The 1153433-nt window shown below is 44.9% G+C and overlaps 2 protein-coding genes across 2 annotated transcripts; one reads left to right on the plus strand and one right to left on the minus strand.

Annotated features, from left to right (window-relative positions):
- Window positions 1-200146: 200146 nt before the first annotated feature.
- Window positions 200147-821408, minus strand: UMODL1 (uromodulin like 1). The gene is made up of 19 exons (XM_078658858.1): window positions 821291-821408; window positions 772026-772265; window positions 723274-723435; window positions 645145-645266; window positions 626249-626435; window positions 619632-619772; window positions 614727-614843; window positions 560791-561048; window positions 550646-550758; window positions 545090-545297; window positions 499258-499398; window positions 451338-451832; window positions 365693-365920; window positions 310669-311108; window positions 284803-284948; window positions 254088-254321; window positions 212865-213024; window positions 208447-208534; window positions 200147-201606 (listed from the first exon to the last, which is right to left on the minus strand). Exons 1-19 carry the CDS (start codon window positions 821406-821408, stop codon window positions 201419-201421), a joined length of 3786 nt encoding a protein of 1261 aa, XP_078514984.1. The 3' UTR covers window positions 200147-201418.
- A 190616-nt stretch (window positions 821409-1012024) lies between these two features.
- On the plus strand, window positions 1012025-1103153 carry ZBTB21 (zinc finger and BTB domain containing 21). Its single transcript, XM_078656803.1, has 2 exons — window positions 1012025-1012142; window positions 1097077-1103153. Exon 2 carries the CDS (start codon window positions 1097090-1097092, stop codon window positions 1100327-1100329), a length of 3240 nt encoding a protein of 1079 aa, XP_078512929.1. The 5' UTR covers window positions 1012025-1012142; window positions 1097077-1097089; the 3' UTR covers window positions 1100330-1103153.
- Window positions 1103154-1153433: the final 50280 nt, after the last annotated feature.

Raw genomic sequence — 1153433 nt, forward strand, 5'->3', positions numbered from 1 at the left:
AGGGAGCAGCACTACCAAGGAAGGGGAAGAGTGTAGGTGAGAGGGAGACATTGGGGAAGGGAACGGTACAAGTGCAGTTTATGGGGATGTGGAATCAGCGAATGTAGTTGAGAGAGACAGGGTACAGACTACCTTAACTATCTGATTCCACCATCATCGCCAAAACCACATTCCTACCCTTGCCACCATAAAAACCTGCACTGACCAAGTGCCCAGGGTAGGAAATGATAAAAGCCCGAAGAAATGTACAGTCCTTTCGAAATGGTGTGTTACTGTGTTCACACTATGGACGTCTGCACAGAAATTGAAAATGAACAGGCACTGAGTCAATTGCCCACCACCACGTAAGCAGCCTTACAATAAACAAGCCTTTTCTGACTGGCAGAAGACTAAAATATACTAGAAACTTGAAAAGTGAATATTATTCATCTATCGCCACTGTACATCATTTCCTCGTGTTTTAAATAATGTTATTGAGATGTTTTACAAGTGCAGCACATGCTGACAGTGTGACCCTATGGCAGTTAATGGCTTAAGACAAAGTAGAGACATCTGCTTCTGTAACCTCTTCAGGAGTTAAGAGAATTGAATGTTCATATAATAATATCCTGAGCCTCCTGAATTTAAACCCCCAAAACAATTATTTCCTGCCCAATACCTATATCTATTGATAGACAAACCAAGATACCCTTGCATGTGTGCCCTCCCGAAGATACATAAGAATTTGGCCGGTCCTCCTGGAAGGCCCATTATATCCGGTATTGGAGGGCCCACTGAAAGAATAGCAGAGTTTATCGATACCTTCCTACAGGCTTATGTAATTAATCTTCCATCATACATAAGAGATACCAAGCATGTACTCAATATCCTTACGGATCTAGTCTGGGACCCAAGTGTGAGATTTGTTACCATGGACGTGTTCTCCCTACATACAAACATTTTACATGCCCATGGGTTCCTAGCCCTCAAACATTTTCTATATAGATGCCCTGTCTAGCTGTTGGAACACTCTGAGATTCTCATTGAAATGTCACTCCTGATCCTTACACATAATGCCTTCCTTTTTAATGATGAGTGGTATTTACAGACCTGTGGGACTGCGATGGTTTCCAGTTTTGCACCGTATTTTGCCTGTCTCTTTTTGGGATGGTTTGAGGCAGCGCATGTCTGGGGCCCCTCAGGAGCCAAATGGCAGGAGTACATTATGTACTTTGGACGCTACATAAATGACTGTCTATTAATATGCTCAGGTAGTGATGAGGATCTAAAAGACTTTTTTGAACACATGAATGATAACACATATATTATGATGTTCACTATGACTGAGAACAGAAACAAAATCGTATTCCTGGATGTGGAACTGTTTGAATAAGAAGGGAAAATACACAGCAGAATGTATAGGACAACTACTGTGTGTAATTCACTGTTACATGCTAGGGGCTCACACCCAAGGAGTCAGATTAATGCTATCCCCTATGGGGAAATGTTGAGGGCCCACAGAAACTGAGGTAAAAATGTAGATTTCAAAAATAACTTGGAGGATATTGAAAATAGGTTTCTTGCTAGGGGCTACCCCAGGGAAATTGTACAGAGGGCCAGGAAGAGAACAGCACAGTTAGAAAGGTCGGATACCCTGAATGAGGTTAGGAAAGCTGTGAGCAAGACCACACCTGTGAGACTGGTGACCAACTACCATCCATGGTCACATAAACTGTATGGAATACTTAAATGCCATTGGCCTATACTTACCGCTGACAAGGCCTTGTAATATCATGTGCTTAGATCACCAAGCATTACATATAGGAGAGGTAAAACGATCAGTAGTCTGATCAGTCCCGGCTGCCCTAAATCGTGATATACTAACACCTCGTGGTTGACACAACCGAATATGGGTTCCTTTACATGTGGCGGCTGCAGCATGTGCAAGATGGCCAAGAAAGGGGTCAAATAATTTAATTGTAATGGGTCACGCACATTTCAGATACATGATCACATAGACTGTAGGACAAAATATGTTGTGCATCTAATACAATGTAAATGTAACAAAATCTATGTGGGCAGCATGGTATGCCCACTTAGGGAACTCATAGCGGAACACTTTCGTGCTCTTAAGAACTTGGATATGAGACGTCCCATAGGAAGTCATGCAAGTGAATGTATAGACCAGAAAAAAACGTTTGGCTTCAATTTCCACGGCATCGAAATTGTAAAACCGGAACCCTGGGGATGTGACCGGGAACTTAGATGAAGACAGTGTGAGTGCTGCCGGATCATGAGACTACGGGCAGTAGAGCTGGGGATATATGTTGATAATGAGCTACATTATTTCCTAAATTGATGATTATCACATGTACTGTTTTCTGCCTGCTCCTGGACCATACTATGATGATCTTTTATGTGTTTCTACATACTGATGAAATTTACTAAATGACATAGGTGTAGATTTACAAGCCCCTTGCGCCACTTTTGCGTCACTTTTCCCATGTTGAAAGTGACGCAAAAGTGGCGCAAGGGGCTTGTAAATTTGCCATATAGTGCTTTTCTCTACCCTAACTTCTTATCTCTGATACGCTTTGTGTATTGGATTACGCTCTATCACAAATTAATTAATAAGCTGATGACTGGATAATATACTTGTCAAGGAATCAATTCCCCCTCTGTTCCTACTGACTTCTCCCTCTGTTCCGATGTGGTGATTGGGGGTATCGGATATATCAGTATAGAAAGACATTAGGAAGATGGGGCATTTTCCCTGAATGTATTCTTTCTCCATTACATTCCATATTTTCGTAGTCTTAGTTATTTTTGATCCTTTCAGAGACGACCCTCCACATATCATATTATAGGATATCAATATCCCAGTAGAGGCCCTTGGATATCTTGTAATATAAGGTACAAATTATTCTACAGTGGCCCCAAAAATGAATAGGCCACGTTGTGTAACCGCTATTTTTTTCGTTTTCAACTTGTGAATATCTCCATATCTGCAAACCCCGGTTTAAATATGAACCGTTACAGATGGCAGATATAACTTGACTATTATGGCCGAGGCTATATATCATATTATGGAATGGCATCTGTACTTGACGCCACCGCCTATTTTTTCTTGACCTCTTACCATATTGCGTCAAGATATGTTAGACATACTGGTTTAGCCACGGGAGCCTACCCTGGTTAGTTGTATACTCCAAACTGGTTAATACCCCTGTGATAATTTTTACCACTAAAAGATAGCGTCATGGTTTAATGATACATGCCTGCCATTGCACTACACTGTGAGATGGAGGCCGAACCTGACGCCATCTTCTCTTCTGCTTTGGGCTTCCTCCTTAAGATCGTGGCAAGATGTGCTATATATCTGGGATGCTGCTAGGGATACCGCTGCTGGAAGCCGTTACTTTGTAGTGGAGTACTCTCCATGAACCGGTAAGATTCTCCGGTTGGTGTGTTACGTCATGTGACTGGGAGTCTCCAAATTATATGAGACATTTGTTTAATATTAATCTATTATGTCTCATTGATACAATCATTACTGCTACGAAATATGTTGAGCAACTAGGGGGACTAAAAGGACACATCGCTAATAGACCGTAGTTATCCTCACTATGATTTTCTTTAGTCCGTGAATTTGGTATGACCGAAGCACGGGGGTTCTTGTTTCCTATGGGACGACTCTGGAGATATGAATTGGTCTTTTAACTTCGGCTTTTTAACGTTTCTGTAAATTTGAATTGGACCTAGATTATGGCAGTACTGATATTTGCCATTCTTTCTTTTACAGACAAATGTTATTGCCTCTTACCAAGGATTTATTTGGATACAAGTAATTTATTATATACGCGTGGAGTAATTTCCCTTTTAGGAAGGTTGTGATTCACCTTATATTGGATGGATCACTGACATATTACAGAATACCAAAATATAGACTTACCAAAGTATCGTTGACAAAATATGGAATGCAAAAATATCGAATTCCTATCTACAAATAGGTAAGTACAAAAATATGGAATCAAAAATATCGTTGTAAAAAATATAGTTAGTCAAAATATCGAATTTTGTTAAGTGTGTTAAAAGTAATTTAAAATTAATGAAATAATAAATATAATTAACTAAAACATACTTAAAAATACTTAAATAACCTTAAAATTATTAAATAATTAATTTAAGTAAAAAAAACATACAATTTTATATGTATATATATATATATGTATATATATATATATACATATATATATATATATATATGTATATATATATATATATATATTTATTAACGTAATATTAATAAAAATATACAATATTTTTACCATAGGATAGCGGGAGGGTAAAGTTTACTATTACCACTCCGGTGAGTGCAACAGTAGGGAATGCGTTGGATAGCGTAGGGGTAAAAATTACTATTGCCACTACAGAGAGTGCAACAGTAGGGAAAGTGTTGGACAGCGTAGGGGTAAAAATTACTATTGCCACTCCAGAGAGTGCAACAGTAGGGAAAGTGTTGGACAGCGTAGGGGTAAAAATTACTATTCCCACTCCAGAGAATGCAACAGTAGGGAAAGCGTTGGATAGCGTAGGGGTAAAAATGACTATTCCCACTCCAGAGAGTGCAACAGTAGGGAAAGCGTTGGATAGCGTAGGGGTAGAAAATACTATTCCCACTCCAGAGAGTGCAACAGTAGGAAAAGCATTGGATTGTGGGAGGGTAGAAATTACTATTCCCACTCCAGAGAGTGCAACAATAGCGAAAGCGTTGGATAGCGGGAGGGTAAAAATTACTATTCCCACTCCAGACAGTGCAACAGTAGGGAAAGCGTTGGATAGCATAGGGGTAAAAATTACTATTCTCATTCCAGAGAGTCAACAGTAGGGAAAGCGTTGGATAGCGTAAGGGTAAAAATTACTATTCCCACTCCAGTGAGTTTAACAGTAGGGAAAGTAATGATTTAATATATTAATTAAAATACATTAAATATCAATACCAATAACACATTAATTAAAATTAATTACCAATTTAATATTATGTAATAATTAATTAATTAAAAATACAAATAAATATAAGTTATTGAAAAGTAATTACCTATTCATAATTAATTAACAACTAATTAATTGTCAATAAAAAAACTAATTAATAATAAAATTAATACCAATTAATAATTAACAGTAAATTAATTATCAATACACAAACATTATTTTTAATATGTAATTAATTACAATTACATTACTTCCCACCCTATCCCCTATAAAGTGGGAGAGGTGTGGCGCCGCGGCCAGGGCGACTGACGCTGGAATCTGGGGACCACGGTTCGATCCCCGGCGCCGGCGGCAGGTTAGCCCAGCACCATGTGACTCTGGGCAATAGCTCGCTTAATCTTCCTGACGGCCCCCAGCGCCTAGAGACCCTTACGGGTGATTGTGCCCTTTACAAATGTGGACTTTATAAACCCACAACCCGCTACGGAAAATAAATTAATAAAATTACCATCATTATCAATTAATCCATTAATAAAAAGTAATTACCAATTAATAGAAATTAATTAACAATTAAAAATTAACAATAGATTCTAAATAAACACCAATAAATAAATAAAAATATTTAATTAATTACAATTAAATTACTTCCCACCCTATTCCCCTATAAACCCACAACCCGCTACAGAACTAAGAAGCAAAATTAAATTCAAAATAATTATTAATTGCTAAAAATTAATATTTAATTTAATATAATTAAATTACTTTCCACCCTATTCCCCTATAAACCCACAACCCGCTACAGAATTAAATTACGCAAAAATTAAATAACATAAAATTCATTACTTAAAATAAAATAAACATACATTACAAAAATAATATACAGTTTTCTCACATATACTAACATACAAAACACTTAAAAAATTAGATATTATTAAAAATTAGATATATTTTAATTCCTATATTATATACTTCGTTATTTTGACTTCTATATTTTGACAATCGATATTATATTAATTACCTTCAATTCGATATTTTTTAACCACTATATTGTGTCCATTCGATATTTTGTCAATTCTATATTATGTTCATTCTATATTTTTTTTTCTCGATACTATGTCTAGTTACCATGCTGGATATCTTATGTTGCTAACTTCTTCCGCATTCCCCCAGAGAATGAATACATATTCCTTCAGTGCTCTCTTTATAATCCAACCAAGTTTCACTGGAAACTTATGGGTATGCCTCCTTAACTAGCCCGATGGGAGAAATCCTCTCTCATGTACACTATCCCCTTGGCCTTCTATTTCCCAAGTATCTGATGGTTAGATAAGATATTGATTTAACCCTATGGGCCATATCCTCAGAACCTTTTAGTAACAACTTAATTATACTGGACATTACTGTGCAGGAATCATCACTATGTATATTAAGTGATGAAGGCAGCTATTGACATATTGTTTTTTATGGTTGCAGATACTTATTGGATATCAATTTTTAATCTCCTGTCCGGAAAAGAAATGGACACAGTGTATGACGTTATGGTGAGCCTTAGGTTTTGATGTAAATGTTTTAAATTACACGAATCTCGAGCATTGATGTGCATTACTTATGCACATTTTGCACTGACTGGTTTTTAGGGCGTCTAGGTTTTTGTTACTTTTACTCTTTTCACACTTTCAGGTTTCTCTATATATACTTATCTATACATAATTCCTCTTTAGTTTGGCCTTAAGAGATGTATTGTCTTATCACACATGGTATCTCTTTGGTGCACTTGTGGTGGCATCTTGTCTGTATTCTCTTCCTGTGGTCTTTCACAGTCAAGCTTCTTGATCTTTGTGAGATGAAGGCCTTTTGAGTGTGCAATTCCTCTATTTGTTTTAGCCCTGAGGAAGTCGATGGGTGATTGTCCCAAGACGAAACACGTGTTGGCCGCACCAATGTGATGATATGAACCATCCATGAATCAATTGTGTTCTTCGTAGCTGATGATAACATATGCATAAAGAAGAAGATTGACTCTGGACTACTATGGCATTATGAACTCCCTTTACTGATATTTGACATTATACACAAATGCCTAGGATTGAGACTCAAGTTGGGCACTTTGAAAGTGCCAAAGTACATTTAACTGGGCTGCACCTTTCTTTTTTGAGGAATAAAATGTGTCTGCCCACTATAGGTTTAGTGTGTGTGGTGTAACTAATGTGTGATTTGTTATATGCTTGGCTTACTTTGAAATAGATTTGCAAAATGACTCAGTCTTTGGCATACATAGTCAAAATGTGTGTACATCTTCTTCTTTGCAAGAGGTCCTGCAAAACTGCCTAATTTCACTCTCTTCTAACATCAAATGTACTACTAATGGCCTGACTACGAGTCTAGTGGTCCGAGTACTGCCAGACTCCTGGGGGCGCGACAGTGGCAGTCTAGCCACCGCTACAATGGCAGTCCAACAGCCATATTAAGGCGTTGGTGGTCGGACCACCATTGCACCGCCACAACTGCCAGGGAACCGCATTACCTGGCTGTTCCGTGGTGGTCTGAGGGCCGCAATATTCTTGGTGGTGCCCTGAGGCACTGCCAAGCACATTGAGAGCTTCCTCACCGCCAGCAGTTACATGAAGGTTCTTCTTGCCCCTTTGCACGGGAGTGCATACAGGGGGGGTATATGTTGTGCTCCCCTGTAGTTTTGCACTCCTAGTTCCTGCACTGGAAGGAATCACATCAAGGTCCTGCTGCGATGTTGTTTTAGGCTCAAAATGACTCTTGGCAGTGTGGGAGCGTAGTGGTGACGTGCCACCTGCTGCTGCACTGCCAAAGTCATAATCAGGCTCAGAGACTTTAATTTTTGATTTTTTCCCCAGAACAGCGTTCAGCTAAATGGTGGTCCAATTATACTACCAGATCTTAAGCTCAGCACATTTAGTAGGAGAGCTGACTACCAGTGCCAGTGTATATTTAAATTCCCCTAATAGGCCTTGCTACTATAATCTGGATCTTTGCTCTTTAGGCCAACTGGTTTCAACCACTAAATCATTAAAAGATGTATTATACCTTAACTGTTCTTCATACCCTGCTTCATTTTTCACAGAAGGCAGAAAAATGACACAACAATGGATTTTTATTTCCATTAATGTAATGCTGTAATTGGCAGCATTCATGTTTAAGTAGGATAAAATAAAGCCAGTTTAGCTTGGGCATTTGGAAAATGTCTTTGGCTTACACAAATACACAGACGAAAAGGCAATTAACACTGATTGAGGATTAATTCACATTTCTCGGGTGAAGGTAAATGCATAATTGCCACTGCTAATGAGTAGATATGCAAATGAAAGAAACCCTCTTTGAATGGCACCAATTTCTTGTTTGAATTAAATTAAGTTTCACACATTCAGAACTGAACTAAATCCATTCCTTTGGTTGAAATGATAATGTGGAATAGCCAATTTGTCTGAACACCAACCTTGCAGTTTGGATGCAAAGGGAGAGATGTACACCTCTACACTTCTCTGCACCCACTGCCAGCTACACATGGAAGGATATGTTAGTTAGAAGGACATCCAGGAAAAATAAGAATAACATTAGAGCGAGAAAAGGAAGATGCTAGGTTTCATATTTGCTAAGATGTTTCTCACTACACAGTGAGTGGTTGTGCTGTATTGCTTGAAAAGGAGATAACTGTGCCATATATACACATCTATGGCACAGTTCATCTCTCTCCTAGTGCTGGTGCATTTGTGACCACCTAGCGCCATCGCAGACACCCTTGCACTATGGTACAAAGGTGCCTGCATTACAGACTGGATTGCTTTTCTGCAAGAATGGATTCCTTCTTTCCATGAATGCTGCACATTGCAGCACACATGAAAAGAGGAACTGATGAGGAGAAATGCAGATATTTCTCCTCGCTGCGCCTCTCTCAGGTTGGTTTGGCACGTACCTAGATTTACTGGGCCTCATTTATGAAAAGTGACGCATCGCTGCGTGAAAACAGCGATGCGTCACTTTTCCCTGCGCCCTCCTTGCGACACCAATGATGCGTCATATTTATAGTATGAGGCATCATGGTGCAAGGAGTTACCGATAAGTCAGTATTTCTGACGTATCTGTAAGCACAAAAGTGACGCATTGCTGGAGTGTGTCACAAAAGTGACGCAACTCCAGCAGTGCACCCTTTCACATGGGGCAAGGCCTATGTGAAAGGGCCTGCGGCAGTCTTACGCCTGCTGTGAGGCAGGCGCAAGATTTTGACGCAACGGCGTCCTAAAAGTGACGCAGTGAAATCTCATAGATTTTACTGCGTCACTTCCACGACCCTTCCTTGCGTCAATACGCCCCCCTTGCATACATTATACCTGGCGCGGGTATAATGTGGCGCAGGGGTTTACAAAGTGACGCATCTACCTAGATGCGTCACTTTGTAAATATGGTGCAACAAGGCACATTATGTACGCTGCTGGTGCGTCACAAAAAGTGACGCACCAGCAGCGTAAAAGTGACGCACGGCCTCATAAATGAGGCCCACTGACTTTAGTATATCTGACGTTGCATCAAAATCCATGGGTGGATGCATGAGAATGCCCATGCTCCACCTTTAGAGCACGTCCCCAACACAAAGTTTTGCAAAACGCCACGCAAATTGAGCTTTGTGTGGCTTAGTAAATCCCAAAATACATTTTGCATCAGGGCTGAGTCTAAAAAGTGACACAACCCCAACGCAAAACTTTAGTAAATCTGGGCCTGGGTGTCCACACTCTGCCTGTTTACTTAGCTGGATGCTGTCCTCACTGGGGAGCGTGGACACCTAAAGACAAGAGGAAGTCTTTCGTAATCTTGTCGGCTTGGCTACGGCACCTGATTTCTAAGATGTCATACCTGTATGCAGTCTCTGTGTCGCCAGTACTCTAAAGCTACATGAGACACATTGTCTTCCTAGAGCTGAAACACAATGACAAAATTGCTGAAAAAATATACCGGGCAATTAAATGATCTTTCAACATAGAAAGATAACAATTTTTAACTAAATGTGCCTTCCAAAATGTTTTAATTGCACTTATTTGGAACAAACAGGAAATTAACATACATTCAGAAGAACTTCTATTATTCCTAAAGTTTGTGCTCTGATACATGGTCCTCCTATATTCTGTAAAGTACATAACTAGAACACTTCTCATAAAGAAATATTTTTTGAGAAATGTACTTAGCATATTGTTTGCCTTCTTCAAGAATGCATTCTTTCATTTTTAGTGATGACTGTACACTGAGATAACATACTTGCAAACAGAGTGATGGACACATACTCTTAGGACAAATATTTGTGACGTTCAGTACTGTTTTGACGATGACAAAAAGCAGACAAGCTGTCACAAACATCTTATGATATTGTAGCCTTTGACGCATGTGCTTTTCTATTCGACTCTGCAAGAATTTTGTTGATTTCGAAGTTAAGATTCCAGGTCAAATGACTTGCTTAGTCACATTTTGTTAAGATAGAGCTGTGCCTTGAAGCATTTCTTTCAACTGTCAAACAAAATATTTAAGGGGTCCTACTTGGAAATCAAGTCTCAGTCACCTGAGATATCATTTGTGGTCTCTTAATAGGAGTACGTTTTTGAGCAGTAGAACATAGCATTATTAAAGTTACAAAGCCTTCGATCAAGAGTAACAGAGCTCTTTGATCACTTTTATTCCTTGTCCCTAAGTTACAAATCAATTTGCGCACATAAGTATCATCTTCACCCACAAATGACAGATCATAACTCACTCTATTAATGAGCTACAGACCCTAAGGGAATCATTACGATGCCCATCGGACTCTGGTCTGACCGGCACCGTAGTGGACGAGGGACCGCCTGACAAGTAGTCGGCGCTCCCCCTGCCCTTATTACAATGCAACCGTCTTCACTGTGGTCGTGAAATGTATATTTTCTATTGTGGCTTGTGCTGCACTTTTTGAAACATCCCTGCACTCTGTGGCAAGCACAATGCAGCCCCTGCCAAATTGTGCAGGGATTTTTAGGGGGCACCATGGGTGCTTGCCAGGCCCAATAGCGGAGGGCCAGGAAGAAAGGGGCCCGCTAGGGGTCCCCAAAGTCACTTTCCACCTGCCTTTTCATGGCGGGAACCGCCAAATAAGGACAGGCGGAAAGGGACATTGTGATCCCTAGGCTGGTGTCTGCGAAGGCACAGCCCCTCTTTCAGGGATTCCTGACCCTCTGACAGTCTGACGGGCATTGTAATGCATCGGTCAGATCGCAGCAGCAGATGGCGGTCAGACCTCATCCAATGAACCATCGGATGCGGTCCGACCAGCATTAGAATGACCCCCTAAGGTTTGAAGATCCTTGTCATGCAATACTCTTGAAGTGTAAACCCCTCAAAGGACAGCCAAGTACTGCCTCATAATCACATTTCCCTCTTCTACATTTTAAAAAGTCATCTGTTTTCAGGTCTGTATTTATTTTTAAAAATCGAAAACTTCAGGATATTGACAGCAGGTGTTTACAAGAGCAATTTAATTTCCAACTGAAATTTGAAGACTTCAATTATGCATGCATGCTGGTATTATAATCATATTAATTCACAGAGCTTATTGTGTTTCTGTATACCACTTAACCCTAAAGACATTGAAACTTGAATGTACATTTCGCAGAAAAACAAATGTGCAAATATGCCAGTTAAATATTTGTTTTTTGACTGACAAAAAAATAAATATTGATAAATTCTGATCAAATTATAAAAATAGATAGATACACATGAAATGTCTAAAAATAAAATACCAAAAGATTTCGGAGCCCTGTTCACAATAACAGGGTGGAAGAAATCACTACTGCGCCAGGTACCTAAAACTTCCAGAGGCACTACTTCAGACTGGAGATAAATAAAGGCTGAATAATTTGTGCCTTGGGAACTTCCATTTCACATTTATCGAACTCCCACAAGGTCACAACATGGTTAATATCCAAAATCCTTTGCACTCTATAAAATGTTTTCCATGAAAGGAAAAGGAGGTGAAATGTGCATATGTGACCTTTCCCAATTCCTATGTTTCCCGATTATATGACGGCTTTGGGTTATCAGGAATAGGTTTATGCAAAGCAAATTAAAAAGTTGAAGTTTGCTCTTGGGCACGCTAGCATTGGCTTTGCGAATCCAGAAAAAGTCTTGAGTGTAAGCAAGGGAGCTTAGATTCAGCATTTTTCCTTCATCACCTCTTTTTCACTTTCGAAGTTCAAGCGCTTACGTGAGTCACGTGACGTACTTTGGACAGACTGTTTATTCTACAAAGTGACTTCAAATCTACTGTTCAAGCCCTGGTACACTTGTGCATCGATTGCGATAATGCCCTGTTCCATGGCCTCCGAGACTCCTCAAGGGCATCTATTAGGGGCATCCTACATGCCGCAGTACTATATGTCCTTACAGGCTGAAGAGGAAGCCATCATCTGTTTGTGTCGTCTGCCTGGTAGATGGAGAGCTTGTGTCTGGGTCCGTGAGGCGTGGTGTGCTGATAGCCATCCTGCAAGGACCGATCCCAAGTGGGGACAGTGGCTGCAGTGCCCCATGGCAGCAGCCCCGTGAACCGCGCCAGCGCTGCACATGAACCTGCAATGCCCCATGTTTTGTTCCAAGCAAAACCAAAGGGGATGATGGACAGAGTGTTGCACATTGCAAGCACTCACCCCCAGTCAACTGATCTGGGTTTAATCCATCATCATTCTTTAGCTCACTCCGCCACCACAGTTCAGACATGGCCATATGCAAATCATTCTGACCCTGTGCCTCATGGGAACAGTCCAGCCCAAACTGCCAAGCCATGTCTTCCCTGGACCGGAAACAAGGATCCTGGGAACGGTTTCTGGCTAATCAGCCGTCATCAGCCAGGCTAGCTTGAATCCAGTGGCAAAGTGAGCAAGGGGCCCACGTCTGGGCATACCCTGCCAACTTAGGGCAAACATAGCAAAACCAAAGGGGAGGATGGACGGAGTGTTGAACATTGCAAACACTCAACCCCAGACAACTGATCTGGGTTTAATCCATCATCATTCTTTAGCTCCCTCCGCCACCCCAGTTCAGACATGGTCACATGCAAATCACTCTGACCCTGTGCCTCATGGGAACAGTCCAGCCCAAACTGCCAAACCATGTCTTCCCAGGACCGGAAACAAGCATTCTGGGGCTGGTTTTTGGCTAATCAGCCACCATCAGCCAGGCTAGCTTGAATCCAGTGGCAAAGTGAGCAAGGGACCCACGTCTGGGCATACCCTGCCAACTTAGGGCAAACAAAACAAAACCAAAGGGATGATGGACGGAGTGTTGAATATTGCAAACACTCACCCCCAGTCAACTGATCTGGGTTTAATCCATCATCATTCTTTAGCTCCCTCCGCCACCCCAGTTCAGACATGGTCATATGCAAATCACTCTGACCCTGTGCCTCATGGGAACAGTCCAGCCCAAACTGCCAAACCATGTCTTCCCAGGACCGGAAACAAGCATTCTGGGGCTGGTTTCTCGCTAATCAGCCGTCATCAGCCAGGCTAGCTTGAATCCAGCGGCAAAGTGAGCAAGGGACCCACGTCTGGGCATATCCTGCCAACTTAGGACGAACAAAGCAAAACCAAAGGGGATGATGGACGGAGTGTTAAACATTGCAAGCACTCACCCCCAGACAACTGATCTGGGTTTAATCCATCATCATTCTTCAGCTCACTCTGCCACTCCAGTTCAGACATGGTCAGATGCAAATCAGTCTGACCCTGTGCCTCATGGGAACAGTCCAGCCTGAACTGCCAAGCCATGTCTTCCCAGGACCGGAAACAAGCATCCTGGGACCGGTATCGGGCTATTCAGCCATCATCAGCCAGGCTAGCTTGAATCCAGTGGTAAAGTGAGCAAGGGACCCACGTCTGGGCATACCCTGCCAACTTAGGGCGAACCAAGCAAAACCAAAGGGGATGATGGACGGAGTGTTGCACATTGCAAGCACTCACCCCCAGTCAACTGATCTGGGTTTAATCCATCATCATTCTTTAGCTCACTCCGCCACCACAGTTCAGACATGGCCATATGCAAATCATTCTGACCCTGTGCCTCATGGGAGCAGTCCAGCCCAAACTGCCAAGCCATGTCTTCCCTGGACCGGAAACAAGGATCCTGGGAACGGTTTCTGGCTAATCAGCCGTCATCAGCCAGGCTAGCTTGAATCCAGTGGCAAATTGAGCAAGGGGCCCACGTCTGGGCATACCCTGCCAACTTAGGGCAAACATAGCAAAACCAAAGGGGAGGATGGACGGAGTGTTGAACATTGCAAACACTCACCCCCAGTCAACTGATCTGGGTTTAATCCATCATCATTCTTTAGCTCCCTCCGCCACCCCAGTTCAGACATGGTCACATGCAAAACACTCTGACCCTGTGCCTCATGGGAACAGTCCAGCCCAAACTGCCAAACCATGTCTTCCCAGGACCGGAAACAAGCATTCTGGGGCTGGTTTTTGGCTAATCAGCCACCATCAGCCAGGCTAGCTTGAATCCAGTGGCAAAGTGAGCAAGGGACCAACGTCTGGGCATACCCTGCCAACTTAGGGCAAACAAAACAAAACCAAAGGGATGATGGACGGAGTGTTGAATATTGCAAGCACTCACCCCCAGTCAACTGATCTGGGTTTAATCCATCATGATTCTTTAGCTCCCTCCGTCACCCCAGTTCAGACATGGCCATATGCAAATCAGTCTGACCCTGTGCCTCATGGGAACAGTCCAGCCCAAACTGCCAAACCATGTTTCCCTGGACCGTAAACAAGCATCCTGAGACCGGTTTCTGGCTAATTAGCGTCATCAGCCAGGCGAGTTTGAATCCCATGGCAAAGTGAGCAAGGGACCCACGTCTGGGCATGCCCTGCCAACTTAGGGCAAACAAAACAAAACCAAAGGGGATGATGGGCGCAGTGTTGAACATTGCAAACACTCACCCCCAGTCAACTGATCTGGGTTTAATCCATCATCATTCTTTAGCTCCCTCCGCCACCCCAGTTCAGACATGGTCATATGCAAATCACTCTGACCCCGTGCCTCATGGGAACAGTCCAGCCCAAACTGCCAAACCATGTCTTCCCAGGACCGGAAACAAACATTCTGGGGCTGGTTTCTCGCTAATCAGCCGTCATCAGCCAGGCTAGCTTGAATCCAGCGGCAAAGTGAGCAAGGGACCCACGTCTGGGCATATCCTGCCAACTTAGGACGAACAAAGCAAAACCAAAGGGGATGATGGACGGAGTGTTAAACATTGCAAGCACTCACCCCCAGACAACTGATCTGGGTTTAATCCATCATCATTCTTCAGCTCACTCTGCCACTCCAGTTCAGACATGGTCAGATGCAAATCAGTCTGACCCTGTGCCTCATGGGAACAGTCCAGCCTGAACTGCCAAGCCATGTCTTCCCAGGACCAGAAACAAGCATCCTGGGACCGGTATCGGGCTATTCAGCCATCATCAGCCAGGCTAGCTTGAATCCAGTGGTAAAGTGAGCAAGGGACCCACGTCTGGGCATACCCTGCCAACTTAGGGCGAACCAAGCAAAACCAAAGGGGATGATGGACGGAGTGTTGAACATTGCAAGCACTCACCCCCAGTCAACTGATCTGGGTTTAATCCTTCATCATTCTGGACTGTTCCCATTGGGGGCAGGGTCAAGACTGATTTGCATATGGCTGGGTCTATACTGGAATGGCATGGTGAGCAAAAAACGATGGATTTAGGCCCAGACTTATGTACTGGGGTGAATGTATGACATTGTTCTGGATTCTGTCCATCAATTGTTCTTTTTGCATTTGTCACCCTGAGTGAGACGGTAATGTCCCGTGCTCTCCATACCACTGGAGTCAAGCAATCCTATCTGATGAGGGCTGAAAGCCCGAAACCGGTCCTAGGATGCTTGTTTCCAGTCCAGGGAGGACCTGGCCTGGAAGTTCAGGCTGGACTGTTCCCATTGGGCACAGGGTCAAGACTGATTTGCATATGGCTGGGTCTAAACTGGAATGGCATGGTGAGCAAAAAAACGATGGATTTAGGCCCAGATCTCTGTACTGGGGTCAATGTAGGACATTGTTCTGCATTCTGTACATCAATTGTTCTTTTTCCATGTTTTGTTCCAACAGTGCCTGCAATTAAAGAAACGGCCCTCAGCACAAGGCAAATGGCCGTGGCCTGAAAACGCCCTTCAGCGTGTGACAGTGAGTGCTACCTAGTGCCCAATTCTGCCACTGCACCCTGACTGAGAGTGCAGCCTTGGCTGTCACTGTCACAACCCCCACTCACCTGAAAACCAGGTACCGCAGGAACGAAGAGAGCCTTCTCTCTCACCTCCAAACCAATCCTACACACAGAGTAGCGCAGTATGGGCGATTGATTCCAAGGGGAAAGGGGAGAGAGTTTACATCACTAACAATGCTTTCGGGAAGTGAAGGGATGGAATCAGACGAGACGTCAACAGGGGATGCTGACCAAAGGTAAAGCGAATCAGACCGCGTCTGCGGGATGACCTGCAGTATGTCCTGGAAAACAGAACGGTAAGAGAGTTTTAAAAGGTGAGAATCCCATAAAGGAACAATAAGTAATCCTATTTCTGTGCAGAAGGAAAGTAAACCAGAATTCTACGCTTACCCTGGAAAATATGCCTTATGGTACTGGAAGTTGTTGTCCGCTGCCAAGAAATATTCCCTTTGGTCCCATTTGGGCACAAACAATAAAACCAAGTCTTGTGGAATCTCGCGTTGGAGGCGGTGCCGCCGGCTCCTGCCGTGCGCCTCAGTGAGCAAATAAAAAGAATCAAGTGATGGCGGTTCTTACTGCTTGGAAGTCAGTGCCTCACAGTTCATAACACATAAGGATGCCTGTAAGCGCTTAAAATTGGTGCTTCTGTTGGTGTCGTGGTTTCTACCGTGTTCATAATTCTCCTCGCGGCTTCAGCCGCGCACCCAATGTCTAGTGATGGTTGTCGCATTCTTTTTTTTTTCTTCATGCCTCTGGCCACGTTTTCAAAGTAAAGCGGCAGTTGCCGCGTTGAATTTTCCTCGTGGCTCTGGCTGCGTTTTCCAAGTAAAGCAGCGGTGGCCGCGATAGAATTGCCTCACGGCTCTGGCCGCGTCTTTCAATATAAAGCGGCGGTTGCCGCTTTAGATTTGTCTTGCGGCTCCGGCCGCGGTCTTGTACTGTGTTGCAGCTTTTGCTGCCTAGAAAAGTTATTTCGTGGTTCCGGCCGCGGGTGCAATGTTTAATTAGCGGCTCCGGCCGCGGGTGCAAAGCTTAGCAGCTGGTGCTGCTTTGAAATCTGTTTGCTGCTCCGGCAGATATTCAAGAGGGGAGCGGCTTTTACCGCATAAGGAATGTTCCTTCACGGTACCAGACGGCTTTTTAGGGTTTCTCTAGGGAAATAAACGAGGAATAAGGAACCAGGAAAAAGAGAGAAATGCTCTGTCGTTCTCTCAGTGCCTGAAGCAATAGTCCTATAAAGCAGTGCTTAATTTGTGCCGGTGCTTTCCGGTGCTTAGCACCGGCACTTAAATGTCAGGGCCGGGTCTACTGCGCGCACACCCACATAGATGAAAGTTTTGTAAAAATAAATATATGTTATCGGTATAAACCTTTTTATTCTCTTGTACTTACTATCTGCAGCCCCAGGCCTGGCCGGCGGCCGCAGCGTGTTTTTTCAGGTCATCATAGCAGTGTTTGTGTGTGAGTCTGTCATCACCGGAGTCACGTCACTCTCTCAGGGTGTTTATTTTTGATTTTTGGTTTTGCGAGTCGAGTGAGTGCCCCGGCCCCCCCCACCCCCGAACTCACATTTCTTCTTCATGTGAGCCGTGAGGTGGTGGTAGTACTAACTGGCCCCTCCCTGCTGCCCAGTCCTGTCCAGGCTAAGAGAGTCGAATAATAGTATTTATTATTCAGTTAGGCGAAATATAAAATATGAGGCAGGTAGCAAGTTTCGTTTCATCATGGCGACTTGTTGACAGTTTCTGTTTGAGTTCAGTTTGCCAGTGGGTGGGCGGGCCGCGGAACTTCAGAACACGCACAAATGTATTTGGGCGGGCTGGAGGTTCTGATCGGGCCGGGCCGGGGGTAGGCAGGGCTCAGCCAGGCTCCGCGCGCAGATTGTTTTTCACTTTGGCTCAGGCAGGCAGGCAGGCACCAGTAGTTGCCACGCCCCAGCATAAACTGCGCACTGGCAGTTACATTCGGCAAACCGCCGGCAGCTTCCCACGTCACGGACAGATGGCCCACGCCACGACTCACGAGTCATCCACTGCAGTGCTGTGCACATTAAGTTAGCCCAGTGAGGCCCCGGCCCGACGCGACCAACAACGACGACGAGAGCCGCCTGGGCTGTCCTGTGTGTGTCTAGTCACTGGTGCAGTACTGGTCTGGTGGCGCACTAGAGACTGCAGTGCGGCGGTGGCCTGTTAGTGGTAGCAACCGTAGCAGGCAGGACAAGTCCGACACGCAGAACGTGAGCAGCAGTCAGTGTGCAGTGCACTGCAGTGAGCCATTGAGACAGTGCAGCAGCGCTAGCTAGGCTAGCAACAGTGTGTGTCCAGCCGATCGTCCCACCACAAATAATGGTAAGAAAGAAGAACAAAGTGAAGATAGAAATTAAGTTAAGCAAAGCACGGTCGTAAGCTCCTAAAGTTTAGTTAAGCTCTGCAGCAGCAGTAATTGAAATAATTGTTGTAATTTGTAGCATGTAAACTAACTAACTAGGTAAGCGAAGCCAGCTGAGCTAACTAGGGATGCCACTGCACAGCCCACAGCCAATTTATGCATACCGTCTCACAACCCGCTACTGACAGAACAACACTTTAGACTTATTTCATTTACACAATCACCACTGGTCACACTGACTTATTTCCTATGTTGTGGGCAGTCGTATCCAGTCATTCTCCATCTGGCTGACATGATGATATAGGTCTGAGCCTGAATTTTCCAAACTTTCACTGCCAGGCAGTCACTCTTTCTAGCCCAGGTCGGCCCTGCACTTCTTTCTGTGTAGCATAAGCCATGCATCCTCACCAGGCAGTCACCGGCGGCACTACCTCCTGCGTGGCGCCCTCGCGCGCTCCTCACTTTGCTTTGCTGCTGTGTAATTTCAAACGCATTCCCACCGTTTTACAGTATCGTTGAATGAATGAAACAATTAGGGATAAAAACCAGGGGCTTCATGGCTGCAGTGGGAGTTTGCAATCTTGTACACAGCAGCGAATCAGCTCCATACTGTGAGTCTGATGAGATGTTACCTTGAGATGGAAAGCACTGTAAATGTACCCTGTTTTACTTTTTTCTCTGAGTGACTCTCCATTAACGTAAAGGCAGATGGATTTGCGACTAAGACTAGAGGCTTCCAAATGATGATAATTTCTCCCCATTCAAAATGCATCCGTATAAATGGATGCAAACGCCGGGATGCGAAGATCCGCTCAATGCTAATGAGCAGCCACGCAATGGGAAAATCAGACAGCAAGGCGCTTTGTCTATGGCGGCCTTAAATTGTAAGTACTTTAATGTTAACCAAAAAAATAACGTCTACAAAGTCATTATCATGTTTCAGTTGATTTCACTGCTGTACCTGTGGTCTCTGTAAAGGTCACGGTGTGGCCGGGGAGTGAGAGTCAAGAGTGATTATCCTAATGAGGAAGAAATAATACACACACACGTGGCGTTTATGGATCAATACAATACACTATCAAAAAATACCCGGGCCAGCAGTAGCACAGACCGTGGCACTGAGGTTCCAGCGCCGCCCACACCGGAGAAGGGCGCTGTGTCATGTCATGTGTGATATCATCAGAGTCACACATGAAACTTTTGGCAGGGAGGGCACCGCACTGGCGGATGTCACTTAGAGGTTTAGCCCGGGCCCCTCGCCTCGGGCCTTATTAATCCCACAATAGTGGCTCGGGCTCGTTTCAGTTTCATGTCAGGGGGGCTCGCTGTGTAATTCTAGGGCTTCGTGTCTGCTTCACACAGGCTTCGTGGCACCCTAGTTTCTCATTTAACAGCCATCTGGATTTATCAAAGCGCACCAGTCTGGCGCAGCAGCCTGTCTTTCTTTGGCAAATCATGGCATCGCCTCGTACCTCCTGTGTTTTAGGGAATACAACCATGATTATGTCAGCAATGTGCCTCTCACAAACCACCATCACCAGAAGCACCATGGCACCCCTCATTTCAGCATGGCACGCATTGTATCATATGTATCAATATCATTGCAATATTCTGAACAACAGAATTACGTTGATGTCAGTCAGTCTATTTTCCAATCTTACTCCTGGAGTTTAGCTTGTCTCTCTCTGGCTCTGCACTTCAGCACCAGCAGCTTTTGGTTTCAACTTAAAAGCAGAGAGAGGTGAAGTGACTTGCCAAGGATGATAAGTATCACTGGCTGTCACCTCCGTTTAGCGCTAAGATTGATAGCATGCAACTTATGCAAGCAAGGTTTAAAGGGGCACAGCCCCCATGTTGTCTTCAGCACATCTCGAGCGCTCATGTATATGTTTACTCTGTCTTTGCCCTGATGTTGTCACCCGGTGCGGACCACGTCACTGCGCGTATCTGCCATTTTGTGAACAGTCCATCTCCCGCACCCTCCTCCCCCGAGTCCCTCTCCGTGTCTGTTTTGGATGCTCTCCCTGGTCTGATCATGGACGAGTAAAATCCGAACCGTCCCCTGCCCCCCCCCCCCCCCCCCAGTCCCTCTCTGTGTCCGGTTTTAATGCTCTCCCTGGCCTGATCATGGACGAGTGAAATCCGAAGTATGCATAGTTCAAAGCAAAAGGTGACAACCCTGAAGGAAAATCCCACAGACTATTTTCAAATGTTGTATATTGCATCCAAATCCAATATTAGATTTTTGAACATCTTGTGTACAGAACAGGGACGTTGACAAGGCCAATTCTATCATGGAACTTGTCTTTTTTTTGCAGGTTTATATAACGTGAACTTGACCCTGAGGAGGTATTACAGGAGCACCAGTTACGTGACATGAGGATACATTCATTTTTGGGTAGGCACAGGCCAGGACATAAATTAATTAGCGGCTTGCCTCTGTCTACTCAAAAGCTGTAAAGTAAAGTAAAAAAATAACATGAATTTATAGGGTTCAACGAGACACTTGGCTAAAAGTTTCTGAAGGAAACACACTGCAGGATCAAACGTTATGATTTTGAAGTTTATTAATATATGCTATAGCTATATGCTTGTAATCACTTTCACAATTTGTCTCTATGTCTAAAATATGTGTTAACATCTTTGTGTACGATCTGGACTAGAAACAGTTATCGCTGTAGCATCACCAGCCTCCTGTATTAAAAAAGTATACTTAACAAATACATATACACCGAGACCTCTTCTCTTATCATCTGTTCCATTCTCATTCCAAGGTTGCTTCAGTCCCCTTCAGTTATTGGCTCTTTCAGTGTGAGTGACGCCTTGGTCCTGATCGTATGTGCACATCCACCTCAAAAGTGGTGCACTTCAGTGCCAAGACTGGTGGGACAGTCACAATCCCTTACTTTGCCATTGATGTGTTTCATTTAATTCTTTCTGCTGTTAGTTATTCTTGTTCACGTGAACAAAGAACCCTCCTTCTTTCCAGTAATAAGAATTATATTTTCCTGTGACTACTTTAAAGCTAAAAATGAATTCTATCATAGCGGATAGAGCAGGAAGTTGAGGCACTTGGGGTTGGTGGTGAGTTAAGGATTGTGCAAAGATTTGGGGGCATATTATCAAGGAACAGCGTTATAATTATCGCCGCTTTAGCAGCTGAAAACTGCCGCTAAAGCGGCGATAATGGGCTTGATAATATGCCCTTGTAAATTCCCATAGAAGCCCATGTTCTGGTGTGAACATGGGATTCTCTGGGAATTCTCCAGGGCATATTATCAAGCCCATTATCGCTGCTTTAGTGGCAGTTTTCTGCCGCTAAAGCGGTGATAATTATAACACCGTTCTTGATAATATGCCCCTGGGTTTATAGTTCACCTCACCAACACCACAACAAGGAGTGGTCTTCAAAATGTTCCACTGCAACACATACCACACTCACCACTTCTGCCGGAATGAGCAAGGCTCATTTGCTATGTTTGTTGGTGTGATGTTTGGCTTTTTCACAATCTTATGACTTCTTCAGTGATGTAACATTGAGGGCAGCACCAACACTCGGAAAATTGTTCCAGCGCTACAGGCTTGGGTGCCTCTCTTTTGACATTTACATTATTTCTGGCCTTTGTGTGTCGTTTCCATGATTTCTGATCTGGGTGCCTTCGTGTGATGTTTCCATGATTTCTGGCCTGGGGACCTTTGTGTGACGTTTTCCATGCTTCATTGTCTGAGTATTTATGTGTGAGATTTCAATGCTTTCTGGCATGGGTGCTTATGTGTGACATTTCCACGGTTTATGGCTTGGAATGGATGCTTATGTGTGTGACACACACATTTCCATGGTTTATCGCATGGGTGCTTATGTGTGATATTTCCATGCTTTCTGGCGTGGGTACCTTTGTGTGACGTTTACATGCTGCCTTGTCTGAGTACTTATGTGTGAGATGAGATTTCCATGCTTTCTGGCCTGAGTGCTTATGTCAGGTCATCATTTACGATTTACTTTGCTTTGAAAGTTAGTTAATACAGCTAATATTTAATGGAAAGTACGGTGTGCACCATTGGATTTTCTTTTTACAAAATGTTCTTGAGGGGAGAATTCCACCCCATGCAAAGACCTCCAGCAGTCGTTAAGCTTGCTACACTCACTTGATACACACCGTAAGGGGGCTGGTCTAACAACTTGCCAGGGTTGCTGTGAGTTCCCAGTCTTGCCTAGAGACGGAGTGTTGAATAAGTTATCATTTTTGTGAATCGCAGTGTGTAACAAAGTCTGCACACTGCCACCTCACCCTGCTTTCGTTGTAATACCAGAAGCAAAAACTTAAAAGTGAGGAAAACTTTAAAGACTTTGTGTGTCTATCGAGTGAACGCTGCAGGGCTGTCAGGGGTATGATTTGGAAAAGGCCTGAATTTGGGTGGGCACAGTAGGATTCATTTGGATTGTCCATGTAGTGAGTGAGAGTCATCATGGATAATATATGTGCAGATGCAGAAATGTCTTTGGAGCAACCTGCAAATAAATATTTGTGCATGTTACTTAGATGAATTGACATCACACTTCGCACATGTCTAGCATGTTTTCTTTCACTTTGCTTCCCTAGAATGTCACACAGTGGACAGAAGAAGATTTCAAGCTACTTCACAACGTTTAAGCCCAAGATTGATGAGGAGCCTGCTAGCAAACTTGCTAAAAAAGACCATGCACTTCCAGTGGATGAAGGGAACAAGGAAGATGAAGTGCAAGAGAAGACACTAGATGATGAGAGTGACACCACTACTAGCAGCAGCGTTATCATCACCCCTACAGAAGAAAAGACACAAGATAGTCCTCTTAGAGAAGAACATCATCATGCTGTGGAGATTGCTGTGGAGATGGAGGAAACTCCAAGCACTAGGAAACAGTCTGACATATTATCACTGAAACCACATTCAGACAGAGTTTTTAGGAAAGGCATTCTTCCTAAAGGTTGGAAACATGACCAAAAATATATTTCCAACGCAAGCATTCATGGTTAATTGTTAAAGGCCCTAACCTTGGCTGTTCTGTGTGTCGCCAAGTCCGTGATCTTGGCCCTGAGAAGTCCAGAGGAATGAAATTGTCCAAAGAATGGACTGAGTCTACTGTGAAGGCATATGGCACTAATATAGAACAGCCGCAGAAGTCATTGAGGACAAAGATTGGAGAACATGCACTAAGCAAGGCTCATGTTGCAACTTTAAAAATCTTAGAAAACGCTCAGAGAGATCCTTTATTGCAAGTAACTGCAAAAGCGCAATCTGTACAAATGTCAGCAACAGCCAGAATATTCCGTGTAGCTTATAAGGAAGCAAAGCGAAACAGGCCAGCTTATGGTTTTGAAATGGAGATAGACTGCCACCAGTTGAATGGACTAGATATGGGTCGAATATTGCACTCCAATGTTGCTTGCTCAAACATACAACGCCACATATCCTCAGAAATGAAGAGGAAGATATTTGCCCAAATTAATGAGCTTTCCCCAAAAGTAAGTCTTTTACTAGATGAAGCCACAGCGTTAAATAGGAAAAGTTCTTTCATTGTGTACATGCGAATGCAGCTACCTGGCATGGACTCCCCGGCTAATATGTTTGTTGACCCCATTGAGCTGAGTGATTTGTCAGCTGATGGCATAGTAAACAGTTTACTGTCTGCACTAAAAAAATCCAGTTAATATAACTGAGGACTTTCTCTCCAAATGCCTGGTTTCAGTTGCCTGTGATGGAGCTTCAGTGATGTTTGGCCGCCACAGTGGTGTTGTAAAGAGATTGCAAGAAAAAATCTCTTCCAATATTGTAGCCTGGCACTGCTCAACACATCGCCTGGAACTTGCCGTTCATGATGTCATGAAAGATATTGGTGCTACAAATCATTTCAAAAACTTACTCGATAAGCTCTATTCTCTATTTTCTACCTCTGTTAAAAACCGTTTGGAGCTTAAGGAATGTGCTGAAGCTCTTGACGTTCAGCTTTGCAGAATAGGTAGAGTATTAGATACTCGTTGGGTTGCATCAAGCTCCAGAACAGTTGCGGCTATTTGGAATTCTTATCCTGCTCTCTACAAGCACTTTAATAGTGCAGCTGATGATCGTTCCCGTGACAGTTCAACACGAAATATGTACACAGGCCTAGGGAGGCGGTTATCATCTATACAGTTTGTTGCTAATCTTGGCCTCATGTATGATGCTCTTCGGGAGTTATCCGAGTTATCACTCGAGTTACAGAAACGTGATTCTACAATCATTGATTCTCATCGGGCTATTTGTCGGCAAATAGCAGTGTTTGAGGCAACGGTAGACAGGCAAGGGAACCATTTCTCACTATGTAAAAAGGCCATGGAAGAAAATATATTCCAAGGTGTGGTGCTGCACAAAGGAAAGACCACTGACAAAATCATTGAACAGGTTCAGTTTTTTCGTAGCCTTGCAGGAAATCTAAGACATCGTTTGTTGTCTACAGGAGGACCTAATTCTGGTGACAAAAAGGCTGAGTATGATACATTGATTAGCGAAGTGAAAGTTTTATACAAACAGTACTGGCCTGATGAGCTACCTGTTCTTTATGGTGAAAGTGATATTGAGTCTCTGTGTAAAAGATTCAACATTGCCAGCCGAGAAACCATACGTGCTTACAGAGAGTATAAGGAATCTGGAGGCAAAGAACGTAAAAGGCAGTTCAATGAACTTTTGATGACCATACACACTATTGCTATCACTACTGCAGAATGTGAGCGGGGCTTTTCTCAAATGAATCTTATATGCACATCCACAAGAGCATCATTGGTGACTGAAACAATATCTTCTTTAATGTTTTTAAATCTTGTTGGTCCACCATTTAGGAGATTCAACCCATTCCCCTATGTTCAGTCCTGGCTTGCAAAAGGAAGAAGATCAGCTGATGACACTAGGAGTAAAGCAAAGAAAGAGGAGGACTTGGAATGCACAAGCAATTTAGACTGTTTCTGGGGTTTTCTAGAAAAATAGATGTAGCCCATTCCAAATGACAAAATGTGTGTCATTGCAATGTTTTGGAAAAGTTAGGCTTTACTGTGTCAGGACATTTAGTTGTTCTAGTTTATATAGGTTATTTATTTGTATTTATACCACTTTGTTGACAGTGAATTTATTTAATATTTTGTTATATTTATGTGTCTTCCTTGTTTGGAAATTATATTTATTGTTCTATTTCATATATTTTATTTATATTGTTTTATAATACTTAACTTGCTTTTTATGATTTTCATTTTAGGATGTATTTATTTGTATATATATAATTTATTTTTTGTTACTTTGTCTTTATATAATTACATTTTGTATGGCACTATGCCTGCTTATTTTGCACTAATAGGTATGACTTATTTAAGATATGGTCAAAGTCAAACTGCCCAGCCACTACCTATTCCTTTGGCCTAGGTATACCTTAAGGACATTTTGGTGGAGATGGATCACATTTTTCTTTGCTTTATCTTAAGATACAAATCTTTAATTAAAAAGTCATATTTTGAACATATGCCTCTTTTCTAGTCTGTATTGCCGGTGTCATACAGAACTACATAGTTCCATGTTTTTCTTTTTTACTATTCTGAATGTCTAATAAATGCACATATAGCTCCAGGGGAGTAAGTTATAGTAACAAGCTCAATTGGTAATCATCCTTTTTTTGTTTTTTTGTTTCTCTAAAGCAGTTGCTTTAACGGAATATTCCATTATACTGATTAACCCCATACCCCTTCGGCCACTGGAAGTGACAGTGGCTGACTCATTCAAGTTTATCTGTTTTGACTAGTGTTTTCACAACATTTTGTTTTTATTTTGTCACATAACTTAAGCTATGTCAACGTTGTACCTTTGAAATCATAGACTCTGTTAAAAATGGCATGCCCTACCCTCCCAGTATTGTCCTTTCCCCAAATCAGCACACAGAGCATTGACATTGTCCCTTTTCGATGTATTAGTGGTTTTAGCTAATTTATTCCAAACTTGTGCTTTAAATGCACATTTGCTTTAATCTTTTTCAAAATGGTTCACGGGGAACCTTCTATCAAAACCTTACGAAGGCTCCCTTTCTGAAATTCAGATCAGGTATTATATTTGACTTTTAGCAGTGCCACTTGAAGATGTGGGTGGAGCTAATAGAGGAAGTGGGTGGAGCCAGAAAAAAGTGGGTGTGGCCTCCGACAAACATTTCAGCACCTGCACTTCATTTTTTACAAATTAATCACTGCGAAAGGGCCTCCATTGGCTTCCCTTGCAGGCCCGCACCATCTTCGAAACCACCTGCATCATTTGCAAAACTATCCCAAGCAGCATTCCTGCTTATCCTTCAGACAAGCTCTTCATCTCTGGCCAGGACACCATCAGACTGCAGACTTAAGGCCATATGTATCAACAAACCCTTTTGCGATTCCTAAATAGCGATTTTTAAGGAATCGCTATTTAGGAATCGCAAAATGGTATGTATGAAAAAATTCGCTATTTTTTAGCGATTCCTTAATCTTCCTTATTTGCGAATTCGCAATTTGCGAATTCGCAATTAAGGAATAATTTCCAATGCATTCCTATGGGCCAGGAGGCCCATAGGAATGATTGCAAAATAATTCTCAAATTGGGAATTCGCAAATTGCTAATCGCAATTTTAGAATTATTTCAAGGCTGCAAGGGTGTCTCAAAGACACCCTGCTGCACCCCTGAAATGTACATGTGTGTGCATATGGTGCACATACATGCCCTATGGGCATGTTTGTGCATCACATTCCACCTTCAAAAATATCAAATTGTGCATTTTTTGAAGAATTCGCAAGTTACCATCAACTACAAGTTGGTGGTAATTTGCGAATTCTTAACCATAATTCGCAACCCAAAAATGCTACATACATAGCATTTAAGAAATCGCAAAATTGCGATTCCTTAAATGCCATGGCAAAATAAGGAATCGCAAATCTTTGCTATTCCTTATTTTGCGAATGTTTCATACATCCCAAAACATGCAACAAGGCCGTTTGCGATTCGCAAAAGGCTTGATACATATGGCCCTAAGAAATGTAAAAATGTTGAACTGGCAGTCTCTCGTCGTTTTACTAATGTACATATTTATCCTTTTATTTTGATTTGATAGTGCTGCACGTAAATGTTTTTCTTTTTATAATGGTTGTTTCAACTTTCTTTTTAAATTGTATGTAAGTTGTATTGCAAATATTTTTAAGTAATTGTGCAATATAAATAAAAAAATTCATTCATTCATTCATAAAAAGAATAATGAAGACACGATCTCATGTAGGATCCCAGGATCGGGAACATAATCCCAGTATCCTTCAGGATTGTTCCAACACTGCTCCAATTTAGAAAAGAATTAAAGACTCACCTCTTTAATGAACCCTACATTGCTATTCATTTACTATCGACGTCCCAGCTATCTCTCCTCTAACTCCTTGACTTTATTCTTGTTCGTGACCATGTTGCACTTTTCTCACTTTTGGCTGGATTCCTGCTATAGAAATCCCATATACCCGCATAAGGAAAGGATCAATTTGATTTCAAGGGGATATACCCATGATTCGTATTGAGAAAAGGATCCTGATAAAACATCTTTGCTTTTGCTATTGAACCTTCCCTCAGTCTGGTCCTGTTTGCATTCAAAACTTTTTTCACCAATATCTTCCTATCAGGACCCTTCGTTTCTCTTCTGCTCATCTCTTCGATGTTTGAGTCAAACGCTTCGGACTGGCTGCCAGATCATTTCCGATTGCTAAATCCTGGAGTTCCTAACCAGTCTCTCTCTCTCTTCCTTCCTCACCCTCTCTCAGTATGCTCCTCATCCAGTTTACAACTCCCCTCTTCCAACAGTAGATTATTTATTCTTCCCTGTCCTCGGTTCCTTCACCACCAGGACTCGGGGGTAGCATGGTGCTTCACAGATGCCAAATCAACCAGTCAATTCAGATGAGAAACCTTGAGCAAGTGTGATTCGCTACGAATTCAGCCTTCTGATATTGTTGTTTTTTACACATCACACAATTCGTAGGTCTTGCTCCAAGAAACAATGGAGTGCTTTAAGGGGACTATTTATCACTGTAGGAACACCTTTTTAAACAAGATGCGAAATACATGCAATATCGGAAATATGTGGCTGGGTCCACTTGAAATCAAATCCACTTGTATCAGAATATTTTGGTACCTTCCATTTTGCAGAGAGAGTTTCGTACCAAAATCAGAAATGAAGTTAACGCATTGCTAACCCATATGCATCGTATGGCTTATTGTTCATTTCATTCACTCTGATTTTAACAAAGAGTTCAAAACCATGAATAGACCTGTATGCAAAGGGACATTGCATAATGTTTGATAATTGTGCAACAAAAGCAGAGCAAACTGATGTTGCCTCAAACACTGGCCCTCATTTCACCTTTATAAAGTAACATAAATGTTTTCATCCGCTTCTCACAAAACAAAAATAGTGCGAAATTGGTTTGCCCCATGCTTTCCTCTGGTTCAAATATGATTTACTCAATTCCGTATTTGACAAGCTGCAATATTTTTGCCACAATGGAAGAAGCAGAAATAAGCATGCTGCTTTTAATTTACGAACTTTTAGAACTTCAAAGTCATATACGATTTCTTTATCCAATATATTGTACACTGGTACAGAAATCTAAATGTTAGGTCATTTGGATGGGCAAGCAGTACGGATTTGTACATACCAGTTACTCGGGATGGGCAGGCAATGTAGAAATTTAAATGGGGGTACTGGGATGGGAAAGCAATACAGAGATTTGCATGCCGGGTACCTGGGTTATGCAGACATAACCTATAAACGTTCCTCGTCCTAAAATAAAATGTGGTCTTATGTGAAAATATAAGAAATATGAATTTAAAGATGTTTCTTTTTGCGGCACTGAATGACATCTACATGTGAATTTTTTTGATAAAGAACTGTTGCTGACAGAAACCTTTACAGCCACTCTGAAGTGAAGGAAGTGATCCGATTAGGGCCACCCGGGTCACTCAAGACCACCTCTCAGCCTTCCGTACAAATGAAAAGTCGGTCAGACAATAGAAATACAAACCAAAGTTATTTTATTAGTATCCACTTGAGCGGAGTCCAGTCTGACCAACCTCCTTAGATAGCTGTTGAGGGACCGCCCCCTGTCCACAAGGTAAAGTTAGATATATATTTTCAACACCTCTAAGACACGCCAAGACTTGAATTTTCCAGCCTGGGCACGGATGAACAAAGGAGGTACAGAAGGATGAGCTACCAACCTGAGCCCGGGTATACACAATCTTAGCTTCAAGGTTACTAAGCCCGTGCCCGTCTCTCTGAGAGTGGGATCAAGGTTGCACACACAGAACGAGCTTTTCATTAGTGCAACAAAGCTCAACCTTGAATAATAAAAAGAAACAATTGAGGCTGTTTTCTGCTGAGGCAGACAGTATGAGACAGAAGCTTCATTTAGGTTATGGCACAAAATTGCGGGTGAATACAAAATGGTGCCGCAAATGCTAACTTAAGTCGCACAATGCTAGAAGGAGTCAGCTAGACATATTTTCAGTCCAGCAGAAGATGGAAATAATAATTTGTTTCTATACATCGCGCTTCACAACACACTTCTGCTGCTTGTATGTACTGTAAACAATAGGTCCTAATATTATTCAATTTAGTGTCACTTAAATTACCAACCATGGAACGATGAAAAGCTGAGTCTGTCTTTCCGGTAATCAAATTATTGATCTGCTCATTACTGCATGCTCTCCCAGCCGCGGCCGGTGGTGGGAGTACCTGCCGGGCGGTGACGTGGGGAGGGGGAGGGGAAGGGTGGGGGGTAGTAATGTATGGATTACAGAGTTTTACAGGTAAGTAAACATTTAAATAAATAAAACAAATTTTGTTACGTGCACTGCATCGCCAAATGTCACCGCCCTGCAGGAACTCCCACCACCGGCTGCGGCTGTGCTCTCCTTTTTGAGATTTGCACTGAAAAATGCAACCCTGACCAAGATAAAAATGAGTTAAAAGTTAACATTAACATTTCCATTGATCGTAAGGTTATAATTTTAACTATGTTATGGAATGATTAATTCTGGAGACAGAGTGATATATCCACTATAAATAAAGACAAGTAATAGCAATGCCAATCATTTTTTTATCATTTGAAAATATTTTCTCAGCCTTAAGGAACGAAGAGGTAACAACTGAATAGAAGCAGCATATGTGTTTTCCTGAGCAGCGGCAATAGACTTTGCTGCTATCCTACCTGGATGCACTTTGTTTGAAACTGCTTAGGGGTATTGAAGGGGAAGGCCAGTGGTGGAGTGGCTGCCTGTGCAGTGAAAGTGGTCAGATGTTCCTGATTCCCCCGCCTGCTGGATTAGAAAACCACTCCCTGGCCTCCTCACTTTTACACTATAAAGCTGCACTGCCAAGGGCGTATCATGATGGGCTTTTCTCACAGCGAACTGACCACCTATTTTTGGTGCACTCAATAGTGAAGCAAATTAATTTGACTGGATATTTTTCAGAGTTAGTGCTTTATTTTCAGACAGCACAGCTCTGAAACAGAAAGAGGCTAACCTTACTCACTTTTTCCAAATTGAAAAGTTAAATACCTGTTCATTTGCCTTTTAGGAAATAATATTAATTCAAATAAAAATAAATGATTTAAAATAGATATCAATATACATAATAATAATATACATAATTTATTATTTACAAATATATTCAAATGGAACATATTTTTAATTTTAATATCCTGCATTCAATAAACACTTTTGTTTTTCAAAAACAATACATTTTATTAAAAGATCATTTTGATTAATTCTATTCTCACTGTTAATAAATATTAATGCATATCAAAATATGTTATTTTTACCTTAGGTAGGAATTTATTTTATAATTTAAACTTGAGAAAAATAATCTTAATGTAATTTATTATATTTTAAATTATTACATTTTGATTCCATATTTACAGTGCTGTTGCATTTTTTGTCTGTAGTTGTACATTCAAAATAAATACATAAAATTCATATATAAAATACATTTACATTAATATTTCACTTAACGATAATTTTACAAACTTTTTCCTAGTTTAATAAACGTTACTTTTCAATGCTGCGATCTCCGCCTGACTGTTGAGATGTCTCAATGGTAAAGCATAAAGAACATTCCGCTATATTTTGTCCTTCCAGAGATCTCCACTACAGCTATAAAGTTACCTCTGGAATATTATAAGGACATTTAGTGCAAGGCAGTTAAAATCCACAGCAACCATCCCCCAAACCTTTGATTGCAGTTCCTTTCAATGTACAGAGATAACAGCTGGGGTGGCAGTCATCTCTAAACTTAACGGACAGTAGTCAGTCAGGATGCTGCAGGCAATGTCCCTTTGCCACCGTGACAGACGACGTATCATTCAGCAAACCATAAATCTGACCCTATGTCTTATAAATATCAAAAGAAATTATCAACAAGCTAATCATATTTAGGAAATGGTAGCAACTATAAAGGAAACAGCTTTGAACACAGATGTTGTGACAGCAGGCCCTGCAGGTAATAGGCAATGTTTGTAATTGATTCATGCACACAACATGCTTGAGGATGGTGGAGAAATGTGTATATGGAAATTCTGCAGGTTACACATGAATGAATGAATGAATGAATGAAGTACGATATATATCGCGCTACTTAGCCCAATGGGCGTCAAGGCGCCCATGCACAAGATAATGAGTTTATGCCAAACATCAGCAAAATATATTTGTTCTTAAATGTGGTATGATCGACATGTTTCTCTAGAATTATGTCTGATTGTCCAAAAGTATAATGTTGTTTACATTTTTTTTTTTGTTTTTGGGTTTCAGCAAACTGTTGTGATATTGACATGCGTTCTCCCTATTTGTGGGCAGTTATTTTTCTAGAATTTCTTTGAAGGTCAAAAATAAATATTTTATCTTGCACAGAGTGTGTGTGTATGTGTGTGCGCGTGTATGCATGTGTGCCTGCTTGCATGTGTGTATGTGCGCCCACAGGCAGCTGCTCCCCATAATCTACAGTTGATAATATGACAATAAGCTAAAAGTCAAAAGTGGGAATGTAGCATGCAAGGGGGCAGTGAGTGGGAAGAATAAACTCAGAGTACAAGGAGGTGTTAGACCTGACATCCTTGGCATGGATTTCCCCCAACCATTTGCCTTCACCCCTACTGTATGCTAAATTAGTTTTTGTTTGGCTTTATGACGCTGTGCTCTTCACCGCTGTTAACAAGTGATAGTACACTCTTCGTTGAACATGGTAAAATTGGCATACACTGAATTGGCACATTCAATTTACTTGTAAGTCCATAGTAGCTGGTACTACATGTACCCAGAGCCTGTAAATTAAATTCTTCTAATGGGCCTACAGCACACACTGTGCTACCCACTAATGTAGCACTTTAATGCATGTTTCCACCCTGCCATTGCGGCCTGCAGTGCAGTTTTAAACTGCAATTTTGTCATGACAAAATAAACCCTAAATCTCCCCTAAGGTAGGCCCTAAAGGTTCATAAGGGCAGGGTGGATTGTATTTAGAAAGTGAGACATCTGTACTTACGTTTTACATGACCTGGAAGGAAAAAAATCCTAAAGTAATTTTTCACTGCTGTAGTGCCTATCCCTCCCATTGACTAACTCTGGGTAAACTTATTACATTTAGTATATGCTAATTTTAGATAGAGAGCAGAAAGAGGTATGCTGCTTACACTCAAATGAATTCTATTGTAAAATCATGTTTAGTGTTGCAGTCATTTTGCAAATAACAATTCTTAAAAATTCCTCTTATAGAAAGTTACCATTTTCTTGTCCCAGTCGTGTATTTCTGCCAGTGTCCTGAGTCATGTGTCTGTGAATGCCTCTGCTGTTGGGGTTTGTGTGCTGCTTCCTGCCATTGAAACAAAAGGTGGTTAGGTGTGGGAGGAAGGGCCATTGTGGCAGGATGGCTGAGGAGGAGTTATACCAAGCCCTGATTTCAGTTAATAAGTTTTGCCTACACACACAAAGTAACCTGACAACCAGGCCAGCCTGGCCTTCTGTCACCCCAGACATTGTGTAGCCTTGACCAGGGTGTAGTGTAGTTCCTATTATCCCAATAGGCTCTGCGCATTGGAATAATACCTTCAATAGTATAGGCCTAGACCAGACGTTAACTAGGCCTACTACTGTCGATATTAGACTTAAAGTTTTTGGGTTTGCCAGCTAGCTCAGAGTTCACTAGAAACTTTCTCGAATAGGCAAGGAGGAGTTGAACCTCCCTGGATAGACAAGAAGGGATTTAGTTTCTGACAACCATAGAACATGACAACTTTGCTCTCCCCTAATCAAGAGTGTATCTCTAGAGTCGTGTGAAAACAAAAGACAACTTATTTTACTCAGTCAGTACGTGCATTCTTAGTCTCACCAGATTGTAGAGAAAAGGAAGAGACGGGCGTGTTCAATAAAGGATGGTATTTATTGATCAGTCTCTTTTCTCATACAAGAGAAATGGATCGATATTATCGCAATACTTATGGTTAAGTAAAGTGCATACATTAAAAGCAGAAGTATAAAATAATACTGTAAAAACATTTATATGGTTTCTAAGCCATATGAAGGTTTAAAATGGATAAAATAGATATATACATACACATATACATTTGACTAATCGTACTCAACTGGTGTTTCTAACTACGCCTACCCCAGTGTACCTGACCTAAGCCTAATACGTGGGCGGGAATAGAAAGTAGCAGTTAAAGTTAAGTTTGTTTTGCCAAGTGACTGACTCAAGAATTCTCTGCGAGGGGTTATTCAGTTCTGTACCTGGAATTTAGGATGAATGAGGGATGGTATCTCTCGTCTCTGGTCTCGATATTCCAGGCTGCCTGCAAGGGCTGCTTGGAAGCGCCGGAGCTGGATTTCTCGGCAGGAGAAAGGCAGCGTCTCGTTCTCAGCGCGTCAGGAAGGCGGGGCTGCGCCAGCGGGGTCTGCTCTGCTCTGGGCTTCGGCAAGTCTGGCTGCTCCGATCTCGTCACCACCGCGTGTGTTTGCATAGGGCAATATCGGTAATATTTATACCTGTAAGGTGCCGAGATTGACGTAAGGATGGACATAGATACGTCAATAAGGATGTCATACGACTTGGTCGTTAGCACATTCTTTTGCTGAAGTTCTCGGTGAAATCAAAACAATGGCCGCAGGGTTTTTCCCAGGTTGTCATAGGTTTGATTTGTTTTGAGAACTCCGTATGCCTTATCAGCGGCTGGAGGAATATCGCTTGTCTAATTAGATGGCAAGCGTTATGACCTAATCAGATAACACGTTCCTGTGCCGTAGTGTGGCTTAATCAGATAACGGTTTCTGCATCATGGGGGTTTTCTGCATCATGAGATGGCTGCTAGTTAACTTGTTAACCAGAATAGGGTCAGGAATAGGGGGATCAATACAGAACCTATAGGAATACATCACACCCACTCCACGCTAACTATGGACATATTTACGAATCTAGGCATAGTAAAACATACTGTGGAGTATCGTGTATACCTTACCACCCCAAAATACATAAATGCATTTTGAAATTATCTAATATACGAAAAAAGTCACATGTAATATATGCACTCAAGCTGTAGAATAATGCTAAAGTAATCACGCATTTGTATACATTATTGCTAATTGGTATATGAGAATTTACACATGAAATGGCTCTTAATACAGAAAAAAGGTTCGAGACCATTCCATCACAGAATAAAATATTTATGAACATACCAGCGGGCAGCTAATGTCTATAAAGTATCTAAAAATTGAAATTTTAGTTCTCTAAGAATAGTTCTTACTTCAAGCAGAAGATAAGTGTCCCAAAAAAATCGTAAAAATATTTTGGGGCTGCTGAAAAAATTGCTGTCCGTGAACTGGAGGGAAAATTGTTCATGGTATTTTGCTATTCTAGTTGAAGGCCAAATTCAGGGAACGCCGTGTGCGAGCTTGCTCAAAAGTCTCTATTTCTGCTCTGGTGAGAACATCATATCATTTAGACTGTCGAAAAAGCTGTCAACAGCTTCCTGGGAGAGTTCCACTAACTCGGAAAAAGGTGTAACCATGCATTCGTTCGCATGATTGTCTCCATTGACGTTTTGATTAATATTGCTGACAGAAGGTCGTACCTGATCGATGCTGCTTTCATCTTGAACTTCACTACCCCTCAATCGTAGTGGTGAATGCCGTCATCAGGATTGGTAGCCGTTGAGGGCAGCACAAAGCATGAGCCGATATCGGACCCAACAATGTTTCTGCATCCACAGGCGCATCCGATTGTAGCGTCAGACAGGTGTCCAACACGCATTCTTCTCCGCATAGCAAGCACCTTAATACAGGTAAAACACATCGATGCCACATTGGTCGAAATGAAAGAAACCAAGTCATGTTCAGGTCTCTAAGCCGGGATAGTCCCAGGATTTTTGATATCCGGTCCCGGTATCCAATGGCTCGGATTGTTTCTTCCCTTGTCGCAGGTGTTTTGTCTGTGACACGGTTTGCCATAACGAAATATTAGGACCAGGAATAGGATTCCTGCAATTAGTCCCAAAATGAGGGGAAGTCCGCCAAGAATCGAATGGACGAAATCTGGAAAAACACCCAGTATGGCTTTGAATGGTGTTAATGCCATCGAAAATACTGTCTTAAATACCTTTGAGACTCCACTGGTATCAGAAATATTTAAGATTTCATTCAGGATTTCTGCGAAATGTATGGGGGAATTAGTTGATAATAAGGAGTGAATCTCTGCAGTCGTCCTTGCGACTAGGAGATCATACGTTTCTTTTGATGACGTGAGCCTGGTCGGCGTCTGAAGAAGCACTGTTTTCATTCTGCTTAAAGTATCTATTCGAATAGAAGTAATTTTCAAGTTGGGCCATGCCCTTGCCTCCCTGTCTGGAAAGGAGCTGGGGAACAATAAGCGTCCACAGCACTTGACCTTCGCAGTCGTGGTTATGAGATAAGGAGTCCCGGGCATAAGACTACAACATCTGCGGTCCACAATTAGAATGTAACTCCCATTATAGAGTCTTTGGAAGAATGGTTCTATCTCTGTTGCAGGTGTGCCTAGCTGGTGACATGAAAGGTTATTTGAGTTCCCTTCACAGGCTCCATGCAAACTAATTCCATTACACAGAAGTGTACCGCTTAGTGACATCGCACAATTATTGCCACTAAGAAACACTTTCTGTCCTTTATTACTGACACATGCATGTGAATAGGGCAAGTTCCATGTTGTCTTAATGTACCCTTTTCCCAATTTTTCGTACATGCCAGCCTGTATATATTTTTGGCAGTATTGAAACCTGAAGGTTGATATTGGAATATTAATTATCCCATGTATTATCCATTCACTGACAGGTCGTTCTGACATTGTCACTGGTAATCTCTCGAGTTTCTCAATGCTCAGGATTGTATAATCAGCACCCTTCTGTGCCATACTGATTTGTTTATCAGTAAGGTTAAAGATATTGAATAGTGACGTTGTGTTGATTAAACGCCAAGGCACATAGCCTGAACGCAGATTTTGTAACGTCCAGCCAAACTGTACAATAGAACGCAATTGAGACTGACCGTGTTGTAACAACAGTAAGTCTTGCGATATTATGTCGATTGCTGAAGACACAATGCTGTCCAGAGAAAATATTCTGGAGGACAGAGTCATTAACCCATTGTCCACTACAGAAAGTGATTTTTCCAAATGAATACGGTCAATTTCCCGTATACTTTCTGCTGTCTCAATTTGAGTCACTTTCCAGGCCTCGTTGTAAGCTGCATATACAGAGGCTGCTATGAAACGCTTTTGACGCTGTTTGCGCGGTCCCATAATGAAATCACGCAAGTCAGCACCATCAGTAAGTAAAGTTAGGTGTTGCTTAATTTCTGTCAGTGTGGAAGTTTGTAGCCATTGAAGGCATAATTTGCCCACACTGTAGGTGGTTATTATCCCTGGGTGTTGTCTTTGGGAATATCTAGGGTCTGGCCTGGTCAATTTGAACCCCTGTGTTTTGTTCAGGAATCTGTCTTGACAGTTATTAGTATCTGTGGGCCAGATCAACCACTGTTTCCAATCAGGATGTGTTCTGTTTTGGTTTAATACATAGTTTACGTCTATCTCCTCATCTGTAGAGCTATTGCTGTTCATTGTTGGCTTTGGAATAGACGGTTTATTTAAGTCTTTGATTTTAGCTAAGCCAAGACAGGTAGTTTGTTGAACAGTGTCATTTAAAAATATAATTTGTTCTGGGATCATGCAGGCTCTAAACAATGATTCTATACCCTGTACTTGCTATTCTTTTGTACCCCAAACACTTTTTACTTCAACATTTTTGTCCCAATAATCAAAACCAAAAGTATTCATTTGTTCAAAAAATGAGTCTGAATATATCAATTTCGTGTTTGTTATCATGATCTTTGTCCCTGTCTTATTTGACAATTTGAAATAAAATGTTTCAGCATTACTTGTGTTGAAACCTGAAAAGTATGAGTATTTGTCATAAAAGGTTCTTGAGCTTCCTTTTGGAAGGGTTGCACAATGTTCCCATTGATTATAATTTAAAACATTTCTAGGTTGTGCAGATTTATGTAGAAAATGGTTACCATAGTGGTTGTAACAGTACATACTATCATAATTTGTCGAACCCTGCAAATAATCATGTTTGGTAAATTTAGCAGATATCACTAAGTCAGACATCATGTTATTAATACTTTCAAAGTCCCAATCATCAGCAAATGAGCTTATTTTTACAAAGTCACTCAATGAGATCTTGATTTGGTGTGGATACTTCAGGATTTCGACCGGACCATACATTTCGTAGTCAGTGTTGTCCCATGCTACCCCACCCGGTATAGGATTGGCTGTGAAGTTGACTGAAGAAAGTTCTCTTTTCTCGACGTGTGAAGATGCGTGTGGCTTGAGGATCAAGTTGATTTTCTGACTTGCTGTGTCCATTTTAGCATATTTTCCCTCAATGAAGCGTCCTAAAGTTAGTACCATGATGAGCCAAAGTATGAGGATAAATGCACCAAAGCCCACCCAAAATTCAATCCATGGAGAAATCAGATATGTTTCTTTTGGGGGGCGGAGCCGGACCGGCGGCCAAGATGGTCGCTCGGGCTCCTGGCTCCGCCGGCTCTCCTCTCCCGCCGCCTGATCCCGTCGCCCGCCCCGCACAGCTCCGGTGCCCCCGTGTGTCGGATGGTGCGCTCAGTGGACACGCCCGACTCCGAGTGCTCTCCGTGCTCGGGAGGCGAAGCTACGGACCTCCGTGATTTTGGCCTGCTCGAGACTGGCAGCCGGGACCCCGAGTGATTTTACTGCCGCCTGGAAGTGCGACAACAACGGCTGCGCGGACCCAGAAGGTACCGGTGACCCACTATGCCGGTCGGCCCGCCCCCAAGAACTTGGCGTTAATGTGGCCTGTGGAGCATAAGGACATGACGTATACTGTTCTTTGGTCCCCCCCCCCGATGGAGTTGGTTATTTGCGGCTGGCTTCTTGCTACTCTTTTGGGACTCTGCTTGGCATGCGCCGAGCTGCCTCTACCCCGCATCGCAGTTCCTCGGAGCTGGTTGCGGAGCGGTGCCGCTGTTGCCTCATCCTGACTGTGGGGGGGGGGCCGTCTGTGCTCCTGCACCACGAAGTGGGGGCGATGCCTCTATTGGACGCTACTGCTTTGGAGCTGTTTTTGCCATCCCCCTTTTCTCTGCTCCTGGGGCGGGCGGCCCTGACACCGGTCGCTGAGGCTTCTATTGGGGGTCCCTTTTGTGAGTATTGTTGCACGGAGGTGTTTCTACATATGGCGTTGGCAGCGCGCCCAATTGACGGACGGGAGTGGGATCTTATGCCTCCCGTGCGCTAGAAGGGCAGACCTGGTTCTGGATTGCTACAGGGGTGAGCCCGTTATCACCGGACTGGGGACAACAACCTGCCGCTGGTCTCCTGGTTGTGTGACATTGTTTGTGTGGCTCAGGCTCCGCCGTATTCTGCAGACACTATGCTGGGACTTTGTTTTGACTTTATTGGCAGCGAAGGAGAGGTTCGCGTATCCTGGCGAAGAGTATCACGGTGGGTGCCGGTCGCTACAAAATGGCCGTCCTTGTTATTCTACGCATTGTTCACCGGATCGCATGCGGATAAAATGGCGGCGGCTTCACTTTGATGACGCAATTACCTGGAACTTTGTACGGCTTCCTGTTCTTTTCCGCTCTGGTCTGTCCATTCGATGCGATTTAATTGCCTTCTTCCGCCTCCTGATATTTGTGACATACTTCTGCTTGGGACGGCGTGATTCCTGTGCATCAATGGCGTTCCGTTCCTTGTGTCATCGTGGGGGATTTTCCATCTTGCTCGGGTAGTTTGAGGGGCTGGGCCGTAATCCTGATTCTGATCATGTTGCTTTTTGATGCATATTGTCTACCCTGGTAATACTATGATGACGGGGGCGGCGGGGGGGGGGGGGGGGGGCGGAGGCCTGTATTGGGGTCTCTCCCTGTTTCTACCTTCCCCTTTCGTGGGGTTTTGATTTTTTTCTCTTTTTCCCCTTTATTCTTTGTTTTTCTTTATCTTGTGTGGAATATTGTCTCTTTTCTTTCTCTTTATCTCTCTTCTCTATATTTCGGGTTAACATGTGGGGCGACAGGCACGCTGCTAGGGGGGTAGGCCGTGGCCGTATGCAGAGGTGCAGGGTGGGGGGTTGTTTTTTTGTTCACTTTTTCTGTTCTATGGCCTTGAATGTTTTTTTTTGTTTTTTGTTCTTCTCTTCCCTTTTTTCCTTTTTCTCTCCTTTTCGCGGGTCTGCCTGGAGGTAACTCGCCGTGCGTTTCCCTGGTTCGAGTATGTGGTGTATGTTTTATGTTGTCTCGTTGCACGGCGGGCGGGTATTCTTTTAGGTGGGGACGTGTAATGTTGATTGAATATCCTGTGTCTGCATCCTGACATAATGTCCTGCTTATGGTGCTCCTGCTGCGAATATCCTCTTTTTTCATGTTTAACCCCGGCCTTGGTGGGGTCTCATTGTGTGGCATCATATCCTGACTTTCTTCTCTTTCAAAAAAAAAAAAAAAGCAAACCTTCCCTAATTCTGTGACCGTGTTGGTACTTGTATCTCCTGAGTTACAGCATTGATTTACGAGGTGTACCTCCGCATTGCTCCTGTTTTACATTGTTTGTTGATTATGCCTCTGTTCCTACGCTCGACCGTGACGGTTGGTGCGCTATGACTGTAACTATCTTATATGAATAAAGGTTTTAAAAAAAAAAAAAAAGATATGTTTCTTTCAGTTGTTTCAAGAGTTATTTAGCTTTATCTTTAAAGGTTTTTGTTGATGGCTGTGTTTTTGATTCACTTAGGTCTTCAGAGGAATCATCGAAGTTTATGAAGTAGCCGGATGTAGTTCTGTCAATTGTTCCAATTGCTTCAGGATTATTGTTTCTTGCACATTCGTTTGTTACTTCATTGTAGATTGGTGTGTCTCTGCTAAATGATTTTATTTGGGTTTTCAGAGGTTTAAGTTCCATTGCATTGTTGCATAGTCCTTGTTGTTGTTCTGTAGGCGTTTCGAATGTGATTAGCCTCTTAGTTAGGACCTCTGTATTGGTAGCAAACCTTGGTGTTCTGCTACTTATCGGGAGTCCACTTGGCCTACTATTTGTTATCGGCCACATGATTGTGGTTTTACCAGGTCGATGGATACAACTCGGTTCTCCTTTTTACCAGCAAGCGGCGGTAGTACGACTGATCTTGTCCCGTTGATAGACAAGACAGGAACTGCTTTTCTGTAAGAAGGCCCAAATTCCTTCTTTACCGCGATCTTTTCCCTGACTAGATCCCCGACTTTTGGAATCCAGACAGGTCTTGCTGGGACAGGTGGTGGTTCTTCAGTGGTTGTTGGCTGCTGTTTCAACTTTATGTTGCTCAGGTCTTTTCTTGTTTCGTTTAAGTCCTGCAAAATAGCCAAACGATCTTTGATATCAAAGCTTTTTTCCTTCACCACTGAAGTCTGACTGTCGAGGTCTAAGACTAACATCCTAGTTCCAAATAATAATTCGTACGGACTGAATCCCTTCAGAGAATTTCTTGGCAGGTTATTTAGACTACGTTGGACACTTATTAGATGTTTGACCCACCCAGCTCCCGAACCTAATACCTTTGCTGTTATAGATTGCTTTATGTCACGGTTTTTTCTTTCTACAATTCCGTTCCCCTCAGGGTGAAATGGACAAGAGTACCGCAATGCAATGCCCATGCTGGTCATGGCCTCCTTATAAGCTCGAGAGCTAAAAGCAGGACCCTGGTCAGAATGCAGCATGCCAATTGCGTATGTGCCGATAAAGACTCGCAAATCTTTTATAACAGTTCTGGCGTCAGCCGATCGCTGGGGCCACATCCATATGAATCTCGTGCATGAATCCACTGCGACCAGGATATATTTATAGTTACCATCCCTTTGTAAGGGACCACAGTGGTCCAGGTAAACACAGGCTAATGGTTTATCTGAGATTAGAAGGGGCGTCTGTGCTGGTCGTCTCACCGTTGATACTTTCATTCTTTGACATATTTCACATTCTAAAACATAGTTCCTTGTTTGTCTTCTCATTTGTGGCCACCAGTATCTCTGTTTTAATAATGATACTGTGGCTGAGACGCCGGCATGTACAGAAGCAAGCCCTTCGTGTGCCGCTATTATTAGTCCTAACCTATGTTCCATGTTTGGAATTGCCCTATCCCCCACTCCAGGGATTCGAGCAAAAGGAACATTGTTTGCATCAGTTATGTATGAGTATTTTACTGGAAAGCCTTTCGGGAGTGTTTCTATCGAATCCTTTTCTGTAGCGCTGACAGCCTGTAATATTTCGCTGTCTATTTTTGTTTTTGACCGTGTGATGGCAGCTACGGAAGCCGTTTGCACAGCTGCCTTCGCTGCCTCATCAGCCAATGAATTCCCTGCAACGTGAACGCCATCACGTTGATGACTCAGTGTATGTATCACGTGAGTCTTTGGTAGTTCTTTTTGTAACAGAACTACTTGTTCCCAGAGCATTTTATGCTTGATTGTGCCTCCTTTTGCATCCTTAAAACCATTCTGAAGCCAGATCTGCAAGTATTCATTGTAAGACTGAACGCAATAATACGAATCGCACACTATGAGTGTGGGGAATTCTCGATCGGTATTTTCAAGCGCCATCTTGAATGCCAGTAGTTCAGCTCGCGGAGCTGTACAATCTCCTAGAGATTGTGTTTTAGTGACGGCTGGTTTAAATTTCCCTTCGTGCCAGCGACCTTTAACAATCGCGCACGCAGCACTGTAAGCTTGTTTACCCCCCACTGCGGGTTGTGCTGATCCGTCTGTATATATTATACAGCCGTAATGTTCTAGAGGCAGAATTTCGGTCGGCGGAGGACATTCAAATTCATATTGGAGAAATTCTTGTGTTTTTAAGTTAGGATCAAATTCGTATGCCACGTCTGTTGCAGCAAGAGAATTAGCCCATTGTATCCATCTCGGATGGAGCGCTTTAGCATTTGGAATGCTTGCTTTTGTTACAGCCTCTAGGGCTGGTATCGGTGTCACGATTAATATTCGTTTACCTTGTGCCAGGGCTCGTTCTTTTGCTATAGCTGTCTGTGTTGCAGTTAGAATTTTTTCCGTTGGGCTGAATTTCATTTCAGCTTTAGTGTACAAGTGTGATTTGAATGCAATTGGTACCTTTTCTCCCTCATTAGAGGTCAGGTATGTGAATCCGCATCTTCCTGGGATGACTCGAATCACAAGGTTGCGTGTGTTATCACGTGTTTCTAATTTTGTTTTAATTAACATGTCTGTTTGTAAGGATCTCAGAATTTCTGTGTGTATCTGAGTCCAATTGGTTCTTTTAAAATCTGGTTTTATTAGATCATAAAGGGGTTTGACCCTTTCTGCGTAATTTGCAATGTATGTTCTTCCGAAATTTAGGAAGCCTAGAATTGACTGTAGGTTTTTTAGTGTTCTAGGTGCTTGGAGTACGGCACATTTCTCTAGGAAATTGTCAGCCAGGCTTTTGCCTTCACTTGATAATTCATATCCTAAGAACAGGACTGTTAGATGGGCAATTCTAGATTTTTTAAAGTTGAATTTGTAACCCTCTGCTGCGAACCCAAGTATTATGGTGTTCACTCTCTTCAAGTGAGTATCCAAGTCATCATCTGTTAAGTATATGTCGTCGACATAAGATAATGCTTCGTCATCATATGTTTGTAGTAATTCTGTTACTCTTGCTGAGAATACTCCTGGGCTGTTCTTGTACCCCTGGGCTAACCGACAGAATTGTTTTTGAGTGCCATTTATTGAGAACGCAGACAAATATCTGCTCTCTGGTGCTATGTTTTGACAAAAGAATCCATTAGAGATGTCTAGTGTTGTTTTGTATTTTTTGCGCAATATGTTATTCATTAGTGCAGCACTATGCGAGTTTTGCACTGCAAAAGTTTTGCAACATGAGTTAAGGTGTCTGTAATCCAAAACTAGACGATATGAATTGTCTGGTTTGGAGACCGGAAACAAAGGGTTGTTCATTTGTGAGGTGCAAGTTTCAATCACCCCTTGGTATTCTAGCTGATCTAGGATTTCTTTTACCTGTTTTTTAGCTTCTTGCTTAATTGGGTACTGTCTCTGTGCAGTAGGTTGTGATTTTAACTGGATTTTGGGAGGAGGAGAGTCCTCATCCCATCCTACATGATTTTTATATAAAGCAGGAGCTTGAGCTACTGCCCACTTTCTAGCAAGTGTGTATTTTTTATGAATTGGGATATGATTTGAGAAGGCAGGCATAATTATTTCTTCGCCATGAGGGCAGTCCCTGACAAACTCTGGTGGCCAGTCTTTTTCAGCTAGAAGGATGTCATAGCCCTTGGAGAGATTATCCCAAAATAGTCCCCTTATTTTTCTAGTCTTATCCCCTTCTATACGTAAAGTTATTTCATATATTTTGTGAGGTTTGCTAACTCTGGTGTCTGCAGTTTCCACTTGAAGGTATTCATTCGTGTCCACTGTCTCCAGATAATTCATAAGGACTTTGCGAGCTATACTCACTTCTGCTGCGCTGTCTAGCATTGTCTGAGCCCATTCTCCGTTTTTCAGTTGTGTCCTCAGTATTTTCGGCATTGTTAACTACTTTAATACTGGCTATCTTCTTTTTTGGAAATTGTAATTTCTTTTTTAGATGAGCAGGTTCCTTGTCTTTGGACTTGACGTGCTCTTCTCTTTGTTCTGATCGTCCTCTTCTTTCCGATTTCTGCGAGGAAGTCTGAAAAGATTGAGAGGGGCGTGTATCAATTTCTTGATATCTATCAGGTTTCTTTATATTATCCCTATTTCTAAGGTTATATCTTTTCCCAGAGGGCTCACTTTGGGGAGACCTGTGTCCTTGGTTTGGAGATCTTTCTCTCCGCCGAGGAGACCTTCCTCTGGACTGGAATTTCTTTTCTTTAGGATTGGATTGTTTGTTTCCATCCCAGCTCTTTTTTTGTGATGTTAGATTATTATTAAAAAATATTTTTTCAGGACTTTCAATCAGTTGTGGTTTTACTGGTATTCCACCTAAACTATCTCTACCTAGTTCCTCATAGGATTTTTCTATGATTCTGGCAATTTCAGCTGGCTGGTCTGCTATATCTGTTTCTTTTAACCTCTGGCGGATCGCCACGTTTGCTGCTTCTCCCTTTATGTTGGCTAATAGTATTGCCGAGACCTGCTTGAAGTCTTTCAGTAATTTCATACCAAGAGTTAAAGCGGGTTCTGGACCGTATTCGTCTTGAATTTGTTTTAGCACATCTGGTATTACCAAGATGGATGGAACGCCATGCATTTTTGTGTAAATGGAAGCAAAGACTGTACCCCAAGTGTCACAGTCCTCCACGTGTGGTGCGATTCTCATTGGAAGACAGATAGTCAGAATCCTGTGTTTTTCTAACGGGGTGGTGTCTGGAAACACCGCCTCTATTTGGGTGATTTTTTGTGCTAACCAGAATGGTATTTGTTCCCGTTTAGCTGGTACTTTACCTAGGCAGGATTGTATGTTCTGTGGTGTCATTTTATTTGTGTTCCCCTGGTGAGGGGTCAGTTGTGGAATTTTGATTGCTGGTTGGATTGTTGAAGTCCGCATCACATATTGGACTAATTGTCTATGTAACTTTATTAATTGTTTCAGCTGTGTTAACAGCTCTGGTGCAGGCATTCTTTCAATGTCTGGATGTGGTGTGTATCTGGCTAGGACCGGCCACGTTGCTCCTGGTCTACCTAAGGGACCGAGCCTGGTGATGTGATTATTATGTTTTAGGGCGCCATTAAATAAGAGCAGGTGCTCTTGAAATTTAAGTGGTACTTCCACCTCCTCGAAAGGAGTGTACTCTTCAGGAGGTTCCTCTGTTTTGTAATAGTGGAAGACCTTTGTTACAGCATTAGCTGCTGGAAAGTTTATCCATGTATAGAATACCTCTGTCTGCCGATATTCGTGTGCCTCAATTACGAATATGACTGTGCCACCTCTAGGTGTCAGTCCATTTTCTATAAGTTTTAAAGTTATAGATTTCCTTGTGTTGACCGGGATTATTATTATACCCGGGTCTGCTTCTTGCATAGCAGTATCAGCTGCTGCGAGTTCAGCTGTTATTCTAGCTGCCTCTCTTTCTCCTTCACTGTCTGACATTGTACTGTCCAGAAGGTTATTCCGTTTGTTTGCAGATCAGGTTTCTTATGGAAACAAAGATTAGATGCACAATATTTTGGAACAGTGTATCCTTCAACGTTGACTAAACCAAGAACCATACATAGGAGTTTCCTCCTGCGAGGTCTGGCGGATATGACCTTTCACCCACTCCAGACGTCTTTGGAGTATTATGGGAAAAAAGGGGTTCTGAGTGAAAAAGCACGACTGAGTTACTCTAATGTCTTGCGTTAGTTTTATCGCCTATCCAAACACGTTGGGCGCCATGTAGTGTAGTTCCTATTATCCCAATAGGCTCTGCGCATTGGAATAATACCTTCAATAGTATAGGCCTAGACCAGACGTTAACTAGGCCTACTACTGTCGATATTAGACTTAAAGTTTTTGGGTTTGCGAGCTAGCTCAGAGTTCACTAGAAACTTTCTCGAATAGGCAAGTTGGAGTTGAACCTCCCTGGATAGACAAGAAGGGATTTAGTTTCTGACAACCATAGAACATGACAACTTTGCTCTCCCCTAATCAAGAGTGTATCTCTAGAGTCGTGTGAAAACAAAAGACAACTTATTTTACTCAGTCAGTACGTGCATTCTTAGTCTCACCAGATTGTAGAGAAAAGGAAGAGACGGGCGTGTTCAATAAAGGATGGTATTTATTGATCAGTCTCTTTTCTCATACAAGAGAAATGGATCGATATTATCGCAATACTTATGGTTAAGTAAAGTGCATACATTAAAAGCAGAAGTATAAAATAATACTGTAAAAACATTTATATGGTTTCTAAGCCATATGAAGGTTTAAAATGGATAAAATAGATATATACATACACATATACATTTGACTAATCGTACTCAACTGGTGTTTCTAACTACGCCTACCCCAGTGTACCTGACCTAAGCCTAATACGTAGGCGGGAATAGAAAGTAGCAGTTTAAGTTAAGTTTGTTTTGCCAAGTGACTGACTCAAGAATTCTCTGCGAGGGGTTATTCAGTTCTGTACCTGGAATTTAGGATGAATGAGGGATGGTATCTCTCGTCTCTGGTCTCGATATTCCAGGCTGCCTGCAAGGGCTGCTTGGAAGCACCGGAGCTGGATTTCTCGGCAGGAGAAAGGCAGCGTCTCGTTCTCAGCGCGTCAGGAAGGCGGGGCTGCGCCAGCGGGGTCTGCTCTGCTCTGGGCTTCGGCAAGTCTGGCTGCTCCGATCTCGTCACCACCGCGTGTGTTTGCATAGGGCAATATCGGTAATATTTATACCTGTAAGGTGCCGAGATTGACGTAAGGATGGACATAGATACGTCAATAAGGATGTCATACGACTTGGTCGTTAGCACATTCTTTTGCTGAAGTTCTCGGTGAAATCGAAACAATGGCCGCAGGGTTTTTCCCAGGTTGTCATAGGTTTGATTTGTTTTGAGAACTCCGTATGCCTTATCAGGGGCTGGAGGAATATCGCTTGTCTAATTAGATGGCAAGCGTTATGACCTAATCAGATAACACGTTCCTGTGCCGTAGTGTGGCTTAATCAGATAACGGTTTCTGCATCATGGGGGTTTTCTGCATCATGAGATGGCTGCTAGTTAACTTGTTAACCAGAATAGGGTCAGGAATAGGGGGATCGATACAGAACCTATAGGAATACATCACAAGGGAAAGGGGAAGAACTTTGCAAACCCAGTCTTGGAGGTAAGACATGGACCCCCCACACACATAAAGTCTGGCACCAGGTATAAATATTGTACCTCTAGAGCCATTCATCAGAACACTCCTGGATCTGTGAAGGTTTCAGAAGAAGGACTGTCCTGCTGCCAGAGGACTGCCCTGCTGCTCGAATGACTGTCTTGCTCTCTAAGAAGGAAGAATAGACCTGCTTGCCTTCATCCTAGGCTACCCGTGTGACTTCAAGGGTCAGTTGGCTGACTCCCTGTGTGAATTACGGGGTGCAGCAATCTTCAGAGGCCTCCCTGCAACAGACCAGCTGAGCTGCTACAACTGGACTTTGCTGGCCTCTGCTTGAGTGAGTCCTACTCTCAGGTCCTGGACTCGGCTTGCATCAAAGTGTACTTCTCCTGAGGAAAAAGTCAAAATACTATAGTTTAGGCTCCTCATGACTGCGAATGCATCAGTTCATATAAAAACCTGCCTCCCATGCCGACTGGTGAAACATTCTTTTCACGCTGACAATGACTGTCTGCAGCTACCAGCAACAGGAGACATGCACTTTGTGCCCAAGACGACCACCAATGTGAAGCCACAGCAACAACCATGCACGATGCTCGGCCGCCTCTTCATGCTACAGCGAAGATCAACAATGACACCTGACCTACTCCTCATCTACAGCGATGGCCATCCGTAACAATCAGCCTCTGCCTCATAACCTCCCCGAGAGCAAACAAAACTATTTGCTCCAGGCTTGAGAATGTAACTCTTCAGCTGGACTAACCTGGTCCTTGTAGACGATCCGGGATCTATCGCGGTCAGCCTGCACTTGTGACTTTCCCTTAGACTAGCGCGACCAGATAGTCATGAGAGATGCCTTGTGCTTTTAGGTGCTATTTTCACAAAAAATTCTAAACTTGAATATCTCTGGTTTTACTGATTAGGTTTTGAGATTCTAGAATCATTTAATTTATTAAAATGTACAGTAGTTTTCTAAATTGCTTTGGAATGTTTCTTGTTCTGTTTCTTTCACTTTATTACTGTTTGTATACTGTAGAAATAATTTACACATTGCCTCTTAGTAAAGTCTGGCTGCTTTTGTGCTAGGCTACTAGAGGGTTAAGCTTATGTATATTTAGTGAATTTGTGTGGTTCACCCTAACAATGGTTGTGGTTGTTGCCTAAGTGGGGCCTCCACACCCCTCAACCAATTACCCAACAACTTACTTATATGCGTTCTTTGCTCAGACAGCAGCAGTGCAGGCTCCACTCACATATATGGGCATGAGCTCCCACACGTCATCATAAAGCAAGCATCTTTTGGTGCACACACAGAAGAGGGACCACATGGGCATCAGTATTCAAACGTCACTTACACGCATACAGAGAGAACAAAAAGCACATGGCATCAGCAGTTCAAGTATCCTTTGTACTGCAGTTACATACTATTAAGGAATACACTGACAATTAACCTTGAGAACAACAGTTTCAGTGTCAAAAGGATGGTGCAGAGTGGGCTCTCTATGTCTAAGAATCAATCTTGATTGTGCAGCCCCCTCTACCACAGAGTAAACAAAGCAAATGCAAATTCAGATGAGCTATCACCAGTAGTCTGCCACCCACTGCCACTGGAAGACTCGAATAACGTGCCTGTTTTGGTGGCCCAGTGGGATGAATTCTAATTTACTGCCACCCAACGGCTGGTCCTTTGCTAGTAGAGGAGAGCATGTGGCCTAACGACAAGAGCGGTCGACTTCAAAATTGGGGAACCTGGTTCGAGTCTCGGCAGGGACGCTCAACATTGTGTGATTCTCGGCAAATCATTCTATGTCCCTGTGTGTCCTATGGTCACCCAACCAGTGCACCGCATATCTTCAGGTCAAGTTCACTCTATATATCATTCAGGGTTTTGCAGAGCACAACTACTCACCCTTGAGGGTCATTCGAAGAGCCAGGTCTTGAGGTCCTTTCTGAATTGGTGCAGTGTCAGGCTTCGTCGGAGGTGAAGGGGGAGTTCAATCCAGGTCTTGGCTGAGAAGTAGGAGAAGAATCTTACACCTGCTCTGGTCCTGTAGAAACGAGGAACCGTGGCTAGGGCGAGGTCAGCTGAGCAAAGGTTTCTCTTGGGGGCATGGAAGGAGATTCGTTCATTGAGGTATTGGGGTCCGTTGTTGTGGAGGGCTTTGTAGGTGTGTGTGAGCAGCTTGAAGGCCATTCTTCTTGCTAAGGGGAGCCAGCGGAGGTCGCAGAGGTGTTGGGTGATGTGGTCATGTCGTGGGATGTCGAGGGTAAGTCTGGGCGCATCATTCTGGATGGTCTAGAGTTTGCGGAGGAGTTTTTTGTTGATTCCGGCTTAGAGAGTGTTGCCGTAGTCCAGTCTGCTGGTGATGAGTGCATGGGTGACGGTTTTCCTGGAGTCATTGGTGATCCACTTGAACATCTTGTGAAGTATGCAGAGGGTGTTGAAGCATTCGGAGGATACGGCGTTGATCTGGCGATTCATGGAGAGTGAAGAGTCGAGCATGATGGCAAGGTTTGGTGCATGGTCTGTTGGGGTTGGTGGGTTTCAGAGGGCAGGGGACACCAGGTATTGTCCCATGCAGAGGGGTAGGAGCCGAGGATGAGGACTTCTGTTTTCTCTGAGTTGAGCTTTGGGCAGCTGTTGCTCATCCAGGTAGCGATGACTTTCACCCCGTCTACGAAGTTGCACCTGGTGATGTTGGTTTCCTTTGTGAGGGAGAGGATGAGCTGGGTGTCTTCGGCGTAGGAAATGATGTTGTGCCCATGGTTTCTGACAATGGTTGCAAGGGGGTCCATGTAAATATTGAAGAGTGTTTGGCTGAGGGAGGATCCTTGAGGTAGCCAGCATCTGATCTCCACTGCTACAACGGCAGCACCCTGCTTGCTATCAACCCTGGATGCCATATCGCCTGCCAGGACCGACCTCTGCTCCGGACCGGACATTGCCATCCCTGACTGCTACTAAATCACCCGCAAGGACCACCCCGACCGTCCAGGAGGCGGCATTGCCATCACCTAAAGAAGCACACTCTGACTGGCCATGCATTCTAATGACCCAAGGGTGACCATGGAACACCTCAACTTCCAGATTCGGACTAACCCCAACCCCAGTCTATGTGGCACCCTCATCTGCAGGTCCCCGGGCAATGGACCCCCATTCTCCGATATCATTGTAGACCTCATTGCACCCCAGGCTCCCCCATCCAGCGACGACATCCTACTCGGTGAACTCAAGTTCCACCTGGACAACCCCAAAGACTAGTATAACACCCCCTCCTGGGGAAGCTCCCCAACATCAGACTCAAGCAGCTAGTCACTGCAGCAAGCCACATAGCAGGACACTCGGTTGAGCATGTCTCCTCTGCTAGGGGGAACTTCAACTACAGCCATACCACCAGACTCTCCTGGACCGACCATCATTGTATACATCATGTCTTCACCATGCCCACCATACACCACTGCCATCATCGCCCCCTCTCAGCTGGATCAAGGCAACCGAAGAACGTCTTGTCAACAACCCTCAGCACCACCACGCTGCCAACGCTTACAGATGATGACACCGCAGTGCGCAATCACCACCGATGGATCCCCAACTGCGTCGACACCCTGGCACCCCTCAAGAATGGACCAGGCAAAACTAGCACCATGTTGCATCGTATTTGGAAAGTGACACATGTAGGCATATGCGTGACCTTGTGAAGCCCTGGGCCACATCTTACCTGCATCACGTATGATGTACCCAGGGTGTGCGTTCCCAAGTGACAAGGACTCATAGGAGTGGCACAGTGAAATCCCTGATATTTCACTGTGACAATTGTAGGACTGCACTGCGTCAGTACTTTACGCATGCCTGATGGCAGGCGTGAGGGTAACGTAGTGCTACAGAGATAGGCTGGCTCCATGCATTGCTGGAGTTGCGTCATGCTTGTGATATGACTGCAGCAATGTGTGACTTTGGCGCAGATACCCAGCACACTGCCACAAAGATGCACACACACCCATATATATACATTTGCATTAATATATAGATTTCAGACCGAATCCCCTATTAAAACATACCCCACTTATGTATTGTCAAGCAAACATGAATACAGTCTAGCATACACACCCAACAGCACATCATCACTCACACACACCATTTCTCAAGCCCAGCATTCACACCACCATATCACACCAGAACTCTGACACTCCCAAACATGTACACATGCCCACATGTTCACAGGTACACTGAGAGAGGCTGCTGCAAATGCTGCTCTCCGTCAGTGTGAGACAAAGAGTTTGCTGGTGTTGCACATGTTGTTCATAGTCTGTGTGAGGAGGTGTGCATTGTTGTTGGTTGGCTGTGTCGGTACTGATCTGTATAATTGAGGAAAGCTTGTACTGCTGCTGCACATGCTGCTTGTTTTGACAAGCATATTTTAAAGCACTTTTCCTGTACAAATATCAAAGTTTTTCAACCATGGGATGCTGTAACCAACCGTGCTTCCAGTTCCTTGCACAGGAGTAAAATGGCTTTTTCCCAGTTACTACAATAATGTTGTTTGTTTCTGCATCACAGCCTGGTCTGTGTCCTTTGACCACTGCATTTTTCTATATGGTTTCCCTGAGCTATGTGAAGAGAGTGAGTACATGTAAGTTGGAATCTGAGACCCGTCTCTGGGGCAGGAGAATTTATGCAAAGATGGCAAACTTTGCTTCTTGGTGAACTTGCAGATTTAGCTGCATTCACGTAGCTTCCCTACTGAAATTACAGTTCTTGTAAAACAATATGATTTGGCCTTAAATATCTCGGTCAGTGATAAAGACTGACCAATGAATGCTGAATGTTATCTACGATCAAATAAAAAGTGTCTAAAAAGATGCTGAAAAACCAAAGCATCCTCGGGCTTCCATCGTGCACTACTACATATGCTCCTGTCACATATTCTGCACTCAGTCACAATTTAGGCTGTTTATGTAGTGTCAGTAGCTCGATCCTCTGCTCTTGAATTATTTTTATGGTAGCCCTGGGCGAGGGACACACGTCTTATTCAGAAAGAGAAAAAACATCTCTAGCAACAATTATGAGCAATTACAGGAAATCTTTTGCACTCGAAAGGGCAACGTCACTAAATTCTGTCTGCTTGGCCGGGGTGACACATATGGCCCATGGCTAGAACTCTTGCAGGCAGCAGCATGCTGAGACATCTCAGTGAGCTGGTGCTTGCAGCTGTTGTCATTTGTGACATCTGCCAGAGTAACTATGTATTATTCAGAGTCAATAACTGGAATACCTTTAGCAGGTTAATATTGACATCAGTTATAGTACGAATCGCTAAATTTAAACATGTTATTATGGAAACGGCACTCCTTAGACTTTTTTATGCAGGGCTAATTACACAATCCTCTCTCAATGCACTGGCTGACAAAGTATCGGGCGCTCACTCCTACGATAGCTTTGTCCCCCAACCATGTACTTAGAGCCACAGACCATTCAGGTGGAGTATGACGTAGCACAGTTTACTTCATAAGAACATATACTGCGTAGGGTAACACAATAAGACATCACATTGATCCTTGCATATTCTGAACATCTTAAGACAGATATAAGCATTCACAAATTGTACACGTTTCCTATTTACATCTCCCTTGGGCAGGCAGAGACCCAGGGACCCGGCCAACATGGATTACTTGAAACAAAAAGAAAGGTTATTAAATATTAACACAACATTGACAGAAGTGATACATTCAGTCTAATAGGGCAACCGCTTAATGCATTTTCCCTGCTGGGCATCGGGGACAAAGAGGCTACCCTTGAGTCTGCTCAGCCTTTTCAATTCCCTTCCTTGACCTTCAAATGACCAATTCCAGTCATGTTAACACCTCAGCTGCAAGACTCTCTGGGAGGCAAAAGTTGCTGGGAAGCCCCATATGGGAGGAGGCAGTAGCCCAGCCCATGCTTAGGGGCCCATTAGGATGTCGGGCGGATTGCCTCCGCCAGGGTAGCGGTGGCCACCGCCACCCTGGCGGAGGCAATCCGTCCGACATCCTTCCCTGCATTCCTCCCCGCCATATTACGATGGCGGAGGGACCGCAGCGGTGGGAAACACCGCCCGCCTGTTTTCCGCCCCGGTCGCCTTGCGGCCGGGGCGGAAAAGGGATGACATGGTGGCGGTGTCTATCAGACACCGCCAGCCATATTAGCATGGGCATTTTTCAATGCCTTTCGCCACGGAAAGGCAGGCGGACTTCACTCTGGGGGTCCCCTGTGGGCCCCCAGAGTGACGCACAGTAGGGGGGTGCACACAGGGGGGTACCTATGGTATCCCTCTGCATTCTGCATTTGCATAATGAAAGCGGCAGGCACCGCGCGGTGCCTGCCGCTTTCATCATGCAAATGCTGCAATGCAATTTCAGCATTGTGGCGGGCGGTGCAGAGAGCACCGCCTGCCACAATGCTGAAAATACAGGATGTGCCCGCCACTGTGGCGGGCACATCCTAATGGCACTCCCGGGACCCCCGCCCTTAAGGCGGGCGGTCTCTTCTTCTGATCCGCCATCCTAATGTGACACTTAGTGTATGGTCCTACACGGTGGATCGACTGATACCACCCCATTGCTATTGGCGGGGTTGATTCGTCCAGCAGTAGCTTCTTGCAAATTAAACTTCTGAAAAGAATCTTACCATTTACTCAATGCTGGCATTATATGCCAGTTTTTTTTATGTCTTTATACAATATAGATTATATAAGGGGTAAAGAACCCCCTATCATACATTATAAGGATATTGCAAGCCACCAAGGAGTTCTATAACCATATAGAGGAACGAGGCTGAAGACTGAGTTCCTTTATAAGGTTATGGAACTCCAAGGTTACTTGCTATATCCTTATCATGACCCACAGAGGGTACTTCAATCCACATAATACATGGTCACACACCATCACCTTTGCCACAAGCCACTTAAAACCTTGGAGCGTAGCTCTTTCATATGATAGAGAGCATGATTGCAAACATGAAGAATAAAAAAAGAACCTCCAGGACAAAATTAAGCACATCAAAAACCTGCTAGATATTTGTTGCAAAAGGATATTAGAAACACCTCAATACAGGTCAGTTTAAAGAAAAAAACGGCAGTAGCTCGGAATGTATTGAAACATGCATAAAGATTCTATCTTTTCTATGATTATCTAAGGATTTCAAAAATGAAGCATTTTTTTTCTATCTGTAAGCTAGTAAAATAAAGCAGAAGAAGGAAAATCAGCTTTTCGTTTTCATTGCTTCATACACCTTCTCCATGACATGACCTGCCTTTCACATGTCTGGCAACAGTCATTGTGATGTCAGAAGTCGACTGTAATAGCTTATTACAGTTGAGTTCTGAAGTCTTTTCTTTATAATTGGCGGCTGGGTACATCACAAGTCGTTGTATATAAAGAAATAAGAGACAGGCGTTTATACAGGAACTACAGATTCCCATGTTGTTAGACCTGTCATGCTTAGGGAGGTCCTCCCCAAAACGTTTTGGCTTCATCCATCCTATTTTTTGCGGGTCTCGTTTAGCTGGACTTAGGACTCTGCACACTTTACCACTGCTAACTAGTGCTAAAGTGCTTGTGCTCTATCCCTAAAACATGGTGGAATTAGCCTATATCCAATTGGCACATTTAATTTACTTGTAAGTCCCTAGTAAAGTGGTGTTGAAGGCACCCAGGGCCTGTAAAGTAAATGCTGCTACTGGGCCTGCAGCACTCATTGTGCCACCTACGTAAGTAGCCCTTTAAACATGTCTCAGGTCTGCCTTTGCAGCATGTGTGTGCAGTTTTGAACTGACATTTTGACCTTACAAAATAATCATTTTGCCAGGTCCAAACCTTCCTTTTCGATTCATATAAGTAACCACTAAGTTAGGCCCTGAATAGCCCGGAGGGTAGGGTGCCATGCATATATAAAGGTGGACATGTGTTTTTAAGTTTTACATTCCATGGTTGTGAAAAGTTACCTTATTACATTTAATAAACTTTTACTTCCAAATGGGAATCCGGTAAACAGTTCATGTTGGGTTAGAATTGTATAGAAACATCCTCTCTTGTGATGAAGTTGGATTTTTGGTAACAATTTTGATATTGCCACTTGCCATTTTCCTGGCTTACCCATTTAGTGCCTGCAGCCTGTTTCTGTGTCACATGACTGGGTGTAGCTGACATTTGGGCTTTGTGGATTCCTCCTAAACAGCCACACACAATAGAGGGCTTAGGTGTGCATGGATGGGCCATCATTGGCATGATGGGACTGCAGCGCTGGGCACAGTCCTACTTACACTGGAATAGGCTGTGTCCAGTCTCCACTCAAAGGGCTGCATAACCCAGGGCAAGGGAGGCAGGAAATCTGTGCACTTCAGAGAGAAACTTCTTGAACCTTCACCCTCTCCAATGGAGGCACCTGGTATTAATATTGGGCCTCAGACATTAACTCTTCATTACACTTCTGTACCTGTGGAGAATCTGCCAGGAAGAAGAACTACTGTGCCGCTGAAAGGACTGCCACTCTGCTGGACTGTTGCTCTGCTGTACTATTGCCTTGCTAGACTGTTACCTTGCTGAATTGCTGCCCTTCTGCTCTGCTGACCTTCTTCCCGAGTCAGAGGGATGGACCTGTACTTGAACCCAGAACTCCCAGAGTGACTACAAGGGCTAGTCTGCTGGTCTCCTGTTCAGACAAACAGGAACATGACAGACTCTGAACGACCTGAACCAGCCCTCAGATCCAGCTGGATATAGCCCCCTGACCCCCAAGTGGTGCTCCTCAGGTACTGGACACTTGGTATTGATTTAGTCGAGCTGAAGTGAAGTTTGGGGGCCAAAGCCTACTTGCTCTCACTGTCCACCATTGTGAAGTTCTGTCAGCCCGACTATTCACGCTACATCATCGATCACTCACGAGGAGTGCCATCGTGAAGCTTTTGCCCGACCACCTGCAACGACAACAGGATCTTCACGCTACAGCATGAACCATTTGTGACGTGTGTCCCTTCCTGTACATAAACAAACCTTTAAAAACAATGCCATTTTCTCACTTTCATGTGTGCTGCATGAAGCAGCACGCATGACAGTGGTAGAATGGTATTTTAGGATTGTTTATGTGCAGGAAGGGACACCTTCCTACACATAAACAATCTTCCCATGCACGCAGACACCCTTGCAAGGGTGCCTGTGTTGGCGCTAAGTTGCTAAACCTAGCGCCATCACAGGGGGAAATGCAAGGTTGCACTACATTCTTGTAAATATGGTGCAGCCTTGCGTTTCAGAAGTGGGGGAGCCTCCTTGGCATTGAGCCAAGGAGGCTAACGCTGTGCTCCACCTCTTCCTTGTACATATCTCCCAGAAATTCCTATATCTAACTGTTCTAGCTCTGAGGATCTATTTGTCAGATGTGTGGCAAGCAGATTCACCCTGTATAGCAAACTTCCTTTGCTATATGTTGGCTAGAATGCTGTATTCCTATCTCAATTACAGTTACTCTGTAAAAAGCGACAGATGCTACCAAGGATTATCATTACCATAGAGGACTTTACTGTCCACATTAAGGAAGCATATTGTAGAAAAATTGCCTACTCTGCATGATCACTCCTGATTTTTCACCTTTTTGTGGGCCCTATTGTTGCTGGACTTGGAACTGTGTGAACATTAGCAGGACTTTTATTGCACTGAGCATTTCTCCAATGGGCCGGAGCCCTTGGAGGCTGGTTTTGAAAGCTCAGGCATTCACCTAACATTTTCTTGTGAATGGGCAGTACCTATGGGTCTAGCTTGTGTTTACCTGGCCAGAAAATTCTGTTGCCTTTAGTTCATATGCTCAGAGCACCTAATGGCACATCTGGAAACACAACCAATATTGAATGGTCTGCAGACTGGAGATATTCTAGACCAGGAAGTGGATCTTGGTTAAGGGGACTAGATGACTCAATGCCTCAAAGGTCTCTCGTAATGCATTTTGGGAGTTGTTCTGAGTGCCTTCAGTTGATATAATTCACTTCATAGAATCAACTGGCAAACTTGTATACAACAATGCGTAAATAAGAAAGAGCCCAGCAGTCACGTTTCAGAGCACATTGGGTGTCACTTTTGGTGTTGAAGGGAGAGTGGAGGGTTGGAGGGTCCTAATCTTAAAACAGGGCTATGCATTCTGAGCCCAGATGGCCAAGAAATTCACAATTTGAACTTACAGGCCAATCATGACCTCTCAATCCAGGGGCACAGGGGCAAGCTGGCTGTTGAACAGCCATATAGGCTAATGGGTAAAGCAAGGGCGTCTAAAGGACACTCTAGCTGTTCTCAGCCCCAAAGCTGGCGGAGTGCCATGTTAACGCTACTTGGTGGAAGCTAAAGGGCAGTGTAGGGGAATATGGGGTTCACACATTTACAAAAATGTAATTCTTAGGTGGTTGGTGCTAAGCTTACCGGGTGATCTCTGCCATTTAGAGTAGGTTAGCCTATACCTTGTCACCATTGAAATTACTCTCCAATTTCTCTGGTGAGTGTCCTCTGAGGGCTTCAAGGCACTCTATGCAGATTTTATGATCTCTTTGGGCTGACTAGCTGGTGACAATATCAGGAAGCAGGTGGCAGACAAGCAGTATGCATATCTTGCATAGAAGCACCACAGTCCATGGAAATACAGTTTAGCATAACTCATCAACATGCTGAGGGGAAGGAAGCTCTAGTTTACTTCCTACGTCAATGCCAGTTGAGTCAGAACTCAATGGTCAATCCTGCTGAATACAGTTGTTTAAGTTTTAGCATTGTCAGTCCCCCCAGGATATAGTGGCATAAAAGTGCAAATTTAGCGGCACAAAAATGTAAATTTAGCGGCACAAAAATGTAAATTTAGCGGCATTATAGCGGCACTTTATTTTACTCGTAATCATTCCTTTTCAGCCCTAAATCAATGGAACCTGTTTTAGCATAGTATTCCTCTTTGAAATAGGCATGTGTAAAGTTTCTGTAGCTCTACGGAAGCACAGCTCAAATCTACTAACCTTGTGGGAGGGGTCGTATTTCTCCCTGGGATTTTTTTGGCACCCATGAGTGCACCCTTGCCGGGGTACCACTTTCACCGATCCCTGGTTGCAGTTGCACAGCCCCCATTTGCTCCCTTGGTGCAGTCACACAGACCCCCCATCTCTCCCAAGGTGCAGAGGTACAGCCTCCTCTTGTGTTGCGTTCACTGACTCCCTTTGGGTAGTGCTGACAGGGCAAACATCTCGCAATAATCATCCTTCAGAAGCAGGTTCCCCAGTTCCAAATTCAGTAGCTCTGACCATGTTGTCACTAAACACCATACCGCCCACTGAGAGAAACTCGCCCTGCCTCAACTATAACCCAATTGTGCCCGCTATAGACACCTGGATGCGGCTCAATTTAAATTGTGCACTAGACAAGAGCAATATGCTGCCTACAAAAAAAGTAACATCATCCTGGAAAAAGCAAATACTCATAGGGAATACAAAATTAAGTAAAGCATGTGAAATGTAAGCAGGAAAAACATGGTTACTTAAACACTTTTACACTCACTATTCAGAGTGCTTTTGCCTGAAAAGTTAAGGACATGACTACAGGGCACGGAATGGACCCATTTCAGTGTCCATTGCCTATATCTTTACAGAATGTAAGCAGTATAGTAAAAAGACCAATTGTCTGAACACCAAGACGCAGTACACATTTTGTTTTCCAATCCACGTTTTGTAGTGCCTCCAGCACTTGTGCACTAGTTCCCCGCCCGGGGGAAAACAACGCTATTCAAAGAAAGACAAGCTTCACTGGCAAACTCTGTAGAGTGGCGCAAATGTGTTTGGGTATGAATAAAATCAATCTGCCCACTTTTCTATCACTCGGTTTGGCTTTATTTAGTTATTTTCATGTTTTGAATCTTTTATTCCCACAGCTACACTTTGGAACATTGCTTTCATTGGGCCGGTACTGTGCAGTACGAAGTACCTGGCACTTATTTAGAGAGAGAGAGAGAGAGAGAGACGGCACTTCTGAGAAACAAGCAGGTACTTTGTTACAGAGTACCTGCACTTCTATTAATCCATTTCAAGCACTGTTTTGGAATTGTAAACTATCGCAAAAATACATCAATTACAATGTTTTTCTTTTTTGGATCCATTTCACAAGGAAACAAATCAACGAGCGAAGAAAAGAGAGGGGGAGAACCGTTTCAGAAATCATTTTTTTCAGTCAGAGAGAAGGTGCTAGACAAAGCGAAGGAAGAAAAGGGAGTAAGAAAGAAAGGGGGAAGGGCAGTTGAAGCGGCAGAGCAGACACACCCAGTGTATTGTGTGTGCAAGAAAGGAAAACACAGTCCTTTTCCTTATCTGCGCTCCCGTCCCGGGGCTGGAATCCTAATTGTTTACATTATTTCCAGTCGAGCCGGCAGCTGGAGAGGAGAGAAGCGATACTTTGCTTTTCTCGCTCCTCTTTCATAACTATTGTAAGCAATCGAGGAAGCAAATACGGCTGTAAAGCGCCGTTTCACGGGATGACGTATGGGCGCACAACCAATAAAATGGCTTCATTTTTTCATGCCTACCGGGAGAGTTTTTTTTCGCGGGCAGTTTGGTAAATATCGCGCCCGCCGTGCTTGCCAGCTGATTTCGCGATTTTTTCGTGAATCGCGAAATCACGAAATGCTGGAGGGTCTGATTAACCAGTCATGCTGGTACCTTGCAAGCATTCACTTTTAGAGGTTGACTTCTACTGGATATACTCTGTGTATGATATTCAGAGCCAGACATGAGAACAGCAAATCCATCTACAGAGTTTCCATCAGCTCTTGCTAGGTGGAAATCAGTTTTCCTTTTCACCACCTCAAAGTCAATCGCATGGAAACCCTGCTGGGACCCTCCCATCTCCATGACACGTAGTGCTTGGTAGATAATCATCTGCGTTGTCGATCAGATGGTTCCTTACTTTAGGGACCACGTGGACATGCCAAAAGCAATCACATCTAGAATGTCAGGAAAAAAAGGACTCAACCAAAAAGGGACATCTGAGTTGAACAGTTGCACCTTCTCATCTCTGTGGTTTAAATGTCATAGAATTGAAGAAGATTCTGACAAATATCCAACACTTAATATAAGACAACTATGGAGTGATTTATGCATATGTGTTTAAGGACCTCTTGTTCATACATCCTCTTCCCTATGATTAGCAGTTTGATAAATATGCTCTTTGGGGTATGGAGATATGCCACAGTCTTTAAAAGAACTTTGAGTATATTTAAATTGTAAAATTACCCTCTTCTTTTCCATTATCAATGTTCTGCTAGTTTAATGAATCACTTTGTGACCCTGCAACTCTAAAGCCTCAATGAATACTATGAGTTGCTGGATAATAAACAATCTCGCCCTTTACATAGTATAGTGACACCATTACAGGAGTAGACAATCTGTGCCCCTTCCTGCTTTATACTTCCTGAGAGGTATTACTGCAGGACATTTTGTGCTGAATCTGAGTGCAAAGACCTATTTCTCTCTTTTCCGACTTTTTCTCAGATTCTTCTTTTAAGCCAATTCACATCCATACTAGGGGCATATTCTCAAGGAGTTATCGCTGAGTTAACGCCACTTTATCACAGCCAAAGTTGCGATAAAGTCCCCCCTTTACACAAGCTTGCGCTAACAGCCCATAGAGTTTACCCACGATAGCAGCCGCAAAAAACATCACCACAGACGTCCCCGGCAAATATCGCTAATGAGATGCAGAGTAGGCATTCCCGTGCAAAAAGCAGTGACAATACCACTCAACATTCTCAATGACCAGCCAGGTCGGCGTCACGACCACAAAACATGCGATAAGGCACGCTAGCAGCAGTAAAGTAACACCTGCTCTGACCTGGTGCAAAGTTAGACCACAGCCTGCACCACAAAAGGGAGCCCAGCTCACAGCCACACCTGAATGGCAACAGATGCCAAGGAGCCACTGATCATGCAGGTCGGAGCCCCAACAGGACCACAACGCCCACCGATACCACCCCCGGACCAACACTGAGGCAGTGCAAACAAACACAGCGACCCCAGAAAATGGACCAACCTCATAGCCCCAACACCAGAGAATGTCACACTACAGACCCAAAGGGATAACCCACCTCCACATCCTGACTACCATTGACCACAGGCTGACGGTACCAACACAGCGGACAACCAACATCCCACCTCAGACAAAGCCGTGATGCCCCTGTTGGCCTCTGGTTCCCTCCAACCAACAACCGCCTGAGTCGGCGGAGTCACACAGCCAGGCCAATCCAAGTCCCTCACAACCGTCATGGATGACACCATCAGCTTGGTACCACAGTACCAATACCTCCCCCACACTACGCAGGAACAACTGGAGACCAAGCAAGGCGTCTACGCCACATCTGGCTTCCCGCACTTGTCAGGAGGCAATTGACTGCACACATGTCCTACTTGTGCCCCCTGGCGAAACTGCACACAATAAGTGCAACAGAAAGCGCACGTATCCCACCAATGTGCAGGCACTAGTGGACCACCGAGGAATCTCCGCCAACCACCCAGGCAGTGTGCATGACACATACACCTCCAACAGTCCATCATCAATCTGCACTACCAGGAAGGCACCAACGGAAATGCACTGCTTGTTGGCCAATACCAAATGCACACACCACACACCTCACCCCCACAATCACGCAACTCACAACACAGGAAATGCACATGTCACAAGCTCAAATACAACATGCAAACCCACCAGACCGACAGCACAATTCACTGTGGGAACGTGGCCAAGCCATGTACATAAGCCATCAACGGCACTGCACCTCAGCCTTACAATTGCAGAATGTTGGAAGAGGTGGGGACCAGGCATGTGCGAAGGAGGAAAGTGACTGAAGAATGAGAATGTACACAAGCCAAGTGTGGCGTGGATGTGAGGGCCAGACTGCGGTATGCACACCACACACACATATCCATGTCGACACACAACTATGGCGTTTGGAGTGTTGTGGACAGTGGACGCAACCATGTCACCCCAGCCAGTGGGGAAGATGGCGGGAATGTAGTTTGTTACGTTCCCCCCTGTAAGCATGAGCGGAGTGGTCTGGCCTGGCGTACACCAGGCCAGCGTAGGGCTGTAAATAAAAGGCACGCAACTCTGGGCGTGGTCCTCTTTCGGAATGCCCCACATCTCTGTCAGGGCGGCGCCTCTCACCCTGTCATGAGGCTGACGCAGTGAGCAGGGTTGCCTGTGATCCTGTGCGCCTGCTGCACCCCGCGCTGCTGGTCCCCAAACCTGTCTTACCCGCCCCTGCACACCCAGGCCATAATGCCCACCTGCTGACACTGGCGTGAGTCAGAGAGGGCCTACCACATGCCAGTGCAAGTTCCAAGCCCGAGGGCAGATACCCTGGCAGCCTCCTCCGACCATCACGGTCTCCGCAACACAGGCCCACAGTACTCCTCTCTCGTTGACATACTTCACCGGCAGAAACAGTGGACAAGTAGGTCACATATTTGGAACTGAGTCTTCATTACAGCATGGCAGAGAACATTAATTGTGGTAGGGTCCATGTCACTATACTCCCTTCGATTAGTGGTGGCACCAAGTCAGTGCATAGCATCACAACCACATATGTCTATGGGCCCACGCAGACTACTGCCCGCGGCCTACGCTGCACTCGAGTAGGCCACAGAATTGGAACTGGACATCGATTATTCAAAGGCAGACTACATATCATTTCATGCAAGGAGAGGCATAAGAGGGTGATGCGTTGCATTTGGGTGGAAAAAAGGATCATTTTTATGGAGGTGATCGAACACTACCGACAACGGCCCAGGTGTCGCTATCTCTGTGCATTGCAAGCCCACGACGCATGGCTGTGGGCCACTGCTGGCCGCTGCCTCCGGCCTGCACTGCGGTCCAGTAGGTCACAGAGTCATGATTTAGCAATGGTGGAGTTCATAGCAGTGTACCAGCATCATCGCAGGCTGCATCCCCCTCAGCCCCTGTGCCACTAAGTCTGTTCCCCGACATTCATGGACACTCTCTGATCGTACATTGGTGGCGTCTGAGTCTACGGAAATCTTGTCGTTTGGCCCACAAAATCATTTTGTCCCTTAACAATGGTGGCCTGAAGACGCAGAGATACAATTAATGCAGCCCGAAATCTCGGCATTAAGTTCGACACCGCCCTGTCTTTTAAACAACAGGCCCTGGCTGTAGCAGGTTCCTGCTTTAACATTTTAAAGAGCTTGAGGAAATTCTTTGATCTACTTCCACTGTCAGCCCAAAAAATGGTAGCAGTCGCTCTTATAACATCGATGTTGGACTACTGCAACAGCCTGTATGCGGGAACAAACAAAGTAGTCATACATAAGTTGCAGATGGTCCAACATGCTGCGGCTAGGCTCGTGCTGAAGTGGCATAGGAAATCCTCAGCCTCAGAGGCATTGGATTCCCTTCATTGGCTACCAATTCACAAGCGAGTGTTGTTTAAAGTCCTAGTCATCACCTTTAGGGCCTTTCACTTACGTGGACCAAAGTATCTTCAAAAGTGATTCAGGCGGTACTGCCCATCACGTAACCTTAGATCTTCAAATGCAAATTTGCTGGCCATACCCACTTTTAGACTTATCTCAAAGGGTGGGAAATCCTTGGCCGTATTAGGATCTAAAGCTTGGAACAAACTTCCCCCTCATCTTCGTCTTATTGAATCTGAAACAGTGTTCAGGAAGTCACTGAAGACTTGGATCTACAGCCTCCGGGACACCTGCTGTAAAGCTTTAATATGAGTGTTCTGGCCTTATGAATGGATAGCAGGCCGACCGGCCTTTACATCCGCCGCTGGTCGTTAGCGCCAAGATGCTCCTTGTAGTGATAGTTGCGCTCTATAAAAACCCACTTACATTACATATGGACCAAGGGGTTGTTTTCATCCTCATGTAGCTGATACTGAATTGATGGTGGCAATCAGGCTGTCGCTTTCACTCCCTCATTTGCTATTTCCGGATAAGATCAGAACTCTGCATCATGCCCTGGAGGACATCTTCCACTGTCCCCCCGCAACCCTCTGCCACAATCACCATGGACCTCGACGAGGACCTGCTCAGTCTGCGTGGCCCTACCTCAGTGGACCGCAAGTCACAGTCCCGTGGTGGGGTGCCTGTGCCAGCCGCTGTGCATCCGAGGCCACTAACTCTGTGCTGGGCAGGTCCGGGACCCCTTCTTCTGAGATATTGGATGGCTTCCGAGGCGATGGTCTTGGGGTCATCAATGCCATGTGTCTGTGACCCTGCGCTATCCGCTACCTCCAGCTACAAATGCGGCCCACCAGGGCTCACACATCAAATCGAGTCCAGACAGGCCCGGACGTGGCATCACCACAGGAGGCACACAACACCATTACCAGGACCACCTCCAACCGCCATCTGCTAGAGACGAAACGGTGGAACTGGCAGACTGACGGAGTTGCACACACCTGTCGTGGATGCCATCATCTGCCTGATCCCCTGCTTAGCACATTAGGTGGCACTAACTCAGTGTACCACAAATCATCTTCCATTACTGTTTTGGTCAAGTGCTGTGGAGAGCTCACGCAGCAATGTCACCTTAGGCAGTGTGGGAGACCTGGAACGATGATGGTGAAGATGATGTAGATGTGACATCCCCCACCGCAACTGCATCAGGAATGTCCAGGAGGGACACTATCCTAGACATTTTCTTCACATGAGCGTGCTCAGCTCTAGTGCCCCTACCTCAGCACACTGAAACTCACGAACACTTCTGTTTGTATGTTGGGTGTACTTGCTCCGGCTCCCTCCATATTGCTCAGCAGTTGACTCTGTTATGCAGGTGTTTTCTGTTTCCATTGCAGTGGTGTCCACAGTTCAAGTTGTTGCCGGCACCAAGCACTCTGTGCGGGTTGGCTCACACTCATCCCACACACATCCAGCACAGGTGTCACTGTACATGTGACCCTGCCAATAAAGAGGCCGGATCCACATGCCCGTGGCCAGTTCAAATAATGTCTGCGTGTGTCCCTGTGGTCTTGTTGTATGCATGAGGGCCCGGGCCCTACGGCATTACATTGTGCTGTATACAGCGGATGCAGACATGTCAACGCAGGCAGCAGGTTAGTGCTTGGATATGTAGCTTTGTCGTCACACACTTACTTCATAAGGGGAGTGGACTGGGCCATCATATGCAGAGCTAACGTGGGTGTGAGACTGATATGTGTGTGGTTCTGGGCGTGGTTCTGTACTGGAAATGTGCATCTGCATGTGTCTCTATGGCAGTGTGGGTCTCCTTTGTGGGGTGTAGGTGGTCCCTGAAGGGTACTGGACACTCACATACGTGATCTAGTTTGCCTGCATGTTGACATTGTGTTGACATGTATGTTGATGCGTTGTTCTTGTTTACATGCAGACTGTATGACAATGTACATTGTGACTGTTTTAGAGGTGCAGGATTTAGATGCAGGACAGTGTACAAGTTGGACTCCATAATGGATATGAGGTTGTACGCGTACATTTTCATTTCACAGATTCCATCTCTGTCAGATTTAGTAGGCCTGTTTGTGCGCATGTGCGGAGCAAGTTATGTCCTCTGTTCTGCAGTGTCGGGGTTGCACATTGTACCACATTATCATCAATGTGGATGTGCTGTTCTTGCTATGTGCGTGTGCTGCAGTGTGCCACAGGGATGAGAGACATGATTCAGGGTCATTGTGGGTGTACAGTGTGCTACACAACGCTGTGCCTGTGTGCCATTGTGCCCATGTCCCCCCAGTCCCTGGTTATCACTCACCCTGTTGTGGTTGTTTCTGGTACTATTGAGCTGTGTCCGGACTCCCAACTCCTTGCACGGTCTCCACACTGTTGACTGTGGCCTCCGTTTCCTCCAGCTCCTCTTGTGGCGCAGCACTCTCAACTTCTGTTGCCGTGGCTGCCTGCCTGTTGGCAGTGCCTTTGTGCCTGGTTTGGAATTTCACATCATGCCAGAGCCTCTTGGCATCCTCGACACTCCGATTGCGTTCCCGGTGGTCTAATTGTGGGTCAGTTGATGGTTGTGTTCTGTCACCTTTGTGACGCTGATCTTGTTTTTCTGCGGACTGCACCCCGTCTTCCTCTCCCTCTTCTCCTTGGCCTTCCCCGACCCTGTTGTTCCTTGCTGGTGGTCTGTGGGGCTTGTGGGGTTCGCGTCGGCCTCTGTGCTCCGTCAGGGTGCATCCATGTTGCTAAGCACTTTGGATTGGTTCAAGTGTGTTGTTTTTGTAGCTGTGATAGTGCATTTTCCCACCAGACGCGTGGGATTTGCGGGCCTGTCGCTGGTTTTCGCTGATTTTTATACTGTGATTGGCCTCATCGCAGGATTTTGTGAGTTCACGTTTTGTATTTTTGCGGCGCGGCGTTGGTTTTAACTCAGACATTTGACGTGTTATCTAGTTACTATCGCATGGTACCGCCATGTTGAGAATGCTTCATTAACACAACGTCATTTTACCGCGATAGACTGTGATGTTGGGAGTTGCGTTATGTTACTTTTGCAATGGTTATCACACGTTCTTGAGAATATGCACCCTAGTGTGTGGCTACTGTTGCACAGGCAACAGTACAAGTGATTAAGTTGTGGCAAAGACCCACGCATTTTGTCAAATCCACTGATACGCATCGATCTTTCCTTTTCAGGTGCACAGAAAAAATGAAAATAAATATGAAGAAAAAAATACAATGAGAAATCCTAGGGTGATCCAATGAGGCAATCCTAACTTTGTATTGCTAATGCAAAACTACAGATTAAGCACAGCAAAAACACGTGCACTATTGTTTGACGGAGCTGCACTAATTAAAAACTATAGTGATCCAAGTAAAGGAATTTATTTAAATTAGTAAGCACCAATTAGTAAGCACTGCCCTAGCCTTAAAGGCTTAAAGATGTCGAGCAACATGCCAGAGATACTTAAGTTACCACCATACATAACAGCCTCCTTCCTGAATGCAGTCATGTGTGTTAGGTTAATAACAATAGTCCCTCTGATCCAAGTGAGAGCCTGCTTCCAAATATCACTACTATGGGCCCGATGTAGGTGGCGAAATACCGGTCGGTAACGGTGAAATACGGTACATTTCACCGTTACCGACCGGTATTTAGCCAATTGCAATTTTCGTAATACCGAATGGATTCGTTAGTAAGGAATCGGTAAAATAAGGAAACTCAGTTACCGATTCCTTATTACCGAATCAGAGATACCGAAAACCCCAAATACCGATTCGGTAAATAAGAATCCGTAAAAGAGATGTACCAAATTAGGTAATACAGAATTTCATGAAATTCGGTATTTAAGAGTCGGTAATTACCACTGACTCAAAGCAGGTGGTAATCATGTGCACAACATTTAAACAACCCCAAAATGCAACAGTCTCAACACAATGGCGGCCCTCTACGTTATTGCAAGGCGGCAGCAATGAGGATCTGGAGAAGGGAGGAGCGCATATACAGACAGCGCATCACACTATTCCTTCTCACTGAGGCAGAAATTCATGAAAGGTACAGGCTACACCCTCATACTATCCTGGACCTGATACGGGACCTGCACCCACTCCTGAAGAATTCTACCCCAAGGGCCCACGCTATACCACCACATGTCCAGTTGCTCTGTAGCCTCCACCTATTAGCATCAGGAAGTTACCAGGGGGTGATAGCTGCGGTAGGTGGTGTGTCGCAGAGCTGCCTGTCTCGGTTCTTCAACAATTTCCTGGATGCCATGACGCAAAGGATGCATCACTACATAAGTTTCCCCACCACACAGGCCGAACTGCTGAAAATAAAAACAGTTCCCGCATGTTATAGGGTGCATTGATGGGACACACATACCTATTTTCCCACCTGCAGCCAACGAGTACATCTACCGTAACAGAAAATCCACCCACTCCATCAACGTGCAGGTCATCTGCCATGCGGCCAACATCATCACCGACATCATGGCAAAATTTCCTGGGAGCACCCATGACTCCTACATATTCTGCAACAGTGGGATATACACACATCTGGCTGGGGGAGAATTTGCAGAAGGATACCTGCTAGGTAAATCACTGTGACACACCCTGATGTATACTGCTGATGAATGTGTTGGTGTTTGTTATTAATGGCACTTTCTTTCTCACCTAGGCACATATGCCGTGCGGGCATTCATCCTCACTCCTTACCTGAACCCATCAACCCCAAGTGAGAGACGGTATAATGCTGTGCACAAATCAACACGCAACGTGGTGGAGCGGATGTTTGGACTGTTGAAGAGAAGGTTCCGCTGCCTCCACAAAAGCAGAGGCGTCCTTCAGTACCGACCCATCATTTGCTGCACGATCAGCGCTACTGTCCACAGCCAGAGCCCAGCGCAGCAGGAGCGGCACCAGCACCAGATGGGAGACAAAGATGGGCTGAGATTACACTAAACTATTTCTAGGTAAGTAAGGAGACACAGCCAGTAATTGTGTGTGAGTGACGTAGTTTAATAGCATGTCACTTGCCACATCATGAAGGGCTTAACATAGCAGTCCCAATTCCAAACAGCCTACAAAGCCGTCATGGGTTAATTCACCCATGTAATAAAAAAAAGTGTGTCTGGCATTACCTCCTGCGCCCTCGAACAACATGGCTGCTTCCTCTGTGTACACTGTCCTCACTGGCAATCTGTCCTGTGCCACCACTTTGCCGTTTGCTTGCGCCTCCTGGACTCTGTAACAGGGGGCGTTTCACTACTGCAGCTATTTGTCTCCTCACTGTTCACCACATCACCTGCACCAGTATTGGCAGTCTGATTATTCTGTAGCACTTCAAGTGGAGTGGTCACTGTCACCAGCCCCCTTGCCACATTCCGGCTGCAGTGTGCCACCTCCTCCTGCATGGCCACTGAGCGCCTGCAGAGCAGAGAAGTGGCAGTGGGGAGGTGGTCCTCTACCTTGGTGTAGTTCTCCATTTTGTGCCTCGCCCTGCGCCTTGCCATTCTGTCATCATCCATCTTGCTGCACAGCAGCCTCACTGAGTCGGACATGTCCCTCATGCCCTCAGCCATGTCCCTCATTCCCTCAGCCAGTGTTGTGTTCATTGTGCAGATGCCCTTATCTATGCACTGCAAGTGTGCTGTCATGTGCCTCATCTGCCGCTGAACTGATAGGATTGCCTTTCCTTGCAGGCGCTGCACGTTCAACATGTTCACCTCCAGACCTGCATAGACACTCTGATCCTCGCCCTGCGAAGGTGGATTGTGTGCCCTAGCCCTGCAGCGTCTGGCACCTGTGTGTGGTTGCTCTGTGGGGGACTTTGTACCGGCATTATTGCCATCGTCTAGCACCGTTGACTGTTTTCCCCCCTGCAGTCCTTGTTGGACAATTCCATCTGTTGGAGGCTGGCAACTGCATGCCTCCTGGGTCTTGGAGATGATGTCATTGGTGACGCTGCTGAGTATCCGGGCGCGGAGCATAACCACAGAGAAGTCGAGAGACACACAGCAGAACACAACAATTTTAGTAGAGATGTGAGAGAAGGTATTGTGGCAGTCCTAAGTAGAGGACGTTGGAGTAGTCCAACCGCGATCCAATCAAAGCCTGGATGGTGGTCTTTCTGTGCTCCAGGGATAGGAGCGGTAGGAACTTTCTCAACATCCTCAGGATGGCAAAACATTTGCCGGCTAGGCCCGACACCTGAGCCCTGAAAGAGAGGCAATTATCGACCTGAATACCCAGGTTTTTAGCAGCCCCTGAGTCGCTGACAGGAGGAAACATGGCTGACGGCCACCACTCCTTCCATTTGGGGTCAGCGGGGCATCCGAAGAAGAGCACCTCGGATTTATCGGAGTTGCACTTGAGGCTGTGGCGACTAAACCAGTCGAACACAGCCCCAAGGAAGCCCCGAATGGATGCCCCATCAAAGTCGTGACCCCTGTCGCAAGTGAACAGGAGTTGAGTGTCGTCAGCGTATGACACGATCTGGGCTCCAAAATCCTCCGCAAGTGCCGCCAAAGGGGTCATATAAATGTTGAAGAGCGACGGGCTCAGAATCGAGCCCTGCGGAACTCCGACCTCCAGAGGCGGCATCGCGGCAGAAAAAGGTGGGGCCCAGATCGTTTGCTGGCGGTTGGAGAGGAACGACCTAAACCAACTAAACACCGTGCCCCTTAGTCCCACCTCCCACTTAGCCACCCTGCATAGTTTAATACGGCCTTGTGAATATCATTCACTTTAACACAGTTTTCTGCATTAAAGGGTTGTGCAATGGGTGTTGCTGTGGGCATTCTTGGCAATACCCATGTCGTTTTGACACTGCCTCAGATGTAGGAGGAATCGTGACTCTGAGGCAGCGCCAAAAACATATGCCTCACCAGGAGAGGCGTTAGGGAGATGCAACAAGGAGAAATGCTTTTTTTTCTTCTTGTTTTTCCTTTTTCTATGTGTGCTGCATTATGCAGCACATATAAAAAGAGTAAAAACCTCTTGGTATTGGTTTTGTGCAGGAAGATTTCCTTCCTGCACAAAAACAATCATCCCTGCAACGCAAGCACCCTTGCACCATGGCGCAAAGGTGCATGGCAGCCCATTGTGCAGCAGCATAGGGGTAAAGGACAGGAATGCCCCGTATCTGATAGATACTGCACATTCCTTCTCTTTTCTTTTGCCATTGGCAGCGCAGCAGGAAGGCTTGTGGCGCTGCCCTATGGCACAATCTTGTAAATAAGGCCGCTTGTTCTTATCATCATTCAGCAATAACTAACTGTGCATCCATCGCTCTTTTCACCATCTAGCACAACCAACATAGTCCCTGTGAATATTAACTGGCAAACAATGCTTATGATTAAAAATAACAGAGAGAGGGCTAACCCTAGAAGAACCCCACTGGTCAGAACAATGAAAGCAGATGTAAAGTGGCACAGCTGGACAAATTGATCTCTGCCTGTGGGGAGGGGTTTGTATGTCAGAATACAGAGCACAAATGTTTTGTGCTACAAACATAGCATGCTGAGAGAAGCTACAAAAAACTGATGGAAGAACTGTTTGAAATAATGTCATCCACTAGTATGCACTCTTGGGCTGAGATCCAGTACATGGCTTTTTTTCCCCACTTTGCCACCTCAGACAGGAAACTTCTTCAGGCAGAAATCAGTCATATGCAAATCTGCCTTGATCCTGCCTTACTATGAATAGTCCAGCAAGAGCTGTCAGTACAGGCACCTCTGAATGAGAAAGCAAGCAACCCAGGACCAGTTTCAATTCATGTGTGCCTCATCATTAGGGTGCAGCTTAAAACCTATGGCAAAGTGACCACAAGTCCAAGTTGTGGGCACATATGTAATCCCTTTGAGTTTTACTCTGAGGAAAACAAAATAGTGAGAGGTGGATTGCTTGAACTAATCTCAGCGACTGGTGATTACTCTGGGCCGCAATGCATTCTATCGATTTTTATGCCCACTATGCTACCTCATACAAAACCAGCCAAATGCAAATCAGCCTTGGTTTGCCTCCAGTAGGATCAGACAAGCACAAATTGCTATGCCAGGTCCGGACTGAACGGGAACACAATCAACTCCAGAGTGGCATGTGGGCCTCATTAGCAGGGTGCAGCTTGAGCCCTGCGGCACAGTGAGCACAAGATCCGCATCTGGGGATACTCATTGTACTGAGGGTGTTATACTGAGGGAAAAAAAGATGATGGCTGAATTTCTTGAATTAGTCTCTGCCACTGGTACTTACTCTGAGCTGCAATCCAGGCCCTTCGTTTAATGCCCACCATGCTACATAAGACAGGAACTAGCCATATGCAAAGCAACCTTGGTATATATAGGTAAGCAGACATTTATTATTTTTAACTCCACATTTGTGGATTTTAATAACAGTTGCATAGACACAGCTTGCCTTAATGAGGTGTGAAAGCTGCTTGCAGAGCTGGAACACTGGCATGGGCATGGGGAGGTGTTTTTCTGCCCCTCTGTAGGAGCACAAGTTAGAGTAGGCCCAGGAACCTCATTAACTTCTACCTGAACCTGGGTGCCTGCACAAAGCAATCCTTTGCGGTTTTTCCTCTTTCTATGTGTGCTGCCATCTGCAGTGCATGCAGAAAGAGGAAAGAACGAGGAGAAATAAAGATATTGCTCCTCATTCACCTCCCCTGGGAAGGCTTAGCATTGTGATGCATTCCCAGGTCTACCACTCATGTTAAATCTGGTAATGCGCCAAAATCCATGGGTGGGTGCTTGGGAACACCAACTTTCCACCCATGCAACGTCTCCCTGAGGCAGAGTAATCCAAGGCAGAGGCAGATTTACCTAGCCTCATTGGCCACACAAGGTAGCCTTGTGTGGCATTGTAAATTTAATTCCAGGCTTTGCGTCACTCAGCGTCCCCTTGCATGGCACAAGGGTGATGCAAAACCTTTGTTAAATCTGTCCCTGAGTGTCCAACACTTTCTCCAAAATTATTTTTATTGGAGTGGGAATAGTACATCTTACCCCTTTATTGTCTGACACCTTCCCCAAATTGGTTTAGGTTTGAGTGACAACAGTAAATCTTAGGCTTTTAGTGCTCAAAACATTCCCCAAAATGGATTTTTTTGAAGTGGTACTAGCTAATTGTACCCCTTTAGTGTCCATCACCTTCCAGAAAATGGTTTAGATTGGAGTAGGAATAGTAAATCATACCCTTTTAATTTCCAGCTCTTTCACCAAAATGGATTAGACTGGAGGGAGCGATATTAAAACTTAGGACTTTAGTGTGCAACACCTTCCTCAAAATGGTTTAAATTGGAGTGGAAATAGTAAATCTAACTCATTTAGGTAAATATTTACAAGCCCTCAGTGCCACCGGGGCAGCACTTTTTTGACGCTCCGGAGCTGCTGCGCCATTTTCCATATTTACACGGTGGCACTAAGGCACTTTGCGTGGCTTAACACCACCTTGTAAATATGTTCCTTTCTGTTGCAGTCCTCTGCGTGAAAGGGGTGTGCAATGGGTTTTGCTTTGGGAGTTCCACTGCTACACCCATTGCTTTTTGATGCTGCCCCAGATTTATAAGGCTGCCTTAGCATCAAAAAACGAATTCCATGGAATACCAGGCTTTAGAGTGGTGCAACAAGACGAAATCATTTTTTTGCTCTTTCCATGTCTGTTACATTCAGCAGTACCCACAGAAGGTGCAAATTGCCATTATTAATTGTTTATGTGCAGGAAGGTGTTCCTTCCTGCACATAGCAAAAAACACAGTTGATGGACAGAATGTAGAACAATGTCATACATTCATCCCAGTACAAGGATCTGGGCCTAAATCCATCGTTTTTTTGCACTCCACACACACCACCCTGGGTTAGACACTGGCTATATGCAAATCAGCTCTGACCCTGTGCCTCATGGGAACAGTCCAGTCCGAACTACCAAGCCATGTCTTTCCCAGACCGGAATCAAGCATCCAAGGACCGGTTTCTGGCTATCAGCCTTCATCAGCCTGGATAGCTTGACTCCAGTGGTGTGGAGAGCCTTGGACTGACGTCTGAGCATACCCAGCCCACTCGGGGTGAAAATTGCAAAAAACACAGTTGATGGACAGAATGTAGAACAATGTCATACATTCATGCCAGTACAAGGATCTGGGCCTAAATCCATCATTTTTTTTGCACTCCACACCACCCTGGGTTAGACACTGGCTATATGCAAATCAGCTCTGAAGCTTGTTTCTGGTCCAGGCAGGGAAGGCATGGCTTGGCAGTTCGGGCTGGACTGTTCCCATGAGGCACAGGGTCAGACTGATTTGCATAAAGCCATGTCCGAACTGGGGTGGCAGAGTGGGCTAAAGAACGGTGATGGATCAAACCCAGATCTTTTGACTGGGTGTGAGTGTTTGATTGGTTCAGATGCTCCGTCCATCACCACCCCCTTTTGTACCGCTTTGGCCGCCATAAGTTTGGCAGGGTATGCTCAGACGTGAGTCCCTTGCTCACTTTGCCACTGGATTCAATCAAGCCGGGCTGAAGATGACTGGAATGCCAGAAACCGGCCCTCGGAAGCTTGTTTCCGGTCCAGGGAAGGCATGGCTTGGCAGTTCGGGCTGGACTGTTCCCATGAGGCACAGGGTCAGACTGATTTGCATAAAGCCATGTCCGAACTGGGGTGGCAGAGTGGGCTAAAGAACGGTGATGGATAAAACCCAGATCTTTTGACTGGGTGTGAGTGTTTGATTGGTTCAGATGCTCCGTCCATCACCACCCCCTTTTGTATCGCTTTGGCCACCATAAGTGTGGCAGGGTATGCTCAGACGTGAGTCCCTTGCTCACTTTGCCACTGGATTCAAGCAAGCCGGGCTGAAGACAGTTGGAATGCCAGAAACCGGTCCTCGGAAGCTTGTTTCCGGTCCAGGGAAGGCATGGCTTGGCAGTTCGGGCTGGACTGTTCCCATGAGGCACAGGGTCAGACTGATTTGCATAAAGCCATGTCCGAACTGGGGTGGCAGAGTGGGCTAAAGAACGGTGATGGATCAAACCCAGATCTTTTGACTGGGTGTGAGTGTTTGATTGGTTCAGATGCTCCGTCCATCACCACCCCCTTTTGTTCCGCTTTGGCCGCCATAAGTGTGGCAGGGTATGCTCAGACGTGAGTCCCTTGCTCACTTTGCCACTGGATTCAAGCAAGCCGGGCTGAAGACGGCTGGAATGCCAGAAACTGGTCCTCGGAAGCTTGTTTCCGGTCCAGGGAAGGCATGGCTTGGCAGTTCGGGCTGGACTGTTCCCATGAGGCACAGGGTCAGACTGATTTGCATAAAGCCATGTCCGAACTGGGGTGGCAGAGTGGGCTAAAGAACGGTGATGGATCAAACCCAGATCTTTTGACTGGGTGTGAGAGTTTGATTGGTTCAGATGCTCCGTCCATCACCACCCCCTTTTGTACCGCCTTCCTGCACATAAACAATCATCCCTACAGCGTAGGCATCCTTGCAATGAGGCAGCAGGGTCCCTTTAATGGCGCTAGGCAGCCTTTTTAGCACCAGCGGTAGGGGAAACACAGGAGTGCACCGTATTCTTGTGTATATAGTGCAACTCTGCATTTTAAAAAAAATGTCAGAGCGCATCACTGCCAAATTTGACGGAGCTCCGCACTCCGACTTTCTCTTGTGAATATGCCCCTTAGTGTCTCACACCATTCCCAGTATGGTTTAGACTGGAGTGGAGTGTGAATTGTAATTCCTACCCCTTTAGAGTCCTTCACCTTCCCCAAAATTGTTTTGCATTAGAGTTAGAATAGTAAAAGTTACCTTTTTAGTGTTGAATGCTTTCTTCAAAATGGTTTGTAGATTGTAATTGTCCCTGGGTATGTGGTTTTCTTGCAATAATGGTTTCTACTTATTTTTTGTTTATGCATTTCTAACATCCATTTCTAGTTTTTTTTTAAAGGGTACAACATTTTTAAATACATTATTGATAAAGTATCACATGTATTTTGAGCATATTTTTCAGGGATTTTTTTTAATGCACTCACAAGTGGCACATAATTATATTTTCATATATTTTTTTATACAGAATACATTGTATTTTTACATTTTATAAATTTTATTTTTGGATTTACGATAATTAATATTTATAGGAAAGTGGAGAATTATGTGGTGATGCTGGTTAGACCTCACCATGTAATACTAATGTGATAACGCAAAGATGGTCCTTGGATTCACAATAATGATTCCTTAGGTCAGTCCTGGTAGTGTGGCAAAGAGCAGTCAGGCTTTACTAGAGGATCATGTGTTAAGAATTTCACAGTACCACCATGGACGTTCAAAAATTGACATGATTCGAAGGAAATCCAATACCAATTTATAAAAATAGAGCACATTTTTATAAACATTTAGACACAAAAACGAACAATATTGGATGCATAACCCCGGAGTTAAGGATTTTTGAAGAAATCCTAAATCAGTAAATTTCAGTAGTGTAAACTTTACCATTGCGGTCAGTGCGAAAAAGCTACTAGTGACAATTGGTCACTTGCAGGTCGAGTTGCGTGGAACCCACGGATGGTTAAGGTCCTGCGGGTCCCAGGAACAAGCCACAACAGTCGGTTCCATTTTACCTGTTCCAAGAGGCCTGGGTGCAGAGTTGTCCTGGCTGTCCTTGCTTCTGAAGTTGGAGCTGCTGGAGATCCGGTTTTTTACGCTTAGACGGTGCTTGGGAGAAAACTGATGAAAAAGGTCGACAGCTGGGCCACTGCTGTGGTCAGTTAAAGGTGTTACGTTGTTCCCTCTTGTTGCAGATTTGAGTCAAAGGGATGGTAACCGCACTCGTCACCAACAAGCCTTGGTAGTGGTATGGTCAGCAAGATGATACTTCAATGTTTGGAGATCGGCGGGAAAAGGGTAGCCACCTGAACATTTCTGGAGCTCAGGACTACATTTCTTTTTTTTTAAGTTCAAGTTTATTGAAACCAAAACATGAAATAAAAACATAATACAGTATACTCGGTCAATAAAAGACATAGGAAAAGTATAAAAGAACAATCTGAGAAGATGCAGTAAAACGGGATCAATAAACACCTATATCTAATGCATGAAAAGAAAGCTAAAAAAAAAAGGGGGGGTGGGGGGAGAAACAGAAAATAAGTTGAAACCAGCAAATTTGTATAGCGTAACACTGTATGCAAAAAGTAACATGAAATAAGTAGTATGAAACATGAACAACGAGCATCAATAATTATAAAACTGTATAAATTGAAGGAAAAAAGACAAATAGGAGAAAATCATGGCGGTTTAGGGACATCATCAGCTGAATTTTGGTGGGAGGCAACGGTAGCGGGAGGAGGGGCAGAGAGCTTGGAGAGATAAGTAGTTAGAGGAATCCATAAGAAATCCCTTTTAACAGCTAAGGAAACGGTGGTAACATAATTGGTATCGAGTCTTTGGTGGAAGCAAATAGCATTCCACCAAGCCGAATAAATGATCTTTGTGGAGTCTTTCCAATTGGTGGTAATCAGGTCAAAGGCTACAGCTAGAAATAAATCAAGCAACTTAGGCTGAGGAGGGAAGTGTGATAAATCAGAAGATAAGGAGCCCAAAAGGATATTGGAGAGGGAGAAAGGTATTTGAAAACCAAATATATCACTCATACGAGACCAAACTGATTGCCAAAAGCAGGCAATATTGGGACAGTGGAACAACATATGGAGTAAGTCTGCAGTCAGGCAAGGACAGGGCCAACATTTAGGTGAGAGGTCTTGGGAAAATGATGCCAGCTTCTGCGGGGTTAATAATAGACGTTGGTACGAGAAGTAAAGAGTCTGGGCAGTATTAGCGGCTCTGGACGTTTTATGCAGTTTTAACCATAGTTTGTCCCATAAAGAGGCAGGCCAAGATATTGACAAGTCCCTTTCCCAGGCCAATTCAACCTTTGTTTTGAGTCGTTCAGAAGGAGTCACAAGGCACTTGTAAATGCAAGAGGCGGACGGAGAAGTGCTCAAAAGCGGGAAAATAGTAGAGCAAGAGGAAGGGAATTCAGAGAGGTAAGAAAGAGATTGAAGATATTGGTGGAGAGCAGGCATTAAAAGGTCATATTGTTTCCTAAAGGAAGTGGGGAGAAGAAATTGAGTTTGAAGGTCAGTAAAAGATAGAGGAACATTATTTAGCAAGAGTTGGGAAATCCAAGATATAACCCTGGACTTCCAGGACTTCCAGTAAAAAGAACGATTCCTGATGTGAAGTAATTTATTATGCCAGATGGGTTGCTGAGATAAAGAAGCAAGAGAGGGATAAGAGGAAGGTAAAAAGATGGCGGGAATGAGCAATAATGGGGGATTTCAAGAAAGAAACATTAGCAGAGAAGGCAAGAGTCTCCGGAAATTCAAACGGTGAGATAAGAGATTTCTCCAAAGATAACCAAACAGGAGGATACATGGGAGTTTCTGTGGACAGCCAACGGGAGGCTTGTTTGAGAATAAAAGAAGAATGATATGATTTAAAGTCTGGAAATTTAAGACCCCCATACATTTTAGCTTTTTTAAGGGAAGATAAGGTGATCCGCGGGGGTTTGTTTTTCCAGAGAAATTTCGTTAAAAGTGAGTCTAACCGTTTAAAATAATAACAAGGTATACGGACAGGATTCATAGAAATAGATTATAGAACGATCGGGGCCAACATCATTTTAATGGAGTCTAAACGATCCCACCATGAAAGAAATAGGGGATGCCATCTGGTGATAGAGTCAGTCAATTTCTTTGTAATATAGTCAAAATTAGCTTTCAAAGTGTCCGCAATAGAGGGGGAAAACCACAAACCTAAATACTTAACCTTAGTCGACTGCCAGGAAAAACCAGTATGACTGAAATAGTGACGTTGACATAGGACATTGAGAGGTAGGACTTCACATTCATCACGGTTAAGACGATAGCCGGAGACAAGCGAGAAGGCATCAACTTGCGATAGAAAGGCAGGTAGAGTAGACTCGGGATTGGAACAATAGAAAAGGATATCGTCAGCATAAACAGACAATTTGACTTGATTGGGGCCAGGGTTAAAATCAGTGATTTGGGCATCTTGTTGAAGTTTGGTAAGGAATGGTTCTAGAACCACAAGAAACAACAAGGGGGATAAAGGACACCCTTGCCGAACACCTCTAGACAGGGAAAAATAATCAGAAATATTCCCATTGGCAAAGATAGAAGCTCTGGGGCCAGAATACAAGAGGGAAATGAAAGAAATTAATTTAGGGGGAAAGCCAATCCAAGTGAGTGCACGAAACATAAAGTCCCAACTGATCCTGTCAAACGCCTTTTCGGCGTCTAATGTAAGGGCCGCAAGTGGGTAAGTCAGGGAAGAAGCCTTTCAGAGTACATTAAGGATAACTCTAGAGTTGTCAGAGGATAAATGCCCTTTCACAAAACCTGACTGTTCAGAGCCTATGAGTTCGGGTAAAATGGGGTCAATACGGAGGGAAAGCAGCTTGGCAAATATTTTATAATCTGTATTAACAAGGGAAATGGGGAGATAATTCTTGCAAAAAGAAGGGTCCTTATTTTCTTTGGGGATAAGGCATATCATAGCTTCTTGAAAGGTACCTTGAGAAGAGCCATTAACAATGAATGAATTAAATAACACAAGTAGATGTGGGAGAAGAAGTTTTGAGAAGTGTTCATAAAATTTGATAGAAAAACCGTCGGGACTGGGAGCTTTAGCACGCCCTAAGACTGAGACTGCATGGGAGATTTCCTTAAGAGTTATGTCTGTGTCAAGCGAAGCAAAATCAATATGAGAGGGGGAAGGGGGAGTAATCGATTGAAAATAGGAGGATAAGTCAGAAGGAAGAGGAGAGGATTCGGGTGTATAGAGGTCCTTGTAGAATGAGACAAATTACCGTGAAATCTCATCATCCTTAAAGTGAGAAGTACCAAAAGAATCAATAATGGAAGTAATCCGAGTTCTATCACGGCGAGTTTTAAAATAATTAGCCAGGAGTTTGCCCATTTTATTTTGCCCCCCATAATAACGAGCGCTACTTTTTAAAAGATAAGAGGCAGCAGCGTCGGTAGATAACTTGTTGAAGGCGATCTTAGCGGTAATGAGATCTTTCAAAGAAGCATCCGAAAAGGAATGAAAATAGGCTTGCTTTAAATCTTTAGTGGAGAAGTGTGGCTCACTGGTTAGAGGAGGCAGACCTGGAAGCAGAGGTCAGCCCGGGACCAGGGTTCAATTCCCAGCTCGGCGGGGTCTTGAGTCCTAAAATGTCCGTGGTCTTGACAATTCTCGCTCCGGTGCCTACTCAATTCACGGGTTCACACTCTGCGACTCTGGGCAATAGCTTGCTTAGTCTCCACAACGGCCCCTCGCGGCGGGATGCCTGGCTTTCACCTTGCGGATACCCTGCCGGGGTTATCTCACAGGGGAATACCAGGACGGGTTCCCTAAGCAAGCGCTTAGAAACCGCTTGGTGATTTGCGCTATATAAATTCCTGTACATTTACATTTACATTTACATTTACTTTAATTCAAGCCAAAAGTAGGGAAGATTGTTTCTCGAAATTCTTCTTTTTCTGGGAAACATAATTAATTATGAATCCTATAGCGGTTGCTTTAAAAGAGTCCCATATCATGGTCGGAGAAGAATCAGGAGTGGAATTCGTAAGAAAAAAGTCCTCAATAAAGGAATTGAATTGGCCAGAGAATTTAGGGTCTGCAAGGAGGGAATTGTTAAAACGCCATCTGCCAGGGGAGGGGGAAAAAGGGATTAGGTTGAAATCACAAAAGACTGGAGCATGGTCAGAAATGAGGATAGAGCCCATCTCAGAGGCAAGAGCGCATTGGGCCAAGGACTTACTAAGGAAAAGGTAATCAATACGGGACTGTGATTTGTGAGGAGGGGAGAAATAGCTAAAGTCCTGGAGGTCAGGGTGACAAAGTCTCCATATATCAACCAGGGGCTTACGGTGGATAGTGGAGGTGAATTGAGAATGCATTTTGGAAGGGACAAATTTAACAAGGGATCGTCTGTCAAGAATGGGATCATGAACCTGATTACAGTCTCCTCCAAAAATGACATACTCATCAGTAAGGGAAATCAATTTTTCTGAAATAATTGGCCAAAAGGTATTGTCGACTGATACCGGTGAATAGACATTAAAAATAGCTAAGGGTACCTTATCAATTAGTATTCTAATAAGCACCCAACGACCCTCAGAATCAGATTCTTGATGGTGTGAACTAAAATGACCACACCGTTCTTTTTCCCCGAGGCTGGGGAGAAGAAAACATTACCAACCCAAAGCCTTTGTAATTTAGAAGCTTCAGTATCAGAGAGATGGGTCTCATGCAACATAGCAATGTCTGTATTTAACCTAGCCATGTGGGATAGCACTCGTTGTGTCGCAGGAATTCCGTTCTCCTACAGAACTGTGCATAGAGATTTGGAACCTCAGTGAATTAGGATGGCCCAAAACTCACCTCAGTACCCAAAATCCCCTTACCAGGCTAGCTACAGTGTCTCATTGGTCATAACAAGCTCCCAATGTTTAGACAAACCAGAACATGAACTTACAATACCTCAGGCATCGTGGAACACATGAACACTCTTTCGTTATATAATCATTTCAAACCAGTACGTGGAGTAAATGAGGACACGTGCACATTTGAAATATTTATTTACTAATGCCGTTTTCTCAAGCGCAGTATCTTAGATAATACAAGGAAACATATTATCAGAAGCAAAGTTATTAGCATAGTTACTAGTCCATAAAAAGCAAATGGTGACAGCATACTAAGATGCTGTAATGAATAAGGGTTAACACCACCTATTTCTCACCCTCTCTAAATAGCATATTATATTATTATCTAAGAAGGTCTCTTTGGGTTTTAGCAGGGCGGGCCCATACCTCAAGATTCTAGTATGAAGAGATCACATCAGCTTCCACCAGCTCTCTCTGCATGCGAACCGCATCAAGTGTGTATGTGTGCTCTAAGCAAAGCTATATAAAACCCGCCTAAAGCCAGAATTTGGCAGGAGCTGCACTTATGTTATGTCTATGAAGGTGCAGAGATCAGACTTCACAACAATTCTGTGTTGAGTTATCCTTGAGGCTTCAGCACTCTCTGTACAGACATAGTTTACTAAGCAAAACTGATATCAGAGCAATAACATATTATTCTCATGTAAATCACAACGCTCTTGTAGGTTGAAAGCTAAATCAACAATTAAGTGTCGTGTGCAGAAGCAGCAAAAGGAAAAAAGGTGTTTAAACATTTAATAAGCCCATGCTAACTTAACACAATATATCGATAAGCAGTAACTGTATGACACCCCCCCATGATCCGAGCACAGATAAGATAAAATAAGATAAGGGCGTTCCCACGAAATCAGAGTTCAAGAACGATGAGCAATATTCATAATTCAGAATTCGATGGAAAGAAGAAAAAAAAATGTTTTATGAAGCAATTCAAAAAAATTTTAAAAACGTCTGTAAAGTGTTCACTCAAGCCAATAGGTCTGGGAGGTGAAAAATACACAAACATTTTCAAAAAAATCATGTTAGTAGGAAATAAGGGGCCATGATCCGAAACGTGGATAGTGTCTAGGGCAGGAGCGAATATGCAAAGTATGCAGCAACAGCCTCCAACATGAAATCACCGTCTTCATCCGAAAACAGTTCAGCCATCCAATTTAACAAGGGGAAAGAACATATGTGCTCATCGAGGACCGGAGCCTCTATCACCATCAGAGGACAACTCGGTGGGTTCTCAAGAAAGCTATGCGCCAAGAAGTCGTGCGCTGCTTCGAGAATGTTCCAATGACCCATTAGTCCATGCATCGCTGCCAAAGCCATAATCCTTTCGCCAGTACAAAACAACTTGTGAGTAACGATGGGACCCATCAGCTGATTAAAATCGACGTCAGGAGATACCGTCTTGCAGAGACACAAATCAAGGGCCCAGTCAAAGTCACAGCTCAGGCAATGAAACACAGGCTGGACACATGTAAAATAGGAAAATCGAAACGATAATCCATATGCCGTGCTCAAAGTCGCAAGCGGCAAAGTGCCATAGTATTCAAGCATCCTGTTGCGAAACAGTGCCAGGAGGTGCTGCTCGGCTTCTTGCACAGGAAGGGCATCCATGTTTAATAAAACAAAAGATCACCAGAACGCCAGCCGCCAGTGCCAGTAAAACGGGGAATCCACCAAAAAGACTTGAAAAAATAGAATGGAAGAAAGCAGGAATGACGCCAAATATTTTCTCAAATAAAGTCACAAGACCACTGCTAACTATTTTTAAAAAGTGCGCCAGCCCACTCGTGGAGGACGCGTTAAAGATTGAATGAACCAGTTCGCTGAAATGCAAAGGCAAATCAGTATTTAAAAGGGCCTGAACCTCTGTGCGCGTGTTAGCTATGTGCAGCACAAATGTTTCTCGAGCCGAACTCAAGGCCACTTCTTTTTGGGACAATATAGCTCTTATTCTACTCATGCCATTGAACTCCGCTTTCAAGGTTGGGATGCGCGGCCAGATGGAAACATCCCCGTTCCCATGCGTGGGTGGGTAAAGTATATTTTTGCAGCAAACCACACGTTCAGATACGGTCACCACATAAGCAACACCTTTAATTAACCCGCAACAATCCTCATTATTTAAAAGCAAATAACTTACATTCACCAGTAAGGTAAAAGTGGGAATGATAGCTGGAACTGGCGTTCCCTTTAAAACACAGGCTAAATTTGGCTGGTCCTGGTTGCAAGAACCGTGCAATTGTATGTGCCTACACATCAATGAGTGATCTGGTGTTTCTGTACACTCCTCCCCATTCAGATAAACCTCCTGTCCGTCTTTTAAACATCTATAAGTAAAAGGAAGGGACCACACTTCATGGAGAAACGCACTACCTAATGGTTCATATCGACCAATGGCAACATATCGCATACAATTTGTAAATGCATACAAAGCAAAAGGTAATGTTATCAAACCGTGGATAAGCCACGTTGCAGCGGTGGCCTCCGCCACAGAAAAAGGCAAGGACTCCAACTTCTCAATATGTAACATTGAAAAAGATGCATCTCTCATGGATAGCAAGCGCTGCTTGTCAGTTAAATTAAAGGGGGCAAAGAGAGAGAGGAAACATTCATGTAGGTCCATGGCACCTTGCCAGATTTCAACGTTTGCAGGGTCCACGCAAACTGCATGATAGAACGCAATTGATTTTGACCATGGTACAATACAGATACTTCATCCTGCACAATATCCACTACAGAGGACACAATATTATCTAACGTGTAAATGCTGGAAGAAAGCATGTTAATACTATTATCTACCACAGCAAGCACTTTTTCCAGATTCGCTTGATCAATAGCTCGAAGGCGCGTTGCCGCCTCAATCTGTGATGTCTTCCAGATTTCATTGTAAATTGCATATATCCATCTTTTTGATCTACCACTAGCTGGGCCTTTTATGAAATCATTTAAATCTACATCGTCATTCAGCTTCGCAAGATGTAATTTAACTGCTAATAAAAGAATGTTTCAGCCAATTGTGACATAATTTGCCCACTGAGTAAGTCGTGACAGAATGTTCAGTGTCAAAACGTGGATCAGGTCTGACCTGTTTAAAGCCATCAGATAAACCCAGAAAACGGCGCTGGCATAAATCAGCACTTCTGTGCCACACTAGCCAACCTTTTGGATCCAAACTGGATATGTTAAAGGATGAATTAAGCAAAAGGGTCTGCAAGTCCCTAATTTAAAACTGAGAATAATTACTCCAGCCAGAATATTCTTCTAACTCAGGGATGGTAGGAGTATTTAATTTTTTAGAAGTAGCCAATCCAAAGCATGTTGTCTGCGAAATAGAAGAATTCAAAAACAACATTTGATTTGGGATGAGGCATGATCGGTGCAAAGCCTCTGTGCCTTGTACCTGCCAGTTTTTAGAACCCCAAACTGATTTAAGGTCTATTATTTCCTTCGATAATTCATAGCCGCCAACAGCCAGTTGATCAAGAAAGGACTTCGAGTACAATAATTTGGTATCGGTAAGTCTAACCTTGGACATAGGCTTCTGTGTCATTTTAAAATAAAAGAACTCGGGATTAGACTGATTGAAGTCAGTAAAATAAGTGTACTTTTTCAAAAAAGTACTTGAACTGCCTTGTTTAGGAGCTGGGCAATACTCCCATTGTGTATAATTTACAGTACTCCTTCTGGAAGTCGTTTTATGTAAGAAGTGATTGCCAAAATGTTGAAAGCAAAACAAATCACCATAATTAGCAGATTCTAAATACAAATCTTCAGCATCAAAGGCAGCATAGTATTTTAAATCAGAAAACAAAGCTTCTACGGCCTGAACATCCCAATCATCAGAACGTATGTTTTGTTTCACTACATCCCCCATGTTCACTCTAAGCACATTAGGGACATTAACAACCTCTGTAGGGCCATGAATTTGAAATCTAACTGCATCCCACACAATCCCATCTAGGACAGGCCAAGCAGTGATATTAACAAATGCCAAGTCTCTTTTCAGTCTGTGTGCAGAATGTGACGAGGAAAGTGGTGCCAAAGTTCCATTGAGATGACGAATGCATGTTCTCTCCTCAACATAGTGTCCATTGACAATTCGAAAAAAATAAAACACAAAACCAATTGACATAAAAAGGTAAATTGAAAAAAGCACCAGACAAATATATGTCCAAGGGGGAATCAAAAAATGTTTTTTAAATAAGCTGGCATAAACTGCAAAACGTGAGGGTTTCTTCGAGGCATTGGAAACAGTGTCAAATGAAAATCTGGATTCTGTGGCCAAACATGTTTGCAGGTCAGGCATGGATAAGTCAGTGGGGTATGTGTAGTCTATTTCATCATGGTCTGTACCAGGCAAAGTACTTAATAAAGGACTGGAAATAGCAGGAAATTCGATGGTCACTTCAGGTTCAGGATTAGAAGCAGTGGCCAAAACAGAATGTCTCACAATGGAAGGACAGGAGACTGCCGGTGTCATGCTAAGAAGAATCGGCCATTCTGTGTATCTTGACATTGTCAATCGAGATAAACCTGTTTTCCTTACGACCAGGAAGTGGTGGTAAAATGACTGTTCTTGTGCCCTTCACTCCAAGGACTGGAACCGGAGCTCGATAGGAAGGACCAAATTCTTTCGTATTATCGATCTTCCCCCGAACCAGTTCTCCAACTTGGGGTAGCCAGCCGACTACCGGGATCTGCAACGCAACATCCGATGTGGAGGGCAAATGTTCCTTTGCAAGACTGTCTCTGGTCTTTTGTAGATCCTGTAAAACATTGCAATGTTCATCTACGTTAAAGGTTGTGGCGCGAGCCACGCAGTCTAGACCGTCAAGGTCAGGGACGTACATCCTGATGCCAAAGAGCATTTCGTATGGGGTCCGCCCACCCAGAGACCTTCTAGGGAGATTATTAAGTGCACGCTGCACGCCATAGAGGTGGGCCAGCCAGTTTCTGCCAGTGCCTATAACTCGAGCTGTCAAAGATTGCTTTAAATCACAGTTCATTCGCTCCACTACACTATTACCCTCAGGTCTGTAGGGAGACGAAAACTTGACTTGGACCCCCATCGAAGTCATGGCATCCTTATACGCCTTAGAGGCGAAAGCCGGACCCTGATCCGAATGGAAGGTACCACAGGCAAAAATCCCTACAAAGATACGCAAATCTCTTATGACAGTCCGTGAATCAGCGCTGCGATGGGGCCATACCCACACAAAGCGTGTGCATGAATCAACTGCTACTAAGATGTACTTATACGCAGTATCAGAGGGAAAAGGACCGCAGTGATCTAAATAAACGCATCCTAGTGGTTTATTAGAAATGTACAACTGTGTCTGTGGCAGACGCGCAGCAGTCGAAGGTTTAATCTGCTGGCAAATGTCACATTGAATGACATAGTCTCGCGTCTGTTTGTACAGTCCCCGCCACCAGAACAGTTGTTGTAATTGAGCTTCAGTGGCCAAGACACCCGCATGCGCAGACGCCACACCTTCATGCGCCGCTGTAGTCAAAGTAGCCCTGCGATCCGAGTTGGGAATTAAACGTTCTCCAACTTCGGGAATTTTCACAAAAGGAACCTTTTCGGGACTTAAGTGGTATGTGTTCTTTGAAGGGAACCCCGTAGGATGTTTACTTCCCTTCTCAGTGGCAGCAACAGCCGCCAAGATGTCATCATCTATCTTACTTTTGGACCGTGTAACTGCTGCAACTAAATACGTAGACACCGCTGACTACGCTGCTTCATCAGCAAGCGAGTTACCGACAGCGTGAACTCCCACACGCTGATGCCCGAGAGTATGAATCACAAAAATGAGCGGCAATGTAGCCTTAAGCTCAGCCACTCGAACCCAGATCATCTTGTGTTTTATTGTGCTACCCTTGGAATCCCGAAAATCATTCTGAATCCAAAAGAACAAGTTCTCATTGTAAGACTGGACACAGTAGTAAGAATCACTCACAATAAGAGTACTCACACCAGGATCAGCGTACTCCAACGCTAGTAACAGAGCGCGAAGCTCTGCCAATTGTGCGGTGCAGTCCCCAAGAGTCTGCGTGTGCACTACTCTGGACTTGAACTCATCGTTCACCATGACACCGACCACAATGGCGCATGCGGAAACGTAGGCGTGTTTAGAGCCATGCGCAACCTGCGCTGAACCATCAGTGTAAATGATGCAATGGAAGTCCTCCAAAGGTCGCATAGCCAGAGGAGCAGGATGAACGAATTCATACTGCAAGTACTCTTGCGACCGTAATGAGGCGTCAAAAATAAATGTGACATCCGTGGACGTCAAGGAGCAGCCCATTGAATCCACCGAGGGTGCAAAGCTTTAGAATTTGGTACACTGGCTTTCATAACTGCCTCCAAATGAGGGCAAGGTGTAACAACTAGCATGCGTTTTCCCTGTGACAGAGCACGTTCCTTAAGAATCGCCATCTGCACAACCGTCAAAACTTTCTCCACAGTGGAAAACCGCATTTCAGCCGAAGTGTACAAGTGTGACTTGTAAGCAATAGGTACTGTGTCTCCTTCATTAAAAGTGAGGTACATGAAACCCACTGTCCCAGGAATAATTCTTATCACCAGGTTGGTGTGGTTATCATGAGTCAGTAAGAATTTAGAAGCGAGCAGATCAGCCTGCAAGGATTGCAAAATGGCTGAGTGCTCAGGCAGCCAGCATGACTTGGAAATAGTTGGTTGTATCCAAGCAGACAAAGGCTTGATACGCTGGGCATGTTCCGGAATGTATGTCCTCCCGAAATTTAAAAAGCCCAGTAAAGACTGTAATTTTTTCAGCGTTGTAGGAGCGCGCAACTGTGCGCATTTCTCCAAGAAGTGAGGAGCCAAACCTCTACCTTCATTGTTGAGCTCATAGCCCAGGAACAACACTGTGTACTCCGCAATGTGCGATTTTGCAAAGTTAAATTTGTAACCCATGTCTGCAAAGGTACAAATTATGGAATTCACTCGACACAGATGCTCCCAAATTTCGTCGTCTTTGAGATATATGTCATCCACATACGAGCATGCATCTGGGTCGATTCTCTCCAAAAGAGAGACTATGCGGGCGGTAAATATACCAGGACAATTCTTATAGCCCATTGGGAGACGCCGGAATTATTTTTGGACCCCAGCGCATGTAAAACTAGTCCATTGGGAGTTAAAGCTATCCAAACTGTGGGCATAAAAACCGTTGGAAATGTCAAGCGTGGTTTTAAAACGCTTACGCACTAGACTATCCACAAGGGCAGAGCCGTGAGTATTCTGTACTGCACAGTTACGGCAATGCGAGTTTAAATGCCTGTAATCCAAAACCAAACGATATGACCCGTCAGGCTTGGTTACAGTAAAAAGAGGGTAATTCATCGGTGACACACATGTTTCAATAACTCCCTGATATTCCAATTGTTCAAGGATTGCCGCGACGGAAGCCTTTGCTTCACGCCGAATGGGATATTGAGGTTGAGGCTGAGGCTGAGACCGTAAAGGAATCTCGTGGCATGGGGACAATTTATGCCAACCACATTGGTTGCGGTACAGAGCCGGCGCTAGAGCCCTAGCCCACTCTTCTGCATAATGCTGCGCATGCTCTTTCGAGACAGTGTTCGCGAAACTCGGGAGGATTACCTCCTCCCCTCGCGGAGCTGCGAGCACAAAAGGTGGGGGCCAGTCAGCTTCCGAAAGCAAAATGTCATACGTAGACGAAAGATTTTCCCAAAATACCCCTTTGATGGTACGTTGTATGTCACCTTCTATTAACAGGACAATTTCATAAAGTCTATTAGGGGGAGCAACTCTTGTATCGGCCGTTTCTATCACAACATAAATATCAGTCGCTGTCACCTTCAGTAGTGGACGCAGGGCCTCTCTCACAATGGTAATCTCCGCCGCGCTGTCCAGCAAGGTCAGAGCCCACGTCAGATTCCGAAGCCGCGTTCTCACTATCTGTGGCATATCGATGCGCTGTTAAACCTGCGACTTTCTTTTTGGCAAACTGTGGTCTCTTCGGCGTTGAGCCGCCCAGCTGACCTGTGCTGTCTGTCTGGCGGGGCAGGTCACGTCCTTGCTGACCACCCGACCCCTTCCGCCTCCTCCACCACCGGTCTTCGGGGCCGATGAGTCCTGAAAGGAACGAGGAGAGCGTTGATCAGAAACCTGAAATCGATCAGGTGATTTAATCGTCGCGCGATCGCGCAAGTCATAAACACGTTCTGTTTGCGCAGGCAACTGAGACGCAGGTTGAGACTCCTGTTTATGTTGTTGTTGTTGCTTACCCTGTTTCTGTTTTTAAGGCCAATTTAGTTTTTTGGACTGGGGCTGAACTTCAGTTTCAGAAGCCTGCCCTTGGGGTTGTTTTTTCTATTTTACAGAAAAAGGCTTTAGACCCTTACTAGTGCGACCCACTGTTTTATAAGCAGCCACAACAATCCTCGCTAACTGACGGGGTTTTTCGGCATCGGGGATTGCCGCCAAAGCATTAGCCACCTGAAAGTTCACCGCATCTCCCTTGACATTAGCAAGAATGAGATCGCAAACAATTTCAAAGGAGCCACACAGGCGCATACCCAACTCAACCGCCGCCTCCGGTCCGTGATCATCTTGAACACGTTTAATTATCGTAGGCAGTACAGTCATAGATGGAGTGCCATAACATCTTGCATACACAGCCGCAAAAGTTCTGCCCCAGGTCTCACAGTCAGCGAGTTCGGGTGCTAAATCCTTCAGTAAACTAATCGTCAAGATTCTATGTTTATCTGCAGGAGTTGTATTAGGAAATACTGCTTCCAGCTGGTCAAATTTCTCGGCAAGCCAGAAAGGAAAATCATCCTTGTCCTGGGGACGCTTACCAAACACTGCATTGATCATAACCGGACTGAGCTTTAAAGTGCCCTGACCTGCTGGAAGAGCCGGAACCCCGGGGGCCCACCCGGGAGATGATGACCTATGTATTGTACTAATGTTCGAATCACGGCAATAGAAATTACATGTAGTCTACGAACCTCCGCCAAGGCACAAGTGCTGTGTTGAGGATGAGGAATAAATCCTGCCAGAACAGGCCAATTTGCGCCTGGAATGGATAAAGGACCTAACCTCGGAGCGGTTAATGAATGGGGTAGGGCGCCACCAAACCAAACTCGATGCTGCCAATGATCAATAGGTATTTCCAGTGCCCTGTACGGAGTATATTCATTCGGCACAGGTGAGGGAGTGTAGGTGTGGAACACATTAGAATTTGCGTCCACAGCCGGAAATGTCACCCACGAATAAAAGAGTTCGTATGGGTAAGCTACATCCGCACTCACCACCAAAATCACAGCCAAGCCGTCAACGGGTACATTGTAAGTTTGCAAATGATTGCGCACAGCAATTCGACTATGCTGCGGAATGTCCACAGGCTGGGCCATGACTGCACAGGAATTTGTAAAAACAAAGGAAACTTTGTAGCACAACTAGGTAGTAATTCAAGGAAACCGTTTTAGAAAGATTCAAGCTTGAAAAGACCTATTTCAAAAATAGGTAAGTTTGTCCGACACCACCGTTTTCCAGAAACGACAGTGAAGGGGTTAAGGTTTGAATGATATACTACTCGAGTGTCATGATATAAGACCACCAACGATTGGGCGCCATGTCGCAGGGATTCCGTTCTCCTACAGAACTGTGCATAGAGATTTGGAACCTCAGTGAATTAGGATGGGCCAAAACTCACCTCAGTACCCAAAATCCCCTTACCAGGCTAGCTACAATGTCTCATTGGTCATAACAAGCTCCCAATGTTTAGACAAACCAGAACATGAACTTACAATACCTCAGGCATTGTGGAACACATGAACACTCTTTCGTTATATAATCATTTCAAACCAGAACGTGGAGTAAATGAGGACACGTGCACATTTGAAATATTTATTTACTAATGCCGTTTTCTCAAACGCAGTATCTTAGATAATACAAGGAAACATATTATCAGAAGCAAAGTTATTAGCATAGTTACTAGTCCATAAAAAGCAAATGGTGACAGCATACTAAGATGCTGTAATGAATAAGGGTTAACACCGCCTATTTCTCACCCTCCCTAAATAGCATATTACATTATTATCTAAGAAGGTCTCTTTGGGTTTTAGCAGGGCAGGCCCATACCTCAAGATTCTAGTATGAAGAGATCACATCAGCTTCCACAAGCTCTCTCTGCATGCGAACCGCATCAAGTGTGTATGTGTGCTCTAAGCAAAGCTATATAAAACGCGCCTAAAGCCAGAATTTGGCAGGAGCTGCACTTATGTTATGTCTATGAAGGTGCGGAGATCAGACTTCACAACAATTCTGTGTTGAGTTATCCTTGAGGCTTCAGCACTCTCTGTACAGACATAGTTTACTAAGCAAAGCTGATATCAAGGCAATAACATATTATTCTCATGTAAATCACAACGCTCTTGTAGGTTGAAAGCTAAATCAACAATTAAGTGTCGTGTGCAGAAGCAGCAAAAGGAAAAATGGCGTTTAAACATTTAATAAGCCCATGCTAACTTAACACAATATATCGATAAGCAGTAACTGTATGACAGTTGTCTTTTAATAGGATTATTCAATCCTTTGACATTCCATGAGAAAACTCTGAATGTAACGAGATACAAATATTATACAGAAAGCATACAATGTAACATAACACCTGTAAAACCAATCTATGAACAATGTAGAAAAATATGAAACATATGAAACCATAAAATGAGCCAGGGAGGAAAAAAGAAAAAAGAACAATAGGGAGAGAAGGAGAAAAGAAAGAAAAGAAAAGAAAAGAAAGGAGTAAGGAAAGGAAGAAAGTAGAGATCAAAGAAGGGAGCATAGGAAAGTACAAAGAGGAAGAACAAAAAAGGGAATAAAAACTTACAGATCAAACGAAAGAGGGGAGGGTGGGAGGCCAAACGAGGGAATGACACCGTCCAAACTCACGAAGGAGGGGCGAGAAGGGAAACAGCACCAACGGGCCATTGATAAACAATAGGAAGGGGAGGAGGTTCGGAGAACAATCTGTTGAGAAGAAGAAACAAAATTAATCGCACAGCACAAAACAAGCAACTAGGAAATAACACCTGATAGTAGAAAGACAAGAGAGATTGCAGAGTGAAAGTGAAATTGAAGGAGGCAAGAAACAAGAGAAAGAAGCATAACTACAATGATATCAAACTATGTAGAAGACAATGAAGACAGAACAAGATGAAAGGCATAGCCGAAACAAGGCAGAACACATGCAAGTAATAAACTGTAACAATTAAGAAAAGAAATTATCAATAGTGGGGGAAACATGATGAGAAAGGAGAAGAGTTAGGAAACTGAAGGACAAAAGGTAGAAAGCATAACAGCATTAATCATCATATCGGGAGAAACATAGTGAAGAAAAATGCAAAATACTTAATAAACCAGTCAAAAGACATGCACAGAGCAAAACCAAAAACATGTTAATTGGAAGTAGATGCAGATGAGGTGTCCATGCAGTCAGACCGGAAAGTATAGAGAAAGCTCTTGAGTTTCAACGGATCCTCATACGTGGTAGTCTTATTGTTAATAGTAACTTTGAATAAACATGGACGAAAGAGACCATACTTTGCTCCAATAGAACGTAGTTGAGGTTGCAACACCAGAAACTCCCTTCGTCGGTCAGCTGTAGATTTAGCGTAATCTTGAACTAAGAATATTGGGTTTCCTGACAAAGTAATTTTATTTAAAGTTCTGGCAGCAGCAGGACTTTTAAGAGGTCAGTATATTCAAGAAAATACAGAATCATTCCTCTGGGTTTACTCGAGGGGGAGGATGATGCAAGGTGTGACAAAGATCCCAACGATGTGCTCTTTGGATGTTTAAAGAGGTGAACTCTGGCAGTTTGAGGAGTTTAGGTAAGAAGGACTTAAAGAAGGAAATGGTATCCGACCCCTCTGACCCCTCCGCCAAGATGTAGATCCGAAGGTTGTTACGACGATTCCTATTTTCCAAATTCTCAACCTGCTTGTGTAGACTGGATACTTGGGAGCATAGGGAGTCAACCTTATAAGCAGATAAATTCAAGGAATCAACACTCTGTTCCAATGTGGTAACACGACTTTCCACACTCAGTCATTTGTTAGATAGTTCTTGAAGAGTAGAAGTAGTTTCTTGGAGAGTGGTAGTAGTGTCCTGAACAAAAGGGCGCAAAGCCCTGATTTCTTCAAGCAAAAGGTCCATAGTAACAGTAGAGCCTGGCGGAGAGGGGGAAGGTGGGTCCTTCTTTAATCTTTTGGATGAAGTTTTGGTGTCAAGAGTCGTTGAGGTACTCGCAGAAGAAGAAGCAGATTTAGGTGAGGAGGCGTTGGAGTCATCCATGGCTAAACACTGATATCGCAAACTAGTGTGAAGCAGGAATTTGCGCGGGGTGACTTTGGGACGAAGCGCTTCTTTAAGTTGTTTGCCCATATGAAAAGAATAGAGAAGAAGGGTAAACTAACACTGCGCATGTACACCCAACCTGGAAGAAAAAGGCACCGTAAATAGGAACAAGTCAAGCGGACCCCTAAAATGGAATGGTGGAAAGCAAGCAGAAAGCAAAATAACAATAACATAAACAGTGTTAAATTAAAAAGCAGGAGAAACGTGAAAACATGATAAGCCACTCCAGAAACATTGCGTTTGCAGGAATCAACATATGAAATGGTAATCAGTTAATAGAGTGGTAGGTAGCCGAAGACATAAAGGCATTGGTTCAGTCAGCATGAAGGCAGGTTCATGAAATAATCCTCACACAATATATAACTCTGTGGAAAATACAACAGATGATATTTCCCATCAAATGCAGTATTGCAGGAGACACCAAATCTGTCTCTAAGCAGTGAAGGATAGGAAACACAAGACAACGGAGAAGAAAGCCTGTGTGGCAGAATAATCTCAGAGCGTTGCGCTTATTTAATCCACATCTGAACCTCTTTAGTCATCAAAAGGCTGCAAACCACGGGTGACGAACTCCTTAATGCTGTCAGCGCGGTGAGATGCTGGGAGAGGAAGCCCATAATTCAGACAGACTTATGAATAGACCTTTGCATTCATCAATAGCCGTCACTACTTAGAAAATGTATCCATATGCAAGGTGAAAATAAGTCCAGGAATGCAACCATGGAAGTAATGAGTGTAATGACGACCAAATAAATAAAGAAGTTTCCTGCTTGAAGAGTCTGAATGATCTTGGTCTGAAAGCCGCAGCTCAAGTATCAAAATGGTGGTCGGGGGTCGAGCGCGCCACAAAATGTCCCAAAAATCAATCAAAAAGCCTTCAATTATGCAGGAAAAGAAGAGTCTTCCCCCCAAACAAGCATAGTATTTGAAACCGGCATTAATATTGCACAGAAGGCTTCGATGGAAGAAGTCACGCAGCAGGAGCCAGTCCGTGACTGGAATGCACAAAATGGCGGCCGGGCAGTTCTCGGAGCCGCGGCCGCCAGAAACAGAGAAAAAAAGGAGGCTACCTCTGTCGTATGAAGTCTGCAAGCTGCTTCCGCAGGATCTCTGGTGGTTCACACGCGTGACCCTCCGTTTCCGGCTCACGGCATGAGCGAAAGTGACACCGTTGGTCCGTCTCCGCTCCCGCTATCCTCGGAGCGTTACGGACATGCCGCCATCCTCGCTGGGCACAAGCCACGCCCCCCCTCAGGACTACATTTCTAACAATGCACTGGACAGTCTACTTTTAGGTGATCTCTTGGAGGGCGAAAGGTCAGCAATTCTTTTGTTCCAGGATGTTTCTTTTACCTGCGGTTCAAGGAGACTAGTGGCACTAGTCCAGGGGAGTCTGGAGTTGCCTTTGGCTCTCAAAGAGGTCCCTCTATTTGGAGGAGTCGATCTTTGGTGGAGGACGAGTCCCAGTCATGCAGTTTCAGGAGGGTTGCCACCAGTGCAGAGTATCGCTCATTTGGTTTGTGCAGCTCCTGTAGTCACAGACTCAGGTCTCTTCTTTTTTGTCTTCACAGATCTGAGGTTCTGGTGTCAAGGGTGTCCATTAAATCCTAGATTTAGGGCTGTTAGTGGTGTGGGTGCAATGGCCAATGGGCTACTTGCCCTAGCAGCTAATCCACCATTAGGTGACTACAAAGGTGCCACCTCAAATCTTCTATTCTGCCACTTGTTTAAATGACAGAAGCCTTCCATGGCTGTACAGACCAGGTAGCCCACCCTAAAGGTGTGACTAGCTTTTTTCTGGTGTTCACCATCCGACTAACTAACTTTTCCCCTGCCTGGCTTGTTTCCGGTTCAGGGAAGGCATGGCTTGGCAGTTCGGGCTGGACTGTTCCCATGAGGCACAGGGTCAGACTGATTTGCATATAGCCATGTCTGAACTGGGGTGGCAGAGTGGGCTAAAGAACGGTGATGGATTAAACCCAGATCTTTTGACTGGGTGTGAGTGTTTGATTGGTTCAGATGCTTCGTCCAAAAAAATTTAAAAAATTACCACCCCCTTTTGTACCGCTTTTGGCCGCCTTAAGTGTGGCAGGGTATGCTCAGACGTGAGTCCCTTGCTCACTTTGCCACTGGATTCAAGCAAGCCGGGCTGAAGACGGCTGTAATGCCAGAAACCGGTCCTCTGTAGCTTGTTTCCGGTCCAGGGAAGGCATGGCTTGGCAGTTCGGGCTGGACTGTTCCCATGAGGCACAGGGTCAGACTGATTTGCATATAGCCATGTCTGCACTGGGGTGACAGAGTGGGCTAAAGAACGGTGATGGATTAAACCCAGATCTTTTGACTGGGTGTGAGTGTTTGATTGGTTCAGATGCTACGTCCATTACCACCCCCTTTTGTACCGAATGTACCTGGGGGTGGCAAACCTCCTTTGAGAGTCAGCCTGCGTGCATATCAGAGGCGGTGCATGCTTTGAAGCTCACTGTCTTGATGTGCCACTTCACTAGCCATCCTGTCAGGAAGGTAGGTGTCACCTTCTTCCTGTACAAGCCCAGAGCACAGGAGAGGCTGTGGCAACCAGGCAGGCAACCTCTAAGGTAGTCTCCTGAGTGCACACCACATCAACCTGACATTGGAATCATGTCTGGGGTGAGTGTTTGATTTCAAACATGACCCTATTTGGCAGAACCATAATGGAGCTGGTGACCTCGAATTGTGAGCAGAAACAAGCAGATGGTATCACATAGCACCAGGTCTCAAACGTAATCACCCATGGTTAATATCCATAGATTAGTCTCAAAGTAATTAGTGATCCTGATATTTTCATGTGCAACCACTTCTAGAACTCTAGGATGATTATAAAAAGTTTTAGTCTGCCACATCGCAGGGTATGAATGCCTGCATCAACACCAAGTACAACCTGTATGCCCACTCACTTCTCACTACTGCAACATTTCCCCCAGGCAGAATACACACTCAGATATTTAGGTGATGATAAGACATTTGTAGCCGTGCAGGGCTAAATGACTGGCTTGTAGAAATAATATAGCAAAAGTCTACCATGCATCTATTGCAACAAGCCTAAAAAGCAAGGAGATCAACCACATGGTGTCAGGCCAATAACCTTAACATTGATCAGCATAGTATCTTATCTCAGGAAGTATAAACAGGAACATTCAACTCACATAATATACATAACTATAAGCAACAAACTTTAACGGGCTCCAGTTTTGTTCTAGCTGTATGAAAACCCCATTGAAAGGATTTAGAAGCCGTGCCATCATTGGTTTGCCCAACCTACTGAATGAAAAATCAACCTGGTTTTGTCAATATTTACACATGATCCCATTTAAGGATATGGACATCTTCGGTGTAAAATAAGTCATGTCTGGAGTCTGTTTGTTGCTAAATAAACTAATAGGATCAACATGCCCTGTAAATGACTCATAATATGTGGCTACGATAAAACTGCTCTCGGAACTTCAGCCTTCATTATTTCTTTACTGGGCACATGCTATTGAGAGTTTCAATGAAGTCAAGGAAATGTTTGCAGGTATTTACTTTCCCAGGCTTCAAACTCTTCCTGAAAGAAAACCCTACAAACCGCAAGGTGAGGTAAGATCTGGCAGGCAACTGCTTGTTTCAAAGTCTTCCGGATTATTACGTATTGTAAGAAAGTATTTTTTAAAGAAACTGCCTGTAAAGCTGCATTCAATAAACATGATGATTGGTCACGCTGTATTCTTAAAACGCTAAGATGTGCCGTATTTACAATAATACGGCGCACTCCTGCATTTCCCTTAGCGCTGGTGCTAAATTTAGCTGCCTAGCACCAATGCAGACACCCTTACATCATAGTGCAAGGGTGCCCATGTTGCAGGGAATGATTATTCATGTGCAGGAAGGTGTTCCTTCCTGCACATGAACAATGGCGACTTTTTTTCTTTCTATGTGTGCTGCAGCATATAGAAAAAGCAAAAACGAGGAGACATTAATCATTTCTCCTTATTTCCCCAGTTTGAGACCAGGCTTTCCCTGGTCTTATTTTTGGTGCTAACTCATATTTATGCCAGCCTTGTAAATAAGGGGCAGCATCAAAAGGCAATGGGTGTTGCGGCGGAATGCCCGCTGCAACACCCATGCCCATGCCCATGCCCCTTTCATGCTAAGTGCTGCATGCTAAGTGTTGCATTCATAGGGGCATTATTTACAAGGCGGCGTTAAGTCACATTAAGTGGCTTAAAGCATCCTTGTAAATAAGCCTAAGGGGTTATTGCCACCACAACATCATAAAAGTGACCTTCTGGTGGCAATAACCCCTTGTAAATGTGCCCTCATCTTTGGCCCATCGCCTGTACAGAATGTGCTAGTAGATCACCGCAATCCTCCTCAATTACTGGTTCAGGGTTGATCAATCCACAAGGTAAGGTAAATACTGTTGAAATCATGAGGCGTACGTCTATCATCGCGTAGGGAAGCCTCAAAGCCTCGCTATTTTGTCGTCATACATTACCTAGCTGTAGCTGAAAGCCCTCATTCTTGCCTGTCCTTTTTAGATGACAAGCCAAAAGAAATAATAATTTATGTAAAAGAAAACTGATAACTGAGTGCATTTAGTCCATGATTTTATTACACAAACCCTCCTCATTCACTGTGTTGTCTAAATCAGGGTGAAGTGTGCTTCACCAGCCTTCCCAAAAATATTTTAAGGAGAAAATAAATGGTTTTGTCCTGATCAATGCTGGAAATAACTGTTCCAACAGAAACATGGAGATACCTATATGACTTGTTTACATGCTGCTGGTTGGGGTGTTGAAATCTGGCTACTAGTTGTGTATGAGCTCTCAGCCGGTGCCTACTGGTTCAGTCTGCCATTTTGGTTTCCTGAAAAAAACCCTCCCTCTCATTTATAGGCATCCACATGGTCCAGTTATTAGCACTTTGATCAAGCTCTATGCTATAATATGTCAATTTGGCCTATCCGGACTCGCCTGTGAATCTTTTGTATAAACATGAACTGGTGCAAAATGCTTCTTCCGGCCTTATCACTGGACTCCAGTCATCCCAGTCTTTAGATGTCTTCATCGGATCCAAATCGGTAACGTGATGCATTGTAGAGGCTGCTATTTTGGTATCACCATGTTCCTGGCTGCTAAATGCAATGGTGCATTGCAAAGTGTGCACAGCACTGCACAAACCAATTTCTGTCAGTGTCTCAAAGTCAGGTCTGTAACTTATAGATTTAAATCTTTGTCGAATGCTGGTGCAAAAAATGTGGATATGTGTGCCCCTAACTCTGCAGGCTAAGACCAACAAGCTAAATTTCTGGATGCTATTGAGGACATGTCTTCAATCAATGACACAAACACCTTTTTCTTCTTTTAGATGTTCAGACTGGAACCTTTTATTGCCTCTGAGGAGTGTCTGTCTTCCTTTGTAGTATTGTAATTAAACAGCACTAAATATGTCTGTGAATGGGTGCATTAGAAAATCAATTAACATGTAACATAGCATAACATAGCGTATGTGTTATATCCTCTGGGAATCTTATGTGTGTATGCCTTTAACATAGTTGGAACACTGTTACAGCATGGGGATTCTCTATCACTTACAAACCAATCATGAACCCTGCGTAGAGGTCGATGGATCTTTGTTTTCAACAGAGATGTAAGGAGCTGAAGTCAATATAGAGCTTTATCAATTAGCATTTCTTTTAGTTCAGTCAATAAAGAGAGTTAGTGTGAGTTAAAGGGTTCTCATTTTCAAATCATTGAGGGGCATATTATCAAGGACGGGCGATACATTATCGCCGCTTTTATCGGCAGGAAACTGCTGATGAAGCGGCGATAATGGGCTTGATAATATGCACTATGATTTCCTATCGAAGCCCATGTTAGATGTCTTCACATTCTAACATGGGCTTCGATAGGAATTCATAGAGCATATTATCAAGCCCATTATCGCCGCTTTTTTCGGCAACGCCACTTTATCAGCAGTTTCCTGCCGATAAAAGCGGCGATAATGTATCGCCGTCCTTGATAATATGCCCCTTAGTTTGACATTTTTATTAAGGTATTATTTTCCAAGTCTCATCACTAAAAGTTAATATAATCAAGCAATCCATCGATATTTGATAATAAAGTAAATCAATATATTAAGCAATAATGCATTGATATATTAATATTAATGCATCATGCGTGTTCCATAAAGAAACTCCTCTAGTCTAAACTAATCAGAGTTAAATGCGAAAAGGAATAAAAATATCAGATCAGATACCCATGAAGAGTCCTGATGAGAGAATCAAGCATACAAATGAAGCTTTGGTAAATAGTCTCCTCACTGAGAGTCTGGGATAAGGGGCAAAATCTCAATCTGTCAGCTCGCTCTGCTCCTAGTCGAAGAACACACATTTAAATAAAGGCACATTTTCTGGTTTGCAACATCAATATTCTTTCTTCTTCATGTTGACCAATAAGCTGTCAGCACACTAATGGAAACAGGTTTACTCCCCATCTTCTCACCAGAGTACCATCATCTTTTAACCATATGTCCTTGATTTTTACTGCACATCTTTTCTTGTTTTACAAAACATTTTCCCATAAATCATCCTCCCTGTCATCTGAATCTTTTGTGGTAAGAAAATCATCCAATACAACACATTTCTGTTAATTCGCTAATAAGCAGCAGCTTCGAAAATTGCAATGTCTGAAGGAAAGAGAAAGAGAATAAAAACATTTTGCACAAACAAATATTCAATGTAGACAACAGGCCTTTCAGTATTAATATATTCTCCTATTCATTCATGGCATCTTTGGTTATTTTAAGTTAAGAACTCATGCTACATTTCTATATTACAGGTCTATATTTTTAAATATGGTTGCTTACTACAAATTTAGCATTTGACACATTTCATATTTGAACGTTTGCTCTGCGCAATATTTTTTTATAAGCATTTTGCAAATGACTAAATTGACGGCAGCAGAACTCTGTGCTTTCGAATTCTAAAAGGGAGTGCTGACCAGAGAAGTTGGACTTATTTCTGCCAGTGTTCGATGGATCGCGCTGTCTTCCTCTGAATAAACTTAAATACTTCGAAGCTGTCTGCTTCCATTCGTTTCCACAATATGTTTTTAATTTTCAAAAAGAGACTGAAAATCAACTGATCAAACTAAAAAAAAATGTTTTCATCATCATTACATTTTTTTTATTTAGACATTTGTCTCATACAATAAATATAAAAAGATCATAAAATGCTACACAAGTACATAAACATTAAGGGGCCTATTTACAAGCCCCTTGCGCCGCCGGTGTGTCACTTTTTCCTATCTCAAAAGTGATGCACGGGGCTTGCAAATAAGCCCCCTACAATTCAAAATAATTGACAGTGATTAAAGTCTAGCTGATGTACAAGTGAGAACCATCAATTGCATTAAAAATAACAATCTCACTGCTACCAGTCTAGACATTATATTATACTTTAAAAAGGTTGATTCTAAATCCAATGCAAAACTAAAAAGCTTTGCCAATCGACTACATTTAGAACTTTAGAACATCCCCTTTGCAAACTGCTGCCACACAACCTATACTTGTTCTTAAACTAAAATATTCCCAGATAGGTGTAGGCATACAGAGGGTGAAAACCTATTCTAAATTTTTAAATCATGATATGCATTTGCAGATTTGGAGGAGAATGTAAATATAACATTGAAGCTTTTTTCCTGCTAATTACGCAAATCAACAGTAGAAATCTTTATGCATAAATAATTTACATAATTTTTTCCCGAGACTGAACTTAACTCTCTTATTTCTTTTTTCAAGAGGGTTCTGGGGGTGGTGAAGTAAAAAAACGTTGTGCCAGATTTATCATTTTTTCATGCAGCGCAGCAAGACACATTCGGCATATTTTTCATGGTTTAGCGTTGCTGGTGCAAGGATAACGCGAAACCTAATTTGACATTTACGAAGCCACGCAAGGCCATATTGCATGGCCCTGGTTGTTTTGGTAAATGTGGAGTAACGCCTGCGCGAGGGAGACGGTTCATGGGTGGACCGTTGGTGTTCCTCGGCATCCACCCATGGTTTCTAGAGCATTGCCACATTTACTATTAGTGGTAGACTTGAGAATGTGTAAAAATGCTACACATCCCCAGAGGAGGCATAATGAGGAGAAATATACTTATTTCTCTAGTTTTTCCCTCTTTCTATATGCCGGCAGGATTATTTTTGTTTGAGGCTTTGTTCCTGTTTCTGTGTGTGCTGCAGAATGCAGCAAACATAGAAAGAGAGGAAAACTAAGAGAAATAAAGATATTTCTTCTTGTTACACCTCCCCTAGGAAGGAGTAGCCTTTTTGCACTCCCAGGTTTACCACTCATGCTAACTCTCGGAATGTGCCAAAATCCATAGGTGGATGCATGTGAACCAGGAAGGCATTCACCCATGGAAGCCTACCTAGGGCAGAGTAACGCAAGGCATTTTGCCATTCACCACGGCTACAAGATCCTGTGGAAAGACTACACAGGAGGAGGCATCGCCATCGTCCACAAAAGCACCCTCCAGATGACAACCACCGGCACAGATGACACCATGACCCTCATGGAGCGTCTCCACTTCCAGATCCAGGCCAACCCTAAAACAACTCTATGCCGAACCCTCATCTACAGGCCGCCCGCCTCCCACCCTCCTTCTACCAACACCATGGCCGACCTCATCGCACCCCACACCCTCGCCTCCACAGACTACATCATACTCCGAGACCTAATCTGCCAACTGGACAACCACGACGACCCCAACGCCACCTCTGTCCTAGAAAACCTCGCAAACATAGGACTGAAGGGAATTTTCACAGTCCCCACACATACAGCGGGACACACCTTCAACCCTGTCTTTGCAGAAGGAAACAGCGTCTCCTGCAGCCACACATCTGGACAGACCACCACTGCATCCACTTCTCCTTCAGAAAAGCCACCGTACACAAGTACACCCACTGCCTACCCCGTAGAAGCTGTAACAAAGTCAGTGAAGACCAACTGACCTCCTTCCTCATCAGCATTCCACCACCGACAACGCCAGATGTTAACACAGCGGCATGCAACCTCCACTCCTGGATCACAAACTGCACCAACACACTAGCCCCCCTCAAGAAAGCCACAGGACGACACATCAAGAAATCAAGCTGGTTCACCCCTGCACTCCAAGAATCCAGGCGCTCCTGCTGACGACTCAAAAAAACATGTAGGAGAAACAAAACCCAAGTAACACATGCCGCCTACAGAGAGGCCACCACAGCACTCCACCAATTTATCAAATCCACAAAGAAGAAATTCCTCCAACACAGAATCTTCACCAATGCCAGCAACACCAAACAACTCTTTTCCATCATCAAGGAATTTGCCAAATCCTGCAGCGAATCAACAGACGTCCCACCCTTCAAGGACCTCTGCAACAGACTCACACCATTTTTCACCTCAAGATTAAGATGATCTACGACAACTTCGACAAGCAAGACGGCACCACACCAGCCCCTTAAAGACTATGAAGAGCATCCACTCCAGAGCACCCTCAGACCCCTGCCCACCCCACATGCTCTACAGAGCTGCCATTGCACCGGAATTACACCGAACAATCAATTGCACCTTTGAAACTGCCACATTCCCCAACGATTGGAAACATGCAGAAGTCAACCCCCTCCTGAAAAAACCCTCCGCAGACCAGACTGACTTCACATCGAAGCCAACAACGTCCTTGACATCTCCCAATCCGGATTCTGTAGCAACCACAGCACCGCGACCACCCTACTCGCCGCTACCCACGACTTCCGCTCCCTCCTCAACCTGAACCTCTCATCTGCCTTTGACACTGTCTCCCACCGCACACTAGCCACCAGACTCCACGATGCCGGTGTATGCGTTAAGGCACTTGACTGGATATGCTAATTTCTCACAGGCAGAAAGCAGCGAGTCAGACTCCCACCCTATCTCACGGAACCAACAGAGACCAGATGTGGAGTGCCCCAAGCATCCTCCATCAGCCACACCCTCTTCAACATCTACATGGCTCCCCTCACAACCATTGTCAGAATCCATGGGCTCAACACCGTCTCCTATGCCAACAACACCTAGCTCATCCTCTCCCTCACCAAAGAATCCAACATCACCTGACACAACTTCCAAGGAGGGATGAAAGTTGCCGCCACCTGGATGAAAAAGAGCTGCCTGAAACTCAACTCGGGGAAAACAGAAGTCCTCATCCTTGGCTCCACCCCCTCTGCATGGGACGACACCTGGCCGCCCCCTGCCCTTGGAACCCCCCCCCACCCTTCCTACCACACACAACATCTACATGGCGCCCCTCACAACCATTGTCAGAATCCACGGGCTCAACCCCGTCTCCTACGCCAACAACACCTAGCTCATCCTCTCCCTCTCCAAAGAATCCAACATCACCTGACACAACTTCCAAGGAGGGATGAAAGTTGGCGCCACCTGGATGAAGAAGAGCTGCCTGAAACTCAACTCGGAGAAAACAGAAGTCCTCATCCTTGGCTCTACCACCTCTGCATGGGACGACACCTGGCCGCCCCCTGCTCTTGGAACCCCCCCCACCCGTCCGACCACGCACAAAACCATGGCATCTTCCTAGACTCATCTCTCACAATGAACCGCCTGATCAACATCTTATCCTCAGCCTGTTTCGACACCCTCCGCATACTCAAAAAAATTATCAAATGGATCTCATCCGAGTCCAGAAAAATGGTGATACACGCCCTCATCAGTAGCAAACTGGACTACAGCAATGCTCCAGAACACCGCAGCAAGAATGTTCCTAGACATCCCCATCACACCCACATCACCCAACACCTCCGCGACCTCCACTGACTCTCCATCAAAAGAAGAATAGCCTTCAAACTCCTCTCTCACGCACACAAGGCCCTCCACAATATTGGACCAGCATACCTGAACAACCACCTCTCCTTCCACGCACCCAAGAGATACCTCCGATCATCTGACCTCTCTCTGGCCACCATTTCATGCATCTACAAGACCAGAATGGGAGGAAACTCCTTCTCCTACCCCACAGCCAAGGCCTGGAATGAACTCTCCATCCACCTCCTGCAAGTCCCTATGTTGCTCCAGTTCAGGAGGGACCACAAGACCTGGCTCTTCGGATGACCCCAGAACTCAAAGGAGCCTCCCCCCCGCCCCCTAGCAGCATGAGACCCTCACGTGTGAGTGGCTGTGCTTTATCAACCCTGATTAATTGATTGACCTTGCGCTGCCTGGAGTTACTCTAGATTTACCAAGCAGCACAGGGCCATACAAAGTGGCCAAGTGGCCAAGTGGCTTGGTAAATCTAATCTGGGTTTTGAGTCACCCTTGGTTACTTTGCATGATGCAAGGGCGATGCAAACTTTTGATGAATATGCCCCAATATGCTTTTCAAACAGCATTATCCCTCCTACTTCCCATCAAAATGACCTCTAAAGCAAAGAATCTCTATCCAAAATAAAATTGGGGAGGTAACATTGCTTAATAAGCCACTACTGCAGGTTAGAGAGAGGGCCATCCATAATCTTGCTTACATTTTTTCAAACCTCCAATAAAGGAGGAAGCTTTTGCATTTAAAGTGTCAATGTGCGAGAACCAGGAAAAGGATTTAATAAAGATCTTACCCAAATATTTATACTTGGACACTTGTCTGGTCAATGGACCATATGTGTCCATGTTTCTTTTTACTAAATGCAAAAAGTACAATTGATGGACAGAATGCATAACTTTTTTTAATACATGAGTACAAAACAATATTTCCCGTCAGGAAATTGCAAGGCAGGGAACAATGATTCAATACAGAGATTGAACAAAAGTAACAAACGTAACAAAATTCCGCTATACCAGAGATTATACAATTTTTCAAATCCAAAATGTCATACATCATAGCGGAAAATTAAATAAAAAAAAAATGCATGAAGATACACGGAAAGTCAGGGACAATCAGCCATCTACTTCCATATATGCACTGACCAAACCCCAAATTTGCTGCCCAAATATCCTTTTTCACCTCCCTTTCAAGGCGTATAAACTGTGTTCATTGTTAAACATAAAAAGGAACCTCGCCCGCCATGCTTCAAATGAAGGAGTGTCTTTTATCAACCAGAATGAGGCTATGCATAGCCTGAGTACAGCTGTGGCTACGAATACCAAATACACAATAATACAAGAGGCCGAAGCCGAACCCGTTTCTACCCCCAGTAAAATCTGCATAAGTGGAAGCTGGACAGGAGTTCCCACGATCTCAGATAAGAACTTGTCCACATGCTCAAACAGATTCCTCAATTCCGCACAAGTACCAAAAATATGCATCACATCCTCCGACAAAGCACCACATCAAAAACATTTTTCATCCGGATCACCCCCCCATTTTGAGATTTTGTCTGGCGTGTGATACAAATAAAATATAGTCTTGTAATGTTGGGCGGCCAAGTTGGCAGACATAAATACTCATCCAGCTAAATCGATTGAAGTCTCAAGCGAGATCCCTTGACGTCCTAATCTATTCTCCCACTTGCTAACATGTATTTCTAAATCGTTGGGCATGGCATCTTACATTAAATTGTAAAGTACCCCTATCCGAGCTGCTTTCTTATTGGCTTCAATAAGAGGATTAGTTTGTATGCACGGGCAGGCTATCAGCAAATAATCACGAATTTGTAAGTATTTAATATTTTATTTAATAAAGTGCGAGGTAGGGAGCTGATATTGTTCCTTAAGCTGCCCAAACGATTTTAACCCGCCCGCTATATATAAATCACCCAAGCAATTTAAGCCTTTCAATCGACAGCTAACCAGTACTCGGTGCCAGAAAACACTAGGGAAGAAGATCGGGGCGCTCAATGGAGTGTACCTAGAAACCTTTTCGATTTTATATAGTTTTTTAAAAGCACTCCACACTTTGTAGGCAGCCGCTATTACCTTACATTTCTTACTTCATTGCCTAGCAGTATGCTATATATTGAAGGTTGTTCGGCTGGATCTGATGGTCCTACCCCAGTGAGAAGTATATTCATGTGATGAAGCATGCAAGCATAGTAATATAGAACGAAATCAGGTACAGCCCAACCTCCGACAGCCTTTGGTAGAACCATGTATTTTTTTGCACGCCGAGCTTTCCCCCGTGACCATTAAAATCTCATACAAATAGATTGAAGCTGCATGAGAATGGCCTGAGGTATCTCCAGTGGTACACACCGGAAAAAATACAAAATTTTAGGTAGTACCATCATTTTTAAAATATTGCATCTGCCGACCAATGTTAACTGCAGACATTCAGTCTGGTCCAGTTGTTTACGAATCCAAGTCAGTAACCTCTGCCAGTTAGATTGTACCAGGGCAGAAGCAGAGGCTCTTACCTGTACCCCCCAAATACATGACCTCTGGGAGAACCCTCGAGTCTGTATAAGATCCTATATTTACACATAGAATCTGAGTTTTAGCAGTATTTAATTTATACCCAGAGACTGAGCCATATCCAACTGCTAGATGTTCAATCTCAGCCATCGCCACCGCTGGTTTGGGGGAGACAACAGCCACATCGTCAGCATACGCGAATACCCGATAGTCTTGCTGGTGTATTATGACTGACGGAATCCGGGAGTTGCTCTCAAATATCTTTAAAAACGGATCAATGTATAAGGCAAATAACAACGGGGAGCAAGGACAACATTACCTTGTTCCCCTTTGTATAGGGACAGCTGCCGATTGTAGCCCCAGTGTGCAGATCCGAGCGAACAGGAGCACTGTGCCTCATGACGAGCTGAGCTCGTCATGAGCATGGGGTGCTGTGCGCGCACCCCCCACCCCCCAGCAATTGTTTTTTGTTTTTCCAAATACTTCTAAATCAAAACAGGTTTTGTCCCCAATGGGACATCATCAGGGCTGTAAAGAAAAAAACACATGATATCAAAATCAAATACATACTTGGAACAATCAAAGGTGTTACACTTTTTCATCCACATTTTATACATGAACTAAATCATATCAGGAAACCTGCCTATTTAACAAACTATAGTCCTGGAACGATCTGGCCATATAACATATTTGACACATAATTTACATATAATTCTTCAAACTTTCAAGATGAACCACACATGAGATAAATAATTTTATCGAACATCAAATCTCCCTACTTTAATATGCAATAAACATTGCCAAGACAATTATTTTATCCTGCTCCTACGTAGATCTCCGCTGTATTACATTATCTTATTCTGCCCCTAACACACAATTCAAACTCCCTGGTATTAACATACATAGATTCAGGGGCTCGAAACACGCTGATGTGATTGGCTGGTTCACTGTCACTTTAGAAATGCAGGGCTATACCATATTTACAAGAATATGGTGCCGTCCTGCATTCCCTTTGCACTGGTGCTAAATTTAGCTGCCTAGCGCCACCACAGGCAACCTTGCACCATAGTGCAAGGGTGTTTGCGGTTCAGGGGAAGATTGCTTATGTGTAGGAAGGTGTCCCTTCCGGCACATAAACAATCTTCAAATGGCATTTTGTAGCGTCTATTGTCAACACTTCATTTTTTTAAATGATTTTTCATGTGCAGGAATGGACACCTTCCTGCACATAAACAATAATTGTCACTTTGCTGTTTCCGTGTGTGCTGCACAATGCAGCACACATGGAAACAGCAAAAATGAGGAAAAATACAAATTTCTCCTCATTTCGCCATGGTAAGACCAGGTTTTCACTGGTCTTAATTTTGGCGCTGCCCCACATTTACGCCACCAAATAGCCTACGCTTCATAGGCTCCTGGAGGGAATAGAGGAAACAGATCCGGTCTCCTTTCTAATAACATGGCTTAGAGACTCCCTTCCGGCCAGGCAATTCTCTCCCTGCTTCATCATTGAGCAGGCCCATAGGATGCCTATCTTACGACCTCCACCAGAGCCCCCTCGCAGCATCTGATTGCTCGATTCCGTATTTTTCAAGACCGTGACTTAATTCTTTGGAAAATGAAATGAATCGAGGAAGTTAAACATACTAACACCAAAATAATGTTTTTCCCTGATTACTCCCGGGAGGTACAAAAGATGCGTCAAACATTTGACTCAGTCAAGGCGAAACTAAAAGCTCCATAAATTCAATATATGTTTCTTTTCCCGGTGAAGCACAAGGTCATCTTCCGAAGTAGCACACACTTTTTTCAGTCACCGGAGGAGGCATTGTCCTGGATTGAAGAGCATCCCCCACCCCCCCCTAAAGATGAGCACTGAGTTCACCGGAGACACCACACAGAGAAACCCCCAAGGGATCGTTCCACAAACAATATACAGAGAAGAGGAGGCGTATTCCTGTCATGACACAAGGAACACGTAGTGGGACACCCTTCCACCCAGGGCCCGTCACAGGTAGGGGAATCTAACTCTCAGAATCTGAGGAAGATCCAACCCAGGTTAGAACTAGAACAAAACAAACCAGACCACCTCCGATTTAACAAATAAGGAAAATTCTGCAGATGAGGATAGCAATCACCCACTTCTCAGAAATATAAACCAGATGGAAACATCGAGTCCAGAGGTCACCAACCAGGAGATCCTGCAACAACAACTGCATAAGAGCAGTGAAGAAGGACGCAGTTACAGTACGACGGAAATAAAGGCCCAGAGACATTATTACAATAAGCCCTAGGGGGTGACAAATCTGGTATTGTGTTAATATCTTTTTCTTTGTTTTGTTCATAAACGATTAATCCAGGGGGAGGGTGGGGATACAGACCTCTCAGACTTTGCCCACGCCATTTTTTGCTCTATTGACCAGTTGAGGGATGGTAGTGGGAAGTGGGAGAGAGGGGGGGAGTTTGTTGGGAGTTTTGAGAAAGATTTTTTCACACGTAGCAATGTTCTTTTTATTTGTGCCCAGTCATTGGGTTGCCAGGAGCGGGGGCGTAGAGTAAGGGCGGGCAGAGTCGACTTGAGGCTAGTTCTAGCCATCACAGAAGAACACTTAAATATGATCAATGGGTGAGTGAGGGTATCCTGTGTTGACGTGGAACATCAATGGACTAGTGAAAAAAGTTAAGACGGGTTTAGTAACAAGGTATTTCAAAAGACTCAAAAGGATATAATCCTCCTGCAGGAAACACACCTGAAGGGAACCCAATGCGCCTTCCTGGAAAGTGGGACATACATCACACTTGCGCATGCTGGATTTTCTTCAGGATCAAGGGGTGTCACCATACTGATTAAAAAAAACACTTCCCTTTCAAACGAATAAAATGTGGATGGATCCTCAGGGCACATTTGTTGCAGTGCTCAGGACTTGGGGTCAGAGAACACACACTAATGAGTGTATATGCTCCCCCGTGAGGTTCTTTAATTTTGACTCCATCTTACATTTGTCGTCATTTTGTGTTGCCTTTACACAGGCTGCTCTATTCATGAAGTGTCTCTGCCCTTTGGACTGCAACGTGTTGAAAACCCCCTCTGTCCTTGTTTTGAAACCAATCTCAGACACCAGCTGGCCTAACTGCATGCAGACATGTCCTGCCATTACTGATTGACCTATAGGTGCTGTAATTGATTGACTTATGGGTTGGGCAGAAACACGACTTAAGGGGGACGTTCTGGTTTCATGATGCCTTGTTTTGAATGTTTTCCTATTGGCTAATATTTTGCAGATCTTGTATGTCCATATTAGGTATTTTGCATGCTTGCAAAATCTAGGACTGCCCCTTTCTTTTGTGCTGAGTTTGTAACCCTAAGCATATAAAAGGCCTCTGTGTTCTGTACTCTTTAGACTGCCGCATTCAGTTGCTAAGGCTCCTGTGTGACGTAGTCTCACTTATTTAAGTTTAATAAAGATGTCTTTTCATATTTCAGCTTCTGTGCCAATTTCTTTATTATCAAGTACCCCTGAGAATGAAGATTTGAGTTCTTCACCCGCACCTACATATTCAGGCTCTAGACAGAGTGGCTGAGATACTTCTTGAGTTGAACCCTTCCCATGCATATTCAGAGGTGACTTTAATGATGTGGTGGACCCACAGGTAGACCTCACAAGCGTAACCACAGGATCACATAAGCCTACTCCACTAGCTGACTTTCTGACTACCCTGGGCCTGACCGATCTCTGGCATCACATACACCCAGTGGACTGCACCTATTCCTTCTTTTCAGGAGCCCATGGAGTTTTCTCATGACTAAATGATCTCCTTTCACCGGCAGGAGAGGTAGAAACAGTGGAACGGGCAGACTACCTAGTGATAGGCATATCTGGTTATTCACCTCTGTGGTTGATGGTGGGAGGGGGAATGAGTAGATGCCAGCAGGAGTGGAGACTGAGTCCATGGGGCCTAAATGACAGAGAGGTAGCCGGTAAGATCCAAGCAAACTCGGAGCTGTTCTTCAAGAAGAACGAGGGATCCATGTCATCGGGTTCACCTTATGGGAGGCTTATAAGACAGTACAGCGGGACACAGCACAAAATATAATAGCCCTCGAGAAGAGAGATGAGCCCTGTGAGATCGAGGTCTTAGAGCATAGACTGTTAGATTTTGAGAGACATATGGATCCCAATGCTGACTGTCACATGATTCGACAGATTGCGGCATCACACAGGGAAGACAGAGCAGTGGCAGATTGAGAGACAAAGACCCTGCTTCAAGCCACACAACATTGACTTAATGAAATGGGAGACAAAACAGCGAATCTGCTCGCTTGGCTGGGCTAGAAGGAAAGGGAGACGAGGTGGGTCGCCATGATACGCAACGGAGAGGAGATGCACCCTACGGCACCAGCCATGGCAGGTGCTTTTGCCAGATATTACACAGAACTCTATAAAGCCAGGGGACTTGCAGACAATGAGGAAATCAATTGTTAACTTAGTGCAATCAAAACTCCCACCCTCACACAGGTGGAGCCGCAAGAGCTTGATACATATATTTCGCTGACAGAAATAATGGACGCAATTAGCAAGCTGAAAACTGGGAAAACCTCAGGTCCGAACGGGCTACTGGCAGAATTTTTTAAAAGCAATGCCAGCTTGTTAGACCCACAACTGCTAAATATGTACCTGGATGCACAAGATGAAAAAACACTCCCACCAGATCTCTGTAATGCTACAGTAGAAGTGATCCATAAGCCGGGCAAACCCCCACTGACTACGGGTAGTATCGACCTATCTCACTACGAAACATAGAAACAAAATCCTGGTGTCGATCATTGCTGCCCACCTACTTCCGGTAATAACTTTGCTTATTCACTGTGATCAATCCGTTTTTATGCCCAAACAAGCTACACAATTTAATCTTTGTCACCTAGCCAATTGGCTAGATGCGGTGAAAGAAAGGTCCCCCTGCATGTATTTCTCTCACTAGATGCCGAAAAGGCTTTTGACATTGTCCATTGGCCATACATGCAATTAGACTAGTTAAAATTTGGATTCGGGTCTACCCTCATGGATTGGGTAAAGCTACTTTATACCAACCCGAGAGCCATGGTGCCAGTAAATGGCGAGCTACCGCCTTCATTTCCAATACAGAGAGGCACCAGACAAGGTTGCCCTCTATCCCCCTTACTGTTCGCTATGGTACTAGAACCACTGGTGTGCTTGATCAGGGATGATACAGAAAGTATGCTTTTCCTAATTACGAGACAAGGGAAAACTAGGGGAGCCGGTTTTGCATGGTAATGGGATGTAGGAGGACGGGGATCCCTCCTCTTGGAATTTCGGGGCCTCACACACCCGGCTGGGTGTCATGCTTCATCATAGGGCTGCTCCTTGTCAGGTCGGTGCTGCAATACCTGACGGGTTCGCTATGAGGGGCTCTTTGGCAGAGATCTTTTATTCCAAAGTGCCATTTGGTGCTGTGTGGGTAAGGGGCCTAACCAGCATAGAAGAGTGAGAGGAGGTGTGTAACCTGAAGGAAGTTTAAAACAGGTTTCGAAGTACGAACGAAAACAGTTTTAATCAATAGTTCGGCCAACCAGTCGGGTTTCTCATTTTACTTCATCAATACCCGGCAGGTATCACACAAAGAATATCCCTATGCACTGTGTGGTTTGTAGGTTAAAAGAAAAGGAGATTAGAGCACTATACGTAAGATGTTGTAGGTACGTGATTAGGTATATGGAGCAGTGAGAGAGTTGTTTAACACTATCAACAGTAAATGAGAGGCAGCTGTTAATATATGTTAAGTAAACAGACTCGCCCAGACCTTATGGTGGTCGAATAGACATGAGCTGGGTGTAACATTTGTTTACTAAAAATTTGTATGTGTCCTGTCCAGACAGATATTTGTGAAAATGCCACATGTCAGATTACAATAGTCTAGAAACATTTGGTCTGTGGTGGGGGTACCAAAGGTTGTTTGGTGTGGTACAACAATTGCATAGATAATGGGTCCCCGCTAAGTGTACAAAAGCTCTTGGTATTTCGGTAAACTGTGCATAATGAAAACCAAACTAACTTTAGATGAGCTTGCGTGTTGCAGAGTAACTAAGAAATCCCCAACATTAAGGAGAATTGTAAAGGCTCTGGGCAAAGTGTACCCCGAGAAGCACAGCGTTATCGGACACAAGGTACTCGCGTTTGCTGAATCATCAAAAGGCTCTCTGACCTACCAACAAGTGACTCAGCCTGAATTGACGGGAAACTCCCGATTGAGTCGCAGTCCACACTAGACCGCTAAAGTCATAGGAGGGAAACCAGTATTCAATGGGGGCCATCTTGGATGACGTGAAATCCTGATCAAGGGAACCGACATATTGGAGTGGTGTGGAGTTGTTATTATGCTCCAACTAAGTCTAGTGGCGATGACTCATGTGTTGAACTATATTAAATTAAAACAAAGTTGGAATCCATTAGCCAAGCCATATTTAAAGAGGTTACGTAAAATTATGATAACAGAGTGCATTCGTTATGTGATTAACCTCCAAGGTGTCATAGGTAGTCATGGTGAGGTTAGGTAAAATGTACCAGGACTCCAAGATGATTCCTGTGTGTTATTGTATGATCATAACAGAGCGCACTCAGTAAGTGATAAATCTCTAAGGTGTCAAAAGGAGTCATGGTGATCTCCATGGTTGAGGGGTTATCTAACCCTCGCTGATACATGCTAAGATGTTAATGTGCATGTTGTAAAGTGAATGGTGATTCTGCATTATTGGCCTATAGGAGTGCCAAGTGTTAAGTGTACTCAAAGGAATTTCCTCATTCAACCCTTGCTTATTGGTTGACAGACAGTAGACCCATCTCTGTTCATAAACAGGGCCCCCTTACTAATCTTGGGATGTGCCTCTAGTATTACCCATCGTAGGGAGTCAGGTGAATGCTGCAGTAGGTTAAAATCTGTACACATTTTCGTGTTAAGTTTATGACACCGGAAATTACTGCGGTGTTCCAATAATGTGCGTTTTCGCAGGTCTGGTGGTCATACCTATATACCTGAGGTCACATGGGCAGGTTATCATATAGATACAATTGGATGTATTGCAGTTCATGAGAGCTCGTACTTCCCATGTGAAGGAGTCTGAGAAACAACATTAATCCCTCATAGGAACTGTGCGGCAACCTTGCAAACGTCTTCCATGACAAGATCACCAACGTATACATAAACTTCAAACCCTAGCCCAAGGCCACTGACTTCTTCAACCAACACAATGACCTTACTACCGTGAGGTGCTGTCGCCCAACAGGACAGCACCTCACTCATGAACTCGGTTCAACCAACGGGAAGCCAGAATCAGTCACGTAGTCACCACCTTGTTCAACACCTCAACACCTCAATTACCACATCTGCCTTCCCTGAGGACTGGAAACATGCAAAAGTATACGCCCTTCTAAAGAAGCCATCAGTAGACCTTGTTTCTGTTCCCAGCCAAAGTATTATAAAAAGCCATCAACTAACAGGTGGGCTCAGGCAAGTAGTATGCAAAAACATTTTACCAGAGCTTACAGTGAGTGAGACTCAGTTAATGAAACTCAATCACTACAGAGGTCGTAATACCAGATGGTCCAAAGCAAAACATCTTGGGTTTCTAAATCGGTTCAGATCACATAACCCTATGTTTACCTGGTCTATGTTAATCAGACATCCTCCAACAATGTTAAGTGAGGTGAAAAAAACTTGGCGTGATGTATGACTTTAAACTCTCACATCAAACCCAAATCAACAAAGTGCCAAGGGGACACATCATGTATCTTCCCCAACCTTGGACTCCCACAGGACACAGTAGTCACTGGCCATGTGATATACCTATAGGTTATATCTTGGGGCTATATAGAGGTCTCTCTAGAAAATGACAAGTTAGTAGGAATTCAGAACTTATCAGCCAACCTAGCTATATGTTACCAGGTAACTCCCGACTGTCAAACCTCTCCACTTGGTGCCAGTAATATGGATATTATGCTTCACAGATATTTACGTTGTACACCTTGTGATCCATTGGATGGGGCCACCTTTCTCACAATCAAAAAGCAGCTTATACAACTAAATAAGAAACCTCAGATCAAGGTTGCCTCCACCACTGATAAGCCCCACTTATCAAAATAACCTGCCTAGAAGGGAGTTTAGTACAGAAATATATGTCCTGGAATATACTCCCAATTAGAATAAGAGTCATCGACAACCATAGAGAATTCAGAAAAGAAATAAAGTCCTGGCTGAATCGCAGACCACAATGTGTGACCGGTTTGTATAAGCTGATTGAAACACTATACTTCTTAGCTTTTTCACATAACAAGAGGAAGACATATGTAAATGCTGGAGTACCAAGTTATGAGCACATTCCTCAGGCCTCACACACAACTCTAAAAAGCAGTACTAAATAAATCTCTCCAACGAACACCTTCTTCCATACATGCACTGGTGAAGTACTATACTACTATCTGACCACCTGTTAAACATTATGAAGTCTTGACAAGAGAAACTAAAGCACAGTATGTGATGGGCGATGCAAAGTACAGTGCATCACCCATCACAATGCTGACTACTGGGTATGGAGTAATGAGGTTCAAGCCTAGGTTTAAAACAATCCATGACACATTAAAGCTGACAGCCAGAAACAGACAGAAAATGGGACAGTACATCAGATTCCTAGCATCATAAATGTCCCGGAATGAAGTGGCTTTGTGAAAATGTAATATGTGTTATCCCATCCCTAGCTATTGTTGTAGTTGTGTGTTGCATTACAATGGATCAATATAGTTATGTTGCTTGCACAAGAGTGATTGCTTTCCAGGCTTAGATATTTGCTTGTGTTGCTTCTATTCAACTTTGCACAGAAGAGCCACATAACAACTCCAACCAAGACACACCACAGCAAACAAAGGCTTATAACAAATATAAATGAAGTAAAACCAACAGAAATGTTGAAATGTGGTTTGCTTATTTGTGTACTGTATGTTTTTAATGTTGATTCTGTCTGCTAAATAAAATGTCATTTACACTCTCCTTTGTGCGACTAGTCAGCTGCGGATTTGAAGCAATATAGAGTGAAACTTGGAAACAGTCCACGAAAATCTGTTTTACAAAGACTTATAAAAATATTAAAAAGACATACCTGACAAGTGAGATTTATATGAAGAAGTTCTCAGACGCCAAAAAGTTGAAGATGTATTTTTGGAATTGGTAACCAGCAATGGGCTCTCTTCTGTTAATTCTTTACTGTAAAGAAGCGCTCGAAGCGACTGGTGTACTGTACTCGCCACAAAAATGTATAAAATTAACTAAGGACAAAAAGGCAGGTCAATATGAGTGGGTGCAATAGAGCCTCTATTTAAGAGGCACTGTTTCGTTTTTATCCAACCTACATCTTTTTATTTCAATAGGATTTTTTCTAATGTCAGTTCTGCTTGTTTTATGATCAAAAATATCCTTTGCTCATAGGACAAGCTGGAATGGCAATATAAAAAGTCCTGCACTTCTGAGGAGCTGCAGGAGATGCTGATGGGGCAGGTCCCAGTTAAGACACAATGAGGCTCCGATGTCTGCCCCATTCTCCTGTCATTGGTTCCTGCTTCCTTTACCCCGCTTCCATTATTGCATACATTCCGAATCAATGCTTCTTTCCATCTCCTACCCATCAATCACTGCTTCTTTCACCTCAGATATTGCTTCTCCCAAGTGTAGTGTTGGGGCCCAAGGCCCACATGGTGTAAGGAAAAGAGACACAGGACACCAGTTAGGGGATAGCAGATCACAGGGACAAAAGCAGCAAAGTGCTGCTGGGCCGTACTTTCTTTTTTGCTCTTCACACACTCTTGTTTCCCCTTTTAAAACATTTTTAATTTACTTTTCTTACATGTTCGTCCTCAATGTCATATCAGTAAATTAAAAATAGTTAGGTGAGTCAGAAGGCATGGATACACACATGTTATGATGCACATATGCACATGCATCACATCCAAGCCAGGGCAGAGTTCGCAGAGTGCGAAAAAAAGTCTGACGCGCTATGCGGAGCTCCGCAGGTGGCAGAGTGCATTACATAAATGCTGTTCTCGATGAATTTCAGGGCCAGGTGTTTGTCTGCACTGTGCAATCATCGCAAACGGCACCATGCACAGCGCAAGCAGGGGCTGCTTCCTTTCTGCTGCTGGAGTAGATTGTTAACTCGAGCGGCAGCTTTCCTAATGCTTACGGACGGTTTCTCAATGTGAGCCGTTGCGAACATATGCGACCACTCGTAATGAGAAATCCGACCGCCTGCGTTGAGAAATCTCGGGGAAGGTTGATTTTCCACACTTGCTCTCGCCAACTTGACGTTGACGATTTTGAATGAGGAAAAATCTCGCTGGGAGATGGATTTTCCTCACTCGCACTTGCCAAATTGACCTTGACAAACATGAGCGAGGAAAAAAACTCCTGTCCGCTACGCGGAGCAGAGTTTTTGGGAACTCCCCGAGCTCCGCGTAACACGGAGTGCGGAAAACTCCGCAAACATCACGAGCAGAGCGGAGTTCACCGCCTAGGCTTAATCACAACACGCGTGTAAAGAATTTTCTTAATAGACGAAACATCGCAAGATTGACGGCCGTGCAAATACATGTTGATGCAGGTGTTCCCCTTCAATTGGCAAAAAGCACTGGCAAAACCAATAGCTCTGAGTATTGTCTTTTAAAGCAGTCTGTGTTCCTTAAGAAATACAGGTGGTTCTTTAAAAATAGAAATGTTTCAAATTTGTGATGGCATCAAGGGAGCATGTAGGAGTCCCCTGGACTGCTGCCTACTCACCATTTAACCCCAGGCTGCCCAACACATTTCCCAAAGGGTAAGCTATTAAATTGTTGCAGCGAATAAGTTAACACCTCCTTTGATGAGCCAACACCTTTTTTAATGTTTGGCGACTGCAAGTGTAGTAACAATCTACTGATTCTTTTCGCTGGGATTTGCAAATAAGAAGGCATCCATCTCCCATCCCCTCTTTCAACCTCCCAATTTTTATTCACAATGGATCTCTTTTGCTATTCGGATAGGCTTTTCTAAATTGCAAAATGAGATTCAGTAGATTCAGGCGTTCGCATGGAACTCATTTTTAGGCACAATAAAATAACATAGAATTTTCTGCGCAGAATTAATCTATATCAATATTTCAGTTTCTATTTTTCGACAGGCAAGGTTCTGTTGGGATGTAATCTATGTAGACCCTTAATTCAAAAGAAGCAACCCGTATCTTATAGTTGGATTCGATTTAGCCAAATCATAAGCAAGACAATAAACAATCTTATCATTTGCAAATAGGTGAGTGATAAAAGACTTTTTTGAAAAAAGTAGAAAAAAAGAACCCCAGGTGAAAGAAACCACAACCAAACAGGAAACACGGTGGTCAATTTACATATATTAGTTATTTTATCAGAAAGGACAGTCAATTATTTTTCATGCAATGAAAAACACAGAGGGGAATTCTCAGTGTGTCATTTACACATTGGTCAGGTCTTTCTTTTTTGTTGATTTTGTTTTGTCTTGACCTATGTGTGAATGACACACAGAGAATTCCCCTCTGTGTTTTTGGCGCTCAGTCATGCAAGGCCAACTTACAGACATCTATGGCCTTTCAAGCTTGTACACCTGTGGCTGAGCTAACAAAGGCAAATAAGAGAGCCCGGCAGGTACACGCACACCGAGTGGTGTGCAGGAAACAATGGGAAACATTTTTTCTCCAGATATTATGCAGGTAGGGCAATGAACTGAGGTTGCATGCTTGAGTTCTTTACCTAGCACACTAAACCATTTAGCTGCACGCACACAAGGGGTTAACTGGACTGAGTCATTGAAGGCCAATGTATAGGGTTTAGGGGACTCATCACCCAAAATTGTACCTGAGAAATAATTGCAGATATAAGCACCAACAAAATACTTTCTTACACTGAATTATCTAACAGGTCAGCCCTCAAAGAAGTTTCCCCAGTAGCGGTCAAATCACTTTTTGGCCCAACCCCTTTTTGTACAATAACCCGGCTCAGGGAGCTACTCAGCATTGCCTAAAGGATAAGTTACAGGCTCAATCAACCATGGATAGTAACCAGCAAGATCAATTGCCTAATGGCTAGAGGCAGAATGGTCTCATAAGTAAGTCTTCACCTGACCATAGAAGCCACCTTTCCGGGGAAGTTAGGCCTTGATTCTCTCAACCCCTATGTGTTCCACAGCCCGTATCCCACAGGCCAGGGGACACAACTCCTGTAAGTGCCACGGAACAGTGTGAATTGCCATATATTCCAACCTACATACTAAAGGGCCTGCATGATACACTTGAAAGAGGTCTCCTTCTACGCATATTTCAACATATTGTTGGAGGAGATATATTGGTGGAGAAGTGTGGCTCAATGGTTAGAGCAGGCAGACCTTGATGCAGAGCTCTGGCCAGGGACCAGGGTTCGATTCCCACCTCGGCGGGTCTCCGGCTCATTAATTCCCCTGACTGGATATTCTCGCCTCAGTGCCTGTTCTGATCGTGGGTCCCATGCTGCAACTCTGGGCAATAGCTTGCTTAGTCTCCACAACGGCCCCAAAAGCGCTGGGATGCCTGGCTGCATCTGGGGGGTGCCCAGGAGTGGACATTTCCCAGGAAAGCCAGGAAGGGTTCCTAAGCGGTATACGGACAGCGCCGGGACACCTCCGGTGGAGGTAGCTGTGCGCTTTACAAATTCCGACACTTACTTACTTACTTATATTCTAACACTGAAGTAGCTGACCTCCAAAGATTTAATATCTGTAAAGTTCGCTCGAATTCCCGAAAAAGGAGCCTCGGAGGCCCCTATAACGATATTGTCAAGAAAGGACCATAGAGACATCATTCTGGATGAAGCAAGGATTTTAGAGGAATATGGCATCGAGCTTTTAAAGCCACATCGCCGAAATATACTTATGTGCTACTGAAACTGGAGGACCTAAAGCTACTCAGGAGCGTACTTAGGGGTGAGTGGGCGCAACCCATGACTGGCTCCTGAAAGTATCAAAGGCAACAAACATCCTAGAAGTTTTTTGCACTCACAATCAAAGATCTGCAAGATGCATGACAAGAAGCAACAACCATGAAGGCTAGATCAAGCTGGGCAACCCCCACAGCGGCATCATAGAAAACTCTTCCCAGCTCTCCTTTCCAAGGCTGCCCTCAAGCCCAGCCAGTCTTCTTTGTCAGGTCCCAATCTTACAATTACAACCTGGAATGTGGCGAGCCTCAGGTTAGCCCTAACAAGCAAACCTGCGTTGGCCTATTTGGATAGAAATTATATACTTTGACTGCAGAAGGAATGGGTGCTTACTCCGTCACTTTTAGTTGGTTATTATAAGCTCTTTTAGCCCTCAAAATGCACCAAGGGGCATATTATCAAGAAACAGAGTTAAAATGATCGCCGCTTTAGCGGCAGGAAACTCTTGGAGTGGCAGGCCCTTGGAGAGCACACTTCAGGGAACCACACTTCAGCAGGTCCTCTGCCCATGCCAGTCTCTATTTGGACATTTATCCTTCATGTGCACAACAGGGTCCCCTGACAGTGTGCACCATGCAGCCCAAGTTCTTAGGTTCCACGTCTCCACAAGCGTATTTTAACCTTTGCTGGAGGATGGCATGTTATGTATACTGTTGTGTGTCTTTGAAGTCGGGGTGGCTTAGGTGTTTTCACTTTGAACCACTGATGTCTTCCCTAAATTGTCTGCCGTGGGGCTTTGGAATGCTGATTTTAATCTTTAGTGGGGCCACGTTCTGGCCCCTAGAGTCTAAGTGTCACAACCTTTATCTTCAATTTATCCTATTCGGCCCTAAAATGGCTGAGGTCTGTCATTCCCAAGGAATGCCCATGTTTCTGGCTGTGGATTGGGGAGTGCACAGATGTGCCCCCCCAGGCCCCTGGTGTCCACTGGAGCCAGACACCACGATCCCCGAGACTCTTCAAGCTTAGAAATGTCCATATTCTATAAGTGGCCTTTCTAAGCAAGTTATGCAAAAAAAAAACGTTGCCAATGGAAAGGATTTGACACCACGAATCAATTGATATGAAACATCATGGGGGTGCTCCACTGCAATCCACCACTGTAGTGTGAAATATTGTCAATCATTTTCCTATATTAACTTATGGGCAGAGCAGATCTCATAGGTAGTGAAAACACATATAAGTATTCTTCACGACTTGGGCGCATGTGCACTACTGCGCACCCCGACCTGCGATTGTAGGAGGGACGCATGGTTCCCAGAACCAGTGGTGCCAGTGTGCCTGCCCAAGTCTGCATGGCAGACTGAACATGGGTTTAACCAATACGTGTGCCTGTGCACACGCACTAACCTCGCAGGCATAGGTGTGGGCGCACTCTCTTAGCAGTCTACACTGCCAAGCTTCTAATGTGTTCGCCCACGATAGCTACCAGTGCACACCACCTGTTTCAATGGTAGATCGGGCTGTGTTTCAGAACATGAAATCAGCAACATTTCCTAACACGGATAGGAAGGGAACATGCAATTTCACACGGCAAGGATAGGCCGGGCACATGGCTCACCCAAGCCTTAGCACCTTTGGTACCAGTGGGCACAAACCACAATGGGTGGCCCCCCTCAAAAATATAATTGCACACTCCCAGCCCGTGACAGCACCATGAATGCAACTACACCGACACAGGCCTGCACTGACAGGCCTGACCCAGAGGTTAGAACGCCGGGGTTGTAGATATGCAGTCATTTGCCCCCTATGGCAGGCCAGGCACCAATCCATCGAACCATAGGTGCCAGGGCACATCTTCCAGCCTGCCAAAGCCCTGGGAAACGTGTCCGGAACGGCATTAGGGTGGGTGGGCATACTTCGGTCTGCATTAGCAGACCAGCCCATGTTCTGGAACAATGCAGAAGCACCTCTTCCTAACCTGTGTAGGAAGGTGTTGTATCCTAAGATTTACATTCATATGTGAATCTGCCTAGGTCTTCCTAGCTGAAAAATACATGAAGCAGTATGGAGTAAAAGGCAAGCCAGCCCCACCACTGTCCTGTCATCGGACGGCCCCAACCTGTTTCCTGCCTGATCTTACTCCATGGTCTTGACCACAGGTATGGTCTGTATGTTAGGGTATGAATGTACTGACTTTCAGCCTACCACTTCCCTTTGAACCTGCTGTAGGGATGTATCCACTGCGCAAGGGAACTGTGGCTGATCAACATATGAGTTATGGTCTAACTCATTGAATGTTTTCACATGTACCACACAGGAGCGGTGTGGATATGCCAAGTGTGGTGTCTTCAGTACACATGGAAAGTTGAAAATACATTTGTCATCTCAGTCAGTTTGGAAATACTGTTTGGCATAAAGAACTGTGAGTTGGAGGAGTGGTCATTACAGCCAGATTTGGTGTTTCAGCCACAGCGTTTATAAGAAAAGGTTTGGTGAGCTGGAGAAGTACCCAGTACAGCTCTATTTGCTGTTCCAGCTATAGCGTTTTCTACAAGATGTCTCAGAGAGAGGAGGTGTTTTTACAGTCCAACTTGTTAACACTCCATTGAACTATCTAAAAGGATTGGTCTGTATGTTACATACTTCTGCCACATGTGGGAGACCAAGCCACATTGTCTTTTGTCATCTTTTAGTGTTTGCCCTGGATCAAGAAGGTGTGAAGAACTGTTTGCGGTACATGTTCTTGTTCTTTTCGTCGTGGGAGACAGAGCGCTGTCTAGAGTTGTCAGTTTGTGCTTGTGGAGATAATTCTTATTTTAATTTGACATTATTTTCAACTTGGTAGCCCCGTAGCGCATATGGCAGTTAAACCACACATCAGCGGTTTGAAAATCACTGCGCGTGCTGTTCTCCACCCGCGCGCAACCTTACCGTCATCGTCAGACATGTGGAGTCTCCGTGGTTCTTCAGTGACGTGGGTTGCAGTACAGTGCTCTTTGGCTGCTGATGTACGCATTCTAGCTTCGGCGTGCGGTGAGCCATCCCGCTCTCCGTCATCTACGTGGCGCCATCTTTGTTTTGGAGGAATTAGTCCACGTCTTGTGCCTCTTAGTGTTTTGGTTTCCCAAGTTTTTTTGTTCATTTGCTGCCTATCACGCAGCGTTTGCTAGGTGCAATAAAGTTGGACAAATTCAGTTGATGTCTGGGGACCGTCGGCACCAAACTGATGACGAGGGAGACCTGGTAGGAGGTGAGTGAGGGCTCCGGAGTGCATGAAATACCTGGCCCCTTTTTTGGATGTAAGAGGCCTGAGTTGCAGTGTATGGAGGCAATGCTGTGTTGGACAACAGTTCTCATCTATTATTTTTTCGGCGGAAACAATTTATGAGGTCCCAGAATCCAGCGTGTGGTGTGTCTGAACTCTACACAGTGTTCTTCAGTTCTTCAGTTTCAAAACTAAGAAATGACATCAGCAAGGCATGCTCTTCTTTTAGAAAATAGTATTGTGTTTTCAGGGCATGTTTTTATTTTCAATGTAAGCGGTGACATTTTCAAGGGATGACTTTTATTTTCTAAATAAGAAGTGTCTATTCCAGGGATTGTTCAACATTGCTGTGTAATTGGTTAAAAGCTTGATGAGGGTGGTTTTTGTCTTGGAGGGTGGTTCCCATCTTCTTGTGTTATGTGTTGGTTAGTCACCTTGCGCTGCACATCTTATGTTTGTATGTGTGTAAGTCGTCCTGCACTACACCTGTTGTCCTGTGTAAGTCGCCCTGCGCTTCAGATGTTGTTGTGTGTAAGTCGCCCTTCGCCTCACGTGTTGTCCTGTGTAAGTCGTCCTGCGCTTCAGGTGTTGTCGTGTGTAAGTCGCCCTGCGCGTCACATGTTGTCCTGTGTAAGTCGCCCCGCCCTTCAGATGTTGTCCTGTGTAAGTCGCCCCGCGCTTCAGATGTTGTTGTGTGTAAGTCGCCTTGCGCCTCACCGTGTGTACCCTCTATGTGGTCCATATTGTAGTACACGTGTATTTGTAGTGTTGGTTCACCCTTGTTGTCTGTTTCTGGCCTTGGGTGTTTGTTGTGGGGTGTCTGTATCCTTCACTACTAAATTGTTCTTTTGTATTATTGGGAAAGAATGGGTTATTCCTGATTTGAAATGTAATGTTCCTGTTTTTACTTCCCAATGTGATATTGTTTGATCGTTCATTTCTAATGTATTTTAACAATTTTTGTGAGGGAGGATGGGGTATTTTGATGCATGTTTTTAATATGTTGAATTATGCCCATCTTTTCTTGTTTACTTTGTTCTCTCTTTGGTGACGTTTTTATTTGTTTTCATCCCTTAGTTATGAACATTATCTCTTTTTGTGTATAGTTCTTTTCCTTAAAGCTTGTAAGTTTTGTTTTCGTTTTTAAAGGAAGGGGATAATGTTGTATCCTAAGATTTACATTCATATGTGAATCTGCCTAGGTCTTCCTAGCTGCTCAGCCAGAGCGAGAGATGGTGACGGAATGTTGGTGTGCCTGTGATGAATGGAATGCCTGGGTGACTGTGTGGATGAGTGTGTGACAGTTGGAGATGGGCTGAGCAGCTAGGCAGGCTGCTCCTGGTGGGGCTGGCGTAGGAGTTACTAGAGCTGGATTAAGAGCTGTACTTGGATGATCCGTGTTTGATGTTATAGACATAGATTAATAAAGAAGACTACAAGAAACCCACAACCTGGCTACCAGTGTCTTCATATGTAAAGTACAACAGAAGGCACACACACTTTCCCACGTCTTTGACAGTGGGATGTGCAAAGGGCCTGAGACCAATCCATAGGCTCGGTAACACCCCAGGAGTGTCTATGGGGAGAGTCGAACTCTAAGGCAGCGGAGGCCCCTTTGGAGGTTCCTCACTACCCAGGCAGAGAGCATCCAAAAGTGCCCACCCAGCTTTCAGACTACCACCCCTCCTTGGTGCCCATCAGGGCTTCCCTGGGGTGGTGCCCTCATGAGATGGGATGACCCACTCCGGGGTGTTTAAAGCATAAGTGATGCCAATTTAGGCTGGGGAGCAATGGCGCCCGCAGGCCAGCCATGGCAGACCCGATCTAGGGTTGCCGGCTATCTGGTGAGTGGCACACTCCGTGCTATGTCCCACTACTACTGTGCTGTAACCGCCCTGGGTATGTGGTTTACCTGTTTACAGGGAGCATGGATGTATGGCACCAAAACCCCTTCATATCCAGCCGCCAGGCACAATGTGGGCGAGGAAGTCGCACACACCTTCCATCTGCCATTCAGAGGGAAGGAGCCCAGGATATGCAGTGAGAGTAGTAAAGCCTAGGAGGAAAAAGCAAAACATGTTGTTGTAATTTCCCCTAAGAAGGGCGTGTCCAACAGTGATGCAGTTCTTACTCTCAGACCAACCTCATTTAATCACTTTAGTCCAAAGGGACATCAATACTTAGCACTTTGCACTTTAGTATGTCAGCTATTGGTTGTTATACCCTTCCTTAATCCTTTTTATTATCATGGATAGGGTTTTAGGCTTTAGTAATTTTTAACAAGAAAGCAAAACAAGGATGTTTTTTTTCTTTTCTTTTCTTTTAATAATTTCTGAAACTGGAAGGAAGTTGTTATTTAATGTTGTTTGATCGTAAATCGTTATGGTTTTTATTAACCAAAACAATAAAATTGACATTGACAACCTGGGAAATGTGTTTTTCATGGGCAAAAGGGGAAATCATTGATTTTCACATTTCCTCGTGTTCATGACTATTATTATTTTAAGGTCTGTATTTTGAGACTGCTAGAGCGGTTTCACCAGACTATATAGTTTTTCCCACAAGCATCATACATAATATACGTATATTGAGAAGCTTTTTGCCATCAGGCTTCATGTACAAGTCTATTAAATTGCTACTCAACCTTTGCTTCTGCCCACCACAGCATACAGCAAAGATCAATGGTTCAGCCCACTTCAACTATTGGACACCTACCCTTTGAGTGACTGCAGAAACCCTGTGCACATTGTTCACATCTTCAAAAATGGTTACTTTTCATTCAGTTACAAAGTCTGCTTTTTTATTTTATTGGGTTTATTTTATATGAACTTTAAATACCAGTATTTATTTTCCTCCACTCCTTTTTTAAAGCTTATCTTCTAAAGTATTTAAGTTAGATTGTAACATTGTAGATGCCTGTGATTTTAGTGCTTATTTGGGTGACGATTTATTTGTGTCTCCTTCAGAAGTAATATTAAAAGTGGCGGCTTAGGGATAGATGGATGTCTCCAAAGGTTCAGTCAGTGCAAAAGTTGTGTCAATCTGCTAATCAGTGAGCACAAATGGTTTTAAAATGGTTTAGTTGTGGGTTGGCCGCATTTCTCTGACCCATTGTGGGACACTAGTGTAGACAGGAAAGCCACCTAGGTAAGAATGGCAGGGTTACTAAGTTCAAATAAATACTCAAATAGATAAAAACAAAGAGGGCAACTTAGGGGTTCAGTGCCACAATATCAAATACAACCTACGTTGCAAAGCAGCTATGAATATCTAGAGTTCAAAGCCACTTCAGGACACACTAGTTCCCTTTCTCTTTTGAATTATAAGTATCAAAGATGCTTTGCTTTTGCATGCTTCCAACAGAGCTCCTGTGCTGCCTTAAAAAAATGTGATGGGAAAAACACTTTTGAAGTTACTCTCATGTGCATTGCATCCACCCTGCCACAAACACGGGTTACACAGTAAGGAAGTGTATATAGAAGTGTGGTCACTTCTACCGGAAGAAATCCTCATTCTGTGGAAAATAAATTGGGGCTTATTATCAAGAACGGCGTTAAAAATTATCGCCGGTTTAGCGGCAGAAACCGGCCGCTAAATCGGCGATAATGGGCTTGATAATATGCCCTTGAGAATTCCAAAAGAAGCCTATGTTCTGGTGTGAACATGGGCTTCTATTGGAATTCTCCAGGGCATATTATCAAAGCTCTTTCTCGCCGCTTTGGCGGCAGTTTTCTACCGCTAAACCGGCATTAATTTTGGATTTCTATCAATATTGCTCCCTAACATTATTTGCTCTTCAGAAATCGCAAACATTGCATGAGCGAATAATGTGCATTTCACAAGTTTTAAAAAAGAGAAATTGGGCAGTGTGCATGGCTCACAAAGTTTTTGTGACACAGAGAACCAATGCTTATTCCATACATCGTGTGGTTGGAAAAATAGAACTTAAAACTCCTACAGCATTAGAAAAAGGACTAGTTTTAAATAGGCTACGAGGTGCACGTCACTGTCATAGTGTCAACTACAGCTCACAAAGCCTTATGGAAAAACAACTACCATAATGTATGCTCTTTCTGTCATATGCAAAGGTACTTTTATAATATATAGAGTGTTTCTCAAATATTCCCATAATCTATTTATTACATTGTATTTAATACTATGAAGGAGTTTTTTTCTCGAATAGTCAGATAAGCTACTTATAACATTGTATGGTTCTGCTCAAATATTCCAGGTTGAGGCTAACACTGTGCTGTTCAGTGTTTCCCCTGCCATGTGTGCTATTCAGATTTTTCTCCATATTTTTGCTTCAATTCGTCAATCTACCAGATATGGCCAGTGGTACTCAAGCAGACACAGGCTGCTTGTAAGGCAGAAGGTATTGTCAGTGTCAAGGGGGGTCCAAATGGCAGTGCTGTTGCTATGGCTTTGCAGGTTATTTAATAACAGACATTAGATGGGAGGCTGGGAAACGATCCACAACCGGGGGGGAACATCCTTTACAACGCAACTTTTACTCCGCACTACCATTACGACGCAGCTATTACAACGCAAGTCGTTACAACGACTTTCGCTGGAGGGCGCTGTAGGATAGGGAATAGTTTAATTTTCTATCCAACACCTTCCCTACTATCCACGGGTACTGGAGTTGGAATAGAAAATTAAACTATTCCACTATCCAGCGCCCCCCAACGCAAGTCGTTGTAACGACTTGCGTTGTAAAAACTGCGTTGTAATGGCATGCGTAGTAAAAGCCATACATCCCAACAGGGCCTCATGTGCATCAAGTGGGGATTACACAAATGCATTTTACATTTTTAGGCACAGAGAGCCTAAGTGGTGTGTCCAAAATCACACGATCCCGAGCCAATCTCAGTCTCTAGGTTCCAAAGTCAGCAACATAGCCACTAATCCATAACAAAGATATGTATTACTATAAACCAGTTGTTTGTTTAATGATTTTACACGTGACACAGAGAGGCTTTTTTACAAGCCCCTTGCGCCCCCGGTACGTAATTTTTTCCAAAATTAAAAGTGACGTACTGGTGGAGCAAGGGGCTTGTAAATAAGCCCCAGAGATTTTAGCTAAGAAACACAACTTAACACTTTGCCATTTACACTAGTCACATTGTTTTTATTACTAACATAACCAAAAAAAGAGTAAAATGTGATTGGATCCAGCATAGTCCAATCTTTGACTTTTATCATTGGAACAATGTGTGTTTTCTCTACTTCCTATTAATGAAATGTACCAGAAGAAGTGTGAAATCAGATTGTGACACGTTCACCGGGTTCAAATATTATTTGTTCAATTTCCTATTACAGAACCAATGGTAATGGTGAATATGGTTTTGCCCTGATATTGCTTTTTTGCTCTAATGTAAATTTGTCTTTATGTACTCATGGCAAAGTAAACAAAATATATATATATCTTCAATGCCAGTAGGTATGACTTGTTATTTATGTTGCATACAATAAATGCTGATTTTTTGAATTTTTTTTGAAATAATACAATTGTAGAATATATTTGAAATCTACAAGATCCGTATATGTACTTAAAATATTCTAACATAAAAAGTAAATTAAATTGTGTACCTACTAAAGGGATATCAACATATTAAGTTGTATTTTTTAAGTAAAGTGCTACTGAGTTATTTAGTTTAATACTGCACATTGTGTAATTCTACTGTAGTAAAAGTTAAATAGGTATAAAGAGAAGAGGGGATGATTGTTGGTAGAATTCTGTTAGCTTTTTTTTTTTTTTTTTTTTGAAGCAGAGTGGAAGTGATACTTTGGTTCAATTTATTTAGAGTTAATACCTCCAGATAGAAAATGGGTGCTGTGAAGTGTTGATTTGTTGTTAGTTTTATGCTATTGTAAAGTCCATTATGAATGCTTGTATAAAGTGTTATGTGAGATTCTTGTTAGTTTGTGTGGAGTTTGTTAAAGGCTCTAAATAAAGTCACCCACTTGCTGCACATTTTTTTGGAGATTTGCAATCATCAAATATGCAGACACCTTGTTATTGTGCTCGGGTAGGTGTTAGCAACAGGGCTAAGCGTCACAGATAACGTCAACCTAAAAAGGTGGACTTTAGCTTCACAATCACACATCATTCTATTTTTGCAAAAGACGGACGCATGGCGATGTTTTTTGCGCACTACTGTACTTTTCCCAGGCCCTGTCTGCCGCCCACAGAGAACAGAAGGTGCGGCCTTTACAAAGGGTTTATCCTCTCGATGCATTGAGAGCCAAGAATAACAAGAGGTCTTGTCAAACACACAAGTTCAAGGCGGTGACAGATGTGCAAATTCATTCTCTGGCTGCCAGCCCGTGCAATTTATGCCCTATAATCCTTTAACGAATTACACTATATGGCCTCGAGATAAGATGATGCAGGCCTACATCAGCAGCATCATCCCAGGAGTGCCCATCATTTTATCTGGATGTAAACTTTACAAGTTGTTTGTGAGACAATATAGACTCGTTGCAGTCGTGGGCCCTAGTGCAAGGAAGGAAATAAAGCCATCATTTTTTGTTTGTTGTTTTTAATTAGGGCTCCCGGTTTTATGGTATTTATTTTTTTGACATGTCAGTCTGTATGTATCCATATTTATTTTTTTGTCAACTTTATCTGTATTTATCCATATTTATTAAGGGGTTTGTGAAGAAAATAAAGCTGAAACAGGTATATTTTCACAATTATTTAACCAATAAATATGCAGTCATGCTTGAATGCCTGCCAGGTTTCAGTGATATGAACGCCCGCAGAAGATAAGTCTATGGGCTTATATGAAAATGTGCACATTTCAGTGTCAACCCTGTGCATATCTACTGCTGTTTAAGCTTCTTTATTAAAATTCCTTTCTTTTTTAACCCCTTTGCCAATCAATCTACACAGTTATTGGCCTGGCAGTCATGGCAAAGTGTATGTAGAATCACTCAAATCACCCAATTCCCATTTTTATCCACATTTAAAGATAAATACAGACAAGAAAATAAATGGTTTACTGTGTGTATTTATCCGTAAAAATCAGTCAAAACGGAAAACAGGGAGCCTTATTTTAATGCAGCCCATTTTCAAAATGAAAAGTTAAACATACCTTTTTTAGGAACGGTCAAGGAATCCCCAGGACCTTTGCCTGCTCCTAAAAAGGATCTGTACACATACACAAAGAGGAAGGGGTCCTTTGCAAATCGGTTACCACCTCCTTTTAGGTGGTGATAAAATAATAATGTTTTGCGACCATGTACATACCATAGGAAACCAGCCCTTGGAAGGGAAGTCCTTACCACACTCGTTCCAAATATCGATTTGTAATGGTTTCCTAAATTTATCCAAGGATTCAGGAAACCTTTTTTCAAATCTTTAAATGGGCTAAGTATATTTCAAAAAGGTGCTTAGCTATTGTAAGCCCTTTGATGCACTAAATCTGAGGGTTTACCAACGACCGATAAAACTCTTTATAAATGTGACCCACTGTGACAAATTTGAAAAAACCAAAACATTTCCAGCATTATCTGAGCAATGATTTGATTGGCAGAAGTAATTGTGATATGGGTAATATGAACTCACTCAACTGGAACATTAATTGATTCAACTGTAAAGGCAGTCCTGATTAAAATTTGTAACTTTAGACATGATATCAAAATGTTATTATTTGAAGAAGAAACGTGGTATAGGAATTGATGTGTCCGGTGACATAAGTCAATAGTAATAGTCAGAGTAGGGTGTTTTACTAAATTGTAAAACTGATGGCTTGGCCCTGTTCTCCACTGCAAAGGGCTGATCTCCTGTTTGGGTTTGCTATGCCAGGAAAGTCCAGAACCTCAGTCCTTGAGGTAAGACAGCCTCACAATGCACCTCCCAAACCCTGCACTAGTCCCCATACCCATTTTATGCAAATGAAGTCAATATTCCAACAAAATCCCCACCCACATACCACTCTCTAGCCCATTTAGCTTTCCTGCAACATTAACACTCCAACTCATGCTCACCATTTGCACATTCCACAGTTATCCATTTTCTAGGCATAGCCGACAGGATGTATGTCGTTAGCACGCATGCTTTTACAACGCATGCCTTTACCACCCAACTTTTACAACGCAAGTCGTTGTAACGACTTGCGTTGGGGGCGCTGGATAGTGAATAGTTTAATTTACTATTCCAACTCCAGTCCCCGTGGATAGTCGGGAAGGTGTTAGATAGTAAATTAAACTATTCCTTATCCTAGAGCGCCCCCCAGCGCAAGTCGTTGTAACGAATTGCGTTGTAAAAGTTGCGTGGTAAAGGTAGTTTGTTGTAAAAGTTGCATTGTAAACGCTGTTCACCTAGCCGACATAATCATTCAACACAACCTGGATGCAGCAGTCTTCCTCCCAGAAACATGTCTCACATCCACCGCCCTCTACTTCCTTGAACTCATCGCCACATGCTGCAGTATCCTGCAAACAGATTGCACATTCTAGACAGGAGGATGACTTCAGAATCATACCTGGCCTTCCACTCTTAGGGCTAGATGTAAACCTAATTTTTCCATTTGCAAATGGCCTGATTTGTAGACTCGGGCTGTTTCTGAACAAAAAACAGCTTTTTCAAATGTATAAAATGCAAAATATAGTACCTTGTTGCTGAATCGCATTTTGCATTTGCAATTCGGTATTTAGAAGGGGCCTATTTAGGGAATTCTTTCTAATTACCGATTCGGTACTGTATATATTACTGTTTTGCTTCCGAATTCTGATCGCAAAACAGTAATACTTTACCACCTGTTTAAAACCAGTGGTAACTTATCCAAAAATGGGAAGGGATCCTCCAGCGACAACTTCCACTTTGAGAATGTAAATAATAATATTTGTAAGAGCAGGTATTGTGCTCAGGGACCACTGCCTACTCTTAAAAATAAACTTCAAGGTTTTCTTTTGAAATGCATCCCGTTTTCCTTTACGGAAATCTGTCTGCTTTTAAAAAAAAGATTGTTTTATTTTAAAAAATCACAGATATGATGGTCTGCTGACCTGAGCAGGCCACCATTCCTGTGATCACTGTGATTCTTAATGGTTCTTAAAGTTCTACCTACCTCATTAATTTTCATGAGGCAGGTCGATTTGCTACCCACAAGGAATCCCTAACTAAAACTCAAGGAGTTTCATACATTAGAAAAGCTGATTACCTAATTGTGATTCAGAGAGTCATTCTCACCAACTAGCATGTGCCAGGCATAAATGCAGCGCGTCCAGGCACCCTCTTCAGATCACTCCTGTGCCTGAGGAAAAACAGAAGAGGACTGGATCTGCTGTCTGTGACCTGAGTGGAGCCCTGAAGGGCTGAACCTGCCCTGTCTTATATCCAGGACAGAGAAGTGGCCTAAGTGTCATAAGGTCGACCTCCTGTTCAAGCTGCAGGGACACAACAAGCTACAAGAGGTCTTGCTTGCAACTGCCAAGGTGCCCAGGGACAACTAGACGCTGCTAATGGCCTCTGCATGACACCTTGTGAGCCTCTAAGTGGGTCCTATGAAGTCCTGTGGGGCTTTAGAAGTGTAACCATGTGGTGAATTGAGACCTAGCAGGCTTTGACCAGGATGAACCTGGTTGGTGTCTCAGTCCTGCACTCCATCGCAGTCAGCATCAAAGTTCACCCAGGCCCTGGTCTACCCTGATCAGTGAAAGTTAATATCCAGTACCGCTTATTGGATTTTTGGCATTGTGGTGCAATTTAGTTTATTTTATTTCACTCTATTCTTCAAATTCAGTTCAGGGTTTTTATTGTTCTGTATTTCAACTTTATTACTCATTTGGTACTGCATAAATACTTCACACATTCCCTCTAGGTTAAGCCTGTGCCATAGGTATCAGGGAATTGACCTCAGGTTTATTTAGTGATTTAGGGTTTACCTTGATATGGATTGTGATTATTCCTTGAAGTGGATAGTCCACCCACCCCAAATAGTAATCCACTTTCTTACAAGGAGTCCCAGCATACGCACTGCAAATTTGCAACCAGAGCAGAGGAGACGGGTGAGCAAATAATATAACTTTGATTGCTGTAGAGGATTAGGGCTTGGTACATGTCTGCAGGTGAGTGTATGTCTGAGTGTTTACCCGTGATGGCCATCTGTAGCTTCTGCTCCGTTACTCCCAAAATTATAAAGGGATATATCTGCCATGATAGCGGCTACCTCGGCCATAATAGTCGCCATCCTTGGCATATCAAGGGAATCGTTGGTATGATGGTGTCCACCTCTGGTTCTGTTTCCCAGGCCAGCTCTGAAATCCTGTTGGCTCTGGTTCCCCAAGTCTACTGCAGAGGATTGGCAGCATGGTTTGGAATGACCCACAGGTCATGAGCAGGAATCCCGCCAGGGTCACCGCAACCTTTCAACCTTCAGAGGTCAATAAAGTAAGCACTAGTAAATGGGATACTAGCCATGCCTGCTATTTACCAGAAACACTGCAGGAGTTATTGTTATTATTATCATGGTTATTGTTATTATTATTATCATCATTATAACATTATTGCTCTCACTTTCATTTGTTTTATTATTTGACCTTGCTGGTGGAAATAATCGAGAGCATCAGAAGATGATAAAACCCAATAAGCATTGGCAGCTGCATACTTTTTTTTCTCTCCACTTCACACCTCGTGAACTCATTTGAATTGAGAGCATTTTAGCATCTTCTCAAACTTCTTGTTATAGATGTAATCCGTGCTTTAGTGCTTAGAAGAGTACCCCCAAGTACACATTGTGCAGATATGCTTTTAGTATCAGTACTCTACGGTACATTGTGAAATATGTGTCCCTAATAAGCAGAGTTTAGCAGTAAGGGTGTCTTTCAACGAATGCCAAGTACGGGTGTGGGTTCTTGGTATTTCACTGACAGTGCCAGAGGCTGGAAACCATGAGCTTTGACGATAGGGGTTTTGATGTTCATTTGTTACAAATATTTAGTTTCATTTCCCATGTCCTTTTTGTTGATGTTACAAATGAAAGGCATTTGCATTTTCTTAACCCATCCTGGTAAATGCTTTTCATGTCAATCACTTGTTTACCTTTTATAAATGCACCAAACCCCCCACCCACCAACCCCACATAAACCACTTCTTTTGCCTATCGTCTGACTCTCCTCTCTTACTTGAAGGAGTCCTGCTCTCTCCCCTGCTTTGTATCCCCATTTATTCAACCCTCTTCCTCTCTCCCGTCAGTTCCCTTCCTTGTCTCTGAACTATAACTGTTTTCTTTACCCAAGGCTTTCACCCATTTTTCTCTACAGGGGCCACATTTAGCTCCACCAAAGTCACACAAACCAGTGAAAAATGTTAATTTGTTATTGCAAATCTCATTTTGCGCTGGAAAGTTGTGTAGAACTAATGCAAAGTAGTACTTTGGTCTGCCTTGCTTTACTTTGAGCCAAGGGGTTGTCTGATGGGTGGAACATTAATGTTCCAACACTACCATTCATGGCTTTTGATGCAAAGCCCTATCTACTTTGCACCATAAAAATTATACCTTCTCAAGGTAAGCAAAAAATAAGAGAAATGTTTTTGTTTTATAACTTTGCATGTGTGCTGCACTGTAAGGCACAGATACAAGGTGGGAAAACTTTTAAAGTTAGTCTAAGCTAGTGGTTCCTAAACTGTGGTCCACGCACCCCAGGGGTCCGTCACACATTTCCAGGGGGTCCACAAGCAACAGTTTTAAAAGCACTGATTTACTAATCAGCAGTTTTCGGGCAACAATAAAAGTGTTAAGATAACTCCGGTGAATAATTTACCTGCTGGAGAGAGTTGGGAGTTTTGTCCAGTGGCAGCTTTGACTCATGTAAGGGAGCGCAGATGGTTAATAGGCTTGCTGCAAAGAGCGTGTGTTGTATGTGCATAGCTCAGTGGGTTACTGCTTTTGTCACAGAGATTCTTTTGTGACTGTGTAATCGTAATCTAGTACAGTGAGCTATGAATTGCCATCAAGTAGCTGCATGCAAAACTGCATGGGTCAAGTTAGAAAGTTGTGTTATTTCCCAGTCTTCCATTATCCTGATGCAGCTAAAAAGGTTTGTTTGGGTAGAAATAAATTCTTAATATTAAAGTCAACGCTAACCACTGTGTTATGTTCTGAATCCTGAGTTTGTACTTCCCTAGACCAAGCACTCTTAACAATGCCTACCACTATGGATTACGTGAATCCTACACCTTGTAGTACCATTTGTCTTATGTAACATTTTCTATGCACTGATTGGATGAAATGAAATACTTGTGACAGAGGGGCTATGGAAAGATGAGAGACACTGTTGGAGGGTACTAGTGAGGGAATCCTTGAAGAGCCCAACAAAGATTGTTGTTTCCTGGTGAACAGTATGGTCATCATTTACTATGCTTTAAAAGCTAATACAATTCAATATATAATGATAAATCTGTGGTAGAATGCACCATATTTTCCCTCTTTGAAATGCTCAGGCTCACTTGCACTTGGTGTGCACTGTACAAGGAATGGTCTAACATTTGCCAGTGGTGCTGCTCTGGGTTTCCAGTCCAGTCCTGGCCGTTGCCTCTTACTTCATCATAAAAACAAACATTGAAAAGCTAGTCACTGAGATGCAGCACCAACCTTCCCATTAAAATATTTAGCTTTTTGGACTCTTTGTTTTTCAATATAAGATACTAAAATCTTTAGTAATACGAGTATTTGTTTGGTGTGCACAATTGTGTGTTAATGTGTTTCAAATTACTGTTTTAATTTTTGAAATTTATATCATACAAATTGTTTGGGGGTCCCCGGCATCCAGTAGTGAGTAAATGAGGGTCCTCAGGAGGTGACAGTTTGGGAACCACTGGCAAAGCTAAAATTAAATAGACTAACTTCAGAGACTTAGCTGCACACCATAGCACTACAGTTGCCACACTACAGTTGCTACACTAACTAGCCTGAATGTGCACCAGGGCTTAGGAAGACAGTAGCAACGTATGTCACTATCCTGCTCTCTCCCTTTCAAACAATGCAGAGCAGCAACTTTGGTTACTGTATTATATGAAATATTAGTAAATTTGCCCCTAGCTCTTCACCATATATTCTGGTGCCTCTGCTGGTGCCTATACCCTGGTACTTCTACCCATTCTTATACTAGTACCCCTACTTATCCCCTTGGTTTCTATACCCTCTAATTACTTCTCCTATCTAGGGCCAATAATTCTACCCCTGGCTATAACTTTAATTTCCCTACCTAAAACCCTAGAACCTCACCTGCATCCGGACCTTCCCTGCACCCGCCAAGCCGAACTCCAGCAGCACCCACCTCAAGTGTATCCTGCTCAACACCCGCTCCGTCCACAGACACGCCGTAGAACTCTGGAACCTGCTCGACACCACCGCCCCCGACGTTGCCTTCATCACCGAGACCTGGATGAACGCCTCCTCAGCCCCAGACATCGCCATCGCCATCCCAGAAGGCTACAAGATCGTCCGGAGGGACCGAGACAACCAGACCGGAGGAGGCATCGCCATCATCCACAGAGACACCATCCGCATCACTACCAACACCGATGACACCCTCACCACCGCCGAACACCTGCACTTCCAGATCCACACCAACCCGAAGACCACCCTCAGAGGCACCCTGATCTACCGACCCCCGGGACCACGCACACGATTCAGCGAGGACATCGCCGACTTCGTCAGCCCGCACGCTCTCCCCTCCGCCGACTACATCCTCCTGGGGGACCTCAACTTCCACCTGGAGAACAGCAACGACCGCAACACCATCACCCTGCTCGACAACCTCGACAACCTCGGACTCAAGCAACTGGTGACCACCCCCACCCACCTCGCCGGACACACTCTCGACGCCGTCTTCTCATCCAGCAAAGACGTCACCTTCAGCCACGCAACAGGACTCCACTGGACGGACCACAGCTGCGTCCACTTCACCTTCAGAAGAACGACGATCCACCACCTCCAGCAACAGGTTGCTCGAAGAAGCTGGAACAAGATCACAGCCGACCAGCTCACCGCCTCCCTGAGCCAGCACCCTCCCGCCAACTCAGCGAACCCCAGCCAGGCCGCCGACAACCTCACGAAATGGATCAACGACTGCGCAGACGAACTCGCCCCTCTGAGAACCCCACCCAGCAGATCCTGCAGCAGAAAAACACCATGGTTCACCGACGAACTCAAGAGCTCCAAGAAGAACTGTCGAGCCCTCGAGAAAGCCTGGCGCAGAGACCCAACACCGAACAACATGACTGCCCTCAAGCTCGCCACCCGGAAACACCACCAACTGATCCGCGCCACCAAGAAAAATGCATACAAGGACCGGCTGGACAACAACGCACACAACTGCAAGGAACTCTTCAACATCGTGAAAGAGCTCTCCAACCCCAGCGCCGGAAACAACGACATCACCCCATCGCAAGACCTCTGCAACTCCCTCGCGTCCTACTTCCACAACAAGATCACGGACATACACAACAGCTTCAACAACCAACCAACGCAAGCCACAACCGCAACGACGCCACCCACCACCACCCTCCGCACCTGGACCCCGATCAGCACCGAAGACACCATCCGCACCATGAACTCCATCCAGTCCGGATCTCCGACTGACCCCTGCCCTCACCACATCTTCAACAAGGCCGACGCTGTCCTCGCACCCCACCTGCGGGACATCATCAACACCTCCTTCGACTCCGCCACCTTCCCTGAGAGCTGGAAGCACGCCGAACTCAGCGCTCTCCTCAAGAAACCAACAGCAAACCCCACCGACCTCAAGAACTACCGTCCCATCTCGCTCCTCCCGTTCCCGGCCAAAGTCATCGAGAAGACCGTCAACAAACAGCTGGCCGCCTTCCTCGAGACGAATGGATCCCTCGACCCCTCACAGTCCGGCTTCCGAGCGAACCACAGCACCGAGACCGCCCTCATCGCCGCCACCGACGACCTTCGAACCCTGATGGACAACGGAGAAACAGCGGCCCTCATCCTCCTGGACCTCTCCGCGGCTTTCGACACGGTCTGCCACCGCACCCTAGTACAGCGCCTCAGCAACATCGGAATCCAGGAGAAGGCACTGGAATGGATCACCTCCTTCCTCGACGGAAGAACACAAAGAGTCCGCCTACCACCGTACAAGTCAGAGGCCACCAAAGTCATCTGCGGCGTCCCTCAAGGATCCTCACTGAGCCCCACCCTCTTCAACGTCTACATGAGCCCCCTCGCGACCATCGCACGCCAACACAACCTCAACATCATCTCCTACGCTGACGACACCCAGCTGATCCTCTCCCTGACCAACGACCCCGACACCGCCAGAGCCAACCTGCACGAAGGGATGAGAGACGTAGCCGAATGGATGACGACCAGCCGCCTGAAACTGAACTCAGACAAGACGGAGGTCCTCATCCTGGGCTCCACGCCCTCCGCCTGGGACGACTCCTGGTGGCCCCCCGCCCTGGGCACCGCACCCAAACCGACGGACCACGCACGCAACCTGGGCTTCATCCTGGACTCCTCCCTCTCCATGACCAGACAAGTCAACGCCGTCTCCTCGTCATGCTTCAACATCCTGCGCATGCTACGTAAGATCTTCCGGTGGATCCCCACCGAGACGAGGAAGACGGTCACCCAAGCCCTCGTCACCAGCCGACTGGACTACGGCAACGCCCTCTACGCCGGAACCACCGCCAAACTCCAGAAGAGACTCCAGCGGATCCAGAACGCCTCGGCGAGACTCATCCTCGACATCCCCCGACGCAGCCACATCTCCGGACACCTGAGAGATCTGCACTGGCTCCCGGTCAACAAGAGAATCACCTTCCGGCTCCTCACCCACGCGCACAAAGCCCTACACGACCAAGGCCCGAGCTACCTCAACAACCGGATCAACTTCTACACTCCCAAGCGCCTCCTCAGATCAACCAACCACGCCCTCGCCGCCGTCCCCCGCATCCGAAGAGCGACAACAGGAGGAAGATCCTTCTCCTACCTGGCCGCCAAGACCTGGAACTCACTTCCGACCAATCTGCGCCTGACCCAAGACCACCTCTCCTTCAGGAAGAAGCTCAAGACCTGGCTGTTCGAGCAGTAGCGGCACCCCCCCCCCCTCCCAGCGCCTTGAGACCCTACGGGTGAGTAGTGCGCTCTACAAATGACCTGATTGATTGATTGATTGATATACGTATATCATAGCGCTTTTGTCCCCTACCTACTCGCTGATATCTCATCCTCACCTGTATCTTACTATCCCTCCCCTCCCTATATCCTCTATGAAAACCCTGGCAGCATTTACCATATCTATGTCCTAGCATCTCTGCCTAAACCCCTGTACCTAAATCCTAGAACATACACCGCTACTTATACCATGGCGCTTGTAGGACTTGCCCCTTTTTGGCTAAAGTTCCTAAACGTTTTGCATTCCCCCTAGACCTTTTTTCTGATGTAGTGTTGCCAACTTAGATTCTTTGGGCACTTTGCCACTGCTAAACAGTGTCAAAGTGCAAGTGCTCCGTGTATAAAGTATAATGGTAATTGGTTGTCCATGATTGGTATGTTTGCCTTACTAGTAAAATCCCTAGTAAAGTGCACTATGTATGCCACAGCTGGTAATGCAAATGCTACTAGTGAGCCTGCAGCACTATTTGTGCCACCCACACAAGTAGCATTAAAAAGGAAACTTAGGCCTGCCATTGCAGGGCCTGAACGCAGTTTGTTAAACTGCCATGTTGTTCTGACTAGTGCACTTAATTGCCAGACCTTACCCTTCCCTTTCTATGTACCTCAGACACCCCAATGGTAGGTCTAGGGTAAACCCTAGACCTACCAGTGCATGGAAAAGTAGGACATGCACTAAGGTGTGTGCCATGTCCTGACAGTGAAATAATCTCCATTTTGTTTTTCACTGTTGAAAGGCCATCTTGCCCATAGGACAGACTGGGGAAGCTTTGTAATATGTGTTCCAGCCTATCTTCCTAAAGGCTTAAGATGGAAAGGTGAAGTTTAGTATGCCTGAACTCACAATGTAATAACACATCTTTTTTATGAAGGTGGTTTTTGCACTGTGTGTTTGGAAGCCACTCTTTTAGAAGTGGCTGAGTTTTTGGACTCTAACATTTCTGTGTGTGTCTGCATGGCTGTGGATTGACTGCCTGGATTTGAACTGGATAGGATCTGGGGAATGTCTTGACCCAGGGGAGGAGGTGAGACAGCAACAGGCTGACCTGCATCTGGAGTGTAGGGGTAGGAGAAGCCCCTAAAGGTGAAGAGGCCTGGGTTTCTGCTATAAAACAATTGTCCCATCTCCTGCTGAGTGATTGAGAATCCAGACCCCCACTAATCAAAGGAAGAAAGGTGTCACAGGGAGGCACCCAGAACTGGTTTGAACAGGTGTCAGTGCCCCTGAACACAAAGACTTCAAAGCCATTGAGGGGTATAGCTATGAGAGCTGAAGCCCCTGAACTTTGGAGAATGGATTGATCAAGTGTGAACAAGGCTAGAGCTACTTCATGGTCAAGAGAACCTTTGCCAAGGAAGAAACACCTGTAGAGACTGAAGAATAGGACTGACCCTTTCTGTGTGTTCTGGAGCTGGCCTCCAGTTTGCTGTTTTAACCAAGGAAAGGCTAAAGGGACTTTGCTGTGTGCTGTGTCCACCTGCTTGAAAGGACTATGCTGTGTGCTGTGTCCTGAAGTAACTTATCTCCAAGGGCACGAGGTGAGCTGGCTACTTGTTTCAGAAACACAGGAACACAAGCGTTTCCATGAGAGTCTCAGCGGCGCTGTGTGTGCGTGCTTGTTGCAACCTGAGACCCTCGTAAGGCGTGTCCTGTGATCGTGGGCACCTGAAGTCCAAGCAAGGATCAGCAATGCGGTGTGCGTGTGCTTTGTGCAGCCTGAACCCCTTTGTGAGGATTGTCCAGTGTTCGTGTGCACCGGAATCCAAGTGAGTCTCATCGACACTGTGTGCGTGTGCGTAGTGCACCAAGAGACCTTTGTGAGGATTTGCCATGTTATCGAGTGCACCGGAATCCAAGTGAGTCTCATCGACGCTGTGTGCGGGTGTGTTGTGCACCGTGAGACCTTTGTGAGGATTTGCCTTGTTATCGTGTGCACCGGAATTAAAGTGAGTCTCAGCGACGCTGTGCGCGTGATCTTCGTGCAGCCTGAGACAAGTGTGTGGAGTGCCCAGTGATCGTGCACCCGAAGCTTAAGAAAGACTCAGCAACGCTGTGTGCATGTGCTCTGTAGCAGCCTGAGATCTTCATAACTGTAGCAGCCCGGACCGGCAGTCCTGGAGAACCTGAGTTGCAGGCCTGAGCCTGCCGTTGCCAATTCACAAAGTTGCACTGGAGGCCCAACCGCTGGACGAGGAGAGGATAGTGAGTTCGCACCCCCCGGTAAAGTTGTGTGTCGACTCCTGGGGCGGGGCGCGGGATCAGAGGGAGACACTCTCGGCCTCTCTCTCCTGTCTGCAGCGCGAGCCTCTGCTGCGGCTCATATTGCGGCCCGTATGGCCAAGGGAGTGGCAGTACAGGGGCCGGAGTGGGGAGCTGCACTTTTTGATTACATCGTACCCATGTTGGGGGCAACTGTTGAGAGGCTGACTGCAAGTCAGAATGAGAAGCAGATAGACCGCCTAAGGCACAGTGATCGGTGCCTGAGTGTATTACGCATTATACCATTTCGTCATAATGGAGTACCTGACTGTCGTATTACATATTGCATCATTTCTGCATAACGGAGTAATTGATTAGAGTATTATGAATTGCATTATTCCTGCATAACGAAATACCTGATTAGTGTATGACGCATGGCATTTTATCTCCATGACATACCTGGTGGTTGTATTACGCATTGCATTATTGTACCTTGCAAAGTGCCCGATTGTTGCGTTACGCATTGCATTCTTTTTAGATTGCAGAGTGTCTGATTGCTGCGTTACGCCTTACAGTATTTTTACATTGCAAAAGTGCCTGATTCTAGCATTATGAACTGTATAACATGATATTAGGATTACAGGAGAATGTTTAGAAGTGCTCATTAATACCGCCAGAACTTACAAACGCTGGCTGGCCTAACAACCGTCCAGGAGAAATAGTAAACAACCTCATATGGTGGATTTATATTGTGTGGTCTTAGCGTATATCTTTTGATATAAAGTTTATACTCGTTTTTATAAAACTCGTGTGGAGTCTATTTGTGGTGTCATCATTGGGTTGTTGTGAGGTGTGGTTGCAAATACTTTATACACATTTGCCTTGAAGATAAGCCTGGCTGCTCGTGCCAAGCTACAGAGGGGGTGAGCGGGGCTATCTAAGAAGGTGACCTTCCTTTCCCTGACGTTGGAACGCGGGTCCCTATATGGCATGAGGTTCCTATCTCAGCCAACCAGGGATTCCAGGTCTTACAGAGCAGCTCATAGTACTATGCCATATCACCTCTATCCCTGTGTAGACTTTGCACCTCTGCCTCTTCTTTTAAGGTAGTACCTCTGTACAAAACATAACCTAGTTCCCCTAAACCTAGGTATATACTGGAACAGTTTCCTCTCACCTATCCCTTAGCCCTCCCTTTTTCACACTAAATTGTTTAATGTCATTTTCTTGCATCCATTTTCTAGAATTTATTTTAATCATGTTGCCTCTGATTTTATAAAGGAAACCCTTTATCTGTTCTTGTAAATTAATCCAGATGTAGTCTCCCCACCCAGGTGGGATCCGACTGACGTTCTTTGAGTAATATTCATCATAAATGAGGAAGAGACAAGCATTAGCAAAGCCAATTAGTAAGTTGTTTGCCTTCTAGTGTGCTACTATGTGACATGCAAAAGTTGCTCTACAGAAGACAAGGGGGCATATTCTCAAGAACTCACCACCAATTTTAGTGCCACAAAAGTGGTGGTAGATTTTTAGCCCTATTCTGAAGCTGGTGCAAACTGCCAATATCGCCAGTTTCCTAGCGAAAAAAACATCACCTCAGATGAGAGCGACAACTAAAGCTAATGATATGCAGAGTAGGCGTTCCCGTGCAAAAACACACAAAACCACCACTTCGATATATTCTCAACGACCAGCCAGATCGGCAAAGCGATCCAAAAACAGGAGATTAGGCGGTTTGCAGCAGGGAATTAACACCTGCCTTTTACTGGTGTTAAGCAGGAGGACATCTTGCAGTATGAAAGGGAGACCAGTCCAGAGCCACATCTGAAGACCAAAACATGCCATGGATCTACTGATCATGCAGCTCGGAGACCCAATAGGGCCACAACACCCACAGCAACCACCTCCAGGCCCCCTCAGTCCACCCCCCACTGGACTACCACAGAGACAGCAGACCTTCCAAAACGCACCAGCCTCTCAGACTTAATGCCATAGGATTATATAGCCCACTACAAGCTCAAAAGGACAACCATCTTCTGCATCATGACCCACATTGCCCACAGGCTGATGGTACCAACACAGCGGACAACCAACATCCCTCCGCAGACAAAGCTTCTGACTGTGGTGCACCTGTTGGCCTCTGGTACCTTCCAACCAACATCTGCCAGAGTCGGAGGAGTCTCACAGCCAGCCCTTTCAAAGTTTCTCACACCTGTCTTGGATGCTATCATCAGCTTGGTACCACAGCACCTTCACTTCCCCCACACTGTGCAGGAACAGCTGGAGACCAAGCAAGGCTTCTATGACATAGCTGGCTTCCCGCACGTGTTGGGGGCAATTGACTGCACACATGCCCTACTCATGCCCCCTGCCGACACTGCACACAATTATCGCAACAGAAAGCGCACACATTCCACCAATGTGCAGGTAATAGTGGACCACCGGGGACTCATTACCAATGTTGTTGCCAACTACCCAGACAGTGTACATGATTCCTACATCTTTCGACAGTCCATCATCAACCAGCACTTTGAGGATGGCACTTATGGAAATGCACTGCTCGTTGGTAAGTACCAAATGAACATACCACACACCTCAACTCCACAATCATGCAGCTTACAATGGTAGGAATGCCCATGTTACAAAATCACATACAACATGCCAATCAACATGCCCACCTACCAGACACGACAACACAAGTAACTGTGGTAACCGTGGCCAGCCATGCAGACAAACCATCCACGTCATGGCACCTCTGCCACACAATTGCAGAATGTGGGGAGAGGTGGGAACCAAGTCTGTGTGAAGGAGGCAAGTGACCCATGAATCAGAATGTACACATTGCCAAGTGTGGCGGTGATGTGCCAGACAGACTTCAGTATGCAGAGCACAGATATGTCCATGTGGACATATAGTGCTGGCATTTGTAGTGTTGTGGACAGTGGACGCAACCATTGTACCTCAGGCAGTGGGTAAGACTATGGACATGTAGCTATGTTCCCCCCTGTAAGCGTAAGTGGAGTGGGCTGGGCCGGTGTACGCCAGTCCAGTGTAGGAGTAGGAATAAGTAGCCCAAGGCTCTGGGTGTGGTTCACTTCCGGATGGTCACAAAAGTAACTACTGCGTGTGTCTCTTTGTCCGCCATATCCTGGCCATAGGCCCACACACACATGGCCGACCACCTTCAACAGGCAATATCACAGTGACGTTGTCAGGCTTGTGGACATGCGAAGACAGTCATGACAATGGTGTGTCTTAGGAGTGCAAGTGATGCTTCTGCACAGCGCACACAAGTAAATATGCTCGGGGGAGTGAGGAGAAGCTGTGAGGCAATGTAATACACATTGATGCCGCTCATTTGCCACAAGCAATACATGTCAAACATGTATCCCAAAGTCGCACACATCACACACCACTAAACTAATAAGCCTACCAACACACAATACAGAAGCACCGATTGACACATATTTCTCTCCCCTGTCACCGGTGATCAAGTATATGCACTTTGCCCGTGGATGATGACACCCCTCCGAGACATGAACACCCAGGCCCAGAGGCAGTAAAATGCAGCCCACAAACGCACCAGGGGCATTGTGGAGCGCTCAGGTGCCTGGACATCACAGGTGGAAGACTCCTGTACAGCCCGGAAATAGTGTGCAAGATGATCATTGCATGTTGTGTGTTGCACAATATATGTGTACGCACCAATGCCCCATGGATCCAAGTGCCAGATGCACTGGACGATGATGATGAATATGAGGCAGGTGGACTACACCCCAGTGCAGCTTCAGCAGGAATAGCCCGAAGGAACACGATCATTAACTATTTCTTCACATGAGCACGTCACATTGTGACTCTCCTTAGCAATCATGGGACAGGACAAAATGGCATGTGCAAATAAAATCATTCCAACACACAAATGTAAGTGCAACATTTAGTGCTAACAATCTCGCAAATGGCAATTAGATGGTGGGTGTGTCACCTCCGGACAGAGAGGCTGTTTAGGGTGTCATGTATTCAACATGCCATTTCAGGGTATCAAAGATAGTAAGTAATCCCACTCAGAAGCGTATCACATGTGTCCAAATTCATGACATAAAGGCTGTCATTTGTGACCAAGAAAAGACAACAGGGCGTCTTTTGGGGTCAAATATGCACCACCATGATGTAGAGAGTTGCACCATGTGACTCAAGTCCCACAACATTAGCAACATGGACGTGAGGGGGAATCACTGCGCCTACATTCATCCATGATTTCATACTTGATTGATCATAGACATGACACATCTGTGTGAGTTAGAATGTTTTATTCACATTCGGTGGAGTGTTGAAGCTGGAGCAAGACAGGGCCATGCAACCCCTCTTTACATTGTTGCCCCGTGGAGGGCCTGCCAGAGCCCTTTAGGGATTGGCAAGTTCATCGGTAGAGGAAGAGTTCAGTCCGCAGTCTGATTGCTGTCATTGGTAACCAGACAGAGTATGGCAGTCCAAGTCGAAGTCCAAGGTGAGTGCCACAGAGTGTATCGGGAGACAGTGGAGGGTGATGATGCAGAGGGCAGAACCAAGCAGAAACAGGCCATATGGAGGAGATTAATTCTACCACTTCCTTCTTACCACTAAGGCAGAATCATCCGCATCTTCATCCTCTGATGTCTCATGTGCCTCACATGTGGGTGGCGGTGTTGTGTCCTCAGCACTGTGTGGCACTGACACATCAGGGGCCGGAGGTGGAATGTCTGCCGCACTGTATGGTAGTGACATATCAAGGGCCGGAGGTGGATTGTCTGCCGCACTGTGAGGCACTGATACTTCAGGGGCGGAGATGTTGATGTCGTAGTAGCGGCAGCATTCATCCACGCCAAGCCTTGTGGCAGCAATGCCATGATGAGGGTCTGCAGGGCTTGGAAGAGCACAGCTACATCTCGCCGGAGTGTAGCTGTGGCAGCCATTCTTTCCACCTGCATTCACTCCATGTTCTCCATGATCCTAAGCATGTGTCCCACCTCCCAGCTGACATCGCTGGAGCCTCTCTGACTAGACATTTGTTCTTGTCTCAGAGTCAGGACTACAGCGATGTCAGCCATGGATCAGTGGAGAGCATGGAGCAGACTGTGGGTGTCCGTTAGGGACTGTAAGTGGTCCCTGATGGGACTTAGACACCCATGTATGGCATCTAGTTTGGCTGCCATGAGGTCGAACCCCACTGCACCTGATCAGCCATCTTCTCCTTGCACCCTAACACACAGCATTGGAATGCCATGTGTTGTTCGTGGGGGTCCTGGGAGACAGCCGTGGTCGTGGGTGCTTCCTGTGGTGTGGTCTGTGCAGGGGGTGGGGTCTCCTCGATGCAGCTGGGCTGATCTGCTCCTGGGTTTGGGATGCTGAGGGTGTCCATGAGCTGTTGCAGGGCGTTGGGGTCGATCGTGGGGAGGTCCTCTTCATCATCAGTGAAGAGATGTTCGGTCTGCTCTGCAGCAGGTGTTGATTCGCCCTCTGTAATGTGAAGGGGAGATGCAGTTTAACATTGTGTTCACATGTATGTTGACGCATTGTACAAGTTTACATACAGACTGCATGACAATGTACATTGTGACTGTTTGGGAGGAGCTTCCTATTTGATGCGGGACAGTGGACATTTCAACAACATCACGGATGTGTGTTTGTACTTGTACATTATCATCTCCCATTTCCCTGCTATGCCAAATGTGATTGGCCAGTTTCTGCACACAAGTGGCACCAGTTGTGTCCTCTGTTCAGTTGTGAACGTGTTGCAGTTTGTTCCACATTGTTGTCAATGTTGATGTGCTCTGAATGTTATGTGTGTGTGCTGCATTTTGGAAAAGTCACCCCTGCAGCTCTTATTATCCTTTTCAAATGGTGTGACATTGACTTCTGTGCTTATACGGTGCTGAGATTTTGCATATTTGGGTAAACTGGGCACTTGGTTGGAGTTGGGACTCTGGGGCATGATTTGTCAGCAGATGTAGTGTTGACATCAGGGGGTGTTTGTGCACGTGGATGTGTCAGAGTGTGACCTTCTCCTTTACAGATGTGGTCCACACTCAGCCACCTCAGTGTCGTGGTGTGCAATATGTCATGATATATTGACATATATTGGCAGCCATGCTAATCATCATGCAGTGTCACTTGAGGGCCGGCAGCAGCAATTTTGGCTCCCTCTGAGTACCTCTTCGCCTCTACCGGTGTCAACGGGTGTGCTTCAGGGTTCATCACTTAGCGCCCTCCTTTTCAACATCTATGTGACTCCACTTGTGTATCTGGCGGAGTCACTGAGGGCTAAGGTGATGGCCTACGCCGATGACACCCAGCTGCTGTTTACCTGGCCCAAGGAAGTGGACTCGGTCGGGTTGGCCCACAATTGCCTTTCCTCTGTCTTTCACTGGCTATCTAATGCTCAGTTGAAATGCAATGAAGGGAAGTCTGAGGTGTTGTTGTTTGGCTCCTTTCCTTCCAATTTCAGAGAAAGGCTTTGGCCTCCGGGTTTTTCTCGGCCCTCTGATAGAATGGGCGCGGTAAAAAATCTGGAGGTTTGGTTCGACCAAAATCTGCTTTTTGTGACGCAGGTGAAGAAGTTGGCCGGTACATGCTTCAGCATACTGAAGAGCTTGAGGAAGTTTCTTCCCCTCCTGCCGAGAGCCTCCAGAGAAACCGTGGTCCGTGCGTTGATTCTTTCCTGCCTGGACTACGCCAATGCGCTCCTGGTGAGCTGCTCGGGGTCCCTGGTCAAAAAACTGCAGGTTGTGCAGAACTCGGCGGTCAGACTCCTCATGGGGCTTTCTCCTAGAGATAGTGTGCCTTGCATTGGCTGCCAGTCGAGTCCCGCCTGAAATTCAAAATGCTAACCATCGCTCACCGGGCTTTGTATGACACCGGCCCTTTATACCTAAAAGGAGATTTGCCTTTTATGTGCCAGGCAGAGTGCTTCGGTCCTCTGCCCAATGGCTGATGCAGATTCAGAAGTTTAAGCGTCAGCGACTTGGTGGAAACTCCTTTGTGCGTCGCGCCGGTTTGGCCTGGAATCTGTTACCTTTAGCCCTGAGAACTACTCAAGACCCAGTGTTTTTTAAAAAAAACCTCAAAACCTTGCTGTTTTAATCTGATACACGTTCACTCTTTCTTCAGGAGCTAGCGCCGGGACACTCTGAGTAGCTGCGCGCTTTATAAGCTCAATATAACATAACATAACATAACATAACATAACTTGCATTGTCAGTGTGGCTCACAGACACGCCGCTTTGCTGGGTTTGGCACATGTGCATGGGTTGGTTGTGAGATTGGTGATGTGTGGAAAGGTCGATGAGGGCCTACTTGCTGTTTCTAGGTGTGCTGCAGTGTCCCAAGGGGATCAGCGGCATGATCCAGAGTCATTGTGGGTGTGCACTGAGCTATACTTAATTGTGCATGTGTGCCATTGTGCCCATTTCCCCCCGTCCCCCCAGTCCCTGGTCGTTATTCATCCTGTTGTGTCAGGTCATGTTGAGCAGTGTCCAGTACCCGAACTCCTGCCACTGTCTCCACACTGATGACTGTGGACACCAATTCCTCCATCTCATCCAGCTCCTCCTGTGGTGCTGGACTCCCACCTCCAGTCTGCATTGCTGCCTTCTAGTTGTTGCCGAGTTTCTGCTTGGTTTTGCGCTTCACATCATTCCAGCGCCACTTGACCTCTTCCATTGTCCTCCTCAGCACTCCGACTGCATTCACCTTGTCCACGATGGACTGACATATTAATTTTTTTTTGCCAATGACACTGTGGAAGTGACGAACAGTAGTTGATGGTGTTCTATCACCTCCGTTAACAGGATCCTGTTTTCCAGCGACTGAACCCCGTCTTCCTCTTCTTCTTCTCCTTGCCCTTCCCTGACCCCGAGGGCCCAGGCTGGTCCTCCGTGGGGCTTTTGGGGTTCTGGTTGTCCTCTGTACTTGCTCCAGCTACCTCCATTGTGCTTCGCAGTTGTTTTGGTTTTGTTTGTGGTTTATTTTTCTGCTTTTATAGTGACTTTTCCAGCCTGACGTGTGTGAATAGCAGGCCTGGCGCAGCTTATCGCAGATTTTCTTATCGCAGTTGGGCCCATCGCCACTTTTTTCACGTTCGACTTGGGATTTTGTATTGCCGTCCCGGTACTTTTATTGCGGACATTTGACGCGTTATCGGGAAACTATCGCATGTTACCGCCGTGTTGAGAATACAACGGTAAAACAAAGGTATTTTCCCGCGATATAGGGCGATATGAAAAATTTTGACTATGATTATCGCACGTTCTTAAGAATATTCCCCAATGGGGGTTATTTAGTAAGTTTTTGAGTGGGTGCTCGTGTTAAGCAAAGCGCTGCAAAGCATTGATTCAATTTGCTTACCATTATAAACAGCCTGAGGGCTCAGCACAAAAATGTACAGAGCCATGTGGGCGCCTGCACAACCCACAGAGTAAATCTAGGCCAAAATGTTAAACACCAGAAAAAGATTTCTGGCATATATAGCAGAAATTCATAAATTCCTGTAAAACAACAACTTAACACAGCATTGTCAATAGTTTGATGAGTGAAATAAATAATATTGGTAATTTCTAAAGTTCAAACTAAAAACTAAATTGCTTCTTTGAGCTTAAAGATAATAAAGGCTCATATTACACCACGTGCCGCTCCTTATTTTACCAACCTCGGACGGATGAAAGGGTGAGTTCCATTGTGAATGTGAGCTGCAGGTTACAAGTAGATGATTGCACAGCCACGGCCTGTGCAGGTAAGAGCAGGTGGGGCAAGGTGCAGGGTGGGAATAATAAATAAATAATTAATATTCCGTAATCTGTCAAAATCCCCCCCACTGCTCTTACCTGCACGGGCCATTGCTGGATACGTGCCTGTTGCAATCTGATTGCAACTGGCACGTATCATACTGTGTTGCATACTATATTAAGGCACAGATTTAAATCGTTATTGTTGTCAAAAGTTAGCATATGCAGGAAATGCTTGTTATTATCACCTGTATATAGTAGTGGGCATGCTGCAGAAATCCAGGGCATCCAGTAGGACGTTCATACAATATATGCAAGTGTGTGTTTGTATGTGTACATGCATAACCAAATGTACAAAAACAATATCTAGTATCACTGCAAGATATAAAGTAATACAAATTATAATCTTGATTGCTTTTCTTTTAGCATGACACATGACTTGAGAAGGAAATATGTTACTTTGAAATAATCCTTTTTATAGCAATTAATGTCTGTGTAAAACTATGATTTTGCAACAATATTGAATAAAGACAGACATCTAGAAGGACATTCTTAGGTTTGAACCCAAGAGTTTTCCCTTTGCAGCCAAACACAGCCCCTATGAGCTACAGCAATTTATACTTTTACTGAATATTGTCATTTAATAATAATAGTCTCAGTGCTAATGGTTAACAATACTGTAACATGCTTCCATTTGTATTTTCAAGTTAACCTAGTGTTGCAAAGTCATCCTGTGTGCCCTGTGCACCCCCATTTGTTTGCTGACAGGTACTGGTGGTAACTGACTCTGATTGTCCCTAGGCTCTGTCTAACCAGTGAAAACACACAAGCATTAGAGTGCACTAAATATCATTTACATTTGACATGACCTACCCTACAAGTTCCTTGTAGGTAATAGAGCAGGGGGATCAAAACGACCTTTAATTCCCTAGTATATCTTAGGGCATGGCAGTTTAGAGTCCAGCAGCCTTTTCTGAACTCTAAGGGCATTTTAAAAGCAGCCCTGTGTTGTAGCACTGTTTTTAAAATTAAATTCACTGTAAACTCGACTTTGGTGATAGGGTCACTTAAAAACTGATAATCTACAATATAATTGCATGTTCAGTTCCCCCAGGATCTCCTCTAGATGACCCGGGGTTGGGACGTCATTTGATCATGAAAAAGGTCCTTATAAAAGAGGTTTGATAGCCCAGGGGATAGAGAAATTACACATTTCACTTCCCCAATGTAGTAAAGTGCCACCCAAAATCGACTTTGGTGCTATGAGGCCCGTGGAGTGAGCATCTAAACTATGGGGCATATTATCAAGCCCCTATCGCCACCACATCGTCACTTTTTGTGACGTTGTGGTGGCGATAGGGCCAGCTCCCTATTATCAAGGCGGCGTTAAGCCACTTAACATGGCTTAACGCTGCCTTGATCATAGGGCCCCTTTCATGCTAAATTTAGCGTGAAAGAGGCGTGCAGTGGGTGTTGCGGTGGGCATTCCACCACAACACTTATTGAATTGGAGGCTGCCACCTATTATCCAGGGTGGCATTAATAGGTAGCAGCACTGAACTTAAGACCTGAAAAATCCTGGTCTTAGGATGGCGAAAAGAGGAGAAATACTTTATTTCTCCTCTTTTTTGCTTTTTCCATGTGTGCTGCCTTGTGCAGCACATATGGAAAAAGCTAACTGCCATGGTTTGTTTATGTACAGGAAGGTGTCCCTTCCTGTACATAAAGAAACCTTTTTAAAGAATTCCCTATTTGAAACTTACATGTGTGCTGCATGAAGCAGCACACATGTAAGTTACAAACTGGCATTCTAGGTTTGTTTATGTGCAGGAAGGGACACCTTCCTGTACATAAAGAAACCTCCCTGCTCGCAGACACCCTTGCACTCTGATGCAAGGGTGCCTGCGTTGGCGCTATGTTGTAGAACTTAGCGCCATCGCAGGGGGAACCGCGAGGCTGCACCATATCCTTGATAATATGGTGCAGCCTTGCGTTTCCGAAGTGGTGGAGAGAGGCGTTAAACCAATAAGGCTAAAGCCTCTCTCCACCACTTCCTTGCTAATATGCCCCTATGTTTGCATATTCTGGATCCACAAGGTCTCCCCAGGAGTTCCAGGGGTTGAAGTTATGTAACTATAGGTAGGGCTCTTATAAAAGATATTTTATATGACCTGATTATGGAGAAATTGCACATTGCAATTTCCCCATTGTAGATGACTAGGCCCACAGAATAACATTGCAATAATTTATGAATTTTTAATATAAATCTCCTCTAGCCCCTTGCGTATTGCTTTTAATTAATGTTTCATAGTTAGTTAGGGCAAATTTTAACTGACTTTGAGAGAGAGCAGATCTCTCTGCTGGTTTTCTCCAAGTGGATATCTTTCGTGCAAGATACTCTTTCATTTTCTCTGAACTTCTACTGAGGTTCACAATTATGCTGACACCGCCCTCTTTAGAATTTCCCCACTCTCTTTCACTGTTTAATATTGACAGCACTGGTTGTTTAGGGAACATCTGACTTGAATATTTTGCATTCTTTACATTTTGGTTTTTACTGTGCCTAGTTGTTACTATTCTGTATTTTATGACATTGGAACTTAGAATAGTCAAACATTTTAATGTTCTGACTGTATTGATATACTTTCCTAACCATCGTCAAATTTGCTGATTTGTGATTTGACTAATGCTTTCAAATAAACCCCTATGGTTGAATATTGTCTCCTCTCTCCTTATTGTGGAGCCGTATTGGTTTCACCTGAATTGAAATGTATGCCCCATGTTAGCTCCTCTCAACGCTTCAAGTCGACAATCAAAGATACATAAGACCAGTGTGGGGTATTATTTATTCATTTTACAAAGAGATTGAGAGATAAATATCAGTACTCCATTAACTGAAGTGTCTATTCTGTATTATGTTTAATAAATCAGCTACTTTGCCTTAAACTGGGCATTTTTTAACCCCTTGCATGCTGATGACGGCCCCCATCCGTCATGCACTACGGCGCTCGTGTGCTGATGACTGCTGGAGGCTGTCATAAACCCGCCGACTCGCGATTTTGCCGCACAGGCGCAGAATCGCGGCAGCATGCAAGGGTTTAATGTGTAAACACTAGAAATTCAATACTAAAGCGATATACAAGAGCTGATGATTTCAATTATGCACAGAAATGCTTCATTTGCAGTTCCCTTGTGCCGAATTAGTCTGCCAACATGGTGCGATTTGATGATAGGTTATGTTTATGACAGATCTCCGAGAAGAGCTTTCCTACATGCTCTCTCCTCCCTATGTGAAGGCACCGCAAAACAGCCAAACACTGTCGCTCACACTGCCTGACCAGTCAGTGTCCTGTGGGCCCACTCTACATGTCAATGACAGTACCAGATGAGCCAGTAGCTGAAGGAGGCTGACCCATTGTTCACACTATAGCCCTCATTACAAGAGAGGCGGAGTGGAATTAACTCCTGGAACTCTGCTCCTGCTGAGTTCACAAGGATCAGGTTTCCCAAACTCGCTTTCTCCACACCAAATTTTACTGTGCGGTAACTTCACATAGTAAAATGACATGAGGTTTCAGCAGTTGCAGCAGCCAAACCTCAGCTCTTGTTATATTTTCTGACAGGGAAGGGGAGGGCGGGGGAGGAGCTAAGGCTGCAGTCGGCCATTTAATGCCGGTCGCAGCTCAAAAGTGCAGTGAACGCGTGCAGCGGGCGTGATGACAGTGCATCAAAGGCGCACCGAAGGCAAACCTGTCTGCACCCGCCTGCGGCCGTCCGGGGCGAGGGGCCAGCCACTATGCCCAAATTTTAAACTACACTCCGTCAGATCTTAAGTTATTACACTCAAAAATCTACCCTCTCAACCCCTCTATTGGCCCCGACCGACTAGGTTAGGGACCATGGAAACTAGGGTTCCTTCCCAGAACACAATCAACCTCTTTATGTGATTGAAAGCACCTAGAGAAGGGATAACCTCGGGACACCGGAACTAACAATCATACATCTAAACACTCGCTCCCTGGCAAAAAACAAACTAGATATATTTCACCTACTGGACTCAACTAAACCAGACATTCTTTTATTAACTGAAACCTAGTTCTCACAGGAGTCCGCCCCCAATATTTTGGCCGCCCTCCCCAACAATTATTATATCCTTCAGGTGAACCGACCAGCAGGGAAGATTGGTGGAGGGATAGACGCCATAGTACGTCAGGAATTGAAATTCACTAGACTCAAGACGCTAGACATTATCTCGGTGGACAATCTAGTTATTAAATAAGATTCGGCTCTGGTACCCCTAATTTGTGTACTGCCAAATAGGCCCCCTCAGAACATGCCACTTTTTAGGTGAGCAGATAGCCCATCTTATATTCAACCATGGAAAAATGTTGCTGATCGGTGACTTTAAATATCAGGCCAATTATGTGATGGGTGGACAACACTCTGCAGAACTGACCGATCTACTTAGTGGGTTGAACCGTACTCAACAAGTAAAATCCCCCACATACAACAAAGGACACATACTGGATCACATTTGGACATCTAATCTTACAGTGTCCGCATTTACAGTGTCCCCTTGCACATGGTCTGATCACTTCCTAATAAAGTGTGTGATCAATAATATAATTTCAGACAAACCCCCAGTCAAATGAGGGCTCATGGCAAGGAATTGGAACAGCATTGATATTAATGCCTTTCGTAGCTCACTGGTGAACACAGTTCCCATTAATTAGCCATCCATTAACCTAAGCGAGGAAAATATTACAGATCGGTTACCAGCAGCTAGCGACAAACATGCCCCCTCAGGACAATAAAAACAGCCATGTGTCATGAGGCCCAGAGATGGTTCTCAGAAGACTTAAAGACTCAAAACCTAGCCCTGCGCCAAACTGAAAGGAAATGGAGACAGAACTACTCCCTTGATAAAAAAGAGATGTATTTAGCTCAATCTAAGGAATATTTAAAAAAACATTCAATCTACTAAGGCCACTTATTTCTCTTCAAAGATCCTGAGCTCCACCAATACACCGGAAGAAATATTCATAATTGTCAAGGAGCTCTCCAATCGTGATAGAGTTACAATAAAACCCATCCCTTCCCAGGCACCTTGTAGTGCCTTGAAAACCTTTTCCACCGACAAAATTACTACAATTAAAGCCAGTATTTCAGCTAGCTGTGCTTATGAGGCATTACCTAAGGCGCTGAGTAACCCCCGTTCCCTCCATCAATTCCCAGCAATCAATAGAGAGGCTCTTTTGGAACTTTTGACCAAAGTCAAATCTGGATATCCTACTGATAGTTGTCCTCCGTATATTTTAAAATACATTTTAACTGCAAACCCTGAGCCTCCCCTTTCTCTTCTGAACGAGTCATTAACACACGGCTGTGTCCCTAGAGCCATTAAAAGAGCTATCATAACTTCCATTTAAAAAAACCTGGGGCAGACCCCCTGATTCCGACTAACTACCAACCTATCTCCTTGCTTCCCTTCCTGGCCAAGGTGTTGGAATTCCATGTGGCAAATATCATTACCTTGATCCCCACCAAGCAGGGTTCCGACCCTCTCATTCGACCGAGGCAGTAATACTGACTGCGTTGGACAAACTACGGGAGGATGCCGACAACGTCACCCTTCAGGCTCTGATGCTATTGGACCTGTCAGCGGTATTTGACACAGTTGACTATAGGATCTTGGTGGATCATGTTAGGGATGCAGGACTCCAGGGTTCGGCTCTCAGTTGGATTACGTCCTTCCTGAAGGATCGTTCCCAGTCTGTTCACCTCTCCCACTTTACTGCGCCTAATATGAAGTCCGCGGCCGTACGGGGACCGGGGACAGAATCCCTGGTCGGACAGCGGTAAGAATACAATATAACTCGGCAGAGTTGCAGGCAGTGTGCCCCGGTATAGCTAGCGGTTGCAAGCACAGCATGATGGTCAATCAGGATGGAGCCTGCAGTCACTGCTCGTTTAAGTGGAACATTGATTGCATAAGGAGATAGGGAGTTCTGAACTGAACTGTGGTCTATTGAACTGTAGATCCTTAAGTAAACATAAAATTGAAATCTTTGACTTGCTCTCTGAGAGAAAGCTTGATCTTCTGTTCCTCACGGAGACCTGTCTGGACCCTGATTCTGAGCCGGATATCCTAGAGGCACTCCCCCCTGGCTACACAATAGCTAGAATTGATAGGGTGACAGGTAGAGGAGAAGGGATAGCGGTCATTTTTAAACTCCCCCTTCAATGTTTTCTTGAACCGTTCACGATTGGTGACAGTGAGGTGGGCTCCTTTAAGATCAAAATTAGCCCTAACCTTACGATGAAGGGGCTACTGGTCTATAGACCACCTGGCCCTCTAACACGTTTTTTGCCCAGTCTGGTCGAGGGCATCACCCATCTGGCCATAAGACACGATAAGCTTCTAATATTGGGCGATCTGAATCTCCATCTGGATGATCCTTTGAATAAGGGGGCCTCTGACTTACGCAGGACCTATTGTCGCTCCATTTGAGCCTGAAATCCTGTGCTCCTACACATCAGCACGGCCACTTACTTGACCCTGTGTTTGCCAACTGGGAGGATGTAGGAGTAACCACCCCCCTCCCTGTTCCCTGGTCGTATAATTTCCTGGTCCCCTATGTGGTGAGGGTGCCAGAGACCGGAGTCCAGGAAAAACCCACATGTAATCACCCTCGCAGGAAATGGAAAGATTTCTTGCGGGATGATTTTAATAGAGCGCTGACCTTGGGTAGGTCCCCAGGTGGCACAGATATTGAAACTGCTTGCCAAAATCTGGAGAGGCGCATAGATGATGCACTTAAAACTGTGGTCCCGCTGCTTCCTAATAAGACTGTGGGCAGGGCACATAAATCAGCACCTTGGTTCACCACAGCTTTGCATCTTGTAAAAGCTGAATGTAAACGCCTGGAGAGGCAATGGAGAAAGGGATCTTTGAGCCAGGATAGATTGAAATATATTGAAAAACGAAAAAAATATTATGGACTCATTAGACGGGCAAAGGCCACTCATTACCAGGCTAGAATTGGGGCTGCGGAAAATTCTACTAAAGAACTTTTTAAAATCTACAAGGGGATCTCTTCCCTTGCAGCTACCACCGTGCCAATAGCGGGCTCGGCTGAGTCATGCAACCGGATTGCGAACTATTTCTCGGAGAAAGTGGAGAAAATGTATTCCTCCTACCCTGGGACCGTAAGGATGGGTATGGAATTTGTGGAACAGATCGGAGGAGCTGAGGCAGGTCAGAGACTGAGCAACTTCACTATACCCTCCCCTGAGCTTCTCAGTAAAATCTGTCTTAGCATTAAGTCTGGCTCACCCAGAGACCCCGCCTCACCCAAGTTGTTGGGCGAGAGTATGGATATGCTTGAGCCCTATATTACAAAAACAACAAGTGATGGACTGAATGTGGATCAATGTCACACACTCCCCCAGTCAAAAGATCTGGGCCCAAATCCATCGTTTTTTTGCACTCCACACCACCCTGGGTTAGACAATGGCGATATGCAAATCAGCTCTGACCCTGTTGCCCCATGGGAACAGTCCAGTCCGAACTACAAAAGCCATGTCCTTCCCAGAACGGAATCAAGCATCCGAGGACCGGACCGGTTTCGAGGTAACACCTCTCTTCAGCCCGGCTAGCTTGACTCCAAGTGGTGTGGAGTGCCTGGGACCCACGTCTGGGCATCCCCAGCGCACTTAGGGCGGCAATTGCAAAAACAACAAGTGATGGACTGAATGTGGATCAATGTCACACACTCCCCCAGTCAAAAGATCTGGGCCCAAATCCATCGTTTTTTTGCACTCCACACCACCCTGGGTTAGACAATGGCGATATGCAAATCAGCCCTATATTAGGCATGTTCTGGAGGTCTCGTTCAGATCACACACGGTGCCAGGGAGATGGAAAAAAGCCATTGTTCTCCCACTCCAGAAGAAGCCGAACATCAGCACAGACATACTTGAAAATCTGCGACCTATCTCGCTTCTGCCTTACCTGGCTAAGGTGGCAGAGAAGGTAGTAAACCAACAGCTTATGACTCATGTTTAGGAATCTAGCCTCCGGGACCCGTCTCAATCGGGCTTCCGGGCGTTACATTCTACAGAATCTGCGCTACTCCTTGCCACGAAAGTCATCAGACAGGGGGCAGATGCGGGGCACACTATGGCCCTGATTCTGCTGGACCCAAGTGCTGCCTTTGACACTGTGGCTCATTACATCTTGCTGCAGTGTCTGAATAAGGGCGGTGTCTCAGGCCCGGCCCTAAAATGGTTGAAATCCTTCCTGGCAGAACGAAGCTTTCAGGTTAGACAGGGTGTGCACTACTCCAAGGACATCAACCTGGAACAGGGTGTGCCTCAGGGCTCTGCCCTGAGTCCTACCCTGTTTAACCTATACGTAACACCTCTGGCGGAGATATCGGAAGGTTTTGGAATTAGGGTCGTCTCATATGCCGACGATACCCAGCTGGTGATCTCTCTATCACAGGCGCCGGACTTGGCAGCCTCTAATTTCAGGGCATGCATGCAGGAGCTTGCCTCCTGGATGGCCAAGAACTGCCTGAAACTTAATGGTAACAAGACAGAGGTGCTTGTGGTAGGGGGTACTCCATCAGGCTGGACGTCAGCTTGGTGGCCTCCCAGTCTGGGCCCCACTCCTACACCATGCACCCAGGTGAAAAATCTTGGCGTATGGTTGGACTTCAATCTTTCTTATGAAGTTCACACTAGATGTGTAGTGGGGAAGTGTTTTGGAGTCCTTAAAAGCTTGCGGAAAATGATGGGTCTCCTTCCTATAGAGGCTAGGAAGACGCTGGTGCATGCCCTCATTACATCTTGCCTAGACTATGACAACATACTTTATCTTGGCGCCACTGCTAAATGCCTTGGAAGATTGCAAGTTGTGCAGAATGCCGCCGCACAGCTGGTACTTATGCAGCCTAGGAGGGCTGCCTCCAAAAGAGCCTTGGATACCCTGCACTGGCTACCAGTAAGGAAAAGAGTGATGTTTAAGGCACTGTGCATGTGCCATCGCATCACCCAGGACACGAGTCCTTCTTATTTGAGGGATCTTGTCACTGGCTATGTGCCCGTAAGGTCCCTTAGATCTAGTGGGACTGGTGTTGATAGTGCCGAAGGTGAAGAAGGCCAGAATGGGAGGCAGGTCCAAACGGCTCCTGGCAGCTTAGAGCTGGAACAAACTCCTTCTAAGCCTCCGGACGGAGACTTCTGAATAAAAGTTTAGGAAGGCTCTTAAAACTCATCTGTTCTCATGTTGAGAAGGTGGGCGTTTTTGGACGTGGTTTGAGGCACTGCCACTTCTCTCACCCCAGCGCGGGGACACGCCGGTATGGCATAACCATGCGCTTTATAAATCCCTTTATTATTATTATTATTATGAAGTCAATGTGCGGAGTGCCACAGGGATCTTCATTGTCCCCGCACCTATTCAACCTGTATTTACTCCCTCTGATCCTGTCCCTAAGAGAAGGAAATGTGAGCACATTCAACTATGCAGATGACCTGCAAAAAATATTCACCATCGACAACACGTCTGTCTCTTGGTCTGAATTCCAAGCCACCATGATGCACATCCATAACTGGATGAATAGCAACCACTTAAAGTTAAACACAGACAAAACCGAGCAGGTCCTGATTGGAGGTGCTCGAAATCCTTGGAGTTCACATTTCTGGCCAGCTGAGCTGGGCTCTCTCCAAACCCCATCCTCCTCAGCTAAGAGCCTCGGGCTCACAGTCAACTGCGAACTATCCATGAAGTCCCAGATCGCAACAGTAGTCTCTACCTGTTTCTTTCAGTTGCGGAAGATATAAAAAATTAGCAGACTTCTTACTAGGGAAGCATTGGTGCAGGCAGCTCTAGCCCTCGTCATCTCTCCCATAGACTATGCCAACTCACTGTACTTCAGTCTACCGCTATATTTAGTCAAAAGACTACAACTTGTGCAGAACCAGGCTGCAAGACTGATTCTTCATCAGCCCAGATGGCAACGTGCTTCCCCTCTTATGAGGAAGCTACATTGGCTCCCCATATCCCAATACTGTGCCTTCAAAATCAGGTGCCTCATTTTCAAATCCTTGTATGGCACCTGCCCTAAATTTGTCTCCAATCTTATTCAGCCACACATACCTACCGGCAATTTGCGCTCTGTCCACATGAACCTTCTGGTCACACCGTCCTACAAATCGAAGCGGTTAGGCAGCAGCAGATTTGCGGTGCTGGCCCCCCGCTTCAGGAATGCCTTACCCTTGATATCAGATCCTGTACAGACCTCCTGAGATTCAGGAGACTCCTTAAGACATGGATGTTTATTCAGGCATATGAATAATTCACCAGGACTTAGGCTACTCCAATATATAGCGCAAAGAATCCAACCGGTGTATGTGCGCTTTACAAATAGTTTTAACATAACAGGGGAGTATAAAAGAATCCCCCTATGCTCCCTCTGCCATAAAATACCTTTCTGTTACCTTCCCTACTCTCCCACACCCTTTCTTCTCCCCCGCCACACCCTGAGGTACCCACATACATTTACCATGAGCTAAAAGTAAGTGGTAACTATATGCGTTAAGCGCCATAGAATTGTTAATTCTCTGTAGTTTTACAGCCGGAAAAACCTGTTCCACAAGGCAATTCCCTATTCCATGGAATTTCTTTTGCAATTGCACAGTACGAAGTGGATTGACCACTATAACGGTAAAATCAAATCTGATTTTACCATGCCCCCAGAACCATGCAACTCAGAATGAGGAGTTACATTTGGTAATTGTGGGCTGATTAAAAATGTGACTGACATTCCAACAAAACAGTGGCTGTGAGGGCACTGTTAAGAAGCTGACCTAAATCTATTTTATGTGTATATTAGTTTATGTATTATTTTACAAACTTATACTTTAGGGTATGTTTGGAATATATGGCCGAGGAGCCATTCCACATCTAAACTAAAAAAATGAAATTTCCATAAAAAACTAAATTAAAAGAAATGTGATGGTTATGAATAAAAACCTAATAATTCGTAAAATTACGAATGCAACCATAGCTACCCCAACGCACGGTCCATGACTTCATGCAATAGCACAAATGATAATGTCATTGCAGAGCTGGTGACAATCTTTTAGTGTTCGTGCTAAACATATTCTGAGACCACAGAGACATACTTTCTCCCCTGTGGGTGAGGTGAGGGCACCTCAGGTGCAGCTTCAAGAACGTCAGTCAACACGCCAGTCTACTAATTATTTTAATGGAGATCTTAGGGAGTGAAAATGTAGTTATGCTGAGCAAAAAAATAAAAGCGCAGCAACGACAACACATAGTATAAACATGCCACCGGGAAGGTCATTTGTGACAGAATAGCGCCCTCTGCTGGTTCATAACAGTACATTTACGGATCTGAAAAAATATATGACTTCGTTTTCCCGCCTATCTCACTTTCACTATCAAACCATTGCCATCATCATTGACTCGGTAGCTTCACTCAGCGCTTTGGCAGCATAGACGGCATGTGCTACGTAAAAACCTAAATTATATACTTAACAGGTAGGATAAAGTTTGCTAACCAGCTGTGTCCTTGCAAGGTGGCGGGTGCGAGTATGGAGATTTCTACAGGCTTGGACAGGTCTCTCCTTGAGAGAATCGCAGCAAGAGTACCTGCTTTTATTGAGGTTTGCACAGCATGGTGCCATTCTCTCAGAAATCAAACAACCATTGGCAAAACCAATAGGTTTGACGTTGACTGCTACCCTTTTGGCAATTCTTGTTTTGTCCGCCTTTCATAAATGCTACTGGTCAAGAAGCTACCTGACTCATTAAATCTAAAAAAAAATGAGTGGCTAAAGGGAAAGGTGTTTGTCTGGTCTTAAAAAAAATACGTTCCCATGGTATACCCTGTCCTGTAGGGAACTACCTTGTGTGGATGTGCTCCTTGTAAAAGGACAGCATGCCATAACTTATTGTGAAGTCAGTCAGTGGCTGAAGTGGGCTAACATTACCCCTTGATGCATGGCTGGTGGTTGGAAGAACAATCTGAATGACACAATCACAGACAAATGGATGGCTGAAAACCCCTATAAGTGACAATATTACCTATGTTTCAGTACCATCAAAAGGTCTTGGGTAACACCGACCTAAAAAAGCCATCAGTCTTTTATTGGCTGCTAGTCTCACCATTGAAAAAGAAGGCAAGAAACAAGGTAAGAAAGGAAGGAAGGAAGGAGTAAAGGCACACAGAAAAGGAAGCTAGGCAAAAAGGAAGGAAGGAAAGAAGGAAAGCAGATATGAAGGCAGGAAGGACGGGAGGGAGGCAAAAAGGGAAGGAAGGAAGGCAAAAAGAAGGCCAAAGAAAGAAGAGGAGAGAAGGCAAAAAGAAGGAAGAAGGAAAGACAAGAAAGAAAAAAGAAATGAAGAAGAAAGGAAAAAGGAAAAAAGAAGGAAAAAAACAGAGAAGGACAGAAGGAAAGAAAGAAGACCAAACAGAAAGAAAAGAGGAAAGAAGGCAAACAAAAAGTAGGCAGAAAGAAAGAAGGAAAAAAGGCACACATGAAAGAAAGAAGAAAACACAAAAGGAGAGATGGCAAAGAAAGATGGAAAGAAAAAGAAGGCAAAAAGAAAGAACACAAGAAAAAATGTAAGACGGAAATAGAAATATAGAAAGAAGGCAGAAGAGAAAGAAAGAAGGAAGAAAGAAATAAAGACGCAAAAAAGAAAGAATGAAAGAAAAGAAGAACAAAGGAATGGAGGAAAGAACAAAGGAAAGACAAAAAAGAAATTTGAAGAAAGATTTTTAAAAAGGCACAAAAGAAATGAATGAATGAAAGAAGATAAGAAAGGAAGACGGCAAAACAGAAAGAAAAAAGAAAAGGCAAAAAGGAAAGAAGGAAAAAAGTCAAAAGAGAAAGAAAGAAGGCAAAAAAGAAAGAAGGGCGCAAAGGAAAGAAAAGCAAAGGAGGAAAGAAAAAAGGAAAAGTAAGGAAAGCAAAATGATGGAAAGAGGGTTCTAGGCATAACATATTGGATACTAAAATCCAAATTACAGCCAACCTATGTTTAAATAAAACTGTTATAAGTGTGCTGCAAATTAAACAAAATAAAGTTGTTTTTTCTAGGCAAAATTTATTAAAGAACCATTGGTGAATCTGAGTCGAGGAACACCATATGGTATTCTGTGAAATAGCATTTATCCACTTCCAAAGAAATTTACAGCAGTTGTGGAAGGAGACAGGAGCTGATAAAACTGGAATGCGCCTTGTGCTCACTTCAAATAAGTCCTAGTGTCAAATCAGGCAACACTGGCACTAAAGGGAACAAACTTGTGTGCAGCTGTCGGCCTGGCAATGCAGCAAAATGCAGTCGCTTAAAGTGAAGTTAACCAGTGGCTTAAGTAGGCTGACACTTCGCCCCTTGCTGTATGATGTAGTGAGCGGAGCAAAATGAGAATGACCCAACAGCAGACCAATGAGGGAAGAGAGGTGACTGAAAGTCCCTTTAAGTGAGTATACTATATATAATATTTTAGTAAAATCAAAAGCTCTGGGGTAACAAAAGACCTGAAGATACCCTACACAAAATTACATTGCCAAACTTGCATGATTGCTTATTAAGAGTTCTCAAAACGTTCAACCATCCCCGCCCCCATCCTCCCCGTTTGCCTATGGCCATCGCAGTGTTGTCATTTGATGTGACTAGAAGCTGAAATAGAGTAAAAATCCGTTCTTTTATTGTTTCTCCCAGAATAAAATACATGTCCTAGTTTTGGGGGAAGATTTAGGTAACCATAGCACTAAACGCAAAATACTGCTCTTATTTACATCTCCAGTGGGCCTTCTCACAAGCAGAGTGGTAGGACAGCAGGCATCCTTCTGCCAGCCGAGCTGGTTCCTTTCTTCATGGCTCTCAGAGAGAAGCTGTGTCAGCTGAGCTTGACATCTGGTACAGCATGTCCTGGCTTAACAAACCATTGTGTGCTGTGCATGCTTAGGAAATCTTAAATAGGTGATTACCCTGTTGAATACAAATCATGTTTTGCATTTCTTTCGCATTTGTGGAAAAAAATGACCTGGGCAGGTTAGACAGGATCACAGGTTCAAGAACGAGCTGTGGCCCAATGGAACACTAACTTTCACCACTATTGTTTGATTACCACAAAACTGCAATATGTTGCCCTTTTGAGATGAATATATTGATGTAAATGTAAATGTAATGTGTACATAGTAGCAATGTCTCTTGAACTGCCATAGTTCTGCATAGTGTGTGCAATTAATTTTGTTCTATGCTAATACTTCTAATTAGTATTACTACATGCCTCTGTGTTTGCAGTCTGTCCCGGTTTTGGGGTCTGAAAGTCTGGTCACCCTATGTTTGTGTGAATCGTATTTGGAATGGGCTGCTTGAACCACCTCATCTGACACAGAAGCTTCTAAACATTCAACCTTTCGGTTATTTCCAGTAACCCTCAATAACCACAAACCAAATGGTGGTCGTCTGAACCATTTGCAACTTTGGCACTAAATTAAGACCAAGGGCCAGGAGGAGGCCCCTGCATGATGGCACCTCACATGGTAGACTCTTCTGGCTGGGAATGCAGCCAGCCACCAGATTCTCCCCTTGTTGGTCAATATCATGTAACCACACTTTTTATCATATCTGTATATATGTTGTTACAATCACCTTATGTCCATCATGCAATATTCGCAGAATTCTTGGTACTACAGAAGCATGACTCAATCCGGCCACCTCTCAGTAATATGGCCAGGGACTGCTGGAGGCCCCCACCCTTCCGTTAACCAACATTATTAACCAGGACATGAGAGGGATTTCTTTGGAGGCGGGGGGGTCGTACAACCCCCGGCCGTTTTTATTAAAACATACAAATAAATCAAAAATTGGAAATAAACAATATTTACACAATTACGCAGATAACGTTCCATGACATTCTATTCCAATTGAATATATACAGATATCAGATGGCTAACCTTAACATACTTCTAGTACAAGGTATTTCCTATTCGAATCTAACGTAACAGTCATATTATACAATATTGTTTTCTGTCTATCCTATTTGGGCCTACGGCAAGGTCACTAACTGGTGTCAGATTCTTAGCACTTAAACCACGCCCTCCTGTCGGAGTGCGCATGCGCAGAGGGCCCGTTTACCATGGGGGTACACCCCATCCCTGGTTACCCCCGTACGCCCTATTAACCACGCCCTTCCATCGAAGTGCGCACGTGCAGATGGCCAGCTTTCTGTGAGGGTACTTCCGCCCCCGGTTACCCCGTACGCTCTATTAACTCCATTAAAGGGGGCCCTTGCATCTCTGTGCCATTTACTGGCGTCATTGTGCATGTGCAGGGTGGCCAACCGACCTAGAGAAAGCATGACTCTCCCCTCCCCCGCACCCAGGTAGCCAACAGGCTGTAACTGCCCCTGGAGTTCTAGGAGAGACCACTTGTCCCTCCCTTTGGGCGACCCCATTCGAGAATGGCGCCGCCCCCTAAGGACCTTAAATTAACTGCTCACCAATCATGACCTTACCGCCTGACGAAGGAATAGCAATAAATACGACGATTGATGACCTGTAAACGGGATAAAGTACTAAGCAACAAAACGTATTAGTCAGACACTCTTATCATCCATAAACATTTGTAACAAAAATTTGAAAACCTTCATAACACACAATAACAATCATCTGCTTCAGGCGATGGTGGGTGGGGAAAAAGAATGACAGCCTCCTAGAGGCTGGAAGGGCAGGCCGTGGCACGCAGGAGTCAAAGAGGCAGAATCAAGTGCTCCACAGCCTTTTAACCCCTCATCTGCCATGCCGAATCTAACCGGCCTGGCCTTTGTTCCCTAGTGACCCGGAAGTGACTCAATCACTTCCGGGTCACCAAGGGACCCGGGGTCCAACGAATAGCGGGTGGGGGCCGGTGCACCCCACCATAACTGCGGCTGGGCCAATGTCGGCCCGCCTTTCCTTTATCCTTCTTCTGTCATTAACTGTCTTGAACATCAATTGTACAGCACCTCTAATGCTTGCTTTGGTTCAGCGGTGCAACAGTGCTTTAGACATCTGCCAATTCTTTATTCTTTTGTTGTTTTCTGTTGTTGCTGTTTTGAGACATTCACCAGCATGCACTGTCTCCACCATATCTTCAAAGACTGGAAGGAACGGTCATGAGAGAATCACGATTATCCAAACATAGAGCCTGATTTCGAGTTTGGGAGACTGAAAAGGTGGAAGATACACAGGTGAGGTGTAAATCCTTTTATTGCCAGTGACACCGAGCTCCAGGCAGCAACTTTCTACCAGGAACCCCACACACCATTCCAACTCACTGTATTCCACTCCAACATTCCATACCCATATCCCCAGGGAAACCAGACCCAACACATCCCCCTCCTTACACAATAATAAGCAGATATGAAATAATAGAAAAATAAAACCTGCAAATAAAAGAAAACTAAAATACGACTAGGCTGCAATGAGTATGACAATACACAGAAAATATATAATATACAGTACACATGATATGAAAGGTAAAACATCAACAGGTCGACCTTCAGATTAACTATGACATGCCATCCATTAACATTAAACAACTTTAAGTGATACTAACTACTGGTCAAAATGACTTCAATGTCCTACATCAAATAATCTTAAAATTGGGAAGGTAAAGATTTAATCCCCACTACCTTAGAACACCCCACATAGTCTGTTAGCACACCGCCTCTGTGTTCCAAACAATTGTTTAACTCTTCCCTCACACAATCAGCCATAGTATCAGGAATAATCGCTATCACACTTTTGTTCCATATCTTACTTTTCTTCAACACCACAAACATGATCCCTGACCACTTTAACTTTAATAGACGCAGATCATTTAGGCTGCACCTTGGTTGCAAGAAGAGGCTTCTTAATTCTCACCCAATCCTCCACCCTCAATGGTAGTACTCTCTCCTCAATGGTAGAACTCTCTTCACCTTCTCCTCAGTGCTGTATTTTATCTGAACTGCACTACTAATGTCCGTCACCCTTTCCAGTCTGCTTGAGTCCATGACAATCCTACCCATCCACTCCTTGTTCAATCTGGGACCAGCATTCCTCCCGTCAACTACGAAAAAGGTGACATTCCTGTACTTATGTGGGGCATCGTTCTAACTCCTCAAAGCATATTTTGAATACCTTCCCTCCTCTCCATCCCCTTTACCAACGCTAACTGTAATTAATCTTTAGTGGTGCAATTAAATTGTTCCAACAATCCATTGCTGTGGGGATGATATAAAGACGATGTAATATGCTTAATTCCTACCGACTGCCTACATTCCTGACTCTCCCTTGGTATAAGTTGAATTCCATTGTCAGTTACTAACTGTTCAGGATAACTTTCTCTGACAAATACTTCACATAAGAATTCAATCACTGTCGTAATGTTCACTGTTTCCACAAATTTCAATTCAGGCCAATTAGACATATAGGGCCCGATTCACAGAATTAACTTAAGACTCAATCCTAAACTTACTACTATTTTGGTATTCACAGAATGCACTTACTACTTTTGGCATTCACAGAATGAACTTACTACTTTTGGTATTCACAGAAGTTAGGATTTTGTCTTAAGTCTGTCTAAAGTCTGTCTTAAGTCTGTCTTAAGACAAACTTAAGACAAAATCCTAACTTCTGTGAATACCAAAAATATTAAGTTCATTCTGTGAATGCCAAAAGTAGTAAGTGCATTCTATGAATACCAAAATAGTAGTAAGTTTAGGATTGAGTCTTAAGTTCATTCTGTGAATCGGGCCCATAGTCTATTAGGACCAAAACACATTTAGCAGTAGCATTCTGTATTGTCAAAGGCCCAGCAATGTCCAATGCTAATTTGCTCCAAGGTATATTGTCACTCTGCAAGGCAGTGACAGTAGAAGGCACAGTTACTTGTATTGTATCACTCAAAACACATGCATAACACTCCCTTACATAATGCTCAACAAACCTGTCTACGCCCGGCCACCAAAAATCTTCCCTTACTCTTCATTTCATGGCACGTATACGTAAATTGCCCTTATGAGCAAGACTCAATATTTTACTGTGAAGACCACACAGCACAACTAACAGCTCTCATCTATGCATCACTCAATTCACTATAAATAATTCTTCTGCCACTAACCAAAAGGGAGCTAAAGTTTTGCACATTCTTTTCACTTTGGGCCATTAACCTGACAAACATTTTCCTACTTCTTGCATCACCTCATCTTCCGAGCATGCTTTCACACATAAATTCTACATCCTCAAAGTCCAGATCACATTCATCAACCTGATCCTTCACGGATTACCTGAACATTCAATCAGCAGCTACATTTCTCACACCAGGAACATACTGTAACTTGTATTGGAACTCCTGCAATCGATATTGCCATTTGGCTATATGTGGAGTTGCAACTGTGTTAATAATAGACACGTCACTGGTGTTAAATGGCTTCAAAGGCCCCGCTGCAATTATTACCTTTTTGATAAAAGCAAAGGTCCTGTCACATTCATCCTTCCACAATATCTTAGCATTGTTTTCATTTAAAATTGTACGTAAACACATTGTTTTTGCAGCAAAATTCTCCACAAATTTAGAATAATATTCAATGAGCCCTAAGAATAATTTCACATTATCTTTATCAGTAGGGGCATGTGCAGCCATATTAGCGCTCAAAATATCCACTTTAGGCTCAATTCTATTACTATATATGTGGTGCCCCAAATAGTCCACACCTAGCTGACTGACTTTGCACTTGTTCCTCCTTAATGTAAGACCACTCTTCCTGAGTATTTGTAAAACGTTATCCAACCTTAAATCATGTACTTTCTAATTTTTCCCAAACAATAATGTGTCGTCCTGGGAGTATTGCACACCAAACATACTCTCGAACAGGTTACACATCAACCTCTGAAATACAGCTAAGGCAGAAGCTAAATCGAATGACATGCACATGACACGATAAACCCCCTCAGGTGTCATGAAAAATGTTACGTTTCTAGATTCCTCATTCAATTCTATTTGGTGTTAGGCCACCGACATGACCAAGGAGGTAAAAACTTCAGCTCCATCAAGAGTGGCTAACATTTCATTGATATTTGGGAGGGGTTGCTTGTCCACCCAAATATTTTATTTAAATCTTGTAAATCTATGTGCTAACACTATGGGAGAAAGCCATTCAGACCCCTCAATATGATTGATTATACCTACCCACATAACTTCTCCAGCTCCTCTTTCAACTCCTTCTGTAAAGCCAAGGCTACCTTACGTACTCTGTGCACTACAGGACATGCTTTCAGAACAATATGGTGTTGGAACCCCTTTAGTTTGCCTTACTCATTCGTAAACACACTGAGGTACCGCCTAATCCACTCACAGTCATCAACAAACAACACACTCTGCCCTTTGTTCATCTCACTCTCTTTGAATAATCTTGCCTTTGAAATCACTTGTTCTGGATTATTGGAGTCAAGCACTGTATCGAGTACACCCTGCTTCTCCAACCCTAAAAGATGGGCATAATTGTCTGTCACATAAATAGTTCCTTGAGTGGAGCTGTGCTTGAATTCTATATTAGCACAGAGGTTGCCTAGGATTTCCACTTTTTTTCAACTATAAGCATAAATGTTTATTTGGGAAGGTTCTAACAGAGCATTTGGGAATCTCTTGAAGTCATCCATACACACCAGGGTATAAGGGGACCTGAATCGGCCATCACTTTAACTCTTTTACCATTCAGCAAAACCTCACAATGAGGAGGTGTCCTTTTCCTCATTGACTCTACTGAAGCAATTTCTACCAATGTCCCTTCGATATTAGAGGTGAGAATAATGTCAACACAAAATTCTCATCAGATTCAGACTCCATATCATCCATCGCATTCACACTTCGACCTTTTTGACCCATCCCTGACCTACATAGCCCCCTTCTTGCCACACTTAAAACACAACCCTACAACAGCAGGAGAAGTGTTACTATTACTCAAATGATCTTGTCTTCCACACTGAAAACAAACCAGCTCACTACTCCCCTGAACCAACTTCCCCCATACACCCACCACTCCGGGTGATCGATTAACAACATTATCTTTCTCTCGTGGCTTTTCTCTTTCTCATGGTTTGTCAGGTTGTTTTACTAATAACTTCACTTCATGCACTTCACTCATTTCCTTGACACAATATGCAGAATGTTCAATACTTCTTGCAATAATAAGCACCCTTTCTAAATCTGAGTCTTCAGTAGACAATAACTTCTCTTGTATCCTCTTTTTATTAGTCTTTTCTATTAGTTGATCCCGAATAATTTCATCTCTAAGCTCCCTATAATTACACAGTGTTGCAAGTGTGGTAACGCTGCCGCAAAGTCGTCGATTGCTACACCCGGAAGTTGCAGTCATTACAAACACTTGTGCCATTCCAGTACTGTATTTTGAGTTGAACCTCTTATCAAAGTTTTCAACAGAGAAAAGTTCTCATCGATAACCTACTGGGGACCTTCATCCTTGAATGCACACTCACAGTTTCTAGAGGAAGTGTTTTCAACACACTTCTACCCTCAGAACCTGAACTGAAAATAGGGCTTTCTTTACTTTAAAGTGAAGATGTCACCATCAATGGCCTCCAAATACGCTTCAAATGCCTCCTTCCACTGCTCCCAACACATAGGAGAGGTACTTGGAGCTGCTAAGAAGGATAGAGGTGCTGCAATTCTATCCATGATTCACCTAAATCATAGTTATCAACGTGGGTGAGTTGCTGCCCTCCAAAAATAAATGGTGTGTTAGTCACTGTCAGTGCGGGCACCACAGAATTTGGTGTGCCTATCACCGTTAATGTAAGCACAATACAAGGATTGACACAAGGATTGATGCAATATTATTATCAGTCTTGCACCATTTTCCAACCAAGCCAACCAAACACAATTCCTACTTCCAAGATGGCCGCCGGTTTCTGTAGCCCTTTCTTGAAGAATTAGAGTTTGTAATTAGCTTTGCAATGAGCTGGTAATGAGGCCTCGCTGTAACGTGCACTGAATCGTTGTGCACTGAATCTACAGCCGTCGAATATGCAACAATTATGCCGTCAACATGGTATGACCGCTGTGTAAAATAACGTTCAATTTAGAAGTTGCACTCTGAATACACATGAGATGGCTACAGAGTATGTTGTGATGACGTGTGGTTGTACGCGCTATGCATTCAATATGGCCATCAACTGCTGCACATGCTCCAAAGCAAAGTCAATCGTCTGACATCGAAGTCTTTCAGGCACCACCACCTCCGGAGCATAGCTTTCCTCCCAGTGCCTTCACTGATGACAGAAGTGCAACACAGGAACTGCTCAGTCCACACAGCTGGAATAGGTGGGATTACAGGAACTGCTCCGGCCACACAGTTGAACCCAGTGTCGCTGGCGCTCGTCGCCACATGAAAAGGAGAAAGATACACAGGAGGAAAGTCTGTTAGCTGAACTTCAGCACTCTAGCATCGGTCCCCCGATCCACTGTAGACAGACACCGGTCCGTCAACATTGGAATGCCTACCAAATACAGACATTCTTGCCAGGGCAGTGGTTGAGGGACCCTCATAACTAAGGACAGCAATAGAAGGCAGGGTTTCTGACAGCAGACATGTCAATAAGCATTGAAATATATGCCTGTCAAAATATTTCTGATCAAAATGTACTCAACAACAAATTCAGTTCCCACTGCAAAACATACTCCTCTAACCACACAACTCATTTACCACTCAAAACGCAAAGCACAAGCAGGAAACCTGTTTCTTGATTATTTGATTATATGTCTGGAAAAAGACAACTCAGATTATGAGTTATCTGTGATAGTGGATAAGATAAGCAAGGATGAGCCCCAGTTATTTGGAGCCCTGGTCCAGACAACAACAGTGACAGAAAAGGCATATGTGGACCAGCTTTGTGAATGCTGACTCCAATACCAGACACTCACAGGACATCACAAGTGGTGCAATGATCTGTGGGGAAGAGTCAGTTCCCTCATTTCCAATGAACATCATGATGCTTTGGCACCTGGTGGTGGGCTATTCTACCAAAATCTTAAATAAAAGAATATTGCGATGCAAGAATATTGAGTCAAAAGTATCCTCAACTCAAACAAAATATCGTGGGACAGACGATAGAATGCCATGCTATGCAGATTTTTATAACACGCTAATCACTCAGGAGCATATCCAGGCACTTCCAGTGAGTAGGTGGGGCCTTGCCAGGAGTTAGTCCAAGAGCTTCTTGCAGAATTTGTGTAGCAGCAAAGAGGATCTGATGTGACGGGGAAGGTTGTTTCAAGCCTTGGCGGCGATGTGCAAGAAGGTGCGACTTCCTGCTCTGTTCTTGTGTATGCAGGGGATTTATGCAAGTGAGAGACAGACTGAGTGGTGGTGCCTGCAGAGTAAGTGGAACTGGATGGGTGTGTTGAGGTAAGCGGGACCTATGTTGTGTAGATTCTTGTAGTGTGTTTGAGAAGTTTAAAGTGAGTGCATTTGTGTAACGTGAGCCAGTGGATTTCCTTGAGGTATGGAGTTGTGTGGGTACATTGAGGGAGGATGTGGGTGAATCTTGCCACGATGTTCTGGACGGCTTGGAGTCTGCTCAAGAGCTGTTTGTTAATTCCAGTTTAAAGTACACTGTCGTAGTCTATTCTGCTTGTTTTAAGGGCTCCTGCAGTGTTTTCTGGTAGCCACTAGAAGGTTTTTTGCAGCATCTTTAGCAGGTCGAAGCAGGTGGAGGTAACTGCATTTACATGTGCTAAATGCCTAGATTTCTGGTGTGGGTAGTAGGAGTTGGGTCGGCCCTGCGGTCTACCCAGCCACCAGGTGGAGTCCCACAGGGAGATTTTGCTTTTGAAGATCACTACTTCGGATTTGTCCATGTTGAGCTAAAGGCAGTTGAACAGGGTTGGACTTGGGTACTCCACAGATGAGATTTCTGGCTTCCGGCATGTAGGTTGTCATGGTGACTTTCTGTGTTCTTCTTGTGAGGAAGGATCAGATCTAGCTGAGAATAAAGAAATGGATGCCTGACTTGTGGAGTCTTTTGATGGAGTGTGAAACCGTGTAGAAAGTGGATAAAAGGTAGAGCAGAATGAGGGCCGCGGTTTCTCCATAGTCGAGGAGCATCCTGATGTCTTCTGTAACTGCAATGATTGCGGTTTTTGTGCTGTTGTTTGGTCAGAATCCGGATTGCAAGGTGTCCAGAAGTTGGTGTAGGTTGAGGTGGCCAGTTAGTTGACTTTTTATGTCCTTTTACATGATCTTTGCCAGAAAAGGTATCAGGGAGATTGGCCAGTAATTTGCGAGTTGAGTGGGGTCTGATGAAGTTTTCCTAAGCAGAGTGTTTACTGCTGCCTGTTTCCAGCATCTGGGAAGATGGCGGTGGCGATGGAGATATTCAGGACATGGGTGAGTGCTCCGCTGAAAGTGTGGACAACCATGTTGTAGATGTGGTATGAACATGGGTCTGTAAGTTATCTGTAGTGTATGGTTCTCATGATGCTTGGTGTTTCTTCTGTGGTGATGGACTTCCAGGCATAAAGGGTGCTCTAGTGTGGTGGGGTGGTAGACTAACATTGAGACTGTGAGAGTCCAGTTGAGGGTTGAAGTTATTATAGATTATTGTATTTTGTCACTGAAGTAGTCTGATCGTTTTTCGCACCGATCCTGCAAGGGGGTGATGTTATATGAGGAGGCTTAGGGAGAGGTGCAGTCTTTCACGATCATGAAGATCTCTTTGCTACTGTTGGTGCTGCTCTCTGTGCGTCCTGCTAGGGCCTTCTTTTTGGTTTCCCTAATCTGATCTGATGGTGGTGTTGTCTTAGGGTGGCTCTGAAGGTGTTCTTGTCGATCTCTTTTCATCTGGTTCGCCATTTCCTCTCTAATTGTTTGCAGTGTTGTTTGGTTGACCGGAGATCCTCTGAGTACCAGTTGGCCTGCTTTTTGTCTCTTTTCTCGTGGCTTTGTTTGAGGGATGCCAGGGGGCTGGTGCAGTCAGATTACCAATTATTGAGTTGGCCAGTGTCAGAGTTTATGTCTCCAGTGGGGTTGGGTCTAGTATTGCATAGGGTGTTGGCCCAGTCTGCTTCTGTGCTGTTGTTCCAGGTACAGGTAGTCTTGCTGGTGTAGATGTTTTCAGGCAGGGGGTGATTACCTGGAAGTGGACAATGGAGTGATTAGACCAAGTGAGGGGTGTACTGTCGGTGAACTTGATTCCATTGAAGTTGCAAAGATTCGTTTGAAGGTGTGTCCGGCAGCATGAGTGGGCTAAGGGACGTACTGGCTGAGTCCGAGAATGCTGAAACTCTCAATGAGTGCGCTGGAGCTGGTGTCAGTCTGATCTTCTTGGTGGATGTTGAGTTCTTCTAGGAAGATATAGGCCTTGGAGTCCAAGGTGAGAGGGCCGATGATGTCTTGAGTGAAGTTTGTTCATGGTCTGTGTGGGCAGTAGGTGGGGGTTCATTCAAGGGTGTAATTGGCTGTAATTTGGAGCTTTAACTGAAGGTAGTCCATGGAGAGGGTTGTGTTTTTGAATGACTGTTTTGATGGCTGTGACTATAACAAAAATATAATGTTTCTAGGTGTATAAATATCTGTTTTGTTATACTGTGGTATATAACATTGTTTTATTTAATATAGTTGTATTAAACTGTGTTTTTTAAATCAATGTAATAATCTATTAGTTATTGAATTGTAAGGTATTAGTATTATGATAATATTTGTTTTTAAAAATGTAATCCTTATATATAGTATAGTTTGTGATGCTTCATCTGGAATTTCTTTTTACACTTATTTATGTATTTATTTATTTGGTGACACTTAATTAGTAATTTTTAATTTAGTATCAGGTTGGGTTTCTAGGGGATTAAGGTGGGAAGTTTTTAAAAATACAAGTTATGGTTTTTAGTTTCAATGGTTTTTTGTAAACTAAATTAAATAATTTGTGTTTGTTATTTGTTTAGTTCATTTTTAGCAGGTTCATCAGCTTATTTAATTATAAAAGTTGAAGCTGAATTTTATAGGTATCACTTTTTTAATTTCTATTTGTTATTTAATCATATGTTTAATATTAATGATGTTTCTTATTTTTTAAACAAACTTTCAATTGTTGGTGTTTTGTGGGTTTTAGTGAAGGAGGTATTTTTGATTCCTAAGTGCTTTTATTTATCATTAATGATTATATATTTATATGTTTAAATAGTTTTAATTTGTTTTAGATGTTTATATGTTTTGTTTTATATACAAAGGTTTTTTTTTTAACTTTAAAATAGTAAATCTAACTCTCCAAAGGGCAACACATTCTCTACTGTTGCTCAGATTGGAGTGGGAATTTGTCTGCCTCTTTCCCTACTGTTCCTCAGATTGGAGCGGGAATAGTAATACTAACCCATTCAAGGACTACTCATTTTTAGTCTAAAAACAAACGCACAACTATCAGCACATCTATATTTTGTATAAAAGCCACACAATAGCGTTGTTAAGTACTGTGCTTGCTAACCATGGTACTTAAGCTGCCTGTTACATTTGGGGGTCTCTAGTTGGCATAGGTAGGTACCTGTGACAAATAGGGACCCTTGCGTCTAGTCAAGGTAAGGGGCTACACTCCTAATATACCCCGTGCTCACCCCCTCGGTAGCTTGGCACGAGCAGGCAGATTTATCTCAGAGGCAGTGTGTAAAGCATTTGTGAACACATACAGTAATACAGTGACAACACTACAAATGGACACCACACGGGTTGTATTATAAAAATAGGTATTTTTATATAGACTTAGCACAAGACTAAATGACAAAAATCCACAATACTATACTAAAAAATAGTCTCTAAAAGGGTATAATATAGCTCAGTTCTCTCAAGTTGTAAATGCAACACTTTACTCTCAATGTACCTTAAATGCGTAACGCAAGGAAAACAAAAGGGTCGCAGGGAAGTTGATGCGTTGGTTCCTTACACGCAGGGGAGTGGATGTGTCGGTTCCTTACTGCTGCGCAGTCGAGTTGTTGCTCGCTTCCTTACTTTGTGGGGAGTTGATGCGTCGGTTTCTTACTGCTCTCTGATGCGATGCGACAAGATGGCACCTCGATGCGATACTCTTCTCCGGTGCTATGCAACAAAACAGCACCTCAATGCGATACTCTTCTCCGGTGCAATGCGACAAATTGGTGTCTCGGTTGCGATGCGACAACGTTGGTGTGATGTGTGCACGCCCGCGCGGCGACTCGATGATCTTTGGAGCCGCGGCAGGCCCTGCGCTGTGCTTCTCTGGTAATGCAACGATGATGACAGCTGCAGCGGCAGCTCGCTTCCTCAGCGATGCGGTGACAGCGGCTGCGGCAGCGACACGCTTATTGTTGTTGACCCGCACTTCCAGCTCCCAGCAACACGCAGTCTCTCAGAAGGCCCAGCACAACAGCAGGCACTTCAATTCCAGCAAGGGAATTCAGGGGGGAGCTGGTTAGTGAAGTCCTGTATCTCTGAGACTTCAGGCAGGAGGCAAGATCCAGTTCAAGCCCTTGGAGATTCTTCTTAAAGTTGATAGAAAGCACACTCAGACCTTTTCTCCTGTCTTTGACAATGAAGCAACCACTGAAGGCAAACCCCCAAACACACAGCACAGGGGTAGTCTCCTCCTTCAGCTTCCTGGTTTTTCTCCTCAGCAAAGCTTTGTCTTGATTCCCAGAAGTGATCTAAAGTTCTTGGGTCTGGTCCCAATATTTATACTACGTTTCTCTTTGTTCTCTGAAGGCAGAGAGGCATTTGCCTAGTGCAAACCAGTTCTTGTCAGTCCTGGAGCACTTTGTTGACAAGACTCCTGCTTTCCTTTCATTGTGTAGTCCAGGGACATCAGACACACCAGAGGAGGTGGAGCCAGCATTGTGGAGGGAAGGCCCAGCCCTATTCAGGTCCCAAGTGCAACTCCTCCCGCCCATCTGCATGTAGATCTCTCTATTCAGCCCTGTGCTGACTCACCCTCTCTCCTGGAATCCCCCAGCCCCTGTCACTCAAACTCCAGACAAGGAATACACAACCTAGCAGAGGCAGGCTTGGATAGTTAGGCAAGAAAATACCTACTTTCTAAAAGTGGTATTTTCAAACACAGAATGTTAAAACCAACTTCACTAAAAGATGTATTTTATCATTCTGTGTTCAGGTATACTAAACTCGAATTTCTACCTAGTTACCTAAATCAGTTACGATTATAAAATGTAATAATCTAACTGCTCATTCTGGCCTGTGGGGAACAGGTAGCTTTGCAAAAGTGAAAAACGACAATGGCTGTAATTCACTATTAGGACATGCCACACACATCAGGGCATGTCTTACCTTTTACCCACAATGCACCCTGCCATTGGGCCTACCTTAGGGGTGACTAATATGTATAAAAGGGAAGGTTTAGGGACTGGCAATTGGGTGCACTTGTCCAGTCAACATGGCAGTACCAGACTTCACACAGGCTGTGCAATGGCAGACCTGAGACACACTTTACAAGCTACTCCGGTGGGTGGCACAATCAGTGCTGCAAGACCACCAGCAGCATTGGATTTACAAGCCCCGGGCACACGCAGTGCACTGTACTAGGGTCTGACAAGTAAACCAATCAAGCCATTCATGGAGTCACTAATCCATACATTTATTTACCATAGGGAGCACTTGCACTGTGGCACTGAACAGCATTGGCACAGTGCACAAAAGCATCTAAACCCAGGAAAAACATAAGAGGCAGCAGCAAAAGGTGGAAGGGTGACCCACACCAATAGTGCCAGCTCTAACACTGTCTCACTCAAATGTCGCACAACATAACCATGAACATAATTCACAAAAATGCTAGGGGTAGGGAAAGGTGACATTACATACCAGTTAACCTTTGCTTTCACTCACACATGTATGCTTGCACATACACAAACATTCACACATACAAACACTCACTCTGACATAAATACACTCACCTACAAGCACTTATACAACATACAGTTAAAAGCATTTTTAACTTACCTCAGCAGCCAGGAAGGGTCATATTCCAGATAATTGTAAACCATTCTTTAATATGTTAATAGTGCATAAAATATTGTTCAGCTGTGTAATAAAAATATTAGGAGAAAACAAGGAAAGTGATGCCCCAACCGATATCCATAAGGTTGAGGTACCCTTGTGTTCCTGGCACTCATTTTGCCACCTATGAGTGCAAGAATCGCAAAGACAGTGCCAGAGATTGCAAGGGGGCATGCCGAAGGTCACATCTACGACCCCTAAATTACGTCCATCAACATACCTACGCCAGATTATCAGTGGATGGACACCTTTGCCACCTGATGCCCAGAGAGAGTTTGTCAGTCTGTGGGAAACATTCTGCCATAGATAGTATGTAAGAAATGAGGGTTAGTGCTGCACCTGTGTTTCAAACTAATAGACCGAACTCTACAAAGATAAAGGTAATCAGAATCAACTCACCTAGATGTATTTTAATTACACCTGTATATTGCCTATCATAAATGTTTTCAATATTACAGTAAATAACTCCATGTTGTACAACAAAATCAAAAGTTATCATTGTAAATCTACATTATTCAAATGAACTATAAGTTCAATGTTGCAACCAGAGTGTGAATTGTGTCCTTAAAATTGTTCATAAGAAGGTTAAGATTGATTGAAATAAACTATACTGACATCCAAGTGTTTGGGGGACTCTTCTTCACACAGTGTTGATAAGGCATTGTGCCATGAACATTTGGACAGAAGAGCCACATACTAGGCCAGCCCTGACCTGTGAAACCTGAAGTAACTTAATTTCCTTATATATCAATCTTTATAAAAAAATTTATTTTGCAACTAGTAATTACGATGTTCTTGGACCCTCAGATCCATCAGTAGTGTTAAAACACATTGAATGACCAGTTTGATGTTATAAACATCAATTAAGAGCAAATGTTCTGTAGAAATAAAATGTTAACAACTATCATTGTAGTGTTTTGTTTTTTTTAATTAAAGATGTAGCAGTAAAATCTGAGTCATCTGCTTCAACTGCATTGACCACTCTGCCTGAAGTTGAAGATCACAAGCCTTCAGTGGGAACATCACTCCTACTGACGGGAATGATCTTCAAGACCAATCTAGCCCATGAGGTTTGTGTGGCCAATGCACTCTGCCTCCTTCTTTCCCTAAGAACACAAGATCCACTACACCAAACAGAGCCCTGTCCCCATTACGACATCAGTGCACCCGCAAGCCCCCTGTTGCTCTACAGCTCTAGCAACTGTGGATAACCCGTCTTTGCACATGCGACAACACAGACATGTCTGCTGTGCAGCCATGCAGCTCTGTGGCAGGAGGACCATATGGGCCAGGTTAATGTTCTTCTAAGGGTCCAGAATTATATCCAGAGGGACCAATATGATGTTGTCTGTAGCAGTGTCTGATGTAGTTGCTACTTTCCGGGTCACCTACTACCTTCTACCAGCTTTGTCCCAGAAACATCTAAATCTGACAGCTCCGATCTCCATGGGAAGATAGACACTTTTGCACACCGAGCCACATGTCACCACCACCCTGTTGACACTCAGGCCACTTTAGTGGCCCTATGAGGGGTCATTCCTCTGGCCCGGTTGAGGACGACACCAAAGAACCTACCACACATGACACAAAAGGTGATACCCTAATGTGAGCGTCAGGACTATTGTCCTTCTCCACCTTACATCCACACATTTCTCATTCGCTAATTGAATGATGTCTGAGAAAGAACTCAAAGCAAATATTAGTTCATTGTTAATTCCTCATCCATCATACAAGTTAATTTATTTTCAAAGAATCTGAAAATTAATGTGTTTTGACATTATAACTCATTTAAATAATAAATTACATTATTGAAATGAGTTAGTTCTCATAAACACGATATACATTTCATGAAAATGCTAAATGTGAATGAATGTAAGCTTATTGAGTACAACAACATCTAAATTTGTTTGTCACGTTTTCATTTTAATATAAAAGTATTATAGATCCAAAACCTATGCAAGGAAGACGGACATGTCAACAATGAGCACAAATACATATCTATATTAAAATATGTAGGCAAGGTACACCATTAAGAAGTACTAACTGAAGAACAAAAAAGTTGAATAAGGCATGATGACACAAAAAATAATACTTTTACAGAGCAAGGTCAATCAACAGGGTCCTCCAGTCTGATTGAGGTATCTTTTAAATCCTTCAGAAGTCCAATCCACAGGACCCCTTCATCACACATGGACCTCATACGAGTGACTTCCCCAGGACTTGTTGAGTTACTCAAAGGTGGTAAAAGCCATGTACAACTTCAATGAGCACAGCCCCATAAATAATATATTCACAAAAGCAAATGTAAGTGAAGTTATGTTTGGAAAGTCACAACTCTCCAAACAAAATTTATATCAGCATAATGTTTGAAACTTGCCTAACAAACCAGCCCCTCCTTGGTGCAAGGTCTGTCATCTTTTGTGGTATGTTGCTGTCGAGTCACACTAACAAGTCATGGGTGGAACGTGGAAATCTTGCACACTCAGTAATGATGGATACATCTGCTAAGCAAACCCCCTGCACACTGATTGTCATGAAGTGGCACCAATGCAATATGGACGTCGTCTATAGTGGCAACCAAATGTGGTATGCCTCCCAAGCCACATAACTCAGCCTAAATATTGTTCAGTGTAGCATTATCAATTGGAAATTAGATGAAGCATTTTAACGCCTGACAATAAGATCCAGGACCTTAAAAAGTTGGCTGCAACATCCCATTGGATTTGCTAACTGTGCACTGGAAACAGCCACTAGCACAGAATTATAACACTGTGTAAATATTTGGGTTACTGGTTGATTGGGATGTGAGCCCTGGTCAAGCAGAAACCACAATCCTTGTCAGGGTAAGGCAGAAGCAAACCCCAAATTAACCTGTGCTCAACCCCTGGTAGCTTGCCACAGAACACTCAGGCTGAAGTTAAAGGCAATGTGTAAAGTATTTGTGCAACATTTCAAACAGTAATACTGCGAAAACAGCAAACAAAAAGGATCCCACACCCAGTTAGAAACAATGAATTTTCTTTAATACATAAAATCAGACCAAAATGAAAAAAATATCCAATTAGTAGAACCTGAGGTACTCAATTTTAAAGATTTGAGTAAAGATAGCACCAAAAAGCATAAACCCAACTGTAGATATCTGCTTGCGAGGCACCCGGACAAAGTCATAAGTTTAGGCCAACCTCGATGGAGTGCGGCTACAGGGACCCAGTTAGGCCAGCTGAACAAAGTACATTAAATCCTGGTTTGCATCAAAGATGCGGCACACAGTCGAAGCAAAGCATCGGTTTCGGGATGCGCCAGGTCTGCGATGCTAAAGCCTGCATCGTTGCCATGAATCCTGTTGATGCAGCTTGCGATGTGAAGTCTGGTGTTGAGGATGTGGTGTGCACTCGGGATAATACATCAGTTCTGAAGAGCTGCAAGGCTGTGATGAGGAGTCCAGCGTTGTCATTGAGACTGCTGTCGACGAGAGATGCAATGGCCTATGCCAAGGATGTATTGTGCAGCCTGGATGTTCCAGTGGATCCAAAGAGCTGCAATGCGATTCAGGTCCTTGCGACCGGGCCTATCCACTCAGCAGTGGAGATTAATCGATTCGGCCTGTGGTTGCACCAAGCAGCAGAAGCGATGCATCAGCTCTGCTGGAACCACAGAGGCTGGCAGAGCAACTTAAACCCACTTCCAAGGGTCAAAGACTGGTATGGCAACACTTGGCAGTGTAGACATACAGATTTCAGTGTTCAGGTACAAGGGTATTGGAACCATGTTATGTCCCAGAGGCTTCAGATTAGGAGGCCAGACAACTAGTCCTTGGAGTCACTCTGGGTTCTGGGTTCAAGAGATGCGGGTCTAGTCGTTCTCACCCAGGTTAGAGGGCAGAAGGCACCAGGTCAGTACAATAGGGCAGCAGTTCCTTCAGAGCAGCATTCCAGCAGAGTGGCAGTCATTTTAGCAGCACAGCAGTCCTTCTTCTTGGCAGAGTATCCACAGATCCAAAAGTGTACTCAAGTGGTGGTGTCCAATGTCCAGTATGTATACCCAATTGTGCATTTGAAGTGGGGGAGAAGATTCTCGAGGTTTCATCTTACTTCCCTGCCCTGGCTCTAGACGAATTATAGGGGATGTGCAGCCCTTTGTGTGGAGGTAGGGCACGGCATATTCAGGTGTAAGTGGGGCTGTGCCCAGCTCGTCCCTCCCATCCTGCCAGTGATGACCCACCCAGGCACACCTAAGCTCCCTATTGTGTGTGGCTGTCTAGGAGGAACACACAAAGCTCAAATGTTGTAGTGTAGCTCCTATTTTCCCAATAGGCTCTGCGCATTGGAATAGTACCTACAGCAGTAAAGGCCTAGACCAGACGTTAACTAGGTCTACTACTGTCGATACTAGACTTAATTTTTGGGTTTGCCAGCTAAGCTCAGAGTTCGCTAGAAACTTTCTCGAATGTTCAAGGAAGGATTAACTCCCCTGATTAGACAAGAAGGGATTTAGTTTCTGACAACCATAGAACATGACAACTTTGCTCTCCCCTAATCAAGAGTCAATCTCAAGAGTCGTGTGAGCACAAGGCAATTATTTTACTCAGTCAGTACGTGCATTCTTAGTCTCATCAGAGTGTAGAGAAAAGGAGGAGACGGGCGTGTTCAATAAAAGATGTTATTTATTGATCAGTCTCTTTTCTCGTACAAGAGAAATGGATCGATATTATTGCAATACTTATAGTTAAGTAAAGTGCATACATTAGAAGCAATAGTATAAAATAATACTGTAAAAACATTGATATGGTTTCTGAGCCATATGATGTTTAAAATGATTAAAATATATTTACATACACATATACATTTGACTAAACGTACTCAACTGGTGTTTCTAAATACGCCTACCCCGTGTACCTGACCTAAGTCTAATACGTGGGCGGGAATAGAAAGTTACAGTTTAAGTTAAGTTTGTTTTTGCCAAGTGGATAACTAAAGAATTCTCTAGGAGGGGTTATTCAGTTCTGTACCTGGAAGTTAGGATGAATGAGGAATGGTATCTCTTTCTCTGCTCTCGATATTCCAGGCTGCCTGCGAGGGCTGCCCAGAAGCGCCGGTGCTGGGTCTCTCGGCTTGAGATAGCAGCGCGTCTCTCAGCGCGTCAGGAAGGCGGGGCTGCTGCCTGCGGGGTCTGCTTCTGCTCTCGGCTTTGGCAAGTATGGCTGCTCCGTCTTGTCACCACGCGTGTGTTTGCATAAGGCAAGGTCGGCAATATTTATACCTTAAAGGTGCCGGGATTGACGTAAGGATGGACATAGGTACGTCAATAAAGATGTCATACGACTTGCTCGTTAGCACATTCTTTACTAAAGTTCTCTGTGAAATCAAAACAATGGCCGCACGGATTATCCAGGTTGTCATAGGTTTGATTTGTTATGAGAACGTCGTATGCCTTATCAGGGGCTGGAGGAATGTCGCTTGTCTAATTAGATCTCAAGCGTTATGACCTAATCAGATAACACGTTCCTGTGCCGTAGTGTGACTGCGTCAGATAACGGTATCTGCATCATGGGGGTTTTCTTGCCTCATGGGCTGACTGTTAGTTAACTAGCTAGTAAGTTTAACCAGAATAGGGTCAGGAATAGGGGGATCGATTCAGAACCTATAGAAATACACGACACCCACTCCACGCTAACTATGGTCATATCTACTAATCTATGCATAGTATAACATAGTACAACATACTATAGAGTATAGTGTATACCTTACCACCCCACAATACATAAATGCATTTTGAAATTTTCAAATATACTGAAAAATTGCAGTCATATATATTGTATGCACTTAAGCTATGAATTAAATGCAAAAGTAAACACGCATTGTTATGCATTATTGCTTGTTGGTATATGAGAAATACACATGAAATGGCTCTTAATATGGCTATACAGAAAAAAAGTCAAAACCATTTCATCACATAAAATATATCGTGAACATACCAGCGGGCAGCTAAAGTCTATATAAAGTCTATAAAGTATCTTAAAAAATAGAAGTCTTAGTTCTCTAGGAATAGTTTCTTACTTTAAGCAGATCAGTGTCCCGGGGAAAAAATATATAGAAAAATATTTTAAGGGCTTGCTGAAAAAAGTTGCTGTCCGTGAACTGGATTGTAATTGTTCATGTGACTTTATTTTTAAAGTTGAAGGCCGAATTCAGGGAACGCCGTGTGCGAGTTTACTCAAAAGTCTCTATTTCTGTTCCGGAGAGAACATCATATCATTCAGGCTTTCGAAAAAACTGTCAACAGCTTCATGGGAAAGTTCCACTAAGTCGGAAATAGGGGTAACCATGCATTCATGCGCATGATTGTCTGCATTGACATTCTGATTTGCATTGCTGACAGAAGGTCGTACCTGTTCGATGCTGCTTTCATCTCGTACTTCACTACTCTTCAATCGCAGTGGTGAAGATTCCAGGAATGCCGTCATCAGAATTGGCAGCCTTTGAGGGCAGCACAAAGCGTGAACCTTGGTAGGAACCAACAGTGTATCTGCATCCAACGGCGCATCCGATTGTAGCGTCAGACAGGTGTCTAACACGCATTCTTCTCCGCATAGCAGACACCTTAGTACAGGTAAAACACACCTTTGCCACATTGGTCGAAATGATAGAAACCAAGTCATGTTCAGGTCTCTAAGCCGGGAGAGTCCCAGGATTTTTGATATCCGGTCCCGGTATCCAATGGCTAGGATCGTATCTTCCATTGTCGCGAGAGTTTGATCTGTGACATGGGTTGCCATATCGAAAAATAAGGACTAGGAATAGGATTCCTGCAATTAGTCCTAGTATTAGGGGAAGTCCGCCAAAAATCGAATGGACGAAATCTGGAAAAATACCCAGTATGGCTTTGAATGGTGTTAATGCCATCGAAAATACTGTCTTAAATACCTTTGAGACTCCTGTGGTATCAGAAATATTTAAGATTTCGCTCAGGATTTCCGCGAAATGTACGGGGGAATTGGTTGATAATAATGTATGTATCTCTGCAGTCGTCCTTGCGACTTGTAGATCATACGTTTCTTTTGATGACGTGAGCCTTGTAGGCGTCTGAAGAAGCACTGTTTTCATTCTGCTTAAAGTGTCTATTCGAATAGAAGTAATTTTCAAACTGGGCCATGCCCTCGCCTCCCTGTCTGGAAAGGAGCTGGGGAACAAAGAACGTCCACAGCACTTGACCTTCGCCGTCGTAGTGACGAGATAAGGAGTCCCGGGCATAAGACTACAGCATCTGCGGTCTACAATAAGAATGTAACTCCCATTATAGAGTCTTTGAAAGAATAGTTCTATTTCAGTTGCAGGTGCGCCTTGCTGGTGACATGAAAGGTTGTATGAATTCCCTTCACAGGCTCCGTGCAAACTAATACCGTTACACAGAAGCGTGCCGCTTAGTGACATAGCACAATTGTTGCCACTAAGAAACACTTTCTGTCCTTTGTTACTGACACATGCATGTGAATAGGGCAGGTTCCAAGTTGTTTTAAGGTACCCCTTTCCCAATTTCTCGTACATGCCAGCCTGTATATATTTTTGGCAGTATTGAAACCTGAAGGTTGAGATTGGAATATTTATGATTCCGTGGATTATCCATTCACTGACAGGTCGTTCTGACATTGTCAACGGTAATCTTTCTAGTTTTTCAATGCTCAAGATTGTATAATCAGCACCCTTCTGCGCCATACCGATTTGTCTATCAGTAAGGTTAAAGATTTGGAATAGTGACGTAGTGTTGATTAAACGCCAAGGCACATAGCCAGAACGCAGATTTTGTAACGTCCAGCCAAGCTGTACAATAGAACGCAATTGTGACTGACCATGTTGTAATACCAGTAAGTCTTGCGATAATATATCGATTGCTGAAGACACAATGCTGTCCAATGAAAAAATTCTGGAGGACAGAGTCATTAACCCATTGTCCACTACAGAAAGTGATTTTTCCAAATTAATACGGTCAATTTCCCGTATTCTTTCTGCTGTCTCAATTTGAGTAACCTTCCAGGCCTCATTATATGCTGCATATACAGAGGCTGCTATGAAACGCTTTTGACGCTGTTTGCGTGGTCCCATTATGAAATCACGCAAGTCAGCACCATCAGTAAGTAAAGTTAGGTGTTGCTTAATTTCAGGCAGTGTGGAAGACTGTAGCCATTGAAGGCATAATTTGCCCACACTGTAGGTTGTTATTATCCCTGGGTGATGTCTTTGGGGATATCTAGGGTCTGGCCTGGTCATTTTGAAACCCTGTGTTTTATTCAGGAATCTATCTTGACAGTTATTTGTATCTGTGGGCCAGATCAACCATTGTTTCCAATCAGGATGTGTTCTGTTTTGGTTAAGTATATGGTTTATGTCTATTTCTTCATCTGTATCAGAGTTATTGCTAAACATTGTTGGCTTTGGAATAGACGGGTTATTTAAATCTTTGATTTTGGCTAAGCCAAGACAGGTGGTTTGTTGAACAGTGTCATTTAAAAATATCATTTGTTCTGGGATCATGCAGGCTCTAAACAAAGCTTCTAAACCCTGTACTTGCCATTCTTTTGTGCCCCAAACACTTTTCAAATCAACATTTTTGTCCCAATAATCGAATCCAAAAGTATTCATTTTTTCAAAGAATGAATCAGAATAAATCAATTTTGTGTTGGTTATCATGGTTTTGGTCCCTGTCTTGTTTGACAATTTATAATAAAATGTTTCAGCATTACTAGTGTTAAAACCTTGAAAGTATGAATATTTGTCATAAACGGTTCTAGAGCTCCCTTTTGGAGGTGTAGCACAATGTTCCCATTGATTATAATTTAAAACATTTCTAGGTTGTGCAGATTTATGCAAGAAATGGTTACCATAGTGGTTATAGCAATACATACTATCATAATTTGTAGAACCTTGCAAATAATCATGTTTTGTAAATTTAGCAGACATTACTAAGTCAGACATCATATTGTTTATACTTTCAAAGTCCCAATCATCAGCAAATGAGTTTGGTTTTGCAAAGTCACTCAAAGAGATCTTAATTTGGTGTGGATATTTCAGGATCTCGACCGGACCATAAATTTCATAGTCAGTGTTGTCCCAGGCTACCCCACCAGGTATTGGAATTGCTGTGAAGTTGGCTGAAGAAAGTTCTGAAGAAAGTTCTCGTTTCTCGACGTGTGACGATGTGTGTGGTTTGAGGACCAAGTTGATGTTCTGACTTGCTGTGTCCATTTTAGCATATTTTCCCTCAATGAAGCGTCCCAAAGTAAATACCATGATGAGCCAAAGTATGAGGATAAATGCACCAAAACCCACCCAAAATTCAATCCATGGAGAAATCAGATATGTTTCTTTTAGTTGTTTCAAAAGTTCCTTCGCTTTGTCTTTAAAGGATTTTGATGATGGCTGTGTCTTTTGTTCGCTGAAGCCTTCAGAGGAATCATCGAAGTTGATGAAGTAACCGGATGCAGTTCTGTCAATTGTTCCAATTGGTTCAGGATTTTTGTTTTTTGCATTTTCACTTGGTACTTCAGTATAGATTGGTGTGTCTCTGCTAAATGTCTTTATTTGGGTTTTCAGAGGTCTAAGTTCTATTGCATTGTTGCATAGTCCTTGTTGTTCTTCTGTAGGCGTTTCGAATGTGATGAGCCTCTTTGTTAGGACCTCTGTACTGGTAGCAAACCTTGGTGTTCTGCTACTTATTGGGAGTCCACTTGGCCTACTGTTTGTTATCGGCCACATGTTGTGGTTTTACCAGGTCGATGGATACAACTCTGTTCTCCTTTTTTCCAGCAAGTGGCGGTAGTACAACTGATCTTGTCCCGTTGACAGACAAGACAGGAACTGCTTTTCTGTAAGAAGGCCCAAATTCCTTCTTTACCGCGATCTTCTCCCTGACTAGATCCCCGACTTTTGGAATCCAGACAGGTCTTGCTGGGACAGGTGGTGATTCTTCAGTGGTTGTTGGCTGTTGTTTCAACTGTATGTTGCTCAGGTCTTTTCTTGTTTTGTTTAAGTCCTGCAAAATAGCCAAACGGTCTTTGACATCAAAGCTTTTTTCTGTTACCACTGAAGTCTGACTATCAAGGTCAGAGATCAACATCCTAGTTCCGAATAATAATTCGTACGGACTGAATCCCTTCAGAGAATTTCTTGGCAAGTTATTTAGACTACGTTGGACACTTATTAGATGTTTGACCCACCCAGCTCCCGAACCTAATACCTTTGCCGTTATAGATTGCTTTATGTCACGGTTTTTTCTTTCAACAATTCCGTTCCCCTCAGGGTGAAATGGACAAGAGTACCGCAATTGCACGCCCATGCTGACCATGGCCTCCTTATAAGCCCGAGAGCTAAAAGCAGGACCATTGTCCGAATGCAGAATGCCAATTGCGTATGTGCCGATAAAGACCCGCAAATCTTTTATAACAGTTCTGGCGTCAGCCGTTCGCTGGGGCCACATCCATATGAATCTCGTGCATGAGTCCACTGCGACCAAGATATATTTATAGTTACCATCCCTTTGTAAGGGACCGCAGTGGTCTAGATAAACACAGGCTAATGGTTTATCCGAGATTAGAAGGGGCGTCTGTGCCGGACGTCTCACAGTTGATACTTTCATTTTTTGACATATTTCACATGCTAGAACATAGTTCCTTGTTTGTCTCCTCATTTGTGGCCACCAGTATCGCTGTTTTAATAATGATACTGTGGCTGAGACGCCAGCATGGGTAGAAGCAAGCCCTTCGTGTGCCGCTATTATTAGTCCTAACCTATGTTCCATGTTTGGAATTGCCCTATCCCCCACTCCAGGGATTTGAGCAAAAGGAACATTGTTTGCATCAGTTATGTATGAGTATTTTACTGGAAAGCCTTTAGGGAGTGGTTCTATCGAATCCTTTTCTGAAGCGCTGACAGCTTGTAATATTTCACTGTCTATTTTTGTTTTTGACCGGGTGACGGCAGCTACGGAAGCCGTTTGCACAGCTGCCTTCGCGGCCTCATCAGCCAATGAATTCCCTGCAACGTGAACGCCATCACGTTGATGACTCAGTGTATGTATCACGTGAGTCTTTGGTAGTTCTTTTTGTAAAAGAGCTACTTGTTCCCAGAGCATTTTGTGCATGATTGTGCCACCTTTCGCATCCTTGAAACCATTTTGAAGCCAGATCTGCAAGTATTCATTGTAAGATTGAACGCAGTAATATGAATCGCACACTATGAGTGTGGGGAATTCTCGATCCGTATTTTCAAGCGCCATCTTGAATGCTAGTAGTTCAGCTCGCTGAGCTGTACAATCTCCTAGGGATTGTGTTTTAGTCAGGGTTGGTTTAAATTTCCCTTCGTGCCAACGACCTTTAACAGTCGCGCACGCAGCACTGTAAGCTTGTTTACCCCCTACTGCGGGTTGTGCTGATCCGTCTGTATATATTATACAGCTGTATTGGTCTAGAGGCAGAATTTCGGTTGGCAGAGGACATTCGAATTCATATTGTAGAAATTCTTGTGTTTTTAAGTAAGGATCAAATTCGTACACCACGTCTGTTGCAGCAAGAGAGTTAGCCCATTGTATCCATCTCGGATGGAGTGCTTTCGCATTTGGAATGCTTGCCTTTGTTACCGCCTCTAAGGCTGGTATTGGTGTCACGATTATTATTCGTTTACCTTGTGCCAGGGCTCGTTCTTTTGCTATAGCTGTCTGTGTTGCTGTTAGAATTTTTTCCGTTGGGCTAAATTTCATTTCAGCCTTAGTGTACAAGTGTGATTTGAATGCAATTGGTACCTTTTCTCCCTCATTAGAGGTCAGGTATGTGAATCCGCATCTCCCTGGGATGACTCGGATCACAAGGTTGCGTGTATTATCACGGGTTTCTAATTTTGTTTTAATTAGCATGTCTGTTTGTAAGGATCTCAAAATTTCTGTGTGTGCTTGAGTCCAACTGGATCTTTTAAAGTCTGGTTTAATTAGATCATAAAGGGGTTTGACCCTTTCTGCGTAATTTGCAATGTAAGTTCTTCCGAAATTTAGGAAGCCTAGAATTGACTGTAGGTTTTTTAGTGTTTTAGGAGCTTGGATTACGGCACATTTCTCTAGGAAATTGTCTGCCAGGCTTTTGCCTTCACTTGATAACTCATATCCTAAGAATAGGACTGTCAGATGGGCAATTCTGGATTTTTTGAAGTTGAATTTGTAACCACTCCAGACGTCTTTGGAGTATTTGGGAAAAGGGGTCTGAGTGAGAAAGCACGACTGAGTTACTCTAAATGTCTTACGTTAGTTTTATCGCCCTTTCCAAACACGTTGGGCGCCATGTAGTGTAGCTCCTATTTTCCCAATAGGCTCTGCGCATTGGAATAGTACCTACAGCAGTAAAGGCCTAGACCAGACGTTAACTAGGTCTACTACTGTCGATACTAGACTTAATTTTTGGGTTTGCCAGCTAAGCTCAGAGTTCGCTAGAAACTTTCTCGAATGTTCAAGGAAGGATTAACTCCCCTGATTACACAAGAAGGGATTTAGTTTCTGACAACCATAGAACATGACAACTTTGCTCTCCCCTAATCAAGAGTCAATCTCAAGAGTCGTGTGAGCACAAGGCAATTATTTTACTCAGTCAGTACGTGCATTCTTAGTCTCATCAGAGTGTAGAGAAAAGGAGGAGACGGGCGTGTTCAATAAAAGATGTTATTTATTGATCAGTCTCTTTTCTCGTACAAGAGAAATGGATCGATATTATTGCAATACTTATAGTTAAGTAAAGTGCATACATTAGAAGCAATAGTATAAAATAATACTGTAAAAACATTGATATGGTTTCTGAGCCATATGATGTTTAAAATGATTAAAATATATTTACATACACATATACATTTGACTAAACGTACTCAACTGGTGTTTCTAAATACGCCTACCCCGTGTACCTGACCTAAGTCTAATACGTGGGCGGGAATAGAAAGTTACAGTTTAAGTTAAGTTTGTTTTTGCCAAGTGGATAACTAAAGAATTCTCTAGGAGGGGTTATTCAGTTCTGTACCTGGAAGTTAGGATGAATGAGGAATGGTATCTCTTTCTCTGCTCTCGATATTCCAGGCTGCCTGCGAGGGCTGCCCAGAAGCGCCGGTGCTGGGTCTCTCGGCTTGAGATAGCAGCGCGTCTCTCAGCGCGTCAGGAAGGCGGGGCTGCTGCCTGCGGGGTCTGCTTCTGCTCTCGGCTTCGGCAAGTATGGCTGCTCCGTCTTGTCACCACGCGTGTGTTTGCATAAGGCAAGGTCGGCAATATTTATACCTTAAAGGTGCCGGGATTGACGTAAGGATGGACATAGGTACGTCAATAAAGATGTCATACGACTTGCTCGTTAGCACATTCTTTACTAAAGTTCTCTGTGAAATCAAAACAATGGCCGCACGGATTATCCAGGTTGTCATAGGTTTGATTTGTTATGAGAACGTCGTATGCCTTATCAGGGGCTGGAGGAATGTCGCTTGTCTAATTAGATCTCAAGCGTTATGACCTAATCAGATAACACGTTCCTGTGCCGTAGTGTGACTGCGTCAGATAACGGTATCTGCATCATGGGGGTTTTCTTGCCTCATGGGCTGACTGTTAGTTAACTAGCTAGTAAGTTTAACCAGAATACGGTCAGGAATAGGGGGATCGATTCAGAACCTATAGAAATACACGACAATGTGAGCTACATCCAGTCATGTGACCCAAGTACAGACTACAGGTACTAAACGGCAAAGCAGGAACATTTCACTTTTCTAAAAGTGCCATTTCCATAATTACCATTTAAAGTCCGACTTCACCATGAATTAGGATGCTAAATTGTGATTCCAGAGACACCAAACATGAACTGACAACCAATCCCATTTGGAATGTACACTTATGCAATGTAATAAGGTAACTCTAATGCTATCCTATGGCAGAGGTAGGCCTTGCAATAGTGAAATTTTTTAATTTTAAGAGCTTTTCACTACCAGGACATGCAAAACTGAAAGATACATGTACTTTTTAAATAATTTAAACCCTGCCCTCTGGGCTGCCCAGGGCCTACCCTAACCTAAGAAATTGGTGTTGCAATTCAGCAAAAGTTAAAAAAGTATCATCATGTTATATATCTTCTAAGTAAAAAATACCAGCTTTCATTCAAGATTGCCAAACTTTGCAGTTCGAGCACATTTTATTAATGGGTTATACCATAAAGACAGTGCTGCAAGATTAGTTGTGTAGATTTAATGGTGGATGGTTTTAGTAAAGTGGTAGATTTGGACATAGTAAAAAATGAAGGTAATGGGAAGGGTGATACCAATCCTTGTTCAATGAGAAGCCACAACTTAGTTAGATCTATATGACTGAACCAAAAATAACCTTGTTGTAGAAAAAAAGCTTTATGATATCTAAAAAACTCTGGCAAGCCAATATCTCCATTAACCTTAGGAACTTTTAATTTTTGATAACTTAAATGCGTTTTGTTATTTCTAATAAACTTAGATATGAGTTTATCTACATTTATACAGAACTGAAGAGGCAGTTGAGTAGGAAGTATAGAAAGGAAGTAAAAGATATTTGGAGCAATTACTATTTTTATAGACACAATTTTCCCCCACCAAGATAGATGTGAACTGGACCACGTATGAAATGTGGCTTTAATAAGAGTCATAATATAATCCCAATTCAAAGTAATTTATTGTTTAATGGAGTGAAAAAATAGGATACCATGATATTTTTGTTGTTTATGTATTTTACTGTTGAATTGTAATTTTGATTACTAATAGGGTCTCGTTGGACTCTGAGCACAGTGCACAGTGTATACTGCCACAGTGGTCAGTATTTTTTCCTACTATCTACTAATAGGTCAGTTAAAAAAATAGAGCATCCCAGGGGATCGTAGAATGATTAACTGAATTAATATTCATTAAGCAGATCACAATTTCTGACTTCCTATAACTGGCTAAATCCCAGGATGGTAGTTTGCAATTGACAGCATATCAGCATCCCTATGATTGCATTTCAAAACTGAAAACATTATTTTTTTAAAGCAACCTGATTTCCTTGAAGAAAAAGGGGCTGCCTTTAAAACTAGTTTAAAATTTTGAAAAACTTCAGTGAGAGTTGGCAGTGGTCCAGGGGGACCATATTTTAGTCCCTCAGAGTTGCCATCTGATTTCCACTGGGGAAGGGGACCAAAGGAGGGCCCCTCTCCTTTTGTGAATCAGTTACAAGCCCAACTTGAGAATTAGTCGCCGATACTGGTTTGTGAATGGAATTGCATTAAGAAACCATTGATACCTAACTTAGAGACTCACAATTTGAAAGGAATGCTCCAAGCACTCCCCTTTCTAATTCACATTGTGATGGCATCGGATTGTGAGAATAAGAAAATATGTTGTGAATAGCAAATTAAGGTTCATACAGTAAAGAAAAAAGATTTTTGGGATCAGAACCCCTATATTTTTACGAATCACAAGGTTTGTAACCACAAAAACTATTACATCTGGGTGCTAAGTAGATATCTTAGGTTGGGTAAATTACACTACTTTTCATTGAATTAGGCTAAAAATTAGGAAGTTTACTTTTGGGCACTGTAACTTCCCCCAGTACACATTTCCGTGTATGCTACACTAATCAGCAGCAGGGATCTACATAACAATTTTGTGTTGAAATATTGACAATCAGAATGTAGCCAAGTGTACCAAGTGTAGACTCACTATTATTTACTCTGCTCTGACAATATTTTGGGAGTCAATTTACAGTTACAAGAAGTCAATCTTTACAGTCACAAAATATCGACTTTTTAACCACAATATTTTTCTACATCAGCAGCTCCTTTAGGGTTTTTTATGCCTATTGATTCTTTATATCAAAGTAAAGTCCTATTTTCTACACTACTATTATTCAAGCTGATTGGCATTCGTTATGGCCAGTATGAACAGTCACATTGAGAATGCAGTAAATTTGTTAGGAATGATTTTTGTATAGCACACACTATCCAGCTCAGTTTCTTTGCACAATTCTACAAAAAAGGTCAATATTCTAATAGATTTTATAAAAATTTCACAGAGCAGCTCACAGTATCATGCATACTATTACTAACAGTTCGTATTTATTTGCATAAACCATTAAGAACCCCAAAGAATTGAATGACTACCGACCACGTTATTTTTAACACCTTTGTCTAAAGATTCACCCGCTGGAAAGAATAAAAATTGCAAACTGGGTAGTTTATTGTCTTTATTGAGATTGAATGACAATGTTCCCACCGTAGTACAAGTAATAAAATATCATAATATGCTGGATCAAAAATAGAAACCATAGACTATCTTGTATTTTCTTTCTGTGTTACAATGATACATGAAATCACAGTCATATTAAAAATAATTATCATTATGCTGGATGCCTCTCATCACACACTATTGGTCTATTTTGAAACTGATTTGTGACATATTCTAAGGGGTAAGCAGGTGCTAAAATGGCTTTATTTCAGCACAGTGCATAAGAAACTAGCAAATGTCACAAAACTTGGTGTTCACAAATCTAATTTTAAGTTTCTAAACATTTTATTTGCTGCAGATAACAACATACAGAGTGTGCCAAAACACAGAGATTACTGTTACATTAGTCTACTACCAAAGATGATTTTTTTCCTTCTATTTTTACATTTTTAAACGAAGATTTAATATAGATGATTTGAACATTAAGGGACGGGACGAATGCATGGGATAAAGGGACATGGACTTCGGAGTTATAAAGTCTCCATAAAGTGCTCCGAAAAAAATGAGTGCAAGCTTTTCCTGTAATTCTAACGTTGTCGGATGTATATAATTTAAGTGACACTGATTTCACGATTATGGAAAGAGAGTGTGTGCAATGGCTTGTATTGGCTTGTATATGTTGCGGTTGTGCATTAGAATTGGTAAAATCTTGCACCTTAAAGGAAAAGAGATTTTTTTAGGGCTTCCTTTAATACAGTGAAATCTTTCTGGAGCCAAAGAAACAGGGAAATAGATTCTATTTGGCCAGACAACACACTTCTACGGCATGTATATCCATGGTAACAAAAAGCAAGGCGTAAAGAACCTGGGGAGAGTAAACGTGCGTACATCAGACAAGGTGTGATAAAATTGGCATGCTATGTACACAGGATTCAGCGTATATTATACATGAGGGCAGCGGAAACACCTATGCAGATAGCATAATCCGATTTGAGATCATAAGAGATTTTGATACGGAAAGTCAATAATTTGAGATAATAGCAATGCCAGGAAAGATTTGTCAAAACTGCCAAATTAGAACGAGTAAGATGTTATTATGTTCATGATTAAGTGGTTAAGGTGTCTCTGACGTGAAAGATAATTTATAACTTAATGAATAGGAGTGTAGAAAAATTACATTGATATAATGTAGGATTACATGCGTGACAAACGTATGGAGGAGACAAGGTGGCCAATAATAAAAATGGTAGGGTTTATTTTTGTTGGTTTATTTGCAGGTCACATTTAGCCAGCTCAAGGATCATCATCATGTTTAACATTGCTGGTGATATTGGGACATCTCACCAAGGCATGAATAGATGTTTTGCCTACTGGGGAACAAGGGAATGCCTTTCAGCTGCTCCTCGTCTCCTGGCTCGAATAACTGAAATATCCTACTAATTGATCCTTGTTGAATGTCTGTAATTTGTTTGAGTTTCAGGAAGATGGGGGTATTGAAAACTCTTCTGAATTTGTTTGCTATATTTATTTTTGCTTTGGATACTGTTCTGTATCAATTTCCACAGTACCCATCCTATTCCCACACGTAGCTGCAGCCCACATTTGGCTATCCCATAATTTTGCAATCAAGCGACTTTTACCAGCAACGTTAGGACATCGTTGGTGCTAGTGAAGTCCAGTTTAGCCTCGTAATGTACAAAAGCAGGACTTTTTGAGAACCGCCCAGACCCCACCCTGAAGCACAGCTTTAACCCTCTAACTGATCCCATTGTGGGTGAAATTTGTTTCCATTCAGAAAGATGTGGGAGCACCTTACGTTCTTTTGAATCTGTCTTCCCTTCGTGTTACTCCTGATGGTGTTGCATCCAAATCATAACTGTAAACTATCGTATCAATTTCCTATTAAAATGTAGGTTTTCTTACTGATACTTCTATTAAATACTTCTCTTCTGCTGCACTGCTTTACAGTCTTGCTGAAATCCTTCCAAAATTCTCCAGAATTGAAAGAACCTCAGTGGAGCCGTCCTGATCCAAATTAATTCACAGGATATACATTATTATCTGCCCCTGAACATGACGCTTGCCCATCTTTTTATGTGAAATGGAGACTGTTGTTGGTTTGGGTACAATGCTCATGCAGGCCTCAGTAAAGTTCCTGGTAGGTATTCCTTGGGGGGGCTGACAGCTGCAGGCTCCTTTTCTTTGCTGATAGAAGGGACCATCATGTTCGCAGTCCTATTTGTTTTTGCAGAAATTCTCAGGGAACAAAGCCGTCGAAAGAAGGAAACCCACAATCTGTAGAAGTGATGGTGACAACTACTCTAGTGTCAGATCTGATGATGATGCACTGACTATCAGGGCCTTTGTTTGGGTGGCACTTAAACATGGCTCTGGAAAACGCACCAAGAGAGGGGGCGACTTAGTAGGTGAAGGACCTCGGGTGAGCACAGGAAAGGGAAGGCTGACACCAGAACTAGGTGTCAGAGAGATGAACAGCTTTGGCAAGACATGCCAAAAGCAAACTGTCATCGAAAGGGCATGTCAATCAGGGAAATCTATCCCTTGCAGGAGGCCTCAAAAGTGTCCTTGACCGCAACAGATTTCCACAGAGTGATTTAATTTGCTCCACGGAGTTTAAACTGCATTGGAACAATATCACACAAAGGAATACTAACTTTGGGACAGATGCTGGCAGCATCAGTCGGGTCTGTGCAGGTTTTTCCTACAATGGGCCTCGTGCTCATGAACCGCCATGTTTTACGGCTTCAGAAAACATGGAGGAGACGCGTGTATTGGCTTACTCTGCAGCTGTGTAGCTTATCGCGGCTTATGCTTTTGATGCAGGTCCTATGAATGGGCAGAAACTTCCTGCATTTAGATGATTGACTTAGGTGCTAGAACAGTGAATGGAAACGGAAGCCCCCAAAATATTGCTGGCTTGCACGGCTTGAGAATACTGAACACTTTTCTCTCGGACCATCCAGTCTCTTGCTCATAACATTTACTTTGGAATCACAATCCAACTTACATATTTAAAAGTGACACAGAAACCATGCATCTAAGGACATGACTACCTCTTTAAAAGGAATACATTGCTACTTTCAAATGTCGCATAATATACATCGACAATCCAATAAAAGGAAGTTCGAAAACTCCAACACTCCACGCACCCTCTCAGAGTACCGCGCTGCCGCATTCCACGAAGTGAGGTAAGTTGCACTACGCGCGCTGATTTTTAGCACTAGGGGTTTGTCTTGTACCATAAAATCAACGCGAATGGCACCACGTACAGCGCAAGGGGCCGCAGCTTCTTTCTGCCTCTCGAGTAGACGGTTCTACGCGAGCAGCAGCTTCCTTAATGGGAGCAGCAAGTTTCTCAATTTAATCAGTAGGGACCTGCCACGACCGCCCACGATGAGAAATCTCGTTTTGAGGTGGTCTAGCATAAGATTTTTCTGGCTCACGTTTGGCAACTTACCATTGGTGAGCCGCGAGACAGGAAGAACTCAGAGAGGAATTTTTCGGAGCTTCGGGCTCTACCTGGAGCGCGGAGTGAGAAAAACTCTGCAAACTCCGCGAGCGGAGCAGAATTTTACGCCCAGGCCTATTTTTTCTTTATTTTGAACACAGCCTTTAGCTGTCTGTTACCAGATGCTAATGAGGTCCATGCAGGACAAGGCATGGCATATCGCAGAAAGATAGAGCATAGTCACTTTAAAATGTTTACATTAAATCAGCAGTGATAAGACTCTGTTGGTTCCAGCTTCATGCCTTCACTTGCATGGATCTGCCTACCGTTGGTATTACAGGCACACAAGCCAAACACATTGCCTGACGTCATTCCATTCATCCTTGTTTGTTTTATTAATGCAACTCTTAATACGATGATCCAATCATATGCCCTACGTCAAAACTGTCTTGAAAAAAAGGGAACACATTTCCACAGTAAAATCATGATAAGTGACCATCTATAAACTCTTGCCTGGCTCAAAACAAGGTTTCTGTCCTTCGCGCAAGAACTTACTGTCCACAACTTCTTGGTAAGCAAGAAAGGCCACTTTATTAAGACAGGTGTAGGCAAAACATCTCAACATATTTCGATTATTTATTTAATAATACTCAAATCCTTCAGCTCACTGAGCAACCCTGATAAGCAGTCAAACCCCCCACCAAATAAAACCTAACAAACCCAGGCAACTGAATCCTGTACTATCCCCTCCTGTCCTTTACCTGCCCTTTGAGGATGGACCAACCCGCTCCAGGCTGCCACCCCCACTAAAAACCGCCTACAAAGAAAAAATTATAACCTGTCTTATCGTGGCAAACCTAACAACAAAATTATCTAAAGCACAATCGCAAGAAAAAAGGCCTAAAAGACAAAAAAGAGGGGAGGGTGGGTGGGGCAAAACAAACTCCGCTGTCCGCCTCCCGACGAAAAGCCCTTCTCTAAACCCTGCCCTGGCCCTATAAATAGTCTCGGTCTCTCTCCCTAAATCAACCTCACCTGTGGCCACTCCGTCTGCGCGAACCTACCCAGGGAGAGACCGGCTCGCGCACGGCTCTCCCTGGGTCCCCCCTCCGACTTAATTCGGGCTAGAAGATGAGCTTCAGATCTGAACTCATCCTTGTCTACCTTGTTCACCAAAATCGTTTAGAGTTTTGAAAACATAATAAACAACATGTGGCTAACTAGTGGACATTTCTCTGCTTTCTATTTACTTAAGAATGTCCAGCTTTACTGTCAGAATGGAGGATTTTGTTTCTTCCTTCTCTTTTTTTCTGAGTGTTTCACAGCGTTCGTGACAGTTCTATATATTTTGTTGATCGAGCTACGAAAAGGTAATTTTATGATGAGAAACATTTGTGGTAGGAAACAGGGTTAGATTCTCTTGATATTAATAGCGGAGTGCAAACCTAGTTAATGGCTGAATTGAGTTTTTTCCCTTCCGAAATGCAACACAGAACTGTGCAATATTTTTTTATTAACTTTGGGCTTTCCTCTAAGCACTGATTTCCTTATTGAAGGTTCTTTCTGGACTCACCTGTTGGATTAGGTATTTAAACCTATGCAGACCAGTTCAGAAGTTCAGACGAACTCCAACCAGCTCACCTTTTCAGGAGATTAGGAGCTCACGTAAAATTGACATCATAAAATGATTGGGGATGAAGGGAGATTGGCCTCAGTTGGAATGTGCCTGACCTTTTTAGTAAACAACATGTCAAAAGGATGTACCAGATACAGTATTACTGTTCTGAATTACTAATCAAGTGAACAAGAGAGCCATTTTGGGACTCGTCAATGAATGTTTGCAAGATGCAAGAAATGTAACTCTTCTTTCAGCACAGAATTAAATCATAATAATATTCATTTTATTGGTTTTGGAATCTATGACCTGCATGTTATATGAAGACAGAAGACTACAAATATCTGAATGCAAAGAAGAAACCATTACTGGATAAACTACTGGAACCAGATACAGGGTAATTTACCAGCTCTGCTAAAAGCATCGAGCTCACCTACCAAAATTCCCATGTTAGTGACGTGGTCTTAAGAAAATATCAGCGAAGGACATACTTTCAAATGTATTGAATATAAACATGTGAATGCATCCGAAGGTAAATCACAGTCAAGTAGTAAATTATTTCAACATAACCTTCGCCCAATGGGAACTGATATATCTTTAGGGCTACGCTGTTCCTCGTTGGCCACAAAGCGGTAAAGAAACTATAGTGAGGTTAAATTAATCTCTAAATGTCCCTCATATTTCAGCAAAAATACGAGGGTTCTTCACAAAAACACAAGTGCCTGCATTTGAAGAGTATGGCAATGCCAAGCGCGCGGACTGCAGAGTTTAGTTGGAGAAGACCAGGTAGCCCCTCGTATCGCACTTGGGCTTGAAGTCGTATCTTCCAGTGCGGCGGTAATATCTGTAGATGAGGACCGAAGAAACGGCTCCAATCACAGAGACAACTGCGAGGAAGATGAGGACCACGTATCCAGGAGCCAGCCTGCTGTCCTGAGCTGGGCTTTGCGGAGGTGCTGTAAAGAGAACGAGAAGAGCAAATATTAGTTCTCAGTACAAGTAAGGATTACACAGATCATAACACTTTGTGCCAGGCTTGAAATATGTTCCCTGGCAAGCAGATAAGCAGTGAGCGTGTATTATTTTACTACAATCCCCAGTATTATATTTTCCTATACCACTTTGTTCCTCCTTCTAGTCCTAATCTCAGAGGGTTACTCACTTCTGCAGTCACCTGCAAGTCCTACTTTTTAACCTCCTTCCCTTACGTTAAGGGGAGGTTCAGGAATGTTACCTCCCCCACCCCCAAAGACACACACATCAAGCCCTCATTTTTAAACACCTCTCTTGCCTCCAAGGGGAGATTGAGGTCCTCCCTAAACATGTTGTGTTGTTTCCCATCTCTTTCCAAAGCAGAGCCCGGTGCCAGAGCACTTGCGTTTGAAGGTGGTAGGTTGACTCATTTATAGTTCTTCTTTCCGTCTTCAGTTCTTCTACCAGACCCTGCTGTTTCAGGTGCATTTCTACTAGTCCTCAATGGATGAGGCATACTCCGGTGCAGTGCCTGGCCTGGGATTAAGCCCCATGCCCTGTTCAGTGCACGGTAGTCCAGGGGCTGCCTTACTTTTTGCCTCAATATTCCTCCAAGTTGTGTGCATGGCTAGCAACACTCTTTCCTGTCTCCCTCATTCTATGTTTTCCACAATTTAGGAACAAGGAAGTCAGTCAAACAGGTATATCCTGCCTTCAGATCTGCTGGCAGTGAGTGCAGGAGTTAGGTTCTAACCTGATGTGCTTCTGCATCCCAATCCACTGGCTGGACATCAGAACTGGAAGTCAGACCCTAGGGGCCAGATGTACTTACAATTGATGCAACAAAGCAGAGCAATCAAAGTTGTTGCACTTCTTGAGAGAAAGGAAGAGAGCAGGACAGCACCATATCCATTAGGATGTGTTGCTGTTTCTCTCTCCCCCCGTGCCGGCGCTCTGTAGATATCTTCCAGTACAAAATATGCTGCTGAGGCATAATTCAACACTTTTACAAGTCTGAATGTGTGCTATACATGACAGCATACAAGCAAAGTTTGAAGAGTTTGGAAAAAAGAACTTTTCTTAAACATTAGCCTGCCCCGAGGCAACATACATGTGTGGCACAAAGCCCTGTCTACAAATGTTAGTAAACAGAGCAGTACATCAAACTCCATGGCTAGTTACATGGAAACGCTTGTGATGGGTCTGGCTCCCAAAGGAGTCTTTCAGACTGCTTCTAGGTCTGACTGTCCAGGGCTTCACAGTATTTGTCTGCTAGACGTAAGGACAACCCCTTCCAGCAGCAAACTTGCCACCAACACTAGGTAGCTCCTAGCAGAAAATGCGTTCTGGAAGGAGCCCAAAGGGGGGAAAAGCACAGAGGCAAAAAACCTCTGAAATGGTGGCAAGGCTTCGGAGTGGGCCAGAGGAATGTGGATCGAAGAACCTTTAGAAAGCTTAAAAAGGAAGCGATGAAACCAGTTGGCATCTAAATTCACAGAGAGGATTCCTCAAATAGAAGCTACTGAGGAAGGAACCTGAAGGACGGGAGAAAGGAAAATTACGAGGTAAGACTGACAATATCCGGGGAAATGCCCAAGAAAAAGGTCAGGGGCGAAAAATCATACTGCTTGAAGCATTGCAACGCAAAGAATAGAGCATTTCCTCCTTTTATAGTTGAGAAACAGGAAGAACTGTGTACTTCATGTTGGACTGGGCTGTTTTTTTTAGGGATCTGTAATGTGGTGGCAATCTTGGATGGGCTAGATACTACCTTTCCAAAAACACTCACTGAGGGGCCCTAGGAAGAAGAAAAGCTTGCTTGCAGAGGCGCAGGAAGCCCCTACCAAAGACGATCCCCAATGAAAAAGAGCGGCGGATGAACAGGCTGCTCCGGTGGGCTGGTCGCCATTGCGGTAAGTTGAACTAGGTTGAGCAGCAGAGCTCCCCTTGCATGGGGAGAGCCGAGCATCCCACCCAGCTGTGATGTAGTCAGGAGGAGAAGGCGAGTGGGATGAAGGCCATTGTAGTGGCAAGACAATGCTCAGGTACCACCCATGGTACTCCTCTATGCAAAATAGCACAGAGCCCAAAGTGTCACAGTGGTAAGGCTTCATAAATCTGAACTCAGGTTTTCTATTTATTTTTCTATTTTGGGCATTTGTAAAGCGCCTGGTGACGCCACTGGCGTGTCCCCGCGCTGTAGTAAGTGAGAAATGACCGCCCTCCCGCCCATAAGAAGTTACCTGCTGAAAAGGTGAGTTTTGAGCTTTTTTCTGAAAAGGGTTTCAGAAGGTTCAAGACGTAGTTCTGGAGGCAGGATATTCCAGCATTTGGGAGCGAGAAATCTAAAAGATCTCCCTCCCATACGAGCCTTCCTAACCCTGGGAACCGTCAGCAGTCCGGTCTGAGACGACCGTAACTTACGGGTAGGCTCGTAGTGGGACACCAGATTCTGAAGCGGTACAGGGGCTTTACCATTCAAGATCCGATGACATGTGGAAAGGGTTTTAAACTCAATCCTCTCCTCCATAGGAAGCCAGTGGAGGGCTTGAAGAGCAGGAATTGATGGTGATCTCCTGGGGAGCCTGAGTACAAGCCGTGCTGCGGCGTTTTGAAGGACTTGAAGGCGGCCCATGACCTTTTTCGTGGCCCCCAGATAGAGCAGGTTACCATAGTCAAGTCGTGAGGTGACCAGGGCGTGCACCAGCGTCCTTCGAGCGGAAATGGGAAGCAGATCTAAGACTTTCCTTAAGGCTCTTAGGACCCCGAAGCCAGTTTCCAGTCATCAACTCAATCGACAAGGTGCGCTTAGTTGCAGCTTGATAGGTTCATTAGGTCCCAAAACTTTGTGTAGCAGGTTGCTGATTACCTCTTCTGTGCTGCCCTAATCCTTAATGGCTAGTAGTCTTTTGCACTCATGCAGCACGGGAAATCTATAGCTGCAATCCTCTGGTTGGCATCATCTGGATTCTGTGATGAGGGGCTCTCCTGACAGATAGAATCAGCCACATGCATTACTGTCAGCACCACAAAAACTCTCTTTTCAGTACAGGTCAGTCCTTTCTTCAATTGTTTTCTTGCAGGCTCCTGCTGTTCTTCCCACTCAGTGGAACGAACCGTGGTACTAATGATCTCTGGCATGATTTGATCAGGTTTGAATCTGGCATTGGGGTTCATGGTCTCTGCCCTCGTTAAGGGGTCTTTAATGAAGGTGTGATTCCTTCTCCATTCCACCTCATTCCATTGTTGATTAAAAATCAGGCTGCTTGGCTGATTTATCAACTTTCCAAATGTTACCAGTTCTCTCAAGTGACACACAATCTTTACTGGCTCATAGGTGCACAGAGATCCACATTCAAAACATGTTGCACTATTTTCAAAACTTCGTATGTGAAAAGTGCTGCTTTTATTAAATCTTGGATTCATGCGTATTCCCTCACTACAGATCTTAGATCCACCCATTTAAACTTGTGTGATTCCCCAATTTAAGAGAAATAGAACAGGTGAAGTCAGGTTCTCACTCACTGTTGTCTGGAAATCCTTGCCTTTGGAATTCAAGGACCTTCTCAAATTATGGGAAGTTTAGACAGATGCTGAAGACTTGGCTCTTTAGGCAAGCATATTAACTGGTATCCTGAGTCATGTTGGAAAGTTACTTAGTCCCAAGAGACTGGCTGGTGTATGTGCACTTTACAAGCTATAGTAACATGACATAACATCCACCCTTCTTCATTCTCTCACCACCAATGATCCAGAGGACCTCTGTTTCAACCACCGCCTTTCCACAGTGTCATGGGTCTTTCTGTCCCAAATGGTGTCTATCTGGCTTTATGGGAGTCTTGGTTGTTTTACCATTCACCCAGATGGTGCTTGGAATTTCTGGCTGCGGCTTTGTTGGTGGTTCTTGGTCATAGGCCTGGGGTATTCAGTTTATTCAGACCTTTGCCAGTGGCTGTTCCTCCTGTGCCAGTGGCTGCTTGTATTTTCTTTGTTCAAGTCTGGCTATGATTCTCATGGTTTAGAGACTGTGTCCTTTTTATTCATGTGTTCGGTTGCTTCTGTCTCGGCATTTGGCAAGAAGGACCAGTGTAATTTTGCCTTTCACTTTTTCTGCTGTACCCTGTTAGCTAGTCATGTGTTCAGTTCCTCTAAAGACCAAGTTAGCCTGTTATCCTTCTAAACCTATTTCATCCTATGTCGTTGCTTTGGTGTTATTATCTGCTGGGATGCCTCCTCCTCCACTCTTGTTGAATTCCACAAGGAGCTAAAGATCTGGCTAACCAACCTACGATAAGCACATCCACCTTCTCAGCACCAGGATACCTTGCAGGTGATAGTGTGCTTTACAAATACACATAACATAACATGTGGTGGAGGTGTGGTCTTATATCCTACTAAACATCAAGACCTTCCTTTCTCTCCATTCTGTTTACAATGCCTCAGGTAACTTTCTTCTGTGCGTTACAACTCCAGGACTGAAGTAACATGTGCAAATGACTTTCCTTGTGGGTATCATGCTTTGACACAGTCCTTTCTGAGTGTAGTTGTAATCTTCTGCATTGCTGATGGGAGCTATTTCCTTGTCTTTCTTGTTGCACATCTTCTCCTTCTACATGATCTCTCTTCCTGGGATGGGGACCATATTGACCTGGTTCTTCAGGCCCCTTCTCTTTGCTATTTCCCTGAGGTTATGTCTCTCTACTGCTGCTGGGTTCCGTAGAGGCTGTTAGACCAGCTGCTGCGTATGTCTGTATGGGGTCTGCTGGTTTTTACCTTTGCTACCCTCAAATTAGATCCTCTCTACCTTTCATGCTCGTTTGGCCAGTTGACCTGTTGACTGAGGCTCACATTCCTGGTGCTTCCATGCCATTGATGGGATAGTGGTGTCTACACCATCTTCCCTCTCTTTCTGTTGGGAAAGTTGAATATGTTGCTCTGTCTTACATATTGATGAGTATTGGTGGTAGTGACCCCTTTGCTGAATATCAGTGCCCAGTGGTTCATATCTCTTGGATATCATTTTGCCTAGGATCTGTGCCTTTTACCCATGAGTGTCTCTTTTGGCGTCTTCACTGTGGACATGTGCATTTGTGGCCTCCTACTTCTTCCTTTAGGTTGCTTGCCATGGGCCTGTTTTAATGATCTGGCTTGTTTTCCACTTCTTTCCTAGTCATTCTTTTTGGTCAGTGTGCTGGTGGCTACTGGAAAATCATGTACTTGAATGTTACTGTTGCTTCACTTCTGGGTTCCATCTGGTTGGGTGGTCGCCTGAACTATTCCCTTACTATTGGCCACTTGCTATTGGTCTCATGGCCACTGTTATAGGTGAGTTCTGTGTTTGATATGCTCTTGTGTTTCTTTTAGCTCTTCTGTAGCTTTATGCTAATTTTGTGAGTTGTACTCGGAAAGGCTTGTGGTTGCTCTTGAACTATTTTGTGTGTGCGCTTCATTGCTACTTTTGTCTCTACCGACTCCATGCCCTACTCTCTAGGTAGCTCTGGAGTGTTCTTTACCACTGCACACTGCTTCACCATTGCCTGCTTGTCTGGCTTAGCTTAGGGCATCTTTTACTGTTCAACCAAATTGTACTAGATGTTCAACCCTAATGCGGGAGCGATGCATGATCTTTTCCTGGCCGGTTTGATGTAATCAGGCCATTCTGTATTTTGTCTGTAGGATATTTGCTGAGTAACTTTCCTTGTAGGTGTTTGGCACCTGTGCTTGGACATTGTCCTCGGTGCTGGTCCACATTTAGAGTTGCAGCTTGAGTGGCGTAGCTGGGGGTTGGGAGGGCGGTCCACCACAGGCAGCACTGTTTTTGGGGTCGGCAGAGGTGAGCAAGTTGTACCTGTCAACAACCATCATCCTCCCTCCCCTGATAACAAGTTGTCTGTCGGACGCCAGAACCTCAGCCCGAACAAGTCGGCCACCATCCATAGGATCCATGGGATCCGCCCCGGGTGGCAGTCGGTCTAGGTACGCCACTGTGCAGCTTGGATTGTTTCTCGTGTTGATTTTTGTAAGGCTGTTTCCAGGGTTTCTCCTTGGCCTTTGTTGATCATTTCCAGTTCCCAAATCGTGGCTCTGCTTCTGCTTTGGGTCCACTGTACATGAATCTTTTCCTGTATGCTTCATGGACTCATTCACTGTTTGGACTATGATTCAAGGGTGCGGCTTCACTTTGGTGCTCCGTGTTTTGAATGAATACCATCCTTTCTACTTGCTGTATCCTCACTGATTAGGGAGACAGTATTTACAAAGATGTCAGTACCACACGTGTTGGTAACAACGTGGACGTTACATCGTCCGCATTGTTACCACACATGACATTACAATACAAGTCTTTTCAACGACTTGTGCTAGATGGCGTGCAACACCAAGGAATGTGTTGGATTTAAAGTCCAACACATTCCCTGCTATTGCGCTAACTGGAGTAGGAATAGAAATGTATACTATTCCTAAGTCTAGCGGGCCATCTAGTGCAAGTCATGCGATTTACGTTGTAATGCCATGAGTGGTAACAACGCGGTCGATGTAACGTCCGCGTTGTTACCTACCACATTGTAATATGTGGCATTGTAACGTCACATATTCCACAGATTAGGACTAGGGCAAGGAAAAGGAAGGGACAAAGTGGTAATGCCCTGAATTCAAATAGTACTCTCCATTGCACTGACACATACTTTTTCTCATCTTAGTCCTACATCATGCTGTGCTTTTTTGGGAGACACATGCACTGATATTATTTTGTTCTTCTTGCTTTTCACTACAGAAACTGTTTGGGGAGAATGCACACATGTTAACCTATATTATAAACCACTTACAGCCGGGAGCTCTCCTAAATGGTCCGATTCTGGCATACTTGGGTTGATAGGGCTCACTGTTTTTCGCACTGCGGGCTACAGTGCAATCCTGCAGCAAAAGTATAATAAAAGATATGGCTTTTAATCAGCTGTCACATTTACACCTTCATGGTTATAAAGATCAATAAAAGAACTGCAAGTTGCACATTTGCTTACCTTTAGATGACATGTTTTCAAACAAGAACATATGACAGAACGCAGGATAGGCGAGATAAAATACATAGCAAATTTTGCAATTGACATTTGAATCAGCAAGTCTTTAGCACCTTCTCCTTTTCATCTAGTTATGCGCCTACCTCCCTGCTACCTGTTACAATTCAAACAGAGATTGTTGGGATTTTAATTGACAAAGACAACACTAAGCCCGGGAAAACAAAGCTCAGAGCTGTAGTTTCCTGACCGTAGCTGACTTCTGCTCAAAGGCAACCAATATTGTGTGATCCCTAGAAAATGACCTCATGACAGCTGTCATTGTTAATGTTACCCACAACATGTGGCTAATATTGGCACAGTGCACATCAAGAAATGTCTGAAGTAGAAATGTCATTGCTCGCGAATACAAATAATCTTAATGGGCTTGATAACGACACTTAATGAATCAATTAAGGCACATAGGTGAACACAAAAAGGAAGACTACATTACATCTCACTGTTTGATTCACAGAATCAGAATTCGTGAAATTGACACACATATCACCGAGGCAGAGAGTGGACCTCTCTGACTTTTCTCTGGCAGTTCGGGCTGGACTGTTCCCAGGAGGCACAGGCTCAGACTGATTTGCATATGGCCATGTCTGAACTGGGGTGGCAGAGTGAGCTAAAGAATGGTGATGGATTTAACCCAGATCAGTTGACTGGGGGTGAGTGCTTGCTTTGTTCAACACTCCGTCTATCATCCCCTTTGGTTTTGCTTCTCTCTGAGCTTCATCAGAGCCTCACTTTCCTGAAACAGGATCTATTTTACTCAAGAATACCAGCTGCCTCCCTCCTAAGTAGTTGGTCAATTATCCTTCTCAGTAGAGTGCCAGCAGCGCCTCCTGACAGCTCAAAGCACAGTTCCCCAGTTGTCAAGGAGAGCTGGCAGTGGATGCCCCACCTCTGGAGCTCAAACCGTTTCTTGATCTCAGTAGTGTGATGACCATCGTTGCTGAATGAAATCTTGGCACCCCAACTGGGCGTTTCTGCTCCATCTGTATACTCAAGTTGAAACTAATTTTGTGTATTCCAACTGTTTCGTTCTGGGACCGCCCTGAGCAGTTCTGCACTTCCATGCAGACTGGTCAATACTTGCTCTTTGTCCAGACTGTGAACAAGAAGGTGGGATGCAGCCACGATTCACCTCTCAGGAGGAACACAAAACAAAGAGACAAAGATATGCAATTTGTCCCTCTCAGCTACCTGTAACCCAACGGATGGTAGACGTTTTAGAGAATAAAGGGACAGGAAACGTCAGGGGAGAAATCCTTTGTTTCAAAGAGGCCCACTTTCTCATTTCCAAAACACTTGCTATACTAGTCACTAGAAACTTTCCAGGAATGTCTGAAAGAGTCCTCCAATTTACATTGGCTGCATGGTCTCAACCATTGACCCTTCATCGTAGGTGCCAAGTGGATTCTGTCCATACAAAATGGAACAACAAACAAGAGGAGCTGTATGCCTGTGGAAACCGTGTCTATGAAGGTTTAAGAGAACAATGGTTAACCTGGCGTTCATTTAAAGATAATAAACATTTTCCAAAGAAAATTGATGAGTACAATAACTGTACATAAATGTAATCCAGCAAATCTCCAATGAGACAGTGACGGTAACACTGCTTTCGATCCGCAGCTCGCATATTAGTTCTATAATACAAAGAACTTTTTATGTTCTAAAGAAGCTCTCTTTACAGGCCACTCAGCTCCTGGGGCTTTGCCCAATTCCAGGCCTTCCACCCGTAGCATTGCTGGCTGACTTTAGCACAACTGGAATATTCCTGATGATATGTACGGCCTTCGCGTCCGGATGTGACACGATTCCTTATTACAATTTACGACTACTGGGTCCCCCGCATTGATTTGGGAGTAAGCAAATGTAATATTGATTCACTGCGGTGTCACATTGGGTTTGTGAAATAGATCACCTATGTGGATCACGGATGTAATCGAGAGACCGCTAATATATCGTGTGGTGTCCCTGGTACCTTCCTGTCCTGATGAGTCCTCAACACTTAAAAAGAGGTTCAAACGCCGGGGACAACCAACATCAGGCAAACTTGAAAGATTGAAAAGATTCAATCAAGCCATAGGCCCATCTACTCATGCAACCTTAAATAGACTGTCATTTTGTGCTATATTTATACACATGGGCCTGATTCACAAACCTTAGTTTACATTAGTGTAAGTTTAAGGTTTTGCAATATTTCAAAAACTGCGGTTTAATAGTAAGTATACGAAACTCTGCAGTCGGGGTAGAGAACTCCACACATAGAAAGATAAGAGAGGTATGTATCTTTTTAAGAGTGAAGTTCGCTGCCCTGAATGAGACGTCTCCACACTGGTTGTATATATACCATTAAAATACAGTTTTGTAACTACTGCAAAATCGTAAACTTACACACATATGTAAGTTTACTTTTGTGACTCAGGCTCACGGTTCCTTCACCATGTGCACGCGTTTCTGTTTCTGTAGCTTCTTATCTCACTTGCGGCCACTACACACTTCTTTTTCTCAAAATTGCACTGACACGTTTTGTGTCTACATTGATATTCTCATAATTTCTATTTTTAAAAGTATGCAATACATTTTTTTTATTTACATATCTGTACTGTTGAATGCAGTCAATGTACACACCCAGTTTCACAGAAAAAGTATTTCATTATCTTAAATGAACTCCAGGAGAACCCTTGTTTTTTAAAATATTCATACAAAATGGAAGCCAGTGTGGCCATGGTCGCATTCACCGCAAACCACGCACCTTTTCTCCTCACATAGATAAGTTCAGGCATGTGGCGTTCATGGTTCACATGGATGAGCAAAGGGCCCATTTGTAGAAGACTGACAGGCACTTTAAAGCATGGGGGTAGCCAATAGGCCACTCTCCTTAACAGGGATAGGTAAATAGGCATTCCTGCTACTATACTGACTTTGCTGCCCAATAAGTTGACAGTAGTTACTCTCTTCAAAAGGAAGGTTCCCCTGGTGTGCCTTGGGGACCACTGAGCCCTGCACTGGGTCTCATTCCATATCAAGGGAAGGCCAAAGTGCACATACATGATCATCGCCTGTACTGCAGTGGGTTTCAAAAACTCCCCCGCTTGCTATGGCAGACTTGAGGCAGCTTGCTATGGCAGACTCTGTTGTCCAGAAGACCTTACTCTATCTCAACATCCCTATTTCATGCAGTATCAATAGGAATTCAGCAATTAAGCAATCACCAAATCCCTATTCATTGCTAGACCCCACCACCCTAATTGTCTTGCATCTAACTGGTGCTAATTCTCATGTCATGATGCTCTGTGCACTTCGATTACTGTGTGAATCACTTTGGGAGCTTTAATGCAGAGTTTAGTTCGTGATCAGTCAGGATTGTCGGGTCTAGGTCTGCAGAGTGTGGCACATCTCCCTCTGGCTCGAGCTTGTATTTATTGTCCTCGCTGTGGTCGATCGGACTCCACACACCATACATTTGCTCTGCGCTTTGCAAGCCAGGCCGGCTCATGCACACATTTGAGTGTGTCTGGACAAGCACGACAGTTGCTGACTTTACTGGGAAAGAGGTACCCACTTCAACTGTCTTGTACATAAAGAACTAGTCACGCCTAGGATTTTATTTCATCTTTATTACGCCCCACACCCAATTACATAGGTCACACCTCTGGAATGGTTTTTTTAGGTTTCTTAGGCCAATCTCATTTAGAGCCCCCTCCAGACTTCTGTTTTTTATCCCGCTTAAAGCTTTGACCAAGGGGCAACTGCACAAGCAGCAGTGGTCCTAAGGTATCTCCAAATTACCTAGAACACCACAAGAGCACCCCAAAGACAGGCTACCCTGAGGAAAGAAGGCGGAAGGCAGTATTTAATGACGTGTTTTATTCCCCGCCTGAACATGGCTAGAGAGCAGATCACCTACTAGTTTGCTGCAGTCAGATTCATAATTTGGAGTTCTGCTGCTAACGGATAGAGACCCACTTATTGTATGGCCTAAACAAGCCCCAATATACATTCAGCATTGTGTGATTTAGGCACCCAGCATGAAGTCTCCAGCCTCTACCTGACCACAGAACTCCTGATTTGCAATCTCCTTATTATGTACATTTAGTCGTGAGTTATCTCTTATTTAGTAAAACATTGAAAGTGTAGCGTCCATGTATTCCTTATACAAAGATAATCATAAATCCTACCGGTATGCAGCTCCCGTTATATACTTCCTTGCAAATGTGTAGTTTGCAGTGTAAGTAAACTACAGGGGCATCAATGTTGGCAAAGATTTTGGTGGCAAATACAGCTTTCTTATCTGCTCCATTCTTCTCAACATAGGTGCTGGTGCCTGCAACTGCACATCTGAAAAGGTACGAAAAGACACGAAAATATGTATTTTTTTCCTTAGCTTATTTCAATGCATTTATGTATGTGCAAAACGGTGGGAGTATGTGAAACAGAAGCATTCAACTCGGGAGCAAGTCATGGTGCCTAGAACAAACTTTCAGTTTAGAAGTAAACAGAGTCGTCAGAGACATTACAACATATTACATAGAGTAATAGAGTAATATGTATGATAGTTCATTTATGTACTGTAAGAAATTGGGCTGTTGGTTGAGGGGAGTGGAAGCCCCACTTAGGCAACAACCACAATTCTTGTAAGGGTAAACCACAAAAGTCACTTAATTATCTGTGCTTAATCGAGGAGCTTTGCATAAAAGCAATCATGCTTAACTTAGAGTTAATGTGTAACGTATTTATGCAGTACGCTAACAGTATTAACTTTAGAAGAATAGAGTAAAGTTTAGCAAACAAAATGATACCAGAACAACAACAATCCTAGCAGTAGAACCTGAGATATGAAATTTCAAAGTTTTGGGTAACAATATCCCCCCCCACCAACCGCACAAAGCGACACAGGCAGTAATCTGGTTACACTAGAAGTCACAAGTTCAGGTCAACAATGATGGACAGCGGGTCAGATACAGGGATCAGGTTAGTCTCACTGAGAAATTTAACTACTAAGTCTGGCGCGAAGGGTTCCATTCGCAGTGGAGGGGTTTGAGAGGAGCAGAGAGTGTTGCGGATAGCCTTTGCTGCGGACAGTTCCTGGTGCTTCCCATTGGTGGTCATCACGGGCTGTTGGTTCTGTTGTGCAAAGTGTAGCTCTTGCATTGCCTACCTGGGGTGGTGGTCACTGTCGACAAGAAGAGTGGGTCTCATGAAAGCTTTTCGTTGGCAGTAGTTGCATGCGGCAGAATCTCGGCATGGATGGGTCCGTTCGTTGTCGCTATGAGAACAGACTTTAGAATTTCACTTTTACAAAAACAGGAGGACTGCACTTTGATGCCAGCCAAGGGTCCAGGACCTGGGGGAGGCACCGTCTGGGGATTGGGTACTCCCTCCATCAGGGGCAAGCAGTACTTAGGCAGGTCCAGTGCAGTGGGTGAGCTGAGCAGTTACAGGGAGGCCACTGGAGCTTGTTATGTCCCGTAGCTCACACAGGAGGTCAGCCAACTGAATCTTGGTATCACTCAGGTCAGTCTAGGATGAAGGGAAGTGGCTAAGTCTTCCTTCTTGGACAGCAGGGCAGCCCTCAAGCAGTAGGACAGTTCTCTGGCAGCAGGTCAGTTCTTTTTCAGTAGTAGTCCACGACTATTCTGATGAGTGGCTCTGGAGGTCCAATATTTATACATGGCGCCAGCCTTGGTGTGGAGGGATTTCATATACTACCCCCAGATCTGACTCTAGAAAGTTATTTCCCTTGTCAAAGCTTCATTATGTCAGAGGTAACAAAAGACAGGGCACGCCTAGTGTCAGATTGCTTTGTGTGGGTGGGAGGCCAATACCTTTGAAATGTGAGACAGGGCACTGCTCCACCTGTGTCATCCTCTCCACACCTAAGTCCCCTTTGTGTCACTGTCTGGAAGGAATACTCAAACCCAAGCAGCAGATCCATTCTCAACCATGTGACCAAGGACACTGGCAGTAGGCAGCAGGCAGGATGAGCCTTCTCTGTCATGACAGGTGGAACTGTCACCTACTACACTTGCACTTCAAATGCACTGGCTCAGCTCACGCACAAAGGACTTTTCACTGGCCTATTGTGCTACCATGATTCAGAAAAGGGGGTGGTGATGAACAGAGTGCCCTGTTCCCATGATGCACTGGGCCAGGGACAGACTAATTTGCATATAGCCAGGTTCTGAGCTGGGATGGGGCAGTGAGCTAAATAACGGTGATGGATCAAGCCCTGATCTTTGGACTGGGTAAGAGTGGTCTGCTTAATTCAGACACTCTGTTCATCACCACCCACTTTTCTGAATCATTTTGTCCACCATAAGCGTGGAAGGGTATACTCAGACATGAGTCCCTTGCTCACTGCTCCATCAGGATTCAAGCAAGCCGGGCCGACGACGCCTGAAATGGCAGAAACCGGTCCCCGGAAGCTTGTCTCCTTTCTGGTGAAGAATTGGCTTGGTAGTTTGGTCTGCCCTGTTCCCATGATGCACTGGGCCAGGGACAGACTAATTTGCATATAGCCAGGTTCTGAGCTGGGATGGGGCAGTGAGCTAAATAACGGTGATGGATCAAGCCCTGATCTTTGGACTGGGTAAGAGTGGTCTGCTTAATTCAGACACTCTGTTCATCACCACCCCCTTTTCGGAATCATTTTGTCCACCATAAGCGTGGAAGGGTATACTCAGACATGAGTCCCTTGCTCACTGCTCCATCAGGATTCAAGCAAGCCGGGCCGACGACGCCTGAAATGGCAGAAACCGGTCCCCGGAAGCTTGTCTCCTTTCTGGTGAAGAATTGGCTTGGTAGTTTGGTCTGCCCTGTTCCCATGATGCACTGGGCCAGGGACAGACTAATTTGCATATAGCCAGGTTCTGAGCTGGGATGGGGCAGTGAGCTAAATAACGGTGATGGATCAAGCCCTGATCTTTGGACTGGGTAAGAGTGGTCTGCTTAATTCAGACACTCTGTTCATCACCACCCCCTTTTCTGAATCCTATTGTGCTACCAGACAGATTGGCACCAGGGCAGGGAGGGAGAAAATTCTAGACATCTCTGTAGGGTAATCTTCAGAAGCTTCTCACACTTCAAAATAGGCACTGGGTATAAATAGGGGGACCCTCAGACCCACTCTTCAGATCGATTGTGGACTTGTGGAAGACTCAGAAAAGAACTGCTCTGCTGCCCTGCTGCAAGAAGAACTGCCCAGCTGTTCTACTGCCTTGGCCACAAAAGGGACTGCTCTGCTACCCTGTGCCCGAGTAAGAAGGACTGGACCTGCACCTTGAACCCAGGACCACCAGAGTGACTCCAAGGTCTAGTTGGCTGGCACCATGATCGGAGCCTCAGGGACAGAAAAACGTCCATCTTGAACTCTGCACCTGGACTCTGCCAACTGCGAGTCAGTGCTCCATGAGCTTTCTTTCACAGGTGGGGAGGATTGGGCCACTGTGATTTAGTGATTAAATTAATCCATGGAGCCGCGGGATGGCGCGAGTCGAGGTGAGCAATTCCTAACCACTAAATCACAGCTCCCAAATCCATTCAACCCATAAAAGAAGGCTCATGGAGCACTGACTCCTAACATTTCTAGCTTATTTTCGGAAATACTGACTGAGCTTACATGTTAACAATACCGACGGGGTACTGTATTTAATATCACTTATTGTACATAGCACTTTTTTATTCTGCACCAATAAATAGCAACATAGTGAGCACTGAAGGGATCATCTTTAGTCCTGATGAAGAAGCCTTGATGCTTCGAAACATGTTGACTTGCCTAGGAGTTTCCGCATATTAAAACGCGAGAGGACTCTGAATTACTATTTTAACAGTACCAGCCAATGACCTATTAAATTCTTTAAGTCTATAAGGCTAGGTACCTTTTAGCCCACTTACCTCATCCACCACTGACCCTTTCTCTCACTATCCATACACCACACATAGCACTACAATAACAGTGCACCAGCGGGGCGGGAAGCCCCTAGGATGAAGCATGACACCAAGGGTCCTTTTGGTGTGTGAGGGGTATTTAAGCAAACACTGTGTATGCCCTACTAGGTCTGGGAACATTTTCCTTTGAACCTCTTTGAGGGGGATCCTTTTGTTTTGATTTAATCCCACATTATCTGCCTGGGTTTCCTTTTTTGTACCAAACAAATGGAGGTTCAGACTTTGCGTTGATTACAGGGAATTAAATGCAGTCACTATGCGGCATATTTATCAAGGATACATTTGCGATACTCAAATAGCAATTTTAAGAGAATCGCTATTTGAGAATCGCAAAACGATATTGTTGTAATTTAGCAATGATTAGGTTAAGCATTAGCAGAAGACATCTTGTATTTAGAGACTATCTTGTCCATTTTACGGAATCCATTTTGTATTTCTGTCTGCCATTTTGTTTGCCAAGTGCTCTGTCCTACCTTCCTGTCAACTGCTCTTGAAATCTGCCTAGAGACAAGATATATTTAGTCTCCTCTGTTTTGCACATGCTCAGTTGAGCATTCAGCTATCTCCAACTTGTAACTGTCAAGATGTGCCCACCAGAATTAGCTGTCAGCCCCTCACACTTGTTGCTAGCACACTCTCTGTATGACCTTATATGTATTTGAAACCAGCATTCTATACCTTGTACTGCCTTCATTTGAGCACCTGTGTGGGTATAAAAGGACCAAGCTCCTTCCAGTCAGTGTGCTACCTCATACTCTACCGAAGGGTGTTGTGTGAATGTAGTTCCACCTCATGAGGTTTAATAAACTCTGTTTTTTCTATTCCAGTTTCTGTGCCAACTTCTTGCTATTGGTCTAAGGACTCTGTGTAGAGAAGGGTGAATCCCTTGCACTGGTAGGCCTGGCTGAGGTTTGCCACCACAAATTGGCGCTTCCAACGTGGGGCTCATCGGCGACTCGGATGCCCGAAGGAGTGGTTGTGACAAAGGATTGGAATCTCGCTTTGAACGTGATCACTGCCGGAGGAGACCCGAGTCTTGGCATCCACGGCGTTTTCCCTTTCTTTCTGATCTGACCATCCAGGTGGCGCCGGTCCTCGACTGAGATCTCTTCTGTTGATTCGCTGTGCAGTGACCGTTTGGTCGATTTGAGAACTTGGCAGTGGAAAGCTGGACACCATTTGATTGGTAAGAGCCGTTTTGCGGCACTTGCTGTAGGTTTTGATGCCTTTGACTGGTAAGGTAGTTTAGAAACACTTACTGTGGCATTTGTTTATGGAATTGGCCAAATATTGAACCTTGTTCTATGTATACATATATATATGTGTTGCAATACATATAGGCAGGTAATGAGGAGATTTTTCTCTATTCAAGATTATTTGAACGGTGTAACGTACGAAAAGCAACTTAAGCGCTACTTTTGATTATAATACTGCATATTTTGCACTATTTTTGGCATGCCTGTCTCCAGCACACTTCGTAGGATGTGTTGCTTTTGTAGTGGTACCACATTGAAACTCGATAAAGCACAACCAGCCCCCCCGGAAGGGACGTCTAATAGGGACATGTATATTAAGTATGGTATTTCGTTCATAATGTACAGCACGTTATGGAATAAATACACCCGCAAGGATCCTGAGTTGCGTTGGCCTATGCATGGGTCATTTGATTTGCGAAAGATTCAGTATGTGGAGCAACGGATGTTTATGCGAAAGGCTAGGCAAGATATGTTTGACTGTGTGCGAATGTGGGAGAAAGAAGTGCGTGAACTAATGAAGCTTGAGCAGGCCTTGATTGAAAAAGAACAACATAAGAGTGTGCATGCGAAAGCATTAGAAATGAAAAATAAAGAAATTAAAGAAAGGGAAGATAGGGAGCGTCAGTTACAGGTAAATGGCCAATACACTATTTGTAGGCCTCTTTACCCTATTCTTAATAAACCCCAAGATGATTCTCTCCTATTAGATCATTGTCCACGTCCGTATACTCTTCCCTCTGCTCCTGATGAGTCAGATGAGGACTCTCCTACAGAGCAGGATAAAATCCGAGATACTCGCTCGATTTTAACTACCGAACGTTCCTCTGAGATTAGATCTGCGGCGCGTAAAGCCGATCGTAGTACTGCTTCTGAACTTCTAGATACTATTAAGAATTGGTCGGAAAGGGAACAAAAATATTTCACCGAGATATTTGCTGCAGAGGTTCTGGAGCGATTTAGGAAATATTCGTTGGAAGTAGAGCCAGATGATATAGCAGCTGATTGTAAGCAATTACGTGAAGGTTCTTCTCCCAGGTGACTGACACGATCAGACGCTTGGTTAAACTACGTGATGAAGCAATCCGTTTGCGGGAGGAGAAAAAGGCAGCAGACGCAGCTGCACAAACATCTCGAATCAACTTGGCACATGCTCCGACGATCGGAACAGATAATAATGTTGTAAATGTGAAACCCATGCGGGAAGCCGCGCCTTTATATGTTCCTCCTAAAGGAACAGGTACAAGTGATGATAAGACTTCTGTCGACGCGAAAGGGTACTTTATTTATAATTGGGTGTACACACCTTGGAATAGAGCAGATGTTATGGCTCTTAAAAATGCATTGCCTGATCCACGAAAGAATCCAACAGCCTTATATGAAGAAATTGAGGGTGCCATTAGCTCTTGTACTATGACTTTGTCTGATATTGATTTGTTTTTTGGATTAATATTACCGCCTGATATGTGGAGAAATGTGCGTAAAGTTGATGATACTGTGGTATTTGGGGCATTGTGGACAGATATAGAACAATTAGATAAAGATAGAGAACCTGCACAGAAACCGTGTCAGCTAGTTTTAGATCTTCCAGCAGCTATATTGGTTAAATTAAAGACAATTATTCCCCCTAAAAAGATAGATCGGACTATTTTAGCGTCTGGTAAGCAAAAGATAGATGAATCAGTTTCAGACTTCTTCACACGCTTTGAAGAAGCATTCCACGATTTATTGGCCAGTCATTGGCAGATGACACGGGTAGGCATCTGTTTGTCGATAAATATGTCACAAACCTTTTGCCAGAAATAGCTAGTTGCCTAAAGGCGAGTGAAAGTTCATGGACTACGTCCTCTCCGGTTTCTCTCTTAACTATGGCTCAGTATTATGAACGACAAGAATTAGAAGCTAAAAGTAAGGAGGATAAAAAATCTAAAGAGTTAAAAACAAAGGTTATGATGGCTCAGGCTTATGGCCCACCTTGCAGAGGTAATAATAGAGGTGGACGTGGATCTTATGGTTCGTCCTTTCCTTCCTATACTCGTTCGAATTTGTCTGTTGATCAGTGTGCGTATTGCAAGAAATTTGGACATTGGCTTTCTGACTGTCCAGTACTGCGTGCTCAGCAGGGTTCACGTGGTCGGGGACAAATGAGAAAACGTTCAGGATATTCCGGGCCTAGAGGAAACACAAATGATCATGCTAGGTTTGATGCTAATACACGTGGACAAGAGGGGTCTAATACTTTTGACAGACAGAACCAATATTGAATGTCCGACTATGAGCCGTCTGATTTGCAAGATTCTGCTTATGCATAGGATTGCCTGGGATGGGGTAAGGAATCAGTTGAAGTTCCAGTAGATCAGAGGGGTCCCTATGTTACAGCAGATGTTTTGGGTTCTACTGATCAGTTTCTGGTTGATACAGGAACTACTCAAAGCGCCTTGTCTAAACACTTGATTCCAAGGGCTCCCCTGTCTGGCTTAACTATTACATCAATAGGTTTCGATGGAAAATCTTCCCTTAGCCCATTGTCACAACCACTTGCACTCCATGTTGATAAGTTTACTGCTCCATGTCCGTTTTTGCTTTCCCAAAACACACCAGACAATATTGTGGGTATTGATATGCTCAAATATTTCAGGGCTATGATACGATGTTCTCCAGAAGGAGTACGGGTTATTTTAAATGACAACCACCCCATGATTGAGAAATCCTGTATTGTTAAAGAGGATATTGCACTAGCTTCACTCCCTAGTACTTTGTGGGCTACTTCAGACACCGATGTAGGACAAATGGTTATTCCACCAGTACATATTAGTATCAAGGAGGGTGCTTTACTGCAGAGATTGCCTCAGTATGAAATTTGTCGAGAAGGAGAGGAAGCACTTACACGTATTGTACAAGATCTGATTAAGGTGGGGGTGGTGGAAGAAGTTCCTTATAATGTTTGCAATAGTCCGATTCTTCCCATTTTGAAAAAAGATGCTGACACTAAGATTTATAGATTTATCATCGATTTGAGAGAAGTCAACAAGATTGTAGTACCACAGTACCCTGTAGTGTCTGACATAACGACATTGCTTACCCTGGTCCCTCCAACAGCAACCACATTTTCAGCAGTGGATTTGAAGAACGCTTTCTTCTCGATTCCTATTCATCCTGATAGCCGACATTTGTTCGGTTTCACTTTGAATAACAGATCATACAGATTTTGTAGAGTTCCTCAAGGGTACACTGAGAGTCTGAGTATTTATAGTCAAGCCTTAAAAAGACAACTCGATTCCTTTATTTTGCCTGAAGGAGTGGCTCTCATACAATATGTCGATGACATCTTGTTGGCAGCTGATACACCTGAGCAGTGTGAAAAATGTACTTTGTCCTTACTTTCTTTTCTTGCTACACACAACCATAAAGTATCACGGAAGAAATTGCAATATTGTAGACTGAAGGTAACCTATTTAGGTCATCTTCTGTCTAAGGAGGGACGTGCACTGACACCAGATCGCATTCAAGCAATTTTAGACACTCCAGTACCTTCCACCCAGAAAGATGTTCGTGCATTCATTGGTTTGACTTCTTTTTGTAGGCAATGGATATTGGGTTTTTCACACATTGTTAAACCTTTGCTAGCACTCTTGACTAAGAACACTCCGATTCCTCTTGCTTAGCTAGATGAATGTCAAAATGCTTTTCGTCAGTTAAGACAAGCTCTTTGCTCGGCACCAGTGTTAGGCACACCAGATTACACGAAGGCCTTTACACTCTGTGTACACGAGAAAGATGGATCTGCATTGTCAGTTTTAGTACAGACAAACGGTGACAAGCAGCGTCCCTGTGCATATTTTTCTGCAGTTCTTGATCCTGTTGCTCGTGCGTTGCCTGCATGTTTTTGTTCAGTTGCAGCGACAGCTGTGTCTATACGTCAGAGCGAAGGGATAGTTTTGTCACACAAACTGTTGGTGCTAGTACCCCATGCAGTAGATGCCCTTTTGAATCAGACTAAGACACAGCATTTAACTGCTGCTCATCTGACAGGATACAAATTGACATTGTTAGCACCTTATATTACATTAAAGAGGTGTGCAACACTAAACCTAGCCACTTTGTTGCCATATCCTGCGACTCAGTCTCAATCAAAGGAGCCTCACGATTGTACATTCCTTACTGAGGAACAGACAAAGGGTCGCATTGGTTTACAAGATACGCCCCTTCCAGATGTCGATGGGGAGCTGTGGGTTGGTGGGTCCTGTTTGAAGTTACCAGATGGCACAACCTCAGCTGCATATGCAATCACCACACTCGAGACAGTAGTGGAAACAGCTCGCATACCATAGAAGTTGGCTCAAGCAGCTGAACTAATAGCTTTGACACGAGCGTGTGAGCTTAGTACTGACTTATGTGTGAACATTTACACGGATAGCCGCTATGCTTTTGGAGAGGTTCATGATTTTGGCCTACTCTGGAAGGAAAGAGGCTTTCTTACATCCCACGGGATGCAGATAATGCACGCAGAATTAGTACATAATCTCTTGACTGCACTTACATATTCGAAGAAAGTTGCCATTATGAAGTGTAGCGCACACAAGAAAATCATTGGCAAAATTAGACAAGGCAATGCCTTCGCAGATCGTGTAGCCCGCAAAACTGCATTACAGCAAAGCACTACATCTATGTACGTAGTAAAATCACAAGCTGAGTGCTGGCATAATGCTAGAGTGGAAGTATCAGATATACAGAGATCTGCCTCTGTGGAGGAACTTGAGCAGTGGTCCAAAGAAGGAATGTTAGATGATGAGGGTTGTTGGCGTAACAAAGAAATGGATAACTGGAAATTGACTGCAGCCTATTTACAACCTATGGTTCAAATGACACATGGGCTGGCACATGTTGGAGCTCGAGCAATAACTAAATTGCTTACACAAGTCTGGGAGCATCCTGAAATTGCCAGCACAGCTAAAAGAATAGTACAGTCCTGTTTGATCTCTTGGAAGTACAATCCTGGAAAAGGGACATGAACTCCTACAGGGGGGTTTGCTACACCAACCGCACCTTTTAAAGTTTTGCAAATGGATTACATCCAACTTGAACGCTGCAAAAATCTAAAATATGTCCTAGGGGTTGTATGTGCCTTCAGTAAATGGATAGAGGCATATCCTACAAAGGATAATACTGCTCTCACTACAGCAAAGGTGCTTCTGAAGGAATATTTTCCTAGGTATGGTGTTTGTAAAATTTTGTGGAGTCACAACGGACCTCATTTTATTGGGCAAGTTGTTGAGTATGTCCTGAAAGGGTTAGGGATCAAACAGAAATTCCATACAGTCTTCCACCCGCAATCAGCAGGATTGGTGGAAAGGTATAACGCTACTTTAAAATTGAAGCTAGCAAAAATACTGGCTTCCACGTCCCTAAACTGGCCAGATACATTGCCTTTGGCACTGTTATCCATAAGATCTGTGCCACACTTACGATCAGGTCTTACACCGTACGAGGTGGTATTTAGAAGACCAATGAACATTTGGGGAGTTCCTAAGCCATGCCCCTTACATGATGTCCCTTGTGTTCTGTTGAATGATTATTTGGCACAGTTAACTGACAGTTTGACCTCTATTCATCAACAGGTTTGAGAAGCTCTTCCTGATAGATCTACAGGTGAGGCCCATGATCTCTGTCCCGGTGATTATGTAATGATAAAGGTCTTCGACAGATCGAACAGCTTGGAGCCGAGGTGGGGAGGTCCGGAGCAGGTGCTGTTGGCTACAAGGACGAGTGACGAACAAAAAGAATTGGCTCCACACCACACATTGTAAGCATGTGTCGCCCTTCCATCGAGAAATTCTGGAGACGCAGAAAGATTAAGCTATCTCACCTGACGAGTCTACGAAAGTCTTCCCGGACCACACGATTCCTGGAGCATCGCCATACAATTTGAGACCGAGAAAAGAATCTGCAGTTTTGAACGATACTGGTTGAGCTACCACCCTGGGTTTGTGAAACGGAGAGCCAATGAGGCAAGGGGGGGGGATCAGCCTTGCATTAGTGTAGGGACACCCGTGTTGGCCCGTGGTGAGAAATCAACGGCTACCCAAGGGAGAAGAGCTTCAACAATTGTTTTCAACAGGTTCTTAGAAAGATCGATCATCACTGTCATTGAAATGAATAACAAGAGAATTATTTGTGCTGTAGGGTTTGTTGTTGCCTTGATGATTTTGGCAATAACCACTTGGTTCATTGAGAATGCAGTTCCTGTTCGACAGCTTTTTGTTGCAACTACTCCAGCTCCACTGGAGCATCGTTATAATACCTTTCCTTAACATGAGCAGTAACATCGACAGTCCTAGCTGAATAACACATTCATTCAGATGTTGCATCATACCCATAATGCTACAAATACTACCAATTGTTGGGTGTGTGGGATGATACCTGCACACCAGAAGAAAGGAGGATCGCCTTTTATTCCTCTACTGTTTTCCCATAATGGCTCATGTCAAGCTTGGTATGCCCTTTTGTTTGCTTTCGGAAAGCCCTCAGTAGGTGGAATCATTTTTCGGTTGAATAAAGAATGCTTCCAAGATAAAGATGGCTATCCTCAAGCCAAAGGGACTAAATGGGAATGAGAAGAATACCAAACAGACAATATTTCGACACCATATGTCTTCACAAATGTGAGGAATATGAATGGGAAATGCGTTTGCAATTTGCGAGTACCCAATAGGCACTCGCAAATTGTGAATGCAAGTTCAAGGGTGCAAGGGTTCCAAAATGACACTCTGTTGCACCCATGAAATGTGCATGTGTGCACATGTGATGTACATACCACATGGCGCTTTGAAAAAAGCAAAAAAAAATATTTTTTTAAAGAAGTCGCAAATTACCACCAACTGTAAGTTGGTGGTAATTTACGATTTCTTATGCCAAATTCGCACAACTTAGGTGCTTTCTACATCGCATTTAAGGAATCGCAATCTGCGTAAATGCAATTGCAAAATAGGGAATCGCAAATTATGCGTATGCGTATCATCGTGACGGGTCGCAGAAGTGTCTCTGTGGTAATGGGCCAAAAACCCAAAGGGAGGGACAGGGAATGTTCCCTGCTGCACTGCAGAGTATCTCAGTTTTTTCACAGTTGAATTGTAAAGAGTTGTTTTTCAGCCAGTGCATAGTTTCTAACATACAGGTGTGGAAGTTTTCCAGCGAGACTGCAAGGTTTCCCTCCAACGAGACAATCTTGCAGTGGTGGCTGTTCTCCACCAGGGGCGTGTGGTGCTATTTCCTTGCTTGTGGTAGCGTCAGACAGCCACTGGGGGTGCGCATGCACAGTGCCCGTTCTCATGCCCTCCACGGGGCTTTCTGCTTGTCGGCTTAGCTGCTTGATGCTTTATGTCCTTGGGTTAAACCAGACTCGTGGCAGCTTTCTTGAATGAAGCAGCTTTGCGCTACTTAAATGCACTCTGCTGGGGTTTAGGGTCTCTTCTGTCCTCACTGCCTTGACAGACGGCCAACAGGGTGTGTGTGCTTGAGCATACAGTAAGCTTACAGTTCAGTACTCTGCATGGGACCCTCTGGTTGCTAGCCCTTGTAGGCGGATTCATGAGCCTGGCTCAAGACCTGGCTCTTCGGCTAAACAGATCTGCGGACCTCACCCCCCCAGTGACTTTAGACCCTCACGGGTGAGTAGCGCATTTACAATTCCCTGATTGATTGATTGATTGAATCTATCCTGGATCTGCAAGCAGTGACTTAGTGCCCTGTGGCTTCTCCTGCCATCTATATGTTGCACGTGGGCTTGCTTGAGTCGTCTCCTTTGTATCTTCCTCAGACTCAGACTCAGTGTCGCTGCGAGGCTCATTTAGCTGACATCTTTGTCAGGCAGGGCAGCGTGCAGCTGGCAGTGCTACCTGTGCTCCTTTTTCATGTGTCCTGGCAGCACCTGTCTTCTAGGGGGCCCTGCAGCCACCTCTGTCCTCCCACTTTGGCAGGTTTCCTACTATGCAACTTTCACTTACTAGGAGGGAATGCTACCCTCTGCACCCCAGGATACAAGACCAAGGTGAAAGGGGCTCTGCGGGGTCTTCCACCTATGGACGGCATGTCGCTTGTACTATTTATGTATGTTGTCAGGGCTGTTTCCTTTTTTCTGTTACTTGGCAGCTGCAGTGGCACTGTGGCCACCACTCTTCCGGGCTACAGTGGCCTCTATGGTGTCCCTTGAGGGCAGGGAATAGCTCCTTACCTCTGTCTGACGGTTTTCAACCGGCTGTGTTGCTTGCTGCTGCCATTTTCTCTCCTGCTGCAAGTCACGTTGCACGCTGTGTGGGGGCAGTCTTTTCCCTGTGCTGCCTGGTCGTCCCCTAGCCTGCACTAGAGCTAGCAACAAACGGTCCCTTGGGGAGCCGCTTCCCATACTGTGACAGGGATGTGGCCTCCACCGCGGTGTTTCCATTTCTGTGTGCAGTTTAGCGTAATTACGCCTCATTGGGAAGACGCTCTTCTCCCCTCCTCCTAGAGACAGACTGCAGCAGGTGGTGCAGCTAACTGGCGCTTCTGCAGGTGGGTGAGGTGCCGTGGCATAATTGTGGGACTCCTGCCCAATTATTCACCTCTTCCTCGCTGATGCCGACGGAGGCGGGCAGGAAGCTTGCGGGCTATGCTGGCCTGTAGATGCCGGTGCGGGGCTCTCGATGCAGCGCTGGTGCGGCAGAGCAGCTTGCTTGCGGGCTTGGCGGGGGTTGCCTCTGCTGCAATGCTGCAGCTTTGCTTTTACTCCACAGGCAGCAGCAGCTTTCTCGTAGCTTCCGGCATTGCCTTGATGGTGCCGGGGGGCCCTCTGCGCTCTTTATGCCATACGCTGCTTCAGGCAGGGTCACAGGGGCACTGCTGGCTTTTTGTGACATAAGGCAGCCATTTTTGCAGCTGCAGGCTGGGTGTAGGCAATTACAGCGCAGCATGAATGCTTTCCAAATTCCTCCCAACATTCACCCAAGTCAGGCCGCTACATGGAGGTTAGATCATGCTGATGCTTTACTGTGAATGTGGACGTACTCATCTTACTTGCGGGCTGGGCACCATCCTTATCTGCAGGCAGCCAGCATGACCGTCGCTGCCCTTGTTCTGGTAGTGTCGGTAGAGGCTATCCTTAGATTTCACCAACAGCTGCACCAGTAATCGTTGCTCACGCAGGCTCTGGAGGTGCGGGTACCTCAAGCCTGGTACTGGTGGCAACCTTTTTCCCTGGATTTCTGTACCCCGGGCCGATCACCACAGTGGGGGCTGCAGGACATGTAGGCAGGCTCTACAGGGCATTACAAGTGCACATTGCCGTACGTCCTCTTCGGGTGACTTAATATCGCGCTGGGCCGGCGGTAGATGCAAGAGTGCCGTAGACTGAGCTACCCCTTCCATGATCAGAATAGTTGCTGGCAAAAACCCGAGAGATCATAGCCTGCTCATTGCCAATGTGGTGTCTTGGGCGCTAGGCCCACATGCTGGATGAATGACCACAAGGACACATGATATGCAGTACTGGAATGGGCCCAGGACACATGCGCCTGGCTCCTTTTATTAGCAGGGTCACCGAACCGGGGACATCTGTGATGGGTGGGTGTAAAGTGGGGTTACAGCACAAAGATGAACACTGGAACGTATCCAGCAGGACACTACAATGTGTAAATCATGAAGCACTCAGGTGTAAAACACAGTTGAAACACAGTAAATCCCACTGAAATACAGTCTTAACTCCATGCATGCGGTGCATTTTCCCGCAGTGCGCTGAAGTTTTAAAAAACCCGCGGTTCATGACGAGCTCAGCTTGTCATGAGTGTACGAGAGGTGTACCTCATGACGAGCTGAGCTCGTCATGAGCATCGAAGGGGTTAAGGATATGATATTAAGATATACAAATGACAATGCAGGAGATGCAACCCACTCACACTGCCTAAAGACATGAGTCTGTTTTTTGTGTTTATTCCTCTATTTATTGTTAATTCGTTCTTTATTTTGTAGCACTGTCATGGCCTGAAGCATGTCCACCACACACTATGAGCATTTGTTGTAACCATTACAGCGCTGACATCATGATCACCTTAGCAATGCTGTTGCTTTTGGTCACTGCTAGCATTGTTCAAGGTGTCACCTGAATATTTAGGTGTTGAACACTTATGGCAGAAAGTACAAATGGTCAAATAACTCTAGAGGAAAAACATTTGATTTGGCCAGTATATTCTGAGATCTGTGTAGAACTTGTTGTACTTTGTTTGAATTCCATTTTCAAAAGGCATTGAAAGTAAGGAAATTTGAGGGTGCATGCTCCATTTCTCAAAGACAGTTAAGCTATGGAAATGTGAGAAGCATCACAGTGCTCATGTTGAGCAGTATCATAGTGTTCAAGTTGAAATGTAAATTGAATGACATAGTACTGCGACTGAAGTTTTCATTTACCAAAAGGCAATTGTCGAAACCTGCCTTTTGAGACCCAATAATAACCATATGAAAGGTTTAGAGTTTATTGCAGGTAAGAACAGAAGCATAATATTGAAATGTTAAGACTGTGTTGCTATAATTAGGTTCCGTAACTGTGTCCAGGTCAAGAGGTCATCGTTAGTTAGGGATTTCATCTGTTCCTGGTCTCCCTCCCAGCGGTATCCTCCCTAAAACCCTTCCCCTCATCTAGCCACTCCGATCCTCTGGTAGTTATTGAAACACTGAGTCAGTGCTGCTGGAAGTTGGGCTTTGAGGATACTGCGCCTGAGGATCTGTGAGCTTGTCACAAACCTGCTGAAATTTACCAGGGGAAAACCTATAATATATACAGTATCCCGTGGATTTTGGTGCATTAAACACCAACATCTACATGTTATTCCCCATAAACTGGTAATAGGTGCTATTTATCACATCTGATAAATAAGGTTTCCTGTGATATAATTATTTATTAGGGTTATATATTACACCTAACTCATAATCAGACCCTGAACAGGGCTTTGGCCTATGAGGGTGAAGTCATAGTTTCAGGGATATTGCTTGTGGCATGGTCTACTGTCCAGAGGATGAACATATTCTGTTTAGAAATTGGAGGGTCTAGGGGAACAACAATGTCAATCGCTACCCTTTCATAGGGAGTCCCAACTACAGGCATTGCAGTCAAGGGAGCCCCTGCATTCTCTCCTGCCTTGAACTGGCTTAACAGGTGGTACAGGAATATCGGAATCCCTTCACCTTCACTGACATCTGGGTTGAGTAAAAGTGGCTGACCAACCTGTGCCAGGGCTTGGTCTGCCCCACATGCAAATCTGAGGGGATATCATGGGTCACATTCAAGAGCATTGTTCTGTATTGTTGGGGGACCACCAATCTTATTACTAATCCTGGTTTGGGTTCCCTGGCCTCATTATACAGGACACCCTAATGCCAGTAGCCTATGTGGTGGCCACTGGTATCCATCTGTTCTTGAACTCCAGCCTGACACTGAAGGCCCTCAAGAGTAAGACAGGTCCTCTGCCCTTGCCAAAAGCTCTCCGTGGAGGGCCCTATTTGATTCCAGCTGCCCACACAATCAGCAAAAAACTGTTCATTTAAACGTGAGTATTTTTCTAAGATCTTAGTCCAGAGATAGAGCGTGTCTGAAGCCATCTAAAACCCTTGGAATATCTGACATTTTTGACAATGTTGTCCTAGTCCTCAGATTAAAGAACGTTAGTATGATAGACATCTTTGTAAAATGTAAACAAAGGAAGAACAAAATATGTTGCTTTCCTTCCTAAGTGCTTAGAGAGCAAGGTAAGCGGGATTCTTCCTGTGCAATTTAAAACAGAATCTTGAGGTGAATTCCCTGTGTAGGAAACAGGAGCATATACAAGCACTTTGTTTAAAATGCCTGTGTATCATCTCTCTGTGACTGTTTCATAATTTGCTCATGTTCCTCCACCAGTCATTCTATCGCTTGTTCTTTTAGCATTTACAATAGAAATTCTTGATCCTCCAAGTGGCTCTTGCCATGATGCAGGGTTAAATGAGTATGATGAAAATGACAAAATGTTCAGGAATAAGGAAGGTGCACACAATGCGAAGTCAATCAATCAGGCCAAGGTTATCCAAAATAGCTTCTTTTAGTAAGTTAATCATAAAAACAGGCACACAGCCAACGCGTTACGTTCCCAGTTGCCAGAGGGAACTTCGTCAGGGCTGTAACAATTACAATTACAATGTAGGTTTCTTGAGATGACCTACAAGAAACCACAATTATGTCACACCTAGCATGGACACCTGGGCTCAGCCACAGTAGAGTTGGAAACACTTCCCTGGCCTGAAGAATAGTCAGAGGCTATCGGACAAATGAAGTGTATTTATGCTCCAGCTACCAGGATCTCCAAATCCAACATTAGCTGTTCATCTGAACAAACACCCACCCGTTTTCATTTTCTAGCTGTCATTGTGGTCTGTGACCATCACCTAATCCTATCACCTAATCCGTGATGCAGGGTCACTTCTAGTATTTTCTTGAAGAACCAGAAAACGTTTATAGGAGTCAAGGTATGGCCTTGAAAGAACTCCACTAGCTCCCAGTTAGCTAACTTGATGTGTGTGCCAAGGTTCAGAAAAATGAGCCTGGGCGGGAGAGCCTTTCAGACTAAGGTAGCTCAGCTGTGGAATGTACTTCTTGCCTCCCCGAGAGCCAATCAAAACCTGTGCAGCTTTTGGAAGAGTATAATAACACAACTTTTCCCAATTTAGAGTGGGGTACTGAATATTAGGTTAACTGTTGCAGAATTAGGTAGGTTGGTTGCGTTTTCAGGTTGTATGATAGCAATGTGATACCTGAAAGGCTTTTTAAATGTCTGTTAATAATAATAATAATAATAATAATAATAATAAGCAAGGACGCAGGGGGTACGCCTAAACCACAAGCAGAGCACGGACCAGCACACTGCACAAATGCCAACATGTGACATGCCCATCTCTCCCTGCTTCCTAGCCCTAGCCATAAGAGGTGTAAAGGTCTACAAATACACAAGACACCACCATGTAAAGTGCATTTATTACTCTAGCAATTACGGTAGATCTACAACTCCTCTCAACATGAACTTCCCAACCACTTTAAACAAATACAATCAAAACAGACACCATGCACTGACAGCAAATAACGTAAACACCCCTTGTTGGAAATGGGATCCCTGGCTGGCCAGGGCTTTCGCCAAAGTCAGTCAGAGACCACCACTTCCAAGTCAGGGCAAGGGAGTTACACGCCAAGATAACCCCTGCTCACCCTCTAGGTAACGTGGCGCGAGCAGCAAGGCTAAACTTGGAGGCGATGTGAATTAAGTATTTGCGCACACACCCCAGCAACAACACCCAAAGGCCCACCACAAAGGAAACTCCACACAAGGTTATATAAAAATAGCCTTTGTATTACACCAAAACACATTAGATAAAACACACACTTTACAATGTGCCAGAGGCACGGGCAGAATTTACAGGGGATTTGTACAAGACAGGGCCACCTGGACCGCTGTCAGGAATCAGCACTTTTAGAAGTAACAATACAATACTTGTAGGCCTAGAACTTTAGAACATAGAGCCTATCGGACAGTACCTTCCGTCCTGGTTGCGCAGGATAATGCGAGTGACCTCCTTAGTAGGCTTTAGCGGGCGACCGGCTAGCTACAAGCGTTTCTCTGGGGGCGACCAATGTGTGCGGCTCAGAAGAGGGGGGGGGGGGCAGGATGCGGGCGGCCCAGCGAAGCGGTGCGGCGCAGCTCAGGGGAGAGCGGCGCGGCTCGAGGCTTGGACGGGCGGCCGGCACGAGCTGCCGAGGGGAGTGAGCGAGGCACACTTCAGCGAGGCCCCAGTGGCCCAGGGAGATCAGACAAGTCCCAGCAATTTGTCAGGGAAGGCACAATAGAGTCCACTGGTCCTGGGACTCTGGTCAGGGGGCGAGCTCAGTATCAAGCCCTTGAAATATCACTTAGAAAATAACAGAAAATCACTGTAACACAAAATAGGACATAAAGCACACAACCAGTACCCACTGGTAACTGGTAAGTACCACCTACGCAATCCTAACCACCTTAGGAACAGGTCACGCAGGGAACCAGGACGTCACTAGCACCACCTGTACTAGCAAGAACAACCACCTCAGTATCACAATACAAGTAGGGGCATAGACCTGGGGACAAAACACATGATGCAGAATCTACATTCAGCGGTGTAAGGAACAAGGCACATGATGCATTACCAACACATTCAGAGGTGCAGAACACAGGATGCGCAAAACATACTACACATTGTACATTTCCTAACACCCAAAAGCAATAGGACATAGATCATAACAGCATCTAAACCTCAGTTAGCGCATAAATCACCTTTAGCGCAGAACTCACAAAGTCCAGGTTGCGCCACTTGCGCCAGAACCTAAACGTAGCAGCTGCCCACTACTTGCAGGGCAGCTGAGGGACAGAACAGGGGGCCTAAACGCTGCAGCTGGCACTAAGTGCTGCGCAGCTGGGGGAAGGCCAGGGATGAAGGAGTGCATCTCACTCCTAAGTTCACAGTACATGTCCCTAGAAAAGAAAGGCCTACACGGTGCAGCTGCCCACTACTTGCTGGGCAGCTGGGGAACAAATCTCGCCAGGGGCCATCACTAGCCCCTCAGGAACACTGCGCCCCATTGAGCCATCTGACTCTCAAAATAACTGGCACTTGAGCCTCTCTGGGCTCGTAAAACAAGAATACCCCCTTAGCCTCTCGGGCTCTCAAGGAACGTTGGAGCCTCTCAGGGCTCGTGAATAGGGTGGGGGCCTTCGCTGGAGTCCCCCCTCTGGGGACTCGGTATGGCCAAAATGGGTAACGACCCTCTCTGGGCTCGGAAGCAAGGGGGGGCCCAGGGGGGCCTCTCGGGGCTTGAGAACAATGGGTGGAGTCCCTCACGGGGGACTCGGCATTCGGTGAGACCCCACGGGCCTCTGGGCATAACAAGACTCTCTCTGGAGGGGAGGGGCGGGCACCGGCAATGTGCCCCGACGCCCCTCCTCTCCCGCTCGTCACTCACCGGTCTGTCAGGGATCGGCGGCGGCTCTCTCTCGGGCGGCGGTCGCGCACGGCGGGGCTCTCCCTCCTCATGGGAGCCCCGCCTTCACCAAACGCCCAGCACGCTTCTCCAGGGACTCCTTCCCCGGGGCGGGCATCATCTCCGGTCTCCCTCCGCACACGGGAGACCGGCAACGGCAGACGGGCAGGGGGAAGCGGAAGTGGCCAAATGCAGGCCCCTCCCATCGTCAGGCGGCTCGGGCCTGGCTTCCGGTTTCACCGCGGCGGCGGCACCGGCTCTCTCTCGCTTCTCGGGGGCAAGAGGGGTAGGCACCCTCGAAAGTAAATAATAAGCGGTCAAGCGAGGTAGGCACTCGCTGGGGCCCAGGGACCCCTCACAGAACGGGCAAATGCCGGGTGGGCACCGGCTCAAATAAACAGCGCTCCCAAGCGCTGTGGGCATGAAAAGCGCTCTCCAGCGCTAGGGGGTCAAGGGACAGCGCTCCCAGCGCTATAAGTGGAAAATAGAGCGCTCTCAAGCGCCAGGGCAGAAATGAAGCGCTCCCAAGCGCTAAGAACAAGAAGAGCAACAAAGTCCTTCAGCGATCCAGTATCTCAGCAGTCCAGGGGCTGGGCAGGGCTCAGGGAGGCAAGCCTTCCCCTGAGCCCAAGCAGCAGCACGCCCCTGGCAAGATTCAAGTTGGGAACAAGAACCTTTTTCAAGAGGTCACAGCCTCTTTTTATACAGACAAATCCTTTGTCTTTGGGCAGGGTGGGGGCAGAACCAGTCGCAGCTGGTCTGTGAGCACTGCTGATGGGCTCAACCATCCTCTCTATTCACTGGCAGGGCTAGGGTCGTTAGACGCACCACAGGGGGGCGGAGCCAGCATTGTCAGGGGAAAACCCAGCCTCATTCAGGACACAGGTACACTCCTCCCCAGCCATCAGCATGCTAATCTCACACTCACCAACGGGCAGACCCATCCAGACTTCCTGGAGCCTGGCATGCCAGCCAGCTCCAGCCAATCACACGCCAGCACATTCACAGCACACATACATCAATGTCTAGAAGTGGCCCTTCCCCACTAGACACATACAAGCCGCACATACCGTTGCGAAGCATTCACTCCCACGAGTTCACACATACCAAACTCGAGCCTGCACTCCCCACGCATCAGGAACTACCAGGGACACATACATTCCCCATGCATTCCTATGGGAGGGCAGGCCTATCTCACCACAGGCACTCAAAGTGCGCATGCACTTTACACTGCGCCACAGTGTCAAAGTGCGCAAAGACCAGAAATCACTATAATTCAAGGCAAAAAGTTCAGGGGTGAACCTGCCAGAAGGCCCAAGTCCAACACAACCCCCTTCCAGCCAAAACGCAGGGTAGGCCAATCACCACCGTGATGGACTTCCCTGCTTGGGGCGAAAGAACACGGACGCGGGCCCACACTGCAGGGACACCCTCCGGTTCTACGCCACGTTGATCCATAAGACAAGCACATACTTAAAAAAAAACAGGCCCAACTAGGCTACCCCACTGGTACTCCTTAGTTGTCCACGGCTAGGACCAGGCCCTAGGCCACCCAGATACCACTGGTCCTTGCCAATCCAGAGTGGGGGGTAGTAACCCCTGGCCTACAATAGCCATTCTCCACTCCCTTTCTCAGTGTAGTTCCAAACTACCACTGATCCTCCAACCTAGGGTCCGCACCCTCAGGCTGACCAGAGGTCACGGGCAAGATTGCCCCACCCTACCTCTACTTCTGAAGCACCCTCCAGAACACAACTCTTCCACCTGGGATCCAAATTCACCGGATGCACCGGGGTCAGACTCCCTCTGACCGTCTCCAGAGTTCTGCACCCTCCCACAGTAGAACAGGGTCCCTCCACTTAAGGTAGGCCCCACCTGCTCTCAGGGTAGTACCACAACACTCAGCCAAGAACCCTAAAGATCCCGGCTAGGCCTGTACCACCCCTTCTGGGAAACACAGGGTCTCTTCACTTAAGATGAGCCCCACCTGTGTTCACAGGGGTACCCCTAGAAGACAAACCGGCCAGGACACTGGCTACAGTCGCCCTGCCGTCCAGGACAGGCAACCACCTGAACCTGGCTCCCTAACCTAGGGACGCTACCCTTTGGTTAGATGCCTGGCGCACCAGGACTTGTACAAGTTGAAACCAAAAATCTAAGACTTTCTCTCCTCCTTCAGCAGCAAGGCAACCACTGCAGATCAATCCCCCTTACAGCTTACCCGGTTCCTTCTCTTCAGGCAGGAGTTCCTTCTTGTAACTCCAGGACACTACGTACAGTTGCCCTTACGTCCAGATCCGGAAACACCGGCTACTGGCTCCCCAACCGAGGGACGTACCCCTTTGGTCAGATGCCTGGCAAACCAGGACTTCCTTGAGGGTGACACAACTAATGTGTCGTGTACAAGTCTGCCTGACACTCAGGACAGAAGTGGCATCACCATGGTCACTCCCTGGCGACACAACCCTTCTGGCTGGCCCCTGACCCACTGGTTCTTCCACTGGGGAACCTATCCCCCTTGCACCCCTCCATCTGGACTTCTCTACCCTCCCAACTGGAGCGGTACTGCCAGACACCAGAACTACTGGAACCCTGGTTACAGAGGTTCCACGTTCTCCAGACACTCTGGAAGATCCTCCTCAAATGACCTATTGGTACAGCCTAGGCCCCCGACCGGACGTTCCCTTCAGAAACATTCCAGGCCCTGACACTGGGTTTCGGGCACCTGGAGACATGCAGTCCCACCCACTCCTTCTCCTCTTGAGACAGGACGTGAGCCCCTACACCGAGACCTAGCTGGGCTACACTGAACCTCTTCCACCACGCTGGGCTGGAAGACACCTCAGACACTCCTTTTGGAATCACTCCATCCCCTATGTCTCCCTCCTCCCAGAACATTACCAACTCCAAAATTCTGTCTCTAAACAGACCACAGAAATCAAAAGCAGGCTCCACTGTCTGCAGACGTTATTGGGAAAAGTTTAACACACGGAACTTAGGAATCTGAGCAAAACAAGAGTACACAAGCATTCAGCAAGCTCCCCATCCAGAGAACTCACAAACACTTCCAGTGCCACACACCATTCATCCACACACACCCCTCCCCAGACTGGTAAGGCAGTTTCTACCACCCCTGACTTCTCAACCTGACCACACTTGACACAGGTACCATTACTCCAGGGCAGGGACGGGGGACACATGCACTGGACACACTTATGCTGGCACCACTGGATCCCACCCTTCTGGTGAATCCAGAAAACACACTGCACTTAGGGGGATGATCTACCCTCCCGAGCTAGGGACACCTAACTCAAGTGCACAAGAAACACATTTTCACAGAAATGACATTTTCAGCAAACTTAAAACAATAATCCCCACAATGTGATTTATCTAAAATGCAGAGTTTTGTAGTGCGGCCAGTTGATACTGTGGTACAACGCAAACACAAATCCTTATCCTCACCGCTGCGTCCAATGTTGGAAATGGGATCCATGGCTGGCCAGGACTTTCGCCAAAGTCAGTCAGAGACCACCACTTCCAAGTCAGGGCAAGGGAGTTACACGCCAAGATAACCCCTGCTCACCCTCTAGGTAACGTGGTGCGAGCAGCAAGGCTAAACTTGGAGGCGATGTGAGTTAAGTATTTGCGCACGCACCCCAGCAACAACACCCAAAGGCCCACCACAAAGGAAACTCCACACAAGGATATATAAAAATAGCCTTTGTATTACACCAAAACACATTAGATAAAACACACACTTTACAATGTGCCAGAGGCACGGGCAGAATTTACAGGGGATTTGTACAAGACAGGGCCACCTGGACCACTGTCAGGAATCAGCACTTTTAGAAGTAACAATACAATACTTGTAGGCCTAGAACTTTAGAACATAGAGCCTATCGGACAGTACCTTCCGTCCTGGTTGCGCAGGATAATGCGAGTGACCTCCTTAGTAGGCTTTAGCGGGCGACCGGCTAGCTACAAGCGTTTCTCTGGGGCGACCAATGTGTGCGGCTCAGAAGAGGGGGGGGGAGGCAGGATGCGGGCGGCCCAGCGAAGCGGCGCGGCTCAGGGTAGAGCGGCGCGGCTCGAGGCTTGGACGGGCGGCCGGCACGAGCTGCCGAGGGGAGTGAGCGAGGCACACTTCAGCGAGGCCCCAGTGGCCCAGGGAGATCAGACAAGTCCCAGCAATTTGTCAGGGAAGGCACAATAGAGTCCACTGGTCCTGGGACTCTGGTCAGGGGGCGAGCTCAGTATCAAGCCCTTGAAATATCACTTAGAACATAACAGAAAATCACTGTAACACAAAATAGGACATAAAGCACACAACCAGTACCCACTGGTAACTGGTAAGTACCACCTACGCAATCCTAACCACCTTAGGAACAGGTCACGCAGGGAACCAGGACCTCACTAGCACCACCTGTACTAGCAAGAACAACCACCTCAGTATCACAATACAAGTAGGGGCATAGACCTGGGGACAAAACACATGGTGCAGAACCTACATTCAGCGGTGTAAGGAACAAGGCACATGATGCATTACCAACACATTCAGAGGTGCAGAACACAGAGTGCGCAAAGGTTGGACAGTCGTTTTAACACCTTAAAAGAGGTGTATGGAATGTGTGGTGACTGTGCTCTCTTATGGTGCACTCTGTGGCTGCCAGCCAGCTTGCCCCCATGGCACCCTGGATTATAGGATGGCCAGCTCCTGCCATACAAGCTTATTGTTTGGGATTAGCGCCCCAAAAGTGTTTGAAAGAAGATCTACACATAAATAATTGCCTTCCTATTCATTATTCACTATTCACAACTCACCACAACCAACTGTGTAAACTGCATAATTTGTGGAAATAAGTAGACCTATGGCAGGGCACGTGCTGAGATCCAGAGGGAAAGAAGGTGGACAGGTGTCAGACAAAAATCCCCGCTAGGCACAAGGGAGGTGGGCCCTGGCAGCATAGGATTTGCTTTCCCTCCCGACCAAGGAGACCGCCATAGGTTGCACTGTACTAATGAAGGTGCTGCCGATATCAAAATATTTCTAGTCTAAGTTCACAATCCTTCCTCATTACTAGTGGAGGGGGGGATCATTTAAAAGCAGCATTACAAGTGGTGTTATAGTTGCTGGTCAGCAGGAGGGAGAATTGGCCTATGCCACTGGGGTACAGTCAAGCCCCCAAAAGGGGCCCAGCGATGTTGCCTTGCCTCTGTCAGTTCACCATAATATGTAATCAATTCCTAAATTGGATCTGGGGTTGCAATGACCTTAGGATCCATCAGTAAGTACCCTCTCGCCTGAGCCTGCTATTTCCATTACAATCTCCGGCACTGCCCCTCCAGAAGCAAGGAAGACTCCGGCTTTAGGTCGTAAGTAGAAGGCAGTTAGGCCGGTTGCTGGTCTACCCTATTCCCTGCGAGATTTTGTTGCAAAACATTTTAAAGTTAGAAGCCCAAGCTTAAGACCTGGCCCTAATGAAAATGAGAGGGGGGTCAACTTGGTCAAAAGTAAACCACATGTTGATACTGAAAATGAGACTGGAAATATTACCACAAATAGTATTATGAGAATGGAGGAGCTCTGCACCTTAGGAGGGAAAGAAGGTGATATAAGGGGGTACGACTTCCCCTTTTCTAGGGGTTACGATTTCCCCTTTGCTAAGTCTCCACTCCTAGCTGGCTTAGTGAAAACCCAATTTGCGGGAGATATCTGCCCATTCGATGAACTTGATGTTGCCAATCCGCCAAGAAGTAAGACACATACTATTTAAGTTCCCCATTTGAACGTTCTGGCCATGATCTAGGGGACATTGACTTGTCAGGTCTCTCAAATCAGAAGGAGGGGGTTCAGGCCCGGGAGGGAGCTTCTGGGGCAAGACCTGCAAGATCCTTATCATCCCCAATACCTGCTAAGGGAGGCGGGGTGGGTGTAGTGCTGATCGCAGCAATAAGCAAATGTTTCTGACTTTTCCCAAGACTTATCAATGTTGATCTTCTTTCCCAAGTGCAAGTAACCTTCCAGGGAATGTTAAAAGCTCTAGTCCTGAATAACACTCAGAATGTTAGGCTCATAAGTCTGCTTAAAACCATTAGTAAATCATTAGAGGATGAAGTTAAAGCGGTTCTTACGGAAGAAAGGGTAAAGGTGCCTTTTTAAAGCAAGTCTTTTGTCCTATGTGGTGGGATTTTTGTTTCAAGATATCCCTATCTAATTTTGAGAAGAGGAAGTGTTTTGGGGAACGCTAAAAACATTGATGGCCCTATGGGGAGATTTTCTCCTCACTCATTAGGTCTGAGTACCGGGTCTGCTAAACGAAAATCTTTAGCAAGTCCTAGGGGTTTTGCCGCAGTTGAGGTTAGAAAAGATTGTAAGCAGATGAGAGCCCCGGTGGTATTCCTAGAGGTGCAACCTAGAATGAATAAGAGGCAGGCAGCTAAACTGCCCCTCAATAGGGTGGAACTGATAAATGTATTTGCTAACATCAAAAGACTAAGGAATATCTCCACAAAGGATTTGGTACTGGTTGGCTTCAGGGAGGTTGCTGGAAAAGAGATAACAAAAGTTTTGTTTACATCAAATGAAATGAAGAGTATAGTGGAAGCGGAGGGTTCAGCGCGGGTGTCAAACTGTATCTGTCTCTGTGAAAAAAATGAGGAAGTGCGATTAGTCCCTTTTCTATGCAAACATGGTGGGCTAAAACTGAACCAGGTTTATCGTGCCGGGCCTTCTGACCAGGTGTTGAGGGTAGCTGGTGGGAACATTATGGTTCACAAGAAAGGATAGTTACCATAACCTTCACTAATGATAAAGCGCATGATTTGAGGAATCGGAATAGGTTCCACTATTGGCAGCTTGATGAGTGACAGAGGGAAAGTGACCATAGTATTTGGGGGCAGGTCCCATTGAGGAGAGGGAGCACTTCTTTCAAACATTTTCAGTACAGTTACTTTCCTCCATGGACCAGTGCACGACTAGACTAGCTGGATTGATTGGAGACAGGGCACCCGCAGCCGGGTCAGGTCCTGGTATAGAACATTCATGGATTTAAAACATTTATAGATATATAAAATCAATTGTTGGATTACTCACAATGGTTTCAATCTGCTGTGGGAGAAAGGTAACAAAGATCCAAACCACTTGCTTATGAGTTCTTGCTTGTTTAAGCAACTTGTACGTCAATAAGTAGAGGTCAAAGCAAATGATATGTTTAAATGTGTATTTACCACCAACTCGCCCTCTCCCTGAGTGTGAGCTGCTGAATTTGGTTACTGATATAAAAACAGTTTGGGGATTTTTCCGATGGCTTGTTGATAGTAGGGAGATTTTAACGAAAAATCTGTTTTTAAATATCTTGATGATGTTATGAAAGAATTGCGTTTAGCGTTAAGTATCCTGGAATTTATTTTCTCTGAAAGTTCCAGGGAAGGAGATGCGAAAAAAAATTGCATTGTTTAGTGGAATTGAATTTGATCAATGTAAATGGTAGGTGCCAAGATGATATTCCAGCTGGGAAAACATTCAAGTAAACTACCTATTAACTATGCGATGGTCCCAGTTCACCAGTTCCATCAGTTGGAAAACGTTAGAGCTATAGACATGGGTACCAGCGAGATTCTTACCCTTAGCCTTTAGTTTAAAGGGCCACTTTTTTCATGTTCATATCCCATACTAGACTGCTGCAAAGGTCGGGCTGATGTGGTTTGCTCTATAGACTATCTCTCATTAGATTACCTTGGCAACTCCAGGTATGCAAAGAAGAACAATGCCATACACTCCAGTCTGGTGATTGGATGATAGTGAAGAAGCAAGTTTGTTAGTCTTGCCTCGAGAAAAGGTGAAAGAGCCCAAACCAGGTCATACATGTGATAAACACTATTGGCAAATGTGGATGCTTGCCACATTGGATCCACACATCTCACACAAGACTGCAGATGAAGAAGTGGTGACAGCACCCACTGACTCGTATGACAAAACTCAAGTTAGCTGCAAAAGTCCAGAGGGGTTGTTCAAGAAGAACATGAACACAAAGATCCAGTACAAAAGGATCTTGAGCTGCAGCTCATGATGACAGTGACAAAGTGGATAGGCTGAAAATTTCAATATAAAGCACCTTTGAAGATGGTCAGTTCACAGTGATTTCAAGCAAAGGTGGCAAAAACTGTGGACCAAGTGGCAAGTAAAGATGAAAATGCAGACGTCGCCATAGGTAAACCAGATAAGTGTGATCATCATGGAGACACATGGCCTGAGACTTTGAGAGACAGAACTGGCCCTTAAGTATACGTTTTGGGGTAACACATTTTTTAATGAGGGCATCTACTCCACTATGCCTATGGAATATTCAAATATTATGAAAGTAAGTGACTGTTACATGTGTACGTTTCTCTCATGATTGTCATCTTTCTTTAATGTGCCTATTGTCTTGTAATGTTTTTTGAATATTTTCTATGATTACAAATTTCTAGCTCCTTATCTCACCGACTTCAGGGTTCTGTGAAGGAACTTTCTGTTACTAAAGATCTGAAACCTGTTTCTAATCTATTGCGATTGATAATGCAATCTAAAACAAATGTAGATAAGATTAACAATAAGTTTGTGTGTAAACTGGATGGAACAGAGCATGAGCTTATTAAGGAATATAACAAAAGGGGGAAATTAGTAGAGAAAGTGAAGAATCTGGCGAGATTGGTTTGCAGCATATAGCCGAAGAGGAGTTCAGATATTCAAAATGTCATCCTAGGCTGAGAATGGAAAAAGAAAGAAAACTAGTAATGTGCATGGTGCATGAGCAGTCTCAGAATAAGTCGATAGAGTTGGTTGGGACGAATGAATGTAGTCGTTAATGATACGTTTTTGGATGGATGAAAAGCCTATAAATAGATTACTTTGTTATGTTTGTGGTGAAACTGCTTATTTTAACCACCAACAGAATTATGTAGGCTGCTTCTATCTTGCCACAGTCTTTTCCTATTTTTATCACATGAATGAGTTGAGTGGGAGAGATAACACTAGTCATATAAGTGTGAAACCTGGGTTTGGACAAGTGTTGTTAGATATGGTTGGTGTTTTGAGTCCGCCTGTATGTGTGGATTTAAATATGTGTCAATTAGGGAACTGTCTACCCTAGTGGGCAAGTTTGCTGCTAATACCTCTGGAGCATTAACTCATATTAAGGAAGAGTTAATGGCTGTGCATGCTGTGGTTGCACAACATATCATTCTTCAAAAGAGGGCAGAGTGTGTTGAATCGTGAAAGGGTCAATATTGCTGTACCTATATCCATGACGATAGAGTTTATAAATAATTGCATTGGTAATATTACTAATATTTTGGATGAGGCAACAGTCATTAGAAAAAATGGGTTATGGGAAACTGTTGGTGATTGGGAAGGTGTTCAAATGTTGATGAATGGTTGTATAATATAGGTGGAAGCATGCTTCAGAAGATTTTAACCTCACTGATTATTTTCCTTATCTGTGTCATCAGTTTCATTCTTTAGATTACATTTCTTGAAATCATTTGGTTAAGTAGGTTTTAAAATGTGGTTCCAAAAAGAAGGTGTCTGAAATGTACGTCTGCGATGAAGAAGAAAAGAGATGTGATTTAGCTGGAGAACATTAAAGTGGGAGCCTATGACTATTCCAACATTCTGGAAGCTGTGAGATGCAAGAGACTGAAAATGACGAGACTGTATTCTGCAAGTGATTTGTAAAAATATATTTTTGAATAATTCTTATTTTTCTGATGATTTTGAATGATTCTGCACATTTTGTAGACAAGTTTATTCATTTGGTAATGCTAGGTCTGAACTAGATCTGTGTTTTCATTTAGTCTCTTACTGCACACATTCAACATTTGCACAAGTGAAATGTTTTTTTGTTTTCATTGAACTTATTACATATTTACAAGAACTGACGCATCCGCATTGATACATCAGATTTCTTGAGACTGCGGCAAATGCTTTAACAACTCCATGGATACCATTTATTTACAATAGAGTGCTCCATGGTGCAAGGATTCACGGATGCAGTCAGTGAAAAGTTGTGCATTTCACTGTGTCAGTTCTATGTGGCTTTTAACGTGGGAAAGCCTATCCTGCATACAATATACCTGGCACAGGTATCATGTGAAGCAGGCCTCTACAAACTGACGCATTGGCCGAATGCAACATTTTGTAAATATGGAGCAGTGTGGAGAACTGATTGCACCACTGCTACGTCCAAAAAAATGACACTGCAGCGGTTCTAGCTCTTTGCAAATATGCCCCTCAGTCTTCAGCTTGTGCAACAATTCAAGATTCTTCCATTGATACTGCCAGAGAATCTGTTGGTTTGTTCATGGAATAAGTTTATCATTGGTTTGTTCTTAACTAGATTTGTATTGTAAAATCGATTACATAAGATCAAAAGTGTAATCATTAATGTTCTTTTAGGGGATTGTGTTGAGGTGGTGCTATGTACTATGTACAATTAAGTCACTTTTTGCTGAATGTGTGACTTTGTCAGTCTTTCTCACATTTTGATTTCTATGAGGTCTAATTCTAACTCTATGTAACTCCTCCTGCTGCATTTAATTTGGCTAAATGCTATCACCCTTGATATTGTGCAATTGTCTGAACTGAACTAAGTATATTCTTGCCTTCTGTAATTTCCCAAATATTTTAATAACAATTCATGGTCGCCAAGACGACTTATTTTTTAATCCTAATCATTATCATTTGGTTTATTGATTATCATTGTTAGACCTGTCAGCCTTCGGTGCGGTCTTGCTCTAAACATTTTGTCTTCTCCCTCCCTCTTTGCTTAAATTTGTTTTTGCTGGCCTTAGGACTCGGTGGACTTAGCCACTCCTAACCAGTGCTATAGTGCTTGTGATCTCTCTCCTAAACAAGGCAAATTGGCTTACATCTAATTTCCATATTTAATGTACGTATAAGTTCCTAGGACCTGAAAAAACTACTAGTGGGTCTCCAGCTCTTATTGTGCCACCCACTTATATAGCCCTTCAAAACATGTCTCAGGCCTACCATTGCAGCCTGTGTGTAATTCAACTTGACAAAATAACTCCTTTGTCAAACCTAAACCTTCCTTTTTAAGACATATAATTCACCCCTAAAGTAGACCCTAGAACAGCCCTTAGGGCATGGTGCAGTGTATTTAAAAGAGTGGACAGGTTTGTCCTGGTAGTGAAAAACTCTTAAATTAATCTTTCATTACTGCAAGGCCTACCTCTCCTATAGCATTGAGTTACATTATTACATTTAATATGTGATAACTTTTGTTTGGGAAAGGTCTCCAATAAATTGTCATTTCAAAACGTCTTTAAAGGTAAAGTTGAATTTTAACTCACAATTCTGAAAATGCCCCTTTTAAAGTTGCCATTTTCTTGTCCCAACCATTTGCTGCCTGCAGCTGTATTCTGGGTCACAGGGCTAAGTATAGTTGGCCGCTGGTCTTTGTGTATTCCATCCAGACAGTAAAAAAGGGATACTAAGTGTTTAGCAGGATTGGTCATCCTTCCGGGATGGGAAGGGGCAGAAATATTCTCCACTCCACTTACATTTCAAACGAGGTGCCTCAGCACACTCACAAAGATCTCACCACCAGGCCTTTGTGACCCTAGACCTTTTGTATTCTGGAAAGGGGAAGAGGGAAATTCCAGAACCAGATAGCAGAAAGAGCTAGAAGTTTTTCCAACTTCAGAGACTGGCACCAGGTAGAAGTATTGGACCCTCAGATCAACTCCTCAATACACTCCTGGACCTGCGGAGGACACTCAGAAGGTATGCCTTGTACTTCAGAAGACTTCCCTGCTGCAGCTTGAGGCCTACATTGTACCTCAAGGGACTGCCCTGCTGCTACCTGAGGACTCACACCAATCCTCCCAAGGTGCATCACTGGTCGGCCTGAATTAGCGGTAGCTCCATCTACGTTCTTCTCCACAGTAGCAAATCCTGTACAGCTGCTCCTCTCTAAAAGGACATCCATTCTTATGGAGCCCTTGTTGGTCAGAGCCTGCAGCTTTGTCCTACTGGAAATTGTTGACTTCCAAAATAGTGACAAAGTCCAAACGTAGAAATCTTCACCGTGATGTCGTCCAGTGGCTCCCCATGATGACGTCTACTCCAGGGACACCACCGGCTGCCTTGCCCCACTGAACTTTACCTTATTAGACATTTTTGCTCAAACAATCTTCTTGAGGACCGAAGGTAAGCCTAAAACAGGCTCAATCCCTTTTGTGCATTCGAATTGCCCCCTATTGTGGTTGACCTGAACTTTCAACTTTGCCCTGGACTCACATTACTAGATGCCCGCGGTTGGCATTTAGATATTTTAGGCGCTAATTTTTTTCTAAAAAGTTTGAAAATTCTTATCTCTGGTTCTACTGTTTGTATTTTTATCATTTTAGTGTGATTCTATTTATTAAAATACTGTCTATTTTGCAAAATTGGAATGGGATTTGTTTAGTGTTACCACTCTATTAGTATTTGTGTGCTGCATAAATACTTAACACAGTGCCTCTAAGTTAAGACTGGCTGTTTTTGTGCCAGACTGCCAGAGGGTTAAACACAGGTTAACTTAATAACTATTTGTGGTCCTCTCTAACAAGGATAGTGGCTATTGTTCAAGGAGCATTTCAACCCCATTAATCAATAACGAAATTTCTCACAATCATGTTCTGCTAGGAGCACATTCCCTCATGTATGCATAGAGGCAAGTCAGTCTTTTCAATATCCCTCTAGCATGCAATAAATTAATTATTCTGACTTAGACATCCATTATGGTCTCAAAATCATTGTATTTATAAGCTTCAACTCTTAGTTCATTCACGTAGGTCTTGCTCCCTTGTTGCCCAATCATTCGACCTCTACTAGTGCCTAAAAACCCACACAAATCCATGCAAAGCAGAACAAGATGCTCACTCTTAAAGGAAATGCCTTCAGGACCTAGCACATGGGGCCTACCACCCACCAACATTATAGGCCCCCACATTCCCCTAACCTCATCTGTCTTCACCCCACTCTGTCCCCTACAAATCTCATCATTTCATTACAAGGTTTCAGGGAGATAGGGCATTCATTAGGATAGGGGAGATATAAAGTTCAGCCATAGTAGGAACAAGCAGGAGAATAAAAATTCCCCCCTACAAATGCCAATATTATGTTGTGGGGAGTGGTGCTAGACATGGCAGCAGTTAAGTGTTTCTCTGATCCTACAGAAAGTTATTGGAATCAAGATTCCACAGAGGCACAGTAGGCAATTTCTAATGTCCCCATGGGGAGCCAGATATGCCAGCATATGCCAGCATTGTCCCATGTTTAATAATTTGTGATTAGTAGATACATAGAGAACATGTTTCTGGGCTTGTTATTGTCTTTCTAGGTGTATAAAATGCCTTACTAAGCAATCCACAGGTCATTAATCCCAGTAGTAGGAATGCCTGCAGTTGTTGATAAATAGAATTCCTGAATGGGGGATTCAATATTTTCTCCATACTCAGTGACATGATTAACTTTCCCCTGAGCATCGTTATTTAGATGGACCTAAATTAGTGGTACCAGACTATAGGAAATCCATAATTTCTGCATGTCATTCCAAATTTGTAACCATTTTCTGGAAAGTATTTTGGTTTTCTATATTCTGTATACTTTATAATACTGCCCCCTGATATACCTCCATTAAAAAAAATTGTTTTCCAGAGATTTTCATTTTAGCTTTGTGTTTTTGGATCATTAGAGAAGTAATTTAGCTTGGGTAGACATTGCTGATCTGGGCCGAATTTTTAAAAATGGCAGATGTGATGATGTAATATTACAGAAACCATGAGACCTATATACTTCATTTTGGTGTCAAAACATAGGTTTTGGGGGTCAAGTAGTCTTATAGAGACAGAAAATAACTCCCCCGAGCAACCCTTCCTCCATTTTCCAAAATGGCGGCTATAATAGAGGAAGAAGAGACATATATAGAAATTAAACAAATAATAATGGCTTTTAATCCTTTTATGTATGCACCAAACAATGTTTATGATCTACATTGTTGTAGCACAGATTTTGCAGGTTCATGTGTGTGTAAGTTTTGTGGGTAGAGGCTTTAGATATTTCATAGGTTTTAGTACCCCATCAATATCTTCTCAACCAAATTCACATGTATTTTTCACTACATATGCATGATCCAAAATATTTACACATCTTCTGATCAAGTAGAACTCTCTTTTAATGTGTCCACGCACAGAATATGACATCGGTAGAGGGTCACTTAGCACAACTGATCTCTTGAACTCACTGTACTGAAGTTCGTCAAATGTGTGACAGTCAGAACTCATTTTCCACACATGCACAAGGTATTTTTCTACGTCTCTAAAGTCACATTTTGTCTCAGAAAATCTTTTCAGAAGCTTCACAGGTTCAGCAGATATAGCTCCAAGCTTGGTTCCAATTTTGCTCATAATGTCATCACCCGTAAGAATATGTACCTTGAGAAGAACACTGGTAATCTCTGGGTCAAGTTTCTTGTACAGAATATGAAGCGGGATTAAGTGTATTTTCTCACTTGTTCCATAACATATTCATAACCCTGACAATTCTTGACTTATGGACATTACAAAAAATCTAAGTAGCACAATAATATCATCTGTGTCATTTGACAGTACAATGACTTGATTGAAGCCATTTAGAACAGCCCACTCAACATGTAGCACAACACAAAGGTCAGCTTCCTCCAATTTGCTGTTACGTTCCCAAACTTTTGAATGTATCTCAGCAGGCATCAACTCCTCCTTGACAATCATTGCGATTGCAATATTTGGAAATTCGGTCTTCACTGAAGCATCAGAAATAATGGCTAGTTAATATCTCCAAGTTTATCTAGTTTCATGTTGATGACCAGAATTTATCAAGTTGCATAGGTATAGGTGTTGAATGTTTGCTACAGGCAAGGCAAGGTCAATTGTTCCAGTTGTAGTCATTTGTCTGATTCTCTCACAATCTTTGTCAGATAGTTCAAGATAACTGTCAAAGACAATTTGCAGTTCTTGCAAGGTGCACACTGACTTTGGTATCTGCAAAACAATGTGAACAAAATCTCTGAAGTTTTGCATGGATGAAATCTTGAACATTCACAATTGTGACATATAGTCCACAACAACAGCAGTTTTCAATAAGGACACCTTTTCAAATTGAAATTCGTCAGGTGAAAGGTTTTCTTTTAGCTCTTGTACGAGTTTTTACTTCACTGGTTTGGGTGCAGCATCTCCATCAAATAATTAGTTTGTTGGAAGAAGATCATATGACAGAAAGGCCTTGATAAATATACCCCTTTCTTTTGCTACATCCATCTCTCTATGTGCTTGCAAAAGTTGTTTCTTTGTTACCTATTTTGTAGTGGCTGGTTGGATGAACCTCTTCCTATGGCAATTATAGTGTGAAAGTTTATCTTAAGTGAAATATTTGAAACAGATTTTTCTCTCTCAATATAAATATATTCTGCTTCAGTTCTGCATATAGTTTTGATCTATGTTCCAGGACATCTAGAAGAAGTGTCTTTATATAGTTATCCACATATTGTTTGGTCACAAAGTTGTGTAGTCGCACAGCCTCAGTCATTTCAAAGGGGTTTCCTAGCTGCTGCATGAAATGAAGAAGGCTGTCAGCATGTTTATTAAAACATTCTACTCTCTCTCCCACAAGTTGATAGAGAGGAACAGTTTCACGGTGGTCCATTAATTTTGCATATTTCATCTCTACGAAAACATTGCAAATACAAAAGACTTTATGGTAAACTAGCTGCGGTTGAGCAACATTTTCACTTTTAAGTGTCTGACCAAAAATTCCCTTGGAGCTTTTCTGTGATCTCTGGATTGTCTGTTTCAGTTTCATATCTGGAGCCATAGCATTGAACCTTCCCTCTTTGTCTTTCACCACAAAATGTCTTTAGATGAATTTTCTGTGGAGGCATGGTTTTCCACCTCGAGTTCCTTCACTCTTCCCAATTACCAGGACCCATATCTCAGGTAGGTATGCAATCAAATTAGCAAAACACAGTATTCAGTGACTCCATAGTCTTCATGTACAGCTCACAATCACCTTCCCAATCAGCATGTACAAGGTTTTTTGCTAAACTATCATGTGTAAAATATTTCCCCAGTACTTGCAAAGTTCAGATTTTTCTTCACATTCTTTGACAAACTCTACAAACTTGTTTTTTAAGTTTTCCAATTTTGAACCGAGTGTATTGAACATTGACTCTCTTTGCATTGTGTCTTTTGAATGACCATTACGGAATGAAGTGCACCCTGTGCCTTGCCACTTCTGAGATAAGATATGCAAAACCTAATGTGTCATTCTTGTTCCAGAAAGCATTCCTACGCAATGTTTCTAGAGCCTCAGATATGAAGAGCATACCTTGTAACAACAAACAAAAGGAGTTCCGCTCAATACTGACTGGACAGTTTTGCTTCCAAAGATTTCAGCCTCATCCTCATCCACTGAGATAACTTCCTGCACACTGCAACGCAACTTTTGTCATGTGGAAAACACACATCATTGGATAAAGTTCATGAAATTCTACTAGATTGATCATAAAAATGTCAGCTATAATATGGAAAACACCTTCATCGCAGGAAATTGGCAGGATAGGCTGGTCTTCAAACTGGGCAAGCACATTTTGAAATGTTTTAGAGCTGTGTATACTGTTGCGTAGTGTGTGACTGGAGATGGTATTACTGCTTAAACCCCAATCTTCTTTAGTGTGATGATATTCTGGGAGATCAGAGCATGAATTCCAGCCGATGGAGGAACTAGCTTTTCTTCATCCTTCAGTCTGCACCAAAAAGCGATATGATAAATTCAGCCAAATCAGCTTTGCGGGCAGCAGCATTGGGTAGAAGAAGATCCATGTCCTCAGCCACTTTGAAACTTTCTGGTAGACTAGGATGAGTTGATGGCTTGTAGTGATTTTACATAAGTTAGTAAGGCAGTTGGGTTATAAGTTGGTAAGGCAGTTGGGTTATACGTCTGCAGCTTCATTTGTTTATGCCTACAGTTGACACAGCTGGTTTTCCAGCAGCTACTTCATTGGTACAGTCTTGAAAAAGCACCTTGGCAATGTCATGTGTGCTGGATGTTCTAGACAAAGAAGAGCTATATTCAAAATAAAATTTATCAAGAGCGGCAATTGTAAATCCTTTCCTGGTAAAGTGACTTGGAAGTGGTGTGCTGTCGGAGTCACAAGGTTTACACCATGAGCTGCTAACACGTTCCTGCTCAATAATATATCATTATAACTTGTTGATAGACCAATCCTATTCATTGAAGTGATTAGCTCTCTACTTTTGCACTTGTCATAGATTGTGTGAACAGTCATCATGTGTAACAGAGTTTTCTTTTTGCCATGATGTACTTCATAAAACATGATTTGGAAAAGACAGTACATTTCTACCACATAAGCCTGTCGGTTCATGGGATTGTCTTCCACTTCTTCACTTATATCTTCAAAGTCATCATCAATGTTGTCGGCTTCTGTTTCGAACTGAAGAACTTTAGTTTGCAACAGTTTTGCTTTACTGATATTAAACAATGATTTAAAAAAATGTTAAGACAACATCAGGCATTCTTGTTGACTCCCATGATTTTCGGAGCTGTAGGGCATCACAATACGTGTAATTAACTCTAAAATCTAAATCTTTCAGGACATTTCTTGAAATAGTTCCTGCTAATTTTACTGCATCCTTTGATCTTATTTTGGCATCAGGAACTTCATGAGTCAAATCAGTTGAGAACACCATAAGTGGCCCATTCTTTTTGTTAGACTGATAAAAAACAATTTTGTCATTGTACATTTCCACCCGAAAAATCTTAATTTCATTATTATGGATCAATACAGTTTCATCAATGTTGACCATTATACTGTGATTTCAGTTTGTGTAAACTCGTAGCCATCACTCAAGAGTGACTTTAAAACTTCATTTGTTTTTTCAAAGAGTACAAACTTAACTGAAGGCTGGTGATTACGTTGCTGCTAGTATCTCATTGTTCATTCATATTTTCGAATGTATGCACACATGCAATTTGGGTGGGTATACAAATCCACTGCAAATACATTCACCTCGCTGTTTAGATCAGCTACTTGGCTGAAAACTTAATCTTGGAAGAAAGCAGCTGCAGATAAACACATGGCTGCCTTTTGAGACTCACATACTCTGTACTTTCTTCTTTCGTCAATCACTTTGGTCCTTGTTCTGGCGAAACGCAGATAACACATTGAAAGATCCCCTGCTTCCTGATCAGTTGTTGAAGAAGGACGAGAGGTATCCATTGATCTAAGTGGATGGGCACTGGGTTTGGTTGTCATCGCTTTTCTCAGAAGACTCTGATTATTGTTGAGATTCAGTGGTTTCTGCTGTTTATGACAATTTCTTTCCAGGTTTTTGTGATTGTATACGATTTGTAGGACTGGTTGTTACAATAAAAACAATTTAATCCTCTTCACCCATCAGTTTCAATCATTTGTGAATCATGTCTAGCGGTGTTTCTACAGCATTACAAACTCTCTTCTATCCAGCCTTAATTGATGTTAGCTTTTCTTTTGGATTAGTTTGGCCTATGACACATTTTTCTTTCTTCAAGGAGTCCTCAGATTTTTTTTAGGTAGCAACACTCTGTCAGGAGGTAAAGATCCCCTGCTATCACCTGCTTTGCTCATGTTTAGAAATTTGAATCAACAGAAAGCATGAAACAAAACAATATTAAAATAAATTACTGATATGATAGCTGCCATTTTTCTGTCTCTATAAGACTACTTAACCACCAAAACCTATGTTTTTATACCAAAATGAAGCATATTGTTCTCAGGGTTCCTGAAATATTACATCATCACTACAACACGTCTGCTGTTTTATGAAAAATGTCGTTCAGAAAAATTCAGCCCAGATTAGCAATGTCTACCCGAGATAAATAAGTTCTCTAATGATTCAAATACACAAATCAAAAATGAAAATGTCTGGACAACAATTTTTTTACAGAGGTATATCAAGGGGCCAGGACCATTACTCGTGCTACACAGGCGAAACGTCTCTGCACTCCACCTTTAAACAGGATTAAATTGGTTTATTCCTAATTTTTATTAACATCTAACTTACCTATAAGTATCTAATGTATTGTGTACAAAATACACCCAAAGCCTCAAAGTTAGATGCGGACTGCAGCACCTATTGTGCCATACGGAAAGTGGGCCTTCAGGCCTAGGATTGTAGTCTGACTGCTGCAGGGTAACTCCTGCAGTGCGACCTGTCAAAATAAATCTTTTTTTACATGCAAAGACCACTCCCTTTTAAATATTGTTAAGTCCTTCGCTATGTAGGCGTTTTAGGCCCTAAGGTAGGATGCATTGTTTTTATAAGTGGGACGTTTAGAAACCACAGAGGCCTAAAAAGCTATTTTAACTGTGGTAGTCCTGGCTGCCCTATGAAGAAGCCCAGATTAAAATATTAATTCTGTATCTTGTGTTTGGGACCAGCTAAAGAAATAATTCTGCCACTCTTTTTTAATATTAATTAAATATATTTAACAAAACTAACTTTTAGAAAGTTACCTTTCCCATTCCTGAAGCTCTTGGAGGTCGATTGACATTAGCTTTCTAGCAGCTATCTACCAAGCGCTTGACTGACTTGACTTTAATGTGGTGTTAAATTCCTTCCAGGAGCTACAAAATAGACCACATTGATTAATAGATCAACCAGAATGTGCAAGGATGATTCTTCTGAACTCAGCTGGACTTTCAGGATGGGTTCTTGCTATTGCTTGTCTTGTTAACACCACAGTGTCCAATCCTGTCTGATAGACCTAACTGAGGCACATGAAAACAGTTTGCGCTCTTGAAAGAGATCAAACAGGACCAGAACACAATTCTTGTATATCATGTGATGGGTTGCTGAAGGGCTCTTCTCAGCCTTAACCGACTCCATTCTCATTGTTTGTTAATGGTTCAGGAGCTGCTTCAAACTGGATTTTAGTGTTAGGAGTGGCAGGACAGTGGAAAGTTCCATAGTATGCTCCCCTGCACACCCCAGGTATCAGAGCCCACATTTAGTGTGGATGAATATTTTGGCAATCTTGGAAGTTCCCTGACATATAACATTTAGGTCTCTTTGCAGTATGGAACACAGGATATAATTAAAATGTAAGTTGGCCAGGAGTCACCCCCACCCAATATCAAGTGTCAACCATACATTTTGCACCACAAAGCAGACAAGTACTTGACCTGCTATTCATGGCCTGAAAGGAGCTCTGAAGGACTGGATCTTCCCTCTCTGATAAAGAAGTGGGTCCCAAGGGTCAGTTGGATAACCTTTTGTGTGGCTACAATAACACAACAAGTTGCAAGACACCTTTCTTAATGTTCCTTGAGGTTGGCAATTACCCACCCCACATAGAATCCACTTTCTTACACAGACGCTATGAGGACCTTGTATTTGCTACCCCTAGTCTCAAGTGAGATAAACGTGGAGATGAACAAAAAGTAATTAGGATTCATGGATCTAAGCATCAAGTTTACTTTCTAATTTCCATTACTTTATTTATAGTTGCTTCTGTAGCACTTTCCAATTCAGGATAGGTTTTCAGAGAACATTACAGTTTGAAAGTTATATAAATATGCACTAAAAGGCAGTGTGTAAAGTACAGTTGTCAGGAGCATACAGTAGCTCACATCTTTGGATTTCCCATTGCCCATTAGCAACATGCAGAAGGCCTTTTAGCTGGCTAATGATGGGACAAGAGCCTAGCCTCCCAATGTCATCAGGGGGGTAAAGGTGTGTGTGTGTGTGTGCGTGCGTGCGTGCGTGCGTGTGTGTGTGTGTGTGTGTGTGTGTGTGTGTGTGTGTTAGTATGTGTGGCATCACTTCCATTACTCCTGGCATTTTATTGCTTTTTCACTTCTCAAATGGTTAGGGCATATGGGCTTCCTAATTTCCTTTCGGGTGTGTCAACTTTCAGCAGCATTAACCCCAATAAGAAATATTTTACAGCACTTAAACATCATCCATGCCAAGACTCATGCCAGTTGATTAACAAAGAGGCCATTATATTAGGTTGGTTAATTACAATCTACTAGAAGTGGCACTCAGGAGATGCATGTTCCCAGTACCTGTCCTTAATTAAAAAGTGAGGAGCAGGATATGATGAATCACTGGAATTTGAAGCCCAACAATCGTTGAGGACCATCTTGAAGGTTGCTTCTAGTGTGTTAATTCCTATTTCTATCCGTGCCGTCTCATCTGTGCGGAGGGTCCCGTTTTTGCCAACTTCGCCACTTTCGCTAAACAATAGAAACTCTGGTTGCAAAGATCCCACTGCTTCAATGCTATCATAGGACAATTCCCTGGAAAATAGATGGAATTTACAGTTAGTATGGGAGTTTGCACATCATTGGTTTAGAACATAAATTGCCATTATTTTTACAACATTCAAATATATTCTTAATAGTAACAACTTTACTCAGTATTTTGTTAATTACTTATTTTCAGATGATATGAACAAACCTGGTCTGCTTACACTACTGAGTAGGGTTACCGCTCACTCCAGGTCATTAAGGACACCAGGCCTGATTTAGAGTTTGACAGAGAGGGTAATCCCAAAACTGAAGTTTTGCCCACCTCATTGAGATTTGTGTGAAAAGTAAGTGTGTCAGAAGCAAAGACTACTCCATCTCTGACACTGACATATTCCTCCGATGGCCCGATGATGAAAGGGCCATTTGAAATGTGTCCGTTTGTCCACTCACCCTATGTAGAGTGGGTGGACAAATGGCCAGTTTTTATCTCAAACACTGCCATCCGAAATGTGGTGGTTCGTAAAAGTAAAACCATTTTAGTGACCTGTATGCCATGGGCATAAAATCCCAGGGAAAAGGGGCTCTTGCTTTTTTTTATTTTCAAAGAGTTATTGAATGCATCCTGTACGACACCATCATGTTAACAGTGCCACAAATTACTCTTTCAAAGCATTGACAGAAACCACCATTGGTGCTGTGGGCATCTCTAAATTTGGAGTGTGGTTACTGCATCAGGACGACGACTAGGTTATTCCGTTACCCTAACAATAAAATCCATACTCCAAAGTCTAAATCAGCCCCACTGTCTCCACTCCTGAACTTTTCAACTGCAAATCATTAATTTCAGGTTGGTTAGTCTGAATGGTTCGATGGAAGCAAAACACCCAGAATGCATTCGGCTATCATGCAAAAGTCCATTATTGGAAACAACGTATGTAATGACCTGGAGTGGAGTGGTTACCTAACACTGATGGAAAGATGATTCTTTTGAAAAAGAATGGGCCGGAATCACAGAAGTAAACCTCTCTCAAGACATGTCATTAACAGAGGCACCTGTATGCAATTTGAGCATTTTACACAAGTTTATGAATTGTTCCAAATAAAATTGTGTGTAATTTGAGGAAACAAGGGCATGTGACACTTAATTTGACATAAATGGATTGTCTAAGCTTTTGTGAACTTGTAAATAATAATTTTTTGACAGGTAGGTTTAATTCCTAATTTGCAGTTTGGGATCAAGGTAATTTTAAATAAAAACATTTTCAATATATGTCTATCAGCTAAACTGTCCATTGGAGTATAGTCTCATTTGCTTCAGCCCTGACAAGTGTCATGCATCTAGGGTTAATTCTAACATATTTTAGGGCATTTCTCCCTATCCCTGCACTAGAGTGTTATGTCTCGCATATTTAGCTCCTCTGCATTGCTTCAGGTGCTTAACCCAACTTGTGTTGCACTTGGCAGGGCAGCACTTCAGAGACACAGATACACCTTTTACCACCCGTGGTGGTCCCTGTGTTTGCCACCCTGCGGCGGCTGCAGGTAAGGGTGGGGTGCTGGCAATCCCTGCGTTTCCGTCTGTGAAGGCCACAGGTACGTGCGGGGGGGGAGATCCCCCAAAACTTGTGCCACCCGGGGCAGACCGCCCCCCCACCTCCTCTTGCAATGCACCTGCTGCACTTTCATCTCAGTACTGCTTTTGTAAAGCCACAGCTAGTGTAACTGATCTTTTAACCCCTTACATGCTTATGACGAGCTCAGCTTGTCATGAGGCACAGTGGAGCTGTGCTCATGGCGAGCTGAGCTTGGCATAACTGCCGCGGCCCTCCCACGCGCGACTAATTCCCCGCCTGTGCGGGCGTTCTATTTGAGTGGGTGGAGTCGTGACATGAGCACAGTTCCACTGTGCAGCATGACGAGCTGGACTTGTCATAAGTACCGCGGCGCCGTGCGCGCCCCTCCCACCACCCGCACCGCGGGGGAATTAGCCCCTTTGGAAGGGCTTAAAGGGCCTCTGGTAGTGTGATGCAGGCCCTGAGAAAAGGTAATCTGGTTGCCATGGTAACTCACTTTAGAGCCCCAAAAAACTCTCTTACTAAGAAAAGCACTGAAGCAGCTGAAGCAGTGCCAACTGTCCCAGACTGCAGCAGAAACTTAGCCTGGGACACGCTGATGGCGTTTTCAACAGTGACTGTAATAATCTATGTCAGTTATGTAGCCTATGTATGTGTTTCCTTTCATAACATTGATGCTATGTTTCTGTGTGTTTTTTCATGGCTGTGATTCTGTGAAGAGCGTATAATATAAACTGAGTTACCCCTAGGTGTCTGGGTGAGTACGAGTTGTGAATGGTTGTGTATGACCTGGCACAATTGAAAGCTCTGGAGTTGAGGTTGAAATCAGTGCGAGTTTCTCACAGTGCCTGTCAATGAGTCTTTTCGTATTCTGCATGCAATAAAGGAGACAGCAGGCAGCAGCAAACACGTCTTTATTCTCTCCTTTCTTTCTCCTTAACTAACTCCTCCTCTTCCGCCCCTAACTTTCCTCTTCCTATCATGCCTGGCCCTGACGTCACATGCCAGGTCAGGCATGGTGACACTCCATCTCCCCTGTTTTTATTTTAAGTGTTCCGTGATTACTAGCTCAGAGTTCTTCGATGAGTCGGACAGGTCTCCTGATGGTCCTCTGCGGTCGATGAGAGGGGCATCCCTCTCTTTGCTCGCGGCGATTCACTGCAGGTTGGGGTCCTTCTTGATCTTCAGCTTCTCGACTTGATCTGTCCATGCCCCATTCTGGTTCTTCTGTTTGGGGTGTATGCTGCAGGGTTGCATTTCTTGAAGTGTGACATGTTTTGTGTAGTTCTTGGTCTCAGAGACAGCCGTGATCATAGTTCCTTCCCGCCTCATCACTTGTAGTGGTTGAGTACAGTAATGACTGTCCACCTTGGTCTTTTGTTCTTGTCTGACCAACACCTAATCTCTTTCTTTAATGTCGGATGCCTTGGCGTGTCGACGATTGTCTGCGTATTCTTTAATTTTTGCCTTCTTAGTCCCGTCGAGATTCACTAGCATCTCGTGATCCACGGTCGGGGAGTTGGACTGTATGATGATATCAGCAGTTGGAATTCTAGTGCATGGAGTTCTTCCAAGCATCAGAGTGGCTGGGCGTGGTCCTGTATGCTCGTAATACTTAATTGAGCGCTAGTTGAATGTCACTTTGGGTCAGCTCGGCTTGTTGTATCATTTTCTTCATCGTGGCCATGAATCTTTCGACCATCCCATTGGCTTGAGGCCCAATGGAAGTGATCTTCCTGTGTCTAAAGTTTAGATGGCTCGAGAACTCTGCAAACTCATGCCCCTTAAATGGTGGCCCAATGTCCGTTTTCACTACTGTCGGGATTCCCCACGCAGCAAACGCTTCGTCGATGACCAGTATGACAGTGGCTGCCCTTGTGGATGAGACCTGTTGTGCAATAGGGAATCTGGAGTACTCATCCATGAGGAGGATGATGTATTTTCCAGACTTCAGTGGGCCGAAGAAGTCAATAGCGACTTGTTGCCACACACTGTTTGGGGGTCAGGCATTTGAAGCAGGGAGTGTGGTTCTTCACGCCCTACCAGTAGGCATTGAGGGCAGTCATGAAGTGTGGCTTCTACTAGGAGGTCAAGGGACGGGAACCAGACTCGCTCCCGTAATGCTTTCTTCGTTGCCACCATGCCTCTGAGTCCTTCATGCGCTAGGTTAACAACTCCTTGCCTCAGGTGTTGGGGAATGACGATTCTCCTGTCTCTCATTAGCTGTCCATTAGCACTAATCATGAGATCGTCTTTGACATGTTGGAATGACACACGCTCCTGCATGTTGACAGTTTTATCATTTGGTACATTCTCCAGGTGTCTCCACAAACCCATGCGGATGCAATGCATGATGTTCTAGAGCGTGGCTTTCGATGATGGCTTCTAGTGATTGTGCTTGATCGATGACAAAATGGAGGTATTCTTCTGCTAGCAAGCATCTTGACTGCGTCAGGACTTGGGGATGTCGCTATATGTAGTCTGCCGGGTTCTCTGCCTTCCCCGGTTTGTGAATATTGGTGTATGTATAGTCTTGGAGGCGAATCCCCACCATTCGATCCGTGGTGGCATCTTTGCGCTGGGATTTCCAAAGATTGTGAGTAGGGCCTTATTATCGGTGATTAGTGTAAAGTGCTTCCCATAGACGAACAGATGAAAATGCGCGCACGCCCACACAACTGCCAGGTTCTCTTTTTTCGGGCTGCAAGTAAGCCTTCTCAGTATCAGTAAGACTGCAACTGGCATATGCCACGATGTGGAGTGAGGGTGAGGATGGCTCCAAGTCCTACAGGGCTTGCATCGAATGTTATTTCTGTCTTTTTCCGAGGGTTAAAGTATGCCAGGTTGATAGCCGAATTCACAGCTGTTAATTTGACTGAATGCACGCTCGCACTTGGCTGACCAGTGGAAACTTTGACCTTGTTTTGTGATTTCCCGCAGTGGGTAACTAATGGTAGCATAGTCTTTGATATATTGACCAAAGTAGCTAGCCAAACCTAGGGAGGATCTTATATCACTGACATCCCGGGGACGTGGTGTGTCAGATAGTGCACAGACTTTTTCAGGATCCGGTCGCATTCCGTCTTTGGAAAAGATGTGGCCATAGAATTTTTGAATCGACTTGTGAAATTCACACTTGTCACTGTTGAGCGTGAGGCTGGTATTGAGAAGAGCATGACACACCTGGTCAAGTGATTTGTCTTGTTCTTTGCATGTTTCACCGAAGACCAAGATGCCGTCACTGTAATTGAATGAGTTCGGAATGTGCTGAATGACACGCCGCACTGCTTCTTGAAATATTTCCGCCGCCGAGGAAATTCCAAAATTGAGACGCTTGTATCTGAAGAGTCCTTGGTGAGTAGTGAAAGTGGTGATGTATCTAGATTTTTCATGAAGATCCAGCTGATGGTACCCCTTGTTCAGGTCTAGTTTGGAAAAGACTGTTGCTCCATTCAGGCGAGTAATCATGTTATTGATATGGGGTCCTGGATGCCTCTCCCGTTCGATGGCTGTATTTGGGGCTCGCATGTCCACACATAGACGCACTTTATTGTCCTGTCCTCGTTTGGGCACAACCACCACTGGTGATACCCACAGAGTAGATCCTGTTGACCTCTCTATGATGTCTACTTTCAGCAAATCCTGCAACTCTTCATCCACCGTTTGCTGGAGGTGGAAAGGTACTTTCCTGTGGTGCTGGGCTACAGATGTCACTTGTTCGTTGATATGCAATTGGACTTTGAAGTGAGCTAACTTCCCTAGGCCGGAGAATAGTTTCGGAAATTTGCTGATGCTGTCAGGCGAATGGTCAACTTTGTACAGAATTTCTACTAGCTTCAGCCGTTCTACTGTGGGGAGACTGAGAAGACAGTCAGCCGCTTCGGCACCTTCTATGACATGGATCTGCGCGTGAACTGTCCTGTCTTTGTATGTCGGGGACGTGCAAAATAGTCCTAGACACGGCAGCGGTTTTTTGGACACCCACGTGTAAACGCGCACAGCGGCTGGCTCTAACTTTGGCTTTGGGTTCATCCTCCTGTATTCAGTTGTGCATATGTAATTAAGTGACGCTCCAGGGTCTAGAACGAACTTCGCAGGATGATTTCCCATTTGAATGTGCAACCTGGTGTATTTCTTCAGTCGGTCCGGGTTGCTACAATGCATGCGTACTCGTCACTGTCTGGTGATATTGGTCTTAGGGCTGATGATTCTCTTGATAACGATCATCGAGATCGGTATGAACAGTGCGACCAAGCACTGGATCTTGATGAGCTCGTGGACCAATCCCTTCTCTCTTGCACTGCTCTCGCATGGTGACGGGGACCCGTGGTTCGTTTAATTGTCATGGACTTCTTACGGTAGGTTTGGCATAGTGCTTCGAAATGATTGTCTTTCACACATCGGTGACACTGTTGCCCCATGGTGGGACATTGACCTGTACGGGGATAGCTTCTTAGTGCTACTGTTCTTGCTGCTGCTGTGAGTTTGATTTGTGGATTTAGAAGGATTTTGATGGTCCGATTGGCGTCTTGAGTCTGTTAGGGAATGTAATCGGAAAGCTTGTTCCCGTTTCTACGTCTTGCTAGCTTCCATCCTTTTTAGCATGTTCTTCAGCCTGGTCATTTATTCGTGTGAGTTCGTCAATGTCGTCAATAGTTCTTCTTCAGCAAACGACGACGCAAATACTCTGACTGGCACCCTTCTATGAATCCTAGACAATGTGCATCATCAGTGTTGAAATTGTTGAATTCACAATATCAGGCAAAACGCTTTAAGCGTGAAATGAAGTCGCCCACCAAATTATCTTTTTCTTGAGACACTAAATTGAAGGTGTAACGTTCATAGTCAAGATTCCGCTTGTGGAGGAATTTTCCGTTTAGCACTTCTCTTACATCGGCATACGAAGCCGAGGTGATCAGTGGCAATTCTTTGATAATTTGTCCGACATCCTTGCCCACTAGATTGGGCAAAGCGATACGTTGTTGTCCGGGGTCACTGACTTGTGATCCTTTCATAAAGTCCTCAAAGTCCTCAAGCAAGCTTTGCCACGTAGGACCCATGCTGTTTCCAGACATCAGCGTCAGGGGTGCAGGAGGGCGCGGGAACGATGGCCCTATCATCACTGGCCCTGGCTGTGCACTCCGTATTGGACCTGCTTGTGCATTCTGCAAGGAATATGGGTAAGTGGACATGATGACACACAACTGACCTCACTCACTCTTTCTGGCTCAGCAGGCAGTTGGCGTCTGGTAGTGCTGAAATGCAATAAGCAGTAGTAGTGTGTAGAGGGATGTTACAGTCCACTCTTTGTCGGGATCAGCAGAGCTTTTCTCTTCTGCCTGACTTCAAAATGGCTACCGAAATGTTGACCGGGGCTCTGCAATGATGGGTGCCTGACTTTAAAATGGCTGCCGGGTAAAGCAGACATGTGCTGGCCTCAGGCACGTAGCAGCAGGGCTTACCCCAACTCAGCGTGGCAGTTAAGTCTTTCCCCACTATGAGGGATGACAGTAGCAGTCCTGTTAGCAGCAGCCGGGATTATGCAGGCGGTGTGGCCCAGGCCAATGGCTCCGGCACTCCGGGCTCATCAGGACATTTATGCACGTGCGCGCACCTCGCGGCCTTACACAGGCTCTACCAGGACCGTGCTGGGAGCACCAGTGCTGCAGAGGCACGCAGAGGATGCGCAGTGCGGGTAGGCATGTGAGCACTGTTGCAATGCTCGTACCTCTTGATAATAGTGCGGTAGCTGCGGCGTGCAAACAGCCTGGCTGACGTATGCGGGCACACCTTCAAAGCTGCTACTAGGTGCATCTGGCCCAAGAGCAATAGAGAGGGTGCCTGTGGGGTTCTGTGGCAGGCACTGCGGTACGCCGTCGGCAAGTGCAGGGTGAGGGGGTGTCCACGGATCCCACCCTCGTCGCCAGATTTCGTATTCTGCATGCAACAAAGGAGACGGCAGCAGGCAGCAGTAAACACGTCTTTATTCTCTCCTTTCTTTCTCCCTAACTAACTCCTCCTCTTCCACCCCTAACTTTCCTCTTCCTACCGTGCCTGGCCCTTACGTCACATGCTAGGTTAGGCATGGCGACACTACAAGTCTTATAAGCAATTCAGATTATATGATCATCCAATCCTTAGCCTCTCTGCTGGGCAGGCAAATTGATGGACACAGATTGTATTTACCATTTTATTAGAAAGTGTACAAAGGAGGTACATGGTTATCAAAATCTTGTCAGTGTAAAACACAGCAGCAAGTCTTGCAGTTAAGAGGGTTGGGGCCAGGTTGGGGAGACGGGGTTCGACAGAGAACCACATGAGAAAATTAAATAAATAATTAATTTCCTTTGTCATCGTCTGTCGGAACCTCCCCTGCCCCCCATTCGGCCCCACCGCTCGTACCTACACGGGACACTTCTGGTAAATGATAAAACATGAATGGTGTGTTCACAGATGAGGAGTGAAACCGTGGGTTGGTGTGATTAAAGGACTACAATAAGAAAGTGCATGCAGAAAAGCAGATTAAAATAAGGATAAAGAGGAGCAAGATGAAGAGCGAAATTGTCAGGTGGAGGATTCCAGAAAGAAGCGGGGAGAAATAAGACAGAAGTGGCTAACAGAGAGCAAGAGACTGCAGAACATAGTGGTAGGATGCGGAGAAAGAGAATTATTGAGGTATTCAGCAGGATAATAGCTCTTCCAAAGACTTTAGCAATGTTTAATTGAAAGCCCAATATTTTCAGAATCGTACCATTTTCACTTCTAATCGTTCACAACAAAATCATTGGTAACAGGCATTGGCAACACCAATATATCTGACTTGTATTTGGTGTATATATATTGTTGTGTAATACTTCTGGATGCAAACAGAGAAGAAGCACTGAAAAGCACCGAAATACTAGTCATCAATTTGATTTACTCATGAGAACTAGTCACTCAAAGTGTCACAGACGTGGCAGCTGTATGTCACTAGATACCCTCGGCTGGCGTTTTGCACACGTTTGACGTGCCTTCTATTTAAATCTTTAAAACTACATATCTCAGTTCTACTGATAGATTTCTATCATTTGGTATCAAGTAATGTATTCAATTTTACTATTTTTCTAAATTAATGTGGGATTTTTCTAGTGCTGTGTTTTCACGTTAGTACTGTTTGAGTGCTGCAAAAACACATTACAAGCTAAGTTAAGCCTGACGAATTTTACAAAGACGTAATGGAATAGAATGGCAACTCCACACCTTTTAAAAGAGGACTGAGAATGGGCAGAAGACAGAATTATTATTATTATTGTTCCTTCTTGTATATTTTAGTATTTTTGTTGAAGTGAGGTACTTTAGGGGTAATTTGTATGTTACAGTTGTTTTTCGTGTATTATGAAAATCACAATAAAGAAATATTTTTAAAAAAAAGACTAATTTGCATATGGCAGGTCTCTGTCTAGAATGGCACTACAGGCGAAAAAAGATGGTCTGGAATGTGGCTGAGATTAATTAAATAATTTCTTTCATCACCTTGTTTAAGTGTGACAGGTGTGCCTAGACATGGGTCCCGTGCTGACAGTGCCATAGGACTCAAGCTATAACTCACTGATGAGACCCAAGGAGGTCAAAAAGGGTCTAGCGTTGCTAGTACTCCAGTCTGGAGGGGACCTGGCCTGATAGTTTGGGATGGACTTTTTCTATTGGAGCAGGTCCAATACTATTTTGCATAAGATGGGTTTCTGTAAAGAATGGCACAGTGGGAGACTAATGATGGTCTGGACAGGGAGCCCAAAGTGATCTCCAGTGGCTGAGATTAAATCAAGCATTCCTTCCATCACCTTGTTGTCTTTTTTTGTCCACAGTCTAGTCATATTGGAGGAGATATGCAGGAGGTGGGGTGCTTCCCTAACAGATCTGTTTGTCAAATGCCAGAACTCCCAGCATCCTCTGTTCTTGTCCAGATTTTACGATTGAGAGGCAGAAGGGCTAGATGCCTTCACCAATCCAGCAGGTCCCTTATATGATTCCCTCATCCCCCCCTTGCCTCTGTATCTCAGGTTGTTGGAAAGATTATAGAGGGAGTCAACAGAAGTAGTTTCCTTCCATTCTAGACAAGAAAGGCTTGTTTCTCCTGTTTCAGATGTGGTGAGAACTGTTAAGATCTATTTAAGTTGCTTAATGAGATCTGCCAAGTTCAGAACATCAGAGGGCCTGTCAAAAGAGGTGACAAAACAGCAAGATAAATTAGGGTGGGTATTTCTTATGGTTTCCAAGGCTATGGAAAGATCTCTGGCACAATCAAAGCACACTGTACAATTTATTTATTTATTTATTTAGCGATTTGTATAGCGCCTGGTGACCCAAGGGCATCCCCGCGCTGTAAAAAGGCTGATATCCATTGAGGGAAGGGAAGGGAGGAGGGACATTTATTTCGGGAATAGGTGCGTTTTCAGTTTTTTGCGAAAAACCAGGTAACTGGATTCCAGTCTGAGGGTGCGTGGGAGGGAGTTCCATCCCATGGCCGCTTGAACCGAGAATCGTCGTCCTCCTGTGCGTGTCCTTTTGAATTTGGGGATGTTGGCTAAGTGCTCATTCTCCGAACGGAGGGATCTGGATGCTTTGTAGGGGGTGACCAAGCTGCTGAGGATCGCAGGGCCAGATCCGTTGATTAGTTTGTGTGTCGTGCACATGGCTTTGAATTCCACCCTTTGGCGCACAGGGAGCCAGTGTAGGGCCTTGAGGGCTGGTTTTGCTGACACTCTCGAGGGAAGGTTCATGAGCAGACGTGCCGCAGCGTTCTGTGTCCGCTGCAGTCTCGTCAATGTGGCCTCTGGGGCTCCCAGGTAGACCATATTGCTATAATCCAGACGGGACAATACTAGTCCCTGGATAAGGAGTTTCCTGGAAGCAGGTGGTAATAAGGGGAGAATCTTACGGGTAGTACGCATGAGCCCAAAACAGGTACCCGCAGTTTTGGCCGCTTGCGTCTTCATGGTGAGCTCAGGTTCTAGCCACACTCCAAGGGGCATGTCTGCCTCCTGTGCAGAATGGGGAGGATCTCAATTGGTAATATCTGTTGAGCTGCCACATGGGCTTCCACTGCTACATTTATTAGTCATTATAGGATGCATGTTGCTCAAGGTTCCGAGCTAGCCTTTAGCTCTCAGTACATTATGGTGTGGATGTGATGTTACATCATTTTTTCTTCAGTTTCTGTGATTCACCACCTAAACATTACAGTTGAACACAGGGTTCTGAGAAGACATGAGGACTGTGGGAATAATGAACCCTTTATTCTGGTTATCTTGTGTTTATTCTGTTCAAATGACAATGGAATAGGCTTGCTTGGTAGACCTCAAAAGTAAGGAATGTGACAAGGAAGGAAAAGATACGGTAATGCTCCACAGGGCTTGGTCGCCCCACTCACTGCTGCCGCTCCTGCCTGCCTTTGCCGCCTCCTGCCTGCAGATTCCTTCGCTCGCTGCCCGCTGCTCCTGGGAATTTCCCGCTGCTCCTGGGAATTTCCCGCTGCCCGCTGCTTCTTGGAATTTCCCGCCGCAGCCTCCCTGCGGCCCCGCCCCCCTGTGATTCCATTCGCCGCCCCGCTCCCGCCACCCAGCTGCTCCTCCCTCCCGGCTCCTTACTTAAGGGGACCGTAGGGGACCACAGAGTGTGACCGCTCAGCCCTCCACAGGGCTTGGTCGCCCCACTCACTGCTGCCGCTCCTGCCTGCCTTTGCCGCCTCCTGCCTGCAGATTCCTTCGCTCGCTGCCCGCTGCTCCTGGGAATTTCTCGCTGCTCCTGGGAATTTCCTGCTGCCCGCTGCTTCTTGGAATTTCCCGCCACTGCCTCCCTGCGGCCCCACCCCCTTGTGATTCCATTCGCCGCCCCGCTCCCGCCACCCAGCTGCTCCTCCCCTCCCGGCTCCTCACTTATGACGCCCCCAGAGCGACCGCGCAGCGGAAGCGCGCAGCGGTAGCACCGATTGAGCGCCGAAGGTGCGCCAAAGGTAAGCCAGTCTGCGCCCGTCCACGCCTGGCCCGCGCCCAGTGCCAGGACCCCTGGCCCTCCCCGCCGAGGCAAGACGACCCGACTGACCTACGACGCCGCCACTCTCAACGCACTCAATGCCGGCCGGACCCACGCCTGCTGCCGAGCCACCCCGAGACGCACCCACGGACCCTTCACCTGCTGCACCTGCAAGTTCACCTGCCTCCGTACCTGCCCCGCACCGGCCAAGACAAACACCAGCAGCAACCACCTCAAGTGCATCCTGATCAACACCCGCTCCGTCCACAGACACGCCGTGGAACTCTGGAACCTCCTCAACGCTACATCACCGGACGTCGCCTTCCTCACGGAAACCTGGATGAACGCCTCCTCTGCACCCGACATCGCCATCGCCATCCCGGACGGGTACAAGATCATCAGGAGGGACCGCATCAACCAGACCGGAGGTGGCATCGCCATCGTCCACAGGAACACCACCCGCATCACGACCGACGCCAACGACTCCTTCGCCGCAGCCGAACATCTCCACTTCCAGATTCACACCGACCCTAAGACGACCCTCAGAGGCACCCTCGTCTACAGACCCCCGGGACCACGCACACAATTCAGCGAAGACATCACAGACTTCATCAGCCCGCACGCCCTCCCCTCCACTGACTACATCCTCCTCGGGGACCTCAACTTCCACCTGGAGAACAACAAGGACCGCAACACCACCGCCCTGCTGGAAAACCTCGCCAACCTCGGACTCAAGCAACTGGTCAACACCCCCACCCACTACGCGGCCACACGCTTGATCCCGTCTTCTCTTCCAGCAAGTACATCACCTTCAGCCACTGGACCGACCACAGCTGCGTCCACTTCAGCTTCAAAAGATCCACGATCCACCACCACCCGCAACAGGTACCTCACAGGAATTGGAGCAAGATCACCGCAGACCAGCTCACCACCTCCCTCAGCCAGAGCCCACCCGCCAACACAACGGACCCCAAGGAAGCAGCCCGCAACTTCACACAGTGGACCTCGCGCCACTAAAGAACCCTCCCAGCAGACCCAGAAGCAAGAAGGCATCCTGGTTCACCGACGACCTCAAGGACTCCAAGAAGACCTGCCGCACCCTCGAGAAAGCCTGGCTCCTCGACCGGACCACCGACAACATGACCGCCCTCAAACACGCTACCCGCACCACCAAGAAGAAATCCCTGAAGGAACGACTGGACAACAACGCCCACGACAGCAAAGAGCTCTTCACTATCGTCAAGGAGTTCTCCAACCCCAGCACCGGCACCAACGACATCACTCCGTCACAAGACCTCTGCGACTCCCTCGCCTTGTTCTTCCACCGCAAGATCGCCGACATCCACAACAGCTTCGGAGCCCCACCCACGCACCCAACCGTCGAACCAACGCCCCCCACCGCCACCCTTTGCACCTGGACCACGGTGACCACCGAAGACACAGCCCGCACGATGAACACCATCCACTCCGGATCACCGACCGACCCCTGCCCACACCACGTCTTCAACAAGGCCGACTCCACCATCGCACCCCAACTCCGGAACATCATCAACGCCTCCTTCAACACCGCCACCTTCCCGGAGAGCTGGAAGCACGCCGAGATCAGCGCCCTCCTGAAGAAACGGACCCCACCGATCTCAAAAACTCCCGCCGCATCTCGCTCCTCCCTTTTCCTGCTAAAGTCATCGAGAAGATCGTCAACAGACAGCTGACCGCCTTCCTCGAGACGAACGGATCCCTCGACCCCTCGCAGTCCGGCTTCAGAGCCAACCACAGCACCGAGACCGCCCTCATCGCAGCCACCGACGACATCCGGACCCTGCTCGACAAGGGGGAAACAGTGGCCCTCATCCTCCTGGACCTCTCCGCTGCGTTCGACACGGTCTGCCACCGCACCCTAGTCCAGCGCCTCAGCAACATCGGTATCCAAGAGAAGGCACTGGAGTGGATCATCTCGTTCCTCGCCGGAAGAACACAAAGAGTCCGCCTCCCCCGTTTCGCTCCGAGGCCACCGAAGTCATCTGCGGCGTCCCGCAAGGATCTTCACTCAGCCCCACCCTCTTCAACATCTACATGATACTCTCGCAGCCATCGCACGCCAGCATAACCTCAACATCATCTCTTACGCCGACGACACCCAGCTGATCCTCTCCCTCACCAGAGACCCCGACACCGCCAGAACCTGCCTACACGAAGGGAGGAAAGACGTCGCCGAGTGGATGAAGGACAGCCGCCTGAAACTGAACTCGGACAAGACGGAAGTCCTCATCCTGGGATCTTCGCCCTCCGCCTGGGACGACTCCTGGTGGCCCCCAGCCCTGGGCACCGCACCCAAGCCAACCGACCACGCACGCAACCTGGGCTTCATCCTGGACCCCTCCCTCTCGATGACCAGACAAGTCAACGCCGTCTCCTCATCGTGCTTCAACACCCTGCGTATGCTTCGCAAGATCTTCCGCTGGATCCCGACCGAGACCAGGAAGACTGTCACCCAGGCACTCGTCACCAGCCGACTGGACTACGGAAACGCCCTCTACGCCGGAACCACAGCCAAGCTACGGAAAAGACTCCAGCGCATCCAGAATGCCTCCGCCCGACTCATCCTGGATGTCCCCCGACGCAGCCACATCTCCAGCCACCTGAGGAACCTGCACTGGCTCCCCGTCGACAAGAGGATCACGTTCCGGCTCCTCACCCACGCACACAAGTCTCTCCATGACCTGGGCCCCAAGTACCTCAACGACCGCCTGACCTTCTACACGCCCACCCGCCAGCTACGGTCCACCAGCCTCGCCCTCACAGCCGTACCACGCATCCGAAGAGCCACCGCCGGAGGAAGATCCTTCTCTTACCTGGCTGCCAAGACTTGGAACTCCCTCCCCATCCACCTTCGGCTGACCCAGGACCATCTCGCCTTCAGGATACAACTCAAGACCTACCTGTTCGAGCAGTAGCATACCCCTCCCCCCAAGCGCCTTGAGACCCTCCCGGGTGAGTAGTGCGCTATACAAATGGCATGATTGATTGATTGATTGATATTACCTACCGGTAATATTCAATACTTTGATTCTTCCTTACACATCCCAGGACTTACGAGCTTCCCTCCCTCCCTGTTTCCTTCACCATCCCTCACTGGCTTGGGGGAGAAAAGGAAGAGGGGAGGATAGCAGGATGTCTTATGGGTAGTTCACAGTCTATGTGATAAAAAGAGAAGAAAGGCTTTGGAAGCTGTGAATTCATGGTAGGGAATGGGTCAATTCACTCAAAAGTAAGTACTGGGATGAGTATTGAAGAATCTGAGTAATGAAGATTATTGGTAAGGAATACACGCATTTTACATGTGTAAACAGGGTGATTCGACTCTTTCTGCCCACTTTTTGCAATTAAGTAGAAACAGTCACGCTTACCGGCTTCACATTGTCAGAAGTCTATCTATTATTGTAACCCTTCATACATTGCCCATATTTTGATAATGTGCAGTTTAATTCAGTTCCATTTGGAACCATAAACATTTTTGCATTCTGCATGTAAATAAATTAGAACCTTTCAATGTATGCATGCCAAGTAGAGATGAGCTATGGGAGGGAAAGCAATAATGAATCATCCAACTGATATCAAACAAGCAACGGCTAAGGCAACAAGTCTGACAGTAATGTGCTAACATAGTCCTTGGGTGAAATGTCAGCCTCAGCAGCAATGAAACTCCCCAGGTGTCCAAAATGGTCAAGGGGATCGAGCGTTCCTATGAAACTGCAAAGTTAGCTCCAAGCAACCCATGCAACCTGGCCATGGAGAACAGACCAAGATGAAGGTTTCATGTCTGGTTCATTACATTGGAAAAAACCCAGATTTATCTTGTTAAAACACAGGTTCCCCAGTTATCATTGGTGTGAGTGAGAGAATACATAGAAAGTCTGTAACCTTCTAACTCTTCAAGCAGTACCTAAACTCCATACTGTAGTCTTAACTACAATAGCAAACCTTAATCAATGAACCCAAAACTGGGCTATTCCATTAGGGAAGTTCTGTTAGCCCATTTCCCTCTTCCTGTAGCAGCAGTTCACACTGCATATAAAGCCAGAAAAGGGAATGAAGGAGAACCAAATCTCAAAAGAGTCTGCAATAAAGATCCCGGAACCGTTCTTGGTTCTAAAGAATTAATGGCTGTTATTCGCTCCTTTAATTCCTGATTGCCTTTCTGACATTTGCAGAAGAAGAGAGAAACTGATTCAGGAGATATCGACTGACCCAGGATGGAAATTGAAACCACAGAGGAATTAAGAAGATAGTTATCACTGAGTCCCAGCATCAATTCCCCCTCTCATCCCGCACCACCACCTTCATCACCAGGAAGCAAATATGCACTCAGGCAAAGTGTAATACTATCTCTTTCACCCACAAGTTTTGATAATCAGAGAATAAAATCAAAGTGAAAATGACACATTTGCAGAATGACGTTTGCAGAATGACAAAACTCAGCTTTTTATCCAATACCACTGCAATATTGTTCTGAGGTTATGGACTTTAGGAGGTGTAGGGAATTGGTTTGTTGGTTGCAGGGGTGAAACCCTACTTTAGCAACTGTCATCATCTTTGTCAAGCACAAAAAGTCACCAAATTAACCTGTGCTTAATCCCTTGGTAGCTTGGTACAAAGGCAGTCAGGCTTAATTTAGCTTGTAATGTGTTTATGCAGCACTCAAACAGTAATAAAGTGAAAATACACTTGAAAAATGCCACACTAATTTAGAAAATTAGTAAAATGTAATTAATTATTTGATACCAAATGATAGAAATCCATCAGTAGAACTGAGATATGTAGTTTTAAAGATTTCAATAGAAGTAGCGTCAAATGGTGCAAAGCGAGAGCTGAGGGTATCTGGGTGTGCTGGACCTGGACAAAGTCATGAGTTCAAGCCAAATGCGATGAAGGCAAGGCCAAGCACAGGACCATGTTTGCCCGCTAAGGATTGTACTTATGTCCTGATCTGCGCTGAGTTGCTTTGCGAGGCTTTGTGCAGTCCGATGTTGCTTCCTATAAAGCAATGCGTTAAGGCTTTGGGGGGCTTTGCATCACTCTGAGCCTGGTTCAATGACCTGTGTGGAGAGGCTTTGCGGGGCTCTGCATCCCTAGTCCTCAATGCCGATGAAGCTGACTGCTGTGCGGTGAGGCTTTGTGGGACTTCATGTTGCTTCATGCTTGTTTCGGTAGAACCTTCAGTTAGGCCAGGAGGAGCTCTAACTTAAGCAGGCCAAGGGCCCAGGACCGAAGGAAGCACCACTTGGGGATCGCAAACTCTATCAGAAGCCAGCAGGGCTTAGGCGGGTCCAGTGCAGCAGGTCAGCAGGGCAGTTGCAGGGGGGCTCTGGAGGTAGTTGTGTCACTGAAGCTCAGAACAGAAGGCCAAGCAGCTGACCCTTGGAGTCACGCAGCATGGGATGAAGGGAGCAGGTCCAGTTTCCTCATCAGCAACAGGCAAGCCTTAAACAGCAGGGCGTCCTTCTTCTGTAATATCCACAGTTCCATGAGTAGATACAAGAGTGTGTCTGAGGGTCCTCTTTTTATATCTGGTGCCTACTTTATAGGGGAAGAAGCTTCTAGAGTTTGCCACTACAGAGGGGAAACATCACTTACAACGCAACTTTTACCACGCGATGCTTTTACATTGCAGCTTTTACAACGCAAACCATTACAACGCATTGCGCTGGGGGGCGCTCTAGGATAGGGAATACATTTAATTTACTATCCAACACCTTCCCTACTATCCACGGGCACTGGAGTTGGAATAGTAAATTAAATAATTCACTATCCAGCGCCCCAAAGCACTATGCGTTGTAATGATATGCGTTGTAAAACTCGTGTTGTAAAAGCATGCGATGTAAAAGCATGCGTTGTAATGTCGTACATCCACTACAGAGGTGTCTGGAATTTCCTGCCTCCCAGCCCTGATCACAGACTGGGGGCAGAAGGCTAGTGTGAAATCCTTTGTGTGTGAGCTGAGCCAGGGCTTTTGAGTTGCAAGTGTGCCCTCATCGCTGCCACCGATGACATCCGAGCCCTGATGGACAACGGAAAAACAGCGGCCCTCATCCTCCTAGACCTCTCCGCTGCATTCGACACTGTCTGCCACCGCACCCTAGTGCAGCGCCTCAGCAACGTCGGAATCCAGGAGAAGGCTCTGGAATGGATCATCTCCTTCCTCGACGGAAGAACTCAGAGAGTCCGCCTACCACCGTACAAGTCAGAGGCCACGAAGTCATCTGCGGCGTCCCTCAAGGATCCTCGCTGAGCCCCACCCTCTTCAACGTCTACATGAGCCCCCTCGCGGCCATCGCACGCCAACACAACCTCAACATCATCTCCTACGCTGACGACACCCAGCTGATCCTCTCCCTGACCAACGACCCCGCCGCCGCCAGAGCCAACCTTCACGAAGGGATGAAAGACGTAGCCGAGTGGATGACGACCAGCCGCCTGAAACTGAACTCAGACAAGACGGAAGTCCTCATCCTGGGGTCCTCGCCCTCCGCCTGGGACGACTCCTGGTGGCCCCCCGCCCTGGGAACCGCACCCAAACCGACAGACCACGCACGCAACCTGGGCTTCATCTTGGACTCCTCCCTCACCATGACCAGACAAGTCAACGCCGTCTCCTCGTCATGCTTCAACATCCTGCGCATGCTACGGAAGATCTTCCGGTGGATCCCCACCGAGACCAGGAAGACGGTCACCCAGGCCCTCGTCACCAGCCGACTGGACTACGGCAACGCCCTCTATGCCGGAACCACCGCGAAGCTCCAGAAGAGACTCCAGCGGATCCAGAACGACTCTGCCAGACTCATCCTCGACATCCCACGACACAGCCACATCTCCGGACACCTGAGAGACCTGCATTGGCTCCCCGTCAACAAAAGAATCACCTTCCGTCTCCTCACCCACGCACACAAAGCCCTACACGATCAAGGCCCGAGCTACCTCAACAACCGCATCAACTTCTACGCTCCCAAACGCCACCTTCGATCAGCCAGTCACGCCCTCGCCGCCGTCCCCCGCATCCGAAGAACGACAACAGGAGGAAGGTCCTTCTCCTACCTGGCCGCCAAGACCTGGAACTCCCTCCCGACCGACCTGCGCATGACCCAAGACCACCTCTCCTTCAGGAAGAAGCTCAAGACCTGGCTTTTCGAGCAGTAGCAGCACGCCCCCCCCCCAAGCGCCTTGAGACCCTCCGGGTAAGTAGTGCGCTCTATAAATGTCTGTGATTGATTGATTGATTGATAGGTGACAGCCCCACCTCGCCCTTGCCCCCCATTAAGCCAGGATGGTCCATCCTGCCAACACCCACACCCTCTATTGTGATGCTTTCTGGGATGAATGCAAAAGGGGAAACTGCCAACTACACCCAGCCATGTGACTCAGGCTGCAGACACCAAATTGTTAAGACAAGTAAATACCAACTTTCTAAAAGTATCAATTTCAGTAATGTGACTTAAAACCCAGCTTTAACATTAAAGTGGGTTTTCATGCACAATTCCTCAGAAATCAATCTTGACATTCCTACTTGCTCCCAACCAAATGTTAGCACTTTGTAAATGTAATAAGGAACCCAATGTTATCCTATGGGAAAGGCAAGCATTGCAATAGTGAAAAGCAAATTTGAGAGTTTTTCACCACCAGTACATGTCCACCTTTTTAAATACAGCTCACTGTGCTCTATGGAAACCAGATTCTACAATAGGAGTGACTTATATGTATTAAAAAAGGGAAGTTTAGGCCTGGCAAGAGTTTTGTTGCCAGCTGGAATGGCAGTTTAAAACAGTTTAAGACATGTTTATAGGACTACATATGTGAGTGGCACAAGGAGTGCTGCTGACCCATTTGTAGCATTTAATTTACAGGGCCTGAGTACTTGGAGTAACACTTGACAGGATACTTATAAGTCAGTTAAATATGCCATGTTTAAAGGAGAGAGTACTAGAGGTTTAGTACTGGTTAGCAGTGGTAAAGTGCACAACAAAAACTGGTTCAGAAAACTACAGGGGTGAAGGTACAATGTTTGGGGATGACCCTGCAGAGAGGGCCAATGAGGCTTTTAGAAATAAACTCTGGGTTGGCTTTGGGAAAGAGCGAACCCATGAATTGAAAGGTATCTGGTCCAGCACCTGCCTAGAAGGGTCATCTTTAGGAAGGGACACACAAAAAGAATACATAGTTCTAGTTTGCAGAAAACCTAACATTTCTACATCACAGTATTTGGATTTGTAAGGCCCTTAACCTGAATCCTCCACTTGCAGTATGAAGTTGAACTTGTCTTTAGGTCATGAATGTGTTCACTTACAACGGAAATGTTGAAAAGTGCCAATCATCCCACTGCTTTTCTCCAATTATCTTTTATTCCTTCAAATATCTATTTTTTCCTTCCTTTCTTACTTTTATTCTGTTTGGATAAAACACTGTTATGTGTTCATGATCATGACTTTGATCAAATCCTGATATGCTGTTTACAAGTTGCTAGACACAATGTCTAAAAACTTTGAAAGTGTGCTACATTCTAACTCCCTTATATTGTCATCCTTTCACACTCTTCTTTGTGGGCATTTCATAGGGTACCTTTCCTCTCATATTCTGCTTAAAAGAAATGTGTTGAAATAAATGAAACTGAAACTGAAATCAATTTAGTTTAGTGAGATGATCACCATACTCTTCCAAGTAAATGATAACGGGATCAGATTACAATTTTGCATTATGGACTTGCTCTAACAGTGTTCCAGCGACATAGGTATGGATACCCTGGCTTGACTCGGACAAATGATTCTTGAAGAATCTTTCAGATCTGCATAAAATGTACTCAACTCTCAGATTAAGATAGTAGGATTTTCAGTACAGTCACACTGGGGTTTTTCTTATCTGAATCTGAAGAAGACACTGGGGAAATTGCCTGTGCTAGATGTAGGCATGAGACCCTTAATTAAAAGAGGGCTCTGTTGTATATTGTGACCCATCTAGTCTGTGACCTGTAAGGGAGGTTAACTGAATTTAGTGTGGTTGTTAAATGTGAGGCCTTTAACAAGGGCATTAATGGATTTTGAAGCTGTATAATTTTCTGAGGACATGTAATTTGATCAGACTCTTTGCATTACTGAAATGTGAGAAATGGTTGGAACTTTCAGATGTTTAGGAGGTTGGGGTTGTCAGCAGTCAAATTAAATTTTGCTGCTGAGGTGTACCAGGTTAGACATTGGGGGGGATAAACAACTTTTGTGGATGAGAATATGATAAAATGCCTGTAGGTGCAGTGGAGGATGCAGTAGTGGCTACCAGGTTAGTGGCAGTTCCCTGGTGCCGCTGGGACGCAGCGCGCCTAAGGATACACATTGTGCAACAGTGCGGCATTGTAATTTATTTTAACTTGCTGAGGCAATTTACCTTTTGTCTCTTCTATGTTTGCTTTTTAATTGGCGATATTTGCACCTCTGCGGCGTCCTGCAGGGCAAAGGCAGGTGCTTAGCTTTTTAAACGTATTGCTGATACCAGTTTGTCATTTGTTGCTCCTACCTGCTGTGCAGAGCCCCCTCGGCCCCGGTCCATCGCGCCTCCTCTGCCGTTCGTGTGGAGGGCGGCTCTCTCACCGCGGCTACTCGTGCCGGTGCGGTGGAGAGCGGGCGCCATATTGGGAGGAGCCTGAAGGGCACTGGGACCAGAGTCAGCGGTCCAGTTGCCCGAGGCTCCCTCCCATAAAGCGACTGTGGTGTGCTGTTTCCGTGTGGCTACCAGGTTAGTGGCAGTTCCCTGGTGCCGCTGGGACGCAGCGCGCCTAAGGATACACATTGTGCAACAGTGCGGCATTGTAATTTATTTTAACTTGCTGAGGCAATTTACCTTTCGTCTCTTCTATGTTTGCTTTTTAATTGGCGATATTTGCACCTCTGCGGTGTCCTGCAGGGCAATGGCAGGCGCTTAGCTTTTTAAACGTATTGCTGATACCAGTTTGTCATTTGTTGCTCCTACCTGCTGTGCAGAGCTCCCCTCCGCCCCGGTCCATCGCGGCTCCTCTGCCGTTCGTGTGGAGGGCGGCTCTCTCACCGCTACTCGTGCCGGTCCGGTGGAGAGCGGGCGCCATATTGGGAGGAGCCTGAAGGGCACTGGGACCAGAGTCAGCGGTCCAGTTGCCCGAGGCTCCCTCCCATAAAGCGCAATGTGTCTGAGGGAGCGCAGCGGACGAGCGCAGCGGGCGCGACGATGGCGCGCCGAAGGTGCGCCTAAGGTAAGCCCGTCTGCGCCCGTCCGCGCACGTCCGGGACCCGGGGCCACGGACTATGGACAAAATGTTATCTATTCTGCCTCTGATTTAGTTGCACTTAGACCCATTGGTAATTCGGAGCCGCCATTATCTTCGCATACTTTAAAACGTATCTCTCAGTTTAACATCGCCAAAGACACCCTAAAAGCTGCCCCCCCACCCACGATTTCTTCCCATACGGATTATGTTATTCCTAATAAACCTCTGTCTAAGTTTCGATGTATCTACCTTAATACACGGTCAGTGATTAAACACCAGGTAGATATTTTTCTTCTATTGATATGTGAATAACCAGATATTCTTTTTTTAACAGAAACTTGGCTTACTCTTGTTTCACTACCGGACATACTTGCATCTCTCCCTTCTGACTACTATATTCTTTCAACCAATCGCCCATCTGGGAAAACAGGGGGGGAGTAGCTGCTATTATTCTGAAAACTCATCAGTCCCGAGAACTCTCACCTTTGCTGCTCCCGAACACAGAAAATATTGTCATTAAATTATACACTGATAGTGGGGCGCTATTATTAATGTTATTATATCGCCCTCCTCAGTGTATGGCCACGTTCCCCTCTCTGCTAGCAGAACAATTGGCTTCCTGCGTCATCAATTATTCTAAACTTATTTTAATTGGTGACTTGAATTACTGGTTTGATAATGTGGCATTAGATTCTCAAGCAGCAGAACTGAAAGATCTACTACTGGACATTAATTTGAAACAACATATACATTTTCCCACTCATCAGAAGGGCCATAGCCTTGATCAAATTTGGTCATATAATTTGTCTCTACCTTTGCCCTCTATATATCCTTGCAGTTGGTCAGACCATTTTTTTATACATTTTTCATTTATAATTAATGGAACTGTTAAACCTAGATTACAGGCAGGCAGAGACATCCGGAAATGGAAATCCTTAGATCTACCGGCATTCTTGAATACTCTGGCCACTACCCTTCCCTCTCAATGTGGGGATATAGAATCCAGTGAAAAGATATTTTCACAATGGCTGTGCCAAGCTGCAGATTTTCATGCTCCTCTGGTAAGCTTCCCTAGATCACGAGGGAGGGAGGCCCATAAATGGTTCACTCCAGAATTGAAGAAATTAAAACTTGAGATCAGACAAAAAGAAAGGAAATGGAGAGCTAACTATCTACCACAGGATAAAGAGATTTATTGTTCCGCTAGGAAAATATATCAAAAAACCCTCCTACAACATAAAACCAACTACTTTTCATCGAAAATTATGAACTCTTTGAATAAATCAAAAGAGATATATGATACAGTGAACAATCGCAATGATGACAGGACAGTTCCCCAATAATTCCTACTCAAAAATTATGTGACTCATTGAACGATTTTTTCAGGGAAAAAATTATCACTATAAAACAGAATATAACTAGTTTTCCCATCCCAACTCCAATAGATGATATATTTTACAACCCCTCTACACTAGACACTTTTTTCCCATTGAGTCCAAAACCTTTTCTGATCTTCTTATCCGTGTCAAATCTGGATCCCCTGATGATATTTGCCCGCCCTTTATTTTTAAAGAAATAGGACTTGCTATCCCTCAAAGTATCCTCCCTTTATTGAATACCTCACTTGCACAAGGCAAGGTACCTAGTGGGTTTAAGCATGCTTTGTTGATCCCTTTAACCAAAAAATCTGGTATTGATCCATATGATCTTACGAATTATAGGCCGATTTCCCTTTTATCCTATTTATCAAAAATTTTGGAAGCCCATGTTTCTAATTGTCTTTCAAATTTTATTGAATCTACTGAATATCTGGAACCGAATCAGGCAGGTTTTGACCCTGGCCACTCGACCGAGACAGTGATACTGGCGGTCCAGAACACCCTGAGATCTAACGCAGACAGAGACGTTCACCAAGCATTGGTGCTCCTGGATCTGTCGGCCGCGTTCGACACGGTTGACTTTTCCATTCTTGTCAACCGTGTCGAGCAGGCCGGCCTCAGGAGCCCTGCCTTGAGTTGGTTAAAATCTTTTATTTCTGAACGTTCTCAATCCGTTAGATTGGGGACGTTCACAGCCCCAAAAATTGTCTCAACCTGTGGAGTACCGCAAGGATCGTCTTTGTCCCCGTTACTTTTTAATTTATATTTACGTCCTCTATTATATTCTTTGAGAAGCCACAAAGTTACAATTTTTAATTATGCGGACGACTTGCAACTCGTTTTTTCTCTGGACTCCCCTGATGCAGTGGCTGAATTTCAAAAAACTATGGGGCATATTACCAACCAATAGAGATAATTTTTGTCTCTAACTTGTTTAGAGACAAAAATTATCGCCGCACATCGGCGATTTTTATCGCAGATAAACCTTGCTATTAGCAAGATTTATCGCAAATGCGATAAAAAACGGCCGCAATGCATGAATATCGCTGAAAAGTCAGCGATATTCATGCATTATTGAGCAAATGCTCTTAGCCATGTTATCCACCTCCCATTGGTTAACATGGCTAAGAACTGCTCAGGGCAGGTGTTAGCTTTTGGAGATATTCGCGCTTAGCGCGAATATCTCCAAAAGTTGGTAATAGGAGATAGCGATGTTAGCGACTGTTTCCAGTCGCTAACATCTTGGCACGCCCACTTTGCATGTCATTAGTGATAAATATCACTGACATGCAAAGCGGGGCCCAAGATGGTCGCTATCTCCTATTAGCTGTCGCTAACTGGTGTTAGCGACAGCTTGGTAATAGGGAGATAATTTTATCTCCGCTTTCTTGGCTTTTAAAGCCAAAAAAGCGGAGATAAACCCCCTTGATAATATGCCCCTATGTCCCATATCCAGAGATGGATGAATCTGAACCACCTCAAGCTCAACCCGGGCAAGACAGAACTTATCTTGCCTGGGAAAAGTGAAATCAGCTGGGGACCCCACTTCTGGCCATCTGATATGGGAACTTCTCCCACTAAATCCCACACTGTGAAGAGCTTGGGGGTGACTGTTAGTGAGGATTTATCGTTAAAAAACCACATAGGGATGGTAGTCTCATCTAGTTTTTTCCAACTGAGGAAAATAAAGAAAATTGCCCACTTTTTAACTCATTCAGCTTTGATCCAGGTAATTATCGCTTTGGTGCTATCTCGGCTTGATTTTTCTAATAGTTTGTATTTAGGACTCCCAGTAGGTCAGCTTAAGAGATTACAGTATGTCCAGAACCAGGCAGCCAGGCTCATAAGTAAACAACCTAAATGGCAATCCATTAGGCCAGAATTGGAAAATCTGCACTGGCTACCGGTAGCCCAGAGAGTCGCATTTAAAACCGGCTGCATTATTTTTAAAGCTCTGCAGGGCAAGGGTCCTAAATTTATAAAGAATCTGGTATGTAAATATACCCCCTTACGTAATCTCCGTTCAGTCCATCAAGAACTATTAAGGGTCCCTCCATTTAGGAAAAAACGTCAGGGTGGCAGCGGCTTTCATTATCTTGCCGCCTCCCTATGGAATGCCCTCCCATTATCTTTAAGACAGTGTGACACTGTTCTTACTTTCAGACAAACTTTTAAAACATGGCTCTTTAGACAGGCCTATTCCTAAATAGGTGTGAAATGCACCCTTGCACAATTGTACTTTTAGGTGTTATGCTACGTTCTCACAAACTTCGATAGCGCCATGAAGCCCATGGGCGTACGTGCGCTGAATAAATAATATTTAACATAACATAACATAACATAGTGGGTGAGGTAACATAGATGATCTTATTTTTGATGTGTGGAAAATAGATCATGGAAGTCCCTACCATTGTGTGATAGTGGAAAGACAGTCAGTGACCTGGGCTTGGAGTACAGAGAAGAAAATGAAAAAAGAATTGAGCCAGGATGTGGAATTCCTATAGCTTGACACCTGGGAAATATTGTTTGGGGTCAAGGGCAACACGTTTTCATGTTTTTATTTGTCCTTGGCACATGTAGGCTGAACCCCCTGCAGCACCAACCCTTTGGCTGTCAGTTTATAGTACCACATTATGGATCAGGAATGGGCACTGTCTGCGGTTAAGGTAATAATTTTGCCCATATGTTAATGCTGTTCAAACTTGTATTCATGGTTCATTAATTGAAAGCCTTTATTATTAATTAGGGTGAGCGCTCTAAGTAAATGTGGTAAGCTCCAACTACACTACTCCAGTGGTTCCAGTATAAAAATGTGTACACACGTTTTCAAAGTTTAGCAACATGAGGCTATGTATAATGCTCCCAGAATTCTCTCTGATTCGATGCAAATATTTGCAGAAGCCTGAAAGCAAGATTGATGATCCTTTGCTTTCAAAATAAAATGTTCATTAAAAAATGAATGCAGGAAAAACGATTTGGCTAAACTACTACAAAATTTCATGAACCATTTTTTTGCAGCATCATTTAGTAACATGTATTGATGCATGCTAGTATTTCCCAAACCATATTCATAATGGAAAATCAGTGTAACCAGTTTCAATAAGATTATAAGAAACACAAATAAACAAGCTTTGGCAAAGCCAGTAGGTCAGAAATTAGTTTTGTCAATATGTGACTTGTTTTGGCATGGTTTTTGTAAAACCTTATTGGTTGCATGAGCTTCCGGGCCCTCCCCATTATAGCAAACATTGGCAAAAGCGGAAATTGTTTTTTGGTCTCAAAAAGCACACACTGCCACAGTTGTTACTAGCACTGAACAACACTACTTAGTTTACAGATATGCTTCCTGAGAAAGAGCAGAATGCATTCACTCACAGAGAAGCCAGCTGATACAGAGAGAGTCAGAATTGTAAAAAACACAAAAGGTCACGTCAACGCCAGACCAAATTAGGGGCCCAATTATTTAAAAAAGTCTCCAAAATTCACCCATGGTATATGTTCTTGCATTAAGTGCAGCTACAGGGCTTCATGAATTCCCAAGAATTTACACAAGTAGGACAAGAAATAGTACTCCTAGAAAATATTTGTGAACTGCATTTTACCATGAGCAAGTATGCATGTGTAGATTTGCTCATGCCTTTCCTTCCAACCACTTTTTCCCCCAATTCGGGCAGAAGGTTTACGTCTGCCATTATCAGAAGTAAATTTCCAACATTTCTCAGTATGGGAAAAGATTAGAGAAAAGTTGTTGAAAACCCTTAAAACATGAACGTCTGTAGATTTCCACAGACTCAAAAGGGCATTCTAACCCTGGAACTATTGCTTACCACTACCTTCAGCCCCAGTATGTAGATCCACAGAAATGTGGCAACATAAGTATTCAAACACTACTATGGTATGAGCGCTGGCATAATCAGAGAGGCGATATCAGAGCTCTTACATAATGAGATTGCTGCCATAATTTTTCGCTGCACTACATAGAACCAAAGGGGCAAGTGGATTTTGGTACAGGACAAGTAGATTTATGAAGCAGCCTGCCCCATGGACAAATAGATATTTTATTAAATTCCACCCCCCTGATTGGCATTAGCAAGGAGTTGATACTTCAGTTTCATGCAGTCAACAGATAAAAAAGTGAAAAGGGCAGATGTGTCTAATGTAAGTCTAAAAGTGGAAGGTCCAGTCCATTTTCAAGAGTTACACTGGCCAATGTAAAAAAGGTTCAGTTTAAGTTCATTGATGTATTGTTGAGGAAATCCAGAGAATCTGGCATAGGTCAGGGCCTCCTCCTCTTCCATAGGACACCCTGGTTGGCATATGCAAATTGCCTTATTTTTTGTAACTATGTCCTGTTTGAGTTGCAAACAGGTGTTTTTGTTTAAATCTGCAGAATATGCAGGAGAAGATGGATTGTGGGCGAATGTGAAAAATCTGTAATTTTTAGGAAAACACTACAACTGAAGAATCACAACATTTCAGTGGTATGCAACTAGAAGCTTGAACACTAGGGGGCCTATTTTCTAGTACATTATGTAGTACTACAAACCTACGAGTGTCAATCTCCACCTCACCTCTCCTATCGGGAGATCCTCACACATGTAAGTTTGCTACTTAGGGGCTGATAACGATCTCGTCCAGAAAGCATTCCAACTGAATCGGTTCCGAATGCCTTCCGGATGACTCGGATCGGGGGATTCCGACCGAGCGATCTGGATGCATCTGAATGTCTCTGGATACGATTCAGTCAGACTCCCACTGACTTCAATGGGAGCCTGTGTTCCGCATGAGAACACAAGTTCCCATGGAAGAAAGAGTGGCTGGGGAAAATTGTGTATCCTGTGGCTGGCACCCCATGGTGCCTGCCACACTGTGCATGGTTGGGAAGAGTTGACCCATGGGTACCCCCACGGACCCAATTCGGAGGGCCACAGGTGAAGGGGGCCTGCTACAGGCCCCCAAAGACTGATTCTAACAGCCATTTTGTTCCCGGCAAACCGAATCGGAACGGCTGTCCGAATCGTTCATCGTAATCGCTCGCACGGAAACCGAGTCCAATGAGCTGCACGATTCGGCTTCGAAACGCTCGACCTGTCCGAATGCCTCTCGGAACCGATTCATACAGCCTTATGGTTTCCGGGCATCGCAATCAGTTGTTCGGAACTGGGTACGATTCGGTCAGAAACAAGGGTTGCGAATCGGATTCAGCAAGCCTGAATCCGATTTGGAGCCCTTCCTAACGAGATCGTAATCGGCCCCTTCATAGTAAATGTGGGAAGGACCAGGAGGGGTGGCTGGGAAAAGGGGCATACTTGCTACTAAATGGGCGGGGTTTCGAGAAGACTAGGGAGGGACTTGCACCACCCACCAAATAGTAAGCCCATTGCTGTTTACAAACTGCACTTCTAAAGGTACTGCAGTCAAAAATAGAATAGATTCAAAGCATTATTAATTTAGTCCAGCACCATATATGGCCAACCACTGGTACTGCAACACTCTCCCATAGAAAATATTGGCAGTAGGTACATAAAATAAAAATTGTATAGTAAATAGTTGTAAATTCAATTATTAAAAATTGTTAAAAATATAAATAAATATAATGTAATGTTAAATACATGTACAATTAAATTGTATTTATCTAATCATAACATATTTTAACTACCTTTTTTACATTTATATATCATTGTAACCTTAACTTTTATTAACATATAATAAAATTACTTTTAAATAAATCTATACATCACTTATAATAATTATTATTGCATAATACCACAACATTAATGTTTTTTAAATTTAAACTTCAGACAAAAACTTTTTGTTGAATTCAATGTATTCAAATGAATTGAAGCTTAATTTGAAAAAAAGTTAATAGCGCTGTGGCATTCTTTAAGTTTGTTACATATTTATACAGCATCTTTACATTATTACATAACATCAAATATTTTTTCGAATCCCTCTAGAGTTAAACTTTTTCATTTTTCTTTGACCATAGAGAGACTCCACAATTGGGGTGGTGATCTCCCTATGCTAAAGTAAAAGGAAAATGTTAAATGTTTATTAAACTTTACGATAAAATAGTTAAACATTATCATATTAAATATTAATGTACATTTGCCAAGATATTTTATTATAAATAATAAATTGGTTTATTTTGAGATATTTTAACATCAAACTATGTTTGTATATATTTGTAACGCATAGATACGCTAGTGGCAAGAGGCCCTCATGCATAGTCTCACTTTAGCGTCTGATGTGCTTCATGCTAAACTTGCAGAGCTAAGTGGATCAGGGCAGAGCGACACTCAGCAACTCGGCACTCTGGAGAGGCTCTATGTCCCAGAATTCAATGAACATGCATTTTGTTGCAGGGTCCATGCTGAGAGACACATCTGCTAGCATCCTGCAGCAGCATGAGGGAGGGGTGCTGCATCAGTGACATAGGATAGCAACTCTTCCTTCTATGCAGAGTGAATACAGAGGCCAGGCAGACAGTAGTGTACTGGGGTGGTGACAAGTGGATTGTGGGACCCTTCACCTTTGCACTCATGTGCCAGTACGGTGTCAGGTGGATAGTTCTCCTAATACTTGGTCTGGGGTGGTTTGCAGCATGGTTATTTCAGCACTAAGAATTTGGTGTAGGACAGTGCAGCAGAAAGCAGCACACATAGAAAGTTTTTTTTCCCCGTTATGCCTCACCTCGGGAGGGGTAAGGTTTTGTACTTCCCCAGGTTTACATGCTCTCATAAATCTGGGAACATGTAAAAAAATCCATGGGTCTTGCATGGGAAAACCCACCGCAATGCCCATGGAATGTCTACCATGCACAAAGTTAGGTAACTCATTGATTTCCGTTGCCTTACCTTACTCCATATCTATGAGGCCATTCAAAGCCACGCGTAATGGCTTTATGTGGCCTCATCGATATGATTTTGTGATTTGTGTTGCCAGAGGATCACAAAAAGTGATGCTCCGGCAGGGTAAGGGGCTTGTAAATGTACCCCTTGGAGTGGTAAGCACTCAAATCCACATATTATTCTCCTTTACCCCAAAAAACTCTGAGGTGTTTTTTATGCACCTGAAAAAATCCCAAACCTCCCCTCATTCAAAAATTGCACTAATGCTAAAGTCAGGTTCATGGAAGCTATCTCCTCTACATAATCTCAAAGATTTTTTCAAAAAACATAGTCGAACATAGGAGTGCTAGCATGCAGCAACCTTACTGAAAATGGCAAATCTGTTTACACTCAAAATTGGGACCTGTTCGATTAAATGTTGATGGCTGTATTTACCCTTCATTAACAACGCCATCCCCGGATGACAGATTGATGTCCTTCTTATATGTACAGGTGACATTGCTGTTCACCTTGAATTGTCCTGCAATATTTGTCTTGATGGTGTTGAAAAGCAATCCACTCACTGAAATGTGGGTTGTATTCTAAAAAGTAAAAGGCACAAGTTAGTAAGGATCTCAGTCAAGGACCTGTCCTTGACTGAGTTGCACAGTGAGAGACTTCCTGTGCACACAGGCAAGGGCTTTTTCCATATATTTTCTAACAGGCATGCATTTTGGAGGTAGCGCCAATCTATAGTCAGTTGCTAGTAGTGAAGACCAATCATTCCCCATCTTATCTACCAGTGCATAAATCCAGCTGTAACTCAAGCTGCTGAGCATTATTGCCGATTAACCACCAAGTACTAAAACAGGGCTGTACAGCTCAATACTAAACCTTAAATACAATAGGCCATATTCATTGGGAATTGGCGCAGGGCAGCACAGAAAGTCACCTTGCTGCACTGCCCTGTGGCAAAGGGAAAGGGCAGGAATGTGCTGTATCTGTGGCATATGGTGCATTCCTGTCCTTTACCCAAGCGCTGGCTCCATTTCGGCAGCCTACCCCCAACTTATACACCCTTGCACCATGGTCAAGGGTGCCTGAGTTGAATGCATGATTGTTTTTGTGCAGGAAGGGGTAAAAACTAGGAGAAATAAACATATTTCTCCTCGTGCCTGACTTTGGGAGGCATAAGGTTGTGGCGCATCACCAAGTTTACATGGTCTTGTGAATCTGGGGATGCCTCAAAATTCATGTGTGTTGTATGGGAACACCCACTGCAATGCCCATGGAACGCCTCGCTAGCTCAGATTAAAGAAACAAAGCGGTTTGCACTGCCTTGCCTTACTCCATATCTGTCAGGCCATTCAAAGTCACGCAAAGTGGCTTTGCATTTCTACATAAATATGATTTGGTGGTTTGCGCTGCTGTTGCGTCACAAAAAGTGACACAAGATTGATGCAAGGGGCTCTTAAATATGCCCCCTACTTTGTGGAGTAGGGACTGCCTATTCAACTGCATGCCCCCAGACATCTGTGGGAATCTAAGAAGGTGTCGCTTGTGTAATTTGTGCATGCTTTCTTTACTCACTAATAGTGCAGCACACATGTCAACAAATTGCTAAAATACCACAGATTTATTTACAGGCTGGAAAACCACAGAGTCGATTCACAAAGCGATTTGCACATGTACATTTTAATCACATGAGCAAGTTGCTAGATTTGTGAGTGCAGTGTATTGACCTTGTCTAGCAAATCATTTTACATATTCATAATGATATAGCATTAAGGGTAATATTCTTAAGTAAACCCACTCACAGGGTTAGGAGTGGGCGTTTCAAGTTTGAGGTTTCCTGAAAGCTGTGCAAAAATCCACAAACATGTCTACACAATGCCCTTGCACCTTAGAAAAGAAAAAAGTTATTACTCCTGCCATGGGTAGCAGCAAATCTTTCTTCAGGGTTAGAAGAAAGGGATAATTCACTCATGAATGGATGACGTGTGAAGGAAAGGGTATTTGCCACATGAAAGAAAAGGAAAAAGACAAAAGTAGTTCATTTGCACTTGCTTATTTTTTCGCAGGAGTAAAAGGAGGTGTATTTTCTCAGGATGTAGTGAAAGTTGCAGGTTTCCAAGTTTAACATGGGAAACCTTTGCAAATTCCAAAACGTGATATTCTGTGCAAGGCTGTACATTTCTTAGTGAAAATGTACTCTTCTTTTGAGAATCGAGGACAACATTTCAAACCTGTAGTTGCACTAAGATTTATGGAAAAAAAAAATTGTCTTTCCTTCTTGCTCTTCCATCCTATTTTATTCTATTCAATTCTATTATGTTCAATTCTATTCCATGTGGCACTTGGAGAGCGCATAGCTACCCGTAGGCATCCAAGCTGTAAATTCTTCTGGTTGTGTTCTGTCGGTTTTATGTCAGAATATATTCTAGATCAATGTTGTGCCTAAATATCGTTTACAAAAAAATCATCCCATAAGGTGTAGATTTTCTACTGAGTCCAAATTGAGAGATATTTTTAAAACTATATTTCGGACATATTCTGAGAATGATTATTTGGTTTCATATATATCATCCTGTCTCCCATCTCCATTTTAATTTTGAAATCAGAGCATCTTGCATTAAACAGACTCATTATCTACTACCATCAAACAATCTAATTGATCCTCTCCACTCTAGATGTCTTGCTCTCCACTCAATTGAGCCTGCTCTTTCAGGTCTCCAGTTTTATTATCATAACCCACCACAACTACATCTCAAACATTCTTGGTAACCAACATCTGTCTTTGATACAGTTGACCATCATATACTACTCCACACCTCTCCACACTGATGGCTGTGTTCATGAATAGTTCTTCTTTTACAGTTTTTGCTCTGGTTTATGGTGCTTGACACAGTGTTGCCCACCTCTCTTTTTATAAGCTTCCATCAGGGCATAGTCTTGGGTCTTCTGCACTTCTAGCTTTATTTCCAATATTATTTCCTTTACCAGTTCTGATATCTGCTCTATGCAGACAAAAGCCAAACCTTCTTTACCTTTCACAAAATTACACTTAACCTCCAAACGCACAACCTAAGCTTAATCAAACATTGAATGGCTGTGGGTTTCCTTGTTCTGAGCTGATGTTGATTCACTATTTTCTGGCCACATACATTTCTTTTGCGTTAGATTTTCCCTTCTGTTGAAATGCTATTTCATACAATTAAAGATATACTCCATAATTTCATATCAGTTGCTGAACATTTGAAAAACCTTTGCCATAAACGTAGTCGATACCATTAAGTCCTCATAGACATGAATGTTTTGAGGAAGTTAAACTACTGCAGGAGCCTTATTGTAGACTTCGTGAAATTTCCAATTATAACCAATTTCTATTTTTGGTATTTTGTTTTTTATAAAACACAGTTTATTACTTTTTCTATGTGCATTGGACAGATATTCAAACAGGAATACACATAAAATCAGTTGTCTCAGTACATATCAAATTGAAGTGTACATAATTCACATTATGGTATAGCTGCATGAACTATCATTGCATCAATGATACATAAACATAAAATATAAATCAAGGTGGCAATACACAAGTTGGGTACATCAATGTATGTGACATATCAAACCTGTATACCAAATCATTGGTTAGTTTCCTGTCTGTTTCTACTCGCACTATGTTTACCTCTTGGTATAATTTTATTACATTTTTTAAAACGTAGTTGTGATTTTAAGTGATTTCTTTTTTTTATTGATTATTCTTTGTGCATTTCGTAAGTTTTATATTATATTTTGAATGTAAAATGTTATTTTTTGAGGGTTCCAGGGGTTCTGTAATATATCTTAAAAGTTCGATCCAAAATCAATAGAGGGCTATTAGATAAAATCGCTACCAACTATCACAAGCAGTGGCGGTGCATCCATTGGGGCGCTGGGGCGTTGCCCCACTAATGCCACATGGCCCCAAAATGCCACATGGCCCCAAATTCGTTCTACTACTGTCTAAGTTGTTGTCTCTAAAACTCGCTAGTCGCTCACCACTGACACTGACGTTAACGTGGCACCCGAGGCAATCAGGACGCTGAAGGGGTGGGGCTGCGGCAGCACTCTGGGTTGACTGACAGACAGTCAGTGACAGTGCACTAAGCGCAGCAGCAATAGTGCGCACGTTCAGTTTGGGGCTGGTCATTTTTACGACCAGCCCGAACATACACACTAGCCTTCCCCTTAGGAGAGCTAGGGTTTCTTCATGCCGCAGCCCCCGGTCTCGTAATGGGCGGGGAGTATCCCTGCTAAAAGCCAATCCTGGTGCTGCTGGAGTAGCGTCTGGATTGGCTGAGAGGCATAGCCCACCGCGCAGCCCGACACGCGACACATGCACCTTGTGTTCAGTGCCTACTACTCTGGTCACCTCAGGCTCTCCTTGGTTGGTTGGATTTTCATCACCAAAAGAAAAGATTCTAATCATCGATGTTGCGATTTAGACGTTAGTGTGCATTTTCAGTTGGTCACCCTAAAAAAATGATTGGCAGGGTGTTTGAATTCAGGTGCGGTGTTATAATGACTGGTTATTATTTTTTAATATCTTGGCATAGATGTGTTCACAGAGGTGTCACGTCCCTCGCAGTACAAGGTAGCAGGAGACAGCAGCCACGTGTTTATGGTTGGTATAAGTGAAACTTTGAGCACCTGGGCTGCGACGCTTCATAGAGGCTCCAGATATACAGTACAGACACCTATGAAAAATAAAATTACACATTGCGTCAATAACCTCCCCTGCCCCTTCCTGCCATACTCTCGCGACCATTCTCCCACGCAGCCTCGTGCACACCAGTGACCCTTCTCCGATCGCTTTCCCTCGCGTCCCCAGCCTGTGTCAATGGTGCACCAGGTGCAGTCACACCAGGAGCCGGCAGTGTGGGCCTGTTGGTTCCACAGCTATGGTTGTGGTTTTTGTCACTCTCAGCACGTGAATACTGGACTTGCCTTACGGCCCACACAATGCAGGGATGAACAGGGGGGCACCATAGGTGCCCTCTTGGCCCCCAACATGAGGCTGCAGAGGTAAGGGCTGTAATACTCGCTCTCCAACAGGCTTTCCATGTCGGAAAGCCTGCCGGAAACCGAGTATCATAATCCCAAGGGCATAAAGGCTGCCCTTTGGGTTTAGGGGCTGGCCTCCGACTGGCCGATGGGTTCCTTCAGCCCATCGGAAGCCAGCCGGAATGACCGACCAGGCTAATTTTCAACCACCAGCATTGTAATGCAGCGGTCGGAAATTAAACCGAGATGCGGCCCAGAAAGGCTCCAACCGTTAGTAGGAGTCTTTCAGGGCCGCAACATAATCGGCCCCAGACTGTGCTATACTGTATGTGACAGAACCTCTGAATTGCAGTGGTCATACATGATGCCGGCAATCTGCCCTTAGTGCTCTATTCAAAAGTGAGATTGAATGTCTCTCATGTACTATTGATAGTAGTCCCACCAAAATTTCAGAATATGATGGCTGAATTGAGAAAATTTCTATGTACACTTGGCCACCCTGGTTAGCATAGAAAATACCATGTACCATCCAACTGAACTCCAAAACGTTTCCTTGCTGTCACAAACTTCATAAAGTCATCATTCTCCCATTCTCCCAATATGCAGCATGCCTCGTTTCAAACACCCATCAACATACTAGCTATCCATCTGGTATTTACTGCTTTATTTATCAAAGTAGAGAAGTATGGAAGTCCTTCCAGTGTTGCTGAAGGGAGAAAATAATACCCTCATTTGATCTTCTGTACATATCGCCCCTAGATGTTGGGCATCAGCGAGACCAGATATGGGGCGTTGGGACCAATCTTTATTGGAGAAGCCAATATCAGTTTAAATGCAATATGTCATATGTTCCTCTGAAAAGCTGTGTTCAGCCAATATGCTGGAGACAGTGGCGTAACACAGGCCCCCACATCCTTCGCTGTGCGGGGGGCCCTGCTCTGCCGGTGGCCCCCTCCACAGAATACTCAGGCTCTAGAGATCCTGATTCAATTTGGAGTGGACCCCTCCAAGATCTGCAGGAGGGCGCTCAAGTTTCATTTTGCCACTGGCTGAAGATTGCAGCCAAGACCCCACTACTCACACAAAATCACCACCCTACACACACCACACACAGTCTGTGTATAAGTGCTCCCGCGTAGCCGTAGGTAGTAGCACGCCGCATCCCGTAGAGGGGTGCGAAGACCCCGATGATGAAGCATGACACCAAGGGTCCTTTTGGTGTGTGAGGGGTATTTTAAAAACACTGAGTGCTCCCCACCATTGTAGGGGCCACTGTAACTCATAAGTGGATTCTGTTTTGTTTATGAAATACTGCCTGGGGTATTTGTTTACCTGTCCCACAAAGCTCTAAAAAGCACAGTGAGACAGTTGACAAGAAAGTGAGGAAGCCACTTTCTGAAATGAAGTCGGAAGAGAGTTAAAAGTTACTCTACTGATACTGGGGTTGGCATGGCTGGTGCGCTAGTGGTAAAGAGTGGCCAAGACAGAGGCCGGACAGGAAGGCATTTCGCCAACACATCTTGTTGGGTTTCCCGGCAGGAAGATAGGAGTAGCTTGTTTTTAAAAGTGGGCAGGGTCCGTTGAGGAAAGCCAATCCTTGGCCAATCTGTGAAAGGATGGTATTGGATGTGGAGTATAAAGCTTGTCACGTGTCTTTTCCTAGGCACTCAGAAAGGGGGAGAAAAACCATTCACCATGAGGCATATAAAGGACGCAAGAGCAGTAAGTCAGTGGGAAGAGGTGGCAGTGAGAGCACCTTCACTGATATCTGCCTTTTCCTCCACATTCCAGGAAGAGAGGGACACAATAGGGGAGGTTGGAGAGTACTAGGACTGTAACCACTTTGTAGTGAGCCTACTGCATGCAATAGCGGGACCCACACTAGTAGGCCTGGATTACAATGGCTTGGTAAATGATACACACACACACACACTTTTCATACGGTGTGTGCCAGAAGCCCAAGATCAATCCCGCCCATTTATTATATAGCCTATGGCCACACCTGGCCAGAGGATGTGCAAAGAAAAGTTACGGGGCAGCCAGGCGACCAGTGGGGAGGGACTAGGTGGCCATTACATCCCTTCCCAACTTGGCGATGAACTCTGCTGTCGCATTCGGAATGCAAAGTTCATGAGCCTCTGGCTCAGTGGTGGGTTAGGTCTGAGGTGATATTGTTGGTGATGGGAATGTCTTCTAGTCTCCTCAGGGTTCTGGCTGCTGCAGGAATCGGTATCCAGACCTGTCCCAGCACTGCTCAGGCTGGAGGCTCGGCTACTCGTGATCGCCTCATTTTGGTTTTCAAGGCCTTGTGAGTTTTCCCACATTGCATCGTCCTAATCTGCTTCTAGTTCATACGAACTATGAAAGTATGCTCTGCGGAACCATGATATGTTCCTGTAACTAGCTCACTCCCTTTTAGAGCGGTGATCATAGTTCCATTCACACAAGTGACAGTCTACACTCCTGGTTCGAAAGGTGTTCCGAATTTCCATGCCAGCCAGCAGTCTCTGAGCAACACTTAGTCACCCGGTGAGATCAACCGGGTTGTGGCATGCCATTTGATGCTTGCGCACTCATTGGTTTGGATGCATCAAGCCTGGGTACTCCCAGGATCATACTGTGGCAAAGTCCACTATGGATGGACTGGGATCATGTCCCATCAATGGCCGTGGAGCATTAGAGACCAGGGAGAACTCTGAGTGGTACAGTGCAGCGTTCCTCTGTACTCCATCAAAAACCTTTGAAGACTGATTTAAGGGTTGGTCCCCTCTACTACAGCAATTCTGAGGGCCTTATTCAGTATCCACATACACCGCTCCGCTTTCTCATTCGCTTGCGGCCATTGGGGCGTAATGCGTCGGTGCCATATCCTTACGTTTTAAAGCAGCTCTCTGAATTCAGATCCTTGGGGCGGCAGTTTCTAGTTCCTCTGGCAGGACGAATAGTGCAAAGGCTCTTTTGCATGCGGGGGCTACATTGGCAAATGCCTTTCAGTTGACTACCTCAACTAATGGATACTTTGAGTAGCCATCGACTAGGACGGCAGTCGATCTCCCGTAGGGAAAACCTCTTAGATCGAGATTTACTTTGACCCAGGGCACTGTGCAAGGTTCTTCAGTCATGATATGTGCAGGTGATTCTTTGGAGCTGGTAAGCTGGCACGAGGGCACTGACTTACCATTTCATCAACAACCGTTTCTAGGCCAGACCACTTCTCCTTTGCCATTCCCTGATGCCAACCATGAGCCAGCTTGGTCATTTGGTTTTGCAGCCTCTCTGGGATCACCAGGCACTGCCCTCTCAGAATGAGGCAGTCTTTTGTGGCAATCAGCTCATCACAAATTCTCCATATCTTTGTGAGCTTTTCCTTCTCCAGGCCTTGCGACCCATTGGCATCTCGCAGGATATTGTGCAATGCTCCGTTCTGTAAGGCACCCATTACCGTTGACAGTACTGAAACCGGTGTTGTGGCTTCTGGGATTTCTTGTAGATTGAGCACCTGCAGGCAGGCCCCCTGGGTTCCTCTCTCTCTATCTGAGAGTATCTTATCTCCATTGACGTCAATGCTTTGCTAGCAAAAGCCTGTGGGGCCTACTGGGCTGGCATCAAACAATAGTTCGGTCTGCTTCTCGGGGTCAAAGTAGGCTATGGTGGGCTTGCTGGCCTGGGCCGTTTTACGCTCTGTATTGCATCTTCTTCTTTGAGGCTCCATCTCCAGGGGACATCCGTCTTGGTCAGGGCCCTCAGGGGCTCAGCGATGGTTGTCAAGTCAAGAATAAAACTCCCACAATAAATGGCCATGCCCAGGAAATTGAGACCGTCATAGGGGAAGGGGCTTGTTGTGTGGCCTGTGACTTCCAGGGATCGATTTGCACACCGTATTTATTGAACATGTAGTCAACAAACTCAATAGAGTTCTGGAAAAAAGAGCATTTTTCCCTGTGGAGGGTGACACTGTGTTCCCACAGGCATTTCAATGTGGCTTGTAGATGTTTGTGGTGTTCCTCCACAGTTTAGAGTAAATCAGGATTAAATCACTCACATTCATGACACCCTGGAGGCCTGAAAAAGTCTTCCTGATGGCTTCCTAAAAGAGCTTGGTGGCGGAGGAGATGTCAAAGTTCAGTCTTCTGTGTCTGCGCGGCACTAGGTGTGTCGAAAATGTGGTGATGTATCTGCTTTCTACGGAGAGGAGCAGTTGATGATATCCTCCATTAAGGTCCAACTTGGAAAACCATTGCGACCAGTTGAAGTCCACAATGATGTTTTCTTTTGTGGACATTATGTTCCTCTCCCGCTTGATGGCCTTACTGGGGAGGCGCATTTTGATGCAAAGGCGTATTTTGCCCAGTAGCTACACATCTCTGCTATGATCATTGAGGATACCCATGGTGTCGGCCCAGATACTTTTTCGATAATGCCTTGGATTTCCAGTTTGTCTAGCTCCTTCTCAAGCAGTGGCCACAGATGAAAAGGCACACACCGGAGGCGACGAACTGCTGGCTTGATGCATGTGTAGCTCATCACGACCACAGTACTTGCAGCTGTGCTGTTGTTGGTGGGTGGCTTGAGCCTTGGGCTTGTTCACCTTCCCTTTCATGTGGATTGCCTCTGCGTGTTCCACTTTCACTGTGGGAGTCTCTACAGGATTTTGTGTGATGGCTACATCCATTTTGGCGCTTGGGCAGCAGAGAGATCATGAAATCTGGCCATGATGAGGATGTTGTCGAGATTGATGTTGGGTTACCTCAGGGTGAGTCCTCTGAGAGTCTTGTTCCTGCATCCTAGAATAATTTGTGCTCATGTCTCTTTGGGCTGGTCGTCCGCTGTGCACGTTAAACAAGCATAGGTACACGTAAAAGGCGTCAATGGACTCTCCTTCTCTCTGCTGAGGCTGGCAGAGTTTTTAACGTTTGAAGTCTGGCTTGAGTTGTGGAGCGAAGTACGTGTTGAGCACACACACAGCAAAGTCATAGTTGTTGGCTTCTCCGGTGTTCAGGAGGTGCTCAAAGAGGTTGCAAATATCTTTGCCCACATAGTGGAGTAAGAGAGAGCATTTAATGGCCCCATCGGTCTCGCGGGATGCAACAAAGTAATTCTCTAGCTTCCCAACCCATGTTTTCCAGCGAGGTGAGGCAGTTGTTGGATCAGCACGTTTATGAAAGGGTTGCAGTATTCCCAAGAGAGTGTGCTATGGGGCAAATTTTCCATGCGGCAGCTCCTGCTGGGCTGCAGGGTTGGCTTCATCTGCCATGGCAAGTTGGCCTGGTGCGTGTGGCTCTGGGCATGGATGCTAGTGTTCAGCGTAGTACGTGCTTTGCTAGGTTTTGAACTGGTCACTTATGTTAATGCCCCTGTCTCGCTGTGTCTTTATGTCCTTTTGTCTCTCCCTTGCTGTACTTCTCGTTCCTTTTTTTTCTTTATGCTTTTTCTTTAATGTCCCATTTTACATTTTTAGGTTTTTTATTTCTTTACACCAGTGCCTTGAAACCCCAAGGAAGTACCTCTGATCCTTCAGCACTGTACGTATTCACTCCTGCAGAACAATAATCACAGGCCACCCAGAGAGCTGCTGTAGGGCTGTAGCATGAGAAGAGGGACAGGAAGGCTTGTGCAGCAAGGCGGGGCACATGGGGCCAGCAGGCACATGGGGCCTGCAGGCACTGCGGCCCCATGTGCAGGTGGGGCGGTTCAGCAGAGCAGGTCAGCGGACAGGCAAGGATCGGCACACCAGCAGCAACATCAGTAGCGTCCTCCAGGGGCAGATGAGGAGGCATTGAGAGATGATGCCAGGTGTCGCTGCAAGACGGCACTTCACGCGGGCAGGTGAATGCAGCAGCCGTGCATAGGAAAGGGCGGACCGCGCTGCACACTGCGGTGCTGACCGCCAGGAAAAGAGCGGGCGTTCGCCTCCAGCAGGTCAGAGGGTGATTCCATGGAGGTAGGGCATGCGTGGGGGACTCTCATCGCCAGTGTTGTGCGGCCACTGCATGCAATAGCGGGACCTGCACTGGTAGGCCAGGATTACAATGGCACGGTAAATGATACACACACACTTGTCATTAGGTGTGGGCCGGAATCCCACGAGTGGTCCCGCCTATTTACTCTTTAGCCTGGGCAAAGAGCAGTTCCAGGTATCACTGCTTTTTCTTCTGCCTTCTATGAAAACTATACTTGCCAACAGGGTACTGAAAAAAAGAGACATTGTGATATTGTTGATTTAACCATCAGTGAAGTGAAAAAGACTGAATATCTGTGTATGCGTGGAACCTCTTGCTGCATCCAAAGAGAGAATTGATCATGATTGCACCTGTGGGTGTTCTTATCTAAAAGTAAGACATATTCAGTGTGGAAAGAGTGAATAAACACTTATCTGAGGTCCTTGATCACCTATGTACATTAATTGTGTCTCGAAATTAGCACTTTCAGTACTTACTTTATGTGATTGATCTCGTGGAATTCATTGTCCTTTACATCAGTGCTTCATACTCCGTTATTAAAAGGATGATATGGGATCAGAACATACATTAATTCTGCCGCCCTCTCATCATTCTACCTGTACTCAAATATAAAGAACGTCTTGATGTGAGAACCATTAACTCCCAGACATTTACAGTCAAATAGAACTCTAGAACTAATATGGTGTTGGTATGAATATCTATGGGGATTTTTTTGGTGAACTTTATATTTAATACTCTTTCTGCATGTTAACGTATGTTTTTTAATCTGTGTTTCATTGGCATTCTGCTTTTGTAGAGGAGTAATGCATTCTAATGATGCTAGGCTTCTATTATTAGCATATTGTTAGTTACTTTGAAAGCTGAAAAGTGACAGATTTTTTCTTGTAAATTCCGATAAAATCTATTAAAAAAGAAAAAGTAACAGATACAAACACTGTCAGCAATTTATTTCTTCTTCTGTGTTTTTTCACTATTTTGTAAATTGACAATGTCTAAATAGGGTATGCTTTAAATGCACATTCAATATACATGACACTTTGTATACTAAAGGACAAACACTTGTATTCCGCATGTGGTGATAAAAGAATATATAATTATAGTATTCGATATGCCGGATATGTGAGGTCACCTTTAAGGCAAAAATACCCCCTCCCCTGGGACATAGTCCAGAAACAAACGATCTGAACAAATAAAGGCCCTAATTACGATGTCGGTCGGACTGCAACGGGCAGCCTGTCGGTTTCGTCAAACCGACATCTAGCTATGCAGTCTGACGGCAGCAGTATGATGCTGCAGTCAGAGGGAGAGGGCAGAGGAACCGGCCATTGCTTTTCCAATGGGCTCAGGAAGTCCGTCTGGGTAGCGGGCGGAAAGTAATCCCCTACAATGGGGCGGTGCCTGCTCAGGCACCGCCGTAGGAATTACGATGTCCTATTCAGGCCATCCAAATGGATGTTTCTGACCGCCTCATGAGCAATCGCATCCGAATTGGTCAGATGGAACCGCGACTACTAGTCGGATGCTCGTCAGACTATCATCCTAATTAGGGCCAAAGAGTAAGGACCACAATGATGAGGACAGGCTGCTCGATCTGTAGAATGTCTTGTTATGCATGGGTACACTGATGCGTGTTTGTGGGTCTCAAAGGACGCAGGAGTCATCATACCCGTAAGATGCAGGCTACGGGGGAAACAATAGGTGAGAATGCCAGTCAGGACCTTTGATGAGGTAAGTGGCACCATTTTGTAGCTGTGGGTGCTGGAAAATGTATACCGCTAGCCGAATTCTAACTTGAACTAGTGTGTTCCAGTGACTAAAAGGCTGACATCCCCCATGCTGCCTACGTGGCAGAGTGTTACATCAAACAAATGATAGACTGAATGCTGACAATGCAAACATTCTCCCCCAGTCAAAAGATCTGGATTAAATTCATTGTTCTTTTGCCCACTATACCACCCCAGTTTGGACCGGTTTCAGGGTATGTCACACTTCTTCAGCAAGGCTAGCTTGAATCCAGTTGCACAGTGAGCAAGTGACCCACGTCTGGGCATACCCATCCACTTAGGGCGAAAAGTGTTACAGCATACAAATGATGGACGGAACGCTGACAATGCAAACATTCTCCCCCAGTCAAAAGATCTGGGTTAAATCCATTGTTCTTTTGCCCACCATGCCACGCCAGTTTGGACCCAGCCATATGCAAATCAGTCTTGACCCTGTGCCACATGGGAACAGTCCAGACCGAACTGCCAGGCCAGAACCTCACTCGACTGGAAACAAGCATCCTGGGACCAGTTTCAGGCTATGTCACCCTTCTTCAGCCAGGCTAGCTTGAATCCAGTGGCACAGTGAACAAGGAACAGGGTCAAGACTGATTTGCATATGGCCATGTCTAAACTGGGGTGGCATGGTGAGCAAAAGAATGATGGATTTAACCCAGATCTCTTGACTGGGGGTGAATGTTTTGATTTGTTCTGCATTCCGTCCATCAATTGTGTGTCTTTTGCTTTCTCGCCTATGTGGCAGAGAGCATATATTTAAAAACTATGTTTGCATGAGATGAATGACAAAGACTACGCACAATTCAGCATGTGTTGCCACCTGAACCAGAGCTACTGGTATATGACAATGAGAATTGACACATGAAACACGTTATTAGAAGGGATCAAAGGCTAACCTTGTAGCATTTTACCACTGTGTGTTAAGATATATGAAAGAGTGTCCACAAATATATTTTCTTTACAGTGAATGAGTCACGTTGGTGGAATGCACTTACAAAAAATGTTATAGTAGATTAAAAAAAAGTTGCTATAATGTTGGTAATTGACAAATTGTCTTTCTCTCACCCACAGCAACAGAAATTGGGTAAATGCCTCAGAAGACTGAGTAAGTGTGTGGCATGCAAGAATGACTGTACAAATGCAAGACAAATGATGTACCGAAATAGGTACACCTACTAACGGTAAACAGACATAATATCGACTACAAAATATCAAATGGACATAATATCGAGTACAAAATATAGGCTGGATAAAATATCGAATGGACAGAATATAGACATCAAAAATATCGTTTTGAAGGTAAGCAATGTAATATCGAATGTTAAAAATATAGAAAGTTAAAATATCGAAGTATATAATATAGGTTATTAAAATGATCGAATTTTTAATAATATCGAATTTTTTATAGTGTTTGTTATGTTATTATATGTGTGAAAAGTGTGTATTTATGTTGTAATTAATTTTAATTAATGAATTGTGTATTTTTAATTTTTGCATAATTTAATTCTGTAGCGGGTTGTGGGTTTATAGGGGAATAGGGTGGGAAGTAATTTAATTATAATTCATTAAATATGTAAATTTATATATTGGTATTCATTTTTAATTAATTGTTAATTAATTTATATTTGGTAATTAATTACATTTTAACTGGCAATTAATTTTAATTAATTGATAAATTGCTAATGATGTTAATTTTACTAATTTATTTTCTGTAGCGGGTTGTGGGTTTATAGGGGAATTGGGTGGGAAGTAATTTATTTATAATTAATTAAATATGTAAAAATATTTATTGGTATTTTTTTAGAATTAATTGTTAATTAACTTTTTTATGGGTAATTAATTAAATTTAAATTGCCAATTAATTTATTTTAATTGATTAATTGCTAATTATGTTAATTTTACTAATTTATTTTCTGTAGCGGGTTGTGAGTTTATAGGGGAATAGGGTGGGAAGTAATTTATTCATAATTAATTAAATAATTCAATTTATTTAATTGTTTTCAATTTGAATTAATTGTTAATTAATTTTAAATTTTTAATTAAATAATTGTTCATTTGTAATTCTTTTGAATAGGTAACTAATAGTAAAAATTAATTGTAATTTGTAATTTTAATTGATTAATTATTATATTATATTAAATTGGTAATTACTTTTAATTAATGTTTTATAGATATCAATTTATAAGGTTTTTAAATAATATAAGAAGTATTTACTTTCCCTACTGTTGCACTCTCTGGAGTGGGAATAGTAATTTTTACCCCTACGCTATCCAACGCTTTCTCTACTGTTGCACTCTTTGGAGTGGGAATCGTAATTTTTACCGCTACGCTATCCAACGCTTTCCCTACTGTTGCACCCACTGGAGTGGGAATAGTAATTTTTACCTCTACGCTATCCAACGCTTTCCCTACTGTTGCACTGTTTGGAGTGGGAATAGTAATTTTTACCCCTACGCTATCCAACGCTTTCCCTACTGTTGCACCCACTGGAGTGGGAATAGTAATTTTTACCCCTACGCTATCCAACGCTTTCCCTACTGTTGCACTCACTGGAGTGGGAGTAGTAATTTTTACCCCTACGCTAGCCTGCTGTTGGGGGCGCTAGAGGGCGCGCAAGCGGAATGGCTGCCTGATAGCGTAGCTCCCGTTCCCTGCAGATTTGATCCTATATAAATCCTTTCCACCTGAGGAGATAACTCTTCCCAAAATAGCGGAATCGCTGCCGAGAAGTCTTACCTGCACTCGATCCAAGTTTCAGGACATTGGTGGATGTCTGCGGCGAGATAGCGGCCCGAGAGGTTAATCCGCGCTGCCCCTGGAACCGCTGCGACGCGGAGCCTGGACGCGGTCAGACACGCAAGTCCGGTGCGCGCCACGAGGTGAAAGGCCCAGAACGGAGAGCCGGCGGTGGAACCCTGCTGTCTCCCACACGGAGACCCACACCGAGACGTCACCGGCGGCTGCCTACCGGCGGGTGAGAGCAACGGACGAGCATTGCCGGTACTGCTGCGGAGGGCGCTGGGCTCCCACCTTCAGGTACCGGGCACAGTGAGCGATAAATGCGCTCCCCCCCGATGTCGGCAAAGGAATAGCCGCCTGGACGAACTGGCACAGGGGACAGCGAGGGGGGACGCGAGCTGGGGTGAGTGCGAGCACGCTGCTGACACGCTGTGGAAACTAGATGTTCTGCCCCCCCCCGAGCAGAGCGCCAATACTACTTCACCCCCATTTCGCCTGAAGAGGGGACTGACTGTGGATCTATCAGCCTGACGCCACTGCGCTATTACCAAGGCGCGAAACGGCTAGTAGCGCCGGAGAGGCTCAAGGGGGGTGACATACTGGCAACGCTACCACGACTGCCTTGAAGGTGCTGGCACAGTGTGGCGCTTCCTACCTCTGGGCCCTTGGGAGCGACGTCCTCCTGTTTGTTCATAGTGCACATCTACACCTGAGACCCACTCGGCGCAACCTTGCTTGGACCCCTCTTTCGGTAGGCCGGGTCGGCCGCATTGTCGACTCCACCTCTCATCCCACGGCGCGCTGGGGACTGCTGTGGCTGCTCCTTCTTTTAGGACTAGCTAGCGGACGTGTTGCTAGTTCCACTGAGCGTCCGGCGATACCTCACTATTTTTGACGCACCTCGTGACGGATACCAAAGGGTAGCGCAAAAACACGATGGTGCGCCCAGAGAACCGCCAAACAAAAATCAACTTCGAGGGCGCCAACAAGGGGTTGAAACCGGGCCCTGCCGAACCAGGAGCTAGTGGCGCTGATCATGCTTCTGCACCCTCCCCATCGGCCGAACTGGACATGCACCGCTTGTTCCAAGAAATGCGCCAGGGGTTTGCCACAGTGGTGGAAAAAGTGGACAGGATGTCCTCTAGAATGGACGCCCTGGTGCACAAAGTGGATCAGCATGAAGAACGGATCACTGCGACGGAGCAACGAATATCGGACAATGACGACCTCACTGCCACTCATTCCACCCAACTCGCTCGCATGGACAATATCCTTCGGGTTATCGCAGCCAAGAACGAGGATTTGGAAGCCCGAAGCAGACCAAACAACATCCGCGTCACGGGCGTTCCGGAATCCACAGACACTGGCAAGATGGAGTTGTATGTGGAGAAAATCCTCCGAGCATCGGTAGGGGAGGATGCCTTCTCACCCCAGTTTATTGTTAAGAGGGCGCACCAATCTCTGGCCCCAGTTCCGAAACCCGGATTGCCGCCTAGACCAATTATCGCCCTCTTACTGAATTATCGCGACCGAGACGTCGCCTTGAGAGCTGCCCGGACCAAACAGACCCTGCAATACAACGGTGTTACGTTCTCCCTATATCCTGATTTCACTCCCCTCGTGCAGGAAGAACGTCGCAAATTCCTGGCTGTCAAAAAGAAATTACGAGAGGCCCAGGTGGACTACGCCTTGTTATACCCGGCGAAGCTGCGGGTGACGCACCAGGACAAACAACGCTTTTTCACCGACCCACAAAAGGTTGAAGACTATCTTAAAACGCTCTGCAGGGCACAAAGGGGCAGATGTGACAACGATGTGGACCCTGAGGCTGACCCGCCATTGCATGAAGATGACAATTGATACGCAGCGCCCTCCTGGGGCAGTCCATGCCTGATGCTGTCCTGTTGCATTTGCCACACTGCCGCTTCTTCGGCGGTTGGAGCCGCCTCTTATGCGTTCTGAGACTGACTGACTCCTATGGTGGTAAGATACTGCAGGGACCACTCTCCCCACCCTGGCCTCTATCGAGGGAGGTATAGTGTGAGAGGCTACCGGGGGGAGAAGTGGCTGTGCGCCCTTGATGATGTTTTCCCTACGGGTGTACTCCATTCATGGACACAAGTTGGAGGAGTTCTGGGAAGGAGGGAGGTGGGGGGACATTGGGAAGTATGGCTGATGGCATGATTGGGATGCAGTAGTGGGAGGGGGGTTGGGTTATGTTGGGGAGGGAGGTTGGTTCACTGAGGACACCGACTGGCTAACTGATGTTTGGATTGCTTTGAATCACTTCAACACTGCTGTTTATTTTGTATCCATACTGGTATGTCACGTGGTTATGACTTCTTCATTGACATGGCAGGAGTAGGCTCTGATGCACAATTGAAATGTTTATCTTGGAACATACGCGGACTCAATGATGCTAAAAAATGTCGTAATGTTGTTACATACTTGGATCGCCACAAGGTCCAAATCGCCATGTTGCAGGAAACGCATATCTCGGCGGAGTCGCGCTCTACCTTTGGCTGCAAATGGGCTACCATCCATGCATTCTCCTCTTATTCCACATATGCGAGCGGAGATGTTATCCTAATCAAACGGTCAGTTCCTTTTCAGGTGTGTGGGCAGTTTGCGGACACGGAAGGCCGCTTCGTATTATTATGGGGACGGCTAGGTCGCGACACCATCACATTAGTGAACTGTTATGCGCCCAATTTAGATATGCCCCTCTTCTTTACCACGCTTTGGGGTAAAATTTTGGACGTTGGTTCCCGACATATCATCTGGGGGGGAGACTTCAATATAGCGCTGAGGCCCCGATGGGTCAGAGCAGACAGAGAAACACACTACAAACCTAGATCCAGGGAAGCGTTGGAGGGGGTGATTTTAGAGGGGAATCTGATAGACGCCTGGCAACACCTACACCCCTCCCTTATGGAGGGTACACACTTCACCTCACTGACTGGAACTTGGGCACGCCTCGACTATTTTTTCCTGTCCAGGGAAATAGTTGCGGAAGTGGCGGATGTAGTCCACCTCCCGAGGACGTACTCCGACCATAGCCCGGTCCTTCTTACTCTTAAGGTGCCTGGGTGGGACAATCCTAGACCACACTGGCGGTTACAGCCGACGGCCTTGCTGGATGTGGTGTTTCGCTCAGAACTTGGCGATGAGATTGACGCTTTTTTCCCCAGAAACAAAGGTTCTGTCGATTCTGTTGAACACATTTGGGTGGCGTTCAAGGTCACGGTCAGAGGTTTTTGCATGTCTAAGAGCTTTGGGGTCTTACGAGATATACAGCGTACACTCCATACACTTGATGGTGAGTTAAAGGCTTTGGAGGCACGGATGGTAGAGGGAGATGGCGCTGATGCACATGCTGACTTTCGGGACAAACTCCCACAGTCTGAAGAGGAAGCGAATAGAGAGGCTAGGTTTAGGGGCAAGCATTGGCAAGCGAGGAAATACTGCGAGGGGGATAGACCTGGCAAGGCACTAGCCGTGCTGACTCGGACACCACACACCAACAACACAATTATTGAAGTGGTCACTGATCAGGGACAAATTATTAGAGACTCCGATGACTTATTTGCCACTTTTGTTACCCATTACCGCGCACTGTACACTACAGCCACAACAGCAGATGTCCAGTATGACGATTTCCTAGGTGATATAGCACTGTGCTGGCTTAGCGATGTCGATAGGACTTTCCTAGCCGCCCCCTTTGAGGTGGAAGAAATCAGGGACGCAATCATGTCACTCCAAAATGGGAAGGCGCCCAGTCTGGACGGCCTCCCTGCCGAATTCTATAAGACCTATGTGGACACTATGGCCCCGGTCCTCCGCGAGGTTTTTGAGGAATCCTTAGCTGATGGCATACTACCCTGTTCCATGCGCGAAGTCGTCATCACTTCACTATTGAAACCTAACAAAGACCCCAAATCCTGCGACTCCTACCGGCCACTCTTGCTCCTGAATTGCGATGTCAAAATCTTGGCCAAAGTGCTCTCCACCAGACTATCTCTTCTTATGACCCGGATAGTTTTACCTGATCAATCTGGCTTCGTCCCGGGCAGATCCACTTCTCACAACCTACGGACTCTGTTCTCCTTACTTCACACAATCCACCCTGACATCCCTGTCGCGGCGGCATTTCTAGACGCCACCAAAGCCTTCGACTCCGTCGAATGGCCATATTTGTTCACTGTCCTGACCCGTATGGGATTCCCTGCCCTATTTATTTCCTGGGTCAAATTGCTATACACACAGCCGACCGCAAGAGTGCTGGTCAATGGTCACCTCTCCACGTCACTCTCCATCTCTAGAGGCACCCGGCAGGGATGCCCGTTGTCCCCTCTCCTCTTCGCTATTGCCGTCGAACCCCTTGCCTGTCGGCTCCGACAGCTCCATCGGGAAGGCGCAATTCGATGTCTCCAGTGCCAGATTGATGTATCATTATACGCGGACGACATGACCCTGTTTGTCAAGGACCTGGTGCGTAACCTGAATCCCCTGCTTAGAGAGTTTGTTATCTTTGGCAGAATGTCCGGAGTGCAAATTAACTGGACGAAGTCCCTTTTTTCCCGCTCACGGACGCAGTCCCGGACTTCCCCTTGGACTACCCTTTAGAGTGGTGTCGAACTGATCTTCGATACCTGGGTATCCGGGTTTCACGAGACAGAGACGAAACGATTCGCTCCAACTATGGCATCGCCATCACTAAGCTCACCACACTGGTAGACCGATGGATATCCCTCCCTATTTCCATGGCAGGTAGGGCGTTAGTCATCAAAATGGTAGTGCTCCCGCGCTTCCTTTACCTCTTCCTTAATATCCCCTACTATCCGGGCGCCCATTTTTTTTAAAACATTGAAGTCTGAACTCTGTCGTCTGTTATGGGGGGGTAAAAGCCCGAGGCTGAAGTGGACTATGCTGATACAGCCATACGATAAAGGAGGATTTGACCTCCCCGATTTTGAGGTCTACTACCTCTGTGCGCAGGCGCACTATGCCTATCACTGGCTGGTCCCCACTCCCTTCATGCCTCAGTTGGCGGTGGAAGATTGGATTGCCAACCCCCTACCCCTCAATGGCCTCCTTCATTGCCCAACTTCGGCCATCACAACGCCATATACCTCTGTCACGTGCACCCTGGATGCATGGAACCGCCTGGCTACGAAACCGGAATGTAGCCTGCTATAATCCCCTCGATTGCCACTAGTGTATCACCCAAGGCTTGACCTCCTGCAGGAGCGCGGTTTTCGAATGCTCTGCGGGACTCTACACATCAATTGTTGGGGCGATCTCTTCTCTGAGGGCCGCTTTAAAACAGCGGACGCTTTTTTTCTGACCCACGTCCGCACCCAGCTAGAAGTATTTTATTATTTGAGACTACGCCAAGGGATGCGGGATATTCTTCCTAACTTCCCTGAGGAGCCTGAATCCACGCACCCGCTACACTTCTTGTTGTGCTCCCAGGATGGCTCCCATCTGGTGTCGGGCATGTATCGCCACGTCAGGACATGCGGCCCGGTGCCTGAGGCCTCGGCGCGAACACATTGGTCCACTGATCTTGCCGTGGACATCACGGATGACCAATGCTATATTGCTGCACCCTCACGGCCCGTATATCTTGCCAGCTGCAGGCTCAAAATCATTCACTACAAATTCTTACAACGGCTATACTATACCCCTATGAAAAAACACAGATTTCACCTGTCTGACAATGATCGTTGCGAACGATGCCGTGCAGAACACGCAGGCTTCTTACATCTCGCTTGGGGGTGCCCCTCTGTACAGTCCTACTGGCGGCAAATACACAGTGCACTAGAACTCATGCTAGGAGCTTCCATTACTCCAGACCCGTTACTCATGCTGTTGGGACACACACCTCACATCCCTAAGACATGCAGGAAATTCGTGGATATTGCACTCTTCCTAGCGAAGCGGCGCGTGGCGTGTAGGTGGGGCCCCGAAGTTCAAGGAATGGCTCGACGACATGACATATAGCCAGGAACAACACTCCGTATTGTCTGAATTACTTCCACTAGCTAGCAGGCCGAGAGATATTTGGGAACCCCTGATGGGATATCTACGAGCCCAGGCAGCTCGTGATGATGGCACAGAAGGGAGCGATGTCCGAAATGATGATAGGATCCAAGTATAAGCTATCCACATGCTTAGGAGGACTGTCCATGGATAGGGCTTTTGATACTGCTTTCAGATGTTATGTGATGGGATACCCTTCCTATCCCCCTCCGATCATTTACCCCCCAAGGCTCCCATACTTCCATGGCACGGATACACTCCCCCTCCTTTACCCTACGATGTGCAGCTACATGCGTACTAATTGCTCCCTATAAACATTGATGACTTGCCCTCATTTGGATGCACTTTCTCCCTCCTGATCCGCTCCACCATTACTGTTTATATGCCATTATATTCTGATGTATTGTACCACATGCCTATGTTGGATACTGTATTATTGTTTGTATGGTCTAGCCGATGTATCGTCCTCTTGTTCTGTTCTGTATGTTTTTTGATGTAAACAACACTAATAAACAGAGTTTAAAAAAAAAAAACGCTTTGCCTGCTGTTGCACCCACTGGAGTGGGAATAGTAATTTTTACCCCTACGCTATCCAACGCTTTCCCTACTGTTGCACTCACTGGAGTGGGAATAGTAATTTTAACCCCTACGCTATCCAACTCTTTCCCTACTGTTGCACTCTTTGGAGTGGGAGTAGTAATTTTTACCCCTACGCTATCCAACGCTTTCCCTACTGTTGCACCCACTGGAGTAGGAATAGTAATTTTTACACTTCCGCTATCCTACGGTAATAATATTGGATATTATTTAATTATATTATGTTACTATATATATATTTGTTTTAACAAATATGATTGTAATTTTTTTTATAACTTTCATTAATTATTTAATTATTATAAAGTAATTTAAGTATTTTGTAAGTATATTTTAGTAATTAATTTTTTATATTAATTTAATTTAACATTGTTTTTAATAAAGTCGATATTTTTATAAACTATATTTTTGTAAACGATATTTTTTTACTCGATATTTTTGTACTTACCTGTTTGTAGATACAAAGTCGATATTCTGTCTGGCGATATTTTGTCGCCGATATTTTTGATAGTCGATATTATGTCCCTCGATATTATGTCAGTGATCCCTATTAACAGTACAATTTTGAACTTCGATCTGAATATTAGTAGGCATCTTGAAAGTTTTGTCCTGAAGAATGCCAAGTGACCTGATCAGGGTACGTTAAGGCTGAAACATGTGGACCAGAGTTGATGCAGAGTACATAATGGAAACTTTAGAAGCATCACAACTTTTTTTCAACCTTGTCCAGGGGCCAATAAAATAAAGGGATGCTAAATTTAGTTGTGGGCAGCCTGAGGCAATTCAAGCATTTAGATCCCGCCTCCCTAAAAACATTTTCCTCCTTGACCTTTCCTGTGCTTTCGACACTATCAATCACAACAACCTCCTATCCATTTTGAAGATCAGAATGGGCCTCTCTCGTCGGGTGCTACAATGGTTCTTGTCCTTCCTCCACCAAAGAACACAAAGAGTCAAGGCAAAGCTCTCTCTCTCTCAGCCCTCTCCAGTATCCATGGGGTCCCCCAAGGGTCTGCCCTATCTCCTATACTCTTCAACCTGTTATTGGAACCATTAGCTAATGCACTAAATTTGACGAACATTCTCTTCCATATGTATGCGGATGATACGCAACTTTATCTGAAAATCTCCTCCCTGGATAACATCATCTCACTCAACACTACCCTATCGTCTACTCAAAATTGATTAACCGAGAACCCCCTCCTGCTCAACACCTCCAAAACTGAATTTGTTCTCATCTCCCCTTCGAATCACATCCGCAAGCTAGACCAGTGGTTGAATCACCTCACTGCCTTCAACTGCTCCCCCTCCATTATAGACTCAGACAAATCTCTCAGAATCACCCTGGACAAGCACCTGAATATGCAGAATCATATCAGCAAAGTCTGTAAGGGAACTAATCACTTGATGAGGATACTCAGAAATATCAAACCATTCCTTCCACAAGCTGACTTCAAGCTAGTGGTCCAAGCGCTTGTGTTGCGGAGACTAGACCATGTCAGTGCTATGCTCTGTGGCCTCCCCAAATACACCTTGTCTCCATTAAGGGCATCACTGAACGCTGCTGCAAGATTGGTGACGGGTACCAAGAGAAATGCGCACATATCCCCAGTCCTAAAACCCCTCAAATGGTTGCCCTACGAAGCCCGAATTCAGCTAAAGGTTGCTTGTCTGTCGCACAAAGCCCTCCATTTAAAAAAAACCAGTTACCTAGCACAAAAGCTCGAACTATCAGGAGGTGGTAGACCCTCAGAAGTGCTAACTCTTTTCTCCTGAAACCACAGATCTTTAGCAAAAAGAGAACTTGCCACTGAGCCTTCTCCGGCGCTGCCCCTAAGTTCTGGAACTCTCTTCCACCGGAAATACGCAGAATCTCCCCCCGGTTGCTTTCAAATTGGAAGCTAAAAGATTCCTGATGAACAAGTTCCTACCTTAAATGGGATAGGATCTTCTATTCTAAGCATTGACTTTACAACCATGAGACCGTCTTTGGAGGCTACTTTCTTGACCGTAATGTGTGCTCCACACTGTACACGCTATCTAACAGTTATGGTATTTCTGTCCTCTGACCCCTCTGTCATGTAATTTTTTGTTTTGTTATTCTTATCTAATGCTGATATTACTTTTATTACCTGCTTCCATCCTTTGTAAAGCACTCTGATATCCTTTGGGATCTTGTTCGCACTATATAAAACTTTATGAATAAATAAATACATTTTCATCAAAAGAGCTCCCTTGGACTTTAAAGGGGAAGCCGGCCAAGATATGATTTTAAATAAAAAATCTTTGGCTGGGTCTCGATGATGAAGTAAACCCCTGGAGTGATAACAGAGTGGGTGAGAGTCCTAAAAATAAGCCAATAGGGTTTGCAGGATGAGTTGCAATTGGTTAAAATGTCCCATTAGGACGTGGGTACTCCTGTTCTGATTTAAGAAGCTTGATTGTGGCAGAAGCATGAACCCACATGCAAAGCTTCTACCTCCCTGAATTGATTAAGTATGAATATTTTAGCTCTATTTTTATTTTTTACTAAATGTCACCCACTCTGGCCCTGATTTCAAGTTTGCTTGCATGTGGTGTGGGGATGCCAAACTAAACAAGCAATAACAAGTGTTGGCCCTGGAAACAAGAATAATCACACAGACCCAGGAATGTGATTTTCCCAAATTTTTGACAAATCTACAGATTTTTTCTGCCTGCTCAGAGAGGGTAGAAAATATCAGCAGGGGAGATGGCCCAAGTCATATCGATAGGATGCGCAGTTCAGGGGAACGCTGTCCACTTCCCCATCGTTGTGCTCTTGGTGGGGGTCTCTTTCAATGGCCCAAGGCTGTCCTTCCTTGGGGGGGGAGGAGTTTGCATTCAGCCAGTGCCTTTGGCTGTCCTTCTGTGGGAAGGAGAATGGGAAGGGAAGGGCTTGCACTGTAAGAGCATACTCTTCTCCCCTCATGCAGGTGTTAGATGGTGGTGGTGGGGGTTTTGTTTATGGCTGGGTGCGCCATAGCATCCTACTTTTCTGCTTGGGAGTAGTAAATGGTTATAAAGGTGCGGGCTGGACTGGCGAAGCACTGTATAATCCCACTTAGTGCTATAGGCCCCATGAGCAAGCTGTGCTAAATTCTTGCTCTCAAACACTTCGTTTGAAGTGGTTTCATTGTGTACCCATTCCCACTCAGGGAAAGCAGGCTCCGAAATATCAGATCCAGATTTTGCAGACCCAGTAATTCCTGACACAGATACTGGAACACCCATAATGGTAAGCAGCGAAAACCACCCAGAGTTACTACTCAGGGTGGATGTCTGCCATTCATAATCAGGGCCTAAGAGTAAGCAGGTCAAAAAAATACAAATCGAAAATACTGAGCAGCAGTTACAAATAAGATGTATTAATGGTTATAAATATGTATGTTTGTCAACTCACTCGGTGCTGTAATTCATATACCTAATCAAACATTTTGTTGATGCTCTTTTTAGTGATAAAATACAAACTTTCACAACCACCCATTTGACATTCAGTCATGCTGAACAAGTCACAAATGCTGTTAAAATCCTGAATACGTGGGCATTAATAGCGTAAATTTTACCTGGATGTTTTTGGACTTTTTTTTTAAAGTGTGATGGTTTCAATAGAAAACTGCCCAAATGTTATTAAAAGTACGTCACAGGAGAGACTATTATCACTTAAAGAAATAAGTGCAGCTAATGATAGTCTGGCATGGACACACATCTGCAACGCAATAGTGAGGGAGTCACATACATGTTTGAAGACTTTAGAAGTTTACTTTTGTTTTGGTTGCACACAAAAATACCTTAATGTACTCAACAATAATATGCCTATAAAACAAGGACACCTCTTCATTACCCATCCTACAGAGTATCCTTCCAAATCAAACACAAACTCATCTCCTACCAACAGCCAGTCAAAGTGGACATCCAAACCCCAGCCTTCCTTGGAACCCTTAGACTGATGCTAGAACATACCTTAGGGACAACCCAATCTTCTAGGAGATCCCAATGACAGAAGCATGCAAAATAATGGAACTTCCGTGAACATAAGAAATCTCCTTCTGGGCAAGGGGGTCACATGAATTATGCACTCAGTTTGAATGAAATCACTAGCAGTAGAAGATATATATATATACATATATATGATGACTTACCGTGTTAATGTATACACATTCACTTGGCCATGCCACTGTGACTTTAACATGAAGGTCCTCTACAGTGGTGCTCATGTTGCAGCTGGCCTCTCCGAAGGTCAAGGATGATGCGCTGATGTGTACATTGCTCAGGAATGCCTTGTCAATCTTCACTACAATGCTTGCGCTGAAGCACTCCACTTCAGCATTCCCTTTGAGAGATACGTGTCCAACTCTACTTGCTATGGTGGTAGTGGTGGTGGTGGTGGTGGTTGCTTTCGACGAATGGGTAGTTGACAATGGCAGTGGTGTTGGTGAAGGCTGCGGCACAGCAGGGATCAGCGTATTTATCGAGGAATGCATAGCAGCACTAGAACTTGAAGCAGCAGGTGTGAAAGATACTGTTTTTGGAGATTGCACCACTGGTAGAGATGAATTGTTGGTATGACTTCCTGAGTCAGCTGAAGTATCTGTTGGTAGAAGAGACACATCCAGAAAAAGAGAGAAAATTACCCACAGATTACGCTGCTTTTAGCTATTCAAGATTATCAAAAAAATGTAATACCAATAACTAATTTTGATATAGCACTCCATTTCTAAGAGCTGTATCTAACAGGCTGGATTACACAAAGGCCCTAATAACGCAGCTCTTGCAGCCACTTTTTACCCGGTAACACCTTCTGTAATATGCACTGTGTGGTTGCATATTTCATGCTCATGCTATGTGACGTGGGCATTTCATAAATTGCATGAGGTCCTGAGACGATTCCTTTGTCTTTGTGCTTGTGTTGCATTACTGGCATGGCTACACTTTGAATGTAATAATACATTCACTATCATGTTAGGTCCAGTCAAAGGTTTCAATGATTCGAAACTGAGCTCATCCCCTGGCAGCTATTGCACAGAGCAGGTAGACTTGCTTATGAAAATATGCAAAGCATTTGAAAGTAACAACGCAGATAAAAAGTCAAAAACTCAACACAATTAAAATCCTATCCAATATGGTGAAAGTCTACGGCCACACTACACTTCAGTCACAATAAACTTGGGTTGTGATGACTGGTGGTGTGTGCGAGAGTGTCTTAGGGAAATCATCAGCCGTCCCCCATTTTATACTGAAATCCAGTTTGGAGCAGGCACTGTACCCACTGCAAACCCAGAAACAGACCCCTGGTAGGACAAAAGTAGAGACCTTCAGCAACCATACAAGGGATATACAATGATTGCCTCCCTCCCACAAGTGTTACTTGTGGCTCAACAGACTTCTTAAGCAGGATCCAGCAGTCTAGTGCCTACAGCCCCCTACCCTGATTAGCCTGTAGAATTTAGAGTAGTCATCTCCTCCCATTCAGGGCAGCCTATTGTTTGCTCCTGTCAGGCATTTTACAACTTTTTCATACCAATCCCTGCGCTTGAGCACCGTCTGGGAGCTGCCAGATACTTATGACAGTTCAAGCGGGTAAAAGGGGAACTTTCTAGAAGTTATTTTTCCTTAATATTTATTATAAATCCAACTTTCAGTTTGATTTGAATTTTATTAACTATAAAAAAATAGTGGTTTAATTATTTTTCTAGCAGGCCCAATTCATAAGATAGCATTTCTGTATTTAAATCTGTACTCTGATTGTCAGTGTAGTACAGCTAGGCTTGCCACAGTAAACATAGTTTTTAGGGCCTTCTCATTGTAGGGTCATGATAACAATTTTCCACAAGTTCTACTTTAAAATACCATGTAAATGTACATGTATTTATATAGTAAATGTACATGTATTTATATAGCGCAAATCACCGACACGGTATCGAAGCGCTTGCTTAGGGAACCCGTCCTGGTATTCCCTTGTGAGAAACCCCGGCAGGGTGTCCACAAGGTGAAAGCCAGGCATCCCACCGCGAGGGGCCGTAGTGGAGATTAAGCAAGCTATTGCCCAGAGTCGCAGAGTGTGACCCCGTGAGTCGAGTAGGCGCCGGAGCGAGAATTATCGAGTCCGTGGAATTTTTGAGCCCAAGACCCAACGAGGCGGGGAATCGAACCCTGGTTCACGGTCGATCTCAGCTTCTGGGTCTGTCGCCTCTAACCACTGAGCCACGCTTCTCCACAATGCACCTTATGTTGTGGCTTTCAAGGGCTACATACTTACTGGTATTGGAAAGGAAGGTTTTTACTTGTTAAAAAGGGTTAGTTAACAGGTCGTACTGCAGGTTGAACACTGAAGTAGTCAGGGTAAAATGGTAGGCCTGAAGCTATGCTTTCCTTTGTCACATTAGTTGAGAACATAATAAATGCTGTTGTGCACTGATGACATTGAACTTTCTACGCCTGCACCATATACAATGGCCTCCTTGGAAAGTTAAATGTGCCAATTAGGAGTTTGCTAACTTTAGCAAATTGTACAGGTCAGAGCAAATGCACCGGAGCTCCAGTGCTCCAGTGCAGAGAGTGGAAAAAATCAGCAGCATCAGTCCAAAAGCATAGGGCTGACCACTCAAAAAGGGATACTTCCTCGCAGTAACATGTTACTATGTATTGTCTAGTAAATGGCTAAATCCTCTTTCTGGCTCAAAAACATAGTAGTCTGCACCACAGACTCCGCTTATGGTGATCACTGCAGAGAAAGGCAGATCGCACAGAGCAATAAACAGAGAGATATGAGCTATCAGGTAGACACAGTGTGGGGATATAAAGATTACTGCAAAGAGTAGTGAAGGGTGCCAAGCAATGCCCATACAACAAATAGTGCTCACTGCCCATCCCCACCGGACACATCAAAGGAGCACAATATTAGCGGTGCATCCCTGTAGGGAGGCCATCCCCACATAGACTCCAGCAGGGTACACAGGGACTACCCCAAGCGCTGGGAAGGACTTCACCCTCCTGCCAATCGCCGGCCATATCTGCAAACAGTCAAATGGGGGAGATGAGGATATTTAATTTCCTGACACCCTCAGGAATCTTCTATTTGGTTTTGAAAAGGTAGCACAAAATCCACCCTTTAGCTCCAAAACCAGGGACTGAAAAGGCCCATTAAGCAGAGCAGTTAACAAATAAAATAGCATGAACTAACATGTTTTGTTTAGCCGCAGTAACTGCTACGCACAAATGATATGCCAATCCAGTGCAGCTGCAAAGTCAGTCGCAAGCCCAAGTTGAAGAGCCATCTAAGAAAACATGGTTGTGCAACAGGTCACAGTGACACAGCAATGGGAACAACCAATAAATGACAGAGGTAGGGATCAATTTTGCCAGTAAACATTCAGCTGGAAGGGCATTTATGGATAGGGAGCGTGCAGCATGTTCCTTTTATGATAATCATTATGTGTTCACAGGCGTGATCAAGCGAGTGATGATCTAGGCATATCACAAGCGTGATCACGCGCAATGTTTATCTTTGTATTGTAATGACACACTGAGCTCATGGCCACATTCCTTCTCCATGGCATCTAGCACCGTATTTCTACATGCAGTCTGGATTTCATGGAGAGCGTACCTGCAGCGAGAGGGCTCCTGCTTAATTTAGAAATACATCTTGAAATATCTTCCACTTTGGATGTCTCCAGTGCCCTTCTTCTAGACACAACAGCGAGGTATGGTCATATGGTAGGGCTGATCAAAATGAAGGGGAATGAAGCATTGCAGCTGGAAATGGAGATACCCAGAGCACGTGCTTGACTGAGGTGCGGCTCACACAAGTGGTGCATCCCGACATGCCTAATTGACTGAAGGTGTTGTTGTGTAAGTTACAACTTTGGCATAACTCTACAAGGTGTGCTTTCCCACCCACGGGGGACATGGGTGAACTTGGTTCAATGCACCAGCGGTGAATGTCAAAGACCGGTTATTGTAACCCCGAAAAACACTATTCAGTGTGTAATTGAGAAAGAAGCATTGCTTTTGAGTTACTAACAATCCTATGAAGGGATGGGGCATCGTGGAAACAAACCTTATTTTGTTATTCACAGCATCACACACACTGTCCTAAGAAAAATGAAAATATTTCAGTAAAAAGTACTTATTACTTCAGGAACTATCTGTTTCTCAGTCCAACTAACACAACTACACAGAAAATTATAACAACAGCAAGAAGGCACATGATAAATAACGAGAATAAAATTAAACTTTTTAGCATATGTTAAAATGTCATCTAATACCTAACACCCCCAACGTTTGTGCGCTACACTATGAGAGCATGGAAGGCATATCAACTTCCAGTCTAGACTTTCTTAGGAAAAAGAGACACCCTGCATACCTTATCAACAGCAAATGCTGTCTTTATGAGTGGAACAAAAGGGGGTGGTGATGGACGGAGCATCTGAACCAATCAAACACTCACACCCAGTCAACAGATCTGGGTTTAATCCATCACCGTTCTTTAGCCCACTCTGCCACCCCAGTTCAGACATGGCCATATGCAAATCAGTCTGACCCTGTGCCTCATGGGAACAGTCCAGCCCGAACTGCCAAGCCATGCCTTCCCTGGACCGGAAACAAGCTTCCGAGGACCAGTTTCTGGCATTTCAGACGTCTTCAGCCCGGCTCGCTTGAATCCAGTGGCAAAATGAGCAAGGGACTCACGTCTGAGCATACCCTGCCAACTTATGGCGAACAAAGTGGTACAAAAGGGGGTGGTGATGGACGGAGCATCTGAACCAATCAAACACTCACACCCAGTCAACAGATCTGGGTTTAATCCATCACCGTTCTTTAGCCCACTCTGCCACCCCAGTTCAGACATGGCCATATGCAAATCAGTCTGACCCTGTGCCTCATGGGAACACTCCAGCCCGAACTGCCAAGCCATGCCTTCCCTGGACTGGAAACAAGCTTCCGAGGACCGGTTTCTGGCATTTCAGCCGTCTTCAGCCCGGCTTGCTTGAATCCAGTGGCAAAGTGAGCAAGGGACTCACGTCTGAGCATACCCTGCCAACTTATGGCGAACAAAGTGGTACAAAAAGGGGTGGTGATGGACGGAGCATCTGAACCAATAAAACACTCACACCCAGTCAACAGATCTGGGTTTAATCCATCATCGTTCTTGAGCCCACTCTGCCGCCCCAGTTCAGACATGGCCATATGCAAATCAGTCTGAACCTGTGCCTCATGGGAACAGTCCAGCCCGAACTGCCAAGTCTTTATGAGTGGAGGCATGAAGATAGTCTTCCCTGTGAAGGTCAAAAACACAGTGTGCTCTTCCTTTCTTTAAGATTTGGTTTTGTCGACTTCAGGCGAGAACTAGCATCTGCGAAGAGCGCGTGTGGTGGCAGTAGGTGAGACCATCTCTGCCAGAATCTCAGTCAATAATCTGGGCGAAGGTTCTCTCCTGACAAGTGGTCATCCTTATATGCTAAATCTTATCAGAAATGTAAAACATAAATCACAGAATGTTTGAAATAGATGATGTGCATCCAGGTTTGCGACCCAGACATTTCCTTATGAACATATAGGGTAAAAGGACGTCCATTCAGATTACACTGCTTAGGTTATAGCTCTGTATGTGTTCTTAATTGACCATGACATGATGGAAAGTGGACATTTGAACCAGACAAATGTCACATTGATGGTTGTAGCTGTGTCATCAATCGAATGGCTTGATGGCTTCACAGTTTTTAGAAAGATAAGGTCAGGCAACATTTGTGTCCAATAGCTGACATGGCAATGATTCTGCATTCAAATATAAAAGTGCCAACTTCCATTGTTTGAGAGATGGAAGATTGTGACCTCCATTAGTCAAGATGGTGTCGGCCCAACATAAAATGGAGTTGGACCTTAGGGGCTTTACGTCAGTGCATGGTTTGTAAGATTGTGACGGTAAGCACATCAGAAGAGAAGGGTCCCCGGTGTGCCTGACTGTTGAGGCACTGCTACCGGAAGTGGACAGCTACCCAGCATCCCTGATTGATTGGAGGTAATTAAAACATCGTTTGTAACAGTGGAAACATGGTGACCAGTCTGAGTGACTGAGGCATAGCTACCAGAGGCAGACAGCCTTCTGACATGGCTGATTGACTGAAGGTAATGAAACATGACTTCTGTAAGGTTGGTACTTTTGAAGCATGTCCATCGAAAGTGAAGGATCTGCCGGTGCGCTCGACTGTCTGAGGTATGTCCACAGTGGACAGCTACCCAGTATGCCCAATTAATTGAAGGTGATACCGGTAAATGTTAGGTGGACAGGAAAACAATATAAAATTGTCACTTTGACTGTAGAGCACAAAGTCAAACTATTACGGATCACTTACAAGTGAAAGCAATCCATAAACTGCAGCCTTTCCTCTTCTGAACAAATAAATAAGTGTGATCTTCATAACTGGTATTCGAAAAGGGGTCTCTAGTTGGCAGAGGTATGCACCCTGTTTAAATAGGGATAACCACTCTAGTCAGGGTAAGTTAGATACAAACTAAAAGATAACCTGTACTCACCTTCTGGTAGCTTGGCACAGATCAGTCAAGCTTATCTAAAGAGGCAATGTGTAAAGTATTTGAACAACTCACACACACACGTTACACTCTGAAAACACCACCAAAAGACTCCACACTGATTTAGAAAAATAGACAATAATTTTATAAACAAATCAAGACCAATGACAAAAATCCCAAATGTAGAAATTGATTTATGAACTTTTAAGGAATAAGAAAAGTTCTTGCAGTTAGCAGCAATAAGCAGCAATAGGGGTTATCTGATCACGCTGGACCGGGGCAACGTCAACAGTTCAGGCCGTCGCGATGCAGAGCAGGAGCCATACAGGCCCTGTGACCAGAGTACCTGAATCCCGGACGCAACATTAATCCCGGTCGCAACAGCAATATGCGGGGCGCAGACAAGCGATGTGTCGATGTCAAGATTGCAGTCGAGGTGATGCGTCAATGTTCTCTATGCAGTGATGAGGATGCGTTGGTCCTGAAGATGTAGCATCGAGCCGAGATGCATTGGTCCCGAAGTGCAATGCTCTGGGTTTCTCAAAGCAGTCAAGGGGATGCATTGATCTCTCCACACTGCAGTGGTGGCAATGCACAATTCGGGGGCGTAATGCTCTCAAGGCGATGCGTTTGTTCCAAGACCAATGTGCCGAATCTACTCTCACAAGAGTGTAGATGCGCTGGTTCTGCTACACACAGACTGGAGATGCGTTGCTTTCTCTGGTGCAGGTATCTGGGTCCACTTCCAGTGAACCAGGCCCAGGAGCAGGTGGGGCATTTTGAAGGGTCTGAGTCTCAAGAAACAGGAGGCATGTCACTGAGCCCTTGGAGGTCACTTTGGCTGCAAGGCAGAGTCCAGCTCTCCATCAGCAGGGTCAGAGAGCATTAGGCAGTAGGGCAGCACAGCAGAAAAGCAGGTCTTCCAGATCAGCAGTCCAGCAGAGCGTCAGAACTTGATGAAGCACAGAAGGTCTTCTGACAGAGTTTAGTTACAGGTCTAGGAGTGTCTGATTTGGTGGGTTCAGAGCCCCAGTACTTATACCCAGTTATGCCTTTAGAGTGGGGTCTTTGAAGTGCCCAGAGCCCTTTCTACCCAGCCCTGGCTCCAGACTATCAGTAGGGGGTAATCAGCCCTTTGTGCGGGGACAGGGCACTGCCTTTTCCAGGTGTAACTATCAGCCATCAGAATGCAGATGGGTTCTCAGACACACCTAACCTTCCTATTTTTATGGCTTTCTGTAGGAAATGCACAAAGTGTAGCTGTCACCCACCCCAGACATGTATTAGAGACAGGCAGCACACACACAGAGCTGTAAGAGAAGAGAAATGTCCACTTTCTAAAAGTGGCATTTCTAAAACAGTAATGTTAAATCCAACTTTACCAGTAAATAGGATTTATCATTACTATTTCAAAGATATAAAACATGACACATATTCTCCTTTCTAATCCAGAATTACATCTTAAAAGTGTATTAAGAAATTTCCAATGTTAACCTATCAGAAGAATGCGCCTCACAGTGATGAAAAACTAATTTAGGGGCTTTTCACTACTAAGACATGCAAAACGTAATAGTACATGTCATACCTTTTACCTACACAGTACCCTGCCCTATGGGCTACCCAGGGCCTTCTTTTGGGGTGCCTTATGTGTAATAAAAGGGGAGTTTTAGGCTTGATAAAGGGTTTTAAATGGCAAGTCGAAGATGCAGTACAACCACACACACACGCTCTGTAGTGGTAGCCCCGAGACATGCTTACAGGGCTATTGATGTGGGTGTCACAGTCAGTGCTACAGGCCAACTAGTAGCATTTACTATACAGGCTCTGCATATATGGTGTTGTAATGTATTTACTATGGGAACTGTATCGATATTCCTGTTTCTGACCCTTGTCCGGTTAATAAATCACTAGTGGCCATACAACGGCACAGAAACCCGTTTTCTGATTAGGTCATAGCGCATGTTATCACATTAGGCAAGCACTATCCCTCCAGCCCCCCTAGAAAGCATACCGAGTTCTCAAAACAAATCAAACCTCCAGCAACCTGGGAAATCCCCCGCAGCTATTGTTTTGATTTAGCCAAGAACTCCAGTAAAGAATGTAAGAAAGACCAGTTCTTATGACATCCTTATTGACGTATTTATGTCCATCCTTAGGTCAATCTCGGCACCTTTCAGGTATAAATAATACCGACATTGCCCTAAGCAAACACACGGTGGTGACGAGATTGGAGCAGCGCGACTTGCCGAGGAGCCCAGCTGATGCAGAAAAAGCGCACGGACGCTGCCCCTCCCTTTTGACGCGCTGAGAGAGAGACGCTGCCTTTTCTCTTGCCGAGAAATCCAGCTCCGGCGTTTCCAGCCGCCCTCGCAGGCAGCTGGGATATCAAGTCCTAGATAGAGATACCAGCCCTCCAGCCTTCTAAATCCCAGGTACTGAACTGAATAACCCCTTACAGAGAATTCTTGAGTCAGACCCTTGGCAAAGCAAACTTAACTTAAACTGCTACTTATCTACTCCCGCCCACATATTAGGCTTAGGTCAGGTACACTGGGGTAGGCGTAGTTAGAAGCACCAGTTGAGAACGATTAGTCAATGTATATATGTATGTATCTACTTTATCCATTTTAAAGTATCATATGGCTAAGAAACCATATCAATGCTTTTACAGTATTATTTTATAATTCTGCTTTTACTGTATGCACTGTACTTAACTATAAGTATTGCAATAATAGCGATTCATTTCTTTTGTATGAGAAAAGAGACTGATCAATAAATAACACCTTTTTATTGAACACGCCCGTCTCTTCCTTTTCTCTACAATCTGGTGAAACTAAGTATGCACGTACTGACTGAGTAAAATAAGTTGTCTTTTGTTTTCACACGACTCTAGAGATATACTCTTGATAGGGGGAGCAAAGTTGTCATGTTCTATGGTTGTCAGAAACTAAATCCCTTCTTGTCTATCCAGGGAGGTTAAACTCCTCCTTGCTTATTCGAGAAAGTTTCTAGTGAACTCTGAGCTAGCTGGCACACATAACTTTAAGTCTAATATCGTCAGTAGAAGACCTAGTTAACCACAGTCCTACGTCTATACTATTGAAGATATTATTCCAATGCACAGAGCCTATTGGGAAAATAGGAACTACACTACATGGCGCCCAACGGTTTGGATAGGCGATAAATCTAACGTAAGACATTAAAGTAACTCAGTCGTGCTTTTTCACACAGACCCTTTTTTTCCCATAATACTCCAAAGACGTCTGGAGTGGGTGAAAGGTTAAATCCGCCAAACTTCGTAGGAGGAGACTCCTATGTATGGTTCTTGGTTTATTCAACGTTGAAGGATACACTATTCCGAAATATTGTGCATCTAATATTTGTTTCCGTAGAAACCTGACCTGCAAATAAACAAAATAACCTTCCTGTCAGTAAAATGTCAGACAGTGAAGAAGGAAGGGAGACAGCTAGAGTAGCAGCTCAACTCCTAGCGGATGACAATAGCCTCCTACAGCAAGACCCGGAGGCAATACAAATCCCGGTCAACATAAGAAAAACTATAACTTTAAAACTTATAGAAAATGGACTGACACCGAGAGGTGGTACAGTAATATTTGTAACTGAGGCACACGAATATCGGCAGACAGAGGTATTCTACTCATGGATAAACTTTCCAGCAGCAAACGCTGTAACAAAGGAGTTCCACTACTACAAAATAGAGGAACCTCCGAATGAGTACACTCCTTTCGAGGAAGTGGAGATATCACTCAAATACCAAGAGCACCTGCTCTGGTTTAATGGTGCCCTAAAACATAATAATCACATCACCAGGCTCGGTCCACTAGGTAGACCAGGAACAACGTGGCTGGTCCTAGCCGGATACACACCACATCCAGACATTGAAGAAATGTCTGCACCAGATCTTTTAGCACAGCTAAAACAACTAATTAAAATACATAGACAAATAGTCCAATATGTTATTAAAATTCCACAGCTGACCTCTCATCAGGGAAACACAAATAAAATTACACCACAGAACATACAGTCCTGTCTAGGTAAAGTACCCGCAAAACGGGAACAAATTCCATTCTGGTTAGCACAAAAAATCACTCAAATAGAGGCGGTATTTCCAGATACCACCCCTGTTGAGAAACACAGAATTCTGACTATCTGTCTTCCAATGGGAATCGCACCACATGTGGAGGACTGTGACACTTGGGGTACAGTCTTTGCTTCCGTTTACACAAAAACACATGGTGTTCCATCCATGTCAGTAATACCAGATGTGCTAAAACAAATTCAAGATGAATACGGTCAAGAACCGGCCCTAACTCTGGGTATGAAATTACTGAAAGACTTCAAGCAGGTCTCGGCAATATTACTAGCCAATATAAAGGGAGAAGCAGCAAATGTGGCGATCCGCCAGAGGTTGAAAGAGACAGATATAGCAGACCAACCATTTGAAATTGCCAGAATCATAGAAAAATCCTATGAAGAACTAGGAAGAGATAGTTTGGGTGGAATACCGGTGAAACCCCAACTAATAGAAAATCCTGAAAAGGTATTTATTAAAAATAATCTAAACACTCAAAAAAAGAGCTGGGATGGAAATAAACAATCCACTCCAAAGGAAAAAAGATTCCAAACCAGAGGAAGGTCTCCTCGGCGGAGAGAAAGATCTCCGGACCAAGGACACAAGTCTCCCCAAAGGGAGCCCTCTGGGAAAAAATACAACCTTAGAAATAGGGATATTATAAAGAAACCTGATAGATATCAAGATATTGATACACGTCCCTCTCGATCTTTTCAGACTTCCTCGCAGAAATCGGAAAGAAGAGGACGATCAGAACACAGGGACAGAGCACGTCAAGTCCAAAGACAAGGAACCTGCTCATCAAAATAAAAAATTACAATTTCCAAAGAAGAAGGTAGCCAGTATTAAAGTAATCAACCATGCCAAGAATACTGAGGACACAGCTGAAAAACGGAGAATGGGCTCAGACAATGCTAGACAGCGCAGCAGAAGTAAGCATAGCTCGCAAGATCCTGATGAATCATCTGGAGACAGTGGACACGAATGAATACATTCAGGTGGAAACTGCAGATACCAGAGTTAGCAAACCTCATAAAATATATGAAATAACATTGCGTATAGAGGGGGATAAGACTAGGAAAATAAGGGGTCTATTTTGGGATAATCTCTCCAAGGGCTATGACATCCTTCTAGCTGAAAAGGACTGGCCACCAGAGTTTGTCAGGGAGTGCCCTCATGGCGAAGAAATAATTATGCCTGCCTTCTCAAATCATATTCCAATACATAAAAAATATACACTTGCAAGAAAGTGGGCAGTATAAAAACCATGTGGGATGGGATGAGGACTCTCCTCCTCACAAAATCCAGTTAAAATCACAACCTACTGCACAGAGGCAGTACCCAATTAAGCAAGAAGCTAAAAAACAGGTAAAAGAGATCCTAGATCAACTTGAATACCAGGGGGTGATTGAAACTTGCACCTCACAAATGAACAATCCTTTGTTTCCTGTCTCCAAACCAGATGATTCATATCGTCTTGTTTTGGACTACAGACACTTGAACTCATGTTGCAAAACTTTTGCAGTGCAAAACTCACACAGTGCAGCACTAATGAATAACATAGTGCGCAAAAAATACAAAACAACATTAGACATCTCTAATGGATTCTTTTGTCAAAATATAGCACCAGAAAGCAGATATTTGACCGCGTTCTCAATAAACGGCTCGCAAAAAAATTTCTGTCGTTTACCACAGGGGTTCAAGAACAGCCCATGATTATTCTCAGCGAGAGTAACAGAGTTACTACAAATATATGATGATGAGGCATTATCTTATGTCGATGACATCTATCTAACAGATGATGACTTGGATACTCACTTGAAAAGAGTGAACACCATAATACTTGGGTTCGCAGCAGAGGGTTACAAATTCAACTTTAAAAAGTCAAGAATTGCCCATCTAACTGTCCTGTTTTTAGGATATGAACTATCAAGTGAAGGCAAAAGCCTGGCTGACAATTTCCTAGAGAAATGTGCTGTAATCCAAGCACCCAGAACACTAAAAAACTTACAATCAATTCTAGGTTTCCTAAATTTCGGAAGAACTTACATTATAAATTATGCAGAGAGGGTCAAACCCCTCTATGATCTAATAAAACCAGATTTTAAAAGGATCAACTGGACTCAAAAACACACAGAAATTTTGAGATCTTTACAAACAGACATGTTAGTTAAAACAAAACTACAAACACGAGACAACACACGCAACCTTGTGATTCGAGTCATCCCAGGAAGATGCGGATTCACATACCTGACCTCTAATGAGGGAGAAACGGTACCAATAACATACAAATCACACTTGTACACAAAAGCTGAAATGAAATTTAGTCCAACGGAAAAAATTCTAACCGCGGTACAAACTGCTGTAGCAAAAGAAAGAGCTCTAGCACAAGGTAAACGAATAATCATCGTGACACCAATACCAGCCCTGGAGGCGGTAACAAAGGCAAGCATTCCGAATGCTAAAGCGCTACATCCGAGATGGATACAGTGGGCCAATTCCCTTGCTGCAACAGACGTGGTATACGAATTTGATCCTAATTTAAAAACACAAGAATTTCTCCAATATGAATTTGAATGTCCTCTGCCGACCGAAATTCTGCCTCTAGAACATTACGGCTTTATAATATACACGGACGGATCAGCACAACCCGCAGTGGGGGGTAAACAAGCTTACAGTGCTGCGTGCGTGATTGTTAAAGGTCGCTGGCACGAAGGAAAATTTAGACCACTGGTCACTAAAACGCAATCTCTAGGAGATTGTACAGCTCAGCGAGCAGAACTACTAGCATTTAAGATGGCGCTTGAAAATACCGATCGAGAATTCCCCACACTCATAGTGTGCGATTCGTATTATTGCGTTCAATCTTACAATGAATACTTGCAGATCTGGGTTCAGAACGGTTTTAAAGATGCAAAAGGTGGCACAATCAAGCATAAAATGCTTTGGGAACAAGTAGTTCTTTTACAAAAAGAACTACAAAAGACTCACGTGATACATACACTGAGTCATCAACGTGATGGCGTTCACGTTGCAGGGAATTCATTGGCTGATGAGGCCGCGAAGCCAGCTGTGCAAACGGCTTCCGTAGCTGCCATCACTCGGTCAAAAACAAAAATAGACAGCAAAATATTACAGGCTGTCTGCGCTACGGTAAAAGGTGCGATAAAAACACTCCCGAAAGGCTTTCCAGTAAAGTACTCATACATAACTGATGCGAATAACGTTCCATTTGCTCGAATCCCTGGAGTGGGGGATAGGGCTATTCCAAACATGGAACATAGGTTAGGACTCATTATAGCGGCACACGAAGGGCTTGCTTCTGTACATGCTGGCGTTTCAGCCACAGTATCATTATTAAAACAGAGATACTGGTGGCCGAGAATGAGAAGACAAACTAGGAACTATGTTCTAGAATGTGAAATATGTCAAAGAATGAAGGTATCAACAGTGAAACGACCAGCCCAGACGCCCCTTCTAATCTCAGATAAACCATTAGCCTGTGTTTACCTGGACCACTGCGGTCCCTTACAAAGGGATGGTAACTATAAATATATCATGGTCGCAGTGGATTCATGCACGAGATTCATATGGATGTGGCCCCAGCGATCGGTGACGCCAGAACTGTTATAAAAGATTTGCGAGTCTTTATCGGCACATACGCAATTGGCATGCTGCATTCTGACCAGGGTCCTGCTTTTAGCTCTCGAGCTTATAAGGAGGCCATGATCAGCATGGGCATTGCTTTGCGGTACTCTTGTCCCTTTCATCCTGAGGGAAACGGAATCGTGGAAAGAAAAAACCGTGACATAAAGCAATCTATAACAGCAAAGGTATTAGGTTCGGGAGCTGGGTGGGTCAAACATTTAATAAGTGTCCAACGTAGTCTTAATAATCTGCCAAGAAATTCTCTGCGAGGTCTCAGTCCGTACGAACTATTGTTTGGGACTAGAATGTTAGTCCAGGACCTTGATAGTCAGACTTCAGTGGTTAAAGAAAAATGCTTTGATATCAAAGATCGTTTGGCTATTTTGCAGGACTTAAATGAAACAAGAAAAGACCTGAGCAACATAAAGTTGAAACAACAGCCAACAACCACTGAAGAGAAACCACCTGTCCCAGCAAGGCCTGTCTGGATTCCAAAGATCGGGGATCTGGTCAGAGAGAAGATCGCGGTAAAGAAGGAATTTGGGCCTTCTTACAGAAAAGCAGTTCCTGTCTTGTCTGTCAACGGGACAAGATCAGTAGTACTACCGCCCCTTGCTGGTAAAAAGGAGAACCGAGTTGTATCCATCGACCTGGTTAAACCACAATCATGTGGCCGATAACAAGTAGTAGGCCAAGTGGACTCCCAAGAAGTAGCAGAACACCAAAGTTTGCTACAACCACAGAGGTTCAAACTGAAAGACTAATCACACCTGATAAACCTACAGTGATTCAACAAGGGCTATGCAAAAAAGCAATGGAACTTAAACCTCTTAAAACCCAAATAAAAGCTTTACATCAAGAAATTCCAATCTACAGTGATGTAACCACAGACTATTCAGTTGAAACAAAACAAATTCCTAAAGCAAAAAGGAACACAGAAACAATTGGAACAATTGACAGAACAGCATCCGGCTACTTCATCAACTTCGATGATTTTTCTGAGGATCCAAGTGAACCAGAAGTACAGCCGACAACAAAAACTTTTAAAGACAAAGCAAAGGAACTTTTTCATCAACTCAAAGAAACCTATCTGATTTCTCCATGGATTGAAATTTGGGTGGCACTAGGTGCATTTGTCCTCATACTTTGGCTCATCATGGTACTATGCTTGGGACATTTCATTGAGGGAAAATATGCTAAAATGGACACAGCAAGCCAGAATATCAACTTGGTCCTTAAACCTCACACGTCTTCACACGTCGAGAAAAGAGAACTTTCTTCAGTGAACTTCACAGCCAATCCTATACCCGGCGGGGTAGCATGGGACAATACTGAATACGAAATATATGGCCCGGTTGAGATCCTGAAGTATCCACACTAATTTAAGATTTCATTGAGTGACTTTGTAAAACCAAGCACATTTGCTGATGATTGGGACTTTGAAAGTATTAATGATATGAAGTCTGATCTAGTGATGTCAGCTAAATTTACAGAACATGATTATTTGCAAGGTTCATCTAATTATGATGAGATGTTTTGTTACAACCACTACGGTAACCATTATCTGCATAAATCTTCTCAACCTAGAAATGTTTTAAATTATAACCAATGGGAACATTGTGCAACTCCACCAAAAGGCAGTTCAAAAACATTTTATGATAAATATTCATACTTTTCAGGGTTTAACACAAGTAATGCAGAAACATTCTATTTCAAATTGTTAAATAAGACAGGAGTGAAAACCATGCTTACAAACACAAAATTGATATATTCGGACTCATTTTTTGAAAAAATGAATACATTTGGTTTTGATTTCTGGAACAATAACATTGATACGAAAACGATCTGGGGGACAAAAGATTGGCAAGTGCAAGGTGTAGAATCATTATTTAGAGCCTGCATGATCCCAGAACAAATTATATTTTTGAATGACACGATTCAACAGACTACCTGTCTTGGCCTAGCCAAAATTAAAGACTTAAATAAACCGTCTATTCCAAAGCCAACAACGGACAGTAATAACACTACGGATGTTGAGATAGACGTAACCCATATTTTAAACCAAAACAGAACACATCCTGATTGGAAACAATGGTTGATCTGGCCCACAGACACAAATAACTGTCACGACAGATTCCTGAACAAAATACAGGGGTTCACATTGACCAGGCCAGACCCTAGATACTCCCAGAGACAACATCCAGGGATTGTAACTACTTACAGTGTGGGAAAACTCTGCCTTCAATGGATACATACATCCACACTGGCAGAAATTAAGCAACACCTAACTTTACTTAAAGAAGGTGCTTTTATGGGACCACGCAAACAGCGTCAAAAACGTTTCATAGCGGCCTCTATATATGCAGCTTATAACGAAGCTTGGAAAGAAACTCAAATTGAGACAGCAGAAAAAATACGGGAAATTGACCGTATTAATTTGGAAAAATCACTTTCTGTTGTGGACAATGGGTTAATGACTCTGTCTTCCAGAATATATTCACTGGACAGTATTGTGTCTTCAGCAATCGATATATTAGAGCAAGACTTACTGATGTTACAACACGGTCAGTCTCAATTACGTTCTATTGTACAGCTTGGCTGGACGTTACAAAATCTGCGTTCAGGCTATGTGCCTTGGCGTTTAATCAACACAACGTCACTATTTAATATCTTTAACCTTACTGATAAACAAATCAGTTTGGCACAAAAGGGTGCTGACTATACAATTCTGAGCATTGAAAAACTTGAGAGATTACCATTGACAATGTCAGAACGACCTGTCATTGAATGGATAATACATGGGATAATAAATATTCCGATAACGACTTTCCAGTTTCAATACTGCCAAAAATATATACAGGCAGGCCAGTATGAAAGGTTGGGTAAAGGATACATTAAGTCAACATGGAACTTGCCCTACACACACACATGTGTCAGTAATAAAGGACAGAATGTATTTCTTAGTGGCAATAATTGTGCAAAATCACTCAGTGGTATACTTCTGTGTCAGGGTATAAGTTTGCATGGGGCCTGTGAAGGGACTTCAAATAACCTTTCATGTCACCAGTTAGGCACACCTGCAACACAAATAGAACCATTATTTAGAAGACTTTCGAACGGGAGTTACATTCTAATTGTAGATCACAGATGTTGCAGCCTGCTGCCAGGAAAACCTTATCTCGTAAGCGTGACTACCAGGGTCATGTGCTGTGAAAGGGTATTGTTCCCGAATGATGCTCCAGACAGGGAGGCAAGGTTATGGCCCAGTTTGAAAATCTCTTCTATTCGAATTGATACTTTAAGCAGAATGAAGACTGTGCTCCTACAGACGCCAACCCAGTTGACGTCATCAAAAGAAACGTATGATCTCCAAGTTGCAAGGACAACGGCAGAGATTCATTCACTGTTATCAACAAATAGCCCCCTACACTTCGCAGAAATACTAAACGAAATCTTAAATATTTCTGATACAAGTGGTATCGCAAGTGTATTTAAGACAGTTTTTTCAGGAGCTTTGACCCCATTCAAAGCCATCCTGGGTATTTTTCCTAACTTCGTCCATTCCATCTTTGGCGGACTTCCTCTCCTGTTGGGACTAGTAGCAGGCGTCCTATTTTTGCTACTTTTGCTTCGCTATGGCAAACCGTGTCACAGACATGACTCCAGCAACAATGGAAGAAACGATCCTAGCTATCCGCTACCGGGACCGCATAACTAAAGTCCTTGGATTAGCACGGCTACGAGATTTAAATATGACCTGGTTTCTTTCATTCAGACCCTTGTGGCAGAATTGTGTTATGCCTGTATTAAGGTGCATGCTATGCGGCGAAGAATGCGTGTTGGACACCTGTCTCACACTACAATCAGAAGTACCATTGGATGCAGAGACTTTGTTGAGTCCAGTTAAGGCTCATGCATTGTGCTGTCCCCAGCGGCTACCTATCCTGATGACGGCATTCGTGAAAACTTCACCACTACGATTGAAGGGTAGTGAAGTACAAGATGAAAGCAGCATCGATCAGGTACGAATTTCTGTCAGCTATGCTGATCAAACCATCACTGAAAGCAATCATGCTCATGACTGCATGGTAGCGTCATTTTCCAACCTAGTCGAACTCTCACCAGAAGCTGTTGACTGTTTTTTCGAACATCTTAATGATATGATGTTTACACCAGAACAAAAGGAATGACTTTAAGCAACGTGCACACAGCGTTCCCTGAACTCTGAATTTGGCCTTCGAACTTTAATAACAAATCCACTAAGGATTTTTTCCAGTTTTTTGCAAGAAAAGTAGAACTTTTTTTTCCAAAACCAAAATATTTACATTTTTTTGGGCACTTATCTTCTGCTTAAAGTAAAACTATTCTTAGAGAACAGAAAACTTCTATTTTTAGGTAAATCTAGAAAACGTTACCTCGACCTCTAGGTTGTTTACAAGTAGAATTATGTTTTATGTGATGAAGTGGTCTCGCAATTTTTCTTCTGTATTAAGAGCCATTTCATGTGTTATTTTCGCAAATCATTCATGCTGATATAATAATGTGCATCCTCTTTGAATGATTACACTGCTTAAATGCATACAGCAGCTATACTGATTTTCATGTATTGCGCAAAACCATTTTTAGGTACAAATTAATGTATTTTGGGGTGGTTTCGTGTACACTTACACTATTAGGTTATGTTTACTATGCTTAGGTTAGTAAATATGGACATAGATTCCGTGGAGTGGGTGTAATGTATTTACTATGGGAACTGTATCGATATTCCTGTTTCTGACCCTTGTCCGGTTAATAAATCACTAGTGGCCATACAACGGCACAGAAACCCGTTTTCTGATTAGGTCATAGCGCATGCTATCACATTAGGCAAGCACTATCCCTCCAGCCCCCCTAGAAAGCATACCGAGTTCTCAAAACAAATCAAACCTCCAGCAACCTGGGAAATCCCCCGCAGCTATTGTTTTGATTTAGCCAAGAACTCCAGTAAAGAATGTAAGAACGACCATTTCTTATGACATCCTTATTGACGTATTTATGTCCATCCTTACGTCAATCTCGGCACCGTTCAGGTATAAATAATACCGACATTGCCCTAAGCAAACACACGGTGGTGACGAGATTGGAGCAGCGCGACTTGCCGAGGAGCCCAGCTGATGCAGAAAAAGCCCACGGACGCTGCTCCTTCTTTTGACGCGCTGAGAGAGAGACGCTGCCTTTTCTCTTGCCGAGAAATCCAGCTCCGGCGTTTCCAGCCACCCTCGCAGGCAGCTGGGATATCAAGTCCTGAGATAGAGATACCAGCCCTCCAGCCTTCTAAATCCCAGGTACTGAACTGAATAACCCCTTACAGAGAATTCTTGAGTCAGACCCTTGGCAAAGCAAACTTAACTTAAACTGCTACTTATCTACTCCCGCCCACGTATTAGGCTTAGGTCAGGTACACTGGGGTAGGCGTAGTTAGAAGCACCAGTTGAGAACGATTAGTCAATGTATATATGTATGTATCTACTTTATCCATTTTAAAGTATCATATGGCTAAGAAACCATATCAATGCTTTTACAGTATTATTTTATAATTCTGCTTTTACTGTATGCACTGTACTTAACCATAAGTATTGCAATAATAGCGATTCATTTCTCTTGTATGAGAAAAGAGACTGATCAATAAATAACACCTTTTTATTGAACACGCCCGTCTCTTCCTTTTCTCTACAATCTGGTGAAACTAAGTATGCACGTACTGACTGAGTAAAATAATTTGTCTTTTGTTTTCACACGACTCTAGAGATATACTCTTGATTAGGGGGAGCAAAGTTGTCATGTTCTATGGTTGTCAGAAACTAAATCCCTTCTTGTCTATCCAGGGAGGTTAAACTCCTCCTTGCCTATTCGAGAAAGTTTCTAGTGAACTCTGAGCTAGCTGGCACACATAACTTTAAGTCTAATATCGTCAGTAGAAGACCTAGTTAACCACAGTCCTACGTCTATACTATTGAAGATATTATTCCAATGCGCAGAGCCTATTGGGAAAATAGGAACTACACTACAGTGTATCACTTTACAAGGGACTTACAAATAAATTAAATATGCCAATTGTGTATACACCAAAGTTACCATGTTTAGGGGAGAAGCACATGCACTTTAGCACTAGTCAGCAGGCGAAAAGTGCACAGAGTCCTAAGGCCAACAAAAAGTTTCAACAAAAAAAACCAGGTAAGCAGGCAAAAAGTTTGGGGGAAGACCAATCTAAGGCTGGCAAGTCTAACAACTGGGATTTAGGGTACTCTGATGCTTGATGGACTGTCTTGCTGTCTGAGACTGAAGATTGGACCTGCTCGCCTTCATCCCCAGCTACCCTGCGTGACTCCAAGAGTCTGCTGGCTGAATGACTGCATGAGTGACAGGACAACGACAAGCTTCAGTGGCCTCCCTGCACTGTCCAAATGACCTGCTGTGACTGGACCTGCAACTTGACCTGCCTTGATCCCTGCTGCTGGCCTCTACTGGACCAAGTCCTGATCCCCAAGAGTTGCCCATCAGGTCTTGGACCCTTGGCTGGCATCAGTGGAAGCTCCTCCATCAAAATAAGAGGAAAATCCTGAAGGTTGGCCGCCTTGCGACCGTGACTGCTTGTGCCAAAACTCTGCTGTCAGCAGTGATGGCAATAGCAAAGCTCCATTGAGACTTGCTCTTCGGGCTGAAAACGGCCATCCATGACATCTAGCAATGCGTGACCTAAACTTCTCACTACAGCAACAACCATCCACAATGCTAGACCTGCTCTCCGAGCTGAAGGCCTGCAGCTCATGTTCTCCTCCAACACAAGCGGGACTCTTTGTGCAGGACATGGATGGGTAACTTATCAATGGAACTTACCTGATCTCAATATCCAACCCACGCTCCATCATGGATGGCCTAAACTTATGACTTTCCCCCGGTCTAGGGCAACCAGATGACCGTAAGTGGACCTTTGGATTTTTAACTGCCATTTTCACTTAAAAGTTACAAATTGGCAATCTCTGATTCTACAGGCTTTTGTTTTTGCTATTCTGATATCATTTTGGCTATCAAAATCTACTCTATTTTTTAATTTGTTTAGGAATTTTCCTGTGTTCTGACTTCACTTTATTACTCTTTGAGTGCTGCTGCATAAATACTTTACGCATTACACTGTGGATGTGTAAGCTGTACATACGCACCATCAATGAAAGTTCTTTGGGTTTGTATTGACCAATTATAATTTAACATGAGTAGTTCTAAGCCCTTGATGCTGCTCAGTCTCACATGAAATACAGTCCAGTTTCATAGTATTTACAACATTGGTGAGTGTCCAGGTCATATTTTTCAGCACTTATACATGTTAAATTGTTTTGCATATTTATACATGCTATATTCAAATTTTTAAACGTTTTTTTATAACAAACTGACCGCTGTCCTTAACAAAGCAACAACAACTTCGGATCTTTTCAGTATCACCAGACAATTAGCCCATTTTCTTTTACTGATGTAAACAACAGAAAATGAAGTCTGCTGTCAAGTATCATAGGCTCCTATATAGGCATAATCTTAACAAGGGGCAAGCTCCGCAGACCGACCCTTGTGGTCAATGGCCAGATCTCGGCCAGAGCATAAGGCATAGGACCAGCGGAATTGGAAACGTCCCACCTCTGCTCTTTGTTGCTTGGTTGTTCCCGCGCTGGGACAAGTCGAAGCGGCAAAGACACTCCTGCTCTCTCTCTCCTAGCACAACCCCAGCAAAATGTTGCTTGCCCCGACTATGAGTTGATAGTCTAAGCCCCCTAATGCCACTGAGCAGCCCAGACAGGCCGCTGCATGATTAAAATTGGGCGGGGCCTTGATCTGGACTTTGGCTCTGACCCAACTATGACAAGGGGGCACAGCAACGGAAGATAGGTTCCGGCATGCCAGCTCCTGGGCCTGCCTGAAAGAGTTGAGGTGCCTGGTGGCAGGAGACTACTGAACTACTCCCGCGATGTGATCTGATGGACAGGCCCCCCTCCACCCACATGTCTGAGAGGTGAGTGATGTGGGAGGTGACACGCAGTAGTATGACCCACATGCACAAGGAAACAGCTGCCACACACGAAGACACTCCTGCAGTGGCCTGGCGTTGCCCAGCCCAGGGACGATACTGACGCCAAGTATTGAAAAGGGGGCCTGCCTAGGGAGTCAACAAAGAGTGGCCTGGCAGCTGGGCCTGGCCCTTGCAAAGGAGGATCCAGTGCTAGGATGAAGCAGTGACAGAAGCAGTGTCAACTGTGAGCCAGGCTGGGCAGGCAGAACTGGAAGAGAGGATTGCATCCTGAGCCAAATGTTACTGAGAAGACAAACACTATCCTTTGCATAGACACCTCCCACCCCCCCATCACTGGACTGAACTGGACCCCTACAGATTGCATAGCCGCGCTCAATCCTAGTCTACGGGGGAGTGGAGTGGCCATAGAGACGATTGTGTGATCCTAAGGCAGGCCAGATCCCATCAATCCTACCCCGCCATCCAGTCGTTGCTGAGACACAGATATCTCTAAGTGGTCTCCCGTCGCTAAAACCACTGGACGTTTCTGGGGCAGTTGGGCAGGCGCTGTGCTGGGTCACAAAAGAACTTTGCACATGAGACAGCAGACCAAAATGGACAGGTACACGGAGCCTGGAGGGGTCATCACAGGAGGCCCCACATGTCTGTCAAGGGATGAGGATGTGATGCAGTCCCAGTTGCAAAACAAGGCCTTGGGTGCCTGATACTGACAGCCATTGTGCAGCTAGAACACACCTTAGACCTGTGCATAACATTATACAAGAATGGAATAGTGCTTACAAGCAGCCAATGTCAAATTAGAGAAATTTGACCACATATTCTCTACCTTAAAAGAATGTGTAGAGAACCCAAGGGATCAACAACATCTTCAGGCCGCACAAGTAGACATTCTAGACTCCATCTACTCTACCACCACAGGTAGCATATTGCCAAGAGAACCACAGGACTCACAGCACGTAACGCCACCAGGTGACACAGACACCGCTCTACCCAATGAACCTCAGCATCCTCAACACCCAATGCCATTAGGAGACACAACTGAGACAGAAGACAGTTTGAACGGAGAGAATACAGAGAGCACAGAAACACCGATACCATCGGCTAACACCGCTCCGGCGCAAGCACAGAGGGAAGAATCATCGTTGCCCCCTCAGGAGGTGGGTCCACAACGCTCAACAACACCAGGAGACTCAACGGAGAGTGTAGACAGGCTGGATGAAGAGGCTACAAACCGAAAAGAAATACCTATAATTACCAGCAATAATGCCCCGCAGCAAACACGGAGGAAAGAATCAACGCTGCTCTCACAGGAAGTGACTTTGCCTATAAATAGGCCACTCAGTAGGAAACTAGACACAAATGATACGGAAAATGGCACCCCTCTGTCAAACTCCCCATGTACAACACAAAGGTCAGATAGGAACACACAAAATGTCCGTCAACCAAAAGTGACAGAAAGTTCACACAACACAGTTGGTGCATCGCACTTCTCACAAAGTGGAGGCACGGACAACAGAACTAAGGGCACAAAGGAAAGGAATCTGAGAAAAGGAACAGATCTTACACATGGGAACACCAACTGTGAACACCGAACCGAGAGGATGAACACTCCTAATACAGAGGCTCAGACCAGGAGAGACATTAAAGGAATACAGACACAAATTGACATGTCACAGGACATCCTAAACACACTGAAAACAATGGAAACGATCCTGGAAATCACTGTAGGCACACACTCCAAAGTTGAGCACATCCAAGAATTATTGCAGAAGTCTCTCGAGAAAAGGAATGAGATTGCCATGTCATTAACAGATAGGCACAATCGACCAGATAGGACTCTTAGGTACATAACAGAAGAAGAAACCCTGTCCTTACTACAAGCATACGAGCCCACAGAACACAGTAGAGGGGAGGTAATTAAAACAGTTCCGATTGATGCTAATAGAACATCCAGACATAAGGTAAGGAAACCAGACCTCAACAACTTACATCAAGTCCAGCTATCCACTAACCTGCTTGAACAGGACCCTAGCAACGCAAGAAAGCCTCTGAAATGCCTACTGCTCAACTGTAGGTCCGCAGTAAAACATGCATCAGACATCGCTGCACTTATCATTAACCAGGAAATTGGCCTAGCGATCCTAACAGAAACATGGCTTTCGGAATCATCATCTCCATGCATAGATCTGTTAGTGCCCCCTCATTATAACATAGTGAGACTGGATAGACCAAAAAAGATCGGAGGTGGGATAGCCTGCATCCACCGATCAGACATAGAAATCAACCAAACACAATCCGATCCTCTGGAGTCCTGTGAATACCTAGGTCTTAATATACGATCAACAGACAATCAAAGATGCCACCTGCATGCCATGTACCATCCTCCAGGAGATAATGCTATTTTTATAGACCAGTTAATGGAAGTTATCACGGATAACTCTAACACTCAAACAACATATTCCTGGGTGATTTCAACTTACACTGGGACGACGGGAAGGACAAACTGATCAACGCTCTTAAAGACTTCTTGACTGAGCTAAACCTTACCCAAGCCTGCACACAGCCAACACACTCAAAAGGAGGAACGCTAGACTGGATATTATCAAGAAACAACCCTGCAACACCAAAGCTGAAATCACTCAGAAAAATCAGAAACGAGTACAACAAAAAGATCCTCAAGTCCAAAAAAGAATATATTAGATCAGAATTGGATAACACCAAAAACAGGCCACGGAAACTATTTGAGATATTAAAGCAACAATCAAACAAATTGGCAAAATCGGCCCAAGAAACCACTAAAACTCAGCTGAGCTGTGAAGAATTCTCAAATTTCTTCACCGACAAGGCCAACACTTTGGAAACAGAGGTCAAGATGGCAGCGGACAACCTGCTCAACCAACCACACAGACTGAACAATACCACTCTGACGTCCGACCCCGAGGAAGCAAAAAACAAAGCTCACTGGGATACTTTCAAGTTATATGATCAGAATACCATCGCTAAAACACTAGCGGATATCAAACCGAATAACCACTATAATGATCCACTCCCCACCAAATGTCTACAAAACATCAACCACATCATCATCCCAATATGGACAAAAATTATAAATGCCTCGCTAGCACAAGGGATCCTTCCAGAATGCTTAAAAACAGGCCAAGTTGTCCCGATCATCAAGAAACCAACAGCGGACCCAGCAGATCCTAATAACTTTCGCCCAGTTACCAACATTCCGTTACTGGCCAAACTAATCGAGAAATGTGTACAAAACCAACTGAGCCAACACATCTCTAATTTCATGCTATTGGATGACTACCAATCGGGATTCAGAACAGGCCACAGCACGGAAACAGCGATCCTACATATCGTCGATGACGCAATACAGACCCTAGATCTCAATAGAACATGTTTACTAGTCCTTCTTGACCTGTCATCTGCATTCGACACTGTAAATCATGAAAAATTACTAGACAGACTAAATAAAAGGATGAGAATGTCGGGAAATGTGCTGAAATGGTTTGAATCCTTCCTTCAGAACAGATCTCAAAGATTCTTGGTCAACCAGACACTATCCCAATCTTGTCCGAACTCGATCGGAGTCCCTCAAGGATCTACACTATCTCCTTCACTTTTTAACTTATACGTCGAACCTCTGACAGAAATCCTACGAGACGCAAACATATCCTATCACATGTACGCAGACGACACGCAGATTTACATCAAGGTTGCATCTATGGAGGACATCAAGTTAATCAATGAGGCTTTAAAAGAGACAATACACTGGTTAACCAGTAATCACCTGAAGCTAAATGCACAAAAAAAGAATTCCTATTAATCTCACCACCAAAAAAAACACACAGAGGCGATGGAATGGACCAAATTGATCACAGTACTAAACTGCACCCCTACGGTAGTGGACTCAGCCAAATCATTAGGAATCACATTGGATACGAATCTAGACATGAAAGCCCACATCAAATCAATGGCAAAAAATGCCCGCGTTCACTTGAACTACTTAAGGAAAGTGAAACCATTCATCTCGTCGGCAGATCTCAAACTGGCAATACAATCATTAGTTATCTCAAGGATTGAATACGGATGTACAACCTTAGCAGGTCTACCAAAAATCTCCACGGCACCACTAAAAGCATGCCTCAATGCAGCAGCAAGGCTCATTACCGGATTGAGGAAATTCGACCATATTTCACCACACCTAAAAGCGTTAAACTGGTTACCATATGAAGCCAGGATCCAATTTAAAATGGCATGTATCACCCACAAAGCACTCCACTACAAAACACCAAGATACCTGGCCCAGAAGATTGAGCTTTCTGGAGGAGGCAGACCAAGCCAAGAGTGCCAAGGAGCTGCTGCTGAGGCCACCCATCTTCCGGACGAAGAAAACATACGACAGAGCTTTCTCTGGGGCAGCCCCCAGAATATGCAACTCACTCCATCCGAATATGAGGAAAATTACAAACACGGCAACATTCAAAAAGGAAGCTAAGATCTTTCTAATGAGTAAGTTCCTTACATAGACAAGAACGGACTTCACCGCCACCGCGTCTTAGATGTGCCAAAACGGAACATCGAATGAAAGAAATAGAATGTCTCTAGATAAACGGGGAACAACCTAGCGGCGCTATACCTTCCCAGAACCCGGAGGAAGATTGCACAGATAAAGACAATTCAGAACTATTTGTACAGGAATACAACATACAGTATAGTAGGCTAGTAGAATAACAGAACCTGGGAGATAGACGCAGACTGAAATTATATAGAAAGGTGTAATCACGATGTTATCACTAGCCTAATTTTAGCAAACCATTGTACATATTCTAGGTTATATCCCCTTTTTGACGTATACCTAACCTACCTCATATCAGTGTGATACGTTTACTATATAGCACTATACATACCTACCTCATTCACTATATGGTAATGCTATGCGAGTTGTATCTCAAACCTACCTCATGTATATGTAACTGTGAAGCGCTCTGATACCCAAGGGTCACGTTCGAGCTATAAAAAACTCTCTAAATAAAATAAAATAAAATTGATGTGAATCTTTTGAGGACGGACCTATGCAAGGAGAATGAGTGCTCATTAGAGACTGAGCTTACTGTAGGAGGGTTCACCATGGAACTGGAGGAGTTAAGGACAATGGTCTGCACTCTCACAGACAAAGCGGCATACTTGGATGCACGCATGAAAGAGGTGGAAGGAAGGGCATGGAGATGCAATCCTCCGATTTATGGGCTTCCCTAAGGGCTCAAAGGGGACGATGCCAGAGCAGTTCCTGGAAGGTTGGCTAAAGGCCTTGATCCGCCCAGATGACCTCTCCCCGCTATTTATCACAGAGAGAGCTCACCAAACCAAGGCCCCCAGGCCTCTCAAGTGCACAGCCTAGGGCAATGATCTCTCAGATCCAAAATTATCGTCACAGAGACACCATCATGAAACGGGCTCTGGATTGAAGGTTGAATAATCTGTATTTTCCCTAACTACACTAAGAGAGTGCAAATGAAGCGGAAATCCTTACTGGAAGCCGAGCGGAAACTGAGACAACTAAATATCCGCTACATGTTACTCTTTCCAGCAAAACTGCGTGTGATACATAAAGGCCGTACACACTTTTTTGGTGGGGCCGGAGGAGGTGTAGCATTGAACTGATGGTGCTGGTCTAAGTGATGGCAGTGATCCACGTTCTCGCCAGGAGCAGAGCTCCAGTAGTAGAAACAGACAAACTGTCTGGAAGAGATGCGCAAATGGGGCATGCTGATGGAGAAACCGGCTCCCCACGTAGAGGTGCTACCTGGTGGCGCGCTGGTGGTACCGACCCCACTGGAATGAGGGTGGGTGCAACGGCTGGCAGTGAGAGCGCTGGGGGAGAAGATTTAGTTACCATGTGGAACTGACCTGCAGGAGCATGGAAAACTTGATACCTCATCCATACTGCAACATGAGCAGGCAGAGACCTGATTTGAAACACTTACGCACATCATATTATTGTTTGTATTGGAGTGGGGAGGGTGGAGTGTGCAACACCACCGTAGGCCGCCTGCAGTACCTGAGGGACAGGCAGAAGAACTAATGTAATGCCTGGACTCCTGTGGGTGAGCACATATATGAAATTCATGCGAACGGGGGGCTGGCGAATGCTGTACATTGTGGTCTGTGTGATGGTCTGGGGTGTGAGAGCTCTTACTAGTCTCCGACATAGTTGATAGGGACGTGAGTGGATCCTGGCCACTGCGGTTGGTGGTCTGCTGTTGTAATATCCCTGTGTTTGGGGGTAGCATGGGAAAGGACTGGTTCATGAGTTTAAGGGGTGTTGACCCTGGGGGAGGAACAGTATGGGTAACGGAATCATGCACACTGGGGGGAACACACTAGAGATGGCAAATGGAGGCCTTAGCATCATGCCCTGATTGATTGGACCCCTATTGGCTACTTACGGTGACTATGAGGAACGGGGAACAACCATGTCACATCAAGACAATGGCTAATGGCAGTGCAAATGAGCTATGTATAGCGATTTGGAACCTCAGAGGCCTTAATGCCTACACAAAGCATTACAAAGTACAAACATATTTTTGCAGACATAGCATTAAGGTTGCCATGTAGCAAGAGACACACCTGATTGACAACGAAGCGTGAAAACTAAAAAAGACAAGGAAGGGCCAGATGTACTCCTTGATGTATTCCTGCTACGCAAGGGGGGCCTCAATTTGGTTGGACCCGGAGCACCCTTTTTGCACTGATATGTCCATGCAGGTGTGGAGGGGCGCTTTGTGTTCCTATTTGGTACCCTGGATGGTAGGGAGGTATGCTTTCTGAACTCCTACACAACCAACACAAATGACAATACCTTTAACTGGACCTTACTGGACCTCTTCGTCCCGTATATATAACATTCCGCTCAATCGGGGGGGATATGGGATTTCAATTGTATAATAGACATGAATCTGGATTGGTGTCACCCCAGACACAACATGGAACCGAGAATTATTGCTGCGTTAGCTGAGGTGATGGCCTGGTTGGGATGTATAGACATATGCTGCACATAGTACCCCACAAGCAAATACACCTGCTAGACAGCAACACACTACACACATAGTAGACTGGACCAAAATCTGGTGACCCAAGAGCTCAGTCCCAGTATACATAGCGGCCAACTCTTAATCAGATTCCTCTCGAATCACGAGACGATGCTGGTGACATAAGTGGATGGTGGCTTGGCCCCCTTTGTGGCTAATGCACCCAGAGGGACTGAAGGATCTATCCTTTCAAAGGGATGTTAAGGTTACCCTTGAGGATTATTTGGCACATAACTGGGGATCCACAGAGACCCAGGCAACTGAATGGGAAGCGCTGAAAGTAGTGGTGAGAGGCGAATGCATGGCTAAATAAAATCTTATGGCATTCGAAGACAACTGACGCGCGAGCTGACACAAAAGCGACAGGCAGAACTTCTTACATTGGACATATATGACACCTGACAGATTCAATAAAAGTTACCCCAATAGATAACCATCATGTCCCAAATGTGACGAGTGGGGGACCACGTTCCTCCACATGACATGGACATGTGCGATGTTGACTGAGTATTTGGAGGAAGTGGTCAGGAGATAGAGACAAGTGAGGGGTGTGGACATATAACTGTCAATCCATCACTGTTTATTGGGCGTGATACCCAAACCTAAACAGAGAGCAATACACTACAGGTTTGCGAAACTGGGCCTCCTGCTAGCGAAACGTTGCATTGCGATATAGTGGGTGGCCAATACTGGACCCACAGCAGATATATGGCTTCGGGACATGCCGGAGTGAGCACTAGCAGAGGAGCTCCACCTCAAACGAATACGGATTGACGAGAAGGTAATGAAAGGCCTCAGGGACTAACACACTCCCTGCGCTTAGGTGGGAAGAGAGGACTGAGATGGTAAGATGGTGTGCCTCGTTATCACCCCGGTATTAGTCCACCTCGCCCTGGGAGTGGTTGGTCCTAATGTGTGCATGGGAAAGTTAGTTGATTGGTTTTCATTTGCATTCTATGTTGTTTGAGCAGGATGGGCACTGCATGTGATGGGAGATAAGGGGCCATTGATTGGTTCATAACTGGTTTGCCACAAATAAGGTGCAATTGACCAGAGGAGTAAGTTCCAAGGAGTGGAGTAATTTGATGCGACCTGCTCACTAGAATCATAAGCTACCCTCCTGTTGGGACGATGATGCACTGAAGTGCTGCACTGACAACCCATAGGTCGCCCGGGGGGGTCATAAATGTTTACTGATGATTTCTGCAGAGAATTTTTTTTACACACTACCGTACTGCAATGCATGTGTACTGGTTCCTTGACTGTACATGTTTAACTGCTGCTCTTGCTCACATGTTTGAAAATGTACTAAAAACAATACATAAAAAACAATAATAAACAGTCTTAAGGAATCGATAATATTTGTGATTTTCTGTTTCTTGATGTGTTTATGTTGTGCCTTTAAGGCAGGTTCGCACCTCTTTATTGTAATGGAGCTTTGCCTAAGTGTGGACTTTCCATATTTTGTCAGCTGAGAAACTGTCTGGCCAGGGATGACAACAGATCGCTGTCACCTTTAATAAAGAGCTCTACTTTTACCTGCTTGAATCCTGCTTTTAGAGCTATAAAGTATCTGTGCGTGGGGTGCCAAGTAGTAGTGAATTGGGGAGTGTCCTTCATGCAATGTATGGCAAACTCCTTGTTCTAAACTCCTTGTTTGAAATGTATTACCGGGGGTGCCGGGAATACTGATATGTCCTTGATATCATTACAGGTTGGTCTAATGTCCAAACTCGTTACTTGCTTCATCTTTCTGTGAGTTGGTAAGAATTTGATGTCAATGCTGAAAGAGGAAGAGAGAGAGAAAGTGTAGTTTCGAGGGGTTCAGATGCCGGGGAGTGGAGTAGGGGATACAATTTGCAAGGAGTGGTAAAAAGCCATGATGAATGGTGAGGTCTTGGGTCTTGAAAGAGGGTATTCACATGGTTCAGAATGGGGAAAAGGTGGGAGAGGACTGTGCAACCCACTGTGATGTCACATGTGAAAATTATAGAAGAGTTGTCAGTAGCTGGAGAGTGTTGCAACATGAGGGAATAGATTTGTACCTCCTCTAGATAGGCGCAGAAGAATTATTGCATGGGTCAAGGAGAAAAACTGATATCGGACTCTGAGAAAATAAAGACTGAAAGCTAATTTTTCAGTGGACCAGTGCTGATGACCACGTTCTCAAGTAGGTTGAGTATTATGTGGATGGCAAGAAGGGAGAAAAAAAGCCTTACAGTAGGTGGAAGTAGCTAAGAGGATCCTAGAATGCCTTGAACGAGTATTTACATAGACTTTATTATCTCTCTAATTGAGTTGAAACGAGAGGTTACATTTGCTCTGGTAATGATTGATGTACATTACAGATGATTGGTGGTGACATTTTTTAGGGCAATTCCTACCAAATTTACTATTGAATGTTTTGGAGGATGTGTTTAAGGGGAAAGGCTATTCCTTTACTCTCATCACTGATAATGTTACTTAATTGAGCTCTGTCGAGATGAAGACATTTTTGAAAGACTGTGCATTAAACACTGTTGCACATTTTTATATAATGTACAATCCAGTAGGTTAGTGGAGAGAACAAATAGATTGATTAAAGGAGTTGTCCCGTTGACTGTGTCAGGTGGTAGAGATGTGGTTTTAGAGTTGGTCTGCGCATACTGTACCACAGTATTAGCAGTGCCCATTTGTATCATGAGAGGAAGGGAGCTAGGCACCAAATTGGTTCCTTTGTGGATTAAAGAGTTAGCACCATTGGAAATGGTGTAGGTCTTGCCTGCAATTGTTACTGAAAAAATTAAAAATACCAGGAGACATGAGGGTTCCCGTGTTTGGGAGTCTGTTGGTGATTGGGTTAAAGTCAAACTGAGATAGAGGAGAAAGGACTTGTCTAAGTTTCAAGGTCCATGCTAATGGTGTAATTTTAATTAATAAGATGAATGAAAACATTGGAGCGTGGCTATCTATTAACCAGTGGTTGGTGTAAAGAAGGAGAAGATGAGAGATACAGTGGGTTCATGTTGATAGTGATTAAGGAAATAGATGTTTGCCAATAGATGGCCGCTTTCCTGAAGTAAGAGGAGAAAAGTGGATGTGAATATGAAAGAGGTCATAGAAAAAGTGTTAGTTTTGAGAGAGAAAAGTGGACCATGGTTAATGGTACCAGATCCAGAACACCAGTGTATTCACAAATCTATGTAAGTGATTGATGTATTTTCATTTCCCCACTTTCATAAGTGGACTTACACCTGTGCTTTTTCTCTGGCTTGCTTATCTTCCTGTTTCTTTTCCAGAGTTGTTTTCTGTTGTATACTAATTCTGTAATGCATTGCTTTGGTATATGAAGGAGATATGTTATGGCTTTGTTTACGGCACATTGGAACTACCACATTTTAATGAAGTTCTACCTAAGTGTGAACATTCCATAGTATGTCAGATGAGAGGCTGGCTGGCCAGGAATGACCATGCATAGGTTGTCACCTTTAATAAAGACTTCAACTTTATCAGCTTGTCTCCTGCTTTTAGATCTACAACAGTTTTCCTAACTCATCTGATGATCATAGGGGCACTGCTAGTCCAATGGACCATCTAATCACCTATGGAATTATTCCTCTTCTTTGGTAATGCCTGGATTAGTTCTCGCATGGGGCCAATGTCTTCTACGTAGCTGTTGACAGCAGTACCAACTACTGGGCTTTGCTAAGCTTCTATTAATCCAAGTACCCAGTGCAGAACCCATTATCTTGACTGTGGTGACATCACATCTCATCTTGAACTCACACTTGACAATAAACTAAGGTGGAAGCTGCACTGATATGGGAGTAAATCCACAGCAGTTAGAGAAACTTGACACAGGATACAATTAAAAAGAGCCCTACTCACCCTTAGTGCATAACAGATACTTTCACAGTTATTGATTATGGTTATTTGTGCAGAACAACTGAGGGAGAGTGACTAGATGGCTGCAATATACCAGTGCCCCAGTATATTGACAGATTCCCTGCTGCAGTGCAGGGGACAGAAGGATCTAATAATTCAGCCTGAATTGCCCTCCACAGAAGAGTTATTTTACTTTCATCCTAAGTAACGTGGTATGCTAGGGATTTTGTGTCATGCAGGACTACGGAAAAGGGGTACGACCACAGGTTCCCAGCAGTTCAGAACGGCTGGGGCTTAGTTTGTTAAAGATACACAACATACACAGTCATCTATAGACACACCAGGTCTTTATTTATGAGTAGAAGGAGCAGTGGTCCATAAACTAACTTGATCATTGCTATATGTTTAAGAGCTGCCAAGGCATATTCCAAGAGAACGGCTAGAGAGCATCAGCAGACAGTCTGAATGTTTAGGTTATTTGAGCACACAGGGTGCCATGTGTAACAGGTACAAGCTATGTCTGGAGTAAATGTTGTTACAACAGGCCTAATTTAGAGTTTAGCAAATGAGTTACTTCATCACAAACATGAAGGATGTATTGTCCATGATATTACAAGTGCATGGTATAGTATATCACTTATAATGCGGCAGACAGGAAATCCATCAGGTTTGTGATGGAATACCCCCTCTGCCAATCTCTAAATTAGGTCCAAAGTCTCTGGCAGTGACTGTTATGGGAATATGTATTGAAGTAGGGGGGGTGTGATGGCTATTAGTTCAAAGGTCTTGATGGCTGTTCACTACTAAATGGAATGTTAACTACTCAGGCATATATAAACATGCATAGCCAAAGCCAATATGTCTAGATTTGACTGCAGCGCTACAAGCTTCGGCCACACTACTTTTTTTGCTACATTTTAACATTTCTTTACTGTTCCAAAAAGCAACACTTTGGGATCTAAGAATAGTAAAGTAATGATGACATATAACAAAAAGAATCATATGGTGGTCATCTGTATTTGCGTATGCATACGGATGCGCGGGCAGCCATCTTGTCATAGTTTTCGTTACACTTTGTGAAAAACCTTTCAAAGATGGCTGCCTGCGCATAAGTATACATGCACATGCATGGGCAGCCACCCGTTAATTATTTTTGGTACAAAATACAACAAAAAGCAAAGATGGTCGCTGTTGCGTCCACTCACATGAGCACACAAATGGGTCAACATCTTAAAATGGTTTTTAATAAATTATTTTTAAAAAACCTTCAAAGAAGATAGATGCATGTGTGTGCACATATAAATGCATGAACCTCTAGCTATATTGGAAGGTTTTTGTAATGCTCTTCAAAGTGGATGGAAAGTAATTTTGGCACTATAAATTATTAATAGATTATGCATGCAATTCATCATACTTTAACATATTAATAAGTCTTAAGTAAATAGGGCTTAAATGCCCATAAGTCATCGAGTATGCTAGTTAAAAGTAGGTAGTTTATTGGTAACTATGTCATTATAGTGACAATGCCCTAAAAGCTATTTTCACTGTAGTAAGTGTAGCTGTTCCATAGGAAATCATTTGAAACTTTATTAAAGTTAATGACGTTATCTCAGCCTAGGAACCAGATAAAAAGTTAATTTAAAAAAAATATTTATTACAAGTTCAATTCATCGGAAAAGTTGGATTTGTAACAAATAGTTTACAAAAGGTACTTTTTGAAACAATAAAAAAAAACAGTTACAATTAGCCTACCTAAAGTCTCAAGAAGCCCATTTGCCTGTGCTTCCATATGTCACTAAAGTGTCTTGCAACAGTCCAACGTAACAAAAAGAGACAGTACCACCTCAAGATGACAGCACACTAAGCAGGATCTGAGAGGATGAACAGTTAATCTCTGCTATCCAATCATTAATCCGTTCCTGCTGCCACAAAATGTATACTGTAGCATGCAGCGGTGATCCACGACTCCATGCAGATCTCTGGTGGCCCCCCTGAGGCCAGCTGGGCCATCTGATTATCAGGCGGGACTGGCTGCGAGGGCTGTGAGGAGCTGGCAGCTGGAGGAGACCAGTGCTGCCGGATTGCTGCCTATGCTGCTTGAACCGCCAGTCCCTGGCGCAGAAGAGGTGAGCGATCAGGCAGGGGTTCATCACTGTCCCCCTCACCTCCCTCCTGGCTGCATCCAGATGCCGTTCCCAGTGGTGCTCTGGGGCAACCCCCTGCTGCAGGGTGGAGCATCGTGGGGCCTTTGGAGTGACCTGCTGGAGGAACCGTGAGCTGCGGCCTGTGTGCAGGGTCCCTGGGCCTGAGGACGTTACACGTTGGTGATCATAGTGGCCAGCACCTGCAAGCCCCAGGCATCAAGAGGCATGTGCGGGGCAGGACTTGCAGCCATTCTTCATCAACTCCCCCCCGCCGCCTTCCCGATTGAATCGCCACCCGACTCCATTAAAGATGCTTGGGTGCCGTGTGAGTTAATAGCTGGGCAGAACGTCAGATGCGGCTTGTGGGGGGCCATGGAAGGAGAGCTGAGATGAGAGAATCTGCAGGTGGAGGATCGGTGCTGAGGGCCCCAGGCCCTGAATAATTGAGTGAAACCAGACTCCCTGCTCCCCTGAATGTTGTGCCTCGGGAGCAGAGGGTCCTCTACGTCCTCTCTCAGTCACATTGTCAGCCTGAAGCACGGGGGCGACATGACTCAGGGGTTGTTATCCAGGACGGCCTGGTGGTTGGCTCATCCTCCCCGCACTGCCTTCCCTGGAACGGGGGACACAGAGACTTGGAGCTGGCCTGGCGCCTCATGTGCAGCTTGGGCTGCAACCAACGTAAAGGCGAGCCTGTGGATCATAACTGGGTAGACTGCACTGAATATCCCTTGGGAGCCTGACTCCGGAGCGATCAGAGTAGCAGTGAGGGGAGTACTCGCCCGGATGCGGACAGGATATCATTGAACTGCCTGTGGGCCTGCACATACAGGGACTGACGGGCTCAGTGCAGGGGTCCCCGCGGCCACGCTCCTTGGTGCTATGGTGAGGCCAAGGGGACCAGCGCCTACACAAATTAACACAGTGGACAAATATACAATATCCAATCCAGCCCCTGCGGCAGCTGAGCAGGGGTCTGTTGTATGGCGTTTTAGGATCCAAGCAAAATTTACAGATTCCTGCCCTTATATAGGTATAATTCACATTGCCCTTATATAGACATAGAAATCATACCCATATTTAGACATAACAAAACCAGTCCAAATACAGGCATGGGTACTTCCACTAGTTCCAAAAAGCCACAACGATTTCTTGAAAAACTCGGCTTCAGCAGTCAGGAACAACCCCTTACTTGAATATTGATTTGTCCTAGAAATCATGGCGTTTTCAAAGAACTATCATTCCCTTGGGGTTCTTTGATGACGTTATTATGTCTGACTTTACGTCAAACCAGGCACCTTCAAGGTATAAATATGCCTACACTTGCCCTAGCAAAGACACGGTGGTTCGGAGCAGTTCGACTATCTACTTGCCCGACGCAGCTCGCTACAGCAAGTGCCGAAGGAAGCCGATCCTCCAGCTGATGCACTGCTCGAGAAGCTGTCCTTTCTCTGGCTGAGAATCCAGCTCCAGTGTTTCCAAGCTCCCCTCACGGGGTGTTGGGAAATCGAGTCCCGAGACAGAGATACCAGAACGCCTTTATTCTAAACTAAGGTATGGAGCTGATTAGACCCTAAAGAGAAATCTTGGATAGATTCTTGGCAAAGAAACTAAACCTATGCTACACCACACTTACTTCTTCCCTCGTACTAGACATAGGTTAGGTACATTGGGGTAGGCGTATTTTAGAAGCACCAGTTGAGTACATTTTAGCCTTTGATATTTATCTATGGTTTAGAAACCATACAATGCTTTTACAGTATTATTTCATAATACTCTTCATGCTGTACGCATTAAACTTTGCAGCCTGTATTACGATTGTAGCAGTTCACTTTACTTACATGAGAAAGAAGACTGTTCAATAAATCCCTTTATTGAAAACGCCCGTCTCTCTCTATTTCTCTGCACCTCTCATGAAACAAAGCATGCACGATTGACTGAGTAAAATATCTATCTATTGTTTCCACGACTCTGAAGATACGTTTTATTCTTGGGGAAACAAAGTTGTCATGTTTATGCGGTTGTCAGAAACTAATCAATCCCTTCTTGTATATTCGAGAAAGTTTCTAGTGACCTCTGAGCTAGCTGGCACTCACAATTAAGTCTAATATATTCGATAGAGACCTAGTCGACCTCAGTCCTATGTCTAAGCTATAGGATATATCATTCCAATGCACAGAGCCTATTGGGAATATAGGAACTACACTACAGGTCGGATGCGGCAGATACAGCAGAGCACTCCCCCAGTACAATAATGGCAGCCATCAGCAATCTTAAGATGACTATTGACCCAAAGCTGGATCCAGTAACTGTTGATGTCAACCTCCTCAGGGCAGGCTTTCAAAAGATCTCAGAAAAATGATCAATGGCTGAATCACACATAAACGTGTTGCAGTCCAAGTCCAAGAAACTGGAGGAGCAGGTGCAACACCTCACTAGGCAGCAGGCAGCCAAGCTGGAAGATCAAGGCAGGGCTCGCAGAGACAACATTAGGGTGGTGGGGGTCTCCGAAGGGGCCTAGTGTTGACCTATTCCTCGAAGTTCTTATACTTAACACCCTCTGCCACAAACGCCTCTCTAAATTCCTTTCACTTGAGAGAGCCAATAGGGTACCAATTCCACCACTGAAGCCCGGAGTCCCCCACAGACAATCATAGCCAGGATATTCAACTACCGCAATAGGGACGCTATTCTGCAGGCGGCCCACTCACATGGCGACTTGGCATACGAAAGCACCATGATCCGCTTCTTCCCAGATGTCATCTTGCAGGTACAGCACCAGCACTGCAGCTTTGATGAGGTCAAGAGTGTGTTGGGCACCATAGAACAGAAATACACAATGCTGTACCTAGTGGAGTGCAACTCTGGGAAAACACACGGGGGCCCCTGTAAAAAGGACAATACCCTAACAGGGAAATAACTTATTTGGGAAACTAGGTTGCACCAGCCATAGTGCACAATAATCAACTGTGTAGCAGTTAGACCATAGAACTTTTCATCAAATTATACAACCAATACTGCTATAATACAAACATATATATTTTTTATTTCTTTTTCTTTTTTCACTTCTTATAAATTATTTCAGATATTGTAAAAAAAACATACATACATATAATTAATAATCATTTCCATAAAATACACATCTTAAATCCTTTTCTGTCCATTTATAAACCACAAATTACAGTTAAACACGATATACCTATGAGGTACAAATGTCTTTAGTTTGTACTTAAAAACAGTCACAATTATTACAATGTATCTAAATGATGTTCTGTCGGATACACAGTTTATATCCATTGCAGATAGACTGATCACAGTTGGTAATTATCAGACATTGTATCTATCCTGATTTTGAAAAGACACTGGTTACTGATCTTTGCTGCCACCAACGCTTTTCGGCTGAAAGCCTTCCTCAGGGTGCTCACACCAGTGGTTTACCAAACAACATCAATTATACCATCAATTTTATGTATTCCATCATCGTATTCCATAAATAGTCCAATCTAATGATTCCTTTGATGTAGGGAGTATATTGTGTAGGATGTATGACATAACAACGCATACTTTTACAACGCATGCTTTTACAACGCAAGTATTACAACGCAAACCTTTACAACGCATAGCGCTTAGGGGTGCTGGATAGTGAATAGTTTAATTTACTATTCCAACTCCAGTCCCCGTGGACCCTAGGGAAGGTGTTGGATAGTAAATTAAATCTATTCCCTATCCTAGAGCGCCCCCCAGCGCAATGCGTTGTAATGGTTTTCGTTGTAAAACCTGCGTTGTAATAGCACGCGTGGTAAAAGTTGCGTTGTAAAGGATGTTTCCCCTCTCAATAGCTATAATCACTTTGTATCCATTGAATGTTGTTTTAAGGTCCACTGGGGTCTTTTGTGGCATAGTTAGGACTGATGGACCTATGGACATATGGCAGGAGTATAACCCACACCAACGACAGTACACATACTTCTCACCCTCTCACTGTAGTTTCTCTCATCTGTACCACATTTTTACTTAGCATGCCAATGCTAACAACTTCAGGCCAGCGACACACCACGCCAGAGGCATTTTTGACCACTCCCTGGTCGAGGTCCTGCTGAGTGGACCAGTAAGAGACTTTTCACTACCCCAAAAATTCGACCCTTGGTATCTCAAGGACAGGGGAATCAAAGGGAAGCTAAGGAAGGGTGCAGAGGCATACTTTCAAGAGAACCAGGGGGTGGTGACATCTGCCTCCATATTATTGGAGGTGTTTAAAACCGTCGTACATGAGCAAGCCCTGATAGGGGGAAAGAAAAAATGATACAAGCTTGAGTGCGAAGCCATAGAGAAAGGCATTGCAATTTTGGAAGCCAATGTACTGTCGGAGAGAATGTCAGTCATCTGTCACCAGCTACACCTGCAACAGGATGCTGGCAGAGAATAGGGTTGTACAAAATAGGGGACACAGCCAGCATACTGATGGCCCAGTTATATAAAAGAGACTAAGATCGTTCCTGGGTGCCTGCAATCCATGTGATGTAGATGACAAATGCCTCAATTGCTGACACCTTTGTAGCCTAATATGAGGACCTGTACACTCCGGCAATGGATAGGACAGAGGCTGGCTATGTGGACTTTCTGAAAGACATAGCATTCCAGACACTATCGGGCGAGGCGAGGGAGACTCTAGAGGCTAACCTGGTAGAGGAGGAGGTTGCTGTGGCTCTAAGAGGCCTCCAATCTGGGAAAGTGGCCGGGCCCAATGGCCTGCCAATAGAACTCTTCAAGGGGATGACAGACAAGGTTTCCAAACCCATGATGGCCACGTTACAAGCAGCACGGGTGGAGTAATGCCTGCCGATAGACCAGCCTATTGCCAACATAGCCGTAATACTAAAAAAGGGTAAACTCCAGACAGACCAGCCCATATCCTTGCTGAATGTAGAGGCTAACATGTTGGCAACCAGGCTGCGCAAAGTAATCACGTCCATAGTCCACCCTGACCAGTCAGGTATCATGCTGCATAGGAGTAACTGCCTCAACCTGAGACACCTATATGGTGCACTCCATGTGGCCAGATTGCCTTAAACACGACAGGCAGTGCTACAGGCTTGAGGCCAAAATGGCATTTGAAAGTATTGAATGGAACTACATCTTTGCCACACCTGCCAGACTGGCCATCAGGCCGAGATTTTGTGAATGGATCAGACTCCTGTATCAGAGTGAGAGTCAACGGTGAGACGTCCTGCATCTGTGCCCTACAAAATGGGACCCGACAGGGATACCCCCTCTCACCTATCACCTTCACACTGGCACTTGAACCGCTGGTGGCCTGGGTTTGTCAAGACCCGTTGAAATGAGGAGTGAGGGCAGAAGGAGGCTGGGAGGAGCATATCTCCTTATATACAGACGATATCTTACTGCACGTTACTTAGCCTTCCCTTTCAATCACCCGAATACTGCAGGTCTTCAACACCTTCTGAAGTTACTCGGGCTACTGGATCCACTGGGCCAAGTCAGTGGTTTTCCCCATGTCGGGTGTAGGAAGGTGGATACCTGACTATGGTTATCCCAGATTTTTTTGCCTTGTGTTTAGCTGGTTTTCGACTTAGTTGGCCTGGGATCCTGCTAATCAGGGCCCCAGGCTATCTGCTCTCGCTATAAAATGGACTCCATGTACCTTAGGTATATACCTAATTGGATATTGGGTCACCTTATGAGCTCCTGTACAGTGTACTATAGGTACCCAGGGCATAGGTGCATCCAAGGCCTACCAGGGGCTGCAGCATATCTTTTGCCACCCCTGGCTGGCCATCCAAACTGACACAACTGGCTGATCACTCAGCTGGGGCAAGGTCGTGTAATCACCCCTTGCTTAGATATAGTATTCCTATGTCTAACCTTATATCTAGACACATATACACCTATAAGTCACTCCTATGGCAGGCCTTAACAATCCTGAACCGCGATGGGATGTCCTTATGCACCGGAGATGGCAGTGCTATATATGGCACAATACGAAAAATGATTTGTCGATACGAGTAACCCCTTTTCTGATCATATTGTCCAATGGTTGCGCTATATAGATGACGTCTGGCTCCTGTGGCAGGGGAGCCAGACCGATCTATTGGCGTTCCACGGTTGGATGAATGAGAGACATCCAGACATTAAATTTTCAATGGAGGCAAGCACGACCCGAATGACATTTTTGGATGTCGAAGTGACTTGTGTTGAAGGGTATTTAAAAACATCCCTGTATAAAAAAGCTACGGACAAAAATACCATTTTGCACCATAGAAGCTACCACCCAAGAAACCTCAAAGCAAATCTCCCTTATGGACAACTGCTACGGATACGTAGGAACTGCAGCGAAATAGGAGATTATGACAACCACGCACAGAAGTTCTGTGACGAAATGAAACATCGAGGCTATCCCAAAAAGCTCCTAAAACATTCCTACAAAAGGGCACGGTTCACACCACGTGAATGCCTCTTACAGTCCAGACCGAAGGAAGTACTAGATCGACCCGTCTGTGTGACCACTTTTGGCCCAGATACGCATAGAATGCGTCAGACAGTTTTGAAAAACTGGCATCTGCTTGAGGGATTAGAATGTCCTTTTCCAAGGCCAATATTCGCCTATAAAAAAAACAAAAGTGTTGGGAAACAAATTGTCCGGGCGGACATTTCCAGGCCTAAGTATAAACACTACTTATTGTCCATCTGGAATATGAAACCATTTGAGGGCCACCATAAATGTGGTAACTGTGTGGCATGTACCAACACTATTGAGGGCAACGAATTCCAACACATGAATGTTAAATGGAAGCATTCTACCTTTTCCAACTGCAAAACAAAAAATGTAATCTATGTGGTAAGATGTCCGTGCAGTAAGATTTATATTGGGAAAACCAACCAACAGGTCAATGCACGCATAGGCCAACATAAATCGCGATTGAAAAGAAAGGTGCTCACGGCCCCCATGGTCGAGCACTTCATTGAAAAATCACACAATGAAAATGACTTCGAATGGTCTGTACTATTCACAATAAATAGTCAACAGTGCCCTGGTGATGTCGTCAGCATGCTGCTTCAAAAAGAAGCATATTTAATTTTGAAATTTAACACTACTCTAACCGGACTAAACAGTATGTCCGAATTATCCAGGGTGTGACTGCGTCTGCAAGAGTATGGGTCCGAGCTTCACTGCACATAATCACATTCACAACCTGCTCAATTAAAACGAGCAACTGAATGGATTACACAATTGTTTGTGATATAGCTTAAGAAAAACTACATCTCCCACAATTCTTGAACATTGAGAGCCAACCCACATCGTTAACAAAAGTGACGTCTTCCGCATCAAACACGAGTCGGATGATTCCTGACTACATGCGAGAGCGGATGCTGGTGTGCTGGCTAGGAGTAAAACAAACAAGTAAGCTCCGTGCCGTTCTTGTCTGTCCTGTTGAATCAAGGTCATAATCAGGCTAAACATGCGAGTTATTAATCGGCCCCATTCACTTATTTTACAGAAACATTTTATTTGAACACGCTCGCAAGCCGAGCTTTGAAATTTTGTCCCTGAGCGACGAACGCCAGAGGAAGCCAAGTGGCAGAACAAGCACATGTTTGTGCAGGTACGATTTCTAGTTGCTCCCTTCAGTATATTGTTCTGAAAATACTGGTGAAGGGCGATTAAGCTCTAAACTAACACGCATTTTCATTTAATAGGTAATGACTACATGCAAGACGCCATCAGCCCAAACAATTGTCCATTAGCAGTATATAACACTCAAGACGAGGTAGGACTTGGTTTAGGTTTCCATCTGTTATTACGATCATTTTTTTTTTTTGAAACCATCAGCTTGACACCGAGGGGCTCACATAGTCTTCCCCCCCCCTGTTTTAGAGAAATTAGCACACCGGCACGGCAATACGGGCAGAAGCAAGAGATACAGCCCTTCTCAACGAAAAGCCCCCCAAATAGACTGCTCCCACAGTGAATCAAACTACAGGTACATGGTTGGCAATTATCGTGGTATGGCATAAGAGCAACACGAGATACATGATATGATCGAATAGTGATTTTTTATTTTCTTCTCACTTCCTACACAGATTGATCAAAAGGCCCTGAGGAGAGTTTGGGAACCCTGGTGGCCCCAACTCGAAACGCGTCGGCTTACCAATGGGAACACACTTGTATATTAATTATACATTAGGATTTCGCGAATAATTCTTGAATGTTCCCTGGCATTTGACAGTGTCTCTTGATAAATTACGAAGTAGAGAATTAATTGTTTTTGTATAAATGGTGTTATGATGTTGTTAGGTTTGTGTTGACTTTATTAATAATTTTAGTTTTGTATAAATTGTGTATATATGTAGATAGTAAGGTATAAATGTCAGTGTATCTGTTTATTTGTGCATAAACACACGTATGAAATCATCTTTAAAATAAAATAAAAAAAAGTAATTGGTACAAATTGAGGTACCGGATCTACCTACATTCATTAACGGTGTGGTCCACATTTAAATAATTATGTGTCACTAAATAATAAGGGTGCAGGCATTATTTTTGTTATATTGCTTTATGAATGGTCCAGCCTGCCTCTGTCCCGCTAGGACCTAACTCCTTTTTGTTCCAAAGTTCAGAGCGGACAACAGTCCGCGAGAGTATCAAGGGATCAAGACATTCCATTTGTGTGGTGAAGGACATATTGTCCTTCGCAAAGTATGGCAGATAAAGATACACTTTCATTTAGTGAAAGTCACATTCAGTCACTTATTGCCTCGTCGCCTTTTTCCTCGATTGCCTTAAGCACTAGCGCTAAACAACAGAATGACTCAGAGAAATTAGTCAGACTGTGCAAAAAACGTGTGAGGACAGAACTACACGGACATTTCCTGTTGAGACATCTGAAGGGTGGAACTATCCCCTGGGGCCTGCAGATTAAGAACACACCCGTCATCTTTACAGATGACGTAGAGTATAAGAAGGGGTTCAGTTTTATAAACACCAAATGTAGTCGGGATCTGATGGTCCATACTATAGAAACTGCCCAGAGAGTGTGCCGCCAAGAGGAGGAAGAAATAGAGACATTAACTAAAGCCATTCAAAACGACCCCACAATTGCAGACGCTAAAGCACTTCTGGAAAAGATTGACAAAGAAATACAGGTATTTAAAGATAACTCTATAAATGACAAAACTACCAAATACGAAAGAGACACCAAGTCTTTCAAGATTGAACAAGTGTATCCTTTCTTGAAAGAGGACTATTACACCTCGTCTGACTCACGCAGGGCACTGTCTAACTACCAAGGAAGATCAAGAAACCGTTTCACCACTTTTTCAGAGACTTCCTCGTCTGAGTCTTCGGACTCTGACTCGAGAGGCAACTCCAGGAAACAGGTTGCTTTTTTAGAAAGGGGCCCACAAACAAAAACACGATTCAAAGCGCCATGGGAAATGAAGACGCGCAACCGGTTCTACAAATCATAAAACCCAACACAGTGGTCAATTTATCTCAGAAAAATCTAACAAAAGACGAGGAGTCTTTATTGAATCTAGGCCTGAAGTTTGTCCCGTGTAGGAAAACAGATTTTACCAAATTGAAGGTCGAGACTTTGGAATTCTGTCGAAAACTAAGGCTCAAGGCATTTTTCTTCAACCAACCAACAACTCCTAACAATGAAACCACTGGGCTAAGAAATAAGTCAAAATTTAAACCCCATCAAAATATCCCGCAACAAATTAAAGCATTCGAACAAATCCTGCTGTCATCCATTAATAAAGTGGAGAAAGAGAAGAGATTTATACAGCCGAACCTTACCAAAGGAGAGCGTAATGCAATCCAGAGGTTGAAAGACGTTACTTCGGTGGTTATCAAGCAGGCGGATAAAGGGGGAGCGGTGGTGGTGTGGCCCCGAGATATGTATTTATCGGAAGGGCTTAAACAAGTTGAGAATGCCTCGTGGTATCGGAAGCTACCAGAAGATCCAACTAAGGAGATCCAAGGGCTGATTAACGACGTCCTTGAGATAGGTAAAGAACAGGGCTTCTTGGGAAATAAGGAATTTGAGTTCCTCAACAAGAAATTCCCCAGGACACCAGTCCTGTACCTATTACCCAAAATTCACAAAAATCTACATGAACCACCGGGTCGACCCATAGTATCGGGTTGTGATTCTTGTTTAGAATCCATATCCAAATATGTGGATTTTTTCCTTAAGCCTTTCATCATAGAGGTAAAATCGTACCTAAAGGACACAACCGATTTTTTGTTAAAAGTCGAGGGGACAACATTTGATCCATCAATTCAAATAATGGTTACAATGGACGTAACGTCCTTGTACACCCAGATCCCACAGGACGAGGCCCTAGAAGTAATGGAGTATTATCTAGAAAGTAGACCACGGCCACATAGAGTGCCTACATCGTTCATTCTGAGATTAGCCGAAATAGCGCTTAAAAAGAACTATTTTGTCTTCAATGACCAGTTCTACATGCAGATAAAAGGAACCGCGATGGGATGTCCTTATGCACCGGAGATGGCAGTGCTATATATGGCACAATACGAAAAAAGATTTGTCGATACGAGTAACCCCTTTTCTGATCATATTGTCCAATGGTTGCGCTATATAGATGACGTCTGGCTCCTGTGGCAGGGGAGCCAGACCGATCTATTGGCGTTCCACGGTTGGATGAATGAGAGACATCCAGACATTAATTTTCAATGGAGGCAAGCACGACCCGAATGACATTTTTGGATGTCGAAGTGACTTGTGTTGAAGGGTATTTAAAAACATCCCTGTATAAAAAAGCTACGGACAAAAATACCATTTTGCACCATAGAAGCTACCACCCAAGAAACCTCAAAGCAAATCTCCCTTATGGACAACTGCTACGGATACGTAGGAACTGCAGTGAAATAGGAGATTATGACAACCACGCACAGAAGTTCTGTGACGAAATGAAACATCGAGGCTATCCCAAAAAGCTCCTAAAACATTCCTACAAAAGGGCACGGTTCACACCACGTGAATGCCTCTTACAGTCCAGACCGAAGGAAGTACTAGATCGACCTGTCTGTGTGACCACTTTTGGCCCAGATACGCATAGAATGCGTCAGACAGTTTTGAAAAACTGGCATCTGCTTGAGGGATTAGAATGTCCTTTTCCAAGGCCAATATTCGCCTATAAAAAAAACAAAAGTGTTGGGCAACAAATTGTCCGGGCGGACATTTCCAGGCCTAAGTATAAACACGACTTATTGTCCATCTGGAATATGAAACCATTGGAGAGCCACCATAAATGTGGTAACTGTGTGGCATGTACCAACACTATTGAGGGCAACGAATTCCAAACACATGAATGTTAAATGGAAGCATTCTACCTTTTCCAACTGCAAAACAAAAAATGTAATCTATGTGGTAAGATGTCCGTGCAGTAAGATTTATATTGGGAAAACCAACCAACAGGTCAATGCACGCATCGGCCAACATAAATCGCGATTGAAAAGAAAGGTGCTCACGGCCCCCATGGTCGAGCACTTCATTGAAAAATCACACAATGAAAATGACTTCGAATGGTCTGTACTATTCACAATAAATAGTCAACAGTGCCCTGGTGATGTCGACAGCATGCTGCTTCAAAAAGAAGCATATTTAATTTTGAAATTTAACACTACTCTAACCGGACTAAACAGTATGTCCGAATTATCCAGGGTGTGACTGCGTCTGCAAGAGTATGGGTCCCAGCTTCACTGCACATAATCACATTCACAACCTGCTCAATTAAAACGAGCAACTGAATGGATTACACAATTGTTTGTGATATAGCTTAAGAAAAACTACATCTCCCACAATTCTTGAACATTGAGAGCCAACCCACATCGTTAACAAAAGTGACGTCTTCCGCATCAAACACGAGTCGGATGATTCCTGACTACATGCGAGAGCGGATGCTGGTGTGCTGGCTAGGAGTAAAACAAACAAGTAAGCTCCGTGCCGTTCTTGTCTGTCCTGTTGAATCAAGGTCATAATCAGGCTAAACATGCGAGTTATTTATCGGCCCCATTCACTTATTTTACAGAAACATTTTATTTGAACACGCTCGCAAGCCGAGCTTTGAGATTTTGTCCCTGAGCGACGAACGCCAGAGGAAGCCAAGTGGCAGAACAAGCACATGTTTGTGCAGGTACGATTTCTAGTTGCTCCCTTCAGTATATTGTTCTGAAAATACTGGTGAAGGGCGATTAAGCTCTAAACTAACACGCATTTTCATTTAATAGGTAATGACTACATGCAAGACGCCATCAGCCCAAACAATTGTCTATTAGCAGTATATAACACTCAAGACGAGGTAGGACTTGGTTTAGGTTTCCATCTGTTATTACGATAATTTTAGTTTTTTTTAAACCATCAGCTTGACACCGAGGGGCTCACATAGTCTTTCTCCCCCCTGTTTTAGAGAAATTAGCACACCGGCACGGCAATACGGGCAGAAGCAAGAGCTACAGCCCTTCTCAACGAAAAGCCCCCCAAATAGACTGCTCCCACAGTGAATCAAACTACAGGTACATGATTGGCAATTATCGTGGTATGGCATAAGAGCAACACGAGATACATGATATGATCGAATAGTGATTTTTTATTTTCTTCTCACTTCCTACACAGATTGATCAAAAGGCCCTGAGGAGAGTTTGGGAACCCTGGTGGCCCCAACTCGAAACGCGTCGGCTTACCAATGGGAACACACTTGTATATTAATTATACATTAGGATTTCGCGAATAATTCTTGAATGTTCCCTGGCATTTGACAGTGTCTCTTGATAAATTACGAAGTAGAGAATTAATTGTTTTTGTATAAATGGTGTTATGATGTTGTTAGGTTTGTGTTGACTTTATTAATAATTTTAGTTTTGTATAAATTGTGTATATATGTAGATAGTAAGGTATAAATGTCAGTGTATCTGTTTATTTGTGCATAAACACACGTATGAAATCATCTTTAAAATAAAATAAAAAAAGTAATTGGTACAAATTGAGGTACCGGATCTACCTACATTCATTAACGGTGTGGTCCACATTTAAATAATTATGTGTCACTAAATAATAAGGGTGCAGGCATTATTTTTGTTATATTGCTTTAACAATCCTGAAGGCAGAGTGCTTGGTTTTATGTGAGATGGTGCTCTCGCATGAGCTGAGCCTGTCTGCAGCTTTGGGAAACATGTCCTTATAGCTGTTCCAGGATATTGCCATACCATATACTCTTAAGTGCATTATGAACCTCGCAGTCAGATGGTAACTTTGTTTTGGCTTTATCAAAACATGTCGTGTAAGGTGTCATACGCTTTGGAATACTACCCCCTCGCCAATTCTGGTGACGGGGGTAGCATTCCACCCTTCTAGAGGGAGAAGAAATGTTACTTCCATTAATCCTGGTTAAAGTTAACCAGAGCCTCAGCATCACAAAATGGATGCTGCTGCCACAGACACAAGTCTGACCTCCTGCTGCTGGGAGTCCTTCCAGCGATGGAGGCTTGGACAATAGGTTTCCTGTCACAGGGAGGTGCTAGCACCACCCCAGTCAGGAGATAGTGGATTGGGGCAGGGAGGGCTGAATGAAACGAGACACTGCCTGGGGCAGTGTCACGAGACACTGCATAGGCCAGTTCAAACCAGTGCTGGGGCACTCCAGGCCCAGCTCTGGCGCGAAACTGGACAAAGGGAAAGGGGTGTAACCACCCCCTTCCTGGGTCCCACCCATAGGAGGGACCTAGCAGGTAATCCAGCCCCTAGATTTGGTATATAGGTAGGAGCTGAGTCCCAAGACTTTAGATAATCCTGACTGAAACTCTGATACAAAACTCTGGACCCTTCGACATCCTACTCGACGTAGAAGACTGAAGAATCTCCCTTGTGGTCAAAGAGTGACCACCCAGTGCAAGCAGGCACCATCAAGCGCTCAACGGTTTGCTTTGTCATTGCTCCCGCCGGAGCTTGAACACAGAGCCTGACAAGAACCGGACTTCCATACATCCAACAGCCCGATCCACTGCCACAGCAAAGCTGAGACCTGTGGAGGCAACGCGAGACGTGGGACCGGCCATCTTGGAAAGCCAGCGAATCGCTTTCTGTGCAGCTTCTGAGGTACCCTCAAATTTGTGCATTGGGGATTGAGAAGCCCCAGCCCCGAGCATCCATTGCACCGAAGATCACCTCTCCACACTCACTCACGCATCGAGCGGGAAAATGCAAAAGGGCTCTCCATTTCATAATAGAGGGGCATTCTCCTTCTCACCTCTCGGTTTGCGCCACTCCTCTCTATGGGACTATTTCCTGATGCTGGAAGATTTGTTTGGAATCATGGTTGGCAATGATTTTTGAGGAACCTTGCCGCTTAACATTTGCTGCCGGCAATAAATTATGAAATGGAGAGCATAGACATAGTACGTCTCGAACTCTGTTAAGTGGACTTAATTTGAATATTCACTGTCCCATGGGCTTTTCTTGCGGTGATTATGGAATCTTATTATTCTCGTTAAACATCAGCGTTATGTAAAATTATGGCTAATAAATAGTGGCGGCTGTGAAAGTGGTTCGTCACCTATTTGAGACTGATTTGATCGCAATGCATAGTAAAGACGCTATGCATATAATTGGGTTGACCACATTCTAAGATGGCCACCACTATTACGCCCAAATCTCTCCTCCCGTTCGCGGGCTGTGTAGCATGGGACGCGATTGGAGGGTGCGACGAGGCGTGTAAATCACTGCAGTATTCAGCGTTCGTAGTCGGAGCTCTTAAACGCCGGTGGGACGCGGCAGCGGTAAGGTCCACGTTACAGGCTGATTGGTCTTGACTTGAGATGGGAGGTCCATATGGGAACAAGCGAGTGGATAGGGGTTGTATGAGGCCATCCTCGTTCACAATCGGTCCCTGGTTGCGGGAGAGTTGTGTTCCCGAGATGACGCCATGATTTTGTTAAGCTTGCCAATAATGAATGCATTATCCGGAATAATCTATCTGGAGTCCGGTACAGAAGAACCAGGCAGATTGTTCGAAATGAACGCATATATACAAGAGTGTAGCATACTGCAAAGCTACAGGTCATTCTCTCTATATATATATGAGCAATTTCTCTTTTATATACCCCAATAGAATCCCAGAAGTACTGTGGGTTTCGCAGGGATACGTGATCAGCTGACACGGATACCCTGACAGGAGGTGTGCGGGTATGTTGTAACTTCGCCACCTCGAGGTAATTGTGTTTTAAATGATCCAAGAGCCACCACGTTTTTTACCATTACTGTGTCTGGTCTGTACAGCGATTTTTAATGATATTCACATGTCATTGTCTACCATTACAGGTGTTGAAATGAAAAACACCGTGGAATGAGTGAAAGGATGAACCCCTGTAAGCCCTGATGAAGTTGCGACACAAGCTAGCAACGAAACATGTTGGCAATACAACATTAGGTTTGGTACAATAGAAACCAATTTTTGTTTGAAAGGTTTGCAGCCCAGAATAAAAGTTGGAGTGGCTAGCAAGCTTCTCAATTTTAGTGGTGAAAATTACACTTTTGATTTATCACGAGGGGTGTGTGTGTGTTGACTTGTGCACGAGTGGGATTTATCATTTGCGTCTCCCTGATAGTGAAATTATCTGTTGATTTCACTTCTTTTCCTTTTCTCTTCTTTTCACGATTGAGAGAGAGCTACCAATGATGATTAGTGGGTAAACTGGTAATTGCCAACCAGCAACCCCTTGTGGCGGTTCTACCGTGAGGTGCTCTCTCTCTTTCCTCACATTTTTTCATTGTATGGAAAGTGGGGTTCGTAAGTGGTAGTTGACATGTGCTTTTTGTTTATTAATGTGACACTGTGACATATATGAATAAATGAAATTCTTATAAAAGGGGAAGAAAGTTGGATACCCCAATATGTCACGTCTACAAAGAAACGTGTGTCTTTAAGGAGGAGTCCTTTGTTGTTTATACAGGATTTGAGTGGGGGGCGGCCTCCTCCTTCTCTCCCCCTTGGCTCCAAGTAGAGTGAGAGTCATGAATGTTGGCCAGGGGTCACGGCGTTAATGTCACAGGTCCTGTCCCTGGAGGTGTCCATGAGTGGTAAATGGCTCCTCTTAAGAATCACAGGTGACCAAAACCTGGCCCCAGTACCAAGCGATATGGCCAGCGCAAGCATCAATGGTGGCCATGCGTAACATAACACGGGAATGGAGTAAGGGGGCACCTCCATCTATTGAGGATTGTGGGTCAGACCTCGATTGGTGTGAGAGGGTGGAGCACATAGTTTACCAGAACATGGGAGGCCCCAAGAAATGGGAGAAAATTTGGGGGGCCTGGTGCACCTTTAGGGGATACTGATGGGAGGCAGGCTTCGTGGGTGGAAGAGGGATGAGCAGATCGCTCCTGTTGAGCTACTAGGGGTCAAGGTTCCTTACTCTGAAACAGGCTGTAAAAGGGCCATTCTTGATGTGTTTATAGCCATTGTCCTTTTCAATATAGATATTTACTGCTGTAAACGACATGAGATACTCTGCTTTAATTTCTGGTACATACTGTATGATGAGCGCTGTTCAATAAAAATATATATTTTTTTAAATAGACAACGAAAAGCAGTCCCTTCATAATTCTTCTACTAGGGCAGCGATATAGAGGCATGGGTTTTAAAGTGACTTTACACTCACTTGCTATTTGACCTGAAAGTAAGCAATGAGTTGCATGTCAAACTTTTAAGAAACAGAACTGGAGGCGCTGGTCATCAATCAGACTGGCTTGAGCACTGGGAAGCATATTCATAATCTACTAACTGTAGCCGGCCACGCGTTGCTGTTGCTCAGTCTGGTTAAATGGAAGAGGAAGAAAAGAGTAAGCGCATGTTTCTAATATGTTTAATTTCACAATCCTTGTAGGTATACAAGATGTTTTTGTGACTATTGTCTGTATGCGTCCCTTGTAGTTGTTGCGCAGCAGGCAAATCGATAGGGTCTGTTCGGCCTTTCTATTAAAAACACGCGCGTATTGTGTATATATAAACACGCGCTAATGTTGCAAAGTGAACCAACTCCTCCCCCTCCCTCCACCCACTTCCCGGTCTGCCATCCTGACACCAACTGTCCATCCTAATCTATGTAGACTATTGTCTCTATGCGTCCTTTCTTAATGTTGCAAAATGAACCAACTCCTCCCAACCTCCCCCCACCCACTTCCCGGTCTGCCATCCTGACACCAACTGTCCATCCTAATATATGCAGATTATTGTCTCTACGCGTTTATTGTAGTTGTTGCGCAGCAACCAAATCGATAGGGTCTGTTCGGCCTTTCGGTTAAAAACATGCGCATATTGGACACGCACGTATTCGAATCCAACGTTGTGTATATATAAACACGCGCTAATGTTGCAAAGTGAACCAACTCCTCCCCCCTCCCTCCACCCACTTCCCGGTCTGCCAACCTGACACCAACTGTCCATCCTAATATATGTAGACTATTGTCTCTGTGCATCCTTTCTTAATGTTGCAAAGTGAACCAACTCCTCCCCCCTCCCTCCACCCACTTCCCGGTCTCCCATCCAGACACTAACTGTCCATCCTAATATATGTAGACTATTGTCTCTATGCGTCCATTGTAGTTGTTGCACTGCAACCAAATCAATAGGGTCTGTTCGGCCTTTTGATTAAAAACACGCGTGTATTGAACACGCGCGTATTCGAATCCAACGTTGTGTATATATAAACACGTGCTTAATCTAATCCAACGTTGTGTCAAAATTTCAAAGCAATCGGTGAAGAACTTTCTGAGATTTAAGATTTTGAACAAACGAACATAGACATTTTTATGTGTCTGTTCGGGCTTTCGATTAAAAACACGCGCATATTCGACACGCGCGTATTCAAATCCAACATTGTGTATATAAAAACACGCGCGTATTCGAATCCAACGTTGTGTCAAAATTTCAAAGCAATCGGTGAAGAACTTTCGGAGATTTACGATTTTGAACAAACAAACATTTTAAATTTTTATTTATATAGATTTGCATCGCAGTGCTAAATTTGAGCTGATGGTTTTCAGTGCTGGCACCGGCACTTAATGGTCAGCACCGGCTCTAGTGACAGTCCACAACATGGTGGCGCTGTCTATCTAATTTGCCGATGTAAACAACAACAGTGTTTAAAAGTGAATATACATCAAAAAAGAATGATACCTGATGTTCAAGACACTATTATAGACTTGGGTAGCCTGGGACAGTATGAATTGTCACACTTGTAGGACTGCAATGGTAAGTCATTGTGTTGGTACTGTTATTGGCAGTGCTAGCAGAGGCAATGGGTGATGCAAGCTGCAGTGGCCTCCTGAGAATTGCCCTGACAATTACTTTGTTTGACAAAGTAAGCACTGCTCGTTAAGGATATCCAATCAACCTTATTATACGTGCCCAAGGATAGAGTGCACTTATAATAAGGCAGACCAAATATCATTCACGTTTGTGATGGAGTAACCTGTCAGTCAAACTCTAAATCAGGCCCTAAATTTTTTTCAGCACAGGAACAGCTGGCAGTCGTCAAAGATTGTCAGCATTGTCATGACTCATATCACAGCAGCATGCTGGCAGTGAACTACAGTCAAGAGGATGCTTCAAATGTATACTCAGGTCCTGTAAGCTTTCATAAGCACATGATTTCTTTGGTCCATGTTTGAAATCCTGAAAATATGTGATTGATTGATTCTCTTTATTCATATGTTAAAATAGGATGTATGACATTACACCGCATGCTTTTTCCACGCATGCCTTTACAACGCGGTTTTTACAACGCATGCCTTTACAACGCATAGTGCTTTGGGGCGCTGGATAGTGAATAATTTAATTTACTATTCCAACTCCAGTCCCCGTGGATACTAGGGAAGGTGTTGGATAGTAAATTAAACCTATTCCCTATCCTAGAGCGCCCCCCAGCGCAATGCGTTGTAATGGTTTGCGTTGTAAAAGTTGCGTCGAAAAGGCACTGCGTGGTAAAAGTTGCGTTGCAAAGGATGTTTCCCGTTAAAATATAATCCAGATACATAGATGTGTAGTAAATTATTAAATCTAGACTGACATATATACTTATCTTCAAAATATAGTGGTAGTCGATATCCTGCCCTCAATAATTGTGTGTGTCTGTATCAATAACTCAGTATTGTATTACAATACCAAATAACTTGTCACATAACAGTAAAATGTCATAATAAAGCCATAGTAAAAATATTCATTGTAAGTTTTTCTAGTGTTTCTACTACCAGTACTGTAGAAACATTACTTCATTAAAAAGGTTAATCAAGGTATAAATATAGCAGGGAAATATGATTAAACATTCACTGGGCAAAGTGTATTAGCTAAAAAACAGTAATGCATATTCATGGATAGAAAATTAAAGGACTCAGAAATCATTAAACGACTGCCTCGAATACAGAATTCCTAAGGACATATTTAAAGGAAATTGAAAACTCAACAAGTGAATGCATAGATAATAGAAGGTAAGCAATCAGCCCATGAAATTTGCAACAAAAAGACATGTAGTTGTCCAACAGACAAGGCAGACTGGGACTCCCCATCAGAGAGGAACGATTCATAGATGAATGTGCTGGTCACATTCGTCTTGCTGACTGTGAACACAATGCAGCTGCAGGCATGCAGTAACCCCTTTGCCTGGTAACTTTCCTGAGGAAGAAGCACATTCGCTCTTACTTGTTATGGTTGCATTTCTTCCAGATGTTGCGTTGCTTGGCACTAATAGTGTTGTTGCAGAATGCTGTGGTATCGATGCCGCCAGTGTGCTTACTGTGGTATGCAGCGTATCGTTGGAACTAGTAGGCCCAGCTATGGATGGTACCAATGTTGAGGAAGACGTCGAAGCAAGAGAAGAATTGTTGGTATAATTTTCTGTTGTCGTTGAAGAAGTATCTATTTGCAGGACACATCACAAAATAAACCATTAGTCACAAATATTTTATTGAGAGTGCTACAAATGAGTCATATATAGTAGCAAATTCCATTTTAATTGAATTTGTTTCTTTTTTCTTTGTAATATCACTCTTTACCATTCTTTGTTTTCATAGTCCTCTTTCATAAGATGAATCGCTTTTGCTTTTTTGCCTGGTACAGCTATGATACTATAACACTGCAGTGCAACAAAATCCCACTGTGCCCTGTGTGGAGAAAGCCATCAACCAGCAGTTTACTGAATTCCTGGAACAAAACTACCTACTGTGCACTTCTCAATCAGGACTTCGTGCCAACCAGAATACTGAGACCTCTTTGATTACTGCCACAGATGACATCAGAACACTCCGGGACTGTGCAGAAACGGTGACCCTACTCCTCCACGCCCTCTTTGAGGCGTTTGACACAGTCTCCTACAACACCCTCATCAACAGACTCAACAACATAGGCATATGGCAAGATGCCCTCGAGTGAATGGCATCCTTCCTCACAGGATGCATACAGAGCATCCAACTGCTTCCCTTCACCTCCACACCCAAAAACATCATATATGGTGCACCAAGAGGAGCAGCCCCACCCTCCTCAACATCTACATGACCCCCCTCACAGACGTCGTTATATCCCAAGGACTCAACATAATCTCCTATGCAGACAACATTCAAATGATCTTCTTGCTCACCGAGGACCATGCTAACGCCAAAACTAACTTCTGCAACGCAATGACCAATGTAGCCGAATGTATGTAAGAAAACTGCCTCCAACTCAACTCTGACAAAACTGAAGTACTGATCAACACCTCCACATGGCACCACAGCTGGTAGCCTGAAGAACTCTGACCCACACCGACCGACCACGCACGCAACCTTGGCATCACCCTCGACAGCCAACTGACCATGAAAAGACAAGTTAATGCAGTTGCCGCCTCCTGCTTCCATACACTGTGTGTGCTCCTCAGAATCTTCAGATGGATCCCAAACAACACCAGAAAGACCGTCACTCAGGCACTCGTTACCAGACTCCTCAACTACGGCAGCACCCTCTCTGACCCTCTACACCGGCATCTCCATCCAGCTTCTCAGAAGACCCCAGACCATACAGAACACTACAAGCAGACTCATTCTGTACAATCCCAAATTAACCCACATTGGCCTCCACCTGAGAAACCTCCAATGGCTTCCCATCCAGAAAAGATGCCAGTTCAAGATCCTCATGCACACCGGCAATACCCTCCATGGCCTAGGTCCTGCCTACCTCAACCATCGACTGAACTTCCACCAACCCGCTAGATACCCCCACTCCTCTTCACTCACCCTCACACACACACAACCCACGCATCAGCCGCACCAGCAACGACAGCTGCTTATTGTACTACATTGCAGCCAAGACCTGGTAAGACCTCCATTTCCAACTCCGTACAACCCCCTCTCTGCCTGACTACAGAAAAAGACTCAAGTCCTGGCTCTTCGACGGAGACACAGTGCCCAGATACCCCTCCGGGTGTCAGAGTTGTCTTTCACTTGTGCAGAGTAACTTGCTTCCTACAAAGATTTTACCCATTTCTGCTGATTCCTGCCACCCTAGAAATCTGCAAGATCTAAAGAAATATTCACGTTAATCAACTCTAGAGAGAAATCCATCTTATTCTGGACTATTTTCACTCTTTCAAAAACTCTGGGAAACTCTTGCTGCACAGTTCAAAGTGGACACAAAAAATGTTTGCAAATCTGAGGTCCACAAATTTCACATTGATAGTTAAAACTAGCTGCCTAATTTGCCTAGGCTTCCAAAGCCTTCTGGGGTGTGAAGAATACCTGGTGGTGAGGAAGTGTCTAATTGCTAGGAGATCGTTCACAATTATGTAAGGTGAGCAATTTCCCGGAGTTAGCTGTTTTAGACAGGGATGCCCCAGGTGGAGAATTTGTTCATATCTGAGGGAGATGAGATACAAAGAGCAATGTCCATCATTACATTCTGCCTCCCATACATTAGGGTAAACAAATGTTGTAGATGAAACTCATATTTAGAGAAAAAGGGGTATAAACAGTAAGGGAGGCAAGTATCCCCTTAGACGACCCTGCTAACCTGGGGCATAGCTTCAGAGGGGGGGGTTTGGGGTGTTCCCCTAATAAATATATTTTCTTATAAATAGTTGGGTACAAGTGGTTTCAGATGGGTATAGTGAGATGTCTGTTGGGTTATCCAGAGATTTTCACATATACACAGACAAAAACGCACACACAATTTCCCTCTCTCTGTTTTGAAAGTCTTCGAAAATGTTGGTTATTTTCACAAAATCTTGTGCTTTCTCTAACTTAGTACCCTTCCATTCTACATTCCTCTCCCTTTCCTCAGCCTCTTATGCCCCCTATGCATCCATTGCGTCAGCCATGTTGGGTGAAGCAGCTTGTAACCTATGGCACAACTTGCATGGGGCCCACATCTTGCCACACCCATCATGCTTAGGGCATCAGACGAAACCGCCAAATTATTTAATGCATGCAAAAGTCTCAGCCACTTGCAGTCACTCTGGCCTCATTTTGTCTGTCTTAGAGGGAACCAGGTCTGGCAGTTAGGGCTGGACTATTCCTGTTGGAACAGTATCAAGTCTCATTTGAACACAGGTGGTTTTTTTCTGGAGTGAATTAGTGGACAAAAAGTGATGTACTGCAATGTAATCATGGGGAGCCTTCTATCGTACTCCGTGGACGCCCTGACGAAGTATGGGATGCCGTACTCTTTAACTCTAAAGAACACTACGTGATTGGCAAAGGATACTTGGATCTAGAAGTTTTATCTGGAGTAACGCGATATTACTTGGAACCCCAATGTGGGTTGGAAATATCACCACATTTAAAATCTCAACACTTTGGAAGATATAGCCTTGATGAAGTCGCGGGATCACGCCCCAATTGCGACGAAACACGTGTTGGCTGTGGCTGAAATCAAATGAATAAAAGCCTGAGAAGAAAGGACCAAAAGAAATTGTCTATACTTTGTTTTGAAATTATTGTGTCTTTACGTTAACAGGGAAACCTTCTCTACACGTAACGTGTGCTTGGGAGTAAAATAGATTTATATAGAGCTTTTGCTTTGTTTTGTGGAGTTTAGTGGTTCTCCACACCTTTGAGCACCATTGATACATTTTCTATATTTATAATTTGTGCTAATCCACCAAGTGGTGCCAAAATCCCTATATTAAATACCACGCATCCCAGGGCTTTTTGGCAATGTAATCATTGGCTGCTTAAATTACTTGAAATATTCCACCCATCATTTATTTCTAACTAAAAATAATACATGGAAGCCTGCGATTTCTTTAAAACAAAGCGTGTTTCCAATTTCCATGCTGCATGCAATTTGTGACGTATCTAGTCAACTGTAATTAAAAAATGCTGTAGCTGTTTAACTGTAATAACTTATTATAATTGAGTTCTGACATCACAATGCTTACTACCAGAGTCAGCAGTCTGGGTGAAAGGCAGGTGACAGAGCATATATACAGCTGCTCTTTAAACAAGGAAAACGGAAACTGGCTTTTCCTTCTTCTGATATCTTTTTCGAAAAATAAAATGTGATCAGCTGAAAGGAGATATTTATAGTGACATATTTATTATGTTTTCCATGCTATAGGTCATCTCTTTGCAGGAAAGAGAAATTCTCTGCATTTTTTTGCACAATCTAGCTCACAGCATTTGTTAACCTGACGTACATTATATGGTAAATCATGAACTGAGAAAAACACAAATTGCAGCTTAATTGTCCATTTAAATGTTTTTTTATTGCACGTCCTTCTCCCGGACAATTTAAACAGTTCATCTTCAGTTGGTATAACATTACAACGCAACAGATACAAGGGTATACATCTTCATATACATGTAATAGCCAACATGTGTTAAATTCTCGCTTTCTCTGGGCGTAACAGAATTGATCCCAGAAAATATTTTTTATCTCATGATATAGGGTTCCCACAATTCCTTGTGATCCAATGCTTCACTAATGGTTTCCTTCAATAGCATGCCTCGGATAAAAAATCTTTTCTGAAATCACATTTTTGAATAATTTCCAGCATCCTTCGGGATCAAGTTCGCGCTATATAAAACTTTAATAAATCTAAAATGCATGCATATGAATCAAATTTACAGTGATTGTCTCCCCATGTTTCTGACCTGTGCTGGCTGCACCACCTACATTAACTCAGACAAGTTATGAGTGAGTGAGTGAGTGAGAAATAAGAACTGACCACAACTTTTCATTACTCCTTGTTTATTTACATTCAATCAGTGGCGTAGCAAAGGGGGTTGGGAGGAGTGTTCCGCCCGGGCTGCACGAGTTTTGGGGCTGTCGCGGGGCAAAGGCAGGAACTGCCAGTGCAAGGGGCAGCTAAAGGTCTAACTAAGCCACTACATTCAATCAAGAGTGTCACAAAGGAACACTTTTAAATTAGTCAAGGATAGCACTGCAAGGGAAATCATTTGTAGAACCATATAGAATTGTTACACGGGTGAAAGTAATGTGTTAAGTGCCTTTGCAGAGCATTCAACTCTTTCTTAGACAATATAAACAAGCAATTTACTTGTATTTCTCAACCTTGTTTTTAGACCCGTCAGCCTTAAGGTAATCTTCCCCCAAACTGTTTGCCTGCTCCCCTTCTATTTACTGAAATTCGTTTTTGTTTCATTAGGACTCTGTGCCATTTACCACTGCTGACCAGTGCTAAAGTGCTTGTACTCACTCCTTAAAAGATGGTAAAATTAGCCTACACTTAATTGGTACACAGCTTCCCCTGAGGCAGAAGCCGGGGGCTTAGCCTGCCATCACTTGTTTAAAAAATTTAATTTATCGTTATTTTGCGCCTTGAATACTGTTTGTCTTTTTAAAATACCTGCACATTCTTGAGCCTCTCATTCGAACCCCCATCCCCGGCGCACACGATTAGGTGGTGACGCTCTGGGAGAAAGGGTTGCAGCCGCCATCTTGAGCGGAGGAAAGGGTTACGGTCCAGCTGTTGGCCGCCTCCCGCCCTCCCAGGATATTTAAACAGCCTGAGAGCGCAGCGCGCTGACTCAATTCGTGCCTCTCCCCTGAGGCGGAAGCCGGGGGCTTAGCCTGCCATCACTTGTTTTAAAATTTTAATTTATCGTTATTTTGCGCCTTGAATACTGTTTGTCTTTTTAAAATACCTACACATTCTTGAGCCTCTCATTCGAACCCCGATCCCCGGCGCACACGATTAGATGGTGACACTCTGGGAGAAAGGGTTGCAGCCGCCATCTTGAGCGGAGGAAAGGGTTGCGGTCCAGCTGTTGGCCGCCTCCCGCCCTCCCAGGATATTTAAACAGCCTGAGAGCACAGCGCGCTGACTCAATTCGTGTCTCTCCCCTGAGGCGGAAGCCGGGGGCTTAGCCTGCCATCACTTGTTTTAAAAATTTAATTTATCGTTATTTTGCGCCTTGAATACTGTTTGTCTTTTTAAAATACCTGCACATTCTTGAGCCTCTCATTCGAACCCCGATCCCCGGCGCACACGATTAGGTGGTGACGCTCTTGGAGAAAGGGTTGCAGCCACCATCTTGAGCGGAGGAAAGGGTTGCGGTCCAGCTGTTGGCCGCCTCCCGCCCTCCCCGGATATTTAAATAGCCTGAGAGCGCAGCGCACTGACTGAATTAGAGTTTCTCCCCTGAGGCAGAAGCCGGGGGCTTAGCCTGCATCACTTGTTTTAAAATTTTAATTTATCGTTCTTTTGCGCCTTGAATACTGTTTGTCTTTTTAAAATACCTGCACATTCTTGAGCCTCTCATTCGAACCTCGATCCCCGGCGCACACGATTAGGTGGTGACGCTCTGGGAGAAAGGGTTGCAGCCGCCATCTTGAGAGGAGAAAAGGGTTGCGGTCCAGCTGTTGGCCGCCTCCCGCCCTCCCAGGATATTTAAACAGCCTGAGAGCCAGAGCGCTGACTCAATTAGTGTCTCTCCCCTGAGGCGGAAGCCGGGGGCTTAGCCTGCCATCACTTGTTTTAAAAATTAAATTTATCGTTAATTTGCGCCTTGAATACTGTTTGTCTTTTTAAAATACCTGCACATTCTTGAGCCTCTTATTCAACCCCGATTCCCGGCGCACACGATTAGGTGGTGACGCTCTGGGAGAAAGGGTTGCAGCCGCCATCTTGAGCGGAGGAAAGGGTTGCGGTCCAGCTGTTGGCCGCCTCCCACCCTGCTCACGACCGAATATAAGGACCATGACATCCCGTCCGCGCAGCGGGCGGGCGCGCCAAAGGAAAGCCCGTCTGCGCCCGTCCGCGCCGGGACCGGGCCATGCCCCCTGGTCGAACGCTGACATGGATCCCCTACTCCAAAGCCATGTTATCGCAATATCGACCACGTCCAGCTACTAATTGCCCAAAGCATGATCCAGAGTCTACCCTTTAATGACTATCAGCAGCTGCCCTCACTGTAAATCCTCACTACCTTTTCTCACGAATATTGTAACTACCAGTAAAAAGAGTGCCACAACAAACCTAAATATATCCATAGCACTTATCAATGCTCGATTGTTAGGCAGACATAGACAGGACATATCAGACTTCATTAGGGATAGGAAATTGGACATACTATTTGTCACAGAGACCTGGATGGATAACGCCTCAGATCCGGATCTAGTGGTTGCAGTTCCACCTGGATACAAAGTCTATTGACATGATAAACAAAGAAAGAAGGGAGGTGGTTTGGCAATAATTGCCCGCAACACTTTAACGGTGATGTTGTCTCCTATACTCTCACCAACTTGTGAAGCAATTCTTTTTGCCATTATGTTGACACCCTCGCACAACTTTAAAGGAGTTCTCCTGTCTAGACCGCCAGGAGCGCGTACAGAATTTCTCTCTAATTTGAACTTAATGCTTGAATCACTAGCAACAGAGGACTGCTTTACGGTCTTAGGTGACATTAATTTCCACCTAGATAAACAAGACAATAATGAAACACAAACATTACTGTCTGATATGGAAACCCTAGGACTTCCCCAATTGGTTACTTAATCTACACACGAGGCCGGTCATACTCTGGATGGCATCTTTTCCAACTTTAAGGGGATCCACTTATAAGACATTCTCCCGCTCCCCTGGTCTGACCACCATGCCATTCTTTGTGATATCTCAATCAATGATGCCCCATTAGGCAGACCGACCAATCCCTGTCGCACCCCCTTCAAAGCTTGGAATGACCTAGATAATGCAGATTTTAGAGAACTACTGGATAGCACCTGCCCTATTATCTCAGAGGACCCAAATTTAGCCATGAACCAATACTCAGAGTGGTTAGGCAACGCCATAAAAGCATTGGTAGCATACAAAACCATATCTAGAAATAGGACAGCTCCCTCTGCACCATGGTTCTCGGAAGAGCTCAGAACACAAAAACAAATCTGTAGGAATCGTGAGAGGATTTGGCGTAGATCCTACGACGTAGAAAGTAAATCTCGCTATAAGGAAACACTTGCCAACTACAAAAAAATGATTACTGAGGCAAAAAGGAAGTACTTCAGCGACCAAATAGATCATGCAAAGAACTCAAATAAACAACTCTATGACGTAGTGAAGCAACTAGTGGGGAATACCCCCGACCTGGCCCCTCCTCCCTCTCAATCTTTTTGCGATGCATTGGCCAATTTCTTTTATACAAAGGTTAATGACATTTATTTAGCCTTTTCTTCCAAGGATAATTCCATCACACACTCCACCTGCACTATACCCTCTGCCTGTTCCCTATCCCAATTTAAAGAAATAACAGAGCAACAAATAATGGACATCATTAAAATTATAAAAACAGGATCAGCTCTGGACCCATGCCCACGAAAAAAATTTCCACCTGTCATGGACCTACTAACACGTGTGATCACGCAAATATGTAATGCCATGTTTAAGTCAGGGATTTACCCCAATGTTTTGAAAAACACCCTTTTAAAGCCACTTCTAAAAAAAACGCATCTGGCCAAAGATGAATTAAAAAAACTACAGACCAATAGCTAGCCTTCCTTTTTTGTCCAAGGTGGTAGAGAAAGCTATGAATCATCAGCTGTCTGAATATATTGAGGAACATCACCTGCTGGACAACACCCAGTTTGGGTTCCGTAAATTTCACGGCACTGAAACCGCCCTCATTAAAGCCGCCAATGACATTAGAGTCATCAGAGACCAGAGGGGAGCAGCAGTACTTGTACTTCTGCACCTCTCTGCGGCCTTCGACACGGTCGATCACTCCATCTTGATCGACCGTGTCGGAAAGATGGGCATCCAACTGGGAGCTAAGAACTTACTTGCCTCTTTTTGTCTGGCAGGACTCAGGCAGTTACACTAGGGCCATTTCAATCGGCCGAGCTGTCTCTACCGTGTGGGGTTCCCCAAGGCTCATCCCTTAGTCCGACACTTTTTAACATCTATGTGTCGGACCTTGCAAGAGTTATCAAACAATATGGGATGGGCCTTACCTCCTATGCGGATGACACCCAGTTAGTCCTCGCCATTAACAATGACGGAGAAGAGGTGGCTGAGCGCTTCCAGGAAGGTATGCTGGCAATTGGAGATTGGATGTCCTCTAGCTGCCTTAAACTTAACTCCGAGAAGACCGAGGTTGTCATCTTTGGGAAACTTTCCCCACGCTGGTCATCCGCCTGGTGGCCTTCATCTTTTGGAATTCTACCCAACCCTGTTCCAAAGGTCAGGAACTTAGGAGTTGTTTTTGATGAACATCTTAACTTTTCCGCTTATGCTAATCTGATAGCGGCAACAGCTTTTCATAAACTAAAACTCATTAAAAAAATTCATCCCGTTCCTACCCGACAGTGCAGGCAAAACTCTGGTAAGCACACTTGTACCATCATCACTCGACTACTGCAATGGCTTGTTTGTCAATGCACAAACTCGGGTTGTTAACAAAATGCAATTGGTACAAAATGCTGCGGCAAGACTGCTTTCCAGAACCCCCAAATTTAAACCTATCGCCCAAACTATTCGGAACTTTCACTGGTTAACGATTAAAAATCGAATAAAATTCAAAACACTCTGCCTTGTATTCAAAGCACTGCATAATCTAGGTCTGCAGTTTTTTAGGGATCAGCTTACACCATACCATCCTTTAAGGCAACTAAGATCGGTGACTCTGCACCAATTAACTGTTCCCCACACAAAAACAGTCTCCTGGGGTGACAGACGTTTCCCAGTCACGGCAGCCCGACTTTGGAACTCCCTCCCTTTGGCGATCAGATTAAGTCACTCCCTTTTCTCCTTTTGTAAAAGTTTAAAGACGTGGCTGTTTGACCAGTAACCCTCAGGATTCACATCAGAAGAGCCACGATCTGAGTTTTCAGCGCCGAGACGCCCACGGGCGTTCGTTCGCGCTCTACAAATCTCAAAAATAAATAAATTAAATACACTTAATTTATTTATGACACTGGTAAAATGGTCATACATCTTGCAATTTAATATCTACATGTCTTGGGTACAGGTGGCCACTAGACCCAATAGTTGACTGACGCCTTGAATGCGCATGCTGCAGTTCCCCTCACCACACTGCATGGACATTGGGACGCAAACCTTGGGTGTGCTTGTACTGATAGCGAATGGCAAACTATTCTAGATCACCCTGCCTTAGTGTCCCGAAATGCCTGTTTCAGATTGATGCAATTTTACATCCTTCACAGAGCCTTTTTGACTCCCAGCTAAATTAATCGTTACTTTAATCGTAATGACGCAGCCTGTCCCAGTTGTTTAACTCCTAACGTAGAATTCTCACACATGATCTGCTCCTGCCTATCACTGACGGATTATTTGAGAGATGTCACTGCACAATTGACATGATGTACAGTTACTACTGTGACTCGTACATTGGAGGTGTGCATTTTGGGCCTCAGTCGTCGTGCTAAGAAATATAGAGCAGGGACCCTCAGAACCAGGCTGCTGCACTTGCACCTTTCCCTGATCCCTGACCCTTGACCCTTGGTGGAGAGAGACAGTGTCACGCTGGACCACGGGTGCAGGAGCGCTATAAAAACATTGAAGGTGTATAATGAATGTGCCATTTATATGGATAAATGGCTTGATAATGACCGTCGCCCATCACCATTTCAGTCCTATTTTAACATAATATAGTGATGTGTAGGCCTGCCTAGTAAGAATAAGCTACGAAGTAGGGCTTGACTATGCCCCTTTCTGTTTCCGACTTTATCTTGCTTAACGGCATTGCTTACCTACGCGCTTTGACATGATTTCATGTCATCTTGCATACTAATTTTGCTCTTTTGCGCGAATAGTGGCTTATGCTCGAGTGACTCCATTTTCTGAGCTATCACCATTTTCTGAGCCTTACTAGGTGAGAAGCCATGTCTTCCTTCTCACTTGTTTTTCGCACTTTATAGACTAGAAGAAACTGGTTCTTGTTGGAGGAATGTGCTCGCTCTGCTCTGAAGCCATAACAGATGCCTGCCCAGCTGAAGCTGTGGCTTTGGTGCTGAGTGGTACGGAATCTGATGGTGAAAAGTAGGCGAGGCTCACTAGGGGCTTCATCTTATGTCTCCACTTGTACTAAAGGAGGTGTCTGGGCTCTGTTCGGTGGAAGTCCAGCACAGGGCAGACGTGCAGCTGTGTCGGTGGGGCGTATAGGGTCACCCTGTCCCCTGGTTCGGCCGGAGAAATGGGCTCCCCTCTGGCGAAGTGGAAACGGGATGGACAGAGAGTTGGTGAGGTGTTCCACTAATGCTTGATTTCATACTATTCTTGCTCACTATCTTCTTCTGTTTTCAGGTTCCATACATTTATATACATATATTTCTACATGTTTTACTGATTGCGTTTATTGATCGCTAAATTGTTAGTTGGTTGTTGGCTAGATATGTACAGATTGGCCTACTGTGTATCATGTACTAATAAATATATATATATATTTTCGAAAGGATTGTGAACACAGGATTGGGTTCATATATATATATATATATATATATATATATATATATATATATATATATATATATATATATATATATATATTTGAGCACAAGAAGGGCGGCACAACCGGATACTTTTTAAGAAGCTTTTATTCGCACTTCACAACACCCCACCGACGCGTTTCAGCCTCACGGCTTTTCTCACGGTCAGCAAGTCCTTTTTTAGTTTTCATTTATATACTGCCCCATGTTAGCCTTAAGGTGGCATTATGGGATACGTAGTTTATGAAATAATTTTTTTAAAAACACAGTTATAACAAACAAAGGACTGGTGTGTTCCTTGAGTTGATGTATAGTACATTGCGTCCAAAGTTCGTTTCACTTAGGGCATGTATAATCTCAATGTTCTTTACACACGTGATTTTTTCCCTTCTTCAGTTTAGGGTGTAGTACCCCTATTCACATTGTTTATCAGCCGGTTAAGTTCATGTTTACTCCAGATGTATGTGGAGATCCTCTCCAAAGTTCATGCCTCTAGGATGCTTTGTTCGGAACCGAACAATGAAACGTGATTCCATTTGTCGAAGAAGACGGACTGCATACCCTCCTCTTTCCAGCTTAGTGAGCATTTTCAGTCCATAGAAGCTCATTGTTCGCCAATCCCCATTTTGACAGGTACTTAAATGTTTCGCTGTGGCATACAGCATGTTAGAATGACAAGGCGCCCACTGGGGTAAAAGTAACAGGAACTCAAAGTACCAGCATGCCTCGCATGCATACGCCCACAGAGGCGGGACTATTTGATTGCACACCAGCTGTTCCCGATTGATTGCCAGTCATTCATCTCTACCATTCGCCCGTGATCAAGAGCACCACAGTGCTTGAAACACGTTGGGCTCCTTATGAACTGGGAAGCGAGATTGTTACCCTGCCAAGCTACAGCCACTCATTAAGGGCTTTCAACTCTCTGCTGTGTGGCGTCTTCACTGTTTGGGCAGTTTTTGAATGGATTATTGCGGCCGGCCTGGTGGCGAGGACGCCCTGCTGTTTTCATGCAGATCCTGGGTTCGTACTTGCGAAATTGGTGGAGCAGGGAGTGCCGTGTGATTGTGATGAAGCAAAGCTTCGCATATTTTGCGGCTTGCCGAAGTCAAGAACCTCATTTATGTGTAATAAGGTAACAAAACGTATGTTTTACTAACATTTATTTTGTTTAGGCAAAATTCCCGAAGCTTGCCTATGTGTATTTCTAATGAATTTAATCCGTGTCCTCTAATATGGCCGCCGCTTGTATTTTAGTTACTGCGCATGCGTCAGCCACACTCACGTGTCCTGACGCGTCTGCAGAAGTGGAGGGAAAGTTATGCGCATGCGTAATTCATAGCTGTGCTTATCATGTGGTACTGCTCGTGCCACTGCTCTTGTGCCCGTATCAATGTAGCTAACATTTAGATGCAATAAGTTTATTTCTTGATGATGAGTTAAAAGTACAAACCCTGTGATGTGTTTTCATAATGACATTATTATGTATTAATTTGTTTTCGCTTACTTTTCATGTACCGCGGGAAATGGGGGTCTGAGTGAGAGGAGAGCCATATTGGAGGTCCCTTCTGCGCCTGTGCGACATTCGGTAGCACGAGGGACCTTGACAGATGGAACACCGCCAGTTGGCAGTGATGGGCAAGATGCTCCTGAGAAAGTCACCTCTGCCCTGCGAGAACAGCGAATGTGGCTTATTATATGATACAATGTAAATGTATTGCTGCTTGTCGTGTAGTCTCTCATGGGAACCCCTAGCTCAATAGGCGGTACCAGAAAATGTTAATGTGGCATACAAATAGACTGTTTTGATTGGTGTGTTACCCAAATCCTACCTTAGGACCAATCCAAATTGAGGGATTTTGACACTTTGCAACATTGGGGGGTGGTACACTGTCCCCAAACTGTATATCTACCCTGGGTTCACCTAGTGAACCGTCCGACTTGTCTGGTTTAGCTGACCTGTCACTGACCCAACGCACTCAATAGGTGACTGAAGATACAGAGCGCTGCGAAGCACTCTGTCCGAATTTGACCATAGACTGAGGTTCTACTGAACCTTAAAGTGCTGGCGAAGCACTTTGCTGGGAGTTCGCTGACCCAATCGGGGTCTTGATCGATAGCTGCAGAGCGGGTGGAGCGCAGGCGTTGCTTCCGAACTGTGGGTTCCGGTCCTGTCCTGAAGAGGGTCCTGTCCTGAGGGTTTGCTGTCCTATCCTGAGGGTCCTGTCCTGATTCCTATTCCGAGGGTATCCTGTCCTATCCTGGGTGTCCATTCTGCACCTGCTTTCCTTTGAGGGGTATCCTTCCTTGAGGGTTTCCTGTCCTTAACTGACCCGTGGCCAGGGTTTGGTTTCCACACCTTTCTAGGTAAATATTGCTCTGAAAACTCTTAAAATCTTGCACCTTCTGAATTTCTAACTTTTGCTTTAATAAAGTTCAACATTGCACATGTGATATTTTCCATGCCTTTCTGCAACTATTGAAAGTCATTTATATTTTTCCATAAGTTTATTCCTATGTCTTCTCATTTGTTAGAAATTATATTTTGCATAGCAGTGTGTCATTTCCTGATATGGTCTAGAACTTCGTTGCCTAGATTGTTCAAAGGCCCCTTCACCTTAAGTGAAGCGTGTTATTCATTATAAGCTCTCCTATAGTCACCCACACTTAGGGTATCCCTGTTTAGATAATACTGACTTGCATAGTGTCTTTTCTCGTTACATTTTATTAGTACCTTGATGATTACTCTGTCATTATTTCTTTATGCATATATAATTTACGTTATCTTGGTTATTGATTGCCTTGTTTTATTGTACCTCATGCAAGAAAATAATGAACTTTAGATAAACATTTTAAAACTTCCAGTTGTCCGTGGTCATTTAAACAGTATTTGAATGTTATTGGTTGGATTTGTATTTTGCTGCTTTTCCTTTACAGCTAGCTCCCTGATTCATTGTGGTCATTAGGCACCCGCATCGGTGGATGGTAAGTCGGGTGCACCGAAAATTGGTAGCAGGGAACACACACACACCAACTTGGTAGAGCTCGTGAAGTCACCTGATCGATGTATATGGTGATTTGAAAAGTATATGGGCCCTGAAGCCGGAAACGGCGAAACTATTGGTCGGGTGGCCTCGCGCGCTCTATCAGTTTTCTGGTAGCTAGAGGATGGTTAGGGACTAGTTGAGAGTAATGCAGGGATTAGTTGGACTAGGTAAGTCGGAAGCTGCTATTATATTAATGCTGCTATAAGAGCGGCTGTTCTGAGGGAACTGATCACTCTCTTGTGAATACGCTGCTGAAATTCATGAATTACTGTATTGCCATTATTCTTGTTCTTATATTGTTATATGTACTAATCCATGCAATTGTCAATCGTCTAGTTGTATGTTGTCCGAACTCCCCGGGGAATTGAAAGGGCAAGTGGTGAATAGAATCCATTGTCCTGAGGTCATAGGTTCGAGGAAAGTTAGGTGCAGGTTAGGATAACCGGGAAGCACTAACTAGGGTTTTCTGAATACATGTGTGAATAAATGACAGTAACGGGGTTCATTGGCAAAATTCCCATAGTGGCGTAACCTAGTAAGGGTCACATCGGAAGAGTAGCAGGTTCCTCGGAGCTAGCGTGAAAGCAGAGGGGTCCGCTGAGAAACCTTAAACTCGGAATATATCCCGGAAAGAAGTGGATGAGTTTAGGGGAATAACAGGTTCACCGATGCTAGAGTGAAGGGTAGGCGGAAGAGATCTGCCCGCAGCGAGTGAAAAGTAAATGGAAGTAGTTTACTTGCAGTAAAACAATTCTTTCTCTGTCTAGACACTTGAGCACTGTGGCGAATGTGTATTTGTTGTAAAATAACCAAGCACTGAGCACTTTAAAAGAAAGAAAGTTTCCGTTACCTTGTGAAGGGAGGGAGTCAGTCGCGAAGCGCCTCTGACGTCACTCTGTGCAGCGCTGGGATTGGTAGAAGCAGCGGGCGGGTAGCGGAGCTGGAATTGTAAAGGAGGGGTGAGCGCCGGAGCGTGGGAACTGTCTCACGAAGGGGCCGCGCACCCATTGGCGGAGCTTATTTAGCGTCGCGCACCCATTGGTTGCACGAATTTCTGAAGCGCGTTCTGATTGGAGGTAGTTTGTAAACAAAGTTTAGCGCAGAAGTCGTATGTGGCACTCGCAGACTACAGGAACTCGACCTGATCCAAGGCACCTAGGGTTTGAAAGGGATCAGTGGAAGACTAATAGATACGATATTATGTACGGAACCAAGAGAAAAATGTCCCTTGTAAGTAAGGTGAAAAATTATTTCAAAACGGACAAACCGATAAAATCTAGAGAAGGTGTTCTTGTCCCAGCACCCAATACTCCTGCCTCATTCATGATGTTTGACCGAGGGTACAATACCTGTGTGTGGTTGGAGAATTGGGTGAAGTACACAAAAGATGACGGAGTATTGGCTTTTCCGTTAGATGGTACTTTCAATGGTAGGATCTTATTTAATTTAAGAACCCGAATGAATGAACTGCATCCCAGACCGAGACTAACGCAGTATGAGGCATTAGAGGAATGGGAGATTGAGGCTTGTGAAAGAGAAAGACCCCGAATGGACAAGGGTTTGACCAAGTGGTACCCCAGGCAGAAACAGGAATCCAGGGATAAAAGGATGAAACAGTGGAGGCAGAGCATGATTGTTGAGGGTCTGTTTCCCATGATGCCGGCATGTCATAACATTGGAGCGGGTGAGAAAAGTACTGAAAAATGTAAGCATTGGGGGGCCCTGGGGGATTCAGATGATGAATTAATAGATGACATCTGTACCAGAAGTCCGCCACCTTACAATGAGGGAACCCGACCTTCCAGTGTAGGAGATGTTCCCCGACGCCACTTCCTAAAGGAAGAAGACAGGTCCCTGGGACTGGGAGGGGGTGGTCAAGTATTGCCCTATCCTGAAAAACCCGAACCGACGGAAACAAGGGATATATATCCCAAAGTGCCCGCAAGCCAGGAAGAAAAATATTCACGTACGAAAATCTTTTTTCCCAGACCCTTGTATGAAAACGAAGAGAAACCATCGAATTCAGGACTGCCTTTTGTTCAACCTCCATATGGTGAAGAGCGCAGGTCCTTTAATACTGGAACTTTATTCCCGAAACCTAATTATGGGGGAGGACCAAGTGAAACGCATCCTACTGCCCCGAGTTTTACTCCTCCGTTGACCCCACAGATATTACATGACACAACTTTAAGAAGGGTACTAGTGGAAAAGGAGCAAGAGGCTCTAGCTAGACAAAGGACAGAAATAATTCAGAAAATTTCCCAGTTAAATACCAGTCCTGAGGCATTGACTATTCCAGTAACTATTGGACCGGTGGTCCCGTTATACGGAAATGGTCAGGGAAATCCGATTACTCCAGTTAAGACCCCAGTCATGGCAACCCCGAGACAGGAACCGATCATCATAGATGATCAGTCCAGTGAGTGCGAGTCTGAAGTTGCGTTCTTGGAATTACCAAACAAACAGACTGGAAAGGGAATACAGCAGAGGCATAACCCTTTTAATACAAAAGAAATTAAATTAGAGACAGCAACAGGTACTAGGAATGTCTCTCTGGTAACTCCGGATGAAATTGAGAGTTGGAGTCGTGAATTAGAGAAACAGACTCCGCAAACAAAACCTTTAGACCTCTACAAGCTGAGGGTCGAAATAGAAGAATTAATGGCAGGAAATGTGGGGTTGGATCGATTGAATACCTACTCTGAAGAAGAATTGTCGTTCATATGTAAAAGCTTTACAAGGAACACCAGAGTGCTCCACGAAAAACTGACCGAAACAGCAGTTAGTATGGGGGTAGATATCTCAAAATCCAAGCCCTTACAGAAACCGTACAGAGCAGACTTCTCAGACAAAGATATAGAACACCTGAATGTGGCGGGGAAGAAGTTGCAGATTAAAGAATTAATGGGGGTACTACAGAAATGGGGAGATGTGGAAAGATGGAGAAGCAGGTGGGCGAAAAAGAGAGAAGAGGTTCGCTCCCGACAAGTGACTCCTGAGTTTGCTTTAAGAGAGGTAGAAAAACCTGAGCAGTTATGCCCCATGCGCGAAGTTCCAGGAGGGAAATATGTGCATGTGCCCTGGTCTAGGCAGGATATTGTGTCCTTCACGAACGATTTTCCAAAATTACGAGAGAAACCAGTTGACTGGTACAGGCAGGTGGAAAGGTTCGTGAAGGTACAGAAATGTCTGTGGAAAGACCTGGATGGGTTTTTCGACATTGTGGTTCCAGTAGATTTATGGACCCAGTGTAAAATAAACATAGACTGGCCGAGTGAGGAGTACCCAAGAAATAAAGAAACAGGGGAGCCATCAAAGGATGTCATGCGAAAATATGAGCAGGTAATTCAGCACTTGAAAGAAAAGGTGCCCGCAAAAGAAACTGATTGGACAAAAATAGATAGAACAACACAGGAAAGGGACGAGACAGTGCACTCCTTCTATGAGAGGTTATTGCAGGTATTTAAAACATACAGTGGTATTGATAACATCGACCTAAAGGATATGACGCACTTTATTTACAGGTTTGTAAATGGTTTAAGACCTGAAATTTGTCAGTGGATAAAAGATAATAAAATCTGTTGGCATACTAAGAAAATGGATGAGGTCCTGCGGTACGCTAAGTACTGCGAGGATGAGATGGCAGAAAAGAAAAAGGCCCTCAAGGAAAAGGTGATGTGGGCTCAGGTGAAGCTCGCACAACAGCAGGAAAAACAATTGAGTAACATGGTTAAAAATGCTGAGAACAAAGGTCCTGGGGGAGGGGGTGGAGGAAAGCCCCGGCCCAAATTTAGCAGGGAAGAGGCTATGAAAAAATTTCCCTGCCATCAGTGCGGCGAAATTGGACACTGGCGAAACGAGTGTCCCCAATTAGTAGATATTAATGAAAAAACTCCTGATTTAACTCCACAGACGCAGAAAGAAAGACCAAGAAAGACTCAACCCCAGGTAAAAACAGTTCAGGTGCCTCGAGCACCCAAGCAGGTATACAGGGGAAGACAGGCAGAAGATGAAGAAATAGAAGTTTGGGAAAGCGGGGAGAACAGAAATACAGCAACTTCGCAGTATCTGCTGAATGATACCTTCCTTTGTAATGATCAGGACTGACGGGGCCTGAGAGGGGAGGACGAGGAGTGCGTACTTGGCGCTTCCTTGCCGGTAGACCAGTCTGGACCATATATTGAAGGAAAGGTTGACGGAAATGATGTCACCTTTCTGTTGGACACTGGCGCTACCCGTTCTACTGTAAGAACAGTGGACGTTCCAAACCTACCCCTCTCGGGAGAAAATATCCAAGTAGTGGGTGTATCTAATCAATTGATTAGTACTCCTGTTACCGAACCAATGGAGATTTCAATTGGAAATTTTAAACAGATGCATAGATTTGTCGTCTGTGACACCAGTCCAGTGAATCTACTGGGTCGTGATTTGCTGTGCAAAATGAACTGTACCATCTTTTGCACACCAAAAGGTGTTGAAATACAGACCCCAGATGAAGATGGCATTTATAAATTATTGTTACTTAGACCTGACTCAGAAATTAAAAGATTGACCCTGCAGGACTTGCCTCAAGAACTACAGGAAGCCGTAAAGCCAGAGGTGTGGGATTTCACTGGAAAAGATGTGGGGTTGATGAAAGATGTGGACCCCATACAGATAGCCATCAAGGACAATGCAGTATATCCTAACACTAGGCCCTACCGAATGAATGCTGAAGTGAAAGCAGGTGTCACTCTGGAAATACAAAAATTATTAGAAGGAGACATCATACAGGAAGTGATGAGCAGCCCATGCAACTCCCCGATTATGGGCATCAAAAAGCCTAGTGGCAAGTATAGGGTAGTGCAGGACCTGAGAAAGGTTAACAAAATTGTAGTTCCTTGCTGCCCTATTGTCCCGAACCCTGCAGTGATATTGTACCAGATTCCTTGGGATGCTGAATGGTTCACTGTGATTGATTTATGTCATGCATTTTTTTCGATACCCCTGCACCCCGACAGCAAATTTCTTTTCTCATTTGCCTTCGAGGGTCACGTGTATTGTTGGAACCGGGTCCCTCAAGGGTATACAGAGAGCCCCTCTATCTTTAATCAGATCTTGAAAAAATGTCTAGAGACTTTGATCTTACCTGGGAACTCTGTGTTAGTGCAGTACATAGACGACCTTCTATTGGCGTCTAAGAGTCACAGGGACTGTGTAGTTGACACCATTGCCCTCCTAAATCATCTGTGTGAGAAAGGGCATAAAGTGGCCCCTGACAAACTACAGTTCTGTGCGAAATCAGTAAAATATCTAGGACACCAGATAGAAAAGGGTGTCAGAAAAGTCACATCAGAAAGAGTGAGAATAATTCAAAAGATGCAGTTGCCCCGTACTCAAAAAGATGTCAGAATGTTCCTGGGGGTATTAGGATACTGCAGACAGTGGATTCTGGGATTTGCAGCCTTAGCCAGGCCCTTGATAAAAATGACCACGAGAGGAATGCCAGATGTTGTAGAGTGGGACGATGAAAGTCTAATGGCTTTCACAAGACTGAAAAACTGTCTGTGTACGGCCCCTGCGTTGGGAATGCCAGATTATTCCAAAGAGTTTGCCCTATTCTGTGACACTCGCGATAATTGCGCATTGTCAGTCCTGACTCAAGAACATGGCACGACCAGAAGGCCTGTGGCCTATTTCTCTGCCACTTTGGACCCAGTAGCTGCTGGGTTACCAGGCTGTCTGAAAGCAGTAGCTGCTACCTGTGCAAGTTTGGAACAGAGTGAGTCCATTGTCATGGGACATCCTGTGACCGTGTATGTTTCACATGGAGTGGTAATTCTATTGACCAGAACTAAAACACAGTATCTCACCCCTAGTCGGCTGACTAAATACGAGAGGATTCTTGTGGGTGCAGCAAATGTAAGCATTGTTAGGTGCGGTATTCTGAACCCTGCCACCTTACTCCCCGACCCCTTGGAAATAGAAGGTGGAGATGATGATGAACATGATTGTATTGACCTGACAGAGTTCAGTACTAAGCCACGCCCAGACATAAAAGAAGTACCATTGCCTGAGCATGATAAAGAACTATTTGTGGATGGTTCCTGTCTAAGACATGAACTAGGAGGCTTGAGTGCTGCTTATGCAGTAGTGTCTTTCACAAAAATTGAAGAAGCAGGTTACCTATATAACATCAAGTCTGCACAAGTAGCCGAATTGATAGCCATGATAAAGGCTTGCAAAATTGGGAAGGACTTACGCATAACAGTGTATACTGACAGTCAGTACTGTTATGGAGTTGTGCATGACTTTGGCCAATTATGGCTACAGAGGGAATTCATGACTTCCTCAGGTACTCCAATTCGGAATGCAAAGGTTGTTCATGACCTTTTAGAGGCCATCCAGTTGCCCAAAGAACTGGCAGTGGTGAAATGTGCTGCTCATCAAAGGAGCATGGACAAAGTATCACTGGGAAACGATTATGCTGACCGAGTGGCCCAATGGTGTGCCAAAGATCGGTATATTGTAAATCCAAAACGAGGGGGGCCAGGAACCAGCTGCCAGCTTCAGGTGTTTGAAGAAGTGCCTACGTGGGATGAAGTGAGAGAGTGGCAGGAATCGGCTCCTTGGCAAGAAAGAGAGAAATGGAAGGAGGATGGGTGTAGACCGAGACGTGTGGATGGTGTGATTTTGGGCCCAACTGGTATGCCTGTGTTACCCCGACACTTGCTTGGCACAATGGCAAGATTAATACATGAAGGATCACACATTGGTAGGGATGCCATGATTCTGGTATTTCAACAGACTTGGTACAGTAAAAAGTTCAGGAAGGTAGCAGAGTCCCTCTGCCAGAGGTGCCTGTCATGTCAACAGATGAACCCAGGCAAGAGGACAATGGTTGAACTGAGCAGGATTGGGAGATCAGGGGGTCCCTTTATAAGGATACAGATTGATTTCATCACCATGCCCCGTTGTGAAGGGAAACGATATGTCCTTGTCATTGTTTGCGTATTTTCAAAATGGGTAGAAGCTTACCCTACTCCTCAAAGTGACGCACTGACAGTAGCGAAGTGTTTACTAAAAGAACTGATACCTAGATTCGGAATACCATACATTATTGAATCAGATAAGGGTGGACATTTCCAGAATGAAATACTGGCTGAACTGTGTAAGGCCTTTGGAATAAGGCAGAAACTCCATTGTGCATACCACCCAGAGGCTTCTGGAATAGTGGAACAAGTAAATGGAACTATCAAAAACAGACTAGCAAAGCTGACAGATGCTACTGGCATGACCTGGGTGAAGGCCCTGCCCCTGGTCCTGATGGGACTGAGAAGTGTTCCTGACCGCAAGACAGGCCTAAGTCCCCATGAAATCATTATGGGAAGAGTGATGAGGCAAGCATGGGTGCCAGGAAGCAAACTGTTGAGTATTACTGATGATTTGGTGCTTGAATACTGCAGAAGATTGGGTGACCAAGTGCGTTCTATCTCTCGCCAGATTGGAGACGACGGCATCCTCAATCCAACGACTCCTCTCCACAGCTTGGTTCCAGGAGACTGGGTCAAAATAAAGAAGCACACTCGATCAAGCTGTCTGGCACCAAGGTGGGGAAAGAAACGCCAAGTAATCCTGGTGACAACCACTGCAGTGAAGGTCGCAGGTGTTCCTCAGTGGATCCACGCTGGACACACCCAGAAGGTATTGCCAGACAAAGGATTTGAAGAAGAAGGGCAACCAGCAGAGGACCCTGAAGGAGCCAGACCAGAAGCAACTGACAACGAGCAGCCCAGCACCAGTCAGGTTAAAGGAACAGCAGACGTTGGCACAGGAGTAGTTGACTACGAACTGCCAAGAAACCAGCCTGTGGAAGAGGTCCCGGAAACTGAGCCAGGAGTAGCTGAAGACGAGCTGCCAAGCATATGGCCAGAAGAATGGATACCGATGATTGATCTGACCGAAGATCCTATCAGAACAAGAGAACGACTTAGTGAAGGTAGAGAGTGGACTAGTCAGGAAAAGCAAGGCACAGGCGAAGAACCTCAGCCGCTTGAGATTCACATCAAAACTGAGGAAGGAGAAGGTCAGACAGGGACAGAGCAGGTATTCGATACACCACCGCTAACACCTGATGCAGATAAGGGAGAGACTAGAAATAGAGTGATAGTTCGAGCAGAAGAAAATCAAGAGATCGAAGTGCTTGAACAGGATCAGAGAGGGTTAAAAGAACGGGTTCAGGAAACAGAAACAGAAACAGAGACAATCGAAAGCCAAAAACAAAATATTCCTGAACAAGGCCAGATTAGCAACCAGGCAGAAGAATTTGATGCTAGCCCTGGAACTAGTCAGATAAGGGAAGTAGGAGAAGAAAGTGGAGAAGAATTACCACAAGATAAAGAGAACAAGAGAATAAGAAAAGAAAGTGAAGTCCAAGTACCGACTAAGAGACTAAAGAAAAGAAACAACCTTGAGCCTAGGTTTGTAAAAAGATTGAGACTTAGGATAAAGACAGTGGAAGAAAAACGTGCAGAAGCAAGAAGAAGTGCTCGGATAGCAGAGCAAGAAGAAGACTCTTCCAAAAGAAGGAGTGAGCGAATAAAAAGACAAAACAAAAAGTACAAGTCTCCTGAATGGACACTGGTTTTGGAGGAGCTTGAAGATCTTGATATAACTGACGTGAGCGACGGAGAACCCGTCCCAGAGTACTCAGCTGAAGAGGAAGACGAACCACCGTGAATTTGCACAAAGTAAGCTAGTTGTGTAAAAAGCAAAAAAGAGGGGTGAGAACACTCCTTCTGAGCCAAAATGTCTGATTCAACGGTGAATGGTAGACCTAGTTGCAGCCGTTTTAAGACGTGTTGCAAGGTGTGTATATGTAGTGTAGTAGTACTGATGGTTATCTGGATAGGATTAACAATTTTCATTCCCTTTGCTGTAAGTAAAGATACTAACATTGTCCCTACTGAAGTTGTAAATACTGACAATGAGGAGCTAACAACACAGAGTGTAGCACGACATGAAAGAGCTTTGAGACAAACAAAACAGAACTTAGAAGCATCAGATGAGGGAGGACTACATTATCATGGAGTTAAGAACAAGAAACACTTAAATGTTTTCGCAAACTTGTTGATACACTATGTAGAGACTATGGAAATTGAAGATTGCTATGTCTGCATGAAGCTACCTACTTCTGTGGCTGAAGGCGTGACATACCATCATCTGCCATTGACATATGGAATCTCCTGTAGCATTTTAGCTAGTTTATTCTATAAAAGAGGACCGTTACAGTACTATTACTCTAACAATGACGTGATTTTTTCTGAACTTCCTATACGTGGGAACTTGAATCCTGTACATACCAAAACTGACACCATAAGATATATGGGAGACTACTTTCTGACTATAGGTAACATTGACATAGCAGACGCACACAGAGATAACTTGACTTGTTCTTTGCGTGAGCAGGAAAAGATGTTCCTGAACATGGCAGAGAAAAGGAGAATTAAAATTCAGAAGAAGGCTAATGACGAAAGTCAGAAAAAGCCAAAGTGGGCAGAGAACATGGAAGGCACCTCATCTGGTGGAGCGGGTCCTGCTCTGTTGCTGGATTTTGAAAAGAAAGGCAAGCTATGTCTTCACCGCGAGAAGACTAGCTATTATAATAATGTTTTCATTGGTTCCAGTGAATGCGAACATAATTACAAGGTAATTGGAGGTTGGGGTTTCAAAAATGGGTCAGAGCCTGTGTTTCCTGGAATTTATTATATTTGTGGGGACAAGGCTTATTTCAAATTGCCGGATCACTGGTATGGAAGCTGCTACTTTGGCATTGTCTTCCCGAAAATATACCATGTGAATGGAAAAGCTGGAAGCAATGAAGATACTAATGGCTTAGTGAGTAGTAAAAGAGAAAGTATAGGTGAAATTATGGGTAGTATTTTCAGTGCACTGATACCTGGAGTGGGAGTGGTTCTGAACACTCACAGAATTTGCAAATTGTCTACTATAGTAGATGTGCTGTCTACTGAAACAGCTCATGGATTTCTGCTGGTCAATACCGAAATGGTTGCGATCAGATCAATGGTTTTACAAAATCGACTTGCTCTTGACACCTTATTAGCGAAAGAGGGCGGAGTCTGCCGGATGTTGAAGGCGCAACATTGTTGCACTTATATTCCGGATAAAAGTGTACAGATCAAAAGATATGTGAAAAACATTACTAATTTGGCAAAGGAACTCAAACAACTCGAGGTTGATAGTGCCTGGAAGAGACTGGTAGATGGTCTCTCAAATGTAGGTCATTGGCTTGCTAGCATAGGTAAAAGCTTATTATTCAAAATTCTGATGCCAATTGGTATTATAGGTCTTATTATACTTTCCATTTTCTTATGCTGTAAATACCGCAAGCGCACCAAAAAGCACGAGGTAAATGCAAGAGGAGTGAAACGAAGTGTGGATGAGATTGAATTAGAGGAAGTGAATGATCAGATATACAAAAAGGTGAAGACTTCTCACCCTGCTAAAACTGAGAGAGAAAAGTTAGAACGGCTGCTGGAAGAAATAGAACTTTATAAAGTATGAAAGAAAGTTGGCATCTGGTTCCATTATAATTTGTGATGATAGTAAATATCATCAAAGAGGGGATTGATGAAGCAAAGCTTCGCATATTTTGCGGCTTGCCGAAGTCAAGAACCTCATTTATGTGTAATAAGGTAACAAAACGTATGTTTTACTAACATTTATTTTGTTTAGGCAAAATTCCCGAAGCTTGCCTATGTGTATTTCTAATGAATTTAATCCGTGTCCTCTAATATGGCCGCCGCTTGTATTTTAGTTACTGCGCATGCGTCAGCCACACTCACGTGTCCTGACGCGTCTGCAGAAGTGGAGGGAAAGTTATGCGCATGCGTAATTCATAGCTGTGCTTATCATGTGGTACTGCTCGTGCCACTGCTCTTGTGCCCGTATCAATGTAGCTAACATTTAGATGCAATAAGTTTATTTCTTGATGATGAGTTAAAAGTACAAACCCTGTGATGTGTTTTCATAATGACATTATTATGTATTAATTTGTTTTCGCTTACTTTTCATGTACCGCGGGAAATGGGGGTCTGAGTGAGAGGAGAGCCATATTGGAGGTCCCTTCTGCGCCTGTGCGACATTCGGTAGCACGAGGGACCTTGACAGATGGAACACCGCCAGTTGGCAGTGATGGGCAAGATGCTCCTGAGAAAGTCACCTCTGCCCTGCGAGAACAGCGAATGTGGCTTATTATATGATACAATGTAAATGTATTGCTGCTTGTCGTGTAGTCTCTCATGGGAACCCCTAGCTCAATAGGCGGTACCAGAAAATGTTAATGTGGCATACAAATAGACTGTTTTGATTGGTGTGTTACCCAAATCCTACCTTAGGACCAATCCAAATTGAGGGATTTTGACACTTTGCAACATTGGGGGGTGGTACACTGTCCCCAAACTGTATATCTACCCTGGGTTCACCTAGTGAACCGTCCGACTTGTCTGGTTTAGCTGACCTGTCACTGACCCAACGCACTCAATAGGTGACTGGAGATACAGAGCGCTGCGAAGCACTCTGTCCGAATTTGACCATAGACTGAGGCTCTACTGAACCTTAAAGTGCTGGCGAAGCACTTTGCTGGGAGTTCGCTGACCCAATCGGGGTCTTGATCGATAGCTGCAGAGCGGGTGGAGCGCAGGCGTTGCTTCCGAACTGTGGGTTCCGGTCCTGTCCTGAAGAGGGTCCTGTCCTGAGGGTTTGCTGTCCTATCCTGAGGGTCCTGTCCTGATTCCTATTCCGAGGGTATCCTGTCCTATCCTGGGTGTCCATTCTGCACCTGCTTTCCTTTGAGGGGTATCCTTCCTTGAGGGTTTCCTGTCCTTAACTGACCCGTGGCCAGGGTTTGGTTTCCACACCTTTCTAGGTAAATATTGCTCTGAAAACTCTTAAAATCTTGCACCTTCTGAATTTCTAACTTTTGCTTTAATAAAGTTCAACATTGCACATGTGATATTTTCCATGCCTTTCTGCAACTATTGAAAGTCATTTATATTTTTCCATAAGTTTATTCCTATGTCTTCTCATTTGTTAGAAATTATATTTTGCATAGCAGTGTGTCATTTCCTGATATGGTCTAGAACTTCGTTGCCTAGATTGTTCAAAGGCCCCTTCACCTTAAGTGAAGCGTGTTATTCATTATAAGCTCTCCTATAGTCACCCACACTTAGGGTATCCCTGTTTAGATAATACTGACTTGCATAGTGTCTTTTCTCGTTACATTTTATTAGTACCTTGATGATTACTCTGTCATTATTTCTTTATGCATATATAATTTACGTTATCTTGGTTATTGATTGCCTTGTTTTATTGTACCTCATGCAAGAAAATAATGAACTTTAGATAAACATTTTAAAACTTCCAGTTGTCCGTGGTCATTTAAACAGTATTTGAATGTTATTGGTTGGATTTGTATTTTGCTGCTTTTCCTTTACAGCTAGCTCCCTGATTCATTGTGGTCATTAGGCACCCGCATCGGTGGATGGTAAGTCGGGTGCACCGAAAATTGGTAGCAGGGAACACACACACACCAACTTGGTAGAGCTCGTGAAGTCACCTGATCGATGTATATGGTGATTTGAAAAGTATATGGGCCCTGAAGCCGGAAACGGCGAAACTATTGGTCGGGTGGCCTCGCGCGCTCTATCAATTGGACTTTGGAAACACAGCTCGCAATGGTTTTCAGCTCTCTTTCAACCCACTGGGGTATTACTATGGATTAAATGCGAGTGATGACAAGGCGCCCACTGGGGTAAAAGTAACAGGAACTCAAAGTACCAGCATGCCTCGCATGCATACGCCCACAGAGGCGGGACTATTTGATTGCACACCAGCTGTTCCTGATTGATTGCCAGTCATTCATCTCTACCATTCGCCCGTGATCAAGAGCACCACAGTGCTTGAAACGCGTTGGGCTCCTTATGAACTGGGAAGCGAGATTGTTACCCTGCCAAGCTACAGCCACTCATTAAAAGCTTTCAACTCTCTGCTGTGTGGCGTCTTCACTGTTTGGGCAGTTTTTGAATGGATTATTGCGGCCGGCCTGGTCGCGAGGACGCCCTGCTGTTTTCATGCAGATCCGGGTGCGTACTTGCGAACTTGGTGGAGCAGGGAGTGCCGTGTGATTGGACTTTGGAAACACAGCTCACAGTGGTTTTCAGCTCTCTTTCAACCCACTGGGGTATTACTATGGATTAAATGCGAGTGATGACAAGGCGCCCACTGGGGTAAAAATAACAGGAACTCAAAGTACCAGCATGCCTCGCATGCATACGCCCACAGAGGCGGGACTATTTGATTGCACACCAGCTGTTCCTGATTGATTGCCAGTCATTCATCTCTACCATTCGCCCGTGATCAAGAGCACCACAGTGCTTGAAACACGTTGGACTCCTTATGAACTGGGAAGCGACATTGTTACCCTGCCAAGCTACAGCCACTCATTAAAGGCTTTCAACTCTCTGCTGTGTGGCGTCTTCACTGTTTGGGCAGTTTTTGAATGGATTATTGCGGCCGGCCTGGTGGCGAGGAAGCCCTGCTGTTTTCATGCAGATCCTGGGTTCGTACTTGCGAACTTGGTGGAGCAGGGAGTGCCGTGTGATTGGACTTTGGAAACACAGCTCGCAGTGGTTTTCAGCTCTCTTTCAACCCACTGGGTATTACTATGGATTAAATGCGAGTGATGACAAGGCGCCCACTGGGGTAAAAGTAACAGGAACTCAAAGTACCAGCATGCCTCGCATGCATACGCCCACAGAGGCGGGACTATTTGATTGCACACCAGCTGTTCCTGATTGATTGCCAGTCATTCATCTCTACCATTCGCCCGTGATCAAGAGCACCGCAGTGCTTGAAACGCGTTGGGCTCCTTATGAACTGGGAATCGAGATTGTTACCCTGCCAAGCTACAGTCACTCATTAAAGGCTTTCAACTCTCTGCTCTGTGGCGTCTTCACTGTTTGGGCAGTTTTTGAATGGATATATATATATATATATATTACCTACTGGCGGTCGCCAGTAGGTATATATAGTTAGGATTTTTTCTCTATGGGATTTTTGAAAATTCTATGTCTAATAACTTTGGAGATTGTGGACGGAATTGGCTGAAATTTTCAGGAAAATGGCACATTTTGTTTCTGAGCAGCCCTTGAAAATTTGGGGGGGGTTCGTCAAGGGGGGGCCGAGAAAAAAGGGGGGTCCCAAAACGTGTTTTTAACATTGAGTTTTCCATAGGGCGGTTGGCCTCACTTTTAGCCCGAACGGCTGAATGGATTTGCACGAAACTTGGCAAAATTGTAGGGACTGGTAGCCCGATGTGCCTTTTGTAGGTCTCAATATATGTGCTCCAGTGGATTTTGAGAAATTAACGTTTAAAAAAAGATATATATCTGTAACAGCGGACCGGGCAGCGCTCCAGGACGCGTACTTTTCGCGCAACGGAGCTTTGTGAAGCGAAGCTGATTGGTTCTCCGGCGTCTGTCAACATTCCAAACAGTCCGTAGCGGCCGCCATCTTGTCTCTCGGTAGGATCGAGAGACAAGAGGAGGCCAAAGCGAAGGGGCAAATGACCATAAGGGGGAATAGTAGATCCTAACTGACCCCCTAGGTTTGATGTGGAGGTTTTAAAAGGGCCCCGCGGGGCAAAAAAAAAAAATATTAATAATAATCGAACGGCTGAATGGATTTGCACGAAACTTGGTAAAATATTAGGGACTGGTAGCCCGATGTGCCTTTGCTAGGTCTCAATATATGTGCTCTAGTGGATTTTGAGAAATTAACGTTCAAAAAAAGATATATATCTGTAACAGCGCTCCGCTTCACGTAACGGAGGTTTGCGAAGCTGATTGGTCATTCTGTCACTGGGCTATAGATGGGCTACATCTGGCTGATATTTGGGCTACATTTGTTTTTTTTGTCTCTGGCGGCCATCTTTGGGCTACATTGGGCTACATTGGGCTTCATTGGGCTTCATTGGGCTACATTGGGCTACATTTGGGCTCCAACATATATATAGGCCAATGTAGCCCAATATATATTTTTCAAAGTTAATTTTCGTAAAAACCACTGGAGCATATATCTTGAGACATAGCAAAGGCACATCGGGCTACCAGTCCCTACAATTTTGCCAAGTTTCGTGGAAATCCATTCAGCCGTTCGAGCTAAAAGTGAGTCCAACCGCCCTATGGAAATGAAGGAAATGAATGGGTAATTTGTAATTAGCAAATAGCTAATCGCAAACTAGGAATGGTAAAGGATCGCTATTTATTCCTTAAAGTTCGCTATTTAGGAAATGCAAAAAACTTTGATGATACATATGGCGGTTCATCTCGAACAAGATAAGAAGCATAGGGATAGATTTATGATGACTGGCGCATCACCAGGGATGTGTTAGTCATTCTGTGCCGCTGTTCCGTCACCTATGGTGTGCTGCATTTACAATGCGGCGCATCATGGGGCAAAAACAGCACAGATGCGTGATGTAACTGTGCCGTAAAGGTGGCGCATTGCTGGAGTTGTATCGCAAGTGTGATGAAGCTCCAGGAAGGGTCGGGGGTGCCCCTGTCGCAGGGTTTCTGTTCTCACACGGAACTGTGGACAGAGGATTGGAACCTCGGCGAATTAGGGTGCCCCAAAACTCACCTTAGTACTCAAAAACCCCTTAGCATGCTAGGTACAGTGTCACATTGGATATAACAAACTCTCAATGTTTAGACAATCCAGAATATGAACTTATAGTACCTCAGGATACGTGGAACTCATGAACAGTCGGTCGTTATATATTTCTTAGAAACCAGAACATGGAGTTAAGAAGAACACATGTGTATTTGAAATGTTTATTTACTAATGCCGTCTTCTCAGGCGTAGTATCTTAGATAATACAAGTACACATATTATCAGTAGCAAAATTACCAGCATAGTTACTAGTACATAAAAAGCGAATGGTGACAGTATGTTAACATGCTGTAAATGAATAAGAGTTATCAACACTTATAAGCAGCCACGGGCCGTGGAGGGAGTTACGGTGGGGCAGGGAGGCGGGGAGGGGGAGGGGCAGGGTGGAGAGGGCTCCACCCTGCCCCTCCCCGCCTCCCTGCCCCATCGTAACTCCCTCCACGGCCCGCGGCTGCTTATATCTCACCCTCCCTAATACACATATTATATTATTTGCTAAGAAGGTCTCTTTGTGTTGGTTTAGGGCGTGCCCATACTTTAGTGTCTTAGATTTGAAGGAATCACATCAGCATACACCAGCTCTCTCTTCATGTGAACCGCATCAAGTGTTGTGTATGTGTGTTCGGCAAAGCAATATAAAACCCGCCTCATGCCCAGAATTGGCAGAAGCTGCACTTATGTTATGAGTATGAAGTCGTGGAGATCAGACCTCATAACAATTCTGTATCGTGTTGTTCTTGAAACTTCAGCACTCGCTGTACAGATATAGTTTAAAAAGTAAAGCAGATAGTAGAGCAATAACATATTATTCTCATGTAAATCACGATGAACTATTAGGTTGAAAGCTAAAGCAACAACTAAGTGTCGTGTGCAGAAGTTGCAAAAAAGGAAAAATGGCGTTTAAACCGGTAATGAGCCCATGCTAACTTAACACGGTGTAAAGATATCCAGGACCTAGATGACACCTCCCCATGATCCGGAAACGAACTGAATAAGATAATAGAAGTGCCATCTCATGAGAGCAGATTGCAACTTTATATGTGGACGGTCCGCAAGGTAAAATATTAAAAACTAGGAAAATTTAATGCTAAAGAAAAATAAAACAGCCAAGTACTTTATCGAGTCTTAAGCCAATAGGCAAGCTAAATAATAAAAACTTGACAAATAAGTCAATGAATTGTCAATGAAATGCTAGTACTCAGCATATCAAAAATGAAAAAGGTCTATGACATAACTGTGTATGCAAAATAAGCTGCAACAGCCTCCAATAGGAAGTCACCGTCTTCATCCGAAAAGAGTTCAGCCATCCAATTTAAAAGCGGAAAAGAACATACGTGCTCTCCCAGCACCGGATCCTCTATCACCATCAGAGGACAGCTCGGTGGGTTTTCAAGAAAGCTCTGTTCCAAGAAAGACTGTGTTGCCGCCAGTAAATTCCAGGGACCAATTAGTCCATGCATCAATGCCACAGCCATAATCCTTTCGCCAGGACAAACCAACTCGTGAGTAATGATAGGAGTCATCAGCTGATTAAAGTCGACGTCAGGAGAAACCGGTCCGCAGAGACACAAATCAATGGCCCAATCGAAATCACAGGTCAGGCAGTGAAATACAGGCTGGACACAGGTGAAGTAGGAGAATTGAAAAGATAATCCATATGCCGTGCTTAATATCGCCAACGGCATTGTGCCATAATATTCTAGCATGCGATTGCGGAACAGTGTCAGCAGCTGCAGGGCGGGAGGTTGCATAGGAGGGACATCCATATTTAAAAATGTAAAAAAGCACAAGAGCGTCCGCTGGTAATGCAAGTAAAAATGGCAATCCACGAAGCAGAGTGGAAAAAATAGAATGAAAGAAAGCAGGGATGACTCCAAAGATTTTCTCAAATGAAGTCACGAGACCACTGGTAACAACTTTAAAAAAGTGCGCCAGGGCCTTTGTGGAGGATGCGTTAAAGATAGTCCGAACCATCTTGCTGAAATGGAAAGGCAAATCTGAATTGAAAAGGGTCTACACCTCTGTACGGGTGTTCGCTATGTGAAGCACGAAAGTTTCACGGGCCGAACTCAAGGCCACCTCTCTCTGAGACAAAAGAGCTCTTATTCTTGCCATGCCGTTGAAATCTGCTCCCAAGGTTGGTATTTGTGGCGAGATTGAAAACTCCCTATGTTCATGTGTGGGAGGAAATAGAACATTTCTGCAGCAAATAACCCGTTCACTTACTGTTACGATAAAAGGAATACTTTTAATTAACCCAGAACAATCTTCATTATTGAGCATCAAATAACTACCATTTTCGAACAACTTGAACGTGGGGATGATAGCAGGAACTGGCGTGCCTTGCAACACGCAAGCCATATTTGGTCGGAGTTTGTTGCATGAACCGTGTAACTGTATGTGCCTACACATTAGTGAATGATCTGGTGTCTCAGTGCATTCCTCTCCATTCAGATAAACTTCTTGATCATCTTTGAAACATCTGTATGTGTATGGAAGCGACCAGACCTCATGAAGAAAAGCACTACCTAAAGGTTCATAACGACCTATTGGTATATATTTCATACAATTTGAAAACTTATATAAAGCAAAAGGCAGCGTTATTAAACCGTGGATAAGGCACGTTGCCAAAAAACCCGCAATCCTCTGCTGATGATGTCACTGAGCATGTCATGAATGATGTAATATGTGACATCATCAGCAGTGGATTACGGGTAATAGTATCTCTAGTTTACTCCCCTATAGCTGTCTTTCTTTTAACATAAGTGTCTGTTTCCTTCCCTTATACTTACTGTTTTTGGTTCGCTTCCGGTTCGCGTACCGGCGAGCGAACTGGGAAGCGAACTAAGAGAAATAGAGGTTGGCACAGTTCCAAATATTGTACCAATTTTTTAATAACGGGGAGGTAGTTCTGAAAAGAACTTTTTTTTTATTGTTTTTGTTGTTTTATATTTTTTTTATTATTTTTCAGAACATTTTTTTACTTTTTTTGAATTTTTCTGAACAGTTTTATATTTTTTGGGGTTTTTCTTGGAGGGGGCAATGAAAACGATTCATTGTAAAGGGCTCAACAGGAGCAACAAAACAAAAAAAAAGTATTTATTATTTTGGGCGTTTCGTACAAACTTGCATATGATAGTCAATAGCTCTGTTGATCAGAGTGATGCTTCTTTCTCCGTAGCAAATGAATCCATCGCAATGTACGCAGACGTGTTTTACTTCACCAAATCTCATTTGTATATTTGGCACTATCTCCCTGCCCTCTGGTCCCGTTACTTCCGGTACAACAGATCTTCTGGCCATAATAGGGAGATTATCTAGGTCGTTCCGAAACTGTGCAGCACTGTAGTTGTTAGGATGCCACCTAGTCATATGGCGATGCATTGTGTAGTTTCCGAAACTGTATTTTTTCTCGGTCCCTCTGGACAGTCTATCTTGACATATAAGGCAAGTTACGTATCTTGCATTTACTTTTTTCTGACCTTTGGGAATTTTAAAAAATTGCCAAATGAAGTTTTCTTTCCGGTGAGACGTCCTGGGCTCCTCAGGCAAAAACTGCCTCTCTTCGTGCTCGTCGTCCTGTTCCTCTTCTTCCTCTTCTTGTTGAATTATAACTTGAGCAGGTGGTCCACTCTTCCTTGGATGTGGTGGAGGTGGTGGGGAAGCACCAGCTGAAGCTACTAAAGAAGCCATTGCTCACTGGTAACAAAGGGTCTTTCTCTTACAAAGATGAAAGTCAGAGTGAGGAAAGAAGGAGGGATTTTCATCATTTGGGAAAAACAAGAGTTCTCAACCAATGAAAAGTGTTCATTTTATATTATATGACCTAGTCTTACATCATTAGGAAACCAAAAGTGAAATGAACCAATGAAAAGTGTTATTACCAAGTCACATGACCTGCTGTGTTTACGTTAAGCGCTTTGCAGGGCCTCCCGGTTTGCTTCCAGAAACCTGCGCTTTGCGACTCGCTTAGCGTACCAGTTCGCTAACGTAGCACGTCATATGACGTATCACGCGACAACGTGAAACGTCATGCGGACGGGAGGCGTCACGATGTTGTTTTCTAACGCGGCAGTTGCGGTAAAGAAACGTTTTACCGGCTCGCGGTCTATTTCGCGGCATCAAGGTCAGCTAACGGGAAGCTTCCCGATTCGCGAAGCGGGAACGAAGAAAAAAAAATATTTAAAAAAAAAATTATTCATAAACATATAAAATATATTTTTGGATTTAAAGAAGAATACATTTTACAGCTACAGATATTACCTGTTAAAAAACCAATGAAATTCACTGAAAAAACCATAGGTTATAGACCATATATAGTTAGGAATTAGCATTTACAAAACCTTGAAAATTCACTGAAAAAACCATAGGTTATAGACCATATATAGTTAGGAATTAGCATTTACAAAACCTTATTTTACTCACACAAAACCATTGAAATTCCATATATAGTTAGTTGCACTAACTATATATCGCGCACCCGCAATCCACTGCTGATGATGTCACATATTACATCATTCATGACATGGTCAGTGACATCACTGATGACATCACTGATGACATCTCAAATGACATCACTGATGACATCTCATTTGACATCAATGACCACATCACTGATGATATCATTCATGTGACAATACAATGCATCTCCTCACATTTTAATATAACCTCTGTTTCACCCAGTGTTAAATACAGAGTATAATTTTTGAAACCATTGACACACCAATACTAGTTACTACATACGCACTCACTGATTCCTATGTCTACACACACATTCACTCATTCACCCATACAATCATTCATACATACAATCACTCATCTTTACAACACTATCATATGCACTCATACACCTATACAGACACTCACAGTCTGCCACTCATCCATGGAGTTACTCACACACCTAGTCAGTCCTGTAAAGAATCAATGACACTTCCATTTTCTTGTCTATACAGTTAAACATAGAGCACCTTACATTTTCAAACATATACTAACACATACTTACCTTCTTATACAATCATTGATACAAGTACACATTGATCTGCACAGAGTCACACACCTCCCAGCCAGCCACACACACACTCAGTCTCCCATACAAATACTTGGACAATCAATCAGTAACCCATATAGTTAATCATATAGCTACTGATCAACACATGCAGCAGTTTACAGAACAACAGACATAATGATGCACAAATTAAGACAGTTTAGTCACTAACCCATGCACTCAGTGAGACACATTTAATCACTCACTCATACATTCAGTCATGCACCTACTAAATCCTTTGTCCAGACACTTATACTTCCACTCATTCTTCAATATGTAAGACACATTTTAACTTTACAGAAACATACAGTCACTGGATGTTGTCATCCGTGATGTCATCAGTGATGTCATCAGTGATGTCATTTGAGATGTCATCAGTGATGTCATCAGTGATGTCACTGACCATGTCATGAATGATGTAATATGTGACATCATCAGCAGTGGATTGCGGGTGCGCGATATATAGTTAGTGCAACTAACTATATATGGAATTTCAATGGTTTTGTGTGAGTAAAATAAGGTTTTGTAAATGCTAATTCCTAACTATATATGGTCTATAACCTATGGTTTTTTCAGTGAATATATATATATATATATATATATATATATATATATATACCTCGTCAAACTCCTGGGATGCGGTCAACTAAGCAAGCCCAAAGTACGCTGGTGTCACGTGCAAAGTTGCGCCGCTGCCACTAGTAGAAATCATATCAAATTCCAACTTCACACACGAAAAAGGGGCACGCACACGAAGATTCTCAAATTGGCTTTTTTATTGAAGCGTGGTGTCTCCAGACCAGGCACAAGATCACTTTGCCTGGTCTGGAGACACCACGCTTCATTAAAACAGCCAAGTTGGGATTTGATATGACATATATCTATATATATATATATATATTACCTACTGGCGGTCGCCAGTAGGTATATATAGTTAGGATTTTTTCTCTATGGGATTTTTGAAAATTCTATGTCTAATAACTTTGGCGTTTGTGGACGGAATTGGCTGAAATTTTCAGGAAAATGGCACATTTTGTTTCTGAGCAGCCCTTGAAAATTTGGGGGGGGTTCGTCAAGGGGGGGGCCGAGAAAAAAGGGGGGTCCCAAAACGTGTTTTTAACATTGAGTTTTCCATAGGGCGGTTGGCCTCACTTTTAGCCCGAACGGCTGAATGGATTTGCACGAAACTTGGCAAAATTGTAGGGACTGGTAGCCCGATGTGCCTTTTGTAGGTCTCAATATATGTGCTACAGTGGATTTTGAGAAATTAACGTTTAAAAAAAGATATATATCTGTAACAGCGGACCGGGCAGCGCTCCAGGACGCGTACTTTTCGCGCAACGGAGCTTTGTGAAGCGAAGCTGATTGGTTCTCCGGCGTCTGTCAACATTCCAAACAGTCCGTAGCGGCCGCCATCTTGTCTCTCGGTAGGATCGAGAGACAAGAGGAGGCGAAAGCGAAGGGGCAAATGACCATAAGGGGGAATAGTAGATCCTCGCTGACCCCCTAGGTTTGATGTGGAGGTTTTAAAAGGGCCCCGCGGGGCAAAAAAAAAAAAATAATAATAATAATCGAACGGCTGAATGGATTTGCACGAAACTTGGTAAAATATTAGGGACTGGTAGCCCGATGTGCCTTTGCTAGGTCTCAATATATGTGCTCCAGTGGATTTTGAGAAATTAACGTTCAAAAAAAGATATATATCTGTAACAGCGCTCCGCTTCACGTAACGGAGGTTTGCGAAGCTGATTGGTCATTCTGTCACTGGGCTATAGTTGGGCTACATCTGGCTGATATTTGGGCTACATTTGTTTTTTTTCGTCTCTGGCGGCCATCTTTGGGCTACATTGGGCTACATTGGGCTTCATTGGGCTACATTGGGCTACATTTGGGCTCCAACATATATATAGGCCAATGTAGCCCAATATATATTTTTCAAAGTTAATTTTCGTAAAAACCACTGGAGCATATATCTTGAGACATAGCAAAGGCACATCGGGCTACCAGTCCCTACAATTTTGCCAAGTTTCGTGGAAATCCATTCAGCCGTTCGAGCTAAAAGTGAGTCCAACCGCCCTTTGGAAATGAAGGAAATGAATGGGTAATTTGTAATTAGCAAATAGCTCATCGCAAACTAGGAATGGTAAAGAATCGCTATTTATTCCTTAAAGTTCGCTATTTAGGAAATGCAAAAAACTTTGATGATACATATGGCGGTTCATCTCTAACAAGATAAGAAGCATAGGGATAGATTTATGATGACTGGCGCATCACCAGGGATGTGTTAGTCATTCTGTGCCGCTGTTCCGTCACCTATGGTGTGCTGCATTTACAATGCGGCGCATCATGGGGCAAAAACAGCACAGATGCGTGATGTATCTGTGCCGTAAAGGTGGCGCATTGCTGGAGTTGTATCGCAAGTGTGATGAAGCTCCAGCAAGGGTCGGGGGTGCCCCTGTCGCAGGGTTTCTGTTCTCACACAGAACTGTGGACAGAGGATTGGAACCTCGGCGAATTAGGGTGTCCCAAAACTCACCTTAGTAATCAAAAACCCCTTAGCAAGCTAGGTACAGTGTCACATTGGATATAACAAACTCTCAATGTTTAGACAATCCAGAATATGAACTTATAGTACCTCAGGATACGTGGAACTCATGAACAGTCGGTCGTTATATATTTCTTAGAAACCAGAACATGGAGTTAAGAAGAACACATGTGTATTTGAAATGTTTATTTACTAATGCCGTCTTCTCAGGCGTAGTATCTTAGATAATACAAGTACACATATTATCAGTAGCAAAATTACCAGCATAGTTACTAGTACATAAAAAGCGAATGGTGACAGTATGTTAACATGCTGTAAATGAATAAGAGTTAGCAACACTTATAAGCAGCCGCGGGCCGTGGAGGGAGTTACGGTGGGGCAGGGAGGCGGGGAGGGGGAGGGGCAGGGTGGAGAGGGCTCCACCCTGCTTCTCCCCCTCCCCGCCTCCCTGCCTCACCGTAACTCCCTCCACTGCCCGCGGCTGCTTATATCTCACTCTCCCTAATACACATATTATATTATTTGCTAAGAAGGTCTCTTTGTGTTGGTTTAGGGCGTGCCCATACTTTAGTGTCTTAGATTTGAAGGAATCACATCAGCATACACCAGCTCTCTCTTCATGTGAACCGCATCAAGTGTTGTGTATGTGTGTTCGGCAAAGCAATATAAAACCCGCCTCATGCCCAGAATTGGCAGAAGTTGCACTTATGTTATGAGTATGAAGTCGTGGAGATCAGACCTCATAACAATTCTGTATCGTGTTGTTCTTGAAACTTTAGCACTCGCTGTACAGATATAGTTTAACAAGCAAAGCAGATAGTAGAGCAATAACATATTATTCTCATGTAAACCACGATGAACTACTAGGTTGAAAGCTAAAGCAACAACTAAGTGTCGTGTGCAGAAGTTGCAAAAAAGGAAAAATGGCGTTTAAACCGGTAATGAGCCCATGCTAACTTAACACGGTGTAAAGATATCCAGGACCTAGATGACACCTCCCCATGATCCGGAAACGAACTGAATAAGATAATAGAAGTGCCATCTCATGAGAGCAGATTGCAAGTTTATATGTGGATGGTCCGCAAGGTAAAGCATTAAAAACTAGGAAAATTTAATGCTAAAGAAAAATAAAACAGCCAAGTACTTTATCGAGTCTTAAGCCAATAGGCAAGGTAAATAATAAAAACTTGACAAATAAGTCAATGAATTGTCAATGAAATGCTAGTACTCAGCATATCAAACATGAAAAAGGTCTATGACATAACTGTGTATGCAAAATAAGCTGCAACAGCCTCCAATAGGAAGTCACCGTCTTCATCCGAAAACAGTTCAGCCATCCAATTTAAAAGCGGAAAAGAACATACGTGCTCTCCCAGCACCGGATCCTCTATCACCATCAGAGGACAGCTCGGTGGGTTTTCAAGAAAGCTCTGTTCCAAGAAAGACTGTGTTGCCGCCAGTAAATTCCAGGGACCAATTAGTCCATGCATCAATGCCACAGCCATAATCCTTTCGCCAGGACAAACCAACTCGTGAGTAATGATAGGAGTCATCAGCTGATTAAAGTCGACGTCAGGAGAAACCGGTCCGCAGAGACACAAATCAATGGCCCAATTGAAATCACAGGTCAGGCAGTGAAATACAGGCTGGACACAGGTGAAGTAGGAGAATCGAAAAGATAATCCATATGCCGTGCTTAATATCGCCAACGGCATTGTGCCATAATATTCTAGCATGCGATTGCGGAACAGCGTCAGCAGCTGCAGGGCGGGAGCTTGCACAGGAGGGACATCCATATTTAAAAATGTAAAAAAGCACAAGAGCGTCCGCTGGTAATGCAAGTAAAAATGGCAATCCACGAAGCAGAGTGGAAAAAATAGAATGAAAGAAAGCAGGGATGACTCCAAAGATTTTCTCAAATGAAGTCACGAGACCACTGGTAACAACTTTAAAAAAGTGCGCCAGGGCCTTTGTGGAGGATGCGTTAAAGATAGTCCGAACCATCTTGCTGAAATGGAAAGGCAAATCTGAATTGAAAAGGGTCTGCACCTCTGTACGGGTGTTCGCTATGTGAAGCACGAAAGTTTCACGGGCCGAACTCAAGGCCACCTCTCTCTGAGACAAAAGAGCTCTTATTCTTGCCATGCCGTTGAAATCTGCTCCCAAGGTTGGTATTTGTGGCGAGATTGAAAACTCCCTATGTTCATGTGTGGGAGGAAATAGAACATTTCTGCAGCAAATAACCCGTTCACTTACTGTTACGATAAAAGGAATACTTTTAATTAACCCAGAACAATCTTCATTATTGAGCATCAAATAACTACCATTTTCCAACAACTTGAACGTGGGGATGATAGCAGGAACTGGCGTGCCTTGCAACACGCAAGCCATATTTGGTCGGTGTTTGTTGCATGAACCGTGTAACTGTATGTGCCTACACATTAGTGAATGATCTGGCGTCTCAGTGCATTCCTCTCCATTCAGATAAACTTCTTGATCATCTTTGAAACATCTGTATGTGTATGGAAGCGACCAGACCTCATGAAGAAAAGCACTACCTAAAGGTTCATAACGACCTATTGGTATATATTTCATACAATTTGAAAACTTATATAAAGCAAAAGGCAGCGTTATTAAACCGTGGATAAGGCACGTTGCCAAAAAACCAGCAATCCTCTGCTGATGATGTCACTGAGCATGTCATGAATGATGTAATATGTGACATCATCAGCAGTGGATTACGGGTAATAGTATCTCTAGTTTACTCCCCTATAGCTGTCTTTCTTTTAACATAAGTGTCTGTTTCCTTCCCTTATACTTACTGTTTTTGGTTTGCTTCCGGTTCGCGTACCGGCGAGCGAACTGGGAAGCGAACTAAGAGAAATAGAGGTTGGCACAGTTCCAAATATTGTACCAATTTTTTAATAACGGGGAGGTAGTTCTGAAAAGAACTTTTTTTTATTGTTTTTGTTGTTTTATATTTTTTTTATTATTTTTCGGAACATTTTTTTACTTTTTTTGAATTTTTCTGAACAGTTTTATATTTTTTTGGGTTTTTCTTGGAGGGGGCAATGAAAACGATTCATTGTAAAGGGCTCAACAGGAGCAACAAAACAAAAAAAAAGTATTTATTATTTTGGGCGTTTCGTACAAACTTGCATATGATAGTCAATAGCTCTGTTGATCAGAGTGATGCTTCTTTCTCCGTAGCAAATGAATCCATCGCAAAATACGCAGATGTGTTTTACTTCACCAAATCTCATTTGTATATTTGGCACCATCTCCCTGCCCTCTGGTCCCGTTACTTCCGGTACAACAAATCTTCTGGCCATAATAGGGAGATTATCTAGGTCGTTCCGAAACTGTGCAGCACTGTAGTTGTTAGGATGCCACCTAGTCATATGGCGATGCATTGTGTAGTTTCCGAAACTGTATTTTTTCTCGGTTCCTCTGGACAGTCTATCTTGACATATAAGGCAAGTTACGTATCTTGCATTTACTTTTTTCTGACCTTTGGGAATTTTAAAAAATTGCCAAATGAAGTTTTCTTTCCGGTGAGACGTCCTGGGCTCCTCAGGCAAAAACTGCCTCTCTTCGTGCTCGTCGTCCTGTTCCTCTTCTTCCTCTTCTTGTTGAATTATAACTTGAGCAGGTGGTCCACTCTTCCTTGGATGTGGTGGAGGTGGTGGGGAAGCACCAGCTGAAGCTACTAAAGAAGCCATTGCTCAGTGATCACAAAGGGTCTTTCTCTCACAATGAGGAAAGTCAGAGTGAGGAAAGAAGGAGGGATTTTCATCATTTGGGAAAAACAAGAGTTCTCAACCAATGAAAAGTGTTCATTTTAGATTATATGACCTAGTCTTACATCATTAGGAAACCAAAAGTGAAATGAACCAATGAAAAGTGTTATTACCAAGTCACATGACCTGCTGTGTTTACGTTAAGCGCTTTGCAGGGCCTCCCGGTTTGCTTCCAGAAACCTGCGCTTTGCGACTCGCTTCGCGTACCAGTTCGCTAACGTAGCACGTCATATGACGTATCACGCGACAACGTGAAACGTCATGCGGACGGGAGGCGTCACGATGTTGTTTTCTAACGCGGCAGTTGCGGTAAAGAAACGTTTACCGGCTCGCGGTCTATTTCGCGGCATCAAGGTCAGCTAACGGGAAGCTTCCCGATTCGTGAAGCGGGAACGAAGAAAAAAAAATATTTAAAAAAAAATTATTCATAAACATATAAAATATATTTTTGGATTTAAAGAAGAATACATTTTACAGCTACAGATATTAGCTGTTAAAAAACCAATGAAATTCACTGAAAAAACCATAGGTTATAGACCATATATAGTTAGGAATTAGCATTTACAAAACCTTGAAAATTCACTGAAAAAACCATAGGTTATAGACCATATATAGTTAGGAATTAGCATTTACAAAACCTTATTTTACTCACACAAAACCATTGAAATTCCATATATAGTTAGTTGCACTAACTATATATCTCGCACCCGCAATCCACTGCTGATGATGTCACATATTACATCATTCATGACATGGTCAGTGACATCACTGATGACATCACTGATGACATCTCAAATGACATCACTGATGACATCACTGATGACATCTCAAATGACATCACTGATGACATCATGACACACCAATACCAGTTACTACATACGCACTCACTGATTCCTACGTCTACACACACATTCACTCATTCACCCATACAATCACTCATACATACAGTCACTCATTATTACAACACTATCATATGCACTCATACACCTAGTCAGTCCTGTGAAGAATCAATCACACTTCGATTTCCTCATCTATACAGTTAAACACAGAACACCATACTTTTTCACACATATACTAACACATACTTACTCTCTTATACAATCACTGATACAAGTACACATCGATATGCACAGAGTCACACACCTCCCAACCAGCCACACACACACTCAGTCTTCCATACATCCACTCATTCTTCAATATGTAAAACATATTTAAACTTTACAAAAACACACAGACACTAGATGATGTCATTTGAGATGTCATCAGTGATGTCATCAGTGATGTCATTTGAGATGTCATCAGTGATGTCATCAGTGATGTCACTGACCATGTCATGAATGATGTAATATGTGACATCATCAGCAGTGGATTGCGGGTGCGAGATATATAGTTAGTGCAACTAACTATATATGGAATTTCAATGGTTTTGTGTGAGTAAAATAAGGTTTTGTAAATGCTAATTCCTAACTATATATGGTCTATAACCTATGGTTTTTTCAGTGAATTTTCAAGGTTTTGTAAATGCTAATTCCTAACTATATATGGTCTATAACCTATGGTTTTTTCAGTGAATATATATATATATATATATATATTACCTACTGGCGGTCGCCAGTCGGTAGTTATAGTTAGGACCTAGCTACCATAGGAAATCCGCAACATTCTATTGAGAATAACTCTGGCGCAGGTTGAGGAATTTGCGTGTAATTTTCCAAAATTTTAGCCAGCTTCGATCCGCTCCTTCCCTGTAAGTTTCGGGGGGATTCGTGAAGTGGGGGCTGAGAAAAAAGGGGGGTCCCAAAACGTGTTTTCCCCATGTTAATTTCCATAGGACGTTCTGACAAGTCTACAGCCAGAACCGATGAACGGATTTTCACCAAACTTGGCAAAATTGTAGGGACTGGTACGCAGATGAGCCTTTGCTATATTTGGTGAAAAATGCTCTAGTGGTTTTTATGAAAATTAACTTCAAAAACACATATATATCTATAGGCGCGCTACGAGCGCTCACCGGCGCGCTACGGGAGTGCGCGAGCGGAAAGCTGATTGGCTCTCGGGTGTCTGCCAACATTCTAAACAGTCTGGAGACTCCGCCATCTTGTGTCTCGGTAGAATCGAGACACAAGAGGTGAAAATGAAAAGGGGGAATGAATAAAAGGGGGCAGGGTAGACACCCCCTGACACCCTAGGTTTTATGAGGGGGCCCTAGAAGGACCCTGAAGGGCCCAAAAACATTATTTTTTTTTTTTTTCGCGGGGTAAGTGCTGGGTGCGTTCTCATGTGCGCTCTCCGGTACGCGCACCCTGAGCGCACCACGGGGAAATACAGTGTAAAAAAATATAGTAAAAAAATAATTTAGAGTGCTTAGAGGTAGGGTGCCTGAAAAGAGCTGTTGTGTTATGTGGATGTTTTTTGTACCTACAAGTAGGTACCAATGCAGAGTCTCAAATTCAAGAGGAAGACTCTATTCCCCTCATCTGTAAAATGTACACCATCTCTCCTATAGATGTCTTGCATGTTGTAACGCAAGTTGTTGTGGTAAATGGAACCCATACCATAGTCTCTGAGGAAAGCAGAAACAGATTTATTTATATGTTTCCTTGCTTTCTCAATCTGTGGACAAAATTGGTTGGACCAGTTCCATTTTTGCCTTTGGCATATATTAGAAAATACCAAGGCAGTTTTTGGAAAAAGTGACATCAATTGCCCAAAGATGTCCTTTAAAAGCATTTCCAGACCTACCCCAGTCAAAGTGCCCAGGTCATTGCCACCACAGTGCACAATTATAAGGTCAGGCTGTGGTAGATGCATAAAGGATTTTATCAATGGTATCAATTGGTGACTTCTCAATCCTCTCTGTCCAATCCACACAATGTCCACATTTCTGTTACTTGCAAATTGTTCACTCCAATAGACAAAGCTATGACCCACAAACCAGACTTTTGGCATCTTGAAGGTAGATGTGCTTGTATTCAGATGAGTTGTGGAAATGAAATGGCAGTTTGAAAGTAGGAGTTATGAAAAAAAAGTGGTTGAGATTCAGTGCACTTGTAAAACAAGAAATGATTGGTGCTTTCTTAACATTCTCCACTGAAAACTAGGGTGCATGCTTTTGTTTTTTGAAAGAAGTCAGTTTAATGGTGGAGAAAAAGTCATTGAAAGAAACATTGCATATGATTAGCTAGTACATTGAGAGGTCAAACACCCTTGCTGGATTCTTTTGCAACATAGTATCATGAACTTTTCACCTGTGTGCTCAGTTAGGTGGGAGTTACCATGGTAACAGGCCGAATGAGCACTGGGGGGATGGGTGTATATTATGTGAGTTTCAAAGTGTTGAAATGTACAATGAATTAAAATGTGCAGTTTGGTTTTGAATTAAGAAAAAACCATATGTTTCAGGGGAGTTATAGCTATCTGGACATTTCTCACTCCCTATAACTCAGCCATACTCCCACACTCACCTTCTTTCAGACCTTCTCCTTTACTTTCCTTCCTGTCTCTTCCCTTCTTTTGCTCCTTCACTCTTTTCCCTTCCCTTACTCTCCTTACTCCACATCACTAACTCCTTCTCTTACTCCCTCTGTCCTCTTACTTCTACACTCCCCTTCCCTCATTCTTTCTCTGTTAGCCTCATTCTCTCCATCCCCTTAGTCTCTCACTCCTCTTCTGTCAGGCCCACTCCCTATAACTCAGCCATACTCCCACACTCACCTTCTTTCAGACCTTCTCCTTTACTTTCCTTCCTCTCTCTTCCCTTCCTTCGCTTCTTCACTCTTTTCCCTTCCCTTACTCTCCTTACTCCACTTCCCTAACTTCTTATCTTACTCTCTCTGTCCTCTTACTTCTACACTCCCCTTCCCTCATTCTCTCTCTGTTAGCCTCATTCTCTCCGTCCCCTTAGTCTCTCACTCCTCTTCTGTCACGCTCACTCCCTATCACTCAGCCATACTCCCACACTCCCCTTCTTTCAGACCTTCTCCTTTACTTTTCTTCCTCTCTCTTCCCTTCCTTCGCTCCATCACTCTTTTTCCTTCCCTTACTCTCCTTACTCCACTTTACTAACTCCTTCTCTTACTCCCTCTGTCCTCTTAGTTCTACACTCCCCTTCCCTCATTCTCTCTCTATTAGCCTCATTCTCTCCGTCCCCTTAGTCTCTCACTCCTCTTCTGTCACGCTCACTCCCTATAACTCAGCCATACTCCCACACTCACCTTCTTTCAGACCTTCTCCTTTACTTTCCTTCTTCTCTCTTCCCTTCCTTCGCTCCTTCACTCTTTTACCTTCCCTTACTCTCCTTACTCCACTTCACTAACTCCTTCTCTTACTCCCTCTCTCCTCTTACTTCTACACTCCCCTTCCCTCATTCTCTCTCTATTAGCCTCATTCTCTCCGTCCCCTTAATCTCTAACTCCTCTTCTGTCACACTCACTCTGTATAACTCAGCCATACTCCCACACTCACCTTCTTTCAGACCTTCTCCTTTACTTTCCTTCCTCTCTCTTCCCTTCTTTCGCTCCTTCACTCTTTTTCCTTCCCTTACTCTACTTACTCCACTTTACTAACTCCTTCTCTTACTCCCTCTGTCCTCTTACTTCTACACTCCCCTTCCCTCATTCTCTCTCTGTTAGCCTCATTCTCTCCGTCCTCTTAGTCTCTCACTCCTCTTCTGTCACGCTCACACCCTATAACTCAGCCATACTCCTACACTCATCTTCTTTCAGACCTTCTCCTTTACTTTCCTTCCTCTCTCTTCCCTTCCTTCGCTTCTTCACTCTTTTCCCTTCCCTTACTCTCCTTACTCCACTTCACTAACTTCTTATCTTACTCCCTCTGTCCTCTTACTTCTACACTCCCCTTCCCTCATTCTCTCTCTGTTAGCCTCATTCTCTCCGTCCCCTTAGTCTCTCACTCCTCTTCTGTCACGCTCACTCCCTATCACTCAGCCATACTCCCACACTCCCCTTCTTTCAGACCTTCTCCTTTACTTTCCTTCCTCTCTCTTCCCTTCCTTCGCTCCTTCACTCTTTTTCCTTCCCTTACTCTCCTTACTCCACTTTACTAACTCCTTCTCTTACTCCCTCTGTCCTCTTAGTTCTACACTCCCCTTCCCTCATTCTCTCTCTATTAGTCTCATTCTCTCCGTCCCCTTAGTCTCTCACTCCTCTTCTGTCACACTCACTCCCTATAACTCAGCCATACTCCCACACTCACCTTCTTTCAGACCTTCTCCTTTACTTTCCTTCCTCTCTCTTCCCTTCCTTCCCTCCTTAAATCTTTTCCCTTCCCTTACTCTCCTTACTCCACTTCACTAACTCCTTCTCTTACTCCTTCTGTCCTCTTACTTCTACACTCCCCTTCCCTCATTCTCTCTCTGTTAGTCTCATTCTCTCCGTCCTCTTAGTCTCTCACTCCTCTTCTGTCACGCTCACTCCCTATAACTCAGCCATACTCCCACACTCACCTTCTTTCAGACCTTCTCCTTTACTTTCCTACTTTCTCTCCCCTTCCTTCGCTGCTCCTTCACTCTTTTACCTTCCCTTACTCTCCTTACTCCACTTCACTAACTCCTTCTCTTACTCCCTCTGTCCTCTTAGTTCTACATTCCCCTTCCCTCATTCTCTCTCTGTTAGCCTCATTCTCTCCGTCCTCTTAGTCTCTCACTCATCTTCTGTCACGCTCACACCCTATAACTCAGCCATACTCCCACACTCACCTTCTTTCAGACCTTCTCCTTTACTTTCCTTCCTCTCTCTTCCCTCCCTTCGCTCCTTCACTCTTTTCCCTTCCCTTACTCTCCTTACTCCACTTTACTACCTCCTTCTCTTACTCCCTCTGTCCTCTTACTTCTACACTCCCCTTCCCTCATTCTCTCTCTGTTAGCCTCATTCTCTCCGTCCCCTTAGTCTCTCACTCCTCTTCTGTCACGCTCACTCCCTATCACTCAGCCATACTCCCACACTCCCCTTCTTTCAGACCTTCTCCTTTACTTTCCTTCCTCTCTCTTCCCTTCTTTCGCTCCTTCACTTTTTCCTTCCCTTACTCTCCTTACTCCACTTTACTAACTCCTACTCTTACTCCCTCTGTCCTCTTACTTCTACATTCCCCTTCCCTCATTCTCTCTCTGTTAGCCTCATTCTCTCCGTCCTCTTAGTCTCTCACTCATCTTCTGTCACGCTCACACCCTATAACTCAGCCATACTCCTACACTCATCTTCTTTCAGACCTTCTGCTTTACTTTCCTTCCTCTCTCTTCCCTCCCTTCGCTCCTTCACTCTTTTCCCTTCCCTTACTCTCCTTACTCCACTTTACTAACTTCTTCTCTTACTCCCTCTGTCCTCTTACTTCTACACTCCCCTTCCCTCATTCTCTCTCTAAAAGCCTCATTCTCTCCGTCCCCTTAGTCTCTCACTCCTCTTCTGTCACGCTCACTCCCTATAACTCAGCCATACTTCCACACTTATCTTCTTTCAGACCTTCTGCTTTACTTTCCTTCCTCTTTCTTCCCTTCCTTCGCTCCTTCACTCTTTTCCCTTCCCTTACTCTCCTTACTCCACTTCACTAACTCCTTCTCTTACTCCCTCTGTCCTCTTACTTCTACACTCCCCTTCCTTCATTCTCTCTCTGTTAGCCTCATTCTCTCCGTCCTCTTAGTCTCTCACTCCTCTTCTGTCACGCTCACTCCCTATAACTCAGCCATACTCCCACACTCACCTTCTTTCAGACCTTCTCCTTTACTTTCCTTACTCTTTCTTCCCTTCCTTCGCTCCTTCACTCTTTTCCCTTCCCTTACTCTCCTTACTCCACTTCACTAACTCCTTCTCTTACTCCCTCTGTCCTCTTACTTCTACACTCCCCTTCCTTCATTCTCTCTCTGTTAGCCTCATTCTCTCCGTCCTCTTAGTCTCTCACTCCTCTTCTGTCACGCTCACTCCCTATAACTCAGCCATACTCCCACACTCACCTTCTTTCAGACCTTCTCCTTTACTTTCCTTCCTCTCTCTTCCCTTCCTTCGCTCCTTAAATCTTTTCCCTTCCCTTACTCTCCTTACTCCACTTCACTAACTCCTTCTCTTACTCCCTCTGTCCTTACTTCTACACTCCCCTTCCCTCATTCTCTCTCTATTAACCTCATTCTCTCCATCCCCTTAATCTCTAACTCCTCTTCTGTCACGCTCACTCCCTATAACTCAGCCATACTCCCACACTTATCTTCTTTCAGACCTTCTCCTTTACTTTCCTTCCTCTCTCTTCCCTTCCTTTATTCCTTCACTCTTTTCCCTTCCCTTACTCTCCTTACTCCACTTCACTAACTCCTTCTCTTACTCCCTCTGTCCTCTTACTTCTACACTCCCCTTCCCTCATCCTCTCTCTGTTAGCCTCATTCTCTCCATCTCCTTAGTCTCTCACTCCTCTTCTGTCACACTCACTCTGTATAACTCAGCCATACTCCCACACTCATCTTCTTTCAGACCTTCTCCTTTACTTTCCTTCCGCTCTCTTCCCTTCTTTCGCTCCTTCACTCTTTTTCCTTCCCTTACTCTCCTTCCTCCACTTTACTAACTCCTTCTCTTACTCCCTCTGTCCTCTTAGTTCTACACTCCACTTCCCTCATTCTCTCTCTGTTAGCCTCATTCTCTCCGTCCCCTTAGTCTCTCACTCCTCTTCTGTCACGCTCACACCCTATAACTCAGCCATACTCCCACACTCATCTTCTTTCAGACCGTCTCCTTTACTTTCCTTCCTCTCTCTTCCCTTCCTTCGCTCCTTCACTCTTTTTCCTTCCCTTACTCTCCTTCCTCCACTTTACTAACTCCTTCTCTTACTCCCTCTGCCCTCTTAGTTCTACACTCCCCTTCCCTCATTCTCTCTCTGTTAGCCTCATTCTCTCCATCCCCTTAGTCTCCCACTCCTCTTCTGTCACGCTCACTCCCTATAACTCAACCATACTCCCACACTCATCTTCTTTCAGACCTTCTCCTTTACTTTGCTTCCTCTCTCTTCCCTCCCTTCGCTCCTTCACTCTTTTCCCTTCCCTTACTCTCCTTATTCCACTTTACTAACTTCTTCTCTTACTCCCTCTGTCCTCTTACTTCTACACTCCCCTTCCCTCATTCTCTCTCTAAAAGCCTCATTCTCTCCGTCCTCTTAGTCTCTCACTCATCTTCTGTCACGCTCACACCCTATAACTCAGCCATACTCCTACACTCATCTTCTTTCAGACCTTCTGCTTTACTTTCCTTCCTCTCTCTTCCCTCCCTTCGCTCCTTCACTCTTTTCCCTTCCCTTACTCTCCTTACTCCACTTTACTAACTTCTTCTCTTACTCCCTCTGTTCTCTTACTTCTACACTCCCCTTCCCTCATTCTCTCTCTAAAAGCCTCATTCTCTCCGTCCCCTTAGTCTCTCACTCCTCTCCTGTCACGCTCACTCCCTATAACTCAGCCATACTCCCACACTTATCTTCTTTCAGACCTTCTGCTTTACTTTCCTTCCTCTTTCTTCCCTTCCTTCGCTCCTTCACTCTTTTCCCTTCCCTTACTCTCCTTACTCCACTTCAGTAACTCCTTCTCTTACTCCCTCTGTCCTCTTACTTCTACACTCCCCTTCCTTCATTCTCTCTCTGTTAGCCTCATTCTCTCCGTCCTCTTAGTCTCTCACTCCTCTTCTGTCACGCTCACTCCCTATACCTCAGCCATACTCCCACACTCACCTTCTTTCAGACCTTCTCCTTTACCTTCCTTACTCTTTCTTCCCTTCCTTCGCTCCTTCACTCTTTTCCCTTCCCTTACTCTCCTTACTCCACTTCACTAACTCCTTCTCTTACTCCCTCTGTCCTCTTACTTCTACACTCCCCTTCCTTCATTCTCTCTCTGTTAGCCTCATTCTCTCCGTCCTCTTAGTCTCTCACTCCTCTTCTGTCACGCTCACTCCCTATAACTCAGCCATACTCCCACACTCACCTTCTTTCAGACCTTCTCCTTTACTCTCCTTCCTCTCTCTTCCCTTCCTTCGCTCCTTAAATCTTTTCCCTTCCCTTACTCTCCTTACTCCACTTCACTAACTCCTTCTCTTACTCCCTCTGTCCTTACTTCTACACTCCCCTTCCCTCATTCTCTCTCTATTAACCTCATTCTCTCCGTCCCCTTAATCTCTAACTCCTCTTCTGTCACGCTCACTCCCTATAACTCAGCCATACTCCCACACTCATCTTCTTTCAGACCTTCTCCTTTACTTTCCTTCCTCTCTCTTCCCTTCCTTTATTCCTTCACTCTTTTCCCTTCCCTTACTCTCCTTACTCCACTTCACTAACTCCTTCTCTTACTCCCTCTGTCCTCTTAGTTCTACACTCCCCTTCCCTCATTCTCTCTCTGTTAGCCTCATTCTCTCCGTCCCCTTAGTCTCTCACTCCTATTCTGTCACGCTCACACCCTATAACTCAGCCATACTCCCACACTCATCTTCTTTCAGACCTTCTCCTATACTTTCCTTCCTCTCTCTTCCCTTCCTTCATTCCTTCACTCTTCTCCCTTCCCTTACTCTCCTTACTCCACTTCACTAACTCCTTCTCTTACTCCCTCTGTCCTCTTACTTCTACACTCCCCTTCCCTCATTCTCTCTCTGTTAGCCTCATTCTCTCCAACCCTTAGTCTCTCACTCCTCTTCTGTCACGCTCACTCCGTATAACTCATCTTCTACACTCCCCTTCGCTCATGCTCCCTCTGTTAGCCTCATTCTCTCTGTCCCCTTAGTCTCTCACTCCTCTTCTGTTACGCTCACTCCCTATAACTCAGCCATACTCCCTCACATATCTTCCTTTCCTCCCTCAGTCAGTCCTCTACTCTCACGTTTTCCTTCACTTTCTCTGTCTCCTCACTCCCTTACTCCCCTTGTCTTACGCTCACTTGCCTTTATCCAGTCTCTATCACCACTCTTTCCTCAACATCAGTGCTTTTTTACACTTACACACCCCCGTTCCTTTACTCCATTTTCTTCACTTATCTTCATTCCCCTTGTTCACTCCCCTTCTCCTCACTCACTTCCCACACTCACCTTCTTTCAGTTGCCCTACTTCACTTACCTTCCCCTCTCGTCCCTTTCTTTGCTCCCTCACTCATTTTCCTTTCCTTTCTCACTGCACTCACTTCACTCACTCCTTTTGAATTTATTAAGAATACAGTTCTTTTTTGAGAATTGGAGGTAGTTCTAAAAAGAACTGTTTTTTTTCTTCTTTTTTGGGGTTTTTTCTGAACAAAAACAAAAACAGGGAATGCAAAACTGCTCAACAGGAGCAAAAAAAGGGGGAGAAATTAGAGCTGGGGAGGGCATTGGTGTTCTTGCCTTTTGCGTGTAATGAGCTTGATGCTCTGCTCACCGTAGCAAAGCAGTTCATCGCATTGCTTACACTTGATAGTGATATCAGTGAAAACTGGCTACATGTTCGGTATCATCTCCAATTCCACTGCTCTTCCTCTCCCCGAAGTTGTTGCTCCTCCAGTGGATGTTGAGGCACCATCCCTTAGGGGGATTACGTGCCATGTCTCTGACACTCTCCCGGGCATAGTTCTGGGGTGCCTCCGTTGGACATGGCGAATCATTGTAGAGTTGCCAAAACTGTACTTCCTTCTAGGATCTCCCCGCGAAAGCACAGTTTTGCAGATTTTGCACTCCACCTTTGGAGCATTAACTTTTTTCAATCCTGTTGGTATGGAAAAAAAATTCCATATAAAGTGCTCCTTCACCTTGGGCTGAGGAGGCTCTTCCTGGATGAAGTCATCTGAATCCTCACTGCTGCTGGGTTGTCTGGCAGCCATTCTTTTCACTAAATGGAAGAACAGGTCTTGCTGTCTCCAAAGTGAAAGAAGAAGTGAAGGAAATGGGTGGGGTTTTCATTAGTTGTAAAAAAAAACTGTTAACAACCAATGAAAAGAATTATTTTAAGGTCACATGTCTTGACGCGCTTACGCTGCGCGCACCGGAGCGCTTCCGGGGGCGCTTACGCAGTACGAACATAGGCGCTCCTGGGGGCGCTTACGCGGCGCGCCTAAATTACGTTTTGCTAGCTTTTCGTAAATGCATTTAAAGTTAAAATACGGTTATTTAAAATCAAAAGTACTACTTTTATAAGTATTGTACTGAATGTCTTGTATTATTATTTAGTTTAAATACATATTTTTTTTTACGCACGCGGAAATAGCACTCTCGCTGCGCTCTCGGGTGAGCTTACCGGTGCGCGCACCCTGAGCGCTCCAAGTCAAAATGATAACAAAAAAACATGAAAAATACATTGAAAAAATAATTTTTGAAAAAAAAAAAATTATTATTAATAGTTATAAAAAACAGCTACTAAAAAAAAAATCACTTTAAAAATCGTAGGTTACAAACTCGATATACAAAGGAATTAGCTTTTAAAAAACCTTTGAAATTCACTGAAAAAACCATAGGTTTCACAATCGTTATAGTTAGGAATTAGCTTTTAAAAAACCTTTGAAATTCACTGAAAACACCATAGGTTTCACACTCGTTATAGTTAGGAATTAGCATTTAAAAATCCTTTGAAATTCACTGAAAAAACCATAGGTTTCACACCAGTTATAGTTAGCTGAACATTTTACTCATACAAAACCATTGAAATTCCCACGTTATAGTTAGTTGGACTCACTATAACTCGCGCGCCCGCAATCCACTGCTGATGATGTCACATATTACATCATTCATGACATGGTCAGTGACATCACTGATGACATAACTGATGACATCTCAAATGAAATCACTGATGACATCACTGATGACATCATCCTTGTGATAATATAATGCACCTCATCACACTCTAATCTAACCTTTGATACATCCAGTGTTGAATACAGACTACCATTCCTGAAACCATTGACACACCAATACCAGTTACTACATACACACTCACTGATTCCTAAGTCTACACACACATCCACTCATTCACCTATACAATCACTCATACATACAGTCACTCATCAATACAACACTATCATATGCACTCATACACCTATACAGACACTCACACAGTGCCATTCATCCATGGAGTTACTCACAAACCTAGTCAGTCATGCAAAGAATCGATCACACTCCCATTTCCTCATCTATACAGTTATACACACATAACCTTACTTATTCAAACATATACTAACACATACTTACTCTCTTTTACAATCACTGATACAAGTACACATTGATCCATACAGTCACTTACGCAATCACAGGCTCTCATGTATAGTCATTGATGTATGCCACTGCACATGCACTGCGTTTTACATATGTACTTACTTGCACATGTAGCACTGAGATATTCATTCACTCACCAACACACCCATGCACACAATCAACCGCCCAGACAGCTGTTTCCACATGCACTCTTGAACCCATACACCAAGTGAATCAACTGCTCACACATCTATCATAGTCACACACCTCCCAGCCACCCACACACACACTCACCCTCACATACAAATACTTGGGCAACCAATGAATAACCCATATAGCCAGTCATATAACTACTAATCAATACATGGAGCAGCTTACACAACAAAAGACATAATGATGCACAAATTCAAACAGTTTACTCACTATCCCATGCATTCAGTAAGACACATTTAATCACCCACTCATACAGTCAGTCACACACCTACTAAATCCTTTATTCAGACCCTCATACATACACTCATTCTTCAATATGTTAAACATATTTTAACTTTACAGAAACACACAGACAGTGGATGATGTTATCAGTGATGTCATCAGTGATGTCATTTGAGATGTCATCAGTGATGTCATCAGTGATGTCACTGACCATGTCATGAATGATGTAATATGTGACATCATCAGCAGTGGATTGCGGGCGCGCGAGTTATAGTGAGTCCAACTAACTATAACGTGGGAATTTCAATGGTTTTGTATGAGTAAAATGTTCAGCTAACTATAACTGGTGTGAAACCTATGGTTTTTTCAGTGAATTTCAAAGGTTTTTTAAATGCTAATTCCTAACTATAACAAGTGTGAAACCTACGGTTTTTCAGTGAATATATATCTATATATATATATATATATATATATATATATACTAATATAGTAAAGAGAGAGCCCAAACCTTTGAGGCAGGTAATCTCAGGAACAGCACCAATCACAACACCCAATACAGCGTTGGAAAGGGCAGTTGCAGCAGAAGGACGTAGGCTCTGCAGACGCCCACCATATACATTTAAAAGGTAAAAGAACCGTGCCAGCAAAGTAGTCCCTTGTGGGCGTGTCTGCGTTGTGCTGGGGGCATGACAAACGCTGGGGGCGTGTGGTACGTTCCGCCATTCATGCCATGTCTCATATTGTGTGCTAATCCCACCCTGCTCCCTTTAAATACCCCTGCACCCCATAATCATAACCCACCCTTCCTCCTTAAAATACCCCAACACCCTTAAACACTAACCCATCTTAACCCTATAAATATACCCTGTACTCCAAAACCCAAACCAATCCCTAAACCCTAAAAATACCCCTGTACCCCAAATCCCAAACCTAGCCCTGAACCCTAAAAATACCCCTGTTCCCCAAAACCCAAACCTAGCCCTGAACCCTTAAAATACCCCTGGACCCCAAAACCCAAACTTACCCTGAACCCTTAAAATTCCCCTATACCCCAAAACCCAAACCTAGCCCCGTACCCTAAAAATACCCCTGTACCCCAAAACCCATACCTATCCCTAACCCCTAAAACTACCCCTGTACCCCATAACCCAAAACTATATCTGAACCCTTAAAGTACCCAAACACCCCAAAACATTAACCTCAGTACCCCAAAATATATACCCCTATATCCATACTTACCTTATCCAAACATTAAAAAAAACATGCTTTTACCATTCATGCATTTACAACGAATTTAGTTGTAATGTATGCGTGGTAAAAGCATATAAAATGTAATGCCATGCGTTATAATGGCATTGCGGAGTCATGGTACTTTCGAAATGAAAGTATGCGGAGTGATGGTATGCGGAAAGAAAGTTGCGGAATAATGGGTGTTTACCCTCCCCCTGTAAGTACATTGGTGGCACGGCAGCCCACATCTCCAGCAACATACTCATATTTTTTCACCACCCATTTGAAAAATGCACAGGTCTCTCTCGTTGATGGCCAGCACCGACATACACTTTAAGACACACCTCCCGCCACAAGTTCTAGAATTGCGAACTTTAGAGCTGGGAAGCTACGTTCGAATCTTGGCATCAGCTCAACATCCTGTGATTCCAGGCAAATTGCTTTGTCTCCCCGTGCCTACCACAAATGAATGTGTTCTTCTGTAATGTAAATTGTGCTCATGCCATGTTGTCGAGTTCGCGCTATATAACATTGCAAGGAAAAATAAAGTAGGGAAACTCGAGTTCACACACTACTGAACGCGCACTCTTAAGTGCATCAGCAGTGCACTGTGAATGAGAGCGTTTCACAGGCCTGTCACAGATAAGAAATGCTATCAAAACGAAATCCTACAAAACAATATACTACTGGCCGGCAGCAATTCATACCCGAACAACGTCGGGACGGGCTGCTATATATATTACCTACTGGCGGTCGCCAGTAGGTATATATAGTTAGGATTTTTTCTCTATGGGTTTTTTGAAAATTCTATGTCTAATAACTTTGGCGTTTGTGGACGGAATTGGCTGAAATTTTCAGGAAAATGGCACATTTTGTTTCTGAGCAGCCCTTGAAAATTTGGGGGGGGTTCGTCCAGTGGGGGCCGAGAAAAAAGGGGGGTCCCAAAACGTGTTTTTAACATTGAGTTTTCCATAGGGCGGTTGGCCTCACTTTTAGCCCGAACGGCTGAATGGATTTGCACGAAACTTGGCAAAATTGTAGGGACTGGTAGCCCGATGTGCCTTTTGTAGGTCTCAATATATGTGCTCCAGTGGATTTTGAGAAATTAACGTTTAAAAAAAGATATATATCTGTAACAGCGGACCGGGCAGCGGCCTAGGACGCGTACTTTTCGCGCAACGGAGCTTTGTGAAGCGAAGCTGATTGGTTCTCTGGCGTCTGTCAACATTCCAAACAGTCCGTAGCGGCCGCCATCTTGTCTCTCGGTAGGATCGAGAGACAAGAGGAGGCCAAAGCGAAGGGGCAAATGACCATAAGGGGGAATAGTAGATCCTCGCTGACCCCCTAGGTTTGATGTGGAGGTTTTAAAAGGGCCCCGCGGGGCAAAAAAAAAAAATAATAATAATAATCGAACGGCTGAATGGATTTGCACGAAACTTGGCAAAATTGTAGGGACTGGTAGCCCGATGTGCCTTTGCTAGGTCTCAATATATGTGCTTCAGTGGATTTTGAGAAATTAACGTTCAAAAAAAGATATATATCTGTAACAGCGCACCGCTTCGCGTACTTTTCGCGTTACGGAGCTTTGCGAAGCGAGGCTGATTGGCTCTCCGGTGTCTGTAAACATTCCAAACAGTACGTAGCGGCCACCATCTTGTCTCTCGGTAGGATCGAGAGACAAGAGGAGGCCAAAGCGAAGGGGCAAATGACCATAAGGGGGCATAGTAGATCCTCGCTGACCCCCTAGGTTTGATGTGGAGGTTTTAAAAGGGCCCCGCGGGGCAAAAAAAAATAATAATAATAATAATCGAACGGCTGAATGGATTTGCACGAAACTTGGTAAAATATTAGGGACTGGTAGCCCGATGTGCCTTTGCTATGTCTCAATATATGTGCTTCAGTGCATTTTGAGAAATTAACGTTCAAAAACAAGATATATATCTGTAACAGCGCTCCGCTTCGCGGAGATAAAATTATATCTGTATTACCTAGCTGTTGCTAACACCAGTTAGCGACGGCTAGTAGGAGATAGCGACCATCTTGGGTCCCACTTTGCATGTGAGTGATATTTATCACTAATGACATGCAAAGTGGGCATGCCAAGATGTTAGCGACTGGAAACAGTCGCTAACATCGCTATCTCCTAGGGACTGGTAGCCCGATGTGCCTTTGCTATGTCTCAATATATGTGCTTCAGTGCATTTTGAGAAATTAACGTTCAAAAACAAGATATATATCTGTAACAGCGCTCCGCTTCGCGGAGATAAAATTATATCTGTATTACCTAGCTGTTGCTAACACCAGTTAGCGACGGCTAGTAGGAGATAGCGACCATCTTGGGTCCCACTTTGCATGTGAGTGATATTTATCACTAATGACATGCAAAGTGGGCATGCCAAGATGTTAGCGATTGGAAACAGTCGCTAACATCGCTATCTCCTATTATCAACTTTTGGAAATATTCGAGATAAGCGCGAATATCTCCAAAAAGTAACAGCTGCCCTGAGCAGTTCTTAGCCATGTTATCCAATGGGAGGTGGATAACATGGCTAAGAGCATTAGCTCGGTAATGCATGAATATCGCTGAGTTTTCAGCGATATTAATGCATTGCGGTCGTTTTTTATCGTATTTGCGATAAACCTTGATAATAGCAAGGTTTATCTGCGATAATTTCTGACGGTAAAAAAATCTTTGCAATGCATCGTTAGGGATAAATATCGCTTAACTTTGGTAATATGCCCCAACGTCTGTTAACGTTCGATTCGAAGGAAATCAGGAATTGTTGAAAAACATTGTGTGCGCCATCTTGTCTTTTTTCAAATGCCACACTTTTGTCGTGCACGGCAGCCATTTTAGATGCCTTGACCAGACCCACTCTGTGCACGCTGTCGATCCTTAGCATGGCTCCCCACCCTCGCAAGCATCTCACCCAGGCAGTGGTCACCCCCGCTCTCTGTCTTATGCATGGGTAATAAACCTCCCCCCATCTGCGCTGCTCTTCCCTGAGAATCACACCCTGTGCCCGCCCGACACCTCCCTTTCGCCCTATTCACTACCGCACCCTCTGACACTCCTTTTCCTCTGTGTCCGATTGTCCAGGCCGGTCCTAGGCTATCAGCTAGCCCTGCAGATGTAGTTTATGGCCACAGCTGTAAAGAATCACCCCTCTTCAAAGGAGTTATAGTAGATCAAGGCCCACACTCGATGAGATCCGTCACAGCAGAAGCGTTGCTATTATCTGAAAACCATCCTGTATTGTGATTGGGGAGGGGACCGAGCGTGAAGCGGAAGATTCCAGGGATGACTCTTTGTACATCAAAGTTTTTACAATTATGTGTCACATTAAAAATATATAGCACTCCGACAAAGTAGTAAGATTATAAAACTTTAATAATTTATAAATATATACAAGAAAACAAAAATAGTAATAACATATAAACATTTTTAGGGAAAAACAACGAAGTAGCGGTCGGCTGTGCGAATAGTCCCAACGCAGCACAACGTCCAGATTTCCGGCGTGGGGCGTCGCGGGGGGTGGGTCATCAGTAGCAAACTGTTGTGCGAATAGTTCCAAGGCAGCAGAACGCGCCGAAATCTAGATGACACGAAAGTGATGTCTAGTAAGTTGCCACCCAGCAAATAACGGCGTGGGGCGTCGCGGGGGGTGGGTCATCAGTAGCAAACTGTTGTGCGAATAGTTCCAAGGCAGCAGAACGATGGCACCAAGGTGATGTCCAGTAAGTTGCCGCACTGGTTTTGGTATCCTACAATGCTGCTCCGAATAACGGCGTGGGGCGCCCCGGGGGAGGCGGCGTGAACGGGCCTCTCCAGGTGGAGTCTCATCTGTTTTAGTGGGGCGCCCCTTTACCGTTTCAGTTGCCATTCCGTCCGCTTTTGGTCCACTGTGTCAAAATCCGCCATTCAGCTGAGTTGCGCCCACTCTTGCGGTGCAGCGATAGGCGGCTGCCACAGGACTCTCAAAATGGCGGCAGGCTCTTTCCTTTTTGGGCGTGGTCCACTGAAATGGCCCTGGGACACCTTGGAAATCGGACGCTTGTCTGCTAGGTCTTGGACCCCATTCTCGAAAGCGTCCCCTCCGCCTTGAGAATTCATCAAAAGTTTTGGGGGCCCCGACTCCTGCAGGCTTCTGGTGGGGAGCGGCTGCCATGATTGCTCGCGGAATGACCACGACGGAGCTACGAGATGGTGGTGCTCTCATGCTGACGCCAGTTTAGTCTGAAACATCCAGAAACAAGGTGGGGCTTTCATCGTTTGGGGAAAAAAAAAGTTTTCATCCAATGAAAAGTGTTGTTTTTAGGTCATATGATCAAGCCTTCCATCATTAGGAAACCAAAAGTAAAATGAACCAATGAAAAGTTTTATAAACAAGTCACATGACCTGTTATGCGGCATAGGGTATAAAATGCGGAGAAAATACGTTGGCACGTGAGGCGGCGTCAGTAGCGGACCGATGTGCGAATAGGCCGAAGGCAATACAACGCGCCAAGATCCGGATGGCACCGAGGTGGTGTCCAGCAAGTTGCAGCACTGGTGTGGCCATCCTACAATGCTGAAAGTCGGCGTGGGGCGCCCCGTTGGCCTGTGAGTTTGCGTCAGTAGCGGACCGATGTGCGAATAGGCCGAAGGCAGCACAACGCGCCAAGATCCGGATGGCACCGAGGTGGTGTCTAGTAAGTTGTCGCACTTCTGTGGCCATCCTACAATGTTGAAAGTCGGCGTGGGGCGCCCCGTTGGCCTGTGAGATGGCGTCAGTAGCGGACCAATGTGCGAATGGGGCCAAAGGCAGCGCAACAATATTTTCTGACTGACACCACAAGGCGCTGAGATGCCAAGATCCGGATGGCACCGAGGTGATGTCTAAGTTGCGGACTGATGTGCGAATGGGGCCAAAGGCAGCGTAACAATATTTTTTGTATGGAAGATACCACTAGGCGTTGAGATGCCAAGATTCGGATGGCACTGAGGTGATGTCTAGCAAGTTGGTGTGGTCATCCTACAATGCTGAAACTCGGCGTGGGTCGCCCCATTAGCCTGTGAGATGGCGTCAGTAGCGGACCGATGTGCGAATAGGCCGAAGGCAGCACAACGCGCCAAGATCCGGATGTCACCGTGGTGGTTTCATAGTTGAGAGGCACTTCATCTGCAGTGGGGCGCCGAGATCCGGATGGCACCGAGGTGATGTCTAGCAAGTTGCTGTACTGGTGTGGTCATCCTACAATGCTGAAACTCGGCGTGGGTCGCCCCATTAGCCTGTGAGATGGCGTCAGTAGCGGACCGATGTGCGAATAGGCCGAAGGCAGCACAACGCGCCAAGATCCGGATGTCACCGTGGTGGTTTCATAGTTGAGAGGCACTTCATCTGCAGTGGGGCGCCGAGATCCGGATGGCACCGAGGTGATGTCTAGCAAGTTGCTGTACTGGTGTGGTTATTCTACAATGCTGAAACTCGGCGTGGGGCGCCCCATTAGCCTGTGAGATGGCGTCAGTAGCGGACCGATGTGCGAATGGGGCCAAAGGCAGCGCAACAATATTTTCTGAAGAGAAGACACCAAAAGGTGCTGACATTCCAAGATCCGGATGGCACCGAGGTGGTGTCTAGCAAGCTATGCAGTTGAGTTGTGTGCGCACTTGCGGCGAATAGGTCGAAGGCAGCATAACAATGTTTTCTGAATAGGAGACACCACAAGGCGTTGAGATTCGGTTACCACCGAGGTGATGTCTAGCAAGTTGCCGCACTGGTGTGGCCATCCTACAATACTGCTCCGAATAACGGCGTGGGGTGCCCGAAGGGGGGGGGGAGCCGGCGTGAATGGGCCTTCCTAGGTGGAGGCTCGTCTGCTGTAGTGGGGCGCCCCTTTACCGTTTCAGTTGCCATTCAGCTGAGTTTCGGCTGCTCTTGATGCTACAGCGACAGGCGGCTGCAAGAGGACTCTCAAAATGGCGGCCTGTTCTTTGGATTTGGGCCTGGTCCACTAAAATGGCCCTGGGACACCTTAGAACTCGGACGCTCGATTTTTTTTTCCTTTCCTGTACATGCAAAAAAAGGTAAATGCCCGGTACGTTACACGCTTCATCTGCCACGATGAACTCTCCAGAGGAACCGAAAAAAAATATAGTTGTGGTAACTATACCATGCATCGTCATATGGAGAGGTGGCACCAATTAATTATAGTGCTGCATAAAAGAGAGATTTGGAGGAGAACCCCTGACCTGCTAGTACATTCATCAAAGAAGTGGCACTGAGAGCTTCAGAGGCAAGGGAAACGGTCCCAAATATTTAGAAGAACTTTGGAAAGATTAAAATGACATGTTTAGATTGTGGCAAATTAATTTCATGTGGACAGATGAGTGTTACTCTAATAAATACAGCATATGAACATCATCATAGTCGATGGTTGGTAGAGACATTTTGACTATATCCTGGACCTGCCCGTCCTCGCCCAAAATGGCGCCGGAATAAATGGGACTCGTAACTCCTTGTTGTGTACTGGTTGCAGAACCTTGAAATCACGAGATACGTATGCAGTTTTGAAGCACATGGCGGGCGGGGACGAGAATTGATTGAATATTTCGACATCCCTATTGATATTAAGTTCTGATGTGTTATTGATTACTGTACTGTTGAAAGTTCGAATTAACGTCACCCATGGTACTTGCCCGCAAATGTATATCTAGATAATTTTATTGTAACTGGCCCTGTCGTATTTTAATTATAAAATGTACGTCCACCGATTCCGTAACTGTTAGACACCTTAGTTCTTGCAACCTAATGGCCCGCCCGTTACGTTCCTCTACAGTGTAAATGTCTATTCATCATATACGATTACAGTTTGCTCTGTGGCAGGCCCACGTGGTTATAGGCTCGTATTTGTATAATGAAATTTTCACAATAAAAGTTTTTACAAGAAAACATGGTAGTAGTATATACATTGGTAAAGTTTTTAATAATAGTGACTGTTTTAGAATCATTAAAAGGCAAGTGAAATAAAGCAGACCAATTACATGAAGGGTAAAAGGTATAATACGAAGGAACGCAGTAAAGATAAATGGTCAAGGGCTGTTGTGTTTTCTATTCCTGCAACATAAAGTGATCGATAAGAATCTCATATTCAGGCGTATCGGCGACTAAGACAGCAGGTCGACCCTCTTTTGCTCAACGGCTCCGTCATGGGACGAAGAAACGCTCTTTTTCTCGAAAAAAGAATATATTTTACTTGCAGGACAGTTGTAAAATTTCCGGGAAAGTACATTAGCCTGGAACATTATAACATATATTTAAGAAAAAATAATGTTCGGAAGTAATGAAAAGCGTAATTTTTAGGTCATATGACCAAGCCTTTCATCATTACAATAAGAAAAGTAAAATGAACCAATGAAAAGTTTTATTAACAAGTCACATGACTTGTTATGCTTACGTTACGCGCTGCGCGCCCCGGATGACTTCCGGATGCGCTAACGCGGCGCGTCATATGACGCATTACGCGACAACGCAGGTACAGAATATAGTCAAAATGTCTCCACCAACCAGCGGTCGGAACACAACCCCTTTCAGCAGGCTAAATAGTTCTGTTAAATGACAACAGAAGGGACAGGCAACAAGAACCATCAGTCAAAGAGGGGAGGGCTAGTTCTTCTCTACCGGGTTACATTGGGGCGCTACCGGAACTGATCGAATTGGTAGTCTACAGTGTTTCTGGATGTTTCAGACTGAAGCTGGGGTTAGCATGAGAGCAGCACCATTTCGTAGCTCCGTCGTGGTCATTCCGCAACCAATCATGGCAGCCGTTCTTTATCGTTATTTTGGGCGGGGTGGGTGGCGGAGCCGAGCTGTTTTGCAGCCATCATTGTGTGGAGTTCAGTTCATCTCACTAGTTTTGTATTTGTCATGAGGGGTTGTTCCTAATGTTTCTATTTTAGCGAGGTCAAAAAGAGATCCCATTAGTGGCCTACTGATTTTGCTCGATTCCTTTTCTTTTTTTTTACACGATTTTTCGTTATCTGCAAAGACTAAACAGAGTATTGCGACTCTGTGTTTGTTTGTAAATAGAGAATGAACCAAAGAGAACTAATTCTAAAACAGTAAATACTTGGATAACAATCAATCAAATGGAGAGAGAAGCAGGCACGACGGATTACAATGGGGGCAAAGGCCTGCGTTAACTACCTTTCACTATCTGCAAAGAGAGAGTACTCCTAATAGAAATGAGGGGGGGGGGGCACCATTCAAAGCAGATCAGTGTGCATAAACACGAAAATGTTTTCACTTACCACGTACTTGACATTCGACAGCTTATGATATTTGCTATTAAAAAACCATTGAAATTCACTGAAAAAACCATAGGTTATAGACCATATATAGTTAGGAATTAGCATTTACAAAACCTTGAAAATTCACTGAAAAAACCATAGGTTATAGACCATATATAGTTAGGAATTAGCATTTAAAAAACCTTATTTTACTCACACAAAACCATTGAAATTCCATATATAGTTAGTTGCACTAACTATATATCGCGCACAAGCAATCCACTGCTGATCATGTCACATATTACATCATTCATGACATGGTCAGTGACATCACTGATGACATCACTGATGACATCTCAAATGACATCACTGATGACATCACTGATGACATCTCATTTGACATCATTCTTGTGCTAATACGATAAACCTCTTCAGACTCTAATATAACCTTAGATACACTCAGTGTATACAGACACTCACACACTGCCACTCATCCATGGAGTTACTCACACACCCAGTCAGTCATGCAAAGAAACAATCTCACCTCCATTTCTTCAACTATACAGTTAAACACACCTTACTTATTGAAACATATACTAACACATATTTACTCTCTTATACAATCCCTGATACAAGTTCACAATGATCGATACAACTACTCACTCATTCAGTGGCTCTCATGCACAGTTATTTATATATGCCAACTCTCACATGTACTGTGTTTTACATATGTACTTACTATGACATGTAGCATTGAGATATCCATTCACTCATCAATACACTCATGCACACAGTCAACTGCCCATGTAGCTGTTTCCACATGCACTCTTGAACTCATACACCTAGTGAATAAACTGCTCACACATCTATGCATAGAGTCACACACCTTCCAGCCACCCCTACACAAACTCAATCTCCCATAGAAATACTTGGGCAACCAATTAATAACACATATAGCCTCTCGTATAGCTAATGATCAACACATGCAGCAGTTTACAGAACAACAGACATAATGATGCACAAATTAAGACAGTTTAGTCACTAACCCATGCATTCAGTGAGACACATTTAATCACTCACTCATACAGTCAGTCACGCACCTACTAAATCCTTCATCCAGACACTTATACATCCACTCATTCTTCAATATGTAAAACATATTTAAACTTTACAAAAACACACAGACACTAGATGATGTCATCAGTGATGTCATTTGAGATGTCATCAGTGATGTCATTTGAGATGTCATCAGTGATGTCATCAGTGATGTCACTGACCATGTCATGAATGATGTAATATGTGACATGATCAGCAGTGGATTGCGGGTGCGCGATATATAGTTAGTGCAACTAACTATATATGGAATTTCAATGGTTTTGTGTGAGTAAAATAAGGTTTTTTAAATGCTAATTCCTAACTATATATGGTCTATAACCTATGGTTTTTTCAGTGAATATATATATATATAGCTCAGATGTACCAATTTGTCTTTTCCTTGTAGCAGGAGGTGTGGACTCTTCTTGGACAAGTATTTTTGGTAGAAGGATGGGTAAATTCCCTTCTAACAGGTAATTGTGTTATAGGAAGTTGTTCTACTCCTGGCAAGTGAAGTGCAAATTCTAATTATCACACCCCAGAATATTTTCTTGTGGTGAGAGGTATTGTGTCTGTTGTATGTGGTTCTTCCTAGGCGAGTATTCTGTAGCGGAGAGGATCGGCTAATTGCCTCGCGTGCAGTGCCTGTCGCTAGGAAGTTTGTTATTGTGTAAGTGCTTTCAGCAAGAGACAAGGTATAAGTGGAATTCCTACCTTGGGTAAGTACTGTAGAGTATTGTAGAGTGTCATATTTTTGGGTCCAGAGGGGGAATTTGACTGCATGAACTGTTGTTGGCAAAAATCGGGTCATAACAAGGTGTCCAGCAGCGTGGAACGCTCGTGGGGCATGCCCGGGCTCGGCCCGGGCAAAGACCGGGCCAACACGGGCCCGTCTTAGCCCAACAGAGGCTGTGCTGGGCCACCCTTCTTGGCTCTCTGGGTTCATCCATGATATACTTCGCCCTTCAACATTGGTGAGTGCACTATAGAGGCGTGTTTTATAAATTCGGTTATTACTGACCGCTGATGCCTGTTGAGCCTGATCTTTTTCTAACTACAAACTGTCGTACTGCCTTGAAACTTTTAGAACGTCTATAAAACTATTTGTATCTGGCATCTTACCCAGTACGAACTATGGGGAAAAGAAAGGCAGAATGCAAGAAGACCACAACGACATCGATTACATCCAAACCAACAGCAGGATCGCACCAGACATTGATGAACTACTTGACAGGGGCGATGGGGGTAATAGAAAAACAGATACTCTCAGTAGAGGAGATTTAAAATGCAGAAAGTCGGGGAGTAGAGACAATCCCAAGCACTGGGCCCACAAAAACTGTAATAATCGGACCACAACAGTTTACTAATGGCTGTGTGCAGAATGTTTCTAATCACGTATTGTTTAGTGACCAGGAAAGCGACATGAAGCTTCTTTATCCAGAGATAGCTCTGGATTTTGGAAAACAGTAAAAACTCCTTTCCTGCACTCTGCGGATACTCTGTCTATTGAAATAGAAATAGCAGAAGAACAATGTGTGGAGCAGTACACCACTATGTACAATTCTAGGTTGCCCAATAATTATTCAGGAACTCAAGCATCAAGCAATGTTGTATTGGCACCCTCAACATACCCTATTGACCTCCAATTTACTCTGGAAGAAGTAAATCGAGCTATAATGGCAAGCATGGGCGTAAAAGCCCCCGGGCCTGATGAGGTACCTGTAGATTTATATAAACCAAATGTGATGCTATGGGGCCCGCTTTTAACACAGGTAATCAGGTGCACCTCTTATTTCATAAAAGGTTGGTCTGAATCAATTTTAGTCCCTATTTTTAAAAAAGGGGATCGTCAGGATCCCGGCTGCTACCGGCCAATATCATTATTAGACTCCCTGGTAAAAGTAGTTGGACGAATTAGTCTCAAAGGCTACAGGACTGGGCCGATGATAACAAGGTTATCTCCGATTTTCAATTTAGTTTTCACGAGTCACTTGGAATAGTTGAACAGAGCCTAAATTTGAACATCATTAAAGGGAAGTACACCTTGCAAAGAAGGGTAGGATGTTCTTAACATTTGTAGACCTCACAGTAGCCTTTGACTGTGTTAGGCATGATAAGCTGTGGAGGATTCTTGAGGAGTTAGGAATGGAACCCACAATCAGACACTTTTTAAGACAATTATATAGTGACATAAAGGCTAGGGTGCGGTATGGTGCCAGTGGAGAATGCACAGACCTGTTCAAAATAAAGAGAGGGGTAAGGCAAGGTTGTGTGTTGGCCCCCTTTTTATTCAATCTTTACAGAAATGGATTAGGCCAAGCGCTGGTGAATGAGTGCCAAGATCTCCCACAAATTGGTGGACGGCCCATACTCGCCCTGTTGTATGCGGATGGCGCTGTTTAGATGTCACACACCCAAGTGGGACTAAAGAGGGTACGGACCAGCTCTTCATCTTTTATGCATGATCTAGGTCTCAGGGTAAACACTTCAAAGACCTCTGCTATGAGGTGTGGTACTGGCAGCAATAAATGTAGAGAAAGTTTTATCGATAAGCAGAAGGTAGAGTTCACAAAAAGATTCTCGTATCTTGGCATTCTCTTCTACTAAAATGGCATTTGGACCCAGGCGGTGCAAGCTAGAAAATTGATATTCATGAAATCCACTGCTGCCTTACCTAACTTTGCGAGAAAAATGGGTAGGAGACCACAGATTGAGCTTTTAAAGATCTATAAGGACAAGTGCGTCTCGGCGGCTATCTACGGTGCGGGCGTTTGGGGAAATGCTGACTCGCACTCACTACAAGTAGTGGAAAATGTGTTTTTAAGATTTCTTCTGGCCGTTCCGAGCAGCACATCATCATATGTATGTTATTCTGAATTGGGTGTCCCGTACATTGCAGATCTAATAAAAATGGAACCCTTTCTATTATGGCATAGGATATGGTCATCACCTAAAACTAGGCTCAATCAGAAAATGTATAATGACAGTTTTAACCTGGAACAGGTATCAATTATTCCATGGTTAAGGTATGTGAAGGATTTTATGTGTTATCTGGTGCCACCCAGAGTTTTACACAAAGCCCAGCTCCATGACCTCCATTACAAGAATAGATCTAAAAAAAGAGGGTTTAACTCTACTCGACTCACTCAGATTACCACCAGAAATTGTAAAGCCTACAGTATTGTCAAATCAAATGATCTTAACAACATATAGTATTCAACCTAATCTTAAAATCGTACCTGGTAGTTATGACAGACTATTATTGACCAGACTCAGATTAGGGATTCTACATAGATTTACAAACTTCCCAGGAATGAATGACTGGTCTAGAGTTATGCATTTGTGTCCTTGTGATGATCGCTCAGAACAACCAACTCTCCTCGTCATTTGATTCTGTAAATTTTATGATGTGCAAAGGAAAAGATGGATTTTACCAATTTTAAAGTTATTTGGTTTGAGACAATGCCGGCCTGTTTTTATAGCTCCACAACTTTTATAAAATGTATATTTAACATTTATCAATGTTTTTAAAAAGTGTATTTAAATGTAGCAAAACGATCATAATGGAATCCTTGATTTTCTATAAGTCACAAATGACTTTGAAATTTAATTGAAATTGTAAGCGAAGCAAAATGAAAAGATTCTACATATGATGTTTTTTATTTCTCTGTGTTATGTTGTGTGATATTGTGTGCTTTTATGATTCTCTAAAACGAAATTGAATAAAGCTATGTTGACTTGACTTGATTTGACTAGAGCAGCATATTGGTTTGTGGACGTAGCCCCAATTTTGAGAAAACGGCTGATCACCCATAAATGGAAAGTGGTGACCCGGCTGCTTCAGCATAGAGGCGTAGGCCCAGGCAGAGAGTGTGTAGGTACATCAGCTATTACCCACCCTCCTTGAGGACTTCTGCGGTCTCACTCTTTCCCCCTCCACCTCCACGCACTGCACCACATATACTTGAAGTTTTTGTAGCTCTCTCTCTATACTTACACATTGTCTGTGTGACCCTGGTTGCCTCCTCTGGGCCTACAGCTTCCATATCTTATTTACTTTGTTGCATTGAGTGAGTGTAGGATTATATATATTTTTTCATTTGTTTCGTTCATTCCCAGTGTTCGTAATTATACTATTTGGCATTTCTTACTTGAAACAAACCTTCCTTATAGGTACTACATTTTGTATTTTGATATTTGTGTTATTGTTCTTTAACTGGTCCTGTCAGTCATTATCGTACAGTCGCCTAGCTTTTATTGTGTGAGATATTGTATGTTTCCGTGCTTACTCACACAGCTAATATTTAGTGCAATGTGTCCCAGTGAAAAAGAAAACACTCCAAAGTGTAACAGGACAAGTGAAAAGTGAATTGCAAACGAACTTGTTTGTGGTTTTTTTTAGAAAGGCAAACTGCAACAACAGTTAATAACTATTAGGGCAATGTCAGATTTCAGTTTGTTTTTATTTTTCAATAAGGCTTCAACCCCCAACTTGGTACAGGGGTCTCATAAGGACAAAAAGGTTTTATGGGGCATATAAGCCAAATAGTATGAAGATGTTCCAAAGCGGGTGGTATATGTGATAGGAACCCTATGTAATGACGTGTACTCACTGTGAGGGTGCAGGGAACTTTGTGTGAGCCGGAGCACTCAGTTAAGGAGTGATAGCATTGGTGGGAATTGAGACCTCTCCAGGTAATTGCCCGGCAGCTTCGTGGCACCGCAGTAAAGTTCCCTGTCGTTGTCAGACTGGATGTATCATCTTTGGGTCAGGACAAGACCTTTGCCAGGCTTATCATTCACTTCTATTGGCCCCAGAAAACGATAGCCGCAGATGCATTCTGTAGGTCATGTGCCACCTGCAAAGCCAGTAAGAAGTCGAGGAAAAAAAGCTTAAGGCTTCCCTGGTTCCCTTACCAGTCAGTGGCACTTCCCTTGAAAGTATGGGCATCAACACTGTTGGGTGCCTGGACTCCAAAACTGCCTCCTTAGCAGTTGCGGCTGTTCTAATTTTGGGGTGGTGGAGCAACACAAATGCGGGGGGGTGAGGGGAAAATAATAAAAAATAAACACTTACCTGCTCCTGCTCCTGCACCCGTCGCCTTGGTGCTCCTCTCTCGATGCTGGTAATACCAGCATGAGACCAGCGCTGTGACTTGCCTGAGTGGACTGACTTGATGCTCGCTCAGGCCCAGGGAGCCTGGGCATTTCTCCAACCCAGCTGTTGCAAGAAAGAGGAGGTCAGCAAAATGCTTGAACTGGGGTGATTGAGCACTCCAATAGTCCCTGGTTCTCAGCAATTTTGACCTAACTTTTGGTAGATTGCCCAACTGACGGGGCTAAAGAGAGATCAGCATTCTCTACCTCAGAGGGCCACTTCCAGTATAGGGTGATGCCCTTTAGACTAAAGAATACCCATGTCACCTTCCAGAGGTTGGTAAACAGAGTCCTGGTATGGATGGATGGCTTCAGTGTTGCCTACCTTGAAGATATAACTGTTCTTAGACCTGGCATCCTTGGTGTGGTTTTCCCCTAGCTTATTGCCTTCAGACCAACTATTTTTGCTTACCTCCGTTGTGTTAGCCTTATGACTCTGCACACTTTATCACTGCTAACCAGTGCTACAGTGCTTGTGCTCTCTGATCAAAACATGGTAACATTGTACTACACCCAATTGGCCTATTTCATTTGCCAAGTAAAGGTGGTACCACCTGTACTCAGGGCCTGTAATTTAAATGCTACTAGTGGGCCTGCATCACTTATTGTGGGACCCACTTAAGTAGCCCTCTAAACATTTCTGAGACCTGCCATTGCAGCCTATTTGTGCAGTGTTAAACTGCCATTTCAGCCTGGCGAAATCAACATTTTGCAAGTTCTAAACCTTCCTTGTTATTACATATCACCCTGATGGTAAGCCCTAAACTGCCCAGAGGGCAGGATGCAGTGTATTTAATAAGTTACACCAAATGGAAGAGGGGAGTTAGAAGGTTTGTAAAGTGGGTTCCCTACACTTTCAACTGAAACAATATATCACAAAAGAGAGAACTCATTAGGGTAGCTATGATTCAATATCATTCACACAATACCCGGGGAGACTTCTTATTTTTTTAAATAACTCACACACTCAAAATTCCAGTGGCATGCTTCATCATTGGGCCCTCATTCAGATGCTCAGTGTTGGGTATTCAGTCACTAGCAGTTGGTATGCTTAGAACTGTAGGTCAATTCTTATAAAGCAAACCGTGAAACTACAAGTTGCAGCATGCATAGTTCTGCTGGCTCATAGTCACTCTCATGATGTGGGCTAATTCACAGCAGTGCCATAGATTTTATAGGCACCTCAGATGCAGCATAACCAAGCGTGTGCTCCTGCGCTGCTCCGTCAAGCCTGTTCTGCATGATTAAATGAATGAATAATTATAAAGCGCAAACTGCCCGAGGCATCTTGGTGCTAGTTGCCATAGGAAGGTGTGAATTAGTCTCCTGTAACGGAATGATTAGTTTAGGAATGCAGAAAGACCAGCTAAGTCTGTGCAAAGAGCCATGTTTTTAGGACCTTCCTGAACCTAGTTAGGGATAGGGCTGTTTTGAGATCAAGAGGCAGGCTGTTGAACAGAAGGGCTGTCGACCTAAAAAAGCTTTTTCCTCCCTATGGTATCTGAAAGGCAGGTACCACCAAATTGGATGGGATGAGAGTATCTTAGCTCACCCAGCCATGCTTGTTGCAGCCATCTGTCTTCTGCCTACAAAAGATCTGCTGTATGACCTGTGTGGCCAAGTAAACCGTGGGTAAAGGAACAGTAACTTGGAAAATACAAATGAAAGACATGAAACTCGGTGGTCGTGCATAAAAGCAAAGCCTATTTAAAAATTGCACTCATTAAAAAAACAAGACTGTGGGCTGAAACATCCAGTAACGAACAAGGGTTAAGCCAAAATATCGCAGTTCTGTGACTTTCTTATTACAGGTGTGTATTGTTTGTTTTAAGGAAAGCAATGTGATGCTGCCAAGGACCGGCTTCAGTGCTGGTCACGCCCACTACGACTCTGTTTTTGGCACCCCCCATGACTTCCACTTCGGACTTCCTCACTACCATCCACCAAAAGTGTCCCTCATCTCTCTATAGCCCCATTCTCACAAACATTTTAATTGTTTTAAAGCCCTGGTAAAGGCTGGGTTTATTAATCCACTTAGCTATCCACAGAAAATAAAGATATGTTCTTTGCAGCAGGCACATTAACCCCCTTAATATGCGCTACTTTATGGCGAGTCAAAACTGCCACTAGACAAAACTCTGATCACTCTCTCCCGCAGGAAGGTTAATCTCAAGAGTTATCTTGATAATTGTATTGCTACCTGAAAGCTGTAGGTAGAGGGAACTCTGCAGCAGGTGCTTTTAAGTGGCAAGTCATTGCTGAATACAGCACCCCCCCCCCCCCCGCACCCACCTTGAGGTCAGTACCAAGTCTGGACTGGCCAGACTAACCATTGGGCGTTTCTCCCGGAGGCTGGGTGGGCGGGAGGGGGGGTTTTGTTACTTGGGGGCATTTTTGGAGCAACATAGCAGTTGTGAAAGCACCCACTGTAGGATTCCTTGTATATCCAGTGATTTTCAGGCAACAATAAAGTGTCAAGATAACTCTGGTGATTAATGCACCTGCTGGAGAGTGATGTGAGTTTTGTCTAGAGGCAGTTTTGACTCATCTAAGGTAGGGCAGAGGGTTAATATGCCTGCTGAATAGGACGCGTAACATGCATATCACAGAACTTTATTTTATGTGCACAGCTTAGTGGGTTACTGCTTTTGTCACAGAGACCCCTTTGTTACCATGCAGTTCGGAAGTTACAATTATGATCTAGCACAGTGAGCTATGAAGTGTCATCAAATAGCTGTATGCAAACTGCATGGTACAGGTTCGAAAGCTATGTTTTTTTCTAGTCTTTCATTAGCCTAAAGTTGCTAAAAAGGGTTTGTTTGGGTGGAAATAAATTCTTATTATTAAAGCCAACCATGTTACTTTCTGATTAGTGGGTTTGAGCTGCTCCAGACCAAGCAGTTTTAAACAAGCATGCATTAGGTTTTGCCTATGGAAATAATAATAGGATGTTTTTGCAGGCGAAACATAAAAAAAAGATAACCTACTTCAGTACCCGAGCAAAATAAAACCTGATGAAAAAATGTAGGCAAGAGCAAGTGTTATACTCAATTAAAAATAGCCAGTAGGTAGCAGTGCTGTCCAGTTCTTCCTATATGGACAGAAAGTGATGTGAAATCTTCACATGGGCTTGTGCAGGCACGCCGATATAACTGCCCAAAACAAAGTCATAAAATCGAGTTAAAGCACTTAAGCCCACACAAAATGTAGCGTGAGAATAAATGAATACTCCTCAGTGACTTCACAATAAAAAAATCAGAAATGTAACACAGCTGTTTCAATGTGTGTGGCCAGGGAAAGTAAACAAAAAAAAGTTCCACACATAAGCGGATGGATGCAGTAATTTTGTCACAGGAACTGATAAGAGCCCCCTTTTAAGATATTCTAAATATAAGTGATTTCACAACCACTGCTCAAGAGTGTGCCGGCTAAACCTTAAAATGCCTACCAGTATGGATGATATGTATCCTACACCTTGTACTCCCCTGTGTCTTATGTAAGATTTAGCATACACAGATTTACTCGCATATGATTCATTGTCTCTGTATTTGTGTGTGATGTAAAGTGCTCCGACACCCTACACTGGTATGAAAGGGGCTATAAAACAAATCAAATACATTTGAGAGAGGAACTATGGAGAGATATGGGGCACTTGTGGAGGGTGAAAGTGAGGAAACTGTTGAAAGGCTCCAACAGAGATTGTTGAATCCAAGTGCACTGTAAGGTCATCATTTACTGCTTTAAAAGCGAATACAATCGAATATATAATGAAAAATGTGATGTGGAATGCACCATTTCTGCCCAAGATTTCTTGCAGGGAGAACCCCATCCAAACTCTCCTTGTAGCGGTCAGGCTCACTCGCTGCACTCACCGTACAGGGGCTGGACTCACAAAATTTGCCGGGGCTGCTTTGGCCCTGGTCAGTGCACCCCCATCCAGGTCAGTGCCCAGTGCAGCCGCACCGTTCGCACTGCCCTAAAGCCAGCCCTGATGCTGACATTCCTGAGCCTAATTCAAGAATGCATACATCAGTGGGTCTGCTATAAGGCATCAGAGGCCCACATAGTACTTGCATCAATAGGTCTAGCAACAGACGTCGACCCTACACAGTAAATGCAAAAATGGCCTAGACACAGATACATTGCAAGGGTTGTCCTTAGTCCCGCACAGAGCATGCATCAATGGACTTAAGGAGAAAAGTCAGTGACTGCACACAGTGTATCCATCAATGTGTTCATTAAATGGCAGGCAATCTAGGCACTGTAAGCATCAATGGACCTAGAAACAGTGGTCACACACAGTCGATGCATCAATAGGCCTAGTGGCGTTTGTTCGTGGTCTCTCACCACAAAATATTTCTTCAAGTGCCCTTGCTTTTACTACTGCATTCTGAAAGAGAACAATACACCCTGGGCTTATTTTGTAAAAAACATGAGTGCATTTCCCCTTTAGAAACCTATTTCCGAATGCCATGATTGCTGAATACCAGTGTGCAAAAAAAAAAAAAAAAAAAAAACTATTCAAATTGGGTCTCTATGGAAAGCAAGCAAAAGCCAAAATGTCTATAGCACATTGATATTATTTCCAATATTAGTCATTTGTTTTAGTATAGTATGAAATACCACTCTGTTTCCTAATCTGAGTGCTTGTGACAACAGATAGTACTAGAGAATCGACGTCATCTTTAATTGCCTATCGCACATAACAATGTAGACATTTGCTGTAATTGACACACACAAAAGTGCAGAATCACTTCACCGGCATAAAATATATGCCAAAAGATTCCAGAGGATCTCCCTCAACAGTCCCTATAGCTCACACACACACTGTGATGATTTGGGTGTATTATATGCAATGGCTGTGGGGTTTATTGTGGAATACACTCGTCAAACTTATCTTGAGGCCAGTCAGGCTCATTTGTAGACCTTAAGCTCAACCCTGCGTAGCTGCGGTTTTGAGCAGCAAGGCTTGACAAAGGAACTTAGAGTAAAGCATTTAACAGCACCAAACGACGAAATAAGAAAGTCACACAACAAAACCCCCCAACAGCAATTTAGACCATATTTTACTCAATCAAGAGTTCTCGATCAAAATCCACCAAAGGGTTCCAGAGACACAGATTTTAGAAGACTTAAATAGTTTTAAATGTAACCACAAACAAGCATTGGTCAACAAAAACTTTGCAAACTTTGGAACAGTTTGAAACAGTTAGTTGAGAGACACCGGCCCACCAAGGGCGACCATATCCGACAGGGCGGAGGTCTAAGAGTCCAGTGAGGTTACTTTGGACAGTTACCTGGCCACCAGAGCCTTTCTTAGTCCATTTCCAGCCTTTCAGAAACAACCGTTATAGATGACAATGGAGTGGTGTTGATGCTGGGGGCGTAGGCAGAGTAGATGCTCAATAATGATCCTGGAGGTGTGCGGTCGAGGGGGGTGAAGTGCGGTTAATCCCTCGGTCCATGGGTGTGGTGGGGTGAGGCAACTTTGACCACAGCACTTGGGGTCTGACAACGTCCTCTCTGTGACGGTAGAGGCTCATCTGTGGCGGGGTTTCCAATCTCGTGACACAGTGGTCACAGAGAATATCCTTGGTGGGGCTAGTGACGAATCCACTCTCTGGGTCGAGCAGACAAGGGTGCAACTTTTAGCTATCTCTGATTTGTCTGTTTGCATGCCCGGCGGAAGCCAGCTGTGGCACCTAAGGAGTGGCTACTGTATGCCACTTTGGGCTTTCTCAGCTTTGATGTTCCTGGTGCTGTTCCAGTGGCCAACTGACTGACCCTGGAGCCACTGGTTCGATCTAGAGCCAGGAATCAACTTTTCCCTGAGCCAGGAGACACAGGCACAGTCCAATCTCACTAACTAAGTGCAGTACATGTAGTCCCTCCGATGTTACAACCTCTCTTCATGCAGCTTTAAAGGCAGCAGGACACTCCTCTCTTGGTACTCTCTCCAAATCGACAATGTACTGGAAAAAAAAAAAAAAAAAAAAAAAAAAAAAAACTGAAGTTCAGGGTGCCAGGAGTGCCCATTATGTCCCAGGAAAGTGCCCCGAGGGGACAACAAGGTCACTAGTCGATGGGCTAGCAGGCCTCCTCCTCTTTGGTGACACGTTCCAGCAATGTGAGGCATTTGGCAATCACAGAGTGCAATCTTCTTGCCACTCTCAAGGTGTCTGAACTCTTTCTCGACTGTGAGGAGCTTGGTAGCCCACTCCAGAGGTGTGGCTACCTAAGGACTACATGCCCAAGGGACAATTGGTTTGGGGATGGGTTTTCCCTCTCTGGCCCTGTCTTTACCTTGCCCAGAGGAACAAAGGCATTCTGCTTGGGTGTATTGTCACAGGTTGCCCCCCAAAGGCGGTTTCTCCTTTGAAACTCGCCTTTTGGACTAACACCCCTTCCAGCCTTCCTGGGAGAGAAAGTCACACCTCACTTTGCGCCAACTGCCTTTGTTCCTTAGACTGGGAAGCATTCATATTTCTCCCCAGGCAAGCGTAAAGCTGTCTGTGTGTCAGGGCTCTTGTGAGGCCACTGGACTAGCTGGGACACAGAGTGGCAACTTTGTAAATATTGCTTTACATTTAATAGAGACATAATTCTTGCTTGGTTTTTAAGTCAGATTTAATGCCACAATCAATTTGATACTGTTAGATATGGGAGTCTTTAGTTGGCAGAGGTAGGTAGCTTTGACCAAATAGGGACCCTCACATCTAGTCAGGGAAAGGGGGTACACTCCTAAAATAACCCCTGCTCACCCACTTGGTAGCTTGGCACGAGCAGGCAGGCTTATCTCCGAGGCAGTGTAAAGCATTTGTGAACACATACAGTAATCCAGTGACAACACTACAGAAGGACACCACACACGTTGTATATCAAAAATAAGTATTTTTATATAGACTTAACACAAGACCACAAACAACAAAAATCCACAATACTGTACCTTAAAAATGGTAGAAATAGCTTAGTTCTCTTTAGATGGTAAATGCAACACTTATTGTTCAATGTACCTTGGGATGCGTAACGCTATACAACAAAAGTATTTCAGGGAAGGTGATGCATCAGGTCCTTACACGCAAAACGGTGATGTGTCAGTTCCCTACTGCTGCGCAGGAGACGATAATGTGTTGGTTCTTCTCAGTGTGGATAGGTGATGCGTCGGTTTCTTACTGTGCTTACGTGGCTGTGCGACCAGCAGCGCCGTGATGCGATAAAGATCCAGTCCAATGAAACAAAAATGGCGTCTTCTCCTCGATGCGACAACTACGAGGCAATGCGTGCACGCCCGACGGCCATGCGGCGACTCTGCAAATCTTCTTGAGCCGCGCCAGGCCCTGCAACACGCTTCCCTGGTGATGCAACAGCGTCTGCTGCGACACTTTTCTCCGGTGATGCGGGGCGCTTTGGCGATGCGATGCGGCAGTAGCAACACCCTTCTTCAGTGATGCGATGACAGTAGCTGCGGTGGCAACGCGCTTCTCCGGTGATGCGACGGCGTCTGCTGCAACGGATGACACTCTTTTCCGGTGATGTGAGGTGCTTCGGCGTGTGCCATGCAACAGCAGCGACACCCTTCTTCAGTGATGCGACGACAGCGGCTGCGGTGGCGACACGCTTCTCCTCCGTGGGTCACGCTTCCAGCTCCCAGCGACACGCAGTCTCTCAGAAGGCCCAACATAACAGCAGGCACTTCAAATTCCTAGCAAGGGAATGCAGGTGAGCTGGTTGGTGAAGTATGTTGTCCCTGAGACTTCTCCAGGAGGCACGCTTGATCTCAAGCCCTTGGAGAGCCTATACAAGTTGATGAAAGTAGCACAAAGTTCCTTTCATCTTTCTTTGGCAGTCAGGCAACCACTGCAGGCCAATCCCCCAAACAGCACTCAGCTTAGGGATAGTCTCCTCCTCAGATTCTCTAGTTCTTCTCATCAGCAAAGGTTCCTTTTGCTTCCCAAAAGTGATCTAAAGTTCTGGGGTCTGAGTCCCCCTTTTTAGGTCTCGCCTGTCAATGCGCATGCGCATTGAGCAGAGCGAGACTATAGAGGCTTAAACAGAGCTTACCTAGACTGGCGATTTGATGCAGTGCATGTGTACTTTAAACTCAACGCGCAAGCGCAATTAGTTAAAATGCGCGTGCACAGCATCAAATCGTCAGCTTGGTGCCGCCAGCAGCTCTTCCTGCTCCGCCCCCTGCTGCATCAAAGGCTTTCCGCTCTGCCTCAGCCCAGCCATTCTCCTCCCCTAATAACCCCCTGCTGCATCAAAGGCTTTTTCACGGCCGGCCGGCCATGCTTTCAGTTTCACGGCCGGCCGGCCGTGTCTTCTTTTCTTTTTTCATTAATTGAATGCGCTCACAGCTGCAAGCCGGCCGGCCATGCTTTCAGTTTCACGGCCGGCCGGCCGTGTCTTCTTTTCTTTTTTCATTAATTGAATGCGCTCATAGCTGCAAAGGTCTGCGCCCTCCATCACTGGTAATCTCCCCATCTCTTGCCCACAACGAATGGATAACCAAAATGTATAAAACAGCCTCATGAGTGCTGCAAAGCCCACGGCCCCCCTCCCCTCCGACAAACTTTAAGAAATCCAGGAATGCTGCTGATTTCATCTCAGTCGTTAAGAGCCCGCAGCGTCTCAGAACCAGCTTGCTTTTTTTTTAGTCATGCCATAAGTATGCGCTATATCCACATTCACATCCACATCCACCACCACATCCACATCCACCACCACTTCCACCACCACATCCACCACATCAACCACCACCACATCCACCGCAACCACCACCACCACATCCACCACCACATCAACCACCACATCCACCATCACATCCACCATCACATCCACCACCACATCCGCCACATCCACCACATCCACCACATCCACCACCACATCCACCACCACATCCACCACCACATCCACCACCACATCCACCACCACATCCAACACATCCACCACCACTTCCACCACCACCGCATCCACCACCACCACATCCACCGCATCCACCACCACCACATCCACCGCATCCACCATCACCTCCACATCCACCATGACATCCAACGCCACATCCACCACCACATCCACCACATCCACCACCACCACATCCACCACATGCACCACCACCGCATCCCCCACCACATCCACCACACCCACCACCACCACATCCACCACCACATCCACCGCATCCACCACCACCACATCCACCACATCCACCACATCCACCACATCCACCACCACATCCACATCCACCACCACTTCCACCACCACATCCACCACCACCACATGCACCACCACTGCATCCACCACCACATCCACCACCAGATCCACCACCACTTCCACCACCACATCCACCACCACATCCACCACCACATCCACCACCACCGCATCCACCACCACCACCACATCCACCATCACCTCCACATCCACCACCACATCCACCACCACATCCACCACCACATCCACCACCACATCCACCACCACCACATCTACCACATGCACCACCACCGCATCCACCACACCCACCACCACCACATCCACCACCGCATCCACCACATCCACCACATCCACCACATCCACCACCACATCCACCACATCCACCACTTCCACCACCACATCCACCACCACCACATCCACCACATGCACCACCACCGCATCCACCACCACATCCACCACCACATCCACCACCACTTCCACCACCACATCCACCACCACCACATCCACCGCATCCACCACCACCACCACATCCACCATCACCTCCACATCCACCTCCACATCCACCTCCACATCCACCACCACATCCACCACCACATCCACCATCACATCCACCATCACAACCACCATCACATCCACCGCCACATCCACCGCCACATCCACCACCACATCCACCGCCACCTCCACCACCACCACATCCACCACACCCACCACCACTACATCCACCACCCCATCCACCACCACCACCACATCCACCACCACCACTGCATCCACCACCACCACCGCATCCACCACCACCACATCCACCACCACATCCACCATCACCACCACATCCACCACCACATCCACCACCACATCCACCACCACATCCACCATCACCTCCACCATCACTTCCACATCCACCATGACATCCACCGCCACATCCACCACCACATCCACATCCACCGCCACATCCACCACCACATCTACATCCACCACCACCACAACCACCAGCACCACATCCACCACATGCAGCACCACCGCATCCACCACCACATCCACCACCGCATCCACCACCACATCCACCACCGCATCCACCACCACCACCACCACATCCACCGCATCCACCACCACATCCACCACATCCACCACCACATCCACCACCACATCCAACACATCCACCACCACTTCCACCACCACCGCATCCACCACCACCACCGCATCCACCACCACCACATCCACCGCATCCACCACCGCATCCACCACCACATTCACCACCACATCCACCACCACATCCACCATCACTCCACATCCACCATCACCTCCACATCCACATCCACCGCCACATCCACCACCACATCCACCACCACATCCACCACCACATCCACTGCCACATCCACCACCACATCCACCGCCACATCCACCACCACATCCACCACCACATCCACCACCACATGCACCACCACCACATCCACCACCACATCCACCGCATCCACCACCACCACATCCACATCCACCACCACCACCACATCCACCGCATCCACCACCACCACCACCACATCTACCACCACCATCACATCCACCATCACCTCCACATCCACATGCACCACCACCGCATCCACCACCACATCCACCACCGCATCCACCACAACATCCACCACCGCATCCACCACCACTACCACTACATCCACCGCATCCACCACCACATCCACCACATCCACCACCACATCCAACACATCCACCACCACTTCCACCACCACCGCATCCACCACCACCACCGCATCCACCACCCCCACATCCACCACATCCACCACCACATCCACCACCACATCCACCATCACCTCCACATCCACATCCACCGCCACATCCACCACCTCATCCACCACCACATCCACCGCCACATCCACCGCCACATCCACCGCCACATCCACCGCCACATCCACCACCACATCCATCGCCACATCCACCGCCACATCCACCGCCACATCCACCACCACATCCACCACCACATCCACCACCACATCCACCACCACATCCAGCACCACATCCACCACACCCACCACCACTACATCCACCACCCTATCCACCACCACCACCGCATCCACCACCACCACTGCATCCACCACCACCACCGCATCCACCACCACCACATCCACCGCATCCACCACCACATCCACCATCACCACCACATTCACCACCACATCCACCACCACATCCACCATCACCTCCACCATCACTTCCACATCCACCATGACATCCACCGCCACATCCACCACCACATCCACATCCACCGCCACATCCACCACCACATCTACATCCACCACCACCACAACCACCATCACCACATCCACCACATGCAGCACCACCGCATCCACCACCACATCCACCACCGCATCCACCACCACATCCACCACCGCATCCACCACCACCACCACCACATCCACCGCATCCACCACCACATCCACCACATCCACCACATCCACCACCACATCCACCACCACATCCAACACATCCACCACCACTTCCACCACCACCGCATCCACCACCACCACCGCATCCACCACCACCACATCCACCGCATCCACCACCGCATCCACCACCACATCCACCACCACATCCACCACCACATCCACCATCACCTCCACATCCACCATCACCTCCACATCCACATCCACCGCCACATCCACCGCCACATCCACCACCACATCCACCACCACATCCACTGCCACATCCACCGCCACATCCACCGCCACATCCACCGCCACATCCACCACCACATCCACCACCACATGCACCACCACACCCACCACCACCACATCCACCACCACATCCACCGCATCCACCACCACCACATCCACATCCACCACCACCACCACATCCACCGCATCCACCACCACCACCACCACATCTACCACCACCATCACATCCACCATCACCTCCACATCCACATGCACCACCACCGCATCCACCACCACATCCACCACCGCATCCACCACAACATCCACCACCGCATCCACCACCACTACCACTACATCCACCGCATCCACCACCACATCCACCACATCCACCACCACATCCAACACATCCACCACCACTTCCACCACCACCGCATCCACCACCACCACCGCATCCACCACCACCACATCCACCACATCCACCGCATCCACCACCACATCCACCACCACATCCACCATCACCTCCACATCCACCATCACCTCCACATCCACATCCACCGCCACATCCACCACCTCATCCACCACCACATCCACCGCCACATCCACCACCACATCCACCGCCACATCCACCGCCACATCCACCACCACATCCATCGCCACATCCACCGCCACATCCACCGCCACATCCACCACCACATCCACCACCACATCCACCACCACATCCACCACCACATCCACCACCACATCCACATCCACCACCACTTCCACCACCACATCCACCACCACCACATCCACCGCATCCACCACCACATCCACGACCACCATCACATCCACCATCACCTCCACCTCCACATCCACCACCACATCCACCACCACATCCACCGCCACATCCACCGCCGCATCCACCGCCGCATCCACCGCCACATCCACCGCCACATCCACCGCCACATCCACCACACCCACCACCACCACATCCACCACACCCACCACCACTACATCCACCACACCCACCACCACCACATCCACCACCACCACCGCATCCACCACCACCACCGCATCCACCACCACCACATCCACCGCATCCACCACCACCACATCCACCGCATCCACCACCACATCCACCACCACATCCACCATCACCACCACATCCACCACCACATCCACCACCACATCCACCATCACCTCCACATCCACCATGACATCCACCGCCACATCCACCACCACATCCACCACATGCACCACCACCGCATCCACCACCACATTATTTACAAAATTAAAAGCCATTGTTATTTGTAATATCAATACATCTAAGTCACGTAAATACAACACACATTGCATTACAAATGCTATAGGTGTCACATTTGCGAAAGTTAAAACTATTGACATTGTAACTGACAAAGCTATTAATTTTGCTATTTTCAAAACCAACACATAAATAAAAAAAAGTGTCATTTACAATACCAATCGCTCAAACTTTCCTAATGCGAGACCTATTGCATTTCCAATGCTTGTTATACTCATATTTTCTTTGTTCTCTGAAGGCAGAGAGGCCTATGCCTAGTCCAAACCAGATCTGGTCAGTCCTTGAGAACTTTGTTTACATGACTCCTTCTTTCCTTTGACAGGCCAGGGACATCAGACACACCACCGGAGGTGGAGTCAGCATTGTAGAGGGAAGGCACAGCCCTATTCAGTCCCAGGTGCAACTCCTCCCCTCACTCTCCATGTAGATGTCTCTATTCAGCCTTGTGCTGACTCATCCTGTCTCCCGGAATACCCCAGTCCCTGTCACTCAAACTCCAGACAAGGATTACACAACCTAGTAGAGGCAGGCTTTGGTAGTTAGGAAAGAAAATACCTACTTTCTAAAAGTGGTATTTTCAAATACAGAATGTTAAAACCAACTTCACTAAAAGATGTATTTTATCATTCTGAGTTCAGGCATACTAAACTCAAATTTCTACCATGTTCCATGGGTCAGTTAGGATTATAGGATGTTATAATCAAACTGCCCATTCTGGCCTATGCGAAACAGGTAGCCTAGTGAAAAACGAAAATGGCTGTAATTCACTATAAGGACATGCCACACACATCAGGGCATGTCCTACCTTATACGTACAATGCACCCTGCACTTGGGCCTACCATAGGGGTGTATGATATGAAGAAAAGGGAAGGCTTAGGGGCTGCCAAGTGGTTGCACTTGCCAGTCAACATGGCAGTACCAGTCTGCACACAGGCCCTGCAATGGCAGGCCTGAGACACACCTAATAAGCTGTTCTGGTGGGTGGCACTACCAGTGCTGCAAGCCCACCAGCAGCATTTGATTTACATGCCCTGACACCCGCAGTGCACTGTACTAGGGTCTGATAAGTAAACCAAATCAGCCAATTATGGAGTCACTAATCCACACATCAATTTATAATAGGGAGAGCATATGCACTTTACCACTGATCCGCAGTGGTAAAGTGCCAAGAGTCATAAAACCAACAAAAACAGGTCAGAAAAAATACAGGAGGAAGAAAAAAGGTTCAGGGATGACCCTGCAAAAAGGGCCAAGTCCAACAGATACCTTTCATTATCCAGTTAGGTAGTCGCATTCAGAAGTTAGCCAGGCTAGGATGCCAGCCTGCAACCCTGCGCTAGCTAATGGGGCTATCAACTTTCCTCAGCAATCAACAACTTTTGGAGGTTTTTCTCTTTAGACTTATATAAACTTATTTGTCTATCTTAACAATATACAGCTTTATAGGCCTTCTCTAGGTGATACTTACATATAGTGTTGAAGGAAGGGATGGCATTGCCATTAATGGTAATGGCAAAGTCGAACTAGCAGCGCGCACATTGCTCTTCCAGTCTGCAGTGGCAGGCTGGTAGGCATTTGCCCTTTGTCGCACACATGGTGGCACAAACTATGCTGTGGTCCTGGGTGGACACTCTGCCCTAGGTACCCTATACTAGGAACTTATAAGTAAGTCAGCACTTGCCAATTGGGGACATCCAACTCGACATTACTTTGGCAATGTATCAGAACACTGGCACTGAGGACTGGACAGCAGGCCTCAGTGCACTAACAAAGTAGAAAAACCAGCAGCTAGTAGTCCAAATGGGGGCAAAAATTGGGGTAAACCTGCAAAAAGCCTGTTTCCTTACACACTTACACTCCCAGACACACACATGCACCGTACTCTGGTGAGCGTGTTAGTCTTTATAGGGCTCACAGTGGAAATTTACAAAGGGTTTAGGGAGACAAAAAGCCGACAACAGGCTCCCTGGTGTCAAGGACCATAAAGCACACTATGTCACAAGTGAACTGGATATACGCATTTTGTGCAATCTCTGGGTTACGGTATATATCCCTCCAGTATCCAATGGCACTGACATTTCTTTAAAAAACATATAATCAATATTGTATTTCTCTTTCACATTCTTCCCTATTGCTTGGTAAACCATTGAGAACTTGCCTCCTGGCGTATATAAATGCCATATATATTGCCTAAGAAACTGCAAATTTCAACAAATTATTTCAATTTTTGACAGATGATTTGACGTTTTCCCTTATTCATCTCAGGGTACAACAATATACTTGACTGTAACAATGTTTCTTAGCGAACAACCTATAAGAATCTGAGATATTATGGGGTATGTTGATAGATGCATACTGACTGAATGATTTGGAGCATCGAAAAGTTTTGATTGGAAGGGGGAGAAATGGCAACTATATAAGGTAAGTTTATAACTAATAAAGGATACTACAACCGGCAGGGAAGCTGAAGGGGAGGCAACTTACTGCACATTCAAACACCGCACTCTGCATTCTATATTCAGCAAAAACATCACTGAATTCCACATTAAACCCAGACTGAATGCAACAAGCACTTGTATACTCACTCTCCCAAAAATAGGTCTCTCGGGGCATAGAATACAAAACATACATTGTTGGCATGCTAGGCATCAGTAACAATACAAAATACAAAAGACTCTATGAGGTGAATGGTTGTGTAAGCATTATACTTACTACGTGCTGTCAAGTTATCAGGACTCCCGTTAGGCTCGGGCAAATTAACATCAAATCTGTTTTTGGATTTTGTTGTGAAATGGATGGTGTTGTTCTGCTCCACTTTAAGAGTCCATGTGTTAACTGTTTTGTCCTCTGTAACTGTAAGACTTGAGTTACTGCTGTTGGGAGTAGTGATCAAAGAGTGGCCAACTGAGGTTCCACCACTTGTGTGGTTTGATGCCCCTAGCAATGCATGCATTGTTGAGTTGATTAGTGATATATTTGATTCAGTCTGGACATCTGTTGTTGATGGTTGATGTGTTGCCGCAACCCAGGTCTGGGGAACACTGCTACTCGCCTGCGTTGTGTTGCTCTGAGTTGTTATTTGAGTCCTCTTATTTGTTGTGTCTGAGGTTGGAGGACCAAAAGGATCAGTTGCTGATTTGCTTGCAGATGTAACCTCGCTGCTCCCTGTTGTTGTTGGCCTAGAAGTTGGTATTGGCATGGCACTTACTATAAGTAAGGAAGAATATTATATTAAGTTATATATTAAGTTAGAGATATGTTTATTTTGTTTTAGTTTGTCTATCATACATGTTTTCAAACGCCTCTTAAGATTTGAACTGCTTACAACAAAACCAGACAGAAACAAATGATGCTCTGCGAGTGGGCAGGAAAGAAAATGGAGAAGAAATGAAACATCAATGTAAAAAATGCTTGCTTCTACACTATCCAACATTGAAAATAAAAGCCTTCAGTGGAAGCTAATGAAACCACAAGGCATTGTTTAATGTATCATAGCAAATCAAAATCTATTTTAAGCCCATGTTCAAAGAACTTCTAAGAAACAAGATCTGGTTTCCCTATGCATGACATCATGTTGAACTAAAGACAACATTCCGGTGTATTTTTGGATACTGATTATATTCCAAACAAGACTAAGGGCTTCATTACGACTTTGGTGGTCTCGCAGCGGGCAGCCATGCCCGTGCCCCACTGTGAGACCGCCAAGCCCGTAGTCAGATCGCCCACTGGATTATGAGTTTAATCCTGGTGAGTGGTCCTGCTGCAGTGGTCCCACTGCAGTGCCGTTCTAAGGCTCAAAGGAGAGTCATAGAATGGCAGCGCCACAGGAGCGTCACAGCACGTTCCTGCACAGGGAGAAATGTACCATGTCATGCATTTCTTCTTGTGCAGGAATTTGGCGTTAAAACGTGCAGGTGTCCCCCTGTATAGAGGCTACAGGGGGCCCTGTAAGGGTCCCCTGAGTTACTTCACTGCCACCCTTTCCATGGCGGGCTCTCCACCGTAAATAGGGCTGCAGCCAGTTAACTAGTAATATGCTATGTAGTGCTGCACCGGCACCACCCGCATATTGCAGCCTCGGAACGCTGCAACACTGCCACAGGATCACGGATCCCCAGTGGTTGCAGAGGTCCTGTGGGGGTCTGACTGCCAAAGAAGGAATACAGCTGTTGGACCACTGGTGTGGCAGTAGCCAAACAGCCACCTAGCAATTAAGTTCGAAGAACATCATTCTAAATTGGCTAGATTTAAAGCGAGAGATAATGGGGATGAATTTAATTATCCCGGCTGGATTCTCCTATCCTAATTCTGTCAATTTTGAGATATCGTGCCTAGAATGGGAAATAATCCGGGGTCTTGGAAATGTCAGATCCTTTTTTGCAGGTTTTTCTCCTGAATCAAAGGACTTTTCTGTGGAGGTCATGAGGTGGGAAAGGTAGGCTGTATGGGTTGCAGGAGCGGCATTTTAGGCTCCACAGTGCTGGGATCACAGCCTACTGGACTTTGGATGCAGCTTTGACTCGTCTACCAGTTTGTGTCCCCGTCACCCTCCCGCTCCTCTTTCTATGCTGTGCCTCTTACCCCCCTCCTCTTCCCCTCCTCCATTGTTTACTTTCCCTGGGATCACAGCTTACTGGACTTTGGACGCAGCTTTGACTTGTCTTCCGGTTTGTGTCCCCGCCAAACCCCTCCTCTCTTCATGCTGTGTCTCACACCCTCCCCTCCTCTTTCCCTCCTCCATTCTCTGTCTACTTCCCCTGCCTACTACACCGCCTAGCCCCCGTCCGTTTGTGCCCTTTGACTAAGCGCTCCTTCTTCCCTTGTTGGGGAAAGATCCAATAGTTATACTCTGGATTCCCAACGAACCCGCTGAGAGAGTCCCCAGGGCCAAGGGAGCCAAACACAGTAGAGGTATGGTATGGCACCCCTTGCCAAAGCACTCACTCGCCCCTTTTTGGGAAGGATCCAGTATGTAGGCCTTGGAGTCTCAGAGACCCCACTGAGAGAGTCCACTGTGTATAGGGAGCCTCTCGCAACAGAGATGGGGAAATGATACCACTTTCCCTGGGATTACAGCTTACTGGACTTTGGACGAAGCCTTGACTTTGTCTACTGATCTGTGTCCCCGTCACACTCCCCCTCCTCTTTCCATGCTGAATCTCTCACCGTCCCCTCCTCTTCCTCACCTCCATTCTCTGTCTATTTCCCCTGCTCCTACCCCCCTCCCCTGAATCTCTCCCCTTGCCTGCTTTTTCCCTTAGGTATATGTCCTCCTTGTTTGTCTCAACCTTCCATGTGACTATGTTTGCCAAGCTCTAATAATTGTGTAACCTTTGTAACAATGTAACCTGCAACTATGGTCTGATACTCATGCAAAGCTCTCTGATACCTCCGGGTCTAGCCAGCGCTCTATAAAACCTTTAAAATAAATAAATAAGTAGGAGAAGGTGGGTGTGGTGTGGCCCACATGCTTTCACCTGAAGCATTTTGGAACCTGGTAAAATCAGGAACAGGAAAACTAGGGCACCTCAGAATCGCCCAGTGCGGTATTCATCCTCTTGCCCCCCTCACCTCATCCACCATGTCATGAAATAATGTAGCTGTGACACTGTGTGTGCCCATATATATATATATATGGGCTTACGTTAGAGACACGAGTGATTTTTTGTCTAAAATCTTTGACATAGAATGGCATGCCAACTACCATTTCATGACATTGGATGTACAATCATTGTATACTAGTATTAGACATACTGATGGACTCAAAGCTATGAAACACTACTTGGGCAGCAGACCTATTGAACTATACCGCCATATAGAAATGCTATTGGAAATGGCTGAGTGGGTTCTGACAAACAATACGTTTATCTTTGATAGATTACACTATAAACAGCTACAGGGATCAGCCATGGGAACTTGCTTCTCCCCCAGCTATGCGAATTTGCATATGGGCTGGTGGGAGGAGCAGGTACTAAAAGTCCAGCACGCAGAAATTATGAAAAACAATGTAATAATGTACAAACGATACATTGATGATATTTTCATCCTGTGGCAAGGTAGTGTTGAAGAGGCAGAATGTTTTGCTTTGACTCTGAATGAAAATGCCTTAAACTTGAAATTTACATGTAACACCAACGCTGAACATATCCAATTTCTAGATCTGGAGCTATATGTACAAAACAAAAAGATACAGACACGCACATATAGAAAACCCACCGCAGGAAATTCCCTACTGCATGCGCACAGCTTTCACCCCACACCACTGAAACAGTCAATTCCCTATGCCGAGTGCCTGAGAATGACTCGGAACTGCAGCACCACTGAGGGACTTTCCAATGCCAAAGAGGAACTTTTCACAAGACTCAGAAAGAGGGGGTATACAGCTAGCACGTGCCAGCGGGCCGAAGAGAAATGTAGAGGCAAAGACAGAAAAGATCTGATTTTCCCCAAATCTGAGGCAAAAGTAGGGGAAGAGAACAAGAAAAATCCCCCAAGACTCATAACCGGGTACAACAGATACCACAGCAATCTGAGAAAAATCCTGAGAAGACATTGGCCCTTAGTTCGAGGTGATGCAAACATAGGCACGATAGTGGGGAAAAAGCCCTTCGATTACTTTTCGGAAGGCTAAGTCAATGAGGAATGAGATAGTCTGCAATGCACCAGTTCTCAAAAAAACGAAGAATTGGCTAGATTCCCAGAAAGGCTTTAGGAAATGCTCCAAGTGCAAGGCTTGCACGCACGGTGTAAACACTACCACAGTGCAGGTTCCATTTAGGACAAAACCTTTCATTTTGAGGGAAGCATTCACGTGCAAGACAGACTTCGCAATATATGTGCTGGTCTGTACATGTGGCAAAAGATATGTAGGGTCTACAATTCATCCAGCTCACGTGCGGATCTTACAACACTTAAGAGCAATCACCAACAATGATCCTGCGTATCCTGTGGCCAGACACATACATGAGGCTCACCAAGGTAATGCCAATAACATACAATATTTTGTTATTGACAACATTCCTAAAAACCCAAGGGGAGGCAATCGCCCATTGGCGCTACGCCGTTTGGAGTCAAGGTACATCTTACTCCTAAACTCCAAGATCCCATTCGGTCTGAATGCGGATGAAGTCCTAAGTGTCCATCTATAGCAACAGTGCCACTATATGTCCTCTCTTCTCCTAGTACCATTCGTAATAACATCTGCAGTTCACGTACTACAAAACTCACGGGCATATACAGGGGCACGATAGAGCACATTACTAGACATATTATGTCAGTAAAAACATCACGTCTTCACATTCACAATTTTTAGTTCATTTACTCACCAACACGGTTTTTCCACCACGCGCTCTCTAGCCACCAAGGCTTTTAATATTTTATTAGATTATTAACTCACAGTATTTGTTCCCTTTATTGCCCTTTTTTTAAAACTCTGGCGAGCATTCAGCGAACCAGGGCAGCGTTGCTAAAGCAATTGACGCACCTAGCCGGCTTCGCACACCCACCAGGGCATAAAACTATGGGAAGACTACCAACTATCATTACAAGTATAATGCATGTATGCAACATGTACCAGCATAAGTGCGTCGCAGAATCTATGCCTCAGAAGCAATTTTCCCAATCAGAATGTGTCCCACTGCTTGGCGCACTTGCGAGCGATAATTATTTAAACTTCTGTGTATCCTTACACAAGCATCGCATTCGCCTACAGCGGTACTATTACTAAGATGCACAAATAATTGACTGTTTACACTATATGTAATAGACTTCGTATCTTTCTACGCACACATGTGCGGAACACAGTCAATTACATACCGTGAGGGAACCGTAGCAGGGTGTAGGTTATCGCTTGAGTCAGTCGTCTCCAGTGTAAGTGCCTCATGTCCCATACACGCGCGCAGCGTCCACACGAGGCCTCAGCAATGCTTTGACATACAGGCAAACCAGAAGGGCTACCATTGAGGGACCTTTATTGGGAACATCCATGGGAAGAACAGTACAGAAACTGTAGCACGTTGTGGTAATTAACATTATTTTGTTTTACTTAATAATGTCACTGATGTTTGTAGGATGACCTTATTTTCGGCTGTGAATTTTAACATGCTGTATTAAGAAATGGTCATTAATATATGTTGACACATATGGGTTTGGTGAAAAAAGTAACAGGAAAAATAATTTAAAAATGTAAAATGATTTCTGAAGTAATGCTCGTCCTGGATACAATAATGTAAAAAATAATAATTATGCAAAAAGTAAAAAATAATTATTTAAAGACAGGTTTAGCCACACTGTAACCATGGCAATTTCCAGTTCTAACCTGTACTGTGATTGAGAGACACGCCCAGGAGGTGATGCATATTTAAACGCCCTAGATTGAAATGCAGATGTAGTGAACAAGGCGGTAACGCCGAAACGCGTCTAAGCAGACACTGATCCTTGAATAAAAGTTTGGATTCAGACCCACGGAGTCAGCGCCTTCTTGAATCTCACAAGCATGGTATGAAAGAATATATATATATATATATATATATATATATATATATATATATATATATATATATATATATATATATATATATGAAAACACAACACACAGCTTCTCCTGGAATACTGGAACCCAGCGGAAATTGGCGCAGATGCCGGCGAAGCAGTCCGGTTGCATAAATCATCAACGTGTCCACAAATCAGTGTCTTTGCGCTCTCGGGCAAAAAAGGCAAGGGATCCCAATGTTCAAGAAGCAGTTTTATTACACTACGCGTTTCAGCAATGAAGCCTTGTTCACGTGTAACCACACAAAGTGAACACCAGTGTTAAATAAAGTTTTGCGTGCTCCACACCAATGGTCAACACAAAAGTAGTACTCAAAAAACAAATGGTAATCATGGAAATGGCAGACATGTTGGAATGGTCATAATGGAAAAAATGGAGAAAAGTGCCACAGAAGCCGGTTGCATTATTCATTCATGCAAAAGATGCCACAGTAGAAACAAAGACAAAATCAATGACTTGTAATGTATGAGGATACCTCGTATTAAAGTTAAGCAAGCATTGCACTCAATCCATCACGTGACTTGTACTCTGTGAGGAAAATGTACCTCGTGTAGAATTAATGTAAATTACACAAGCATATTGAACAATCTAATATTCGTAAAATACAAGAAAGCTTGAAACTGTGTCTGAGTTCTGTGGCAAAATGTAGTTCAGTGCTCCATTCCTGGGTAATGCGTTGTGATAACCAGAAGCCGTTTGCATTATTCATTCATGCAATAGATGACACAATAGAAACATAGACAAAATCAATGACTTGTAATGTATGAGGATACCTCGTTTAAAATTAAAATTAAACAAGCATAGCGCTCAATCCATCACGTGACTTGCAATCTATGAGGAAATTGTACCTCGTATTAAATTAATGTAAAGTACACATGCATATTAAGCAATCTAATATTCGTAAAATACAAAAAAGCTTGAAACAGTGTCTATGTTCTGTGGCGAAATATAGTTCTGTGCTCCATTCCTGGGTAATGCGATGTGATAACCAGAAATAATACAAGGCGAAAATACACAGGGACATCTGAAGAACCGTTATTATAATGGAAAGTGTTTTACAATCTATAACCCGTCGGGCGTATGGTTCAAGATATACAGTATGAATAACCTCACGAGTGAAAGCAATCTATCCTCGGAGAAATAATAGGGTGGAAAGACTGATCCAAATAGTACTGAGGTACTAGTGCTAATGGCCCCCAGTTACAGTAGATACCATGGGAGAATAGCTCTTCATGCTGGCCCCGACTGTAAAATAGAGAGGACAACTTTACCCAGTGATGTGAAAGTTCACAGTTGGCCAGAGTGGCATATGGTTAGGTGAGTCGAACCTGAGTGGTTGGTGTCTCAAAATGTGCTACAGACTCGAGCAGTGATTCCTGGAGTGCAAAGGTTGGGTATATATATATATAGGATCTATGACATAATATCGACAGACAGAATATAGACATACAAAAATATCGAAGCAAAAATATCGACATCAAAAATATCGAAGTTCTATCTACATAAAGGTAAGTACAAAAATATCGAACAAAATATATTGTAGTACAAAAATATCGAAGTAAAAAATATAGTTTTTTAAAATGTATAAATAATAATGTAAAAATAATTTTAAAATACATATAATTTAACAAATTATAGATATAAACATTAAAACATATTTAAAAAATAATAACTAATGCATACACATTTAAAATAAATTAAAAACTCTACATATAAATTAATATATATACTTACTCTACATATTGCATCAGTAGTGAAAGCATTGGATAGCGTAGGGGAAAAAATTACTATTCCCACTCCAGAGGGTGCAATAGTAGGGAAAGCGCTGGATAGCGTAGGGGTAAAAATTACTATTCCCACTCCAGAGGGTGCAACAGTAGGGAAAGCTTTGGATAGGGTAAGGGGAAAAATTACTATTCTCACTCCAAAGCGTGCAACAGTAGGGAAAGCGTTGGATAGCGTAAGGGTAAAAATGACTATTCCCACTCCAGAGGGTGCAACAGTAGAGAAAGCGCTGTATAGCGTAGGGGTAAAGATTACTATTCCCACTCCATAGGGTGCAACAGTAGTGAAAGCGTTGGATAGCGTAGGGAAAAAAATTACTATTCCCACTCCAAAGGGTGCAACAGTAGGGAAAGTGTTGGATAGCATAGGGGTAAAAATTACTATTCCCACTCCAGAGGGTGCAACAGTAGGGAAAGCGTTGGATAGCGTAGGGGAAAAAAATACTATTCCCACTCCAATGGGTGCAAGAATAGGGAAAGCGTTGGATAGCGTAGGGGTAAAAATTACTATTCCCACTCCAGAGGGTGCAACAGTAGGGAAAGCGTTGGATAGCGTAGGGGTAACAATTACTATTCCCACTCCAAAGGGTGCAACAGTAGGGAAAGCGTTGGATAGCGTAGGGGAAAAAAATACTATTCCCACTCCAATGGGTGCAAGAGTAGGGAAAGCGTTGGATAGCGTAGGGGTAACAATTACTATTCCCACTCCAAAGGGTGCAACAGTAGGGACAGCGTTGGATAGCGTAGGGGTAAAAATTACTATTCCCACTCCAGAGGGTGCAATAGTAGCAAAAGCGCAGGATAGCATAAGAGTTATATTAACAAACTTATCAATTAGATTTTTTTTTCACAAAATAAAAGATATATTTTATTTACAAAAATATATTACTAAATACCAAATATTTATAATTAATATTTACTTAAATAACAAAAAATTACTCCCCACGCTACTCCCCCTTTAACACAAAACACACTACACATAAAAAACCACAATTAATATAAATATCAATTAATCAATTAATATTATTAAATTGATGTAATTATAAATGAACTAATTGACAAATATTAATTACCAATTCATAATTAATTAACAATTAATAATTAATTAACAAAATATTTACCAGAATAAACAAAACGTATTAATACATTATTTATAATTAATATTATACAATAATTTTAAAAAACGAATTACCAATTAATTAATTAACAATTAATTAAAATAAATAACAATAAATAAATACAATTTCTTTAATTAATTTAATGTAATTATTTCACACCCTATTCCCCTATAAACACACAACCCACTACACATAAATAAATCACATAAAAAATGTAATTATCATTTAATCACTTAATAATAATTAATTACCAATTATTATTAATTAACAATAGCAAAAAAATAAAAATTACTACATTAACTCTAATTATTTTAATTAACTAATTATTAATAAATAATTACCAATTCTTTATTAATTAACAATTAATTATTAATCAAACATATTTAAAAAACATAGTAATTAATTAATTATAATTAAATTACTTCCCACCCTATTCCCCTATAAACCCACAATCCGCTCTGATACTAAAATGCAAAATGTAAACAAAATTACTAATTTCTAAACATACATTAAAAACATGTTTAACAAACATATAAAATACATAATAAAATACATAACACTAAACAAAATGTCCATATTAGTAACATAAATACCTTAAAATCGATATACTGTCCATCGATAATATTGCACATTGATATTAAAATATCGAAATTAAAACATCAATATTATTGTATATCGATATTTTAATTTCGATATTTTGTCTCCCTACCATATATATATTTGAAGGAGGAGCTCATAAGAAATCCTTGTGGGAGCTATTGAGGTTTAAGGACAATGGTGTTTGAAGAAGGCACACGCCGAAACCGGTCACGCCAAAAGCCCTGAATAAATTACTTGTTTTGGAGTCCGGATGTGTCCCGAGTGGTCTTCTTGAAAGGGGAGAGAGTGAGTGCAATTCAAGCGTGGTTTCCAGTTACGCGCACGAGAGACCATCTCACAAAGTGGCCGAGCTGAAATAATTGGAGAGTAATGCAGTGTTTCCGAGGAGTCGGGTTAATTCAGCGGCCCGCCACAGAGACCTCCGAGGCTTTGCCAGCAGCTGGGGACATCGTGCACAGAGGGTGTGGAGCGAAGCTGACACCTGGCCTGTGCAGTCAGCTGTGATGCCACGGGGGTGTGGAAGAGAGTTTCGGGACCCCAAAGCAGGCAAAAACTTTTGTTTTATTTTCGAAGCCCCACTGCCTGAAGGTGATTGCAAGCACGCGGTATTCTGGGACTGGCTGTCCCCAAAACTGAAGCGAGCATTAGCCAATCAGCCCCAGGTGAGACCAACTACCGTTTGAAGGAGGAGCTCATAAGAAATCCTTGTGGGAGCTATCGAGGTTTAAGGACAATGGTGTTTGAAGACGGCACACGCCGAAACCGGTCACGCCAAAAGCCCTGAATAAATTACTTGTTTTGGAGTCCGGATGTGTTCCGAGTGGTCTTCTTGAAAGGGGAGAGAGTGAGTGCAATTCAAGCGCGGTTTCCAGTTACGCGCACGAGGGCCCATCTCACAAAGTGGCCGAGCTGAAATAATTGGAGAGTAATGCAGTGTTTCCGAGGAGTCGGGTTAATTCAGCGGCCCGCCACAGAGACCTCCGAGGCTTTGCCAGCAGCTGGGGACATCGTGCACAGAGGGTGTGGAGCGACGCTGACACCTGGCCTGTGCAGTCGGCTGTGATGCCACGGGGGTGTGGAAGAGAGTTTCGGGACCCCAAAGCAGACACAAACTTTTGTTTTATTTTCGAAGCCCCACTGCCTGAAGGTGATTGCAAGCACGCGGTATTATGGGACTGGCAGTCCCCAAAACTGAAGCGAGCATTAGCCAATCAGCCCCAGGTGAGACCAACTACCGTTTGAAGGAGGAGCTCATAAGAAATCCTTGTGGGAGCTATCTAGGTTTAAGGACAATGGTGTTTGGAAAAGGCACATGCCGAAACCGGTCACGCCAAAAGCCCTGAATAAATTACTTGTTTTGGAGTCCGGATGTGTCCCGAGTGGTCTTCTTGAAACGGGAGAGAGTGAGTGCAATTCAAGCGCGGTTTCCAGTTACGTGCACGAGGGACCATCTCACAAAGTGGCCGATCTGAAATAATTGGAGAGTAATGCAGTGTTTCCGAGGAGTCGGGTTAATTCAACGGCCCGCCACAGAGACCTCCGAGGCTTTGCCAGCAGCTGGGGACATCGTGCACAGAGGGTGTGGAGCGACGCTGACACCTGGCCTGTGCAGTCAGCTGTGATGCCACGGGGGTGTGGAAGAGAGTTTCGGGACCCCAAAGCAGACACAAACTTTTGTTTTATTTTCGAAGCCCCACTGCCTGAAGGTGATTGCAAGCACGCGGTATTCTGGGACTGGCTGTCCCCAAAACTGAAGCGAGCATTAGCCAATCAGCCCCAGGTGAGACCAACTACCGTTTGAAGGAGGAGCTCATAAGAAATCCTTGTGGGAGCTATCGAGGTTTAAGGACAATGGTGTTTGAAGAAGGCACACGCCGAAACCGGTCACGCCAAAAGCCCTGAATAAATTACTTGTTTTGGAGTCCGGATATGTCCCGAGTGGTCTTCTTGAAAGGGGAGAGAGTGAGTGCAATTCAAGCGCGGTTTCCAGTTACGCGCACGAGGGACCATCTCACAAAGTGGCCGAGCTGAAATAATTGGAGAGTAATGCAGTGTTTCCGAGGAGTCGGGTTAATTCAGCGGCCCGCCACAGAGACCTCCGAGGCTTTGCCAGCAGCTGGGGACATCGTGCACAGAGGGTGTGGAGCGACGCTGACACCTGGCCTGTGCAGTCAGCTGTGATGCCACGGGGGTGCGGAAGAGAGTTTCGGGACCCCAAAGCAGGCAAAAACTTTTGTTTTATTTTCGAAGCCCCACTGCCTGAAGGTGATTGAAAGCACGCGGTATTCTGGGACTGGCTGTCCCCAAAACTGAAGCGAGCATTAGCCAATCAGCCCCAGGTGAGACCAACTACCGTTTGAAGGAGGAGCTCATAAGAAATCCTTGTGGGAGCTATTGAGGTTTAAGGACAATGGTGTTTGAAGACGGCACACGCCGAAACCGGTCACGCCAAAAGCCCTGAATAAATTACTTGTTTTGGAGTCCGGATGTGTTCCGAGTGGTCTTCTTGAAAGGGGAGAGAGTGAGTGCAATTCAAGCGCGGTTTCCAGTTACGCGCACGAGGGCCCATCTCACAAAGTGGCCGAGCTGAAATAATTGGAGAGTAATGCAGTGTTTCCGAGGAGTCGGGTTAATTCAGCGGCCCGCCACAGAGACCTCCGGGGCTTTGCCAGCAGCTGGGGACATCGTGCACAGAGTGTGTGGGACACCTGGCCTGTGCAGTCGGCTGTGATGCCACGGGGGTGTGGAAGAGAGTTTCGGGACCCCAAAGCAGACACAAACTATTGTTTTATTTTCGAAGCCCCACTGCCTGAAGGTGATTGCAAGCACGCGGTATTATGGGACTGGCAGTCCCCAAAACTGAAGCGAGCATTAGCCAATCAGCCCCAGGTGAGACCAACTACCGTTTGAAGGAGGAGCTCATAAGAAATCCTTGTGGGAGCTATCTAGGTTTAAGGACAATGGTGTTTGAAGAAGGCACATGCCGAAACCGGTCACGCCAAAAGCCCTGAATAAATTACTTGTTTTGGAGTCCGGATGTGTCCCGAGTGGTCTTCTTGAAACGGGAGAGAGTGAGTGCAATTCACATTTACATTCGTTATATATTTTCACTATTAGCACTTTATGAATATTTGCACTATTGCCTTTTGCACTTTGTTGGCTATCTAAAGTTCTCTTGAAGTGACTTGCCCACTTGGGCTTTATTCTTACGAAATAGTTTCATAGGACATTGGTTAAATACGCTGCTATGCTCTATTGTTGAGCAACTCGTCTAAGGGTTTTTTACACAAATAATGTGGAATTGTACATTGTTGTTACATGGATAACATTGTTTATCATGTAAATACTTTATTTGTTTAACTTGTACTTTTGCCCGACTATCCTGCTCTGTCTCCATGAACTCTGCTTTATTAGAAGTCATGGATTGTGCTCCGGTCAGCCTTATATACATTTTTTGTTGTACCATTGGTATTGGTTTGATCAGCTTGCACATTAGCGGCGTGCTCATTGCATAGTATATTGTCTATGTCTATGATGTAAGTTAATTGCATTGTCACTTTAAATAGCCTCAAACACCATGTGTAGTTTGTCATGTGATCAAGCCTCCCTGGAGGCGAAACGCGTCATGGCGGCAGCGCTGGCTTCACGAAAATAAATCCTTGAATTTGCACCAGCATTCTTTTGGGTCGGCTCTTTGTTGCAGTGAACCTTTCCGAGCAACAACTTGTGGAATATATATATATATATATATATATATATATATATATATATATATATATATGGCAGCATAAAACCACAAGTTGCCTCCCCAACGCGTTTCGACAATCAGTCTTGATCACGGGTATGGCGGCACCTCCGACTTCTGTGACACGATTTGCAGTTTTATAATGTTACAATCAACTGCGTCATGATCTCAGTGCATCTTGGTCACAGCAGTCCCAAACAACAATCATAACTCTCCATTGGGAATACTTAACGTGATTATGCACCAAAATTCCACAAACATGGAGTCCAGTTTGTCCCGTCGCAGGCTTAAAATGTATTAGCCCGAACGGGCCTCTGACACGGACCACCCGTTTAACATCCTACGGGCAGCCCGAAATCCTTTTGAGAGTGGCGCCGCCTCTGCCGGCACTGGGCTGTGCCTTGTATATATCTTTTCCAACTGCTCCCCACCGGGCCCCTAGGAGTAAGTAGGCGGCACAGCCAAACTGGTAGACATCTCCTTTAATGGCAGCATAAAACCACAAGTTGCCTCCCCAACGCAATTCGACAATCAGTCTTGATCACGGGTATAGCGGCACTTCCGACTTCTGTGACACGATTTGCAGTTTTATAATGTTACAATCAACTGCGTCATGATCGCAGTGCATCTTGGTCACAGCAGTCCCAAACTACAATCATAACACTCCATTGGGTATACTTAACGTGATTATGCACCAAAATTCCACAATCATGGAGTCCAGTTTGTCCCGTCGCAGGCTTAAAATGTATTAGCCCGCACGGGCCTCTGACACGGACCACCCGTTTAACATCCTACGGGCAGCCCGAAATCCTTTTGAGAGTGGCGCCGCCTCTGCCGGCACTAGGCTGTGCCGTGTATATATCTTTTCCAACTGCTCCCCATCGGGCCCCGAGGAGTAAGTAGGCGGCACACCCAAACTGGTACACATCTCCTTTAATGGCAGCATAAAACCACAAGTTGCCTCCCCAACGCGTTTCGACAATCAGTCTTGATCACGGGTATGGCGGCACTTCCGACTTCTGTGACACGATTTGCAGTTTTATAATGTTTCAATCAACTGCGTCATGATCGCAGTGTATCTTGGTCACAGCAAACGCAAACGCGTTGGGGAGGCAACTTGTGGTTTTATGCTGCCATTAAAGGAGATGTGTACCAGTTTGGGTGTGCCGCCTACTTACTCCTCGGGGCCCGGTGGGGAGCAGTTGGAAAAGATATATATATGTATATATATATCCAAAAGAAATCCTGAGCCGCTGAATCCCAGGCGGCACTCAAGCAGGTAACGACCTCTTCCCCAAGAAAATGCAAGATGCTCAATAACAGGCCATCCAACACCGTAGAGTGCAAGCAGTCATTGTTTATTATTCAATGCAATTACGGGCAGCTGCCCTCCCTGACGCGTTTCGCTCTGACAAGCAGAGCTTGATCACATGACGCGCCACTGTAGGTTGTGCCTTATATGTGAAGTAAAAGCCCATTAGCTTAAAAAATAGGCTTAAAGGTTAAGTTTTTAAAGTGCAAATAATATATGAGTAAATCACATGCAGATATCTGTGCAATTACAGAAATGACACACAAATCAATAAGAGTGGTGTTGTGTACCCAAAACATATAAAATAATACATTTTTAAGGATATTACATCAATCATATTAAAAAGAGGAAATTATGTATATATATATATATATAAATATATATATATATATATATATATATATATATATATATATATATATATATATATATATATATATATAGAGAGAGAGAGAGATAGAGAGAGAGAGAGAGAGAGAGAGAGAGAGAAATGTTAGATTTGGGGGTCTCTAGTTGGCACAGGTAGGTACTTGTGACCAGTAGGGACCAAGGGGGATTACACTCCTAAAATAACCCCTGCTCACCCTCTAGGCTGCGTGGCGCAAGCAGTCAAGGCTTATTTCAGAGGCGTTGTAAGTTAAGCGGTTGTGACCACATACAGTAACCCAGTGACAACACTACAAATGGACACCACACAGGTTTTATATAAAAAATAAGTAGACTTTATGTAGAGTTACCACAAGATCATAAACAACAAAAATACACACTATGTTTACTTTAAGATGGTAGATTTAAGCTTAGTTCAGTTCAGTTCTTAGATGCAACACTCTGCGTCAATGTACCTTAAGTTTTGTTGCGCTTCCACGACAAGCAATGTCGCAGCGATGGGAAATGCGGCAAAGTTCAGATACAAATAAAGACGTGAAGATCTTCTAGATGTGGCACGCTTCTCGGGATGCGAGAAGTCCTCGGTTCGATGCGTGGGCTGCGGCGGCGACACCCTTACGATGCGACGGCAACAGCTCCAGAGGCAACGCTCTTCTCCCACGATGTGTGAAGCTTCCGCTCGATGTGACAACTGCAGCGGCGACATCCAAGATGCGACGGCAGCAGCTCCGACGGCTGCCCGCTTCTCGGGGATGCGAGGTGCTCTTGGTAGATGCGGTGCAATGGGACAGTTCCAGCGGCGACACCCTCCTTTGGAGTTGCGACCGCAGGCACAGCGACGGCGACACGCTCCGACTTAGTTGCGAGATTCTTCTCCTGATGCGGTGCAGTGCGACAACTACAGCGGCGATACCCTCCTTCAGAGTTGCGACGGCAGCAGCAGCGACGGCGACACACTTCCTCTTCGTTGCGGCACGCTTCCCACCGATGCGGTGCAGTGTGACAGTTCCAGTGGCAACACCCTCCTTCGGAGTTGCGACGGCAGGCAGAGCGACGGCGACACGCTTCTTCTTGGAGAGTGGCGCTTCCAGCTCTTTGCGACACGCAGTTCCTCAGAAGGCCCAAAACAGCAGCAGGCATTTCCACAAGAACTCTGGGGAGCTGGGGGTTGAAGTCTGTTGTCCCTGAGACTGCAGCAGGAGGCAAGCTCTTTTCCAAGCCCTTGGAGATCCTTCACAAGTTGAAAGTAAAGTACACAACGTTGCTTTCTCCTTCCTTTAACAGTGAGGCAACCACTGCAGGCAAATCCCCCAAGCAGCACTTCAGCTTGGGAATAGTGTCTCCTCAGGTTCCTCTCCTCAGTAAAGGTTTCTTCTTGTAGTCCAAAAGTGATCTAATTTCATGGAATCAGGGTCCCAATATTTATACCCCAAAATCCTTTTTTCTCTAAGGAGACTTCTCTTTTCCTTTCACAGTGCAGGGCAGAGACATTAGACCCTCCCCAGGGGGTGGAGCCAGCATTGTGGAAGGCAGGCACAGCCCTATTCAAGGTTCAGGTGCAACTCCTCCCTCCCATCTAGATGCAGATCTCTCTATTCACCACTGGGTGACTCAGCCTGTCTCCTGGAATTCCCCAGCCCTGTCACTCTCAAAACCAGACATAGGAATACACAACCTAGCAGAGGCAGGTTTGAATGGTTTGACAAGCAAATACCTACTTTCTAAAAGTGGTATTTGCAAACACAGAATATTAAAATAAACTTTACTAAAATATGTATTTTATAATTCTGAGTTCAGGCATACTAAACTCGAATTTCTACCATGTTCTCTGAGACAGTTAGGATTATAAAATGTAATAACTCTAACAGCCCATTCTGGTCTATTCTGGTCTATGAAGAACAGGTAGCCTTGCAATAGTGAAAAACGAAAATGGTTGTAATTACTATTAGGACATGCCACACACATCAGGGCGTGTCCTACCTTATACTTACAATGCACCCTGCCCTTGGGCCTACTATAGGGGTGACTGATAAGGGAAGGTTTAGGGACTGACAGTACCAGGCTGCACGCAGACTCTGCAATGGCAGACCTTAAACACATTTTACAAGGCTGCTTCTGTGGGTGGCACAACCAGTGCTGCAGGCCCACCAGCAGCATTTGGATTATTCGCCCTGGCATACTCAGTGTACTAGACTAGGGTCTGACAAGTAAACCAAAATAGCCAAACATGGAACCACTGATTAATACATCAATTTACTATAGGGAGCACTTGCACTGTGGCACTGGATAGCAGTGGCAGAGTGCCCAAAGCATCTAACACCAGCAAAAATACATAAGGCAACAGCAAAAAAATGGAAGGGAGACCCACGCCAATGGTGCCAGATCTAACAAGAAACATGAAGGCGCATTGCATACAGCACTGGTCCTGAAGGTGTCAGCCACTTTGGAACAGTAATATTCTCAGTGTAACTCATCACCTTTAATTTAATGACCGTGAAATAATGTAAAATATATCTAATATTACAGAAGAACTTTAAAGCAAAATCAGTACTTGGAATGTAATTATGTTTTGCAATTAAATAGTCCTTGACATAGCAAAGAGTGACTTTGGGCCCTGGAGCACAAAACCGTCACTTCAGATGAGATTCACAATTTTCAGATGGGGCCAAAACATTAAATTGAAGACGTTCACTAACTGATTAATTTTTCAGAAATTTAAATCTTAATTGACAGATATAGTTATCTCGATATTACATATTGGAAATATCTATACATTTTTGACCCAGTGTGACCACTAATTTTTTATGATCAGCCTGTTCAACTGATTTTATCACACTCTAAACAGATGATTGCAAGTATAACTGGGTCACTTACCTTCATCCAAGGGTGGTGCACCACCATCCTTATTTATTCACTATGTGCAACTGAAATTATTTATATAGAATTTACTAGAGAAAACTATCTTTTGGAGTACCTGCCAACGTTTTTTCTCTCTTTCCTTCCTTTAAGAGAACACCCTGCTCCTGACCACAAGACCCACCGGGCACATCCTGTGTTCATGTGCTGTGGGGTTGTGTTGCAGAAGCAGTCTTTGGCTACATCCTGTGCATGCCTCAGTATCTCCCCTATCCAACTGCACATGGCTTTTAGCACAGTGGGGCCTAACCCACTTATCGAGTGAACCAAATTTGTATGGCCAATAGCCATACACAAGGAAACTCCGGGACTAATCCCTGAGCTCAAAGTTCATATTGTGCAAGACCTTCTGCCATGCACAGCTTGCTCAAAGCGCAGGACCTGGCCTTCACCCAAAGAGTCCACAAAGTCCACAACCCATGTATTCAATATCCCTAAAACTGAGATTTTGTTTCAAAATGAAGCTTTGAAACCGTATTATAGTTCTAAACGTGCAATTTGTTTGCTACAAAATGGCCCCCTTGTTCGGACTGCACTTCCTCAATTATGCCTTCCTCTTCTATAGAAAATCATTTTCCCCAAGGCCAAAACTGAGGTTTCAAATGGCTGAAAAAAATGGTTTGGTTCATTAAATTGTGATTTTAACAGTTAGAAATATCATAACTTTTTTTTAACTTCGTTTGACCCTTTATTTTTTGCTTTTTAACAGGAACCGCTTTGTGGATTTTGATTAAACTAATAGTAGATCAAGAGTTTGAACAGATCCCTTCTTCTCATCCAAGTTTATGTGAAAATCGGTATAGAGTCAAAATATCGAGTTTTTAATATCGAGTAGACATAATATCGAGTAAAAAATATAGAATGGACATAATATCGACTAGACATAATATAGACTACCAAAATATCGACTAAAATTTTTTAATATCGAATAAAATGGACATAATATCGAATCAAAAATATAGAATGGACATATTATCGACTAGACATAATATAGACAACAAAAAGATCGAATTTTAGGTAAGTTAATATACATTTTTTTTGTGTAATATAATTCTGTAGCGGGTTGTGGGTTTATAGGGGAATAGGGTGGGAACTAATTTAATTATAATTAATTAAATATGTTATTTTATTTTTGTTATTTATTTAGAATTAATTGTTCATTAATTATTAATTGGTAATTAATTAAAAAATATAATTGGTAATTAATTTTAATTGATTAATTGATAAATATTTTAATTTTAGTAATTTATTTTCTGTAGCGGGTTGTGGGTTTATAGGAGAATAGGGTGGGAAGTAATTTAATTATAATTATTTAAAAATGTTAATCAATTAATTGGTATTTATTTTGAATTAATAGTTAATTAATTATTAATTGGTAATTAATTAAAATATAATTGGTAATTAATTTTAATTGATTATTTGATAAATATTTGAATTTTAGTAATTAATTGATAAATTATTATTTCTTAATTGATAATAATTTTAATTAATTGTTTAATTGACAATTATGTGAATAATATTATTTTATTTTTAGTAGTGGGTTGTGGGTTTATAGGGGAATGGGGTGGGTAGTAATTTAATTTTAATTAATTAAATATGTTAATTAATTAATTGATTGGCATTTATTTTGAATAAACTATCAATGAATTTTTAATTGGTAATTAATTAATTGTTAATTGATAATAATTTTTATTAATTGATTAATTAATAATTATGTGAATAATATTATTTTATTTGTAGTAGCGGGCTGTGGGTTTATAGGGGAATAGGGTGGGAAGTAATTTAATATAATTAATTAAATATGATAATTAATTAATTGGTATTTATTTTAAATAAATTGTTAATTAATTTTTAATTGGTAATTAATTAATTCTTAATTGGTAATTAAAATGTATTAATTGATTAATTTATGATTATGTGACTTAGATTAATTTATTTTCACTAGAGTGGGGATATTAAAATTTACCCCTATGCTATCCAATGCTTTCCTTACTGTTGCACGCTCTGGAGTGGGAATAGTAATTTTTACCCCTACGCTATCCAACGCCAACCCTACTGTTGCACTCTTTGGAGTGGGAATAGTAATTTTTACCCCTACGCTATCCAACCCTTTCCCTAATGTTGCACTCGCTGGAGTTGGAATAGTAATTTTTACCCCTACGCCATCCAACGCTTTCCCTACTGTTGCACTCTCTGGAGTGGGAATAGTAATTTTTACCCCTACGCTATCCAACGCTTTCTCTACTGTTGCACTCTCTGGAGTGGGAATAGTAATTTTTACCCCTACGCTATCCAACGCTTTCCCTACTGTTGCACTCTCTGGAGTGGGAATAGTAATTTTTACCCCTACGCTATCCAACGCTTTCCCTACTGTTGCACTCTCTGGAGTGGGAATAGTATTTTTTACCCCTACACTATCCAAGGCTTTCCCTACTGTTGCACTCTCTGGAGTGGGAATAGTAATTTTTAGCCCTACGCTATCCAACGCTTTCTCTACTGTTGCACTCTCTGGAGTGGTAATAGTAATTTTTACCCCTACGCTATCCAACGCTTTCCCTACTGTTGCACTCTCTGGAGTGGGAATAGTAATTTTTACCCCTACGCTATCCAACGCTTTCCCTACTGTTGCACTCGCTGGAGTTGGAATAGTAATTTTTACATCTACGCTATCCAACGCTTTCCCTACTGTTGCACTCTTTGGAGTGGGAATAGTAATTTTTACCCCTACGCTATCCAACACTTTCCCTACTGTTGCACTTGCTGGAGTTGGATTAGTAATTTTTACCCCTACGCCATCCAACGCTTTCCCTACTGTTGCACTCTCTGGAGTGGGAATAGTAATTTTTACCCCTACGCTACCCATTGCTTTCCCTACTGTTGCACTCTCTGGAGTGGGAATAGTAATTTTTACCCCTACGCTATCCAACCCTTTCCCTACTGTTGCACTCTCTGGAGTGGGAATAGTAATTTTTACCCCTACGCTATCCAACGCTTTCCCTACTGTTGCACTCGCTGGAGTGGGAATAGTAATTTTTACCCCTACGCTATCCAACGCTTTCCCTACTGTTGCACTCTCTGGAGTGGGAATAGTAATTTTCACCCCTACGCTATCCAATGCTTTCCCTACTGTTGCACTCGCTGGAGTTGGAATAGTTATTTTACCCCTACGCCATCCAATGCTTTCCCTACTGTTGCACTCTCTGGAGTGGGAATAGTAATTTTTACCCCTACGCTATCCAACGCTTTCCCTACTGTTGCACTCGCTGGAATGGGAATAGTAATTTTTACCCCTACGCTATCCAACGCTTTCTCTACTGTTGCACGAGTTGGAGTTGGAATAGTAATTTTTACCCCTACGCCATCCAACGCTTTCCCTACTGTTGCACTCTCTGGAGTGGGAATAATAATTTTTACCCCTACGCTATCCAATGCTTTCCCTACTGTTGCACTCTCTGGAGTGAGAATAGTAATTTTTACCCCTACGCTATCCAACGCTTTCCCTACTGTTGCACTCTCTGGAGTGGGAATAGTAATTTTTACCTCTACGCAATCCAACGCTTTCCCTACTGTTGCACTCGCTGGAGTTGGAATAGTTATTTTTACCCCTACGCCATCCAACGCTTTCCCTACTGTTGCACTCTCTGGAGTGGGAATAGTAATTTTTACCCCTACGCTATCCAACGCGTTCCCTACTGTTGCACTCGCTGGAGTGGGAATAGTAATTTTTACCCCTACGCTATCCAACGCTTTCTCTACTGTTGCACTCGCTGGAGTTGGAATAGTAATTTTTACCCCTACGCTATCCAACGCTTTCCCTACTGTTGCACTCGCTGGAGTTGGAATAGTAATTTTCACCCCTACGCTATCCAACGCTTTCCCTACTGTCGCACTCTTTGGAGTGGGAATACTAATTTTTACCCCTAGGCTATCCAACGCTTTCCCTACTGTTGCACTCACTGGAGTTGGAATAGTAAACTTAAACCTCTCGCTATCCTACGGAAAAAGTTTTGTTAACAAGTGATCAAGAGCTCAAGAGAGCTCGAAACGCGTATGGCCTCTGACATGCCTGGAGCCTGTTGTCAGCGTGGCTGCCTGCGGTGATTTGTGCGTTTGCCCTGCTGCGTGTGGTGTCTTCAAACGGGGCAACCTTTGTGAAACATATATATATATATATATATGTTTAAAAAAAATGTAAGTTACAATAATTATTTATTAATTTTAAGTTTATTTGAGTATTTTAAGTATGTTTAAATTAGTTATATTTATTTTTATAGTACTTTAAAATTACTTTTAAGATATTTAAAAAAATCGATATTTTGCCTGTCTATATTTTTTCCTATCGATATTTTGGAGTCGATATTTTTGTACTTACCTGATTGTAGATAGGAAGTCGATATTCTGGCATTCTATATTTTTACCTCGATATTTTGACTGTCGATATTCTGTCAGTGATCCGTAAAAATCAAAATAATGATTTCTGCTACATCTGTGGCATCATTTTCTTATGGAAATTAACAAAGTGAAAACCACTGTTTGGAATTCCCATAACACTTTTGCCTCCCTTCATGGATCTTCAAAAACTTGTAAACTTCATATTTTTTGTCAAATGGCGCAATGTTATTAAAAAACACGAAAATCACATTTCCAGTGCAACTATACTATCACTACAGAGATGGTGTTGCCAAAATAATGTAAAAGTTTCAGCCATGTTGAGTGGCCAATCATAGTTTAGTTGAAATATATTTTTTAATTACTAAGAAATGTAATGTTATTGACTGGGATAGCAAAAACATTAGAGGACAAGCCCTCAAATTCACCTGTCTTGTCTAACTCAAGTACCGTGCATGCAATTTTGGAAACAAACAACTCCTGAGAAACGGAAACAAAATTGAATGGTGGCTATGTCTATTTACAACACACAAACAGAGAGCAAGCACAAATGGCGGTCACGGGCACATCAGAACAACATTCCGCAACAAACTGCCTATGAGTCAAGAGAAACATACAATTGACTTTACACCTTTATATAAATCTGAAGGTCTCACGACATCCTAAATCATCAGAATTTATTGCAGCTACTAAGTTCTTTTGAGGATCTGAAGGACCTTCACTCTCAATCACTGCTAACTGCAAATTTTTTCTTCAGCCATGAAACAAATGAGGATTTTGAAACCACCAGAACAACATGGGCTTCGCAAGACATGGTACAAAGAATACTGGCCTAGCAGATTGGGGAATTGCGGTCTCACAACCAGAAAAAAACTAAATATCCACATATCCTTAGAACCTCACTTAGACATTCAGAGTCTCACAAATTATCCTCCACAACTAGACCGCTCTATAAAAGCCATGAGGTAACAACAAGATTTGAAAAATGACAAATTACAAATTACGGGAAGAGAAACAGCGCCCAACATGCAATGGCCATGCAGTCACATGGCCAGCGAACTCATGACAAATTCAGCAATTACAGCCTCCAAAACCGTACACCTAATGAGCAGAAAGCAGGGGAATCATGGTACAATTCATTTTCCATTACATCTTGCAACACTGCAGGTTATGAGCAGCAACTGAAAAACTGTCTAACTTCATGGAACAACACTGTAGTTTGTCTTCAAGAAACATGGCAGCCTTCAACTTTAACAATCTCAAACTACCCCACGCATTAAATCCAAGCAAAATAGGATGTCTTTGGAAGATCGAGTGGAGGGCTGGCAATATTAATTAATACTAAACTCTGTATTGTATGAAAAGATACAAATAAAAACATCTTGTTGGAAGTTCCACTCAGAAATCTATCTGCTGCTGAACTACTGATAATAAATATCTGCATGGTAGAAGATAAGCCAGCTGTACCAACTTTTCGGGATCCTGTGGCCTCCACCATCATAGATTATTTGTTCATTACTCATATTATAATCTCTGCAAAAGATATGCTATCAATTAGAGGCCTGAGAGTGACCATGATCATCAAAGGTTAGTAGTATACATCAAATATAAACAGTAGAAGGCCTGGATAACGGCAAACTGTAACTGAACGATCGCTGTTAATGGCAAGAGGCTCATTTGGAACAGTGTGCTAACAAACAAAGCATCAGAACTGGGTGGAGCTCTAATATCATTCATTTAAAAAGTTTTTTCCAATTGAAGACAAGCAACGACTGGATGAACACCATATTAGGGAGAAATTCAGTTTTTATGACAAAGTTACAAAATCCACAACCAAACACCTTTTATTCATATAATGCGTAGCAATTAAATGAGTCAAAGAGAGTCTATTGTAAGTCAGTGCGGCATACTCTACAATTTCCTGTGTCTAAGGATCATGTTTTAAGACTCCAAAAACTGAAGAGCGAATTCAAGATTAGATACATGCAGATAAAACGGGCCAGTGAAGATAATGACTACGCAAAATTCCATGTTATTTCATTTTAAAACGAACAAGCATTCTGGTCTCTGGTGGGATATAGCACAAGCTCGTATAAGCGGACTGATGATCTGTTCATCCCCAATGATAAATGGGAAACTCGCATAAAATCCCTCTAGAAATCAGTAATTATTTGCTCTCTGAACCACTAATAGATTCTGGGACATATCCCAATATTACAAAGGAAGAAATATCAAAGCTAATTAGAAATTCTTGCTCGTCTAAAGCAGCAGGACCAAATTGCATACCAATAGATCTGGTCAAGTTAGATGTCACTCTTTGGAATACAGTGCTTGAACAGCTATTCTCATATGCAATTAAGTCCGGGCAAGTTCCATGTTCTTGGAAATGTAGTATATAAACGAGGGCTAAAACAAGGTCCAACTCGCTCCAGACTAATAGCACTCTTAGATTTCCAAGGGAAGCTGTTTGCTAAGCACCTACAAAATAAACTAAGACTTTAGGCAGAAGAAAATCATTAATTCCACCAACGCAAACAGGATTCAGTGCAGGCTGTTCAACTGTTTATAATATCACAACAATGGTTCCACTCGGGAAAAAATCACGTATACATAAACGCTACATGCCTGATTCATGAACTATTCCACGGCTTTTGACAAAGTGAACCGGCAAAGGCTGTGGGACAAGCTTATAAAGTGGGAAAAAGATCTTAATATCTGCATTTTTGCATTGAATTGCATATCAAAACATTGCTAGAGGTAGCGCTATCAACTGACAATACACTATCTTCTAAATTACCTTAAACAAGGATGTGTCCTAGCCCCTTTATTATTCTCTCTGTACATCACTGATTTAACCAAGTCATTGAAACTAGATCAGGGTATTCCTCCAAAAGCAGGAAGGCATACAAATAACACTTTTGGCCTATGCCCAGGACTGGGTGAATCTGTCACAGACGCTAAAAGGTTTACTGCATCAATTAAATCAATTGCAGAATTACAACTTGGGGAATGGATAATTTGGCAATCTGGCCAAAACGAAAATCATGATCTTTGGGCAGCAAATTAACTCCGCAGAGTGGGTACTAGGAGATACTTCCGTTGAAAAAGTGAAACAATATGACCATCTCAGAGTGACATTCAACAGTAAGATATCATGGTCGAACCATCTGGCCACAAGAAAATTGAAGTCAACAATGGTCACCAGATCGGTGCTAAGATGCGCAAATGTGTTAGGTGGAAAAGCAATTAGGCCATCATTGAAAGCGTTAAATATGAAATTGGTTCCATATCTGCTGTATGCATCTCCTGCTTTGAATCTTGCCAAAAATGTTATGCAACGTGTATGCAATCTATTACACCTACACACAGCAACTCCCCACTGTGTTATAAGACTCAAATTAGATTTAAAATCTTTAACATTACTCCGCTACAGAAGCACTGTGAATTACATCTGTGAATGTGCAAAAGCGGACCCAACCTAACTAATACATCTTATATGCCAAAAACTGGGTAATTCTATATACAAGGATTTGCACATATTTTTATTTTATTTATTTATTTATTTTTAAATGTTGTTTTTTTTTTGTGTCCTCATTTGCTGTTTCCTCGTTCCAAGAAGTATTCAACCACCTTATTGTCCTTCCAGGAGAGGGCCAAGAACATGACCTCTTTCAGACAAACATATAGAATTGGCGGGAGGTACTTTCTGGGAGATCGTACTCCATCAAGGCCTATCACAGCCTGTTGGCCCTGGCATCGTTGTAATCCAGCAGACCCCTTCTGGACCATGGAGTAAAAGGGCATAATCATCGGACCCGGGGGGGGGGGGGGGGAACCCCGGTAGTCCGAATAGCTTAGCGTCTCCAATTGACTAAAAGATTCCAAAATGTAAGACTTCGGACGCTGCCAGACCTAGCTGTATCAACCTTCGATGTTTCATAAAGGGATGCCAGCCATTCTGCGTGGGTCGGAGGGTTGGAATCGACCCAATGTTTGCATATTTGTCGTCTTGCAAGGAGGATTGCATAAAACAAAAAGGTCCTCTCTTTCCCCTTAATATTTTCCTCTAGACCAAATATAATTAATGCTAGGCTGATGGAGATCGGAGTTTTGAGGATTGACTCCACAGTGGCCCTTACTTTTTCCCAATAACCATTAATGCTGGGACAATCCCAGAACATATGAGTATCGGAAGCTGCAGGGAGGAGGCACTTATTGCAACATGTTCCTGACTGGAATTTAGAAAGCCTTTGGGGGGAGAGATAGGCCCGATGTAGTGTAAACAGGTGGTTGCGTCTTAACCTGCAGGTTTAACAACTTTATATAGGAGACTAAAAGAGTTAAGCCATACATCCTCCGCCTGTGACCCCAATTCATCCCCCCACAATTCTGCCGGGAGCTGAAATTCACCATCTGCCTCCTCCATGATAGACCAGTACCAAAAGGGCACCTCCTTACGTCCCATTTGTCTTTCTACCAGATGTTTCTCTAAGGGGCTATAGCTCCCGACCTGATCATTCCGTTTTAGCTGCTCTCGAGACCAGCTGGTCAATTGTAATTGTTTAAATCTAGATAATGCTGGGCCGACCTTCTCAAATAGCACTTCCCATTCCAATAGAGAACCTCCTGCCATCAACTCTCCCCATCTTAGAATCCCGGCTTCTCTTAGGGGGGTGGCAAGACTGTCTTTTAGGCATGGGGGGATCCCCGGGGAATCCCATATTGGGGCAAGATTGGAAAAATATGCCAACCCAACTCTAGACTTTATCTGAACCCATTCTCTTAGTAGTGATTGCAGGGTCTTTAATCTCACCTTCTTGAAAATTCTTTGATGACCAAACTTGAACAAGAAGCCCTCCAGTGGAAGATTAGATCCATTTAACATGGCCCTAAACATCATCCCATTTGAGTTATCTACAGGGGTCTTCAGCAACATCCTGGAGTAAGACAGCTGGAATGCCCAAGCATAATACTCCAGGTCCGGCAATGTAATCCCCCCTTCTCCCTCCTCCTCCTGAATTTCTTCCAAGCCAGTCTTACAGATTTATAGCTCCAGATAAAAGAGTTAATTTGCTGCTGGCATTTATAGAGCTGTTTGGAATCGAATGCAATTGGGATTGAGTTAAATATGAAAGTAAATCTCGGGAGGATCAACATTTTTACTAGGTTAGTTCTCCCATAGATCGTTAAAGGGAGAAAGGACCATGCTCTCATTAACGCCTTTGCCTCACGACATACCCGATCCAAATTGGTCTGAGCTAGAATGCCGATGTCATGGGTAATTCTAACTCCTAGATACCGGATTGAGGGGGTGACTATTAGAAGAGAGTTGTCTATATTCCAGGTCATAAGCTCTGTTTTCCCTGCATTGATTTCATACCCAGAGACCCGTCCAAATTCCTCCGCCCTCTTTACAACTACCGGGAAGGCCCGGGCCGGGTCTATTGTGTATATGAGAATATCATCAGCATTGAGTCCGACCTTCTTCTCCCAACCGCAGAATGTAAATGGTGGGATACTGCCTTTGTCTCTCAGGATTTGAACAAAGGGTTCCAGATAAATATTAAATAGGAGTGGAGAGAGCGGACAGCCCTGTCTGGTGCCCCTCATAATTCGGAAAGGATCGGTACGGGTGCCATTCACCAAAAGGCTGGCCCTGGGAGCACTATATAGAAGATTAATTGCCCGGCAGAACTTAGGCCCCAATTGAAACTTCTTCATTGTGGCATCCAGGTAGGGCCAGTTGACCCTATCGAAAGCCTTAGTGGCATCCAGGGTCATAACGGCCAGAGGAAGGGCAAAGGTTGTGGCGATATCGATAGCTCCTACCAGATCGTGGGTTAGATCTGCCAGCTGACGTCCCTGTATAAAGCCCTTTTGATCTTGATGTATAATCGTGCAGATCTCCCTCCCAAGCCGCGCTGACAAGATAGCGGCAAGGATCTTATAATCGTTGTTTAGGAGCGAGATCGGCCGGTAAGATCCACAATCGGCCGGGTTTTTACCAGGTTTTAAGATCAGGGCGATATTTGCGTCACCCCATGTCTCAGGTGGTGATGCTCCATTCAATAGAATGTCATTGAATAGATGAGTCAAGACTGGAACAATGACCGACCTGAGAGCGCGATATAGCTCACCGGGGATGCCGTTAGGCCCGGCGGCCTTCCCCTTTTTTGATTGTTTAATGGCATTACTGAACTCCAGTTCTGTTATTTCTTTATCCAACCGGTCCCTCTGCTCCCGATTAAGCACAGGAAGTCTGACCTTTTCTAGCCACGCATCCCTGGCCTCTGGATCATCGAGGGTTTCCTCTGTATAGATTTCCTGAAAGAACTCCTGAAAGGCTTTCCCTATGTATGAGTTAGAAGTCTTAGGGCAAGCTTCTCCCTCAACTCTCACTTCCCTGATGTAGTTTTTTGCCTGGTCTGATTTAATTTTCCAGGCTAGCACCTTCCCTGCAGCCTCACCATATTCAAATTGTGAGAGCTTGCTGGCCTCCCACCTCTTAGCCACCCTATCCTGCAGAATACTATCAAGTTTCCCTTTAACCGCTTCAGCGCGGCGCAGATTCCTGCGCTGTGCTGAACGTTCCATTGAGCCAATGGAACGATGACGGAACGGTTCTGTCATGAGCACAGCTCAACCGTCGCTCATGACGGAACCGTTCTGTCATAAGCATGGAAGGGGTTAAGTTCCTTCCACCTGTCTTGATGTATTAGGGGCATATTGTCAGAGCCTGGTTTCGAGTCTAGGAATGACAACTCTCACTCTATACTTGATATTGCCTCGTCATATTGTTTCTTTCTGTATGCAGCTCGGTTAGTGATACACCCTCTTAAATAGGCCTTAAGCGTCTCCCACACAGTTATCAATGAAGCCGAGTTTACATTACATTAAAAAAACAAGGTAGACTCTCCTACTAGGAAGTCCATCTCTACTTACTCTAGCAATATAGTCCGATCAAAAGACCAAGAGGTTCGTTTGGTTTGTTGACCCAGTGTTAGCGAGAAAGAAATTGCCGAGTGATCAGACAGGAGGGGGGGGGAGTTTTCCACACTCTTCAGAGCATCACTTAGTGTATAACTAAAAAAAAGCATAATCGATGCGAGATTTATGCTTATACTTTAGATTGTGAAATGACACCCCCATCTTAGTGCCGGCTCTCTCCCTCCATACATCCGCTAACCCCAGAGTTGCCATAGATGTTATAAGGGTTAACCTAGATTTGGCATGTGTAAGTGCTCTGGAATTGGGCGATTTATCCAACTTAAGATTTAGTACTATGATGAAATCTCCCATCCATATCACGGGGTTTTGTGAAGTGATCAGGTGGCCTTGAATTATGTCTAGGTAAGACGGGTCATCATGGTTGGGGCCATAATAACCCACTAAGGTGAAAGCCCTCCCTACCAACCGTACATTAACCAATAGCCATCTACTGCTGGGATCCTCCTTGTAGTCTATTACCTGAGCTTTAACATGTTTCTTAAAGAGCATCAGAATCCCCTGGATGTTGGCATTGTGATCTATACAAAGAAATGTTTCTAACCATTTAAAATTTTTCACCATATCCTTGACCTCCTGTTTTAAGAGATGTGTCTCCTGGATGACAATGACCCGCGCGGGGGAATCTCTAAGATATTGCAAGATTTTATGTCTCCTTCCCCTCACACGCAGGCCATTGACATTCCAGGATAGGGACTGTAGAGCCGTCATTTACTATCCTGTCCCCGCCCTCCCCGCCTACCCCTCAAAAACTCTTAGGGACCCATCGTAGCTACTCCTGTCCTGGATATTATTAGATTTACGGCAGTTGTGGTGCATACTAACGACTATATAGCAAAATGAGCCCGACAAATGAGAACTTTCTAATGCTTTTTCCCCCCGCCTCCCCACCACCCTGGAAAAAAAAACATACTTGACCTGGCCAGATGTGTTGCCAGATTGCGTCTTCCTCGCAACCCTGCCCTGGCCTCATCTGCTTTAATTAGACGGTTTAGGCCGGCCTATTAGTATATGTTACACCCCTAAAATCATGTGGATGACGGAGCGTCCCCCCCCAAAGTTGTGCCAAAAAACGGAGAAAAGAAAAGTGTTTTTCTAGGTGGGGTGTATCTTCCAGAAACGTCTTCTTTTTTTGTTTTGTTTTTTCCATTTGATCCCGTTTCTCCCCCATTTCACCCTCTTTCTTTTCCCCCTTTCTATTTTTTCCCCTTGACTGTGATTTTTTTTTTTAAAGTTTACTTTCCATCTTTTAACTTTCCCCATTTTTTTTTAATCTATTCTTTGTTATTCCCTCTATCCCGTCTCCCTCCTCTATATATTCCCCTGAAGCCTGAGTACTCCATTAGACTTTGGTGTTCATACCCTTGCATTGTGGAGTATCCGAATACAAGGGAGGGAAGGTATGGCTAGCATAGAGAATGACCTAAATGCCCCTCTCTGTATGGTTACTGATGGTTACTGATGGTGGCTAACAACTCGTCAGCATCGAGGGGTGAACGGATGTTATGCATCTTATTATTGAACATAACCCTTAGAAAAGCAGGGAACCTCATCTGCACGGTTGCTCTCAAGGCCCTGAACTTATACATTTTCTGGCCCAGCTCCCACTGCCTGTCTAGCGTAGTTTTAGACAGGTCTGACCGGACTTCAAAAGAGAAATCCGGGGCCTTCAATGAGTTGGCCTTGAGGGCAAGGTTCAAGATCTTCTCTTTAATAGAGTACGTCTGAAAGTTCACCATGATTTTCCTGGGTTTCACCATACCCGGATTCAGATGGAAGGGGTCCCGGTGTATCCTCTGGATGTCATTTTCTAGCTCTGCAGTGGTCTCCTCCAGATTGAGGGCGTTCTTTAGTAGGGAAATTACATACTGCTTGATGTCACCCCCTTCCTTTCCTTCAGGGATCTTTAAGAGTCTAAGGTTATTCCTCCTAGAGTAATTCTCAAGGGACTCAACCCTGTCTTTCACAGCATCCCCTTCTCTCCGCAGAGACTGGATCCTGTCCTCTGCATGCTCCAACTTTGCTTTAAGTTCCCCCACTACTCCCTCCAGGCTCTCCGTCCGCTCATAGAGACCGTCTACCTTCTTACCGAGAGTCTCACATACGGCCCTGATCTCAGCTTGGTTTTGTTTAGACTCCGCAAAACCACATTTGATCTCACTCCTCATTGCTGATATCATTGCCTCAAGGGTTTCACCCCCCTTGCTGCTCCCGGGCATTGCTTCACCGTTCTCCCTCGCCTCTCCACTCTCGATTTCGGCCTCCTCTGACATCTTTTCAGGGCCCTCAGGGTTTCTGTCTGGCTCAAATATGTCCAAGACCCTTGCGTCCGCGGGACCAGAGGGCGTGGGCCCCTGGAAGGTAGCGGCACTGCTAAGGCTAGTACTCGTACTATTAGAATAGGAGCCTTTCTCCCCCCTAAACTGAGTCCGATGTCTAACACTTGGGGTAAGGCCTTAAAGTAAGATCTAAGTGATGGCGTGATTCGGGGAGAGGTCTTACGTAGCCCCTTAGACTTGCTTTTCACTGCTGCCGGTTTTTTGGGGGTATTGCTTGGTTTTTTACTCACACCCCCCCTCCTGCTGCCCCCCCTGGGAGAGACTGCGAAATAACCAGACCGGTTTGGCCCTCCTCCAGTGCCTCTGCCTCTGCCCCGGGTAGTCCTTCCCCTCCCTTACACCCACTGGGAATCTCACTGTGGCACACTAATCTTTTACTTGGGCCCTTCCTCCACCTCCTACCTTTCACGGAACCTCGTTTTCCGAGGATGTTACCTTTCTCAGTGCTATCGGTAGAGTGCTCACCACCCTTCAAGATCTTTACTCCCTCTTCCACAGTGCTCCTGGAAACAATGCTGGAGGCAGCGTCAGCCGTGGTTAAATCGGGCACAATTGCAAGCACTTCGGAAAGCAAGCTCCCAAGAGGCAGTTTTTTCTCAGCCTTCGCTTCTATCCGCAGCTCTCTGCCCCCCAGGAGTCCGCGATATTTACCGTCAAATTTGCCTGGCTATGTTAAGAAGACATTTTTAAAGTTTAGAATGTTTTATATTACGATTTGTGAGTTCGAAGGGAAATGGAACCCAGCTTTTAAAGGTAAAGATGTTGTCTCTGTGGATTTGCTATTGAATCCCTTCTGCACATTTTATGTATTTGCATAAAGTGCATATTTAACAAAGAAAACATAGGATCAACTGTGGAAGCCCTCAGGTATTGTTTTAGAGTCATGGAAAAGAGTGAAATAATAACACTGACAAAATATCTAGATCAGGCTTACAATGCATTAGCTATATGATTTTATGCCCTAAACTGATGTATTTAAAGAAAAAGATTCATATAGCTTCATTCATGGTCTCTTGCAAATTTTGGCACATAAGCACTTCATTGGAGCTGGGAAGAAAAGTCAGTAGGCCATGTAAGATCCAAGGAAGAGGCTGAAACAGTTCTGGTCAACACTTCAAATAACAAGGCGATTTTTTGGTGTTATTGGTTGAAACTTAAAAATCCACTCTTGCACTTATGTAATTGTTAACACTACGCCGACTATGCATGGATAAAGTTGATTGGATATTGTACTTAAAATATGAGTATAAGTATATGTTTTAGGATGCTACTGGACTTTAGAAATGAACCCCTTCGGCGCGGGGGGGGGCTGATGGGGGGGGGGGTCCGGAGCCACAGTGCTCGTGACGAGCCCAGCTTGTCATGAGGCTCAGTGGAGCAGTGATCATGACGGGCTCGTCATAACTGCCGCTGCACGCCCACACGCATTCAATTCCCCAACTGTTGTGACGAGCCCAGCTCGTCATGAGCAAAGCTCTACTGTGACTCATGAGGGCTCGTCACGAACACCGTGGCACCGCACCCCCTCCCCTCCCCCCATGCCGTGGGGAAATTACCCCCGCGGCGAAGGTTTTCAGAAACATCACTTTTTTAAAGGAAATTTTTTAAGATTAGATGCACTAATTATTATTATTATTATTTTTTTTTTAAACCTTTATTTAGCAAGAAAGAGAATACAATTACAGGCCTACAACCCTCTGGGCCGGCCAGTGACATATCAGAAAAGTAGTATAGCATTACACAGCTCATCAGCCGACAACCAAGGGTCCGGCAGCAATGGTGCACGATATCAGTCAAATCTATAACGATAAGATATGGAAAGGTTTCATTTTTTAAAACAAGCAACCAAAAATATCAAAGAAAAAGAGGAAAACAAGGCTGTATCCTAAATTGTTGTGTCTGTTCCATACGATACTGGGAGAGGCAATCAAAAACAATATGGAAAAACAGTAGAACCTCCAGGAGATAAAGAAGGGTGTGGGGAAAGGGGGACCCAGAGCCAGAAAACATGTCAATTATGTGATACAGGAGGGAGCCGAAACGTATAGTCAAGGGGGACAAGGAGTGTCAGGGGGATAAATGAAGGGGGGATCACATATCTCCCCACGGTATGAGTTCCATTGGCCCCATATCCTACCCCATTTTTTGGACCTGCCACGGGAGACATAAACAATTTTCTCTCTGAACATGCACCAGTCCATATTTCCTTCCCATTTGGAAACTGATGGTGCCCTCTGAGATCCCCACAACTGTGCGATGTCCCTTTTTGCAACCATGTTTCCCAACGTAACCCACCGAGTCTGAGCAACAGTGCAATCGTTCGGTTCCCATATATTCAATAGACAGCGCCTGACTTCAGGTAGCAACTCAACACTCGTCACCTCACTTATCACCGCATGCACTCTAGTCCAGAAAGACACTATTTCCGGACATTCCCATATGATGTGGAGGAAGGTAGCAATCATACCACAGCCACGTCGACACAGTCCATCCTCAGAAAAACCCATATGCATCAGTCGCGGACCCGTGACATAGACTCGGTGCAGAATCTTCAGCTGAACGAGTCGCAGACGCGCCGGAATCGCGACCTCTTTGGGAGAGGATATCGCAGCCTGCCAATCCTCATCATCCAGTTCCAGCCCATCGTTAGTCCAGGCACCACGAAGCTGAACAAGCAAGTCTGATCGAGTATTGATAAGTTTTTTATAAATAAGGGAGATAGTGTTGTCTGGAATATGTCCATCCAGCACCCTGTCTTCCAGGGGGGAGCTCTCCGGAATATCAGAGCCGGCCGGTAAAACCGATCCAATGGCATGACGAACCTGGAGGTATCGAAAATATTCCGAGTCATTCAAACTGTATTCCTGTTTCAATTCAGCAAAGGTCTTAACTCTATTCTTAACCCAGAGGTCACCAACCTTGCTGATTCCGATGAAGTCCCACCTATCGAAGCCCTTTGACGTCCACAATTCACCAAGCCTCTCCGCGGCAAACAGAGGGGTCGCCCTAGTCAGCTTATCTACCCATCCAGTAGCAGCAGTCGCGCTGCCCCACACCCGCACAGCCACTTCAGTGGGTCCCGTCAAATTCTTTCTAGCGCCCCGAGAGTAGAGAGCCCTGTAGTAATCTCCCCCGGGTAACAGCCACCGGTCCATCTCGAATGCAGGGTTCGGGACTGGAGCGTACATGGCATGGTTCACAGCGCTCAGTTGAGACGCCCAGTAGTATCTTCTTATATCAGGAAACGCTATGCCCCCATCGTACCAGGGCAACGTAAGCTTAGCCAGCGCAATACGGGGACGGCCAGCCCAAACTAGCTTTCTCTGGAGGCACTCGATTTCACGAAAATAGCTAGCCGGCACTAGATCAAGTGTGTTTTGTACGGCATACAAAAAACGGGGGAGAGACATCATTTTGAACAGGGCCGCCCGTCCCAGGGGGGACAAGGGTAGACCACACCATGCAGCGACGTCCGACCGAAGCCGGGCGAGTGGAGGCAACAAGTTACGCTCATAGCGTAACACAGGGTCAAGCGAAATATAGATCCCTAAATACTTAAAGCCTGCACTGGAGACCGGGATCGGGCATACTCGGGGCAGAGAAAGAGGACCACCGGTCAGCAGGAAGATACACGACTTGGTCCAATTGATAACCAACCCGGAGTTACATCCAAAGGAACTCAAAACATCAAAGAGGACTCCTAGTGACTTACGGGGGGACGTCAGGTACAATAAAATATCATCGGCATACAATGATATACGATCTTCGAAGTCAGGGGACCACCGAATACCCTTTAGTGAAGGCTCCCAACGGAGCCAGGCGGCAAGGGGCTCGAGCCCAGGTGCAAATAAAAGCGGTGACAAAGGACATCCCTGCCTCGTGCCTCGCCCGAGAACAAAGGGCTCCGAGGCTCTACCGTTAACCACAACCTGCGCCAACGGCCGCGCATACAGTAGTTTAACCCATGCAATAAACTTCGGACCAAAACCGAATTTGGCAAAAGTAGCCCACAAATACGGCCACTCAACCGTATCAAAGGCCTTCGAGGCATCGAGAGAAACCAAGATGGCCGGCTCGCTGAGAGACCCTGCCCTCGCGATGACGCCGTGAAGACGACGAAGATTGAGGCCAGTATTACGTTGGGGAATAAAACCAGACTGATCAGGGTGAATCAACTCGCTAATCACCGTGACCAGCCGGTTTGCCAAAAGTTTCGCCAATATTTTGGGTTCAGCATTCAAAAGTGAGATCGGGCGATACGATGAACTGCGCTCGCGGGGTTTGCTATCTTTATGGATAACCACAATAGAGGCCAGCCTCTGGTCCCTGGGAAGGAATCCAAGGTCTCGCGATGCCGCAAACATACGAAGCAGATACGGCGCCATTTTATCCGGGCATAGCTTGTATAACTCAACCGGTATACCGTTGGGACCAGAGGCCTTCCCCGAGCGGAGGGAGCGTATAGCGAGCGTAACCTCATCAATGGAAAAATCAGCCTCCATTAACACCCCGTCCGACTCCGAGAGACTAGGCAACTCAAGATCGCGAAGCAGCAAGCGCGAGTCCTCCTCCGGCATGTTCGAAACCGGCGTGTATACAACCCGAAAGTGCTGGGCAAACACCTCAACTATCTCAACCGGGTCCACGACTCGCGTTCCATCAACTTTCTCAACTACAGGCACAACACGATTCATTCTGTCTCGCCTATCCAGCCAAGCAATCAACTTCCCCGCCTTATCACCCACATCATACAGACGCCCCTGCTGCACACGATTCATTGCCTCAGCCAAGTCAGTCACCAAGGCCCTGTAATCAGATTGCTTAAGAGCCAAGACATGCAATTTCTCGGGTGTAACCCCAGCTTCCAACCGTTCCTCCAATACGGCAATCTCAGACTCCAAGTTCACCACCTCCTCATTTTTGCGCCTCCTCTCACCAGCAACCAAAGACAGGGTCTGACCACGGATCACAGTTTTATAAGCCTCCCATAGGGAGACCGGGGAGGACACCGATCCCTCATTTTCAGTAAAGTAAAATTCCATACACTTGACCAACTCAGATCTGATTTTGGGGTTCTGGAAATGCCATGGATTGATCGGGGCAATCCGGCCACCCGCTCCCAGATGTATATCGATATGTAGCCATAGCGGGGAGTGATCCGAAATTCCTCTAGCCAAATGCTTGATTTCACGCACCGAGACCAACTGCACCACCGGCAAGAGGATATAATCAAGTTTCGAGAGACTTCCATGGGCTCCCGAGTGGAAAGTATACTGAAGCCGGCCAGGGTGCAGTTGTCTCCAACAGTCTGCCAACCCAAAGGCGTCCAAGAATTTCCCCAGCCATAGCTGCGATGTAGGGAGGAGCCTGGGAGGGCTACGATCACTCTCCCCATTCACCACAGAATTAAAGTCGCCACCCACCACTAGCAAGCCATCGGGCAAACCCAGAATTACCTCACCCAAAGTCGGTGAAGGTAGTAGACTGCAGGCCAGGCGGAACATAAATAGACAGTATGGAAATCAATTTCCCTTCCCATCTCCCCACAATAGCTGCGTACCGGCCTCTATCATCCAACACCGTGTCATCTATCTCCAGGGGGAGGGAGTTCCTAACCAGGATACCAACCCCCCTCAATCCAGAGGTGAAGCCAGAATGGGCCACCAAACGGTAACCTCGTCTGTTCAGTGCATGACAAGTATTGCCCACCAAGTGGGTCTCCTGGAGCAAGACCACATCCGGGGAACATCTCTTCAAGTATTGCAGTACAATCCCACGTTTTATCCCGTCCCCAAGACCATTAACATTCCAGCTCAACACCCTAAGCCCCCTACCCCCCATTCCAGAAGAAAACGGACCGCTCTCCCCACCTCGAAACAGCCACATGATAGCAAATGTAAAACAAAGCACAGCCTAGAAACAAACAAAGAGAAAGGAACCCCCCCACCACCCCCAATGAACCCATCAAACTCAAACCCCCCTCCCTGCACCCCTGCGGTAAACCTAAAAACCACCCCAACTTGCAGTGTGCCTGTCGCCCCATTAAACTAACCTACAAAAAGGAGAGAAAAGTCCCCAGAGGAGGAAGATCCCCCAAACCCCCCCACCCCCGGGCATGCACACCATAACAGCACATAGTCTCTGAGCCACTGCCATAGAATCAGGCTCGCCGATGTAGACTCACTGCTCCTGGTCCTCCAAACCTCCTTCAGCGCCTCTCGAGTTCTCCGGGCCCTCTTGGCGCGTCGATAAAGTGTCCAACCAGTCACTAACCACCTCAGGGCGGTCGAAGAAGAACGCACGCTCTTCATGCTCAATTCTCAGGCGGGCCGGGAAAAGCATAGCATATTTCAGTCCCAGTTCCCTGAGGCGCCTCTTCACACCCGTGAAGCCCAGACGTTGTTTCTGGACTGCCTGAGTAAAGTCCGGGTAAAAGCTAATCGATACGTTTTCAAATTTAGTGGGTCCATTCGTTCGTGAAGCTTGTAGGATAGCGTCTCTGTCCCGGAAATTGAAAAGCCTGGCAATTATGGGCCGCGGAGCGGCTCCCAACTTCGGCTTACCACCCGGGACACGATGAGCTCGCTCCACAGCAAAGAATTTACTTAGGCCTTTTGGTGCCAAATGTTTCAGTACAAGGTCCTCCACCAGGATATCAACAGGCAATTCAGCAGAGTTCTCCGGGACACCCACAATGCGGACGTTATTGCGTCTGGCCCGGCCCTCGAAATCTTCCAGCCGATTAGCGAACAGATCACATGTAGTCCGAAGATGGCGGACTGTGGTCTGGAGATTCGAGACATCCGAGGTCAAACTAGCAGTATTGATATCAATGGATTTGACACGCTCGTTGGTTTTCCCCAGGTCCGCTCTGATGAGGGTGACATCAATCGCCACCGTATCTATCTTGGCCGCCAAGGTTTCATATTGCTGGCCCATGGTGGATTGGACACTCGCAATAGCGCCCATAATGTCCTTCAGAGTTGGCTCCTCGCTTTCAGGAGTACCATCACCAGCTTCCTCTAGGGCACCACTCGACCCGCCCGGGGAGCCCCTAGGTCGAGTAAATCGAGCGATGGTCTGTGATTGGGCGACCCCCCTCGGGACGGGTCCTTAGCGGTGCGCCTCTCGATGACCGCCCTGCCCGCCATGACGGGCAATGAGCTCCAACGGAGTCTGTAGGATTTAGCCAAAACGATCTCCGTCTCGGCAAGCTCGGAACGGCGAGAGGATAGGGAAACAGCGCTGGCTGAAGGTTGGCAGCGAGAACAGAGCTGGAGTGCCGATCAGCGACTGGGCGTTCACAACAGTGACCAAAAACGAAACCGAAAGTACACCAGGGGCGGAGGGCGAGGCTCATCAGCCGCTGTTGTTCAATTGCCACCTGGGTACCTCGGGGACTCAAGCCCCCGGTTGGCATACGATGTAGGCCTCGAATTCCAGAGTGCAGTAAGTCCGATATCCGGCAGCCAAATCGATTTTTGAAAAAGATGTGGACATCAGCAGGGCATCAATAAAAAGTACCCGTCGTCATAATCAGGATCATTCGCAGGATAATCGCGGGAGGCGGAAAGGGTCTCGGGAGCCCTTAGCTCACGCGTCCATCTTGGAATCGCGCAAAGCTCCTCCGATGCACTAATTATTAACTTGTGATTTAAACATTGTGCTCATACTTGAAATTGTACACCAGGAGTCTAGATGCATGGAAACAGCTGTTTGTATGTTACGGTTTTACAATCCTAACATTTTCTGATATTTATACTATGTGTGATGTTTTATACCTATTATTGTAATCTTTGATTAATACAATAAACGTTATACTACTAATGTCATTGACGAATCTGCATTAAAATTTGACAGGGACGTGTTGTGTCAAGCCAAGACTGTTCAGGCCCGATTCACAGAACTAACTTAAGACAAAATCCTATACTTACTACCATTTTGGTATTCACAGAAGGCACTTACTCATTTTGGTATTCACAGAAGGCCCTTAGTCATTTCGGTATTCACAGAAGTTAGGAGTCCTAACTTTAGGACTCCTAAATGCCTTCTGTGAATACTGAAAGTCTTAAAGTTAGGATTTTTCTCAGTTTAGGAGTAGTAAAGTTAGGAATCTTAACTTTAGTACTCCTAAACGCCTTCTGTGAATACCAAAAGTCTTAAAGTTAGGAATTTTCTCAGTTTAGGAGTCCTAAAGTTAGGAGTCCTGACTTTACTACTTCAAGCCTGGTGATGCCCAAGGTGATAACGGGATCATCTGATGACATAATTTGAACTATACTACAGACTGGTCACGGGCTCGGGAAATAGTACCGTATTTCAACAATACCTTGAGTGTGGCAACCTGAGAAATTTACTGGGCCCTAGGTTCAGCTTGAAATGATTCTGCTGTAAGCTGGGTGGAAGATTTGTTGGCTGGGGGAGCTCAGTGACCACCCCCTTCACTTATAGATAGCGTGAAAAGACTTCCGCAGCTGGTTCTGTTTGGATGGGTGGTGTTGATCTACTTGTCCTGGGGAGAGGGAGTTAGGGTCTTAGGTATTGTTTTAACAGATGGGTGTTAATGAGTCGTACATTGCCACGCAATGGATCACTGAAATAATATCGACGGACAGAATATCGACCATCAAAAATATCGTTGAGAAAATATCGACAGTCAAAATATCGAGTTTCTATCTACAAACAGGTAAGTACAAAAATATCGAGTTAAAAATATCGTTTACAAAAATATAGTTGTAAAAAATATCGTATTTACTAAAAACAGTGTTAAATTACATTAATATTAATAATTAATTACTAAAATATACTTAAAATTACTTAAATTAACTTATAATAATTAAATAATTAATGAAAGTTAAATAAATATTTTTTTTATTTCATATTTATTAAACATATATATATAGTAATAAAATATAATAAAATAATACCCAAAAACTGAAAACTGACCCTGAACCTTAAAAATACCCCTTTACCCAAAAACTGAAAACTGACCCTGAACCCTAAAAATACCCCTTTACCCAAAAACCCAAAACTAACCCTGAACCCTAAAAATACCCCTTTACCCAAAAACTGAAAACTGACCCTGAACCCTAAAAATACCCCTTTACCTAAAAACTGAAAACTGACCCTGAACCCTAAAAATACCCCTTTACCCAAAAACTGAAAACTGACCCTGAACCCTAAAAATACCCCTTTACCCCAAAAACCCAAAACTGACCCTGAACCCTAAAAATAAAAACGATATTACTTCACTTACCTTAAAAACGATATTTTGGCTGTCTATATTCTGTCCTGTCGATATTTTGTCCAAACGATATTTTGGAGTCGATATTTTCTCCAAACGATATTTTGGAGTCGATATTATGTAATTAATCAACTGGGAGGGATGAGGAATATTGCGTGTCCGTTTCTTTCCCCAAAGTATTCACGTTAGCAATCAACAAAAAAGGGACACTTGTAACACTGTTCGACTTTCGGCTTAGTGCAAATAAGGAAACCCTCAGAGAGGTCAATGTTTACTTGCGAGTAGCGGTTTATTCGTTTCATCCGCCCCACATTGACACTCATGCAGTTATCATCGGGTTTTTCCTCTTGGTATGTACTGCTCGCCTCATCCAGAGGCACCTCAAGTCTCAAGTGTAGTGTCCAGAGACAAAAGGACTTTCCCAAAAGGATTAATAAAAAATGAAAAAGAGTACCCTTAAAAATTTTTAATAGTGGGTAAACTTACATTATTAAAAGGTTTTGAATACTCATTAGTAGACCAAGTTACGTGACTACATGGTATTGCTAGAGTGGTTTTGTCGACATGTTTCAGCTCTATTGGGCCGGGCGGTCTGTAGAGCTTTCGTCAGGACTAACAAGGGGTAATACAAACAAACATATATAAGACTACTCACACGGATTGTGCGGTAATTCCACAACTCAATACACTGATTTGAGTATTCTTTTCAATCTATGAAAAAATGTACACATAAAGCTATGTTATACTTCATACTGTGAGGCCTAGAGGGAGGTAAGTGCAGTAACATGTATAGTGCTTATATTAACACTCTTGTAGAAATCATGAGTTATTATCATGAAAAAGGGGGCGTTAAGGTTTCAGGTAAATATATTGCTTAACACTGAAAAACGCTTGTGTGCTATTAGGAAGGTAGGTGACTGTGGCTATAGATGCTATTGTAAAAATATAGATGCTATTGTAAAAAACAAGCGCTTGTTGATTTTGCGGCGTGATGTAGGCAAGCACTGGTGATCACAAATGCAAATAAACAAACCATGCATCATCTGTGCTGTTATTCATATACTCATAAAAGATGCCATTTCATTCGCTTCAATTATTTTAACTAGAAGTGCACACCATTGTTTACAGAACTCTCATCTGTGTGACGCATTGTTTACTTTTAATGTTACAAGATAGACGCTCTGCATTAGGGTCTAATAGGCGGCGAGGTTAAGGTAACCACAGGGCGGCTGACGCAACATTGCGGAGGGCTTACCTGTCGTTATTATGACTTCTGCTTCCTTCGGGGGTTCTTCAGACGCTACAGAGCTGAAGCGGAGAAGGAACCTCGGTCAGGGCCAGTTAGATTAGAAGGGCTTACCTAGGAAGGCGATCTCAAGACTCTAGCGCACTCCGCCATTACCCGCATGGAGTCCTCCTCCTGCCTTGTGCTGACTCTGCCCCCGGAGTGCTGGGTGCCAGATTGTAGTTTCTTTTTATAGGAAATAGGCACATCAGAGAAAGTACATTTTAGGCGCATTTTCATGGCTCGCTGTTGCAAGAGTTTTAAGAGTTTTAAATGCCGTTTTTTTAGTTCCAGGTAATTGCGTTTTTTTGTTATTATAAATGGACAATACATCACCCTGTGTGGAGGCATAGGTAATATCTGTAGGGTCCATTTCCAGGGTCAGTGCCACATGTCAATTATAGAGTCCATTGAAACCAAAAAAGGACATTATTGGGTGTCCAGGGTGGAGGATCTTAAATCTTATTAAACTGGTAGAGATTGTGGTGAATTACTTTGCAAAGTGATGCCAAACCACATTATCATTTAAACCAGTATCAAAAGTACGTAGACGGTCCACCCATCTTTGCTCTTTTTCATAGAGGGTCTTCTCAGCATTGCCAGATTTGTTAGTCAGCATTTCTATAACTGTCCATTGCATTTCTTCATGCGTGTGATTTTTTTCGATGAAATGAGCACAAAGTTTCGTGGTATTCTTTTTCAGTTTTATGTTACTCCTATGCTCTCCTATCCGGAGTTTTACCTTGCGGCAGGTCATCCCAATGTATCTCTTTTGACACGGGCACTGGATCATATAAATCACATGAGATGAATTGCAGTTGGTAAACTGTCTCTGGGTCCAAACAAAATCCTCTCCCAATTTCAGGCTTTTTGTTGCTGATGTAGTCTTACAGGCTACGCATGCTCCGCAGGGGAAATGTCCTGAGAGCGGGGTCATGTGAGCACTGTTGGTTACTGAGGTTGTAGCTACCTGCCTGGGACGTGTGTGTACCAGGGTGTCTTTAAGGTTCTTGGTCCTTCGGTTCGCAAATCTTGGTCTTGGCCAATCAAACTTGCCAGTATTGACTATGTGCCAGTTCTTCTTGATGAGCTTTTGAACAGCATATGTAGCTGGATTAAAAGTGGTCACACATGTGGTTAGGTCCTTTACTGGTTCCTTTGGGAACGTTTGTAAAAGGCACTCTCGCGGTTGATTATCGGCCCTCGTCGATATTATGTCTGTGCAACCCACGCAATGTATAACTACCGTGCATGCTGGAGCTGGGGGTCGGGGATCTGTGAGGAAGACTGCATGTCAGCATATTCCTAAAATATCACCCATGGCAGGGATGCTGGCATATAAAAATATGCAGTGTTACATCAAGGGAATGCATACCATGTCAAAACGTTACAGGGTGCCCTCTTCTTTGAATAGAAGAGGTTTCCAAATAGCACTTTTACAGGAGAAACAGTTGACAGCTAAAGAGGGGATTCTGTTGCAAAGGCGCTGGAGAGGCCAGGCATACTACACTAGATTTTCGGCTTATGCTAGGAGGGTCCTGCCATGGATTAGAGCATGGGTGCCCTTCCAACTCAGGGACAAAGTGGTGGACCCAGAGGGTATATTCATGGCAGTGAGGGGGTGACTGGATAGCTGAGGTATTACTATTGTGAATGTGTATGCCCCAAACATAGACCAGAGTGCATTCGTAGAGGGCCTATCTAGACAGTTAGCTCCATACTTCGAATTCGAGCGCTAGACGCTATTCTTTTTTAAATACCCCTCCCTTCCCGCCCTGCTGACTCCTCCCACCTCCCTCGTCACAGCCTATTTAGGCTCCGCCCACTTTTCCCCAGCACAGACAAGCAGCCCGGTGGCAGAGGGCTCGCACGCTGCGCGCTGGGAACACTTTTTAAATACCTTCATCTTCTCTGCTGAGTAATAGCAGACCCACTGCTTCGCCGTCGCGCTGAATTCGAGGGCTAGACGCTATTCTTTTTTAAATACCCCTCCCTTCCCGCCCTGCTGACTCCTCCCACCTCCCTCGTCACAGCCTATTTAGGCTCCGCCCACTTTTCCCCAGCACAGACAAGCAGCCCGGTGGCAGAGGGCTCGCACGCTGCGCGCTGGGAACACTTTTTAAATACCTTCATCTTCTCTGCTGAGTATTAGCAGACCCACTGCTTCGCCGTCGCGCTGAATTCGAGCGCTAGACGCTATTCTTTTTTAAATACCCCTCCCTTCCCGCCCTACTGACTCCTCCCACCTCCCTCGTCACAGCCTATTTAGGCTCCGCCCACTTTTCCCCAGCACAGACAAGCAGCCCGGTGGCAGAGGGCTCGCACGCTGCGCGCTGGGAACACTTTTTAAATACCTTCATCTTCTCTGCTGAGTAATAGCCGACCCACTGCTTCGCCGTCGCGCTGAATTCGAGCGCTAGACGCTATTCTTTTTTAAATACCCCTCCCTTCCCGCCCTGCTGACTCCTCCCACCTCCCTCGTCACAGCCTATTTAGGCTCCGCCCACTTTTCCCCAGCACAGACAAGCAGCCCGGTGGCAGAGGGCTCGCACGCTGCGCGCTGGGAACACTTTTTAAATACCTTCATCTTCTCTGCTGAGTAATAGCAGACCCACTGCTTCGCCGTCGCGCTGAATTCGAGCGCTAGACGCTATTCTTTTTTAAATACCCCTCCCTTCCCGCCCTGCTGACTCCTCCCACCTCCCTCGTCACAGCCTATTTAGGCTCCGCCCACTTTTCCCCAGCACAGACAAGGAGCCCGGTGGCAGAGGGCTCGCACGCTGCACGCTGGGAACACTTTTTAAATACCTTCATCTTCTCTGCTGAGTAATAGCAGACCCACTGCTTCGCCGTCGCGCTGAATTCGAGCGCTAGACGCTATTCTTTTTTAAATACCCCTCCCTTCCCGCCCTGCTGACTCCTCCCACCTCCCTCGTCACAGCCTATTTAGGCTCCGCCCACTTTCCCCCAGCACAGACAAGCAGCCCGGTGGCAGAGGGCTCGCACGCTGCGCGCTGGGAACACTTTTTAAATACCTTCATCTTCTCTGCTGAGCAATAGCAGACCCACTGCTTCGCCGTCGCGCTGAATTCGAGCGCTAGACGCTATTCTTTTTTAAATACCCCTCCCTTCCCGCCCTGCTGACTCCTCTCACCTCCCTCGTCACAGCCTACTTATACGGCCTCCATGCGTCAGCGCAGCGGACGAGCGCAGCGAGCGCAGCGGGCGCGCCGTAAACGCGCTAGAGTTGCGCCAGAGTTAAGCCCGTCTGCGCCCGTCCGCGGCCGGACGGGCCCAGGGGCCATACCTCCTGCTCCCTCTCTGGCATATACTTCTGGACAACTCCTTTCCTGCACTTCTGTTGTACCCCTTCCTCTTTCTCTTAGGCAGCACCTTGTCACCCTAGGTATCTACGCCTCTCACTTAGACCGTGTCACCCCTCGGCGCCCTGCACCCCCCTTGCCCTCCCTGGACATCAGACCTCCCCCCACCTCAACCCCATTACCCTCTCACACTGCCTCCGCCTACCTCCTTAATACCCGCTCGGCAGGCAACCATCATCTGGAATTGTTCAACCTTCTCACTACTGACTCCCCTGATATTCTACTCTTGACGGAAACTTGGTTCACTGACGCCTCTCTCCCTGACATTCTAGCCATCCTCCCCGACTCTTATTATGCCCTCCGGGCTGACCGCCCCGACGGCAAGACCGGGGGGGATGTCGCCTTGATTGCCCGATCCACCCTTCAATTCCAGCTCCTTCCTCAATCTCCTATAGCTGGGGTGGACCTTCTGGTCGCCCGCTCCACCAATCTTTCCGCACCTCTCACTGTCGTCCTTGTCTATCGCCCCCCCCTGAGCATGCCTACGTTTGTGGCCTCCCTGCAGGAGCTTCTTGCTACCCTTGTAGTTAACAACTCCTCTGTGCTCCTTCTAGGTGACTTTAACTACTGGCCAGGAGACCCCAGGGAGGACCTAGCGTCCAAGGACTTCACGGCCACTCTCTCTTGTCTTAATTTCAAGTCTCATGTAATGACCCCTACCCATAATCTCGGACACACCCTGGACCAAGTTTGGTCATCCTCGGATATAGTTTCTCCCCCTAGCATCCTCCCGTGTACCTGGTCCGATCATTTTCTCATTTCTTTCACTATTAATACTGGTTCCCCTCATAAACACCTCCGCCCCAAGAATGTTTATGCACGCAGTTGGAATCGTGCCGATCTGTCCTCCCTCTCTCATTCCCTTGCTTCTTCTTCCCCTGACCTCAATGGCATTTCCCTCGACTCACAGGCCGTTGCAGTTGGCAACTGGCTCTCGTCTGCCTGCGACTTAGTAGCCCCTCTCAAGCTAGTTAAGTCCATTCGCCCACACGAGGCCCATCGTTGGTTCAACCCTGAGCTCAAGGCCCTTAAATTAGAGCTCAGACGCTCTGAGCGCCTTTGGCGCCGTAGCTACTGCCCCGACCTCAAGGAAAAATATAAATCTCTTCTTAGAGAGTACAAGAAAGCTATTCTTGCGACTAAGTCTAAGTACTTTTCCGAACAAGTAACCCTTTCGGCTAATAAATCTAAAGAGATCTTCTCCTTGGTTAATAGCTTGGCTACTTCTGATCGTGCTTGCCCCAACTTCATTCCTTCTCAGGCCCTCTGCACCTCTCTAAACGACTTCTTCATCGAGAATGCGAAAACATAGGCTGACATATTCCGTGGGGGTGTACAGAGTCCGTTTGCCATCAAGCCCACAGTATATGTTATCCGTAAACAGTGTAGGTCCTGCATGAAAGGATACTATCGAAACTACACTACAGTTTGAGGTCTTCAGGGCAGAACTTAACCTACCCCAAGGATATTTTTTATTACATAGAGGGTTCATAACACCAATAAGGAAACACTGGGGCACAGGGACTACTGAACCACAAACATCACAGAGTTGTCAATATATGGCTCTCTCGGGGAGCTCAACAGCTGCCATTAGAGAAATTACGAACTAGGTGGGAGGTCGACCGGGGCATCCCTATCACTGCTAAAGATTGGGACAAAATCCGGTTCAGAAAACCTAAGGTTTCTCGAAACGCACGCTTAAAACTCATTAGTTATGACGTGCTACATAGATTATACATGACGCCCTGCATGCATAGGTAGATACTTTCAGATTGCTGATGCGTCATGCCCTAGATGAGGAAAAGAGAGAGCACATATCCTCTACATGTTCTGGTCATGTCCTGCTCTGAACATATTTTGGGAAGGGGCCATACACACGGTTATTGAGGTCATCAAGAGTGAGATCCTGCGCACCCTGGGTCACTGCTTATTAGGGTGGCTCCCTCACCCAGTGAAGACAAAGGTCACAAGTAGGTTCCAAGCTTTAGCATTTGTCATTGGCCAAGCGTGAGATTGCGAGAAACTGGAGGGCACCGGGGGTCCCTGGCGGTTAGTGTGGAAGAGAGAAATGATAAAACGGGAGAGGGGAGGATATTTCTGAAAGAAGCCGGTCATGGCGTAGGTAAGATTGACATTGTTGGAGCCTGAGGAACTATGGTGGATAGCTTATCTAACCCTGAGCCAGATACACCCACGGTGACTCCTGAGGGGTCACCTGGATTATTTCCACAATCCACTGTATTACACACCCTGTATGTGAGGCTCATTACACAACTTCTGAAATGGAACATCTTGATCCATCTCTTTAAATATGCTTCTCAATCCCAAAAAACAATCTCCTAATACTCCTAATACTCCTTTTTTCATGGCAGCGATTCCATTTCAAACGGACAAGGAAAGAACATTAAAAGCAGAAGGTTTGCACACATGTGTTTAAAGGATGGGCGTGTGGCCCAATCAAGACACGCGTGATATGGTCACTGTCAGTTTGCTAATGCAATCATATTGTTTTCCACTATATAGGCGAAAGTTCAGCATACAATACAGGCATTACTTCACATGATGTTGCTTTACCTCTACAGTTTCTTCCAGGGCTTGTGACTTCCAGATCTATGAAGCCTGCTTTGCACTCGCAGGTGTATGAGCCTTCTGTGTTGATGCAAAGGGCATCTGGTGAGCAGTCGTTCTCCAATGGTGACGCACATTCATCAAGATCTAAAACACACAGACCAAAAATGTCAACTTGGAGAAAGCCTGTTCAAATCACATTTCAAAGATACTATTTACAATAGTTTCGTTTTTCAAACACTAGCATTTTTCAAAGTGGGCATCACTACTCACTTCCAAAATTGGGGCAGTTGCACAAACTCTCTCACTTTGCACATGGTGTACCGTGTCATCCTGAAGGAAGTGACGTATATTTCAGACCACTCACCTCAACTGATTTGCTCTCGTTAGCAGAGACTGCACCTTGAACGATGGGAAATATCCTCTTTCAATTAGCCCAGTCATGTCGAAAGTCCCTGATGTTACTCCTTGCGCACCCCAACTCTCAAACATCTTGAACCCACTATACCCTCACCCACCTTGTTTGATAAAAATGTTACAATAAAACCAAAAAAAAATGAAACATTATGGTGGACACCAATCTCATCCTGAACTGACTGAGTGGAGTGCTTGTGTAGTTGGTTACTCTCTTTCTTGTGGATGTTCCGTCTAACTGCAGACTTCTCACTTTGAGAATATTCCCCAGGCGTCAGACTGGTTCCGGCAACTTAAAAGTAGCACTCATGCACCCCGGTAGGTGGTGTCATGCGGCTCCGTGCCAATGTTGGTTAAACAAAAGAATGGTTCTGTTGGGTAAGACACATTGCTTTAACACTGCTTATTAATGCACACAAAATTAGGTGCTCTCTGGTACACAAATAATTTGAGAAATGAATGCTCAAAAAAGGAAGAGGTCATGACATCAAGAGATTGTTTCATACAATTTATATCAGAATTCATTTATAGTTTGTCTGAATTGCTTCATTCAATGAACACATTTAATGCATGATAAGACCGTCAAAAGCAGGTGCAGTTAAGTGATATTAGGTGAATAGGCTCAATGAGTGAAAAAATATACAGTGAAAAGGAATTTCCTATATTCAAATATGTACAAGTCTTCCATTGGCCAGATGCTGATTGGCAACGAGGATTCTTAGAGTTCCTATTGGGATCCTGGTGATTCTGGACCTATGACCTGCGTCGACGTTTCGACCCTGATACCTGATACGCCACAGTCGGTGGTCGCGGCAGGTCTTTCTCAAGACAGGTGAGCGAATAATGTAGACAGTCTGAAAATGGGAATGAAGACTGTGCATCAGAGAGGTTGAGAGTGCAAAAAAAATTGTTGCACCTAGGGATTGGTAGTGAGATTAGAGATACTCACTTGTGTTTCAGACCGGCGATTCTCAGCCTGAATCAGCGTGGCACAATGGCCAATCGTATCTGTGGAGGACGGATTGGGAAATTCAATGCAGCGCACAATATATGGCAGGGGGCGCTGCGTGAAGGGATACCCTGACGTGCAGAAAATCACTTGTTGGACTGGCGTGTAGAACTGCCTTATGGTGAAAAAGTCATGCAGGGATACGCCCTATCATTAGGTGAGGGTGGTGATTTGCAGTGCGAGTGCCAGTTTGAATGAATCTAGGCACGGGCTGCTGGGGGGTACTATCCATGCTGCTAACCCTCTCAAAGAAAAAGTACGGGCAGTGTGAATCCGTAGATTGGATCAAGAGTGGCGTGAGTAACTCCACACGCCGCGAGAGCATAATTCCCTTAATGAAGCTAGTGCACAAGAGTCCACCACCCTCATTCTATGAGGCGAACATACTACGCGCAAGAACACCGCCCTCTGCATTAACTCGTGCCGAACGCCCGTGCCTTGAACTTGCGTTACTCACAGATACGATTGGCCATTGTTCCACGCTGATTCAGGCTGAGAATCGCCGGTCTGAAACACAAGTGAGTATCTCTAATCTCACTACCAATCCCTAGGTGCAACTATTTTTTGTGCACTCTCAGCCTCTCTGATACACAGTCTTCATTCCCATTTTCAGACTGTCGACATTATTCGCTCACCTGTCTTGAGAAAGACCCGCCGCGACCACCGACTTGGGCGTATCAGGGTCGAAACGTCGACGCATGTCATAGGTCCAGAATCACCAGGATCCCAATAGGAACTCTAGGAATCCTTGGTTGCCAATCAGCATCTGGCCAATGAAAGACTTGTACATATTTGTATATAGGAAATTCCTTTTCACTGTATATTTTTTCACTCATTGAGCACTATTCAACTAATGTCACTTAACTGCACCTGCTTTTGACCGTCTTTTCATGCATTAAATGTGTTCATTGAATGAAGCAATTCCGGCAAAATATAAATGAATTCTGATATAAATTGTATGAAACAATCTCTTGATCTCATGACCTTTCACCTTTTTTGAGCATTCATTTCTCAAATTATTTGTGTGCCAGAGAGCACCTAATTTTGTGTGCATTAATAAGCAGTGTTAAAGCAATGTGTCGTACCCAACAGAACCATTCTTTTGTTTAACCCTTAATTATCCAGTTCTGAGGGACACAGGGTTGCCCCTTTTCTTTAATTCCGTGTCAATGTTGTTCTGCTCCTGAAGTGGCGTGTGAAGCCGCTTATTTGCGCCACTCATGCTCACTGACGTCAGCTGCTTTCGTAGTCTTTTTCACGTCCTCAGATGCATAGCCTATTTGTAGATTTACATGACAAGTCTGCAGATATTCAAATTGGGACTTTTTTGATGCAAAAGTCTCAATTCATAGAATGATGCTTAGACATCCCTCCAGGTGATTCATAACCAGAAAAATGTCCAGGTGATTCAGCTACTAACAGTGACAATGGGAAACCTGGCACAGAACCCAAAACCCCATTCTGCCCTGCTTCTTTCAGTACCACATGGTGGCGGTGTTGTATGTGAACACCTGTGCCAGCCTTCTTTAAATGGTGGATAGGAAGGCCTTCAGCTCTGGGTGAGGTAAGGAAGAGAGGTCTTCCACTGACTCAATCTAGCAGACACCACTGCAGATATTTTGCAGTCTCCTCTGAAATCTGGATACAGTCCGACAGGACAGGTTCTTCTGGTCCTGTGTTCACTGGGCTTTTAGGTCACACTGTAGAGCCTATATGTGCCAGCTGGCATGGTTGACTAGCAGGAAACAGGAAGCCATCCTCACTGGGATCCAGGATATAGGCTGCCACATTGGGATCAGGGACCAAATATCGTGGGATGTTTGCTCCTGGTGGGACTTTGTTACAGCAAACAAGTATGGGTATGTCCAGATGTGGATTCCTTGCTCACTATGCTACTGGATTCAAGCTAGCCTGGCTGAAGAAGAGTGACATACCCTGAAACCAGTCCCAGGATGCTTGTTTCCGGTCCAGGGAGGACCTGGCCTGGCAGTTCGGTCTGGACTGTTCCCATGGGGCACAGGGTCAAGACTTATTTGCATATGGCTGGGTCCAAACTGGTGTAGCGTAGTGGGCAAAAGAACGATAGATTTAACCCAAATCGTTTGACTGGGAGATAATGTTTGCATTGTCAGCATTCCATCCATCATTTGTTTGCTGTAACACCTGGGGGAACTGCAGCATATGCAGGATGGGTACGATGAACAGGAGCATCTGCAAAGAAGTCAGATGTAATTTTGTCAATTTGATAGTGAACTACGATATTAGGAGGTTCACTGTCATCTGGGGGTGGTCTACGACTATCTCGTTCGAGGAAGCCTTCAACAGCCAGTCATCAAGGTAGGGGAAGGCTGGAACAACTGACCTCTGAAGGTGTGCTGCAACCACTGCCATCGCGGACATCTGAGGGATATATAATGGTGAGGTCAAAAGGGGGCACCATAAACTGAAAGTGCTTTTGGGACACTGTGAACTGCAGATAATGCCTGCGAGAATGCAGGACGGAGATATGAAAATAAGAAAGGCCAATGCTACCATCCGGCATCCAGGGCAGACCGGATCTGGGCTAGCATGAGCATCTTGAATGTTTCCTTAAGCAGGAAGAGAGGGTGAAGATCTCATATAGGAATAGGTTTCTGTCCTTCTGTGGCACAAGGAAATAGGGACAATAACACCCAGTTCCTACTTCCGAGGCCAGAAACCTCTCTATGGCCCCATTTGACCTAATGGACCTGCACTTCCTGCTGTAAAACGGATATGTTGTCCTCCATCAGCTCCCTGATGGCTGTGGAAAGTGTGCTGGAGTAGAAAGAAATGTGGAGGCATTGCACCAGTTGATAATTTAAAGGGACCCATTTCTCTGACGTGATAGCTTGGCACCTGTGAAGGAAATGTCACATCCTGCCTCCGACAGGGGACTGTGTGTCGGAAAGGGCACACTAAAGTGGTTTTCTGGATACAGTCGCAAGAGGGGATTGACTGAGCTGCACATTGTCCCTGATGCCCTTAAATTTGTTTCTGTGAGCCACAAGCTGAGCCACGAAAGGGCTGAGAAGCTTGTTCTGTGGACAGCGGAGTCCGGCGTCTGTGATATTGAAAACCCCTGGTGTATGTCTGAAGAGGGCAAAACTGTTGGTGGAACTGCATAATAGGGGCAGACAAACCCAATTAACTTGCTGTGGTCAGACTGTCTTTAATTCATTCCAGGGCTGAATCCGCCTTTTCACCGAAGAGGCAAAAGCCATTGAATAGTATATCCTTTAAGAATGCCTGGATATCATCCAAATGTGGCACTGGAGCACCATGCTTGTGACAATTGCCCAACCCAAGCAATCAGTTGTGCTCAAATCTGAACATATGACAAATTTTCCAGATCACACCCCCTCTGAATTGTTGGACAAAAGATGCTTGTAGGTCATCCTTAACTGCCGGTAGGATTTTTCCTACCATGTCCCACAATGCATGGGTGTAGCAGCCTGGAAGGCAGTGGGCACTGACAGAGCTCAGGGCAAATGCCTGCCAAAGGTATCTCTTCATTTGGATTAGCGGTCAGGAGCAGTCATAGGAAAGGTGCTAGGGTGTTCTTTACTGGTGGACTCCTGAACCTCCAAACTTTCTGGTGTTGAATGAAGAAATCAGAGTTGCATGGTGCTGGTCTGCGGTTACGAGTGGCCTGCCTAATAAACAGAGTTCCAGAACAGGGTTTGGACCATGTGCCCAGTAGGCTATTTGTAAGGTCTTCGTTAAAGGGCATTAGAAGTTTGGTAAGTGCCCGAGCAGGGCAGAGAACCTCTGTAAGGCATATGTCTATACTTCAATGGGAGGCAGTTGAAAATCAGGGACCTCCTCAGCCTTTCGCATAGCAACAGCAAAAGAGGCAGTATCCAGGGGAGAAACAAGTTCAGTGTCTAGGGAGGTATCTACATCATTGGCATTCTGTAGTTGGTCTTACAAATTGTCCTCATCACAGAGTGAGACAAATTCATTCCCCTCATTATCGTTGTGATTGCTGTCTGAATCAGGCCAAAACTGTGATGTAAGGTCTCAACTCTGCTGCTTGGTAAGGGCAATGTGTCAAAGTCAGAAAGGCTGGTGAGTGGCTGTACTCGAATAGGACTGGGACGGAGCCTTGGCCGAGGTTGAGATGAGTTTTGCTCACAGTCAAACTATATGGGTTGTAGATCCTCTTCCAGCGGCGGTAGCCCTGGCACTGCCATCGATTTCAAAGGAACCTGCACAGGGAGTAGTGCCGGAACTGGAGTCGACACAGAGGCTAATGCAGAACCTGGGAAAAGCGAGCTCAAACTCACTAAATATGCTACTGGGTAGGATTTTCCCCAACTGACTACCGGTGTTTAGCGCAAAATGCACCCTTGTGCCTAAAATGGACTCCAGGATGGATTTTGCACTACGAAACAACGCTAACACAAATAGCGAGCAGTCGCTCGTACCTGCTAAATGTACTCATGCTGGAGGACTTTTTCCCAAAGTTACTCCTAATTATTCAAGCATGAGTAATCGCATAATTATTGATAATTCCGCATCAAACATTAACACAAAATAACCGAAAATATTCTAATTACTCCGACATAATCGGTATTCTTCTGAGACCTAGGTTACACCCTGGCGCCCTCTCTGAAGAGCGAGATTGGCAGGAAGGGGCAGATGAGTGCTTGGACTTTTTATGCTTTTCTTTGACAGACCCAAAGACTTCAGCCATAGTGAAGATCTGCCATGGAAACCACTGCATAAAGGGGAATGGGACCTTCCTTTTGACTTCGACCAGTCACAGCGCAGAGACTTGACTAAGTAGAGTTTTGTCTTGCTGTCCTGTATGGTCTTCGGGTTCACCTGTGTGCAGTATTCAGAGGCCCTGGAGTCATGTACCACACAGCTCAAAGTACCACAGGCATACCTCCTAGGGGTCTATCATAGACATCTGTTTGCAACAATTCCTCAGTGTTATTCTCTGTTGTTTGGGGAGGTGTCACATTTCCCGTGCTCATAATTTTGAAGAATTTTTTTTACAAGTCAGCTTCTACCATAAATAATCACTCTGGAGCCCAGGGGTGGTAGGTACTGCTTTTATTCTACTGAGCGCCGGGGAGAGCGTCCAACGGGCTTGGGAGTCGCGGCTCTCTAAAATGGCCGCACTTCCGGTTTCGCCCGCGGCGCCCGCCCTGAGAACAACTAGAACGTCCCCACATATCTCCCCTCTAAACACCCTCACAAGGAATACATCATGAACATGATACTTCTCAGTCCAAGAGCAGTAGTCTAGGAAATGGGGAATAAAGGAACAGTCTTACTTGATCTCCATGCTAAAATCTTCGAATTTCTTGGGGGTCTTGACCCCCCTGCCCGACCTAGTTCTCATTGATACCCGGCCGGTGTTTTCGCCCTGGGTCTTGACAGGGCTTCCTTCCTCCTTAACCGTTGTCGTTCTTGGTTCTCGACTGAGTCTGTCACATCCTTGGCCTCCTGGCGTTGGGGGCTGGGCCCTTCCAACTTTTTCCTCCTTCTCACGGTAGTGCTGGTCTCCATTGCCTTCCCATCGCGGTTGATCTCCTGACCTGTCCAACTCAGCTGTCACTTTGAGTCTCTGTTCCTCCCCGTTCACTCCACTTGGAGGACTTGTCTCATCAGGAATTTCCCACTTTCGGATTTTGCTGCACCTCGCCATCCTGTCCGGCGACCATACCTTCCCATCGCTGAGCATGGCCGATCTGGCATACGGCTCTATCACTTGTAGTGGTGGTGTGAATTTACTGTCACCCTTTTTTTTATCACTGCCAGCTTTACTCTCACCCACTCGCCCCTTTCCAGGGCCACGTCCTCGACATTCCGCCTTTTGTTGTAATGTTCCGTGCACACGGCTTGAGCCCTTTCGATGTTTCGTCGCACCACTGCAGGGGACCATTTGCTCTGGATAATTAGATGTTTCCACGCCAGATTGTCCTTCCTGAAAGGGTCTCGTCCTCGCAGTATTCGGAAGGAGATCTCCCCGTGCTGTCTGGAGTGATGCGGTACGCCCACAGCATCTTCGGGAGCTCTCTTTCCCAGTCTTGTCCGGCGCTGATTGCAGCCTGCACCGACCCCATTATTACTCTGTTGAATCGTTCTGCCAATCCGTTCCCTGCTGGGTGGTAGATGGGGGTATTTTTTACTTCAATCCCGTTGCGGACCATGAATGCATCCCATTTCGCGGACACACACTGCGGTCCATTGTCACAGCTGATCACCTTGGGGATCTCTTCCCTCACGAAGGTAGAGGTCAAGAAGGAAAGCACTGCTTCTGTGTCCACTGTCTCTTGCACCTCCACTTCCGGCCATTTGGAATACCGGTCCACCATGACTATGGCATACTTCGGCACTCCATTGCTATTGAGGATGGGTCCTAAAATGTCCACATATAGCATTTCCCACGGGCTGGAGGGAACAGCGAATTTGCCTAGGGGTGGCCTCAACAGGACCTGTGTTTTGTCCGCTCTGCCACATGGATCACACGATCTTACATGTCTTTCAATTTGGCTGTCCATGGCAGGCCACTAGTAAGCTTGCTTCGCTCTGGCCTTTGTTTTCATTATGCCGAGGTGTCCCTCATGGAGGATGGTTAGAAGGTGTTCCACCAAAACCTGTGGGGGAACTACCTTGTCCCCTCTCAGTTGGAATGCTGGGTTGTCTCCAATCGACAATTCCTCTCGAACTTCCCAGAACTTCTTCATCTGGCTGTCGAGGTGTTTCTTATCCGGCCATCCATGCATCACGTAGCCTTTTACCGCTTCTAAGGCCTCAACTTGGGTGTGTGCCTCTTCCCATTCCTTTTCGCTGATCACCCTTTCATGATCTTGTGTTAACGCCACCATGTAGCTTTCCCATCCGGAGGGTTCTTGGTCTTCCGCCCGTTCCATAGCCGCTGCTCTGCTTAGGAAATCGGCTACTCTGTTTTTGTTTCCTGGAATGTATTCCACTTCATATAGATAGTCTAGTAATCTCAAGGTCATCTTGGCTATGCGAGGCGTCGCATGGGCATGTCCGCTGGAGGTGAGGACCTTCACTAGTGGTTTATGGTCCGTGTGAAGTAGGAAACTGGAGCCCCACAAGAACTGTCGGAACCGCTCCATGGCCCACACCACTGCTAGTATTTCTTTTTCGATTACGCTGAATTTCTCTTCGTTTGGCGCTAGCGACCTTGAGGCAAAGCTGACCGTGGAGACTTTTCTTCTTGTGACCTCTGCATCAATACAGCTCCTAAACCTTTGTCGCTAGCGTCAGTGGTCAGTATGGATAGGGCTGCTTGGTCGAATCCCTTGAGGGGTACTGCGTTGCAGATCTCTTGTTTGAGGGCATCAAACTCCTCTTGTTCCTCACTGGACCATTTGAACGTGTTCTTCTCCTTCAGAAGTTGCCTCAGGTGATGGGTCTTGGACACGAAATGCGGAATGAACTTGCTGTAGAATTCAGCCATTCCTAAAAATGAGCAAATGTCCTCCTTCCTCGTTGGTGTTGGTGCATCTAGGATGGCTGTTACGTTTGCTCTCCCAGGTTCTATTCCCTTCTCGCTGATCTCGTGACCCAGGTACGTCACTGATGTTACTCCAAATTTGCATTTCGCCCATTCCGCCGTGAGCCCATTTTTCTCCAGTATGGACAACACCGCGTGTAGCTTTGTGTTGTGGTCGCTTTTTGACTTCCCCATTATGAGGATGTCGTCCTGGAAGTATTGCACTCCTTCCACCTTCTGGAATAGTCTATGCATCAGTTTTTGGAATATTGCGGCTGCTGACGCCAGTCCGAACGGCATTCTTAGGAAATTATAACACCTGAACGGGGTTATGAACGATGTTAGGTGACTACAGGACGGATGTAATGCGAATTGATGATACGCGGAAGAGAGGTCCACTGTGGAGAACCACTTTATTCCCTTAGTCTTTGACAGCATTTCGTTGATCCTGGGTAGAGGGAACCTGTCTACCCATATGTTCTTGTTCAGTACCCTGAGGTCCACACACAGCACCTTCCCATTGGGCTTCTGCGCCACGGCGAGAAGTGCGAGCCATTCGGCACTCTCAATGGCCTCTACGATGCCGCTCTTTTCCAGGCACCTCAACTCCTCCTGTACCGCTTTCCTGCTTCGGAACGGTATGTTTCGGACCTTGTGGCTCACTGTACTGGATGTGCTCCTTCTTTTAAGCATATTTTGTGCGTGAACTTGGTCATCCGACCTATAGTTCCTTTGAAGACTTCCGGGTACTCTCTTTTCCACGCATCCTCTTCGTATCCATGCTCTGTGTCCGTCATTAATACTTTGTCGACTCCTCCTGGGTTGAGCTGAATACCCAAGACGCCTTGATCCATCCATCCCAATACCGACGGTCCTTTCTCGGCCACATACAGTTGCTGTCTGCCTTGCGTCCTTTGAATTCGAATGTGAGGGGGCAATACCCTACCATGGGTATAGGTTCGCCTGTATATGTGACAGGGCATATGTCCGGGGAAATTAGGCTTGCCTTCGTCTCATTCTGAAAGTTCCTTTCCCACACTGTTCGTTGCACTATCGTGTAAGGGGAACCCGAGTCCGCCACTATGTCTATCTCTACTCCTCCTATTCTCATTCTCAGTACTGGCTTTTTGGATCCTGTGCAGTTAATCCCCAGGAATTGGTTGTTTATGCACAAAACTTCCTCTTCTCTTGTGTTTCTTCTTCTTCCTCGCCATCTTGGGCTACATACTTCACTTCCGCCTTCCTGGGTCAGCGTCGGCACACTTTTACGTAGTGGCCCATGATGCCACAGTACGAGCATTTGGCCCTGAAGGCTGGACAAACTTTGTCGTTGCCGGCGTGCGTTGTGCCTCTGCACCGGTAGCAGTTTTCCTTGCTGTCCCATTTGGGCTTTTGCATTCCTCCCGCTCTCTGAGGGTATCTTTTCTGGGTCCGTGTCTTGAATGGTCCCGTCTGTTGGGTCTTGCCTGGTCTGTTCCCTTTCAGCACTTTGCATACTGTCGTTTTGCTGATCATGTCTTTCGTTGCTGCTTCTGCGCATCTCTTCGACAGTTCAGCCTTTTTCACCAGTGCCAATACTTCATTGAGTGGGGCATCTCTGTTTACCCACAACTTCTCTTGGATGGCCGTGTTGGACTTGTGCATTATCATTTGGTCTCTAATCAGTTCGTCATGCAACGTTCCAAATTTGCAGGTCACTGCTAGTTTCTGTAAGGCTGCTACATACTCGTCGATTGATTCTCCTCCGCCTTGCTTCCTCTGGAAGAAATTGCATCTGTCTATGGCTACACATACCACGGGTCGGTAGTGCGAGTCTAAATCTTCGATCGCATGTTGGAACTCATCTGTGTCCGTGGGAGGCCTGGTCTTCTTCACTAGGTTGTCATATACTCTGATTCCCTCCGGGCCTAGGTTGTGCAGAAGTATCTTCTTCCTCCTGGACCTCGAGTACACCCCTTCACTCGCTTCTTCCAGGGCTGAAGGATAATTCAGAAAATACCTCTTTCAGTCTTCCCATGGCATCGTCGGTTCGCCTTTATTGGGTAAGAACGGGACCAGGGTGGTGAGAGAGGATGACTGCGCACTCATTCTTCCCGCGTTGCGTTGGACTTGGTTTTGCAGCGCGACAACGCTTGACGGGCTTCCTGGCGCTTGCCTCTCGTCCTGTCTGCCTTCTTGCGTGGGCACTGGGCTACCTTCTTCGCTGCTGGACGTACTTGGGGAGTCCAGGGCTGCGTTTGGGACATGTGTGATGGGCTTCGGCTTGCCGCTTTCTTCAGTAGGTTTGGCCTGCGGCTGGAACTTTCTGGGGTATAGCTCAGCCCCCCCCCCCGTTCCAGCTTCTCCTATGTCCTTCTCTACTGTATTGCCGTGGACCGAGGTGTGTGTTCCTCCTATTCCTTTGCGGCCTATTCCACTGTCACTAGTGGAAACTTGCTCTCATCGCCCTCTAGGCCCTCCTCAGTGTCCCAGTATACTCTTTGCTGGGTGCCTTGGTTGATACTGTGCACTCACCAGCTGTTGTAGGGGTAGTGGGTTCTCTGGTGGCCTATTCCTGCACCCATGCCCCGCACTCTCTCCACTGGGGCCATGTCCTGTGGGTGCACTCCAATCCCTCTGCCACGCTCAGTTTTTTTTGGGCGTTGTAAAGGCTGTTTCCCCACCCACTGTGTCGAAATGCGTTGAAGAAACCATCACCATTTAATCCTCATTATTGATCAGGATATATGACTTGCGTATATTTTTGACATATTGCAAAGTGTTATTAATTTTAACCAATTTGATTTTTTATTGAAATTATTAAAATGTGTGAATTTTATTAAATCTTTTCATTCAGCTTCTTTTATCATTTGCTGGTCCACATTGCTTTTTTCATATTTTATATTGCCTAGGATTGTTATTTTTCATTATAGTAGCCCTAGATCCACATCAGAAGGCGAGGAAAGAAAGGAAATTACATCAGCACACATTGGTGGTGCTTATATCCATCTCTGTTCGTCATTTCCGGAGAGGAACGAGATTAGAACGGAGAATGAAGAGTACTGCTTTTGTTTACAGATCCAGTCTGACACGGAGGGAACAAGGTGAGAAATTTGCAATTAGAAGTATCATATCAGAAATATGCTGTACTTTATGCTATGGGCATTTATTAGCTTTGTCTTTCTTAATATCCTCTTCAGTGCTTACATAGACTAGGGCGAACTGGGAATAGAATAGTCCCTACTAACAAAATAAAAGTGACCCCTATTAGCGAATCAGATAGGTAAAACAGTGGCCAACATTTGCAAATCGGGGCAGCTTTCAAATTGTAAGTACACTCTGTTTAGATATGCTTGTTTATGATACTATCAGGGAAATCAACAGTATAACCCGGCCCACTAAACCATAAACCAGAAAAGTGGCCTACACCCTGACTGACCTGTCAGACCAGCCCTTATGGTAGTGCCATATGGCACGATAGGCCATTTATGCCCGCCCTGTACAGGCATCCAGGGAGCCCTGGGTGAAATGTATCCTACTGTTCTCACGAAAACAACACATAAACGCTTCGAAAGGGTCTGTTATAATATTTAACATTCACAACGCGGGGAAAAGAGAATTCCTCATATTTTTATTTTGTGAGAAAAGAAAAAAAATAGAGTTGCTCATCATTCTGGCATAGGTCAAGTCAGGACAAACAGACCCAGAGGTGGTATCACTAACATTTTCGAAGAAACCATTCAATACTCCACCACCTCGGAAAGCACCACCAGCAACATGGTACACTTGATCTTCAAACTCCTCTTCACCAACTACACCCAGAGCAGCACCATTGTTTACCAACCACCTCAGACATCACACCGACTTTGGCAGCACCCTTGCAGACTTTGGTGACTCCTGAACCTTACCAATACCAATCACCTGCTCCAACCATACTTTTTTTATCAATTTCAGCATACACATCCCACACCACCGCAGAAACACCTTGCAAATCTTCACAGTATAACTGGAACTGAAAGATACCATAAGCATCCTGGTCGTCCAAACTCCTACACCACTGACCTCGACACCAAGATCTCCCCAAATCCACCTCCAACTTCAAAGCCTGGAAAAATGCATGCACAGACAATCTGAGCGGGCAAATGGACAACGCAATAAATCCTTGGAGGCTTGGGTAACACAAACTCAATATCAGGTAACAGTGCCAACAAAGGATTCTTTTTAATGTAGAAAATCTTAAGTAATCTTCAAAAATTAATTGTTTTTAGCCCTATTTAATGGCTTGTAAATACATTTCAAAATGAATTATTTAATTTTAAAGCAAATCTATCGCAACACTGGTGCACAACAAAAATGAACAATGTAAAACGAGTGTATACTTTTCAAAACACAAATTTATGTAGAAAACTGTGTTGTTTAAAAGGGTACAAAATGCAGATGACATCCAGACAAAAGTGACTGAGATAAAATTCTTCACTATGGTTATTTTGTCTCGTGAGCACTTTTGACGGAGCTCCATGGCGGCCGCAGCAGGTGCCCAGCAGGGCTTTAGACCTTGATGAAAGTGTGACTAAAGGTCGGGCCCCCACATTGAACTCATGGGGCATTTCTCTACAATTATCTGAGATTGCACCGTTAAAGGAAAAAATACTCTAGACAATTAGCACACCTTAGCGCGTGTGTCACATATTGGTCTTCTGATAACACATTTTAGACCACTCACATTTCACCACACATAGGTCCTGAAGAATTAAGGGAGCATGGCTGAAACATGTTGACCGATTAGGATATTGGAGTCACCTTAAGATCTCCCACAATATCAGCCTCCCGTTTTTACTCACTGCCCAGGGCCCACATATTAAAATAGTCTTTTTTTGCTCAGCGGGACCCTTTGGACAGTTCTTTTTAACATTCACCCACCCACCATCACTGCACTCTCATGTTACAATACCCGCTCCGCTGTATTCAGGCGTCGTAGCACACCCAAGGTGCACTCAGCACCTTGGGTGGGGCCCAATGATGAAGCATGTTACCAACTAGGTTGGTGAGTGAGGGCTTTTTTTCAAAACACAATGTGTTTTCTCCTTTTACATACAAACACTAGGAGCAATCCAGAGCTTGTTCTTTTTGATACCAATACACTTTTGCCATAACCCATTTCAAACATTAGAAAACAGGCAAACCATCATTGATTATACAATTAACAATTCCTGAGATGATGGCTACAATGAAAATGGGGTCTCATGCTCAACACAGACAAGCAAGATGGAAGTAGTAATCTCTGGGAAAGGCACTTCATCTGGAACTTCAGCTGATGTCCTGCCCAACACGGCTACACACCCCTCTCCACAACCCAGTCAAAGTACCTTGGAAAAGACATTGACAACCAACTCATCGTGACCGGCCATTTGAACGCAGACTCCAGCTCCTCCTTCTACACACTCAAGGAGCTCAAGATCTTTAAATGGCTCCCCATCAAGACTCTCAAAACCATCACCCAATCCTTCACTACCAGCTGGACAACAGCAATGCACTCTATGCCAGAATCAATGCTCAGCTTGCCAGAAAACTCAAGACCATACAAAACTCAGCAGCCAAGCTCACCCTCAATCTCCCACCCACTCCGCCCCATTCACTCCACACTCACATCACCCCATACATTAAAGAGCACACACAAATATAAAGACTTACACAATACTGACCCCATATACCTCAACAACTACATGCATTTCTACAATTCCACCAACCAACTCAGCTCAGCTAGATTGCTACTAGCACACCACCTGCAAATACAGAACCAGATCCTGCAGTCATGCTTTCCCCACCTCGATCCTAAACACTGGAATAATCTGCCTATTCACATCCAAGCACCCCTCAGTTCTTGAATTCTGCAAGCAACTGCATATCTTGCTTTTCGACTAGCCTGAGCCCTGCCATACATTCTTGCTTCAGCATCATGATACCCTCTCGGGTGAGTTGTGCACTGTTCAAGTACACAAATAACATAGGATAACATACCATAACATAATATGACTACTGGACATGAAATGAGCATACATGTTTGGCAAGACTCCGAGTTCAAATTGTTAAAACATGCAGATTTTGCCAACAAACTACAAACACACTTCTTGCCAATCGCATGATAGGACCATGAATTGTGTATGCATCTTGCCAACACCAGCAGCAAAATAAGCAGCCAAACCACCAATTCTTCTCTGCAGCATTCGGTGGCATCCTCCACAAACCAATGGCAACAAGTACAAAATGACGCATTCTTCTACAGTGGCTGATCAGTGGCTCATGATCTTCAATCACAACACAGACTTCTTTCTCATCAATCACAGCTGCAAAATGTCTAACTCTTCAGTCCTCCTGTGGGCTGATCCATAAATGGGGACGATACCTTCGTCAGGAAGTGGCTGAACTGGGCTGACCCAAACAAACCAATGGGGAAGGGAGCTGACCAAAAGCTCACACTCTATGTATTTTTCACAAGAGGTTTTAAGCAACAGCAGACATACAAATTGGGTAAGTGATACTATGAGTCATAGTATCAAATGGTTTCTAAAATAAAAGAACATGTCTGGTTGAATATGACTGTGAGAAATTGGGTTGTTGGGTGACGTGGGTAAAACCATACTAAAGCAATAGCCACAATCCCATTCTTGTCCGGGTAAACCACGAAAAGTTTCTTAATTAGCCTGTGCTCAACCCTTTGGTAGCTTGGAACAAAAGCAGTCAGGCTTAAACTTAGAGGTAATGTGTAAAGTATTTATGCAGCACTCAAGCAGTAGTAAAGTGAAATTAAAACACAGGAAAAATCCCATACCAATTTAATAAATAAAATGACACCAAAACAACAAACATCCAATTGGTAGAACCAGAGTTATGCTCATTTAAATTCTTTGTGAAAATAGCACCAAAAAGCACAAAGCACCAACTGTGGTTATCTGGTCGCGCTGGACCAGGACAGAGTCATAGATTCAAGCCGACCAGAATGGAGCACGGGCCAGATAGAGGGACCAGGTTAGTCCCACTGAAAATTGTACCATATGTCATTAATGTGAGGAGTTGAGTCGCGCTCCATTGTTTTGATGAGGAGCTGCAAGGGCAGCAATGCAGGGAGACCTGCATTGGGTTGTGCCACTCTGCGTTGGTTCCGATGAGGAGCTGCGAGGGCTGCTATGAGAGGTTCCATGTTAAGCTGCATCATGCTGCGTCGGTTCTGAAGAGGATCTGTGAGGGCTGCGTCACACTGAGTCGAGTCTGTGGAGAAGCTGCGAGGTGCTGCATCATATGAAACGTTACGTGCCTCGTGGCCGTTTAGTGATTTGCGTACCATGCACATCCACACTCGCAACACAGTGATGGTTGTAAAGTGCGTGGGTAGCAGTTCCAACATAAATATCCGTTCCAACAGTTCATTCACTGTTGACAAAAACCCAAATCACGTGGTTTGCTGTCTCCCGCTCACGTGGAAACCGCGTTAGTGAAGGATCAGGGTGTAAAACGTGTCCATTATTCCATTCAATTGAGCACAAAGTGTGTGTGTCATGCACGATATCAGAGTAAGTCTATGTGCAGAATAAAAAGTCATGCAGCTCGTGAAAACCTCACTAATATCGATATTAGCCTACCTGGTATAAACCCAGGCTTCTATGGGTAGATGCGAAAATAAGTGCGAGTTGATCGATATATCTAAACATTTACAAAAAATACAAAATTCAAAAAATAAGAAAGGGAGAAAAATTAATGAAAGGCAAGCGGTATAGATAACAGGGTGCAATAAACCAGTGTTGGCTATGGCTTACCCTGTGTAAATATTGACGGATATGTCAATATGTTCTAAGCGCAGAGAACCCTGGTATCGGGTTGACAGATAAGTGTTCACACAGCTGTATTGGTAAGTTTAAATGTTGCTCGTTTGTTCCAAACAGAGACTGCACGAAAAGAAAAAGTCACAAAATAAATATAAAATCCGATGAGAACATCACAAGACAAACAAGTAATGGCCAAGACTCAGAAAACTGTCGATGCAGTTCAATGCATCTCTAGATCAAAGCGTACATACCTAAACACGTGTAGGTGTTTAGCCGTACCGGGAGGGGATCCGACTGGTCAAAGTGTTTTGAGGTTGATTTCTGGGTAAAGATCTCTGTCGGTAAGTGAACTAAGTGTAGAAAGACACAAAAGGGGAAACGATAGTGATAATGTTTCCAAAATTATGAGCCGGTATTGAAAGAAACGCAAGTACACCAGGTATTGTGTTCTTACCTCCAGACGATATCCCTCCTCTGTAGGTTCCCGGTCGCCGTGTTCCAGAGACGGACACGTGACCGGAAACCGGATGGTAATGATATAGTCTAAGTAGGTCAAAAGCTAGTGCGCGCCAGTCTGAATACCACGTCCAAAGCGAAACCGCCATATTGGATGTGAAAAAAGCTCGCTGCGAGTCACCTCATTGGCGAAACGAAATTGAAAACTACAAAATAAATAAAGGCACTATTTAATAAGAGGACACTGTCGGTTGGAGGCGAAAACTTAAATATTAGTATTCAAGGCGCTCATCTCAAGGCTCTTCTTTAATACGAAAACGATGAGAGAAAAGTGTAGATATGTAGATCCGTGAAGATCTGTTGGCATCATCTCCTATGTTACACTTGAAATTGTTGATATAAGGAACAGAACGGAGAATTGGCAAATCGAGTCGAGATGTCTGAGTAAGACAGTGAAACTTCACAAAAAGGGGCTTAGCTCGCGTAAAAACTAAGCCTCATGGTGAAAGTACCCCTACGTAAAAAAATCCGTGAATTGGGTAATCACGTGAGAATCGTGTGCGATGAAAAATAGGCGTCAATTGTTGCGTTATAATGGAAAACCTTGAATTAAGCACCCATAAGTGAAAAGTGAAGTCGCATGGTGATAGGTGACATGACAATCTGTACGTATACATTCCTAAACTCTGAATATAAATTTATAGAATTACAAATCATGATGGCAAGTCCTTTCTATTACATACGTCAGATATGAGTAAAAATTAACATTTTGGTATTCAGCACATGAAAGCCATACGGTAAATTCCCAAATGAATTCGTTCATGCAGTTCTCATTTCAGTCTAAACGATTTCATGTCTATTTGCAAATGTATTCACAATTTACAGTTTTATGACTAATGTGCAACATTTCATTAGATAAAGGGGCATCAGTCCCCTAAAAAGAATTGAAGCTCTGAGTCATAGTTCAGCCCGTGTTCCACGCATTGCAAACGCATGATCCAGGTGGCCTCCCTACGTCTCAGAGCGAGTTCTCTGTTGCCCCCCCTAATATTCAGGGGGATTACATCAATACCAAAGAAACGTACCTTCACCTCATCCTCAAGTGGCTGACACGCCGCAATATGCAGCGCAACCGGGTATTTGGGATCTCTCTTTTGAATAGCCCGCATATGTTCAGCTAGCCTTTCTTTAAGGGGTCTGATGGTACTGCCCACGTACATCTTGCCTCAATGGCATTCAATAACGTACACAACGTATTTAGTTAAACATGTGATATTGTGTCTAATTGTGTATCTGACACCATCATGACCTTTAAATGTTTTTGTCCCATGTTTGCCCCAAACACACAATGAACAGAAGCCACATTTGAAGAAACCTAAGCCATGTGTGGTAAGCCAATCTGCGGTTGAAGTGTTGTGTGGGACCGCAGGACTAAGTTTGTTTTTAAGTTTGCATCCCTTCCTGTATGTAATGGCTGGTCTTTCTGGTAGCCACTCTCTTAACGTTGAGTCTTGAGTTAGCAGTTTCCAATGTTTGTTAAAACTCTTAGAGACTGCATGATGTAGCGCATTAAACTCAGTAATGAGTCTAATTTTTTGGGTAGAGGATTCACTGGAGGCACGTTTCTTTAGACAATCTGGTCTTGAGGCACGACGAACCCTTTTCTCCGCTGTTTTCAGAGTTTGGAGGGGATAACCTCTATTCAGAAATCTGTTTCTCATATTAGTTAGACAGCTGTCAAATTCTCTAGGCTCACTGCAGTTCCGTTTAGCTCTCAGGTATTCACCATAAGGTATAGCCTGTATTTGGTGTGTAGGGTGAGAGCTGCAAGCGTGGAGAACAGAGTTACAGGAAGTAGGTTTCCTGTAAAGTTTACTGTGGAGTTTGTCATCTTTTATGTAAAATTCCAAGTCTAAGAATTCCATCTTTTCTTTGCTGAATTGCATGGTGAATTGTATACCCCATGTGTTGTCGTTTAGATGTTTGAAGAAAGTAGTCAAAGAGTCTATTGTACCAGACCAAAGCAGAAAGCAATCGTCAATGTAACGTCCCCAAAACAAAATGGAGTCAATATAGCTTGAACCTTTAGGGCCCCAGATGAGATCTGATTCGAGGGCCCCCATAAACAAATTGGCAAAGGAAGGGGAAAATTTCGAACCCATAGCTACCCCCTTTGTCTGTCTAAACCATTTACGGTCAAAGATGAAGTAGTTATTATCAAGAATGATTTCCATCATGCGTAGTAACATCTTCGTGTGAGCCCACAGCGAAGCTGGTCGGTTAGAAAGTGTTTTCTCCATAGCTTGCATCCCTAATTCAGGGTTGATGCTGGTGTATAGAGACACCACATCCATTGTCACTATTATGGTTTCAGGTTGCCAATCAATATCTGACATCATTCCTAGAATGTGTTTCAAATCTTGAATGTAAGATTGTAAGTTTTTCACCAAAGGGCCTATAAATAGGTCCACATACTCCGCAAGTCTCTCTGTAGGACCCCCAATGCCCGAGACAATGGGTCTGCCAGGCGGGAATGGTAGGTTTTTGTGTATTTTAGGAAGAGTATACAGCCAAGGAAAAGTAGGTCTGAACACCTTCAGATATAGGTATTCATCATTGTCCAGAAGACCAGATTGTTTCCATTCAAGTAACAGTTTGTTGAGTAAAATGGTTAGCGGACCCATAGGGTTTTGAAAGAGTGGTTCATAACAAGAAATGTCACTCAGTTGTGTAAAGATCTCGTTATTGTAATCCACGAGATCCATCACAACCACATTGCCCCCCTTATCAGCCTCCCTAATAACAATGTTAGAGTTATCACTAAGAATAGAGAGTGCAAGACGTTCGCCTTTTGTCAGGTTGTCCTTATATCTGAATTTGTCATTCAAGTTCTTTATGTTTATTTTGTTTATGTCGTCCAGGACATGCCTATGAAAATTATCTATAGCATTACCCCCCGATAGAGTGGGAGTCCACCTAGATTTATTTTTCAGACCACTGGTCTGCCCATAATCTGTTTCAATATCTAGTTCCTCTAGAAGCCTCTCCATGTCATAGGGGCTTTCTTCTCTATCCGTCAAAGAAAGAAGCAGATGAGTTGCTTGGACATCTTTAATAGTCAAAACTTCCTTGTCACAGACAATGGGAGAAGGTCTAGAATCACCAGTAACATTGGATTTACATGCAAAATGTTTTTTCAGTTTCACATTCCGTATAAATTTGAAAATGTCAATTTTACTCTGACAGATATCACCAGTATTGTACGGGTTAAAGTTCAGACCTTTGCCAAGTAAGGAAACCATATCAGTGGTTAAGGGAAAGGAGGAAAGATTGATTACTTGGACCGTCTCATCTGAGTTAATCAGTTCCTCTGTGTGCCCGACCTGAGTTTCCTTCGATATTCCTCGTTTGAGACTGCGCCTGCCCCTGTGGGTTTTGGGTCTGTGGCGCCCCTGGTTATAGTTGTTCTGTTGCCCTTTCTGATACGTTCCATTTCTAAAAAAAAGGGCATGTTAATAAGGTCAGTATTTTCGGTTCTTTCATCCTCAGATTCTGTGAGTCCAGCGGAGTTAAGTGAGGAGGTACTCGAAGTTACTGAGCTGGCTACAGTAGATCTACCCGTCTGGGAGCCTTGTCTAGATTTAGGAATCAAGGAGTCGTATTTCTGTTCATAAGTATATACCCTCCCATTTTTGTAGTCAGCCTCATCCCTCCTGATTTGTCGGGCTTTCCTGGTCTTGATATCTGCCTGATGTTTAAGTAGAATTTCATCCAAAATGGTATAATTCTTGACAGTGGATTCAGGTTTGTTAAGATCCTTGATCTCTTGTTCTAAGGTGGATATTTCTAATAAAAGTTTAGCAGACTTTCGTTCCGCACTCTCTATTAATATATCCATCAGAGTCATGGAATTTTGGTTTAAAGTTTCTTCCCACTTGACCATTAGGTCTACGTCAAGATTGTCGTATGTGGGAAAGGTCTGGGAACGTAAACCTCTAGGAATTTGTTTTACTCTTCTGTAATACTTCAGGGTGGTCCCATCCCACCACCGAGAATTTTCTTGTTTTTTTAGTCTTTCAAGTTTGAAAAACTTATCCCTGAGTCCCTCCACAGGTGCAGGACCTGTAGTGGCGGAGGCCTGGTGTGTAGGCATACCTTTCGCTAGATTGTCGAAGAGGTCTGCTGCCACCTTATCCCTATCCATAATGGGAAAAATTATAAAGAAAAAAGCTCCAGTAAAGGTAACGTGGAGGCGACCAATCTGAATAATAACAGAATAGACAGTTATTAGGGTTTGGAGAAATTTCAGATGATGGCGCTCTACCTGTAGTACACGTTACACCTGTAAGGAGACAAGTTCTAATGCGTGGTGCGTACTGAGCGAACGGAATAACCCTAAAACCGTCCCAAGACAATCAAAAGATTACCATAAGCAGAAAACAGCAAAGCTCTCGCAACCACAAAACAGTGTAAATGTTAAACAAATATGACAATAAAGTAGCAGAAAGCAGCAGAACTCTGAATTTGTGTTCTTTTTCAAACGGATGTTTTAATTTGATCCACAATCAGCCGACACGTGTTTCATCGTGTTGAAGTGGAGTCAACACGACTCTTCAGGGCTGAGGAAATAAAGTAAACATATGTATAGTACGTTTCACTATAACACTTTTAGTACACTTGTCAGTGAAAAAGACGTGCACGGAAGTGAAGGTGACGAAACGTTACGTGCCTCGTGGCCGTTTAGTGATTTGCGTACCATGCACATCCACACTCGCAACACAGTGATGGTTGTAAAGTGCGTGGGTAGCAGTTCCAACATAAATATCCGTTCCAACAGTTCATTCACTGTTGACAAAAACCCAAATCACGTGGTTTGCTGTCTCCCGCTCACGTGGAAACCGCGTTAGTGAAGGATCAGGGTGTAAAACGTGTCCATTATTCCATTCAATTGAGCACAAAGTGTGTGTGTCATGCACGATATCAGAGTAAGTCTATGTGCAGAATAAAAAGTCATGCAGCTCGTGAAAACCTCACTAATATCGATATTAGCCTACCTGGTATAAACCCAGGCTTCTATGGGTAGATGCGAAAATAAGTGCGAGTTTTCTAACCGACCAGCTTCGCTCTGGGCTCACACTAAGATGTTACTACGCATGATGGAAATCATTCTTGATAATAACTACTTCATCTTTGACCGTAAATGGTTTAGACAGACAAAGGGGGTAGCTATGGGTTCGAAATTTTCCCCTTCCTTTGCCAATTTGTTTATGGGGGCCCTCGAATCAGATCTCATCTGGGGCCCTAAAGGTTCAAGCTATATCGACTCCATTTTGTTTTGGGGACGTTACATTGACGATTGCTTTCTGCTTTGGTCTGGTACAATAGACTCTTTGACTACTTTCTTTAAACATCTAAACGACAATTCACCATGCAATTCAGCAAAGAAAAGATGGAATTCTTAGACTTGGAATTTTACATAAAAGATGACAAACTCCACAGTAAACTTTACAGGAAACCTACTTCCTGTAACTCTGTTCTCCACGCTTGCAGCTCTCACCCTACACACCAAATACAGGCTATACCTTATGGTGAATACCTGAGAGCTAAACGGAACTGCAGTGAGCCTAGAGAATTTGACAGCTGTCTAACTAATATGAGAAACAGATTTCTGAATAGAGGTTATCCCCTCCAAACTCTGAAAACAGCGGAGAAAAGGGTTCGTCGTGCCTCAAGACCAGATTGTCTAAAGAAACGTGCCTCCAGTGAATCCTCTACCCAAAAAATTAGACTCATTACTGAGTTTAATGCGCTACATCATGCAGTCTCTAAGAGTTTTAACAAACATTGGAAACTGCTAACTCAAGACTCAACGTTAAGAGAGTGGCTACCAGAAAGACCAGCCATTACATACAGGAAGGGATGCACACTTAAAAACAAACTTAGTCCTACGGTCCCACACAACACTTCAGCCGCAGATTGGCTTACCACACATGGCTTAGGTTTCTTCAAATGTGGCTTCTGTTCATTGTGTGTTTGGGGCAAACATGGGACAAAAACATTTAAAGGTCATGATGGTGTCAGATACACAATTAGACACAATATCACATGTTTAACTAAATACGTTGTGTACGTTATTGAATGCCATTGTGGCAAGATGTACGTGGGCAGTACCATCAGACCCCTTAAAGAAAGGCTAGCTGAACATATGCGGGCTATTCAAAAGAGAGATCCCAAATACCCGGTTGCGCTGCATATTGCGGCGTGTCAGCCACTTGAGGATGAGGTGAAGGTACGTTTCTTTGGTATTGATGTAATCCCCCTGAATATTAGGGGGGGCAACAGAGAACTCGCTCTGAGACGTAGGGAGGCCACCTGGATCATGCGTTTGCAATGCGTGGAACACGGGCTGAACTATGACTCAGAGCTTCAATTCTTTTTAGGGGACTGATGCCCCTTTATCTAATGAAATGTTGCACATTAGTCATAAAACTGTAAATTGTGAATACATTTGCAAATAGACATGAAATCGTTTAGACTGAAATGAGAACTGCATGAACGAATTCATTTGGGAATTTACCGTATGGCTTTCATGTGCTGAATACCACAATGTTAATTTTTACTCATATCTGACGTATGTAATAGAAAGGACTTGCCATCATGATTTGTAATTCTATAAATTTATATTCAGAGTTTAGGAATGTATACGTACAGATTGTCATGTCACCTATCACCATGCGACTTCACTTTTCACTTATGGGTGCTTAATTCAAGGTTTTCCATTATAACGCAACAATTGACGCCTATTTTTCATCGCACACGATTCTCACGTGATTACCCAATTCACGGATTTTTTTACGTAGGGGTAATTTCACCATGAGGCTTAGTTTTTACGCGAGCTAAGCCCCTTTTTGTGAAGTTTCACTGTCATACTCAGACATCTCGACTCGATTTGCCAATTCTCCGTTCTGTTCCTTATATCAACAATTTCAAGTGTAACATAGGAGATGATGCCAACAGATCTTCACGGATCTACATATCTACACTTTTCTCTCATCGTTTTCGTATTAAAGAAGAGCCTTGAGATGAGCGCCTTGAATACTAATATTTAAGTTTTCGCCTCCAACCGACAGTGTCCTCTTATTAAATAGTGCCTTTATTTATTTTGCAGTTTTCAATTTCGTTTCGCCAATGAGGTGACTCGCAGCGAGCTTTTTTCACATCCAATATGGCGGTTTCGCTTTGGACGTGGTATTCAGACTGGCGCGCACTAGCTTTTGACCTACTTAGACTATATCATTACCATCCGGTTTCCGGTCACGTGTCCGTCTCTGGAACACGGCGACCGGGAACCTACAGAGGAGGGATATCGTCTGGAGGTAAGAACACAATACCTGGTGTACTTGCGTATCTTTCAATACCGGCTCATAATTTTGGAAACATTATCACTATCGTTTCCCCTTTTGTGTCTTTCTACACTTAGTTCACTTACCGACAGAGATCTTTACCCAGAAATCAACCTCAAAACACTTTGCCCAGTCGGATCCCCTCCCGGTACGGCTAAACACCTACACGTGTTTAGGTATGTACGCTTTGATCTAGAGATGCATTGAACTGCATCGACAGTTTTCTGAGTCTTGGCCATTACTTGTTTGTCTTGTGATGTTCTCATCGGATTTTATATTTATTTTGTGACTTTTTCTTTTCGTGCAGTCTCTGTTTGGAACAAACGAGCAACATTTAAACTTACCAATACAGCTGTGTGAACACTTATCTGTCAACCCGATACCAGGGTTCTCTGCGCTTAGAACATATTGACATATCCGTCAATATTTACACAGGGTAAGCCATAGCCAACACTGGTTTATTGCACCCTGTTATCTATACCGCTTGCCTTTCATTAATTTTTCTCCCTTTCTTATTTTTTGAATTTTGTGTTTTTTGTAAATGTTTAGATATATCGATCAACTCGCACTTATTTTCGCATCTACCCATAGAAGCCTGGGTTTATACCAGGTAGGCTAATATCGATATTAGTGAGGTTTTCACGAGCTGCATGACTTTTTATTCTGCACATAGACTTACTCTGATATCGTGCATGACACACACACTTTGTGCTCAATTGAATGGAATAATGGACACGTTTTACACCCTGATCCTTCACTAACGCGGTTTCCACGTGAGCGGGAGACAGCAAACCACGTGATTTGGGTTTTTGTCAACAGTGAATGAACTGTTGGAACGGATATTTATGTTGGAACTGCTACCCACGCACTTTACAACCATCACTGTGTTGCGAGTGTGGATGTGCATGGTACGCAAATCACTAAACGGCCACGAGGCACGTAACGTTTCGTCACCTTCACTTCCGTGCACGTCTTTTTCACTGACAAGTGTACTAAAAGTGTTATAGTGAAACGTACTATACATATGTTTACTTTATTTCATCAGCCCTGAAGAGTCGTGTTGACTCCACTTCAACACGATGAAACACGTGTCGGCTGATTGTGGATCAAATTAAAACATCCGTTTGAAAAAGAACACGAATTCAGAGTTCTGCTGCTTTCTGCTACTTTATTGTCATATTTGTTTAACATTTACACTGTTTTGTGGTTGCGAGAGCTTTGATGTTTTCTGCTTATGGTAATCTTTTGATTGTCTTGGGACGGTTTTAGGGTTATTCCGTTCGCTCAGTACGCACCACGCATTAGAACTTGTCTCCTTACAGGTGTAACGTGTACTACAGGTAGAGCGCCATCATCTGAAATTTCTCCAAACCCTAATAACTGTCTATTCTGTTATTATTCAGATTGGTCGCCTCCACGTTACCTTTACTTGAGCTTTTTTCTTTATAATTTTTCCCATTATGGATAGGGATAAGGTGGCAGCAGACCTCTTCGACAATCTAGCGAAAGGTATGCCTACACACCAGGCCTCCGCCACTACAGGTCCTGCACCTGTGGAGGGACTCAGGGATAAGTTTTTCAAACTTGAAAGACTAAAAAAACAAGAAAATTCTCGGTGGTGGGATGGGACCACCCTGAAGTATTACAGAAGAGTAAAACAAATTCCTAGAGGTTTACGTTCCCAGACCTTTCCCACATACGACAATCTTGACGTAGACCTAATGGTCAAGTGGGAAGAAACTTTAAACCAAAATTCCATGACTCTGATGGATATATTAATAGAGAGTGCGGAACGAAAGTCTGCTAAACTTTTATTAGAAATATCCACCTTAGAACAAGAGATCAAGGATCTTAACAAACCTGAATCCACTGTCAAGAATTATACCATTTTGGATGAAATTCTACTTAAACATCAGGCAGATATCAAGACCAGGAAAGCCCGACAAATCAGGAGGGATGAGGCTGACTACAAAAATGGGAGGGTATATACTTATGAACAGGAATACGACTCCTTGATTCCTAAATCTAGACAAGGCTCCCAGACGGGTAGATCTACTGTAGCCAGCTCAGTAACTTCGAGTACCTCCTCACTTAACTCCGCTGGACTCACAGAATCTGAGGATGAAAGAACAGAAAATACTGACCTTATTAACATGCCCTTTTTTTTAGAAATGGAACGTATCAGAAAGGGCAACAGAACAACTATAACCAGGGGCGCCACAGACCCAAAACCCACAGGGGCAGGCGCAGTCTCAAACGAGGAATATCGAAGGAAACTCAGGTCGGGCACACAGAGGAACTGATTAACTCAGATGAGACGTTCCAAGTAATCAATCTTTCCTCCTTTCCCTTAACCACTGATATGGTTTCCTTACTTGGCAAAGGTCTGAACTTTAACCCGTACAATACTGGTGATATCTGTCAGAGTAAAATTGACATTTTCAAATTTATACGGAATGTGAAACTGAAAAAACATTTTGCATGTAAATCCAATGTTACTGGTGATTCTAGACCTTCTCCCATTGTCTGTGACAAGGAAGTTTTGACTATTAAAGATGTCCAAGCAACTCATCTGCTTCTTTCTTTGACGGATAGAGAAGAAAGCCCCTATGACATGGAGAGGCTTCTAGAGGAACTAGATATTGAAACAGATTATGGGCAGACCAGTGGTCTGAAAAATAAATCTAGGTGGACTCCCACTCTATTGGGGGGTAATGCTATAGATAATTTTCATAGGCATGTCCTGGACGACATAAACAAAATAAACATAAAGAACTTGAATGACAAATTCAGATATAAGGACAACCTGACAAAAGGCGAACGCCTTGCACTCTCTATTCTTAGTGATAACTCTAACATTGTTATTAGGGAGGCTGATAAGGGGGGCAATGTGGTTGTGATGGATCTCGTGGATTACAATAACGAGATTTTTACACAACTGAGTGACATTTCTTGTTATGAACCACTCTTTCAAAACCCTATGGGTCCGCTAACCATTTTAATTAACAAACTATTACTTGAATGGAAACAATCTGGTCTTCTGGACAATGATGAATACCTATATCTGAAGGTGTTCAGACCTACTTTTCCTTGGCTGTATATTCTTCCTAAAATACACAAAAACCTACCATTCCCGCCTGGCAGACCCATTGTCTCGGGCATTGGGGGTCCTACAGAGAGACTTGCGGAGTATGTGGACCTATTTATAGGCCCTTTGGTGAAAAACTTGCCATCTTACATTCAAGATTCGAAACACATTCTAGGAATGATGTCAGATATTGATTGGCAACCTGAAACCATAATAGTGACAATGGATGTGGTGTCTCTATACACCAGCATCAACCCTGAATTAGGGATGCAAGCTATGGAGAAAACACTTTCTAACCGACCAGCTTTGCTGTGGGCTCACACGAAGATGTTACCACGCATGATGGAAATCATTCTTGATAATAACTACTTCATCTTTGACCGTAAATGGTTTAGACAGACAAAGGGGGTAGCTATGGGTTCGAAATTTTCCCCTTCCTTTGCCAATTTGTTTATGGGGGCCCTCGAATCAGATCTCATCTGGGGCCCTAAAGGTTCAAGCTATATCGACTCCATTTTGTTTTGGGGACGTTACATTGACGATTGCTTTCTGCTTTGGTCTGGTACAATAGACTCTTTGACTACTTTCTTTAAACATCTAAACGACAACACATGGGGTATACAATTCACCATGCAATTCAGCAAAGAAAAGATGGAATTCTTAGACTTGGAATTTTACATAAAAGATGACAAACTCCACAGTAAACTTTACAGGAAACCTACTTCCTGTAACTCTGTTCTCCACGCTTGCAGCTCTCACCCTACACACCAAATACAGGCTATACCTTATGGTGAATACCTGAGAGCTAAACGGAACTGCAGTGAGCCTAGAGAATTTGACAGCTGTCTAACTAATATGAGAAACAGATTTCTGAATAGAGGTTATCCCCTCCAAACTCTGAAAACAGCGGAGAAAAGGGTTCGTCGTGCCTCAAGACCAGATTGTCTAAAGAAACGTGCCTCCAGTGAATCCTCTACCCAAAAAATTAGACTCATTACTGAGTTTAATGCGCTACATCATGCAGTCTCTAAGAGTTTTAACAAACATTGGAAACTGCTAACTCAAGACTCAACGTTAAGAGAGTGGCTACCAGAAAGACCAGCCATTACATACAGGAAGGGATGCACACTTAAAAACAAACTTAGTCCTACGGTCCCACACAACACTTCAGCCGCAGATTGGCTTACCACACATGGCTTAGGTTTCTTCAAATGTGGCTTCTGTTCATTGTGTGTTTGGGGCAAACATGGGACAAAAACATTTAAAGGTCATGATGGTGTCAGATACACAATTAGACACAATATCACATGTTTAACTAAATACGTTGTGTACGTTATTGAATGCCATTGTGGCAAGATGTACGTGGGCAGTACCATCAGACCCCTTAAAGAAAGGCTAGCTGAACATATGCGGGCTATTCAAAAGAGAGATCCCAAATACCCGGTTGCGCTGCATATTGCGGCGTGTCAGCCACTTGAGGATGAGGTGAAGGTACGTTTCTTTGGTATTGATGTAATCCCCCTGAATATTAGGGGGGGCAACAGAGAACTCGCTCTGAGACGTAGGGAGGCCACCTGGATCATGCGTTTGCAATGCATGGAACATGGGCTGAACTATGACTCAGAGCTTCAATTCTTTTTAGGGGACTGATGCCCCTTTATCTAATGAAATGTTGCACATTAGTCCTAAAACTGTAAATTGTGAATACATTTGCAAATAGACATGAAATCGTTTAGACTGAAATGAGAACTGCATGAACGAATTCATTTGGGAATTTACCGTATGGCTTTCATGTGCTGAATACCACAATGTTAATTTTTACTCATATCTGACGTATGTAATAGAAAGGACTTGCCATCATGATTTGTAATTCTATAAATTTATATTCAGAGTTTAGGAATGTATACGTACAGATTGTCATGTCACCTATCACCATGCGACTTCACTTTTCACTTATGGGTGCTTAATTCAAGGTTTTCCATTATAACGCAACAATTGACGCCTATTTTTCATCGCACACGATTCTCACGTGATTACCCAATTCACGGATTTTTTTACGTAGGGGTAATTTCACCATGAGGCTTAGTTTTTACGCAAACTAAGCCCCTTTTTGTGAAGTTTCACTGTCTTACTCAGACATCTCGACTCGATTTGCCAATTCTCCGTTCTGTTCCTTATATCAACAATTTCAAGTGTAACATAGGAGATGATGCCAACAGATCTTCACGGATCTACATATCTACACTTTTCTCTCATCGTTTTCGTATTAAAGAAGAGCCTTGAGATGAGCGCCTTGAATACTAATATTTAAGTTTTCGCCTCCAACCGACAGTGTCCTCTTATTAAATAGTGCCTTTATTTATTTTGCAGTTTTCAATTTCGTTTCGCCAATGAGGTGACTCGCAGCGAGCTTTTTTCACATCCAATATGGCGGTTTCGCTTTGGACGTGGTATTCAGACTGGCGCGCACTAGCTTTTGACCTACTTAGACTATATCATTACCATCCGGTTTCCGGTCACGTGTCCGTCTCTGGAACACAGCGACCGGGAACCTACAGAGGAGGGATATCGTCTGGAGGTAAGAACACAATACCTGGTGTACTTGCGTTTCTTTCAATACCGGCTCATAATTTTGGAAACATTATCACTATCGTTTCCCCTTTTGTGTCTTTCTACACTTAGTTCACTTACCGACAGAGATCTTTACCCAGAAATCAACCTCAAAACACTTTGACCAGTCGGATCCCCTCCCGGTACGGCTAAACACCTACACGTGTTTAGGTATGTACGGTTTGATCTAGAGATGCATTGAACTGCATCGACAGTTTTCTGAGTCTTGGCCATTACTTGTTTGTCTTGTGATGTTCTCATCGGATTTTATATTTATTTTGTGACTTTTTCTTTTCGTGCAGTCTCTGTTTGGAACAAACGAGCAACATTTAAACTTACCAATACAGCTGTGTGAACACTTATCTGTCAACCCGATACCAGGGTTCTCTGCGCTTAGAACATATTGACATATCCGTCAATATTTACACAGGGTAAGCCATAGCCAACACTGGTTTATTGCACCCTGTTATCTATACCGCTTGCCTTTCATTAATTTTTCTCCCTTTCTTATTTTTTGAATTTTGTGTTTTTTGTAAATGTTTAGATATATCGATCAACTCGCACTTATTTTCGCATCTACCCATAGAAGCCTGGGTTTATACCAGGTAGGCTAATATCGATATTAGTGAGGTTTTCACGAGCTGCATGACTTTTTATTCTGCACATAGACTTACTCTGATATCGTGCATGACACACACACTTTGTGCTCAATTGAATGGAATAATGGACACGTTTTACACCCTGATCCTTCACTAACGCGGTTTCCACGTGAGCGGGAGACAGCAAACCACGTGATTTGGGTTTTTGTCAACAGTGAATGAACTGTTGGAACGGATATTTATGTTGGAACTGCTACCCACGCACTTTACAACCATCACTGTGTTGCGAGTGTGGATGTGCATGGTACGCAAATCACTAAACGGCCACGAGGCACGTAACGTTTCGTCACCTTCACTTCCGTGCATGTCTTTTTCACTGACAAGTGTACTAAAAGTGTTATAGTGAAACGTACTATACATATGTTTACTTTATTTCATCAGCCCTGAAGAGTCGTGTTGACTCCACTTCAACACGATGAAACACGTGTCGGCTGATTGTGGATCAAATTAAAACATCCGTTTGAAAAAGAACACGAATTCAGAGTTCTGCTGCTTTCTGCTACTTTATTGTCATATTTGTTTAACATTTACACTGTTTTGTGGTTGCGAGAGCTTTGCTGTTTTCTGCTTATGGTAATCTTTTGATTGTCTTGGGACGGTTTTAGGGTTATTCCGTTCGCTCAGTACGCACCACGCATTAGAACTTGTCTCCTTACAGGTGTAACGTGTACTACAGGTAGAGCGCCATCATCTGAAATTTCTCCAAACCCTAATAACTGTCTATGCTGCATCATATGACATTGTTTTGCATTCTGTCCATCAATTGTTCTTTTTGCATTTGTCACCCCGAGTGGGACGGGTATGCCCAGACGTGGGTCCTGTGCTCTCCATGCCACTGGAGTCAAGCTATCCTGGCTGAAGAGGGCTGAAAGCCGAAACCCGTTCTAGGATGCTTGTTTCCAGTCCAGGGAGGACCTGGCTTGGCAGTTCGGGCTGGACTGTTCCCATGGGTCACAGGGTCAAGACTGATTTGCATATAGCTGGGACCAAACTGGAATGGCATGGTGAGCAAAAAACGATGGATTTAGGCCCAGATCTCTGTAATGGGGTGAATGTATGACATTGTTCTGCATTCTGTCCATCAACTGTTGTTTTTGCATTTGTCCCCCGAGTGGGACGGGTATGCTCAGATGTGAGCCCCGTGTTCTCCATGCCACTGGAGTCAAGCTATCCTGGCTGATGAGGGCTGAAAGCCTAAAACCGTTCCTAGGATGCTTGTTTCCAGTCCAGGGAGGACCTGGCCTGGCAGTTCCGGCTGGACTGTTCCCATTGGGGCGCAGGGTCAAGACAGATTTGCATATGGTTGGGTCCAAACTGGAATGTCATGGTGAGCAAACAAACAATGGATTGAGGCCTAGATCTCTGTATTGGTGTGAATGTATGACATTGTTCTGCATTCTGTCCATCAATTATTCTATTTGCATTTGTCACCCCGAGTGGGACAGGTATGCCCAGACATGGGGCCCATGCTCTCCATGCCACTGGAGTCAAGCTATCCTGGCTGATGAAGGCTATAAGCCCGAAATCGGTCCAAGGATGCTTGTTTCCTGTCCAGGGAGGACCTGGCCTGGCACTTTGGGCAGGACTGTTCCCATTGGGCGCAGTGTCAAAACTAATTTGCATATGGCTGGGTCCAAACTGGAATGGCATGGTGAGCAAAAAAAACTATGGATTTGGGCCCAGATCTCTGTACTGGGGTGAATGTATGACATTGTTTACTTGTTTACCTGATTGTATATTGATATGTCTTATATATGTTATTATTATCCTACCATGCTAGTGACTATTATACTGCTCCCACTACCTCTGTTCACTCCTACTGCCCCTGCCCTGTCTTTGTGAAGCGCTCTGATATCTGTAAGGATCTTGTTCGCGCTATATAAAACTTTGAATAAATAAATAAATTGTACTGCATTCTGTCCTTCAATTGTTCTTTTTTGCATCGCACTGCGGCCATTCTACGGAGACCCACAGTTGGGCCAGGAGCAGTACAATCCAATGCCAACCAAGGATCCAGAACCTCAGGGGCTACCTTTCGGTAGCAGGTCTCTCTCCAGCAGAGGCCAGTGGCAGGCTACAGCCAGGTCCAGTGGAGTCAGGACAGCTGGGCAGATGCAGGCCTAGTCTCTGGAACTTGTTGTGTCCATGTAGTTCCAGTTTTCCTTCCGCAGGCAGCAGGGCCATCTTTCTTGCAGCAGGGCAGTCCCTCCAGCAGCAGAGCAGTCCTTTTTCTGAGTCTTCCACATGTCCCGAAGTGATATGAAGAGTTCGATCTCAGGGTCCAATATTTATACCTAGTGCTAGCTTTTGAATGAGAAAAGCTTCTTGAATTTCCCCTGATAGAGGTGTCTGGAATTTCCTTCCTCCTTGCTCTATCCTCAGATTGTCTGGGGTCACAGTAGGCTACTTTGAAACCCTTTCTGAGTGTGCTGAGGCAGCCCCTTTGATAAGCAAGTGTAGTAGGTGACAGTTCCATCCCCCACTCTGCTAAAGTGGCCTAACACCTAGTCCCACTTCTAAAATGTGAGTGATACACAAAGGCCAACTGTGAGTTGAACCTAGTCACATGACCCACAATACAGGCTGCAGGCATCAATTGGTTATGGACAAGAAAATTCCAACTTTCTACAAGTTGTATTTTCAGAATGGTTACTTAAAATCCGAATTTCCAATTAAAGAGTGTTTTAAATAGTAATTCTTTACAGACCAAACTCAACATTCCTACCTACTCCCAATCAAACGTTATCACTTCACAAACGTAATAAGTTATCCCTTTTAATCTGATGGGAGTGGTAGGCCTTGCAGTAGTGAAAAACACACGTATGAATTATTCACTACCAGGACATGTAAAACTTTAATGTAGATGACCAACTTTTTAAATACACTGCACCTTGCCTTAGGGGCTGTTTAGGCATTACCATAGGTGTGACATATGAATGAATGAATGAATATGTCATCTATAAAGTGTGCAGCTGTCAATGGACTTCCGGTTCTCAGTAGAAGATAGAAGGAAAAAAGGGCTCTCAAGCGAGACTCAGTTGACTGAAATAAACAGGTTTTAAAACTTTTCTTACACAATGTCTCATCAGGCAAACCCCGAATAAAGAGACGCAGAGCATTGCAAAGTTTGGGGGCTAGGTAGGAGAACAAATGGCCTCCCAGACAAGCACACCTCACTGAAGGAGCCACAACTGGTTGTGGAATCTTAATGATCTAACAGGAACATACTGCTGAGTTCTCTCCCTGAGGTACATCGGACCTTTTTGATGAAAAGCACAAAAGGTGTGCAGAAAACATTTAAAAGAAATATGCTTGGGAACTGGAATCCAATGCAGAGATCTTAAGTGAGCGCCAATAGAGTCAAGTCTGGGGATATCAATAAGGAACCATGTAGCAGCATTCTGAACCAGCTGTAAGCTCTGAAGGAGGTTGTCAGGAAGGCCAAGGTAAAGAATGTTCACAAGTTTGTATCTGATAGTCATCCCATTCCGTAAGGAGTGATCTGTCATCCAATTCTCCTTCTTCTCTGTCATTGTCCGTGGTGTGATCTTCCTGAAGGTGATGTAACACCGAAGCCACCAGAGAAACTTGTTCTGGGCGACCTCAGCACTGATGAAGATTGAGGATTGGGTGTTGGTGGGACAGAAGAAGCCGATTTAGATGGAGGAAATCGGCGATAGTAGTCATCCAACATGTGCTGAAAGTTGTTTAGAAGAGACAGAGGCATTTGTGCAGTAGGGTTTGACTCTGGAGATGAAGCAGCAGTCTCAGGGTAATAGTCACCTTCTTAATTTTCATCTGGGTATTTAATGAAGAGCTCTGAAGGGCTCCTAGCAGTACGAAATCTATCATCCTCATCAGATTCTTCCTCATCAGCCCCATAATCTAATAACTGCTCGGGCAACGCAAGAGGAACTTTACTTGGGGAGATGTGAATCGGAGAGACCTCCAAGGAAGATTTGCGTCTTTGAAGCAAGGAAGGCCCTGTTGTCGACAGTGGTAAATGTGTAGACGGTACCATAGAAGACTTTGAGGATGCTGTGGCTGTAGACGAAGACCAAACCTGGGGATCAGTGCATGAAGATAGTTGCAGCATCAACGAAGCAGCCGTCGACGATTGCCTCGTCGAGGTGGCAGCCGATGAGGGAGTCTTCAACTTCTTCGTCGACGACAATGAGAAGGAAGTGATTGACGTGGTTGGTCTCACGGAGACGGACACCAGCGTTGACGGCAAGGAAGCCGGCGACAGTAGCATTTGAGGCTTTGGAGAAAGTTGCAGTTGTCATCACCGCGACAGCAGGCTTCGTCGATGAAAACATAGTCGTCAAGTTTGTCGACGAGGGACCCCGTTTCTGAGTAAATCTCTGTCAGAAATGGGTTTTGAAGCCTGAGATTTCACAGTCTTTCTTAAGGGTCTAGAGCACAGCTTTCCAAACTTTTCATGTTGGTGACACACTTTCTAGACATGCATCATTCCGCGACACGGTAAAGCAGTGTAGCGAGCAGAGCGAGCGAGCCCGATGCACCTCAGGAGGTTCAACGGGGGATTCTTAAAGTACAAATGTTACAGGTGAGGTACAGTCTAGTAAGGACTAAATCAGGCTACCCTTTTGCAAATGCTTGTTTCTAAAGCTAACATTTCAGGTAAAAAGCATCAGCCTCCAAGATCAGCACAGACTTCTAGCTGTGCCTTTTTTCTTATTTTTGTTTCCAAATATTTTATTTGCATTTTATAAACGAGAACCAAAAGTCTAGTGCAGAAAAGTTTAACAAGTACCGCAGAGGTGAATGGCCAGCAAAAATAGCAGAGGCTGTTGAAATGAGACCAACCAGCATACCGACTGGTAAGGCCTCAGACAAGCGCCACAGCCAGACAGAGGAGGAGAAAACAAAAGGTGGAGGAGCCAGAGGTCTGTGGACTTGGCAAACGGGACTCGGGCTGCAGAGAAAGCTTTGGGAATTGTCTCCTGCTCTTTAATGACAGCCCTGTAGGGATTTAAACGTCCCCCATTAGCATTTCTAAAGACAAAAAACACGCACCAGCATCACCATCAGCCGCACTTCAGAGGCTCCCGTGAAGTATTTACTGAATGCAGTGGAATCCTTTGTAGTGCGCACTGATTGTAGAGGGAACCATGATGGCAATCTGAAACCTTGGCAGCTATGCATCATCCAGCGACACACCCACACATGGCAGGTGACACAGTACTGTGTCCCGACACAGAGTTTGGAAAGCTCTGGTCTACAGGGTAGATTGTTACCCTTGAGAGGTGGAGGAGCCTTTTTTGATGTGGAAGGTAACTCAGCAATCTTTGAGGTGTGCTGTTTTTTTAACACCTTAGCCCCAGGAGAAGACACATCTGTGTTGTTAGCTCTCTTCCAAGAGGAAGTAGTCCTGACAGAGGAAACACACTCAATGTCAGATAAGGGGTTGTCCTGGTCCTTAATCTTCTGTAGCCACAGAAGTAGACATCCCTCTCTGTCCCTCAAAGTCTTTTGAGGGAAAGATCTGCAGATCTTGCAGTCTCTCACCTGGTGGTCAGGGTACAAGCAGTAAAAGCATTTCTTGTGTTTTTCAGAAAAACAGCCGGAGCTTAACACAAGACTCACAAGTTCTAAAGAGAGATTTCTTTGAAGAAGACATCATAAAATGAAGACATTCTGAAGAAAACAGAAGAAGTACAGAGCAGAGCTCAGGGAGACTCCCTTCACACGACGTGAAGTAGAAAATCTGAGAGCCTGAGCCTCTGGGGAGAACATTCTGGAGGGTGCTGTCACCTGATTGGCAGTAGTTTGGACTATATATAATGGCTTGGACGAATCATGAAAGTGAAAAACATCCCTCTCTGTCCCTCAAAGTCTTTTGAGGGAAAGTTGTGCAGATCTTGCAGTCTCTCACCTGGTGGTCACGGTATAAGCAGTAAATGCATTTCTTGTGTTTTTCAGAAAACAGCCGGAGCATAACACAAGACTCACAAGCTCTAATGAGAGATTTCTTTGAAGAAGACATCATAAAATGAAGACATTCTGAAGAAAACAGAAGAAGTACAGAGCAGAGCTCCGGGAGACTCCCTTCACACGACGTGAAGTAGAAAATCTGAGAGCCTGAGCCTCTGGGGAGAACATTCTGGAGGGTGCTGTCACCTGATTGGCTGTAGTTTGGACTATATATAATGGCTTGGACGAATCATGAAAGTGAAAAAAAAATTCCTATTAACTTCTATCTATTTCACTTCAGGGTTCTAATTTACCTATGATATGGCTATTTCATGCACATTTATTGCTATGTTTGTGTACCGTGGGACTCCCACTTCTGGAGAAAGAAACAGTATTAGGACAGGAAGGCTGGTTTCATACAATGGTGATACAGAATAAGGTAAAGATGTATATGTATTCAACACTGTTAGAAAAAGAGCTTTTCTAACAGTTTGAAAGCGGGCACCAAATTACTCCCGGCCTCCCTGTGAGATATTGTCTGTGGAGACAGATCATACAAAGCTTTCAGATGCATCCGGTTGGGGAAACATCCTTTATCACGCAGGTGCCTTTACCACGTATATGTATATATTCAATTAAAACAACAAAGGTTATTGATAAGTTATAGTTAGAAACCCCAACTTAAACTAGACAAACATTAGAAATTCTAAAGTTATAGTTATAACTTAAATGTATAATTTACATACCACATTCAAATTACTATAAGTCACACACCTCCGTATCCAATGTTGTCACATCACTCACCACATAAAATGAACAGTTTTTAAAATCTATTTATATAGCGCATCTTATCATCCGTGATGGTATCCAGGTGCAGTCCATGCGCACAGGATGATTGAGTGATTTGCCCGGAATCACAGGATATTGTGCCGATGCCAAGACTTGAACTTGGATCACCAGCACCCGAGTCTGCAGTTCTGGTGGTTATGCCACATCCTCTCCCCAGCTATAACCCGCACCTTCTCCATGCACTTTCTATTTACAAATGATGTTCTTTGAGATGCCATAAATGTTGTTATGAATGCTATAATTTCACATGATATAAGTGATGTAGTATGGATGTGTACAACCAGTGCAGTGAATAGCGCATGGTGGAGTAACACACAGTGGAGTGGCGTACAGTGGAGTAGTATACAGTGGAGTGGCATACACTGAGTAGGGTCGCGAAGAATATAATAAAGTGTACTGGAGTAGAGTGGACTGTTATCTAATGGAATAGCGTAGAACCAACTGTTACACAGTGGAGTGGGGAACAATGGAGTGGCATACAGTGAATAGTGAACACTGCACTGTAGTAGAATTGAGTGGCATATACTGGGATAGCGGAGTGTAGTAGTGTTCAGTGCAGTGGTGTACTTTGGAACAGCATACATTATAGTAGCAGACAGTGGAGTGGCTTACAGTGGAGTAACGTACACTGGAGTGGCGTGCAATGGAGTCAGGTAGAGTGGCATAGAGTGGAGTGTTGTTCAATGGAATAGTTTACAATGGAGTGCTGTACAGTGAAGTCGTGTACAATTGAGTGGTGTAGAGTGGAGTACTATCTAGCGTAGTGGCATACAGTGGAATAGCATACAGTGAAGTGTTGTAGAGTGGAGTGGCATACACTGGAATAGCGTAGAGTGGTGTGGCTTTCAGTGCAGTGGCGTAGAGTAGAATAGCGAATATTGGAGTAGTGTAGAGTGACATACACTTCAGTGCCATACAGTGGAGTGAGGTAGAGCGGAATAATACAAAGTGGAATGGCATAGAGTGTAGTTGCATACAGTGTAATAGCGTAGACTGGAGTGGCATAGCCTACAGTGGCATAAGTGAGGTGGAATGCAGTAGACTGCAACAGCATACAGTGGAGTTGCGCACAGTCTAATAGCAAAGAGTGGATGGTACAAAGTGGAGTGTGGTACAGTGGAATAGTTGTAGTGTAGTACAATGGACTAACATAAAGTGGAATAGAGTAGAGTGGAGTAACATAGAGTGGAGTGGCGTACAGTGGAGTGGAGTAGTCTGAAATGGCGTACAGTACAGTAGGGTAGAGTGAAAGCGCTTACAGAGGAGTGGCACAGAATGAAATGGCATGCAATGTGATAGCATGCAATGGAGTGGCATAGAGTGGAGTATCGTACAGTGGAGTAGCGTCCAGTGGAGGGCTATACAGTGGAACAGTGTTCGGAGGACAGTGCTACAATGGAGTGCCATATAATAGAATAGCCCAGATTGGAGTGGTCATACAGTGGTGCGGCATGGAGTGGAATAGTGCATACTGGAGTAGGGTACACTGGAGTGGCATACACTGGAGTGGCATAGGCTGGAGTGGCGTAAAGTGGAGGGGAGTACAGTGAAGTGGCATAGAGTGGAGTAGTGTAGAGTTGAGTGGCATACATTATAGTGGCTTACAGTGCCCTACCGTAGAGTGAAGTGGTGTACAGTGGAATGGCGTACACTCGAGCAGTGAACAGTGGAGTGGTGTACACTGGAGTGAGATATAGTGGAATACCTTACAGTGAAGTGGCATATAGTGGCGGTGTGTACAGTGGAATAGTGTAAAGGGGAGTGGCATACATAATGGCATAGAGTGTAATAGTGTATACTGTAGTGGCATTGAGGTAGAGTGAAGTGGTGTGCAGTTGAATGGTATACTGTGGAAGAGCGTAGAGTGGAGCAGCCTAGAGTGGAGTGACTTGGAATGTAGAGGTGTATGGATGTAGATGAAATTAGGTAAGAATGTAAAATATGGTGTGTAAATGACACAAGACAGACATTTGTACTGCCTTGTGTTTATCCAGATTTACTAACCAACGTAGGGCCATGCATGGTGGCCTTGGGTTGCTTTGTAAAAGTATTGCGTTGGCCATACGACACTATGTGTGATGCAAGGGTAACTGAATAGAATAATAAATCTAGGTGTTAGTAATACATTATGCCACGGTATACCGCAGTACTTTTGTGGTATACCGTGGTACATTGCGCTGGGTCGGCAATAGCTAATTTTTCCCACGCTTTGGCCACATTTTGGGTTAGGGCCTTATATATTAGCAACTGGTAGGTTTTCTTCTTTATAGGTATAGGAAATAATTTTAAATTTTCTCTATATTTTTAAAAAGATTGGGGTGTAGCGCACTCTTAGTTAGCAAGTAACTGTTTGTTTTTACCCAATTTACCTTTTTCCATTCATTTGTTGAACTTGAGCATTATTTTAGCGCACTTTGTGCTACACCCTAAATTTTCTTTTATTTCTTTAAATATTAAAAAATTAGAAAATGCACTGCAGTACACTATATTAATAAAATATAGTGCATTAGAGTGTTTTTTTAAAACATATATATATTAAGGGTGGGCGTAGTTGGCGGAGTACCACTACACAGAATTATGCAGAATTTATCAAAACACTGTGAATTCCGCTCCGCAACTACATTCCGTCTCACCACAATTAATACAACAGAAACCTTGCATACCCTTGGTAAAACAACAAATAACACTATTATTACATGCTAAAATGCATATAATCATCCCACAAGAGTGAAAATGGAATTACAGCAAGCAGTGAGAGAGATGATAATTTTGATGTCCTCTCTAACCTAGGGCGAGAACCAAGCAGATACCTTGAACACAAAGAGTACATCATGTTAAACGATTGGTGGTGGTCCCATCCTCCTAGGACCACCCCAAGCACAGTATGGGCAAACAATATAATCCCAACCAAAGGCCCTGCAAAGCATTATGGGACAATATTCTAGGGTGTGGTGAATATTATAGTATCCAATATCAAAACATTCCTCAAGGGGCAGGCTCTCGGGCTCAGCTGAGAGCTAATACTATAATATTAACTAAACTCTAGAATCTCGCCCCATAATGCTTTGCTGGGCCTTTGGTTGGAAATGTATTTTTGCCCATAACTTTGCTCAGGGTGGCCTAGGATGATGGGACCACCACCGAATCGATCACCATGATATGATCTTTGTGTTCAAGGCATCTGCTTGCTCTTCCCCTAGATAAGGGGTGACCCCAAAATCATCACATCTCTCATTGCCTGATGGTATTCAAAGTTCACTTTTGTGAATTTGTTATATGCATTTTAGCATGTAAAGGTAAAGTTCATTTACCAAAGGGTCGTGGGTACAGTAGGTAACTCTGTCGCGTAGCGGAGTGGGAATTCTTGCATGAATTCTGTGTTCTCAATGAAATGCATAGTTACCAAATCACTGCAACTTCTGCTAGCAGAGCTTAGTTCATTGCCCAGGTTTAATATATATATATATTTTTTTCCAATATCATGGTACCCCGAAGGCAGTACTATGGTACTTTGTAATTATTTTTTTTTAAGTATTAAACCTTATAATTATTTTCCCTACCTATTACTACTTTAGTTAAAGGGCAAAATACGAAAAGCTACTACTTACTTATATTGTAGGCCCTGACCCAGAACATAGCAAAATTGCACAAAAACCAACATGGCTGCTTGTAACGTTTGTAAAGGCACTCAATAGCCAATGATATAACGCAGTGTCATTGGCATGCACCGTAGTAGTTTAGCTAAAGTACTGCAAAACAACAGTGAAATAATATATCACTATGTTTTAATCCTTATAACTTGAAAAATACTTATCCTACTTACCACTAACCCTAAAAAGGGTAATCTGCACACCATAATGTATAGTCCTGCCATATTTCGTCCAAATCCGACTTGCTGTTTGACTGCTACGTCCAATACAAAATGTTGGTGGAAAATGCATTGGGGACAAAACACGTTTTGGGGCCCCTCCTGCCCCCCACCACCCTTTTCTTTGCTAAACTTTGCCTTAATTCTTGATTCTAAAGCTAGCCAAAGGGCTTTTAAGGTAGGGTTCCGGCAGTCCAGAGCCTTCCATCTTGTGACAGCTGAAATGCTCTCTGATGCTCTTGGCCAATACCCGTGCCAACTGACCGGGGATCTGGAAGCCGATTTAATCCTGGTCCAGAATTGGATGCAGGTAAGATTCGAGGAGCTGGCCCCTTTGAGGGCTGCTAAAACCGCCCCTGATTTTAACTCAGCCCCTTGGTTTTCCTCCACTCTTCGTATAATGCGTCAAGAATGTAAGAAGCTGGAAAGGCGCTGGCGGCGCAATTATGAGTCGGTGGAGAAAACGAAATACAGAGACGCGATAAAAGCGTATTATAAACAGATTGCCTCAGAAAAAAAGAGTTATCTTGAACAGAGAATCGACAAGGCTGATAATGTCAGCCGAGAACTCTTTAGAGTTGTGAAGGAGTTTGTGAACCCAGTGGTAGCCACTCCTGTTCACTCACATACGGAGGAATGGATTAAACAGTTGGCCGACTTTTTTGTGACCAAAATCCTAAAGATTCAGGCCACCTTTCCATCGGTGAACTCCCGTATGGCTGACGCCTTTTTAGACCCCTGTAGGGATGACTCTGGGCCCACATTATCTGTTTTTCCTCAGCTGTCCTGCGAAACGTCGCTGGAGTTGCTATCCCGACTGAAATCTGGCTCGCCACTGGACGCCTGTCCGGCGCAATGCCTGGGCAGGGTGGCCCCAGCGTTGAACAGCTTGCTGAACCCCCTGCTGAATCTTTCATTGAGCTCGGGGGTTGTCCCACGACAGTGGAAACATGCACTTATCCTGCCGTTGATTAAGAAGCCTCTGTTAGACCCCCTGCAATGGGCTAACTATCGTCCGATCTCCCTCCTCCCTGCTCTGGCGAAGGTGTTGGAAAAACATGTTCAGCTCACTCTTTCCACCTTTATTGAAAACAACAATTTGTTGCATGACTCCCAGTCCGGCTTTCGTGCAAATTATAGCACGGAGACCGCTCTGGTAGAGGTCACGGACACCATCAGGGAGATACTCGATCAGGGGGGACGGGCGATGTTGGTCATGTTGGACCTTTCGGCGGCGTTCGACACCGTCCCACACGCAGGCCTTCTCTCAAGACTCAGGGAGATTGGTCTGCGAGGGACGGTGTTGGACTGGTTTCAATCCTTTCTTGCCGACCGCCGACAGGTGATCTGGGCTCCGCCGTTCTCGGCGGAAATGCCTGCGCTGGAGGTGGGGGTGCCTCAAGGATCTATCTTGAGCCCCACCATTTTCAACATTTACATGGCCCCTCTAGCGGAGGTAGCGGAGGCGTTCGGGGCCCGGGTCATCTCATACGCTGATGACACCCAGCTTTTGTTCACTTGCAGCAAGGGTGAGGTCTTCGACGGCGGCAGAATTAAGGACTGTCTGAGCGCAGTCTTTGCGTGGTTCCAGCGGCACAGCCTGAAATGCAACTCAGACAAGTCTGAGCTGCTCTTCTTTGGCTGTGCCCCAGACTTGGACTGGAAGTCGTGGTGGCCCCAGGACATGTTCCCCCCTGAGGCTCCATCAGCTCAGGTAAAAAATCTCGGAGTGGTGTTCGACGTTGATCTGTCTTTTCGTCCCCACATTCTGGGACTTGCAGGGAAATGCTTCAGCATCCTTAAGATGCTTAGAAAATTTCTGCCCCTGCTCTCTTTGCAGTACCGCAGGAATATAGTTCAGGCGTTGGTGGGATCACGCCTGGACTATGCAAATGCGCTCTTCGCGGGCCTACCTAAATATTTGTTATCTAGGTTGCAGGTCATACAGAATTCGGCGGCCAGAGCCATCTATGGCCTGCCGAGGAGAGCAAGAGCCTCAGTGCTCCTAGCCAGGCTTCACTGGCTACCAATCGCGGAGAGAATTAAATTTAAACTCCTCACATTGGCGTTTAAAGCTCTCCATGCGACCGGCCCTTTCTACCTGAGGAAGCGCACTGCTTTCTATGTGCCACGGAGGTCTCTGCGGTCGGCGGACCTGGCCAAAATGGAGGTGCCTGTGGTCAAACGTGTGCGGATGGGAGGTCGCTCCTTCCAACACGTAACAGCTTGCCTGTGGAATGCACTCCCTCTTTCCCTCCGGAAAGCAAATAATCTCTTGGCCTTCAGGAAGGAGCTGAAGACTCTGTTCTTCACCTAGTAACCCGCGTTTCTGCAGTTTGTTTACCTTTTGGTTTTTCTGTTTTTAGGGGCATCTTTGCTAAAGCGCCGGGACACCCTCTGGGGTAGCCGTGCGCTCTAAAAGTGTGCTTAACATTAACATTAACATTAAACCAATCACTGCAAAACCTTCCATCATAGGCCAATGTGGACGAAAGAATAGATCTGGATAGTTTTTGGGCGATTCATCCTATAATGAATTTTAGGGTTTTTGGTTTGCAGTGTTACGGTTATTTTTCAGATTTAGGGGTGGGGATTGACAAAGGGAAAAAAGGGTAATTTTATGTTTAGGATATTTCAAGTTTGCTTTTGTTTATCTTCCTAAAGTGTGTACAGGAAGATAAGTTATGGCTTGCATTTATTTACTTCTTAAACATGTTGAGCTCGTGTGGGAGACGAGAATAAAGTGTGAGACATAAACAGAGCCTGAGAATTACTAGCACTATTAGTGTACCATCTTTATAAGACCTAGGAAACAATTGTGTGTTTAAGTTGTAAGTTCAAGACATAGGAAAAACTGAAGATCAAGCAAGGAAGGTAAGTGATTGGTACCATCTCTTTTTGACAGGCTACGGCATACAACCAGCATGAATTTCCAAAAGAAAAATGAAAGAAATTCACAATTAAAAGACCACTGTGTTAAAAACTGAAATACACCAAAGAACAAACAGTGCTTCTCAACTTTGGGCTACGGGTCCTATCACATCTGCAGTGTAAAAAAGGGTTACTTAGGGGCCTATTACGATCTCGCTCGTAAAACGTCCGACCATAGGTCAGAGGCTTTCCGACTGAGATCGTCAGTTCAAATTCCAACCACCCAATTACAATATAGGTCGTCGGAATTGAAACTGGCCGGTCATTCCGGCTGGATTCCGAGAGGCTCGAGGAGCCCGTCGGCCAGTCGGAGGCTGGCCCGTTATCCCAATGGACAGCATTTTCACCATTGGGATTTCGATGTTCGGTTTCCCACAGGCTTTCCAAACTGGGCTTTCAGATAGCAAATTTAGGGGCCCCTGTCAGGGCCCTCTTCCCTTTGCAGCCTTTGTTTGGGGTCCAAGGTGGCACCTATGGTGCCCCTCTCCCTCTGTTGATCCCTGAACTGCGTGGCATGCACTTTAAGGTGCCTGCCATGCACTGCAGGGATCAACACAATCTCTCCTTTCCCTATGGGAGCTTGGGCTACTGCTGGTTCACAGCCATAGCCAAACTCCCATAGGGAAATGGGAGTATGCAACCGCACCATGTGCGGTCGCATTGTAATTAAGCAGTCAGGACCGCCGACCGGAGGTCAGTTGGTTCCGATTCCATGATGATGTCAGTCGGAAGCAACTCCGACCGATATCATAATCAGGCCCTAAATACCCAATCACCAAAACGTAATGGGAACACAAACAGGACAGAGCCATGACCCTGAAGAACAGTCCATCCAAGCAATGCCAGGGAATGAAAACACATGCACGTCAATGGATGAGAACCAGAGATCACACTCTCAATGTGCGTTTTCTCATTTTGTACTTGTTCAAGATTTGGATACATGGGATATACAGGTACAGCTATCTGTAGCCAGTCTTAAAATGGAGACAGGCAGTCATAGTATCAGAATTAGATTGTCACTTGTTATAAATAATATTATGCTTAATTTCATGCACATTTCATGAATATTGTTGGTTCAATGTCTATAATAGCACAGTCAGCAAAAATGATGGAATGAAATGGACCCTTCAGTTGTCAGTTTTGATGTTCTCTCTGCATACTTAGACCCAAGATGTCCACTATAAATGTAATAAGACACTTATATTATATTATTGTCAGTCACTTGCATGGATATATACATTAACTCATCATGTAACAGTAACACCTATGCTGTTTTAAAATTATTCTTCTAACCTTATACTACATGGTTTTTACCTCGCAATGAAGAGCTGCTAGGATCAATCACCAAGGTTTTGCTTTGGTTGAGGTATGAGAGAGAATCACTCATTCTTGAAATATTCACAGCGATATCCGTATCCATTATGATCACTTTAAATTCAGCGATTATGCTTCCCGCTCTCAGAGAGATGATTTTCACTCTCAGCTTTTCTTTTGGAACTGTGTGTGACAATGCATCTAGGAGCTAGGAAAAAGTAACATTTTAAAACTGGACTAGAAGAAGGTTCAATATTCAATAACATTGCATCCACTGCATCGACATACCAATGTTTTGTAAGATAAGTATATCTTAACTATTCTTAAGCCGATCCGTACTTACAATAAGTGAAACTATGAGTATTAAATGCATACTTACCTTTGAATGTATTGTTTAGTCATCAATGTAATAAATGCATTATTATTGCCATATGGTTTTTGCCATGTAATATACTGCATGTGGTATGGCGAACCAGCACCTAAGCAATATTATATATTTTAGGCTTGAATTATTGGAGAAAACTCTGACTACACACAACAAGACAGGAACGTATTTATAAGACTGGAAATCTGAATGCATTAGAAAATATAATTCTACTAAACTTGATCCTCATAATGTAAATATGTTAATGCTCTAAAACAATTCAATAATTATAAAAAAAAAACAGCAGAGAAATATCCATACTAATATTATAAAGAGAGAGCCCAAACCTTTGAGGTGGGTAATCTCAGTAACCACAGCACCAATCACAACACCCAATACAGCGTTGGAAAGGACAGTTGCAGCAGAAGGATATAGGCTGTGCAGACGGCCACCATATATTTATTTTTTTGCAGAGTTTTATATAGCGCAAACTTGACCCGAACTGAATCAGGTATCAAAGCGTTTTACATAGCACCAGTTACGTTACATGAGGACACACATTCATTTTTGTTAGGCACGGGGAGATTAAGTGATTTGCCCAGAATCACAGGATGTTTGGCGTCGTTACCAAGACTCGAACCCAGATCCCCAGGTCCGAGGTCGAGCGCCTTAGCCGTTAGGCCAACTCCTCTATACATTTAAAAGGAAAAAGAACCGTTCCAGCAAAGTAGTCCCTTGTGGGCGTGTCTGCGTTGTGCTGGGGGCGTTGGCTGGGGGCATGACTAACACTGGGGGCGCGTGGTACGGCCATCACATCGTGGGCTGTGGGCGTGTGCTGGGGGTGTGACAAACGCTGGGGGCATGACAAACACTGGGGGCGTGACAAACGCTGGGGGCATGTGTCCGCACTTCATGCCATGTGAGTCGTACATACAAGCGCCAATTACGTTGCTGCGCAGCATCAAGGGGCACACTGGGGGCGTGCCACGCTGGGGGCGTGAGAAACGCTGGGGTGTGTGTGTCCGGCCTTCATGCCATGTGAACGCAATTGCGCCGCATCAAGGGGCACGCTTGGGACGTGTGCTACGTTCCGTCCTTCATGCCATGTGGGTCGTACATTAATCAGAAGATCGTCCGCTGTGGCCGTGTGCTGGGGGCGTGACAAACGCGTTCACCTGGAGGCCTGGTAAGTAACATTACTGCAGCCTCTCCTGCCTGCTGTTACTGAACTCTCTCATTCAACAACATTACACGCGCCTGCTAACATCAACCAGGGCTGTAGCCGGGCTCAGGCGGCGGATCACTACACCAATTACACGCGCCTGCTAACATCAACCAGGGCTGCACCTGGGCCTTCTCCGTCCCTATTCTAATGAAACAAAAAAAAATTCTACCGCAAGATTTTAAAATAAATTGCCCTTGCCAAATACACACATTACACGCATTCTATTTCATACCCGGACAACGTCGGGACGGGCTGCTAGTTGATTAATAAATTAAATACAAAAAAATCAATAAAATTTTTCATGAACTTTGCAAAAGTAAGAACACACAAGTAATTAAAAAGGTAACCAAATGGAAAAGCAGACATTAAAAATGTAAGACAAGGCTCTGCAGAGGCATGAGGATCTGCAGAGCTACCATGATTTAGCACCCTAAACTGAAAAGCTTCTAAAAGAATATGGGCATTCAAAATTGAGGTCCATCCCCCTGTTGAATACCTCTATCTGAAAATGAGAGAAGAGGATTCTTCAAAACACCAGGTTCTATGCTCAGGTATTATGGCTGCCCTATTGATGGGAAGACAGCGGAGGATCTTGTCAGTGTGGACTGAGAACAAGTACCTGAGGACTGCAGCAGCACTGTCGAACACAGTCAAAGGCTATCTCGGAAGAGACCATAGGCCGGTAAGGCTCAGAGGAGCAACTACATCCTATATCGGAGGCAGGACCAGGCTGAAGAATAGGACATGAGCAGGACTTGAGTGCTGTCACATAAGTAGACCCAGAGGAAGGAACTAATAGTGCATCTCAGCTGAGCTGAGGGCAACTGACAATGTAAGAGGGTAACTCACAAGACACAGCAACAAGTGTATGTGAAAATCCCACTAAGATAGAGACACAGAACTGAACTGAAGGTGATAGGACGAGGGTTCATACACATCAAGAAGCCTAATGTAATATTTTGTGAAAAGCAGAGACTTTATATATGGAGAAGGAGAGATCAACAAAACCTACAGCGATGACACAAATCTGTGACACACAGCTGCAAAAAAGATATCTGCAAACAGGTCGTTTGAACAAATTAAAACTGTGTATGCTGTAACAGAAGCCCTGACCCCTTCCCATCTGATTCCTCCAGTGAGGAAAGTAAAGCTCCTTGGCAAGTCAGACAGTTAAAAAACATAACCCAGGGCCAGGAAGCCACAAGGAACAAACAGTTTGACAATCATGTGCTAGAAGTACTATCAAAGAAAAGATTATGATGGAGTCACAGACCACATCTGCAACTATGTGGTGATGATCACGGGGGGGAAAGCCACGAATGCTGCGTCATGGAGACAACTGATATCAAACAATTTGTAATAGATGGCAATAAGAAGATCACTGAAAACATTGTTAATATGACCATTAATGTCACCCTGCTATGTCAAGATTTAAATAAGAGCATAGAGAAAGCAACAAATGTGGAACAGAAAACATCCAATTCTGACAATATTTATAACTCTAATGGAAGACATATAACTTACCAACAACAATTAGCAAAGAAACAGGAACATAAACATACAGATTAAGAGGACAGGTCACGGAAAAATATTGTGAGGCTCCTAGGTTTACCAGAAAGGACATGATTACATCCCTTTGAATCATTGTTCAAGAGGTCTTATTAAAGTATTCAAACAGACCGAGCACAGTGGTCCCCTACGAGGAGGCAAATGCCTTGGCCTCACATAAATGATAATGATTGACATGCAGCGATATAAAGACAAGGTTAAGATTGTCACAAAGGACAAGTGGCAACATACATGCCCTCATTAACACAGGACGGCAAATAACCAGGATCTATTACCCCTCAAATTTCGACTGGAATCGCAAGACTGTTGTTAGTTACAATAGGTATGCAACTTGAAACATAGTAAGGAGATTATGTGTTAGTGCCATTATGGACATTTGATGAGGAAAGGTGGCTTTGCAAACAGAGTTTCTAGCAGATAGAGTAAGCATGGTGCACCATGGATGCTTTTTGGCAAGTACAAATAAAGTGCGTGTTTTTTACTTAGTTTTCATGTTTAGCCTGTAAATGATGCAGTCAGATTGGAGAATCAACTGCATCGGTAGGATTTCGGGGGCAAAAGGGGTCTGAAGACTAGTCTAGTGAGACTGGTATTCACAACGAGATGGGAAAAATTAATTGGTGGTATGCTTAATATTCACAATTAGAAATGACAGGTGACTCCACCCTAATGTCTTGGAATGTGCAAGAGTGAATAGCGTGGCCAAGAGACATAGAATTAGGTTCTATCAATATAGGAGTAATGCTAAAATAACAATCTTCTAAGCAGCACATTTCACACAAGTGGTACATCTCAAATTAAGGTCCGAATCGGTTTTTGGATGAGGGTTTCATCTAAATCACCAGAGGAGTTCTACATTGGATCAGACCCCATTTTCCTCTAAAAGTGTACTCTTTATTGAAAGACTCTGTTAGGTGACACATAGAAAAATGGTTACATTATATAGCATGGAGGTGATGTTTGTGAAGGCATATTCTCAGATTGTAGATGATGAAACTTTCTTCGTACATGTCCCAGATTTGCCGACTCCCTCCGCAGACTATGCAATTTTGTAGACTGGAGATTTCCATTTTATTATGGACAGAATTTCAGGTTGCTCTAGAGTATTTGGAGGACCACTTGAAAGGGCCACCACTGCAATATCTAAAACAGTGAAAACCTCATTAAGTCTTAGAAAGTGTACTTGCACTTGTTACTCCGGATTTAACCATGACTACACAGGTGGAAAAAAGGCATTTGAAATAAATGCTAAATGCTGTCAAACTCGGAAAAATGTAAAAAATGTCTGGAGGAACTATTGTTGTTTTCATTGCAGTTTCTATGCACTATTTCCAATTAACACCAATTTAAACCTGCAGGCAGTTCTTGAGTTTTGCACAGAGAGCGTATTTATTTTCGGCAGCTTCAAGAATATGGTAGCCGGATTAAAATACACTGTTTTATACTTTAAATTGTGTGGGGAAATCCCAATGTTGCTGCATTTGAACGTGTACCTATAATGTTTCATGGAAGACCATCAAACAACTGAGCAATCATCACAGTTTACAAAAAAATGTGTGTGTTTCCCTCTCAACAACCTGCCCTACAAATAAGGGCAGTAAAGTCTTAAAGAGTTTGCAGATGCTTTATGTGATGCTGTTCTTCGGTTTGGCCTACAGATGGGATTTTGGAATGGACCAGCTTTATTTTATTTCCTCACAAGCACTCTCCATGATCAGGTTCCTATGAACCAGGTAGCAAGAGCATGTGCATCTCAAGCTTCCTCCCTCCTAACCATGTTGCTAAGCATATCTGAGTGGGACCTCTGATCCATAACAAAAGCCACTTGGCATACAAGGAATCTGGCCTTTTCTAAATATTATGCTACACATGACCTCCTCATTCAGGATCCAAAACAGTGAATGAGCAGATAATGTATAAAAAAATGGTTAACCACAGAGAGTTTAAAGGAGAGACTGGGTAAGTTAAATTTCAATGAACCATGGTGCAAGACCCATACAAATTCTAAAGGCTACTTGTATTTCTCACCCCACAAAATACCAATCATACATCACCAACCATTGGCCCATTCTCTCATTAATCCCATTACCCATTCACTCAACCACAGGCACAAACTTGTCAACCAACGAAGACGCACTTTCAGTAAACACTGTGAGCTACTGGCTTTGCCAATGCTTCATTTGTTTGTGAGCCAGTTCCTATGTGCCATAATGACTATAATTATATATTCACAGTCCAGAATGTCTACTGTTTAGTGCACATAATCTCTTTGCTGAGCCTTACGCGCTGTTCTGTCATTTTATTTTTAGGGTACCTAATGTAGATGAAAAACCTAGCACCTACACCTTTATCTGTTGTGTATTGTTAAACATGAAGGGTCAAAGCCTTTTAGTTTTACCTCTTTTTCCAGCATACTTGTAAAATTCTGGTATTCCAAGCTGCTTGTATCGTTGAATTTCTCAGTAAAAATGTAGTTTGTGATCCTCAATGAACCAGTCACTATTTCTGCATCTAAGAAAGCACAAACAAAAAAATGGTAAAACATAATTTCTACACAAGTTCACATTCTATGAAGCATTGTATTTAAACCTCGTTGCCTTTGTCACAAACAACACGGAATAATCACAAAAGCCAGGTTACAGCATGATGCACAGTTTTGCCAGTGCAAACATTTAAATGTAAGGTATTACCTTCCTTTCAGGTTTGTAGACACAACTTTTTATTGCCTTTAAAAACTGCTCACACAGTACTCATGATCGATAACAGACTGACCTTCTAAAACACTGACCATCCCTGCTTCAAATCTCTGCAATTAGATTGCACATATCTAGATGAAGTGTTACTTGGAGACATACAGGCTATTTGCCCGTATAATCTATCAAAAAGCCACATCATATTCAATATGCTGTCTCCATTGTTATAAAGTTAAGCCTGACTGTGATACCCTGATTGGAATATTCATGAACATGACAGTCCAGAAATATGACAGCTCTAAAAGTGACAGCCCAGTCTATGGTAACTGTAGCAGTAATAGTCTGGGCTTTCTTGTCCTATCAGTCATAGCACAGGGTACCATAGCCCTATCTGTGCAGATTACAGATAAATAATGCAGTGATAGCCCAAACCCTGACTGTACAGGCAACAACAGCCCTATCAGTTACTGCCCAGACAAGCAATGATAGCTGCACCAGTGAAAGCCCAAACTATGGTAGACCTAAACTCATGGGCGTCGATAAACCAGAATGCCTGGGGTAGCGGAAGTAACATCATACACCCCTTGGCCGTAATGATATCACAGGAAGTGACATTGATGTGCCTCCCTAAACCAGGAAGAATGCCAAGTCCAACAGTAGAGTTGCAAGTGTAATATAATATTTACACTCATGCTCACTCATTCACATTCACTCTCGCTCACTTATTCATTTGCCGTCATTTTAACCCTAGCTCACTCATGAACACTCTCTCACTCACTCTTACACTGACTCACTTATACTTTCCCACACTCACTTTCACACACTCATGATCTCACATACAGACATATATGTTCACACATACACACTCTCTCACCAATACTCCCTCTGTTCCACATGCATGCACACTACATACATTTAAAATAGTGTGATTTTACTTACCTAAGATGCCAGTGAAAGTCCGATTCCAGATGCTGGTATGCCACTTTGTATTACATCAATTGTGAATGATAGACTATTATTCACTATTAATATAATAGTCGCTATCAGGTTGGGTACGCCCACTTTGCATGTCATTAGCGATAAATATCGCTGACATGCAAAGCGGGCCCCAAACCGCTCGCTATCGCCTATAAACTGTCGCTAACTGCTGTTAGCGACAGCTTGCTAATAGGGTGAAGAAATTATTGCCGCTTCTTGTACGAAAACGGACGAAAAAGGGCGATAATTTCATATCGCCCACCTTGCTAATATGCCCCTTGGTTTTCTATCGTCAGGATACCCTGCTTTGGGGTAATCACATGCTTTATAAAATTCATATCAATCAAATCAAATTAATAATACCATGGAGGAGAAATTTTATTTCCAATTTGTAACAAGCAAAGCAGTATAGCAGAGCTGATACAGGAATTAAAAGCAGATAAGTGTTTGTAGAATTCAATAGTCAGGGAGAGTAGGATACACAGAGATAACCAACACTGGTTATTTGAACAAGCACAAATTGTAAACCGACTTCCGAATGAAAAGGAATTTTGCGAACCAACCTATGTACTAGTAGGTTGATTCACAAAATTCCGACTCAAAGTCAGACCAACCTTATGAATATTCACGAAATAGGTCAGAAGTTGTGTCTCACTACTATTGGATGCCATCAGATTGATGGTGGCCTGCTGGGGTCAGCAGACCAACTTATCTGTGATTGCATTTTAAATGTAGTATTTGTTTAAAATGCATCTTTTTTCCCTAAAAGACACAGGTCTGCATTGAAAAAGAAGAAGGTTTTTGTTTGTTTGCTTGAGAGTTGTCAAACCACTGCCTGCTCCCCAGCAACCATTTTTTTAACATTCACAGATGGGAAGGAAACCCTTCTCATTTGTGAAAGGATTATTACCTCTATTGAGGTGACAGTAAAAATGTTATGTTTGGGACTGGATTTCGCTCACAAAACACTGATTTATCCCGTAACAAATTGCTGTTTAGAAGGAGGAGCCCTGAAACTCTCCCTTCCAAATAGCGAATCTTCATAATGGGTTTCTTAACACATTTTGCGATTTCGTACACTGTCACTAACTCACAAAATGGGTTTAAACATTACAAATAGCTTTTTTGGAGTCTCAACCCATGTGAATCTGCGAATCGCAGGCTTTGTGACACCAAAATTGTTTTGTACCTCAGGCAAACAATTGTTTACGATACCTTCAACAGTTCCTTCTGAGCAGCCTATTGGCCTTAAAACAACCAAAAATGGGGAGCATGGCCAAGATGGCGACCTGAGCGGCAGCAAGACCTTGAGGCTCCCCGCTCCAAGTCCCCTTTTCTGGCCTTAATATCGCAACAACACTCCAGCTTGACAAGGTTCGAAGTCAAGAGCAATAAAGAAAAGAGGTGCCCGGCTGGGGAGCTGCCTGGGGCCCCGATAGACACTGTACGGCCGGGGCTAGGGTCTGCATCCGCGACATGGCGGCTGCATGAGCCAAGAGCGGTGCAGCGGGCACCCTGACCCCACAAGAGCCACCAGACCAAAAGCCGCTTTGCTGCAGCGGTCCGGTTCCCGCCCTGGAGGCGTGGCAGGCATGAAACCGGTGCACCGGTGAGATCGGCGGCAGGTGCCGGGAGTAACTGGCGGCAGCTGCGGGACCCCCTGGGGGTACCGTTATAGGGCCCCGGTTCCATCCCACCTGATATGCTGGAGGCTGATGTAATAGTGCTGCCTAAGCCGGGCAAGGACGCCACCCAGTGCTCCGCTTATCGGCCGATTACCCTACTTGATCTTGACCTCAAACTTTTTATGGGGGTGCTGGCCTCGAGGCTCGGACCTTGCCTCCCGGGGATCATAGATCCGGACCAATTGGGTTTTATCCCCGGCAGACAATGCAGTGACAACACCAAGCGCGTCCTCCACTTAATTGACAATCCCATTTCCAACAATCAAACTCGGTACTCTTAGCCATCGATGCTGAGAAGGCGTTTTATTGCATCAATTGGAGCTTTCTAGGGAAGGTTCTGATAAATCTGGGTGTGTGGGGAGCGCTTTCAAGCGTGGCTTGCAAGCTACTATCGTTACCCACAGGCGCTGATCCATCTCAACGGATTATGCTCCAGTCCCTTCGAAATCCAACACGGCACTAGGCATGGGTGCCTGCTTTTGCCCCTCCTGCTCGCGCAATATGTTGAGCCGCTAGCACAGAGAGTGCGCGACAACCCTGATATCTGAGGCATAATTTTCGGCAGGAAGCCACACCCAATCGGCCTATATGCCGACGATATTTTAGCGGCACTTGACAGTCCCGAGCGCTCGGTGCCGGCCTTCCTGGAGGAAATGGAGGCCTTCGGTAGGGTGTCAAGTCTCAAGATAAACAAAGGGAAGTCGCTGCTGTTACCACTGGGTAAAAACGCCCACACACAGCACGGAGCACCCGCGTATGGAGGGGGATTGCTAACTCAGATGCAGCTCTCCTACCTAGGCATTACCCTCACGCCATCGACAGACTGGACAGTAGCTTTGAATTATGCCAACATAATATCGCAGATCCATAACGATCTGGGGCACTGGAAGAAGCAACCACTGTCGCTGCTGGGGAGGATTGGGGCCGTGAAAATGTCGGCACTCCCCAAGATACTATATATCTGTCAGACCATTCCTGTGTTCCCCCCAGTTGGGACTATTAAAACACTGCAAGCAGCGATCCAGCACTTCATCTGGGGGGGGGGAAGAGACCGCGAATGAACAAACAGCTACATTTTTGAGGGATGGAGGAGGGGGTCTAGGGATTCCCAATCTACAACAATACTTTCAAGTGACGCAGCTGAGATATCTAGTGGAGTGGATCAGGCCAGAATCGGAGAAGAGGTGGCTCTTCCAAGATAGGGCTATGGCCCAAACCTCCTTGTGGAAAATACCATTCCTTCGCCGCGCACACAGACCGCGCTACCTTCAGAAATCACCCGTCACACAAACCATACTGGGAGTATGGAACTCGGTGGCTACTAAGCAAGAGCTCACATCTTTCCCATCGCAGCTAACTCCTTTGTTGAATAATCCTGATTTCCCCCCAGGTACTGACGACCGTTCGTTCCTTCAATGGCGAGGCTCCAGCTGTAGATCGGCAGGGCATCTTTTTGACTTAGAGGGCTTTATGCCGCACTCCACAGTGTCACAGGTCTACGACGTCAAATCGCCACAGCTTTTTCAATATTTTCAACTCAGACATTGGTTCACGCAAGCCGTAGTTAGTCCCTTAGTTGGTAGGCTCATGACGGGATTTTAGAAATGGCTAGTTACAAAAGACTCAGACCGTGGCCTGATTACAGATCTTTATAGGTTGCTCTCCCCTCCCTCTAAGACACATCGTTCCCCTGGACAGAGGCGCTGGGAAGGGGAGTTAGGGAGAACATTGACGCTTCGAGACTGCCAGTCAATACACTACAGGGCCAACCATACAGCTAGGAATACAGCGGGCAGAGAGACAGCCATGAAGATTGCCACGTATTGGTATCTCACCCCTGCTAGGCTGCATAAGGGAAATCCATCCCGGAGCACGTCCTGCTGGAGAGGGTGTGGTGAAGTAGGCACTTTGACGCACCTCCTATGGGAATGCACAGAAGTCAAAGCGTATTGGACAACTGCCCTTAACGACATAGACAATTCCCTAGAAACGGAAATCCCACGGTTCCCAGCCTACACAATTCTAGGACTCCCGAACACGCTCACTTTCCCTCTAAAATCCATTAGGGGGCAACAAATGGGTTTAGCACTGCAAGCACCCTCCCAACACATCCTAACTCTTTGGAGGACTAACACACGGCCCACTCACACGGGCTGGTTGCACAAACTTTGGTATACACTTGGGATGGAACGCATCCAAGCCACACTCATGCAGTCCACAGCCACATTCCACATGGTCTGGCAGCCACTGCTAACGCTTCTCTCCCACGAATTTAACGAAATAACGTGCCCAAGATACCTCCGCCTACTACGCCTGACAGATACAAACCAAGCCACCACAGCATCTGAGACAGAGGCGCCGTGAGCACGCCACACCCACGATACATCCCATTCACACTCATCGGCACACTGGTTGGGGAGGGGGTGGTTTCGGGGGCGGGAGGGGGGATTGTTAATTTTGTTATTGTTGACTTGGCTTCATGGAAGATCTTTGTCTAGAGCCACAAATTACTATGGTGGCACAACACGAGAACACTGGTGGGGCCAGACGACCTATGCAGGTTATTTGCAGTGCTATACAAAGAGGCTATGCCAGTTTATCCTCTCGTGGACTCATTACTGCACTGTACTGTATTTGTTTTTCTCTGAAACCAATCAAATAAATTTAAACAAAAAAAAAACAACCAAAAATGTAAAAAGGTCTTATAACGTGTGCTTAGTTACTGCCCCTGAAAGTGCACAATTCCCTAGTGTTTGCCGCATTAGTTGGAGAAACTCCGTGTTACGAATGTATTTAACTTCATTCAGGGAGAGGCTAAACATCTCCTAGTTAATGCATGGGCTGCAGACAGCAGAGTTCGTAAACACAGGTTAGTAATTGAGTATTCGCTGGACTCTGATGTTAACAGAGTATGCACTGAAGTGGGAAAAAGAAACACACAGACCCCCTACTGTGTCAGCGCTAATAAGGGGATCATGATCCCCCCCCCCCCCCCCCCAAATAAAACGTTCCTGTTTCTGGCAGATGCTCTTGAGTATTGGTACCCAGGTTTCAGCATGGTTTCCTTCCCCTTCCGTGTCCACATTTTGCATTTTGAGCAAGATTTCCTAATTGATACTACCCAATACAGGCTGGAGAAAGGCTGAGCAGTGAATGAACATACGCAATGGGTCAGCCTCAGGCATGGCATGGTTTAGCTATGAAGCTCTGATGACAGCACTTGTAATCTGCCGTATGTGTGTATTCAATTACTGCTGTGCCACACCAAAGCTAATGCAGAACTCAACAATCTGCCCAACAATGAGTAATGCTACCAGGTGACTCCCTGTCGGTGAGGACACCAAAGTCCAGTCAACTGTTTCCACCTACAAATCACTGTAATCTAGGACATGAGTTTAAGCGCGGTGATCCAGGACTAGAACCAGAATGCTGTAGACTGTAAAATATATGCCCATTCCTGCTAATTGGGTCTCTGATGGCATCTTTTTTAAGTCAGCCAGGACAGCAAGATCCATGTGGAACCCTCTGCTGTACTATCCTTTGCCATTCCAGTGTGTGGCCGACTGGTTGATTTACATTTTAAAACAGGATGTTCATCTGTGCCTAATCAGTTTAGCACTACCACTAAGTAACTGTGATGGAAGTCCAACTGGTAGGGTGCTAGGTAGGACTCCCCAGGTTTGACTCTTCTACTCAGGCTTAATTAATTGATCAGTGTTAGAAGGGGCCATACGCACTGATGCAAGTATTGCTCCTAGATTAGATGGAATATAGTATTCCAATCAAGATGTGTTAAAAGTTATTTTATTCTTCGTGATAATGTAGACTCCTGACAGGTGTTAAAGCTGTTGAGATTTAATAAGACTCCTACCTAATTCAGAGTAAAGTCTGTATGGAAGAGTGAAGAGAGTAGTGTATACTTTGAGAGCCATGAGCCCTCATATCATTTATCCATAATAAAAAGGTACAAAGAAAACAAGCATTTGCAATGCAATAGGTCTCGTATTTATGCAAGTTTAAGCTATTGACATTGTAAATGACAATGCCTTTTATTTATGCTTTAAACACCAAAACATAAATCAAAGGCATTGTCATTTGCATTGCCAATAGCTCAAACTCGCATAAATGCGAGACCTATTGCATTGTTAATGTTTGTTTTTACAGTGCCTACTTTATCTTATCCATTCTGTATGAAGGGAAGGAAAACAACAGCAGTGAGAAACTGGGATGAACTGATCCTGTAGTTGGCATGGCCGGAAACCCTATCCCAAGCTTCCAAGAAATCACTGTCTGCATGTCGTGCATCTTCTAAAGCTAAAAACTGTGGTCATTAATTTTGATTTGTAAGAGGAGGTTGGGAGGATGAGGCAGGAGGTAGCTAGCAGAGGAGGAAGGAGCAGGAGCCAAAGACAGGAAATCAAAAATATTGATTGAACTTAAACTTCAACCACATCACGATCCCCATTACGATCTCAGCCATATGTCAACCTCTAAAGGATACATTCATTTGTATTTATGAATACCCGTGAGCCTCTGTTTCCAGCAAGCCAGATGTTTACTAGGTTGGCAAAGGCAGACTGGCACATAATTGTATGCTTTGAGCCCTTGGAGAGTAAAGGAAGATGGGGCGAGGGGCCAAGGAGGGAGACAGAATGAGAGGGGATACAGCCGTCGGACGCATTCAATAACACAACAGTCCACATTTTCTGCACTTCTGTCGCAGGCACCGATGCTGCCTGCTTCCGAGGCGAGCTCCCTGTCCCTGTGGTTTTTAGGTCTCGCCTGAGCCAATGCGCTTGCGCATTGCTCCGGCGAGATTATAGTAAGTGGAAAAGAAAAGTCTACCAAAACGGCTGCGGATCGCATACAGTTCATGTGATCTATGCGCGTGCACAGAGCCAGCCACATAACACACCACCATTTGTGCCCCCCGCATCAGACTTGAAAGGAAGCCGCTCGCACACCACCATTTGTCTGAGCCTGGGCATCAGCCTTCAAAGGAAGCCGCCCCCCCACCCCCATCATACTTCAAAGGAATGGGCTCCTGCGCCACGCAATACAGAGAGCTTTTTTTTTATTTTTAGTTTCAGTCTCTGTGCTGCTGCACCACTCTCCGCCCCCACCCCACACTTTTTCTCTCTTTCATACTGACTAGCATATTACTTTGTTGCATTCCGCACGAAGGTTTCTGATTTTCAAACATGCCAACACCACAGTAATCTTGGGTGCGGGCACAATATCCTTACATCGCTTTCCGATGCGTTCTTTTCGTGTGCATTGCTTTATCCTTTAGTCTCTTTTTCATGCCCTGTATTTTGCCTGGGAGCCATGCCGACTGTGGAAGCCTCGCCGCATGAGGCCGTTTCCTACATTCCTGACGTTCCATCACACGCAGGATAACTAGCTGATAGCGATACCTTCCGAGGGATGAACGCCCCCTTGAGTCTCTCTTCCCACGTTCTGTTCGGTGCGCGCTCTTCACTTGTTTAAGCTTTTCGTCATCACTCGTGTTGTTTACTGATGAACGTGCACTTTGCTCCAGCAAACATCATGCATGTATCGTGTGTGGGTGCGGTTCTCCCTGTTTTGTGACATTTCACGCTGGACTAGTTGCTTCCACAGTTGCCTTGACGATTGCACACCTGTTGTTGCCCATATGCACTTAGCTTGTGGTACATACATAGCCGCCTGACTATAATACGCGTAACCTGGCGCACTGCACATCACTCAGGGACACCACCACATCACTCAGGGACACCACCACATCACTCAAGAACACCACCACATCACTCAGGGGTACCACTCAGGGGCACCATCACATCACCCAGGGACACCACCACATCACTCAGGAACACCACCACATCACTCAGGGGTACCACTCAGGGACACCACCACATCACTCAGGGACACCACCACATCATTTGGGGACACCACCACATCACTCTGGGACACCACCACATCACTCTGGGACACCACCACATCACTCTAATACACCACCACATCACTCAGCCCAACCACATCATCACTCAGCACCACAACAGCACTGTCCTTGCTTGCTACCAACAAGCATTGCCATAGCCAATAGGACTCGCATTAGGAAAGTGTAAGCTATTGGCTTTGTGAATAACAATGCTATTAATTTATATATTTTCAAAGCAAACACATATTAAAAAAAATTGTCATTTACAATACCAATACCTGACACTTTATTAATGCGAGACCTATTGCATTGCAAATGCTTGTTGCGCTTGTTGTGTTGCAGGGACAGTAGAGCCGACGCTATGCATGAAAGATAGGCCCAGCCAAGTGCATTCCGCTGGACCCCCTCGGAACACGATTCCGATTTCCTTCTGCGCTAATGATTTATTTTAAGGATCTGATGCTGATTTTTGAGCGTGCTAAATAAATTTGTGAGACCTAATCATGCCTGTGAATAGTCCATAATTACAATAAGCACAAGAGAGCTACTAATTTGTCATGACTGAGCTGAGCTCTACGGGTTTTCAACATCTGCGTAGCCAATAATAATAAACAAGCAGCTCAAGAGGAGTGGTGGGGACGGGCACTGGAATGCAGCTGCCGCCCTGCGTGCCGCTGCTCGCTCCCGAGAGCAAAACGCCGTTGTGGTTAACATTAAAAAAAAATGGTGAGACATGCACCCGCCTTTAGCCATTTGCGTACTTTCATTCTTGAAAGACACACGCAAAAGCCAATCCTATGCTTGGGGGGGAGTCAGACCCACCCGGAGAAGCCACAAGAAGCCTTGCAGAGTGCGGATGCGCACTGGCTCCGGCTCGACCACATAACATTTAGCACCATTATAATTGACATAAATTAGATTATTAAAGTAGGTGTAAATGATACTTCCATTGGCATGCGGGACCTCTTCAAAGGCTTGTCTAACTTTGTTCTGTGTTCCTAAAGTCCAAGTTCTTTGAGGCTTTGTTTTCAGGTTTCAGAACCTCCAGGGTATGCATATTAAGTGATTTATTTGATAGTTTAGGGTTTACTTTTCAATAGAATAGATGACGCTGATGTTCAGTGAATAATGAAGTTTCTTTTTTATCAAAGTGATGCAACCAATTCAGTCCTCGGCCAAGGGTCTCCAAATGTTTCCCAGACACACCTTATGGTTATTCGAGGTTTTCCTATAATACAATATTTTATAGCATGCAAAATATGCTTACCAGTTTTGACTTTTTCTGTCAAAGTGTGGCCATGCCCTGCGCAGTCCTGATAGGTTATCGACACATTGTAAAGCGTCCCTGCTTCAAGTCCACTGACTACCATGTGCATGGCGTTGGTGCTGACAGTCACTGGCGTTCCCGACATGCTGCGGAGCTCCACTTGAAACGTATGGTTCAGTGAGGAATTCATACTCCAAGACATTTGGAATCTGTCAGCAGCTACATTGAAGATGCTGAGGTCAGTCAATCTTGAGCAGTCTACAAATGCACAAGAAAAGAGTTTTGCAAAATCAGTGGATACATTCAATTGCATCTCTAATGTGTACAGAACAAATTAAAAGTTTCCGCGTTTGTTTTTTTCATCAAAACATAGAAATGATTTGTTATTAGTGATGACTGAACATTATATTGCATATGCACGCCAATGACATCAAAAACCCAAACAATGTAAAAACGTCTGTGACTGGTGAAGGTTTTTGAGAGACAACAGTTGCTGGCTGACGAAGTGACGATTAAGCTCTCACTATTATAAGGGATCTTCAGTACATAATTGGCTACCGTGGAAACTTTTTCAGGAGTCACCGGGCAATCAGGGCTCTAATGATACAATAGCAGCCTTTTTTCCTCTGTCCTGACACCAATTTTACTGTTGGACTCAAAAGCGAACACCAAATACGCCCCTTGTGATACTTGACTCTCAGGATAGCGAATCCGAGCAGTAAAAAACCCTTATTTGCAGAGGAGGTAGTAGACTCAGGTAAGCATATAATCAAAATTAATAACTCATTGCCCAGTAAGTTTTTACTTTAACCTGTAAAAGTACTTTCATTACGAGACATTGCTAAATACAACACATGGAAATACATATGGCAATAGGCGTACTCAATTATCAGTGGGGAAATGTAGGGGGTCCAACTTCAGACTGCACCCCACTACTTACAGGTAATATTACACGAATAATGCAAAACTACTCGAAGCAATCGCAAGGCTTGCTTGGTACAATCTCCATCCACTCTCCCAACACTGCAGTTACAATGATGTTGATCTAAGGTTGCCTTTATGCTGTTTATTTTTTAGGCTTCCCAGGTGCCTCTTACATTTATTGTGGGCCCCCATGAGCTTGTTTGAGCACAGTATACTTTTAATTCCTGAAATGCGAGTTATACCCGCTATTTGATGCGGGCAGAGACCAGAGAGCTTCTCCCATGTGCGCACGCGCGTTTTTCTTGGTCTCCACTGGATTGAGACCCCTTCAATTGGACAATGATTTTTCATTGTACAACGGAAGTGGCCTGAGACCAGTGAACAATGACTGGGGTTTCCTGCCCCGCACCAACACTTAGCAGATAGGAATTGTGGATTTCACACATGACCAGTTCTGGGAGTTTTCAGACAGTCCCTGTCTTACACATTGTTAATGCAAAGGTACTGTCTAAGTATCCTGCAAGAAAAGATGCATTATGGTTCTTTAGATGTGATCTGGGCCTTGGGAGTGAAAGGGCGAGATTTTGATCGATACCTTATATCTATTGATCTAAACCTCGATCTGGTCGACTGAACCTTTGTTGCCTGTCTTTGAGGAAGAAAGTACATCCATTTCCAAGTTAGTTCACCCAATAAAGGACTCTGCTCCCAAAGATCACAAACAACTTCTAGCTTTCAAAAGTTTATTGTAAGGATATGATAAGCTGCAAATACAGGCATCTCAGAATGAGATTCACGAGATACACAGGTCCAATTACATACATGTGCTCTCGGAAAGCCCTCAAACGAGCAACGGAAATCACTAACACAAGTTCTAAGAATAATAAAGCTATCAGCATTGACGCATATCTCTCCTTCATTTAAGTTGGAGGAAAACGCACAGGTTAGGCTGTCCCTACCCTGCTCTAGATGGTATCCCTACTTAACCAAGTCCCAACCTAACAAAGGTGTCAGCAGTGAATGACCCCCAAGGGAAGTCACTCACTCTAAGTCTCTTGGTGAAAACCTATAGTTCTCCAGTCATGACCCCTCTCTGCCTACCCATCCGCTCTCTAAAGGGTCCTCAGGTATCTGCTCTAACTCCACCCAGGGGTGCTGTCCCTAATACAAAACAGTCAACAACATTTGAGACGCCCCTTGCGAGACGCCCCTCACGTGGTGTAGCTTCTGGCTTTTTCCATGATGCTTTGTATTGGGCCTCATACGTTAGAGTTGACCTTGCTTCTCAGACTCTTCTCCGGCCCGCTGATACCCCTTAAACATTCCGGAACCCTCCTCCATGTCTGGGCCGTCTACTGAACAGACCTCTATTCATTCATTTATAATTGGATCCCCCCTTTCCTTGCAGACAGACATCTGCAGCCAAGAACCCAACTCTCATAGACCTCCAAAAAGGCTTGCAACATTTCTTGGCCCAGACATGTACGTGTAAATCAATGTTAAAACATTTCAGGCCTACAATATTTCTCATCATGATTATAGCATTCAACTTCTTCATTAATTAAAGCATGTTAATACTCTTATTCTATTATTCAATAAACATCTCTATAAATCATGGCCCATTTAATGCAATGACCAAAACATTAATACAATCTATGTCGTGAAAAGAAACACCTTCCCTTTTAGCTCTGGCCCTGAGGCCTACCACATTCTGCGTTTAACCACATACCATCTTACATTTTAACAGCTACACGACATGGATTCAGAAATAATCACATCTACTAAAATCATATAGTGTCACACATTTCTGTATTAGTTCCACTTCTACTTAAATCTCTACATTAGCTATACATTCAGAATATAATTACAGATACTATTAGCACTCATGGCATTTCTCCTCATGATTTGTGCTTACTACAGGTAAGTGTGATGCACTCATACATTTAGGTCAGTTTGCGCTCTCTCAGTTCCCCCCTTTGATGACCTCTCGGGGTCATCACTAACATTTAAACTGCAGTTATTGGTAGCATAACTTGTCTCTGCGCTTCCAGAGCCCTCAGACTCCTGTACTGATTATCTTGTATGGCAGCCAATCTCTGCAGCTGCTCTCTTTGGGCCCTTTCTGACCTTCTTGCTCTGTACCATTTGAATACCCTCACCAATCCCCACAATATGATCCCACAGATCAATATTATGATGACAGGTTTTAGTATATACCACACAAAGCTTTTGCCTAAGGTGGAAATCCACCCTCCAACTGCACTCATTCCGTGGCCCACCTTTTCCCAGACATTTTCTCTACTCAAATCTTCGATCTCCTTGTGAATATCAGTTATGTTCCTAATAACCTTCTCAAGGGGTTTTGAATTGTCTGGAATGTAAGTGCAGCATTCCTGGACCTTCAAAGCCTTACAGACTCCGCCCTCTTTTGCTAGTAGGACATCTAACGCAAGACGGTTCTGAAGAACCATAGCCCTTATCGATTGCATCTCTCCTTCTACCAGCATTAAGGACTGAGCAGTGCTGGCAGACAACCTGTCGACGACTGTTGCCAGCCGTCTAATTTTAACATCATTAAGGATTAGACCCAAAAGAGGGAACATAGCTCCAAAGACATCTCCAACCATTTCTGCATCTCCTACATCTCTCCTTCCCCTCGAAGATGTCTTGCCCTCAATGATCACTAAGTCTTGTGCATGATATATTTTGGGGAAGACAATTGCTAAGTAACATGATCCATACCAGTTGTCAGGTAGTCTCACGTAGGCATTTCTTCCACATACAAAATACACATTTGGAATCACTTGCATTCCCTTCAGGAAATCTTTAGTATAGTACTCTATATTGAAAGCATGTTCACAGTCGACTTCTCCCACGTATACATTTTCATAATACGTTTTGGCTCGGTGAAGACATAGCTTTCCTCTCTGCGTCTTATCTAAAGCTATTGGACCACTACTACCCTTTCTCTTGTGTGCCTTCTCTTCCTCGGTCCAATCTGTTTTCCATTGTCCTGATTTTTTCAAAATCTTTTGTCTCCTGTAACGATCATCCACCTGCCCTATGAACTTCTTCTCGACTTCTGACACCTTGCATGTCAGGTTATTTCTACGGGCATGTGAAGTATCTAAGGTAATCCAAGGAATGAAGAACTTGGCCAATCTGTCTTCACTCTTCCAATAATCCCATTTGTTCATCTGCTTATAATTTGGGACTTCTGGCAACACTGAATCATAATTGGAGAAATAGTATTCAAAACTATCTCTCTCATAAAATATACTAAGCAATAAGCTACATGTAATGCCATATGTCAGCGGGAGGTGATGATATCGAATGCCTTCATCTACAGACGCCGGCAACTGCATGCAGACGTAACAATCCTTAACCTCCATGGCATCCACGTATTCATATAAGAGTTTAGCATAAGCATTTGACCTAAAGTCTCCTTGGGACTCATCTACGTGTAACCTGCGGGCTTCTGCAGCTAATAACGCTTTCTCTTGAGTGTTTTCCCTTTTCTCACCAGCAACAGTAGGTGTAAGCGTTTCTACAGAATTCACATCAGTTACCTTTGCCTCTTCCTCATGTCCCTTTACATAAGAAATTGTTACCACTAAAGCTATTAATATTATCACTCCTACTATTAGTGTACCTATTATACATTTAGCTCTGCGGTTCTGGGTGCCGGCTTCCATTTCGTCAGACAATATGGCTCTCTCTTATCTTGGCAAAAAGTTCTTTTCTTCTCGTTCCTTTACAGTCTCTTTTTAATCCTTTTATCTTTAGAATCCACACAACTGGAAGCTGACAACCTTCTTCGCAAAAGTCCTTTAACAGTTCAATAAAGACAACCCTAGCCCTTCTCCATCAACTCAAGGGAAGTTCCCTAATATTCTCTGCTTCCTGGGCGCTAGGTAATCTTCTTTTTCTGCTTGCTTTATTTACAAAGTCCTTTAACAGTCTACTATCAGGTTTGTGCCTGTAGCTTCAATAGCATAGTTCAGTATTTCCAAACGAAGATTGTGCTCTTCATGTGCTGTTATCGTTGTACCAAAGTCGGGGAATTGCAATTCTGAGAGAAACATGTGTTTTAACTTGCTGAGGCGGGGAGGTCTGGGGAGCATGAATGTTAGTGACCCTTCTTGTTCGACTCCGGGTACCAACAGTCGTATTTCCACGGTGACAATGGGCTCAGAACTGGACACCACCACCGCTCGGATCCTCCCTGTCTCCGGTTTCACAGACATTTGTCGCCAGATATGTCCACTCAGGTGTGGAGTATCTTCTGTTAGGCACACGCACTCTTCTTGACCTTCTTCGGTCTGGTGCTTCAGCGCCCTGAGCACCTTCTTCCGGGTCTGAGTCTTCTGATATCGGAGGAAGGGTTACCTCTGGAGTTGACCTCAGGCTAGAGCTCCTTCTTTGCGGCCAATTAGCTTCTCCACGTGCCCTTCTACTCCTTCTCCTTCTTGTCTGTTCTCGCTCCCGGTCAGACCTGTCAGTGTCTGACTCGTACTCCCAGCTACTTTCTCCTTCTGTAGCGTCGTCTGTTTCGCTGTTGTACTGACCGTCCTCAGCTTGGTCAGACTCGTTCCCTGCTTCCGCTGGCACCTCTACAGCTTGGCTAGCCCCCTCTATGGCTTCTCGGTCCTCTGCTGGACGTCTATCCGAGAGAGGAGCTGTTTCTTCCCGAGGTGCTGGAACCCTTCGCGTATGTGACGCGTGGATCCAATTGGGCAGGCCTCCCACCTTCACAGCTGTGTTCGTGATCAGGATGATCTGGAAGGGCCCACGCCAACGAATATCCAAGCAGCTTCTTCTCACATGTTTTTTCACCAGGACCCAGTCCCCAGGGTACAGGTCATGGCACGGGCCCTGGCACGATGGAACCTCGGCAGCCTGCACCTGAAGGGACACAGAACGAATGGCGTCAGACAGCCCCTTACAATAGTCCAGGATCATATCATCTGTGATATTTAACAGTGCAGTAGTTGGGACAGATGGCAGCCTCATTGCTCTCCCCATTAACACCTCATGTGGTGATAACCCCGTTCTTCTGTCTGGGGTACTACGAAGGCTCATGAGAACCAATGGCAGGGCGTCAGGCCAACTCAGGGTCGTTGAGGAACAAACTTTGGCTATTCTGGCCTTGATCGTGCCATTGATCTGCTCCACAATTCCTGAGGCTTCTGGTCGGTAACTGCAATGCAACTTCTGATCGATATTCAGAGCTGCACAAATCATTTTCACAAGCTCGCTGTTAAAATGTGTTCCCCTATCTGATTCCAAAAAGGCCGGCACCCCGAAGCGCGGAATGAGTTCCCTAAGCAGTAACTTGGCCACTGTGAGGGTGTCGCACCTACGTGTAGGGTATGCCTCAACCCATCTGGAGAACACACAAACAACCACCAGGACATAGCGGAGGCGGTTGCACCTTGGCATTTCAATGAAATCTATCTGCATTCTATTGAATGGACCTCCAGACCTTCCTATGTGGCTCAGTGCAACTGGTGTTCTTTTTCCTACGTTCAGCTGCTGACAGGTCACACAACGCTGGCACACTGCTTCTGCTGCTATTCTAAACTTAGGATTGTACCAAGTCTGTCTAAACACTCTCAGCATAGCATCTCTCCCTAAGTGTACGGGACCATGTATGAGTCTGGCCATTGGACTCACCATCTCATTGGGCAACACTGCTCTGCCGTCTGCTGAGACCCAAAAATGGGACTCACCCATTACACATCCTGCCTTTTCCCATGTTTCTTTTTCAATATCAGGAGCATTTTCTTGCATGTTTGACAGTTCATCCCAAGTATCAACAGTTTCCAGTATCATGGCTAATTCAGTCCTTACATTTATTCCACCCACTTCCACCTCTGTGAAAGAGTACCCTTGTTCCGCGCAATACCGCGCAACTTCATCAGCATATCTATTGCCTTTCGAAACGAAGTCCTCATTTCTGGTATGTGCGGTGCACTTTACAACTGCGATACCTGCTGGGCATTGCAACGCCTCTAACAACAGGCGCACAAACTCTCCATTGCGAATGGGGGAGCCTGAAGAGGTCATGAACCCTCTTTGAGACCATAACTGCCCGTAATCATGAACTACCCCATAACCATATTGGCTGTCGGTGTATATGGTGACTCGAATTTGATTGCTTGCCAAGCAAGCACGTGTCAAGGCAACAATCTCGGCTACCTGAGCGGAGTGTACTCCTTCCAGGCACCCAGCTTCCACAACTCCAGCAATTGCACAAACAGCATAAGCTGCTCTCAACTGCCCAACTTCGTCTCTTACACATGAGCCATCGACAAAGAAAATTTCGTCTGGGTCGGTCAGTGGCTCATCTACGATGTCGGGTCTGGGTTTGGTGCATAGTTCAGTCACATCAAGGCAGTCATGGTCTGTACATTCATCATCATCCTCGATATCATTAGGGAGTGGCATCAAGGTAGCAGGGTTCAAAACAGAGCATCTCTTGAGGGTCACATTCTCTGCAGCAAGAATAACTTGCTCATATCGCGTGAGCCTGCTGTTGGTCAGATGCTGTGTTTTGGTCCTGGTCATCAACAGTTCAACAGAATGGGGCACGCACACCTCTAACGGGTGCCCCATGACGATATTTTCACATCTCTCAATGCTGACACCCGTTGCAGCAACGGATTTGAGACATCCGGGCAACGCTGCGGCTACTGGGTCTAAAGTAGCCGAGAAATAAGCAACTGGTCTACGGGCATTCCCATGGATTTGGACTAACACAGACAACGCGCAACCTTCTCTCTCACAACAGTAAAGAAAAAATGGTTTATTGTAATCAGGCATTCCCAATGCCGGAGCACGACACAGGTCCTCTCGCAGCTGTAGGAATGCCATCAAACAGTCTTTGTCCCATGGTACCGGATCGCTCACCTCCTTGTGCGTCAGTTTTTGCAAGGGCTTTGCTTTCAGTGAAAAGTTCACGATCCACTGTCGGCAATAACCCACCATCCCTAGGAACATCCTGACCTCTCTCTGTGTCTTAGGCGCATTCATTTTCATGATCGCCTCTATCCTGTCTGGTGACACCTTTCGTTTGCCTTTCTCTATTCTGTGTCCCAAGTACTGCACTTCTGTCAGGCAGTACTGCAATTTTCCCGGGGACACCTTGTGCCCATTGGCAGCTAGGTGATTTAACAAAGCAATGGAGTCCTCCCTGCAAGCTTCTTCTGTTTCTGACGCCACGAGGAGGTCGTCTATGTACTGGACCAGAACTGACTTCTGGGGCAGCACTAGACTTTCAAGATTTTTCTTCAAAAGCTGGTTAAAGATCGATGGGCTCTCTGTATACCCCTGAGGGATACGACACCATGTTAGGACGCGATTTTCCAGCTTAAATGCGAAAAGAAAATGGCTTTCTTCGTCCAGAGGGATCGAAAAGAAAGCCTGACAAAGATCGATCACAGTGAACCACTCAGCTTGGAATGGAATCTGAAACAGTATCACTGATGGATTCGGTACCACTGGACAACACGAAACGACTATGTTATTAATCTTTCGAAGGTCCTGTACTATCCGAAATTTCCCATTTGGTTTCTGCAGACCCATAATCGGGGAGTTGCATGGACTACCCACGATTTCTTTCAGTATTCCCTGTTTAATCATGGACTCGATCACGGGTTTTATGCCTGCAATCGTTTCTGGAGTCAATTTATATTGGGGTGTTCTTGGGAACTCAGCATGCGGTTTCACTACAATTTTCACTGGGTCCACCCCTTTGACCAATCCAATCTCTTCCCCAGTGAAATCCCATACTTCTGGTGCCACTGTCTCTCTCAAGTCCCAGGGGAGCTCATCTACTGTCAAAGTAGGGTACAGCTCCACGCATATTCTTGAGTTTGCAACTTTGAAATCTGCGTCATCATCATTGGTCAATACCTCCACTCCCTGAGGTGTACAGTATATAGTACAATTCAATTTACACAACAGGTCTCTCCCTAGCAGACACACAGGACTTGAATCGCAAACCACAAACTGGTGCTCATCGCTGTACTTCCCTATTTTCACCTGTACCGGTTCTGTCAATTGGCTGGTTATTCTCCTGTTTGCGACCCCCACCACCTGTATGGTCTCTCCAGACATGGGCAGGTCTGGAACTGCAGCTGATCTGATCGTGGATCTAGTGGCTCCTGTGTCCACCAGAAATGTCGTAGGGCACCCTGCTACTTCTGCTTCCACATAGGGTCCCCTCTGGTCCACCTCCAAGGCTGCCCCGAGGGTGCAGTCTTCTCTTTCCACTCTCTGTCCGGTTAATGGGTCCACATAATAGCACTCTTCCCCTTCTACAAACAGGGGCATTTGTCTATAGGTCTTACCCATAGTCCCTACTCGAGGAGGTTGCGGGAACTGGGCTCGGGGAGGAGCCCCCCCCCCTTTGAGCACCTTTCCTTGGTATGGCGTCACCCCTCTTGTAGGCGCGCTCTGGACCTCTTCCTCCTCTATCTCTTGTTCTCCTATCTCTACATTGTAGGGACACTCGCGTTTCCAATGCCCCACCTCGTTACACTGGTGGCACCTAGTCGTTTTCTTCAAGGCAGCTATATCTATTCTGGGTCTAAAGGTGGAACTCTCCTCATTGCCCTTGTTCTGACTGTACTGCTTCTTTCCTCCTGTACCTGTTCCTTGCTGCTGTTGCTGTTGTCCCCCCTTCCCTGCTGCCTGCATCTGTACCACCATCAACTTTTCTTTTAGTTTCTTAGCCTTGGAGTCTATCTCATCACAGCAGTACCTGGCATATCTCAGTATTTCGTCTAGGGGTTTACTTTGCCAACAAATCGAGTGTTGCTGAATCATTAAACTAATATCCGGTCTCAGTCCCAGGACGAACTTGGACACAAATTGCCCTATGTCTTTTGGATCCATTACATCCAAGCCGCTATACTGTTTAAACGCCTTCAGCAATCTCTCGTAATATTCGTGGACTGTCTCTTTGGGTTCCTGTCTTGTTCGGTCTATTCTGACCCAATCTATGTCTTGCATTGGCACTTTCTCTTTCAGCCAAGTCATCACTCTCTCGAATTTTGCCATCACAATCTCGGACGGCCCATTAGTCTTAGCATCTCTCTCTGGCTCCGTTGTGGGCCACTCAGCGCTAACCTTGCATGCTGTCCACAGATCTCCTGGTACTACAATGTCAAACAGCGTGTTCAGATCTATCCATAGGACCTTTGAGATTTTTACAAATCTCTCCACTTGCTTGTACCACTCCACTGGGTTTTCCCGCAATTTGGGGAAGGAGGTGGTAAAAGCAGCTAAATCTCCCCTACTCCAAGGGACATGTACATAGTTCCCATTTGCGACTTCACGCAAAGGGTAAGCTTCTATTCCCTGCTGTCCTCCTGGTGTCATACCAAGCGTGCTTCTCCTGCCGGTCCCTTTCTTGGACCACCTCTCTTCCCACTTATCTAGTGCCCTCCATGTCCTTATTCCAGCGATCAGTTCCCTTATGTGCGTTTTCAGCCCAATCGTTCTCCTCTCATCTAGGTCTCGATCTGTATAATGTAGCCTGTGGTTACCCTGTAATGCTTTGGTTCTTGACAAGTCCACCATATATTTGCCTGCTAGTTCGACTAACTTCTCATGGACTGCTCTCGCTTTTCGAGTAATGTCCTTTGCCATATACAGTATTTCATCCTGTTCATACATTTCCATTCTTTCTAAAGGCAGGGTACCATCTACCATGTCATCCAGGTCTGACCTTAAACTGGCGACATCGAGTCTCTTGGCTTTTATCTCAGCTCGCAATATGTCTTTCGAAGGGGGCTCACTGGTCTCCCTACCATCCCAACTTCGAGCTCTACGTTTGGGCTCGGGAGAGTTAATGGGTGCCCTCCCTTGCTCCCATCTCTCCAGGTCCCATGCTCGGCCATCCGATCTTGGAAGGTGATGGAACACGGGCCTGTTACCCCTACTCTTGCTCTGCCCACTCTCTTCTTCTTCTCTCCTCTCACCGCACACCTCTCTGTTATTTTCCCTCTGGTCTCTACTCTCCCTTTGCCTAGTATCGCTCAGTATCTGATACGATCCTTCCTGGTTCCCCATATTCCCTGGGCTGCGCTCATTTCCGTCATCACAGGGACTATGGTGCGACCTCTCACAACTCCCATTCAGTTCTCTGGTGCCGGGCACACAGTGTGGACACTTAAAGCTGTTTCTGTACTCTTGCGCTCTCCTCTCCCCTTCACTGAGTATTGGGCGCGCCACCCCTCCACTCCCGGGGCCCCCGTTTTCCAGGTCTGTTCTATCTCCTCTCCGGGCCCAATGGGTGACTCCCCTACTATCTCTCTCTCTACAGTCCCACTCCGGGCTGCTCTCCCCAGCCCCGCAGTGAGTCCGAGCTCGGCTGTCCTGACTTTCCCTTTCAGCTTCCGCAGCTATGATGCTCTTGTGAGCCTCCACTGCCTCATCCCACTGCTTCATGTACTCATTTAGCTCTTGAAAGGATTTTCGTCCAGATCCCCTCAGATCCACTGGCCATCTAGGGCCCCCGGGATCCCCTCCTGGATCCCCTGCTGTGTGCATCGGGGTGCTCCACTCTCTGGGTATCGGCATCTGACTTGGGGAATTAATCGTATCGTTCCTCCTTGCCGTCCCTGCTCTTTCTCTGTCTTTCCGTACCCGTTCTTCCCCTCTTGCTCTCTCTTGGTCATATATCGATATTATAGGACCTATGGTAACAGGTACCTGTAGTGCATCTGGTAATGCGTAGGATGTGGCGCTCTCCGTTTCCGGCGCTCTTTGTACCACAAACCTCCCGACTACCTGTTGCACCTGACTAGGCTAGGACAGCTCTTTCTTTGCCTCAGGATCCCACTCTGAACTGGGAAGCGGTCCATGCTCTCCTGCATTGCCCCCCTTTTCTCTTTCACTATGCTCGACCTCTCCCCCTGCCCTATTATACGGGGGTGGCCTGTCTGTCAATAATCTGTTTATCAGGCTATCCTCTGTTTCGCTCTCATCATCTTCTTCTAGGGGGCTTTTATTTACGGGCACCTCTAACACTGGGTACAGTTTATTTACTTCCATGTTATGCACTCTCCATCTTTTAGCATCCGCATCCCACCTGGCATCCTGCACTGCCCTTACCGATCGTTTCACCCTTTCTTGTCGTCTGTTCATATTCTTTTCATGCGCTGCCCTAATCCATGCATCAAGAGCTTCAAACTGGGTCGGTCTAGGCAAGGGTCTTATTGAGGTCATGACTGATTTTAATCGATGTAACACCTCTAATCTGAACGTCCCGTACTTCGGGAACGTCAGTTCCTCATTTCCTTCCGTAATCTTACTCCACTCTGAAATCCAAAGGATCGTATGCAGCCCAACATTCACTGCCATATAACGAGCCGGCGTACCCTCCGGCGGGGCTTCTTCCCCTTCATACGATCCCCGCTTCTCTTTTTTAAACACCGCTCTCAGCCATTTAAAACACTTCATAATTATGCGCACAATATCCAGCCTCGCTACTCTGTTTACTTCCTGATGACAATCCACCAATCCTGTCGCGGCTTTGCTAACTTGGCCTATCGCAGCGCGGTCTTTCTCCGGTCGGCCAATCACGTCGCGACCCTGTCTGACGTCTTTGCTAGCTGGCCTATCACAGCGCGGTCTTTCTCCGGTCGGCCAATCACGTCGCGACACTTTCTGACGTCACTTTTCTCCGCTTCGCAGCAGCACCCCTCCTTTCTCAACTCGTCTCCCGGTTATGCATGCGTCCCATTCATACACCGAAAAATGACTACTTCCGACCAAGCGGTCACTTCTCTCGACTGTACGTCCACAGTCTATATGTAATTGTCAACACAACTGACGAAATGTCTATCGTCTCTCTGATAGGTTGCTTACACACACAGTAACTTCCGACCAGCGTCCGTTACTCACGCACTCACTCTTACGGTCCCCCTATCTCGGTCTTTCGGGTGATCAATGGTACCTCATGACCCCCTTCACACTAGTTGACAATTACTCTGGGTGTCCGATACACCCGAACCACTTAAGCTCTCCTTGAACTTAAGATTTCCACCGGTTGCGCGCGCTCACAACCTGTTCCACAGTCACTCTACAGACATTCAACTCCGCCAGACATTACAACATAGATACAATACAAAACACCGCAATCTAACACGCATAACCCTTTATACTCACTCTCGACCGATACTGCTGCTTTTTCTGTCTCACGTCATCCGGATCTTCTTCAGCGGGCGGTTCTTCCGATCATCGATCTCTAGGGGCCTTGGGGTAAGCTAACCTGACCTAGGTCACCGTCCTCAAGAAGGCAACCATCCTCTGCTACCAACTGAAAGGGCGAGATTTTGATCGATACCTTATATCTATTGATCTAAACCTCGATCTGGTCGACTGAACCTTTGTTGCCTGTCTTTGAGGAAGAAAGTACATCCATTTCCAAGTTAGTTCACCCAATAAAGGACTCTGCTCCCAAAGATCACAAACAACTTCTAGCTTTCAAAAGTTTATTGTAAGGATATGATAAGCTGCAAATACAGGCATCTCAGAATGAGATTCACGAGATACACAGGTCCAATTACATACATGTGCTCTCGGAAAGCCCTCAAACGAGCAACGGAAATCACTAACACAAGTTCTAAGAATAATAAAGCTATCAGCATTGACGCATATCTCTCCTTCATTTAAGTTGGAGGAAAACGCACAGGTTAGGCTGTCCCTACCCTGCTCTAGATGGTATCCCTACTTAACCAAGTCCCAACCTAACAAAGGTGTCAGCAGTGAATGACCCCCAAGGGAAGTCACTCACTCTAAGTCTCTTGGTGAAAACCTATAGTTCTCCAGTCATGACCCCTCTCTGCCTACCCATCCGCTCTCTAAAGGGTCCTCAGGTATCTGCTCTAACTCCACCCAGGGGTGCTGTCCCTAATACAAAACAGTCAACAACATTTGAGACGCCCCTTGCGAGACGCCCCTCACGTGGTGTAGCTTCTGGCTTTTTCCATGATGCTTTGTATTGGGCCTCATACGTTAGAGTTGACCTTGCTTCTCAGACTCTTCTCCGGCCCGCTGATACCCCTTAAACATTCCGGAACCCTCCTCCATGTCTGGGCCGTCTACTGAACAGACCTCTATTCATTCATTTATAATTGGATCCCCCCTTTCCTTGCAGACAGACATCTGCAGCCAAGAACCCAACTCTCATAGACCTCCAAAAAGGCTTGCAACATTTCTTGGCCCAGACATGTACGTGTAAATCAATGTTAAAACATTTCAGGCCTACAATATTTCTCATCATGATTATAGCATTCAACTTCTTCATTAATTAAAGCATGTTAATACTCTTATTCTATTATTCAATAAACATCTCTATAAATCATGGCCCATTTAATGCAATGACCAAAACATTAATACAATCTATGTCGTGAAAAGAAACACCTTCCCTTTTAGCTCTGGCCCTGAGGCCTACCACATTCTGCGTTTAACCACATACCATCTTACATTTTAACAGCTACACGACATGGATTCAGAAATAATCACATCTACTAAAATCATATAGTGTCACACATTTCTGTATTAGTTCCACTTCTACTTAAATCTCTACATTAGCTATACATTCAGAATATAATTACAGATACTATTAGCACTCATGGCATTTCTCCTCATGATTTGTGCTTACTACAGGTAAGTGTGATGCACTCATACATTTAGGTCAGTTTGCGCTCTCTCAGGAGGAATAAAGATTGTTTATTCTTCATTATTCTTCATTTATATTAACTACACCTGGTTCGTGATGTGGCACGTTTTAATTCAGGAGAAGTGATCATTTTAACTTTCATTGAGAATAATTCTGACTATGGGTTGGAGAATACATTAAAGAACAGTTATATCATTGAAGTAAGATGAATGCAGAACTCTAAGATTTAGCAATCCAGGTTTGAGAATGATTGATAGGTGTGCTTCTGAGTACTGATTAACCAATCACATGACAAGGGGATAAAGCCAACATATTAATGTAAAATATATCACACCCATTAATCATTTTACCTACTTGTGGCTATCAAAAACTTTCATCAATTATGTGACTCTTTTAATGTTCATGCCTCAAGTAATGCAATTGCTATTCCTAGGTCTGGTACATACTATATGAACAGTAAATATAAAATAAGAAAAAATATTCTATGATAGATCATAATATTATGAAAGTGTGTCCTAATAAGGAAACAAACCAGAGGTAATATAACATTTACATAACCTATGTATTTATGAAGCGACTGTTCAACCAGAAGAGAATCATGGCGCTGAATAATAGATGTTTATTGTTAGGCAACTCATGGTACTCGTTTTATCAACCTCAGAAGGATGAAAGGCTGAATGGACATTCCAGCATTTGAACCAGTGACCATCAGGTCCCGCACATGCTCCTACGATGGGCGCATTAGTTCACTAAGCTTCCAGACCCATTCTGGGGTCATCCAATGAAAAGACACCACCTGTGACAAGAGCCATCATCAGTTGAAAGGAAGGCCATACTCTAGTGAGACAACCAAGGATCTATATGCTGCTTATCTTTTGTTGGTGATGCGGTTGTGAACATGTGCAGACGTATGATAGTGTGATTATGGATGTACCATGAGCTTCGAGAAAAAATGAAGGCGATTATCGACATACGGATGGAGGCACACCGTTACTGATGAAGAGAGTGTTTAGTGATAGGGAGCTATATCATGAAAAAGATCTCATATTGATGTCAGCATTGTAAGGATATAGGATATAGGATGCATCCTACTTATTCATCATGCACCGGGCATAGGATCTTTTGGTGTACAGTATTTTACAAACCCCATATTTCATAAAACGGCTTTATCTTGTGATCTTCTGTCTTTTCAACAGGATGGAGTACACCAAGGAAGCAGCTTCTAGACAACTTCTAGACCTTTGCATCTGTGATCAAGTCACTGCTTCCTAACAGAATAAAAAGCTTGTTCATCACTCCGCGCATTGCCTTAGGGCGGTTGTATGACACAACGCTCTAAGGCCCTGATGTAGCCTTGGATGGGAGAGGAGGTAGCCTTACGGCTAGAGTGGTCAACCTCGAAGCTGGGGAACCCGGTTCAAGTATCGGCAACAACGCTCAACATCCTGCGATTCTGGGCAAATCCCTTAATCTCCCAGTGCCTAACAAAAATGAATGTGTCCATCTGTAACAAAACTGGTCCTCATGTAAAGCGCTCTGATACCTGATATCCTCAAGTCTATTTTGCGTTATATAAAACAAAAACAAAACCAAATAAAATTAAAACCATGCATTCATTTTCCACATGTTCCTTAACAACGTGGGTAGAACAACAAATGCATCTGAACCACGCATTTCATTTATGTCGTGCCCACATGATGGCACTAGGACCCTGGAGCTCAGGGTCAGGGGACAGGGACACCGGACACCACATCCGGTCAAGGGGCGGGGGTCAGGGATCACTCGCGGGCAGGAACTGGACGTAGGAGGTCAGGGGTATACGAGCGCGCCATGCTGATGCCACATTAATGCATGTATGCCAATAAAGAAAGATGCAGACCACCCTACCGTCTCCTGAGTGTTCTTGAATACAACGACGCGACAATTTACAACGCAAGTCGTTTCAACCACTTACCTTAGGGGGTGCTGGACTTTAGACTAGTATAATTTACTATTCCAACTCCAGTCACTGTAGCAGTAGGGAAAGCGTTGGACTTTAAAGTTCAACACTGCTTGACCTGAGGCATGTCGTTGTAACAACTTGTGTTGTAAATGTAATGGGTGGCTCAGACACATTCGTTATTCTGCCCGAGTTGCAAAGGCAACGCGTTGGTCGGCGGTTGTTGTATTTGCTATTTCCCCCACAGGGCCATCAGTGGCACTTGACTGTTCTTCTTACAACTCAAACTTGAATAAAGGATTGAATGAAAGATTTCTAAAGCGCGCAGCTACACCATGGAGTTTTCCAGTGCTAGACCTGCAAAGGTACCCTCACTTGCCGACCTTCGAGACAGAAGTGAAAAGGTGGGGTTTAGGGCCTTTCTCAATATCAGTTCTTAAATGGCCCGGATTGACAGAGGAAGTGGATTCCATTCTTTGCTGGCAAGAACTTCACATGTATATTACTATTCCTATGATCAAAATGCCTCACATTGGTGGTCCATCATACAACGACGCGACAACTGGCGACGAAGGCGGCGGCATCGACCAGCGTGACGTTCGTGTGCATCTCGTCGAGATTTTGGTGTGCCCAGCAGGAGAAAGCACCGAGAAGACGAAGCGCAGCGACGCGGGAGCCCACCCCGGCCGCTGCGAGGAAAGACTGCCTGCCCGGGTAAGCGCTGTGCACGAAAGCGCGAAGTAAAGAGGAATCTGCCGCGAGCTCTCGCGAGAGTCTGAGAGCCTCGGCGGCCATCTTAGGGGCAGGAGAGAGAGCCAATAGGCGCGCGAGAAAGGCCCGGTGGCCATTTTGAGGTCAGGCAGCATTTCTATTGGCTGCGAAGCACCGCGTGACCATCGGCGGCCATTTTGAAAGCAGGCAAATAAGCCAATCAGAAGAGAGATTGGCTCGGCGGCCATTTTAAGGCCAGGATAAATCGCTCTGCCCAGGAAAGTGCAGATTTTCAAGGCAAAAGAAAAAAAAAAGGGCAGAAGTGCACAACAAGCATAGATAAAAGCAAAGAAAAGACAAGAGAAGAAAAGAATAAAGAATAAAGGCAAAAGAAAGACATAAAGACAATACAAGCCAAAGAACAAAGGGAACAAAGCAGAAAACAAAAGGGGCACAAATTAAAGGGAACTAAGAGCATAACTAAGTAGAAGACAATAAAGGAGAACGAGGAAAGAGACAAAAGGAACAGAGGATAAAGGCACAAAGAAAGAAACAAAGAAAATAAAAGAAAGTAAGGAGAAATGGCAGACCCAAAACCAAGTGCACAATACAGAAGACCACTGCCATTCAGCCTGTCTGAACCGCAAACAGGGATAAGATGGGAGAAATGGCTCCGGCGTTTTGAAAACTATGCTGACGCAACAGATGTCACAGCGGCCAAGAAACGAGGACTATTCCTGAACTATGTGGGCGATGAGGTCGAGGATCTGTTGGTGACACTGCCAGCTGCGGACATTGACACCTATGCCAAGTTAACAAAGTGCCTGACGGACAAGTTTGATCCGCAAAGAAATGTCGATTTCGAGAGGTATAGTTTCATGATCACCTTCCAACAAGCTGAGGAATCACTAGACGATTTCGCAACGAAGTTGAGGAAACTAGTGACTCACTGTGCCTTCGACAAGTTTGACAACGAGCAGGCCATAAGGCTACTGATCATCGCAGGCTGTCGGGACATAGAATTCCGAACCAGAATACTGAAAGAACCAATAACACTGGAGAATATCCTCGCACTAGGGAGGGCAGAGGCACGAGCAATAGCACACGCGAAAGAAATGGAACGTGGCAAAGGAAGAGGTGGAGAACAAATCCACAGGATGGCGAGCAACAACAACAAATCAGGAAACTGGAGACAAGACAGAGGCGGCCAGACGGGGAGGAAGCAACAAGAAGGAACGTGCTACAGATGCAGATTAGAGTTCCCACACTGAGGTGGCCCATGCCCAGCATTTGGCCAGACGTGCCGAAAATGCAACGGACGAGATCATTACGCAAGTGTATGTCAAGGGGCACAGTTTAGAAATGACCGCGGAAGAACAAGTAGAGGAAGGATGCCAATGCGCAGACACATCAGACATGTCGAGACAGGAGTGAGGAGTTCGTCCGCAGAATCAGGGGACGAGGAAGAAGAAGAGAAAACGGAGCGGCTATACCTCATGACAGAGGTTAACACAGACTCAGAAGAAGATGAAGAAGAGTGTGACGAAGTAATATGCCTGGTGGACAAAAAGAAAATAAAGAAAACGGAGTCCGTAACAATCAAAGTGGGGCCACACGATACCACGTTTGTGTTGAACAGTGGCGCAACGTGCAATATCATGTGCGTCTCTGAATATGAGAAGATGAAAGTGAAGCCAACTCTGAAGCCATCCCGAGTGAAAGTATTCACATGGGGGGCAAAGCGACCAGTGATCAACTTGGGGAAATTCAAGGAGGAATTAAGATACAAGGATCAAAGACTAACGGAACAGATACACGTGCTCAAAGGAGACATCCCAGCGCAATGCTTGTTGAGCAATGTCACGGCACAAGTAATGGGGCTGATGGAAATGACGTATCAGATGTCAGAAAGAAAAACAAACATTCTAAAAGAATATCCCAGACTGATAGAAGGCTTAGGAAAGCTGAAAGGACGGCAAATAACGCTGCACATAGATGAAACAATAAGACCAGTCGCGCAACATCACAGAAGGGTGCCCATACACCTACAGCCACAAGTCGAGGAAGAGCTGGAGGCCCTACTAAAACAGGACATCATCGAACGGGCAGATGGACCGACACCATGGGTGTCACCAATAGTGGCCGTCCCAAAAAAGGACAAATCGAAGATAAGAATATGCGTGGACATGAGGATCCCGAACAAGGCAATTGAACGTGAGCGACACCCTGGCCCACATCTAGATGACATGATTAGCTGTCTCACAGGCACGAGAAGATTCTCGAAACTGGATCTATGCAAGGGGTACCACCAACTTGAACTAGACCCCCAGTCGCGATACATCACGACGTTCTCCACCCACCTCGGACTATTCAGGTACAAACGTTTGAGTTTCGGGATCTCATCGGCTGCAGAAATATTTCAGGAGACAATTCGTCAAGTCATCAGGCCGGTCAAGAACAGCTTGAACTACAGTGACGATATCCTGGTGTTCGGCAAGTCGGACGAAGAACATGACACGGCCTTAAGGGAGGTATGCTCACACCAAGAAGAAGCAGGTCTAAGGCTAAATGAAGAAAAATGCGAACTGAGGCGGAACGAGCTAGTGTTCTTCGGTCACATATTTTCCAAAAAAGGAATGCGGCCAGACTGCAGCAAGGTAGAGACATTAGAAAAAGCAAAGAAGCCCACAGACGTGGCAGAAGTGAGATCGTTTCTAGGGCTGGCAAGCTACTGTGCACGCTACATTAAAGATTTCACCACCGTCAGCGCGCCACTGAGAGAGCTGACGAAACAAGGACAAAAGTTTCAGTGGACCAGCGAGTGTGACAAAGGGTTCGAAGAGATAAGAAGGGCGGTGACAGCAGTGGAGCATTTGGCCTACTTCGACCCGAAGTTATGCACAGAGCTGACAGTGGATGCAAGCCCCGTGGGGCTGGGAGCGATTTTAGCACAACATCAGCCCGGGAGAGATTCCCCAAGACACATCGTTGCATATGGGAGCAAGTGTCTGACAGACGTTGAAAAAGGATATTCACAACCCGAAAAAGAGAGCCTGGCAGTGGTGTGGGCCTGTGAACATTACCACATGTTCGTGTACGGGAAACCGTTCACGATCGTGACCGACCATCAGGCTTTGATAACAATCTATGGCAACCCGAACGCAAAGATACCGCCAATAATAGAAAGGTGGGGAATCAGGCTCATGGACTACAATTTCAAAATCATTCACAAGCCAGGAAAGGAACAAAACCCAGCAGACTATGTGTCAAGGCACCCCCTGCCGCAAAACTCACGAGCGACCACAATGGCAGAAGAGTACCTGAACTTCGCGCTGAAACTCAGTACACCGGCGACAATAACAGAGAGTGAACTAAACCAAGAAACAAAACAGGACGCCACCATGCAGGAGGCAATGAGGATCAACAGGGCGCAACGATGGAGACACGTAAACCACCACATGTGCGTAGGAAAGGGAATAGACAAAGAAGAACTGCTGGCCTTCAAAAGAATAAATGAGGAGCTGTCCGAATGCGAAAACGGGACAATAATGAGAGGCACGAGAATAGTGATGCCCCAAACGTTAAGAAGAAGAACAGTGGATTTGGCACACGAGTCACACCGAGGCATGGTGGCCACAAAAAAGATGCTGCGGGGAAAAGTGTGGTTCCCGGGACTTGACAGCATGGAGGAAGAGATGGTGACAAAGTGCCACGTATGTCAAATAACAGGACCACTGTCAAAACCAGAACCCCTGCAAATGTCCCCGCTACCACAGGCGGTGTGGACCGAGCTGGCCGCAGACTTCTACGGGCCGCTAGAAACAGGAAACTACTTCTTGGTTGTGATAGACGAGTACTCAAGATTTCCCCTAGTAAAGACAGTGTCGTCAACATCGGCGAACGCAACGCTACCGCTGCTAGATGACATTTTTGCAGCACGGGGCTCGCCACAGACATTGAAAACAGACAATGGCCCACCCTTCTCAGGCGAAGAATTCAAAAGATTCATGGCATACCTAGGCATACGTCACAGACGAATAACGCCACTGTGGCCACAAGCAAGCGGTTCATGGGGACCATCAAAAAGGCGGTACAAAGAGCAAAGCTGACCCAAATTTCGATCGGACAAGCCCTGTGCCAGGTACTCAGGGACTATCGGAACACACCACACAGTTCCACGAGGAAGTGCCCGGCTGAACTGGTACTAGGGCGAGTGAGCAGAACAAGACTACCGCAGATGTAGGAAGGAGAAAAAGCGGAACAGAAAGAAATCGCCATTAGAGACAAGGGACAGAAAGCAAAAATGAAAGAATACGCCGATCAAAAAAGGCATGCCACGCCTCACAAGTTAGAGGAAGGGGACATGGTGCTTATGAAACAGCGACAGGTGAGGAAGTCAGACAGCGCGTTCGCAAAGGATCCGCTAAAGGTGGTGAAAGTTAACAGGCCCATGATCACGGCTGCTGCTGGCCAACACCAGGTCACAAGAAACAGCTCCCACTTTAAAGAGGTGAAAACGGAAGAAGACGGAGACACGCCAAAGAACGAACCGACCAGAGAGATGTGGCAGGAAGATCCATCACCCGTCTCCGGAGAACAGCGACCAAGGCGAGAATGTAAAAAGATCATTCATTTATGTTGTGCCCACATGATGGCACTAGGACCCTGGAGCTCAGGGTCAGGGGACAGGGACACCGGACACCACATCCGGTCAAGGGGCGGGGGTCAGGGATCACTCGCGGGCAGGACCTGGACGTAGGAGGTCAGGGGTATACGAGCGTGCCATGCTGATGCCATATTAATGCATGTATGCCAATAAAGAAAGATGCAGACCACCCTACCGTCTCCTGAGTGTTCTTGAATACAACGACGCGACAATTTACAACGCAAGTCGTTTCAACCACTTACCTTAGGGGGTGTTGGACTTTAGACTAGTATAATTTACTATTCCAACTCCAGTCACTGTAGCAGTAGGGAAAGCGTTGGACTTTAAAGTTCAACACTGCTTGACCTGAGGCATGTCGTTGTAACAACTTGTGTTGTAAATGTAATGGGTGGCTCAGACACATTTGTTATTCTGCCCGAGTTGCAAAGGCAACGCGTTGGTCGGCGGTTGTTGTATTTGCTATTTCCCCCACAGGGCCATCAGTGGCACTTGACTGTTCTTCTTACAACTCAAACTTGAATAAAGGATTGAATGAAAGATTTCTAAAGCGCGCAGCTACACCATGGAGTTTTCCAGTGCTAGACCTGCAAAGGTACCCTCACTTGCCGACCTTCGAGACAGAAGTGAAAAGGTGGTGTTTAGGGCCTTTCTCAATGTCAGTTCTTAAATGGCCCGGATTGACAGAGGAAGTGGATTCCATTCTTTGCTGGCAAGAACTTCACATGTATATTACTATTCCTATGATCAAAATGCCTCACATTTGTGGTCCATCATACAACGACGCGACAACTGGCGACGAAGGCGGCGGCATCGACCAGCGTGACGTTCGTGTGCATCTCGTCGAGATTTTGGTGTGCCCAGCAGGAGAAAGCGCCGAGAAGACGAAGCGCAGCGACGCGGGAGCCCACCCCGGCCGCTGCGAGGAAAGACTGCCTGCCCGGGTAAGCGCTGTGCACGAAAGCGCGAAGTAAAGAGGAATCTGCCGCGAGCTCTCGCGAGAGTCTGAGAGCCTCGGCGGCCATCTTAGGGGCAGGAGAGAGAGCCAATAGGCGCGCGAGAAAGGCCCGGTGGCCATTTTGAGGTCAGGCAGCATTTCTATTGGCTGCGAAGCACCGCGTGACCATCGGCGGCCATTTTGAAAGCAGGCAAATAAGCCAATCAGAAGAGAGATTGGCTCGGCGGCCATTTTAAGGCCAGGATAAATCGTTCTGCCCAGGAAAGTGCAGATTTTCAAGGCAAAAGGAAAAAAAAGGGCAGAAGTGCACAACAAGCATAGATAAAAGCAAAGAAAAGACAAGAGAAGAAAAGAATAAAGAATAAAGGCAAAAGAAAGACATAAAGACAATACAAGCCAAAGAACAAAGGGAACAAAGCAGAAAACAAAAGGGGCACAAATTAAAGGGAACTAAGAGCATAACTAAGTAGAAGACAATAAAGGAGAACGAGGAAAGAGACAAAAGGAACAGAGAATAAAGGCACAAAGAAAGAAACAAAGAAAATAAAAGAAAGTAAGGAGAAATGGCAGACCCAAAACCAAGTGCACAATACAGAAGACCACTGCCATTCAGCCTGTCTGAACCGCAAACAGGGATAAGATGGGAGAAATGGCTCCGGCGTTTTGAAAACTATGCTGACGCAACAGATGTCACAGCGGCCAAGAAACGAGGACTATTCCTGAACTATGTGGGCGATGAGGTCGAGGATCTGTTGGTGACACTGCCAGCTGCGGACATTGACACCTATGCCAAGTTAACAAAGTGCCTGACGGACAAGTTTGATCCGCAAAGAAATGTCGATTTCGAGAGGTATAGTTTCATGATCACCTTCCAACAAGCTGAGGAATCACTAGACGATTTCGCAACGAAGTTGAGGAAACTAGTGACTCACTGTGCCTTTGACAAGTTTGACAACGAGCAGGCCATAAGGCTACTGATCATCGCAGGCTGTCGGGACATAGAATTCCGAACCAGAATACTGAAAGAACCAATAACACTGGAGAATATCCTCGCACTAGGGAGGGCAGAGGCACGAGCAATAGCACACGCGAAAGAAATGGAACGTGGCAAAGGAAGAGGTGGAGAACAAATCCACAGGATGGCGAGCAACAACAACAAATCAGGAAACTGGAGACAAGACAGAGGCGGCCAGACGGGGAGGAAGCAACAAGAAGGAACGTGCTACAGGTGCGGACTAGAGTTCCCACACCGAGGTGGCCCATGCCCAGCATTTGGCCAGACGTGCCGAAAATGCAACGGACGAGATCATTACGCAAGTGTATGTCAAGGGGCACAGTTTAGAAATGACCACGGAAGAACAAGTAGAGGAAGGATGCCAATGCGCAGACACATCAGACATGTCGAGACAGGAGTGAGGAGTTCGTCCGCAGAATCAGGGGACGAGGAAGAAGAAGAGAAAACGGAGCGGCTATACCTCATGACAGAGGTTAACACAGACTCAGAAGAAGATGAAGAAGAGTGTGACGAAGTAATATGCCTGGTGGACAAAAAGAAAATAAAGAAAACGGAGTCCGTAACAATCAAAGTGCGGCCACACGATACCACGTTTGTGTTGAACAGTGGCGCAACGTGCAATATCATGTGCGTCTCTGAATATGAGAAGATGAAAGTGAAGCCGACTCTGAAGCCATCCCGAGTGAAAGTATTCACATGGGGGGCAAAGCGACCAGTGATCAACTTGGGGATATTCAAGGAGGAATTAAGATACAAGGATCAAAGACTAACGGAACAGATACACGTGCTCAAAGGAGACATCCCAGCGCCATGCTTGTTGAGCAATGTCACGGCACAAGTAATGGGGCTGATGGAAATGACGTATCAGATGTCAGAAAGAAAAACAAACATTCTAAAAGAATATCCCAGACTGATAGAAGGCTTAGGAAAGCTGAAAGGACGGCAAATAACGCTGCACATAGATGAAACAATAAGACCAGTTGCGCAACATCACAGAAGGGTGCCCATACACCTACAGCCACAAGTCGAGGAAGAGCTGGAGGCCCTACTAAAACAGGACATCATCTAACGGGCAGATGGACCGACACCATGGGTGTCACCAATAGTGGCCGTCCCAAAAAAGGACAAATCGAAGATAAGAATATGCGTGGACATGAGGATCCCGAACAAGGCAATTGAATGTGAGCGACACCCTGGCCCACATCTAGATGACATGATTAGCTGTCTCACAGGCACGAGAAGATTCTCGAAACTGGATCTATGCAAGGGGTACCACCAACTTGAACTAGACCCCCAGTCGCGATACATCACGACGTTCTCCACCCACCTCGGACTATTCAGGTACAAACGTTTGAGTTTCGGGATCTCATCGGCTGCAGAAATATTTCAGGAGACAATTCGTCAAGTCATCAGGCCGGTCAAGAACAGCTTGAACTACAGTGACGATATCCTGGTGTTCGGCAAGTCGGACGAAGAACATGACACGGCCTTAAGGGAGGTATGCTCACACCAAGAAGAAGCAGGTCTAAGGCTAAATGAAGAAAAATGCGAACTGGGGCGGAACGAGCTAGTGTTCTTCGGTCACATATTTTCCAAAAAAGGAATGCGGCCAGACTGCAGCAAGGTAGAGACATTAGAAAAAGCAAAGAAGCCCACAGACGTGGCAGAAGTGAGATCGTTTCTAGGGCTGGCAAGCTACTGTGCACGCTACATTAAAGATTTCACCACCGTCAGCGCGCCACTGAGAGAGCTGACGAAACAAGGACAAAAGTTTCAGTGGACCAGCGAGTGTGACAAAGGGTTCGAAGAGATAAGAAGGGCGGTGACAGCAGTGGAGCATTTGGCCTACTTCGACCCGAAGTTATGCATAGAGCTGACAGTGGATGCAAGCCCCGTGGGCCTGGGAGCGATTTTAGCACAACATCAGCCCGGGAGAGATTCCCCAAGACACATCGTTGCATATGGGAGCAAGTGTCTGACAGACGTTGAAAAAGGATATTCACAACCCGAAAAAGAGAGCCTGGCAGTGGTGTGGGCCTGTGAACATTACCACATGTTCGTGTACGGAAAACCGTTCACGATCGTGACCGACCATCAGGCTTTGATAACAATCTATGGCAACCCGAACGCAAAGATACCGCCAATAATAGAAAGGTGGGGAATCAGGCTCATGGACTACAATTTCAAAATCATTCACAAGCCAGGAAAGGAACAAAACCCAGCAGACTATGTGTCAAGGCACCCCCTGCCGCAAAACTCACGAGCGACCACAATGGCAGAAGAGTACCTGAACTTCGCGCTGAAACTCAGTACACCGGCGACAATAACAGAGAGTGAACTAAACCAAGAAACAAAACAGGACGCCACCATGCAGGAGGCAATGAGGATCAACAGGGCGCAACGATGGAGACACGTAAACCACCACATGTGCGTAGGAAAGGGAATAGACAAAGAAGAACTGCTGGCCTTCAAAAGAATAAATGCGGATCTGTCCGAATGCGAAAACGGGACAATAATGAGAGGCACGAGAATAGTGATGCCCCAAACGTTAAGAAGAAGAACAGTGGATTTGGCACACGAGTCACACCGAGGCATGGTGGCCACAAAAAAGATGCTGCGGGAAAAAGTGTGGTTCCCGGGACTTGACAGCATGGAGGAAGAGATGGTGACAAAGTGCCACGTATGTCAAATAACAGGACCACTGTCAAAACCAGAACCCCTGCAAATGTCCCCGCTACCACAGGTGGTGTGGACCGAGCTGGCAGCAGACTTCTACGGGCCGATAGAAACAGGAAACTACTTCCTGGTTGTGATAGACGAGTACTCAAGATTTCCCCCAGTAAAGACAGTGTCGTCAACATCGGCGAACGCAACGCTACCGCTGCTAGATGACATTTTTGCAGCATGGGGCTCGCCACAGACATTGAAAACAGACAAGGGCCCACCCTTCTCAGGCGAAGAATTCAAAAGATTCATGGCATACCTAGGCATACGTCACAGACGAATAACACCACTGTGGCCACAAGCAAGCGGTTCATGGGGACCATCAAAAAGGCGGTACAAAGAGCAAAGCTGATCCAAATTTCGATCGGACAAGCCCTGTGCCAGGTACTCAGGGACTATCGGAACACACCACACAGTTCCACGGGGAAGTGCCCGGCTGAACTGGTACTAGGGCGAGTGAGCAGAACAAGACTACCGCAGATGAAGGAAGGAGAAAAAGCGGAACAGAAAGAAATCGCCATTAGAGACAAGGGACAGAAAGCAAAAATGAAAGAATACGCCGATCAAAAAAGGCATGCCACGCCTCACAAGTTAGAGGAAGGGGACATGGTGCTTATGAAACAGCGACAGGTGAGGAAGTCAGACAGCGCGTTCGCAAAGGATCCGCTAAAGGTGGTGAAAGTTAACGGGCCCATGATCACGGCTGCTGCTGGCCAACACCAGGTCACAAGAAACAGCTCCCACTTTAAAGAGGTGAAAACGGAAGAAAACTGAGACACGCCAAAGAAGGAACCGTCCAGAGAGATGTGGCAGGAAGATCCATCACCCTTCTCCGGAGAACAACGACCAAGGCGAGAATGTAAAAAGATCATTCATTTATGTTGTGCCCACATGATGGCACTAGGACCCTGGAGCTCAGGGTCAGGGGACAGGGACACCGGACACCACATCCGGTCAAGGGGCGGGGGTCAGGGATCACTCGCGGGCAGGACCTGGACGTAGGAGGTCAGGGGTATACGAGCGCGCCATGCTGATGCCACATTAATGCATGTATGCCAATAAAGAAAGATGCAGACCACCCTACCGTCTCCTGAGTGTTCTTGAATACAACGACGCGACAATTTACAACGCAAGTCGTTTCAACCACTTACCTTAGGGGGTGCTGGACTTTAGACTAGTATAATTTACTATTCCAACTCCAGTCACTGTAGCAGTAGGGAAAGCGTTGGACTTTAAAGTTCAACACTGCTTGACCTGAGGCATGTCGTTGTAACAACTTGTGTTGTAAATGTAATGGGTGGCTCAGACACATTCGTTATTCTGCCCGAGTTGCAAAGGCAACGCGTTGGTCGGCGGTTGTTGTATTTGCTATTTCCCCCACAGGGCCATCAGTGGCACTTAACTGTTCTTCTTACAACTCAAACTTGAATAAAGGATTGAATGAAAGATTTCTAAAGCGCGCAGCTACACCATGGAGTTTTCCAGTGCTAGACCTGCAAAGGTACCCTCACTTGCCGACCTTCGAGACAGAAGTGAAAAGGTGGGGTTTAGGGCCTTTCTCAATGTCAGTTCTTAAATGGCCCGGATTGACAGAGGAAGTGGATTCCATTCTTTGCTGGCAAGAACTTCACATGTATATTACTATTCCTATGATCAAAATGCCTCACATTGGTGGTTCATCATACATAATACAGACATCTAGGATCTACAAATCCATCCAATCATAATGGAGAAGCCTTCCAAACCACATGGAGTTCCGAACAGCAGTACAAACCTGGTGGTTCTCAAATACCTGGCTCATAACTCAGTTTGATACACAAGGTAAACCATCTGATTGATTGATTGACTGATTGACTGACTGACCATTTCTAAAGCACTCTGCTACCAAATCAAGATATCCTGGCGCTAGGAATATGAAAGTACAGAACCAACTAGAGGAAAAAGGACGAGCCATGGAATAGAGCAAGTAAAAGTGGGTTTTATTTTGGTTCCTAAAAGATGGATAGGAGGAAGTCATGCTCAGGAAGGATGGAAGTTGGTTCCAAGCATCTTGGCCATAATAGAAAACTCGGAATCCTATCTCACTTTTCTCATTTAAGGAATACATAAAAGATTAGCAGAGGCAGAATGTAGTGTACAAGGTGGCTTCTACTAATTGGCCAACTTATTGATCTAACTGGGACCCGTAGCATAGAGGAAACAAGAGAGCCTTGAAAAGGAATCTTTTATCAAAAGTAAACCTATACAGATTGAGCAGATGTGACAAATGGCAGAATTTTCTGATTTCAAGGAAGACATGCACTTTCTTTTTATTTTTCATTTCAAAATCCTATATAATGTGGGTGTGCGCCAAGGCTGCATTCTTGCCCCCGTGCTGTTCACTCTATATATAAATTCTCTGGAGAAAAAACTTTTAACTGCATCCTTGGATATCCCGCGTGCAGGAGATACTCCTATTCCTGTTCTCCTGTATGCGGACGACGCTGCATTAATAGCCCGGACTCACTTAGGTCTTCAAAGATTATTAAATACATTCAGTGAATTTATGGCCTCACTTGACCTAGTGGTAAATAATTCGAAATCACATGTTATGGCATTTGGGGCTGTTAAAAATAATACTAAGCCCTTTTTTTGTAACGGTGAAGCAATCACTAGTGTCAAAGGTTTTACATACCTTGGAATAATTTTTGATAACAAGGGGAGCTGGACTCCAAAAATAATAGCTAAAACTAAAGTGGTGAGGAGCTCGGCAAATGCAAACTTAAGCTTTTCGAGGAGACTTGGAGGGAAACCGAGCGGTGCACTAATAGCTTTGTACAAGGCAAAAACACTTGCAATAGCAAGGTATGGAGCAGGCCTATGGGGTTATGCTAAAAGTGATACTATCCAAAGGGAGGAAAATAAGTTCCTCCGGTCTATTTTAGGGCTCCCTCAGTCGACAGCCACTTTTTCAGTCCATCAGGAACTTGGACTGGGGTACATTACTGATATCCTGTCCATGGCACCTATTCTTTTATGGATTAGGGTTTGGATTAATAACAACCTAGGTCTGAACCATAAAATATTGATGGATTGTTTAAAACTCGATAAATTTAAAGATATTGACTGGCTGTCATATATTTACAAGTGCTCAATAGAACTTGGACGCCCTGAGATATTTTCCTGTCCTTTGGGATTAAAAAAAGCAGACCTAGAATGGGTCAAGCATAACTTCCCTAAATTGAAGAGTTTGGACCGGGAGGCAAATCAACTAACCAAACCCACGGTCAGAGCCCATTTTATGACGATCACTTGTTTAGCTATTCAACCGTACCTTGCTGTAGTAAACATCCCTTTTCACAGGTGGCTCCTGGTTAAATTTCGATTTAACCAGATCTATACGGTCCTCTGTGATAGTCATGGTTGGTATAAGCCTGAGGATGCACCTGTGTGCAAATGTGATAATTTTTAGGTCTCGCCTGTCGATGCGCATGCGCATCGAGCTTGCGAGCCTATTGCGGCGTAAACAACTTTTAACTAAGCAGCAAGGAATCGTGGCGATTCCTTGCAGTGCCCGTGACTTTTAAGCTCAATGCGCATGTGCATTGAGCTTAAAAGCGCGTGCACAGCCGCAATCACCGTCAGCCGCATTCCTCCGACACCTTTTGAAGTGAAGCTTAGCTTCACTTCAAAGGCCCGGCTTCTTAACACCCACATGCCGCTCTCCCCGCTCCGCCCCCTCCCCTGCCCGCCTTGTGCATTTCTTTCTCGGCCTTTAGTCGTCACTCTCCCTCAGAGCCTCCTCTCCACCCCCTCCCCTGCTGCTCTTTCACGCCCCCTCCCCTGCTGCTCTTTCACGCCCTCTCCCCTGCTGCTCTTTCACATCATTTTGAGCGCAAGTGAAAATAGGGCTGGAAATTTCGTTGCAGGGCTCGTTTTCATTGCTCATCATTGCGCACCTTTTTATTAGCTCAGCAACGAGCCCCACAGTTTCTTTTCAGCATTCAAGGACTCTGGCATGGGAAGCCTCAAGAACAGCGTGCGATGGCAACTCCTCCCGGTCTGGCCTTTGCACCCTATTGTGGAATTTGCGTCCCACCGAAGCCCGCCTCACCGGCTCTTCCAGCAGGCTGCTTCATGTAAAATCCCCCCCTTGCTCTACTTGTAATCACTTGACTGTAAGGGACGTCTGCAAATAGCAGTACACAACACAGTAAAACCAACATGCAGGGATTGGCAATTTAATTAAACTCACAATCTCGGATGTGCAGCTTGGGGCACTGCATGGTCTTTTGTTATGAGAAGCCTCGAGAACAGAACGCGGTAGCCCTTTCACCCAATCTGGGCATCGCAGCCTAGTCATGGAATTTGCGACCTGCTGAAGTTCCACCCAACGGCTCCTCATGCTGGCTGCTTCACAGGAACAAGCCTCTGCTCTATTTACAATCACTTGTTTATTTACATGACTGCCACGGGAAAATAAAGACGCCGATCAAAGGGGGTGAATAGAGAGGACCCTATTCCATTTACTGCTTGTTCTGAACGCCAGTTTCACTTTCGCGGTTGCGTCACTTTCACGGCCGCGCAGCCAATGCTTGTTTTTGTGAGCTTGGGAACTGAAGACACTGATTGCTTGGTATTTTGATTTTATTTGTATTATGTTATTTATAGTATGTGCCTTTCCTTCCAGCTATCCGCTGCAGAAAGCCTGCATTCTTCCTTGTTTTAGCATTCTCCATTGTGTATCTCTCCTCTCGTGCTGCTGCTTGTTCCCGTGTGCGCCTCCCCACCCCATTCCATGTTGCACTTGCCCGTATACTTCTCCATGTTGCTTCCACCCTCCCCTGTCGTTCTGTGCCCCCCTGCCCTCCCGTGTGTTGCTTCCTTGTGTCACCCTCCACTTGTTGAATCCATGTCCCCCGCCTTCCCTGTGCTACTTGCGTGCCCGTCTGCCCTGCCCATGTTGCTTCAGTGACCACACCAGCCCCCATATTGAGTCTGATCCCCCTGTTGCTTCACCCCATTACTTCTGCTCCTGTTGCTTCCTCTCCATTTACACCCAATTAAAAAAAGTGTTTTGTTTTTAGTTATTGATTTGAATTTCTACAGTAACTAAAAAAAAAATATTTTTGTAGAGAGGATGCAGACTGCTATGTAAAAGTTTTTTGTTTTACTTCAGCCATGCTGCACAGCTTCAATGATGCTGCACAGTGTGGTATTCAACCATTGCCAAAGCCAATAAGTCACAACGATGATACCTATTGACTTTGCCAGTGTTTGTTGCAGTTGCCTTTATACAATGTTTAGGTTACAGTGTAGCATTGTAACTTTGAACAAGGAGTGCTTGGTTAGGTTGTGATTTAACCTCGTCGCATTCAAAACACAATACTCCCAATAAAATTTGTGCGCTTTTAGTTAAAAGCATGAAAATGTAACCAGCCATAAAAGAGAAGGCTCCGAGATAGGTTAGCGAAATATCACAGGAACATCAAAAGTGCTGAGGGGGCCAACAAGCATATACATGCTCTACAGCACCCACCCAACGACCAGGAAAGCACTTTTTATACTTTAATTTTTAATATGCTGGTCCTTAGTACACAAGTGGCATACAATAGTTTACTTGCACCTGCATCCTTCAGACTACAACTCCCTTTCAGGACTAGTTACATTTGCGTCTCTAACTGGATCTGCCCTTAACAGTACCAGTGTATACTTTCTGTCCATCTGTGGATTCCTTTGGCGTTTTACACCCCAGCACACTGCCCTCCAAGAAGCCTCGCTCCTCAATGAAGGGCTGAATGCCAGGGGTTGTGGCAGTGGCGGCTGGTGGATTTTGAAAGTTGTTTTGCTGGGCATACAGTAGCAAACGCCTCAGAGTTCAAAAGCACTCCATAGCACCCAGCTTCAGGCTTTGCCAACCCCTGGGCCGTGTACCTTCACAGGCTTTCAAATCATCCGTGAGCACATACCCTTAAACACGAGCTCAGGCATGCAAGCTAACATACACAGACACAGTCGCAGGCACGCACCCACACAGAGACAGTCATACAGACATACTCGTGCACTCCCCAGCACACAGATAAATACACACGGGCTGTTAAACACAATACGCATTAGCATAGCCAATAGGTCTCGCCTTTGGGACCTTATAAGTGTTTAACCATGCAACAGTTAATGTTGTTGCACCAAGGATATTGTGCTGCATAGCTAAATACTTATAAGATCCCAAAAGCGAGACCTATTGGCTATGCCAATGCAACGCCACTCAGCCACGCAACGCCACTCAGCCACGCAACGCCACTCAGCCACGCAACGCCACACACACACGCAACGCCACTCAGCCACGCAACGCCACTCACACACGCAACGCCACTCACACACGCAACGCCACTCACACACGCAACGCCACTCATCCACGCAACGCCACTCATCCATTTGCAAAACGAAAAATGTCAAACTCTTCTATTGCGAGACCTATTGCATTTTCAATGCTTGTTCTTTACAAGATAATATGCACCTAATGTTGTTTTGTCTATTTTATAATATTCCAAGACAGAAGTATTTGGTGCCTATACTTAAAGGTAAAGCTTTTATACAGGCAAAACCAGCTCTCTTGTATCTACAAATGTTAGAATCACCCTTGGTTATGTTTAGTGTGGCTAATTATCTTGTTGCAGCTGTTAGGATCAGGAGGAGGAGAATGAAAATGTAGCATTAGGGTCTGCGATGGGTGACTGACTGTTTTTTAGATATGACAATTTTATCTTGTACTATTTAAATGTTTGTTTTTTAATCTTTGTATAAATCATGATATTGTATTGTATGAATTTTTTATGAATTTGAAATGCCCTTTTGATTGTAGCATGCTTTTATGATTTTTAACTAAATCGAATAAAGTGGGTTTTTTGACTTTGACTATATAATGAGGTTTTTATACAAGATGACGTATACAGATATAGTACACATAGAGAGGAACAAGTATTTGGTAAGGTATAAGGGATACAATTGAGCACATTAGCATATATATTGGTGAAGGAGTCTCATAGAAATGAGGTTTCTGGGTGTGGCTGTTTTTTATGTGATGGTATTAAAACAAGGTCTCTTGTTACTTATGAGGTGAAGAAGAATGAGATGTGTTGTGGAGGAATAGTGCAATAAAGATGAGATGGAATACCCATGCTAGTATCATAAGATGGGTGGACAGAGAGACTAAGAGGTGAGAGGATAGGTTAAAGGAGAATAGTAAAGAGAAAAAAGGGATAGAACAAGTGGTAGGAAGGGGGAATGGTATAAGGGTGGAAGGGGTGGATTGGGGAGAGAGGAAAATGGCATCTACTATGAAGCTATGATGGAGATGATTATGTCTAGTTTGGACTAGATTTTATCTTCTTTTCCCTGGTGTATTTTTAGGTATGTGTTTAGAGAATTGAACCCATTCCCATCAAGTATGGGTCGAAAGTTTGGATAGGTTTTTCCATTCAAAGAGAATGGCTTTAAGACTTGTTGAAACAAGGATATTCCATAAGATGTGGTCTTATCTGCTTAGCATAGAGTTTGTTTCTTGGGGAAAGAGTCCAAGGGCAATGGAGGTTAGGTTAAGTGTCCAGTTTATATGTAGAATTTATGAGATGGTTTCACTGAGTTTTGTCCAGAATTTCTTGGAGAAGGTGCAGTCAAGTATCATGTGTTTTAGGTCACCTGGTTCTCTCTCGCAGCTCCAGCAAGTGTCAGAGACCAAGTTTAAACAGTTTAGCAGGGGTCCAATGAGCCATATAAGCAGTCATGTATCCACTTTAAGTTAATGTTGGTGTAATTTTGTTTAGGTGAGGTTCGCCCAGAAGGCCAGCCAGTTCAGTGGCTTCACCTGAGTACTGAGCATTGTTTAAGAGAGATTCACATTTATGTTGTATCAAGTTAGTTAGAGTGGATGTTCTGGGGAGAAGAGAGAGAGAAAAGTTTGGAGGCTATGTGTCCTCCTCTGGTATACATGTGTAATGTGTTGGGAAGGTCGGGTGTCTGGGGTTTTTTGTCTGGATAAGATTCCTTTGATTTTTAAGAAGTGATAAAGTTCTATGTCATCTAGACCAAATTTAGAGTTGTGTTGAGAGAAGGGTATCGGATTGGTAGGAGCTCCCAGGTCTCCTACCAGCAGTATGCATTTTTGTGCCATTTCTCTAGAAAGAGTGTCTTGCCCTCTGATTCAGGTAATCATTGTGCCATAATGAAGCTAGGAGTGAATAGCACAATTTGTTTGAGAGTTTGTTAACAATTTTAAGAAAGGCCTGTGCAGTGGAGAGGAAGGTTGCAGAGTGTTCCATTTTTATTTTCCTAGTGGTAAAAAGAGAAGTGAGGGAGAGTGGTTTAGCAAGATCTTTTTCAATGGCAGGCCATGACGAGGGAATGGAGTTAGGTGGGGAGAGCCAGAGATTTTCCTGTCCACCTAGGAATGGATTTTGGTATCTCCTATAGCCTGGTAAGTGTGAGTCCTTTAGCACTCCCTGCCCCCCCCCCCCGAGGACATGCAGAAACATGAACAAGCATAACCACTGCCAACTGAGGATCCCTGCAGGCCCCTACCACACAACAGGCAGGATGATCACTTGTGGTGGTGGTGAGAAGAGGAATACCACTGTATACCCTCAGTGGGGAGCTTGGAGGTAACAGACCAGGGGGCATGGACCTAAACACAGATCTGTGTTCATACCACATTGGACTCTGGCACAGAATAGTTACTGAGGAGCACCTGGACTGGGCATGAGCTGAGACCCTCTTTCATTTCTCTGACCCTGCTTAAAGCCGAGGGAACACCCTGGAACCTAGATCGTCCCCTGTCCGTTCTAGGTGAGCACCGCCTTCCTTCTCACATACCGTAGGGGGGTCATGACTACAAGGAGGACCCACAAGGCCACACTGAGACATACTACCACCCAATGCCACGAAACCTGATCAAGGCCACAAAACGTGACAAACATCAACCTGAACAGAGCCCACCAATGGCAGATGACCCCCCCAACCCCCACGAGAACTGGGTGAACAGCCTTTACAACGAAACTTTTACAACGCACTACCTTTACAACACAACCATTACAACGCAAACTATTACAACGCATTGCTCTGGGGGGCGCTCTAGGATAGGGAATAGGTTAATTTACTATCCAATAACCTTCCCTAGTGTCCACGGGGACTGGAGTTGGAATAGTAAATTAAACTATTCACTATCCAGCACCCCAAAGCACTATGCGTTGTAATGGACTGCGTTGTAATACTTACGTTGTAAAGGCATGCAATGTAAATGCATGCGTTGTAATGTCATACATCCGAGAACTGCCATTCCCGAAAGCTGCCTTACAGAAATAAAGGACGAGACTGGATCAAATTTCATTGACCTTAAGGACTACCTGAGAAACATCCAGAAAGCTGCAACAGAGCTGGGCAACAGGTGGAGGATCTTGAGCAGACAGTGGATGATTGGGTAGAGGAGGTCCATGATGTAGGCCATGGTCCGGTCTTGTTGGAGGAATGCTACCTCGAATTGGAGCTGAAACAGGAAAACCTAGAATCCTGGTCGTAATGCAACAACATCAGAATTCGGGGACTCCCAGTGGGACCACAAGGCTCTGATGTTGAAACCTGCATGCAATGTCTGCTCCATCTCATATGATTCCCTCATATGCCAGACAGGACTCACAGAACAGACCCTATGGGCCAGCGAAGAGAAGCCCTGTCAGACATCCTCACGAGGGTGCACTTCTACGAGGAGAAGGAAGAAATCATGTTCATAATCCGCTCTATCACCTCGGTTCTCCTTGGGCCACAAGCTAACCCACCTATAATGAACTGATGGCAATTACGCTTTAATGGCAGCACCACTTGGAGCCATTCACTAGCTCCCCTTACACGATGTCCATTACCAATAGGGCCATCCATTTTGCGATATCTTTACATGAAAGGCCAAAAACATATAGTGTATTCGGCATTGGATGCCTGTGAAGTCTAGGTTCTTCTGGACAAGGACCCACCTGCTACAGTCAGCTCCCCACATAACGCAGCCTGGGTCAACCCCAATAAATGGACCTCAGTAAAAAGACACAAAAACTCACCTCTCCGCTGCATAGAGAGATTGAATCAGCTAAAAAGCCCTTAGGAAAAGGTTAGAAAATAAGAGCCAAGGTCAGTGCACCAACAGGCACTAGAAAACACCATCCCTAGGGGGAGATCCGGACCAGGAAATTATATGGGGACCCGCATGACACTGAGACAGATGTTTTTGCACTAGGGATGGGAGGGGAGGTGCATCTGACTCCTCACCTGTACTGAAATGACCATGGAGGGTATTGTCTTTGTTAACTCTAATCTTTTTCTTTGGTTACTGACTTATTTGTTTGTTGACGGTTTGCTTGGGGGGGAAGGGGAGATTGGGAGGGCCATCCAGGAAGTACAAGCACACATGGTATGGGCAGACAATAGAAATTACAGTACCATGCCAAGAGTTGTTTCACATACCCTTATTCCCAATCACCTATGGTCACAGATGGGCACTTGGTTCTTCTCACACCAATACTTTGCCTCCACATTCACAAAGAAAGATGGAGTGGCCATTCTGTGTACTAAATCATTTGCAGGGGAGATCTTAGAGATGCACCCAGATAAACTGGGATAATCCCTGGGAATGGTGGTTCAAATGGTTTCTCAGACTCTAACCATTCTGAATGTATAAGCACCCAATACCCAACAGCAAGCATTCATAAAGAAAGCTATTTTACTGTCACTCCAATACACAAAAGAGGATCTGATAGTAGGAGGTGATCTTAACTTAGTTTTGGACAATACGACTGATAGAACCCCAACCCTTTATGACGGGATAAGAAAAGGTTACCCCAGTGCTTAAAGACCGGTTAGGGGACATAGGTTTGAGAGATGGACAGAGGGACATTCATGACAGAGATAGAGATTATACCTTTTATTCCACTGCCCACAAATTATACACATGTTTAGACCACTTCCTCTGGGGGATAGTCCGATGAGTTTTGTTACTCCCTTAGACATAGAAAACATAACACTCTCTAACCACACCCCATTACTCTCATTATCCCAACACCATCAGGATACAATAGACCATCCATCTCGAGGCTGAAAAACTTCCTCTTGCATGACCCAGTTACTCAAACAGAAACTGTGGTCGAAATAGAGAACTTTCTACACAGTACCGACACGTCAACCACATCTGCCACCACCCTTTGGGACACTCTTAAAGCTTATTTGAAGGTCATATTCATCTCTAGAGCAGCACGGGGCAAAAAACGGCATCTCACAAATCGGCAAACACTAGAAGAGGCCATTTACATAAGACAGCCACTTCCAGCTGGAACTGCTGCAAGGTCACACCACTTAGAACGCAACTAAAAGCTTGGGGCAGGGATAAGGCAGAATATGGCTTAGTCCATACAAAACAAACACACTACTCCCAGGCCAACAAGGCAGGAAATTTACTCGCAGCACAGCTGCATGCCCAAACTATTAAAGGAAGGATTCAAAAGATAACATGCTCGACCACAGCAATTACCCAAGATGACCTAGCTGTAGCGGATGCTTTAATGGAGTTCTATCAGATTCTATATACTAAGGACCCTCGAACGCCCAAGTCGGTTACCTGCTACCTGGAGACCCACCTACAGTACTCCTTACCACGGTCCTAGCAGCATAATTTAGATGAGCCAATTCTGATGGAGTAAGTTATCCAACTAGCTTTTATAACCCTTTGGCATATCTGTGCTCCCCTTATCGTACACCTCTTCAATGAGGTGGGTGACAAGAGACCTCTCCCGGCAGTGATGTGAGAGGCAGTGGTTACTGTCATTCCGAAACCAGGTAAACACCCTACCCTAAGCACTTAATACAGGCTTATATGACTGCCAAACGTTGTGGTGAAATTACGGATGACAATCCTGACCACTAGACAGGGTCCTATGCTACACACCATAATTCATCCAGTCTTGCAAAAAGTTGATAACCTCACCCACCAACTCCCATCTGAGGAGAGCCATAGAGAACTTGGTGCAATTCATCTGGAGTTGTGTAGCACCTTAGCTGAGGTGCTGAACCCTGTGCAGAGGGTAAAGAAAGGGAAGGGGACGCGTGCCTCCTGGTATAACGCCGCCTGCAGGAAGGCTAAAGCCGACCTACTAGAGGCCATGAAGCAACATGATAATATTTCACTGGTTAGAGCTAAGAGGAAGGAATATAAATACCTTATTTGTAATGCCAAGACTGAATGGGATAATGACAACTGGACAGATATGACGGACGCTCTCAAGTTTCGAGATGCCCGGAAATTCTGTAAGATTGTCAAAAATAGCTCGGCCGATCCCACTCCGGCAGTAGAGGCTAATATTGCACCTAGTGCATGGAAGGATCACTTTAGACTTTGTATGTCCAAGCCAACGTAGATCTTTCCGGGGACCAAGAAGACCTGGTGGCAGGCCTGACCCCTGCGCCATTTCTGGAAACGGATACATTCACCTTGGCAGAAGTTGGGGCAGCTATTGCCAGACTTGCTGCAGAAAAAGCCCCAGGGTTGGACAAAGTCCCTGGTGACTTATTTAAAAATGAACCCACTGTCTGAGCTCCCTACCTACAGGTCCTATTTAATGCAATTCTAGGAGGGATGACGGTGCCTATTACTTGGCTGGGGGCGGAGATTGTTCCCATCTTTAAGAGGGGTTCACCCCTGCTCCCAGTCAACTATAGGCCCATCAGCTTAATTGACGTCCCCCAAAAGATTTTTGCTAGGCTGATCTTGGATCGCCTATTAGAATGGATGCTAGACCACTCAGTCCTGAGCCCTTATCAAGCTGGGTTCAGGAATAAAGTATCCACTATAGATCAAGTCTTTTGTCTTGCCATCTTATTTTGGAAAACGGTACAGTTGGAGGGTTGCATACTCTACACTGTATTCGTTGACCTACGAGCGGCTTTTGATCTTGTACCTTGTAGGAAACTTTGGTCCGTGCTTTCTGGCCTGGGAGTCCCGCAATATCTTCTAAACATGGTTGTCAGATTACACACTGATAACTATGCTCAGGTCAGATGTGGCAGGGTAGGGAACGTTGTCCAATAGATTCCCCGTTGGCAGGGGGGTAAGACAGGGCTGTGTGCTTGCACCGACCCTGTTTTGCCTCTACGTCAACGGGGTAATTGCCCACCTGAATGGGGTTGAAAACAGCGATGCCCCCAAACTTGGAGGCAGCAGGGTGCCGGCGATTAGGTTCGCAGACGACACCCTGCCGCTGTCCAAGTCGCCAATGGGGATTCAGCGAGTTCTCAATGGTTTCGAGGCATTTTGTAAAGACCATGGCCTCGAAATCAATGCTCTGAAGACAAAATATATGGTCTTCAACCCACCATCTAAAACTCGCCCTAATCCGTATATTGGTGCTAACAGACTAGAGAGGGTTCGAACCTTCGAGTACTTGGGGATTACCCTAAATGAAAAGATGTCCTGGGTGCACCAACGGGAGAAATCACAATTAAAGCTGGCCCAAATAGAAGGCTGAATTATTAAGCTTGTTACTAAAAATAAATCTTCTTCTAAGCCGGTCGGTCCCTCATAAGAGATCTACAGAGCACAGGCTAGGGGTGCGGTCATGTATGGAAGTGAACTCTGGGGCTACATGTGCAATCGCGATTTAGTAGCAATAGAGAATACATTTATTAGACAGCTTCTATCACTTCCCCCCAGCACCCCCCTGTTGCCCATGAGACTCGACTTGGGCTTGAGACCCCTCGATGAAGATATGGGACTACGGCCTTTAATATTTTGGCGCAAGATATGGTCGGTACCAGAGCTTGTCAACTATAGGCTAGAACTGCAGGAAATTCTTACTCTTCCAAATGTTGGTAAAATTCCCTGGCTAAATTACATAAAGAAAGAACTAGGGAAATTAGGGTTATCCACCTTATGGTCTGACCCATTGTCATCATGCTCCAGGGTCACACGGAGGCAGCTCATCACTCAGTATCAGGAAAGCAAACTAGCCACACACTTACAAAGAACAGACCTAGGCCCTCTAACGGTATCATTTTTAACAACTAAGGACATTTATAGGTTTGAAACTGTTTTAGATGTTATATTCCCAACTACTATCAGGTAACTGTATCTCCAATGGAGGTATGGCAGTTAGCCGATACGGGCCCATACTAGTAAATGGGCCGAATCTTCCCCGAGCCATTGCCCAGGGTGTAAATTCGAACAGGAAACTGATTTGCACATACTGTTTTTTTGTAATGCTTACGCGCAGGCGAGGAGGAAATGGATTGTCCCAGTGTGTAAAAACCTGGTGTTCTCTCACTGCTTGCAAGCATATAGGGTCTTTAAGACCGACCTATCTGGGCATATAGTTTTTGCACTAGCTAAATATTTGGGGATAGTCTGGCATAAGAGATGATATCTTTTAGTTGGGGATGTATGACAACTGTCAAACTATACATTTATTATATCAACATTATCTGTATGTTTAAGGCTGGCTTCTATTTCTGTACATTGGTTTTACATGTTTTAATATTTTAATGTTTTATCACTAGCTGTTTCTGATGCAATGTTCTTTGTACCTTTTATGGCATATGTTGCCGAAATAAAGATCATGATGATGACGATGAATTCATCCAGATAAATCGAGTTTTTACAAGGTAAGCAATGCGGAGATAACACCAAAAAACTCATTCATATCATAGAAAATGCTCATAGGAAGACTAAAAATGTCCTTATTCTATCTTTAGACATGGAGAAGGCATTTGAGTACTAGAAAAACTAGGGGTGGCCCCATGTTTTTTTCTGCTGGTCTACAGTCAACTACCAGCAACCCATGGCCAGAATCTAAGTACATGGCACGCTATCAGAAACCATCATCAATGAACAAGGAACCAGGCAGGGGTGCCCAATTTCATCATATTTGCTAATGCCATTTGAAGGCACGCAGGTATACATGGCACAAAAATCATCATTAATGTCTTTAAGCTAACCATGTTTGCAAACAACTTCATGCTTTCACTGTTGGAACCCGAACAGTCAGTGCCTTGGGTCCTAGAGGAACTCTGAGCATTTCAATCAGTCTACAATTTTAAAATCAACATTATTATGTCAAAAGGTCAGCTATCTTACCCCCCCAGGGTCAGCTGGAGACTCTAGATTGCCTTATCCCCATTAACTGGGAGACAGACCATGTAAAATACTTGGAAATCCTCATAGGCCCTACCCCTACTGAAGTGACCAACCTAAACTACACATGCTTAATTAAAAAACTCCAGCAAGAATTTCAGCACTGGTACACCAAACTGTTCGCCTGGATGGGGTGAATTGCAGTAATTAAAATGAAAATCTTGCAACAGACACTATCTTCTTCAATATATACCATTGCTACTACCTGTGCCTCTCCTTAAGCTCAGCTCCTACACCTGGCAAAATAAAGTTCCATGGAGTGCGAACCACATCCTCTCCAAATTGGTCATGAAGGTCCCTCATTAGGCAGCACAGCTTTGGTCCTGGTAGAATGGGGTATGATGGACCCACAGATGCAATGGTACTACATAGATCACTCAAATCAATACTCCCCTTTGGCAAGTATCATTCAAGAAAAAGTTGCAATGAAGCCGGGTGCTATACCCCTCACCGGTAACCAGAGCAACCCTGCGGGTATGGGACAGGGTAGCTCCCCGGCCCGGATTCACATCCTTCCCATCATGGTGTATGACCATCTCCTTCAACCGAGATTTCACCCCAGCACAATTGCCATCCCTGTTTAAAATTTGGGGAGAGAGCAAATGCCTCATTTTTTTGTTTTTGTAAATCAAGCAAATACTCACTTTTGAAGATGTCAAGCAACCATTTGGTCTCCCTGAGACCGAATGCTTCACATACACTCAGTTGCGCCACTGGGTCCTTCACCATACAATGAGAGAGGTAATAAGTAGGCCACTTACTTGACTAGACAAATGACCTAAATATGGGCTTCCCAGAGGACTCTGATGTCTACCTTTCTCCTAGACTCTCTCAGTGGCAAAAAAACACCAGAACAGCGATGCTGCGAGAGTAAACTAGGCTATAAACTTTCACACAAAGAATGGTATAAAATATTTGACAGAGAGCATAGATTTCCAACAGATGTATGCTAGCAGGAAACCCAATATAAACTCCTGACATATTGGTATAAGGCCCCAGAAGGAATGCACAGTAGATTATGATGAAATCTGCCAACCACTGGGGAGAATATGAAGTTCCAAGAACCCTGCTACACCTACTCTGACAATGCCACAAGATTCATACATACTGAACGGGGGTGCTCAAGGAAATCGATATCACGTATGACACTCAAATCCCTAGGCACCCTGGAAATCCATTAGAGGGAATCAGGTTGCTATGACCTTGGTTGCAGCACTTCAGAGTATCTTGAGACTCTTGGAGCCCACTACAGTTCCCACATTTCTTGATTGGACAACCCACCTCTGGGAGATATCGGCAATGGAAAACCTAGCAATGGCAATCCAACACAACCCAGCCTCATATGAAGTTACCTGTGACCCCTTCATACAAATACTATCCTGAGATTACCTGGAACAAACATGCCCCGGCTACCTGAAAGTGATCCGACTCATTCTTAGGGAGCAGTCATGGCTTCTCTCCCCACAAGATTAGGGAACCTTTTCCCATTTAGAAACCTACAAGAACTGACCTACAACTTCTTGACTTAAGAACACAGTACATGACACACCAGATGAGGTCAGGGACGGGAGCGGCAGAGTTTTCTGGAACACAGTTTATTCTACGGTCTTGCTCTATGACTAATTTCTATCCACTTCACCTTTAGGATGTAGACAACGGTATGTGTTCGGATTAAAATTCAATATAAACAGTTATACTTAAAAAAAATGGATTGAAAAGGTGCCAAGACAAACGATACTAACCAGTTAAGGGCACAGACTCTCGCTTCCTCTGCTTCTCTTAAATGAGAGAAGTAGGGATAGAGTGGGAGACCATGTCAAAGGATGCTGAAAGGTGAAACTAAATCGTAACAGTCAATTTCCAGAGTCCAACTACATTCATCATTCATAACTCATTGGACACACAATTCATAAATAACTCAGTACTGAAACCATATTTATTTATAGCATTTATTGAGCGCACTGTTACCCATGGGTGTCCTGGCGCTATGTGAAATCTATCCAAGGGTCCAGCCGATGTCATGATACTTAGTAAACTATTCCGTAAACAGCCATGTTTTTAAAGCCTTTCGAAAGGTAAGGAGTCTCTGTATACCTCTAAGCCAATGGGGAAGCTTGTTCCATGCTTTAGGTGCATTTGTCACAAAGCTTTTTCCACCCCAAGTGGCCTTTCTAACAAATGGCACATACACCAGTTTGGCAAATGATGAACGTAGTAATCTACTTGGCGTGTACCAATAAAGTTGTTCTTTTAAGTAGGCGGACCCTACTCCATAAAAAGCCTTATGGACCAAACACATCGCCTTGAACATAGTGTGCTTCCTGAGTGGCAGCCAGTGTAGTCTTTGAATCTCTTCCGCTATTGGGGCATATTTAGGAATGCCCAGCAGCAGTCTAGCAGCTGCATTCTGGAAGAGTTGCAACTTCTGCAATGAACCTTCCTGAATATTGAAGTACAAACTGTTACAGTAGTCCAGTCTCGACATAGTGAGAGCTGTGATCACGGTTTTATGACATTCGATCGGTAGGAGAGGCAGAATTTTGTTGCAAGACCTAAGGGCGAAAGCTGTGGCGGAAGCCACTGAATTAACCTGGTCTTTGAAATTTCTGATCTACCCACACCCCAAGATTTTTTACCTTCCTGTTGGGTGCGGGAAGAGTACCCAGAGTGTTTGGCCACCATTCCAGCATCCAGAAATTGGGATCATTCCCAAAACATACCACCTCCGTCTTACTGGAGTTTAACTTAAGGCAGTTTTGGGCCATCCATGTCCCCACTGCGTTCATACAATCTTTAAAATGGACTGCCGTACTTTTTAATTCAGCTGGAAGAAGAGACACCACTATTTGGGTATCATCTGCATAACTAGTCAGACTAAACCCAAAGGACTGAATAAGGGGTGCAAGGGAGGACACATAAATATTAAATAGTGTCGAACTCAGTGAGGACCCCTGAGGGACCCCACATGGTAATGAAAAAGGTTTAGATACAAATTCCCCCAACGCCACCTGCTGCGTTCGGTTAGACAAAAATTATCTTAAGAGTCTCCAGTCCGAGCCCTGTACCACGATCTCCTGCAGCCAGTCCATCAGCAAAACGTGATGGACCGTATCGAATGCTGCAGAGAGATCTAACAGGACCAGGGCCTCCTTACCACCACGATCCAGAATAGTCCTTATCTCTTCTGTAGATTTCAAAAGGGCAGCTTTGGTACTGTGGCCCCCTCGAAAGCCATATTTTGTTTGATCCAGGGCTTGAGTGGACTCCAGAAATTGGCTAAGCTGCATATTTAGATTTTTCTCAATAATTTTAGCAGGTACCGTAAGTCTAGATATAGTTCTATAATTGTTTGGGTCTTTTGTATCAAGATTAGGTTTCTTCAGGAGGGGCAAAATAGAGGGTTTTTTCCAATCTAACGGGAAGTATCCCTCTGAGTATATTAAATTAAAAATAGGTGTCAGAACTTGAGAAACTGGCTCAGCCGCTAGCTTTAATAAAGCAATCGGACAAGGGTCCGAAGGGGGTCCAGATATCACCTGACTGAGAAGTTTACAAGTTTCTATAGCTGATAGTGGAACAAATTTGTCCAAAACCCCCTTTATCTCTATCTGTCGATCAACAGTTTGATTTGCCATGTTCTTAGCTGTAGCATTGGAAAAGGTAGAAAAAATAGCATCCACTTTCTAAAAAAAGAATCTAGCCAGTTTTTCACATAATTCCTGACTAGGCATGGCTGTGATCGTCATTGGATTGGCCAGGCTAGTAACTATATTAAACAGTTCCCTTGCTGAATTCTTTGCTCTATTGATCCTCATGGAGAAAAATAGAAGTTTAGCCTGATGACCTGCTGTTTATAGGTGGAAAGAGCACATTTATACTTCTTCTTGTCGGTATCCTTATAGTCTATTCTCCACTTTCTCTCCAGATGTTTACATATCAATTTTTGTTCCCCGAGTACCTGTGAATACCATGGGGCGGATGGCTTCAGTCTGGTTGGATAGAATTTTTTTTTAGGGGCCAGCACATTCCCTGCTGTTTCTAACCAACTAGAGAAGAAGCGCGTTGCATCTTCAAGGTTAGGGGGGGCACGCCTATGGTCTTAATAAGGGTATCACACAGATCCTCAGCCATTACTTTATTCCATGCTCATTTCACCAGCTTCTTTTTTACAACTGGCTTCTGCGAAAGATGCTCTGGAACAGAGAGATTAAATAGCACCGCTTTGTGGTCTGACCACGGAAGTGCAGTAATCTTGGTGACTAATAACTGAGAATTATTAGAAAAAATACCATCAAGAGTGTGTCCTGCCTGATGAGTCGCCTCCATCACCAGTTGCTCTAGGTTGCTACATTTCATTACATCTAATAGTTTAGCTGAGTCAGGATATAAAAAAGCTTCCAGATGGAAACCTTCAAACATTTTGCTTCACTCCTCCTGTTTAACCCCATTTTTGTTAGCTTTTAGGATTCTGTGCACTTTACTAAAGTAATTGTGCCCTCTCCTTTAAATGTGGTAAAATTAGCTTACATCCAAATGTCACATTGACCTTTCTTGTAAATCCTTTGTAAAGGGATATACCATGTACCCGGGGTTGGTAAATGAAATGGTACTAGTAGGCCTTCAGCCCTTTAATAACCTGTCTCAGGCCTGTCATTTTAGCTTGCATACATATTTAAAATGCCAATTCGATTTGACATTTTGCCAGGCCTAAACGTTCCATTTTAATTCATATATGTCACCCTTAAGGTAGGCCCTAAATAGCCTATACGACAGGATAAGTTGTATTTAAAAAGTTAGATGTACTGTTAGGTGTTACATGTCCTGGTATTGAAAATTTTTCAATTTTGTTTTTCAGGATTGCAAGGAGTACCTCGCCCATAGGTTAAAATTGGGTTACCTTAGAACATTCAATAGGTGATTAATTTTTTTTGCGATCCTGTAGGAATGGCATGTTTGGTGTCTGCTTAATTGCAAATTAAAACCTCTTTAATGGTAAAATATGAGTTTAAGTTACAATTCTGAAAATGCCACTTTTAGAAAGTCGGTATTTTCTTTCCCTATTTGGTGCCTGCAGCCTGTTTCCTGGGTGACAAGACTAGGTGTACTTATCCTTTCTGTATTCCTTCCAGAGAGCCACACAATAGCAGGTCTGGGTGTTGGCAGAATGGGCCACCCAAGGCAGGATTGGGGGTGAGGCTATGCACATATTTACTTGCCCTTCTAAGATACTGTCTCAGCTCACAAGCAAAGAACTTCATGCTAGCTTATTGTGCCGGCAGACAGACTGGTGGTACCAGGAGAGGGAGGCAAGAAATTCCAAACAACGCTGTGAGGGAAAACTCCAGAAGATTCTCCCATTTCAAAGTTTGCACCAAGTATAAACATGGGGCCCTCAAACCCAGTTCACTTCTGGAACTGTGAAGGACTCTCAGAGGACTGCCCTGCTGTCTGTGACCTGCTATGTATTTCAGAGGACTGCCCTGCTGCGCCAAGGGGACTGTCCAGCTGTCTGAAGCCCACCCTGTTCCCTCAGAGGACAGCCCTGCTGTCTTATGAGTCATTTCATGCTTGAACCCAAGATTTCCAGAATAACTCAAAAGGCCAGTTGACTGGCTTCCTCATCAGAGTCAAAGGGACAGAAAAAGCTTTAACTATCTTGAACAAACACCTGAACCCAACCTGAGTGAGTCCAGACCCTTCAAGTTGTGCTCCTCCAACCTTGGACCCTTGAACGTAGTGCTAAAGACGCTCAGTTAGCTCAAATCCAAAACGTGGGACATAGAAACTTTTCTGCCAAAGAGTGTGCTGAGAACCAAGAGGAGACCGGGACCTACCTGCTCACCGATCTGCCCAAGGTGCATCACCGGTCAGCCTGACCGCACAGCAGTCCTACTACGTTCTTCTCCAAAGCAGGAAACCCTCTTCAGCGGCTCTACGCAGAAGGGGTATCTGGGCTTGTGAAGCCCTCATCGGATACAGCCTGCAGCTTTGTCCCATTGGAGATTTTCCAGTTCCATTAAAGAGACTTAGTACAAACATAGAAATATTCACCACTACTCCATTCAGCAGCTCCCCAACGATGATGCTCCTCCTCAAACACTGCCTCCTGCGTTACCCTGCGGAACTTTACTCTCTGAGACAGTTTTCTTCTAAAATATTTCTAAGTCTGAAGAAAAGCAGAGAGCAGTCCCAATCCACTTTGTGTATCTGACCCACACTTCATCGTGGTTGACCATAAATTGCAACTTTGCTCCTTGTCTCAAGCAACTAGATGTCCACGGTTGGTGCTTTGATATTTTAGGTGCTATTTTTCTTTTTAAACTTTAAAAATTCTAACTTCAATTCTATTGATTGGATTTTTGTTATTTTGGTGTCAAATAATGTTTTAAGATTTACTCAATTTTTCTAAATCAGTGTGGGATTTTCTTGTATTGTGTTGTAACTTTCTTTCTGTTTTAGTGCTGTTTAAATACTTTAGACATTGCCTCTAAGTTAAGCATGTCTGCTGCTGTGCCAAGCTACCACAGGTTAATTTAGTAACTTTTTGTGGCTCAAACTGACAGGGATTGTGGCTGTTGGTTGAGTAGGGTTTCACGCTCTCAACGAACAATCACATTTTTCACAGTGGCAGAAAGGATGGGGTGATGAGCGTCCGTATGGGCAGAGGCCATTTTCTCAACCGACACTTTGGACCGTTGTCTACTTCGGTGTGTTCCAGATGGAGTGAAAATTCTGGGCTGAGGGCAAGGGCAAAATGTATATCAAAAGATGCTTCCACACCAAAGTTCTTGCAGTTAGTTACGGGATGGGTAGGAGCAAAAAGCAAATTGGTTTGACGTTAAGAAAATAGAAGGCATGTTCAAGTGAAGCCCTACTCTGCTTCACACCCATCTGATTCACCACAGGCTTAAGGACAGCTACAATTCTGCAGTGACATGACTGAAGCACAAGAACACAGATCACACTATAAACAAACACTGTTCCACCTAAACACAACATACGGGACAGCCATCAAGCACAAGAACATAAATCACACTCTAAACACACAGCTGCCCAACCACACGTGACAGGCGGTGCAGCCCTCAAGCACAAGAACATAAACAGGACTTTAAACACACACTCCCCCAACTACACACAACATACGAGCTACCTCTTACCCGACAGCCTGTGAAATCTGACCAAGGACAAGACACTATGCAAATGCCACAAGAAAATACAATAACTAACATATCTTCTGTTTACGCTGGAACACACGCTTATGTGAAAGGATAATCTGTGCTCATATAATGCACACAGTTTTGACCAATATTTGGACACATTACTTTAAAAACTATCAAACTATCATTCTGCATCTTTGTCATAGAAACTGGGAAACACTCTACAACCTTCTTGCCCTACTGCGGACCCAACTGGTATTATAATTGTAAGAAACTAGGTTACTGGTTGGGGTAGGGTGAAATCCTACTCAAGCAGGAACCACAATCCTTCTCAGAGTAAAGTTACAAACGAACCCTAAACCTTCAGGTAGCGTGGCACAGAGCAGTCAGGCTGAATTCCGAGGCAATGAGTAAAATATTTGTGCAACACTTCAAACAGTAACACAGTAAAAACACACCACAAAACGATCCCACACCTGATTAGAAAATTAGAGTAACTTTTAATAAACAGAAAAAAAGTCAAAAATCCAATCAGTGGAACCGGAGGTATGCATGCTTAAAGATTTCAGTAAAAATATCCTGAAAAACACAAAGTGTCAACTACGGATATCTGGTCTGGTTGGTCAGGGACAAAGTCACAAGTTCAGGCTGACCGCGACGGAGTGCAGGCAAGCTACAGGGACCATGCTAGACCCACTGTACAAGAGTATCTTAAGTCCTAGTTGTGGAGTGTCGTAAGGTCCCACGTTGAAAATGCGTGGTGCAATCGGGGTGATGCATCGGTTCTGGGGAGTTGTGTAGATGCGACGCACAGTCCTGCGTCATTGTCGAGAATCCAGTTGACAAGAACTTTCGATGTGGTGTCTGGCATCGAGGATGTGTCGCAGCAGTTGAGGCGATACGTCGGCTACAAAAAGCTATGAGGCTGCGATGTGAGATCCTGCATCTTCATCAAAGCTGCAGTCGATGAGAGATTTTCGGTGCGATGGGCTGTATTGGGGAAGCTTCACACAGTGCTAGTTCTGATGCTAGCAGCGAAGTCGATGCAGAGCCCTTGCGCTGGAAGAACCCTCGCAGCAGAGGTGATACATCAGTTATGCTCAGGTTTATGCCACAAAGCAGGGAGATGTGTCAGTTCTGCTTGATCCACAGATGGGCTGACAGAGCACATTTAGGCCCACTTCCAAAGGTCTAGGACTAGGGTGGCACCACTTAGCAGGATAAGACTCACAGATGGCAGAGTGCAGGTGCTGGGTTTAAGGTTGCTGGAACCTTCTATCTTTGAGGCTCTAGTCAGGAGGCCTTGAAGTCACTGTCCTAGGTTTGTACAGATGATGGTCCACTCCTTCACACCCAGGCAAGAGGGTAGCAGGCAGCGGGTCATCAACCCAAGGCATCAGTTACTTCAGCGCAGCAGTCCAGCAGAGTGGTGGTCCTTTCAGCAGCAGTCATTCTTTCTGGTAGAGTGTCCACATGTCCAGAAATGTACTGAAGATCTGAGGTCCAGTGCTTATACCTAGTTCTGCCTTTAAAGAGAAATCTCTAGAATCTTCTCCCACTTCAAAGTCCCCAGGCATCCTGCTCTCCCTGTCCTAGCTCCAGACTAACTACAGTAGGTTTGCATCCCTTTGCGTGAAGGCAGGACACTGCCTATTCAAATGTAAGTAGGGCTGTGCCGAGCTCCACCCATGCATTCTGCCCGTAATGGCCCATCCGGGCACATCTAAACTCTCTATTGTGTGTGGTTGTCTAGGAGAATATACAAAGCTCCCTGTCAGCTACATCACAAAGCTCAACTGTCAGCTACATCTATTCATGTGACCTAGGGACAGGCTACAGGCCCAATTGGCTAAGGCAGAAAAATTGCAACTTTCTAAAAGTGAAAAGACAACAGAACAGCTGTATTGCACTCAATTTTCACAAAATAAACACTGTACACAATAGAAACAAACAGAACTCAATTGCAATGTGGACCCTCTGAGGTGGTTCTACCCGACCACCTGTTCAAAATGGAAGAGAAGAACTAGGACAAAAGTATTAGACAGGAAGTGCACTACTTCCTGCGCTCAAAAGAGTGTCTCGCACATGTTGTACTTCAACAAAACTAATTTGTAACTTTACGCAAAGCTTGAACTCCAACTCAAGCAACAAATTAATGAATCCAAAGTGTTCCAAATGATTGTCCATGACACAATCAATCTGCTACTTTCATGGATTTTAATTTATTCGAAATTGAATTTTTCAAAACAAAGTTCCTTTCAAATGTCGATCATACATGTCAGGCGTGGGTCACATAAATCCCAATGGATTTTGGTGTTAAGCCCACCCTTCCCAGGGGAATCTACAAACAAATAATAATACCAATTGATGTATAGCTTATAGAGTTGCATAGGTACTCAAGTTTACAACACATTACATTGTGGGTATTAGATTCTGTCATATTGTGGCAGACATATTGCTTTCACTTTAGACTGTCAAAGAACTGTTCTGACCTATTTCTATCTCCACCACAGGTGAAAGCATGTCACGTATTCACGGGAGGTGTTCGGAGGAATCAGGCGGGTTTACTCAAAAGTCACGGTTGAATTCGTATCACTTTTGAAGCACAGTGACTATACGACGGCAGTCTGAGCCACGTTTAAGAGTCATCTGGCAAGGAAGTGGGCCTTACGGTAGTTGGCGGTTTGCGTAGTTTGACACAGAAAATAACTCTCGTCATCCCATTTAATTTACAGCAGACAGTGGTCCAGTTGCATGGAAGAACCTCAGTTTGCGTTCTCTTCACAAGCATTAAAGTGGTGTGCAAGGCGCACAGGACACATTTGGCTAACAATGCACACTTAAAAATAGACATTTGGTGAGTGCTATTTGCTCTGGAACTATGTGTTGTGCAAAAATAAGGTTAAGACTGGAGATTAATAGTCATTGTTTTACTTACAGTGTAACATTGAAAGTAGCTCTTGTGAGTAGGCCACACAATTGGGATTTTTACGAGTGATCTAACTCCCTCTTGTGGTATAAGAACAGTCTCCAGCATCACTGCTTACCATTAAGATACATACAACAGACAATTCAGGACAGGATATCTGGCGTGGATGTATATATGCATATTTTGAGGAGACTTTCACGATGGGCGCATGTTGGATCACAGTAATGCATGAGTGCACAGTTATCCTTGAGGGTAACACTCACTGGGTTAGAGAACATTTGGAATACTGCAGTGTGGATTGTCTTGCACCGGGGTGAATTTGTTCATTGAGAGGGTGTCTCTTACATTTTCCTTTTGTTTTTACAAGTTGTGCATAAAAGTCCTATTAGGTTCACTTCTTTTCAGAGTTCTTTTTTTCTTTCCTTTTTCAGACCTTTTCTTTCTTGAGCTGTGTTTTGATGAAATTTGCCCAAAATGTTGGTGTTTTACTTGGGTTCTTCTCACTCGTTATACATTTCCTATTCATAACTACCTCACAGGACTGAGGACCTTTGATCTATTAAATGTATCTATGTGACTCTATTAGATATACATTAATTGGTATTATTATATGTTTGTAGATTCCCCTGAGGAAGGGTGGGCTTAACACCCGAAATGCATTGAGATTTATGTGACCCACGACTGATATGTATGATCGACATTTGAAAGGAACTTTGTTCGGAAAAATTCAATTTCGAATAAATTCATATCCATGAAGTAACGGATTGAGGGTGTCACAGACAATCATTTGGGACTCTTTTGATTCATTAACTTGTTGCTTGAGTTGGAGTTCAAGCTTGGCGTAAAGTTACAAATGAGTTTAGTTGAAGTTCAACATGTTCGAGACACTCTTTTGAGTGCAGGAAGTAGTGCACTTTCTGTCTAAGACTTTTGTCGTAGTTCTTCTCTTCAACTTTCTAAAAGTGGCATTTTCAAAATTGTAATTTAGAAAACTGACTTTACCATAAGAGAGGATTTTCATTACAATTCAAAGTAACAGGTTACCCTTTCACATTTGGAAGTTACAGCTTATTAAATGTAATAATGTAATCTCAATGTAATCCTATGGAAGAGGAATGCCTTGTAGTACTGAAAAACAAATGTAAGAATTTGTTACTACCAGGACATGTAAAACTTAAAAGTACATGTCCAAACTTTTAAATACACTGCACCCTACCATCTGGGTTGTCCAGGACCTACCTTAGGGATGACATATGTTTTAAAAAGGCAGGTTTGGGCATGGCAAAATGTTTACTTTGCCAGGTCGAAATGGCTGTTTAAAACTGCACACACATGCTGCAATGGCAGGCCTGAAATATATTTAAAGGGCTACTTAAGTTGATGGCACAATAAGTGATGCAGGCCCACTGGTATAATTTAATTTACAGGCCCTGGGTACATATAGTACCACTTTACTAGAGATGTATAAGTACAATAAATATGTTAACTAGGTGTAGTGCAATGGCACCATGTTTTACGGTGGAAGCACATGTACTTTAGCACTGGTTAGCAATGATAAAGTGCGCAGAGTCCTAAGGCCAGCGAAAACAAGATAAGCAAATACGGAGGAGGGAGGCAAACATTTTGGGAAAGACCACCCTAAGGTTGACAGGTCTAACAATAATGTGGCAAATGACTCCTCTAACTATGAGTACATGACCTCAAATGGTGCATACACTTGTATAGTTTGTGTTAATGAGCTACCAGTAACACGTCACTCAAATCAAGTGTCATTTCTTCAAATGTATTTCAGCTATAGAAGTCCTTGGGATGTGATCAGTATTTCTTTCCATATTCTAGCAACCTCCGAGTAAATAGGGTATTTTTTGATCCTCTTAAATTGGTCAGAAGCTATACTATATAACTGAATAGCATTGCAGAGTGACCGTTTTCTGAATTATAATTGTGACCTTATTTGCATGTTAACACAACTACTTCAACAGCTATTCCAAGGGGCTAAAAACACGAAAGAAAATAACAATACTTACAGCACCATGGATCGGTAAGACTGGAAGGCAAGATAGGTGTCGTGATCCCTTCATGGACCGACCTATTATTGGTTGTAAAAGGACTAAGTGCTGAATGTGGTGTGGAGTTCATCGTATCTGGATAGGTATGAAAAGGGGAAGATGCAAGAAAACATGATCAAACGGAAGAAAGAGAGAATGCAGAGAAAGTGCACAAAGGAAGAAGTGGGCAAATAAGACTAGGCAGATGGGTGTGTTTGGTTGAGATATTAGGCACAGGAGAAAATGGACGCACAGAGGTCGACAGGAAAAAGTGAAGAAGAGAGGATGTAAGGAAGTGTGGAAGATGTGAGCGAGGAAGGGAAAGCATGGAGGGAGCGAAGTAAAAGAGATACTAGAAGGTAAGAGAGAAAGAAAGTTACCATATCGTGGAAGAAACGAAAAATGGAAGTATGGTAGTGTGGGAAGAAAGTGCATAGAAAGGGTGGTGAAGTAAAACAAACGACAGAAGATTTGAAGGAAGGAGAAATAGAGCAGACAGAAATCAGGAGGAAGGGAGGGACGGCAGGAAATGGAAGGAAGGAATGGAGTGATAGAAGATAAGACCATTTGGTAAAAATTTGAAAAGGAGCAGATTGAAAGGGAATAGGTTCGTAGGTAGTGGAAATAAGACAGAAGACAAAGGAAGGTAGAACAACCGAAAGGAAAGTGGATAAAACAAAATAAAATGCAAAAAACATGAGGAAGGAGAATGAAAACCAAAAGAAAATGGAAGAAAGAAAAATAGCTCACTTTAAGAAATACAGAAACTATGAATGAGCTATACAGCTGGAACAAGAGTATCTTCCAAATGTAATTATTTACTCCTATTTATTAAAATGAGTAACACTTGATTGCCGCTTTATAACACCAAAAATTCAACAAATTATTATCAATTTCATGACATCATTCAAGAATTATTCAAGTAACAAAGTATAAAGTGTCTGAGTTTTAATGAATATTCTCTAAAGTTTTAATGGGGGAGCAGGGCCAGACGACCCTGGAGATAGCTCTTCTCTAAACATGTCTCTGCCCTATGCCCTATCTGTAGTAGATTTGGACAATGCACCCACTGTGGTGGGTGATGGTGCTGAAGCCACCATTTCCCAACCACAGGATATAGGCGGGTGCAACCTTTCATGCAGAAGAGTGGTACCCTACTTTGAATATTCAGGCGGGACAACCCTCACGGGTTTCCTTCCCTCATATTATTTTGGAAAAGACTGAACACTTGTTAGGCTTTTAAATATGTTCTAACTGTTCCCTGTTAAATTATTTTAACTCTGTGTGTTGTCTTCTTCAGCAACCCAAAATGTCTGTGTACGAGTGCTACGAAAGTAACTTATAACTTGTGCAGGGGATATGTTGTCATCTGCAAGATAAAGGAGGATGACTTCCCTTCAAAGATGGCTACTGGTAATGGTTCCCAAGGTGAGTTGCATCAGTGGCTGGTCATATAAGTTAACTAATCCTGCCAGCAGGTAGACACTTTGGTGGCTCCTGTTTGCCCATCGAGATGCTCTGAGAATCAAAAGTAAGAGGTACGATGAAGGAACCGACCTGCATTCTAGCTCCAGTGATCAACCTGTCATAGTAGGAAAGGGAAATATTAAAGAGCTGGTGTCCAAAGAGTAGAAGACCTAGGGTGTTAGGGTAAGTGTACTGGGTCTTAAACACTAGTATGGATATTATTTCTTGTGTGGCTCGGGGCAACGTGTATGTGCATCGCTGAGTCTCCCTGGCCTTCGTGCATCATCCCCTTCCTTCCCTCAGAAGAAGACCACAGCAATATTCTATTTTTACCTGGAGTAGGATTGGGGATATTTCCTTCTACGCTAGAACTCCAATGGAGGACCCTGGACCATACAGAATTAGTGTAGATCTAAGTCTGGATGAAGTCTAGGTCTAGTTGAGGATTCCCTCCTTGAGGAGAACTCGGATCAGTCTTCTTCTAACCGGAGCGTCTGTATTGAGCACTTCAAGATATAATGTGAAAATTATGACGCCCTTTCAAATGGAAGATTACTTTAGGGCCAGGCAGGAATAATTTTGCTCACTGTGCATTGGCAGCTGGTGAACTTTGAAAGAGATGAGGCATAATAATTGCACTGATTTCTGGTGAGTTTTCAAGAGAAGCGAAATAATGTACTTTTAAGCAAAAGTTCTATACAAATTGACTCTTCAAATATAGGCTCTGGAAGGGCACTTATTAAACATTGAAGTACTTTCTTAAAGCCTGCCGCTCCCTCCTAACCGGAGTTAACCATTTTAAAAAAAATGAAAAATATGAAGTTGGTGCCCACCTCACGTATATCAGTAATGAATACCTCCATTGCGCCTGTGCCAGCATGTTGTCATGCATGGCCTTTATATGCCATGGTTAGCCCCTTATGATAAGAACTACCTGCAGCAGAAAAGGGACTACTAAAGAGCTAGTGGCAAAATTGTGTCATTGACTGCCTCCATATACCGAGACTGATACAAATATCAAAGATTTGTCTAATAGAATGGGAAACATATGATCCTTTGTTTCTATCTCATGAGAGGCCTTCTTCAGGGCTCTGGGGTCTTGGTCTTGTAAATGGCCAATCAATGGTTTCTTGTGTCCTGTCACGTTTCTTCAGTTCTCACAACTGCAACTAAATCTTAACTCAACTGCTCCTTGCTGAAACTTGTCTTTCATGAGTAGCAACTCCTCCCAACATTAATCTTTCCCACAGAGCTCCAGCCTTAGTAACAGATTCTTACTGATTTACCGCAAGTACTCCAATCATACATTGAGCTACTTTAGTAGTGTGTTGTTAATCAGAATCTATAAAGGATCATAAACCAACTATCCATAACACAGTGATCTATATCACATGAGTACACCAGACAAACTCCTCATATTATCATAATGCACCCACCAATAAATAGCACACGCCAGTTGTCATGCTGGCTGCCATCTGCTTATTCCAGCTGGCACCAGAGGTTCATTGGCGTAAAGTAAAAGGAAGTTTTGTGACCTCTGACATATTTTGTGTACCTACCCTGGAGACTTCAATCAGTTAATCATTTGTAAAGCGTAGATCTGTCATCCTGGGGGTATCTGGGCACTGTTTCTCTGTCAAAGAGCCAGGTCTTGAGCCTCTCTGCCAGCGAGGAGGCTGTACATAGTTGGAGATGAATGCTGTTCCATGCTGCGGCTGTGACGGATGCGGATGTGTGCGCGAGAGCGACTGAAGAGGAGCGATGGTGTCTGGAGGGCTTGTGGAAGTTCAGTTAATGGTTGATGTAGGCAGGTCTTAGGTCATGGAGGGCTTTGCAGGTGTGTGAGGATCATGAACTGGCATCTCTTCTGGATGGTGAGCTAGTGAATATATCTTAGTGGCGGGTGATGTGGGTTTCTTTGGGGAGGTACAGAATGAGTCTGGCTGCATCATTCTGTATGGTAGGGAGTCTTCTTAGGAGCTGGGTTGAGATGCCTATGTAGAGGTCGTTGCGGTAGTCGAGGTGGCTGGGGATGATGGTCTGAGTGATGGTCTTTCTGGTGTTCTGGTGTTGGTTGGGATCCATCCAAAGATTCTGTGGACCATGCTAAGTGTTTCGAAGCAGGAGGAGGCGACTGCATTGACTTATCATTTCCTGGTGAGATAGCTGCTGAGGATGATGCAGACGTTGCGAGCATGGTCAGTCGGTGTGGGTCTGAGTTCTGCAGGCCACCAGCTGTGATCCCATGTTTAGGTGTTCTTCCCGTATATCAGTACATCAGTTTTGTTGGAGTTGAGTTGAAGGCAGTTGTTTCTCATCCATTTGGCAACGATAGTCATGGCATTGCAGAACATGGTTTTGGCATTGAAGGGGTCCTCAGTGAGCGAGAGTATCAGTTGAGTGTAATCTGCGTAGGCGTCTATGTTGAGCCAATGGAATCTGACAACATCTGCGAGGGGGGTCATGTAGATTTAGAACAGGGTGGGGCTGAGGGATGATCCTTGTGATACGCTACCTATGTCTTTAGGTGCAGAGGTGAAGAGAGTCAGTTGGATGCTCTGTGTGCATCATGTTAGGAAGGAGGCGATCCACTTGAGGGCATCTCGCTGTATGCCTATGTCATAGAGTCTGTTGATGAGGGTGTTGCGGGAGACAGTGTCGAGAGGTTGAGGAGGATCAGGGCCACAGTTTCTCTGTGGTCGAGGAGTGTCCTGATGTCATCCTTGGCAGCCATCAGTGCGGTCTCCGTGCTATAGTTGGCACGGAATTCAGATTGTGAGGCGTCCAGTAGCTGGATCTGTTCCAGGAATTCGGTGAGCTGCTGGTTGATGGCTTTCTCGAGTACTTTGACTGGATAGGGGAGCAGAGAGATCGGATGATCATTTTTTAACTTTAGTAGCAAGTACCCAAGTATCCCAAAGGCACTTACTGATCTAAACCCAGAAATTGTATTAGTGGACAAATGCTGCGTTATCTAAACTTCCCTTCAAAATCTTGCTACTCTATTAACCACGTTCTAGAAAATAATGTGAAAAGCACACTTTATTACCAAGAAGAAAATAAATAGATTCACATTTAAACCCAAGCTGAAAACGTACTACCTCTCAACAGCTTAGGCTTGCACTTATGAGGGATTTAGCTTCGGGCAAAGCAGAACAGATTTAATTTCATAAGAGCAACTATTGTGGTAAGTTTGAATTGCTATTTATTTTGCATTACCTTCGAAACCATGTACGCACAGATGGAGCATTTGGATTTGTTCAATGTGCTCAATAGTGAAGTCCATAAAAATGTTTGGCTCGTTAGTATTAGCCTGACCTGTTTTAAACATACATAAAAACCTCCTCTAGCATCACCATTCCAGTTGTGTGCCTGTGTCACCTTTCCTTAATGTGATGCCATGTGGCGTTGTCTTACCTGGGAATCTATCATCTGGTCGGCTGCTGTTCATGCCAGGAGGTTCATGGTGGCCATAGCAGTTATAGAAGCCTTCTAGATTCCTGCAGACCTCTTCTTTGGAGCAAAGATTGAGTTCAGGGTATGTGCATTCATTCACATCTGTGTAGGAAAAAATAACATTCACTACTGCTGTCTAGAGTTTGCTCATGAGAAGTTATGTGGAACAAGATATTGTGCAAAAGTCCCGGGAAAAGTACAAGCATTAGCTCCGCCCCCATCCTGCTTTTAAAATGAACAAGTCCCTAGTTCACCGAGTGTTCTTGAAAGCCAGGTTAGATAGCTTGGCGGTGGTGTGAGGAGAGAGTGTCTGCGTGTGTGTTCATGTGTGTGGTGAGTGTGTGGACCAAATTATGCTGAAGTATTCACTAAGGTAGTATTCACTAAGGTATCTGGCAATAAAAGGCAATAAAAGGCAAATTATGTGGTATAATGTAGTAACGCAGAACATTTTGTGGAAGAGTTACTTTAAATATTTTTGTTCAAGGTTTCAATTTATTAGTACCAGTTTACGACGAAAATATAGCAATATGAAACTGTCGGGTAACCAGTTAACCTTTGTAAAGGGCCAGCCATGCAGCAACATATATGGCAGTGGTTATAGTAACTTCTGATTGGTTTGAACTAGAAACTTTTTTTGTCAAATTATGCAATATGTGGGATTATAGGTTAGTCAGTCCAAACAATATAACATTAGTTTCATTTTTTTCAGCGAATCAATATTAGGAAACATTTATTTCACTTTTAATCGTATCTTGATTTTTCTTTATTATAATGGTTCTTAGAGTCGTCAATTTTGTGGAAAAGATCGTACAGAAAATGGAAATAAATGAAAGAGAAAGGCCAGCCAACATGTGTTTTGGCCCTTCTGACGTGCAGGGCTATGACTTTTTCAAGGTTGTATATCATAATCAACGTTATAAGAAAAACTGTAAATGATTGGCCAAGTTCATGAAAAATTAGCCAAAATAAAAAAATTGGGACCAACGTAGTACAATTTTTTAAGTCATACATGAAAATTAAAAAGACAAGAAACCGGTAAACAATAAGAAAGGAAACAGAAAATACAAACAATACAAAGAAAAAAAGCAATTTAAAAAAATGGTATTAACGTAGATTAAGTGGAAGACCAATTTGTCAATGTTGTGTAGTCACTGGAAACTGGTGCAAAACACTTCACACCTTGTACTGTTCTGCTTATTTGTTATATAAACTAATATAGTAATGTGCTGCTGTTGGGTGATGGTCAAGAGAAAGTCCAGCCCTATATCCAATAAAATGAAGCAGTCATGTGCCTAAGTAGGAGATAAGTGCATAACAGACATGAATGGATGAAAAGGCCTTGTACTTAGAAATTTGAGAGAGGCATTATGTATGAGCTCAAAACAGCAGGAGGCTGTCGAGAAAATATGCAGCCGAGAATCAAGGCGGTGGTCTCTAGTATTTAACAGTCCATTGCAGGGCCAGCTCCGTGCGATAATCATTTGTGACACCCTCACACCCCCACACCCCAGGACCACCTCCTCTGATCCTTTCACTACCACTGGGCAAAAGTGTTCCTCATCTCTCCAATCATAAGTTACTGCCAAACACATTCCCCCCTCCCGAGTTCATCGCCCCCTCCACAGGTCAGCACCCAGTGCGGCCACACCGGTCGCACACCCCTAAAGCCGGCCCTGAGGGATTTAACTGTGGCAGTCAACGGATCGATTAATAAATCTAGATGGACATAAGCTACGTAGACATAGTGAAAAGAAGGGAGAAAATATTATGGAAATCAGGTTGGGAAGTTTTTTGGTATAAAGAATGATATAATAAGAGGTCTTCAACAGGGAAATATACTTAGTGAGCATGGAATGAATTGCAGTGATCAGTTTTGTCATTAAATGGGCAGTAAACATGTCGACCTTCTTTTAAGCTATTACTTTCCAAGCTGGTATGGACCATGGTACCCATCTCTGGTTCACTATCATTTTTACCCTTAGCAAAGGAACCCACATATTAAAACACTAGGGTATACCTTAGTTACTTTTAACTTCGCATAACACCATTCTACTCACATTTGCACACATAAACACTGCACCTCATACTTCACATTGGCAAAAAACAAAAGAACTCTGGAAGAGAGCCCCCTTGCTGGGCCTGTTGGGCATTGCAGCGCCAGCCCAAAGAGGAGCTGCCCGATGATAAAGCATGGCACCCTTATGGGTGTGTGACGGCCCTTGCTACTGAGCAATAAGATCCCCCAATCTGGTGCTTCAGGCTACTCCCAACCTCCTATATTTCTCTGCATTCAGGAACTGTATACTCCTTTGACTTACATAGTCTCATAAAGGGACATGTATGCTGAACCTTTATTCGACCCTTTTCCCCCCTATCAGTTACTTTGATGATTACTTCTCGCCTTAAGGAGAAAAACCAACGTGATCTTATCGATGGACCAACATTGGATATAATCCTAAGAGTTCTTTGTTTAAGGTGCATGGTTCAACAAGCCATTAAAATATAATGAAGTTCACATCTAAGTCAAAATATTGTGTTGATGATTGTCTTCCATGAACATGGAAACGTGGTCCTATAAAAAGAATAATAATAATATGCTGAATTATATAGCCACACAAAGGGAGACAAGTTACTACCACAGCTTTTTTGTGATTGTTTATTTGAGTTGTTAACAGGAATTATGAAAGCCCAATTTGGGGGGTAAAACAAAAAATGTTATGTGCAATAAGTGTAACTTTGAGTTATGTGATTCCCCTAAAGAGGCGGGAACGGATCAGAGATGTCAGCTCCAATAACTGGATGTGATGATGTTCAATAAATACCAAATGTTTACCACAACAGGATTGACATGATCCATGTAATTTCATTTTTTTAAAAGAAAATCTTTGCACTTTTTACAGCTGTACCTAAAGGTTGATGCAACCAAAATTCGTTCAAAATTGTACTTACATGAAATCTTAAAATAAGAGAGAAATTCTCAAATCTAAGAGGTATATTATAGATCCAAGCATTGACAGCGGGACATGAGAAACGTGTTTCCATGTAGAAGAATTTTTCTGGTGTGAGAAATGTGGTCACGCTTTTCTAACCCATACATGAGACAGACCTCATTCTGAGACCAGTGTTATTTATGAAGTGGATGAGCAGACAGTACATAGCAGGAGTGCGGTGGGTGATCTGTGCTATGGTACATCTACAATTATTCTGCCAGAAAAGGAATAACAGGCTGAAACTACCCAGTTTAAAGAAATAGCTTTTTACTATGGCCAAAATGTGGATCTTAAGTTGTGCATCAAATTGATGCACAACTTAAGATCCGCATTTTTACAAAAGTGCCGATTTCGCGGCAAACTGCGAAATCGTGGAGAGTCTGATCAATGTCTAAAGTGACACAAGCATTTTATGACTAAAGGATAGTGAGTCATATGTGAGTCAAAGATGATTTTAAGAAGCTGTATGATTGTCCGCTTCCTAGATATAATGTTCTCCATGAGACATATGGAGGATCTTTGTTACTGTTCCTATCACTTCAAAGAGTTCAACAGCCAGAAGGAACTAAAGTGGAGATTGTAGTAATCAGGTGATTGGTAATACATGTGTCACTGACCTACTAGAGGTGAAGATTAGAATGGAACAGAAAATCGTGATTTTCTTGAGTAATTTGAGAGTAGAAGTTGTTAGGCAGGCTTGTTGTTTTTATTGTTATTCAAGCAGTCTTTGGTCTGCAAAAGTTCGATGTCTGAGATGTGATTTGGTAACTGTCAAGCCCATGAATTATATGTGCAGACCAATACTTTCCTTTGGATATGACCATCAAATTAAGAATTTTTTATGCGCTTGACACTTAAACTGTAGACTGTTTTTGCCTTCAGTTAGGGTGATTAGTAGCAAACTGCAGATAACACACAAAGCATACTTTATACTGCAAACAACTACAGGGCCGATATTATTATACACGCAGAAAGGAAGTGTTACCCGTGGAGTTTAAGTTCTGAATGTTACTGTGTATTATTTCCCATGAAGCGCCTTGACTCCCCAGATCATATGGCACACCATGTGTTAGATCTGGCTCCTTGCTGTGGTTTCCCCCATACCTTTTTGCTTGCTAACCAGTGCTGCAGTTATGCTATGTTATGGTAATATGTTAATATGATTTGTAAAGCACATGACTTTCCCAGCGATCGGGCTTCCCAGTGCTAATCACAGTAGACCGGCATTATGGAGCAAGAGAGGCGGGGAGACCACAGAAAGACCTAGGTAGCAAACAGCCATTTTGGGGTTTTTCATGAATTAAAGAAGATTCAGAGTATTCCATAGATCAGGGGGCATGCTGTTCCAGAGTGATTGTGTTCTCTCATTAAAGCACGGTAGAATTGGCTTATACCCAATTGGCATATTACATTTACTTCTAAGTATCAGTAAAGTGGCACTTCCTGTGTACTGGACCTGTACATTAAATGCTACTAGTGGGCCTGCAGAGCTGATTGTGCCACCCATCTAAGTAGAACTTTCAAACATGTCTCAAGCCTGCCATTGCAGACTGTGGGTGCAATTTTTTAAATTGACATTTCGACCTGGTAACATAACCCTTTTACCAGGCTCAAACATTCCTTTTTGATACATTTAAGTCATCCTATGTGTAGGTCCTGGACAGCTCTGAGGGCAGGGTGCGCTGCATTTAAAAATTAGAACATGTACTTTTTTAAGCTGTACATGTCCTAGTAGTGAACAACTCTAAAATTCTTATTTTGTTACTGGAAGGCCTACCTCTACCATAGCACAGTATTGGAGTTACCTTAACACATAAGCTGTAAAGTCACACAGAAACAGGTAACTCATTCATGTTTGGTGTCTTTAGAATTGACATGACAAATCCTAACATGATGAAGTAGGATTTTAAATTACAACTTTGAAAATGTCACTTTCAGAAAGTTGGCATTTTTCTGCCTCAGCCATTTAGTGCCTGCAGATTGTCTCTGGGTAACATGACTAGGTGTGGTTGAAAGTTGGCCTTTGTGTATTTCTTCTAGTCAGCCACACACAATAGGGAGCTTAGGTGTGCCAGGATCGGAGGGATCAGCTGAGCACAGCCCCACTTACACTTGAATAGGCTGTGTCCTGCCTCCACACAAAAGACTGCATACCACCTGGAGTTTGTCTAGAGCCAGGGCAAAGAAGACAGGGCACCTATGCACTCCAAAGACAAGCCTCTAGAAGCATTGGCCACCACAAAGGCAGAAATGCACACAGATATTGGACCTCAGACCCCAACTCTTGAGTACACTTCTGGACCTGTAGATACTCTGCTAGGAAGGAGGACTGCTGTGCTGCTGAAAGGACTGCCACTCTGCTGGACTATTGCTGTGAAGGACTTCTGCCCTGCTGTGCTGACCTGCTGCCCTCTTGCCTGGGTGAGAAGGACTTGAACTGCATCTGCTGAACCCTGGACCTCAGGGCTAGTTAGCCGGCCTCCTGACTTGAGCCTCAGGGACAGAAGGCTCCAACAACGTCGACCCTGCACCTGGATTCTGCCATCTGTGGGGCTACCCTGCCAAGTGGTGCCACCACAGTCCTGTACACTTGGAAGTGGCCTAAGGTGTTCTGCCAGCCTCTGAAGACCTCATAAAACTGCTGCATCCTCTGTGCTGCATGGCACAACCCCCATGCATCGTCGCCGCTGCATGGATCTTACCAATCACAAAGACTCGCATCACAGCCCGTGGCCTCAATGGAACTGCCACTGCGTGACACATCCTTGGTGTAGGATCTCGCATCCCTCATCGACGGTAGCCTCAATGACGACGCCAGACTCCATATGGCAGCCTCGCAGCATGTCGGAACCGACACATCACCCCGACTTCGTGATGCATCCTTGATGCCAGGCTTTGCATCGCAAACCCTCATCAACAAGAATCTAGATGACAAAGCAGGCCCTTTCACTGCAGCTTTGCTGCATCTCGGAACCAACGCATCGCCTCGGCTGTGCAACACATCTTCCACGCGGACCCTTGCACCTCTCCTCCAAACAGGATTTAAGGTACTTTGTATAGCGGGCCTAACAAGGTCTCTATAGCTGGCCCATGCTCCATCGCAGTCAGCCTGAACTTGTGACTTTGTCCTGGTTCGGCACAACCAGATATCCACAGTTGGTGCTTTGCACCGATTTTTTCACTGAAATCTTCAAACTTGCATATCTCCTTTTCTATTGATCAGATTTTTGTCGTTCTGGTCCTTTTTTATTTATTAAAAATTCCCTCTATTTTTCTAATCTGAGGTGGGATACTTGTTGTGTGGTGTCGCTTTATTATTGTTTGTACTGTTGCACAAATACTTTATACATTGCCTCTGAATTAAGCCTGACTGCTCTGTGCAAACTACCGGAGGGTTGAACACAAGTTAATTTAGGGTAGGCATGTGCCTCACCATTACAATGATTATGGTTGCAGCTTGGCCAATGCTCACAACCCAGTCAACCAGTAACCCATTTTCTCACAGTATGCGTTCATAGAGGCTTCTTAGAGTATATACCAATATGTGTCAGTCAGTCATGCAAATAAGCATGTAGAATAAATTACCTTTCACATTTATGTTGATAACTTCAGGTATACGCCTTACAATCTCTTGCAGCTTCTCAGATACCTCATTTAGGATTGCTGGCTCTTGAAAACCAATCAGAAGTTGAGATTCTACTGTGAAGGTCTCTGCTTGTACAGTGGTGATTGGATGAACAGAAACATTGAATGGCCAGAGTGCACCAGTAATCTGTGAGATGAAAATTAATGTGTTAATGAACCTTACTGCAACTGTCAAGCTCCAGACACGTTTTGCAAAAAAATCAACACACACATCATTTCTTAAAATTCAACTGGTAAGAAAACAGCCTACAAATACATTTTTTTGGCCAATGTGGAACTGCTCTAGAAACTCTGCCCTAACGTGGATAGCTTGCACTTTTTTTCTCATTGTGCATGTTTGTCATTTTATTCCCTCAAGCCTTCAAGGGCATTTTTTCTGTGTTATGATGAAGTCGTTTTTTGTCACCTTTCTTCAGTGGATTTATTTCCTCAATGACAGTCCACGGATGAGAACAGAGGTGTACATGTAATTGTCAGGAACAATAACAAACGTGATAGAGATGCAGTACATACAGTTCGATGTCCAGGGTTTCGACCCTCATATAAGTTCAGAGAGGGCAGCAGGAGTATATAAGCCTCTTAAACCACTAGGTAGGTGCCTGTCAATGTCCTTAGTTGTTTCCACCTTCTCTGCTTCTGCACCAGTCCATCACCCTGGTTAGAGTCGCAGTATTTTATTGTTTTCTTCCATTCTCATTTCCAATACCCACTGACCCTTCTCGTCCATCATGCTCTTAGTTTCCTCCTATTCCTGCACCTTGAGCCTACCATCTCACCAGCTCAGTTCTCCTGTTCTCAGTGTTGTCGGTTCTCGGCCTGTATCCTGGTAGGACCAGGGCTAGTCCTTCTACTTCCCAGCCAGCGAGTGGTGGTGAAAATGCATTTCTACTTGTGTGGTATATTGCTAATTGTTTGATCAAAAGAGTTCTAACAGTCAATTAATCAGGTGTCTTGTAAAGTGCGACTACTCACCCCTAAGGGTCTCAAGGCACTGGGACGGACTGCTTATCCGTCGAACGCACTCTGGATCAGTCAAAGATCCAGGTTTTGAGGTCCTTCCTGAATTGAGGCAGTGATGGTGATTGCCTGAGATGGAGAGGCAGGGTGTTCCAGGTCTTTTCTGCAAGGTAGGAGAAGGATCTTCCTCCGGCCGTCGTTTTGCGGATGCCTGGGATGGTCGCAGGGGCCAGTTGGGTGGACCGGATGTCTCTGGTGGATGCGTGGAATGAGAGGCGTTGGTTGAGGTACGCAGGTTCCGCGTCATATAGGGCTTTGTAGGTGTGTGTGAGGAGCTTGTAGGTTATTCCTTTGTTGACTGGGAGCCAGTGGAGGTCTTTCATGTGGCCGGCTATGTGGATGCGACAGGGGATGTTGAGGATGTGACTGGCAGAGGCGTTCTGAATATTTCTTGAGGAGTTTCTGGGTGATGTCAGTGTAGAGTGGGCTGCTGTAGTCGAATCTGCTGCTGATGAGTGCATGGGTGACCGTCCTTCTGGACTTGGTGGGGATCCACTTGAAGATATTTCGGTGCCGGCGTAGCATGTGGAAGCAGGATGATGAGACAGCGTTGATCTGGTGGTTCATGGTGAGCGAGGAGTCCAGGGTGATTCTGAGGTTTCGTGCGTGGTCTGTGGGTGTGGATTTCAAGTGCTTCGGGCAACCAGGAGTCATCCCAGGCAGAAGGTGTGGAGCCCAGAATGAGTACTTTGGTCTACTCTGAGTAGAGCTTGTGGCAGCTGTCCTTCAGCCAGGTTTCAACAGCCTTCATCCTGTCTTGAAAGTTGTTCTTGGTGACTGTGGGTTCGTTGGTGAGGCAGAGAATCAGCTGGGTGTCGTTGATGTAGGAATAGATGTTGAATCCAGGGTTTCTGATTGTGGCTGCGAGCGAGGACATGTAGATGTTGAAGAAAGTGGTGCTCAGGGAGCAGCACTTAGGCACTCCGCAGCTGATATCTGTGGTTTCAGAGTACAACGGTGGTAGTCTGACTCTGTGTTTGGCCGGTGAGTTAGGAGCTGATGCATTCCAGGGCTTTGTTGTGGATACTTGCATCGTGGAGTCTTGTGCTTAGGGAGCGTTGGGAGACAGTATTCAAGGTGACTGAGAGTTCTAGAAGGATGAGGGCTGCAGTTTTGCCTCGATCGAGAAGGGTGTGGACGTCGTCTGTGGCGGCGGGGAGGGTGGTATTGGTGCTGCGATTGCTTTAGAAGCCAGATTGGGAGATGTTCAGGATATGGTTTACTTCGATGAATTTGGAAAGTTGAGTGTTGGTCATTGTCTTGTTTTTTCTGTCAAGATTACCAAACAGTAGTGGGCGTAATTCGGAATTCTACAGAGTTACAGAAAAACGCTGCGAGATTCCATGGAATTCCGCCAACCTGCGGAACATATGCTGCTCACGCTGCAAGTTACCATTGGTACAGTGAAAATTACCTATGAATAACACCTTGCAATGTGCTACAGCACGTAGCCATTCGAGGTGATTTTGCTGCCTTTTTAAGTAGAAAGTCTATTTGAGCAGAGAATCTACTTGAGCGGGAGAATAGCTACTCGAATGGCAGCCCTCTCCGACCGCAAAAAGTCACGTCCGCCGGCATTATAAAATGGCACCATAAAGCTAGAAATCGTGGCAGGGTCCGGCAAATCTCGCCCGCTCTTGCAAGCACGTGTGTGGAGCCTCGCATTGGTTCTGTGAGAAGCGAAGAGCAGAATAATTCTGCCATGCACCAATTGGCAGAATTTGGCTGGTTACAAGAGTAACATGGAGTTACCCAAAATTCAGCCAATTCCAAGAGTGGAATTATAATTCTGCCCAGCCCTAAAGCAGATGTTCTGTGATATTCCAGGGCGTCTGTTGGCACTGTTCTGAACCAGTGTCTCGGGTGTCTTATCCCTTCCTCAATTTTTTCCTGGGTCACTAATCAATATATTATTATTTACCACTTCAGATGGGATAGGTGGACAGTTGGGGCAGACAACTATATCCTTTGCTTTTTGGGATTTAATCCTTAAACAAAACCATGACAGTACTGTAATTTCTGCCTAGCGTGGAATTATGCCAATTAAAGAAAGTACATCACCACAGTCATCAGTGCCAGGCACAAAGAACTCCCTGCGTAACCTAGCTGACCTCATGTGATGTAACTTTGGAACACCAGTTTTTTGTAGAAACTCTTGATTGAGCCATCTCTTGCATTCTGCTCACGCTGTGTTCCTCTGTATTTTTTAGGTGACTGTCCCCCTTTTCTGTTATTTTCCACAAAACTATTATTTTGTGTAAAAATAGAATTTCATCAGGTAACCGGATCACCAAAAAGCCCCCACAATGTACAGCTCATAACAATGCAGAAGACGTTGCAAATCAGAATTGCTAACGTCAATGGTGGCATCAAATATGACAGTACTAATGCCATAATCGATGGAATCACCCATGAAGCATACATTTGCACAGTATTGTACAGTTTCTGCATCCGATAGCATAGTCTAGGCAGTGCACTGAATATTTTATTGCATATGCTTCCAAACAAATGTCATTGCACGATTGCCAAGGCAGACCTATTGGCTTTGTCAATGCTTGTTATTAATGCAGTGCAAGGACTCGGTCTGTGCCAGACACCCCCACTGTGGGTGTATACTAACTAGCACAATCTATTTATGTTTACTCCATCTGTAATGCAGACCCGGGTGTCAGGAACAGGGACAGGTTTTTACTATATATTCAAATGCATGGGCACTTAAGACGGGTGCAGTGAATGTTTAGAAACACTTTCGGTCCAGTCTCAAAGTCAGAATTTTGAAGCTCCTTTTTTCTTTTTTGGTGCTTTTTGGCACTACGTTTCAGGAAGCATCCTTCGGTAACCTGAGTTACTGCTGGGATAGCCGTTGTGGTTTCTCGAAAAGGCTAACGGCGTCAGACTGTTTTATTACTGTCCATTTTTTATATATTGGTCTATTCATAGTTACAAGTTCAGGGAGGAAGTTGTTAATACATGTATTGATTGTACAGGCTACTATTCTTTCTCGCCTTGGCTATGCTAGCTCTCTCCTACTTGGGGCTAATAAGGCGGAAATGGTATACACCCGTTACAACGCATCTTTTACTCCGCACTACCATTACAACGCGACTTTTACTCCGCATACCATTACAACGCATTGCGCTGGGGGGCGCTCTAGGATAGGGAATAAGTATAATTTACTATCCAACACCTTCCCTAGGGTCCACGGGGACTGGAGTTAGAATAGTAAATTATACTTACCACTATCCAGCACCCCAAAGCGCTATGCGTTGTAATGGTATGCGTTGTAAAAGTCGCGTTGTAACGGTATGCGGAGTAAAAGTATGCGGAGTAACATGGTACATCCGGCGGATATATGCCGGCTTCAACGAGTCCAGAATGCTGCAGCTAGAGCGCTTGTAGGTCTTCCACACTTCTGTTCCGCTGCTGACACCATTCGGAAGCTGCATTGGCTCCCTATGGAGAGTAGGATCCAATTCAAAGTACTCTGCCTTTCGTTTAAAATCATGAAGTCCCCCCGCCCCAGCATACTGAGCAATTTGCTCACTTTATATGCTCCTAGCTGCAGGTTACGATCGGTGGACCGTCAGTTGGTCACGGTCCCTCTGGTAAAGCGCAGCCGGGCGGGAGGGCGTTCCTTCCGTTATCTGGCAGCCAGGCTATGGAACTCTTTGCCAGAGCAGATCCGAGGTATGGACTGTCTAATTACCTTTAGAAAAGCCATCAAGACGGGGGCGTGGTTTGGACGCCGAGGGAGATGGCGGCTCTCTAAGTCTCTCCGCCCGTGCCGAAGGACTTGACTGGATCTGGAGCGCAAATTTATTCCAGCGCTGACAACTACAGAAAAATCGGGCAGCGGAATGTAAGCGGAGCACACAGAGCGCTCAGCTGACGAGCTGCGTGAAGGAAAAGTCCGATTTTGTCGGACTCGAAGCTCCGCTCCGGGTGCTGCCGGGCTCTGGTGAAGGAAGGCGGGAGGAAGGCTACGTGACCAGCCCAGCAGCCCACCGAGGACGCCAGCAGACGGGAACCGAGGCTCCTGCTCGATATGGGAGCAGGTTATTAAAATTCCGGCGGCACACCGGACTATGAAGAGTGCAAAAGAGTAACCGGAGAAGAAGAACCGTGAGTAGATGGGACGCTTGGGGGCACAGTAAACAGCAAACAGCTCGAGCACAGCCACCGCTCACACCCTCATAAAATGGCGGCATAACGCATTTTTAAGGAACTGCAGGTCCACAACCAGACTCTGCCCATTTGCTTGCAGCGTTTATGATGGGAAAACATGCAAAATGAATGAGATTAAAAACAACTGAATATTTAAACCAGTAACTCAGAATAAGCGGAAAGGTACCTTTGGTGATGTTTTTGACCCCTGAGGATCTATAGTGTGTGATCCTGTGTGTAAAGACTGACCATGAACCCATGACCATGATCCCAAATCAAAGTAATTGCTTTTGATACTGCTTTTGATCTGCCTTGGATACTGCTAAGACATCTGGGCTGCCACATTTTTATATGCTGTAGTGGCTGAGTGCTGGCTCAACGTGAAGAAGTGATTAACTGATGTCTTGCAATGGGCAAAAGTTAGGAGCTACCACGGAGTGATAATAACTGGCAAAAGTCTGTAAAAAAGGTAGTGTCTGAATATATGCTTGGAGATTGCACCCACTGCAATGCGAATAAGTGCGAGTCCCATTCATCGCATATTACCTATTTAACGTGTGTGGTTGATCCCAAAATGGCGACGCAAGCTTTCACCCTGAGATGAGGAATTGCGCCCTCAGCACAGCGACTGAGCTAATCATATAATAGATCAGTTAAGTGATTGCCGGCTCCTGGGTGTCTCGACTTTTTGAGTGGTCATCTGGAAGTACAAATAAGATAAATAGGGACAATTACCGGAGACTGGAAAGGAAGTGCGCCACAGCGATCAGGCACGAATCAGGGGAACCACTATCCACTGTTCACGATCAGTCGGTCTATACCACGAATGAACATGTCTGACAAAGAGATTGCAAAAGGCCTGAAGAGGCTTAAGTCTGATCTGGCGTCACCTGGCAAGGGGAAGAAGGATAACCCGGATCCGATAGATTTAATACTTAGCAGACTTGATGAAGTCAGAGATCTGGCGAAAGCAACAAAGGAAGAGGTGGCAGCAATCAGACAAGATAACCGCGACACCAATGCGAAACTTTTAGAGGCGGAAACGAGGATTAGCAAACTTGAGGATATGGAAGTTAAGACCTGCAACGCAGTTAAACGCTTGTGCATAGCAGCAGATCAAACAACACGGAAACTGGCTGAATTGGAGGACCGGAATCGAAGGGGGAATCTACGCATTTTTGGCATTCCGGAAGGTTCAGAGGATCAACTGGGGAACTGCGTAGCTTTTCTTGAATCCTGGTTTACCCAAGCTACAAACATGACGTTTCTACACCCACTAGAATTTGACAGAGCCCATAGAGTCCCGGCCAGGATCTCCAAGGATCAAAAGGGTCCCAGAGCTATTGTTTGTAAACCGCTCCGATACCAGCATGTAGAACAGATTCTTGCCTTCATGCGGAAAAACAATCACATCCTGTGGAAATCTGCTAAGGTCTATATATCTCAAGACTATAGTAAGGAAACGGTGGACGTCAGGAAGGCATTCTTGGCGCTTAGACCGCAGTTGAAGAAAAGGGGTTTCCAATATGGATTCGTTGGTCCGGCAAGGTATCGAGTGATTATTCAAGGCACTCCACACATTTTTTCGGATCCATTGAAATTGAAACGTATGTTGGATGGCCCAGATGACTTGGACATGGAGACGAACAACTCTGGAAGCTCCGCTGATCAGGCTTCAGCTTCAGGCTATAAATGAAGGGCACCCTACTAAACGCACTTTCCAATGGTTTTCCATTCCTGGTTATTAAACGGAACAGAGAATTTGTTCAGTCTGTTATGTAACAAGAATATGGTACTTTTGATAGTCCGGATTAAGACCTATGAGTCAGAGTTCATGTTTCCATATATGTCTCCATATAGTTCACATTTCTCAGTATACTTTGAGGGCCTAGGTTAAGGCCCAGGTTTAAAGCGTTTAAAGCGTTTAAAGCGTTAACTATAGCACTTCAGTGTGAAACTATGGTATTCATGTCTGCACATTGACATTCTTCTACCTTGAGCTGTTTAATACGTTTAATGCATTTTTCGCATGCCTGTTTACATGACTTAATACCTTTATCAGCTGGTAATGTTGGGGGTTCTGTTACTCATTCAACGAAGGTAATACCTTGTTTTGCTTGTCTTTTATCCTGCAGTTTTTGAATTCTTTAATACAGGCAAGGTCGCTAGATACATGGCTTATTATAGCTGTGATAGTTAACAACGACTCACGAGTTTTTGCAGTAAATGTTAAGTCTTGTTTGCTCCAGATTAAAATTAATATGGATATGTTTTTTGGCGCGGGGAGGCTGCACCGTACTCTCTCTCCAATCGCCATGCCTACTGAATACAGGTGGGGTGGGGAGGGTGGAGGGTTGAGGGGATTGGGGGGTTGGGTATGTGTTACATGTCTTTTATGTTTGATTCTTCTTCTTCTTGCTTGCATTTTCACTATTGCGATGACACTTGATGGTGGTGTGGGTTATAGACTCTATGCTCACTCATATGTCGTTTCTAAGTCTCGGAGAGATGAAAGATTAACATTTTGTAGTTGGTCAAGTGAGGTGACTGTCTCTCTCTGGATGAAACACTGTTTACCTGTTCACAAATAATACTGTGAATACTCCGATGGGGGTATGTAATATGGACAAAATGAAGATATTGTCACTCAATGTTAAAGGTTTGAACCATCCTATCAAAAGACAAAAAATCTTAGACTATGTGCGTAGGTTAAAAGGTGATATTGTATTGCTACAAGAGACAAAGCTGGAAGCTAAGCTGTTTTTTCACATGCGGAATAAGTTTTACAGCGAGGTTGTGGGTGCAGAATCTGTACACAAGAAGAATGGGGTGTTGATCCTTGTTGCGAAGAAATCAAAGGTGGAGGTTTTATCTTCTGAGGCTAGTTTAGATGGGAGGTGGGTTACGGCCAAACTAAGTAAGGATAATACGGAGTTTTATGTTACGAACATATATGCTCCTAACATCAGTGACCTCAAGTTCTGGGAGGAGTTAAATAAACATATGGAAAATATCCCAGATAGTGCTGTTCACATAGTAGGTGGTGACTTTAATCTTCCCAAGGACGCAACTCTAGATAGGGACTCCCACTGCCCTTTCAAACCAAACAAATCTCACAGAGCCTTCAATAATCTGTGTGAACGCTTTCATTTAGTGGATGCTTGGAGGCTCCAGAACCCTACAGGGAGAGATTATACTTTTTATTCTACACCACACGACTCATATTCCAGGATTGACTACATCCTTATAACACAGAACGGGGTACCCAGAATAGAATCTACCACCATAGAACCTCGTGTGATGTCGGATCATTCTTGTATATCCCTGTCCATTGCAAATGCCAAATCATCTCCTCGTCAGACGTCTTGGCGCCTGAATGACGAGATTTTAAGCGATGCTCAACACAGATCCACAATACAAGCTGCCATTGAATCTTATCTGCAAATCAATAGAGAAGGGGACACATCTGATCTTATTAGATGGGATGCCATGAAAAGTACAATACGGGGAGTTTGTATCAAGATTAGGGCTGCCATGAATAAAAATTATAACGCGAAATTAGAATCCCTTGAAAGTGAAATTGGAGATCTTGAAAGTAAGCATCTGAGGCTAAGAGACGATATGACCCTCTATGCCCTGGCAAATAAAAAATATGAACACAATAAATTAATTAGTGAAAGGGCGGGAGTTTGGCTAGACAAAGGTAGGAGATTTAAGATTTGTGAATCCAATAAAGCGGGGAAGAGTCTCGCTTCATATTTGAAATTCAAAGTACAAAAGAACTGTATTAACATCCTTAAGGACGCCTCAGGGAACTCACACTCTGAGCCAGACAAGATAGCTGAGGTATTTAGGGTATTCTATGAGGATCTATATGCAAAAAATACGACGGTGGAGGAAGATAAAATTAAGAGCTACTTGGATGAGTGTGATCTTCCAAGACTGTCTGCTGAGGATCAGGTTGGTCTAAATGGCCCGATAAGTGCTGAGGAAGTGGAAGGTGCGATTAAAAAATTAAAAACAGGGAAGGCTCCAGGACCGGATGGCTTTACAGCAAGATTCTATAAAACATTCCCCACAATATTATCTGGGCCCTTGCTTAACCTGTTCCATGAAATAAATAGTTCTGGGGAAGTAAAAGGCACTCTGGCGGAGGCAACAATTGCAGTACTCCCTAAGGAAGGGAAAGACCCTTCGCTCCCAAAAAACTACAGGCCGATTTCGCTAATTAACATTGACTGTAAGATTCTAGCTATGATACTTTCAGCACGTCTCCAAAAAGTGCTCCCACAACTAGTCCATCCATCTCAAGCGGGCTTTTTAAAGCATAGGTTGTCCAGTGATAACACACGGATTTTAGCCCATGTGTTGGAAAAAGCTAAACTTCTAGAAACCCCTACAGTGGCAATAACGTTAGATGCAGAAAAAGCCTTCGATAAGGTTGACTGGGCCTTTCTGGAAGCAGTCCTCAATAAATTTAGCCTGGGGGAAACATTTACACGGCTAGTTATGTCACTTTATTGCTGCCCCTCGGCACGAGTCAGGGCAGGTGGAGCATTTTCATCTTCCTTTTGCTTAAAACAAGGTACGAGGCAGGGGTGCCCTCTATCACCCTCGTTATTTTTATTGGCAATCGAACCGTTCTTACATCATATAAGGAAAGACCCTAAAATTGCAGGTATACCGTTTGGGGACTGCACGGTCAAATTGACAGCGTATGCGGATGATGTACTTATCCTATCTGAAAAAGCGGATGAAGCAGTATCTGCACTCATGTCGGACATTGAAGAATTTTCGAAGGTATCGGGCTACAAGCTCAATAAAGACAAAACAGAGGTCAAACTGCTGAACAATAAAGGTGACAAGGGGATCTTGGGGGACTCTGGTCTTACATGGCAGCCCAAATGCTTCAAGTACCTAGGGTTGGACTTCGATAAGGATTTAATTTCCACCCTAAAAATAAATGAGGAATCGACGTTGAAAAAAATATCTACCCTTCTAGAAAGTTGGTCCCCTAAATTCCTTTCTTGGTGGGGCAGGGCTGAAACACTCAAAATGATGTCGACCCCCTTAGTTAACTACCTGGCCAGTATGCTCCCTATGACGTTCTCTGATACTTTTGTCTCGAAAATAGACCAGATGTTTGGTAACTTCCTGTGGCGGGGCAAGAAGGCCAGGATATCTCTGAAGAAGCTACAACTGGCGAAAGATAAAGGCGGCCTGGGTCTGCCATCGTTCAGGAACTACCAGACAGCCTTTCTTTGTAAGCAAGGTGCTCAATGGTTTATAAAAACATCAACTTACACTCCGGTGTGGATTGACATTGAGAGATCAATAGTGGGCAATGTTCCTCTTGAGTCTTTAATCACTATGGACCTGTCACACTTACCCCACTCAAAATATATAATGTTAAATACCAGAAGGGCCCTCCTTAGGCTCGATCAAACACACAAAACCAAATTGACATTTTCTAAATCATCATGTATGTCTCTATGGAGAAACCCCTACCTTAAACATGTAGGTGTGGAGCTCTTCTGGGAGTCATGGTCCGGAAAAGGTATTAATCTGGCAGGAGATTTGTATGACAATAACGAACCAATCCCGTTCTCAAACTTGCAGGCAAAGTTCGACCTATCACCAATAGACTTCTATAATTTCTTAAAAGTTAAGGCGACGCTAACTAGCCGTAACTTCTCACCCTACACTCCATGGCTGATAACACATCTCCCACGTATTATGCATACAGGTCACTTCGTCTCCAAGGTGTATAAACTGTTACTACCGTTGCCCAATAAATCTCACAGGACTGTTGAAGCGAAATGGGAAGCGGAATCAAACTCTACAGGTATAGAGTTCGATTGGGAATTAATTCATAAGTCAGCACTGACCCACAAAGTTTCACCCATCCTATTCCAGACAAAGTATATGCTCATAAATAGGTCGTTCTGGACCCCGGAAAGGCTGTTTAAATGTAATTTGCGTGACTCTCCGGAATGCTGGAATTGCCAATCAGGGACTGGGGATCTCCCTCACATGCTATTCAACTGTCCCCTACTGAAAGAATATTGGGAGAAAATATTTGTATGCATCCATCATGTATTTAAGATAATGCCAAAGAAGGAATTTGTATATGTCATTCTAGGGGGGCTGGAACCGCGATTAACTAATGAGCATGACCGCCAACTTTTGGACTTAATGTTGACATTGGCATGTAAGGTTGTTTTATGCAAGTGGAAATGTGCTAAGGAAGTAAATTTCAAGATTTGGCAGGAATGGCTGTCTTTCCTAAGGGGTGCCACGAATCAAGCATTACAGTCCTCTACGTGGTGTCCATCCCATAAGAAATTGTGGAAATCACTTGATAAATCATCCCTCCATTTTGACCCGCCTTGAAGCAAGACGCCCTTGCAATAATACCTTAGATATATGGGTGTGATCCTAGTCTGTATGTTAGAACTATTCCCATTGCATCCACACGTCAAGTGTTTAACACCTTAATCAACAACCTTGTGACAAGCAAGAGTGATTCTTCTCTTTATTTTTATCATTTGTAGTTTCTGTATTGGCCTGACAACATCTGTAACAATTCACTTTTTTGCTGGAAGATTTAATGTAATGTCTTTTGCTTTTGTTTTCTTACCTCAATAAAAATGACTTGAAATAAAAAGAAAAGCCATCAAGACCTTCCTCTTTCTGTTAGCCTAACCTTCTGTTTTATGCGTACCCCTTTGTCTGTGCGTTCCTTACCTTGTAGCTCTAAGCGCCAGTACGCCCCTTCGCTGGGGCAGCTGAGCGCTATATAAGCTTTGTTAACATAACATAACATAACATTAAATTCATCCTCTTTAATTGGATTATCTTGGAATTGTAATGGAGTCAAACTATTTCAATTTACTCAGAAGTCACCACCATGATGGTGCCTTGATGCTGTTCTGGTATCTTCCATTAAGGAAGAGCACATTTCAACCATTTTCAGTGGTTGCACTCAATCAATCAATCACTTATTTGTAGAGCGCACTAATCACATGTGAGGGTCTCAAGGCACTGAGCAGGGGTGGAGGGTGCAGCTACTGCTCGAGCAGCCAGGTCTTGAGAAGTCTCCTGAAGGTCAGCAGGTCCTGGGTCTGTCGCAGCTGTGTGGGAACGGTGTTCCATGTCCTGGCAGCGAGGTAGGAGAAGGATCTGCTGCCGGTGGAGGTCCTGTGGATGCGTGGGATGGTGGCGAGGGTGAGGTCAGCGGAATGAAGCTGGCGGTTTGGTGTGTTGAAGATGAGACCATTGTTGTGGTATGCTTGTCCGGCGTTGTGTAGCGCTTTATGTGCGTGGGTGAGGAGCTTGAAGGTGATCCTCTTGTTGACTGGAAGCCAGTGCAGGTCTTTCAGGTGGGCAGTGATGTGAGTGTGGCGGAGGATGTCGAGGATGAGGCGTGCGGAGGCGTTCTGTATGCGTTGAAGTCTTTTCTGGAGTTTGGCCATGGCTCCTGCATAGAGGGTTTTACCATTGTCCAATCTGCTGCTGACAAGGGCCTGTGTGACCGTCCTTCTGGTTCCGGTTGGGATCCATCTGTAGATCTTGCGGAGCATGCAGAGGGTGTTGAAGCAGGAGGAGGCGACGGTGTTGACTTGCTGGGTCATTGAGAGCGATGAGTCCAGGATGAACCCCAGGGTGCGTGCGTGGTCTGTGGGTGTGGGTGCCGATCCCAGGGTGGCTGGCCACCAGGAGTCATCCCAGACGGAGGGAGTGGATCCGAGGATAAGGACCTCTGTCTTGTCTGAGTTAAGTTTCAGGCAGCTGGTCTGCATCCAGCTGGTGACGGCCTTCATTCCTTCGTGGAGGTTGGTTTTGGCGGATGTGGGGTTTTTGGTGAGTGAGAGGATCAGTTGAGTGTCATCGGCGTAGGATACGATGTTGAGGTTGTGCGAGCGGACGATGTTGGCGAGCGGTGCCATGTAAATGTTGAAGAGGGTAGGGTGGAGGGATGATCATTGGAGCACACCGTAGATGATCTTGGTGGCTTCGGAACGGAAAGGTGGGAGGTGGACCCTCTGGGTTCTGTCGGTGAGGAATGAGGTGATCCAGTCCAGGGCTTTGATGCGTATTCCTGTGTCATGTAGGCATGTGCATAGGATGTGGTGGCAGACGGGGTTGAAGGTGGCCGAGAGGTCCAAGAGGGTGAGGGCGGCGGTTTCGCCGTAGTCCAGTAGGGTCCGGATGTCATCTGGGGCAGCGATGAGGGCGGTTTCGGTGCTGTGATTGCTTCAGAATCCAGATTCGGACGGCTCCAGGATGTTGTTCTCCTCGAGGAAGTGGGCCAGTTGCCTGTTGACGATCTTTTCGGTGACTTTTGCCAGGAATGGCAGAGGGGAGATGGGCCAGAAGTTCTTGAGGTCCTTTGGGTCTGCTGTGGGTTTCTTTTTTTTTTTTTTCTTTTTTTTTTTTTTTTTTGAAAACTTTTTATTAATATAACACAAGAGGAGAAATATACATAGACATATCGGGTGGCAATAGACGAACTAAAATATAGCCGTGGACGGGCAAAATAAGTGACGGAATAATGCACAGCCATAAGCCACAGAAATTCAAATGCAGCGTGAACCAAAAGCAAGCAATTAGATAGCAATGACAGCAATCACCTCCCACCAGACGTACAGGATATACGGAGCAAACATGGGCACCCGAATACGCTATAGATAAGAATCAGGAGAATACGCCACAGTTCTTGTGAAGAAGGAAAGGGGAAATAGAATGGTCATAGAAAATAACAAAGAAAAATAAAAAAAAAAACCCACCCCACACCCCTGCCGATGGCTACGACCTAACCCCACTAGCAGCGTGCCTGTCGCCCCCTAAACTACACCCCAAGGAAGGGAAAAAGATGGAGGAGGAGAATGCAACAAATCAATACGAGCTCCCCGACTCCCGGCCCCCCGGCAAGAGCAAACACCCCATAGCGGAACGTTAAGCAAGTGATAGCAGATCAAGATACATTTCGTAGGGGAATATCAAACAGAAAAAGGAACATCCCGCCCGATTCCCAGCACCACAGAAGCATCTAACCCGTCCCGCATACAGTAGCTCTCGCTCCCATAGATATAACCCAACAAAGACAAAGGAGACATTGCGTCAATGTCCGATCAAGTTCAGCTCAAAGCATCATGTTCCATCAGAAAGACCCCTTCAAGCACTAATGAGTTGTCGCGATTTTCCACACGGATCAAGCTCGGGAATAAGAAACAATTAATATATAGTAATGCAAGGCATATAATGCCACATGACGCTAGTCGTGATACCATTATAAATGTGTCCCCCAGTGTCACCGGTCAGACAAACACCAGAAAGCACCAAAGCGTCCTCGGCCCTGGCCCGCACGATCCATTGAAGATGAGAAGAAACCAACATCCGACTCCAAACGATGTCTCACTTGTCCCCCCAGTCCCAGCACTGTGAGCTTTAGCAATTCAGAAAGCATCCTCAACCCTGCCCCCTGCGATCAAGATGGTCGATGGAATCCGACAGTCCAGCCGCTATCAAGGACGGCAGAGGTGCCCGGTATGGCCAATACAAATTGGGAAGACGTCCACCAGAGTCCGCCCAGACCACCTCCGCGCGTCCGACAACAACGCAAAAGGGGTCAAGGTAGTGCAGAAGACCTCCGGAAGCAGCAGTCCCGAGCGATAGCACCAGCTCCAAAAAGGAAGAAAGAGCCACACCATCAGAACACAAAGGAGTTGGCAAACATGGCGTCCGGGGACGACCTCCCAACCACTGCACGAAACCACGAACACCAGCCCCCCTCCGGGCCACCGCGGTCAGAACATCGGCCGCCCCCGAACCACGATCCTCTACCGCTTCCGCAGGCACCTGGGTAAGCAGATCATCACGGTCCGGCGCAGGGTGTGGCGCAGTGCCCAGCACCGAAGGACAACCACGGCCAACTGGAGTAATGGCAGCAAGCCGACTCTCGAGATCCCGGGCATTGTCATGTAAGGCAGCACGAACAGTTTCTAGAGCACTCAGGATATCGCGGAGCCCCAGGGGTTCCCCAGGAAGAGAGGACGCAGCACTTCTCTTTGTCCAGGGCTCACGGACGCATATCAGCTCCGGAATCCGGTCGCCATCTTCACCCGTCAGCAGCTGACCACCCCGCCGGTAATCTGCAGGGTACAGCCGAGCCAGAGGCATAGGGGCAACGGACTGCATTGCGGCATCACACACAGGGCTGATAGGAAATCGGCAATGATCCGGACTCTCGGCCGTGGTCTAGGGTCTCCACCTACAAGCGCTGTATGTGCGGCGTATAAAATGGCTTCCACTACAGAGCAGGGGCAGACGAGGGAGCTGCACAGGTCGCTTCCAAGCCGGGAGACAATACAATGTGCGTCTCGTAGTTACCATGCGTCCAGGCGGGCAAGATCGCGGGGCGGGATGAAGCGCTACAGCGGGAGGCGCAGCGCGACAGTCTCCCACCGGCCGATCGACTCCGCCTCATCTACGATGTCCGCCGTCGTCGTGGACGGGTCCGGCCGTGCCGCATAAACAAAGACCCGGACCTTCCGCTGCGCAGGGCCTGGAAAGAAGCAAGGGTGTAACACCGCCGCTACCGCCTGGAACGAGCCGGGACACACACCCCGTTCCCCGTCTCAAAGCTGGGCTCAAGCTGGGCTCAGTTGCAGGATAATTTACAGGATCTCGGAGGAAAGCGTGAAGGTCGGCGGAGCCGAGAGTCTAGGCGGCCATCATGGTCGCAGGCGAAGCTCTTCCTCCTGCTGTGGGTTTCTTGAGTAGGGCGTTGATCTCGGCGTGCTTCCAGCTCTCCGGGGCAGTCTCGAAGGAGCTGTTGATGATCTTCTGAAGTTGGAGTGCGCTGACGTGGTTTGCTTTGTTGAAGATGTGGTGAGGGCAGGGGTCGGATGGTGAGCCAGAGTGGATGGTGTTCATGGTCTTGATGGTGTCATTGTTGTTGACGTGGGTCCAGGAGAGCAGGTGGTTGGTGAGGCTGGGGGCGGTGAGTCTGCAGTGTTGGTGGCTGTAGGGAGGGTCTGGGTGTTGAAGCTGTCTTGGATGTCTGCGAACTTGCGGTGAAAGAAGGTGGCTAGGGAGTTGCAAAGGTCTTGCGGCGGTGGGATATCGTTGGAGCTGGAGCTGGGGTTGGAGAGCTCCTTCATGATGTTGAAGAGCTCTGCTGTTGTGTGCGTGGTTGTCGATGCGTTCCTTGAAGGAGGTCCGTTGGTGGCTCAGATGAGTTGGTGGTGCTTGCGGCAGGCATTCTTTAGGGCTGGGTGGTTATCCGGTGCTTTTCGTGGTGCCACTTTTTATCGAGTCTTCGGCAAGACTGCTTGGATTCCTAGAGGTCGGTGGTGAACCAGCTGGCCTTTCTGTTGGTGCGTCAGTTTGAGGGTTTTTTGATCGGGCGATAGTGTTGGTGCAGTCGTTGATCCATTGCCTGAAGTTGCTGGTGGCTGTGTCGGTGTCGGTGGTGTTTGTCGTGGGTCTCGGGCGAGAGCGGTGATGAGCTGGTCTTCAGTGACCTTGTTCGAGCTGCGGTAGGGGATCCGTAGCGGGTGGTGGTGTGCGGTGGGTTTCTTGAAGGTGAAGTGGATGCAGCGGTGGTCAGTCCAGTGGAGTTCTGTGGTGTGGCTGAAGGCGACGTGGTTGCTGGCTGAGAGGATAGGGTCGAGACTGTGTCCGGCGGTGGGTATGGGGGTTGTGACGAGCTGTTTGAGTCCGAGATTGGTGAGGTTATCGAGCAGAGCGACGGAGTTGCAGTTGTCAGCGGTCTCGAGGTGGAAATGTAGGTCTCCGAGGAGGATGTTGTCTGTGGACGCAAGTGCGTGCGTGCTGACGATGTCGGAGATGGTGTTGATGAACTGTGGCCGAGGCCCGGGGGGTCTGTAGACGAGTGTTCCTCTGAGGGTGGTGTTGGGGTCGGTGTAGATCTGGAAGTGTAGGTGTTTGGTGGTGCTGGAGGTGTCTGTCGTGCATGTCGAGACTCTAAGGGTATTCCTGTAGACGATGGCGATTCCTCCTCCTGGTCTGTTGGTGCGGTCCCTTCTGGTGATCTTGCATCCATCTGAGATGGCTATTACATAACATAACATGTGTATTTGTAAAACGCACATTCACCCCTGACGGGGCATCTTGGAGCTGAATAACAGATGTTTATTGTTACCCAACTCAATGGTACTCATTTTATCGACCTGAGATGGATGAAAGGCTGAGTGGACCCGCCGGGATTTGAACCTGTGACCATGAGGTCGAACACAGGCCTCTGCAGTGGATGCATTAGTCCACTGAGCCAGCAGACCCGGCGTCAGGTGCGGAGGAGGGGTTCATCCTAGTCTCTCTTAGAAAGGCGACGTCCAGGGAGGCTGTGTCGAGTAGGTCCCAGAGTTCAACGGCGTGCTTGTGCACGAAGCGAGTGTTGAGTAGTATGCATCTGAGGTGGTTGCGTTCTGCTCTGACGGGTGGGGTAGGGAGTGCGGGCGTTTGACGGTTGGTGGAGCTGCAGCTATGGCAGGTGAAGGGTCAATGGGTGGGTATCAGGCTGGCCTGGAAGCAGTTTGATGATTGGCCGATATTAGGTCCGTGGAGGAAGCCGGCGTCATAGTGTTGTCGAGTGTCATGGCTCTTGAGAGTGCCAGCGGTTCTGGCGCTGGGTGTGGTCTAGGCGTGGACGGGCGCAGACCGGCTTGCCTTAGGCATGCCTTTAGCGCGCCACCGGCGCGACACCACAGCTGTCGCCATTTAAGTAGGGGAGGAGGGAGTGGCGTGCGGCTGGGAGGCGGGAGCGGGGTGGGTTGCGGCGAGAAAAATGAAATAAAGCAGTGGTAGGGTTTTGGGCATACAAGCCAAGGAGCAAGCAAAATAAAATACAAATGTGCAAAAGGGTTGTGGGCAACAAGTCAAAGAGCCAGGAATGAATCAAATACAATGCACAAACAGCGGGACCCAGCAGGGAGAGGTCTCGAACCCTGCCTGTGTGGGACTGCAGGGCAGAGCGCTGACGAGCAGAGCTGCGGGGAAAGACCTGATTACTGACCGAGGGTCAGGGGTCTAGCACTCACCAACAATCCTATGTGCTTGTATGTCATGTGGGGCACACCTGCCAGGATTTCTTTACCTCAGTACATTGAGCTGTTATGCTTACCTCTCTCTGGTACTCAATGGCGGGGCTTGTAGATCAGTACGCCTTACCTCTGCCTCTCGACAGTACTCAATGGCGAGCTTGTAGATCAGGAGGGGCACACCTGCCAGGACGTCTTTTCCCATGGCCCATTGAGATGTTATCCTTACCTCTATCTCTCTCCAGTACTAAATGCTGGGGCTTGTAGGTCAAGTGGGGCACACATTCCAGGATGTCTCCTCCCGCAGTACATTGGGCTGTTATCCTCACCTCTGCCTCTCTCCAGTACTCAATGGTGGGGCTTGTAGATCAGGTGGGGCGCACATTCCAGGACGTCTCCTCCCACAGCCCATTGAGGTGTTATCCTTACCTCTATCTCTCTCCAGCACTAAATGGTGGGACTTGTAGGTCAGGTGGGGCACACCTTCCAGGAAGTCTCCCCCCACAGTACATTGAGGTGCTATTCTTACCTCTGGCTCTCTCCAGTACTCAGAGGTGAGTGGAAACACATCATTAGCAGTCACATACATACCATGGAGTGCAAAAGGCGTGTGTGGTTCATAAACTGGGGATCCAGCCTCCTCAGTTCTACAAACTCCATTTTCACATCCACAGTGGCGTTGTACCAGTATTTTGTCCAGTTATTCACTGGAGCTGCAAAGGAAATATAGGAAGGGTTTTAGTGAACCTTTGTCATTATTCATGTGGCTGATGTGGCTGCTTCAATAGGGCTAAGCGAATAAGAGCGTTCAGGACGTAGAAAGTTACAAAAGAAATCATGTGTAAGTGTCAGGGTTTATTTAAGCAAAGCATACCAATAGAGATGGCGGATCTTAGGTGGATGAATAGATGTTTGTTTATATAATGTAAGTGTGAATAAAATCACAAAAATGACCCGAGAAGGTCAATACCACCAAATACAATTGACATATAGAGTAAAAAAGCAGACAGGAGAAACTAGTATGCTTTGATAATTAAATGACAGGAACAGTGCCATATGAATAGAAACAGAAAGTTTAAAAAACAAATGCGTAAATGGCAAGGAAAAACAGATTTTATTGTTGACAAAAACTGGCGATAATCCAGATGCATCTTCACTCTATTTTGCATCACACACACAGCCTTCCATTCAACCCTCCCCAGCCCCCACTCCCACCTCCCAGAATCCCTAGCACAAGAGATTCAGAACTCAGGAGACAAGAGCCTGTGAGGAGCACAAAGACCTCCTAGATGCACACCCCCATTTTCCACAGATAAAAGATGCTTTATGAACCATTGTCTGGCTGTGCTCCATGTGTACTCAACACTCTTTCACCCTGAGCTCCAACATGCTCATCCTTCGTTCGCTTCTAGCAAGAGTCAAACTGTTGCTGTTCTATAGGCATATGCAGGCAAAGGCTACCAAGTTAGTAATGTTAAGGTTTCGCCTGCACAGCGCATACGCTGTGTTTTTGAAATCTCTTGTATTTAATATATTTTAATATAACCCAATTGTTGAACAACTCAACTCAACACACAAAAAGGGAATTTTGAGTGTGCCGCACCTCTCTACTGGCCTTAGGCCCACCCGTCTCAGTTATATGTTGAATGCAGAGCTGTTAGCTCTTGTGGTGTGCACTACCACTACCCCTGTTGCTCCCAAGAGGCAATTGTTTAGAAAAAACAATGAAAATTCCACCCACTGTGGGTTGCACCACCAGAGATCATTAATACAAATATGGATGAAATCAATAAAGAATGTCAATGAATTGTTGTTTCATTTTTTGTCTCTTCTTTATTCAGTTTTCATTAAGCAGTCAACGCGTTTCGTTCAAAAGAACTTCATCAGGGCGTGTTGGCTGTGTCCAATGTGCACAGACATCACATCTTATTCCTCTGCGTTCTGCGTCCAAGTAGTAATAAACGGCTACCGTGCTGAGAAAAGTAGCGTGCTCTTCCGAAAAAAAGTATCCGTTTGATTTTATATTTTAAAAGGGGTGCTCTTATCAGTTCCCATAGCCAAATTACTGTGCTCATTCACTTTTGTGTGGAACTTTTCATTTTGTTAACTTCCCCTGGTTGCAAGTATTTACAATAAATATACTTAAGCTGTTGACACTGTTTAAGCCCCATTCACTATCAAGATAAGATCTCTTCCCACGAAAAAGGAAGAGAGCTTCTAACAGTATGCTGGAATGCTTGCTTTTTATTACTTGTTGTCTAAAGCAGATGCTTTCATCTTAGAACATTTGTAGCATTTCCTATTCATGCCTCAGTACCTTGCTTTGCACTTTGTAGGCATTATCAGATTCATTTTTTTTACCTTAATCTATTTGGTCATTACGATCAAATTCTCAATGTTGTGGGGGGCGTCGCTAAGGCGCCGAGGAGCCTCTTCAGGAATTTTAGCGAACCTCCAACCTTCAAGACCGCACAACTGGACGGCGGATTGCAAGCGGCACCGGGAAATGCTTCTTTGAGAGTGCGGGGTGAGACGCTCATCTTGTATTCGCCTATTCTTGTGTCAGCAGACCGCGCCTGAGGCGCATCCGCCATTTTGTAGCTTCTGCCGCTTCCAGCGCTACGATGCATCTCTCTGTTTCACATCGTGTCATGCAACAGCATATTTTACTTTAAAGACACCTTCTTACTAACAGAACTCTGGCCTTATATGTAGAAGGACTTACAAAGACACAGGGTGACAGAAACAGGGGAGTCGTACCGAGATGCGACCACCATTTTAAGAACCTCTTCAGCTCTCAGACATCGTGTCACCTACTTCTATCGCATGTTGCATTATGGAAGAGCACGTTTTCCTTTATAATATCTCATGCTTGTGCATTTTTCTTCTTTGAGCAATTGAGCGCTCCTCACTGCTACTTCAGGTTGACGTTTTAATCACCTGCCTCCTGGGTTACATTATAATAACATGCAGTTTTTTTTACACTCTTGCCACAAGCAGACAGCGCTTGAGATGCGAATCTCTTTTGGACGCCTTTTCCATCCTCTTACCTAATGTGATGTGATTAGAGGATTCCTCCAGTCTTTCATCCTATTGCAGTATATTGTTGTAATACAATTGCCACTTTGCAGTGATTTCTACAATACTGGTTTGCCACTTCCTCATCCTTTCCGGCTGCATTGTTTCGGAGGATAGTACTTTCAACATAACACGTCCCTTTTGTGCGTTTAAAAATTGCCATCTTCAGTTTATGAACTTATATTTACTGGATATTTCAAGCTCTCAATGGCGATGCCATGCACTAACCGGAATACTTCCCAGCTAAGGAATGTACCCAACATACCTTTGGAGGACGATGGGGTGCTAGAGGGCGCACAGCGGGATGGTTGACTCGTGAGTCAGCTCCGCCGGACGGGTGCCTAAAAAGCGTCATACACCCGTGAAAGCCACCGACCGAGCGCCGAAAATGTAGCCACAATATTTTGGAAAACGATATCTAAAGTCTGGTGCGGCCAAACCTGGAGAAAAGACAACGCCGGCGTACTTATCCCCGAAAAACCACACGGGAGAGGGGGGAGTAACAAGATGGCGGATACAGACACTCCGAACAACTGACCCCGGGACTAACGGAGGTAATAGCAAAGGTACGGACCCAAACCGCTAGCTGCCCCAAGGTATTAAGAACAATCTGAACCGTCTTAAGGCTGTGACGGCGAACCACGAACGCCGGACAAGCCGAAAATCGGTTTGCGTTCCAGGAACGACAAGATGGCGGCCACAGTGGAACGCACGAATAGACGGGCTTACGGGACCTAAAATCGGGACTGCACCGAGACACCACAATGCAGCGGACATCGAAAGCAGACACATGCGAACACTGCTGATGGGGAGGAAAGGACTGTCTAAATGGAGATTGCTTGAACGAGCACGGACAGTAGCGCCGATTTGAGCACATCGCGCTATTGCCGAGACACTGGTGGAGGGGGAGGGGCGGCCTTTACTGAACAACGAAGCGGCATAAAGACCAGCTACAAATGCCCCAAAACGAACAATCGGGAGACCGTAAGTGAAGCGCAGCGGGACCGGGTGCTAACGTCTGCGTGATAGACATGAGAGAGCTTCCAAACAGGCCCCTGAGCTGCACTGCATAACAGAGACAGTGTGCATATATCTAAGATTCCCACCCCAACGCAGCAAGCGCAGAAGGAAGACTACTAGTGAGGCAAGACTCCACTGAGGGGTATCTCGCAATTCTACTACTAGCCTGTCACATTACCCAAAGGCGCCTAATGCAAAGCAGATGAGCACCGCGGGCCCTCAACGGCTGAATACGCCGAGAAACCGTCAATCGCAAGCATCAAGAAACTTGGACAGTGTTCCTACGGAACAAGCGTGACGAAATGCCCCACCACGCTCCTGCGCCATGGGATAGCCAGAGAAGCAGCAAACTAAGCTGCAATTTGAAGCAAAAAAGCAACCGCACAGCGCCACAAGAACGTCGGACACGGAGGGAGACAGCGAGGCATGTGATGGCACAGGTATGGAGAAGATCCTGCGGGCAATCCAACAGAGCCTACATGACATGAGCAATAAATTGGATAATGTGGTGCTGCGCGTGGATAACATGGCCGCCAAACTTGATAAACATGGCGAGCGCCTGGTGGAAGCGGAGCAACGAATATCGAGGGTCGAAGACGAATCTGCAACCACTACAAAAGTATGTAGCGGACTGGAAAAGACAGTGGAGTTATTGCGTGCAAAGGTGGAGGATCAAGAAGCTAGGTCCAGGCGCAACAACGTCAGAATAGCGGGCCTGACGGAGTCCACAAACACAGGCAAAATGGAGGACTACGTCGAGAGGCTATTAAAGGAACTGTTCGGAGCGGAACAATTATCGTCAGTCTTCCTTGTGGAAAGAGCACATCGCTCATTAGCACCTACGCCAAAACCAGGGGCACAGCCACGTGTGATAATCGCCCGCATGCTCAATTACAGAGACAGAGACACAGCTCTTAGACTGGCCAGGGAAAGAGGTGAAATCACACATCAGGGCAACACCTTACAATTCTACCCTGATCACACCATGGCTGTACAATTGGCAAGGAAGAAATTCGCACCGATCAAGAAAAAATTGCGGGACCTAGGAATTGAATACGCGATGCTATACCCAGGAAGACTCAAGATCACCACTGCAGGTAAACCCATAGTCCTCCTGACTGTCCAAGCGGCGCATGAGTACATCAAGAAACTGGGGCGGCGACAAAAAACACAAGAACGTGAGGACCAAGGAAGTGATAACGATTGAATAGATGGAGATGTCGGTGTAACGTACATATGTAAGACTGCACCATATGGACCCAAACACCACCAGGACATAGAAGTGGATAGGGTCTAATCGTGACTACTGAGAAAAGAGGAACGAGACGAGAGGTGTGAGGTGATGAACTTACATGAACTGAGTGTAGTGGGGCCCACTATGCGGACCCCCGCTGGGCTCTAGCACCACCCACATGACTTAAACAGTGAGTAACTGAATGACTTCAGCAGGGCAAAAGAGAATGGAGGGAGGATGAGATCGGGGGGATCTCCATGAATGTGTACATTGAGACATACTGTGAATGTTCTGCACTAGACGGCTACATGATCTATGATACACCACAAGGTTATGGAGGGCGATGGGAGGTGACAGCACGGGTTAGACACACATGTACTCAAAGCACGATATATGCACCTGTCCACATCCACTATGTGGATGGAGAAGTGTGTTCCTGGCGACACCCCCAAGCGGGTGCGCCCCTGTTACAGTTCTATTTACTGTTTTGTTCTATTCCGAGGATGGCTTTGGCAAAGTTTGGGTGCTGAAGTGGGAGGGGGGAGGATGGGGGAATTATGGGATGTTCGACTTGTGTCACTGTGTCTGAGAAGCATTGCGAACTCCGTTGATATCAGGGAAACTGTGAAGCACTACACTCTACAAGCTAAACGTGAGCATTACCTAATCATTCCACCAGACACATCTTATCACACATAGCGCCAGGGCACCTTCCCAACGTACTAACGTGTCGAGATCTACCGCACTAAAATTCATCACATGGAATGTTCGGGGGCTGGGTAATCCAAAAAAGATACGTCAGATCTTTGCCTACTTTGATAGATTACACGTAGACATTGCATTTCTCCAAGAGACGCACCTGGCGACTACCGCAGGCAACACCCTGGGAGCAAGATGGGCGGAATCTGTTACCAGCTCAAATTACTCCACATACTCTCGAGGTGTCAGCATTCTAATACGTAAGGGAGTGCACTTTGAGATTTCAGCAGTGCATAGGGACACCGAAGGACGAAGCGTTATTATCATAGGAACGGTGAGGCATAGACAACTTGCATTGGTAAACACGTATGGCCCCAACACGGATGACCCGGGATTCTATGCACAACTCTGGCAGAACATAGCACAGCTTCAGATCGACCACATAATATGGGGAGGAGACTTCAACATCACACTACAAGATGGTTTGGATAGGTCACAGAACACATTAGAACCACATACGAAGGCGAGAAGGACACTACGTGATACACTCACTGACTTACAGATGACTGACATATGGAGAGATCGGCACCCAGGGGAGGTAGCTGCAACACATATCACTGCTGCACACAATAGTTGGTCACGACTGGATTACTGGTTGAGTACAAGTGAAGTAGCGACATGGACCGCCTCTATCAGTCATTTACCGAGAACGTTATCTGATCACAGTCCTGTACTCTTAGCGATACAAATACCACACTACGACCCTCCGCCCTTCACATGGTGATTTAGTGCGGGAGCTTTGCGAGATCCGATATATACTGACGCTATCCACAAGGCAATCATAGACTACTTTGACATAAATTGCCCCACGACAGACGATTCATGCCTACTATGGGAAGCTTTCAAGGCCACAATAAGGGGAGTGTGCATTAGTACCCACTACGGGCATCCTGAAAGACATACGACAACAATTGGCAACACATGAACAAGCTATACAGGCCCTAGAGCAGCAATATGCCCAGACGAGAGACATAACACTATTGGGGAATGTTAAAACGCTACTGCAGGAACATCAACAATTCGGGACAGATGAACTAAATTACATAACCAAGCGCAAAATGGCCAGAGTATATGGAGAGGGAGGGAGGCCGGGCAAGGCACTGGCTGAGAAAATATGCAAGGGTAGACCGCAACAACATATCACAGCGATAAAAACACGAGAGGAGACAGTAACGAGAGACATTAAAGGGATTCTGGGAGAATTCATGGCCTTCTATGGGCAACTGTATGAAGCGCGTCCAACACCGACACAGGAAGACATGCTGACATACATGGCAGATGTAGAAATCGCGTGGCTTTCAGATGCCCACAGGGAATATTTAGCTAGACCAGTCACAGTGGAAGACGTCGTAGACACCATCAAACATTTACCGAACGGCAAGGCACCAGGACCTGACGGATTCACGACAGAATTCTACAAGACTTTTGCAGATATACTAGCACCACATCTGGTCCGGTTATACGGAGCGGCACACGAGGCGCAAACTCTACCGGCGTCTATGAGGGAAGCTATGCTAATCGCCTTGCTCAAACCTGGAAAGGATGAGGAGCACTGCGACGCTTACCGCCCCTTGTCCCTCATAAACGTAGACACAACTATAATAGCAAGCCTACTGGCTGCGAGACTTAAACCGCTAATGCCATTGCTGGGGAGACCGGACCAATCCGGGTTTATACCGGACCAATCCGGGTTTATACCGGACAGATCGACCGCACATAACACTAGGACACTCCTTGCGCTGGCTCACTATCTGGCGCCGGACGTCAAAGCGGTGGCGGTGCTGCTGGACGCTGCAAAAGCGTTCGACACGATAGACTGGAAATTTTTACACACGGTACTGGTGCGGATGTGGTTTCCTCCTATATTCACACAGTGGATCTCAATGCTATACACAAACTTATCTGCCCGTATTCGGATTAACAAGCACGTTTCCGGACCGATAGCCATATGCCGAGGAACGAGGCAGGGATGCCCACTCTCGCCGATGCTTTTCGCTCTAGTGTTGGAGCCATTAGCTTGTAAAATTAGACAGCATCACCACAATTCGGCAATACAACTCCCGACACGCCCAATTCACATATCACTGTATGCGGATGATATGGTAGTTTATGTCAAACACCCAGAACAACACCTCAACCCATTAATACGCGAATACATTAAATACGGACACCACTCTGGCCTACAGATAAACTGGTCGAAATCCCTCGTTTTGGCGATGACTGACAGCACTGCCCCGTTCAAAATGGATTAACCCCTAGAATGGCAAGAAGAACCTACCAAATATTTAGGAGTGTGGTTTCACAGGGACCCAGAACAAGTAATAAGAACTAACTATGGCAGAGTGATAACGGTGGAATAGACTGCCACTGTCATTAGCGGACAGAGCAGCGATTGTGAAGATGGTAATACTACCTAAGCTCCTATACCTATTTACCAACATCCCCATTAGACCTCTGGCGGAGGTATTCCGCAACATTAATAGAGTAGTACTGAGGTTACTCTGGGCGGGTAGACACGCTAGAACAGAATTACAGACAATGACGCTACCATATGAGAAGGGAGGTTTTAAAGTCCAGAACATGTATCTGTATTATCTCTGCGCCCAGGCGCAATTCGCACATTACTGGTTTCACGAGATACCTTTTCTAACACATGTGGCGGTGGAAACAGGAGATACTGACCCGATCCCACTAGTTAACATACTACCACACAAGCGAACTAGGTTACATGACCGAGACATAAATCCAGTGAACACCACCATAGAAGCTTGGAGGCTGATGGGCAAGGCAGCTGGCAAATTGCCGATTTATGCACCGAAGCTTCCACTGGCAAATCACCCAGCACTGTCGGTCACACAGGAACCGGTAGGGTTGGACTTGCTGTGACATGCAGGCATTGACACATTGGGAGATCTATACAAAGACAGGGTGTTTCAAACACTTGACAAACTGCACTGCATAAGTCATCCAACACTGTTATTCAGCTTTAATTATTACAGACTGCAAAGAGCAGTGAGAGATCACTATCCCGATTTCCCGAAGGAACCTCACACACTGGACACACTGAAACTGCTACTAGCGGCTCCAGCAGCCACACACCTCGTATCCAGACTATACACAAGCTTGCAAAGAGATATAGGGGGAAACACAGAAAAGATGAGGGGTAAATGGAACGCACAACTAAATGACGAGCTGACTGAGGAGGACTGGGAGACAGCATGTTCTCTCACCAGTATGCTAACGCCTAATGGAAACCTTAGGATTATTCATTATAAATACATACACCAGGTGTACTACACGCCTGAACGGCTCCACAGATATGGTTTGCGGGACGATTCGAGATGTGTGAGATGCAGGCAAGAACAAGCAGACTTCATACATTTAGCCTGGCACTGCCATTTAGTGGCAAAGTACTGGGAGAGGGTGGTGCAAGAGATCGGTAAGATGCTTGGAGAGACACTGGAATGCACGATCCTGGTCTGTTTATTGGGTCTAGTCCCGCAGCTCAGAGCGAAAAAGCAAAAGTTCTGTGTGATAGCTCTTTTAATGGCTAAAAGAAGGGTGGCAATGCATTGGAATGTGAAAAAGGGACCGAAGGTGAAAGACTGGCTGACAGACTTGACATACTGTCGGGATACGCTAACTACTTATGAGGAGGGGTTACCGACTGGATCACGTCCCAAGGACTACTGGACGTATCTGAGGGATTACCTGCAGGCGCAAGCAGTGGCTGGATCCGAATGATATAAATGGAAGGATTTGTAATCTTATTGCCTTAGGAGTGTGTAGTTATTGACAACAATAGAATTAGGAGGGAGAATGCTGTGACACAGTGATAGTAGTTAAGAGGGTTTCTTGGTTTGTTTACTGTCCTTAAAGTTCCGAATAAGGGTAAAAAAGTAAAATGTAAGTGAAAATATATGCAATGAGAAACATGATGCACTGTATTAACATGTCCATATTGAATATTACTGCGCCGCCGGTCCTATGGATGTCGGCTAAATGGCTGTGTACACCAAATGGCACCATGCGATGGATACGTATGTACATGGCCGGCCTGTTGAGGTTGTAGGCGTGAACTGGTGTATTTACTTAAAAAATGTGCAATAAACGACTTACACAATTAAAAAAAAAAAACATACCTTTAGAGGACATTACCCTTTTAGTGTTCTGCAAGATACAATGGATGACACGACAAGCGATACAACTGCCGCCAAATGTACCTCTCCTCATTCTTCTCGTCCATCCTCAAAACCTTCTGCTGAAAATCCCTCTTCTTCTGCTTCTAACCCAGAGAAAAGAGTCAAAACAAATCCGCCATCTCCTACCAACTCACCATCCTCCATCTCTGTGGAACTTTTCACTCAAACCTTACATGACGGAAACGAATTCCCGTCTTCAAAGCCTCGAAGATAACTGGTCTCACACAAAGCAGGGAGTAGAGAATCTTGAAGGAAGATTTGCTTCAGTTCAAATAGTCATTGATCAAGTCCCCTCTATGCATAAGGAGATTGAAAATCTTAAGCAGCAAGTTGAAAATTTGGAAAATCGAAACAGGCGTAACAACTTACGCATTTATGGACTTGCAAGAAGGCCTTGAGGTGTCGAATCCCATCTCTTTTTTCCAATCATTCCTGCCTACTCTTCTTGGTCTCCCTACTTCTCCTCCTTTAAACATCCAACGAGCTCATCATTTAGGTTCAATTTCTCGCTCATCTGCTTCATCACCTTCTTCAGTAAAACCTAGAGGTGTTATCCTGTACTTTTTAGAATACACTGATCTACCTCGAATTCTTCATGCTACCAAGCAGAAAGGGAAAATTACTTGGAACAGTTCCAGCCTTTACTTTGCTCAAGATTACGCTAAAGTCACTGCGGATCGTCGCAAGAAGTTTTTGGAGATGAGACCTGCTCTACGTTCCTTGAATGCTCATTATGGCTTATTTCACCCTTGTCTCTTTAAAGTGACTTACAACAATAGGACGACGACTTATGAGGATCCGGCGCTTCTTCAACAATTTTTAGACTCTTGCAGAAATGATTCTATGGACATCCCTTGTGCATAATTACTGAACGCGTCTGTTTTGCTTATTATTGTAATGTTCTGTCAAGGTGTCTGTTCTTTTTATTTTCCCTGCTGTATAATGTATTTGAAATTCTGTTTTGTTGTTATTTTGGTTGTTAATTAATCACACTTTTTGGATTCTTTTAGATGCTGGTTTTGTGGTCCTTTGATAGATCTATGTGTCCTTCATGTTTTACTTGGAGGTTTTTATTCCTTTGCCGCGTTCTCATGGAGTCTTCAGTCCGATGTGCTACCTTCCTTATGTGGTTCCACCACCCCCAGTCTCCTTGTTGTTCTGTTGTATGTCTTTTTGACATCTTTTTTCGTTCTCATTTGTTCGATTTGTATTGTATTCTTGTCTTTTATTTCTCTCTTTTTCAGCTATTTCCCTTCCTGTCCCTCTCACTTCTCTCCTTTTTCTTCTATTCTTTTATACTTCACAGTACTTCTCTTCTACTTTTCTCTTTCCTCTCCTCACTCCTGAATCTTCCACGTTATTGTTTCTTCTTTATTTTCCTTCTCCTTAAGTAACAGAATCCTGAATTATTGTATTGTTTGCATAATGATTGTTCACGTTTTAATTGATTGATACTCTTTTTCCTGCTTTATTATAATTAAAATATGTTTGTTTTAATGGTTCACATTTAGAGTCGTAACCTGGAACGTTAAATGAGTTACCAACCCTATAAAAAGACAACGCTTATTAACCCACTTAGCTAGGTTGAACACTGATATTGCTTTTATCCAAAAAACTCATCTTTCAGAAGCTGAAGCAGCCAAATTGAAAAAAAGGTTGGGTAGTTCATGTTTTTTCTTCCCTTGCTTTAGGTAAGAAAAATGGCTCTTCTATATTGTGTCATAAAAAGCATCAGCCTTCAGTAGTATATCAAGAAAATGATCCTGGTGGCCGCTGCGTAATTGTTAAATTGCTTATTGATCGTATTCCCTTAGTATCGTTTAACGTTTATGCACCAGCTAATGTTGATAATCAGTTTTGGATTCAAATTTCTGACAAACTTCTTATGCTTGATGAGTATTATGTTGTTTTTGGAAGTGACTGTAATCAGATTTTGACCCTATTTTAGATAGAAAATCTTCTGTGAAATTCTCCAATAACAATATGCATTCACAATTTACCTCTGCCATTCGCCGCAAAGCTTTAATTGACATTTGGAGGCTTTGCAATCCAGATTTACAGGAATATACCTTCTATTCTCCCCCTCACAACTCACAATCCAGAATTGATTACCTTTTTCTCACTAAACCCTTGTCCCAACTTGTCTCACACGCCGAGATTGGCTCCATTCTAATATGAGATCATGCTCCAGTTTTTGTTGATTTTGATCTGCTACCTTTCTCCCCTCGCGCTAGTAGATGGCACTTTAACAATGCTTTACTATCAGATCCCAATTTCATAGGCCAATTCACCTCTTTTGCTTCTGAATTCTTTTCTATTAACTCCACCCCAGTCTCTTCCCCAGTAATGGTTTGGGATTCTTTTAAAGCAGCAGCCAGTGTTTTATTATAAATTTTGTTTCGCGGAAGAAGACGTTTTTTGAAGCTAAAAACGCTTAGGTATTGTCCAAAATTAAGGAACTTGAATATTGTTATTATCTCTCCAATTCTCATTCATCCTTAAAAAATCTTATTGAGGCAAAAATGTATTTTAATAAATCATCTACAGAAGCTGCATCCTCCTATCTCTTAAAAAGCAGTGCCCGATATTATGGTAGCCAGAATAAAATGAGTAAACTACTTGCAAATTATTTAAAAATTCGTCGGGAGCGGACTAAAATTGAATTTATACGTAATAATGCCAGTGATTCGCTATTCAAAGACAATGACATTCTAAATGAATCTGTTTCTTTTTATAAACATTTATACATGCCGGAACAACCATCTACTAATGAACTCCTCTCTTTCTTCCAATCAATACATTCTCCTCATACTCATGGCACGGATTTAGCCTCACTAGAATCGGACATCTCTTTATCTGGAATTAAACATGCTGTATCAGTTCCGAAAATGGGAAAAGCACCTGGTCCGGACGGCTTTACCATTGAATTCTATACCCACTTTGTGTCTTTATTACTTCCCCATCTACTATTACTTTATAAATATTTTATTAAAGAGGGTTCCTCCTCTGGATCTTTTCAAGAAGCAGTAATCTGTTTAATTCGCAAGGAGAATAAAGATCTTTCTTTTTGTAAAAATTACCGTCCAATCTCTTTAGTTAACTTAGATTATAAGATTTTTGCCAAGATCCTTGCTCTTCGTATTGATCCCATTTTACCCAATATTATCGGCTCGAACAATCAGGTTTTGACAAAGGTCGCTTATCTTCAGATAACTCCAGAGTTTTCTTTAATATTTTAAGTAAAGCTTCCTCTTTAGATTATCCCATTGCTGTGATAGCATTAGATGCTGAGAACCCATTTGACAGGATTGGATGGGATTTTATGTTTCAAGCACTTACATGGATTGGGTTCCCCACTAAATTAATTTCTCTTATTTCGTTATTATATTCTGGCCCTAAGGATTCTATCTTTGTTAATGGAAAATCATCTGATTATTTTCCTCTCTTTAGAGGAGTTCATCAGGGTTGCCCTTTATCTCCTCTTTTATTTATAATTGCATTTGAACCTTTTTTAACAAAAATTAGATTGGATGACAGAATTACTGGTTTTAACATTAACACTGCCCATGTTAAAATGTCTGTTTATGCTGATGACATTCTTCTATATTGTTCAAACCCCTCTACTTCTCTTCCAGCTTTCCTTTCTCAAGTTGATACTTTTCTCAGTTATCAGGATACAGACTCAATTTGGATAAGTGTGAAGTTCTCCCTTTAAATGTTCACTGTCTGAAACAAGATTTTATCTCTACTGTCTTCTCTTCGAAAAGGGTCGCCTGGACTTCATTAAGATGATGCTTTCTCCGCTAATTCTTTATCTTCTATCTATGATTCCAGTACACATCCCTAGTTTTTACTTAAAAAACATTGATTCTATATTAAACAAATTCCTTTGGAAAAATAAATCTCCTCGAATAGCTCTTAATGCGCTCAAAGCTGACAAAATTTCTGGTGGTCTCAAATTTCCTGATTTCAAATCGTATTATTATGCTTTTTCTCTGAGACAATCCTCTCGATGGCTTTCTCCAGATCAATGTGTTCATCCTCCTCTTTGGTTGACTATTGAAAAACACTCCTTAGCTCCTTTCCATTTTAATGAAGCTCTTGCATTTACTTATAATATTTCTTCTTCTTTTCGTCCCCTCGTGATCTCCCATACACGTAAAATACTGATACCTCTTCTTCCGACCACTTATCCTTCTTCTGTCTCGCTAGACCCACAACCTATCTGGCACAATCACTTATTGCGTATCAAAAGGCGTACTATTTATTGGAAAACTTGGAGGCTCAAGGGTTTATTCTGGATCTCACAACTGGTCTTTAATAATATTCCTTTATCCTTCTCTGACCTTCAATTGAAATTTTCTGTACCCTCTTCCTGTAAATCTCAGTATGACTCACTCCTTCCTCCTCTTTTACAATATCTTCTTTCTTTACCACCTAATGCCAATATTCCTACCAGATGCTCCAATCTTTTCCCTTTATTATCTATTGATACATCGGCTTCTTCTCTATAAAGAAATGTGTTTTTCTCCTCTGACAGGGTCAAGGGGAAGTTTGAATTGGCCTGGGAAAAAGATCTTGCAGAATGTTGGTCTACTCTATTTTGGGACAAGTTATGGTTAAAAGTTCATAAAACGTCAAGAGCAGCTTATACCTCTCAGACTCTTTACTCTACAAACGCCTCCTTTTCACCCCAGCGAAATTAGCCTCTTTCTCCACAGATCTCTCCTCAACCTGCTGGTCATGTAAAGGTCCCTCAGCTGATCTAAAACATATGCTTTTTGACTGCCCCTCTCTTTCTCGTTTTTGGTTATTAGTTTGGTGCCAAATTAATAAAATTTTCAACACCCAAATCCCTTTTTTCATTTCCAACATCTTTCCAACACGTTCTTGGCCACACCCAACTCCCATTCCCTCATTAATTGACTTCATTTAATAACTTCAAATTGGAAACAAGCTGATAAAGTTACTTTCAGAGCTTGGTGGAATGCTGTCTGTTCCCATCATAGATTAGACACGAACAATGTCACCCCTATATCCTTATCCATTGAAAGAGATCTTTTATGCCTCTCTTTATCCTCCCACCTAACGGATACTGCCTTTGCTTTAGCCACTTTAGTTACTACCCCAGATGAAGTTCAGAAACCTCTATAAATCCTCTGTTGTCTTTTTACTTTTATCTCCAGCTATATATTTTTTCATAATACTCCTTTTGCCTTTTCAATTATTACAGTTTTAGAGTTTATGCTTTACAGTTTACTCACTAATATTTCTTGTTGATGACTTAGTTATACAATTCAGGTACCTTTCTTACTCATACTGTTTATTATGATATTCCCCTTCCTTCCCTCTCCCTCTCTCCCCCTTCCCCTTTATATCAATAATAGATTATATTGTTGTTTATACTGTATAATATTATGTTCATTGTGATCTCTCTTATATGATATTTCTTCCCATGAATGCTATAATCTCTTCTTCAATAAACTTTAAACTTAAAAAAAACATTCTCAATGTTGTAATACACATTGTGCATTAAAAATAAAGTTAATATACAAGAGCTAAACTATATTTTACTACTAAACAGGCTGCCACAAGTGCAGTCACTTTGCAGACACCAGGGTCATGATTTGAATGGTGCAGCAGGTGCAGTAGCACAGGGCTCAAAAGTTGTCAGAACTCCTCTGAACACATAATATTGCTATATTTGACTACTAAACGGTCAGTCACAGTTACCTTGCAGTTAAAATTGACTTGAATGGAATAGTGCAGCAGGTCCAGTAGCACCAGAACCAAAAGTTCGAGGCACCCCTCTAAACACGTAATATTGCTATATTTTACAAGTAAACAGGCAGTCACAAGTGCAGACAACTGGGTCATGGTTTGAATAGGGCAGCAGGTGCTGTGGTGCTGGGCCCAAATGTTGTCAGAACTCTTCTAAACACCTAATATTGCTATATTTTACTACTATACAGGCAGACACAATTGCTGTTACCTTGTAGTTATGTGACTTGATTTGAATGGTGCAGCAGGTGCAGTGGCACCGAGGCTAAAAGCTTTAGGGACCCCCCTAAATGCAGAATATTGCAAAATGTTACTATTAAACAGGCAGTGCACTTATCTAGCAGGCACCAGGGACATGATTTCAAAGGTGCTGCAGGTGCAGTGCCACCGGGCCAAAAGTTGTCAGAACTCATCTAAACACCACATATTGTTAAATTTAACTACTAAATAAGCAGTCACAAGTGTAGTTACCTGGCAGGCACTAGGGTCATGATGTCAATGGTGCAGCAGATGTAATGACACCAGGGCCCAGAGCTCTAGGAACCCCTTTAAACACCAAACATTGCAATATTGTACTACTAAACAGGCAGTCATAAGTGCAGTTACCTTACAGGCAATAGGGTCATGATTTGAATGGAGCAGCAGGTGCAGTGGCACAGGGGCCAACGTTGTCATAACTCCACTAAACACCAAATATTGCTATATTTTACTACAGGCAGTCACAAATGCAGTTATCGTGCAGGTACAAGGGACATGATTTGAATGGTTCAGCAGGTACAGTGGAACAGTGCCCAAAAGTTGTCAGAACTCCTCTAAACACATAATATTGCTGTTACATCAATTAATTCTATTAGTTCCCTCTTTCATTTTTCAAGATTTTGCAATTACTTACCAGCATTATACCACTAGTAATAGCACAATATATTGCCTTTTTGTACATAAACATGTCATAACGCTTTAACAGACTTTCTGTTATATTGTAGAACTACTAAGCACTTACAACAAAAAACTGCTTATTATGAATCACATAGGCAAAACATAATGCATTTACCAATGCTTGTTTTCCTCCTTGTTTCACTAATCACCATTAAATATAGAACCTAGCTTCAGTCCATGCCTGATAAATGTAACGTTTTACTTTGTATTCCTGTTTTCGTATATGATTACATTGTAGGGATGGCACAACAGAGGAGCCTGTGGCACAGCGAGGGTGGGATGTATTGGAATGAGACCCTAGTGTTCGCCAGTGACTGAGATTAATTTAACAATTCCATCAATCACATTGTTGGCTGTTATATGTCCTTTTCTTTGTATATAATACACAGTGACAATTCTCTGCTTTATCATCGCTCCATGAAATTATACATATTTTCTACCACTTGCATAGAACAAAAAAGAACATTCTCTGCTCTATCGTGTATTGTTAACGATTTACTATGTAAAATGTAAGCATGGCACTAAGAGTAAAGTGATGTGATGGCCAGCTGGGATTGGAGTGCACTATATGAAACTCAAATATAAAACAAAAATAAATATATATAGCAAAGGAAAACAAGTTTGCTTCAACAGCAGAAACAGAAAGAGAAATATACACAGCAAAGTGGAAAAGTAAACGTTGGGACATCCTGAGTACCTGTAAAATACAGTAGGGACAAAAAAGGCCACGGTGCACTCTGTGGCACTTTGTTTCCTTAAGAAATGATGGCTGACAATCTAAAGGAGAGTGAAGTACACCAGTGAGCAGTTTCAACTCTATCCCCCTTTAGCTCCCACTTCTTTTAACCTACCCCCCACATGCTTGCACTCATCCTCTGCTCCAGGACTCTGCCTTACATGAAAAGCTCCACAGCAGTTTCCGGCACCTCTTCTCTCTGGCTGTTTGGGGGGCGTGGTGATGGTGGTCCACTGCAGTCTGTCCACCCAATTGCGAGTTGGGCAGTCAGAACACTATTGCACCTGCACAGCAACCAGGGAACCGCCGTTCTCTGACAGTGATGCAGCAGAGAGGGCCTCTGTAATATGCTGGTGGTGCCACTGCAGCACTGCCATGCATATTACAAGTTTCAGGACGGTCATGAAGGTCTTTCCTCCAAGAAAGGCTGGCGGTTTCAGAAACAAAGGAGGCCCCACAGGGCACCCTGTTGCTCATGTGCATGCACCCCAGTTCCTGCATGGGCAGGAACTTTTTTTGGCATTCGAATTGTGGTGCCCTTTTCAGAGGCACCGCCGTGGTGCTGCCAAAAAAAGCAGACCGGAAACGAGGAAACTCGTAATCTAGCGGGCGGTGGATCCACGGGTTTGGCAGTGCGTGAACGGGCTGCGGCATGGCAGTCCGCTCCCACACTGCCAAACTCGTAATCAGACCGTAAGCGTGCATGTGGAGCACAGTATTCTGCACTCACAGGCCAAATATGGGATGCAATGAGCTTGACTGAAGCAGCTGGCTCACGACCATGAGGAAACCATGTACTGTGCATGTGTCAAAGTGGAGGTACTCACACTTACATCAAGGAGTGCTACACAAGCACACTAGAAAAGCAGGAATACCCCAGCACGGCCCTCCACCACTGTCATCACCTACTCTGATGGAGGAGAGGTGACTTCGTGGGAAGGACAGCAGCAGTCAAAACAAAAGATAACATGATTACCACTGGGGAGAGACAGGGAACATGCCACAGTGGCTCGGCCACTTGTTTGTATTGCAAATTGCAGCACTCACTGGCCCACTCCATATTGCACCAAGTCATTACATTTCAGCACAGCAGCCACCTTAGGAATAGGGAAATGTCAGAGCATGGTGCCATGTTGTACAGGCCCAGTTTCTGCTGGCACATGGAGCTTGATGTGCATTTGTCTCTTTTGTCAGAGGTGCCACAACTGTTGTAGCTTGTGGTGCCACACAAGGAGATGCTGTGGGAGATAGAAGAAGGCAGGCTTCTTCAGGGGCAAGGGGCAATAACAATGCAACTCTATTGCAGGTCATCTGGGAAGGCGGGAACTGGTATTGGGAGGATCTTAGGAAATCAGGGTTTACTGGGTTCCAATTGTGACAACTAGAGTCTTTTACTTATGGTGTCCTCGGCCACTTTTCTATTGGATCCAATATGAGCACCAAGCAGGGCGGGTTTAGTGCTGGTGGCGCCCGGTGTGACAATCACTTTTGGCGCCCCCATGTCCCCTTACCGCCTCCTTGGATTCTCTCACTACCACATGCAACAGTGCCCCTCATCTCTCATATCATAAGATATTGCTAAACACAGCACCCCCCTGAGGTCACATGCCCCCCTACACAGGTCAGTGCCCAGTGCAGCCGCACTAGTCGCACTGCCCTAAAGCTGGCCCTGGCACCAAGTAACGCTTTAAGCACTTGACCCCCAGGGTAGTGAGACAGAACAGTCCTAGGGTTACTCAATGTAGTGATATAATGTAGATACTCAGTAAAGCACACAATAACACTTCATAAATCAATGTTGAGCCAGTGCTTTTACTTTTAAAAAGAAAAAGTACTTTAGATCCCCCACAACTGAATGTTAAACACAAAATTACAGATGCAGATAAGGAAACACTTCTGAACTAGAACTGCCCAGAACTAGAGATCTGTGTTAGAAGGTCTCTCAGTGTTAGACAGTTTAACACCCCTTCCTATAGTGTTGGTCATGGCAAACAACGTTTACATGACAGATTTTACTCCGCGATGCAAACACAACGCGGCTGTTACATTGGTCGCGTTGTCACAACGCACTACCTTTACAACAACTTGCGCAAGATGGTGCTCTAGGATAAGGAATAGTATGATTTACTATTCCAACACTTTCCCTAGTGTTCAACACACTGGAGTTGGAATAGTAAATCATACTATTCCAAAGTCCATCGCGCCATCTAGTGCAAGTTGTTGTATCGACTTGCATTGTAAAGGTAGTGCATTGTGACAACGCGGTCATTGTAACAACCGTGTTGTGTTTGCATCGCGTAGTAAAATCTGCGAAGTACAGAGATTTATTTGTTGGTCATGGAGTTCACAATGTGAAGCCCCTTGATACGGCATTTGTCGCACAGTTCATCTATTGCATTTTTCAGAGGGTTCATAATTAAAAACGTATCCTATTGATTTTGTCGGAGACTACAATGTAAACCCTTTCACTACTTTTGTTGCCACAGGTTTCAACATGCAAAGCCCTTTCCTACTGTATTCGACACAGGGTCTAAGTTAACATTATCTCAGTGATGAGCAAAGGAACAATTTATAGGTTAACACTCCGACTGCCCAATCAAATACCCGTAAAGAAGATGATCAACAAGGTGGCAAAACCAAAGTCCTGGGGCCACCTTACTACTGGATTCTAACTGAGAACCATGTAAACACCTTTAGGACGTAAGCAACAGGGTAGCGAGGAAGAGCAGTTCAAGGTGTACTCATGCAGGTTGTTGGGGGTAGAAAGACAAAACTGTGCAAAGTACACAATAACACTTCATAAATGAATGCCCAACCAGTGCTTGAAAACCAGTCCGCACTAGCTGTTCATGCACCACAATAATGTATATGAAGGCCCCTTCCTATTGGTTAACATGCAGTCTGTGTGAACCATGTCTCAATCCGTTAGAAGCAATGGATCTACTCTACAGGTGGGCTACCATAATTGCTTCCCAATCAAATGCCTGTAACGCGGAAGTTAAAAAGGGGGTGGTGTCAACATCCTCCTCTTTCTGTACTGGTTCTTTTAAATTATTTATTTTCTAATAACAGTCGCTCTGGTAATTTGCAAAACGTATTTCTAGCCAGACCTACAGGGCAGAGGGTTCCCAATACTGCTAATTTGGGTACCCTGTCAAAAGTGTTGGGGACAGACTTCTTTTAGAGTTAGCAATGAAAGAGTGCCACTTATGTTTGGCCTCAAACCAGGTGAAACAAAAGGTATGCATTAATGTTTGATATTATTAAGACTTACTAAGTCTCTAATGGACCATATTTCGTTATGGTTGGTGATGTTCCTAGCTGAAATCTCTTCCCCTTTTAGTCAGTGTCAACATTAAGAATCTGTATTAAGGAGAGTGGTTCCTACTGCTTACAAAATTGACTGGTGACCACTGCTGAGAGCAATAAGAGGCTGGCAAGTTAGCAATAAGGGCTTTCACCAAGATCGCGAGATAGAAGGTGCAGGGCTCTTTTCTGGGAGAAACTCCTCTGAATAATGGATGGAGGCTTCCAGTCAATCTTGGTGCTTTGGGAACTTTACACACCATGCGTTCAAGTGGCCCGTCCTGTTTTTTAAAATAGGCTGGCTTTGGTTGAGGGGGATTTGGCTTGGACCCTATAATTTTTCTGATGATGTCTTAAAGAAGTAGCCATGACTGTTTCATTGTTCAGAGCACCACAACAGGGCTCACACCTCTCTTGAGTCATTTTTTGGTTTTGACTTCCCCAACTGGTCTATTTCTCTCATGCCTATCTTTAAAAATGCTTCATGCATCAATGTCTAACTGCAATTTAATAGGCCTCCTTATCCTGCTATTCCACCCACTGGTGGTCTGCCTGCGTAAGAACTACAGCTGAACATAAGTAAGACCAGCATTCCCCCCCTCAGTGACTTCACAGGTACATCCAATCTGCCCAACTGATCCACCCTCTCGCCCTGTTAAAGGGCGAGGTTGGCCAATCTGCCAAGAAGGTATAGAATCATCTAGGCATTGTGCTTGACTACGACATGTCTTTTCAGTAACAGAGAAGCAAAGCATAAAGATGCCTATTTAAATGCATATTTTAAAGGTAGATCAAAACATTTTGTTTATACATATTTGATTATGGCCACCATCTTTGAAAAGACAGCTATTTAACCGCAACTGGAATACTGGCAATCCTTAGATACTAGGTTGCCAACAGACCAAGTTACTGAGATGCATATGGCTCAGAATGTGGAGTTCTATTTTATTTCAAGAAACTCTCATGGACCAATACATCTTGGGATAAAAATGGGAGAACAGAAACATTAAAGAAAACAATTCAGGAAGGAAGGCAAGTATTAGGGGTAATAGATGTTCTATGGTGTAGCATAATGAAGGGATTAATGAGAAAGGGAAAGTGTTACTTTAAGGAAAGAGGAAATATTGAGTCTCACCTCATGAATATGAAGGAAAAAAAAGGAACTAAACCTCTCACGACCAAAATAATCTGGGATATTTGACACAATAATAAATTAAATAGGAACTTGAGGTTAATCACACCCAAGAAACCCCCATGATTAATCTCAAAGTGATTATTCATCTCAAGAAAGATAAATAGAACACAGAATGCTGCAGTGAGATTGGCATAGTGCTTGGAAATATGGACTGTGGCTGTTAAAATCGCTACATTGACTCATCATGGCCGACAGAGTTAGGCAAAATATTGGATGTCTTGACTAAAAATGTGAGCATGCCCTGGTTCCAGACTGCCATCAGAAAAAGCTGAACCCTCCACGTCTTCAGTAGGCCAAATTTCTGACAATATCTAGGTTGGTATATGGCCCCTATAAGAGGAACAACATTTAGGTTCCAGGCTACGAATGTGTGAAGCGGCTTTCTCTCAATTTTGACAATGAGTGTCCTTATCAATGCATCAAAACCACCACTATGATGTGTGTGTGATCTGCAAGTCACAAATTTGAATTCTGTCAGGCTGACTCAGCCTTTCATTCTTCCGAGATCAGTAGAAAGAGGCCCACTAAGATGGGTAACAGTACCCGCTGTACCTTACAGTGATGTAAAACAGAAAAGCTAATGGGAGAAGCGCATTGAAGCAATGGCTATATTATCCACCCTGGAATGGCCCAGTGCCTAAAGTCCCCCTCAGGGAGTAAAGGGCTAAAAAGGTTCACTGGGTCTGTCCTTCAGTAAGATAAAGAAGGGAATTTTCAGGTGGAAACTACCCTCTATAGATCTAGTGGAAAGAACTACAATTCTAATAGAGGAATAAAAACACCAACTGAAAGCAATGAACACCACTAAACACCAAAAACGAGTGCCACAATGCAATTATAATCAGATTAAATATTTTCAGCAAGAACTAATTAAATGTAAAGAAAATATGCATATCCTTCTCTGTAGACAAGGCCAAACAAACTGTGGATTACCCTTTCACGCCTTCTACATGTTACTGAAAATCATCTTGCCTTCAGAAAGGCTCTAAAACCTGGGGGCATATTATCAAAAACAGGCGATAAAATCATTGCCGCTTTATCGGCAGGAAACCGCCGCTAAAGCGGCGATAATAGGCTTGATAATATGCCCTTGTGAATTCCCATAGCAGCCCAGGTTAGCACCAGAACCTGGGCTGCTATGGGAATTCACAAGGACATATTATCAAGCCCATTATCGCCGCTTTAGCGGCAGTTTCCTGCCTATAGAGCGGCGATAATTTTTTTGCCTCTTCTTGATAATATGCCCCATGGTTCTTTGATTCTGTTTCCCTTTGAACAATTCTAATCCCTAGCTTCTAGGTGATAAGAAGCCAATTGGTATTTGAGTGCCTTATAAATGTATTTTTATTTAATTTATTTTCCCTTCTGAGAAGATTCAGTAGAACCTGGGCAAACTGAATTTTCACCATAAAGTGTAAAGTTTCTGTGAAGTCTAACAGTTAATGTCCCCATCAGTAGAGCTTCAAATAACACTGAACCCAACAATTATTTTTTTTAAATTTACTTTTATGTTAGGTATTTATTTTGAGCAGGCCTAGCACGAATGGGCAGCGGAGCACTTTCCAGTTTACAACAATACAAGAAATGAGCAAGTGGTCATTGATAAAACATGGATTGGAAATGTAATAGGTCTCGCATTTGCTTGAGTTAGAGCAATTGGTGTTATAAATGACATTGTCTTTTACCCATGTGTTATGTGGTGTATGTATGTGGTGTGTAGTGGAATTATGTTGGTTCAATTGGAATTCCTAGTTGTGGCTTTGTGAGGCATGGGATTGTGTGTTGTGGAGTGGAGTGGATTTGTGGAGTGGAAGTATGTGGCATAGAATGCAGTGGAAATATGTGGATAGAAAGTATGTATTATTGAGTGTACTTGAATTATGTGGAGTGGGATTGTGTGTTATAGAGTGTAATTATGTGTGGAATGGTATTTTCTGTTGTGGAGTGGTATGCATTGGAGTTTAATTATGTGGTGTGCTGTAGAAATTTGTGGCATGATGTGTATTTCTGTGGTGTGGATTGTAAAGTAAAGTCCAAGTCTGAAGTCATGCTTCATGTGCCTATTTAGGTAGTATCTTTCAACTATGTACGACAAATGTGCCGATTCAGCTTTTAAGTGAAAGACATATACATCAGGTTGTGTACATGAGGAGGACCATATGGTGTAGTATCCAGCGGTGGCTACTCTGCTAAGGCGGGTGAGCGTCGCCCCACTGCTTTAAAGCAGTGCAATGAAAAAATAAATGATAATAACTGAACTTTATTATCATTTTATTTTTAGTGTTGCAGTTGCACTGCAGCCAGGTTAAGTTAGGGCGGGGCTGGGATCCTGTGACATCGAGGTAGGAGGAGTGGTGGCTGCACCTTAAGTGAGCATGACTTCTTGCACAATGGCCTCAAGGTCATAACGTAACAATTTTGAAAGTAGCCAAGTTCAATATCCCTTGAAGTGCCGGGGACATATATCTATATATCAATGTGCCCGTTATCAAACTAAATAGTCTCCAAGTAGCAGTAAGGTTAAAGTACACATCCTGCTACTAGGCTTACTGTTTGGGTGAATGATCGAGGTAGATAAGTCCAACTGCGTTCTGAACCTGCTGGTCGAAGAAGCTGACCACATCTATTTGGTGCAGCAATGAATGCTATAGAGGCGTGCCACCCTTATCAGGAAAAAAGAATGGACTACTGTGAGGAATGCGAGATGAGTGTTTCTCGCATGTACTGTCTCTAACAGTGGCCATCTAGGTACAGGCAGTAATCAAGTGTGAGATAGAGCTAAACAATAGAAACATAATAATTGTGAGGCTCCATGGGCATCAAAGGCAAAGAGTGATTCCATCCAAAGTAAAAAGCCAACCAAAGTAAAAAGGAGAAATTCACAGCATAGAGCGCATGCAAAATGTGGGGGCCATATTGGAAATGTGAGATAGTGGTGTAATATGAAGTACACCATCCATATCATGAGCAAAAAAGTATGTTGCAGAAAATCATTGAATACGACATATGATTCATATGCTAAGGACAATATATACAGGACAACAATTCATAAAAATGTCAATCAAGTGATTGTGGCGAATAACTTAACATTACTGTGCCTACTAAAAGCAGTTTTATTTTCAAGTTAGCAATGTGGCATAACAAAAAGAGCTGCAGACTTTGGCCCCTAGGCAACCTGGTTCGTGTCTCGGTGTCGGCTCTACAAAAAACATGCAGATAGTAGCAAATAAACTCATAACAAATATAATTAAACAATGGTTGAACAGTTACAGGATCGGGTGAACAAACAGGTGCAGGAGCAAAACAAGCGGGGGAGGTGCATGGAACACGCACCCCAAGAATGCGTTTGATGAGCAGGAAACAAAGAAATGCAAATTCCATGTGTGTTAGCTCGAAAGCAAAAAGTCAACTGTAAAAAAGTACCCACAAGGTGTCGTAAATAAAATGAAGAGTAGGAGCACAAGTAACATGGGCAGTCCTCTTGCGTGGTTACAAAAGTTCAAAAGGAGGGACTACTAAGTGTAGTCATCAATCAAAAGCTGGTATTTCCAAAGGACAGTAAAAGGAACCAATGGTATATTCTAGACACAGAATGTCTCAAAGAAACAGAGCATGAGCTGCCTAGGCGAGACCTAAAAAGATAGCAACAGTGGAAAGAAGAGGAAAATAGAAACAGGATAAATGCCTGATGCAGTGAGGGGAGAAATTGTCATGGGTTTATAACAAACATCAGCAGGTAGAGAGTAGTTTTAAAAAAACCATATACAAGAAGATAGGAGATTTTCCACATCGATCGACATATGTGAGCACAAGAACTATCTGATGTTTGGGAGAGAACACACAATACTGAGAATTTAGATGTTAGAGAAATAAACTGGATGCAGTAGCGGGAAGATCCACACGTTGGTTACTATGGGGGAGGGGTGAACTCCGAAAAGGGGACATTAGGGGTTACATTTGAAGGTAATAAAGGAATGTGTCATCCTTAGATGAATTTATTATGTCTGAGAGTGGCTACGAAATCAGAGAGGGGTTGCTATGTTGCTTTCAGTTGTTTTCCTTTGGTAATTTAGTGGATCATTTGGCTGAGCTTTCAGTTTTCAGAACACAAACAATCCACTAAGGCAGGTAATAGAGTAATACATTGTTGCTGTAATAAACCATAACTCACAGATGAAAGGAATTGTACACACTCTCCATCTAAAGATGGTCGACTTCAATGCATTTGCAGAAACTAAAACCTAAAAAAAAATGTAAGAAAATACAACTTTAAAGAAATGTCTCAAATCTAAGTGAAAGGAAAGATAATTCTACAGACAAATCAAACATTACATTAAATTTGGAAGAGGTTTAAGGGTAGTGGGAGGATTTTGGATTCAGGAATGGGTAATGTTTAGGGGTGATTAAAGGTTTTTAGAGGTCAGGGATGGACGCAGCTCAGGCAAGGAAAGGTGTGTTTAGAAATCAAGAAAGTGTGGCTTTTAGGGGGTAGTAAGGTTTTTTTAGGGATGAGGGGCATATTAGCAAGAACCTCGTTAAAATTATTGCCGTTTTAGCGGCAGGAAACTCCCGCTAAAACGGCGATAATGGGCTTGCTAATATGCGTTATAGAATTCCAATAGAAGCCCAGGTTAGATGTGCAGGACATCTAACATGGGCTTCTATTGGAATTCTATAACGCATATTAGCAAGCCCATTATCGCCATTTTAGCGATTTCATCAAGATTAAGCTTCATCAAGATCAAGCATCGCTCTGTATTTCAGACAGACTACATTTAAAATGGCACGCAGATTTTGGTGCAAGTGAAAACACATGGCACATGAAACATGAAAATGAGGCCTAGTCAAATTCTTTTTAAAAGTGGCACTTTTTGGTGCATGCAAAGTGAAAGACATGAAATGAGGCCTGGTCAAAATGCTTTCAGTCTGAAATGCTTTCATTTAAAACCATGCTCAACCTATAAAACAAGGGTGGTAAACATGTGTTTAGTTTAGATTTAACTTCACTATAAAATATACATTTAATTTAGAGAATGGTTTTTTAAAACTTTTTAAGTAGCACATAATTGCGCTGAATTAACATGTGTTTTTGCAGTGTAGAAAACTCGTGATTTTAGTTTCCTCTTTAGCTTTGAAGATAAGATTTATACTCCCTGTTCCCGTCTCAAAGGACTTTGGCTTTGTTGCATATTTAGACATTACAAATTCAGTTCCTACCACATCTTTTTATAATGTACTAATCAAACAACCATGCACCAACACTACACGCGGGGCATATGCATATTGCATGAAAAGCTATCTAAAATATTAGAGCATGTTGCTATGAGTATGTAATAATTGTTTGCACTTCGAAAATTTGCACTAGAGCATGTTCATGCTATGTTGTACATTGCATATTTTTGCATATTGTGCACAGATAATAGTAACGCTGCTTTAAACTAATAGCTTTTGCTAGGTAATAATGAATACAGGGTACTAGTATGGGAGAGGTAAACATAATGGGCTTTATTTCATAAATTAACCCCTTGCGTGCTGCCGTCGGCCAACGGCCGACGGAGCCCCGCCCACTCTCCAGAAGGCTCGCACCGCAGCGGAAAACCCCACGCGGTTAAGGAGTTAATATTCTTTTGTGTTTGTTTCGTTTTTGGGCTCAAAATAAAATGGATGCCTAAGAATCCAGCATGGCTGAGAATTGTTAGCAGTGTGCTGAATGAGAGACGCATGTGCAGAAGATTGTGCCAGCTTCTATGAACTGCCAAGAGCCTCAAGTGAAGGCACATGGGTCAAGGCCACAATGAACTGTACACTCCTGTCATTGTGCCAATGTACCAGTGTTTGTGGGAGAGTGTCATCCGGTATACAACCTTTACAGCGAAACTTTTACAACGAACTACCATTACAACGCAACATTTACAACGCAAACTATTACAACGCATTGCTCTGGGGGGCGCTCTAGGATAGAGAATAGGTTAATTTACTATCCAATAACCTTCCCTACTATCCACGGGGACTGGAGTTGGAATAGTAAATTAAACTATTCACTATCCAGCGCCCAAAAGCATTATGCGTTGTAATGGTATGCGTTGTAAAACGTACGATGTAAAGGTAGGCGTTGTAAAGGTAGGCGTTGTAACATCATACATCCGTGACATCCCTGAGTGCAATGTGAAAGCGAGAAGGTAATAAACTGATACATTTTTTCCTATCAAATGTTGCAATATTTGTATAATTATTGATGGTGAAACATATGACTGTATTAAGCCTTAAAGCTTCCTTTGTTAAAACTGGTATGAGTTGGATTTGCAATGAGAACAGGATGGTGAGACCTTCATGTCACCTATGCTAACCAATCACAGTGCAAGTTTCTACTGAAACTGCAACATTATTAGTATAGTCAGCCAAGAATTAGGGGGTGTTTCCGACTAAAAGGGACTAGAAGAGACAGGAGGAGATAGGAGAGGGAGCAGATGAGACCAGACATCATATGAGTTAGGTATGTGAACGTAGCGGGTGCAGCCTGGGAGGAGATTGCGTCCGAGAAGATCCAGAGGGAGGAGTGCTCATATTTTTTCAGAGAGACATAGGCTAGCCTTGCATGGCATGGCAGATCACATTCCTTTGTGGTCTTGTGAAGGGAGGGCAGCCTCTCTCTGTGAGAGATACAGAGAAAGAGAGATGAACAGACCAGGGCAGAGAGAGCAGTTGATGGAACAGGTTTAGATTTAGATGCTAAAACTCTAGGTTTATGCTTTGACTAATTAACTAGTTTTGAAAAGATGTATTTGCCTTATGCATTTAATTCTCTTTATGGAAGATTTTTGCCAATTATTAATTATTGATTAGCTTTGCAAAACTCACTCTTGAATTATATTTTTCCTGAACTCTTTAAATCATGTTGACTGACATTTGATGCCTCATTCGCTTTCTTTATGGAATGCCTTGTATTCAGTCTGTAATATATTCTGTATTAATTCTATTTTTCCTATTTTCAATTCCGTAACCTGATTGATATTTGACTAATAAATAAAGGGTAAGAGAACCTTAACTTTTAGCTAGAAAATAAAACCCTTTAAAAATACTCACAACTCTCTTTATTGGCTTAAATATTAATTGCATTTTGATATTCCTTGTTTATGTAAAGTCTCCTGAAGGTGATACACGGTGGCAAAGGTCCATCACCTTTAAAGCGATAAACTAGAGGTAAATTATGTTATGCATTTAGAAATTACCGTGAAATTACCGCTGGATTAGGGATGATGAGGGGTTTTAGGGTTCAGGGATGGGTGGAATTTATGGGCGGAAAGAGTTTAGGGTACAGGAATGAGTGGAGTTTAGGATGATGGGGGTTTTAAAGGTTCAGGGATGGGTTGAGTTTAGATGTAGAAAGGGATTTTTAGGGGTCACGGATAAGTTGATTTTAGGGGTGTTGATGGGTTTTTAGGGTTCAGGAATGGGTAGAGTTTAAGGGTAGTTAGGGTTTTTAGGGTTCAGTGATGGGAGGAGATTAGCAGTGATGCTGATGGGTTTTAGAGGTCTTCTTCAACAGTGTTTTGGGGTTGTGTTGGGTTTTTAGGGATCTGGGGTAGGTGCTGTTTAGGGTTGGTGAGAAAGTTTTTATGGGTCAGGGATGGGTGGTTTTTTGGGGTAGTGATAGATTTTAAGGGTTCAGGGCTGTGTGGGTTTTAGGCATAGAAAACATTTAGTAGGGTTTAAGAATGAGTGGTGTTTGGGACAGTATGTTTAGTTGTAGGATTAAATGATGATGGAGTTTAGCGTAGAAAGGGATTTTGCGGTTCAGGGGTGGGTGGAGTTTAGAGGTCAGGGATGGGTGTAGTTGAGGTGTGGTGAGGGGCTTATAGAGATCAGAGAAGGTTGTAGTTTAGTGGTAAAAAGAGCTGTTTGGTTTAAGGAATGGGTGGAGTTTAGATTTGAAAGATGGGTGGAGTTTTGGCATGGTGTGGGAAGAGGTGCTGGAATGATTTTTAGAGATGCTGTCCACATATAGATATAGATATTTGGCAGTGTTTCTAGTAAAGCAGAACAAATGCTGCCAGAAGATGAACCTTTGAAGGGCCCATTTATTGCTCATTCTCTATTTAAACACTTTCAGGTTTTATGAGTGGTACTGCACTCCTGTACTCCTAGTTCCTGTGAGTGGTTTTTATGGGCCACAGATGACTAATGTTTGGGGACTGTGAGAGAGTCAGGGATGAATGGGGTTTGGGGGTGTTGACAGGTCAACTAATTAAACACATCCAATGTAATTTCTGACAATGTCAAAGATATAAATACGAAGTAATGTTCCCTGAAGTAAGTCACTAAAATAAATAAACAAAAATGTTCTACATTGATACCTGCAATCATTCATTTACCCCTTAAAAAATAAACATGCAAAAGTCCAGAAAAGAAATTCTATCTAATGGTTATAAGTAATGGTATTCTGTGAAATTTATTTTTCTTTTAAATCACAAACATCTCATTATCAGGCATTGGCAAAGCCAAAAGATCATGAACTAATGGGCTAATGCATACAAACACAGACATGTACAATTGCTATTTGCACATGATAGTAGATTAAAACCATGCATATTGTCTTTGCCAGTACTATTTGTCTAGATAGTGAGAGGCATAAGATTGAAGGACCAAAGGCTGTTACTAGGTGTCTAGAGAGAGAGAGAGCAGCATGACTACAGTACCACGGGGTATCCCAGTATTAACCAAGAAAAAAAAGTCCCCCAAAGTACAGATAAACAACTATAGCGTAATGATACAGTACTTAGTTCCTACTCCGTGGGAGAAACAGAATAGCAAAACGAGGGACTGAGAGGCAAGACTGACTACTAGCTAGCAAGAATTTGTAAAGAACAATTCAATAGACAAATGAAAAGCAATGGCAAGCAATGGGCAGAGGTAACCCCCACAAAGCATATACAATAGGTCGCTATGCGACAGCGCAGGAACTGTCTAGGCCCGACCTAAATAAGAGCAGCTACAATTAATCTCAACTGCACTTCAAAATAAGTGTGACACAATTTTGAAAATATAAGGAAACGAGGCAGTAAGTATTTCAGCTACACTAGATACATTGCTTTTCTAAAAGTACTGTATTCAATTAGGGCCAAATTGGCCCATATAATTAACAATATTTAAGTATAACTAGAGTTACACATACAATTAGAAACATTGTAAAACACTGTAAGTGTAGAAACATCTAAAAACAGTGTTGCTACCCGAACACAGAATATTGAGGGGCCCACTCCATCCCAATCAGGGAATGTATTTTACCGACAAAGCAGAAAATGGTGGGCCCAAATTCCTTGCTCCCATTAGGGTCCTTGGTACCCTTGGAATGCCACTGAGCACGACAGTGGTACATTCAACTAGAAACATTGAAGTCGGACCAAAATGTCACATACAGTCATACAACTACAGACATAAAACAGGAACCGCAATGATACATAAAACGTTGTGAGGAACTCACTAATTATAAAAAGAAACTGGACAACTCAACATCAGGAATGAAGCAGAAGCCTGAGTAATGTAATGGCACATTGTCAAGAAAAGTATGAAAATGCTGGATAATTCACCGTTACTTTTAAAGAAAACAATTTTTATGTACTGTTCCCTCACACCAAGAAATGCTTTTCTTCAAAAGTAACACAACACATAACATAGAGCATTTGTTTACTATTCCTTATACCATGCTTCAAGTAAGCACGTGCTTATCATGCAGAGTAAGTTGATTTTAGACAGAAAATCCTTCTTTCCAAGAGGGTTTCTGCATTTTCCAAATAATTCCTGCCACATGCGGAAAACAAAGCATCTTATCCTTTGCAATGGAGGCACTTCTTAGGAAGCATAATGATACACCAAACAGCCAACTGCATGAGCTGAGAGATGTTCATCCCCCTGTCACCAAATGCATGTATATTTATTGACAAACGAACTGACAACGGCTCTGGCAGACAGCAGCACTGGCACATCAATGCTAGAAATGAAGCCTGACATTCTTAATTTGATGTTCTATGCATTCTCCTATCCCTACCGCCACTTTTGAATCTGATTCACCAAGAAATACAAATCTAAGTGAATAAAAATAAGTCCACTCTTGTCAGATTTACACTTTTTTGTTTTCACTAGCATTGATGAAGCTAAAAGGTGTGTTTTTTTTAATGAGGAAAGCTCCTTTTCATTAGTCATCCACCGTCTTGCACTAGCCGCTCAACTACGTTGCAAGTAAACCTGTAGACGAGAAATCTATTACTGTATGTGTTCATGCATGTGCTTAGTCTGTTCACATTTATCCAACTATGTAATTTGTTTGTGAATCGGTGTCTGTATGTTTGTTGGTTTGTGTGAACAAGTGCTTGTATGTGTGTTTGTTGTGTATCCATGAGTGCCTACATGTGAATAAGTGTCTCTACATAAATGTGCGTGGATGCCTTTGCGTAAGTTGTTCTTTGTATGTGTCGCACACATGCAGATATAAAAATATTATCAGCATTAATATTTAATATCTGTATGTGAGAGAGCTTACGAGAATTCATTTGTGTGTGTGTGTGTGTGTGTGTGTGTGTGTGTGTGTGTGTGTGGATTGCTGTAGGGATGTTGTATATCTCAATGTAAGGATGGATATTTGCTGTGTGTCTGGGGGTGCCTATATTGTGTGTGTCTTTTTATGCATGCACTAGATAACAGCCACACATATTCGTTTTCTCAATGCTTGTTTATTCAGGCAAGACAAGAAGCAGCACTCCAATTATGTTGCAACCTCACTTTACTATCTTATATTTTAACATTTCCTTTCCCTTTGCTCTTAGATGCAATATCTATAAGCTTCAGTTAAATCGAGAAAAAAACACCTGCTTCACACAGGTCTTTAAAAAGCCACATTCCAACTCCATAAAGTAAAACACATCAGGCATTCATTAGTGAGAAAGTGCACCTCAGTAGCACACAGAGATGTAGCCAGCATTGCTAGATTGGGGGGTTGAGAGGAAATTGTATAAAATAGTCTGGTGCTGCTGAGCAGTCTGGGTACTTGGCACTTCAGATATAGTAACGAATGACATGCATAGGTAAAACATGGAAGAGTTGATCAGCTAATTTAGGTCAGCTAATTATAAAAAGGGTTGTGTGCTCCAACAACATTAGGCTAATATGGTAAATACCACTTCACATTGGGGCTAAAGTTCTTCTAAAACAATTTATGAGAAATATACCAGAGAATATATCACACATGGGAACATACCACATCAAAAGTTCTGGTTTGCATGAAAACATCAAATGGGTTTATTTTGGCAACTTTCAGCTACATAATTAGTTTGAACAAATACATGCACACAAAAAGTAACCCTCATGGTACAGTAAATGTTGCATTAAATAGTTCCGCTTTAACTTTACAAAATGTTGTTTCATTGCCTACAGGAAGCACCTGATGCTTGCTCCAACAATCTAAACTTATTTCTATTATTGATCTTTCAAGATTTGGTTCACATTTTCAACTTCTCCTCGGCCACTGTTTGCTGCACAGGTTCCTAAGTCACTTTATTGACGTGGTTGGTTGAACTAGCTGCTATGTTATGTTTTCCAACACCTCTCTGACAATCAAGCTTGCCGTGTGTTGAAATAAACAAAGTATATATTGACATCCCTTCTTGTTAACTTTCTTTCAGGTGTTGGTGCGGCACATGTGTGTTGCTAATCCATCTCTCCTGACAGTTACAATATAGAAACACAATTTTCCCTCAAACGTGGCATCTCTCCAATATCCCTTGTGCCAAATTATCTACAGGCTGCTAAGTGTCTTCTACAGTCTTCCACACCTACCAAAGCCTAAAAATCTTAACGGTGGAAAAGCAATCTACAGACTGATGCAACACAAAATGAGAGGGGTGATGGAGCACATTCTGAATCTGTAATTAAAATAGGGGGATCCTGATATTTCAATAAACTGGCAGGTATCAAGAATACAGCACTTTTTCAGCAGTTTTCCTGTAATTCACTGCCACTTAGTGGGTGTCATAAGACCGCAACATTGCACAAACTTGAGGATGCACCAGACCTGAATCTGGCATCTTAAACTGCCAAGAAATCGAAGGGTATCCTGCAAGCAGTTTATGTTGAAGGCTCTACATTTATCGTTTATGATGTGCTGAAACTGGTTGTCAATAGTTGAATAAGGAAAGATTGTCTAACATTTCCATGTTGGCCACTGACAAGAAATAATAAAGCAAAGCTCACATTAGCAGCTGCAGATAAACAGTACCGTTGATGCATGGAGAAGGCAATGCTTTACCCTCAATCTGCCTCTCTACTCCCACAATCTCTATATATCTGCAACACATGACAACTGACATGTAAGATTCCATGAGCATGGCAAAGCGCATAACACAAAAACAAACTGATATGTCTCTAAGTGCAAAGGAAGTCTGTTGAGAAGATCCTCCAAAGACACGGTAACTACCATTTCAGTTAAACCTATACTGGTTTGTAGTCCACACAATGTGCTTTTCAAAACTTTTACTGCACTTTAAATGTTGTAAGCATGATCTGAAAAATTCATATCATGTAAAGTGCTATTGCCATAAACACGGTACCACACATGGAATGTGGACGCTTGGCAACAAGGATTGTATCCCATAAACATATATGCTTCTTCAGATCTTCGCCACACAGGTAAACGTCCCATACATATTTTTTAACATTGAAGAAGACAATTTGGTGAAAAAATAGGGGGATTCTATTTCCCATTAACTTGCTTTGGAACTGAGGTTTTAAGAGGCAGAAAACTTTGTAGCAGCATATTTAGCTTAAAGATAGGAAGTATCCCAGATAAATTGTCATGTATGATGAGCCATATCTATCTGTGCACCAGAAACCAGTAAAAAGAGAACTATGCGGGCAAAACAAGAAATTCAGACATATATTGGTATACAGGAGACTGAAAATGAACACAAAAAATCTAATTGAAATGCACAATGAACATATAGATGCAATCGCTGCGATTTCACTCATATATAAAACATATACAAAAAATAAACTAAAAACGCCCCTATAGTAAAGTAAACTAAGGAAATTGTGTGCATGAATGAAAAACACCAATGTATCTCAGTTTAGCTGTGACTCATCACGTAACTACGTAACATGGTTTGGAAAGTGAAACTGAAAGCATCCTGGATTCAGTAGAGCCCAGTAAAAAAGATTCATTTTAAGCAACATTTCTTTTTTAATGAACTATTGCTTGGACGACAGGACCAGGCTTGGAGAAAGGGCGGTTTTGTATTTTCTAACCTCTTGCTGTCCTTCTACATCTGGAAATTAATCACAGACCTTGTGCCTATAGAGGCCATGGGCATGCGATAACGTTCCTGCTGCCCTCCCCATTCCCAATCTTCTAATGGAACTGCTTCACACACCTCCATCAATGGTTTAACAAGGGAGGGTGCCAAGGGCCCTAATCCAAACAACTAAAATTAGCCCTTGTTTCAACAGGTAGGTATTATGAAACAGCCATATTTGTGGTGCATTGCGCTCATCAGACCACTGGGACCTGATCACGCTGCACCTACTGCACTAATGACAGCAGCACCTCAGACTTACATTTTGTTCTTAAACTTCATCAGTCTTCCCCTAGAGAGATTCAAAGATCCCAAATGGTTCTCAGTCACCTCCAGATATCGCTCAAAGACTGCCATCTCACCATTAGAGGCCCCTAGCTGTCTATTTGCAAACCGAGTTAGCACTTCAAAATCCCAGGTCACTTATACTTAGAGAGACCCTTGGCGTGGCTGTGGTCCTGAACAACAGAAGGCTTTTGGAAATATCACAGGTATATCCTATAAACCCTTTGTTTACCTTTAGATACCCCTTGCCAGCCGTCAAACACATCTGGTCAACCCAGAGATTCTGGGCTAGCTGTTTTAGATCCTCATTATGTTCTCAGGGTCCCTAACCTCTTCCAGGAGTCACGGTGGGCGTGTGCGCACAACGGCCGGGGGCCCTCCGAACCACGCCTACTGATTAGAATCTTCACACAGCGGCGGAATTCACGCCGCAGCGAAGAGGTTAAGTATCAACCGGCCTTCAAATAGCCAACTGAACATTAGATAACTTGATTAGCCTTCAACCCATTTACACACATCCGAGCTAATCACTGCCAGATGCCTCTCAGAAACTCTCTGCATACAGTCAGTCACTGCCACAATGCCCTCAGAGACCTACAATTGGCACCCTGACAACAAAATATATGTTATGGTATGTTAAGGAAATTTGTAAAGCGTACAATTACGCTTGGGTGTCTTGACGCTGACTGAAAGCTGAGCATGCTAAAAACTGACACATTAATTGTTGAAAAGCCAGGTCTTAATCTCCTTCCTAAATGCCAGCAAGGATGGAATGTCTCTAATATGTGCTGGGAGGTCGTTCCATAGTTTTGCTGTGCGGAATTGAATACTCCTACCTCCCCAGTTTGCCTTTTTGATCTTAGGAACTACTAAAGTTTTTGAATTTGTGGATCTCCTAGGAATGTACCATCTAAATGCCTTCCCAAGAAATTCTGGGCCTGCGTTAGTGAGTCCCTTATGTGCAAGACATAAGGCTTTAAATTTAGCAAGGTTACGTATCGGGAGCCAATGCAGCTCTCGAAGTCCCTGGGAGATAGGATGAAATGTAGGCAAATTCAGAATCATTATAACTACAACATTCTGCACAAGTTGCAACTTATTTACATGCTTTTTTTGCGCGGCCCAGTAAAGACTGTTGCAATAGTCCAATTTTGAAAGGACTAGTGAATTAATCACATTATTTCTGAGAATATTCAGAATATATGGCAGTATTTTTCGGATCATTTTGAGGGTGCCGTATGCTAATGAAACCACAGAGGACATTTGGCCACCCATGTTAAGTTTGTCATCAATGATGACTTCCAAGTTTTTAACATGAGGGACAGGAGTAGGAGGTTGACTCAGTCATTCTGGCCACCAGTTAGGGGACCAGCTTGGGGAGGGATTTCCAAATATAATGAACTCTGTTTTTCCCGAATTTAATTTCAAGCAGTGCCGGCTCATCTAGCTGCTGACTGCCTCTATACAGTTTTGACATCTATGCGGACCTGAGGAATCTTTATTTGAGGCAGTGACTACCAATTGGGTGTTGTCAGCATATGATGTTAGCTCTAAATTAAACTTTTTAATGAGTGGGGCCAATTTGGCGACATAAATATTGAAATGGGTTGGACTCAATGACGATCCCTGTGGCCATATCAATCAATACCCAAAGTTGTCCCTCTGCCACCTCCATATATCGCCAGATGGTCCTAAGACAAAACCAGAGACCCTGAACCTTTCTTCAGGCCCTTCTAAGTAGTGCTTAAACACCTCTCAGTGACTCTTAATGTATTGGTTTATTAAACACACACCTAGGCCTCTTGGGCCTTCGATGCAACAGCCTGGCAAACATCGAAAGAATATACATAGTGCAAAGTAAACATTTTAAACAAATTTGAATTGGAAAATCTAAATTATTTAGAAACGGTAAAGGACGTGTATTTATTAGAAGGATTAGTGGTCAAGAATAAAAGAAAAAATAGGCAGAGTAAAAAGCAAAGAAACATGATGAATGGTTATCCAACCTTACAGGACAGTCATAGTGCATTCAGTCCTCTTGGGTTATCCATTTCCTTTGAATTGCAAGTAGTTCAGTCGCTTTAGCCAAGTCTCAGCTTGGACATTATTGGCAGGGATGATAACAAGAAAACAAACCGTGCAATAAACAAAATGTCATTCCACCGTTGTGATTTGTTGGTTTTCTTTCTGTATTGTGTTGTCCCTTCCTGGAGTATTACTAGGTTTTGATTGGTCAGAGTGTTGTATGCTTACACAACTTACCTGTGCAGTTAGTGCTGTTTCGGTTGTGTGTACATATTTCTCCATTTAGTCTCAATGCTCAGTGGGACAGTGAGCCCAACAAGCGGCTCATGGCCGCTAATCAGGCCTGCACTGTCCCTCCATACATCGTGGTAATGCTGCATGTTCTAGTCGCAGTTTTAATGTTCATTACAAGATGGCCATTAGACATGTGCACTATGGTACGCGACCTCACACAGGTCTGATGGCCATATTTTGACACTTTCGGCCCCACATCAACTCTCAAGACATCAGCTTTCTGGATAAGGCAGTTGCAGAGCAGAATGGGTGTCAGCGCTGGTTACCAAGATTGTCCATGTCACCTCCTTGACTGTGGGGCCATGCCGAGGCAGCTCTGAGGCCTCATAGGGTCACCAGTTGCTGTCTGGAACCTTCACCTGTCGAATGTGAGTAGGACATAGGCTGCACTCTGGTAGGGTTGAAGAACCCCGTTGGGTAGCAACATGGGAATACATTCACTTCCAATGCATGCTAGTACTGCGTATGTCAGATGAGCGATTCAGTACCGCTTATCAGGCATTCAATGTCCTACCATGCATTGAGGCTGTGCTGCAGTTTCAGGCTGTTGCTTTAACAACAATTCCAACATGGAAGCCAGACATGCGCCTTAGTGAACGCCTGGTGGCATATGAGAATCTCTAGGCCCAACATCAACTCCCAGGACATGAGCTTCAAGCGAATGGGCCTCAGCCTCAATCATGTAGAGTCCATGTTCCTTCCTTGGACTGCTGGGCCAAACTGAGGCTGCAGAAGCTCTGAGGTGCATAGGGTGTCCAGATGCTTTCTCAAACTGTCACCTATTGCGAGTGTGGCAACAGTTTTTCTCTGGCAGGATTGAAGTCCCTTTTCGGTAGCCAGCATGAGCCTTCGTGAAAGCTGATGAGGTGCTTTTATCTGAAGTAAGCAAAGAAGTGATGGGTGGAATGCTTTTAATTAATCTCAGCTACTGGTCTCAGGGTGCATCCTGGCCCATCTGGCTGAGTCCAAACTGAGGTGCCAGGGTCTGCAAAATAACAATGAACCGCTCACAGCGTGTTGCTGACCGGGAGGACGACGTGGGATTTGTGCGCTCTGCTAGCGCTTCTGATTTTGTGTGGGGCTCCGTGAGGGGAAAGGACTGAGTCTGCACCACACGCCGAGGGACTGCGAGGACCAGCAGTCTCCCTGCTCCACAGCTGCTGCCTCTTCCCTCGGCGTTCCTGCCCCCCCGCCTGGACATTACATCAACCTATCGCGGCCCCCGCTCCGCGGGTGCCGCTCACAGCGTGTTGCTGACCGGGAGGACGACGTGGGATTTGTGCGCTCTGCTAGCGCTTCTGATTTTGTGTGGGGCTCCGTGAGGGGATAGGACTGAGTCTGCACCACATGCCGAGGGACTGCGAGGACCAGCAGTCTCCCTGCTCCACAGCTGCTGCCTCTTCCCTCGGCGTTCCCGCCCCCCCGCCTGGACATTACATCAACCTATCGCGGCCCCCGCTCCGCGGGTGCCGCTCACAGCGTGTTGCTGACCGGGAGGACGACGTGGGATTTGTGCGCTCTGCTAGCGCTTCTGATTTTGTGTGGGGCTCCGTGAGGGGAAAGGACTGAGTCTGCACCACACGCCAAGGGACTGCGAGGACCAGCAGTCTCCCTGCTCCACAGCTGCTGCCTCTTCCCTCGGCGTTCCCGCACCCCACCTGGACATTACATCAACCTATCGCGGCCCCCGCTCCGCGGGAGCCGCTCACAGCGTGTTGCTGACCGGGAGGACGACGTGGGATTTGTGCGCTCTGCTAGCGCTTCTGATTTTGTGTGGGGCTCCGTGAGGGGAATGGACTGAGTCTGCACCACACGCCGAGGGACTGCGAGGACCAGCAGTCTCCCTGCTCCACAGCTGCTGCCTCTTCCCTTGGCGTTCCCGCCCCCCCGCCTGGACATTACATCAACCTATCGCGGCCCCCGCTCCGCGGGAGCCACTCACAGCGTGTTGCTGACCGGGAGGACGACGTGGGATTTGTGCGCTCTGCTAGCGCTTCTGATTTTGTGTGGGGCTCCGTGAGGGGAAAGGACTGAGTCTGCACCACACGCCGAGGGACTGCGAGGACCAGCAGTCTCCCTGCTCCACAGCTGCTGCCTCTTCCCTCGGCGTTCCCGCCCCCCTGCCTGGACATTACATCAACCTATCGCGGCCCCCGCTCCGCGGGAGCCGCTCACAGCGTGTTGCTGACCGGGAGGACGACGTGGGATTTGTGCGCTCTGCTAGCGCTTCTGATTTTGTGTGGGGCTCCCTGAGGGGAAAGGACTGAGTCTGCACCACACGCCGAGGGACTGCGAGGACCAGCAGTCTCCCTGCTCCACAGCTGCTGCCTCTTCCCTCGGCGTTCCCGCCCCCCCGCCTGGACATTACATCAACCTATCGCGGCCCCCGCTCCGCGGGAGCCGCTCACAGCGTGTTGCTGACCGGGAGGACGACGTGAGATTGGTGCGCTCTGCTAGCGCTTCTGATTTTGTGTGGGGCTCCGTGAGGGGAAAGGACTGAGTCTGCACCACACGCCGAGGGACTGCGAGGACCAGCAGTCTCCCTGCTCCACAGCTGCTGCCTCTTCCCTCGGCGTTCCCGCCCCCCCCGCCTGTAGTGTATAAATCTCGCTCAAAATCCCGCAACGCGGGACGCGCGCGGGACATAGCCCGGGGCGAAGCCCGGGCAAAGGGCGGGCCCTCTCCGGCCCTCAAAGGCCGGATAAGGACGGGACGGGCCACCCCCCTTTCGGCTGACATATTGAAGGTATACCAGTCACAAGGTAAAGACCCCCTCTAATTGTTCCGTTTCCACATTTGTGGATTCCTGCATACTTTACGGCCTTATAGCCTATTCCCACCATGACTTCCAAGGGGGACCATACAACCGGCGAGGCTGGCACTGGGCAAACGTATACTTTGCTGGATGAGTTAAACCTTCTATGCAAAACCAAATATGCCACACTGGAAACTCCACCCATGACCAAAAGCGCTAGTACACCTTCAGATATGGCTACTCTTTTAGATCCCCTCATATTATCAAACAAATCCCGCAGCACGAACACGCAAAGTATTGAACTCCCCCAGGTCCAATCTGTGAAAAGGAAACATAACAATGTTAATCAAGGTGGAAATTATCCCATAACCCTTAAACGGTGCCGTACTCCATCCTCTGCTAATTCCCCAACGATCCCACCGATTGCTGAGGTCCCAGAAGCTATAACACCCCCTCCCCTCTTGCACATACTACCCCTCATCGAACAAATGGTTAGCGCTATGATAGCCCCACTGTTAGAAAAAATTACCATGTCAGGGGATAGGCTTTCTGGGATAGAGAAAGCCATTAAGTCAAACTCGCTGGTTGATAAATGCAGTGACGCATCTAATTGCCCTAAGACACCTCCTATCCACTTAGGTTTAAAATCACCTGTGCAGGAAAAAATCCGTCAAATACAACTTGCGGGCCCTAGCACTTCAGGGCAAAAAAGAGTTAAACACCCCGTAAAAGCTTCTCTTCCCCATCCGACCGCACCTAGAGTAGGCCTAAATAAAGTTAATTCTATCCATTTACCCCCGGAAGCGGCACCATACGTGTGCATCCTTGCGGGTGTACCTGCCCTTCCATCTGGCAAAATTGAGAGACAACATGACTTACTTAATAAAACCAAATTCTGGCTGTCCAAACATAGGCCACTGCCCCGTAATTTATACGGAGCAATAAGGAGCGTTAGAAGGGTGGGTTGGTTGGGCTCTCTTCCCAAAGATGTTGCCGGGGACCTGGTACTTGTGCGATTCAGAGATCGAAATATTGTCCCTTACTTGAAAACTCGGCCCCCTCAAGTAAGAGATGGTTCAATATCATTATGGGATCTACATGATTTCTACCCCATAAACCCGTGTTTCCCTCCCTGAATATCTGGACATGTAACGATGATCAACTATGAATTCCAACGATTAATTATACATTTTTCTGATATTGCCTTAAGCCGGGACTGGAAAAGAACTTTTATGTCTGGGACCCTATTTTACTGTACTTTGGTCTCTCAAAATGTATTTTAATAATTGGATTGTAAATTGTATTTACTGTGAACTTTTATGGTTTTTTATTTTCAAAAACCGAATAAAGTATTTGACTGACTAACAATGAACAATTATCAGTGGCTCATATTAATTCAAGCATTCCACTAGTCACTTTTTTTTTATAATTCAGTGTGATGCACTAAGTGCGACACTGAATGAATGAATGAATTTATTTTATTTATATTGCACAGTTACTTAAAACCATTTGCAATACAACTTACATACAATTAAAAAGAAACAGGGGGCTATTTATTGTGTACATATTATTGTTTTCAGAAAACGTTTGGTGGCTCTATGTGCTACGTTGGTTAGTGGAGAATAGTAACTCTAAGCTCAGAATGTATTGATTTGTATTTCGGTATGTTTGCTCTTTTTATGTTTTATGTCCACCTGTTGGAATGAGTTCTTATTGGAGGCCACCCGTCAAAGTCCCCAGCAGATTTTACTATGCATGGATGAAAGGCCAAGCTTCACGCTGTGGTAATGATCCTTCTAGCGGAGACCACGGCAGGGGACCACACAGCGTAGAGCAAGCCCCACCACGTTCCTAGCCGGGCCGCTTTCACTGGCCGCCTGCTCAACCCTTTGGACAGTGGTTCCCAAACTGTGTCCCGTGACTCCCTGGGAAGCCGTCAAACTTAGCCAGGGGAGCCGCGCACCAATCACTTTAATGCTAAAGGTCTGTTGGCTTCAGTTAAACTAATTAGACTTAACATGATGTCAATGTTTTGTAAGTGCTGTCTAGATTGACAGATAGGCCAGTCGCACTCTTTTGGGAGAGTAAACATCAGGACATCAGAACTGACCCTCCCAACACTTCAGCATCAACTACCTCAGAGAGGCCTTTTTTAGGGAGAGGCCAAAGCCAACACGTCGAACCAGGAGGAGCAAGAACACAAAGAGATCCAGGTCCGTCAATCGCCCAATCGACACGCAGCAAAACAACTTAGTGATTAACATTTCAAAAGAAAAGTTATCTAAGAATCAAGTTTCAGTTTTACAACGTGGTTTAACTTTTGTACCTACATACAAAGCAAATGAACTTGAAGTTGAAGTAAGCTTCTTTAAATTCATGAGGACCCTTCGGTTGAGACATTTTTTCACAAACGTGATAATTGAAAAAACACCTTCCACACAAACTGAAGACACATTACTAGGCCTAAGGAGCAAAAGTACGTTTCAGGCACCAGTGAGCCACAAAATTTTGGATTCTTACGAAACAATAACGTTGAATGAAATCAAAGAACTTTTCAAAAAATCCAGCACTAATCGCTCAAACCTGTCTGCACATGAAATCCGAGCGATAAACCAAATCTCTGAGAACTGCAAAATTAAATGCTGCAAAGCAGATAAAGGAGGTGCAATTGTTGTAATGGACATGGAGTACTACACTAACAGTGTCAAAGAACATGTGTACGACGAAAATCTTTACATGGCACTTCCCAATGACCCTACGAATGCCTTCAAAGAAACATTGACACGCATTATCGATCAAGCCGTTGAGATGGGTACTATAACTGAAAAGGACAGACGCTTTCTGATCCAAGAGTATCCTAAATGTCCTAGCATCCATATGCTTCCGAAGATACATAAAGACCTAATGAAACCCCCCTTTAGACCCATTGTGTCGACAAGGGGTTCAATCCACGAACCAATAGGGAAATATCTAGACCAACATTTCCAGCCACTAGTTCAAAAAATGACTACCTATTTGCGTGATACCACTGATTTTCTCAATAAACTTAAAGAGACAGAATTGGATGACACTATGGAAATAACTCTATGCACTATAGATGTATGTTCACTATACACCTCTATCCCCCATAATAGAGGCATTGAAGCTCTTGAGTCATTTTTACTCGACCACAACATCAAACAAGATCTAAAAATATTTTTGTTGGAATTACTTCACTTTACACTGTACCACAGTTATTTCTCATGGGATGACCACCATTTTCAACAGCTTGCCGGAACCTCAATGGGGAATTGCGCAGCGCCTAGCTACGCAAACCTCTTCATGCATCGACTAGAATTGGATTACATTCTTGGGAACCCAAGATGGCAACACAAAATCCATAAATATTGGAGATACATCGACGACATTTTTCTTATATGGAAAGGTCCGTCAACGGATATGGTAGAATTTATGGACGAAATCAATGGTATTGACGACCATATACAATTTACCCATACCATCAGCACTGGTTCTATCCCATACTTGGATGTTCTGGTCTCTGTACAAGACAATTGTTTTCAAACTGATGTTTATTCGAAAAAGACTGACAGAAACAATTTGTTGATTTTTGACAGCTGCCACCCGATGTCACTTAAACGTCACTTACCTTATTCTCAACTCTTGAGAATGAAACGAATATCATCAACCAATTTAACCTTTGAAAGAAATTTAGAATCAATGATTACTAAATTTCGAGAGAGAAAATACCCTGTGACCATCCTTGATGAAGCAAAAGCCAGAACACAAGCCATCCCGAGAGAGGAGCTGTTGAAAATCAAGCCTAAAGAAACAAACCTAAACAGACCCGTATTTGTATCAAAATTCTCAAGCTCAAGTAACCAAATTAAGAAAACCATTTTGAAAAATTGGGAGATGATTGAGAAGGAACCTGATTTTAAGGGAATTTTCAGTAAACCACTATTTGCCTACCAGAGATCAAGGAACCTTAAGGATCTTATTGAAACAGACAGACCCAACAAAAATGAGAAATATTCTGGCACAATCCCATGTGCCAATTGTGGACATTGCAACAACATTATCCGTGGCAACACAGTTAACCATCCAACCACAGGCAAGACCATAAACTTGTTTACCAACGCAACGTGTGACTCAAAAAAGGTGTTATATTTGCTAAAATGCCCATGTGGCCTTGCCTATGTGGGCAAAACGGAGAGAAAGATCAAAATCCGAATGACAGAACACAAGAGCACCATAAGAAACAAATCCATGAAAGCACCTGTAGCTGCACATTACATAACCAACAGTCACAATATCAGTCAGATACGTTTCATGGTTTTGGAGTGTGTTCCTGTTAAACAAGGCTGTGATAACAAGAAAAGATTGCTTCAACGCGAAATATTCTGGATAAAAAAGTTAAATTCCTGCAACCCGACTGGGCTCAATGAACGTCTTTAATACAGTTGTTTCCTTTAACCCTGAAGAGACAATGTGAACACTGACTTTGCAGTACCTGTTTTTCACTGTTTTTTACTTTTTCATTAAGTGTTTCACTTTTTCATTCAAATGTTTTGGATTTTTTTTGTTACTGTACTTTTTGTAATTTGTTTCATTTAGACGCTAAATTCACAGCATTTGGCGATAATCCTTGACAGTACCCAGTTTTTCTGGTTTTATATCATCGGTTATAGAAGCGCAGTTAACCGTTCCAAGATGGCCGCGAGTGTGCATTTACACACAGTGTACCTATATTACCGTTACACGTATTACTTTACATTTTGCACCCAATTGCATGATTAACTACGTTGAACACAGTTCACTTCACCCGTTGTTTATTTTTGGCGGAATTGGTTCACTTCTTGATCAGTGTCGCTTTACGTAGACAAGCACATATTACGCGAGTCATGCGCATGCGCTAATTTTCTCTAACCCGTCTGAGGCTGAGAGCGGCGTTTCGGTTTAAGCGTTCCCACCACCCGGTGACCGGTGAGTGTTATATGGTGATCTTTTTCTTAAGAGTGAGCACGCAGCACATAAACTTCAACTCTTAAAATGCTCACGATGTAATGAACTTAGTTCACTCGGACTGAATAACCACCACTCGTATTTAAAGATATGACATTCGAAGAGTTGCACATTATCCCCAGTAACGCACAAACTCACGGGGCTTCCGCTTCGCGTTTAACTCACATACTTTCACCTGGGTTAACGGGTGTATTATCCGATGTGGTTTCATTTTTCAACTTGATTTAAACATTTTCGATATTGTCTTGTTTTGCAAACTGTTTATATGTTTCTTTAGTTATCTCACGAGAATCATATTGTCTTTTTAAACGCAGACTGTGACCTGCTTCCCTCTTACCAATTTCCTCCTGTTTCATTTGACTTACAGAAATGTATTTCCCCTGATGAAGTGCTTCATAGCACGAAATGCATTGGGCATGTGGATGAACCAATAATTCATGTACATTTGCTAAAGGGGCATGTGGATGAACCAATAATTCATGTACATTTGCTAAAGGACAATTGATGAACTTTCACAAAGTTGTGACGTAACAACTTGACTTTGTATAAACTGAATTACAGCAAATAAAATCAATGCATTAATTGAACTACCTTGGAGTACTGTGCGATTTTCTGTTTTGCAAAAATCTTGATTAAATTAACTTGGACCGGTAAGGTGGTGACTCTCCCAAAAGAGTGCAACTGGCCTATCTGTCAATCTAGACAGCACCTACTTTGCATTTTACCGAACTCCCCATAGGGCAGAGGGAGCAGACCGGTCAGCACCTAAAAACCAAACATTCTGAACTTTTGAATACAATAAGAGTGCCACGCCACCCCTTATTTAATGTTTTGTAAGTGACATGCCTAAAGCTGTAAATGTAGTGCTTAATTAATGGCATGTTGAGGGAGATGACCTCCATATTTCAATGGATCCCCATGTCCAACACTCCCAAAGTAAGCAGTAGATGCCTGAATTATTTTGTTAGACTTGTTAATAGTTTAGTTTTTTTTCCAAATGCATTTGACACCAATGCAAGTTAACAGGAAAGTACAGTTGTCCTGTCTATTAAACACACCAAGTATTATTAAGTGTTGACATTTGTACTTGAATCATAGGTACTTCCTGTACACATTTCTTTCAGTACACACACATTTCCAGACAGGCCTGCTCTCTCGCTGAGCACAGGGAAGTAAAACACCATATGTGGCATAATGCCAACATTTGGAAGCAAGAAAGAGGGACGTTTAAAAAGAAATTGAGGAATTTATATTACTTGCATTGATTTGGAGGCAATTTTAGGGAGGAGACAGTAAAAATAAAGCTGCATGTGTTTTAAAAAATCGCGAGTCACCCTGCTGAGACAGGTGTGTTAGCACGTATGACTTGGGTAGAAATGGGAGTGCATGCAAATATTCTTCAAGCGGAGAAACACTTTGGCAATGGGGCCTATGGGCCCGATTCACAGAATGAACTTAAGACTAAATCCTAAACTTACTACTATTTGGTATTCACAGAATGCACTTACTACTTTCGGGATTCACAGGGTGAACTTACTACTTTCGGGATTCACAGAATGAACTTACTACTTTCGGTATTCACAGAATAGATTTAAGACTAGTAACTTCACGTCTGCACTCGGGCCGTAAATTCCGGCCCATAGGCGGAGTTTCCGGCCCGGAGGCGGAGCTTCCGGCTTGGGGGCGGACCTTGCAGCCCGGAGGCGGGGCTTGCGGCTTGGAGGCGGAGCTTGCGGCCCAGAGGTGGAGATTTCAGCCATGGCTAAATCTCCACCTCTGAGCCGGAAGCTCTGCCTCCAAGCCGCAAGTAGTAAGTTTAGGATTTAGTCTTAAATTCATTCTGTGAATCGGGCCCAGAGTACATAGGGGTGATAACTACCACTGGAAGTGGGATGAAAAGGGCAAAAATTGTAAGTACTCCCGAGGCCGGGCTTACATCCACCCCCACCATCCAAAAAAGTAACAGTGAGGAGGCATGGGCAGTGGCCAGTGGGTCATGGGAACCAAGGGTCAAAAAAGTTTGGGAACCACTGCCTTAGGAAGTGAGCTACCTGCGCAACTGGCCTAAGATCTGTACTATAGGGAGGTTAACTGCACCACTCTCCTCACATTGGTTGGATCGAGCTAGGCCACCCCTGACTCCAGCCCCTTTTATCTCTCCTCTCACCTCTAAATTCTCAACTTGCATGTTGTCTCCAAGCGCAGGTGCAGGCGGGGGTCTCAGTGACTCCGCAGCCCCAGGGGCGTCCACAATACCCCTGGTGTTGCTGCTGTTCTACAGGAGTTTTTCACAGGTTTTTCAGAGAACTTGGAACCTCAAGGGTTAAGGGCTGAGGCTCAGGGTCACTTCTGGACTAACCGCATCTGTGCGGCAATGCCCGGCCACGCCCACTGGACCTCCGAGCCGTCACGATGCCTAAGAGGCCAGGAGCAAGCCGAGTACAGTCCAAGGGGCGAAGCAGCACTTAATAATACCTGTGGCTCCCATGGAGCTAAGGGCTGGAGCTGGTGGCAGGGGCATAACATAGGCCCCCGCAGGCCCAACAGTGCGGTGGGGCAAAGCTCCAGGGGGCCCCTCGGCACTGTACTCTGGCCGAAGAGCTCTTGATTGAACCAGGAGGGAGCACCTCTTTGTACCGGGCGAAACAAGCGGGAGGAGGTGATGACCAAAGTTAACAGAGGCTATCAGGCCATGTGGCAGTACAGCCCGGCACGGCGTCAGCCTCCTCCGCATCTCAGGGTCCGGCGTCCAGAAGTGACATATCAGGCTTCACTGCAAGTAGCGCCTCCTCGTCTTGGCAACTCCTACATTCTATTCTCTGTAGGGCCACTGAAATTATGCGATTGTGCGGCCGCAGGGTTTTTCGCGGAAAAATATGGATTTGCCGCATTTGTCACATAATCCATCATCTACTGCATAATCTGCAGATTTTAACCACAAAAAACAAATTGTTTCTAGCTCAAACAGTTCAAAGGTTACTCAAAACGCAGGGAGACGTGTTGTTGCGGAGTGGAAGGCCCTCTGCAAACATTGACTGAGCACCTTTCTGTTGCTCATTGATATATTTGGGTGTTAAACTAGTATTTATAAACTGCAACCTAAAGTGTAAAAATGAAAAAATCGTGAAGTAATACTATCACAGAAAGTGCCACATTAAGCCACATAATTTGAATTTTCGTGCCGTATAATCACACCCAACAAACACTATATGGAAAACAATGATGAAATGCTCTCAGAATGCGCTCAAAAGAAGTAACAGCCACGTCATGCATCCTGCTTAGGGCAGCAGACACAAGGTTGCTCTGACTTTGGAAATCGGTGCTGCAACTTTAGTCCTGTGAGGGTATACATGGAATGATGACGTATTTCAGTGATCTGCAGCGCTGCGGAGTTGTATCATGTGAGTTAATATTAAACCAGAACAGAAGGATCCCGAGTGATGTATGTACTAATAAAATAGACCGCAAATGTCAAATGTGTTCTTCTCACTTACACAAGCAGTATATCCCTGGGCAGCTTTCGAACAAATATTTCCATGTGATCTGATCAAAGCACACGTCTATCAAACATACGACTAGAAGCATCAAAATATAGGAGTCTTATGAGCAAGAACAATGAAGCTAGAAATGTTGATATTTTATAAGTGGCAGTAGATATGTAAAGGCAGAGAACAAACAGCTGTCTTTCATAAGTAGGTGATGCCTTCACATGAAAAATTCAGCAGTATGTCACACGTCCTCACAGAAGAGTGACTTGAACACTGAGTTAAAGACAGAGCAACATTCGCTTTATTGTCCATTGATCGCTATATTCAATTTGCAACAGTGGTGTGGAGACTATACATACTGTTTATTTACTTTGATGTGTGCCTGGACTTGGATGTACTCACAGAAGAATGTTTGTGAATTGGGCTCAAAGTGCCAAGTGACACATGATAGGAGTTTCAAAGTGCTTGAAATTACAGATGTTACATTGGACAGAGGTGTTTGTTTCAGCTTTATATCATATTCTGGCTTATCACAGAAAGTGCATGGGTACTTGCATCTATTCATTCATTCATCATTGACGCATGTGGTACTCATTCTTGCACAAATGCATGCAGCCATTCACCCACTGACTTACTGGTAGTCACCCACTCGCCCATTCACAGTACCACACACACATTCGCCAATCAGCACACACTTTCACTTATAAACCAGGTTTATGCAGTGTATATACAGTAACTTACTATGTAATGTGCACATTGGTAAGAAATAAATACAAAAAGTTTGCACTATAGTCTGACGCCATTCCTTTCTTAAGAAGACAGGAGAGAGCGATAGGCATTGCCAATGCGGTGTGTAAGTGAGTAGCCTTGTTTTGCTCATGCAAAAATTGTATTTTCCAGAAATAGATGGTGCTTATATAGTTTCTGGTGCCTGTCCAAAATCTAACCTCCTCACACAGAGAACTGTGTTTATCTGGCTCTGCTGCCTGCTTGGGGCATGGAGAGGGTTGCATCAGATGCTGTTTACGTGTGACGGGCAAAAATGCTAATTGCTCTGCGTGGTGGTTCCCCTAGCAACGAAAACCAAACGAACCTTCTCGTCGCTCAGCACGAGCTGCTGCCAGCGGCAAATCACACGCAGCAGCTCGACAACGGCCAACGCAGTCTCCTACATTGTGAGAGACGATTGTGTTTTGGAGGGAAAAATTGGAAAGGCCTAAAAAAACATAACTTGTGACTGAAGGAACAAACATTGGCAATGCCAATCGGCCTGTCTTTTTAAAAGACTGCTGTATGGTAATGTGAATCCTTACAAGTGGATAGCGTGGAAATAGATATGTAGGTGTATGGAAGCAAAGAACTGCAGAATACTAGTATGCGTCAAAAGGTCATGTGGCAGTTGCACTGTCAAGTTAGACATAAAAATCCATGTAAGTTAATGACCTGCCCTCCTCCCGCCAGTGCTGCTGCCAGCGAAAAACATAATAAATTATCTAGTTATCTAAGACACTTTATTAATATTACAATGTCATGGTGAGCCCCTGAAAGTTCAACCTCATGCATCTGGATACATAAATAAAATGAACACCAGCGACCACTTACCTGACCGCCACGCCATCGGGCGGAGCCGTGAGGTGAACGGCAGTACAGCGGGAGGCGCGGGAGCCGGACCACATTGCCCAGCAGCCTCTGGGGCAAGCGCGCCCGTGACGCGACGGGAGCGCCAGGAGGCGTTTGAAAAGGGCTGACACCCCTCTCGCCACGCGAGTCGCGCGCGGGAGAAGCCCGGGACAAGGGCGGGGCCGTCTGTGGCCGTCCGGGGACGATCGAGGACGGGTCGGGCCACCCCCCTTGGCCTGATCATTGAGAAACCGTAGGTGATTACCATATATGAACCTTTGTGTTTTTATTGAATAAGGATTATTTGAGGCACCTGATTAACCCTAAAATGTCTGTCCAAACTACTTTACCCGATAATTATTTGCTGAAAGTAGTTTCCAGAATTAATTGTGACAGAAGGAAATCCTTGGGGAAAAGTACTGTTGTAGACCCTTCACCGATCCCATCTACAGATGTAAATATTGCAGAAACTGACATTGTTAGCGAGACTGTTGCGGAGCATGATAACATGGATGTTGATTTAACCACAACATTAGATAATTCAATCAGGGTGGAAGATGATTTAAATGAAAACCCCGAGGGTACACCACAGCCATCTGTTAGGGCTACCAAATTCATGCGAGCCTGAAAGAAAATGGCACCTAAACGGGGTAATCACTCTAGTAGAAAGAACAGAAAAGATGCCATACATAAGGAGAGTGCTGATGAAATAGGGTCATTATGAAATGACAACTTTGTTTCTATTATGCCTGACCAAATTGATCTGTTATTGAGTAGTATTTATGACAAATTTAATAGGGTTGTAGACCCCCTGTTAACTAAAATTGATGAACTACAGGCAGAAGTAGTAGGATTAAGGGCTGCGGTGGAGCAGCATGCCGGCAAATTGGAAAAATCTATATCTAATTTCAAGATGCCGGCATGTGCAACCACTGTATCTACTACTAACAGGGCGACACCACAACCACGATCTACTAACAGTGCCCCGTCCTCTAATGCTAGGAAACAACAGCCCAATGAGCCACCCATACCTAGCCATACGATAGCTCAGGAGGCAGGCCGATCTTTACAGCAATTAAGCGTAGGGTCGATAAGCTCAAGCTCAGTGTCGGGTACTATACAGAATGATGTTAGACCTATACCGGCCCCAAATAGTGTAAAGGCAGCCCCGGTATCAACTGGGTTATCTTTGCCTGCTGTAACAAGGGGAACGAATGGGGTACCCCTGCGGATATGTAGGCGCCCAGTTGACCTTCCACCTGAATGTGTACCTTATGTAGTGGTATTAACCAATGTTCCGATTCTAAACCAGGTCCCGATCACCCAGGAGACAGCGGAATCCTTGATGAATAAAACAATTTCTTGGTTAAACCGCCATTGTGGTTTTCCAGTTGGCTACTCTGATCAGATTGTTTCGATCAGAAGAGTCAATTGGATCGGTAATACCAGAAAAACATGTGGGGGGGACTGCGTGATTATTAATTTTAAACATCCGCAACACGTTACGACTGTTCTCCTTAGAGCAGCCTCACTCACGCAGTCAGAGACAGATGTAGTTGCTAGGCCCCTGGGCTACTTTTATAACCATCTCAGTAGGCCGCCCTCTGTTAATTGTGGGGAGGGGGTAACAAGTAACTTCACCTATCCACCCTTTGTAAATAGACCTGTGTTGCCTAATTCCCGCCCTGGTTTCTATGATGGTACATTCACCCCGCCGATGCATGCGATTAGTTCTGCGATAGGTGGGAATAATGTGGGGAACAAATTTGTAGCTTATACCCCCAATCCTTTTACCAACTATGGTATCATCTCTCCGCCTGTCAATGGGATGGTCTACCAAGTCCCTATCCAGAACAGATATCAGTCGTTGAGCTTTCTGGATCAGAATGATTGACATGAGACTGACCCCTTCCGGGGTGATGTTACCGGTAATAAATGCGGAAAAGTAGTTACGCTTGTGAATGAATCAGTTGATAAAGTGATTGTAGATTGTACGTTAGTAGGGGGAGATGTCTCAAATACAATGCATAACATAGAGCTTTTTAATCTAGAGGATAACATGCCCATATCCAGCGATGGACCGCTTATCATTAGCCACGAGAGTGATAGAGTAACTTGCCACATTGCCAGTTGGAATATTGCAGGTCTAGTGGCCAAGGAGGATATGTTGGGATGGAAAGATTTTGTGAATTTATTTGACATCATTTGCCTCCAGGAAACTTGGTGTAAAAACTATAGGGGCATTGAAGGCTTTGCATCCTACGAACTGCCTGCCTTAGCCTCAACCCACGGAAGAGCTAAAGGAGGGTTGTTGATGCTGATTTCAGTAAAGTTGCCTGTTCTGGTGAAAAAATATGTAAAAGTGGGAGTCCATTCACAAATCCTATGGCTAGCGCAAGAAGCGGGTAGAAATATACTTTTGATTAATTTCTACAATAATATATTTGATGGCACTAGACATGTTGCAATTAACGAGCTAGATAGGGCATTGACTAATTGTGTCAATAGTTTTAATGGTGTTTTTGAATTTATTTTTGTGGGGGATTTTAATGTCTCAGTATGCCCATTATCATCTCAGAAGTTATGTGGTGTGTATAACCGTTTGGGGGATGCTGAAGTACACTTTCCCCATCACCCCTATGGAGAAACCCTGAATAACTTCTTGATAGACCATGATATGGAAATCATGGATAATGCCAAAAATGATGAGGGCGAGAAAATACCGACTTTTATAGGAAGAGGCGCTAATACTATTATTGATTTTATATGCATGTCCTCAACTCTTATCCCGTTATGTTCTGCGATTAAGGTGGTTGATGTTATGCTAAGCGATCATAACTGTTTAACTACTGATGTAATAATAAGGGATTGTGTCCCTATATGTGAACAAAGTAGTGTTGTTAATATTGAACCTCATAGGCGGAATGGTTATAGGCTGAGGTGGAAGGGTGACAAAGCGGATATAACATCTGAGGCTATCATCACAAGTTGTCTAATAGATATCACGGCAATTCTAGAAAAGGATGACACCTCGGTCGACAGTATTGAACACTTTGATAGCATTAATTCAACCATCAACAAGAAGTTTACCAAAAAGGTTGGGCATAATGAAAAACACAAAAGGGGGTGGTTTGATCATGCGTGCACTATTGCCCGAAGGAATCTTAAAAATGCTTTGGCAGTTAAACCAAGAGATAGGAGCTTGGTGATTAATCTTAGGCAGGATTATAATTTGATCCTTAAACGTAGAAAAACTGAATTACAGCAGGAAGCGTGGGACAATTTAAACCAGGCAGCAGAATTGAAGAATTGTACTCTGTTTTGGTCTACGGTGAATAGCCAATTCCTAAAGGATGAAAAGGTTCCAGAACTCACATCTAATGTGAGCATGGAATCTTGGATCCAACATTTTACCATCATTTTTAATACAGGTAATAGACCGGTCCCCGATGGAGAAGGCTGGCCGATTATGGCCTTAAATATTACCATAGATGAGGTTATGGTCAGTATTAGAGCCAGTAAAGGAGGAAAGGCCCAGGGACCCGATGGAGTACCCATAGACGTGTATAAGACTGCACCGGAGATTTGGGGCCCACTGTTGGCGAAAATCTTCAATGCAGCTATTTGCTGTAAAATGCCGTCTACTTGGGAGGAATCAATAATTGTTCCTATTTATAAAAAAGGCGACCGGGCAGACGCCAAGAATTACCGACCAATATCTTTATTGGACTCTTCTGTCAAAATTATGAGTCGGGTCCTCTTAGTAAGATTAGAGGAATGGGCAGAAACAAATGAGATTTTAACTAATTGTCAGTAGGGGTTCAGAAAAGGGCGTGGCACCATTGAGCAGTGTCTGAATTTAGAGCTTTTGGTAGGGAAATACACCCAGGCCAAACAAGGGTCGCTTTACTTATGTTTTGCTGACCTAAGCAGCGCTTTTGATATGGTAGACCACGCTATACTATGGGCCAAACTGATAGAAATGGGGGCTCCGAAAGGTATTATTTACTTCCTAGCTCGCCTATATGAAAAGCTTAGTACCAGTGTCCGATACGGACCTAATGGGGAGTGTACAACTAAGTTCAGGATCGGGAGGGGAATTAGACAGGGGTGTGTTTTAGCACCCCTGCTTTTCACCCTCTTTATTAATGAGATGGATTCTGTCCTGCAGACAGTCGCGGCGGACACCCCTAGAGTTAACAATCTTAACATACCCGTGTTACTCTATGCGGATGACGCCGTGCTACTGTCTAGGACCCCCCTAGGTCTTCAACGTTTGATGGACGGCTTTGCGCAGTTCATCAAAGATAGGAAACTGGTGATTAATAAATCCAAAACATATGTAATGGAATGTGGGCTCGGTCGAGCTAAAATAAAAAACAAATCCCATTATTTTATCGATGGTGAACCGGTCCAAAAAGTAGAAAACTTCTGCTACCTGGGAATTAATTTTTCGAATAATGGCCGATGGGACATTGAACATAAATCTGCTAAAACAAAGATGATCAGGAGCGCTAATGGGGTTTTTGTATTTGCCAAGAAGCTGGGGAGTAGACGCATCAAAGACATGTTAAAAATCTATCAATCTAGATGTCTTTCTGTAGCCCTATATGGGGCAGGCGTATGGGGTGTGTCACCAGCGGGGAGCCTTCAGGTAGAAGAGAATAACTTCCTGAAAAGACTCCTGTGTTTACCCAAATCTACCTCCAACACCTTGGTTCATAAGGAAACAGGGTCTCAACCCTTATATGACAAGATTTCGTTGAGACCATTATTACTGTGGCGCTCTATTTGGTCGAGCGATGGCACCTCACTGAATAGAGCTATTATTGAGGATTGCCTTGCTTTGGACCAGCATCTTAAAATCCCGTGGATTAGATTTATCGTCGAATGCTTCCTAAAGATCTATGGACTTAATGTGATCAATGATCCATACAGTGCCTCCGATATCTCCAAATTAAATATGAAATTAATTTTCTTGAATTATTGTAATGAAAGGCATTGTCTTGAGGATTCTAAATTATCCACATGTGTACTGTACAATAGCATGAATGACTTTAGCGGATTTCATCCGTACTTGTCACAGGTAACCAGAGTTTCGCATCAGTTTGTACTAACCAGAATGAGGATGGGAATAGTACATTATCTTGTTGCGTGCCCAGATATTAAATTGCGTCCTATAGGACCCTGCGCTTGTGATAATAACTCGGAACAGAGCACTAAGCACTTTCTTTTATCGTGCACATTGTACAGTGAATTACGGAAACTTTATTTGAAGCCAATACTGAAAAAATCTGGAGTGAGAACAATCATGGACTCTATGAAACTGCTTTTTAATTTGCACAACGAGGACATTTGCTTTTTTACTGCTACATTTTTGCTTAAATCAATTAGCGCAAGGAAAAGTATGTGTTTTTAAGCTTTTTTAAAATATTTATTCCATCCCCCTCTGGATAATATATGTAATATGTGTTTTGTTTCTCTTTTTTAAAGAAATGCTTGTATCTGTAACAGTATGTGCTTTTATGGACATGTTTTTTAACGTTCCGAATAAAGCTTTATGAAATGAAATGATTACAGCTGTGTGGAAGGCAAGCACTTCATTGTGAAAGCACACAACTTCTACCCAATCAAAACATGTACTAGTGGTGCCCAAGTTGTAGGTGGAGTCAAAGCCCCTCTCCTGGTGAGTGTCACATAATTGTCTGGTGACAGCTCTGCTCTCATTAGTGCCACTAGTTAGCCCATTACTGCACTACAGAGAATGTTGCAGACTTAAATTCAATTTCTTTTGCATCTTTTGAGTGTGCATATCTTGGTGTGTGTTGTACTACTCAACACAGCCCTATGTAGGCTTAAAGAACTTGTCTGTGGGTAAGAAAGTCTAGACACAAGAATTGTTGAATCTTTCATTTCTATATTTGAGTGTTTTATTTGTAATCCATTCGCAGACATACATAAATCTCCATTATACTCAGAATTTATGCATAAATATATGTCCTTTTCTGAAGCTCAAATTTACTCAAAGGCATCTCATGTCACAAAACCCAATGTATTTCGGGTACAATGTTATGTTATGTTAATGTTATGTTAATTACCTCTTATAATGCGCATGACTCACCCAGGGGCATCTCAGCGCTTACTTAGGCGATAAACTGCGGAGGAAAAAACAGGTACCAGAGCTGAAGCAATATTTTAAAAAAGGAAAGCCTTCAGTAATTTCCTAAATACAAGATAGGAGGTGGACTTTCACAGAGCTTCTGGTAGGGAGTTCTTGTACTTGGGGGCGATGTATGAAAAGACTTTGACCCCGGAACGCGTCCGCCAGATACGCGGAGTCATCAGCAGGGCCTTTCCATTAGATCTCAAATTACGGCAGGAGGACGCTTGCAAAGTTTGTTTTGCAAGTATTCCGGGCCTGTTCCATTGATGGCTTTAAAGGTGAAACAGCAAATCTTAAAAAAAACCTCTTCTTCACTGGAAGCCAGTGGAGCTCTTTTAAAAAGGGGAGTGATGGCGAGCTCGGGGGATGGTTTAAAACAAACCCTTCATCAGGGATAACTGAAATGAAAGCAATAAACTTAGTGATAAAACTGGTAGTGGGAATCCTTTACAGCTCACCACATGTGCATGTGTTTAAAAAATTAGACACTAGCCCTTAAGTAGATGAAGCTGTGACGTACACCATGTGATGCCAAACGCGCCACGGGAAACCATCTCCGTGCTTACATGCACAACACAACTTTGTGCTGAGGTGTCCAAACTACTATAAATGAACCATTCAATATCACCAATGTCATACAGAAGTGAGTTTGAAAGCACAAGTAGACATTATCAATTCTAAAGCCTATATCTTCATATGAGCAGAGTTACCTTAAATGTGAGCCGAGAAGGCCTCAGCACTACGGCACCAGCGTGCTGACATACGCACTCTACGAAATTACTCTGCATGTGAGGTCGGAAGTGTTGTAAATGAGAGACAACCAAAAGTGTGTTCGCAATCAAACAGCGTGTGATTAAACCAAAAAGTATTAGTTATCACAAAAGAAACAAAAAAAGAAAATCTCAACGCGATCTGCAACCAGTTCCACGCTTATTAACAATAACAAAAAGAAACAAATCAACTGATGCAATGATAAATACAAATAAAAGGAGTGCTACAATTGTGAATGGTGTGGCTCATGTCGTGTTCCTAGAATCTCATAATTAAAAAAATACCAAAGGAAAAGAGAAAACGAGTCTAGTCATAGTAAAATCTGAAATAACATGTACCAAGTGACCATTGATAATGCTACGTGTTGCTAATCTGCATTTCGTAACCAAAACATATGTACAATATGAAATCAGTCAATTCACTCAAATTCAACTGAGATATTCATAATGGTGAAACCCAAAGAAAAATATGTAATCTGTGATACAAATGAATCATCGCAATAGAAATGTGTATAACTCTATGTTTGTAGAAGATACAACTGAATCGCTTAAGTATTAGCATAATGATAAACAAAACAGTAACCATAATATTCCACACATGAAACAAAATATTGCTATTATAAAAAAACATGCCAATTCATACTTATCGTACATGCCACTTGGTTGTAAAGTATCCAGTTTTTTAATCCAAAAAGTTTCTCTTTGTAACAGCCTTTTGTGGTTATCTGTGTCAGACATATGTTAAACCCCTTCTAGATTTTGAATATGCTTTTGAGAAATGTTGTGCTTTAGGTCAACCCAGAGTGCCACTAGACTGGAATTTTGTATTTGATTACTGAAGGTACTTTTGTGTTCTGTGTTCCTCATTTTCATTTTCATTTATGTTTGCCAACATTTAACAGACCACAAGAGCATTTTATACAGTACGCAACATTCTTAGTGTTGCAGTTTGCTGAATGCATTAGCATCATAGTGTATCCTCTTTTCGGGTGAACCACAGTGTTTCCTAAAAGCACATTATTTCAATTAATGCAATTGTGACATTTGTTAGTGCCAGTATAGATAACTGTGAAGGTAGGCTTTTTAGCAGCTAACAATTTGTTGATATTTTTGGAACGGTTGTACGCAAATATAGGCTTTGCAGTAAACAACTCTTGGAAATCAGGGACGACCTGCAATAGTTCTGATCATTTGTTAATGATCTTCTTAATTGCATACAATTTGGTTGAGAATTTAGAAACAAAAACTATCCTAATGGAATTATTATTTTCTGTTTTCTTAGCAATGTCTCCTTGTCAATAGTTTGCCCCTGTTGGATGGCATTATCAAATATTGAATCAAGATTTCCTCTGTTAGAGAATTTGGTTCTGTACGACTCTAGAGCAAGAGAACAATCTTCAGAGTTGAAAGTAATTTGTTTTATCCGCAAGAATTGGGAATATGGTTGGTGCTGTTTAAGAGTTGAGAATGAAATCCCTGGAATTGCAACCTGTTGTTTTTTTAAACATTTGAGTTAGAATACCCTTAGGTATTAAAACAACTAGTACATTCATAAAGGAAATCTCTTTATGGCTGATGTGATCAGTGAATTGGATACTTGGATTTTTTGAGTTGAGTATATATATATTATTCTTGAGAGTTTTTGATACCTTTCCAGATCAAACAAAATGTCATCTAGGTAGCATAAATAGATGAGAAGATGTTCTTGCCGTGAATGCTCTACAAAGATGTATTGGTTCTCAAATTTAGCCATGAAGATGTTTGCATAGCTACAGAAAAGCCTTCCCATTCTTTTGGAGGAAGGATTTATCTTTCGATTTAAAATAGTTATGGTATTGAGAAAAATGTAACAATTTAAATAATAGAATTTTGTTAACACCAACGTTATCCCTTTGCAGTGGAGCCCATTTACTGCTTCAATACCCTCAATGTGAGGAATAAAAGTATATAAGGAGTTAACATCAATGGCGCAAACCCAACAATCTTAAATACAGTCAAGTGGTACTTGGGCTAATCTATTGAGGAATGCTGTGGTGTCCTCAACGTCAATTTCACAATCTTGCAATATGCGTTGTAGAAAGGTATCCACATTTGTACCCACAGGTCCAGGTAAAGAGCTGCAAGCAGAAATAATAGGCCTAAATGATGGGTCAGTGGGATGCTTATGAATCTTTGGTGACATATAGATTTAAGGTCTGCAAGGAAATTATACGGTTAAAAATCATTTTGTGTTCTCAGTAATCCACTCCATTGCAAGAGCCTTATCCAAAATCTCCCTTGAAGTGGCTTGAAATTACCTAGTTGGGTCAGAGTCAATTTTGTAAGTAAATGCTTTCATCTGAAACATGAGCATTGACTTTTGCATCATAATATGTTTGTTTCATAACTACTAGTGACCCTCCTTTATCCGCCAATTGAAAAAGGATTTCTTGATTGTTAGCTAATGATCTTAATACGCCCCAACCTTTGTTGGTGATATTGTCTGCACAGTGTTGATTTTAGTTCAGACATTTTAGGTCATTCCTAACCAAAGTTTCAAACAAATCACAAAGTATCGGCAACATATTAAAGACGAAAATTGTGCATGAATTTAAACAGTGAGATTTTACTGTCCAAATCATTAGTTCTGTATGTTGGTATGAATGGTTTTCCTTTATTTAAAACTGTGATTTCTTGAGGTGTTAACGTTACAGATGAAATATTTATCACTAAGTTATCTATTGGCTGCAGAGGTTCCTTTCCTCTTTTTCTTCATCTTTGACTTTTCCTTGTTTTTCTGTGCCCAATTCAGGTATGTTGTTGATCAGTTCAGGTCTGTTGTTGGCTGCTGGACTTGTGGATGAAAAATGTGTTTTGGTTTGAGATTTGGTAGAAATGTTTAACGGTTGGTAATTAGGTAATATATCGCCCTCTGTGACTTGACTTTCTTTTAAAGAAACAATGGTTGGGGTTTTACATATCTGCCCAAGTGCATACCTCATCAAGTTTGTAATCAATGGTGTCTCCTTTAAATTTCTTTAGTTTCCTTTCATGAATTTCCATGGCACTTAAATATGGAATTGAAGGATTCAACAATTCTCTAGACCCTAGACTTTCTTACACACAAACAATTTTTTTAAACCTACAACTTGTTGAGTAGTGTGTCTTGGGACTGGAGAGCCTGTTGGCCGCCAGCGTTCTTTGAGCTCCGCTGTTAAGCCAGACCATAATCATGAGCATCCCGGCTTGTAAAGTGCCATTCATGTGATGCAGGACTGAAGGATGCTCTTGTCTAGGCCTAAATCTCATTCCCACACACACAAGAGAGGATTGTGCCTTTTGCGGTAAAATCATTGCTAAAATATTCGCAAATGGTTTCTGCTAGTGATTCTTTATTCAAACAAGTGAAAGACCACAAATAACTGGAATAAAAGGCCAGAGGACATGAAGAAGCATGTGACACAGAATTACTTAAGAAATTCTGCAAAATGTCTAAATCTGGGAAGCACAAATGGGTCGGACTGGCCTATACGGCAATCTGACAGTGCCATATGGCCCAGTATGACAGGTCAATGTGTGGGCCAGTTTGTGGCTGTGTGTGGGCTGGTATGTGCTGTCACAAGTTTTAATAATCATAAAACAACACAGGGTTGTTAATCTGCCTGCCGCAAAACACTGTGTGCGATCTTTTGATCGCATTTTTGAACACAGTAAAGCGGATGCTGTCACCTACAATGCTTTGCAGGACGGTAGAGGTGTCAAAGTGGGACAGGAAAAGAGAGGGACAGAAGGACAAGACTGAGGGAAAGTGGAAGGTTCATTGTGGATTTTGACACAGGGGCTAACAATTTTAGCAAAAATTCAAGGAAAGAGATTACCCAATGTTTGTGATAAATAAAGAAAAAAGCCTATAACAGGACAAGAAATAATAATTAAAGCTTTACTCTAAACACATAAAAAAAACTAAAGGAAGACAGATTGATCTGTTAAACCACATACTGCACAGCATTGAATTCCATTAAAAAGATGATCAACCATCGTTGTCAACCACCCTCTTCCTCAGCAGCAGTGGACCATTGACTCTGAGCCCACTGAAATCTTATTTATGACTGATTATGACTTTGATCTTTGACTCCAAAGTCTCACTCAGAAGCCAATAAATATATAATTACACAGTTGAGCTGTGGGTGTGGGCTGAGATTTGCAAGAGAAGTTATGCACAGAGAAGGGAGAATGAGAAGTTATAAAGCTGGCAAAGAAAAAATAAGAGGGGCAAATAAAGGGAATGCACAGCAGGAAGATTCAAAGAAAGACGGTGATGAAAACAACCTCCTCATAGACCTCTCCAAGGTACTACTGGCCCTTCCCGAGGGGCTGGTGGTGGTGGGGGTGACTTTAATGCAGTCTTGACCTCTGAAATAGATGCTACAGGCACTGCCTCTGCTTCATTTGAACTGAAGCCTGTTATCTCTCAGAGTGGACTTTGGCTCTCAGACTTTGTGACATGCGGAGGGTGTGACACCCTCGCCAATGTCAGTACACCTACACCTCCACAGCCCACCATACACTTTTTAGCATAGATCTTATCTTTATGCCCACACCAGACTGAAGTGAAGCGTCTCAGATCAGATCCTTACACATGATATATCGGGAAACATCCTTTACCACGCAACTTTTACCACGCAGTGCTTTTACAGCGCAGGTTTTACAACGAAAACCATTACAACGCATTGCACTGGGGGGCGCTCTAGGATAGGGAATAGTTTTAATTTACTATCCAACACCTTCCCTACTATCCACGGGGACTGGAGTTGGAATAGTAAATTAAACTATTCACTATCCAGCACCCCCCAAAGCAATGCGTTGTAAAGGCTTGCGTTGTAAAACTTGCGTTGTAACAGCATGCGTGGTAAAAGCATGCGTTGTAACAACGTAGATCCGATATATCAGACCATGCTCCACTTCTTCTCTGCTTCAGTTACCCCGCGGATGGGCCTTGTCCCATGTGGCGTCTTAATGCCTGATACCTTCAAGATTAATCATACACACAGGCCTTAGAAGGTTATGTGCAGACTTATTTCCAGACTAACGAGGGCACAGTCCGCTTAATCAGTACATTATGTGCTACCAGCAAAGCTACCTACGGAATCCTACATCAGGTTTTGGGATATCCTGTGCCCAGACTCCTAGCTCTCTATGAAGAGGTGACTAAGGCTGGTGCCTTTCCAACTGAAATAGACACAGCCACTATTGTGGTTTTTCTGAAGACACAGCCTCCATCACCCTCCTGTGCTGACCCTCATCCAATATCTCTTATTAATGGAAAGGTCAAGATTTACGCTACCATTCTGGCTAACAGACTCAAACTAGTCCTCTGCACTCTTGTGCACCCTGACCAGTGTGGCTTTATCCCAGCCAGAAGCATGTGGCACTGCCTTAGACTTCTCCACGTTGCTGTAGCTCATAGTCATTGGCTCCTACCCTGCCTAGCATTGCTTCTTATCGACTTTGAGGAAGCTCTGCTCAAGGTGGACTGGGCTTACTTGAAACACATGTTGATAAGTGCTGGCTTTGGCGCCCGTTTCCGAGAGTTTGTCCACATACTATACTCAAACCCCACAGCGCGTATTTTGATCAACATTGTGGTCTCTGATGCCTTCCCTGTTCGGCAGGGGACCCAACATGGATGTCCCCTGCCTCCCCTCCTGTTTGCTTAGGCAATTGAGCCACTCACGTGCCTCATCTGAGGTGATGCTCAGATATAGAGATGGCAGAGGGATGGGGAACATGAGGACCAAATTGGTCTTTATGCGGACAATGTCCTCCTTTTCCTGGCAGACCCTGTGGTGAGTGGCCCACAGTGCTTGCAGCTGCTTTGATTTCTGGCTCCAACTCGAGACTCTATAGACTGGCAGGATAATATCCCCATACACCGCCTCAGCTTCCGATCTCTGGAAATATGGGTAGCGCTCCACCCTGAACTCACCCAGTCTCTTAACCTCAGTCCCGTGGTGGTGGAGGGCCTACACAAATGGCAATCCCAACTGTTTGGTTGCATCCCCCTGTATGCACGCTCCTTAATGGTTCTCTTCAGAGAACTTTCAAATATTCTCCATATATTTAATGTACACGATTCTTCTGATTCTTATTTGCTTTTATTGATTATCATTTAAATGTCATCATGATATCCTTAGTTGCTTTAAACATTTTCATATTGTGTATGCATTTCCCACATTATTGTACTTCATAATGCTCCAATGCATTTCGAGCAATTGAGCTCTTCCTCAGGGAGCCGCTCTGTGTTGACAGAATAAATGCACATGTTGATATAGACATAGACATATTCAAAACAAGACTAAATAATGGATAACACATATACAACATAAAACAGAGACATGTGAAGTGAACCTAGTACCATTGCACACCTGGTTTATATCATGGATCTGATGTGTGTTTACGTTATATTGTTAAGAAAGCGAGTGTTCAAGCAATTAATTAAAAAATATTTAAAGAAACAAGTGTTCAAGCTATTATCAGAAAAACGAATGTTCAAGTGATTTAATTTTTAAAAAGTGTGGATACCCCGAGTGTGTACCACTGGTTAGAAAAACAAGCTACAGTGGACCCGGCAAGCGAACTGATTACTCATGAAATTTGACGGAGTAGTTGAGATTCTTTGTAGTATAGAAGAAGCTGTATAGAGACGATATAGTTTACTGTTTGCCGTTCTGTCTTTACGAACTTTACCGTAGCTACGGATTCTAATACGTGTCACATTCCTGTGACATCAAGAACTTACTTGTCGATCTATTCTGTGTTTCTCCCGAGGTTTGATGTCGATAAAGTTTCTCCAACCGGTAAGTCTCTGCATTTTGTGAGGACCGAACGCTACAAGTGAGCGTAATAATCGAAATAGGACTGAAGTTGAGGAGACTAGCAGATAACCCGGAAATTATATGTCAAAAAGCAGACAAAGGAGGGGCACTTGTAATAATCAATAGAGCTCAGAATGAGTCTCGAGTGGAAGAACACATTGCAGACAATACCACTTACATGAAGTTGAAGGGTAACGCATACCAAAGAATTTGCCACCTTACTAAAAGACCTGGTCACCAAAGCATATGAGATAGGAACTATTAAAGAAAAGACCAAGAATTTTCTTATCAAATCCAATCCTAAGAGCCCAGAACAATACATGGTTCCTAAGATTCACAAGAACGAGACGGATCCACCGTACAGACCTATTATTTCAACATGCGGGAGTGTCCACGAACCTGTAAGTCAATTTATTGACAAATACTTACAACCAAGTGTTAAAAAAATAGGTTCATATATCAAAGACACCACGGACTTTCTGTTGAAAATCAAAGAGATACACCTGGATACATGGGAAAGGGAAACATCCATAACAACGAGGGCATTACCCCGCACTGCTATTACAACGCTGCTATTACAACGCAAGTCGTTACAACGACTTGCGCTGGAGGGCGCTGTAGGATAGGGAATAGTTTAATTTTCTATCAAACACCTTCCCTACTGTCAACGTGGGCTGGAGTTGGAATAGAACACTCCACTCCATATGATGGAGGTCCAGGGATGACCAACCTTTACCTATACTACCTAGCATTCAACCTTTGGGGTGACTAAGGTGGTCTTCGACACATTAGGTGGGATACCAATCTCACACTCCACACCCCTTTGTGGCACAGAATGTGGTTGAGGGAAGTGTCCGCACTGACAGGATTAGAGAAATGGGAACTCATCGGCATATCACAACTAGGTGACATATGGTCCAGGACCCACTTAGACTATTTTTAGGAGTTTCGAATTCCTATGAACTCACCTATTCTCAATTCTACAAATACTTACTACCACGCAATGCATTACATGTTCACGTACCCTGTGCAATTTCTCTTCCTGAAAGCCAAACTCCTGGGTGCTCTAGGCAAAGGGAGCATCTAATAGATTTACTGCACCATTATCATCGATGGCCCTGACACGCTGGATCACCCTAGAACACGCTGGGAGAACTGGTTGTGGCCCCTCAAAGATGAAGACTGGCAGGACACCGTGAAGGCGCCTCCTGTCATAATGATCTTCTCCCAACTCCGTCTGATGGAAATCTATTATCTGTACTGTACCTATCTCACCCCGACCAGGTTACACCAGACAAGCCTTCTTCCTGCTCCCACCTGCCCCTGCTGTTCCAACACCCTGCTGATTTCTACCACATGGTATGGTTATGTCCGATGACCCAAAGATTCTGTAAGGCAGTGACCAGGGAACTTTCTGAGGTATTGGGCTGGGAGGTCCAACTCTCCCCATTGATGCTGCTGCTTAGGTTTATGAGGGTTCTGATGGCTGGAGAGCAGATTGGGCATTCTTGGGTACGGTTACCATGGTGGCTAATTGCAACATAGCTGCCCGATGGAAAAATTCAGCTTCCCCCACAGTGACACTGTGGGGGTTGGGAATGGACTGGTGTGCACAACAGGAGAAGCCCTCATATGACGCTAGGGGATGTCCCTCGGAACTCAGACTCATTTGGGGGAAGTGGCTGGGCCACTGGTACTGAGCCTTGGTCAATAATGCATTTGTTTGCCTTTGCGGCCTTGTCTCCTATATGGCTGTTTGCTTTGCAGTATTGTCTTCATTTGTGCATCTACCTCACAGTATACTTGACATGTACCCTTTTGTGTCATCTGAGTGGTGCATTACCACAGTGGTGAAACCTACTATACTGTGCATCTCAAAGAATCTGAAAAATCTATTGATGAAACGTGAACAATGTTAGATATGTAGACCGGGCATACACCTAACTGGTTTAAACAATGATTACAATGGCAATACATAAATACTGTATAGCACCAGTCACAAGTCCGGGATTCCTCTGTTATTTTTAAACGTAGGGAGTCTGCATAATCACTAAAAACAGCTATGTAAATTGCACCCCTATTTAGAGATTTATTTACCAGCATCCATGGGAGTGTACCACTAGGGATTTTTTCATGAGTATGGTTCCAATACCTAGGGACACATAAGGTGATATTTCCCATGGTGGAATTAAAGAATATATGAAAATATGATTTTGTTTTATATATACCCGTTTGGTATGTGGCTTTATGCATTACACAAAACAGCTTTATATGGACTATATATGGCCAGACCTGAATGTGGTTCATACATTCACTCACAGCAGAATGAAATCGTAGACTAATTGTCCAGATGAACGAGAGCAAAGGCATCATAATGTAGTGACATCCTCTATGCTGACTCCTCATAACTTAACTCTATTCTTAAGCTAAATCGAATGCAATAAATATACTGTTAGAGGGAAAGGATGGCTTTATGGTGGTTGTATGATGGAACAACGCAGGTAAAGACATTGCATGCCTTTACAGCGCATTTCTTACCTCACAATTATTTAACACTGACTGACTGACTGACAAGACCACTGACTCATTGTCAGTAAAATTGCTCTCCCTCCCTCGCAGCTCCACCATTAAGTGAGGCCTTCCCCGAGCCCCTGTACTCTCGAGTGTTGGTGCTCGAGGCCCACCTCCACCCGCAGGTTTCACCTGCACCTCATCCCTGCTGGTCCAGTGGACCTCTGTCTCCATTCTCTTGCTCTGCTTTTTTTCTCCTTTTTGACTCGTTTTTTCCCTCACTTCTATCTCCCCCGTCACTCTTCTTCTAAGTCTTAACCTCCATTTTCTGTTGTTTTCCCTCATTTCAAGGTCCCCCTTCACTCTCCTGTGTCTTTCCTCCGTTTTCACTCATTTTTTACCCTCATCTCAATCTCCCCCTTTCACTCTCCTGTGTCCTCTGTGTCATTCCTCCACTCTTTCTTGCACTTTTGCTGCCTTATTTGCACTTTTCTCTCTCTTTTTGCCTTTTTCCTTTTGCCTTTTTTAGCCCGTTATTCCCCGCTGCTGCTGCCGCCGCGGCCCCTCCAACCCAGCACGACCAGTGCGACCGGCCCAATCCAGCTCCCCTCCCCGCTCCCGCCTCCCTACTGTCCAGCCCTCCCAGACCCCTACTTAATGGCAGCCACTGCAGGGACAGGCGAGCAAGACCACTGACTCATTGTCAGTGAAATTGCTCTCCCTCCCTCTCAGCTCCACCATTAAGTGAGGCCTTCCCCCGAGCCCCTGCACTCTCGAGTGTTGATGTTCGAGGCCCTCCTCCACCTGCAGGTTTCACCTGCACCTCATCCTTGGAGGTCCAGTGGACCTCTGTCTCCATTCTCTTGCTCCGCTTTTATTCTCCATTTTTACTAGTTTTTTCCCTCACTTCTATCTTCCCCCTTCACTCTCCTTTTGGGTCTTAACCTCCATTTTCTGTCATTTTACCCTCATTTTAAGCTCCCCCTTCACTCTCCTTTGTCTTTCACTTGTTTTTTACCCTCACCTCAATCTCCCCCTTTCACTCTCCTGTGTCCTCTGTGTCTTTCCTCCACTCGTTCTTGCACTTTTGCTGCCTTATTTGCACTTTTCTCTCTTTTTGCTTTTTTCCTTTTGCCTTTTTTAGCCTGTTTTTCCCCGCCGCTGCTGCCCCCGCGGCCCCTCCCCTCCAGTGCGACTGGCCCAATCCAGCTCCCCTCCCCGCTCGCGCCTCCCAGCCCTCCCCAACCCCTACTTAATGGCGGCCACCGCCAGGGCGCCAAAGGCAAGCCCGTCTGCGCCCGTCCGCGACCCGACTGCGACCAGCGTCAGGAACCCTGGATCTCTGCACCGCCAACGCTACGACCCTGCGGCACTCCACGCTCTCAACCCAGGCCGCAATAACAACTGAAAGCTAGCATCACCAGTCGACACCCACAGACCCTTCAGCTGTCACTTCTGCCGGAACACCTGCAGCACCGCCAAGACCACTGACCCAGCATTCCGCTCGCAAGAACCTAACTGAACCGGAGACCCTGCAATGCATCCTCCTCAAATTCCGATCCCTCCACAAACACGCCACTGAAATCTGGGACCTCCTCGACAGCACTACCCCGGATGTAGCATTCTTTACCGAAACCTGGACCAAGACAACCTCGGGACAGGACATAGCCATCACCATTCCCTAAGGATACAAGATCTCAAGGAAGGACCGCCCCATCTGCCCTGGAGGAGGAATCGCTATTGTCCACAAATCCACCCTCCACCTGAGCACACTCCCAGACAAGCCCACAGACCTGATGGAACACCTTCACTTCAAGATACTGGCCAGCCCTACCTCCACCCTCCATGGAACCCTCATCTACCGACCCCCTGGACCCTGCGGACTGTTCGCCAACTCCATCACGGACATCACCTCCCCGCATGCCATCGCGTCCACCAACTACACCCTACTGGGAGACCTCAACTTCCACCTCGACAACCAACTGGACCCCAGCACCACATCCCTCCTGGACAACCTCCACAACATTGCACTCCACCAGATCGTGACCGAACCCACACACTCAGCAGGGCACAACCTTTGCCCCCCTCTTCACAACAGTAAAATCCATCACCTTCAGCCACACCACTGAACTCCCATGGACTGACCATCGATGCGTCCACTTTACCTTCAGAACACCCACCATCCACAGACACCAGCACCTGCTCCAACAATGAAACTGGACCAGAATCACCGACGACCAGCTAACCTCATCACTCAGCAACTCCACCCAAACCATCGTGGAAAAAGACGACGCCAACACCGCAGCCAGAACCCTGCACAGATGGATCTCCAACAGCGCCAACACCATAAGAAAAACAACAACATCCACGCCAAGAAAGCTAGATGGTTCACCACCGAACTTCGAAAGTCAAGACGCACTTGACGGCGCCTACATAAGGCCTGGAGGAACACCAAATCCACAGAAGCACACAACAACTTCAGAGCCACCTCCAACGCCTACCACAAACTCATCAGAAAAACGAGGAGAAAAGCGATTGAAGACAGAATCTCCACTCATGCACACAACAGCAAAGAACTCTTCAACATCATCCAGGAGTTCGTCCAACCCACCAGCGAGTCCCCCGACAGACCTCTGCGACAAAGTCAGCACCTTTTTCCACCACAAAATCAACGACAACTTCGACGAAGACAACCAACACACTGAACCCTCATCAACCACCCCCGACACCCTGAAGCCAGCTATCGACAACTGGACAGCCCTCACCACCGAAGACACACTGAAGACGATGAAGTCAATCCACTCCTCTCCCCAACACATTTTCAACAGAGCCGCCGACACCATCGCACCCATGCTCTGCCACACCATCAACCGCTCCCTGGCAACCGCCTCATTCCCTGACAACTGGAAACACGCTGCGATCATCCCCCTCCTGAAGAAACCCTTGGCAGACCCCACCGACCTCAAAAACTACAGACCCATCTCCCTGCACCCGTTCCCAGTGAAAGTCATTGAGAAAGCCATCAACAGCCAACTCGCCACATTCATCGAAGAGAACAACATCCTCGACTCCTCCCAATCCGGCTTCAGAAAAAACCACAGTACGGAAACCGCCCTCCTTGCCGCAACAGACGACATCCGTACCTTACTGGACAAAGGAGAAACAGCAGCCCTCATCCTCCTCGACCTCTCAGCGGTGTTCGACACCGCACCACAATACGCAGACTCCACGATTCAGGGATCCAAGAGAAGGCCCTCTACTGGATCCGCTCCTTCCTCTCCGGCAGAATGCAGAGGGTCAGACTCCCCCTTTCCACTCAGACCCTACACCTACCACCTGCAGAGTCCCCCAGGGGTCCTCCCTCGGCCCTACACTCTTCAATGTCTACATGGCTCTGCTCACCCCCATCGACAGAACCTACAGACTCAACATTGTGTCATACGCAGATGACACCCAACTCATCCTCTCCCTATCCAATGAACCCAACACCGCCAGACACAACTTTCGAGAAGGCATGGAATCCGTCGCCAAATGGATGAAAAACAGCTGCCTACAACTAAACACATACAAAACGGAAGTACTCATCATGGGCCCAAACCCAAATGCCTGGAACGGCACTTGGTGGCCCCCTGCCCTCCTGGTCCTAAACCTGCCAAGCCACTGCCACATCTCCCAGCACCTGTGCACACTCCACTGGCTCCCCATCGAAGCTAGAGTCACCTTCAAGATGCTAACCCACGCTCACATGGCCCTCCACGACACCGGACCAGCATACCTGAACAGCCGACCCAAATTCCACGCACCCCAAAGGACCCTACGATCAGCCCAGCTCTCCTACGCCGTGGTCCCCTGCACCCGAAAGATCAGATCGGGAGGCCGCTCCTTCTCCTAACGCACGGCCAGTGCCTGGAACGACCTTCGGCTCCACCTCAGACAGATAACATCGCTCCCCATCTTTGCAAGAAACCTCAAAACCTGGCTCTTTGGCAGACCCCTTCTTAATGGACTGGAAGCTGCAACCCCCCCACCCCCAGCGCCTTGAGACACTTACAGGTGAGTAGTCACGCTTAACGAACACCTGATTTGATTTTGATTTGATTTAACACGCATATGCTTTTACCTCACATGCCATTACCATGCATTATTAGTCTAACTAAGGAAAGTATTAGTAACCTTAGTTTAAATAATATATGTATATATCTATATTTAATTTTGATGTTATTGGAGGAGAGCCCCAAACCCCCATACTTACCTCAAATAAATGGTAACTTCATGTGTGGTTAAGGCCTATACATGGTAAAAATGTGCATGGTAATAAATGCATAAAAAGGCACTGCGATGTAAAAATTGTGTTGTAAGGACTGTTTCCCTTTACGGTGGCATTGAAACTCTTGGTGAAGTAGGTCAAGAGTTGGACAGGACGCCTTCCTGATCTTATGATCCCATGGGATTTTAACCCCAATATATTGTTTTGGTAGCAACTATGAAGGGTTATTTCCACCAGAGTGTTTATGCCTATACCAAAAGAAATAGGACTCTTTTATGATCACTGGCTTTTGGAACTGATTTTGTTTGCCAAATTAATGATGGTAATAATACACACCTACATTCTGGTTTTCTTTGGTAACATACAGGAATAAAACAGAGGGAATAACGATCTTTTGACCTAAATAACATGTTCTTTCCTCAATACTAGATCAAGACAACCTATTTCACATTGTGAGACTCGAGACTCACAACATTCTATTGAGTCACTAGTGGGTCGATTATTTCCACTGAACTACGATGCTTCTTAAATTACAAGAATTTGAGATCCTTGACAATCTCAGGTTTAGGTATTAATCTATCTATTTTCAGTGGCAGCCGGCACAGGTAAGAGCGGTGAAGCGGGGCGTGGCAGGGTGAGGGGGGGAGTCGACAACCGTCAGGATAGGTAAAATTAAATACAAAAATAAATAAAAACACTTACTCCGCACAAAGCCGCAACGTCGAGTCGGCAATGCGGCGAGCGCAAGTTAAGTGTTTTTACATTTTTTAAATTTAATTTAACCTATTCCGTCATCCTCGACTTCACCTATTCACCTTGCCCCAGCCCCCCTCACCTCCCACTGCTTTTCCTGTACCAGCCGCAACTGTCTATTTTATAATAGTGTGCAACTACAGGACCATGCTTTTGTGGTTACCTCAAGTTCAGAATGCCTAATGTGACAATTGGGTAAGGATGATGACAATATTTTTAATCAAGAAATTAACTTAAGAAATTACACTGTGTTCCTCACACCGTGTGCCGTGCATCACGTGCTTGCAATGTTTTCACGTTTTATAATTTTTACTAATCAATTTGGGTAGACAAAATTTGGCAATGAAGACTATTCACTAGTACATGTATTTTCTGACACCTTTTTTATTTTTAACTCTAGTGCTTATGATTCACCTGCAGAAAAATGTCCATCGTGCAAAGCAGATTGTGAGTATATTTTTTTAACTACTTGAAGTCACTAACACTACTTGACGATTACAATAAATATGTACTCCGTAGTGTGGACTGGGTACGAATCTTTGAGGCCTGAAGAAGGCTGTTGACCCGCTTGGGCATGAAAACAATTGTCGACACGTGTTGATAAAGACTAGGTGATGTATGGTGATAAAGGCCCTGTGACCATTTAACTTTGATATATTTTTAATTCTGTCAAAAAGAACCCACAAATAAAATCGGATTGTTTGGGTATCGCTTTATACAGTGTTGATTGCAAGGTTTTCTGAATCCCTAAATATCTATTAGAGCTTGCTACATGACTAAGCTCCACCACAGTACACAGATTTGTACAAGAGGTGTTGAAGCGTGCCCCATGATGAAGCATGCCATGACATGAGAGTGGAGGCACTGATTCCAAAAGAGGGGTACCCTTTTGAATGTACCTATACTTGTTGAGTCTTCATCTATCCTGGAGTACGAGATGTGATGGTTGGGAGGCTGATTGATAGTCTTTCATCTCTCTGCTTCATGGTTTGTTTAGTATTGTGAATGCCATCATCTTATTGAAGGCAGCATGAATGAACCAGTAGCTCTCCGTGGGGGGAAACACCCGTTACAGCGGAAGTACTGCATCGCGTGGCTATCACATCGCGACTATTACATCGCGGATGTCTGCACACCGCATGCTACCGCGCCGCATGCTAAGACGTCGCAATGACTTCTACATCGCTAGTCATTACATCGCCAGCGATGACATGGGCCATTACATCGACATCGCATCAGGATGGGGACCAGTGATGACATCGCATCGTGATGGGTAAAATGAAACCAAAATTGCTCTCAATCCTGCGAGGACCAGAAACGATCAACGATGTAATATAAAGTAAACAAAAATTCCTCTTAACCCTGCCAGGGCCAGAAACTGCAAAAGTGATGTAATATCGCCAGTGATGGGGAAAGTAAACAAAAGTGATGGATAAACGATGTAATATAAAGTAGACAAAAATTCCTCTAAAACCTGCGAGGGCCAGAAACTGCAAAAGTGATGTAATATCGCCAGTGCAAAAGTGATGTTTCACCACACGGAAAAATGCACGATATAATATTCAACAAAATGAAATGTAAACAAAAACGCTCACAAAATGTCTTAATTGAGCAGCGTGCGAGGCTCCAAATATATATACACTTACACATTTTAATGTGTTTTGTTGACACTACGAACGATCACACACTCTACAATGGGTGCGAGGCCCCCAAATACTACAAATGATTCACGAGCACATAACGGGAAACGATGTGGTCTGAGGCCAAAGCTGCCAACTTTAGTGCTGGGAACTAAGGTTCGAGCCTCCTGTCACGTCTCCCAAAACAAACGCTCACCATATATATTTTGTTTTTAAGGGAAACAATAATACAATATATTAATTTTTGGTATACTGCGTGCGAGAATCCCAAATATACACTTACTAAATTTTAAGTGTTTTTGTAACACTTACTGTGGATGGGTGGGTGGATGGAGGCGTGGATGCGTGGGTGGGTGGATGCGTGGGTGGGTGGATGCGTGGGTGTATGGGTTATTGGTGGATGGATGGGTGGGTGGGTGGATGGATGATGCGTGGATGGGTGGATGCGTGGATGGGTGGGTGGATGGATGGGTGGATGGATGGATGCGTGAATGGGTGGGTGGATGCGTGAATGGGTGCGTGGATGGATGCGTGAATGGGTGGGTGGGTGGGTGCATGGGTGGGTGGATGGATGGATGGGTGGGTGGATGGGTGGATGGGCGGATGGATGCATGATGGATGAGTGGAAAGACGATAAAACATCGGGAGCTTATCAGGGACAGATATCGAATCTTGATTCCCTTCGCAAAGCTTGAGAGAAAATAAAAAACAATAAATTATATACAATGCTAGGTACAAGAGTTGTTACCACATCTCATGCACACATGGCGAGTACGTGCAAATTGCAATTTAAAGGGGGCTGTAAATGGGCGCTCCCCCTTCTTTTCAATATGTAAGGCAATGTATCAATAGTCATTGAAAATGTAGTGACTGCCCTTGTCAGTTGATTAGTGTTTGCCAAGTGAAAACTTTCGGAGAAGGAAATCATCCGTCGTGCGGGTGACAGCTGTGGGCAGTGCTGTGGGCAGGAGCCCACAGCAGTCACACGGACCACTGCACGCTCTTTCAAAGGTACATTTCATGCTGTGGCACAGTTTTAACAGTGCAGTAGCAATGCCAGCACTTTGTGAAAACAAGTGCAAGCACGGAGGTTTGCACTTCCTTGCAGGCCTCCACCTCTGCATTAACAATCATTTCACAAAACGGTTCACGGCTGGACTGGGGGTCGGGGGGGGGTGGGGGGGGGGAGCAGCCCTGACAAAATGCTCACACCAGCCCTGTTCTCTCCTTTCCTCTGTGTATCTCTTTTCATCCATCCGTTCTCTCTCCCTTTCGCTCTCTCTTCTTCCTCTCTGTTCTCTGACTCCCTCTCCATGCCTCTCCCACTCTTTCCCTCTTGCTTGAAGTCCCCTGTACCTGCTGCAATTAATCTGGGTGATTTGGGGAGAGTGACAGCTACCAGTCGCCACCCTGGGCTCTTCAATCTGGCCTCCAGTAGTTACAGCCAACTGAGGAAATGCCTGACCAGTCCGGAATCACGCCCCATAAATATTAATTAGGCAGTACTTTGTCAGTGCTTGAGAATGGCCTCTTTGCACTGTCCTGGATGAATCCAGTGCACTGCAGCGACGTGCCTATTGACATTATAGATGCACTGCAATGCGACCCAGCCATTGACATCATCTGGGCCCCTGGTGGGACCCTCTTTGCAAAGTTCAGCGTCTTGGAAATGCCACACCAGCAACTCCACCGAAGGCGCAGAGATGCCGTCCTTCCTGGTGGTGCAACAGAATTTACTTATAGGTAACACTAAGGCTGAATGAGCATCAAACCATAAAATATTGGACCTTAGGACACGATTTAAAAGATGGATTTCCAAGCGCATCCAAAACGTTGTACTCTTTTTATGCCAACTGAACATGTTCGCATCCTTTGCGCCTGCAATGTTTTCATTCATCAAATCCCCACATTTATTCTTGATAAATTGTAGAAAATAATATACACGATAGCTTCCTTTCATTGAACGGGTGAAGGAGGGCTATATGCCATGGGCATGAAATTGAAACTGACTTTCAAAACGATAAAACAAATTGTGAATTTGTGACTGTCATGCAGGTTTTAACACATCATATATTGTGCACCTGTCTCTGTTTGTTTAAAACATGGCAAGGAAAGCGTTCGAAAAATACAGGCATTTCGATTATTAAATTTACAGAATGAATTTGCACACACAAAACACAATACACGTAATAAAAATAGAAGAATTTACGTCGGGGTAGGGGGTGGGGTGGGCAGTGGGGGCCAGGGGTTCACGCAACAGATAGCAAACACTGTTGTAGGACACCAACAAAACTCGTTGTTATGGCGTGCGAGGTCATGTTCTGCGGTGTGATGTTCTCCCCAATAGAAAGCAACGCATTCGCGTTGCAACAGCCATCGATGTAAAGGTAGACTAAGTAATGTTCTGTGCGAGGTAAAAGACGCGTGGTAAAGGCACGCGATGAGAATGTGCACGATGTATCGTCATACATCCCTCCGTGGGTAGAGGAGCAAGGAAGTGTTAATGCTTCAATCTTTTTTGACAGCGAAGGATCATAGTGAATTTCACTGCTGCCCTTCCCTAACATTGCCATACACATTTCCAGCTGGAAACACAAATTCCTGTAGGATTTAAAGGGAGGGTAGTTTTGACCTAATGTCATTGAGAAGCAGGTGAAACCCAACCAGATCCTAATTTATTAGAATTAGAGGCTCATTAGGATTGGGCTGAATCCCGTGTAAGTGATGCGTCCTGTTTGGGATATTACTTCATTCTCTAACCCAGGTATCTCAATGGCCTTGGTTATTACTGACAATATATATAGGTACCAAGTAAAGACATTTGTTTGTATATGTTGAAAATTCTGGGATGGGCCTGAAAAGGCCACATACATGCGCACACCACGTGATTTCACTGTAGTAATGACCGCCACTGAACTCAGGCCTGCCAGCCCACTCCTGCACACGCTGCTGCCACCCACTTACCAGTCACCAGTTACACCAAACAAGACAACGAGTGATGTTTAGTGCCTGCATATGTCACATATGTTCATATGCCTTTGGCTCACTGGGGACGTCCCTGAAGTTTGTGGACACACTCTGCGCCACATTACTCCCCTGATGCCACGCAGACAGCACTTCTGCAATGTGAGGAGCATTTCTGTCAGGCTTGGTATCTATCATCACTGCACTTGTGGGACACTATTAGATACAGGGGCAGATTTTTCTTTATTAAACATATTTTTATTTATTTAACAAAATAGCTTTCCATGTAGTGAGACAATATACATAGCTGTGGGTCAGCTGAATAACGGTATAGCGGAACACAGCGAATATCATATCCATTAGGCCAGCAGTGCTCCTAGGTGCAGCCTGCGTCCCTCCAATAACACCCCATCCGATGCCTCACCAAGCAGGCCCTTCAATCAATTATTAAATCCCCCCTCTGTAACCCATCCATGCCTCCCAGATCTTTTCCCATTTACTTAGGCACCCCATGCTCTGATACACCACGTGTTCAGCTCGCTGGCACCAATCAGGGTCCCTTTTCCAACCCTCTATCGACAGAGCCTCTGCGGCCCCCCATAGTCTAGCCGCATTTCGTTTGGCCACCTCCCCGGCCAGCGCCTGTCAAATCATCGCCCATTGCATGTGCATGTGCATGTAAGTTGAACTAACACGCAAATGGCTCGACCTGCAGGTGGGAGTGTACTTTTAGGATTCACAAATGTATATTTCCAATATTAAAGGGATTCACTCCTGCATGATACTGCCCCAGCTAAATGTGATATTACACAACAGTGAATCCTGTCCCAGTGATGATCAGCAAGGGCTGATGGGGCTTGGGACCGTCCTGAATACCTAGGAACTCACTAGGTTTCGAGTGTTCACAAACTTCCCCACGACCCATTCCTGCTCTGGAAAGAGTCTGTGGTTTACTCTTGTCAGTCGCAGGAGTAAATATGCTTCCAGGCTGGTAAATGAAAGGAAACACTCCCAAAACTGTTGGCGGTGCAGTCAAAGGTTTTTCCTCATGCGGTGCCGTCTTTGCTGTGACATAACTGGAAATTCACAAACCTTTTCCAGCAGTACTCCCAAACATTTTGTTATTTCTAATAATGGTAAATCTGCACCAAACCAAAGGAGTGCATGTCCAGGCACTAAAAACAGAGTTTTTCCATGATTAATCACTGCCAATTGATCATCCGTGCCTGGCAACAGGCAAAAGGCATGGATCTGTGAAGCGCCAAGAAGCCCTCTATAGGCAAACAAGAGCTACACTAAAGATGAATACTAAAAAAACATGAATGCTTGCAGAAACTCCTGAGCAATTATACACCCGACTACCTGCCCTCAGTAAGCAATGTTACTACATCACCATGGTTATCAAGTAGCTGCAAACGCTTCTGCTGTTACAAGCGTGGTCCTTCATTTCTGATTAGTTCCTGCAGGATCACTCATGTCATCAGGATCCCTAAATCTGTTCTTCATTTTACACTTTGCAAAAAAACTATGGGTTGTCTGTCCCTGCATCTGCTGGAAGCTACACCCTGGATCCTTGTGGTCCATCGAAAACCTTTATTTATGCTGACTAAAACCTTCTGCTGTGGAGGAGGACAGCACCAGGAGACCAGTGGTTTGGGTCTCACACATCTGCACTGTCTGGCGGAGGCGAGCCTCAGAGCATCCTTGGATGCTGTCACGTACCTTCTGGGATGGGCGTGGAGCAGGTGGATCTGTTCGCATGCCGGCAGCATTTCTGGAGCCCTGGACAGTCCAGATCAATCGTGCAGGAGATGTTAGATCGCATCATGTCATCTGCTGGGCATACCCCAGGCCTGGAGGTAAACTCGTTGGACCTGTTCAAAGCTAAAAAAAAAAATAACGTAATGTGTAAAATGCCTCATTATTGGATTTTCTTGTTGACCACACATCAAGTAGAATAAAATGGCAAGAAGAGCTACACATGCAGATAAAAAGAAACCATCAGTCCTGCTGACTCAGAGACAGTCTAAACCAAAACTCAATGCCCAGAAGTGACAATACAACCCTGTTCACTGTCACATCCCGGTACATGCATCTTCGGCGTGATTAGCAACACGCTGCAGAGAGATTTCCCCAGATACCAAAAACTGACACACTACTGACAAAATCAACAACTCGTCTTCAACTCCTCAAAAAACTCAGGTCACCCAACGGAGCCTAACAGACCACTGAATTAAGACCTCTGTTTCCCCTACCTTATTAATTGCAGGGACCGTTCATATAATTGTAATAAAACATGGAAAATGTTTGTTAAACTTTGCATTTCCCTGAAGATTTTATCAGCAAAAGTTAGACATTTTGCTGGAAGTGAATACAAACAATCAGAGCAGAACGGTCTCAAAAACATGGAGTGAGAAATGGATGCTTTAGAGTTTGGTGGACTGGAAGCACCATTGTACATTAGCGATCCCCTTTCCACCAACCTGGCAGCTCCCCCGCCGTATTTAAAGTCTGATGAAGGACCAGCAAAGCCTCAATGGCTCCTCCCTGACAACCCGTTCGCTATATGTCTGCCAAGTTTGAGTGACAGTTGTCTCATCCTCTTACAGCCTGGACAACCAACACTATATTTCCTTTTCCAGTTATGCTGCGCATTGTACATTTGCGAATATGTGATATTACAATGCGATCAAAATGATTGCGGTATGTAACATCTGTGTTTTTACAACGGAAGTCGTTACAACGACTTGCGCTGGAGGGCGCTGGGCTTAGGAGTAGTAAGATTTACTATTCCAACACCAGTCTACGTACAGTAGGGAAAGAGTTGGAATGGCAAATCTTACTGTTCCTTAGGTTATAGCGTCATCCAGGGCAAGTCGATGTAACGGCTGCGTTCTAAATGCATCGCAGTGTAATCACCGCAATGTAAAGGATGTTTCCCACATTTGCCCTTGTGCACAAAGAGATAACTCCCTACGCATGATGGGAATTGTTTTCTTTTTCTGTAGAGGCTCCAGCTTGAGGGTTTATTTTCAGAAAACAAAAGACTTGCTGAGTGGGCACCCCAAATATGGCACCTCTACTGAAGATACAGAAACTCTGGCATGTGTGGTGGGGAAGTCTGAATAAGGCAGGTGGTTCTCTCCTAGGGGAACTGCGGTGTAGGAAAGGGGTGCCGCCAATACAATCCCCCTGAATTCATCGCATTTGGATACCGGTTTTGGATTTTTACTGTGAGTGGGAGGCACTACATACGTCTTACTGTAAATGAATGGAGAGTGATAACCACCAGTATCTGCATTTTGGGATACAGCTGCTGCTGCACAGCTAGGGTAAGAGGCTATGGGCTGGCTACACATCAACAAGCGGGCATATGGGCGCGATGCGTGTTTCAGCTGTGCATGTGAGACTACCGCTTTGCGGAGCCCAGTATATGCTCACAGGTAGCTTGTCGCAGAAGCTCTTCAAGGACTGGAACTTACCTGGAACAGGTCTTATAATGTGAATGGACATTTCTAGTGTAGCTCTGTAGTGCTTACTGTAGGTCTCTGGTACTTGCACTTGATTGAAAATTATAGGCAAAACCTGCCCTAAAGTATAGTTTTGCCCCACAGAGGCCTACAGCGTCTGGCAAGGTATCAATCTAGGGGTAAACATGCACCACAAGTGTAGATTTGCAGTCCCTAACATTGTGCATACATATACTCCTTAAGGCACATTAAGAATTGTCATATTTCCCTGGCTCAGCTCATGGTCAGATTCCAGGCCTTTCTCCAGTGCTTAATTTGTAAAGGGATAAGGGCTAGGACCCTTGTGAGGAGGCTCCTGCAGCTTGCACCACCCATTGCCCCAGTAGCGTTGCCAATGACAGTACCAGTGTGACAATTCAGACTTTAAATATACATTAAAAATGACTATTACATGCCGCACAAGCCCAAGCAAGTCGCTTTGGGTGACAGGTATTAGTGATTTCAATGTATATTTAATTATTCAACAAATGTTGTTATGCTTCTCACAAAATTAGACATACAGCGCCACCATCTGGCAGGCTATCATAAGAACCCATGTTGACAATAAAGTGTTGGTGCCTGGCACTGGAAACCACTGGCTCAAATTAAGCACTACCTTTCTCCTTACTGGGACACGTTTAATTACTCTACTCTCCAGCAGGATGATCAAAGGCTTTCCAACGCAATGGAGCCATTAACACTTCCTGGGAAAGGAAGGGGTCGGGAAGAAATCTGCATGTTTTAATTAACTCCTCACACCGCACCAGGCCTGGGCAAGCCCACATAAACAAAGGAGTAGGGCCAGTCCTCTGGAGCCAACAAAGAAGGGGCTCACCTTTGAAGTTTTTTGCGGTTCAGGCAGCTGTGTGAGCTAAGGGCATAGCTGAGGCTCTGAGGGGAGCTCTTTCCACAGACAACTTGAATTGCCAAATTAGATAGTCTCAGAATGTTGTGTGGGAGGCTTAGGACAGCGGTGGAGTGTTGATGTGACACACTAGGATTGGCTAAGGGTCCCTCAATTCTAGAATTTTCCACCCCCACTTAAAAACCCCTGTATATGGGAGAGGCAGATGAGAAGGTACCGGACCTGGGAGCGACAAAGGCAAAAGGATGCCCAGATGGAAGGGGAAGTCACCTGATGCCCTGCAAGGATAGACTCGGGGATTTTTCCTCCAGCTAGCTGCCCAGTACTACGATTTGTCTCTCCAGGGCAAATGGCACTGCCTCCCTTATGCTGCCTGAGGAACAGTTGGGGGAATGGACCTAGTGGGAGACATTGGATGGTTACCCTGGACTTTCTGTGGACTGCCCCTTAACTCCACTGCTGAGACACAGGTGCTCTGAAAGATAGCTAGGAGGCCATGGGGCCTGTGAGGTCAGCATGTTCCACTTGCTGCTGAGGAGGGCCTGTGAAAGACACACCCAAGGTAGAATGACCCCCTAGAAGGGCAGGCAGAGGACAGGTTTGTTACAGAGTGCCAAAAAAACCGGCACCCCACATAAATAACCCTTTTTAAGGCCAGAGGGCATGAATGAAAGGCTCCTGGTGGCTAGGGATGGCCACCAGGATCGAACTGAGCTCTAAATTACGTGAATGTGCTCTAAGGGACACAAGATATTGAGATTCCTCGAAAATACCCCCAGTGTGGGCCAGGTAAGTAGGAGTAGCCACAATGTTCCTTTCTTTACCCTTTTTGGGAGGGTGACTGCATGGGCCCCCTACCCCCAAGCATAGTTTCCTCATGAAAACAGCATTGCACATAGCCATGTGCTGCTTACCAAAGGCTGCCACGCAGCTAGTGCCCAGCCCTGGGTTGGGTACTTATGACTCCCCCATGCCCATACTCCTAACGACAAGTCATGGAAACGGGAGTCTTGTGTGTATCGATGGCTGGCAGGAGACCATGTGTTGTTTGCTGCTTCTACAGCCAGTCCATAACTTCCACACAAAGGCACCTTGTAGGCTAGTATTTGAAAACCATAGTTTTGATGTTTTAGGGTTAAACTACAATCCCCAGAATGCAATGGCTGAAAAGTAGGTCCTAAGTGAAACAGGATCAGCACTCTGCCGTGCCACCTTCCTTTTCAGGGTTAAGTCTCTCTGTCGCTCTCTGAGAGACAGGAGAGAGAGAGAGTGGAGAGGGAGAGTGGAGGGAGAGAGGGAGTGAAGAGAGAGAGAGAGAGTGGAGAGAGAAAGAGAGAGAGTGGAGAGAGAGTAGAGAGAGAGAGACTGACTGACTGAGAGACTGACTGAGAGGGTGAGACTGACTGACAGAGAGAGAGAGACTGACTGACAGAGAGAGAGAGAGACTGACTGAGAGAGAGACTGACTGACTGAGAGAGAGAGAGAGACTGACTGACAGAGAGAGAGAGAGACTGACTGACAGAGAGACAGACTGACTGACAGAGAGACTGGCTGAGAGAGAAACTGGTTGACAGAGAGAGACTGACTGACTGACAGAGAGACTGACTGACCGACTGTGTTAGAGAGAGACTGACTGACTGAGGTAGAGAGACTGACTGAGAGAGAGAGAGAGAGAGAGACTGACTGAGAGAGATAGAGAGAGCGAGACTGACTCACAGAGAGAGCGAGAGACTGACTGAGAGAGAGACTGACAGGGAGAGACTGACAAACTCAGAGAGAGACTGACTGACTGAGAGAAAGACTGAATGACTAATAGAGAGACTGACAGAGAGAGAGAGACTTACTGACTGAGAGAGAGAGACTGACTAGGAGAGGCACTGACTGACAGAAAGAGAGAGACTGACTGAGAGAGAGAGAGAGACTGAGTGACTGAGAGAGACCGACTGACTGAGAGAGAGAGAGAGAGAGACTTGGAGAGAGACTGACAGAGAGAAAGAGAGAGAGACTGACTGACCGACTGAGAGAGCGAGACTGACTGAGAGAGACTGACTGACTGACTGAGAGAGAGACTAACTGATTAAGAGAGACTAACTGACTGACAGAGAGACTGACTGACTGACTGAGAGAGAGAGACTTACTGACTGAGGTAGAGAGACTGACTGAGAGCGAGAGAGAGAGAGAGAGAGAGAGAGAGAGAGAGAGAGAAAGAGAGAAAGAGAGAGAGAGAGAGAGAGAGACTGACTGAGAGAGACAGAGAGAGAGAGAGAGACTGACAGAGAGAGACTGACTCACAGAGAGAGCGAGCATAACATCTACATTTTGGACTGCACACAATATTCCTAATTTCACCGCTCGAGCACTCTGCCCACATCAATAAACCCTCATGGGCAGATGAGAGTGCATACACTACAAGACTGTTTTGGTCAAGCTTCTGATTTCGCATGCCTTATTCTGGTGTGCATTTGATAACGACCGGTATTCAGCCCTGCATCACAGATTTTACATTTCATGCATGGACAGAAAATTAAATGTGGCTCGTTACCGAAGCACTCATTAATTTAGTAAACACAAATATGTAAGTCCATAATGTAAGGTTAAGTAACACATTATAGTCGTATTTATTCCATTCAAAGCTTCCAACTGGTCCGATATTCTATTCGCATTTACAACACCAGGCAGTCAACACATGTATTGTCTATAGTGACTTTTTCGAAGCTGGAAAGCAAAAAGTGCTAAATATAGTAATTCTGCTCAAAAAGTGTCACTATAGTTGCATTAGAAACAATGGTGCCATCAATCCCTAACTGGAACCTTGCTTACTACGATCTCCTCTGATATAGCAGGAGTACCTTCTGGCAACATTATATCACTGCATGCTCTTTATTGGCGTATACGCTTGTCTCGCTCACACGTCTTTCATACGCGAGGTTCCATTGTTTCCAATGCAACCCAGAGATGTTATAAGGCATGGGCAAAGTGGGCTCTGGCCCAGGGCCCCGGCCTTTCAGGGGGCCCCCTCATAGAGCTAGCTCTTTTCTGCAGAGTCTTGTCCTGGTGACCTTGAGTAACGCTTAGACAGTTTGTTTTATATATCATTTTTCTTTAATATTATTTTAATGTGGGTGATGTGTGAAAGTCTTACAGACATTTTGCAGAGAAATGTGGGTGACACGGAGGTTATTTGCAGTAACATTAGTGAGCTGCTGCTGTGTTACAATATTGAAAACAAAAGTTGCTATCCCTTAATATTAGATGTAAACACATTTAGAATTTGCAATAGTGTGCTTGTGCACTGTCAGTGACCTGGCCAAAGGGTGCATAAAAGAGCTGAAATAGGATCATAAATTCAAAGATGTTCCAAACAGGAGACCCCAAAATAATTTGGCCCAGGGCCAGCAAAATCCTTAACCCCTTTGCCGCGGGGCTAATTTCCCCCGCAGTGCGGGGGGGGGGGAAGGGGGCCGCGCATGGCACCCCAGTGCTTGTGACGAGCTCGGCTCGTCACGCTGCACGGTGGCGCTGTGCTCATGACTAGCTGAGCTAGTCATCACCACGCCCATTTCCATGGAACGCTCAGCACAGCTGGGGAATTATCCCCGCGTGGGCGTTCCGCGGCAGTCATGACGAGCTGAGCTCGTCATGAGCACAGCACCACTGTGCCTCATGACGAGCTGCGCTCGTCATGAGCACCCAAGGTGTTAAAATGTCCCTGATGCAACCATACCGCAGCGCCCAGATTTTGATAATTGGCAAGGATGTTATGGAATGGGCGGTTGCTGAGGAGGCTCCCACAAGTCTCAGTAGGAGGGATGGAAAAGCAGAAAAGGAACTGGATATCGCTGTGTAGAGTGGCTTGTGTGCTGGGTTTTTGGATCCGGAAGTTGAGGGTATTTCAATCGATGGTGACTGAAAGTAAGTGATTGGTTGTGCGGCAGATATAGATTTTACATGATGGAAGACTTTGATACTGATAGGGGATTGCATGTGGGTTGAACAGTTCCCATTCCGGGAGATTGGAGAGCAATGGAATGATTATATTGATGTTTTTGCTTTGTTACACTGAAACACCTGAGATACATTATGACGTAGGAATTCTCTTCCTTTCCCAATGTGCTGCATTGTTGCTTGTTTTCAAAACATAAATCGAAAAGTTAAAAAAAGTAGGAATGAATAATTGCCAAGCATCTATCAATGCCCTTTGAGACCAAAATATATACTAAAAGTTAAATCACTCTATGTCCAGTTGGCGCAATCAAATTCTCTGACTGCTGTGCTAGCAAAAGCCATCATAATATTGCCCAGGATGCTTTTATCTAGCATCTGCTGCCCAGAATTGGTGGCTCATTGTCCCAGTTGGTGCTGGGAGTACTGCCTCAGAGGCACCCCATTCTTTGCTTCCTCCCATTCAAGCTGCAAATCCCAAATGCTGAAGAATGACAGAAATACCCAGGAAGCGCTGCACGCCTCTGCCTCAACACCAACATAATGGCTCGCCAAGTCTGAACGAAGACCACACAACCATCGTGGAGGTGGTCTCATAGTAGAGAGGATGTAAATTGGGCATGCCCCCAATGCATGAATGCCATCTGTGGGGCACATACAGGTAAAGTGGATCTGCCACACACAGAGATTGGTATGCAAGTAGCGTTCTACAACTGGAAATCATTTTACAACAACAAAAGGTTGACTCCTACTCCAAACTCAGATCAAATGCTATATCAAGTAATGACTGTACAATGGTGATGAGAAAAAACACCACAACAATGACAATTGACCAGTGACTGGAACGTGAGCATGTGTATAGTTTTTCCAAATAATGACTGAGAGGGTGGAGAAAGGGGCTGTATTGATACTAAGCTCCGCAAAACAACTAAACCTGTCTCTTCGCAGACTTAAAAAGCATTGGAGACCACCCCTGTAAGTATCCCCCATTCCACACAAACAACATCAAATTAGGCTGTAATTGTGATCGGTCGTCTAGACTTGTAATGTAACGGTCAGGGAGGTATAATGCCATGGAAACAATGATGCACTCATAATACAGCTCTCAGTAGTACTTTCAGGGAAGGATGTGCATTGTAGTTAATTAACTCGTGGGGCAGACAACCTATCATGGGAATGCTCGTTAAAGCAACCAATTCCATCCAGATAAACACAAGACAGTAAACTCTTTGGTTTTGAACAGAAACGTACACTCAAATACACCACCATGGACACATTTTTGTCCCTTAGTACTGAGGACAGAGCAGATGTATTCACATCCTCGAATTCTAAACTTACAGCAGAGTTCTTGGCAATAGAAGTCTATTTTCAGAATTAGTGACCTCTTGGGATGACCAGCTGTTACAAAGCACAATGGTGAAATCAGTTGCAGTTTTATCGTAGTAAAGAAGTTCCTTCCACTAGATACGTCACAGGGTACGCTAACTGTCCTTGAAACGTTCTATGGAGTACAAACTCCATACAGCATTTTGATGTTCAAGTGACATAACATCTAACATAAGAATGTTCCACATTACATAAACCCTTAAACAGAAAATAGTGCAGAATACAGATCACACCACGTCCCTGTCTAAAAACATATATATCCACACTGTCATAACCACACAACACAAATAGAACATCACATCACCTGCCAATAATCCTAGCACGCACACAATTTATACCCATACACAAGGTAATGAACTTAAACTGCAAGGTTACAATTTTTAACTACGTTTAGGACTCGGTCCTTGCTCCATCTTCCATCACCTTCTACAGTCACATATTTCAAAAACACCTCTAACACTGTCAGAGCACCAAATCACAGTGAGTTTCTGTTTTTCACAAAACAAGGTTTTTATACCTGAACCAATAACATAACCTCACTCTTCTTCAATCCATTATGCCACCCTTTGTACTCTTTTTCTGTCTAATAATCTTGCACATGCAAAAACAACAGGTGATGGACAGAATGCAGAACAATGTCATACATTCACCCCAGTACAGAGATCTGGGGCTAAATCCATCGTTTTTTTGCTCACCATGCCATTCCAGTTTGAACCCAGACATATGCAAATCAGTCTTGACCCTGTGCCCCATGGGAACAGTCATGTTTGATTGGTTCAGATGCTCCGTCCATCACCACCCCCTTTTGTACCACTTTGTTTGCCATAAATTGGCAGGGTATGCTCAGACGTGAGTCCCTTGCTCACTTTGCCACTGGATTCAAGCAAGCCGAAAGGCTGAAGACGGCTGAAATGCCAGAAACCGGTCCTCAGAAGCTTGTTTCCGGTCCAGGGAAGGCATGGCTTGGCAGTTCGGGCTGGACTGTTCCCATGAGGCCCAGGGTCAGACTGATTTGCATATGGCCATGTCTGAACTGGGGTGACAGAGTGGGCTAAAGAACGGTGATGGATTAAACCCAGATCTGTTGACTGGGTGTGAGTGTTTGATTGGTTCAGATGCTCCGTCCATCACCACCCCCTTTTGTACCATAATAATCTTGCACTTCATTTCATCCAAATCCATACACGTTTTTATATGCCTCATCCATGCCAGACACAATATTTTTTCTGCAGTTCTCTCTCTCATAGTGAAAGAGGCACAGTGTCACTCTATGGGGTTGTAGGAAAGTAGTATCTGCTTTAATGGTTAACCCCACTTTTTGCTGGTGTCATTCTGTTTTCTGACTAGTCTGACTGGGTTCCTGATTATCGGGACCCCAGTCTCTTTGGTTCCTCCTTAAATTAGACCATGGTGAGTACTTTGGCTACTGGTGTACCCTTTTAAGTCCCTAGTATATGGTACTAAGGTACCCAGCGCATAGGTACACCAGGGGTCCCCCATGGGCTGAAGCAGGTATTATGCCACCCATGGGAGACCACTCAAATTGTGACTACAGGCCTGCCATTGCAGCCTGTGTAGGCTGGTGCTAGCAACACTTACAACAGATATAAGTTTTATTATATGTGAGGTCACAAAACTTAAAACCTATTAGTCACCACTAAGGCAGGTCTTTAAATCTTGAAGGCAGGGTGCTTGGTTATAAGTGTGAGGGTGCCCTTGCATGAGCAGGACACCACTACAATCTCCGGAGTTAATTCTCCAGGCGTTGTAAGTGCATCAGCCATTACGATACATAGAGTGGCCATGCATCATTACGTGATGGCTAACTCTAAACTGGCTGTAACAAACCCTGGCAATCATACCCCAAAACAGTAAACAATGTTGTAGCTATGATTCCTTGCACTGTGGGGCTCCTCTGGGAAGCCCTCCGTGCTCCCGATACCAGTCTTCCAGAGTCTGACATCAAGATATGGCTGCTGCTGACCACAGACACGATTCTGCCCTCCTGCTGCTGAGCCAAGCTCAAGCAGGGGAAGGTGGGACAATAGCTTTCCTGTCCCAGGGAGGTGTGAGCACCTCCCAGACAGGACTTAGTGTATTGGGCCAAGGTGGTGGCGCTTGGTAGCACCACAAGACTGCTATGAAGGGCACATTTGGGGCCCTCATTGCATACTTCAGTTGGAACCAGTTCAGGAAGCCGTTGGCTTGCGCTCTGGCTCGAAACTGGACAAAGTACATGGGAGTGTCCTCCCCACTGTCCAGTCCCTCCTCTGGAAGGGACCCCCACATTGTCCCAACCCTTTCCTTAGAGTACTTAAGGGTTTACCTGTGAGTTGCTCTTCACATTCATCGTGGGACAAGATTCAGATCCGAAACCATTTCATCTTCAACCGTCTGGGCACTTTGGGCTTTGTTGGACATGGCTTTGGAAACCGAGACTGCATCCGGAAGACTCCGGCTGCTTCTGCTCTCGTCGTCCTGCCAGTCTTCTGCGTCGTCTGTGCATGTGCTCCATACAGGTTCTTCTACAGGCCTGTGGGTATCCAAGACACCAGAAACTCTCACTTGGAGTGAAGAAGTCACTCCCCTGCATCAGCAAGCACCACAACTAAGCTGATCGATCTGATGCTCCAGATGTCCCATTGACTCTGTAAGGCTCAGCAACACAGGTGTTGGCTCTGCAACTCCCTCAAGGCCTGCACTGTCTTCTCAGCAAGTTTGAAGCCAGTATCCCTCGCTGGAGCAGTACCCCATTGCACCACATCAACTTGCCATTGCCAAGGATTGTTGACTTGCTTCTTTGGGCTCCAAGAAGCTCCTGCCTCCAGCATCTCTTGCTACCAAGATCTTCGTCCTCACCGAATCTTCTGTACCGTGGGCCTGCATCATTGGTGAGCTGCTCGAGGTCCTCTTGCGACTCCTATGTCTTAGACCTGTGGGTCCTCTTGAGGGTCTTCTTTGGTTCGTGTGGGCTCCCCTGCTTTCTCGGGGCTTGGTCTGACTTATCTGCTCATGGTGAGTCCCTTAGACCTTGCTGGTCCCGACACTGCACCTTTTTCATCTGGCACATTTGGTGCCGCTGCCACGGCTTGGTGCTCCCGCTGGACTCCGACCCCCTGGCTTTTGACATCCAACGTAAGACTGCTTGTGAATGGCTCCTGGTCTTCCACAGCATTGCCGGGTCCGCACAGCTACAGAGCCAAGGTCACCGTCAACTCTCCAGCATCTTCCGACATCGGTCGGCATTCACCTTCCGGGCCTCCTGGTCACTCTTGAGTGGCATAGACTCTGTCCCCTCTGCTTGCAGGTATCTCTCTTCCTGGATCCACCCTTAGATTCTATCGGACACTTGCACCTTCTTTGCCAGTGGATTCTTTTCTGTTGTCCTACATTGTGGCCTACACAAGTTCCTGACTTCACTTTGCACCTATTCACCCGGCTTCCCTGGTGTAAGTATCCTGGTTCCCAGGGTATCCATGGGGGGGGTGACTCTCTAACCTTCCATCTTCCATGTAGTTTCTTCAGGGTCCTCTATGAAGGGTCCTTCTTCTTGAAAACTGCAACTGCGACTTCCCATGACTTGCATTGAGCACACAGTAGTGGTTCCACTCTGCACACGGCCTCAGTGGGGTTCCTGGGTACTTACCTTGGGTGGTTCCTTGGGTCCCCAGCTCTTCTAAGTCTTCTGGGTCCAGTCTCCACTTCGGTAGTGGGTCGCATACGTTATGGAAAACGCGCTGCCAATGCATAGTATATGGTTTGGTCTTCCCCTGGAGACCACTGTGTAATTGTGCTACTTACATGTTCTATTACTGAAGTATTGTGTGTATTGTGATTATATCTCCGGGTAGGAGATATTGCAATGTGTTAGTGAGTATTTATAATAAAATCTGAAAAAAGTAGAGAGAGACCCCTTGTATCCAAAGGAATAGGGTTCAAATATTCAATTGAAAACTAAATTCAAAGTATAAATCGTAACAACCACCCAAACACTTACTCTCTCACCATTTGTACAAAAGGAGCCTGATTGTATACTCAGGGCCAAAACACAAGGAATAGGAAATATATATTTATTTTATTCTTATTTTTGATTAAAAAAACAAATAAAAACATATGTGAATCAGTTACCAATTAAAACAACATCATAACAAGTTACATAGATATACAATTAATACATCAATAAATTGGAATTTTACTAAGTGTAACTAAAGAGAAACATTAGAGGTAGTGGAACAATATAATTATCTCGGCGTAACCTTCAACAAAAAGTTATCATGGTTAAACCATAAGGTTAGTAAGAGTTGGGGGGGGCTGGAGCTAGCCCCGGAGAGCGATGGCCGCATTCTAAGCGAGCTCCTCTCCAGACGCCGACAATATCCTGCAAAATCCTACATAAATGACATCTGGCAGCGAAATAAAATTAGGAGAGTGTAAGGGGAGTATCGGCACCCTCGAGAACTGCGACTACTGCCACCGGGGATCCAAAACTATTGTGGGAAGTGATCCGGAGTGAGGAGGCCTGGCGAAAGAAAACGAAACTGAAGCCTTGGACTGCAGTGCCAAGCGGTCAGAGAAGAACAGCACGTACGGCGGAGTTGGGACAGGTGCTCAGACCGCTATGATCACAACAAGCGGCCCGGAGATCAAAGGCGATGAGTGGCAGGCACGGTGACCAGTGGAGGAGACCCGCAGTAAGTGCTGTGGCATCGGGGGCAGTGTGCAGTCCTAAGGAGGGAGGCAAACGCAAGGAAGGAGCTGCGACGCGAGGAGCGGACAAAGGGCGCAGGGACGCAGGGACACCGGCCATTGATTAAAATAGTGTAAACCTGCATCGGAGGACACAACATCGCGTGAGGTGTGACGGCGGGGCTGGTGGAACCGGGCGGGGGTGCTGAGTGGATTTTCCCTAAGGTCTCTCTCCAGACTGGCACATACCGCGTCCCTCCCCTCCTCATGCTAAAATTGTACCAGCTGTGAGGCACGCGGGGTGACGCCTGAGAACACAGAACTGTCCGACCTCACCTGCTGTGGAGATTAATGACTGCCTGATGGTGCCAGGAAGAATGTGCTAGAGCCCACCTCGTGCTGTTTTTGGGACCTGGGCTTTGCATCTATACTGCCTCTCCCCCGCTGTACAGTGCGGTGGTACCCGCAGGAGAACTCCTGGTGCTCTCTTGGAGTTTGCGGCCTGTGTGCACAGAAGGGTGACACAATTTTCGTGAACGCGGGCTGAAAATGGGCAGATAAGCGTGCAGAGGGTCGCAAAGGGCTTGGTCCTCAGAGCGCGGGCTGGTTCTTCTGAGAGAGTGCGCACAAACAAGGGGCAGAAAATAGGGTGACCCACCGAACGGCCCCCGTCTGGACAGAAATTGAAGGCCACATCAGAGGACTGCACCTGATGGAGCGAGATAGAAAACAAAATTTTGTTTTAAACTCGCAAAGTCACATTTCCATAACATGAATAAAATTATTAATGATTTGTGATATGTCGTGCTAATACAACCTAGATTAAACTTTACACGTGGGGGGACTAACATGTGTGCTCATAAACGTGCATAAATGTTGCATCTTTTTGTTCGTGCAAAATAATAAAATAATTTATTGTTTTCGTTTTTGTCATTACTAACTGCTGCATATTTAAAATAAGCATGTGCTTGTTTTGCTTTTCCTTGTCTGTGTGATGTCATTTCTACTATTCTAGGTGCATATGGGTCTCATAGAATAACGGAGACTGGTAAATATAAACGCTGCTTTATTTGTTTGCAATGGCTAGGTAACATTTGATTAATCGGGTGGGTTAATTATTTAGTAAACCATGGGGTGGATACAGAATATACTTTATTTCTTACATTAATACTTTCTTGTGTTTGTTTTATACTAGAAATCATAAGTTGCCTGCTTTTGAGGCCTAACTATTTGAGCCGCACAAAAAGAGCTAATTCATATTTCTGCAGAAAGTCACGAGACGCCCATTCTGAATTAAAACGTTTATTGAAGCTGCATTCACAAAGCAAAAACTGATGAGCTGACATCATTCTGTCGGACATGGCCAAGGTCGAAAGTGAACTTTTTGTCAGTCCTTAACTTGGCATCCGCGGAAGTTGCACCGTAAGACTATGGAAACTGCGAGGATGACTTAAAACAAAGTTGCAATCGCAGGAAGCCTCTGGCTTCACGTGGAAGAGACAATGGTCTTTGTAAGACATGATTTTGTGGAACTTTTTAAGAATCGGGTGACATGTCACTTGTCACTCTCAGCCAATGAGATGTCGAGTATTTCTGAAAACTTTCCTTTGCTAGTTTAGTTAGCGTAGAAAGGTATAAAAAGTCATGCCCTTAGGGTCGGGCTGGCTGCTGCTTTCTGACTTTCCGATGAGGGTGATGTGCTGCTGGACTTTGCGTGGAGCACGTAAGAATCCTCAAAGATCTTTACTTTAATTTCTGTCTATTTAGCTCAGTTAGGGAAATAGGTTTTAGAAATGCTAAACTTTATATAATTTCTTTAAACTGATTCAATTGCTTAAATTGTATTTTTCCTTATTTTCTTACCATCATGCTTGCTTTATTGCAAATAAATTTCATTTATAAGACTTACAACATATATACCATAATTTAGAAAATAAAATCTTACTTTTGACAAACAAGCTGGTCTTGGTTATTTAGAAGTATAGGTTACCTTTAGCTAGATCACGTCGCCTATGGTGGTCGTTTAAATGGTTGGGTTTTATTCTAATGACAATATTCTTTCTGCAAATGTATAAAATTGTATATAGTGTGTAGATAATGTGTATATAGATTTATTCTGACCACCGGATTCAGTAGGCCCAAAAATATATCAAGTTCATAAATGGGTCCATGTATAGTTTAGAATTTGTTTATAGGTTATGAAATTGGGTAGCGTAGTTTATGATATATTTTCTATAGCCCGCTGGATCAATTATCTGGTAGCAGAAATTGATGGTTGCTAAGCGGTAACCAAGGTAACATGTTGGTTGCTAAGGATTGCGTCATGGTATGAAAATAGGATCAATGTTTTAACACTTGTTAAGTTCGTTTTTCGTGCCTATCTGTAAGCTATACCGGTATAGATTGTGTGGCGAGAAATTAGTCACGCAAGCCATCTGTTCGTTTGTAGTGATATCGCCGAGTATCACAAGAGGTATCGCCGTGTACCATAGTGTTGTCGCCGAGCAGCACAGTTTTAGGGCTAGGTCTGAATCTTGTATAGTGAGGATTTTCTAAGAAATCAAAACAGCATGAGAATAGGGACAAAGCGCCTTCCATAAAACTCACTGTGATGAGAGTATTAGTTATATCCAAGCTTGAGTGAAGGGTAAAATTTAACGTCGGTGCATGATTATCTATAAACAGGTTAGAGTCCTGTACGGGTACATGTTTCATATCTATAAACAGGTGAGAGCCCTGTACGGATAACGTCGTTATTTTGCTAACGGTGCATGATTTCTATAAACAGGTGAGAGTCCTGTACGGATTTCGTGTGTGTTTGAATTTAGGGAATTTTCCGTGTAAAAGTGCGAGTTTGAGTTGTATTTTAGGTTCAAGTGGAACTCTTAGAACTTTCACTTCGCGGTGGGTTCAGAGCAAAGCGAGTTCATAATTATACGTGTTAGAAGGGTGGGGTAAGGTTACTCTACTGACAATTGAATATTATCCTTAGTGTGAATAGCGCCGTCTATTCCGAAGTGTGGATACTTGAATGTATGTAAACTATCCTAATTAGTGAAACGAACAGATGTTGTCTTTATAAGTCATTGTTAAAAATTAATTTACACTGAAAAGTGTTCTTAAAATGGCGCTGTGAAAAGATTTTGTGAAGGAGGGGTAAGCGCCAGGAGTGAGAAGCGAGAAACCGCAGCTGCTGTGTACGTCACAGAGCCGCGCTGGGATTGGGTGACCTACGTCACAAGCTGTATTCTGATTGGCTCCTGAGTCTCTGACGGCCTGTGAACTGATTGGTCCTTAGGAAAATCTCCAAAATTATTGGTCGAGCTGAAAAGTGACGCAGCTCAACTGCCGTTGGCTTGTTGGTGTGTTTCGCGCACGGATTGGTTGTTTTGCGGAACATCCCGGAAATATTTTACGAACGATTTTGTGAAATAAATTTTACTTTTGAAAATGAGTTATCATTTTAAACATGTTGAGAAAAAGACGACATTATTTCAGAAATTTAAGAATTTATTTTCACCTGACAAGAAAATCGAAACGCGAGGTGGTAAACTACTTCATAAGTATAAAACACCTGCAGCGTACATGGAAGGTGAATACGGATATCATACTGTCTTATGGTTCGACAGTTGGAAACGTTATACTAAAAACGATGGTGTTTTGACTTGGCCTGATGATGGTTCATTTAATGTAAGAGTTTTAAGAAACTTACGAGAGAAAATGAATGCTCTTGTTCCAAAACCGAGACCAACTCAATTTGAAGCTTTAGTTGAGTGGGAAGATGAGATGTATCAGTTACAAAGAGAAGCTAGTGGAATTAAAAGACCTTCTAAAAATCCATCATGGAAAAGAGAAACTCATGAAGATAGATTACGAATGTGGAGACAGGGAAACATGAGTGAAGGATTGTATTTAATTCATGAAATGGTAATGGGTTCTCCTACAGGAAAATCTATGGAAAGTGAATCTGAGGATGCAATTATGGAAGAAATATATACAACTGCTAGAAATAAACAGCCTAATCAGCCTTTGAGACCTCCTAGATCATGGTCTACTCCGGTGGTTTCTACTGAAACTTCACCGAGTGCACCTCCAATTAATGAAGCTCCTAAACTTTATCCAAATAATTGTGAAATCACTGAAACTCCTAGAAGACCAGAATTTGAGAATGCTCGAAATGAGGGTAGACATTTTTCAATGACTCCAAGAGCAAGGGAACCTCCAAAAGATTATACAAGAGAAACAAGAAATGTTGAGGATGATGATTATAATGAATACTTAAGGTCTAAAGAAGAATTAATTAAAAGAATGACAAAAGGCATGGAAGCTGTCACAGTTCCAGTAACAATAGGTCCTGTTCAGCCTGTATTTGAACAAAGAAATACAAACAAAACTGGATTAACTATTCCTTTAAATACAGAAATTCAAAAGCCTGCTGAAAAATTTTATTCAGATTTGACAGAATTAAACACTTCTAGATCGAGAATGCCTGATTTAACTTTCAATGAGGATTTATCTCCAAAAACACCAATGGGTGCTATGTCAGATGTAGGAAGTCCTGAAGTCAGGGTAACCACACCAAAGCTTGATGTGGCCAAATTAAAAGCAAATATTGAAGAATTAATAATCGGAACAATTGGCCCAGATAGTTTAAATTACTATCGGGATGATGAACTATTATTCATTTGCAAAAGCATTCAGTGGAAAACGAAAAATAAATATGATCAATTAGAGGATCTAGCTGCAGAACTTGAAATCGATGTGAGTAAACAAAAGAATTTTGCAAAACATTACAGATTAGATTTTTCAGAAAGCGACATTGAGAGTTTGAACTCAATGGGAAGAATAGTTCACATTAAAGATTTAATTGTCTATATCAAAAAGCTAGGAGAACTGAACAAATGGAGAGTGAAATGGACTAAAAGGAAGGAAGATGAAAGATTAGAAAGAATGTCAAAACAATTTCCAATGAGAGAAGTTGCAGGTGGAGGATATGTTCATGTCCCATGGTCGAGACAGGACATTCTGTTATTCACAAATGACTTTCCTAAATTAAGAGAGAAACCTGTTGAGTGGTACAGGCAAGTCGATAGATTTATCAAAGTGTCAAAAGTTCTGTGGATTGATTTGGATGGATTTTTTGACATTGTTGTTCCATCTGATCTTTGGACAGAATGTAAAATTTCTATTAGTTGGCCAAAAACAGAACCTGAGCGAATTAAAGAAACAGGTGCCCCAAATCCACTTGTAATGGATTTTTATGAGAAAGTAATTGTTTGGATGAAAAACAAAATTCCACCCAAAGAAGTTGATTGGGTTAAAATAGAAAGAACAGAGCAGGAAACAAAAGAATCAGTTCATTCTTTTTATGAAAGACTACTGTTAATCTTTAAACAATACAGTGGTTATGAAAAATTAGATGAGAAAGACATGAGTCATTTTATCTATAGATTTGTTTATGGACTAAAGCCTGAAATTGGAGAAATGATCAGAACTAGTATTGTCGGATGGCAAGCACTATCTATAGATGATATTCTGAGAAAAGCAAAATATTGTAGCGATGAATTAGAAGTAAAACAGAAGAAGCTGAAGGAGAAAGCCATGTGGGCTCAGGTAAAAGTGGCTGAGCAACAGATTGCCAGCATGGGAAACAAGAACACTAATTTTGTTCAAACTGGAAATACGAACCAGATACAAGGAAAGTTTAAAGGTAATAATTTCCAAAAGAAATTTAGCCCAAAGATAGAAGAGCTGAAACAAAGATTACCTTGTTTTAATTGTGGCGAAATTGGACATTGGAGGGACGAGTGTCCTCATCCTCCTAGAAACTTAAAGAATCCCTTATTGAATCCACAGATGCAGAATGGTGTTAACGTGCAGCAACAGCTACAGATGCAACAGGGGTTAAATGAATTTAATATTCAGCGACAATTACAACAACAGCAACAACAACAGGTGAATAATCGTCAAGACCAGTTGCCACAACCACCTTTTCCGAATTGTGGGGGAGTTCAAAAATATAATCCAAACGTGGGATTTCAGGGATGTGAACAGGTAATAAAACCACAAAAACAGCAAAAACAGCAAAGGGTTCAAATGCAAAATGCTTCACAACAATTTTTATTGACAGAAAGCCAAGACAGTGATTCTGATGAATATTGCTGACGGTGCCCGAGAGAGGAGGAAGAGTGTGTTGTTGGAGCCACTCTTGAGGTTGACCAGTCTGGTCCTTATGTAAACGGGAAAGTTAATGATGTAGACATCACTTTTCTAGTGGACACTGGTGCTACCCGTTCTACTGTTAGATCAGTGGAAATTGAAAACCTACCTCTCTCTGGGGATACCATCCAAGTTGTCGGAGTAAGTAATCAGCAAATTAAAACAGATTTAACTGATCCAGTACCAGTTGAAATTGGAAATTACAGAGACAAACACAGATTTGTGGTTTGTAATAGTAGTCCAGTAAATCTATTAGGTAGGGACATTCTATGTAAAATGAATTGCAGAATATATTGTTCTCCTGAAGGAGTTGAATTACAAACAATGGAGGAAGATGGTTTGTACAGAATGACAATGATGATGATGGAAGCAGAAGAAACAAAATTGTTTCCTGCATTTGAAGAAAAAGATTTACCTGAAGAGCTAAAAGAAACAGTGAAATCTGAAATATGGGATTTTACTGGGAATGAGATGGGTCTGATGAAAAACGTAGATCCTGTTAAAATTGCATTAAAGCAGGGAATAGAATTTCCAAACACTCCACAATATAAAATGAAAACAGAGACAATTGAAGGTATTACACCTGTAATTAAAAAATTAATCAAGCAAGGTGTATTGGAAGAAATGAAGAGTAGCTCTTGTAATTCACCAATTATGGGAGTTAAAAAGGCTAACGGAACATTTAGGATCGTACAAGATTTGAGAAAGGTTAATCAAATTGTTATTCCATGTTGTCCTGTGGTTCCAAATCCAGCAGTAATTCTATTTCAGATTCCATATGATGCTGAATGGTACACAGTCATTGACCTTTGCAATGCATTCTTTACTGTTCCTCTACACCCAGACAGTTATGAAATCTTTGCTTTCAGATTCCAAGGTAAGACCCTTGGATGGACAAGAATCCCTCAGGGCTATACAGAAAGTCCTTCAATCTTTAACGAACTGTTAAAAAGATCATTAGAAGATTTAGACTTACCAGGTAGGTCTACGTTGGTGCAGTATATTGATGATTTGTTAATTGCTGCTAAGACAAGAGAAAATTGTGTAACAGACACAATAATTCTGTTAAATCGCCTTGCAGAAGAAGGACATAAAGTGTCCCCAGCAAAACTACAGTTTTGCAAACAGGAAGTGAAATATCTTGGTCACAGAATTGCAAAGGGAAAAAGACAAGTAACAATAGAGAGAATAAAAATGATTCAAGCAATGTTACCGCCAAGAACACAAAGACAGGTCAGAATGTTCTTGGGAATGGTAGGTTACTGTCGACAATGGATAAGTGGATTTTCAGTAATTGCGAAACCACTACAAAGACTGACCAAATCAGATGTAAAAGATCCAATTATTCTCAATGATGTTGAGATGGAATCTTTTGAGAACTTGAAAAAGAGCTTATGCCAAGCTCCTGCTTTGGGTATGCCAAATTATGAGAAAGATTTTGAACTGTATTGCAGTGAGAGAGAAGGATGTGCATTATCTGTGTTAATTCAGAGACATGGAAATCTAAAGAAACCTATTGCATACTTCTCTGCAGTTCTTGATCCAATTGCAAAAGCATTACCAGGTTGTTTAAAAGCAGTTGCAGCTACAAGTATCAGTCTTGAACAAAGTGAAGGAATCATTATGGGATTTCCTGTAAAAGTTTTTGTGCCTCATTCAGTTGAAATATTACTGACAAGAGGTAAGACTCAACATTTAACAAGTAGCAGATTGACAAAGTATGAGAAAATCATACTGGGAGCAGATAATGTTTCAATTTCAAGATGTTTGAATCTGAATCCTTCTACATTACTGCCTGATTCTGAAATTGTTAATGACATTGAGACAGAACATGAATGTTTAGATGTCATGGAATTCTGCACAAAACCAAGAAAAGACATCAAAGACAGACCTTTGCCTGAATCGGATTTTGTCTACTTTGTAGATGGCTCATGCTTAAGATCCGAAGGTGGTGTCTTGAAAGCTTCATACTCAGTTTGTACAGTTGAAGATATTAAAGAAGCATCATGTCTTGAAGGAGTTCGTTCAGCTCAAGTGGCTGAATTGATTGCTTTAATTCGTGCATGTGAAATATCAAAGGATATAAGAGTTACCATCATTACTGATAGTCAGTATGGGTACGGAGTTGTGCATGATTATGGACAACTCTGGTCACAGAGAGGATACATGACATCAACAGGGTCACCAATTAAAAATGCAGTTTTCATTAGAAGATTAATTGAAGCAATACAATTGCCAAAAGAAATTGCCATAGTCAAGTGTGCAGCACACACTAGAGGAACTGATTATATTTCCAAAGGAAATGCCTTCGCAGCTGAAACAGCAAAGTACTGCGCAAGGAAAAATTATTCTTACAATCGGAATAGAAGTACAGAAACTGATTCAAATTCATTAATGCTAACAACTATTGTAGAAACATGGAATGAGATTAGAGATTTACAAAACGAAGCAGATGATGAAGAAAAAGACCAGTGGTTAAGATCAGATTGTAGACAACGTGATGAAGATGGAGTGTGGGTTTACAAAGATGGCAGAGTAGTTTTACCAAATTGCATGATTTCTGACATGGCCAGATTATATCATGGTCCTGCACATTTAGGAAGAGATTCTATGGTCAGACTGTTTAAAGAAACATGGTTCAATACCAAATTTAGAACCATTGCAGAATCTTTTTGTCAAAGGTGTTTGTCATGCCAACAAATGAATCCTAACAGAAAATCAGTGGTGGGGACAGGAATAATTGGTCGAGAGGGTGGTCCCTTCACTAGGTTACAAATAGATTTCATTGAAATGCCATTACACAACTGTTTGAAATATGTACTTGTAATTGTATGCTTGTTCTCAAGGTGGGTAGAGGCTTTTCCTACAAGACATTGTGATTCAATTACAGTAGCAAAACTAATGCTCAGAGAAATCATCCCAAGGTACGGTTTTCCAGTCACTATTGAGAGTGATGGAGGAAGCCATTTTGATAACAAACTGTTGAAGTTAATTTGCGAAGCTATGAGTATTGAGCAGAAAATACACTGTGCATACAGACCAGAGGCATCAGGTGTAGTTGAACAAATAAACGGAACTATCAAAAACAGAATTGGAAAAATGTGTCTAGAGACAGGAGTTAAGTGGACTGATGCTCTTCCACTTGTTTTGATGTCAATAAGAAGTACACCAGATAAAAAGACAGGTTTGAGTCCTCATGAAATTTTGATGGGAAGAGTTATGAGGCAAGCTTTTGTACCTGTAGGTAAACTGTTGAGCATAAATGACAGTGCAATTTTGGATTACTGTAAAAGGTTATCTGATATGGTAACTTCTGTGTCTAATCAGGTTGGAACTGAAGCTCAATCAAATGACAAAGTTTTGACACATGATTTGAGACCTGGAGACTGGGTCAGAACGAAAGTACATCGGAGGAGGAATTGTCTATCTCCTAGATGGCAGAAACCTAGGCAGGTAATCTTGATCACTACTAATGCTGTAAAGTGCAGAGGATTGAAGCGTTGGATTCATCCAAGTCATACTATTCCAATACCAACTCCTGAGAATTCTGATGTTGAAAGTGATACCACAGATGACTCTGATTCTGAAGCAGAAGACAGAACAGAAGGTGAAGTAATTCCAGATTCTGAAGATCGACAAGAAAGTCGACATCTGGAAACTGTGCCAGTGAATGGAAATCTGACAAGAAAAGACTTAGAAATAATTGAAATAGATTCTGAAGGTGAAGAGAATCTGCTAAAAGGAAAGATAACTGAGGATTCGGTTGTCTATGTTGAAGACAGAGAAGCTGAACCAAAAGAAGTTTCAGACCAGGAGAGTATCGAAAGGCAGAGAACAAGCTCTGAAGTAAGGAACAAAAATCCGAAATCTGGGAAGCTAGAGGTAATTGAGGAAGAGGAGGAGAACGAATTACCGAGTACCAGTGATGGAAGACAAAGTGAAGTTCCTGAAGGAGTGAAATTGCCGTATAGAGAAGTTCCTGAGTCAATTGAAATTTCAGACTACGAAACTGAGGAAAGTGACGTGGAAGGTGGAAGTGAAAGCAGAAAGAAAAGGACTTGGAAATCAGAATCGAATAATTCTGAACCAAAGAAAAAGTACGTGAGAAAAGCAGACTACTGGCCTGGTGGAAGATTGAGAGTGAGATTAATCAAAAAGCCAATAGAACAAGTTGAAGAAATCAGTAGTCAAAAGAGTCCTGGAAAAGAGGTTGGAGTTGGAAGGAAAATAGAAGTGATATCAAGAAAAGGGGAGAGAATAATTAGACCAAACCAGAAATACAAGTCTCCTGAGTGGACTTACTTAGTAATTCCACCCGTTATTGACATATATGATAGTAGTGAAGAAGAAAACGAAATCCAAGAAATTAGTGACAATGATTGAAGTACAAATTTATTAAATTGGCATAAGGCTGAAGAAATCCTGTTAGTTGACACAAGGTCGAAGAAAAACTGTCTAGTAGAAGAAAAACTTATGTATGACATAAGGTCGAAGAAATCTTGTTTAGGGTTATAAAAAGAAAAATATTTTAAAAGGGGGTTGTATATAAATTTTAAAATTTATTTTTATTTTATTTTTGAGGCTAAAACTAACCTAAAAATGCCTTACATTAAGGAGAGCACTTCAAAATGCTCTGTTTTTAAAAGATGCTGTAAGATGACTCTGGTGTGTCTGCTCATTTTAGTTCTGCTCTGGTTGATACTAGCTGTGATTATACCTTTAGAAATGAATAGAGAATTACACAAAGTTAACATAACAAGCAAAGCTCTGGTTAGCCAAACTAAACATAGTGCATCTGCAAAAGTAATTGATCATCAGCCTAACATTCATCAAGATAAATCAATAGGTGATTTTTCAAGCAATACTTTCACAAAGCTTTTGAGTGAATATGTAAAGGTAATGGATGCAAAGGATTGTTATGTATGTGTTAAGTTACCCGCTTCTGTTTCTGAGGGAGTAACATATAATATGCTTCCTCTCACTTATGCTGTTACATGTAGTGTATTAACTAGTTTATTTTATCAAACTGGTCGTTTAGAATATTACTATTCAAATTATGATGAGATTTTTGCTAATATCAAGATTGATAATGCTTTAAATAAGCATAAGAAAGCTAAACAATTAAGAGAATATTTCCTTGTTACTAACGAACTCACTTATGAGTATGCTTACAAGAATAATCTAACATGTAAATTAAGTGCTGAAGGGAAGAAATTTCTGAATATGGTTGAGGAGAGAAGAGCAATTTATAAGAGAAATGAATTAGTCAAGCAGACTAAGTCATCATTCTGGCAAAAAGAGGATGAGAAATTAAATGGAAAAATGCTTGAAAATATTGCAATTCACATAGACAAACCTGTTAGTGGAAAGCTTTGCATTAGAAGAGATAACACACTTTTTGATAATTATTTTGTAGGTGCAAGTAACTGTGAAGATACTTATCAGATTTTGGGAGGTTGGGGATTTAAAGGTGGAAAAGATCCTATCTTTCCTGGAATTTATTTTGTTTGTGGTGACAAAGCCTACTACAACCTTCCAGACCATTGGTATGGAACTTGTTATGTGGGAATTGTTTTTCCTAAAGTGTTTCATGTTGACAGAGATTCAGAAGGATTATTTAAAATCCATAATTATGTAAATAGAGCTAAAAGAGAAACTTTTACTGAAGTTCTGGGAGATATTTTTCAAGCTGTAATACCTTTTGTTGGTATAACCCTAAATGCAGGGAGAATCAGAAAATTGTCCACTATAGTTGATAGATTATCAACTGACACTGCTGATGGGTTTCAATTAGTGAATGTTGAAGTTATTGCAATTAGATCCATGGTAATTCAAGACCGTCTTGCTTTAGACATACTCCTAGCAAAAGAGGGAGGAGTCTGTGGCATTTTACATGTCCAACATTGCTGTACATATATACCGGATGAAAGTAAAAATATTGAAATGTATATTAAGAATATTACACAAATGCATTCTGAAATAATTCCTTTAGAAGAAGAAGATTTTACTGGGAAACTTTCAAATAGGTTTCAAGCAATTAAAAACTGGTTTCATAATATCGGAAGTTCAATTCTTGGCAAGATTCTGGCACCCTTGATTATAATTATATTCATTTTTATTTTGACTAAAGTAGGTTGTCTGTTGCATAAAAGAAAGAAGCATTTGAGAGAAAAGAAGAGAATTTATAAACTCAGAAAAGAAGAGGAAAGGGAGATTGAGTTGCAGGAGTTACATAGAGAGCGTCATGTTAATTGCAAGGATTATGCTGAAACAGACTTTTAGGTTTACTAATACAATGAATTTGAATCGATTTCTTATAAATTTAATTTTACCAAAATTTTGAGTGCTGGTGTGGTGATTTGTTAATCACCAGATGAGGGAGTTGATGGAGCGAGATAGAAAACAAAATTTTGTTTTAAACTCGCAAAGTCACATTTCCATAACATGAATAAAATTATTAATGATTTGTGATATGTCGTGCTAATACAACCTAGATTAAACTTTACACGTGGGGGGACTAACATGTGTGCTCATAAACGTGCATAAATGTTGCATCTTTTTGTTCGTGCAAAATAATAAAATAATTTATTGTTTTCGTTTTTGTCATTACTAACTGCTGCATATTTAAAATAAGCATGTGCTTGTTTTGCTTTTCCTTGTCTGTGTGATGTCATTTCTACTATTCTAGGTGCATATGGGTCTCATAGAATAACGGAGACTGGTAAATATAAACGCTGCTTTATTTGTTTGCAATGGCTAGGTAACATTTGATTAATCGGGTGGGTTAATTATTTAGTAAACCATGGGGTGGATACAGAATATACTTTATTTCTTACATTAATACTTTCTTGTGTTTGTTTTATACTAGAAATCATAAGTTGCCTGCTTTTGAGGCCTAACTATTTGAGCCGCACAAAAAGAGCTAATTCATATTTCTGCAGAAAGTCACGAGACGCCCATTCTGAATTAAAACGTTTATTGAAGCTGCATTCACAAAGCAAAAACTGATGAGCTGACATCATTCTGTCGGACATGGCCAAGGTCGAAAGTGAACTTTTTGTCAGTCCTTAACTTGGCATCCGCGGAAGTTGCACCGTAAGACTATGGAAACTGCGAGGATGACTTAAAACAAAGTTGCAATCGCAGGAAGCCTCTGGCTTCACGTGGAAGAGACAATGGTCTTTGTAAGACATGATTTTGTGGAACTTTTTAAGAATCGGGTGACATGTCACTTGTCACTCTCAGCCAATGAGATGTCGAGTATTTCTGAAAACTTTCCTTTGCTAGTTTAGTTAGCGTAGAAAGGTATAAAAAGTCATGCCCTTAGGGTCGGGCTGGCTGCTGCTTTCTGACTTTCCGATGAGGGTGATGTGCTGCTGGACTTTGCGTGGAGCACGTAAGAATCCTCAAAGATCTTTACTTTAATTTCTGTCTATTTAGCTCAGTTAGGGAAATAGGTTTTAGAAATGCTAAACTTTATATAATTTCTTTAAACTGATTCAATTGCTTAAATTGTATTTTTCCTTATTTTCTTACCATCATGCTTGCTTTATTGCAAATAAATTTCATTTATAAGACTTACAACATATATACCATAATTTAGAAAATAAAATCTTACTTTTGACAAACAAGCTGGTCTTGGTTATTTAGAAGTATAGGTTACCTTTAGCTAGATCACGTCGCCTATGGTGGTCGTTTAAATGGTTGGGTTTTATTCTAATGACAATATTCTTTCTGCAAATGTATAAAATTGTATATAGTGTGTAGATAATGTGTATATAGATTTATTCTGACCACCGGATTCAGTAGGCCCAAAAATATATCAAGTTCATAAATGGGTCCATGTATAGTTTAGAATTTGTTTATAGGTTATGAAATTGGGTAGCGTAGTTTATGATATATTTTCTATAGCCCGCTGGATCACACCGCAAACAGGTTGCTACAAAACACAAAGCAATTGAGTGATAAAATACAGAGGTCACCACCAGCTTGCAAGCTATGTATCACTACGGGACAACTCATCGCTGAGGCGGACTGAAGGTCCAGGAACTATGGGAAAGACCGACCGCACTCAGCCCAAACTAACTTTTGACCAAACAAAAAAGCAGTCCGACCAGGGGCCAGAAAGCCAGCCATCGACGCAATCTACGCTGGGAGCAACGGATGGCGTAACGAACGACGATGTACAAGCCATGTTTGCCACGCTACAGACTGTGCTATCCAATATTGATGGAAAGATAGACTCACTGACATATAGAGTTGATAGGATGTCTGAGCGCATGGATAAACACACGGAGAGGATCGACATGGCGGAGTGCAGAATTTCAGAGGCTGAAGACAATCAAGTTCAGATGGACACAAAACAGAACAAGATGGACAGGCAGCTTCCAGCCATGGCAGCGAAGGCGGAAGATTTAGAGGCGCAGTCTCGGAGAAACAACATTCGCCTCAAGGGTGTATCGGAGATGACGAACACAGGTCCTATGGAGAAATTTGTTGAACAATTGCTCATATCCCTGCTAGGCCGCGAAACATTCTCTGATATTTTCATCGTGTAGAGAGCGTACAGATCGTTAGCGCCGAAACCACCGGCTGGCTCGAGACCAAGACCGATTATTGCGCGACTTTTGATTTATAGACACAGAGACGCGGTACTTAGGAAGGCAAGAGAAATGGGCAAACTAAACCACAAGGGTATGGATATAGCCCTCTACCCTGACTTCACAGCTTTGGTACAAGAAGCGAGGAAAAAGTTCAACACGGCGAAGCAGAAGCTAAGAGACTTGAACATACCACATGCCGTGTTGTATCCCACCAGACTTAGGGTTACGGATTAGGGGAAATCTAGGATCTACAGCTACCCTCAGGAAGTGTTAAACTTTCTGCAACAGAGAATTCAGAGGACCACGAGGAGGAGATCACCACGAGGAGACCCGGAGGACCAATCTACCACAGCAGATGTGGAATGAGAGGTTTTGGACACCTTCGCCGATGTGGACCTACAGGCACGGACACGCAAAAGGGAAAATGCTACAGAACTGTCCAGACAGCAATGGATAATGCCTTATTGCCGGTTCATCAGGCTTGCGGACTGGCCGACGCCAAGCCTACAGACTGCCCTACATGTTGCAAGGCAGGGACTGCTCCATACCAGCGTGAACTACTCTCATCACAGGAGGCTTGGTAGCTGGGTCCTGGAGACATGAATAACCAGATAAGTCGAACAATTTGAGAACGCTTGCATATTGACTCAAATGCTAATGTACATTTTTGTTGTTCTTTGGGGGGATACCGGATTAAGGAGTTGATGTTTGTTTTTGTTCTCTACCTCATCGCTCGTAAGATTTGGAAATATTATAAATGTCGGATGTCTAATATTTTAGCTGACGAGGCGTTTACCCATGTGGTTTCCCCACAGGAAAAGGTTGGCAGCTCCTACCCTTCAGTGTGAACCACAACTGTTCTTTATTGTTGTTTTCCCTTTTTATTGACTTTTATGTTTTTTGAGGGGGGATGGGTAGTATTTGAGGGATGGGCTGAGCAATGTTTTTTGGGAATGTCTCCGCTGCATGCGAGGGGGTGGAGTGGGTGGTGAGGGGATCGGGAATGTATGGAAAATTCTGGTTGACGGTAAGCTGAGATACATATGTTTATTTCTTCCTAACCAACACATGGATATCACAGTGAGAGAGGTCAGAGGTAGGGGCAGACATAGAAATGACTGACACAAACTTGAATACCCGTAAATTGGCGTTTCTGTCATGGAATGTTCAAGGATTTCATAATCCACATAAGATACGTAAAGTGCTGGCGTACTTGGATAGGCATAGTATAGATATAGCCTGTTTACAGGAAACACATCTTACATCTTACACGGGGGCTAGAGTGGGCATGAGGTGGGCGACGTATCGAATAGCGTCCTATTTCTCAACGTATGCACGGGGAGTTACGTTATGTTATTGGTTAGACGTGGCACTCCATTCCAACCTATAGCTACTGCTAAATAGGAACTTTGGGGGAACGATATTTACCATAATTATGTCATATGGCCCGAACACTGATGACCTAGCTTTTTATGAAGCAATATGGTCTAAACTTAGAGACATGCCCAGGGCAGCAGTTAAATGGGGAGGTGACTTCAACACATGCTTAGACCCGGCTGTGTATATGTCGACAGGTAATGAACGTTATGGAAAACACGCTGCCAATGCATTGAGGGAGGGCATGGACGCATGGGAAATGACGGACATTTGGAGGCTCAGACATGGTAGACGCAGAGAGGGAACCTGCACGTCGACGACACACAATACATGGTCCAGAATAGATTACTGGCTGCTTACACAGGATGCGTGCACATGGACGAAGGAAATAGAACACCTACCTAAAACATTATCTGACCATTCACCAGTTCGTCTTCAATTAGAAATCCATACCAACGTGCCTAGACAGTTTACTTGGAGGCTACAGGGGGGCGCTCTATTAAATCCTGTGTTTAACAGCGAACTATATCAAGCCATAACAGACTGTTTTGAATTCAATGAAGGATCGGTGGATGGTGCAGGAGTACTGTGGGAAGCGTTTAATGTCACGATAAGGGGGCACTCTATTAATAAGCATGCTGGCATACTGAAGGACATTCAGCAACAACTGAATTTGATAGAAAGGGACATTGTGTGATTCGAGGAAGAACACACACGGACGCATGACCCTACACTTCTAGCACAAATACGGGGGGAAATGGATGATTATCATTCACAAGCTGCAGATGAGGTAAAATACAAGTCACGTAGGTTCACAGCGCGCAACTTCGGTGAGGGCGGTAGACCGGGTGGGCTTTATCAAGCAAAATAAAACCGGTGCTGACGACGTCGTTCATTCCACACATACATTATGGACGAACACAACTGTGACTTGTATGACACTTCATCTATTTTGGATTGCTTTAAACGCTATTTCAGCCATCTCTACGACACAAACACGATGGTAATCCCATTAGACATGAATCAGTATCTGCAGGATATTGGTATAGCCTGGTTGTCAGACACACATAGGAAGTTTCTGAGTCATCATATTACTAAGGATGAAATTATAGACGCCATAAACTACCTCCCAAACAACAAAGCACCTGGCCTGGACGGGTTTCCTGGTGAATTTTATAAATGTACCGGGATTTGCTAATACCACACTTAGCTGAGATGTTCGAAGAAGCGTATGAGGAAGGTAAACTACCCACTTCATTGCGGTAGGCCCTATTGGTGGCTCTCCTTAACCAGATAAAGATCTTACAACATGTGACTCCTATCGGCCACTATACTTAATCAATATCGATGTTAAGACCTTAGCAAAAATCATCGCAACCAGGATACAGCTCCTATAGGAGAAACTGGTGCTGCCTGACCAGGCAGGTTTTGTACCACATAGATCCACATCTCCAAATCTCCGTACAATATTTGCATAATATCATCATTTAGACCCAGAAACACCAGCAGCGGCAGCGTTATTAGATGCGGCGAAAGCCTTTGATTCGATTGAATGGGGGTATATGTTTACAGTGCTACGTAGAATGGGCTTTCCGGAGAAGTTCCTGAAATGGATAGAAATATTATATAACAATGCCACTGCTAGAGTTCGCATAAACGGGTACACATCGGCTCCCATAGACAAATGAAGAGACACGAGGCAGGGCTGCCCGCTCTCCTGTCCTGTTCACGTTGGTCATAGAACCCTTGGCTTGCATGCTCAGACAACGGCACCCAGAGACAGCTCTACAATTCACTCTACGCCCTCTCAGAATATCTCTCTATGCTGATGACATGGTGCTTTTCGCTCGAAACCCTGATACGAATTTTTAACACGCTTATTAGGGAATATGTGCGCTTTGAACAATATTCAGGACTGCGTATTAATTGGGACAAGTCGGTGGTCATACCGCTGACATTGGTCACAACACAACCAAGTTTGGATTACCCTCTAAAGTGGCAAACGGACCCGGTGAAATACTTGGGTATATGGATTCACAGGGACCCGGAACAGGTAGTCAGGTACAACTACGACATGGCAATAACCAAACTAAGGGCCAGATGTTGGTGGCCAAATACCGGTCGGTAACGGCCGATTTTGGCCGTTACCAACCGGTATTTGGTGTTTGACATGTAGGGGGCCTTATATTTACAGAATCGGTATATTTACCGATTCTGTAAATTTACCGATTCTGTAAAATACCGAATCGGTAAATTTACCGAATCGGTAAATACAGATGTAGGTGGCACTTCAAACAGTGCCACAGGCCATTACCGAATCGTTATTTACCATGTAATACTATTGCATGGTAAATAACGAATTCCAGTGTACATACACATCTGTGCATGTACACCTGTGCCATGTGACACACATACATACATGCCCTTAGGGCATGTATGTGTGTCACATGGCACACAAGCCAGAAACAGGGGTGCAACAGGACAACAGGCAAAGTGACACCCTGTCCACCTTGGCAATTCGGTAATTTTACCGATTTGGTAATTACCGAATCGGTATTTGCCATTGATTCCGATGGGCTTCAAGGCCCATAGGAATCAATGACAAATACCGATTAGGTAATTACCGAATCGGTAAACTCCGAATCCTACCGATTCGGTATTTTTTACCGAATAATTACCTACATTAGATTTACCAATTCATGAATACCGAATCGGTAAAATTCGGTATTTAAGAATCGGTAAATCTAATTTACCTACATCTAGCCCAAGATGAGCAAATAGACAGATGGATAAAGAAGCCTCTTTCATTGGCAGATTGGATAGCTCTGCAAAACATGATTGTTCTACCTACATTTTGCCATTTCTTTAGTAATATACCTATCTGGCTAACGCAGGCAATGTTCTCAACGCTGAGTACTGCAATGCAGAAGCTGACATGGGCGGGGAAACAGGCCAGAGTGCGGTGGGATATACTGACAGAGCCATATCACAAGGGAGGTTTCGGTGTACCTGACCTTCAACTATATTACTATTGCGCACAGGCAGAATATGCTCATTACTGGCTACAACCACACAAGTTCATTTCTCATGTGGCGGTGGAAAAGGACAGTGTGGACATGACCCCGTTGACAGGCTATGTGGCAGGCCCGAGATCCTTTACCCATCATGACAGGATTCAGACTGTACAATGCCTCTCTAGAGCCTGGTACAAGCTGTCTCAGCGTGCGAACAAACTTCCCGTTTATGCACCAGCACTACCTATTGCATACCACCCGCGACTATCAGTTACGCAAGAAAAAGGTATGTCACGACTGTTTGGCGAAATGCAATTGACCACCATGGCAGATGTAATTCCGCAGGGGAGATTTATTGGGAGGGACAACCCAACACTGAGTACACACAACACCCCCATGAAGGTGTTTGCTCATATGTGGCTGCAGATGGCGATGAAGGAACTCTATGACTCATATCCAGAGAAACCGTCTACTTTACAGACAATACAGACCATGTTAGTTGCACCCAGTCGCCGTAAACTGGTTACACGCTTATACACTGCGGCACAAGCGGAACATATTGGAACTGCGAATAGATCGCCTAATAAATGGGAGACACTACTGGGGGACACAGTGAGTGTGCAGGACTGGGAATATAGTTGTACACAACTAAAATTGATGACGCCAAATAGTAACCTGCGTATAATACACTTCAAATTCTTGCACCAATTTAACTACACATCGACTCAGTTACACAGGTATGGACTGCGACAGGATGACAAATGCTATAGATGTGAGGCTTTGCATGCAGACTTCTTACATGTAGCGTGGGCCTGCCCGCAGCTCCATACATACTGGGAAGATATTACAGGAGCACTCACTAGAATGCTATTGGAAATGATACCTAATGCCCCATTACTATGCCTATTAGGGATTTATAGAATAACACCTGTAAAAAGGAGAACATTTCTGGTGGTGGCGCTTTTACTGGCAAAGCGCTGTGTCGCTATGAGATGGGGAAGGAGATGCCCCCCCAGATTTCAGGATTGGCTAAAGGATATGTCATACTGTAGAGACACATCGGAAGTCTATGCGGAGGAACTGCCGCGGTCATCCAGACCCAGGGACTACTGGGAACCTCTGGTACAATACCTACAGCGTGTGCAGGGGGAGGGGAGTGGTGTGGGACCTGATGAGACAGTTTAGGTATGGGATATCTATATTTCTATGCCGCCTTAGGGTTTAAAAAGGTATGAATTGATAGAATAAGAATATATAGAATCACTGCTCTTATTCCCGTGATGGGCAAAATGTTGTAACGCACTTGGGGCACACTTTGTCACAACAGATGAAAGATTGAGAAGGACACATGTCATGCACTTAGTGCTCCTAACCACGTCAGAGATTCATGAAAATGTTTGGAGGAAATGCAATTATTCCATCACTTAAAGTCCTACAAATGAAAATTATTCAGTATTTACTATATGCATCTCCAGTTATAAACAAGAGAGTCATCACTGAACTTGAAAAATGTTTTATGAAATGTGTACGCACCATACTTAATTTAAGACAGGCAACTCTGCATTGTACAATAAGATTGGAATTTGGTCTAAAATCTCTGGAAACGTTGCATAAGGGAAGTTGTGTTAACTATATTATTGATTGTGCAAAGGTTGATTCATGCACACTGAAATTTCTGATATTTGAAGAACTCCGGAGCAAAAAAGTCAGAGAGTTGCAACTATATAGTATAATGATGGAAATAGGATCTTATGACCTGCCTGATATACATGAGATGGGGCGTAATACGTTAATGACAAAGCAGTGGAATTTAGATCTTCTACAAGCTGGGAAATATAAAGATACAGACTTAATAATTGATACTTATACCTTACAGGCTCAAGGATACTTGGGATAGAATTTGTCCAGTTACATAAAATGGAAATACTTAAGGTTTAGACAATTTTACATTCCGATTGGGGAGTTTGAAGGGACTTGGAACCATGCACTTAAAGGTATACAAGTATATTGGCTTTGTGGAATCGGTAAAGAAACTCTTGAGCATTTATGGGTCGATTCCGATTCGGGAAAAATCGCTCCGAATAGCCGTACGGAGCATTTTTCCCGTACAAATCGTACCCTGCAACGTCCCCCGTACGTACGACGAAGTACGAATTGTACCAGGAGCTGGACTCCGTACGAATCGTACAGAGACCGTACGAATCTAATCCCCGTACGAATCTCCCTCGGAACCCGCTGTACGCGACATCCGTACGGTTCGCGGCTTGTTTTTCTGACCCAGCAAGTACGATTCATGTCGGGTACACATCGTACAACGCTTTTTCTACGGGAGCTGAAAACATCCAGAGAAGCAGAGTTCACCTCGAAACAGGTACGGAACGTCCCCTCCCCGGGTACGGTGCGTACACCCCATGATCGCTGGGGGACCATGGGGTGTATGCACCTCACCCCATGATCATAGGGTGTACGCACCGTACCCCATGTTCGCTGGGTGTATGGGGCGTACACCCTGCGATCGCGGGGTACGGTGCGTACACCCCATGATCGCAGGGGTACACACCGTAACCCTGCGATCATGGGGTGTACGGACCGTACGGTGTGTATGTGATTGTGTGCTTTTCCGTACGAATCGCCCTTACCTGACGTGGACCGTACGAATCGAGTCCACATACCCCGGTTTGGATCGTACTCGTCGGGTCGTACGGCATGTTTACGATTCGTATGGAGAGGGCTCCGGAGACGAATCGTACGGACGTTTTTTTTCTAGGATCGGAATTGACCCCTTAATGTGCATCTGCCCAAAGCTGTTGACCATATGAAGGATATACTTACGCCCCTTGTTTAATAATGCTAAAATAAGAACAACTGCAGAGGCTGCACGCTATTGTTTCAGGCTCAAAGAGGACAGTGCAATTATAAGGACGTTCCGTTTTTAGAACATGCCTATAAAACATGAATTGCTTAGACTGCTTTTAATATATGGATATATATATGGTATTATGAATTATGTATGTTCTTGTATCTGATATTTCATTATGGAAATTATGTTATCTCATTTTCGCTTTTATTGTAATCTAATGATTATTACAATAAAGTATTTTAAAACAACAAACAACAACTAAAGAGAAACAACCAAATTGTGGATATACATTTCAATAAAGCAACAAATTGTACAAACAACAAAACATATACACACAAACGACAACACAATATGCCATGGGGAGTACACAAAGAAAGACAGTACAGTTTGTCATATAAACCACACATACGTGTTAAAACGTTGGACCAGAAACCCGCTATATTGTGTCCGATACAATAACTGTAGTTCCAGCCAATCCACAGATTGTGCATTCAAGTTTCAATGGACAGATTCACTTTACACCATCTTTTTCAAGACCCAAAATATGACTCCCTTAACTTCTATTTGATGTCAATATTAGATTATGCACCTATATTATAAAAAAAATATTGAAATGTCCATACTAACATGAGTCCGCCCGCCATCGTATCAGGACTGCCCGCCTGCAATGCGGCGATCCCGCACCCCTAATTATGATGCGACTGCCACCGCTGCGGTCGCATCTGGCAATTTAGTATTGTGGTGGGTGCTGCTGGCTGCAGCACCCGCTGCATTGGTAAATGGACATGTCGTGCATTTCCCTGCACAACCTGGCAGGCACCGCGTAGTGCCGGCCACCTTGTGCATGGAAATATAGGGGGGTAGCATGGGTACCCCCCATGGTACAACTGCCCCCTGGGAAACCGTAACGGGCCACCTGAAGCTATCCTTTCCATGTGGTCTCTAGGGGTACCAGTAAGTGAATCACTGCCGAGGCGTGCTCAACACAAAGTGTGATTACGAGCCCCTCAACCCCTCCAGACCATGGGGCAAATCTGAACCTCATTTGAAATACTACGATCCATTGAATTAAAATTGTATGTATTACAGTGCGCACACAATAGGTGTGTACACATTACTTATCACTAATTATATATTTACCTCACTTTTTAGGTTACTTAGGAGTGGAACGCACAGGGCTGGCCCCTGTGTGGTCCTGAGGAAGAGCTGTGGGGAGGCTCGAAACATGTTGACCAACACTAGAGACTTTTTACTCATTATGGTTACATCGTTCTCTAGTACCCCTGTTTTTAATATACCGACTAGGAGCTAGAATAAAATGTTTCGCCCACTAGCCAGGTATTTTTAGATTTTCCATCCACTCCACTAACACTGCACTACAATACACTACACTGCACATAGTCGCCTATTAGTGGTCCTACGTAATCTCGCAAATCGCAGCACGCCTCAATCCGCAGCGGATTGAGAGGACCCCAATGATGAAGCATGTCACCAGTGGGAAACCCTGGTGAGTGAGGGGACTCAAGAAAGCAATTTTTCTTTCTTGTCTAAAAACCGGACCTTCTAATTCAAATTGACTTAGGGTCAAGCATCACCCTAGCTAGGTTCTTCATCTGGTATTCCGGTTTTTCTGTGTATATGACTGATAGGAGGGTGGATCTAGCCTAATACCCTCTACCTCCCCCTGTTTTCGAAGTGCAGATTCACTTTACACCATCTTTTTCAAGATCCAACATATGACTCCCTTAACTTCTATTTGATGACAATATTAGATTATGCACCTATATTATAAAAAAAAATGCACCTAACTATGGGGACGATTACGATGGCGGGCAGACTTGAGTCCGCCCGTCATCTTAGCGAATCGGGACTGCCCGCCTAAAATGCGGAGATCCGGCACCCCTAATTATGATGTGACCGCCACCTCTGCGGTCGCATTTGGCTATTTAACATTGTGGTGGGTGCAGCTGGCTGCAGCACCCGCCGCAATGGTAAATGGCCATGTTGTGCATTTCCCTGCACAACCTGGCAGGCATTGCGTGGTGCCTGCCACCTTGTGCATGGAAATGTAGGGGGGTACCACGGGTACCCCCACAGTGCACAACTGCCCCCCTGAGGGGAACCATAACGGGCCACCTGAAGCTAGCCTTCATCAAAAACCGCCATGGAAAAGCTGGCTGACGCCAGCCTTGTAATCTGGCGGGCGGTACCTTCGAGGCACCTCCCCCATATCCCTGGCCTTAACCGCTTCACCAGGCAATCGTTACAATTGCTTGTGGCAGAAGCGTGGCGGGCGTTCTTTGCACCCGCCACGCTTGTGGCATGATTGCCTTCACCATCCTAATGTGGCAGGGGTGAAATGCAAGCCAGATGGCGGAGTGACCTGCGGTGGCGGTCCCGCCGCCATCGTAATGAGCCCCCAAGTGATAACAAGTAAAAATATTACAATTTATTTCCACCTAATACCTAAAATTGCCTGCTCCCTGTGTCTATTTATCTAGGCCACTTAAAACAAATTTTGCAATTCCAACCAAATATTATCACAAATCAAAAAACATATCTATAGAGTTGTGTGGACCCATTAATTGAGCGAACGGACTTAGACTCCCCTTACTGGACAAAACACATTCAAGCAGTTACACCAACAACTTCAAATACTCTTATTCAAATTTATGGTTAACATGCAAGCATCTTTCTCCTAATAATATGTAGACCTCCATTCTATGGAAGGATAGGCAAAAGAGCATCCAAAGGATTATTAGGATTTTCTGCACAGCAATGGCTCACCTTATGTTCTACGCTCAGTTGTTATGCCTCTACCAGAAGTGAACACGATAGCATGGACTAAATGATTCTTATTTATAATAAAAACATATTTTTATAACTACACTGTGTGGTTCTTTTTCACTTAGCCTACACTATATGATAAGTTCTGGTGAAACAAGCGGCTTCACACTTCTTCTGGTATGAGCCTGAAGGCTGCTCTGAACAGCTACCACTTAGAGAGCTTTCTAAGGTTGTCTAAGACCACTAAAATCAACATAAGCGTTGTCTGGATTAGTGCAAGGTGCTCCACTCAAATAGGTGTGCACCATATTCTAAGCCAGTCTCCTACAGGGGTAAAGTACAGTATCCCCGTAATCACTTCTCCAATTTCTCACATCATGGCAACTGTTTTTTCACAGTGGATTTCACAGTATCCAGACTCATTTTATTAATGTCTGCCAGAAGTCCATTTTCGTTGGAGTAGCAGAGCAGCAGGGCAATGCATATTTTCTTGCCCAGACAAAATATTCAGTCATTCCCCTTGAACAAAACTGCAACCTATTATCCATTATGAACAACTGCAGTACTCCATCTGACAAAAATATTCTATACAACACTCTTTTCATGTCGCCTGAGGCCACTTTTTAAACAAATTCAACTTCAACTCATTTAGACAAATCATCATACAACCCCCACATACCTATTATTACCATCCAAATAATCTAATGGCCCAGGAATATCAACAGCTACCTGTTCCCACACTTTATTAGGATCAGATACTGGAGACAAAAAAGTACCAATCACTCACTTAAAACTCTTATCATTCTCAGCATACGTCACACACCTCTTTACTACATCCTGTGCCACTCTATCCATACTGGGAGACCGAAACGTTTCCCATACATAGCTCTTTTCTACACTCTGTCCCAAATGACCTTCATGTGCCATATCAATAATTCTTATCTTCAGTTCCACAAGTATAATGGCATTTGATTTCTCCAGGATTGGCATAACTGATTTACTGCTAAGTATCTAGTACAGTACACTACAGGTGCCGAGGGCCTATAAATCCAATGCTACTAGTAGGCCTGCAGCACTGCTTGGACAACCCACATGGGTAGCCCTTCAAACTTGTCTCAGGCTTGCCACTGCAGAGCCTGTGTACGCAGTTTTAAACAGCCATGATGACCTGGCAAGTCCACCTAAGTAGCTCCATAGACAGGGTGCAGTGTATTTAAATGTATGTTATGTAATTTGGAATTTTACATGTCCTAGTAGTTGAAAACTTGATAAATGTATTTTTCATTACAGCAAGGCCTAGCTCTCCCATAGGTCTGCATTGGAGCTGGCTTGTAGCACTTTACAAGTGTGATTTTCAATTGGGAAAAGATTGAAAGAGTAGGTTTGGCGTCTCTTGACTCACAATTTAAAAACACATATTTTTGTGAAATTTGTTTTTAAATTACAGGTCTGAAAATGCCACTTTTAGAAAGTTGCCATTGTCTTACTTTAACCATTCTGTGCCCCTGCCTGTCCCTAGAATACACGTCTGTGTCGGGTGACAGCTGGGCTTTGTGCATTCCCTCTAAACAGTTGGCACACAAAGGGAGCTGAGGTGTGCCCTGTATATCCTGAGGGCCCATCACCAGGCTGGTGGGTCTTCCTGCGTTAGAAAGAGAGGAAGAGCCTGACAATTGCTACACGGTGGGCCTGCTGAACTTATTGCATCATTGAACCCAATAGCCATCTAAAACATGTCCCAGGCCTGCCATCGCAGCCTGAATGCAGTGTTACACTGCCACTTTGACTTGGGATTTAAACCCCCTTGCCAAGCCTTAAACGGCCCTTTTATTGCATATCAGCCACCCCTAAGGTATGCCCTAGGTAGCCCATAGGGCAGGGTGCTGCGTAATTAAAAGGTCGGGCATGTACTTTTAAGTTTTACATGTCCTGATAGTGAAAGATTCACATATTTGTTTATCACTATTGTGAGGCCTACTCCACCCAGAGGTGAACATTGGGGATTCCTTATTAAGTTTAATAAGCTGTAATCCCTAATTGGGAGCAGGTGTATAAGTTATGTGTGGTACCTATGAATTTTTAATGATAAACACTTTTTAATGGTAGAGTCGGATATTTCATTACAATTTTGCAAAAATTTAACTTTTACAAAGTTTGCTTTATCCTGCCCTCAGCCACTTTGTGCCTGGAGCCTGACCTGGGTCACATGACTAGGTGTAACTGAGAGACATTGTGAATTTCTCTCAGAAAGTCATACAATAGAATGAGTAGGTGTGCCTGAATGGGCCAACACGCTGGCAAGATAGGGGCAGGGGGTGGAGCTGAGCAGAGCCCCACTTATAGCTATATTGCCTGTGCTCTGCCCTCACAGAAAGAGCTTAGCAACCCGGTATTGTCACTACATCCATCTAGGGGCCAGACGAGGGGAGTCAGGAAATTCATGCACTTCAAAGAAGCTTTGCAGAAGCTTCTCCTACCTTCCAGAAGAAAGGCACCAGGGTTTAAAAATAGGACCTTCAGACCCACTCTTCAGTTCACTACTGGGCCTGCGGAAGAATTCTCGGGGGACTTGCTGCTGCTGTGACCTGATGCACACTCTGTGAGACTGCTGCTATACCTGGAAGGACTGCTTTGCTTCCTGGTGCCTACCTTGAACCCTCAGAGGCAAGCCCTGTTGTTGAGCCCTGCATCTTCACCTTCACCCACGATTACCAGAAGTGACACCAAGGGCTAGTTTACCTCCTATTCAGATCCACAGAGACATAAAAGGCCCTCACCCTTTTAACTCGCACCTGGACACAGCCTGAGTGAATCCTGAACCCCCAAGAGGTGTCCCATCAGTCCAGGACCCTAGGTTGTGGTGCTCGAGTTGCCCATATGGCCAATTTCCAACACTGAGGACTTAAAAAAGTGCTCTGAGAACTAGGGGAAGACGGGACCAACCTGCCTGCCTAACCGCCCAATGTGCATCACCGGTCAGATTGACTTTGCAGCTTCTCCTGATACCTTCTTCTCCACGGCAGTCCTTTGCAAAAGTGGCATCTGACCTTGTGGAAGTGTCTTTAGTTACAGCCCTCTGCTTCGTACCACTGGTGTTTTATTACTTAAATTTCTGCAGTAAGTCGGAATGTAGAAATCTTCACCTCAGCTTTGACCCCAGGACATTCGACGACGATGCTCCCTCCTCGGACACATCCTGTAGCCTTGTCCCATTCAACTTTACCTTCTCAGACATTTTTTTTCAAGAATTTTTCGAAGTCCAAAGGTAAGCCCTAACTGGGCCCAATCCACTTCTTGTATCCTAACAATGCTCCATCACAATCAGCTCAAACCTTCGACTTTGACCTGGTCTCGCGCAACTGCATGTCTGTGGTTGGCGATATGATCTTTTAGGAGCTAGATTTCACTGAGAAGCCTAAAAATTCATAACTCCCGTCTGCTGATTGGATTTTTGTCATTTTGGTGTCAAATAATTTATTAAAGTGAATTTGTCTAAATTGGATTGGGATTTTCCTTGTGGTTGTGTTTTCACCTTATTACTGGTTGTGTGCTGCCTAAATACTTCACACATTGCATCTAAGTTAAGCCTGACTGCTTTTTGCGGCAAGCTATCCAGGGTTAAGCAAAGGTTAACTTTGTGACTTTTTGTAGTTCACATTGCTAGGCATAGTGTCTGTTGCTTGACTAGGGTTCGCAATCCAGTCAAACAACAACCTAATTTCTCACAGTCACATTCTCCACTACTTAATACACATAAATAAACTTCATTCATGTTAGTATCAGTTCTGGTTTCTGCAATGCCTCTCAAATAGTTATCATACTTAATCTCCTTATTACTCTCACTAATGAATACATTCTCCAAAGTCACATTAAAATCAGTCAGATATGGGGGTTGAAACTCCTTATAATTAAAGATAGCAACAAAGACACTACTAGAAAGTGAGTAAGAAAGCTTTTCTTGGACATAGGTAGCCCCTTCACCATCTGATGTAGGAAATAAAATGTGCATACGCAGCAATTACTAATTTTCATAAGCTCAATATATTCTTGCATATTATATCCAAACCACTCGCTAAATTCTTTACATGTAGAGGTATTCTTTGCTGATTTTCTTTATCATTAGACCTCATAGCCGTCTTGCTAGTTTTATGTTCTGAAACATTTCGCACAGGAGGCCTTAAGCACACCAACAGGCCAACTTATATCAATGTTTATAGCACCATCCTTACAATCTTACGGCATCTGCTGTGTCCTATCAATATGTTGGAGACCAAAAACAAAGATTTTGTGGCAAAATGAATTTCTTCTTTCAGTCTATTATAAAAATCTGTATTCACTTCTCAGTCCTTGTAAAAGGAAAAACATCAAAATCATCTCATCAAAAAATATCAGTCTCTATGTGCTCCTTTTTTTCTTCTCTTCAGTCTCTGGTTTTCATCAAAATTCTATTTTCTCATTATTTTGGATTTCATCAAAATTCAGTATTTCAAAGTCTCTTTTTTACCCTCAGGTGCTCCTGTTCAGAATCAGTCTCTAGATTTGCTCCTTTTTTCACTTTTTCACTTTTATTATCTGTTCTTGCCTCATCCGCTGTTTCGGCTACTCTCAACCTCTTTGTGTGAGCTGCCTGGATCCATTGAGGCACTCCAGCACATCTCACTGCATAGTCGGTGGTCAGGATCACTTGGAAAGGGCTGCTTCAGATCTCATCCAAGCAGCCTCTGTGGACATGTTTGCAAATAAAGCCCCAATCACCCTTATTCTAATCCTGGCATTGTGTATCATTGTAGTCTTCTGTGGCTGCATTTTCCTGGTAAGAGACAGATTTCACCAGACCAGCCAGACCTTTTCAATAATCCAGTATGTTGCCATCAGTTATGGAAACTAATGCAGCTGAAGGTGAATGTGCAAGTCTCATTACTCTACCCATGATAACTTCATGGGGTGATAGGCCTGTCTTTCAGTTTAGAGTTCTTTTCAAACTCATTCAACGGCTTCTTGGCGCTGAGGGAGACGTGAAGCAGCAGTACAGGGAGGAGACCTAGTTATCATTTGCCTGATGGAACAGCCATGTCTTCAGCTGCTTTCTGAACGGTGCATAGTAGGAGACCGACCTTAGCTCCATCGGAAGCGAGTTCCAAAACTGAGGGGCTAGGACTGCAAAACGAGAGCCTCCATGTTTCTTATGTTTAAAGATTGGGGTAACTAGCAGATCCAAGTGGGAAGATTGTAAATTTCGAGTGGGAATATAGCGTAATATTTTGGAAGAAATAAAAGCTGGACTCGTGCCCTGGAGAGCTTTAAAGATCGTGCATCCCATATCTACTGTGGAATCTTTGTTTGATTTTAAAAGCTGCACTAATAATCTGCAACACTTCATTTCTGAAGTGTGTGCCATGATCAGTCTCAATAAAAGTTGTGAGCCTGAACCTCAGTAGCAACTCCCTCAACAATAATTTGGCTACTGTAAGGCTATCTGCTCTCCAAGTCAGAAATGCTTTGACCCATTTGAGAACAGACAAACTAGTAAAAAGATATACTTTAGTCCATTGCAATGTAACATCTCACTAAAGTCTGCCTGTAATCTAGTAAATGTGCCTTCCGATTTGCCAATGTGATTCGTTCCTGCAAGGTGCAGTTCATCTCTATCTGATCAGCATATTTGTTCCTTAATGTAACTAAATCCTTGCCAGCCTTATATGTCTGACACTTTACAACTGCCACTTCCTTTGGTTTTTGAATTGCTTTCAAAAATCCTTTATGTATATGCTATTTTTTATTGGAGCACCTGAAACCTGAAGACGTCATGAATCTTCTTTGTCACTATAGTTGCCCATATCATGTATAACACCAAAACCATGCTCGCTATCATTATAAATCATTAGGTCCAAATTTGCTGACAAACTGCAAGCTCTTGTCAATGGAATCAGTTCTGCTACTTCGCTGATGTCACATCTTGTATGGACAAGGCCTTTAAAATCTCTTTAATAGAGTACAAGGCTTAAGCAGCTCTCAATCCTCCATATTGGTCTTAAAACCATCAGCAATGTCAAATCTGACAAGCCTAATGGAACTTCTTCTATGTCAGGTCTTGGTTTTGTGCATAATTCAGTCCCTTCAATGCAATTGTGCTCCAGTTCATCATTGATTTTACTATCCCTATCTTCACTTTTGTCTGAAGTAGTGTTTTTGGATTCAAAACATTGCCTCTTGGAATGAAAATATTCTCTGCTCCAGGAATTACTTGCTCATTTTGTGTCAACCTGCCATTTGTTAGGTGTTAGGTTTTTGCTCCTTTCAAAAGAATTTCACTTAATTTGGGAGATAGACAGTACAATTAAGGCCCATCACAATTCCTTCAATCTGTTCAATTGCCAGACAAACTACTGCAACTGATTTTAGACACGCAAGCAGATTACAGCAACTGGATCCACCATTTTCTGAAAAATACTACCACTAGGGAAATGAGTCCCCCAGGTTTCTGTGTAAGGATTAAAAGTGAACATCCACCTTTTTCATAGCAGAACAACAAGAGCATCATATTGTTTTCAGGTATCTTGAGTGTGGGTTCATTACACAAAATTATGGGACCCATGAATATTTTTGGAAACAGAAGAAAAACATATATTTTAAAACTTGTTTATACGTCATATGGAAAACCTGAACTTATATTGTATAAGTTCTTTTTTGGAATTATACTTTTGAAAATTGCTTTTTTATCCAATATGTATTTTGTTTTGAAAGAATGGACTGGTTGACATGGAGGGCCTTGGTGGGTAATGTCCTCTAGGAGAAAACTCCCAGCCCATCAAGGACATTTATTTTGAAGTTTGGTTTGTGGCGAGCTTTGTAAAACAAATAAAACAGCGGACAATCCGTCATGCTACTCAGAAGTTTAGATTTACATTTTAATACATTTGTATTGAATTTCTGCAGAACAAACCGCAAGTTTAAAAAAATTTGATGAAGAATAAATCACAGATATCAAACAATGTAACCAAGTTAATTGCATTTGGAAGTCCACTAACCTTTAGAGGACTTGCTCCCTTCACTGTGCAGCTCTGCATGGTAGCTGCTGCTGCCCCTCTTGCTGCTCCACCCACGGGCTGCTGCCTGTGCCTCATCCCTGGTGGTCTAGCAGCAGAGCGTCACTGCTCTACTGCTCGGATGCCCCTTTGTCTCTCTTTTCTGCTTTTTCAGTTTTTGTCTTGATTTCTGCTCTTTTTTATGCTTCCGCCTGTATTCTTGTTTTCCTCTGTTTTTTTCTTTTTTGCCGCCCCTGCCGCTGCGATCCACAGCCTCGCCCTCCTCCAGTGACCCTTCCTGCTCTCGCATTTCCTGCCTACCAGCCATCCAGCCTCCATCAGTACTACTTAATGGCGGCCTCGCCACTGGCCATCTGGGTCAGTTCGCTCTTGAACCGTACCCAGTGCCAGGGACCCTGGTTCTCGGACCTTCCACCGCTACATACCAGCACCCTCCTCACACTCAACTCTGGGAGCCACGCTGCATGTCACCTCGCTTCGCCAAAGGAGTCCTATGAACCCTTTGCCTGCCACAACTGCAGCCACACCTTCATCCATGCCAGCACGCCAGAGCCTCTCTCCGCCCAGGAAAAAACTGCGCACCTGACCGGCTCAACTACATCCTCCTCACCATGCGATCTCTCCACAAACATGCCAGAGAAATATAGGACCTCCTCACCGATGCCTCTCCTAATATCACCTTCTTCACGGAAACCTGGAACAACCCCTCTTCTGGATCAGACATTGCCATCGCCATCCCCAACTACTACAAAATCACTCGCAAGTACTGCACTGACTGACCAGGAGGAGGCATCGCCTCATCCACCAGAACACCCTCTGACTGACCATGCACTCAAATTACCCAACGACAACCATGGAACATCTCCACTTCCACATCCAGCCCAACTCAAACCACACCCTCCATGACACCCTCGTCTACAGGCCCCCGGCATCCGCCTGCCCTTCACTGACACCCTTGTAGACCTCATAGCACCCCAGGCTATCGCATCCACTGATGAAAACCTACTCGGAGACCTCAACTTCCACCTGGACAACCCCAGTAAGCAGAACACCATCTCTCTACTGGAGAACCTCACCAATATTGGACTCAATTAGCTATGCACCGCACCAATCTATGCAGCTGGACAAACCCTCAACCCTATTTTCTCCGCCAGCGACAGCATCACCTACAGCCACACCCCCAAACTTCTCCGGACCGACCACTACTGTGTGCATCTCACCTGTGCCACGCCCACCATGAACAACTGCCCTCATCATCCCCCCATCGCAGATGGAACAAGGTCACGGAAGAACTTCTCATTTACTTCCTCAGCACGACCATTGGCAGATGCCAACACCGCAGCTCCCAACCTTCACCGATGGATCTACAACTGCGCCGACACTCTGGCACCCCTCAAGAAGACACCAGCCAAGCAAAACTCCAAGAAAACCAGCTCGTTCACTCCCGTCCTCTACGAGTCTAGACGCACCTACAGATAACTTGAAAAAAGATGGAGGAACAACAAAACACAAGAAACCCACGCAACCTTCAAATACGCCATGAACGTGCACCATTTCTCTTCAAAACCACAAAGAAAACCGCCTTCCAAGACAGAATCAATGCCAACGCACACAACAGCAAAGAACTCCTTTCCATCGTCAAGGAGTTCGCCAAGTCCTACAGCAAGACCACAGATGTCCCCTTCCCAAGAACTCTGCAACAAACTAGGCACCTTCTTCCACCACAAGATCAGACAGATCTTTGACAGCTTTGACACCCATGACCCTACCACTTTGCCCGCCACCACCGCACGCACGTAACTATGCCACACTCCAACAGATCGTGCTCAACTAGATTCTGCTAACCACACATGACACACTCAAGGCCATCAAGAACATCCACTCAGGAGCCCCATTGGATCCTTGCCCATACCACATCTTCCATAGAGCAGCCGCCTCCATCCCTCTCCAGCTTCGCCCCACCATCACCTGATCCATTGAAACGGCCACCTTCCCCAATTACTGGATACACGCCAAGATCAACCACCTGCTGAAGAAACTGTCCGCGGATCCGACGGACCTCAAGAATTTCTGACTCATCTCCCTCTTACCCTTCCCAGCCAAGGTCTTGGAGAAGGCCATCAAAGCCCAACTTTCTGAGTTAATTAAAGAGAACCGCGTCCTGTACACCTCCCAATCTGGCTTCCGAAGCAACCACAGCACAGAGACCCCACTCCTCACCTCCACCAATCTGCTCCCTCCTCGACCGGGGCAAAACCAAAGCCCTAATCGTACTAGACCTCTCAGTCACCTCCTACATCGTCTCCCACCGCACCCTAATCATATGACTTTATGACGACAGCAACAGCGACAAGGTATTGCACTGGATCTATTCTTTCCTTACCGGCCAAACACAATGAGTCAGACTACCCCTGTTCCTCTCAGAATATCAGCTGTGGAGTGCCCCAGGGCTCCTCGTTGAGCCTCACCCTCTTCAACATCTACATGGCGCCCCTTAAAGCCATCGTCAGAAGCCATCACCGTCTCCTATGCTGACGACACCCAGCTGATCCTCTCCCTCACCAACAAACCTACAGACGCCAGAATCAAATTTCACAGTGGAATTCAGGCCGTTGCTTCCTGGATGCAAGACAGCTGCCTCAAGCTCAACTCGGAGAGGACCAAAGTGCTCATTCCAGGACCCACCCCTTCAGCCTGAGATGACTCCTGGTGGCCCACCGCACTAGGAACCACTCCCACCCCTACAGACCACGTACGCAACCTCTGCATCATACCAGACTCCTCACTCACAATGAACTGCCAAATCAAGGCAGTATCCTCATCCTGCTTCCATAAGCTCCGCCTGCTCTGAAAGACATTCAGATGGATCCCTACAGAGTCCAGAAAGACAGTCACCCACACACTCATCACCAGCAGACTTGAATACGGCAACGCCCTCTAAGCCGGATCACCCAGCTCAGGAAACTAAAGAACATCCAAAACGCCACAAAAAAGATTGGTCTTTGACATCCCCCACCACAGTCACATAACAACACCTCTGACAACTCCACTAGCTCCCAATCCACAAATGAATCACGGTATAATATACAAGTACCCCGGTACTCTAAAGTGATACCCCTTCTCATGTATAACCTTTAAGTATACTTCATCCGATTATATCAATATATCACTGGCAACAGACAGAGATGGATTTATGCAAAGGACGTTCCTTTTAATTGAAACAGATATTATAAAAGCATCACAATTTTTTATACCGTATCGCATAGTGACTGGTTCCAGGATCTGTGTATCTATGCACCTAAGGTAGTAGGGTGCATTTGTTACCCCGAGTGGCACCACTTGTGATCAAGAAAGTTAAGGATATTGTTTTGTACTGCCCAGTCTGATTACACACTTTTTCTGGGGTGCGATCCGTTAGACATTACTACCGCCTTTTGTATTTTAACAAATGAATCACCTTCAAGCTCCTCACACATGCCTAAAAAGCTCTCTACAATGCAGGACCAGAATATCTGAACCATCGCCTTGCATTCCACACACCCTCCAGTCAACTCCGCTCCGCCCAACTCGTGCTGGCCTCCTTCCCACAGATCCACAAGACCAGAACCGGAGGAAGAACCTTCTCCTACCTCGCCATCAAGACCTGGAACACCCTGCCCCTCAACCTCAGGCAAATAGCATCGTTGACCCAATTCAGGAAGGACCTCAAGACCTGGTTCTTTGACTTAATCTCCACACCCAGATAGATCAGCAGCCCTCCAACCCACCCTCCTCAGCACCTTGAGACCCTCATGGGTGAGTAGCTGCGCTATACATACTCCTGATTGATTGATTGATTACCTTTAAGATTATGACCTGCAGATGAAGTTATGGCATAGTTTGTTGTTTGACAACAATTTTAAGCACATTAAAGTAAGAAATAATCATGTGTGTGTACCTGTGGTGAAAACACAAGAATAAACATACATTGTCTGCATGAGAGACATAGGGGTAGCATGTGGAACTATGATAAAATAAGAAAAAGAAAAAAGAGGGGATTACATTGTCATCGACACCATTTAAGGTGAGTCGAGTACAGTGAGATGTGAATGGTGCGTAAATATGCAAATATAAAATGCTTCTTAATTTTCTTCTTGCCATCCATTACTGTATACATTGATTAAGGTGGTCAGATACTCACATAAGGCACAGTACTGGCCAAGTTGCTCATAGTCCTCACAGCAATCTGTCACCTGCATGGTCTCCGGGACTTCGATCGACCTGTAATCCGTTTGGTAGTGTGTTTTGGTGCACCACCTGAAAGGTATCCATCCACACAGAGCCCTTGTTTCAGACGTTTTTTGATAGGACACAAATTTAATCACGTTTTTCGTCTCTGTGCGGTTGCACAAATGGTAAGAGTCCAAATAGAGCTCTTTGACTGAAAGAGAAAAAATATCTATTTAATGACAAAGAAGAAATCAATGGTTGTTCAGTTTGACTCTTAAGAAATGCACTAGGATAAATTACAGAAATGATCACAAGTGGTAAATGAAATTCTATTACAGAAAGAGCAATACCGTCAAGCTAGCAAGAGGGATACAATTACTAATGTATTATTATTGCATGACTCTTTGAAATCCCTATAGCAATAGATTAGAACCATCAAATTAGATCGGATGAAAGCTGATCTTAAAATGTGAAGCATTTGTTATTAAACACTCAAGTTAATAGGTGGAAGTGTTTTGTTTTACAAAGACACTTTTACTGTCTCTGAAAGTAGAATACATTTCTTGCTGGATATGCTTTTACTAACCAGTAGTGAATTGTACCGCCTTCTGCATTTGTATAGCTGCTAAATTAATAGACATATGTACTCTCTATTGGTTGTATGTTTTATTTCTAATGGTAAAAACCCTAGGTGTTATAGTCATAGAGCCACACAGTGGTACAGTCATGAGAACCAGGTGTAATGCTTAATTGCAATATCACAGGCATCAACACTAAGGAGAACAGTGATCTTAGTAAAGCTATTATTTACCACTGGTAGTAACTTACATCATGAACCCAATTTTACACCAAGACAAACATAACAAAAGCTCCTCTCTCTTAATAAATTCTTTCAGTGTGTAATCATCTTGTGCAGTCATCGCCCCCTTGCTTAACGGTAATCTTCATTACTCCCAGTCCAAGTCTTCCTCATCTTGGTCCTACCTACCCCCTATCTTCCCTATATCAAGTTAGTAGAGTGCTATTGTACCAGGCGGCGAGGTGACCCCAAGGTGGGGAGACAAGGCATAAAATGAGCAAAACAATTGTCTCCAGCAGAGGTAGGACAGTTTTTCTTCAGTATCATGCTCTACAGGGTGCTTGTCTCTCTGAAGGAGTTCTCAAAGTGTGAGGGCTGGTAAGAACAAGGAGGGTATACAGTTAGCATCAGACATTGAAATGCTTTTAAAAAGCCAGAAACTATGTCAAAGTTTTCACCTTTATTGGCTGCTGATTGTATACTTGTATCACTTCTGCGGTTTCATAGTGAGAGTAGAGTTGAGTGGAAACTGAGAACAGGGCAGTGCCATGATTGAGTGGGTGAGGGGGGGTATGCTTGCAGACATAGAGGGGAGATACACAATCCAGTACGGCTGCTCAGGTGCGTCCTTAATTTTATTTGATAAAGACCAAAAGGTCGTTTTAAAAATTGTCACATTTGAGTGGTGAATTTGTGGCTTACAAATTATCAGCTACAATTTAAGAAGAACAAGGTGAGATGCATGTGAGCGTGGGAGTTTACCTGTGGGGCAGTACATGTGTATCCAGGTGTGCACGCAGTTAGTACTATGAAGGGCAATGTGTACTAGACAGAGGGTCTTGAATGTAAGCTGTGAGCCAAATATTACTTTAAGTGCCAGTTTGGAGTGATCAAAAGGTATAGGGTCACAAATTGAAGACAGGTATGGGTGCTTTACATTGAAAGGTTTGACGCTGGTTAATGATGGGATGAGGAATGGCCCAAAGCTCTTACTTGTGTTTCCCGGAATGTGTGCCTCCTCAGGCTCTTATTTCCTGCCAGGTGCAGTACTATAATTACATCTTTTTCACCAGTGATTACTATTGGTACTGAAAGACAATCAAAATGAATCTCCACCATGTAACATCCTAAAATGGTATGTTTTTCCATCAATGGTTTTACCTGTAGTGAAAGACAATCACAATGAATCTCCACCATGTAATATCCTATAATGATATCTTTTTTTCACCGGTGATCAATACTGCTGCTAAAAGACAATCACAATGAATCTCCACCAGGAAACATTCTATATTGGTATGTTTTTTCAGCAGTGATTTTTACTGGTGCTGAAAGACAATCACAATGAATCTTCACCATGTAACATCTTATAATTATATGTTATTTTCACAGGTGATTAATACTGGTGCTGACAGACAATCACAATGAATCTCCACCATGTAACATCCTATAATGATATGCTATTTTCACCAGTGATTAATACTGGTGCTGAAAGACAATCACAATAAATCTCCACCATGTAACATCCTATAATGATATTTATTTTCCCAAGTGCTCACTATTGGTGCTGAAAGACAATCACAATGAATCTCCACCATGTAACATCCTAAATTGATCCACAAGTGGTCACTATTGGTGCTGAAAGACAATAACAATGAATCTACACCATGAAACAACCTATAATGATATGTTTTTTCACCCGTGGTCACTATTGGTGCTGAAAGACAATCACAATGAATCTCCACCATGTAACATCCTATATTGATATTCATTTTCACAAGTGGTCACTATTGGTGCGGAAAGACAATCACAATGAATCTTCATCATGTAACATCTTATAATTATATGTTATTTTCACAGGTGATTATTACTGGTGCTGAATCACAATCATAATGAATCTCCACCATGTAACATCCTATAATTATATGCTATTTTCACCAGTGATTAATACTGGTGCTGAAAGACAATCACAATAAATCTCCACCATGTAACATCCTATAATGATATTTATTTTCACAAGTGTTCACTATTGATGCTGAAAGACAATCACAATGAATCTCCACCATGTAACATCCTAAATTGATATTTATTTTCACAAGTGGTCACTATTGGTGCTGAAAGACAATCACAAGGAATCTCCACCATGTAACATCCTATAATTATATATTTTTTCACCCTTGGTCACTATTGGTGCTGAAAGACAATCACAATGAATCTCCACCATGTAACACCTTATATTGATATTTATTTTCACAAGTGGTCACTATTGGTGCTGAAAGACAATCACAATGAATCTCCACCATGTAACATCCTATATTGATATTTTCTTTTCACCAGTGCTGAAAGACAATCACAATGAATCTCCACCATGTAACATCCTATAATGATATGTTTTTTCATCAATGATTTTTACTGGTGCTGAAAGAGAATCTCCACCATGTAACCTCCTATATTGGTATTTCTTTTCACCAGTGGTCGGTATTGGTGCTGAAAGACAATCACAATGAATCTCCACCATGTAACATCCTATATTGATATTTCTTTTCACCAGTGATCATTATTGGTGCTGAAAGACAATCACAACGAATCGCCACCATATAACATCCTATAATGATATGTTTTTTCATCAATGTTTTTTACTGGTGCTGAAAGACAATCACAATGAATCTCCACCATGTAACATCCTATAACGATATGCGTTTTCATCAATGATTTTTACTGGTGCTGAAAGACAATCACAATGAATCTCCACCATGTAACATGCTATAATGATATACTTTTTTACCTGTGATTATTACTGGTGCTGAATGACAATTATAATGAATCTCCACCATGTAACATCCTATAATTATATGCCATGTTCATCAGTGATTAATACTGGTGCTAAAAGACAATCACAATGAATCTCCACCATGTAACATCCTATAATTATATTTATTTTCACAAGTGGTCACTATTGGTGCTGAAAGACAATCACAATGAATTTCCTCCATGTAACATCCTATAATGATATATTTTTTCACCCGTGGTCACTATTGGTGCTGAAAGACAATCACAATGAATCTCCACCATGTAACATCCTATATTGACATTTCTTTTCACGAGTGATCAGTATTGGTGCTGAAAGACAATCACAATGAATCTCCACCATGTAACATCCTATAATTATATATGTTTTTCACCAGTGATCACTATTGGTGCTGAAAGACAATCACAATGAATCTCCACCATGTAACAGCACTAAACACTTTGCCAATTGAAAAGCTGTGCCCCAGAGAGCATAGGTGAGTACCTTGCAGAGCCTTGTCACTTCATAGCGCCCTCTGCTGCTCTCTTTGAAGCACTCCATCACCAACACCCAAACCCTCTGATTTCATTTTCCACCTGCACCCCGCTAAGCTCCACATACTTGTCCACCTCACCCCTCCCTGCCATCCCGGCACCTCCTTATAATGTAGAACTGTTCTACTACAGAACACTCCATGCTTTGTAGCTCAATCCATGCTTTACAATCTCAAAATATTCATGCACACATACAGTGCATCACTTGCAGCAAATACCGTAAGTTTATCCATAATGCACATCTTTCACAGATACACAGTCTGCCTCTGTCCATATTACCATATTACTGGGTGTTCAATGCTCCACTCGTTATGGCTCTCCTAGATAATTCTATCGAAGATCATGACAGTACCAGATGAAATGCGGTCTCTGCAAACAATGAAGTGATTGAGGCTTGTCATGACCTACATCTTATCCTGCCAGTAGATAACGCTGAGAGCGCAGAAGCCAGTATGGTAGTCTAGTCTCTGAGATCTCGCAAGGTTGGCCGTGTTTCCATGTTCAATGCCACCAACAGGGTCTAGCGCCCAAATTAGACTGTGGTTAGGATGTTCACCAACATTAACAAAATGAAGGAGTGACTAGTGCTAGAAGAGCCCATTTCGATCAGTATTATTTATTTTTAACTGTTCTGATTTAGTGCGTCATCTTAAGTACTTTAGAGTACTTACATATCTTCACTGTTAGAATTGGGGGTCTCTGGTTGGCGCAGGTTTGTACTTGGTACAAGCAGGGACCCTCTCCTCCAAGTCAGGGCAAAGGATTACTCCCAGAAATAACCCCTACTCGCCCTTTAGGTAGGGTGGCGCAAGCAGTCTAGGCTAAACTCTGGAGTACATAGGGTTAAACATTTGCAACATCACACACAATGACCATCAACCCACCACACAATGACACTAGACTGTATTTCTGTAAAAATATCTTCTTTATATATATCTTTAGATCAGGCTTGTAAATACAGTCTTTGCGTAGTTTAAGAAAATGGTTCCAGTTACTCTCTGATTATGCCACAGGTCTTTGTATCAGCGTTAAAAGAATTGTTCTGGTGCTTAAAAAGGGTTGCGGACTCTTCCCTAGTCCTGATACGTTCCTCCAGCAAGAATTTCAATCAGCCAGGGCCTCTCTGCGCCCACGATCGGACCCGGTCTGCCCAATCTCACGCCTCTAGCGGGATCGGCGGCCGGGGAGTCACTGGCAGCCTGACGAGCGCGCTGCACGGCTGTCAGGGGAGGGAGCGGGGGCCCGGGGAGCGCTCACTGCGCGGCTCCGGGGGCTCGGCTGAGGCAGATGGCGGTGCGAGCGAGGTGGGACAGGGGCTCGCACCGCGGGACGGGAAACAGTACCTTTGTCTTTTTGCAGGGGTCGGGTGCAGGCCGGCTCGGTGGTCCACGTCGCGGTGTCTTCCTCCCGAGGTTGGAGCGAGCGGCGGCTCGGCTCTGGCTCGGAGGTTGGCGTTGCGGCGCGGGTCGGGTAGACGGCGACACACCTCAGGTCCTGGAAAAGGGGGGCAGAGCCCCGGGTAGCAGCGTGAGGCGCACACAAGCCTCTCGGGTCACAGCAGATACTTGGCCAAGTCCGTTCTTGCGGTGCTTCGCAGTTAGGCAGGCGGTAGGGACGGTGATTAGGCCAGCGAGGCTGGGCCTTTCGGTGTCACCTGGTGCCGGCCAGTTAGCAGATGCGGTGCTCGGCGGGACGGGGTGCCAAGGGCCTCGTAGGAGGGGCGCAGGGATTCTTTCACGGCGCGCTCCTCTTTCCTTCAGCAGCTGTGTCGATCAGGTTGCTGGCTCACAGCAGCTCCTTCTTCCAGGGGGACAGGGTAGCGCCCACTGTTCCTGGGGCGCTGGTCAGGGGGCAAGTTCACAGCAAGCCCTTGGAGATCTTGGTAAAAGTTTTGGCACAAGGTGGATAAAAGCAAAGTCTTTCAGTCTTTCTTCTCCTGCTCTCCTTCAGCAGCAAGGCACCCACTACAGGCCAGTCTCTTGGGGTCAGAGTCAGTACTTCTCCTTGCAGCTTCCAGGGTCCTTCTCTTCAGGCAGAGCTTCTTCTTTGCGCAAACTGGATCTAATTTACAAGGAGCAGGGCTCCTTCTTTTATACCCAGTTTCTTTTGTTCTAGCAAGCCAGGGGGGCCTCTGCATAACTGCTCCAGTCTCTGAGTACTTGTTGTGGGTACTTCTGGCTTCTGTATTCAGTGTGAGGGCAGGCACATCAGCCGCTCCCCAGGGGGGCGGAGCCGGCATTGTGAGGACAGGGGCAGCCTGAGCACTTTGTTGACAAGCTTCGGTCCTTCCTGGGCCAGGTGCAGGCTGAGTCATCAGTCGCTCCCCAGGAGGGCGGAGCCAGCATTGTGGAGGCAGAGCACAGCCTGATGCATCATTCAGGGGAAACTCCCACCACCCATTAAGGGGTCCTCCTGCTAATCACTACCTGTCAACTCCCAGCCCTGTCACTCACACACACCAGACAGTCAGATCCACATCCAAGCAGAGGCGGGCTGAAATGGTTAGGCAAGCAAATGCTAACTTTCTAAAAGTAGCATTTGCAAACACAGGATATTAAAATAAACTTTACTAAAAGAAGTATTTTATTATTCTGAGTTCAGGCATACTAAACATGAATTTCTACCATGTTCCCTGAGCCTGCTGGGATTATAGAGTGTAATAATTCCAGCAGCCCATCTGGCCTAGAAGGGAACAGGTAGCCTTACAATAGTGAAAAACGAATTTGGCAGTAATTCACTATTAGAACATGCCCCACACATCAGGGCATGTTCTACCTTACACTTACAATGCACCCTGCCCTCAGGCCTACCATAGGGGTGACTAATATGAAGTTAAGGGAAGGTTCAGGGGCTGGCAAGTGTGTGCACTTGCCCAGCCAGCATGACAGTACCAGACTGCACGCAGGTTCTGCAATGGCAGACGCTAGACACATTTTAAGGCTGCTTCTGTGGGTGGCGCAACCAGCGCTGCAGGCCCACTAGCAGTATTGGCATTCACAAGCCCTGGCACTCCTGGTGCACTTTACTAGGGACTAACAGTAAATCCAATGAACCAATCATGGACATCAATCACATGTACACTTTTCAGTAGGGAGAGCATATGCACTTTAGCACTGGTCAGCAGTGGTAAAGTGCCCAGAGTCATTAATCCAACAAAAACAGGTCAGAGAGAGTATTGGAGGAAGGCAAAAAGTTTAGGGATGACCCTGCCAAGAGGCCCAGGTCCAACACAACCCCCTTCCAGCCAAAACGCAGGGTAGACCAATCACCACTGTGATGGGCTTCCCTGCTTAGGGCGATAGAACATGGACCTGGCCCGCAACAGCAGGGGCACACTCCAGTTCTACGCCAATCTGAACCTATTTCAAATCCTCTGTCCATACTCTCAGGGTCCACCCCGCTAATCCATGGGGCACCCTTCTCTTCTTCTGTGGACACCACCTGTGCAGCCTCTAACCTTAACTTGCTCACAGGTGTGTCCCAACAGACAGACATCAAGTCATAGCGGCCACTGACAATAGTCAGAGATGAGACCCAGGCCTCATGCCTCTCAGGGCTCTCAAACCTCTGTGGCATTAGAGAGTGGGGGGCAGTAGCCCCAGGTGCTTGGCACCCTTTGTCCACTCTCCCTCCTGTCAGGTCAGGTATGTCATCCTGGCACTGACCCACCAGCCCCAGGTCTGTACCAGGCGGCTGTACCAAAGACTGGGGTGGCCTTTCCCACACCCGGTCCTCCTCCTTGGGGCTCTGTACCCTCCCACCTGGAGTGGTACCCCCTTCCAGAATTGTCAGGGCACCTGTGGCATGTGACCTGCACAATTGGCCCACCAGTTCAGGGGTGCTATCCTGCAACTGGGGCACCAGGTCAGGGGGGACACCCTGCACCTGGCCCTTAAACCTAGGGTCTAAACCCTCAAGTTGACCCGGGGTCAGAGGCGAGGACTCCCTCCCTCTGCACCCCTTTCCAGAGTACTGCCCACTCCCAACCGGAGTGGTACCCCTAGAAGCGACATGGGCCAGGACACTGATTACAGTGGTCCTGCCCTCCAGGTCAGACAACACCTGACCCTGGCTTCTCAACTCAGGGACCCAACCCTGCAGTTGAACACTTGCCTGGTGCACCAGGACTTCCCGGGGAGCACGCCTGCCCCCCCTGAGGGTGGCACATAACTCATGTGTCGTGCGACAGTCTGCCTGGCACAGATCTCCCAACCCCTGTCCCTCTGACAGTGCGGGAAGATCCCCCAGGACAGAAGTGGTTTCACCCTGGTCATTCACTGGGGACGCAGCCCTGCTGGCTGGCCCCTGACCCACTGGTTCTTCCACTGGGGACTCTTTCCCCCTCTCTCCCCTCTTTCTGGACTTCTGCACCCTCCCAACTGGAGTGGTACTGCCAGTCACCAGAACTACTGGAGCTCTGTTTACAGAGCCTCCACGTTCTCTAGCCACTGGGGGATCTCCCTCAGAGGGGGACTCATCCGGACAGCCTAGGCTCCCCACCTGGTGTTCCCTTAAAGAACCATCCAGGCTCTGAGACTGAGGTTGGGCACTACCGGGACAACACCCATTCTCACTCCTTCCCCTTAAGGACAGGACGTGAGGCCCTACACCCCTCTCACTACTACAGGACCTAGCTGGGCTACTCTGCGCCACTTTCACCACTCTGGGCTGGAAGATACCTGAGCCACTCCCCACAGGATCACACCCCAATGCCTCTCCAGACCCTCTGGAATCCACCACAAGGTCTGCCTCCAATGTGAGCTCCCTGGGGTCAGAGAACTCACTCTCAAACAGGTGTTGGCATAGCTCTGGAAAACTGGGACTTACAATATGCTCTCCCACAATTGGATTACACACGCCCCTAGCAGGGTTAACCAAATTATCCTTCACCTCACCATCCAGCGCCTCACACACATACTCCACACCATTCTTCTGAGACTGGCCAGACAGTAGCGAACTGTCTCTGTCACACAACCCACACTCTTCTGGGTGGTCCTTACACTCACCCACCAGGACCTCAACCATGGGGGAATCCCTCCCACCACTAGGACCATGAACTCCTACGCCAGCTACCCTATTCCCTTCAGGGACGCTGCGCACTACTGGAGCTACCTCATGCCCTTGAACCTCCTGGTGTATGTTAACCCCCTCCAAGTCAGGTGCCATACCTCTAGGTGCGCGCGCTATGCTGTCTGCACTAGATACCTGAATGTTGCTGCCACCATCTGAGCTGGACTCCACCTCCAACTCAGCAAAGCTCAATCTCTGAGCTACACACATTTCTTGTTGCTGGGCTGAAGCCCTCCTGGCCTCAAGCCCCTCGAGCTCCAAGTCAAGTTTCCTCATTCTTAAGTCATGCGCAAGCTCCATTTTCATTTCTTCCAGGGCTAACTTCCTAGATTCTAGCTCCAGTTGGCACTTCAATTTCAGCTCCGCCAACTTCATTTCATGTATTCTGGCCTCCTTCCTGTCCGTCAACTCCTCTGGCGACAGGGCTCTACCAAAATCCATGATGCTTCCTGCTGATCCAGGCATGACTTCACAACAAATGGGGATTCTCTCAGTAAAACATAAAAAAAAAGTCTGTGGCTAAGTTACTGGACTGTCATCACTGTGCAATGGTCAATAGTCAATGTATGGACACTGCAAATGTAAATTCGAGATTCCCACCGCTGCCACCAATGTTAGAATTGGGGGTCTCTGGTTGGCGCAGGTTTGTACTTGGTACAAGCAGGGACCCTCTCCTCCAAGTCAGGGCAAAGGATTACTCCCAGAAATAACCCCTACTCGCCCTTTAGGTAGGGTGGCGCAAGCAGTCTAGGCTAAACTCTGGAGTACATAGGGTTAAACATTTGCAACATCACACACAATGACCATCAACCCACCACACAATGACACTAGACTGTATTTCTGTAAAAATATCTTCTTTATATATATCTTTAGATCAGGCTTGTAAATACAGTCTTTGCGTAGTTTAAGAAAATGGTTCCAGTTACTCTCTGATTATGCCACAGGTCTTTGTATCAGCGTTAAAAGAATTGTTCTGGTGCTTAAAAAGGGTTGCGGACTCTTCCCTAGTCCTGATACGTTCCTCCAGCAAGAATTTCAATCAGCCAGGGCCTCTCTGCGCCCACGATCGGACCCGGTCTGCCCAATCTCACGCCTCTAGCGGGATCGGCGGCCGGGGAGTCACTGGCAGCCTGACGAGCGCGCTGCACGGCTGTCAGGGGAGGGAGCGGGGGCCCGGGGAGCGCTCACTGCGCGGCTCCGGGGGCTCGGCTGAGGCAGATGGCGGTGCGAGCGAGGTGGGACAGGGGCTCGCACCGCGGGACGGGAAACAGTACCTTTGTCTTTTTGCAGGGGTCGGGTGCAGGCCGGCTCGGTGGTCCACGTCGCGGTGTCTTCCTCCCGAGGTTGGAGCGAGCGGCGGCTCGGCTCTGGCTCGGAGGTTGGCGTTGCGGCGCGGGTCGGGTAGACGGCGACACACCTCAGGTCCTGGAAAAGGGGGGCAGAGCCCCGGGTAGCAGCGTGAGGCGCACACAAGCCTCTCGGGTCACAGCAGATACTTGGCCAAGTCCGTTCTTGCGGTGCTTCGCAGTTAGGCAGGCGGTAGGGACGGTGATTAGGCCAGCGAGGCTGGGCCTTTCGGTGTCACCTGGTGCCGGCCAGTTAGCAGATGCGGTGCTCGGCGGGACGGGGTGCCAAGGGCCTCGTAGGAGGGGCGCAGGGATTCTTTCACGGCGCGCTCCTCTTTCCTTCAGCAGCTGTGTCGATCAGGTTGCTGGCTCACAGCAGCTCCTTCTTCCAGGGGGACAGGGTAGCGCCCACTGTTCCTGGGGCGCTGGTCAGGGGGCAAGTTCACAGCAAGCCCTTGGAGATCTTGGTAAAAGTTTTGGCACAAGGTGGATAAAAGCAAAGTCTTTCAGTCTTTCTTCTCCTGCTCTCCTTCAGCAGCAAGGCACCCACTACAGGCCAGTCTCTTGGGGTCAGAGTCAGTACTTCTCCTTGCAGCTTCCAGGGTCCTTCTCTTCAGGCAGAGCTTCTTCTTTGCGCAAACTGGATCTAATTTACAAGGAGCAGGGCTCCTTCTTTTATACCCAGTTTCTTTTGTTCTAGCAAGCCAGGGGGGCCTCTGCATAACTGCTCCAGTCTCTGAGTACTTGTTGTGGGTACTTCTGGCTTCTGTATTCAGTGTGAGGGCAGGCACATCAGCCGCTCCCCAGGGGGGCGGAGCCGGCATTGTGAGGACAGGGGCAGCCTGAGCACTTTGTTGACAAGCTTCGGTCCTTCCTGGGCCAGGTGCAGGCTGAGTCATCAGTCGCTCCCCAGGAGGGCGGAGCCAGCATTGTGGAGGCAGAGCACAGCCTGATGCATCATTCAGGGGAAACTCCCACCACCCATTAAGGGGTCCTCCTGCTAATCACTACCTGTCAACTCCCAGCCCTGTCACTCACACACACCAGACAGTCAGATCCACATCCAAGCAGAGGCGGGCTGAAATGGTTAGGCAAGCAAATGCTAACTTTCTAAAAGTAGCATTTGCAAACACAGGATATTAAAATAAACTTTACTAAAAGAAGTATTTTATTATTCTGAGTTCAGGCATACTAAACATGAATTTCTACCATGTTCCCTGAGCCTGCTGGGATTATAGAGTGTAATAATTCCAGCAGCCCATCTGGCCTAGAAGGGAACAGGTAGCCTTACAATAGTGAAAAACGAATTTGGCAGTAATTCACTATTAGAACATGCCCCACACATCAGGGCATGTTCTACCTTACACTTACAATGCACCCTGCCCTCAGGCCTACCATAGGGGTGACTAATATGAAGTTAAGGGAAGGTTCAGGGGCTGGCAAGTGTGTGCACTTGCCCAGCCAGCATGACAGTACCAGACTGCACGCAGGTTCTGCAATGGCAGACGCTAGACACATTTTAAGGCTGCTTCTGTGGGTGGCGCAACCAGCGCTGCAGGCCCACTAGCAGTATTGGCATTCACAAGCCCTGGCACTCCTGGTGCACTTTACTAGGGACTAACAGTAAATCCAATGAACCAATCATGGACATCAATCACATGTACACTTTTCAGTAGGGAGAGCATATGCACTTTAGCACTGGTCAGCAGTGGTAAAGTGCCCAGAGTCATTAATCCAACAAAAACAGGTCAGAGAGAGTATTGGAGGAAGGCAAAAAGTTTAGGGATGACCCTGCCAAGAGGCCCAGGTCCAACACTCACTGAGAGACAGAGTTCTAGTCATTCTCTTTTTTTTTATTGAGAGTTCATAAAAATAGAATATACATTACAAGACACATTTGAAAATAGAGTTAATACAGTACAGAACACATTGAGACAAAAACGTGTTCAAATTTCATCGTTCAGAAACTTACTTATAAAGTGCAATGTGAATAAATACAGACAATCTGGTCAGGCTGATATTAAAAAGATGTGATTACAGTTAGATGTCGACAGAGAATACACTAGGATTCAATAATGCTCCATAACTTTTCATATTTCTTAAGGGCTCCTGATCTCAATGCATATTTTCTTTACCTGCCCTGGATTCGTAGTAATTTTACCTTCCATGCCTGAAAGGTTGGAACATGATCTGTTTTCCAGGACTGCAAAATAAGGGATTTAGCTATTAAAGAGGCAAAAAAAGGGACTCATCGTATGGAGTATGACTCCAGGAACAGCCTAGGACAGGAATTAAATCATCGAATATTATAGTGGCGTTGAGCTCAATGGAGAGGTATTTTTCTATTTCCTTCCATAATAGCTGAATTTTTGGGCACTCCCAGACAATATGTTTCCAGGTGCCTTTTTCTTCACATCGAAAACATTTGTCGGCGACATGGGGAAAGTTACTGTGAAGGAAAGAGGGGGTTCTGTAAATTAACCACTTATTATAAAATTGCATACGTTTGAAATTAGCGCCGCGGAAAATGGTTTTATTAAATGTATTTATCTTATCCCATATCTGCTGGCTAATTTCAATGTCTTCCCTCTTTTTCCACCTCTCAGTGATCTTACTGGAGGATTCCTGCCCTTTGTTTTCTTTTAGTATTTTAATCCAAATACTCATCTTCTTTTGTATTTGATTATTCAGAGCTGTAGAGATATTTTCTTTATGGAATAGATTTCCTATATCGAGCTCTCTGAGTTTTGGATTGAGCATAAGAAATGACCAGTTCAAAATTGTGTGGGAGTGCTGTATATGTCTAGAAATTTCATCCCAGGACTTCCACCTCTTACCCATAAAGAAGTCTTCGATTTTCTCAAAGCCATTCTCCTTCCAGAGATTTATTATATTATTGTCCTTGCAGCCCTCTTCTCCTAAACTAAGGTTGATTAAATACGTTGTATTGCCTATTTTGGGGATACAATAAAAATTCAGAAACTGAGTTTTCTGTTTAAAAATCCACTGGAGGCACTTATAACGAACTTTCTTTGGATCTTTCGTAATTCTAACCGGGTCAGTGATTTTTGATTCTGACAACATCTTCTTCATAAAACAATTGTCTGCCTCGTGGGTTTCTGAAAAAAACAAACTAAAACTATGATGTGCAAAAGACGCAAAATAATATTCTCTAATATTTGGAAGGGACAACCCTCCTTGTGCAGATGGGAGATATAAAGTGCTGAGTGCGAGTCTAGGAGATTTTTTTGCCCAGAGGAAAGAAGAGATCAAAGCATCTACTTTTTTAAACAAGCATTAGAAATGCAATCGGGCTCGGATTTATTTGAGTTTGAGCTAATGGCATTGTAAATGCCAATGTATTGTTGCTATGTGTTATGGAGTGTGTTCATGTGGTGTGTACTGCTAGTGATCTCCTTGTGAATGTGCGAATATTGCACCACTTGCCTGTGATGTCCTTCTTATGCACCGCCACTCTGCACCGCCACTCTGCACCGCCACTCTGCACCGCCACTCTGCACTGCCACTCTGCACCACCGCACTGCCACTCTGCACCGCCACTCTGCACCGCCACTCTGCACCGCCACTCTGCACCGCCACTCTGCACTCTGCACCGCCACTCTGCACTCTGCACCGCCACTCTGCACCGCCACTCTGCACCGCCACTCTGCACCGCCACTCTGCACCGCCACTCTGCACCACCGCACTGCCACTCTGCACCGCCACTCTGCACCGCCACTCTGCACCGGCACTCTGCACCGCCACTCTGCACCGCCACTCTGCACCGCCACTCTGCACCACCGCTCTGCCACTCTGCACTGCCACTCTGCACCACCGCACCGCCACTCTGCACCGCCACTCTGCACCGCCACTCTGCACCGCCACTCTGCACCACCACTCTGCACCACAACTCTGCACTCTGCACCGCCACTATGCACCGCCACTCTGCACCGCCACTCTGCACCGCCACTGTGCACCGCCACTCTGCACCGCCACTCTGCACCGCCACTCTGCACCGCCACTCTGCACCACTGCACCGCCACTCTGCACCGCCACTCTGCACCGCCACTCTGCACCACCGCACTGCCACTCTGCACTGCCACTCTGCACCGCCACTCTGCACCGCCACTCTGCACCGCCACTCTGCACCGCCACTCTGCACCGCCACTCTGCACCGCCACTCTGCACTCTGCACTGCCACTCTGCACCGCCACTCTGCACCGCCACTCTGCACTGCCACTCTGCACCGCCACTCTGCACCGCCACTCTGCACCGCCACTCTGCACCGCCACTCTGCACCGCCACTCTGCACCGCCACTCTGCACTCTGCGCTGCCACTCTGCACCGCCACTCTGCACCGCCACTCTGCACCGCCACTCTGCACCGCCACTCTGCACCGCCGCACTGCCACTCTGCACCGCCACTCTGCACTGCCACTCTGCACCGCCACTCTGCACCGCCACTCTGCATCGCCACTCTGCACCGCCACTCTGCACCGCCACTCTGCACTCTGCACCGCCACTCTGCACCGCCACTCTGCACCGCCACTCTGCACTCTGCACTGCCACTCTGTACCGCCACTCTGCACTGCCACTCTGCACTCTGCACTGCCACTCTGCACCGCCACTCTGCACCGCCACTCTGCACTCTGCGCTGCCACTCTGCACCGCCACTCTGCACTCTGCACTCTGCACTGCCACTCTGCACCGCCACTCTGCACCGCCACTCTGCACCGCCACTCTGCACCGCCACTCTGCACCGCCGCACTGCCACTCTGCACTGCCACTCTGCACTGCCACTCTGCACTTCTGCACCGCCACTCTGCACTGCCACTCTGCACTTCTGCACCGCCACTCTGCACCTCTGCACCGCCACTCTGCACCGCCACTCTGCACCGCCACTCTGCACCGCCACTCTGCACCGCCACTCTGCACCACTGCACAGCCACTCTGCACCACTGCACCGCCACTCTGCACCGCCACTCTGCACCGCCAATCTGCACCGCCACTCTGCACCGCCACTCTGCACCGCCACTCTGCACCGCCACTCTGCACCGCCACTCTGCACCACTGCGCCGCCACTCTGCACCGCCACTCTGCACCGCCACTCTGCACTCTGCACTCTGCACCGCCACTCTGCACCGCCACTCTGCACCGCCATTCTGCACCACCGCACCGCCACTCTGCACCACCGCACCGCCACTCTGCACCACCACTCTGCACTCTGCACCGCCACTCTGCACCGCCACTCTGCACCGCCACTCTGCACCACCGCACTGCCACTCTGCACTGCCACTCTGCACCACCGCACCGCCACTCTGCACCGCCACTCTGCACCGCCACTCTGCACCGCCACTCTGCACCGCCACTCTGCACTCTGCACCGCCACTCTGCACCGCCACTCTGCACTCTGCACCGCCACTCTGCACCGCCACTCTGCACCACTGCACCGCCACTCTGCACCGCCACTCTGCACTGCCACTCTGCACCGCCACTCAGCACTCTGCACTGCCACTCTGCACCGCCACTCTGCACTGCCACTCTGCACCGCCACTCTGCACCGCCACTCTGCACCGCCACTCTGCACCGCCACTCTGCACTCTGCACCGCCACTCTGCACCGCCACTCTGCACTCTGCACCGCCACTCTGCACTCTGCACCGCCACTCTGCACCGCCACTCTGCACCGCCACTCTGCACCGCCACTCTGCACCACCACTCTGCACCACCACTCTGCACTCTGCACCACCACTCTGCACTCTGCACCGCCACTCTGCACCGCCACTCTGCACCGCCACTCTGCACCACCGCACTGCACCACCGCACTGCCACTCTGCACTGCCACTCTGCACCACCGCACCGCCACTCTGCACCGCCACTCTGCACCGCCACTCTGCACCGCCACTCTGCACCACCGCTCTGCCACTCTGCACTGCCACTCTGCACCACCGCACCGCCACTCTGCACCGCCACTCTGCACCGCCACTCTGCACCGCCACTCTGCACCACCACTCTGCACCACAACTCTGCACTCTGCACCGCCACTATGCACCGCCACTCTGCACCGCCACTCTGCACCGCCACTCTGCACCGCCACTCTGCACCACTGCACCGCCACTCTGCACCGCCACTCTGCACCGCCACTCTGCACCACCGCACTGCCACTCTGCACTGCCACTCTGCACCGCCACTCTGCACCGCCACTCTGCACCGCCACTCTGCACCGCCACTCTGCACCGCCACTCTGCACCGCCACTCTGCACCGCCACTCTGCACTCTGCACTGCCACTCTGCACCGCCACTCTGCACCGCCACTCTGCACTGCCACTCTGCACCGCCACTCTGCACCGCCACTCTGCACCGCCACTCTGCACCGCCACTCTGCACCGCCACTCTGCATTGCCACTCTGCACCGCCACTCTGCACTCTGCGCTGCCACTCTGCACCGCCACTCTGCACCGCCACTCTGCACCGCCACTCTGCACCGCCACTCTGCACCGCCACTCTGCACCGCCGCACTGCCACTCTGCACCGCCACTCTGCACTGCCACTCTGCACCGCCACTCTGCACCGCCACTCTGCATCGCCACTCTGCACCGCCACTCTGCACCGCCACTCTGCACTCTGCACCGCCACTCTGCACCGCCACTCTGCACCGCCACTCTGCACTCTGCACTGCCACTCTGTACCGCCACTCTGCACTGCCACTCTGCACTCTGCACTGCCACTCTGCACCGCCACTCTGCACCGCCACTCTGCACTCTGCGCTGCCACTCTGCACCGCCACTCTGCACTCTGCACTCTGCACTGCCACTCTGCACCGCCACTCTGCACCGCCACTCTGCACCGCCACTCTGCACCGCCACTCTGCACCGCCGCACTGCCACTCTGCACTGCCACTCTGCACTGCCACTCTGCACTTCTGCACCGCCACTCTGCACTGCCACTCTGCACTTCTGCACCGCCACTCTGCACCTCTGCACCGCCACTCTGCACCGCCACTCTGCACCGCCACTCTGCACCGCCACTCTGCACCGCCACTCTGCACCGCCACTCTGCACCACTGCACAGCCACTCTGCACCACTGCACCGCCACTCTGCACCGCCACTCTGCACCGCCAATCTGCACCGCCACTCTGCACCGCCACTCTGCACCACCACTCTGCACCGCCACTCTGCACCGCCACTCTGCACCACTGCACCGCCACTCTGCACCGCCACTCTGCACCGCCACTCTGCACTCTGCACTCTGCACCGCCACTCTGCACCGCCACTCTGCACCGCCATTCTGCACCACCGCACCGCCACTCTGCACCACCGCACCGCCACTCTGCACCACCACTCTGCACTCTGCACCGCCACTCTGCACCGCCACTCTGCACCGCCACTCTGCACCACCGCACTGCCACTCTGCACTGCCACTCTGCACCACCGCACCGCCACTCTGCACCGCCACTCTGCACCGCCACTCTGCACCGCCACTCTGCACCGCCACTCTGCACTCTGCACCGCCACTCTGCACCGCCACTCTGCACTCTGCACCGCCACTCTGCACCGCCACTCTGCACCACTGCACCGCCACTCTGCACCGCCACTCTGCACTGCCACTCTGCACCGCCACTCAGCACTCTGCACTGCCACTCTGCACCGCCACTCTGCACTGCCACTCTGCACCGCCACTCTGCACCGCCACTCTGCACCGCCACTCTGCACCGCCACTCTGCACTCTGCACCGCCACTCTGCACCGCCACTCTGCACTCTGCACCGCCACTCTGCACTCTGCACCGCCACTCTGCACCGCCACTCTGCACCGCCACTCTGCACCGCCACTCTGCACCACCACTCTGCACCACCACTCTGCACTCTGCACCACCACTCTGCACTCTGCACCGCCACTCTGCACCGCCACTCTGCACCGCCACTCTGCACCACCGCACTGCACCACCGCACTGCCACTCTGCACTGCCACTCTGCACCACCGCACCGCCACTCTGCACCGCCACTCTGCACCGCCACTCTGCACCGCCACTCTGCACCGCCACTCTGCACTCTGCACCGCCACTCTGCACCGCCACTCTGCACCACCGCACCGCCACTCTGCACCGCCACTCTGCACCGCCACTCTGCACCGCCACTCTGCACCGCCACTCTGCACCACCGCACCGCCACTCTGCACCGCCACTCTGCACCGCCACTCTGCACCGCCACTCTGCACCGCCACTCTGCACCGCCACTCTGCACTCTGCACCGCCACTCTGCACCACCGCACCGCCACTCTGCACCGCCACTCTGCACCGCCACTCTGCACCGCCACTCTGCACTCTGCACCGCCACTCTGCACCGCCACTCTGCACCGCCACTCTGCACTCTGCACTGCCACTCTGCACCGCCACTCTGCACCGCCACTCTGCACCGCCACTCTGCACCACCGCACCGCCACTCTGCACTCTGCACCGCCACTCTGCACCGCCACTCTGCACTCTGCACCGCCACTCTGCACTCTGCACCGCCACTCTGCACCGCCACTCTGCACCGCCACTCTGCACCGCCACTCTGCACCACCACTCTGCACCACCACTCTGCACTCTGCACCACCACTCTGCACTCTGCACCGCCACTCTGCACCGCCACTCTGCACCGCCACTCTGCACCACCGCACTGCACCACCGCACTGCCACTCTGCACTGCCACTCTGCACCACCGCACCGCCACTCTGCACCGCCACTCTGCACCGCCACTCTGCACCGCCACTCTGCACCGCCACTCTGCACTCTGCACCGCCACTCTGCACCGCCACTCTGCACCACCGCACCGCCACTCTGCACCGCCACTCTGCACCGCCACTCTGCACCGCCACTCTGCACCGCCACTCTGCACCACCGCACCGCCACTCTGCACCGCCACTCTGCACCGCCACTCTGCACCGCCACTCTGCACCGCCACTCTGCACCGCCACTCTGCACTCTGCACCGCCACTCTGCACCACCGCACCGCCACTCTGCACCGCCACTCTGCACCGCCACTCTGCACCGCCACTCTGCACTCTGCACCGCCACTCTGCACCGCCACTCTGCACCGCCACTCTGCACTCTGCACTGCCACTCTGCACCGCCACTCTGCACCGCCACTCTGCACCGCCACTCTGCACCACCGCACCGCCACTCTGCACCGCCACTCTGCACCGCCACTCTGCACTACCGCACGGCCACTCTGCACCGCCACTCTGCACCGCCACTCGGCACCGCCACTCGGCACCGCCACTCTGCACCGCCACTCGGCCACTCTGCACCACCACTCGGCCACTCTGCACTGCCACTCGGCACCGCCACTCTGCACCGCCACTCTGCACCGCCACTCTGCACTGCCACTCTGCACCGCCACTCTGCACCACCGCACCGCCACTCTGCACCGCCACTCTGCACCACCGCACCGCCACTCTGCACCGCCACTCTGCACCGCCACTCTGCACTCTGCACCGCCACTCTGCACCACCGCACTGCACCACCGCACTGCACCACCGCACTGCCACTCTGCACCGCCACTCTGCACCGCCACTCTGCACCGCCACTCTGCACCGCCACTCTGCACCGCCACTCTGCACTCTGCACCGCCACTATGCACCGCCACTCTGCACCGCCACTCTGCACCGCCACTCTGCACCGCCACTCTGCACCACTGCACCGCCACTCTGCACCGCCACTCTGCACCGCCACTCTGCACCGCCACTCTGCACCGCCACTCTGCACTCCGCACTGCCACTCTGCACCGCCACTCTGCACCGCCACTCTGCACCGCCACTCTGCACTCTGCACCGCCACTCTGCACCGCCACTCTGCACTCTGCACTGCCACTCTGCACCGCCACTCTGCACCGCCACTCTGCACTCTGCACCGCCACTCTGCACTCTGCACCGCCACTCTGCACCGCCACTCTGCACCGCCACTCTGCACTCTGCACTGCCACTCTGCACCGCCACTCTGCACCGCCACTCTGCACCATCGCCGCACCGCCACTCTGCACCACCACTCTGCACCACCACTCTGCACCACCACTCTGCACCGCCACTCTGCACCGCCACTCTGCACTCTGCACTGCCACTCTGCACCGCCACTCTGCACTGCCACTCTGCACCGCCACTCTGCACCGCCACTCTGCATCGCCACTCTGCACCGCCACTCTGCACCGCCACTCTGCACTCTGCACCGCCACTCTGCACCGCCACTCTGCACCGCCACTCTGCACTCTGCACTGCCACTCTGTACCGCCACTCTGCACTGCCACTCTGCACTCTGCACTGCCACTCTGCACCGCCACTCTGCACCGCCACTCTGCACTCTGCGCTGCCACTCTGCACCGCCACTCTGCACTCTGCACTCTGCACTGCCACTCTGCACCGCCACTCTGCACCGCCACTCTGCACCGCCACTCTGCACCGCCACTCTGCACCGCCGCACTGCCACTCTGCACTGCCACTCTGCACTGCCACTCTGCACTTCTGCACCGCCACTCTGCACTGCCACTCTGCACTTCTGCACCGCCACTCTGCACCTCTGCACCGCCACTCTGCACCGCCACTCTGCACCGCCACTCTGCACCGCCACTCTGCACCGCCACTCTGCACCGCCACTCTGCACCACTGCACAGCCACTCTGCACCACTGCACCGCCACTCTGCACCGCCACTCTGCACCGCCAATCTGCACCGCCACTCTGCACCGCCACTCTGCACCACCACTCTGCACCGCCACTCTGCACCGCCACTCTGCACCACTGCACCGCCACTCTGCACCGCCACTCTGCACCGCCACTCTGCACTCTGCACTCTGCACCGCCACTCTGCACCGCCACTCTGCACCGCCATTCTGCACCACCGCACCGCCACTCTGCACCACCGCACCGCCACTCTGCACCACCACTCTGCACTCTGCACCGCCACTCTGCACCGCCACTCTGCACCGCCACTCTGCACCACCGCACTGCCACTCTGCACTGCCACTCTGCACCACCGCACCGCCACTCTGCACCGCCACTCTGCACCGCCACTCTGCACCGCCACTCTGCACCGCCACTCTGCACTCTGCACCGCCACTCTGCACCGCCACTCTGCACTCTGCACCGCCACTCTGCACCGCCACTCTGCACCACTGCACCGCCACTCTGCACCGCCACTCTGCACTGCCACTCTGCACCGCCACTCAGCACTCTGCACTGCCACTCTGCACCGCCACTCTGCACTGCCACTCTGCACCGCCACTCTGCACCGCCACTCTGCACCGCCACTCTGCACCGCCACTCTGCACTCTGCACCGCCACTCTGCACCGCCACTCTGCACTCTGCACCGCCACTCTGCACTCTGCACCGCCACTCTGCACCGCCACTCTGCACCGCCACTCTGCACCGCCACTCTGCACCACCACTCTGCACCACCACTCTGCACTCTGCACCACCACTCTGCACTCTGCACCGCCACTCTGCACCGCCACTCTGCACCGCCACTCTGCACCACCGCACTGCACCACCGCACTGCCACTCTGCACTGCCACTCTGCACCACCGCACCGCCACTCTGCACCGCCACTCTGCACCGCCACTCTGCACCGCCACTCTGCACCGCCACTCTGCACTCTGCACCGCCACTCTGCACCGCCACTCTGCACCACCGCACCGCCACTCTGCACCGCCACTCTGCACCGCCACTCTGCACCGCCACTCTGCACCGCCACTCTGCACCACCGCACCGCCACTCTGCACCGCCACTCTGCACCGCCACTCTGCACCGCCACTCTGCACCGCCACTCTGCACCGCCACTCTGCACTCTGCACCGCCACTCTGCACCACCGCACCGCCACTCTGCACCGCCACTCTGCACCGCCACTCTGCACCGCCACTCTGCACTCTGCACCGCCACTCTGCACCGCCACTCTGCACCGCCACTCTGCACTCTGCACTGCCACTCTGCACCGCCACTCTGCACCGCCACTCTGCACCGCCACTCTGCACCACCGCACCGCCACTCTGCACCGCCACTCTGCACCGCCACTCTGCACTACCGCACGGCCACTCTGCACCGCCACTCTGCACCGCCACTCGGCACCGCCACTCGGCACCGCCACTCTGCACCGCCACTCGGCCACTCTGCACCACCACTCGGCCACTCTGCACTGCCACTCGGCACCGCCACTCTGCACCGCCACTCTGCACCGCCACTCTGCACTGCCACTCTGCACCGCCACTCTGCACCACCGCACCGCCACTCTGCACCGCCACTCTGCACCACCGCACCGCCACTCTGCACCGCCACTCTGCACCGCCACTCTGCACTCTGCACCGCCACTCTGCACCACCGCACTGCACCACCGCACTGCACCACCGCACTGCCACTCTGCACCGCCACTCTGCACCGCCACTCTGCACCGCCACTCTGCACCGCCACTCTGCACCGCCACTCTGCACTCTGCACCGCCACTATGCACCGCCACTCTGCACCGCCACTCTGCACCGCCACTCTGCACCGCCACTCTGCACCACTGCACCGCCACTCTGCACCGCCACTCTGCACCGCCACTCTGCACCGCCACTCTGCACCGCCACTCTGCACTCCGCACTGCCACTCTGCACCGCCACTCTGCACCGCCACTCTGCACCGCCACTCTGCACTCTGCACCGCCACTCTGCACCGCCACTCTGCACTCTGCACTGCCACTCTGCACCGCCACTCTGCACCGCCACTCTGCACTCTGCACCGCCACTCTGCACTCTGCACCGCCACTCTGCACCGCCACTCTGCACCGCCACTCTGCACTCTGCACTGCCACTCTGCACCGCCACTCTGCACCGCCACTCTGCACCATCGCCGCACCGCCACTCTGCACCACCACTCTGCACCACCACTCTGCACCACCACTCTGCACCGCCACTCTGCACCGCCACTCTGCACTCTGCACCGCCACTCTGCACCGCCACTCTGCACCGCCACTCTGCACTCTGCACTGCCACTCTGCACCGCCACTCTGCACCGCCACTCTGCACTCTGCACCGCCACTCTGCACCGCCACTCTGCACTCTGCACCGCCACTCTGCACCGCCACTCTGCACTCTGCACTGCCACTCTGCACCGCCACTCTGCACCGCCACTCTGCACCGCCACTCTGCACCATCGCCGCACCGCCACTCTGCACCACCACTCTGCACCACCACTCTGCACCACCACTCTGCACCACCACTCTGCACCGCCACTCTGCACCGCCACTCTGCACCGCCACAAAACCAACAGATTTTGTATAGGAGAGTCCTATTTGCTTTGCCAATGCTTGTTTAGCCTACCTCAGTCAAAGAGCAGGCGTGGGTTTGCCGGCGCGCACACAGAGCTCAAGGGAAAAAAAACACATCAGTGCACACGCTCCCAGCACCATCTGCCTTCAATTACCGGCACCTCGGACAGCTGGTAATTGAGGATTTATGTATTCTTCTGCGCGTGTCCGAACACTTTATGCAGGAAGTGGACATTGCAAAAATTCCAAAGCCCTATGGCGTGCTGCCTTACTTAAACACAGCCTTGCCTGGACCAATTACCATTCACATGCCAGATTACCACACGCAAAAACCGCGCGCTTTCTGGAATGCGGCAGCCCACAGCCCTTTCTGAACTTTTTTTTTTTATAACATTAGAGCTCGGAAGCCCCGCCCCACTTCGTGTGACGTAGGCCCGAGCCCTAAAAAGGAGGCTGAATTGCACAGGGTACGGGGCTGAAAAGAAAATTGAAAAGAGGTAAGATTGACATACGTACTAACGCTGCCCGTCCCATTAAAGACAAGGGTAATAAATTCCAGCGATCTAACAGAGACCCAGCCTTTTTTAACAGAGGTAAAAAATTCTGCGAATGCAGGTCTTCCAGATTGTCCGATATGAATATTCCCAGATATCTCTTTGGGTATGTGTTGTATATCTGCCTGAATTCCGGTACTAAGGTGTCTATAGTGAAGTTGGTTAAAATAATTTCCGTTTTGGTAACATTAATCTTATAGCCCCCTCATTTTTGGAAATCAGAGCCAATTTTTCAAATTTTCAATTGACTTGAGGGTTTAGAATCTAAAAAAAGAGCAATATCATCCGCGTATAATTTTATATTTGTCATTCCAACTACTGGGGAAGTATCGGTCCTTGTATCCCTAATTGCAATCGCCAACGGTTCAATAAATAACGCGAACAAAATTGGCGAGAGGGGACATCCTTGTCGCGTGCCCCTAGTGACCTGACACGTCCCAATATTGGTATTATTAATGATAATCTGTGCTCTAGAATTCATATAGAGTTGTTTTAAAAGAGAAATAAAAACAATCTGGAAATTAAAACTGTGCAAAATAGCAAAAAGGCAACTAGATCGAAGGCTTTCTCCGTGTCTAAAAGCCAAATTTGAGCCTTCACTTTATTGGTCTTAAAATAATCTAGTGCCTCCAATAAAAATTTTGTATTTGAATAAAGATGCCTACCTGCAATAAAACCACACTGATCATGGGCTACCAGAGACCCCACTATTTTATTTAATCTGTTTGCTAAAAGTTTTGTAAAAATTTTATAATCTGTATTTAAAAGGCTTATGGGTCTGTACGAATTTAAATTTTCCTTGTCCTTTCCTTTTTTTTAAAATGCTAACCACCACCGCAGAATGAAAAGTGTCCGGAGGAGGACCACTAAAGTGCCCTAACTGGACAGATACACCAGAACTTAACATCACTCTTGAGGCTCTGGGTGGCTTCCTCTATGTGATATTCTTCACATTTATAAGTAAGAGTTGTCACCAGACGTCACTATTTACTCAATCCTCTCCACACCCGCCCCCTCCCCAGTTAGCCTCAGCAGCTAAGGGGGTTTCTTTTTAAGAACTGAAAGACTTGTGAATTGGGTTTTCTTATGTGCAGTTAAAATTATCTCAAATGAAGTTGTTTCAACTTCTGGATTACACATCTACATCAGAGTGAGTGTGTAAAGTACCCATAATATGAAGTGATAATCCCAGTTATTATTGTGGATCAAAATTATTAGTCTTTACTTTGTAAGTTACAAGTGCAAAATGAAAATGTTCAGTATTTATTAGTTTTTTCTCTGTACTCATTCACAGGGAACTCTGCTTTGATAACTGGTTATACAGGTTTGCAATTATCCTTATTTCGGTGAATCAGCCAATACATATTTCAGGCTGAGAGGCTAGAAAGGCTCGGACTTTTTCAGGGCTTTATATGGCATATGGGGTAAACATTAGAAACTATTAAAAAGATTATTGAACAATATAGATATCAAAAGAAGAACACATATTTTATTTTGTGGAAAACACAGATGAGGCACAACAAACGCGAGGCACACAAGGATAGGTGATGAGATAAGCAGTGCTTGTGAACTCATTGTCAGAAATCACTATCGTAGATGCAGGTAGGTATAGATCTCTGTAGGAAAAAGTAGTTAAATCACACAAATATGAAACAATTTAGAACACCTATAGGCAGGTTGGTGAGAAAAAAAGGGATAAATGGTATATGTCTGATTGGGCTTGAGAGTAGAAGAGAGCTTCAAATGAAGGGACAAGATAATTGTAAAATAGAAATAGTGGGAAATTGGTCAATTAATGATCAAGATGAAAGGTCCAAATTCTGTTAAAGAGGAGAGAAAGTGGATTTAAGGAGGGCAAAACATGTCTACGTGCCCTGATGGGAAGTGTGGGTTCAAAGCTTACCCAGCAGGTGCCTGAGAGAAGTAATCGGAGTTTCGGCAGTATCTCAAAACATCACTGGAGATAGAGGAGGTGGGGAAAGGGCCATGAGTCAGGTGGTGGCATATGCGGGATTGGGCATATATGCCTGTATGAGGTGGTAACATGGGGAAAGAGGTGTGCCATATAGTCAACGATCAAACAAATTCAATTGCAGTCTGGGTATAGGATGAAAGATGTAGTTTGGTCTAAACAAATTCAGAGAGCCGGTAAGGCGCGTTCAAGTAGTGAACGCAGTCGGAAAATTTGACATGTGTTGCAATGTTGTTGGGAGCAATCTTTGAGAAAGGCACAGAAAGCTTATTTATTGTCTTACAAATACATTGTGCTTAGTGCTGCTGACTGAAACAGAAGGATTGGACTTGGGTTGGCTGACAGCATTACATAGACTGATCTTACAAGCATATTTATAGCCCGTGGCTGCAAATATCAGACATTCCAACATGGGTCTATACTCCACATGCCTTTATTCTATGAACATTACAAGGCGTTGACCTTTATAACAAGTTGTAACATCCCACAGAACTTTACAACTATGCACTGTGCTCAAGACCTCAACAGGTCGAAAGGCATCATGTTCTCCGCCTAACAATAAAAGAACTTGGCAAAGCATGTCTCTGTGGCTCACCCTATTTTTGTCTCCGTGGAGGAGAGTGGGAAGTTTTGGATGTATCTATTGGTGGAGTGTTGCCACTGGATAGTTATAGTTAGGACCACGTTTCCATTGAAATAGCATTTTTCGGTTTGCTAATACTTTAGGGGTCATTTGCCAGATCTTCACAAAACTTTTCAATAAAAGTTTAATCCTCTGCAGCTCTTTCCTGGAACATTTCGGGGTGATCGGTCAAGTAGGGGCCGATAAAAGTGGGATGGGGCTGTATTTTCCCCATTCATTTTTCCATGAGAAAATTGGACACAGCTACAGCCTAAACCACTAAATGGTATTTCAACAAATTTGACAGAAACTAGGTCTTTGTCCAGAAAGCAAGGTTATGATGTTCGTTTTTTTGGTGTAACTCCGCTCATAGTTTTGGAGAAATTAAGGCTTAGAAACTTTGCATATTTCATGCAACAGATCTCAAGATTAAATCTAATTGGCTGCCAGCACATCAAGAAAGACTCAGTCGCCTGTCCTAGATTAAGTTTTAAAAAAAATATATATTGTGGGTGAGATAGTGAAACCCTGGTGGAGGGTCCCAGAGAGTCTCCCGGGGATCAAAAACAGAAAAATGAATTATCGGTGCCACAGAACAGCAGTCTCTGGCTTTTCATTAAAACGCTCCTGGGGGGGGGGGGCTAGGACCCGGGGGATGGGGCATATGTATTTTTGGGGATGGAGGGCACATGACCCACCTCTCCAAGCCTCAGAGAGGCGCCAGGAGCTGTATATAATATAAAAATGGAAGGGGCATGAGGCTCCCTCTCAGAGCCACTCTAGGGGCCCAAGAACCCTATCCCTGGGGCCGAAAGCGAAATAAAGGGAAGGGGTCACTAGGCCTCCCTTCCCTCACCACTGCTGGGGCAAGGGAATCCCATCTCTTAGACTTTTTCTAAAATAAAAAAGAGCAAAGGCCATGCGGCCCCCCTCACTGCGTCACTGTTGGGCTTCGGTGACCCCAGACCCCAGGGCTGTTTCATTTTTGGGGAGGTGGGGGGGTGTGCAGCCGACCTCCTCAAACTGTACACCAGCTCAGGGAACCCCATTCCCCAGACCCTTGTTCAGCAGTGTTCCGGGGACCCCTCCCCCTAGGACTCTGCAATTCCCTGCCTGGGAGAGTAGAGCCATAACATGCTTGCATTCACCTGGGCAGGGAACCCAAGATTGCTCTTGTCCAGGCCAGAGCACAATAATGGAACTGGCTACCACCAGCACACACAATGGTTTTGGCAGATAAACTGGCAGGGGGTTTAGGGGCCTTGGGGCTCCTCCCACTGCCTCCAATCAAACCGGCACTGAGGGTGCCTCAGGTGGGTGCCTTGGCACCCATTTTTCTTAAAAGAAAAAAAGGTTTTATTCCACCATGGAGATGCCTGGGGAGCCGGCAAGGGCAGCTGGGGCCTTGGGGATCCCCCCATGCCCCCCAACGAAAGTACAATTGTGGATGACCCGCATGGGCATCAGGGCACCCACGTTGCTTTAAAAAGAAAAGAAAACATGCCAGCTCCCCTCATGGAAGTGGCTAGAGAGCTCCAGGGGTCGACTTGAGTGCAATGCTGTCTTGTGTTTTGGTTGCATGTTGTGGGCTGTCAAATGTTTAAAGAAACTCTCTAATAAAAGAGAGGGACCCCAACAACCAAAGGGATGGAGTACCACATAGACTTGTTTAAAGAAAGACTTCAAGGCATGTTGGGTTTTTATTTTATAAAAAGTTATTAAAAACCTTTTAGGAAAATCACTGTTGTTAACATTTCAATGTGTGAATTTATTAAATGTGCATTTGATTACTGTTGCTACTAAAAAGTCCTCCACATAGTAAAAGACATGATCACTGCCTTGAGTGCCCAATTATACTGTTGTCTGGATCTTTAATGCTGATATTGTTGTCACAGGCGTACATAGTTCATCCATATGCGCCATGACATAGTATGGCGCATAGGAGGGCCGCCCAAAGAGCTATCCTCATAGTGATGGAAGGTTACCACCTTTACCAAGAGTTAAACTAACAAATGGCCTCACCTGTTGGCTTATGTACTGAATTACAAAAGATTTGAGGCCAACCACAAGTGGCAGTCAGTTCTCATAACTTATTTGAGCAAACATTGTTTCCCATACCTTGATATTTGTACATTAGAAATTACAAACATCTCAAACATCAGCAATGATTCAAATTTTAATGTCAGGATACATATTTGTGTTTGCTCCTAATATTTACCCACTTGAAGAAGTGAAGAAATCCTGAAACTGCAAACACAATCTAAGTCTGTTAGCCTGAAACGTTGAAAGCGCTTCAACCTCTATCCTTTCACGGTCTCCTCAGGACCAAGGTTGGTGTTCTAATCCCAAAAAATATTTTAAATTTATGATGTACATACATCAGTGGAAGGGAAACAATGTGTGTTCAAATAAATTGTGAGGACTGAATGACACTTGAAGTTTGACTCATTGCCTTTTGTAATTCTGTGCATAAACCAGTGGGTAAGGACTATGTTTGTGTTTCTCTTGGAACGGCCCAGCCTCCTGGCACTTTGCATGGGCCCAACCCTATTCTGGTGATTTATTCACCAAGAGTTATGCAGCATGAGGTCGAGGTGGCAGCGTACCGTGTAGTGATCAGTAGGAGTGAACAGGTTCTTTTTACCCTGTCTCACTGGAGTGTGGCCTACAAGCTAACTCATCTTTTCAAACTTCTGCTTTGTGCATAACCCACCCTTGGCCTACATTAAATGGATGTGTAGTGCTGCACAGCACAGGAGTAGTGACTTTGCGCTGAATGTATGTGTACCTGGGAAACCATAAAGTACAGACTTAGAGCAGTACTGTGTAGTACACATGGGTTTAGTGCATGTGCTGAGTGTATGTATGCCTTCAAGGAAAACATTACATGAAAGATATGGTGAGTGAGCAAGGAAACACATTTCTGGGTGTATATCTGCTTTCGAGAAGTAGAATACATAAAGGGTGAAGTGTTGTGCAGCGTGCATATGGTGAGTGTGTGTGCTTGCAGTGTTTTTGTTTGCAAATAGCACACCCTTGTACAATATAGAAATGTTACAGTACTGAACAGTTCGTGCAGATTGAATGTGTGTGCTGAATGTAAGTGTGTCAGTAGTGGCACAATACATGGAGATAACAGTGCTTGGCACTATGGGGCCCATTATGATGTTGGGCGGATTGCCCCCGCCAGGCTGGCGGTAGCCACCGCCAGCCTGGCGAGGGCAATCTGCCCGACATCCGCATTTGTTTCCCCCCCCCGCCATATTAGTATGGCGGGGGGGACCTTGGCGGACGGAAAGACCATCCACCGCTTTTCCACCCCGGTCGCCTTGCGGCCGGGGCGGAACAGGAATAATATGGTGGCGGTGTCTATCAGACACCGCCAGCCATATTACGATGGGCAATTGTGGATGCCTTTCCATGGCGGCAATGCCGCCACGGAAAGGCATGCAGAGAATCCCTGCGGGGGCCCGTTGCTGAACATTTCACTTAACTATAACGTTACTCTAACCTTTAGTATTTTCAGTGGATTTCAAATTTATTTTTACATTTCAAGTAATATTTTATTACTATAACTAAAGCCAACACCTGCTTGGCCTGTGGGCAGGCCCTGCTTTAACCCCACTCAGACAAACAACCCCTCTGCAGGCAACCAACATCACGCTGCGGCCAGGCCCTGTGGCCAACCCCTCCCCACCACAGGCAGACTACGGCCAAGTCCTGTAGCCAACTGACCCGAAGGCAGCATCCCCAGCCCCCCACCAACCTCTGTAGGTAGCCAACCCCCTGCCATGCATAGTCTTTATAACTAAGTTGTGACACAGGAGAAAATATATTTTTTTACTATTTAGCACTTCTTCTACTACTACTTCGAGCGCGGCTCCCCCACTTGGACAACCAAGTATTGATAATAAAGCTGTCGTTGCCATAGAAATGGTTAAAAATGGAATGCAACAATTCAAAAGTGACATCAAAATTTAGATAACTTAGTATCTCACTTAAATAGTGAACAACTACAAATTTACAAATACATCACAGAATCAGTTGATCATGGAGGTCAACATGAAAAATGAAATATGAGTGTATTACTTATGAACCTACATTGATATACGCAAATTGAGAAGCAGGCACAGGGAAAAGTTTTCTGATTAAACTAATTACAGTGAATGTGCATAAAGTTGCTAGCTCTAATTTATCTTATGAAGTTACTGCTCCTACTGGCTTAGCACCACATAACATCAAAGGAATTATCTGACATTGTCTTCTCTTTCTACCCGTGGAGCTTGATAACAAACTGAAATACTTAAAACTAAATGCTGATAATGCCAAGAACTTGATAGAGTCTTTAACAAATTAAACATTTTAATTACCGATGAAGTTGGTATGGCGTCTAACTTAATGTTGGCATTTTTCCATCTTCATATGTATGAATTACTCAAAATACTTTGTGTGTTGTTTGGAGGCAACTATGTGTTTGAAGACTTATTACAACTAACACCTGTAAAAGGTAAACCGATTTTCAACAAACCTTTGATAGAACAAAGTCAGAACTCTTTGGGAAGTATAGGCAATGTCAATATTTGGTTACATTTCACATATACAGAATTAATGCAAAGTATGAGGAAAACTAATGAAAATTGTGCACAATTAAACTCCGAAATACTTCATCTGGAAAAAAGAAACATCCAGAACCATCTCTTCTACATCTTCCTTCTAAAGATAAAGTGGGAAATCACAGAGTAAATATCCCCATAAGAAGAATGCTAGGTACTAAATTACAAAGGATGGAAAAATCTGTTTCAGATACAGTGAGATTGGAGAAAGATTTATAGCTATGTCAAATTTGGCAGGTACTTTTACGTCGAAATTTAAATGTAGAAGAAGTACAAGCAAATGGGACCATAGGATTTGCAGGGGACTATGTTACATCTGTAGCAAATCAAGACATTATATTTATTGTGTTAAAATGTGACCACATTTAACAGCAAAATCACATTTCAATGTGTAGCAAGATTCTTACTTTTGAAAGATTTTTCTATTCATGCACAAACGTTTCCTCTGTATTTGGCTTATGCTGTAACAATACACAAATGACAACAAGGTCTATGCTTAGATTATGCACTCATTAGGTCAACAGAATTCAAAGAGGGTATGGCATATGTTGCTCTATCTCAAAGTAAAAAAACTTACAGAATTGTATATTACTGATTTTGATGATACACAAATTAATGCAGACAGCAGCTGTGTAGCACAATATAATCATTTGCGAAACAGATATGCTGCTCATCTTCATCAATATCCCATGTTGTTAAAACCTAAATTGCTTTTTAAAAGAAAAATGAAAACAAACGACAATGACAAAAAAGAATTGTAAACCTAAAAAATAAACCTGAAAACAAAACACACAGATATGACAAGACATCAGTTTCAAAATCAGATTGATGGGGTTTAAAGGGCCTAATGAGGCTCAGGAAGGGGGGGTCCCTGTTAAAGTATATACAGCCCTGGGGTCCCCAAGGCCTAATGTGGCTCAGGGAGGAGGGCCACGCAGGCCCCCATCCCCTTTAAAAAACATAAAGTCCACAGAGCTCGCTTTTCATTTCTGCTGAGTATGCAAAGATGCCAAATCACCTACATGCTTTACCCATTTGGCCCCGCCCCTTCCATGTTAGTAGTATGCAACTGTATTCATGCCATTTTCCAAGCAGATGAGCAGTGTGTTTTTTTTTACAGTTTCACGTTGAAAAACGATCTGAAAACTTTGATGAAGGTGAATGTATCATTGAATTATTGAAGCTCAATCTCTTCTGTAGAAACTGTCCATGGTCGAGTGGGTTCTTTCTTGTCATCTTATAGTGCGAGAGCAGAGTCAAGGGTTCTCCCTTTTAATTGCTGCTGAGTATGCAAACTGAGGGTGAGAAGTTGGAAAGTTTCAGCACTCCGTCCATCATCTTGTTGTGTTTGCTCTGTACGCCATAGGTGGCCAAGGGAATGCCCAGAAGTGAGTACTGTGCTCGCTATTCCACTGGATTCAAGCTAGCCTGGGTGATACACCAAAACCTGTCCCAGGATGCTTGTTCTGGTCAAGGGAGGACCTGGCCTGGCAGTTCAGGCTGTACTGCATTTGGTTGGGTCCAAACTGCGGTGGCTTAGTGAGCAGCAGAACAATGTATTAAACCGAGATCTCTTGACTGGGAGTAAGTGGTTAAAACGTTTCTGCACTCCGTCCATCATCTTGTGTTTGCTATGAGTATGCAAAGGAGGCACATCACCTACAAGCTCTGCCCATTTGGCCCCACCCCTTCCACATTAGTAGTAACATAACATAAAATGTGTATTTCTAAAGCACACATTTTCACAAAAGGGTACCTTGGCGCTGAATAACAGATGCTTATTGTTACCCAACTCAATTGTAATCATTTTATTGACTTCAGAAGGAGGAAAGGCTGAGAGGACCCACCTGAACTTGAACCTGTGACCATGAGGTCAAGCACAGGCCGCTACAGTGGATGCATTGGTCCACTAAGCCACCAGACCTGACTATGGTAAGCAACGTGCTGAATCCGGGTTGGTTGGCTACAGGGCCTGGCCGCAGACCAGGCCCTGTTGTTAACTCCCTGCTGTGCACGGGCAAAGGCCCTGCGCAGTGTGACAATGGCTGCTTGTGAGGGACTAGCTATAGGGCCTGGCCACAAGCCAGGCGCTGTCGACAACCTCCCACCACGCATTCAGGAATGTCAGTTTTCAGATATAATAGTGTATCATCAGCAAAATGGTGGAACAAAATTTGACATCTCTGAATAGGTTCCCTAGTGGTTACGCACAAGAACTGAACACATTGGACATCAGAATAGAACCCTGCCGTACACTACTAGACATAGGTATGGATTGTGATAGGCATGATGACGCAGCCGGCCACGTCATTTTGCAAGGAAACACATGCATCCCATGCAAGCACACCTACAAAATTACGAAGATGCCATTTTTGTTTATTTACCGATTCCAGATGCATAAATAAAAAACAAATATGAAATCGAAGTTCCGCAAAAGCGCTATTTTTCAAGTGGAAGGGCTGGTTTCAGCTTGCTTTATGGCCATCACAAAAACATTTTTTTAAAGAACTGAGCTGGTAGGGGCCTGGGAAACAACAGGGAGGGAAGCGGAGTGGGAAGCAACATAAAGTGAGTGAGTGAGGCAGCACAAGGAATAAGTAACACACAGGGAAGAAGCAAACGAGGGAAAAGACAACAGATACAGAGCACATGGCAGTTTGGTGAGGGGAAGATGCACATGAGACAGAACTTGTAGCACAGTTGGGAGACAACAGCACAGAGGGCAGGTATTTGGGAGGTCTGAATACAGCGCTGGAGAAAACAGGCACTCTCATGCAGAGCTAAGCCAAAAGGAATAAAGCAGTAGGCTAAAAGTGAGCAGCGAAAGGATAGAAGCTAGCCAATCAGAAAACATTCATCACCTGTTATCACAAAAACGTATTCAGTTTCTTCCTAATCGCAAGCCATCCGGAAACAGTTAAGGAGGAAATTTCTCTTTAACAGACCCTAATTTTGTATGGTTTCCTGCTTGCTGAAACAATTTATGCTGATGAAGAAAATAGGATTTTTGTCAAAAGATAGCTGTGTACAAGCAAGGCGGGTAAGGTTTTTAGAGGGGTGGGACATATGGAGTTGAAGATAATGATGAAACTAAACTGGACTCTAAAAATGTGTCAATCTCCAATAATAACTAGGTATTTACAAAGTGGCAAAAAGATCCACTGGAAATCAGCACTGATAAGGGCCATCGAACAGGCTGAGTCACAGAGGAAGAAGAGGCCAGGTTATGTTAGTGTATGAAGGGAGGAAGGAAATCAGAAGTATGATTAATAGTGAATTGCCATCTGTTATAAGAAAGTAAATAAGGTGCTATTTGTGCTTTTGGGATTGATATAGCCTTTTTTTAGGGCTGGCCTAGAAACAGATTTAGCTGTCAAACCATCCACCTGACAACACAAAGGGGCCTATTCACACACTACGTTTGGTAGTACATTTGGTAGTATAACAATAGTACATCTCATGTACTACAAAATGCTATTCACAAACCTATGAGCAGAGGTTTCGCCCTCCGCCTCTCTTATCGTTTTCTGCGTGGAAATTACCACCCTGACTGTAGCGTCTCAGTAGTACATGCAGAAAGGACAGAGGGGAGTGCCTTGGATAATGAGATATACTTTTACAAAATAGGATAAATTAAGGGAAATACAAGGATGGGTACGGTATCCATGCACAAAAGAGTAAACCATTCCCGTTCGCAAACTGCACTTTTAAAGTTACTACATCCGAAAAGGACCCAAAGCTGTTGTACATTTATTCCAGCTCAGAGCTAGAGTAAATTCAGCACCACACATATCCATGCACTAATCGTGCAATACCCTCCCACGGAAAATAATGAAGCTAGGGACTAGGGAAAACATATTAAATTAAATTCAATTATTTAAATATCTAAAATATATTTTTAAATTAAATGTTGAAAAAGTATCTATATATAAAATGTTTTCTATTTTAATTAAACATATGTAAATAATCTTTTTTTATTTAAATATTAATGCTAAATTAATTGTTATTATAATATAATTACATTCATTTTAACTAGTTCTATAATCACTTTACATTTTTCTTCATGCATAATAAAAATATATATTATTTTACTTTAAGTAAGAATATTTGTATTAAATGTAGAAATATATAGAAAAATAATTTAATAAATAGAAAAAGATGGATTTAAAATTTTAATTAAGTTATGTATGCTGTTTTTTTATTGTATTGCAATTTAAATATATATAATATTTCATATTAAAGTATGTTTTCATTTTTTAAAACCTTTAATAAAATTGTAATATGTTTTACACTATTCCCACTAGTGGCAGAATCTTCAGCCTACATGGGAACATTTACTAGCAGTAATATTAAACTGTTAACTTATTTTTTAAATAAATATTACATTAATTGAAATGTATGAAATCATTCAAGATGCATTAAAAAAGCAATTAAAAAGCAATTAAAGTAAATACTTGTATTCACTTACAAAAAATCTGTAGATAACTGAATTATTTACATTATAAAATGAAGTTAGATTTACTTTTGCATGTTTATAAATTGAAAAACATCTATTAAACAATGTTATCAATAAATCATAGTTATTTTTCAAAACATATATATGATATTTAACATTCAATGTGTGTGGGTGTGTGTGCATGCATAAATATATGTGGATAAGCATTGCCATGTTGTGGATTTTATCCAAATGTCAATAGATTGTTATGTCTGATTCGCAGAGCACTGGGTAGTGCTTTTTTCATAGCTTACTTTGAACTGCTTAAAGACTACACAGCTATACCTATAAGCGAAGCTGTCCTAAATAAACACGCTTTTGATTCAACTGTGGCCCGGACAATCCTTTCTTTATGTGAAAGCGGAGTGGTGGATATATATATCAGTGACAATGTACACGTTTTGAAGAAAAAACATAGAAATTCAGCCGTTACAGTTACTAGCACTAACTATAACTTGCGCCCCCACCATGCACTGCTTATGACCTCGCATATGACATCACTCATGATATGCTCTATGACATCATTTATGACATCACTCATGAAATCTCAAATGACATCATTGATTAAATTGCTGATGACATAATCCAACCATCTTTTTTCCGCATATTGCTGTTTAAATTGCTATGGCTTTACACATGGCATAGTTCACATTAACAATCAACCACAGAGACATGTCAAAACCTCATTGAGTACGTGTTCATCCTGTATACAACTGTTCAGCGAAAGCCAAAATAGTTAATATCGGTTCAAAAACAAATGCCCTAGCTTTTATCTGTATTAAACCCCTGACACGCACCGACACACAGCAAACCTATATTAGGAAAGGAATTTGATATGAGTAAAGAACTGAGTACTGAAAACAGCATTTACTCTATGGAGAGAGTTCATTCTATACCACACTGTTTCCAAACAGTGAACATCTCATGAGAAATACAACAGAGTATTCAAACTAATCTACTAAATAAAGTGACATTCTATGCAACAGTTGTAAAAACAACCCTAATTGCTACAAATAACCGAAATCTGAAAGCTTCAAAGATTGCTCTACCTGCACTCTCTATTATGTTGTGAAAACTTTACAGATAGCCCTTCTTCTGAAGCAAAATAAGCACACGTACATAGGTTACTACGCGGTGCACACAATGCTTCATGCTAAGTATAAATTATCATGCTGACACAACTCTCTCCGATAACTCAAGGCTGTATACAAAAGCTAGTGTATATTATGTAATCTTTCTTCTGTTGGAAACTTTTTCTGTAGGTCCAAAAGGTTATGTGGAGCATAATGAATACAAGTCAACTATCACTTGCACACAGGGTTACTATTGAATGCAAACATTTATAACATGTTCAATAGCTCTACACAGCTATGGTGCATTAGTAGCACATGTGTTTTTTATAAACACTTACACCCATTAGCTGCACCCAAGCTGTACAAAATTACGTAGAAGTACTATGGTAGTTTCCCGCCACTAGGTAAACTATAAACAAACTAGCACAATCATTGGATAAAGTCATCAATGATTTTATCAATGATGTCATTTGAGATGTCATCAGTGATGTCATAAATTATGTCATAGAACATGTCCTAAGTGACATCATATGTTAGGTTGTAAGCAGTGCATGGCAGGGGCGCAAGTTATAGATAATGTTACTACCTATCTTTTTTTTTAGTTCAAAACATTAGCATCGCCACTGAGAAAGTCACCTAGCTATTACGTCAGTGAAATTCTATGGTATTGTTAAATGAAAACAGATAATTTTATTATACCTAACTATACCGTTACTTTAACCTTTGTTTTCTAGAGTTTTTTTTCAAGTAAATTATTTTTTAAATATATGTATGGTAGAATAACTGAATGGATTTGTATTGTAACACAATGTGTGTGTGTAGTAGGGTGTGGGGATGAACTGGACTATCTTTTCAGACATCTCTCTCAGATGACGGGTGTGCATAGTAATGTGTGTGGATGGACTGGCCTCTCTTTTCAGACCACTTTCTCAAATGATGGGTGTGTGTGGTAGAGTGTAAGGATGGACTGGCCTGTCCTTTCAGACCTCTCTCTCAGATGACAGATGTGCATAGAATGGTGTGTGGATGGACTTGTCTCTCATTTCAGACCTCTCTGCCAGATGACAGGTGTGTGCAGTAGGGTGTATGGGGAGCCACAGACCTCTGCTTTCTGACCTGTATCTCGGATGACAGGTGTGCAAGTAGGGTGTGGAGTGGGACCGGCCTCTCCTTTCAGACCTTTCTCTCACATGAAGGGTGTAAGTAGTAGGGTGTGTGAAGGGTCTGACCTCTCTGCTGAGACCTCACTCTGTAATAAGTGTGCCTAGTAGGGTGTGGGGGAGGGAATGGCCTCTCCTTTCCGACCTGTCTCTCAGATGACGAGTGTGCGTAGAAGGGTGTGTGGAGGGACTGGCCTCTCTGGTGAGACCTCTCTCTGTCATGATAGGTGTGGGTAGTAGGGTGTGGAGAGGGACTGGCCTCATCACAGTACTTATCTCTGGCACACTTCCTCTCATAAACAACGACCACAACATGCATTCCTACTAATGGAGTGTATTGAGATCTCATCTACTCTTTTTTACTATTTGTGATCCCACAAGAGTCGAGCGAGGTTGTAAAAACCATATACGTTTATTATCTTCACTGTACTTGTCGCTTAGACACCCCCTCTCTAAATCTAGGGGACAGCATGCCTCTCTGCTGCCCATTTATATAGCTTTTTTATTTAATTTCCACATCACCACAATAGAAGCCATTTCATTTCTAATATTCCAACAGCAAGCCAGTCAGAGCATTCGCATGAAGTCGCACGTGAAAAATGGCCCTTTCAACCAATCACAGGGCTCCATTTTTGTTTTGCTGCTCTCACTGCAGGCTTTCGGGCCTCTCCTGAGCCCAACTGCCAAAATATACAATTGTTTTTTTACCCTTAATATCTCAAAAACTACTGAATGGATTTGCACCAAATTACAATAAGCACAATCTATGGACCAAGATCTATCTTCCTGCCGTATTTGGTCTAATTCCGTTCAGAAGTTTTTGCTTAAACCTGTCTTAAAGAAGTCTATGGAAAATGCATGGGGATTTTACGTTTTGGGACCCCACTATTTTCTCGGCTCCTGCTGGATGGATCACCTCCAAACTTTCCAGGTTAGAGCGCTGAAGTACTTCAACTTTTCTTTTAGAAAATGTTCGGGACGATTTGTTAAATGGGGCCAGAGTTATTAGCAAACCAATTTTGCCTTGAGGACCCCATTACCTGGGACCCTGGCCACATCTGTATAGGGGAGGGGACACGCGGCCCCCTCAACTTGACCGTTTTTAGCGCCCAGGGAGCTTGGGGAGGAGCCACCCAGTCCCCTAAACGGGACTATTTGGGTCCTGGGCACCCCATCCCCCGGGGCCCAGCCACATCTGTAAAGAGGAGGGGGGCCATGCGTTTACTCTTGCTTGGCGGGAGCAATTTGAACTCTCCTGTCAAGCGGAAGCAAATACCAAGTCCTCTCCCAATGGGTGGGAGCTTGAAAGTTTCTCCAGTCCACTGGAAGCAGCCTTTTCAACGGTTACTCTGCCCGCAGTAAAGCGGGCAGAGAAACAGATGAAAAGATTGCTCCCTCCCACAGGGAGCAGCCACATGCCACCCTCCCCCACAAAAAGTTGCCGGGCCACAGGGGCTGGGGTCTACAGGATTGAAATCGGCCCGGGGAACAGGGCCACATGCCCACTCCCCTTAATTTTAATTCATTGCCCTGGGTGATGGGGTCCCCAGGGCCTTGCAAGGCTTGGGGAGGGGCCATGCGGCCCTCTCCTCTTTCATTTTAATAGTGGCCCTGCAGTTCCCAGGTCTTAACAAGTCTAGGGCAGGGGGACAACATCCCCCCTTTAATTTTAATATTGGTCCTGGGGGTTGGGGCCCTTTTTGCAGGGTTATCCCCAAACGTTGCCTTCCTTCTCCTATTTTTCTGACCTTCTTTTTGTTGGCCTTAGGACTTTACCACTGCTAATGAGAGCTAAAGGGCATGTTCTCTCTCCCCTAAAACATGGTATGATTGATTTACACCTGTTTGGAGAAGAGGTGTGGCTCCGCGGCTAGGGCGACTGACTCCGGATTCTGGGGATCATGGTTCGATCCCCGGCACCGGCGGCAGATTAGCCCAGCACCATGTGACTCTGGGCAATAGCTTGCTTAATCTTCCCGACGGCCCCCAGCGCCTAGAGACCCTTGCGGGTGATTGTGCGCTTTACAAATGTGGATTTATTATCATTATTATTATTATTATTTGGCATATCTGATTTACTTGTAAGTCCCTTGTAAAGTGGTATCCCAAATACCCATGGCTTGTAAATTAAATGCTACTCGTGGGCTTACAGCATTGCTTGTACCACCCACAGATGTAGCATTTTAAAACTTGTCTCAGGCCTTCCACTGCAGGGCCTGTGTGCACAGTTTAGTACCACTTTAACTTGGCAAATAAAAACTACTTACCAAGTCTTAAACTCTCCTTTTATTTTACATAGGGCACCTCTAAGGTAGACCCTAGGTAGCCTTACAGCCAGGGTGCTGTTTACGTAAAAGGTAGAACATGTGCCTTTATGTGTGGCATATCCTGGTAGTGACAAACAGCTTATTTTGTTTCTCAGTACTGTGGGGCCTACTCCTCTCATAGTCTAGCAGTGGGAATTCCGTTATATATTTTTAAGTGCTAACTCCTGATCAGAAAAGAGTGGTGCTGCCATGTTTGGTATGTTTAGGATAGTGGTTGTTAAACCTACTTAATAATGTAGTGGGATTTACAGTACTATTTTAGAAATGTCACTTTTAGAAAGTGGGCGTTTCTCTGTGTTTATGACTCTTGTGCTTTGCAGCCTGACTCCAATACATGTCAAGGGCTGGATGACAGCTGCACTTGCTGCATACTTTCCAGACAGCCACAACACAGAAAGGGCTGGGTGTGGCAGGGGTTACATCTGCATTTGTCTACATACTGGAGGTCTTCCTGGGCTGGGAGTGGCAGAGGGCATTCACATTTTACCTTTTTTATAGGTTCTGCCCTGCCCTCACACAAAGGGCTGTTCTACCCTCTACTGATTGTCTGGAGCCAGGGCTGGGTTGAACGGGATTGTTGCACACCTGCAAGGGGTCCTTTTGAAGTCACCCCTTCATCAAAGACATTTATGAGTATAAGTGCAGGGCCTCGGACTCCATGTTTTTAGACACTGCGTTCCCTACGGACTGCACATTGTCAGAGGACTGCTGTGCTGCCAGGAGGGACCGCCATTTCGACTACCTGCATTGTTGTGTTGGCCGGCTGACTGCTGGGCTGCAGAAAGAACTGCCACCTTGCATCTTGCCTTATATGCCGACCTGCTGTCTGCCTGCTTTGTGTGCCCCCAGTGCTCTCCAGGGGCATCCTGGTTTGCCTCTCCCTGGTCACAGAATCCAAGGGCCATCAACGATTCCCCTTGACTGCCCTTCCTTGGATCTCAGCAACGGAAGAGTCCGGATCGGGGCTTTTGTGATAAAAACCAGCATGTGGCTAATCACCTTGTGACAAGAAGCATTCCAACCCTACGCTGACAGCATCACAGGATCAAGTGCATTCTGAGCATCCAGCACTTGCAGTGCCTGATCAGCAATTTTCTTTTCTGCCACCCTTTGTGGGACAGAGTACCGTGGGTGATCAAGCAATGCTTTACTCTGCACAGTGAAAGACTTTGCCAGCTAGCCATTACTTTGCGGAGATCAGGGTTGCCATGGTAACAGCTAGCCCAATCCCCAGTGTTGCTTCGAGAGGCCGCCGCACTCATTAGAAGGAAATCCCGACTGGGCAAGTACAGTGCAGTGCCGCCATCACCACTCCTTCTTCTCTCTGGGGGAAACCTTGAAGGTCTTGGATCACAACTCCTGCAATCTCCAGGATCAGAGGTACAGTGGGCGAGGGTAGCTGCAGTGGCCCCTCTCGCTGCACCCCATCCGTAACAGGGAGGAGGCTCAGTCCACCCCTTCACTTCCACCAAGCTGGGCCCCGCTTTTATACTTGGAATTTACTTCTCGTCTCAATAGAGGGTCCTGGGGGAGTTATCCAGCCACCCTGTGTTGCTGACGCTGGCGGCTTAGTTCTTTTTCGGCACCTGCCTTTTCCCAACTCTACCTGTAATGCAACAAGCTGCCAAGTGCAAGTGACCCTGGTATGGCCCAACAGGGATGGCACACACTGTGGCACCCAGTTGGGAGACCTTGCTTGGTGCCCCCACTGGGTGCCACAGTGTGTGCCTCCCCTGTTGGGCCGTACTGGGGGAACTTGCGCTTGCTAGCGTGTGCCATTATCGGGTGAGTCCTCAATAGAGGCCCCAATCAGGAACTTGCCACAGGCAAGAACACTTTGCCAGGGATATCACTAGTAGGCAGCTAGTAGGCAGTGGCTCCTGTGTCCTGCGGGTGATATCTAAGGATGTATGTCAGTACAACGCGATCTTTTAGATCGCGGTACTTAACAACGTGGTTATTACAACGCAAGTCGTTACAACGACTTGCGTTGGAGGGCGCGGATTGAGGAATATTATAATTTTATATTCCAACACCAGTACACGTAACAGTAGGGAAGGTGTTGGAATATAAAATTACAATATTCCTTAACCAACAGCACCATCCAGCGCAAGTTGTAATAACGACTTGCGTTGTAATGGCAGCATGGTAAAGGTCGTGCGGTGTAAACACCGCGTTGTAAACGACGTTTACCCTAATAACCATATATAGCTTAAAAGGAAGTGCAGGTACACTGCACCCTATATGTTAATGGTGTTATTATGTGACTTGGGTACTACTGGTGATAATTGGTGACTTCAGTATTTCATTTAACCTAACTGCTGAGTTTCTTGTACTGATGTCATAATGTATGTCGTTTTGATTCTTGCATTCATTCAATCAATCAATCAATCATATCATTTGTAGAGCGCACTACATACCTGTGAGGGTCTCAAGGACCTGGGGGTGGGGAGTGCTGCTACTGCTCGAAGAGCAAGGCTTTGTGGAGTCTACTGAAGGTCAGCAGGTCTTGGGTCTGCCGTAGGTGGATGGCGAGGGTGTTCCAGGTCTTGGCGGCGAGGTGGGAGAAAGATCTGCCACCTGAGGTCGATCTTTGGATGCGGGGGACTGTGGTAAGGGTCAGGCCGATGGAGTGCAGCTGGCGGTCCAATGTCAGGATAACGAGTACTATCTCGGGATTTGCATAGTATGCAACAGTATTGATGATTCATGTTGTTTTGGTCTTGTCTTACGTATAATATATCATAATACCATAAATACTTTCATATAATCCTGTGTGGAGTCTTTTTTTTGTGTATTCACTGTGTTATTATACGAGTGTGTTACATAGACATTTTACACATTACCTCTGATGATAAGCCTGACAGCTCTGCGCCAAGCTAACAGAGGGTGAGCACAAGTTATCTTTGGTGTGCAACTGACTTGCCCTGGCAAGAGTGGTGGTTTCTGTCTGGCATAGGTGCATACCCCATTTCTAACATTGGTGATCAGCAATGAGGATAGGACTTGCATTTGCATGATTTGCAATACAACACTGCATTTAGACCATTATGTGTTTTTCTCCTTGTTCTCTCACATTAGTCAACTTTACTGTTTACTCCTGCTTCATCTCTTAGGCCTGAGATTCTTATTGGTGCACTTGTGTTTTTGTACCTTTCCATAATGAGGTTAATCTTTGCACTCCTAGAGGGCAGTGGCTCTTAAGAGACTGAGGAGGAGGGAGAGAATGACTGGGCAGGGACGTCAGTAGAGAGAGAGGACCCTATAGACAAGAAGTCCCTTGCTGCGTCCAGTGCCAAGAACAGGGTCACCTCCCACACCCTGAGGAACTCAAGAATAGACAGACTGAAAGGAACCCGAGCTTGCAGCTGGCTGTAGAAGAGAGAAGGGCAATGGCTGAAGGAGGCTTAGCTGAGGATAGGATGGCAGAGGCTGAAAGGGCCTTTGCCAGGGAAAACTTGCTCTGGTGGAAAGGAATTTGGCCCATGAGCATAGTTTGAGAGTTCTAGACTTAACACAAGTAGAGTACAGTGGTGGCAGCAATAGTAAGTCTAGTGTTAGAAATACTATCCACATACCCACAGACTTGGTACCTAGCTTCAAGGAGGGGGATGACATATGTCAGTGGTTGCAGGAGTAGGAGAGAGCTCTGGCAGTGGGCAGGAACCAAGAGGAGGATTGTGGAACTGTCCTGGGGAGTTATATTCCGGAGGATGGGAGGTATGCCCTACTGGCCCTTGAAGGGAGTGACATGCAGAAGTACACCACCATGATGGAGACCCTGATAAGTTAGTATGGATTCCCCCCTGAAAAGTATTGACAGAGGGATCCAACTGGTTTCAGAGGGCCGCATAGCTGGTGTGTGCCCTTGACCCCATTTCTAACTATGTCTGAATAATATTGGCATTGAACATTGATGAAATAAGGTGTTGGCACCTAAGTGGGGGAACCCTCTAGGGAATTTCTGATGCTGTCACTGACACTCTGTAAGTAAATTCAGGGAAGTGCACATGCAGGAGAGTAGTCAGTGGAGACTCCTGCCTAGTGATCAGTGAGCTTCTTTTACTAGGTGAGTGATCTTTTGTTGAGGGTGACAAATATGGGGGTGCGTAAAAATGAAAATCCTCCTTTGAGGTTATAAATGAAAGCACAACACTAAATATATGTATAAAAAAGAATATACGGTTTTCTGAACCCACCCTCAGTGAGTGGGAGGCTGGGCATGTGCTTTCATCACAGAGTATTTTGGGTGCGTAACAGCATCGATGTTGTCATTCTCATTTGCTTGGTTGAAGAAAGTAAATACAAGCTCATCCATCTGTGGGAATATTTTTAGCCCAGGGAAACTTAGGGAAATGGGCATTTTGGAAGAAAGGGGTTTAGGTCTCATTTACAGACACCTTTAGCTGTCTGCTGAACAAGCCATATATTCACAAAGGTTGGAAGATTTAAGACAAATTTGTATAGTGATAAACATGCTGCAACTGGGGATTGTTTTACATGAACAGTGAGACAGAAGAGATGAGTTGCACTTGTGGCAAAATAAAACAAAGCAAAACAATCAGCAGTATCCATGGAGTATAAATGAGGAAGGGGTTTGGAAGTGGGGAGGAGCCTGGCAACAACTGAGCAGTGGAGGATGAGGTGAAATACATTTTTTTTAAACACACAAGCAGGATGGGAAGTGGAAAGGGAAGCAATGGATGAACAGGGAAGGGAGGGTTTGTGGAAGCAACACAGGGTTTTAGGAATGTCAAAAGGGCAGCTGTGCACAGTGGAGTGAGAAAGAAAACACATGCACGTTCACGCAGTGCTTACAGTAAAAGAAGAAACTAGTTCCCTGAATGTAAGCAATGACAGCAGTGGAAAGATGAATGTAATTCAGTAAGAACACTGCGAGACCAGAATGCTCCTGTCCAGAAAAGGGATGAAAGCTACTAATTTAGAGCAGGGACGAGAGGCAGGCTACAAAGCCATCTAATCTTGAGCAAGATGCTGACCCAAAGACTCAGCTACGTATTTTAAAGCAATAAGTCTGGCCAACAAACAGCTAAAGCGGTCTGTAGCCAAGATCTAAAAAAACTAGATAAAACACCAATGAATGCGACTTATATGGCAATATAATCAAAGTAACTATGCAAGTATAAAATGGCCAACAAGATCAAAGTGAAATACACGTCTGAAGCAAGGATGCTTATAAGCACTTTGCTAAACTTCAAAAGTAACTATATTTACGATGATAGCCTGATAAGAGACAAAAGCAAATAGCCAGCAACTTTGATACTCCAGGTTGGATTCAGCAAGAATATTTTTGTCTCATCACATTGTTTAAAATTGCCCTTTAGCAAAGGTGGGTTGTTGGCACATATTCAAAACCACTCTTCCAAATCTCACACTAAAGACTTTGAAATGTGTGCCCTTCTACATCTGACACAAAAATGGTCTTCGCCTCAAAAGAGTTTTTTGAAGTAGTTTTATTTTGGAGCATTCTGGAGCCTCACTTTGAATGCGAGGTTCTGATGCCTTAGATCACTGAATTATTAATTAAAACATCGTTCCAAAGATAAATAAGGAACGGTACACGAGGTTCCACCCTTGGGATAGGTTTACAATACACGATGCAGTGCTGTATAAATTGATCAATGTTTCATCCTAAATGTTCATCTATAGGGCCGGACTGGACATTTATTCAGTCAGGGATTTCCCCTGGGAACTCTGGGCTTACGGGTTGTGTTTGAAAAGCCAGGGCAGCTGCTGACCCCTGTGTCTTTTTCTCCACCCCTCCCCCTCACCCCTATGATACCTGCAGCACAGTGTGGGGACCTCAGGAGATGGAGAGAAGCAGAGATTGGATGTGTGAAATGAGAGAGATACAGAGAGGGGAGAAAAGGAAGCGGGCTGGTTTGAACATTTTTACCATGTGTGCGTTTGATGCTCAGTCCAACCACGGCTTTGGGGTCCATCGGGAGAAGGGGGAGACTGCACCGACCACAGACACATTATGAGGTGTAACAAAGGCCGCTTTATTGGAAGCAGGTGCACCTTACAAAAACACCAAAACCCTTGGCCTGTGCCGTACAAAACTAAACCTCACTAAATATGAGCAACCTAACAGCCCCCCACCCCCTCCCCTAAATGATTCCCCAAATAACAACATAAACCCAACTGCCCAACTGCACAATGCCTGCCTGACTAAATAACTTGTTATATGCACCCCTTCCCCCCCCCCTTTCTGTCAAAACACATCTCAGACCTCCTAACATGACCCCCCAATACTAGGCAGAAACGCTCCTAGATAACAATCACACCAGCACCTGTTCCAGCGACACGATACCCTCACAAAAACAGCTCCCCTAATGCACCTGCTCCCAACAAAACCCCTCCAGGAGACCCCCTGAACCACCTGCCAGCCACCACTATCCACCCCCCGATCCACTACCTAACCCCTGGGGCGGGAGGGCGGAAAAGCTCGAAACCAGCCCCCCCCACCCACTCCCCCCCCCCCCGGCTGCCAGTGTCACTCTCCCACAAAATGGTGCCCCTGTCCCCAAAATGTCTGAACATAACCCCTACCCAGCCCAAAACAAGCCCCAAGGAGCCCAATAGCAGCCCACCCCGCGCCACAAGCCCAAAGGCCAACCAACCCCTTCCGGTGCAGCTATCTCTAGAATGACCTATGAGGAGATGTCCAAGAAGGTAAACATGCTAACAGCAGGAAAGGAGTGATGGGAGAGAAAACTGTGCCCAATAGATGTTTGCATCCTTATAAAATCTCCAAAACCAGTCTTACTGCTCCATATTCAGGCCCTCAGACCAAGACTTTACACTTATCTCAAGTGAACTTAAGATGACACCTCACATAATACTTGTCTGTTTTATTTTTCATAATCCAAGTTACTTTTCCATTTTTGTGAAGAGCTCAATCATACAACTTATTTTTCTATGGCTATCATTGCAGACTTCATCTCTCCTTGTTCTTAACCCAATGTATCAAGCTGCCACACTTCACCATTACAGTATTTAGTCTACAGTTCACAACATGTGCTCACTATCCTGTATTACTATAACCTGAACTAAGTATAATGTAAGCAGATGCCTGCAACAAGCACACAGTGCACCACGACTAATTTTGATTGACACCTTATAACCATCTCAACTCCAAAATGAGTTTACTCTAACAATGTTACACCTTAAGGATCTAGTCGACAAAACATTTTGACGTTCTCATTTCCACTTAAAAGTGTGCAAAGTTGACTTTAGGATCTGTGATATCCCTTTTCATAAATTCAAGAGCTGAAGCATTTCTTGGCCATACTCCCATGCTGTCATGCTATCATGCTGCATGGTTCCCTGCTCTCGTTGGTATAAGGTATATTGGAATTCCCAACGGAGGCCCAGGAAGATGGCCACAAGTAAAGAATTAAGTCAGAACTTGGTTCTCCCACCTCGCCGCCAAGACATGGAACACAATCCCACTGAGCATACGACAGACCCAAGACCTGCTGACCTTCAGGAGGATACTCAAGACCTGGCTGTTCGATCAGTAGCGCCCCCCCTCACCTGCGCCTTGAGACCCTCGCGGGTATGTAGTGCGCTTTACAAATGATTGATTGATTTTTTGATTGATTGTGTATAGGTGCAAACATTCCCAATAAATTGTCCCACAGTGAATGTACAGGTTAACGTACTCCAAAAAAAAGGTTGATGCAAGCGTGCCCTGCATTTAGAATGGGAAACTTCCTTAGTTGCTTCCATATGTTCATGTCTAGCTGGAGAGATTTCTCTATGTCGCAAAATATTTTCAATGTGGATAAAAAAGCAAAGGAAAAACTTGCAAAGACACAGTTCCCTATCCATAATTTTGTGGATTGTTAGTTAAAATAGGATGAAACGAAGCACAAGATCTCTTCACGGCCATGAATTGGTCACGTGCATATTCATGAAAGTATCTGCGTGGCCATATCAGAGAAAACATGAAAACGACTGTCCTGCTCCACACATAATCAACACCGCTGTCACTAATGGCAGCCATCTTATGTCACACGGGTAACAATTAGCAACCAGCCCATAGAGAGTGCGAAAACGCTTTGTCATTGTTGTGATTAAATATTGGCAGGTGTTTTGTGGACTCAAGAGGAGATGGACATCAGGTATTCCCAAATAAAGCTTTCTTGAATGTTCTGGCTCTGTACCTCGTAATTCTCTTTAAAATTAATAATCAAATCTTAGAATCTATAATTATTTTCCTTACCCAAGCATGGCAAGATTTTGCTTTTTTTGTAGTCAGTTAAGCCTATATTGTACAGAGATACTGTCTGTTGTCTGTTTCACTTGTCAGGTGTTGTATAAAACGTACACTAACAGTTAACACACCACTCAAACAATATGCATTAACGGATCAGAGATGAGAACGCTCAGCCATTACATGATGTACATTTAGGCTTAACTAGATGAAATTTCCCAAAATTACGAGACATATCCCAGAGCATACAGAAGTCGCAGCTGTTCCATCCTTACTCGGAAGAATAAAGCATGTCACAAATTTATGCAGAATAAAAAACACAAATAGAAAAAGCGATAATTGTTAATTGCTTACCTGGGCTCATTCCTGTCAACCCAAATCCAACGGCCATACTAAGAATTAACACTGAAAAATACAGCAGCACATCCATCTTTAAATATATATGTTTTTCTGCTTTCCTGCAGACTTGCATCTTATTTTTCTAGCAGAGGAGAGCCGCTGCACCTTGAACACTCTGTCGCTCTGCTCTGTCCTTCTACGGTAGCTAGGTTGGTTCAAATTGTCCCCAGTGGGTATTACACCTGGTACATGCAGGCTCATTAACGCCTCGTGCTGCACCCAGCCCCGCCCCCCAAGAACACCTGCGTCTCGAGCGGCAAGCTAACACAGTAAGGCACAGTACACTTTGTATGAACATTGGGCCCAGTTCACAAAGCCACTTGCACCTGTAGGATCAATATATATATATATATATATATATATATATATATATATATATATATATATATATATATATATATATATATATTTATTATGCAATATTAGCCGACGATGGTGTAATATTGTGCAATGGTAAATCGTACCCCTGCAGCAGACAGTCTGCATTCCAAGACGGACATGTCCTGGAAAGCTTGAGAATATGCACAAATTTGAGAGTTTTGTGGTATTTACAAACTTGTTTTTTAACTAATTCCAACTATAGAAAGGGTTGGATATATACTCCTGTCAAGAGGATGAGAAAATGTTTTTCTAGGGTTGTAATCGAAATATAACATTTCCAAAATTGGTGGAGTTGTAGGGGAACAGGTTTCACAATGGGTAAAGTGTTTTCCTTATAGAGAAATAACTATGCAATTGCACAAATCGGACGCTAGTTCCATAAAGACAATTAAAGATGTAGAAAAGCTTCCACATGGGCACAATGTGGAACTCTCAAACGTTTCCCAAGAGCATTCCTCTACTCTTGAGACGGTCACCAGTTTGCAGATGTGCTCTTAAAAACCTTTGGAAATGTCTGATCTTCTTACATTTTCACCCCACCAAAGTGTTTGTTTAAGATAACTTAAAGTGCTGACAACTGAAAGAAGTGGAGCTTCTTAGGACTGCATAAGGAGACCTTTGAACAGAATTTGATAACAGAGTGGCTAAAAGGGGGTTAGCTAGATAGAGGGAGTAGAACTCTGAGGGACGGAGGGAGAGAACCAGGGGGGGGGGGGGGGGTATTAGTTTCTGAATAGGAATGTTTTTAACTCTTTACGGAAGGACGAGAGGATGGGGTTGGATCTTAGGGGGAGGGGAAGGGAGTTCCATAGTTTAGCAGCATTGAGCGTAAAGGACCTGCCTCCTGCTCTGGATCTTTTGATTCTAGGAACTGCAGCGAGGAATGCGTTCGTAGATCGAAGTAGCTTGCCGGAGCAGTAGGGGGTAAGAAGTGTGTGGTTGATCTCAGGGCTAGCTCTATGGAAGGCTTGATGCGATATGCACAGGGTTTTGAATTTTATTCTTTCCCTGACAGGGAGCCAGTGGAGTTACCTGATCCCTGACTTAGCCGATTCTCTGCGGGGAATCTGGAGTAGCGTACGAGCTGCACAGTTCTGAATATGCTGAAGTTTCTGCAGCACGTATTCAGGGGCTCCCAAGTAGAGGGCGTTGTTAAAGTCAAGTCGGGACTGGATGAGGCCCTGAATGACAACCTGCCTAGCTTCCAAGGGCAGAATTGGAAGGATCTTTCTCAGCATTCGGATGATCCCGAAGCAGGTTGCTGCTGTTTTAGTTGCCTGAGTATTAAAAGTAAGGGTTTTGTCCCGCCAAACTCCCAGACTTTTAATGTCCTCCTTCGGGGTTGGGGGTGGGCCTAAACTGGAGGGCCATAACTGATCGATGGGGGTGGGAGTGGGGGGACCAAGGATCATGATCTCGGTTTTGTCACCGTTGAGTTTTAGTGAGGATGCTGTCACCCATCTCCTAAAATCCTCCATGCAGGCTGCCAGGTTGGATTGGGGGAGCCCGCTGTTCTTCTGTGCCAGGGAGACCACCAGCTGAGTATCGTCCGCATATGAGATGATCTTAATACCATATTGGCGGACCACCTCAGCCAGCGGTCTCATGTACACATTGAACAGCGTGGGGCTCAGGGAAGAACCCTGGGGTACCCCGCAGTTTAAGGGTCTGCTGGTGGAACAGGAGTCACCGTCGAAGACCTGAAAGGTCCTTCCGCTCAGAAAGGAACCCAACCAGTCAAGAGCGCCTCCGGAGACTCCCAGATTGAATAGTCGACACAGCAGGGTTTTATGGCAAACCGTGTCAAACGCGGCGCTCAGGTCGAGGAGGACCACTGCCACTGACCCCCCTCAGTCCAAGATTCTCCTGGATTCTTCCGTCACGGCTAGAAGAGTCGTTTCCGTGCCATGTTTAGGACGGAATACTGTTTGGGTGGAGTCCAGTAGATGATTCTCTTCGAGGAATTTAGTGAGGTGGAGATTAATATGCTTCTCCAGAATTTTGCTTGCCCAAGGCAACAGGGAGATTGGACGGTAGTTGTTAGGGTCCGTAGGATTGAGATTGGGCTTCTTAAGTAATGCTCTCACCATTGCCTGTTTCCAAGAAGGGGGAACCACTCCTGTTTGCATGGAGCTATTAAGTAGCTCCATGAGGGTGGGGAGGATGACTTGGTTGGCCATGTTCATCATCCGTGGGGGTGCTGGGTCACGGGGAGAGCCTGATTTTATCTGTTGTGCAAGGCATTTGAGTGATTCCAGGTCTAGTGGTGGAAATTCATTCAGGGAAGCTCGCGGAGGGTGTTCTATAGCGCTTGGAGATGGTGGTTTAGCGGTGATAATCTCTGGGCCGGGGGCTGCGAAGGATACATATATTTTATTAATCTTTTGAAAGAAAAATTCAGCCAGTTCGTTGCATCGAGCTATGGGATTGTCAATTGGGGCTGTGGGGGGGGAATCTTAGAAAGGTTTTTAACTACTTGGTATATTTCTCTTGGCTTAGATCTAGCTGCCATGATTTTCTCTTTGTAGTAAATGGTTTGAGCTGTATTTATTTCGAGTTTGTATGCCCTAATAGCTTCCCTATACCTGTTTTTTCATTGATGGCGTATCCTAGGCGCCACTTCCTTTCCAGCTTTCTGCACTGACGATTTAACTCCCTGAGCTCCTCCGAGTACCAGGGGGCAGTTTCTCGTGCTCTTTTTAACATGGTGTTCCTGGTAGGGAGGATGGAATCGATGGAGTCCTCGATCCATTTATTGAATTTCCTGCTATCAGGTATGGGGCTCTGGGAGAGAGAGGGCTTTGAGGTGGATAGGAGGGTCGACCACTGCTCTGGCGGGAGTCTAGACCAGTTTCTCATCTTTCGTGAAGTAGGGGTGGAGGGAGTGAATCTGTGGGTGGACCAGTAAAGGGGAATGAGAAAATGATCAGTCCAGGGGAGGTGTGTGATAGTGCCAACCGTGAGGTTGGGGCAATTGCTAAAGACCGGGTCAAGCAGGTGACCTTTGTTATGAGTGGGGGACCGAATTAGTTGTTCTAGTTGGATAGCGGCTAAGCTGGCAGCTAGCTCATTGGCGGTGCTATCAGTGCTGTTGTCGAAGTGAATATTGAAGTCACCCAGCAACGTGAAGTTGGAGGAGGACATAGCAGTTTCGGCCACTAACGAGGGGAGTGAGGAATGGAAGTTGCTCAGTGGGCCTTGGGGGCGATACACAAGTGCCCCTGTTAGACAGTCGTTGGGAGTGAGTTTGAGGCAGAAAGACAGGCTTTTGCAGCTTGGGATTGGATCCAGGATGCAGTGACACTGGTATATAGATTTATGGATAATTGCAAGGCCTCCTCCTTTTCCGCTTGTGCGGTCCCTGCGAGAAATCTGGTAACCCGGGGGAAGTGCTTGAATCACATCTGGGTCACAGTCTGGGGTTAGCCAGGTTTCGGTTAAGAAGACGGCGTCAGGAGTCCGCTCGTCTAAAAGCAGGAAGATTTCTGTGCTATGTTTTGGCATAGACCTGCAATTTAGAAGCAATAAGGTGTAATTTTACATAGTGTTGTTATATCACCCTATGGCAGAATGACACGAAGGGCCTCATTTAGACTCTAGCAATGGTGCTAAAACGGGCACAAGCCTAAATCATGCCAGCTTTTCAGCGCTTGTGTGGAGTAACTGCAATTAGACTGATGGACTAACACACCTGGTTATGGTTTGTTTTAAGAAAGCCTATGCCTACAAATGTGGCACCAGAATTATATATACATTTGGGAATCTGTGTACACAGACTTAGTACCTCAAATAGATACAGATATCTAAATTTTAGGGCCAGATGTATGAAATTGTTTGTTTGTAATTTCCTAATAGCGAATTTTAGCAATTCGCTGTTAGGAAATCGCAAACTGGGATTAACAACAATGTGTTTGATACTGTTATTGAGTCCCAGTAGGTCACAAATTAACCTCCCTCATCAATATTCATAAGGCAGGTCGCAATGTGCAACCCATTGTGAATCAGTGGCGTAACGAAACTTGAGGGGGTCCCCCTGCAAGGTACGTGGAGAGGCCCCCTCTGAATTCAATCAGGAGCTGTCCTGCCGGGGTACCTTGCTGAGGGAGGCCCCTCACAGCGAGGGCTGCGGGGTCCTATATTACGCCACTGGACGGGCCCTTCAAGGAATTGTGGCCACCCTGTGCGGCAGGGGCCTGCATTAAGTCCCTTGTTGGGGGGCGTGAATGCCAGTGCTTTATAATCTTGATTCTAACCCCATGCCTCTTTCATTCACCCCCAGAAACTCCCTGCCCATGTATCTCACTCTTTCAGGTTCTTTTTCCGTAACTGCTTTCTATTATGTCACTGTTTTTTTGTCTTTTTCCTTTCTCCTTCTTTCCCCCTTTTGTGTTTTTCTCTCTTTTGCTCTGGATCAAAGACTGATGGAGAAAAATAAGTGCTGGTCCCTAAATATTAGGAACTAGAAATACACTTCTATTTTTCTATCCCTTTTAGGTGACATTTAGGCACCGATATGTCTTATATTTGTACCTAAAATTAGCATTTAGCACTTGTACACTTGCATTGATTTCTTTTAAGTATCTTGGAAAATCCTTTTATAGCCTTCTCTTCTTTGGGGTCGATTTTTATCTCGGGCTGCGAGAATATAGCAAAGCTGCTATCCAGAATAAGTACCTCTTTCAAATTAGATTTAGTTTTTTATTCAATTTAGAGAGATCTGATAATTTGTAACGAGACAAAAAAACAATGACAAAAAAGAAAGTAGATACGGAAAAAGAACCTGAAAGAGTGAGATACATGGGCAGGGAGTTTCTGGGGGTGAATGAAAGAGGCATGGGTTTGGAATCAAGATTATAAAGCACTGGCATTCACGCCCCCAACAAGGGACTTAATGCAGGCCCCTGCGGCACAGGGTGGCCACAAAACCTTGAAGGGTCCGTCCAGTGGCGTAACATAGGACCCCGCAGCCCTCGCTGTGAGGGGGCCTCCCTCAGCACAGTACCCTGGCCGGAGAGCTCCAGATTTAGTTTGAAGGGGTCCCTTCAACGTACCTTGCAGTGGGGGCCCCCTCAAGTTTCGTTAAGCCACTGGTTAACACCAACTTGAAGGTGGTAACTGCAAATGTTTTGCGACCACATTCAAGGTCGCAAAACATTTATACATACCAGTGCTAAACACGCCTCTTCCTAATACTTAATCGCAAAATGCAATTCAGTAACAAGTTACATAGTCATATTTTGTCTTCTGTACATAACAAAATGCATTTCTTCCAGTCGCAAACTGCTCGAAGGCCCTTAGTTAATTACAAATGTTTCCAGAAGTACTCCTGGGCCCTCGCAACAGTTGTGGGTCTCCAAGATCACTCCTGGAAAACTGTTGTAAAACTACCTTTGTTCGTGCAAAGCAGAATTGTAAATGGGGTGCAATTGGGCAAGATAAATTTCCTCTGTATGAGCACATAATCTATTTCTCTTTGTCCTTTTCACTCCACAGTAGAAATATATGCTCCTGGGGAGACACCCTTTTCGCTAAACCCCACACTAATTTTGGATGTATTCCCTTCTCATTCTCACACTGGTATAAAATGTACACCTTGGCATTGACAGGAGTAAATATCAGACACTTTACAGGCTGGAAATGGATTGAAAAAAACACATTAACATGTATGTTTGCAGGTGTGTGCAAAAGGGCAGGGCATTTGGCTCACTCTTCCCTCCGGGAGTAAATTTACTCGCATAAAAATCTGTGTGTAAATCCAAATTTAGGACATCTTTTGTGAATGTCAGATGTGGTTTCACATGCATACAAAGGTTATTTATTAAAAAAACAGTTAATAGTGATGCACTCAAGGTAGACAGGATATGATACACTAAAAATGTGGCTTTTGTTGAAAATCTTAAACGTACTTCATGTGCCCTTAGCGAGCAAGGCTCCACCCTAGCCCCAAAGTATAAGTACCAAGGAAAACAGAACAGTTGTTCTAGACTCTGAGTGCACGTTCATGCCCAAAGGCTGCAGTGTAATCAATGCAAACTAGTTGAACACCAAAATATAAACACTTCATCAAGAAATACATTTTTGAAGAAATGAACAATCAATAAACACCAAAAGCGAAACTTTCGTCCAGAGTTCTGTATTTGGTTAAATCGCGAAATCGTTCACAAATGTTGTGTTGACATATTCATAACGTTCAGTAGCAAATTCAATGTGTCTTGTATTCTTCCTTATACAAACAAAACCCAATGCATTTCGGGTCAAAAGACCCTTCTTCAGGGAAATTCTGAAGCAGGGACATCAGAATGTTAGCTTAAAGCTGTATTGCCAACAACAATGTCAAGCTCAAAGAACACTTGTTAGTTTTCACCGATACAAATTTGTCTCGGTGGAAGTTTTACATCTTCACACTTTTTAGACAGGAACGCTTTCTAGACGGGAACAAGGGGGACTACTTCCCATTTAATATTCAGTGTGGTGTTGATTATTTTCTTCTAATACACACAAAGAGGAGTTGAGAATAATGCAATAGGTGGTGGTATGTGCTCGGTCAGAAAATACTGCCCCCACTCACAAGATTTGCCAAACCCCACACTAATTCATCATTGGGCTTGCTTCAATACACCCCCGCGCAGACCAATGCCTGGGGTGGAGCAAAAGGGAGGGGAAGACAATACAAACATGTAAGATGTACAAATATTTCTTGCCAAAGTATATTGGGATCACCAAAAGAAAAGTGCAGTGGAAATTAAAACGAGCTAACTAATTTCCACTGCACTTTTCTTTCGGTGATCCCAATATACTTTGGCAAGAAATATTTGTACATCTTACATGTTTGTATTGCCTTCCCCTCCCTTTTGCTTCACCCCAGGCGTTGGTCTGCGCGGGGTTGTATTGAAGCAAGCCCAATGATGAAGCATGTCCCAATCTTGTGAGTGAGGGCAGTAATATCATTATTATCTACTCCTCTTTGTGTGTATTAGTCTGTGGTCAGGGAGGCCTGAGTAGAGTAGTTAGCCTTCTCCCCTTCTGTATGTGTTAGAGATTATTTTCTTCTACTTGGTGTTCTTCGAGCTTGACATTGTTGTTGGCAATGCATCAATATGACAACCCTAGCCTGCAGATTATTGAACAGTCAAATGTTAGCTTTAGACAGTTTTCTTTAGAAGTTTTAAAGGTGAGGAAGTCCAAAAGGCAATGCAGTTCATGGTAGAGTTGAGTTCTTGGTGGCTGAAATTAGCTCCTTCCAGCTGCTGTTTCTTACTTTTCACAATGTAAGGTTTGATTTGGGGTTTGATTTGGGATTTGATTTGGGATTTGTAAAGCGCACAGATACTCCTTTGAGTATCCCAGCGCTGTGTCCAAGGCTACCTGCAAAAACCGACAGTAGAATTACTCTTGTTGGCACAGCCAACTTTTTAGTGTTTTCTTAAAAATGGCTATCTCAGCTATAGGACGAAGCTCAAAAGTTGGATCTGATTTCTGCAGGGATCTGACAGCTTGAGGCGATGATCAAAGTAGAGCATGTATTGGGGAGAGCCTTTCTGGAAGAATATGAGTCTTAGGTGATTCAAATTTATAATTACCAAAAGAAAAAATAATGAGTTCGATTTAATCACGTAGTCACTTAGCTTTTTTATGGCTTTTTCCAGATGATGTTTTACTCCCATGCGTTTTTAGTGTGCTTCTGGGTGTTGGTCATTTTTTTCTTGCCCTTTTCAATGCCCTATTTAGTTAGTCGCTACCACTGCAATGTGTCTAAGCATCCCCCTTTGAACGACTTGTCACCAATCCTTTCCTTGATTTGTGGACACCCTCTGCTGCCTGTCCACTCAGGCATCTCCACTGACTGCCACTGTCCCTTTACTTTCTTTCCCTTTAAATCTTGTGGGGAATCAGCCCCAAAATTTTCTGAATCCCTTCTCTTCTGACAGGCCTCTTTCTACCATCAAATACCTTCCCTTTCTCTTTTTTTAATGGCTTCCAATGGTTGTCTTCCTTGTGCTTCCTTTTGTCATTTTAAAAATCAAAACTCGAACCACAGTAACTCTTTTTTTATCTTGAAATCTTTTATAAATGTGTACATGTTGAAATAAGTACTTACATGGTATTGCATTTGTTATTAAAGAGGTTACATGTGTTGGCACAGCTGGAGCCTTTCGGACAAGTTAAGAGTGATGATGTAGGAATAGAGAAGTCAGCTGATGTAGGCGCATTATTGAGTGTATTAGGTGAGTTGAACAGTGGAGAGTAAGCTAAAGAGTGCCTCATATGTGTTGTGAATTTAAAGGGATTTATTATAATGAAATGTCTCTCATGACCATGCTTAAAGCATCTTGGTATCTATAGGGATCTTGTACAAAAGGCGATGACAGATCATCAGAGCAAGTTGCCTGTGGTAATTTTGCTTCCAATTCCAGAGGTTGACTTCAGCGTGATGAAGACTCGATTAGCCGCATAATCAACTGCACAGGAGAGAAGTACCTGGGAGAGGAGTGCAGGAGAAAGGAGTGTAGCAAATGACAGGAGACTAGGAATGGGAATGGAGCTAAGAATACACACAGCACAGCAGATGAGGCAAAACATGTACATAGACATCTCAGGCAAGCCAAAAGGAGGTACAGCCAAGGATGAGTAAATTGTGGCAAGAGTAGAAGTAAGAGGAAGAGAATAACTCAGAGGATTGGGAGTAAGAGTAGGGACTGGAGCTAGGGTAAGGTTAGGAATCATGGTGAGAGAAGAGATAGGTTTAAGAGTAGGTGCAGGAGTGAGAGAAAGGGTATTCCCTTCGACAGGTGTACGGTGAAAAAAGGCTTGTAGGGTATGGATGCTTCGCTATCTATAAATTGCAAGGGAAGTACCAATTGGGTGGTCTAATGCACTTATAACAACCAATTGCATGATGTTAAAGAGAAAATACTCTATGAGGGAGGCTGAACCAAAATGTGAATGTCACTTTCATTAAGGAATGTCAGACGGGGACTGAGTCAAAGCAACCGCCACTTGACGTGAGCTCAGGCAAATATCTAAAACCATCTCTAGGTCACACTCAAAAAGATAGTTAGCTCTCAGGAATGTAGATGAAATGCATTTTAAGCTTAGTTCTTATTGATTCATTGTATGGCTGCTTTCTGGCTGAGTCTGAGTGCTCCACCTATGTGGTTCAGCCCACATATGTCCATATCCAATGTGTCATTTATGTCAATCAATTGTCTTCTTCTATCGATTATTTGTAACTTTTCTCTTGGACATAAGATTGATTTAACATAAAGTATTACTCAAGGAACCTTGCATCCTTCCTCCAGAGGCTTTTTGTAGTGTCTTCTCCTTGCGCATCTCCCTGCGCGAGGACACTGTTGTGCTCTGTGTCTCGCACTGCCCGTTGGCACGCGAGAACCCGTTGTATTTTGACAGTTGATTTCTGAGAAGCAGTTGATTCCACCACTCTGGTGTGCGTGCACGCGCGCCTGAACTCGTCTGTGGGAACTTTATTTATTACAATAAAACACGTTGTAATTACATTGTCTGCTGTGTCACTACACTTTTCCATTACCACCCAACTTTAAATCATGCTCAACCAGATTATTAGTAGATCCTCTGTTCAGAAGAATCTAGTCCTGACCTAATATGAGCAATGATTAAAGGTCTGATGAACTAAGTTTTTTCACTGAGTAGTTTTATCTTATTCCTGACTCGCTCTGACAAACTTTCTCAAGGACAAGGAGGATATGTTTCCATTGGGTTTTATGTAAGGAATTTAATACAACCGATGGGGGCCAACCCCATATCTTACCTATCTCATTGCTATCTGTGAAATAATGGAGCATTATACTGAAAAAACATTTCTGTACAAAATTGTAAATAATAAAATGGCAATAGAAAGGGAAACACCTCCTCTCCACAATACTATTTAAATAATAATAACGCTTAATTTTTATATGCCATAAACCTTTGAGAAATTACCAAACATAAATATGTCATATTACATTATTTGTTTTAATTTGGAAGCATGCTGTTTTCCCTTATGTTTTTTAGAGTGAAATACATGCAGTGTGGGATAAGGCCCCACACGCCTATACAGAAATTTGAACATTATTGACTATATGGACAACATAGCCTAGACAAAACATAAAATGGGCACTCATACTGTTTTCACACATGGGGGTCGATTAAGATGGCGGACGGACCTGCACCCCCGAGGTGGAGGGACCGTCCGCAGGGGCAGCGGCGGTCCCTCCGTTGCAATTAGAATGTGACCGCCACCCTGGCGGTCACATCCCGTATAGTTAACATTGCGGCGGGTGCTGCTTTAAGCAGCACCCGCCGCAAAGTTCAAAATGCATGTTGTGCATTTGCATGCACAAAGCGGCAGGCACCACTCGGTGCCTGCCGCATTGAGCATGCAAATGCAGGAGGGTACCATAGGTACCCCCCATGTGCAGTCCCCACCCCACAACACCCTGGGGGCCCGCAAGAGGCCCCCAGAAGCAAAGGACCACATGCTTTTCCATGGCGGAAAAGCCGCCGCGGAAAAGCATGTTTCCGCACACATCCTAATGTGGCTGCCAGTGTCTTGCAGACACCGCCACCTTATTGCGGTCCACACCCGCGGATCTGCGGCGGACGGGCCTGCTGTCCGCCGCTGATCACACCGCCATCATAATCAGGCGGTGGGTGTTTTCTATGCCGTGGCGGTGAATATGCATCCTCCGGGCCGGCAGTGGCTTCCACCGGCCCGGAGGATGCGGATTCACCGCCATCGTAATCGACCCCATGGTACGAAAAGTATTTCTAAAATAATGATTAAAATAAAGATTAGCCCGTAAATGATCTTGTAAAGCACCACAACCCATATTTTTATTCTACCTTTATTTTTCTTATCAAAATGTGTGTATTAGAAAAAACTTTAGTTCAAATTTGTTCATTATAATTGAAGATTGTTTCAGATTTCTATACTTTTCGTTATTTTCTTATTTGGTTACATTTTCTTTTGGGGTATTATGAGCGTGTATAATCGATTTACTAGAGCAGTATTTCTTCTCACTTTCACTTCACAATTGTGGATTGCCACCATTGCACTGATGCACACGACCCAGGTGCATTAATAATTACTTTTTTCCTAACTCAGATGTTACTAATTTAAAATAAGGAAAATGCAGCTTAATGTAACATTGTTCTAGATTGAAGTCCCTCTTTAAGGCTAAATCTCAATCAAATCTGATTCAAGGTACAGATGATCTGTGTAAGAAACAGCAGCAACTGGGAAATATCAAATACACTGGGGAGCTCATTTAAATGTAACAGAAACACTACAAGGCCTTAAAGAGCATAGTTGGAACTCCCCAGCTGAGGGATCCCTGGTCTTGGCATTTTCAATGCCACTTTCTGTTCTATTTCTTAGTGCAAAACAGAATCGGTGGAAACTATCTCAATACTATGGTAGAGACTTATTTTTGCTTTGTGTTATAATTAAAGGGCAGGGAAAAAAATTATTTCAAAAACTGTCCTCGTCTCTTGGGTAAATAGTTCCATGTATTTAAATTGATCTCCATCACAGCATAGCCTTCGTTGTTATCACCGTGTTTGTGTGATAGCAAAACTAAGATGCAATTTGCTGTAATGAGAGGAGAGAGAGTAAAGGGGAGTAGAAGCTGGCAGAGGAAGGAAGGGGAAAATAGGGGAGGGGTAAGAGAGGAGGACACGGCGTGTATGACTTGGAGCATGGAGGTGGTAAGGAGAAGTATGATGAAAGGAGGTGAGAAGAGATAAAAAAGAAGGGATGGGAAAGGAGATACGAGTAGGAGACGGGAGGGGAGGGGAGGAGAGGAGATGAGAGGGAGACTAGGAGAGTAGGAGAGTAGATTCTAGGGGAGAGAAGAGGAGGGGAGGGGAGGGGAGGGAAGGGGAGTGGAGAGGAGAAGAGGGGAGGGCAGGAGAGGAGAGGTGAGAGAGAGATTAGGAGAGTAGATTCTAGGGGAGAGGGGAGGGGAAAAGGGACGGGACGGGACGGGAGAGGAGAGGAGAGGAGGAGAGGAGAGGAGCAGAGGAGAGGAGAGGAGAGGAGAGGAGAGGAGGGGAGTGGAGGGCAGGTGAGGGGAGGAGAGGAGAGGACAGGAGAGGTGAGCGAGAGATTAGGAGAGTAGATTCTAGGGGAGAGGAGAGGGGAGGGGAAAAGGGAGGGGTTGGGACGGGAGAGGAGCAGTGGAGAGGAGAGGTGCGGAAGAGAGGAGAGGAGAGGAGAGAGATATTAGGAGAGTAGATTCTAGGGGAGGGGAAAAGGGACGGAATGGGACGGGAGAGGAGAAGAGGTGTGGAGGAGAGGGGAGGAGAGGGGAGGGAAGGGGAGGGAAGGGGAGGGGAGAGAAGAGGAAAGGAGAGGCGAGGAGAGGAGAGGAGAGAGATAGGGATAGGGAGAGGGAGAGGAGAGGAAAGGAGAGGAGAGGAGAGGAGAGGAGAGGAGAGGAGAGGAGAGGAGAGGAGAGGAGAGGAGAGGAGAGGAGAGGAGAGGAGAGGAGAGGGGAGGAGAGGACAGGAGAGAGATATTAGGAGAGTAGATTCTAGGGGAGGGGAAAAGGGACGGAATGGGACGGGAGAGGAGCAGAGGTGTGGAGGAGAGGGGAGGAGAGGGGAGGGGAGGGAAGGGGAGGGAAGGGGAGGAGAGGGGAGGGGAGGGGAGATGGGGAGGGGAGAGGAGAGGAAAGGAGAGGCGAGGAGAGGAGAGGAGAGAGATAGGGAGAGGGAGAGGGAGAGGAGAGGAAAGGAGAGGAGAGGAGAGGAGAGGAGAGGAGAGAAGAGAAGAGAAGAGAAGAGAAGAGAAGAGAAGAGAAGAGAAGAGAAGAGAAGAGAAGAGAAGAGAAGAGAAGAGAGGAGAAGAGAAGAGAAGAGAGGAGAGGAGTGGAGAGGAGAGGAGAGGAGTGGAGAGGTTAGGTTGGGAGGGGTTATATCAAAGCACGCCTGGTCCTATTTAGGCATGTCTCAAAAGTGAAGTTACAGTTTAGGATGGAGGGGTCCTATGAGAGAGTTTATTTTTATGAAAAGCAAACGCAGTGTTGTACGTGCACCCTGAGCACCGGCAGTCAGATTTCCATACCTTTACTCTGCCACTGCAATGCGAGCCAGGGTTTTGGAACTAAACTGAGCCTGCGCTGCTTCTGAAAGGGCATTTCACAAATCAGAGTGTGTGTTTATTCCTTGTGTAGTAATCAATTGGCTCGCACAGCAGTGAACGTGAGAAGGGCACAACTCCCCTGGGTTTTAGGACAATAATTGTTGGAAATACAGCAATCCTTCTGGGAAATAGCCGCTCGCACAATTCTCCAGAGGACCTGAGGGAAAAAATAGGTTCCAATGCAAGAAGGCTAGCATACCTCCTGGATAACATTTATTAAATATGGACGGCAGCTAGCACTGAAGCGATGGAAAAAACAGCAGAGAACACACAATTGTATCCATACTGTGATCTATGGCTGCAGTGGCACTGAGAAACAAAAAGGTACATATCATCTAACATATATCTTCAATGATTCTGCTTGCACCTCCAGCTGCGTGAGTGCATGTGTAACCCTAGCTTCTTTTTCTGATGCGCTGAGCTGGTTTTGTAGAAAGTCTTGGCTAGTGAACGTTCTTTCTGAATACCTAGTGCCATAACGATTGCTTGCTGTGCCAGTCAAAGGTAGTTTAGTTTTCAGCCTTGGGAAGAGATCCTTCAATCTCTTTGGTACCCTTCCTGGTCACATCGATCAACCTTTAGTATCAAGAGATGCGCTGTCAAGCGGTTCCTTTCAATGTACATAAAGTCAGATAGACTACAGCTGTGGGGTTTGACTTCCATCTACCAAACGTATACAAACATTTTGTTTTTGAGAAAGTAAACTTCCAAAGTGGAAGTTTGTTTCTAAAAACAAAAAAACAAATGACCCACACACAATATTGGGACGTGGGGGCCATTATTGTTTGTTTTTTTTGTAAAATTTTTATTTTCATTTTTTAGGAAGCAAAACACTCAGGGAAACAATACAACGAGCGACACTACCAAAGCACAGCCTACACATGGGCAACGGATTATAGGAAACTGAGTCCAACGGCAGAACAGCACAGATAGTCCATAGGCAAAGTCCAAAATCCAAGCAGGAAGGACAGCCGGAGCCGAGGTCAGCCGTCTTGTGCCCCTAGTGCAGAGCTTGATGAAAAAATGCCATGATTGTCGCCTAACAGGAACAACCCACAACGAACCCCCCCTCCCACACCTCCCCCCCCCCCGTGGTGATGACAACCATTCATACATACAGACATACCACTCTCAGTTAAAGTTGAAATAGGTGGAGCGCGCGCACCGAGGAAGGGCAGACTGCCGAGGGCAATCCTCGTGAAAGGAAGCGGACCAAAGGACCCCAGCGAAAGATGAAGTTCTTAAAATTCCCCAGAACGATGTCCGCCACTCTCTCCACACTCAGAAGTCTCCACAGCCTCGCGTGCCAGAGGGAGATCGCTGGAGCGGCCGGTGACTTCCATGCTGCCGCAAGGGTGATTTTAGCCGCCCCAAGGCAGAGCCAGAGAATTTGCTTATCGGCTCTCGTTTGGTGCTCAAGATCTGGATCCCGCAGCCCGAGCAGGACATGTTCTAGTGAGGTCGATATCGGATAGCCCAGGATGTCCTTAATGTGGGACAAGATCTCCTCCCAGTAAGGGCGGATGATCGGGCAGTCCCACCAGATATGGCGGAAATCCCCCAGAAGCCCACAACCTCTCCAACAACGGTCGGACGCGGATGGAAAGATGCGTCGCAGTTTGGCCGGGCAGAGGTACCAGTCCATCATTGTTTTGAAGTGTGCTTCCCACAGCGCCACCGAACGATTGTGCGCCGAGACGTCCCGCCAGAGGCCTGCCCATTCGGCCTCTGAGATGTCTCTCCCGATCGTTTCCTCCCAATGTCCCATATAGCGGGGGCGGGGTGTTGCCGCCGTGGTAAGCAACAATTTATAGAGAAAGGAGATGGCCCCCTTCATGGAGGTAGTGCGCAGAAGGAAGGCCTCGAAGGTGGAAGGCGGTCTCGTGGCAGCATCCCCCGTCCCTGGGGAGGTAGCCCAGTGGAGCAGCTGGAGATGGCGAAATTGTTCCGAGGGGGGAACCCCATAGTCTCTCATGCAATTGGCGAAGGTGAGCGGTACGGTGCCATGAAAAAGGTGAGTAAGTGCTCGACAGCCTCCTTCGCGCCACAAACGAAAGGGGCCCTCCTGCATCGCGGGAGGGAAGGCCGGGTTGAAATGAATGGGGGTAAAGGGCGACGGGAACGTCGTCCAGTGTTCGTCGCCCGAAACCGTGTCCCACACCTTCAGCACCGTGCTGGTGGGGGTACTGATATAGGCATTCCTAGGCCGATCACTCTTGGGCTTCCAAGCTAGATCCCATACTGAACGACCTGCGACACTCCTGTCCATATGCAGCCAGTGTTTCTCTGAAAGCTGCTGGGACCATTCCACAAGAACACGCAGTTGCGCCGCTTTATAATACAGGTGCATATCGGGAAGACCCACTCCTCCATCCGACTGCAAACGGCGCAACGCAAAGAAGGAGAAGCGGGCACGGCCGTCCTGCCAGATGAAGCGAAGCATCAGGGTTTTGAGGCGTCTAAAAAAATCTAAGTCAAGCGGAATGGGAAGGGCCTGGAAAAGATAGAGGAACTTGGGGAGGAGAACCATCTTAATGGCATGTATCCTACCTAGCCAAGAGATGTATTTGGGTTTCCAGCGGGCTAAGTCAGCCCGGATGGACGCCATCAGCTGAGGGAAGTTTGCTGCAAACAAGCCCCCTACAGTGGGCGTTAAGCGGACCCCCAGATACAAGAGGGAGCCGGTCGCCCATGACAAGGGGGTCAAAGGCCGCACCCGCTCCACCTCAGCCGGCGAGAGTGTGAGGTTCAGGATGTACGACTTCCCAAAGTTCACCTTAAAGCCGGCTACCTTCTCAAATTCGGATAGGACCGTCTGGACGTGCGGAAGCGAGCGAGCAGGATCTCCTATGGATAGGAGAACGTCATCAGCGAAGAGTGAGATTTTGTGCTGCTCTCCCGTAAAGGGAAGGCCCCGAATCCCCTCGTGTTGCCGTACCACCATCGCCAGCGGTTCGATGCTAAGCGCAAAGAGCAGAGGGGAGAGAGGACATCCCTGTCTAGTTCCGCGTGAGTGGGAGAAGAAGGGCGACAGATGGCCATTAACGGAAACTCTGGAGCGGGGAGCACTGTAGTTCGCCCGGATCATCGCGATGAATTTGTCCGAAAACCTGAAGGCCGTCAGAGTGCTAAACAAAAACCCCCAATCCACCCGGTCGAAGGCCTTCTCCGCGTCCAGACCCACTAGTACCGCAGGTATACGGAATCTATCGGCCTTCTCGATCAGATGGATCACCCGGCGTAAGTTATCGTGGGTCTGGCGTCCCGTAATAAAGCCCGACTGGTCTGGGTGGATGAGGACCGGCATCAGCTCCTGGAGGCGTCGTGCGATAATAGCCGAGTACAGTTTCGCGTCGATGTTCAAAAGGGCAATCGGCCGGTAGGCAGAGCAATGAGCGGGATCCTTCCCGGGCTTAGGAATGACCGAGATCACCGCCTCAGCCATGGAGCCAGAGCTGCAGCCATTCTCCGCCATCGCAGTGAAGAGATCCGTTAGGTAGTCACAGATCTCAGTGGCAAAAGTCTGATAGAAAAGGGCGGTATAGCCATCAGGCCCCGGCGCCTTGTGAGGCTTCAGGGCCTTGATGGCGTCCAGTATTTCCTCCCCGGAGAAGGGGGCCGTTAAGCGTTCGTTCCGATCAGTGGAGACTTGAGGTAGTGCCAAGTCAGCCAGATATCGTCGTTGCATATCGGGATCGTGAGCATCGCTGCTATAGAGATCAGCGTAAAAGCGGCCAAACAGGGCAGCCTTTTCCTCATCACGGTGAAGGGGGTCCCCCGCTCCGTCCCGCAAGCTTCCAATGTATTCTCGTTCCCGTTTATCTCGGAGCTGCCGGGCCAAATGCTTCCCCACCTTGTTACCCTGCGCGTACGATGCGTGACGAAGCCGCAGTAGCGTAAATTCTGCCCGATTGTTATAGTGGGCCCTCAGTTTCCCCTGCACCGCAGTAAGAGGCCGAAGGGTGAGCCGGGAAGGGTTCATCTTATGCGCTGCTTCCAAGTCGGCCAGTTCTGCCTCCAGCTTCTCACGCTCCGCTCTCCGCAACTTGTTGATGTTGGCGTTGAGAGCGAGGCACGTGCCTCTCAGGGAAGCCTTACAGGCATCCCAGGTAGTAAAGATAAAGGTGTCCGAGACCGGATTCAGGGCCCAGAAATCTCGAATTGCCATCCGCAATGCCTTGCAAGAAGCGTCATCTCGGACCAAGGCAGCAGGGAAGTACCATTTGCGCGATCCGTCGCCCTTCGCCGACCAGCGCAACCCAAGGACCAGCAGACTGTGGTCCGAGACAGAGAGTGGAAAGATGCTGGAGTCACGAACATCGCCCCGAAGGGCTTGACTAATAAAAACATGGTCTAATCTGGAATAAGAGCGATGAACAGCCGAAAAGAAAGTGTAGTCCCGGGTGTGGGGGTGCAAAGCGCGCCAACTATCAAGCAATCCCATTTCACTTATCTTACGCTGCGTGGCAGAGGAGAACGTGCCGGCGTCGGCTCTAAGGGTGCCAGAACTATCCAGGGTTTTGTCCCACACCATGTTAAAATCACCAAGGAGTATCAAATGACCCTCAACAAAGTTCTCAAGTTTTCGCAGCAGCTCTTGGAGAAAACTATTCTGCCCCGAGTTAGGAGCATATGCCACCACAAATGTGCAATTTCTCTCATACAGCAGCCCCTTCACCATCAGCCAATTGCCCTCCCTATCACCCTGCATCCCTAGAGGCTGAAAATGAAGAGCCGCCCGGAACAGAAGGGCCACCCCTCTATGTTTGGTGGAAGCCGAGGACCTATAGATAAGCGGGAAATGCCTATGTCTAAGGCGGAGCTCATCCTTACGCGCCAAGTGGGTTTCCTGCAGACCCACCACGTCAAGCTGATGGTCAATCAAGTATTTCCATATTTTTTGGCGCTTTTGTGGCGAATTCAAGCCCTTCACATTCCACGTAGCTATGTTAAGTGACATACAGATAAAGGAAAGAAATCCGCTCTGCAGGCCCCACTACCCCCCGCCACCCCGAACCAGTCAGTACCTCAGCCTCACTACCCCTGGCTCTAAAGCTAACGGCAGCCCAAATACTAACAACAGCACACCAAGCTATCCACGCATTCCTGTCATCACCACCCCGCCGATCAACCCACCCCAACTTCCCAACCCCCCGTCCCTCCCTCCCCCAACTCTCCCCCCCATCACCCAACCCCATCCCAAAAAGGGGAACAGAAAAAATGTACTTAGCAGTCCCATCGAGGAGAAGATGTAGTGGTCCTCCTGGGCTGGGGGGTGTGGTGTCCTGAGAGGACCCCACAGGCCACGGTACGGGGTGTCTTCTCCAAAAGTACACTAAACCCTCGGTACCTGGCAGGACGTGCCCCTCCGGCAACAACCAGTTTGCGGCCCAAAGGGTCAAGCAGCTCCGGAGCTTTGTTGTGAAGGCGCCAGAGTCGTGGAGGCCACCGAAGCCACCGCACTCCCTCTCTCCTGTAAGCTAGCCACTCGGTCAGGCCGCCCATGCTCCGCGGCCCGGCCCACTCTCTGCCACGAGGAAGAACGCCTTCGTCGCCGCCTCGGTGATCCGCCAGTCTCCTGCGAGGGGGGCCCCTCCTCCAGCCCCAACAAATCTTTGGCTGCCTGGAGAGACCGAATCTGCACAAGCCTGTTCTCCCACCGGAAGATGATGCGGAAGGGATGTCCCCACGAATAGGAGATGTCGCGCTCCCGAAGGAAGGCTGTCACCGGGCGGAACTCCCGCCGCTTCTGAAGGGTCGACGCCGCCAAATCCTGGTACAGCTGCGGGCGGTGCTCCCTAAATTGCAAGGAAGGGATATCTCGCGCCTTCCGTAGGATCCTCTCCTTGAGCTGAAAATCGTGCACACAGACGAGGATGTCCGGGGGGGCCCTCCCCCCCCGCCTAGGAAGACCGACCCTGTGCACCCTATCCATTCTGACTTCCTGGACATCTGCGTCGTCCAACACTTGCAAGAAGAGGGCCTGGACATAACCCCGCAGATCGCCCGCTTCTCCATCCCAGGGCACAGCCTGAATACGGATGTTGTTCCGGCGGGAACGATTTTCCAGATCCTCCGCGTGGGCCTGAAGATCCAGGTTTTGCTCCGTGAGCCTAAGAACGTCCTGCTGTAGCTGATGGACATCGTTCGCAACATTCAGGTCATGGTCCTCCAGAGTGGCCACTCTTTCGCCTATGCCATCCACGTCTCGCCGCACCTCCCGGAGTTCTGACGCCAGTTGGGCACGAAGTTCAGAAATGTCCTCTTTGATGGAGGCAAAAAGTTCCGTCATGAAGGCCTTGGTTGCAGGGGCCTCATCATCTGAAGTCTTGGGCGACACGCTAGGCCCGGGCGACGGCGGGTGCTGAGAATTCTTCGCCGCGCCATCCCCCCCTGGCTTCCCCTTGCGTAGGGCGGAGGACATCGTAGAGTCCTTGGAGGACGGAGCAGACCCCCCTCGGTATGTACAAGGCACTGCAGGCGCGATGTCGGTGGTGCAAGTCTGCTGCCGGACCTGCAAACTCAGGGGCCACAGTCCGTATTTCAGGCGCTCACGTCTAGCAAACCACCTCTGGGGGGCGTTTCGTCACCGCCGCCGTGAGCTGCCCCAGGGCAGGGAACCCTCCGCGGTTAAGGCCTACTACCAGCCTCGTCATAGCCAGGTACGCCACACGGTCCGTTCGGTAGTCGAGGCGCACAGCTCAACTGGCAGCGCACAGGGAGGGAACCCCCCATGAAGGGTCGGCACCACAGTCCCAAACCAGCCAAGGGACCGCGTCACCGCAGCATCTTCTCCTCCACCCGGAGACTTCAGGGACGCAGTGGGGGAAGGGAGGCGCCGCAGCGAGCGCAGAGCGCCTGTTGGGCGGCCCCCCCGATTCCCCCCTCCCCTGGTCACGGTGCGCGACCACTGCCCCTCGAGAGAGTCCCTCAAAGCTGCAGGGTAGGGCGGTCGGTAGTCCAAGTGCCTGAGGACCCCGCTGTTGTAGCGTCTCCCGCCCTCCTCGTGGTGAGCTGGGGGCCCGAGCCCGTCCGGCTCCCAGGGCCCGGTGTCACAAGCTCCCCGTCCGCAGAGAAAGCACTACTTCAGCCCTCCACACAGCCCCTCCACCGGATGGCCAGACAGCCGACTGGGCAGAACAGCAAGGGAGCGGGTAGCCGGGGCTCCTCCCTCTGGATTCGCTCCACTCCAATAGGTAGGCCAGGCCGGGGATCGCTAGGCCTCAGGCCGCCAATGCTCCGCAAATGTCCACAAGACCGTCGGGAAACCCCAGCCCACGACTGCTGCAGGGGCCCACGGCAGAGCCCAGGCCCGCGAGCACACCCGGCCGGGCGGCTCCTGCGCGTCAGGGTCAGGCAATGGCAGCCCCTGCTTCGGCCGATCTCCGACGGCCCCGCTCCCGGCACTCGTCCGCTGTCTTCCACGGGACCACCAGGGCGGCCCCCCTCTCCAGGCGCGGGAGCAGCAACAGCGTGCGATGGGTCAGGGGTAAGGCTCTCCGAGGCAGTCGCGGCTCCGCGTCTCGGTCCGGTCCTCGCAGCCGCCGAACAGGAAGGCCAGCTCCTCCCCTCACGCAAGGCCGAGGCTTGCAGGGCCGCAGTCCGCCGCCGCAACCCACGCCGCCTCCAGGCCGCCTTCGCTAGTTGCTACGGGGCCGGACCGCACTCCACCAGTACGGGGGACCTCCGCTGGTCACCGACAGGCGCTCAGCACGCCGCTGGGAATGCTGGACAATGCTATGCTAGGTTGGGCGCCGGAGGGACACGAAAGTGCGTCTTACTCCGTCGCCATCTTGGCCACGCCCCCCATTATTGTTTTTTACTCTTCATCACTGTTAGGTTTTTCCTGGCAGTGACAGACAGGAAAAAGCATTACACCATCCACCCTACATCTGGCAGATTGCGTAATGTCCTTCCTCCGATGGCACCTACTCTGTCGCGCCGTCAAAGTAAGTTTTTGGTCAGCGGAGCCAATGCGGGCTCCATCAACAGACAACGTAAGGTTCATCCATCTCTGAAGGAGGTGGGCGGATGGAAGATTTTGGCAGACATGGGTCCAGTCACTCACAGCACACGCCTGCAGTAGGATCTCTGTCCTCCTTTCAAATGCAGACTGGGTTGCCGCCTGCACTCTGTAAGGCAGACCAGTGGCTTAACACAACTGGTCCACATTTCATGTAAAACATGAAACATTACAGCTGCAATGGGCTTCTATTCTCCATTCTATTAGACAGAAGGAACTTGAGTATACTATAAGTATACTATAAACAGTGTGTCTGTCTCAGAGGTTGAGTCCCCTCATGATAAGTAACGGAGATACATAAATCTAGATGTAATTCTTTGTGGAAACAATATATGTACAGCTCTGAGATCTAAGTAAACTAAGACATACAAAATAACTATTGTAATTTGTATGAAGGATCTTACCGCGGCAACAAGGAAGAGAACTAAATACACAATATGGGATATTAGAAAAGAAAATTAGAATAAATATATTTCAACTGGTATTAAATATAGCTTAATGAAAGAATGAGAAAATAATTTATCACAAAGAGAAACATTTAAAAGTGAGTTGTGAAGAGTTCAGAGAAAGACAACAGTCTCCGTCAGCCAAACTCAAAATCAACAGAATGGTTTAGAGAGGACTCATGTAGGTTGGCCGTGGCTCTTTCAGCCACCAAGTTGCTCAGTTGGTTGCTAGCAGACCGATATGCTCAAGGTTTCTTTTCAGAAAAGAGGACAGTCATCATACAAAGGCAATGCAATTGAATATGGCCAATGAAATAAAAGAGGAGACAGATAAAAGTATATTAGAAAACAGGCATTGACAAATCAAATTGTTCTGGCTTTAATGTGCAAACACATGCAAACACAGGCATGCACAAATGCAGTCACTACATGTGCCATATCTCTGCGAATCATGCCTTTTTCTGTGGCTCCTCTGCTGGTGCCCCATTGTATTATCCTCACGTTGGTGTACTGCATTGTACTAGCAAGGAAAGCCTAAGGAATAAAAACAACACGATAAATAAAAAGAATGGTGTATCAGCCAAGAAGGCATTTCCTTGGTAAAAGAGCAGGCCCGTTTTAATAGAGCCCAGTCTGAGACGTTAAGGAGAACAGTGTCCAAACAGGTATAACTTGCAATACATAATTTAAAACATTTGTTCGACACAGAAGCGTATCATTAAAACAATAACTGTAAAGAGAATAACACATACACAAAATAAAACAGGGGAACATCACTTACAACGCAACTTTTACCACGCAGTGCTTTTACATCGTAGCTTTTACAACGCAAACCATTACAACGCATTGCGCTGGGGGGCTCTCTAGGATAGGGAATATATTTAATTTACTATTCAACACCTTCCCTACTATCCACGGGGACTGGAGTTGGAATAGTAAATTAAATAAATCACTACCCAGCGCCCCAAAGCACTATGCGTTGTAACGGTATGCATTGTAAAACTCGCGTTGTAAAAGGATGCGATGTAAAAGCATGCGTTGTAATGTCGTACATCCAATAAAACAACCTAACCGTATTCTAAATATTATAAATAATCTAATTTATGTACAGAATAAGTACAGGACATCTTATAATAAATGGTTGGCCATTTATAAGAACTAAGGGCCAGATGTATGAAAGCATTTTGCATTAGCAAATGGTGCGAAACGCAAAATTCAGCTGTTTGCGAATGCAAAGTGTCCTTTCTGTATGTATAAAAGGCTTTGGCATTCACAATTTAGGTAATCACAATCTTATGCAATTATCAAATAGGGAATCTCAATTTGCAATTCCCTAATGCACATGTAAGAAGCTTTCCTAAATGTTAACTATGCATTTAGGAAATGCTAATTGCCATCTAATTCAAGTTGTTAGTAACCTTGTGCAAACTTAGAAAAATGCTCAATAATGCATTTTTCAATGTACCATGTAGCGCACACATGCCCCTAGGGCATGTGTGCGCTTTACATGTGCATACTTTCTTTTTTTGGGGTGATTCGGGGAGGCCTTAGTCCCCAGGGCACCCTTGGCCTTGCATTTGCTAATTTGCGATTACCAATTAGGCAATCACAAATTAGCCAATGCAAAACCATTCACACCTATGGGCATGTAGGCCCATAGGAATGAATGGAGTCATATTCGCTATTTACCAAATCACTATTAGATATTATTAAGGAATCCCAATATATTTTGCGATTCCTACATACATATCATTTTGCGATTCCCAATTAGTGGTTCAGTAAAAATCACTATTTTAGAACCACTAAATGCTATGTAGATACATCTGGCACTAATTGAATAAAGCGTGTGATCAGTGAATGTAGTGAACACACGGAACTTGTGATAGAAGTGGGCAGCAAATGTGATTACACATATGAAAAAGCAGTAGATTATGTACAGTTCAATTTGTAGAAAATTCATAGAAAAATATCGTTCACAAAAATGTTTGTCTACTAAGAAAAATAAGCAGGTCCTCATCAAGACTGCAAACGATTGGCTGAGCATAGTGAGTAGTCAATGTCAAAATCGATAAGGTGATGAATATGTGGAGCTGACTCGAAGCACTCGTCTATAGAAGGTATGCAGTACTGTAAGTAGTGACAGAATAATCCTCAAGTTTCTGGTGCTAATCAGAAAGAAATGCATCCAGGACAAAATCCAATGGTCATGTGTGGCGTGTTTCTCACGGGGTCCAAAAAGGCCGCAGTTTGGTCCCAGAAGGCAATTACAAAATTTGTGGGTTAAGGAATGCAATACAATTGCAAAACCGTTAAGACACGCATTAGTGGTACTGGCCTGAGGAATTAATTAGTGTTAGAAACTTGCCCTTTCTGCAGGATCACCACTGATTTTTGCTTTCGGTAGGTGAGTCCGTTTATTCGGTATTAGGACTCTAAGCACTTTACTCCTGCTAACCAGTGGTAAAGTGTGTGCACTGTCCCTTCCAAGCATGGTAAAGTTTTGTATGAAATTGTGTTGCTGGTTGAGGGGGGGTGAAACCCTACTCAAGCAGAAACTACAATCCTTCTCAGGGTGAAGACACAAGCAAACTTTAAATCAACCTGTGCTCAACCCACTGATAGCTTAGCACAGAACAAATTTGCTTAACTTAGATGCAATGTATAAGTATTTATGCAGTGCTTCAAACGGAACTAAAATCAAACACTACACAAGAAAAATTCAACCCTAATTTAGAACAATAGTGTACATTTTAATAGATAATGCAAAACAAAATGACAAAAATCCGATTAGTAGAACCAAAGATATGCAATTTTAAATATTTATGTGAAAATAAAAAGTAAAACGTGCGAACTGTGGATATGTGGTCGCGCTAGACTGGGACAAAGTCACAAGTTCAGGCAGACCATGGTGGAGCACGGGGCGGCGACAGGGACCCAGTTAGGCCCACTGGACAACAGTACCTTGAATCCTGGTTGCGTCACGCAGCCAAGGCGGGTTGAGGTCCAGGTCGGAGATGCTTTTTGAAGCATCAGTTTTGAGGAGCTGTGAGGCTGCAATACAGGGTCCTGCATTTTCATCAAGGAGGCCAGCCATGGGGGGGTGTTTGCGGTGTGAAGTCATGTGTCTAGGACACATAACACATTGGCTGGTACCGAATAAGCTGCAGGCTTGCAATGTGGAGTCCTACACCATCGTCGAGGTTGCCGTCAACAAGGGGCTTCCTATGTGGGGTCCTCTGTATAGGATGCATCACACAGCAGAGGTCCTGATGAATCCATGGCCTGCAAGGGCGGTGAGAAGTCCTTGCACTGGGAAAGCCCACTCAGCAGAGGCCATACATCAGTTCTGCCTGGGATTGTGTCATTCAGCAGAGAAGATGAGTCTATTCTGCTGGTTCCACAGATGGAGCAGCAGAGTAAATTCAGGCCCACTTCCATGGGTCCTAGACTGGGGTAGCACCACTTGCCATGGTAGGACTCACATATGGCAGGTGCAGGGTTCAAGGATGTTGAAAGCCTGTTATATTTCTGAGGCTTCTGATCAGGAGGCCAGACAGCTAGCACATGAAGTCACTCTGGGGTCCAGGGTTCAGAGTTGCAGGTCCAGTCTTTCTTACTCAGGCAAGAGCACAGCACAACAGCAGGTCAGACAGCAGGGGAGCGGTCCTTCAGAGCAGCAATCCAGCAGAGTGGCAGTCCTTTCAGCAGCACAGCAGTCCTTCTTCCTGTCAGAGTCCACAGGCCCAGAAGTGTATGGAAGAGTTGGTGTATTTAGTCCATAAACTATACCTGGTGCTCACTTTGAAGTGGAACACAATTCCACAGGATTCCACCCCCTAGTGGTACTTGGAATTTCCTGCCTCTGTGCGTGGCACCAGTGAGTCTGAGGTCACAATGGACTAGTGTCCAAAGCTTTTTGAGAGGGCCCAGGTAGGGCCTTTGTGATGTGCAAGTGTGGTTGGTGACAGCTCCTGCCCCGCATTACCTCAGAGTGGCCCCTCCTGCCAACACCTATGTTAGACTTGAGAGCCTAGGTCCTCGATTTAACTTACCTCAATTTTGCTGGCTTTAGGACTCTGTGCACTTTACCACTGCTAACCAGTGGTACAGTGCTTGTATTCTCTCCCCTAAACATGGTAATATTGCCTCATTCCTAATTGGCATATTTAATTTATTATAAGTCCCTAATAAAGTGCACAACATGTACCCAGGGCCTGTACATTAAATGCTACTACTGGGCCTGCAGCTCTCATTGTGACACCTACTTAAGTAGCCATCTAACCATGACTCAGTCCAGCAATTGCATAGCCTGTCTGTGCAGTTTACACTGCCTTTTTGACCTGGTAGGATAAACCACTTGCCATGCCTGAACCTTCTCTTTTTATACATATAATGTCATCCCTAAGCTAGGCCGTGGGTAACCAAGAGGGCACGGTACAATGTATCTAAAAGGCAGAACATGAACTTTTGAGTTTGACATGCCTTGGTAGTGAGAAATTCCCCGACTACTGCAAGGCCTATCTCTCCCATAGGATAACATTGGGATTACCTTAGTATATCTTTTAAGTGTAATTTCAAATTGTGAAGAGATAGGCCTTTCAATTGTGGTGTCCCTTGATTTACAATTTAAAATCACAACTTATGGTGAAGCAGGATTTTAAATCTCAGTTCTGAAAATGCCACTTTTAGAAAGATGGTTCAATGAACAAGGCAAACCTACGGATCATAAGGGACCAGAGAAGTGATTTTTTTTTTGGAACAGGGGTCTCTTAGTGAAGATAAAAAAGTGATTAGCATGGACACATTAATAAGTTCTATGAATAGCTCTGATAAACAAAATCTGAAGTATTTATTTACAACACATGAATTCATCAAGGCAACATATATAGAAATTACCTCCCCCCTCCCCGGAGTAAAGTCAAGGAACAAAAATACATTAAACAGAAAAAAAAAAAAAAAACAGGTGTGAAATAATGACAAAACATAAAACAAATACAGGCAAAAAAATCAAAAGAGCGTTACTAACATTTATATATAATAATCAAGTCGCTTTATAGCATAACGCACTACTGCACCCAAAAAGGACATTATTTTGAACATAGTTTTAATGGGTCAGAGTGGGTAAACAGTCTAAATATCGACTTTTTTATTTTGACAGAAAATAATATCGAGTACAAAGGGACAGAATATCGAAATCAATAATATAGACGACCAGAATATCGACCTGAAGGTAAGAAATATAGTTTTTGTTAATATCAAAGTTAGTAATATCGATAGCAAAAATATTAATGTTACTAATATCGATAATAATATTAGTGTTATGTATTTTATTATGTGTTTTATATGTTTGTTTTTTATAATTTTGTTAATTATTGTACTCGTTTTAAAATATATGTATTACATTTTTAGACGTTAGTAATACTTTATTTAAGTAAAATATGCACCGTAGCGGGATGTGGGTTTATAGTGGAATAGGGTGGGATTTTTTTTTATTGTATTTAAGTAAATATTCAATTTTTATTTATTGGTATTGATAAATATTTTTATGTTAAATAATTATTAATTGGTCATTATATTTTATTAATTGGTGATTCATTTTTATTAATTTATTATTTGGTAATTATATTAAGTGTATTAATGTGTTATTGAAGTGTGTTGTGAGGTTATAGGGTAATAGGGTGGGAAGTCATTTAGTTGTAATTAAGTAAATATTTAATTTCTATTTATTGGTATAAATATTGTTATGTTAATTAATTATTAATTGGTAAATAATTTGTATTAGTTGCTTAATTGGTAATAATATATATTAAGTGTATTAATGTATTATATAATTGTGTTGTGAGGTTATAGGGGAATAGGGTGGGAAGTAATTTTACTGTTGCACCCTCTGGAGTTGGAATAGTAATTTTTACCCCTAAGCTACCCAACACTTTCCCTACTGTTTCACTCTGTGGAGTAGGAATAGTAATTTTTACCCCTACGCTATCCAATATTTACTGTTTTAGTTAATGTAGTGTCTAATTTATTTAAAATAATTTGTTTTAATTTGCAATATATCGTTTTTATATTTTTATTTATATTCTTTTACGTGTATGTATGTATTCATAATTTATAGAAATGTTTTTAACAATTTATGAGTTACTAGAGTAATTAATTGAAAATATTATTAAGTATATATATTATTATTTTATATGTATATATTTAGTTTATTTTTACATTATGGGGTCAATTCCGATCCTGGAAAAAAACGTCCGTACGATTCGTATCCGGAGCCCTCTCCGTACGAATCGTAAACATGCCGTACTACCCGACGAGTACGATCCGGACCGGGGTATGAGGACGCGATTCGTACGGTCCACGTCAGGTAAGGGCGATTCGTACGGAAAAGCACACAATCACATACACACCATATGGTCCGTACACCCCATGATTGCAGGGGTACGGTGCGTACCCCTGCGATCATGGGGTGTACGCACCGTACCCCGCGATCGCAGGGTGTACACACCGTACACCCAGCGAACTTGGGGTACGGTGCGTACACCCCATGATCAAGGGGTACGGTGCGTACACCCCATGATCGCAGGGGTTCGCACCGTACCCCTGCGATCATGGGGTGTATGGACCGTACCCGGGGGTGGGGCGTTCCGTACCTGTTTCTAGGCAAACTCTGCTTCTCCGGATGTTTTCGGCTCCAGTAGAAAAAGCCTCGTACGGTGCGTACCCGACACGAATCGTACTTGCTGGGTCGGAAAAACCAGCCGCGAACCGTGCTCTGTACGATTCGTACGGAGTCCAGCTCCTGGTACGAATCTTACTTCATCGTACGTACGGGAGACGTTGCAGGGTACGATTCGTATGGGAAAAACGCTCCGTACAGCTATTCGGAGCGGTTTTTCCCGAATCGGAATCAACCCCCAAATATATTACTTATAATTTTTAATATATGTTTAACTATGTTTATTATAATTATATGTATTATTTATTTCATTTTATATTATTTGTAAGCATTAAAAAAACAATATTTTTAACAACGATATTTTTTACAATATTTTTTTTCTGAATATATTTGTACTTACCTTAATGTAGAAAGGACTTCGATATTCTTGATGTCGATATTTCGCCTCCAATATTTTTTATGTTGATATTTTCGTTGTCGATATTCTGTCAGTGATTCATCAGCGTGCATGTAAACGGCGTTTCGATCCCTTGAAGCTATAGATTAATCATCAGGACTGTAATTCAGTTGCCTGACAAAACAACAATGGTGTGTTTGAAATAAACACATGCATTTACAATAATCTGTAATAACACACACAAGGTCACATAGAATTCGTGCCTGTGATAACTTAAATATGAACCACCTTGGTCACAATAAAAGTTTTGTGCACGCAGGTGTGGCATTATACAACGAATCCAGGATATCAGACCATATGGAAAGGAAGCCACTGGGTTACGAAGGAGACAGCGATTACTGAAATGTGAATCATATTGCGATTCAACCTTCTAAAAATTAGAATAGCCAAACAAGGAAGCAATCTCCGAGTCAACCGCGCATTCCCGATCGAGGACACATAAGAGGCGTGCTGTGTCACAGAAATGTGCAGTTTCCTGCTAGACAGCCACACACAATGGGAGTTTATGTGTGACTTGATGGGCCATCCTGGGAGATGTGAGGAGGAGCTGGGGACAGCCTTACACTTACCCCTGAATAAGCTATGTCCTGTCCACACACAAAGGGATGCATACCCCACTGTAGTGAGTCTGAAGCCAAGGAAGGAAAGGCAGACTTCAGTGTACTTCAAAAGAACCTGGTCCTATATCCACTTGAAAGGCTCAACTGCGTATAATTACTGGACCTCTGACACCACCACATTAGTACACCTTTGGACCTGTGAAAACTTTGCTGTGCTGCTGAAGACCCGCCACTCTGCTGAATTGGGTAGTTGCTGGACTACTGACTTGCTGTGCTGCCCTGCTGCCTGATGTTCCCAGCCTGGGTGAGAAGGACTAGACCTGCATCACCTGAACCCAGAGTGATTCCAAGGACTTGCTGGCTTGCCTCCTGATTTGAAGTTACTGAGACATAAAAGACCTGCATCCTTCCTGTTCCTTCACCTGAACTCTGCAATCTGTTTGCTCCAGCAGAACCAAAGCATCCTCAGCAGCGTGAGCACAATTGACGATTTGTCGCTGCTGCAGGAACAGGACCTGCGCCTCACACACGGAACCAGTGCATTGCCTTCGTAACCGCTGCTGCGGAACCAATGCATTGCCGCCGCTGCGCGGAGAAGATTGACACATCACTGCTATTGCGTGGAGAAGACAAGCACATTGCCTTCGGAACTGTCGCATATTGGAAACCAGTGCATCGATTTCGGAACCGACACATTACCGCTGCTGCCTGGAGAAAATCGACAATTCACCCCTGCTGGTTGAGGAACACTGACGCATCGCTCAGCTGCAGCCCGCATTTTCGTCAACGCAACCCAACTCAAGGTACTTTTATTAAGTGGGCCTAATTGGGACCCTGTAACCAGCCCCCGCACCGTCACAGTCGGCCTGAACCTTCGACTTTTCCCTGGTCCAGGATGACCAGCTATCCTAAATACGTATTTGTTTATGGTTGGAACAACAAAATGTCATCTTTCTAAAAGTAGCATCTTCGGGACTGTGATTAACAATTTAACTTCACTAGTAAAGAGGGCTTTTAATTACAATTCTTTTGACATCAAACTCAATCTATCTACCTGCTCCAAATTGTAAAATACAGCTTACTAAATGTAGTAAGAAAACTCCAATGTTATCCTATGGGGGCCTTGCAGTAGTGAAAAATTAATATGGGAGTTTTTCACCACCAGGACATGTAAAACTTTTTTTTTAATTAAGTTTTCAATATAAATTGCCATACATAGTGACAGACACGTTACACATCCACATTTGCAGCATATTATAAAACATGTTGTAAGTCGCACGTGAAAACACACAACTGCAATCCCTCAAATCAAGAGATGATCACAGGCTAGACAATGCAAGAAAGCTACATCACGGCTCCCATAATGAACATAGCATATGTGGACCCATACCTGAGGCAATGAAAAACAAGCCCCCCATTGAACAATGGAAAAGAAAAGAAAAAACATAAAACAAACCCCATTTCAATCCTAGCACAATAATAATAGACAGATCAATCCAAATACTATCCAAGTGTCTGAACATAAATCTGGAACTGCTCCATTGTCACTGAAAGGGTCCCACCTCCGACATCTCAATCTGTGCTCCCCTCAGAGTGTGCAAGCAAATATAGGCGCAGTGGCTCCCAGATGTCTCTCGGTCTGGACCGAAGGGGCAGTTCCTCCGCATACACACTTAGGCTATCTCTACAATACACCAAGTCAGCCAGCCAGTCCTTCAAACCCGGGCGCCTACCCCTCCCCCACCCCATCGCCACCCTCCTCGCAGCCATAAGCAGCGCCAAACGCACCAGCCTGCCTTTCACACCATTATTGTGTGGGACACAACAAAGAAGGCACACCAGTGGCGTACAGGGGATATCCGCAGCAACCATTTCACACAGACTACTCACTACTGCCCCCCAAAAGTCAGCAACCGGTCGGCAGTTCCACGCCAGGTGCATAAAATCCACATCGTCCTGACCACACCTTTCACATCTCGCCGTGTCTCGCAGGCCATATTTATACAGACGTGCCGGAGTATGATATACTTGATGTAAATACTTGAAATGAATAATTCTAAGGTTACCATTCATACTCAACGACCCAGTCAGCCCACACACGTGCCGCCAATTGTCTTCCGAAATATCAGTGTCCAGACATGCATTCCACTTGGCCCAACTTGTATCGTCACCCACCACTGATTCATCTTTAATTAGCTTATCAGGACATGTAAAACTTAAAAGTACATGTCCAACTTTTAAATACTCTGCACCCTGCCCTCTGGGCTGTGTAGAACCTACGTTAGGTGTGACTTATATCTATTAAAAAAGACGGTTTGAGCATGGAAAGAGGGTTCTCTTGCCATGTCAAAATGGAAGTTTAAACTGCACACACAGGCTGCAATGCCAGGCCAGGGACATATTTAGAAGGGCTACTTAAGTGGGTGGCACAATCAGTGCTATAGGCCCACTACTAGAATTTAATTTATAGGCCCCGTGTAGGGTATATGTGGTTTCACTCTACTAGATACTTATAAGGAAATGTAATGCACCAATTGGATATAAGCCAATTCCATCATGTTTTAAAGAGAGAGCACAAGCACATTAGCACCCGTTAGCAGTGGTAAAGTGTGAAGAGTCCTTAGGCCAGCAAAAACGAGATCAGCAAAAATAGGAGATGTAAAGGCAAACCGTTTGGGGGAAGTCTACTCTAAGGATGACAGGTCTAACTAGTTGCTTTACCCCTAAGTGGTGGTTTTAATGTACTCATAAGTCCCTAGTACAGGGCAGTACATGTACATAGGGCCTGCAAATTAAATACAACTAGTGGGTTGTAGCACTTATTGTGCCACCCACTAAAGTAGCACTGCAAAACATGTCTCAGGTCTGCAATTGCAGTCTGTAATGCAGTTTAAAATTGCTATTTTGACCTGTCAAAATAAACCTTTTACAAGCCCAAACCTTTATTTAATACTCATATGTCACCCCAAAAGTTAGGCCCTAAATGCCCATAGTGCATGGTGTATAGTCATTAAAAAGTAGGGAAATGTGTACTTACGTTTTACATGTCCTGGAATGAAAATCCTCCAAAGTCGTTGTTTACTGCAGCAAGGCTGGCTCTCTTATGGAAAACCACTGGGTTTCATTATAAATCCTTATAATTCATAACTTCAGTTTGGCACTAGCTTGAAGAAATACTATTTGTAATTTGAATTTAAAATCAAATCTAACGGTAAAGTCAGATTTCAAATTGCTATTTTGAAAATGTCCCTTTTAGAAAGTTGGCCTTTTTCTGCCTAAACCTAAAATGGTCTTTCCACCAGTGTATACATGTTACCTGTCCCCTTCTGGCTCACTGGAGGGAGATGTGTATTCCTCTCAGACAGTGGACAAAGGGCCTGTAGGTGGGTAGGTGAGGGTCTTCCTGACAGGATGGCTGGATTAAGAGCAGTGCCCCTTCCAGGATTACACTTCAAAGGGGCCTGCCGTGATCCGCACAGAGGAACCTGATACCAGGCCTGCCTCTGCATTTGATTCACTGGCCAGGCTGAAACCAAATGCCAAGTAAATGGAAGAGACTGACCACAACCAGTTAGAAAAGGGAGTGTCCCCCAGTCACAGGCTGACACTGGGCATAAAAGTGGCATCTGTATATCCTGAAATCAAAATACTCCTGATCTGTGTAGACTCAGAAAAAGGATTGCCCTTCTTCAAGGAAGAATGAACCTGCTTGTCTGGAACCCAGGACCCCAGAAGTGACTTCCAGGGTCGGTTGGCTGTTCTCTGTCCTGACCCCCAAGTGTTGTCCCTGAGGTTCTGGAGCCTTGGCTGAATCCTGAGTGCACGTCACCCTGCCTTTCTTCAGGTTTCACCAGATCTGAGTTGGAGCAATGCAGAGTACCACAGAATCACGTAGCTACTCACCGAAGATGCAATCGGGTCTAAAACAGAGTGATCCAGAGATGGACACAGCCACACCACATCACTTCCAAGTGAAGTCCTCACCAAATTCAATGCCATGTGACACAGAGCCCCAGAGAGCTTTGCCACGCAGCTCCTCACCGAAGGCTTCACCAGATCCTGCGCCACACAATGCAGAGGCTCACAGAGCTGTGCAGCTTCCAACTGAAAGCCTCACCAGATCCAAGGCAGAGCAACGTGGAGCAATACAGAGCCCCGCAGAGCTGTGCCACACCATCCCCGCATCAATGTCAAAAGGTAAAACTCCGAGCAGGATGAGCTCCTGATTTAAGGTGCCATCGAATCCAAAGCTGATCGATGCAGATCCCCGCAGAACAGCACTACCCAGCTACTCACTGAAGGCTTCACAAAATTCTGCACCAAGTAACGCTCAGGCCTGCAAATCCAAGAAGCCCCCAACTGAAAGCCTCACTAGATCCAATGCAGCATGATGTAGAGCAACGCAGAGCAAATCAGAGACCCGCAGAGCCGCTTCAAATCGTCCTCACATCAAAGTCAATGGGTAAAATCCCCAGCACGATGAGCCTGGTCCTATATCCAGCCAGTGCTCTATTGAGGTTGGCCTGAACTTATGACTTTGTCCCGGTTCGGTGTGACCAGATACCTGCAGTTGGTGCTATGCACTTTTTGGTGCTATTTTGAACCTTTCATTAAAAAAAATCATATCTCCAGTTCTACTGGTTGGATTTCTGTTATATTGGTGTCATTTTATTTTGTAGAATTTTTTTTTCTAGATAGGTTTGGGAGTTTCCTTGTGTTGTGTTAAAGTACTGCATATATATTTTACACCAGTGGTCCAAGGAACCACTGCCTACTCAAAAAACCAACATTTCTAAGTATTTTTTTCTTTTGAAATGCATGCCAGAAAAAGGGCTGTGTTAAAAACAAGACTGCTCTATTTAAAAGCAAACAAAGACATGGTGGTCTCCTGCCCCATTATTATTCATGAGGTAGGTCTATTTGCGTCCCACTAGAATATACATTCGGAATAGCGATTTCCTAATTGTGATTTGCAAAAAATCACAATTAGCTAATCGGCATTCCTATTTTTGTACATCAAGCCCTAACACCCTTTATGCATGCTTGGGGGAAAACTGTAACCCTACACCCAGAATTACCAATACTACGGGGTGCAGTAAATTCGAAATTTAGATTTATCTCAGATTTATCCTTGAGGAATGTGGGATAACTGCTGGAATATGCGTTTCCTCATCCATCCCCTATTCCATGCCTATTACACCAGATTTTGCCTGGTAAAATGGGTGCTTGGGGAGAAAGTCGGCACTGCGGTCCAGTGTTCCTGCCCAATCTGTAATCCCTATTCGGCCAATAACTGTCATTGCCAGCTGAATCAGCATTTGCCTGATTCTTTTAACAAGGACCTTCCTAACTGAAAGTACAGGTTTCAGTTCAGAATAATTTACTCTACAAAGGCAAGAAGGCCTTAAAGAGAAGTGAAGATTAGGTTCAAATAAATACAGAAGACCACAGCAATGCCATCTGTTAAAGAGTTTTGCCAAGTGCAACACATTTGATACCTTATATCATAATTAGTCACTCAGATCATTAGCCAGGACATCCACAATGTACAAAGCAGCCATGTGGCTTGCTTCCCAAGCTGACTTACAAACAACATGCAGCTTATTCTTTGGCAGTGATGATTGCCAAGGGAACTATGGGCATTGAAAGCTAAGCTGAGGACAACTTTCTTCCTTCAATGTCATGGTTTCAGGTCCCAAAGGGGAGACTATGCAGTGCCAAGGTTAAGATCAACATCACTTGAAAACAAAAGACGGCTTGATTCATCACTATTTCTTTGAGGCTTTAGAATGTAATATGCCTGTTGTTAACCAAAGGCATGGCATTGCCAATCACAGCTGGTGAGACATATAAGTATCAACAGGGTATACAAGTTAGGGTAAAGAGAACATGGTGGAGGGTACGAAAATATAACCATCACGGCAACAATAGGGAGTGCCAACCAGGGTTATGGCGATAGAGTTAACAAGAATGAAAAGGCACTGGCACGCCAACAGAGAAGTGGAAAAGTTAAGTGACCATATACATGGCGGGCCTGGTTGTACTTTACTTGCAGTTTTTTTTTCTCAGGTGTCTGTGTAGTGGTCTGGTCTGTCACCTAAGAAGGCTTTGAATTGGGTTTACTTATGTTTTGAATCATTTATTACTTCTGACCGACAAGTGGTTGCAATTACAATCTTACAACCTGTATAGAACACAAATGTCCCGACGCCACTATGATGGTGATGCAAACAGACGGCACAGAACATACAATAGATCCTCAAGGATACAATCCTACTGGGGACAAATATGGAGCACCATCAACAGAGCAAGACACTGAACCATCGCTCCCTCACTGGAACTTGCATTCCTACATGATACCCAAGGCGTCCTAGGAATGACCCTGCAAAAGAAAAGATGGACAACTTTGGCCCTTGCAATAGGGAAACTATGTGCCGTCAGGAAATGAAATACTGCTCCCTACCAACACATGAAGAGAGGATTGTCTCTATGACACTACAGCAGCACACAAAAGGCTCGTCTATAGGATCAAAGACCATTTACATTTGTTCTATGAGATCTAGGGACCCTTCATCTCAATGTGACCAACACGGCTGGCTGTTGGAATCATTAACACCATCCCAGACTGAAGACTGGCCCTATGGGCTCTGATATGGACAGTATGCAAATCAGTCTTGACCATGTGCCTCCTGGGAACAGTCCAGCCTGAACTGCCCAGCCAGGTCTTCTCTGGCCGGAAACAGGCATTCTGGGACAGGATACCCCTCTTCAGCCACACTAGCTTAAATCCAGTGGCAAAGTGAGCAAGGGACCCATGTCTGGGCGTACCCCGCCTGCATAGAGCGTACAAAGCAAACACAAGGAGATGATGGATGGAGCGCTGAAACCAGACCCAGCCATATGAAAATCACCATATCTTTTATAGGTAGGTAGTGGTTGTTTTTGTTCTGTGTCTGTTATGTTCCCTTTTCATTCAGAGAAATAAAACTATTTGAAATAAAAAGAAGTGGAATGTTGGCTAAGCGGTGATTATTGTTGGGCCCGTGGGGTCAGAAAAGATTTTTTAGTTAGAAGGCTCACCAATTTTCCTGCCACGTGGTCCTAGTGGCTGCCAAAAGTGATGATAGGCTACTTAGAGAGCTGATTATATTGTCTCCGATGTATGTACCTAGAGGGATGCTGTCCTCTAGTAGGATGTTGCTCAGGTTACTGGATGCCACCCCTGATTTATTATCACATAGCAGTATTAACTTGGGCAATTAAAACATAGTGGGGCATGTGTATATATGTTTCTAAGATAAGCAACAACATGATACATTTCAGGATATCCTTGGGAAATGGTGCATAAATCATTGGTGAAGTGGAGTAGAACAGATGGTCTTTAATTGGGGTTTGACATCTTTTCGTTTTATGAGTTGATTTGGTGTTATATATTTTATGTTATATGTTACAGTGTTCGTTATTAGTCATTACGGTTTGCTCTGATACAATACTGTTCCCTGACAGCTACCAAAAAAGGTCACAACATCTGTCTTAATGATACGCTTCTGTATTGGACAAATGTTTTAAATTATGTATTGCAAGTTATACCTGCTTGGACACTGTTCTCCTTTACTGAGTCTCAGACTGGACTCTGTTAAAATGGACCAACTCTTTTACCAAGGACATGGCCTCTTGGCTGATACACCATTCTTTTTATTCATTCTGCTGTTTTTAATCCCCAATCTTTCAGTGCTGGTGCAATGCAGCACACCAAGCTTGAGGAATACATATGGGGCACCAGCAGAGCAGCCACAGAAAAAGACCTGATTCACAGAGATATGCATTTGTGCATGCCTGTGTTTGCATGTGTTAGCACATTAAAGCCAGCCAATTTGATTTGTCAATGCCTGTTTTGTAATATATGTTTGTCTGTCTCTTTTATTTCGTTGGCCGCATTTAATTGCATTAACTTTTTAAGCTGGCTGTCCTCTCTTCTGAAAAGAAACATTGAGCAGATCGGTCTGCTAACAACTAACTGGATTTCAAACATAAAACTCTAATAAAGAGAAATCTAAAAAAAGAAAGGGTAACTAACGGAGGCTTCGAAGAGTCCTAACATGGAATCATTTGCTGAACAGATTTTAGAAATCCACATATCAAGGGATGAAAATCAGTAGAAACCTATAATGATTTCTTGATCTCAACAATTGATCCTCTCCACTCCACACCACCATAGAAGGAGGAAATCGAGTTAGCAGGATTTACAGTGAGCAGTGCAGAAGTCACAAGTGCTCAAAGTTCTGGTGATGGAGAATCAGAATCTCACCCAAAAGGCTCGTGTTCCATTTCAGTGGGCAGCGGCCCCATACTTGAGAGCTAGCATTACTCTCATGTTGGAAAGGTTATTCCCAGCAAATTATCGGTCATTCTTGCAGGTGTTGAAAAAGATCTACAGAAGTGGCATGCAGGGGTGCTTAGGGTTCAGAGATCAAGATGGCCACTCTACCTAAGATTTTGTTTTTATTCCAAACACTCTCCATACCTGTATCCATGAGTAAACACATTTCAAAAAGGGATAGATGATTTTATAGGGCGGGAGAAGCCCAGAGCAACTGCTTTGTAAGTCACCAAAGAAAGGAAGATGGGCTGGACTTCCCAGATTTTGTGAAGAGCTACACAGCAGCATAACACTTTCATTGGTGAATGGGAAAGGGAGAAATCAGATAAAATAGGGGTGCTTCATAGATCAGACCATAGCAGGATGCACATAGGGAATGTACCATAGCTTGATAAACAGCAACATAGCTCGAGCCTATACCCCTCATCCGTCACATTTCAGATAAGGTGACCCCTAAACTGGGTCTCATGTCGTTCCATTCGCCATTATCACCAATAGTGGATAACTCCAGCTCTCCGCAAGCTTTGCGAGGAAATGTGGCAAGCATTTGGTCTATCCACAGCTGTAACAGACTGGAGACCGATTTGAGCACTCTGGTGAGACATCATTCAGGGGTCTCAAGAGCACATTCAATTTACTAAAGTTCGAAGATATCTATATGTTGAGATCCTGATGTCTGCTCTAAACCCAGTCAGGAACATTTGTTTTCCAAGCCTCTTTATTCATAGACTTTGAAACAAGATGTGTTCACAAAAGAGCAATATTGATTCGCTTAAGAACAATGTCAGAAACCTAGGAGCATCACAGCTGACCTGAAATTGGAACATTATCCTCATGTATGCAATGCGTACTTAATGTCAGACGGTCTGTTGTAGCAGAGCTGCCTCTACACCCTTACATTGTGAATTTGATGCTGCCTCGAAAATGAATCGCCATATTTGCATTTATGCGGATGGAAGCATTCGAGACTACCATTGTCCTAAAAAGAAGCCCCATTAAGGTGGAAAAAATAGATATTAACTTTCCGAAAGAGCTGGCATTTGAGAGATGGGCACAAGCTTATCTACTGGAGCACTGTACAAGTGGTCCTACCAACATCCTGTATGGAAGGCAGTGCAGATGAAGAAAGGGGTGCAGATGAAGAAAGGGGGTGCCACTGAAAAGGATGCGTGATCCCCTACAGAAATCAAGAATCAAGCGTTGCCTGCACATAATCACAGAAAAAACAAACCTCTAATTCTCGATACACTTTTTTAAAAGTACATTTTAATTCTAAAACATGTTCATCAAACTGGCAAAGTGTGTACCAATCGTCATCACCGACTATTCACCAATCATTTTTGTGAAAAAGATGCTCTTCATTTCGCTTCAGAATAAAGGTAGAGTATTGGGGCATGTTTCTGGAGTCACTGGAGTGTTCACACAGTACCACGGTTCTCTCTCCCTCTTTTTCTCTCTCATCTCTCTCTGTCTCTATCTCTCTCTGTTTCAGGTGTCTCTTTCTCATCAGTCGCTGCCTAATCATCTTTCTCTGTTTCTCATATGTCTCCCATCTTCTCACAGTTGTCTGTTTCTCACCTGTCTCTGTTTTATCACAATCTTTTCTTTCTGCCTCTAATGTATTTCAGTTTCTCCTGTCTTCCTTTCTGCCTATCAGTTCTTTTTCACATCTGTCTCTTTATCAGTTCTAACAGCTGTCTGTCCCACCTTCTTCTGTATCACCTTCTCTCACATGTTTGACACCTCCATTGCACACTCCTTACGTGCGTACCGAGCGAGCGCAGCGAGCGAGCCCGAACCCCAAATGGGGGTTTGGGGGGATAACCCCCCCCAAGAACATTTTGAAAAAAGGAAGGAAAATCGTGCATTTTCAAGCAAATTTGAGAAAGCAGGAAGGTTAATAAAGCAATTGTGAAAGTGCAGTTATTACATTAATAGATGGCATAACATAGGTAGCTGCTTATTCAGTATAACCACAGAGCTTCATACATTCCGTCCTATTACGCTCAGGTGCTGAATTCAGACTATAAGACTTTCATGAAAATCTCAGCTCTAAGAGTAGAAGAAGTTGCACAGCAGTTGGGAAACAGGCTTCACAAGGCATTGGTGACGGACAAGTGCTGACAAGCCAACTGCATTTTCCTGAACAGTCCTGAATGGTACTGCCTGTTACCCCATTACCAATAAACAGTTTTTGATGTGGAGTAAATAGATTCCTTGTGTTTTCACAGCTTTAAATTAGAATATTTAGCAACTAGAATGGGATGTCAATGACCCATGACTGATGCCAAGCAAGCAACAATGGCACATGCAGAGGAGTAAAATGTTTCGAACCGTTCTCAGACCATCCACAAGGATCGCTTATAGACTAGCATCTGTCCCACCTATTAGTCATGAGCTACCCAATTATGAAAACTTTGCCCACAACCACAACAGGAGGTGAGTAGTAGAGGCTACATTTAAGGTGAGCATTACATAACAGAGACACATTTCAGACTCAGATACTGCTGGAAGGGGATCCAGTTGTCTTTTGGCTGGGAAGTCAGGGGAAGCAATGAGGAATATATGTGTGACATGTCACTTTATTTTACCAGGTCTTTGACTTTGCTATATCTAAGCACCCTGCTCGCACACAAACTGCACATGTACCTCTGCACTCCATACAGTGGACACTATCTCCCCCATGCTTCACTTCACGTACAGCAGACTACGTGCAGCACTCTGCACACTATGCCTACAATTCCCAACTGAGCCGAGGGCCCTGGCAGTTCTCCAACTGCTATTTACAACAAATATACGGACCTATTTATTTCATTTGCGAATGCTTGAATGGCTACCTGTTGATGCAGTGTTTCTTTACTTACAATCTTAAAAGCCTATGAGTCCTCCCAATGACATACTTGTACGGGTGATTGATTCGGCTCCTAATTGTTGCATCGGAGAGAGGTTTGGTACGACACAAGTTGGAGTGCTTCTTGGAATACGTTTTCACAAGAATGCACAAACAATAGATACAGTTACATGGCTGCTCTTCATTAAATGATTCCACGGGCAAAAGGCACCTAAGGAGGATTCTACTCTGGTGATACTATGGTTTAGGAAGACCTCAAAGGGCCTGTCTCAAACACATGACTTTTTATCAGCCCTATGAATGTTGGGTATTGTGGCACGAAGATTCAGGCATTTTAACTCAATTTAAAACTTGAATTTTGTAAGTGGTGTAAAGATTCCGAAAGGACTTCTGGATTTCGAAATTTGATCCTGTTGAGGTCAGGTACATCATATACGTGAATATGGCCTATATATTTCATTTTGTTGTTTTGAATCATTCTAATAGTACTAGTTAGATGCTTCTATGCACAATCAGAATTGGGATAGGGTGTGGGTTGGTGTTGCCAGCGTTTTATTCTTTTTTTTTATCAGGTTGTATTTGTGTTGGCAGAAGGTTTTCAGCTGAATTGATTTTTCCTCTCAGTTTCAAGCAGTGGAGGCTGCCTGCCAAGCCTCCATGGCATTCTCTACTTCCCATAAAGTCAGGTTTAATAGTAGCCCCAAATCTGGATCCCAAAATGAGCCAATGTTTGCTACATGCTGTGGCCAGCAGCAGAGGACAGGCATGTGACCTGTGTGCAGTGTGTGTGGTGCATGGAGATATGTGATCCATGAGTAGTGTGAGTAAGTGATGGAGATCAGAATACATATGCAGTATGTGGGCAATGTGTGATCAATTTCTTCAAACATGTGCAGGGTGCTGGGGAGATCATCTATGAGCACATGTGCTGTGTTACTATGGCTCATGGAGAAGTGTGATGCCATGTGTAGTGCGTGGGTTCTGCAACCCTGAGCAGTGAGCACATGTCTAGTGTCCGGGGGTTCAAGATATGTCAGCCTGTGCACGGTAGGTGTACATTTTACATCTCTGGGAACATACACACTGTGTGGACTTTGGAAATGTGCAGGATGTGGGGACGCAGAGAGCGTGTGTATTGGTAACACATAACAGCCTTATCTGAATGCTCCTAGCACCCAGTCAGTAATATTAGTAATACATCTACCCAACACCGTTTGATTTCTAATACTCAAATATCAGCATGGAAAATATATTGGAAAGAGAACCATTTTTCCCCAAACATCAACATCAACTTATTATTTCTGATTTTCATCTTGAATATGTTTTTCAGTTTTGGCATACATATATTATTTCAACCAAGCAGAAGTGTCTAATTTTGTTCTCTGGCTGCGCACAGGATAGTTACTGGTAGTTAGAGAGCTACCATTAGCTTGTGAGCTACTTGTTGGAAAAGCCTGATGCATAGGAGATATTTAGGCATATACGCCGTGTGTGGGGGTGGAAGCTCTGTTTGGATATATGCAGGGCCTGGGGTTCCATATCAAACCGCACATGCGGAGTGTGGGTGATGAAGGTCTATGAGATGTGGAGAGCTCTGTGGACATGTGTATGTAAATTAACACTCCCAGGCATAAACTTAAACGGTAACACAATAGAGTGAACAAACAAACTACTAGGGTTTCAAAAAATATACATTTTTAATTCAATTAAAAAGACAATTAATAACAATTGGTGCAATGATCAAAGTTCATAAAAGAGTCCTAGACTAATACATATGGATTCACAAAACAATTTTTTTTTAAATATTAAAAGGAGGTTAGATGGTCCGGTCGACGCGTTTCAACATAAAATTATGTCTTCATCAGGACATTTACCATCCAATTTCTGTAAAAAAGATTATAACAGATTTTTAATAATTTATCATCCTATCGTGAGATGGTAATACTCTAGTAGTTAAAGATTTGTTACAGGTTTCTATTGGTTTTACACATGTTTGATATAATATATGATATACCGCTCCTTATATACATGTCTTACACCTATGCATATGTCGGTTGATAGTCTGTACATGCCAACAACGAAGTACAATATATGAAGTTTATGCATTACCAAAGGCATATGATCGAGCCTAATTGGCTGACTTTATTCTAGGATATATTTCTGTTTCTTAAAACGTCAGAAAAAGGCGAAAAATTCCCCATGCTTTTGAATACAATGATTTTAGCCACTGGTTTAGCTAACTGTTTGTTCTCCATTTCATATATTACATATAATCAGCTCAATTGTCTTCCTTTGCGCATGACTTTTTGGCTCAAGAATGAGCCCCGATACACTTAAATTTTAAAAGGATAGAAAAATAGAAAGAAAAAGATGAAAAAGAATCAAAGCAATTTATGCATTACTGCATTTTCTAAAATAAGGATGCCTCTCCTGTTCGTGGAATCTCAGCTGATATCCTGAAAATGGTGCAGTACCTAAAAATATTTACTGCACTCATGGTGCCCACAAGTATCTAGAACATGAATAGATTCTATACATCTAGTTGTCTTACCTAGAGATAGATTCACGTGCAGGGTACACCCTCTTCTCTATTTTTCTAGCTGTATTTTAGCTGTGTCAACAGACTCCACACTGGGTATTTATTTAACAGTTATCTAAAAAAGACAAATTGACAAACGGGTGAGTCCTGCATCAACATGGTGGTTTCATTTCAAACTATTTAAGAATCCAATCAAGGATTTTTCCACTAAGGAAGTTCCAGCTAAACACTAACCTTAGAGGTATATTATTGCTTTCATTAGGTCATCCATAACCTGAGTGTCTAATTTTCAAACGAATGATTTTAACCTATAGGTGAGAAACATATGTTAAAATGTATTACAAGATTGATACGGGCTTTTTTTCTTCCTCAAGTGAAAGCATATTTATAACTGTCTTACCACTGAGAGAATTCGTTCAAAACCTTCTCCCTCTGGGGTCCTTTATATCAATCAGGTGACACGACTTTAAAATGATATGTTGATTACAATCCTAACAGTAGGAAACACAGGACTTATTAGCGCAATTTATATAAGCCTACTGATCCAGATACAATACCTACTGCCTAATTCTAGAAGTCACTTACCGAGATTAACCCGAGCGGTGTTAAATCTAGATGCCGATTATATCCGGTAGTTAAGTTAAAAGGTCTGTTCAGCGTGGGCGTGAGATATTCTACTGCCGTACTCACAGATCCTGTTAGGAAGGGAGGAGCAGCCCGTTAGTGACTATTGTACCATTCATTTTCTCAGGTTCATTTAAGGCGTGGGGGAGTAGACCTGAACAAAAATTCTTGTCAATTAGCGTTATCAAGTGCCGGATTTAGGTCACCAAAAAGGCGAATATACGAAGGGCCAGATGTATTTACATTTAGCTTTTACTCATACCGCTTACCTATTTTTTATTTTTTATTTTTTATTTGCGCGCTGTTCCCAGGCACGGCCGTTTACCAATCGTGGTCCAATCTTAAGTGTACGGCGGTAGGGTGCTGATACTTGTATATTATATATATATTAACAAGCGCTCGTCACTCCTGTAGGTAAAAGCGGAGATTCTTAGTAATTGCAAAAAAAAGGAATCTCAAGTCAAGCCGATTTTAAACTAACCCATCCACGCAGACGCTTACCTGGATGCTTGCATGCGGGTACGAATCGTGCCGGAACCTGCCGGTCGGTCAGGTGTTCAAGAAAGAGCAGCCCTGATTTGCAGTTGGAACATTCTTTTATAAGGGAGATTTTCATTGGTTTTCATCGCGTCTGCATTCTTAAAGGGGAAGGCCCTATTTACAGAAAGCATATTGTGCGAGTGATCAATGGTATTTATCATAGAATTGCATTCTGCCAAGGCAAATCATTGTTAAGGCCATGGCTGAATGTCTTTAGAGAAAATATCCAAAAAACTTCGCGTTTTTTTCTTATTTTCTCTCCTCCCTTCGTATTTGGTGTCTGGATCTTTTCCAAAATGCGCCACCGTATTCTTGATGGAGCATGTTTGAATTCTATGAAATGCGAGACAAGTGGGGCAGTCAGTTTCTGAGTATTTATCGCTGACCTATGTTCAGTTAGCCGGGTTTTAATTTTTCTTTAAATCTCGCCCACATATCCTAAATTGCAGGGGCATACGAGCAAATAAACAACATTGCTAGTATTACATGTCCACAGATCATTAGCTGTGATGTTATATCCGTTCAATTGAAAATTCTGTCCTGGTATGATGCCCTCACATGATTGACAGGAGCCACATCTTGAAGTACCCTTTACATGTATGTATGTATGTATGTATGTATGTATGTATAGGCATTTATATAGCGCACTACTTACCCGTAGGGTCCCAAGGCGCTTCGACCGCTGCGAAACCCTTCCTGGCTTCCCTGAGAGATGGTCCCTTAATGGGTATCTCCAGGGTGAGACCAGGCATCCGCGGCGGTCTGGTGGGGCCGTTAGTGAAGATGAGGCAAGCTAATGCCCAGAGTTGCCGAGTGTGATCGCTGATCAGAGTGGGCACCGAGGCGAGAGAATTATCGAGTCCGCTGACCCTGGTCCAGAAACCTGCCGCGCCGGGAATCGAACCCTGGTCCCGGGCCGTCCTCTGCTCTCGGGTCTGCCGCCTCTAACCAGTGAGCCACACTACTTCACAGGGTTGGCACCCTGTATAGATTTTTGTACAAAAGGGGGTCTATCAAGGGTACCAGAATACCTGGATCTCACCACCAGATCTTTTAGATTCTTGTTCCTCCGGTGTGCATACATCGGTTTCTTGAGCTTGGGTGCAGCTGACTCAAGATTCAGTAAATGCCAATTGGCATTCACTATCTGTCTAATAGTTGCATTTAGTGTTGAGTGCCGCGTGACACACACTAATTTTGGTTCTTGGACTGCATTTTTTGGTCTTAAGAGCGCCTCCCGATCATAATATCTGGCCCTTTTGTATGCCTCCCGTACTAGTCGGCGGGGGTACCCTCTGTCCAGGAATTTTTGCTTCATCTTTTCCGATTGCCTATCATAGTCTTTGATATCAGTGCAATTTCGTCTCACCCTCAGGAACTGGGAGAATGGAATCCCATCCTTCTGACTCTTAGGGTGATAACTCGAAAAATGGAGCAAGGTGTTTCTTGATGTGGGCTTCGAATATAGGTCCACTTCCAGTGCATTATTTTTGTTCTGAATATATATATCCAGGAATTCAACCTTGGTGGTGTCAACGTGGGCAGTAAAACGAAGATTTTCGTCTGCAAGATTGAGCCACTCCAAGAATTCTCCCAAGGTCTGTTCCCCACTGGTCCAGATGAAGAAGATATCATCAATAAACCTAGACCAATGGGAAACAGACTCATGAAAGGGGGCTATCTCATTATAAATATTACGTGCCTCAAACAAAGCCATATATATATTTGCTATGGAAGGGGCCATGGCTGCCCCCATGCTTACGCCCTTGATTTGTTGATACATCCGGTCTCCAAATTGGAAGACGTTTTCCTTCAATACTATTGCAAGACAATCATAGACAAACTGCTTGTCGCATGGAATTTGGTGAAGATCTATGAACCACATGGTGGCATCTAGTGCCCCTTTCTGTGGGATGTTACTATATAATGCTTCTACATCAAGCGTGACTAATAAATCCCTATTTCCAATGAATGTGAGACTTTCGACCTTCGCAATCATTTCTCCCGTATCTTTGATATACGATGGGGAGAGTGAAACATAGGGTCTCAGTATGTTATCTACATATTTAGAGAGCGCTTCCGTTGGAGTGCCAATTGTGGAGACTATAGGTCTATAGGGTGGATTCTGTTGATCTTTGTGCATTTTAGGAAGGCCATAAATGCATGCTAGTTTCCCTTGTGACTTGTTTAAAAATTCATACTCTCTCTTATTTATTATTTTCTCCTCCAAAGCTCTCTTTGTTATTTGCTGAATCTTTCTCACTACCCTGTCTACCGGATTTGTTTTAACTTCTCTATAGAACAAGGAGTCATTCAGCATATTAAACATATTCTCCTCATATGTAATGGAATCAATGAGGACAATGCCCCCTCCCTTGTCACTGCCTTTTATTATCAGTGATTTATTGTTCTTTAAATTAAGCAAGGAATCATGTTCATCTTTAGAGATATTATATTTTGATTTAGGAACATACCTAAGGGCTGAATCTAGTTTTGCTAAAACGACTTTTTCAAACATTGCCACCTCCGGGCCAAGTTGGTCCAGTGATGGTGTGAAGGTAGAAGGCAGGGCTACAATGTTATTAGTAGTATTATCATAATCTACTTCTGTTCTGTCCATAAAGAATTTATTCAATCTTATTTTTCTGAAAAAAGAGTGTATATCTTGATATAATTCAAATAAGTCAACATTCGCATGAGGGACAAATGTTAGACCTTTTGAAAGTAAAGATATATCTGGTGGTTCCAACTGATATTTTGAGAGATTGAAAATCGGTATTACATCCACTGTCTCTGATATTGCCTGCTGCGGGTTTCCAGATAATGCTGGGGCTGTGCTTCCATGGGGTGTTGATAAGTTTGATGTGCACGGGATGACGGTTGAAAGCGCACTCTCTGCCGTCCCCGTTTCGCTCCTCGGTACCCTAAAAAAGGTTGGCGTAAATTTCTTCGGCCATTTTGGGGATTCTGAGGATTATAATGTTCATCCTCATGATAGTTTAGTTCGTTTTCAGATTCCGGGTCAGAGGAGTCAGAGAAATTGTTTATTCTCTGTTGATTGTAATTTCCTTCCCCTTGCTGATTTTCCGGTTTATAGAAGCTATCTCCTAAATATGGATATGCTCGTTCTAAAGTATAAAATCTCTTATCCTTTGTGAATTTGTCTTGTTTTCTCTTAGTGAGATATTCAGCAAAGGATAGGATGTCTTTATTCAGGGATTCAAGTTGTTTCTCAGCATCTGTTATTACTGAAGAGGTTTTTATCTTATTTTCTAGTTCCTCTATTTCTTTTTTTATATCTGAAGCTAGCTCTTTCGAGGTAGAAATAATCAGAATCATTAGGTCCCTAGAGCACCTACTAGCTATCATGCTCCACTTGTGTAGAAATGATTTTATATCCACAAATAGACCCGGGATATTCCTAACCCGTAATCCTAACGGAATGATAGCAGCTTTTAAATAGTTCAACATGAATTCTCCATGTGCTTCAATTCTTATTAATTTCTTTTTCAGATTAGATAGTTTCACTAGATCACTATTGCTTTGTGGTTTTGACATAAAGTTCGAGCCAGTTGGTACAGTGTTACCGACCAAAAAGGCAAAATCCTCATCCGTGAACCCAAATGTTTCCATGTGAGCCATTCGGATTCAAAGGGTGAGGATGAAGACAGGGACAGTGGAAAGATATAGACAGAGCGATAGAGGGAATTAATTCACATGTACATAGGTGTATATCTAGCGGTAAATTAATACACGAAAGAACAGAACGGTCCCACACGGATAACCGTGGGTAATACTATGTTAACAACAAGGACCCCCTGGTACAAATACGTATCCTGGGACAGGGTAAACAATGTATGTAAATTAACACTCCCAGGCATAAACTTAAACGGTAACACAATAGAGTGAACAAACAAACTACTAGGGTTTCAAAAAATATACATTTTTAATTCAATTAAAAAGACAATTAATAACAATTGGTGCAATGATCAAAGTTCATAAAAGAGTCCTAGACTAATACATATGGATTCACAAAACAATTTTTTTTAAATATTAAAAGGAGGTTAGATGGTATCCGGTCGACGCGTTTCAACATAAAATTATGTCTTCATCAGGACATTTACCATCCAATTTCTGTAAAAAAGATTATAACAGATTTTTAATAATTTATCATCCTATCGTGAGATGGTAATACTCTAGTAGTTAAAGATTTGTTACAGGTTTCTATTGGTTTTACACATGTTTGATATAATATATGATATACCGCTCCTTATATACATGTCTTACACCTATGCATATGTCGGTTGATAGTCTGTACATGCCAACAACGAAGTACAATATATGAAGTTTATGCATTACCAAAGGCATATGATCGAGCCTAATTGGCTGACTTTATTCTAGGATATATTTCTGTTTCTTAAAACGTCAGAAAAAGGCGAAAAATTCCCCATGCTTTTGAATACAATGATTTTAGCCACTGGTTTAGCTAACTGTTTGTTCTCCATTTCATATATTACATATAATCAGCTCAATTGTCTTCCTTTGCGCATGACTTTTTGGCTCAAGAATGAGCCCCGATACACTTAAATTTTAAAAGGATAGAAAAATAGAAAGAAAAAGATGAAAAAGAATCAAAGCAATTTATGCATTACTGCATTTTCTAAAATAAGGATGCCTCTCCTGTTCGTGGAATCTCAGCTGATATCCTGAAAATGGTGCAGTACCTAAAAATATTTACTGCACTCATGGTGCCCACAAGTATCTAGAACATGAATAGATTCTATACATCTAGTTGTCTTACCTAGAGATAGATTCACGTGCAGGGTACACCCTCTTCTCTATTTTTCTAGCTGTATTTTAGCTGTGTCAACAGACTCCACACTGGGTATTTATTTAACAGTTATCTAAAAAAGACAAATTGACAAACGGGTGAGTCCTGCATCAACATGGTGGTTTCATTTCAAACTATTTAAGAATCCAATCAAGGATTTTTCCACTAAGGAAGTTCCAGCTAAACACTAACCTTAGAGGTATATTATTGCTTTCATTAGGTCATCCATAACCTGAGTGTCTAATTTTCAAACAAATGATTTTAACCTATAGGTGAGAAACATATGTTAAAATGTATTACAAGATTGATACGGGCTTTTTTTCTTCCTCAAGTGAAAGCATATTTATAACTGTCTTACCACTGAGAGAATTCGTTCAAAACCTTCTCCCTCTGGACACGACTTTAAAATGATATGTTGATTACAATCCTAACAGTAGGAAACACAGGACTTATTAGCGCAATTTATATAAGCCTACTGATCTAGATACAATACCTACTGCCTAATTCTAGAAGTCACTTACCGAGATTAACCCGAGCGGTGTTAATTCTAGATGCCGATTATATCCGGTAGTTAAGTTAAAAGGTCTGTTCAGCGTGGGCGTGAGATATTCTACTGCCGTACTCACAGATCCTGTTAGGAAGGGAGGAGCAGCCCGTTAGTGACTATTGTACCATTCATTTTCTCAGGTTCATTTAAGGCGTGGGGGAGTAGACCTGAACAAAAATTCTTGTCAATTAGCGTTATCAAGTGCCGGATTTAGGTCACCAAAAAGGCGAATATACGAAGGGCCAGATGTATTTACATTTAGCTTTTACTCATACCGCTTACCTATTTTTTATTTTTTATTTTTTATTTGCGCGCTGTTCCCAGGCACGGCCGTTTACCAATCGTGGTCCAATCTTACGTGTACGGCGGTAGGGTGCTGATACTTGTATATTATATATATATTAACAAGCGCTCGTCACTCCTGTAGGTAAAAGCGGAGATTCTTAGTAATTGCAAAAAAAAGGAATCTCAAGTCAAGCCGATTTTAAACTAACCCATCCACGCAGACGCTTACCTGGATGCTTGCATGCGGGTACGAATCGTGCCGGAACCTGCCGGTCTGTGGACATGTGCAGTGTGGGGGAGAGCTCTGTGGACATGTGCAGTGTGGTGGAAACTCTGTGGACATGTGCAGTGTGGGGGAGAGTTCTGTGACATGTGCAGTGTGTGTGAGATGGAGAGTTCTGTGGATACGTGCAATGTTTAGGGGTGGGTAGTTCTGCTGACACGTGGAGAGCTCTGTGGTCCTGTGTAGTATGTGATGGTTGGAGAGGTTTGTGATCATGTGAAAAAAAAAATGTGCAATGTATGATGGATGGAGAGCTCTATGAACACGTGCAGTGTCTAGGGAATGGAGTGCTCTGTTAACATGTGTGCTCTGTGGAGTATGGAGAGCTCTTTGAACATGTGCAGTGTGTGGGAGATAAAGAGCTTCGTGATCACGTGCTAATTTGAGGAATTCGTCGTAGTATGTGTTTGTTTAGCAGTGCCACGGTGCGTCCAGGGCTTAATGGGGCTACGCCCCTACGCCCCAATGGACGCACCGCTGCTGTTACCAAGGTAAACATAGGAGTGCATTATAGAGAAAAACACAATATTGAAACAACTCAAGACAGCTCTATGCATAAAAAAGCCAGTCAAGCTGATCCTCGACTACACAAAAAGGCAACACGTCTCCCGGCGTAGCAAGGCAATTTTTATGTGACCAGCCTCCTTTGCATTCTTCATATACTCCTAAACCTTACCTACTTGATTGAGTATGCGTCTTTTTTATTGTTCTATCACATAACCCTCCATTTATCACACTGCCAATCTCTTGGTAACGTGGGTTTGCCAATTTACCACTGTTGTTTAAATAATGAGCTATAGTTCCTAACATAGAACTCAGAATATTTTTCTAAAACAAACAGGGTGATTCTAATCTAAATGTCCACATAGTGAACACAATCTGTAATAAAAATATACATGGTATTAGTGGCATCAAATGTGATCTAAATGACGATATAATGAGCATTTAAAATGCCATGAGTGGTGTGATCAGAAAATATTTGTATGGGGAGTTAGGTTGCCTTTCAGTAACATTGCTTGACCTTTGTGCAATTTGGTGAACTCCGTTCTAACCACCTTAAATAGTATTTTCAATAAATGCAAATATGTTTTTATGACAAATTCTAGAAAAGTGAGTTCAAAACTTAGCATTCATCTAAGGATTTTCAATTTGAATCGTATACATCCAAATCGATGTTTCGATTATTTTATTACTTTATAATTAATTGAAAGTGTACAGTAGAAAAAGTAGAAAACAAAAAGTCCCTGATTACGAGCGACCTGGTTAATTGTGATATACGTGGTTGGAGTTTTATTATAAATATCGGTAGATCAGACCAGGCTCCATTTTATCGCAGGAGAAATGCACAATCTTGGCTAAACCACAGATGATGGTGTCCCCCCCGCAAAACTCGAAATTGTGTGGCATTTATAGCGCCTGATAAAGCAAGACTCGGCGGAGATGGACTTTATCAGGCGCAATAAATATGACATCATTTAATGAGGGCATTGGTGCAACATACTACCCTTGATGATGCTGTATGAATACACGTGCTTGCCAGGGCTATATAGCAATGATGTGATAGAGAAAAGTAAAAATAAAACCACTTTATTGCAAGTACGGCTCAGAAAGCATTCTCTCCCTTGTGTTCTCATGCACATTAGGCGCACAATCTATATATGATAGAACAAGCATACAAAAAGGGATCACTTTAACCCCTTGCTGTAACTTTGGATCAAAGTGTTTACCCTATAATGAGACACTAGTAACTTTATTACGATGAAGCGCACTTACCCCTTTTGGGTCCGGTGTTAAGTTTGAGGAGTCCTTTGCGCCGCGCTTCACTGGAGGCATGTTTCCTATGACTGAACCAACCACGCCGCAGAATGCGCTCAAAACACAACTTAAAAATACTCTCAGACGTAGCACTTCACACTTGAACTTCATGTGTTTACTACACTAGCTGCTAGTCATGAACCTAGTTTTAATAACTCAATCACAGAGAAATGACAACAGGAGAGCAGCGAGGCTGAGTGCACATTATCTGCAGAAGAAGCGGCGTGTTCAGTCGGTTTTAAAAACACGGAGTCCTCCAGATGCCAGACATGTCTGTGCAGCCCGCCTCTCCCGCCTCCTCGAGTTACTGAGAGCCCAAGGAATATTGCCACCGCCCTAGGTGAAGTGACACTCCTTCCCACCGCCTCCACCATGCAGGGAGGTAACATGTGCTACTTGCAGAGGTAGGTTAATAAATAATCTGCATGACCTTACCTTACCATGGACCAGGACCACATGAGGGGCTCTCATCTCACCGCCGTCTGCTTCTGCTCCTGCCCGGGGTCGCGCCACTCTGCCCCCACCCACGCCGCGCCCCCCTAGCCAATCCTGGTGCTGCATGCAGCGCCAGGATTGGCTGATTCACCGCGCAACATCCATTATTGGATGCACGGTGGACCAGCCAATCCTGGCGCTGCATGCAGCACCAGGATTGGCTAGGGGGTCACCCTGTGTACTCGCCCTGGGCAGCCTTGGAGACCCGGCCGGGCTGAAGCCGCACCCCCGGCCCCTTATCTATGGAAAAGTGTTTTTCGCGCAAAGGCGCATGCGCGGGCAAGTCTCAGCCCGGGATCCTCATGCGCAGCTGCAGCAGACCAGCAGACCCGCACCCACCACCCCCTGCGCACTCCGGACCACCCAATTACAGGCATCAACATGACCATCTGTGATCCCTCCCGTGCTGCGCTAATTTGAGGAATTCGTCGTGGTATGTGTTTGTTTAGCAGTGCCACGGTGCGTCCAGGGCTTAGTGGGGCTACGCCCCTACGCCCCAATGGATGCACCGCTGCTGTTTATGACCCATCACTAACCTGTCTCCGGCTTTACCTCCATCTCTCTGGTGTCTGTCCCTTTATCACTACACTAACTTTTCTTACCTGCCGCCTTTCTCTTTCAACCGTCTCTTTCTAGTCCGTTTGTCTCTTAGTTTCATCTCTCTCCACTTTCTCCCTTCCTGAGCTATCTCTACATCTCAACTATTTCTCACCTCTTCATCTTCACCTCTTTCAGATGTTTCTTTTAAACCCGCCTATCTTTTTATCACCCATTCGCACCTGTATTCCCCTCTTTGAGCTAACTCCCTCACCAATCTGTCTGATTCTTATCGCTCTCTGTCACACACCTGTCTCTCTCTCCCTCTCTCGCTCTCCCCCTCCTCTCACTGTCGCTCTGAACTATCTCCCTCATCTGCCTCCCAGGCATGTCTTCCCATTTCTGGGCTGTCTCTTTTTCAGTTGCCCACTCTCAGCTGCTTTTCTAATAGGTCTCTTTACCACCTTTTTCTCTTTTGTCCATATGCCTCTGTCTCTTCGCTGTCTCTCTATCTCTATCAAATACTGGACATTATATCTCCACATCTGTCTCTGTATCACATCCTACTCACACACATCTCTTACCTTCCAGTTCTACCCATTTTCCTCTGTCTCTCCCCTGTCTCTTTCTCCACATATGTTGCTGTATCACTTCCTACACACACCTCTGTCCTTCTAGTTCTACCCATCTGCCTATGTCTCTCCACTGTCTCTTTATCTCCACAACTGTCTCTGTATCACCTCCTACTCACACCTCTTACCTTCCAGTTCTACCCATCTGCCTCTGTCTCTCCACTGTCTCTTTATCGCCACATCTGTTTCTGTATCCCCACCTACTCACACCTCTTACCTTTCAGTTCTACCCATCTGCCTCTCCACTGTCTCTCGCCACATCTGTCTCTGTATCACCTCCTACTCACACCTCTTACCTTTCAGTTCTACCCATCTGCCTCTGTCTCTCAGTTGTCTCTCTAGCTCCACATCTGTCTCTGTATCACCTCCTTCTCACACCTCTTACCTTTCAGTTCTACCCATGTGCCTCTGTCTCTCCAATGTCTCTCTCTCTCCACATCTGTCTCAGTATCACCTTCTACGCACACCTCTTACCTTTTAGGTCTACCAATCTGCCTATGTTTCTCCACTGTCTCTATATCTCCACATCTGCCTCTGTATCACCTCTTACTCACACATCTTACCTTCCAGTTCTACCCATCATCCTCTGTCTCTCAGTTGTCTCTGTCTCCACATCTGTCTCTGTATCACCTCCTACTCACAACTCTTTCCTTCTAGTTCTACCCATCTGCCTCCGTCTCTTCTCTATCTGTCTCTCTCTCTCCACATCTGCCTCTGTATCACCTACTACTCACACCTCTTTCCTTCCAGTTCTACCCATCTGCCTCAGTCTCTCCACTGACTCTCTCCACATCTGTCTCTGTATCACCTCCTGCTCACACCTCTTACCTTCCAGTTCTACCCATCTGCCTCTGTCTCTCTGCTGTGTCTCTATCTCCACATCTGTTTCTGTATCATCTCCGACTCACACCTCTTACCTTCCAGTTCTACCCATGTGCCTCTGCCTCTCCACTGTCTCTCTATATCCACATCTGTCTCTGTATCACCTCCTACTTACACCTCTTACCTTCCAATTCAACCCATCTGCCTCTGTCTCTCAGTTATTTCTATAGCTCCACACTGTCTCTGTACCACCTCCTACTCACACCTCTTTCCTTCCAGTTCTACCCATCTGCCTCTGTCTCTCCACTGTCTCTTTATCTCCACATCTGTTTCAACTGCTTCCCACACCTCTTACTATCCAGTCCTACCCATCTGCCTCTGTCTCCTCGCTGTCTGCAGTAACTTTCTGGACCTTCTCCATGCAGGCAGTAATGCAGCCTGTGTGGAGAACATGTGAAGTGCCCATGACTGTTTGGTCGGCCTGAGAGGGCTGGCCAAACAGTCATTGCACACTTAGGAGGGTGCTACCACAATTACCCAGCCCTGCTCTATAAGCAGAGCAGCCCCTCCCCGCCACCCAAAGGTGCTGCAGCAGGACAAAATAAAATGATAATAATAACATTGACTTATTATCATTTTATTTATCCTTTCATTCACTGCTTCTAAGCAGTGAGGCGAAGCTCCTCCGCCTTAGCAGAGGAGCAGCCAATAACTAATCACATGCACCAAAGATGCTATTAGAACCTGTTGGTGAGAAGGATCTTCTGTTTCTTGGACTCACGAAGGGCATCTTTAATGTTAATATTCAATACATTTTCTTCTTTCAAAATCAACTAAAGCATTAATTTATGTATACTTTTGTAAATAAAAGTCAATTTGTTTATAAAAAAAAGATTCTGTCTTTATGTCAATGGTGTTTTCTTCTCGTGTGTGTGTTTTTCTCTTTATGCTCATCTCTCCTTCTTGTCATTATGAACCAAAATTTGATTGTTATAGAAGGTGGTCTCCTATTATTAGCACGACCTGCAGTAATCACTCATACTGAGTGTAATCCTGCCTGCTTCTTGCCATTGGATCACTTGCACATCACTTTTATTTCCTGGCTCTTCATTGGCCGGTGCTCCAGATACATCACTTCCGTTTTTAGACCAGGAGCACCGGCCAACTACAGTTTCCTTACACTTAAGGACTACTTATTTATAAATTCAATTTCAATATAAAACAAAACAAAATCTGGCAGAGGTGGGTTTCAAAGGGCAGGATTTTATTTACATCTGGACAAACAGGCCCAAGATCAAGTTTTAGGGAATCAAAGGCACTTCATGAGTGCAGTTAATGCCCGCTCCAACTGCAGCTACAGGAAGGCTGCTCGTTATGGACCTCTTCCAGCAAGCATGAAGCTGGAGGCAGACTTACAACAGTAACCTAATAACTTTCGGATTATGAACTAGACCCATCCCTGAAAGAACCCCTTCCATCCACCACCTTACTAGCCATGCTTTCCTACTTGATGCCTAAAGGAGCTTGGAGACTTTCCATATGTTTCAGTAGTCTATTCTGTAAGTCTTGTCATTAGCTTTTTAACCACTTGGCTGCTATGCGTTTTCCCCCCCGGTGCTGGGATTGCCCATTTTCCATTATTCATGACGAGCTGGGCTCGTCATGAGCGTGCGAGGAGGCTACACCATGACGAGCCCAGCTCGTCATGAGCGTGGAAGGGGTTAAATAGGCAATTATTGCAGATGTCTGACATGACATGCGCATGCGCACAAGCATAAAGCTCTGTTTAAAAACAAGCCCTCAATACTTTATCATTATAGAGGAATGTCGGGCATCGAATCGCATTTGAAGCCTGTGCTTTCCTTTTCTTCACCAAGCTGGCATTTCACAATTGGTTTCGCTGTAACCCTTTCATAAGCCCACTTCCACCACAGTGTTCCTCATACCCATGGTGCATATGTTTTAACATGGCGCCTGCTTCATCCACAGCCACGCAATACCTTTAATGTACCCAACTGCCAAATACTTATATATTAACATGGCGCCCGCTAGCCACGCACATCCAGGGGGCCTATTATGATGGGCGCATCGGAGCACAGGACTGACTGCCGATGTTGCAGCGGTCCCGCCATTCAAATTAGGATGCGCCCGCCAGTGTGGCTCTTTTACATTGCGGGTGGATCATCTGGCTGCAGACCTGCTCACAATGAAAAAGTAGTCTGCACAATATTGCCATGCACAACATGGCAGGCACCACGTGGTGCCTGCCACGTAGTGCATTACAATGGGAGGGGGTACCATTTGTACCCCCCATGTGCACCCCACACCCCACAAACACCCTGGGGGCCTGCATCGAGCCCCCAAAAACAAGGACCGCATGCTGCTATGGAAAGGCTAATTCCCGCCATCATCATAATATGGATGGCGGTATCTTGCAGACACCGCCACCACATTGTGACCCGTTTCTGCCCGGTCTAATACTAATATGGCGGGGGGTCAATCAGGCATAGATGGTGGGCGGATCGCCCCCGCCGGGCCAGCGGTGGCTACTGCCGGCCAGGCGGGGGTGATCCGCCCACTATCGAAATGGGCCCATTAGAGTTTGCATTTGCAAGTAATGAATCCTCCACTAAATCTAAGTTACGTGTCTTATAATTGGTGGCACATAAAAACTGGTACGCTCTATATCAAGACCAAATAACTTGATAAATGCGCTTGTCAGGGTAGAATCTAAACACAGATCTTTGCTCATGTCAGCTGCTTTCGAGCCTAGTGAAGAGTGTCATGCAGAGAAGGAACGCCCCTGGTTGCTGCCTGCTTGCATAGGTCACAACACAAGGTAAGGACCGGTTTATCTTTTACTGCTGCAGGTACTCGGAATTCAGGTGAAATGTGTGGTTTGTTTTTACATTGTAATGATATATATTTACACCGCAATGCCCGCATTCGTAAGTCACTTCGTTAAACCATCCGTCTTACTCAGCCAAAGATAACACAGTGCCCCTAACAACTGCCAGTCACGGCAGACACAACAGCTCCTTAAACACCCCTATTGCTACACAGAGCTTAGGCTATCAAATCATAAAGATTCGCTCGGGCTTTGCTGTACCTTTAATGCAATACCTTTTGCTTACAGTTCAGCAATCTTCTCACCTAGGGGAAACAACCATTACAACGCAGTCAGTACAACGCACTACCTTTAAAATGCAGTCATTACAACCCAACATCCTTTACATCGCATGCCATTACAACGCATTTCACTACAAATCATGCAGCTACAACGGATTGGTGTCACTATAACGCTGATTTTTACAACGCATTCCGTTACATCGGAATTTTTACAACGCAGGATCCATTACATCGGATGCCATTACAACGCATGGCATTACATCGCAGATGCTATTACAACGCATGGCATTACATCGTAAGTATAGGTAAGTATACTTTTAAAAAAAATGTAATTAAGTTAATTTAATTAATTTAATTTATTTAATTTAATTAAAATACATTTTAAAATAGTAATTAATTTAATTTAATAAATTTAAATCTATTTATTTAATTTAATTTTAATAAAAATTGTAATTAATTTTAATTAATTAATATAATGAAATTATTTTAATTTAAATATGTTTAAAATTGTGATGAAATTAAATTAATTAAAATAATGTATTTAATTTAATTAATTTAATTAAAAATGTAATTAATATAATTTAATTAATTTAATTTAATAAATATATTTTAATTAATTTATAAATGGTAAATATAATTTAATTAGCCCTAAGCACAAACCCAACCCTGAACCCTAAAAACACCCCTATACCCCAAAACCCAAACCCTACCCTGAAACCTAAAAACACCCCTGTACCCCAAACACCCCTGTACCCCAAAACCCAAACCCTACCCTGAAACCTAAAAACACCCCTGTACCCCAAAACCCAAACCCTACCCTGAAACCTAAAAACACCCCTGTACCCCAAAACCCAAACCCTACCCTGAAACCTAAAAACACCCCTGTACCCCAAAACCCAAACCCTACCCTGAAACCTAAAAACACCCATGTACCCCAAAACCCAAACCCTACCCTGAAACCTAAAAACACCCCTGTACCCCAAAACCCAAACCCTACCCTGACCCCTGTACCCCAAAACCCAAACCCTACCCTGAAACCTAAAAACACCCCTGTACCCCAAAACCCAAACCCTACCCTGAAACCTAAAAACACCCATGTACCCCAAAACCCAAACCCTACCCTGAAACCTAAAAACACCCCTGTACCCCAAAACCCAAACCCTACCCTGAAACCTAAAAACACCCCTGTACCCCAAAACCCAAACCCTACCCTGAAACCTAAAAACACCCCTGTACCCCAAAACCCAAACCCTACCCTGAAACCTAAAAACACCCCTGTACCCCAAAACCCAAACCTAGCCCTGAAACCTAAAAACACCCCTGTACCCCAAAACCCAAACCCTGCCCTAAAACATAAAAATACCCAAACACCCCAAAACATATACCTCAGTACACCAAAACATATACTCCTATACTCATACTTATTAAAAAAATTACTTAAATTAATAAATTTAATTTATAATATTTAAAAACATAAATAAATATTTTTATTTATTTTTATTTATAATTAATAATAATTAAATCAATTATATAATATTAAATAAAATAAAAAAAAATTATATACTTACCAATACTTACAATGTAATGGTATGCGTTGTAATAGCATCTGCGATGTAATGCCATGCGTTGTAATGGCATCCGATGTAATGGATCCTGCGTTGTAATAGCTGCGTTGTAACACCATTACGACGTAAAAGTTGCGTTGTAAGTGATACACACCAGCTACAACGCATGCCACTACAACGCATGCTGCTACAAAGCATTATAAGGTAAGTAATGGGAAATAGTCATCTCTACCCCTACACTGTCCAACACTTACCCTACCGTTGCGCTCACTGGAGTGGGAATAGTAATGTTTACCCTTACACTATTCAACACTTACCCTACTGTTGCACTCACTGGAGTGGGAATAGTAATTTTGACCCCTACACTATCCAACACTTGCACTACTGTTGCCCTAAAAGTATTATGAGTTGTAATGGTATGCGTTATAATGGAATGCGTTGTAAGAGTAGTTTCTAAAAATGCATTGTGATAGCATGCGTTGTAAAATCATGCATGGTAATCGATGTTGCAATGCAAAAACCTCGTGGTGAATGCATGAGTTGTAAAAGTTTGCCTTGTAACGTGTCCTATTTGTCACCTAAGCACATTGCCTGTGTATACAGGAAATGAGTAAAACACGTGCCACATATCTGTCCCTCTATTAAGTCAGATGGTGCACACAGATTAGGGTTCCTTTTTTATCTGCCCTTGTGTTTCTTTCGCTTTAATTGTCTTTTGCCCTTTTTATCCATCTTTGGTTGACAATTCGCCATGAAATGAAATTAAATGAAAAGGGCATTTATGAAGCGCGGGGCTTCCCGGGGGGGGGCCTCCCAGCGCTAGGCAGAACTACTGAGCAAGTGGACAAGGCGGAATGATTGATTTAAGGGAATAAAAAGGTTTTGAGCTGTTTCCTGAAGGAGCAGTGACGAGGTTCATTTTGGAGATGGAGAGGCAGAGCGTTCCAAAGTCTACCTGCGTTCAAAGAAAAAAGTCTGCCGCCACTTCTAGATCATTTTATTCTGGGGGTTGCGATGAGATGGAGGTCATCCAAGCAAAGCTTTCTCCTAGCTTTGTATGGCTGAATTATGGCTGAAATCAGGGGTGGGCCTACCCCTGAAGTGATTTATGAACAATGCAGAGTGATTTAAAACTGATTCGCTCTTTCACTGGCAGCCAGTGAAGGAGGCGGAGGGCGGGTTTTGCAGAAAGCAATTTGAAAGTTCCCGTCAACAGTCTGGCTGCTTAGTTCTGGATGACCTGCAGTCTGTTGATTACAGAGGTAGGGGCTCCCAGATAGAGCACATTACCATAGTCCGGTCTGGAGAGCAGGATAGACTGGGCCATGGTTTTCTTGGCTTGGCGAGGGGGGAGCAGGGGGAGCACTTTCCCTGCCATTCTGATCAGGCCAAAGCAGGTTGCCACTGTCTTGCTGGCTTGCACTTGGACAATTCGCCATGTGCAAAGTTCCCCATGTAATTCGGCTGTACTCAAACCTGCACATTGAGTTTGTTTTGGTTCTTTTATGAAGGTACCTCTATTTAATTTGCCGAAATTGTTAATGTTACTATCTGATCTTAATGTAGCAGAGTAGAAGCTCAGGGCGAAGCTGACTACATAGTTTTAGTTACACTTAAATCCCTTCAGTACTTCCAACAACAAGCATTTGCAATGCAATAGGTCTCGCATTGGTGAGAGTTTGATCTATTCTCGTTGTAAATAACAGTGCCTTTTATCTATGTGCTTTAAAAACCTGCAAATGACGCATAAACATGCACTTTGTACTTAAGTACTTGCTTATAAGAATCAAGGCTGCCAGCAAATGTGCTTTTTTATTGTCAGCCTCGCTTCTTGTAAACAAGGACCATAAGTACAAATTGTGTGTTTACACACCATTTTCAGATTTTCAAAACACATATAAAAGGCATTGTCATTTACAATGCCAATAGCTCAAAGTCTTGCAAATACGAGGCCTATTGCATTGCAAATGCTTGTTTGTAAATTACCACTCTCTGTATAGATCAGGGTGGCCAGCAATAATCTTTGTGAGCCAGAAGGGTGCAAGATTTTCAGAATATCCATAGAGGATAAATTATCATACAATTACCTGTGTATGTGGCAACTTGGGATGCTGTTAGGTTGTTGGTCAAGACCAACGTGGACAAGTAAAAGCTCCCCAGCCTGTCCTGTTGGTAGAAGTGTGAACTGTGAGCTGTAGTTTTTGGAGTGTGGCAGGGTAGATTATTTCCTCCAGCCCAGTACTGCAGGAGGCGAGGTTAGCTGAGGTGGAAGGATGGCGGTGAAGAAGGTCCAGTGAGAGGTGTTTTACATCATTTACTGTTGTGAATAATACGATGGCCACATAAGGTGCTAATTCAGGCCTGTAAAAAAAGGTGCTGAGCGAATAAGATAGTAACTTCAGCATCATTGTACAAATACCTTACAAGTCGCCCTCCTGCATGGCACCATAAATTCCTCATACACTACAGGGGACACTCATTCTCTCAACCATATACAACGAGCGTCTTCCATGCCAGTACAGAACAGGGCTTCAGAGCCAGGACTGTGGTGCGAAGGGTTACACAAATGTTACGTTACGGGGATGTGGCCTAACGGCCACAGCCGCCAATTTAGGAGCTTGGAAACCAGGTTCGAGTCTCCACGTCGGCTCAATATCCGCTGATTCTCGGCAAATCACTCAATCTCCTCATGCCTACCAAAAATGAATGTGTCCTTGTGCATAACTGCTGCTCATGTAAAGCGCTCTAATATCAACAGATGCTTCACATTGCCTACTAGGGCATTTATCCTTGTATCAAATAGCACTCGAGCGCCGCCTTGTGGTAACAAAAATATCAACAGAATCGAGCCAAAGATGTACTGCTTTAACAATAAAGAAATACCTGGCAAAATCTTAGGGGAAGTCAAATTTTACAGTAAAATAAATGCCCGGTAGCTCTTTAGGGGAGGTTAGATAAAAAAGGCCATGCAATAGAGTCACTTACAGTCAAACATAACTCCCCTCTTAGCTTCCTATTTTTCTCATTCGTCGTCTTTTCCTTTTTGAGAATTGAGAAATGTTAATTTCTGTGTTTTGTTAGGTCGGAGTTTGTTGGATTGCTTAACGTATCCAAGAAATTCTAGGCTTACAAGTCTTTCTGCGATTTAGCTAAAACTCAGTGCGCCATGATGTTGGGACCGAAAAGTCCTCCGAATGGTAATGGGCTGCCCTGAGTGCCTCAACTGAACTGATGATGTCTGGATCCCTAACAGACACGGCTGGCACTGCTCCTGGGTGGGGAGCAGGGGCCAGGGGTGTGTGAGTTGTTTTAAAATAAATAAATAAATAAAACTTACCTGGCTGCAGCCGGGTACCACGTCTTCTCTCCTGCTTGCCAGTGTCCGACTACAGGTAAAAATAGGAAGCAGGCAGCCAGGCTCCCACCCCTAAGCCAATCACAACGTTCCAATGGAGTGTTGTGATTGGTCCGAGCGCCAGGGGCCGGAGTAGGGGGCATGTTCTCCATGCAGGCTGTAATGCAGCCTGCATGGAGAACAGGCTAGTGCACATGACTGTTTTGGGCAGCCCGAGAGGGCCGACCAAGCAGTCATTGCACACAGGAGTGTTCTACCACTCCTCCCCTGCTGCTCTGCCCGCCCCCTCACGCACTGCCACAGCAGGAGACAAAAATAAACTCATAATAACATTTGTTATTATCATTTCGTTTTTTCCTTTCTTTGCTGCTCCTGCCAGTGGGACAATGCTCCTCCTGAACCAGCGCGGCTCCCCAGCAACCCTCAAATCTCATCCCACTCAACCCAGGAGCAACTTACTTTACTCATTGGTGGGGCCCATAGAACCACGAGTCAAACATCCACACATCACACTACTCCTGAATCAGTGGAAAAGGCGAGATGCTGGGTAGCGGGGTACCTCATTAACCTAGACTCTAAATTTTATACATTATATACATATATGTACATATCAAATTTTCTCAGCAGACATGAGGAAATAAACATCTAGGTACTCCGCTATTTAGTTGATGGACCAACTAGTAGGAGTCGGTTGATGGTGATTAAGACCAGCTCAATCACAATTTTCCCATTATTTATTGTTTAATTGTCATGATTTTTATTCTAAATAACAACAGACTTGAGCTTAGATTTTACAAAATTTATATAAATTCATTAAGAAAGGTAAATAGCATTTTCTCTAGACAACCAAAATTTTAAGCATTTATTAAATACATTCAAGAAGTAAAAATTTGAAAGCATATTACCAATCTGCCATAGGAAGATAAAGCAGGTTCCCAAGGTGACTGTCTTTCTAACCTCCTCGATGTCTCCCTCTCGACATAGATCTCCGCATTCGATCTCTTTGCCCCATCAAAATGTAACGTCCAAAAATAATTTAAAGTCTTTTTGCACCATATAATTGTTCAGACCGACAGCATGTCGTGGTGGGAAATAAAATCCACGGAACCAACCTTTTTTCCCTCTTACGCACAAGCTCTTTTATACCCTTTTCACTAACTATCTAACCCGAAATTGAAACTTTTAGGGTTCGCACTCATTTCTCATTGGTCCATTAGAGGGGTGGTGATGATTACCTCATGTCCTCCTTGTCCAAACCAGTTCTCGATTTTGCCTTGTCGTTCCCAATGCTTTCTCATGACTTAATTGTCCACGTTTGCAATTGTCGTTCAGTCCTTGTATCTTTTATTCATAATTAGGTTACAGCGTCTTCTTTTGCCAGGCTTTTAAATACAAGCATCCTTTGGCACATCTCCCAGTCATAGGCCAAGCCGACCTTGACATCTCTCGCTCGGAGCACAGGCCATTCACTCATTTCTAGCATACTCCACGCATGCGTGGGGGCAATCTTCCCCGAGTCAATTTCATTCTTTCGTTTAAACAGCCATTTTCAAACTAGGCCGCACGGGCCTCAATGGGAACTAATATGAAAACAAACACAACAGACGTTGGATATAGAATTTTAATCCTTCTGTTTACCACCCACCCTTCTCATTTTTCCCTGTTAGTAGTTACCTAGCAAAAGCACACGAATATGCGTCATTTACTTACCATCTGCACTCTTTTTGCCACAAAACTTCTAACATAAGCACAAATACACAAGTTTTATTTGATTATATCTACATTATCACATCTCTGTATTAATATGACTCTTTGATTTATTAGCAAATTCATTTTTAGCACAATAGCAATTAGTGTTCCCACATGTGGTGTCTATTCAATGTGCACTTGGTTGATTAGTTTTCATGCTTCACACAATTAATAAATGTTACAGTTATGAAAGAATGAGGGGTACACAAAAACATGTTTGTCTTTCCCCTGCTCCATAAACTCCCCCCTTTGGTGATTTTATCACGTCCAATCACCCCAACTAAATTTCTGTAAAAAAACATGTTGCAGGTTCTTTTCATTTGTTTTAGCTTAAACTTTAGAATCTTCTACACTTTGCCTTTTTGTATCTTTATACATTTTCTCTTTAAATTCTTCCAACTCTATTTCTCCCATTTCCCGTCCCTTTCCTAAATTTTTTCAATTTTCTCCATTATCAGTTTTTCAGTTTTCCTTTTCTAACACATTTACACACTAATCTTAGTATTATTACTACTATTGAACTACCTATTTCTGCAAACCACTTGTTTACAGCAGAAAACTCTTACCAAGTTTCTCTAGAACACCATCAACCTCCAGTGGAGTAATTTCTTTATGTAATTCAGTAATATTCTTAATATATCTTTGAATGTTCTGACTTTTGTCAGGTATATACGTACAACAGGGTTGCATTTTTAAAACTCCACAAACTCTTCCTTCTTTTGCCAATAAAATATAAAGACCAAGTTGATTTTGCATCACCATAGCTCTCATAGCACCCATTTCAGTATTTACCATTAAAAATCCTCCGGCAGTATTTGTTGATATCGATCTACTACCGTTGATAATTTCTGAATTTTATTTGCATTAAATGATATACCCACTGCTGGTATCAATGCTCCAAAAATGTCACCTATTATTTCTAAAAAACATTCCCTTCTTTTACCTTAATGGATAACTTATCTCATGAATTCTGTTAGTTCCCCTATCTACATGAAATATTTTTGAAAAGACCAGACCTACATCGCACGTCCCATACCAATGATATGGTAACCTATAATAAGCTTTGCTCCCACATTTAAAGTAAATTCCAGGAAAAACAGGATCATTGCCACCTTTAAATCCCCATCCCCCTTTGATTAGGTACGTGTCTTTACATTCACTCGCACCTACAAAATAATTGTCATACATAGTATTATCACTACGAATACATAATTTCCCTTGTTGTGGCATATCTAAACCTATTGCTACATTAACATTACTTTTATCAAGGTTTTCATCTTCAAAATTCCACATTGTTGATTTCGATTTACTTTCAGTTGCTTTTCTTTGATATCTAATTTTACTCTCCTCAACCATATCCAGGAATACTTTTTCTTCCTTGCGCATTCGACATGTTAAATTATATTTAAAAGCGTACTCTAAAGTCATTTCTTTTGTTTCCAGAAAATATTCACCAAAAACTTTACCCATTTTCATTTTGTTCAATCTATGTGTTATCGACAGAGTTGCAAAAGTGTCATCTGAATCAGAATAATAATTTTCTAATTTACCTGTTTTGTAAAATAAACTAGCTAATACACTACAAGTTATTCCATAGGTCAAAGGAAGGTGATGATATGTTACTCCCTCTGATACAGATGCTGTTAACTGCATGCAGACATAGCAGTCACAGATATTCATAGTTGGATGTATGACATTACAACGCATGCTTTTACCACGCATGCCGTTACAACGCAGTTTTTACAACGCATGCTGTTACAACGCATATCGCTTAGGGGTGCTGGATAGTGAATAGTTTGATTTACTATTCCAACTCCAGTCCCCTGGGATAGTAGGGAAGGTGTTGGATAGTAAATTAAATCCATTCCCTATCCTAGAGCGCCCCCCAGCGCAATGCATTGTAATGACATGCGTTGTAATAGTTGCGTCGTAAAGGCACTGCGTGGTAAAAGTTGCGTTGTAAAGGATGTTTCCCTTCATAGTTTCAACAAACTCGTATAACAACCTAGTAAAACGTTCTTTGAAAAATCATTAATTGATCTATCTCAAGGGGAAACAACCTGAACAACGACTCCGGAACAACGAGTTCCGGAGTCACGAAAGCGGAAGAACAATTTGCCTGAACAACGACTCAGCCTTAACCACGCATGTGCGTGGTTAAGGCAGGTTCGGTCTAGTGTTCAGACGAGACGGAGTTCCGCTTCCGTCGTTGTTCAGGATGAACCTGCCTGCTCTATTTCCGTGTCATGAGAACTACCCCGTTTTGTGTTAACCTTCCAAAAGTAAACGATTTGAATCACCAAACACTGTTGCCCTATTGGTCACACTGCACCGTCTCGTATGAACATGGCTGCTCTATTAACATGTGGACTAACTTACATGCACGACAGTTATATATCCATCTGCACTACCCCCAAAACACTACCTGATGAGAAGCGTCCTGCTATGCACGCATATGAACACCACTGTGCCAAACAGATCAGCCAGTTACATCCGACATCAATGGCTGGTGAAAACACTGTACAAAGCAGAAAGACACAGCCGCTGCGCAATTTTGAATACTGATCTTTCCTCCCAATCGCGAGTTCGGAGTAGCGTCGCAGAGGAACAGGTAAGAAAGGTTAATTTTCAGTTGGTGGGGGGTTTTGGGTTAGATTTTAGGGGTTGGGGTTTAGTTAATAAAGTTTGAGGGTAATCATGTTTATTTTTAGAATAACGGAATTCGTTTTTAGAGGGCATAGTGTTAGGAGTTAATATACAGGGGTTGGGAGGCTTCGGGATTCGTTGTAGGGGTTGGGGTTAGTTTATAGGGTGTGTGGGTGATCGTGTTTGCTTTTAGGGTGTGGGAAATTCGATTTAAAGGTGTGGGGGGATCAGGATACTAGTTAGAAAGCATTTTTTTAAACGCATTCCTTTACCAAAAAAAAAGAGGTAAAGGAATGCATGGTAAAAAAATCGTGGTTTAGACTAGGGTGTGGTTTAAACCTCGTTGTTAGAGAAGTCGCTGTTGGGGAACTCGTAGTAACGACATACAATCATCTCTATGTAATTTAGTGTTATCCACAAGTTTAACATCATTCTTTAAATCATGTATCTTCTCATATTTACTGTTATTTTGTTCTCCATGTTCAAAACTCGGTCTAAAGGGAATCACTATTGCTAAAATAAGCCATATAAGCATTAATAAACCTGTACAGATCAACCACATTCTACATCATTTGCAAAAAATAGCACATTTAGATCTTCTAATATCATTTTAGACATGTTTTTCACTAAAATAAATGTCATTTAATCCTTTTCGTTATAATGTCTCTTTTACCACAAGTAATAATGGGACTATTTTAGGTAGGTCAGTAAGGTTTCAGTAATTTAAACCGATGCTCAATCTCTGGTAGTTATGGAAGAGAACAGACACGCTTCATTTAAGACAATGTGTAAAGCATTTGGGAGTATCAAAACAATTAAGAGAACAAAATCACAACACAATAAAATCCCAGAGAGAATAATTTAATTAACAAAATGACAAAAATCCAATAAGGGGAACAGGAGAAATGAACTTTTGAAGTTTTAAATAAAAATAGCACCAAAAAGCATGAAGCGCCAACCAGGGTCATCTTGGTCGGTATCTAGGCAAAATTTAAGGCCGACCACGATGGAGCGTGGGACGATACAGAAAACTGTCTCATTCAATTCTGAAGTTTTACCTTCTGACTTAGTCTTGGAAATGGAAGCCAAAAATCCTTGGCAGGGCAAGGCAGAAGGCTGGGGCTGAAATGGGCTCCATTAGCCTCTCTGCAACGTCCCACTGAAACAGATTTGCTGTTGCGGAAAGGCTCAGATTGGGATAAACTTGAATCTTTGGCCCACTGGCAACAAAGCTTCATCAGATTCCCTTGGCAGGTTTGTCTCAGTCCTCTGGAGATGTTTGGAGCTAAAAGGTTTCAAAGGCCCAGGTTTGTCAGGATATTAGGAGGAGCACTCTTTGATACTGCCAAGGGTCCCATGGCTTCGGAAACAGCACATGGGGGTTAAGACTCACTCTAGCAGAAGCCACCAACAGGGTCCAGGACAGGGCCAGTTAGAACTTGTCAGCTATGCTCTTCAGGAAAAGTGGGCTTCTGGCAGCTTTTTTGGCCCAGTAGCCCAGAGAAGATCAACCAACTGACCGCTGGAGTTCACATGTGTATCCTGGGTACAAGTAGGAGCATGTTCAGCCCTTAAGATTCTCCTCACTGGTCTCAACTGCAGATGCAGTCCTTCCTCTGACTTCATCAGGTCCAGTAGTGTCCAGTAGTGTCCTGAAGATGGTGCCTGGGGTTCTACATTTAAGTCTGGCAGTAGTCTGATGGCGAGAATGACTCCTGGCCTCTCCCTAACCAATAGGAAAAAAGTTCATCCGGGGTAACCCTACCCCCTTTTGTAGCAGTTCATGCATGGCCTACTGCAAACGATCACACAGTGTCCTTCTCTACCTAAATCCAACATGGCAGAACCTTCTTTCATCTGTAAAGAGCTTCTGTACCCACTCGAGAGGCATGGCCCAGGAAATTAGTAACCCTTTCTCTGTGGTCCCTCAAAGACTGTTCTGGGGGCAGCTATAATCCCACAAGGATTGGTGCCTGGTTAGAGGGACAAAGGGGGGTACATGCCCATATTTTAGCTACATAGGCCTCTTTGAAATTAAACAAGCTCATGAGCACAGGCCAGGTGGTAATCCTGTCAGAGGAACCGAGAACCTTTCTACACCCATGGCCTTTATCTCAGCTCTGGGAGCAATTTCACACATTATCAAAGGGGCTATACAGCACCTGGGATACAGTTGGAAATTCATGCAAGTAGGCTTCTAGATGCTCCAGGCAGATAAAAGGTGACTTTTCAAAAGAACCTTTTTAAAAAAAATGATTGGTACAAATCCAACTTTATCAATATATTGGTCTTGCAATAAATATTTTAGAAAAGTTGGAGAATTGTTTGTCACTATTAGGACATTTATTTATTTATTTATGTAAGTTTTAGATAGTGCTGGCTAGACCCAAGGGTATCTGAGTGCTTTACATGTTTTGAGAATATTTACAAGAAGTACATGACGCAAGTTAGATTGATTAAAACAGTCAAGTAGAAAAATGTAGGGCAATAGAGCAGTAAGGTAGTACATGAAGGATGTAGTCATGTATAACAATCAAGCAATTGGGTAATTGGGATGGAGATGGATTAGAGGCTGCATAGCCAGTTTGTCAGGGGTGCCTCCCTTGCAGAAATTGACAAAGCGGTTGGATCATTGGGAGATTTAGATCATCAGGTGTTCTTGTTGAGGTAGTTGTTGAGTAGTAGTGATCTGAGGTCTCGTTTGAAGCAAGAAAAGGAGGGGTTGTGGCATAGTTCCTCAGGGAGTGAGTTCCAAATCTTTGGGGTGTTTCCAGAGAAGGGAGCATGCCTGCGATGATTTTTTTTCAAGTTTGAGAGGAATGAGAAGAAGAGAGTCGGAGCTTCCCAGAGCCTGGCCTTTTCCTACTCTCGATAGTTTGGGTTTTTTTTGTATGTAGAACTTTGTGGGTGATACAAGCTGTTTCATGGATGCACCTACCTTCAATGGCAAGTCAAGTGAGACTTTTAAGGGCAGGTGAGATGTGGTCAAATTTTTGATTCCTGTGACGAGTCTAGCAGTCGCATTGAGAATTGTTCTTAGGGGTGCAAGGTGGCTTTTTGGGGTTCCTCTAAGGATGGCCTTGCCATTGTCAAGTTTCAGGAGGAATAGGGATTGTATTGTTATCTTAAGATCATCAGGGGGAATAAACGGTTTGATCTTCTTGAAATGGTTTAGTGTGTAGAGTGCTCCTTTGGCTGTATTTTGATGTGCTCCTTCATTGACAAGTTTATGTCTAGTGTGATATCCAGGGACTTCAAAGAGTTGACCACTGTGGGAGGGCAGTTTAGTGCGTCCACATTTTATAGCCATTCTTGGATAGGTAGGGATTTGTTTTTAGGGGAGAAGAGTAGCAGTTCAGACTTGTTGGGGTTCAGTTTCAGGTGGTTGCTATTTTGCCAAGTTTGTATCTTAATTAGTGTGGCATTAAGATGTCGGATGTCTCTGGGTGATTTTGTTTTGTAGTAGAGTTGTGTGTCGTAAGCATACAGGTGATATTTTATTCCAACTTGCTTCAGGATAACTGTGAGAGGTTCCATGAAAAGATTGAATAGGGTTAGTGAAAGGATGGCGCCTTGAGGTACACCTTGTGGTACTGGAGCAGGCTTGGAGAGACAGCTGTGGATTTTTATTTGCTGGGAGCAATGTTGAAGATAGGACGTGAACCATCTAAGGACTATGCCGTTGATACCAGTGAATTTCTTTAGTGTCTCAAGTAAAGCTGGGTGATGAAGTGTATCATATGCTGCACATAGGTCGAGTAGGATTAGCAAACAATAGTCACCTTCATCTAAGGATCAGTGAATGTTGCCTAATTTATCGAGCATAGCCGTTTCAGTGCTACAGCCTTTCTTGAATCTTTAGTGAAAAGTGTTGTAGAGGTTACATTAATTTGTCTATATGTTGGTTGAGTTGAATTAGGACACAATTCTCCAACATTATAGCTAGGAAAGGAAGGTTGGTGATGGGTCTGAAATTGTTGAAATCATTGGTGTCAGCACCTATTTTTTTTAGAATGGGGGGGCTTGGCCAAGTTGGAGGGAGTCAAGTAAGCAGCCAGATGAGAGGGAGGCATTGATGATTTTGGTCCTGAACAGGGCAATTGAATTGGTTGAGGTTCTGTACTAACGTGGAGGGGAAGGGGTCAGAGATGTGCGATCTGGGCTTCATGTTAGCAATATTTAGAAAATTTCTCCTTCTGTCACAGGTTTGAAGTCTGTCCATTTAGCATTGTTTTTCAGTTGAAGGAATTTTTATTTGCTATATTTTGCTTTTTTTTGGGACATTCCAGTCTTTAGTCTTGGAAAGGAGTTTGCTAGTTGTCCTGTGTGTCACTGTGGCTGGCGGGTTGGGATGTTAGACTGTTGGCAAGGGTCAGAGATCATTAAATTTTTTCAACTTTGTCAGCGAGGAGGTTAGCTATTTCTTCACATCGTTCATTGGTGGTTATTCTTTCATGTAGTGCGTTGTTCCCATATCTGAGTGCCCGGGAATCCATATAACCTCCAAAGTTTGCTTGCAGAATCGCCACTGTTTAAAATGCCGGACAGGGCTATAACTGGCCCCTCACATTGGCACCAGTCGTCTGTAAAAGTGGGCTCCCAATTTCGTAAACAACAAAGGATCCTTTGCTGATTACGGAATTGGGAGCCCACTGTTACGGATTCCTGGGCACTCAAATATGAGAAGTATGATTACTTTACTAGGACTATGACATCCTTGAAATTATATCGGGATTTCAGTAAATACTACGGATAAGACGACTGTTAAAAATACTGTACATCTTGATCTGACTTATATTGGACCTATGGCAAACTAATCGGTGATAACACCTGAATCTGATCTCTTGGACTTTTATCTGACTAACAGAGTGTAAATCGTATGGACACTACACATAATTTTCAGAACATTGTTGGATTTTGATGTTATAATCGCGTCCTGCACAGTCTATGAAGAAGCAGGGTTGGTCACTATTTCGACTATCGAATGAATTTTTGAGAGCCTTGAAGAAGTCACTGGATGTGACAAAACACGTATCGGCTGTTCTCGTGTACACCGATCAGGACCGTGTAGTTTATGATTCTTGTACAACATCTTCCCATGTGTATTTGTTTAGAAATAGGGGTATACACAGACCTGATGGAAATTGTTTAATTTTAAAAAATACCTGCATCAATTAAAGAAAATAATTTTTTTCTACAAACTCATCTTTGTTCTTTTCTTTGTGAAATATTGAATATTTGTTTTCGTGAAACTAACTTATCAAGGTTCTATATTTGGGTCTATATAACATTTAGAGTGCCGGGGTATAATGATGTTGTAACGTATCTCACAGTGACTGTGGTTGGTCCCTGTGTATTTGTGCACCCCAGGTAGTAGGGTACATCTTTACCCTTAGTGGCACTGTTATATTTTCTCAACTGTTGGATATATTTGGAGAATTTACCATACATCTGGTTGCCCAGTCTATTTGTACATTTTCTGAGGTGCGACCCCTTAGCCACTACTACCGATTCTTGCATGATAAAACTGTCTTTAGCTCCACCCTGTCAGGCTCACATGTTGAAAGATGCGGGTCACCTGAATCACTTCTATACACCACATGTTTAGATTGTGCACGCCCACAAGGGAAATCTTGTATGAAGCACTCTTGGCAACGCAGAACAGACTGGACCTACTTATATAATAGGCTGAAACGTTCTAGGTGGGAGAGAGAGAGAGCGTGTGTGTGTGTGAGAGAGAGTGTATGTGAGAGAGAGAGAGACAGAGAGATAACATATGTGAAAGGGAAAGAGAGAGACAGATATAGAGATAGAGAGTGTGTGTGTTGAGATGCTTTGAGGGAGGGTATATATAAGAGGAAGAGACAAGTCTGCAGATGTGCGAGTAAGAGGGTGCTAATCTGTGAAGTTTTATCTGATAAAAGATATTGACAGTGAATAAATACTCTGTCTAATATTTAGAGATATTTGCACAAGTAGGTTTCACATACATGCGCAAATAGCAATTTTTTATAAATTTAAAGCCACGCGTGCCTTTCACAAAACATTGCTTGCCACCTGTAAAAACAAATTGCTAACACTTAGATGTTCATGAGATACATCTCCTAGGTAGTGAAGGTGCACTTGTCAGGTCAAGAATGCTTAAGTATTCTTTAACTTTTTTCCTCTGCTCCATCCTACCCTGGAAATGGTTAGAGATTTGAGGTGGGAACCATAGCTGGTGGGATGCTCCTCCCAGAAAGCAACTTCCCAACTGCCCTTCAGTCCCTCATATTCTCGCACCAGGAAAGCAATGCCCAACTCCATGTCTTTGAAGACCCCACAAATATCCTACACACCACAGCATGACTCATCAAGGACCTGAGGAAATATAGCTACATCACCTCCACCCAGAAGAAACTCCACAGGCTCTCTTTGCCTGCCCCCACCATCTTGAAAACTAGCTGCAATATTTACAAAGCCATCATGACTGGTACCCTGTGTGGCTAACACGCTTACCACCTTTTGTGGCTCTCAAAACAGCTCTAGACTAGACGCTTTTAGACTGAAAATGAAGAAGTGCAAAAAAAAAAAAACAAGGCAACAGAACTTCTTAATCTATGTTTACAGGATATGGAAGAATATATCTGTATTCATCAAACCAGTCCCAATCCCACTCCAATTTGGGGTAGAGCTGAAGACACATCTCTTTAAAGAACACTACATCAAGGTGCAGTAGAAGTCCTCTTGTTTCACTCAGAGGAAAGCAACTCTCAACCACTCAATGACGGTATACTCAGTTACTGGAAATTATCTAATATAACACCTGATTACTGTAACAGCAGTAGCAGCCCATCCCTGCCAAAGTGGGGGGGGGGGGAGGAGGGGAGACAGGGAGAGAGCAGGGAGGTGGGGACAGTTGGGGGCAACATTTAATAAAATAAAATAAACTTACCTTGCCGCCTCCGCCGCTGCCGTCTCCCGCGCTTCACCTTGTCCTTCTTCTGATCGTGGGCACAGGTTCCCAGCCTCCCTGCGGCCAATCCCGAAGCTGCTCTTTCATGAGAGCAGCTTCAGGATTGGCTGGAGCGCTGGCAACCAACGCTCTTAGGCAGACTGGGAGCATGTGCCTGCTCTCTCCAGCCCCAGCAACACAGCTGAGGCTGGAGAGAGCTTCACTACGCATGAGGTGTTTGGCCGGCCTGAGACAGCTGGCCAAACTCCTCATGCATAGTGAAATGAGTGCCCATCAAGCCCCACCAGCAGTGTCATCCCTCCTCCGCTCTAATGGAGCAGCCGCCCCTGTTTAACAGCCATACTTTCTTGCTAACATTAAACCCTGTGGCCAGATATGGCTGTCTCTGAATTTAAACACAAGGGCTCTTGGCACACAAAATGCTGTTTTAGTCGAAACTATTCTAGTCTGTTGATACTTTCGAAGGTTGTATGCTTCTGCTCTCATGGACTCACCCCTCACCTGCTAAGGTTAGTATAGAAACCCCTTAGACATGTGACCAATTCAAGAAACGTCTGTGTTAGGGAATAAATGTGTGCTTTCTTTGGCTGCATTCCTTAGAGAACGCAGGGGGACCCCTGCTCCACTTCTTTCCCGTGACTCTCAGCTCTTTTTAATAAATGCATTTTCAAAATCAACCAAAACTTGAAGGTGGAGTTTTCTTCCACAATGATGGTGTGTTGGGAATTGCCATAACTTGACCCAAAGAGACAACTGGGGGTGGAGTTCCTCTGTATGACCTGAGGCATGACAAAGATAAGGTGGAGACTTCTCCGAGTGGGGCTTGGATGGAAACAGCTCATTGCTCTACTCATCAACCAGCTTTTTTTGTGAATTAAAGTCTTTTTTTTCATTATTGATCCAATATAATTAAATTAAATAGTTGGGTAAGAACAGGGGAAATCCGGGCTATTAGAAGACCCGAACCCGCCATTTTGTCTGACCTTTGTCCCATTCCTTTTTCCCTCACGACTCCTCCTGATGACCCTTGATCGTTTTTCTCTTTTTGCTGGACTGCCTTAAATATATATATATGTAAATATGTATATATTTGTTCAAGCCTAATTGCTGTTAAAATGTAATCCTTTGTGAATTTACTATTTGTATATATAGAACTCTAACCACTAGTATATGTAGTAGACCTTTGTACTTACTACCATTCCTATGTGACTTTAGAGTTTTTCTGTTTGTATCTCTTCCTTGAGTGACTCTACAACTTGTACATGTGCAATTTTTTCCTGTTTTTATCTCTACCTTGAGTGACTTTACACCTTGTACATTTGCAATTTGTTTCTGTTTGTATCTCTCATGCAACTCATGTAATCCAAAGTCCTTATGTAACGCAACTGGTTCTTTTGTAAAGCACTCTGACACTTTCGGGTAATGTTTGCGCTATATAAAATCGCAATAAATAAATAAATGCAAGATTATACCTTATAGAATGACTGCTGCTGATCACCAGATGCTGGTTGATCTACCTTGTGCCCTCTGTGAACACTTCTTGTCATTACTTGTGACCCAAGGTATCCCAAATGGAAGGGGGACAGTGAACTTGATGGTTCATAGGCATGCGTGAACACTTTCTGTCCTATCTCCTGGCATAATCACTCAAAGTAGCAGATAGGCCGCCTATTCAATTGCCCCATGTTGCCTTTCCATGTTTTTTTGTCGTTGCAGATTTATATAGCGCAAATTCGACTCAAAGGTATTGAAGCACTTTACATGAGCACAAGTTACATTACACAAGGACACATTCATTTTTTGTAGGCACAGGGAGATTAAGTGATTTGCCCAGAAACACCGTATGTTGAGCCGACGACCAGACGCAAATCTGGTTCCCCAGCTCCATAGTCGGCAGCTCTGGCCGTAACGCCATTTCCTTTTCCTCCAGGGGTATGTGTGTGTTGGACAGCAGATTACCTATACCAATTTCCTTGTACAAGTGAGAGTAATGTCAGGAGAAAGTGGGAATTTGTAAATCTGAAACTGCCAAGATTCCACAGAAGGAGTCTTCGGCCTGCATCATGCATACCCGGTACAGTACAAGCATGTGAGTATAAGTGCCATGAGGAAACCAGAAACACTGACTTCCAGAGGAAGGTACCTTCAATACTGAACAAATAACTTACCTCAAAAAAGAAACTGAAGGAAGCTAAAAATAATGTTCCAAAAGAACAATAGTACGTTTTGGTAACTTGGCACAATGAAGCCCTGAAGCGCTGGCAAGAATCTCTAATTAGGGGTCTTTTGTACACCCAAGAAAGTTGAGATATAGAATCAGTTACAAGAAGAGTAGACTTAGCACTTACTCCATGACTTCACGGCCTCCCCCTTACCTATAAATTAACGATGAGGCCAAGGAAGTAGAGATATTCTGACCTTTGACAATCCAATAGACAGTAGGAGTCTTGGAAGTTGTGCATGTGGTGCAACATCAGTCGTAGAGCTGGGGAACAGGGCACAAGCAAGTGCAGCACAAAAAGATGGAGCAGAGGCAAGCATAGCGGGTTCCGCGAGCACAGCAATTCCCCACAGCTAGCAGCAATGCTGCAAGCGAAGGATAACACCAGAGGATGGCACAAAACAATAGAATTACAGCCTTCTGCAAAGTTGTGCTTAGTAAATCCTGTGCTGAGATGAAGCTTAGAGTAGACAAGCACAGTGTCACCTGGAATAGCCTTTTACTAACAGCTGAATGCAGAGATAGACGTTTAGAATAAATATATTGTGTAAGTAGTTGAAGGACACCTTCCCCAAGGGTTGAATAATCATCATAATGCCAGGAGAGAGTACCTAGGTCTAGGTGGTATGACAAGGTTACTCTTCGTGTACACTGGTCCCCATTTGATCTCCCTAATATCACTAAAATGTTTGCAAAGAAAACTCCAAATGATTAGGGAAACTTTAAAATCTCCAAATTAAGCTATCATTCAGTTGTTGAGAGTCATACTGTCGAGTGAGGTCTGAGATAGATCAACATCCAAAGCTAACTAGCCGCAGCAATCAACCATGGACAAAGACACACTGGCCGCAGCTAGGGATGCACTACTTAATGCACAACTGAGATGTGTCCCACTAGAAGAGAATGGAGAAACATTTAAAAATGTAAACAAAACAAAAGTGATTTGCAGGCAGGTAATTGAGATTGCAAGACATTTTGACAGTCATTCTGGTCTCGGAATCCACGGGGGCTGCTTTTGTTCAAGAGCTGTTACTAAAGCTACATGAATAACAGCTTAATGTTTGTGTGGGTCAACAAAATAAGATTTTATAAGAGTTTGCTTCAGTACCTAATCATTGCTTAGCCATCAAAGAAAAAAAGATTGTACAGTAACAAAACGAATGTCTCTTTAGATACAATTCTTCCAGCAGGAGACCAGCAGATAAGACCTATAAAGGCTGGGAGGCAGAAGTGTTGGTTAGGGCGAGTGGAAGAAATGTAGAGTTTACTCCGCCTGGAAAAAAAATCCTGTTTTAACTGAGAGCAGCAGGGGCATTGAAAAAGGGAATGTCCATACCAACGTCAGGGACCCCAAAACCAACATGAACAATCTAGTTATCCTCCTTCTCCTCTCCTCCCCTGCAACATCAATACCCTAACTAATATTTCAGCCTGAGAGAGGCTGACTGCCCCATGCACATCTTGATTTCATTAAATCAGAAAGGGCTGCATAATCAATGTATTGTTAATGGTAGACTCACTGTTGGTAATGGCCCTTTCTACAGGGTCACCTCCAAATTAATTTCCTTCCTCCTCCTAATTTTTGCTGAATGTCTTTTTGTTGGCTTTAGTTCTCTGTGCACTTCACCACTGCTAACCAGTGCTAAAATGCGTGTGCTCTTTATACCCCAGGCCTGTAAATTAAAAGCTACCAGTGGGCCTGAAACCTTATTGTGCCACCCAATTAAAGAGCTCTCTGAAACATGTTCCAGGCCTGCCATTGCAGCCTGAAAGCAGTCACACTGCCATGTCGACTTGGCATTTGAAACACCTTGCCAAGCATTAGACTCCCCTTTTATTTCATATAGGTAACCCCTAAGGTAGGTCATAGGTAGCCCATTGAGCAGGGTGCTGTGTAAGTAAAAGGAAGGACATGTACTTTTAAATGTTATGTCCCGGTAGTGAAAAACTCCCAAATTAGTTTTGTACTAGTGTGAGACCTACCCCTCACCTAGAATAACATTGGGGATTCCTTATTACATTTAATATGCTGTAATTCCTAATTGATAGGGAGTAAATCTTTCATGTTTGGTACCTGTAGACTTGAAATGACAAAACCTCTTTAATAGCAAAGTTGGATTTATTTTTACAACTTTGAAAATGTCACTTTTAGAAAGTTTCCATTTTCCTACTCAAATCAAATCAAATCATTAATCTTTATTCGGTACTTAAAAAGACACCATAAAAGCTCATACACAATATACACTTTAAAAAAATATAAATTTCCATTAGTTTTAAAAGCACGTATTTCATTAATTTAACGAACGGAGTTACCTATAAAATGTAAAATTTTTTACAGTTAGTTATCTTCTCTTGTATTCCTTAACCGTAGTGCAACTCTAATAAAATTCACAATACAAAACAGTGTGTGGGCATCCGGGGCTTCTTGTAAAAATCTCAAGGCCTTTTTAGCTTGTCTAAGTTTTGTTTCTTTCAGGATCCCTACTAAAAACTTACGCCTTGGGGCGGAGTAAAAAGGGCATAATAAAACAAAGTGAAGGGTATCCTGCGGAGACCTAAAGTCGCAGCCGCAGGTACCCTTCTCCTCCACTGTGAGACTAAACTCAGAGGGGACAGAAAACAGGTGGTGAAGCATATTCAGTCTGAAGCGGGTCATAATGTAGCGATCCTGGGCATTGTGCATGACCCTCAGATATGGTTCCAGTCCCTGCTTCACTGTTAGTTGGTAATAAGATAAAACAGTGGTCTTTCGTTTTTCCCTCTCTGCCCTAGTCGCACCTAAGTGTTCTAAAAAAAGTCTTTTAACCATTATTTTATTCTCAATGTTAAGGGATTCTGGGTCTGCAAAGAAATTTATACAATCAATGTCCTCCATCGAGTCCTTAATGTACTTCAACCAAGGTATATAGGACCATTTATCCCGTGTAAGGCAGTCTTTTATAATTTGTCTTGTAAAAGTTGTATTCGGATTGGTCCAGATTTTGACCCAGGCTAAGAGTGGTTTGCTTCTGATCCGATCCTCAATATACAACTCTCCAACTTCCTCATGTATAATGATAGCCGGTACACTTTGGGGGACTTTTAGCATTCTTCTAAAAAATTTATTTTCTTCCACCTGTATTGGTTGTAGTTTTTTTTCCGTGAAGCCCCAGACTTCTGCACCATAAGTGACCTTGGCGCTACATATTGATCTATAGAGATTTAATATCTGCTCTGGGGACCATCTGCCCAGTCTCCTCCCGTATCCCATAATTGCACCAGTTGACGCCGCCAGTTTGATTGCGTGTTTCTCCACCAGGGGTTTAAAGGTCAACTGATTGTCAAAAAGTACCCCTAGGTAAGAAAAAGTCCTCACCTGTTCAATTTCGTGTAAACCAATGTGATAGGTAGTTTTCCCTTTTTTCTTGGGTCCTATTGCCATGATGTAAGATTTTTCCAGATTAGTTGATAGGTCAAGTTGGGCCATAAAATTAACAAAGCCGTCAATCAACTTCTGCAATCCCCGGGGGGTTCTGGCTAGCAATACTGCGTCATCGGCATATAATAAGACCGGCACCGCACGATGGCCAATTTGGGGCGAGTCTATCTGTAGCTTGAGAAGTTCCTTTTCCAGGCGGTTTATATATATGGAGAACAAGAATGGAGCTAGGATGCAGCCCTGCCTCACTCCACTGGTGCATACAAAGGGATCAGTTTTACTTCCCTCCTGGTTGTATCTAACACTTGCAGATGTATTCCAGTGTAGATTTTTTAACACATCTACAAGGGGTGGGTCCACTCCTAGGTGTAACAGTAATGACCAAAGTTTCCCTCTGTTTACGCGATCAAAGGCCGCGGAGAGGTCCATAAAACCCATATATATATTCCCACTGCCAGCGATGGTATATTTTGCTGTCAGTAGGTACAGATTTAAACATTGATCAGTTGTGGATCTACCCTCCCTGAAGCCATATTGGACGTCTGATAGAACCTGGTGCAACTCTGCCCAATCCTGCAACCGGCGTAAGATGACACGTCCTAGCACTTTCGCCTTCACATCTATAAGTGATATGGGGCGATAGCATTTTGGGTCGTCCCGGTTCCCCTTTTTGTAGATCGGCACAATGGTTGCTGTTGACCAAGAGCGAGGCAGTCCTGCCACCACTGCCTCGTTCAGAACCCTCGTGAGCAGCAGTGCCCAGAGATCTATATTGCTCAAAAAAAGATCGGGGGTATTCCATCAGGGCCGGGTGCTTTGTTCTTACTGAGCCCAGCTATAGCAGATGTGACTTCTTCCAGGGAAAAGTCCAATTTTGTATATTTTACTAGCCTTAGTCTTGCTCCTTCCCCTTCAGTTGAATGCCCTATATAATTGTAAAGGCTCTGGAAGTGAGTTTGCCATTGTTCAGGTAGGATATTGTTCGTAATTTTCGGTGCTCCTGGGTCCTTAAAACAAGGAGTATTGATAACTTTCCAGAAGGCTGCGGTATCCCGCCTTTCAGCGGCTTCCCTTAGTTCTTCCCAGGCTTGGATTTGTAGACTCTTTTTCCGTTTATTCAGTATATTTTTGTACTCTATTCTGTTTTGTACTATTGTCTGCTTGTTTCTGGGTCTAGTGTTCAGGCTGAGTTTCAATTTCTTTAGTGCCTTGGTGCAAGCAGAATCAAACCAGCGTGGAGTTGATAGTACTATATTATTTTTAGAAGTCCTAAGGAGTTTATCTACCTGGCAGGCAATCTCTTCAAATGCACTAACCACTAGTGCGCCTTCCACAAGAGGATCGAGGCATACATTTATGGCGTTCAAACCCTTCGTTATCAGTTGTTTATAAAACCTATCTCCGTCAATCTTGGCCCATTTAATCCTTCTGCCCTGATCCACTGCTTTTTCCATAATATCTAATCTATTAGTAGATTTTTTTTAAACTGGCCCTCTTAATGCAATAAACAGAGGGTTATGGTCACTGAAGATACTTGTGTCTATAACCATGTTACTGATATTTCCCTTTAATGGGGTTGAAACTAAAATAAAATCAATATACGACTTGCAACCTCTGCCTCTAAAGGTTGGGGTAAGATCTCCCTTTTCACCCAACATGGCGAGGTCCAGGGTATGATCCTATTCATATCCTTTCAGAATTTTCTCCATCTCCCATCCCTCCGCTACATGGGCAAAATGTGGCCCTTTCAAGATAGTACATCTTGACCAATCTCTGTTGAACGGTTTTAAATTATCACAGAGATGGCAATTAAAATCCCCAAGGAGTATTATATTTGGGGGGTTTGGTGTCTTTTTTCCGCAACTCAACTTTTCTAAACAGGAGTCCAGTTCCTTAACCACGGACCCCTTTCCCGTTGTACCAACGGCATTATACCAATTTATGAAAATAAGATTAAGATTTTTAGATTGGAATCTCACAACTTGAATGTTATGTGAGTCCCACTTATACCTCGACCATACACCCTGAATTTGAAGGTTAACATACATTATTAATCCACCCCTTGCTCTCCCCGATGGTGAATTTAAGGCCGGGACAGCGAAGCATTTGTACCCTTCTAAACTATATAGATTGGGATCAACCGCCCATGTTTCTTGTAAACATATGACTTGGAAATTGGTGATGTAATTATGCCAATCCTGAGAAACAAATTTAATTGCTAGTCCAGCAATATTCCAGGATAGAATTCCAATGTATTCATTATTTGCCCCTGTACATTGTTTATTTGGGCCGTTTAAGTCTTGGTCTACCTCCCTATTGGGTTTGTGGGTGTCGATTTCTGGTCTGATATGGCTACCATATCTGTTCGGTATTGGGGTTTTTTGCAGGGTTAGCTGTTCCTTACTTTTTTCCCTTCCTTTTTGTGAGTTACAACTCATTTCATTGGGTCCCTTTACATTATTGTGTCCTGTCGTGCCAAGTATTCCAAGATCTATTACTAGGTCTATTGCACTTGATCCCTTCTTCACTGATCCTATAGGGATCTCAAGAGTGTGACATTTGTCCTGTGTTTGTCAATCAACATCTTCAAGTGCACTGAACCTATTCCAGTGCGCATACTGGGACAGGGGATGGTTATAATAGGTTGGGGTTGCTACTTGGTGAGGCATTTGCCATTGGGCGGGTCTATGCGGATGTTCCATCTGTCGAGCCCTATTATCTGGGATTCTAAATCTCTGTGGGGGTCTTAGTTGCGTATATGGATAAAAGTATGATAAATGAACGGGGTGGATTTGGGTTTGAGATTTACTTGGGGATGCATTGCATATGTAATTGACTGCTGCAATGTCTCTAAAATTAATAGTTATTATATCCCCTCCTATTGTTTTAGTTCCTTTCCCTATCCAATCCCCCCTCCTTACTGTAAGGATTTCACCACGTATGTTATGGGGTAGGGGTCGATTTAACTGCAGCCATTGAGCACATTTATTTTTTAGTTCGAAATGTGTTTCCCTTTTACCTTCTTTAAGTGGTGGTACTCCTGTTAAGACTACTACAAAAGGCGAAGCTTCAGGGGGGAGATTAAATGTCCTAAAATGGGTCAGAGTGGATTTATTTTCCCCAGCATTCGTTCGCGTAACAGAATTTATTTTATCATTTGAATGTTGAGTTTTATTTACATTTGATGTCTGAACGGTACCTTGACATTGTTGTTTTGTTGGATCCTTTGTTACCTCGTTAATACTGACAGAATTCAAGGGTTGTGGTAAATTTTGTACAACTTGAACATTCATTTGTTTTTCTCCCGTTGTTTCATTTGGTGGCAGTTCAGTTGTTGATGTAACCTTTTCCTGTGATTGCGTTTTAAGCAGACCCCTTTCCTGTATTACTTTTGGAGTATTACCCTCCTGTGTTACTGTTTGTCTAACTATTGTAAGTCCTTTATTGTTTACCAAGGAAGTTAATCTGTCTATTTTTGATATAAGGGGTTTAATTAGCGCTGTAATAGTATCTTCTAGGTCGGCTATCAAATCAGCCACCATATTAGTAATCCAACAAGGTATTCCTGGTGTAGGCGGATTTATGGGTGACACCAAATTATGATTTATGGTCTTACTTTGATCCTTTTTCCCCTCCTGGTTTGAGTGATATTTAGGTCCTTTTGCCCTTGTGTTATTTAATGTGGCTCTTCTTATGTTTGTATTTGATGTATCCTTTTTCTTTTCGGTGGCAACCTGAGCACACGGGAGATCCACGAAGGAGGATGAAGTAGCGCCTAGACTAATATCTGGCCCATCTAAAGCATCCTGCGTGACTACAGACATATCCGTGTCCCCCTCCTGTGTGTCTTGAATAATAATAGCGGTAGTGGTGGGTGGTAGGGACATCCTTCTCTCTGTATTAGCTATGGCGTCAGTTACAGCCCCTATTGTCTGCTGTAACATTATATCAATGGCAGTTAATGTAGGAGCCGGTTGGGAGTTATCCTTTTGTTGTTGTTTGGAATTTGACCTTAGTGTGGGCATCCTTGTATTTTTAGCCACCTTCCTCATGCTGGATCGCACTCCCACTGGTGTGGACACGACTTCAATATTTAAGTCTACTTGGTCTCATATACTGGGAGCACCAATACCTTTTCTCTTGATGACTTGGAAGAGGGGAGTGCCCCACCCCAGCCTCCTCTGGCCGCTGAGGGCCGTAGAGGGCCCGCCCTTTGCCCGGGCTTCGCCCCAGGCGCTCCTGCGCGCTCCCGCGACGCGGGGGCTGACGTTTAATTTATGCGCCTCCTGGCGCGCGTTGGAAGTGGCAGCGCCGCAAGGGAGCTTGGGAGTTGTAATTTCCCTGCTCCCCTCGGTCCTCCCACACAGCGGCCGTGCAGTGGTAGAGCAGCAACGGCGGCCGAGAAGGACCGGGTGATGGCTGCGCTGCTGCAGATGTTTTTCCGCCTCCTCCTTCTCCCTGGTACAATTACGGACAGCTCCTCAGCCCAGCAGGTCGGCACTCAAGAATTGCGGTGAGCGCTGATAGGTTTCCCCCTTTTAGAAAGTTTCCATTTTCCTACTCTTAGTCCTGTGCTGTGTCTCTGATACACCTCTGGGAAGGGTGACAGCTGGACTTTGTGAATTCCCTCTAGACAGCCACACAATGGGAGTGTAGGTGTGACTTGATTTTTTTTTTTTTTTATATTTTTATTCAAGATTTTTTACAACATTTATTCCCCTTAACCCCCCCCCCCCCCCCCCCCACCTCCCCTCTGCACAGGACATAAGACAGTAAAAAGGAAAGCAAAAACAAAAAGGAAAAAAAACCCACCAAGAACGCAAAATACAATCCAATTTCCAACCTTCTAGTACATTTCTATATGTCCGTTACGTTATCAAGACCTGATAAAAGGACAAAAAATCATAAAGAAGAACATTCCTAGCATCTCTAGAGTGGTTCTATATTTCCTGCAACCCTATTCTTCCAATCTGCTATTGGTTTCCATATTTGAAGACCAAGTGCTCTACCCTTCTTCCCTTTCCTAGCGTATAATGCTTTTTCCATATTATATATGTGTAACAGGCTAGCCAGCCATTGCTGTATAGTGGGGGAGAGCTTATCTCGCCATGCCGAGGCTATGCATAATCGGAATACTGCCATGGCTACAAACACAAATTTCACCATCTGTGATTCCTCACCAGTTCCATCCAATCCCAGCAATATTACTTCATGTGTCATTTTTAACTTATAATTCAATGATTTATCTAAAAACTCTTCAATTCCCTTTTTCAGGGATATCAAGTTGGAACATTCAGCAAACATATGCACTATATTTCCCTCCTGGCTATCACATCTTGGGCATGTTATCCCTTGTGTACATCCCCACTGCGCAACCCTAGCAGGGGTATAATATAGCTTATATAGGGTCTTATAATGTTGAGCTTGCAAAGATGAAGAGCGAAGTACTTCCTGTGCCATCTGTAGTGATTTCTCAAAAAAAAACCACATTAATCCCTAACATATCTATCCATTTTGTTTCGAATTTGCTTATATCATCTCCCCTATGTGCTATAAGTTCAGCATAAAACTTCCTAATCGAGCAACCATGTCCCCCTTCTATTATTTGTAATATTGCATTATTACCAAATCCCGCCGGGCCCCCTCTTTTTTCCGCCAATAAGCTTCTTGTTTGCAGATACTTGAAAAATTTCTTTGTACTGACCCCGAATAATCTTTGTATCTCTGAGAATTGGCGCATTCCTAGCGGGCCTATCAGATCCCCCATTTTTTCACTCCTAGCCGGGCCCATTCCTTAAAAACAGTATCAGCAAAAATCTCCGGGGGTAGTGTGGGATCGTTCCCTAACCTGGTACAGGCATGATATCTCCCCAGTCCAAAACTCCTTTTAAATGCTTTCCAAACCTTGTGGGCTGCCTCCAGTGTCTTAAATCTAGTCCTCTTAAAATAGCTTGGTTCGGTGTATCTTAGAAATACATTTTGTGCCTCTTTACCTAAAATGCACCCAAAAATCTCTAATGATCCAGTGTGTAGTTCTTTTTCCATCTCAGCTCCCCCTATCAGACCCGTTATTTGTTGTAACATTGCTGCCCAATAATAAAGCCTTAGATCAGGTAATGCCCACCCCCCCCTTTCTCTTGGTAATGCCATATATTTTAATGCTCTTCTTGTTTTGCCTTGTGACCAAATAAACCGATTTAATATGAGCTCTACTCTATTAAACAGGAGTGAATTAAAAAATAGGGGGATAGTTCTAAATAAATATAGAAATTTCTGGAGGATGTTCATTTTAATGTAGTTAACCCTGCCAACTATGGACATATGTAAATTGTGTACCCTATCCAGATCTTTCTTCACTTTCGATATAATCGGAGAGATGTTTAAATCAACTAGATTGTCCAAATCAGCAGTGTTAGTTATCCCTAAGTAGACCCCCTTAACCACTACCCGTGAATCTGTGCATGTTGCGTGTGCATTTTTTATAATTTGTGTTTTAGCCTTATTTAATGCATAACCCGCAACCATCCCAAATTGCTCTGCCTCCTGCTCTATTATACTAATAGCTTCTGCCGGAGAGGGCGTAATAATCGCTAGATCAACTGCGTAGGCTAAAACCTTTATAGGTCCTGTTTTAGTAACTAGCGGCCTAATTTGTTCATTTAATTCCAATTTTTTAAGAAACGGGTCTATATATAACACAAATAGCAGAGGTGAACACGGGCACCCTTGTCGTGTACCCCTCATTATCCCAAACGGTACAGTGCGGCCGGTATTCACCCTTACACACGCGGTAGGTCCTATATATAGAGATTGCAATGCTTTTATAAATCCTACTCCTATATTTCCTTTCCTTAGGACTTCCCACAAAAATTCCCACGTTACCGGTCAAGGGCCTTTTCGGCATCTAATAACATGGCTGCCATTGGTTTCGCCTCCACCCCTTGTACGTCAAGTAGCGTAATCATCTTTCTGACATGAATTGTAGTGCCTCTTTGTGGAATAAATCCGTGCTGATTACTATTTACTAATTGCGGTATTACCCTAGCGAGTCTATTTGCTAGTGTTTTGGAGAAAATTTTAACATCAGCGTTGATCAGTGTTATAGGGCGGTATGACCCAGGTTCTGTAGCAGATTTCCCTTTTTTAAGAATATTAACAATTTCTGCCCCTGCCCAGCTAGGTGGAATAGAGTCCCCTGTTTGTGCCTCCCTAAGTGTTCTGACTAAATCTGCAATAATTGAGGCATAAAATACTTTATAAAATTCCCCAGGTATCAGGTCCGGCCCTGCAGCTTTACCAGTGGGCAGGCTAAGCATAGCTCCTTTTATCTCATCTACGTCTAATTGCGTTTCTAAAGAATCCCTATCTATATCCTGTAGAACCTTACTTGGTAATTCGTGTAAATATCTCTGTATGTCAGCCAACTCCCTATCCTGCTCCTCCTCATACAATTTACTATAGAACTCCCTAAAGACCTCTACAATACCTTCCTTATCTGTAACCATGTAACCCCCTATCTCTTATCTCCTTAATCTCACCTTTTGCCAATGTCTGTCTTGTACGCACCGCCAATGTCCGCCCTACCATTTCACTATATTCATAGGTTTTTTCTCTCTTGCTATTATATATTTTGGCTGATTTTATTGCTATGTTCTCCTCTGCGTCCGCTTTAGCCGCCATGACCTCCATTAGATATTGTTCTAAGTCCAACCCATCAGCAATAGCCTGTTCAAGTTTTTGCTCGGCAGACATCAAATTACTGTTTTCCTGATCCACCTTGACTTTCCCTTTTTTTTGCTTGGCTAGACTATAACTCAATGTTTCACCGCGTATCCCGGCTTTGAATGTATCCCATTCATTTCCTGGATTGGTGCTCCCTCTATTAATGTCCCAGAAACCCTTTATCCAAGCATGCATATGTGCAATATAATCTGCATCCGACAAAAGTTCTCTTTCAAAAGTCCATGATTTAATCTGTCTTTTAAACCCACTGCCTGTTATTGTCAATAATAGAGGGTTATGGTCGGACAAAATGCGAGGTAATCTTGCTATCATAAGGGTATTTATAGGTAATCCAGAGGTAAAAAAATAATCCAGGCGAACACACTTCTTATGAGGGGCCGAATAATAAGTAAATCCATCCTCACCCGCTTTAAGCTTTTCCCAGACATCTATCAGGGCATAATTTCTGGCCATACTTAGAATTGCTCTGCACACCCTCTTTTTCCTCCCTAGGTAAGTACCCCTATTATTTAATCCCAAACCTGTTGCCCCATTGATGTTAAGGTCCCCTGCGAGGATCACTTTTGGTGCCCAGGTGGCCACCTCTGTATCCAGGAATTCCAAAATTTCAGGATCATCCTCTGTTGACCCATATATTGATCCAATTGTAACCCATTCCTCTCCAACTAGGCATTCAATAAGGGCCCACCTACCCCAAGGATCTAATTTTTTCCTGGTGCTAATATTAAATATTTTAGTTAAAATGGCCACCCCCCTAACTTTAGCCCCTTGTTTGGAGTATGCCAGCACCCGCAGCCCCAACTGTTCTAGTAAAAAGGATTTATTTCCTTCTATATGAGTCTCTTGTAGACATATAAATTCTTCTTGAGTGTTTTTTAGTAGCAGAGCTACTTTTTGTCTTTTCAACCTATCATTCAGCCCACATACGTTCATTTTTAACCCCTTCACCTTTGTACTCATCCTAGATCTTTATTATTTCTACACCTCTCAATTGTTGCACATTCATTTGTTTTTATTTTTAAATGTTCAACTGCTTTTCTTACCCCATTTACCTCTGTAAGCATATGTGTAACCCTTGTGTTCCTTGCATGTGTTCTATATTCCCTTTCGTTTTGGTGTGTCCTGTTTCCCTTCCCTGTCCTCTGTCCTGTGTGTAGCCCCCCCAACACCCACCCCCCTGTACAGGCATTTAGGTCAATCGTGACCTAAGTGTGACTGCCTCCTGGTCTCTTGAGTGTCGCTTCCCGCTCTCTCCCTTACTGCCCAAAAAAAGAGAAAAAAAATTCCAAAATCCCACTAGCCAAATTAATCAATCAAAACCCCCATATAGCAACATGTATATACCATACATATACCAGGTACCGCAATAATTCTGGATAATAAGGTGGATCTATCTTATCTCAGACTGCCTGTATATAATATATCATCAAATTACAACCACTTGATATATTGTTAATATACTACCTGGTAAGTTATTCATTTAAACAGTTCAATCTCTTAATCATTTAGCGACAGATGTCCCAACCTCCCCGTCGTTTCTCTTTTCCTTTTCTTTTAGCTCTGTCAAAAACCCCTGTGCTTTTATTTCAGAAAAAAACATTATAGTTCGCCCGTTCAAGATGACTTTCAGTCTGGCTGGAAACAGAAGATAAGCTTCGCAACCTATCTTCTGAAAAGAATCAATTAGTTGCCTTAACCTCCATCTTCTTTCTATCGTCACATGGCAAAAGTCGGGTCGTGCAAAAAAAGTTATTCCCTTGAAGAATCTTTTATCCTGTGGTCTGGCCTTGTCCATAATTGCTTGCCTTGCCAGCTAATTCCCCACATAAATCAGCAAGGCCCTAGGCCTTTCGTTTCGGGAATCACCATATGTTCTCTTTTGGATCAAGGGAAACCTGTGTGCCCTCTGGACCTCGACCTTCCAGTCCCAGCCAGTAATTTCAGGAAAAGCCTCCTTCAGTAAAGTGGCGACGTAGGCTCTAGGGTCCTGTTCCTCAACCTCTTCAGGAATACCCAGCAGTCTGATGTTGTTGCGCCTCTGCCTATTCTCAAAATCCTCGAGTTTCCACTGCGTGTCCTCGTTGAATTTTTCCTGCGCTGTCCTGAACTCTTGCCACCGAGTCACCTCGTCTTCAAGCTTCCCCGTTCTCTCCTCTACCTCCGTCACTCGGCCCGCCATTTCAGCATATAGCTTGTTCATCTTACTGAGGGAGCCCTCGATCTTTTTGTTAATCTGTTTTGAACGCTTGGACTCTGATCTTGCCTCTCTTTGCATTTGTTTCAGCGTTGTGTATAGTAAATCCATAGTAGTATTTTGGCCCTGGGTCTGGACCTGAGGTTGAGCTAGCGTTTGTCGTCTCATATGCTCGCCTTGTCCCCCCTCGTCCTCCTGATACACATTAGATGTGGCTGAGTAATCCCATACCAGTTTCTTTGCCATCTCCATCTGTGATGGACTAACCGGGTTCCGCAAACTGCGTCCTGTACGACTCCTATGTGATTTCCTCTTCTGAGTCAACACATGTCGCTGAGTTGGACTACCAGAGGAAGACTGTGTATATACATGGTCATACTCTGATTTCGAGTCTGCACTTGTGGCCGAGTTTTCATCTGTCCCTGTCATTACTGATGCAGCGCCTTCGCTTTCGGAAGATGTACCTGACTCATCATTTACCGAGTAAAATCGCTCTTCGTTAGATGTGCCAGAATCAACGATTTCTCTTCCCCCCCCCGTGGTTGGTCTTCCAAGTTTTTAATGCCTTCCTCAATATCCTCCTCCCCCTGGATGACTCCTCTGCCTAAATTGCCTTTTATCAGTTCAGTTTCATTCACTGTATTTCTCCCGCTTTCCTCATTAAGCAATATGGCCTCTCGATTTCTGTCTCCCCGTGATTCTGGGAGATCGGAGTTCATGACTTTATCAATATTTTTCAATTGTCTATCAGGGCGCTGATTTTTTGGCAAAACCTCCTGACTGCTAGCTCCCTCTGTAAGGTCGCTTACCTCTTCAATCTGTGCAGTCTCTATCTGTGTTGAAGGCACCGCCGGGAGTGCCGAGAGCGCCGCAGCACCGTCCGCAGCCTGACCTCCACTCGTCAGTTCTGCTCCAGTTCCAACGACCTCACGTTGTTCTGCAGAATCCGTAACATTTGCGATATCCGCGGCATCTGTGTTCAACCCATCCGGAGTCTTCCTGCTCTGTGCTCCGGGCTCGCCGATCATCACCACGCTATGCTCCGCTCTCTGTAAGGGTGAGGACGCTGAAGCTGCCGCCCCTGCTCCCACCACCGCCGATGCCATTTGAATCGCTTCTAGCTCCACAACCGAGTTAGCTGCCCGGTTACCGGTAAACGCCTCTGGTAATGTAGGCTGTCTCAAAATGCCCCCTCGAACGTTGGATGCTATCCTCTTCGTAGCACAAGCTGCAGCCTCCTTCTGTGCTTTTTTTTCCGCTGCTGCTGCAGCTATCGCTTTTCGTTCAGCTCTAGCCTCAGCCTTAGCCTCCATGTCCTTTTTTTTCTCCTTCTTCCTCAATTCCCTATTTTTCGAAGCTGATTCCATATCGTTTCTAGCTGCCGCTTGCTGCCTTGTGACCGTCTGTGATTCTATACTTTTTGCAGCCTCCTCAGTGTCTTTTTGATTGGCACCACGCGTAGGCATCCTTCGTTGCTCCTTTCCAGCCAGCCTGTATATCGGGATCACAGCGCCTCTGCACCAAGTATTTCGTCGCAACAGGCGCAGAATCCGTATTAGGAGGTTTTTAATCTTTAAGCCATTAAGATGCCTCATCGCCTCGCTGGGTTATGATCATCCTGTTCTTCATCTTCTTTTTTTTCCAAAAAACGGGAGAGAGAGCTCATGGCGACTTACTCCCTCGACTGCTCAGCGGCCATCTTGCCGTAGGTAGGTGTGACTTGAAATGTAATAAGGTACACATAATGTTAGCCAATGGGAGAGGCAAGCCTTGCCGTAGTGAAAAATCAATTTAAGAGTTTTTTGCTGCCTGGCTGCCAGGAAATGTAAAAATTAAAAGTCAACCAAGTGCTGGCGCAGCTCTGTAAAACAAGTATGCGTTCTCTCAAGATTAGATTGTACAGCCCAACATAATCATCTACTTTGCTGCCTGGCACCCATCCACTCTGTGTCTTACTGGAAAGAGCAAGGACATCCACCCAAGAATGGTTTGGCAGTTCTTAAATGTCCCTAAATCTCATTCATTAGGTATTTCTCTGGGATGAGTCCAAGCTTGGCAAAAAGGATAGCTTTCACAAGGGCACACTTCATCTGGTCCCCTATCTCTAAGGAGAGTAGGGGGTCCCTCCCCACTTTAGACATATGCTACCAGAGACTCACCCCACCAATACTCCTCTGAGACCCTGTGCATTCTAAGGGCTACTCATAAGTAGAGAGCCACTTGTCAATGTCCTCCCCCACCATACCTAGGCCCCAGGTGATATGGAACTTTTTGTCTCCATTGGACACTTGAATCATTGCCACCATTTCTGCTGAAATATGCCTGCCTGGCTCTAAATTCCAGCACTCTGAGACTACGCTCATGAGCCCTTTTCCTCTCTTCGATGGATGGTTTCTTTTCCTACAGAACTAGCTCTTTCTCCATTTTTAGTTTTGTCATTCGCAGCTGAAACTCCCTATTAGCTTTCCTGTCTGCCAGCTCCTCTGGGGACAGGCCTTGGGAGGCAACAACACTCACTGCCCGGGCAGGGAGCTTCGTTCCCCACTCGTGGGGACAAGTTGTCCTCCCTCTCTGGGGTTCATAGCTCAAGACTTGTGCCAAGGTCCTCCTCTTGTTCCACCATACCCTTCTCTTCATCCTGGTCCTTTGCTGTTGTCACCAAATGGTGGGCCTCCATCTGAAGCTCCAGCTTCTTGGTGCCTTTCTTGGTTGGAAGTCCCCTTTCCTTACAGAACGCATTGCGCTCAACCACTGTGCAGCTCTCCAAGTTGATGAGCTCACATTTCATTCTTGCAGTATGGTCACAGGTCCAGTCAGTTTGGTAGGATGAGAGTACATTTGGAAAAAGCAAAAAGAGCCAAGAAGGAGAATTAAAGACAAAAACTCAAAATGGTATAACATGATTTAGCTAGGATTTTAGTATTACACAAAATCACTGTAGGAATTGCACAAACACAAGTCGTCTGTATCCCACCACTGAACACTAATGTGAAAAATTGTGTTACGGAATGAGGGTGTGAACCCCTCCTGAAACAGCAACCACAATTCCTGTCAGGTTGAAACACAAGCAAACCCCAAATTAACCTGTGCTTAACACTATGGTAGCTTTGCTCAAAAGCAGATAAGCTTAACTTAGAGGCAATGTGTAAAGTAGTTATGCAGCACTTCAAACAGTACTAAAGTGAAAACATAAGGAAAATCCCACACCAACTTAGAAAACTAGAGAAGTTAATAAATTATTTGACACCAAAGAAACAACAATCCATTCAGTAAAACTAGAGATATGCAAGTTTAACGATTTCAATAGAAATAGTACTTATAAGCTACAATACGCCAACTATGGTCATCTGGTTGCGCCAGACCGGGTCAAAGTCACAAGTTCAAGTTGATTACAATGGGGCATGGGCAGGATACAGGGACTAAGTTAGTCCCACTGAAACAACTACCTTAAATCCTGGTTGCCGAGTGTTGCGAGATCCCGCATTGAGAATACACCATGCAGCGGCAGATCTGATGCTCCAGGCTGCGATGTGAGGTACTGTGTTAAGGATGTGTGGCAGAGCGGTGGTTCAGAGGAGCTGCAGGGCTTTGAATCGAGGTCCTGCGTAGAAGAGGCGTCATGCAGTCCTGTATTGGAGATGCGCTGCACAGTGGTGGTTTCTATGGTAAGCTGTAAGGAGATGTGCCTTGCTGCATCAGTTGTGCCAAAAAGACCACAGCTGGTCTGGCAGAGCACCTTTAGACCCACTTCCATAGTTCCAGAACTGGGGTGGCATCTCTTGGGGGTGGGCAAGACTCACTGCAGGCAGAGCCCAGGTGCAGGGTTCAAGGAGGTTGGAGCCTTTACTGTCCCTGGTGCTCTGATCAGGAGGCTAACAAACTAGCCCTTGGAGTCACTCTGGTGTTGCTGAGTTCAAGATGCAGATCCAGTCCTTCTTACTCAGGCAGCAGAGTAGTAGTCATTCTTATAGCACACAAACCTGAGGACCGGAGCTGGTTTATGGAGGACCTGGCCTGGGAGTTCAGGCTGGACTGTAAATGGGAGCAGGGCCAAGATTGATTTGCATATGGTTGGATCCAAACCGAGGAGCAAGATGAGCAAAAGAGCGATGGGTTGGAATACTACTCTGAGCGATTGCCAGTGGTTAGACTTATTGCAAGCTTTCCTCCCATTTTGGGTGTTTGATGCTGTAGAGTAATGGCTTCATTCAGGGTCTGGACACAAATGTAGCAGAGTACCATGTCTGGGAAATTGAGGGTGGGCTCACTCTTATTTTGAATCGGGCAGACCATCATGTTTTCACCAGGGGCCTTTTCTGAGTCTGCCGGCAGAAACTTTACACTGATGGCCCACCATATGTGAGCCATTGATGTAAGTACCCCAGACTGTCCACCCTATCTAATGTGAAAATTCTGATTAACTTTTTCTTTTTTTCAGGACCCCCAGGAAAAGCCTTTTGGTCCCAAACACAAAAAAAAATGACACGACACATTAGAAGTAAACTATCAGATTGTGAGGGTCATTATCATTTTGTTTTTTTAAAACAAAAGTTCACTGAGCAACAGTGTGAACCGTGGCAGTCGCTAAAAAACCTTCAATGCCTTCAGAGAAGCCTTCAGTTCCTTTGTAGGTAAAAGAGATCTCCCCAGGAAGTCAAAAACCTCTAAAAATGGCAGACGGTAATCTGTCAAAGTGACAGATGTTATGACATTCCCCCTTCTGCTGGAAGGTAGGCCGTCCGCCTCAACTCTAAATGAGACCCTGAGAGTTGTGTACGGGGAGCACAAGTTTATCGCACATTATCTACTTCAGAACTGCTTTAAAATCTGGTTTCTAACCTATACATTTCGGAAATTGTGCTCCAAAAAGCAACATCTGGCATAAATTTTCCAAATGTTATCTTCCAAGCCCTTTTGAATGAGTGGAGTCAACGCTCTAGGCTCACTCAATAGCTGCAACTTGGGGATGCTACTATCAATTTCCCATTGACTGCTTTTGGCTTCCAATCCCACCCAGTGTCTTAAAAAAAAATCACACAGAGATTTTCAACTTTCAGGCCATTCACAAAAATCCAGAAATATTCATGAATATCTCAGCAAACCATACATTTTCATGAATACCCTTTCTTCTCCCTATATATCTTTATTTATTACGAAACTTTGTAAGGACAAGAAGTATCTCGTTTTAATTGCCTCATAAACGTGTAAACTATACTTACCTATTATAATGGCAGTTTCAAGCTTCTGGGGTCTATGCATGAGTAGCTCACCCAAGCCAGGTTTTTTCTTTGCATTCTAGCTCTTGTAGTTCTGTTTAATACCGGACCAGGAGTAGCATGATATAAATAAAAAAAACTGCAATGGACGAGTGACAGACATCTGATAACGGGAAAAGTCAGAACACTGGAATGGACAACTTGCAGTTGACTATGTGGTTTTATAAGGTTTTCTGCAACCGGAAAATGTTTTTCCAAGTGGAGAAATTACATTTTCCCTGCCACTCCCAAAATATAGGCAAGGTGTTTTCCACACACATGACGCACGTACTTTTTCGTAGTAAGTGTAGGTGGGCAAATGGGTGTCCATCGGCTGTGGTAGCCTTCACCATGAAGCAGGCGCTTGTGTTAGCGAGGAGAGTGGGCAGTAGAGTCCTAGGCGGTGGGGGTGTAGTTCGTATAAGGATTGCTGGGTTTGCCTCTAAGAGTATAGATAATTTGAGTTATACGCATTAAGAGAACATTTCTTGGCGAGCACTGTTTGTACAGGTAAAAGCTAATTTGTACCGTACATTGATCATCCTTTAAAGCACTTCTTTGAGAGTACAGATTATGTCATAGATTCAGGTCATCTGTTTTTCTTCAGATACAGGTTCTTCTAACCCACACACTTTGGTGACTCACCTTTTCCATCCCTCATGACTAACCGGTGAGCACAAAGAATGTTTCATTTAGTAGGATTTGGGCTGTGGTGCCAGTTGCCACAGTTTTCTGGTTCAGTCCATTACTGTTTCTACCCTTTATGGCCTGGAAACATTTTCTCATGCATTTTTACAGCAGCTCGATTCATCAGAAGGACGGATTCTGAGGACTTCAGCATTCCATAGTCCCAATAAAAAATTAATTTAACTATACATTTTTTTATGTACGTACGCTGTACCAGCTTAACAGCAAATTGCACTCCATGCCTAGTGAAGGCAAGCTGCTGGTCTGTGGATGTGTTTGCAAATACTTGTGTCCAGCCCATAGGGAGAGAATGTCTGTGCTGATGCTGCAGCGGACTGACCATAAACCACAGTGGCCAAGTGTATTTGTCAGCAGTCTGATGTGTGCTTGAGGGAAGGTCACTGGATGGCACAGATAAACAGGTCAAGGGCTTGCCCAGGGCCAGCAGCTGACAGGCTTGAATCCTGCAGACCCTATGGGGCCCCTGCTCCAGGGATGGACAGGACAGCGAGCTACCCTGGCATTTTCAAGGGGGGGAGTCAGATTAGGAGCTGAAAGCATAGTGATAGTTGTGTCTGCCAGCGTTTATTTAAAAACCACACCAGCTGGAGAATAGACTCACCTCTTTTTGTAGCCAGACTATTAGGTATTTAAAACCCCACCAGCCTCAGCCCTTCCTTTCAGAATGTTAAATGAGCAGGACCACAGAGAAGGCTTGAGATGCTGGGGACGCTATCCTAAATGATATCGCAGAGCTGCCTTCACCAGCATGTATGTGAGATGTCAGGTAAAGTATACAGAGAATGAATGCAGAAGTTAGGCACACTCCCTTACAATTGACGTAATTAAAGACTAAACTACTTAGGATATTCAGGAATAAACACTACACAGGATGATGTAATCAGGTATGTGTTGGAACAAGTCTAGAGTGACTGTGCCTGCAGTGAAGCGATCAGTATGTTCCTGCAAGGGAGATGCCAATGAGTGAATGCATGAATGCTGTGGAAGTTTTCAGTGAATCAGTTAGACGCAGACTGGCGCGCTGAGAAGAAGTTTCTAGGCACACTGCTATTGAAATCAATTTGTTTGTTTGAATATGTTTATTGCATTTTGTCATTATACAACAGTACACATATGCAGTTATAGCGAATAAAAGGCGCTGTTACTTAAGGTTTGGAGTCCCAGGTTTTGTGGACCATCTCACCCTCGTGGAGGTATGGCAGGAAGGAGCAAACTAAACGGGTGCACAGTGAAACAGCATGACAAATTTGTATAGCACCAGCTGTTGTGTGATACATTTATGTTCAGTAGTAGCAGTGCCCAATGTTGGTGCAAAGAACTTCTGTATTGCGACTGCATATCCTAGACTCATTCCATATAGCGCTCAAAGTATACCATGACCGGAGAAACAGATCAGTTGTTCACATTGGCAACATATTACACATTCAAAATTGCATTTGAAAAACTACTAACTATAAAGAACAATTCCAGATATATAGGAAACCATAAACCAGGTGGTGTCTAACAGTGTTCATGTGTGTATGTGTGGAGCTGGTGGTGCGGAGAAGAGTGTAATCCAAATGTGACATGTTGTCGGCAATGTAGTAATCGTAGGAGTCTTCACGTGTGCAGTAGGGTGTAAGGGAAGCCCCGTGGAGGGGGGGGGCAGGGAGGGAGGGAGAAAGGGAGGAGGAGAGGGGGGAGGTTGGGAGCAAGAAGAATGCTAGGAGTGTCACTGGAGAGTATGGGGTAAACGCTCACATAATACTATTCTGTAGACACACCTGGTGGTAGGCCGCCAGGGTACCATCCCACTCCAGTGCAATAGGGTACATCCGGAGCCCCGGCGTCTCCTCCCGGTGCAGTGCTACACTCTCAGCTCTCACCCAAGCATCCAATGAGCGACGCCACTGCACCGTTTGGGGGGGCAGACTATGTTTCCAACGCCTTGTAATGAGACATTTCGCCGTAATCAGTCCTAGATCCCAGAATCTCGCTTGGACTTTCGTCTGCTTCGTCCTTTTAAATAACCCCAACAGACAAGCTTCCCAAGTATATGGTAAGGTGCCCCCTGTCGCTTTCGCCAAGGCAGTCGACACTGCGGTCCAATAGGGCTGCAGCAAAGTGCAGGACCAGAGGACATGTAGGAACTGTGCGTCCACAAGTCCACATTTAGGGCACTCTGTCGTAGTGAGTCCAAAGTAACGATTAATTTTGTCAGGGGACAGATACGCTCGATGGATCACATAGTACTGTATGATCTTAAAGCGTGCATTGCGTGGTACATTTAGAGCTCCAGCCAGCACCCTCGCCCACTCCTTGTCAGTCCAGTCCCGTCCTCTATCAGTCGTCCATTTGTCTCGTAAGCGCTGAGGGGAGAATTGTGTGTGTGTGTGCAACGCTTGGGCAACGCTTGGGCAATCCAATGTACGAGGTGAGAGCCATGTCCCATCACATGTAAGTATTGAATAAGCAGGTGCGTTGGTGGTTCCTCCGCCAGTGGTCCCCAGGCTCTCGTTAGTGTGTGTATCAGTTTCGCATGTGTCAGGAATTGTCCCACCGGTAATCCTGTGCTGTCTGCTAGTGTCTCGAAAGGGAGCAGTGCGCCCTCCTCAAACAGGTCGCCCAAGCTTTCTAAGTCCGCCGCTCCCCAGCTTTCCAGTAGTGGCGCCGTGAGTATCCCGGATCCCCAGGGCGTGCCCAGCAGTGGTAGGTTAGGTGCGTATGGTTTCACCGCTGCAGTGAGTTTCAGGCTTCTCAAGAAGCACTTTCTCGCCACCTCAAGGTGGAGTTGGTTCTGAACATGTGACTTAGTCAAAGGATGAAACAACGCATGTACCTGTGGGACCGACAGGATCATCGCAGTTACGCCCACTCAGCCAGTAAGCCACCCAGCCGGGTAATACAACTCGTGGTTCGGGACCGACAGCCCACCACTATCGGTCGCAGCATAAAGGGTTTTCAAAGCCACTCTGGGACGGCCTTTGTTCCAAATCAGTCGCCTATGTATAGTTTCTAGCTCGCGAAAGGTGCGAACCGGCACATATACCGGCAGGTTTGCATAACAATACAGCAGCCTAGGCAAGACGATCGCTTTTGCCAAGGCTATACGGCTGGGCACATTCAGCGGGAGAGTGTTCCAGAAGGAAACTTGCGCTGTAAGCGAAGAAATCGCTCTTGTGAGGTTGCCTTCCAGGAGGTCCGTGGGGTCGCGGTACACATGGACTCCCAGATAACGGAACACTGTGGGGTACCAGAGGAGCGCTCGCCCATTACCGTGACGTCGCACTCAGGGACGTCCGCTGCAAAAGAGTACACCCCCGACTTCGCCCAATTGACGCGCAACCCCGACATTTCGCCAAAGCTACTGAAAATATCTATGAGTGCGCGGGGGAAGCAGGTCAGGTCCCTGACATAGAGCAATAAGTCATCGGCATAGAGCGACACCGAATGCATCCCCTCCATCAACGGGTTCCCCCAATTCTCGCCAGAGGCACGTAGTTGTGCCGCCAGTGGCTCCATCATGAGCGCAAAAATCAGGGGGGAGAGGGGACATCCCTGTCTCGTGCCCCTGCGGACACGAATCGGATCTGAGAAAAGCTTGTTTGTTCGAACCCGCACTACGGGTTCAGAGTAGAGGAGTTCCACCATGCGGAGGTAGGCCGCTCCCAGCCCAAATTTCTCCAGCACCAGCGCTAGGTAGGGCCACTCCACTGAATCGAACGCTTTTTCAAGATCGAGGACCACGCACCCGAGTGGGGCCACCGGGTCACTGCCAGACTCTGCACCCGAAATAGCCGTCTAATGTTGTAAGACGTGCTGCGGGTGGGGACAAATCCGTTTTGGTCTGCGTGCACTAGTGCAGGGACCAAAGGTGCCAATCTCTGGGCCAACGCAGATGCCAGGATCTTATAGTCCGTGTTAAGGAGGGCAAGTGGCCTGTAGGACCCCACATTCAATGCATCCTTGCCAGGTTTCAAGAGTGAGATCACATTGGCCTCGTTCAGGGACAGAGGAAGTACTGCATCCCGTATCGCCGCCGCGTACACCCGCAGCAATTCGGGAATGAGAATGGTGGAATACGCCTTATAAAACTCCGCCGGCAGACCATCGGGCCCGGGGGACTTGCCGTTCGAAAGAGAGTATATCACAGCTCGGAGTTCTTCTGCAGTGAACGGCGCACCCAGTTCCTCACACTGCGCATTAGTGATCGTCGGCAGTGGGAGGTCTGATAAGTACTCAGCAATCTCTACTGCAGTAGCTCTCAGGCGGGTACAGTACAAGGTCCTGTAGTGGCTCGAAAATGCCTCATGGATGGCCCTCTGGGTGTAGACCACATCACCCTGCGCAGTGCGGATCGACATCACCGGCAACGTTTGGGTGTCTCTCCTGACCAGCCAAGTCAAAAGTTTGCCAGCTTTATCTCCAGCATGATGCACGCGCGCAGAGTGTGCTGCATAATTCATGTTCTTCAACCTGTCAAGGAGCTGCGCGTGTTTTCCGCGAGCATCTAGTAATTTCGAGTCGTCCCCCTCCACTGCCTCCCGTTCGCCCGATAGTAGTGTCGTCTCTAATTGTGTCAGTTCCCTATCCACCTGGCGTCTTAATCCCGCCGGTGCTCCCAAACAATGACCCCTCACGACCACTTTGAATGCATCCCATTCAACCTGCGGGGTGGATGCGGTATCAGTATTGTCCTCAAAGTACTGTAAGACACGGTTCGAGAGCAGTTCCCTAAAGGGAGCGTCCAGCAAGATATCAGGCTGGAGGCGCCACGTGGGTACCGGCGGGTGCGGGCGCACCCAGGCAAAGTCATGTGTGTGTGGATTGTGGTCCGAATGAGTGTGACCCAGGTACTGGGAGTCAGTGACTAAGGGTAAGAGATCGCTGGTTAGCATGAATCTATCGAGTCTGACATGCAATGCGTGAGCGCCCGAATAGTACGAGTAAGTCCGTGTGGTAGGGTTGCGGCTGTGCCAAGCGTCAGTGAGATCCCATTGTGTTGCCCAGTCAGCAAATGTGCGCGACGTGCCGTGCGTCGTCGCATTCGCCAAAGGAGGGGTGGACCTATCTAACACAACATCAAGGACACAATTATAGTCGCCTCCTAGCAGAAGCGGTACCCCTGGCCATGCTGCAATTGCGTCGATAAGTGTGTGAGGAAGCGTCCATGGTCGACGTTGGGAGCGTAAACAGATGCTAGAGCTATGTGCTGGCCGTCTAGGTTGCCCTGAAGTAACACATATCTACCTTCCTTATCTATGTCACTATGCGTCATGGCAAAGGGGACCCCCGGGCGAATCCATATGAGAGCCCCACGCGCGAAAGCCGAGTAGCCTGTAGCATATATCTGCCCCCTCCAGCGGCGGCGCAGTGTGTTTGTCTCCGGTTCCGTCAGGTGCGTCTCTTGTAAGAGCGCTATCTGTACCTGGTGCCGCTTGAGGTACGAGTACACCTGATAGCGATGTGAGGGGGTGTGCATCCCGCGTACATTCCAGTCTCCTCTCGCAATGGTGATAATTCCATGGACTCGGCCCTGCGCCTCGGCACTAGTAGGTCTGTGGGGGGGGCATGTTGGTATGCCCCACCTTGTTTCAATCAATCAATCAATCAATCAACGACATTTATAGAGCGCACTACTCACCCGTAGGGTTTCAAGGCGCTTGGGGGGGGTGCCTTTACTGCTCGAACAGCCAGGTCTTGAGCTTCTTCCTGAAGGAGAGGTGGTCTTGGGTCAGGCGCAGGTCGGTCGGGAGGGAGTTCCAGGTCTTGGCGGCCAGGTAGGAGAAGAACCTTCCTCCTGTGGTCGCTCTACGGATGCGTGGGACGGCGGCGAGGGCGTGGCTGGTTGATCGGAGGTGGCGTTTGGGAGCGTAGAAGTTGATTCGGTTGTTGAGGTAGCTCGGGCCTTGATCGTGTAGGGCTTTGTGTGCGTGGGTGAGGAGACGGAAGGTGATTCTTTTGTTGACGGGGAGCCAGTGCAGGTCTCTTAGGTGTCCGGAGATGTGGCTGTTGCGTGGGATGTCGAGGATGAGTCTGGCTGAGGCGTTCTGGATCCGCTGAAGTCTCTTCTGGAGCTTGGCGGTGGTTCCGGCGTAGAGGGCGTTGCCGTAGTCCAGTCGGCTGGTGACGAGGGCCTGGGTGACGGTCTTCCTGGTCTCCGTGGGGATCCACCAGAAGATCTTCCGTAGCATGCGCAGGATGTTGAAGCACGCCGAGGAGACGGCGTTGACTTGCTTGGTCATGGAGAGGGAGGAGTCCAGGATGAAACCCAGGTTGCGTGCATGGTTAGTCGGTTTGGGTGCGGTGCCTAGGGCGGGGGGCCACCAGGAGTCGTCCCAGGCGGTGGGCGTGGAGCCCAGGATGAGGACCTCCGTCTTGTCTGAGTTCAGTTTCAGGCGGCTGGTCGTCATCCACTCGGCTACCTCCTTCATCCCTTCGTGCAGGTTGGCTCTGGCGGCGGTGGGGTCGTTGGTCAGGGAGAGGATCAGCTGGGTGTCGTCGGCGTAGGAGATTATGTTGAGGTTGTGTTGGCGTGCGATGGCCGCGAGGGGGTTCATGTAGACGTTGAAGAGGGTAGGGCTCAGCGAGGATCCTTGAGGGACGCCGCAGATGACTTCGGTGGCTTCTGACTTGTACGGTGGTAGGCGGACTCTCTGTGTTCTTCCGTCGAGGAAGGAGACGATCCATTCCAGTGCCTTCTCCTGGATTCCGACGTTGCTGAGGCGTTGCACTAGGGTGCGGTGGCAGACAGTGTCGAAGGCCGCGGAGAGGTCTAGGAGGATGAGGGCCGCTGTTTCTCCGTTGTCCATCAGGGCTCTGATGTCGTCGGTGGCGGCGATGAGGGCGGTCTCGGTGCTGTGGTTGGCTCGGAAGCCGGACTGCGAGGGGTCGAGGGATCCGTTCGTCTCGAGGAAGGCGGCCAGCTGTTTGTTGACGGTCTTCTCGATGACTTTGGCAGGAAACGGGAGGAGCGAGATTGGGCGGTAATTCTTGAGTTCGGTGGGGTCTGCTGTAGGTTTCTTGAGAAGAGCGCTGAGTTCGGCGTGCTTCCAGCTCTCGGGGAAGGTGGCGGTGTCGAAGGAGGTGTTGATGATGTCCCGCAGGTGGGGTGCGATGACAGCATCGGCCTTGTTGAAGACGTGGTGAGGGCAGGGGTCGGTCGGCGATCCGGAGTGGACGGAGTTCATCATGCGGACGGTGTCTTCGGTGCTGATCGGAGTCCAGGTTCGGAGGGCGGCGGTGGGCGGCGTGGCTGTGGTCGTGGCGTGCGTCGGTTGGGTGCTGAAGCTGTTGTGTATGTCCGCGATCTTGTTGTGGAAGTAGGAGGCGAGGGAGTTGCAGAGGTCTTGCGAAGGGGTGATGTCGTTGTTTCCGGCGTTGGGGTTGGAGAGCTCTTTCACGATGTTGAAGAGTTCCTTGCAGTTGTGTGCGTTGTTGTCCAGCCAGTCTTTGAATGCAGTTTTCTTGGCGGTGCGGATCAGTTGGTGGTGCTTCCGGGTGGCGAGTTTGAGGGTGGTCTTGTTGCCCGGTGTAGGTTCCTTTCTCCCACCTCGCCTGATGCAAACGACCGCTGCCCTCAGCTCCGGGCCTGTGCAGTAGGCCGCATCCCCAGGCTCGGGTAGGCCCAAATGTCCGGCACCGGGGGCCCCCGGTCAGTGAGTCCGCAGATGAATCCTCGGGACGGCCAGCACCCGGGTGGCCGGGAAGGCACTCCAAAAAACCCTCAGGAAAGCCACCGGACGTACCGCTTGGTTGCTGCAGCGGGGGGGCACTCCCACGCCGATCCGGGCACCCAGGCTCCACCGCCACGTGAGCCAGCAGGGGCCGGTTTCGCTCCGCTACGCCGATCACTGGGGCGGCCCCTCTAGGGAAGATGGAGGGAAGTTCCGACGGCGCCCAATCACTGTCAGGGGGCGCAAGGCAGCTGTCCGCTCCGGTGGGCCCAGAATGCCGGCTGGATCCCCGGCCTCGCCTAACTTCTCACGCCGTTCCGCTAGGAGCGCTGATCAGGCAGGGAGCGCTCGTCACCACCGGAGTGGCCGTCCCAAACTTCGGCAGCTGGCGGTAGAGTGCTCAGCAGTCACCCGGTGGCAGTTTCAGATTATTGCGGGCAAAAAAGACGGAGAAATGGCCTGTGGCAGGGGAGTCTCTCACGGAGCTCTACCCAGGCACGTCTGCTGCCATTGCGTGCTTAGCCACCACTGCTATTGAAATCCATACCATGGGTAAGTGCAAAAATATAAATTTATTGATGGCAGCATAGTGCAGAGCAACTGCTCAAGACAAGCACTGCTGAAAAAACCATTATAAAAATTACAGAACTTTGGAACCATGACATGAAATACACAATGCTGACACCAAACATATGAGAGCAATGTAACAACTGCCTATGGGGCTTCCTCTCTGCCCAGTCCAGCAAGGACTGGGGGAGGAGCCAAAAATTCCCAATCAGGATAACTGTGCTGTAAAACAGATAACGCTTCATAAAGTGGAAGGCTGCCAGGTTTGACCTGGTGATAGGCAAATGCTAATAACGTAGCTCTGTTGTGTGGTTGGCCTCCTTAATAGTGTAGGACTGGAACTTTTGATAGTCTGGCAGTGCCAGATGGGACAGCTTGTAGGAAGATGTTTAGGTTTCGCCTGCACAGCGTTTGCGCTGGGCTTGTGAAATCTATTGTTTTGAATATATCTTAAAAGGGACTTGCCTTCACTTTTTATTGGTCCATATGCTTGCCGGTTTACTTTCCTCTGTTTCTATTGACTGTAGCCTGTTCTTCCTTCTGTGTCTCTCTTATCAGTTTCCCGTGGCCTAACTACTCATTCCCATCCAGGTTGGTGGTTCAAACTTTTTTCTTTTGGTTAATGATGCATAACGTTTACTGTCTACATTTTGTTCTCTTTCCCTCTAACGACCTAATATTGATTTATTTTACTACTAAACAGGCAGTCACAATTGCAGTTAAAAGGTGCTTGTTTTAAATGGTGTAGCGGGTGCAGTGGCACCAGGGTCAAAAGCTCTAGGGACCCCACTAAACACTGATCATTGCTATATTTTATAACTAAACAGGCAGTCACAAGTGCAGTTATCTTGCAGGTACTATAGTCATGATTTGAATGGTGCAGGAGGCGCAATGGCACTGGGCCCAAAAGTTGTAGAACTTTTTTCCTTACGTTAAGGCTGCACAGCGTTTACTGTTTACCAATACTTATCTTCCCCTGGTTGCATGCATTTAAAACTTGCTTGTTTAACTCTGCTTTAGTGGGTGGAACTTTTAACTAATGTTCACATTCTTTATAATATTGTTCCGATAATGCAATTGCATTTTTTTTCTGTGTCATGTGTTTGTTGTTGGTACATTCTGTAGTGTAAATCCGAACGAGGTGATTGAAGTGCATAACAGGAGCATGCTCCGTGGTGCTCTGAAGGGAAGTTTTTACCTCCTTTATCTGCTGGGAGAGTTTCTGTATAACATTACGTTGTGATTGCAGCCTGTTCCTTCCACTGGCCGTGTAGAGAGGCTGTATAGTTTCAAGAACAGTGAATTTGAAAAATCCAGCTGCTGGGCATTGTTGTCGCATTACTTAAAGCTTGTCTTTATGAGCAAGCATGTTTGGTGACTATATGGGATTTGTGCTGCTGTTCCTGTTTTTTTTAGAAGGTATCTATTATTTTGGAATACTTTTTATTAACAAAAACCGTTTTTTCTTCTTTGGTGTGCATTCTCCAAATTATTAACACTGAGTATTTAGCTTAATAAGCAGGTAGATAGCAAGATGGGCTTTCTTTAGGACTAGCCTTTACTGTGCAGATTGTATTATTTTAGAACCAAAAACATGTTCTATCATTTGCTGTATTTTCCGCTGCCCATATGAATAATCAACTTGGTAATTGAGCGATGCTCTGTAAACTGAAGCAGGAGTTATTTCCTAATAGTGAGAATTTTGCTGTTCATCTTCCATAGATGTAAAATGTATTCCTATTTATTTGAATACTTTTAAGGCTTGGTATTTTAGTTTAATAATTGCTAAAAGCGTTTGGGTTCTCCAAAGTAATCTAAACAGCTTCCTGTATTTTCATTGTTATATAATATAAAGAAAATCAACTACACATTCTTAAAATAGGCAAATGACTTGACTAGTTTAGCTCACTTTCCACCTGGCTTTTTAGCTTAATAATTGCTAAAAGGGTTTGAGCTGTCCAAAGTAAATTAAACAGCCTCCAGTATATTCATTGTTATATAAAATAAAGAACAGCAATTTTACATTATTAAAACAGGCAAACTGCAGTTATCTAGCAGGCACTAGGGTCTTGATTTCAATGGTGCAGCAGGTGCAGTGGCACCGGGACTTATTATAACAAATGCCGTGCAAGAAATACAGTATTTTTTACAACATACAAACTTCAAAGTATATAGCACAATAATTGAAAATGTCAGTGTACTCTTTATATAAAGAAATACTGTAAACACAAGTAACACAAAGCCAATGACAATGGAAGTGCAAATATTGAATGTATGCTCATTATTGTGTCAGAGTTTATATTCAAGTTTTTTTTTTGCAATAATAAAAAAAAATGTGCAGTACAAAATAAAAAAAAACGTAAAATAAATTTGTAATAAAAAAAACGTGCTATCTCAATAAAACAATAATCTCACTTTCAGTGGGTTCTTTCACTTACATTGCGCAACAGCTAAAAATGATCATTTAAAAACTTTAAAGTTAACTTTCATTTCTTTATCTTAACAATGGACAATAATCAAACAACACCTTTTTGTTTCATTTTCGGGATCTTGTTTTTTTGGATTTGCAAAACAGCTCCTACGCTGTACTTTTATGGTTTTCATCCACCCTTTACCTATTCTCTCCATAGCTGCACCACTTTCAGACTACTTATCAGGTAAGACATTTTTATCTTTTTCCTTCACCATTTACCTAATCTCCCTACTTTATAATACCACTAGTAACAGCACAATATATTGCCTTATTGTACATAAACAAGTCATAGCATGTTTACAGACTTTCTGTAAATTATATTGTACAACTACTCAGCTAGTTACAATTTACAACAAAAAAAGGTTATTATTAATCACATAGACAGGACCTAATGCATTTACTAATGCTTGTTTGTCCTGTATGCTGTGGTAAGACCAAACAATACACCCTACATACTTGCTCCTTCAAGCTAGACAATACTGCAGTTTGTGTCACCCCCCTCTGCACCACTGTATTCTATGCCACTGCACTCTGCGCCACTGTACTGTACTCTCCCCACTCTACTCTGCGCCACTCAATTTGATAATGCGCCATTGTTCTTTACACAACTGCAATCTATGCCACTACATTGTACGCTACTGCAGACTGTGCACTCCACACTGCTCCACTGTAACCTACACCACTGTACTCCACACCACTCTACGCCACTGCACTCTATGTCACTGCAGTCTACTCTAGGCCATTGCACTCTACCTTGCACCACTCTACTGTAGGCTGCCGCACTCAATGCCACTGTACTGTATGCCTTACCACTCCACTCCATGCCACTCTACCCCACTCAATGCAACTGTACTGTACGCCACTCTACTCTATGCTACTGCACTCTACGCCACTACACTGTACTCTGCATCACTGCACTGTATGCAACTTTACTAAACTCTGCCCCACTGTAGTCTATGCCACTGCACTCTATGCTACTGCTACTGCAGTCTGCGCCACTCCACTCTGCACCACTGTACTCTATGCCACCCTACCTTACAGTACTGCACTCCATGTCACTCTATTCCCCTTCACTCTACGCCACTGCACTCAATCTGCACCAATGTACTCTACTTTGCACCACTGCACTGTACCCCATTTCACTCTATGTAAATCTTCTCTACTCCACTTCATTGTACCCCACTTCACTCTATGGTACACCACTCTACTCTACCCCACTTCAGTCTAGCCTACTTGACTCTACCCCACCCCACTGTACACCGCTCTACTCTACACCGCTCTACTCTACACCACTCTACTCTACTGTTTTCCAACCCTATTCACTCTACATCACTCTACTGTACGCCACTGTACTGTTTGCCACTATGCTGTACGCTACTCCAAGCCACTGTGCTCCTCTCAGTTCTACTGCATTCTACTCCACTGTACTCTACACCACTCAACGGCATGTTTTTTCCACACTCTGCACCCCTCTAATCTATCCCACGGCACTCTGTCGCACTTCACTGTATGCAACTCTATTCTGCACCACTGTACTATATACCAGTGCACTCCACTCTGCACTTCTCTACTCTATGCAACTGCAATCTAGGCCCCTGTACTCTACGTTACTCAACTGTACCACACTCCACTCTATCCAACTGTACTGTACGCCACTCTCCACTATCCTATTTTACTCTACACCACTCTACTGTATGCCATTCTGCTCTAACCCACGTCACTCTACGCCACTCTACTGTATGCCACTCTACTCACCTCTACTTATGCCACTCTACTCACCTCTACTTACGCCACTGCACTTTACTCTACTCTGCTGTATGCCACTCTAAGCCACTTTACTCCACCCCACCGCACGCCACTCTGCTCCACTGTGCGCCATGTCACTCAACGATAAATTATCAAGAAAGCAACAGAGTAATATTATAATAATGTAAAAAAATATATATATGAAAGCTTTAATACCAAATTAAACAATATATAATAATAAAACAATTTATCCAAACAAAAAAAAACATACAAAGTCAATGAGAAAACCAAAGGTTGAAGATAAGTTGTAGTTAAGGAACACTTCATTATTTCTATAGAAAAACAACTTTAACTACACAAACCTTAGAAATAAAAAGTTATATTCATAACTTAAAGTTATCATTTCAACCCCAACCGAAACTTTCTATACCTCACATACCTTCGTACATAGGGTTGGAGGAAGGAGGAGCACCTCTGGATATGGGCTAGTGCCCCTCCCCCCCACACCTCCCACCCACATAGCCACAAAAGTCTTTCCGCCCCAAACCTGGCACATAGGAGGTAGGTGGAGGCAAAAAACCCACTAGACACGAGGGACTATTGGTCTTTCACAATGAAAATGGGTGGGGTAGCCCTCCCAGTCATCGGGCGGGTCCTCCACCCCAACAAATATGTCAACTGTCTTCTGACTCCCCCTCCCACCACCCATGCTGGGGAGCAAGATACCTCCAATCTGCCCATGGTGGAGGGCAGAAAGCTCATTAGACACCACTGAGATTAATCTAATCTTTCATACATCTTTATTCAGTTTTAGCATGCCAAGCTGTAAAATATAAAAATGGAATGTAATACAATACATTACAGCATAAATACCCCAAAAATATAAAAATTGCATATAAACACGTAATGATCTCAATAACCAACACCCCACCGACTAAAACATAGTTAATTTCCTGACACCACTTGATTATTACATATGAGACAGCAGTGGTGGCTCCTCTGCTAAGGTGGAGGAGCGCTGCCCCACTGCTTTTAAGCAGTGTAAATAAAGGAAAAATAAAATGATAATAACTCAATATTATTATCATTTTATTTGTTCCTGCTGCGGCAGTGAGGCAGCTTGGCAGGGCGGGCTGCTCTGCTCTTAGAGCAAAGGCGGATGAGTGGGAACTCTGTAAAGTGCACATGAATGTTTAGCTGGCCATCTCGGGCCGGCCAAACATTCAAGGGCATTTTGCATGTTCTCCACCAAGGCTGCATTATGTCCTGGGTTGAGAACATGCCCAGGGCCAAAGTCCCCGTCTGAGCGCAGAACCACGGCACTCAGACCAATCACAAAGCTGCATTGCAGCATTGTGATTTGCTATGGGGAGCCTGGAAGCCTGGGTGCTTCCTGTTCTGGCGGAGGGAGGAACAAGGAGGAGAGAGGCCGCGAGAAGCAGTGAAAAGCTAAGTGGTATTTACGCCCCCCCATCTGGCCACCCACCACGCCACTCCCCCACCCCACCACTCCTGATCTGAGCCAGCCGCTGCTGCAAACACTAGATGATGGCCTACAGCAGAAGACAAAACCATTAACATTTCAAAAACAATAAAATGGCTATACGCTGAACTAGTCTCATTAGATCAAGATTCAATAAAAATGTTTACAGCCATTGCAGAAGATAACAAATGGGCAACCATGTAACAGGTTAGCTCGTTATTTAACAATTACAAAAACAGTATATCTAGGTGTACCTATTTAAAATTCATCCTTTTTTGAGGGGGGTATTAAAAATCCTATGTTGGTTGGTGTAAAAACCACAGAACTTACAAAATGTATCAGATCTTGTGGGGACTCTTTGTTACAATAGCAGGAACTTACGCATTTCCCACTGGACCCAACCATTTGGAACTGACAAAGACAGTCGTATTAAGTCAACCTCAAAAGTGTAAATAAAAAACTATGTCTAGATTCAGTGGCCAAAGATAAATAGAGCTCAGTATGGGGTGCAATCTTAAGAAGCAATTATGCTCTACCCAAAGGCTTTGAGAATTCTAAGTCTACCCTATCGGCCTGGTGACTCAAAAAAGGTTTTTCAACTCCAAACTAGGTCAGATTGAATGATTTTCTCGGGGTTAACAAATAAGTACGGACGAAACCGTTGGGTAAACCTTTTGTCCAACTATTTTAACCAGGGAATATAATCTACTTTGTCTAAGGAACGACAATCTCATATTATCACTTCGTTAAATTTTGTCTCTTAGTTTAGCCAAATAATAAGCAAACGTAGAAGAGGGCGCAATGCCAAATTATCTCGAACCAGAGTTTTATATAGAGCGAACTAGACCCAAAGATTTCAGGTATCAGAGCGCTTCACATGAGCACCAGTTTCTTTACAGATTGACACATTACAATTTTTTTGTGGTTTGGCACGGGGCAGATGAAGTGATTTGTCCAGAATCACAGGATGTTGAGCGTTGTTGCCGAGACTCGAACCCGGTTCGCAAGCTTCGAGTTCGATTGCTCTAACCGTAAGGCTACATCCTCTCCCAAAAAATCCTATGAAGGCAGGGGTTGAGTGCAGAACATATAATAGCCACCTGCCAGATGTATTTTCCACAACCTTGAAAGAAGAAAATGCTGGTACTATAAACCAATGTGGAGACCCTTTTCACCTGATAAATCGCTGTCACAGATTTTTTCCCCTTCTCTAGATGCGAAATTAAAAACAGAGCCGTTCACACATACAAATACACTATTTTAACATGTTTTTAAAAAGTCTATAAGTATTAAATATATATACCAAAGTGTATTAGTGAATCAGAGGGTGTAGGAGTGTCTGTATGGACGACTAAGTGGATGCGTGACTGACTGTATAAGTGAGTGATGAGGTGTTTCATTGAATGCATGGGTGAGTGACTGGTTGTGTGAATTTCTGTATATGTCTGTCAGTTGGTGTCTAAGTGGCTGCATGGATGTATGAGTGGGTATGTGAGTGGCTGTATTGGTGAGTAATTGGTTGTCTGAGTACCTGTATGGTTGTCTGAGTACCTGTATGGTTGTCTGAATGGATGTGTTGGTGGGTGAGAGGGTGTGTGACTGCCTGTATGGCTGAGTGAGTGGGTGAGTCAATGTATGGGCTAGTGAGGTGTGTGTGAGGGGCTGTATGAGTGAGTGTGTGTGGCTGTGTTGGGAAGTGTCAGTGGTATACGGATGAGTAACTGGGTATGTGAATAGCAGTGTAGGTGAGTGATGGGATATATGAGTGACTGTATGAATGAGTGAGTGAATGGTTGTATGTGTACTTGTGTCAATGACTGTATAGGTGAGTATGTGTTAGTATTGTATGCGTAAGCAAGTATGTGTATCTAGATGGGTGAGTAAGTGGTTGTGTGATTGAATGTATGGGTGAGTGACTAGGTGTGAGAGTAGCTGTATGGGTGACTGACACACTGCAGTGTCCTGGGGGTGGGCACATAGCTGGAGCCGGCCCTGGGGGTGTGGCAGTCCCCTGGGACATCTAGGGCTCCAGGAGAAGGGTGCGCGTGCCCCCTCCTTTTTTTGTATTTGACCCTGGTGCTGGTCCCCGGGGCTGCAGGAGAATCCAAGCAGCCCCCCACATTTCATTAAATTAAAGACCAGGGGAGCTGGCGACCCCGGGGATGTGGGCGGGTCCATGCGGCCCCCTGCAATAACTTACAATAAAGCCCTAGGGAGGTGGATGTCACCGGGGTTGGGGGGATCTGATAGGCCCTCCCCATTTAAAGATATGCAAGTCCCGGTGACATGGTGGTCCTCGGGGCAGAGGGGGAGGCCATACAGGCCTCCCAGCATTCATATTTAGAGAATACCCAGGGAGGTAGTGGTCCCCGGGCATAGTAAGCCGAAGGAGGGGGATGCACGGGCGCCCATGCGCCCCTCCTCCTTTTTTGTAAAATGCCCCAGGACCTGGCCCACCAAGGGCAGATAATAAACAAAGTGCGGGAGGCCAAGCTTCATTTTTTTAAAACAATTTGTCCGGATCCATGGATCCGGTTGAAATTCTTTCTAAAAATGCTTTTTCTGGCCCCCCAAGAGGCCTAGGAGGTCAGGGTGTTTCTACCCTGCCCCCTTATCTTTGTTTTGTTTTTACATGTTTTGGCTGCCAACACTTCCTAGTTAAAGTGTTGGCAGCCAATCAAATTTCAGTAGGGTTTCAGTAGGCTGCTGGGCTCCCAGAATCTCACATTTTTTAAGCTTAGATATCTCAGAAACCCTTGAACGGATTTACACCAAATCTCAAAAAGCACACTTTCTGGACAAACGTCCAGCTTTCTTCCAAATTTGGTGTAATTCCATTCAATAGCTCAGGCTGTAGTCGTGTTCAACAAATGAAAAATCCCCATAGACATAACAATGGGGAAACACATTTTGGGACCTCCCTTTTTTCCTCGGCCCCAGCTTGATGGATCACCCCAAAACTTTCAGCACAGCAGCTGAGCTAAAAAGAGGAAGTTTTGTGAAAAATGTGTGAAGATTTGTCAAGCTGTGCCAAAGTTATTGGCAAAACAAAAAACGCTTTTCCAATGAAAACTTTGGTCGTAAAAGTAAAAATAAGAAAATTAAATTAAATTAAAATGCAGCTGACACGGGCGGGAGCGGGCTGAGGGGAGGCTCGAACCCTGATGCAGAGGGTTGGCTGGCAGAAGGCAGAGCAGATCGCCGAAGCGCTGTGGGGAAAGTGACGACCGTAGACCAAGGTCTGTGGTCTCACGCACGCTCCGCCGCAGCGTCCAGCATATGTAGGTGAGGGACGATCGGCTGAGAGGCAGGAGCGGGGCGGGACGCGGGATGGGAGAGGGAAGAAACTGCAGGAAAGTAGGCAGGGAATGCGGGCAGACAGTAACTAGCGAAAACACAGGCAGAATCAATTGAAAATAACAGAGCAGACTGAGAGGAGGATAAAATAAGAAAATAAAATTAAATAAAAATGCAGCTGACACGGGCAGGCTGAGGGGAGGCTTGAACCCTGAAGCAGGGGGTTGGCTAGCAGAAGGCAGCGCAGATCGCCGCAGCGCTGTGGGGAAAGTGACGACCGTAGACCAAGGTCTGTGGTCTCACCCCAAGGTCTGTAGTCTCACAGACCTTGGGATGTATTGATGAATCAGTGGGTGTATGAGTGCCTGTATGGATGAATTAGCGGGTGTGTGTCTGACTGTATAAGTGAGTGATTATACATTTCTCAGTGAATGTAAGGGTGAACGAATAATCTGTGTGAATGTCTGTATCAGTGTTTGTTGGTGTATAAGTGGCTGCATGGGTTGGTGAGTAGGTACATGAGTGGCTATATGGGTTACTGATTGGTTGTCTTTGTACCTGTATAGGTGTATGAGTGTATGTGTGGGTGAGTGAGGAGGAGGTGTGTGACTCCCTGCATGGATGAGTAAATGGGTGAATTCCTGGCTATATGGGTTCATGAGTGCGTCTGAGTGGGGCTGTATGAGTGAGTGAGTATGCATATGGCTGTGTTGGTGAGTTAATCGATGTGTCAGTGGTATATGGTTGAGTAACTGCAAATGTGAAAGGCAGTATAGGTGAGTGTTGGAGTATATGAGTGACTATATGTGTGACTGAGTGATTGCGAGAGTCACTGTATGGGTGTGTGCTTGTATCACTGACTGTACTGGTAAGTATGTGTTAATATCTGTATGAATAAATGAGTTGGTGTGTGTATAAATGTATAGGTGAGTAAATGGCTGTGTGATTCACTCTATAGGTGAGTGAGTAAATGTATGAATAGCTATATGGGTGACAGTGGGTGAGTGACTCTATGGGTCTCTGAGTGGATATATCAGTGCTTGCATTAGTGAGTGAGTTGGTGTATGTGTGGCTGTATGGGTGACTGGGTGTATGTGTGTGTAGTACTATGAATCAGTGATTGGGTGTGTAAGTATGGGTTCAGTGGCTGGGTGTGTAAGTAGAGGTATGGGTGTGTCAATGATTTGGAGAATGCCAATGTATAAGTTGGAGTGGGTGTATGAAAGGTTATATTGGGGTATGAGTGGGTACATCAGAGTTTCTGTGGATGATGTCATCAGTGATGTCACTGACCATGTCAAGAGTGATGTAATCAGCAGTGCACTGCGGGGGCACGAGTTATAGTTAGCTCAGCTAACTATAACTGCTGAATTTCTCTGGTTTTGTACGAGTGAAGTGTCAGCCAACTATAACGTCCATGTAATCTTTGTTTTTTTCAGTGAATTTCGAATGATTTTTAAATTCTATTTCCTAACTATAACGTCCCTGTAACCTTTGGTTTTTTAGTGAATTTCTAAGGTTTCTTGAATTTTATTTTCTAACTATAACACCCCTGTAACCTTTGGGTATTTTTCAATTAATTTCTAAGGTTTTTTAAATGCTAAATATTCACTATAACATCCCTGAAACCTTTGGTTTTTTTTCAGTGAGTTTCTACGGGTTTTCAAATTCTATTTCCCAACTATAACGTCCAGGTAACCTATGATTTTTTGATTTAATTTTTAAGGTTTTTAAATTGTATTTTCAATCTAAAATGGCTCTTTATTTTCTCCAGTGGATTAATAAGCATTTTTCTTTAAATTTTTTATATTCGCAACGACGTCGCAATCCCCCTGGACACGTCCCAAAAACGGAAAACGAAAGCAGACATTCAATGGCCACCAACACATCCAAACATAATATGTTCAAAAATTCATTCCGAACATTGCTCTACACAGATTACTATATACTTACTTCTTTCAAAGCATGTTTAAACTCATGTTTTTGTACTAAGTTTCTTTAAAAAACATATTTCAGACCGCTTTTCCGTTTTTGCGGTTATTTGAAACGTCGCAATGACGTTGTTAACAGCGACAATCGAGCCTTTTACATAAAGTGTAAAACACATATATCCACACATATTGCAGTACTTTACAAACTAGGGGTTTCTTGCAATATTCTCTCAAGTCATGTTTTTCTAGGGAGTTTATATAAAAAACATTTCTAAAACGTATTTTCCGTATCGGTGGTGACTTCGAAGAGTGCAATGACGTTGGTAATCGCAATCCCGGCGGACACGTCGTGAAAATGCAAAACAAAAGCATATATATTCAACGGCCACCAACACATCCAAAAATAATATGTAAAAAAATCCATTCTGAACATTGCCCTACACAAGTTATTATTTACATACTTCTATATTTCATATTTTTGTTTCTTTATAAACAATCTTTCAGACCTATTTTCTGTTTCACAGTTATTAGGGACGTCACGATGACATTGTTAACCGCAACTATCCCGCCTTTTCCATAAAGTGAAAACACATATATGCACACATATTACAGTATTTTACACACATGGGGTTTATTCCTGTATACTTCAAACTCATGTTTTTCTTGTGTATTTCTAGAACAACCTTCTCTAAAACCTATTTTCTGTTTTCGCGGTGAGGCCGGAGATCAAGATGACGTTGGTCACTGTGATCCTCATGGTTACACTGCGAAAGCAGAAAGCAAAAGCAGGGATTCAATAGACACCACCACATAAAAAAATGATAACTATATAATTAATTCTAATCATCACAGTAGATAACACTCTGTATAAATAACTCTATAAAAACATTTAGCAATATCTCTATAACAATTCATAATAATGATTCATTTAAAAAAAAATATTATCACCAATATTCCCAACGACGCTGATAGTCGTGATGTCCCAGCGATGGTACAAGGGGGGGGGGGGGGCGCTGGCGATCTTGGCATCTCCCTGAATGTCACACGTGATTAAAAAAAATCATTGTGGATACATAACTTGTGTTACTAACACCCTTATTTCTCAACCATGGGGTCAGAGTATCTCCACCCTAACCCCTTATGTGGGCTATCACACAGATTTTCAGCCCCGGGAACTGTTCCAGATACATAAAATGTCAGACACAACTTTCTACTTAGATTACATCCAGCCAATCAGAGCATTCCTGTTGGCATGTGCATTCGCGATTCATCGCTAAACCTTCGCAAAATATTCGCGGCCAGTGACATCACTATTATTTTAAACGTACATTTATCAACAACTACTGAATTGATTTACACCAAATAAGCAAAAGGCACTTCCTTGAATCGCCATCTACCTCCCTGCCAAATTTGGTGAAAGTCTGTTCAGAGGTTCGGGCTACAGGTGTGGCTAAAGTTCCTACTGGAATTAACATTATAAACGCCACCTTATTTTGCACCCCAAATTCTAGGTCCCCACTGCACAGATCACCCCCAAACTTTCAATAACAATAGTACCCACTGTGACACTTTTTGGAAAAATGTCATGCAGATAAGTCAAACGACTCCAAAGCTATATCCAAGTCAAAAAATGCTTTTCCGACGGAAACTACGTCCTAACTATAACTACCTCCTGACAACCGCCAGTAGGTAATATATATACATTTATTAGGGTAAGGAAAGGTTTTCTTTTTTATAGAGTTTAGGGTGGGTAGGAGTATATGGGTTTTGGGTCGTAGAATTTTTAGGGTGGGTGGGTTTGGGTAATTTTAGGGTTTAGAGTGGGTATGGGTTTTTGGGTGGCAAGGGTATTTTTAGGGTTTAGAGTAGGTATGTGTTTTTGGATGCTAAGAGGTTTTTAGAGTTTAGGGTAGGTATGGGTTTTGAGGAGGCAAGGGTAATTTTAGCGTTTAGAGTGGTAATGGGTTTTTGGGTGGCAAGGGTATTTTTAGGGTTTAGGGCTGGTATGGGTTTTGGGTGATAAGAGATTTTAAGGGTTAGGGTGGGTCTCCGTTTTGGGATGGCAAGGTTATTTTTAGGGTTTAGGATGGGATAGGGATTTTTGAGTGGTAAGGGTATTTTTAGGGTTTAGGGTCGGTATGGGCTTTTTGGTGGCAAGGCTATTTTTAGGGTGTTGGGTGGGTATGGGTTTTTGGATGGTAAGGGGTTTTTAGGGTTTAGGGTGGATATGGGTTTTTGGGTGGCAAGGGAAGTTTTTAGGATTTAGGGCTTAGGGTGGTTATGGGTCTTTGGGTTTAGGGTGGGTATGGGTTTTTGGGTGGTAAGGGGAGTTTAGGGTAGGTATAGGTTTTGTGTGTATATATAGATATGATATAAAGGCTTTTATAGCGCACTCTACTACTAAAAAAGTATCCTGGCGCGAGAGACGAAGGAGTTCAGAAAGCAAGGGAAAGTTTGGCAATTAAAAAGTGATGCTGAATAGGTGAGTTTTCAGCCCTTTCTTAAAAACCGTAATGGTCGGGGCAGCCCTAAGCTGGAAAGGGAGGGCATTCCAAGCTATAGCGGCCCTAACCGAAATGGACTGTCCTCCTAATCGAGAGTACTTAAATCTGGGCACAATCATTTGAAGCTGGTTAGCCGAGCGGAGGCAGCGATTAGGAATGTACAGGGCAAACCTTTTCCTCAGGTAAGCAGGGCCAATCTGATGGAGCGCACGAAAGGCGAGAACAAGTGTTTTGAACAGGATCCGGTGGGCAACCGGGAGCCAATGAAGGCTGCGCAGAAAAGGGCGTACGCTAGATCTTCTGGGCAAGTTGAACAGAAGTCTTGCGGCCGATTTTGGATGACCTGAAGACGTTGGATCAAATAAGCCGGTAGCCCGGTAAACAGACCGTTCGCGTAATCAAGCCTAGAAAGTATTAGAGCACGCGACACCGTCTCTTTAGCCTCTCTCGGAAGGAGGGGAAAGAACCTACGTAAGGCTTTAAGAGTTGCAAAGCAAATCCCCGTAAGTTTTTTAATATGGTCCTCAAACTTGAGGTCTTTCCCGAACCAAACCCCAAGGTTATTCGCTGGGCCACCCATGGATTTGGGACATGGCAAATCACGTGGCCATAAAAGGTCACTAAATTTATCCAGAAAGGAACCATAAAAAAGAACCTCGGACTTGTCTTCATTGCACTTTAGCTGGGCAAGTGCTAACCAGCGAAAGACTGATGAGAGGTAGAGTTGAACCGCCGACGTATCCAATGTGTCCTTTGGCCAGGTGAACAACAGTTGGGTATCGTCGGCGTAAGCCATTATTTTGGCTCCCAAATGTTCCGCCAAATAAACCAAAGGAGTTAAATAAATGTTAAAAAGCAGGGGACTCAACGTAGACCCCTGGGGAACTCCAGTGGTGAGTTTTTTTGGTAAAGAGGCAAATGGCGACATCCAGACCTGTTGCGTCCTATTGTCTAAAAAAGACGTCAGCCAGTCAAGTGCAAGTCCAGAAATGCCAACGGCCGCTAGTCTAGTAAGAAGGAGAGAATGGGGCACCGTATAGAAGGCGGCAGAGAGGTCTAGTAAAATCAGAACCGCTCTGCCACCTCCATCAAGGCACTCCCGGATAGCTTCCGACACCTCGACTAGCGCGGTTTCGGAGCTGTAGGCAGCCCGAAACCCTGACTGAGCTGGATGCAATTATTTACAACAAGGGGTGGTGATGGACAGAGTCTCTGAATTAAGCAGAGTACTCTCACCCAGTCAAGAGATCAGGGCTAGATCCAACACCGTTTTTTAGCTCATTGCACCATCCCAGTTTCAGAACCTGGCTGTATGCAAATTAGTCTGTCCCTGGCCCAGTGCATCATGGGAACAGGGCAGACCAGACTACAAAAGCCAATTCTTACACTGGGAAGGAAACAAGCTTCCGGGGACCGGTTTCTGGCATTTCAGCCGTCTTCGGCCCGGCTTGCTTGAATCCTGATGGTGCAATGAGCAAGGGACTCATGTCTGAGTATACCCTTCCACGCTTAGGGTGGACAAAATTATTTACAACAAGGGGTGGTGATGGACAGAGTCTCTGAATTAAGCAGAGTACTCTCACCCAGTCAAGAGATCAGGGTTAGATCCAACACCGTTTTTTAGCTCATTGCACCATCCCAGTTTCAGAACCTGGCTGTATGCAAATTAGTCTGTCCCTGGCCCAGTGCATCATGGGAACAGGGCAGACCAGACTACAAAAGCCAATTCTTACACTGGGAAGGAAACAAGCTTCCGGGGACCGGTTTCTGGCATTTCAGCCGTCTTCGGCCCGGCTTGCTTGAATCCTGATGGTGCAATGAGCAAGGGACTCATGTCTGAGTATACCCTTCCACGCTTAGGGTGGACAAAATTATTTACAACAAGGGGTGGTGATGGACAGAGTCTCTGAATTAAGCAGAGTACTCTCACCCAGTCAAGAGATCAGGGCTAGATCCAACACCGTTTTTTAGCTCATTGCACCATCCCAGTTTCAGAACCTGGCTGTATGCAAATTAGTCTGTCCCTGGCCCAGTGCATCATGGGAACAGGGCAGACCAGACTACAAAAGCCAATTCTTACACTGGGAAGGAAACAAGCTTCCGGGGACCGGTTTCTGGCATTTCAGCCGTCTTCGGCCCGGCTTGCTTGAATCCTGATGGTGCAATGAGCAAGGGACTCATGTCTGAGTATACCCTTCCACGCTTAGGGTGGACAAAATTATTTACAACAAGGGGTGGTGATGGACAGAGTCTCTGAATTAAGCAGAGTACTCTCACCCAGTCAAGAGATCAGGGCTAGATCCAACACCGTTTTTTAGCTCATTGCACCATCCCAGTTTCAGAACCTGGCTGTATGCAAATTAGTCTGTCCCTGGCCCAGTGCATCATGGGAACAGGGCAGACCAGACTACAAAAGCCAATTCTTACACTGGGAAGGAAACAAGCTTCCGGGGACCGGTTTCTGGCATTTCAGCCGTCTTCGGCCCGGCTTGCTTGAATCCTGATGGTGCAATGAGCAAGGGACTCATGTCTGAGTATACCCTTCCACGCTTAGGGTGGACAAAATTATTTACAACAAGGGGTGGTGATGGACAGAGTCTCTGAATTAAGCAGAGTACTCTCACCCAGTCAAGAGATCAGGGCTAGATCCAACACCGTTTTTTAGCTCATTGCACCATCCCAGTTTCAGAACCTGGCTGTATGCAAATTAGTCTGTCCCTGGCCCAGTGCATCATGGGAACAGGGCAGACCAGACTACAAAAGCCAATTCTTACACTGGCATGAGAAGATTCAATTAAACAGTCCAACTGTCTAAAAGCAATCTTCTCACAGACCTTAGCCAAGGCTGGCAGTAATGAAATGGGCCGGTAATTGGAAGGCACAGCCGGATCCAGCCCAGTCTTTTTTTAAAGCGGCAGCAATTTGGCTTGCTTCCAACTGAGTGGGACAGTTGCAGAGGAAAAGGAAAGATTAACAATCTGGGTAACCTCTTTGCTTACTATTTCAGCCACCCCCCCAAGAACTCTGGCTGGGTAGGGGTCAGAGGGAGACCCTGACTTCAAGGCCTCAAGTACTGCAGAAATGTCAGACTCAGTAGAAGGAGAAAAGGTAACAAACTGCTCAGCAGACTTAGGAACGGGAAAGGGAGGTAGTGCTGAGGAGGACAAATAACCGTCACAGGCAGTGTGCAGGTTATCTTGGATCTTGGCAATTTTATCTATGAAAAAAGAAGAAAGTTCTTCGCACCAGTGATCAGATGAGGGCAACAAAGGTTGCGCAGCACATGGTGAAAGAAAGATTTTAACAATAGAAAAGATCTCCTTGCTATTATTGTTAGCTTTTTCAATTCTCCCTGCATAGTAGATGCCCTTAGCGGTTCTGATAGCGGCATAGTAGTCTTTTTGAGCTGCTCGCAGAACCCTCTTTGCCTCAGGCCGGTAGGCTTGTCTCCACACCCGTTCGAGTTTTTTGCATCCCAATTTCAGATCTCGTAGGGTGTGGGTAAACCATGGTTTGGAGGGGGTAGCCCGCATCCTACGGATACAGCCTTTATTGGTGGAGGCAGCGGACCCATGTTCCACCCATGTGTTAAAAGTACTAACCGCCACTTCCACCTCCGAGGTCAAAATTGGACGGGTTTGAGACAGAGATTCAGACAGAGTGACTAAATTAATCCTCTGTAAATGAGCAAGTGGGGGGGTACTCTCAGTCTCCATGGCTCTATCCAGAGACCAGGAAAACCTGATCAGCTCATGATCCGACCATGTCACGCTCTCAGAGCGGGCCATGACAATATCGAAATTGGAGCAGACCAGGTCTAGGAGGTGGCCCCGCACATGGGTTGGAAAGTCAACCCATTGTTTGAGGTGGGCCATAGATAGGGCTTCACCTAACCGAGTGGCCTCAATGGAGTCTGAGGCATCAACATGGATGTTAAAGTCCCCCAGCAGGAGGTACCTTGCGAATCTCAAGGCCCGCGGAATTATGACCTCTTCCAGTGCCCCCACAAAATTCCCAACATATCCCGGAGGCCGATACACCAATGTACCTCCTAAGGTGAAGTGTGAGTTAAGCACAATAGAGAAGTGGAGCACCTCCGCATCCCCCAGCCCGTCATGGGTCTCACAAGAAAAGACCCAATGGTCCCTATAAATCACGGCGACGCCGCCCCCTCTACCGAGCGGGGGCTATTTTATAAATATTTAGAATATATATTTATAAAAAATTATTAACTATATATACAAAGACAAAGGGATTTTGGAATGGGAGGAGTTCTTCTAACTCAAAAAAGACTATCCCAAACTACTGTTATTATACCTTCTGCCGAAGATACACAAAGATCCCATTAGACCACCAGGGCGGTCTATTGTGTCCTCTAGGGGCAATGTTGCGGGACATATATCCAAGTATGTGGATCATTTTCTAAGAGACTTTGTGGTGAAACTCCCTAGCTACATCAGGGACACCAAGGACTTTTTGAACAGAATACAGGACATCCAGTGGGACGATGATTCCATGTTCATTACTCTTCATCAATCACCAACAAGGCTTTGAGGCTTGTTCTCACTATCTCAACATGAGACCAGTCAGATTTTGGGATCACAGTCAAATGCTTCTTGACATGACGGAATATTGTCTAACAATATTTTTATGTTTAATGGTGCCCTCTACAGGCGAACGACTGGGACAGGGACAGCGATGGGATCATGCTTTGCTCCCAGCTTGGCTAACCTATTTATGGGACGCTAGGAGGAGAGCATATTTGCTAATCCAGAACTCACAGTGTACCTGGGACATGTATCGATGTGGCTCAGGTACATCGATGACCTGTTCATCGTTTTGGGGGGTTCTGAACATGATGCAAGTGTTTATCAAAAAAACTCAATGACAATGAGTGTAATATTTTACTCACAGGCAACATTGGCAGATCCAATGCCGAATACCTTGATGTGAGCCTTGCAATAAGGGACAATCAAGTGCACTGTGCCGTGTTCAGAAAATCGACCACAGGTAACAGCATTCTTCATGCCCTCAGCAGCCACCCGGAGGCTCTCAAGTGGAGCATCCGCTACGGAGAGCTGTTGAGGGCGAAAAGGAACTGTAATACCAAGAAAGCATATCAAGAGGAAAGCAAGGTCATGATTGAGCGCTTCAAAGCTAGGGGTTACCTCAACTGGGTGATCAAGAAAGCCAAAGCTAGAGTGGCTGGGGTAGACAGAGCCCTTATCATATCTGAAACCACCACATCTACACTGACACAGGAGAAGAGAGTACGAGAATCATCATAACGTACAATTCAGATTCCAAAGACATCAGACACATTCTGGCCAGAAATTGGGATATTCTCAAATGTGACAACACTATTGGTGATACCACCCCCGATAGACCTAACATCACATATAGACGAGGTAGAAGCATGAGGAACATGTTAGTGCATAGTGACATCACCATCTATCCCAATAGATATGAACATGGTCTCATTGGTTTCTTTCCTTGGGGTTTTTGCAAGGCCTGCAAGAATAGTAGTTCCGGAACAAAGTAGTATACAGTAATGTGAGCAAGACCATAACACAGTTTCTCACCTGTAGCAGAGAGGCAACAAGACACCCACACACTACATATTGAAGAACCGGAATAACCCACTTACAGGGTCTCGGCAGCGGGGGAACCGCTCAATCCTCCCATACCCTTCATACGTAGTAAAAGGGAACACAGGAGCCTTCATCTGCAGGAGGAACCCAGATTTATTTCAATAGCCCGGGCTATGGAACAGAGTCCAAAGCCAGTCAAAGACAAGACAGAGGAGGCTGCTACTTAAATCCGTAGCTAACAAGCCTTTTATACATTTCATACTCCAGCCTTTTGGCTGCAAGACCATTTTCCAATCAGAGCAGTGTTTATTGTTGATTAGCCGGATCCAGGTGGTGTTTGCAGCTAGCGACCTGATCAAGGTAAAGCACACAGTCAAATGTTGATTCTGCTTTGATCAGGGCTTGGTTTCCTCATGTTTCTTTGCCCATTCTCCGATTGTTCTGGATGAGAATGCGGCAATCAGACCATTGTCCAGATAACCTGACCATGGTGTCAGGGATGTTTGTCAGGCTGGGAGCAGGAACAGGGAAATGGATCATTTACTCGGGGTGAAGGCCATGTTGCTCTTTGACGGACTGCAGAGAACGGGGGTTGGGTGGGCGACAGTCTCTGGGCAGAAATGCAGGCCTGCAAGAAATGGGTGTTTATCGTGGTGGTGGAATTTCTTTTGCATATCAAGGAAAAAACAACCAAGTGGGCCCTGTGAAATTGTTTGCCACGAGATGGCAAGGCAAAAAATCTGTGGAGTCCTGTAAGAATGATTGCCGTTCAAAAATACATTTCCTCAGACCCTCCTTTTGCCATAGAGTGGCAAATACTTTTTGAAATGTCAATGTTCATAAGCCCATCTGTTTCTTGCTGGACCATTACCATCATATTGGTGCTGTGAATGCTTGATGGCGGAGGCTTGATGGTCTGGGCACACACAGTACAGAGCACTGGCAGGCACTGAAAACACAGACAGCAGGAGACCAGGACAGCTACTCCTAGGGCAAGGAAGATGAGGACCCTCCAACCCCACTGGGAAAGAAGGCCCCAGATCCAGCTGGTGAGGGACCAATTGCCTTCATCCAGATTCACTTCGGAAGAGAGACGATGCAGACGTTGGATGGCATCGTACACTGTAGGTGCGTTGTCCGGGATATACACGCAGCAGCTGGAGCCGATCAATTTACATACGTCCCCTTGATCAGCCAGGATGACGTCCAGGACCATGCGATTTTGGAGCGTTATGAGGCGGTCCGCCTGCAGCTCCGCAGTGATGTTGGAGAGGGCACCAGCTGTTACTGTGATGGTGGCCTCAAGGACCCTGGTTAGTCCTCGGATAGCTCGACTGTTTGCCATGGGGCCCCAGAATGGAAGCATACCTTTGAAAAAATCCTCAGCTTCCTGGCCTGCTGTATCTTCTGCTGATATGACACCCCTACGTGAGCGGTGCAGGGCGCCCTTCATTGTCAGATGGTAACCTCCATGGGTGGAATATGTTGGTGGAAGGAGGAAGGCCAGATAGCAGGTACCAGAACAGTTACGGGGGAGCCAAGTGTAGGTGGCAGTTCCACAGATAAAGTAGGTGTTGGGGGATGCCACCAACTTCGGAGGAGATGTGGAGTTTAGTGTCTTAGTGATGTCACATATACTGGTGCCAACTTTCTTAGTCCCTAGGCCATGGATGCAGACACCGCCTTGTACATTTATGACGTTCAAAGTTTCTCTTTCATTGGGCAGTATCTTTCTTGTGTGGAACCTTGAAAATGTTTGTCGAGTGGTGGAATTGAATACTACCATTTGGTGATAGTAGCAATGTGGAAGAGCTGGTCGGGCAAAAAGGAGCACTGGAATTGCCAGATCTGTTCCGCCAGAAGTCATCACGGAATGTTCCAAGGACAGGATGGGCAGTGCCATTGACAGTGAAGGCCGCCTGCATCAACATCCACCATGCAAGGCAAGACCCAGAGATGGAAAATGGATAAAGAAAGAAAGGGGCAGGATGTAGCAAGGAATGTGGTATCAGTCCGCACACCCAGCAGTTGGAAGTATTCATGATCAGTTGGTGGTGATGCAACATTTGGATAAAGGTGTTATTGAAAAAATCTGCACGGCGGGGTAATTCGTGGGCTGGCAAGGAATAGTACTGATGTTCTGCAGGAGTCGGGATAGGAGTCGGTGATGTAGCAGGATGGAAGATCAGTAAGAGCCAACCAAGGATAGATAGGAGGAGGGAGACAAACAGCGTCACCACGGTGACCAGGAAACTTCTGCTATGTCGGAGACTAGCATCTCGTTTCTGGATACGGGTGTTTGGGAAGGCGGCCATTGTGCTAAGCCAGGGACCCCTAGTGGCTGTCTGTGATTGGTGGTTCCTTCACCAGAATGCAGAGGGCCGAGGGCCCTTGTGGTTTACCCCAGTCTTACAAACAGCACTACTCTCAGCCTGGGAGGATCACAGCCCTACAGCCTTTGGCACCTGGCGAAGTCAAGGGCAAGCCTTCCCTCTGGAACATAGATTATACCTGTCGGAAGCAGGGACAGTATGATCAGGAAACAGTTGTTCTTGATGCTGAGCAGTGTTAAGGGAGGGTTCCACCCTTCCTCTTAGGATGTTGTCACTTTCCGCTTTAGTGGACGTGGAATGCAGCCTGGCGTCGCTGAATGGGATAAAGGTTGGAACTTTCTCTGTCTCTGTGTCTCCCGGTCCTTCCCTCACCCACTGATCATAGGGGAGAGGCAGAGGGACACGCCGGCAGTGGGTAGAGTGGACCCAGTTTTTTTTGACCATCCACTTTCACAGCGGTGCGGGTGGCCAATAGGACTTGGCGTGATTGTGTCCAGCGGGGCTCGAGGCTCTTAGTCCGTTGAAAATTTCAGATCAGGACCCAGTTGCCAGGTTGGATGACGTGTCCTCGGCCCTCGCTTCTGTCCGGTATGGCCTCGTGCACCTGGTGATAAAGAGTACGAAGGTCGAGGGACACCCCAGACATTGGCAGGCCTCCCGAATACAATTTCGTGTGGAGATAACCCTATCCTGTTGTGGGTCGTTGTTCTTGTGGACAGTAGGGCCAAGGGCAGAGCATCAACCCAAGTGACACCTGTCTCAGCTACTATTTTGGCCATTTTAGTTTTTAGGATGCCATTGTATACCTCTACTAGACCTGCTGACTGGGGGTGGTTAGCGGCGTGAAATTTTTGCTTTATGCCTAGTGCTGTACAGACATGATCCATGATTTGAGCTGTAAAGTGTGTCCCGTTGTCGCTCCAGACCAAGCGGGGCAAAGCAAAACGTGGGAAGGACTCCTTGAGTAGTACTTTGGTGGTAGTGATAGCAGTGCAGTCTTTGACGGGGTAGGCTTCCACCCATAGACTGAATGCACAGACCACCACCAGGACATATTTTAAGTTAACGCACCTGTCCATCTGGATGTAGTCCATTTGGAGGACTTCAAACGGGAAGGTAGGAGGAGAGAATCCTCCCTTAGGAGTAACGGTGCCTTTTCCGGGGTTGTACATTTGGCAAACCATACATGTTTTAACCAGCTTTTCAGCATATGCTGGTATTTTGGAGTTGTACCATGTAGGTTCCAACAGTTTGCAAATTCCTTTCGTGCTAATGTGGGCGGGACCATGGGCCATTGTAACTACTGCCAGCACGTGACTGTCAGGCAACATCCATTGTCTCTCCGTGGTTGTACGGACCCAGCAACCATCACTTCCCTCCTTTGCTAAGTGATATTCCCACACTCTTAGGCCAGATGTAGGTCGGCAATTACCGGTCGATAACTGCCGATTTTGGCCGTTACCGACCGGTATTTGCAAATGGAGATGTAGGGGACTTCAAATTTACCGATTCTGTAAATTTACCTATTCGGTAAAATACCGAATCTGTAAATTTACCAAATCGGTAAAGCCAGAAGTAGGTGGCACTTCAAACAGTGCCACAGGCCATTACCGATTCATTATTTACCATGTAATACAATTGCATGGTAAATAACGAATTCCTGTGTACATGCACATCTGTGCATGTACACCTGTGCCATGTGGCACACATACATGCCCTAAGGGCCTGTATGTGTGCCACATGGCACACAAGCCTAAATCAGGGGTGCAACAGGGTGTCAAAGTGACACCCTGTTCCCCTTGGAAAATCGGTAATTTTACCGATTCGGTAATTGACATTGATTCCTATGGGCCTGTAGGCCCATAGGAATCAATGGCAATTACCGAATCGGTAAATACAGTTTCGGTAATTACCGAATCATACAGATTTGGTAAAAATTACCAAATTTTTACCTACATCTGATTTACAGAATCTAGAATACCGAATCGGTAAAATTCGGTATTCTAGAGTCGGTAAATCAGATTTACCCACATCTGGGCCCTAGTTCTTCAGGAGTAGTATGGGACTGAATGTCAAGCACACTTAGTACTGTATTTTCAACCATGCCCCCTTCTGTCACCCACCTAGCGGGACCTCCTACATACATTCCTTCCCTCTTCTTCAGCGCTGTTTGTCTAGCCGTCTGATCAGCCAGAGCATTGCCTTTCCCAACATCGTCTGTCACTTTCTTATAGGCTTGATATTTCATAATGGCCACCTTTTGGGGAGTGACAGAGAGTCTAACAGTCGGTGTATTAGGAGGCCATGTTGGATCTTGGTCCCATGGAAAGTAAGGAAATTCCTTTCTTTCCATAACCTCCCGAAGTTGTGGGCCACCCCGAAGGCATACTGGCTGTCGGTGTAGATATTTACCGTTATACCCTTGCTTAACTCACAGGCTCTAGTGAGGGCTACTAGTTCTGCTGCCTGGGCAGAGCACTGGGGAATCTGAGCTGTTTCGACTACCTTTTCTAATGTTGTGAGTGCGTAGGCAGCTGAGGTGTTACCATCTGGCCTCCTGAGACATGATCCGTCTACATATAGTGTACTTTCTGGGTCCTCTATCGGGGTATTCTGTAAGTCAACCCGTCCCTTTGTCTCGTCCTCTGTCCTTAATATGCAGTCATGTGGGTCTACGCGGGCATCTGGAGTGTCCAGTGGGAGTAATGTAGCGGGGTTTAGTGCAGTGCATCTTTTGATGTTCATGTGGCTGCCAAAGAGTGTTAGTTCGTTCCCTGTAAGTCGTGCGCTAGTGAGGTACTGTGTCTTGGTGTTGTTAAGGAGGGTGTCTACAGAATAGGGAACCATCAGGGTCAGAGGGGAGTTCATGACGATTACGGCACTCTGACAGACCATGAGGGCGGCCGCAGCTGTCGCCCTTAGGCATCCTGGGAGAGCCCTCGCAACAGGATCTAAGGTGTCTGAAAAATAGGCACATGGCCGTTGGTGACCTCCAAACATCTGGGTCAGGACTGCGCATGCACAGCCATCTGTCTCATGTACAAAAAGAAAAAAATGTTTGCTATAGTCAGGGGTACCGAGGACTGGAGCAGTACACAGGGCCCTCTTCAAATCTTCGAAGGCCTGCGCATGCTCTGTAGTCCATGGAAAAGAACTGTCTGATACATCCTTGGTGGTGAGGGCGAGAAGGGGTTTGACCATGGCCGAAAAATTTGAAATCCACGGTCTACAGTATGAGGTTAGGCCTATGAAAGCTCGTACCTGCCTTTGTGTTCGTGGGGCCGTCAAAGCATTGATAATGGCTACACGATCAGCGGTGAGCTGCCTTCCCTCCTTCGAGAGGAGATGACCTAAATAGGTCACCTTCTCTTGACAAAACTGAAGCTTTTTTAAAGAGACTTTGTGGTTGTGGAGGGCAAGGTGCGTAACAAACAGAGAGTAGCTTCTTTACATGTTGGGGCAGAATTTGCAGCAATGAGGAGGTCGTCTACATACTGTAATAGTGTTGAATTGTCAGGAGGTTCCAAGGAATCTAGTTGACTTTTTAGGGCTTGGCTGTAGATACTGGGGCTCTCGGTAAATCCTTGGGGGGCGCGGCAGAATCTGAAACTCCGCCCACCAAGGGAGAAACTAAAAAATTGTCTGCTGTCAGGATGTATGGGTATGCTGAAGAAGGCGTTCTTCAGGTCAATGACAGAGAAGTGTGTGGCGTCAGAGGGAACCATGGTCAAGAGGGCAGTGATGTCGGGGACAACAGGATATTGGGATATTGTTATTTTGTTAAGGGCTCTCAGGTCAATCACAAATCTGTATATTTTAGGGGAGAGAGCATCTCCATTAGTCTTTTTAAGAACGGGAATAATGGGACTGTTACAGATATTGCCACGTGTCTCCTCTACTGTGCCTTTGTCCATCAATTCAGATATTATTGTCAACAGGGCCATTTCTCCTTCCGCGGGCAGTCGATACTGCCGGATGCGGGGGAGAAGTGCACCTGGCTGGATGCGTACCACATGAGGGGAAATGTTGAGACACCCTACATCAGTGTCTGATGATGCCCAGAGGGAGGAAGGTAAAGACTGCAACTCTGTTGTGAGAGGACCAGACAGATACATGTAGGAAGCTGCAGTCAGGAAGATTGTTAGGGATACACCTTGGGGACTACATGATATGGTCGCTTACAGAGCTTTTACTAAATCCAAACCTAAAAAGTTCTCCCTGCAACCTGTAGTGAGGACCAAGGGAGCGTCAACATGTGCAGGGCCAATGTCGAGAGGGAGGGGTTCAGAGACAGGACTGGTCACGGGCGTCCCTGCAAAACCCACAGAGACATTCATATTGCCAGAAAGGGGTGCCTCCGGGACTGACAGACGTGCAATAGAAGACCTGGTGGCCCCAGTATCCAAAAGAAAATTCTTATCATTCCCCACAACTGACATTTTAACATACGGGCCCTTTTGATCCACTGGAATTTGCACTCTGGTAATACCCCTTTCCTGGCTGTCCTATGCTTGGTAGGATCCTGTCTCACCAACTTCATCTTAATCATCATTGTAATAAGTGCGTGTTGCTTCGTACCCATCAAACCTGTTGGTCGGGCACTGCCGGATGGGGGCGTCATCCCTGGGCCTACGTTCTTTATCCTGTGGATGGGGCGGGCCATGATCCCGAGTTGGCCTTGCTTCCCTGGGAGCGCGAGGCTGAGTCCTCCCTGTTCTTACGTTTTCTGCTAATACAGGACACTCGTCTATCCAATGGCCGTACCCCTTACAATAAGCACACTGATCTGTTTGGAGGGCTCCCGTACCTTGAGTACTGGAGGGGGTGGACTGGCGAGCCCTTGGAGGGGGTTGGGATTGTGGTCTAAAATTTCCGCAGGCATCGGGACCTCGGGGAGGATAAGCTTGCTGTAAACGTGCCTTAGTCTTAAGATCCCTAACCTTTTTACTTTCCTTATCTTTATCTTCGTTCTCCCTATTCTCATGATATTGAGCCATAGCCAAGATACCGGTCATAGTTTGGGCAGACCATGTACTCTCAACCTTCTTAAGCCTGGCAGAGATCTCAGGAAGTAAGTTGCTGACAATTTTGTCGACAAACACTAGGCCAGAACCTGGGGTCCGGGGATCCAAACCACTATGCCCCTTGTATTCAGTCTCAAAACGGGTGAAGAAATCAGCCACATTTTCATCTTTTCGCTGTCTACAGGCGTTTATTTTATCCCAATTGATGACAGTTTCCGGTAAAAGTGTCTTCATAAATGTCATTATTTTACCGGGCAAAGTCAGGATGGCAGCTTCTGGTTTAGCCCCTCCTACCCTTGCTTCTTCCATAGCCTCTAGGTCAGCCCATTTACCTCCCAATGCCACTTCATGATCAGTATGCCGAATCTTATCCCAAATCTCAGTGGGTACAACCGTACCAAAAAGTAAATCTATATCCTCCAGAACAAGAGTACCTGCGGATATAATCTGGCCTAACTCTCGGTAAAAGGCAGCCGGATTCTTCCGGGGATCTGGTAACTGACCTTTTAATTGCATTACTTCTGACCTTTTCCAAGGGACATGAACCCAAAGCCTGCGCCAGTGTGCTTCGACAGCCCCTCAGCCATTATTTTGGGCGTCTGTAAGTGCACTAACAAAGACAGGGGCCACCTCTCTCATTGGCATAGCTGTTTCTAAAGGGGCATTTGAAAAGGTAGTCATGTCACGGTAAGCTACTAAAACACATATAGCACTAAACATCCCCTCTCCCTGAACATCACCCCTTTTTACTTGAGACCTAAGGTCCATCAATCCGGTAGGTATCTGAACAGACACATTTTCAAATGTTTGCATGATCAAAACACACATGTATTCAGCCCAGGTGGTTTGTTCCATAATTGTCCATTGTGAAAAGGTGGACCATATTTCCTTAAAAGAATAAATATTTTTGTTATTCATCCAACATTCACACTGTTGCCTCTGTAGGTCTTTCTCTTGAAGGGACGAAAAGCTGACTGCTGAGCGTAAGGAGGCTAATCGGGGGAATTAAATAATTTACATAAGTCTTGTTTGACTGTGGACCACGGGAAGCAGGAGAAGGACGGGTAGGGGTAAAGCCGCTTGGGTTGGACTGATGGTGACTTGTTGTCATTCCCTCGGCGAGGACAGAGTTAATGGGTGTGGTCGAAGTCATGGGAAAACTCGGGAGGACTGGTGTGACAGGGGAAACGGTAGGAGGGGCAGTGGGGGCTGGAGCGGGTGGTGGTAGGGGGACAAGCGGGGTGTGAGGCGTCAGGGCAGGGTACATTGGGGAATATGCAGGAGGGCAGCAAGCAAGGAATCACTTTCTTCTTCCCCCTCTACATGGACCTTCACTTTTTTCTCACGGACTGGATAACACTTCTGTACTCGGGCCCCGTGCTCCCTATCGGCTATTTCTACCGGTTTGGTCATTCTATTTTGCAAATTTTCTCTGGCGTGGTCGGCCATAGACATTCGTTCTTGTTTTCTTTCTTGCGCCTTTTGTTTCCTAGTTCTCTGTTCTACCTCTTTCCTCCAAAATCGAACAGACTCAAACATGGACGGGCACGTTTTTCTTTTAATTAATTTTCCTCTAAGTTTGCGAGGACTTGGGAATCAAAGGAGCCAAAAAAAGGCCACTGTAACTCCGCGCTACTTTTCTTGGTGTATTTCACCCACAACGAGGAAAACATTATGACAGCAGGGCCATATTTAATATACATAGTATGGCCAGGAGTTCCTTCTGGAGGAAGAGAGCAGGCCTCCTCCAGCTGGGAGTCCTGGGTACACATACAACAACATAACCTCTTGAATTTACTACTGACCGGCATGCTTAAAAACAGATAACGGACACCAGCGGGTTCCTAAAACTCACCTCGCTTGCTTGTCTTTTGCAAAGGACAATTAAATAGCGGAATCATACAGAACAGACACCAGCGGGTAAAAAATTCACCTCGCTTGCTTGGCTTTGGCAAAGTCAATTATTCATACATATTTCATACAGAACAGACACCAGCGGGTTTTAAAAAAATTGACCTCGCTTACTTGGCTTTGGCAAAAGTCAATAAGAAATTGGCTTTTGCGAAAGTCAATAACAGACAGACTTGGTGGATGATCAGTCCACCCTTACCTTACAGGGGTAGTTCTCTTCTGCAGACGTAGGGCTGTGTCCTGCTCCAGAAATTATTTGCCAGGGGACTCCAGCGAGAAGGCGGTCAAGTGGCCCAGACCGGGTGGGGAGGAACACCGGGTGAGTCGTTCGGTCTACTGGAATATAACAAGAATCTTTGGGTAGGGCGCCTCCATCAGAGTCTATCCTTGCACCTCCTCACGTCCACCGGGCCTGACCTCCGTACTCGTGGAGTCCCTATTCGGGCGCCATTTGAAGAACCGGATTAACCCACTTACAGGGTCTCGGCAGCGGGGGAACCGCTCAAATCTACCATACCCTTCATACGTAGTAAAAGGAGACACAGGAGCCTTCGTCTGCTGGAGGAACCCAGATTTATTTCGATAGCCCGGGCTATGGAACAGAGTCCAAAGCCAGTCAAAGACAAGACAGAGGAGGCTACTACTTAAATCCGTAGCTAACAAGCCTTTTATACATTTCATACTCCAGCCTTTTGGCTGCAAGACCATTGTCCAATCAGAGCAGTGTTTATTGTTGATTAGCCGGATCCAGGTGGTGTTTGCAGCTAGTGACCTGATCATGGTAAAGCACACAGTCAAATGTTGGTTCTGCTTTGATCAGCGCTTGGTTTCCTCATGTTTCTTTGCCCAGTCGCCTTGATCAAAAGCCCCGGCTTTACGAGCCATTCTCTGATTGTTCTGGATGAGAATGCGGCAATCATACCATTGTCCAGATAACCTGACCATGGTGTCAGGGATGTTTGTCAGGCTGGGAGCAGGATCAGGGAAATGGATTATTTACTCGGGGTGAGGGCCATGTTGCTCTTTGACGGACTGCAGAGAACGGGGTTGGGTGGGCGGCAGTCTCTGGGCAGAAATGCAGGCCTGCAAGAAATGGGGTTTTATCGTGTTGGAGGAATTTCTTTCGTATATCAAGGAAAAAACCATCAGGTGGGTCCTGTGGAAGTGTTTGCCACGAGATGGCAAGGCAAAAAATCAGTGGAGTCCTGTAAAAATGATTGTCATTCAAAAATACATTTCCTCAATATCATACAATGGATTTTAGCCAAACAGTACTATTTCTTTTTCTCTTTGCTTTGTAAAATACTGGGGCAACATGAATTAAAATAAAATGCTAATCAGAATATTTAAAAAAACTATCCAGATAGCCCTCGGCAGAGGGCTATAAGGCTATAATAAAATCGATCCAAAAGGGGTCTGATCTCTTGATGTTTAGACCAGCGATGAACTGAGGTTATTTATTTTATTAGTATCGGGGATGGGAGCGGCCTGCTCAGACATCAGACCGAGCCCTCACCACCAATATGAACCCAACAGTCTTTCTGCCCCTTGGCGGCAACTACGATGTTGTTACCTCCAATCTGCACCAACCAACACCCAATAGACACCAAGGAGACCCACAGTCCTTCTGCCCCCCCCGGGCAGATAGGAAATCTTTACCTCCTATAGGTGGCCTTTTTTTATTGCTACTAGTGATGAGAGCGGCCTGCTCAGACATCAGGCCATACCCCACCCCCAAAATGATCTCAACACCATTTCTGCAACCCTCCATCATTGGTAGCAGAAAGGAGGTTTTACCTCCAACATGTGCCCCATGGCGTTTTTTCTTTGCCACATAAAAAAAGGGGTTGGAGGGTGTTTAACCATAATCTGCCTCAGGGGGGGGTCAGAAAAACTGATGTTCCCATTCTGGACTAGCAGCAAAGCATAATGCCTGAGTGAGCCGCCCGCACCCCTTTTCATTTTTAGGCCTAATTTTTACCTAGTGCCGAATGGCCTTTCTGTTCCCCGGAGGTAGATTTTCAGAGATCACCCTCACTACACCCCGAGGGGGCAGAAAGACTGAAGCACCTGTTCTGGGATTGGAGCAAAGCATGATGCTTGGGGAGTCGCACTCACCACCTTTTTTATGTTTCTTGCTGTCTCAAACTGTTGTGTTCTCTCTGTGGGCTTACAGGCTGCTCATCCCCTACCATTGGTAACCTTCAGCGTTGCTCTCATTTTCTTTGATGTCCTTTGTCATGGTATGCAGGCGTCATGCCTTTTGAAGAGAAGAAACTCACACAGTTGTTAAAGTAGGAGTTGGTTTATTGTTCAAAAGCAGGGACCTCTGGGACACAGCTCCTGTTTCCAGCATATGCTCTGTAACAGTTCTACCCACCCTCCAGCTCTGTATCTTAGTAACGCCAAAGTTCCACAATTCATAGGAAAGCAAATAAGTATGAGATATAATATATCTCCTTTCTTAAACTAAATAAAGGAAAATAATATATATATCAAATACAAGGAGGAGAAAGATAATGAGAAACAAATTACAATGAAGAAAATTCCATCAACATATAACTTTGGTCTTAAATAAAAAAACTATTTACAATGAAGAAAACAATTCTATTCACACACATAGTCATCAAATCTTTTTGGTCTTACATGACTCCGTTCCGAAGATCTTCTAGACATGGAGTTGGAAACATTATGAGTCTGAAGAGATGAATCCTTTTTTTTAGGCAAACTATCAGAATTTGAACTCACTCCTTGACGAGACCCAGTCAATACCTTTAATTCAGTATTAGAACATAATGAAATCTTTCTTGTATTCCACCAATTTCCATCCTCTAACATAACACTATTTCACTTAACACAAACCACTTTTTTTGGAGAGGACCACTTTGACCATCCCTTCTTGGATTTGTCACCTATATATACCCTGACAAACATACCCTGAGAAAAAACACGCTTGGGCATGACAATGTTCTTATTGTAACGATCACAATAATTCTTTTGATATTTCTGTACTCTCCCTTGTAACTTATCAAAATTTATTTCATGTTTACCAGCTCTGTTCATCCATGCTGGCACTGCTTGAGAACACGGAACCCTTCCCTTTAGAAGAGAAAAAGGTGTTTCATTAGTTACAGAATGTGGAGTTGTACGATATGACCATAACATGTTCTTGACATGTTCCCTCCATTGTTTCCCATTGGCACATGCTAACTGAACACCTTCCACCAACACTCTATTAAAGCGTTCAATAAGGCCATTACCCCTTGGATGATACAAAGGAGTGGTGCTGTGCTTTATAGCCCAACTACTCAAAAAGGACTCAAACTCGTCTGAAATAAATTGTGGGCCATTATCTGTGATGATTTCTGCTGGACACCCTTCTCTTCTAAATATGTCTTCACAAAAAGAAATCACATTACCAGATTTAATTTCTTTCACAAAAGCAACCTCAGGTCAATTAGAAAAGTAGTCGATCATGACTATTGCAAATTTCTCTGAAACTCCAAGAAGAAATTTGTTGAGACTTCGAAAACGAGGGGGTAGGAAAAAAAAAATTCTTCAATGAAGGAGTTCTCTATAGTAAATAAACGATCCCATCCTCTGTCGCCAATTTTGAAGAGAAGAAACTCACACAGTTGTTAAAGTAGGAGTTGGTTTATTGTTCAAAAGCAGGGACCTCTGGGACACAGCTTCTGCTTCCAGCATATGCTCAGTAACAGTTCTACCCACCCTCCAGCTCTGTATCTTAGTAACGCCAAAGTTCCACAATTCATAGGAAAGCAAATAAGTATGAGATATAACAATGCCCTCTTCTTGTGTTTGGCCCTCCCATAGCACATGGGCCAAGTGATTGTCTCCTTACACTGTTCTCGGTTTGCGGAGAAATGTTTTACTTTGTTTTCAAGTACTTCATCAATCAATCAATCGGCATTTGTAAAGCAACACTGTCACCCCTAGGGGCAACTGGGCAATGTATCTCTGTCGAAGAACCAGATCTTGAGTCTCTTTCTGAAGTCAGCCTGCAAGAGGGCTGTACAGAGCTGGAGGGGGAGGTTATTCCAGGTCTTGGTAGCAATTCAGAAGAAGCTGCCACCGCTCCGGCTGCAACAGCTGCGGGGGGTGTGCGAGGGCGAGTGAAGAGTAGCGCAGGTGTCTAGTGGGATGGTAGAAGTTCAATCGATCGTTGAGGTAGGCAGGTCCTTGGTCATGAAGGGCATTGTAGGCGTGCGTGAGGATCTTAAACTGGCATCTCTTCTGGATGGGGAGCCAGTGGTGGTCTCTCAGGTGGGGGCCATGTGATTTTGTTTTGGGAGGTCCAGAATGAGTCTGGCTGACGCGTTGTGTATGGTCGGGAGTCTTCTGAGGAGCTGGGTGGAGATGCCGGCATAGAGGGCTTTGTTGTAGTCAAGGTGGCTGTTGACAAGAGCCTGGGTGACAGTCCTTCTGGTGTTGGTTGGGATCCATTTGAATATTCTGAAAAGCATGCAAAGTGTGTGGAAGCAGGGGGAGGCGACTGTGTTGACTTGTCTCTTCATGGTCATTTGGCTGTTGAGGACGATGCCAAGGTTGTGAGGATGTTCGGTCGGTGTGGGTCCATGTTCTGAAGGCCACCAGCTATTGCCCAATGTTGAGGTGTTCTTCCCAAAGATCAGTACTTCAGTTTTGTAAAAGTTGAGTTGATCTCTCATCCATTTGGCAACCATGGTCATGGCGTTGCAGATGCTGGTTTTAGTGTTGGAGGGGTACGCAGTGAGCAAGAGAATCAGTTGAGTGTTGTCTGCGTAGGAGCTGTTGAGTCCTTGGAATCTGGCATTTGCCAGGGGGTGTCATGTAGATGTTGAACAGGGTGCGGCTGAGTGATGATCCTTGTGGCATTCCGCATATGATGTCTTAGGGTGCTAAGGTGAAAGGAGGCAGTCGGATCATTTGTGTGCGTCCTGTAAGGAAGGAGGTGATCTATTTGAGGGTGTCATGCTCTTGCTCTATGCCTATGAGGGTGTTGATGAGTATGCTGTGGGAGACTATGTCAAATGCCGCAGAGAGGTTGAGGAGGATCAGGACCACATTCTCCCCAAAGTCGAGGAGTTTTCTGATGTCTGTGGCGACAATAAGCACTGTCTCAGTGCTGTGGTTGGCACATAATCCTGACTGAGAGGCATCCAGTAGGTGGTTCCGTTCCAGGAAGAGCTGCTGGTTGATGGTTTTCTTGAGTACTTTGGCAGGTAGGGGAGCGGGAAGATCGAACATTAGTTTTTGAGATCATTGGGGTCGGCAGAGGATTTTTTTAGTAGGGGTCTGATGTCTGTGTGTTTCCATTCGCCCGGGATGGTTGCTGTAGAGATGGAGGAGTTGAAGATGCTGGTGAGTTGTGTGCTGATAGGGTTCATTGTGAGGTTGAAAAGGTGATCTGGGGAGGTGTCGGTGGGCAACCAGGAGTTGATGGAAGACATGACGGCTGGGCTGGTCAGGACAGTGAGCGGTGACCTGGTGGTAATGGTTTGGCTGGTGTGAGCTGGTTGCTTGAGGTCGTTGCGGTTGAGAGTAGCAGGTTAGATGTTGAAGTTGCTGTAGATGTTGGTGATCTTGCTGTGGAAGTAGTGTGAGAGGGTGTTTCAGAGGTCTTGGGAGGGATGGATGGAGTTCTCTATGGTGGTAGGGTTGGGGAATTCTTTGATGTGCCGATGATAGTTGCTGTGGGCTGTTTTGTTGTTAAGCGGTAAAAAATTGTATTTTGTTAAATTAGCCTCTGCTCTCATGCCATTTTGTTTACCAGCCTCATTTTGTGTTTCTGCTGGGACTCTGGTGAAGTTAGAAGTTATGTATCCACTGAAAGCTGGCTGTATTGATAAGGCGTGCATGTCAGAGTCAGCAGCCTTGCCCTGCCGAAGGGCCTGCGAGCAAAGATGTCTAATCTGTTAGCCCGCCAACGCCTGTAACCTCCCATGCCTATCTACAAAACTGACGTGGGTAGGGGTTTATCAGGATTCTACAGTACAGCATGTAGGCGTTGTGTAACGGTTGTGTAAGCGTTATGTAAAAATTTCCATAATAGGGTTATAAGTAAAATGTGATGTAACCATGACTAAGGGGTTTTCTAGTGAATTCTATGGTACCCAAATTGTATAAAAAGGAGACCCTCAACCGTTCTAGTTCGTTCCCTCTCAGGCACTTGTAGTGTCTGTATGACGGAGCCCTCTCATGAGATATAATAAACTTGTGTTTTGTCCCACTCCAGTGTCAATCCTCATTTATTGAACCCGTAGACAAGAGGGTTTCCCTGCACAAGTGAGATTGTTAAGACTCTCGCTTCTACAATTGGCACCCAGCTGGACCAGGAGGTCGTTTCGACAGGACAGAAACACTAAGAGGCGCCCGCAGACTGAGACTTGTTCTCGTGGCCAAGGTGGTTTTCAGCTTAACGACCTGACCTTTGTGGCGGCTGTGCGACTCAACTGGGGCTTTTCGGCTGTCATTTTTGGAGGTGATCTGTTGTTTCCTTCTTGATGATGCAAACTCCCAACTCCCTTGTGGATCTACCGGGTAGCAAGGATGAGAATGCTTGCCTACCCTGATATATCCCCAAGGGAAAGGGGAAGTGGAGAGAGAACCAAGACAAAACACTGGTCCTTCTTCTTGAGGATCTCAGATGAAGTTTCTCTGGATGAAGTGTTCTGGGCCTCTTATTGATTCTGCCAGCCGGCAAACTCCTTTCTAAACAACAATTACCCTTGATAAATATCAATGTACTTGTGCCTTGACGTGTACAATTAACTCTCACATGAACATTACATACCACATTACTTTAGGGCCCATACCAACACTTCTACAGTTGTGATGCGACTCTTGATTGGTTCATTCTTCTACCTTGAGTGCCTCTAAGGATATTAAAACAAGCATGTAACCATAATCACTGAAACAATTGCCAAAAGCTGAGGAATTAACTGGTTAGTGTGTTAGCTCTGGTTATTTAGAGTACACTCTAAAAATCTGTAGTTCTACCTTACAGCTGTATGATGAATCCTAAAATTGGGGTTCTGAAATGAAATATAGAAAGAACAACAACAAAAATATCCGACAATGACAGTGGGGTTTTACCCTTATTGCTCAACAAAGATTACATCCTTTATATGTTACAATTGGTGATTCACCCCAAACTCACTGCCTCTTGGATCAAACAATGTTCTCGAGACTTTGTCTCTGCCAAAGGTTTTCTGCTAAACAATTTTCCTTCCTTAATTTACATACAGAATGCTCAATTTACATACAGAATGCTCATTACAAATGTTTATTTCAACACGTATTATTTATCTTTGCCAATGCTTGATAATTGTCTTTTATCAAAGCCTTGAACGATTGTCTTTACCAATGCTTGGTTGTTACTTTTACCGAAGCCTTGAATGACTGTTTTTGCCGGTACTTGTATTTGCCTTTACCAATGCTTGGCTATATTAGAAACATGACTCGTATCTTATTAACTAAACACTCTTACTTTCTATTTGCAAGGACAGGAAACGGAAGTCTCTGGAGCCGATCCGAGCTGACTGTCCGGCAGTGGAGAAGAGACGATCAGGAGGCTTCTGGAATCCGGGGAGGAGATGAGACGATCAGGAGGCTTCTGGAGTACGGAGATTTCAGGTAAGTGAAAGAGAAGGGAAAGGGAGCGCGTCGTCGCTGAAGAGCTGGAGCGGAAAGCAAACCAGTGCACCCAGGACTCGAGACTCTTGACTGAAGCGGGCAGTACCCCAAGCGCACTCAGGAACCGGGACTGTTAACAGGAACGCTCGTGATGACGCCTTAGCATGAAGCAAAGCGTTGTCGTGTTCCACAGCGGGGTTTTTATAGGGTTATCATGCAATGTGCTTGGGCGTAGCCTCACGTGGAATCCTGCAACCGTTTTAACGATTTATTCATGTGAGGCAACGCTGGGGAAACAAATGTCTGTGACACTTCCAACAACAAGCATTGCTAGCTACAAACAACAAGCATTGCTAGCTACAAGGGACCAATGCAATGCAATTCAGGTGCTCAATGTTAACAATGCAATAAGGTACAATTAAAGAAAACATAACCATGTTACAATTACCAATACAAGATACATCATTGCTAAAGCTGCATGCTGCAGTATATTAGTGTTAGATGACTGCATCATATGATCCCATGACAGTTCTCCCCCACAGAGGACGTCTTAGAGGTCGAGGTTTGTCTGGATGAAGGGCATGAAATGATCTAATTAACCGGGGAGCATGAACATTGTTTTCTGGTTCCCAAGATCTCTCAGATGGGTCGTACCCTTTCCAATCAATTAAGTAATAAAGACGGCCTCGTATGCGTTTGGCATCCAAAATCTTTTTTACCTCATATTCTGAATGGTCTCCAACCGTAATAGGGGAGGAGGGTTATCAGGTCATGTGGATGGGTCATAGGGTTTTAAGAGCAAAACATGAAAAACTGGATGGATTGAATAGTCCTTAGGAAGAATCACTTTGATGGAATCTGGATTTAAAATGTTATCTATGGGAAATGGTCCAATAAATCGTGGTTTTAATTTCTTTGAACCTTCGATTTGGATATTTTTAGTTGACAGCCAAACCTAGGGGTCGATTAGGATCGCGGACGGACTTCAGTCCGTCCGCGACCCCTGAGGAGGAGGGAACGTCCGCATGGGCTGCGGCGTTCCCTCCGATCAAATTAGGATGTGACCGCCAGGGTGGCGGTCACATCCTCTACCTCTAACATTGCGGCGGGTGCAGCTTCAAGCTGCACCCGCCGCAATGTAAAAAATCCATGCACAGCATTTGCGTGCACAAAGCGGCAGGCACCGCGCGGTGCCTGCTGCATTGTGCACGCAAATGCAGGGGGGTACCATAGGTACCCCCCATGTGCACCCCCCACCCCACCTTCACCCAGGGGGCCCGCAACGGGCCCCCGAAGTGAAGGTCCGTATGCTTTTCCACGGCGGTAAAGCCGCCGCGGAAAAGCATATATTTTCAGACATCCTAATATGCCTGGCGGTGTCTGATAGACACCACCAGACATGTTAGTGCTTTTCCGCCGCGGTCGCCTTCCGACCGCGGCGGAAAAGCGGCGGACAGATTATCAGACCCACCAGCCATCCTAATTTGGCGGTGGGTCTTTGGAGTCTCCGCCGCGGTTTTTCCGCATCCTCCAGGCCGGCGGACACTTCCGCCGGCCCGGAGGATGCGGAAAAACCGCCATCCTAATCGGCCCCCAAATCTCCTTCTTTGTAAGGTGGAGTTAGTAACCTATGTTTATCAGCTGATTTTTTCATCTTAATTTTATTCTTGGCTAAGGTCTTTTTAATTTTTTCCTGAAATGTAAGTAATCTGGCCAGTCGTTCTGCAACAGCAGGAATCTTTTGTTCATTGTCTGGAAATGCTACTGGTAGAGAACGTGGGTGTTGACCTGTTAGGAAGTAGAAGGGCGAACAGCCTAAAGCTGAGTGTACTGTGTTATTATAAGAGAACTCAGCTAAGGGCAGCACTTCATCCCAGTTGGATGACATTGTGGTTGTTAGACATTGTAAGCTTTGTTCTAGGTACTGATTAACTTTCTCGGTTTGAACATCAGTTTGAGGATAAAAGCTGATGATAAAGCTATTTCGATCCCCAACTGACTCCTGAGCTGTTTCCAAAAATGTTAAATGAATTGGGGGACCCTGTCTGAAACGATTTTATGTGGCAGTCCACGCAGTTTAACTATATTGGTCAGAAATATACCACTAAACTCTATTGCTGATGGAAGTTTAGGTAATGGAATGAAATGCTCCATCTTTGATAGCAAGTCTACTACTACTAATATAGTAGTTAAACCATTGGACTTAGGTAAATCAGTGACAAAGTCTAAACTGATTGTGTGCTAGGGAAATGGGGGAATGGCCATTGGTTGTAATAGCCCATTGGCGCGGTGTGCAATGCTTTCTTACGTGCGCATATTGGGCAAGGTCTGACATAGTGTTGCACGTCCGAACTCATGTCTTTTCACCAAAAATGTCTTTAACACAGTTCTAAAGTTTTGTTAATCCCAGGGTGAGCTGCTGTGGCTAGATCATGATTCCACTTCATAATTTGTAAACGTAATTCTTTTTCTGGGATGAATATTTTGTTTTTGTGAAGGAAAAATCCTTAGTGAATTGAATTTTGTTTTTGAGAGAGCCATTGTTGTTTATCTAATGGTTCTATTTTTTCTTTAATCAACTTAATGAAATCCCCAGAAGTGGTTACTGCACACACTTTTTCAGCAAGGATGATACTTTGTATTGTATTGTATTGTATTTATACGTATAAAGCCCATCATTCATCCTAGATGGATATCACGGCGCTAAGATTGCTGGGGTCTGCGGCGAGCTGGTCCAGGAGTTTAGAAGGGTTTGTCGGATGTGGGAAAAAGTAGGGTTTTCAGTTTTTTCCTGAAAGTGAGGTGGCAGTCTGTAAGCCTGAGCTCTGTAGGCAAGTCATTCCAGATGTTCGCGGCCAGGTGGGAGAAGGAGCGACCGCCCATCCTGGTTCTCTTTACTCGTGAGGTGGAAGCTCTTGCAGTGTATTGTGAGCGAAGATTCCGATTGGGTGCATAAAACTTGATCCTGTTTTTTAGGATATTTGGGCCCGTGTTATGCAATGCCCTATGTGTGATGCATAGCATTTTAAAAGAGGCTCTTTGCCTCATTGGGAGCCAATGTAGGGCTCTCATACAACTTTTAGCTGAGTCGTACTTTTTCCTGTTGCACACTGCCTTTGCTGCCGCGTTCTGAACCAGCTGCAGTTTTGTGAACAGGTAGTCTGCCATGCCGACAAATAGGGAGTTCCCGTAGTCAAGTTTGCTTACCAGCAGTGACTGGACTAGTATTTTTCTACATTCTACGGGAATCCATGGGAAGACTCGTCTTAGCATTTTAAGTAATGCAAAACTTTTGCAGCATAAGATTGTGACGTGGTTTTTCATGGAAAGGGCATTGTCAATATGGACTCCTAGGTTCCTAGCCGTCTGTGTTGGAATAGGGGGCATGCCTAAGGCGGCTGGCCACCAGGTATTGTCCCAGAGCTGTTGGGATCCACCGAACAGGAGGATTTCCGACTTGTCAGCGTTTAGCTTTAAACAGTGACTATGCATCCAGTTGGCCAAGTCGGTTAGGCAGTGGAGCAGCCTGTTTTTAGAATCATCCTTGCCATTTAGGGCTACCATTAGTTGAGTATCATCTGCGTAGGAGCAGATGCTGATGCCCCACTTTTTGCCAATGGCTGCCAGAGATGACATATAGACATTGAATAATGTCGGGCTCAGTGAAGCCCCCTGTGGGACCCCGCATTTGATCATCCGAGGGGTAAATGAAAAATTGCCTAAGCGTACCGATTGCGATCTATCTAGTAGGAAAGATTCGAGCCAGCGTAGAGCTTTTGCCTGTATGCCCTTCGAGGCAAGAGTTTTTAATAGGGAGTTATGTGACACGGTGTCAAACGCCGCCGATAAGTCCAATATTATCAAGGCGACCGTTTTACCCTGATCTACCTGTGTTCTGATGTCATCAAGCACTGCTAGGAGGGTTGTCTCTGTGCTGTTATTGGCCCTAAAGCCTGTCTGTGAAACGTCCAGCAGGTTATTGGTTTCCAGGTAATTTGACAACTGTTTGTTTACCAGTTTTTCCAGGACTTTTGATAAATATGGTAACTGTGAAATAGGTCGGTAGTTCGCAGGGTTGTTTATGTCCGCCCCGGCTTTTTTTAATAGTGGGGTGACCACTGCATTTTTCCAGTATGTTGGAAATTCTGCTTGGTCAAGTGAATGATTTAGTGCTTGTGTCACTGCCTGGCAGATTACAGGGGTTAGTTGTGAAAAAATATGATGTGGTCATGGATCCAAAGGGGAGCCTGATTTAATCTCCCGCATGACCTTGCTCACTTCCTCTTCAGAATAGGGGCCGAAAGTTGAGCAAAATACCGATGGAGTGGGATATATATGTTGCTCAGCTTTTTCCTGGGTATTATTAGAGAAGGAGGTGTACATTTTTTCTATTTTTTCACAAAAATAACTACTTGTTTTGTTTGTCACACCCCTCTTGTGAGGGGGTCAGGTTTAGCATAAGGCTTGGAGGGCTGCAAAGCTCCTTGACTATTTTAAAGAGCTCTTTAGAGGAGTTTCTGTTTTCAGAAATCCGTAACGAAAAATAGTCTGTTTTTGCTTTCTTTATGGCTACATTGTAGGTTTTAAGTTCGTTTTTAAAAGTGAATCTGTCACCAGGTGCTTTGGTTAACCTCCATTTGTGTTCTAGTGAGATGCATTTTCTTTTTAGAATCTTTAGCTCCAGGCTGTTCCATTTTTCTGAGAACGTTCATCTGGGTTTGCTATTTTTAAATGGCATTGAACAGTTTTCTAGTGCAATCAAGATGCTGTCCTGCAGATATTGAATTCCATGATCATTAGAGGAGACAGGGACATTTTAATTATGAAAGTGATGTTGGAATTTCTCCACCGAGAAATTCTTCCAGCATCTAGTTTTCCCTGAGGTCTGGATTGGCGGTCTCATATGCTTTATGGGTAGGTTCATGGTAAATTCAATCATGTGATGGTCAGTCCATGTCAGTGGCTTTATGTCTTTAATGGTGGTGCTTTCTATGTTGGTAAAAATAAGGTCCAATATATGTCCTGCTCTGTGTGTAGGTAGTTCAATTTTCTGTGTCAGTTGCAGAATTCTCATGTCATCTGCTAAGCGTTTGGTTAGGGGGTTGTTGTTATTGTTGTAATGGACATTGAAGTCACCTAAAATTAGAACATTTTTAGTTTTGAGACAGCTGGGAAGAACTTGAGAAAGGAGCTGGGTGCTGAATTCTGCTGTGCTCCCCGGGGAATTGTACACGATTGCACCGCCGAATATTGCTTGTGTGTTTATGTTGACTGTAAATATCAGGACTTCATGTTTGCCAATTTGTACGGTTACTTCTTGGAGACAGGTGAAAGTTTCTTTAAATAATATGGCCACCCCTCCCCCTCTCTTATTTGATCTATTCAGGTTTAAGATTGTATACCCAGTAGGGAGTGCAGTTGCAATATCCAGAGTGCTGTGATGATCCAACAACGTTTCGGTAAGAAAAACTAGGTCTGGCTTGATTTCGTTTATGGTATCCCATATTTCAATGGAGTGTTTAGGGAGAGATCTCGCATTGAGATAAATGCAATTGATGTCATGATTTGAGGGGTTTCTTTGCATAGGACGGTACGTGGGATTACTATCCCATCTGCAATTTCGACAGCAAAAGGGGCCCATAGTTTTTGGAGGTCCAACTTTGGCACTCTTGGGCTTGTATGTTGAGTCTCAAGAGGTCCCCTCTGAAATACGTAAGTCTAGGTGTACCGGCCAGTTCGATGGCAGGAGGGACAGGGGTTGTGGCCCCATGTCCCGGCCGGTTGCGGACAGGCTTGCCTTTGGCATGCCCGCTGCGCCCATCCGCTGCGCTTCCGGGGTGGGGGAACCATTTTATGCCGGCGAGGGCGGGAGGGGCCGAGCACTGGTCCGCTCGCCCTGCTCCTCACCCAAGATGGCGGCTAGTGGGCAGGACCCCAGGCAGCACCTAATCGGCTGCGTTGGGGGCGATCAGGCAAAAGGCCAAGAGGGCAGTTGGAACAATTTGAGCAGGTCAGTGCCCGCAGTTACAACGAAATATCAAAATTGTTAAAACAAAGTGAGTGACAAAAATACGGTCGCAAAGTGAAGTTTAAAATATTAGCAGTCACTAAGCAAACGCTCACACAAAGTCCCGGCTTTCCGCCTCAGGACCACACTCGTGCACACCCTGTCAATCGGGGGAGCAAGCGTTAACAAGGTTTTTATGCCGGCGAGGGCGGGAGGGGCCGAGCACTGGTCCGCTCGCCCTGCTCCTCACCCAAGATGCCGGCTAGTGGGCAGGACCCCAGGCAGCACCTAATCGGCTGCGGTGGGGGCGATCAGGCAAAAGGCCAAGAGGGCAGTTGGAACAATTTGAGCAGGTCAGTGCCCGCAGTTACAACGAAATATCAAAATTGTTAAAACAAAGTGAGTGACAAAAATACGGTCGCAAAGTGCAGTTTGAAATATTAGCAGTCACTAAGCAAACGCTCACACAAAGTCCCGGCTTTCCGCCTCAGGACCACACTCGTGCACACCCTGTCAATCGGGGGCGCAAGCGTTAACGAGGTTTTTATGCCGGCGAGGGCGGGAGGGGCCGAGCACTGGTCCGCTCGCCCTGCTCCTCACCCAAGATGGCGGCTAGTGGGCAGGACCCCAGGCAGCACCTAATCGGCTGCGGTGGGGGCGATCAGGCAAAAGGCCAAAGACTTTGCGATTTCTTTCTTTGATCATTATGTTTTTCACAGACTAAGCGTGAAAGAGTGTCAGACAATAATTGCTTTGCCCCTGGACGATAAGTGATCCGAAAATCGAACTCACTAAAGAATTATAACCAGCGCATTTGTCTGGGGGTGAACGCGTTTACTGTAGAATAGAATTGTAAATTTTTATGATCAGAAAAGATGGTTATGGTGTGTTTTGCTCCTAGGAGGTGATGCCTCCATTCCTGGAAAACTGCCTTAATTGCTAGCTCACGTTCAGCAATGGTGTAGTTTTGCTCTGCAGATAAAAGTTTTCGAGAAAAAAAAGCTATAGGATGTAGGTACCCTGTACTTACCTCTTTTTGCATTAGGACCCCTCCAATAGCAGTTTGCGAGGCGTCCGCTTCTACAAAAAACGGTCTATCAGGATCCGGGTGGACTAAGATAGGTGCCGAGGTGAAAGCCTTTTTCAAGGTTGTGAAAGCTAGTTCAGCCTCTGAAGTCCAATGGAACTTTTTTCCTTTTTGCAGCAATTGTGTGATTGGCACGACAATTTCAGAGAATTTAGAGATAAAGCGTCTGTAGAAGTTCGCAAAGCCCAGAATCCTTTGTATATCTTTGACTGAAGTTGGCGCAGGCCAATTCAATATTGCTTCCACATTTTTAGAGTCCATTGCAATTCCCTCAGGAGATAACCAGTATCCTAAGAATTCCCCCTTGGAGGAATTGAAAACACATTTTTCTAATTTCACAAACAATTAATTATCTCTGAGTCTTTGTAGGACAGATCGAACATGTTCTACATGATCGTCCGGATTCTTAGAATAGATTAAGATGTCATTTATGTATACTATGACGCACATGTCTAGCAGGTCGTGCAATACTTCATTAATGAAGTATTGAAACGCAGCTGGGGCGTTACAAAGACCAAACGGCATCACAATATACTCAAATAAGCAAAATTTAGTGCGGAAGGCGATTTTCCATTCATCACCTTCTTTCATACGGATTAGGTGATACGCTCCGCGTAGATCTAGTTTTGTGTAGATGCTGGAACCTTTTACTTGATTTAGTAATACAGGAATCAAGGGCAATGGATACCTGTTTTTGATTGTTGCCTTATTTACCATGCGGTAGTCGATGCAGGTTCTCAAATCTTCCGTCTTTTTAGCCACGAAAAAGAGTGGAGACAAGACTGGCGAGGTGGAATGACGAATGAAACCTATTTCTAATAACTCATCCAAGTATGAACTTAAATATTGGTTTTCAGGTTCTGATAATGCATACATTCTACTACAAGGTAGTACTGCTCCGGGAGTTAGGTCAATTCTACAATCGTAGATTCTGTGAGGTGGTAACCTAGTTGATTTAACTGGGTCAAACACATCTGAGAAATCCCGATACTCAATAGGGATGTTAGAGAGTTCTGGGCTTAATATTGCACAAAAAAGTGGCATGACCGGGTCTTTAGTCTCTGAATAACAATGGAGTTTGCAATGAGATGAATCTAAAGTCACTGTACGTTTAACCCAATCAATTTTTGGGTTATGAAGCTCAAGCCATGGGATTCCTAGAATTACTCCAAAAGTTGGTGTATCAATGAGGTCAAATACAGTATTTTCAGTGTGGCCATTATCAGACTAAAATCAAAGGTGTAGTGGTAAATCTGATTAAACCGGAGGAGAGAGCCGAACCATAAACAGCCCGCACAGGCTCAGGCTCCTTCTTGGGTACTTGGGTCAAATGTAGTTTCCGAGCTAATTCTAAATCAATAAAATTACCAGTAGCTCCAGAATCACTCTCACTGTGAATTACTCTCACTGTGAAGTGTCTGAGTATATGATTAGTTACATTAGTTGCAAAATGAGAGATCTTTGGAATGATACGTCCCGAAGAATCGATCTCCTAATTCCCCGAGGACATTAGTTTTCCGAAATCTGAGAGGAATCAGTAGCTATAACTAAAGCCTTCTTTTTGACTGGTTTTACAGGACAATCTCTGGCAAAATGACCAGATTTTCCATAATACAGACATAGATTCTCTTTTCACCTTCGTTCTTTTTCTTCTTGTGAAGAAGGACCTTTAACTCTTCCTATCTGCATTGGTTCTACACTGGAACTTTTATCTTCTATCTCTTTTCAATCAATTTTAAAATGTAGGTTCCTAATATCACCTCTTGGTCTTTCGCTTTTACGTTCCCCTAACCTATGGTCCAGCTTAACCACTAGATCTTGGAACTCAGTAAATTCTTCGGGTAAGTTAACTATATGAGCGAGAGAATCCTTTAAGTCATCTCTAAGGCCTCGATAAAACAAGGAAACTCTTTTTTCATCTGGCCAATGAGTTTCCGCAAGCAGTCTATTGAAATTGGTGACATAAGTTATCAAATCCTTAGAGCCTTGAAGCAGGTTCAGAAGCTCATTATCTGATGCTTGTAGGAAAACATGTTTGGCAAAAAGACTAGACATAGCTGCCTTGAAATTAGTTAAATTATGCATAACAGGGTTGTTGTTTTCTACAAGAGGCATAGCCCAGTTTCCAGCCACTCCTCCTAGATAAGAAATAATAAAGGCCACTTTAGAGGTATCAGAGGTGAAGATCTGTGGTTTACACATAAAGTGTAATTGGCATTGGCTCATGAATGTTGTGTAACAATTACTATCACCTGTAAATCTCTCTGGATTTGCCAAAGGTATAGGACTAGGGGTTACAACTGTAACCTGTACGGGTTGGTCAGAAGAGTACCAGGAGGTGGTCTGAGATTGAAAAGCAGAAACACCAAATTTAGGTGGCGTTAAAATAGGTCGTCCTTCCTCTGATGACTCCCTCCAGGTAGTAAACCCCAATCTAGTTTTATCTAACTCCTGCCTGAGTGACTGGTTCTCTAGACGTAAGCCCTGCATTTCTTCATTTAACTTGCGCACTATTTGAGTTAACTGATTGATATCCATCTTAGAGATATTCTGAACTTTACACCATCAAAAGGGAAACAAGGAAGTGTTTGGCTTTGCTTTCTATTGCGCGTTCACTCACAAGGTTCCTGTTCTTTCCTTCTTGATGATGCAAACTCCCAACTCCCTTGTGGATCTACCGGGTAGCAAGGATGAGAATGCTTGCCTACCCTGATATATCCCCAAGGGAAAGGGGAAGTGGGGAGAGAAACAAGACAAAACACTGGTCCTTCTTATTGAGGAACTCAGATGAAGTAACTCTCTGGATGAAGTGCTCTGGGCCTCTTATTGATTCTGCCAGCCGGCAAACTCCTTTCTAAACAACAAGTACCCTTGATAAATATCAATGTACTTGTGCCTTGACGTGTACAATTAACTCTCACATGAAAATTACATACCACATTACTTTAGGGCCCATACCAACACTTCTACAGTTGTTAGGCGACTCTTGATTGGTTAATTCTTCTACCTTGAGTGCCTCTAAGGATATTAAAACAAACATGTAACCAGAATCATTGAAACCATTGCCAAAAGCTGAGCAATTAACTGGTTAGTGTGTTAGCTCTGGTTATTTAGAGTACACTCTAAAAATCTGTAGTCCTACCTTACAGCTGTATGATGAATCCTAAAATTGGGGTTCTGAAATGAAATATAGAAAAAACAACAACAAAAATATCTGACAATGACAGTGGGGTTTTACCCTTATTGCTCAACAAAGATTATATCCTTTAAATGTTACAATTGGTGATTCACCCCAAACTCACTGCCTCTTGGACCAATGTTCTCGAGACTTTGTCTCTGCCAAAGGTTTTCTGATAAACAATTGTCCTTCCTTAATTTACATACAGAATGCTCAATTTACATACAGAATGCTCATTAAAAATGTTTATTCCAACACGTATTATTTATCTTTGCCAATGCTTGATTATTGTCTTTTATCAAAGCCTGGAAACATTGTCTTTACCAATGCTTGGTTGTTACTTTTACCGAAGCCTAGAATGACTGTTTTTGCCGGTACTTGTATTTGCCTTTACCAATGCTTGGCTATATTAGAAACATGACTCATATCTTATCAACTAAACACTCTTACTTTCCATTTGCAGGGACAGGAAACTGACGTCTCTGGAGCCGATCCGAGCTGACTGTCCGGCAGTGGAGAAGAGACGATCAGGAGGCTTCTGGAATCCGGGGAGGAGATGAGACGATCAGGAGGCTTCTGGAGTCCGGGGATTTCAGGTAAGTGAAAGAGAAGGGAAAGGGAGGTCGTCGTCGCTGAAGAGCTGGAGCGGAAAGCAAACCAGTGCACCCAGGACTCGGGACTCTTGACTGAAGCGGGCAGTACCCCAAGCGCACTCAGGAACCGGGACTGTTAACAGGAACGCTCGTGATAACGCCTTAGCATGAAGCGAAGCGTCGTCGTGTTCCACAGCGGGGTTTTTATAGGGTTGTCATGCAATGTGCTTGGGCGTAGCCTCAGGTGGAATTCTATTGCAGGACCGGAGGCTTCAGATTATGCTTCTCAATCTTTATTGAAGCTCACAGCAGCCAATGAAAATGCTTGCTTTTCATTAATAAAACGTTAAACAACTACACATCCCATCATGCCTAGCACATAGGCACGCCCCCCTAGTCCATAAGAGGCCTCTGCCTGCCGCCATCTTCCTCTTTCTTTGCTGCTCACAGCAAGAGTTAAGTGCACGTTGTTTCCTCCCTCTGCTGTTGGCAGATGTTACTTGAGTGTGGCTTATGCTAAAGGCTATTTAGTACAATGCTAAATTTTATTTAGTAATAGTGCTGATTAGACAAGATTTGTACTGGGCAAAATATTGTTCATCGATATTACCTGTTTGCGGGGTCAATCGGAGTATCAGGGGGTGTTGTGCACGAGCGCTAGCGTCGCAGCGCCTAGCGATTTGATTTCATTCCTCGGTGGCTTTTGAGAGCGCCTAGCGGCGCCAGGTAGCAACGGTCGCTGACCGGGAGCAGACAGGCACCGCGTTACACACTGTGAGCCTTCTATCATTGTTCCGGCTGTTCTCCCAGTAGAGCGCGTCTCGCGCATGCGCATACGGCATCCCTGATAGGCCGATGACGCGAGTAGGGTCCGGGTGGCTCTCGGCCGCGGCGTGCGCCTAAACGCACTGAAATTGGGCTACCTTTTAGTAGGTTTTCAGTCGCGTTTGGGCTGCACGTCACGGCGCGAATCCCCAACTGACAGTCATAGCGTTTTTGATGCAAATACATACCGGTGGTCCCTCTGCTCTAGTGACACGCCTGGAAAGGTTGTAAAATATTGTGGCCAGTGTTTGGAGTGCGCACAAGCTCTGTGTATATTGATTTTGGCCTGGGTCTTTGACCCCTGTGACTACAGCTTTGCTGAGGGGATTTGAACTTGTTAACTTGAGTGTGCTTACGGGGTTGATGTGGAAAATTAGTACGGTTTGGTGAACATTATCTGCGCCATCTTGCCTTTTCCCCTGATGCCACACTTTTTGTCGTGCGCGCCCCGCCATTTTAGGTGCCTTGAACAGAACAGCCCTTTCTGCATGCCACCGGCCCCCCAGCATAGCCCTTCGCCCTCACCAAGCCTGCACGCTGACCCACCCCCCCGCACGCACATGCTTTGAGTCATAAACCCCTCTTCAGCGCAGCCCCGACTCAGAACCCCATCCTGTTCCCAGCGCGACACCTCCCTTCATTCCTTTCATAGTCCCCGGCCCTTTTGATGCAAAACCCCCTTTTTTCCTGTGCCCGTTTGCCTCCCTCGTTCCCAGGCCGACACCTAGCTCTGCCGATACTGTTTATTGCCCTTCCCCGTACAGTAGGAAGCTTCCCCCCATCAAAGGACCCCCGAATTGATCAAAGCACCCACCCTATGAGATCCGATCAAACCCCCCCCACATTCCGTGAACAGGCGGAATATCCAGCTGCGCGATACTCATCACCTGTTGTGACTAGGGTGGGGACTTCAACTGTAAATGTGTGTGGGAACGGGCCCAAAGGGGAGATTCCGAGAATGTCTTTCCGTACATCAAAGCACTGCCATGAATATGTAATCTGCAATAAAGTCATAAAACAGTGTATAAGAGGCCAGGCCTCAGAAATGTAGTTAGAGCACCTCAGAACGATACCTGCTGTCTGTTTTGCTGTGTTTCTCCTCCGGAGAGAATAAAACCTTGTTTCCTGCTTTCCAGTCTCCAGCGCCTGCCTCTTCATTGATTAATATTTCGTGGGTTAAAGAGGCGATACTGCCGGGCAATAATCGACTGTCCCCCACCCTAGTTTTTACACTTGGCGCCCAACGTGGGGCCCATCAGCGACTCGTGGATCCAGTGGGAGAGGTCCCGACGACAGAGTGAACGACTGCAATGATCGGGAGAGCTCTTGCCCAATAGACTCTCGTCTGGCAGCCGATCATCCGAACTTCACTAGTTCCGAACAGACCTCTCTCGAGTGATCTACGGTCCTGACTGGGAACCATTAGGAGTGCCGCGAGGAATACGAGAAAAAGAGGACGAACGGGCGCTGGATTCGGAAGACAAGAAACCGTCCACGCGGTCCGGGTAAGGTCGTGTAAACACGACGGATTGCGAAAATAATTGATTGCTTGATTGTTTACAAAAAATATACTAGTATTACTCTTTGTTAACTTATTTGGAGATTCACTGTCTGCACGCGGAGAAACAGTAGGCTCTTTCCCTTCTGCAAACAGTGAAGGATAGGTAACGCAACCGTCGCGCCTATCTTTCTCCCCCACTGACTCTATTATTTCTTAAACGGTTTTTGGGAGACTCCCTCTCCCTCACTGATTAACTGGGTTCTTTGACCCCGAACTACTGTTCACAGATTGTCTTCTGGAGATTCTCTGTCGGCAAACCGGAAACAACAGATTCCTCTTTGCGGATAGTGAAAGGGTAGAGGACGCAGACTTTTGCGCCCTACTTACTCTCCCCATTGATCCTACTCTATCTTATTTATTTATTGATTGTTTGATTGTTCCTCGTTATTGGTTACTTTTTGTTCATGAGGTATTCACTGCCTGCAAACAACGTAGAATAGGAATATTCTGTCTAGTCTTTGCACCTAGTGATAAGATAGGCAGTGCTGACTTTTTAGTCCCTCGTTACGAGCCGTCATGTCTGTCTTCTCCCCACTGATTGATAATTGGTTCAGCCCGGACCGTGTATTAGAGGTGGACCATATAGCTCCACTAGAAGGCACCCCTAATAAGGACATGTTCATAAACTATGGATTAGTTACCATAGCCTATAATAAATTGTGGCACAGGTATACCAAAGAAAGTCAAGACAAACAGTGGCCACTGGCAGGATCCTTTGACCTTGATAAAATAGAAACGTTGGAAATAGCCCTTCGCAATAATAAGACAACGCCTATTATGCTCGACAGTCTCGGTATGTGGCGCAGAGAGGCTATGCAACGACAGAGAAAAGACGAGGACAAACCAGGTAGAGAAATATACCGACAGGACAACCCCGGGACACCACGACCCAAAGGTTATCCCCCGACACTACGAAAAAGACGGCCAGACTTAGGGCAAGACCAATGCGCTTTTTGTAGATATGTCGGACACTGGAAAGCCCAATGCCCGACTCTACTGAGCGTGTGTAAGGGCAAAGGGCCGACAGGAATGACAGGCCGGCAGAATGAGAAAAAGCGCGAGACAAAGAAAAATCCGACTCGCACGGACAGACCAGATAGAACCACCACGTTTGATTATGCCCGATGGCACAGGTTCCGCCAGAACGATTTCAGCGACATGTTCGAGTTTTCCTAGGTCGGACAATATAAAAACGGGAACCCAGCCTAGCTCTAAATTGACAGATGGAAAAAGATAATTTTGGCCAAATAATCACTGTTTTATAGTTGTCTTGGGTCTTTGTATGTCGTACTTGTACTGCCCCCCGTCTGAGTTTGTGTGTACGTGATGTATGAATCTATGTCATTCCCCTATATGTGTTTCCGTGTTACTTAAACTCTGTTAGTAGAAATTTTAGCATGAAATGACCTGGAAAGAAAGAAATAGGAAACGTAATCAGTAAACCACTGATAAACACGAACTTTTATTTTAACATAACAAACCAGGAACAATAATGCTAAGAACAAGAACGGTAAAAATGTAGAAAAATGAAAGTCAACAGAACATTCGCCCCCCCCCCCCACATTCTGGAACCTTCCAAAGTAGGGCAGGGTTACGGCTACGCCCAACCAGCGACAACCCATATAAGGCGGGCCCCGCTGCCAACTCTCGGTCAGGAAATCTTAACATATGGGGAAGCCGGAGGAGAGGCAGGAGCCCGCGGAGTCCGGCCGCAGCGGCCCTGGATAGTTGCAGGCAGTCCCGCCACATGCCTTCCCCGGCCTGGCCTTGGTGGCGCATGGGAGTTTCAGGCAGTCCCGCCACATGTCCCCCGGCCCGGCCGCCAAATGGCCAGGGACCGGGGCCAACAGAGTCCGGCTGCAGCCGATAACCTAAGGAGGCCCGGCCCAGAGAAGGACGGGACACCCTTTTCTTTTCCCTCCCGTGACAGCCGCAGCAACTCTGGGCGGCGGAATGTCCTGTTCATACCTCCATGGGATTTAGTCCAAGCGGGGCTGGGAGGGAGAGGCGACGCGGACGTGCCTCTCCCACCTCCACAGATAGGAGGCTTCCCAGCCCCAGCCCAACACCGAACTCCTCCAGCCAGGCGATGGTGCCCCAATACTTGCGCAGCACCGAACGTGCAATGGTGCCCATATTTTCGGAGCACCGAATATGCAATGACTGCACCGATACTTGCGCAGCACCGAGTGTGCGCCACAGATGGCCATACTCCCACAGCACTGAGCACAAGACTTGGGGAACACCGGATGTGGAGAGACCTTCATGCGGGCCGATGAAAAAGAGCAGCCTGGAGTGCACCGGGAGAAGGAGACGGCGCGAACGAGTCTCCCTCGCCCCCCAGGTGGGGGCATCACAGCTGCACCCCAGCCGAACGTCCCGCTTTCACAAAACAGAGCCCTTTTCCTTTCACTCCGAAGGGCCTCTTCCACTCTTACAGACTCGGCGAAGGGTGACTGCTGCAGGACCTCAAAATGGCGTCTGGGCCTGCTGGAAGGCGGGTCTCGGCCGCTAGAGTAACTTTGAACAGCAATGTAACTCGGTCGCTCGCCCACCGGAGCACGAGCCCCCATCTCCGACAGCATCTCCACAGCCTTGAAGATTCTACAAAAGTCCCCGGTGGAGCCTTCGGCCCCTGCAGGCTTCCGGTAAGGAACGACTGCCTTGATCCCTAACGAAACAGGCATGACATTGCCACTCCTTCTGTTAGCATGAATTCTTGAACTGCCGAAAAGGACTCTGGTCCAACTGCCAGTATAGGAAACATTTCCCCCTGATGCTACTTCCGGACTGAACCGGCCCCGCCCAAAATGGCGCTGGTATCAATAGGAACTTACGAACACCTCGTGGTGTTCCTTCGCACTAACACAAACTTGATGTTCTGAGACATATATGATCCTTTGTACACTTGGCTAGAAAAGACAAGGAGAGCTCACTCGACGAACATTGTAAAAAGATCCCGTTAAAAATGTTGATTACAAATGCACGGTGTATTATATTTTTATAGCTGATGTATAACCTCATTTATGACGCACGCATACGGTATGCATATAGGAAATCTGATTGCAACTATTCTGACTATGCTTCTAAATTATGAAATAAATGCCCCCGAACCCCCGGCCAATTAATAGACGTTTTAGTTTCTTACAAATGAATGAATAAAACTTTCTAATGTTTTTATTGCTGCAAAACGACCCCCCCCCCCCACTGTACGCACTTTAGCCATTGCCGTGTCCGGACAAATATGACCGCACCCTCATAATCCACGTGCTGAAATGATTTTGCAAAATAAAGGTTTTCGAAACTATGAACGGGTATTGCATGCTTTACTTTAAGAAAATGTGGGATCGGCGGGAGAATTCTTTTCTGTGCACCCTACTCTGCTCTCTCTTTAAGGTTGAAAGAAGATGGTTGCCCAGCCCCGGATGGAGGATCAAATCTGAGACACGACACTCCGCCGTCAAAAATGCGACTGACTCCGGGACTCGCGCATGGAGAAAGACCCCGACTTCTGGGGATGAAAGAAAAAAAAAAAAAAAAAACGAAATGGCGTAGTGTAAACGATGGGTAATATGAAACGATGTAAATGTTATGAAGTACAACACTCGAAGATACTAGGGAACAGAGTTGATCGAAGAACTAATGAACCTTAGAATGTCACAGCGTTAAGGGAGATTTAAGGACCCCGATAGCTAGATACACCTACCAACTAGATACCTCGCACTAAGTATCTTTGGTTTTCTTCTTAACGTTTTTCCTACTCACAGCCTATAAGGGCACACTGCCCCTCCCCCCCCGCCGATCCCAGAAACCATACCCCCAGGATTCTATCCCAAGGAGATAAGACGAGTATGAGGTAAGTAAAAAGCTTTCGTATCTATGCTTTTAATATGCCCGTATGTTGTCCCCTTCCCCTCTTTTCCCTCCCTCTGCAGGTTACATCAGAGATCACAGCTAAGGCGTGGCGAAGTCCTGAAGCCTTGCCATGTCTGGTGCACGAAGCAGACTAGCGTCGCAAGGTGGCACCTAAGCACACCCACGAACTACTAATGTAACAGACAAACCAGCAAATGGGATGACTCGATGAATAATGATCACCCTTAACCCATGATGCGTGAATGGACACAAGTCGCGTGTGAATGAAACTATATGAGAACGTTTGTGTGTAACTGAGGCGCTGACTCAACTGGTCAAAGGACCAAGAGTGCAAGGAGGGCGACACGATGGTGCCCCCTTTTCCTTTTTGTCAATGCATGCCCCCCGTACCCGACCTAATACTCGCCCGTCCTGTACCGCATGCTTACAAAATACTAACACAGACCCGCAATGTCTTGTATCGAGTAATGCGCTGAATAAAATCTACCTTAAATACATGGCCGCTCCCTATGTTGCACGTGTACTGTCTAAACCTATTGTTACTCTCTCTCTCTCTCTCTCTCTCTCTCTCTCTCTCTCTCTCTCTCTCTCTCTCTCCCCTCCACACTCTCACTCTCCTAACGGACTAGCACCAAAATTGGCAAACCGCCACCCCTAGCACACCACCCAATTGGCTTCAAATACCGCCAGTATTTGCACAAAACTTGTCTTTAACACAATCACCCTGAGACCGTGTCATTACCTCTCCTTTTCTGCTAAAAAGTCGATGAAACCGAGGTTGGACCGTAAGGGAAAGGACAGGTAAGACGACTGAGGTTCCCTAATCTGACCCGTAATAAGGGAACTACATGTCAGCGGCTCCTATGTTATAAAAAGATGCCTCAGATAAACGCGACCTTCCCCGACCCGAATTGTTGCAACACCCTAACAGTAAAGGTGATCGAAACATCCTCATGGTCCATGAACGCCCCTGTCCCCGTATCAGCTGCTCCAGACGGGAATTATGAAACTGTCCCACGTTCCCGGTTGTGAGAGATGGGTCAATTTGCGCCCTTGCCACAAGTTTTCTATGTCCATAGTTGTTTAATTAAGTAATCAGGCCGTAGGAGGCTACGTAGGAACCAGAATGATGTTTTACAAAGTTAAAAGACTAGACAAAGGTGAAGAAATCATTGCAATAAACCCTAGTGAAGAACTGAACCATGTCGAAAGCGAAAATGTTTAGTTGAAAAGCAGGAGGCATTGATAGAAAATAAATGTTTAGCCTATGTTCGTCCCTCAGCAAAATACCTGTTTAGTACCATGTTGATAGCTCACAGTACCCTTGGTAAATATAGAACCCTAGAGAACGGCATATCTTTGTCAAGCTCATCTTACGAAGGTGGGTCTCCATCAGATGAACTGTCGTAACTGTAATAAATAATTGTGAAGGAAAGTCATAGTAAATCCAACAGGCCCGTCATCGGTCATTCATATGTCAGTTGTGAACACTAATATAACGGACGTTTTCATTTTTGCCTGGAGCTGGGAGAGAAATAGACTTTTGTGATTACCTTCCTCTGCTAATTCTCTAAAGACTGTCTTTTCAAACTCGTTTAAGGGTATGGCTGTCGGGAGAGAGAAGGACCGGATGTGGGAGCACGAGGCCTGACTGCAGACTATGGAACACCTGCGACATTGGCCAAGGCGAGACCGCGACAGAAAAGAGCTGCAGGACGAGGCACTGTTTTCGACAAAATGAGAAGAAAGGGCCGACCTGATGCCCCTGCTCGAAGTCCAGTGTTTGCCGACAAGTCCCCGCTCTCTGAATTCGGTCATGAGCCTGCCTATCTGAAATTCTCCGTCCCCCTAGTCTGTACCCGATCTGGCCCTGCTCCATCCCCCTTCTTTCTCCGACCTACCCAAAAGGACTGCTCACACGCACCCTTCTTCCATCTGAACTTTTTGACAATCACCTCAAAGGACACAGGGCAAAAAGGACCTTTCCGACCAGGAATGCGAGGGAAAGATCGTGCCCTGCAACGCGAGACCTAGAATAGAGCTGGACCCGTAGCTCCACCGCCGGTGCTCCACAGCGCCAACGAAAGACAACAAAGAATACTGAGAACTTCCAACATTTGACATCCTCAAACACCGTTTCTGCTACGCCTCATTTCTCTCCCAGCCACCATTGTATCGATTATGCTCCAATCCAAATCTGATATATGTAATAACCTATTTTATATTGCATTTCTATGACTTTCCTGCAAACAAGTTTATCAAAGTTTATCAATAGGCCCGCCTCCTAAGACTAGAAATCTTAAATGTTTACGACCCCTTCATCTGGGTTCCTACTGCTTTCCCTCTGCCCACCATAATAGACCCGAATAGAAAATGAACCAGCAAGATGTCTTGAATATGTTAAAGGGAGGACTGTGGAAAATTAGTACGGTTTGGTGAACATTATCTGCGCCATCTTGCCTTTTCCCCTGATGCCACACTTTTTGTCGTGCGCGCCCCGCCATTTTAGGTGCCTTGAACAGAACAGCCCTTTCTGCATGCCACCGGCCCCCCAGCATAGCCCTTCGCCCTCACCAAGCCTGCACGCTGACCCACCCCCCCCGCACGCACATGCTTTGAGTCATAAACCCCTCTTCAGCGCAGCCCCGACTCAGAACCCCATCCTGTTCCCAGCGCGACACCTCCCTTCATTCCTTTCATAGTCCCCGGCCCTTTTGATGCAAAACCCCCTTTTTTCCTGTGCCCGTTTGCCTCCCTCGTTCCCAGGCCGACACCTAGCTCTGCCGATACTGTTTATTGCCCTTCCCCGTACAGTAGGAAGCTTGCCCCCATCAAAGGACCCCCGAATTGATCAAAGCACCCACCCTATGAGATCCGATCAAACCCCCCCCACATTCCGTGAACAGGCGGAATATCCAGCTGCGCGATACTGATCACCTGTTGTGACTAGGGTGGGGACTTCAACTGTAAATGTGTGTGGGAACGGGCCCAAAGGGGAGATTCCGAGAATGTCTTTCCGTACATCAAAGCACTGCCATGAATATGTAATCTGCAATAAAGTCATAAAACAGTGTATAAGAGGCCAGGCCTCAGAAATGTAGTTAGAGCACCTCAGAACGATACCTGCTGTCTGTTTTGCTGTGTTTCTCCTCCGGAGAGAATAAAACCTTGTTTCCTGCTTTCCAGTCTCCAGCGCCTGCCTCTTCATTGATTAATATTTCGTGGGTTAAAGAGGCGATACTGCCGGGCAATAATCGACTGTCCCCCACCCTAGTTTTTACATTGACCCCCCCCCTGACCCTCCTGGTGGCTGGACAGATTTCAGTGAGTAACTTCATTGAGGTGCAGTTTAAACCAACCACCCCTGCAATGTCGGAGTGGGAGCAGTACAATGAAGAGTATGCGGAGGAGGAGGTGTATGATGGACGGCAAGAAGCTGTCCTTGAGGACAATTTAGTCAACGCTTTGGACGCATCTGTACAGTCGTCCGTCAATAGGGCTATGGAGACTACAGTCCACAGACAGTGCAGCAAGCCCTAGCTACAGCCCTTCGCCCAATCAGAAAACAATTGGAGGGCTTTGCCAAGAGGCATGGCTATGATAAGCCACAAAAGAAGAAAGCGGACGCATCCACTTCCGGTCAACCGTCGGTTGACGCTGCCACATGGCCTCATGCACAGGCCCTAGCTACCCTACCAGACACGGCGGAACATTCCTATTCTGGCAGCAAGGCCAAGTCAAAACGTAAGGTCCATGCAGATATGGACACTGACACTGACACAAACACTACCACAGACACGGATACCTCAGAGGAGCATCCTCCTCCAAAGATGGCGAAGACGGTGCAGGTCAATATTCCTAAGGTAAATACACCTTTTACCTTCGATCCATCTGACATCATGCACCCCAGGTCACAAGACTGGGTGCCACCTCCGGCGGTGGCGGCATATATCCACGACAACCTTAGGCGGAGCTTCCCCAGGGAAGTGAGGAATCGTCTTAAGTCGGAATGCCCTCGCCCGGACATCCCGGACAAAGTAGCGGAGACACCAGAAATTGACGCAAGTCTTTTGACCTTCTTGAGGAAGTTCTCGAAGGACCCCAAACGAGGTATGGATAGGGCATGGTCAGGATGCCAAGACAAAATGTTGGACGCAATCGGACCTTTGGCCAAAATTCTGGAGATGGCTCTAGCGGCCAAAGAGGGTTCCTCTCCTGTGGACCCGGACGTGCTGGCTGGTTGGACCCAGCGAGCCATCTGCTTGCTGGGCATCGCGAATTGTGCCATTTCATCAGAAAGGAGGAAATCGCTACTCATGAAAATGGATAGTAATTTGACAGAGCTAGCGGATGCTGAGCCGGGACCCCTAGCAGCGGGTCAATTATTTGGGGACAAATTTGTCAAGGACGTCTCCAAATATGTGGGGACCTTTACGGCGCTGGACAAGGCGCAGTCAGGCATTAAGAGAGCTCTCAGCCAGAGAGTTTTTAACAGGGCCGGACGAGCGGCGGCCGCTCGTCGGGCCGTGGAGGTCCACAAGGTTCCCAAAGAGGCGACTTCGGCAGGGGCAGGAACGAGTACGACTCCACCCATGGTGGAACCTTCTATCCCTCCCGCAGGCGGTTCGACAGGAGCCGTTATCAATCGAATACCAACAGGGGGACCTTCAAACACCAGCAGAACTCAGGTGAGAGTAGCAGAGGTTTATCTTCTTCCTTTGGGGGGACGGACTCAACACTGCCTAGCGCAGTGGCGGGAGCTTACACAGGACGCATGGGTGTTACAAACAGTTCAAGGTTTTCACTTGGAGTTCTATTCTCGTCCTGTTCAATCGGGGCTTCCTACAGATCTCCATTTTTCCCAACAAGATCTCAGTTTTATAGACGAAGAGATCACAGAGTTGCTGCAGAAACACGCGATAGCACCGGTCCACCAAGGTCCTCGCGGTTTCTGCAGCAATATCTTTGTTATACAGAAAAAGGGAGGCGGAAACAGATTGGTTCTGAACCTCAGGAATTTCAACCAGTTTCTAACATACAATCACTTGAAGATGGAGGGCATCCATCTTTTGACAGATCTGCTGCAGGTAGGAGACTGGATGGTCCGGCTGGACCTGAAGGACGCTTATCTTTCTGTACCAATTTTTCCCCCGCATCGCAGATATCTCCAATTCCGGTGGAAAGACCGATGGTACGAATATTTGGTTCTGCCTTTCGGGCTCTCCTCGGCTCCTTGGTGCTTCACCAAGGTGATGAAACCAGTGGTGGCATACCTCAGAGAACGAGGTATACGCCTCATAATCTATCTGGACGACATCCTGATAGTGGATCAGTGTCAGCAGACACTCTTGCGACACCTCACTCTAACGACAAAGTTGCTTCAAAACCTGGGCTTTGTAATCAACACCAGGAAATCAGTCATGGTACCCACTCAAGTGATAGACTTCCTGGGTTTCACGATCGACTCCATCACAGCGCAGCTATGCCTCCCGAAGGACAAGCTGAAGGACCTGAAGAAGGAAATCAGGAGACTGTTGAACAGTCAGACAGTTTCACTCAGGGCGATTGCCAGAGTGGTAGGAGTATTGGCGTCATCAGTACAAGCGATATTCCCGGGCCCTCTGCATTACAGGGCTCTGCAACAGTTGAAGATCAGACACCTACAGAAGGGACTGTCATATTCGGACAGCATCCCTCTCACACAAGAGGTGAGAACCGAACTGCAATGGTGGCTAGGTCATGTAGACGCCTGGAACGGTCGAGCTATCTTCGGCTCTCTTCCAGAGATAACAATAGAGTCGGACGCCAGCCGTTGGGGCTGGGGAGCTCGTTGCGGAGACATCTCCACAGGTGGCAGATGGTCTCCGGAGGAGCTTGCGCTTCACATAAATTGTCTAGAGCTGCTCGCGGGGTCGTTCGCGGTGCGGACGTTGTCCCCGAGTCAGACATCTTGTTGTATCCTCCTGCGCTTGGACAATGTGTCAGCAGTGAGGTACATCAACAAGTTGGGCGGCACGAGGTCGTCAATGCTTGCGCAAATAGCCAAGGACTTTTGGCATTACTGTCTAGAGAATCAGATATCGATAATTGCGGAATATCTACCGGGTCAGTCCAACCAGGTGGCGGACTGGAACTCGAGATACCTCAGGGACTACAGCGACTGGAAGTTGCTCCCGAAGGTGTTTCAATGGCTACTGAGAATTTGGGGTCCGTTCAGGACGGACTTATTTGCCTCCAGACTAACGTATCAGATAGCCAATTTCTTCAGCTGGAGACCGGATCTGATGGTGCAAACGACAGATGCATTTCTCCAGGATTGGTCGGAGGGGATGCAGTATGCCTTTCCCCCCTTCCTGCTGATCCCCAGAGCGATGTCTCAAGTGATCAGGCAGCGGTCGGAAGTAGTCATGGTGACCCCTTGGTGGACGTCACAATCATGGTTCCCCAAACTAATGCAGTGGAGCTGCGATCTCCCCAGGCTCCTCCCGGAATCGGAGACGCTATTGCTGGGCCCTCATCAGGAACGGCATCCCTTGATAATGGCAGGCAGACTGCAGCTGATGGCTTGGAGGCTTTCAGGGAACAGTGGCAGTTGCCAGGCGTTTCGAGCAGGACTTGCGCTTTCATCAAGCAGGCCTGGGCACCATCCACACGGAAAAGATACTCCTCAGCCTGGAAGAACTGGGTGGATTGGTGCATGGAACGACATCTGGATCCCGTGGGGGCAGATTTACCCCACGTGCTGAATTTCTTATCGGATAAGGCTTCCGAGGGTTTGGCTTATAGATCGGTCAATAATTTTAGGTCAGCCATATCAGCTGCCCATGCTCAGCTAGATGGAAAACCAATAGGCATGCACCCAGTGGTGTGCAAATTGTTTAAGGGAATTAGGGTGGCTAACCCACCGAAGCCCAAATACACCGGGTTGTGGGATGTGTCTTTGGTCTTGGAGTTATTTGACAAATGGCCGGCAAACCATCTTTTATCCAGGAAGCAGTTGTCAGCTAAGTTAGCCATGTTACTCTGCCTCTCGGCATGCAGTAGGTCGTCGGACGTGCGGGCGCTGGAGGTTACAGGTAGAGTATTTACTCCGGAAGGAGTTTCTTTTTCCATTTCAGGACGCATCAAGACGTTATCTCGTCATATTTCATATAATGCTTTTCAAGAGAATGACAAGTTATGTGTTGTTAAATGTTTGAAAACTTATGAGGAATGTACAGCGGCTAATAGGCCGCAGGGCTGTTCTCAACTATTGATTGCCATACAAAAGCGTTTTAAAGCGGTGGCAGCTGCCACCATTGCCAGATGGCTTCGTTACGTCATGAAGGAAGCTGGTGTTGACGTCACCATTTTTGGTGCTCATTCAGTCAGGGGAGCCATGGCGTCAAAGTCATTTATGTTGGGTTCCAGTATACAAGATATCATGCGTAGCGCAGATTGGTCATCAGAATCGACTTTTAAAACGTATTATTATAAGCCGGTGGGGGGATATTACCTCTGTTGTATTTAATAAGCGTTAAACAAGCATAATCTGAAGCCTCCGGTCCTGCAATAGAATCACAAATTTGCTAGCATTCGCGACAAGAATTTGCAATTCTATTAAGGACACGGAGGCGAGGATCATCCCACCGGGCATGTTATGTATAACTGCTTGCCCACCCAGTGGTTATGGTGGTTACGGTCTCATATCCTTTATTGCAGGTTCAGATAAGAAAAACGACTGAACGACGACGACTGCCAGGATATTACGCCTGAAAGGTTTATGTTCTTCCATGTTGGAGGAGTTACCAAGTTATCCAAGTTGTTGTTGGAGCTGTTCGCCCTAAAGAAAGAGGAAGATGGCGGCAGGCAGAGGCCTCTTATGGACTAGGGGGACGTGCCTATGTGCTAGGCATGATGGGATGTGTAGTTGTTTAACGTTTTATTAATGAAAAGCAAGCATTTTCATTGGCTGCTGTGAGCTTCAATAAAGATTGAGAAGCATAATCCTCGCCTCCGTGTCCTTAATAGAATTGCAAATTCTTGTCGCGAATGCTAGCAAATTTGTGATCCTGCAACCGTTTTAACGATTTATTCACGTGAGGCAACGCTGGGGAAACAAATGTCTGTGACACTTCCAACAACAAGCATTGCTAGCTACAAACAACAAGCATTGCTAGCTACAAGGGGCCAATGCAATGCAATTCAGGTGCTCAATGTTAACAATGCAATATGGTACAATTAAAGAAAACAGAACCATGTTACAATTACCAATACAAGATACATCATTGCTAAAGCTGCATGCTGCAGTATATTAGTGTTAGATGACTGCAGCATATGATCCCATGACACCAGAGCCTTTAGAAGGCACTCTGAATCATGAAATGTACATTAAATATGGTATTTCTTCCATACTGTTTAGTGCATTATGGAATAAATATACAAAAGCAGATGCTAGTTTACAGTGGCCACTTCAAGGTTCCTTTCATTCAAATAAATTGCAATATATAGAAGAGCAACTTTTTAAAAAGAAAATTGGCAGAGTAAGTTTGATGCTTTAGCATTATGGAAAAAATATATTAAATAGAAACAGATTAAAGAAGACAAAGAGAGGAAGAAAGCTGAAGAGCAGACTATTGTGCAAAAATTGAAAGAGTTACAATTAAAAATGCAAGAAGAAAGTGTAGAAAGTGATCAGAGACGATTTAAACTTTAATTGCAGAAAGCATATGTAACTAAGGAAGAATCAGTGTCTAAGGGTTTAGAGGAGGAGTAGACAGAACTAGAAGAAATGCTTTGCAGGCCAGCCCTGCCTCCTTATGCACCGAACCTTGTCGGGAATAATGCAGTCCCAACGGCGCCTCCCACGTTACCTCCAGTAGTTCAAATGTATCCTCCATTGCCTGCTGTCTCTGCTGCAACTCCTATCCTTGATAGAAAGACTGAAGCTCGTACACCTACAATTTCTAAACGGCATCATAGCTCTACTCTTATTAAAGATGACAAAGTGGTATTATTGGTTAGGGCTTGTGAATGGGTTGGGATGATGATATACGATTGGATGAGGTTTTCACGACTTTAACACAATAGCCACAAATGTCTCAGCAGTATGTTGTAGGGGAAATGGCTAATGCACTGATATAGGACTGGAGAACTAATATGGATGAGGAAGCTCCTCGTGAATTAATTAGGATATTTAGAAGGACAAATGAAGGAGCGCTGACCAGTGCTCCTTTAAAACTAGCGGTAGAAGAGATAATTATTCCTCGAGAATTAATTAGGATATTTAAAAGGACAAATGAAGGAGCGCTGACCACTTCTCCTTTAAAACTAGCGGCAGAAGAGATATTTACTCAGAAAAGAAAACTTAACAGGCTCCTGTCGCCCTCAGCCAAAGCTTTTCCTATGCGAGAAGCGACCCCTGTGTTTCAAGCAGCCGTAGGTGACGGTTTGGGTGTTAACACGGCTGGGTTCCGGTTCCAATGGATTTATTCCCCTTGGAAGCGATCGGACATCTTGGTCCTTATAAATTCTTTACCTGACCCTAGAAAAAAAAAAACGAGTGCATTTTATGAGGAATTGAATGCTGCTGTGACTTCTTGTGTTATGACTTTAGTTGATATTTATATATTTTTGGATTGATATTGCTCCCTGACCATTGGCGTATGGTCCGCAAACAGGACCATGCGGCTTTTGGTGGTACTTGGGTGCAATTACAAGCAGCGGATATTGATAGGAAACCGGGGGAGAAACCACCCCAGCTTATATTAGATTTACTTGGTCATATCATTACTTATTTGAAAGACATACTGCCACCAAAGAAAATATCATGGGCAAAATTGGTAGCTTGCAAACAAAGGAAAGATGAGTCGGTCCCCGATTTCTTCACAAGGTTTGAAACGACATTTCATGATTACAGTGGTCAAGACACAACTTCTGATGCAGGTCAACATTTATTTGTGGACAAATTTGTAGCTAACTTGTTACCTGAGATTTCACCGAAAGTACGAATAGCTGAAAGTACGTGGGCTTCCTGTACTCCGCCAAAGATTTTGGACATGGCCCAGTATTATGAGAATCAAGTAAATGATGAAAAAGAAAAGAAAGAGGGTACAACTAAGGAATTAAAAACTAAAATGTTGTTGCAACAGGTTTATGGGCCACAGAGAGGTAGAGGTTGTGGAGTATTTAGAGCTGACCTCCCAAGTAGGACTAATCAAGACTCTAGGACGTTTGGTTTGTTGGGTTGGAATCAATGTGCATATTGTAAACAGGAAGGACATTGGCGATCCGACTGCCCATTGCGTCACGAACAAGGTAGAGGTATGGGACGGGGAGTGACCAGGGGCCCTCAGCAGCGTTCTGGTCATGGTAATAGACAGAAGTAGTTTGACAATCCTGCCCTGACGAAAACCTATTATGCAGATGATTTTAGTGCATCTAATATCACAGGTGTGCATTTTAACTAGGACAGCGTAGGACGAGGGGAGGGATCAGTTTCCATACCAATAGATCAGACAGGCCCATATGTTACTGCTGAAATATTGGGTACTGCGCAGAAGTTTCTAGTGGATACTCGGGCTACACGAAGTGCGCTTTCTAAAAAACAGATCCCCGGGACTACCTCGTCTGGCCATAATAACCTGTCCATAGGCTTTGCTGGAAATCCTATTCTTAGTCCCGTGTCTAAACCTCTGGTCTTACTATTGGACCGTTTACTGTTAGTTCACCGTTCCTTCTTGCAACAAATTATCCTGATAATTTGCTGGGTCTCGACTTACTCAAACATTTTCATGCACGCATCTATTGTTCACCGGATGGTGAATATGTTACGCTTAGTAACCTGATGCGTCATAAGCAGTATGTTATTGATGAAGTCTCACATGCATTATCCACTGTCCCGCCTCCTGTGTTGTAGTGTAGTTCCTATATTCCCAATAGGCTCTGCGCATTGGAATAATAGATCCTATAGATTTGACATAGGACTGAGGTCAACTAGGTCTCTATCGAATATACTAAACTTAATTGTGTGTGTGTGTGCCTGCTAACTCAGAGGTCACTAGAAACGTTCTCGAATACACAAGAAGGGATTCGTTTCTGACAACCGCAAAAACATGACAACTTTGTTTCCCAAGAATATGAATATATCTCTGAGTCGCGGAAACAATAGATAAGTATTTCACTCAGTCAATCGTGCATGCTTCGTTTCTACAGAGTTGCAGAGAAATAGAAAGACGGGTGTTTTCAATAAAAGGTTTATTGAACAGTCCTCTTTCTCATGCAAGAGAGGTGAACTGCTACAATCGTTATGCAGACTGCAAAGTATAATGCGTACAGCGTAAACAGTAATATGAAATAACACTGTAAGAGCATTGTATGGTTTCTAAGCCATATAAAAATACATACATAAATAACGTAGACTAAAAATACCCAACTGGTGCTTCTAAAATACGCCTACTCCAATGTACCTAACCTAAGTCTAGTACGAGGAAAGAAGTAAGTGTTGTTAGCATAGGTTTTGTTTTTGCCAAGAATCTACCAAAGGTTTCTCTAGGTTCTAATCAGCTCCATACCTTAGAATGAAGGAGGTCTGATATCTCTGTCTCAGGACTCAATTTTCCAACACCCCGCAAGGGGAGCCGGAAACACTGGAGCTGGATTCTCGGCAGGAGAAAGGCAGCTTCCTGATCAGTGCGTCAGCTGGAGAGTCGGCTTCCTTCGGCACTTGCTGTAGCGAGCTGCGTCTGGCAAGTAGGCTGTCGATCTGTTCCGAACCACCGTAGTTTGCCATTGCAAGTGAAGGTATATTTATACCTTGAAGGTGTTTAAAAATGCCATAGTTTGACGTAAAGTCGGGCATATGAACGTCATGAATGAACCCCTAAGGAATAGTTGTTCATCGTAAAACTAACTGAGTTCTTAAAGAAATCAATATTCAAGCAAGGGGAAGTCCCTAACGGCTTAAGCTGGGTTTCCAAGAAATCGTTGTGACGTTTGGTATGGGTGGAAATAGCCATGCCAGTATTAGTGTAGCATGGGCTACGCCTAAATAAGGGCTTCATTTTTATGCCTATATAAGGGCAATGTGAATTGTACCTATATAAGGTCATGAATCTTGAAAATTCACTCGGAGCCTTAAACGCCACACAACAGTGTGGGCGGAGGGCGATGCTAACGTGGGTTTACTAACTATTGAACCGGTGCATATTCAGGTTAAACAGAGTGATGTCTTGCCCCACATACCTCAGTATAAAATATCGCAGGAAGGTGAAAGCGCCTTAGTTCAGATTATAGAGGATCTTATTGTAAAAGGAGACGTGGAGGAGACTGATAGCAATGATTGTAACAGCCCTATCTTGCCTGTGTTGAAGCGTTCCATTTCTGAGGATTAAAAAAAGTGTATTGCTTTGTAATCGATTTGCGTGAAATTAATAAAATCGTAGTGCCACAGTTTCCCGTAGTTCCAGATATTACTACTTTATTGACAATGATTCCAGCCACGGCTTTTGTTTTTTCAGTAATTGACCTCAATAATGTGTTCTTTTCCATTCTCATTGCTGCCTCTAGCAGGTATTTGTTTGGTTTCTCTATTAAGGGGCGCTCATTACAATTTTGTCGTTCTCCCCAGGGGTATACAGAAAGTCAGAGCATTTATAGTCAGGCCCTTAAACAACAACTTGATACCTTGCAGTTACCTCCGGGCACTTCATTGTTGCAATCTGTGGATGATCTGCTGATAGCAGCCGACACCACTGAGCTTTTTTTTAGGCTACATTGCTATTACTGACTCACCTTGCGAAATTGGGCCACAAAGTATCGAGAAAGAAGTTGCAGTTTTGGCGACCCGAGGTTACCTATTTAGGTCACCTCTTTTTGAAGGAGGGAAGGACGCTGACCAAAGACAGAATTCAGGCTATTATACACACATCTATTCCTCAAATGCAAAAGGACATTAGGGCATTGATTGGCATGGCGTCCTATTGTTGTCATTGGATCCCTAATTTTTCACTCATTTATAAATCTCTCCCCCTACAACAAAAGATACCCCATTTCCTTTGCATTAGTCTTTTGAGTGTCAGGATGCATATCAACAACTTCCAGCAGTGTTATGTTCTGCACCTGTATTGGGAACACCTGATTACACGAAACCATTTTCTCTTCATGTACACGAACAAAAAGGTTCTGCATTGTCTGTCCTAACACAGTCACACGTGGACAAACAACGCCCATGTGTATACTTTTCTGCAGTTCTGGACCCTGTGGCCACGGCACTCCCTGGTTGCCTGAAAGCTGTGGCAGGAACTGCCATTTCGGTCAGACAATCAGCAGGACTTGTATTGGACCACAAATTGATAGTTTTTGTTCCCCACTCAGTCGATGTATTATTGAATCAAACTAAGACACAACATTTGACGAGTGCTCGTCTTACCGGGTACAAACTCACTCTGTTAGCACCACATATTACTCTTAAACGATGTTTGACCCTAAATCCAGCCACTTTGTTGCCATTGCCTTCTGAACAGCATAGTGATATACACGATTGTATTTTCACCACTAAAGCACAAACTAAAGGTCGAGTGGACCTTACCGATACTCCTTTGACTGATGCCCAGGGCGATTTGTACATAGATGGGTCATGTTTTAAATTGCCTGATGGCACCACGACTGCAGCTTATGCTATTACTACGCTGCACACAATTGTGGAGACAGCTCGAATCCCCTATAAGTCTGCACAAGCTGCCGAACTTATTGCACTCCTGAGAGCTTGTGAGCTTAGCCAAGGACTGCCTGTAAATCTCTATACAGACAGTCAGTCTTTGGAATTGCACATAACTTTGGACGCTTGTGGCAGGAAAAGGGGTTTCTGACGTCACACGGTCAAAAATCCAACATGGAGAATTAATTCAGTATTTGTTGACTGCGTTAACGTTACCAAAGCAGGTGGCTATTGTTACGTTTAGCGCATATCAGAAAGTAGTTAATGATGTGGGAAGAGGCAATGCTTTTGCAGACAGTACTGTGAAAGAAACAGCACAAAGCCAACAAGGAAAAATGCAGGTAATGTATTCCTCAGCAGAAAAGAATTGGGATATCAATGAAGAGATTTGAGAGATTCAACAGATGGCAACAAAGGAGAAAAAAGAACAATGGGAAAAGAGGAATATTAGATGGTGAAAATTGTTGGAGAAGAGGGCCAGATGGGGACAGATGGAAATTGCCAGGTTCTTATGTATTACAGTTTGTCACTATGGCACATGGCCTAGCATATGTTAGCGCAAAAAGTATAACCACACAGTTAGAGCAAATATGGGAAGATCCAGATATAAGAAAAACAGCTGAGCATCATGTTAGACACTGTATTATCTGTTTGCAACACAATCCGGGGAAGGGAGTGGGTACCCCAAAATGGGGGTTCTCTCCACCTAGTGCGCCATTTGAAGTCCTGCAGATGGATTTCATAGAACTAGAAAGGTGCAATAACCTTAGGTATGCCCTGGTTATCGTATGTGCCTTCAGTAAGTGGGTGGAGGCATATCCTACGAAAGATAATACTGCACTCACTACAGCTAAGATTATTTTAAAAGAGTATTTCCCTAGGTTTGGGATTTATAGAATTTTATGGAGTGATAATGGACCTCATTTTATTACACATTATTAAATTAATTACTGAGAGTTTGTGCATATGTCAGAAATTTCATGCTGCTAATCATCCACAATCTGCTGGGTTGGTGAAACGTTATAATGAGACTTTGAAGCTTAAATTAGCTAAAGTGCAGGTCTTGACGGGGCTTCAGTGGCATGACACGCTGCCAGTTGGGCCCTCATGTCCACACGAGCAGTGGCACATAGCAAGTCCGGCCTTACACCTTATGAAGTGGTATTTGGAAGGCCAATGAATGTATGGGGTCCCCCACGTCCTAAAAAAAATTAGAGAACTTGAATATCCTATTTTCCTAGATTACATGAAGTAACTTACAGACAATCTCTCTTTGATTCATCAACAGATGCGAGACTCACTTCCTGACAATACTGAAGGTCGTGGGCACTTGTTACAACCCAGTGATTGGGTCCTGACCCGCAATTTCCAGCGTTCGATGGACTTGGAACCTCGATGGAGGGGGCCGGAGCAGGTCCTCTTGGCAACATGAACAGCAGTCCGAGTTACGAACAGAAAGAGTTGGATCCACGGCACGCACTGCAAAAAAGTGCCAGCCGATCTGAAATTGCACACAATATTCTCAGCAACGAAGAAAAGATGGATCATTACTTTACCACACCTGAATAATTGCTTTACACTGCTCCAACGATAAGTGGAAGAGAGAGGTACAATCTGAGACCTCGTGTTACCCACTGAACCTGAACGGGGTGCTTTCAAAAAAAGGGTGCAGCAAGTCTGGTCCGGTTATAGGGCCTACTTGGCAGGAGACTCTGTGCTGCAGAGGTGGCCGAACTAGGTCTGGTGCGGTTTGTGGTGTGCATATTCTGAATCCAAATGAATTGAGTTGTGGCAAAATCATCAGCCTTACAGTATTCGAATGGAGAGAATTCAAGGGTTTTTGGTGCAGAAAACCCCTGACACTATTCAAGTGATTATCGATCTGCTATGCCCAGGACTGGAAGTAGAGTCAGAACTTTCCACTTCTTGGCCAAGGAATCCGGTCATGAGTAAAATAGCTGTTCTTTGCCTTGGCCGAGAGCTTCAGTTCCCTGACTTATAGGGGGCCTGAATTGCATCCTTTGAAAGAGGCAGAATATCTAACGATCCTTGAAGCTATAGGGGATGAATTAGTGGACGATTTGTCTTGTGTACTTGCAATATTGGCTTTCTTTTTTACTATTATTGAACTGCAAGCCTTCAACTAAAAAATAATGTTTGCTTTATTTTTTAGTTTGGAATTTGTTGAGGTGAATAAGTGTTGTTTAATTCAATTGTTTGCTTAGCCTCTAAAATGCCCTATTGACTGGTACATGCATTGCACATAAACCATAGGCTCTTTTTTCAGACGAAGTAAGAACATTTTGTGCAGCATTTTAAAGAGACAATACAGTTAAAGACATTGTTGGATTTTGGTCGCTAAAAATGGAGGAAGAACACCAGGATACTCAACACCTCACGTCGAGGGAGAAAAAACAAAAAAACGGATGTTCATTTGTTTAGCAGCAAGTTTAATTAGTATAATAAGATTGTGTGCAATAGCTTGGTTTGTACATGTGAAATTCCCTTTGCATAGACTTCCCAACATCCACACCGTCTGAACATTACCATTTCACACTGTCACCGATAGATGAAAAACAGACTCTCCTACAAGAATAATTTATTTATTCGAATGTTGCATTACACTCATAGCATTACTAACATTTCTAATTGTTGGGTTTGCAGATAGTTACCTGCACACCAGGGTGCAGGGGAAACTCCTCTCATCCCGCTCCCATTCTCTCACAATGGTTCTTGTTGAGCGTGGTTTCGCACTTTTGTGGGCGACAGAAGTTAGAGGACTTTCTAGAGCTGATGTAGGGAGTCTTAATAAGAAACTGAATACAGTATGTTATCCAGACAATGATGGTAATCCGCAAGCAAAGGGATCGGATTGGGAAACTGAGGAATATGCTAGAGGTACCGCTGCCACAATGTCTTCACAAGAACACAAACCAAATTAGAGAAAGGATTCCCTATTATAACAGTAACACAAGCGCCCCTATGTGTAAAACGTTTCGGTGCCATTTTTGTAGGTAATAGTGATTGTAACACTGCATTGACTATAAAAGGTCCGACACTTAGTAGTTTTTTTAGCATCCCATAATACATATTTTATTTTTGGGAATAAGGGTTATTTTTATTTACCCCCAGGATGGGCAGGAATATGTTACGTCTCTTTGCTCCTCCCCTCTGTTTATTTGGCTCCAGCTTCTTATCATAAGACTGGATTATCGCCTCTCAATCCTTTATAAACTCGGACCAGGAGAATGTTCGACATCAAAGCAGTAACTCAGACGGACACCTCATTGCAAGAATATGTTGACGTAAACTTGGGTATGTTTTTCTTCGTTGGGCCATCCCTTAACAGTAGGAACATATGAAGACTCACTAGGGTAGTTGAGGCAGTACGTAATCAAATATGACAGCTCTAGGTAACATCACTGAGGAACTCCAATCGGCAAGGCTTGTAGTTTTACAGACCCGTATGGTTCTAGATGTTATTCTTGCAGGTCGTGGGGGTGCATGCCAAATTATCGGTTCCAGTTGCTGTGTATATATGTATATGTATATGTATATATATATATATATATATATATATATATACACACACACCAGAAATCGCACCATCCGTATATCAGGCCATTTCTAAATTACATAAAATAGCGGCCGAGATACACCAAAACACTGGAACATGGACCTGGTCTAGTTGGTTTTGGGGTATTGTTATGTAGTGGGGATGGAAATTACTTATTATTGCAGCTTGTATAGCAGGCACTATTCTAGGATGTTGCCTTAGTATTCAATGCATGCTTATTATATGTATGCCCCCTCTGTACTACTTTATGCCTGTCCTGTATCCCTAAAGAAAGTGGATATTCATGATGCTAACAAGCAGCTTATGCTTCAAGAACAAGTAGATACATTTATGAAAATATAGAAAGCTTGAATGATGTAGATAGAACACCTTCGACTGTTGCACTATAATGTTGATTTGTTTTTCTATTCTTCATGTAGTCTGTATTCGCTTATATGTGGTTAAAATATACTCTCGATTGGACAAAATGTATTTAGCAGAGGCTAAAAGGAGGAACTGTTAAGCGGTAAAAATTGTATTTTGTTAAATTAGCCTATGCTCTCAAGCCATTTTGTTTACCAGTCCCATTTTGTGTTTCTGCTGGGACTCTGGTGAAGTTAGAAGTTACGTGTTCACTGAAAGCTGGTTGTATTGATAAGGCTCACGTGTCAGTCAGCAGCCCTGCCCTGCCGAAGGGCCTACGTGCACAGATGTCCAATCTGTTAGCCCGCCAACATCTGTAACCTCCCTTGCCTATCTACAAAAATGACGCGGGTAGGAGTTTATCAGGATTCTACAGTACAGCATGTAGGGGTTATGTAAGCGTTATGTAAAAATTCCATAAGAGGGTTATGTAAAATGTGATGTAACCATGACTAAGGGAATTTCTAGCGAACTCCTATGGTACCCGAATTTTATAAAAAAGGAGACCCTCAACCGTTCTAGTTCGTTCACTCACAGGCACTTGTAGTGTCTGTATGACTGAGCCATCTCATGAGATAGAATAAACTTGTGTGTTTTGTCCCACTCCCTTGTCAATCCTCCTTTATTGAACCCTTAGACAAGAGGGTGTCCCTGCACCAGTGAGATTTTATAAGAATCTCGCTTCTACATTATGAGCAGCTCTGTTGCTGGAGTTCTTGGTGGCGCGCCATGGGAGTAATTGCGTTTTCAAGCTGACTCTCTTGTACACATACCACTAAAATGCATGTGCTTGTACTTAAACTAATGCATTTCTGAAAAAGTTGTAAAAATGCAAACAGCACTTCTTTATATTTTTTTGCCAGGATCCGATGGTATTGGAACGCTCGCTCCGTCATCTGTCTTGCCATAGTGCGAACACAAGCCAATGGTATTGAAGCGCTTTAAGTGCTCACCAGTTACATTACACAATGACACATTCATTTTTGTCACTGATCCTGCTTTAATTAGGGTTTTTTATTTCACATCATTGATTGCCCATCTCCCCAACTGCTCCAGCTTGACAAGTCCTCCCACTACCTCCTATGTTGCTGCTGCTTAGTTTTTATTGCACGATCTGATGGTATTGGAGCATTTGCCCGTCCTACATCTTGCCATAGTACGAGCACCAGTCAATGGTATTTGAGCGCTTTAAGTGCTCATCAGTTGCATTGCACAATGACACATTCATTGTTGCACACAGGAGGAAGTGGAAGTAATTTGCCCAGAACCATAAACTATCCAGCCGACCCAGAGATTCAAACCTGGTTCCCTGTTTCCCTTTCTGCAACCACGCTTCACTTCAAAGCTCCTCAGCGGTTCTTCACTATAATTTTCACATTTGCTCAGCAAGACCCCGTCACCACCAAACAAGCATGGGCAAAGCCAATTGATCTCAGCATGGCCAAGTTATTGGCCTTGTCAATGTGAATGTCTTTTAACTAAGTTTTATTAAATCACAACAGGGTTTCAAAAATGGAGTATTTTAGCCATCCATGGTACCGCTCCAACTTATCTTACTCACAAAAGGTAACCAGATGGAAAAGAAATGGAAAGAAAAATGCACCATAAACAAAAACCAAAAGAACCAAGAGAGGCAACGGGCATTTGTGTTTTAAAGAAGAGAACCCTCACTCACCCATAGGGTGACATGCTTCATCATTGAGTCCCCTCTTGCACACAGTGCCCGCAAGGTGCACAGTGTGGGCTACAACTCTCCCAAGGAGAGGAGCATGAGGTGTTGTCTTCTCCAATGTGACGTGTGAGTGAAGTGCAGAGTGCTCAATAATAAGTGTGTATTAAAACCACATAATCTGGGGGGAAAAAACTTTATTTGGTATCCCAATTGATGGACTTTAAAACAGTGTAACTATAGGGATAAAAATATCCCCTAATTGACTAGGTCAACATGTTTCTGCTTATTGATGTAAATTCTAGCATTCTTCAGGACCAATGTCTCGTCACTACAACAATCGTGAATGAAAATTAAAAAACCTTAGTTAATTATTGGTATGGAAGGTTACAAAGCCAGCTTCAATATGGCCCGCCTTCATTAGCAGGACAAATCTCTGCTTTCTACCATCAACTCAGATCCTCTTACCATAACACTGGGAGTCTACTCTCGCAGTATTGCGGTCCAACAGTAAGAGGTCTCCCTTCCTGACCTCTTACTGGGATTGGACAAGCGCCCAGACTAGCAGGCCACCACTTAGGAGACCATAAATCTACATCTGATCCTAGCAGCATCACTTCGGTTTTATCACCGTTCAGTTTCTAGCAGTTAAGCTGCATCCATTGATTAACCTGCACCATGCAGTCATTAAATCGGTCGGCTGTTTCATCGACCTTGCTAGACACCGACACCACTATTTGGGTGTCGTCAGCATATGAAACCGAAAAAAACAAACACTGCTTAACAATCGATGCCAAGGGAGCAACATAAATATTTAAAAGTGTGGGGCTCAAGGAGGATCCCTGAGGCACTCCACATGGTGACCTGAAGGATTTGGATGCAAAATCTCCCAATTTAACTGAAAATGTTCTGTCCTTTTTTATAAAAAAAAGCCAATAACGTGAGTGCAGGGTCTTAGAACCCCAGTTCTACTAGACGGGCGTAAAGTATTTTGTGATTCACTGTGTCGAAGGCCGCCGATAGATCCAATAGGATCAGGGTGGCCTTCCCACCTGCATCTAGTATACTCCTGAGTCCCTCTGCTGTCATGACCAAAGTGGTCTCTGTTCCATGCTCCTCCCTGAACCCGTACTGTAATTGGTCCAGAATGTTCCTGGAGGCTATGAACTCCGACAGTTGTTTACTAAGCAGTTTTTCCAACACCTTGGCTGGGAAAGGAATTCGAGATTGGACGGTAACTGCTAGGTTCTTTTGGGTCCAAGTTAGACAAGTTTTATAAGTGGGAAGATTGATGCTGTTTTCCAGGCGTCCGGAAAGAGGCCTGACTGGATTATCTCAGAGAACACAAGGTTTAATTGTGTACTTAATATTTCTGGAAACGTGCATTACCTTGGGTGGGCATGGGTCTGTTGGGTCCCTGGATCTAATGGTCTTTACTAACTGGCTGATCTGTTCTACTGAAGGGGACGTGAAGCAAAAATCAGTTTTTGGGTTAGAGGTATCCATGTCCTGTTTAGGGTGCTTAGTTAAGGCAGTGATGTTATTAATAGTCTTAAAAGATTTGTACACTTAAGTGACTTTATCTACAAAGAACTGTCCAAGTGTTTTACAGAGTTCTGTGCTACTTTCCATCTGTTTTACAGTGGGGAGATTCGCTAGTTTTTTAACTGTCGCAAAGAGCTCCCTACTAGAGTTCTTGGCCTCACTTATTTTTCTTGTAAAGTAATGGCTTTTTTTCCCCTTTAACCAGTTTTTTGTAGTCTGCCAAAGTTTGTGCATATTCAATTTTCATACTTTGGTCATAGTTGATTCTCCATTTTCTTTCTGCCCTTCTGCACACTTGTTTTTGTGTCCTAAGTTTATCCATGAACCACAGTTCTGATGGCTTTTTTCTCCTGTGAATGAAACTTTTAGTCGGGGTACAATGTTGGCCGCTGATTTAATCCAAGAGGATAACCTATCAATGGCTAAATTGCTATCTGGCGTTGATTCAGCTTTAGTTCTGAGTAGTAATTCCTGCCACAGGTTCCAAAATCTTTTTTTACTGAATTGTGAGGAAAATTGGTGTTTAGCCAAAGTTTGCATGGGCTTCTGTGTGGAAACAAAACCCTAGAGATACCCTTGAAAGTTACACCAACTTTGACTCCCCTGGGTGTCTAGTTTTCAAACGTGTCTTAGTATGGTAGATATATCTCGGTGGCATCTGGGCTAGTGCCCAAAATCTGCAACTTCCCATATTGTTAAAAAAGCATGGATTATGAAATATGATGCTTCCAGCTCACATTTTGGAGTGTACTGTGTTGCAGGTGCTATGCCCAACCACACAAGTGGAGTACCATCTTCATCAGTAGACATGTGAGAACATAGAATAGTAAAAAAAATATGTTATTACCAACTGTATTTCTCTGCACTTTTGCCTTTCAATTGTAAGCCACTGTGAAAATATATTTTGCAAAATGCGATCTAAATCACATGCTAGTATGGGTAAGCAAAAATTCAGAGATATACAAATAACTACCTCTCCTAAACTCAGCATCTGGTGCACATTTCAGAAATACATAGATTTTACTCATAACCATTTTTCACTTTTTATATTTTTCTATAGGAATTGCTCTAAACTCTGTATACAATACAAAACCAATGTATGGTGCAGCTCAATTGTTGGCTCTGGGCACCTCAGGTTCTTGAAGACTCTATAAACCCTATATAGCCCCAGAATTAGAAGGGCCTGGAGGAGTGATACTTAATGTGTGGCCAGGGTGGGGGTATTGGGCTTGTCTAAGCAACAGGCCGACAGGATGTGAGCTTTCCAGCTCCAGCCTGGCCTGTTGTATAATCCTATCACCCGGACTCGACACACAGCCCGGAACACCGTAAATCACCGAGCAAACCGTGGTGCTTTATACCTACTTCCTATCCGCTTGATAGTCCCCGGAACAAGTACATTAAGTGCCGGGCGCAAAACGAGGCTAGCATGCGGAGCGGCGTGGCTTGCGGAGGAGAGCACGACAGAGGCCCAAAGCTCGTCTGATTTCCCCTGTGGACTGCAGTACCTGGGCCACAAGCTGGCGGTCCTTCCTCCTGCATAGTGAGAAGGACACCAGCTGATCCAGAAAATGGGCTCCGGCAAAGGGGGTGGGAGGGACGGGACCTTAGTGATGACTTGGGAGCCGCATCCTTAGCGCCAGGTTGGCAAGTGGAGCATTATCGCTCATGGACGTGCCCGCTATCTTCGGGAGGCCAGCAGGGGAGGAGGTGCAGACGAATGGTTGGGAGGGCCTGGTGCCAGGGTCCAGGCCTGCTACAACTGCAATGTGGGACCAGGGCATTGGCCTTCACAGGCCGAGAGGCGGCAAAGAAAGCACAACAAAACAAGCGAGCAGCGTCGAGACCTGTGTTAACTGGGCTTCCGGCTCTGGGGAGAACGGCTCCGCGCTTGGGGACGCATGGTTTGGGCACACCTGCCCCCGGGACCAAACTCGCAAGCCTAAGGTCCGGGCCTGGCGAGTCGGAGGGGCCCGGTCTGGGGGGGATGCCTGGAGGTAGGGGTCTCCGGTGATCGGGCCTGCTGGTTGACTGGAGGCATCAGCGAGCTGGGAGCTGCAGTGGGACGGATTGCCACCCCCTGTGACTGAATCATTATGAACTCGAGGTGGTGGCGATGGCTACAGCATATTGAAGCACCCCCCTGCTGTCTGCAGGATAGCCGGGACTGTGCACTGATCGGCAGAAGGAGTGGGACAAGGCGAAGCATAGCGAGCAACTGGCAGATGGAGGGCGCGCTCGCTGGGATCTTGAAGGCTCACCCTCCTCGCTTTGGGGCAGAATAAAGGCACACAGCTGGGAGTTAAGTCGTCAGCAGCTGGTGACGGTCTTCCCAATTTAGGGGCAGCTGGGCTGGCCTGGAGCCAGACTGCTTGTGGAGGGGGACACGGCCCTGACCCTTGCCACTGGGACCAGCAGCGCCACTGATCCTGAGAAAGCCTAGAGGGGAGCAAATGGGGCTCTGACACAGCGGGCCCGTTGTGACTGTATCAAGGAACTCCACTGCATAGAAGAGGTGAGCCTGGGCTGTCTTGCTGACCGCTGGGTTATTGGGCCTGGGGGTACTGTCCTGAGCCTAGGCCATTCCACTCACCTATAATAGTACCTCCCTGCGTCTTGCCGTCATACCCAGCCCACCTCCAACAGTACTAAGGAGTGGGGAGACCGCGAGCTATGTCCCTTAACATTGGCCAGCGAAAGTAACTGAGACACGGAACCAAGGGCAACTGGGTCCCAACATGTTGAGATTTGACTTAACGGGAGGACCCAGGTGCGCTAAGGCAAAAGAGCGAATGCACGGCCCATTATCAGGCGGCCTAAACCAGAAATCAACATGGGTAAGGACGAAGGCACTCGCACAGTCGCCCCTAACACCAACACCCAGTACACCACACCACGCCACCCCCACACAGCGAAACATGCGCCAAACAACTGGACCGACGAGGAGGATGAGGGGGGGCGACACGGAGCCGTCGCAGGCGGAGTTGCTGCCCGCCAGCCAGGGTTCGCAAAAAGCACTAGAGGCCAATCCGCCAAAGAGCAAAGTTCAAGTTACTGTGCCATGCGCACAAAGCATTTCATAAAACTGGCTCTATAATCTTGCAAAATAGAGTAGAATTATATTTGCCTTCACACAAGCTGAGATACCGTAATCTTGCATTAGCAAAAACTACACGAATAAATTAAGTTAGAGCAGGAGGTCGCTCTTTTTCATATCAGGCTGCCATACAGTGGAACAAATTACCACTAAACTTACGCCTCAAAGATCACCTGGGGTTCAGGAAAAAACATGCCATAATGCTTTTGGGGACCAAACTAATTAATACCTTCAGAAACATCAGGGAGTGATATTAGCACTGCGATATACCACTGGGGTGCGTGTTGCACTTCATAAAAAACTGTAAATAAATAAATAAACAAGTACAAAATCTACTCGTGCTCAAAAAGCATGTAGCGAGGTAAACAACATGGTGAAGTTACATTGGTTTGGGTAATGTATTCATTCCACAATGGCCGGAGCACAGCAGCTTATCAGTACGAAGCATAAATAGCACATTTTTTACGAGTATTATATTACCGGGTCTGAAGAATCACATATAAAAGAAGTGCCATGGGAGAGGTAATGTCATAAACGGTCAACTAAACTGGTGCTTACCATGCTTTTTATTGCTTATGACTCAGGAAAACTTAGCCAATTAAATGTTAAATAAATATGTTGTTACCTTGCGAATTCCGTTATTCTCTGTCAAGTAGCACTCTATATATGAACTTGTCATGAACTCCCTTTCCCCCCTTGGTAATCCTTTCCATTTCCCTCCCTCGGGTCCAGCAGTACCACTTCCTTTCCCCAACTTCCCTTTCTCTCAACCCCCCCACTCTGCCAGATGCCCGTTCCCTCACAGCCACCTCTCCTAGCTGACATGCCCTCCACAACCACCTCACCTCTTTTCCTCCCAAACCTCCTACATTCCCATGACTCCACACAGTCCTCCCCTCTCCTTCTACCCTACCGCTGTGTTCTGCACCCTTCTCCCCCTAAATTTGTCCTTAATTACTCTCCTTCTTGCAACACCAACAAAGACAACTCTCCCTTAACCTCTGATTCACTAACTCCCGCTCTCAACCTCCACCTTTCCCAACTTGTGAACCCTACACCCCAACTCACCTCCTGTCCCCCCACCTCTCCCTGCCTTTCACCACCAATTCCGCCCCCCCCCTGTTTCCATCGAGCCACCCAACCTTCCGTGCTCTGCCTTACTCTCTCTGGAAAATAAGCTGGGTTCTCTTATCACCTCCATCTCCCAGCTTACAGCTGCCATTTCACTTTTAAGCTCTAAGATTTCCACCTTTCCTTGCACCTCTACTCCTTCCCAACTTCCCACGAGATGCACCTCGCCCCCTCACCCCAATATAGCCAAGCTCAACCTGTCATCTGCAAACTTCGTTAACTCACACAAGCCCTTGAACGCCGCCCTTCTTCAACCTGCATACCCTAGCAACCCTACTATCTACACTATTCCAACCATCTCCTCTGTCAGAACCAAGCATCCACCTAAACCCTCCCGAGCACCCCCGCATAAGTACAACATCCCGATCACCCTTCAGAGCCCAAGTGCCCCGTCACCAAAACAGTCTTGACAGAGCTGCGCTGTCTGCTCCACAACTGCAGATCTACAGTAAAACACAAACTTGAAATCTCCGATACCATCACCCATCACAATATTGACATGCTCTTCCTCACAGAGACCTGGTTCAAAAATACCTCTCACTCTATGTTTGATCTCCTATTACCCACAGGCTATTCTATATTTAGGAATGATAAAACTGACAGCACGGGGGGAGGTGTTGCAGTCATCTTTATAAACTCCTTCAACTTAAGGCTTCTCCTATCAGCTCTTCCCACACCTTTGAATGCCTTTCTCTTGAGCTACAATTGCACCACCGTTCACCCCTCAGATTCCATGTCATTTACAGCCCACCTCGTAGTGGCCCTTCGTTTTTGGAGGAACTCACTGACTTCATCAGTGACCAATACTCGCAAAGTGACAATCAGACTTTCGTGGGTGACTTCAATATCCACTGGGGCCTACCCCAAGACTCTTCTGCAAACTCCTTGGCCACCTTCCTCTCTGCAAACGATCTTATCCAACACTGCACAGAATCAACACACTCTAAAGGCTCAATCTTGGACCTCGTTATTTCTAAAGCAGGCATGCTTTCTATCACTAGCCCTATTCATGTAGATTGATCTGACCACCTCCTCATCCCATTCTCCCTTCAACTATCACACTCTATAACTCTTGGCCAACCCAAGAGGGCTATCTCCTGGTTCCGTGATGCAAAAAATATTGATGTCGGTCCCCTCTGTGAATCAGCTTTGTTATCACTTCCAAGGCTAGACCCGAACCTAGATGTTGACGATCTCACCTCCCAATGCCTCACAGTTCTTGCAGCCCACTCCCTCAGCACCTTGGTTCAACAAATCCCTCTATGAAGAAAGGAAGCAGCTAAGAGTCCTGGAGAAACAATGGAGGCAAGTGCCCTCCACTGATAACTTGGCCACGCTTCGCTCAGCAAGATCAAGATCCAAGTACCACAAGCACATCTTCCTTGGGAAAGCGGCGCACTTCAAACCCCTCCTTGACTCAGTCAAAAATAGACCCAAAATACTATTCGATCTCATCAAGATTCCTAACTACTCTCCCCCAACCTCCAAGTTGGAGGATTCTGCAAAGGGAGCAGCGGATTTCGCTATTTTCTTCGATGAAAAAGTGAAATCACTTGTGGATCAGGTCGATCATCCTACCCCTCCAGAGGAGTGCAAATCCTTAGCCATTTGGCAGATCTTTGACCCCATATCTGAAGTGATTAGAGGAAGGGATGAATTTCCATCTGATCATGATTTTTGGATCTACTTGATTCCGCTCCCTTCCAGACAATCCCCCTTCTTTGTTATTATAACTTGATCCATCTTAGTTATACCAATTGGCATTGATGTACTGTAGAATGAAATGTATGATTGTTTGTTACATGGGAGGAATGGGACTTGATTGTAGATAGGTATGATGTGTGCGGGACTTTTAGTGTGATTTATCTAATTGTTTTCACCTATATATGTAATATGTTTTATCTTAATGAGACTATAGCTTTATACAAAAATGAATAAACATTTAATAAAATAAAATGAAATTTTGAGAATATATACTAGTTTTGTGTATGTGTGGCTCCATTTCCTGATAGGTAGTTGCTTCTAAAAAAGCAGGATCCCCCTGTGGGACCTATATATAGTGCTGGGGCAGGGTTGTTGTTTTCTTTTTCGTCCCATATCTGAAGATGCCCTCCTCAAGTGCATCTGCGAAAACAAAGCCCTCCAGCCATTATCTGGACCCCCATCCCCAATGCCACTGACTTCTATACCCTTTCCCTATTGGACCACTCTGGTTAACCTCTCCCTCTATCAAGGCTCCCTTCCTGTCTCCTTCAAAACTGGGCAGGTCACCCCTCTGCTTAAAAAACCAACTGCTGATGCGACTGACCGTAACAACTTCCGCCACATCACTAACTTACCCTTTCTTGCGAAGATCACAGAAAGATGTGTAGCGAAACAACTCTCTCGTCATATCAAGGACAATGATCTTCTTGACAATTTCCAGTCTGGCTTAATTCAAAACTGCAGCACTGAAACAGCCCTACTGCAAGTGGTTGATGACGCGCTGAGGTTTCTCGACTCGGGGGGGGCCAAAATAGCGAACAGTCTTTCATCTCCTGTGGCGGTAGGTAAAGGTGTTCCTCAAGGCTCTACACTTGCACCCACATTGTTCAATCTCTATTTAGAACCACTGGAAAATCTCCTAAGTAAATCCGGGATCCACTATCATCTCTATGCAGACGACACTCAAATCTACCTCAAGGTTGCCTCCACTCACGATCTCTCTATCCTAAGCTCTACTCTCGACTCCCTTCAAAACTGGATGTCAACGGATTCTGAATCCCTCCAAAACTGAATTCCTCCTCTCCTCCTCCTCACTGGTGCAATCATGGATGGATCAGATGAATCTACTTAACAATAAACCCATAATTCTCTTCTTACTGGCCTCCCCAAATCCCACTTGTCCCCCCTTAAATCTGTTTTCCATTCAGCAGCTCGTTTTATTTATGGGGCCAAAAGAAGCGACCACACCACCCTCCGCTGGCTTCCCATCTAGGCTAGAGCTATCTACAAGACTGCTTGTATCACCCACAAAGCCTTGCACTCCTCCTCTCCTCGCTACCTGCCGAATAAACTGAAACTCTCTGGTGGCTCTAGACCATCACGTAATGCGGAAAATCTACTGCTTGAACCTCCCACTTTCAAGAAGGAAAGAACGATGGCCCAATCCTTTTCAGGTAACACAGTGAGAATTTGGAACTCCTTTCTGCTTCAGCTCCGGACCACCGCCTCCTCCCAGGCCTTCAAAAGGGACCTCAAAGTTCTCCTCCTCCAAAGACACCTCCAAAAGTAATTCACGTCCTCTCTATTATCTGAAGGAAGACCTCCCATTACTGAAAATTCTACTCTCCAGGACTATGGAAGTGCCTTCCCAGTGTGTTCTTGTGGTTGGAGTGTTTGCCATTTATTGCAGTATTATCCTTGTACTTGTGTTTGGTACTCTTTTGTAACATGCACACACCACTTTTCCCTTGTAACACACGGTTTGCTACCTCTCACATATTGTTTGCCTTTGGTACTTGCACAAGTGCCACCATTGCCTACGCAACGTTTGTTCTTGTGCCTGAATGTCTGGCATATATTGCAGTATTATACCTCTAATTGTACTTTGTTTTCTCTTGTAACCTGCACACTTGTCACTTTTTCCTCCTGTGCACTTTTTGCTACCTCATGTATTTTGTTGCTCACAATTGTCACTTTACCTTGTGTAACTTAACGTCTGCTTTTGTAATCTGTTCACGTGTAATGTGCTCCTTATGTATCAGTTCTGTTCCTATTGTGAAGCGCTGTGATGCCTTCGGGTAAAGTCTGCGCTATATAAAAATGCATAAATAAAATAAAATTGTCAAGCACAGGATTTCTAATGTACATGTATTAGGCCATGCCTCCTTTACAGCCCCTAGCCACCATTATCATTCCACTTAAAGCACTGCCATAAAGGCTAGGAGACATTTTCTGCACCTCACACAAAGCTGAATTTTAGTCCCCCCCCCACCCACCCACCCATCACCCCCAATTGGTTTCAGGATGCCATTAAGTTCTCAACAACAGGTTGCAAACGGGGGCGGTGTCCGTCTCAAAATCTGCATGCCTGGTTATGGGCATGGCTAGAAAACAGGCATCACACAATCAAACGTGGTTTTAAGGGAATCAAGACAATACAAGAAATGACAAACTAACTGGAAACCCAACAGGTTTAGATCCCGAAACCATCGTCACTGCTGAACAGCAAGCAACGTATTTGAGAATACATTTTAAACGAGAATGTGTATGTTTTATATGCACATGTATACTAGCTGTACGATAAACCATCATAGGAAGTAAAGTATAATGAAGTACAGACTTTGTGATACATATTTATTTATTCATACTGGATATGAAATATTCAATTACGAACCTCATATGTTGTAAGTAATTGCCAAAGTTTCCTAAAATAGCTGAGTTAACCTAATCGTCTCTCCCAATCCATGCATACAGACCTAAACGCTTTCCTGACTGACATGCATGCACACGTGCTACTAATGTGTCCAAACGCACCTTATTAACGTGTTTCTCCAAGTCTGCTCAGGTCCTTCTTCTACAATGCTCCCTTTATAAGATGTCCCCACTACATAAACAGGCTAACACCCTGTTAAGCAAAACACATTTCTAGGCAGTCTTTTAAATTTCTTGAAATGTATAGTTTGTTACAACCTAATGTATTTTAGAGGACCAGAATAATCCTGTACATTAACAAACTGTAGGTACCTACAAAACAACTAATATGAAGCACTTTAGTCTTTAATCGCTCGTTACTTTAATGGTCTTCTGATGAATGGTAATGCTTCTCTACATGCACAAGGCACTTTACTAAGTGCCTAACTTTTATTTTTTTATACCAGACATCTCATAAGTAGATGGCCAGACCTCAGAACCCAAACTGAGAACCCTTTGTCGCACTTAATTTTATTATAGTCACTCCAGTGGGCAGTCACTTTGTAAGCCTAAAAAAGGTCTGCTATAGATGGCTGCTGTGTTTGTTCTATGCAGGCCCGGTTCTAGCGGGTGGGCCAGGCCCACCCAAACATGAGCCTGGCCCACCCAAACAGGAGCCTTGGCCCTCTGCAGTGAGGGCTGGAAGGCAGGCGCACAACGCGCAGGTCGTGTGTGTCAGCCCGGGCCGAGACAGCTTTCCCGGGCACACACACACAGACAGTTTTAGAGATTATCGCAGCCCCACACCCGAGTACTTCACAGGTCTTTAAAGACCATTAACATGTTAACGAGGCTTTGTTTACTTTTTTCACCCCTTCATCTCGGCGTGGCGAAAGGTTACAAATCCTTTTTGACAATGGCAACCTTTGGTAACCTTTGCCTGCTGTCCTGCTGCGTTGATATTTCTTTTTCTATGCAGATCAGGTGAAAATAAGTTTGTTTATTCTTAGTCACCTTTCCTAACCCCTGCAGTGGCTTATCACATCAGGCTGTGACACAAAGTTTGACTAACGGAGTAGGTAAGAGAATGTGTTACTACATTTTTTTCTTTTTAAAATCTGCACAGGCCCAACAGGACACATACTTCGTGTGAGCTTCATTTAAACAGTTTTTATCTTTATCATGGCCGATGCAGGACAGCAATAAGACCATACAAAATGCCCAGATAACGCTGGTGATTAATGATCCTTCTGGAGAGCAATCATTTGTTTGTTAGTAGTTTTTAAATGCAGATGAACGGTATTGTATCTGGATAGCTCAGTGGGTTATTGCCTTTGTCACAGAGATCCTTGTGTTACTTGGAGTTCAGAAGTTACAATCTTATCATAGGACCTATGAACTGTCATCTAAGAGCTGCCTACAAACATGAATGGTATAGTTAGAACGTTGCTTTTTTTGTTTTGTGATCTAGTTAGAACTTCCCCAGTCTTTCATTATTCTAATGTTGCTAAAATTAGTATGTTTGGACAGATATACATTTTTATCAGTAAAGCTGACCCCCATGGAATAGTCTTTAAAACCTAAGGTTGTGTTTCCCTGTACCAAACCCTTTTAAAATATACTGCCCACCAGTATGGATGACGTGATTCATACACCTTGTAATCCTCATTGGCTTATGTGACATTCCCTATAGACTGATGTACATACTTGTATGATTCATTGTCTCTGTACAATGTGTGTGGGATGTAAAGTACTTCAAAAAATAAATGATGCGCAAATCGATGCTGTGCGTCCGGATTGGGGCGTCAATACGCCCCAGTGTTTGAAGGGATGTAAAGTACTGACACACACTACATTGATATGAGTAGCGCTATACAACAAATGACATGCATATGAGAGAGGGGCTACGTAAAGATGAGGGGCACTGTTGGAGGGTTGCGTGATGGAATCCGAGGAGGAGTTAGTGGGAGGGGTTAAGGAGCGATGAGGGGCACTGGTGGAGGATGACAGTGAGGGAATCCGAGGAAGAGGTCATGGGGTGGAGAGGGAGCTCGGGAGAGATGAGGGGCACTGGTGTAGGGTGGTAGTGAAGGAGTCAGAGGAGGAGGTCTTGAGTGGGAGGGGCTACAGAGAGATAAGGAGTACTGGTCTCCAAGGAGGAGGTCATGAGGGGGAGGGGATATGAGGGGCACTTGTGGCGTGAGTCAGTGAGGAAATCTGAGGAGGAGGTCAATAGGGTAGGGTCATTGAGGGATGAGTGGCACTGTTGGAAGGTGGTAGTAAAGGTATTTACGGAGAAAGAGGTTATTGGTGTGGCACCAAAAAAGACTTTCGCATCAGCGATAAAGCTGGCATTGTCATGGCCTTTCTGTTTTTGTTTATTTGATTAGCAGTCGGGTCATAAGGGCTACTGTGGAACATACTTTAAATTGCGTGCTAATTACATGTACTGCTATATTCAATGTTTTAAGTTTGAAGGTGATTTTTCTAATGTTTTCACAAGGCAAAATGAAAGTCGAGCCCGATGGTGCCTGATATGGGGCTGGGGCCCAAGGTCAGCTGTGACATAAGGTGCACTGGAGAGGAGTAGTGGATATTCAAGCCTGTAAGGGAGTGTGTTGCAGAGTCTGGGGTCAGGTGGAGGTAGTAATGAAGAGGGATTCTCCCTGAAAGCTTGCATAGAGGGAGCCCAAGAAGTGTCATTTGCCTGATACCCCCACCTCAGAAACCTCCTCTTCCCATCAAAGGAACATTACAAGGAAAAAGCACTTTTTGAGATTAATAACATTTAGAAAGAGATTTGGAAAAGAGTGCGATTTACTGGGCCTTGCAAGAGTAAGAAGCAGGACTCCCCAGAAATATATGCGACAAATGGAGTCCCAGTGGCCCACCCAAATGCACCCTTGGCCCACCCAAATAAAAATTCCTGGAGCCGGGCCTGGTTCTATGACGAGATGTAACAGCGTATGCTGCGGCGCGCAACTGATATCTATCTCGTAAAGTATAGAAAATGTTGGATATTTTAAAAGTGTCTGGCATTAGCAAAAGCAGCTATCGCCCTGACTTGGAAGATTAGCAACAGGAGAGGGAGATACGTATTTAAAAAAATGGCATCTGCATTAGAAGGATAAGCTAGATACTCGGGCATAAAGCATTGCATACGTGTGGTAGAAACGCGGAATAGAGAGGAAAGCAGCACATCCTCAGAATACCATCAAAACAGACAATACGACTATCCCACAGAACAGTCCAAAGTAATCGCAAAGCATGAGATACAACGCTACCTGCAACAGTCAGCAAAAAGCACCCGTAACGAGACAGGACACACAGCCAAGAAACAAACATAACTAATGACGCAGTTTTCATAGCTTTTATTTAATATTATTATGTTTAAAAAAAAAAGTTTGCAAGTCACACAATCCACCAATTAAACACAAAATACGCATAACTGATGCCGCCGTTTTCATAGCTTTTATTTAATATTATATTTTTTTTTTAAAGTTTGCAAGTCACACAATTCACCAAGTAAACACAAAATACGCAGACACTATGCACGTACCACAATCCCCGATAGGATTAGTATGCAGACACGTCAGTCCTGTGTTAGAAGTGATATTTCCACTGACCCCTGCAGCTACATTCCAACTGATACCTAGAACTAATCGGCGACCTCAAGCCGGAGCAGGGCACAGCCTCACGTAGGCGCCAATCCCCGCTGCACCCTAGGACTATGTATTCACTCCTCCCGTGGACTGCCCCGCCTAGAACCCCTGGCAGTTCTAGATGCCCCTTATTTACACCCTCTGCGTCGATGTTCTGCCTCCATACAGTACTTTTTCTAGCTGGAGATATTGTCCACGTTCAATTAACTGCGGCCAGCAGCACCGGCCTTGCAGCTCCGCTGACACAACTCGGCATCCTCTGAGTTCACGCCGAGGAGGGTCTCCGATCTGTGATGAGGAAACACAAAAAAAAGGTCATACTTGCTTCCCGCCCTCAGTCCAGCCCCTCGGCCCTTCTGGCCAATCACAGCACTGCGCACGTGACGAGGGCTCAGTGCGATGACCTCATCCCTCAGTGTGGGATGACGTCAAATTCAAGATGGATGGAATCACGGCAGCACCGCGCGCTAGCCAATTCTGACGATTAAAAGGGCGGATAGTGGCAGACCGCCGATTCCGCGGCGCACGGACGGTAAGTGTGTGTTGTACGGTGCCCTGAGTCGGAGACAACGGGCGGGGAACCCCAATATCAGCTGTACGGTAAAGGCGTCCTTTCCTGACGTAACTCAGGTGATTTTTCCCATCTCCGCGTACTGTTCTGCGGCCCCAGTTCCACCTACTGCGCACGCGCGCTGTAGAAGGCGGGTGTGAAGAAACGGCTCCGAAGCACTTGCCTTGGATAGCTTCTGGTGTCGAACATGAAGTGCGCATGCGCTACCCTCACAATGGCCACTTGGGGTGTTATTGCGCATGAACAACTCAAACGTCGGTTTTATGAGGACGCCGTCACGTGACGAATTGGGACAGACAGACAACGTTTTCTAATGTGTTCGTCTTGATAGAGACGCATGGGAACAGTTTACGTGGTGCGCGTGCACGGCTTTTTTGTTTTTTTATTCTTCACATCTTGTGCTTTCTATTTATTCTCTTTTTTTAGTTTGCACATGACGTCATTGATATGCATACTGGGCTATCTTCTGCATCCCTCCCTCTCCCTAATCGTTATCGAAGGGTAGGCGCTGTCGGGAGTGGTGCACACACACGCGGGTATAGTTGGAGTGTATCCAGCCTCGCTCCCTTAGCCCACCAAGCAACCTAGAATCATTGGGCCTGAAAGATGGTCCTAGAAAGTACACCGGCCACGAATTTAGCTTAACGTTTCTTCCTCCCAACCTTTTCAGATTTCTGGTATAGATTGGATGGAACCGTAGAAATTTAAGTCTAATCCTTACTTTCCTACTGTTCGGTGTTGTTGAGAGCGTCTTATAGCTGGAACTCCATATTTTGGCGGGAGATTTGCCTTCTTATGCAAAATTCAATTCTACAAGCGTAGTTGCAGAAGTGGATACTCCGCGCGGGATAATCAACCTCTTTGTACCTGCATTTGTTATATTTATCAATTTCTTTATTGATCCCTTGACCTTGTTAACATGGCATTCCTATAGCCTGTTAACCTGTGTGATCAAAGGCCTTTATGATACAGTCAATGCTGAGTGCACTTGGATTTCCAGAAAAAATAAACCAGAAATAATTTTTCGCACTTTTGTTTAATTATATTAAATGGTTGTTTTTGTTATGCAGTCCAGTTCCATTTTAAGTGAGGAATATTACAAGGGCATACATTGCTTCCTGTGATGGCACTTATTGTGACATCACTACCTGTGACATCATTGTAAATTACATATGTTAATTACTGCCCCCACTATTTTTCGTATGACTTGTGCCCTGCTCCCAAATTAAACCCTTGCTCTCAATTCATCTCATTTTTACACTTACAAAAATCTCATTCCCCTATTCTGCCATATCCATCTGATCACAAGTGACGTGTCAAAAATATTTATAGATTTGTTTTACTTTATATAAAGCACATTACAAAACATGGTATATATTTGTTTAATAACACATCATTTTACATTAATATCATTCTAAGACTAGTATTTAGTGATACAGCACACGTTTTCTGCATAGCAGTGTGTAATTGAGCTCAGAAATGGCTGGAAGCGACATTGTTTTTTTTTTACCTTTGTTTAGAGCGGAAACAGAATATACTGGGTGTTTTTTGTGAATGGTGAAATTTTCTGTTAACGCAGGTTTATCTGCTGGTATTCTTCTTATCCAGCTTCAAAGTACAAATGGAAAATTTGCAGTTAATTTGTCAGCAGAAGGTTAAATGAATTGAACAATTTTTTTCCCTCAGATAAGAGATTTCAAAATTGCCCCCTGCTGAGCCTTTCTCACAAATGAATAGGCTGTTGCCAGTTAGAGGGGGTTTTAAAAATACCCTGCGGCCAGGTTATACATATACACTGTTTGCAGGTGCAAGTAGTCAGCATGGCTGGGGCAGAAGGTGTCACCTCTTAACTTCCTTTTAGCTCAGAAAAGGGAAATGGCAGGTACCTCTCTAAAAACCGGTAGACAGGACTCCATACACCTGCGTCCACCAAATACTTAACATATGATTAAATGCTACTACACTGTGGTGGATGCATTACTGAAAATTATGTTTTCAAGGCCATACTGAATGGGTAAAGTTGCAGAGATTATCTGCATAGAATTTCATAGAAAAAAAGGTGTGATAGGCTGTACCACATACTTTCAGATTTTAGTGGTATCAGTAAATTCTCGTTAGCTGATAGAAGAGCAACAGTCCGAAAGAATGGCTTGTATCGTACCATAGAGAGCTAATCAGCGATTATTAGAGTTTTAAATTGAATGCTAGCAGGTATTGAAAGCCTCTGAATCTTTCTTGCAGCAGCTGAAACCTGTCACGATTTGGGAAGTTGTATCCACTCCAGCGGCTAAATTTTGCAGAGTTGGCAAATTCTTAGTGTCGGATTTCAATATGCTTGGCAGGAGAGCATTCTGATTATAGATTTTAGAGACAATTACAGTTCTAGCAATAGTAGCCCTTTCCTCTTCAAAAACAGTTGTCAAATATTAGTAGAAGCGTACTATTCTGATTTGAGGTAGAAATCGCATTAACATCTTTTTCTTATCTAAGCAGGGATTTGGGAATGCTCTTAGAAATGTGAACCTATCTTTAACTAGAGTCTCAGCTCCTCCAACCTGGAATAAGCAATAACTGCGGTCATGTTTTTATAGCCAATGGTAGGTGCTTGTGTGTAAAAACTAGGTGGGTGGACAACATTAAAAGCAATCAATGACTTCTGAAAGGTCTATCAAAACAAAAACTTTGAATCAGTCATAATGAGCTAGTTAAGAACATATAAGCTATAAAATAGAATGCAAATCAAGATGTTGGCAAGCAGTCTCCAACCCGAAGAACCAAAAAGCATTCAAGAGGAATAATGTCAGAAGGAATGTTGCAGAAGAACATCAGCATGTTCAAAGGGGTGAGTAGAGAGCAATAGGACGACATGGAAGGCAGATGCGAGGGTGCAAGGAAGACGAGGGGGCTAGAAAAGAAGTGGAAGAGGTATAATTATTATGACGGCGAGGGATTGAAAGGTAGAGAAAAGATTGGTGAAAAGATAACAATGGACTGATGGTAGGTGAGATGGGTGACAGTTTGGGAGGCGAGGAGGGAGACAGTTTAGGAGGGAGGGACAATAATGAAAGGGTATAGCAGTGAGGTAGAAGATGTATGATGGGGGTAAGAAGGTCTGCAGCTACCATGAGGTAACATGCAATAACAATACAAACCCATTTCCCCAGCAATGAGATGTGGTTCTCTGTTGCGTAGAGAGCCCCTGAGCATCCCTCAAAGGTGGAATTAATACTTGCACTCAAGATTGTCAATTGCATTTTTGATTAAACTTTTTATTATCATCTTTAGAAACAGAGCAGACAATGGCGCAGAGAGCACCAAATACTCATAATCCAAACAGGTAGTCCGTTTCACAAACCTGCAAAAGTAAAGCAAATAATAACTTTAAAAGTGAGTTGTTGAAGCTGCAGACTGAAAAGTAGAAAAAGTGGGCAAGAAAGTATAACGGTATCAAAAAAAGAAAGGGGAAAAGGCAATAAATAAAAAAGCACGCACAGAGACCCCAAAATTAGACTAGCACTACAGTGTATAAGAGTTCAGAGGGCCCCACTGCTTACTCAGTGGGAACACCTGGACATAAAGTACGAGGTGCAAGTCAGTACGCAAAAGTAAGTCAAGCAGGCATGCACATCACAAGAACATGGTCTCTAGTCTGGATTGTCGGGTAGTGGCAGGATGATGAGCATCCAACACTTCACCCGACCGGAGGAAAGCTTCCCAAATATCTTTGAAAATATATTCTTGGTCATTCGAACTGTATATCAGACCTTTGTCGGCAGCTGTCATGACCACATCCATGAGCCAATCCTCCAAAGTATATGGATCGGGATGCCCTGCCTACTGCATTTTGGTAACAAGGCTGACAATTGGAACTCCATTATAGCCACAGTGCAACATGGGGGATCGCAAAATAAGGATATGAAAAATTGTTTCTTTAGCTCTAAAGTTTGGCTTTGAATGGTTAATAATTGGGTGGTGTGCACAGTTTTTGTTACATGACTAATGTCTAGTTTGGATCCCACTTACATGAGTATGTGTAGTTCTCAGTTTTCTTGTTTTTTGTTTTTTCTCAATTTAACCCCTTGCGCGCTACATGTAACCAGGGATTGTATATTAAATGTTAATATTGGGCCTCCAGCACTTATTGTGCCACCCACTTGTGCCACGCCCCTTTACACATGTCTCAAGTCTGCCTCTGAAGCCTGTGTGTGCAGTTTTAAACTGCCACTTCCATAGGGAAGCCAAAATGTAGGACATGTACTCTTAGGTTTCACATTTGGTTTTTTACTATTGCAAGGTGTTGGACTTGGCCTTTTTTGGCTAAAGTTTCCTAAACATTTTGCCTTCCCCCTAGGCCTTTTTCTGACATGATGTTGTCAGCCTAGATGCTTTGGGCACTTTGCTACTGCTGATCAGTGTCAAAGTGTAAGTGCTCCCTGTATAAAGTGTAATGGTAATTGGTTGTCCATGATTGGTATGTTTGCCTTACTAGTAAAATCCCTAGTAAAGTACACTATGTGTGCCCAAACCATGGTACTTCATAGGGCCTTACTTACCCCTCATAGGTTAGACAAAATGTTCCCGCAAACACAACACCATTGTCCTAGATGCTACGCAGTAGGTGCCGATTTAGCTCATATGTTGTGGTCATGTCCTCACCTAGGGGGATTTTGGGACTCGGTCAGACAACATATATCTATCTGCAGCCATACAGAGGGACATAACCAACACTATGGAGGAATGTATCCTGGGCCTTCATAAGTCCCCCTCGAAACACAAGGTACAATATAGATTTGCAAACCTGTCATTAATCCTATCAATACACCCACCATGTGCTGGAAGTCCAAGAAACCACCCCCACTCATATGTGGCATAGCGAATTGATTAGGTGGGGTAGTGCAGAAAGTGCGGCCCTAAGACGGGAGGAGGCCAGAGGATTCCGTAAAACCCCGATAGCACTGGAGTGGGATGCAATGTTAGAAACTCTTAAAACGCAGGAGGTGGACGTAGTGGAATATCGTAATGTAAGTGGATCCCAAAATCCATCCCGAACATGTAACTAGTGCTAGCAAGACTACAAATCACTGACTAGGGTCGGTTAGTGCAATACTTTGCATTAGAACTGTTGTTGGTTTGAAAGTGAGGATGCCTGCCGGGCTCTGAGCACACAACTTCCCTAAAATGTTACTTTTATGGAGATAAAGGACTGGAGGGAGGTGAATCTAGTTGAAGAAGTTACGTTTATTATCGCAGACTATGACATGCTGGGATGAGAGATGCACACCGACTGGGTAGTCATGAATAACTTGGTACTGTTATGGGTACATTTGATATTGCTAGTGCAAATTATTCACGTGATGTGGGGATAATATGTACCGACGCTAATGGCATTATATTGAATTGCTCGACAGATTTATTAAAATGTCATGAATACTATAACAATAATGCAGACTGTACCATCCCAACGGTCTGAGAAATAGTAGAAGCCGTATTGTGTATAATGAAAAAATGCTAATAAAACTTTGTTTAAAAAAAAAAAGTGCACTATGTGTGCCAGGGCTGGTAATGCAAAAGCTACTAGTGGGCCTGCAGCAATAATTGTGCCACCCACACAAGTAGCCTTAAAAGAAAGAACTGCGGCCTGCCACTTCAGTGCCTGCGCTCAGTTTGTTAAACTGCCATGTTGTCCTGACAAGTGCACCCACTTGCCAAGCCTAACCTTTCCCTTAATATGCACATCAGACACCCCTATGGTAGGTTCAAGGAAGTCCCCTGGGCAGGGTGCAGTGCATGTGAAAGGTAGGACATGTACTGAGGTGTGTACAATGTCCTGACACTTAAATAATCTCCATTTCGTTTTTCACTGTTGAAAGGCCATCTTGCCCATAGGATAGAATGGGGAGGCTGTGTAATACGTTTCCAAACTATCTTCCCAAAGGCTCTAGATGGAGAGGTGAAGTTTAGTATGCCTGAACTCACAATTTAATAACACATCTTTTTGTGAAGGTGGTTTTTGCATTGTGTGATTAGAAACCACTCTTTTAGAAGTGGCTAGGTTTTTGTGCTCTAACATTTCTGTGTGTCTCTGCCTGGTTGTGGATTGACTGTCTGGATCTGAAAGTGATAGGATCTGGGAAATGTCTTGATCCAGGGGAGGAGGTGAGACCGCAACAGGCTGACCTGCATCTGGAGTGTAGGGGGAGGAGTAGCCCCTAGAGGTGAAGAGGCCTGGGCTGCCGCCATAAAACAATGGCTCCATCTCCTGCTGAGTGATTAAGGATCCAGACCCCCACTATCAAAGGAAGAAGGTGTCACCGACAAGGAGACACCCAGAACTGGTTTGGAAAGGGGTTAGTCCCCCCCTGAACACAAAGACTTCAAAGACATTTAGGGGTACAACTTTGAGAGCTGAAACCCCTGAACGTTAGATTGCTCAAGACTGAAAAGGACTTAAACGACTTCGTGGTCAAGAGGAACCTCTGCAAAAGGAAGAACCAGCAGAAGAGACTGAAGGAAAGGACTGACTCTTGCTGTGTGTTCTGGGGCTGGCCTGCAGTTTGCTGATTTAATCAAGGAGAGGCTAAAGGTACTTTGCTGTGTCCCCTTGCTTCAAAGGACTTTGCTGTGTCCTGAAGTAACTGAACCCTATCCCTGTTGTGGAAACTCAGGAACACAAACGTTTTCAGGAGAGTCTCAGCGACTCTGTGTGCATGTGCTTTTTGCAGCCTGAGACCCTTGTAAGAATTACCCTGTGATCGTGGGCGCCAGGAGTCCAAGCGAGTCTCAGCGACGCTGTGTGAGTGTGCTTTGTGCAGCCTGAGACCTTCGTGAGGATTGCCCTGTTATTGTGCACACCCGGAGTCCAAGTGAGTCTCAGCGATGCTGTGTGCTTTGTGCAGCCTGAGACCTTCGTGAGAATTGCCCTGTTAGCGTGCACACCTGGAGTCCAAGTGAGTCACAGCGACACTGTGAGCGTGTGCTTCTTGCAGCCTGAGACCTTCGTGAAGATTGCCCTGTGATCGTGTGCACCCGGAACTCAAGTGAGTTTCAGCGACGCTGTGTGTGTGTGCTTCTTGCAGCCTGAGATCTTCGTTATCGCCAACAGCCCGGAATCCACAAAGTCGCATCGGAGGCCCAAGTCGCGAGAGGAGAGTGAAGTCGCACCCCCAAGGTAACGTGTGTCGCCGGCTGGAGCGGGGTGCGGGCTCGTAGAGGGACGCTCTCGGCCTCTCCCCTTTTTGCAGCGCGAGCCTCTGCTTCAGCTCGTATCGTGGTCCGTACTTGCCGAGAAGTGGCAGTACCAGGGCCGGAGTCGGAGCTGCACTTTGGTTTACACCATACTCGTGTTGGGGGCATCTGTTGGCGGAAGCTGACCGCGAGTCCGTACGAGTGGCTGAGAGACCATTTAAAGCACCGTGATCGGTGCTGGAGTGTATTACGCATTGCATTATTTCTGCATTACAAACTACCTGATCAGTGTATTATGCATTGCATTATTTCTGCATTACAAAGTGCCTGATTGTTGCATTACGCATTGCACTATTTTTGGATATCGAAGTACATGATTGTTGCATTACGCATTGCACTATTTTTGCATAACGAACTGCATAGCATTGCATTAGGACAGCATTGGATCATTTAGAATTACTCATAATACCGCGAGAACCTACAAGGGCTGGCTGGCCTAATAACCGGCCAGGAGGAACATTACAAATAAAGCAAAACCAAAGGTGGTGATGGACGGAGCGTTGACTATACAAGCACTCACCCCCAGTCAACTGATCTGGGTTTAATCCATCACCGTTCTTTAGCCCACTCTGCCACCCCAGTTCAGACATGGCCATATGCAAATCAGTCTGACCCTGTGCCTCATGGGAACAGTCCAGCCCGAACTGCCAAGCCATGCCTTCCCTGGACCGGAAACAAGCTTCCGAGGACCGGTTTCTGGCATTACAGCCCACTTCAGCCCGGCTTGCTTGAATCCAGTGGCAAAGTGAGCAAGGGACTCGCGTCTGAGCATACCCTGCCAACTTATGGCGAACAAAGCAAAACCAAAGGTGGTGATGGACGTAGCGTTGACAATACAAGCACTCACCCCCAGTCAACTGATCTGGGTTTAATCCATCACCGTTCTTTAGCCCACTCTGCCAGAGGTCATGAGAGCACAAATGTAATAGGAGAAAATTACACACAGGAAAGGGTTCCAGTGGACTAAAGAGCCTGCAAGATTTTGACAGCTAGAATTTGACCTGTGTTCAGATGTATCCACTGCATGTAGGAAATTTGGTCATGCATTGCTAATCCATTGTAGCAGAAAGATGCCACGAGGGACTCCCAGGTGAGTTAGCAACGGCAACAACTGCAAGTGCATCAGCAACCACACTTTAATAACAATAATGACCACAGCATCAACAAGAGCTGCCACCAGCGGGACATAGCCAAACACTGGCTAAGATGACTGCCTAGGCAGGGACCCAACCCACTAAATATCCTTTATTATATTAGTTACTTGTTTTTCTCCCCTGAGGCGGAAGCCGGGGGCATCTACTCTTTACCTTTTTACTACGGAAAGCATTCTTCTGTGTGTGAGATAATTTAGACTGTCTGCATAGTGAATTACAACTTGTGCGCAGGGCTTACATCAGTGCTGTCATCGAGTGCATTTTTAAAATTGTATATATTTTAATTGATACGTTTTAAAGGAAAATGCTCACATCTCCGACTTGACCCGACTTGACGAGATTTGTTTCGTCACAGGGGTCCTGTTAGCGCTCTCTCTCCCCCGGTGCAGCCGAGCACAGCGCTTTCGCCGGCTGGGAGAACGCAACACCACCATCTTGGGGGGAGGCAGGGTAGCGCTCCAGCTCCTGGACGCCTCCCGCCCTCCCTCACTATTTAAGGTGTGTGGTTTATACGTGGCATAGATTGCTTGTTTTTCTCCCCTGAGGCGGAAGCCGGGGGCATCTACTCTTTACCTTTTTACTACGGAAAGCATTCTTCTGTGTGTGAGATAATTTAGACTGTCTGCATAGTGAATTACAACTTGTGCGCAGGGCTTACATCAGTGCTGTCATCGAGTGCATTTTTAAAATTGTATATATTTTAATTGATACGTTTTAAAGGAAAATGCTCACATCTCCGACTTGACCCGACTTGACGAGATTTGCTTCGTCACAGGGGTCCTGTTAGCGCTCTCTCTCCCCCGGTGCAGCCGAGCACAGCGCTTTCGCCGGCTGGGAGAACGCGACACCACCATCTTGGGGGGAGGCAGGGTAGCGCTCCAGCTCCTGGACGCCTCCCGCCCTCTTCCCATCTTCCTCCGGATATGGATAAAAGAAAGCAGTTATCCCGCCCGCGCAGCGGGCGGGCGCAGCGGGCGCGCCGATGGCGTGCCGAAGGCAAGCCCGTCTGCGCCCGTCCGCGCCGGGCCCGCGCCTAGCGCCAGTCCCCCTGCCTCTCGTCCCCAAAAAATCATCTGGTCCAGCAGCCAGCTTGTCACATTAAGACATGGCGTCTGTACCCCCACTGCTTGCTGTAATCTCCTGGACTTGGAGAAGTCTACCTTCACCTGCACTCGGTGCAATTATTCCATTCCCCTTATGCGAAAACGATACCTTCAAACTCAGATAGCTGCTAAACCGCAGCCCATATGCAAACTTAAGGCTGCCTTAATAAATTGCCGATCTTTGCCTGCGCACGCTTCTGAGATTTGGCTTTTGCTGGATATACATAAATGGGACATACTATTCCTAACGGAAACGTGGCTTAAAGACTCGTCTAAACCAGACATACATTTGGCTATTCCCCCTGGCTATCGACTGTCAGGAGTCAATCGAGACAACTCCAAATCTGGGGGTGGGCTCGCTGTCATTGCCAAATCCCATCTCATCATGAACATAAAAAAAATATCTAACCTAGGGCTTATTGAAGCCATGTATCTTACGATAATGGATTCTGCCATCACGATTTTTGCTGGCGTCCTGGTCTATAATCCCCCTACTGCCACTTCTGCCTCTCTCTACTCTTTGCTACATTCAATCGCGGATCTCTCCCTTAAACATTCTTATTTCACAGTGCTGGGAGACTTTAATCTTCATGTGGACAATTCCGCCTGTCCCCAAGCATCATTGTTGCTCGAAACTTTACAAGGATTAACCTTGTCCCAATTAATTAAGGGCCCTACCCACAAAGCTGGACATACGCTCGATCTTATTTTCACGAATCACCCTGGCATCACCTCTCTTCCTTCCCTACCCCTCACGTGGTCAGACCACTTCCTCCTTCCTTTTGATATCACTATTCCTCCCCTGCCCCCATCAACAGAGATATAGGTCGTAAATGGTCTAAAGTTACCTATGAGGCCATTGATCCCTGTTTTCACTATCACTTTAACTCATCGGAAGACCTCAACAAGGAAACAGTGAGATATAACTCTGCTCTTACCACTGCATTAGATATTATTTCTCCTCTAGTCCCTATGACTTCCTCTAGGTCGCGCCCATCTGCTCCTTGGTTCTCCCCCATGCTGAGAGAGGAAAAAAGCAGGTGCAAACAGTTGGAACGCAAATGGCGCCAATCCTATGACCCAACTCTTAAACTAGCTTATAAAGCGGCCTTAAACAAATTTCAAAAAATTAAGCGGGCCACTATGAGAGCCTATTTTTCTAAACTCATTCAACTGGCTCAGAATTCTTCTAAAACTCTCTACACAATTGTGAAGGATTTTGTGAATCCGCCTGTCTTAAAAGCCCTGTCTGCCCCCACTCAAGCCCTCTGTGATGGACTATCTGATTTTTTTCCAGGAAAAGATTATCAAACTATCATCGTCCTTTGATCCCGTATTTTTCAGTCCCCGGCCAGGAGTATTGGACATCCAGCATTGCCCATTCAATTCCTTTGATGGCCTGACCCCAGATGCAGCTCTATCACTGTTAAATCAAGTCAAGTCAGGATCTCCGCTGGACCCAGTTCCCGCTAAAGTGATGGGTAATCTTGCCCCTGTCTTAATCAACCCTCTCCTCTCAATATGGAATGCCTCCCTGACCCAGGGCCTATTCCCTCCAGTTTGGAAACAAGCTAGGCTGCTCCCCATTTTAAAAAAAACCTGATGCGGATCCATCCCTATTTAGTAACTACCGTCCCATCTCCCTTTTGCCTAAACCTGCTAAAATTCTGGAGAAAGTGGTCCAGAAACAATTGGCGTCGTACTTAGAATCCAACCAGCTGCTGCACGATTCACAGTCCGGTTTTAGAACTGGCTATAGCACCGAGACCGCATTGCTGGAGGTATCGGAGACAATTCGCGAGTCGGTGGACAGGGGCGAGGAGGCCATGCTGGTTCTCCTCGACCTGTCCGCCGCATTCGATACTGTGTCTCATGATATTCTTGTGACTAGGCTGCAGCAGCTGGCAATTGGAGGTACAGCTCTGGCTTGGATTAAATCGTTCCTTTCAGGGAGATCCCAAAGAGTATCTTTGCCTCCTTTCGAATCAGATGACAAACCCCTTGTCTGCGGTGTGCCCCAGGGCTCCGCCTTAAGCCCTCTTTTATTTAATGTGTATTTGGGCCCTCTTGCCAAGGTAGTAGAATCGTGGGGAGTCAGGGTGGTCTCATACGCTGATGACACTCAGCTTGTCTTTTCTTTTAGAGACCACTCGGACTCACACTTTTCTAACTTTCGTAACTGCCTTGGCAACATCTGTTCTTGGATGGCTTCCAATCACCTGGCCCTAAATACAGACAAAACTGAGGTACTCTTTTTCAGCCAGAAATCAACTCCTCCTGCCGCCTTGTGGTGGCCTACGGTTTTGAATCCCCCCCCTAACCCTGTACAGTCTGCCCGCAATCTCGGCTTCCTTTTTGACAGCACCATGTCCTGTAAAGCTCAGGTCAATAAAGTCACTGCGGCTTGCTTTGGCAAGTTGCGCATGATTAGGAAGATTTTTCCCTACCTTCCTCAGACGTCTCGTAAAACGATTGTCCATGCCCTTATTACGACACATCTGGATTACGCCAACAGCTTGTATGCCGGAGCTCCCCTTTATCTCATTGATCGATTGCAAATCGTCCAAAATGCGGCAGCTAGGCTGATTGGAAACATCCCCACCTGCAAATCAGTCAAAGCATATCGCAATGAACTACACTGGCTCCCTATCGCCCGCCGGGTTCAGTTTAAAATCCTGACCCTTGCCTTTCGGGCTATCCATGGAATTGGCCCAGCTTACCTGAGGAGTAAAAGACTCAAATTATCCTGGTCAGAAAGAAACCTAAGATCCAACAGCCTTCGTGTACTGACTGTTCCTAGATTTAGGCTTGCCCGGAGCGGTGGTAGAACATTCAGTGTGACGGCTGCTAAATACTGGAATGGTCTCCCTTTGGGCCTCAGGTTCATTGAGTCTGAGCAGACCTTCCGTCGCAAATTAAAAACCTGGCTGTTTTCCCAACTCTAATCAGGTGTTCCTTGGTTCCTTGGGTTGGAGGGTAGGACCCTGGCTGCCCCCTCGAGTGATTAACTTGTTCTCTCAGCGCCGGGACACCCCCGACGGGGGTAGCTGCGCGCTTTATAAGCTTCTTAAAAAATAATAATAATAATTATCCGCCCTTGACATTGAGCTTCAGGAGTGGCAGGCATGCTACCCATGACTAGTGGGTAACCGGCAACCCAGCACTTCGAGAAAAAAAATCTGGCTCAAACCTTTCATGAATCGTGTTCTGGAGGGCCTATCGTGCATCCTCTAGATATTGGGCTACAACTATGTGCAGCAGCAGAGAATTCAGATCTTACGCTAGTGAAGTGCAACCTGCCTTTTACAGTGTCCAACACTGAGCGATCTCTGTCTTTCCCCTCTCCAAAACCCCTCCCCCTTCATCCCCCTCCCCCATGCTCACATTTGAGGGTCGAACTGATTCTAGGATGTGCATGGGCCCTGACTGGGATCTCCTTCGCAGGTGGCCGAACCGTCAGTTGAAAACGAGGAGATAGGCATTGGTAATTTTCCCATTCAAATGCTCCAGCCTCCATCAGATCTATGGGAAGCTTGATTCTCTCATGTTGTGCTGTGACCATATGAAAGTTCGATTACCAAGCACAACCACCAATTCAAGGAGATAGAATGCAGAAAATCTACTGTTAAAGATGATGCCATTGACTTTTAGGCTATATTAATGAAGTGGGTCGCCAACATTTCAAAAGTTACTGACAAAAATTAGTATTTAGAATTGTGCTCCTTGTGTAATACCATATGTATTATCAGCCTTGTGGAATCTACAAACACAGGTAGAATTGAAATATTCATTGAACAACCACTGGTACAGATCCTGGGAAGAGGCCAATTCTCCAGCTGTTTCATTGTCAAGAGGGCTCAGAACATTGGGTCCAAGAACTCCTCATGCTGCCACTCGCGCCCTGTTATCACCAGGCTGTCGAATTATACAGATTTAAGTCATGCTAGACAGAGGGCGACCTGACCTACCAGGGGACGGACATCAACAGCTAACCAGAATTCACCATGGCAGTGCTGGGGGCCTGGTGATCTTTTAACAAAGTTAAATAACTACTTGGGACTATTGAGATAACATACGTAATGATCTACACCACCAATCTGCATCTAGACAATTTGAAGTCAGGTTCTCCCCTTGACCCCTGCCCTCTAAAAATCTTTAAGGAATGCAGGGATGTCCTACTTCCTCCTTTCCTAGAGGTGATTAATCAGGCTATCCGTGAGGGAGTTTACCCAAAACCCTGGAAACTGGCCATTGTTAAGCCCCTCCTTAAGAAACCCACGTTAGACCCTGGCATTCTTAAGAATTTTCGCCCTATCTCCCTGCTCCTGGCCCCTGCGAAAATACTCAAGACCCACTTAAATTTCCATCTGAGTGCCTTTTTAGATCACACCGGCCTTGACTCGTCCCAACACGGCTTCCGCAAAGCCCATATCACCGAGTCCGCCCTAACAGCTGTCTCTAATAACATACGGGCTAAGGTCGACAGTGGCCAGGCCACCTTGCTGGTCCTGCTCAACCTTACAGCCGCATTCGACACGCTGTCCCCTGCCATTCTGGCTGGACGTCTGGGGGAGATAGGAGTGGATGGTTCTGCGCTCAGCCTTTTAACATCTTTTCTGACTCAGCGCGAGCAGAGGGTCAAGTTGGGTGACTACCTCTCCTCCGTCAAGCCTGTGCAGTGTGGGGTCCCTCAGGGCTCGTCCCTGAGCCCCACGCTTTTTAATATATATGTAACACCTTTGGCCAGGCTTGTCAGATCCTTTGGTCTGGAAGTCGTATCCTACGCTGACGACACCCAGATCATGGTCTCCATATCACATACAGCTGACATCACCGCCCTGAATTTTAAAGCTTGTATGGAGGCAGTTGCAGAGTGGATGGTAAGAAATTACCTTAAGCTTAACGGGGAGAAAACGGACGTGATTATTTTCGGAGGTAAGCAAGAGATCTGGTCAGCGGACTGGTGGCCCTCTGCTCTCGGTGCTTGCCCCACGCCCACTCAGTCAGCTCGGAATTTGGGCGTTATTTTCGACTCCTCGCTTTCCTTCGACAAGCAGGTCAGCAGGACGGCCTCAACTTGCTGTGGGGTTTTGCGAATTTTGAGGAAAATCGTACATTACCTGTCGATCGAAGCCCTTAAACAGGTTACGGTAGCCCTCATAGCCTCCCGTCTGGACTATTGCAATGTACTCTATCTGAGAATCACCAAAAAACTTGTCCAGCGTCTCCAAATTGTGCAAAACGCGGCTGCAAGGTTCGTGGTTGATGCTCCTAGGCGTTCATCGGCCTCAGCCATTAGCAGGGATCTGCACTGTATCCCCTTGCAAGCCAGAATTAATTTTAAGGCCCTGTGCCTCACCCATCGTGCACTTCATGGGCTTGGGGCAGAGGACATCAGCTCCCTTGTGTCCCTCTATGTCCCTGGTAGGGACTTTCGCTCAGCGAACAAAAACCTTCTGATAGTTCCCAGAATTCTGAAGGCAAGATGGGGCGGGAGAGCTTTCTTCTCCCTTGTCCTAAGGATGTGGCTTTTCAGGGAAGCCTACCTCTAGCCGACACTCTGCTTCTTTTACACGCAGCTTGTTTCTTTTAATCTCCAGCGCCTTGACGCCTTTGGGCAAAGTCGCGCAATACAAGACCCTATCATCATCATCATTTTCAGATTAATGTTCATGCTATGTTTTTCACTTCCCCAAAGGATGCTTTCAAGTGCGTTAGGGCCAATTTAAAATCTCAAAAAAATGAAACTACAAAATACCCTTGAATAACTTCAGACACTGACTCCACTTCTAGATATCTCTTTAGTGACATTGTGTAGTGGTAGTTCATCTTCATAGATTGAAATATTTACTTTTATACTCTAATGCACATCCGGTGATGGGAATTCCTGTTTTTTAGCGAGATATTTTATGACCAATGAATGTAATCTCCCAGTGTTTGGACTTTTGGCATACCTTTTCTGTTTGAAGGTTACCACTCAGTATGACCACACTCTTTTGTGATTCCTAGGGATCGTTCACTGATGGTTGTGGTGTTCAGTGTGGGTGTGGCTATAGTTTAACATGTGTCGTTACAGTTTGTTCTGAGCTTATTTTGTTAATCATTATGACGTTCTCAATGATCTGGCATGGCATAGATACTTTGTGACCCGAGATACCCTTGCTAGTTAGAATCTTTATTCACATGCAGTGGCACCTGTTGTTAAGTTACTGACCTGGAATGTCTGTGGTCTTTGGAACCTTGAAAGTATTGAATAATTTTAACATATCTAGATACAGACGGAATTAAGATTGCTTTCATTCAGGAAACACATATGGCCTCTGGAGAAACTCACAAATGGGGGGGGGGCTATTAACTGGTGTTGTGATACTGATTAGAAGGTCCTTCCCCTCGACTTTTGTGTATGAACAGGTGTGCTATATTTAACTTTCAGGTATTCTTCATGTCCCCCCCCCCCTCCAACCCCCCCTTGTTAAACTCATCCCTTATGACGCTCTGAAGACTGATGTCCATGAATTCTTTGAGAACATGGTTCAACTCTACCGTATCCGAGGTGATACTAACATCATTTGTGACAGGGACCTCAATCTTAAACTAAACCCTCTTCTGAATTCAACCAATCCACGCAGAGCTAACAGTTCCATTGCCATTCGCACACTACTACATTTAATGGGCTTTGATGACAGGAGTTGAGGGATGATGTCGCTGTGTACTCCTCTGTACATGACTCTTGCTCTCAGATAGGGTTATGACTCCACTTCTCCGAAGATGTGGGGCGGATAAATAATATTGTATATTTACGCAGGTCCCTTTTCCACCACTCTCCACTTATTTTGATAGTGCACATGCCTGACTCTCTGGACGCCCACAGACAATGGTGTTTTACCTCTGTCGCACTGATACATCCGGTCTTTTAAGCTGACATGGCTAAAGCAATCTTTGACGCAAACATTGGGACTGTTTCCTTCCTCCTTAATGATTTGGAAATCATTTAAATTATATATCTGGGGTCTCTCTACTTCTAAATAATCTGGCGTTCTTAGGGCTCTGCAGACTCAGCTTCATTATTGGAGACCAATCTTTCTGTCGTACAACAATGCTGTGAGTCTTTTTGGGATGCAACCTCATTAGAAGTTCTTGAAGGCCTCCAGGCACAATACAGAGGCGGCGCAGATCTTGAGGCTATATATCTAGGTAAACATTCTCAGGCTCATGTTTATGGGTTGGGGGGGGGCGACCCAGTAGGACTCTTGCGTGGCTCTAGAGGGGAACATGGCCCAGAACAATAGTGACATCCTTGCACAAGCACATTTATAGACTAGGCATGCATACTACAGGGATCTTTAGTCCTCCAAATTATTACCGGATGATCAGATCAAAACCTTTTTGGATGATGTCACGCTGGCTTGGGTGGAAGGCAGAGTTCATGAATTCTTGCTTACGCTTATTACACTACTCGAAATACAGCAAGCCATGAATGGCTACCCTGGTGGAAAAGCACCCTGGATGGATGGCCTAACAATAGAATTCTTTAAGGAATTTAAGGAGCACCTTGCTCTCAGACTGCTATAGCTATATCAGGTGGCCCTTAAATCTGGGGCACTTCCCCCTACCAGAAGAGACACCCTAATCTCCATAATTTTGAAACCTGGAAAGGACCCTACGGAATGCTGGTAATAGGATTGTGGCGTGCGTCTTGCCAATAGGCTAAACGTGTTAATGACAGCACTTGTCCTGCTGTATCAATCCAATTAATTTTTGGTATGGCCACCTCTGAATAAACCTCTGTACACTGTTTTTATTAATCCCTGTAAAAGACCAGAGGCCCAGGTGTTTTTAGTGTTTCTTGACGCTGAGAAAGACTGTGTGTGACTCACTGGAGTGGCCTTTTCTTTTTGCGCAGGATGGCCTTCGGACATTATTTCACTGAAGGGGGGTTGGGAGCACAGTGCCTCACATCCCAGCACACTTCGTTCTATTGCATTGTGGTAAATGTAGTCCACAATTAGTGCTTACTTCAATAGTAACAGTAGTTTTCACCAAGCAATTTCATCTGGGATTGCTGAAAATGCTGCCTAAGACTTCACTTTGTGTGTGCCCCCCCCCCTGTGTTTAAAAGGCTCCCTCGAGCCAATGAGCAGACAAGCTTACCTGGGATGCACCTGTGTGTTTGTGGAGTTGTACTACGGCCTGTGAAGTCTTGGGCAGCATTTCCTCAACCTAGATGACTTTTCTCTGCTCATTATTACTTCTGCTCTTTTCTGGTGAAGGACAAAACCAAGAAACGCGTGTCTAGAGATAACAGCACTACCTGTACCAACTTTGGTGAAAAAATACCAACATTTGAAGCAAGTGTACTGCATTTACCATAATATAATGGGGTGAACTCTGCTTGGATGAGAGGCAGTGTGCTACCTCCACCTTGTGTTTAAAGGGCTCCCTTGAGTGCACCTTTGTGCCTGTGGAGTGGGACTGTGACCTGAGAAGACATGAGCAGTATTTCAGCAACCCCAGATTACTTTTCTCTAGTTACTACTTCTGCTCTCAACTGATGTAGGGCTGAGCCCAGAAACACATGTCTAGAGATATACAGCAATGTCTGCACCAACTTTGGTAAAAGACTACAGAAATGTGATTTAAGCATACTGCATTTACCAGTATGCAATGGTGTGAACTGTACTGGAATAAGAGACAGTGTTATCTATCGCCCCTTGTGTTTCAAAGACTCCCTTGAGCAGACAAGCTCACCTGGGATTCACCTGTGCACCTCTGGAGTGCACAGGGACCTGTGACGACTTGGGCAGCATTTCAGCAGCCCCAGTTGACTTATTATTACTTCTGCCCTCTACTGATAAAGGGCTAAACACAGAAACACCTGTCTAGAAAGAACAGCACTACCTGCACCAACTTTGGTGAAAAACAACAGAAATTTAAAGTAAGCATACTACATTTACCAGAATACAGTGGGGTGAACTGCGCTGGGATGAGAGGCAGTGTGCCCCCCGACCCCCTTTCTTGATGTTCTTTCATTGGCCTAGCTAAACTGCTGTATACTGACGGTAAGACCAGAATTGGAGTTAATGAATATCGGACACTGACATTTGCGATGGGCAAAGATAGGAGACAGGGTTGTCCTCTGTCACCGTAGCTTTGCAACCTGGCCTTAGAGCCTTTGGCTTCCTGAACTTCGCTAGAGGCATATACACAGGGGACTGAAATGTTGTACGTGTAGGGTTCTATTATCGCTCTACTTGATTGTCATTATTGATTGTGAGAGACCCAGGGAAAATCTAAACCCAATTATTCAGGATATTTTTCATTTTGGAAACTACGAAGGTTTAATCCTGAATTGGAGAACAGTAGAAATGTTCCCACTCACAGACAATACTATGCAGACCACTCTAGATTTTCCGCTTATACTGTGGGAAGACTGTACAATATCTTGGTATACAAGTCAGCAAAAGTATAGATACAGTTCTCCGGGATATTTATGAGTTGATTATGAACTACCTGTGGACACAAATCGAACGTTGGATTGCTCTCCCCCTTGCTCTGGCAGGCAGGATTGCTCTGGTGAAGACAATTGTCCTTCCTAAGTTTTGATAACTCTTCATAAATATTCCTTTTACCCCGGTAACCAAATGTTTGCACGGCTTCGAGCGTCGCTTACATGACTCATATGGGGTGGGGAGTCCCATTTGATGAGCTAGGAAAAAGTCTCACAAGCTTATGAGGTGGAGGGTTAGTTGTCCCAGATCTTAAGAGCTATTTTATTGCAGCACAAACACACTATGCTATATAGGCTAAGCCAAAATGTGCCCCCCTCCATATCTTCCAAATAAGAGGGACCAACTTCAGGTAGGCAGGCTAGGTATGACACTAGAAACTAATAATCCTAGACCTCGCAAATATATTGAAACCGTCCGATGCACTAATTAGTCGATGTGGACACTGGCTAAATAGATGGAGCTACCCATGATCTACTCCAACAACATCAGTCCTTGAAAACCCAGCCCAACCCCTACATTATTTATATATTTATTTATTTTGGATTTATAATGCGCATAGCTGCCTCAGCGACGAGGCGTCCCAGCGCAACCAGAAACCCAAAAACCCAGGGCCGACAGGGGAGCAGCATGGCAATTAGACTGCTGGCAGAGGATAGAGCCACGTCTTTAAGGCTTTTTGGTAAAGCCAGGTGGTTCGGCATAGCTCTCATAGAGAGAGGAAGCGAATTCCAAAGCTTCTCCGCCAGGTAACCGAAGGAACGACCTCCGGCCCTCGCTCTCCAAACGCGAGGGACACGAACCAGCACAAGGTCGGCAGATCGCAGCAAGCGTCCGGCACGTAGGACTCCAGCAGGTTAAGTAACCCTGATGGGGCCTGATGTGTCAAGATCTTATGCGAGTAACACAGTGCTTTAAACTTAATGCGCGGGTCAACTGGCAGCCAATGGAGCTTGGGGAGCACCTGCGCCACCGAGTAAGATCTGGGCAGTGCAACCAAAATCCGAGCAGCCGCGTTCTGGACCCTCTGCAGGCGCTTAATGCTCGCCTTGTTTGCGCCCAAATAAAGAGAGTTTGCGTAGTCCAATCTGGACAAGATGGACGCCTGGACAATAGTCTGGCGCACTCTGGGGGGAAAAATCGAGCAATGGTCTTAGGCCACGCAATAGCCCAAAGCAAGTCCCAGCGACGACTTTCGTTTGTTTATCGAAAGTCAAGTCGCTATCGAACCACACACTCGGATTTTTCACAGCCTCTTTAGGGCAAGGGGCGGGCTTGAGGCAATCCGAACAGCACTGCTCAGACCATAGCTCCCGGTCCTTGCCAAACAGCAGAATCTCCGACTTACTGGCGTTTAACTGTAAGCAGTAAGCAGTTAGCCCCCATCCAGTCAGAGACAGCCAAGAGGTAGTCCTTGAACTTGCCCACATTGATATTGTATTTCTTCGAGAAAGCAATTACCAATTGGGTGCCGTCGGCGTAAGACACCAGGGACAACCCCCTGCTCTTAGCCACCTCTGCCAAGGGTCTGACATACAGGTTGAACAAGAGAGGGCTTAAAACAGAGCCCTGCAGGACCCCCCCCGATGCAGAGTGAACTCTTGCAAGGAGGAACAGAGACGTAGAAGGACCTGTCCTCCAGAATGGACCAAAACCAAGCCAAAGCACATCTCTCACCCCCACTTCCCAAAGGCGTTTCAGAAGTATTTAATGGGAAACAGTATCAAAAGCGGCATTTAAGTCCAAATGGCCCAAGACGACAATACAGACCATTACAAGATGACATTTTCCATACACTGACTAGATCCCTTTTGGTGAGGTTAATGCTTTTGATAATTTTGTTTACCATCGAGTTTGCCAAGTTGCTGCAACATGTTGGAGTTGTTTCCCTCTGGAGCCACTGGAGTGCATCACCCTCACACAGAGGCATCACTCCATGGGTACAAGGTGCTGGGTCTCACAACTATATAGGATAACTGAGAGCTTACTCCCTGCCGCTTCAGACACTGCCAGGGAGTGAAAGAAATTTGTCCGGGGGATCCCTCTATCTCAGAAGGTGTAGAGTTACTATCGTGAACAGATAAAACTTGTTTCCATTAAACAAAGACATAAATTAATATATTTGAACTTTATGACCCGTTTACAGCACGGACTCCATCAGATGAACCCATTCTGGACTTAAGTTGTACTCTGACTCTGCAGATTTTTTACACTTAGCTTGGGCATGCCCCCCAATTTAGGCCTTTTGATTTAAGGTTGGTTTCACAATTGGAGAAATAACATTTGTTCTGCTTCTGTGTACTCCACTTACCCTGCTTCTCGTCTATATTGTTGATATCCCTCACCTAAAGAGAAAATGGGTAGCCTTTTTTTTGGTCCTCGGCATAAGGTTTCCAGGCTCCATGACTCGTTGCAGGCTTTTACATCTGTAATAAACAGATAAACATATACACCATTACAGGCCCTCTTAGTAGGGGATAGTGCTGAGGTCCCGTTAGCTAACAGACCGACTATTTATGAAATAGGTCTGGGGAGGCGGCAAAGAGCATTCTAGTTCGGATATGGGAACCGAGTTATTTTAGGAAAACGAGGTTTAAAGTAATCGGCGCTGCAAACTAGATTTGGCTGAAAATTCAGCCTAAATGGAAAATTCCAACTTATCAATGCTTATACGCCGTTTTCGACTGCTGGTATTTTGCCATCGATTTTTCAGGATCAGGTTATTATTAGATGGCAGCGGTTTGGGTCTGAAGGCTATTGGTGATTTGTGTCAGGAAGGGCAAATGGCATCCTTTTCTTTTCTAAGGGAGAAGTTTCATCTAAATAACCACGACTTTTTAAAATATCTTCGGATTAGGAGTTTTTTTCATAGACCTCGAAGTGGGGCTACTTCTGTGTTTGAAAAGATTTCTATAGTTGAATCGGGTCGAAGGAAAGTGAGAATAGGCACAATTTATCAATATCTTCTATCTCGTTTCCCGGATGATATTGATGATAAGAATATCAAGTGGGAGAGAAAACTTGGTAAGAAGGGGGTCGATATTGGTTACACCTCAGAACTGGCAAGCCAGATCTTAATCTCTGGCAGCCTTTGGACTCAATGTTATAGGGCCGTGTTTGATTTGTACTACATACCTGCGAAGATTGCTAAGTGGAGGTGGGGGAAAGGGCAATAGATGTGGCAGGTGTGGGTTTCAAGCCGCTGATGCGATCCATATGTTTTATCTGTGCCCAAGCCTGGGAGAAAAATATTTCATGAAATTGAGTATTTCTTATAAATACAGCTCTAAAAATCCCGGTCATAATTTCTCCAGAGTTGGTCATAAGGGGATATGAGGATACCGGGATAGTCGGAAGACCTAGATATACTGTCGACTTTTTTTGTTTATAGCAATGACGATGGCTCGGTTGTGCATCACGTCACAATGGATAGGCCCGGAAGCTCCTACTTTTTTTAATTGGCGATCTAGGATGTTGTCACTGTATAATATGGAGTCGTCTGTGTACCTCTTAAGGGGGAAAAGGAGGCGGGAGATGGGTACTAAAATGTGGGCCCCTATCAAGGAATGGTCTCAGTGATAACTTACAGATGGGATCAGCTGATTGCTGCATAGGTATATAGGTATACCTCCTATCACGCTCTTCATTTCTGTTTTTTGTTTTTGTTTATTTATGTTATGTTTTTGTATTACTGCCTTTTTCCCTAATGTATCTCTGTGTATGTTATTTGCCATGACATTTGTCTACGATCAAATAAATAAAAAGATTTTTTTTAAAACGGGCACAAGTACTGGACCTAAAGATATATGGGGCCAATACCAAGAAAGTAAACACAAGGAGAGTATATGTGCGGTAGATTGATATTGGGGGAGAGGGGCCTCGAGCTTTGCTCACTCATGTGAACAAGTGCCTAGTTCATGATTTTGTGTAAAGTTTATTGTTGCCATGTTCTCGTTACTATTATTCCCCTTGATATCAGATTGGTCTCTAACCGTGTACTCTATTTTCCATTTTTGTCGCTGCCAGTGCCAGAACTACATTTTTTAAAGGTTCAAAATAAGCTTTATTCGATATTTAAACAAATATCATATAAGCATACCTTAATATACATAGTTAAAAAAGAAAAGGAAAAAAATAATAAATGCATTATGCCAGAACTACATTATATTATATTGTTGTATTTCTGTTAAAACAATGAACAGATCATAGAAAAATTATAGCAGAACTGCCGCCATAGCAAAAGTGACGCTATTCCACCGCAGCAGCACAGTTGTGAGCACAGCCATCACCATAGTAGCAACAACAGCTACAATTGTATCTGCCACACAAAAGGGAGCACAGTTGTGAGAGCAGCTTTGTCTACAGCTGTAACCACACCAGGGACCACATTAGTGACCACAACTGCCACTCTTATGAGAATAATAGGGCAGACCACAGTTGGAACTACAGCCGAGACAACAGTTGCCACCACAGGAGGGGCATGACAACTGCTTTCATCACAACAGGAAATGCAGTAGCAATAACGGCACCGCTGTGGCAATAGCTGCCACAGCACCACGAACCACTGCAGCAACCACAGCTTTTTTTTTTTAACAGTTTTTATAATAAAACAAGAGCAGCAATAAAGACATTACATCGACAGCCTAGGCAAAGATGTTCAAGAGATTACAACAGTATCTTCATTATTTTAATCTGGCAGAAACCCGGGGCAGCATATTCTAATAGTTACAGAACTATCCAGGGTGGGTCACTTGTATGTACTCGGGTCAGGAAACTTCACCAATATCTAGCTAACACTGAATGTCATACTCTCATCCATGTCTTCTTCCAACACCAGGAGTCTTTCCCTTCTTAGTTCTACTGTCGGAGAGACACATATCTCCCCCCTATATTTATTCCAGCACCCCCACTTGTGATTCCATTTACATGGACATCACCTGTCTTTATAAACTGTTTTTTCGGCGATCATGGCTTGATCCATATCTTTTGCCCAATCTCACAGCAACGACTTTCACAGCAGAGGTATACACAGTTATTGTATCCACGCAAGGGACCACCATTGACCATAACTGCCACCAAGACAGGGTCAACCACTGTAACGGCTGCTACCAATTCAGTAACCACGGCATTGCTTGCAGTTGCAAGCTGGGCAGAGGCAGCAGATGCAGCGACAACTATTATGATAACAGCTGCTAGCAAACTAGGTACAATCTTAGCAGCCAGATTTGAACCCAGTAAAAAAAGTGATGAGTGAAATGCTTGAATGAATCTCTTACGCTGGTAATTAGCCTCTACCACATTTACTTACTGTACCTCTAAAGACAGGAGCCAACCTTAAGCAAGTTAGGCTTGGTCAGGTCCAGAGGAAATGTTTTGTGTGAATTTTTAAGCCGTGTTTCCTCTGAACATTTGTGGAAAGATAACATAATCTTGGTTTAAATGAACCTTGAGATTACAGTAGCCAGATTAGGGCATACTGGAAAGGTTGCACAAGTTACTCTCACACCCTTATGTTCAGTGAATGTAATCTCTTAATGTATTCTTTAAAATCCTGCCCAGTTTAGTATAGAGTCTCTTCCAAAATTCAAATGATTGGCGCGGATCACAGCATTTACATACCTGGGTGAGAATTTCTTTTCCCCTTGTTTTTTATTGGAATCGTTCCACGAGCAAAATTTTCACTATTATTCTTCTGTTCCCCGACCCAACACACCTCTAACGTTTCTGAGTTTCCACAGATCTCAAAGCTACCTATTATATAGACGTTAAATTGCTTTACGAATGGCATTATAAAAAACATGCATAGAAGAGACCGGATCAGAAGTGCCTTTGACCTCCGGATGGTTAGATTAATATACAAAAGCACTTTCTTTAAAACACCATATACACAGCAAGTGCTTTATTACAGTATTCATTGCATGCACCCCTAATTCATGATAACTTTGTTTCCTGAATTTTATTTTATTACTAATGGCAGCAAGATACAAGCTTTAAGGAGGAATCCACACATAACACAGTCGTCCTGGCATATCTATGACACGTGGCATATTGGAAGGATAATAATCAAAGTGTAAATAGTCATATACAGATTACAACGAAAGAACCCAATCACATGCATTAAAAAAAGATGCAGTCGGGTGTAGGCATTTTTACCTTTGAACTTTACAGTATACAACCCATTCAAAGCCTAGGAAGCTGGAAGAATGTAATTACACCCCACCTTGCCCCAGGGTGCAGCTTTGGACTTTGATCACAGTTTTTTTCCTGCCTCCCCCGATAGGCAGGAAAAGAACTGTGATCAAAGGGCCCAACAACCCTGTCGCAGGCCCTGCTGAGATTTAGGCTTAGTTGACAATAACTATACTAATGTACACAGCTTACACATTCCTTGTTGTGAACAGCAGCAAGATGGGAAGTGGATTACTTTATCTACTCTGTCATAGTGCATCTGTCACATGAGGCAGCTTAAAAAGAGGTGAACTGACTACTGAAAATGTACGGTAAAACAATAGAGCAAAAACATCTTACCATCAAGACCAGGTGCCTAATTATGTGGTGGAGAATGATGTTGATAAGCTCTTTGCAGCTTATGATATGGCCATACGGAAGCACTAGGTCCCAAAGGAGGGCTGGAGGTGGTAGCATGTGGAAGCACATGCCCATTATTGACATGGGTTCACTATTGGCCATAGATGCAGCTGACCTGGTTAGGTATGCCTAAATAAAGGTGACCATGCTGTACAAATTTAGTTTAAAACTAGGAAAGTATCACCTGAAGTTCCGGATAGCCAGAAGCAGTCACACCAGTCTTGGAAGGATTCATCTAGCAAGGCATTAGATGGTTGGGCGAAGGGCAGTAAGGTGAAGGATTATGAAGAACTGTGTAATTTGATTGTGCAGGAGAACAGTTTGAGTAATTGCTTTACAGAGTTACGTCAGCACCTAATAGATTGCCAGCTGACTCTGCCCAGACAGCTTGGGAAAGAAACTAATCTCTGACTCTGTAGCCAAGTGTCCAAGAAAGTACCCGGGAGTGATCACAGAAATGGTGGTTGGTCTCCGCAGATGGAAGTAGAAGGCCAGGATAATACAGAAAAGTTTTCTACACCGTCCCAAAAATGTTTTTGAGGAGGGGGATTCCCAGACCACATCTGAGCAGGAGATAGGAGGGGGGATTTTGGGGAGAAGCCTGAGGGTGGTAGACTTCACTTCCAAGAGTTGGCTGTAAAAGGGGCCCCTGTCACTCCTGTGAGGGGCCACTGTCACTCCTGTGCGGGATACCTGTGCCAACCAGAACAGTATCTGCCTGGTCAGGTCAGGAGGGTAACACAGGCACATGCGAGGGAGCATATCTGCCCTATGGCCTTCTTAGAATGGGAGGGGACACTTGCTTAGAGGAGTGTTATAATAACAATCCAATTACTTACACTGATCCTCCATAAAGATGGGTAATTTGCTCTGGTTTTAAATTAACTTTTTTCTGAGTACTTCTCGGGCCGATCCCTTAAAGCTTCCACCAGTAGGTTTGTGGTTTAATTAATTTCTTCTGCCTGACGTGGATCTGAGAGTGAATGAGATCAGTGACTGTAGACACTGCCTTCCTGATTGAGCTTTACAGTGAGGCATCATCTCTTGCCTAAAATTCTTAAGACCTGAGTGGTCTATCTCAAGTTTTCTCAGTTTACCCTCTCTCTTACCTACAGCTTGAAAATTCTCCCAAAAGGGCAACTTCTCTGAACAGATTACGACTGACTGCTTCTTGACCTAACTAGTTTTCCATGCTATATATTAAGCACCCTCATTTGTAATCTGTGGCAGTCAGGTTTGATAAATACGTTCTAGGTCATTTATATTTATTAATCTGGAAATCAGGGAGAAGAAATGATAAATTATTTTCTCCTGGGACATGGCTTGTTATGTTCCAGAGCTTGCTTGATGAAATTGAGTTCCTCATTAAATTAGAAAAGTGTTCAATTTGTGAAAACAAGCAAGTGCACAATTTAGCTTAATCCATAAAACCTAATATTTTATGTTATGTTAAAATTGTATAAAGTGCAACAATCACCTTAAAGCATCTTAGTGATGGGGTATGGTTACGCGGTCAAGTGTGGGTATCAGAGTAGTCTGTTAAAAGCGGAGTTTTACATTGGTTTGCCTAGTTCCTCATATCTCCGTTTCTTTTTTTTTTTTTTTTTTTTTTACAGTTTTACTGGTGAGTAGAAGAAGGAACATTTTCTATATTGTATTTAGGATTAGTAAAGCAGGGATTATGAAATCCAGTTTTTGAAAAAATCTTCACTTTTACAAATTTTTTCTGAAGTTGATTGAAACCAATATTGGGGGAATCAAGGGCCAGATCATGTAAAGAAGCTCTAAATTTTTTAAAGGCTCTACTAAACCAAAAATACCGTTTTTATTTCCATACTGTGCATGCGGATCTTGGAGGTCTTGGAAATGAATGGCTGTTTTGTTGCAACCTGCTAGGTTGAGGTGCACTTTTGGTAGAAGCAAACATAACTGGTTTTAAGTTTACTGTAAACTTCTGATTCGTTTTATAAAAGCATTTAGACCATACACTTTTTGGTATTTTATATAATGTTGACTGCTTAATTGCAATAAAATGTACTTCTGCAAAGCTTTAAGGAGGAATCCAAAATAAATATTTTAAATAAAAAGTATATATAAAGAATTTTTCATGACAGACATTCTTCTGTTAATTAGTAGACTGCCTCCAATTCTACTGTTTGCCTTCTTAGTTAGGCCTTTGTATCCGTTTGCTTTAATTGGTATTTGGAAGGGAAATAAACATGAGGACGAGTATAAGAAGGAAGGCTGGTGAGATGTGTGTGTATATGTATGTATGTATATATATATATATATATATATATATATATATATATATATATATATATATATATATATATATATATATTTATATCCCAACACTAAAGTTGAGCCCTCTGTGGGAAAAAGCAACAATGTCGGAAATTTGGATCCATTTCATTCAGGATCAGATGCAGCATGAGACGCACTCCGGCACAGGCATCTCTCTTGTTCGTTGCCAAACCGGTTTCGGGATCGTCCTCCCTGTTCACTCAGAGAGCCTAGCGTGCACTTTCATACTCAAGAGCCCGCCCATGTGGGCATGTCCAAACGGAATTGGGGTTCTTGTAGTGCTTGCGATATGCCTCAAGTGAGTAGGTTCTGCGTGGCAGCAAAGTCGAATAAAAGTTATAAAGCCCTTGTGGGCTGATGCTTTGTGGCGTTGGGCATCCTGCTGTGTTTTATCATCTGGTCACAGGACTCCGACCTCCCGCAGAGATGACACCGCTTGGCGCCATCACGGGTCCGCCCTCGAGCGGCATACTTCATTCCCGCGGCTGGACTCAGGCCGCAAAACATCCCAACACTAAAGTTGAGCCCTCTGTGGGAAAAAGCAACAAGGTCGGAAATTTGGATCCATTTCATTCAGGATCAGATGCAGCATGAGACGCACTCCGGCACAGGCATCTCTCTTGTTCCTTGCCAAACCGGTTTCGGGATCATCCTCCCTTTGTCAATGGCAGCTGTTCACTCTGAGAGCCTAGCGTGCACTTTCATACTCAAGAGCCCGCCCATGTGGGCATGTCCAAACGGAATTGTGGTTCTTGTAGTGCTTGCGATATGCCTCAAGTGAGTAGGTTCTGCGTGGCAGCAGAGTCGAATAAAAGTTATAAAGCCCTTGTGGGCTGATGCTTTGTGGCGTTGGGCATCCTGCTGTGTTTTATCATCTGGTCACAGGACTCCGACCTCCCGCAGAGATGACACCACTTGGCGCCATCACGGGTCCGCCCTCGAGCGGCATACTTCATTCCCGCGGCTGGACTCAGGCCGCAAAACATCCCAACACTAAAGTTGAGCCCTCTGTGGGAAAAAGCAACAAGGTCGGAAATTTGGATCCATTTCATTCAGGATCAGATGCAGCATGAGACGCACTCCGGCACAGGCATCTCTCTTGTTCTGTATATATATCTCAAAATGTGCCACCGCTTTACACATCAGAGAGGCAAGGAAAGTCTGCACTCAGCGCTTCACATAAGGATGTCGTTTATTTGGAAACGCGTTTCAACCTAAACAGGTCTTCGTCACGGTCACATTTCCGCATTTGCCCGAACGCCCTTAAAAAGAATCTAGCAAGTTTGTGAAACATAGCAAACATCCTTTCACCAGTTGTATCTCGTGAGAGAGGAAATAACATGATTTTCCTTCATTAATGTAATACAATTCTGAACAAATGCTAAACTGTTATGGGGATACATTTTCTTAGGGTTTTGAAGAAAAACTTTCTTAAGTTTTAATTTTCTTACAAACAAAAATAAGTAAATTCTAGTTCTGCAAAAGGTTCGCAGTAGGGCAACAGGTCTGTTTGACCTCTTCTTCATATCTTCCCAGTCTGGTTTCCATCTGGGTGACATCGTTTTTGACTTCTTCCTAATCTGGGTGTTTTTCAAGGATTATTTTCGATTTAGCGATTTCTTCTATTGCTTGGTCCAATGTGGTGTATTTGGCTAGCAAGCCCATCATATTTTTGCACTTGGCTGCCATTAGTGTTGACCATTCCTCCAGGAACTTGGGATTAGGGGTCTGATAAGTGGGGGTGAGCCCTCGTGGGACCCTTCCCACATCCATATAATTTTTTTATGACATCACTGCCCAAGTTGTGTTAATTGTCTTTTTCAACAATTTCCTTTATAAATTCAGTTGTTGGGCCAAGGATTTAGCTGTCCCAGAGATCTCACATTTCCGCATTGTGCCCAGATGCCCTTAAAAATAATCTAGCATGTTTGTGAAACATTTAAAAATACTTTGACCAGTTATTTTTCGTGAGAGCGGAAAAGATCATGATTTTACGTCATTACTTCATTAATGTAATAAAATTCTAAAAGATGATAATACATGTCTAAACAATACAGTAAGTTGTTTTCAACAACACGCCCGACCTTCTCTTCCTAACTGAAACATGGCTAGACCCAGCCTCTAACCCGTACATCACCGCAGCCATCCCAACTGCCTACAAAATCATACTTCAGGACTATGGACGTTGTGAAAATCTAGCTTTAGCAGCTTCAGTGGGGGTTGGAATTTTATGGGCCTCTTATCTGCAATTTGGCAGATAAAACCTCATAATTAACATAAGAATGATGGGATTTTTGAAAAGGGAAAGAAGGATGACTGAGTGGATGCATGACTGGGTGAAAGTATGGATGGATTATTAGGTGAAATGATGTGTGGGTGAAAGGATGGATGGATGAGTGAGTGAAATGATGGGTTAATGAAAGGATGAATGAGTGTGAAAGGTAGGGTGAAAGAATGGATAGGTGAATTAAATGATGGGTGGATGAAAGTATGGATAGGTGGGTGAAAGGATGGATGGGTGGGTGAAAAGATGGGTGGGTAAAAGGGTGGAGGGGCAGGTAAGAGGATGAATGGTAATCGGATTTATGAGTTGAAAGGATGGGAGAGTGAAAGGATAATGATGAATTGGTAAAAAGATGGGTGGATGAGTGAATGAAAAGATGGCAGAACTAATGGAAATCTGAGACAATGGATGGATGGCTATGGGTGAAAGTTGGAATAGTAAATGTAACATTGAGAGGATGAGTGGGTATTCGGTGAAAAAGTAGCAGAGTACATGGGAATCTAAGGAGATGGATAGATGGGTAGGTGAAAGGATGTGAGAGTAAATGGAAAACTCAAAGGATGGACGGAAGGATGGATGGCTGTTTGGTAGCAGAGTAAATGGAAATCTGAGAGGATGCATGGCAAAGTAAATTGAAATCTGACAGGATGGATGGATGATAGGACGGCACAGCAGATAAAAATCAGAAACGCTGAATGGATGGATGAGAGGATGGGAGAGTAAATGGAAATTGGAAAGGGTAGCTGGATCAGAGGGAGAAATGATAGAGTAAAAAGAAATCTGAGTGGATGGATGGGTGGGTCAAAGGGCAGCAGAGCAAATGCAAATCTGAGAGGATGGGTGGGTAAAAGGATGGCAGAGTAAATGAAAATTTAAGATTATGGATTGATGGATGGATGACAAAGTAAATGGAAATGAGAGATTGATCGATGAATGGATAGACAAGAGGATCAATTGATGGATGGAAGGTGTTATTCATAGATGGTTAAGTCAAATGACAATGTATGGGGAAATGGTGGATGTATGGATGCATGCATAGATGATGGATGTGTAAAAGGATGGATGGATGAATTGGCCTATGGCTGGAATGGTGAAAGATTGAATGATGGTTCGCAGAATGAATGGATGACAGAATGTAAAGGTGAAATGGTGAATATCAACTTGTAGATGGAAAGGTGAAAGAATGAATGCATAAATGCTTGAGTGGAAGAGAAAAGGGCGCTCTTGTAGAGAGGTTGAGGCTCAAATGCCTCGCTTGCTTGCTGCCATCAGACCTTTGGTTCCAAGTGGGGGTATTTTAATTCTCTGGCTACTCCCTTGACCAGGATCATACCCACAAATCAGACGGAGGATTTGCGATCATCTACAAAAACACGATTGGCTGCACCACCTCCGTGGACTCCGCCACCAATCTCATGGAACGCCTCTACTTCAAAATATGAACTAACTTCAATGCCACCCTTAAGGGAACCCTCACGTACAGTCCTTTTGGCCCCCGAATGGAATTCTGCAATCATATAACAGACTTCAAAGCTCCCCTCTCCATCAGAATACATCTTCTTCTGGGACCTCAATTTCCACTTGGAAGACACCACAGACCCTACACATCGACCACCCACATGTCCCTGCTCATATCATACTTTTCAAGATACCCACCCACCAAGCCACCCCGCCAGAAAAACCCAAAGCTCCATCAAGACACTGGGGAAGTATTCAGGCCCCGAACTGCAGCGGGCTCCCTCAGGACAGTACTTGGGTCTGAGCGCTCCAGATTAAATTTAGAGCATGGGCCCCTCTGTCTACAGTGCAGTGGGCCCCTTAAACTTTTGTTACGCCACTGGGCAAAATATCAGAAGAAAACGGGACCAAGACCCTGCAGGAAAGCCGACCTAACCACACTGGGAACTTCTTTCGACACCAAGCTCTTCAATAAATGGCTCACCAATTTCACCAACCACACCTCTCCGACCAGAAACAAGAACTACAAAAACAATAATCGACCCAGCTTGTCGGAGTGGTGCATACAGAGTCCAAGCGCCACTGGAAACAACTTGAGAGAAAATGGAGACTCGGCAAAAACACTGTCGGGCTCCTCGGGATGCGCTGATTGCATCGGCGCCCGTTCCCGTGTTCGAGCGTGGAAACTTGAGCCAAGCCCAACGTTCTCTCTCAGTGGGCAAGGGCGGCGCTTAATTGGTATTTAAAGAAGGGATCCGTGCTGGCAACGAGCTTCGCGTTACAGCACAGATCCCACCAGGCTTCCCACTGTTATTGTTCCCCGATTTACCTGATTCCGATTTTGACCGCAGTTCTTTCCGCAGCCTCTCACTCTTGTTGCTGGGCTCCTGGTGTGTCCTTCTGCTTCCTGGGTCCTCTGGTGTTCTTCCGGAGCTTGTCGACACGCTGCTCCTTCCCGGCTGGTAACTTTGTTGCAAAGGAGCTTCTGTTTCCTTTAACCCTTCACTTTCTGGTAATTTGTCTCTGAAAGACAAGAAAATAGGCAAAGGCTATAAAGGATCATAGTATCTTTGTTGTCGGTTGTTTTCAGAACTGCTTTTTAGGTCTCGCCTAGTAGTGCGCATGTGCTGCGTAGGAAAAAGACCTTAAGCTATCGTTGCCAGATGCTTGGTCGGGCCGGACCGGTTTACAGCAGCACTTTGTAAACACTTCACACGGGTTCAAAGGCACAGCACTAACAAACATGTCTGCCTGCGAGTGTCTCTGTAATAAGTCTCTTTGCAAAGCAGACACTGTTGATGGAATCTGTCTGCAACATGACTTAATGAGGTAACTTAAAGAGAAAGCAGGCTTTTTCGTATTAAATCACTTTTTTATGTTGCTGAGGCATGAAGTGTGGAGAGGAAACGTTAATCACTGGTCCCCTAACTACAGCAAAAGGTTGTCGGGAAACAAATAACCTTCAGTCACTCTCCCATTACATATACAGTGAGCAATGCTGGCATCACATGGTGACTCCGCACATAACAGTAAAACAACGCCTTAATAACTGTTACAACAGCAATGTCGCCGTTTCGTAGTCCTGTAAATTGAAGATGTTTCTGTTACCACATGTATTAGTAGTTCGTCTATAAACCCCAGGTGGGGTGGGTGAAAGCGTGAGTTTGCCGTGCCTAGATTTGAGGTTGTGAACTGCATGCCACACACAGACGTCAGAGGTGAAAGTTTTACCCACTGAGGTATCTGGCCATAAAAATGTGTTTCCGAGGGTGTTGCGATACCAAAACTGCATCAACACGTGGGTGCACGAGGTGAAAGCACCACAGGACTTGTCACAAGCTTGGTCCGTCTTTAAATCTCAGTGTTTGTGAGCCATGTAAATAAAAAATGAAGAAAGTAAAAACAACTTTGTTAAACAAGCTGCCTGCACAGGAAGTGAGGTCCCTGGTCGTTAGAAGTGGCGCGGGATTCGAGAGAGACAGACAAGTGAGTTGAGTGCCTGCTGCCTCTCAGCCTGCGCATACATTTAAATATTATTACTGCCTGGTCGTGACCCTCACTGTGACTGTCACTACAGTCTCAGCAATGGGCCCACGCATCAGGCATCGTGATCCTCCAGATGATTGAGGGAGAGTCTGGAGTCCCCGTTTTGCTCAACGCCGAACCGCCGGCAGTGTGACTGTCAGACAGAGAGATAGAAGTAAGTAATAAATGGCCAAGCAGCCGCCAATGACATACATGTAGTAATGTGTTGTGAAGTTGCTGAGCACAGAGGAGCACACCGGCCTCTTCACGAAGCTGCTGAGCCTCAGAATCATTGCGGAGTGCTGAGGCCATGATGGGGCGGCCTGTGCAAATAATTGATGCTCGCCTCCAAGCAAAGTGAGTGCAGCCTGAAGTGTGAACTCTCTCTCACTTTGCTTGACCTACAGATGTGCTTTCACTGGATAGCGCTAGCGCAGGATGACAATACTCCAAAAACAAGTCCAGACGGTATCCGCAGCCTGCTTTGCCAAGATCAGGATGGTGAAAAAGTTCATCAACTTTCTTCCGAGCCATACCAGGAAAACAATTGTTCAGGCATTGATCACCTCCCATCTGGACTATGCCAAAGGCCTGTACCTAGATCTATCCCTGGGTCTTCACCGGCGTCTCCAGACAGTCCAGAATGCTGCTGTCTGTCTGGTCTGCGGCCTCCCCCTTCGTGAACTTATCACACCTTATAGGCTAAAGCTTCATTGGCTTCCCGTCCATAAAAGGGCGGAATTTAAAGCGCTCACTATGGCCCATCGGGCAGTCAGGGGAAAGGGTTCTGCATACCTCTCCTCCTGCCTCCGTCCCTACAGCAACACCAGACTCCTTTGTTCCAGTTCTAAACACCTTCTCTCCACCCCCAGATTAAAAAAAGTACGTTCTGGGGGAAAAACATTCCAAGTCTGTGCCTCCACTCACTGGAACAAGTTTCCCTTGCCCATTCGGTCCATACAGGAAGAACTCCCCTTCCGGAGAGCTTTAAAAACTTTTCTCTTCTGTTAAGCTCCATCTGAGTCAGACATAGCTTTAGTACTCACAGGAGCGCCGGGACACCCCGTCGGGGTATCTGTGCGCTATATAAGATGCCCTAAATAAATAAATAAATAAAATAAATACTGGTGCCATCCAACAAAAAACTTTCACCGCCGCAGTTAAGTTAAGTATTAATTCACTCTGTGACAGTCTGTTCATGTAATCTGGGGCTAGGCGGGTTGCGGCGCGCCGGCCAGGGCAGACACCACTCACGGCTCGCTAATGATTTGTATTAGGCTTGAGCAGTGCATTGTGGAAGTCTACCGTATTCAGATAGTTACATCATCCTAATTGCACTAGTGCGCCATACTCACTCTCCTGAGGCTTGCCAATGGCAGTAAATCATAATGTACTTAACAACAAGGAATAATGTAAGCCAATAGCACAGTTTAAATTCAGTTGATGGAGGCCGATTTACAAAAAGAGTAGTAGTACGTACATTCGAGTGGGACATTTTACTACTTGTTGGATTTACAAAAACTGGCTGGGATAATCATGGAAAGCTGTGCTTGGCAAAGGTTTCCTTGCGGATTCTATAGGAAATCGCAAGATTCCCATGTTTGGAATCCATTTCATCTGTGCAGAGGTGTCTGTGGTAGAGAACTCCACATAGCTTGAGTGGATTTCTCTCTGTAAATGCACTTTGCACCCAGCCAAACCTGCAGCAAAATGTGACCCTTTCCAGGCTGGAAAAAAGAATTGTAGGAGTTTGTGAATGCAAGAAGTTCGTAAATGCCCAAAATCAAAAGGTGTGGGCGCTTACAAACGTCAAGGCAAACCACGCCTTGAACCACACAGGACGGCCCCCGTTAATCCTCCCACCCCACTTTTATATGAAAAGAGATTAGTGTGGCGGAATCTGCGATCCCGTCAAAGGGCTTAGGTCTGCCAGGAATCCTTTTGTGAATTCCTGGCATGCATAAGTGAGATAAATGCACTCGTAAACTTACATTTACGAATTAATTTAGCTTTGTAAATAGGTTGTGGTCAATATCAATTAATTCAGTGAATATAACAATGTTTGAATTTCTTTTTTGTATGTCCCTATGATTTGTCAATATATTTCACATTGAAAGATAAACTACTGGAACCATTACATCATGACAGTTTGTGGTATACATAATTTAATTTCATAACGTTGATCTGTGTATTGTGGCACTACAACCTCCTCATCAAAAGAACACATATTTCCTATAAGACAAAATAGAAAAGAGTAATGCTCCCTTTGCGTATCATGTCAGCACCCGTATTAAAACATAGTGCCACCTCTGTGCCTGTTTAGGCAAACGCTATTGGCACGAGGGGGGGTCCCGCTTTGATTTTTGTGCCTCTTTTTTGACTCGCCTGATAATTTCAACTGGGTTGAAAACTGGCCTCTCGAACAACCACTTCAACTTCAGGAAAGTGACCGGTAACAAGCTTTTGATGTGAACCGCAACTTAAAGTGGGCCGATGAGGTGCCTTTTTGTGCTTGACGATATAAAGCTTCACCTTCAGTCCCTGATGGACTTGGGGTTCATCAAGGCGCAGTCGCAGCAATCCTTGGAGACGTGACTCAACCCCAGACATTACAGGCACAACTGGAGGGGACCTGTCAAAGACATTTGTTTGCGACAGTCCCTACAGGACATAAAACCTGTCGTTGTTGGTGGTGGCATCCCTGGCAGACTTGAAGAAAATGTCGAGGTGACTATATCTGGAAGATATGCAGGGATCTCAGAATCCGCGTCTGGTAGTACAGAAAGAAAAAAAGCATTGGCATAGACAATAGGTCTCGCCTTTGGGACCTTGTAAGTGTTTAGCCATGCAACAGTTGATGTTGTTGCACCAAGGATATTGTGCTGGATAACTAAACACTCCTAAGGTCCCAAAGGCGAGACCTATTGGCTATGCCAACGCTTGTTTGAATAGGAAAAGGCACTGATCTGATGGTTCTGTGCTCTTGATGGGTACTTCTTGAGGCTTTCTTTATTTCTGGTAAACTTCTTTCTGGCTGCAATAAAGAAAGAAAAAACACTATTGCAAACATCCAAAACCCCACTATTGTGTTAGTTTTTACACCTGCTTTTTTTGCCTTTTTTTTTGTCCCGTGCTTGCTCCTGACTAGGGAAATTATTTTGGGGGGTTTTCTCTAACTGCAGGAGTAACGGGTACATTATTCTTTTTTGACTAAGGGTCCTATCAACTCCTATGGTGCCTCTAACCTAGGTTTGTATTTTATTGTTCCTTTCTTATTTCAAATGCAAACTTACACAGTCCTATTACATATTGAACCTTGTTCTTCCTTGTAGACCATAGGAGTGTTCTCTCGTCCCTGGGAGTCATTTCTTCGCACGCACTTGGCATATTCCATTCAAGGTATCTCATTAGAAATAGGGTGGGGGGTAACTTATAGCCAGCTCCTTTTACCCATGTTTAGTACTCACCGTGTGCTTTCTCCTTCAAGGTTCTAGAAGACTTTTCCCACAGAAGATCCAGCGGACGTCCACCCCTTCGTCCTTCCCTTATTTTGTTTCCCTCCTACCCCCCTTCCCTCTTTTGCTTTAACTAAGTTGGGCGAAGGAGGTAGGTGAGGGAAGTTGGGATTTAGCTTCCCTTCCATACATGTTGTCCCTGCAGTAAATCCAGGTATGCCATTACAAAACGGGAAACCCACGTTTTACTTTGCTGCCCGGGCATCGTGGAGGAACATCCGGTGACATTAGCAGATGTGGCGAGGATGATAGGGAACCTACAGAAAGAAACCCAGGCCCTGTCTCTTAGAGTTGATTCCCTACAGCAAGCCTCTCGGACTGTGCACCCTTCTGACTGGCCTTCAGGCTCTTATGCTACCACGTTTGTGTTGCCTCCTTTCCCATCTAGCACTACTCCGCCAGTGTATGACATCACAACACCCTCTTCTATCCCTTTAGCACCCCCAGAAAGATTCATGGGTGACCCAGCTAAGTTTGCAACGTTTATTAATCACTTTATTTGCAAAGCTTCCTGCTTTCCCACTGAACAATCCAAGGTGGCTTTTTTCTTATCATAATTAGGTGGTACAGCCACCCCATGTTCAACCCCCTTAGTGGATAGAAACGATCCTCTGTTATATGATTATAAAGCCTTCAAAGAGGAGCTAAGGCGTTTATTCGACAGGCATTCATTCATGCACTCTGTGGACACTGAGTTGTTAAACCTTAAAAAAGGATTTTATGACTTACATCTCCTGCTTTAACAGATTGGTAGCCGGTTGGCCGGAAGCCAAACAAGGTGCTCTTTTTTTTATAAAGGCTTAAGAGACAAACTAAAAGATATGTTACCACAAGTGGTCGATCCTCCAGAAACCTGTGATGCATTAATCAATTAAGTTGTAAATTTGGATCACCGTTTGCATGAGAGAAAAAGGGAGAAAGGACATACTGAAACCAGGTATCTTACTGTTAGAGAAAGGAAACCAGAAACGGACAAACCAGTCGAGGAACCATAATCCATGCAAATAGGCAGTATTAAAGGGCCCCTGATCCAGGAAGAAAGGCAGAGACGACCGGCTAACAATTTGTGTCTCTATTGTGGCAAATCAGGTCACTTTCTGAGGGATTGCCGAGTTAAACCCCAAATACGCACTGAGTCGGGAAACAGATTCTCCTGAGCATGGTGGAGACTAATCGCTTGGTGGAACAGGCCTACTGGTCTACCACTTGGTAGGGATTAAAACCTACTTCTTATCCTCTACATCATTTTTTTCTATCAGCCCAGCTCAGTTGGGGTTATCCACGCATAGATGCACAACTCATGCTTGACTCAGGTGCCACTGGGAACTTTATTGGTTCAGCCTGGGTAGAGAACATGCATATTCCTATGAAACCATAAAGTACTGTGGACATAGTTAAGACTATTGACAGAAGTCATATAAAGTCTGGGCCTGTTACTCATACCACCAAACAGTTAGATGTGCTCCTTCTAGACAAACACCGTGAAACAATTTGTTTTGATGTTATATCCTCGCCACAGTTCCAGCCATCATTGGTCTTCCTTGGTTAATGAAACACAACCCTGACATTAATTGGGAAGACCATACCATAGTTTTTGCTGCTGGGTATTGTAAGAACCACTGTCTGGAGTCTTCTACAACACTGCAACATGTGGCAGGTAGTACTGATTGTACATTACCCATATTACCTGGTTGTTATGAAGAGTTCAGGGAAGTGTTTGACGAAGAGAAGGCTTCTGCTCTACTTCCCCATCGGCCTTATGACTGTCATATAGACCTGGTACCCGGAGCCAAAATACTGTGTAGTCGCATATATGCATTGACTGAAAAAGAAAACACGTATTTGAGGGAGAACTTAGATGACATGTTGCATAAAGGATTCATTCGCCCTTCCTGATCTACAGCGTCCTCCCCTCCTTTTTTTTTTTTTTTTTTAAATACCAAAACGGGAACGGGCTCTTAGGTGCTGCATTGACTACAGAGCCCTTAATTGCATGACTATTAAGAATCTGTATCCTTTGCCTCTGATACAAACACTGCTCGACCATGTGAAAAAAGCCTCTATATTCACCAAGTGTAATTTAAGGGGTGCGTATCACTTGGTTCGAGTAAAAGCAGGGGATGAGTGGAAGACTGCCTTTCGTACAAAGTTTGGACTGTATGAGTATTCCGTGATGCCCTTTGGGCTGTGTAATGCTCCCGCGGCTTTCCAATTCTTTATTGATGACGTAATAAGAGAGACCCTGGATATAAGCACCATTGCTTATATTGATGATATCCTGATCTACTCTTCATCTGTGGAAGAACATGTCAGACATGTAAAGAGTGTCCTAACACGTCTCAGAGATAAACACCTTTACGAGAAAATAGATAAATGTGAATTTCATGTTCCTGAAGTCACCTTCTAAGGCTTTGGTTTGTCAGCAAAAGAAGTGACTATGAACCCCCAAAAGGTTGCTCCCATCACTAAGTGGCCCGCTCCTTGTTCAGTAGGGGAAGTACAGAGCTTTCTGGGCTTCGCCAATTTTTATAGACGATTCATACAAGGATTTGCAACTCTTACAACTCTCATCACCAGACTCCTGAAAAAGGGGATGTTGTCCAACTGGACACCAGAAGCTAAAAAAGCTTTTTCCTGATTAAAAGAGGCTTTTGTCACAGCCCCTGTTTTGATCCAGCCATTCCTTTTGGGAACAGATGCATCCCAGGTTTCTATAAGAGGAGTGCTGTCTCCGAGATATAGACAGACATCAAATCTACATCCTGTTTCTTACTATGCTCATAAGCTAACACCTGCTGATGTGAATTACTCTTTAGGGGATAGGGAGTTATTGGCAATAAAAGGTCCTTCGAAAAATGGCATTAGTACCTGCTCTGAGCTTTGCACACTGTTACCGTAATCACCAATCACAGATATCTGCACTTCTTGAAAGCAGCTAGGGCCTTATCCATGAGACAGCTGAGATGGATCCATTTTCTTTTAGTGATTTTGACTACGCTATTCAGTTTCAGGCACTAAGCACACCAAGGCTGATGCCCTATCCCGCTTTGGCTATGAATTCCCTGACGAGCAGAGCACACAAGACCCACTTTTAATTCTAAGCCCTGATAGTGTTTTAGGAGGTACTTTCTCAGTGGAATCATTTCTGAAAGAAGGGGATAATGCACACGAATCAGAGAAACTCGGGAACCAATGGGGACGTGGCTTGGCGAGCCATCATGGCGGACGTTTGCTAAGTGAGCTCCGTCCAGCCCGCTAATTATCCTGTATTTATCCTTGCTCCCCTGACTTTCCAGAAATATTGGGGGCGACCCAGCAGCTCGGCAAGTTCTCGGGGTCACTTGATGCGACTTTGAGGCATCTAGAGCACCGGCGAGCAGAGCGGGCGGGGCCCGAGTGGAGTGCGGCCTACAGCGCGGTGGAGGAGCCGGGAGATCGTGCCTGGGGAACCGGAGGTCGGAGGCTGCCACGATCGGCTGCTGGTGGCTGCTGGTTATTGAGGCTGGCCCGGCAGCGCGGTGAGGCGGAGACGGCAGTCGGGAGCGTGGCTGCGGCTGGAGGACCCTGTGGCATAGCCTGTGCCAGGAGCGGAGGAGGGGAAGCGGCGGTCGACATAGGCTGCGCAGGTGAGGAATGGCCGGGATAGGCCAAAGCGAGGACCTGCGCCCGATTCCACCGGGCCGTTGGGGTGTCACCTGGAGACTAGCGCCTCGGCGGAGGCAGCGGCTTTTGACGTGACATTGTGGTGCTTCCCCCCCACGTCTGGGGTGTCTGGGCAGCTCGGCGGCAGTATCGAACCGCGTGGTGTGGAGCAGTGGGGCCCCTCGTCGGCCTGGTTTACCCCGCTTAACACCTTCCTGCATTCCCCGTGGATGCCTACAGCGTCGGGGGTCCAGGAGCCTGTTGAGCCTCTCACGCCTGGGGATTCCGGTGGCAGCTGGAGGAGGCTATTGACTATTCCGCTTGGTGACTTGGCGTTGTGGAGCCGGGGGGGGGGGGGGATACCCCTCTAACTGTCGGAATTTCCCCTTGGTGTTTGGAACTTCAGCGGTAAGTGGAGATGGCGACTGTGGGTGGCAGTGCCGGGAGCTGTTGCGGGGGATTGGCGGCACAACCGAGCCCCATGGGGTGAGGATCGGGGATCTGCTACCGGGCCCACCCTCCGCCGCTCCTGTCTTTTCTCCTCCCCCCCGGACCCCCCTTGTCGGCGGTCGGTCGGGCTGCAGGGCCCAAGGAGTGTTGCCTGCTGCGGATTACACGGCCCCTGACGAGGGTCCCTGGCCCTTGCTTGGGGGCGCCTCCCCTCCATAGATAGATCAGGGCCTGTACTGATAGGTATGTGTCTGCGCTGTGGGGGTAGCAGATTTGACGTCTAGTTGAGCATCGTTTGTGCCTGTGGGCCAGCCGCAGGGGGCAGACATGACGAGGGACAAGGGCAGCGGGGGCTCGACTAAACAGGGGCCCATAGACAAGTTCACTGGCCCGGAAGCGGCGGCGGGGGCTACTGGGGGCCAACAGAAGGCCATCCCGGATAATGCGGCACTGATGGCGGCGAGAACTAAATGCAGAGACATGTTGGACCCTAGGATTAGGGCAGTGGGCTCGGACGTTCAGCTGCTGCGACAGGACCTGTGGAACGCAGTGCCTCGCATCACGGAGGCTGAGAACCGCATTTGAGGAGTGGAGGATGATGTTGCGACCTTGAAGCAAAAGGTGGCGAACATGGAGAATATTCAGAAGGGTCTGGCGCTCCGGGTTGAGGATGCCGAAGGACGGGCCCGGCGGAACAACCTGAGATTCGTGGGCTTTCCGGAGGGATGCAAAAATGGCAACATGGAACGATTTCTTACCTAGTGGCTAGAGAGCTGGCTGCCTTTTGAGGCCCTGTACTGGTGCTTCGTTGTGGAGCGGGCCCATAGAGCGCTAATCCAGAAACCCCCGGTGGAAGCCCGCCCACGGCCAGTGATCGCCAAACTCCTAAATTACCTCGATCGCGACCCCATACTGAAACAGGCCCGGGCCAAAGAACACCTGCTACGAGATCTCAAGCTGCTGTACGCCCTCTTGTTTCCAGCTCGCCTGCGGGTGGTGTTCCGCTCCTGCACCCACTTCTTTGACACACCAGAGGAAGTCTTCAGATGGACAGATGAAATGGATCAAGTGAGGGTGCATAGGCCGCTGAGGCTGAAGTCGGATTCCTCTGCAAGTGAAGTCACGCCCAAGGGACTCCGAGGACAGCAGAGAAGGGGCGATAGAAGATCCAGATACCAGAGACGCTCCAAGTAGGGGGATGGGTAGGGGGTGGCATCCATTCCGTTGGCGCCTTTCGGTGTGGCACCTGCAGCAGGAGTACTACGGGAAAAACTTGAATGAGGCTAATGCTAACTATCTCGTTGTGAATGAGGGTTCTGTCTCCAGCGCCTGGACCTTGTGGGAAGCTTTGAAGCCCACCCTGCGTGGGGTGTATATTGCCTGGTGTGCGGCTGCTCGTAAGCGACGCAGGGCAGAGTTGGTGCGGGCCGAGGCTGAGATAGAGGCGCTTGAGCGCCAGAGTCGGGGGGCGGGCGAGGGACAGGCGTTGGGGCAGTTGCTCCTGGCGCTCCTCTTCTGTTGGATGAGGCACAACAGGTTTGGTTGGCAATACGTAGTAGAATATGTCAGTGGGGGGACAAGTCCGGCAAGATGTTACATCGGCTCTGTTGGATTTGGGGGTCTCTGGTTGGCACAGGAAGGTACTTGTGACAAATAGGGACCCTCCTCTAGTCAGGCAAAGGGGATTACACACCTAAAATAACCCCTGCTCACCCTCTAGGTTGAGTGGTGCGAGCAGTCAAGGCTTATTTCAGAGGCGTTGTAAGTTAAGCAGTTGTGACCACATACAGTAACCCAGTGACAACACTACAAAAGGACACCACGCAGACTTAATATCAAAAATAAGTAAACTTTATATAGAGTTACCACAAGACCATAAACGACAAAAATACACACTATGATTACTTTAAGATGGTAGATTTAAGCTTAATTCAGTTTAGTTCTTCGATGCGACACTGCGTCAATGTACCTTAAGTTGTGTTGCGCTTCCACGACAATCAATGTCGCAGCGATGGGAAATGCGGCAAAGTTCAGATACAAAGAAATAAAGACGTGAAGATCTTCCAGATGTGGAACACTTCTAGGGGATGCGAGAAGTTGTGGGTTCGATGCGTGGACTGCAGCGGCGACACCCTTACGATGCGACGGCAACAGCTCCAGCGGTGACGCTCTTCTCCCACGATGCGTGAAGCTTCTGCTTGATGCGACAAGTACAGCGGCGACATCCAAGATGCACCGGCAGCAGCTCCGACGGCGGCGCGCTTCTCGGGGATGCGAGGTGCTCTTGGTCAATGCGGTGCAATGCGACAGTTCCAGCGGCGACACCCTCCTTTCTCCGGAGTTGCGACGGCAGGTACAGCGATGGCGACACGCTCTGACCATGTTGCGAGATTCTTCTCCTGATGCGGTGCAGTGCGACAGCTCCAGCGGTGACACCCTCCTTCTTCGGAGTTGCGAGGGCAGCGACATGCTTCTTCTTCGTTGCAGCACGCTTCTCTCCGATGAGGTGCAGTGCGACAGTTCCAGCGGCGACACCCTCCTTTCTCCGGAGTTGCGACGACAGGCACAGCGACGATGACATGCTTCTTCTCATTGAGTCGCGCTTCCACCTCCTTGCGACACACAGCTCCTCAGAAGGCCCAAAACAGCAGCAGGTACTTCCACAAGAACTCTGGGAAGCTGGGGGGTGAAGTCTGTTGTCCCTGAGACTTCAGCAGGAGGCAAGCTCTTGTCCCAGCCCTTGGAGATCCTTCACAAGTTGAAAGCAAAGTACACAAATTTCCTTTTTCCTACCTTTGGCAGTAAGGCAACCACTGCAGGCCAATCCCCCAAGCAGCACTTCAGCTTGGGAATAGTCTTTCCTCAGTTTCTTCAGGTTCCTCCCCTCTGTAAAGGTTTCTTCTTGTAGTCCAAAGTGATCTAATTTCATGGGATCAGGGTCCCAATATTTATACCCAGAAATTTGTTGTTCTCTGAGGGGAGAGTGGCCTTTGCCCAGTCCAAACCAGTTCTGAAGCACTTTGTTTACCAGGCTTCTCCTTTCCTTTCACAGTGTAGGGCATGCACATCAGACGCCCCACAGGAGGTGGAGCCAGCATTGTGGAAGGCAAGTACAGTCCTGGCGCACTTTGTTTACAGGACTCCTTCTCTTCTTTCAGTGTGCAGGGCAGGGACATCAGCCGCTCCCCGGGGGGTGGAGCCAGCATTGTGGAAGGCAGGCACAGCTCTATTCAGAGTTCAGGTGCACTCCTCCCTCCCATCAAGATGCAATTCTCTCTATTCACCCCTGGGTGACTCAGCCTGTCTCCTGGAATTCCCCAGCCCTGTCACTCACAGAAACCAGAAATAGGAATACACAACATAGCAGAGGCAGGTTTGAATGGTTAGACAAGCAAAGACCTACTTTCTAAAAGTGGTATTTGCTAACACAGAATATTAAAATAAACTTTACTAAAAGATGTATTTTATTATTCTGAGTTCAGGCATACTAAACTCGAAGTTCCACCATGGTCTCTGAGACAGTTAGGATTATAAAATGTAATAACTCTAACAGCCCATTCTGGCCTATGGAGAACAGGTAGCCTGTGGAAAAGTAAATTTTGCCATGTTATATGTGCCTACGTGTTCCCCATCCTATGTTATATGTGCATGATTAGATATGCATATATCCCCCTATGATCGATTAAAGACGCAATTACAGTTGTGTCCAACTCTAGTATGTCAGTTTCCAGTTCTCGTGAAAGCAACAAGTATTAGGCTCATGTTGCCACGATTTACAGTGTACACGTTAATTCACCGCCTTGTCCCCGTTTCTAGGCCTCAAAAGGGCCCGGACACCAGATTCAAGCTCCAGTCTTCTGAACCCGCTCCGAGGAGCGATGCAGCCCCCACCTGCATCCCTGACCCTTCACTTACTTCCTGCCGCACGGTGCCCGGCCCGGCCTGGCTCTGCCTCCCAGTCTGCCAAGAGTATGTTATGCTTTTAGTTATCAGTTCAGCCCTCCTTCTCTGCATTCCTAAGCTACTGAATCGCATCAATAGTTTCAGCCATGGTCTAGTCTTTCTGTCTCCATGTAAGAGAAATACTGTATTAATATTCATAGAATATTCCTAGCTCATGCAATACATGTAGAATTATGCATGCACCAGTCTTAGAGTCAAGTAGCCTCTGCCCTGATAACTTTTAGTTTCTATCAACATGTACTCCAAACACAAGATACCAGATATGCCATAGGTACATGTCGTCCTGACACCGCAGACTTTAGTCTCCTCTTCTAGTGCAGAAGTCATAGCCCCCAGTTCTCCCTGGTAACACGTCATTGTCCGTTTGCGCGCACTACTAGGTTAAAGGTCCCAGCTGCTCTCAGGCAGCCCCCTCCATGTTTCCGCCCACTCATGACATTTCTGTGACGTTTCATACCACATGTCTATGTATACGCTCTGTACACGCCTTCTTGTTACACCCATCTTGTCCTTATCTTTCGCGACTGCTACGAGTTACGCCTACTGCTACGCCTACTGTATTGAATGTAATGTAATTGTTTTAGTATATATATATATACTGTGTACTGTTACTGAAACCCCCCCCCCCCATGCCATTCCCATTCCCTGGCAGCTGCCATCCATTCTATTTCCGTGCAGGCTATCCCGTTCCTGTCCCTTCCCTTATGCCTGATTAAAGCCTGAAAGACTCAAGATACCTCGAATCCTGTCTCTTATTTATTGAGCTATCTGTTTTATTCACTGTATTCAAAAATAGTACCGGTAATTAATTATTTATTTACCACATAATGGCGCCCGAACAGGGACTTGCCCTTTCCCCACGCGCCGGCGAAGCCACGCAGGCCCCCTGACCCTCTGCAGCCGTGACGGAACTATACCGTGCACGTGCAGATATTTCTGCTTCAAGTATCCCTCAGGCCCACGGACGAGACGGAGGTTGCGGTCCAGCATCCAGACGAGGCGGTGAGGAATGCGGCGAGTCCCGACCAGAGCCCAAGCCGAGAGTACAAGGTCCGAGGTATCCGGAGGCCCACCTGTAACTGAAGTCCGAAGTTCGTAGTCCGACGTCGTAGCAGTCCAGTCCAGTCCGAGGCCTTCCGTTCTTGCTGCCCGGTGAGTACCGTTGCTGGGGTAGTATCTAGACAGGGTCAATTAATTTGTCTCTGGTCCGTTGGGTTTGGGTACACAGATCCAGTCCGAAGTATTCACCTAGGTGGATACGGGTCCGACGTGTCTCTTTATGGGACCGGTATGTTCTGTACTGTTTTAGCAGTGCATCCAGTAATTCTAGTAAGTCTGTTCTCGAGAAATTCATGTGTTAGGTAATATTCTGTTCGAACTGTTATTAATGTATTTTAATGTCGTGGTATGAGTGATTTGTTTTGCTATTCATTACTGTGTTTATCGTGTATCGTATTGTGTTTGGATTCAAGTCTAGAATGCCTCTGTTTTCCAAGTTACGCCAGATAGGAACCCGGAAAGGGTTACTCAAAGAATCAGTTCCTGTCCCGCCTAGGGACAGTCCAGGACATTTTATGTATCATAAGCATGGCTTAAGTGCCATATTGTATTTAGATTTATGGGTCGACTATACCAAGGATCTAGAAGAGAAATATAGATGGCCTGTATCAGGTACATGGGATGCCGAGTGCATCATGCGAGTAGAAGAAGCATTATGGAAAAAGAAAGCCAGACAGTCCCAGAAAGATGCCATCGAGTTATGGCGTAAAGAATCTCATAAAAGAACCGAAAAAGAATTCAGAAAAACAGAATTAAGTAGGGAGTCCGCAGAAAAAGCCCAAGAAAGGGAATTAATCGAAGAAGGTGAACGAGTTAGAGCAGAACAGTCAGACAGACAGAGAAATGCTCTTATAAGGGGCATGTATCCTCTTCTTGCCGAGGGCTTGCCGAAGGCAACCCCGGAAGCATCCAGTAATTTTCCGCCACCATTAGTCCCGACTAAGCTACGTCATAAACCGACCGCAGCTGAAATTTTTCTTTCGTCCTATTTGGACGATACAGTCCCAGAATATGCAAATCATATTCCACCTGTTCAACCTCAGCACCCTGTTAATAATGTAATCCCTGTTCCTCCAGCCACTGGTCCCGGGGACCAAGTTAATGTACCCCCGGCCCAGCCTACAGTAAATGCACCCGTTTTACCAGTCACGTTACCAGCACCCGTACGTCCGGTATTACCTGACGACTCTAGCCCAGGAGGGGCGGCGGGAGGCGCTCCTACCACCCCGCCTCAAACGAAACGAATGACGCTGAGGGAAGCAGCGTTACAACGTACACCGAAAGTCTCTACTTACGCAGCCCTCAAGAAATACCTTACTGATTGCGTATATGATTCAGTACCAGGTGAAAATTACATGATACTGTATTCAGTACGTTTACGACGAGTTACCACCTTTTTGGTTACTCTGCCAGACATGAAGGACCATCTAGATAGAATATATCGTTTTATCCGTACAGGGGAGGATCCAGAAAGTATTCACGAAGCTATGGCACACAGAAAAGTCGAGACTCAACATCTGATTTTACAGTTTTTGATTAACTGTTTAATAAGAGAACAAGACTATCCTGAGAAAGATAAAGATAAGATGAAAGTCCTGACAAAGTGGAGTGATAATATAGCCGAGGGAAAACACAAGACACAGAATTGTATAGACGCTATGTGCAGGAAAATCCGTAAGGAAATTCTAGACATACACGAAAAAGAGAAAGCAAGGAAAATAGCCGAGAAAGAGAATGACTCTTCAAGTGAAGAGGTAGACAGCGAGAATCCCGACAGAATAGCGTATGTAGGTAGAACTAGACTTTCCGACAGACATTCACGTCCAGATTACAAGAAAAGTGTTTCTCCTCCAGTACCAGAACCGTGTTCTCTTGAGCAAGTGTTCCAAGCTACCGATAAAATTCTGAAATCACGAATAGGTTATAGTGAGCTCAGTACAATGCATGAACAAGAACTAGCTCGATCAGCAGTCCGGTGGACTACTGATTCTACCACTTTTCCAGACGAAATAGTGGCACAAATGTTCCTGAAACTGCCCCCAGCCGAGCAGCGACTGGTGGGTATGTATATGATCCAGCACCTCATTACCCTGTATGAGGAACAGCATTCTGATCCAGGTCCACTACATGATGTAGTAAACGAGTTACTCCAGTACAGATGGAAAGGTCTAGGTACCGATTTAATTAATGTCATTCTAGAACAACGCCACAAATACCGAACTTTTCTGAATCCGCATTTTGTTCCCGTTCCACCCCCAGTAAGGAAGTCATTCTACATAGATAGACAGAATCCGTTACGAGAAGTACATCCAGTTAGGACAACGGGGGGTGCTCTAGAACGAGTATTTGTTTACACCCCCATCACAAAAATAGAACTTTTGGAGATAAAAAAGTTAATTCCCTGTCATGATAAAGATCCAGCAGGGTTCCACCGTGAATTAAAGGACATGCTCCGTATGGGAGAATACACGTACCCTGATATCATTAAAATGTTAAAGGTCCTGTTGCCTGCGGGCATATATGAAAAACTAAAAGAAAAAGAATGGGAGGTGGGAGAGAAAAAGATAGATTGGACAGCTGTAGAAGCTGAAGATAATACACGAGTACCAGGTACCGGTCTTGGGGATAAAGCTAAAGAATTGCCCGAGTTATTAATACAAGTCTTGCCAAGATTACTAGCCATGAAAAAGGAAGACTGGGATGCCATCTCAGCCTGTAAACAGAAACAAGATGAAGATACTAGTGATTTTTATTCTAGATTTGAGAAATGTTTTATTATTAATAGTGGTCTGAAAACAAGTAGTGAATCGTACCCTCATCTTTTTGTTACCAAACTAGTCGAGAATTCAAGTCCACAAGTTAAAAATCGAGTCCTGAAAGTCGAAAGTACTTGGCAAGCTAATACTCCGTCACAGATGCTCCAGATGCTCCAGTATCACCAGAACAGAATCAGGGAAGAGCAGGAACATGAAAGAAGACGTATGAAAGACACGAAAATGAAAGTATTAGTTGCACAATCTGTTCCACAAGACAGTCAAAAGAGGGGTCCGAATCAAGCCAGTCATCCTACAGCTCCCGTTAAAGGGACATGCAATTACTGTAAACAGCCAGGTCATTTTATAAACGAGTGTGCAGTTCTGAAACACAACATAGCTACTGGTAAGACTAAAGAAAGACCACGTCCGCCTAGACAAGAACACGTTTTACAGACTTCCCAGCCACCGCAGAACGCACAACAGACAGTTACAGTACCGCAGCCTATCGCTGCAACACAGCACGTTACACAGCAGATGTACCAGTATGCACAGTCAGAGTATCCAGATTATCAACCATATTCATGAAACAGCCTAGAGAGGGAGGTTGGCTTGCCTCTCATCGAGATTCCTGTAGATCAAGAGGGTCCCTATGTACATAGTCAAGTATTAGGGAAAGACAGAAAGTTTCTGATTGACACAGGGGCAAGTAGGACTACCATCAGTCATGACGAGGTTCCAGGGGCTCCGCTCTCAGGCTCAAGAAATGTTTCCCTTGGATTTTCAGGAAAGCCTATTGTTAATGAAATATCGAAACCAGTTACTCTAGAAGTTGGTCCACTGTCCCGAACTACTGATTTGTTACTTACGAAGTCATGTCCAGAAAATTTATTAGGCATTAAGACACTGAAAGAATTAGGTGCCATAATTTGTTGCTCCCCAGAGGGAGTAAGACTGTTCCTGCAAAATTTTAAAGGTCATTATGTATTACGTGATTTTGATCCAAGATTATTGAATGTACCACAGCATTTATGGGCGCAAGGTCCAACTGATGTAGGTTGTATGCACATTACACCCCATCGTGTGACTCTAAAGCAAGGTGTTGTATTACCACGAATCAGACAGTACAAATTGCCACCTGAGGCTGTAGCAGCCTTATCCAAAATTATTGACGAGCTTATTGCTCAAGGAGTAGTTGTAGAAACTGACTCCAATGTATGTAATTCTCCTATCATTCCAGTCCTGAAACGTACTGATCCAAATGCACCTCCAGTTTATCGATTAGTGATCGACCTTCGAGAACTTAATAAGTGTATCATACCCCAGTAGTCCCTGATATTTCATCACTCTTGACAGCTATTGATTCTGAAGCCACATTCTTTTCAGTTATCGATCTCAAGAACGCATTCTTTAGTGTCCCCATTCATCCAGACAGCCAATTCCTTTTCGGTTTCTGTTTAAATGGAAGAAGCTATAAATTTACACGAGCACCTCAAGGTTTCACAGAAAGTCCTAGCATTTACAGTCAAGCACTTAAAAGACAACTAGACAATATTCACATGCCAACTGACACTGCCCTACTCCAGTATGTCGATGATCTGTTAATTACAGCCCGTTCTGAACGTGACTGCGAGCATGCGTCGCTTACGGTTCTGTATTTCCTGGCCGAGATGGGGCACAAGGTGTCCCCTTCCAAATTACAATTCTGTGTCCAGCAAGTGGTCTACTTGGGACACTTACTGTCCAAGAGGGGTAGGCAGTTGACACCTGACCGTATCCAGTTAATAGCACATCTTCCACAGCCCAAGACTCAGAAGGAGGTACGAGCTTTTATCGGCCTCACTTCTTACTGTAGACAATGGATTCCTCAGTACGCATATCTAGCCAAACCACTGATACAGTTAACGACACAGGAGGCAGCCGTATCGACTGTCCTCCCTTGGACCCAGGAACATACACTTGTTTTTAATGAGTTAAAGAAAGCTTTATGCCAAGCATCTGTTCTAGCAACACCGAACTACAGTAAGTCTTTTACACTTTTTGTCACAGAACGTGATGGTACTGCATTATCTGTTCTCACACAAGATCAAGCAGGACAATACAAGCCCTGTGCTTATTTTTCTAGCACATTAGATCCAGTAGCCCAGGCTCTGCCTGCGTGCCTCAAGTCAGTTGCAGCCACAGCTCTAGCTATCAGACAAAGTGATTCCATAGTGTTAGGACATTCCCTGACAGTACAAGTTCCACACTCCGTGGAAGTTCTTTTAAACCGAACTCAGACTCAGCACTTGACAATTGCACGTTTAACAGGTTATGAACTGACACTGTTTCAGCCACACATAGAAATCAGACGCTGCAACGTTTTAAATCCCGCTACACTGTTACCGTCAGTTACTTCAAATCCTGCCACACATGACTGTGTGGAAGTCGTTAACACCATGACAAAGCCAAGACAAGACTTGACAGATATTGCATTACCTGATCCTGACCTGACACTTTATGTGGATGGTTCATGTATGAGAACAAGTACAGGAGAACTAGTAGCCGCGTATGCAGTGACTACAGACACTGAAGTTATAGAAACACACCGTATTGATACCCTGTCTGCTCAAGCAGCAGAGCTAGTCGCTCTGACCCAAGCCTGTATACGTGCCAAGAACCTGAAAGTTAACATATATACAGATTCACGTTATGCATTCGGAGTCGTACACGACTTTGGAATGCTCTGGCAAGAGAGAGGTTTCATGACTTCTCATGGAACTAAGATTCAGCATGGTCTCCTCATTCAAGCCCTGTTAGAGGCAATACATTTGCCGACAGCTATTGCCATTATGAAGTGCAAGGCACATACGAAAGTTACTGACATCATTTCCCAGGGTAACGACCTGGCAGATCGAACAGCCAAGCTTACAGCTCAGACTCCAGACATTCCAGTTAACACGACACCGACACTCATTCCAGATCAGACTACTTGTATGACAGTTAAGGACCCTTCACAAGATGTAATAGATATACAGTCACATGCCACTCCAGATGAAATCAAGAAATGGTCCGAACAAGGAGGGGTCCAGACAGATCAGGGATGGTTGACGAAGGGAAAAGCCACATGGTTTCTCCCCGACTCAATGGTTCAAGTCATTATTAATACCGCACATAGTCCAGTACACCTAGGAGAAAAGGCCATGTTAGACAGTATCCAGAACATATGGTTCAACAAGCATTTACGAGCAGCAGCCAAACAGAAAGTGCGTACCTGCATGATCTGTTGTCAGTTCAATCCAGGTAAAAGTGTCCCGGTGGAACAAGGTGGATTCCAACCTCCTGACCACCCTTTTGAAGTCCTCCAAATGGATTATATTCAGATGGAGAGATGTCGAGGTTTCAAGTATGTCCTCGTAGTTGTATGTGCTTTGTCCAGATGGACAGAAGCGTATCCGGTTCCAGATTACACAGCCGCGACCACTGCCAGGCAGTTGGTTCGTGAGTATTTTCCCCGCTATGGATTACCTAGGGTCGTGTATTCAGATAACGGCCAGCCATTCTCATCTGAGCTCATGAAACAAGTTTCCCTTCTGTTAGGGTACCAGTGGAAGTTCCATTGTGTACGCCATCCTGAAGCAGCCGGTCTCGTGGAGAGACATAATCAGACATTGAAAATCCGCATTGCAAAAGTATGCGCAGAAAAAGGTGTAGATTGGTTGGTAGCACTGCCAGTTGCCCTTTTTTATATGAGAATGGTTGCACACTCTAGATCAGGTCTGTCCCCGTACGAGGTCGTATTCGGCCGTCCTCCTAATATGTGGGGTACACCTATGCCCCGAAAGATTACAGACGTTTCCAGTAATATGCTGACAGATTACCTAGCTTCCTTGATGTCTGCCCTACACTCTTGTCGTTCACAGGTTGCCGCTGCTTTTCCAGACAACACTGAGGTGAAACCGCATGAAGTCGTTCCGGGAGAATTCGTCCTGGTGCGCAATTTTGATCGTTCAAGTCCGTTGGAGCCCCGTTGGAAGGAGCCCCAGCTGGTGTTATTAACAACTAGGACCGCCGTCAAGCTCGAGGGACGCAAAGGCTGGGTGCATACCAGCCATATCAAGAAATTCCATGGATTGCGGCCAAAGACATTTATCAAAGACTGCCCTATTCTTAAGGACTGTCCAGACACAGACTCTAAACTTCCCCTGTTAGAGAAAACTCCGCAGCAGGAGTATAAAGCAAAACTCCGGTCTAGTAAAATAAGTCAGACAGTTTAATTGTTTAAGTCCCTCTTGGGTGAAGCGGTTAGACAGGTTCCTGACATGTATGACCCACATAGTGAGAGAGTTAGTCAAAACTCTAAAAGATGTATTATCGTTCTATTCTTTTTATTGTTTTTGAGTCTTATGGTTACATGTATAAGTTATGCTTTACATTTATGTTTTCCTATTTCACATGTACATATGTATTCTAATGCTACAGTAGAGCACTCATTTAGTGATCTGCCTCCTCACGAGTTATCCTATCGTCTTGCTATGCGTAATAACACATTTATCAGAATGTTACACTATTCACACCAGACCAGCAATGCCACTAATTGTTGGGTGTGTGGTCGACTCCCCCCTTTCCAGACACCGAAGGGAGTTCTGCCACTCTTTCCTTATCCGTTTTCACACAATGGTTCGTGTGGAGCATGGTCCACGTTAACGTCATCCTCAACTGATGTGTCCCTTTTGAATCGAACATGTTTCCCAGACAAGCAAGGTCTTCCCCACAGAACAGGTTTAGATCTAGAAAATGAAGTATATGATTTAGGTAATTATTCCTCGAATTTCATGGTTCTGAATGTTCAGTCCGATACTACTCCAGATTTGCCTGCTATTTCAGTACTACCAGTCAAAGGCGAATTATGTGTCAGAAAGAATGGTTCCGCACATATAGGACATAGTGATTGTACTACTGTGGTCGAGTATAGTGACAGTGGGAAATCTATTTTCAAAGCCTCACGTCATTCTTATTTTGTTTGTGGTCAGACCGCATATGTTCGTCTGCCCCTCGATTGGGATGGAACATGTTACATTGCCTTCCTACTGCCACCAGTTTTTCTAGCCCCATCCGAGAAACACACATCTAGTACACGTTAGACATAGAAGGGAGACTGAGTCCCCAATTGTCGATCAAACTGAAACTACTCTAGAACAATATCAAGACTTCAATAAAGGTTTCTTTTTCTTTATAGGCCCTGTCCAGAATAGTAAGTTAATACGTAGGTTAACCAGAACCCTTGAAGCAGTAGTGAATGAGACTACTTCCGCTCTAGGTAACTTAACCGAAGAGCAATCTGCCATTAGATTTGTCGTGCTCCAAAATCGTCTCGTTCTTGACGTCATATTGGCCGATAGAGGAGGAGCTTGTAGAGTCATCGGATCTAGTTGCTGCATTTTCATTCCTAATAACGCGCCGTCTGTTTATTCAGCTATAACCAGACTTCATAAAATTGCCCATCAGTTACACCAAGATCCAGGCACCTGGACATGGTCCGGTTGGCTCTGGAGTATCATATCTGCCTGGGGATGGAAAGTATTGTCATTCCTAGGTATAGCAGTAATGATCATATTCAGTTGCTGCCTCTGTTTACAATGTGGCCCTGCGATTTGCGGCTTGTGCGCTACATCCTGTATTCCTAGTCCTAAGTCCCGTTCCAAGACAATTCGAGACGAGCAAATGATGCTATATGAACAGATAGATGGTATCATGAATATTGATGTTTCCTGATGGAAACGTAGGGCACAAGGAGGGAATGTGGAAAAGTAAATTTTGCCATGTTATATGTGCCTACGTGTTCCCCATCCTATGTTATATGTGCATGATTAGATATGCATATATCCCCCTATGATCGATTAAAGACGCAATTACAGTTGTGTCCAACTCTAGTATGTCAGTTTCCAGTTCTCGTGAAAGCAACAAGTATTAGGCTCATGTTGCCACGATTTACAGTGTACACGTTAATTCACCGCATTGTCCCCGTTTCTAGGCCTCAAAAGGGCCCGGACACCAGATTCAAGCTCCAGTCTTCTGAACCCGCTCCGAGGAGCGATGCAGCCCCCACCTGCATCCCTGACCCTTCACTTACTTCCTGCCGCACGGTGCCCGGCCCGGCCTGGCTCTGCCTCCCAGTCTGCCAAGAGTATGTTATGCTTTTAGTTATCAGTTCAGCCCTCCTTCTCTGCATTTCTAAGCTACTGAATCGCATCAATAGTTTCAGCCATGGTCTAGTCTTTCTGTCTCCATGTAAGAGAAATACTGTATTAATATTCATAGAATATTCCTAGCTCATGCAATACATGTAGAATTATGCATGCACCAGTCTTAGAGTCAAGTAGCCTCTGCCCTGATAACTTTTAGTTTCTATCAACATGTACTCCAAACACAAGATACCAGATATGCCATAGGTACATGTCGTCCTGACACCGCAGACTTTAGTCTCCTCTTCTAGTGCAGAAGTCATAGCCCCCAGTTCTCCCTGGTAACACGTCATTGTCCGTTTGCGCGCACTACTAGGTTAAAGGTCCCAGCTGCTCTCAGGCAGCCCCCTCCATGTTTCCGCCCACTCATGACATTTCTGTGACGTTTCATACCACATGTCTATGTATACGCTCTGTACACGCCTTCTTGTTACACCCATCTTGTCCTTATCTTTCGCGACTGCTACGAGTTACGCCTACTGCTACGCCTACTGTATTGAATGTAATGTAATTGTTTTAGTATATATATATACTGTGTACTGTTACTGAAACCCCCCCCCCATGCCATTCCCATTCCCTGGCAGCTGCCATCCATTCTATTTCCGTGCAGGCTATCCCGTTCCTGTCCCTTCCCTTATGCCTGATTAAAGCCTGAAAGACTCAAGATACCTCGAATCCTGTCTCTTATTTATTGAGCTATCTGTTTTATTCACTGTATTCAAAAATAGTACCGGTAATTAATTATTTATTTACCACAAGCCCTGCAATATTGAAAAATGAAAATGGCTGTAATTCACTATTAGGACATGCCACACACATCAGGGCTTGTCCTACTTTATCCTTACAATGCACCCTGCCCTTGGGCCTACCATAGGGATGACTGATATGAAGAAAATGGAAGGTTTAGGGACTGGGAAGTGAGTGCACTTGCCCAGTCAGCAGACAGTACCAGACTGCATGCAGGCTCTGCAATGGCAGACCTTAGACACATTTTACAATGTGGTTGTGGTTGTCGCAACCAGTGCTGCAGGCCCACCAGCAGCATTTGGATTACACGCCCTGGCACACTCAGTGCACTAGACTAGGGTCTGACAAGTAAACCAAAATAGCCAAACATGGAATCACTAATCCATACATCAATTTACAATAGGGAGCACTGGCACTGGATAGCAGTGAGTGGCACAGTGCTCAAAGCATACAACACCAGCAAAAACACATGAGGCAACAGCAAAAAATGGAAGGGAGACCCACGCCAATGGTGCCAGGTCTAACCCATGTCCCCTCCAGCTGAAAAGTGGGGAGAACTACCCTAACTCCTGGGAGTTCCCTTAACTAAGGCGGAAAAATCTGGACAGACCATCAGCGTTGGCGTGTTCTGTACCAGGGCGGTGTACCACCGTAAAGTCCATACCTTGTAGGGAAATAGACCACCTCAACAGCTTTGGGTTCTCACCCCTCATCTGCATCAACCATCTGAGGGGCCTGTGGTCTGTCTGAACCCGGACGTGAGTCCCAAACAGGTATGGTCTCAGCTTCTTCAGAGCCCAGACCACAGCAAATGCCTCACGCTCAATAGCACTCCACCTCTGTTCCCGTGGAAGTAACCTTCTACTGATAAAGGCTACAGGTTGATCTAGGCCCTCCTCATTCATCTGTGACAAAACAGCCCCCACACCATGCTCTGAAGTGTCTGTCTGGACAATGAACTCTCTTGAGAAGTTGGGTAACAGGAGCACGGGCGCCGTGCACATGGCAGCTTTCAGGGCCTCAAAAGGCTTTGACAGGTGTCAGTCCAAATCACTTTCTTGGGCTGCTTCCTGGAAGTCCGCTCTGTCAAGGGTGCAACAATGTTGCCATATCCTTTGACAAACCTCCTTTAGTACCCTGTGAGACCTAAGAAGGCTCTCACCTCTGTCTGGGTTTTGGGTGACCCCCAAGCCAGGATGGTTTCAATCTTGGGTTGTAGGGGAGCCACCTGGCTGCTCCCAACTTCGTGCCCCAAGTACACCACAGTACCCTGCCTTGATCGTGAGGCCTGCTTTCAGCAGCGCCATTAACACTTCCCAGAGGTGGCGCAGATGTGCCTCCCAACTGACACTGAACACTGCGATATCATCCAGGTAGGCGGCACTGAATTCCTCCAGTGCAACCAACACCTGGTTGACCAACCTCTGAAAGGTGGCAGGGGCATTCTTCATCCCAAAAGGCATAACACAGACCTGGAAATGCCCATCTGGTGTGGAGAATGCTGACCTCTCCTTTGCCCCATCAGTCAAGGCGATCTGCCAGTACCCAGACGTAAACGTGCTGAGGTACCGTGCAGCCCCTAGCCGATCAATGAGCTCATCAGCTATGGGGATGGGGTGCGCGTCAGTCTTCATGACTGAATTGAGCCCTCTGTAGTCCACACAGAACCGGAGTTCGGGTGTGGCACCCTGCACTGCAGCCTTTGGGACCAAGACCACTGGGCTGGCCCAAGGACTGCTAGATGACTCAATCACCCCAAGTGCAAGCACCTTTGAGACCTCCTCTTTAATGCAAGCCCTTACCTTGTCAGTTACCCTGTAAGACTTGTGCTTCACAGGTAAGCTGTCTCCTGTGTCCACATCATGGACGCACCAATCTGTGACACCAGGAACCAGGGAGAACAGATCAGGAAACTGTCCCAGCAATTGGCGGCAGTCATTCTGTTGCTCAGGGGTCAGGGTGGAAGAGAGGTTAACACCATCTACTGACCCATCTTGCTCTGAGGCTGACAGGAGGTCAGGAAGAGGCTCAGTCTCCTCCTCCATCCCAGCATCTGTTGCCAAGAGCATGCCCACTTCAGACCTCTCTAAGTGGGGCTTAAGGCGGTTGACATGTAGGACCCTCAAGTGGTTCCTAGGAGACCGCAAGTCCACCAAGTAGGTAACAGGACTCTTGCGCTCCACAACCTCACATGGTCCGGTCCACTTATCTTGGAGCGCACAGGGCTCTACTGGGGCCATGACCCACACATTCTGTCCAGGCTGAAGCTCTACCAGAGTGGCATTCTAGTCATACCAGCGCTTCATCTCCTCCTGGCTGGCCTCCAGATTCACCTGAGCGAGTTCACTGAAGCGCCTGGTCTGGTTCCTGAAGGCCAGCATGTAGCTATATACATCCTGGGGAGGTTTCCTGGGAGATTGCTCCCAGCCTTCCTTAACCAGAGTCAGAGGTCCTCTGACTGGGTGTCCATAGAGAAGCTCAAAGGGACTGAACCCTAGAGATTTCTGTGGCACCTTACGTAATGCAAAGAGTAGGCACGGTAAGAGGACATCCCACTTAAGCCTCAGGGGTTCCTCCAGACCCATTATCATGTCCTTCAGGGTCCGGTTGAACCGTTCAACCAGCCCATTTCCTTGGGGGTGGTAAGGAGTGGTGAACTTGTAAGTTACACCGCACTCCTGCCACAGGGACTTCATATACTTGGAAATGAAGTTGGTCCCCCGGTCAGTCACTACCTCGCGAGGGAATCCACCTCGGGAGAAAATTCCCATCAGTGCTCGTCCCACCACGGGGGCCTTCACTGTCCTCAGAGGTATGGCTTCCGGGTACCGGGTGGCATGGTCCACCAAGACCAGGATGAACCTGTTGCCCATGGCTGTCTTGGGGTCCAGTGGCCCCACAATGTCAATCCCCACCCGCTCAAAGGGGGTACTGACCACAGGGAATGGCTGGAGAGGAGCTTTGTGCTTCCTCCCACTCTTTCCACTTGCCTGGCAAGTCTGACAAGTCCTGCAATGAGTATCAGAACTCTTGCGCATTTGGGGCCAATGAAAGTGGGTGACAAGCCTCTCAAAGGTCTTGTCCTGCCCCAAATGTCCTGCTAATGGCACATCATGAGCCAGCCCTGGTAGGAAGGCTCTGAACGTCTGGGGTACCACCAGCACATGGGGCTAACTCAGGTTCAGCAACCTTAGGCTCACTATACAGGAGACCATTCTCCCAGTAGATCTAATGTGATCCTGACTGATCACCTGCTGCCTGGTTTACAGCCTGTTGCCGCAAGCCCACGAGAGAAGGGAATTTTTTTATGCTCCTTGCAAAAGTCTTTCCTGGAGGGACCTCCTTCTTGCTGCCAATGGGTCAGCTCAGGCAGGTCTCCCAGTTCAGCTATCTGCTCCCCGGTAGGCTCCAGGGCATCCCCCTCAGGGTCTACCTCCTCCTGGGCCGTGGGAACTTCAGGGCCGGTTTCCCGCGCCCCTCGCCACTTATCTCTTCGGCAGGTTCCTGGGCCTCCCTCTCAGGCTCCAGTTCCTCTTGAGAACCCCTACTGGCAGACATTGACCGGGTGGTCACGCACGCCCAATCAGGCAGTCCAACCATCTTCAAGTGAGTTGTTTTCTCCACGTTATCCCAAGGGGAGCTCTCCAAATCATTTCCTAACAAACAGTCAACAGGCATGGCGGGCCTCACAGCTACCTGAAGAGTACCAGAGACCCCCCACCCCACTCAAAGGGAACCTGAGCCATTGGGCAATGACTCTGTGTTGTCGGCGTTAACAGCTCGGCAAAATGCATGAGGAACAATCTGCTCTTGAGTCACCAGGTGACACCTGACAGCTGTCACACTGGCTCCTGTGTCTCTTAAGAGCCTTCACCTTTTGGCCATTGACGGTCACTCGCTGCCCATATTTCTTAGTGTTCCTGGGTAGCTGAGCTTCTGAGACCGTCTCACAGTCTCCTAAAGCGACAAGGGTCATCTGTGCGGGACCCCACCCACCTTGGACATCCATCTCCTCCCCAAGGCTACACTAGCCATCTGCGGGGGCGGAGCACCAGTGGGTGCTTGTTTACTAAACAGGCGGCACCTGGGATCATTCGCCTTGTGACCCAGATCACCACACTTGTAACATTTCAGGGGTCCCTGGGAACAGGACTACCTGTCGGCGCCCCTTGCTTTCTCTCAGGGGGAGGCTGGGAACCACGGGGTTCCCTTGCAGACTACTTTGGGGCCCTCTGCGCAACTCCTTCTGTTTACCCTTGTCCCCCCACTCTTCTGCTGGCTGAGTCGCCCATGTGACCGTTGTGGACCCTGGTACTGACCCAGCGGTCCGCCTCCTCAGCAAGCTTCCTAGGGTTAGTCAGCTTGCTATCTATCAGATGCTGGCGCAGCTCTGGAAAAAAATTATCAAACAAGTGCTCCCATGCAATCAAATCAAAGAGACCTTAAAAATCAATAACCTTGCTGCCCTTCACCCAACCATCCAATGCTCTGCAAAAGAAAGTGACATATTCAACCCAAGTACTGTTTTCTAACTATTTGCATTTCCTGAACCTCTGCCTATAGAGCTCAGGTGTCAAACCATATCTATATAATCAACAAGGAGCATAGAGGGAATGGTATGCATGTGTAGCAGCCAGCCTTGTTTTTAATGTGATAGGTCCCACGAAGTCAGGAATAAAGTAATAGTATCGTGTTACCTATCATTTTTATTACACTTCTTGATACTTTGCACTTTTTCCACTGCACGTTTTTTTGTTTGGAAACATACATTTATTTTGGGAGTCATGACTGCCGATGATGATAACAATGGGCTGTCCTGGTCAGTCCCTGCCAGGTATCCCGATGGTTCGGCCGTGAGGGGTCATTTCTCCTACTCACAATTTTTTTCACGTGTCACTTGTGAGTGCTGTGAGCTGAATGTACTTCGAGTTTGTCAGTTCCAGTTTCTTTTGAGCATTCAGAAAGACTGAATTTTGGTTTTTGGCATGATGACTTTTTATTTATAAGGCAAGAGAAACGTGTGACTTGCTATCCCAAATATATAGGGGAGAAATCTGTTTATACAAAAAACAATTGTAACATATAGTCCACGTTTACGTTAAAAATAATTGCCACAGGGAACTTTGGTCAATTTGTTGTTGATGATTATATGAGGGGAGGGCGACCATGTTTTCCTAAATTTTCCCTCTATGCTCCTTGTTGATTATATGTTTTGGACGGCGGCTCAGCCGTGAGAGCACTTCTAGTCAATTTCCCATTTTTACTGTTACAATACACACTCTGTCAAAACACGCTGCACTTATTGTGGTATTAAATAAGGATTTTTGTAAATAAAAGATTTTTATAACCTGTGATTCGCTCTCTATAAAACTTATAGATAACGATAAGAGAGGCGAGTCTATAAAGTATGGATAAAAATTGCCTAGCCTTCACGGATGAACAAATAGCTGCTATCCTATCTGGTCCCTCCCTGTTTCCAGATACCCCCCTCCTGAGTAATACCTCAGCTAGGGAAGAATGGGAAAAACTGAGTTCCTTGAAGAAAAAGCAAGTCAGGATTGCTCTTCATGGACCTCTCATGACCGAGTATTATAGAGCTGGTGCTGCCCCCGCTAGTCTCCTGGTTAGGATTGAACCTAGAATTTTCCTCGACGATAGTAAATTTAGATTAGACTGGAGCTATATCTCGAATAAGTGCACGCGAGATTGACTTATTTTAATTATAAGTACCGCCAAAAGATTAAGTGAGGAGTTGTTAAAAGAAATTCTTGAGTTAGAAGAGAGCATAAAACGTGACACTATCCTCACCAACACCAAAGAACACCATAGTAAGATCCAAGAAGATTTAAGTAAGTACAAGAACTACATGGTCAATCAAAAGATCAAAGGTTTACAATGCAACCTTGAAAGATATACCCATGAGTGGGCGTTTCCGTACATAAGCGATAGTTACTACCAGTCAGGACCAGAACAGCAGAACCTGGGAGGTGTATGCAGAGGTAGAGGAGGAAGACAACATCAAAGACGCACCCCCAGTAACTGGACGTTCGATAATACATCTAGTGAGGACGAACAGGAGGGGCTCCAAGGGAACAGAGTGAGGTTCAACCAACAGGAGCACAGTAACGAGGACCTGGGAGTCCTATTGAGATCTTTTTTAGGACCGGGTCAGCAAAACACCAGAGTGGGAGGACAAACGGGAAGAGGACGAGGGCGGGGCAATCAACCACCCCAATGGCAAACGTACTCCCCGAGAGTGGCTCGCAGCCGAGTACAACAACTATGAGTAACATTGTAGTGAATCTATCAGATTACACCCTTACTAGTAGTGAAGACAGAGTTTTAAATAAAGGTCTTGGGTTAGTTCCCATGCCCACTCACGATACCTTCAAATGTAGGGTGGAATTTTATGAAACCATGCGGAGAATAAAACTCAAAAAGTTTTTTGCAAATAAAAAACAGGAGAGTCCAGGTATATATAATACTAATTTGAGAAGGCCATCGCAATTTGTTCCTCCATCTAGTGCTGTAGGACCTGAAGTGGCAGTATTCAAATCTAAGGTCCTTCAGGACATTACTAATTTTGAGTTGAACGATACCAATTCAAAATATAAGAATATGACGAAAGATGACTGGAATGCTGTAAAAAATCGGCAAAGTAACCACTCGCTCACTATAAAGTCTGCGGATAAGGGTGGGGCGGTTGTTGTGCTAAACACTACAGATTATGATATAGAGGTCAAAAGACTTCTTGATGTACGCACTAATTACCAGCCCTTTAAACAAGACCCTACACAAGAACTTTTGAAGACTATACGAGAGATGGTGAGCGTGGCGAAAGAGAGGAAGTGGATCACAGTAAGGGAGGCGGAGTTCCTGGTGAATGACAACCCCAGTATTCCGGCGTTCTATATACTTCCCAAAATACATAAACATGCACGGACTCCTCCTGGACGCCCGATTGTTTCGGGAATCCAGTCTGTGTTGGAACCTCTATCGCAATTTGCGGATTTCTTTTTGCGCGAATCTGTCGTAAATCAAAAATCCTTTGTGAAGGATACCACTGAGATTCTTAACATTGTGAGTGACATGGAATTTAATCGAGAACATGAGTTCCTTGTCACTATTTACATTGAATCCCTCTACTCCTGTATCCCTCAAAATGCCACGTTGGTGGCAGCAGCACGAGCTCTCGGGGAACAGGAGTGGTTTTATGATGTGCCACAAACTTTCGTTTTACAATGTGTAGAACTTGCTTTGACTCAGAACTTTTTTTGTTATAAGCACCAATTGTTCCTTCATACCACGGGACATCCATGGGCGCGACCATGGCGCCTAGCCTGGCGTGCATTTATGTCGGCCAGTTCGAGGAGCACGTCGTCTACCATTCCACCAATCCCTTCCAGAGGTACTTGCGCCTCTGGAAGAGATATATAGACGACGTGCTCTGTGTCTGGACCGGGGAGGAAGAGCCCCTGTTGGAATTTCAGAATTGGTTAAATCATAAAGACCCTAGTCTTCGTTTCACGTGGTCATACAGTCATACCACTGCAGTTTACTTAGACCTAGACATAGAAGCTAGTGGGGGTGTTTTATGCACCAGAGTCCATTAAAAACCAACAGATAGGAACTCCCTCCTTTTATACGATTCATACCACCCTAGGGCATTGAGAGATAATCTCCCTGTGGGACAGTTCCTGAGATATCGCAGGAACTGTTCATCCACTGATGTCTATATGGAGCAAGCACAAGAACTAAGTAGTAGACTACAGGAGAGAAAATATCCAGTTAAAACCATCACACATGCTAAAAAGAGGGCATTAAATACACCTAGGAGTGTGCTCCTTGAGAAAAACATAAAGAAAAAAGATGAATGCGTCCCAGTTGTCATGACTTATGACCCGTTAGCTACAAAGATTAGACAGTCAATCCGAAGACACTGGTCCCTACTGTCCAATAATGATTTCAAAATGCCATCTCCTAGGTTTGCGTTTAAAAGATCCAGCAACCTTAAAGATAAACTGGTCCATACATGCACTCCAACCACTAGAAGTGTGAGAGAGAGCACGATTCCCAAGGGACATTACCCATGTGGGTCGTGCTCTGTGTGTTCGCTAACACAAAAGACAACGAGTGTGTTGTCACAGTCTGGAAAAGAGTGGTTCTTGGGTCATTTTAGCAATTGTTACACCACAAATGTGGTTTACAGGTTGCAATGTGAGTGCGGCTTGTTTTATATAGGTCTCACTTCAAGGAAAATTAAAACAAGAATTCAGGAACATCTCAGCACAGAGCTCGACAAATCTGAAAAATTGTACTAGTCCTGCAGGTCTAGTATCTTGGAAAATCCCCTCGACCCAACTGCAACCTACTTGACCTCTGTCTCTGAAAATGGAGCAAAAGTGACAAGTTAACAAGATTTAAAGGCATCTTTATTGCTCAGTCCCTTTGTGAGCAATAAAAATGCCTTTAAATCTTGTTATCTTGTCACTTTTGCTCCATTTTCAAAGACAGAGGACAAAAGTGAGTTTGTCTTCCTACTCGCCAGAAAGGGCGAGTAGGACCTAAAAATAGCTCGTCCTCATCCATTCTCCCTCGCAAATGCGAGCAGGCGTGTGGATTTGTCGAGCCCTGCAGCACTATTAAGGCTGGCAAGCTAACAACTAGGCTGGTACAACACTGCCACACAAAGTGGACAGTGCTTGAGAAGGTGATCGGTGGCTCCCAAAATATCGAAAGGTTGCTAGCATCCAGGGAAGCACGGTGGATTTTCCAAGAAAAAAGCGAACAACACTGGCTAAATTAACTTATAGAGTGGAATAGAGTGACATGTGTTCTTTGTTAAAACTTCCGTCTTACATGGGGTTAACCATCGTTATGTGACCCAGTATATGTTCACAGGTTGCAATTTCTGCAATCTTTTGCTTCTGGATGTTGGTGAGAGGAGTGCCATGACACCGGTGATGTTGCCCCGAAGTTATAACCTTCTTCGTTTGAGAATCGCAACAATTAAATTATAAATCACAAAAAACAATTGGTGGGTTCTAATCAAATTTATAAAAACTACCCATGTTGCATCTGAAAATATATCCAGATTAATGTATGAAATAAGGTTACAAATAGCATGGAAATCTTTTTAAAGAAAAACTGTACATAAACGCTTTATTTAGGGCAACAATGGAACTATGACCCACTGAGAAAAACGATTTATTGAGGGCATCATTCATATAATATTTGAGTGATAATCGACACAAGTCAAGGACATGGGTTTCCGATTTGATGTAGACCACGATATACATAAAGTTGGCTTTTTTCAAAATTGGGAAGTTTCCTGATTCAAAATGGCCGCCGCAATGACGCTAGAACGTCATCTGATCACGTGGTACTCGACGCGTTTGTAAATATACGCAGCACGAGTCCACCGGAACCTGAGGCGGAGACAACACGCTCCGAGTAGTTCTGACGGGTAAGGATAGGGGTGGGTTTCTGCTACTCCAGTGGGAGGGATGTCGCTTGAAGGCCTGGGTGATTAAACATACTAATGCTGACTTAGCAGAACAATAGAGAGTGGGAGCACGAAAATGAGCATAATAAATGAGTGCGAAGAGGTATGCTCGTAATTACCAAACATGTGCTGAGTATATTATGTTTGTTCATTTACTTCCCACGTTGGGTTTAGATTCAGATATTGACTGAACAAAGGGGAACCGTTTTTGAAAAGGCAGACTCACACAAGGGGTTTCCTGTTTTTTAATTGGACCTTACAGCCGGTAGGAGACGCCGTGGCTGAATAAGGGTAAATACGACATATTGAAGGAATATAAAGGTGCAGTGATGTCTTGACATTGTGTGCATGCATACGAGCTAATCTAACAGTATATTGTTATTTTTATTGACAGTCTATATGAATGGTGTGTCCATCTCTGAAGCAGTGGCAAAAACACTTGGCCCTGTAGAAATTGCCTAAAGTGTTTCGGGCAATGAAACATGTTGGCGTATAGGTAATGGTATGCATGTGTAGCAGCCAGCCTTGTTTTTAATGTGATATGTCCCACGAAGTCCGGAATAAAAGTAGCAGTAGCGTGTTACCTATCATTTTATTTACACTTCTTGATACTTTGCACTTTTTCCACTGCACATTTTTTTGTTTGGACACATACATTTATTTTGGGAGTCATGACCTCTGATGATGATAACAATGGGCTGTCCTGGTGAGTACCTGCCAGGTATCCCAATGGTGGTTCGCCCGTGAGGAGTCATTTCTCCTGCTCACAATTTTTTTCACGTGTCACTTGTGAGTGCTTTGAGCTGAATGTACTACGAGTTTGTCAGTTCCAGTTTCTTTTGAGCATTCAGATAGACTGTCTTTTGGTTTTTGGGATGAAGACATTTTATTTAACAGGCAAGAGAAACGTGTGACTTGCTATCCCAAATATATAGGGGAGAAATCTGTTTATACAAAAAACGATTGTAACATATAGTCCACGTTTACGTTAAAAATAATTCCCACAGGGAACTTGGTCAATTTGTTGTTGATGGTCAAACCATATCTAGACATCAATGCATCTTTCATGTGGCTGTATAAATTGTGGACATCAGAAGGCAAGTCTAACAATGTATCCCGCTCTTCACTAAGGAACCTTCCCCACAACCCCGCTCCCCAATCTCTCTCAGGGACCCGGTGGGAAGACATGGCTACCTCAGAGGCTTTTAGCTTTTAACTCCAACTCCCTCAAAACTTTTTCCTGCTCAAACTGTATTTTCTTTTCCTCAAGATCTAATCTTCTATTTTCTATATCTAGCTGCCTATTCACCTTGAACTTGGTTATCTCCATTTCATGCCTTCTTGATCTCTCTCTGTCTTCCAACTCTTCTTGGGACAGACTTTTGTTAGAGCCAATGCTACCTGCGCTGGAAGGTACCTTCCTTCCCCCTGAGCCCAATGGCTCTTCCTGTTGCACAATTGCATCATCATCCTCCTCCTCAATCACAGGAGTTTTCCTTGCTTCTACCCAGGCCCTCAGCGCCTTGTAGAATTCTTCCTTCACTTTAAATCCAGAAGTGGAAACATTGAATATCTGAAAGAAACACGTTAGTTAGATTCCTTACCTTAGAATAACCCCCATGCGCCAGACTAGATCCGGAAAATTTTGCGTAGCAGTACCCTTGCGCGTCGCCTACGGCTCCGCGTCCGTCGTCGGCGTCTTTGGCGCCAGGATGACGTCGTCGGAGTACTTAGACGCCGCCCTCACGCGCTGACGTCAGTTCTTCTTTTTTCCGCGCCAGCTAAGCGCAGGTCTGGAGAAAGCAGTCACAACTGCAAAAATGACCTAGACCAAAGGCAATCAATTTATTTTGTAAGACTTGGGTATCTCATGTCACATTCTTTTACAACAACCACCCGTTTCCTAGTATACAGGGTTGGGGATACACCAGTCAATAGCCCATCTTAAAAAGCACGTCTCCTTCTATACAACAGTACTACTACCCGCACCGACATGTGCAGAAAAAATGTGAACAAGCACGATAGCACCTCACGGGCGCACCACCAATAGGACCCCTGGTAGGTACTCACCAGGACGGCCCTGTTATCATCATCGGTGCTATCGCGCTAAACGGAAACGTGTCCAACCAAAAACAATTGTGTTAATAGTGATGAGTGCAGTGGAACAATACAGACAACACAAACATTTAGTGAAATGATACCACATATATAACATAAAAACGCATAAAGCATGAACAGACAACTTTATTCTTGTTCTCATATGCTTAATGCTCTCAATTAAAAAAGTGAATGTGGCTACTCCTTATAGAGCCACTATCTACTTGCCAACATGTTTCATTGCCTTAGTATTTATCAGGCAATTTCTTCAGGGCATATCTTTATTCGCCACTGCTTAGGACACCAGGGTTGCAGGTACTGTTGTAAAAAACACAAAACACGTGTTTCACTCATCTATCCTTCACGTGTATAGTCATACTGGAGAAAGCAGTACCTTAGTCATTTTTTGACTAAAACTTTTTGATCTTTTTGATCTCTTCTCGAGTCTTCACGACTCTCGGTGCTGGTAGGGAAGGCCCGGGTTCAAGCCCTGTACCGACTGTAACCGACTAATGTCGGTTACCGATCCCCACCGCCGGTGCCTGTATTGCCTTGGGACCGACCACGACGACCGGTCGTGCCCCGACTGCCGGGCCTTGATGTCGAAGGCTAGGCGGGAGCGGTCCCGTAAGCGCCTCGAACTCCGGCAGTCGGCCCTGCACCGCTCAAGGTCCCAGTCCAGGAGGGGGTTGAGGGACCGGTCGCAGGACCACAGTCATCGAAGCTCGACGAGTCGACACCATTCGTCGGGCCCCAAGTCCTCAGATAAGAGGCACAAGAAGTCGAAGAGACGCCATCGCTCTTCTGACTCCCCCCGACGAGCACGACGCGGCTGGGGGTTCGGGCGACACCGCCGGGTGCCGCAGGCGCCGCAGCCAGCTCCATACCCGCCGGTCCCTGAGATGAACGCGACACCGGAGGAGATCGAGGCCTTCCTCATGGCTATGAGGTCCCTCTCTCCTCCGTCGGGTCCCGCGGTGCATCCGAGACCCGCGGCCCCGACTGCGAGTCCAAGCGGGCCGGGTGCTCCGGCGCCTTCAGGTGCTTCTGCCACCCCCCACCCCCGAGAGCCTGGTTATCCAGGCCTCTCTTCCCAATCCGCATTCCCGACTGCACCCCCAGATCGGGAATCCAAAAGGTATGAACAGTGTGGTAAGATTTCATCCCTCAGCTGTGGATTGCGGTCAGTAAACACCACTTGCCTTTTGGGCCGTTATACCCACTCTCTGTGGGATACGGTTGCAGCCGTGCTGCCAGAGTGTCCGGAGGGGGCCCGGGCAAAACTCGCTCAAGCCCTCGCGGAGGACCCATGGAACGTCAACGGCTTCCTCCGGAAGGAGAAGTTCAAGATGCTGACTCTGGCTCAGGTCTTAGCTGCCCTGGACCCCGGAGACTGGATGGTAGCGTTGGACTTGCAGGACGCGTATTTCCACATCCCTGTCCCTCCTGCGTTACCTGCGGTTCATGGTAGGCCACGGGCACTTCCAGTTCACCGTGCTCCCCTTTGGCCTTACCAGCGCCCTACAGGTGTTCACGAAAGTGATGGCGGTGGTCGCAGCTCATCTGCGCAGGTTAGGGGTGTCAGTCTTCCCCTACCTCGACGACTGGTTGTTGAAGGCGGGCTCGCCCCAGACAGTCGTCAGCCACCTTCAGACTACGGCCGACCTCCTGCCTCCTCCTGGTTTTCCATCAATGTGCCGAAGTCACGCCTGTGTCCCTCTCAAAGGCTCCTCTTCATCGGAGCGGTTCTGGATTCGGCGCAGTTTCGGGTTTATCCTCCCGAACAGCGGGTTCGGGATATTCAGGCTCTGATTCCGATCTTTCAGCCTTCATCCCGGGTCTCGGTCAGGTTGACTCTGGGGCTGATGGCCTCCTGCATCCTTCTGGTGCATCACGCCAGGTGGCGGATGTGGGCTCTGCAGTGGGACCTGAAGTTTCAGTGGGCCCAGCATCAGGGCAACCTGTCCGACCATGTCCGGATCTCGGATGGCACTGCGAGACAGTTGCAGTGGTGGCTCACGGACCGCGATTGGGTCAGCAGCAGATCCCTCTCTCTTCCCCAACCGGAGCATGTTGTTGTGACGGATGCGTCCCTCCTGGGCTGGGGGGCCACATGGGAGAGGCGGAGATCAGAGGCCTCTGGTCTCCGGCGGAGTCCCGGCTCCACATCAACCTTCTGGAGCTGTGGGCGATCCAGCTTGCACTGAAGGCATTCCTTCCCTCTGTCCGGAGAAGTGTAGTGCAGGTGTTCACGGACAACACCACTGCCATGTGGTACTCTAACAAACAGGTCGGGTTGGGGTCGTGGACCCTATGCCAGGAGTCTCTGCACCTCTGGCAGTGGCTGGAATATCAGGGCGTGACCCTGGTGGTTCAACACCTGGCAGGTTCCCTGAATGCCAGGGCGGACAAACTCAGCCGTCGGTGCATGATGGCACGAATGGCGTCTGAACTCGGACGTGGCGCAAGGTCTCTTTCATCAGTGGGGAGAGCCTTGGTTAGATCTATTCGCCACAGAAGAGAACGCGCAATGTCATCAGTTCTGCGAAATTCCAACGTGGCACTCGCTCAGAGACGCTTTTCGTCGCGAGTGGAGTTGCGGTCTGTTGTACGCCTTTCCGCATATACCACTTCTGCCCAGAGTGCTGAAGATCAGGCGCGACCGTGCCCAAGTCCTCCTTGTGGCTCCGGAATGGGCACGAAGATACTGGTATCCCGAGCTACTCAGCATGTCAGTCGATACCCTGATTCGTCTGCCTCTTCAGGAGAACCTTCTGTCGCAGCAGCAGGGGACGGTGCTCCACCCGAACCTGTCCAGTCTCCACCTCCATGCGTGGAGATTGAGCGGCGACAGTTGAGGCCATTTGACTTGCCTCCTGAAGTCTGCGATGTCATTCTGGCAGCCAGGCGTCCCTCCACAAAATCGGTATACGCCTGCAGGTGGAACAAATTTGTGGCATGGTGCACAGCAAAGACTGTGGATCCACTCTCTGCCCCTCTTTCTGAGGTTCTCCTCTTCCTTCTTTCTCTTGCCCCGCAGGGCTCTGCTCTGGGCACTATTAAGGGCTACCTCTCTGCCATTTCCGCTTTCTTAAGGCTACCTGATCAGCCCTCTTTGTTCAAGTCCCCCGTTGTAAATAGGTTCTTAAAGGGCATCACTCATCTGTTTCCTCCTGTTCCTTTCGTGATGCCGCAGTGGGACTTGAACCTTGTTCTAACTTATCTGATGTGCGCTCCTTTTGAGCCACTTCATAACTGTTCTCTTCGTCTTCTCACTCTTAAAACTGCATTCCTTGTTGCCATCACCTTTACCAGGAGAGTGAGTGAGCTCCAGGCCCTTTCTTCACAACCTCCCTCCCTTTCTGTCCGTCCGGACATCTTTCCTGCCCAAGGTAGTCACAGCCTTCCACATCGGGTAGTCCATCACCTTGCCCACCTTCTTTCTGCCTCCGCATCCCTCGAAAGAGGAAGAGAGGCTCCAACGTCTGGACCCAAAATGTGCGCTCTCATTCTATCTGGATCGCACAAGCCAGTTCCGGGTGATTGACCAACTCTTTGTTGGTTACGTGGGCGCTAAGAAGGGACGGGCGGTGCACAAACGAACCATCTCTCGGTGGGTCGTCTTGTGCATCAAGATTTTCTACTCTTTGGCGAGGAAGGAGCCTCCTGTTGGGCTGAGGGCCCATTCCACTCGGGCCACGGCGGCTACTACTGCCCTGGGCCGGGGAGTCCCCTTGCAGGACATCTGTCAGGCAGAGACGTGGGCCTCGCTGCACACGTTTGCAAGACACTACTGCCTAGACAGCCAAGTCCGGAGAGATGGCTTCTTTGGCCGTTCCGTTCTCCGGGGCTTTCTGGTGTGATCGTGGTTCGCAGACCCACCACCGGGGTTGGTATTGCTGGGGTATCTATTCTAAGGTAAGGAATCTAACTAACGTGTTTCTTTCAGATGAACAAGTTACTTACCTTTGGTAACGATATATCTGTAAGAAACATTAGTTAGTTAGATTCCTTACCGCCCCACCCATCCTCCCCATTCTGCGAACCGATATCTAGGTTTAAGGTCATCCCTTTCAGGGCTCTAGTTTCATGGCACCAGTGTCGGTTTTTATCATGGCTCTGCATTTCTGGCGCGGAAAAGATGTGTACAAGAACTGACGTCAGCGTGCGAGGGCGGCGTCTAAGTACTCCGACGTCATCCCGGCACCAACGACGACGAACGCGGAGTCGCAGACGACGCCTACCGACGTGCAAGGGTACTGCTATGCAAAATTTTCCGGATCCAGTCTGACGCCTAGGGGTTCTTCTAAGGTAAGGAATCTAACTAACTAATGTTTCTTACAGATATATTGCTACCGAAGGTAAGTAACTTGTTCTTCTTGCAAAAGTACTTCATCTGCTTTACTGTGTAGCATTCCAGCCTATCTTCTTCCCATTCACAATTAAGGGAGGCTACAGATTCTGCTCTCTCTACTACAACGGATCCCGGCATCTTTCAAAAATAGGCAATCCAAATATTCAAAAAGGAATCTACCAAAAAGTATGCGGTATCGTTATGGTCTGCACTCACTAAGCAGTGTTCACCAGTCACTGTACATGAGTCACAAATGCAAATTCGGAATCCCCTCCACTGCCTATCAATGTTTGATTTGGGGGTCTCTAGTTGGCACAAATAGGGACCCTCTCCTCTAGTCAGGGAAAGGGGATTACACACCTAAAATAACCCCTGCTCACCCTCTGGGGTGCGTGGTGCGAGCAGTCAAGGCTTATTTCAGAGGCGTTGTAAGTTAAGCGGTTGCGACCACATACAGTAACCCAGTGACAACACTACAGATGGACAACACACAGGTTTTATATAAAAAATAAGTCAAATTTATATAGATTTACCACAAGACCATAAACGACAAAAATACACACTATGATTACTTTAAGATGGTAGATTTAAGCTTAGTTCAGTTCAGTTCTTAGATGCGACACTGCGTCAATGTACCTTAAGTTAGGTGCGCTTCCACAACAAGCAATGTCGCAGCGATGGGAAATGCGGCAAAGTTCAGATACAAAGAAATAAAGACGTGAAGATCTTCCAGATGCGGCACGCTTCTCAGGGATGCGAGAAGTTCTCGGTTCGATGCGTGGACGGCAGCGGTGACACCCTTACGATGCAACGGCAACAGCTCCAGCGGCGACGCTCTTCTCCCACGATGCGGGAAGCTTCCGCTCGATGCGACAACTACATCGGCGACATCCAAGATGCGACGGCAGCAGCTCTGACGGCGGCGGGCTTCTCGGGGATGCGAGGTGCTCTTGGTCGATGCGGTGCAATGCGACAGTTCCAGTGGCGACACCCTCCTTTCTCCCGAGTTGCGACGGCAGATACACTGACGGCGACACGCTGCGACCTCGTTGCGAGATTCTTTTTCTGATGCGGTGCAGTGCGACAGCTTCAGCGGCGACACCCTCCTTCTTCGGAGTTGCGACGGCAGCAACAGCGACACGATTACTCTTCGTTGCGGCACGCTTCTCTCCGATGCGGTGCAGTGCGACAGTTCCAGCGGCGACTACCCTCCTTTCTCCGGAGTTGCGACGGCAGGCACTGCGACGGCAACTCGCTTCTTCTTGTTGATTCGCGCTTCCAGCTCCTTGCGACACGCAGTTCCTCAGAAGGCCCAAAACAGCAGCAGGCACTTCCACAAGAACTCTGGGGAGCTGGGGGGTGATGTCTGTTGTCCCTAAGACTTCAGCAGGAGGCAAGCTCTTGTCCAAGCCCATGGAGATCCTTCACAAGTTGAAAGCAAAGTACATAAAGTTCCTTTCTCCTTCCTTTGACAGTAAGGCAACCACTGCAGGCCAATCCCCCAAGCAGCACTTCAGCTTGGGAATAGTCTTTCCTCTCCTCAGTAAAGGTTTCTTATTGTAGTCCAAAGTGATCTAATTTCATGGGATCAGGGTCCCAATATTTATACCCAGAAATCCTTTGTTCTCTGAGGGGAGAGGGGCCTTTGCCCAGTCCAAACTAGTTCTGAAGCACTCTGTTTACCAGACTTCTCCTTTCCTTTCACAGTACAGGGCATGCACATCAGACACCCCACAGGAGGTAGATCCAGCATCGTGGAAGGCAAGTACAGTCCTGGAGCACTCTGTTTACAGGACTCCTTCTCTTCTTTCAGTGTGCAGGGCAGGGACATCAACCGCTCCCCAGGGAGTGGAGCCAGCATTGTGGAAGGCAGGCACAGCCCTATTCAGAGTTCAGGTGCACTCCTCCCTCCCATCAAGATGCAGATCTCTCTAATCACCACTGGGTGACTTAGCCTGTCTCCTGGGATTCCCCAGCCCTGTCACTCACAGAAACCAGACATAGGAATACACAACCTAGCAGAGGCAGGTTTGAATGGTTAGACAAGCAAAGACTTACTTTCTAAAAGTGGTATTTTCAAACACAGAATATTAAAATAAACTTTACTAAAAGATGTATTTTATTATTCTGAGTTCAGGCATGCTAAACTCGAATTTCTACCATGTTCTCTGAGACAGTTAGGATTATTAAATGTAATAACTCTAACCGCCCATTCTGGCCTATGGAGAACAGGTAGCCCTGCAATAGTGAAATACGAAAATGGCTGTAATTCACTATTAGGACATGCCACACACATCAGGGCTTGTCCTACCTTATACTTGCAATGCACCCTGTCCTTAGGCTTACCATAGGGGTGACTGATAAGAAGAAAAGGGAAGGTTTAGGGACTGGGAAGTGGGTGCACTTGCCCAGTCAGCATGACAGTACCAGACTGCACGCAGGCTGTGCAATGGCAGACCTTAGACACATTTCACAAGGCTGCTTCTGTGGGTGGCACAACCAGTGCTGCAGGCCCACCAGCAGCATTTGGATTACCCGCCCTGGCACACTCAGTGCACTAGGCTAGGGTCTGACAAGTAAACTAAAATAGCCAAACATGGAATCACTAATCCATACATCAATTTACAATAGGGAGCACTGGCACTGTGGCACTGGATAGCAATGGCACAGTGCTCATAGCATACAACACCAGCAAAAACACATGAGGCAACAGCATAAAATGGAAGGGAGACCCACGCCAATGGTGCCAGGTCTAACAGGCTCTGTCAGGGCACCTTCCATGGCCAGACCCGTCCGGGTATTTTAGACGAGGCGGGAGCTCCGATTACAGGCCCGGTGGCTTTGGCGGACCTCTATGCACCACGGTAGTGCCTGGCTGAGTACATGGTGGACAAGTTCATAGCAGACTTGCCACCGAAGGCGGTGTTTGATGAGGTGCGCAACCGGGTGGAACTCCCTCTGACTGATGAGGAACTGGGCACCGCCCTGGGCAAGCTCAATTCTGGGAAGGCTCCTGGACCCAATGGGTTCCCGAGCTAATTCTTCAAACGGTACAATGTGCAGCTGGCTCCTCACTACCGGGCGGCCTTGGAGGAGGCCAGGGAACAAGGTAGGCTTCCCTCAGATTGGAGGCATGCGGAAGTGGTGGTGTTTCATAAGCCCCCGGAGCAACATGCCTCCTACCTTCCCATTTCTCTTCTGAACGTGGAGGCCAAAGTCCTGGCCAAAGCGTTGGCTAATCGGCTATTACCGCATATCTCAGCACTTGTACACCTGGATCAAGCCGGATTCATGCCCCAGGGGGCGACCAGGCACAATATACGGCAGGCACCGGTGGCGATGGCGGCTGTCCGACAGACCGGGGAGCAGGCGGCATTCCTCTTGGCTGACATGGACAGGGCATTCGCCTCTCTTAGCTGGGTCTATTTGTTCGCGCTGCTGCCCCGGCTTAATCTCTGCCCCCATTTCATGTCATACCTGGCACTCCTATATACAGACCTGACTGCATCGGTTCGGGTGGCGGGAGCGGTCTCTTCCAGTTTCTCTATCAGGTGCAACACCAGGCAGAGATGCCCCTTCTCGCCATATTTATTTGCCCTGGCTATTGGAGCCGTTAGCGGCGTGGAGGCGCATGGATGCACAGCTAAGGGGCTTTGAGTGTGCTCCGGTGCTATCCGACAGGATTGCCATTTGCGGACTATGTCCTTTTTTTCCGGACGTATCTGGATAGAACGGGGCCACGCCAACTGCGGATCATGCAGATCTACGGGGAATCATCGAGTCTATACATGAACCCCCGCAAATCCACGCTGTGGGTTCTGGGGGAGCAGACGAAGGTAGGTAATTGGGCGTCCACGCTTCAGGTGGCGGTGGGGGGCCTCAAATATCTAGGTGTGTTCCTCGGAGGTGCCAGCCATCTCCTGGGAGCGGAATCTGGTGCCGGTATGGAAGCGAGTATGTGCGGATATGAAGACCTGGTCGCATATGCCTCTGACACTCTATGGCAGAGTAGCAATCTTTATGATGGTAGCACTTCCTCGGTTGCTTTACCAGCTACAGAATCATCCGTACCCGATCCTGCCTAAATGGTTCCGTCTGGTGAATTCTGTGCTTAGACAGTTTTTGTGGGAGGGTGGAGCTGTGCGTGTAGCGCTGCACACATGCTTCCTTCCCACCTACTGCGGAGGGTTGGCGACCTCGGATATCCTCTCGTACTACCAGACCTCACACTTACTGTCCTGAATGAGTGGTGGTATGGCGACAGGGGGGACCCGGCGTATGCATTGGAACGCTATCTTATGGGGTCCCACACATTGCACACTATTCTGTACTCTGCTTTGCTGAGGGGAGCGCTGCCATCGGTCAGACGGGTGGTGTTTCAACTTTGGAGGCAAGCACTGCGCTTGGGGTGGTGGAATACTCTGACCGGGGAAACCCCACTGTGGAATAACCGGCGTCTGCCCTTGGAGTCTCGACCCTGGGGGATGTTTTGAGGGGCACGGCACTCGCGTCCTTTCAAGATTTACAAACAGAATTTGGCATGCCCCGGTCCCAGTTCTACCGGTACCTCCAATTCTGCCATGCACTGTCCCCTAGCCTAGAGGGATTAGAGTCTCTCCCTGGGTTTAGTCCTCTGGAAGCAAAAGTGTTTATGGGGGATTTGGAGACAAAGAATATATCCCAAATCTATCAGTCCCTGGTTACCCATTGCTCCCCTACGCTGCAGAGGCTCCGGGAGACATGGGAGGAGGACGTGGGCACGCTTTTGGAGGAGGATTGGAGGGTGGCTCTGGCCGCCCCCAGGGGTGCGGCCATAGCATTGCCTCATTCAATTTAAATATCTACACAGGTTCTACTTCACCCGGGTTCGGTTGTGGCGGGCGGGACTGATTGCCTCCCCGGAGTGCCTCCGGTGTGGCCGGGAGGAGGGCACGTTTCTGCATACCATCTGGTGCTGTGGCTCCCTAACCCAGTTTTGGAGGGGGGTCTTTGCCTGTTTGTCTGCTATAGGTTATGGAAGGGGTAGGGGGCAATGTTTATAAAAGACACCTGATGCAGCTTGGCCTCACAGTGGCAAAACCGGATATAGCCAGGGCGTGGAAGGATCCACAGGCCCAGTCTGTGGTGGCATGGAAAAATGGTCTAGACTTCTGTATGGGATTGGAACAGCCAATCTTTGTTGCCAGGGGATGCCCACGAAAGCACTATAAAATATTGAAGCGTTGGGCTGAATACCGTTGCCTGAGGCTAGAGCCTCCTGTCGTAACAGAGGATCTTCCGGGGGAGTGACTGATGGGACGTATGAGTCTGTCTTGGTGTGGGGTGAGGGGCTCGGGGGGCGTGTGTACGTATGCAGATATTCTTCTGTGCAGTGCAGGTTGTTTGTAGATTGGACTCTGTGGACCTTGTGCGACTTTGGGGGAGGCTGTGAGGGAGGGGCGGAGTTAAGGGGCGCGGGTCTGTTGTAATGTTTGATACTGTAGTTGTCTCTGGAGTGCAGAGCCCTGCATCATATGTGCAGTCTGACAATAAAATATATTTTTTTTTAAATAAATAAATAATACAATGGAGCCCGGATTAACAATTTAATCTTTTTTCGAGGTGGCTTAGTACTCCCTATTCAATCTCTTCAGGCACAAGCACTGGGCTGGTGTCATACACACACTCTGGCGGGCCATCCTGGACACAAGAAAACCCTTGCCCTGCTTAAAAGACATTTTTGGTGGCCATCCATGAATCAAGATGCCCGTTTGTATGTAGAAAATTGTTGTGTCTGCGCACAAAGCAAAAGTACCCACCAAATCCCAGTCGGTCTCTTAACTCCTCTGTCTACACCCCCTATACCATGGCATCCATTATTATAGACTTTATTGTAGAACTGCCTCCTACTAAGCAAGGGCATACTGTCATATTCGTCGTTGTTGACATGCTATCCAAACTGACCCATTTTATACCCTTGAAGAAACTGTCTACTTCTAAAGAACTAGCTTGTGTGTTTCTCCAACAGATGGTGCAGCATTATTGTATCAGACAGGGGCCCTCAGTTCGGGTGCCATTTCTGGAAAGGGTTGAATAACATGATGGAGATAGATGTACGACTCTCATACTGCTCATCACCCTCAGACAGAAAGGGTCAACCAGTGTATTGAGCAATACCAACAGTGTCGCCTCCTACAGGTAGATAAGGATTGGGACTCGGTTCTGTTGTCTGCGGAGTTTGCATATAACAGCGAACATGTATGTATTGGGGTATCGCCTTTTTCTGTAACTATGGGTTCCACCCTCGCTGTGGTTTGGGTTCACCTTTAGTACCTACTAATTCTCCGACCGCTTTGGATTTGGTATCTCGTCTCCAGGATATTCATGCTTCCGCCAAGAAATCTTTAGACGAGACCAAGAGCAGGTATAAGGAAAGAGCTGATCTGCATCGTCGACGACCACCTGCTTATGCTGTAGGAGACAGCGTATGGTTGTCCACTCGGAATATGCAGATTAAGGGTTCAATTAAGTTTAAGCCCCGCTTTATTGGTCCTTGTGTTGTTTCTAAAGTGGTGCATTCTGTCGCCCTGAAGCTCGACTTGCCTGACTCATTACATGACCAGCCTGTCTTCCATGTGTCCTTATTGAAACCTGTCGCCCCTGGTACTGTTGTTCCTGCACAACTTCCCCCCTGTTTTGATGGATGATACAGAGACGAGGTGGAGTAGATTGTGGACACCTGCAGGGTGCTTCGTCGATTGCAGTACCTGATCCACTGGAAGGGTTATGGGCCTGATGAACGGACGTGAGAACCGGCCTCTGATGTGCATGCTCCCCATTTGCTTTGCTTGTTTCATCGACGTTATCCACCCAAACCCATTAGAGGTGGGGTCTGGGGGAGGAAGGGGGTGTACTATCTGGCTCCTCGGGACACACTTATTACAGCAGCGCCTGTTCCTGCATTCATTTTTTTTCAACTACACATAAATGTGTCACAAATGCAACCATACAAATACAAAAAAAGAAAATGTAACAATAAAAAGACAATGAATCTTTCAAAACACAGTTGCTATATACAGGAAAAATACACATTTAGTTGTACACAAATTCAACAACTCAAAGGTCTCCTAAACTTAGATTTTTTTTTTTCCCCGTTTACCTGGGCAATCAATTTTGCCTGTTTTAATTTTAATTTTTACTCTTTGAAATTTCAGACAAAAAAGAACACATCATCAACTAAACAGATAGTCTCCTTTTTACAAAAACATCAAACATGATACATCAAAAACTACACATAAATGTGTCACAAATGCAACCATACGAATACAAAAAAAGAAAATGTAACAATAAAAAGACAATGAATCTGTCAAAACACAGTTGATATATACAGGAAAAATACACATTTAGTTGTACACAAATTCAACAACTCAAAGGTCTCCTAAACTTAGAGAACGATTTTGATACTATGAGTGTCCCAGAGTTTTTTGAACTACCACTTATATCAAAAGCCTGTATCAAAGCCGACGCGTTTCGAGTCCTGGTTTTTTGAATTGCCGGACTCTCATCAGGGCAGGATAAATCCTTTCTAAATGATCGACTGTTTATGACAAAAACATAAAACAAAAGTGAATTTTAGTGTGTTTCCCACAGTTTTTAAAAAAAGCTCTTTTTTCTCTATTAAGCTAAAGGTCTGCCCACATACCTGCATTGTGCCAAACTTGGTTTATAGGCTTTGCTTCAAACTTTTTTTACTCGGTCAGTAGATGCCACTCTGCAACAGAATATCAAGTTCTGAGTACTAATTTATTTGAGATATAATTCTCCCATTGTATATAGAAATTGCGTGGAACAAGGGGTTACCTTTATTTCTGTTATTATGTGGCACAGCTTTACAGTCCGCTGGTGCTCGCTACTTGTCTGGTCAGGGTGCAAAGGTCTTTACAGTCTGAAAAAAGGGGATGAAATCAACTATTTCTAACCATACGGCTATATATTTCAGAAGGACTTATTTTGCATCCCATGCTCAAGCTACTTACTCGTGAATCAGTCACGAATCCGCTGCCGGTCATACGTATCGCCATTACCAGTCTGTTCTATTCTTAATCTGAAATACAACCGGGGCGGAATATTACTTCATGCGAGGGCGGAATAGTACTTCACGCGAACAAGGCGAAGCCTCGTGTGTCACGCACTAGAAGATTTCATTCAGCGCACGGCTCACCTTTTAGGAGAAGTAATGATTTACAATTTTCACCAGTTCCGCGAAGGAAGACAAACCCTCAACGACGTCTTCCTCCCAGGATACCGGGTTGTATGAACACGTGGCGCCACAAGGGGCGGAGCATGAAGGAACGACCTGGCTGCTTACAACCATAGTGCATTATGGATGTTGTATTTCAATCGGAAGGCGACCGAATGAATAATGAAATTAAATTTGCCTAAAATCAAGAGATTTATGAAAAATTTTAGAAAATCAGCATGAAAAGTTTATTGTGAGGATACAGCTTAATTGATTAGACCAAGTCCTTAAGCAGTTTCCACAACATTATACTCTATTCAGTTCACTCATACAGTTAAGTCCTCTGTTAATGCTGTCAAATTTCATGATCAGATAAGCCTCTTTGCGTAGCAGTGCACTTTCAATACAGGGAGAGCGATGCCTAGGGTCAATCGCAGACAGGATGGTCCATTTGAAGTCATTCTCGCTATGATTTACAGACAAGAAGTGTTCAACCATAGGGGCGGACAGGACCTTTCTCCTGATCCTTGATCTGTGTTGTGTTATTCTCATATTTACTTGTTGGCATGTTTTGCCAATGTATATTCTGTTGCATGGGCATAGAACTGCGTAAACAACATTTTTTGTTTTACAATTTGTAAAATTGTTGTGTCTCCATGTCACCCCATTATGGCTAAAAACATCCCCCTCCAAAGACGAAGGACAGGTAACACAATTGCCACATTTGTGATGTCCCACAATGGGTTTTAAATTCCATTGTGTTATAAGGTCACTCTTAGGTTTTGGGATGTAACTATCAGCTCTGATTAGCTGTTGGCCAAGACTTAAGTCCTTTTTCATTGCAAAAATCGGTTTGGACATTGGATGTTCTGCATTCAAGCGCGGAGACAAGAGCCCCGCCCGCCGTTCTTTGCCAGTAGGCAAGGGCGGCGCTTAATTGGTATTTAAAGAAGGGATCCGCGCTGGCAAGGCGCTTCGCGTTTCAGCACAGATCCCGCCATGTTTCCCGACTTACCTGACTCCATTTTTTACCACAGTTTCTTCCGCAGTCTCTCGCTCGTGTTGCTGGGCTCCCGGGGTGTCCTTCTGCTTCCTGGGTCCTCTGGTGTTCTTCCGGGGCTTGTCGACATGCTGCTCCTTCCCAGCTGGTAAATGATGCAAAGGAGCTTCTGTTTCTTTTAACCCTTCGCATTCTGGTAATTTGTCTCTGAAAGACAAAGTAGGCAAGGGCTATAAAAGACCATAGTATCTTTGTTTTCGGTTGTTTTCAGAACTGCTTTTTTGAGTAGGAACAGGCACTTATCTGATGGTTCTGCGTTCTTGGCGGGTACTTCTTGAGGTTCTCTTTATTTCTGGTAAACTTCTTTCTGGATGCAAATAAAGAAAGAAAAAACACTATTTTGCTTAGTTTTGACCCCTGCTTTTTTGCCATTTTTTTGTCCTGTGCTTGCTCCTGACTAGGGAAATTAGTTTTTTGGTTTTTCCTTAATTGGAGGAGTAACGGGTGCATTATTATTTTTTGACTAAGGTTCCTATCCAGTCCTATGGTGTCTCTAACCTAGGTTTGTATTTTATTGTTCCTTTCTTGTTTCAAATTGAAACTTCCACAGTCCTATTACATACTGAACCTTGTCCTTCCTTGTAGACCGTGTGAGTGTTCTATCGTCCTGTGAGTCGTTTCCTCACACACACTTGGCATATTCCATTCAAGGTATCTCATTAGAAATAGGAGAGGGGTAACTTATAGCCAGCTCTTTTTACCCATGTTTAGTACTCACCTTGTGCTTTCTCCTTCAGGGTTCTAGAAGACTATCCCCACAGAAGATCCAGCTGACGTCTACCCCCTTCTTCCTTCCCTTGTTTTGTTTACTTACTTCCCCACCTTCCCTCTTTTGTTTTGACTAAGTTGGGCGAAGGAGGTAGGTGAGGGAAGTTGGGGTTTAGCTTCACTTCCATCCATGTCGTCCCTGCAGTAAATCCAGATGAGCCATTATAGACACCACCGCAAGATCCTTATACAAAACTGCCCTTAACCTCTACCACCACCAACCATGGTACGCAAAAAAAGGCACTAACTTTCAGACTCAAGCGAGCTCCAACAACGGCAAAGATCTCTTCACCATCTTCAAGGAGTTCTCCAAACCCGCAGCTCCCAACATCATCCCATCCCAAGCACTCTGCAACGACCTCTCAAACTTCTTCAAACAGAAGATTATCAAGATCTACAACACATTCGACCCACAGCATACCGATACAAACTCCCCCGACCAGCCGGACACCTCCTTCATCGCCAAACAGCAGTTAAGCAACTGGAAGGCCCCGCTTGAATTGAGAAACGACCGCCCTGATGACTACTCTCCACTCTGGAGCCCCCTCAGACCCATGCCCCCTTTTCATATATAACCTTGGAAGAACCATCATCTCCCCCACGCTCACAGCTATCGTCAGCACCTTCCTGTCTTGCTGCACAAAATGTAGAAGTCCACGCCCGACTGAAGAAACCAATAGAGGACGCAAACACTCATCAGCTACAGACCCATCTCACTCCTGCCTTTTCTAGCTAAAATCATGGAGAAAGCCATCAATATCCAACTCGCAAACCACCAGGAACTCCATCAACTACTAGACAGCTGTCAATCAGGCTTTCGCACCACCCAGAGCACAGAGACAGCATCAGTTGTGGCCACCGAAGACATCAGAAGCATCCATGACCTCAATGCAGCTTTCGATATTGTCTCTCACAAGTCACTCATCAGAAAGCTTCAGCACCTGGGTATCTGCAGACCGGCCCTCAACTGGATATCCTCCTTACAGACCGAACTCAACAAGTTACACTTCCCAACCTACAACTCAGAACACAATGAACCTATCTGCGGAGTCCCTCAGGTATCGTCACCCATCAACATTGTAGCCTATGCCAACGACACACAGCATACCCTCTCCCTTACTGTCTCAACCTGCACTGCCAAGGCAAACTTCAACAACTGCTTGGGCAACATCGCTGCTTGGATGAAAGTCCTAAATCTGCGGCAACAACCTCTCTCCATGGGATGCCTCCTGGTAGCCCTCTGAACTTGGCCCCACAGCCACTGCTGCGGACCATGCCAAGAACCTTCAGCTCATCCTGGACACCAACCTCTCCATGAACAGACAGATCAATGCTGTCTCCTCATCATGCTTCCACATCCTGCGAATGCTACACTCGGGGGCTGATTTGGATGTCAGTCGGAAAGCTTCCAACCGTAGGTCAGAGGCTTTCCAACCGACATCCAAGGTTTCAAATCCGAGAGCCTTATTACAAGGAAGGCTGTCTGATTTGAAACAGCCGGTTATTCCTGCTTTCTTCCGACTGGCTCAATGAGCCCTTTAGCCAGTCGAGACCGGCATGTAATCCCTTGAGTACTGCGTTTCTGCTGTCTGGATTACGATGTCGGTTTCCCACAGGCTTTTCATGTCAGGCTTTCTGACATGAAACACCTAGCATGAAAACACCACATCTCTCCACACCTAAACAGTCTTCACTGGCTTCCAATCAAGGAAAGATGGAAGTTCAAGCTACTCACCTACGCTTCTACCAACTTGCCAGATACCTTGACCTGCATCCGAGGCAAGAGCACACCTCCCTCGCAGCAAGAAGACAAGCAGCAGAGGATGCTTCTTCTAATCCCATGCCGCCAAGACCTGAACCGGCCTCCCGAAACACGTGAGAACCTCCCCATCCCTCATGGACTTCCGAAGGAACCTCAAGACATGGCTCTTCCTGATGAAATGGGCACATCTCCTCCTCCCCCCTCAGGCCTGCCCTACTCAGTGCCTGGATACCTTCACAGGTGATAAGCTGCACTCTACAAATTCACATAACATAACATAAGTCTATGGTTCCTCGGACAACGCTCTGCTTGGACAATCACCATTACAAGTAAATATTTTTTCTTTATGATTATTGATGCACCCTGGGCTATCCTACAGTCGTAAGATATAAACTATACACATTGTAGGTGCTAGTATTAGAAGGAATGTGACTGTAAAGGTTTTTCATTGGATCAAAAATCATGTTACTGCATAAAAACTCATAGGTGGTACATAATTAGATAAACACACCCTAATGGCCTTGTTTCATTATAACTTGTATTTGGTGTCTATTCAAATTAAAATGTTTTAGTTCGGTAATCGGTACAGCACTTACACTGTGACATGCCAGCGGGAACAAGTACCACGAAATGTTGAAAAATAAATACATTTAATCACTTTCATGTTTTGTTTGTCTGAAATGTAGGTTAGCAATTGGCCACTGTAGTATCGTAAAGCAGCGGTTCTTAACCTTTGGTCCAGGGACCCTTGGGGGTCTGCTACGGCTAATCAGGGGGTCCTCGCCAGCTTATAAAATTAAATAATATTAGCAGTAATGACTCAGTGGGGGTCCCTGGATTCTAATAATGATTCAGTGGGGGTCCCTGGTTTCCAGTAATGATTAAACGGGGGCCCACAAAAGTCAAATGGTTAATAACCACTGGCTTAAAACACAAATATATATTTTTAAAGAAGCCATTTTAAATGTTTGAAGGATTTCAGTGTACTGTTTTTTTAATTACTAATACTCAAAGATCTACTTTATATTCTGTATGACAGTAATTTAAGAAATATTAATAGTTTTTCATAAGAAAAGTAAACTTAAGAAAATTTTGTTTTTCCTTGCAGACTTTTGCAAATCATGGAGAGTCTGGTGCATTACATAAATCCAGCACATGCAATTTCTCTGCTAAGTGCTTTGAATGAGGAACGACTGAAAGGACAGCTCTGCGATGTACATCTTATTGTTGGAGACCAGAAATTTCGAGCCCATAAAAATGTATTGGCAGCCAGTAGTGAATACTTTCATGCTTTATTCACAAATAAGGACAATGAGGTTCAGACTGTTTTTCAGCTCGACTTCTGTGAACCAGATGCATTCGATAACGTTTTGAACTACATTTATTCTTCATCTTTGTTTGTGGAGAAAAGTAGCCTTGCAGCTGTGCAAGAACTAGGCTACAGCCTAGGTATTTCCTTTCTCACTAACATACTATCAAAGACACCACAAGCCCCATTTCTGTGTTCAAATAGGAAGAAATTTTTTCAAGATGATGATGAAAGCAGTTCTCAGCAAAGAAGTGTAATTGTCCGCCAAAGCCGGAATGAAATACTGGAGAAACATTTAAATAATACTCAAAATGACATTGGTTGTTCTTCTAAACTATCACCCACTTTTACAGTCAAATCAAATACCAATAGACCGCATGCAACCAGAACAATGGAACCTCTGCTCAGTTCACCATCTGTTGAACGAAGAGAGCTACAAGAGAATAGTTCTGCTGGCTACACTAAACTTCTTGACCCCCTTAGATCAATAGACAACCATAACAAGAGCTGCTGGGTGAGAGGGGATGACACTATGGAACCCAGGTCTCAGAAAGATAAAGAAACACCGGATGAAAAAGGTAGTCCGTATTTAAAGGGAAAAACAATGGACAATCCTTCAAAAAGGCAGGACTCCGCTTCTACTGCATCTCTCCGTGGTTCTATGGAATCCCCATATTTATTCCGTCACACAGGAAAAGAAACCCATTTGGATCAAAAAGATGATAGGAACCTCCTGTATTTCTCAAAATTGGGACTTGCTGTTCCAGCAGGTGGGTCTGTGTCAGATAACCAAAATGTTGACAGAAGTGGTCCACTTGTTAAGAGCCTCCTGCGAAGATCATTGTCTATGGATAGTCAAGTTCCAACTTATTTATCTTCTATTGATTTTCAGCCTTTGAGTGATTCACTGCCTGATAATCGTTCAGCAGAGTCCTTCCGTGATGAAAGAAAGCTGTCTACCAGTGACAACATAGAGAAATTGAGTATTATGGATAAAGCACAAGTAAGGCAGCCCCATCGTCTCAGGTCCTTCAGTGCTTCTCACTCAACCAATGAGGAAGATGCCTCACCTGTTACGGAAGTACAAATAAAAACTGAGCCAAACAGCCCACTCTCAGAGCCTTCTGATCCTTCAGAAATATTAAGAGTCACTGTGGGTGATTCTTCAACATCTACTACTAGGGATTTTCTTTTGAAAACAGAAGACAGCCATAGGAACCTTGGTAAATTTTCATTGAAGCGAAGGTTTCAAGCAGACATCAGAAGACAAGTATCTAAAAGGTTCAAGATCAAAGAAAGCAGCCTTATGATGTCACAAGGACATATTGCAGAAGGTTCAAGCCCTTCCCATCCAAATGTTGATTTTGCAGAGTCCGATGATGATAAAGAGGATTTTATTGAGCTGGAAGATATGAGACCAAATAAAAAATTTAAATGCAAACATTGCCTTAAAATCTTTAGATCTACTGCAGGTCTTCATCGGCATATGAATATGTATCATAACCCAGAAAAACCATATGCATGTGATATTTGCCATAAGAGATTTCACACAAACTTCAAAGTATGGACTCATTGCCAGACACAGCATGGCATTGTAAAGAACCCATCACCTGCAACAAGCTCTCATGCTGTCTTGGATGAAAAGTTCCAAAGAAAATTGATTGACATTGTGAGAGAGCGTGAAATAAAAAAAGCAAGAGAGAGAGAAATTAAGAAAGCACTGATTGGTAAATTACGGCGTGGCAAGCAAGGCTTCCCAGGACCATCAAATTCCCAAGTACAAGTCATGAAAAGGAACTTTAGATCAAGAAACAAGGGATCTTACATTTGTTCCTACTGTGGCAAAGCATATAGATTTCTTTCACAGTTTAAACAACATATCAAGATGCACCCAGGGGAAAAACCAAATGGGAACAAACCTATTAAACCGAAAGACCTTGCTCATAACGAGACCCCTTTTCAAAACAAGGAAACATACCAGTGTCGCCATTGCAACGCTAAGCTCTACTCACTAATAGAACTGGGTAATCATGAACGACTTTGTAGAAATATCACTGTTTGTCCATACTGCAGTCTTAGATTCTCTTCCCCAGATATGAAGCATGACCATGAAAACCGCTGTGAGTACAAGAAGCTAACATGCCTTGAGTGCATGCGTACTTTTAAATCCTCCTTCAGTATTTGGCGCCACCAGGTTGAAGTTCATAATCAGAACACAATGGCACCAACTGAAAATTTTTCTTTACCAGGTCTTGATCATAATGGTGAAATAAGTAGCTCTGTGACATCATATATTCCCAGAGCGCAGTCCCTACCTGAGTCTATCAAAATGAATAACTATGCTTCTATAAAAGATGATAGTACTTTCAGTGACTCTTCAGAGCAATTAAATTTTGACTCTGAGGATTCGTCATACCTTCCTGAAGATTTAAGTATTTCTAAACACTTTAACATCAAAATTAAAGAAGAACCTCCTGATGATATTCCAGATGATTTAGAAGATGAAATGTGTGAAAGCAGTTTGGAGCCTAAGGAGGAAATCTCTGACAAAGAAAGTGGTATATGGTCATGTGAAAAATGTGGGAAAATGTTTACAGTGCACAAGCAGTTAGAACGTCACCAGGAGCTTTTGTGTTCTGTAAAACCTTTCATTTGTCATGTTTGCAACAAAGCTTTCCGCACAAACTTTCGCCTTTGGAGCCACTTTCAGTCACACATGCCTCATGCTGAGGAAGAAGCACCATGTAATGAGCCTGAGCCATGTCTTCCAGCAAAGTCTCCATCACCCCCTCCTCTTCCACCACCACCTCCTCCACCACCCCCACCATTGATGCCCAAAATTCAGACTGTCAAGCCTGAGAGTCCTACATCTTTCCCTGAAAGTCCAAATACTTCTGAGAAGTTATTTGTGCCACAAGAATCAGACACACTCTTTTATCATGCACCTCCACTTTCAGCAATTACCTTTAAACGACAATATATGTGCAAACTTTGCCATAGGACATTCAAAACTGCTTTTAGTTTGTGGAGTCATGAACAAACTCATAATTAGAAACTTTGAGTCTTAGTGACTTTCAGCACATGGTTTAAATGGTAACAAAAATGTAAACAATTGACAAGAAATGTACATTTATATAAATATCATGTTGAACACTTTCATAAGAAGCCTTGGATACAAAGACAACACACCTCGCAAGCGTTTTTGATAGGAACAGTGATGTTTAGATTTGAAGATTAATATAAATGAACTATCGTGTCATCAGATGGAACTGTAACAACTTTAAACAATTTGGAGTTGCATGTTCTAGGACGTAATAGTAGTTTCATTGATGTTTGAAGTAGAGCGCATCTTAGAGAAATGCATGTATGTTCATCCCATGGTGTCGGTAAAAGTATGAATTGATGCCTTTAAATTAGTGAAATAACTTAATAAACTTCTTGTTTGGAATACCATGAGCTCTATCTTAAATGTTCCATTTAAGTCAACTGATCAGTTAAAGAAGTAGGGGATGTATATTGTTGTATTTATTTAGATTTTAGTATTCTTTAGCAATAATGAATGAACACGAACCTCAACTAAGTATTAACCTGACACATGTTGATGAACTGTTAAGAAGAAAGAAGTTATTTTATCCTTTTTCCGGACCGAACTGGAAATGAAAACGAGAGCAGCAATATTTGTTGTTTTTTATACAGAGTACAGCACTGAGGGATTGTATGCATCTGGTGATTATGCTGACTCCTTGGTTAATATCTCTGAAGTCTAATTTACTGCATTTGTAAATAGCAGGGTTGAATTATGGGATAATGTAAACTACAACACTGTTAAAAACTTCATTGCGCAGAACGTGTGTTCAATGGTGCACTTTTTTCTTGTATCTTTTGGCTTCCTATTGATCTGTAAGTAGCTGTATTTAAGTGAATATATGAAAATGTGTATGTAAAAAACAAGACCATAGGAATTAAGAAGAAGTTGGTAGCACAGGGTTTCCATTTTAAACTTAATTGCACTAGTAACTCATTTGATCCAAGTTTGGGTGCAATTATTGTTGGTAGAGGTATATTTCATGAACAAAATTCAACTTTACTTTGAACATTTTGAAATTAGTGTACGGACCTCAGAAATGAGTTGGTGGGGAGCACCTAACCTAATTTTTGTTTTCATTTTTGCAGTTAAATACATGCACATTTTCTGCAGATTCTGGCCACATTCAAATTATTTTTATTTTTTGATTCTTAAAATGGTGTATGCTTCTACTTTCCAAATCAGATTGTATTGTTGTTTTAGAGTACGTGGTAAACTGTAAAATTTGGGTCCAAAAGAACAATCTACTTTTTAAGGTAAATGGGTTTTGAACTGAATTTCTTTTCAACACATTAAAGTAGTGACATGAATATATAGATACGCAGGAATTGGTACAGCCATGTCAGGTCAACTGGTAAAAATTAAATCTTTCAATTTTTGTCATTCAGAAGCTGCAAAAAGAAGGCATTATTTATAATTACACTCAATCATTTTGCAGCTAGTGCTAAATGGAAATATATATATTAAACCCTTTTTTCTATATTAACAAATGGTGCAGAAACATCATATTCTTGCCTGTATTTTCAGGAATTACCAACTTCTTGAGGAGAAATGCATTTGCCTTTGTGTAACGTACTTATTTTACATTCTATTTTCAATGATTATTTTATGACCTGGAAAAAGACTTTGTGCACTTACAAACATTTACTTTTTTCTATTTGTGTTATGGTTTTAACGAATGCCGGCAGATTTTCAAGTTTATTTTGAGTTTGAAAGGATAACCTAAAACAAATGTGTAGGCGTTCTGTTTTTTATGGGTTAAGCCATGTGCTATTAAACTGATTTTGTGGTTTATAATAAGTGCTTCCTTTGAAGATGAATATAAACTTCTACAATAGTTGTTAGAATTTGGGAAGCCAACACATACAGTAAAGATCTTGTTTTGGACAAGAGTAATTAATATTGGTATGTGTTCAGGATCATTTTACAAAGTATTAGACGTTGACTATATACAGCATTTACGATTAGAAGATTGGAAGCCCTGAGTTTTTAGTTCACTACCTTTGCATTTATATGCTGTCAGTGATTCCTTTCTTGTGCTTTCTTTTGCATTTCTAAGAGCTATACGTGAGCTAGTACACTAAATATAATGGCACTACTGAACCTACACATTTTAATTGGATTATAAAATAAACTGCTGAGATATTTTTGTCCAGGTACGTATTATAAACCCATTTTGCCCCATGTTGTGGTTATTTGGATTTGTTTGTTTTTCTACAGTGTTGTTATTGAAATAAAATATGTTTTCTTTATTGATTTAGTTGCGTTTCATCTTCTACTCGTCAGTGCTACTAATTCAAACACAAGGTGACGTTACCCCATTTTATAATGAATAAAGTGATATAATTGGAGAGTATAGGGCACCAACAAAAGAGGGAAAGTAGTCTTATATTTTAGAGGAAATGTTTCTATTTTGTTTAATGAAAACACAATAACCAGTTTCAGGTAAAAAATTAAATGAGCGTCTCATTTACAGTATGAAAAACTTTAACAAATGATATATATAGTTTTGCTTGTACGTATACCAAAAAAAAATAGTTTTAAGAATTGGTTGGGTGTAAAAACAGGCTTAAATGCAATTACACACACTGAACTGGGTGCTTAAAAAACAACTATCATACAAAATAAGGACTGTCTACTCTTCCTTAAAATGTATTAATGACATCACATTTTATTTTTGGTAAATCCAGCCAGTGCTTCATTTTCACCTGCTTTATTCAGATTTGGTTATTTGGTGAGAATTAGTTTCTTTCCAAAACAAAATGCATTGTGAATAAATGAATATTAAAAACTGCCTTTTTAAGTGTTTTTTCCTGCACATCTTTTTATAAATTGAAGCTACAGTTTGCCAAATTGTTTTGTCGATTTTTGTGTTTTCCTTCCTTTCATGTAAATTATACCAAATATTGGGAACTTACTTTGCTGCACAGAATATCCTTAATAAAGTTCTAGGCTGTTACATTGTATGCAACGAATATTGTACTTCTATAATATTGTCTGCAATTAAAACGCTGTATATTTGTAGGTCTTTAGGAACAGTTAGGACTAAGAAGAGTCCTTATTGTTCAGAAATGGTTTGTTTTATGATTTTAAGGAAAAGTTGAAAAGTATTTATATGTTGGCTACAAAGATATTTACAGCAATGGCAACCCATGCTTTAGGCGATAATTTGCATGTCACATAATTGTGTCCAGTAGGTTTTTCATAGCTAAAAACACCTAAGTCACAAATTAAGTCTCCCCGATTTCAACATGACCAGACTTAACTCTTTTCTGTGAAATCTAGCACGAATGAGAACACGGTGTATCAAATTTCAAAATTGGTATTGATAGTTTTTAAGTTTAATGGGGTAATTGAGGGTCTTCAATGAACTTGTATGTCTTACTACTTTACACTTCACTTTCGCACATGTGTAAATGAATTAGAATAGGACAGTTTAAATGCAACAATGAAAATACATGACTTATGGACTACATGCATATTCCTGCCACCTGTTCATACCATAGATACACCCCAAATCCTCTCCATGTTTTGCTTGTACTCACCAGAGTGTAATCATTGGTGCAGTTAAGTTACCATTTCCAGCTATGAATTTGTTTGATGCTTCCTCGTTTTCTTAATCCTAATATATCTCCACAAAGAGCACAGTTTGTAGATAGTAATTTTCTTTAGTTCATGGTCTTCATAGTTCAGAACAACTCTGCTACTGCTATAATTGTCAGGAAATAACATTCCATTATTTTCAAACTCATTGCAGCAAATCGAAGAGTCCTTTTCCTTAAATTAAAGCAGTATATCATGCTTTCAAGCATTATAACATGTTTTCCTGAGACTTAAGTAGGTCTAATAATTTTACCTGTTGTGAGGATACAGCCATTAGTTTGCAAAAGCAATGGCCATCAGTCTTAAACTTAATCATGCATTTTATCACTTTATAGAGTGATTTAGGACAGAGCAAGCAAAACAGGAAGAGAGCTAAAAGAAGAATATAAATCCAGCTGCTCTTGAAATCATAAGATTCCCTTCTACTGGACACCACCGCTCTAATGCTGGAGTAATTTGGCAATATTCAGTCTAACAATGCTACCATCCAAAAGTTCACCATCCCTACTCTAGAGGACACTGGAATCTTCATAGTCACAAAAGTCCAATTTTCAACAGTTGTTGATAGTGTCTGCTTGCCTTTTGGACCGCACAATCACATGGAGCCAAGTGATAAGAGAAATGACGTTTATAATATTGAGTCTGCTGAACAAACATCTTTCCTTACCTTTTTTTAGTGTAGGACATTGTATATACTCCGGCTATTTGCCATTTTACAACCATGTGTAATATAGCGGCGCTTAGGTACACTCGCGCCGACCTCTTTTCCATCAGAGACGGCATTGTGGCGTGTAGTCATGATCCGTTACCTCCTTTGTCGGGACCTTTTGACTGTGTGTGTGGCAGTCTTTCCTTGGCCTCCCCTATTGGGGTGTGCTCTACTGAAAGGACTGCCCAAAGTACACAGATAGACTGTACTGAGCATGCACTCAGTATATGGAGCTTGAATGTAAGATCTTTGGTCAAGAATCATCAGTCCTTTCGGGACATGATAGACAAGGACTCTCCTGACATCATTTTTCTTACCGAAACTTGGTTGCAGGACGCCGACACTGCCATAATAAATCTGGCGTTTCCCGCCACCTATACGGTGTTCACTCTGAACCGCACGTCTAGGGGAGGCGGCATAGCCTTGGCAGCCAAATCCTGTTTTCCGGTGGATTGGAAAGCTTTAGATCTACCGATATGCGAGAGCGCCTCTTTTAAGGTTACTGTCAGTCATCAATTCACCCTCAGTGGTGTGCTTATCTATCGTCCACCAGGGAATGACACTGTCTTCAAGGCCGCCCTTGCTGACATGGTCAGTTTGCTTGCTTCTAGATGCGCTAATTTTAACATCGTAGGTGATCTTAATATACATTTTGATCAGACGTCATCTTTACCTATCAGCTCTTTCTTGGCGGACCTTGAAGCCATGCAACTGAACCAACTAGTTACCTCCCCTACCCACTCAGGAGGTCACATACTTGATCCTTTCTTTACCACCTTGGTTAGGGCCAAGACATCTGACCCGATGGTGGTTGGATGGACTGACCATCTGTTGGTTAAAGTGTCATGTCCCTTAGATGACTCGCAATTCAAATCTGCGGATAGACTGCTCCTTAGAAGGAATTGGCGTAAACTCAAACTAGAGGAGTTTGTTAAGATACTGGAGGCACAGCCCTTGGGTACTCTGCTGAACGTGGGACAGGGATATGAGCAGTTCTGTCACTGGGTTCTTACTGCCCTGGATTCTCTAATACCTCTGCGTTGGTCGAAATGCCACGCCAAAACGCGAAGTCCTTGGTATAATGATGCCCTTGCCGAGCTTAAGAGAACATGCCGGCAAGCTGAGAGGGCCTGGCGGAAATCCTTTGATCCCGCGTTAAAATTGGCTTACTTTGCCCAGCTTAAAATCTATCACAGAGCTATTTGCCAAACCCGGGCCTCATATTACGCCTCTGAGTTTTCCAACAGCCCCAACCCATCTAAATTAATCTTTAAGGTGCTTAAAGATTTGATGGGGAAACGGGCAACCTCGCCGGAAATCTGCACGGACTCTCACTGCGAAAGCTTGGCATCCTTTTTCGTGGAGAAGGTGCAGGATATCTATCGAGGATTTATACCATCTGCACTCAGGGATGAACCTAGCGATGCGAAGGTCTCGGTTTCCGAACCTCTATCCTCCTTGCCTGCCATGTCGGTCGAGGTCTTTGATACTCTGAGCCTTAAAATTAAATCTGGCTCTCCCCTAGATCCGCTGAAGCCGGAGCTTATTGCTCTTCTCCCGCCCCTCTGCCGCGAGCCCATGTTGGACCTGATCAATCTTTCGCTGAGCGAGGGCGTGGTCCCTTCCCCCTGGAAGCAGGCAGTGGTCAGTCCCATCTTGAAGAAGCCCACTCTTGATCCCCTGCTTCCTGAGAACTATCGGCCCATCTCTCTCCTGCCGTGGACCGCTAAGGTTACTGAGGCACACGTGAACTCCATTTTGTCTGCCCATCTCTCTCGTAACAATATTCTTGACGAGAGTCAAAATGGTTTCCGCGCACAACACAGCACTGAAACTGCTTTGCTCTTTATGACCGAGCATTTGCGTTCAGTGCTGGATGCGGGGCAGACAGCGGCGCTCCTCTTGTTAGATCTGAGCGCCGCGTTTGACACGGTGTCTCATGTCATTCTGTTGCGGCGTTTAGAGGAAGTGGGTATTGAGGGGAAGGCTTTCCAATGGTTCCGCTCTTTCCTGTCGGACCGGTTTTTCAAAGTGGCCATTCCACCTGGTCAGTCCTCTTTTCATCCTTTGGGACTGGGTGTCCCTCAGGGCTCTGCGTTGAGCCCCACTTTGTTCAACCTGTATGTGAAACCGCTGGCTGCTGTCGTCAGACAATATGGCTTAACCATGACATCGTATGCCGACGACACGCAGCTGGCGGTGACACTCAGTGGGGACCCTGAGGTGATGGCGCCCAGATTCCGTACAGGACTAATAGCTGTGGCAAACTGGATGCGCAGTAATTGCTTACAGCTAAATGCCAAGAAAACCGAGGTCCTGATTCTAGGGAAGCATGCAGAACTTTGGGGGGATCAGTGGTGGCCTCCAGAGCTGGGGGTATCCCCCGTTCCAGCGGCCGAAGTTAAGAACTTGGGGGTCTGGCTGGATTCTAACCTCTCTTTTACCAGCCATACTAGGAGGATCGCAGCTACCTGCTATGGTATTCTGCGAGGACTGCGTCCAGTCCTCAAATTTTTCGACCCTCCTACTCGGCAACTGGTGGTCCAGGCCTCCATTCTATCTCGGCTGGATTACAGGAGTGCCCTGTTGCTTGGAGTAAATCAGGCTGAGGCCACTAGGCTACAGAGGGTGCAAAATGCCGCTGCGCGGGCCATTGTTGGTCTCCCGAGATGTTGTTCTGTCTCTGCAGTTTTGACATCCCTTCATTGGCTGCCAGTCAGACAGAGACTCAAATTTAAGGCTCTCTGTCTTACATTTAAGATTCTAAAACTCTGTTCACCTCCTGCCCTTGTGGGCCTTGTCTCTTTCTACGCTCCCACGCGGTCTCTTAGGTCGGAATCTCTTTTTTTGGCAATCAAACCTAGGTTCAGACTGAGCAGGATGGGAGGCCGCTCCTTTTGTGTCTTGGCAGCTGGACTGTGGAATTCCCTTCCTGTCCATATTCGCGCCCTAAATAGCCTGACCCTTTTTAGACATGCTATAAAAACTCACCTGTTTGTCTCTGCTGACTGATTCTTCTTCTTTTCAGTATCAACTTGTTGTGTTGTGGCACTTGATCAGGCGCCAGGACGCCCCTTCGCTGGGGCAGCTGTGCGCCCAATAAAAGTTATTAACATAACATAACATATAAAGAGTGCCATCATTGTTCTAGAAAACATGCTGCAAGTGGTTTGAGTGATGAATGAAGGACTAAAATCATTTCTCGCATAGTCCTAGAAATGTGTGATCTATAAAGAAGGGCAAACATTGGCCCAATTATTCCTAACCTTAAAGATTATACTTCTAACTGTTGTAATCTTTCTTCAACTCTCTATATGCCAGTACAATCGCTGATGTTCAGTAAGGCTAATATTATAGTAGTAGTGCAAGCTATAATCTGATGGCAGATCAGGTCCAGAAGGCCAATTCTGCTCAATATTTCCATACATGCAGGAGCAATGCATCCTTGCCTTATCCCTGTACCCCCTTTTTTTTTTTGCTTGATCCCTTATTTTGATCTGTCTTGTTCAACTTCCTAAATTTCTCCCTCACAGTAACTTTTTTCAGGTTGTCCCCTTTATCTGGTCAGCATTGGCTCTAGGGTTCTGCCCTGGGAACATGTTTATTCATCTATCCGCACATTTTCATAACTCAGGTTTGTCCTAAGGAGGTATGCACGTGTATCCATACCATACTTTTTTTAATGGCTTTGGAGCATATCTCACAAATTACAAGTATTAGGTAACTTCAAGCACCCTAAGCTTAAACTCTTCTAAAGTTAGCAACTTTTTTAACATCACAATTTAAAATCTCAAACAACCTGTGTTGTCTTTCATTTGCAGAAATGGTAGTATTTATTTGATGCCTATTTCTCTGCGAATGGAACATTCACGCAGGATGATAAATGTAATAATGAGATAAAATATTTACCAAAGTATCTAAATATTAACCAATTTTAATAAATATTTAAACACTGTTTTCATAAAATATAACATTTTTGATTTTGACAAACATTGATAAGTGGGACATGTTTTTAGCACTTGATTTAAATTATTGTTCTTTAGCATAAGCTGTATCCCTTTTTTGGGAAACACTGAGGTTTTACTAATTATTTGTGCTACTACCTTTGCTCTACATTGGATTTAATTGATTTTGTTTGTGTTTTTTTCTTTTATGTAACTTTGGTAGCACACCAGAGTAGCAAGTTAACTTTTTTGCATTCCATACTTAATAGATTGATTGTGAACCAAAACAGGATTGCATGTGAGTGCATCATGTTTACGAATCCCTGAGCCAGAGGGTGAGTATATTTCATCAAGACTGCAACAAAGTAATCTTTGCAATTGATATTTTATGTACATAGTATTTTATTACTGAATGCATTGATTACATTTTGTTGGTGGCAACTAGTGTGAACTGCATTCATAGCCAAATGCAATAAAATTGAAAGGTAGATTTTGTATTTGCTTGATTCTAAGTCTTTTTTTTCGTATGGATAGAGGACATTCAGAGATATTTTAAAATAATCTTTTGTAAAATTAACTCGGCATATTTTCTAAACGGACAACAAAAGTGTGTACAACTCCTATGTATGTTAATAGTTTAAGGTTAACAAAACATTATTGAACAGTTATGTAATTAACTTAAATGGTAAAACAGATGCATGTAATTTCATGTGTTCAATATGTTCAATATGCGTTTACAATCAATCAACAACATTTATATAGCGCACTACTCACCCGGAGGGTCTCAAGGCGCTTGGGGGAGGGGGGTCTGCTACTGCTCGAACAGCCAGGTCTTGAGCTGCTTCCTGAAGGCGAGGTGGTCTTGGGTCAGGCGGAGGTTGGTCGGGAGGGAGTTCCAGGTCTTGGCGGCCAGGAAGGAGAAGGATCTTCCTCCTGTGGTGGCTCTTCGGATGCGGGGGACGGCGGCGAGGGCGAGGCTGGTCGATCGAAGCTGGCGAGTGGGAGTGTAGAAGTTGAGGCGGCTGTTGAGGTATCTTGGGCCTTGGTTGTGCAGGGCTTTGTGTGCGTGGGCGAGGAGACGGAAGGTGATTCTCTTGTTGACCGGGAGCCAGTGCAGGTCTCTCAGGTGTCCGGTGATGTGGCTGTGTCGGGGGATGCCAAGGATGAGTCTTGCTGAGGCGTTCTGGATCCGTTGGAGTCTCTTCTGGAGCTTGGCGGTGGTTCCGGCGTAGAGGGCGTTGCCGTAGTCCAGTCGGCTGGTGACGAGGGCTTGGGTGACCGTCTTTCTGGTCTCGGTGGGGATCCACCGGAAGATCTTACGTAGCATGCGTAGGATGTTGAAGCAAGACGAGGAGACGGCGTTGACTTGTCTGGTCATGGAGAGGGAGGAGTCCAGGATGAATCCCAGGTTGCGTGCGTGGTCTGTTGGTTTGGGCGCGCAGCCCAGGGCAGGGGGCCACCAGGAGTCGTCCCAGGCGGAGGGCGAGGAGCCCAGGATGAGAACTTCCGTCTTGTCTGAGTTCAGTTTCAGGCGGCTGTTCATCATCCACTCGGCTACGTCTTTCATCCATTTGTGTAGGTTGGTTCTGGCGGTGGCGGGGTCGTTGGTGAGGGAGAGGATCAGCTGGGTGTCGTCGGCGTAGGAGATGATGTTGAGGTTGTGTTGTCGTGCGATGGCCGCCAGGGGGCTCATGTAGACATTGAAGAGGGTGGGGCTGAGCGATGAGCCTTGAGGAACGCCGCAGATGATTTCGGTGGCTTCTGATTTGAACGGGGGTAGGCGGACTCTCTGTGTCCTTCCGGCGAGGAAGGAGATGATCCATTCTAGTGCCTTCTCCTGGATTCCGACGTTGCTGAGGCGCTGCACTAGGGTGCGGTGGCAGACGGTGTCGAATGCCGCGGAGAGGTCCAGGAGGATGAGGGCCGCTGTTTCCCCATTGTCCAGTAGGGCTCGGATGTCGTCCGTGGCTGCGATGAGGGCGGTCTCGGTGCTGTGGTTGGCCCGGAAGCCAGACTGCGAGAGGTCGAGGGATCCGTTCGTCTCGAGAAAGGCGACCAGCTGCTTGTTGGCGGTCTTCTCGATGACTTTGGCCGGAAATGGGAGGAGCGAGATGGGGCGGTAGTTTTTGAGTTCGGTGGGGTCCGCTGATGGTTTCTTCAGTAGAGCGATGAGTTCGGCGTGATTCCAGCTCTCTGGGAAGGTGGAGGTGTCAAAGGAGGTGTTGATGATGTCCCGTAGATGGGGTGCGATGACAGCGTCAGCTTTGTTGAAGACGTGGTGAGGGCAGGGGTCGTTTGGAGATCCGGAGTGGATGGAGTTCATCATACGGATGGTGTCTTCGGTGCTGATCGGGGTCCAGGCGCAGACGGTGGTGGTGGGGGGTGTTGGTGCGGTCGTGGGGAGCGTCGGTTGAGTGCTGAAGCTGTTGTGTATGTCTGCGATCTTGTTGTCGAAGTAGGAGGCGAGAGAGTTGCAGAGGTCTTGAGATGGGGTGATGTCGTTGATTCCGGCGTTGGGGTTGGAGAGCTCTTTGACGATGTTGAAGATTTCCTTGCTGTTGTGTGCGTTGTTGTCCAGTCGTGCCTTGAATGCAGTTTTCTTGGTGGCGTGGTTCATAGGTGGTGTTTTCGGGTGGCGAGCTTGAGGGTGGTCATGTTGTCTGGTGTCGGGTCTTTGCGCCATGCTTTCTCGAGGGCACGGCAGTTCTTCTTGGAGCTCTTTAGTTCGTCGGTGAACCAGGATGCTTTCTTGCTGCCGGGTCTGCTGGGAGGGGTCCTCAGTGGGGCGAGGTCGTCTGCGCAGTTGCTGATCCACTTCGTGAGGTTGTTGGCTGCCTGGCTGGGGTTCGCTGAGCTGGTGGGTGGGTGCTAGCTCAGGGATGCGGTGAGCTGGTCGGCTGTGATCTTGTTCCAGCTTCTGCATGCAACCTGTTGCTGGTGGTGGTGGATCGTGGTTCTTCTGAAGCTGAAGTGGACGCAACTGTGGTCCGTCCAGTGGAGTCCGGTGGCGTGGCTGAAGACGATGTCCTTGCTGGATGAGAAGACGGCGTTGTTGGACCCGGCCTCGTGGCGTGGTTCGCCTCTGTCCCTCCACACCCTGGGAGCGTAGGCCTGTGCTCCGAGTCCCCTGCGCAGCCTCACCGTTAGTGTAGCCTGCACCCCGAGCCTGGTCGTCCTACTCCAGTTAAACCTAGATCCCCCTAGAACCTCAACCAGGCCTGCCTTTCCCGCTCCACGCCCGGCTCCGAGCGCCTAACCTTGCATGCCCCACAAGGCCCGGACGCCATCTTCCCTTCCCGACGTCCCTGTCTCCCTGGGCCGAGCGTGACCCCGGCCCCAGCAAAACCCAGACTCCAAAGGCGCGCCAGTCCCGGCTGGGGGGTAAAGGGCTCCCCGAGTGAGATAAGCCAGGGAGTTTCGATGGCACCTCCGGCCTCCCCTGAGGGGCTGGTTTCTGTCACACCTTTGGCCCTCCCCCGTGGGCCAGTTTCGATCACCCCTCTGGCCTCCCCGAGGGCTGGCTCCAGACCCGCTGGGCGTCTGGGAATTCCCAGACCCATCTTTCAAAGGGATCAAAGAGCCAACCGCCGGACCTCACCTATGACCAGCCCCCCCCCGGGCAGGAGACCTTTGCCTGCGAGGGTCCGGAGATCAAAGAGCCAAGGGACTATAACTGGGCCCGCCCGACAACTAGCGGGCAGTTGTATCTTGGACCTAGAGCCCTGCTGACGCTGTCGCGGCTCAAGCTGAAACTGCAACCCTCGGAGCCCTGCTGACGCTGTCGCGGCTCAAGCTGAACCTGCAACCATCGGAGCCCTGCTGACGCTGTTGCGGCTCAAGCTGAACCTGCAACCCTCGGAGCCCTGCTGACGCTGTCGCGGCTCAAGCTGAACCTGCAACCATCGGAGCCCTGCTGACGCTGTCGCGGCTCAAGCTGAACCTGCAACCATCGGAGCCTTGCTGACGCTGTCGCGGCTCAAGCTGAACCTGCAACCATCGGAGCCCTGCTGACGCTGTCGCGGCTCAAGCTGAACCTGCAACCATCAGAGCCCTGCTGACGCTGTCGCGGCTCGACCTCTAAGACCATCGGAGCCCGGCTGACGCGGTCGCGGCTCTCACGAACCTCTCCAGATCGAGCCCTGCTGACCTCGTCGCGGCTCGAGGAGTACTCTGGTCCGGCCGGACCATCGAGACCACCATTACGACCGAGCCGACTCGACGGAGGTGAGGCAGCCAGTACGACCATCATCCCGTACCCCCCGGCTCGAGGATTGAGGGCTGTGCGTAGGGTACGCCGTGTACTGACCCAGAGACTACAAGACTGTCCCGCTTCCCCCTTCCCGAATTCTCCAAGACTTTGTGGTCCCTTGACCACTGTGTATACAAGAGTGCTTCCTTCGTTATTTGCTATATAAAGAACTTGTTACTAGAATCCAACGGTGTGGTGTCTGTTCGTAGTGTGGTGTGAGCTCAGTGTGTACGATCCTAGACCCGAAGTCCTCCCCGGTGGGGACCTCCCAATAAAGACTCGGCAAGTTCTGTGGGAGAGGTGGATCTTGGGGTGACCGGGGGAGCACAACCCGGCCCTCGGAGATGGCCCCTTCCAACATTGGTGGCAGCGTCGCGATAAGAACCTACGTCTAGGGATCGTACAGCACTGACACACTACCCGAACGAAGAGCAACCATGAGCCTCACGAGTGATAAGACCACCTTCCAGATGGAGCTGCTGGGAGACTATTCGCACCGTGAGCTCAAGCAATTCTGCAAAGATCTCCGTATCCCGTCAACGGGATTAAACACCAAAGAGGACTTTCAACAAGCTCTAACAGCCTGGGTAGAGACCGGAGCCCAACCTCCAGCACCGACAGAAGCCGATGGAGGGGGAGCACCACTGATCGAAACCCACGCCCCAGAGCAAGAAAGAGCAGAGTCCCCGACGCGGACTCACAGCACGGAGAAAGGTCTATCTCGAGAAGAGATGATCGACCGAGAACGCAACCGAAGCCACGAGCTAGAACTAGCCCGTTTAAAGATGGAGGTAGAACTCAAGCTGGCCGAGAAAAAACTAGCCATCGAGCAGCTACGGCTGCAAGGAGAACTGGAGGAGAAGAAACTTCAACGAGAACATGACGGAAAGAAGCTCCAGCTGGAGCACGAGCGCAGCGTATTGGAAATAGAACTCAAGGCCCGGAACGAAGGCAACAAAACAGCAGCGACCCGAGAGTCTGTTCCCCCAGTGGAACCCAAGGTCCACATCCCCAAGGATGTGGTCAAAGAATATTATAAAAACGATGACATCCAGCAATGGTTCAAGGCCTACGAGGTAGCTATGACCTCCCACCGAGTTCCGCAGAAAGATTGGGGAGCCGGGCTGTGGGGTCGATTCCTGAGTGAGGGGAGAGACACCCTTCTCGACCTACCGTCTGCCGAACAGACCTCCTACAGCCACATGAAAGAGGCCCTCCTCATAAGGTACGGGCTCACCCCAGAAATGTACCGCCAACGCTTCCGAGAATGCAGGAAGATCCCCGGCACCACGTGGGTAGAATATGTCAATTTCTACAGCCGGGCCCTGGAAGGGTGGATCAAGGGCAGCAAAGTATCCACCTTCGAGGGGCTCATCGACCTCATTGCCTACGAACATTTGTCCCTGAATTGCTTTGTGGAACTCCGACAGCACCTCCTGGACAGCAAGTTGGCTGACACCCGGAAGCTGGCCGTCGAGGCCGATCGCTGGGTGAGCACCAGAGTCCCCCGGGGGCCCGGGGGAGATTCTGGCCGAAATGAACAGGGATCGTCCCGCCAGAGGGGAGGGGGGAATCAGAATAGACAGAGGGGTTCCCAGGTAGGGTCCCGGCGTAGTCTCCCCAGAAACCAGCCCGGCACCTCGCCTCCCACAGCGCGCGCAGGGTTTCCCCCAGCTAAGCCATGGCCCCGAGTCAGCCAAGCCTGCTACCATTGCCAGAAACCCGGGCACTATGCCAATGACCCCCGCTGCCCCTTGTTCCAGAAGCCTGCCGCTGCAGGGCTCCCAGTGCGCCACATTACCTCAGTAGCTCTAGAAGAGGAGGGGGAGGAAGAGTTCGAGGGAGCAGACCCCGCAGCTATGATGTTAGTCTCCCTGGGTGATAGGGAGATGGTCCCCGGAGCCCCCCTACCCGACAACACAGAGAAATACCGACAGCAGGTGACTGTCAATGGCCATCACATAGGGGCGCTCCGAGACAACGGGGCCAGTATCACCGCCGTCAAACGGCACCTCGTCACCGAAGCCCAGATTGTTCCCCACATCTCCTGCAGGGTGATCGCAGCTGATAACTCCGTCCGCACCTGCCGGATAGCTCAAGTCCCGTTCGAATGGGGGGGCGTCTCGGGGGAGTTACGAGTGGCAGTCCGCTCCGACATGCCTGTGGACTGCCTGCTCGGCAACGATCTAGAGAGCTCCCCATGGCAGCGGGTTGAGAAAAGGACCCACTTAGAGATGGTGGGCCTACCCGAGTGGGCCTGTGTGAGTACCCGGTCGATGACCGCCCGAAGGACCACCCCCGAAAGGGTGACCTTCGAGGCGGCACCGGCGACCCCCGAGGACCCAGAGGTCCCTGAATGCTTTGAGACCCCTGAGCTGTTCCCCAGGGAGAGCTTCCCCCCCGACGCAGGTCCCCTCGGCCCTGGTGTCGAACCGACCCCGAGCTTGGATGACCTTCCTGAGCTGGCCCAATGGCGCCAGGAAGGGGGACCGTCCCGAGAAGAATTCTGCCTAGAGCAGACAGCCTGTCCATCCTTGGTGGGGCCGCGGCAGCAGGCCGCCGCCCAGGCCGCCGGTGACCAGTCTGGCTCCCACTTTGTCTATTGGGAAAACGGCCTCTTATACAGCGAGCAAAAGTCTGCCGAACTAGGGTCCGGCCGAGTGCTGGTGGTCCCCCTACGCTTCCGCGGCTTTCTCCTGAACCTGGCCCATGACGTGCCCCTGGCGGGACACTTGGGACAAGACAAAACGTACCAGCGCCTGGTCACCCACTTCTACTGGCCGGGCATGCGCTCCGATGTGGAGACCCACTGTAAGTCCTGCCCCACGTGTCAGTCCAGCGGAAAGAGCGGAGGGAAGCGCAAGGCTCCGCTCCAACCCTTCCCCGTGGTCAGTACCCCCTTTGAGAGGGTGGGGATCGATATTGTGGGCCCCCTCGACCCCCGGACCTCCTTGGGGCACCGCTTTATCCTTGTCTTGGTAGACCATGCCACCCGATACCCCGAAGCCATTCCTCTCCGAACGGTGACCGCCCCCGTAGTGGGGCGGGCCCTCATGGCCATCTTCTCCCGGGTGGGATTCCCCCGAGAAGTCGTCAGCGACCGAGGGACCAACTTCATCTCGAAATACATGAAGTCCCTTTGGCAACAATGTGGGGTGACGTACAAGTTCACCACCCCATATCACCCCCAGGGTAACGGTCTGGTGGAACGCTTCAACCGGACCCTCAAAGGAATGATCATGGGACTCGAAGAGCCCCTGAGGCGTAAGTGGGACGTCCTCCTTCCCTGTCTCCTCTTCGCATACCGCGAAGTCCCCCAGAAGTCCCTGGGGTTCAGCCCCTTCGAGCTGCTCTACGGGCACCCCGTCCGGGGGCCCCTCACCCTGGTCACGGAAGGGTGGGAGACGGCGGCCCCAGAGCCCCCTCCCGATGTGTTTCGATACATTTTGGCCCTCCGGAACCAGACGAGGAAGTTCCGAGAGCTGGCCGAGGCAAACCTCGAGGCCAGCCAAGAAGAAATGAAACGGTGGTATGACCAAAATGCCACTCTGGTCGAGTTTCAGCCCGGACAGCGAGTCTGGGTGATGGCCCCCGTGGAGCCCTGTGCCCTGCAAGACAAGTGGACAGGGCCCTTCAAGGTGGTAGAATGCAAGAGTCAGGTGACTTATCTCATCGACGTGGAGTCCCCCCGGAACCCCTTGCGGGTCCTTCACGTAAACCGCCTCAAACCCCACTTCGCCCGATCCGAGTTGAGCTTACTCCTCGCCACGGACGATGGGGAAGAAGAAGAAACGGAGCCTCTCCCCGATCTCCTGTCCACAAAAGAAAAAGATGGCTCCGTAGAAGGGGTGAGTCTCTCCTCCTCCCTCTCTCCCGAGCAGCGAGAGGACTGTCGCCAGTTACTGGGACAATTCTCAGACCTTTTCTCCCTCACCCCCAGCATCACCAACTGGTGCGTCCACGACGTGGACACCGGGGACAGCCCACCGGTACGGCACCGAGCCTACCCCGTCCCTGACCGAGTCCGGGCCTGCATCAAGGCCGAGGTATCGAAGATGCTAGCTCTCGGGGTGGTCAAAGCCTCTGACAGCCCATGGGCTAGCCCCGTGGTCCTGGTTCCGAAGGCAGCCGCCCCCGGTGCTGTTCCCGAGCTGAGGTTCTGCATTGACTACCGCGGGCTCAACGCAGTCACCAGAACCGATGCTCATCCCATCCCCCGAGCCGACGAGCTTATCGATCGCCTCGGGCTGCTCGTTTCCTCAGCACATTCGACCTGACCAGTGGGTACTGGCAGATCGCCCTCACCGAGGGAGCAAAGGAAAGATCCGCTTTCTCCACCCCGGATGGTCACTACCATTTCCGGGTGATGCCCTTCGGAATGAAGAACGCCCCCGCCACCTTCCAGCGACTGGTGAACCAGGTCCTGGCGGGGTTGGAAGAGTTCAGCGCTGCGTATCTGGACGATATCGCAGTCTACAGTTCCCACTGGCCTGAGCACCGACAGCACCTCTGGGCGGTGCTGACCGCCCTGAGGAGGGCGGGTCTCACCATTAAGGCAAGCAAGTGCCAGATCGGACAAGGGTCCGTAATCTACCTCGGGCACCAGGTCGGAAGCGGCCTCGTAGCCCCCCTCCTGCCCAAGATCGATGCCATCGTGGCCTGGGAGGCTCCCACGACCCAGACGGAAGTGCGGGCGTTTCTATGGCTCACGGGGTACTACCGCCGGTTCATCAAGAGTTACGGCAGCATCGTAGCCCCCCTCACGGAGTTAACCTCCAAAAACCAGCCGAAGAAAGTCAGCTGGACCTCCGCCTGCCAAGAGGCGTTCGAAACGTTGAAAGACGCCATGTGCACCACCCCCATCCTACAGGCCCCCGACTACTCACGAGAGTTTGTAGTCCAGACGGACGCGTCCGAGCATGGCATCAGAGCTGTCCTGTCCCAGGTGAACGAGAACGGCCTAGACCAACCAGTGGCATTCATTAGCCGGAGGCTACTCCCCCGAGAACAAAGGTGGAGCACCATCGAGCGGGAGGCCTTCGCGGTGGTTTGGGCCCTGAAGAAGCTGAGGCCCTACCTGTTCGGTACTCACTTCCGGGTCCAGACCAACCACCGACCCCTCCGGTGGCTAATGCAGATGAGAGGGGAGAACCCCAAATTGCTGCGCTGGTCCATCTCCCTCCAGGGGATGGACTTCACTGTTGAACACCGGCCTGGCTCTGACCACGCCAATGCAGACGGCCTGTCCAGATTCTTCCGCCTCAGCGAAGAGAACCCCCAAGAGGATGGGTAGTTCTCCCCGCCTTCAGCTGGGGGGGACGCGTGTTGGACCCGGCCTCGTGGCGTGGTTCGCCTCTGTCCCTCCACACCCTGGGAGCGTAGGCCTGTGCTCCGAGTCCCCTGCGCAGCCTCACCGTTAGTGTAGCCTGCACCCCGAGCCTGGTCGTCCTACTCCAGTTAAACCTAGATCCCCCTAGAACCTCAACCAGGCCTGCCTTTCCCGCTCCACGCCCGGCTCCGAGTGCCTAACCTTGCATGCCCCACAAGGCCCGGACGCCATCTTCCCTTCCCGACATCCCTGTCTCCCTGGGCCGAGCGTGACCCCGGCCCCCGCGAAACCCAGACTCCAAAGGCGCGCCAGTCCCGGCTGGGGGGTAAAGGGCTCCCCGAGTGAGATAAGCCAGGGAGTTTTGATGGCACCTCCGGCCTCCCCTGAGGGGCTGGTTTCTGTCACACCTTTGGCCCTCCCCCGTGGGCCAGTTTCGATCACCCCTCTGGCCTCCCCGAGGGCTGGCTTCAGACCCGCTGGGCGTCTGGGAATTCCCAGACCCATCTTTCAAAGGGATCAAAGAGCCAACCGCCGGACCTCACCTATGACCAGCCCCCCCCGGGCAGGAGACCTTTGCCTGCGAGGGTCCGGAGATCAAAGAGCCAAGGGACTATAACTGGGCCCGCCCGACAACTAGCGGGCAGTTGTATCTTGGACCTAGAGCCCTGCTGACGCTGTCGCGGCTCAAGCTGAACCTGCAACCCTCGGAGCCCTGCTGACGCTGTCGCGGCTCAAGCTGAACCTGCAACCCTCGGAGCCCTGCTGACGCTGTCGCGGCTCAAGCTGAACCTGCAACCCTCGGAGCCCTGCTGACGCTGTCGCGGCTCAAGCTGAACCTGCAACCATCGGAGCTCTGCTGACGCTGACGCGGCTCAAGCTGAACCTGCAACCATCGGAGCCCTGCTGACGCTGTCGCGGCTCAAGCTGAACCTGCAACCATCGGAGCCCTGCTGACGCTGTCGCGGCTCAAGCTGAACCTGCAACCATCAGAGCCCTGCTGACGCTGTCGCGGCTCGACCTCTAAGACCATCGGAGCCCTGCTGACGCGGTCGCGGCTCTCACGAACCTCTCCAGATCGAGCCCTGCTGACCTCGTCGCGGCTCGAGGAGTACTCTGGTCCGGCCGGACCATCGAGACCACCATTACGACCGAGCCGACTCGACCGAGGTGAGGCAGCCAGTACGACCATCATATCGTACCCCCCGGCTCGAGGATTGAGGGCTGTGCGTAGGGTACGCCGCGTACTGACCCAGAGACTACAAGACTGTCCCGCTTCCCCCTTCCCGAATTCTCCAAGACTTTGTGGTCCCTTGACCACTGTGTATACAAGAGTGCTTCCTTCGTTATTTGCTATATAAAGAACTTGTTACTAGAATCCAACGGTGTGGTGTCTGTTCGTAGTGTGGTGTGAGCTCAGTATGTACGATCCTAGACCCGAAGTCCTCCCCGGTGGGGACCTCCCAATAAAGACTCGGCAAGTTCTGTGGGAGAGGTGGATCTTGGGGTGACCGGGGGAGCACAACCCGGCCCTCGGAGATCGCCCCTTCCAACAGGCGTCAAGTGTGTGTCCGGCGTGGTGGGTGGGGGTGGTCACCAGCTGCTTGAGCCCGAGGTTGGTGCGGTTGTCCAGCAGGGTGGCGGTGTTGCGGTCGTTGTTGTTCTCCAAGTGGAAGTTGAGGTCCCCGAGGAGAATGTAGTCAGCGGAGGGGAGGGCGTGCGGGCTGATGAAGTCGGCGATGTCTTCGCTGCATTGTGTTCGAGGTCCCGGGGGTCTGTAGATGAGGGTGCCTCTGAGGGTGGTCTTGGGGTCGTTGTGGATCTGGAAGTGCAGGTGTTCGGCGGATGTGAGGGTGTCGTCGGTGTTGGTCGTGATGCGGATGGTGTTCTTGTGGATGATGGCGATGCCTCCTCCCGTCTGGTTGGCGCGGTCCCTCCGGGTGATCTTGTATCCGTTCGGGATGGCGATGGCGATGTCGGGTGCTGAGGAGGCGTACATCCAGGTTTCCGTGAGGAAGGCAACGTCTGGAGATGTAGTGTCGAGGAGGTTCCAGAGTTCGATGGTGTGTCTGTGGACGGAGCGGGTGTTGAGCAGGATGCACTTCAGGTGGTTGCTGCTGGTGTTCGGCTTGTTGGGTGGTGGTGTGGTGCAGGTCCGGTTGCAGGTGAACTTGCACGAGTGGCAGCTGAAGGGTCCGTGGGTGCGTCTTGGGGTGGCTCGGTAGCATCCTGGGGATCGGCCGGTGTTGAGTGCGTTAAGTTCGGTGGCGTCGTAGGTCCGGCGGGTGGGCTGGTGTCTGCGGGGGCCAGGGGTCCTGGCACTGGGCGCGGTCCAGGCGCGGACGGGCGCAGACGGGCTTACCTTTGACGCACCTTCGGCGCTCATTCGGTGCTCCCGCTGCGCACGTCCGCTGCGCGGTCGCTCAGGGGGCGTCATAAGTAAGGAACCGGGAGGGCGGGTCAGCTGGGTGGCGGCCAATGGGCAGGAGGGGGGCGGAGTCGCTGGAGGTCTGTGGCGGGAAGGAGGTCCGCAGGCGGCTCAGCGGCGGCTGGGTCGCCGGCTGAGGAGAACAGCACACAGGTAGGGGGAGGGCAGCAGAAGGGGGAAAGGAAAGCACAGAGGGAAAAACGAGGCAGCAGGTGGGGGACAGGAATACCCAGAAGGAAAAAACGAAGGCAGCAGATGGGGGGGAAAGGAATACCCAGAAGGAAAAAAAACGAAGGCAGCAGATGGGGGAAAGGAATACCCAGAAGGAAAAAAACGAAGGCAGCAGATGGGGAAAGGGATACACAGAGGGAAAAAAAATGAAGGCAGCAGATGGGGGAGGAGGGATTAGCACTGGGGCACAGGAGGCAAAACGAAGGCAGCAGAGCAGAGCACCGGCAGTCAGCGGGCAGTAGCAGCAGTGTGTGGGGGCGACCTCGCCTGAAGCAGGCTCAGCGGTCACAATTGTATGGTGTACATGTGGTACATCTTTTTCCATTTGTTTTACCTTAATAGCACAGCCAGTTGATATTCTGTGTTAAAAATGGAGAACAACTGGTGCGTCCTTATATGCAAAATGGGATCATTCTCTACCTGGTACAGCCAAACATTAATTTTTGAGCAACCTCAAGAAAGGCTAAGATTGGCACAGCCATTTGGCAGGATTATGCTGACACAAATACTACTGTTTGCCTGCATTGTAGGATTAAAAACGTGGCACAGGGACATGATGCGGACTAAGGGTTTGATTTAGAGTTGAATGTCATTAGAAAATCTTCAATTTATGGAGGATGTGCTAAATCCAGAAGATAATCCAACTGTGCGATTTTCTGTAGTACATGACTGTGTATTGGGGAACATTCCACCAATGTTTTCTCTTTTAGATTTAGCCCTCACTCAAGAATTCAGGGAATTCGCTGTTACCAACCAAGTCCTAAAATAGTGGGTGTCTGGCAGCTGTGCACTCAAAGCCTTATTGCGGCACATGCGTTGTTGTGAGTTCCCCTTTCCCCTTGTTGTGGGTCCTTTAGACTTAGATCTCAACTTGTGTGGTGGGCACTTAATATCTCTTGATGTTAGCAAAGGGCGATAATGTTTAATTGGAGAATAAACATGACCTCCATATGTACCTATTGAACATAAAATGATTTTAAAAAAACTGCCAAAACGGCCGCCAATTTTAATTTACAAATGGGTTATGTTTTTTTAGAGGCTGTTAAGTATTTAATATGGTTCTGTTTAATGGGGTTTTTTCCTTAAAAAATTTCTTGTTTGATGTAAGTGCAGTTTTAGGTTACATACTGTGCCATTCGGCACTACTGTTTTATTTTTCAAGATGACAAAGGATCAAATGATGGGATGATTTAGAAATTAATACTAAAAAGTTTGACTGATGCATTGGTAATGCCTACTAATTATACTTACATTTATTATGTTGATGTGAATGCTTTTTACAACCTTTTGGTGCATGACTTACAATTGGAAACTGAGAATACTAGTCTTCTGTTTTTTTAAAACATATTCTCAAAATATAAACAGTATGGGAAAATATTCTCTGTTTATAAGGCAATCTTACATCAACCATACATGTAAAATAAAACACTATTCCAACACACCAATGCTTGTTCTCTTAAATATTGAACTTGCTTGGAATTATTTCATTTCCCAACCGTTTCACATACAAAATTAGGAAAAATGTAAATTTTTACACCAATAATGAATATATTATAACTTAAGTATATTTCTTGTTATAGTACATCAGTCTTAAGTTTCAATTTCTTATTCAGTATTACTTTTTTAACACTGAAATTCCAATCTAGAAGAAACACATTATACATTTGTGTAATGTTACTCTGTATCTTTTTGTAGTAAGCTTTTTATTACTCGGGTCGTGGATTCTTTTTGGGACACCACCACGCTGAACGGAGCGTTGATTTACAATGCACAGCTAACAAGCATTACTTTGAAGTATTTCCACTTGTGTTAATACCTGTTTTTAAATCGCCGACGGACTCGTACTTAAAAGCGCCCTAGCGGTTTTTAACAAAGTCACATTTATTTTGCCATGTCACTAAAGTATTTTGATTTGAGAACTTACTTTGTGCTCTGATAGGCGTGTTCCCCGGTCCACCACTGATCATTCAGATAGTGTGGAGGGATAGATCGCCGAACAGGAAGTGTGAAAACTACACTTCCGTTTTGCGCCGAGGTTAGCAGTCTAGCTGCTCACCACCACTGGCATAAACACCGGATGCCCCCTAGGACGCGCAGCGGGCGCGCCTAAGGCAAGCCCGTCTGCGCCCGTCCACGCCTGTACTGGGCCTATGGCCATACCCCCGGTCCTGGGACTACTCACACTACTGGCACTCAACTGCGCTACTCCTCGAAACACCTAAGGGATCTTAACACTGGTAAGAATACTCAACGGTGTAAAACACTACCACTCCCTACTCTCTGCACGTCAGCCCCCAAAATTTGCCCAGGCTGTGGTTTTACAATCCACTCTCCCCTCTCACTCACCAGTCCCCCTCCTAAGACCCAGGAGCACAGACCACCTTACCGCATGGCACTGATCAATGCTCGCTCCCTTCCCAAACACCATCTGGAAATCAGGGAGTGCATCATGGACCAGGAACTAGATATTCTTTTCATCACAGAATCATGGGGGGACGCGGCCTCAGGCCCAGATTTTTGCGCGGCCACCCCTGATGGTTTCTGTGTGGCCAGATTTGACAGACTGGTAGGCAGGGGAGGCGGCCTAGCCATCATTTATAAAGCCATATACCCTGTTACAATAGAACCTATCCTGCACGCTGACTGTGAGGCTCTGGCTTATTCTATATCCCTTAACCATAATCAAGCCTTTAAAGGCATTTTGCTATATCGCCCCCCTGGTCCTCGCACACACTTTCTTGCTTCTTTAGACCATTTTACTGAGCTATCTCTAGAACCCAGTGACTTTACCATTCTCGGAGATTTTAACTTTCACCTAGAAGCTATAGGTGATAAAGATACTACCCACTTAATTGCCGATCTCCAGTCAGTGGGACTTCGACAATTAGTCAGCTGCCCCACCCATCAAGCAGGACACACTCTTGACGGAGTATTCACCAACAACCAGGACATCTCGCTGCTCACTGTTCTCCCGCTAGCATGGTCAGACCACTTCGCAGTTGTCTTTACCATACCAGTTCATAACCCTAACCCTCTTCAGCCTAAAACACACGTTCCCAAAAATACCAGAGTTTGGAAGAACCTTGATATCCCACTTCTCTCTGCCACCCTCAATAACGCCCCCTATCAGGCCTCTCCCGACCCAAGTTTAGGCTCCATAAGGTATCAAGAATGGATCCTGGAGGCGGCCAATCAGTTAGTCATGACCAAACGTATCTCTCCCAATTGCGCAGTGCCATCTGCGCCATGGTTCACCGAGGACCTCAGACTTCATAGACAGTACTGTAGGAACCTCGAGAGACACTGGCGAAAACATTATTGCCCTATAGCGAAGCTCACTTATAAAAACGCCTTGGCAATATACAAAAGATCTATTGTTACACATGTGCGCCTATTTTTCATCTCAAATTGAGTCTGCCCAGAATTCAGCCAGGAAGTTGTTCCAAGTTGTTAACTCCCTCTCTAATCCCCCCACAGGCCCTTCCATTGAGGCAACACAAGATCTTTGTAATTCTGTAGCCACCTTCTTCGCATCCAAGGTTACTAAAATATACTCCACCGTCTCCCCCCCCAAAGGTCCTGAAATTTCCTATGCCCATTCCTTGTCTCCTTCACCAAAATCCACCTTCTCTGTCTTCCAAGCGGTCTCAGCACAAGAAATTAGTAAACTCGCCACTGCCATCAGGTCAGGCTCCCCCCTGGACCCATGTCCATCCTCAATATCCAACTCCATATCAGAGGTCATCACGCCTCCTCTGACTGATATCTGTAATTCCATCTTCCAGACCAGGATCTGCCCAGATATATGGAAAAAAGCAGTTATCAGACCACTGTTAAAAAACTCTCTCTTGACCCGGGAGAGTCAGCCAATTATAGACCTATTGCCTGTCTCGCCTTCCCTGCCAAAATCTTTGAATCTCTGATGAATCAGCAGCTCTCAGAGTTCATCGACAGGCATCAACTCCTGGATGACACGCAATTTGGTTTCAGGAAGGGCCACAGCACAGAAACCGCCCTGATAAAAGCCTCTGATGAAATTAGGGCCATCTTAGACCAAGGTGGGGCGGCAGTCTTTATACTTCTAGATCTGTCTGCCGCCTTCGACACGGTCGATCATTCCATACTGATCGACCGTGTCGCATCTCTGGGGGTTAACCATCTGGCCAAAAACCTTCTCACATCCTTCCTGGCCAACCGCACGCAGGCGGTCAGGTTGGGGGAGTTTTACTCACCCTTCTTCACCTTACCCTGCGGGGTGCCCCAAGGCTCCTCGTTAAGCCCTACATTATTTAATATATATGTAGCGGACTTGGCAAGGGTCATAAAGGCACACGGGCTGTCTCTAACCACCTATGCAGACGACACTCAGTTGGTGCTGGCCGTACATAAGAATGGACCAGCAGTTGCCTCGAGATTCCAGGAGGGGATGCTTGCCATCTGCTCCTGGATGTCGGGGAACTGCTTGAAACTTAATTCGGATAAGACCGAGGTGATGACTGTGAGAAGTTGGCCTGATATATAGTGCTCACTATTCTAGTGATCACTTTGTATCATACCAAACAACCCTTATTGATGATTGGTTGTAAGTCAACCTTTCAGACCAGCTATCCTAGTAGCATGGACACGAGCAGTCTTCAGGCTAAACTCTAGAGGGCGTGTTAAGCCAGCTGTTTTACCATCACATATACCCCTTGAACACCAAGTGAAAGGACACCACACAAGTTGTTATGAAAATAAAGGATATTTATTTATAACAAGTCTACCCTGAACTCTTTTTGAGTCAGGGAGCTAAGCACAATACAAAACTCTTACGAAAATACTTTAAGTTGCACAATCTACACAAATGCCCGAGGGGCACGAAAAACCATATACACAAAAAGTGGAATGCGAAATACTAGCAGGTAAGTAACAAGATCCAGAGGCTTCAGGATCGCTAGGACTACACTACTGAACCTTAAGATTACGAGCAGGAGGCCTAGGGAGATCGGGTGCAGAGTGTGCACTCTCACGCGGGATGCGGGAAGAAGTCTATGGATGCTAGCGTTTCTAATGTTACTGTTTCCGGACGAATCCGACTAGATAGACTGAAAACGAAAAAGGATCTGGACACTTGGATAGTGAACCTGTGCTGGAGTACCGAAATACTCAAGTTACCTAGCCCAGGGGCCGCGGCTGCATAGGGTTCAAAAGACGTCGGGAATCCTCGTTACAGTCTATGGAGCCTGAAAGAAGAAGTTGCTGGCAGGCGACCAGTGATGAAGTTCGATGGGATCCAAGCCTGGATCGGAGTTGAAGATGACCTGAAAGCAGAGGGGACTCAGTTCTTGATCACTAGCCAGTGATCAGATGGGCACCAAGATGGCACCGGATGAAGTCACCTCGACCAGGGGAGTGGGCGACGCTGGGCTCTGCAGTCTCTCGGACCAGGAGGCGTTGTCGGCGACCAGGATGGAGGGGCGAGCTGTCCCACGAAGGTGTCTGCTGTCAGCGCTGCTGAAACCAGGATTGGAGCAACAAGCCTTGGCAAAGGCAAGCCCACGCGGTGGACTCAAGATGGCATCTGGAGTGGACCAGGAGGGTCCGGGGTGCTCCTCTGTTGGAGGGGAGCTAGGGCCAGTCTGGAGCAACCAGACCAGGGATGGAAGTGTTGTGGTTCGTCGTCAGGAGGGCTACAAGCCAGCAGGCAAGTGGCCGGACAACGCGGTGAGCAGCAAAGAGCAGAAGGGCCCCACGCAGATCTCGTGGATGCTGGGGGGCTGGACTTCGGTGCTGGAGCTGCTCAGGGTTAGGGCTTCTCAAACCCCAATGCACTTACTCGAGGGTCTCTCGGGGGTCGTGCTGGTGAAGCGTTGTGCAGGTCTTGAAGATGGCCGGCCCCACGGGTCTCGTCACACCCACGAATCTCAGCTGGGCTGGATGATGTAGGTAGAGGTCAGAGATGGCAGGGAATCTGGGTCTCGTCGAGCTGGGCAGCCTTGATCCGGAGGATGGACTTACAGCAAACCGCAAGAGCTTCGATGGTGTCTGCTGGTGCAGGGTGGCTACTCCTTAGCCACAAGGGAGAGTCTTCAGAAGAGTCAAGAGTTCCTTTCGTGGAAAGTAGTTTCAAGATTCAAGATTATCTAATTTGGGAAGGGGGCCTGCTCCTACCTTTATCCTAAGAAAAGGGGCTGGCACGCGACTAAGTCCTGCCCTATGGGTGGGACCAGGAGGGGGGGTGGTTACACCCCTCTCCTTTGTCCGGTCTCTCCCCAGCTCAGGGGCTGATGTGCCCCAGGAACTGGTTTGAGCCGGCATATGCACAGTGAGCACCGGGGTGCCACTTGCAGTCACCTTCCTTTCAGCCCTGCCTACCTGGGATACACAAAATCCTGTCTGGGATGGTGCTAGCACCGCCCCTGACAGGAAACCCTTTGTCCAGGCCTCCGTTGCTGGAATGACTCCCAGCAGCAGGAGGGCAGACTTGTGTCTCGGTGGCAGCATCCATTTTGTGGAGCTGAGGCTGTGTCTGACTTTTAACCGGGGTTCACAGTTACATACATGTCGTGTCCCTCTAGAAGGGTGGAATGCTAACCCCGTCGCCAGAATTGGCGAGGGGTTAGTATTCCAATTCGTATGACACCTTACTCGACATGTTTTGATAATGCTATACCAAAGTTAGCATTTAACCGCGAGGATTATAATGCACTTAAGAGTATATGGTATAGCGTTATCATGGAACAGCTATTTGGACTTGGTTCCGCAAGCTGCAAACGAACTCAGCTCATGCCAGAGCACCATCTCACATAATTCCAAGCACTCTGCTTTCAGGATTGAAAAGGCCTGCCATAGGAGTGACGGATAGGAATATATGTGTCCATTTTAGGGTTAGATATAGGTATACTATATCTAAAGCAAAGGGTGTTTACACCACCTTGCCCCAGCTGTCTTGCAGCCAGTTGTGTCAGTTTTGGATGGCCAGCCAGGGGTGGCATAATACATGCTTCAGCCCCTGGTAGGCCCTGGGTACACCTATGCCCTGGATACCTAAGGTATACTATACAGGGACTGATAAGGTGACTCAGTATCCAATTAGATATGTACCTAGGGTACATGGAGTCCATTTTAACAGAGAGAGCAGGAAGGCTGGGTTCCTGGATAGCAAGATCCCAGGCTAACTAAGTCAGAAACCAGCAAAACACTAGGCAAAAAGTTGGGGGCAACCATAGTCCGGTATCCACCTTCCTACATAACCCCCCCCCCAAACGAAAGGAGATAAGGCTATCCTTGACCAGGTAAGCCTATATTGCCTGAGTGGCCATATGAGGAGGTGCATGCACTGGCATGGTTACCCCCTATCTCATGGTCCACTAAGCAATCCCTCACCCTAAGGGTATCTGAGGGTCTCCACCATAGGGAATCTCTACCTGTGGTGTGTTTTGGTAAAGAAAAAGGCTGGTGCTGATATGGAGTACTGAAGTGAGGCTCCACTAATTTTGGGCTCAGCTTCCTCCAATCACTATCCACCATACATGCCTTTCTTTCCAGGACTGAGTTGCTGTATGCTCTCAGGGTCAGGCTCTGGCTACCTAAAGCTGGAACGATTCAAAAGGGGGTGGTGATGGACAGAGTATCTGAATTAAGCAGAACACTCCTATCCAGTCAAAAGATCAGGGCTTGATCCATCACCGTTTTTTAGCTCACTGCACCATCCCAGTTCAGAACTTGGCTACATGCAAATTAGTCTGACCCTGGCCCAGTGCATCATGGGAACAGGGCAGACCAAACTACCAAGCCAATTCTTTACTGGAAAGGAAACAAGCTTCCGGGGACCGGTTTCTGGCATTACAGCCGTCTTCGGCCCGGCTTGCTTGAATCCTGATGGTGCAGTGAGCAAGGGACTCACATCTGAGCATACCCTTCCACACTTGTGGTGGCCAAAACGATTCAAAAGGGGGTGGTGATGGACAGAGTATCTGAATTAAGCAGAACACTCCTACCCAGTCAAAAGATCAGGGCTTGATCCATCACCGTTTTTTAGCTCACTGCACCATCCCAGTTCAGAACCTGGCTACATGCAAATTAGTCTGACCCTGGCCCAGTGCATCATGGGAACAGGGCAGACCAAACTACCAAGCCAATTCTTTACTGGAAAGAAAACAAGCTTCCAGTGACCGGTTTCTGGCATTACAGCCGTCTTCGGCCCGGCTTGCTTGAATCCTGATGGTGCAGTGAGCAAGGGACTCACATCTGAGCATACCCTTCCACACTTGTGGTGGCCAAAACGATTCAAAAGGGGGTGGTGATGGACAGAGTATCTGAATTAAGCAGAACACTCCTACCCAGTCAAAAGATCAGGGCTTGATCCATCACCGTTTTTTTAGCTCACTGCACCATCCCAGTTCAGAACCTGGCTACATGCAAATTAGTCTGACCCTGGCCCAGTGCATCATGGGAACAGGGCAGACCAAACTACCAAGCCAATTCTTTACTGGAAAGGAAACAAGCTTCCGGGGACCGGTTTCTGGCATTACAGCCGTCTTCGGCCCGGCTTGCTTGAATCCTGATGGTGCAGTGAGCAAGGGACTCGCATCTGAGCATACCCTTCCACACTTGTGGTGGCCAAAACGATTCAAAAGGGGGTGGTGATGGACAGAGTATCTGAATTAAGCAGAACACTCCTACCCAGTCAAAAGATCAGGGCTTGATCCATCACCGTTTTTTAGCTCACTGCACCATCCCAGTTCAGAACCTGGCTACATGCAAATTAGTCTTACCCTGGCCCAGTACATCATGGGAACAGGGCAGACCAAACTACCAAGCCAATTCTTTACTGGAAAGGAAACAAGCTTCCGGGGACCGGTTTCTGGCATTACAGCCGTCTTCGGCCCGGCTTGCTTGAATCCTGATGGTGCAGTGAGCAAGGGACTCACATCTGAGCATACCCTTCCACACTTGTGGACATGAGTCCCTTGCTCACTGCACCATCAGGATTCAAGCAAGCTGGGCCGAAGACGGCTGTAATGCCAGAAACCGGTCCCCGGAAGCTTGTTTCCTTTCCAGTTTGGTCTGCTCTGTTCCCATGATGCACTGGGCCAGGGACAGACTAATTTGCATATAGCCAGGTTCTGAACTGGGATGGTGCAGTGAGCTAAAAAAAACGGTGATGGATCAAGCCCTGATCTGTTGACTGGGTAGGAGTGTTCTGATTAACTTAGATACTCTGTCCATCACCATCCCTTTTTGAAATTACCTAAAGCTGGAGGCTGGGTCCCTCTGGTTGGCTTACTGGAGGGACAGGTCAGGTTTGGGGCCCTTAGGTCCCAGGTTTGGCTGTGCCCAACAGTGTCCATCTGTGGGAGGTCCCTAACTAATTTTAAGGGGGATCCCTCAGGAGTTTGTTTTATTTTCACTTGGCTAGGACTACTAGCTTCAGTGCCCTTAATCTGCTGATTGGGGAGTTCTTTTGGACAGGGGGCTCTTTGGGGTCCACCACTGGCCTCCCTGACCTCCACAGCCCTGGGCTGACTGAGACAGGGTAGAGAGGGGCAGGTTACCTTCTCCAGACTGGGTCCCACCTTGGAAGGGTCCACTGACATCAGGGGCTCTGCCAGGCTAGGCCTGACTACCTCTGGGGCAGCTCCTTCACAATGGGCAAGATCAGTTCCCTGAGGAGGCTGATCCTTTCCTAAAGTCTGGTGGGAGGTAGATTTCTCTTCCTCCTCAATGCTCTCTGTTTGAGTGGAGTGATCCATAGTTTCAGGCTTTACAACACTATTATCAGTCTGAGTTTGGGCTGTGGCCATCACAACCCCACCAACCTTTTCAGGAAGGGACTCAATTTGGGTATGGGCTGTTACCATCACAGCCCTGCTAACCTTTTCAGGGAGGGAATCTACTTGAGATTGGGCTGAGACTGGCACAGCCGTCCTAATCTGTTCAGGAAGATTTACCATTTTAGAATGGGTTTATTGTTCTACCTCAGCCCAGGCTGAGATCTCTAAATCATTCCCCAGTAGGCAATCTACAGGCAAGTTTGATGACACTGCCACTCTCTTGGGGCCAGTGACACCTCCCCAGCTGAGATTTACCACTGCTATGGGATGACTCTTCTGCACTCCATCAATGTTTGTCACCTGGTATGTGGCACCAGGTATAAGTTGCCTTGAGGGGACTAGGCTCTCAGTCACCATAGTGATGCTAGCCCCTGTGTCTCTATAGGCCTCAACTTTTGAACCATTGATGAGGGGCTCCTGTCTGTATTTGCCCAAAGTGTTGGGACAATCAGTGAAATTGGCAAACCCCATGCCATCCTCACAGACCAGAGTATCTAGGTTAGGGGACCTGGTTAGGCCAGAGTCCACAGGAACTCCCAAAGTAAAACCACCCAAATTCGTGGGGGCACTCCCACCACCTGGGGGATTACTACCAGTAGTAACAGGGGGCTTGGGAATGTTACTTGGGGGTATGTTCTCCTTATTGGGGTTCTTTGGGCAACTGCTGTCAGTTTTCCAATGACCCACCTGCTTGCAGGTTTGGCAATAAGGTTTCTTCTGGGTATTGGAAGGATTCTGGGACCCACCCCCCTCAGAGGATTTTTGGGGCCCTGATGTGGTTTGATCTGTAGATTTATTCCCGCCCTTCTCTTGAGGCTTGGTTGATTCCTTCTTCTGGTCACCACCTTGGTTTTTAGGCCTAATCCTGGTTCTGACCCATTTGTCTGCCCTCTTACCCAATTCTTGTGGAGAGGTCAGATCAGAGTCTACCAGGTGCTGGTGTAATAACTGGTTCTGACAATTATTTAAGACTTGCTCTCTCATAATAAGATTATACAATCCTGTGAAGTCAGTAACTTTACTACCCAGTAGCCAGCCTTCCAGAGCCTTAGTGGCACAATCAACAAAGTCAGCCCAATCCTGAGACTGAATTTTCTGGGTGTCTCTGAACAGCAACCTGTACTGTTCAGTGGTTAAGCCAAACCCATCAATCAGTGTATTTTTCAAGACTTGGTAATTGTTAGCATCCTCAGCTCTAGTAGTGAGGAGCTTATCTCTACCTTTACCTTCAAAGGAGAGCCACAAAATAGCTGCCCACTGACTCTGGGGGATGCACTGGACAGTGCAGGCCCTCTCCAAAGCAGTCATCCATTTGTGGATGTCATCCCCTTGTTTAAAGGGGGGCACTATTTTACTCAGGTGTCTAGTATCAAAACTCCTGTCTTTATCCTTAGGGATATTGCTGCCACCAGTGGGGACTACCCCACTTAACTGTTGCTCTCTAGCAAAGGCAAGCTTCTACTTGGCAAGGGCAAGTTCTTCCCTCTGAATCCTCAGATTAGCCTGTTTCATCCTTGCTTCATGTTCTCTCCTCTGAGGGGAAGTTATTCTCCTCTGAGCAGAGCCATGAGAGTGCACAGATCTATTGGAGTCCCTAGAATGAGACCTATCTCTTCTAACTCCAAAGTTAGGCCTGCTTAGGGTCAGTACTGGGGGTCCCCCAGATCCTTCCCTATGTAGGTCTAAGTTGGCCCTAGTAAGTCTGACTAGCTCAGGACCATTGTCTGCCTCATCCCCAGAGACTTCCTCTTCCTCCTCCTCTTCTACATCTTCTGTTTCTGGGAGGTTGGAGTCTGGGTCACCACGAGTACCTTCTAAGGGGGGCATGCTCCCATCTGTCTGAGAAGCTTTTCTAGCATCATAAGTCTCTAAGAGACCTAACAGGAAAGGAGTGGTAGGGTTAGAACCCTGTTTTAGTTTCCTGGAGGTACACAATTGTCTCATCTCCTGGAAGCTAAGGCCTGCATATCTGGAAGTGACCTGTGGAGGGTCAACAGCCACAAGGGGAGTCTCTGAAGACTCTCCATGGGTAGACATGCTTCTAGTGTGGTGTAAGTGATGCACCTACCTACACTATGGGTTTACCTACTGATCCCTTGCTAAGAGTTGTAGTCAGGGTGTGCTAAGCCCTGTTACACTACAACAGCTGGTTCAGTAGAACTCAGAGTATTCTAAGTTAAGTTATATGTACCTGGGTACTTATGTGATCTTTCAATTGATATTCTTAGGATACGTGCGAGGTAAAACAGCAAGCTCAAATCCCAACCGCTGCACACCAATGTGAGAAGTTGGCCTGATATATAGTGCTCACTATTCTAGTGATCACTTTGTATCATACCAAACAACCCTTATTGATGATTGGTTGTAAGTCAACCTTTCAGACCAGCTATCCTAGTAGCATGGACACGAGCAGTCTTCAGGCTAAACTCTAGAGGGCGTGTTAAGCCAGCTGTTTTACCATCACATATACCCCTTGAACACCAAGTGAAAGGACACCACACAAGTTGTTATGAAAATAAAGGATATTTATTTATAACAAGTCTACCCTGAACTCTTTTTGAGTCAGGGAGCTAAGCACAATACAAAACTCTTACGAAAATACTTTAAGTTGCACAATCTACACAAATGCCCGAGGGGCACGAAAAACCATATACACAAAAAGTGGAATGCGAAATACTAGCAGGGAAGTAACAAGATCCAGAGGCTTCAGGATCGCTAGGACTACACTACTGAACCTTAAGAATACGAGCAGGAGGCCTAGGGAGATCGGGTGCAGAGTGTGCACTCTCACGCGGGATGCCGGAAGAAGTCTATGGATGCTAGCGTTTCTAAAGTTACTGTTTCCGGACGAATCCGACTAGATAGACTGAAAACGAAAAAGGATCTGGACACTTGGATAGTGAACCTGTGCTGGAGTACCGAAATACTCAAGTTACCTAGCCCAGGGGCCGCGGCTGCATAGGGTTCAAAAGACGTCGGGAATCCTCGTTACAGTCTATGGAGCCTGAAAGAAGAAGTTGCTGGCAGGCGACCAGTGATGAAGTTCGATGGGATCCAAGCCTGGATCGGAGTTGAAGATGACCTGAAAGCAGAGGGGACTCAGTTCTTGATCACTAGCCAGTGATCAGATGGGCACCAAGATGGCACCGGATGAAGTCACCTCGACCAGGTGAGTGGGCGACGCTGGGCTCTGCAGTCTCTCGGACCTGGAGGCGTTGTCGGCGACCAGGATGGAGGGGCGAGCTGTCCCACGAAGGTGTCTGCTGTCGGCGCTGCTGAAACCAGGATTGGAGCAACAAGCCTTGGCAAAGGCAAGCCCACGCGGTGGACTCAAGATGGCGTCTGGAGTGGACCAGGAGGGTCCGGGGTGTTCCTCTGTTGGAGGGGAGCTAGGGCCAGTCTGGAGCAACCAGACCAGTGATGGAAGTGTCGTGGTTCGTCGTCAGGAGGGCTACAAGCCAGCAGGCAAGTGGCCGGACAACGCGGTGAGCAGCAAAGAGCAGAAGGGCCCCACGCAGATCTCGTGGATGCTGGGGGGCTGGACTTCGGTGCTGGAGCTGCTCAGGGTTAGGGCTTCTCAAACCCCAATGCACTTTCTCGGGGGTCGTGCTGGTGAAGCGTCATGCAGGTCTTGAAGATGGCCGGTCCCACGGGTCTCGTCACACCCACGAATCTCAGCTGGGCTGGATGATGTAGGTAGAGGTCAGAGATGGCAGGGAATCCTGGTCTCATCGAGCTGGGCAGTCTTGATCCGGAGGATGGACTTACAGCAAACCGCAAGAGCTTCGATGGTGCCTGCTGGTGCAGGGTGGCTACTCCTTAGGCACAAGGGAGAGTCTTCAGAAGAGTCAGGAGTTCCTTTCGTGGAAAGTAGTTTCAAGATTCAAGATTATCTAATTTGGGAAGGGGGCCTGCTCCTACCTTTATCCTAAGAAAAGGGGCTGGCACGCGACTAAGTCCTGCCCTATGGGTGGGACCAGGAGGGGGGTGGTTACACCCCTCTCCTTTGTCCGGTCTCTCCCCAGCTCACGGGCTGGTGTGCCCCAGGAACTGGTTTGAGCCGGCATATGCACAGTGAGCACCGGGGTGCCACTTGCAGTCACCTTCCTTTCAGCCCTGCCTACCTGGGATACACAAAATTCTGTCTGGGATGGTGCTAGCACCGCCCCTGACAGGAAACCCTTTGTCCAGGCCTCCGTTGCTGGAAGGACTCCCAGCAGCAGGAGGGCAGACTTGTGTCTCGGTGGCAGCATCCATTTTGTGGAGCTGAGGCTGTGTCTGACTTTAAACCGGGGTTCTCAGTTACATACATGTCGTGTCCCTCTAGAAGGGTGGAATGCTAACCCCGTTGCCAGAATTGGCGAGGGGTTAGTATTCCAATTCGTATGACACCTTACTCGACATGTTTTGATAATGCTATACCAAAGTTAGCATTTAACCGCGAGGATTATAATGCACTTAAGAGTATATGGTATAGCTTTATCATGGAACAGCTATTTGGACTTGGTTCCGCAAGCTGCAAACGGCACTCTGCCTTCAGGATGGATAAGGCCTGCCATAGGAGTGACTGATAGGAATATATGTGTCCATTTTAGGGTTAGATATAGGTATACTATATCTAAAGCAAAGGGTGTTTACACCACCTTGCCCCAGCTGTCTTGCAGCCAGTTGTGTCAGTTTTGGATGGCCAGCCAGGGGTGGCATAATACATGCTTCAGCCTCTGGTAGGCCCTGGGTACACCTATGCCCTGGATACCTAAGGTATACTATACAGGGACTGATAAGGTGACTCAGTATCCAATTAGATATGTACCTAGGGTACATGGAGTCCATTTTAACAGAGAGAGCAGGAAGCCTGGGGTCCTGGATAGCAAGATCCCAGGCTAACTAAGTCAGAAACCAGCAAAACACTAGGCAAAAAGTTGGGGGCAACCATAGTCAGGTATCCACCTTCCTACAATGACCTTTGGCAATCTCTGTCCCGACTGGTCTCCCACTTGGTGGCCAAAGCAAATGGGGACCTCCCCCAGTCCCGGTTGCCAAGGTCAGAAACCTGGGAGTCATGTTTGACAACAAGTTATCTTTTAAATATCATGTCAACACAGTGGTCTCATCCGCTTTTTTCATGCTGAGGAAAATTAAAAAACTACTTCCATACCTCCCAGCCTCAGCAGGGAAAACATTGGTTACCACCCTAGTCTTCTCCAAAATGGATTACAGCAACGCCCTCTTCCTTAATTCACAAGAACAAACCCTAAATAAATTGCAGTTGGCTCAAAACACGGCAACAAGGGTCCGTCTTGGTATCCCTAAACATCACTCAACCTCCTTGGCCATACGCCATCTCCACTGGCTACGAGTCAGGAGCAGAATTAAGTTCAAGGCACTCTGTATCGCCTACAAGGCCATATATGAGAATGGGCCTTGTTTCCTCAGAGACGCCTTTAGGATCTATGCCCCCAAAAGATCGCTGCGATCAGCCTCCGCCTTCGTACTACCTGTTCCCCGTACTGGGGAGACAGACGTTTCCTGGTGGCAACTCCCAGACTCTGGACTCTCTACCCATAGCTATCAAAACCTGTCCCACTCTCATGGCCTTCCGCAGATCCTTGAAGACCTGGTTGTTTGATCAATAATTCCACCAGATGGCCCTTGCCCCATGAAGTTTTAAATGCGCCGAGACACCTCTGGGTATTTGTCGCGCAATATAAATCACGAAAATAAATAAATAAATTACGCGGGATTGCCTTTATTTTATTGTTGACTATGAATTTGTGTAATTTAAGAAATTTACATTTGTTTCTTTTGAATCTATTGTTTCTTATGTTGGAATAGTTATGCAAATGCATTTACACTGCTTAATAGTAGCCCACTTTTGAACAATACAGCTGTAGCCAGAAAGCGATTTATTTATTTGTTTTTTCACGTTTTTGTGAAGTGCACTGTGCAGAGGGACGCAAGGCGCGTTTACGTAGAGTTGAATGGTAAAGTGGTGACTAAATGGCTTGATAACTGCAGAAAATTGGTAAATTCTGCCAAATGTGCAAAGACCAGAACTGCCGGAAGGCCAGAGTAAGAGAAAAGCAAAACTTGGAGCGCCACATTATAAGGTAGTTGGAACAACTGCAAATCTTAGAGTGGGGTTAAAACAGGGAAACGAGGGGCAATGGCATTTAGGGTTTGAGAAAGCGAGCTTAGGTTCTTCGTAATATGAGTGCAGCGGGTGGGGGGAGTAGGAAGGATGCAAAGATGAAGGCTAAATATATAGCAGTAGATTAAAGAGTGCTAAAAGACGAGATGTAAAGAGGGAAAAGAAATGGGGAAGAGAAGATGAGCCCTTGGGGCCAGTGGCTCGCAGGGGAAACAGCCTTAATCAACTCTCCAAGGACTTTACTAAAAACTTGCCACTATGCAATCCAATATTTGTAAACGTATACAGATTTTTTCTTCTTCAAAACAGGCGAGAGTTTAAATAAATTATGCTGAAAGTGAAGTAATAAAAATGCTTTGCAAAATAAAATAAATAAACATCTGGGACTAGACCTCAAGACAGGGTGGCGAAAGTCATCCTGCCTGTTCTCACTATTATAATTGTTCACTTCCTGGAACGGTTACGAAACCAGGCAAGCCGCTTCTAGGAGAGTCATTTAGGGGAATAAGCAAGCAACAAGCATGTAAAAGGAGGGTAGGAAATAAATGCAGAGGAAAAGGGAACCTGCAAGCGATAACGACGGGTGCGAGAATTTAGGGCAGAGCGGAAGGGAATTTCCTGGCTGGGCACTCAAGCACACGGCCACGCGCAGCCCTCGCACCGGCAGAAAGGGATCGTTTGGGAGACCACCTGCGGAGTTGTGTGCAGTGCAAGCGAGTTTTGTTACTGGGGCGGTCGGCAGGCCACAGAGCCCTGGGCGCACCGTTTGTCAAGAAGGGGCGTGCAGAGGCATGCCTTAGACGATCCTGGTGGCACTGCCCCTCCCCCCTCAAGCACTGCCTGCCTCCTGTTCTTCCAACATGGCGGAGGCCGCCCATCCTGCATGGCCACAATCCCCACAGCTAAAGATACCAGCGCTGCGTGGCTGGAGTCCCAAACAAGGGTAGCGGGGACAGGGTGAGCGCCCAACCGCATGCAGTGCACAACGCTGCACAAAGCCCTCGTGGCTGCTTCGTGTGAACAGCAACACTGTGCAGCGCCTTTTTAAATCTCCCTCACTGACACCCAGAGCAGTAGTGAGGAGGAGGCGCCATGTGCTAAAACACACACCACACCTCTACCACCCATCAACCTCTTGCACAACCTGCAACAGGACTACCCATCTATTCGCTCACTGGCAGCAAACACCACAATCACACACCGCCAGGAACAAAAAATCTCCAGTGATAGACACGTGCGCCACAGCGAAGCACACTACAGTGTAAATACACACTGCGACCTCGCAAAACCAACACGTCGCCTTCACCAAAAGACCTAGGAGAGTGACCAGCACAAGCAAATGCCTGAAAGAGGCATCACAAAAACATACACACTTTTGCACTCAACACAAGCCCCCGCCCTTAACAAGCGCGGCTGCGAAAGTGAAAGCGACATACAACAGATAGCACCCTGTGCGCCGCTGCTCGCTCACAACAGCAAAACGCCATGGGAGTGAAAATTTTAAGAGAGGTTGGACAAGCACCCGCCTTTGGCCAATTGCGTGCTTTCATTTTTTGAAAGCCACACGCAAAGGCCAATTGAATTTCACAACCAGACGCTCAAGTATTCAGAAAGCTTTCTGAATGTCTGGAGTGATTACAATGCATGTGCGATGCACTAGGCGAGACCTAAAAAGGGAGCGTGGAATGCGCTAAACTGAACAAAGAACAATAAAGACTAGTTCGGAGATAGTCTAAATCGGTATTGCTTTATTCCTTATTTCAGAATTGAGGGCATTTCAAGCAGCTTAGTTCAGTTGAGCGAAAGTTCCAAATTAAAGGGTCTGCTCCTTAAAATGTGATTCATCGAGAACGATGCACCTTCTCGTAATCCTTGCCTCGATTTAGCAAAACCACAACCCTGAGGGGAGGAGTAAGGGGAAAATGGGGAAGGAAGACCGTACCGAATACGGGCTACAGTGGCTTCCATGGTGCTTCAGGTCTCAAAGTCTTATGCTTGTATTTTAAAGGAGACATTATGACCGAATATGCAACTGATTTTTCAAAATAATATTATTCATATGTTCAAAACTCCCCAATCATTGCACAGATACATGTGAGCAGTATTATTTGTCCCGCATATGTTTAAACAGAAGAAAGGAAAACAAGGCTTCACAGTCTAGCTTCCCATTAAGTGGCGACCCCGCTAACACCTCTGCTTCTCGACAGATAACCCCCGAGGTATTTACAAAACAATAACATATGGGCACTAAATACAGAGATCTTGGGACAGAACCCCACAATTTAAAATACTTCAAACAGGTAATAAGACACAGACACCATGTATCGCATAGAAATATGTCTATTCCTCATGGGCCCTAGAGCTTCGATCCGGTCTCCAGCTCAGCTGTTTACAGTGTACTGAAGAGGGGTCGAGTCCAATGACCTGTCTGCCAAGTACGTTCCTAGAAAGTCCCACTCCTCTCTTGATTTAGATAGATATGGTTGTAATGATGCTTATATTTCAGGTCTTTTGTTTCACACAGCCGTGTCTTTAATCCAGTGCTCTGTAGTGGCATGGCCATTTATAATATGACATGGCCAACCTGTGCATGGCCAGCAATAGGGCCAGTGTAGTAGATCTCACAGTATATAATGGAGACACCTGTACATACCTCAGAAGAGTGATCCATGGCGAGAACTCAATCATTCCGTAACATATATGAACCACCTGCATCCAGTAGTTATGTACTGATGGGCAGGGTCACGCCAACTGTATAAAATCTCATAATGCTTGGACATCTCTTTTGCAGCCTCTCTGACATTTGATATATATATGGTGCAATGAAAATATGCAGGCATATATGGAGTATGGTAATCTAACATACTCCTACGATGCAGACCCTACTCTAAGTGTACCTAGAGAGTATGTACTTGTAGAACCAAGAATCCCTTCAAGGGACTATCCAATTCCATTACCTGAGCGGGTAGAGCGAAGGACCCAGTCTTGGCCTCGAGTTGGACACACCTCATGGAATGTCCGACTGGTGCGTGGTGATTTCTTAGCATGCAAGGACCTTCGTGTCAGTGGAAGTGCCTCCTCTACCAATCTATTGGTATGCCTATTTATAATAGAAAGCAACTATTGCAATGCACACGCGAGATTAGTGATGTTAAGGATATGTGGATAGCGCTGTCGTCTCGTGGATGAAGATAAGATGACTTTGTACCTAGTGTGGAGAGAAGCCTAATACATGATGTTCAAGGCATCGTGATAATGTTGTGAAAAGCAGTATGTCAAAACAAAGTAGTTTCAGAGAAACTAATCCAACATTGTCGTGCATTCAAATGTGCAAAAAGGTGACCCCCGAAATGGTTTTTTCTAGGTCAATGTAGGTCCTAGAATAAGCAGGCTCGCTACATTGGCCTAACTTGGGAATATAACACTATGGCACCAACTCCCTTTGAAGTGCTGGTGGTAATGAGTCCGAGGCAATGCAGCACAATAGGGTGAAGAAGCCCTGGGTAAACACAGCAGCTGAAAATTCAGTGCCTGCTGGAGCAGAGGAATAATATAGATTCTCCGATAGCGTCCATAATACATGTTTAAAGTAACCAAAAGAGATTGAATTTCCAACTGGCGGCAACTAAGGACAAGACTGCAAAAGGTCTTATCTTCCACCCGAGTTATACCTAACAGAGCCCCTCTGAGGTCCTCAACAGGGGCAATATAGTAAAGATATGCAACACAATCCAGGGCTTAGAGCATATAAAGAGCAATGATCTTGAATATATATAGCCTCATACCACCCTTAAATGGCAATTCAAATGAGTGCACAGAGGTGTGTTTCTGCAATGCTGAAATGAAAAATTGTAAAATATCCATCACTTTTAGGCTCGCTAGGGAGAAAGGAAAAGGATGGAAGGGGCTCTCCTGCAGACAATTGGCTGAAAACAAGTGCTCAGTCCTTCGCCATGCTAAGGGCGTGACACCCAACTTTTCCAGATTCTCAAACCAGTTGGCCATCGCATTTGCCCCCTGGCCATCCAGGTACATGGCGCTGCAGGAACCCCACCCCACGATGCAAGAGGATAAACCGTCCAGAAGATTGCCAACTAAAACCCTGACAGTCGATAGAAAAGTGGCTGAATTCCAAGTATCAATTTTGAGAAGAACTCAGAAAAGTCAGCCAATTCCAAGCAACATCAAATCAATGACTTCAATTACTAAGTTGATTTTGTGGAATATAGCAAGGGCCAGCAAATTGGCCCAAAACCTGAGCTTGGAAAAATTAACATATTAAATATTATCCTTTAATACCTGCTTTGTAGACCTTACTAAACCATTCTATTTAGTCAACAGAAGCCGCTTCTGGAAAATAAGAGTCAAATGGAACATCCCTCCAAACTTGTTAAGAAGAATACAACTCATACTCAGACAACTGGGCCAGGGTCACCCATGGTTGTAATAAGGGTTTAATATCTAGAATTCAGATAGATAGAAGTATAAAAGAAGAATGTGTGTTGGCCTCAACTTTATTCAATTTATACTTCGCAGATTTCAGTGCCCAACTAGATTCCTCCTGCTCCCATCCCCAAAAGTTAGAAACGACCAATAACTGCATTATTATACTCGAACAATATTGTAGTATTAATTCTTTCTGGCATAGTTTTGCAAACTTTGCTAATCTCCTTACATCAATACTGCTCATATAAGGAGTTGACTATAGACTTGAAGAAAACAAAGCAAAACGTTTTGCAAACAGATTATTATGAAGACCTGGTACTGTGCGGGAAGTCCGGTGGGTATGAGCAAAAACTATAAGTATCTAGGTATATGGTTGCAAGAACTCTGGTCCTACCGCCTGCACCTAAACACACTGAAAGCGAGTGTGGCATCACAAATTTTAGCACTTCAGTGCCTGGCAACTAAATTGCTCCAACTTGGCAGCCGCTGTTAACAGCAATAAAGGCAAAGTTTCTACCAATTCTGATATACAGCCTGGAAATCTTTTACAGTAAAACTAGCTTCTTGAATATGGCACAGAACAAAGTTTTCTGCCTCATTTTCCACCTGCCGCAATCTGCCTCGCTGGCACAAATTAGAGTAGAATTTGGCCTCCGGGCCCGAGAACTGATACAAGTACGGTCTTTCTTCCAATATTCTATGTTACTTATGCAGGGAAAAGCTAACACACTAAGAACATTATTATTATACCAAGAAATAGTCCCATATGTGCCCTCGAATGCAAACATATGGTTGGGGAAATAGCTGCGTCAATTAAACATCTGGAAGTGGAACCGCTCCAGCATACTAACTTACCTCACCAGTCGTTCAAGCAGATGTTGAATAAACAAATTAAGCAGATTTCCTGGTGTGATACAAAGCCAAATTCGGGTTGTGCAGTCATGCATGGATGACCATTAACACCTACACGGCACCAATCGTGCAAACTTATATGAACACCGTGTGGCATCCTGGCCATTGGTGACATGTAGAACCATTGGCCAGGCTTCTACATGACTCAGATTCCATATTGAGTCAGTTGGCCCAGGCTCGGTTTAGAAGATAGTTCATAGTATTTATGCTAATAAATACTCATTACAAATCACCTCGTTTGGACCTTGTTTTGGATTTTACACACCACTTTAAGAAATTATAATAAAAAAGCGCTCCAAGCCAGACTTGTGTTTCTACCCTCAAACGATGCTCATCCAAAATGGCACCAACCAATGGCAAACAAGGATTGCAGGCTTTGTCAATTTCCACAGGAAGATTTTCTCCATATTCTATGTATTAGCCCAGTTTTACTTCCTTGGCGCAAAATCTAGCTCTGAAACATCTTGAATTCAAATGGCATTATTTTATTTATTTATTTACTGACATTTGTAAAAGCGCGAACGAATACCCGTAGGCGTCTCGGCGCTAGACTGCATTGATGTCCCTCCTCAGGGAAAAAGTCGCTGACAGAGTGCTATATTATTGGTTGAAAAGCCACGTCTTCAACTTTTTCCGAAACTGTAACAGAGAGGGGCAGGTTTTTATATGGTGTGGCAGAGTATTCCAGATTTTGGGGGCCGCAACTAGAAAGCGGCGGTCGCCCCAAGACCTTGACCTTGACCATTAGACCTTGTCGCCAAGCTTACTGTTCTGGATGAAAAGTTTGAAAGGGAGAAAACCAAGCTAGATCCAAGTATACAATGTTCAAAAGACTATTAATCTATCAGGACAACATACAATTAATCAAATAACAATGTGAGTGTATATTATCAAAAATCTTTTTATTTTCATGATATTTATCGTTTTTTAAGTATCAAATAATTACCATTTCATTAAAATCATCAATTCGTCAAACAGATTATGACGTATGAAACATGATCATATTGTTAAAACGTTCATACAGTACAGTAGGATTGTATATATGGTACAACACTTTGTCACACATGTTTGAAACAGGGTCCAGATGGTTCATGGACAGAAAGGAGGGTTGGCGGTGGATGGATGCTATGCGCGTTTCGGCAGGTTGCCTTCGTCAGAGAACCATCTCAACTTTCTCTATTTCTGTATATATTCATTAATTTATTGGCAATTCTGCTTTCTGAAATTCCTTGCCATTCATTCGGAAAGTCAAAAGTCAAAAAGCTTTATTTCGATAAAAGTCATTATCATAAAAGCAGATCAATTGTATAAAAAATTACAGTTAAGTACAATTTTAAAAAGATTCTATATCTCTGTTTCAAACAATAATTTCAAAAAATGTATGTTCAATTAAACATAATCAGCTAGTTTGTTTATAAAGGTAAAACAATTATAGCAGCATTTCCAGTTTAAGAAATTTTTCTAAAAAGGAATTAAACAAATTATTTTAGCTTTTTGGCTCGAATAGCCCAGGCCCAGGATAGAAATTTGGCTAGGGCACAAGCATAAGGTACATTACTGTCCGAAATAAGTATCCTGATTGCCACAACATGACTCCTAGTCCCCAGCTGCCGGCATAGGTTTTTGAGCCAGACCCTCCTTGGAGTAGCATACTCGCCGCAGACAAACAAAAAATGTGCTAATGTCTCCGGTTTAGCAAGACACGATGGGCATAAATCAGACATTTCTATACAAGATTTCCAGCTTTTAGTGAAAGTGTTAAGTGGTAAAGTTCCCGTTCTAAATCTGAAATACAAGGCCCTATCAAAGGGTTTTCCAATTGTATCCAGGTATAGTTCCCGCCTGGGACAGACTTTGAACATCAAAAAGTTCTCTGTTAACCTACCTAGGGATGTGCTAGAGTGTCTTTGAGAACAAATCCAGTCCCAATAAAGCTTTTTAAGTGTTTGCTTTGGGGGTGAAGTTCTACTTAGCCATGATTCAAGTTGGCCCACCTTAGTTAATAGGCTTTTCATGTCTTTTAGCCATTTGATTTTATGCCAGCTTGGTGATGACATAATTTCTTTAAGGCCTCTGGCATATCCACTCAGTTCTTCTACCCGCCAAATACGGGCCCATAGTAGTAACGGGCGAAATTTCGCAATTTCGCCAATCTGGGTACAGCCAAGGTCCATGAATAAAGGAAGTGTCGGGGTGCCTTGTGGAAGGGACATTATTTCTCTGCAAAATTTGTTCTCAGATCTTTGCAGAGCGTCGATGGACGAAAAGCCCCAAAGTTCCGCTCCATAAAGGGCAGAGCTAACACCTTTAGCTGTATAAATCTCAAGGGCTGTTCCTATAGGTCTTGTTGTACTGGAACGTTGCTCTCTCAAAATGGCGCCTGTAATCCTTTTGTGGCTCAACAGCATTTTGTCTAGGTGTGGCAACCAATCCATTTTGTCCGAAAGGCGTATCCCAAGGTAATCGAAGACTTTCACCCTTTCCAGGAGCTCAGCATTTAGGGTGGGGGAACGCACATGTTGTTTCGGTGGATTGAGGACAAGGTACTTCGTTTTGTTTGTATTTATGACCAAGCCTCGAACGGTACAAAATGATTGAAAATTGTCCAAAAGTCTCTGGAGTCCCATTGGGGTTTTGGAGATTAAAAGCGTATCATCCGCGAAGAGGAGGGTTGGTATACGTTTGCCAGCCAGGGATGGCTCATCAGATGGATGTTTAAGGAGATGCTCGACCACCCCATTGATGTAAAGAGAGAAAAGGGTGGGAGCCAGAACACATCCCTGGCGGACTCCTCTCTCGACCGGAATACTGCCCGTTTTCTCCCCTCCAGGGCCCCACCTGACTTGGGCAAAGCTGTCCTGGTGTAGTCTGACTAGTAGAGATAATAGATAATGTGGCAGCCCCATGTCAGCCAGTACTTTCCATAATAGGTCCCTAGGTACGAGGTCAAAGGCAGTCTTTAAATCGATAAATGCGAGATAAAGACTGCCCTTGCCTATCACCACAACCTTCCAATATACCATCGTGAGCCTGAATGCTTGCTCAATCGTTCCAGTGCCCACTCTGAAACCCGCCTGAAAGTCGGAAAGGATTTTATTTTCTTCTACCCAGTTAAGAATTCTGAGTAACAGGACTTTGCCGACGACTTTTTGGCTGGTATCTAGCAAGCTGATCGGCCTATAGTTAGATGGGTCATCCCTCTAACCTTTCTTATGGATGGGGACCACCTCCGCCCCCTTCCACGATGAGGGAATAGGGGCACCCCTACAGATGGCAGCAAGGAGGGAGTGAATCAATTTACCCCATTTGGCGCTATCGGATTTTAGCAGATCCCCGGGAATCCCATCAGGTCCGGCCGCTTTTTGTGGAATAATAGAGCTTATTGCATATTCCACTTCCTTTAGCGTAAAGTCGAAGTCACTGGGGCAAGATACATAGTTAGTGGTAAACGGAAATATGACAGACCCTCTCCCGTTGGAGCCGCCGTGACAGGAGTAGAGTTTAGAGAAGTGATCCTCCCACACCTGGCTTGGGATGTTACAGGTTAACAGATCACTGTCTGGTCTGTTACGTGCCCTTATAGTGTCCCAAAAACATTTAGAGTCTTTTTTCAAGCTGGCTTCTTTAAGGGTTAGTCAGTAGGCATTTTCCCACTCCCTTTTGGCTAACCACAAAACCTTTTTATGATCCCTTCTAGCTTTTTGGATTGATAAGGGGGACTTCCCTTTAACTGCCTCAATTAGACGTGCCTTGGCCTTTCTGCATGATGCAGAGTACCAGTCATGTCTGCCTTTGGGTTTGGTTAGAGGTTTGGATTTCCCTATAGTCCCTTTTACCCAAAAAGGGTCCCCTATAGTTTTTATGGCTACTTCATAGATAGTTGTTACCTTATCTACTGCCATACATGGATCTATGAAGCTAATTTCATCCTGTGTGCCTTTAATTACCTCTTCTATAGTGGACAATTTATCAGTATTACACAAGATTTTATTCCACTTAAGGCGTCTTCCACAAGAGGAGACAGTAATCTCCTGTGGACAGCTCGGTGGTGCTAGCGGCGCTCCAGTGGACCAAAAATTCATTAGGGTTAAGGTAAGTGAGTTATGATCACTCTCTAGGGTAGGAATAACAACCATATCGATGACCAAACTCCAGAGCCCCCGGTCCAACAGAATATAGTCTATCCTTGTGGAGTGACCAACTCTGTTGAACGTTGGGGCACCCATCTGGTCAGAACGTGTACGGCCATTGGCTGCTCTTAATCCAAACTCTAAGGTAAGTGCATTAAGCTGCATTGCACTGCGAGTCCATCGCTTGATAGGTGGAATAGAGAGGATGGGAATACCCCACCTACTGTCCTCTTCTCCTAAATCAGGTATTCCTTCTAAAGGGAGTGGTTCATATGTGCAGTTAAAATCTCCTGCTATTATGATATGGCCAGGTTCGCTCTGGTCCCCTAATTGAGCCTCAAGCTCCTCTACTGTTGGTGAGATACACCCATTTTTAGAACCTCTAGCGTAGACATCATAGAGATCTACAAGTAGTCCCCCACGTTGGCTTGATAGAGAGATACCAAGGATATCTGGGTTTCCTGCCTTCTTTATAGTTATCCGACAGTTGAGCGAAATGCTTACCCAGATAATGAGCCCCCCTGATGGCCCCCCCTTCCCTGCAATAGGTTTTACAGCTGGTGTGAAAAATGTGACAAACCCGACACGGTGCAATGGCTCGGTGATCCAGGTCTCTTGGAATACACAAATCTTGTGGGCGTCAATCAGGACATTCCACTCCGGGAGGCCTAATTTCCTAGAGATCCCCGCAAGGTTCCAACTAAGGATTTTTATCTCACCATGTGTTGGATCACCGTCGGGGATAACAATAATTTTAGAATTTGGTGGGTCTACACTGTCCTTAGTTAATGCGTGAGGGAGTGATATTAGAGGTGTCACTGTTGGAAATTCGAGGCATATGGGGAGGGATGTGGCTGGCGAAACATCCTCCATGTCGTTATTAGTGGTAGCAAGATTTGTATCTGGACCTTCCATAAAATTAAGTCAATCTACCTCATCTAACACACAGTACCTATTTGGATGGACGAATTGTGAAAATGAGGGGTCAAAAGAAGAGGGCAAATCCTGCCATGGCTGTTGCCATTGATGGTTAGCAGATAGTGGGGACTGAAGGGATTGCTGCCACTGCTGAGCAGACTGATATAGGGGTGGTGGATGCTGGAAAGGTTGTTGCCACTGAAAGCTAGCATGGTGTGGAAATAAAGATGAGAAATGTGCTGGCTGTTGCCAGTGTTTAGTGGTATGTTGAGGGGGATACACAGGCCCTCTATTATTTAGAGGAGGAAGCCGATGGAGATTTGATCTTGGCGGCATGGGGAGGAAGTAAGACAAGGGGAGTGGGTTAATTTGGGTAGTAGAACCACTGTTGGGTGTGTTACATATGTAACTGGCTACCCCTATATCCCTAAAGTTAACTGTGATTACATCCCCTGATATTGTTTTCTTACTCCTGCCCACCCAGTCCCCTCTACGCACAGTAAGAATTTCACCACTCATATTATTAGGTAAAGGTTTGTGTAGTTGAAGCCACTGGGCACATTTGTTTCTTAACTCTACAAACGTTTCTTTTACTCCCTCCTTCAGTGGGGGAACAGCTGTCAGTACAACCACAAAAGGGGAGACTTCCGGTGGCAGGCTAATTGACTTAAAACGTGCCTGCTTTTGCTTAGAGCCTTCAGGCTTGTTTGTAGAGTGAAGGACTGCAGGATTAGTAGGCTTTCCTGCGAGATCTTTCGCTTGTAAGGTGGTAGTTTTATTTCCACCAGCTGATTGTTGCAAGGTCGAAATAAGACCCACCGCCTTCGGAGTAGATAGAGGTGGGGGTTGAGCAGAATTATTCCCTGCTTGGGACAAGTGTAGTGCAGCTAAATCCTTGGTGACTGATGATATTATTGCTTTGTTAGATGCATCTTTAGGCAGCTTGGCACAAGGTGAAGGCTTGGGAAGCGTTTCTTTAATTCCTTGTAACTGGGCAGACCCAGGCCCATTCATCTTATTGGGCCACTTCGAATTTATTAGCGACGTGAGTCTGTCGAGTTTAGAGACTAGAGGCTTTATTTGTGCTGCTATTGTGGCCTCAAGGTCCTGTTTAAGATCTGTTACCATGTTTTCAACCCAACAGGGTATGCCTGGCGCCAGGTGCGGAGTAGGCGATATCAAGTTGTGGTTCCTGGCTTTAGCTTTGGGTTTTTCCTTAGACTTCGTCTTGGACGCTACCTTTGTAGGGATAATAACCCTTCCCCCAGAATCGATAGGTACATGAGGTGTTACTTTATCCATTTGCCCATCTAGGCTTGGCTCCGTCTCTTCAGATGTCTGACAGGCTTCTAGATCTGGGGTAGCCTCAAGATCAACAAAGGATGGATCCGAGTCAGATTGGGTGACTGACAAATCAACAGCATTCGGTACTGTGACTGTGCCAGCAGTAGTCAAGGGTAGGGATAGGGAACAATTGTTCAAAGCTTGTTGGGAAGGTGAATTTGCATTTGCGAGAGAGCCCAAGGAAGAGCGCCTAGCGTTCATAAGGTCCAGGGAGACTCTTTTTTCCAGCAATACAATACTTTTATCGATGGTCTCATTCACTCGTGAGATAAAAAGATCTATAGGACCAGTCACTTGTGCTACCCCCATGGCTTTTTTGGTACAGCTTCTAGTTCTATTGCGCATAGCTGACATCTGTGGTACTGGGCCAGATGCAAAATGGGGTCTCAAGAAGGCGGTAAGTGATAGGGCTAGGAGGCGGCCACTATATGTTTAGAGAAAAGTTGGTAATCAGTGCCGCCTACCTTACTGATGGATTTAGGGCGAAGATGGAGGGGTTCAGGGCCAGGGCCGTCCTTGAACGTCCTTAAACGGCCCGCTCTTTGCCCGGTCTTCGCCCCGGCCTTAGCCCCGCGTGCGCGTTGTTGCCACTGCTTATCTAAGGAGAGGTCAGGAGGAGGGGGCGGGAAGAGGACCAGCTGCGGCCAATCCACGCCGCTAGGCACGCTGGTCCTCGCAGTCCCGCCTCTGCCCTTGGTGGTCAGCTGTTGGTTCCTAAAGGCGCGTTGGTGCTCAATGCACGTCGAGGGACAGGAGGCTAAGTCCACAAATGCCAAAGTCTTTGCCTACGAGCGGCACCCGCGGAGCGGGGGCCGCGAGGCGTGGCGAAGTGGCCGGAGAAGAACAAAAAGCAGGAGCAGCACTCCAAGCAGGTAGGGACCCAAGGCGCACTCACTCCGTTAAGATTTTATTGGGAGGAGGGGGCGGGAAGAGGACCAGCTGCGGCCAATCCACGCCGCTAGGCACGCTGGTCCTCGCAGTCCCGCCTCTGCCCTTGGTGGTCAGCTGTTGGTTCCTGAAGGCGCGTTGGTGCTCAATGCACGTCGAGGGACAGGAGGCTAAGTCCACAAATGCCAAAGTCTTTGCCTACGAGCGGCACCCGCGGAGCGGAGCGGGGGCCGCGAGGCGTGGCGTAGTGGCCGGAGAAGAACAAAAAGCAGGAGCAGCACTCCAAGCAGGTAGAGACCCAAGGCGCACTCACTCCGTTAAGATTTTATTGGGAGGAGGGGGCGGGAAGAGGACCAGCTGCGGCCAATCCACGCCGCTAGGCACGCTGGTCCTCGCAGTCCCGCCTCTGCCCTTGGTGGTCAGCTGTTGGTTCCTAAAGGCGCGTTGGTGCTCAATGCACGTCGAGGGACAGGAGGCTAAGTCCACAAATGCCAAAGTCTTTGCCTACGAGCGGCTCCCGCGGAGCGGGGGCCGCGAGGCATGGCGAAGTGGCCGGAGAAGAACAAAAAGCAGGAGCAGCACTCCAAGCAGGTAGGGAAAGTGCACTTGGGCCTTTTAGGCAGGACGCAAAGGGATAAGGAAGATTTGGTGATCCACACTCCTTAATTGGACTTCCAATATTAAATCTATATTTTTTGACTTGTGTGTATCACAAGGTTCCTGTATGGGTACCTGTATAGGGTCCCAATCTCGTAAAAAGTGGGATCCTTTTGTTATATTATTTTACTTCTCCCCGTGAGGGGCGGAATGGTTCTCACCAGTTCTATATCATAGACATTAATGCAGCTTCAAAGTAATGTTTTCGAAATATCCTGGCTCATATTCTTTTGCATAGGATAATATTCCCTCAATTTTCAGGGTCGATTATATTATTTCTCTTTAAATAGCCGGCATGTCCTTCATAGTGGCGGGAGCCCCTCCGTGAAAGGTTTGACACCACAAACCATAGCGTGTTTTGCTAAATTTCTTTTAAAGAAACGCACGCCAACACAACCTTAACATCATCTCCTACGCCGACGACACGCAGCTGATCCTCTCCCTCACCGACGCACCCACCACCGGCAGAACCAGCCTACACGAAGGGATGAAAGACGTCGCCGAATGGATGAAGAACAGCTGCCTGAAACTGTACTCAGACAAGATGGAAGTCCTCATCCTGGGATCATCGCCCTCCGCCTGGGACGACTCCTGGTGGCCCCTGCCCTGGGCTCCACTCCCAAGCCAATGGACCACGCACGCAACCTGGGCTTCATCCTGGACTCCTCTCTCTCGATGACCAGACAAGTCAACGCCGTCTCCTCATCGTGTTTCAGCACCCTGCGCATGCTCCGTAAGATCTTCCGCTGGATCCCCACCGAGACCAGGAAGACGGTCACCCAGGCACTCGCCACCAGCCGACTGGACTATGGGAACACCCTCTATGCCGGAACCACAGCCAACCTGCAGAAAAGACTCCAAGGCATCCAGAACGTCTCCGCACGACTCGTCCTGGACATCCCCCGACACGGCGACATCTCCGGCCACCTGAGAGACCTGCACTGGCTTCCCGTCAGCAAGAGGATCACGTTCAGGCTCCTCACCCACGCACTCAAGGCTCTCCACGACCTGGGCCCCAAGTACCTCAACGACCGCCTGACCTTCTACACGCCCACCCGCCAGCTGCGATCGACCAGCCTCGCCCTCGCCGCCATCCCACGCATCCGCAGAGCCACCGCCGGAGGAAGATCCTTCTCCTACCTGGCAGCCAAGACCTGGAACTCCCTCCCCATCCACCTTCGGCTGACCCAGGACCACCTTTCCTTCAGGAAGCAACTCAAGACCTGGCTGTTCGTGCAGTAACGTATCCCCCCCCCCTAGCGCCTTGAGACCCTCCCGGGTGAGTAGCGCGCTATACAAATGCCATGATTGATTGGTTGATTGAAAGAAGGAGTTGCTCATTAAATAGACTACAACTAAAATTTGAGGAACCACAATGGAGTTAGCATTCTAGCTGCCTTCATAATTGGTTACCCAATTCAGGGCCGAATGGCCAGGACTGTCAAAATTGAAAGATTTAACGCACATCATCCAATTTGCACAACCTGTGAAAGACGCGGAACTTGAGTTGGTTGAAGACTACTAGGCCTTTGAATGTGCATAAAGTCTTCCGTTCGAAACTGCTTAATCGATCTGAAAAATGGAAACATGCATTTTTGACTGTTTTAGCCGCTTAGCTGCACCCGTGATCAAACCAACAGCCTGCAGCCATCTCACTTCCAACTTATGTTGCACGAGATATAGCCCCCTTCACATGGAGGACCAGAACTTTGATAATGCTGAATGAACTGCACCGCCGTGTCATAATGATCGATGTTGTAATGCACTTCAGCTTTTGTATTACAATGAAGGTATGATTTCAGAATGCATGTTTAATACTCCCGGTGCTCGGATTGGCATATTTTTGTTGCAGTCCAGATTGCCCTAAATGGAAACATGGCACTTAGGCACTTTACCTTTTGCTGGACCTGGATTCAGACAATCACTGATTAATTCTATTTTTGCTTTTTATTGTCCTTTTAATTAACGCTGGTGCATGGCATTTTACGTCCTGGTGTTTTTTAGGCCGTAGCAAGGATTTTAATTTCTTTCCTGTTTTCTTTTACTCTGTGTTTTCTTTGTTGTTGCAACAGATGCACTGGTTTCGCTTCTTATTATTAATTTGCATGCCCATTATTATTTTTGCAAATAACATTTATTATTAGTTAAACACATAAAATATTAGAGGGATTTGAAAAAATACAGGAACAAGTGAAAGAAGAAAGCTCGTTCCAAAAAGAAACGGTTGACACAGAAAAGAAACAAGTGTGGTCAGGGGGTGATCCAGAACTAGAGTCAGTGATAGAATTTCTTTTATGGGAAACACATGGAGGTAATTATGTGCATGTTCCTTGATGACGTCTATGCTTTTACAATACATTTCCAAAAATTGAGAGAGCGGATTTGTTTCAGCTTTTGTTTTGGGTTTGCATCCGGAGCCTGGTTCTCATATCCAGAAGAGTGTAGTGTGCTGGCAGGCTGAGTATAGCTGAGATGCTGAAGAATATTATGGATTGCAGTGTCTGTTTTGATTCATAGCAGAAAAAGTACAAAGAGAAGTTGATTATTTCCCAGAAGACACACATTCAGAGAAATAATAGAAATCAGATAATGAGTTCTGATTTAGATTTTGTACAGCGTAAGATTTCTGTATGAATTGGAATGCAAGGAAAAGTAACACAAGTAATGTGGTGCAAATGTAGGCTCAGGGTTGAGGTAGAGTGTTCATGAACAATTCTGGCATAACTGTGAATGTCAGTCATCTGAAGGAGAACACTGCGTGTCACATCTGCGTGCAATTTGGTCACTTGAAGCGTGAGTGTAGACGGGACCTAGATCAAATCCAAAGTTACGTTGTTCCCTAGAAGCAGTTAAATGCAAATCAGATACATATGCAGCTTGCTATTCAAAGCATAACAGACTCGAATGCAGAATGTGCAAAATAAGGGCCAGTTCCATACAAATATACACATAGCTCTAGTGTTGCAGCAAAACATGACAAACATGATGCCATACAATCCAAGGTACTAACACAATCAATTGATTCTGAGCAATGATTTTCCTCAGTGCTCACCCAATGCAATATGTTTGCAATGACTGTGCCTGAATGGGGAGGATAATTGCATGCTTGGTGCAGTCCTATCAGTAGACCAGCCAGGGCAATATGTAGTTGCGGATGTGAAGGACAATCCTATATCATTCCTAATTGATACTGGTGCTATCAACTCCACAGTGTGTTCCATGGAGGTTCCAAACCTACCCCTCTCTGGATAAGAAAATACCAAATTGTAGGAATCACCTCTACAGATTAGTAATTGGCTCACAGCAGATGTCCCAGTTAA

The sequence above is a fragment of the Lissotriton helveticus genome, chromosome 8 (genome assembly GCF_964261635.1).
Source record: "Lissotriton helveticus chromosome 8, aLisHel1.1, whole genome shotgun sequence".
In the NCBI taxonomy this organism is placed as follows: Eukaryota; Metazoa; Chordata; class Amphibia; order Caudata; family Salamandridae; genus Lissotriton; species Lissotriton helveticus.

Excerpts from the sequence above, each read along its gene's own strand:
- UMODL1 (XM_078658858.1), bottom strand. The coding sequence starts at position 821,408 with ATGCAAGTCTGCAGGAAAGCAGAAAAACATATATATTTAAAGATGGAT. Across the intron at positions 545,298-550,645 it reads CAAGTATGCTGGAAAAAGAG|CTCCTAGATGCATTGTCACA; the intron begins GTAAAACTAAAA and ends ACTTTTTCCTAG. Across the intron at positions 499,399-545,089 it reads TAGCAGCTCTTCATTGCGAG|ATCTTGATGAATGTGCGTCA; the intron begins GTAAAAACCATG and ends TGTGTGTTTTAG.
- ZBTB21 (XM_078656803.1), top strand. The coding sequence starts at position 1,097,090 with ATGGAGAGTCTGGTGCATTACATAAATCCAGCACATGCAATTTCTCTG.